This window comes from Somniosus microcephalus, chromosome 11 (assembly GCF_052327205.1).
Source record: "Somniosus microcephalus isolate GS21.2 chromosome 11, FLI_Smic_1.0, whole genome shotgun sequence".
Taxonomy (NCBI): Eukaryota; Metazoa; Chordata; class Chondrichthyes; order Squaliformes; family Somniosidae; genus Somniosus; species Somniosus microcephalus.
In genome coordinates, this window is record NC_140997.1 from 204693614 (window position 1) to 205799193 (window position 1105580).

Sequence of the window (1105580 nt, forward strand, 5' to 3'; positions counted from 1 at the left end):
GCTTCCGCAGTGCTGTCTAAGCCTGGGAGTGGGGAACAAAACAGAGCAAAAACACCCCCTCACCTCCCACTTGCCCGAACTCTCCCACTTACCAAACTCTGCTTACACTCAATGCCACAGCACTCTGTGCAGCCGCACTAGTCCCGCCCCTTTTATACCCGGATTCTACTTCCGGTTTAAACTCCCCAGCAGTTTAATTTACACTTAAAAAATTAAACTCACTTCAAATAATTAACTTTTTAAACACACTAAAATTCACAAAATACACTTAAATGACTTTTCTCCCACTTACCACACTCTCTCTCAACTCAAATGTCACAACTCAACTTCAAATGGGAACCCTAATCCATTGCCAAAGATACTGAGATAATTTTGGCAGCCTAACTGCTGAGCTGCCTGTGATTAGCCAACTCAGCTGTCTGTTCCTCTGTCTTATTCCATGCTCTGATGCATGGAATTTACAGCATAAGCATTTATCTTTCTTTGTTCTTGTCTTTTTATTCGGTTTTGCTTTCAGAGTTATCAGCCTTTTTTGTCTCAATAAAGTGCTCTGAAGTCTTTGGCCTAGAAATTCAGTATCGCCATGTTTGGGGCGTTATAGTCGAGCGGGTGTGGCGCAAATTATCACCACCTTCAGCGAAATTGGTCTCCTTCGCCCCAAGAGGTGCTTGGAGCGCTAAAGCAGGCGCTGCACGACTGTCCTAAGGCGCTAAGCCGGAGAAGCGAGGCGCTATCACCGAGGGCGGGCGCAGCGCAGGTGCGGCCAGTTAGCGATTGCAGGCAGACACGCTGGCGCCGGTCAGCTCTTAAAGGGGGAGGGTCGATTTGGATTGCAGCCACGCCCTGCACATTGGAGCCCTGATTCTCGGCCTGGACAGACCTGCTGCCACATTCTTACGCCTAGGACCATGGAGAGGGCCAGGGAGCGAGCGCAGTGGTTCAGTGAGGGGGCCCTGCAGGTTCTGGTTGGCACAATGGAGCGCAGGCGATCTATCCTGTTTCCTGACAGTGGCAGGAGGCCGCTGCCCACCGACTACCGCAAAGCTTGGAGGGAGGTGGCGCACAGAGTGACCTCCAGCAGCATGGTACCTAGGACCCCTGTGCAATGCAGGAAGAAGTTCAACGACCTCACTCGGGTTGTCAGGGTGAGTACCCTTTTCAGTATCCTCTTCATCCCTCCATGTGGACCTCACTTTATGGGCAAAGGGTCCTGAAAGCCCCAATGGTGTAGGGTTTCGCAAGAATTTTGAAAATCTCTACAGCTCCGAAGACTATTTTTGATTAAAGAAAACCTGGGTAGAATATACCTTAAAAAATCCAGGGATCAAAATGGCCATCAGACCTCGTGGCAGAAGACAAAAGACAGTCTGCCTGTATCTCTTCAAGCACGGGCTGACAAAAAGGACTTGAAATCACCAGCCTGTGTGAATGCATGAAGTACATAAAACTGTCAATCAATTGCAGTTTCACCACAGGACAATGGATGTTTGTTTACTCAAAGGCTTAAACACTTAAAGCTGTCAATCAATTGCGGTTGGGCGTGACCTCAGGACAATTGGATGTTTACACTAACCTCCAAGGGCTGTTTACCCAGCAATTAAGGAAACAGGCACATTTTTTTTCAAACCGAGCAAACCCATCACAATGAATGGGGATACATTCAAAAACCCATCACAATGAATGGGGACAGATCGATTCCCTTTTGTATAGCCCAGATACATCCGGATTTGGGCGCAAAGATTTCGGCTCCAAATGGGGTATAAAGATAGCTTCTCAGGAAGCCATCTCTCTCTCTCGCTCTCTCTCTCTCTCTGCCGCCTCGCCTCCATGTTCTGCCTACAGAAGAACAGCTCAACAAGCCCGCCCCAAGGAGTGGAATACCAGCAGTTACTTTTAAATACTGGGGTATCTCCATTTCGGGGCGGTGAAGAATACAGACTGCAGGGGCACGGAGCAGGCGTTCTCTGGTGAGCATAGATTTTCTGACCCATTACAAGGCAACTTAGATAGGTATTTAGGGGTGGGAATTAAAGGGAATTTTGTTAAATTGTAATTTTAGTCAATTTTCCCTCGATGTGTCCGTTTTCTCCTCCCCTACTAAGCAAAAGTGTATTGCACTAGGTAAAAAGTGCTGTATTTAAGTAAAAGAGTGTTGTACTAAGCCAAAGAGTGCTGTAGTAAGTAAAAGGTGTACTGTGTTAAGTATAAGTGCTGTATGAAGCATAGGTGTGTTGTATTGATTATTTTCAAGTTATTTCTTTTTATTTCAATAAATGCTGATCTTCTTTGCACCCAAACACGAGTCTCGTTTTGTCTACATCGCTGCTGAATAAGTCCGGCGGTCAGAACCAGGAAAGGGGAGCGATTCAAAACCGCACGGGGCTCTGGAGCAGCTCAGATACTTTTGACTGGCCAGAGGCAATAACCCCAGTATATATAACCCCCAAGTAATTCCTACAATGGCCAGCCCTCATCCAACACCTATGGGCCTTTCATGAAACTCACATGCACATTCACCACTTTACACACTGTAAGGGCTATTCGACCATGGGAGGCAATGCAGCCAAGATCAGGGCTTCACACTGTAAGGGCTATTTCACCATGGGAGGCAGTGCAGCCAAGATCAGGGCTTCACACTGTACTCAGAGCCCATCCTTTCTCTTGCAGGGCAAGCTGGCACACAATAGGAGGCAGCAGCAACGGACTGGGGGAGGCTGGCCTCACCTTAAAGACCTCAGTGATCTGGAACAGCGAGTCCAGCGCATTATGGCAGGCCGGCTGATTGGCCCCGTCGCCACTGGAGATGCTGACGCTGTTCTGGACAGCAATGGTAAGGTCTTCACCTTTTTTACCTCTCTCCTTCTGTGGTAAACCACTGTTTGTATTCCACTGTGTACATGCCTCGGCTGACTCCTCCCACAAGTCCTAGTATAAAAGGTGACTGCTCCCCAGCCCTTTGTATTTCTGGACCGGTCGACCACTCGAGGCAGACCTTCATTCTTTTGTTAATAAAAGCCTTCAGTTACTCTCTTAACTCTCAGTCTTTTATGAGTAATTGATAGCGCATCAATTTTATTAACAAAATTTTTATAATGGAGAAGATCCTCACACCAGCATGCCTGGACTTAGATCATCGGGAGGCGGACTCATCCACCAAGTTTACTCACTGGCTTAAGTGTTTCGAAAAATTCCTGACCGCCTCCGCAGCAATCAAATCGGACGAGGACAAACTGGATGTCCTGACCTCCAAAGTGAACCACCGAGTGTACTCGGTCATCCAAGACGCGACCTCGTACGCGGACGCTATCAAGCTCCTCAAGGACCAGTACACGCGCCCAGTGAACGAAGTGTACGCCAGGCACCTTCTGGGGAGTCGTAAACAACAACCTGGGGAATCGACCGTGGAATACCTTCAGGCACTGTCTGTGCTTGGCCGGGCCTGTGGTTGTAAGGATGTAAAGGCCGCCGTGTACACAGAGGAACTTATCCGGGACGCTTTTGTAGCGGGCCACAGATCCAATTACACCCGACAGCGACTGTTGGAGCAGAGTGACCTCGACCTCAACAAGGCCTCTGAACTCGCACTATCATTGGATGCAGCCTACCGGGGCATGGATGCCTACTCCTCTGCACCGTGGACGCCGCGGGGAATGACAGCCTGGGACACGGTAGGACCGCCTCATAGCGCCGTGCCATCCCAGCCACACCCCAGCAACGGCCCAACTACCGCAGCAGTGTCCCAAGGCCAGACAGCAGTGCCCCAAGGCCAGAAATGCTACTTCTGTGGCCAGGCAAAACACCCCAGAGCGCGCTGCCCGGCGAAAAACGCGATCTGCTCGGGCTGCGGGAAGAAGGGACACTACGCTAATGTCTGCAGGGCCAAAGCCACCCCGAACCCCAGCAGCGCCGCGTGTGGGCCATGCGGGCCGCCATCTTGGGCCTCCCCGGCCATGTGCGAACCACCGGTACAGCAGCCATTTTGGACGCCTCCAGCCACATGGGGATCATGGACGCCGCCATCTTGGACGACAGCTGGAACGCAGCAGGCCCCCAACACCGCCTCATCTGATACCCGCAGCGACACACCGACCCCTACGCTGGCATCCGTTACACTGGACCAAGCGAGACCGCACCAGCTGGCCAGTTCCACAATGGACATTAAGGTAAATGGCCACGATACAATCTGCCTTTTTGACTCTGGGAGCACGGAGAGCTTCATCCACCCCGACACGGTGCGGCGTTGCTCTCTCCCAGTCCTGCCTGCGCACCAGCGGATTTCTATGGCCTCCGAGTCCCAGTCGGCGGACATCGGCGGCTACTGCGTAGTGACACTCGTAGTAGACGGGACCGTGTACGATCATTTTAAACTTCTGGTCCTGCCCGACCTCCGTGCTGCCGTCCTGCTGGGGTTAGATTTTCAGTGCCACCTTAAAAGTGTTACGATGGCGTACGGTGGACCCCTACCCCCACTCACAGTCCGCAGCCAGCAGCTCCCAAATTACCCGCCGCGCACCAGGTGCAACCTTTCCACACTCAGAGTCACCCCCCCCCCCCCACTGTTTGCTAACCTCACCCCTGACTGTAAGCCCATCGCCACAAAGAGCAGGCGATACAGTGCCGGGGACAGGGTTTTCATTAAAACCGAAGTGGAGCGGCTCCTAAAGGAAGGGATTATTGAGGGCAGCACCAGCCCCTGGCGAGCCCAGGTTGTGGTCGTTAAGACCGGCGAGAAGCAGCGCCTGGTCATCGACTACAGCCAGACAATAAATCGCTACACCCTGCTGGACGCCTACCCACTCCCCCGTATAGCTGATATGGTCAACCAGATCGCGCAGTACCGCGTCTTCTCGACCATTGACCTGAAATCAGCGTACCACCAGCTCCCTATCCGCCCTGAGGACCGCCAGTATACTGCCTTTGAGGCAAACGGCCACCTCTACCACTTCCTTAGGGTTCCCTTTGGCGTCACCAACGGGGTCTCCGTCTTCCAAAGGGAGATGGACCGGATGGTAGATCAAAATGCGTTGCAGGCCACTTTCCCATATCTGGACAATGTGACCATCTGCGGCCGTGACTTGCAGGACCATGACGCAAACCTCGAAAAATTCCTCCGCACCGCCCAACTCCTGAACCTGACATATAACAAGGAGAAGTGCATATTCCGCACAAACCGCCTCGCCATCCTTGGCTGTGTTGTGGAACACAGAGTCATCGGCCCCGACCCCGACCGGATGCGTCCCCTTATGGAACTCCCACTGCCCCAAGGCCCTGAAGAGGTGCCTAGGGTTTTTCTCCCATTATGCCCAGTGGGTCCCCTACTATGCGGACAAGGCCCGTCCGCTGATCAAGTCCACCTCTTTTCCCTTGACGGCAGAGGCCCGCTTAGCCTTCCACCGTATCAAGGAAGACATTGCCAAAGCCACCATGCACGCAGTGGACGAATCCATCCCCTTCCAGGTGGAAAGCGACACATCCGACTTTGCCCTGGCCGCTACCTTCAATCAGGCGGGGAGACCCGTGGCCTTCTTTTCACGAACCCGCCAAGGCCCGGAGACCAGACACTCCGCTGTTGAGAAGGAGGCCCAGGCGATTGTGGAGGCTGTGCGTCATGGGAGGCACTACCTGGCCGGAAAACGATTTACCCTGCTCACTGACCAGCGTTCAGTTGCTTTCATGTTTAACAACAAGCAGAGGGGCAAAATCAAAAATGACAAGATCTTGAGGTGGAGAATCGAACTTTCCACCTACAATTACGAGATCTTGTACCGGCCCGGGAAGCTCAATGAACCCCCGGATGCGCTATCGCGTGTGATGCGCTATCAATTCTAATAAAAGGCTAGGCAGAGTTCAGAACAACAGGCTTTTATTAACTACTGAATTGCACTTCAGACAGATCAGGACTATGCCTCTAGTGGACGACCGAATGCCAGGAGCTGCCATGCGGCCGCTCTTATACTCGGTAGCCCAGGGGCGGAGTCAGCTGAGGCATAGTCAGGCACAACAGTGAAACAAGAGTGAACGACAACAACAACAACAGTGAACACAGTGAACTACAGTGGTTTACCACAGCGTGGCACCTGCGCCAGCGCGCAGATCGATAGACTGCGGGCCCTCCACAATGACCTCTGCCATCCGGGGGTCACCAGGTTCTTCCACTTCATCAAGGCCCGCAACCTGCCTTACTCTATTGAGGAGGTCAGGACCATGACCAGGAACTGCCAAGTCTGCGCTGAGTGCAAACCGCACTTTTATAGACCAGACAGGGCCCACCTGATAAAAGCCACTCGCCCCTTCGAGCGCCTGAGCGTTGATTTTAAAGGGCCTCTCCCCTCCTCCGACCGCAATGTGTACTTCCTCAATATTATTGATGAGTACTCCCGTTTCCCGTTCGCCATCCCCTGCCCGGACATGACCAGTGCCACGGTCATTAAATGTCTGAACGACCTCTTCACCCTGTTCGGTTTCCCCAGCTATATCCATAGCGACCGGGGCTCATCGTTTATGAGCGACGAACTCCGTCAGTACCTGCTAACTAGGGGTATTGCCACAAGCAGGACCACCAGTTACAACCCCCGGGGGAACGGACAGGTGGAAAGAGAAAATGCGACAGTTTGGAAGGCCGCCCTGCTAGCCTTAAAGTCTAGGGGCCTTCCGACCTCCCGCTGGCAGGATGTGCTCCCCGATGCGCTCCACTCTATTCGGTCACTGCTCTGCACTGCCACTAACGCCACCCCTCATGAGAAAATGTTTGTCTTCCCAAGGAAGTCCACATCGGGGACATCGCTACCGCCATGGCTGACGTCCCCAGGGCCGGTCCTACTGAGAAGACACGTGAGGACCCATAAAACGGACCCCCTGGTCGAGAGGGTCGACCTCCTCCACGCCAACCCCCAGTATGCTTACATTGCATACCCGGACGGGCGGGAGGACACAGTCTCCATAAGAGACCTTGCACCCTCGGGGGCCGCAGTAACCCACTACTCACTACCACCCCCACCCCACGATCCGATATCCAGCCCCAGCAGACGGCAGGCCTGGGCCCCGCGACCCGCTCGACATCTACGAGGACGACACGCCTGTGCCACAGCCCACGCAGGACTCGACGCCGGAAGCTCCACTACCCCTGCCGTTGCCACGCCGATCACAGCGGCAGACAAGACCTCCGGAGAGACTCCAATACACTAACTTTTAATACACTTCACCCCGCCGGACTCAATTTTAAACAAGGGGTGAATGTGGTAAACCACTGTTTGTATTCCACTGTGTACATGCCTGGACATGCCTCGGCTGACTCCTCCCACAAGTCCTAGTATAAAGGTGACTGCTCCCCAGCCCTTTGTATTTCTGGACCGGTCGACCACTCGAGGCAGACCTTCATTCTTTTGTTAATAAAAGCCTTTAGTTACTCTCTTAACTCTCAGTCTTTTATGAGTAATTGATAGCGCATCACCTTCCACTTGTGCCTCACACCAGCATCGTTTGCCACCATCGAACCAATATAGTGCATTGCAGCACTCATGTCTCCCTCGCTGCTGCCCTGTCCTCACGCTAAAGCAACTCTTGTACCTCCCTGCTTTCAGATGGTGAATCGCCAGGTGAGGAGGTGGGCCCTCAAGCTGCCACTGTGAGTGATTCTGAAGGCGAGGAGCAGGAAGAGGAAGCTGGCCCATCAGTGCCACCCTCAGCCGAGGCAGCCCATGGCCATAATGGGGACACGTCTTCCCTGGAGGGGAGCAGGGGGGAATGGTCTGAGGAGGGTGAAGCTCCGGGGCCCAGCGGGCTGCAGCAATGCGGGGGGGAGGGGTTAGGAAAGCTCGGCGGCCTTCTCCCCGGAGGGAGAGTCTGGCCTCCAGTCCTGCTACAGAGAGTGCAGAAAAGGTGCGGCTCCTCGCTGAAATGGGCGCCCAGGCGGAGCAGAGGCACACTGAGCTCATGGCTGCAGTGGCAAGGATGCCCGAATCCATTGAGTCACTGGCAAGGAGTGTGCAGGACTTCGGTGCAGCACAGGCAAGGAGTCTGCAGGACTTTGGTGCAGCACAGGCAGCTTCCACGCAAGTGCTTAGTGGTGCCATGCAGTCAATGGCTGGTCTGATGCAGACGCAGATTGAGGCCACACGAGCACTCACTGCTGCCACCCTCGCTGCATCGGGCACGAATCGCCGGGGCCCTCGTGCGTCGCAGAAGGCCAGCAGTCTGTGCTTCAGCAGATTGCTCCGCATGCTGCAGTGCTGCCCCGTGGGAGTGCCAGTGTGTCGTCCGACCAGGGAGTGCCTGTGCTCTGTTAGGATGGCAGCATTCCTGCTGCCAACACTGTCACTCCTCCACTGCAGCTGCCACCACCCATAGGACAGACTGCTGCCGCCCATGCAGAGTTGGAGCAGTCAGCAGCCGGGCCCTCCAGGCCCAGAGCTGGTCCAGGCCCAGAGCTGGTCCAGGCCATCCCTCAAGGGCATCTACCAACTTAGTTTCTGACACTCAGCAGCCTTCCCCCAGCCTTGCTGCAGCCACTGGGGTCCCATTGCGGAGGAGCTGCAGGGTGGGAAGGGGCCAATCTCGCAAGCGAAGCAGATCACCCTCACAGGCCAAAAAGTAGGAGGTCTGGCAAAATGCTGTTCATTTTTTTAGTGAAGGCTGAGGATCATGGTCATTTTTGGTTAACTCTTTTGTTCATTGTCTCCAGGTTGTGAGAGCCAGTTATGTGTCTGACTTTTTTGGAGTTTCTCTGTATTTCTTTGTCATGCGGGAAGGGCACACAGTTTGTTAAATAAATAATTGTCTTTATTCAGATTGTGCATGTTTGCTCTTTGAACTATTTGTTGCCTTGACTGGCTCAGGGTTTGCGGAACCGTTCCATTCATGTTCTTTCAATGGCACAAGCCATTCCCTCAGAGGGGGCCTAGAACCGACTTGCAATAAGCCGCTGATGGACGGCCCTTGCACTTTATGCCTCCCTCCCGTCTTGGTGTTCCTCCTCCTCCTCCTCCTCTGCTGGTGCTCCAATGTCTGCTGGCAGTGGCTGAGTCCTGAGGATAGCCAGGTTATGCAGCATGCAGCACACTACAACGAAATGGGAGACTCGCTCAGGCGAGTACTGAAGGGCTCCCCCGGAATGGTCCAGACAGCGGAACCGTTGCTTTAGCACGCCAATTGTGTGCTCAATGATGTTCCTGGTCGCTTGATGGCTGTCATTGTATCGTTCTTCAGCAGGGGTGCTGGGCGCACGGAGCGGGGTCATCAGCCAGGTGCACAAAGGATAGCCCTTGTCCCCGAGAAGCCAGCCTCCTGGGTGAGCCGGGGCTTCGAAAAGGTCTGCCACAGAAGTCTGGCACAGGATGAAGGCATCGTGGCTGCTGCCTGGAAAGCGGGCATTGACAGCTAGTATCAGCTGTCTGTGGTCACACACCAACTGCACGTTCAACGAATGGAACCCCTTCCAGTTGCGGTAATCCTCGGCATTCTCGAGGTGCCCGCAAAGCCACATGCGTGCAGTCAATGACGCCCTGGACCATGGGGAAGGCCGCTATTCTTGCAAATCCCATTGCGCGCTCTTGCTGCTTGTTCAGGGTCATGGGGAAGGAAATGTACTGACGTCTCCTTTTGAAGAGGGCATTCGTGACTTGGCGGATGCAGCAATGCACCGTAAACTGGGAGACATTGGCAATATCCCCAGTAGCGGATTGGAAGGAGCCAGTGGCATAGAAGTTGAGAGCCACTGTCACCTTCACTGCCACCGACAGAGACGTCCTGCTCCTCAGCTGAGGCTGCAGATCTGTCTGAAGCAGGTGGCAGAGCTCAGTGACCACCTCCCTGCTGAATCGAAGCCTCCGAATACACTGCTCCTCAGGCATGTTGAGGTAGGAGAACTGCTGGTGGTATAGCCTGGGAGGGTAAGGTCTCCTGTGCTGACGCCTGTTGGCCCTCCTCCATCTGGCCATGATTGGCACTCTCTCTCGGTGTCTCTGAGCCCTCTCAATGCAATGGAGAAACCCAACGTTTCCACCCATTGCAGCCCCCATAATATGTGGCCACTCAAGGCTATGGCACTGAAAAATCAATCCAACTGCAAAGTTCTGAGCTGAAGCCAGAAGTACCTGTGCGAGCGCTGACTCAATGCAGAAAGCTCTCTCCCTTTGTCTCTCTGCAAATCTCTCTCTCTCTCACACAGGAGTGGTCCAAAATGGCTACCACTAAGAAGCCAGAAGAGCCCCCTTTAAATAGCGCCCCCCCAACCCCACAGCGACTGGGAACCGTTCCAGTCAACCAGTCGCTGGGAGCACCAGGCGGAAAGGAGGGTGGCGCCACTGAAGTTCCGGTTCGGGGCGCACCAAGGGCGTTGCACCATGAAATGACGTCAGGATCTGCGCGCGCAGCTGAGCGGGCGTTGCGGTTTTGCGCCGCTGCTAAATGTCCACTCAATTTTGCGAGAGGCACAGGTCTCGCCACGCCCGGGCGCTAGCCGCTTCACGCCCCACTTATCGCCCTCTTAAGGCGATAACGGCTGGCGCTAACAACTGAATTTCTCCCCCTTTGCCTTTTTACAAAAAGAACTGCCGAATTTTGAGTCATAAAATCATAGTTTATCAAAACTCGTCCGGTATCACCTTTGAATGAAAGAGGAAAAGCTTTCTATTGCTGTGCAAAACTTAACAGAAACTGGCATGAAAATTAAGAAAACACTTTTAAAGCGTTGAAGTTTTCTAGGTGACAGTCTATGGCAGTCTTTGTGCAAACTTACCTTTCTCGTGTGTGTGTGTGTGTGTGTGTGTGTGTGTGTGTGTGGTTGGCGGGGGGGGCAGTGGCAGTAAACACATGTGACTGGTGCTAATAGTAGACAAGAACTGAAACTGATGGAAGAAGTGGGTAGTCTTTTAGGCCAAGCAAACAAAATCACACAAGCTCTGGTTGAAAGGTCTATCAGAAGCACTTATTTTCAATCGCCTATCTTTAGGGAGGTGAAGTTAATGTGAAATTCTATGAACACATTGAAGAAAGATTATTGGAAGACATTTATACACAGGAAGCAAGATTTTGATCATGACCATTAAAGTGATTTAGGATACATTAGTAGGAAGCAATACTTTAAAAAAAATATTACTTTATACTTTTTTGAGTTAATTTTTGTGCTCATCCAGGTGAGGGATGTCAATGTCAGGAAAGGGATACTTTTCCACTTTTGTATCTCAATGTCAGTGTCAGCATCAACTTAAGACAGGTATAGCATTGCCAGATACCAGACAAAAGCTTCCTCTATTCTGCCCCAACATCGGAATAGCACCACCTACAGTGTGGAATTTTACAGCCCTCATACCATCCATCGCTCTGAACTCTCCAAGAGTAACATGCAAAGTACCGTGCCCTCTGAGTTAAGGCTACCCAAGCTTATGTGCAGTTAGCATAGAGATACCATCTCATACCATCAGTCTGGATTTGAATTCAGGTACCAGAGATAAAAGGGCACTGTGCTAATTCAATATGTCACACAGTCACCAATGGTACTAACTGTATTTAAGTAACAATTTATACAGGAGACTGATTTCAGACTTAGAAAAAAAATGACAAATACAGTAGCTGGAGATATCACTTCATTGATAATCTCATGCACACATTCAAAGTAAGGAAACAGGATGTAGCAAAGCCACAATCAATTTAAAAGTATTACTAAGTTTTTTTTAATTTAAAATACTTTGCCAGTACAGAAGTGTCATTTTTACAGTTTACAGATAAAAGTTTACATAACCAAAATATTCCCTTTGAGTAATAATGACTGAAATGGCTATGTTATATGGCAAGTGTTAAAATCTTACCACATTTGTGCTTTCTCATCCAACACTTCCTTCAAATCCATCTTTTGCATTATTCAGATGTGAAAAATAAGTTCTTAGGTTTGTTTGCTAAACAAACAGATTGTTGTGAATTCAAGTTGACAATGAAAAACTCTCAAAAACTAGTTGTTTCAGAATAGCTGAAAGTGCAGTACATTTAACTACAACTAGGATTACTTTAATTCAGTCTATCGACAGCTGCAGTAGCAACCTCTGGTGGTTGCAAATCAGTACTGCATGAACTTCCTCTTTTTACAATGATCCATTATTCGTTTGGAGGGTAAAAATATTACCCTTGATACAGCACCTAAGCATTCAATTCAACATTGTTCTAGCACATTTTAAAATTATAACAAATGTTATTTTTTAGTACATCATGATAGGATGCACTAGAAGTAACTTGCATTTTTCAAACCAAAGCTGGATAATAAAAAAGTGAAAAATCCCTGAATGTCATTTTCAGCCAGTCACACAGTATAAAATGTCTTTATACTTCATTTGTAAAATTCACATTTACATTGCATATCATTACCTAGGTGCAATTTCAAAAGTACTCATTTAGAATCTTTAATTATGTTCAAAGAAATAAAAAGAATTGAATGGAACATTTAGCTATGTTTTTATTGACCATTTGTCATTGTAAAATAAGGCTCAGGTTATATAAAGACACAAGTCTTATGTAATGCCTCGATAAGGCAAATTCAGCACATTAAAATGGATTGGCTTACATCATTATTAAATAAAAAAAAGTTGCACAATAAGTAAACCTATTAATATCTATTCTTTTCTGTCTTTAACTTGTGTTACAAAATAGCACAGATTTGACCCCATAAGAATGCATTTGAAGCTATCCAGCTTAATAATCTGCACTGCAGGAATGTATCCATTGAACTACTGCACAAAAAGTGTAAGCAGGGTACATTGGCCCGGAATTTGCAGTCAGCAGCGAAATGATGGCGTTCGCCGCTGACCTTGAAGAAAGCTACCCACAAAGATCTAGCGATTTCTGTGGCATGAATTTCACCTCTCCCCATGTTATTTTGAGTCTGGCACCAATTCAAGTGAATTTCCAGTGTCCAGCAACAGTGATGTCATCAAGCAGGCTAAGCAGCCAATCACATTGAAGAATTCTCACAGACAGCAAACCAAGAAGTAAAATGCACAGGTTATAATTTACTTTTTATAAATTTTACAGAGAGCGAAATATTAATTGGAACATGGGATTAATGTAGAAGCTGAAATGTCATAAACAAACTTTAACAATAAATTATATTAAAAACCATGTAATTCTCATCATATTAATGGAAATATTTGAAAATCCACAAATATAAAATTAGTTTTTCAGGGCCAGAAAGGTTGTTCAACAGTCAATATGCCATTAAAAAACAGTTACATCTCTTTCAACAAGGCTTAACTCTTTCGGGGGTTTTTAACAGCGATATTCCAGCGTAATAGGTGACGTTTTCGTCAGGAACTACATTTCAGTGTGATGTAAATTAATTGTGGGCTCTGGGGAGTTCCACAGCGGAACCTGTGGAGAAGCGGTGAATCACTGACAGCAACCTCTGGATTTCTGCGTTTATCTGCGCATGTGCGGACTCCAGGAGTTGCTGTCACTTTCAGAGGAGTAATGACGGTGAATGCTGACAGTTTCACCGTCATTACCCACCGCAAAATCTGGGTAATCATAAAATATTCTGATTTTTGGATGTCCAAAAGTATGAATTATATGTACTGTAATAAAGTTTTCATTCTCACTATTAGGAGTCCAGCACCTCTCACCATTTGATTCGGCTGAATTCCTTGCTTTTTATTGAACATCCCAAAAAAAAATACACATGCAAAGCAAACTTTCTGCGTTACCTTCCACAGATTGCATTAGAGACAATAATTCATGAAAAAAATGTTAAAGGTGCTATGTTGAAGCTGCAAAGAGCTTTCATTATATTGCAATGATTTGATGGAAAGAAAATCAAAAGCAAATCATAGCATTATTCACAATGTGAAAACGTAAACGAAGCAATTTGTTTATAGTTTGGCAGAAAATGTGAAGAGAATCTGGCACAATGTAATCAGCTGGGATCTAGACCTGACTCTGGATATGCTGATTCAACAGAACCAGTTAATCATCAACACCAACAGCAGGGTGAAGTCCAATGTTATTTTGCCAAGTTTCCATATAATACAAGGGAACCAGTAATACTATTGCTCCTCCTTCCCTCCCAAGCCAGTGGAGACATTCTGATATTCACAATGGGCTGTTCTTTACTGGCGGTGCTATATATCATAAATAATTTGGCAAACATTTCTACCAGATGATTTGAACAATCATTTCTGTTGGCCCACACAGACTATGTTTCCAAATAGAGAGGCTACATAATATTCCCCTAAACATATCCCAGTTTTAGCAGAAATCAATGTTATTTTCTTAACCCTTTTCTTAACAAGTCTACTGTATATACAAAGTCTTTCTAGAAGGAAAATACTTGCATTTAATTAGTGCCTCTTAGAAACATTCCAAAGCACTTCACATAGAATGAATAACATTGTGAAGTTACTGTTATGTGAATAAACACTGAGCCATATTGCACATAGCAAGGCTCCACAAATAACGATGAGATGAATGGCAAGTTACGGTGGTGTTGGTTGGGATATTATGTTCTAATAGCTAGGAATCTATGTTTTAAATGAACCTTTATTCACTATGTAAAGGACTTTTTGTTAAAAAAGAAATTCATGCATTTAGCACAATATATTGATTTTAAAATAAAGAGGCTGACTCACCATCATAAACTCTTAAAAATGTAATTGTTAAAATAATTAACATTTATTTAAGCACACTGCTGATTGAATATTGGTCTACTGGGTTGAAGGTGTTAAAGGCTGTCTATCAGAGAGATGAATTATACTCAGTGATGATTCAGCATTTTTTGTTCATATTAATTCTGCTCTGTCTTACGGATTGTTAAGTGTTCCTTATGATTTCATCAGTACTCACTATTTAAGCAAGGATATATAAAAAATGACAAATAATCTAACATATAATATATAAAATTAATTAAAAATCTTACAACTGCATGCATTTCCTGACAACTTTTCCCCCCCCCATTATAAATTTATTTGCCCACATTTATCATGGAAACTGCCTATGTAAGCTTGTCGAGCTGTAATTACAGTCTCCCACCCCAGTGGTGGAACTGCTGCAGCTCCTCCACTGGGAAGAGGGGTGTAATTACAGCATGCAAGTATACATAGGCTGATCCCATTATAAATGTGGACATAAGAATTTATAATGGTAATACAAAACTAAGGACAGAATGTATTACAGGCAGGTAGTGCAGGGGACTCCTGCACTACCTGCCTGGTTGTCCTCTTCTGTCTGGCAGTCACCCATTCCCTCTCTGTCTGCACACTCTTAGGCTGTGGGATGACCACCTCCAGAAACGTGCTATCCACGTAACTCTCAGCGTGCAGTTCTGGTCACCACATTACAGGAAGGATGTGATTGCACTAGAGGGGGTGCAAAGGAGGTTTACGAGGATGTTGCCTGGGCTGGGGAATTTTAGCTATGAGGAAAGATTGAATAGACTGGGGTTGTTTTCTTTGGAACAGAGGAGGCCGAGGAGGGACCTAATTGAGGTGTATAAAGTTGTGAGGGGCCTAGATAGAGTGGATAGGAAGAACCTATTTCCCTTAGCAGGAGAGTCAATAACCAGGGGGTATAGATTTAAAGTAATTGCGTGGAGGTTTAGAGGGGATTTGAGGAGAATGTTTTTCACCCAGGCGGTATTGCAGGCCTTCCTCCCCTTCTTAAAGGGGAGGATCCTTGCGTAGCGCGACCCAGGGCCCAGCTGGGCCCCCCGGGGTTCGGGAGTGTCGGCAAAAGAGCCCGGCACTCAAGAGAAGTGCCGGGCTCGTGGAGCGCAGCCGGTACTCCACGGGGGAGGGGGGGGGGGGGGGCAGATAAGGAGGCCGGGGACGGGAGTGCAGGCAGGTGGCCAGCAACAAAAATGGCCGCCCTGCATCTCGCCTTTAAATACCGCCTCCCCGGTCGCAGATAGGCCCCCCTGACCCCGTCGGACATAGCGACCAGCTGCAAGTCAGGGGGTGCTCCCGAAGATCGTGGCCGGGGTGCAAGCAGGGCCCCTAGCATGGCTATGATGTCATCACCGGTGGCGCAGTGCTGTGGGCCGCTAACCTCCCGTTGAATTTTGCGAGAGTCGTTTGCGGTGCCACGCCTGGGGGCTAGTTGCTTTGTGCCCCGTCAGCGCCCTCTTAGGGAGGCGCAAAGCAACCCAATTCTCCCCCCCCCCCCCCCCCCCCAAAGTGCTGGAAAGTGGGATTAGGGTGGATAGCTCTTTGTCGGACAAGATGGGCCGAATGGCCTCCTTCTGTGCTGTAAATTTCTATGATGCTTTAAAATGGGGGCTGAATTACACCTGCAAACTACAACTGGACCTAAATTCCCATGTACAATGTCATGCGAGATCAACCAGCAGGATATTAAAGTCAATAATAACTTTTGTAGTTGTTTGATTTTGAATAGGGGCTATGATGGTGAGAATCCCTCTTTAAAAGATTAAAATAAATTGAAACTTTGACGACACCCAATTCATATGCACTCCTTTTTGTAGAATACCATATACAGCAAATGTAGAAGAAATCTCCACCAGTTCAATTACTTATGAAATGGCATTCTTAAACATAATATTTGCTGTTAAACTGATTTATAGTTTTATGACACCAGAAGTGTAGCGATGCAACATAAGCAATCTGTACATTTAGCATAACACATATGAAAAATTATCACAAGAGTTCATGAACTCAACTTGAAGTATAAAAGTCATTTTAGTAATTCCAGGGAGGTGGGGCAGGGTGGGAAGAAAAATCAAAGGACAAACTTTTATCCTTCTATTAGAATTTTCCCTTTAAACCAGACTTATAACAGTAAAATTGTTAAAATGCACAAAGGGGCTTCAGGCCAAAATGCAGCAATGTTTTATACCTACATTGGTACTTTTTAACTAATTATTAATTTAATTGAAAGTTATACAACTTGCATCAGGCCAATTTGTTAAATGTAAATAGTTATAGATCAATGATTATAATAGGTTTTAGAAAGTATCTATTACTATGTCCTTACATTGTACTATTAAATGAATTCAATGTATCCTTATAGAATTCTTTTAATAAAGGTTTTGATTCAGTTTTTTGTAAATAAACAGATTTCGCATTTTTCTGTTGGCTTCACAAAGAATCCAGTGTAACAGTTTGTAGATTGAACAACAATACACACTATTATTTTTCCACATTGTTCAATAAGAACATTTTGCATTTAAAACAATGAAAATAACTTAATTATGTGTTCACTTAGAATGCTCCCTTTTCTTACTGGTGATAATTCTATCCCCTTGCAAAATTACTTGGCAGGAAGAGCTTTCAACACACCCTTCAAATATATGCTTAATTATGCAGAAGATATAGTATTGGATGACAAAAAGTGAAATCTGGAGCTAAATAGTTTAATATAATTAAAAATAACTAACTTCAGTTAATTTTAATGTTCTGTATTATGCCCGATAGTATACATGCGGCCACCTAAGAATAGGTGTAGATGATTTTTTTTTTACAAAACAGGCAAAAATTTCAGAGAAAGGTATTTGCCAATTGAACAGTTTGCATAATAATTGCTGCCAGCACTGATGAAAAAAGAGTGTCAGTAAAAGTTTCAATTATCATTATGATAATAATGCTGAGTCAGTACAAGTGTGGTCCTGAAGGACAACACAGACTGGACACAAAGTTACATTTGTCAGAAAAATGACAAGTTAAACTGTGAACACTCTAGGCTTTTACTCTTTATTCCTAACTGTTGATAGACAAATTCTGAAAACCTTTCATAGACCAAACAATTTTCAAGATACTCAAACAATTATTCGCATTATTCGGTAACAGCCCAAAAAGACAAGATTCTTGCTGCAGAAAACGTCCTACAACCCTGCCTATCTTTCTTTTGTATAATGGAGTTGTGTGCAGTTCCACAGACTATTGCTTGGATGCCTAATGAAGCCGCTATTCATGATGTTCAGTTTACACTGGACAATAAAACAGTGCAATTTGAGAAAGGGACATTGCTTTGTTCAAGGGGAGGCTTTTCTAATACAAGTCCTTGTATATTTCTTGCAGGAGTGGATGAAGACTCATTTCTGCCTCGGTTTTCCTGATGGCGTGCAGAAGCTGCACATGCTCAGTAACAATCTGTCTTAGATCAGTCATTTTCTGAAGTAGTTTTGCAAATAACTGTGGTGAATCTGGGTGGTTTATCTTAAGTTGCAGGGCCAGGGCTTGTAGGATGCTGTCCTGCAGTTCCTCAATTGGTTTAACATTTAGCAATCCAGGTCGATCTAGGGAAAAACAAGATAAACAGTTTTATATTCTGATATAACAACTACAACCTGCATTTACATCGCGCCTTTGACGTAGTGAATCGCCCCAAGGCACTGCACAGGAGTGTGATCAAACAAAATTTGACACCGAGCCACATAAGGAGATATTAGCGCAACTTGGTCAAAGAGGTAGGTTTTAAGGAACGTCTTAAAGGAGGAAAGAGAGGTAGAGAGGCGGAGAGTTTTAGGGAAGTATTTCCAGAACTCAGGGCCTAGGCAGCTGAGCTGAAGTGCATATTATGAAGATCTTAGTTCTGTTTGAGCTTCACAATCAGTGCATCTTTAAAAAAATCCACAGTTCACAAAAATATTTAATATTAGTTGACTTTTTTTGTTTGTTTAGTCTTCCTTTGATAGTTTTAAAAATGATGTGTATATCGGGGAACTGATTTGGGAACTGATTTGGTGAAGGTATTGAGTTTCAGGAGTGAGGAAGCTCACTACTCAAGGGTGATTAAGTGATTGTGTTATTTCACCAGTGTATGTTCATTTAAAGAAAGAAAGACTTGCATTTATATAGCGCCTTTCATGACCACTGAGCGTCTCAAAGTGCTTTACAGCCAAGAATTTATACATTCTTGCACAATCAAATTCAGTAATTCTTCCAAGCAAGTTTCCCCAATATCATGAATCAGTTACTTGTTCAAAAAATTTAAATAAAAAAGAGGAAAAATATGAATCACAATTTTCCTAAAAGGCTCTAATGGTGAAACTTCTGTTTTAAAAATGAGCACCGTAACCCATACCTGCTTTGTATAATGTAGTTTATCCAAGATTGTGCAGAACACAAAAGGTGGACATGAGGGGAATTTCTCTACCTGCTATGTGTAGCAAAATTGCAAAAACATTTATAAAGATTACACTGACAGTTTCACTATACAGATTGAACCCCGGTAATCCGGCACCCGACGGTCCGACACGAATTGAAACCGGCGGTCTTTAGTTTGCAGAGCAGCCGCTCGGCGACGCCACCGTTTCCCGCGATATAAACAAACATAATATTGTACCTAATATTGTTATTTTAGGTGTTATTTACCTAACCTTCAGCGGTTCGGAATTTTCAATGGTCCGGCACCGGCCTTTTCCCGAGGGTGCCGGATTACCGGGGTCCAACCTGTACACAAATTATATCTGCCCCTGTAACTGACAGCTAATCTCCTGAAAACAAGAAGTGATTTTCCCACAGGGCAAGTATGAGACCTCATTCAGGCCATCAGGGTGAGGATTGAGTGGAGGCTAAAGGAATCATTTTGTGAGGCTCTGCTGCCAGTAACAAGTCAGACAATTACATAGGATTCCATGGGATGACATAGGATTCCATGGGATGACATAGGATACACGGCACAGAAACAGGCCATTCGGCCTAACCAGTCCATACCGGCGTTTATGCTCCACACGAGCCTCCTCCCGTCTTTCCTCATCTAAATCTATCAGCATAACCCTTTTATTCCCTTTTCCCTCATATGCTTGTCTAGTCTCCCCTTAAATGCATCTATACTATTCGCTTCAACCACTCCCTGTGGAAGCGAGTTCCACATTCTCGCCAGTTTCTGGGTAAAGAAGTTCCTTCTGAATTCCCTATTTGATTTTTTGGTACTATCTTATATTGATGGCCTCTAGTTTTGCTCTTCTCCACAAGTGGAAACATTCTCTCTGTATCCACTCTTATCAAACATTTTCATAATTTTAATTCGGTCACCCCTCAGCCTTCTTTTTTCCAAGAGAAAAGAGACCCAGCCTGTTCATCCTTTCCTGATATGTATACCCTGGCATTTCTGGAATCATCCATGTAAATCTTCTCTGCACCCTCTCCAGTGCTTCTATATCCTTTTTAGAATCTGGGCTAAGGTGTTGTAATCCTATCTCTGACCGCCACTTGCATCTAGTGAGGCTTCTTGCTAGTAGCCAAGCCTTGCAAAAATACTAATTTTCATAGATGTTTCCCCACAGAAAGAAAAATAGGTGAGTGAGTAACCCAAAACACTTAGTAACCAGTTACAGTGAGAAATATTTGTCTTCTCTGCCAGGAAATTGTTTGTAGTGTGGGGGAGGATCTAAAAGAATAGGGGTGGGGATAACATTTTCAAAACATGGTAGAAGTGAGGCTTCCTAGGCCACACTCTAAAGAAACACAAAATTACAATCTCATCATCTAAAATCCAGTTCAGTGACCTGATATTCACATAGGAACAGGAGTAGACCATTCAGCCCCTCAAGCCATTCAATTAGATCATGGCTGATCTGTATCTTTACTCCATCTACCCGCCTTGGTTCCATATCCCTTAATAACCTTGCCTAACAAAAATCTATCAATCTCAGTTTTGAAATTTTCAATTGACCTAGCCTCAACAGCTTTTTGGGGGGGGAGAGTTCAAGATTTCCACTACTCTGTGTGGAGAGACTTATGACACCAGTGGCAGCACTAGAAGTGTAAAGAGCAATTTGAAATATTTGGTTTACCCTTTCCTCAATTTTTCACGATTTATATACCTTGTTGCCTTTTTAAACCAGGATTCCCCCTTAAACTTGGAGAGAATATCCCCATGATTATCATCAACTTTACTTCATGATTATGTGACACGAGGTATGATTTTGCTATGTAACACTAAAGCTTTATATTATTAATTTTCTGAGACAGAGCATTCTGTTACTGTGAAGTGCTCAATTGGTTAACCTGTTTGGAAACTGGCAAAATGGCTCCTCTTCTTGGGAGTTCATTCCTCCACTACTAAATCTAGCTGTTGACTAAAGACACACTTCCAAGTAGCTTATTTTAATCATTAATATTGTTGCAACTTTGGCATTTTTTCAAAGACCATAACAAAATTCAAAGAATGCCATTCTGAAAGAAACTGCATTCACTCCATGTTATTTATACTGGTTCCCTTGAAAATATTCCACATTATACCAAGTAGATGTTAGCTGATAAAAACCAGGTTTGCATTCTCATGTACTGCTGAATTTGAGAATCTAATGTCCCACCGGTAGATATTCAGTAAGATGGTGTCTGGCCAATATTGAAACACTTTACAGTTTTGTTACAAGTATTTGACTGCTGAGCTAGAAATTTCTGCACATACGCAGGGAACAGTTTTAAGGCGTCAAAAATACCAGGCAAATCTATTGTAATTTCCACCGTTTTTTCAAGCAGTTGAGTACAAAACTATGCAAAAAGAACTTCATTATTCATGAGAATTTCCAACTAAATGTTATTAGAAAATGTAATACTTCTGTTGTAATTATATAGGCTATACAAGTCCTGTTTTATCTCTGTCCAATATCTGCACAGAATCCAGGATTGGGAAGGACAGTAGTTTGGGTCAACTCAAATGGAACAAATTCACAAATCCAGCACCAGTACTGGATCATGAAACACGTGATCGACATACCCAATATCACAGCTGGATTACACTGTGGTTTCGCAAACCCATTTTTCAAAGAGTTTTCTGTGATCTCATTTAAGTTGAGCCTTAAACTCAGTTTTAGCTCAACGTGTTTTAATCTACTCCAAGGACATTGAAGTACAAAGATTTCTCTGATTCCATGTGAACAGCTAACCTTCAGGCAAGATTCTTTAAATTGCTTGGTTTTACCGACTGCTCTTCAAATGCTGTTTGTCAAAGAGCTGGGAAATCAAAATAAGTAAATAAATCCTGACGGGAATGAATGTTCCAGAATGCCAAGCCTTTTTCATGTACACTGCATCACGTGTTGACAAATTGCACTTCAAACTAACATTTTTGCACTCAAATAAGGCAAAATCAACACTAAAAACAGCAGTTACTGGTACACAAAACCTGGTTTGAGAATCACCAATCACTATAAAACAATCTGCAACATGATTCTTAACTGTACTAATTCAGTTCTGGGCAAACTAGTCCCTGTTTACTGATCTAGTTGAAAAACAATTCTAAAAATGACATAGGTTAACCATTACATTTTTAACTTTCAACTAAAGTTAACAAATTGTCAAAACTGCGGCATCTTTGATTCCCTTCTCTATTTTGTCAGTTACTATAACCATATGGTTGTTGGACAGTTAGTGGACTGAGAAATGTTAAACTTTTTTTATATTAAAAGAAAGACTTGCATTTATAAAGCGCCTTTCACAACCTCAGGACATCCCAAAGCACTTTAAAGCCAATTAAGTACTTTTGAGGTGTAGTCACTGTTGTAATATAGGAAATGTGGCAGCTAGTTTGTGAACATGAAACTCCCACAAACAGCAATGAGATAATGGTGGCCAGATCATGAGCAGATAATCTGTAATTGGCCATTACTCCCTCATCCTTGCTTGGTTTAATGATAATCAAAGACAGACACTGTGAATTTCCTTTCGGGGTTCTCTTGATAAGCTGCCGTAACTTTGGTGGAAATCATGTTTAGACATGTATCCTTGGTTTGCGCCTGTCTTCTGACACGTTACGGCAGCCGATTGGGAGAACTCCCAAAGAAATTCCCAATGAGACTCCGAGAAACTACCTGGTAACAAAAAATATTCTATTGACTATCGTTACCATCAGTAAAAAGACTAGTGATCGATAGGTTTCCTTTAAAATTTCTATCAGATTTGGACAATTGCACAAAACATTCTGATTTTTTAATTTATATTAAAGGGAGGGTTACACTTTTGAATGGAAATTGACTTATCCCTTGCTGTAGTTCTGGTGGCTAATTAATAGACTTTATTTCCTGAGAAACTGGCATTTGACAAACTCCTCCAGCTTGATGAAGAAGAAGCAAAGTTGATGCATCCTAGTGAAGTGAGGCACGGGTTAGGTGTGGAGTTTGCCCACTTATCACTGATTTAAATAAAAAGGTACATTTTCAGAATAATAAGGGAAATTTAAAAAAAAGAGACACATATCAACAGTTTTTTATTGATAATTTTGTTTCATTTCCTGATCATTAAGATGGAGCCTTCTGTAAACTGTTGAGGAGGGTTTCAATATCAATTTCTCAGGAATAAACAACAGTATCAAAAATAAGCACAGGGCCGTATCAAGAAGTATGTACTTTATTTTCAAAGTATTTACTCACAGCGACCCACAGCTTTAATGCTCAGGACTGAAGCACCAGCACTGAACAAGTCGCTGCAGAAAGGCATCAAATATCTGTGAAAAGTAAAACAGCCTGTAGCTTCTAAATCAAATTGCCTCTTGGGTCATACAATAGAAGAATATACAGGAGCCAAGATGGTCACAATCAGGCTAAAGTAAAAAAAAAACTGCAATAATGTATTTTATAGGCTCATGGAATGAGGTAGTTACTGGGCTAGAAATTAATCTCCTTACTGACACTCCGTAGCTCCATGAAATGGCGATAAAATGGCGGCCGCCACTCTTTCGCCAGCTGGTGGCGGGTCCCGCGGCGGCTGCCATATCACTCTTCCCCCTTTGCGCTGCTGGTAGCTCCCTGAAAAAATATATGGCGGCGTGGTGACGTCAATCGGCGAGCAACGCCGACTTAACGTCACCACTGCGAACTTCAACCCCAGCGCTGAATCCCAAGCACGCCAGGTTAACCTGGCGTACATGCAGGCTGACAGTGGCAATATGTCTGCAGCTCTTAAAGGGACGCACACATCATTCAGGTAAGATTGAATTTAAGGGTTTGGACTTTTTTTTTTGATTTTATTGAAGTTGTGGCTTGCTGCAATAGATGTGAAAAGTTAAAAAAAAAGTGTAGGGAATGCTGCTGGGTGCTTGCAAGGGCTCAGATGGTAAATGAAGGCCTTTGAGAAGACAGAACATGCTGCGAATACTCAGCAAGTCACGAAACATCCGTAGAGAGAAAACAGAGTTCATGTCTCAGGTCGACATGCTGGCTGACCAATTTTTACAGCGTTCGCTTGCAGATGGAAGAGAAAGACGCGGAAGAGGAAGACGCAGAAGAGGGAGAAGCCGAAGTGGAGGAATCAGACGGAAGGATGCATCCCAGACAGCCCCTTTGTGGCCGGGATATCCGGGATGGAATCATCCGCCTGTGGTCCCAACGGCTGTGCAGGCTGCCTCTTCTTGTTGACCCACTGACTGGGCAGGCTGCATTTCTTGGGCGTATGAAATGAGGAAGGCACAAGGGTGGAGTTGTGCTGACAGGAGTGTGGGAAAGCAAGAGGTGCATGCCAGAAGGAGGCTAATGGCATCTTGTACACTTTCAGCCCCTCTGCTGGCCAAGGGCTCAACTATGCCCCTGCCAAGAATGACCTGCACCGTCTTCTCCAAGGGGGTGAGGTAAAGCTAGGAATGGGAGATGTGCCTTGTCACTGTTGCAGATTGTTGGTAGGTGAGTGATTGGGGGTTGTGCATTGAGCAGTGTGTGAGGTTAGTGGTGCAGTTGGTAGGAGGCGGCTTTTGAAGATGCATTCACTAACCTTGACCAGTGGTCCAAGGTCATAAGCTTCTTTGTGCACTGGAGCCAGGTGGTGGGGGCGACACTCACACATCGTTCTTTCTGGAGGGCCTCCTGGTCCCTGTGGGTAGAGAGCTGCTCTTGCAGTGTTGACCCCCTGCACAAAGCTGGAGTGCTGCTCGTGAGACCCTCAGTGTCCCTTCCCTGGCTTGCTGAGCCATTTGTGTCAGTGCTGAAGCACTGTAGGGGTGCGCAAAAATCCCCTCAGCCCCGAAGATCGGGAAATATTAATCCACATCGTGGACGAAGACTTTGCGTGATTTAAACTGTCTCTGGGTTGGACAATGTTTTAAAATGTGCCCAGAACCGCAAAAGGCTGCGTTAAGGAGCCCGTGAGCTAAGCAGCACTTGAGCAACACCGGAATCAAAAGACTTTGTAAAAGAAATTTCGCACACTTTAAGACAGTACATTTTATTAAAAATTGTACTCTTGAGGTTGGTAAATTGCCCAGGGATAAAATGGCCGTCAGAAAGCATGGCCAAGGACAAAGGGGCCTGGAAGCTGCTTTCTGTGTCTGTGAAGCCATGGCAGTCAAATTCTGTCAATCAAAAGGGAGTTTCCCCTCCCTCCAGAGACAATCGATGTTTGTTTACAGGAAACTGCTACCTTGTTGACATAAGGGATTAATCCACTTGAGACTGCAGTTTCAGTGACCACAATGGGTTTCTGTTTACATAGTGATACAACTCCATTCAAAACCCATCAGGGTGAATGGAGATGGTTCGAAGGCTCAGCGCAAGCTTTTGAAAAAGACACTCAAACTGAGGAAGGGAACAGTTGAAAATGAATGGGTTTGAATCACCCATTACTCGACAATGGGGCAGTTGTATCCCTTTTGTTAGCCCAGAAAACTCCGGATGTGGGTGGGAACATTTCGGCCCCAGAATGAAGACACATTCAAACCACTCCAAGCTTTATTCGAAACCCATCCCAGACAATAGGGCAGTTGGATCCCTTTTGTTTTAGCCAGATGAACTTGAATTTGGGCGGGAACATCTCGGCCCCAAAATTGGGGTATATAAAGATAGCTTCTGAGAAGCATCTCTCTCTCTCTCTCTCTCGCTTGCCTCCGTGTGTCCTCTACAGCGTGGAGTCTGTCTTAAGAGGTAAAAACACCAGCAGTTTACTTTTAAAACACTGGGGTGTTTCTTTACTTCAGGACAGTGAAGATCTCATGGAGCACGGAGCTGGCATTATAGTGGTGAGCATATAATTTTCTGACCTTCCACAAGGCAACTTAGGATAGGCATAGGGGTGGGGAGTAAAGTGGGATTTCATTAAAATTGTGATTTTAGTCATTTTCCCTCATTATGCCCGTTTTTCCTCCCCTATCTAAGCAATTTTACCGTGATTACATTGATCGTGAGTTTATTTAGTTAATAAAGTTTGACTTTCTTACATCCAGATCATTTGTCCGTTTTTAATATCATTAATTATAAGTTCCTCCAGTCAGAACTGGAAGGGTGGGTTTAGCGATTCGAAACCGCTGATTGGTTTTGGTCTCAGTCTGTGAAACAAAAAGGCTGCTTGACCAGGTAAATTACCGTAAACCAGGTAAAGGAATGTAAATGACCATAAACCAGGTAAAAGATGCCCCCCTACAGCACTTTTCCCATTTTTTGAGGTTAGGAAGGCAATTCAGCTTTAACAGCTGAACGTTCACATTTGGAATTTCTTTTAAATGCTGAATATTTTTTTTAAAAGGCAGAAAGGGCTGAAAAATGTATTGATTCACTGCATTTTATTTTGTATTGCTTCAGTGTGCATGGCCCCTTTAATTCTCAGACCTCTTCATTGCCCACAATTCCTTGCAAACTCCACAGCTTTGCTCACAGAGGCTGTGGGAAGCTGCAACACTGGACCTGGACAGGAACTTCATCCCGGATCCCTCCAGCAATGCCACCAGGACGGCGTTGCACAGAAGGCGAGTGCTGCGCCACCTATCTCCATGCCCCCAGACCAATTTGACTCGGTTACCATTGCTGCCACTTCCAGCGGCCGTTAACTGCAGTTGCCGGTGACACCGACAACTTTGCTGGTGAACACGAATTTCCCCCCCCCCCCCCCCCACACTGTGTTTTCAGTTGATCAGCATATGATCCCGAAAAGGGAAAAAAAATTGCAGGGCTATGGAAAAAGAGTGGAGCAGCGGGACTAATTAGATAGCCCTTTCAAAGAGCCAGTACAGGCACGATGGAACGAATGGCCTCTTTCTGTGCTGTAAGAGTCTATGGCCCCGATAGTTACGTGCAGAGAGAAGGGGAGTGAGGTAGCGGGGGGAATCTGGTAAACCTGGTTGTCCTACTAAATTTAACAGCAGGAGCTCGTTATCATTTTTAAAATTCCATTTCCCACTTGGCAGCTGGCCAAATTCATAGTCTGGCCACCTACTGGTCGGGAAAGCCAGCAGCGGATGGCCACAGCCGGGGATGGTCTGCGGCAATCAGGAAGGAGGAAGGGAGGGAGGGAAAGAAAGACGGTTTGGCCGATTGCGGCAGCAAGCAGAGGCCGTGATCGGCGGTAGGTTTGCTTGAGGGGCCGGGAGGGAGCACTCCTGCCGAACCCCGGGAAACCCGATCGGCAACCGTTAAATTTAAATCAGGCTCCCAACTGCACTGTGGGAGCCTGATTTAAATATTGTAAGAAAGTGTCCCACCTCTCCAAGACGGGACACAGGCACACCTCGCAACCCGCCACCGTAAAAACGTCAGCAGGTGCGTACACGGCTGGTTGGAGTCACGTTTTGCGATTTTTCAGTTTTAAACTCCCCCCCCCCTCCCCCAATCTCTCCTGCCAGTCATGGTGGTGGGGGAGGGGGGAGGGGTAATATCGACCCTTATGATTCTAAGTTTATAGACTTGTAAATAGATGCGCTATAGAATTAATATGACAATATATCCTAGTAGAATTTTGTGCATTAAGAGAAACCATTGTGCTCAAATAATTTGAAGTGCTAATGTGAAATAAAGCTGAAGTCCAATAAAAATGTAGCATTAAAGTTTGTTAGGGTGAAGTTGCTACATTAGAACATGCCTCAGTTAAAATAGTAGACAAAAGAATGTCATTAACTTGTTGATGTGCCAATATCGCATGGTGCAATTTCATCCTCTTCAGCATCACTCTGCTTTGAAACAAATTAGTTGCTTTAGTGTATTTCAAATTACAAAATGTTCCAACAGAAAGTGAGACTGCTTATGTGCTACATCTGCCACACCACCTCCAAAGAATAATTATTAACACTACTAGACCAAGGCTCTTTTGGGGAAAATATTGTCCTTTGAATGTCCCTTGTGGTCAAACAGCCTGCCAGCACTCATTCCCAAGGCTCACACATGAATAATAGCTACAAGGGTGAGGTACTAAAAGGTGACCAGTACCAGTGGATCTGTACCCCAGCAAGGTGTCAATGCCTTCAGGAGAGGAGGGGAGAAAATTGGTGATAACACAGGCTTTAATAAAGAAATGTATAACTGAGTAGTATTATCTAAACACAAACCAAAAGTAGTATTTCTTACCTCCACTGAGTATGACAACAGCAATAAATATTGCAATGTCAGAGTCGTCTAGCCCCAAACCATTGAACTTCATAGCAAATTCAAATTTGGGCTCCATGATGTCACAAAAGGGTTTCCTCAGGCTCTTTAAAAACTCACGTGTCATGAAACCCTGGCCAGCGGCAATCAGAAGGCCGTCTTTATTCATCAGCGAAGCCAGCATACTGAATATGACTTCGTGGACACCATATTTAAGAAGAGTCACTTGGTCATTTAGGTCCAGGTTTATGAATCCTGGGATAGATTTAGCAAATTCAGTGATTTCCCTCACAGCCTCCACTGAACGAAATTGACAACGTTGAAAAATTCGTATTTCTACCTCTGTGTTCTGCTCTTGCAGTGGTGTTTGTTTGAACGTGATGCGCTCCTCTCCCGCCTTTAAAGAATTCATGTCATAAATAACAAATGGCTACAATAGGAAAAATAAATGCATGTTATGTCAGTTATGTACATTGCATTTTCATTAATACACTGTATTAGGATCAAGACACAGGGCTTTCACCAACAACTTGTTACTTCAGTTACCTGTATATTTGTCACTCTTCTGAGATTTACAGATTTATTTAATGAACTCAATTTCAATTCTCATGTCTCCGGATCATTAGTCCAGGCCTCTGGATTACTAGTCCAGTAAGATAACCACGATGCCACCGTTCCCCATCCCAGGTGCCTGCACTGCTAAGTGGTGCTTCTAGAGCATCTGCCATGGTTGAGAGGCAGGATAGTCTGGCGGAGGTCGCTGGTTCTGGGGAAGGATGGGAAGAGGGGGAGGGGACTAAGTTGCTCTCAGAAAGAATGTCAATATGCTCCCCAGTAGACTCCTTTGTAAGAGGGCTGAATTAAATAAAATGTCAGCAATTTTTTTTTTGTGGATCTAGACCACAATCCCAGCCTGGATCCCCAGGTTGGCTCAACTTTTACCAAACTTCTATTTTTCAGGAACTATGGAGCTGTAGAAAAAGGCATGGGAACTGAGGCTAAGCATAACAGTAGAAAACGCTCTCAGTACCACTATAGCAAAAGGCCAGTCAGAGGAACATAGGAACAGGAGTAGGCCATTCAGCTCCTCAAGCCTGTTCCACCACTCAATTAGATTATGATTGATCTGTATCTTAACTCCAATCACTATAAAAATGCTTGAAATTAAGCATAAAATAGTAAATATTCTGAATGAGTGTTTCCTCCAAGTATTCACAAAAGCCACATGCCCTCTCCAAACAAAGATATCACAAGTAAAATCAATGATTTTATTATAAATATGTTGGAAGTCCTAGATAAAGATAAGTGGGGTAGAAGAGCAAAGGGATCTCGGAGTACAAAAACACAAATCACTGAAAGTAGTGACACAGGCTAACAAGGCCATAAAAAAGCAAAATAAGTACTAGGGTTTATTTCTAGAGGGATTGAATTGAAAAGTAGAGAAGTTATGCTAAACTTGTATCGAACCTTGGTTAGACCACACTTGGAGTATTGCATACAATTCTGGTCACCATATTATAAAAAGGACAGAGAGACACTGAAGAGGGTGCAAAGACGACTTACAAGGAGGATACCAGAAATGCGAGGGTATACTTATCAAGAAAGGATGAACAGGCTGGGTCTCTTTTCTCTTGAAAAGCAAAGGCTGAGGGATGACCTAATAGATGTGGTTAAAATTATGAAAGGTTTTGATAGAGTGGATACAGAGAGAGTGTTTCCACTTGTGGGGAAGAGCAAAACTAGAGGCCATCAACATAAGATAGTCACCAAGAAATCAAATAGGGAATTCAGAAGGAACTTCTTTACCAGAGAGTGGTGAGAATGTGGAACTCGCTACCACAGATTGAAGCAAATAGTATAGATGCATTTAAGGGGAGGCTGGATGAGCATATGAGGGAAAAGGGAATAGAGGGTTATGCTGATAGATTTAGATGAGGAAAGACGGGAGGGGGCTCGAGTGGAGCATAAATGTCAGCATGGACTGGTTGGGCCGAATGGCCTGTTTCTGTGCTGCATATCCTATGTAAAAGAGTTCAAAACAATTAAATTCCAGTCATAGATGGCATTTATCCTAGCGTGCTCAGAGAGACTAGGGAGGATTTTTGTGAGGCACTGACATTAATTATAGGGGAGTTAATAGACACTGGGGAAGTATCAGAAGATTGGAAACAGTCTAACGGAATGCCCATATTCAGAAAGGTTGACAAGTCAGACATAGTAACCTATAGACCCATTAGTTGTACTTAGGCTGCTTGGCATAAATAGGGCGGTAATGGCTCGAGAATGCCTTAGCACTCTGTTTACACCACTGACAGGGAAAAAAAAATCAAAATACACAGGGTTCTGAATCTGCATGGAATTTCAGCTAGTCACAAACAGTGGGATATAAAAGGCTTTAAACAATCTATTTCCAACAGTCAGTTTTGTTTTAATTCTGTGGATGAAATAATACAATGATTTGTTGCTAGGAACTGGATATTAGAGGAGCTTACACATTAAATAGAAGCAGTTTGAAGCCTTTCGTCCTCTTCAGATATCAGGATAAAGGAGGCTGGGTTGAAGAATTTTCAAATAACCACCAATGTACCTTTGTTTTGGATGGACAGGATGTTCACTTCACTGATTAATGTCTCCTCCTGACAGCATATAGGAGAGTTTTTCACGTCAGGTATGATGGGCATTAAACCCACATACCACCTCTCTGTGTTATAATGTTTTGGCCCTGCAATACACTGAACGACTCAGTTGCTGTCATCTATGTCATTGCCTCGATCATGCCCAGCACAACGGCTACAGCACATTTAAAATATATACAGACACACAAAAATGTGACTACTGTAGTATTGTGAAATAGCTTGCAAAATAAAATATTTTAATATAAGCTACTGGCAGATCCAGGTCTTGGGAGAAAATTTTAAAATGCCTAAAACTTTTTAAAAAATCGAACACATGAAAATATACCATGGCCCAGAAATTCGGGTCCAAACGCGTAAGTACGCACGGGGTACTCACGCGTAGGCCCAACGAAAGTGCTGGTTTCGTGCATGCACTGCGCATGCGTGGGAAACCGGAACTTCCGTTCCCCTGAAAGAAGGGGTTAAGAGGTGGAACGCGTGCGCGGGAGAGGCAGCGCGTGCGCATTGAACTTACGTTTTTTTTCCAGGTTTCTCCGGGAAGGTAAGTCTCCAGAAGTTAGACATGTAAAAAGCAGGCGCAAGGCCTGCTTTTAACAAGGTAAGTGGTGAATTAATTAAAATTAAAACATTTTTTCCACAGGTTTATTATTTTTAAATACTTTGAAGAAAGGTAAGTTTATTTTTAACCCCGTTAGAAAATGTAATTAATTTTTTCAAAAATTTAAATTATTGTTTAAAATAGTTATTTCATGTAATTTATAGTTATTTTAAAAATGTGATTTAAAAAAAAAAATTATTTGAAGTTTTAGTGATGTTTTGGGGCTTATAGTATTTATAGGTTTGACAGCTCTTCCTGTCAAACTTATGAATGAAGTATTCCCTGCTACCATTGGCTCTCCATGGCCCACGTGATCCCAGGGGACGCATCGAACTAACTGCACCCCTGGGATATGCAAGCACTGCGCGCCGGCAGTTGGAGGAGGCCCAGGATCGCAATTCCACAGGGGCTCACAGCTCAACAGCCGGCGCGCGAGGTAAGTGCAGGTGTTGCACCCGCGGGAAGCCTCCGACCCGAATTTCTGCGCCATTATTTTATTTTATTCATTCACGGGATGTGGACGTCGCTGCAAAGCCAGCATTTATTGCCCACCTCTAATTGCCCTCAAGAAGGTGTCTTCTTGAGTACAACCGAGTGGCTTGCTAGGCCATTTCAGAGGGCAGTTAAGAGTCAACCACATTGCTGTGGGTCAGGAATCACATATAGGCCAGACCGGGTAAGGATGGCAGATTTCCTTCCATAAAAGGACATTAGTGAACCAGATGGGTTTTTACGACAACCATTACTGATACTAGCTTTTTATTCCAGGTTTATTTAAATTTAAATTCCCCAGCTGTCAGTGGGATTTGAACTTATGTCTCCAGATCATTAGTCAAGACCTCTGGATTATTAGCCCAACAACATAACCACTATGCTACCTGGTCAATGGATCAAAACAGGAGGGACTATCATTATTGGTAGCCCACAAAACAAGAATACACTGCAAAAGTTGTTTATTAATTGACTGCCTAGCTAAGCTCAGCAACTTAAATGCAATGCATGACATCTGCATAGTTCAACTGTAATGAGTTTGTGAAATAATAGCATTCAATTTTTAAACCAGTGAAAACATTGAAAAGGTACATACCGCTTTGTCCCCTGTTTTTCCTGCCATGATTGCCCGAGATTTAGCTTTTGTGATAGGAAAATATTTATTGTATGACTCAAACATGTGTTTGGCGAGAGCACGGAGATCAGCAGATTCGGGGTTCAGTTGACCTGCATCGCTGGAGATTTCAGCTAGAAGTTTCTCCTTTTCAGCCTGTGGCATTCTGCCAAATCTAATTGCTATAAAGTAAACATCAAAAACCATGGACATTTAGTTTTCAAATTAATTCTATGTGCATTCATAAAAGGAAAGTTGTAAGATTAAAACAAGTACTATCTATATTAAAGTGAATGGGTCTAAACTCAATTTGCTTATTTATTAATAGAAAATATATTTTACTGAGGTTCCACTTTGTGACTACAGTTTTTCATATCAGTCAATGTTTAGTCTTTGTAATCCATATGTTTCTTTTGTGTGATTGAACTATTTTAAAAGCATATACAATAGCAAGGTGGAAAAGGCCTTTTTTATATTTCAGTAATCTATTTGAAATGTTTGTCATAAAGTGGCCTTTACCAGCTAATTGCTAGGTCCGACTTGGAGGGAGGGGGACATGGCTCTCTCCTTCCATTGGGGACCTCAGATCTTTTACTGCTGCTTCCTGGGCCTACTGCCACCCTCCACAGGGGCTCTGGGAAGCAGGACTCAGTGGGGTAGATGGTAGGAAAATCCCCCAAGTACCCAGGCCGAGTCCCCTCCACCATTTGCAATGTGGCGGGTAGGGAAGGAATGACCAGCTGTGGTTCTGGTGGGGGCTGGGGGAATAAAATCTCAGTCAGGATGGTGAAGCAGTGGGAGGCCTGACTGCCCAAATTTCCTGTCATTTTGGGTGGGTTTGCAGGAACTGTGAAGATATAAGGAATACTAAAGGGTCATTTATCGCATTTAACCTGTTCTTCTATAATCCACATCACTAAATCCTTATTCTTGATATGCATATATAACATGACCATTTCAATTTTGATTAATTTACAACTCCAATTGCCAAATTAGCATAAAATAACCCATAAAATGTATCTACATAGGATATACAGCACAGAAACAGTCCACTCAACACAACCAGTCCATGCCGGTGTTTATGCTCCACCGAGCCTAAACTGTTTGAATTCCCATAGCCTCTTGCAACAGAATTGCGCCAGCGTTTGCTCTCTGTGATGTCAACTGTTCATTACACTCGTGCTTGCGCATAGACTTTCTATGGAGTTTTGCACAGGAATTTACTATAAATTAGGGAGCCAAAAAGCACAGTGCCCTCTACAGGGCACCTGGGAGCTGTGTGAACAGGACAAGCAACTGGGTATCTCCTTATCCAATCAGATTGAAGAATTGTTAATGAGCAGTGCAAAGTTTGAACCAGGAAGTGTAATTGGAATTTTGAATTCAATGTCAAATGGGGTACAGAAAGCAAAATAAAGAGAGGAAAAGAAAGATTGGCTTAAGAGAGAGAGAAAAAAGAGACAGAAAGAAAAAGTTTTAAAAAAGTTATTCATTAAAATTTAAAAAAAATCTTCAACAATAATTAAAATCTGAAGGAATGAGACGCTACACTTGTAAAAGTTAATTTTAAGTGCCAGAGAGGTTTGGTAATAATTAAGAATTACCACGCCATTAAAAGGGTATTTACACTGGCATGGACAAGCCCTAACCTTCTCTGGCGAGTTTAGTTTGTATCTATGAGGTAATTACTTCACGCCGTTCAATGTATTTGAACGTGGAGCCAGCTTTTAGAGGAGGGTCGCATCCCTGACAGCAACTTCTGGGTTTCTGCATTTAACTGCGTATGTGTGGTTCCCTGAAGTTGCTGTCCGATTTCCACGTAAATACTGGTGAGCACCGTTAGTCACAGTTCACAAACGGCTCATACAGATGTCATACTATTCAAAATGAACAGCGGGATGGGGAGCTGAATCAGCTGACGGTGAGAAAAATGCAAATTTACTCGCTGGATTTCTCCACAGTATAGCAGCACATGGTTTAGAACAATTGGCAGAGGATTGTATTTCTGAGTAAACAATTGAAACTTAACATTTTATAAACTGGGTTAAGTCCTCTTTCAATGAAGGCACATACTAAATAACTAGTCAGATCAGCAGGGTAACTATTCACCATCTAACCACTAGGATTCAGAGTTGATTGACAAGTGGTATGATTCAGTTGGCAACAAACAGTTTGCTCTTTTTCTACAACTAGTTATTTTCTTTTCAGGATATCAAGCAAGGAATGGCTGTGTTCAAGAATGAAGCATTTCCATTTGACAGGAATTTTAGTGGTCATCAAAGTGAGAGATGTTAGTGTCAGGGGAATGGAATGTTTTTCCACTTAGTTGAATTTAGTGTCAAGCACCAAGCACTACCACATCAGGTATATACGGGTTAGGTGCAGGGTAAACATAGAAACATAGAAGATAGGAGCAGGAGTAGGCCATTCGGCCCCTCGAGCCTGCTCCGCCATTTAATGAGATCATGGCTGATCATCCAAATTCAGTATCCTGTCCCTGCTTTCTCCCCATATCCCTTGATCCCTTTAGCCTTAAGAAATATATCTAACACCTTCTTGAATATATTTAATGAATTGGCCTCAACTGCCCTGTAAAGCTCCTTCTACCCTTCCCAAAACAATGGGGTAGATTTTCATCTTTAACACCTGGGCGTTAAGCATCACCGAGGCAGAGCACAGAAAGGAAGATCTGCTGGGGAAGATCGCATGCCGCTTACAGAACCCACTGGAGTTTCTTTCCATTAATTTCAATGGAAGGAAAAACTGGCAGGTTCTTTAAGGGTCGTGTGATTTTCTTCTCTGTTCTACCCAGGCGGTAAAAATGAAAATCTACCACAATGTGTTTTAACACCACCCACTAAAGCTCAATATGGCATTTCCATTTAGCACACCAACTAGGCTTGTGGCTTTTGGGTATGACTGTCAATTTACTGCCAAATAATTCCATTTGGCACACCTACAAATCTGACTTCTCAGAACTAACAATGTTGTGGGCACATACTAAGTTATCAACTTTGAGCTTTTATACTGCTCACAAAAAAAAAACCAATTAGGTTATGGGATGATTCAACTGCTGCTAAATGCAGGTTGCACACACATAGGCAACATACTAGAAAAATATTCAGACATTAGAAATTGCAAACAATAGTTTTAGATGGTTATTTGCTTCTGTGTTTTTACTTTTCTATTTAGTCTATCTCCCTCTCCATTTTCTCTCCTCTCCTTCAAGTTAACTCCTATAACTATACTAGCCTCTTTGATTGATAGTCAAGCTGGCCATGCAATCCTATTTCATAATGCCATCAGTGTCAAACTGATCAAAGAACTAGAATGCACTCAGGTTTGAGAAGGACTCCACAGACCAGTTTTCCCTCCTTCCCACAGACCATCCAGCTGGGAATGATGAAATCATCCCTCCAGGGAAGGGAAGAGTGTGATTACCTATCAAAAGTGAGATTAACTAGTTGAGAGTCTACCATTCATTTTTAAAATTCATTTATTTGACTTTTTAAAAAACGAATTTTGTGCACCTTGTCTCCTCACCTGATGGTACTTATTCTTGATGGCATGTCATAATTCAGTGACATAGACTGTAGACAGTGAATCTTGGATATTCCAACTGATGTTATTTTAACACCAGCACTAACATATTCATTTAAAATGGTTTAATGTTAGTGTTAAAGTAACACTGATCAGATAATTTAGTGTCGGCAGACCACTTGACCATTGAGAGAATGCATCCCTGCCAAGCTCAATCCTGGTCTCACCTAAAATACACACGTGAATTTTCTACAGAGGCCATTCGATAGCAATCCAATGGGAGCCAGGGCTGGTTTTCTCCTCCCTGTGCCCAGTGGCTGAAACCAACTGCAGCAAAAGCAAACTTAGCACAGTTGGGCAATTGGGCCTGGGACCTTTTAGTCCATATGGCTCAGTACTGCAACTTCTCAATTATAGCTGTAGGCCTAGAAATTTGTCTCGGGTGATGGCGCAAAATGGGAGATATCGGACTGGCCGCCCGTTATACGCAGTGCCGGATATTCAGTTCTGTTGCAAGTCGTATAACAGCGGCCAATCCGATACCGCCTGTTGTGTGCCACTGCCCGAGACAAAGGGCAGGATTTACATTGGGCCGTGGAAGCGAGATTGGAGGTGTGTGGGGGGTTAAAATCCTGAAATCGGGGGTCCCGACCCCATCCCGCCCCCATGCCAGTTTCAAAGGAGGCGGATACCCGACCCGCACTGGGACCCGCCTCCCCGAGGCGGGAAGGGGATTAGTGCCAATTAACTGCCTGTTAACAGGTAGTTAACAGGCAGTTTTTAGCCTAATCCCTATTTTCATTGTTGAAATGTGGGATTCCTGACGACTCCAAACCACGCCAAGTTAGCGAGGTGGGCCGTTGGGATGAAGGGCTTGGAGGGGTCGAGATGTCCAGTGTTCAGGTGAGTGATGGGTGCATGAGTGCAGAGGTAAGTGTGTTTGGTCTGTGTAAAGTGTTTAAAGAAGTTCTACTAACCTTTACTTACCTTTACAGCCTTCCTTCCTTCAGGTCTCAGGAGTTCCTCGTCTCACCGGCACAGAAAGCAGAATGGCCGCCAGCTGTCAAAATCTGCAGCCTCTGCTTTCTGTTCCAGGGAGATCTCTAAATCATCCTGAGGAGGAAGGAATTAACCTGGAGTACAGATTGTCAGTGTTTGACAGCTTCAAACAGCTGTGAAACGCTGATATTTCATCTGTCAAAAGGTCTTGACAGATGAAATATCAATCTGTGATGTCACCTGTTGCTGGGTGGCCCTTAATTGGCCTGCTGAGCCCGCTGGACGGGTTCAACAAGGTCAATCAAGTCAAAATCGCGTGGGTTGGCTAGAACTCGATGGAGGCGGGACTACAACCCCGAAAGTTGTAGTCGCGCCTCCTACCCGACTCCTCAATGAAAATCCAGCCCAAAGTTTTAGCCTGTAGTTATCAAACTGGCAAAACAGCACGCTTTATTAATTTTGTCGGTTTTGGTGGCCTTCCAGTGGTATAGCATATTAGTGGTTCAAGGCGGCGGCTCACCACCACCTTCTCGAGGGCAACTAGAAATGGAGAATAAATGCTGGCCTTGCTAGCAATGCCCATATCTCAAGAATGAATACAAAATAAATGTGTCTATGTGACGCACCTCAGTTAAAAAATACAAGTCCAAATTTGTGAATCCTCACATGCTCAGTTACTGACTGCAGCAAGACTGCCGAAAGACACCTTCCTACAGAGAGGAATAGTTGAGTCTCTTGCACACTTCATAGTAGATATTTACAGGGTGGCACTGGGTGGATCTGAGGAGCAGGTTAACATTACTGCCTACCCTCAGTTGAAGACTGGTGTGTGATATGAGGAGGGGGTTTAAAGAGGGAAAAGGATAGATTTAAATTTGTTAGATTAGGATATACAGATCTATTTTTCCAAATGCTGTATTCCAAACCCTTGACTTTTTGAAGAATGTGAAAAATCGATATGGTTACAGAGAGACAATTTCACATGCACCTACCATTATGCGACATGCCAACTACGAGACACTTCTGGAACCTGCAATATTGACATTTATTCCTGTTCTTTTTCTGAATCCTACAGTTTAGGTCGCATTTGTCATACATCAACTTCAGCCTGATTGTTCTCCGAAAAAAACCCTGTTACGAAATAATGCAAATCAAATCAGGTCATGGGATGGAACATATGTATATAAAATGGAATTGTTAATCGCCTTAGAAAGAAGTTGAATACATTGTTTTTGTGGTTACTTTTTATGTGCATGAACAGTTTTAAATTCCTGGGCTAAATATGCAACAAAAAAATTAGGTTGAGATTTGCAGTAGTATCTTGCTGATTCATACAATATTTTTACATATGTGTGCAACTAAATGTGTAAAAGATTAGCACTTAAACAGCATTCTACACAATTTTTAAAAAATTCTGATAGATTAGCAGTAGTAATGTCAATCCAACATACCTTACATCCTTCACATGCATGGACCCCATAATGGAAGCCGGAGGCCTTGTCTCCGCATACTCTGCACTCAATAGACAGGGCTGAATTTGATGAATCTTCTTGCAACTTTGAAAATGATTGTCCTTTCCCTGATATTTCATTTAAGGAAGATGGTTCAACTTTAATAGTGCCTGTGTGGACATAAATCTTTTTTTCATTCAAAATTCACATAATGTCATTCATTAGGAGGATGTTGAGTCTAATTTCATATCGGGCATTAAATTAGAGCTGTAAAGTAGATATATTTATAAAATGATGAGCAGTTTCAATCAGGAATTGTGCAATTTCAGTTTTGAAATCCAGGCATTCAAGTAGAAAAATGTACACTTGACTAGTATCAATGAAACTTTGCTGGGTCATTAACCTGTAACTTGTAAAATATTCAGGCCCAATTCCCTGCAACTGAATGGTAAGGCCCAAGGCTCCCCAGAGCTTTTAATATGTTCTTGAATGTCCTTCTCCCTGCAGGATATGTAGTTTGTTTATCTTCTTTATTTCACTTGATTGTTTTTTGATCCATTTAGAGTGATATTCATTTAGTCTACACTTGCTAATGCTAGGTATGCATATATCCTTTATTTTCAGTAGCATGCCTTTAATAAGTATTCCATTTGTTCTCCACTGACATGCTGTTAATAATTTCCCCTCCCCAAATCAATCAACTTAAGCTCACCCTTTATTTCTTTGAGACTAGCCAAAAGGGCATTAATAGGAAGGTTTTGCTCACATGCATATTATTTATGATAATAGGAATTCAAATACTGTAACCCAAATTTAAAAAAAAAAAACCAAAATTATGAAAATAATAGGTAGCTTTCATTAGGTTTTGGTGTCCTATAATATATAATGAAAGAAATAACATACTTTGATAGTCCAGAAATCTTTCATCATATCTGTAGTCTGAAGACGTCTCATCAATTCTTAAAGAGGTCCCAGCATGATCCTCATAATGAATTGTAGAAACACTGGAAAAGTCTACTGTAGCAAATGGCTTTACATCGAAGGAATGAGAATGGTTGGCAAGTTCCGACAGGTCCATTGTACCCATAGCAAAGTTGATGGGCCATAAAGGCAATTGTGTATCTACCATTCTTGATCCTGGAAAAGTGAAAAAAAGGAGAATTATTATGTCTGTTTTAAGGAATCCTGTTTTGAATTCTTGTGTAACCCAAACTGGTGTAGTCAATAATACTATTTTTGTAGTATTAGTATTTTGCAATATATAGTATTAAATAATAGCATTTAATATTTCATTCTTAAGAATTATGTCAAACAGTTCATATAATGTGCAATATGATACTCATCAAACATACAATATCAAAGGTAGCATTACTCCTGAAAAGTTGTTTGGTAATCTTTCATGCCACTGTATTGAAAGTGATCCAGTTTTTGTTGGAAATTGCTTTCAGATCTCTTGCATGCGCTCAGGGTAGCATAGCTCTTCCAAGCCTTCCTAGAACAATGATCCTACTTTAAAAATATAGGGGTAGATTTTCCACTGGGTGGAAACAGGGCAGTAGTATTCCTAAAATAGTGGGGAAAAGCATACTGCCCAGTTCCCGCTCCCGATCCATCCTGCGCCAACTTCAGAAGGGGCAGATGCCTAAAACTGGCATTAGGCCCTTTGAATATGTTAATTGAGGGCCTGCCGCCTATTGAAGGGCCACTGTATAAAATTTGTTTCCGATAAGCGGGACAGGCGTCGGGATTCTTCTGTGGTCCTTGTGGCCGCCAACTACAGGTAAGTTTTAATTGATTAAAAAAACACGTTGTGGAGGAGCTGGACCTGACTCCACAGTCCTGGTGATTGCTCTCTCCCCATCTCCTCACTCCGGCGTTTCATGCTCGAAATCACCTCCCGGAACTTACCCGAGGGCCGTTGCCAGCCAGGCAGGTGGTCCGAAATTGATTTTCCCGTCGGGCGAGCTGTCTGTGGAGGCGCGACCAGCACAGTCAGCTCGATACAATTATTCAGATGAGGCCCGAGGACTTCTCATTTCTATCGCTCCTTGGGCCTCTAGGTTCTGGCGTTCGCTGCCGCTGCAGCAGCGAGTCTGAGCCTGAAAGCGAACTCAGACTAATTTCTACCCCTATGCATTTGTGACTGTCTGGTGCATATTTCACTGTAGAAAGAAATCGGTGCAAAACCAGAGTAGATAAGATCAGCACAGGAACCGGCATCAAATTGCTCATGAAGCATGTGTATTATTGCCCTTCTTTAATCTTTCAGATCTAAAATATTGCTTCAATACTTTGTTTAACAAGGCAAGTGAGCACCGCCAAGTGTAGTTCTAACTACTAAAATCTGCCCAACCATCTGAAGTTTAACTTTAATTCTACTTTTCCCTCAGTGTATTATAGATATATTTTTGCATCAAAACAGAAAAATCAGATCGCTTTTTATACATTTTATCTAAGGATGAGAAATTATATTCGGATTCTGTGCAGCTGCGTAAATTTACTTTAATGTGATTAACATTTATTTCAAAAAAGAAACTTGTGTGAAAGTAAATACATGAATATATTTAAACATAACATATCTCACTGTTGAAAAGATTAAATGGCTACATTTTTCCAATTAGTGTTTTAAATGCAAACACATATTTCTGCTGTATCAATCACTTCAAAAGAACCGTACAGCTCAGCTGTTAATAAGTTATCTTCAAATCTCCTGCAAATAATGATTTCCTAGTTGATGCAATCAGCTATACGCATTGCACAATATATGCTTTAAAAATTAAGGTCACTCAGTACAAGAGTGTATAATGTGGAATTGGATTTAAAGCATATAAAAATGTGTAATGATTATGCAACTATAAAAAGTAGAAATGCTAACTTTATTAAATTAAAGCATTTAGCGATTATATTTGCAACAGCTATGTTATTCATTTACAGAGTTCCAGCATCAGTGGAGCCAAACTCAGAACAAATACTTCCTTTGTTTCACATCACATCAGCAATATCTTAGGGCATTGAAAATTAACCACAAGACATTGGCCCAGTAATTCCGGGCCCAATGCGTGAGTACGGACGGGGTACTCACGCGTGGGCCCGATGGAAGTGCCGGTTTTCAGCATGCACAGCGCATGTGCGGAAAACCGGCATTTTCTGTCTTCTGAACCAAGGGGTTCAGAGGACGAACGCGTGCGCGCAGGAGTCTGCGCGTGCGCGCTGAAATTCCTTTTTTTCCCCACAGGTTTGCGCGTGTGTAAGGGCGTCTCCTTTGTAAAAAGGAGACGCAAGGACTTCATTCTTTAAGGTAAGTGGTCTATTACTTAAAATTATAACATTTTTTCCACAGCTTTATTGTTTTTAAGGACTTTACAGTAAGGTAAGTGTAGTTTTAGACCCGATTTTAAAAAAAATTATTTTTTTCAAAAATTTGATTAATTGTTTAAAATAGTTTTTTAAAGTTATTTATAGTTTATTTAATTATTGGGATGTTTTTAAAAATTTTATTTAAAGTTAAACTAGTCTTTTGGGTGCCCGTACTTTTCATGAGTTTGACAGTTCTTACTATCAAACTCATGAATGAAGTTTCCCCTCCCCTGATTGGCTGCACAGTGCTCACCTGATCCCAGCCGGCACATCGAACTAACTACGCCGCTGGATCAGGTAAGCACAGCGTACCGACATCTGAACCGGGCCAGTGACAGGAATTCCAAGCAGGCCCAGGCTTCAGATGTCGGCGCGCTGGGTGAGTGCACATCGGGGGCTTGCACGCGCGGCAAGCCCCCGAACCTAATTTCTGGGCCAATAGTTTCCGACTGCTGCCACTTTTACATTATATCAAGAAACAGAAACAATTGAAATTTCAAAAAATACAGCTGTAAATTGCTTACTCTTCACACAATACACACCACTTAAAAAGAATAAAGCAAATAAAACAATAAGTTAAACAACTCAAATGCATTCCCTTAAATGAAAAAAATAAATCTGCCTTTGCATGGAATTAGGCATTTCAGTTCTCCAATGTAAATTAACTTTCAAATATGGTAAGTAAATTTGTCCTGTGAAAATATATTAAACTACTGATTGGATTTAACCCCCCAAAACTTAGGGTGGGCACTAAAAATATATATGAAATACTATTTTCTGGAAATCAACTGTAAGTTATCAAATCTATAAACTCGCAGTGGTTATGTTACAACTGTTCATCCTTCAGCGAGGATGTTACCATGCGGCAACAGCATGCAGCATCCTTTCTGCCAGTGTACATCATGGCAGTGAAATAAAAAGCGTCAGCAAAAAAACTGCTACCCCACTTTGGCAATTTATATACTTCCAGGCAGTATTTCCTCTCTAGACTCAGATGGCTGATTTTTTATTTGTTCTTGGGACGTGGGTGATGCTGGCAAGGCTGCATTCTTTGCCCATCCCTAGTTGCCCTGAGAAGGTGATAGTGGATCATCTTCTTGAACCACTCAGTCCTTGTGGTGATGCTGCTACTACAGTGGTGTCAGAGGTTCCACAAGGAAATTTACTATATTTGTGACACCTTAAAGTGGAAAGGTATGGCAAATAGAACGCGGCCACAACTTGTTACACTGTGTGTGGTTTGTGGGCTTTTATTTTTCACCTCAAATTTACATCTGAATTAATATCAAATAAGTTTTGGTTACTTTGAGTTACAAAGCACCACCATCACTTTACATTAATTAATATGGTTTGGAAAGTAATTTTGGGGTATAATGTGGATACATTTATTAAGCCTGTAACAAACAGGATGTCCATTTACTGTAGGGGCATATATACCAGGCACTCTCATTTTGTACAAAATGGGCCACAGCGTGCTGAAAGCTAGCTAAGCATAGATGTATTTTTATTTATTTGGTGATAAAATCTGATCACTTTATTTCCTGTGTCTGTTTTTGTGTCTGAGCTTTGAAGCAGCAGCTCTGACACTGGGCTGTTAGAGGTTCTGAAGCTGAATACAACTGCGCGTATTGTGGATTTTACAATAGCTCTACCATTCAGAACTTCTTTTCAACCTTTTACCATAATCCAATTACAGTAAAATAATCAATCTTTTCAGATCTCCAGTACTTTTCCACACTTGGGGATGGGAAAGGTGTTTATATCTGCTGTTATTTTTCAATATATTTATCCTCTGTAACAGATCCAGAGCATTGTAGCCTCAAACATTCATTAAAGCTCACTGCTATTTTCCTAATCCTTCTCATTAGGTTGCTCATACCAGGGTTTCCACATTTCCTCTCTGCTGTTTAATTTTTCCTCATTCCCTACTCTGTCACCTGTCCTCTTTTTCTCCATTCCCAATGTTTTCTCTCCTTTGTTCCACTTCTCTCAATGCCTCCTGTCAACATTTCCTTCTCTCTTTCAATGTCCCACACTGTGGGCTGAATTTCCCATGGTGGTAGCTGGCGCGATCGGTGGTGGGTCGGGTGGGAAAGTTGGCTTATTTGACAGCGGGTCAGGAACATGCTGTCCACTCGCTCCCATGCGTCTTTCCCACAGGCGCATCTCTCAGCGTGGAGCCGACCCAACCTGCAGCGGCAGGGGACCCAATTGAAATCATTATGAGGTACTTTACAGGCACTTAAGAGCCTTTCTCCCCTAATTTTTAAATTTCCCTGCATGGCCACGGGATTCACACAGTTCAACCTGAGGCGCGAGTTCCGTGGCCATTGCTCCAGTTGGTTACTTGACAGCATGGAAAACAAACCAAAATAAAAACATGTTGATTATATCAGCTAACAGATTGATGGAGATTCTGTTCTACTTGAAAAGCTTCTGGTAAATGTAAATTTTCCACTGGCCATTCTTGGCTGTTGCCTTCCAACTCAACAGTAATTGCAGTGAATTGATCTGCACTATAAAAAATGACATATACCATTTAAATACATTTTTGTGTTGTTTCTGGTCAGGTTTTTCTCACAGTATACTGTGATTGTCCAGTTACACATTAAATCAAGTCATCAACCATAACAATTTCATTCTCATCACTCATTCCACTGGTTCAATTTGCTTTCAGTCCCTGAATATGATTAATTTAATTTTTCAGTCTGAGACTTTAGGGTGAATTTCTGCAGAGGTTCTCTCACTCGCCCATTGTTAACTTCAAGGGATGAGCTGCAGAAATCCCAGAAACATAATGTAAGCACCACTTACACTGTTCGTCAGGGATTCCGCAGCTGTTCTGCTGAACTTGCATAAGATTGTAAATCCACCCCTTTACAATTATATTTAAAATCTGCTTAATTTTATGTATTACCTATACACACACACACACATCTTTTATTTGTACCAGTTACTGATACAAAAGTCTATAGATTTGTGACTAAAGCATCAATAACTTCCCAATTAATGTACTTTTTAAGTTATATTCTTGATCATAATTGTAGATGGAGTCATATTACTTAGATATTATTTAAATATTTCTTTGCCACTCATAACTTTTATTATATGATTGTACAGTAAAGATTCAACATCCACTATGTTAGATTGAACTTAAAATTTAATGTCTCTAAGGATCCCAGCTTAGGAGTGACGTCACCAGACCTGCTCCATCTAATTGGGCTGGGTAACATGCTGGGCGGGCTTAATAGGCTCCATTAAGGAAAGTTCATTCTTTACAGCAGGATGGAGCCAGCAGCGGAGACGCGACCCACCACGGACACCGGCCGCACTGGACCCGCCCAGGTAAGGGAAATGCCAGCCTGTGATTTCCTCTTCCTCTCAGAGTTTGCTTTATGTGTTTTTCTCTCCTTTATTCACAATGCATGATCCTAGTGAAACTATTACATTTTATATACTTGTTCTATTTGACTGCAATCAAATTCAGAAAACTAAAATGGTTCACCTAAATAATGAGAACTAAACCTATATTTGGTAAATAAAGGGAAATAGAAAAGAACAACCAAGTCTAATCAGTCCAGACAACTGCATCTTCCCGTGCATCTCTATCACCATTACAGTGGGACATAGACATGGACCCAGATTTTGCGGTTAGCAGCAAAGTGACGGCGAGCGCCGCTGACCTCGAATAAAACTGCCCACAAAGATTTAGCAGGCTCTAGAGCGTCAATTTCCTCTATTCCAACGTGACTTTGAATCTGACGCCATCTATAGGGGATCTGTGGCGTCCAGCAAGAATTAAGTCATCAGACAGACTGATCAGCCAAACAGATTGAAGAATTCTCACAGACAGCAAAGCAGGAAGTAAACAACACAGATCATAATTCACATTTTAATCATATTACAGAAAGCAAAATAAAGATTGGGACATACACGAGATGAAGGTAAAAGCTGAAATTCATAAAAACTAAAAAAATGAATTTTTATTATTGTAAAAATCATGGATTTTTTAAAATGGTCTTCTGAGCGAATGAGACTCCACACTTATAAAATTAGTTTTTCAGGCAGAGAGAGGCTGTTCAGCAATAATTATGACTAAGTACACCATTAAAAACTCAGTTACAACTCATTCAACAAGGGTTAACATTTTCAATGTTTTTTTTTACAGTGGAATAGTGCATAAGAAGTTCACATCAATTCACTGATTCAGTGTTGATTGCACCTGCGAAGGCTGCAACAGCACACCCTGTGGAGGAGCAGGGTATCACCAACAGCAACTTCCTGATTTCCGCGTTTAACTGCTCATGTGCAGACGCCAGAAGTTGCTGTCAGTTTTACACAGTAATGATGGCGAACGCTGGCAGTTTTGCCATCATTACAACTGCAAATTCTGGGCCATGGTGACTATTGGGGTCCAACTTTCAGAACACATAAATTTCCTTTCAGTAATCTTGTCATGGCATATTAACCTTTTACTGAATATGGCTGTGAAAATGATCAACTCCCAGCTAAAAATTAGTAAAACTATGTACTCAATGGAATATAATCCTGCTTACTCATATTTCTAGCATCCCCTTTCCCACCTGCTTAATCATTCTGAAGTCCACATTTCTTCCAGTTCTATGTCTCCGAGGTACTTCCAGAATTTTCCTTGCATTTTCCATACCCTCTCTGTGTTTCAGATTACCCCACCCTTTCTGTGGGAGGAATTTTTTGGGGGGTCAGCGGGCATGGTCGGTGGCGGGTCGTGACCCCACTGTCAACCCGCCATCACGCGACTTTCCCAGATGTCGGGTCTGTTAACGCTGAATAGACCCGACACGCAACGGTGGGGGAAGCAAATCAAGTCATTATGACCTTGTTAGCAGCCCATTAAAAAGTATTTTGCGCTCACCCTAACATTTTACAAGGTCGCCCACGGGGTCCACGCTGCTTGGGGATCACGTCAGGTAAGCAGGTCGGGAGTTGTATGACCATGGAATCATCTCATTACTTGACAGCTGCAAATGTGCTATAAAAGCTCCATCTCATAGCTGTTCACTTTCCAAGCTCAGAAGCTGTTGCTTACTGCATTTGGAAGACAGATTGAGCTTTATGCAGGTTGTAAGTGTTTGGAGCAAACTCTCTATCCAGTGTCACCTCCGTGGAACAACCTCTCTCACCAGTGACAGATCGCTTCTGTCATCTCAACTTCACCTGCCATCTATTACATCAGCATCGGTGCCCTTGACACCATCTTACCTTGGTCCTCAGAATCCCACCACAATCAGCCCCAACACCAGCAGCACCAGGCACACCAGCAGCACCCGACCACATTGCTGCCCGGGACGCCAGGGATGGCCAGATTTACTTTACTTGACGCTGTACACCCTGGCTGCCACATGATGCACCAGGTTGGTACCACCTCACACCAACACCATAAAGCATCCCTACAATGCCCAAGCCATTCCTTTCACACTCATCACCATTGCGGAGGGTACCGTTATGTCTCACCATTCACTGCAACTCACTAAGACACTTCCAAAGGTGCACACAAATCTGTCCAAGAAGGCAAAGTGGTGAAAATAAAGATTTCAATGCTTGACAATACATCAACAGAAACTTTACATGTACATTGGCTAAACCACACAAGTGCCTACCCTTGTGTGTTGTTAGTTTGAATGATTGGACAAGGATGAGGGTGAGGGTGAGTGGTGGCTAGTGAGATGGGGAAGTGATAACATAGATAGAGAGGGATGGGTGGAGTTGTAAGGTAAGTTGGTGTAAGGATGTGCAGGAGTAGGGTAGGGAAGGCAGAGTAATGGGGATATGATGAGTGGCACAGCAGGATGAGGTTGAGTGTGGCTTTGTACTAACGTTTCGTGATCTACTGAGATCATTGAAAGGTTTGCGCCACTGCAGCCTGGTCCTCCTGACAACATCCCCGCTTGTGCCCTCCTGTGCAATGTGTTACCAGGCTGTGATGATCTCCTGGGGAGGTCTCTTCCGCCCATTGGAAGGGAAGAGCCCCAACACCCCCCCCCACCCCCCCCGGAGTGCTGTGACTCCCTCCATAAACATATGGAGGGAGTCATGGGAGAGCCTGGGTACAGCCCTGCACCTCTGTGCAGTCATTGTCAGTGTTTGCGGCACCTCAATGCTGTAGAACACTGACAGCACAACTGTCAAAATTAATGTGGACATGGTCCCTTTAAGGAAACATTCTCTTCCCTTCCAATCAGGGCAAAATCACTTGGAAGAGGTGGGATGAAGATGGGAGCAGGGTTTGAGGCCTCTACCCACTCCGGCTGCAGTGGACTCACCATGGTTGGCGAAATCGCAGCCCCTGTGAGCAATGCCAAGGGTGATCGACTATTATATATGCTATATATATTTCCAGGAGTGGTGTTTGCCTTGCAGGGGCCCCATGTAAAGGTTTGATTTGGGGCCCATTGTGTTGATAAAGTCGAGATCGTTAAACATATCACTGGATCCACATGGAATTGTATGGTCCTAATGCCACCTCTGTGTATTTCAAACAAATAGAAAGTACAGAGTGACAACAAACCTTCCTAAAGATGCTCTAGTGAATGCAATAAGTGTTTGCGCATAGGAAACATTCTACGACTTAAAAATCTGGTTGCAACAACACATGAGAAAAATATCACAACTGGTACACTGTAGACTGTTTATAGACTTTAAAATAGTAGCATTATCTCTGGTTTATTTCCAGCATTTACAGCGGGTAAACTCATCTCCTCGACACACTTCAATATTCTTGTGAGCCCTTGCAAATCTCGATCAAATGCCTCAAGCATATGGGTGTGATGTATAAACTGTGGGAAGTTTAGGGCTGGCAATACAGGTGGGCTTAAGAAAACCCTATGGGCGTACCAGACATATTTCCAAAAAAATTGTCACCCAGCAGAGCATTTATATGGTTTCTTTTACAGAAATAACCATGATCAATTCCAGAAAAGCTCTATGTAAATGCACACTCATTATCACTGTACATCCAAGTGGTGATGTTAACAGGGCTATAGGATATTGTATTACAATTGCTCTATGGACACTGACATAGGGAGTATTGGAAAAATAAAGGAAAAGGCTTGCTGGCAGCATGCCATGACCTACAGAGAACTGTTGAAAACTGAACACAAAGCTTAATGGAGAGTTTTACACAAGGACATTTTTTCTGATTTTTTTTTTTTGCTTTTCGGTTTTTTCAGATAGACATAGATTTAAATAGTCCTTGCATTTGTTCAATGCCTTTCACATCAAAACATCTTAAATAAATCATACAATGAATAACTTTGAAGTGCAGTGGCTTAAGAAAATGTACTAGCTTCCAAAATGTAGATGTTTATTTAAAAATGTCACAAAAAGTTTTCTAATGTTTAATACAGTATTTATATGTAATTTTTTCATAAAATACTACTAACCATCAAAAATTAGTCTATAAAAACAATGTAATTCTATCACTGCACAGATCTGTCAGATCTATTTGGCAAATTGGACAGAATTTTTTTTGGATGACACAGCAATCACTTCTGCACAGAATACAGTCAGTACAGATGACTTCTAATGTTAATATTACTGCAACAAGAGAGTAAATTTGCGACTGAATCTGGATTGGCTTGTTTCCATCATCATCATTCATCCTCTTATCTCTGTTGTGACTTTCCATACTGTACCTCTGTTTATGTCTTCTCTCTCTATAGCCTGAAAATGACACTGTGCGATGTTATTGTACAAACACTCGGCACATTTTTTAAAATCACATTTCTCTTGTGCACTATTTTAACAGAAGCATTAATTCATTTATTTATAGAATTGCGTTTTAACTGAGGTTATTTAACTATGGAGTGTTTGCTGAACTTCCTCACTCTCCAGACCTTTTAGTTAAAATATATCTAGACAGTGGTTACACTGACCATGGCAGCATGTTCCACTTCCCCTTATTAAAATGAATCTGATCAGTAGTGAGGGGGGCTTCCCCAGCACTTAGAGGGCACATTCAAGGCAATGCAAACTGCTGAATTTTCCACTAAAATAAATTTTATTTTGACGTACTACACCACAGAAAAAAGTTCAGGTCTTAAATGTTACAATGAGCCTACCGGCCTACAAATTCCTTTTGGTTTGGTTGGTCTTTAGTGTAGATAGCTCTTGCTAGTTTCCTAAGTTCTGAAGTAGCCTCCTTCCAGTCCATTAAGTGTTAAAACTTATTCTAAGAACTGCTGTTTTAAAATTTGGATTAAATCACTGGTGAAACAATAATGAATCATGTAGAAGTTCAGAAGAAGGTGTTTGACCCTAACTTTGACCCTTCTGTTCTCTCCATGCATATTGGCGACTTGCTATGTGTTTCCAGCACTTTCTATTTTTGTATCAATCATGTGATTAGCTGTCACAGCATTGTAAATTTTTGGTACACTCAGAATGTTCACTTCAAATGACAGTTGTTTTCTTCATGCATATCTTGCTTCTATTGCTGGTACCACTAACTGCTATTTTTTAGTTTTAAATCATATTTTCTTTATTAAACCTGTTAAAATAGTAAAACAAGGCATTATGGGAAGGTGAGTGACATAATAATGACAATAACAAACTGCAAAGCCGGAAGATAAATTGGGATTTTTAGCACACTGGTGGCTATCCTATTGGCTGGGTTTGTCCCAGGTCAAAACAATCACCACCATGGTTAAAACATTCTATTCAGAGATCCCTTATTGTGGTTTATTTAAATATTCAGCTGATCATGACAAAAGTCTATCAATTCTGATATAGTAACCACTGACTTAACTTAAATCATAACACGTTATTATGCTTTTTAACTATTTGTGTTATATAAAACGTACTCTGCCTCAGGATTTTTTCACAAATGAATAGAAAAGTAGTCAAGAATTTTAACTCTTAAAGTTCTAATATGCGAAATATCGACTGTATATCAAATTTTACAGTAACTTAAAGAAATCCAATTTATATGCATGTGAATTATGCAACATCATTTAGCAGAAATGATTCCTCTCCATTCCACTCCCCTCACCTCCTCTTTCTCGAAGATGGTGATACAACTTGGTTTATGGTTCCACAGGTGGTGTTAATCCTCCAAAATCTCACCCAAGTAGCCACGTCAGCAGGCTATACAGTTGTACGGGGGGGGGGGGGGGGTAGTATCACGGGTCTGGCCCAGTCATCAGCTGATGCCCGCACGCATACACTTCCCAAAAGGGGTTAATGTTGAGCAGGAACTTCAGCATAGAATCGTAGAATGGCTACAGCACAGAAGGAGGCCATTCGGCCCATCGAGCCCGTGCCGGCTCTCTGCAAGAGCAGTTCAGCTAGTCCCACTCCCCCATAGCCCTGCAAATTTTTTTCCTTCAGGTACTTATCCAATTCCCTTTTGAAAGCCATGATTGAATCAGGCCTCACATTCAACCTGTGCCGAGTAAGCTGACTTCAGTCAGGCTACTGGTATAATTGACCTCGGATCCCCTGGTTTTTGTTAGATCCGTGTATCTTGATGTTGTGTCCTTCAATAATTAGACAAGAGACTGCAGGGAACGATCAACAGGTGTTTACTGAATGAGGGTTCAAACTGCAACTGACTGTACAGATCACTACTCAGGGTTTATATACAGGTGTGATCACTGCCAGTACTATAGGATACAGGAGCTGTAAAAAGTAGTTCTCCCCTTAAAGGTACATACATTACAATTCCTCCCCTTTTAGATTAACAGTACCATAACACTCATTTAACAATTAAATATCAAACTAATTACAATTAACACTTTTAACATGCAACATTAACTAAAAATAGTCTATTTATAAATTCAGTCTTTGGGGAGGCTTCCTGATTCTTTCTGGATAACGCCTTTCCCGAGTGTCTCGCTCTTGGTGCGGAGGCGATTCTAGCACCCTGTCGTCAGTTGATTCATCAGCTTCCAATGCTATTGTTTCTGAGGTAGATGCGACCTGTACGTCGGGTTCCTCACCAGGTACGTATGGCCGAGACATGGGGTTGACTCGTTCCTGTGACTCTAGGATCTGGTCAGCATGGCATCTCACAATGTTCTCCCCAACATCCACTGTGTACATTAGTGGCCCCTGCCGTGTGCATATCGTTCCTGGTTGCCATTTCTCTGTTCGGTAGTCGCGGGCCAAGACTGGTTGCCCTACATTGAAGCTCCTTGTCGGCTTCTCATTGATGTGCTGGAATTGCTTATTCTCAACATCTCTTCGTACATTTGGTCTGAGCAAATCCAGACGAGATCTCAACCTTCGGTTAAAGAACATCATGGCCGGGGCCTGGTTGGTGACTGCATGTGTCGCATTTCTGTAGGCTAACAGGAAATTGTCCACCTTATGCTGCAGTGGAATGTTGTCATCGCACATGGCCTTTCCTGCTTTTTTAAAGGTTTGTACGAACCTCTCAGCCAATCCATTTGTGGCTGGATGATACGGGGCGGATGTGTAATGCCTTACCCCATTCCTTTTCATAAATCTCCGAAACTCTTCGGACACAAACTGTGGTCCGTTAGCAGAGCAAATCTGCTCTGGCAAGCCGTTCCTGGCAAAAATGGTCCGTAGGACTGCAATAGTTTTCTCCGTGGTGGTGGAGGACATTTCGATCACCTCAGGCCATTTCGAGTGCGCATCCACGGCTATTAAAAACATTGAGTCCATGAATGGACCAGCAAAATCAATATGCACCCGTTGCCATGGAGATGAGGGCCACTCCCATGGGTGTAGAGGGGCATGTGGTGGTGCATTTTGGACCTTCTGGCATCCTGAGCAGCTCTTTGTCAGGTCCTCGATTTGCTGATCGATCCCCGGCCACCACACAAGCCCTAGCATGGCTTTTCATTTTCACCCCTCCCAGATGGCCTTCATGAAGCTCATTGAGCACTCTCTCCCTTAACTTGGGTGGAATTACCACTCGGGATCCACACATCAAGGTCCCCTGGCATACTGACAGCTGTTCTCTTCTGGATGAGAATGCTGGCAACAGCGAGTCGCCATGTGCTGGCCATCCCTTCACCGTCAAATCATATACCCGAGACAGTGTCGGGTCATTTCGGGTCTCCTTCTCTATACCAGCGTTAGTTACTGGCAAGCATTCAATTATAGTCGAATGAAATATTTCGACAGGATCCATTGCTGGTGCTTCCTCCGCGGTAGGCAGTGGCAGGCGTGATAGCCCATCAGCGTTTCCATGCTGTTTCGTGCCCTTATACTCGATTTCATATTGGTGCGCCCCTAGAAAAAGGGACCATCTTTGTAGCCGTTGCGCAGTCATCACCGGAACACCCTTCTTTGGATTAAAGATGGAGACAAGCGGTTGGTGGTCAATCAGCAAGGTGAACTTCTGCCCGTGCAGATAGTGATTGAACTTTTTCACTCCCCACACTAGGCTGAGGGCCTCCCCGTCAATCTGGGCGTAGTTACGCTCGGCTGAGGTTAGTGACCGAGACGCAAAGGCTACTGGCCTCTCCGAGCCGTCCGGGAATTTGTGCGACAGCACCGCTCCAATGCCACAGGGTGATGCATCACACGCCAACCGAATTGGTAGTGCTGGGTTGAAATGAGCCAACACCTCTTTTGATGTGATCAATGCTTTGCTCTTCTGGAAAGCTTGTTTACATTCATCACTCCACTTCCATGGTACCCCAGTTTGCAGTAGGGTGTTCAGTGGGTGTAGTACGGTAGACAAATTCGGCAAGAACTTATGGTAGTAGTTCACCAGCCCGAGGAACGACCTCAGTTGTGACACATTTTCCGGTGCTGGAGCCTTGACTACTGCCTCAATCTTTTCAGGGGACTTATGTAACCCCTCTTCATCAATAACGTGGCCACAATACGAGATCTGCTTCTGGAAAAACTCGCATTTGTGGCGATTAGCTCGGAGCCCATATTCCTTCAATCTAGTGAGCACCTGCTCCAGGTTGGCGAGGTGATCACTGTCATTTTCGCCCGTGACCAGGATGTCGTCCAAATAACACCGAGTCCCTGGAATCCCTTGCAGGACTTGTTCCATTGCCCTCTGCCAAATAGCCGGAGCTGATGCTACCCCGAACACCAGCCGGTTGTATTGGTAGAGACCTTTATGAGTGTTGATCGTGAGGTACTGTTTCGAGGCTTCTTCTACCTCCATTTGCAGGTACGCCTGGGTCAGATCAATCTTAGTGAAGTGTTTCCCTCCAGATAGCGAGGTGAAAATATCTTCAATCCGCGGAAGCGGCTATTGTACAGTGGGAAGGACTGGGTTCACTGTCACCTTAAAGTCCCCACAGATGTGAACCTTCTTTGGTTCCCCAGGTGTATTACTCAACAACCTCTTCATTACAGGAACGATGGGTGTAGCCCACTCACTCCAGTCCACTTTGGACAGTACTCCTGAACGTTCCAAACCTTCCAGCTCTGCTTCGACGGCTGGGCGGATCGCATAAGGTACCGGTCTGGCCTTTAAAAACTTTGGGCTTGCATTTTCCTCTATTTTGATCGTCGCTGTTATGCCTTTTAGTGTTCAGAGTCCCTGCTGGAACACTTCTTGTGCGTCAGTTAGCATTTTTGACAGTCGTCCAGGTGTGACGTCGTCATCCTTTTTGGCATCTACAGTCAGTGCTTGTATGGAATGCCAATCTAGCTGTATCTTCCGGATCCATTCACATCCTAGTGGTGGTGGTCCTCCATCTGGCAATACATATAGGTCCATTTTTGGTGTTTCCTTGCCGTTATATATAACGTTCACCCTTATTTTTCCTTTGGGGTAGATTTTTTGCCCCATGTACGTCTTCAAGACAATCTTTGTATCTCTCAAGGGTATATGTGAGAATAGCCGCTTGTAGTCCCTTCGGTTTATGACTGTTAGGGCTGATCCACTGTCCAATTCCATTTTCACTTGGACTCCTGCTATCTTGAGCATGACCCAGATAGTTTGGTGATCCTCCGTTTTGATCACATTATGTAGTTTCAGACAACCCAGCTCCTTGCTTCCGGAGTCTGTATCACTTTTCTGTTCGTCCGAACTACTCTCCGTCACCTTATGTACCTTCTTGTACTTCTCCTGTGGAGGTTTCTTGCTGCTGGTTTTCTTTCCCGACCTGCAGACTCTTGCTATGTGTCCTACTTTTCCACACTGTCTGCACACTTTGTCCTTGAACCAGCAATCATTATGGTCGTGTGTTGTTCTGCCGCAGCGATAGCACTTCACTGTTCCGTATGACATTTCATTTGTGCCATATTCTTGCGGTCTCCATTGTATCTCTGCTGCGCCCCGTGCTGCTGCTTCGTGTGATACTGCAATGCTGAAAGCCTTGTCCCGCGTAAGATCCTTTTCTGATAGAAGCCGTTTCTGGGTTCCTTCACTTTGAAGCCCACACACAAACTTGTCCCTTAAAGTACCTGCTAGTCCCGTTCCAAACTGGCAGTGTTTCGATAGCTTGCGCAGTTCCGTTAAATACTCAGCATTACTTTCATCTTTATGCTGGTTCCTTTTGTGAAACTTAAATCTTTCTGCTATCAGCAGCGGTGTGGGGTTTAAGTGGTCCTGTAGGATTGACACTATGTTTTCAAACTCCTTTTCTACTGGCTTCTCTGGGCTTACTAGGTTTCGTAGTAAGCCATACGTTTTGGCACCCATTGAATTCAACAATACCAGCGCTTTCTTGTCATCTGGCACTTCACTCGCCTTGCAGTATACTTCTATGCGTTCGACATATGTCGTTCAATGTTCGACTTCATTGTCGAACGCTGTGATACTGCCACTCTTCGGCATTTTTGGGTGTGGTTAGACTGGCTAAAAATGGCGTCTCCCGCGCTTTCCTTTCTTCCCCGCTGCGGCTTCCTTTCTTCCCCGCTGACGCTGCTCGGCCCTTGAACACCGGCTGCGCTCTGCTCTCTCTCGCCTCTCTCCCCCGTTGACGCCGCTCGGTCCTGAACACCGGGTGCGCCCTGTGCGCTCTACCCTCTCTCTCTCTCTCTTCCGTCGACGCTGCTCGGCCTTTTTCTGTGCCGTCGGTCGGCTCTAGCCACCGCTGTCCGGGAAGTGTCTGCGCAGTACCTGTTGCCAGCCCGTTTCGATGGACCACCATAACTGGAAAGCCAAGCCTGGCTCTCGACAGCCTCCCCTGCGATGCTCAAATCGCCGCTGGATGACTGGGGGGTTTCCCGTGATCGACGCCCGTGCTTCTGGACTCGGCCTTCTTCCACTGTTCTCCAGGAGCGAATCCCTGGGAGGCGATGCAGAGTTGCAGGTAGGTTTGAATCTGCTCGTCGCCAATGTTAGATCCGTGTATCTTGATGTTGTGTCCTTCAATAATTAGACAAAAGACTGCAGGGAACGATCAACAGGTGTTTACTGAATGAGGGTTACTCTAGAACTAACTGTACAGATCACTATTCAGGGTTTATATACAGGTGTGGTCACTGCCGGTACTACATACAGTATACAGGAGCTGTAAAAAGTAGTTCTCTCACTTAAAGGTACATACATTACAGTTTTGGTGGAGAAATTCTAAAAGTCGACTAGGTTCATGTTCCTGATTGCGATCCAGCAACCTCTGCTGGAAGTGTGCATGTGTTCGCATTGGGTAAGGGCAGGATTGAGATTCGCTGCAATGCCCTCTGTGGTCAAATATTCTGGTGACATTCATTCACAAGGTTCACAGATGAGCAATGGCCAGTTGGGCAAGGTACCTGGTGCGCATTGCTTGGCATGAAACTGTACACAAGATAATGGCCTGTCTCTTGCAGTAAAAATAATGGCGAGGCTATCAGCGTTCACCGTTATTAAAGAGTAAATCGGACAGCAACATCCACTGACTGCACTTGCGCAGATAAACATGGAATTCTTCCAGAAGCTGCGTTATCTTGCCAAGAAACACATGGAAGGGTGTGAAGTTGGTGCACTTACATAATAAATACCCATTAAACACACCAGAAAAAGTTAGGGATGTCCTTTCAAGTGTAAGTGAATTTTTAACGGCATGATAAGACTTAATTACTGCCAAATAACCTCTCTGATACTTAAAATTAACTTTTACAAGTGTGGTGTCTCATTCCTTCAGTTTTTAATTATTGTTGGAGATTTAAAAAAATTAAAAACTTTTTCTTTGTCTCTTTTATTTCTCTCTCAATCCTATCTTTCTTTCCCACTTTTTATTTTGCTTTCTGTACATGATCTGGCATCGAATTAACTATTCTAACTGACACTTCCTGGTTTAGACTCTGCGGGGGGAATTTTTCAGGGCATCAGCGGGCACGTGCGGTGGCGGGTCGGGTGGGAAAGTTTTTTTTTTGAAAGGGGGTCGGGACTCCGCTGTCAACCCACTGCCACGCGCCTTTCCCAGATGTCAGATCTGTCAGCGCTGAACAGACCCGACACTTAGCGGCAGGGGAGGCAATTCAGGTCATTACCTTGTTAACAACCCATTAAGAAGTACTTTGAGCTCACCTTTATATTTTATGAGGTCGCCCACGGGGTCCACGCTGCTCGGGGATCACGTCAGGTAAGCAGGTCGGGAGTTGTATGACAATGGAATCATCTCATTACTTGACAGCTGCAAATGTGCTATAAAAGCAGCTGCAAATGTGCTATAAAAGCTCCCATCTCACAGCTGTTCACTTTCCAAGCTCAGAAGCTGTTGCTTACTGCATTTGGAAGACAGATTGAACTTTATGCAGGTTGCAAGTGTTTGGAGTAAACTCTCTATCCAGTGTCACCTCATTGGAACAACCTCTCTCACCAGTGACAGATTGCTTCTGCCATCTCAAGTTCACCCGCCATCTATTACATCAGCATCAGTGCCCTTGAAACTATCTCAACTTGGTCCTCAGAATCCCACCACGATCAGCCCCAACGCCAGCAGCACCAGGCACAGCAGCAGCACCAACACCAACCTTCTCCACAATCAACTGATGCTGCACAGGACATCAGCACCTGACCACATTGCTGCCCGGAATGCCAGGGATGGCTTCACCATGGCCAGATTTACTTTACTGGATGCTGTACACCCTGGTTGCCACATGATGCACCAGGCTGGCACCACCTCACACCAACGCCATAAAGCATCCCTACAATATCCAAGCCATTCCTTTAACACTGATCACCATTGCGGGGTGTACCGTTATGTCTCACCATTCACTGCAACTCACTAAGCCACTTCCAAAGGTGCTCACAGATCAGTCCAAGAATGCAAAGTTTTGAAAATAAAGATTTCAATGTTTGACAGCGCATTACCAGAAACTTCACATGAACATTGGCTAAAACACACAGTGGCTACCCTTGTGTGCTGTTAGTTGGTATGATTGGACTAGGATGAGGGCGAGTGTGAGGGGTGGCTAGTGAGATGGGGAAGTGATAATGTAGATAGAGAAAGCTGGGTGGAGGTGTAAGGTAAGCTGGTGTGAGTAAGGAAGTGCAGGAGTAGAGTAGGGAAGGAAGGCAGAGTGATGTGGATGTGGTGAGTGGCACAGCAGGATGAGGTTGAGTGTGGCTTTGCAGTAACGTTTCATGATCTACTGAGATCATTGAAAGGTTTGCGCTACTGCAGCCTTGTCCTCCTTACGATGTCCCTGCTTAATGTCCTCCTGTGCAAAGTGCAACCAGGCTGCATTGATCTCCTGGGGAGGTCTCTTCCACCCATTGAAAGGGAAGAGAACCTCCCTGCGTGCTGTGACTCATGGGATAGCCTGGGTGCAGCCCAACCTTTGTGCAGTGCTCATCAGTGTTTGCAGCACCTCAATGCTGTAGAACACGGACAGCACAAATGCCAAAATTAATTTGCGCATGGTCCCTTTAAGGAAACCAGCTGATGATGCGTCACCGAATGACGTCATCAGACCCACTTCCTTCAATTGGCCCAGGAAACATTTTGAACTGCGGGCTGGAGCCGCCAGCGAAGCCAGGGTCCGCCACCGATGTCGCCCGCCAGGGACCCACTGAGGTTGGTAAAATCCAGCCCTGCGTGTCTCAGTAAGAATTCTTCAATCTGATTGGTTAAGGAGATACACAGTTGCTTGCCCTTTACACAGGTCCCAGATCCCCTTTAGAGGGCGCTGCACTGTTTTGTATTTCTTATCACAGCAAGTTCCAGTGCAAAGGCCCATAGAAAGTCTGTGGGCAAGTGCATGTGTAATAAACGGCTAGCGCTGTTTGTTAGCCGCTGACCGCAAAATCCGGGACATTGTCTTCAGCAGAGAAAGGGCGGGAAGAAAAATTGGTACAGCAAACTGGTAAAAAAAAGGAAATAAAGTGTCTGAATATTACCGTTGAAAAAATTAAAATATTTAAATATGCCCTTGATCACCAGACTGGAAAATAACTATACCAGAGACTGTGGTTAATTTTTATTAGCAGTAACCTCTGAAAATCCCCCTTTTTAAAACTTTTAATTCAAATGATTCTTTTTACAATAATGAGTATTGCAGCACAATAGTTTCTGGTAATTTGTTACACTGTAGTGAATGAATGACACAAGACGTACCTCTTTTAAAAAGGGCTTAGCTATATCGTGCTATCTTTCATTAAACTATCTTCTTGAGCTTGCGCCAGCTAACACACCCTACTCTGTATTCCTGTCTCGATTTCCTTTCTCTGACTATATATTTCACAAAACATGAATGGAAAGTAGAATGTGATTAATGTGTCCCTCACAAAACAAGGAATGCAATCTATCTTCACTAGAACAACTGCTACACAGAAGAGTAAAATTTAGGTTAGCATTACCCAATTAAAATTAGTTTGGTGGAACAGACAGTAAAAAGTAGTAATTTTCCTATACTGCATGAGAAGGCCTAGCAAAAAAGTTACCTCCAATTTAAGTTAGAAACCTGTTGTGGATTTCATGGAATGAAGGTCCAGTGAATAGTGTTGCTGGCACCACCCAACTATTTTACATTATCAACACGTTGGATTATCACCAGTTCATAGTATAGCTGATCTTTGATAGTTTTATTCACTCTTGCTCTCTTTCCCTTACACAGTGTCTCTCTCTCTCTCTAATATTAGACAGGATTTCAGTTCTCGATTTTCACACATTTCTTTGTCATTGTTCTAAGTGCCAACGTTATCCTAAGTACCAAATATGTGCCATCTACCTTACACTCAGTTAGACTGCCAGCACAGATCCACATGCATGAGACGCTAAATCGAGCTCCCGTCTGTCCTCTCAGGTGGACGTAAAAAATCCCATGGCACTTTTTGAAGGCGAGCAGGAGAGTTCTCCCGGTGTACTGGCCAACATTTATCTCTCAACCAACATCACTAAAACAGATTATCCAATCATTTATCTCATTGCTGTCAGTGGGACCTTACTGTGCACAAATTGGTTGCTGTGTTTCCCAAAATTAGAATAGTGACTAAACTACAAAAAAATGTAATTGGCTGTAAATAGTTTTGGAACATCCTGAGGTTGTGAAAGGTGCTACATAAATGCAAGTTCTATCAATAAACATAATCATTGCCCCATTCCAACATCGCATCAAGAACTACTGCCTTTCTCATGGACAATTATAATACTTTGTTTTTAGATAAAATCAAGACCTTTTAATTACACAGGAATATATACCAACTGTTTACACTATCTACACACAGACAGCCTTTCTACTCAGTTCTATGTTTTATACATTAGTCATCCAATACAACTGTAGTCATACTCTTGTACAGAGGGATTCACTGGAACATATTGTGGTTGATAAAATATTAGGATGTGATGCTAGTACGATTCTATGCGAAATCATTTAACAATTTAGCTTCTTACCTGTTTCAGACATTAGAAACCTGAAGTTCCCGCAACAGCTAAGTGTCTGAAGTGTACTAACAGAATCTGATTAACCACATTGAAACCCAATGTACCTCTATACACCGGGAAGTGGTACCAGAGTAAACCCTTTGAATTACTGGAGCATTAAAAAGTCACATGATTTAAACTCTTCTGACTTCATACATTTTACACCCACTGATTTTACTTGGTGATAATCTGGTAACTTGTCACTGGTATAATGAGTTGAAGTAATAGGATTCCTTGATTTAATTTCTGCATATCTTGGAACCTCCAAAAGCCGACATGAATTTGTTTGTCTTACCAATTTTCTCTCCTGCATTTATGGACACCTTGGTGGAGTATAATTCTATGGGGCCAGGTCACCCTCCGCCACCTCATCTATGTGGCCGATATTTTTGTGAGAATCTTGGCAGCGAGTGTCACCAAGTTATTCAATCATCATTATCACAGATAAGCCAGATTCTATCTTAAAACAGCCTATGCATACGCACGTACACGCACATATGGTCGCTTGCGCATAGACACAAGCATGCGGGGGTCTCCGAAGCTAAATTGTAGTGCCCCTTCTTCTGCATCACATTATCCCAACCCACCTGTATGGCTCAGATACTCACTGGATGAACTTGCTGAGCCATCAGGGAGCTAAAGTGTATTTCAGGGGAAAACAAATGGTAGGCGAGAGAGAATTTAACTTCTGTTAAAATCTCTAGTCTGTAGCAGCCAAGAAGCCCCTAGATTACCTATGGGGGTCAAAGTGAAACAGCCTGTCTTGTTTACTTAATCTCTGGGCTGCCACTAGGATCTATCGTTGGGGTTCCTAGTGTGAGCCCTGACCTAATGGGTTGCTTTTTTACTCCTGGCTGTGTCTGGAAATTTAGTAATGGCCCTTCTGTTCTCAATGATAGAATGGAAGTTGTTGGAAGTTATAAAGAGTTCTAGTTCACCCCATTGGGCAGGAATGAACTGACATAAATATTCCACTGTAGTAACTTTGTTCAATGATTGAGAACTCATTAATGGCGAGAGTAGAAAGACCAGGTTTAGCTGCCTAAAGTTCACTGCATAAATTAATGCACTTCAATGGAAACTGTTAATGTGCCAGCCATTTCATGAGCTGTAAGACTATCTGTGGACCTTTAAGTCCCTCTATTTTTCACTAACTTAGTTTCAAAATGAAAATAAAATTTCTCTGGAAAAACCTGATTCAAATGCAGCTTTATATAGCTGACATTTTTGATAGGCATTTTAATATTATGCTGCATACAACAGTCAGATTCAATAAAATTGGTATTGCAGTTGTTTTGACAATGCAATAATTCTATGCCCACAAGAAATGTTAATACTCTTCTGCCCTATATATAGACCTAATATGATGCAACTGTTCTTCCTATTCTCTTGTTGTGCAAGTTTCCGGCATATGTATTTTAGGCCTACAGCATAACAGACATCCAACTACTTCTTCCAGAATTTTCTACAGTTCCGTCAGAACTATAGCTAATGCTAATATTAGTTGCTCACGAATAGACTATTTCTTGTTTTACCAGGAGTCAGGCACAAACTCGGAGTATGTGAGCAAATTAACTTTCCACTTCAAAGCGCAGTTAGTCTTCACTAAAATGGTCTGTGGTATACAGGCCATTTCTTCATTAAAGCAAAACCACTTCTACAGCTTTTCTAGGAACCATTCGGCACAAAGACAACTTTGACAAGTGCATCACTGAAGCACAGGAGGAGATGTACAAAAATAGAAGCTATTTGCATTTGCTCACTTGTTAAATCATGCAAGAGCCAAACCAAAATAAAAACTAAGAAAATGAAAACTTAGTGCTAAAAGAAAAAAACCTGGTTGTATTTTGATTCACCAATGTGGAATGCATGGAATGGTCAGCTAGTTTCTTGTTCCTCCACAGTAGGACTGATTAAGTAGTTCTTGTAAGTCAACTGTAGGCATAGGTGTTCTGAGGTAACCACTTATTGGAAAAATAATGATGTTAAACTGTTCCCCCAACAAAAACACCTTAAACAATATCCTATTCCTTGGTTAGTGCATTGTACAGTGATGTGGGGCAACAATAGCTATCTCAATGACAACATTCAGGTTTGCCTCTGTAAACCTTGTGGGAAGCTGTGTCCATTCTCCTGGTTTTTTTATTCATTCACGGGATGTGGGCGTCGCTGGCAAGGCCAGCATTTGTTGCCCATCCCTAATTGCCCTGGAGAAGGCGGTGGTGAGCTGCCTTCTTGACAACTGAGTGGCTTGCTAGGCCATTTCAGAGGGGCAGTTAAGAGTCAACCACATTGCTGTGTGTCTGGATTCACATATAGGCCAGACCGGGTAAGGACGGCAGGTTTCCTTCCCTAAAGGACATGAGTGAACCAGGTGGGTTTTTATGGCAATCCAGTAGTTTCATTACTGATGCTAGCTTTTTATTTTAGATTGATTTAATTAACTGAATTTAAATCCCCCTGCTGCCGTGGTGGGATTTGAACTCACGTCTCTGGGTCATTAGTCCAGGCCTCTACGCCACCGTTCCCGTATGTGTCTCTTATTAGCTGGTTATAATAAAGACATTAGCAGAAGCACTGAAGCAGGATTACTGACCACCCTCCTGACTAGAGGAGGTGCAGTTCTAATGAAGAGTTTCCACTGGAAACACTATCCTCTCCTTTTTCTTTTAGATGCTGACTGAACCTACTGCGTTTTTCCAACATTTTCTGTTTTCATTTTAAATTTTCACCATTTGTAGTTTTTCTTTTTATCTTGGAGATGAGCTAAAAAAGGAAGGAAAAATTAATAATCTTGCCAAAGATCAAACAAGCAATAAAAATAGAAAATGCGTATGCCATCCATTTTCTGTTCAGCTGCTGCTGTATCTAGTAACCTTGCAGTACTGCAGGAAGTGCACTAATTCAGTAACACAGGAAAGCTCCATAGTTTCCATTATAGTAAGACAATAATCTCTGTTTTAGAAAGTTCATGGGGGTTGACGTAATAAAACTCACTACGCACTTGGTTCGAGTATAAAGCAAGGCTTTAATCAACTTGTTTCAAAACATGGAGGTCTAGTTCCTGTTTACAAAATGTCCTGGGCAAGCTGGTTCCACGCCCGAGTATTTATACTCCTTGGACGGCGCCACCAGCTGGCCGTCCAGTGTTGTTTCATGAGTCTTTCTTCATGGATCATAAGATTCATAATGGGTTAAATTGGATAACCCCCAAAAATGGGCGCAGGGATCGCGATGTGCGATTAACCCACGCCCGCTGATTGCAATGCAGGCAGGACGGCAACTTGGTGCTACCTGCTCATTTCTATAATGTCTGCATGCAGCCAGCACTCCCCGTGCTGTTCATCGGCTGCACGCATCAGCAGGGGGCTCAATATCATGGGTGCCTAGCACTACATAAAGCTGGCCTGCACCTCTTAAAGGGGAGGTGCACTGTGGCTGCTGGTGGTGCTGAGGTCATTCTGAATATTGTGCTGTGGAAGAATTAACGATGGCTGACGGAGGGAGAGAGTGTGCACCAAGGTTTCCGCTGCACAGGAGGTCTCGGTGGAAGAGGTGGGAAGGAGAGATGTCCTGTATCCTCAGGGATGCCGGAAACCCCCCCAGACACATGCTCAGAAGGCAATGGGGAGAGATGTCCTGTATCCTCAGGGATGTTGGAGCCTCCCAGACGCTTGTTCAGAAGGCAATGGGGAGAGATAGTGGCGGAGGTCAATGCTAGGACTTTAGCCCCAAGGACCTGGATGCAGTGCAGGAAGACGTTTAATGATCTCACACGAGTGGTCAAGGTCAGTGAGTACATATCCAAATGCCATATCCTACCAACTGCACTACTAGCCTCATCCACTGCTCGATTTACTACACCCCTATCACTCACCTACCAACAAGCTCTATCAATCAGGACTCATACCCAACAGTTATTTGCTTTACCTCACCCTCACACAGTTAGCACTGTTGCAAGCCTCGCCCCCACATCTCACACACACTGGCAGCTATTCAACAATGACAGCCACATCACCCAAACATATTGCACGACACTCACTGATATACTTCCCTCTTTCTTGCAGGAGAAGGTGGTGTACAACAGGAGGCAGCAGGAATTAACGGGAGGAGGAGAGGTGTGCCTGTATGTTTTAACCCTCTGCCATTACAGGAAGGGCCATTGCTGAGGCCATGACCACTGGCAGAGCTGAAGCGATTGAAGATGAGGGTATCAGCATACCTATACTCGTTCTCTCACCCAAGTTCTCCTCATCCCTCAATCTCTTCTGACTTACATGCTGTGGATGGTGTAAGCATGCACTTCTTACTTTCTCCTCTCCCCTCACCACAACCCAACCCTTGTCCCTTCTCATTTCAGATATTCAAGATCTGGAACTTGCCCAGGCAGTGGAGGAAGAGCAAGAAGAAAGTGAAGATGAAGGAAGACCGTCACTCGATTTCACAATCGCAGCCACCAGCTCAGATACCTGGTACAGCATGTAATTTAGAGGATAGGATAGAGGCAGGATCTGCAGGTGGTGAGACACCGGGCACAATTACACTGGAGTCAGGGGAAAGGATAGCGCAGGTGCCAGCTCCCCGGAGGGCGAGAATGCACACTAGTTCTACTGCAGAGGACTCAGATGAGGACTTCGATGGGCCAGGCTACAGAAGAAGGCTGATGGGTGTACACAACAAAATGCTTGGTGCACATGAAGCCTGCCAGAAAGCCTGTGTTCAATGTCAAGGAGCATGGAGGAGTCCAGCACCAACTTGGCACAGGGCTTTGTGCAGAGCTTGGAGCCCAAACTTTCCATCATGGAATGGGTGGCCGCCTCCATCAACACACCTGTGGAGCCAACCATGATGCAGCGTCTGATGGCTGATGTCTCAGCTTTCTTTGCAGCACAAGCAGCAGCCACCTAACATCTGAGTACTGTAGTGGAAGGTCAGACTGCTGTTACGCAATCTCATCTTGCTGCCATGGAAGCTCAAATTGTTGCCATCGTGGCTCAGGATACCAGTGTGCAATGGGGCTTCCAGGGTATTACAGCACTCCAGCAACAGAGTACTAGGATTGCTGAGGCGCCACCCGGGAGAGTGGAACTGGTTCCATGGAGTATGAACCTGCTGGCCTCTCTCTGGATGACAGCGTTCGTCCTCCCACCCCTGCCACTCCGCCAGTGCCTTTGCTGTTGCCCATCAGCCCAGACTGCTACAGCCCAAGCCGAGATGGTGCAGTCTGCAGCTAGGCCTTCTAGGCCCAGAGCTGCTCCAGGTCACCCTCCAAGGCCATCTGCAGTCTTCTCCACTGAAAGTCAGCAGCGTTCCACCAGCTATGCTGTAGCCACTGCGGAAGCACCTTGTAGGAGCACCAGAACAGGCAAAGGCACATGGAAGAGGCACTAAAGGAATGCACACGTGTGATTAGTTTATTTTTATATGCCCTATGGCATGGTTTAATTTATAAATTTAGATTGGAATGTGTATCTTGCGTTGGCTTCTAATTTTGCAATGTGGGAAAGAAGTTAATGTGATGGTCAGTGACAGAGGAAAGGTAAGGAGTGTGGGACTGAATGAGGAATTGGGGTTGAGGTTACTGGTATCGCTCATGGCTCACGTACAGCCTGGGCAGAAAGAGACTGTCTAGGTTGCAGCCTCCCTTCCTCTTCCTCCTCCTCCTCCTCCTCCCTCTTCTAGCAGCTTGTCCTGCTCTGTGTGGCCTCTGCTCATTCTCCCAGTGATGCTCAATGCCAAGAGGAAGCCCTACTAGGCCACCCATGTCTGGAAGCAACTGGTTTGTGCACAAGCCATTAAGTCACCAAAAATGTGCTTCAGCATCAGCCGGACCACTCCCTGTAGACTACTGAACGTTTAAACAAGTATGAAAAGCACCCAAAATGCATAGAATTGCAGCAACAGCCAGAAGAAATAATCCAGCAAATAGCCAGCAAATAGTTGATGATCCATTTAAATAGCACTGGTGAGGGGTCCTTTATGCCGTTTAACATCGTGTTCAGCTGTGCAAGGTTAAGAGAGGGCGTAGGCTGGAGCGTGGAGCTCCAAAATGACTGGTGTCAAAATCAGCATTACACGATAACGGATGTCATGATCTGCCTGCTCTGCAGGCTGCTGGCCGTTGTTAGCAGCGCGCGTGCTAACCCCTTTATGAAGATGACGTCTGGTGCACTTATCGGAAGTGCGCACGCATGTCGCGGACAGCGTTTTCGTAGTTTAAGAGGCTTCATAGCACCCAAAAAGACGGGCACTGTAGAGTAAACAAAAATGGGTGCTATAGAGCCCAATTTCACCCCCCCCCCGTGTGTGTTCGCAAAATTTTTGGTTTGTACTGTAGTTGCACACTCCCATTTGTGAAAAAAGTGCAAAACTATTACTTTCAGCAGTTCTACACATTTATGAACATTGTGCACTGCTGTCTCAGACCAATTAGCCATGTTATGGATGACTACACAATTATATATTTGGTGATTTACAGGCCAAATACCTTACTTACAGTGTTTACGTCATCTGTTAAAAAATTACATACTTTATATACTTATTTTTAAATTGCAGGTGACGTAGGGGGGCAATGAATCTGCTGGTAGTGAATAAAGAGTGGAAAGAAGAAAATGATCAAAGTACGCATGCAAGCTTGTGTGCAAACACACGCTCGCACACACAAAAAACACTTCGCACTGCAACAGATAATTCAGCAGTGGCAACATCAAGATATCTCAGTGGTGGAGATGAGCAATTTTTAACAACCTAATGTGAGGTCCTTCTTTATACCACAATGGCCCAGAATTTCCGGGGCCTATGACTGCGTATGCCGCCCTATGTGCCGCTCAAGTTCCGGGTTTCCGCATGCGCTGCGCGTACGCGAAAACCCAGAACTTGCAATCTGTCCGCATGTGCAGGACATTCGCTGGCGGAGGGTTGGGCACAACTACTGCCCCGTGAATGCCCACGAAACTCTTATGCCGGTAAAAGCAGGCATAGGGCCTTTTACCGGCGTAAGAGTTTAAATAATTTAAAAAAATTATTTAAACATAAAAAAACTTTAAAATTAGTTATAGGTTATTTTTTAGTCCCTTTAAAATGTTAAAATTTATTTTTCAAAAAATTAAATCTTTGTTTTAAATGTTTAATTTAATTGTATTCTAATTAATTTTGAACATGTAATGATTTATTTTTAATAAAACTAGTGTGTAATTGTGTTTTTTTAGGGGATTCCTATTCATGCTTTTGGGGATTCTGTACTTTCCCCAGCTAAGAACTGACTAAGTTTGCCATTAAGAAGCTCCTACTCTCAAGGTAAGTTTATTTTTAGACCCATAAATTTTTTTAATTTTTTGAAAAAAAATTACATTTTTGTTTAAAATATTAAATTTATTATAATTTTAAACTCATTTTGGTTTAAAAAAATGCATTTAATGTTTTACTGTGTTTTGGGGGTGATCTCCATTCATATATTTGATAGGTCTACCTGTCAAAAGTATGAAGGGAGATTCCCTTCTCCTATTGGCTCTCCATGGCCCACGTGATCCCAGGGACGTTTGTGAACTGCCTGCGCCTCTGGGATACGTGGGCCCTGCGCATTTCGACTTTGGAGAAGCCCAGAAGCGGAAGTGTCCGGACCTCAGGAACCCTCAGATATATTCGTAGATTTTTTTTCCCGATAGGCGGCATCCACACGCAGGAAGCCTCCGATCGGAAATTACAGGCCAATGGTTTCTGGAGTGGAAAAAGGCAAAGTTCAGCCAAGTAAGAAGGATTATGGCCCATATCAACTGTGCAGAGAAATTTGCAAATAGGTCACTGTATTAACAGTGGGCAATCTTGAAATGTGAAATGGATAGAGTACAAAGTAAATACATTCCTGTAAAGTGAAAAGGGGGTGCATCAAAGAATAGAGTTCTGTGGATAAAGAGAGATTAAAATATTTTTATATATTTATAACTAATGTGCAGTTAATACAATAAATAATACAGTCTGTGAAGTACTAAACCATCATAAATTATTAATCTGCTACTTGTTCTTCACAATTTCTTCATTAGTAAGGTAGCTTATTCAAATTGTATTTGGGCTTGTCATATAACTGTTATTTAAATTCTGTCTTGGGATTATAATATTCAATTTTGTGCTAGTTCAACTGATTTCAGTCACAGTAAAAAGCCACAGGTACTATATAGACTAGAAACCACAGACAGGAAAACAGAGGTTAGTCGTCGAACAGACAAGGCTGTGAACTTCTGACCTTGCCTGTAAATGCACCTAAATTCAGTGTTTGTAAAATTAATAAATGTTGCGGTGTGCCAGGCTTTTTCATCATGCACGCAATGCAGTGAGCAAAAAATACTGAACTATTTTAAGATAAAACTCGACATTAAAAATTCTTCATTGTAATTTGGTAAAATGCAGTTGATTTTTTTCAATCTTAGAAATCAATTATCTTATTCTTGATCTGCAAAGGCAATGGAATCATTACAAGTGCTTTAATCTGTAGTCTTTCTGGGTCAACAAAAAAAGTGACAAACTTTTATGTACCCATTTACTCAAGCAAAAATGGACTCACTGCACTTGAATGCAAGTTCAGTTAACATCTTGTGGGGCATTATACTGCGGATTTTAGACTGATTCAGTGTGGTTTTAACATTCCATTGAGGCAGAACCTGTACCATAGCTGCAGTTTCAGTCATCTGAGCATGATTCAATTTAGATGCGAGACAGCTTGGAGAAGGCAGCTTCACCCCTCTTACATTCATATTGCAACCAACATGAAACTAATCAGGCACAAAACCAACGTTTTCTAAATTGAAAAATAAAACTGTTCACTGGAATGCTTTAATTTCTAATCTTATAAAAGACCTGACTGTCCTATAGGCTCTTTCCTGGCCTATCCACAGCACTGGCACTGCCATGGACAAAGTCATCAGTGACATTCTTTGTGACTGAAACCACAAAGAACATAAGAAATAGGCGCAGAAATACCACTTCGCCCCTCGAGCCTGCTCCGCCATTCAAGAAGATCATGGCTGATCTTGGGCTCTGTTATATCCGTGTATCTTAATGTTGTGTCCTTCAATAATCAGACAACAGACTGCAGGGAACGATCAACAGGTGTTTACTGAATGAGGGTTCAAACTGCAACTGACTGTACAGATCACTACTCAGGGTTTATATACAGGTGTGATCACTGCCAGTACTATAGGATACAGGAGCTGTAAAAAGTAGTTCTCTCCCTTTAAAGGTACATACATTACAATTCCTCCCCTTTTAGATTAACAGTACCATAACACTCATTTAACAATTAAATATCAAACTAATTACAATTAACACTTTTAACATGCAACATTAACTAAAAATAGTCTATTTATAAATTCAGTCTTTGGGGAGGCTTCCTGATTCTTTCTGGATAACGCCTTTCCCGAGTGTCTCGCTCTTGGTGCGGAGGCGATTCCAACACCCTGTCGTCAGTTGATTCATCAGCTTCCAAAGCTATTGTTTCTGAGGTAGATGCAACCTGTACGTCGGGTTCCTCACCAGGTACGTATGGCCGAGACATGGGGTTGACTCGTTCCTGTGACTAGGATCTGGTCAGCATGGCATCTCACAACGTTCTCCCCAACATCCACTGTGTACATTAGTGGCCCCTGCCGTGTGCATATCGTTCCTGGTTGCCATTTCTCTGTTCGGTAGTCGCAGGCCAAGACTGGTTGCCCTACATTGAAGCTCCTTGTCGGCTTCTCATTGATGTGCTGGAATTGCTTACTCTCAACATCTCTTCGTACATTTGGTCTGAGCAAATCCAGACGAGATCTCAACCTTCGGTTAAAGAACATCATGGCCGGGCCTGGTTGGTGACTGCATGTGTCGCATTTCTGTAGGCCAACAGGAAATTGTCCACCTTATGCTGCAGTGGAATGTCGTCATCGCACATGGCCTTTACTGCTTTTTTTAAAAGTTTTGTACGAACCTCTCAGCCAATCCATTTGTGGCTGGATGATACGGGGCGGATGTGTAATGCCTTACCCCATTCCTTTTCATAAATCTCCGAAACTCTTCGGACACAAACTGTGGTCCGTTAGCAGAGCAAATCTGCTCTGGCAAGCCGTTCCTGGCAAAAATGGTCTGTAGGACTGCAATAGTTTTCTCCGTGGTGGTGGAGGACATTTCGATCACCTCAGGCCATTTCGAGTGCGCATCCACGGCTATTAAAAACATTGAGTCCATGAATGGACCAGCAAAATCAGTATGCACCCGTTGCCATGGAGATGAGGGCCACTCCCATGGGTGTAGAGGGGCATGTGGTGGTGCATTTTGGACCTTCTGGCATCCTGAGCAGCTCTTTGTCAGGTCCTCGATTTGCTGATCGATCCCCGGCCACCACACAAGCCCTAGCATGGCTTTTCATTTTCACCCCTCCCAGATGACCTTCATGAAGCTCATTGAGCACTCTCTCCCTTAACTTGGGTGGAATTACCACTCGGGATCCACACATCAAGGTCCCCTGGCATACTGACAGCTGTTCTCTTCTGGATGAGAATGCTGGCAACAGTGAGTCGCCATGTGCTGGCCATCCCTTCACCGTCAAATCATATACCCGAGACAGTGTCGGGTCATTTCGGGTCTCCTTCTCTATACCAGCGTTAGTTACTGGCAAGCATTCAATTATAGTCGAATGAAATATTTCGACAGGATCCACTGCTGGTGCTTCCTCCGCAGTAGGCAGTGGCAGGCGTGATAGCCCATCAGCGTTTCCATGCTGTTTCGTGCCCTTATACTCGATTTCATATTGGTGCGCCCCTAGAAAAAGGGACCATCTTTGTAGCCGTTGCGCAGTCATCACCGGAACACCCTTCTTTGGATTAAAGATGGAGACAAGTGGTTGGTGGTCAGTCAGCAAGGTGAACTTCTGCCCGTGCAGATAGTGATTGAACTTTTTCACTCCCCACACTAGGCCGAGGGCCTCCCTGTCAATCTGGGTGTAATTACGCTCGGCTGAGGTTAGTGACCGAGACGCAAAGGCTACTGGCCTCTCTGAGCCGTCTGGGAATTTGTGCGATAGCACCGCTCCAATGCCATAGGGTGATACATCACACGCCAACCGAATTGGTAGTGCTGGGTTGAAATGAGCCAACAGCTCTTTTGATGTGATCAATGCTTTGCTCTTCTGGAAAGCTCGTTTACATTCGTCACTCCACTTCCATGGAGTGGTAAACCACTGTTTGTATTCCACTGTGTACATGCCTGTACATGTCTCGGCTGACTCCTCCCACGAGTCCAGGTATAAAGGTGACTGCTCCACAGTCCCTCTGTATTCTGGACCGGTCGACCATTCGAGGCACACCTTCATTCTCTTGTTAATAAAAGCCTGTTAGTTACTCGCTTAATCTCAGTCTTCTGAGTTATTGATAGCGCATCACATGGTACCCCCGTTTGCAGTAGGTTGTTCAGTGGGTGTAGTACGGTTGGCAAATTCGGCAATAACTTATGGTAGTAGTTCACCAGCCCGAGGAACGACCTCAGTTGTGACACATTTTCCGGTGCTGGAGCCTTGACTACTGCCTCAATCTTTTCAGGGGACTTATGTAACCCCTCTTCATCAATAACGTGGCCACAATACGAGATCTGCTTCTGGAAAAACTCGCATTTGTGGCTATTAGCTCGGAGCCCATATTCCTTCAATCTAGTGAGCACCTGCTCCAGGTTGGCGAGGTGATCACTGTCATTTTCGCCCGTGACCAGGATGTCGTCCAAATAACACCGAGTCCCTGGAATCCCTTGCAGGACTTGTTCCATTGCCCTCTGCCAAATAGCCGGAGCTGATGCTACCCCGAACACCAGCCGGTTGTATTGGTAGAGACCTTTATGAGTGTTGATCGTAAGGTACTGTTTCGAGGCTTCTTCTACCTCCATTTGCAGGTACGCCTGGGCCAGATCAATCTTAGTGAAGCGTTTCCCTCCAGATAGTGAGGCGAAAATATCTTCAATCCGCGGAAGCGGATATTGTACAGTGTGAAGGACTGGGTTCACTGTCACCTTAAAGTCCCCACGGATGCGAACCTTCTTTGGTTCCCCAGGCGTATTACTCAACGACCTCTTCATTACAGGAACGATGGGTGTAGCCCACTCGCTCCAGTCCACTTTGGACAGTACTCCTGAACGTTCCAAACCTTCCAGCTCTGCTTTGACGGCTGGGCGGATCGCATAAGGTACCGGTCTGGCCTTCAGAAACTTTGGGCTTGCATTTTCCTCTATTTTGATCATCACTGTTATGCCTTTTAGTGTTCCGAGTCCCTGCTGGAACACTTCTTGTGCGTCAGTTAGCATTTTTGACAGTCGTCCAGGTGTGACGTTGTCATCCCTTTTGGCATCTACAGTCAGTGCTTGTATGGAATGCCAATCTAGCTGTATCATCCGGATCCATTCACGTCCTAGTAGTGGTGGTCCGCCATCTGGCAATACATATAGGTCCATTTTTGGTGTTTCCTTGCCGTTATATATAACGTTCACCCTTATTTTTCCTTTGGGGTAGACTTTTTGCCCCGTGTACGTCTTCAAGACAATCTTTGTATCTCTCAAGGGTATATATGTGAGAATAGCCGCTTGTAGCCCCTTCGGTTTATGACTGTTAGGGCTGATCCTGTGTCCAATTCCATTTTCACTTGGACTCCTGCTATCTTGAGCGTGTCCCAGATAGTTTGGTGATCCTCCGTTTTGATCACATTATGTAGTTTCAGACAACCCAGCTCCTTGCTTCCGGAGTCTGTATCACTCTTCTGTTCGTCTGAACTACTCTCCGTCACCTTATGTACCTTCTTGTACTTCTCCTGTGGAGATTTCTTGCTGCTGGTTTTCTTTCCCGACCTGCAGACTCTTGCTATGTGTCCTACTTTTCCATACCGTCTGCACACTTTGTCCTTGAACCAGCAATCATTATGGTCGTGTGTTGTTCTGCCGCAGCGATAGCACTTCACTGTTCCATATGACATTTCATTTGTGCCATATTCTTGCAGTCTCCGTTGTATCTCTGCAGTGCCCCGTGCTGCTGCTTCGTGTAATACTGCAATGCTGAAAGCCTTGTCCCGCGTAAGATCCTTTTCTGATAGAAGCCATTTCTGGGTTCCTTCACTTTGAAGCCCACACACAAACTTGTCCCTTAAAGTATCTGCTAGTCCCGTTCCAAACTGGCAGTGTTTCGATAACTTGCGCAGTTCCGTTAAATACTCAGCATTACTTTCATCTTTATGCTGGTTCCTTTTGTGAAACTTAAATCTTTCTGCTATCAGCAGCGGTGTGGGGTTTAAGTGGTCCTGTAGGATTGACACTATGTTTTCAAAATCCTTTTCTACTGGCTTCTCTGGGGTTACTGGTGTAATGATCAATAACATGTCATTCTATAGTGGACACTAGGTAGAGCTATCATATATATATAAAAAAGACTACACTACCCAGCTGTATGTATATTAAGACTACATTACCCAAGAGACACTGTTTATTGGCCTGGCATAAATAAGGACATTGAGAACATGATAGGCAAATGTGAGACATGTCAGAAACACCAAAACAAACAAGCAAAGGAACCAATGATAGTAGCTGACATACCAACAGCACCATGGCAAAAGTTTGGTATGGACCTTTTTCATTTAAATGGTAAAGAATATCTAATAGTGATTGACTACTATTCTAACTATCCTGAGATGGCGCTGCTCTCAAGCACCACAGCAAGCAGTGTCATAATGCATGTGAAATCCATCTTCGCCAGACATGGAATTCCCAGGATTGCCATTAGCGACAATGGTCCGTGCTTCAACTGTAAGGAGTGGCAACAGTTTGCAGCACAGTGTGACTTTCAGCACATCACATCCAGTCCTTTGTATGCTCAGTCAAATGGTAAGGCAGAGAAAGGTGTTCAAGTTCTCAAGCAGCTACTGAAGAAAGCGACAGAAAGCAAGTCTGATCCTTATCTCGCCCTGCTGAGCTACCGAGCCTCACCTTTAAACTGTGGTTCTTCACCTGCTGAACTAATGGGTCGCAAGTTACGCACCACGCTACCCTGCTGTGCAAAAGAACAGCGAAGTGAGGAACTGAGACAGAGACTTCAACTGTTAAAGCTGAAACAGAAATCATACCATGACAAGTCATCCAAAACTCTAAAACCATTGACAAGGGATGATGTTGTCAGGATTGAGGATCCAGATGCATGGAACAGGAAAGCTACAGTTCTTGAGGAAGTAGGACCAAGGTCATACACTGTTAGAACTGAGGAAGGACAGATTCTCAGGAGGAACCGCCGTTCCCTCCTAAAAACACAAGAGACTATTCAAGACCAGATTGATGACAATGCCGCAACTGCATCTTGTCATTCACCGCCAGAACAATCTCATGAAGACACATCAGACTGAAGTGAAAGAGCCTGATAGACTTAATCTTTGAGTACAATGTAAAGCTTTGAAAATGTGTTGACTGTTTTGAAAATGTTTATGTTTATAGAGCACTAACAAAAGTGTTACTGATATTATCTTTATTGTTTTCTTGAAAGTTGATTGATATTGATTTTGTTAAACCTCAAAGAAAGGGGGATGTAATGATCAATAACATGTCATTCTATAGTGGACACTAGGTGGAGCCGTAGAGCTGTATGTATATAAGACTACACTACCCAGCTGTATGTATATTAAGACTACATTACCCATGAGGCACTAGGCTACCCACAAGGCAGCAGTCAAGATGGATGCCTCTAGAGATACTGTACCTAGTCCACATGTGCTCAATAAAAGTGTCTAGCAAAAGCTAGCTGTGTTCATAATAAGAATGTCTATTTATTAATGAACATAAGAACTAGGTTTCGTAGTAAGCCATACATTTTTGCACCCATTGAATTCAACAATACTAGCGCTTTCTTATCATCTGGCACTTCATTCGCCTTGCAGTATACTTCTATGCGTTCGACATATGTCGTCCAATCTTCGACTTCATTGTCGAACGCTGTGATACTGCCACTCTTCGGCATTTTTGGGTGTGGCTAGACTGGCTTAAAATGGCGTCTCCCGCGCTTTCCTTTCTTCCCCGCTGCGGCTTAAAATGGCGTCTGCCGCGCTTTCCTTTCTTCCCCGCTGCGGCTTAAAATGGCGTCTCCCGCGCTGCTGCCAACGCCGCTCTTGGCGGTCCTTGTGGCAAATGGCGACGCCCTGTGGGTTTCGTGCGCTGCTCCTGCGCTGCTGCCAATGCCGCTCTCTGCGGTCCTCGTGGCAATGGCAGCGCCTCGCGTTTTCCTGCGCGCCTCTCTCCCCCGTTGACGCTGCTCGGCCCTTGAACACCGGCTGCGCTCTGCTCTCTCTCGTCTCTCTCCCCGTTGACGCCGCTCGGTCCTGAACGCCGGCTGCGCCCTGTGCGCTCTGCCCTCTCTCTCTCTCTCTCCGTCGACGCTGCTCGGCCTTTTTCTGTGCCGCTCGGTCGGCTCTAGCCGCCGCTGTCCGGGAAGGGTCTGCGCAGTACCTGTTGCCAGCCCGTTTCGCTAGACCACCGTGACTGGAAAGCCAAGCCTGGCTCTCGACAGCCTCCCCTGCGATCCTCAAATCTCCGCTGGATGACTGGGCGGTTGCCCGTGGTCGACGCCCGTGCTTCTGGACTCGACCGCCTTCCACTATTCTCCAGGAGTGAATCCCTGGGAGGTGATGCAGAGTTGCAGGTAGGTTCGAATCTGCGTCGTCGCCAATGTTATATGTAAGAGCCATGAAAGTTTAAGAAAGAAAATACTTTAAAATATTGGTTAAATAGTATACAGTTAATTTACCTGACTGACTTATTGTATTGAGAAACCCCCTATTTTCTTGCTCCAGTAGTATAGTCCGAGATACCCCCTTTATTCTTGCTACAATGGTACAGTCCTTAAGATTGTCACATGGTATCCAGCCATTTTACAGTCTAAGCCACGAGGCTGGAGAGAAGGTAAAAGGCTTTTGAGGGCTGGAGCAATACAGTTTTTGACCGTGTTCGTTTATACGTGTTTGCTTTGTAATTCTGTTTGTAAGGTGTTATAGTAAACAGTTTAAAAGACAAAGCTACGTTTGGGAAGGTTTTATTTTGACACGCGTCTACTCGTTGTTAAAATCCTCAAAGCTCAGTGGCTGCATGTTTGGAAATTAAGAAGCGCCACTACATTAGTCAAAAACTTGCTCCCTAAGAAGGAAAGGACGGAATTGTTGGCGAACGTATACATGAATGGTCACGGAGCCAGACGACAATATAAGAAAGCGAAGGTACAGTGACTGTTACTTGCTTTGTTCATTCTATTGAGAAGCTAAATAAGAGCTGTGGGTAAAATGGCCGAGGCCTTACGGAGCCGTGAGGAGCTTCCCCCAGCCAGAAGGATTGTTGGCCAAAAGAGGGAAATAAAGCTCACCCCAAAGGCAATGGAAGAGAAGTTACATAGAAGCATAGGCGCAAGGAAGGCTAAATTAGCTCAGATAACTGAAAAAATGAAGATAATTGATTGTCTCATGGAAGATAATGCTAATATTAAGAAAGTTGAAGACATAATACATTACGATTTCTCCAAGCTGCATGAAGAATTTAATGTACTCAATGAAGATGTATTAGCACTTCTGTCTGAAGAAGAGGGAAAAGCTGATCAGCACAACTGGTTTGATCTTAAATCATCCAGCATTAAGGACTATGCCAAGGCCACAGAACAGTGGATGTTAAGGATTCGTCAAGATGCTGATACAGCAGAGAAAGATAAAGTTGACGATGAAGTCGGACCAGATGATAGCATTTCAGAGACTTCAGCCAGACTGAGCAAAAATCGAAAAGAAGGTAGCTCTGTTTCTGGACACAGGTCAGTTGCTTCTACCACAAGCTTGTCGCGACGCAAGAGAGAGGAGGTTGAACGGGCAACGTTGATGGCACGCGCAGCATCTTTAGTGGAGAAGCAAGCCCTTGAACGGGAAGAGGCCCAACTGCAGGCCCAACAGGCCCAAGTGCAGGCAAAGAAAGAACAGCTGGAGATAAAAACAGCTATTGCGGTCTCAGATGCCAAGTTGGGTGTGTATGCAGATTATGAAGGCTCACAGGATGGCGTGAGTGAATACTGCCAGTCAATGTTGTCACATAGAGTTGGATCCAGGGCACCTTCAAGAGTTACAAGAGAGTCCAAAGGCCATCTCCTGGCATTACAGCATGGAAGAGTGGCCTCTCCACTAACAGGAGCACGTGATGCTACCCCAGACGTCAGACGGTCTAGACTAGACCCTGCTGATGACCACCAGAGGCCTGAAGACACAGGGAGAAGCCTATACTGAGTGATGCAATGTCAGAACGAAATTACAGAGATGCTTGTAAAACAACAGAATCTGTTTTGACTCCCTCAAAGAGACATACCAGTGTTCCAAGGCGACCCACTCAAGTATAAGCCCTTCATCAGATCCTTCGAACAAGCCATTGACTCCAAAACAGAGAGCAGCAGTGATAAGTTGTACTACCTGGGACAGTACACCAGTGGTAAACCACAAGACCTGGTCAGAAGCTGTGAACACATGAGACCGGACCGGGGATACATAGAAGCCAGGAAGTTGCTGAAGGAGCACTATGGTAACGAGCTGAAGATAGCCACTGCATATATTGAAAAGGCTACCAAGTGGCCACAGATCAGATCGGAGGACGGAGAGGCATTGAACGCATATGTTCTTTTCCTCAAAGGATGTCGCAACACCATGGAGGGTGTTGAATTCATGGAAGAGATGGACAATCCTACGACTATGAGAATCATCATCTCTAAGCTTCCTTACAGGATGAGAGAACAATGGAGAAGAACAGCCTTTGAGATAATGGAGAGACGGAAAAGTAGAGCCAGGTTTGCAGACTTAGTGAATTTCATAGACAAACAGGCTAAAATTGCTAGGGACCCATTGTTTGGAAACATCCAGGATGTCAGCCCGACTACTGATGGAAGAGTGAAAGCCAAGCCTGCTGAATCAAAGACTCTCAGGAAAGGTGGTTCCAGGGGAAGCAGCTTCGCAACTATCGTCACTCAGGCTGGGGAAGAAAGGTCTCAGAACTCATCTCCCAAAAAGAGCAGCACAGTGACGCCTGCTAGTGCCTTTCAGAAGCCATGTTTATTCTGCCAGAAGAATCATACATTGGATTTCTGCAGTGACATCAAAGTACAGCCACATAAGGACAGAATCGAATTCCTGAAGTACAATGGCCTATGTTTTGGATGTCTCTCTCAGGGGCACCTGAGTAGAAACTGTAAGCAAAGAACAACATGCAGAGAGTGCACTCGGAAACATCCCAGTCTGCTGCATATCCACAAAGAAGAACAAGTCTCTAAGAAGAGTGAAGAAAACAATACCGACAAGAAGGTTGTTTCAAGTGCTCTGGTGTCGCTAGAACCAGAGACTTGTGGATTCACTGGGGCCGGTGACAGTGATTGTATTCTTGCCATCGTACCAGTAAAGATCAAGTCTAAGAGGAGCGAGAAGTTTGTGGAGACTTACGCCTTCATGGATCCAGGTAGTTCAGCAACGTTCTGCACAGAATCACTCATGCGACAGCTGAACGTTAGAGGCAGAAGAACAGAAATCCTATTACGCACCATGGGTCATGAGAAGTCAATGCAAAGTTATATCCTGTCAGACTTAGAAGTGTGTGGACTTGAAGAGAAGGGCTTCATAGACCTGCCTAATGTTTTCACACAGAGGGAGATTCCTGTTAAAATAGGAAACTTAGCCCTGCAGAAGGATGTGGAGAGATGGCCTTACCTGGAAAAGGTGCATCTCCCATACATTGAAGCAGAAATTGGCCTATTAATTGGAACCAATGCCTACAAAACTATGGAGCCATGGCAGGTGATAAACAGCAAGGATGACGGACCCTACGCCGTCAGGACAGCCCTTGGATGGGCAGTCAATGGACCGGTAAGGAGAGATGATGGCAACAAGTCGAACAAGGAGGAACGACAAAATGTCACAGTTAATCGCATCTCTATCGCAAGCATTGAAGAGCTGTTGATACAGCAGTTCAACGCAGACTTTTCAGAACGCAGCTGTGAGGAAAAGACAGAGATGTCATAAGAAGACCATCAGTTCATGGATTTGATGACAAGGTCTACACTGTTCATTGATGGCCACTATCACATTGGTTTGCCACTGAGAAGACAGACCGCGAAGATGCCGAACAATCGCTGCATAGCAGAGCAACGCGCCATCAGTCTAAAGAGAAAGCTGAACAAGAACCCCGACTTTCACGAAGACTACAAAGGCTTCATGAGAAACATCATAGCGAAAGGCTATGCTGTAAAAGTGCCCGAGGAACAGTTGAACAGAGACGATGGAAGGGTCTGGTACATTCCTCATCACGGTGTGTATCACCCAAAGAAAAAGATCCATGTAGTGTTTGACTGCGCCGCCTCATTCAGAGGAACTTCACTGAATGACCAGCTGCTTCAAGGTCCTGATCTTACTAATACCCTCATTGGCATCTTGACAAGGTTTAGACAAGAGCTTGTTGCCATGATGGCAGACATAGAATCAATGTTCTACCAAGTCAGAATCCCTGATGAAGATGCTGATCTTCTGCGTTTCCTTCGGTGGCCAGATGGCGACGTTAGTCAAGCGATGGTGGAATGTAGAATGGCTGTACACTTGTTCGGAGCCACATCATCTCCCAGCTGTGCAAGCTACGCTCTCAGAAAAACTGCAGAAGATGGCAAAGGCAAAGCACCAGAGGCTGTGGAGACAATCTTCAGAAACTTTTATGTCGACGACTGTCTGAAGTCCGTGTCAACAGAAGACGATGCCATCGCACTGTCAAGAGACCTTAGGACTCTGTGTTCGAATGGAGGATTTAATCTGACTAAGTGGATAAGCAACAGCAGAGCAGTTCTAGCTTCTATCCCAGAAAAGGAAAGAGCCACTGAAGTCAAAGATCTGGACCTGAGCCACGATGTCCTTCCTATTGAGAGAGCTCTTGGTGTACAATGGTGCATTGAGTCAGACACGTTCAACTTCAGAATAATGGTGAACGAAAGACCATCCACAAGACGAGGGATTCTCTCCGTGGTCAGTTCCATCTACGACCCTCTTGGATTCCTGGCACCACTCATTCTGCCGGTGAAGCTGATCCTATGAGAGCTGTGTAGAGACAAGAGAGGATGGGATGAAGATATCCCAGAAGGTCAAGCTCAGAGATGGCTCAGATGGTTGACAGATTTGCAACAACTTTTTAGCTTCAACGTCAGTAGATGCATCAAGCCTGTGAGTTTTGGAGTTACAAAGACGGCTCAACTACATCATTTCTCGGACGCCAGCGAGGACGGCTATGGCATGGCTACTTACCTCTTGCTGACAAATCAACAGGGCCAGAAACATTGTGCCTTCCTCATGGGGAAATCCAGGGTGGCTCCGCTGAAGCAGGTCACCATCCCGAGACTGGAATTGACGGCAGCGGTTGTTGCAGTTAAAGTTGACCAGGTGATGCGGAAAGAGTTACAGCTCCCATTAGAAGAATCTGTCTTCTGGACGGATAGCACGACGGTGCTGAAGTATATAGAGAATGAGAAGATATGCTTCAAGACCTTCGTAGCAAACAGAATCTCATCCATTAGAGAAGCTACACAACCATCTCAATGGAGGTATGTAAACACCTCATTAAACCCAGCAGATCAAGCCTCACGAGGATTGAAGGCTGAAAACTTCATGAGGAGTGAAATTTGGATACAAGGCCCAAGTTATCTGCTGGAAACAGAGAGGTCATGGCCAGAAAGACCAGATATGCCAAGTCAGATTGCTGAAGACGACGTCGAAGTCAAGAGATCAGTCACAGTAAATCTCAACTACGAAAGAGAACTTTGACACAGTGAACAAGCTTGTTAACCATTTCTCGGGATGGCACCAGTTGAGGAAAGCAGTTGCATGGTTTCTAAGGTTGAAAGAGTTGCTGCTACACCTCAGCGGTAAGAGAAAAGAGTACCGAGCCACTATCCATCAGTCTGAAAGTAACCCCGATAAGCAGAGAATGCTTCTACAGCAGTATATGCCTCAGCACAAGACCACATTGGGTAAGAATTCATTGACCGTAGAGGATTTGGCCAAGGCTGAGATGGAGATAGTTTGCTTCAGTCAAAGACAAAGATACCCAGAAGAAATCGAAGCTTTACAGCGAAATACTCCAATCAAGAAAGGTAGTCATATCTACAAGCTGGACCCTACACTGCAAGATGGAGTACGGAGGGTGGGAGGGAGACTAAACAAATCTGCTATGCCAGAGGAGGCCAAGCATCCTGCTATCCTTTCTAAGGACCTCCGGGTTGCTACCCTCATTCTTCAGCATATACACCAGAGTATTGGACACAGTGGGAGGAATCACGTGCTTGCGAAGCTAAGACAAAGATACTGGATTCCAGGAGCTAATTCTGTAATAAGAAAAATACTCTCTGAATGCGTTGTTTGCAGACGGTTACACGCTAGAGCTGGGGAGCAGAAAATGGCGGACCTGCCTGAAGACCGTTTGTTACCAGGCAAGCCCCCATTTACAAACGTAGGGGTGGATTATTTCGGGCCTTTCGAGGTAAAGCGAGGACGGAGCCTTGTCAAGAGATATGGTGTGCTTTTCACTTGTTTGACCATCAGAGCAGTTCATATTGAGGTGGCACACACGCTTGACACTGATTCCTGTGTTAACGCCCTGCGGCGCTTTGTCTGTAGAAGAGGACAGGTGTCCATTATGCGTTCTGATAATGGCACTAATTTTGTCGGAGCGGAGAGAGAACTACGGGAAGCTATTGAAGGTTGGAATCAGCTTAAAATACAGGAAGCCATGATGCAAACAGGAATTAAGTGGGTCTTCAATCCTCCGGCTGCATCCCACCATGGAGGTGTCTGGGAAAGACAGATACGCACCGTAAGAAAACTACTCAGTTCTGTACTGAAGCAGCAAGCGCTTGACGACGAGGGACTCCAAACCGTTCTGTGTGAGGTTGAAGCCATCATTAATGACCGACCGATAACTAAGACATCAGATGATCCCAATGACCTCGAAACCCTGACTCCGAACCACCTGTTGTTGTTGAAAACATAGCCAGCCATGCCCCCGGGAGTCTTCAAAAAGGAAGATCTGTATGCCCGTCGGAAGTGGAGGCAAGTTCAGTATATGTCAGACCTTTTCTGGACCAGATGGACAAGAGAATACTTACCTCTGCTACAGGAGCGTCAAAAATGGTCCAAAATAAAGAGGAACTTCATTGTCGGAGACATCGTCTTAATCGTGGATGATTCAGCCCCTAGAAATTCTTGGTTGATGGGAAAAATAATTAAGACCATGCCAGACTCCAGAGGCGTTGTTCGTCGCGTTTGTTTGCAAACCAAGACCAGTACCCTGGAAAGACCGATCACAAAGCTCTGCCTGCTACAAGAAGCAGCGTGAAAAGTTCCTGAACGAAAAAAGTGGACATTTATATTGTAAATATGTTGAACTCATTAGTGTATGACTCTTAAGAATGTTTGAGTAATTGATATGCTCCATGTGCCTAGTCAATTAGGGGCCGGAATGTAAGAGCCATGAAAGTTTAAGAAAGAAAATACTTTAAAATATTGGTTAAATAGTATAATAGTTAATTTACCTGACTGGCTTATTGTATTGAGAAACCCCCTATTTTCTTGCTCCAGTAGTATAGTCCGAGATACCCCCTTTATTCTTGCTACAATGGTACAGTCCTTAAGATTGTCACATGGTATCCAGCCATTTTACAGTCTAAGCCACGAGGCTGAAGAGAAGGTAAAAGGCTTTTGAGGGCTGGAGCAATACAGTTTTTGAACGTGTTCGTTTATACGTGTTTGCTTTGTAATTCTGTTTGTAAGGTGTTATAGTAAACAGTTTAAAAGACAAAGCTACGTTTGGGAAGGTGCTGCGCTATCAATTACTCATAAAAGACTGAGAGTTAAGAGAGTAACTAAAGGCTTTTATTAACAAAAGAATGAAGGTCTGCCTCGAGTGGTCGACCGGTCCAGAATACAAAGGGGCTGGGGAGCAGTCACCTTTATACTAGGACTTGTGGGAGGAGTCAGCCGAGGCATGTCCAGGCATGTACACAGTGGAATACAAACAGTGGTTTACCACATTCACCCCTTGTTTAAAATTGAGTCCGGCGGGGTGAAGTGTATTAAAAGTTAGTGTATTGGAGTCTCTCCGGAGGTCTTGTCTGCCGCTGTGATCGGCGTGGCGACGGCACGGGTAGTGGAGCTTCCGGCGTCGAGTCCCGCGTAGGCTGTGGCACAGGCGTGTCGTCCTCGTGTGGTTTACCACAGAAGGTTTTATTTCGACACGCGTCTACTCGTTGTTAAAAGCCTCAAAGCTCAGTGGCTGCATGTTTGGAAATTAAGAAGCGCCACTACATTATATCCGTGTATCTTAATGTTGTGTCCTTCAATAATCAGATAACAGACTGCAGGGAATGATCAACAGGTGTTTACTGAATGAGGGTTCAAACTGCAACTGACTGTACAGATCACTACTCAGGGTTTATATACAGGTGTGATCACTGCCGGTACTACAGGATACAGGAGCTGTAAAAAGTAGTTCTCCCCCTTAAAGGTACATACATTACAGGCTCAAAGCCACTTCCCTGCCCGCTCCCCATAACCCTTCACTCCCTTATCTTGCAAAAATCTGTCTATCTCCACCTTAAATGTATTTAATGACCCAGCCTCCATGGCTCTCTGTGGCAGAGAATTCCACAGATTTACGACCCGAGAAGAAATTCCTCCTCATCTCAGTTCTAAAAGGGCGACCCTTTATTCTGAAACTATGCCCCCAAGTTCTAGATTTCCCCACGAGGGGAAACATCCTCTCTGCATCTACCTTGTCGAGCCCCCTCAGTATCTTATATGTTTTAATAAGATCACCTCTCATTCTTCTAAATTCCATAAGTATAGGCCCAGCCTGCTCAACCTTTCTTCATAAGTCAACCCTCTCATCTCAGGAATCAACCGAGTGAATCGTCTCAGAACTGCCTCCAATGCAAGTATATCCTTCCTTAAATAAGGCTTATCCATCCCCAAATTCTTCATGGCCTTTGATAATCAACCAGTCCATCCTCTTCTCTATAATACCAGAGATGGACTATCCTCTCATTCTTAACTTTCCGACTGTGGCCAGTACATGTCCTGCAATAATTTGTTCATCTGCGTCTGCATGGTCACCTCTGGCATGCCTTCAGGTTCTAACCTTGGTGCATTTTTATTCCTCAATCAATATCACTAAAAACAGATAATCTGGTCATTATCACATTGCTGTTTGTGGAAGCTTGCTGTACACAAATTGGCTGCTGCGTTTCCTACAGTGACTACATTTCAAAAGTATTTCATTGGCTGTGAAGCACTTTGGGACATCCTGAAATTGTGAAATGCGCTATATAAATGTAAGTCTCTTTTCTTTCTTCTTTCTTGTCTACATACTGTCCCTCAATGGTAATATTTAGAAGCATGGGTCAGCTTCCATATATATTGATGACACCCAGCTCTACCTCTCTGTTACCATGTTGTGGACAAACCAGAACTTTCTCTAGTTTAACATTGTCAGGATCAAGGCCATCCGGCTTGGCACTTGTGAACACCTCTGGCACCTTAATCCTTGGTTCTATATCCTTTCCTGGCTACTTGCTCAGGGTGAACTTGATGGTGTGGAACCTTTGGTATTCCGTTTGACCCTGAGCTGAGCTTCAAACCCCCATTTTATATCACCCACCACTGTCCCTACTTTACTGTCACCTCTGTTGAAACTCTCATTTGTGCTGTTTGTGCCGTTTTTCCAGAGCATCTGTGCCTCTTCTGCCGCATGTAGGGTGGATGATCAGGAGAAGCCCAGTGGAAATTCACCCGAGGTATTTTTGTTCTAACATTAAAATTAACATGAACAATTTTGTTTGCATTCAGACACCACTGAGCAGAGCTCTGTGCATGCACTTAAAGCTGCTTTCATATTGGTATATGCCATGCTAGGGCTGCCAGCGTGAACTCTCATGCAGTTGGCAGAAACCCGAATGTGCTTGGAGCATGCTTGGTGGCAGTGAGTAAAGGAAATCAGATGTTGGGACGTTGAAAAATTCCTGCACACTTTGGTGAGCTGACTCCATTTTCTCCCCTTTATAAAAAGGAATCTGTCCTTAAAACTAAATTTATTTTGATTGGAGGATAAGAAGGTTAGCAATGTTTACCTGACTGTATGTGGAGATCTCTTACATTCCTATAAAAAGCACTTACCTTCTGGAGCCGGCAGCTCCTGCCTCCATTTCGCTGCGGGGTCTTCCAAGCCCCGGGAAACCTGGCCGGCAGCAGTTAAATTTAAATCAGGCTCCCTATTCCACTGCGGGAGCCTAATTTAAATATGATAATGAAGTGCCCCGCCTCTCCAAGGCGGGACACCAAGTCACATTATCCGCCGTCATGGGGACACCTTCCCCGTTGTTTAGGGTTTAAGTTAGGGATCCCAAGTCCCAACCCTTCCGGAATGACCACGAGGTTCCCGGAATCGGGGGTTCCTCCCCCGAGCGCTGCCACCAGCAGCCGGGAGATTCAGCGATTTAAATTTCCCACTGAAGTGGAACCTCCCCTGCCCCCCCCCCCCACCCCCTTTGTGACGTCACCGGCTGCGGTTAGAGAAACCTCCAGCTCGGTGATGTCAACCACGGGGAGCCGTGACTGCGTGGAGTAATCTAGAGAGTCGGGAAATGGGAGGGCTCGGGAATCGCTGATCTCAGCATTTGAGGTGCTCTGAAATGGGGGGGGGGGGGGGTGGCGGAGGGTCTCTGAAATGGGGGAGTCTCTCGGTTTCCCCTTTACCTTGCTCTTGGTTTCCTCTCTTCGCCTGCTCGTGGGTGATCCCCTGGATCTTGGAACTTTTCGCACAACAGCTACTGGCGTGAAACCACAAAAAAATAACTCAACTGCAGGGGACCCCAACCTCAATAAAAGGTAAATGCAATAACATTTGTAGAAGTCATGCGAACAAATGTCATGCGATCGAATGTCACATGATCAGATGTCATGTGATCAGGCATCAGAGTCAGAATGCCATGTGAATGCCTCCAACCAGAGTTGGCAACTTTAGTTTAACCAGCCCCCACCCAGTGTCAAATGAATATCTACAGTTTCAATACAGCATCAGATTTGTGCTTACTAATTGTAGTGATTCCCTTCTATTCTGTCTAACTGGGTTCTGCACCTTCACTTGTCAGATCCCAGCCACACTCGCCATAGTCACACTGTCAAACCGTTACATTTTAAGTTTGTATTATTGTCTGCCGCTCAAATGTTTCCAGCCTATGAGGATATATGGCATTTGCTATTCAATGAAAGGTCTACTTCAGCGAGCATTCATCTGAGTCAAATTGCAAGTTTGAATGTCAAAATGCCCATCACTTGGACTTACTTGGGAGTTTCATTGAGTCTCAGCCAAGCCTCTAGCTACAACAACCCTGAAGTTTCTTATATTCTTATTTTCATAAGATTCCAGTCCCTTTTCACGAATGATTTTTAAAAAAAAATTCTTTGATGGGATGTGGGCGTCGCTGGCTGGCTAGGCCTGCATTTAGTGCCCATCCCTAATTGCCTTTGAGAAGATGGTGGTGAGCCGCCTTCTTGAACCGCTGCAGTCCATATGGTGTAGGTACACCCACAATGCTGTTAGGAAGGGAGTTCCAGGATTTTGGCCCAGCGACAGTGAAGGAACGGCGATACAGGTCCAAGTCAGGATGGTGTGTGGCTTGGAGGGGAACTTGTAGGTGGTGATGTTCCCATGCGTCTGCTGCCCTTGTCCTTCTAGGTGGTAGAGGTCGCGGGTTTGGAAGGTGCTGTTGAAGGAGCTTTGGCGAGTTGCTGCAGTGCATCTTGGAGATGGTACACACTGCAGCCACAGTGCGCCTGTGGTGGAGGGAGTGAATGTTGAAGGTGGTGGATGGAGTGCCAATCAAGCGGGCTGCTTTATCCTGAATGGTGTCGAGTTTGAGTGTTGTTGGAGCTGCACTCATCCAGGCAAGTGGAGAGTATTCCATCACACTCCTGACTTGTGCCTTGTAGATGGTGGAAAGGCTTTGGGGAGTCAGGAGGTGAGACACTCGCCGCAGAATTCCCAGCCTCTGGCCTGCTCTTGTAGCCACAGTATTTATATGGCTGGTCCAGTTCAGTTTCTGATCAATGGTAACCCCCAGGATGTTGATAGTGGGGGATTCAGCGATGGTAATGCCATTGAATGTCAAGGGGAGATGGTTAGAGTCTCGCTTGTTGGAGATGGTCATTGCCTGGCACTTGTGTGGTGCGAATGTTACTTGCCACTTGTCAGCCCAAGTCTGAATGTTGTCCAGGTCTTGCTGCATATGGACACGGACTGAGTCAGTATCTGATGAGTCTCGAATGGTGCTGAACAGTGTGCAATCATCAGCGAACATCCCCACTTCTGACCTTATGATGGAGGGAAGGTCATTGATGAAACAGCTGAAGATGGTTGGGCCTAGGACACTGCCCTGTGGAACTCCTGCAGTGATGTCATGTGATTGAGATGAATGACCTACAACAACCACAGCCAACTTCCTTTGTGCTAGGTATGAGTCCAACCAAGGGAAAGTTTTCCCCTTGATTCCCATTGACTTCAGTTTTGCTAGGGCTCCTTGATGCCACACTCGATCAAATGCTGCCTTGATGTCGAGGGCAGTCACTCTCACCTCACCTCTTGAGTTCAGCTCTTTTGTCCATGTTTGGACCAAGGCTGTAATGAGGTCAGGAGCTGAGTGGCCCTGGCGGAACCCAAACTGGGCGTCAGTTAGCAGGTTATTGCTGAGTAAGTGCCGCTTGATCGCACTGTCGATGACACCTTCCATCACTTTGCTGATGATGGAGAGTAGACTGATGGGACGGTAATTGGCCGGGTCGGATTTGTCCTGCTTTTTGTAGACAGGACATACTTGGGCAATTTTCCACATTGCCGGGTAGATGCCAGTGTTGTAGCTGTACTGGAGCAGCTTGGCTAGGGGCGCAGCTAGTTCTGGAGCACAAGTCTTCAGTACTATTGCCGGAATGTTGTCGGAGCCCATAGCCTTTGCAGTATCCAGTGTCTTCAGCCGTTTCTTGACATCACGTGGAGTGAATTGAATGGGCTGAAGACTGGCATCTGTGATGCTGGGGACCTCAGGAGGAGGCCGAGATGGATCATCCACTCGGCACTTCTGGCTGAAGATAGTTGCAAATGCTTCAGCCTTGTCTTTTGCACTCACCTGCTGGGCTCCACCATCATTGAGGATGGGGATATTCCTCTGTGAAGTGATTGTTATTTAAAGGTCATTGTTTGTGCCAATTTTCTTTTGTCAAAAATCATATTGTTCTCTCAGTACTAAAGTTTGAGAACATGGCACTAAATCAATTTTTGCTAAAAATCCTCAATGACAGTTGGAATTGCTTAGGCAGTTTCTCCTTAAGGCCAGGTTACATTTTTGAACAGGTGAGTGCAAACGAACGCACGTCTCCCCACCCCAAATGTAGGTAAACAAGAAAAAAAATACAAAATTCTGAGGCAAAGCCTGCAAGGGCTGAACTTGTATACTGCCTGGAGATGGATACAGATATGTTTATTATTAGGTGGACCTCAAGATTACTATTTAAACTTCACATTCTGTAAATAAATATATATCAAAACTTGTTATTCCTGATTTTCTTTTCTAAGGTATTGGTTTTAGGACTTAGTTTCAGGCAACACTTCCTCCTGTTCACCTGTAGGTCATTTTTAACGGTAATTCCACTAATTAGAGTAGAAGAGCTGGGGTCGATATTTAATAGAACATCCCACAAAGAATCAGACTTCCTATGCACCAACCACAGAGCATCACTTATCCTGGTGCTAAAGAAGTCTAAGGTTCCCATTGCATGCTCTACCACCTAAAGATGGGTGTGTGCCAAAGGTTTATAAGGTGGCAAAATTGGGGGAACAAGGAACATTTTGAGTTTACTCTCTCAAACTAATGTTTCCAGTTCACATTATCTTACTGTTCCCAAAGTCTCCAATTTTCTTTTCAAGAAATAATCGCACTGAATGCACACACAAGTTTGCAAAGGCATGGAGCACATTTTTTGAATACCCTTGTCCGAAACCAGTTTTCACACAAATAATAAATGCATTGAACATTTATAGTGTCCTTATTTTGCTGAATACCACTTCAGGTTTCACTGTGTTTCTGCTACTAGGCTTGAAGGACAAGAATCAATGATAGTGCAGTGATAACAACGGACTATCGCTGCTGCTGCCTAGGATAACCAGAGCAGATCAAAAGTCCACTCCAGTGTCTCCCTGGACTTGTAATTTAATGCAGTTACATGGAGTCACAGCAACATGAAACCCAAAGCTGAAGTTCATCCATGTGTCATCACATGATGTATACTTCAATAAGATTTACATGACATGTTCTAGTCCAGAGTGTAGTCCACGCCACCCTAATAAAACTTAGAGCAGCAATGTAAATGTGATGAAAAAAATCCCTTTTGAATTGTGCTCTTCAAAATGTTTTCATGTAAAGTACACTTTTTTTTAGTGCATGATGAGGATAAAATATTACAAGTGGTGCAATAAACTAGATTCAATCTGTTCATTTACTAAATAAGGATATTTATTGTCTATCTCTCTCTGGTAGTGCTATTTACATTATTATGGTTCATTTCTAGAGGAATAGGAATCAAAAGCAGAGAGGTATTGTTCAATGTATTAAGCACCTTGGTTAGATAACACTTGGAGTGTGTACATGTCTGGTCTCCATACTACATAGAAACATAGAAAAATAGGAGCAGGAGTAGGCCATTCGGCCCTTCGAGCCTGCTCCGCCATTCAATATGATCATGGCTGATCCTCTATCTCAATATCATATTCCCGCTCTCGCCCCATACCCCTTGCTGCCTTTTGTGTCTAGAAATCTATCTATCTCCTTCTTAAATATATTCAGTGACTTAGCCTCCACAGCTGTCTGTGGTAGAGAATTCCACAGGTTCACCACCCTCTGAGTGAAGACATTTCTCCTCATCTCAGTCCTAAATGTCCTACCCCGTATCCTGAGACTGTGACCCCAATTCTAGAACCCCCAGCCAGGGGAAACATCCTCCCTGCGTCCAGTCTGTCTAGCCCTGTCAGAATTTTATACGTTTCAATGAGATCCCCTCTCATTCTTCTAAACTCTAGTGAATACAGGCCTAGTCGACCCAATCTCTCCTCATACGACAGTCCTGCCATCCCAGGAATCAGTCTGGTGAACCTTCGCTACACTCCCTCTAAGGCAAGTATTTCCTTTCTTAAGTAAGGAGACCAAAACTGCACACAGTACTCCAGGTGTGGTCTCACCAAGGCCCTGTACAAAAAGGATATTGCAGAAAAGATTGCAAAGGTGCTACTAGAATTGAGAGGATGCAATTATCAGGGAAGATTGAGCAAGCTGGGGCTCTTTTCCCTGGAAAAGTGAAGACTAAGAGGAGACCTGATAGAGGTTTTAAAAATTACGAAGGGGTTCAACAGGGTGGATGTGGAGAAATGGTTTACACTTGTGGCTGAGCCCAGAACAAGGAATAAATATAAGATAGCCACTAATAGATCAAATAAAGAATTTAGGAGGAATTTCTTCATACAGAGAATGATGTGAATGTGGAACACTCTGTCTCATGGAGTGATGGAAGCAGAGAACATTGATGCATTTAAGGCGAGGTTTGAGGCATATATGAGGGAAAAGGGAATAAAAGGATATGGAGACAGGGATGAAAAAGGTGATTAGAGAGGGAAGAGGCTTGTGTTGTGCATAAGCACTAGCATAGACCAGTTGGGCCTAATGACATGCTTCTATGCTGTAGATTCAATGTAATTCTATGTGATTTAAAATTTACTGTCAGGGACCAGAGCTCTGTACATGCATAAATCCATGCATGCACGCAGCTCCCTGAAGACATGCAGATATACAGCCATGATCCCCTCCAATATAACTCAGGTGCCTCTGGTTGTAAACTGCTTTTCACAGTTAATGCTCTCAGACAGTACAACACCAGCTATGAATGACATAATAAGGTCTAATGGTAGTGCATAAGTAGGAAATTCAACAACTTTTTGAAGCATTTCTAAACTAGTTGATCAGGCTTGGAAATCTGCCAGTTTTATATTCATACCTAAAGTGAATCCCCCAATCACTACAGAAATAAATAGATTCATGGCCAGCAAAACACCAGTGAACTTTGCCATGGTGGGTGAGAGATACACATTGAGAACCGCTGAATCTAAGCCACAGTGCTGTGGGGAAAAATGAAGCAGAGATTAGACTCAGCTACAATGGAAAACAAATCAGATGCATGTGGCTGGGATTAAGGGCCATCACCAACTATAAGGGGAGCTCAGCGGGAGTCACCAACACCGATCCCTCCCTACCAGACGAGCTGAACACTTTTTATGCTCGCTTTGAGAGGGAGAACACTGAGCCGGCCATCAAAACCCCAGCCATCCAGAGGATTACACATTACAGCTGACTGAGTCAGAGGTTCGGAAAACCTTCAGGAGGGTGAAAGCATGGAAGGCAGCCGGCCCAGACGGGGTTCCACCCCGTGTCTTCAAGACCTGCACAGACCAGCTGGCTCCTGTGTTCATGGACATTTTTAACATCTCACTGCAGCAGTCTGTTGTACCAGTGTGCTTCAAGGAGACAACCATTGCGCCGTTACCTAAGACGACCAAGGTAACAGGCCTCAATGACTATTGACCTGTGGCTTTAACACCTATAGCCATGAAGTGCCTGGAAAAGCTGGTCATGACACACATAAACAGCATCATCCTCGGCTCCTTGGACCCGTTCCAGTTCGCATACAGGGCGAACAGGTCTGTGGATGATGCCATCTCTCTAACACTACACACTGCCCTGGAACACCTAGACAGGAGGGATACTTACGTCAGACTGTTGTTCATTGACTACAGCTCTGCATTTAATACTATTGTTCCCTCCAAGCTGGTCCTGAAACTGAGGGACCTAGGCCTGAGCACCCCCATCTGCAATTGGATTCTGGATTTTCTGACTGGCAGGCCTCAAGTGGTGAAAATAGGGAACACCACCTCATCCACTCTGGTCCTCAACACCGTAGCGCCACAAGGCTGCTGCCTCAGTCCTTGGCTGTACTCTCTGTTTACACATGACTGTACAGCCATATACAGCAACAATTGGATCATCAAGTTTGCCGACGACACCACAGTAATTGCCCTGATAAGCAACAACGACGAGACGGAGTACAGAGATGAGATAGTCCAGCTGATGAGATGGTGCAACGACAACAACCTTGCCCTGAACATTGGCAAGACTAAGAAGCTCATCGTGGACTTCAGAAACCACCGAGGGAACCACCGCCCCATCAGCATAGACAGGACACCAGTGGAAGTCGTCAGTTGCTTCCGATTCCTGGGACTGCAGATCTCCGATGACCTGGCCTAGAACCACAATACTGAGGCTATGCTGAAGAAGGCACACCAGCACCTCTACCCTCATTGGTGCCTGAGGAAATGCGGCATAAGCACACAGTGGCTTGTGAACTTTTACCGTGGCACCATAGAGAGCGTCCTGACGGGTGGTGTCAATGTGTGGTATGGTAACACCACTGCACAGGACAGGAAAGCCATCCAGAGGGTTGTGAGGATGGCAGAAAAGATCATCGGGTGTGCACTTCCGTCCATCGAGGAGATCTTCCAGGCCAGGTGTCGGAACAAGGCCCGCTCCATCATCCAGGACCCCAATCACCCTGGGCATGAACTGTTCTCCCTCCTGCGGTCCGGCCGTCAGTACCGCAGCATTCGAACCAGGACCAGCAGGTTCAAGAACAGTTTCTACCCACAGGCAGTGCGCCTACTGAACTGCTAACTGCACTGCCACACATATCATAGTCACATTCGCCCCCCTACCCTGGAACTGTATATCACATGAACCGTGAACGCACAAGAACATTCTTGATCACTGGACTGTGTGCACATAGGACTCTTGTACCTCAACCTTAACTTATAACTTATTTGTACATTGCACACTGCATTTTAACTTATACTTATTTATCTATATATATATATAAAGGAATCGATCTGTCTGTCTGTCCTTCTGTCCTCGGGTGTGCGTCTGTCCGGCTATGCGCTCGAAAGTTATAGAGCGTACCTACGCGCGCGTTACCTCCGAAGAAAGCTTCCGCTTCCGGGACGGTCGTAAGCGTATTTACTTTTCGGCCGGATGAAAATTGTTCGCGCCTTATGCAAAAAACCTTCAAAATTAAACTCATTATCTGCTACTTAGCATTGATTGACTGACGTCAAGGTTCGACCAATCCTGTGCCGTCACGATTGACCAATCCTACAGTACGGTCCCCTGATGGTTGGCCAATCGGTGTGTGTGTGTGTGGGCGGGACTAATCATTTTCATCTCAGGGATGTGGCAGCCATTGTTTCACTGCCATTACTTCAGCTTCCAGCTCAAACTACTTTGATCATCCAGCTTTGAAAAAGTTAGTATCTCTTTTAAAAATAACATAAAACGTTTTTGGTAAATCTTATAAGTACTTTCACTTTCAAGGTATTAAAAGGTAGAAATGTTGCCCGGCAGCAGATTCACAGAGGGACAGACAGACAGGGCCTGAAAGCCTGGGACTCCATTTAAAATGTTGCCCGGCAGCAGATTCACAGAGGGACAGACAGACAGGGCCCCAAAGCCTCGCACTCGATTTAAACCGCCCGGCCCAAAACAGCCCTGGCAAAGCCGGGCTCCCCCCAGCTAGTCTATCTATATATATATATATATATATATATATATATAAAGGAATCGATCTGTCTGTCTGTCCTTCTGTCCTCGGGTATGCGTCTGTCCGGCTATGCGCTCGAAAGTTATAGAGCGTACCTACGCGCGCGTTACCTCCGAAGAAAGCTTACGCTTTCGGGACGGTCGTAAGCGTATTTACTTTTTGGTCGCACGAAAATTGTTCGCGCCTTATGCAAAAAATCCTTCAAAATTAAACTCATTATCTGCTACTTAGCATTGATTGACTGACGTCAAGGTTCCACCAATCCTGTGCTGTCACGATTGACCAATCCTATAGTACGGTCCCCTGATGGTTGGCCAATCGGTGTGTGTGTGTGGGCGGGACTAATCGTTTTCATCTCAGGGATGTGCCAGCCATTATTTCACTGCTTGCAGCTCAAACTACTCTCCTTATCCAGCTTTGAAAAAGTTAGTATCTCTTTTAAAAATAACATAAGATTTACCAAAAACATTTTATAAGTACTTTCACTTTCATCTTTGAAGGTATTAAAAAGGTAGAAATGTTGCCCGGCAGCAGATTCACAAAGGGACAGAGAGACAGGGCCTGAAAGCCTGGGACTCGATTTAAAATGTTGCCCGGCACCACATTCACAGAGGGACACAGAGGCCCCAAAGCCTGGCACTCGATTTAAACCGCCCGGCCCAAAACAGCCCTGGCAACAACCTGCGACTCGATTTAAACCGCCCGACCCAAAACAGCCCTGGCAAAGCCGGGCTCCCCCAGCTAGTATTATATCTATATCTATATCTAAAGCAGTTGGTTTGTCTGTCCGTCTGTCTGTCTGCTATACACTCAAAAGTTGTAGAGCGTACCTACACATATGTTATATCAAAAGAAAGCTGATGATCAGGGGAGTGTCATAGGTGTATTTACTTTTTGGTCAGACAAACATTATTTGGACAGCATACAAAAAATGTTCAAAAATCCGCTCATTAGCGGTTGACCAATCCTACCGCTCATTAGCATTGAGTGACGTGATGGTTGACCAATCCTACAGTTCAGTGACCTGATGGTTGACCAATCGGTGCGTCACGGGCGGGACCTAATCCTGCAGCCTCCTGAAACCTCGCCGTCATTTTTCCCCCTGCTTTTCCTCAACAGCGAGCGGGGCAGCTGCATTGGCCCGCCGGAGCGGGAGGTGAGTTGGGGTCACTCGGGCCAGGCCTCACAACCGCTCGGCCCGAGACAGAGCGGGGGAGCGGCAGCGGCCGGCCGTCAACCGCGCGGCCCTCTAAACTGCCCTGGCAACGCCGGGCCCCCCCAGCTAGTAAATATATATATTATACTTATACTACCATATAACATTACTATTACTTCCAGTGGTAATAGAGGCTTTTTGCACTATTCATCATATCCTGCAACTTGGACTGTCATTGCTATACTTATTTGCTTATTGTTTCTATATTTATACTTGTTTTTACTTTTGTTTTTTATATTTATACTTATATTGTGGGAGTGAGTGGGGAGTAAGCATTCCATTGTACCAGTTACATATGGCAATAAAATAATCTTGAATCTTGAATCTACAGTCTTTCCCCCCTCCTTACCTCTCTAACGTTAAAAATATAGAAGGGAGGGATTGTTTTTACAGTTTTGCCTCCTATAATTTAGATACTCAGTTGCTATCTCCTGCTGCCTTGCTTCCTCTTTCAGGAGGTGAATAGGTTAGTGACTGATCAGTTGACTGGGACTACATTTTTCCAGGGTGGAATTCTTCTGCAGATCCCAATTTCCCATTCTCCCATAAAATGACACTGTGCCTTTCATCTAATGACCTAACTGAGAATGGGCAGCTTCGCAAATGACAGCAGATAAGTTCGAATGACAGTTAAGGCTGCAATTTGGCCTTGCAAAGCCTTGGCTTTGAGGCTTAATACTTTTCCGCTCAAGCTACAAGGTCAGAGGAAGTGGAATCTCACTTTTGACTTAGAGTCCATTAAATCTCAGTATATTCAAAATAAAGTTGTTGGCACGTAATAAAATTGACTAAACTCTATTTTTCTTTCTATTTCAGACCACCATGAGAATTTAGGAATTGGACGTGATTACATTAAAACTTTCTTTTTTAAACCACATTCGATCTTTCCCCCAGATTCTTTTGGAATTCACAGAGAGTTGATTACTCCAATGGGAACTGTTGTATTTCCTTACGGATAAGGAAAAGCTTCAGTAACATATAAAGACATTCAGGCACTAAAATTGGAAATGCAGTGTAGATAAGGGACCACAACATTCCAAGATGCAAGAAATCATATATTTTTAATTAAAGTTTTGTAATAATTTAATATACTTTGTAAAATGTTTCACTGTGTATCTCTTTACTGGTGTGTGTCTGCAGCAGCAACTAATTTTGTTATTTGTGTAATTGAATATTTCATAGTTATCTTCTCCAAGTAGGCTTATTACTACTAATATTAAATACCTTACAACAATTTAGTTAGACAAGTACAGTAGGTTTGCAATAGAACCAGAGGGGAAGATGAGATTTTTTTAATGCAGTGAGTTATGATGATCTGGATTGCATTGCCTAAAATGGTGGTGGAAGCAGATGCAATAGTAACTTACAAAAGGGAATTTGATATATGCTTGAAAAGGAAAGAGTGGGACTAATTGGATAGCTTTTTCAAAGAGCCGGCACAGATACGATGGGCCAAATGGCCTCCTTCTATGCTGTAAGATTCTATGATTCTAATATTTGTCCTAACATGTCCATTTTGTGAACAGCACTCAAAGGCGTTAAGGCAGGTGCTACAAAATCTGGTGTATATAGTTTAGCTTAAAAATGTGAATACTGAAAATAGTAGTGGGATCTAGAAACTGGATTTTATGATGCTTTATACAGAAGAAAAGTATGAGTACAGTTAAAATATGTTGTCAAAGAAACTTAGACCTGGGAAAATTGATTAAACCAACATATTGAAAATTGGTTGCTTAACATGGGTATGATATCGTAATAGCTAAAAACAAAAATGTAATTTCTGCAACATCCAGGTCTTATGCACAAAAAGTAGGATAAATCTAGCCCAGCAAATGGAAGAAGTCATCGATAGTGTGACACCAGCTCATCAATAACTTGTCACCGATGCTCAGTTTGGGTTCCACCAGAACTACTCAGCTCTACATCTTGTTGCAGCCTTGGATCCAGGCATGAACACAAAAGCTGAATATCAAAGGAGAGGAGAGAGTAACTTCTCTCGAAACCAAGCAGCCCTAGCAAAACTGATTGATGGCGGGTGGGGCTGGGGCATGATGCTGCAAACGAATAGAAAGCAATTCTCACCCCACAAAGAAGGCCCAGTTGTTGAAATCGACATTGTCTGAATTGGTGTTAGGCCACCAAATTTCAATAAAGTAAGGGAGTCATTGAATAATGATCAGTAATGGGGTCGGGAACTACAATTAATTTTTCCCATCCTTGTCATCAGAAGTGGAAACAAGAGTTGATTTTTCCATTTTTTAGTTAAGAGATGCTGAAGGCAGCTGTAGTGCTCCCACCATGTAATCTAACTCGGCACAGACCGGGGTTCCAATCCAATACCTTCCAAGTTTGTATGGTTCAGTATCAGATGCACAATGCATTTATCTACTGAGCCACCAGGGGGACATAGTCTAATTTTCAGTGATAATGGACTGGCCTCTTTGAGGTTGACTTAAGGTGGGACTGACCAGTACAAGTAGGCCAATTTACACGTTGGAAGAAAAGAATGCCTTTCCACCATTTTTACATAGTAATCTGAAGTATGACTGAAGTAAGTTATGCTATACCTACAAACCCATTAGATTGGTGATACACAAAGAATGGCTGCACTTGATTTTCACAAACATTGCACAAGTCTTGCTGGAATACAAGTACTATGTAACTGGGTCAGCCACCAAGATCAGTGACTATAAAGTCTCATCCACAGGAACTGAAACATTCTATATAAAATCCTGACATTGTGTAAACTCGCTGGCTTTGTGGATATCATAAAAACATGTGGGTTTAAGGCTCATAGCAATTTGTCATGCTCAATGTGTGACAACAGTAAACCTCTCAAGTCAGGTACAGTATATTGGTTTCATTGTCATCTACTTAGCTGATGCAATATTACAAACATTCACATTTTTCAGATAGTTGTTACTAACAGCTGAAATGAAAGCTTAAAGAATGTATCATTCCCATATTAGCAGTGCAGTGGGCTACAATGATGTCTCCTCACTCCTAGAGCCCTGGGTTAAAATCTAACACAAACTAATGGGAGAAAGGCCCTCTCGAAATTATCTCTTATTTGTTAAGTTGCCAGCTTCATTTTCAGAGTGAAGCTTAGGAAGTAAATTGTGATGGTGGTTCTTTTTAAAAAAAATGCAATTGTTTCTCTGGTTACAATGCCTCACTCTGAAAATAAAGATGGCAACTGAACAAATAAGAGGTTGTAGGAATTAACGAATTCCTACGAATAACTGAGAACGGCACCAGAGAACAATTAAACAGGTCTTTACTCAACGGAGATGCCACGAGGACTGCCTGGGCGGTCCCGTGGTTTGCGACGTGACGTCATCGCGTTTGCCCGCGCTCTTAAAGGGGCCACGCCCTGTACATGCAAACTCTATATACAAAATACAGTAATGCCTAACACAATGGTACAGGTTTAGGCTGGTGTTAGAACATCGTTAAAGAGAATTATATACAGTTAGCCAGAGTCATTCAGTGGTTCTGCCACAAGGTAATGATATATACGTTTATGCATTATACTGTCACACTCATAGGGATTAACAATATAATGTAGAACAACGTATTGTCAATATGTTCTTCATAAGCATTTACAATTTTGTTAGAAATAGTGGAACAAGGAAATCCTCTTCAGTGTACAATATACATGGTGCAATATGATAAGTGAGACTTGTGATGTGTGGCTTGGCTTGACTTGCAGGTGATCATGGGGATTGTCTCGGAGAATGGTGGTAGTGTCAGGGTGTACTTCTGTGCTTCCAATTCAGGCTAATGGACAGATTTTCTTCTTGGTTCCATGTCTGAGTACTGCTTTGTCTTCCTGGCACCACTATTTTGCTTGTAGCTCTATCTTAAGCTTTGTGTCTCATTCCTTGTGCTAGTATACACTGTGACATTTATATTCTATGACCAGATGTCTCTTGTTTGACTCTCATGAACAGAATTTTAATCCAAAACATTCTGCTTCTCTCCTTTTCTGACAGATTCCTTCTGTTACTGAAGCTAAAGCAGGTTAAAGGGCATTATTACCCTAACAAGGAATTACTAAATAGCTTAATTCCTGAGAACTCAGCTGAAATACCATTATGGGGGGATTATTTCCGCTGCTTACTATTTATAGTGAAATTATAAACGTGTTTCCGATTTCGGTATAAATAGTGAACAATGGAAATCTTCCCCCACGTGTTGTTGGGAAGAGTCAATGTTCCAGCAGATGTTCTATCTGCTGCTGTGTGAACTTGTGTCAATATGGTTTTAAGCTTGCTGATGACGTTAGTTAACTTTTTTTTTTTAAGAACTAAAGGGCCATGATCTTCTTGAAATTGCAAAATGTAAACTTTGCATCATGTCATCTTGATGAAAATAACGCATAGCTCTTCTCCAAAGAAAGAAGATCAGAAAACAATTTTAAATATTAAGAGCTTTCAGAGTTAGACATTGATACCTGACATCTGAATATTCGAGTATGATGGGGATAGTGCAGGAAAGTGGAGATGACGTAGATGATCAGCCATGATCTTAATGAATGGCGGAGCAGGCTCGAAGGCCCAAATAGCCTACTCCTGCTCCTATTTCTTATGATAGAAACAGATATATCTATAGAGAGGGATTTTTAATTTTATTCAGAAAACCAGGTGAAGAGCCAAGGCACTTTAGTGACGGATACTACCAAGGTTGAAAAAAGTAGGTAACAAGACATGATGAACTAAGAAATTGTTATTAGATGATGCTAAGCTTGGGTATTTAGAAGCTTGTAGATTCTAAGAGATTGAATTTGTAGGTTGAGGAAGTGAAGACCGAAGGTAGGCAGTTTCAGTTTTTTCAATGCTGATAGCACAGGTCAACCACATCACTCATGAAATAATGGCCCGGATTTTACAGTAGGAAAAATGGTGAGGCTGTTAATAAGGAGTAAATTGGACAGCATCTTCCGGTGTCCGCACATGTGCAGTTAAACGCAGAACTCAGGAAGTTGATGTCCGATTTGCCCTGCTTCACTATGCACTAAAACACACAAAGGGCATGAAGTTGCGGTAATTAACCACTAGGTACACACTAAACACACCAGAAAAAGTTAGGGCTTGTCCATTCAAGTGTAAGTGAATTTTTAACGGCATGATGTCTTAATTACTGCCAAACAACCTCTCTGGCACTGAAGATCAACTTTTACAAGTGTGTAGTCTCATTCCTTCAGATTTTAATTATTGTTGGAGATTTAAAAAAAAATTAAAATTAAAATAATTTTTTAAAAACTTTTTCTTTGTCTCTTTTATCTCTCTCGCTAATCCCATCTTTCTTTCCCTCTCTTATTTTGCTTTCTGTACATGATTTTACATTGAATTAAATATTCTAACCGACACTTCCTGGTTTAGACTCAGCAGGGGGAATTTTAACCTGGAGGAGCACGTGGGTTTGGATGCGGGTGGGAAAACCGGAAAAAATGTTAACCTTTGGGAATCCGGCTTCAACCCACTGACTTCCTCATTTAACTCGAGCACATTAGGCTGCTTGCGCGCAACGCCCTCAGGAGAGGCGGGTTGCCCATTAACATATGCTAATCGCTCAATTGGAGAGATATTTCAACTCACTTTCAAATATAAAACGGTCCATCCATGGGTTTCCTGGGCTTCCTGAAACTCACCAGTGAAAGCAAGGCGAGAACGCAATGCCAATTAAGTGGCCTGAATCAAACTCATGGAAATACTGCAATAAATGCTCAGTACTCACAGCTGCTTTCTTTTGATGAGAGTTTACTTTCTACACTTTGAAAGTTTGCTGAATCACGTCAGGATGGATGGCGCTTTGGCTGCCTTAGATTGGATCTTGGATGAGGAGCAATATGACCAGCACCAGCAGCCTGCACTTGAACCACCTGTAGCTGGACATCAGCGAGGGGAGCAACAGAGGCATGCAGCTCACAGGGGGCATTACCCGCGACACAGGGACTACAGGCAGAGGCTGAGTTTCCTTGACATGTCCGAACAGCTGTGTTTCATGAGGCTCAGGTTGTTGCATCAGGTGGTGGCAGACATCTGCAGCCTGCTAGAAGACCAGCTGGACCTGGTGGCCACTCATTACCAGTGGCTGTCAAAGCCACCACCACCATCAACTTTTTCACTTCTGGATCCTTCCAGGGTCGTGCAGGAAACATATCCATGATCTCCCAGTCAGCGGCCCACAAATGTATAAGACAAGTGAGTGATGGTTTGTTTGCCAATGATGGCAATTAAGTCAACTTCGCCTGCGATGACACCAGTCAGAATGAGTGGGCGCTCAGGTTTGCATCTCCGAGTGGCTTCCCATGGGTGCAGGGCATCATCAGCTGCACACATGTGGCAATTAAGGCACCTATAGATCACCCTGGAATATTCGTCAACTGCAAGAGCTTCCACTCCATCAACATGCAGGCAGTGTGCAACCACAAAGAGATATTTATACAGGTGTGCGCAAGATTCCCGGGGAGCTGCCATGATGCTTTCGTCCTGCGGCAGTCCAAACTCCCTGATGTCTTCGGACCTGGAAGTACACTTAAGGGGTGGATTATAGGAGACAAGGGATACCCACTTCAAACTTGGCTGAAGACGCCCCTCAGAAACCCGACCAATGAAGCTCAACAACGCCATATGACCACCAGATGGGTAATCGAACAAGCCATCGGTATGCTGAAGATGCGCTTCAGATGCCTAGACAGATCTGGAGGCACCCTTCAGTATGCACCAGCCAGGGAGTCCTGAATGATCATGGTGTACTGCGCTCTGCACAACATTGCGCAGCAGCGAGCTTTGGACCTGCAGGAGGAACAAGGGGCAGAGCTCAGATCCTCTTCGGATGAACCTTCAGCTGCTCACACTACTGCCCGGAAAGCCAGGGATGCCCTTAGGTTCACTTAGGTTGCACCAGTGGACCGATGTCAGACGCACATGTAACGGCCACTCTTCCCGCCCCCGCCCCCGCCCTCCCCCCACTCCACCGCCCCAATGCCACTGACACACAGCAGTCCTGCAAACAACTAACCAGCCCTTGCACATCCCCCCCCCCATTGATCCCAGTCAATTCATATCTTCCCATTCATCATCAAACAAGCTAAATGCGACTTGCCACCCAGCAACCAAGAATGGGCAAGACAGGAAAGTACAGCAAAATAATAAAACTTGTGATTGAACTAAACAACAGAAACTTCACAACATAACATTTTCTCATACACCCATGTGCTTACCCTTGTGCAATTACAAAGCTTTCTTCTTCCTTTTCCTTCCACTCCTACCTGGTGCAACCCCTATAGCTTCAGCACAGGTAGAGGCAGACAGCTCAGATCCCTGCTCTGACTGCTGAGATGCTCTTGGCTGATGACCTCTGGGTTTTGGAGCCCATGAGGGTCTCACCCAAGACTGCTCCACCTGCACCTGTGCAGGGGCAGGCTAGGCCATTGGGACACGAGGCAGCATGTCGGCTACTGACTTGGGCGGGAGGGGGGGGGTAGGCAGGTGCAACAGGTGAGAAGTGGAAGTGCTTTGAGTGGAGCCCCCACTTCCTTGTTCCCTTTTGCCATCAGCCCTCTCATGGCCCAGCCACATTTCACTACTACCACTGAGCTGGAGGACACATTGGTGCAGATTTAAAAAAAAAATCGTATTTGGGATGCAGGTGTTGCTGGCAAGGCCAGCATTTATTGCCCATCCCTAATTGCCCTTGAGAAGGTGGTGGTGAGCTGCCTTCTTGAACCACTGCAGTCCAAGTGGTGAGATGTCTAGACAGTGCGTTATGACTATGACTCTACTGGGGAATGGGACCGACTGGATTGCTCTACAGAGAGCCAGCACGGACTTGATGGGCCGAATGGCCTCCTTCTGTGCCGTTATGACTCTATGAGATCAGTGCGGCACTGTAAGGCCAAGGCTAATGTATCTGTCATTCTATTTAAGGTGGCAGACATGTTGGCATCCAGAGTGCACATAGCCATGGTCAAGGTGTGCTTGGACTCATTTGATGCAGTGGTTGATGTTCCACAGAGCTAGCTACTCTATCCATGGAAAAACAAATCATCGCAATGCCCTGCGACATCAACCCACTGACGCTTGAGGTGGACTCCTCCATTCTCTCTGGAATCATTCTTGGAAGGCCTGTAAGTGCATCGCACATTCTTTGCTGCTGCTGCTCAATGATTCTCCTTTTCATCGATGGCCCCCGGGGTACAACATCTGTATCCAGCTGGAGCTGGTGCATGGTATGCATGAGTCCTGTGATGGTGCACCTTCAGAAGGTATAATCTCCTCTGAGGAGGGCTGTGCCCTCCGACATGGACTCTCCACTGCTGTCCCTGTCACCATCATCTGCTCTTGCTAACTTTTGAATTGAGTGTCACCAGGTCAAAACCCAACTATCTGTCTAACTGGTCTCACCGAAGTGGGAGTATCTGAGCTGGTGCATGGTATGCATGAGTCTGTGATGGTGCACCTTCAGAAGGTATAATCTCCTCTGAGGAATAGTCGTCCATGACCTCCACTAACTGCTGCTGCACGTGTGAAGGCCCTGTTGGAGATAAAGCATATGAATTAGTACTGGCAAGATAAGAATGATAGAATTCTTCATTAAGATGGAAAGTGAAGAGGTCCAATCTGAAACTAGGGTCCTAAATCAAATAAAGGAAACTACAAAGGATTATGGAGTGAGTTGACTGTGATAGATTGGGGAGCTTCATTAAAAGGCATGACGGTGGATAGGCAATGGCTAACATTTAAGGAATGAATGCATGAATTGCAACAGTTATACATTCCTTTCTGGTGCAAAAACACAAAAGGAAAAGTGGCCCAACCATGGCTAACAAAAGAAATTAAGGATAGTATTAGATCCAAAGGAGTCATATAAAATTGCCAGAAAAAGTAGCAAGTCTGAGGATTGGGAGCAGTTTAGAGTTCAGCAAAAAGGACCAAGAGATTGATTAAGAGGGGAAAAATAGAGTAAACTTGCAAGGAGCATAAAAACAGATTGTAAAAGCTTCTACAAGTATGTAAAAAGAAAAATATTAGTGAAGACAAATGTAGGTCCCTTACAGTCAGAAATGGGAGAATTTATAATGGGGAACAAGGAAATGGCAGAGCAATTAAACAAATACTTTGGTTTTTGTCTTCACGGAAGAGGACACAAATAACGTCCCAGAAATGCTAGGGAACCAAGAGTCTAGTGAGAAGGAGGAATTAATGGAAATTAATATTAGTACAAAAATAGTGCTGGAGAAATTAATGGAACTGAAAGCCAATAAATCCCCAGGGCCTGATAATCTGCATCCCAGAGTACTAAAAGAGGTATTCATGGAAATAGTGGATGCATTGGTTGTCATCTTCCAAAATTCTATAGATTATGGAACAACAGTTCCTGCAGATTGGAGGGTGGCAAATGTAACCCCACTATTTAAAAAAGGAGGGAGAGAAAACAGGGAACTACAGACCGGTTAGCCTAACATCGGTAGTAGGGAAAATGCTAGAGTCTATTATAAAGGATGTGATAACAGGACACTTAGAAAATATCAACAGGATTAGACAATGTCAACATGGATTTATGAAAGGGAAATCGTGTTTGACAAACCTACTGGAGTTTTTTTAGGATGTAACTGGTAGAATAGACAAGGGAGAACCAGTGGATGTGGTGCATTTGGATTTTCAGAAGGCCTTTGATAAAGTCCCACATAAGAGGTTAGTGTGCAAAATTAAAGCACATGGGATTGGGGGTAATATACTGGCATGGATTGAAAATTGGTTAACAGACAGGAAACAGAGTAGGAATAAATGGGTCTTTTTTGGGGTGGCAGGCGGTGACTAGTGGCGTACCGCAGGGATCAGTGCTTGGGCCCCAGCTATTCACAATATATATATCAGTGATTTGGATGTGGGAACCAAATGTAATATTTCCAAGTTTGCTTGGAAATTTTGACTAGGTAGGGTTGTGAGTTGTGAGGAGGATGCAAAGAGGCTTCAAAGTTATTTAGACAAGTTGAGTGAATGGGCAAATGCATGGCAGACGCAGTATAACGTGGATAAATGTGAAGTTATCCAGTTCGGTAGGAAAAACAAAAAGGCAGAGTATTATTTAAATGGTGATAGATTGGGAAATGTTGATGTACAAAGGGACCTGGGTGTCCTTGTACACCAGTCACTGAAAGCAAACATGCAGGTGCAGCAAGCAGTTAGGAAGGCAAATGGTATGTTGGCCTTCATTGCAAGAGGATTTGAGTACAGGAGCAAGGATGTCTTACTACAGTTATACAGGGCCTTGGTGAGACCACACCTGCAGTACTGTGCGCAGTTTTGGTCTCCTTACCTAAGAAAGGATAAACTTGCCATAGAGGGAGTGCAGCGAAGGTTCACCAGACTGATTCCTGGGATGGCAGGACTGTCGCATGAGGAGAGATTGAGTCGCCTAGGCCTGTATTCACTAGAGTTTAGAAGAATGAGGGGATCTCATTGAAACGTATAAAAGTCTGACAGGGCTAGACAGACTAGATGCAGGGAGGATGTTTCCCCTGGCTGGGCGGGGGTCTAGAACGAGGGGTCACAGTCTCAGGATAGGGAGGTCCTAGTCTCCCATCTCCGAATCTCAGGGATGCCGAAACACCACTGATCTCCAGTGCCTCCTCTCCATTTGTGAGCTGCGAGATCTGTTGAAGCCCACCTCCAGTTCTCTCCCTCGTGTTCTGTGCTCTCTTCCTCTGCAACGGGGGAAAGAACAGACCTGAGTGACTGTAATGGCCTATGTTCACCTGATGGATGCAGTGAATTTGGTAAGCGTGACTATGAGGGAGAGGCATGAAATTGAAAAAGGGTGATGTTGAGTGGCAGTGGTGGATGGCTAGATAGGGATGTGAGAAAGTGGATAGAAAGGAAAGGATGGGTGCACCTGCAAGGTAAGTGGGTGAGAGTTGTGATATGATGGAGTAGGCTTGAGAAGGCAGAGTGAGGGGGTGGGGTGTTGCGCACAGCAGGATGCAGGTGAATGTGCAACTGTACTCACCTTTCCTGACCTGGTTAGGTCATTAAAGAGCTTCCTGCACTGAATCCAGGAGTGTGGCACAATGTTCCTGCTGCCGATCTCCTGGACCACCTCCAGCCATGCCTTCTTAAGTGTCAGCAGCAAGTTTCTTCCTCCCGTTGCTGGGGAACAGTATCTCTCTCTGGCTCCTCACTGACCCCAGCAGCACATCAAGGGAGGCATCATTGAAACATGGCACAGCCTTTGACCATCTGGAATCCATCGTCATAGTTCCGCTTCTTGCCAAATCCAAACTCCTCTAAATTGCATCTTCGGATTGCCCCTTTAAATACTAGAGTTGAGGTGGGTCCTCATCACGCCCGTTGCTCCGCATTGGACGCCAAATCCGGAGGTAAAATGATAATGAGCTGGCTGAGTTAAAAAGCCAGTGGCAGATGTGCTGAACTTACTTCTGGGTTTCTCATATCGGACCCCCCCCCCTCCCCCCGAAACACCTCTCCGAGTAAATATCGTGGCCAGCATGTCTCAGTAAGGATTCTTCAATCTGATTGTTTGAAGAGCCACGCTGTTGCTTGTCCTGTTCACACAGGTCCCAGGTCCCCTGTAGAGGGGGCCGCTCCGATGAAAGAAAGTTGCCGCTCAAAATCCCATGAATAGTCTGGGGGCAGTTGCAAGCGTAATGAACAGCGAGCGCTGTTCGTTCACCGCCGACGCAAAATCCGGGCCCATGTACCCAATAAGCAAAGTGACATGGTTATTAAAATAAAGTGCTCCAAGAATCTAAGGAAATTTGACAGTGTGGCGGTACCACCGGGTGTCCCTTACTTATAATACATAATTCCCTTTAACTTAACTATGTATATATATTGCTTACCTGTTTGGGCCGTTGCACCTTTAAGAACGCGTGCTAACATCCTGACGTCATGTCGCGTGTCACGTGACTCACCTAGATGCGAGCCGGCCCAGCTCGGCCTTCCACTCCCGTGACGGCCGCCGGCACAGCTTGGCCTCCCGCTCCTGCGGTGGCTGCCGGCCCAGTTCGGCCTCCTGCACCCGCGATGGCCGCCGGCCCGGTTCGGCCTCCCGCTCCCGCGACGGCCGCCGGCCCGGTTCGGCCTCCCGCTCCCGCGACTTTGGGCAACGGCCAGCTACAGTGCCGGGTAGACGCGCCGACGTCACGACGCGGGTCACGTGACCGCCCAAGCGCGGGCAAACGCGCTGACATCACGATGCGGTCACGTGACCACACAAACGTGGCCGAGCATGATGATGTCATCACGCAATCCACAGGACTGCGGACTCAGTCCTCGTGGCGTCCCCGCTGGGTTAAGACCTACCTACTGGCTCTCCTGCATCCATCTATATTGTCGCTGTATTTCATCTGTTTCCTGCATTAAAGAACTTCTTGATTGTTCTCCTGAAGTCGAACTCGATTATTTAGTAGGCATTCGTCCAATACCTACTTAGGTGAACCCGAATACCTACAACAGCACACTTTCTGAATCACAAGGTTATTTTAACTTTTAATCGCTGGCTGAAAAACAGGCGATAGTGAATCGGCCGCATGCTTTGCACCCCGTATGAATCTTCGTCTGCCCTCCGGACACGCTTTGGCGCACCATCTTGCCGTCCGGCGGAGGTTCCCAATGTAGGGCTCGCTACGCGGGAGTCCTCCCTTTATCTATTGGGGACTTGGCCTGGCGGGTGTTGCACGGAGCAGTCCCGTGCAATATGGTTTTAAGTAGGTTCACTGACTCCCAGGCTGCCTGCTTTTTCTGCGGCCAGGAGGAGTCCGTGTTCCATGTCTATATGGAATGCAAGAGTTTGCAGCCCCATTTCCATTATTTGAAGGGGCTGCTCCTTGATTTTTGGCTGCACTTCAGTCCCACGCTCCTGACCTTCGGTCACCCGGTGCGGAGGGGAGTGGGCAGATCGGAGGACCTCCTTGTGGGACTGCTCCTGGGCCTGGCCAAAGTAGCTGCTAACTGGTCCAGGAAGCGGGCGGTCAAGGGGGTCGTTCGGCCCGACTGCCTGCCTCTCTTCCGCGGCCACGTTCGCACCCGGGTGGCCCTGGAGATGGAGCACGCAGTGTCCGCTGGCACGCTCGAGGTCTTCTGCGACCGGTGGGTGCCATGGAGACTGGAGTGCATCATCACCCCGGCCAATCAAATTTTAATTTAAGTTAAGTTTCCTTTAATGTTTTATTAGTTACAGTTTATTTGTTTAAGAGTGCATCAAGAGTACACCCCGTATGATTTTCTTTTCCACTGACGTCAGTAGCCATGACAGAAGTTGGGTTGCATAGACTACAGCCCTACCAATCTGATGCCACTGCTCCATGGACATAACTGCTCTGTTTTCCTTGATGTAATAGCCTCAGTAGTCAACAGGTCCTTTATCAATCAAAATATCTGTATTTTACTTCAATAGGTGGTCAGTAAATTGATGGTAAAGTAGATATAATCTAATCAATACATGCTGTTGACGTTGCAAAAGCCAATCAGTGATGATTTTAATCTAATACAACTGTCACATAATGAACTACTCGGATGGAAAATAAGCACAGATTTCCATATTAACAATTGAAGTACATTGCTCAACATAAAATTCCAATATGATGTATACTATAAATCTTTCTACAGGTTACCATGTCTTCTGGGAAAGAGAGGCAGCGATAAATTGCTATCAAGCCTACCTATTCAGCTGGCAAAAGAACAATGAGGGGTTCCCAGGGAACTGGCCTGCCTTCAACCACAGAAGACAATAAAAAGGCTCCAGAAGGCTGGCCTCTGCTTTAAAGTACCATCTGATAAACATTATGCAGAACAAAACAGAAAGAGCTCAAGGCCCAAAAGCACGATCAAACCTGCCTCAGTAGAGAGCCCTCCCCTAATATTTCTGTGTTCCCAAACAAACTCAATGGTCATTGCTGAAGATGACATATGTACCAATCCACATCATTAGCAAGATATTTATGTAGCTAGTCACATAAGCTATGAGTTTTGCCAACAAATTCACTGCTAAAAACAGGATGACTAACTGCAAACTTTCTGTCAAATCCCAGTAGAATTTATGGACCCAGGTGAATTTACTTGAGCAACTGACGATGATTAATGCATTGCACTTTAGACATGGTTCTCCCAGTGTCCTGGCCAACATTTATCCCTCAACCAAAACACTAAAATAGATCATCTGGTCACTTATGCTGTAAGTGGGACATTGCTGTGCACAAATTGCCTGCTGCATTTTCTACTTTACACAGTGACTACAATTCAAAAGTACTTCATGGGCTGTGAAAAAAGAAAAGACTTGCATTTATACAGCGCCTTTCACAACCACCAGATGTCCCAAAGCGCTTTACAGCCCATGATCACAAACACTTTCTTCCGACAAAAAAACAAGTACAAAACCTCCTGGAGGCACCCCCGCTCAAAATTGTGGCATCTCATTGACTATGTCATTGTACGGGCAAGGGATTGTCGTGATGTTCTGGTCACTAGGGCCATGTTCAGCACTGATGACTGCTGGACAGATCATCGCCTTATCCGAGCAACTATGTCCCTCAAACTAAAGCCCAAGATACGTGCTCAGAAGAAGCAGTTCCGGCCAAAATTAAACATTGAATGTCTTGAGGACACTGCCATACAGCAGTGCTTTCAGGATTCCATCAGGCAAAGTCTTCCAAAGGAATACCCACATGATACTGGAGAACATTGGGAACTGCTGAAAGCCACTATCCTCAACACCTCCCAGAACATACTCGGTTTCAAGTCCAGAAAACATCAGGACTGGTTTGATGAGAATGACTCAGAAATTGAGCAGCTCATAGAAAGGAAAAGGAAAGCTTTCTGCGCCTGGCAAAACAACATCAGCAGCAAGGCCAAAAGAGAGGCTCATGCTAGAGTTAAGGCAGATGTCCAGCAGAGAATAAGGGAGATGAAGAACAACTGGTGGTCTCAAAAGTCCCTAGAAATACAACGTATGGCCGATACTGGGGACTCCAGAGGCTTCTTCAGTGCCACCAAGGCAGTTTTCGGACCAAGCTACCGTGGCTTAAACCCCTTACGCTCTAAGGACGGTTTAACTCTGCTCAAGGACAAGGAGGCAATTGACACAAGATGGAGGGAGCATTTTCAAGAACTGCTCAACCGACACAGTAGCGCAGATCTGGAGTCCATCAATCAATTACTGCAGAGACCAGAAAGGGAGGAAATGGGGGCACCCCCAAGCATTGTAGAAGTGCAGAATGCCATCAGGTCCATGAAAAACAACAAAGCTGCCGGCTCAGATGGGATTCCAGCAGAAATCCTTAAAAAAGGTGGCCCTGAGCTCCTGACACACATACATGCCTTCTTCCTAAAAATATGGCAGCAGGAAGAAATTTCACAAGATCTCAGAGACGCTTTGATTGTTACTATCTTTAAAAAGGGGGGAAAGTTGGTGTGTGGTAACTACCGAGGTATCTCCCTTCTTTCTTCCACAGGAAAAGTGCTTGCCCGTGTACTTGCTAACAGACTTTTGCCGTTATCTGAGGAGGTGCTTCCGGAGTCGCAGTGTGGTTTCCGACCATCCAGAGGAACAGCTGATATGATCTTCACAGCACGTCAATTACAGGAGAAATGCCGTGAACAAAAGCAACCACTGTTCATAGCTTTCATAGACTTAACTAAAGCTTTTGACACCGTCCACCGCCAGACTTTATGGCATATCTTGTCTAAGCTTGGTTGCCCCGATAAATTCATCTTAGTTCTGAGGCTGCTACATGACAACATGTCCGCAGCAGTTCTCAGCAGCAGCGGTTCTATTTCAGAGCCCTTTACAGTTGAGACAGGAGTAAAACAGGGCTGCATCATTGCTCCAACCCTTTTTGCAGTGTTCATCTCAGTTATCCTCCATCTCATCGGCAATGATCTGCCCACCGGAATTCAAATCCTTTACTGTACTGATGGCCGACTTTTCAATCTCAACAGGCTTGAGGCCAAGAGCAAAGTCTCCATCACTACCATTATGGAGTTACAGTATGCAGATGATAATGCCATCACAGCTCTTTCCGAGCATGATCTACAAAACACCTTGAATGCTTTTTCCAGAGCCTACAAACTTCTGGGCCTCACCATGAATATAAAGAAAACCCAGGTGCTCCACCAGCCATCACCTAATCAGCTTGCAACTCCTCCCTTGAAAAAGATTGATAACACCCTTGACAATGTCAACACCTTTCCATATCTTGGTAGCCATTTATCCTCCAAAGCTGACATTGATTCTGAAATCCATCACCACCTGAGTTGTGCAGGTGCAGCCTTTTCTAAACTGAGGAGAGAGTCTTTGAAAATCATGACCTCCAAGTCCAAACTAAAATTCTTGTATACAAAGCCATCATCCTTCCCACCCTTTTATATGGAGTTGAAACCTGGACTAGGTACAGTAGACATCTCAAAGCCTTAGAGCAATACCACCAACGCTCTCTACGCAAAATCTTGAGGGTCAGCTGGGAGGACAAGCATACCAACTGGAGTATACTTGAAGAGGCCAATATCTACAGCATCACTACGCTCATCATGCAGCATCAACTCCGATGGATTGGACATGTCATTCGCATGTCAGACTCATGTCTCCCAAAGCAGGTTCTGTACTCCCAGTTGAAGAAAGGGCAGAGGTCTCCTGGTGGTCAAAAGAAGCGTTACAAAGATAACACCAAAGTAATCCTTAAAAAGTTCCATATCGATATTAATAACTGGGAGGAAATTGCACTGGACAGAGACAATTGGAGAAAATGCATCCACAACGGTGCTGCACTACATGAAAAGAATCTCCAGCGTGCCGCTGAGGATAAGCGCCAGTGCCGTTAGGAGAGACAACAACTTAAGAAGAGCCATACTCCAGTCACTACCAATAGTCTTACATGCCCACACTGTAGTAGAGTCTGTGGATCTCGGATTGGCCTCCACAGCCACCTGAAGACCCACAAGTAGATGACTGATGAAGGACATACCATACTCGAATTCGAGTGGTCGCTGATGATGGTGACAGCCCATGAAGTACTTTTGAAGTGTAGTCACTGTTGTAATGTAAGAAATGCAGCAGTCAATTTGCGCACAGCAAGATCCCACAAACAGCAATGACGAGATAATCTGTTTGTGATGTTGATTGAAGGATAAATATTGGCCAGCACACCGGGGATAACTTCCCTGCTCTTCTTTGAAGATGCGCCATAGGATTCTTTACGTCCACCTGAGGGAGCAGACGAGGGGAGGGGGGGGGGGCCTTGGTTTAGCTTCTCTTCCAAAAGACGGCACCTCTGACAGTGCAGCACTCCCTCAGTACTGCATTGGAGTGTCAGCCTAGATTTTGTGCTCAAGTGTCTGGAGTAGGACTTTGAACCCACAACCTTCTGAGTCAGAGGCAAGAGTGCTACCCACTGAGCCACAGCTGACACTGAAGCGCTTTCGAATGTCCCGAGGTCATGAATGGTGTTATATAAATACAATTATTTTTCTTTTCTTTCTTTATGATAGTCTGAGCCATATTGTGTCTTTGGAGAAACATTTTCATGTGTCTCCATGGTCCACCTTCCTCTTGATAACAGGCCCACAAGCTGTACCTTGGTGGTATTCTTTAAAGGACACTGGTTTTATGAAAAATCTTAGCAAATAAAAAGAGAAAAGTCAGAAGAGTGCTTAACTTTTATCATAATGGCATCACACACAAGTGCAATTTTAATGCAATTTAAATAACTGATGTAAAGAATGTTTGCCAAACACAATGAAAACTCATCCGACGCTTCAACAAAAAACTTTTTCTCTTCCTTTCCGATGTCAAGGATCGCAAGCTTCATCAACTCTTGGACACCAACGCCCCTCCGGAACCTTCTTCCCCTTCACTTTCCTCTGACCCCCCTTCTCCCAATCTCACCCCCTGCCGCGTTTTCACTATCCCCTCTGACCTTCCACTCTCTGACCACGAACGATCAGTCCTCAGCAAAGGCCTGAGCTTCATCCACTTACGCCCCCACCTCAATGAATTTCGAGCTCGGCATGATGCTGAACTCTTTTTCCGCCGCCTTCAGCTCCGTGCCCACTTCTCTGGCCAGGAGTCTTCCCCCCGCACAACTGACCCTTTCTCCCGCTTGCAGAATTCCCGTTCTACCTGGACCCCTCCCCCTGGCCTCTTACCCTCTCAATCTTTTCATCGCTAACTGCCGCCGTGACATCGGCCGTCTCCATTTCTCTGCTCCCCTCACTCACTAACCTACCTCCCTCTGAACTTGCAGCACTCCATTCTCTTAGATCCAACCCTGACATTGTCATTAAACCCGCTGACAAGGGTGGTGCTGTTGTTGTTTGGCGTACAGACCTCTACCTAGCGGAAGCTGAACGCCAACTCTGCGACACCTCCTCCTACCTCCACCTGGACCATGACCCCACTACCGAACATCAAACCACCATTTCCAAGACTGTCACTGACCTCATCTCCTCTGGAGATCTTCCCCCCGCTGCCACCAACCTCATAGTTCCCCAACCCCACACAGCCCGCTTCCACCTCCTCCCCAAGATCCACAAACAGGACTGCCCTGGTAGACCCATCGTTTCAGCCTGTTCTTGCCCCACGGATCTCATCTCTTCCTATCTCGACTCTATCTTTTCTCCCCTTGTCCAGTCTCTTCCCACCTACATCCACGACTCTTCGGACGCCCTCCGCCACTTTAACAGTTTCCAGTTTCCTGGCCCCAACCGCTTCCTTTTCACCATGGACGTACAATCGTTCGACACCTCCATCCCCCACCAGGATGGCCTGGGGGCGCTCCACTTCTTCCTTGAACAGAGGCCCATCCAGTCCCCATCCACCACCACCCTCCTCTGCCTGGCTGAGCTTGTTCTCACATTGAACAACTTCTCCTTTGACTCCACTCATTTCCTCCAAATTAAAGGTGTTGCTATGGGTACCCGCATGGGTCCTAGCTATGTCTGCCTTTTCGTGGGCTATGTGGAACAATCTTTGTTCCAGTCCTACTCGGGTCCCCTCCCTCACCTCTTTTTCCGATACATTGATGACTGTATCGGTGCCGTTTCCTGCTCTCGCCCCGAACTAGACAATTTCATTCACTTTGCCTCCAATTTCCACCCTTCCCTCACCTTCACATGGTCCATCTCTGACTCCTCCCTTCCCTTCCTCGACTTCTCCGTCTCCATCTCTGGGGATAGGTTATCGACCAATATTCACTACAAGCCCACTGACTCCCACAGCTACCTGGACTACACTTCCTCCCACCCCGCCTCCTGTAAGGACTCTATTCCATTCTCCCAGTTTCTCCGCCTCCGCCGTATCTGCTCCGACGATGCCACCTTCCACACCAATGCTTCCGACATGTCTTCCTTTTTCCGCAACCGAGGATTCCCCTCTACCGTGGTCGACACGGCCCTCGACCGTGTCCGTTCTATCTCACGCACTTCTGCCCTCACCCCTGCCCCTCCCTCCCGGAACCACGATAGGGTTCCCCTTTTCCTCACCTTTCACCCCACCAGCCTCCACATTCAACGGATCATCCTCCGCCATTTCCGCTACCTCCAAAGTGATCCCACCACCAAACACATCTTCCCCTCCCCTTTCAGCATTCCGTAGGGACCGCTCCCTCCGAGACACCCTAGTCCACTCCTCTATCACCCCCAACAGCCCTTCCCCTTCGCCTGGCACCTTCCCGTGCAAGCGCAGGAGATGTAACACCTGCCCCTATACCTCCCCACTGTCCAAGGCCCCAAACACCCCTTCCAGGTGAAACAGCGATTCACTTGTACTTCTTGCAATCTAGTATACTGTATTCGCTGCTCACGATGCAGTCTCCTCTACATTGGGGAGACCAAACGCAGATTGGGTGACCGCTTTGCGGAACACCTCCGTTCAGTCCATAAGGGTGACCCCGAGCTTCCGGTCGCCTGTCATTTTAATTTACTGCTCCATTCCCACTCGGACCTCACCGTCCTTGGCCTCTTGTATTGTTCCACGGAAGCTCAACGTAAACTCGAGGAACAGCAAATCATCTTCCGATTAGGCACTTTGCAGCCTTCCGGACTCAATATCGAGTTCAATAATTTCAGATCATAACCTCGGCCTCTATTACTTTTTTCCTTTAAATTTTTTCCACCCCTTTGCTTTGGGTCCTCCTTTCTCCCCCCCCCCCTCCCCTTTCCTTTTGTTTCTCTCTGTCACCTGGCAGCTGTCCTTATCCTGCCAGTACACTTCACACCTAATCTCAGCTGCCTTTTGTCTCCACGGGCCCATTACCATCTCATCTGGCTTCTAAGACCTTTTATTGTCTCCTTTTCTTCTTTTGTTCGATTGCAGCTTTGCCTTCGATCTTTTTATTTTCTTTCCAGTTTTGAAGAAGGGTTTCAACCCGAAATGTCAACTCAAATTTCTCTCCACGGATGTTGCCTGACCTGCTGAGTTTTTCCAGCATTCTCTGTTGTTACAATGAAAACAGTGTCCCTTTAAACAACTTTTGGCCATATATTCCGATGCCTACGGGTGTGTACATGCTGTGTACACACCCGTAGGGACATCAGAAATGCCGGTTTGAGGCATGCGAAGTGCATGCGCTGAAAGCCGGTATTTCCAATCTGTCAAGAATGCTCTTGACAGATCGGACGCCTACCCTAGAGAAGGGCCTCTGCGGGGGGGGGGGGGGGGGGGGGGGGGGGGGGAAAAAAGAGTTCCACTTTCTGGAGAACCTCCGCCCGCAGAAAACCCTTAGAATCTTACACCTGGTAAGGCCTGCTTTTACCAGCATAAGAATTGAAACAAGTTAAAAAAAAATGTTTTTGACTCATTTATAATTTTAAAATACTTTTTAAAAAGGTGTTTATTTTTAGCCCCATAAAAAACTTTATTTTTTTCAAAAAATTAAATTTTTGTTTAAAATATTTAATTTATTGTAATTTCAACTCATTTTCAAAACGTGATGGTTTTTTAAAAAATTAATTAATGTTTTACTGTGTTTTTGGGGTGATCTCCATTCATATATTTGAATGGTCTATCTGTCAAGTGTCTGAAGGGAGATTCCTTTCTCCTATTGGCTCCCCATGGCCCACGTGATCCCAGGGACGCTTGCGAACTGCCTGCGCCTCTGGGATACGTGGGCCCGGCACACTTGGAGTTTGGAGAGGCCCAGGAACGGGAGTATACGCACCTCGGGAGCACTCGGGTAAGTCCGTAGATTTTTTCCAGATCAGAGGCCTCTGCACGCAGGAAACCTCCGATCGGAAAATACGGGCCAATATTTTTGTGAAGTTTTGAGTTGGTGTTAGTTGTTTCAGAGCAAAAAAGAGACAACAGAACTGAACACAATATGTTCTGGTATGCCTCCTTGTTAATCTATTTAAAGGAAAAATAGCTCAGACAGCAAAGAGCAGAAGAGAAAATACAATGGGCTCAATTTTAACTCAGCCGTTAGGCGGGCTTTGAGGCATGTGGGGGGTTAAAAATCACAAAACCTGGGGGGTCGGGACCCCCCCCCCCCGGCCTGGTTCCCGACACCCATTTTAACCCAGGCGTGTCTGATGGTCCTGAATCAGTCCCGCCTGCAACAGGCGGGACTGGTCTTCAGGGCCTTTAAACAGCACTAATTGGCCTTTATAATCCCATTTTAATAGGCCCTTGCCTGTTTAACCCTTTTCCCACGTAAAACACGCCTGGTGGGGATCACGCCTGTGAAACCTGGCGTGAGCACTATTGGCTTGCTGACTATCAGCTGCAGGTCAACCATTAAAGAGGAGATTTGATCAGTCATGATTTGCAGGTGGCAGGACTTTGTTGTCTCAGGCCTGGGGCAACTTTTACCAGGCTTACCACACCTGTGGAAGGTTGGAGCCTCACACACTTCTCCAGTGTGACCTCCTGCAAAACCCCTCTCGCCACCCTCACTCAGCGCTTCCTCAACTGAGGCATATACCAGAAGCATGGGAGCCGTTTATTTCCTTCCCTTCTGGGCATTAGATGAGCTCGAACACCAGCCACGGCACCAGCAGAACCAGGAACAACAACAGCAGCAACAGGAGCGCCAGGCTGCTGCTCATCCACCTGAAGCTGCACAGGCCAGAAGGGGCCAGCGCTTGGAAGTGGCTTGAGAGCACCCTGCTGCACATCAGGGGGCCATGGGGACCCGTATCTGCACTGGCAGTCCTACTCAAAAGGACTTCCATGAAGGTCTGGTTTCTCTGTTCAATAGATGCCCATCGCTCCTCAAGAGATGTCATTCTATTATGAACACTCACCATGTTTGCCATACCCTGGCAACTTATCTCCTCCATGGAGGTTGCCATCCTTTCCATGGTGATGCGTTCATGCGCCAATGACTCCACAAATGCTCTGCTCATGTTCGCTATGGACTCCTCCATTCACTCCACACTCACATTGACCCTGGAGACAAAACCTGCCAGAGACTCCTGCATCTGTTCCTGGAGTTCCAGCCCCGCTGATCTTATGGATGGACCCAGAGGCAGAGGGTCGACATGCAGCTGAGCCGAGCTGGCAGAGTCCTGCGCCCTCCGACTAGCACTCTCCACTGCTGTCCCTGTCTCCACAATCTGCTGATGCTCACTTGTGAGCTGTGATACACCAGGTGACAACACTACTCTATGTCCCGAAGGTCCCACCGAGGTGAGAGTGTCTGCACTGGTGCTGGGTGCGCTGAATTCTGCTGACGCTGCGCCCTCAGAGGTTGCAGATTCCTCTGAAGAGTCTGGAAGCTCAGGCTCTTCTTCCTGGACAGTGGGGACAGGGGCTCTCGATGGTCCTGTGGGGGAGTAAAGGAAAGAGTTAGAGGGCAGCACGGTGGCATAGTGGTTAGCACTGTTGCCTCTCAGCGCCAGGGACCCGGGTTCAAATCCGGCCTCGGGTGACTGTCTGTGTGGAGTTTGCACATTCTCCCCGTGTTTGCGTGGGTTTCCTCTGGGTGCTCCGGTTTCCTCCCACAGTCCAAAGATGTGCGGGTTAGGTTGATTGGCCATGATAAAAAAATTGACCCTTAGCGTTAGGGGGGATTAAATACGTGGGGTTACGGGGATAGGGCTTGGGTGGGATGGCTGTCGGTGTAGGGACCGGGTGCTAGGGTTTGGATGATCAGCCATGATCTCGTTGAATGGCGGAGCAGGCTCGAAGGGCCGAATGGCCTACTCCTGCTCCTATCTTCTATGTTTCTATGTTTCTATGTGAGGTCAAGGTTACATGCACATTGCATATTGCAGATGATCATAGGTCCATCTGTTATAGCTTCAGAATCATTATCAGCGACTCATACAATGTCAATGAGAGAGATGGAAAACTATTCTGTCACCAGCTTGCTGTGATGCACCTGTCTGTCCGTCCCCCACTTGCGCCTCATCCTCCAGTCCTACGATCTCCAGGACCGCCTCCTCCCAGGGGGTGAGGTGGGCTACTGATGGTGGCCCTCCTCCTGTCCTCACTTGTTCTCTTTTATTGTGAGCCCTCTTTTCCTGCAATGAGGGAGACAAGTGGAGTTTGAGTGAGAATGAAGGAGTGATGTAGAGAATCCATAGCATACATGCTTAGGAGACAAAGATGGAGTGAGCTGGCAAGACCAAGGGCCTCCCTGTGTGTTGTCAGTTGTTTTCATAGCATCACAGTGATAGGGAGTGTGAGGGCTGCATGGTCAAATAGTTATGTGAATGTGACCATAGAGAGAAAGGGAATGGGTAAGGGTGCATGGATGTCAGTGTCAAGTGGAATGTGGAGGAAGAGATTGCTAAAGCTGAGTGCTGGTGAGGAGAGGCAATGGGGATCAGATTGAGAGTGATGGGAACTTCATACTCACTTTTTCAGTGTGCTGAAGATCATGAAATCTCTTCCTGCACTGTATCCAGGTTCTGCGGGTAGCCGATAAGGAGTTGACCTCCTCTGCCACTTGCAGCCACGCAGCCTTTGTCTGCTGGGGAGGCATCTTCCTCCCTGATGAAGGGAAGAGCACCTCTTTGTGAGCTCTTGCTCCCTCCACTAAAGCCTGCAGGGCAACGTCGTCAAAACGGGGTGCAGACCTCGGTCTTTCTCTTGCCATTCTGCTTCCAGCTCAGTGTATCAGCAAATGCCAAAAGGTTGGCAGCCTGCAGAAGAAGCAAGGCTTGTTGCAGACCCTAAATGCAGTAGCAATAATGACGTCATATTATGCGACTTTCTGACTGGAAATACTCATTTGCCAAGGGTTCCCACACATTGGAAATCAATTGGCCAATTGAGTTAAAATTGCATCAATCTCACACACCCATTTAGATTCGTGTGGGAAACACCAAATTCGGGGAACCCGACAATTCCCCGCACCCGAGTTAAAATCGACCCCAATGTATCGAATGGTCCAGAAATCCATGTGCTGAAGGTTTATGCTGGCACCAACTGCATTTGTGTTCTTGTGCCCAGTTGAAAATTTCATCCAACACATTTTAAACCAGCTCCATTAACACTCAAAGATAGACACTACTGTAAAGCCTCAATAATAAAAAAACCAAATATTTATTGCAGTACAATAAGCTTACTCATAATCTAAATAATGCATCGCTGGCACAAAGTGAGGATTATTACATTATACATTTTGTTTTATTATGCAAGACAATTAAAGGAGTTAAACAATTGTTTTACAACTACTAGCAAATCTCCCATGCCAGTGCTCACGATGAGTGGGAGGATACACTGTTTTATAATAGGTGTTTTATTCCATTTAGGACATACTATGAGGGCCACTGATTTACAGTGACTGGATAAGTCAAATTCCATTTTATTAAATGGTACTCTGCTATTTTACCAGCTTTGGGGATTGAATTCCATTAATATATACATAATTTATGTTTATATGTATATCGTAGAGTCATATAGCACAGAAGGAGGCCATTCAGCCCATCACACCAGTGTCATACACACATTTACATATGCACACTATATATATAACACATAGAATCATAGAAAGTTACAGCATGGAAGGAGGCCATTTTGGCCCATCGTGTCCGCGCCAGCCGACAAAGAGCTACCCAGCCTAATCCCACTTCCCAGCTCTTGGTACTTTTTAAATGTGGTTAGGGTTCCTGCCTCTACCACCCTTTCAGGCAGTGAGTTCCAGACCCCAACCACCCTCTGGGTGAAGAAATTTCCCCTCAAATCCCCTCTAAACCTCCTACCAATTACTTTGAATCTATGCCCCCTCGTAGCTAAAATTCTCTACTCCCGGCAACATCATCGTAAATCTCCTCTGTACCCTCTCTCGTGCAATCACATCTTTCCTGTAATGTGGTGACCAGAACTGCACGCAGTACTCTAGCCGTGGCCTAACTAGTGTTTTATACAACAGAAAACGCTGGAAAAACTCAGCAGGCCAGGCAGCATCCGTGGAGAGAGAAACAGAGTTAATGTTTCAGGTCTGGGACCCTTCATCAGAACTGGAAAAAGCTGGAGATGTAACCGATATTAAGCAGGTGTAGAGACCGGGGGGAGGGGGGGGGGGGGAGGGGAGGGAGGAATTGAAGGAACATACTGTGCTTTTGTAAGAGGCAGGAAAGATAAAATGTTGCAAATGGGAATGGCAAAATCATACAGCATGAAAAATGGGGGCAGGGGTTATAGTTTGAAATTGTTGAACTCAATGTTGAGTCCAGAAGGCTGTAAAGTGCCTAATCGAAAGATGAGGTGCTGTTCCTTGAGCTTACGTTGAGCTACATTGGAACAATGTTACAAGCTGAGGACAGAGAGATCAGAGTGGGAGTGAAGCGGTGAATTAAAGTGACAGGCGACCGGAAGCTCAGGGTCACCCTTACGGACTGAACGGAGGTGTTCCACAAAGCGGTCGCCCAATCTGTGTTTGGTCTCCCCAATGTAGAGGAGACCGCATCGTGAGCAGCGAATACAGTATACTAAATTGCAAGAAGTACAAGTAAATTGCTGTTTCACCTGGAAGGGGTGTTTGGGGCCCTGGACAGTGGGAAGGGAGGAGGTAAAAGGGCAGGTGTTGCATCTCCTGCGCTTGCACGGGAAGGTGCCAGGCGAAGGGGAAGGGCCGTTAGGGGTGATTGAGGAGTGGACCAGGGTGTCGGGGAGGGAGCGGTCCCTTCGGAATGCTGAAAGGGGAGGTGAGGGGAAGATGTGTTTGGTGGTGGCATCACGTTGGAGGTGGCGGAAATGGCGGAGGATGATCCGTTGAATGTGGAGGCTGGTGGGGTGAAAGGTGAGGACAAGGGGAACCCTATCATGGTTCTGGGAGGGAGGGGAAGGGGTGAGAACAGAAGTGCGGGAAATGGAACGGACACGGTCAAGGGCCGTGTCAACCACAGTAGAGCGGAATCCTCGGTTGAGGAAAAAGTAAGACATGTCAGAAGCACTGGTATGGAAGGTGGCATGGTCAGAACAGACACGGCGGAGACGGAGAAACTGGGAGAATGGAAGAGAGTCCTTACAGGAAGCGGGGTGGGAGGAAGTGTGTCCAGGTAGCTGTGGGAGTCAGTGGGCTTGTAGTGGATGTTTGTCGAAAGCCGATCGCCAGAAATGGAGACGGAGAAGTCAAGGAAGGGAAGAGAAGAGTTGGAGATGGACCATGTGAAGGTGAGGGAAGGGTGGAAATTGGAAGTAAAGTGAATGAACTTACTTAGTTCAGGGCGAGAGCAGGAAACGGCACCGATATAGTCATCGATGTACCGGAAAAAGGTGAGGGAGGGGACCCGAGTAGGACTGGAACAAAGAATGTTCCACATATCCCATGAAAAGGCAGGCATAGCTAGGGCCCATGCGGGTTCCCATAGCAACACCTTTAATTTGGAGGGAGTGAGTGGAGTCAGAGGAGAAGTTGTTCAATGTGAGAACAAGTTCAGCCAGGCGGAGGAGGGTGGTGGTGGATGGGGACTGGTTGGGCCTCTGTTCAAGGAAGAAGCGGAGCGCCCTCAGGCCGTCCTGGTAGGGGATGGAGGAGTAGAGGGATTGGACGTCCATAGTGAAAAGGAGACGGTTGGGGCCAGGAAACTGGAAACTGTTAAAGTGACGGAGGGGGTCGGAAGAGTCGCGAATGTAGGTGGGAAGAGACTGGACAAGGGGAGAAAAAAGAGTCGAGATAGGAAGAGATAAGTTCCGTGGGGCAAGAACAGGCTGAAACGATGGGTCTACCAGGGCAGTCCTGTTTGTGGATCTTGGGAAGGAGGTAGAAGTGGGCTGTGTGGGGTTGGGGAGCTACAGTTCAAGCATAACCTCCCCGCTCTTGTATCCTATGCCTCGGCTAATAAAGGCAAGTATTCCATTTGCCTTCTTAACCACCTTATCTACTTGGCCTGCTACCTTCAGGGATCTGTGGACCTGCACTCCAAGGTCCCTTTGTTCGTCTACACTTCTCAGTGTCCTACCATTTAATGTGTATTCCCTTGCCTAGTCAGCCCTCCCCAAATGCATTACCTCATACTTCTCCAGATTGAATTCCATTTCCCACTGTTCTGCCCACCTGACCAGTTCATTGATATCTTCCTGCATTCTACAGCTTTCTTGTTCATTATCAACCACACAGCCCATTTTAGTATCATCTGCAAACTTCTTAATCATACCCCCTACATTCAAGTGTAAATCATTGATATATACCACAAAAAGCAAGGGATCTAGTACTGAGCCCTGCGGAACCCCACTGGAAACAGCCTTCCAGTTACTAAAACACCTGTGAAGTATATGCATTATATTCTTCTACCCACCTTCCTTATACCTAGGAAGCATGGTGAATGGAATCAGTGCTCATCCCCTTTAGGTGAATGATATCCTGTCCAGGCTATGGAACTGGATCAATACTGATGGCACCTGGCTGGCCGAAGTCTGTTCCATCACACATCCAGCAGCGCAGCAGCCCTCCAAGGATTCTGGGGCTATAATATTCAGGGTGGAACTTTTTTTTAAAAAAAAGGAAGGTTCAGGCTATTGTGATATTTCACTCTCTATTTAAGCATATCCTTATATTTATTAAGCATAACAACAAAATTGTAGCTAATACCATATCTAAACTTATAGGTTGGAGTGCATTCTAGACTCATTACATCATAGATCTAGTTTTAGGTCAATTAATTGCCAGAAGTGCCTGAATATCTTTTGACCGACTGGGACACTGAATCTTTTCCTTATCTCTGTACAAAAGCTCTCAGTGGAATTTCAAAAGAATTTGGAGGAAAGATCAAATATCTATATTATAAATCTTGGTTACTGCTCACACTTCCTGTCTACATTACCCTTACTTCCTGTGTCACTCTTTTATAATGGAAAACTCATATGTCAACATGTCACAATAGGAAACTATCTATAAACACAATGGGTAAACCCTATATCAACACATCAATGCATCACCATCACACTTTGTTGTGTACCAATCAAATCACCGAAAATAGTTTAAGAAAGAAAATTTGACCACCATTTCTCTGCTCAGTAACTACATTTCTAATAACCAAATAAGGTTTTAAATAAAACAAAACTTTAAAAGAAATGACACATTTCACAATAACAAAATTAAATTTATCAATTGAATTGTCTTTTATGTATTTTAACACCTTCATTAACATTTTTAAGACCTCAACCTTTCTCTGAAGCCTGGATCTGGACTTGATGGTCTAGCAATTCAATGGTGCCTAAACATCCAATATGGTGGGATGCATGCACATGCTCATTATGTGCTGGAGGTGAAGGCAGAAAGAGGCGCGTTCAGGGCTTGTGCCTGAAACAGGCAGTAGGTGCTTTGCATATGCAGATAGTGGCCCTTATGCATGCTTGAGGCCACCTATGCAAAACTGTGCCTATCGTGAGGTAAGTTTTGACTCAGATCTGAGGGGCTGGGCTGCAAAGTTCTCTGGCTCCTAGATTGCTTTTCTATCTTTCTCTCACAAATATACACAGAAGATAGCAAAATACTGCAGATGTTGGAAATCCGAAATAACAACAGAAGTAAGATGGTTATGAATATAGTTTTATTCAGTCGCAGGTATGATTTAATTGAGATCCATTTGTGCCAGCTACAATATCAAATTGGCAAAATGTCACAGGTATAATAAAGTTTACATTTATCTGAGCTGTATTAAATAAAACACACAAGCCAGGTTATGGCTCCCTGTTTGAACTAGGGTCTAGTTAAAAAGGTATAAAATATAATGTTTTCAGTAAAAAAAAATATCAATAATAATTATTTTCCAAACAGTCCTTATCAACATCAAGCAATCCGATGTGGTAGTGAACAAGTTTTAATAGTGTGGACCACAAAATAGAAAACTTAACTAAAAATAGTTTCTTTAGCATCGTACTTAGTGTTACTTCAAGTTTCTGCTTAAGTTAAACATGTGTAAATTTAGGATTATTGTTCAGAACCTCCTGCCAAACTTAAATTTTAGTACTATACTTCCATTCTTTTTGCTGTTACTGTTGAGTTCTTGTTCAGAAACAAAACAAATAAATATAATAGAAATGCAGCTGTTTGAATCATTTAGAGTGCCATATAAAAAGCAATGCCAAAATTTCAAGGCACAACATTTCACTTGTCACACATGGAACGTGCTAAATATGCAGTAATAGTATAATGTCCCAGCCCTTATCAAACAGTGACTCCAGGTTTGGCAATGTCATGATTTTAAAATTCTCATCCTTGTGTTCCAATCTCTCCATGGCCTCGACCCCTTCTCTCTCTAACTTCCTACAGCCCTACAACCTTCCAAGATTGCTGCGCTCCTCCAATTCTGGCTTCTTGTGCATCCCCGATTTCCTTTGTTCCACCGTTGGCAGCCATGCTTTCAGCTGCCTAGGCCCTAAGCTCTGGAATTCCCTCCCTAAACCTCTTTGCCTCTCTATTTCTCTCTCTCCTCCCTTAAGTTGCTGCTTAAAACTGGGGCTGAGGGGAAACTTAATTGAGGTGTATAAAATCATGAGGGCCTAGATAGAGTGCATTGGAAGGACCCATTTCCCTTAGCAGAGGTCAATAACCAGGGGACATAGATTTAAAGTAATTGGTAGAAGGATTAGAGGGGAGTTGAGGAGAACTTTTTCACCCAGAGAGTGGTGGGGGTCTGGAACTCATTGTCTGAAAGGGTGGTAGAGGCAGAAATCCTCATCGCATTTAAAAAGTACATGGATATGCACTTGACGCGCTGGTCAGTTAGCTCAGATGATTAGAGTGTGGTGCTAATAACGCCAAGGTCGCTGGTTCGATCCCAGTCCTGACGAGCTACGCTGTCCGCCGTTGTTTACTGGCACGGGCTTGACGGGCCAAATGGTCTCCTTCTGGCTGCAACCATTCTATGATTCTATGAAGTGCCGTAACCTACAGGGCTATGGTCCAAGAGCTAGAATGTGGGATTAGGCTGGATAACTCTTTTTCGGCCGGCATTGACACGATGGGCCGAATGGCCTCCTTCTGTGCCGTAAATTTCTATGATTCTAAAACCTACCTCTTTGACCAAGCTTTTGGTCACCTATCCTAATATCTCTACATGGCTTGATGTCAAATTTTATCTGATAGCGCTCCTGTGAAGCGCCTTGGGACATTTTACTAAGTTAAAGGCGCTATATAATATAAATGCAAGTTGCTGTTGTTATTGTATCTATCTTCTGACCTGCCCTGAAGAGTGCCATAGAAGATCCATAGTGTGATTAACCATTTCGCACAATCTTGTTATTAGCTGATGTGTAAACGTTATGCCACCTGCAAGTAAGTAACTTATTATTCAACGCCCCCCCCTCCATTTTATTTGTTCTTCACCCCTCTTTAGGCCTTCCCATTTCATTCACTATCCCCATAAAGGTTACGGCTGGCCACCTGGTTCCATGCCTCTGCCCATACCATTGACATACTCTCCAGGCAGAGTTAAAGGCATTTCTCTCATACAAAAAGGAGAGAAAATAGCAGAAAGGATCTCATCCTTAAGCTCCTCATGTGCATCTCATAGTGGCCAAACTGACTGGCAATGCCAGGCACCTCAAGACAGATTGCCCATCCACCCTCTTAGGTGCAGATGATGGACATGAATAAACAAATGATTGGAAAACACAGAGACTTACTCTTATTAAAACAAACACAACAATTTTTTTTCTTTCGCACACTAGCAGTTAAATTGTAGGCGTTATGGAATGCAACTCGAGTTGATTGGAATTTTTGAAGAAACTGCATTCCAAAGGTTTTGACACCAAAAATACTTTACAATGAGTAATTACTTTTTTGTCCCTACTACATATGAAGAATATATGAACTTTGGGACCAATTAAATAGAAGATACTGATGTAAACTGTGGGGTACAATTTATATCCCATGAATCGCAAGATTGAAAACTCTCGCGTGAGTTTGGTCAGCGTCGCAGCTGGGATATATATTATAACCATGGTCTCTGCATCAAGTATTCCGTTTGAAACACATCTTAAGTAATTAAAGATAATAAAAGCTAGATTAAATTGTAATTTTAAATGGAAACGATATTAATTTATAGATTACATGATGGTGACAAATCAATAAAACTAATTTTTCATAGCAGAATTGGTTCTTAATTTTGACACTTCTATGAAATGCAAGAAATATTTTACGAAAAAATCATGACATGTAGTATATAAAGTACTCACTGGAAAAAAAGCAGCAGTTGCAATTTGCCATGTGCAGTTTCACTAATGCAGCTAATAATTATTTAGGTCAGTTAATATAATAGCTACGGATACTGAAAAACAGAAATTTGGCAATGCAGATTTATGTGCATATTCTGTGTTATATTGTGTACATGAACTCCTATAACTGGGTTCACAAAGCAGGCTAATTGTAGAAACTGAGTATTTTTTTGTCCCGAGGCCTGCAACTATGCTGGTTGAAAGATTATTTACTGAAGGTGTGCAGGAAACTTGCTTGAGAATGACAGAGCAGATCTGATAAAAATCTAAACATACCCTATGAACCCAGCACTGATTTGCTTTCCTGGCCTCACCTTAACTTTACTGCCACAGACATATTTAAAAACTGCTCTGAACAAAGATCATTAAAAAAAAACACACATCCTTGTGACTTAATTCTCCTACCTACAATAATTTAAATAAGTGCATGTTGTGTAATATGCAAGGTCAGGGCTAGAGTGCAAACATGAACCTTGAGACATCGGGTAATGTTCTTTAAAAGATAAAGTTAAAATTTGAGACTAAATATATTTGTTTTTTCTGTGGTATAACTGAATATAAGTGTTATGCAGACATAGGTGACTTGGCTTGCTTTTTGAAATTAATGGCCTCACAGCTGATCAAACATTTAAAATATAATGATTTTACTGTAAGCAACAATCTTCACTAGACCTTAAGGTTTCAAAAGAGTTGACTGAAACGAAGGACTAAAATCAGACTCTGATGAAAACAGTCTAGTTATGTGTCTTGCAAAACAAATGAAAAATCCAAATCAATTAATATGTACATTAAAACACATTCTAATTTTCTCCCTCCTCTCCTGAAGCTGTTGACCACTACTCTTTGCTGGGGTACAGCTCCATGGGTGCCTGTTCAAATAGCTACTCTTCATGTGTGAGCTCAATCCCAAAAAGTTATTTGACACCCGTTTTTATGTTCTTCATTGCCTTGGATCACTCCCTTCCCGGTAGGGAGGTAACTTGCTTCCAGGCCTTTATTAATATTGCTGAGAGTCACAAAACTAGAATTTTTTTTTTTTTTTTTACTTCTGCAGCTCAAAACAAAGTTGAGGTATTGCGGTAGAATAGCAGTTGGTGTTCAAAAATGCTGTGCCAGAGAGCTTGACTGCAGGTTCTTACTGACTCCCTACAGTGAAAGTTCTAAATCACAGCCATATCATTATGGAGAGGCATTGAGTGACCGTTTACTTCCCCAGAGGCCGGAAGGTAAATTAGGAAGTACATTTTTAGCAGGCTACTCTCAAGAACATCTTAATGGCACTGACAGAGGGCTAGGACTAGCTAGTTCACATGCCTACCTCCCTAGCCTGTGAGTGATGCATTGGGACCTAAACATTGTACGGAAATAAAATCTATTAAAAAGCAGAAAGAAATGTCATATCTCAGTCCCGTAAGTATTTCAATCTACACAGAGAGCGGTGCATTCTAGCTGTAGTATTTACTATCTATAGGATAGTGCAGCAGTTGACCAAGCTGGCTTTGATAGTACCTCCCACCCCATAATCTCTACCAGCAAGAGAAATATTTAGGGAAACATCATCACCTCCAAGTAACGCAACATCCTGACATGGACATATATCTCCATTCCTTCATCATCCCTGCATCAAAATCCTGGGATTCCCTACCTAACATCATCATGGTAGCACCATCACCACAAGGACTGCAGTGGTTCAAGAAGGCAGCCTACTATCACCTTCTCAGGGCAACTGGGGATGGGCAACAAAGGTGCTCTTGCCAGTGTCACCCGCACCAGGAGACCAAATAGGAACATCGGAATGGAAAAGAAATTTCACCATATAATGGGATGTGATGTTAATCTATAAGTTATTTCTATACTGGTAAAAACTGGGAATCAAGTTATATAATAGTTATTAAGATTATTCAATAAAAATAGCTGGTTGTCTTCACCGTGTCAAAAAATTATGGAAACTAGTCACTTGATTTTGCTTGTTGTAGACATTAGTTCTTGCATTATCTGGCAATTCATGGCAGGGAATATGATTTTACATGGATTTACTTCTGTAATTCTATTTGTTAAAATGAATCACCTAGCATTCAAATATCACATTTCTTTAACCTGTATTTATGCCACACATTCAATTCCTTTGCATACAATGGCATTAAGATGGATCATTTATCTCTTTAAAAATAATTGGTGATTTCATGCCTTATCTAAAATTATGATCCTTTCAAGGCCGTATTAACCTTCCAACAAAGTAAAGATGGTTGAAACAGATGTCACACTGGAATGACTCAGTAGCAAGCAATGATGTGGTCAGAATCAGCTGCCTTTCCATTGTAATGTCTTGCATTATATAGGTTACGTAACAAGGAGCTTGTGAGTGCAGCTCAAATTAGTAACAGATTTATGTGCAGTATACATGCATAATGAAACAAATGAGTTTCTAAAGAGTGATGGAATATCAACTGTAGATCACTGGTTATCCTTTTCTTTCATGCCATGTTGGTGAGTATGGGGGGCGGAAGAACAGGTTTGGATACTAATTTAATCAGTAATCCCCACCTCTTTCAAAGGTTTCTCAGTCAAACCTGCTAAACACTAAAAATAGTTCGAACCAATGCTGTTTCTTTGTTTGGTGTAAAATGATCTGATCATATATCAAAGTCAGCATTTTATAATGTCTGCCTGAGAATAATTATTAAACACTTAGGCCTAGAAATTCAAGAACGTTGGAAACCTGCTGGTAACAGCGGCAGCCAAGGATAACGGCCACCGGCCGAGAGTGTGCAGGCGCATTTTTTGGTGCTGCCTGCCAATTAACATCGGTGGAGCGGTGATTTTGTGGTGTCACGCGCTATTTCCAGCGCTAAGCTCAGCAGGAGGCCGAAGGTCGCGTCCCTCTCTCCCGCTTGCAGTGAAGGGGAACGGGGAAGAAAGGAGCGAACCTGTAGGCCATGCACGGAACAGTTGCCGTACTTGCTACAAAAATATTACCTGCCACCCGATGTTTGTTGGCTTTTTAAATAGTTCATGAAAGGAATGCATCTGCTTTCTATGTAACACTACCTTTCCCCAATGGTTACCCTTGAATGTGTTTAAATGTGAAGTAATTGTGCCAACTTTTAGTGGGTCTTGCATACTCGACACAAAATAATTATTTGATAAATAATTGGTTTTGGAATTTTGAATAAATTAATTATAATTCCTTACACTCTGAAGCAGTTGAGTCCAAATTTGCTAGGGAGTGACATTCTGTTGATAAAGATAAAGGAGATATTATCAGAGATAAACTTCAAACATTGCAATGGAGTTCATCCATTCATTTACTGACCCACAAGCACTGTAGAACTCCCGGAAAGCCATCAGAAAATGCAACCCACCCCCCACTGACGGGCAAAAAAATGAAAGTATAAAAAAAAGAACCTTGGCAAAGGAGGCGTTTGAAGTTCCGGCATCCATCTGAGCTGTTTTCCACATGGCAGATTGTATAGGAGGATGGAGGCTGACAAGTCCTGCCAGACTCCTCGTGGCCGTTAACGCAACTGAAACACTTTTAGCGGCTGCAGGCACTGGCGTGCTTTAGAGTGGGTGGCAATAGGAGAAGCGAAATCCAAAATGGATGAGCGGGTGGCAACTCTACGTTACACGCCGATTGACGTCACGCTCCAACTCATTAAAATACTTGATGACAGGCAACGACAGCGCCGTCGACCTGCCGAAAATGGTGGTCGCCGCGGGACCCGCTGGCGATAATGCGGTAGCTGCCATTTTTTCACCAGAACGTGGTGGTAACGGGTGCCCCTAAACCCCCGAATTTCTAGACCTTAACTTTTTACTCTATAAAATATATAAAAGATATACTGTACAAGGGATCAGTAGTTTTCCGAATAATACCAACTACTGTACATCATAGGTTTTCCTACTGGGGTCCATGGATCCTACGGAGTCCGCAAGGTCATCAGATCTCTGTGTGTCCATCACTATGGGGGGTATTTTTCAGGGGGGGGGGGGGGGGGGAGACAGTGAGTACGTTTGGAGGCGGGTCGGGTGGGAAAAAAAAAAATTTTGACAGTGGGTCGGGACCCCACTGTCAACCCACCGCCACACAACTTTCCCAGATGTCGGGTCTGTCAGGCCTGAACAGACCCAACACACAGCGGCGGGGGAGACAATTCAGGTCATTATGACCTTGTTAACAACCCATTATGAAGTATTTTGAGTGCACATTACCATTTTACAAAGTCACCCATGGGGTCCATGCTGCTCGAGGATCATGTCAGATAAGCAGGTCAGGAGTTGTATGACCATGGGATCATCATTACTTGACAGCTGCAAATGTGCTGTAAAAGCTCCCATCTCACAGCTGTTCACTTTCCAAACTCAGAAGCTGTTGCTTCCTGCATTTGGAAGAGAGATTGAGCTTTATGCAGGTTGCAAGTGTTTGGAGTAAACTCTCTATCCAGTGTCACCTCATTGGAACAACCTCTCTCACCATTGACAGGTCGCTTCGGTCATCTCAAGTTCACCTGCCATCTATTACATCAGCAATGGTGCCCTTGAAACTATCTTATCTTGGTCTTCAGAATCCCACCACGATCAGCACTAGGCACACCAGCAGCACCAACAACACCAAACTTCTCTGTAATCAGCTGATGCTGCATAGGACACAGGGCATCAACAACCGACCACATTGCTGCCCAGGACGCCAAGGATGGCCTCACCATGGCCAAATTTACTTCACTTGATGCTGTACACCTGGCTGCCACATGACGCGCCAGGTTGGCACCACCCCACACCAACACCATAAAGCATCCCTACAATGCCCAAGCCATTCCTTTTACACCCATCGCCATTGTGGGGGGTACCGTTATGTCTCACCATTCACTGCAACTCACTAAGCCACTTCCAAAGGGGCACACAGATCTGTCCAAGAAGGCAAAGTATTGAAAATAAAAGGTTTCAATGTTTGACACAAGATTAACAGAAACTTTACATGAACATTGGCTAAAACACCCAAGTGCCTAGCCTTGTGTGTTGTTAGTTGGTATGATTGGACTAGGATGAGGTTGAGTGTGGCTTTGCAGTAACGTTTCATGATCTACTGAGATCATTGAAAGGTTTGCGCCACTGCAGCCTGGTCCTCCTGACGACATCCCTGCTTGTGCCCTCCTGTGCAATGTGCAACCAGGCTGCGTTGGTCTCCTGGGGAGGTCTCTTCCACCCATTGGAAGGGAAGAGAACCTCCCTGCATGCTTTGACTCCCTCCATAAGCACATGGAGCAAGTCATGGGAGAGCCTGGGTGCAGCCCTGTGCACCACCTGTCAGTGTTTGCAGCCCCTCAATGCTGTGGAACACTGACAGCGCAACTGTCAAAATAAATTTGCACATGGTCCCTTTACGGAAACCGGCTGATGACGTGTTATCAAATGACGTCATCAGACCTGCTTCCTTCAATTGGCTGGCAAACGCGCTGGGCGGACTTAACAAGCCCAATCAACATAAAATCATTTTACGCAGTGGGCTGGAACCAGCAGTAGGGCCAGGACCCGCCACTGATGTCGCCCGCCGAGGTTGGGGAAATTGCGGCCTAAATTTCTGTATTTGTTGACTCGTTAGCACATTGTTTCTGTAGCAATAAAAACAAGTTCTGCAATGATAGTTGTGTTTTCCTTTGGTAGCCGACACTGCTTTTCAGAAGTTAGGAAAAGGAGTTTCAGTGATTGTGCCAATATTTGCAGGTCCCCTAGCAGAAAACTGCTGAACTACATAATTTGCATTTGCGTAGCCGTGATTGAGTTTTACCAGCTGCAACATAAGTGCCAGAATCTCTTTGAAAAATATACACAGAGCCAATTTATTTTTTTAATAATCTAACATTTTTAGCATAGTTTTATGGCCCAGGTTTTTGGGGGAGATATTCCATTTATGTTTGCCTGGTTTCTGGGTGTAAAATCATCAATGGTCTTTCAAATTTTGGGTCGAAATCTCCCACACCCGATCTACCCTGCATGTGCACCGGTCCCCATACTGGTTCGTGCAACTTTTAGTCATCCAGGGCGACGGTCTGAAAGCAGTGGAGGACTCTTGAATATATAAAGTTATGGTCCTGCACCTAGTTAAGGACTCCTTTGTCATATTGAACTATGGGCATGCTAGATACGTTGGCCTAGAATCCCGCTTCACCAGCGAGCTGTGGACATTAAAGGCAGCTCGCTGGTGAAGCGGGATTGAAGGTCGGGTCATTGCGACGCTAGCAGTGGCCTTCAGGCCAAGGTTGAAGGGGGGCGACTGGGTTAAGTAGCAAGAGGAGGCAGAGGTGGGAGGGGGGAAGTTGCGGTGATGATCGGGTGGGTGCGGGGGCAGTGGTGCTGATGATCGGATGAGGGGAGCGGTGGCCAGCAGTGGCCCACGTTCTTGGAGTGTGGGGTCGGATGCAGCGCTCCAGCTTCTCCCGGCTCCACATTCAGGTAACTATATTTTAAATAAAAAGAGAAAATGCTGGAAATACTCAGCAGGTCAGGCAGCATCTGTGGAGAGACGTTTCAGATTGAGGACCTTTTGTCAGAACTTGAAAAAGTTAGAGATGTACCAGTTTTTAAGGAAGTACAGAGGCAGGAGCGGAGGAAAGAACAAAAGGGAAGGTCTGTGATAGGGCGCAAGGCAGGATTAAATGACAAAAGGGATGATGGTGCAAGGCAAAAGGAGGTGGTAATGGGACAAGTAAAGAAACAAAAGATGGTCTAGAGGAGATGTAAATGGCAATAGCAGAATCATTATCAACAGCTGCTGCTGAAAAAAATGGGAGCAGTGGTTATGATCTGAAATTGTTGAACTCAGTGTTGTGCCCGGAAGGCTGTAAAGTGCCTAATCGAAAGATGAGGTGCTGTTCGTCGTGCTTCCATTGAGCGTCATTGGAACAGCGTATGAGGCTGAGGATAGAGAGTTCAGAGTATATTTTAAGATCTTACATCGTTGGTTGTGGCCTAACAGGTCATCCCTTTAAAGACTGCCCCTTAGGAAAACCAGGTCTTCATGTGGCCTGAGTGCAGCCGTCGCTAGCTGCCTCAGGGTAAACCAATCTTACAGTGGGAGCATATGCAAAGCTTTTTATCATGGCATGGGCATTGCACTCCGATGTTTTGACCTTTACCAATGGTGGGTGTAATGATATCAGCAAATAGTGATGGTATTTGCCTGTTTGATTATGATGCCTTACCAGCATATTTGCCTGTTTGATTATTTATGCCTTACCAGCAGAGGGCATGTGAGAGAGGCAGAGTTTAGTTTTAGTTTCATTTTAGATGGATCTCTAACATGGTGTCTCCTGTAATGCTGTTAACTGAGTTGTAATATTTTAGATTAAAAGACATTCTCTTTCATGAATGTGTCGTCATTGAACCCACATACAAATCAATACAGTGGGTAGCATATTTCTGTCTCATAATGAGCGTGCACTTCCTATCTTCCATATTGGAGACTTATTGGCCGAATTTCTAGGCCGTTAATTCTTAAACCTGCCTATTACTCCTTGGCACAGTTGAGAATGATGCTGCACTACCATTATTTAACAGATCCTCAGCTGCATTCAAGTAAGTCCATGGTTAGTCTTTCTAGACCGCTAGTGATCGTTTAGTACTTTATTGGCTGTTCTAAATTTAAACAGTTTGGGCAGTGGCTTTTTGGAGCTGCAAGACAATCCCTGCTCGGGGACTTCTGGGAAAAACGTATTTTCTTGCCAATATGGGTGTTCTGCTTGGTTTGCCTTAGGGCTGGAGGGCAAGACGGAGAAAGAGCAGCAAGTCAGAGTACAGAGTTCTGCAGCTGCTGGGAGAAGAGAGTGAAGGAGGGGAGGGTTGCAGGAGGCATTTGCATCATCAGGAACAGCCCATCTTAACTGAGGAGCAGTGTGTCCAGCAGGAATCTGTGACAGATAGGACTAGGTCACACACATCATTGCCTCAGCTCTGAAAGTAACTGTGGCCCTGAATTTCTATGTCTCAGGGTCATTCCAGGCTGCAACAGGTGACATTAGCAACGTGTTTAGTTGCAAAGCCTTGCTGCATCAAGCAGGTGAGGGATGCACTCCTCACTAAATGCAGTGAATTAATCAGTTTCCCCCATGGAATCAGCAAAGCAAGAAGAACAAGCTCTGGGATTCATCAGAGTACCAGGCTTCCCTTGTACAGGGCACCATTGACTGTACCCACATAGCCTTGCGTGCTCCATATGAAGACTCAGGGCTATTCCTAAACAGGAAGGGCTTCCATTCACTCAATGTGCAGCTTATGTGCAATGACGCAAATCGTTATCATGCAGGTTTGTGCTGGCAGTTGTCATGATGCCTTTTTCCTGCACCAGTCCTCAGTCCCCCCCTTTGCTCCACCCAGATCATTGGGTGTCAAGCTAGCTGCATGGGGACGATGGGTATCCCCACAGTGCATGGCTCATGGCACCTCTTGGGAACCTGAACACCGATGCTGAGGTTTGCTACAATGAGAGCCAAGTCTCTACCAGAGCTCTGTTTGAGCCAGCTTGCTGGTAGCATTTAAATGAAGCCCTACGCCAAATTTCTCTCAGGCTGGCACGCAGGGGGCTGACTGTGCCCGGTTTGGGCACATGTCGAATTTCTTCATTGTTTTGGCACAAAGGAGGAGAAATTCAGGCGTCAGTGACACCAACTCAAATGGAGGTTGTGCTGCCTGGATAGGACTGGAGGCGTACTGCAGTAGAGTCCCGAGACAGTCTCCAGATTCATGGTGGTATGCTGCATGCTCCATAACTTTGCCCTGCAAAGGAGCAACCCTCCTGCTGCCCGTTGGGAACGGCACCTCCTTCCTCCTGCTCACCATCTCATTCAGAACCTCCAGAGCAGTGTCTGTGAATCAGGGGGCCTTGGCTGCACTTACTCTAGCTGCCAGTTGCACTGCACAGCACACTGATTCAGTTAAGTAAAGGCAAAGTGCAACTCGAATTCAAAAGGGATAGGCTGCCTTTAAATGGTGTCACTGATGCCTGATTTCCCGCCCCCCTCAATGGGCGACCTGCCAATTAGCAGCACAAGTAGCGCTGGCAGCTTGCCAATCTTAATCAAGTGAGGCTGCACACCAATGTTGCACGTGCCTCTCCCCGACATCATCGGGCACACTTTTATGCCAGTTGCCGGTGCGAGTTGAATTTCTCCCCCTTTGTGCCAAAACAAAGAAGAAATTTGACATGCGCCCAATTCGGGCACAAAAATCAGCAGAGCAACCCCCTGCATGCCAGCCTGAGGCCAGAGAGACAAATTTGGCGTAGGGCTTCATTTAAATGCTTACCAGCAAGCTGCGGGGGCCAAACCGGGCACTCCGCTGCAGCTTGCTAGTTGGATGGCCGAGAAATCCTCCAAGGTCTGAGGGGTAAAGTGGGAGGGGGGTCTCAAATGTGCCGGCAGTGGGCTGGAGTTTTTCTGTGGGTCCATGAGGACCACGCCTACTTCTCCAGGGCTCACAGAAACAAAATCTGAATATTTTGTGGGCCAGTTTTTTTGAGCGGTCTCCAGTGCTATCTTTAAGGACCACTGCTTTGGCCACTCAAAGCCTGGTACAACCAGGTGGACTGCGTGCGTCTCATGTTCTGCCCATGTGTACCTGAATTTTGCAATCGAGGTCCGAGAAATGGCACAGGACCCTCATTTGCATGTTTAAACAGCCTTACGCCTGCGCCTGGTGGGCAGGCTGCTCGCTTATTTACAAGCCCACCTGAATATTGTACAAGGCGGGTCTTGGGCCTCAACAGGCAGCAGAGGTGCTTCCCAATTTTTCAACTGCTGTCCAACCGCTTTTCAGGTGCAAAATGGGCGGCCATGAGTTAAATTTGACCCCCAATATAACTAGGGAGTGAGGTTACTGATCTGATGATGCATCGAGTTCTGGCATGTGGTATGGGGACTACCTTGAGGAAGCAGTCTTATATCACTTCAGTTTTGTGGCAGCTGTTCATCAGGAATTTAAACATTTTTTTTAACATTAGCAAAGAGCTGACTGTCTCATCGGCTCTTTGCTAACATTAAAAGTGACAGTTGGATGCCAGTGAGTTTGCCTGACCAGGCAATTATTTGGGGCCAGCTCCACATCTACTTAAGCAGGTACCAGTCTCAATCTGATAGCTACAGCTTTGCAACAACGTTGTCCATCTTTGGCTGGAGAGTCACTGGAGATCTGTGGTAAGTTTGGGGGTTATTAAGCTGTTGTCAAGTCACTTTCAAGCTGAAAGAGGTTGAAGGGTAAAGTCATATTGAAAATGTCAAATTCTGTCAGCCATTTGACCTTTTCTCATTATTATTATTATGAAATCACATTTAAAGTTGACATAAATCTAATAAAACAAATAATCATTAAAGCTTATTCAGGGAAAAGACTTCAAATTTAAAATTATAGCATGATTCGAAAAGCATTCTAACAACTCAGCCGAGGCTTAAACCACCAATAAAAATTCAACATGTATATTGTATAAAAAAAGAGTTAATCATCGACGAAGCAGGTATGCAATTATTGTTTTATTTCCTTCGTCATATGCCACCAGCCCAGCTTAAAGGGCTGAGGAATTTGTCCCATGTGCTTTTCCATGACTGGTACCAGTACTGTTCTGTGACTGGCCAAGCTCGGGGCAGGGGAACAACTGACAAAGCAAGGCAAGCTGGGCTGTCAGATTTATTTCCTCTTTCACGACCAAATAAACTAATTAAAATCCACTCAAATGAAGTAGGTGGATGTGAGCAAGTTAATTGTGAAATTTGAACTTTCAGCCTTCTGACTAAGAGCCACATGTCCTATCACTTGACGTAGTGGGACTCTTTGACTGCTGCTATGTTCATCAAATATATTTTTGAAGGTCATAAAGGAAATTTGGAAAATTACATTTTCTTCTTCAAATAAGAGTACTACAAGAGCTGTTCCAAACTAACTAAAAAAAAGAAAAAAAGATTTGCACACATTACAACAGTGACGACACTTCAAAAGTATTTCATTGGCTGTAAAGCGCTTTGGGACGTCCTGAGACTGTGAAAGGTACTACTGTATATTAATGCAAGTCTTTATTTTTTAAATATATTTATCTAGTACCTCACAACAGCGCTCAAAACATCTCAACGGCTACACACAATAAATTGAAGATGGAATACAATACTGGAAAGTGTGAGGTTATGCACTTTGGCAGGAAAAATCATAGAGCAAGTTATTATCTTAAATGGCAAGAAACTGGAAAGTACTGTAGTACAAAGGGATCTGGGGGTCCTGGTGCACGAAACTCAAAGTTAGTATGCAGGTGCAGCAAGTGATCAAGAAGGCCAATGGAATGTTGGCTTTTATTGCTAGGGGGATAGAATATAAAAACAGGGAGGTATTGCTGCAGTTATACAAGGTATTGGTGAGACTGCACCTGGAATACTGCATACAGTTTTGGTGTCCATACTTAAGAAAAGACATACTTGCTCTCGAGTCAGTACAAAGGTGGTTCACTCGGTTAATCCCGGGGATGAGGGGGTGGTCATATGAGGAGAGGTTGAGTAGATTGGGACTCTACTCATTGGAGTTCAGAAGAATGAGAGGCGATCTTATTGAAACATATAAGATTGTGAAGGGGCTTGATCGGGTGGATGTGGTGAGGATGTTCCCAATGATGGGTGAAACTAGAACTAGGGGGCATAATCTTAAAATAAGGGGCTGCTCTTTCAAAATTGAGATGAGGAGAAACTTCTTCACTCAGAGGGTGGTAGGTTTGTGGAATTTGCTGCCCCAGAAAGCTGTGGAAGCTACATCATTAAATAAATTTAAAACAGAAATAGATAGTTTCCTAGAAGTAAAGATAATTAAGGGTTACGGGGAGCGGGCAGGAAATTGGACATGAGTCTAGGTTCGGAATGGTCATGGCCCTGTGGGTAGTGGAGCAGGCCCAGGGGCCGTGTAGCCTGGTTCTGTTCCTACTTCTTGTGTTCTAATTCTGTGTTAGATTTCAGGAGATGGTTTTATTCCTGTTCCTGGCTGGGGTGGAGATCGCCTTTACAGAAGGTAAGTACTGTAGAAAATATAGGGACAGAGTGATCTCCTGGAAGAGTTTTGATCGCCTAGATGGGTCGGAGAGGAATTTCCCAGATTTTTTCTCCCAGATTGGCCATTGGGTTTTTTATCTGGTTTTTCACCTCTCCCGGGAGATCACATGGGTTCGGGTGGGATGGAGAATGATAGAAGATTTGAGGTTAGGATCAGATCAGCCATGATCTTATTGAGTGGTGGAGCAGGCTCAAGGGGCCGATTGGCCTACTCCTGCTCCTATTTCTAAAAACCCCAGAGAAGCTGGTAAACAAGAATTTTGAAAGCATAGTAGAAATCCTACAGGACCACTTAAACCCCACACCGCTGCTGATAGCAGAACGATTTAAGTTCCATAAAAGGAACCAACACAAAGACGAAAGCAGTGCTGAGTACCTAACGGAACTGCGCAAGCTACCGAAACACTGCCAGTTTGGAGTGGGACTAGCAGACACGTTAAGGGACAAGTTTGTGTGTGGGCTACAAAGTGAAGGAACCCAGAAACGGCTTCTATCAGAAAAGGACCTTATGCTGGACAAAGCTTTCAGTATGGCAGTATCACACAAAGCAGCCGCAAGGGGCGCTGCAGAGATACAATGGAGACCGCAAGAATATGGCACCAATGAAATGTCCTATGGAACAGGGAAGTGCTATCGCTGCGGCAGAACAACACATGACCAGAAAGATTGTTGGTTCAAGGACCAAGTGTGCAGACTGTGTGGGAAAGCAGGACACATAGCAAGAGTCTGCAGGTCTGGGAAGAAAACCAACAGTAAGAAATCTCCACAGGAGAAGTACAAAAAGGTACACCAGGTGATGGACAGTGGTTCAAACGAACAGAAAAGTGACACAGACTCCGGAAGCAAGGAGCTGGGTTGTCTGAAACTACATGAGGTAACCGAAATGGAGGATCACCAAATTATCTGGGTTACACTCAAAATAGACGGAGTCCAAGTGGAAATGGAATTGGACACAGGGTCAGCTCTAACAGTCATAAATCAAAGAGACTACAAGCGGCTATTTTCACACATACCCTTGAAAGCGACAGAGATTGTCTTGAAGACATATACGGGGCAAAAAGTCTACCCCAAAGGAAAAATAAGGGTGAAAGTGACATATAAAGGCCAGGAAATACCTAAAATGGATATATATGTATTGCCAAATGGAGGACCACCACTGCTAGGACGTGAATGGATCCGGAAGATACAATTAGATTGGCATTCCATACAGGCACTGAAGGTTGAGGCCAAAAAGGATGACGACGTCACACCTGGACGACTGTCAAAAATGCTAACTGACGCAAAAGAAGTGTTCCAGGAGGGACTAGGAACACTAAAAGGCATAACAGCAACGATTAAAATAGAGGAAAATGCAAGCCCAAAGTTTCTGAAGGCCAGACCAGTGCCTTATGCGATCAGACCAGCTGTGGAAGCAGAGCTGCAAGGGTTGGAACGTTCAGGAGTACTGTCCAAAGTGGACTGGAGCGAGTGGGCTACACCCATCGTTCCTGTAATGAAGAGGTCGTTGAGTAATACGCCTGGGGAACCAAAGAAGGTCCGCATCTGTGGGGATTTTAAGGTGACAGTGAACCCAGTCCTTCACACGGTGCAATATCCGCTTCCACGAATTGAGGATATTTTCGCTTCGCTATCTGGAGGTAAACACTTCACCAAAATTGATCTAGCCCAGGCGTACTTGCAAATGGAGGTAGAAGAAGCTTCGAAACATTACCTTACAATCGACACTCATAAAGGTCTCTATCAATACAACCGGCTGGTGTTTGGAGTAGCCTCGGCTCCGGCTATCTGGCAAAGGGCGATGGATCAGGTCCTGCAAGGGATTCCAGGGACCCAGTGTTATTTGGACGACATCTTGGTCACGGGCGAAAATGACGGCGATCACCTCGCCAACTTGGAGAAGGTGCTCACCAGATTAAAGGAGTATGGGCTATGAGCTAATCGCCACAAGTGCGAGTTTTTCCAGAAACAGATCTCGTATTGTGGCCACGTCATCGATGAAGAGGGGTTACATAAGTCCCCTGACAAGATTGAGGCAGTAGTCAAGGCTCCAGCACCGGAAAATGTGTCACAACTGAGGTCGTTCCTCGGGCTGGTAAACTACTACCACAAGTTCTTACCAAATTTGTCTATGGTATTACACCCGCTGAACACTCTACTGCAAACCGGGGTACCATGGAAGTGGGATGACGAATGTAGACGAGCTTTCCAGAAGTGTAAAGAATTGATCACATCAAAAGAGGTGTTGGCCCATTTCAACCCAGCACTACCAATTCGGTTGGCATGTGATGCATCACCCTACGGTATTGGAGCGGTGCTGTCGCACAAATTCCCAGACGGGTTGGAGAGGCCAGTAGCCTTTGCATCTCGGTCACTAGCCTCAGCCGAGCGCAACTATGCCCAGATTGACAGGGAGGCCCTCAGCCTAGTATGGGGAGTAAAAAAATTCAACCACTATCTGCATGGGCAGAAGTTCACCTTGCTGACTGACCACCAACCACTTGTCTCCATCTTTAATCCTAAGAAGCACGTTCCAGTGATGACTGCACAGCGGTTACAAAGATGGTCCCTGTTTCTAGGGGCGACTCAATATGAAATAGAATATAAAGGCACGAAACAGCATGGGAACGCTGATGGGCTATCGCGCCTGCCACTGCCTAATGTGGAGGAAGCACCAGCAGTGGACCCTATCGAGATATTTTATTCGTCAATAATTGAACGATTGCCAGTAACAAACGCGGATATAGAGAAGGAGACCCGCAATGACCCGACGCTGTCACGGGTATATGAATTGACGGTGAGGGGATGGCCAACACATGGCGACTCACTGTTGCCAGCATTCTCATCCAGAAGAGAACAGCTGTCAGTATGCCAGGGGACAGTGATGTGTGGATCCAGAGTGGCGATTCCACCCAAGTTAAGGGAGAGAGTGCTAAATGAGCTACATGAAGGTCATCTGGGGGGAGTGAAAATGAAAAGCCTTGCTAGGGCTTATGTGTGGTGGCCGGGAATCGATCAACAAATCGAAGACCTAACTAAGAGCTGCTTAGGATGCCAGAAGGTCCAAAATGCACCATCACATGCCCCTCTACACCCATGGGAGTGGCCCTCCTCTCCATGGCAATGGGTGCATATTGATTTCGCTGGTCCATTCATGGACTCAATGTTCTTAATAGCAGTGGATGCTCATTCAAAGTGGCCTGAGGTGATAAAAATGTCTTCAACCACTACAGAGAAAACGATTGCAGTCCTACGGACCATATTTGCCAGAAACGGTTTGCCAGAGCAGATTTGCTCTGATAATGGACCACAGTTTGTGTCCGACGAGTTCCAAAAATTCACGAAAAGGAATGGGGTAAGGCATTACACATCCGCCCCGTATCATCCAGCCACAAATGGATTGGCTGAGAGGTTCGTACAAACCTTTAAGAAGGCGATAAAGGCCATGTGCGACGATGAAATTCCACGACAGCATAAGATGGACAATTTCTTATTAGCCTACCGAAACGCGACACATGCAGTTACCAACCAGACCCCGGCCATGATGTTCTTTAACCTAAGGTTGAGATCTCGTCTGGATTTGCTCAGACCAAATGTGCGAAGAAATGTTGAGGACAAACAATTCCAGCACATCAATGAGAAGCCGACAAGGAGCTTCAATGTAGGGCAACCAGTCTTGGCCCGTGACTATCGAACAGAGAAGTGGCAACCCGGAACGATATGTACAAGGCAGGGGCCATTAATGTACACAGCGGATGTCGGGGAGAACATTGTGAGATGCCACGTCGATCAGATCTTAGCGTCACAGGAACGCGTCAACCCCATGTCTCGAGTACCTGGGGATGAACCCGACATACCGGTAGCATCTACTTCAGACCCAGTAGCAGTGGAACCCGATGAACTACCCGATGAAAAGGGGTCAGAATCACCTCTGCACCAAGAACAAGAACCTCTGGAAAGGCGCTATCCCGAAAGGGTCAGGAAACCGCCCCAAAGACTGAATCTATAAATGGACTTTTGTTGTTTAATGTACATGTTGAAATGTTAATTGTTATTTGAATATTAGGGGTATTACTAATCTAAAAGGAGAGGAATTGTAGTGTATGTGCCTTTAAGTCAGAACTACTTTTACAGCTCCTGTATACTGTAGTACCGGCAGTGACCACACCTGTATATAAGCTTTGCGCATGCCTCTGTACCCCCAGTCTAGAGACTACCCTCCTCCAGTAAAGACCTGTTATTTGTTAATGTACAGCATCCGTGTGATTATTTAATAATAGTATATCCACTGAACCACGGATCCAACACTTATGTTCTTATGAATTTAAATATTTGTTATGAGCAATTACAAAAACATTTAATTACTGCAGATCTAAAATTTATGTGAAGTAGTAATTATGATATTTAGGCCTATATTACTATTTTCTCTCCAAACAACTGCTGACAATATTTCCCATTTTCTTAGTTACCAGCACAAGAATTTGCATCATTTTCATATATTTGCATTGAAGATTGCTTAAAAATATTTGCATTATTTACTGAATTGGTGCAAAGTGGGAAAGACCACACCAGACTATTTTTGCCTGATCAAAATGCATAGAAACAAACCAAAACATGTTGCTCCTTTCAACTTACTTTCTGGAGTGCAAACACTCTATTCTAAAATAATTGCACAGAATCCAGCCTATACAAACAGATTATATTGGGATTTCAAATGAACGCTACAATTCCTTACTGAATCTAGTTGTAAATTTATATATCCTGTAGTGGCAAAGATCCAACCCCCAAAGCAGAAAGGCACTGGATTTATCGCAGCTGTATGTGAATACTGCATCAGAGTTCTCCAACTTACACAATCTGAGTTCACAGAATCACAGAATCACAGAAACCCCACAGTGCAGATAGAGACCATTTCGGCCCATCGAGCCTGCACCGACACATATCCCACCCGATCCCCATAACCCCACGTATTTAATCCCCCCTAACACTAAGGGTCAATTTATCATAGCCAATCAACCTAACCCGCACATCTTTGGACTGTAGGAGGAAACCGGAGCACCCGGAGGAAACCCACGCAAACACGGGGAGAATGTGCAAACTCCACACAGACAGTCGCCCGAGGCCAGATTTGAACCTGGGTCCCTGGTGCTGTGAGGCAACAGTGCTAACCACTATGCCACCGTGCTGCAGTTCTACAGTAACTAAAGAATATTAACCTTTCACTGGCCCAAATCTACTATACATATAAATAAAATGACCCTGTACAGCATGAACTTTGCTCCACAATTGTGAGACATTTTTGTGAAAGAGGTGTATGTAAATAAGATGCAATTCAGCAAATATTTTAGTAAAAAAAAACTTGCCAGTAATTAACAGTACCTCGAACCAGAGTTTCCTAATTTATTGACGCAAATAAGCAGATTTCCTGATTCGACATCTAGAATTTAGGAACCTCTTTCATAAAGGGAGAGTGGGAGAGAAGGAGGAAGTTGGCAATGTACAGCATAGGGAAAACAGGATGAATTTTAGGTTTTAACATTAAAGTTATGTTGGCAGCCTACAAAATGCACGGAATTCTAGATATTAGAATGAACATATTTTAGTTTTACTCTCTGCTCTCAAAGCCTACTTTCATTATCTTACAATTTAAAATAAGTAAACAAAATGCTCAGCCAAGTCGAAAGATTTAATGACCAGTGATTTTTCAAATGTTATGGAAAATAACAGAGCAGGAACGTTTCCTAGAGCTCAAGTACTGCACTGAGATTTTCTGCATAATTACACTTGGCCAGTGAATGAGTTAGTTATCTGCAGTAAGATCCAATGATTTCAGAAACTGTTAGCTGAGATTCAGTTAGAATTAAAGTTTGTGTTGGGTTAATTATCACTGTTTATGGAGTATTATTATATATTATAAAGTGTTTAATTCAAAACAAAATGCACATATATAGTGTATGTATTTTCAGTTCCTATCCAAGTGAATTTCATTTCTCATTTTGATCATGGGACATCCAGAATGAAAGTAGTCTGAGTTACATTCTTCATTGAGCGACGGCAGGGGCTGGGGGGGGGGGGGGGGGGGGGAACGCGCTGGGAGGAACTGAAGAGGGAAAATGATAACTGGGCAAGAGGAACTCAAAGCTAAAATATCACACAACTTACTAAAAAAAACTCACAGAACTTTTAGATGTTATTAAGAGTTAAACAAGTATCTACTTTTTGACAACATTAAGCTTTTATAAGAACATATAAGAAATAGGAGCAGAAGTAGGCCATTCGGCCCCACGAGCCTCCTCCGCCATTCAATAAGATCATGGCTAATCTGATCTCGGCCTCAACGACACTTTCCTGCCCACTCCCCATAACCCTCGACTCCCCTGTAGCTCCAATATCTGTCTATCTCCACCTTGAATATATTCATTGACTCAGCCTCCACAGCTCTCTGGGGTAGAGAATTCCAAAGATTCAGGACCCTCAGAGATGATCGTCTTAAATGGGTGACCCCTTATCCTGAAACTATGCCCCCTAGTTCTTGATTCCCCCACGAGGGGAAACATCCTCTCAGCATCTACCCGGTCAAGCCCCCTCAGAATCTTATATGTTTCAATAAGATTTAATTCAATTTAATAAATTGTGCGGAAGACGCAAAGAATCTCCAAAGGGATATAGATAGGTTAAATGAGTAGGCAAAAATCTGGCAGATGGAGTTTAATGTGGGAAAATGCGATGTTATCCACTTTGGTAGGAAAAATAAAAAAGCAAATTATTATTTAAAGATTACAAAATGCCGAGGTACAGAGGGATCTGGGGGTCCTTGTACATGAATCACAAAAAGTTAACATGCAGGTACAGCAAGTAGTTAGGAAGGCAAATGGAGTGTTGGCCTTTATTGCAAAGGGAATGTCGTATAAAAGTAGGGAAGTCCTGTTACAACTGTACAGGGCGTTGGTGAGACCACACCTGGAGTACTGCGTACAGTTTTGGTCTCCTTATTTAAAGAAGGATATACTTGCATTGGAGGCAGTTCAGAGAAGGTTCACGAGGTTGATTCCGGAGATGTCTTATGAAGAAAGATTGAGCAGGTTGGGCCTAAACTCATTGGAGTTTAGAAGAATGAGAGGGGATCTTATTGAAACATATAAAATTCTGATGCAGAGAGGATGTTTCCCCTTGTGGGGGAATCTAGAACTAGGGGGCATAATTTCATAATAAGGGGGCACCCATTTAAATCAGAAATGAGGAGGATTTTTTTCTCTCAGAGGGTCGTGAATCTTTGGAATGCTCTTCCCCAGAGAGCTGTGGAGGCTGGGTCAGAGTATATTTAAGGTGGGGATAGACAGATTTTTGAAAGGTAAGGGAGTCAAGGGTTATGGGGAGTGGGCTGGGAAGTGGAGTTGAGGCCAAGATCAGATCAGCCATGATCTTATTGAATGACGGAACAGGCTCAAGGGGCCAAATGACCTACTCCTGTAGAAGCTCTTACTGTCTGTTTTTATATTTCTTGCTAGTTTACTCTCAATCTATTTTGTCCCTCTTTATTAATTTTTCAGTCATCCTTTGCTGGTTTCTAAAAATGTCCCAATCTTCTGGCCTACCACTAATCTTCGCAACATTGTATGCTTTTTCTTTCAATTTGATACCACCCTTACCTTCCTTAGTGAGCCATGGATGGTTCATCCTTCTCGTAGAGTCTATCTTTCTCACTGGAATATATCTTTGAGAGTTATGAAATATCTCCTTAAATGTCTGCCACTGCTTATCTACTATCTTACCTTTTAATCTATTTTCCCAGTCCACTTTAGTCAACTCTGTCTTTGTACCTTTGTAATTGCCTTTATTTAAGTTTAAGACACTAGTTACAGACCCAAGTTTCTCACCCTCAAACTGAATGTGAAATTCTATCATGTTATGATCACTCTTCTCTAGAGGATCCTTTACTATGAAATCATTAATTAATCCTGTCTCATTACCAGATCTAAAATAGCCTTTTCCCTGGTCGGTTCCACAACATATTGTTCTAAGAAACCGTCCCGAATATACTCTATGAACTCGTCCTCAAGGCTACCTTTGCCAATTTGATTTGTCCAATCTATATGAAGATTAAAATCACCCATGATTATTGCAGTACCTTTCTTACAAGCCCCAATTATTTCTTGATTTATACTCTGTCCTACAGTGTAGCTACTGTTGGGGCCTATAGACTACTCCCACCAATGACTTCTTTCCCTTACTATTTCTTATCTCCACCCAAACTGATTCTACATCTTGATCTTCTGAGCCAAGATCATTTTTCACTACTGTACTGATCTCATCCATTATTACAGAGCTACCCCACCTCCTTTTCCTTTCTGCCTATCCTTCCAAAATGTCAAATACCCCTGAATATTCAGTTCCCAGCCTTTGTCACCTTGCAACCACGTCTCTGTAATGGCTATCAGATCATACCCATTTATTTCTATTTGTGCCGTCAATTCATCTATCTTGTTACGAATGCTGCATGCATTCAGATAAAGAGCCTTTAATTTTGTCTTTTTACCATTTTTCAAGACTCTGACCCTATTTGCTGGTGCACTCTTATGTTTGTATGCTCTGTCCCTTCCTGTTACACTCTGGTTATCATTACCCCTATCGCTACCCTGCACTATTGCCTTGTCCTTTTGCCAGGAAAATAATTTTTATTAAAATTATGTTCTTTTCCATAATAGTTGTGCATTAACAAAAAAACTTCTCATTAACGTTGGTATTTCCAATTCACTAGTGTCAAGCACAGTGTACAGCCAAATTATGAAATTCTTAAATGGTTCAACTGGCAGGAGGCTTCAGGAATGCTGGAACTAATCACGTTAGCCTATTCTCTGCCAGGCGTCCTAAGCAATATTTAGCTCATCCCTTCTTAAGGTCATGTCTAAGATACTCAATCCCTCCATCCTGCAGAAAGGTAACTATTTGGACAATTAGTGGTTGGTGATATGAGTATGATCCAACCAATGTAACCATCAGCAGCGGGTGGAGATATGAATATAACCCAACCAATGTAACCATCAGCATCGGCTATTCGGAGAATGACTCAACTACCCAACCAATCTCACCTAGCTTTTCCAAGGAAGGAGTATAACCAGACCAACACAATGTTTTCCAGCCACGAATGATGATCTTGGGGTGGTGATGCCAATGTTTTGCATTCAAAGAGAAGTGACAGCACGAATCTAGATGAGAATATGTAGAATGAGAGGGGCAAGAAAATCTCTCAATTGATTTGCACAGCTAATAAAATGTAGCCACCACCACTCAATATAGAAAGTGACCTCTGCCATCTGACCAGAGTCACATGTGAGCACAGTTTTCAAGTAGGGGAACTCCCCAAGCCTCTCAATGGACAGTCTATCATTCATGATAATAGTGGTGGTAGGAAGATGTCTCATCCTATGGCCAACTCCAGCTACCAGCCACAGACTGAATTTTCTCCTCAATGTAAACCCAGACCATGGTGCCATTGCATACACAATATGATGGCCAATAAAAAATTACTTCAGGAGCATGCTCAGGAATTGAACAAAATTCTATAATATCTGCACTTCAAAGATACTTCAGATGGTCACCGACGTCTTTGTGCACCATATGGTCAAAAAAAGCATGGGCTTTTGGTCCTAAACACTAAAAACAAGGAGGAGAGTCCACAAATATGGATATTTGATGGTGTCATAGACCAGTTTGATAAAGCAGAAGTGATGTAGAGAAAATTGGATCCTTACAGGACTACATTGGCCTGAACACATACTAACACTTCAAGCCACTACTCAGCACATTAGCAAATAATTCTGGTTAGTAACATTCCTAATATTCTGAAAATAGAGATGTCCCAGTAATTTGCTAAATCCTATTTTGCTTCTGCATAATCAACAGCTTCCCTTAAATCTCTTCCATTTCCTCACAGCCTCAGGATTGGGTGCAATTTGATTCCCTAATTATTTTCAGTGAGTCAAGGCCAAGGAACTTATCTTTTTCTATGTGTGCCTATTTGTATACACTTGGATCGTGTAACCGCTGGTAGGGAAGCTCGTTCTACTGCAGACTAGTGAATAATGGACAAGGGTTCACATACTACCACCATAATGGCTTGGAGATATTCTTGCTTGATTCCAGTTTATATGAGCACTCTCAAAGTGCAAAGTTTGAAGAACGTAACAATGAACACTTTCTTCTCAAGAAAAAATGTTTTGAAATGGAAAATAAAAATATTCCAATAGAATTAATAAATCAATTCTATTCTAGGTGCACAAATTAGAATTCATCTACATGCCTCTTTCCTAAAACCTGTTAAGACTATTTCTATATTCCAGTATGCCACAACCAGTATCCATTTATTCAAGAATCAAAAGCAATCAATGTCATAGTAAATCAGACTAAATAGATGCCCTCAGTAGGAATAAATTAGGCTATGACCTTTGACAGAATGAATGAATCTTAGAGGTTCTTTGCATATTCAGGCTGCATAAATGTAGAATTGAATCTTTTAAGTAGTCCATCCATAACAACACTGTCCATTGCTTTAGGTATTCACTTATTGCTGGATGTACTAAATAGCGAGGCCATGAGCTGGCCTATTGGTCACAAGGCAGTCTAAGCAAAGATGCTATGCCGTTAGTACCCAATGCCATTAATGTTGATGCTGTCAATTTAATGATTGGCACACCAGGGCACCATGCATGGGCATCAACTGGGATGCCCTTGCATGTGTCATAATTATTGAATCAGGTTACTTTGGAATTTGCTAAGGTGCTGCAACATGTACCAATGAGGAGGTTGTTTACCTATCTCTTAGTACCAATGGAAATTTGTGTTTTTGGGTAGGTTCTTCATGGTCAAACAGCTAGGTTCCGAAGACCTCTAAAAAGGGACCAATGTGGAAAAACAACTCACGGATAAACCTCTGTCTTAAGGATTGGAGTCGTGAAGATCTAGTCAATAACTATACTTGGACTGGAGCTACTAACACCAAAATGGAGCTTCCGTAGAGAGTTTGTGCAGACGTTAGCCAATTTGCTGTTACTTGGTAGCTATGGACAACATTGTCCAGCAGGTACCATGAGGAAATCATATATTTAGTTCATGTGGATAGGCTCAATGACAGCAATTAAAGGAAATATAATAAATGCAAAAACTGTAGAGATACATACAGAAATGTTATTAAAGATGAATGTGAAAAATGAATAAAAGTTCAATTGGCCAGCATTGAATGCTGAATTTATAGTTGCATCAGGTTTTTCATAGATTGACTGTCAAGCAAGAATAGCAAACATTTTGTAATCTGACCTTTGAATTAGTTAAATAAGTTGAATAATTTTTCTGATCAATGAACTTCCACTGAATGTGCAAAATATTTCTACCTTACTGCAAAGAAAGCAAGTTACCACTTCTGCCAATTTCTCAATACAAACTTTAAAAATGTATAAACAGCACAAATTACTTTATTCATTAATGTTTATAATATACAGCACAGGACCAGTTTAAAAAAGGTAATATTTTAAAATACGTTCATTTTTTAAAAAAGTGGCCTGGAATTTGCGGTTGTAATAAAGGCAAAACTGTTGAATTCACCATCATTACCGTGTAAAACTGACAGCAAATTCTGGTGTTTGTACATACGTAGTTAAACGCAGGAATCCAGAAGTTGCTGTCAGTGATACCCTGCTCCTCCACAGGGTGCGCTGTTGCTGTCTTTGCAGAAGTAATCGGCACAGACTCAGTGATTTGATGTGAACTTTAGCTTTTTACGCACTATTCTCGCTGTAAAAACCACTGAAAAAGGTTAAGCCTTGTTGAGTGATGTGTAACTGAATTTTTAACAGTGTACCAAGTCATAATTACTACTGAACAACTTCTCTGGCCCTGAAAAACTAATTTTAGAAGTGTGAGGTATTATTCCCTCCATTCCATAGATTTTTTAAAGTAATAAAAAAAATTTTTTTTAAAGTTTGTTTATGATATTTCAGCTTCTACCTTAATCCCATGTGTATGTCCCAATCTTTATTTCGCCCTCTGTAAAATGATTAAAAAGTGAATGATAAACAGTGCTTTTTACTTCCTGGTTTGCTGGCTGTGAGAATTCTTCAATCTGATTGGCTACTCAGCCTGCTTGATGACTTCACTGTTTCTGGATGCTAGAGGTCTCTTATATATGGTGCCAGAATGAAATTGACATTGTAATAGGTGAAATATTGGTATTCCTACCTAACAGCACTGTGGGAGTACCTTCATTACACTGACTGCAGCGGTTCAAGGCGACGGTCACTACCACCTTCGCATGGGCAATAAATGCTGGCCTTGCCAGCGACACCCACATCCCATGAAAGAATAAAAAGGTTAAATGCGTGGCTGAAAGAGTGGTGTAAGAGGCAGGGGTTTCGCTTCATGTGCCACTGGCACCAGTACAGGGGAAAGAGGGAGCTGTTCTGTTGAGACGGGCTCCACTTAAACTGGGCTGGAAGCAGTGTCCTGGCGAATCGAATAACTAGGGAAGTAGACAGGCTTTAAACAATTTCAGAAATGTGACAAAGGACACTACAACAGAAAATAAGATATACTTCAACTCTAAATAAAAAGGGACTTAATAACGGTTTCCTCACAAACATGTATAAAAGGAGAAAGAAAAGCCAAGGATACTTGCTGCAAAAAAACTTCAAATTCCCCCTCCCTTGATATATCCTACCCATTAGGAGATATTTTTTATATTATATTTTCCTCCTTATGGAGGCCTGCCATTTTGAGCTTCTGTCCCCTTCCGAAGCCATTTGCAGAATCCTCCTAGAATTCCTTGTTCCTTTAAGCATCAAGATTTCCTGCCCTGTGCCATTACATATATTATATTACTACTATTGTATAACAATTTTTCTAATCCATTACATTCACTTAACATATTTTATATGCCCTAGCAGTTCATTCTTATACTGTTTTCCTTGAATCTAATACTTCCATTTTGTCCCAAAACACCTCATATAAGTGAGAGATTACAATGTCAATGAGTTCGTCACTTCTCAATTTTTGGAACCCAGTGTCTACAACGTGTAAGGGAAGGGCATACACAATGAATGGTAGGACCCTAGGAAGGACAGAGGATCAGAGGGACCTTGGTGTGCATGTACATAGATCCCTGAAGGCAGCAGGACAGGTAGATAAGGTGGTTAAAAAGGCATATGGGATACTTATATTCTATGCCTCAGCTAATGAATGCAAGAGCAGGGAGGTTATGATGGAGCTGTACAAAATGCTAGTTAGGCCACAGCTGGAATACTGTGTGCAGTTCTGGTCGCCACACTATAGGAAGGATGGGATTGCATTGGAGAGGGTGCAGAGGAGATTCACCAGGATGTTACCTGGGCTGGAGCGCTTCAGCTATGAAGAGAGACTGGACAGGCTGGGGTTGTTTTCCTTAGAGCAGAGAAGGCTGAGGGGGGACCTGACTGAGGTGTACAAAATTATGAGGGGCATAGATAGGGTAGATAGAAAGGAACTTTTCCCCTTAGTAGAGGGATCAATAACCAGGGGGCATAGTTTCAAGATAAGGGGCAGGAGGTTTAGAGGGAATTTGAGGAAAAACTTTTTCACCTAGAGGGTGGTTGGAATCTGGAACTCACTGCCTAAAAGGGTGGTAGAGGCAGGAACCCTCACAGCATTCAAGAAGCATTTAGATGAGCACTTGAAACGCCATAGCATACAAGGCTATGGACCAAGTGCTGGAAAATGGGATTAGAATAGACAGGGCTTGATGGCCGGCATGGACACGATGGGCCTCTTTCTGTGCTGTATGACTCTATGTAGACCCAGGTCCCATGTATAGGCAAGACAGAATTCAAAAGAAAAGCTTCTATTACTTAGCTCGAATATGAGCTTCAGAAAAACACCCCTACTACAAGAGTGTTTAACCCCCATAGCTTCAGCCCAGTTCCCAGGAGGCATGAACCATAGCACAAAACTGGGCACTAATTGACAGGATGCTAATAAAACTGGAAACATATGTTCCATTTGATAAATTAATATAAATTTTGATTGAATTACTATTAAAATTGAGCCCGTGACACCCCATAAAATTACTGTTACTCTGTCTATAGTATCCACCATATGTTGAACCCATTAAACTTAAGATACACTTGACCCTGATTGGCTCAAATATAATTTACAAAACAGTAACAAATCCTAAGTAGGATACCTAGTAATAAGCAAGTAGCAAGCAGGTATAAAAACTACGAATCAGAAATCAGTAAATATCTACTAATAAAACAACGAGAAGGGGAAGCAAAGTACAAAATCTATTGTATATTAAAAATGGTGAGTGGCCTCAGGATTGCAAAGGCACTACACCTGTAGGTGAACATAATAGCCCAGAATTTGCTGGGAAAATAACGGCGAGTATAATGCACATGCCGTTATTAGAGTGCAATTCGTCCAGCAATTTGTGGCGAGGAAGAGATACCCCGTGAGTTGCGAATTGCCACAATTGGCTGGACGATTTGCTCTGCCATTAGCCTCGCGGAAACGGCAGCTCGCCATCAACCTCCCTGTGAGTTTCAAGAAATTGCTGCATTTGCGCAGTAAATATGTATTAAACTTGCTGCAGAGAGTTAGGGCTTGTTCTTAACAGCGCAAGGACCCTTTTAATGCCACTCAACTTCCCTAGCCCAGAAAGGGGACATATGAAACTGTAGAGTCTCATTCCTGCAGGTAGTAAATTATTCTTAAAGATTTAAAAAAAAATTAATTTTATTTTTTTTCTTACTTTTCCTTCCTGTCTCTTTCTTCTCCCTCTCTCAATCCAATCTTTCTTTCCCTCTCTTTTTTTCTTTTTGTACCAAATTTGACTCGAATTCCTCTGTTTCTATCCTTAAATCTCTTTGGTTAAGGAGATAAACTGTCGGTCCCTTTGTTCACAAAGGTCCCAGATGCCCTGTTGTACCTGCCCGCTGTTATCAGTTCGCACTTCCAGTAATTTGTAGCACAAAAACTTTGAGCTGAAAGGTGAGGGGAAAAGGTCTAACTAAGGGATCCAGCAAATTCTGGGCCATTGTTATGTGACTAATTGAGAAGTTATGGGCAAGCACCTAACATTACATGACCACCCTCAAACTGTACCCTCAAATGATCCTCAAGTGCCCCTTCCCAAAATGGTCACAATTGAGATTGCGTAGGAACCGGCAAACCCAATACTCAACATGCTGGACAATACTCAAAAATATCCTGTGTGGTCTGAACTTGACAACTCTTAATTCAGGGTCGGGGGGGTGGGGGGGGGGGGGGGGGGGGGGGGAGTTGTCAAAATAAATGCACCCTTCTCAAAGTATGTCCATGAAGTTTGTAAAGCCAGTCTCATAAAATGAGGTTGTGAAAACAGAATTAATGTCTGCTGAAAATACAACTATTGCTCACATGGAAACAAGACGGGAGGGCTGCCCAGAACCACGAGAACTGGAACAATACATTGCGCAAAACCAAGTGACTGTTGAGCGGTTTTCGAGCTGGAGTAAGTGGTAATCACAGAGAAGCGCCGTCTAGTAGCTCCAGAGCTGGAGAAAGTGTTTAGTGTGGGGATGGACACCAGTAAGGAAACTGAGGCACAAAGAACACTTCAAGTCTGTTGCTTAACCACTCTCCCCAACCACCAGAAATCACAGCAGTCCAACACCTCAAACTCAGTTGAAATCGATTCATTAAGGGGAAACGCAAGAGAAAACCAGACCCTCTCCTGTACTTTGTCCTCACATCAAATCCCAAATTCAAGTCAACAGAAACCCATCTCTCCCCAAGCAAATAGACATACAACACTGAACACCCCCTCCAGTGAGCACTGATTCTGAGAACATAACAACAAAGTAACATCCGGTTGCCCCAGTAATCTCTGGATGGCACAACAAAGTACCACATTACCCCTCCTAGTGACCAACAATATATGGATTGAACAGCAAACTCACATTAACCCTCCAACACCACCCACACTGAGCAGCAGTATCGGGATTGTACACTAACTCACACTCAACCCAACTCCCCACAGAACAGAAATGTCTAGATTGGACCAAAAAAACCTTACTCCTTCCCCCGCCCCCCCCCCCCCAGGACAGAGAATGCTGGACCAAATCACAAACCGAAAATAACATCCCACCCCAGTCCCTGGATGGAAAAGCTGTTTGGACCAAACTCCTCCACCCCATTGTAATGTATGTACCTTTAAGGGAGAGAATTACTTTTTACAGCTCCTGTATACTGTAGTACCGGCAGTGACCACACCTGTATATAAACCCTGAGTAGTGATCTGTACAGTTAGTTCTAGAGTAACCCTCATTCAGTAAACAGCTGTTGAATCGTTCCCTGCAGTCTGTTGTCTGATTATTGAAGGACACAACATTAAGATACACGGATCTAACATTGGCAACGTGGCAGATTCGAACCTACCTGCAACTCTACATCACCTCCTAGGGATTCGCTCCTGGAGAACAGTGGAAGAAGGTCGAGTCCAGAAGCACGGGCGTCGAACACGGGCAACCGCCCAGTCATCCAGCGGAGATTTGAGCATCACAGGGGAGGCTGTCGAGAGCCAGGCTTGGCTTTCCAGTCACGGTGGTCCAGCGAAACGGGCTGGCAACAAGTACTGCGCATAACTTTCCCGGACAGTGGCGGGCTAGAGCCCAACCGATCGGCACAGAAAAAGGCCGAGCAGCGTCAACGGGGGAGAGAGGGCAGAGTGCACAGGGCGCAGCCAGTGTTCAGGACCGAGCGGCGTCAACAGGGGAAGAGAGGCGAGAGAGAGCAGAGCGCAGCCGGTGTTCAAAGGCCGAGCAGCGTCAACGGGGGAAGAGGGGCGCGCAGGAAAATGCGAGGTGCTTCCATTGCCACGAGGACCGCAGAGAGCGGCATTGGCAGCAGCGCACGAAACCCACAGGGCGTCGCCATTTGCCACGAGGACCGCCGAGAGCGGCATTGACAGCAGCGCGGGAGACGCCATTTTAAGCCGCAGCAGGGAAGAAAGCGCGGGAGACGCCATTTTAAACCAGTCTAACCACACCCAAAAATGCCAAAGAGTGGCAGTATCACAGCGTTTGACAATGAAGTCGAAGATTGGACGACATATGTCGAACGCATAGAAGTATACTGCAAGGCGAATGAAGTACCAGATGACAAGAAAGCGCTGGTATTGCTGAATTCAATGGGTGCAAAAACGTATGGCTTACTACAAAACCTAGTAACCCCAGAGAAGCCAGTAGAAAAGGATTTTGAAAACATAGTGTCAATCCTACAGGACCACTTAAACCCCACACCGCTGCTGATAGCAGAAAGATTTAAGTTTCACAAAAGGAACCAGCATAAAGATGAAAGTAATGCTGAGTATTTAACGGAACTGCGCAAGCTATCGAAACACTGCCAGTTTGGAACGGGACTAGCAGATACTTTAAGGGACAAGTTTGTGTGTGGGCTTCAAAGTGAAGGAACCCAGAAACGGCTTCTATCAGAAAAGGATCTTACGCTGGACAAGGCTTTCAGCATTGCAGTATCACACGAAGCAGCAGCACGGGGCGCTGCAGAGATACAATGGAGACCGCAAGAATATTGCACAAATGAAATGTCATACGGAACAGTGAAGTGCTATCGCTGCGGCAGAACAACACATGACCATAATGATTGCTGGTTCAAGGACAAAGTGTGCAGACAGTGTGGAAAAGTAGGACACATAGCAAGAGTCTGCAGGTCGGGAAAGAAAACCAGCAGCAAGAAATTTCCACAGGAGAAGTACAAGAAGGTACATAAGGTGATGGAGAGTAGTTCAGACGAACAGAAGAGTGATACAGACTCCGGAAGCAAGGAGCTGGGTTGTCTGAAACTACATAATGTGATCAAAACGGAGGATCACCAAACTATCTGGGACACGCTCAAGATAGCAGGAGTCCAAGTGAAAATGGGATTGGACACAGGATCAGCCTTAACAGTCATAAACCGAAGGGGCTACAAGCGGCTATTCTCACATATACCCTTGAGAGATACAAAGATTGTCTTGAAGACGTACACGGGGCAAAAAGTCTACCCCAAAGGAAAAATAAGGGTGAACGTTATATATAATGGCAAGGAAACACCAAAAATGGACCTATATGTATTGCCAGATGGAGGACCACCACTACTAGGGCGTGAATGGATCCGGAAGATACAGCTAGATTGGCATTCCATACAAGCACTGACTGTGGCTGACAAAAAGGATGACGACGTCACACCTGGGCGACTGTCAAAGATCCTAACTGACGCGAAAGAAGTGTTCCAGCAAGGACTCGGAACACTAAAAGGCATGACAGTGATGATTAAAATTGAAGAAAACGCAAGCCCAAAATTTTTTTAAGGCCAGACCGGTATCTCATGCGATCCGCCCAGCCGTCGAAGCAGAGCTGGAGAGTCTGGAACATTCAGGTGTACTGTCCAAGGTAGACTGGAGCGAGTGGGCTACACCCATCGTCCCCGTGATGAAAAAGTCGTTGAGCAGCACGCCTGGGGAACCAAGGAAGGTTCGCATCTGTGGGGACTTTAAGGTAACAGTGAACCCGGTACTTCACACCGTACAATATCCACTTCCGCGGATTGAAGATATTTTCGCCTCGCAATCTGGAGGGAAACGCTTCACTAAGATTGATCTGGCCCAGGCGTATCTGCAAATGGAGGTAGAAGAAGCATCAAAAAAATACCTCACAATCAACACCCATAAAGGTCTCTACCAATACAACCGGCTGGTATTCGGGGTAGCATCAGCTCCGGCTATTTGGCAGAGGGCAATGGAACAAGTCCTGCAAGGGATCCCAGGGACCCAGTGTTATTTGGACGACATCCTGGTCACGGGCGAAAATGACAGTGATCACCTTGCCAACCTGGAGCAGGTGCTCACTAGATTGCAGGAATATGGGTTCCGAGCTAACCGCCCCAAATGCGAGTTTAGAAAACAGATCTCGTATTGTGGCCACATCATCGATAAAGAGGGGTTACATAAGTCCCCAGAGAAGATTGAGGCAGTAGTCAAGGCTCCAGCACCGGAAAATGTGTCACAACTGAGGTCGTTCCTCGAGCTGGTAAACTACTACCATAAGTTCTTGCCAAATTTGTCTACAATACTACACCCACTGAACAACCTACTGCAAACTGGGGTGCCATGGAAGTGGAGTGACGAATGTAGACGAGCTTTCCAGAAGAGCAAAACACTAAATCACATCGAAAGAGGTATTGGCCCATTACAACCTGGCATTACCAATTCGGTTGGCATGTGATGCGTCACCCTACGGCATTGGAGCGGTGCTGTCACACAAATTCTCGGACGGCTCAGAGAGGCCAATAGCCTTTGCCTCACGATCACTAACCTCAGCCGAGTGTAACTACGCCCAGATTGATAGGGAGGCCCTCAGCCTAGTGTGGGGAGTGAAAAAGTTCAATCACTATCTGCACGGGCAGAAGTTCACCTTGCTGACTGATCACCAACCACTTGTCTCCATCTTTAATCCAAAGAAGGGCGTTCCGGTGATGACTGCGCAACGGCTACAAAGATGGTCCCTTTTTCTAGGGGCGCACCAATATGAAATCGAGTATGAGGGCACGAAACAGCATGGAAACGCTGATGGGCTATCACGCCTGCCACTGCCTACTGCGGAGGAAGCACCAGCAGTGGATCCTGTCGAAATATTTCATTCGACTATAATTGAATGTTTGCCAGTAACTAACGCTGGTATAGAGAAGGAGACCCGAAATGACCAGACACTGTCTCGGGTATATGATTTGACAGTGAAGGGATGGCCAGCACATGGCGACTCACTGTTGCCAGCATTCTAATCCAAAAGAGAACAACTGTCAGTATGCCAGGGGACCTTGATGTGTGGATCCCGAGTGGTAATTCCACCCATGTTAAGGGAGAGAGTGCTCAATGAGCTTCACGAAGGTCATCTGGGAGGGGTGAAAATGAAAAGCCTTGCTAGGGCTTATGTGTGGTGGCCGGGGATCGATCAGCAAATCGAGGACCTGACAAAGAGCTGCTCAGGATGCCAGAAAGTCCAAAATGCACCACCACATGCCCCTCTACACCCATGGGAGTGGCCCTCATCTCCATGGCAACGGGTGCATATTGATTTTGCTGGTCCATTCATGGACTCAATGTTTTTAATAGCCGTGGATGCGCACTCGAAATGGCCTGAGGTGATCAAAATGTCCTCCACCACCACAGAGAAAACTATTGCAGTCCTACGGACCATTTTTGCCAGGAATGGCTTGCCAGAACAGATTTGCTCCGACAACGGACCACAGTTTGTGTCCGAAGAATTCTGGAGGTTCTTGAAAAAGAATGGGGTAAGGCATTACACATCCGCCCTGTATCATCCAGCCACAAATGGATTGGCTGAGAGGTTCGTACAAACCTTTAAGAAGGCAATAAAGGCTATGTACAATGACAACATTCCGCTGCAGCACAAGGTGGACAATTTCCTGTTCGCCTACCGGAATGCGACACATGCAGTCACCAACCAGGCCCCAGCCATGATGTTCTTTAACCGAAGGTTAAGATCTCGCCTGGATTTGCTCAGACCAAACCTACGAAGAGATGTTGAGAGTAAGCAATTCCAGCACATCCATGAGAAGCCAACAAGGAGCTTCAATGTAGGGCAACCAGTCTTGGCCCGCGACTACCGAACAGAAAAACGGCAGCCAGGAACGATATGCACACGGCAGGGCCCACTAATGTACACAGTGGACGTTGGGGAGAGCATCGTGAGACGCCATGCTGACCAGATCCTAGAGTCACAGGAACAAGTCAACCCCATTCCTCGCCCATACGTACCTGGTGGTGAACCCGACGTACAGGTCGCATCTACCCCAGAAACAGTAGCATCGGAAGCTGATGAACCAACCGACGACAGGGGGCCAGAATCGCCTCCGCACCAAGAGCAAGACACTCGGGAAAGGCGCTATCCAGAAAGGATCAGGAAGCCTCCCCAAAGACTGAATTTATAAATAGACTATTTTCAGCTAATGTTGCATGTTAAAAGTGTTAATTGTAATTAGTTTGATATTTAATTGTTAAATGAGTGTTATGGTACTGTTAATCTAAAAGGGGAGGAATTGTAATGTATGTACCTTTAAAGGGAGAGAACTACTTTTTACAGCTCCTGTATACTGTAGTACCGGCAGTGACCACAACTGTATATAAACCGAGTAGTGATCTGCACAATTAGTTCTAGAGTAACCTTCATTCAGTAAACACCTGTTGAATCGTTCCCTGCCGTCTGTTGTCTGATTATTGAAGGACACAACATTAAGATACACGGATCTAACACCCATGAGTGGAAATTCCAGGATCAGAGTACAAACCCTCATTAAACCATCCTCTGCACCAAGCATAATTATTGGGATCTGACCCCAACTCCTCAATTGATTTCCTCATCCTATTCAGCAAACTCAGCACAATGCACCCTGCCAGAATTGAGCATCTCTATGGAGCACGAATATTTACAGAAAACTCCAACCGCACATTGGTTCTTCCTCACAGCCACTTCTCTCTGGCTTCCTCGTCTTCCTTCTCTCCCTTGCCTTCACCTTCCTTCCATCCCCATCCCCTCCATCCTGCCCCCTCCCATCCCCCACATCCTCCCTCCTCTCATCTCACACTCTTCCCTATCTCTCCGGTTGCATTTTTGATTTGGTGTGCCTATCACTGTTTAACTCAACTTCCATAGTGCAGTGTGATAGCAGAAACACAGCTAGAGTCTGCCCATCCTGAATATATTGAAACCATAAATTGGCAACGTACATTGCATAACATGGCATGAATACTGCAAATTAATTTAAAAAACATGATTTATTTCAGTTCAAATCCACAAATTTCCCAAGAGAATAACGTAACCATAATATGCTGCTTACCCAGAAAATTACAGAAACCTATTACATCAGCAACACTTCACAAAAATCTACAACACAGGTGCTTATTTAAGAGCAAATCTTTATTTAAACAATGATTTCCAAGCTGGTTTTAAATACTTCATCTTAAATTGACTTAGACATGGAATTTTTGGACAAGTATTAGAGAGCTGCTAACCCTATGGAACTGTACCACCGGCAAGGGGTAGGAGAGGGGAGAAAATGTGTGTGCTGTGGATAGATGACTGACATGCCACATGTTTGCAGACTTTTAATGCAGTTTTCACAGCACCCAGTTGAAAAGCAATTTGATTTTTTTTCATTCACGGGATGTCGGCATCATTGGCAAGATCAGCATTTATTGCGCATCCCTAATTGCCCTCGAGAAGGTGGTGATGAGCCACCTTCTTAAACCTCTGCAGTCCGTGTGGTGAAGGTACTCCCACAGTGCTGTTAGGCAGGGAGTTCCAGGATTTTGACCCAGCGATGATGAAGGAACAGCGATATATTTCCAAGCCAGGATGGTGTTTGACTTGGACGGGAACTTGGAGGTGGTGGTGTTTCCATGCACTTGCTCTTGTCCTTCTAGGTGGTAGAAGTCACGGGTTTGGGAGGTGCTGTTGAAGAAGTTTTGGTGAGTTGCTGCAGTGCATCTTGTAGATGGTACACAATATAGCCACGGTACGCCGGTGGTGGAGGGAGTGAATGTTTAGGGTGGTGGATGTGATCCCAATCAAGCGGGCTGCTTTGTCCTGGAGGGTGTCGAGCTTCTTGAGTGTTGTTGGAGCTGCACTCATCCAGGCAAGTGGAGAGTATTCCATCACACTCCTTACTTGTGCCTTGTAGATGCTGGAAAGGCTTTGGGCAGTTAGGAGGTGAGACACTCGCCACAGAATTCCCAGCCTCTGGCCTGCTCTTGTAGCCACAGTATTTATGTGGCTGGTCCAGTTAAGCTTTTGGTCAATGGTGTCCCCCAGGATGTTGATGGTGGGGGATTCGACGATGGTAATGCTGTTGAATATCATGGGGTGGTGGTTAGATGCTCTCTTGTTGGAGATAGTCATTGTCTGGCACTTGTGTGGCACGAATGTTACTTGCCACTTATCAGCCCAAGCCTGAATGTCACCCAGGTCTTACTGCATACGGGCATGGACTGTTTCATTATCTGGGGAGTTGCAAATGGAACTGAACACTGTGCAATCATCAGCAAACAGCCTCACTTCTGACCTTATGATGGAGGGACGGTCATTGTTGAAGCAGCTGACGATGGCTGGGCCGAGGACACTGCCCTGAGGAACTCCTGCAGCAATGTCCTGGGGCGGAGATGACTGGCCTCCAACAACCACAACCAGCTTCCTTTGTGCTAGGTATGACTCAACCCAGTGGAGAGTTTCCCCCAATATAAGTTAAGTGCTATAAATAGTCCAAATTAAGCAGTGACCACTCTCAATTTTCCACCTTTCAAGAATGACATAAAGCATGAAATCACAACAAATTAAAATTCCCAATGTACATAGTTGTTCAGTGAATTGTAGCTTTGGTAGCAATTTATAGTGGATATGGAGAATCCCAAATTTCACTTTCTCAGTAGCGCATGGAGGTTTTACTATATATTATAAAGAATAACTAAAATAATAAAAGCAATCTCAAGATAAATTATATAAAATAAGAGTCATGCTGTGGTGAATTATATGATTTAGCACATCACAATCTGAGTTTAGGGGTTCTGAAGTTCTGATAATGTTTCAGCCATGTATCAGATTCAAAACCATCGGCTTTTCAAACAGGGGCCGCTAACTCCCAGGGTCATCAGTTTTCTACCTATTTTAGACATACTGTGAGCATAGTGACTTGAGAGTTCTGTATTCTACACTTTTTGTGCTTGTTGACTTACAGCATATTGTTTCTTGGGCTGTAAACTGATAAAAAAAATATTTTCAGCAATGGTAGCACTGTCTTTCTTTTTGGAAGGTACAACAAAAGGTCTTGGGAGTGTGTCAATATTTGTAGAGGCCCTCCACACAGAAAAGTATGAAGACCGCTGTTCCAAACTAACCACTAATCTGCATTTTATATACAAAATAATGAATGTCTAGGCAGTATCGTACATTTAATTTTCTGTCCCATTTCATGTCACATGACTTTTACAGGAGAGCTTTTATTACAATATTGTAACTCCTGTCCCATTCCCATAGAATGGTTACAGCACAGACGGTGGCCATTCGGCCTGTCGAGCCCGTGCCGGCTCTCTAAGAGCACTTCAGCTAGTCCCATTCCCCTGCCCTTTTGCTGTAGCCCTGCAATTTTTTTTCCTTCAGGTACTTATCCAATTCCCTTTTGAAAGCCACGATTGAATCTACCTCCACCACCCTTTCAGGCAATGCATTCCAGATCATAACCACTCGCTGCGTAAAAAAAGTTTTTCCTCATGCCGCCTTTGGTTCTTCTGCCAATCACCTTAAATCTGTGTCCTCTGGTTCTTGACCCTTCCGCCAATGGGAACAGTTTCTCTCTATCTACTCTGTCCAGACCCCTCATGATTTTGAACACCTCTATCAAATCTCCTCTCATCCTTCTCTGCTCCAAGGAGAACAAACCCAGCTTCTGCAGTCTAGCCACATAACTGAAGTCCCTCATCCCTGGAACCATTCTTGTAAATCTTTTCTGCCTCCTCTTTAAGGCCTTCACTTCCTTCCTAAAGTGTAGTGCCCAGAATTGGACACAATATTCTAGTTGTGGCCGAACCAGTGTTTTATAAAGGTTCATCATAACCTCCTTGCTTTTGTACTCTATGCCTCTAATTATGAAGCCCAGGATCCCGTATGCGTTTTTAATCACTTTCTCAACCTGCCCTGCCACCTTCAATGATTTGTATGCATATACCCCCAGGTCTCTCTGTTCATGCACCCACTTTAGGATTGTACCCTTTAGTTTATATTGCCTCTCTTCGTTCTTCCTACCAAAATGTATCACTTTGCACTTTTCTGCATTAAATTTCATTTGCCATGTGTCCGTCCATTCCACCAGCTTGTTTATGTCTTGAAGTATATCACTACCCTCCTCGCTGTTCATTATACTTCCAAGTTTTGTGTCATCTAAAAATTTTGAAATTGTGCCCTATATACCCAAGTCCAAGTCATTAATATACATCAAGAAAAGCAGTGGTCTTAGTACTGACCCCTAGGGAACACCACTGTATACCTTCCTCCAGTCCGAAAAATAACCGTTCACCACTACTCTCTGTTTCCTGTCACTTAGCCAATTTCGTATCCATGCTGCCACTGTCCCTTTTATTCCTTGGGCTTCAACTTTGCTGGTGAGCCTATTATGTGGCACTTTATCAAATATAGGATGTGAACTTGAAGGATTAAATTCAGCAATAGCGTAAGCTGTTATAGGTAAGGCAAAACTAAAAGGTGACAACCAAAGATATAAAATTGAACTATAAATAGTATAAAATGGCTTTGTCTGAAATGAAGCTATTTTTACTGTATTTAATGGTAGGTTCTCACCCCTTTTTTTGTTCAAAAAACTTTTCTGTACACATTGTAAATGATATGGGGTATCAGTGTAATACATTGCTTCTATCTGAAGCCACTGACAACTTATTGCCTATAAAACACTGCCAGACCTATATAATTCAGTGTATAACACACATCTCGATTGTGTTCTACTGGTTTGAAATTGCATTGTGATATTAGTAACAAACAATTTAAAGCATTCAAATGTAATTACTTTGTCCGATATTTATTTCAAAAAAGTTAGCACTCTTGTGAAAATAAAATGGAGGAATTTCATATGAATGGTAACAAGTTTGTTAGTAGTATTTCACATAACGATTTTAACTCCTATCTGTTTTATCATGTTTTCTTGCACAACATTTCAGTCTTCTCATTGGAGTTTTTGTACAAAAGACAAAAATAGTCAAACATAATATTATATAATCTTAGCTAACTTTCATCCTCATCTACACTAAAGATCTGTAGAAGAGAAAGTGTCAGTTATAGTAACACGGATAACGTGACATCCCACAGCTATGTGACTCCGTGCTATGTCATGAGCTATCAAGTAGGTTCTCTGGAAAGTTTATAGAATTTAGGGCTTCTGAAATGAGCTCGATTAATGAGTGAAAAGAAATAATGTAAAGGATAGAATTAATTAACCAGAAGTGAAAATATAGTCTCATCTTTAATTTAAAAAGTGAATGAAGCATCCCAACCTTCCCTTTCTCAATTGTACCGTGAAAGTTTTGTATTGTTTCAGAGGTAGTACTTTAAATATAATTGGAGACGAGCTCCTCAGTACAAAGAATTGTATACAACGTGCTTTTCCAAACTCGTTCCACTCCCTGTGAAAAGGTTGCTCAACATTCAAACACTCTTGTACTTGCCCTTCGTTACGTTTCAATGTATTGATTTACAGACAGTTACATCAGCACTTTCTAACGCCACTAACCTTGACTCTTCAAACATTCAGCAAGAACCTCGCCGCTTCCTCTGTGACACTTATTGGCAGCAGGCGCTACTTTATCTCACTGCAGAAGGGAAAACACTTGAACCCCGAACCAAAGCTTGCGAGTTGTCTCTCTGTGTGTGTGTCCCAGGTGCGCGCGGCTCCCGGGATTGTCCTGTCAAGGTGCACGCGCACGCACGCGACGACTGTCACAGGACTCCAGCCACGCGCTCGCACAGTGTCAACAATCGCAATTGTCACAGGGTTCGAGCGGCTCCGGGGCTGGCAGCGCAACGCATCGCGTGACAGCGAGAGACGGACAGTCACCGCTGCTGCTGTGTTGCTGCTGCTTGCTGACTGAGCGCGCTCCCGTGAACACGGAGCAGGCGCGCCCCCCTGGATCATGTGCAGCACTGCATCATATGGAAGCTGATGATGAGTCCCGGAAGGATAAGTACCTAGGTTGGTGAAGCTCCTCCACCCCCCTTTGCTTTCCACAAATATTTCCTCCAAATTGAACCGCGAAAACCCCACTTATTGCAAAAAAAAAGTGTGGTCTGCAGACAACGTTTATTCTCAGTTGTGATCATCCTTTTTAAGTCAGAAGATTCCTCAAGTTAAGGGGAACTCCTAACTTCAATCTTAACACCAGTCATTTTTTATGTCATTTTTTTATACAGGCCAACCTAGGAAACTACCAAAAGCTGACAATTCAAGAATGGCTTTGGCATGCGAGAGCAAGTTGTTACAGGGGCTTTGCATTTTAAGTGGTAGGTATACACAACATTCCTTCACTTGTGAAATAGGAAAAGAACTGAAAATGTTGAAACATACAAGAAATACACCGCAGTTCAATCAACATATGTAAAAAGATAGGTTTGAGATTTTGGGAACATCTGTAGTACAGGAAAGAAAAACATAAGGACATGAAAAGCCTGAAGGGGAAATCGTGGTATTAAAGACATAGGGGGAAAAATTCAGTTGGTCTGAGCCTCCAGTTAGCGCCTTAAGAGGGCGCTAATGGCACGCAAAGCAAATAGCGCCCGGGCGAGGCAATATCTGTGCCTCTCGCGGAATTGACCGGACATTTTGCGGCGGCGCTAAACAATCCCGCCGGATCTCCTGCGCACACAGACCTTGACATCATTCGAGCGTGTAACGCCCTTATGGCGCCCCGGAACGGAAATTGAGTGGCGCCCCCCTCCTTTCCGCCTGGCGCAACCAACGACAGGTAGACTGGAATGCTTCCCAGTCGCTGTGGGGCTGGAGGGGTGCTATTTAAAGGGGGCCTCTTCCTGGCTTTCTGTGTGGTAGACATTTTTGCACCACTCGTTCTGAGAGAGAGCGATTTTGAGAGAGAGAAAGAGAGACTTCTGCATTGAGTCAATGCTGTGTGAAGTCGTTTTGGCTTCTGACCATAACTTTTGCAGGTACTTTGGTTTTTGATCTTCATTACTTTGATTGCCAAGATACTATGGGGGCTGCACTGATTGGGGGCGTTGTCCTGCGCCAGCAGATTCGGAGGGCACAGAGACGTAGAGAGAGAGTGGCAATCATGGCCAGACAGAGGAGGGCCAACAGGCCTCGGTACAGGAGACCTTACCCTCCCAGGGTATTTCGCCAACAATTCTCCTACATTAATATGTCTGAGGAGCAGTGTTTGCGAAGGCTGCGCTTCAGCAAGGAGGTAGTCACTGAGCTCTGCCACCTGCTGCAGCCAGATCTGCAGCCTCAACTGAGGAGCAGGACGTCTCTGTCGGTGGCAGTGAAGATAACAGTGGCTCTCAACTTTTATGCCACCGGCTCATTTCAATCAGCTACTGGGGACATCGCCAATATCTCCCAGTTCGCGGTCTGTTGCTGCATCCGTCAGGTCACAAATGCCCTCTATAAAAGGAGGCGAGAGTACATCTCTTTCCCCATGACCTCAGACACCCAGCATGAACACGCTATGGGCTTTGCAAGGATAGCGGCCTTCCCCATGGTGCAGGGCACCATTGATTGCACACATGTGGCTTTGCGTGCTCCGCATGAGAATGCAGAGGATTTCCGCAACCGAAAGGGGTTCCATTCCTTAAACGTTCAGTTGGTCTGTGACCACAGACAGCTGATACTCGCTGTCAATGCCTGCTATCCTGGCAGCAGCCACGATGCATACATCCTGCGCCAGACTACTGTGGCAGAACTTTTCCAGGCACCGTATCACCCAGGTGGTTGGCTTCTCGGGGACAAGGGATATCCACTGTGCACCTGGCTGATGACACTGCTCCGTACGCCCAACACCCTTGCTGAGCTGCGGTACAACGAGAGCCATCAAGCTACCAGGAACATCGTTGAGCACACAATCGGCATGCTCAAGCAACAGTTCTGCTGTCTGGACCATTCTGGAGGAGCCCTGCAGTACTCGCCTGAGTGAGTCTCCCTCTTCATTGTTGTGTGCTGCATGCTGCATAACCTGGCAATCCTCAGGACCCAGCCAATGCCACCAGGCCTTGGAGAACCACCAGAGGAGGAAGAGGATGATCATCAGCAGCACCAAGGCGGGAGGGAGGCACACAATGTAGAAACTGGAAGGGCCGTCCGTCAACGGCTGATAGCAAGCCGCTTCTAGGCCCCTGCTGAAGAAATGGCTTCTGCCATTGAGAACAACATAAATGAAACCAACCCGCAACCCCTAAGCTGGCCAAGGCAACAGTGATTGGAAAGACCAAACGTACATTTTGAATACAAAAACTTTATTATTTTACAAACTCTTTGTGTGTCATTTCCGCATGACAAACTAATAGAAAGAAACACAAAAAAAAGTCATTAACATAACTGGTTCTCACAACTTGGAAATAATGTCCAAAACACTAAAAAAAATTTGACCACGAACCTCGGCCTTTAATAAAAAAATGAACAACATTTTGTCACACCTACTTTTTGCCCTTCGAGGGTGATCTCCTTCCCTTGCGCACTTCCCCCCTTCCCACCCTACTGCTCCTCCGTAATGGGACCCCAGTGGCTGCAACAAGGTTGGTGGAAGGCTGCTGATTGTCAGAACCTGAGACTGCAGATGCCCTTGAAGGACGGCCTCGACCAGCTCTGGGCCTGGAGGGCCCGGCTGCAGACTGCACCAACTCTGCATGGGCGGCAGCAGTCTGTCCTACAGGCGGTGGCAAGTGCAGTGGAGAAGTGACAGTGGTGGCAGCAGGAATGTTGTCCTCTTGAGAGAGGACAGCAACTCCCTGCTCGACCGACACACTGGCACTCCCACGGGGCAGCACTTCAGCATCCGGAGCAATCTGCTGGAGCACAGATTGCTGGCCTGCTGCGGTGCGGTGAAAGCCCCGGGGAAATGTGTCCGAACCAGCGAGGATGGCAGCAGTCAGTGCTCGCGTGGCCTCAATCTGAGTCTGCATGAGAGCAGTCAGAGATGGGGTTACAGCAGCCAGTGACTGAATTGCAGCACTAAGCATTTGCGTGGCATCCGCCTGTGCTACAGCGAAGTGCTCCACACTCCTTGCCAGTGATTCAGTGGATTCGGGCACCCTTCCCACTGCACCCATGAGCTCAGTGTGCATGTCCACCGCCTGGGTGTTCATTTCAGCGATCAGCCGCTCCTCCTCTGCGTCCAGTGCAGCAGGACTCGCTGGCATACTCTCCCTCCGGGGAGAAGGCCCCCGAGCTACCCTACCCCCATCGCGTTGCTGCAGTCCGCTGGGTCCTGGAGCTTCACCCTCATCAGACCCTTCCCCCCTGCTCCTCTCCAGGGAAGGCGTGTTCCCAGTGTGGGCATGGGCTTCCTCCGGAGAGGGTGGCGCTGATGCTCCGGCTTCCTCTTCCTCCTCGCCTGCAGCTTCACTCCCACTGGCAGCTTGAGGGCCCGTCTCCTCAGCTGGTGAATCACCATCTGAAAGCAGGGAGGTACAAGAGTGGCTTTAGCATGAGGATAGGGTGGCAGTAAGGGAGGAATGAGTGCAGCGATTTAGTAAGTTGGATTGAAAGTGTCAAAGGCTGGCGTTGTGAGGAACAAGTGGAAGGAGAGAGGACAAAAAGGTGATGACCTTACCATTGCTGTCCAGAACGGGGTCAGCGTCTCCAGTGGCGACGGGACCGATCACCTGGCTTGCCACAATCCTGTGGATGCGCACCTCAAGATCGCTGAGGGCTTGCAGCTGAGGCCGCCCTCCACCCGTCCGTTGCTGCTGTCTCCTATTATGAGATAGCTTGGCCTGATGTGCCTCCCATAGTTGAATAGCCCTTACTGTATGCAGCCATGGTCTTGCCTGATGTGCCTCCCATAGTTGAATAGCCCTTACTGTACACAGCCACGGTCTTGCCTGATGTGCCTCCCATAGTTGAATAGCCCTTACTGTATGCAGCCATGGTCTTCCCTGATGTGCCTCCCATAGTTGAATAGCCCTTACTGTATACAGCCATGGTCTTGCCTGATATTCCTCCCATAGCTGAATAGCCCTTACTGTATGCAGCCATGGTCTTGCCTGATGTGCCTCCCATAGTTGAATAGCCCTTACTGTATACAGCCATGGTCTTGCCTGATGTGCCTCCCATAGTTGAATAGCCCTTACTGTATACAGCCATGGTCTTGCCTGATGTGCCTCCCATAGTTGAATAGCCCTTACTGTATGCAAAGTGTGGAATGTGCGTGTGTGTTTGATGAAAGGGCCATAGGTGTTGGATGAGTGTTGGGCATTGGAGTTTTAAGGCCCTCTGGCCATAGAGTGAGGTTGAGATGGAGGGATGGAGAGGTATTGAAAAAAGCCACTCACCCCGACGATCCGAGTGAGGTCGTTGAACTTTTTCCTACATTGGATATGGGTCCTGGGCACCATGCGCCTTGAGGAGACGCTCTGAGCCACCTCCCTCCACACTCTTCTGTACTCGCATGGCAAAGGCTTCCTGCCACTCTCTGGGTACAGTATAGATCTTCTGTGCTCCACCATGTCAACCAGAGCCTCCAAGGCCCGCTCGCTGAAGCGCTGTGCTCGCTCCCTGGCTCTCTCCATAGTCCTTGCCTGCAAGATTTAGCCACAGGTCTGTCCAGGCTGAGATTCAAGGCTCCAATGAGCAGGGTGTGGCTGGAGAGCAAGATCGACCCCCCCCATTAAGAACTGGCCGGCGCCAGTGTTCAATCGCTAACTGACAGCACCTGTGCTGCGCCCACCCTCTGAGGTAGCGCCTCGCTCCTCGGCCTTTGCACCTTAAGACAGGTGTGTAGCACCTGATTTAGCGCTCCAATCAGCTCCAGGGGCGATAAAAGCCTAGTTTGCCATCAGAGGTGATAATTAGCGGCAGGAGCTAAAATTTGCGCACGGCCGATAATGGCACCCCAAACGGGGCGATACTGAATTTCTCCCCCGTAGACCCAGGATTTGTGGACAGCGGCGAAGCGCTCGAAGAAAGCTGCCCACAAAGATCTAGCGATCTCTGTGGTGTAAATTTCACCTCTCCCGACCTTAGTTTGAATCTGGCGCCAAATCAAGCGAATCTCCAGCGTTCAGTGACACTGATGTCATCAAGCAGACTGAGCAGCCAATCGCATTGAAGAGTTTTCACAGACAGCAAACCGGGAAGTGAAATGCACAGATTCTAATTTACTTTTTATAAATTTTACAGAGAACGAAATAAAGATTGGGACATACACATAGGATTAATGGTAGAAGTGGAAATATCATAAACAAACTTTTAATTCTTAATCATATTAATGGAAAAATTTGGCAATCCACAAATATAAAATTAGTTGTTCAGGGCCAGAACAAGGTTCAGCAGTCAATATGCCATTAAAAACCCAGTTACACCGCTTTCAACAAAGTCTAACTTTTCGGGGGGTGCGGTGGGAGGGTGGGGGTGGTTTAACAGCAATATTCCAGCGTAATAGGGGATGTTTTTGCCAGGAACTGTGATTTGAATTGATTGTCAGCAAAGGGGAGTTCCACAGTGCAAACTGTGGAGAAGCGTAGAATCAATGACCGCAACCTCTGGATTTCTGCATTTATCTGAACATGTGCTGATTCCAGAAGTTGCTATCACTTTCAGAGGAGTAATGACGGCGAACACTGACAGTTTCATCATCATTACCACCGCAAAATCCGGGTCATTAAATTGGTGCTGCATTTCTTGGGAAAAAATAAATCGAATGTTTATAGTAAAATATACATTCACGTTCATTTTATATTTATATTATATGTCAATTGATTTTAATCTAAAAAAGGAAAAATAAAGTGATATTGTAGCGGTACCACTGAGTGTCTCTTACTTATTGTACATAATTCCCTTTAACTATGTTTGTATGAAGTTTGCATGTATGGGGCGTTGCCCCTTTAAGAACTTGTATGGGGCGTTGCCCCTTTAAGAACACGACCTAACCCGATGACGTCACGTCGCACAGCACGTGACTGCCCTAAGCGCGGGCAAGCGCGATGACGTCACGGCGCACATCACGTGATCGCCCCAAGCGCGGGCAAACGCGATGACGTCACGTCGCACATCACGTGACCGCCCCAAACGCGGGAAAACGCGATGACGTCACGACGCAATCCACGGGACTGCCGACTCAGTCCTCGGGGCGTCCCCGTTTGGGTAAGACCTGTTCCAAGGCTCTCCTGCATCGATCCTTGTTGTTTTCTGTACTTCGTCAAATCCTTCATTAAAGACCTGTTGGATTGTTTCTCCTGAGTTGACCTCAGTGATTTGGTTAGGAATACGCCTATACCTACATTGGTGACCCCGTCTCCGTGAACATTTTTCACGGAAGAAGCGCACAGCCTGAACCCCGTCTCTGTGAACGTTTTCACAGAAGAACGGCACGACGAACAACAACCGACGAACAACAACCGACGAACAACAACCGACGAACACCAATTCCTACATTGGTGACCCCGTCTTTGCGAACGTATTCGCAAAGGAAGCGCAGCCTGGAGGTGATCCCGTTTTTCGTGACCGTTTTTCACGAACGAAACGCAGCCGGACCCCGATTTTTGTGAACGTTTTTTCACCAAAGAAGCACGCCATGGAAGCAACAGCCGTTTCGCTGATGCTACCGCAATACAGGGAGCAGCAACCGCGCTCGTGCTTTATTCTGGTAGTAGCCCCGTTTGCCCAGTGCAACATCGATGCGGCGCAGACCACGTACCTGTTTACGGTCTCCGTATTCGACAGCTCTGCCGCCTCTCGGGTCGTCCGCCTTCTCGGCATCTCCCAACGGAACAGTAAGCATGAAACCCCTCAAGGCGCGGGTTTTGCAGGTTTTCGGGCCCACAAGATCGGAGCGCGCCCCCGTGGAGATGCCACGAGGACTCGGTCCTCGCAAACCACGCCTCGCAACCCACGAGGACTCGCCCCTCGCAACCCACGAGGACTCGCTCCTCATGAACCACGATAATGCACTCCTCGCGACCCACGAGGACCCATCCCTCGCGGACCACGAGGACCCATCCCACGCAAACCACGAGGACTTATCCCTCGCGAAACACGAAGACTCATTCCCCGCCGACGACGCACCAGCCCGTCAGCCTGCTGGTCTGTTTCTTCTACCACGCTTTTCGGCGCGAAGGCGAAGCGTTGCCGCCCTCCCGGCAGTTTTCCCCCTAAATCAACAACAATTAGAAGCGTTGCCGCCCTCTCTACAGTTTTCCCCTCAACAAAAGCAAACATCTACTGACGCTGCGACCATTGAGGACGGATCCAACGGGCATCCCGCGGCCGCGATCGGCCACGTGAAAATTGCTGTCATCACCAATCACTGATCAACGCAGCAACGGTTCACTCCCTTCTGTGTTACTGTAGTAGCACTACGGCATGCACAGTTCCGTGCGTTCCCGACTGCCGAAGAGTTCGCTCGCCTGTCGGCGAGTTCACCGACCTGCCAAAACCCACGTTTATTTCCTCCTGGATCGCCCGTTCGGCGTTCCTGCAGATTTCGTCAGACTGGGGAACTTCTTCCAACAATGATAGAGCCATGGTCCGCGTCTGCCCAACCTGCCAGTCACTATGACGTGGCCAGCTGTTTCGCCCCAGCGCTCGCTTCGAACCACGGGCTGCAGAGGTCACATGCTTCCGCGGTCCTTCACAGGGCTGAATACGTTTTATTCACCTTTACACACATCGGGATCCGCTCAAGACCCCATCTACCGGACCACATATTTGGACCTCGCCCGCCAAGTCGAGACAGCAGGACCGCCGAGACCACCGACCACCCATCGGCGTTACGGCAGACCAAGTGTGACCGCCAGCAGCCTCCGCCTCGAGACTACATGGCAGACCAAGTACGACCGCCCGCCAGCCGCCCAGCAGCCTCCGCTTCGAGACTACAGGAGTCGTTCGGACAGTCTCGTCAGACTACCTCATCATTTGACTCTGTCCATTAAAGCGAATTCTGGGGGGGCGTATGTAGCGGTACCACCGAGTGTCTCTTATTGTACATAATTCCCTTTAACTATGTTTGTATAGAGTTTGCATGTACGGGGCATTGCCCCTTTAAGAACGTGTACGGGCGTTGCCCCTTTAAGAACGCGACTTAACGCGATGACGTCACGTTGCACAGCACGTGACCGCCCTAAGCGCGGGCAAACACGATGACGTCACGTCGCACATCACGTGACCGCCCCAAGCACGGGAAAACGCAATGACGTCATGACGCAATCCACGGGACTGCCGACTCAGTCCTCGTGGCGTCCCCGTTCAGGTAAGACCTGTTCCAAGGCTCTCCTGCATCGATCCTTGTTGTTTTCTGTACTTCGTCAAATCCTTCATTAAGGACCTGTTGGATTGTTTCTCCTGAGTCGACCTCAGTGATTTGGTTAGGAATACGCCTATTCCTACAATATTAGATTTTTAACATCCCTGCTCCCAGCTTTTCTTCTTTTCCCCTCAAAGTGATGCTCCCCGCTCTTCCCCTACCCGCCTCATTACCATCCATTTTCCCTCCCTCTCCCATTCAGTTTCCCCACTCCCTTTTCCCTTCATTGACATCCACTCTGCTCAACCTTTCACTGTCAACCACTCCCCTCTCACTGCCAACACTCTGTCCCTTCTCCTTGACATCCATTTCCACTCGCCTCCCCTTATTGTTTTAATTTTTTTTCTTGCCTGTTACCACTGAGAACTGCTTCCCCATTTATACCTTCTGCTGTCGGGTTTCCATTCCCCTCCCAAATTCAAAAGAAGATACAATAGGTTTCCCATTGAGAACATGCTGTATTTTGGTTTTTTTTGGAGGAAGAAGAGGAGGAAAAAAGAAAGGAGGCCAGTCTGGTCAGGCAGTAGAGGGAAAAGAGGTGCACAGCACCCACTCATTTGGTGTGATTATACTACAATATACAGATTGAAGCATTGCCACCTCTACTTGACTCAGGGACAATGTTGTGGGGAAAATGCCTCACAAAGGGAGCCATCAATTAGTTATGCTACATGCTTCAACCTGACAGATATAGTCCCTTTCCATCACAGGCAATGCCAGTGGCTGTTATAATCACAACCGCCTTGAACTTTCATGCAACAAGGTCATTCCAGGCTGCCACTAGGATATCAGTAACATTAGCAAATCAGCTGTGTACAGAAGTATAAAGCAAATCAGAGATGCATTTTTGTTAGAATAAGCCGGTTCATCTACATCCACACGGGCAACTAGCAGCAGCATGACAGGGTGCTACAATTTTGCAGAGTGGCAGGATTGCCCAAAGACCAAGCAGTCATAGATTTCACCTCTCTGTCAAAAAGTTCTCCCTTGATTATTGCATTAACTATATTAACAGAAAAGGATTTCACTCTCTCCTGTCTAGTTTGTTTGCAACTAGCAACACCACAACATGCCAGTGAATGCTCGCTTTCCTTGAAACTGCCACAATGCCTTCATGTTAAGATACTTCACAATGCCAGCATTCTTCCACACAGAAAGACAAGTCTCATAGAATCATAGAAATTTATGGCACAGAAGGAAGCCATTCGACCCATCGTGTCTGTGCTGGCCGAAAAACAGCTCTCCAGCCTAATCCCACTTTCCAGCTCTTGGTCCGTAGGTTTGTAGGTTACAGCATTTCTAGTGCATATCCAAGTACTTCTTAAATGTGATGAGGGTTTCAGCCTCTACTGTAGTGTATGTACCTTTAAGAGAGAACTACTTTTACAGCTCCTGTATACTGTAGTACCGGCAGTGACCACACCTGTATATAAGCCTTGAGCATGCTTCTGTACCCCCAGTCTTGAGACTACCCTACTCCAGTAAATACCTGTTGATTGTTAAGTTACAGCATCCATGTGGTTATTGAAAAACATCATACTCTCAGAATCACGGATCTAACAGTGGCGATGAGTGTCGATTCGAATCTACCTGCAACTCTGCATTTCCCTTCAAGGATTCGCTCCGGGAGGGCGGTGGAAGAAAGTCGAGGCCAGAAACACGGGCGTCGACCACGAGCAACCGCCCAGTCGTCCGGCAGAGAGTGAACATCGCAGGGGAGGCTATGGAGAGCCGGGCTTGGTTCCCCAGCCACGACGATCAGCAACAGACTGACGACAGGTACCAGGTACAGCGCAGACCCTTCCCGGACAGCGGCGGCTGGAGCCGACCGATGGCAGAGAAAAAGCTGAGAAGCGTCGACGGGGTAAGATAGAGGGTGAAGCGCACAGGGCGCAGCCGGGGGTTGAAAACCGAGCGGCGTCGAGGAAAAACAAAACGGAGAGAGAGAGGGTAAAGCAGCAGCCGGGTTCAGGACCGAGCGGCGGAAACGGGAAAGGCGCACAGAAAAAAAAATTCGCAGAGTGCAGCCAGGGCTCAAGGGCTGAACAGTGTCCGCGGGGAGAAGAAGGGAGAGCGCGGGAGACGCCATTGAGCCGTGGAGAAGAAGGAAGAGCGTGGGAGACGCCATTTTTAGAAGCCGCAGCAGAGAAGAAGGGCGAGCGCAGGAAGAAAGGAAAGCGCGGGAGACGCCATTTTGTGCCAGCGGAGAAGAAGGGAATGCGCGGGAGATGCCATTTTTGACAGTTAAATCACACCCAGGGATGCCGAAGAGTGGCAGTATCTCTACGTTTGACAATGAAGTCGAAGATTGGGTGACATATGTGGAACGTATTGAGGTGTACTGCAGGGCGAATGAAGTGCCAGATGCTAGGAAAGCACTGGTTTTGTTAAATTCCATGGGTGCAAAAACTTATGGGTTACTGCAAAACCTAATAACCCCAGAGAAGCCCGTGAATAAGAATTTCGAAAGCATAGTAGAAATCCTACAGGACCACTTAAACCCCACACCGCTGCTGATAGCAGAACGATTTAAGTTCCATAAAAGGAACCAACACAAAGACGAAAGCAATGCTGAGTACTTAACGGAACTGCGCAAGCTATCGAAACACTGCCAGTTTGGAGTGGGACTAGCAGATACGTTAAGGGACAAGTTTGTGTGTGGGCTTCAAAGTGAAGGAACCCAGAAACGGTTTCTATCAGAAAAGGATCTTACGCTGGACAAGGCTTTCAGTATGGCAGTATCACACGAAGCAGCCGCAAGGGGTGCTGCAGAAATACAACGGAGACCGCAAAAATATGGCACCAATGAAATGTCCTATGGAACAGGGAAGTGTTATCGCTGCGGCAGAACAACACACGACCAGAAGGATTGTTGGTTCAAGGACCAAGTGTGCAGACAATGTGGAAAAGCAGGACACATAGCAAGAGTCTGCAGGTCTGGGAAGAAAACCAACAGCAAGAAATCTCCACAGGAGAAGTACAAAAAGGTACACAAGGTGATGGACAGTAGTTCAGACGAACAGAAAAGTGACACAGACTCCGGAAGCAAGGAGCTGGGTTGTCTGAAACTACATAAGGTAACCAAAATGGAGGATCACCAGACTATCTGGGTTACGCGCAAGATAGACGGAGTCCAAGTGAAAATGGAATTGGACACAGGATCAGCCCTAACAGTCATAAACCAAAGGGACTACAAGCGGCTATTTTCACATATACCCTTGAAAGCTACAGAGATTGTCTTGAAGACGTACACAGGGCAAAAAGTCTACCCCAAAGGAAAAATAAGGGTGAAAGTGATATACAAAGGCCAGGAAATACCTAAAATGGACTTATATGTATTGCCAGATGGAGGACCACCACAGCTAGGACGTGAATGGATCCGGAAGATACAATTAGATTGCCATTCCATACAGGCACTGAAGGTTGAGGCCAAAAAGGATGACGACGTCACACCTGGACGACTGTCAAAAATGCTAACTGACGCAAAAGAAGTGTTCCAGGAGGGACTCGGAACACTAAAAGGCATAACAGCAACGATTAAAATAGAGGAAAATGCAAGCCCAAAGTTTCTTAAGGCCAGACCAGTGCTTTATGCGATCAGACCAGCCATCGAAGCAGAGCTGGAAGGGTTGGAACGTTCAGGAGTACTGTCCAAAGTAGACTGGAGCGAGTGGGCTACACCCATCGTTCCTGTAATGAAGAGGTCGTTGAGTAATACGCCTGGGGAACCAAAGAAGGTCCGCATCTGTGGGGATTTTAAGGTGACAGTGAACCCAGTCCTTCACACGGTACAATATCTGCTTCCACGAATTGAGGATATTTTCGCCTCGCTATCTGGAGGTAAACGCTTCACCAAAATTGATCTAGCCCAGGCGTACTTGCAAATGGAGGTAGAAGAAGCCTCGAAACAATACCTCACGATCAACACTCATAAAGGCCTCTATCAATACAACCGGCTGGTGTTCAGGGTAGCATCGGCTCGGGCTATTTGGCAAAGGGCGATGGATCAAGTCCTGCAAGGGATTCCAGGGACCCAGTGTTATTTGGACAACATCCTGGTCACGGGCGAAAATGACAGTGATCACCTCGCCAACTTGGAGAAGGTGCTCACCAGATTAAAGGAATATGGGCTACGAGCTCATCGTCACAAGTGCGAGTTTTTCCAGAAGCAGATCTCGTATTGTGGCCACGTCATCGATGAAGAGGTGTTACATAAGTCCCCTGAAAAGATTGAGGCAGTAGTCAAGGCTCCAGCACCGGATAATGTGTCACAACTGAGGTAGTTCCTCGGGCTGGTAAACTACTACCATAAGTTCTTACCAAATTTGTCCACGGTATTACACCCACTGAACACCCTACTGCAAACAGGGGTACCATGGAAGTGGAATGACGAACGTGGACGAGCTTTCCAGAAGTGTAAAGAATTGATCACATCAAAAGAGGTGTTGGCCCATTTAAACCCAGCACTGCCAATTCGTTTGGCATGTGATGCATCACCCTATGGTATTGGAGCGGTGCTGTCGCACAAATTCCCAGACGGGTTGGAGAGGCCAGTAGCCTTTGCGTCTCGGTCACTAACCTCAGCCGAGCGCAACTACGCCCAGGTTGACAGGGAGGCCCTCAGCCTAGTATGGGGAGTAAAAAAATTAAACCACTATCTGCATGGGTAGAAGTTCACCTTGCTGACTGACCACCAACCACTTGTCTCCATCTTTAATCCTAAGAAGGGCATTCCAGTGATGACTGCACAACGGTTACAAAGATGGTCCCTGTTTCTAGGGGCGAATCAATATGAAATAGAATATAAAGGCACGAAGCAGCATGGAAATGCTGATGGGCTATCACGCCTGCCACTGCCTACTGTGGAGGAAGCACCAGCAGTGGACCTCATCGAGATATTTTATTCGTCAATAATTGAACGATTGCCAGTAACGAACGCGGATATAGAGAAGGAGACCCGCAATGATCCGACACTGTCTCGGGTATATGATTTGACGGTGAGGGGATGGCCAACACATGGCGACTCACTGTTGCCAGCATTCTCATCCAGAAGAGAACAGCTGTCAGTATGCCAGGGGACAGTGATGTGTGTATCCCGAGTGGTGATTCCACCCAAGTTAAGGGAGAGAGTGCTAAATGAGCTTTATGAAGGTCATCTGGGAGGGGTGAAAATGAAAAGCCTTGCTAGGGCTTATGTGTGGTGGCCGGGGATCGATCAACAAATCGAGGACCTAACCCAGAGTTCTCAGGATGCCAGAAGGTCCAAAATGCACCACCACATGCCCCTCTACACCCATGGGAGTGGCCCTCCTCTCCATGGCAATGGGTGCACATTGATTTTGCTGGTCCATTCATGGACTCAATGTTCTTAATAGCAGTGGATGCTCACTCGAAATGGCCTGAGGTGATAAAAATGTCCTTAACCACTACAGAGAAAACGATTGCAGTCCTACGGACCATATTTGCCAGGAACGGCTTGCCAGAGCAGATTTGCTCTGATAATGGACCACAGTTTGTGTCCGAAGAGTTTCGGAAATTTTTGAGAAGGAATGGGGTCAGGCATTACACATCCGCCCCGTATCATCCAGCCACAAATGGATTGGCTGAGAGGTTCGTACAAACCTTTAAAAAGATGATAAAGGCCATGTGCAATGATGAAATTCCACTACAGCATAAGGTGAACAATTTCCTATTAGCCTACAGAAATGCGACACATGCAGTCACCAACCAGACCCCGGCCATGATGTTCTTTAACCGAAGGCTGAGATCTCATCTGGATTTGCTCAGACCAAATGTGCTAAGAAATGTTGAGGATAAACAATTCCAGCACATCAATGAGAAGCCGACAAGGAGCTTCAGTGTAGGACAACCAGTCTTGGCCCGTGACTACCGAACAGTGAAGTGGCAACCCGGAACGATATGAACAAGGCAGGGGCCATTAATGTACACAGTGGATGTCGGGGAGAACATTGTGAGACGCCACGTCGATCAGATCTTAGCGTCACAGGAACGAGTCAACCCCATGTCTCGAGTACCTGGGGATGAACCCGACATACCGGTAGCATCTACCTCAGAACCAGTAGCATTGGAAACCGATGAACTAACCGACGAAAAGAGGCCAGAATCGCCTGCGCACCAAGAACAAGAACCTCAGGAAAGGCGCTATCCCGAAAGGATCAGGAAGCCGCCCCAAAGACTGAATCTATAAATGGACTATTGTTGTTTAATGTACATGTTAAAGTGTTAATTGTTATTTGAATATTATGGGTACTGCTAATCTAAAAGGGGAGGAATTGTAGTGTATGTACCTTTAAGAGAGAACTACTTTTACAGCTCCTGTATACTGTAGTACCGGCAGTGACCACACCTGTCTATAAGCCTTGAGCATGCCTCTGTACCCCCAGCCTTGAGACTACCCTACTCCAGTAAATACCTGTTGATTGTTAAGTTACAGCATCCGTGTGGTTATTGAAAAACATCGTACTCTCAGAATCATGGATCTAACATCTACCACCCTTTCAGGCAGTGAGTTCCAGACCCCCACCACCCTCTGGGTGAAAAAAGTTCTCCTCAACTCCCCTCAAATCCTTCTACTAATTACTTTAAATCGATGCCCCCTGGTTATTGACCTCTCTGCTAGGGGAAATAGGTCCTTTCTATCCACTCTATCTAGGCCCCTCATGATTTTATACACCTCAATTAAGTTTCCCCTCAGCCTCCTCTATTCCAAAGAAAACCCCAGCCTATCCAATCTGTCCTCATAGCTAAAATTCTCCAGTCCTGGCAACATCCTCATAAATCTCCTCTGTACCCTGTCTAGTGCAATCATCTTTCCTGTAATGTGGTGACCAGAACTGTACACAGTACAGCTGTGGCCTAACTAGTGTTTTATACATTTCAAACATAACCTCCCTGCTCTTATATTCTATGCCTCGGCTAATAAAGGAAAGTACTCCGTATGCCTTCTTAACCACCTTATCTACCTGTCCTGCTACCTACAGGGATCTGTGGACATGCACTCCAAAGTGCCTCTGTTCCTCTACACTTTTCAATATCCTACCATTTATTGTGTATTCCCTTACCTTTTTAGCCCTCCCCAAATGTATTACCTCACACTTCTCCAGATTGAATTCCATTTGCCACTTTTCTGCCCACCTGACCAGTCCAATGATATCTTCCTACAGTCTACAGCTTTCTTCCTCACCATCAACCACACGGCCAATTAAAAGGACAGGTAGATAAGGTGGTTAAGAAGGCATATGGGATACTTTTCTTTATTAGCCGAGGCATAGGATATAAGAGCAGGGAGGTTAAGCACGACCTGTATAAAACACTAGTTAGGCCACAGCTAGAGTACTGCGTACATTTCTGGTTACCACATTGCAGGAAAGATGTGATTGTACTAGAGTGGATACAGAGGAGATTTACAAGGATGTTGCCAGTTTTCTTTGGAACAGAGGAGGCTGAGGGGAGACTTAATTGAGGTGTATAAAATTATGAGGGTCCTAGATAGAGTGGATAGGAAGGCACAGGCACGATGGGCTGAATAGCCTCCTGTTCTGTAAATTTCCATGATTCTATGATTCTATGAATGAGTCTATTCTACCACCAGTGTCATAATAGAGCACACAATGGAATTTTAAATGCATGCTACAGGTGCAGAGTTTAGGAGGACCCATCACATGTGGCCCTTCTCTCTGGTGTTATAAGTCATCGTTTTATTTATTTTTTAATGGAAAATTGAGAATGACTTAGCATAATTTGCAGTCAAATCCACATGTTAGCATGGAAACCATAATGGGGGGCAATGATAAGTGCATAAACAAAGCAATTACATACTACGTGAGGCTTTCAGTAGGGTGAAAGCATATAAGGATATGAGTGACGGAATACTTTCAGGGGAAGACTGGGGGTAGAAAGGGCCTCAGCTAATGTGTGGAATTCATGGTGAGCTATTGAAGCATTTAAATGCAGTGAGGGGGAGGTGATTTTAAGTTGCACACTTAATTGGTTGAATGCGTTCTTAGTAGATGGGGCTGGTCTCTCCTACTTTGGCCGACTTGGTAATGTTGTTAAACTTTTTGCGACATTGCTTGGCAGTGTATAGGATATGGAGTTGCCACTGACTACCCTGACCACCTCCTGTCACTCTGTTGTGCTGCTCTCCTCGTGGGCTGATGCCACAGTGTTCCAAAAAACCACTTCTGTTGCTTCATTTGGTAGCCTGGAGTCTTTCATGCCTCCTGCCAATTTATTATACATTTTTCTGCTGAAGAACTTTCAAAACTTCTGCAATTGGAGATTTTGTTGTGCTGCTAAGCTGCTGCAGGCCTTTAAATCTTGCAGCAGCATGCAAGTTTCTGACCTCATGATAGCGAGCTCCCAGTGACTGGTGTTTTTGACCTCAGGGGTTGCCTGAAACTGTTGTCTCGCCCGCTCATAAAATTAGATAAAGCAAACATTGGAAATAAGTTTAAAGGAAACATATCTTGAAGCAATAAACCACGCTGCTGCCAAATCACCAAGGGTCCACTAGCACCATACCTTTACAGTCTAAGTCCCAGCGTCACTAAAAGTAGCATTCATATAGGGAACTCGCGATCACCATTGATTTTAATGGGGCAGAGCTGTTTCAGCTAGGGTAGCAGCAGAGTGGCGTAAAAGTCCTAGGAAATTATGGCATGATGTAAGTAATGGCATAAGTCACTCCATAAGCTCCTGGAACTTCTGTGCTAGAATAATGGCGTACCTTGTAGATGCACCAATAGTGGGCCCAAGTTTTCAGGAACATCCCAGCCAGTATATCTTCAAAGCTGATGAATGGTGTATTTGGGACAAATTTATGCCAGAGAATGGTCAGTAGCAGCTTTCCAACCAGCAGAAAGGTTCCTTTTTAAAATCTGTGCCAGCTAGCAGGACTGCTAGGCCAGTTTCACAGTCTAAGAAGCGAGCTTCTACCTGAATGCCTATGTAGGCAGAAAGTGAGTGACATCTTTGTTACTTTATGTATTGAGGTGCATAGTGAAGTATATAGCCTTGATTTTAACCTAACCCTTCTGGCGGGAATGCGGCGGGTTTTTGTTGAACGTTCATTTTATACCCCGCTTGATTTTATGCTCCATTGACTTCAGTGGAGTGTAAAATAGGACGGCGTGTAAAACAGGCCTCTGAACTGAAACCACCCCATTTCCCCCAAGTGGGTTAGGTTAAAATCGGGGCTCATGGTTCACCGTGTTTCTGAACTTCTTGACCATTTTCCCACAGAAATGTTTTGAAAAAAATGAGTTACGTTTGAATGTTGTGTTTTAATGGAAATGTATTCACGCATTTTAAAATAAAAGACTTTGGCCGCAAAATTCGGAGGTCTAGCGCGGTCGTTAAGGCCAGTTTTGCTGAAAAATGATGGCCACCTTGAGTCCGCCTGCTTCCGGCATGGAACATGGCGTGCACCATTTTGGGGAGGTCAGTAGCGCTGCTGTTGCCTGTGTAAGGGGTGGTGTTTGGGTCAGCTTCACCTCTGACTTATGAGCGGTTCGAATCGCTCCCACTCCCTTGGTTCTAGACCCTGGACTTATTTGGGGGCTGTGATGAAATTGCAGCAGACAACTGAATTTTGGTGAAAGAACTTTGATCTTTATTTGAGAAAGAAAATACACAGCACAATAATCTTAACACTCTAAAAATGGGGAACACTTCGGTACATACGAGGGAAAATTACAGTAGACAAATACTTCACCCCTCCCAATCCCACTTTACTAGCTAAGTTGGGCTCCAAAGTACCAGGGATAATGCTCACCAAACGAATCCTTGACAGTTGAGCTGGTTCGCAGTTTCGGGGTTCGCTGGATGTGTTGGTTGGTGCCTGCCGTACCCTGGATGCGGTAGAGGACTTCGACTGTGTGTCTGGTGATGTTCTGGATCGCTGACACTGTTGAGAACTTCTGTGGAGAACTGGTGCTTCCAGAAAGAGAGACTGTGAACTGTTGCTTCCAGAGAGAGAGAACTCCTGTGTCGAACTCGAGAGTGAACTGTGTAGAGAGAGAGAGCTGCCTTTCTGAACTGACCGCTGAACTCTGTAGAGAGAGAGAACTGCTTGAACTGCTTCTTGATGATTTCCTTGATGAACTCCCCTCGATGAACTAACTGCTTTCTTGTAAAAACAGGTCTCCAATTATACTAAACGAGGCCTGTTAATCTTGTTAGATTTTGGGCGGGCTCATTAATATTGATCTGTTCAATTGTTTAATTGGTTTCGGGATGGTCCCATTGATCTTAAGTTGTTTAAGAACGGGTTTCGGGATGGTCCCATCGATTGTTTATACTCTTGTTTAATTGTCAGTTTTGTCCTTAGTCTTTGAGTTTCCTGTGGGGCCCTGAGATTTTTTGTTGGTTGGCTAAATGATTTGGTTTATGCATGACTTGGATGGGTTCTGTGAGGCTGTTCTTCCGTGGGTCTATTGTCAGCATGTAAATGTCTTGATAGGGGCTGAGTGACGTTTACAGTTTCCCCCAGACAGATTGATTACCTCGAATACTCAAACTGGCTACTGCATAGGTAGATCCCAAATTCTTTGTTGCAGCCTCCTTTTCTTCCACAGGCTCGAACATGCTTTTGAAATAAAAACCAAAATCCTGGGGTCCTTGATTTTTAAATCTCCCTTTAGGCCCAGTATTCTTATACCATTCTGACATGGTTTATTAACAGTCCAAAAATCCCTTCTTTAGGGTAATCTTCTTGGTTTTGGGGAATCTGTTGAATTTTGCGAATCTTATACCTGTGCTCACTGCCCACATGTAAATATACAGGTCGCGACGTCATTCGGCATGCAACGCCTGAATTGACGCACGACTGTGATTTTGGATGTCGCCGCTCTGGATATTGCCCTTTCCAAACCACACACGGAAGAACGTGCGTGCAGCAGCACTACAGAGACGCTGCCATGCTTTTTTAAGGGGCACACACATCTTTGAGGTAAGTTTAGATTTTAGCTTTTGGATTTTTTAAAATTTTTATTGGCATAGTGGCTTGGTGCAATACATTGAAAAAGTTGTTAAAGAGTGCAGGGAGTGCTGCTGGACATTTGCAAGGCTTTGGCTCCTAGAGGAAGGCTTCTGAGTATACCACTTCCTCCCAGCCCTGGGGGCTCTAGTTGCAGTCCCTCTTGAGCTGCAACTTCACACGGAGATGAAGCAGAGGCAGCAAAGGGGACAAGCTGGTCGCAGAGGGAAAAGGAAGAAGAAGAAGAAGAGGAAGCAGAAGAGGAAGAAACAGAAGAGGAGGAAGCGGAAGAGAAAGAAGCAGAAGAGGAGGAAGTGGAAGAGGAGGAAACAGAAGGAAGGAGGCAACCCAGACAGCTTCTTTCTGGCTGGCACATCTGGGATGGAATCATCCGCCTGCGGTACCAGTGAACACAACTCCAATTCCCCTTTCAACATTTGTCCCACACCTTACCTTCCGTCTGTTACTGACCATCACAGTGTCCTCTTGACCACGATGCTGAAATAAAAGCCACCACAAAGCAAACTTTCCAATCCAACTTTATCCATATATGCATCAAATATTACATCAAAAAATCAACTGATCACCCTTGTGCATTCCCTTAGTGAGTGTATTGCATCTGCCTTTGCCTATCCTAGTGCTCCTATACAGTGCTACCCCAGTGGCTGCAGCATGGCTGGTGGAAGGCTTCTGACTTACAGGCTGGATTTCTTGGGTGTCTGAAATGAGGAAGGCACAAGGGTAGTAGTGTTGTGAGGGGAGGGCAGGAAATCAGGAGGTGCATGCTTACACCATGTGCAGCTTGTACATCAGAAGATATTGTGGGATGAGGAGGAAGTGGGATGTGAGAAGGAGGATAACGTATAAAGATACCCACATCTTGTATTCTTTCAGCCCCGCCGCTGACCAAAGGCTCAGCCATGCCCTTTCCAAGAATGGCCAGCACCGTCTCCTCCAAGGGGGTGTGGTGAAGCTGGGAATGTGAGGTGTGCCTCGCGTTTGGTAGAGATTATTGGTAGGTGAGTGATGGGGGGTCGTGCACTGAGCAGTGTGTGAGGTTAGTGAAGCAGTTGGCAGGAGATGGCTTTTGAATATGCATTCACTGATCTTGACCACTCGTCTGAGGTGATGAAGCATCTTTGGGTACCGGAGCCAGGTCCTGGGGGCGACACTGCTAGCAGTCTAGGAAATCTAGTCCCACACCCTTCTTTCTGGAGGGCCTCCTGGCCCCAAGTGGGTAGAGGACCTTTCTTCCAGTGTTGACCCTTTGCACAAAGCTTGAGTGCTGCATCTGTGATCCTGGGTGCTCTTTCTCTGGCCTGTTGAGCTATTTGTGTTCGTGCTGAAGCACTTTTAATGAAAGGCAGCCTTGTTCCAGAGATGCTAACTTGGGTGTACAGCCTGTCAGCAGCACCATAGTCACTAGGCTGTGCGCTGCAATCATGTTAATTAGCAAGCAGAACCAAATTAAAGTGCTGCCTGCGCTTTCTGAACGGGCACGGGCATATCATGCATCGCGGCGCCCGTGCCCATCTTTGGGCCTTATCGAATTTCACCCCCTTTGGGATGATTGGTAGTAAAAATGCTAATGAGCTGGGCTTTGATGATTTTCTATCATAGATTGTAATTAGAAGAAATTCATTACCCTGTGTTGGAAGTCAGAAAACACCTCACACCCATTGCATTGGAAAGTTTCTGATCATCTCCTGTCTGTGAACAGAGGGAGATAAACCACAGAGACACTGACACAGGCAGTTAATTAGGTTTTTAAGGGGAAACTGTGAGGCTGTTGCTGTGACTAAGAGTTTAGAAATGATGGAGGATAGTTAGAAGTCATCTTGTTTAAGCCAAGTAAGATGATCTACTGTTGTGGAGAAGGGTGGCGCGTTCTTTATTTTGTATTATTATGCAAAGATAAATTATATTGATTGAATTAAATGAGTCTGATCATAACTGCTATTTTATATATTTGCTTTACTGTCGAATAAAGTAGCTTATCAATTTGTATCTGGTCTCATTATTAAGTGTTTGCTCGGTCCACCTTCAGAGAGATTGAAGAAGCACAGAGGTGAAAGACACAAATATCCATTTCAGGTCACAATGGGGTACTATTGCAGGGACATCCCTGCATTACGTATTGTACAAGTATATATAGGGCAATGTGAGTCAACTCCCATAAAATTTAGATCCTCAGACTGGTAATGCGAGTGACTGATTCCACAGATCCACAGGTATCTACAGCAGTTCCGAATTTGTAACAGTACTGTATACAGTTCATTTACCTGTCTTACTTCAATAATTCATTGTCTTTTTGGTTAAGAGCTTCCTAATTTTATATGATTGTTATTTTATTAAAAATATTCACACTTGGATGGCATAAGCAGATGCCAGGTTATTGTCCACCCAGAGGAAGCAAAGAGTAATCAGAAGGATAGACATTCTTGAGCTTTTCTGTCTTGTACACTGTCGATGGGATGGTTTCAGAGCAGCATTAGTGAAAGCCTGCCAACATGTTACCATCCTGTCCCCTTGCCATGGATGGCATGTGACGTGGGAATGAGCCGTGCTCCAGAACTAGCCGTGCCTCTAGCCAAGCTATTCCAGTACAGCTACAACACTGGCATCCATCCAGCAATGTGGAAAACTGCCCAGGTATGTCCTGTCCACAAAAAGCAGGACAAATCCAATGCAGCCAATTACCATCCCATCAGTCTACTCTCAATCAGCAAAGTGATGAAAGGTGTCGTTGACAGTGCTATCAAGTGGCACTTACTCACCAATAACCTGCTCAGTGATACCCAGTTTGGGTTCCGCCACGACCACTCGGCTTCAGACCTCATTACAGCCTTGGTCCAAACATGGACAAAAGAGCTGAATTCCAGAGGTGAGGTGAGAGTGACTGCCCTTGACGTCAAGGCAGCATTTGACCGAGTGTGGCATCAAGGAACTCTAGTAAAACTGAAGTCAATGGGAATCGGGGAGAAAACTCTCCACTGGTTGGAGTCATATCTAGCACAAAGGTAGATGGTTGTGCTGATCGGAGGTCAATCATCACAGCCCCAGGACATCGCTGCAGGAGTTCCTCAGGGCATTGTCCTCAGCCCAACCATCTTCAGCTGATTCATCAATGACCTTCCCTCCATCATAAGGTCAGAAATGGAGGGCCTAGAAATTGGGTTCTGGTCTTGCCAGGGCTGTAGCGCCAGAAAGTTTGCGCCAGCGGTAATGCGGCAGCGCGCGACAAAAATTCGGGTGCGCCGGGCCCAGACGGCGGCGGGCGCTAAAACCCTCCTTTAGCGCCTCAAAACGGGCGTGAACTTGGGTTTCCCGGCGCTAATCCCCCGCTGCGGCACCCGATGCGGTGCGGCAGGCGGGGGAACTGCAGGCCTCCTCCTCCTGTTAAGGAGGAGCTGCCTGCAGCCGACAACTGTCCGGCGGATTGACCCGACATCTGAGCCCGGCACCTCGGGGAAGTGCCGGGCTCGCATGAGACACTGATCAGGGCCGCGGGGGGGGAATGCAGGAGTCCGGGAAGGGAGGTGCGGGCAGGCGGCCGCCGGGAACGCGGCCGGCCGCCGCTCCACCTTTATGCGCCGGCGCACACTGGGGGAAGACTCTGTTGCCAGAGTCTTAGTTGCGCCTGCCACGGGCGAGGTGGGCGCAACTGAATTTCGGCCTGGGGCCGGGTTACCACGGCAACCGGGACACTGCGCACACTGATGACGTCATCGGTGCCGGCGCAGCGCTACCGGTGCAACGCCGATTTAGGGCCCCAGGGAATTTCTCAACTGGCCATAACTCCGGCGCTAGGCCCTCTAGCGCCTCAAATGCGGCGCTAGGCCTACCGAATTTCTAGGCCGAGATGTTCGCTGATGACTGCACAGTGCTCAGTGCCATTCGCAACTCCTCAGATAATGAAGCAGTCCGTGCATGCAGCAAGACCTGGACAACATTCAGACATGGGCTGATAAGTGGCAGGTAACAGTTGCGCCACACAAGTGCCAGACTATCTCCAAAAAGCGAGCGTCTAACCACCGCCCCATAACATTCAACAGCATTACCATCACTGAATCCCCCACCATCAATATCCTGGGGGGTCACCATTGACCAGAAACTTAACTGGACCAGCCACATAAATACTGTGGCAGCAAGAGCAGGTCAGAGGCTGGGTATTCTATGGCGAGTGTCTTACCTAACTCCCCAAAGCTTTTCCACCATCTACAAGGCACAAATCAGGAGTGTGATAGAATACTCGCCACTTGCCTGGATGACTGCAGCTCCAACAACACTCAAAAAGCTCGACACCATCCAAGACAAAGCAGCCCGCTTAATTGGCACTCCATCCACCACCTTAAACATTCCTCCACCACCGGCGTACCGTGGCTGCAGTGTATACCATCTATAAGGTGCACTGCAGCAACTCACCAAGGCTTCTTCGGCAGCACCTCCTAAACCTGTGACCTCTACCACCTTGAAGGTCAAGGGAAGCAAGCGCATGGGAACACCACCACCTCCAAGTTCCCCTCCAAGTCACACACCATCCTGACTTGGAAGTATATTGCCTTCATTGTCGTTGGGTCAACATCCTGGAACTCCTCCCTAACAGCACTGTGGGAGTACCACACGGACTGCAGCGGTTCAAGAAGGCGGCTCACCACCACCTTCTCAAGGGCAATTAGAGATGGGTAATAAATGCTGGCCTTGCCAGCGACGCCCACATCCAATGAATGAATAAAAAAAAAGTTGGGAAAAGGATAGAAAATAATTTGAAAAGGAATAGTGTTACTTTCACAGAAAATCACAATTTAATGCTACTAAATATCCTTTATGTATAAGCATTTCTTTTTAATATTTTGGCTATAGTACATAATTTAAAATAATGTACTGTGTTGGATACTTCTAGCCACTCTTTCTATTGCAGCATTTGGGCATTTTCATAAGGATTTCTGTAATATCATGTAATCATAGTGTCAGATTGACTCATTTTTCACTTCTGCATCAAGGGGCTATGGATTCAAGCCTCAGGATCTGAACATATAATCCAGGCTGATATTTTAGTACAATACTGAGGGTGTGCTGCATTATTAGAGATGCCATTAAACCAATGCTCTGTTTGCTCATTCTGGAGGTTCAGATGTTCATTAAAGATCCTGTGGCACAATTTGCAGGAGAGTACAGAGAATTGCATAGAATTTATAGTACAGAAACAGGCCATTCAGCCCAACTGGCCTGTGTCGGTGTTAATGCTCCACACGCCCCTCCTCCCATCCTACTTCTTCTAACCCTATCAGTATATTCTTCTATTCCTTCCTCCCTCATGTACTTATCTAGCTTCCCCTTAAATGCATCATAAGAGTAGGGAGTTCTCCTGGTCAGAATTTTTCCTTTAACCAACACGACCGAAAGCAGATTAATTGGCCATTCGGCCAGTTAGCTATTTGTGGGATGTTCTGTGCATAGAAACATAGAAACATTGAAACATAGAAGATAGGAGCAGGAGTAGGCCATTCGGCCCCTCGAGCCTGCTCCGCCATTCAGTGAGATCATGGCTGATCATCCAAACTCAGTACCCTGCCCCTGCCTTCTCCCCATATCCCTTGATCCCTTTAGCCTTAAGAAATATATCTAACTCCTTCTTGAATATATTTAATGAATTGGCCTAAACTGCCTTCTGTGGTAGAGAATTCCACAGGTTCACCACTCTCTGGGTGAAGAAATTCCTCCTCATCTCTGTCCTAAATGGCTTACCCCTTATCTTTAGACTGTGACCCCTGGTTCTGGACTCCCCATGAATTGGCTGCTGCAATTGCCTATGACTGCACTTCAAAAGCAGTTCATTTGTTGCTGAAGTTCTTTGAAGTGACCCAAGGACACGAAAAGGCTTTGTATACATGCAATTGGCTCACTGTTCTAGAGGGAGAAAAGAGATTTTGGAGCGGTGTTATTATGCAACTTAATGTTCTGCATTGTGAGTGCATCGCTGTCATCAATAGTTTTGTATTAGCATTGTGAAAAGAGATAAATAGTCTAGTAAAGTGACCTTAACAGCTAGACATGCCATCTGGTTTTACCTGATTTTGTTCTTTAAGTATTTATATTTGCAATATTACAAGAAAACTACTAATCTGCAGTGAGATTCAATATTTGTGCCTGTGGTTCGAGATGTAGTCAAGATCTGACTCTAAGGGAGAGAAATTCGTGTGGTTTGCGCCACACATTAGTGCCACAAGATGGTGCTAAAGTGCCGTTGACAGCTGTAATGACGGCTGCTGCCGGTTCCAGCACCGCACGCCATACCGGTAGTGCTGCTGGTAAACTCGATCACCAGGGCCCTCGCCATCATGGAGATCGTGACGTCAGTGAGTGTGCAATGCTCACTGGATGTCCGATCTCCCAACTTTGTTATAGCCGCAGCAGCAGGTAGGCAGCAGCAGCAGGTAGGCTTACCAATCTCAGAGCGGGAGAGAGAGAAGTAAAAAGTAATCGAAGTGTGACGTCACCATAAAGCAGGTAAGTGATTGGTTGGTGAGTATTTCTCTCTTTCTCCTTTTTTCCAAACTTAAACTCTGTGGTTTATAGTTCCTAAGCTCTCTGTGGTGTAGCAGGAACTGTTGGTAACCAAGAGCCCTCAAGTATATCATTTAATTGGTGGTATTGATTTGATTTAATTTAATTTAAATTAATTAAAGGGTAAGTCATGGCAGGACAGCTTGGCCCCATAGTGTGCTCCTCCTGCGCTATGTGGGAAATCAGGGACACTTCCTGTGTCCCTGACGACCATGTGTGCAGGAAGTGTATCCAGCTGCAGCTACTGGCAGACCGCTGGAGCTGCGAATGGATACATACTGGAGCATTCGCGATGCTGAGAACGTCGTGGATAACACGTTTAATCAGTTGGTCACACCGCAGGTAAAGGTTGTACAGGCAGAAAGGGAATGGGTGACCACCAGGCAGATTAGTAGACGCAGGCAGGCAGTACAGGAGTCCCCTGTGGTCATCCCCCTCTCAAACAGATATACCACTTTGGATATTGTTGAGGGGGATGGCTTATCAGAGGAAGGCAGCTGCAGCCAACTTCCTGGCACCAGGGGTGATTCTGCTGCACAGGACGGGAGGAAAAAGAGGGGTAGAGCTATAGTAATAGGGGAATCTATTGTAAGGGGAATAGATAGGTGTTTCTGCGGCCGCAAACGAGACTCCAGGATGGTGTGTTGCCTCCCTGGTGCAAGGGTCAAGGATGTTTCAGAGTGGCTGCAGAACATTTTGGAAGGGGAGGGTGAACAGTCAGTTGTCGTGGTGCATATAGGTACCAACGATATAGGTAAAAAATGGGATGAGGTCCTAAAAGCTGAATATAGGGAGTTAGGAGGTAAATTAAAAAATAGGACCTCAAAGGTAGTAATCTCAGGAATGCTACCAGTGCCACGTGCTAGTCAGAGTAGAAATAGAAGGATATTTCAGATGAATACGTAGCTAGAGGAATGGTGCAAGGGGGAGGGATTCAAATTCCTGGGATATTGGAACCGGTTCTGGGGGAGGTGGGACCAGAACAAACCGGACGGTTTGCACCTGGGCAAACACTCCACCGATGTCCTCGGGGGAGTGTTTGCTAGTGCTCTGGGGGAGGGTTTAAACTAAAATGGCAGGGGGTTGGGAACCTGAGCAGGGAGACAGAGGAAAGGGAAACAAGGATAGAAGCAAAAGACAGGAAGGAGAAAAACAAAGGTGGCAGTCAGAGAAATCAAGGGTTTAAATCAAACATGGCCACAGTAAATAATAATTCTAAAAGGTCTAAGAGCATTAAAAAAAACAAGCCTGAAGGCTTTGTGTCTTAATGCGAGGAGCATTCGTAATAAGGTAGATGAATTAGCTGCACAAATAGAGGTAAACGAATATGATATGATTGGGATTACGGAAACATAGCTCCAGGGTGACCACGGCTGGGAACTCAACATCCAGGGGTATTCAATATTCAGGAAAGATAGGCAAAAAGGAAAAGGAGGTGGGGTAGCATTGCTGGATAAAGAGGTGATTAACACAATTGTAAGGAAGGATATCAGCTCTGATGATGTGGAATCTGTATGGGTAGAACTGAGAAATACCAAGGGGCAGAAAACGTTAGTGGGAGTGGTATATAGACCCCCAAACATTAATGCAGAGGTTGGGGATGGCATTAAAAGGGATATTAGAGAAGCAATAAAGGCACAGCAGTTATCATGGGTGACTTTAATCTACATATAGATTGGGCTAACCAAATTAGTAACAATACTGTGGAGAAGGAATTCCTGGAGTGTATACGGGATGGTTTCCTGGACCAATATGTCAAGGAACCAACTAGAGATCAGGCCATCTTAGACTGGGTATTATATAATGAGAAAGGATGAATTAGCAATCTTGTTGTGCGAGGCCCCTTGGGTCGGAGCGATCATAATATGATAGAATTCTTCATTAAGATGGAGAGTGAAGTAGTTGACTCAGAGACTAGGGTCCTGAATTTAAATAAAGGAAACTACGATGGTATGAGGCGCGAGTTGGGTAGGTTTGATTGGGGAATGTCACTCAAAGGGTTGACGGTGGATAGGCAATGGCAAACATTCAAAGATCGCATGGATGAACTACAGAATTTGTTCATCCCAGTTTGACATAAAAATAAAACAATAAAGGTGACTCAACTGTGGCTAACAAGGGAAATTAGGGATAGCATAAGATCCAAGGAGAGGACATATAAATTGGCCAGAAAAAGCAGCAAACTTGAGGATTGGGAGCAGTTTAAGATTCAGCAAAGGAGGACAAAGGGATTAATTAAGAGGGGGAAAATAGAGTATGAGAGAAAGCTTGCAGGGAACATAAAAACTGACAGTAAAAGCTTTTATAGATATGTGAAGAGAAAAAGAATGGTGAAGTTAAGCGTAGGTCCCTTGCAGTCAGAAACAGGGGAATTTATAATGGGGAACAAAGAAATGGCAGACCAATTAAATACATACTTTGGTTCTGCCTTCACAAAGGAGGACACAAATAACCTCCCAGAGATGTTGGGGAACATAGGGTCTAATGAGAGGGAGGAACTGAATGAAATCAGTATTTGTAGGGAAATGGTGTTAGGGAAATTGACGGGATTGAAGGCCGATAAATCCCCAGGGCCTGATAATCTACATCCTAGGGTACTTAAGGAAGTGGCCCTAGAAATAGTAGATGCATTGCTGGTCATCTTCCAAAATTCTATAGATTCTGGAACAGTACCCATGGATTGGAGGGTAGCTAATGTTACCCCACTATTCAAAAAAGGTGGTAGAAAGAAAACGGGGAATTATAGACCCATAAGCCTGACATCGGTAGTGGGGAAAATGCTAGAGTCCATTATAAAAGATGTAATAGCAGAGCACTTGGAAAACAGTGACAGGATCGGATAAAGTCAACATGGATTTACAAAAGGTAAATCGTGCTTGACTAATCTACTGTAATTTTTTGAGGATGCAACTGGTAAAATAGATAAGGGAGAACCGGTGGATGGTGGTGTATTTGGACTTTCAGAAGACTTTCGATAAGGTCCTGCATAAGAGATTAGCGTGTAAAGTTAAGGCACATGGGATTGGGGGCAAGGTATTGACTTGAATAGAGAACTGGTTGGCAGACAGAAAGCAAAGAGTTGGAATAAACGGGTCTTTTTCCGAGTGGCAGGCAGTGACTAGTGGGGTACCGCAGGGATCGGTCCTAGGACCCCAGCTATTCACAATATATATTAATGATCAAGACGAGGGGACTAGATGTAATATCTCCAAGTTTGCAGATGACACAAAGCTGGGTGGGCGTGTGTGCTGTGAGGAGGATGCCGAGAAACTCCAGTATGATTTGGACAGGTTGGGTGATTGGGCAGAAGCATGGCAGATGCAATATAATGTGGATAAATGCAAGGTTATCCACTTTGGTGTCAAAAACAGGAAGGCAGATTATTATCTGAATGGCAATAGATTGGGAGAAGGGGAAGCGCAACGAGACCTGGGTGTCCTTGTACACCAGTCGCTGAAGGTAAGCATGCAGGTGCAGCAGGCGGTTAAGAAGGCAAATGGTATGTTTGCCTTTGTAGCGAGAGGGTTCAAGTACAGGAACAAGGATGTCTTGCTGCAGTTGTACAGGGCCTTGGTGAGACCACATCTTGAGTATTGTGTGCAGTTTTGGTCGCCTTATCTGAGGAAGGATTTTTTTGCCATGGAGGGAGTGCAGCGAAGATTCACCAGGCTGATAGCTGGGATGGCAGGAATGACGTATGAGGAGAGGTTGGGTTGATTGGGCTTATACTCTCTGGAGTTTAGAAGAATGAGAGGGGATCCCATTGAAACTTATAAAATTCTAACAGGACCAGACAGACTAGATGCAGGAAGGATGTTCCCGATGGCCGGGGAGTCCAGAACCAGGGGTCACAATCTAAGGATAAGGGGTAAGCCATTTAGGACAGAGATGAGGAGGAATTTCTTCACCCAGAGAGTGGTGAACCTGTGGAATTCTCTACTACAGAAGGCAGTAGAGGCCAATTCATTAAATATATTCAAGAAGGAGTTAGGTATATTTCTTAAGGCTAAAGGGATCAAGGGATATGGAGAGAAGGCAGGGACAGGGTACTGAATTAGGATGATCAGCCATGATCTCATTGAATGGCAGAGCAGGCTCGAGGGGCCGAATGGCCTACTCCTGCTCCTATCTTCTATGTTTCTATGTAGCCGCTTACCTTAACGACAGGGAGAGCTGGCGTCGACCAGCAGGAAGCAGGCTGCAGCAGCGATATTTAAAGGTACCATCCCCAATCAGCTCCAACTAACATGGTTCTGCAGTTTCAGTGGATGTTTGCTACTTCCTGCAACTGAAGCAGCTTTCTTCAGTTATTTCAAGTTTTTTGGGTGACAGGGAGTGTTGTTTCAAATGCAGAAGTCACTCATTATTTGTTAAAGGCTTCTGCTCACCACACCTCCTCACAGTTATGGGGGCTGCGGGATTGCAAGATTACCTCAGGAGGATGAGGAGGATGAGGAGGAGGAGGAAGAACAAGAGGGAGGGTGGAGGTAGCAAGACAATCGGCCTTCTGGACGGGCTGTCCGTAACCGGCTTATCAGAGTCCGATTTGCAGGAATGAAATCCCAGATCCCCGTAGCTCACCACATCCCCATCATACAATCCCTGTCTCATGGTGTATCACAGCATCCTCCTGGGCGCAAAGGTAAAATGAGAGACACCACAAAGTATTTCAAACACGCTTAATAAATGTATCTATAAACATATCACACAAATCACATGAATTCTAATAACTAATGACCCTTGTGCCTGCCATAGTTGAATAGCTGTCATTGTGTGCAAGGAGTGAAAAGTGGGTGTTAGTGTTGCTATGTAGAGATTGTTGGTGAGTGAGTGCTGGGGGTGTGGTACATTGAGCAGTGTGTGAAGCTTGTGGTTGTGGTACAGATGGTGGTATGTAGCATTTGGTGAAGCCTTCACTCACCCTGACTACCCGTGTGAGCTCATTAAACTTCCTCTTGAACTGTGTGTGGGTCCTGGGGGGCACAGTGCTGCCCGTGACGTGGTGTGCCACCACCCTCCACATAGTCTGGAAGACTTGTGGCGAGGGTCTCTTGCCAGTTGGGGGGTACAGGACCGCCTGCCTTCTCTCCACTGCTAAAACCAATGCCTCCAAAACTTCCTCGGAAAACCTCCGGGTTTTCTCCCTGGGGCGGAGATCTGCCATCAGGATTTGTAAATAAGTGCTCCTTCTCCTTGTCCTTCTTCTTATGGTTGTTGAGGAAGCTGCATACCCAACAATGCTGAGAATGAGGTGCCGCTGCATCAATGAACCTCCCCTTTAAGAAGTGAGAAAAGCCTGTGGCAATCATTGCTTGCATTTAAACTGCCCCCGATATTGGTCCATCTTTTCAGTGTAACACCAATGAACTTAAGCTTTTAGACTAGAATCATGACTGCAATAATTTTAATGAGTGAGAATGAATTTTGCGTGCAGCCGAGATGATTTTTCAACTGGTGCTACTTAACCATTTTTAGTCTAAACACTGCCTTTTTAGTCTAAAAACTTGGCTATAATGAATTTCTAGCCCTTAGCCTGCTGTTAAGAGAGCTGCTGAGCAGAATCAAGGTGCTTCCCCACCAGGAAGGGAAATCAACAGGTGTGCCAAACTACACTTATTTTGCTCACATTCTAATCTCTGACTACAGAGGTATGGGAGCATGTTACCAGGCCACCCACACACTCATTTGGGAAAATAGTGCAGAGGGGGATATGAAAAGGGGAGAATATAACTATTCAAACTGGGGAAGAAAGAAAAACACAATGGCTCGGATTTCACTGCAAATGGCAATATTGGCAAAACAATGCACTTGAATATGTATATAACAAAAATCTTTTTTAACAAAATATTCCCTTTAGCAAAATGAATTCTATGTATGAGAATTTTATGGGTTATTTAGTACTGGCCAAAACCCACTTGAAATGGAACTGATTAAAGTGAGATACCACTTATTAAAGCTTTACAGTTTATGTTGATAATTCAATGTTTTTTTGTGTTAAAAAACTTGAATTATTCAATAATTAGAATAAAGCAATGTACACAACACAGGACAATGGGAGTTTAGTAATAAACATTGAATTATCAGATCATTTGAATTAAACAGCTTTGAATTGACGAGTAAGATTATACTGACATTACTCAAGAGGCACATAAGTTACTTTTACTTAAGTATAAGTTGTTCCATACATATGTAATCCCATCACCTCCAAGTTCCCCTCCAAGTCACACACCATCCTGACTTGGAAGTATATCGCCGTTCCCTCATTGGTGCTGGGTCAAAATCCCGGAACTCCCTCCCTAACAGCACTGTGGGAGTACCATCACCACATGGACTGCAGCGATTCAAGAAGGCGGCTCACCACCACCTTCTCAAGGGCAATTAGGGTTGGGTAATAAATGTTGGCCTTGCCAGTGACAACCACATCCCACGAATGAATAAAAAAAATTACCTTGATGAGAGATGGTATGAAAGCCATATGAAAGAACTTTACCAGTAAGGAAGATTCTGTATTGAAGGATGGAGATTCTGCTTTGGAGAATGGCAATTCTCCAACAGTTGCAAATAGAAAGAAGAAAGAAAGTAAATCATATAACAAATAGGCATACGCACTTTCTCTCTCTCAACATTGCTCAAGAGCGTATCCAAGTTGAAATCCTGCAAGAAGATGCCAATTGAAAGCAGGTACATGAGCTTACCCTAATAAATGTGGATAAGGTGTTGTGCTGATTTTGACAGGTATTTTCACAACGCCTGCCAAGCAGTGGTAAATTTCTATCAGTTGCCCTGTCCCAAAATGGAGGACCTCAAAGTCACTAATAGGTCGGTGGGAGATGGAAAAAATATCACAATGTCAAACTATGAGACATTTGCTGTGAAGCAGGTGCTGTAGATGCAGGTGTTGTTGATGCTGGCAGGAGAGGTTACATTATTGCTGCCTCTCAGAATATGAGCCATCAGACATTTTAACGAAATGGATCTCTTGGTATATGCTCACTGACAAGCTTTACGTTTCTCTGGACAATGTAAGTTAAGTGATGAAAGAGCAATAGTTCTATTATGTGTGAACATTTGAAATTGGGAAATCAAAAAGCAGCAGCTTCCTGTGTGTTACAATACAAATAAGATAGCATGGATGCAGACTGATATGTTGAAGGCGTGGGTGAAGTACCTGGACAACAAGACCGATGAAATTTCCATTAAGGTAGAATAAAATTTGACTATGTTTAATTGTGACTGAGAAGTGTTTCACAAGAATGTTACAGGAGGTGCTGAGAAACAAAACTCCATGGGAAAAGTCATCCATCCATGGCTAACTAAAGAAGTTAAGGACAGCATTAGATTGAAAGAAGAAGCTTATAATGTTGCAAAGAATAGTAGTAAGCCTGAGGATTGGGAGAGTTTCAGAAACCAGCAAAGGATGACCAAAAATTGATAAAAAGGGAAAAAATAGAATATGAGAGAAAACCAGCAAGAAATATAAAAACAGATTGTAAGAGCTTCTACAAGTATGTAAAAAGGAAGAGAGTAACAAAAATAAATGTTGGCCCCTTAAAGGCTGAGACAGGAGAAATTATTATGGGGAATAATTAAATGGCAGAAGCGTTAAACAAATATTTTGTATCTGTCTTCACAGTAGAAGACACAAAAAGCAAACCAAAAATGGTGGGGATCCAAGAGCCTAATGAGGGTGAGGAACTTAATGTAATTAATATAAGTAGAGAAAAAGTATTAGAGAAACAAATGGGACTAAAAGCCGACAAATCCCCTGACCTGACGGCCTACATCCTAGGGTTCTAAAACAGGTGGCTGCATTGGTTTTGATCTTCCAAAATTCCCTAGATTCTAGAATGGTCTCAGCAGATTGGAAGGTAGCAAATGTGACCCCGCTATTCAAGAAAGGAGGGAGAGAGAAAACAGGGAACTACAGGCCAGTTAGCCTGACATCAGTCATCGGGAAAATGCTGGAATCCAGTGTTAAGGAAGAGGTATCAGGGCACTTAGAAAATCATAACATGATTAGACAGAGTCAGCATGGTTTCATGAAAGGGAAATCGCGTTTGACAAATTTATTAGAGTTTTTTGAGGATGTAACTAGCAGGGTAGATAAAGAGGAACCAGTGGATGTAGTATACTGTATTTGGATTTCCAAAAGGCATTCGATAAGGTGCCACATAAAAGGTTATTACACAAGATAAGGGCTCATGGGGTTGGGGTAATATAGTAGCATGGATAGAGGATTGGTTAATGGACAGAAAACAGAGAGTAAGGATAAACGGGTCCTTTTCAGGTTGGCAGGCTGTAACTAGTGGGGAGCCGCAAGGATCAGTGTTGGGGCCTCAGCTATTTACAATCTATATTAATGACCTAGATGAAGGGACCGAGTGTAATGTATCCAAGTTTGCTGATGATACAAAGCTAGGTGGGACAGTAAGCTGTGAGGAGAACACAAAGAATCTGCAAAGGGATATAGATAGACTAAGTGAGTGGGCAGTAAGGTGGCAGATGAGTATAATGTAGGGAAATGTGAGGTTATTCACTTTGGTAGGAAGACTAGAAACGCAAAATATTTTTAAAATGGTGAGAAACTTTTAAGTGTTCAGAGAGATTTGGGTGTCCTCGTGCAAGAAACACAGAAAGCTAGCATGCAGGTACAGCAAGCAATAAGGAAGGCAAACGGCATGTTGGCCTTTATTGCAAGGGGGTTGGAGTATAAAAGTACAATTGTACAGGGCCTTGGTGAGACCACACTTGGAGTACTGTGCACAGTTTTGGTCTCCTTAACTAAAGAAGGATATACTTGCCTTGGAGGCGGCGCAACGAAGGTTCACTAGATTGATTCCTGGGAGGAGAGGGCTGTCCTATGATGAGAGGTTGTGTAGAATGGGCCTATACTCTCTGAAGTTTAGAAGAATGAGGAGGAATTTCTTCACTCAGAGGGTTGTGAATCTTTGGAATTCTCTGCCCCAGAGGGCTGTGGATGCTGAGTCTTTGAGTATATGCAAGGCTGAAATAGATAGATTTTTGGACTCTAGGGGGATCAAGGGATGTGGAGATCGGGTGGGAAAGTGGAGTTGAGGTCGATGATCAGCCATGATCTTATTGAAAGGCGGAGCAGGCTTGAGGGGCCGTAAGGCCAACTCCTGCTCCTATTTCTTATGTTCTTATGTTATGGCATTCGATACACCAAACTTATATATTATAGGTAAGTATACTATATTGCCATGGGTAAATACATCATGAATATGTCTGAACCCCCTGTTTTAAGTGTCAAAAATGATAGTTGTTGTGATTCTTTATGAACGGTGACCAAAAACCTGATGTAATAAAAATCAGATATAATGGCCCAGATTTTCCTGGGGTTTCGCACCATTATAAAGAAAGAAAGACTTGCATTTATATAGTGCCTTTCATGACCACTGGACATCTCAAAGCGCTTTACAGCCAATGAAGTACTTTTGAAGTGGAGTCAATGTTGTAATGTGGGAAATGGCACATCTACACCGTAGGGACCCTTGAGCAGCACAAAGGAAAGAGGGAGTTATGGAGTAAGTGATTAACGCCATTAATTATGCCAATCCATATTTTTCTGGGACTTTTGCACTGCTCCGCCATCACCTTTGCCAAAAACAGTTAGAAGGTATTTATCATAGCTCTGCTCCCCATTGAAATCAATGGTAATTGCCATTTTTCTGCATCTAAGCCAGTTTTCATGCTGCTGGTGGCCTGACTGCGGCGTGCAATTGACTTTATATAATACATTCGCTGAATCAGACTTTACTTTTAAATGACGCTGAAAATAATTTTGAGCTCCTAAAGAATTTGTTTCCTTTCAGAGTATAAATAACAACAATCTCTGAGCCAAATACATAGTAAAGAACAATGGGCCGGATTTTGCTGTAGAAATAATGGTGAGGCTAACAGTGAAGTGTAAATCAGATAGCAACTTCCAGCAACCACACATGCACAGTTAAACGCAGAAATCTGGAAGTTGCTCTCCGAGTTGCCCTGCTCCACCAGAAGCTGCGCTATACCGGTATCGCGCTGAGAGACTCGCCATTCAAATACATGGAACGGCGTGAAGTTGCTGTACTTACGTGATATATGCCCATTAAACTCGCCAGAAAAGGTTAGGGCTTGTCCATTCCAGTGTAAGTACATTTTTAATGGAGTGATAAGTCTTAATTATTGCCAAACAACCTCTCTGGCACTGAAAATGAACTTTTGTAAGTGTGGAGTCTCATCCCTGCAGCTTTTAATTATTGTTGGTGATTTAAAAAAATAAAAATATTTAAATATTTTTTACTGTCTCTTTTATCTCTTTCTTAATCCCACCTTGCTTTCCCTCTATTTTGCTTTCTGTCCATGATTTTACATTGAATTAAATATTCTAACTGACACTTCATGGTTCAGACTCTGCGCTGCTCAATAACGATTCTTCAATCTAATTGGTTAAGAGATGCACAGTTGCTTTCCCTGTTAACACAGGTGCCAGATGTCCTGTAGAGGGTGCCACGCTGTTTTAGCTCTCTAATTTGCAATAAGTTCCAGTGCAAAATCCCATCGACAGTCTGTGGGCACGTGCAAGTGTAATGAACGGCTGGCACCGTTCGTTCGCTGCTGAGAGAAAACTCTGGCCCAATGTTTCAGCAAAATACCTGAAGCTAAAGCAACGAGGTTGTGCTGTTAAAAACAGAACGTGCTGGAAATACTCAGCAGGTCAGGCAGCATCTGTGGAGAGAGAAACAGAGTTAACGTTTCAGGTCGATGACCTTTCGTCAGTGTTCTGAGTTCTGACGAAGGGTCATCGACCCGAAAAGTTAACTCTGTTTCTCTCTCCACAGATGCTGCCTGACCTGCTGAGTATTTCCAGCACGTTCTGTTTTTATTTCAGATTTGCAGCATCCGCAGTATTTTGCTTTTGAGATTGTGTTGTTCCGAGTACAAATAAAACATCAGAGAGTCCGTTGTTGTTGTTGTTTCACGAATTGGTGTATGTTTATTAGCGCATTTGGAGTTCAAACTAAAACTAGCTTTGGAAAACATCATTTAATGGCCATTCTGTATAAGCTAGCTATTTTTAAAAAATTGAGATTTCAATAGACCTTACAACTCAAATGAAATATGAATTTACTCAACTTCCTGACTTTTTCATTTCTTTCAATAATTGTAAAAAATGAAGCCGCTCAATGAAAATTTCAATCCAAATATGCTTTTTTTAAAAAACAAAATAACCTGACGATCAATTCATTCAACTTTCAGTTTGTTTCTGCTTCAGTATAATTCTCCATACATGATTTTTTTTTAACAAGTTAAGTCCATATGAAGAAAATGAAGATGGAAGTTATCAGTTCCCTTCCGTAAAACTAGGATTCCTTTATTGGCCATTGGCTGCGCCACTTCTGATTCACTTCTATCCTTGCGGTGGTGTATTCTAATCAATTTTCCAGTAAAACTTGACATCAATTCGCCACTGGGGGATTGGGGGCGCACACGGTCTAACTTAGGCCAGAAAATCTGAGCCACCTCTCTAGTTATCAAGCAATGTGACTATGCCAAGTTCATCTAACTGTACCTTTATTCATAGTCATAAATCCATATTTGTATTTAGGGCTTTGGAGCCAAACCACAGTATTATGAACATTGTTTTTCATGCTGATGTATCTCTGAAATTGATGAGTTATTTCACATGAAGGAAGTTGTGCTGTTTTGATGCAATGCTTAGCAAATGGCATGCAGAACCTGTTATTAAAAGTTGGCAAGTATTTTAAAATGAACAATTTGGTTATTACTAGTTCACAGGTATGTGTAGCAGGCCTTGCTGTACCAACTCAAATCAAAACATAACAAAATTGACAAAATAAATTGTATAGCCTTTCAGTTATAAATATTGATATTAACCCTTACATTTGTAGGGGGGCATCTTTTCAGGGTTTACGGTAATTTACCTTCTTTTACCTGGTTTACAGTAATTTACCTGGTCAAGCAGCTTTTTACCACTGCACCTCTGACCAATCCCAAACAGCGGTTTCGAATCGCTAAACCCCACCTTCCAGTTCTGACTGGAGGAATTATAATTAATGATATATTAAAACAGACAACTGGTCTGGATGTGAGAAAATCAACTTTTATTAAACTAAAGAAAACGACACCACACGATTTTAATAATCACTGTACAATTGCTTAAATGGGGGAAGACAGATGGCAAAATGAGGGATAAATGGCTACAATGTTAATTAAACAATCTTAGCAATTTCCCTTAAATTACCACCCCCCTTTAACTCCTTACTAGGTTGCCTTGCTGAGGAGTCAGAATCCTGCTCACCTGTGGTCCAAGGAAAAAGAGAGAGAGATAGCTTCTCAGGAGCTATCTTTATATCCTGCCAGCTCCTGCTGTTTGGCGCTGAAAAGGTCTGTGTGCAAATTGGTGCCCAAAAGTTCGAATACACAAGAGAAAGGCTATGATTGGCTGATTCAGAGTGGTTTGAATGTGTCTACGTTCTGGGGCCGAAATGTTCCCGCCCACATCCGGAGTTTAATGGGTGATTCAAAAACCCATTCATTCCTTATCAAAGTCCTTTCCATAGTTTTGATGTGTCCCATTATGTGTAAGTGGTGTTGAATGGGGTTGGAAACCGATTCTCTGTGGTCACTCCAGACTGCAGCCTGAATGGATAATCCTTTATGTAAATAAACATCGATTGTCAGCAGGGAAGGGAAATCCCCTTTGATTGACAGAATCTGACTGCCACTGCTTGATCCTCCCACTCTACACAGACACTTTGAGCTGCTTTCTTTTGTCTTTTGGCCATGCTTTTCTGACGGCCATTTTCAAACCTCTCTGCAATTTACACAGTTCGAAACTCAGGGGTACCATTTTAATCTTAAAGTCCTGATGTTGTCCAAGAGTTCTGGGTATGCTTTTAAAACATTGTCCAACCCAGAGACAATTCAAATCACATGATTCTTCGTCCACAATGTGGACCAATATTTTCCGATCTTCAGGGATTTAGGGGATTTTTGCGAACCCCTACACATTGAAAGCAAGATCAGGGAAACCTGTTTCACTGGGCTGACCAGTATTATTTATTTTCAGTTCACACATGAGGTTCTGCTAAAATAAACAATATTACACCATTAAACTGTGTTTTTGGAAAACAAAAAAAGGTTTGGTAAACACTTTTTGCTCAATAGTGCTCTTTGAATTATTACTTTCTTATACCTCTTCTCTTTTCCCTTTTTCTCTTTCCTTTCTGCTTAAAATCCCTAAATTAGCCACATGCTTCACAAGTACTCTCATCTAATAGATGGGATTCTGAATATCCATTTGGACTTGAACATAGTTTTAAAAATATGGTATCTATACAGTAGTTTATGTAATTGAATAAATAGCTTTCTGTACTTCCTGTTGAGTATATTGTTCAATGGGAACTTATACAAAAAAGAATAAAGGTAGTTTAAACTTTCCCTGATCAGTGGGAAAGGAGCAGGGGAGCAGTTAAAATGGAGTGGCTCCATTCCCGCCGATTCCCCATTTTAATGCCACTCGTTTTGGTGGCGGATGAGGCACCTGCTGGAGTATAGCGGGAGCCTCATTAATATATGCAAATTGGGGACACATGATAGATATGGGACCTGGATTGGGTCACCCACCTGTGTCCACTTTGCCAGTTAAAGCTGTCGGAAAGCCAGCGAAGCCATTGAAGATAAGTGAAAAAAACATTCCTTAGTTGGGCCAGGAAGAGCAGGAGCAGGAGTGCTCCACCGGGTCCCACAAAGAATGTCCGGGTGTCTGCTGCTCCGGGCTCCCCCCTGCTCTCCCCTCCACCATTCACCTCCTCCCCCCTCAGCTGTGAGATGCACACAACATCCTCCCCTCCCAGATCTAACTTCCTCCAACAGTCTTCTCTTGGTGCCGGCGGGCAGCTTCAGGACTGCCCAATCATCGTTCCCCCCCCCCCGCCGCCCAGCTGCTGCTTTCCTCCTGAAATGGGCGAGCAGCTAGCTAACTAGTGGCATTGAAATAAGGCCCAGCAGTAAAAATCTGCTGGGCTTCCAGTGAAGATTCTCACACAGGCTTCCTTTCCGTTCTCTCTGGCTTCCCACTGGGCGTTAAAATCGGCCCTAACAGCCTAAAAACCCCGTGACGCCATTGCTATGCCAGAAGTGTCTGGTGCAGGGTTTCTGCCTTTAGGACCCCATCAAATTCTAGGGATGGGGTCATTTGAATGATAAAGGTGGATGACCCCGCCATTAATGATGCTACTGGGGTGCCCACTCCGTCGAGCGTGCAGAATTGAGGAGCAGCACTTTACCACTCCGTTGGGTTGGGGTAATGGCAGGTTTGGAACAACACCATCTGGTTGAAGATTTAAGAAGCTCCAATTGCCTTCCTTGATACTCCCTTGCCATGGACCAGGTATCCAAGCAACAATCAATCTCTATTGGATTGATTGCAGTTTGAATATGGCATTGTGGGGCCCTGTTTGTCTGGTTCCATTCTTATCTATCTAATAGTAGCCAGAGAATTACCTGCAATGGCTTCTCTTCCCGCTCCCGCATCGTTACCTCTGGTGTCCCCCAAGGATCTATCCTTGGCCCCAACCTAGTTCTCATCTAAATGCTGCCCCTCGACGACACCATCCGAAAACACAGCATCAGTTTCCACACGTACGCTGACGACACCCAGCTCTACCTCACTACCTCTTCTTTCGAGTCCTCCACAGTCTCTAAATTGTCAGACTGCTTGCCCAACATCCAGTACTGGATGAGCAGAAATTTCCTCCAATTAAATATTGGGAAGACCGAAACCATTGGCCACGATTTTAATTAGATCGGCAGGCCCGTGGTGGGCGATGTCGTTGGCGGGTCCCGACCCTGCTGCTGGTTCCAGCCCGCTGTCTGAAATGACTTTCCCTTGATTAAGCCGGCCCAGCGCATTTCCCGGGCTAATTAGAGGAAGCGGGTCTGGTGACCTTTAAAGGGACCATGTCCAAATTTACCTTGACATTTGTGCTGTCAGTGTTCTACAGCATTGAGGTGCTGCAAACACTGACAATCACTACACAGAGGTGCACCCAGGTTCTCCCATGACTCCCTCCATATGCTTATGCTTTTGGAGGGAGTCACAGCACGCAGGGAGGTCCTCTTCCCTTCCCATGGGCAGAAGACACCTCCTCAGGAGACTTAAACAGTCTGGTTGCACATTGCACAGGAGGGCACAAGCAGGGATGTCATCAGGAGGACCAGGCTGCAGTGGCGCAAACCTTTCAATGATCTCAGTAGATCACGAAATGTTAGTACAAAGTCACACTCAACCTCATCCTGCTGTGCCTCTCATCGCATCCCCATCACTCTGCCTTCCATACCCTACTCCTGCACATCCTTACTCACACTAACTTACCTTGCACTTCCACCCATCCCTCTCTCTCATCTACATTATCACATCCCCATCACACTAGCCACCCCTCACCCTCATCCTAGTGCAATCATGCCAACTAACAACACACGAGGGTAGCCACTTGGGTGTTTTATCTAACGTTCAAGTAAAGTTTCTGTTAATGTGGTGTCAAACATTGAAACCTTTATTTTCAACACTTTACATTCTTGGACAGATTTGTGTGCACCTTTGGAAGGTTGCTGTTGTTGGTGCTGGTGATGTGCCTGGTGCTGCTGGTGTTGGGGCTGATCATGGTTGGATTCTGCAGACCAACATGAGACAGTATAAAGGGCATCCATGTTGATGGAATAGATGGCAGGTGAAGTACAGATGGTAGAAGCATTCTGTCAATGGTGAGAGAGTTCTTCCAATGAGGTGATATTGGATGGAGAGTGGAAAGTGGAAAGCCTGCAGAATCTGTGCTGGAAATGGACTGAGAAACAGCTTGTGGCTGAGGACAGTGATGATTTGTCAGGTGGGAGCTTTACTGTACATTTGAAGCTGTCAAGTAATCAGCTGGCCACTGAACTCCTGCCTCAGGTTGACAGTCGTGGTCCCCGAACAGCGTGGCTCCCATGGCCATGAAGTTAAAGTGAAAAGGGAAGTTAAAAAAGCCTGTCAATGATCTATCAACAAGGCAATAATGAGATGAATTGGGTTTCCTGCCACTGCCTGTCAGGTCTGCTGAGCGCTGACAGACCCGACATTGGGAAAGGCGCGTAACGGTGGGTTGACAGTGGGGTCCCGACCCGCTGTCAAAAAAAACCCACTTTCTCACCCGACCCGTCACTGATCCCGCTGGAAAATTCCTCCTACTTTCTTCGGTCCCCATCACAAACTCTGTATCCTAGACTACTGACTCCATCCCTCTCTCTAGCATCTGCCTGAGGCTGAACTAGACTGTTCGCAACCTTGGTGTCATATTTGACCCTGAAATGAGTTTCCGACCACATATCTGCGGCATAACAAAGACCACTTATTTCCACCTCTGTAACATCGCCTGTCTCTGCCCTTGCCTCAGCTCATCCGCTGCTGAATCCCTCATCCATGCCTTTGTTACCTCTAAACTTGACTATTTCACCGCAGTCCTGGCTGGCCTCCCACATTCTACCCTACGTAAACTTGAGGTCATCTAAAACTTGGCTGCCCGTGTCCGAACTCGCACCAAGTCCTGTTCACCCATCACCCCTGTACTCACTGACCTACATTGGCTCCTGGTTAAGCAATGCTTCGATTTTAAAATTCTCATCCTTGTTTTCAAATCCCTCCATGGCCTCGCCCCTCCCTATCTCTGTAATCTCCTCCAGCCCCACAACCCCCCGAGATATCTGCACTCCTCTAATTCTGGCCTCTTGAGCATCCCTGATTATAATCGCTCAACCATTGGTGGCTGTGCCTTGTTGCCTAGGCCCTAAGCTTTGGAATTCCCTCCCTAAACCTCTCCGCCTCTCTTTCCTCCTTTAAGACACTCCTTAAAACCTATCTCTTTGACCTCCGCCCTAATTTCTCCTTATGTGGCTCAGTGTAAAATGTTGTTTTATAACGCTCCTGTGAAGCGCCTTGGGACATTTTACTATGTTAAAGATGCTATATGAATACAAGTTGTTGTCGCTGTTTTTGTTCAGCAAGTGCACCTGCTTCATGCAGGTGTATTCACTGCTGGCCACACAGGAAGCGTAACTGGTGTGTTTTCCAGGAGGGGTGGGCCCGCTCCCAAAAGTAATGTCAGGAAAGTGGGAGCAAGTGAGCAGAAGAAGTGCCCATTGCTCCTCTTTGTGATGGCTCTTTTTCTAAACAAGAAAAGGTGGAAGCAGGTTCCACCCCAAATTCCTGATCTTTCTACACCAGAGTTCTTCACCTCAAAATAATTAAATTCTAGGCTAATGAACATAAAAGAATAGAAAACAGAACACATCATTATAAATCCAGAGAATGATTTTCAACCTTATAATATCTTATTCAAGTAGGAATCGCTATGCCTACCCCATATTCTAGTAACCAAAGGACATACTTACTTGTAATTTACAAATTATAATTATTCCATTACATTAATGGATTCTTTTCTAATTCATTAGAATTGTACTTTTTTTTGCAACCATTTAATTAAAGAATAGCATTTTTTTTGCAGTTTTGGCAAACAATACGGGAAGTTGTAATTATGCACTTGACCCTGGGATAGTTATAGAAACAGATGATTTTCCTCTTTGAATTAATGGATGCACATGTAGTCATTTTAACTGCACAGACATTGATGTTTTTGGGTTAATGCCATGACCAAGACGGTCAAAACTCATTCTTGCTGAATTATGGCTTTCCACCTCCCCAACTATCCAGAGAGGTGAATCCTAAATTAATTACAGACAGTAGAATTGATGCCTTAAGACACAAGAAAGCTGATCCCCACTGCATTAACCTTGACGATATTGTGGAATGGTTTCACTGTAAGTAGAGAACAACAGAGCCTCAGTGGACTGGATTCAAGAATTTTCTGAAATTAACAGTCTTATGAATTTGTTAAACAGAGAGGCCCTGTCTATCCTCTCAGGTGGACATAACAGATCTCATGGCAGTATTCCAGGAAGAGCAGAGGAGACTTTGCAATGTTCTGGCCAACTCATACCCTTGAACCAACATAGCAAAAAGCAGATTAACCGATCATTCACCTCATTGCCATTTGTGGGACCTTGCTGTCTGCAAATTGATTACCGTGTTTCTCTTACTAAACAACAGGGACTACACTTCAAAAGTACTTTATTAGTGAAGTGCTTTGGTACACCCGAAGGATGTGAAAGGTGCTGTGCAAGTTTCTGTCTTTAATATGGAACATAGATTGAGCAGTATTACATAAACACTTTCTCTCAACATTGCTCAAGAGCCTATCCATGTTCAAGTGCCGCAAGGAGATGGCAATTGAGAGCCTGTTTCTCAAATATTAGCACACATGAAAACTCTGGTGAAACTTAAGTTGTCTTGAAGTTCATTTTCAAAAAGCGTCTTTGAAATAGATGTTCATTATAAATGCTAATATTATTTTAACTATAAAATCATCCTTAATTTTCATGAACTAACTCTATAATTGAAACTAAAATGACTTAATATCTAAAATTAATAACTAAAAATACAACTAGAAAATTAATAACTAAAAATAAAATTATTTTGTGCAACTGAAAGCACACTGGATAACATTCCTCACTTTGTACATGTACCATTTGGTGGCAGGATAACAAATGATAGCTTAACAAACTTGGTATAGATTAGAATAACGTTGTATGTTGTGTGTGCCGGCTAGACAGATGTGTGGTTAAGTCAAATCCTTCCTATCCACTTTTTCACATGTTTGTAGCAGTTACTTACCTTGTAAATTTGAATAAAAACTTTATGGAGAACACCTTTCAATAAAGACTTAGGGTACTATGGATTTTGCTATGATAGGGCTATCTCAATAAAACAACAAATTGTTATAGTTCATAGGCAACATTTGGCTTTACTCCACTGTTTAGATAGGAGCAGGAGTAGGCCATTTGGCCCATCGAGCCTGTTCCGCCATTTAATGAGATCATCCAAATTCAGTACCCTGTCCCTGCTTTCACCCCATATCCCTTGATCCCTTTAGCCTTGAACTTCTTGAATATATTTAATGAATTGGTCTCAACGGCCTTCTGTGGTAGAGAATTCCACAGGTTCACCACTCTCTGGGTGAAGAAATTCCTCCTCATCGCAGTTTTAAATGGCTTACCCCTTATCCTTAGACTGTGACCCCTGGTTCTGGACTCCCCCCGCCATCGGGAACATCCTTCCTGCATCTAGTCTGTCTAGTCCTGTTAGAATGTTATAACTTTCAATGAGATCCCCTCTCATTCTTCTAAACTCTAGCGAACACAAGCCCAATCGACCCAATCTCTCTTCATACGTCATTCCTGCCATCCCAGATATCAGTCTGGTGAATCTTCGTTGCACTCCCTCCATGGCAAGAATATCCTTCCTCAGATAAGGCGACCAAAACTGCACACAATACTCAAGATGTGGTCTCACCAAGGCCCTGTACAACTGCAGCAAGACATCCTTGCTCCTGTACTCGAATCCTCTCGCTATGAAGGTCAACATACAATTTGCCTTCTTAACCGCCTGCTGCACCTGCATGCTTACCTTCAGCGACTGGTGCACAAGGACACCCAGGTCTCGTTGCACTTTCCCTTTTCCCAATCTATTGCCGTTCAGATAATAATCTGCCTTCCTGTTTTTGCCACCAAAGTGGATAACCTCACATTTATCCACATTATACTGCATCTGCCATGCATCTGCCCAATCACCCAACCTGTCCAAATCATACTGGAGTTTCTCGGCATCCTCCTCACAGCACTCACGCCCACCCAGCTTTGTGTCGTCTGCAAACTTGGAGATATTACATCTAGTTCCCTCGCCTAGATCATTAATATATATTGTGAATAACTGGGGTCCTAGCACCGATCAGATTAGATAAATGAGGATTTTGTGTGACTATTAGCACAGAATTATATATCTTACATCAATGAACATTTGCTCACTAAAACTATAATTTGAGTGTGAAAACTGAAAACTGTAGTTAGGGTATCCTGAAATAAGACTAGACCTGTTGTAGGATTACATCAATGAATGTAGAAAGAACAGTTTATTTTTATTAGTCTTATAGCTAGAAGGAACGTGGGAGGACATAATATTGGCAATTGTGCTTTTGTTGCTTGTAGCAATATAAACATGACTATTATAGAAATTTAAAAAGTTCCAAGAATGAAACATGCTCAGGAAGCTAATACAATTGATTTGTCAACTTAAATTATAACCAGGGACGACAAATTATACTTTCACATTAGCACAAATATGTGGCTCGTAAATAATGATACTAATATTACACTTTGCCTCAGGGAACGGATAGGAACATAGAAATGTACGAGAATGGAAAAGGCTACTGTGATCCAGGAGGTTCCAGGAGGAGGGATTAGTAAATCGATGAAAGTGAATTGTACATAGCTGTGCAAAGAATTTGAACCAGGCTTTCTCTATGAATGGTTTGCCCGTCTCCCACCATCTCCGCTTTCTTTACTTACAACTTTCAATTTTAAACTTCCCTGCTTCTTTTCAACTCCGCTTTTATTTTATTAACTGAAATTTACTTCTTTGTTTATTTAAACTCTGTTCTAGCTTTTTCAGCGTATTGTCTGTACCTACAATAAGAAAGTGATTGCTGTTAAAGATGTCAAATTTCTGTGACTTTATTCTTGATGTTGATATGTATATAATCGGTCTGTGGTATATTCACTGTAGTTTTATTAGCCAACAATCTACAGTAAAGCGATCAAATACCAAAACGTCTAATCCAATGGCGATCACATGACATAGTATCAATACTATATATTGTAAAATATGATAGAACAGGTGCAATATGCTGGGATGTTGTGGTTTTGTTTGGAGGTATCTCCCCAAATAATCACAATGTCTTCATTTATTTGTTGAATATATGTACACCAGACACAAAGTTGCTCAGTTTTATCAGATCATACAAGTTATGCTGGGTTAGAAAAGCAAGCAAAAGACTAAAATATATTAATAACAACAACGTACAACATAATAGATTATATAAGACATACATTAAGATAATACAGAGATTTTTGTTTTACTATACATTGATGTCTATAGGAAGTTATTCTATGACATTACCCCCAATTGTCTATATAAGTTGTTACACTTAAGAGGAAAGCAGTTTCTAGAAGTGCAAATATAGAGAAATGCAGTTTTTATTCATTCCTTACATTACAAAGGGATCTCAATCAATTCACACATAATACTGATGTACACTTTTGTTACTTTTGACCAATTCAAAAGTAGATTGGCCACAACACATGTACTGTATTGAACTCACTACGGGATAGCACAGCTAATCACAAAAGCAGTCTATTAACTAATATTGCATTCTGGCAAGGAAGTGAACAGAAATAAGCACATTTTAGTTAAGTATCATACTGTCAGACTTCACTATGGAGTAAAATATAGAAATGTTACATTCACTATAAGGCATCTCTGTGCACATACCACAACATCACAGTGAATATGCTAAAGGTTAGTTTCTTTCCCCTGTTGAAACCATTCAGATACCGCACTAGTACTGGAGCGTACTTTTTTAAAAAGTCTACCAAAGGCTTCTTGCACCTAACTGACCTAAAGCAGCTACTTTGTACACATTACACTATCCACCCGCAAGTGCATTACAGAAGGCATCAAATCTAGGGCCACAGAACAGAATTTTTCTATAGTCACTGAAGTTAGTACGCTACAGCTTAGTGTAACATTGACATGGGGTTAGCCAACACTTCAAGGCATTCAATTTCTTCTAATCAGAAAACAAACTGGCAAAGGACTTCCTCAAGTTACGGATTGTTTCAGCTTTTGCTTCGTCCTCATTCAAATTTGATCGAAATAGTGATGATTCCGTAATGTTGAATGCATTGGTCAAAGACTGCGATTTGCTGCAAAATCAAAACAAAAGTCAATGCGCTTAATTATATTTTGATCGTTGAAAGATACCACATTTTCAATAATCCATCTTTCTCATAAAATCATCTATATCATGAAAAGTGAGAACATCTCAATTCACGTCTTTTGTTCCTTAAGCACTACAACAACAACTTGTATTTATATAGCACCTTTAATGTAGTTAAACGTCCCAAGGCGCTGCACAGGACTATTTCAAGACAAAAAATTTGACACCGATCCACATAAGGATAAATTAGGGCAGGTGACCAAAAGCTTGGTCAAAGAGGTAGGTTTTAAGGAGCGTCTTAAAGGAGGAAAGAGAGGTCGTGAGGCGGACAGGTTTAGGCAGGGAATTCCAGAGCTTAGGGCCTAGACAACAGAAGGCACAGCCACCAAAGGTTGAGCGATTACAATCAGGGATGCTCAAGAGGGCAGAATTAGAGGAGCGCAGATATCTCGGAGGGTTGTGGGGCTGAAGGAGATTACAGAGATAGGAAGGGGCGAGGCCATGGAGGGTTTTGAAAACAAGGATGAGAATTTTGAAATCGAGGCGCTGTTTAACCGGGAGCCAATGTAGGTCAGCGAGCACAGGGGAGATGTAAAATATGCCTCATTCATTCTATGGCCCCAGTTCATTAACAATTAGTTCTTTTTTAACACATTTTCTACAGCTGTCTTATATAAAAATATTTAATACGGCTTACCACCACCTTCTCAAGGGCAATTAGGGATGGGCAATAAATACTGGCCTTGCCAGCAAAGCCCACATCCCATGAACGAATAAAAAAAAAATTGTTAATCGCAAAAGCTATTGACGTAAAGTCTGTAAGTGCATAATGTGCTTAGACAGGTTATTAAAAGGGAACAGTAATAATATTCAAATTGAGTTCTACAGGGATTTCAAGCCTTCTGGTGTGCTTACTTTACTGAAAATAAGTAACTTTTCTGCTGATGCAGAGTTTAGGGAAAATAAGCTTAAATCTAGCAATGTGGAGGTTGAGATCTTCGTTTTTTAGTTGAATATATCTCTAAACGGGGGTCACCTGCTTTTAACTCACAAGAACTAGCTTACAGAAAAAAAACTTGCATTTATATAGCACCTTTCACGACCACCGGACATCACACAGCAAGCACCCACAAACAATGTGGCACTGATCAGAAAAGCTGTTTTAGTGATATTGATTGAGGGATAAATATTGGCCAGGACACCGGGGATAACTCCCCTGCTCTTCTTCAAAATAGTGACATGGGATCTTTCTATGTCCACCTGAGAGGGTAGACAGGGACTTGGTTTAATGTCTCATCTGAACGACAGCGCAACACTCCCTCAGTACTGCACTGGAGTGTCAGCCTAGATTTTTTTTGTGCTGAAGTCTCTGGAGTGGGACTTGAACCCACAACCTTCTGACTCAGAGCCAAGGGTGCTACAAACTTTTTTTTTTATATTATACTTTATTGAACATTAAGAACATTTACAACATCGTGATCATTACATTGTATGATACAAATCAATTCCACCGCTCTGCACAGCCATTCCGCCACCACCTTTTAACATCAAAACCTGAAGTTTAATTTGTCACCTGCAACATATATTAATCGATTGAGGGTGCTACAAACTGAGCTACATCCGACACACATTGCTCACACTCAAGCCTCATTGACTTGTCATAACAAAGCACAAACTCGCACACAGGACTTTGCAAAAATTATTATTTAAGAAAAGGGCATGTTCATTTCTAAGATTGCCAGCCAACAGAACCGTCTCTTCAGCTGTGCTCATCTTTGGTTGCATCAGGGAAAACATTATAAAATGTGCCAGGAGGTCTGTCTGAAAGTCAGAATCGGCCCCCAAACAAACTTGTTTATCATGTGCACTAAACGCAAGTAATGGTGACACAGAACATTGCACCAGATCAGTGTAGACAATGGGGAAAATAGTTATTTGCCTTTACAGAGTACCTGCTGAATTAAGGGGCAACTGGAAGAGTTATTTTGAATTGTGGTTTTATAATTCATGGCCTGGCAGAAATTCCCTGGAGATGTCATCATTATGAGCAGGTGACTTGAGAGGCATACCTGTGAACTCAGTTCCTATCAAGACATCTGGAAAGCATAGTAAATTTGTAACTCTGGGGGGAGTTTTAACTTTTGGACCCGCTGTGAGAGGGGGGATGCGATAGTGCGTGGGAAACCCAGTATTAGGGGTCTCCCTGCATGCTGTTACATTACTGAGAGGTTCCCTGCCCATAAGTCAGCCTGATTGGCAGGCTTGGCTTCCAGTCGAGCGGGAATGCTGGAGAAGAGGCCACAGCCCTAGGTAGGTCCGAGCCCCGACCCCAGGGGAGCTCCGATCCCGGGGGGGGTGGGGGGGGGGAGTGTGTGGTCTGATCTCTGATCCTGGGTGGGGGTCCGATTTCAGGGGGGCGGTGGGTGGGGGGTCTGATCCCCGATCCTGGATGGGGATCCGATCCCGGGGGGGTGGGGTCTGATCCCCGATCCTGGGTGGGGGTCCGATCCCGGGGGAGGATCTGATTCCCGATCCTGGGGGGGGGGAATGGGGCAGGGTTTGTATGGGGGGCTGGTGGTGGGGGAGCTTGGGAGGAAGCACTCCTGCTCCACTCAGCCCACAAGCATTGCTCCACGACGCTGTCCTTCCCTCGCTGCAGCGAGGAACCCCGGCCGGCTACAGTTAAATCTGCAAAGCAGGTTAAATCCGAGGCTTCCAGCCTCATTACCATATTTAAAGTGCAAACCCGCCTCCTGGGAGCGGATTCGCTGCCCGCCCCCGTCACGCCTGCATCAAAACCGCAAGAGGGCAGTTTGGAGGTGGACCGGGGTCGGGATTCAGATTTTTAATACTTTAACCTCCCACCCAACCCAAACTTGCCTGTTTTTTGGGGTTAAAATTCCCCCTTCTGTTTCTCTCTCCACAGATGCTGCCTGACCTGCAGTTTCTGCTTTTATTTTAAATTAGTAAGTAATGTTGAACCTGTTCCAACTGCTGTCTTGAATCAGGAACCCATATTTCAAGATATTCTAAGTAAACATCTGTGCTTGCCACCACTCTACTAGTTCAGTTCTTTAACTGCCTCCTAATTATAGTTGACAACTGATTAAGAGGATTTGTTGTTTTCCCTTTTCATTAGCTGGCTTGCTGTGCGGGAGATATAACCCACATTTTAGACCACAGACTGAAAACAGCAAAATTGTGACTAAACCAGGAGGGAAGAGAAGTGAAAGTGGGAGTATAAAGGGAAGTGAGAGAAGGGAAATTACAAGAGGCCAAGGGGAGGATAAAGGGGAAGAGGGTAAAGGGAATGGCAGAGGAGGCGGGGAAGTGAGAGTTAAGAGGAGAAGGAAAAGGAAATGGAAAGCGTGGGTGGGAAAGAGACAGATGGAAGAGACATGGGGTGAGGGAAGGAATACGAGGGAGGGGAGAGAGTGGAGGGAAGGGGAGAAACTAGGATGGGGAAGCTTACATCCTCATGGTTGGATCACTGTGGAGTTTCGCATTGTGTATTCAACATTTTCAGATCTAATGAAAGAGAAGGAACACTCCTTGTTTGAATATTTTGGCCAGAATTTTCCCTACTGTAATGATCAATAACATGTCATTCTATAGTGGACACTAGGTGGAGCCGTAGAGCTGTGTAGAGCTGTATATAAGACTACACTACCCAGCTGTATATATATTAAGACTACATTACCCATGAGGCACTAGGCTACCCACAAGGCAACAGTCAAGATGGAAGCCTCTACAGATACAGTACCCAGTCCACATGTGCTCAATAAAGTAACTAGCAAAAGCTAGCTGTGTTCATAATAAGAATGTCTATTTATTAATGAACATAACATGGTACCAGGGTGGTGAAGATCTGCTGAAAATTGTGAAAAGCGACATGGAGAATTTGAAGCCACCAGAGCGTTTGAATCGCGAGGGAAATGTCGACTACAATTGGCGGATTTTTAAACAACAATTCGAACTCTACATTGCAGCCATCGGATTCGGTACGAAGCCAGACACAAGGAAGATAGCATTGCTGCTTACGGTTGCAGGCCCACAGGTGATAGAGGTATTTAATACATTTGTATTTAATCCAGAGGAGAAAAGAGAAAAATTAGAAGATGTGCTAAAATAATTTGATGCACATTGCTCTCCCAAAAAGAATGAGACCTATGAAAGATACATCTTCTGTTCTCGGACACAGCAGCAAAATGAGACTCTTGATAGCTTTATAACAGATCTGAAACTGAAAGCACAGACATGTAATTTCTCTAGGCTCAAAGCATCCATGATTCGTGACCAGATTGTGTTTGGTATTCATGATAAAAAAGTCAGGGAACGTCTGTTGAGAGAAACCGAACTAAATTTGGAAAATGCGGTGAAAATATGCCAAGCCAGCGAGCTAGCTCGAAAGCACGCGAAGACTTTCAGTGAAATCAATAATGATGCGATTGTAATGAGTGATAATGCTGCTGTCGGTGCTGTGTCCTACAAGGGGAAGAAACGTGGGCAGAACAGAAATGAAAAGCAATCGGAGGATGACATTTTTAATTGTAAACGCTGTGGTTACAAACACCAGTTAAGACAATGCCCAGCATTTGGAAAAATGTGCACAAAGTGTAATGGAAAGAATCACTTTGCCAAACAATGCTTTTCAAAAGTAAAAACAACGAAAGGGCAACAAGTTAATGTGATTGAGGACACTGATTTAAGTGAGACATTTTTTGTAGGAATGGTGTCATGTGACAATATCAAAAAGGATACAGAAAATGTGCAGCCCTCAGAAATGGACAATGCTGAACATAAAGTTAATGCAGTAAAAGAGGACAAATGGATGATCCCACTGCAGGTAAATGGAGCATTAGTTACAATGAAACTGGACACTGGGGCAAAAGCAAACTTAATCAGTATGAGTGACATTAACAATATGAAAGAAAAGCCCAAAATACAGAAAAAGTCAGTACTACTGAAGGACTATAATGGACAGAAAATAGATAGCTTAGGTGTATGCAGACTTAAAGTGACAGTCAAAGACAAAGTGCATCATCTCATGTTTTCTGTTGTGGCTGAAAGACTTGATTCGATACTAGGTGACAAAGCTTGTGAAGACTTAGAACTGGTCAAGAGAGTCTACCGTATAAACTGTGCCATAAGCAGACCAGATGACTCAGGTGATGAAGCAGAGAGCCCATCAAGGATGAAAAGGCCAAAGGGTATCCATGTCTTCAAAAAGCCTAGTTTCTCCAAGAAGAAAGAAAAAGACTTTAAGGTCAAAGAGAAGCCAAAGGAAGAAAAGCACAAAGAGGAAAAACACAAGGAGAAAAAGTCCAAAGATATAACCGCAGCAGATGTTGTTAAGCAGTGGAAAGAGAAAAAGAAAAAGAAGAAGCCTGCACCAGAGCAGGAAGCAGTTCCGGTGGATACTCCTTCTTCCCTCAGGCCAATCTTTGGTGTTCCATTAGCCGAGGCTGCTGAGAGGACTATGCTGTATGATGGGATCCAGCTGCCAGCAGTTTTTCGAGAGTGCATTGACTACATTGAGAGTTATGGCATGAAGAGTGAAGGAAACACTGAAACCCTCTCCAAGCAAAGATCGCAAGGAGACCTCGATCTATACAAGAGCAGATTGATGACAATGCCGCAACTGCATCTTGTAATTCACCGCCAGAACAATCTCATGAAGACACATCAGACTTACCCGTGTTGAGAAGATCCACACGTGAAGTAAAAAAGCCTGATAGACTTAATCTTTGAGTACAATATAAAGCTTTGAAAATGTGTTGACTGTTTTGAAAATGTTTATGTTTATAGAGCACTAACAAAAGTGTTACTGATATTATCTTTATTGTCTTCTTGAAAGTTGATTGATATTGATTTTGTTAAAACTCAAAGAAAGGGGGATGTAACGATCAATAACATGTCATTCTATAGTGGACATTAGGTGGAGCCGTAGAGCTGTGTAGAGCAGTATATAAGACTACACTACCCAGCTGTATATATATTAAGACTACATTACCCATGAGGCACTAGGCTACCCACAAGGCAACAGTCAAGATGGAAGCCTCTACAGATACAGTACCCAGTCCACATGTGCTCAATAAAGTAACTAGCAAAAGCTAGCTGTGTTCATAATAAGAATGTCTATTTATTAATGAACATAAGACCTACCTGGGTGGGTCCGGTGCCATGGTGGGTTGTGACCCTGTTGCTGGCACCATCCTGCTCCACAGAACGACTTTACGTTAATAGGGCCTATTAAACCCTACCTACGCGTTAACCTGTCCAATTAAATGCTGCGGGCCTGGTGACGTCATTTATGACGCGTTTTCAGCCAGGATCTTTAAAGGGGCCATGGCCACATTACATTTGGAGTTTAATCTAACCTAGTGCTGTCAGTGCACTACAGCATTGGAGTGCTGCAAACACTGATGCTTATGGAGGGAGTCAGAGCATGCAGAGAGGTCCTCTTCCCTTCCAATGGGCAGAAGAGACCTCCCCAGGAGACTAAAACAGCCTGTTTGGAGATTGCAGAGGAGGTCACCAGCAGTGATGTGGTTAGGAGGTGGTTGCAGTGCTGCAAATGTTTCAATGCTCTCATTAGATCAGGAAAGGTGAGCACAAAGCCACACTCAGCTTCATTCTGCTGTGCCTCTCATCACATCCCCATCATTCTGCCTTCCCAACCTTACTCCTGCACATCCTTACTCACACCAAAATACCTTGCATGTCCCCCCATCCCTGTCTCTCTATCTACATTATCACATCCCCATCTCACTAGCTACCCCTCACACTCACCCTCATCCTACTGCAATCATACCAACTAACAACACACAAGGAGGCCACTTGGCTTTGGCATCCCACTCCATCTAAAGATTTAGCCCATCCATTCCTTAGACTCACTCAACCTTCTCTTCTTTCCCCCCTTGCAGGAAAAGAGAGCCCACAATAAGAGGGAGAAGGGGAGAACCGGCGGTGGCCCTCCATCATTTGCAAACCCTACAACAGCAGAGGAGGCTGCTTTACAAATATCTGGAGTCACCGAGCAGCTGGAGGTGGGAGACGGAGAGAGGGGGACATCTCAGCAACCTGATGACAAAATTACATCTCATACAGCCACACGGCATACATCAGCCACTCATATGGGGACTGACTGATGTCAGCAGCCAGTGAATGGTTATCATGTGCATAATGGTATCTGTACCCATTCTTCATATGACATATCTAACTCATCTCTTTACTCTCCCACAGGTCTATCAAGATGCACCCCCCCAACTGTCCAGGAGGAAGAAGAAGATGAGGACCCTCCAGCCTCTGAGGGTGGACCATCACCAGACGTAAGCGCACCCAGCACCAGTGCAGAAACGCACACCTGGATGGGTCCCACACAAGATAGAGTAGTGTTGTCACCTGGTGTCTCACGACTCACAAGTGAGCAAGAGCAGATGGTGGAGACAGGGACAGCAGTGGAGAGACCTCACCGGAGGGCGCAGATGCTGAGCCTCGGGGGCCATCCAGAAAGAGGGCAATCCTGGAGGTGCAGCAAGAAGTGCACAGGGCTCTGACAGGTTTTGCGAGTGCCATGTCTGCAAATGTTCAGAGAATGGAGGAGTCCATCTCCAACTTGAGCAGCACTGTGTTGCAGGCGATGGTGACTGCAGGCTCTTCCATGGATAGGATGGCCACCTACATGGGGCAGCTAATGTACCACTCACAGCAGCACATGGTCTCTATGGAGAATAGATGGCTATCTATGGAGGATTGATGGCTATCTATGGAGAATAGATGGCAGAGGCTCATAGACCTCCTCTCTAGGAGGGATGTCAGCGTAGACGTGGGTCCTCATGGCCCCACTGATGTGCAGCAAGGTGCTCTCCAGCTCCTTGGCAGCAGGGAAGTGAGTAGGCTGCCTCTACCTCTGCTGAAGCCACAGAGTTAGCACCTCATGGAAGTACGTGGAAGAGAAAGTTGACACACAAGTAGATTCATAAGGGTAGCCACTTGGGTGTTTTATTCAATGTTTATGTAAAGTTTCCGTTAATGTGCTGTCAAACATAAAAATCTTTATTTTCAACACTTTCTGGTCTTGGACAGATTTGTGTACACATTTGGAAGTGGCTTAGTGAGTTGCAGTGAATGGTGAGACATAATGGAATCTCTAGCAATGGTGATGAGTGTGAAAGGAATGGCTTGGTCATTGTAGGGAAGCTTTATGGTGTTGGTGTGGGGTGGTGCCAACCTGGCGCATCATGTGGCAGCCATATGAGTGTACAGCATCAAGTTAAGTAAATCTAGCCATGATGAGGCTATCCTGGGCCGCAATGTGCTCGGGTGCTGATGCTGTGTCCTGTGTAGCATCAGGTGATTGTGGAGAAGGATGGTGGTATTGTTGTTGGTGCTGCTGGTGTGTCCAGTGCTGCTGGTGTTGGGGCTCATCGTGGTGAGATTCTGAGGACCAAGGTGAAATAGTATAAACGGCACCCATGCTGATGGAATAGACGGCAGGTGAAGTAGAGCTGACAGAAGCAACCTGTCAATGGTGAGAGAGTTCTTCCATTGAGGTGACACTGGATGGAGACTTTGCTGGATAGACTTGCAGCCTACAGAATCTATGCTGGGAATGCAGTGAGCAACAGCTTCTGCCTGAGGAAGGTGATCAGCTGTCAGGTGGGAGCTTTTATAGTACATAGAAACATAGAAGATAGGAGCAGGAATAGGCCATTCGGCCCTTCGAGCCTGCTCCGCCATTCAATGTGATCATGGCTGATCATCCAAATTCAGTACCCTGTCCCTGCCTTTTCCCCATATCCCTTGATCCCTTTAGCCTTAAGAAATATATCCAACTCTTTCTTGAATATATTTAATGAACTAGCCTCCACCGCCCTCTGTGGCAGAGAATTCCACAGGTTCACCACTCTCTGGGTGAAGAAATTCCTCCTCATTTCAGCCCTAAATGGCTTACCCCTTATCCTTAGACTATGACCCCTGGTTCTGGACTCCCCGGCCATCAGAAACATCCTTCCTGCATCTAGTCTGTCCAGACCTGACAGAATTTTACAGGTTCCGATGAGATCCCCTCTCAATCTTCTAAACTCCAGTGAGTATAAGCCCAATCGACACAATCTCTCCTCATACGTCATTCCTGCCATCCCAGGTATCAGCCTGGTGAATCTTCGCTGCACTCCCTCCATGGCAAGAACGTCCTTCCTCAGGTAAGGTGACCAAAACTGCACACAATACTCAAGGTGCGGTCTCATCAAGGCCCTGTACAACTGTAGCAAGACATCCTTGTTCCTGTACTCGAACCCTCTTGCTACGAAGGCCAACATACCATTTGCCTTCTTAACCGCCTGCTGCACCTGCATGCTTACCTTCAGCGACTGGTGCACAAGGACACCCAGGTCTCTTTGCACTTCCCCTTCTCCCAATCTATTGCCATTCAAATAATAATCTGCCTTCCTGTTTTTGCCACCAAAGTGGATAACCTCACATTTATCCACATTATAGTGCATTTGCCATGTTTCTGCCCAATCACCCAACCTGTCCAAATCGTACTGGAGTTTCCCGACATCCTCCTCGCAGCTTACCCTCCCGCCCAGCTTTGTGTCGTCTGCAAATTTGGAGATATTACATCCAATTCCCTCGTCCAGATCATTAATATATATTGTGAACAGCTGGGGTCCTAGGACCGATCCTTGCGGTACCCCACTAGTCACTGCCTGCCACTCGGAAAACGACCCGTTTATTCCAACTCTTTGCTTTCTGTCCGCCAACCAGTTCTCTATCCAAGTCAATACCTTGCCCCCAATCCCATGTTCCTTAATTTTGCATGCTAATCTCTTATGTGGGACCTTATTGAAAGCCTTCTGAAAGTCCAAATACACCACATCCACTGGTTCTCCCTTATCTATTTTACCAGTTACATCCTCAAAAAATTCCAGTAGATTAGTCAAGCATGATTTACCTTTTGTAAATCCATGTTGACTTTGTCCGATCCTGTCACTGCTTTCCAAGTGCTCTGCTATTACATCTTTTATAATAGACTCTAGCATTTTCCCCACTACCGATGTCAGGCTTACCGGTCTATAATTCCCCGCTTTTTCTCTACCACCTTTTTTGAATAGTGGGGTAACATTAGCTACCCTCCAATCCATGGGTACCGTTCCAGAGTCTATCGAGTTCTGGAAGATGACCAGTAATGCATCTACTATCTCTAGGGCCACTTCCTTAAGTACCCTGGGATGTAGACCATCAGGCCCTGGGGATTTATCGGCCTTCAGTCCCATCAATTTTCCTAACACCATTTTCCTACAAATACTGATTTCTTTCAGTTCCTCTCTTTCATCAGACCCTATGTTCCCCGGCATCTCTGGGAGGTTATTTGTGTCCTCCTTTGTGAAGACAGAACCAAAGTATGTATGCTGTCAAGTAATCAGCTGGAGCAATGGCCACTCAACTCCCGCTTCAGGTTGACAGACGTGGTGAGCTGCATGAATCCCATGGCCATGCTGGGAAATTTGAAATGTGGGGGGCGGGGTTGGGGGTGGGGAGTGAAAGGCTCTTAATTGTCTGGAAACAAGATTATAATGATTTGAATTAAGTCGCCTCTGCCGGTCGGGTCGCTGTTACACTGGCAAACATGCCTAAGGGAAAGGCACGTGGGGGCGAGATGACGGCGGCTTCCTGACCCGCTCCCGCTTTTTTCAAATGTCCCACCCGACCCGCCACCATTCCCACCCGCACGGACCCCAGAAACTCCCGGCCTTTGTATCCATTTTTTATTTGTTTGAAATTCTGAATTTGCTCTGCTCGGCTAATGCTTCTTAAGTTTTTGCTGTGTTACCAATATTTGTTGCTTAATATTTAAGATGACAGTTTTACACTTTTCATAAAAGGAAACCCCAAATGAACAATATCTTACTTTAACTGAGGATGGGGTTGTGACTGTTGCTGAGGAGTCTTCGGCTGCGATTTGAGCACCTTCTGCTCAGGTTGCCCCTTCAGCGGTTGACCTTGTGGACTCTGGGTTTGCAAAGTAGGCTGTGGTTGTTGCATTGCTTGGCTTGGCTGCCTTTGTTGCTCAGTTGGGGGGCCAGTGGGACGCAGACCTCCTTGTGGACGCGGCCCCTCAGGAGAAGCATGATGTTGCAGCAGTGGATCTTGGCTTTGTGGATGTGGTCCTTGGGGTTGTGTTGGGCCCCCTATGTTCAGCACAAGAAATACTAAATAATGTTACATTGATAGGAATTCCTTATTCACTTTGAAATCCAGCGCTTCCTTACTAGAAAATTAAAAGGGGGTATTTATATGTATTTTGGTGGTCTTCACAAATGTGACATTTTATGTGATCATTTTAATATTTTAGATCAATGGCTACATTGATTCCTAAAGTCATAATTGTAAGCAGTGACGCAGGCCTTTCTCACTAATAAAATACAACCTTGCTTTTGAAGGCAATACCAGTGTTAGAATAGTTTTACACAGGAGCTATAGTACTTTATAAGTAAACAGTACATGGAGATAATATACTAGGTCGCTGAAAGCAAAAACAATAGAAAAATCCAAAGGAGACAGATAAACAACAAGGTTAGAGTAAGCAATATGGTAGGTGCCACAAGAAAATTGAGCAGAACATTTACAAAACTTCAGGAAAGCTATGTTGCTAACATAGCACATAAACCCTATTTACATTAAATCACCAGGTAATGGCAAGTTTGCTGTTGAGCAGTCTATTGACCATTTTACCGCCTTTATAAATTAATTCTTTGAAGTAACCCGTGTAATGAAATAGGGTGGTTCATTCACTGCTTAATTGTCAAGATCAATATGTTTTTCAACAAACTTTAAGAACTTTTTAGTCAAATGAAATTTTGTTTTACACTTAGTGGATTTGGTAAGTCATAGAAAACTAATAAACTATTATAATTGACAGAATTTATTTGTGACAGATTATCAGTTATATTTACTTATTTCATGCTTACACCAGTTGTTGGGAAATTGAAAAATTAGTTAATATGCTAATCCTTGTCAAGAAATCTTTTGATTATACAAAACTGGCAAAACATCAACTGCATATTGGATTGGAAAGTGGCAAATGTGACACCATTGTTCAAGAAAGAGTGTAAGGACAATCCTAGTAACTACAGGCCAGTCAGTTTAGCATCAGTGGTGGGTAAAGTTTTAGAAACAATTATCAAGGAAAAAATTAACAGCACGGTGGCATAGTGGTTAGCACTGTTGCCTCACAGCGCCAGGGACCCGGGTTCGAATCCGGCCTCGGGTGACTGTCTGTGTGGAGTTTGCACATTCTCCCCGTGTTTGCGTGGGTTTCCTCCGGGTGCCGGTCCGGTTTCCTCCCACACTCCAAAGATGTGCAGGTTAGGTTGATTGGCTATGATAAAATTGACCCTTAGTGCTAGGGGGATTAAATACGTGGGGTTACAGGGATAGGGTGGGATATGTGTTGGTGTAGGGATTACGGGGATCGGGTGGGATATGTGTCAGTGCAGGCTCGATGGGCCGAAATGGCCTCTATCTGCACTGTGGGGTTTCTGTGAATCTGTGAAAACTTGGAGAGGTTTAAGCTAATTAAGGAGAGCCAACACAAATTTGTAAAAGGCAGATCAGTTTGACTAATCTAATTGAATTTTTTGATGAAGTAACAGGGAGGATTGATGAAGGGAATGCGATGGATGTTGTCTACATGGATTTTAGGAAGGCGTTTGACAAAGTACCACATAGAAGGCTGGTTAACAAAATTGAGGCTCATGGAATAGGTGGGTCAATGGCAGCTTGGATAAGGAATTGGCTTAAGGACAGAAGACAGCGAGTTGTGGTAAATGGCTGTTTTTCAGACTGGAGGATGGTAGACAGTGGTGTTCCCTAAGGGTCAGTGCTGGGGCCACTGCTTTTTTTGATATATATAAATGACCTGGATATTGGAATACAAAGTAGAATTTCTAACTTTGCCGATAACACCAAACTTGGGGGTGTGAAGCAAACAGTGAGGATGATACCAATTGACTGCAACAGGACATAAAAAAGCTAGCAGAATGGGCAGACAAGTGGCAGATGGAATTTAATACAGAGAAGTGTGAGGTGATGCATTTTGGCAGAAGGAACAGGGAGAGGCAATATACACTTAATGGCACAGTTTTAAAGAGTGTGCAGGGACAGAGGGACCTGGGAGTTAATGTGCATAGGTCGCTGAATTGACAGGACATATTGAGAGAGTGGTTAGCAAAGGATATGTGATCTTGGGTTTCATAAATAGAGGTATTGAGTACAAAAGTAGAGAAGTTATGCTGAATCTTTATAAAGCGCTGGTTAGGCCACAACTGGAGTATTGCGTCCAGTTCTGGTCACCACACTTTAGGAAGGATGTAAAGGCCCTTGAGAGGGTGCAGAGGAGATTTAACAGAATGGTTCCAGGGATGGGGGATCTTAGCTACAAGGACAGGTTGGAGAAGCTGGATTTGTTTTCATTAGAACAAAAGAGGTTGAGGGGTGATTTGAAAGAGGTGTACAAGATTATGATGGGTTTGGATAGGCTAGACAGGGAAAGGCTGTTCCCACTAGTTGATGGTACAAGGAATAGGGGACATAGATTTAAGGTTTTGGGCAAGAGATACAGGGGGGACGCGAGGAAAAACTTTTTTACGCAGCGAGTGGTGAGGACCTGGAACTCGCTGCCGACGGAAGTGGTGGAAGCGGACACGCTCAATGTTTTCTAGGGGAGACTGGATAGGCACTTGAGGGAAATAAACTTGCAGGGCTACAGGGATAGAGCGGGGGAATGGGACTGACTGGATTGCTCTACAGAGAGCTGGCACAGACTCGATGGGCTGAATGGCCTCCTTCTGTGCCATTATGTTATGACTCTATATAAAAGGGAGACACCAAAACATCAAATTATAATTGTAATTATATTTAAATTAAGACAAAGAAACCAATATTATTAATTTGTGTAAGTAGGGTCATTGAAAAACAGTGGAAAAGTAATTAATAAATTAATTTGCAAACATTTGGTATTTGAAGGTGTAATGTTGAGGATGGACATATTTGGTTTACCATTCAGTTCTGTTTGATTTTGGATATAGAGAGAAATATTACTGTCATTTCTCTAAGTATTATTAATGAACATTCATTTATAATCCCCCCCCATTTGTTAAGTAATTTTGCTCCTTTCTCCTTAAGTTCCTTTACAAAACACACCATTCCCTGACCAGAGGGTGGGTAGGTTTCTTGCTCTGAGGCCTCTGTAATTCTTTCGAGAGACACTTGAAGGTGTGTGAGAGTGACTCAAGGTGACTCACCCTCTGATTTCTGATTTTCCATCTCTCCCTGTGGGAAGTGCTTGGCCTCAGCTTGACGACTCCCACTGATAGTGATTGAGATTGAGAACTTACCACGTTGGTAATCATGATTGCTTCAATGTGCCTCCCTTAATTTGTTTCTTAAAGTTTAAGTAATAATGCAAGAAATGGTCAAATGCAGCTACACAAGTCTCTGAGATTACATTTTCAATGCATAAGCAAGTGCTGGATTTAAATAATTCACCAATATTCCTCTGGTACAATGCACAATACAGTTGATTTTGTAAAATAGATTCCTTCAAAAGGAAATCTGAATGATTTTTAAATAGTACATTTTTCATTGCATTCAAATTTCAATTAGATTTGAATGAAACAAATGTGATTGAGTGTTTCAACAAGGGATTTGATTTACTAACAATTGAACACAGTTTCACAAAAGTGTTGATAGCAAAGATTAACCGTGCCAAGAACCTTACATCATTCTTCAGTATGTCAGGGCACATTAAAATACAGCTTTAAATCCATTGCTAATACAGTAATGGATACATGGGTAATTAGGGCCTGTATTCATAAAATAAATTAGTTATAATCTAATGAATCCAATGATCTTCATGGTGTAGATAAAACTCATTTCTATGAATAATATTAAGTAGAATCTAATCTAATGAATAGTGGTCTCAATAAACAGATGTACATCCTAACAATTGGTTTGTTTTTCAGGCTTACTAAGAGATTGAATTGTACGTTTAGGAATAATCAGTGGTGGTAGAATTTGAATCAAATTCATACAGAGGAGTTAAATAGGTATGCATAGTCTTTAAGTCATTATCCTAGATTGTTGTATTACTATAGACAAGGAATGCCACATCAAATAGGAGTTAATGTTTAAGATGTCATGAAAGCTGTTAATACTTCTACTTTTTTGATACATAAACAAAAGCTAGCACATGATTTTATTTCAGTTAGTACATAACTGTAGTTCCCTTATTGCATTTCTTGTGAGAATTGTCAGTGTAGAAAACAGTGTATGTAAATGTACTTAGCTAACGATGTTATATTATATACATATATATATGTGTAAAAATTATATCATGAAGACCCGTCTACCTTTTGTGTTTTTATTGCACATCAAGCTGTACAAGTGTGTAGCCACATTATGTAAAATACTGCAGTAAAACCTGAGCATTTTTAAACCAAATACAGTTATAATAAAAAAATAAGAGAGACTTTTACAAACAACTGAACACATTTTGTTATGACCTCAACTGTAACATTAGACTTTGCATATAGCATGCTTGCATGCAGTTCCGAACGCATTTTTAGTAGGAATGTTTATTTCTGGCTGTGTAATTCAGTGTCCTCCAGGAATTAAAATATTAAGCCATTTATGTTTCTTTTAGCCACAACACTGTACTTTATCTCAACAAATGTCTCTCCTAAAGCAATGCACAAGGTCAACCATATCTACTTCATATGATTAGGACAACTGCAGAATTACATGCAAATGATTATAACATGAGTTCAGAAGCACACCCATTTAATTTTTAATAATGGGCCAGAGACAGTTTTTCAAAATTTTTAGCAATAACAGGCTATTCCTCAGTCACACACCACCACATTATGACATTTTTGTGTACACATTTCAAGACGATTTTGGGAATACATGCTCCTGGTCAGGTGCTTCACCCGCCGGGAGCACATATTAGCAAATTGCAAGCATGCTCCCCATGATATTCCATCCATTCATTTTAGCAAAAATGGGCCAAAATCTGCTGTGGCAGGGCAAGGAATGGCACCTGCTGTTACTTAGACTTGCCCTTGCATGCTTAATGTCGACGAAACTTTGCCCTGCAAGTTGCTGGAAGGGTGAGATGGAAACAGCACGGCGCCCTCTACAGGACATCTGGGATCTGAGTGAATAGAGCGTGCAACTGTGTATCTCCTTAACCAATCAGATTGAAGGATTGTGAAATTAACAGCGCAAGACTGAGAAGGAAGTGTAAAATAGAGTGGGTGAATTCAATGTCAGATCAGGTACAGAAAAAGAAATAGAGAGGGAAAGAAAGATTGGATTAAAAGAGAGAGAAAAAAGAGATAGAAAGAAAAAGTAATAAAAATGTAATTACTTTTTTTAAACAAATTCTCCAAGAACAATTAAAACCTGAAGGAATGAGATTCCACATTTGTAATAGTTAATTTTGAGTGCCAGAGAGGTTGACTATCAGTAATTAACACTTACCACGTTGAAATAACTTGACTTAACTTTCTGTGGTGAGTTTACCTCGTATCGACCGTGAAAGTACAGCAACTTCATGCTGCTCAATGCGTTTGAATGGGGAGCGAGACAGCGAAATGCCATTTTCGCAAAGCTAACGGTGGAGAGTTAATTGCATATTCGACAGCAACCTTTTGATTTCTGCATTTAATCGCGCATCCGCCCTCGCCTGAAGTTGCTGTGACATTTGCGCATAAATAATGGCGAGCGCTATTAACCTTGCTGCTATTTTGACAGCAAATTTTGGACCATTATAAATCATAAGACCTGTATTTTCATCTGTATGTTAACTGTTATAAAATATAGATATGTGTAAATAGGGGCATAACACTGGCAGAAAGTAGTAATGGACTGTTCGTACTACTACTCATAATAGTATTTCCATCCTAAAATAGGTTCGAAGAAATGAGTGAAAACCACGTACCCCCCACCCCGAGCTTTCTGTTTATTTAGGCCTTATTAAAAGCCAGTCGTGAGAAACTTTTACACAATTATGTGGGTGTGGCAATAAAATCAAAAAGTGAGTATTGAAATCCAGATTAGCTTAATGAACACCAAGATTTCAAAGAATCACCACAGCTTTCAGAGAGCAGCGTAATAAAAGTTATATCAACATAGTGTAGAACATAACAATTTTACAGAAATGGGCATTTGAAAAATATACAATTGTTTTCATCTGCTTTAGGCCTCTAGGTTATTCAGTTCCTGTGGCCATGGAGACTATCGTTCATATACAGGCGACAAGCCAGAAAAGCTAACAGCCTACTGTCATTTCCTCAGTCCTATTGGAATGTCACAAATTACATTCTTTGTGACTGCGACCATGATAAACTATCCCACCTCATTCTTCTCGATCTATCTGCAGCCTTTGACACAGTTGACAACACCCTCCTCCTCCAACGCCTCTCCTATCGAACCATAGCCAGAGAGTCACCTGCAATGGTTTCTCTTCCCACTCCCGCACCGTTACCTCTGGAGTCCCCCAAGGGTCTATCCTTGGGCCCCTTCTATTTTTCATCTACATGCTGCCCCTCGGTGATATCATTCGAAAGCACAGCATCAGGTTCCACATATACGCTGATGACACGCAACGCTGGCTCACTGCCACCTCTCTGGACCCCTCCACTGTCTCTGATTTGTCATACTGCTTGTCTGCCATCCAATATTGAAAGGGTAGAAATTTCCTCCAACTAAAAATTGGGAAGACTGAAGCCATTGTCTTTGGTCCCCGTCACATTCCCTGACCACCATTACCATCCCTGGCAACTGTCTGAAGCTGAGCCAGACCGTTCACAACCTTGCTGTTGTGTTTGACCCCGAGACGAGTTTCCGACCACATATCCGCTCCATCACCAAGACTGCCTGCTTCTACCTCCGTAACATCGCCCCGACAGCTCATCTGCTGCTGAAACCCTCATCCATGCATTTGTCACCTCTAGACTTGACTATTCCAATGCTCTATTGCACAGCCTCCCATCTTCCATACTGCATAAACTTGAGCTCATCCAAAACTCTGCTGCCCATATCTTAACTCACTCCAAGTCTCGTTCACCCATCACCCCATTGCTTGCTGACCGGCTCCCGGTCCAACAGCGCCTCAATTTTAAAATCCTCATCCTTGTTTTCAAAATCCCTTCATAGCCTCACCCCTCCCTATCTCTGTAACCTCCTCCAGCCCTACAAGCCTGCAAGATCTCTACGCTCCTCCAATTCTAGCCTCTTGTGCATCCCCGATTGTAATCGCGCCACCATTGGCGGCTGTGCTTTCAGCTGCCTAGGACCTAAGCTCTGGAATTCCTTCCCTAAAACTCTCCCCCCCTTTAAGACACTCCTTAAAACCTACCTCTTTGGCCAAGCTTTTGGTCATCTGTCCTCATATCTTCTTCTGTGGTTCAGTGCCAATAATGTTTTTATTGATATCGCTCTTGTTAAGCACCTTGGGATGTTTTGCTACATTAAATGCGCTATATAAATGTAAGTTGTTTTTGTTGTATGGTTCTTTTATAGAAATGCATAATATCCAGATTTATAATTGAATAGCTCAGAAACTGGTGATACTTAGTGGAGAACAAAAGTGACAGTTTACTGCTTAGAGCACTCACCACATTAAAATAAAGTAAAATATTTAATTTTTCATTGATGGAGTGATGGCCATGTTTCTAACAAAATACTGCAGCAAATATAGGTTTAGCCAATGAGGGGTTTCAAAATTGTGTTTTACTTTTTTCTATAATATTTAAAACATCCCTCTTGTCTTACATACAAGTATTATTGATGAAGAAGATAAAAACTGCTATATAGATTTTCTTTAGGAGGGGGTTGTTTGAATATAAAACTGCTTGAGCTTTTGGTTAACTTTCCTTATTTCTTTTTCTATGGATCACTGAAGTTGAAGTTGGGACACGTCAGTCTAGTCAAGCCTGTAAAATTGGATACACAGTTGAAACACTGCTTTCCAGGACATGTCTTCAGTAGATGAGCTTTGCAGTTATACATCTGGAACTTTGCATTGCAAATGAGCAATATGGATAGGATAAATGCCAGCAGTGTTCTTGCTTCAGTGCTCTGTATCCTGTGGACTGTAGTGTGTTTGGCCAAAGCAAGTGCAGGGATACATTTTCACATTTATAGCTTAGAGCAGTGCATGCTGGGACCCCATATCGGATATTGGGTGTGGACGATTGTGCACCCATTGTACAGCCAACCTGATTTTCTGTCCATTTAAATGTGTGTGCAATTCTCCATGCCCAATATTGCAGTAGGAGTTCTCAGTGTGTGCTCCTCTGCACTGGGAACACAAATGTACCTTCATATATCCTACAGTGATGGTAATCATATTTTACCAGTTTTCCGGGCCCAGGAAGTTTAAATAGACTGGAGCTTCCACATTGTTCACATCACAAGGGACTTCCTGGATGGCAGTGGACATGGATGATACATTGGTGATTGGTGCAGCTTGAGGGTCAAAGGGTGGTGATTGCAGTGGGAGTGGCAAGGCAGCACTGGGGGGAGCAGCACTGGTGGTAGCAGCACTAGGGGGAGCAGCACTGGTGGTTGCAGCACTGGGGGGAGCAGCACTGGTGGTAGCAGCACTGGGGGGAGCAGCACTGGTGGTAGCAGCACTGGGGGGAGCAGCACTGGGGGGAGCATCACTGATGGTAGCAGCACTGGGGGGAGCAGCACTGGTGGTAGCAGCACTAGGGGGAGCAGCACTGGTGGTTGCAGCACTGGGGGGAGCAGCACTGGTGGTAGCAGCACTGGTGGTAGCAGCACTGGGGGGAGCAGCACTGGGGGGAGCAGCACTGGTGGTAGCAGCACTGGGGGGAGCAGCACTGGGGGGAGCAGCACTGGTGGTAGCAGCACTGGGGGGAGCAGCACTGATGCTAGCAGCACTGTGGGGAGCAGCACTGGGGGGGAGCAGCACTGGTGGTAGCAGCACTGGGGGGAGCAGCACTGGGGGGAGCAGCACTGGGGGGAGCAGCACTGATGGTAGCAGCACTGGTGCTAGCAGCACTGGGGGGAGCAGCACTGGTGGTTGCAGCACTGGGGGGAGCAGCACCGGGGGGAGCAGCACTGGGGGGAGCAGCACTGGTGGTAGCAGCACTGGGGGGAGCAGCACTGGGGGGGAGCAGCACTGGTGCTAGCAGCACTGGGGGGAGCAGCACTGGGGGGAGCAGCACTGGTGGTAGCTGCACTGGGGGGAGCAGCACTGGTGGTAGCAGCACTGGGGGGAGCAGCAGTGGTGGTAGCAGCACTGGGGGGAGCAGCACTGGTGGTAGCAGCACTGGGGGGAGCAGCAGTGGTGGTAGCAGCACTGGGGGGAGCTGCACTGGGGGGAGCAGCACTGGTGGTAGCAGCACGGGGGGAGCAGCAGTGGTGGTAGCAGCACTGGGGGGAGCAGCAGTGGTGGTAGCAGCACTGGGGGGAGCTGCACTGGGGGGAGCAGCACTGGGGGGAGCAGCAGTGGTGGTAGCAGCACTGGGGGGAGCAGTACTGGGGGGAGCAGCAGTGGGAGGAGCAGCACTGGGGGGAGCAGCAGTGGTGGTAGCAGCACTGGGGGGAGCTGCACTGGGGGGAGCAGCACTGGGGGGAGCAGCAGTGGTGGTAGCAGCACTGGTGGGAGCAGCACTGGGGGGAGCAGCACTGGGAGGAGCAGCACTGGGGGGAGCAGCAGTGGGAGGAGCAGCACTGGGGGGAGCAGCAGTAGGAGGAGCAGCACTGGTGGTAGCAGCACTGGGGGGAGCAGCACTGGTGATAGCAGCACTGGTGGTAGCAGCACTGGGGGTAGCAGAGATGTCATCAAAGGCAGCAAAAGGAGAAAGTGGTGTTGGAGCTGGTCAGGGAGTAGCAGACAATGGTGAGAAGAGGATCAAAAAGGTATAGGCCGGGAAATTGGAGGCATTAGCGCCGGCCATTAAGGCAAGTTTGGAAGAAAAAATGGTGGCCGCCTCACTTCTGCCCGCTTTTGGGCAGGTCAGCAGTGTTACCGTTGCCTGCGCTCACTTCCCATATTTAAATGATCCAGATCGTGATGTCAATCAGCAAGCAACACCTGAACTGACGCACGTTGCCACTCTTAATAACACCCTCTCCAAACCACGCATGGAAGAATGTGGATGCAGCAGTAGAACGGAACTGCTGCCATCGCTCCTTAAAGGAATACACACTACTTTCAAGTAAGTTTAGATTTTTGCTTTTGGACTGGTTTCTTTACATTTTGTTGGAGTAGCGGCTTGGTGTAATACATTTAAAAAGTTGCTAGTGTGAAGGGGATGCGGGGAGTGCTGCTGGACTCCAAGAACACCGCTTGCTCACAGTCCTGGGGGCTCTAGTTACAGTCCCCACATCAAGATGGAGCAGAGGCAGCAAAGGGGACAAGCTGCTCGCAGAGGGAGGAGGAAGAGGAGGAAGCAGAAGAGGAGGAAGCAGAAGAGGAAAAAGCAGAAGAGGAGGAAGCAGAAGGAAGGAGACAACCCAGACAGCCCCTTTCTGACCGGGATATCTGGGATCGAATCATCTGCCTGCACTAGCAGTGACCACAACCCCAATTCCCCTTTAAACATTTGTCCCACACCTTATCTTCCCTCTGTTACTGACCATCACAGCATCTTCTTGGTCACAATGCTGAAATAAAAGCTACCACAAAGCAAACTTTCCAATCCAACTTTATCCATATATGCATCCAATATTACATCACAAAAAATCAATGAATCACCCTTGTGCATTCCCTTAGTGACTGTCTTACGTGTGCCTTTGCCTATCCTAGTGATGTTACGCAGTGCTACCCCAGTGGCTACAGCATGGCTGGTGGAAGGTTGCTGACTTTCAATGGGGGACACTGCAAATGGCCTTGCAGGATGCCCTCGAGGAGCTGGTGGCTGGGAGTGTGAAATCAAGTGACGGTGTTTCTTCTTCTTTTTCTTCTTCTTCTTCACTCTCCTTCTTGGTCAACCACTGACTGGGCAGGCTGGATTTCTTGTGTGTCTGAAATGAGGAAGGCAGAAGGGCAGGGTTGTGGTGAGGGGAGGGGAGAAAAGCAAGAGGTGCATGCTTACACCATGTGCAGCTTGTAAATCAGAAAATATTGTGGGATGAGGGGGTAGTGGGATGTGAGAAGGAGGATAACATATGAGGCTACCCGCATCTTGTATTCTTTCAGCCCCGCTGCTGGCCAAGGGCCCAGCCATACCCATGCCAAGAATGGCCAGCACCGTCTCCTCCAAGGGAGTGAGGTGAAACTATGAATGTGAGGTGTGCCTTTTTATTGTTAGAGATTGTTGGTAGGTGAGTGATGGGGGTGGGGGTCGTGCATTGAGCAGTGTGTGAGGCTAGTGGTGCAGTTGGTAGGAGATGGCTTTTGAAGATGCATTCACTGACCTTGACCACTCGTCTGAGGTCATGAAACTTCTTTGGGCACTGGAGCCAGGTCCTGGGGGTGACACTGCTGGCAGTGACTATCTCGGCAATCTGGTCCCCTTCTTTCTGGAGGGCCTTCTGGCCCCTTGTGGGTAGAGGACCTCTCTTCCAGTGTTGACCCCCTGCACAAAGCTCGAGTGCTGCATCCGAGATCCTGGGTGCTCTTTCCCTGGCCTGTTTAGCCATTTGAGTTAGTGCTGAAGCACTTTTAGCCTTTTTGATCAGCAGAAGGCAACTCATCTTTAAGAGGTGCGGACTGCCTAGTGCCGAAGCAATTTAATTTTTTTTAGCTGCAGCCTGCAGCTCAGCTTTAGAGCTGCAGACTGCCTTGAAGAGGAGCAGGCTAGCTTTAGGTAAGGCTAGCCTCGCTCCAGCAGCGCAAACTTTGGCACGCTGCTGTGCGCACAGCCTGTCAGCAGTGCTTTCAGTGCTAGGCTGTGCGCTACAATCATGGTAATTAGCAGGCAGCACGAAGTTGACACGGTGCCTGCCCTTTTTGAATGGGTACGGGCATATCTCACATCGTGGTGCCCTCGCCCATTTTCCAGCGGTATCAAATTTCCTGGCCATTATGTCAGTGTTTGGTGGGGAGTTAGGATTTTAATGTATGAGGGTTACATTTTTATTTTATGAAAGGTGGATTTTTTGTGTAGGATGCTAAATTTATAATATAGAAGGGATGAATTTTTGGTGTATGGGTCGTTAGATTTTTATTGCACAGGGGCTTGGATTTTGAATTTATGAAGGGGTAGCATATGGGGGCTGGATTGTTAGCATGAGGTCTTGGATTGTTTGCGAATGGAGGATTTGATTTTTGGTGTATGGGAGGGGGCTTGGATCCTCTGTGTGCAGGGCAGTTTAGTTTTTTGCATGGGGGGCTTGGATTTTGAAAGTACAAGGGCTTGGATTTTGCAGATGTTTCTTAAATTAATGTGCAAATGTTTTAGTACAAAAAAAAAGCTAATGTGTGGCACACCGTGTTTGATCACGATTCTGCCTGTCTCCAAATTGTTCTGATTGTGCGCAGTCCATTCAATGTTTGTGCCATGTAGATTCGCCCCCCTGAAAGGTTAGATACCCCTGTTCCAGAGAATTAATGCAGATGAAAACAATTGTGTTTTCACAAGTGTCAACTTCTGGGAATTGTTATGCTGCATATCTTGTTGAGGTAACATCTATGAAAGCCACACATATAATTTGTAGTGCGACTGCATTCATTTTAGCATGATCTATGAGGAATAAAAACTTTATTTGTCTTTATAAAATACCATTATTTGTAAAGAAACCTATTCAATTTCTTAGCAATCTACTTAGCATCAGATTCAGTTTTTTGCAGGTTTCAAAAATCTGTGGGAAAATAGGGTATGCAACCCCATTTTTGCATAGAGGAAAATATGGCCCATGGTGTTTTTAATGTGGTGCTATAAATCCTGATGCTAAAATGCCAGGGCACTCCTAGCAATATAATGAGACATCAGGAAAATACGCATATTTTTAATTAAAATAGAAGTTTTAACGCAGAACATCTAGTTGGGATTCGAACATCAAATGACTAAAGCTTTAGTGACCTAAATCAAGATGTCAAGTTCTATTAATAAATCTAGTACTAGTTGAGGAATCTAAGCTTTCACCTGTGGTATAAACAGCAGCTAACAGTGTAGTTCACTCCTGAGCAAGATCTGCATAATTTTTGGCTTATCAGCTCTTTTTAATTTTTGCACAAATTGCATATTCCACCTTCCTAATTGTGTGTCGTCCCTGCACATTTAACTGTTTTAAATTTTGGAATACTGTAATTGATAATCAAATGTGTATTATATAAGTTTTCTGAATGGCCGGGATTTTCCGGGGCCTATGACCGCGTATGCTAAATGCCCCACAAGTTCTGGGTTACCGCATGTGCTGCGCATGCGCGAAAACCCGGAACTTGTGATCTGTCAAGTTTCAGCTTGGTTTTTTGGCCCCTGGAAAAATGTTTACATTTATTTGTCAAAAAATTAAATTTTTGTTTTAAATGCTTAATTAAATTGTATTTTAATTAATTTTGACCATGGGATGATTTATTTTTATTTAAGTGCTGTGAAAGTGTGTCTTTTAGGGGATTCCTGTTAAGCTTCTGGGGATTCCGTACGTAAATGAGATCCCCATAAGCATAATGGGGATCCCCCTTTGTGATTGGTTGGGCCGGCCCACGTGATCGCAGGGACACTTGCAAACCGCCTGCGCCCCCAGGATACGTGGGCCTTTACACAGGCCTACGCCTGCAGGCCCAGGAGTGCGAGTCTTCGAAGGTACGGAGGCACCAGGTAGGTGCAGAGTTTACTTGCGGTTCGGAGCCGTTTGCCCGCGGGAAGCCTCCGACCGCAATTTCCAGCCCATAAAGTCAAAACCAAACTGTTTGTAACCCGACATGGGCATGACATTTATTGGCTCATTAGTGAAGAATTACCTTCTTCATAGCCCTTTCATTTGCAAATTACATAAATAAAATGGCCTAAAAATTAAAAAATTGTTGACAGGGTAAGTTTCCTATAGTTAGGGAAAAGTTTAGAAAATATATTTGTAAAGAGTAATTTTAAATAAGGCTCAATTTTATTCATGTAACTTTTAACTTGTTATATAGATGGTTCAACAATTTACAAATTATCTTTGCTGCTGCGTTGAATGCTGGCTTAAATTGGCAATTTTATTTATTAAATCGTTATCAGTTGCCTTTGACTTAATATTACAGTTACATTTTATATTCAGAAAATTAAATTCTCTGATTTTTGCTATAATCCACTGGACCTTTTGTTAAAAATTCACAAGCAGCATGAATTTAAACATCCTCAATAAATAAATGTATAAAAATGTTAATCCCAGGAAGGCTGAGGGTTCAATCCCCAGTCTGTGCTGAGTTAGTTGACTACAGGCAGGTGGTAGAGGTGCTATAATTGCTATCAATGCCCCTAGTCTAGGGAGGGGAACGTCAGCTGGAAGTGACCATGTGCAGTAATTGGGCAATGGCAGGACTTGATTGGGGTGCTTCATACAGCCAAATAGCTTGGCAACTATAATAACAAGGTTCAAATGCGAATATTGGCCACTTGGGCATGATACTGAAGGGTGCCTAGATCCGTGGAACCATATCTCAGCAAAGAGTTATCATTTTTAGGAGAGGCGGAGAGAGGTGAGAATTGGCAACTTAAGAAAACGGCACTAATCAAAGAAGTATAAGATTATATAAAATTCACCTAAGGTTAATATTGCCTTGTAATGCCTCTTTTGAGCTGTTGGTGTCATCCTTTGCTCAAATTACTCTCTAACATTTCTGTAAAGCATTCCAAAACTAAATTGATTCATTAAACTAAAATGTCATAATTGTGGGAGTGATAGACAGATAGTTACCTTACTTATTACAGGAACTAAGAAAAAAAGTTGGAAGACTAAAAGTAATGGCTCATTGACACAAAAATAAAAAAATTGCTAAGAATTAACTCATAAATTAATATAAAGTTTAAGTTTTTAAAATGATCTTTACCTGTTCCATTTAATTCCCATGCAGAACAACAAGTAGCACGTAGTAAAAGCAAAGGATTAACTCTGAAACCATTCACCTCACAACATAAAATACTTTGAAACACCATATCTAGCTATTGAATGAAGTACAGCAGCACTGGACTCTGTATAGGCACAATTGTGTGTACTGTTTACAACACCGTGGCTTAAACTGCAGTCCCAAGGTCACAGAATGTACAGTAAAACATAGCCATCAATTACGAGCACAAACATTGACAAATAAACATCAGACAGTACAGTTGACACTGCATAGAAAAACACAGTCCAGGTCAGCACTGAAACACTGCCAAAAATTGCACGGAAAACTTTTCTCTTTTAGCTAAAAATCACCATCCTCTTATTTTTTTTTAGGAAGCCTGGACTTGTTTTGGTCCTACTGCAACGCCATTACAGTCGAGAATATACTGTAAACAACCTTGTGGTGGTGGTCGCTGCTGAGGAAATGAGCCTGGCTGTGTCTGTGCCTCCTTCAAACTTCCACTCTGCAATAGAAAAGATTGAATTCAAAATCGGTCTGGTATTTAGATAGAATCTATTTACATTGGTAGAATTGGTCAAGGAAGTTCTGATGTGCCACCAATAGCCACTCAAAGATACTGCCGAACGTGTTCACCAACTGCTTATTGGTTATGATTATTTCCTACATTACAACAGTAACTACACTCCAGAAAAGTACTTCATTGGCTGTAAAGCGCTTTGGGATGTCCGGTGGTCATGAAAGGCGCTACATGAATGCAAGCCTTTCTTTTTATGAATGAAATACTTCCGACAAGGGTGGCTTGTTTATGATTGGTGCATTTAATTATTAAAGTAGTAGCTTGAAAATAACTATTCAAACCTTGGATTTGAGGAAAAAAAGCAAACAATTCACCATAGGAGATTTTGTTTTCACATATAAGGTCTATTTTGGTTCTAGTGTCTTTGTTTTAATCCACTACTCCTCACCCCCATCACCGTGACGAGCTGTTGAACAGTACATGAAAACAATTGGGACCATCTTAGGCCACATGAGGTGTTAAGTGAGGGTAATAAGCCACACTAGGAGATGAATAACGATAGCAGGGCCACTCTCAGTCAAGCTTCTTCTATTTTAAATGCCAAAATGATGTTGCCAGCACAGTTTGCATGTCATATACTGGTGCTGGCTGCAATTCATAGGAGGATGCTACCGTCAGCTGCATTTAAAATGCTCATGCTACTGATAGTTTCGTTTAAATGGGAAATTCTGCTGCTGTAGGTCAGAATGGCATTATGAAAGATATTTTATAAAGCTTGGCCACTAATGGAAAATTTAGCTGCTGCTGCACATACTGTATAACAATATTACTGTTACAAAGAATTCTGCTTCTTGATTCCAGTCCTTTTCTTGAATGATCAAAGGAAACATTAGGATTGAATGACCAGTAGTCTAGTAGCCAGGATAATATTGTACCTGATTGCTTTATAAGGAAGGTAAACGGTAGTTAGATTACATCAAGGTGCTGAACTTATTTACTGACGTCTTATAGTATAACAGCAACATGTTACAGGAAACTTTCGATTAACCAGCCCCTAAATAACCGGAAATGTTGGTTAACCGGCAAAATTCAGGAGTCGGTTTCAGCTAACTTTTATAACTTTTATTACTTGCACAGCAACAAATTGAGGAAGGCAAGGGTTTGGCTGTAGCTGTTGCTAAGCTACAGAGACGCTTGCAACTTATGGACGTTCTTCTGAAGCTGTTGCTAAGCAACAGGGTTTGTTGCTTCATACGGAGCTCTAAGGTCCGTATCTTTCACTATAGCGTTTGGTTATCCGGAATTGTTGCTGAACCGGCACCACGTTGGTCCCATCCGTGCCGGATACCAGAAAGTTTCCTGTACTTCCATAGTAACAAATATTACTGAAAGATTTAGGTCTCCCATGTCCTGCACTTTAAATATATGCAATAAAAAAAAGACAAGCACATTAGATAAGTTAATATTTCTTTCTGCTTTGCTTGCCTGTGGTTGCTGCGTGGCAGTAGGTCTCTGAAGTGACGGAATAGGTGTTCTTGGTATCAGTTGGTTCATTTTGGCTAAAACCAGTTCAGTTAGAAGTTCTCTGTCTTCTGCCTGGTGCTCCCCAATCAATGGCATTGTACAGTCCATGACCTGTAAAAGATCATAAATGTGTACCTGTTGTGCTGGTGAGAAAGTGCTTCATACCATCACAAACGCTGGTGAAACAACATAATTGATTTCAAAACATTGGATGACTTAATCTAAAGCTGTCTGATATAAGCAAAAACCAGACCAGCGTCAGTCTGTAATTCTGCTGCTCTCATTTATATTCTCACTTAGGGCTGAATTTTGCCGGCGCTCAGAGGGCGGGTTTGGAGGCGGGTCCGCTGTCAAAATGGCAGTGATTGACAGCGGGGCGGAAGTCTGCTCGGAACTCGCCTCCTTGTTAATCTCCCAAGTGCTGGCTCTGCCTGCGGTTTGCAGACCCAGCACTAAGCGGCGGGTCAGGCAATTGAGATACTTAAGAAGCTGCTTAAAGGTATTTAAACAGCATTTTACCAAGTCCTAATGATTTTTCCATGTTTTTCACGAGGTTCCCAGCGCTCGGGGATCACATCAGGTAAGTGTGTCGGGTTCTCAATGACGCTGCATTGCTGTGAATAGTTGACAGCTGCAAAAGTGGTATAAAAGCTACCATTTCACAGCTGTTCAATTTCCAATATTAGAGGCTGGAGCCTTCAGGATTTGGAACACACTTTTCAGCTTTATGGAGGTTTAAAGTGTTTGGAACAAACTCTCTATCCAGTGTCACCTCCTTGGAGCAACCTCATTAGTGACAGATCTCAGCTTCATCTGCCATCTATTACATCAGTATCGGTGCCCTTGAAAAAATCTTACCTTGGTCCTCAGAATCCCACCACGATCAGCCCCAACACCAGCAGCACCAGGCACACCAGCAGCACCAACAACAGTACCAACCTTCTCCGCAACCAACTGATGCTGCATCAGCACCCGAGCACATTGCTGCCCAGGAGGCCAGGGATGGCCTCACCATGGCCAGATTTACTTCACTTGACGCTGTACACCCTGGCTGCCACATGATACGCTTGGTTGGCACCACCCCACACCAACACCATAAAGCATCCCTACAATGCCCAAGCCATTCCTTTCACACTCATCACCATTGCTGGAGATTCCATTATGTCTCACCATTCACTGCAACTCACTAAGCCACTTCCAAAGGTGCACACAAATCTGTCCAAGAACACAAAGTGTTGAAAATAAAGATTTCAATGTTTGACAGCACATTAACAGAATCATTATATGAACATTGGCGATAACACCCAACTGCCTACACTTGTGTGTTGTTAATTGGTATGATTGGACAAGGATGAGGGTGAGTGTGAGGGGTGGCTAGTGAGATGGGGAAGTGATAATGTAGATAGAAAAGTATGGGTGGAGGTGTAAGGTAAGTTAGTGTGAGTAAGGATGTGCAGGAGTAGGGTAGGGAAGGCAGAGTCATGGGGATGTGATGAGTGGCACAGCAGGATGAGGTTGAGTGTGGCTTTGCAGTAACGTTTTGTGATCTACTGAGATAATTGAAAGGTTTGCGCCAATGCAGCCTGGCCCTCCTGATGACATCCCTGCTTGTGTCCTCCTGTGCAATGTGCAACCAAGCTGCACTGGTCTCCTGTGGTGGTCTCTTCCGCCCATTAGAAGGGAAGAGAACCTCCCTGTGTGCTGTGACTCCCTCCATAAGCATATGGAGGAGACATAGGAGAGCCTGGGTGCAGCCGTGCACCTTTGTGCAGTGATTGTCAGTGTTTGTAGCACCTAAATGTTGTAGAACACGGACAGCAGAACTGTCAAAATGATTGTGGACATGACCCCTTTAAGGAAACCGGCTGATGACGCGTCATCAAATGACGTCATCAGACCCGCTTCCTTTTAATTGGCCAGGAACCTTACAGGGCGGGCTTAACAAGCCCCATCAATGGAAAATCTTGTTGGAGGCCTGGATTGAGACAGATGCAGGTTCCGCATACGCCACGGACGTCGCCCGCCCCGGACCCGCTGAGGTTGGAAAAATCCAGCCCATGTTGTGCCATTCTTTTCATATGTAATTCCACATGACTATATGGTTCTATACTGTTAGCTCCCTTTGCAAAGAACTTCAATTATGCCCTTTTACTATTGTTCTTCTATGAGTCCAGGCCATTTTATATTATATCAGATTAGTACCACTGACACAGATATAGGTTGTCACTGTAATGATACAGAACAAATAGGTGTTGCTGCTCCCACCACTACTGCAGCACTATTTTATGTAGAAATAAAGGGGGCGATTTTCTCAGCCCCGAGGAGGCAGGGATGGAGGCAGGTCTGCCGGGAAAATGGCAGAATTTGGGGGTGGGTGCCCAACCCGCCCCCAACTCACCTCCGTGCCCTCTTGCCAGGAAGTGGGAAGCCGTCCCGCGCCAGGTCCCGTCTCCTTGGAGGCGGGAAGGGATTAAAGCCTATTAACTGCCTGTTAACAGGTAGTTAACAGGCAGAAAATAGGATTATCCCCATTTTGTGCCCTGAAGTGCATGCTTTCCGACCTGGGGGAACCCCGCCAGGGTGTAGGAGGCGAGCAGTGGGTCTGCGGGGGTCTGCGGGGTCTGAAAGTGCGCTGTAGAGGTGAGTGATGGGTACAAATGTGGAGTGGTAAGTATGTGAGGTGAGTGTAAAGTGTTAGAAAATGTTAACTTACCTTAGTTTCTTCATGCAGCCTTCAGCCGCTGTGGAGCCGGAGTCCCCGACATCTCCATTGTAGAGATCACAGACTGGCTGCTGCATCCTCCGATGCAACAGTCATCTGATTTCTGCAAAGTAAAAAGGTTTGATGAGTCCTGAACACCAGGACTCATCAAACTACACAGAATGTCAGTGTTTGACAGCTTCACAGAGCTGTCAAATTATGACATTTCTTCTTTCAAAAATTCTTGACAGCTGACACTTCATACGTTGACGTGCTCTGCAACTGGCTTCGCCCTAATTGGCCTGCTAAGCCCGCCGGGCACTTGGTCACTTGGGAAAATCCCACTGGTTGGCCAGAAGCTGATGGAGGCAGGACTGAAACCCGACAAGTGGGAGTCCCGCCTCCAAAAGCTTCCCATTGAGAAAATCACCCCCCAAGCCTTAGTTTTTAGTTCCAATCTTTGAAATGATAGAGAACTAACAAAGCAAATGAGAATGTAAGAGAGGATGGAATGACAACAGGTCAGTTTGCACTATCATACAATAATTCAATACTTTACTCAGCTAATTTAATCTCCTAAGGGAGATAGATAACCACAGCTAGTTGTTCAAGAAGATAAATTTCCTTGAAATGCCTTCTGAATCTCAAGACAACCTAAGAAATTGATTTAATTGTAAACTTATGTCAATATAAAGTAGTGCTGGTTGGAGCAGCAGCACCTATTGATTCTAATCAAAATTTATTTTATTATTAATTTTCTTTATTCAACCATCAGTTGCGTTTCATTGAAAACACTTTCATGAACCCAGCAACACAGGAGCCATCATGGTCGATAGAATATTTAATCATCTATGTCTGTGCTATCCTTATAACCTTCAATAGCATTCTAATCCAGATATTCATTCAGATCATTTTTAAAGGAATTAATTGGCATAGCATGAACTGCTTTTGTTAGGAGTCGCTTACACTTTTTTTTTGCTGTGCATTGGATACGCAGGAGTTGTTCAATAGCTGATTTTTGTATTGCATCATCGACACCAAGATAAATGTTACAAATTCTTTATTTGATGGATAGTGTAAGTTGTTCAACATTATTGCAAACACTGCAATCCACAGATTGACACACAATAACAGCTCACTAGTGATTTGTTTAATGTCTTACTAAAATCAAAATATATTCAGGACTATTTTGTCTCACTACCCGCCCTGTGTACCCCTCCTGGCTGGCTTCCCACCTTGCACCCTCTGTAAACTTGAGCTCATTTAAAACTCTGCTGCCCATGTCCTAACTCGCACCAAGTATCGTTCACCCACCAACTCTGTGCTCGCTGATCTACATTGGCTCCCAACTGGTAATGCCTCGATTTTAAAATTTTCATCCTTGTTTTCAAATTCCTCCATGGCCTTGCCCCCCTCCCTATCTCTGTAACTTCCTCCAACCCTACAACTCTCCGAGATCTCTGTGCTCCTCCAATTCTGGCCTCTTGCGCATCCCCGATTATAATCGCTCTACCATTGGCGGCTGCGCCTTCAGCTACCTGGGCGCTCAGCTCTGGAAATCCCTCCCGAAACCTCTCCGCCTCTCTATCTCTCTCTCCTTCTTTAAAAGGCTCCTTCAAACCAGCAACTACAGTAACACTCTCTGCACTCAAAGTGGACTATATCTTTCATACCTTTTATAAAACCTCTTTGACCAAGCTTTTGATCACCTGTCCGAATATCTCCTTATGTGACTCGGTGTAAAATTTTGTTTGATAACGCTCCAGTGAAGTGCCTTGGAATGTTTTACTACGTTAAAAACGCTATATAAATTCAAGTTGTTGTTGTTTATGCCTAGAAACAAGACGGTAGCGAGACAAAAATAGTTAATGAAACAGAACTGCTGACTTACCGCTGGTTGTCCAGTGTTCAGTGGATCTCGGTTTAGGCAGAAACAGGCAGGGGCCGAATGAATATGTGCAAATCGGGGTCAAATTATGTTGTCAAGACTCCTGATGCATTTTTGTCTCATCTCACCCACAAACACGAGTGGCACAAGTCGAGAGGCGGCCACTTCCAGTGATATTTAAATGGATGGTCATCTGCTCTCGGGTAAAACGCATTTTCCTAGTATTACAATGTGGTTTTTGTCTACCTAGACCATTTCTTGTAGTGGCTGTAAAACATTCTGAACTCTTAATAACCTTCTGGTAACGCCCGTTTTTCTTTATGGTGGTCTTTTCAGCAATTCCACTCTGGCAAGAGGAGGAGCGGCAGCAGGAAGAGGAAGAGGAGCAACACAGCTGCAATTGCAAATAGAATGAGGTGTGCCTGCAGGAATCCTTATCCTCCCAACACAGTTCATAGACCCAAGATAGCATATCTGTACTTCTTAGAAAGGCAGTACATAAGGAGGCTGCACTTCTCTAGGGAGGCTGTCACAGAGTTGCAATGCCACCTGCAACAAGACCTGCAACCAACTACCACAGCTGGCAAAGCATTGCCTATTGCAGTCAAGGTTACTGAAATCCTTAACTTCTTAGCCTCAAGGTCCTTCCAGGCTGCCACAAGGGGTATCAGGTGATATTCAGTCTGCTTGCATTAAGCAGATGACATGTTACACTTTCATCACTTTCCCCGTGGACATCCGGAGCACCAGGGGTTCGTGCAGATTACAGGCTTCTCGCAAGTCCAGGGCCTCACTGACTGCTTCCACATTGCCCCGAGGGCTCCTTCACTTTACCCCACTGCCATCATGAATTGCAAGGGCTTCCACTCCATTCACGTGCAACTGGTGTGTGATGTGGGAGCTCTCCACACCTGCCTGCAGCCGGTGCTCTTTGGCAGAAGCTCATTAACTGTCATATCCGACATCTATCCGAGTCCTTCTACCCTCAAATAAACTACATCCGTCCAAAGACTAATAGTGATATTCATGTCAACTAACATTGCAGGGTCACCAGCAACTACAGAAACATTCTTTGCACTAAAGATTTCAAAATGGATTATATTTTTCATACCTTGTATAGATGCCTAACACTAAATATCACCCGGGTGTGAGTCCCTTCATGCTTGTCTTAGGGGCTCTCTTCACTAATCTGATGCTCTGATGAGGTGCTTCCCCCAGTGGTTGCAGCATGGTAAGTGGAAAGTTGCTGTAGCTCACTCAAGGGCCTAGAGATTTGCACACCAAAAATTCCTGTACCTGAATGGTGAGGCTAAAGGCACATCTGATATTGGGCCTCGGGCCTAATTATCAACGAGCCGGTGATCTGCGGACACCAAGATGCTTGTGACGGTGACCTCTAGGAGTTCAGGCATGAGAGGGGGCAGCTGCAGACTGCAGCAACTCAGCAGATGCCAGGCCAGTCTCGCCCAGCTGGCTTTCTAGAACCAGGGCGGGCATTGGTTGAAGGAACTTGCGAGAGTCCAGACATGACAACGTGTTCCCTTCTTGTTGCATGACTGCTACAGCTGCCAGGCTGTGGCCCAGCTCTCCCACTGATCTGTGAGAGAGCAGACTGTAGGAAATCTGTTATCCAACTGAAACCCCTTTCCATTTGGTCTCCCGGCTTGTGCAAGGCAGAGGAGATGATTGAGCCCAGAGCATTTATATCCCTAGTACGAGCATCCCTGAGACTGGTGCCACAGACTCCTACAGGGAAGGCCCAGCTGCAGCGTCCATTGAGGTGAATGTATGCTCCATGTTTGACTTCTGAGTGTTGATGCATCCAAAGGAACCCCACAGAAATTGGGTAGTGAACTCCTCCACAATCTGACATATTTTGCAAGCTCCCTGGCAAGGCCATCCACTGCAATGAGCAATTACTGGTGCACAGAAAGCACCTTTCTTTTAAAGGCTCCTGAAATCTGCATCTCTGTGCACTTCAGTGGAGCTAGGATGCGAGCTTTCCCTTCAGTGAGCTGTTTTCCGGGTTATCCTTTCCGCCTTCACTTTCTTCTGTGGCACTGTGTTTGGTGAATCAGCTACTGTAGACCCCTCTAACTCACTGTCTATACCACACAGCATGTCAATTTTTGAGCTGGGGCTTGGAAGCAAGTGGGTTGTGTAATGATATCAGCAAATAGTGATGATATTTGTCTGTGTTTGATTACTTATGCCATACAGCATATTTGTCTGTGTTTTTGATTACTTGTGCCTGACCAGCAGAGGTCATGTGAGAGACAAGCAGTCCAGAGGAGTTTTACTTTCAGTTTCATTCTAGCTGCATCACAGCATGGTGTGTTCTGTAAAAAGCTGTAGAAAGTCTTGAACAAGACTTTAGATTAAACAACATTCTCTTTCAGAAATGAGTCTTTATTGAACCCAAAAAGAAATCAAAACATGATGTCAGAAGTGGCTGAAAGAGAAAAAATCTGAAGTTAGCAACTTGATGGGACAGTGAAAGCAGTTGTGGCAAGTAAGCGAAATCAGCTCTCCACATATTAGCAAGCCAGAAGAGAACATCGTTGCTTACCATTAGAGAATAGCTAACGAAGTGAAAAAATGGAAGGTTTACTCCCACCGGCGACGCTTCAATTGACAGGTAATGTGGCTGAAAATTGGAGGAGATTCAAACAACGTGTAGGGTTGTATTTATCAGCAATCGGAGCTGACGATAAAAGTAATAAACAGAAATCGTCACTGTTCTTACATGTCGTGGGTGATGCAGCGCTGGAGGTATATAATAATTTCATATTCGCTGTTGATGGAGACAAAATGAAGCTAGATAAAATAATGGAACAGTTTGAGGCCTACTGCATACCTAAACGCAACGTGACCTTTGAGAGGCACAAATTTTTCACATGTGTACAGAAAATCGGCGAGACTATTGATCAGTATGTGACTGAACTGAGAAACCGAAGCAAATCGTGTGAATTTGGGGGACTGACAGACTCGCTGATAAAAGACAGACTGGTGTGTGGTATTCCAGATAATGGTCTAAGGGAAAGACTGCTAAGAGAGCAAGATCTAGACCTGGGAAAAGCCATAGCACTGTGTAGGGTTACAGAGACTGTGAAGTTGCAGGCAAAGGAGCTGTTCAGTGACAGTAGCTGCAACGTGGATGCAGTGAGAAAGAATGGATACAAACCGTTTAACAAAAAGAGCGCCAATGTGATAAAAGAGACGTGGCCAGCAAACGAAAATGAAAGGGACAATCGGAAGTCATGTAGTCGATGCGATACACAGCATCCACCAAGAAAGTGTCCAGCATATGGTAAAACTTGCTATAGTTGCAACAAAAACAACCATTATGCCCGTTGCTGTAAGAACCAAGCGCAACAAAGCAAGGTCCATACAGTAGATGAAAGCGAGATAGAGGAATTCAATGTAGATGTTGTGTCTGAAAACAAAAAAGAAAGAGACTGGATGTTGACACTAAAAGTGAACAACATACACATTCCATTTAAATTGGATACTGGAGCACAAGTTAATGTGATATCAGAGACCGATTTTAAGAGAATTAGACCCAGACCAAAGTTACATGGAAAACAAGTGAAAGTGACCGGATACTCAGGTACTGATATACCAGTGAAAGGAAAATGCATTGTCAAAGTAACACACAAGGACAGAGAGCACACGCTAGCATTAATCGTGGTGCCAAAGGATGTGCAAGCCATACTAGGTTTAAAAGCCTGTGAGAGACTGAACCTGGTAAAGAGAGTCCTCATTGTGGAAAGCGAAGGAGAGACAGTCTATGATGAACTGAATGTTGCGTACACACCGGGTAAGCTGATGTATACAGCAGACACGTTGTCCAGAGCTGTTGACCCAAGTGAGCCTGCAAACACCACAATGGATGAAAAAGTGAACGCCTACGTGGACATGATCACAAGTGCACTGCCCATAGCAGATGCAAAAATGGAGCTCATAAAGACTGAGACAAACAAAGATGAAACAATGAGACGACTGAGAAAAAGCATCTTGGATGGATGGCCCAACATGAAGCAAGACTGCTCACCTGATATAGCAGAGTACTGGAACTGCAGGGCGGAACTATCAGTGGTCGAAGACATCATCTACAAAGGAAGTAAAATAGTTATCCCAAAGAGTCTGAGAAGAGAGATGCTAAAAAAGATCCATGGAGGACATCTGGGAATCGAAAAGTGTAAGAAAAGAGCACGAGAGGTGATGTACTGGCCACGAATCAACCAAGATGTGACAAATGAGGTGTCAAACTGCACAATATGCCTGAAATATCGAGCAAGCAATCCGGTAGAACCACTAAAGCCACACCCAGCACCAGACAGACCTTACCAGAAGGTAGGCGCTGACCTATTCGTATGTCAAGGGAAGGACTATCTTGTCGTCACAGACTATTACTCCCTGTATCCAGAGGTTTGTAGACTGTACACCACCACTGCAGAAGCTGTGATAAGAAGTATGAAAGCCATATTCTCCAGACATGGCGTGGCAAGCGAGGTCTTCACAGACAACGGACCCCAGTTTAACAATGCAAATTTCCGACACTTTGCCAAAGAGTGGGACTTTGTCCACACAACGTCAAGTCCTCACTATCCACAGTCCAATGGACTAGTGGAAAAATCGGTCCAGACAGTGAAAAGACTGATGCACAAGGCAAAAGACAGTGGAACTGACTTCTACCAAAGCATGCTTGTATACCACACAACGCCGCTCGAGTGTGGTATGTCACCAGCCCAACTCCTAATGGGACGTCGGCTAAGGTCAAACCTACCCATCCCGGAGAACCTCCTGAAAACAAAAGAGGGGGAGAAAGTGAGGAAGTTCAAAGAGCAACAGAAAGAAAAGCAAAAGTACTACTATGACAGAGGAACACAAAACCTACCTGAACTCCACACTGGTGACCAAGTAAGGTTGAAAGACAAAACAAACACATGGGCTCAGAAGGGAACTGTCCTGAGTGAAGTTCAACCAAGATCATACACCATTCAGACAGATGAGGGTGCTGTTCTGAGAAGAAATCGTCGAGATCTTCTCATGGGACCAGCCACAGCAGGTCAAGAGACTGAAACTGGTGAACAACCTGATCACACAGCTGAGAACCAATCATCTGAGGCAACAACTCAGATTCAAGGACAATCAATCAGAAAATCCTCAAGACACGTGAAGCCTCCTGAGAGACTCATTGAGCAAATTTAAGGACTATTGTTAAAGAAGGAAGTAATGTTATCTTATTCTTTCTTCAAGTTCTAGTGTATTGACATATTTCATGTGAACACACAAAGCAAGGGTAAAAAACCTTGATCATGATAATGATAATGTAAGTTCATTAAATGTTGTTAGTTAAAAGTAAAATACTTTTGTTTTAAGAAAGGGAGATGTAATGATATCAGCAAATAGTGATGATATTTGTCTGTGTTTGATTACTTATGCCTTACAGCATATTTGTCTGTGTTTTTGATTACTTGTGCCTGACCAGCAGAGGTCATGTGAGAGACAAGCAGTCCAGAGGAGTTTTACTTTCAGTTTCATTCTAGCTGCATCACAGCATGGTGTGTTCTGTAAAAAGCTGTAGAAAGTCTTGAACAAGACTTTAGATTAAACAACATTCTCTTTCAGAAATGAGTCTTTATTGAACCCAAAAAGAAATCAAAACAGGTTGTTCCCTCTTACTGGGTGCCTGCTAGGTGTGGTGTGTCTGATAGACTTAGAGAAGGGGAAAGGGTCAAGTGCACATGGTGGCAAGGGTAAGCAGCAGCAGATGAATGCCAGTGCAATGCACCACCAAGTTGTCATGCCGAGTGTGTGAGTGAGAGAGTTAAGTAGAAAGAAAAGCAAGGGAAGATAACCAAACAGCTGCTGTAAGTGGCCTCCAAGCTGGCCATCTCCAATGATGCATGCCCTCTCTCTGCCAATGACATCAATGGCGGCCTCTTCCACTGGTGTCAGGATATGTATTGAAACAGGACCTCCTTTTGTCTTTGTGCTCTCCCCTCTGTTGTGTGCCCAGCTTCTCCTGCAAGAAGAGTGTAGTCTGTACCTTGTTGAAGGGTTTGGAAGACGTCTGAGGCAGCTTAGCATTGTGTGCATGATGAGCTGAAGAAGCAGCAAGTGTGTCAAAGAGGGTGAAGTCATTGTGAGGGCAGTAGCAGGTTTTGAGAGTCTGACTGCAAGCAGAAGGAGGTGCAGTGATCGGAGGAGAGGCATGGATTGATAGTGGTGGGACTAAATGATAATAATAACAAAACAGCAACAAAAAAAAACCTATTACATATATATAGCGCTTTTAACTTAGGAAAATGTTCCAAGGATTTTCCGAAAAGTGTAATCAGACAAAAATTGACATCGAGCTGTGGTAGGAAATATTAGGAGGGGTGCTGCAGGGCTGTACAGAGCCTAAGAGATGTGAAGGGGAGTCTTACCTTGGCAGCCCTGCTGATTTCCTTATTTCTTTTTCCTGCACTGCGGCCAGGTCCTGGAAGCAAAGCTGCTGGCATTGATTTGCTCTGCTATCTCTCTCCATTGCTGGGAGAAACTTGACTGGGTGCCCGTCGCCCATGGGAGGGAGAGAGAGCCTCCAATCTGCTGCATCAGAGAATCTGATGGCCCTGCCTGCTGCTTTAGAAAATTGTTTTTCATTGTCCCCCATTGAAGGAACACCTTCCCTTAAGGAGCTACAGGCTGCCTTTAAGTTGTGGCCGTCCCACCAGATTTCCTGCCCTCCTAATCTGCAAGCTGCCTATAGGAATTACAATTAGCAGTGGCAGCTCGCACATTCCACCAAAAATTGGCCACCAAAATGACACAGACCCTCAGCCGACTGTATTGGGCGGGTGGAATGGGCCCACGGCCGACCAATCTACGCCAGGCATGAAATTCGGCCTCATTAAGTGAAACGTAAGCTCTTCAGTAGAAACTGCATTGCAATATATGACGACGATATATTTTTGCAAAAGTAATGGCGTAGATTTTCATCTCTCCTGCCTGGGCAGAGCACAATGAGTTTAATTGGCTGGGGAGGATCGTATAGCTGTAACAGAGCACGCTCAATTTTCCTTTTGTTATGGAAGGAAAATTGAATGGGTTCCATTACGGGCGTGTGTTCGTCCCTGCCCAATATTCCTCTCTGTGTTCGCCAAGGCAATGCTTTACGCGAGGCAGTAAAGATGGAAGTCAAAGACTCATGTGAACTTGTACATTATGAATGTGGAATGAGGCAAAACCATGCCAAGAATAAATGATGTGACATTTGTGGTTAGGGAGCTGGTGATTTATTGTAATATAATTACAGTTTATGAGCAATAATGAAACAGACATTTGAAATTTTTAAATATTCTATAATTCCTAGATGTTGCCTCTGCTTTGGTGTCATTATGTGTGGAGAAATAGCCATAATTTAGCCCTTCATGCACTTGCTATGAAACTGTTCCATTTCAATGCCCTGTCTCTTGACTTGCTTCTCTATCCAGTAATAAAACTTTGATAAAATAACCTATTAACAATACTTACCTGACACAATAATGCGAGATAGCTGACAAAATATTCACAAACATAATTAATCACTGCCTTCCTGGTGCAGATATTTCACGAACTAGCTTTTGAGACAACAACAAGCTTAAGGGACCACTATTTCAACAAGACCTCTGTGAAGCTTCAGGAGAACACCTCTTTAATTTTGTTTTATCACCGTGAAACCAGTATTAAATCATACCTTCATCATTGCCCACCGATATCGGTGCGACTCATCCTGGTCTACTCACCTGACAATTTAGTGTAGTTTCCATGACAACCCTTCTACAATGTTGAAAACATGCTGTGAAGTGTTTTTTTCACTCTTCACATGCAAACTCACTCTTTTCAGAATGCCAAATTACCATCTATTGCGGGTGAGACTGCAGTGTTCTAGTTTTGCCTAAAATTATCTTTAATACCAGATTTTCTTAGTGATTTCAAAAATTGAAATGGAAGCAGCAAGCATATAAAAAGGGTTTTTTCACAGAGCCTAAGGAACGAGAACAGCCTGCTTCAAAAATCTCATATGTATCCTGTATATTTGATTGCTACGTAAAATTATACTGAAGCAAATATTATATAGGCTGCAGCACAAACTTATGCATTCTAGTTTCACTGTTTCTATATTCAGTTCCATTGAAGTCATAGAAACATAGAAGATAGGAGCAGTAGTAGGCCATTCGGCCCTTCGAGCCTGCTCCGCCATTCAATGAGATCATGGCTGATCATCCAAATTCAGTACCCTGTCCCTGCCTTCTCCCCATATCCCTTGATCCCTTTAGCCTCAAGAAATATATCCAACTCTTTCTTGAATATATTTAATGAACTGGCCTCCACCGCCCTCTGTGGCAGAGAATTCCACAGGTTCACCACTCTCTGGGTGAAGAAATTCCTCCTCATTTCAGTCCTAAATGGCTTACCCGTTATCCTTAGACTATGACCCCTGGTTCTGGACTCCCCAGCCATCAGAAACATCCTTCCTGCATCTAATCTGTCCAGACCTGACAGAATTTTATAGGTTTCGATGAGATCCCCTCTCAATCTTCTAAACGCCAGTGAGTATAAGCCCAATCGACACAATCTCTCCTCATACGTCATTCCTGCCATCCCAGGTATCAGCCTGGTGAATCTTCGCTGCACTCCCTCCATGGCAAGAACGTCCTTCCTCAGGTAAGGTGACCAAAACTGCACACAATACTCAAGGTGTGGTCTCACCAAGGCCCTGTACAAATGTAGCAAGACATCCTTGTTCCTGTACTCGAACCCTCTTGCTACGAAGGCCAACATGCCATTTGCCTTCTTAACCGCCTGCTGCACCTGCATGCTTACCTTCAGCGACTGGTGCACAAGAACACCCAGGTCTCTTTGCACTTCCCCTTCTCCCAATCTATTGCCATTCAAATAATAATCTGCCTTCCTGTTTTTGCCACCAAAGTGGATAACCTCACATTTATCCACATTATAGTGCATTTGCCATGTTTCTGCCCAATCACCCAACCTGTTCAAATCGTACTGGAGTTTCACGATATCCTCCTCACAGCTTACCCTCCCACCCAGCTTTGTGTCATCTGCAAATTTGGAGATATTACATCCAATTCCCTCGTCCAGATCATTAATATATATTGTGAACAGCTGGGGTCCTAGGACCGATCCTTGCGGTACCCCACTAGTCACTGCCTGCCACTCGGAAAACGACCCGTTTATTCCAACTCTTTGCTTTCTGTCCGCCAACCAGTTCTCTATCCAAGTCAATACCTTGCCCCCAATCCCATGTGCCTTAATTTTGCATGCTAATCTCTTATGTGGGACCTTATCGAAAGCCTTCTGAAAGTCCAAATACACCACATCCACTGGTTCTCCCTTATCTATTTTACCAGTTACATCCTCAAAAAATCCAGTAGATTAGTCAAGCACGATTTACCTTTTGTAAATCCATGTTGACTTTGTCCGATCCTGTCACTGCTTTCCAAGTGCTCTGCTATTACATCTTTTATAACAGACTCGAGCATTTTCCCCACTACCGATGTCAGGCTTACCGGTCTATAATTCCCCGCTCTTTCTCTACCACCTTTTTTGAATAGTGGGGTAATATTAGCTACCCGCCAATCCATGGGTACCGTTCCAGAGTCTATCGAGTTCTGGAAGATCACCAGCAATGCATCTACTATCTCTAGGGCCACTTCCTTAAGTACCCTGGGATGTAGACCATTAGGCCCTGGGGATTTATCAGCCTTCAGTCCCATCAATTTTCCTAACACCATTTCCCTACAAATACTGATTTCTTTCAGTTCCTCCCTTTCATCAAACCCTATGTTCCCCGGCATCTCTGGGAGGTTATTTGTGTCCTCCTTTGTGAAGACAGAACCGAAGTATGTATTTAGTTGGTCTGCCATTTCCTTGTTTCCCATTATAAATTCCCCTGATTCTGACTAAGGGAGCTACGCTTGACTTCACCAATCTTTTTCTCTTCACATATCTATAAAAGCTTTTACAGTCAGTTTTTATGTTCCCTGCTAGCTTACTCTCATATTTTATTTTCCCTTTCTTAATTAATCCCTTTGTCCTCCTTTGTTGACTCCTAAACTGCTCCCAATCCTCAGGATTATTGCTTTTTCTAGCCAATTTATATGTCCTCTCCTTGGATCTTATGCTATCCCTAATTTCCCTTGTTAGCCACGGTTGAGTCACCTTTTTTGTTTTATTTTTATGCCAAACTGGGATGAACAAATTTTGTAGCTCATCCATTCGGTCTTTGAATGTTTGCCATTGCCTATCCACCGTCAACCCTTTGAGTGCCATTCCCCAATCAATCCTACCCAACTCGCTCCTCAGACTATCGTGGTTTCCTTTATTTAAATTGAGGACCCTTGTCTCTGAGTCAACTACTTCATTCTCCATCTTAATGAAGAATTCGATCATATTATGATCGCTCTGACGCAAGGGGCCTCGTACAACAAGATTGCTAATTAATCCTTTCTCGTTACATAATACCCAGTCTAAGATGGCCTGATCTCTGGTTGGTTCCTCGACATATTGGTCCAGGAAACCATCCCGTAAACACTCCAGGAATTCCTCCTCCACAGTATTGTTACTAATTTGGTTGGCCCAATCTATATGTAGATTAAAGTCACCCATGATGACTACTGTGCCCTTATTGCACCCTTCTTTAATTTCCCTTTTAATGCCATCCCCAACCTCCGCCTTACTGTTTGGAGGTCTATATACCACTCCCACTAATGTTTTTTTCCCCTTGGTATTTCTCAATTCTACCCATACAGATTCCACATCATCAGAGCTAATATCCTTCATTACAATTGTATTAATCCCTTCTTTAACCAGTAATGCTACCCTACCTCCCTTTCCTTTTTGCCTATCTTTCCTGAATACCGAATACCCCTGGATGTTGAGTTCCCAGTCTTGGCCATCCTTGAGCCACGTTTCCGTAATCCCAACCAAATCATATTCGTTTACCTCTATTTGCACAGCCAATTCATCCACCTTATTACAAATGCTCCTCGCATTAAGACACAAAGCCTTCAGGCTTGTTTTTTTAACGCTCTTAGACCTATTAGAATTATTATTTACTGTGGCCACATTTGATTTAAACCGTTGATTTCTCTGACTGCCACTTTTGTTTTTCTCCTTCCTATCTTTTGCTTTTATCCCTGTTTTCCTTTCCTCTGTCTCCCTGCTCAGGTTCCCAACCCCCTGCCATTTTAGTTTAAACCCCCCCGAACAGTGCTAGCAAACCTCCCCACAAGGATATTTGTCCCGCTCTGGTTCAGGTGCAACCCGTCCGACTTGTACAAGTCCCACCTTTCCCAGAAGCAGACCCAGTGATCCAGGAAACTAAAGCCCTCCCTCCTGCACCAACTCTTTAGCCACGCATTCATCTGCTCTATCCTCCTATTCCTATACTCACTAGCACGTGGCACCGGGAGTAATCCAGTGATTACAACCTTTGAGGTCCTACTCTTTAATCTGCTACCTAGCTCCCTAAATTCTTGCTGCAGGACCTCATCCCTCTTCCTACCTATGTCGTTGGTCCCAATGTGAACCACGACCTCTGCCTGTTCACCCTCCCCCTTCAGAATGCCCTGCAGCCTTTCAGTGACATCCTTGACCCTGGCACCAGGGAGGTAACAAACCATCTTGGAGTCATGTCTACGGCCACAGAAAAGCCTATCTGTTCCCCTTACGATAGAATCCCCTACCACTATTGCTCTCCCACTCTTTTTCCTCCCTTCCTGAGCAGCAGAAGCACCCCTGGTGCCAGGAAGTTGGCTGCTGCTGCCTTCCCCTGGTGAGTCATCCCCCTCAACAGTATCCAAATTGGTATACCTGTTTGAAAGGGGGATGGCCACAGGGGTCCCCTGCACTACCTGCCTGCTTCTATTGCTCCACCTGGTGGTCACCCATTTCCCTTCTGCCTGTGCAGCCCTACCCTGCGGCGTGACCAACTCATCAAACGTGTAATCGACGACCCTCTCAGCATCGTGAATGCTGGACAACCCATCCATCCGCAGTTCCAGCGCCTGAATATGGCTCGTTAGTAGCTGCAGCTGGATGCATTTCTGGCACACGTGGTCGTCAGGGACACTGGCAGCATCCCTGAATTCCCACATAGAGCAAGAGGAGCATAACACGGGCAGGGCGTATAATGGGTGACCAATGCAATACCGCCCATTTTGCGCTACTGCCCAAAGTGAATTTCTATCCCTTCATCTCCCTCAACAACACTTGCTGTCACTCCTTTCACCCCTCCTCACCACTCTCAACAATTCCCTCCCCTCCATCACATCCTTCAACATACAAGCACAAGGGCACATTGCAACATCTCTCTCATTCCAAACGCACCCATCTCTTCCTTTGCTCTCTTCACTCCACACACTAACAGAATTCTCTCCTCACCTCCTAGCACTTGCACAACCATCAACTCCTCCTAGCACTCCTTTCACACCACATTCCACACACTTGGCTTTACGTTCATCACTTCCCCATCCTCATTCCATCTTGCTTCTTCTCCAGCTCTTAGCACATGCACCGTATGTACAAGCCCATCACATCTCCATTTACCGTTTCAATGGCCACTCACTAACTCTCCCCTCTCTTCCTGCAGGACCAAACAGCACATAATGCAAGTGAGAGGGCCAAGACTGGAGGAGGAGTATCTAACATCATAGCCCACACCCAAGCGGAGCAAGAAGCTCTGGACATTAGTGGCCCGGGAAAAGCCATGAGCATCGGGGAAGGTGAGGCTGGTGACTTATCTCAGCAGGTTGTCTGCATATTACTTATAACCCTTCATTCACCTCAACAAATATTCAGTAAGCTTCTCAACTTCGAGCTGCATTCTGAAGACGGTCACCGGCTAATGACCAGCCTCTCAGTACCATCATAACTTTTGTCCTTTTTCTCTTTCCTCTAGGTCCTTCTCAGTAGCAAAAGCTTCCTGCAAAAGATACCTTGGAGGAGGACAATTGTCATTGATATAGATTTTGGCTGAATGGCTTCAATATTCTTTAATGTAGTATTAAGGAAGTGGTGAAGGATGTAACGGTGACTTTTAATGTAGCAAGGCTTTTCTCTTGCTGCAAGGTATTGAGGGAGCTCTCCTTCTGCTGCTTCCTCGCTTTCTCCAAGGCCTTCCTCATCCAATGAGGATTGCTGCTGCTGCACTGCCTCCTCCAAATGCAGGTTTCTCTGTGCCAAGGTTGTGCAGGATGCAGGAGACTCTTTGTGGGGCATATTGTAGGGATCCCCCAGACCTGTTCAGATACCTGAACTGCTGCTTCAGCAGTCCTACCGTCTGCTCAATAATCATCCGGATGATCCCATGGCATTGATTATACCTGTGTTGCTCAGGCTTGGTGGGGTTGTGGAAGGGTGTCATGAGCCACATGTGTAGGGGATTTCTCTTGTCTCCCAGCAGCCACCCTGTTATGTTGGTGGAAGGTTCTAATATTGGGGGCATGGTTGAGTGTTGTAGGATAAATATATTGTGACAGCTACCTGGGTACCTTGCACAAACTTGTATGATCCAGTTTCTGTGATCGGAGACTTGTTGGACATTACTGAAGTGGTAGCCTTTTCTATTGATGAATGTTGCTGGCTGGTGTCCTGATGGCAACATATGTGCAGTCAATGACGATCTAGACGTGAGAGAAGACAGCCACTGCTGCAAATCCCTGAGCTCTCTCCTGCTGCCTGTTGAGGTCACTGGGGAAGGTGATGTATTGGTCAGCCCTGGCGAACAGAGCATTGGTGACTTCCGTAATGCAACTGTGCACTGTGGACTGGGAGATACAGGTGACCGCTTGTAGCAGACTGGAAGGAGGCAGTGGCAAAGAAGTTGAGGTCTGCAGTGACTTTGAGAGCCACTAGCAAAGCATGGCCTCCCTGGTTGAGCAGGCAGCAGGTCATGTTGCAGAATGTTACAGAGGTCTGCAACAGCCTGATGTTGTGTTAAAAAGGCACTACCATCGTAATAATAATCATAATATGATAGCAGTGATCATAATATGATAACATTTTATATTGAGTTTGAGAGTGATTTAGTTAAGTCCAAAATTAGGGTCTTAAATCTGAACAATGCAAACTATGTAGGTATGAGAGGTGAGTTGGCTAAGGTAGTTTGGGAAGCTAGATTAAAAGATATGATGGTAGAAAAGCAATGGTAAACATTTAAAGAAATAATTCATAAGTCACAACGAATATAAATTCCCTAAAGGAATAAAAACCCCATGGAAAAAATGGTGCAACCGTGGATAACAAGAGAAGTTAAAGAATGTAACAATAGAAAATGCTGGAAAAACTCAACAGGCCAGGCAACATCTGTGGAGAGAGAAATAGAGTCAACGTTTTGAGTCAAACCCTTTGTCAAGACTGAAAAAGCACAGGAAATGAAACAAATTAAAAAGCCAGTCTGGGGGCTGGGAGAGAACAAAAGAGAAGTGAAGAGACATTAAGAGCTATTCAAAATGAGACGCGATGGTGATAGGACTAGTGGAGACAAAAGACAGCTCTAGATTAGGTGTGAAATGCGCTGGCAGAATGGAAGACAGCTGCCATGTGGGAGAGAAAAAAAGGGAGGGAGGGCCAAAACAAAGGTGTGGATAAAAAATATAAGTAAAAATGTAATGGGGGCTGAGGTTATGATCTGAAATTGTTGAACTCGATATTGAGTCCGGAAGGCTGCAAAGTGCCTAATCGGAAGATGAGGTACTGTTCCTCGAGCTTACCCTGAGCTTCCGTGGAACAATGCAAAAGCATGAGTATGGTGAGGTCTGAGTGGGAATGGGGCGGTGAATTAAAATGACAGGCGACCGGAAGCTTGGGGTCATCCTTACAGACTGAATGGAGATGTTCCGCAAAGCGGTCACCCAATCTGCGTTTGGTCTCCTCAATTTGCTATCGTACAAGTTAAAGAATGTATTGGATTAAAGAAAAAGGCTTATAATGTGGCCAAAAAAAAGTAGTAAGCCTGAGGATTGGGAGGATTTTAGAATTCAGCAAAGGAGGACCAAGAAATTGATAAAGAGAGAGAAAATAGAATATGAGAGTAAACCAGCAAGAGACATAAAAACAGATTGTAAAAGCTTCTATAGGTATGTAAAAAGGAAGAGATTAGCAAAAGTAAACATGGGTCCCTTACAGGCAGAGACAGGAGAATTTATAATGGGGAATAAGGAAATGGCAGAGATATTAAACAAATACATTGGGGGGAATTTTGCCGGCGCTCAGGGGGTGAGTTTGGAGGCGGGACCAGTGGCAAAATTGCAAAGATTGACAGCGGATCCCGAACCCGCTGTCAAGCCACCTCCAAACAATCTTTCCGTGTGTTGGGTCCCCAATTTGCGTATGGACCCGACACCTGGTGGTGGGAAGAGGATTATAGGCACTTAATTGCTTGTTAACAGGTTGTTATCAGGCTGTTAAGAGGCTTTTTCCAATTTTGACAGGTCTACTGCAGGCTTCCCAAAGTCCGGACACCACGCCAGGGTAAGTGTGGTGTGCTGTGGGTCTACTGTAATGTTTCTTCATTGATGACAGCTGCAGAAGTGGTGTGAAGGATCCAATAGTACACTGGTGAGTTTCAGAGGTAAGAAAATGTTGGAAAAATCATTTTTAATGTATTTAGACTTTTCTGTAGGTAACAGGTTTCGAAGTGTTTGTGTAGACCCACCTCATTGAGAGAACCTCTCTCACCAGTGACAGATCGCCTCTGTAATCTCACCTGCAGCTGCCATCTGTTCTCGCCTAAGGAGTGAGTCACTGGAGAGTCTGGGTGCAAGGGCTCACCTTTGTACAGTTATTGTCAGTGTTTGCAGCACCTTAATGCTGTCAAACACTGAAAAAGCACCTGTCAAAAAAATTGTGCGTGGCCCCTTTAAGAAAACACGTCATCAACTGACGTCATCTGACACCGGCTTTCTCTTAATTGGTTGGCAAGCCCGCAGGATGGGCTTAACAAGGCCAATTGATGCAAAATAGTGTCTGTGCATCGGACGTCATTGGGGGGCGGGATCGGAACCCGGAAGGCAGCTGTCCCGCCCCCAAGCCGCATCAAAAAGGTAAAATCCAGCCCTTTGTATCTGTCTTCATCGAAGAGAACAAAAAAAACATTCAGGAAATAGTGGGGAACCAAGGGTTTAGTGAGAATGAGGAACTTAGAGAAATTAGTATTAGTAAAGAAATAGTACTGGAGAAATTAATGGGACTAAAAGCCAACAAATCCTCTGGACCTGATGGCCTGCATCCTAGGGTTTTAAAAGAGTTGGCTGCAGAGATAGTGGATGCATTGGTTTTTTTGAGGTTGTAACTAGCAGGGTAGATAAGGGGGAAACCAGTGGATGTAGTGTATTTGGATTTTCAGAAAGCATTCAATAAGGTGGCACACAAAAGGTTATTGCATAAAATTAGGGCTCATGGGATTGGAGGTAATATATTAGCATGGATTGAGGATTGGTTAATGGACAGAAAACAGAGAGTAGGAACAAACGGATCATTTTCGGGTTGGCAGACTGCAACTAGTGGGATATTGCAAGGATCAGTGCTTGGGGCTCAGCTATTTGCAATCTATATCAATGACTTAGATGAGGGGACCGAGTGTAATGTATCCAAGTTTGCTGATGATACAAAGCTAAGTGGGAAAGTAAGTTGTGAGGAGGAAACAAAGAGGCTGCAAAGGGATATAGATAGGTTAAGTGAGCGGACAAGAACATGGCAGATGGAATATAATGTGGAGAAATGTGAAGTTATCCACTTTGGTAGGAAAAATAGAAAATCAGAATATTTTTTTTAAATGGTGTGAGATTGGGAAATGTTGGTATTCAGAGGGACCTGTGTGTCCTTGTACACAAATCACTGAAAGTTAACATGTAGGTACAGCAAGCAATTAGGAAAGCAAATGGTATGTTAGCCTTTATTACAAAAGGATTGAAGTATAAGAGTAAAGAAGTCTTACTGCAATGATATAGGGCCTTGGTGAGACCACACCTGGAGTATTGTGTGCAGTCTTGGTCTCCTTACCTAAGGAAGGATATACTTGCCTTAGAGGAAGTGCAACGAAGGTTCACCAGACTGATTCCTGGGATGGGGGGATTGTCCTATGAGGAGAGACTGAGGGCACTAGGCCTATATTCTCTAGAGTTTAGAAGAATGAGAGGTGATATAATTGAAACATATAAACTTCTTACAGGACTTAACAGGGTAGATGCTGGGAAGATGTTTCCCCTGACTGGGGAATCTAGAACTAGGGGGTCACAGTCTCAGAATAAGGGGTCGGCCATTTAGGACTGAGCTGGGGAGAAATTTCTTCACTCAAAGGGTTGTGAACCTTTCGAATTCTCTACCCCAGAGGGCTGTGGATGCTCAGTCATTGAGTATATTCAAGACTGAGATCAATAGATTTTTGAATATTAAGGGAATCAAGAGATATGGGGATAGTGCGGGAAGGTGGAGATGAGTTGGAAGATCAGCCATGATCTTATTGAATGGCGGAGCAGGCTCGAAGGGCCAAATGGCCTACTCCAGCTCCTTTTTCTTATGTTCTTAAGCTTATGTTCTTATCTTCTAATTACATCATAGGACTCTAATTTGCATGTATTCGTTATCTCTGGCAGGCACCTCGGACAACTAAGAAAACCGTGTGGTTAAATTGGTGGCCAGAGTGAACTCAGTGGGAACAGAGCAAAAAAAATGATTTTAACCGTCCACCAGCCCCGTTCCCGCTGGGAGTTCAGGGTTAAAATCCCCCCCTTAAGGTTGTATATCAATACTATGTGATAATCATCTTGGAGACAGAAAAATTTTGCCAGTACTACATATACACAGAAGATTAAATACCTGTTGTCCTGGAGTGTGAACGAGAACATGATTGCACGACATCAAATCCCTTAGCAGAGCTAGAATTACGTTGAGCAATTTAGAACAGCGAAATGGAAAACATTGATACTTATCATTTTTACTTACACAAAGGGGGGAATTTTAACCTCCAAGGACAGGTGGGAAGGAAAAAATGTTTAAACTCTCAAACCCAACCCCAGCCTGCCCACTTCCGGTTTTACCGGAGGCAGGTCGGGGGCAGGGAACCAATCCTCTCTCTGGAGTCACTGAAAACATTTAAGGATGCTACAGGCCTCCATTTAAACAGGATTTTTATTTTTAACTCATGGAGCTCGGGATTCCTGGGGATAATCCCGGCAGGTAAAAGGAAGCGAGCAGGGCCGGATCCAGGAGGTAAGTGCTTTTATTGCACTGCTTGTGGGCCAGAAGGAGCAGGGGTGTTTCCTCCAGGCCATATAAGTTTACCTGCACTCGATTGGACCTCCGCAATCGTCCGACCCCCACCCCCAACGATGTCCCACTCCTCCGCGATGTGTGATTCTACCGTCAGAAGGGGGCAAGGTGGGCAGGATTTTCATTGGGCCGTGGAGGCGGGATTGGAGGTGTGTGGGGAGTTAAAATCCCAAAATCAGGGGGGCACGAACCCATCCCGCACCCAACCCGCCTCCATGCCAGTTTCAAAGGAGGCGGGTACCCAACCCACACTGGGACCCACCTCCCCGAGGCGGGAAGGGGATTAGTGCCAATTAACTGCCTGTTAACAGGTAGTTAACAGGCAGTTTTTAGCCGAATCCCTATTTTTAATGTTGAAGTGTGGGATTCCCGACATCTGCAAACCACGCCAAGTTAGAGGAGGCGGACCGTCGGGATGAAGGGCTTGGAGGGGTCGAGACGTCTGGTGTTCAGGTGAGTGATGGGTGCATGAGTGCAAAGGTAAGTGTGTTTGGTGTGTGTAAAGTGTTTAAAGAAGTTTTACATACCTTTACTTACCTTTACAGCCTTCCATTCTTCAGGTCTCGGGAGTCCCTCATCTCACCGGCACAGAAAGCAGAATGGCTGCGAGCTGTCAAAAATTGCAGCATTCAACTTTCTGTTCCGGGGAGATCTCTAAATCATCCTGAGAGGAAGGAATTAACCTGGAGTACAGATTGTTAGTGTTTGACAGCCCACAGAATCAATCATAGAATCTTACAGCACAGAAGGAGGACTTTAGGCTCATCACATCTGTGCCAACTCTTTGAAAGTTGTTAAATTTAGTCCCACATTCCCAGCATTTTCCCCATAACCCTGCAAATTAGTCCTCTTCAAGTACATGGCCAATTGCCTTTTGAAAGTTCCTGTGGAATCTGCTTCGGCCACTCTTTCAGGCAGTGCATTCCAGACCTTAACAGTCAGCAGATCTGTTACAAAATAAATATAACTTATCCCTGTTCAGATACACAGGCCGGGATATTCCAGCCTCAGCCACCCAAAAGTGAATGCTCAAGTGAGGAGTGTGGGCAGTAAGTGGTTTGGCATCGCACTCCGCTGAGTCTCCAGCTATGCATTATTCCATTGACTTTTTTGCTTCCTCTCCCCTAGGGGACAGTGCCGCCAAGGCCTACCAGAAAACAAGTGGAGGACATGCAATTGAGGGCGGATGATGGTGATGCCATCCACCATATTTCCTATCATCCTGCACCTCTTTACGTTAGTCGCAGAGCCTGTTGGAAGAACAAATCTCAGGATAAAAATTCCAGTGAAGGATGTTGTAAGCCGCCAAACGAAGTGAGGTGAGATTTTGATTTATTGAAAGGAGAGGATTTTTTGTTCGGATATATTTTATTGCTGCTGTCAGTTAAATACTTTTAACTTAAGGTTTGTTACTACTGAGACCTGAAGCAGTGAATTCAGGGTGGGGTCTACACTCACTTAAAGCGAAATTTCCTTGCGGTGTCAGAGAGTATTGCAGTACCTCTAGGTATTCTTCTACATTTGGAATTCCTTGATGAAAAGGAGCAGGGGTGGGTTAACGCATAGGCTTACAAAGCCCTTACCCTTGACAAATACGGGGCCCCCGAGAAGTCACCATACACTGAAAAACTGCATTCAACCACCTGATCAAAAGATAAAGTGGAGGGAGGGGTTCTAGAGTTGGGCACGTAAGTAATTGCTGTGAGGGGAGCTGGTTAACCATAGTGCAAGCTGCTGAGTTAGAGCTCCCCTTCACCAGAGTGCAGTGTGAAGGGTTAGTTGTGGAAGTGTTGCTTTACGCGAATGCAGAGTGTGATGGTGCTCATTATGGGCAAGAAAGAAAAGGAAAGAGTGCCAGCCCTGGTGAGGTCATTTTTCTGGCACTGTTCTGCGGTCCTGGGGGTGAGGACGTTGACACTCAGTGCCAGTGCTAGTATCACCTCCCTCCTGGCACCTCCCTCCTGGCAGCACGAGTTACATTTCTGCATGGCACCCACACACGGGAGTCCGTGCCTCTTGCCTTTGATTTCCTTTAGGAGGCTTTGGAGTTCTAAATCAGTGAGGTCCTGTGTTCTTCTCTGGCTTGGTGCCACGCCCTGCTGCCCTCTGAACCCAGATGGTGTCTGCACAGTCATAATTCTATGTCCGCATAGTCATAATTCTATATATGTATAATAAAAATATTGCCAAGACATACACTGAAGTTATTCGAGAGTTCAAGTAAAAGCACCAAGCACTGTTCCTCTCTTACCTATCCCTCAGTCTGCTGCTGAAGAATGAACATAGGAACAGGAGTAGACCATTCACTCTCTCTCGAGCCTGTTCCGCAGGCTGAATTGTCTTTTTAAAGACTGCACTGAGGTTTCCAGGGAGTTCAAATGCTTACAATCGTTTTACATGGATTTTGGGCAAAAGACTGCACCAATGTGAATGCAAATTATTTGACCCAGGAAAGCTGGGTGTAATTTCCTCTGCAGGCCACCGGTGGGTGCAGATTGTCTTACAAGGTGCAATAGTGACATAACTCACTGAGGAAATTCTAGAGGTTTGATTCAAAACAGAGATCAGAACAGTTCAAGGTAACAGCTCTATGTGCTTGATTTGGCAACACAATGACTAAAAAGCAGCTCCTTATATCTTTGAGTAATCATTAAATGCATGTTTCAAGAATGCTAAGGTGAACTTTGAACTTAGTTGTCTGGTTGCTAATCTAGCTTCACAGAAAATCAGCAAACTTGTGACATTCAAATTTATAGTGAAGAAATCAAACAATTCTCTTAAGGCTGAGCAAAAGCCGACAGCTTTAACACTTTAACAATTCTAGAATCTTTGATTAGGTGTGTTAGCTTAGCCTCATTGAGAAGCTGACCTCCAGTGGCATATTTGGTAAGCCACTGAATGGCCCTGAATTTCCTTGATCCGGCTCGTGCCAAAATTTATGCCGGTTTCTATGCCGATCTTGCCAAAGGCAACTTACTCTGAAAGTTCCTGAAAATCTCATCAGTGTACGCCCGAACGTAAAAACTGGTGTTAAACAAACAGAAATCAGCGTAAACAATCAGGGCCCAAGGAAAGTGCGAAACATATGCCATCTATCCTCTTTAAGTCACTCTTTATCTTATTGATGTTATGAAAATTAAAGTTTGCAGCCATCAAAACATTATTTAACACAGCATGTTTAAGAAAATGCAATTGTGGAAGCTTTTCGCATTTTAATGTAACAGATTCTGATGCCATAACAAAGCATTCAAAATATAAAAATACAGTGCTGGTCTCAGTAAGGAGAAATTAAAAAGAATTGCTAAGAAAAATTATTATCAACCACCAGAATTGATGACTTTGGGTTCTGATGCACCTCAAATTTTGGGCTTAAAATTATGGCCATTCAGAACTGGTGTAAATGCAGGAAACTCGCGTGTTAGCCAGACGGCTCAGTGGTAGCACCCTTGCCTCTGCATCAGAAGGTTCTGTGTTCAAGTCCCACTCCAGAGACTTGAGCACAAAAATCTAGGATGACACTCCAGTGCTGCACTGTTGGAAGTACCGCCTTTCCTATGAGACATTAAACCGAGGCCCCGACTGCCCTCCCAGGTGGATGTTAAAGATCCCATGGCACTATTTCGAAGAAAAGCAGGGGAGTTCTCCCCGGTGTCCTGGACAATAATGATTCCTCAACCAACATCACTAAAACAGATCAATTGGTCATTATCACATTGCTGTTTGTGGGAGCTAGCTGTGCACATATTGGCTGCCGTGCTTATTACATTACAACAGTGACTACTCTTCAAAAGTACTTCATTGGCTGTAAAGCCCCTTGGGACATCCTGAAAGGCACTATACTTTTTTTCTCAATCCATAATTCCACGTGATATAGAAGCCCATTTCATGAGTTGATCACTCCTTGTGTGAAGAATTTCCTAATATCAGCCCTAAATTTACCTTTTAATCATCCTCCCACTCCTCCCTCACTCCCGTTCTCCATCTTCTCTTCTCACCTTATTTAACTCCTCTCCTCCTTCTACCTCCACTCTTCCCTCCTCACAACTTCTCTCTGTTACTTCCTCACCTCTCCTGCCCCACCTCTCCCCTCCCTCCCTTACACTACCCTCCTTCACTCTCTCTACTCCTGTTTCCTCCCTTCATTCTCCTCCTCCCTCCCCATTCTCCTTCTCTCTCCCTTTCCCATCACTCTCTTCCTCCCACCACCTTGCTCCCATTCCTCTTAAATGGCCAATCCCTTATCATGAGACTATGACCCCTAGAGGAGGAGGAATTTCTTCAGTCAGAGGGTTGTGAATCTTTGAAATTTTCTACCCCAAAGGGCTGTGGATGCTGAATCGTTGAGTATATTCAAGGCTGAGATAAATAGATTTTTGGACTTTAGGGGAATCAAGGGATATGGAGATCAGACGGGAAAGTGAAGTTGAGGTCAAAGATCAGCTATGATCTTATTGAATGGCGGAGAAAGCTCCAGGGGCTGTATGGACTATTCCTGCTCCTAATTCTTATGTTCTTATGAGATCTCTGCACTCCTCCAATTCTGGCCTCTTGTGCATCCCCGATTTTAATTGCTCTACCATTGGCAGCCATGCCTTCAGCTGCCTAGGCCCCAGGCTCTGGAATTCTCTCCCTAAACTGCTCCGCCTCTCCCCCTCTCTCTCCTCCTTTGAGGCTCTCCTTAAAACCTACCTCTTTGACCAAGCTTTCGGTCATCTGTCCTGATATCTTCTTATGTGGCTAGGTGTCAAATTTTGTTTGATTACGCTCTTGTAAAGCACTTTGGGACATTTTACTACATTAAAGGTACTATACAAATGCAAAATGCCCGCTGACTCCCACAGTTACCTTGACTACACTTTCTTCCAACCCATTTCCTGTAAGGACTTCATTTCATTCTCCCAGTTTCTCCGTCTAGGTCGCATCTGTTCTGCTGATGCCACCTTCCATACCAGGGCTTCCGATTTAGAATCATAGAATCATGGAATGGTTACAGCACAGAAGGAGGCCATTTGGCCCATCGAGCCCATTGAGCACTTCAGCTAGTCCCACTCCCCCGCCCCTTTCCCCGTAGCCCAACAAATTTTCTTCCTTCAGGTACTTATCCAATTCCATTTTGAAAGCCATGATTGAATCGGCCTCCACCACCCTTTCAGGCAGTGCATTCCAGATCCTAACCACTCGCTGAGTAAAAGTTTTTTTCCTCATGTCGCCTTTGGTTCTTTTGCCAATCGCCTTAAATCTGTGTCCTCTGATTTTTGACTCTTCCGCCAATGGGAACAGTTTCCCTCTATCTTCTCTGTCTAGACTCCTCATGATTTTGAACACCTCTATCAAATCTCCTCTCAAACATCTCTGCTCTAAAGCGAACAACCCCAGCTTCTCCAGTCTATCCACTTAACTGAAGTCTCTCATCCCTGGAACCATTCTTGTAAATCTTTTCTGCACCCTCTCTGGGGCATTCACATCCTTGCTAAAGTGCGGCGCCCAGAATTGGACACAATACTCCAGTTGAGGCCGAACCAATGTTTTATAAAAGTTCATCATAACTTCCTTGCTCTTGCACTCTATGGCCCCGATTTTCGGCTTGTGTGGGAAATGGTCGGGTTTCCCCGAATGTGGGGTTTCTGACACACATAAAAAAGTGTCAGCCAGCTCCACACAATTTTCCCTCAAGTAGCCAATTAATTCCCAGCATGTGGGAAGCCTTGCTAATTGTCCAATTAGAGTCAGAAATCCCCACAGTATGATGTCATCATTCGTGGTGCTTTCAAGGTCCATAGCAAGCACTGCATCCTCTGAAGGCTTCCAAACGAACCATACAGGATGGCAGAGGAGCCTGCAGCAGCTGGGGCCAGTGCCAGACCCCGAGCTGCCTCCAAATTCGACAAGGCTTCACTGCAGGCATTATTGGATGGGGTTAGGGCCCACAGGGAGGTCCTCTTCCCTAAGTCAGGGAGGAAGAGGCCTCCCACTGAGACCTTGTCGGAGGGCGCAGGACTCTGCCAGCTCAGCTCAGCTGCGCTGCATGTCGACCCTCTGCCTCTGGGTCCACCCGCAAGAGAAGAGGTGATGGATCTCCATGCACAGATGCAGGAGTCTCTGGCAGGTTTTGTCCCCAGGGTCGCTGCGAGTGTGGAGCGAATGGAGGAGTCCATAGCGACCATGAGCAGAGCCTTTGTGGAGTCATTGGCACATGAACGCATCACCATGGAAAGGTTGGCAACCTCCATGGAGGAGATAACTCGCCAGGGTACGGAAAACATGGTGAGTGCTCATAAGAGAATGACATCTCTTGAGGAGCGTTGGCCATCTGTTGAACAGAGAAACCAGATCTTCATGGAAGCCCTTCGGAGTAGGACTGCCAGTGCAGAAACAGGTCCCCATGGCCCCCTAAAGCGCAGCAAGGTGCTCTCAAGCCACTTCCAAGCGCTGGCCCCTTCTGGCCTGTGCAGCTTCAGGTGAGTGAGCAGCAGCCTGGTGCGCCTGTTGCTGATCCTGCTGTTCCTGGTTCTGCGGCTGCCGCCTCTGCTGCTGGAGATCCTCTAATGGCAAGAAGGGAAGGAAAAAAAAGGTGTCCCATGCTCCTCATAGATGCCTCCGCTGAGGAAGCGCTGAGTGAGGGTGCCGAGCGGTGCTTCCCAGGAGATCGCATTGGAGAAGTGTGTGAGACTCCAACCTTCCACAGCTGTGCGTAAGCCTTGAAGAAGTAGCCCCAAACCTGCAACAAGGTCCTTCAACATACAAGTGCTGTCCCTTTAAATCACAGCTTCTCCGATTGACCTGCTGCTGCAAGCAAGCAAGCCAACTGTGTTCACGCCAGGTCTCATCAGCGGGGTTCCCCGCAGGTGTGTTTCAGGTGGGGAAAGCCCTAAATTCGCAACGGCCCCGGAAAATCTACTTCAACAAGGTAATAATTGGTCATTAGTGCTCCGACGACCAGTCCGGCAGCGGCGGCCGGGACTGAAGTGGGTCGCGGAGAAACGGCGGTCCGAAAGTCGGACGGGGCGGGGAATCAGGCGGGGGGGGGGGGGTCGCAACCCGCTTTCTCGGCGATTTTCGGCCCCCGGCCACCTGGAAAGCCGCCCGACGGCTGGCAGAAAATCGACCCCTATGCCTCTATTTATGAAGCCCAGGATCCCGTATGCTTTTTTAACCACTTTCTCAACCTGCCCTGCCACCTTCAACGATTTGTGCACATATACCCCAGGTCTCTCTGTTCATGCACCCCTTTAGGATTGTGCCCTTTAGTTTATATTGCCTCTCCTCGTTCTTCCTACCAAAATGTATCACTTTGCACTTTTCTGCGTTAAATTTCATCTGCCACGTGTCCACCCATTTCACCAGCCTGTTTATGTCCTCTTGACGTGTATCACTATCCTCCTCACTGTTCACTATACTTCCAAGTTTTGTGTCATTTGTAAATTTTGAAATTGTGCCCTGTACCCCCAAGTCCAAGTCATTAATATATATCAAGAAAAGCAGTGGTCCTAGTACTGACCCCTGGGGAATACCACTGTATACCTTCCTCCAGTCCGAAAAACAACCGTTCACCACTACTCTGTTTCCAGTCACTTAGCCAATTTCGTATCCATGCTGCCACTGTCCCTTTTATTCCATGGGCTTCAACTTTGCTGACAAGCCTATTATGTGGCACTTTATCAAATGCCTTTTGGAAGTCCATATACATCATGTCAACTGCATTGCCCTCATCAACCCTTTCTGTTACCTCATCAAAAAACTCAATCAAGTTAGTTAAACACAATTTGCCTTTAACAAATCCGTGCTGGTTTTCCTTAATTAATCCACACTTGTCCAAGTAACTGTTAATTTGTACCCGATTCTCATTTCTAAAAGCTTCCCCACTACTGAGGTTAAACTGACTGGTCTGTAGTTGCTGGGTTTATCTGTACACCCTTTTTTGAACAAGGATGTAACATTTGCAATTCCCCAGTCCTCTGGCACCACCCCCGTATCTAAGCAGCATTGGAAGATTATGGCCAGTACCTCTGCAATTTACACCTTTACTTCCCTCAGCATCCTAGGATGCATCCTATCTAGTCCTGGTGACTTATCTACTTTAAGCACAGCAAGCCTTTCTAATACCTCCTCTTAATCAATGTTTAACCCATCCAGCATCTCAACTAGCTCCTCTTTCACTATGACTTCGGAAGCAACTTCTTCCTTGTTAAAGACAGATGCAAAGTACTCATTTAGTATCTCAGCCTTGCCCTCTGCCTCCATGTGTAGGTCTCCTTTTTGGTCCCTAATCGGCCCTACCCCTCCTTTTAATACCTGCTTACTATTTATATGCCTATAGAAGACTTTTGGATTCTCTTTTATGTTTGTTGCCAATCTGATCTCATACACTCTCTTTGTCCCTGTTGTTTCCTTTTTCACTTTCCCTCTGAACTTTCTATATTCAGGCTGGTTCTCACTTGTATTCTCAACCTGACATCTGTCATACACCCCCTTTTTCTGCTTCATCTTACTCTCTATCTTTTTCATCATCCAGGGAGCTCCAGCTTTGGTTGCCATACCTTTCTCTCTCGTGGGAATGTACCTCAACTGTACCCGAACCATCTCCTCTTTAAAGGCAGCTCATTGTTCAATTACAGTTTTGCCTGCCAATCTTTGATTCCAATTTACCCGGGCCAGATCAGTTCTCAACCCACTGAAATTGGCCCTCCTCCAATTAAGTATTTTTACTCTAGATTGCTCCTTGTCCTTTTCCATAGCTAATCTAAACCTTATGATACTATGATCACTTTTCCCTAAATGTTCTCCTACTGACTCTTGATCCACCTGACCCATCTCATTCCCCAGAACCAGATCCCGCAATGCATCCTTCCTCGTTGGGCTGGAAACGTACTGATCAAGAAAGTTCTCCTGAACACACTTCAGAAATTTCCCCCCTCTCTGCCCTTTACACTATTACTATCCCAGTCTATATCAGGATAGTTGAAGTCCCCCATTATCACCACTCTATAATTCTTGCACCTCTCTGTAATTTCCCTGCAAATTTGCTCTATATCCTTCCCACTAGTTGGCGGCCTATAGAATACACCTAGTAGTGTAATGGCAGCTCTATTGTTTCTTAACTCTGACCAAATAGATTCTGTCCTTGACAGGTGGTCAAGGACATATTCTCCTAAATCAATACTGCCACCCCACCTCCTTTCCTTCCTTCCCTATCTTTCCTAAACACCTTATATCCAGGAATATTTAGTACCCAATCCTGCCTTTTTTTGAGTCAGGTCTCCGTTATCGGCATGACGTCACATTCCCATGTGTTTATTTGCGTCTGCAGCTCACCAACCTTATTTACCACGCTTCGTGCGTTTACACACATGCACTGTAAACCTCTCTTAGACCTTCTTGTAGTCTCTCTTAGTCTGACCCCACCTAATACCACACTATTTCTTACTCTAATGTTTTCTGTCTCTCCCAATCCTTTGTGCACCTTGTTTCTCCTTTCTTATGCTACATCCTGGTGCCCATCCCCATGCCAAATTAGTTTAAACCCTCCCCAACAGCACTAGCAACCCCCCCCCCCCCCGCCCCTCGTGAGGATATTGCTCCTGGCTCTGTTGAGGTGCAACCTGTCCGGCCTGTACAGTTCCCACCTCCCCCAGAACTGGTCTCAATGTCCCAGAAATCTAAAGCCCTCCCTCCTGCACCATCTCTCCAGCCACGCATTCATCTGCTCTATCTCCCTATTTCTATATTCACTAGCTCGTGGCACCGGGAGCAATCGGAGATTACTACCTTTGAGGTCCTGCTTATTAATCTCTTTCCTAGCTCCCTGAAATCTGCTTGCAGGATCTCATCCCTCTTTTTACCTATGTCGTTAATACTGATATGGACCACGACCTCTGGCTGTTCACCCTCCCTCCTCAGAATGTTCTGCAGCCGTTCAGTGACATCCTTGACCCTGGCACCAGGGAGGCAACACCTACCATCCTGGAGTCATGTCTGCGGCCGCCGAAATGCCTATCTTCCTTTTTCCTCAAGCAAGGATTCTCCTCCACTGTGGTTGACAGGGCCCTCGACTGTGTCCGTCCCATTTCCTGTACTTCTGCTCTCACCCCTTCCCCTCCCTCCCAGAACCACGATAGGGTTCCCCTTGTCCTCACCTTCCACCCCAGCAGCTTCCATATTAAATGGATCATCCTCCACCATTTCCGCCACCTCCAATGTGATCCCGCCACCAAACACATTTCCCCCCCCCTTTCAGCATTCCGAAGGGACTGTTCCCTCCACGACACCCTGGTCCACTCCTCAATCATCCCAACACCCACTCCCCTTCCCACAGCATCTTCCTGTGCAAGCGCAAGTGTTGCAACACATGCCCTTTTACCTCCTCCCTTCCCACCGTCCAGGGCCCCAAACACTTTTTCCAGGTGAAACAGCAATTTACTTGTACTTCTTTCAATTTAGTATACTGCTCTACATTGGGGAGACCAAACGCAGATTGGGTGACCACTTTGCGGAACACCCCTTTCAGTCTGCAAGCGAGCCCCTGGGCTTCCTGTCACCTGTTATTTTAATTCTCCACCCCATTCCCACTCTGACCTCTTTGCTCTTGGCCTCCTACACTGTTCCAATGAAGCTCAACGTAAGCTCGAGGAACAGCACCTAATCTTTCTATTAGCCTTCCAGATTCAACATTGAGTTCAACAATTTCAGACCATAACTTCTGCTCCCATTTTTTTGGACGGCAGCTATTGCTATTTGCACCTCCGCTAGACCCATCTTTTGTTTCTTTACTTGTCCCATTACCATCCCCTTTTGCCTTGCACCATCATCCCTTTCGTCATTTAATCTCTCCTGCCTTCCACCCTATCACAAACCTTCCCTTTTGTTTCCCTCCCCCCTTTCCCTGCCTCTGCACTTGCTTAAAATCTGTTACATCTCTAACTTTTTCCAGTTCTGCTGAAAGGTCATCGACCTGAAACGTTAACTCTGTTTCTCTCTCCACAGATGCTGCCGGACTGGCTGGGTATTTCCAGCATTTTCTGCGTCTATATAAATGCAAGTTGTTGTTGTTGTAATTACTGATAGAATACCATCATAGTTTCTGGATGGCATAAACATTGCAAGGACACCAACGCCAACGAAGACAGAAGCAGCATCAATCTCAGTGTCGTGCCGAGAGCCTAATTATTTTAGTATGGCAGTAGAAGTCATTCTGGGCCCCTGAGAAAGCAGTTAGCAGACATTAAGCACCAGCGTGTACAATTTTAAAACTCTAAACTTGCATAGATTATTTGATAAATTAATTCAGAAAGCTAATGAAAACATGGTACAAATTAACTTAAATATGTGAATCACTCATCATTTTAGACTTTTTTGGCATTTTCTCAAATGGAATAAATCAAGCAATGTAATGAAAGAATGGAATAAATATGATAATATTCATAAAAGATTAGCTGATGATTTGAGCCGATATGCATCTTTGGTTTTTGGAATGACAATTTGCTAAATTGGAGGAGGGTTAAATTGCAATTTAAAACCCCCCACATTTTTGTCAAATATAGCCGTTGTTACTCTAGGAACAGCTGGTTAAATTAATTGCATAATTCAACGGCAACACTGGATAATGCTGCCCAGCATTACATTAGGTGGAATTACAAGCTGTTCGGTCTTTAAAAAAAAAAATGGCCTGTTTTTCAGTCCTGCAATTTCACCATGTGAAGCCCAATTTGTATTTATCTCTAATACAAACAGAAAATACTGCAGATGCTGGAAATCTGAAATAAAAACAGAAAATGCTGGAGAAACTCAGCAGGTCAGGCAGCATCTGTGAAGAGAGAAACAGAGTTAACGTTTCAGGTCGATGGCCCTTCGACCTGAAACGTTAGCTCTGTTTCTCTCTTCACAGATGCTGCCAGACCTGCTGAGTTTCTCCAGCATTTTCTGTTTTTATTTTATATTATATTGTATTTATCTTGCAGTTGTCATGTTTTCAGTCCATTCTATTTCTACTGAGCCTGCTGCTTTAAAGGCCATTGTAAATTTGGAAAATAAAGCCTGACAATAATGAATTCAAATTATTTTTCCCTCCAGCTTCATACGTCCATTATAAAATTCCAAATGGCATTTCTAATTATATCTGTTATGAGTTCGGGTCTGCTGTACATATCTCGTCAGCTTCAGTGGCATTAGTCGCGCTCATAAGTGGTCTAAGCACCTTACTTTTGTAGGCGTCGACTCACACTGCCCTATATTTACTTGTATAATAGCATGACCTCGGGTATAACAAGAGCAACCCAAACCAGATATTCATGTCTTTCTCACGTGCGTTTTTCTTCAGTGTCTCCGACGGCAGACTGAACAAATATTTCCTGAGATAAGGCCTGATACAAATCAATAAGCTGCTTTATTTCACATTAAGGTGAACATAAGGAATAGCAGTTACGACTGAACTCACCTAATTCAATCAGTACAATTTTATCTTGGCGCAATAATACAAAACTGCTTTTCTCTGGTGGCAGGTAGGTGACTTACTCTCAAGATTCTGTCAATATATTGCATTAAGCTGCACTGCAAACTGCATAATAGTGGCCTTCTGTGAATTGCAGTCTGATTTTTCCCTCTTGGGAAATGTCTGGATTCGAATGAACCCCTCCCAGTAATGGTACTCGCTGCAAGGGAGATTCCAGGTGCACACTTGCATTCTTCTGCTCCTTGGTAATTCTCAGATACAATTCAATAAATCAGTTACTACAAGTACACAGCAATGGTAGTGAAAGTCAACCTACTTTATGTCATTGTTGATGATTGTTACCGGTTATGTCCATAAAAATGGATGAACTTTGAAATTCTGCAATAATTACAGTTGCAAGTGCATCTTACTTCAAATAAACACATTTACCCTGAATTTCCTTGGGTCCTGGTCTGGAAACCCCCCAAAAACAACCAGCATACTGAGGTATATCGGCCCCCTTATAAAGAGGGTCCATAGGCAATATTTAAAAAAAAGCTTTGCAGTCAAATACACTGGTTGGCCTCCTGAGCAGCTTGCGAGCACCGATTTCCCTCCATAGCTGCCCTCCTCTAGCAGGTCTATCCTGGCACAGTACCTCCTTTCAATGACCTATGCTAGCAGATGTTTGCTGTTCCAAGTGTTCTTGGCTGCAGCTAAATATTCCACCAATTACTACTCAAGTTGGGCCCCAAATACTGAAGTGCAAAATGGTACATTTCACATCTCTTTATTTCCTGTACATAATGATTCAATTTTTACACCAGTTAAACCCCTCTGTCCTATAATGTAGAACATTGGCAAACATTAAAATGCATTCTACAAATACATTCTACAATACCTGTAATAATATCTGGTAATGCTTGTCTTGCTGTGCCAAGCCCCTCTCTCTCTCAGCCCTCCTTCTCTCTCTGAACCTCCCTCTCTTCCCCTTTTATGCACCCTTCCTATCTATTTCTCTTAAAGAGGCTTTGTTTGCTTTCAAAATTCAATTCTCTTTTTAAGAAAACGATCAAATTAGAATGAGGAAAGAAAATTGTCTGTCTACCTTTCTGTCTCTGTCTGTCTGTCTCTACCTCCCTTTGTCTCATGTGCGTTGGAAATCTCACAGATGAAAGCCTTTAGCATTGGGCTTTTCTATCCATCAGTCAAAACAAGTGGAGATAAACGAGTTGGCTTCAAAGTTCAACTAGTGTTTTTTTCCAAAAATTTATTATTAAGAAAGGCACCTTCTCACATCCCTTGTGTCTCCCTCTCACAGTCTTTCTATCTGTCTTGGAAGTTCGCAGAACACCAAACAAAACAAGAACAGGTGTATAATTAGTACATTAAGGGGGGAAAATTGGCTCGCGCCCCCTTTGGGGCGATAACTTCATTTAGCGCCCTGAAAAAGTTAGCGCCCCCGCACTCAAAATTCAACGGAAGCACCCCAAGCAGGAGGCAGGGCGCTACTGGAAACACTTCCCCTCCCTCTTGGGGGCGCTCCCATGGAATATCGCAGCGCTATGTGCAGCAGCGCCACACGCGCCGGCACGTAGCACTGCGGTACTGCAGGCCTCCCTCCCCTGCTGGCCCACCAGGGAGCGGGGTACCAGCAAAAGAGCCCAGCACTCAAGAGGAGTGCTGGGCTGACGGATCACGGCCGGCACACCGCAGCAGGAGGCCAGAGGGGGCAGGTGCTGGCAGGCGGCCTAAAAAAAATGGCTGCCTGGCACCTGCCCTTTAATTATCGCCGCCTCAGCCATAAAAGCGCACCCTGACCTTGTCGGACATAGCGCCAGGTGGTAGGTCAGGGGGCGCGAGCCAAGTTTGCGGCTGGGGCGCGAGTGGGGCATTGCGCACGGCGATTACGTTATCGCTGGATGCACAGCGCCGTGGGACGCTACCGGCTACCGCCGCCGCTAACCTCCTGATGAATTTTGGTGCCACACCCAGGCGCAAAGCAACCGAATTTCCCCCCCTTTTTTTTCCTCACTGTCACTCCTTCTCTCCTCTGCTATTCACACCCTTCCTCTCCTCCATGCATCACATAGTGAAATAATATTTTTACTTGGACACTTGCAGAACAGCATCTCTACAGAGCATAAACAGTTCCTTTAAAAGTGCTCCACATGTTGTTCCAGCTAGTTCCCTGGCAGAAGGTTGATATTTTAGAATACAACAGGGTAAGCTGCAGCTTTTCAAAGAAAGCTGTTTTACTCATATATGATACTGCTCCTCAGACTCAGATTCAATTCCTTGTAAGATAAGACAACAGCTGCAATATTTTAAAGTAGGTTACAGGAATAAAATGACATGAGCAGCAGAGAACACTGCATAGAATAATTAGTTTCTAATCCCAGTGATGAAGTTGACAACCATTTCTTCGGGCCAAGAGGTGGTGTCACAATATTCATTATACTCTAATAAAGCTCAGAGCTTTGATGAGAGAAACAGTAATGTTGTTAAATAGATTTAGTGTGACTTTTCTTTCTCATTATATACACACCGCACTCAATGCAGAAGAGTCCACGATGGACCTGGTGCCTTTTAGATTAGCTCAGCTGTCACAAACCTAACTTTTCCACCAGAGACAACCAAAAGGCAGAAATAATTGAGAATGAAGTTCATTTAAATGTTCAGTGGAAATTGCAGTAACATTAAATAAGGAATTAGCATTCACACGTTGCTTCAGTTTTGTTAAGCACATTCTAGCATCTATCATGTACTACAGTCAATGTAGGCGATAATGAAGGGGTTTCTAATTTATGCAAATCTGTAATGACTATCTGGTAACTGCAAGGAAAACCAAACCACTAAGGAGTTGTCACATTCTGGAAAATAATGACAACCCTGAGTGGAAAAACAAATTATCTAAAAGGCTAAAGGGATGTGCCAGGATATAATGTAGGGGGGAAAAAACATGCAGAGTGACTTTCCTGTTGCAAGGACATTTCATAGCTTCGTCAATTCATTCGTAATGGCCTTCATTTGATTTGTATTATCAGAGGCCTTGATCATTGTACTGACAGCTGATTATTCACTGCACACACCTTGCTGCATATGACAATCATTTCTGCATTCAAAGTGCACAACTGGATGTTTCTAAATTTACTGCGTTTGAATCTGGGCAATGTGTGTGATCAGTTGAACAGTTTCATACTTATGGAAGACAGGCCCAGGCACTTAAAGCAACTGAAGCCTGCCTGTGGACAAATGGTAAGTGACTGAAATCAATACTTTGGATTGGGTTACATAAGAAAATGAAATTCCAAATGGGAACTTTACATCAAGTCTACAGCACAGAAGCAAGCAATTCGGCCCAGCTGGTCGATGCGCCACACGAGCCTCCTCCCACCCCTCTTCATCTAACCCTATCACCATTTCCTTCTATCCCTTTCCCCCTCATCTAGCTTATCTAGCTTCCCCTTCAATGCATCTACGCTATTTACCTCAACTACTCCTAGTGGTAGCGTGTTCCACATTCTTACCACTCTTTGGGTTAAAGAAGTTACTCATGAATTCCCTTTTGGATTTATTACTATCTTATATTTATGACCTCTAGTTTTGGACTCCCCCACAAGTGGAAACATTTTCTCCACATCTACCCTATCAAAACCTTTAATTACCTTAAAGACCTCCATCAGGGCACCCCCCAGCCTTCTCTTTTCTACAGAAAAGAGCCCCAGTCTGTTCAGCCTTTCCTGATAAGTATATCCTCTCACTTCTGGTATCATCCTTGTGAATCCTTTTTGCCACTTCTCCAATGCCTCTATCTCCTTTTTATAATATGGAGACCAGAACAGTACGCCAAGTGTGGTCTAACCAAGGTTTGATACAAGTTTAACATAACCTCTCAGCTTTTCAATTCTATCCCTCTATAAATGAACCCGGTGTTTGGTTTCCTTTTTTTTTATGGCCTTATTAACCTGGGTTACCACTTTTAGTGATTTGTGAATGTGTACCCCTAGATCCCTTTGCTCCTCTACCCCATTTAGGCTCTTATTATCCAAGCAGTATGTGGCTTCTTTATTCTTCCTACCAAAATGCACCGCCTCACACTTACTTATATTGAAATTCTGTTGCCAATTACACGCCCATTCTACAAGAACAGCAGTGGTCCCAGCAACGATCCCTGTGGAACACCACTTCATACCTTTCGCCAGTTTGAGTAGCTACCCTTAACCCCTACTCTGTTTTCGGTTTGGGAGCCAACATGCTATTATTCTGCTACCTGTCCCCTGACTCCACATGCTTTGACCTTAGTCATGAGTCATGAGTCTACCATATCGAAGGCCTTTGAAGCTGAGATTTGGATTCCCTGGTTGTGCTGAAGTTTAGATTAATAAGCTTTCGAAATCATTCAAAGGAAAATTCCTGTTGTGTTACTGTTTTTATATTCAGCAGTAGATACATTCATTACTACCATTCCAAGTTACATACTTCATCACAAGAACAGTTATTCATTAATATCCACAAGTAATGTTGTTTTACATAACTTGAGCATTGTTTTATTTAATGAATGAAACTTTCTTCCACAAATATCCATGTAATGTATACTTTCCTTCAATTTCCAGCCAATTTCCCTATTCCATCTAGTGCATAAGTTATTTGCTACTAATCTCCAAAAAGCCTTATAAATATGCTGTAGTAGCAGTCACATGATATCATATTGAATGTCACAATTGACTGCATTGCCCTTTTAGTTACATTATGCTACATGTACCATGCAAACACTCTCAGCGCATCTAATTGGTAAAAAATATGTAGCAATTATTTTTGAAAGAACTATTTAATATATATTATACAGAATAACCAACAGCTGTCATTAAATATACGATTGTGATTTATTCTCAACATTCTGCTAATATTCATAAACAATTTGAGCTTTGTTCATATGGTTTATAATTTAATCAGATCTACTCGATTGAATTAGAGGCTTCCAACTCAAAGCTAGCTATCCAGTATTGTATAAATTACTGTTACACTATTTCCATTTATTTTTTCCTAATTATTTGTATTCTAGAAATTATATGTTACTTTGTTCCCTAAAACGCTCACACACTGACTTATTATATATACTTGCTGTAGTTAAGGCTTTACCCCAGCATGTTTGTCTAGTATTTATTCAAAAAAAGCAGTTTCCACAAACAGACAAAGACTCCCAGGATCAGAAAACAACATCTTTATACATGCCAATCATGGGATAACATGCTCAGGGTTAATAATTATTCCCTGATTGCAGCATATGGTGCACCAGACATCGCTTGTGATGTCCACCACATTCTCCCGTCTCTACCAAAATGTGGAAAGTACCACATCGACAGACCAATGAGTTAAAACTATTTTGTCAGATTTATTCACAAGTTAATTAATGCACAAAGTGAAATGATACTGAAGTAAAATTGGAATCGGTCCATATTGGTTCAAAATACCCCTTTTAGAAGATATTTCTTATAGAGTCCGATAGCGGTAAAAATTTCGGATGAAACAGTCAGATTTATTTCTCAATGGATGTTCCAGATACAGCGGACAGGTTTTCGATTTCCGCCTGAAAGAGATGCATAGTCGGAGGAGCGGCTGCACCGCTCGCCTGAAACCAGCATCAGGGGGGCCTGAACCATTTTCAGATACGGGTCTCCTTTGAATGCTGCCAGTGAGCTTCAGGCGCCATGCAGGTGCCCCGCTGTAGCTCGCTGGTTGTGGGAGGGCGGGAATTTGGCTGGCTTCCATGTTGAGCCGGCCAGCAGGTTGGGGCTAGGGCCGAGAAACGACCGGCCGGCCGGCGTTGGTGCTTACAATGTTATTTGGATAGAGGTGAGATTGCAAACAGACTGGGCTATTCCTGGTTGTCTCAGACATTGTGTAGCCACCAAATATGGGTGGCAGAATGATAAAGGACTTTAATTTGCTATGGAGAGGCATAGATGCACGAATGTACCTTCTCATTTTAAATACTGCAGATGCATCAGTTTGAATACACCTATTCATCTTCCTCCACTTTCCACCTCCACAGGCTTTTATTGACTTGGTGCTATGAAAAATAATTGTTTCCTTGTTGACCCCTGTGGAATCTTCTACTTTATTTAATTTCAAAGCAGAACACTGGAACATAAGAAAAGGTCATTTTGTCTATCCTTCCACAGACTTTGTGCTAAAGTGGAAGGAAGTCTGAACTGTACTCGACCTGTTGGGATTGTCATCTCTCTACTTATGCTAAGTACATATATGTTAACATGTAGTATGAACTTGGTAAATGAGTTCTACAAATCTTACTTCCGTTCCCAAACTACAATGTGTGTGGGTACTTTAGTGCTCCTTCTGAAGTACACTATTACATGTTACTGCAGATAAAAACACGATAACTACATGCGTAATTTAATATTATTAATTTCTATTAATTCTGGTAACAAATAATATGTCAGACACAACAACCACCTTTCCCCAATAACAATTCTACATCCATTATCTGCAAATAAATATATATCCGCAATCTGTTTTAAATTACATGTGTTAGTAAGTACACCATAGATAATTATAACACTAATTATCTTATAGTAACTGGACCTCTTGTTTCATTCCATTGTCTCTTTTTTAAATTCCATTTGTACTTTAAGTTTTGAACAGGCTCATCTTAGTCACTTACAAAAATGTTTTCATCATACTGATTTTCACAGCCTTTGCCACTGGAGTCTCAGGTTCGGAAGGCAAAGATGAGATAGAAAATGAATATAAAAAGAAATAGTAAAGTATTCCACAGGCACAAAAGGAGAATTAAGATAGGCAAAGGGCCACTAAGTTACGAGCAAAATAAACTCACAGGAGATGATACTGAAATCGCAGGGAAGCTGAACAGATTCTTTACCTCAGTTTTCACTGAAAAGGCTACCAAAGAAGAAATGACAACAATAGAAGAGGTCAAGAACCATATGACAACAGTGAAAGTGCTTCCACAATTCTGTTAGGTAGGGACTTCCAGAATTTTGACCAAGTAACAATAAAGGATCGGTGATATACGTCTAAGTTGGGATGGTGCGTGACTTGGAGGGGAAATTGGAGGTGGTGGTGTTCCCATGTGCCTGCTGCCCTTGTCCTTCTAGCTGGTGAAGGTTGCGGGTTTGGGAAGTGCTATCAAAGAAGCATTGGTAAGTTGCTGTAGGTAATATACACTGCAGCCACGGTGTACCGATGGTGGAGGGAATGTTTAGGCCTGTGAATGGGGTGTCGATCAAGCAAACTATTTTGTCCTGGAAAGTATCAAACTTCTTCAGTGTTGTTGGAGCTGCACCCATCCAGGCAAGTGGAGAATATTCCAACATGCTCCTGACTTGTATATTGTAGGTGGCAGAGAGGTTCTGGGGAGTCAGGAGGTGAGCCATTTGCCACAGAAAAAAACAGCCTCTGACCTGCTCTCATAGCCATGGCATTTATATGGCTGATCCAGTTCAGTGTCTGGTCAATGGTGACACCCAGGATGTTGATGGTGGGAGACTCAGTGATCATAATACATAGATACATAGATACATAGAAGATAGGAGCAGGAGTAGGCCATTCGGCCCTTCGTGCCTGCTCCGCCATTTAATGAGATCATGGCTGATCCTTTAATTCAGTATCCCGTCCCCGCCTTCTCTCCGTAACCCTTAACCCCTTTTGCCCGTAGAAATATATCTAATTCCCTCTTAAATATATTTAATGAGCTGGCGTACACTGCCCTCTGTGGCAATGAGTTCCACAGGTTCACCACTCTCTGAGTGAAGAAATTCCCCCTCATCTCTGTCCTAAATGGTTTAGCCCTTATCCTTAAATTATGTCCTCTAGTTCTGTTCTCACCCGCCAAGGGAAACATTCCTTCTGCATCCAGTCTGTCTAGACCTGTCAGAATTTTATACACTTCTATGAGGTCCCCTCTCAATCTTCTAAACTCCAGTGTGTACATCCCTAAACTACATAGTCTCTCCTCATAGGTCATTCCCGCCATTCCTGGTATCAGCCTGGTGAATCGCCGCTGCACCCCCTCCATGGCAAGAACATCCTTCCTCAGATGAGGCGACCAAAACTGTACACAGTACTCGAGGTGTGGTCTCACCAGTGCCCTGTACAGCTGCAGCAAGGTATCCCTGTTCCTGTATTCTAACCCTTTTGCTATGAAGGCCAGCATACCGTTTGCCTTCTTGACCGCCTGTTGCACCTGCATGCTCGCCTTCAGTGACTGGTGTACAAGAACACCCAGGTCTCTCTGTACTTCCCCCTCTCCCAATCTATTGCCATTTAAATAATAATTTGCCCTCCCGTTCCTGCACCCAAGGTGGATAACTTCGCACTTGTCCACATTATAGTGCATCTGCCATTTATCCGCCCAATCGCCCAGTCTGTCCAAATCGCTCTGGAGCTTCCTGGTCTCTTCCTCTGAGCCCACCCCACCTCCTAGTTTAGTGTCGTCTGCAAATTTGGAAATGCTGCATCCGACTCCCTGATCCAGGTCATTAATGTAAATTGTGAACAGCTGGGGGCCCAGGACAGATCCCTGTGGTACCCCACTTGTTACTGCCTGCCATTCAGAAAATGAGCCGTTTATTCCAACTCTCTGTTTTCTATCTGACAGCCAGTTCCCTATCCACGCCAAAACTTTCCCCTTTATCCCATGAGCCTCAATTTTCCATGCTAATCTTTTATGTGGGACCTTATCGAAGGCCTTTTGGAAGTCCAGGTACACCACATCTACTGGCTCTCCCCCATCTATTCTACCAGTTACTCCCTCAAAAAATTCCAATAGATTAGTCAAGCACGATTTACCCTTTGTAAATCCATGTTGACTCTGTCCTATCCTGTCCCCATTTGCTAAGTGCTCCGCTATTTCATCCTTAATGATGGACTCCAGCATTTTGCCCACAACTGATGTAAGGCTTACAGGTCTGTAATTACCTGCTTTTTCCCTACCCCCCTTTTTGAATAGTGGGGTAACGTTAGCTACCCTCCAATCCATCGGCACTGTTCCCGAGTCTAATGAATTCTGAAAAATCATCCTTAGTGCATCCGCTATCTCTAGGGCCACCTCCTTCAGTACCCTAGGATGCATGTTATCAGGCCCTGGGGATTTGTCCACCTTCAATCCCTTTAGCTTCCTTAACACCATATCCTTAGAGATATTGATTTGCGTCAGTTCCTCCTTTGCCAATGTCCCTATTTTTCCCGATATCCCAGGGAGGTTTTTTGTATCCCAGGGAGGTTTTTTGAATCTCATGGGGAGGTGGTTAGTTTGCTTGCCATTTATCAACCCAAGTCTGGATGATGTCCAGGTCTTGCTGTATACAGACATGAACTGCTTCATTATCTGAGAAATTGCAAATGGAGCGGAGCACTGTGCAATCATCAGTGATCAGCCCCACTTCTGATGGGGGCAAGGCCCATTCCTAGTTGCCAAGGGGAAGCATGTAGATGAGAAGAGCCAAGGATCGATTGTTGCTGGATTTCGGAGATAACGGTGCGGAGGCTGGAAGAGAAGCCATTGCTTTGAGCTGCTCTGACTTTGATTGGATTGATGGCAGTCTCACTGAGCCAAACAACTCAGGAAAGGCATTGAAGGAGGATGGTATGGTTGACCATGTTGAAGGCTGCAGAGAGGTTGAGGAAGACAAGCAGGGATAATGCATAATGGTTATAGTGACAGAGGATGTCATTTGTGTATTTCTTGAGAGCCGATTCAGTGCTGTGGCATGCCAGAAATTTGATTGGAGAAATTCAAAATTGGAGTTGCAGGAAAGATAGGCACAGATTTGGTAGGCAATAACAGGTTAAAGATCTTTGGAGAGGAAAGAGAGTTTGGATACGGAGTGGTAGTTTGTAAGGACAGAGGTTTGGTATTTTGAGGGGGGTGGAGGCTGACGACAGTAGTTGACATGAATCAGTCATTCATGAAAGAAAGTCTTATGAAATAACACTGAGCGGCCTGCAGGTGGCGCTGTCCATGGAGAGTATAAATACTCGGGCATGGGCCCAGCTTGTGTAGGACATTCTTAACAGGAACTAGTGAAGGATGCAACTAGACCTCCATGTTGTAAAACAGTTGATTAAAGCTTTGTTTAACGCTTAGACCAAGTGCCTAGTAGTTTTCTTACGTCAGTAGTTTTCAAAGAAAGAGAGATAGTACTGTTAGACTGCCAAGAATATCCAGCAAAAAAAACAAACCCATGAATCTGCCTTCAATACATTCCACATATTAAAATAATATATGGCAAACAGCAGCATCCATGGCACGTTATTGGAATGACATAACAAACATAAAAGATCAAAAAGTTATGAGGAACAGATGAGTGAAATACACCTTCTAATTTGCTGTCTATGCATGTTATGTTTATTTCATAGATTTGCTTTTAAGTGGATTTCAGGATCTGTTGTGTGGGACAGTTTACTCAATGGTAATTAACCAAAATTAGTTTGCATTTTTACTCTTCCTGGAATTAAGTATGACATTTGTGATTTGAGGAATTACAACCAACTTATAGTACAGTAATAGGCTTTGCTCCAAGCACAGTACATGTTAATTATTTCTATAGACTATTGCCAGATGGGGGTCGGTAGTAAAATGGTTGCAGTGATCCATTATGGACTTGCAGCCTCCCCTTTCTTACCTCAATAATATAATCCTTTCCATCCTTTCCATGGACAGCCTTCACAGCACAGATATCCAACCCACCAAATATTTCACAGCATGTATCAACCCAAAGCCTGTACCTGTTGTAGAGAAAAAAACAGGTTTTAGGTGATGTCCATATATTTTATTTTAACTGTGCTACATTTTCGAACAGATCACAAACATTATTGCAACTATTTGAGCAAAGAACATACTTTGCAGCTTTCAAGAGGTGTTTACTTTCTGCTCTGTAAATTAAAAAAAAAGAAAATAGTGTAAAGTGCTACTGCTAAATTTTATAGCTCAGGAGTACAGAAACAAAAGCCCCGATTTTAACCGACGGCCAGAAGTTGTGCGGGCAAGGGCCGAGGCAGATTGCAACCGTCCACCTTCTGCCGTGTGAGGCCCGGGAGATTTTAACTCCCGCGCCTCATCTGCATAGGCCTTGTCAGTCTCCCCCCCGAACCAAGCGGGAAGCTGCAGCTAGCCGGTGGGCGGGAGCGGAGTTTCAGGCTGCAGGAGCTCGCCGGCAGTGACGTGAAGGAATGGTCCCTGGCACTCAGGTAAGTAATTGGAAGGGGTGCCAGGAGGGCAACATGGCCAGAGGAGGGAAGGGAAGCCTGGGGCCCACAAGGAAACTATATAAAAAAAACACACTCACCTTTCTGGGCTTCTTCTGGTCTGTGCACCTCTTGCCACCAGGTTGGCCTGGTGGGGGACCAATTAAGATTGTAATTGGGTTCTGATTACATAATCGGAGCCCGATCTGCATGTTTAAAGAGGACCCAACAGCCTTCCAGCGGTTGTCGCTCTTGCCTGCTCAGAAGAGCAGGTAAAGATCACTATCTGCAGGAAGGCAGCGGTACCGGTACCAGTATGGGTAAGTCACACCGGCCATTTTAACTGCCTGCCAGCTTGGTTTCCACCAGACGGGCACGGTTATAAGCGGCCCTAAAGGTTCTATGGTGCAGTAAGAGACAGAAAATGAATTAAGGATGAGGCAATAGTCGTAGCATTTAATGAGCTCAAACACTGCCTGAACATTCCTGTACAGAGCTGCGTGTAGACATTTTGACAAATGGCCCTTTTAAGAAGGTGTATGTAACTGCTTTTGAACTTAATAACTTAAAATGGGGCACTGTCAAGAACTGGTGCCTGCTCATTTGTCTGGTTGCATTATGTTAGCAGTGCAGCTGGTGACATAAGGTAGAATTTCAGACCTGTAAAGAACATTCTCAAAAGAAGATGGTTGTCTTTTTATTACAACTCTTAATGAAGGTGACATCCTTGCCATTCACAGGGAGCTTTTGGGCAGGCTCATTTCCTGAAACAGCCAGGAGCAGGCTGCTCTGTAAATTCCATTGCCACACTCACTCGTGAATTTCTGTGAGGCAGTTCCTGCAGGATGATTTGCATTTTTTTCAGTGACTTTCTACTTTAAACCTGCAGTCGTGATTGATGAGATTATAATGTCACCACTTCATTGAACATCTCTGTTTACAGTCGGTAAAATGAAATCACAATCATTTTATTTGGACAATTATATTATTTTAATATAGATACATAGATCGACCACATTCAACATTGTGACACAGTGTTAATGATGGGCGAGTGTGTATGTGGAGGGGGAGTGCAGGGTCATCACCCTTTTAACAGTCCATTCCTTAATGTCATGCTATCTTCAGGAAAGAAGAACAGAAAGGAAGAACATGAGAATCAGGAAACAACAATAAAGGCAAAGGACACTGAACTTCAGGGATTAGCGCAGATTAGCAGAAAGTGCCATTTGATACATGTAGCTGCCTGAGCAACGCATAATCTTACTGGAAAATGTGGCTATTGATATTATTCGAAGTCCATTATACAGTCAAAGTATCAATGATTCTATCTAGTTTTAATTTGGATTGGTAATGATCCTAGCTCCTCATTTTTTTGCAGGGCTAGGGGGAAAGGGCAGGAGAGTGGGACGAGCTGAAGTGCTCTTGCAGAGAGCCGGCACGGGCTCGAAGGGCCGAATGGCCTCCTTCTGCGCTGTAACCATTCTATGATTCTATGCCAGCAGATTGTGGGCAGAAGGAAGAAATGGGGATTGAAATAATTTGTCCTTCTCATTAGTGAAATTGTCAGCAAGCTTAGTCTGACAAAATGGTGAAACTGCCCTTAATTCCTGAATATTGTAGGAATGTGGGTTCCTAACTAAAAGACTGAGTTCTACTCAGGCGATCAAACAAAATGAACTTTAATGAAACAAACAGGTTTTAACAAGAAACTGCAGGATAACATCGAATGTAGGTCTGCTCTCTTCAGAGGCTCCAGGAGGACTGCTCGGGCGGTCCCGTGGCTGACGTCATGACGTCATCACGATTTTCCCGCCGGTGGGGGATCACGTTTTAACCGCGATGTTAAAGTAACCACGCTCTGTACAGTTAAACAGCATAAATAAAGATACAGACTCAGGCTGTAGCTAACATGTTGTTAAAGGAATTATATACAAACGATCTGAGTCCTTTGGTGGCTCCGCCACAATATCAGGGTTCTTTCTGGACAGGAAAATTTCGTGAGAAATACATAGCCAATGCATGACAAAAGATACCACCTCCTCACACTGCAAAATGTACAGATAATTGATAGCTAATAACTTGTAAATATAAAGCTTCCTCAAGGTTTCCTGACACAACAGCTGGAGTAGGAAGCAAGGCTTAGCTCACAAGCTTTCAAGTAAGGTTGGTTAAAACTGAATTTTTATTATGTACCATTATTACTGAAGAAATATGTCAAATATCTAAAGATTTAAAAGTATTTGGTCATTTTAAAGCCAACGGTTCTAGTAAATGAATTATTTTATACTCATGTTTAACTCAGCACAGCTGAAAATCACTATCAGTGCTTCTCCAAAGAGTGCATAGATAATGCCCAACAGTCATATAGATCTCACGTTTTTAACCTAATTACTCATAAGTTTAACTGTTGCCTCTATTTTCTAGTACACGGTACTGGATTGTCACAAGAAACAATTAGTCAAAGGAGTCACACGAGCAGGAACGCTCTTGGGCGAGGAAGATCAGGGGAAGGCGAGGAAGCAGCAGAAGAAGGAGGACCACCTCAACACCTTGCAACAAGAGATGTGAGGGATGAAGTAATTGCTCAGTGACCTGCTCATTCCTCTGCCCTCAAAACTTACAGAGCCCTTCTACATTAATAGTCCTTGTTATATCCGTCACCACTCTCTTAAAACTGCATGAAAGACCATTCAAATCATTCAGACCACTTCTATATCAATGACACACTGACAATGCTGACTCAGAAGCTGCTAGTAAACAATACTTCAAACCAAATTGTCAATTTTTTTGCCAAATTGACGATGTCCTGTTTGCCTGGGCTGACCAGTACATCACCTTCCTTGTTGACCTCATCAGTCAACAAGCGAGAGCTCAGGGATTTGCAGCAGTGGCTGCCGTTCCTCACAGCTGGGGCATCATTGACAGCACACATCGTCATTAGAGCCTCAGAACACCAGCTAGCAGCATTCGACAATAGAAAATGCTACCACTCCATTAATGTTCCTTAGACTCCGATTACAGAAACAGGATCGTGCAAGGGACCCAGACAGCGGTCACGATGCATTCATCCTGTGATAGTCTACCACTCTCGCCACCCCCGCCGCAATATTTGACCCTTCCAGGAACATAGCAGGATGGCTGCTGGGGGACAAGGGAGACTCAATACACACGTCTCCTGCATCGTAGTGGTGACCTCGCTATGCAGAAAGGCATGCACTTGGAGGATGCTATTTGAACTGACATTGGCTTGAAATTTCCTGGAAAGTTCTGGTGTAATTATGGCATAAGTGCGGAGATGTGCCATTTTATTCTGAGGAAATTCATGTGTAACAGATTTAAGCCTGTTTTATGCCACCTCTGGGAAACGTCCGCCAAAACTCTCCGTCATTTATTTACGACCAGCACGCGTGAATTACCTGGATCTATGTGAATAATGCACTGGTGCAGATTTATATAATTCCTTCCCCTTGTCCCCTTCCTCCTCCTCCCTTGTGCGCCTCCTCCCATCTCATCCCAACACCCTCCTCCTCCTCCTCCTCCTCCTCCTGGGCATGGGCAAAATTTCTGCTGTGGGCGAAGGGCGAGGCTAAAATGCTGCTCAGTGGGGTAGGGATAGTGGCATGTCCCTCCTCTCCTCCTCCAGTCCCTTGCCCACTTTTCTCCTCCCCCCACCTTTCCTCCTCCCTCTTTTCCCAGGGGAGGTGGTGGAAATGTTGCTCGGGGCACGGGAGTTGTGGGCATGCTGCTTTTTTTTTGGAGGGGGGTTCGGTCAGGGTGATGGGCATGCTGCTTAGTGGGACAAAAGGGCTGGTGCCCTGGATGCTGGTCAGTGTGGTGGGCAAGCCACTTTTTGGGGCAATGAGTTGGGAATTGGTAGGCTGTTTATTGGGGGGAGTAAAAGAGTAGTGCAAATATTGCCCCAGTAGAGGGCTCTGGAGATCCTGCTCAGTAAGGGAAATTCAGCGCTCCCACATTCTAATTAGGGAGCCCTACTCGAAAGAAATGCAGTTCAGAGAAGCAGTACTCTTGTTTTGTAACCCTGTCTCAACCCATGCTCTGTTTGAATATGGGAGCATTAATTTTACCGAATGGTTTAATTTTCAGATAAGATTCCCCTTTAGTTTGAAAAAGCAAAATACTGCGGATGCTGGAAATCTGAAATAAAAACAGAAAATGCTGGAAATACTCAGCGGGTCAGTCAGCATCTGTGGAGAGAGAAACTGAGTTAATGTTTCAGGTCGATGACCTTTTGTCAGAACATTCTCTCTCCACAAATGCTGACTGACCTGCTGAGTATTTCCAGCATTTTCTGTTTTTATTCCCCTTTAGTTTAGTTTACCTAGCTGCAAGATGGGCTGGAACACTAAATGAGTCACTAACAGCTGGTAGGCACTGATCAAGAAAGAAAACATCATTGATAAAGAAAATTGGAAAAGTTTATCCTAAGCACTTGCAGTTTGAGATAATTGGTTGAGGGCACCGCTGGGTACAACATAAGGCAAGATTCATGAAATATTACTTCCTTCTAAATCAGGGTAGGTTTTTCATTTATGTGAATGTTTAGCTGTGGCAAGGACTCAATGGTTTCATGGATATGCTCTAGGGTAAACATAATCTGAACTTTCTCTCTATTAAAACACTTTATCCATGCTTCATGCAGTGCAGTATTGGAGTATGACATATCATTAGCAGCTTCAAGATTTTCAAGGAAATTGGAACCAGGTGTACTGTTGCTATTTAATCTAACTTAAAGTATACAAAAGGTTGAACTCACGTCAAGAAAATTATTAGCGAAATCAGACTAAAGCAGCATCCAGTTCATCCAGCAGCTTGAATATAAATGTTCTATTAACAAGAATTTAAACAATTACATCCATTTCCTCTCCTTATGCTAGTCGTCTCTCAGCCCGTTCTTCAGCTACTCATATTCTACCTGGGTTTCCCAGCTAGTGTGGTGGGGCATGTTAAACGTTCTGAATCTCTTCAGACGTTTTGCCCCTGCGCCACCAGAATATCATCAGAGGTGCAGCAGGAACATAAACGGGGTTTCTGCCGCACTTCCGGTGAAGCTACGGTGGCGGAGCAGCAGAAAATCTGAGGAAATTCAGGGCCAATATTTCAAATTGCATCTGCAGCAATGTAACTCGCAGTTTTTAGCTTCCTCAAGTGCCTCTCATCCCCCCCTTTCCTCTCCTCATACCCATCCTCTCTCTGCCCCTCCCTGGTCGGTGGGGGTGGGGGAGGTTGATGGAGAGAGAGGTTGGGTCATGACTCTTTGCAAAGGCTATGGCTGCAAATGTAAAACTATCATTAGCTGGGAGTTCATAGAAAGTAAAAAAAAAGAAAAAACCCTTCACACATGCTGGAAATCTGAAATATAAACAAAATTGCTGGTAATACACATCAGTTCCATTATCATCTTTAAAAAGAAAAGACTTGCATTTATATAGCGCCTTTCACGACCGATGGACGTCTCAAAGCGCTTTACAGCCAATGAAGTACTTTTGTAGTGTAGTCACTGTTGTGGTGTGGGAAACGTGGCAGCCAATATGCGCACAGCAAGCTCCCACAAACAGCAATGTGATAATGACCAGATAATCTGTTTTTGTTATGTTGGTTGAGGGATAAGTATTAGCCAGGACACTGGGGATAAATCCCCTTCTCTTCTTTGAAATAGTGCCATGGGATCTTTTACGTCCACCTGAGAGAGCAGACAGGGCCTCGGTTTCACGTCTCATCCGAAAGACGGCACCTCCGACAGTGCAGCACTCCCTCAGCTCTGCAGTGGAGTGTCGGCCTAGCTATATGTGCTCAAGTCCCTGGAGTGGGACTTGAACCCACAACCTTCTGACTCAGAGGCGAGAGATCTACCCACTGAGCCACAAAAAGAGAAACAACAGGTTAACATCTTAGGTATTTAGCATTTGTAGAATTGGACACTAGAAGAGAAGTGAGTCCATTAATAGGACTGAACAAAAGGTGGAAACATATGGGCATTGGTGGACTTGGCATGTACTTCTGGCGCGTACTTCGAGCATTTTCTGTTTTTATTGCACATTTCCAATTTTGTTTTATTTCATCCATTGACTTGCTTTTTTGTGTGCATTTTTCCTATGCCAATTCTCCACCTCATTTAGCTGTTTTCACAGCATTTATCTTTTAAATGCTTTTTCACTACCTTGCTGAGATGATCCACCAGTTTTCACCTTTTCAATAAATCGGTTTGCTGGCCATTCACCCCGCTTACCTCCGCTCTGTGACAGGAGTCAGCAGTTGTGATTCTTGACTACTACCTGCTGTTCTCCTCCCTTTGTTCATTCATTCCAAGTAATGGGCTCACTTATGTTCTCTTTACAGATGCCAACAGATCTGCTGTGTATTTACAATGCTTTCTAAAAAAAATTAATAATTTGATGCATAAGGCTAACAAAACAGAAAAAATAGAACTACTTTAATTCACAATAGTGCCTTTCATTGTGTGATGCTTTGCTCTTGTATTTTGCCTTGCAATCACAGTGTCCTCCAGAGTCAGGAAGGTGAAGTCATTTAAGCATGTGTTTGAATGGTATTGGTAGAGGCCCTTCACAGGCAATTGTCCTTCCTTCTGTTAATTAACCTACATGAGACAGGTAAACACACCCTTAGAGGAAGCCACAGTGCAGGTTCAAATCCAGGCTCAGTATCTACTTTTGTTATTATAGATCTTTACAGCTATTATTTTTTTTAAGGACTTGACATGTTCAGATTTGATGACAGTGGAGTTGGTTCCATATGCCTTTTGGCATGATGCCCTGGTGACTATATATCTGTCAATCAAAGTTCCCCTTGTGATCCAGTGAATCAGATGCATCCAAGTTTCCTGAAAGTCTACGATAGCAAAATACTGCGGATGCTGGAAATCCAAAATAACAACAGGAAACGCTGGAAAAACTCAGCAGGCCAGGCAACATCGGTGGCGAGAGAAACAGAGTTAACGTTTCAGGTCAATGACCTTTTGTGATGTGAAGTTACTCTGGGAGTTTGGCGAAACCAGTCTGTCGATGCAACCTGACAGTTTAAGGAAACCATTTCTCGCACCTTTTTATTTTAAAAAGGTTTGAAGACTGTAATAGATATGAACCTGAATCTCTAATAATATTCCTCTGGGTAATAATAGCTGGTGCTGTCAAGTGCAGAGTTAAAATTTAGAAAATAATTGCTCAGGTTAAGTTTCAAAAAGTTTTTTTCTTTAAGTAAGTTCTACCATTTGACCTTTTGCCATTGTTTTTGTTGAGTTGTTAGTTTCTCAAGTATTCTCATGAAAGTATATCAAGTGTGGCAGTATGGCGCCAGTGCAGCAACGATAATGAAGCTATCCTGGACAGCTCTTCAGATTACCAGAGATTCAGCAAACTACAACCAAATTGTACTTTGTTATTATTCAGACACCACAGTATAGCATGCATTCAGCAATTCAAAAGCCCTTTAGATGCTAAAAACGCAATAGGTAGATCAAAGATCAAAGATCGTGCTCCCTTAACTAGGGAAGTAAAAAATGTTTATAAAAGCTCTAATTTTTTTTGTATTTGTTTTTATGGGATGTGGGCGTCGCTGTCAAGGCCAGCATTTATTGCCCATCCCTAGTTGCCCTTGAGGAGGTGGTGGTGAGCCACCTTCTTGAACCGCTGCAGTCCATGTGGTGAAGGTACTCCCACAGTGCTGTTAGGGAGGGAGTTCCAGGATTTTGACCCAGCGACGATGAAGGATCGGTGATATATTTCCAAGTCAGGTTGGTGTGTGACTTGGAGGGGAACTTAGAGGTGATGGTGTTCCCATGCACCTGCTGCCCTTGTCCTTCTAGGTGGAAGAGGTCGCGGGTTTGGGAAGTGCTGCTGAAGAAGCCTTGGCGAGTTGCTGCAGTGCAACATAATCTTGTAGGAGACATTTCAAATTTATTTCTCATTTGCTACAAAGACCTATTATTTTGAGTTGAGTCAACAGAGATCCATTCAACTGACATCAGCTACAAGATCAAACGTATCTATATGGGAGGAATATTTTACATTGAATGATTCTCCATAGTTACTTTCTCCTTTTAAGATATGGATTCATGTGGTACACAAGTAGGTACAGATAATGGAGTCATGATACTGGGGTGAAATTCCTCACCGTTTTCAGAGTACTTACTGTGCAAGAATGGCGCAGGAATTTTTTTAGTAAGGAATTTCGGGTGGAAGCTGTTTCTGCCAGATTTCTGCTTTTGAAACGCTTCCTTTAATATTTCCTCGCACTTTTTGAGCCTTTCGCGATCTGCCTGTTATGTTGCTACTGGCCTTATTTGCATATGTTAAAGTGACAGTCAGTGGCTGTGAAGTCAGTGCAGTCAAATTGGGCAGCTGTTTTTCAGTGAGAAAGCAGATGGAAGTGCTGGCCATACTGAGCAATATATCAGTCACTTGTTTTGATACACATGTATGCAGCATCTTAGCTGATATTGTAGTTCTAGCAGGAATGAGCAACAGGTAAGTGCAGTGATGATGTTGACAACACTGACAGTGTCCTCCTTATGTTCCAACTTGATTGTAGGTGTCCTTGCCACACATAGCAAAGCTATGAAACTGGTTCCTTGCTGATCCGGAACATGCCGAGACAGTTCTCACTCATTAGCAACTAGGCATAAAAGAGAATTCAAAAGTCTTCTATAAGCATATAAATAGTAAGCAGGTAGTAAGAGGAGGGGTGGGGCCGATTAGTGACCAAAATGGAGACCTACGCATGGAGGCAGAGGGCATTTCTGAGGTACTAAATGAGTACTTTGCATCTGTCTTCATCAAGGAAGAAGATGCTGCCAAAGTCATAGTGAAAGAGGAGGTAGTTGAGATACTGGATGGGATATGAATTGATAAAGAGGAGGTACTAGAAAGACTAGCTGTACTTAAAGTAGATAAGTCACCAGGACTGGATGGGATGCATCCTAGGATGCTGAGGGAAGTTAAGGTGGAAATCGCGGAGGTGCTGGCCATAATCTTCCAATCCTCCTTAGATACAGGGGTGGTGCCAGAGAACTGGAGAATTGCAAATGTTACACTCTTGTTCATAAAATGGTGTAAGGGTGAACCCAGCAACTACAGGCCAGCCAGTTTAACCTTGGTAATGGGGAAGCTTTTAGAAGCGATTATCAGGGACAAAATTAACAATCACTTGGGCAAGTGTGGATTAATTAAGGAAAACCAGCACGGATTTGTTAAAGGCAAATCGTATTTAACTAACTTGATCGAGTTTTTTGATGAGGTAACAGAGAGGGTTGATGAGGGCAATGCGGTTGACGTGGTGCACATGGACTTCCAAAAGGCATTTGATAAAGTGCCACATAATAGGCTTGCCAGCAAAGTTCAAGCCCATGGAATAAAAGGGACAGTGGCAGCATGGATACAAAATTGGCTAAGTGACAGGAAACAGAGAGTAGTGGTGAATGGTTGTTTTTTGGACTGGAGAAAGGTATACAGTGGTGTTCCCCAGGGGTCGGTACTAGGACCACTGCTTTTCTTGATATATATTAATGACTTGGATGTGGGAGTACAGGGCACAATTTCAAAATTTGCAGATGACACAAAACTTGGAAGTATAGTGAACAGTGAGGAGGAGAGTGATAGACTTCAAGAAGACATAGACAGGCTGGTGAAATAGACAGACACGTGGCAGATGAAATTTAACACAGAAAAGTGCAAAGTGATACATTTTGGTAGGAAGAATGAGGAGAGGCAATATAAACTAAAGGGTACAATCCTAAAGTGGTTAGATGAACAGAGAGACCTGGGGGTATATGTGCACAAATCGTTGAAGGTGGCAGGGCAGGTTGAGAAAGTGGTTAAAAAAGGCATACGGGATCCTGGGCTTCATAAATAGAGGCATAGTGCAAAAGCAAGGAAGTTATGATGAACTTTTATAAAAGACTGGTTTGGCCTCAACTCGAGTATTGTGTCCAATTCTGGTCACCGCACTTTAGGAAGGATGTGAAGGCCTTAGAGAGGGTGCAGAAAAGATTTATGTGAATGGTTTATGTGAATAGTTCCAGGGATGAGGAACTTCAGTTACGTGGATAGACTAGAGAAGCTGGGATTGTTCTCCTTGGAGCAGAGAAGGTTGAGAGGAGATGTGATAGAGGTGTTCAAAACCATGATGGGTCTAGACAGAGTAGATAGAGAGAAACTGTCCCCATTGGCAGAAGGGTCGAGAACCAGAGGACACAGATTTAAGGTGATTGGCAAAAGAACCAAAGGCGACATGAGGAAAAACTTTTTTATGTAGCGAATGGTTAGGATCTGGAATGCACTGCCTGAAAGGGTGGTGGGGGCAGATTCAATCGTGGTTTTCAAAAGGGAATTGGATAAGTATCTGAAGGAAAAATTTTTGCAGGGCTACGGGGAAAGGGCGGGGGAGTGGGACTAGCTGAAGTGCTCTTGCAGAGAGCCGGCACGGGCTCGACAGGCCGAATAGCCTCCTTCTGTGCTATAACCATTCAATGATTCTAGGCGTATTATTAGGTCTACAGATATGGTCTGGTGTTTGCTGATCTCCACGCCTATTAACTTATTGTACCTCAACCATGAAATATTGTATTTGAGGCACTTTAAAAACAAACTTACCTTAGGGAGTGAAAAAAGATGTTACTGAAAAAAATTATAAAATATATGATGAAAAGACTACTAAAAAGAAAACTGATACAAAGCCTTTGTAACTTTAAGAGCTTCTTTGTCCGTGGAAATTCTCTTTTTCCCATTTCAAATGGGTGCACAAGGAAAAGGAGCAAACCTGAAAGAATCATGTAGAATTGTGTGAGGTGCACATTTAAATATTTCTGTGTAAAATCTGGGGCCTTAATAAAGCTAAATCACAAATCGGCATAAGCATTCTAACACACTATTATTGCAGACCTCAGAATTGTAGAGCTGTAGGAAATGTGCAAAGAGCCTGCATTTCAGGTTCGGGTAATGCACCTGCTCTCTTGGTGCATAATACCATAATGTTGGCCCCATATTCTCTAAAACTGATTTAGAAATAATGTGCGCTGAGCTATGCTGTGACATATATTTATACTTCAGTGAACATATTTGTAAGTAGTATGATTCTTTGTCTGTATCAGCGATGTACCCACCTTTCTGTCATTGCAATCTGTTCGAGCATGGCTGATCCAGTGTTTGTTTTCCAGTTCCCAGATATTGATGTTCTCCTGGAAAAGATGAATAAATTACAGTTAGTGTATTTGGTTCTATTTCTCAATGATTCTGTAGTTTAATATTTCAGCATGACTTCTAAATATGTTTAGCCGTAATTTACATGCAATCACCATTTGTCAGATCTGCTAACCTTATTTTAACTAGTACCATTTAACAAATTAAATTGTTGTCTGCTTTTGAACAGGATCCCACCACTATGTAGGATGAGATTAAGGAAAGACCAAGTATGCTGCAGCTTTGTTTCTTGCAATTGATCTACAATCCAGTTTCATAATTAAGCAACCCGAACTGATCACTTCAATTGACGAGCCATTTAATAATCACCTTTCTATTCAATTATCAGGAAAATACTACTTATTTGTATTTTTCACCATACCTTGTAAACCTATATAGCTTCAAAAACAGACAATGGATTCAATAAATTGAATAGAGTCATTAGCCAGAGTGGCAAAACAATATTATTAGAAAAATGTATTTTTTTATCTTAAAGATATGTATTAAAAGTTTTGTTGTTGCAGTGAAAGTGTAGCACCTCATAAGCATTACATTTATATTTTAAGAAACCCTTTCAGAAATATTCCTGTTGTACAACTTAATTGTAAAAACCTGCTTTCTTTATCTATCCTAAGTTGGTTTTGTTTCAGATTCTCAAGTTCCAGCAGAGAAAACACCACGGAGTGAGCTGGTAATGGAGTGCAGTGGGAATCGAGTGAAAACAGTACTACCAAAATGGGAATTTGACTGGGATGGGAATTCAGTGGTGAGTAGGGTTAAGTAGTGGGTATGTAATTTAGAACATCTTGTGTGTTTTCCCCCTCTTTGACTGAACTTGAAATTTAAATTTGTGCAACTGCAGTGAATTGGCAGCCAACAGATGGTAGGTGATCATTAGTCACTAGCTAGGTGTTAATTAAGCTACTTTGTAGTTGGGCTGCCCGAAATTGGTTTGTGACTGTATTTTGTAGGACTACAAAAAGGGAAGTAACGGCAGGACCACATCATTTTGAGCAGAGAGCAAATCAATACTTCCATAATGGGAATTTGACTAGAGTGGGATTTCTTAGCAGAGGGGGAAGGAGGAGCAGAGTAGTTTGATTCAAATTTAAGTAGATAAGAATATAAATTGAAATATAGCTTAACTAAAATTTATAGTAAAAATGGCAGCACATGAAGAGACTGTGATAATATGGGTCCTGCAGGAGGTAAGAGTTTTGAGGTGTAACAACTGTTAACTCAGGCAAACGCATCTGCGGAAGTTTGTCTGACTGAGATTATTTGAGTTCAAGATCTCAGAACTTCAGGTGGAATTGGAAGCAATTCAACATATCAGGGAGTGAGAAAGGTTTCTGGAACAAGAGTTTAAGGGTAGCCACCTCACTGAGGGGGCTGGCAGTGTTAGAAAGGAATGGTGACTATCCATAGGTCAGAGAGATGAGGGAGGTCAGGCTAGAACACCCTGAGCAAATTATCCTCTCTAACTGACTTCCTGTGGGTAGGATGAGGACAATGGCACCAGAACATATGAGATGCTTTTGGGGCGGGGAGGTTAGCAATTCAGTTATGAATACAGTAGTAACAGGAGATTAGGAAGCATGTTTAGGAGCAGGACTTCTTCAAGGGTGGTAATCTCTAGATTACTCACCCAGTGACGAATAAGGAAGCAAAGGAGCTCAACATGTGTCAAAAGTGATGATGTCACGCAGAGGATGTCCATTTATTGGGCTGATTGGGCTGAATGGCCTGATTCTATGTTGTAATTTCTATGTAATGCATTGGTGATTTTCAGAAAAAAAGGTTTTATCCCTTCTATTTAAAAAAAGCTCCTTTCCTTTTTGTCTCCAACACTTGTTTTCAAGTATTGCATGCGTTAAATGACCGATGTTTTTGTACAATATGTACAGTACCCACCACTTAAAAGTCCACGTTTAAAATGGGCAGTCACTTATGTCGGCCAAAAAGCCATAACCATTATCCATGCATCTGTATCAACGCCAATTCAAAGTTGCCAGTCTTAACTTAAGTGCTCCGCTTATTTTGGGCAGACACACAGTTGTGCTTACTCACTGGTTTGCACCTCGGTGAGGTGCACTGAATGTTAAAATAAAATTACCACCCCCACATTGTAGCAGTAATACTAATTAAGAAGCTGTATCAGCAAAGAAATCTTCCTGTGTGTGCAACATCTGTGCTCGATGGCAAAACATGCAGTCCAAACTGAAAGAAAAACCATAAATATTCTGCATGGGAGGAATCCTCAACCGCATAGGTTGGGTTTATCAAGAAAAACAAGAATGCTGTTTTTTTTTGGTCTACTCTTTCTGGTGGGGTGATTGACCAAATTGACTGTAAAACATTAAATAAAACTTAACAAATTAAATTAGAATTTTGTTGGCCGGTGTGATGATGCACTCCAGTCCCCGCGGCGCCCACCGGTCGCGGAAGGCCTCGAGCGTGCTGGCGGACACCGCATGCTCCATCTCCAGGGCCACCTGGGCGTGAACATAGCCGCGGAAGAGAGGCAGGCAATCGGGCCGAACGACCCCCTAGACCGCCCACTGTCTGGACCTGTTAATGGCTATTTTCGCCAGGCCCAGGAGCAGTCCTACGAGGAGGTCCTCGGATCTGTCCGCTCCCCTCCGCACCGGGTGTTTTTTTTGGTCTAAATGTATTTTTTATTCACTTTGATACCCTCCAAGGAATGCAAAAAGCAATTCTTTCATCAATTAAGTGCAGCCTTTGTTAATTTGCATCATGCTCTGCAAATTGTAGCAGGTGTAATTAGCACAATGCTAAATCAGCCCGGAATGTGCAGCTCCTTTAATTACGTTGTCTGCTACAAGCACTTAACAGAAGCTTTCGAGTCAAAGTCAAAATTTCTAGCAGCTGTGGCAACATTCAGTTTGAGACTTTCAACATCCGCCAGGCAATAGCACCTTATTAAAAGTGGTGCTCACCCACCATAAAGCAGGTGGGGACTGTACTAAAGAACGTTACCATCACTACAAATATATGGAAAATAAATCAATTAAAGACACATTAAGAGGGAAGAGGATTTGGGATTAATGAACACAAATGAATTATATTTTAAAGTCATTTAAAAAATATTTTTATTACACAATGTGGTTTCAAAGAAATATATATAATGTTTGCTCACATGTAAGCCTTGTAATTATTGCCTATTTTTTGAATCCTTATATCATATTTGGAGTCTACGAAAGGTTCTGTTGTGGCGTAGGTGTTTGTCAGGGCTACCACGCTTGCTATATCCTGAAAATCATAATGATTTTCTACTTTCACCTGGTACCATCCAATAAAAGGCAGCATAGGGGAAAGGTAGAAGAGAGAGAGAAGAGAAAAGAATCAGATGAAGTGCTATTGCTGAAACATTACAAATGTAGTTTTGTTTAATGAGGATTTTGAAATGATCTTGCAAAGTTCCTGCATCACATTTCCATTGCATAATATAATTCCACATAGTGTATGAAATACAAAATAAAATTTGTTATAAACTTTTGATTGTTGGATCAAAATATATCGGGGCTGACAGCCGGAAGGAAGCTTTGGCCAGCCGCTAAGCGCATAAGGTTTGGGCCCACATTGCATACAATCTTCTGACTTTTCAGGCACCTGGGTCAGTAGACTGTAGTCAGAGTGGGCTAGCTGACATCATCAAAGAAATACAGTTCTATCACGTTGTAATTCTGCAACATATCATTAATGGGAAGCAATGAGACTTTCTAAGTTAAGATTTAGAAAAATGTTTCTGTTCAACAACAGAGTTTTTGACATAGTACTGACTTTTGGCTCAGACAACTGTAAAAGATTAGTTACCTTTCCCATGCCTGCATGAGCGTGCCCAATCTTCACAACAACAGGAAATGTTGGCATGGATAACTGAAAATACAGAAAATGTTCCCAACAGATTTAATAAATGTCACTTTTATTCACAACATGTTTAAATGGAACATATTTTGTACAACAAAGGAAGAACCACATCAGATATTAGCAAGAGCATTGAGTTCTGTGCATGATTACTCCTTAAAGGGGGACTTTAGGATTTAGTGGCAAGCCAGATGGATAAACGTTGTAGCTCTGTGCAGCAGCAACAACTTGCATTTAAAAAGCATCTTTAGGCAACAAAATCTCCCAAGAAATCCACATTCGGGTGTTGGACCCGAGCCAGAGTCAGTAGAGGAGGTGACCAAGGGGTAGATTTTCACGTGACCATTTTCATCGGACGGTGGGGGGGGAGGACAGAGCAAGCCCGCCGTCCACCTGATGCAAGTGGTTGGAGGCGCGAATCATTTTCATGATCGTGCCTCACCTAAATATAATTGGTGAGCTGCCAGCACTACACGAGTGCTGATAGGTAGATCGCCAGTCGAAGAAGGGAGACGGCGATGTACCACCTTCCGCGACCCTCTCCCGGGATTGCCTCCCTCACTCTCAACTGATCTACACTTGCAGGGCTCCCTGGTGAAGCCGTCAGATTTTTCACCCCTTCTGATTGGCGAGCAGCTCGCTTATGAATGCAAATGAGGCCTGACCACAAAAATAGTTTGGGCCTCCAACCACTTCCATTGCAACGACGTTATAGTTACTCCGCCTGCCTGCCGTCTGATGGGGCGATCACTTGAAAAGTAACCCCAGTATATGCAGATTTGTGTTGCAGTTTTAACTGCCCGATTAAGCATGATGATGCCACTAATATGGATGACGTTCTTTTCCCCAATTTAAAAAAATGTTATAATGAACAACAATAAGAAGCAATTTAACCATAAGCTGACATCAAGCCTAGCATGTAAAACACAAACTTCTGAAAAAGTGGTAGAAGTATTTCAACTGCATCCCTATTATATCCCTGCCTCTAATTAACCTTACAAATACAAACAAGAAACAATTAAATTAGAAATAAGAATGAACCGTGAAAACAGGAAAAAAGAAACTGAAGAAGAAAAAGGGAGATGTTCTATTCCAACCCAGGACGGACCCAGAAATCGGAATCATAGCTTCCTCGAGTTTTCTGAACCTAGGCATGAGGTCAGGTCATCTAACTTTGTTCTCCAATTGCCCTCCTCATCCCTTCCCAAATCACACACTGCACTTATACCTTATAGATTCTGTAACGTAAACTATCACCCATCTTGTTGAATATTGTATAGGTTTTGGCCACAAGCACGGATTGCTGGTTTCTTGATAGATAACATTTTCAAGCTCTGAGGGATTCAGACATGGTCTACCATCCCGGAAGTGAACCCTTAATGCCCCTCTATGCTGCAAGAATGTATAAAATTGCTGATGGGGCAGCTTGTATTGTCTCATCTGTTGGACTGACTGGCGAAACTATCCTCCATCACAAATCTGATTCCTGCTACTGCCCAGCCGTGCTGCTTTATGCTTTTATGTTTTACCTTAAACATACAAAGGCTTAGGCTATATTCGTCTAATAGGGCTCTATATGGGGTCGGGTTGGTCAGAATTGTATGAGATTCACGGAATTTTTGGGGGTCAAAATCAGTTAAAACCAATATTTTAAAGCTCTGCTTAAACTCTTTGAAAGCTGGTTATCAGCTTCAGCCACTTATCTGGGAATTCTATGTCCTTTTCCCAAACTCAGTAAAATCTTAATTGTAAATAATAAATAGAACCAAAATGTTTAAAAATAAAGCTACATCCTACACAGAATTACATAAAAATTACCAGTCCATGCTGATGTCTACTCTCCACATGGGGGTACGGTAGAATAGTGATTATGTTACTGGATTGTAATCCAGAGGCCTGGGCGAATAATCTGGAGACGTGAGTGTCATAAATCTTATCATTCATAAAGAAATGACTCATGAAATAACACTGGGCAGCCAGCTGGTGGCGCCATCCAAGGAGTATAAATACTCGGGCGTGGGCCCAGCTTGCCCAGGACGTTTTTGTAACCAGGAACTAGTGATGGAACTAGAAACCCATGGTTGTGAAACAGTTGATTAAAGCCTTGTTTTATACTCAACCAAGTGCTTAGTGAGTTTTCTTATGTCAGTGAGTTCAAATCACACCATGGCAGTTATAATTTCTTCTAACCAAAAATCTTACACAGATTAATTTTATATGGCTCCTATTTGCACTACTGGACAGGAAAGTAGAAGGTATGTTTATTATAGTAATATTGCTAGAAACAGCTTTAGGGAGATAATTACGTTGCAAATCTGTTTTTGTTATATGTGTGTGGGAAGGAAGAAGAACAGCTAATGTAGCCAACTTTTACAGTGCAGCAAAATATATTTGCATGAAAATCTGGTTATTGACCCATCGGTACTTAATAAACTTATTTATTCCGTCAAACCTAGCAAACTTTACACTTAGCCTTTTTCTTAGTACCAACCTAAACTGGAATATTAAATGCCCTTAGTTTATTACATTACTAATATTTAGTTATTAACAATATTCAGCAAACCAAACCTGTAGCTCAGACCAAAACTAGGCAATGTAAGGGATATTTACAAATAACCAGCATAATCCAATTTAGGTTCGGATATATTTATTCCTTTAAAGTACACTATCTTTCATGATCCTTTATGCATATGTGGTTGGTATATACCAAATGTTTCCTCGACATGATGCCTCTCTCTGGCCAAAGCCACAGGTACAATGGTTTTTAAAAACTATTTCTCGCAAGGCAGATTTTTATTTCCTATCTGGTGGAGCAGTGGGTTCAGTATCTGTGGTTCACTATTTGCCCATCTATATTACAGTAGATGGGCTGTCAAAGTAATGGTGAGGGTCATAGCGCTTGCCGATACTTATGGGTAAATGCTACAGCAACTTCAGGCGAGGGCAGATGCGCGGTTAAGCACTGATAACCAAAAGCTGCTGTCTGCGTTGTGTCGCGCCGCCGTTAGCTTCGCGAAAATGGCATCTCGCTGTCTGACTCACCATTGAAATGCATTGAATGGTCTGAAGTTGCTGTATTTGCGCGATGGATACGAACGTAACTCGCCACAGAAAGTTCAGTCTTGTCCATTTCAGTCTAAGTTCCCTTTTAACGATGTGATAAGTGTAAATTACTGCCAGTCAACTTCTCTGGAAAATTCACTATTACAGGTGTGGAGTTTCATTGCTTCAGATTTTAATTGTTGTTGGAGATTTTTAAAATGTAAAATTTTCCATTAATTTTTTGTTACTTTTCCTTTCATAGAATCATATAAGAAGACCATTCGACCCGTTGAGCCCATGCCGACTCTCTGCAAGAGCACTTCAGCTAGTCCCAATTCCCCGCCCTTTCCCCATAGCTCTGCAAATTTCTTTCCTTCAGATACTTACCCGACTCCCTTTTGAAAGCTCTGATTGAATCTGCCTCCACCACCCTATCAGGCAGTGCATTCCAGATCTTAACCACTCGCTGCGTAAAAAAGTTGTTTCTTACGTCGCCGTTGGTTCTTTTGCCAATCACCTTAAATCTGTGTCCTTTGGTTCTCGACCCTTCTGCCAATGGGAACAGTTTCCGTCTATCTACTCTGTCCAGACTCCTCATGATTTTGAACACCTCTATCAAATTTCCCCTCAATCTTCTCTGCTCCAAGGAGAACAACCCCAGCTTCTCCAGTCTATCAACGTAACTAAAGTCCCTCATTCCTGGAATCATTCTTGTAAATCTTTTCTGCACCCTCTCTAAGGCCTTAGTCTCTCTTTTTTCTCTCTCTCTTAATCCAATCCTTCTTTCCCTCTCTTTATTTCTGTTTCATTGGCATTGAATTCACCCACTCTAGCTTATACTTCCTTCTTAGTCCTTGTGCTGTTCATTTCACAATCCTTCAATCTGATTGGTTAAGGGGATACACATCTGTTCACTCTGGTCCCAGATGCCCGGTTTCCCTCGCTGCGATGTTATCAGCTCGCACTTGCAGCAACCTGTCATGCAAAAAATTAAAAAAACAAAATGTGCAAGGGCAAGTCTAACTAAAGGCAGCTGCTGTTAGATTCACTGATACAGCAAATTATGGCCCCACATTTTATTTCCCATGTAGTGAGAGAAAACAGAAGATTCCCAATAACCCTCGCAGAGTATGTGTCTATCTCCTGAGTTTCTCAGTCTAGTCAGCCATATGTACCTTTAGCAAGTCAAAGGGATGCGCTTTCTTAGTAGTGATTGGCAGGTTAATCAGTCTATATTTGACACCCATCAGTGCAGTGGTGAGTATATATTTGTGTCCCTTAAACAGTTTAATTGGGAAATGTGCTGTGTCTGTGTTTGCCATACAGTATACAGATTGATCTTTTGTTCTGACCTTGCAAATAAACATATTGAAGCCAAAACCCTTGAATGCTTATCAATATAAAAAACAGTTTTCAAAAAACTAATTCCTGTAAGGTAGGATTTTGCACCTTGTATACAGCAGCTGGAAACATTGATACAGGAATCCCGCCCCAACCGCGGTTTTGCCATACGTGGATTTCAAGTATACACAGTTTCCTCTCTGCGACAACTTTTGCCAACTGCGGCAGTGAATTTTGTGTATACGAGGTTTTTAATTTAGGATTAAGGTAAATAATATGATTTTATTGCTTTTATATTCTTTTTTATTGTGTTATTTGAACATTTATACTGTATTTGCCAACCGCGGTTTTACTAACCACGGGGGTTTTCAGGGACGTATCCCCCATGGTTGGAGAGGGATTACTGTATTGATATTGATCAGTAGCAAAAGATTTCCTAAAGATCACAAAAGGGTGGACCTGAGGTAAGTAATAGGACAAAGTCAGCATGGTTTTATGAAGGGGAAGTCATGTTTGACAAATTTGCTTGAGTTCTTTGAGGAAGTAACATACAGGATGGATAAAGGGGAACCAGTGGACGTAGTGTATTTAGACTTCCAAAAGGCATTTGACAAGGTGCCACACAAAAGATTATTGCTCAAGATAAAAAATCACTGGATTGGGGGTAATATTCTGGCATGGGTGGAGGATTGGCTATCTAACAGAAAGCAGAGAGTTGGGATAAATGGTTAATTCTCAGACTGGCAATCAGTAACTAGTGGTGTTCCGCAGGGGTCAGTGCTGGGTCCCCAACTCTTTACAATCTATATTAACGATTTGGAGGAGGGGACCGAGTGTAACATATCCAAGTTTGCAGATGATACAAAGATGGGAGGGAAAGTAGTGAGTGAGGAGGACATAAAAAACCTGCAAAGGGACATAGACAGGCTAAGTAAGTGGGCAGAGATTTGGCAGATGGAATACAATACTGGCAAGTGTGAGGTTATGCACTTTGGCAGGAAAAATCGTAGAGCAAGTTATTATCTTAATGGCAAGAAACTGGAAAGTACTGTAGTACAAAGGGATCTGGGGGTCCTGGTGCACGAAACTCAAAAAGTTAGTATGCAGGTGCAGCAAGTGATCAAGAAGGCCAATGGAATGTTGGCTTTTATTGCTAGGGGAATAGAATATAAAAACAGGGAGGTATTGTTGCAGTTGTACAAGGTATTGGTGAGACCACACCTGGAATACTGCATACAGTTTTGGTGTCCATACTTAAGAAAAGACATACTTGCTCTTGAGTCAGTACAAAGAAGGTTCACTCGGTTAATCCCGGGGATGAGGGGGTGGACATATGAGGAGAGGTTGAGTAGATTGGGACTCTACTCATTGGAGTTCAGAAGAATGAGAGGCGATCTTATTGAAACATATAAGATTGTGAAGGGGCTTGATCGGGTGGATGCGGTGAGGATGTTCCCAATGATGGGTGAAACTAGAACTAGGGGGCATAATCTTAGAATAAGGGGCTGCTCTTTCAAAACTGAGATGAGGAGAAACTTCTTCACTCAGAGGGTGGTAGGTCTGTGGAATTTGCTGCCCCAGAAAGCTGTGGAAGCTACATCATTAAATAAATTTAAAACAGAAATAGACAGTTTCCAAGAAGTAAAGGGAATTAGGGGTTACGGGGAGCGGGCAGGAAATTGGACATGAGTCTATGTTCGGAACGGTCATGGCCCTGTGGGTAACGGAGCGGGTCCAGGGACCGTGTAGCCTGGTTCTGCTCCTATTTCTTGTGTTCTAATTCTGTGTTAGATTTCAGGAGTTGGTTCTATTCCTGTTTCTGGCTGGGGTGAAGATCACCTTTTACAGAAGGTAAGTACTGTAGAAAATATAGGGACAGAGTGATCTCCTGGACGAGTTTCGATTGCCTAGATGGGTCGGAGAGGAATTTCCCAGATTTTTTCTCCCAAATTGGCCATTGGGTTTTTTATCTGATTTTTCGCCTCTCCCAGGAGATCACATGGGTTCAGGTGGGTTGTAGAGTGATAGTAGATTTGAGGTTAGGATCAGATCAGCCATGATCTTATTGAATGGTGGAGCAGGCTCGAGGGGCCGATTGGCCTACTCCTGCTCCTATTTCTTATGTTCTTATGTTGGTCTCTTTAGAGTTGGAGATGGCTCCACAATGGCGGCAATGGAAGTCCAGTACCAAGTCAACCCCTTGTGGGAGACTTGATAATCTGATACCTGAGCCAGGCAGCTCTATGGCACTGTTAATTTACCAAAAGGAAGCCCTTCGTCCTATCGTATCTGTGCTGGCTCTTTGCCAGAGCGATCCAAAACAAAATCCCTGCTTTTCCCATAGCCCAATATTATGGTCTGCTTCAAATCATCTACTCTTCCTTTAAAGGTGCGATGGTCTCTGCCTGAACCATTCCCATTGACAAAGCATTTTCTAAACTTTCTGAACTACAAAATTCTCCTAACCTCTCCAGCATGATATTACACATATGGGTAATGGATTCCTACTCTGAACTGTCACCTGTGATGATTCCCAGTGCTTGCACATAAATTTGATGCTCTTCAAGCATTCTTCTTTTAAAAGCAGGGCCAACAAGATCTGGATCCCAAGGCTCTTCATCCAGGTGGTTATGGGTCCTGACTCTCCAATCAGCAACGCCCTCTTCCTCATTTGCCACCAGCAGCTGTTTCTGCTCATTCACCCAAAGTACCCCCCGAGATGGATATGTCTGGGATGGTGCTTGTGATGGAGACTGATGTGGGCCGCACGCCATTAACATGGGATTTGTCAGGTGGTTAATCAGGCGATTCCTTGCAGGAGAACATAAGACGGAGGAGCAGGAGTAGGTCATTTGTCCCCTCGAGCCTGCTCTGCCATTCAATAAAATCAGGACTGATGACCTTGGCCTCAACTCCACTTCCCTGCCTGCTTCCCATAACCCTCGACTCCCTGACCTTTCAAACATCTGTCTGCTTGGGGTGCTTTACGACCACCTCTGGCTCTTGAAATCCATAATGCGAATGCTGCAGAAAAGTGGAAGAGATTCGAGTGAGCCTGGGAAAACTATGCTCTTGCGACAGAGCTTGATCAGAAGCCAGGACGAGTGCAGGTAGCGACACTTCTCACTGTAATCGGGGAAGAAGCTCATGAAGTCTACTCCATGTGGAAGGACTGGGTCATGGTTGAAGACAGGAACAAGATAGAGCCTGTGGTGAGGAAGTTCTGTCAGTATTGCCAACTGCACAAGAACATACCTTTTGAGAGATATATGTTCAACAGAATACAAGATACCGGTGAAACATACGACTAGTACCGTACAGCACTGCAAAAACTCGTCAAAGTGTGCGAGTTCGACGCCTTAACGGAAGTAGAGATACTCTGAGACCGACTTGTGTTTGGAATTGTGGATTCGAGGGTACGAGAGAGACTGCTTTGAGAGGCTAATCTAACCTTGTTGAAGACGGATAAGACTTGTCACGCAGCTGAAAGCATGGTGGTTCAACTCAAAATTATCGAGGAGTTGGGGGGGTGGGGGGGGCAGAATGTGTGTGCGGTATTTAAAGCCAGGGAAACCACAAAGTGCAACAGAGGCAAGCTTCGGGACAATGCTAAATAATCCACAAAGACTTGAGTGCTGGAACTGTGGGAAGAAACACAAGTTCCACAAGAGAGAGCTGTGCTCTGCCTTTGGCAAGATGTGCAACAAGTGCAGAAAGAGCAACCATTTTGCCGTGATATGCCGTGGAGAAGACAGACAGACAGCTAGAGTGATAGATGAAGAATCAAGGACAAAAGAAGTCTTTGTCACCAATGAGATCAGTCCTATTGGTTTGGTTTGGTTTGGATGATTGGGAGTGTGTTACACTTAAGCTGGAGTCAAATAGATTTCAAATAGACATGGGTGCACAATGCAACATAATTCCACTTCACCTCTATCAAAAAGCAACAAGAGATTTTAAGCTTGCAAAGTTGGAACCGCTGAAGTCAGTGATTGTAGCTTATGGCGGTACAAGTCTCCCCATTAGAGGACAAGTACGTGATTATAAGTGCAAGCTGGACTGTAAGCTCATCAATAGCATCACTATATGGCCTCTGCTGGGTAGAAAGGCCTGTCTGGGTATGGGCTTCATTAGGTACAATGATAATAATGAAATTAATAGAACACCATCTACTGGAGTAACAGTATACATGATAAGTACCTACAAGGCCACTAGCCAAGGAGTGTTTAATACTGAAACATCCTCAAGTATTCAGTGATGGGGTGGGACAAGTTGAGAGAGAGTGCCGAATCAGGCTCGACAAAGCAGTAGATCCGATCCAACATGTCCTGCATCATGTACCAGTTGTTTTAAGGGATAACCCGGGATGATTTGGTCAGACAGGACATCATCACTCCTGTAACAACGCCGACCTCATGGATCAGTTCGATGGTAGTCGTACCTAAGAAGAACAGTACACTACGCATCTGCTTAGATCCTAAAGACTTAAACAAGGCTATTTGTAGTGGCGCATCTTAGTTTCCAAACAGGTAGCCACTGAGCTGTGGGGTTTTTTAACAACGAGTAGACGCGTGTCGAAATAAAACGTTCCCAAACGTAGCTTTGTCTTTTAAACTGTTTACTATAACACTTAACAAACGGAATTACAAAGCAAACACGTATAAACGAACACGGTCAAAAACTGTACTGCTCCAAACCTCACAGCTTCTGCCTCCTTCAACCACGTGCAGTTTAAACTGTAAAATGGCTGCACCCATGTGTGGCTTAGGGACTGTTCCATTGTGGCAAGAATGAAGGGGGTGTCTCGGACTATACTACTGGAGCAAGAACATAGGGGGTTTCTTAATACAATAAGTCGGTCAGGTAAATTAACTGTATTATGCCATTTAACCACTATTTTAAAGTATTTTCTTAAGCTTTTATGGCTCTTACATTCCGGCCCCTAATTGACTAGGCACATGAAGCATATCAATTACTCAAACATTAAGAGTCATAAACTAATGAGTTCAACATATTTACAATATAAGTGTCCACTTTTTTCGTTCGGGAACCTTTCACGCTGCTTCTTGTAGCAGGCAGAGCTTTGTGATCGGTCTTTCCAGGGTACTGGTCTTGGTTTGCAAACAAACGCGACGAATGACGCCTCTGGAGTCTGGCATGGTCTTAATTATTTTTCCCATCAACCAAGAATTTCTAGGGGCTGAATCATCCACAACTAAGACAATGTCTCCGACAATGAAGTTCCTCTTTATTTTGGACCATTTTTGACGCTCCTGTAGCAGAGGTGAGTATTCTCTTGTCCATCTGGTCCAGAAAAGGTCTGACATATACTGAACTTGCCTCCACTTCCGACGGGCATACAGATCTTCCTTTTTGAAGACTCCCGGGGGCATGGCTGGCTGTGTTTTCAACAACAACAGGTGGTTCGGAGTCAGGGCTTCGAGGTCATTGGGATCATCTGATGTCTTAGTTATCGGTCGGTCATTAATGATGGCTTCGACCTCGCACAGAACGGTTTGGAGTCCCTCGTCGTCAAGCGCTTGCTGCTTCAGTACAGAACTGAGTAGTTTTCTTACGGTGCGTATCTGTCTTTCCCAGACACCTCCGTGGTGGGATGCAGCCGGAGGATTGAAGATTCACTTAATTCCTGTTTGCATCATGGCTTCCTGTATTTTAAGCTGATTCCAACCTTCAATAGCTTCCCGTAGTTCTCTCTCCGCTCCGACGAAATTAGTGCCATTATCAGAACGCATAATGGACACCTGTCCTCTTCTACAGACAAAGCGCCGCAAGGCGTTAATACAGGAATCAGTGTCAAGCGTGTGTGCCACCTCAATATGAACAGCTCTGATGGTCAAACAAGTGAAAAGCACACCATATCTCTTGACAAGGCTCCGTCCTCGCTTTACCTCGAAAGGCCCGAAATAGTCCACCCCTACGTTTGTAAATGGGGGCTTGTCTGGTAACAAACGGTCTTCAGGCAGGTCTGCCATTTTCTGCTCCCCAGCTCTAGCGTGTAACCGTCTGCAAACAATGCATTCAGAGAGTATTTTTCTTATTACGGAATTAGCTCCTGGAATCCAGTATCTTTGTCTTAGCTTCGCAAGCACGTGATTCCTCCCACTGTGTCCAATACTCTGGTGTATATGCTGAAGAATGAGGGTAGCAACCCGGAGGTCCTTAGAAAGGATAGCAGGATGCTTGGCCTCCTCTGGCATAGCAGATTTGTTTAGTCTCCCTCCCACCCTCAGTACTCCATCTTGCAGTGTAGGGTCCAGCTTGTAGATATGACTACCTTTCTTGATTGGAGTATTTCGCTGTAGAGCTTCGATTTCTTCTGGGTATCTTTGTCTTTGACTGAAGCGAACTATCTCCTTCTCAGCCTTGGCCAAATCCTCCACGGTCAATGAATTCTTGCCCAATGTGGTCTTGTGATGATGCGTATACTGCTGTAGAAGCATTCTCTGCTTATCAGGGTTACTTTCAGACTGACTGATAGTGGCTCGGTACTCTTTTCTCTTACCGCTCAGGTGTAGCAGCAACTCTTTCAACCTTAGAAACCATGCAACTGCTTTCCTCAACTGGTGCCATCCTGAGAAATGGTTAACAAGCTTGTTCACTGTGTCAAAGCTCTCTTTCGTATCTATGAGATTTACTGTGACTGATCTCTTGACTTCGACGTCGTCTTCAGCAATCTGACTTGGCATATCTGGTCTTTCTGGCCATGATCTCTCTGTTTCCAGCAGATAACTTGGGCCTTGTATCCAAGTTTCACTCCTCATGAAGTTTTCAGCCTTCAATCCTCGTGAGGCTTGATCTGCTGGGTTTAATGAGGTGTTTACGTACCTCCATTGAGATGGTTGTATAGCTTCTCTAATGGATGAGATTCTGTTTGCTACGAAGGTCTTGAAGCGTATCTTCTCATTCTCTATATACTTCAGCACCGTCGTGCTATCCGTCCAGAAGACAGATTCTTCTAATGGGAGCTGTAACTCTTTCCGCATCACCTGGTCAACTTTAACTGCAACAACCGCTGCCGTCAATTCCAGTCTCAGGATGGTGACCTGCTTCAGTGGAGCCACCCTGGATTTCCCCATGAGGAAGGCACAATGTTTCTGGCCCTGTTGATTTGTCAGCAAGAGGTAAGTAGCCGTGCCATAGCCGTCCTCACTGGCGTCCGAGAAATGATGTAGTTGAGCCGTCTTTGTAACTCCGAAACTCGCGGGCTTGATGCATCTACTGACGTTGAAGCTAGAAAGTTGTTGCAAATCTGTCAACCATCTGTGCCATCTCTGAGCTTGATCTTCTGGGATATCTTCATCCCATCCTCTCTTGTCTCTACACAGCTCTCGTAGCATCAGCTTCACCGGCAGAATGAGTGGTGCCAGGAATCCAAGAGGGTCGTAGATGGAACTGACCACGGAGAGAATCCCTCGTCTTGTGGATGGTCTTTCGTTCACCATTATCCTGAAGTTGAACGTGTCTGACTCGATGCACCATTGTACACCAAGAGCTCTCTCGATAGGAAGGACATCGTGGCTCAGGTCCAGATCTTTGACTTCAGTGGCTCTTTCCTTTTCTGGGCAGCACGGTGGCATAGTGGTTAGCACTGTTGCCTCACAGCACCAGAGACCCGGGTTCGAATCTGGCCTCGGGTGACTGTCTGTGTGGAGTTTGCACATTCTCCCCGTGTTTGCGTGGGTTTCCTCCGGGTGCTCCGGTTTCCTCCCACAGTCCAAAGATGTGCGGGTTAGGTTGATTGGCTATGATAAATTGACCCTTAGTGTTAGGGGGATTAAATACGTGGGGTTACAGGGATAGGGTGGGATATGTGTTGGTGTAGGGGTTACGGGGATCGGGTGGGATATGTGTCGGTGCAGGCTCGATGGGCCGAAATGGCCTCTATCTGCACTGTGGGGTTTCTGTGATTCTGTGAGAAGCTAGAACTGCTCTGCTGTTGCTTATCCACTTAGTCAGATGGAATCCTCCATTCGAACACAGAGTTCTAAGGTCTCTTGACAGTGCGATGGCATCGTCTTCTGTTGACACGGACTTCAGACAGTCGTCGACATAAAAGTTTCTGAAGATTGTCTCCACAGCCTCTGATGGTGCTTTGCCTTTGCCATCTTCTGCAGTTTTTCTGAGAGCGTAGCTTGCACAGCTGGGAGATGATGTGGCTCCGAACAAGTGTACGGCCATTCTACATTCCACCATCGCTTGACTAACGTCGCCATCTGGCCACCAAAGGAAGCGCAGAAGATCAGCATCTTAATCAGGGATTCTAACTTGGTAGAACATTGATTCTATGTCTGCCATCATGGCAACGAGCTCTTGTCTAAACCTAGTCAAGACGCCAATGAGGGTATTAGTAAGATCAGGACCTTGAAGCAGCTGGTCATTCAGTGAAGTTCCTCTGAATGAGGCGGCGCAGTCAAACACTACACGGATCTTTTTCTTCTTTGGGTGATACACCCCGTGATGAGGAATGTACCAGACCCTTCCATCGTCTCTGTTCAACTGTTCCTCGGGCACCTTTACAGCATAGCCTTTCGCTATGATGTTTCTCATGAAGTCTTTGTAGTCTGCGTGAAAGTCGGGGTTCTTGTTCAGCTTTCTCTTTAGACTGATGGCGCGTTGCTCTGCTATGCAGCGATTGTTCGGCATCTTCGCGGTCTGTCTTCTCAGTGGCAAACCAATGTGATAGTGGCCATCAATGAACTGTGTAGACCTTGTCATCAAACCCATGAACTGATGGTCTTCTTGTGACATCTCTGTCTTTTCCTCACAGCTGCGTTCGGAGAAGTCTGCATTGAACTGCTGTATCAACAGCTCTTCAATGCTTGCGATAGAGATGCGATTAACTGTGACGTTTTGTCGTTCCTCCTTGTTCGACTTGTGGCCATCATCTCTCCTTACCGGTCCATTGACTACCCATCCAAGGGCTGTCCTGACGGCGTAGGGTCCGTCATCCTTGCTGTTTATCACCTGCCATCGCTCCATAGTTTTGTAGGCATTGGTTCCAATTAATAGGCCAATTTCTGCTTCAATGTATGGGAGACGCACCTTTTCTAGGTAAGGCCATCTATCCACATCCTTCTGCAGGGCTAGGTTTCCTATTCTAACAGGAATCTCCCTCTGTGTGAAAACATTAGGCAGGTCTATGAAGTCCTTCTCTTCAAGTCCACACACTTCTAGGTCTGACAGGATATAACTTTGCATTGACTTCTCATGACCCATGGTGCGTAATAGGATTTCTGTTCTTCTGCCTTTAACGTTCAGCTGTCGCATGAGTGATTCTGTGCAGAATGTTGCTGAGCTACCTGGATCCATGAAGGCGTAAGTCTCCACAAGCTTCTCGCTCCTCTTAGACTTGATCTTTACTGGTACGATGGCAAGAATACAGTCACTGTCACCGGCCCCAGTGAGTCCACAAGTCTCTGGTTCTAGCAACACCAGAGCACTAGAAACAACCTTCTCGTCAGTATTGTTTTCTTCACTCTTCTTAGAGACTTGTTCTTCTTTATGGATATGCAGCAGACTGGGATGTTTCCGAGTGCACTCTCTGCATGTTGTTCTTTGCTTACAGTTTCTACTCAGGTGCCCCTGAGAGAGACATCCAAAGCATAGGCCGTTGCACTTCAGGAATTCGATTCTGTCCTTATGTGGCTGTGCTTTGATGTCGCTGCAGAAATCCAATGTATGATTCTTCTGGCAGAATAAGCATGGCTTCTGAAAGGCATTAGCAGACGTCACTGTGCTGCTCTTTTTGGGAGATGAGTTCTGGGGCCTTTCTTCCTCGGCCTGGGTGACGATAGTTGCAAAGCTGCTTCCCCTGGAACCACCTTTCCTGAGAGTCTTTGATTCAACAGGCTTGGCTTTCACTCTTCCATCGGTGGTCGGGCTGACATCTTGGATGTTTCCAAACAATGGGTCCCTAGCAATTTTAGCCTGTTTGTCTATGAAGTTCACTAAGTCTGCAAACCTGGCTCTACTTTTCCGTCTCTCCATTATCTCAAAGGCTGTTCTTCTCCATTGTTCTCTCATCCTGTAAGGAAGCTTAGAGATGATGATTCTCATAGTCGTAGGATTGTCCATCTCTTCCATGAATTCAACATCCTCCATGGTGTTGCGACATCCTATGAGGAAAAGGACATATGCGTTCAATGCCTCTCCGTCCTCCGATCTGATCTGTGGCCACTTGGTAGCCTTTTCGATATATGCAGTGGCTATCTTCAGCTCGTTACCATAGTGCTCCTGCAGCAACTTCCTGGCTTCTATGTATCCCCGGTCCGGTCTCATGTGTTCACAGCTTCTGACCAGGTCTTGTGGCTTACCACTGGTGTACTGTCCCAGGTAGTACAACTTATCACTGCTGCTCTCTGTTTTGGAGTCAATGGCTTGTTCAAAGGAGCTGATGAAGGGCTTATACTTGAGTGGGTCGCCTTGGAACACTGGTATGTCTCTTTGAGGGAGTCGAAACAGATTCTGTTGTTTTACAAGCATCTCTGTAATTTCGTTCTGACGTTGCATCACTCGGTATAGGCTTCTCCCTGTGTCTTCAGGCCTCTGGTGGTCATCAGCAGGGTCTAGTCTAGACCGTCTGACGTCTGGGGTAGCATCACGTGCTCCTGTTAGTGGAGAGGCCACTCTTCCACGCCGTAATGCCAGGGGATTGCCTTCGGGCTCTGTTGTAACTCTTGAAGGTGCACTGGATCCAACTCTATGTGACGACGTTGACTGACAGTGGCTCCCGCCGTCCCGTGAGCCTTCATAATCTTCGTACGCACTCAACCTGGCGTCCGAGACCTCGATAGCTGTTTTTATCTCCAGCTGTTCTTTCTTTGCCTGCACCTGGGCCCGTTGGGCCTGCAGTTGGGCCTCTTGGACCTGCAGTTGGGCCTCTTCCCATTCAAGAGCTTGCTTCTCCGCTAAAGATGCTGCGCGCGTCATCAACGCTGCCCGTTCGGCCTCCGCTCTCATGCGTCGCGACGAGCTTGTGGTAGAAGCGACTGACCTGCGTCCAGAAACAGAGCTACCTTCTTTTCGATTTTTGCTCGGTCTGGCGGAAGTCTCTGAAATGCTATCGTCTGGTCCGACTTCATCGTCAACTTTATCTTTCTCTGCTGTATCAGCGTCTTGACGAATCTTTAACATCCACTGTTCCGTGGCCTTGATATAGTCCTTAATGCTGGTTGATTTAAGATCAAACCAGTTGTGCTGATCAGCGTTTCCCTCTTCTTCAGGCAGAAGTGCTAATACATCTTCATTGAGTACATTAAATTCTTCATGCAGCTTGGAGAAATCGTAATACATCATGTCTTCAGCTTTCTTAATATTAGCATTATCTTCCATGAGACGATCGATTATCTTCATTTTTCCAGTTATCTGAGCTAATTTAGCCTTCCTTGCACCTATGCTTCTATGTAACTTCTCTTCCATTGCCTTTGGGGTGAGCTTTATTTCCCTCTTTTGGCCAGCAATCTTTCTGGCTGATGGAAGCTCCTGGCTCCGTAAGGCCTCGGCCATTTTACCCGCAGCTCTTATTTAGCTTCTCGATAGAATGAACAAAACAAGTAGCAGTCACTGTACCTTCGCTTTCTTATATTGTCGTCTGGCTCCGTGACCATTCGGGTATACGTTCGCCGACAATTCCGTCCCTTCCTTCTTAGGGAGCAAGTTTTTGACTAATGTAGTGGCGCTTCTTAGTTTCCAAACAGGCAGCCACTGAGCTGTGGGGTTTTTTAACAACGAGTAGACGCGTGTCGAAATAAAACGTTCCCAAACGTAGCTTTGTCTTTTAAACTGTTTACTATAACACTTAACAAACGGAATTACAAAGCAAACACGTATAAACGAACACGGTCAAAAACTGTACTGCTCCAAACCTCACAGCTTCTGCCTCTTTCAACCACGTGCAGTTTAAACTGTAAAATGGCTGCACCCATGTGTGGCTTAGGGACTGTTCCATTGTGGCAAGAATGAAGGGGGTGTCTCGGACTATACTACTGGAGCAAGAAGATAGGGGGTTTCTTAATACAATAAGTCGGTCAGGTAAATTAACTGTATTATGCCATTTAACCACTATTTTAAAGTATTTTCTTAAGCTTTTATGGCTCTTACACTATTGTAGTGTATGTAACTGTTCTACCTTTAAGAGAACTATTGTATGTAACCGTCCACCTTTAAGAGAACTATTTTAGGTGTGGCACTACTTTATCTTGGCTGCTGTATACTGTAATACCGACGGTGACCACACCGGTATATAAGTGCTGTGTCAGGATTTATTGGGCAGATTCGCCCTGACCTTCGAATAGTAAAGTCCTGTTAAAGTTACTCTTGTAGTCTGTGTATTAATTCGCCATAATACCTACAGACTTTACAGTGGCGACGAGTTCGATCTTACCCTGCGGCAACAATACTTCCGAAGCAGTTAACAAGCGTCGAGAAGAGGCACCCGCCCTCGTCGTTCTGCTGAGAGAAAACTCGAGTCTGCAGAGCAAGGAAGAAGGAAGAATTCAGACACGAAGCCTTCCATCAACAACAGGCACTGATTGTCCCTTCTGCCACGGTGGTGAGTGAGCCGATCAGCACGAGAAGCAAGTCGGCCATGGTGACTGTGAGTAAAGGGAAAATAAAAAAATAAACGGAGGATAAGGGCGGTGAACTCGACCACGGTTGGGGGAAAGGAGCCGGACAGAAGTCGGGCCCAGAGGCGCTGAGACTGGGGCAGCGTGGAGCAAGGAAGCCGCGGTACAAGCGGGCTGGGAGACGCAACGGCGTCGTGAGACAGCTAGACCGCGACCGGCGAAAAAGGCCGGGCAGCTACCGAGGCCACGAGGCGCTGCGACCGGGATCGTAAGGCGCGGGAAGATATAAAAATAAATAAACCGCGGGGAACTCAGCCGCAGCCGGGGAGGAAAGCACCGGACTGCGAGATGGCTGGGAGGCGCGATTGGAGTGAAAAAGGCCGGGCAGCAACCGAGGCCACGAAGCGCTGCGACCGGGATCGTAAGGCGCGGGAAGATATAAAAATAAATAAATCACGGAGAACTCAGCCGCAGCCGGGGAGGAAAGCACCGGACTGCGAGAGGGCTGGGAGGCGCGATTGGAAGCCGCTGAGGGAGAGACAGAGCCCGAGCGAGCGGGAGAGACAGAGCCCGAGCGAGGGAGACTGAGCGAGATCCAGCCAGCGGCTGAAACTGTTCGCCGTCAACGGGTTGTACCCAGCGCCAGTTGCCTTGCCGAGAAAAGGGAACAACAGAGCCCGAGCGAGGGAGACTGAGCGAGATCCAGCCCAGCGGCTGAAACTGTTCTCCGTCAACGGGTTGTACCCAGCGCCGGTTGCCCTGCCGAGAAAAGGTAACAAGGAACGCACTGAAGCTGACGTGCAGGCTGCGAACCCCGAAAGCCAGCAGTCATCGCCCGAGGGAAAAGCTTACCCCTCCCGCCAGGGGAAGAAACGCGGGAAGCCGCCAGTGGGCGGGGGAAGAAGACAAGCGCGGGAAACCGCCATTTTGAAAAAAAAAGTTAAAGAAAAATTTCGTGTTTGTTTCGCAGAAAGATAGTGAGAGATAGTGAAGATGCCTAAGCATGGTAACATCAACAACTTCGATTCCAAGGTGGAAGATTGGGCCACGTATGTAGAATGTATCGAGATATATTGTGAGGCCAATAAGATAGCAGATGATGATAAAGCTCTCACCTTATTAAACGCAATGGGGGCAAAGACATACGGGCTATTGAACCATCTTCGATCACCAGCTAAACCGACGGATCAGACTTTCGCTGATATTGTTGCTGTCCTGAAGGATCATTTGAACCCCACACCACTGATGTTGGCGGAACGATTCAAATTCTATGCGAGAACGCAACGGAAAGAGGAAAGCAACGCGGAATACTTGGTCGAACTGCGTAGACTAGCGAAATACTGCCAGTTTGGGGAAAATCTGACAGAGGCATTGAGAGACAAGTTCGTGTGCGGGTTGTCAAAGGAAGGAACACAAAAGCGTCTGCTAGAAGAGAACGATCTCACACTTGATAAGGCTGTCCTTATTGCAGCATCGCACGAAGCCGCAGCGAGAGGCACAGCGGAAATGCAGCTGAAGGCAGCGGTACTCAGTGTGGATCAAATTACTTCGGGTACATCGAAATGTTATCGTTGTGGGAAGACAACACACGACCAGAACCAATGCTGGTTTAAAAACCAGGAATGTAGAAAATGTGGCAAACTTGGTCACATAGCTAAGGTATGCCGGTCAGGAAAGAAGACCAACAACAACAAAAAAAAGTCACCGCAGGAAAAGTACAATAAGGTACACAAGGTGGCTGAGAAGAGTTCAGATGAACAGAATTCGGATTCAGACCCAACCGTTCAGGAACTGGGTAGTCTGAGAATTCACAATGTGAGTAAGGAAGCTGACCTGCAAACTATCTGGGTCATGCTAAAAATAGCCGGAGTCCAAGTGAAAATGGAATTGGACACAGGATCAGCCCTATCAGTCATAAATCGAAGGGATTACAACCGGCTATTCTCACACATACCCTTGAGAGATACCAAGATCGTATTGCAGACATACACGGGGCAGAAAGTATACCCCATGGGAAAGATAAAAGTCAAGGTGAGAGACAGGGGCAAAGAACACCAAGGAATGTATTTATATGTACTACCTGAGGGAGGTCCACCACTTCTGGGACGGGAGTGGACCTGGGAAATAAACATGGAATGGCACTATTTAAAAGCAATAATGAGTGAGAACTCGGTGAAGACAATCAGCTCAGACTCTGAAACGGATGACGATAAGACCAGCCCAGGTGCGGAAAACAAGTTTAAAATGGACTTGCTGACTAAGGTTGGAAAAACGAAGGAGTGCATAAATGCTTATGCTTCAGAGGAGAACAAAGTTTCAGAACAGAATTCCACTGAACAACAACAACATAGTTTGACAGAGAATTCTGAGTCTGTCCAGTTTACAGATATGCACAATTCTGAGGAACACCGGGCTCGAACTCAACTCCATTTCAAATTACAACAGCTATTAGAACAATTGAGTGGCTGTCTCGAACAAGAGATGAAAGCAATGAAAAAGTTCTGTGGCACAGAGTGGGAGAACCTGGAAAGACAACAGAAACAGCTGATGGAGAAAAAGGAGCAGGAGCACACAAACCGTCGGGGCAAGGAGGCCAAACGAATCAAAGCTGATTCGGTTTCAGAAGGTGCGTGCTTTAATCTGGTGGAGCAAGAGGTTCAGCAACTGAAAGCGCTTGTTAGCGGATTGCAGGCAGAAAAGACTGATTTGGTCGCCATGAACTCCGAGCTCCTACTGAAGTTGGGTGCAGCATCACCGGACGATTCAAGTGGGGAAATTCGAATGGTGGAGGCTGCGGATGATGGCGAAGTAGAAACAGCAAAGGAGCCCCAGGGCAAGGTTATAAACAGCCCTGCAGCTACTGGGAAACGTATGAGGTCAGAAGAGTTAACGGTCAGCCAACTCCTTCATATGCTGAAGGACAAGACTCTGAAATGGGAACAAATTGAACAGGAGTTTAAATCTTCAAAGGAGAGGGGTTTGGAGCTCCCAAAAGTTATTGAAATAGCTGAGGTTGCAACACAGACTGAGAAGATGGCAGCAGAGCAACCCTTGGATGCCAAAAGTACGCTGACTCACGTCAATGTTGAACAACAGAAGGTTGAAACAGCTGCTGCAGTAGAGGGATTGAATAGTCCGATCAACCAATCTCCGAATGAAGTTGAAGTATTGAAATCACAAATGACGTCATTAGTAAAAGACTTGCAGGAAGCCCAGAAAAAGCTGGATGAAGCTGAACGCCTGAAGAAGTCTCTTCAGGAAAGATGTCTGGATTTGGAACAAAAGCTGGCTAATGTCCAGCTGGGTATGGAGGAAATAGAAGACCCTCTCACTGGCCTAGCTCAAGATGACACCGAATATTACCATGACCTGTTGGACGACATCGAATATTACGATGACCTGTTCTGCCCAGCTTGTGATGAATACTCCCAAAGTGCAGAAACCATGAAGAATCACAAAAAGTCTAAGGAACATCGGGAGATGGTGGCGCTACTACGGAAAAAGGAGGACGAGAAGGAGGAACTGTGCATGCAGCTGGCAGCTGACAGTGGAGCCCAGAGAGTCTCCAAGAAGCAGAAAAGGAAAAGACGAAGCAGAAGATGATGATCATCTGGACCATCATCATCACTACTAGATCACGCACGGGGTTCCTTCGAACGGAGCCAAATCAGTTTGGAAGTAGAAAAACTTCCCAAGGTACTCAAGTTTTTACAAGCCAACAATGCTGGTTCAGAAGGACAGAAGTTCAAGCTGTTAAGTCCAGTGAAGGACTATTGGATGAGTCACTCCAGCAACGTGAACCGACTACACCACAGGGAACTGCTACACCACTGAGGTGTTGTCAGGACCGAGTCAAGAAGCACGGAAGGGCATCCACCGAGATTGAATCTGTGAACTGTTTTCCGCAGAGACTGAATCTATGAACTGTTTCCCGCAGAGACTGAATCTGTGAACTGTTTCCGCAGAGACTACATCTGTGAACTGTTTTAACATGAAGTTGGATATATGTTATGATGTTATGTTTAATGGGGAATAAGTATGTTGTAAGCTAAAAAGGGAGGATTGTAGTGTATGTAACTGTTCTACCTTTAAGAGAACTATTGTATGTAACCGTTCACCTTTAAGAGAACTATTTTAGGTGTGGCACTACTTTATCTTGGCTGCTGTATACTGTAATACCGACGGTGACCACACCGGTATATAAGTGCTGTGTCAGGATTTATTGGGCAGATTCGCCCTGACCTTCGAATAGTAAAGTCCTGTTAAAGTTACTCGTGTAGTCTGTGTATTAATTCGCCATAATACCTGCAGACTTTACAGCTATCACGTGAGAACATTATCCTCCACCAGCTATTGAAGATGTAGCTACATGCTTACACGCTGCTAACATCTTCACGATTCTCGACGTCCGCAATCATCATACCTAACCACATTCCACACACCTTTTGGATGATACCACTGGAAGTGTATTCGGGATCAGCTCGGCGCCAGAAGTGTTCCAATGAAAGATGCATGAGCTGGTGGAAGGACTGCAAGGGATAGAGGTCATTGCAGATGATTTTGTGACGATTGGTTTTGGAGAATTGCTTGAAGTCACGATTCGAGACAATGATAAACACCCGGAAGCTTTCCTACATCGATGCAACGATCATGGAGTGGTGTTAAACATGAATAAAATGAAACTTCGTATGAAATAAGCATATTTTATTGGACACGTTGCGACTGGAAGAGGACTTTGTGTGGATCCAGCCAAAGTTAAAGCTGTTTTGGAGGTGCTGACACCGACTGATGTAGCAGGGATCCAGCAACTGCTTGGACATGCTCAATATTTGAGTAAGTTTCTCCTGCATCTGTTAGACATAACAAAACTGCTCAGAGATTTAACACAGAAGGGTGCAGTGTGCTTCTGGGGAGAATTGCAAGAATTGGCGCTGCAATGACTTAAAGTACCAGTTCTTAGGTATTATAATCTCAAGGAAGAAGTTACTCTACAATGCGATGCATCTCAATCTGGACTTGGAGCAGCGATGATGCAGAATGGACAACCAGTCGTGTATGCATCAAGGGCATTAACATCAGCAGAGACGAGATATGCATAGATCGAGAAGGAACTTCTAGCGATCTTGTTTGCCTGTGATAAATTTGAAGCTTACACCTACGGCCAGAACGTGGAAAATATTGAAATGCATCACCCTCCGTTAGAGTCAATAGTTCTCAAGCCAATAAACAGCGCGCCTAAGAGAATTCAAAGAATGCTGTTAAGACTCCAAAAATATTGTCTGAAAGTATCTTATAAGAAAGGGGAGAAGATGGTCCTGCCAGAAGTTAACGCCTGTGATTTTACACATGTGTGTGAAGAAATTGATCACCTTAATTCACTTCTGGTTGAAGACTCACGCTGGCAACAACTTATTTATGCTGCAGCAGATGACCCAGTTCAGAAGCAACTGCATGTTATTCTTCAGCAAGGCTGGCCTGGGATCAAGTGCCCCACCCCTACTTTGACTTTCGAGATGAGCTAACTGTCCAAGGGGAATTGATATTCAAGGGCCAGCAACTCCTGATACCAGCTGTATTGCGTAAGGAATTAATATCAGTAGCTCATTCAACACACATCGGCATAGAAGGTTGTACCCGACGAGTCCGCAACAGCCTCTATTGGCCCAGGATGTCAACAGAGCTTAAACTATACATTGAAAAGTGTGATATCTGTTTGGCTCATCGCAGTTCCCCAAGTAATGAACCATTATTACAGCACGAGATTGTGGCTAGGTCTTGGTCGAAGGCGGGGGCTGACCTTTGAGAGTTATATGGCTGTACCCTACTCATAGTGTGTGACTATTACAGCAACTTTATCGAAGTAGCCAGCCTCACTTCTGCTACTGCACGCAGTGTTCTGAAAGAACTCCAAGAGATGTTTGTAAGATTTGGGATACCAGACATCCTAGTAATGGATAACGGTCCACAATTTGCATAGAAACATAGAATATAGGAGCAGGAATAGGCCATTCGGCCCCTCGAGCCTGCTCTGCCATTCAATGAGATCATGGCTGATCATCCAAACTCAGTACCCTGCCCCTGCCTTCGCTCCATATCTCTTGATGCCTTTAGCCTTAAGAAATATATCTAACTCCTTCTTGAATATATTTAATGAATTGGCCTCTACTGCCTTCTGTGGTAGAGAATTCCACAGGTTCACCACTCTCTGGGTGAAGACATTCCTCCTCATCTCTGTCCTAAATGGCTTACCTCTTATCTTTAGACTGTGACCCCTGGTTCTGGACTCCCCCGCCATCGGGAACATCCTTCCTGCATCTAGTCTGTCTAGTCCTGTTAGAATTTTATGTTTCAATGAGATCCCCTCTCATTCTTCAAAATCCAGCGAGTATAAGCCCAATCGACCCAATCTCTCCTCATACATCATTCCTGCCATCCCAGGTATCAGTCTGGTGAATCTTCGCTGCACTCCCTCCATGGCAAGAAAATCCTTCCTCAGATAAGGCGACCAAAACTGCACACAATACTCAAGGTGTGGTCTCACCAAGGCCCTGTACAACTGCAGCAAGACATCCTTGTTCCTGTACTCGAACCCTCTTGCTACAAAGGCCAACATACCATTTGCCTTCTTAACCGCCTGCTGCACCTGCATGCAGAATTTGCAGTGTTTAGCAAGAGATGGGGATTTAAACATGTGACACCATCACCTCACTACCCGCAGTCCAATGGCAAAGTTGAGAATGCCGTCAAGACCGTCAAACGACTCTTCATGAAATGCAGAGAGTCCGGTCAATCGGAGTTTCTAGCTCTATTAGATTGGCACAACACGCCAAGTGATGGTGTAGGAACAAGCCTTGCACAGAGACTTATGGGTCATGTGTGCAAGACACGACTTCCTATAGCGGGAACACTCCTACAGCCCCGATATTCGACTGAGGAAGACACTTGTGCGCTTGTCGGCATGAAGCAACGTCAGCAGTATTACTACGACAGGAATACTAAACCACTTCAAGAAATACACCCTGGTGATACAGTGTGGATGAAACTCCCTGACCAGACTACGTGGAGTGCTGGTACATGCACAAGTGAGGTGGGTCCTAGAAGTTACGATGCGCAAGTCGGAGACTCATCACACCGCAGGAAATGGCGTCAGTTGATTTATGCTGTAAGCCATCTGAAATGCAGGTCTCCAGCAGTCCTCGGAATTGCCCACAGTCTCCAAAACAAGTCACAACAACTACAACACCCGAAACTCCTGGTAGTCAGACACCAATCACCGATCACAGATCTGGACGACAGCGTCCGCCTCCATCTCGATTGAAGCACTATTTGTTTTTATAGTGCCTGCTTGTGATTTCAGGGCGCAAAATTGGGATCGGTAGCGCCTGCTTTATCGGCACTACGAGTGCCGTTTTAGTTCCAAAATGGCATCTGCGGCGCGCGCGAGCACTTCTGGTGCAAGTCGCACCGGATGCCATATTGGTGAAGGCGTTAGCGCACGCACAGTGAGTGTCCACCGAAGTACGCAGAGTAGGCAGATCATGATGTCAATCAACGTGTAACGCTGATTTGACACCAGCATTGCCATTGTGGAGCTCAACCCTCCAGCTAACGCCCTCTCTTAAACTTGCACAGCAGGAAGGACCTCCCACCAGCGCTATTTAAAGGGATCATAAAATCATAGAAATTTACAGCACGGAAGAAGGTCATTTCAGCCCATCGTGTCCGCGCCGGCTGACAAAGAGCTATTCCAGCCTAATCCCACTTTCCAGCTCTTGGTCCGTAGCCCTGCAGTTTACGGCACTTCAAGTGCACATCCAAGCACTTTTTAAATGTGATGAGGGTTTCTGCCTTTACCACCCTTTCAGGCAGTGAGTTCCAGACTCCCACCACCCTCTGGGTGAAGAAATTTCCCCTCAAATCCCCTCTAAACCTTCCCCCAATTACTTTACATCTATGCCCCCCTAGTTGTTGACCTCTCTGCTAAGGGAAATAGTTCCTTCCTATCTACTCTATCTAGGCCCCTCATAATTTTATACACCTCAATAAGGTCTCCCCTCAGCCTCCTCTGTTCCAAAGAAAACAAACCCAGCCTATCCAATCTTTCCTCATAGCTAAAATTCTCCAGTCCAGGCAACAACCTCATAAATCTCCTTTGTACCCCCTCTAGTGCAATCACATCATCAACTACTTTCAGATTAGTTGCTGATTGATTTCTACTGGCTGTTGCTGCAATTGTACAAGTGTTTGGTGCTTTCTAGAGTTCTTTAAACTTGCTAAAGTCTACAGGGAGTGATGTGGCAGGTGCTGAAGGACTTTGTGTGACTTCAAGGCTTCTGCACAAACCAGTTGCTCCCAGACATGGGAGCATCACAGCATCCACTAGGCCACAATGTAAAAATAAAAGCCAACACAAAATAAACATTCCAAACCAAATTTATAAATTTGCATACAAACATCAACTAATCACCCTTGTGCATTCCCATGGTGCCTGTCTTCAGTGGGCCTTTGCCTAGTGCTCCTACATATTGCTACCCCAATGGCTGCAGCATGGCTGGTGGAAGGCTGCTGACTTTCAGTGGGGGAGACTGCAGATAGCCTTGGGGGGCAACCTCGAGCAGCTCTGGGCCCAGAAGGCCCGGCTTCGGACAGCACTATCTCGGCATGGGCGGCAGCAGTCTGGGCTGGCTGACAGGCAACAGCAAGGGCACTAGCAGAGTGTCAGTGGTGGGAGGACGAATGCTGTCATTGGTGCCCGGTGTCTCACTACATGCAGATCCCGCCTCTAAGCTAACCCCTAAATTACACGCAGAGTCAGTATCTGAGCTGGTGACTGTAAGTGTGAAATCGAGTGATGGTGTCTCTTCATCATCAGTGTCTTGTTGCTCTTCCACCTGTTGCTCTTCCACCACTGCCTGGTCAGGTGGCAGTTCTTGGGAATCTGAAAGGAGAAGCTGGATGGGTTGCACCTCAACAGGGCCGGGACCAATATCCTCGCGGGGAGGTTTGCGAGTGCTGTTGGGGGGGGTTTAAACTAGCTTGGCAGGGGGATGGGAATCTGAGCATAGATTCAGAAGGGAGAGAAACAAAGCTGGCAATGGAAGGCAGCAAATTAGTAAGTGAGTTTGGAAGGCAGAGGGAACAAAGGCTAGAAAATAGACAACAAGGGAGTTTGACAGGCTGAATGGTATTTGCTTTAATGCAAGGAGTCTCGTGAATAAGGCTGATGAGCTGAGGGTACAGATAGACATGAAGAAGTATGATATCATAGGTATTAATGAAACGTGGCTTAATGAAGGGCAGGAATGGCAGCTCAACATTCCTGGATACAGGGTTTTCAGACGAGATAGAGATGGGGATAAAAAAGAAGTGGGGGGGTTGCAATATTGGTTAAAGAAACAATTACAGCTGTGTGGAGGGATGATATGCTAGAAAGATCATCAAATGAGGCCATATGGATTGAACTGAATAACAAAAAAGGGGCAATCACACTGCTGGGTGTGTAATATAGACCTCTGAACAGTCAGAGGAAGATAGAAGAGCAAATATGTGGGCACATTTCTGAGAAGTGCAAAAACAATAGGGCAGTAATAGTAGGGGATTTCAACTATCCAAATATTAACAAAGGTAAAATCAGTGTAATAGGTATAGAGGGCACAGAATTCTTAAAATGCCTTCAGGAGAACTTTTTTTAGCCAGTACGTAGCAAGCCTAACAAAAGAGGGGGCAGTTCTGGATTAAGTTTTAGGGAATGAAGCTGGGCAGGTGGAAGGGGTATCAGTATTTTGGTGGTAGTGATCATAATTCAGTTAGACTTAGCATAATTATGGGAAAGGACAAAGATAAACCTGGAGTAATAAGTTCTCAATTGGGGAAAAGCCAATTTTACGAAGCTGAGATGTGATTTAGCGAAAGTGGACTGGAAACAGCAACTTGAAGGTAAATCACTATCAGAGCAGTGGGAGGCATTCAAGGAGGAATTCAGTGCAACAATGTTCCCACAAAGAAAAAGGGCTCCAAATCTGGAGCCTCCTGGATGTCAAGGGGCATACAGGACAGGCTAAAGCAAAAAAAGGGAATCTTATGTCAGATACCGAGAGCTTAATACTGCAGAAAGCCGAGAGGAGTATAGAAAGTGTTGGGGTGAAATTAAAAAGGAAATTAGGAAAGCAAAAAGAGAGCATGAAAAAATATTGGCAAGTAAAATTAAGGAAAACCCAAAGATGTTTTATAAATACATAAAGAGCAAGAGGATAACTAAGGAAAGAGTAGGGCCTATTAGAGACCAAAAAAGTAACCTGTGTCTGGAGGTGGAAGACATGGGTATGGTTCTTATTGGCCCAGAACTTGGTGTCGGGGGCTTGCCGCGCGTGCAAGCCCCCGATCTGCACTCACCCTGCGCGCTGACATCTGAAGCCCGGGCCTGCTTGCATTTCCTGTCACAGGCCCGGTTCAGATGTCAGCGCGCAGTGCTTACCTGATCCAGCGGCGTAGTTAGTGCGATGTGCCGGCTGGGATCAGGTGAGCACTGTACAACCAATCAGGGGAGGGGAAGGTTCATTCATGAGTTTGAGAGTAAGAACTGTCAAACTCATGAAAACTACGGGGGCCCAAAACACTATTTAAACTTTAAATAAATTTTTTTAAAACATCCCAATCATTAAATTAAGTATAAATAAGTAAAAAAAAATAATTTAAACAATAATTTTTTTTTGTTGAAAAAAATAAATTTTTAATAAAAAGGGTCTAAAACTAAACTTACCTTATTGTAGATTCTTTAAAATAATAAACCTGTGGAAAAAAAAATTCTAAATTACACTAAAACACCACTTAACTGTAAAAATAAATACTTACGTGTGCTTTTTACAAGCGTAAAGACCGGAGGCCTTTAGACATGCGTAAATCCCCCAAAACAGAGGAAATCCAAGATGCACGCGCTGCCCCCTACAGCGCACGCGCTAGCCTCTTCACCTCTTGGGTTAGAGGAGAGGAAATGCCGGTTTTCAGCGCATGCGCTGTGCATGCTGAAAACCGGCATTTCCTCCGGCCAGACGCGTGAGTACCCCTTCCGTACTCACGCGTTTGGGGAGGAATTACTGCCCCAATGAATACGTTGTGTTTGTCTTCACAAAAGAGAGGGACGATGCAGACACTGTAGTAAAAAGAGGAGTGTGAAATATTGGATGGGATAAACATAGTGAGAGAGGAAATATTAAGGGGTTTAGCATCTTTGAAAGTAGATAAATCACCAGGCCCAGATGAAATATATCCCAGGCTGTTAAGAGATGCAAAGGAGGAGTAGCAGAGGCCCTGACTATCATTTTCCAATCCTCTCTGACTACAGGTGTGGTGTACCGTTGTTTAAAAAGGGAGTAAGGGATAGTCCAAGTAATTACAGGTCACACAAATACAAAAAGCAAAATACTGCAAATGCTGGAAATCTGAAATAGAAACAGAAAATGTTGGAAATACTCAGCAGGTCAGGTCACGTTTCAGGTTGATGACGAAGTTCTGATGAAAGGTCATTGACCTGAAACGTTAACTCTGTTTCTCTCTCCACAGATGCTGCCTGACCTGCTGAATACTTCCAGCATTTTCTGTTTCTAATTACAGGCCAGTCAGCCTAACCTCGGTGGTGGGCAAATTATTGGAAAAAATTATGCAGGACAGTATTAATTGTTATTTAGAAAGGCACGGATTTATCAAAGACAGGCAGTACGGATTTGTTAAGGGAAGTTCGTGTCTGACTAACTTGATTGAATTTTTTGAGGAGGTAACAAGGAGGGTCAATGAGGGTAGTGCATTTGATGTAGTCTACATGGATTTTAGCAAGGCTTTTGACAAGGTCCCACATGGCAGAATTGTCAGAAAAATAAAAGCCCATGGGATCCAAGGGAAAGTGGCAAGTTGGATCCAAAATTGTCTCGGTGGCAGGAAGCAGAGGGTAATGGTCGACGGGTGTTTTTGTGTCTGGAAGGCTGTTTCCAGTGGGGTTCCGCAGGGCTCAGTGCTAGGTCCCTTGCTTTTCATGGTATCAATGATTTAGACTTAAATGTAGGGGGCATGATTAAGAAGTTTGCAGATGATACTAAAATTGGCTGTATGGTTGATAGTGAGGAAGAAAGTTGTAGACTGCAGGAAGATATCAATGGACTGGTCAGGTGGGCAGAAAAGTGGCAAATGGAATTCAATCTGGAGAAGTGTGAGGTAATGCATTTGGGGAGGGATAACAAGGCAAGGGAATACACAATAAATGGTAGGATACTGAGAAGTGTAGAGAAACAAAGGGACACAGATCCCTGAAGGTAGCAGGCCAGGTAGATAAGGTGGTTAAGAAGACATACCGGATACTTTCCTTTATTAGCCTAGGCATAGAATATAAGAGCAGGGAGGTTATACTAGAACTGTATAAAACACAAGTTAGGCCACAGCTAGAGTACTGCGTACAGTTCTGGTCACCACATTACAGGAAAGATGTGACCGCACGAGAGAGGGTACTGAGGAAATTTAGGAGGATGTTGCCAGGACTGGAGAATTTTAACTATGAGGAAAGATTGGATAGGCTGGGGTTGTGTGCTTTGGAACAGAGAAGGCTGAGGGGAGATTTAATTGAGGTGTATAAAATTATGAGCGGCCTAGAAAGAATGGATAGGAAGGACCTATTTCCCTTAGCAGAGAGGTCAATAACCAGGGGGCATAGATTTAAAATAATTGGTCGGGGGATTAGCGGGGAGTTGAGGAGAATTTTTTTTAACCCAGAGGGTGGTGGGGGTCTGGAACTCACTGCCCGAAAGTGTGACAGAGACAGAAACCCTCACCGCATTTAAAAAATACTTGGATATGCACTTGAAGTGTTGTAACCTACCAGGCTATGGACCAAGAGCTGGAAAGTGGGATTAGGCTGAATTGCTCTTTTTCAGCCGGCACAGACACAATGGGCCGAATGGCCTCCTTCTGTGCCATACATTTCTATGATTCTATGAGAAAGGCACAAGGGTAGGGCTGTGGTGAGGGGAGGGAGGGAAAGGAAGAGGTGCATGCTTACACCATCTGCAGCTTTAAATCAGAAGAGATCATGGATGAGGGGAAAGTGGGACGTGAGAAGGAGGATTAGGTATGAGGATACCGTCATCTTCTATGGTTTCAGCCCTGTCGCAGGTCACAGCCTCAGCAATGGCTGCTCCAATGATGGTGAGCACCGTCTCCTCCAGGTGGGTAAGGACATGCAGCCGCGTCAGTCCCCCGCTGGTTACGTCCTGCTGCCTCTTGTTCTGTGCCACCTTGTCTTGCAAGAGAGAGGGAAGTGTCTCAGTGAGTGTGGTGCAATTGGGTGATGTGGCTGTCATGGTTGAATAGCTGGCAGTGTGTGCAAGCTGTGAGATATGGGTGTGAGACTTTCAGCAGTGTTAAGTGTTTGAGGGTGAGGTAAAGTTATGAATGTTAGGTATGAGTCCTGATTGATGAAGATTATAGATCCCGTGGCACTATTTCGAAGAAGAGCAGGGGAGTTATTCCCAGTGTCCTGGCCAATATTTATCCCTCAACCAACATAACAAAAACAGATTATCTGGTCATTATCACATTGCTGTTTGTGGGAGCTTGCTGTGTGCAAATTGGCTGCCACGTTTCCCACATTACAACAGTGACTACAGTCCAAAAGTATTTCAATGGCTGTAAAGCGCTTTGAGACGTCCGGTGGTCGTGAAAGGCACTATATAAATGCAAGTCTTTTTTTTTTAGTTGAGTGTTGTGGGTGTGATGCAGTGAGCAGTTGCTGAGGCTAATGGTGCAGTTGGTGGGATATGGCATTTGAAGATACATTTGCTGAGCTTGACTACTCGTGCGAAGTCATTGAACTTTTTGCGGGACTGCATCCAGGTCCTCAGGGCTTGACTCCTGGCATTGACCGCCACGTCTATCTGGTCTCACTGCCTTCTGAGAGTTTGTATGGAGGGCCTCCAGCCCCCCGGTGAGTGGAGCACATGTCTCCTCTCCACCTTCTCCACCAAGGCCTCCAGTACAGAGTTGGAAAATCTTGGAGACTGCTCTCAGCCATGTTGTGCAATTATTCAATCTTTTTCCACATTGGTATGAGTCCCACAACGACTTCCACCATCTGCTCCAGGCACAATGCACCTCACCTTTAAGAGGTGCAGGCTGGTTTTAAGCAGTGCAGACTAGCTTTAAGTGGTGCTAGCCTTTCACAATTTTGCACCTCCTGCTCAGGCATACAGCCATTCAACAGCACAGTTAGCGCTGGCTGCATATCATATTAATTAGTAGGCAGCACGAAGTTAGCATGTTGCCTGCATCAGAAGCAACAGGCGTGGGTTAATCCCACATTGTGATCCCCGCGCTTATTTTCAGGCCCTGTCCAATTTAGCCCCCACCCACCCCGTCGTGTTTTGTTTCGGTTAAATTTCAGACTTCCTCTACGTGTTTTTTTTTAACTCTGAAATAATTAGATAGAATATCATTTTCTTTTGAGGGGAAAGATGTGATGCGAGGCGCACGTTGGCTGTACGTGCGTGGCGTCTGTGTCAGCATCATGGGACTCGTCAGGTGATTCCTTTGTTCTCTCTCTCTCCTGTGTGGGGTCCGGTAGAGCAGCAGGCTCCTGCAGCTCCTGAAAGTGCTGTAAGTTTACTTGTTACTTTATATGCTTAAATAAAACGTTGATACTCTTTGTAACAACTCACAGCTACGCCTACTATTTAAAGAGGTATCGACACAGAGACTAACATTTCTAGGCTAACAAAATGATTATTACCTCTTTAAATCCATGTAAACAGGTCGCAAACAATCTCCTAAAATCCATGTTATACTTGATAAAGTACAACACTCAGTTTTTTTATTTCAAAACCTTATAATACAAACCTCTCCAGACACACATCACCACCCAATACTTTATCCAAACACTTCTGTTTATTTTAATTACCAGTCATGGAAAAAATGGAACTGACAAGGTGCCAAGTTACACAGCCATTTGCGTGAATGATTCAGATTCCTATAACAAGCGTATAACTAAAGTGCCATGCAGAAAATTAAAGATAATACAAAGTGTTCCATTTCCTAGCACATTAGTCCCGGGTCTATTAATCTGTATATTAAATCTATCAGTTACTGTTCATACAATGTTAAGATTTCTGTGCTGTGTCACAACGTTTAAAGGAAAACATGCTGATTATCTGTCTTGGTTCCTCAGTTCCTGTTTTGCTTGGTGCCACATCTTGTGTTCTCATTGATCTAGAAGTCGGCAATGCCAGTTACTTGCGCTCAGATATCTTGGGTGATCTGCTGCTGTTTCTCACTAATTGTTTATTGGTAGGCCACAGAGCTTCAGCAATGCCGTCAACATTTTTTTTTTTAAGCAGACTGCCACAGTTGCGAAAAACATCATACAGTTTGTTGTGAAAAAAAATTACAGGTTATGGTGACCTTGTGCCGTCCTTTTGGATGGCATGTACTGAGCAACGAAGTTATACTCTTGTTACCACTGGCATTATGCTCGTCATGTTTTCTTTGAGATTTATAGTAATAATCTAAGTTGCTGCATGCAAAACTTTTGTGTTCTTTCAATTGGCTCCTGATGACGATTCAGGGTTTAAACTAAATTGGCAGGGGGATGGGCACCAGAAGAGGAATAAGGTGCATAAATGAGGGAGAGTGTTGGATAGTACTAGAGGAGGGAGTAGTACCATATTAGATAGGAGCAGACTAAGAAGGACTGCGAGGAATACAAAGACAGGTTTGGAATGCATGTATGTAAACGCACAAAGTGTGGGGAATAAGGTAAGCATGCAGGTGCAGCAGGCGGTTAAGAAGGCAAATGGTATGTTGGCCTTCGTAGCAAGAGGGTTCGAGTACAGGAACAAGGATGTCTTGCTACAGTTGTACAGGGCCTTGGTGAGACCGCACCTTGAGTATTGTGTGCAGTTTTGGTCACCTTACCTGAGGAAGGACGTTCTTGTGCAGCGAAGATTCACCAGGCTGATACCTGGGATGGCAGGAATGACGTATGAGGAGAGATTGTGTCGACTGGGCTTATACTCACTGGAGTTTAGAAGATTGAGAGGGGATCTCATCGAAACCTATAAAATTCTGTCAGGTCTGGACAGACTAGATGCAGGAAGGATGTTTCTGATGGCCGGGGAGTCCAGAACCAGGGGTCATAGTCTAAGGATAAGGGGTAAGCCATTTAGGACTGAAATGAGGAGGAATTTCTTCACCCAGAGAGTGGTGAACCTGTGGAATTCTCTGCCACAGAGGGCGGTGGAGGCCAGTTCATTAAATATATTCAAGAAAGAGTTGGATATATTTCTTGAGGCTAAAGGGATCAAGGGATATGGGGAGAAGGCAGGGACAGGGTACTGAATTTGGATGATCAGCCATGATCTCATTGAATGGCGGAGCAGGCTCGAGGGGCCGAATGGCCTACTCCTGCTCCTATCTTCTATGTTTCTATGTTTCTATAAGGTTGGTGAGCTACAAGCACAATTAGCCGTGTGGGAGTATGATGTAGTGACAATAACGGAAACGTGGCTTAAAAATGGTGAGGAGTGGGTGCTTAATATTCACGGATACATAGGGCTGGATTTTGCCAGCCCTGGGGAGGCGGGTTTGGAGGCGGGACTGCCGGGAAAATGGCAGAATTTGGGGGCGGGTGCCCAACCCACCTCCAAGCCATCGCGCCGGGTCCCGCCTCCTTGAGGCGGGAAGGGGTTTAATGCCAATTAACTGCCTGTTAACAGGTAGTTAACAGGCAGTTTTTTGGCTGATCCCTATTTTGAGCCCTGAAGTGTGGGCTTCCCGACGGCTCCGAACCTCGCCAGGGTCAGCGAGGCGGGCCATCGGTTTGCGGGGGTCGGAGGGGTCAAGATGTCCGGTGTACAGGTGAGTAATGGGTGCATGTGTGCAGAGGTAAGTGTGTGAGGTGTGTGTAAAGTGTTTTAATAAGTTTTACTTACCTTTACTTCTTCCTGCAGGCTTCCTCCCTTCAGGTCTCAGGAGTCCCTCAGCTCACCGGCACAGAAAGCAGAATGGCCGCTGAACTGTCAAAAGCTGCAGCATTCTGCTTTCTGGTCAGGAAGGCTTTCTAATTGAGTCTTGAGTAAAGACTCAACTTAGAAGACAGATTGTCAGTGTTTGACAGCTTCACAGAGCTGGCAAATGATGGCATTTCATCTGTCAAAAGCTCTTGACAGATGAAACGGCACTCGCTGACGTCACCTGTAACCGACTTTCCCTTAATTGGCCTGCTAAGCCCACTGGGCGGGCTTAACAAGGTCAATCAAGGGAAAATAGCATGGGTTAGCCACAAGTTGATGGAGGCGGGACTAAAACCCAACAAGTGGGAGTCCCGCCTCCAAAAGCTCCCCATTGACAAAATCCAGCCCAAGGTGTTCAGAAAAGATAGGGAAGGAAAAAAGGGAGGTGGGGTGGCAGTACTGATTAGGGAAGACATAGTAGTGTTGGAAAGAGAGGATGTCCTTGAGGGGGCAAGGACAGAATCCATTTGGTTAGAGTTGAGAAGCAAAAAGGGTATGATCACGCTATTGGGGGTATTCTATAGGCCTCCAAATAGAGAGAGTTAGAAGAGCAAATCTGCAGGGAAATCACAGAGATGTGCAAGAACTACAGAGTGGTGATATTGGGGGACTTTAATTACCCAAATATCAATTGGGACAATGTTAGAGTAAAGGTAAAGGAGGGGGAGGAATTTCTGAAATGTGTTCAGGAGAACTTCCTTGACCAGTATGATCTCGGCTTAACTAGGAAGGAGGCATTGCTGGATCTGCTGCTGGGGAATGAGGTGGGCCAAGTGGACCAAGTGTCTGTGGGTAAAATAGAACCAAAGATTGATAGGAAAAACTGTAACAGAACAATGGGTGATTTTTAAGGAGGAGATGTTTCAGGTACAGGCTAAGTATATTCCAACAAGATGGAAAGGCAGGGGAACCAAAGCCAGGGCTCCTTGGATGACGAGGGAGAAAGAGAATATGATGAAACAAAAAAAGAGGGTGTATGATGCATGTCGGGTGAATTCTTCAAGTGAGAACCAGGCCAAATACAATGGGCCGTGGCGTCGGGATTGGAGGCTTGTGGGGGGTTTAAAATCCCAAAATCGGGGGGTCCTGACCCCATCCCGCCCCCAACCCGCCTCCATGCCAGTTTCAAAGGAGGCGGGTCCCTGCCCCACACTGGGACCCGCCTCCCCGAGGTGGGAAGGGGATTAGTGCCAATTAACTGCCTGTTAACAGATAGTTAACAGGCAGTTTTTAGCCTAATCCCTATTTTCATTGTTGAAATGTGGGATTCCTGACAGCTCCAAACCACAGCAAGTTAGCGAGGCGGGCCGTCGGGATGAAGGGCTTGGAGGGGTCGAGATGTCCGGTGTTCAGGTGAGTGATGGGTGCATGAGTGCAGAGGTATGTGTGTTTGGTCTGTGTAAAGTGTTTAAAGAAGTTCTACTAACCTTTACTTACCTTTACAGCCTTCCTTCCTTCAGGTCTTGGGAGTCCCTCACCTCACTGGCGCAGAAAGCAGAATGGCCGCGAGCTGTCAAAATCTGCAGCATTCAGCTTTCTGTTCCGGGGAGATCTCTAAATCATCCTGAGAGGAAGGAATTAACCTGGAGTACAGATTGTCAGTGTTTGACAGCTTCAAACAGCTGTGAAAAGCTGATATTTTATCTGTCAAAAGGTCTTGACAGATGAAATGTCAATCTGTGATGTCACCTGTTGCCGGGTGGCCCTTAATTGGCCTGCTGAGCCCGCTGGGCGGGCTCAACAAGGTCAATCAAGTCTAATTCGCGTGGGTTGGCTAGAACTCGATGGAGGAGGGACTACAACCCCAAAAATTGTAGTCCCGCCTCCTACCCGACTCCTCAATGAAAATCCAGCCCAATAAGTTGAGAGGGGAAGTGAAGATGAAAATAAAACTGGCAAAGAGAGAATATGAGAGTAGAATGGCAGTTAACATAAAAGGGAACCCAAACATCTTCTACGGGCATGTAAATAGTAAGAGGTGGTGTGGGGCCTATTAGGGACAAAGAAGGTGATATATGCTTAGAGGCGCAGGGCAAGGCTAGAATACTTAATGAGTACTTTGTATCGGTGTTTACTAAGGAAGAGGATGCTGACAAAATATCGGTAGAAACGGAGATGGTAGAGGTAATGGATGGGGTGAAAATTGATAGGCAGGATGTACTGGAAAGGCTGCATATGCCTAGAGTGGATAAGTTGCCTGGTCCAGATGGCTTGCATCCCAGGTTGCTAAGGGAAGTGGGGTTGGAGATAGCGGAAGGGATTCCCATAATCTTCCAATCTCCCCTAGATATGGGGGAGGTGCCAGAGGATTGGAAAGTGGCAAATGTGACACCCTTGTTCAAGAAAGGGTGTAAGGACAATCCTAGTAACTACAGGCTGGTCAGTTTAACATCAGTGGTGGGTAAGGTTTTAGAAACAATAATCAGGGAAAAATTAATAGGCACTTGGAGAGGTTTAAGTTAATTAAAGAGAGCCAGCATGGATTTGTAAAAGGCAGATCGTGTTTGACTAATCTAATTGAATTTTTTGATAAAGTAACAGAGAAGGTTGATGAAGGGAATGCAGTGGATATTGTCTATATGGATTTTAAGAAAGCGTTTGACAAAGTACCACACAAAAGGCTGGTTAACAAAATTGAGGCTCATGGAATAGGAGGGTCAGTGTCAGCTTGGATAAGAAATTGGCTTAAGGGCAGAAAACAGCGAGTCGTGGTAAATGGTTGTTTTTCAGACTTGTGGATGGTGTTCCCCAAGGGTCAGTGCTAGGACCACTGCTTTTTTTGATCTATATATATAAATGACTTGGATATTGGAATACAGAGTAAAATTTCAAAATTTGGCGATGATACCAAACTTGGAGGTGTGACAAACAGTGAGGAGGGTACCATTCCACTGCAACAGGATGTGATAGGCTAACAGAATGTGTAGACAAGTGGCAGATGGAATTTAATACAGAGAAGTGTGAGGTGATGCATTTTGGCAGAAGGGATAGGGAGAGGCAATATAGACTTAATGGCACAGTTTTAAAGAGTGTGCAGGGACAGAGGGACCTGGGGGTTAATGTGCATTGGTCCCTGAAGGTGGCAGGACATAATGAGAGAGTGGTTAACAAAGCATATGGGATCTTGGGCTTCAGAAATAGAGGTATTGAGTACAAAAGTATGCTAGATGGGGAAAGGCTGTTCCCACTAGTTGATGATACAAGGACTAGGGGACATAGATTTAAGGTTATGGGCAAGAGATACAGGGGGGAAGTGAGGAAAAACTTTTTTACGCAGCGAGTGGTGATGACCTGGAATTCGCTGCCGACGGAAGTGGTGGAAGCGGAGACACTCAATGTTTTCAAGGGGAGACTGGATAGGCACTTGAGAGAAATAAACTTGCAGGGCTACGGGGATAGAGTGGGGGAATGGGTCTGACTGGATTGCTCTACAGAGAGCTGGCACGGACTCGATGGGCCGAATGGCCTCCTTCTATGCCATAATGACTCTATGACTCTATGACTATATCTCAGGTATATACATCTTGAACTTCATCTGCTGTTTTGGGTCACATTGCTCCAATGCTCCGTACTTCAGCCTTCCAAAATATTTTTTTCACATGGTACACAATGTCCTTCTCGGTGGTGCCATTAGAAGCAACAATGCTGAGCGATGTGGACACTAGACTGTTTTCACCTGCTGATCTTGAACCCTGATACCAACATACTTACTGATTACCAGAAACAAGCCAAAACACCTCACCCAATTTATAAAGGCTAATGGCGACTTGGAGGCGGGACTGCTGCTTGTCGTGTCAATGTCCCGCCTCCATCCTCGCCTGACCATTCAGAGGGATTTTCCCCTGATTGAGCTTGTTAAGCCCGCCCTGCAGGCTCTGCAAGCCAATTAGGGAAGAAGTCACTGACAGATCACGTCAACATCAGACGTGCCATCTGTCAAGACTTCTTGAAAGAAGAAATGACGGCGTTTGACAGCTCTGTGAAGCTGTCAAACACTGACATTCTCTTTAGTTTGATTAGTTTTTGTGGTGAGGACTGAAAAAAATATAAAAAAGTAAATTTCAGATGTCTGATGGATCGGAGGGTCCATCAGCCATTACCTGAAATTGACACGGTGGATGTCCGCTCTCCCAATCCAGTGTGGCTAAAGGTTATAGAAGTAAAAAAAAGGTAAGTGAACACTTTTTTAAACTTATCACTCACCTTGCATACTTACCACTCCACACTTGCACCCATCACTCACCTCTTACACTTTACTTCCAGGTGCCTCCGACCGCCGCAGACCTCCTCCACGTCTCCTCCAACCCGGCGGGGTTCTCCGAGGTCACTAATCCCTTTTTCTGCCTGTTAAAAGGATTAAAAGCCTTTCCCGCCTCCAGGAGACGGGACCAGAAGCTGCACATCCTCCCGCCTCCTGGCAAAAGGGCACGGTTTGCCACCCGCCCCCAATTTCTCCGATTTTACATGCTGTCCCGCCTCCTCGGGGCTTGGGAAATCGAGCCCCAAGCATCTAGTGCAAAATTGTTGATGAGGTGGCAATCTTGCTCTGACAGAGTCACCAGGGTACACTCACTGGCAAAGAGTACCTTATCAAGACATTGTTGCACATCCAGAAACATGGCAGTAAAGAACAATGAGACAGCTGAGGACAATTCCATTGCTTTGTTTCAGCTTAGTTCTCACTGCAAAAGCCATCAAGCATTCTCCATCTGAGATCACTTTGATCATTAAGCCATCAAAGAGTCCTTTAGAAAATCAAATAAGCTTTTCTGTCCACTGTGTCGACAAACACCTTAAATTGATTCTGTTTTAAGACTTCTCCTCAATTTGACGTGTAATCATGTAATAGCTGCCGCAATTAGCGTGGAACCCACACAGTCTCTCAGGGGAAACAGCTGCTGAGATGGTACAGATGAACCTATTTCAAACGATCTTTCTGTCAATTACAAGAAAGATGCCATGATAGTTGTTCCAATCTGACAACCTTCATTGTCCTTTTGATAGTGACAAGGAGAGCATCCTCCAGATTTTTGTGGCCCATAATCCTCTGTCCTTATTCCAGTGAATATCTTCAATTGTGGGTTGATTACATCAGAATATCTATATAGGTTTGCAGAAACACCATCTGGTCCAAGTGCCTTGCCATTCTTAAGTTGCAAAACCTTTCAGATGTAAGTGGGACTCCAAATTCTTTGTGAACTGGTTGCTCTGGAAATGCTCTTCACCTTGTGATGTCCAATTTAGTAGATAGTTGAAATATTTGACTGATCTTCGTATGATTTCATCCATGCCACTGAAGATCTATCTGCCACTTCCAATTTTAATGAACACCTAACACTGTGAATAGCCATACACTGTTTTGATCGCATAATAGAACTGATTTATATTGTGCCTATCAGGGAATGCTTGTATTTCTTCATCATCTGCCTTCACTGCTGATTTCGAATCTCTCTCACTCGTCTTTGGATCATATACCTGAAGTCTACCAACTTATTCTCATGGTTAAAAAAATACATTCTATATTAGCTCTGACAGTTACTGGTATAGAATAATACCATGTCCAAAAGTGGAATATTTTGCGAATGATCAGTGGGTTATTGGTGCAAAATGTGTAAATATGAAAGAGGGTCTTGAGAGGGAATTGCATTCCTACATGGAATCCTAACCACCATATATTTTTAATCAAATGACACTAGTTGGCTAGTCCTGTAAAATATAGACATCAGCTCTCTCATTCCCCAAATGTTTGCTCTGCCCCCACGAGTAATCATGGAATACGAGCGGCCAACATACAATAAGTTCTGTGCTAATCTAATGTTGGAGCTCAAAAATAAAAACATAAAATAGAAAATGAGAAATTACAGATACAAGTTGGTAGGATTGAAAAATTCCATGAAAAGAAAAAGAAATAAACAGGCGAACAAAAGGTTTTGTCCAAAGCAAAATAAATCCAAGTTCGTTTTTTGATTAGCCCCTAATCATTCAGAATCTTGAATGTGCTCATGCGAGAAGGCCAGGATATACCCCAAAGAAGGCCTATAATATGTTTACTGAAATTGGAAACCAGCCAGGCAATAAAGGAGAAAGATAAATGAAAAAAAGATTTGCATTTATATAGCACCTTTCACTACATCAGGACGTCCCAAAGTGTTTTACAGCCAATGAAGTATTTTTGAAGCGTAGTCACTGTTGTAATGTAGGAAACGCGGCAGCCAATTTGTGCACAGCAAGCTCCCACAAACAGCAATGTAATAATGACCAGATAATCTGTTTTTGTGATGTTGATTGAGGGATAAATATTCACCAGGACACTGGGGATAACTCCCCTGCTCTTCTTCAAAATCGTGCCATGGGATCTTTTAACATCTCGTCCGAAAGACAGCACTCCCGACAGTGCAGCACTCACTCAGCCCTGCACCGCAGTGTCAGCCTATGTTTTTTTGTGCTCAAGTCTCTGAACCCACGACTTTCTGACTCAGAGACGAGAGTGCTACCAACTGAGCCACGATGACACCATAGTTGAAAGAAAACATTACAATAACTGCAGGAGAAAAATCAGCAAGTTGTAAAGAAACGGATCACATAAAAAAATTGAAAGGCGTAAAAATAATTTAGGCTGGAAAAGATCAACTGGTTTGAAGATTGAACTGCAAAAAAAAAGACGAGAAGATAATGCAACTGCAAAATAGGGTGGTTGGTGGGGGGTAACTTTAACTTTAATTGGCAGACGAAAAACGGGCAACAATGAATCGGCTGCTCATTTTACATCCAGCCCAATGGAAAAGAAAATTAGGCGGGTGCGAAACAGATGGCAAGTTCTCCATCGCCCGGGGTCGGGGTCGGGGTGGGGGCATGTTGGCAGTTTGATAACAAGGGTAGATTGCATCAAAAGCACGAAAAGGAACAAATGAAGAAAGGAAACCAATGAAGGAAGACGAGCAGTAAAGTAGAAACAATGCCAATGTGAAGGCAGAATAGCTCTATTGCTACCAATTGGCTGAATAGAATAAGTAACTGGAAAGGGGGAAGAATGGGGTAGAGAAAAGGTTATTAGTTGACCATAGATTTTAGAAGGACCCAATTAGGAGCTAATTGATTTACTGAATTGGAATGGAAGGAGATTAATCATATGTCAGGTGGTAATTTGAGGTTTTGTGGAATTCATTGTGGAGTCAGCGTTAATTTCACAAGAAACTGAGGAAAGAGTAATTGAAAACCAAGTTGTGGGCTCATTGAACGAAATTAATTTTCCAGCAACTAATTTATTGAGAAGAGTTTATTGGCCTAATCATTATTATTTTTAAAGCAAGTTATTTGTCCAGCTATTAATTTATTGAGAGGTTATTTATCTAACAAGTAATCTGTAGTAAACGGTTTACACAATGATTAATTTAATATTGAAGTTAATTCTATTAGTAAATAATTTACCTGTAAGTGAGGATCAAAAGTTCTGAAAAAAAGTAATTAACACTAAGGTCAATCACAACTTAGATTCAAGATTTGTGAGTTAAGATAGTATACACTTGAGGGCAAACACAAGTAAGAACTACAAGTACGATGGCAAAAGGATGTGTTATGGGTAGAACAAGAATCCTGAGCTCAGGAAATGTGCAGCAAAAGGCAACAAGATGTAAAAAGAATCAAAGTCCTGAAGTACAAGAATGGGTATCAAGGGATAATAAGTAAGGTATCAGTCGGGTCATGTAAAGGCATTCGAAAGACAGAAGTTGAGGAAACAGCTCCAATGAGACTCAGGAATAGCCGTGTCAGGATGGCTCCAGTACTGCAGTAAATGTCTCTCTTTGATCAGCTGACAATGCTCCCTCAGAGCCAGATGGTTGACAGCTGATGTAGACGCTCCTTTTAGATGGAAACTCCCGCCACAGGGAAGGGGTTTATCTAATGTCCCAGCCTCAAACCAACAAAAGTCACTCTCATCTTTGGCTTGTGCGGATCAATTTTTCTCACCTTTGTCCCTATCCCCAAGCACAAGGGTCAGGAAAAATGGAGTGTAGACCTGTTCCCCAGATCTATGTCCCCTTTACAATGCCCCAAGATTTGCACGGATTCCTAGTGTGGTGATTGTGCTAGTCACAGGCCCATCACGGACATGATAATGAGATGGAAAGAGACGTCCCTGGCCGACTGCATCTTTTTCCTATAATTAGGCTGGGGAGCCCCAAGAAGCAAGACGGTCTTTGAGGAGCCTGATAGCAAGCTAAAGAGGACCCCTAATGGTGAGTCAGATAGACCTGCCAGATCTTTGGGTCTTCCTGGCTGTTGCTGGAGAGCAGCAACCAAAAGGGCCGGTATGCAGGCATGAGCTGCAGCCTTTTAGGACCAAAGCTGTGCTTTTTTTCCCTGCTAAGTTCTCTGGTGCCAGGGGATGCCCAGTGAAGAGAGGAAACTCGCCTTGAGCCACTTCCTGGTCCAGAGTGACAATGCCGTTTCAGAATATATTAGAAATGAAAAACAACATGTTAATGGTCCTGGACAGAACATTCTGGCACAGCGCATTTCAAATGTGCTGCTCCTGTCTGGCGTGGGGCAGAGAGGGGCCAGTTTCTGGTAGCTCTGGACTTCAAACCTGACCATAATTGCAGGGAGGGAGACAATGATGGAGCTAAGGTGGAGCTGGTAGGACGGGTCTGTTCCACTTTATCTGAAAATTTATTGTTTTAAGAAAATAGTAAAGGTCCTGAGCAAAAATGGTGATTGGAGTGTTTGGAAAACAGCCATCTACCACAAAACCTTCCTCTGCCATCAGTGGACATTGGAGTACAGCCACATTTACAGTAACTGGTCTAATCTTAACCCCGAGTTTAAGTGTTGCATACTTGAATTTACACAGACTCAGCATCTAGCTGAAAGGACCATGACGTTCTGTGTACAATATTTCCACGTTTTAAACTGAATTAACGATCGCCCAATCTGCAGAATAAGACAAATGGCAAAGCTTGGGCACTTTCTTTGGGGTGCTTTTTGTAGGTTCAAGCACTTGAATTACTTGAAATATATATTGCACCCAAAAGTCTGTTTAAAACCCGTGTAGTGAATACTAAGCCTGCGATTTAGGGTGATGAAAGATTCTGTACTGGCTCATATTTGACAGGTATTGTATATGGATATCTGACCTACTTAAGTTTGTGGTGTGGCAAAGCGATCTTCGCATTTTACACTGTAAAATTATTACAATAAATTACAAATATATAAAAAATACAAGTCCAATTTCTAAAATGCAATGAAATTAAATAATGAAACTCTCAGTATAATGCAATAAGGAAATACATCAACTGTTCCCCTTCTGCAGCCTGTTTAATTATCTGATAACATTTTCAAAGTTTGACAATAAAGATAATATTTAATCCTTTGATGTTGCAATTCATTTCATGCAACTGCCTACTCAGTTTGATCACAAATTGGTTTTTTGACAAAACTATTGATTTCAATCTTACCCTACCTGCTCATATTCCTTTTGTTCAGTAGTGTTGATCTTTGCATCGCATCTATTTTTTTTCCATTGTTAGTAATGTGAAATGATTTAAATAAATAAATTTTAAACTGTTTATCACTGTCTCTTTATGCTTTAAACAGAATATAAAATTGATCTTGGTTGTTGACATTTTAGACACAGGCGCGACTTTGTGTGTGATGATCAGTCCCGCATTTTGGCACAAAATCTGAGCCACCTGATTTGTATTTTGCGCTCAAAACAGATTCAAATTCCTTGACTGATTTGCATTTTTCACATCCTGCCCAAACCCAATTTGAACTCTCCTCGTGAACAGCGCCCAAGTTTTAATCTTTTCTACCTGCGAGTGCATGTCGAGCAGCCACAAGCAACATGCCTGCGCCAAGTGAGTCGAAGGAAGTGATTTCAGATCGGGGGTTTGGGGGGGGGGGGGGGTGGGTGGTTGTGTGGTGTAGTTCACCCCCAATATTAACGCTGGGTGAAGTTGCTTTGCCTGTGCCAACAATTCCAATGTTTACTATAATTTCAATACTTTGCTGTGTAGTCGGATAGCGGGCAATATGTACTTTTATGGTAATAACCAAAAACTGGTATGTTCCTATGTAGTTTCTTTCTCTTCCTACAAGTGTACAGGGGTGGTAAACGTTACATGCTGACACATAAGGTTTGTTTCTATCACCAAAATGGAAAGAGATGTGCTGTGGGGGTGGGGTGCAATCTGCCAGAAAGAACATCTACAACTTAAGCAAAAAACCCGATAGAAAATAAGATGGTGAAATCAGTAAACAGGACTTTACAGCTAAAATTAACAGGATTGATTCAGTTTAGCAACAATGAACACAATGACGTAGTCAAGGTGTTTTTGCATTTTCCGTTTTTTATTCATTTAAGAGAATAAAGACACTTATCAGGCCATTTGATAAAATGTTTTCTAAAACAAGGTTTGTGGGAAGGTGGGCATGTGATAATGTGATTCCACCACCCGTGGTGTTTGCTGCAACAAATTAAAAAAGTTTGATTCTAAATAACCTCGGTGAGTCCGTGGCAGACGACGTCAGTGGTGGGTCCCGGCCCCGCTGCTGGCACCAGCCCGCTCTGTAGAATAATTTTACCGTGATTGGGCTTGTTAAGCCCGCCCAGCGCATTTGCAGGCCAACTGTAGGAAGCGGGTCTGATGATGTCATTTGATTACGCATCATCAGCCGGTTTCCTTAAAGGGAGCATGCACAAATTTACTTTGACATTTGTGCTCTCAGCATTCTACAGCATTGAGGTGCTGCAAACACTGACAAGCACTGCACAGAGGTGCATGGCTGCACCCAGGCTCTCCCACGCACGCAGGGAGATTCTCTTCCCTTCCAGTGGGCGGGCAGAAGAGACCTCCCCAAGAGATCAACGCAGCCTGGTTGCACATTGCACAGGAGGACACAAGCAGGGATGTCATCAGGAGGACCAGGCTGCAGTGGCACAAACCTTTCAATGATCTCAGAAGTTTGGTGGTGTTGTTGGTGCTGCTGGTGTGCCTGGTGCTGCTGGTGTTGGGGCTGATCGTGGTGGGATTCTGAGGACCAAGGTGAGATAGTTTCAATGGCACCGATGCCGATGTAATAGATGGCAGGTGAAGTTGAGATGACAGAAGCGATCGGTCAATGGTGAGAGAGGTCGTTTCAATGAGGTGACACTGGATAGAGAGTTTGCTCCAAACTCTTGCAACCTGCATAAAGCTCAATCTGTCTTCCAAATGCAGTAAGCAACAGCTTCTGAGCTTGGAAAGTGAACAGATGTGAGATGGGGGCTTTTATAGCACATTTGCAGCTGTCAAATAATAAGATGATTCCATGGTCGTACAACTCCCAACCTGCTTACCTGACGTGATCCCCGAGCAATGTGGACCCCGTGGGCGACCTCGTTAAATGTAAAGGTGAGCTCAAAATACTTCTGAATGGGCTGTTAACAAGATTGTAATGACCTGAATTGCCTCCCCTGCGTGTCGGTTCTGTTCAGTGCTCACAGACCTGACATCTGGGAAAGGCCCGTGGCAGCAGGTTGACAGTGGGGTCCAGACCCATGGTCAAAAGAAATACCCGCCACCAAACGCGCCCACTGACCCCCCAAAAATTCCCCCTATAGTATTTGCTGCAGTGTAAAATTATTCTGGCAGTCAACATAGCAGAGTTTGAACAATGTCTGCAGAGAGGTTCTTCCTGGATCCTAGCTTGACTGCTAACTCCCCTGTGTGGCTACATCACCCTTAGGAGGGGAGTTAAATGTACTGTAACCCTTGTACCTTACTCCACATAGCCAGCTTCACTTCAGTTTATAACTGATATATTAAAAGAAATTGAAAACTGAAAAATATTTTCTATTTATGCCTCATGTGCTCAATCCTGTTAACTGATTCATTTCTCAAATGGAATTTTTTTTGGATTGATTACAGATTTTGATATGATATTGCCAAATTACAGACAGCCATTTTTCATTAGTGACTTTTTTTGTTTCCTAAATCTACCACTCAGTAGGAATTATAAAGTAATGGCTGCAGTAACTGCTAATATATTAGAAAATCTTCCATTACAACTAAAAGAAATTGCGCAGTGGAATATCATTAGTATTATTTTGTGATGAATGCCTGATTAGTGAATTCAATATTGTGGAAAGCAGATTACTGACTTAAAAATAAACCTTTAACAATAGGAATACATGGAGCTGTTCATGAAACAGTGAAAAATCTCCACACCATTTCTGCAGGTGGATTTAATTTTCAAAAATTTAGCATATTAAGGAATTGACATAAATGGAAATTAAGTTTAGAATAATATAATTGAAAAAGCAATATGTAGGAATTTTTTAAACTATTTCTTAACATACAATTGTAATAAATTGATACAAGTCATGGCAAAGATTATTTGAATTTTTAAAAAAAATTAAAGGTAATTTAAATAAATTCTACACCTGAAGCTAATTTTTTTCTCTAAGAAGTTTCATTGTCACAGCAATCATACTGAGTCATAACAAATCGTTTGATGAAATCACCTGAAATGACTAGTCTGTGTGGGAGTTGGAGTCCAACAACGTGCTGTCATACAAGATCTCAAGCAACGACAGGCCATTTCCTTCATGGGAAGGCGGGGCTAGAAAGAAGTGGCAGGACCATAAATATGAGGGTCCACTGTGTTGAAAGTGGGAAATCAGGCAGCTCAGTCAGAGAACCTTAAAACAAGTTTGCTGCATTGTGCTATTGCTGAACGAGCTTCTTATCTTCCAATCACTCCTGCCGCAGGCAAAAGAAGTTGGCTGTGACGCCCCTCCACGAGGTTAGGTCTGCACATAGTCTACAACCTCTACTGAGCAGGAAGACTTGTGTTTTTTGTGTGTGCTATAGGACAGCATGAACACCCCGGTGACAGGCTTGCTACTCTCAGTGCTACTACTTCTGACGCTGAGGCTTCAGGAGCTCGTGGATGGATGTACCTGTCTTCCAATTCATCCACAAATAGCATTTTGTAACTCCGATATAGGTAAGTCGAATGCTCTAGTTCATCTCATAGCTGCACGATTGTGATTAATTTTTTATCTTTAATTAAATATGTAATGGCTTTCAGACTTTGAAAAAATTCTAATCAGTTTGCTTCAAGAAAGCAGGGAGCATACCAAGTATTGGAGGGAAAGTCCTATCAAATTCAACTGTCACTTTCTGAAGCTTAATTGGGATTTCATTAAAAGGAAATGCAATCTTTTAATAGACGGCTTAAAATAAAGGCTTAAACACTCAATTCTTTTAAACATACAAAAGTAACGGTTTTCAAACTGTCACTGGATATCGGCCAAACACTTCTAACAATAAATGTAAAGACATTCGCATTTCTTTGGGAAAGATAATTCTCTCTGCATACTGATTAATTGCCCTTAATATTCCGATAGAAAGATCTATGTGCAAATTGAAAGTCCCGATCTTTGGTTTCGATACTTCAGTCTGTAATTTTTTTGAAAGCGAATCTCTAATCCTCTTTGTAAACTTTGAGTGCACCAGCCTGTTTGAATAGTGACCGATCTGATGATAGCAACGGCTGGTTGCCAACCCAAGGGCTTCCCATTCAGTGGAAGGAACAGGTTAACCTAATTTTTCCAGTTTGGATAGATGTTGTTACACTAAAAATAAAGGCTGTTGAACTATCTCAAACAAAAATGTGATCATAACTGCTGCAAAGACCAGAAACACTCAGTGGGGTGAAAAAAAACAATATTTAACAACATGTCTAATACTCTTGGTGGGGTGAACTGTTTACCCGGAGTTTACAATCAATAGAGAGAATTCCATCAATGTTTAAATCCGAGAGACCACCACAACCGTTGCATTTTCTGTGTCTGTTCTTCACGGTTACAAGCGGGAGAATTGATTAAGCCTGGGCCAAGCACCTTTTACTCTCCGTTTTCTTTGAAGTGATTAGTGGTGTGGCACTCAAGGACAGCTTGACAATGTGGCTTTTGTTTCATGAGCCTGTCCCTTCAATAGATTTCAGCCAGCACACAGCATGACAAACTGGACTAAAGCTGCACATAAACTGACAGCTGAAAGATTCTTTGGCACCTTGACGTGTGATAATAGTGTTTGTATAAATTGCAGTGCCACATCACATATACGAAACTCAAACCCAAAATTGAGTTTTCATAACAATTCTCAGACGAGAAAGTTATGCCACCCGTAAGAATCAACAGAAATACAATCTTGATACAATCTTCCATGATTTGTTTTTCATTTGATAAAGTGTGCATTAATGTTAATTTACAACATTCTTTACTGTAACGGAGTCTCAGTCGGTTTTGAGACAGTCTCAGCGTTTTGTTTCACCACACTATCTTTTCAGTTTGCTTAACAAAGCTATCCTCTGGACACACTTCAGCATAATAGAATTTTTTGGGCTCTTCTTTGGGAGCCTTAGCAAATGAATGGGAATAGTCCCAAATCTTGCAATAGAGAGAAAAGATTCCACCAACGGCGCGGATAAGATTGATAAACACAGCCACTTTCGGACGCAAGAAATTTGCAAAAAAATAATCTGTTAGGTTTTATGTTAAAGAAGGCAACCCAACTTGGGAAGGGTTTTTCTTTAATTCCTCGTTTTTCGTTAGGACCAACAACGCTGCTTTGTTTTACTCGGTGCATTTTTCTAATGCAAATAATTAGATTCTCAGGGCAAAAGTTTATTCCCCTCCCCTACTCCAAGAGTCTGCATTCAAGAATTTAACAAAGTCATCCTGCGTGAATGAAGATATATTATGGAGTAATGTGTGATGCTGCTGGTTTTGCACTAGTATCATCCCTTGTGTGAATGCACAGCAGCCTAGTACAACTGGTCATCAAAAGGGACAGTTTTCCTTCATAACAAAGTCGTTCATGTGTATGGGTAAGGTACTTGATCCTGTCGGCGCTCTTGCTTTGTGTAGAATTAAAAAGGACAGAACTCAATAAAACTGTCTTTTTGTCTTACATTTGATCAAGCAGCAAAAAATTCAGCTGCAGTGTTCAATGTTTGATTAGAAAGGCAGTCGCTTAATTGTCTTACCATCAGACCATGAGTGTCACGGTTAGTAGGAAACCTCTGATGTGTTTGCGGGAACTAGGACAAACATTGTTATCAGTGTGGGATTTAAATAGGTAACAGCTAAGAGAAAATGCACAACCACTTTTATTAAAGCACTACTTTACTGGGAGTGGGCCACATTAATAACTGCAAGCGATTTTATACATTTATGAATATTTGAATACAAATGTCATGGTAACCTGAGTCTTGCCAGACAACTCTCCACAGCATCAGCATTCTGATAAATTCTATAGTGTTGAAACTAAATCTAAGAATTATTTAGCAAGCACAATTTCTTCTAGTGCTAATTTTGAACACTTTTCTGACAGAGAATGAAGTTAGTCCTAAAATAAAGTCTTATTAAATTTGAGATATATATACATATAAAATGGGATGGATTTTGCAGTAGAAATAACGGTAAGGCTAACAACGCTTGCCGTTATTTATGTGGAAATTGGACAGCACCTTCTGGTGACCGCACATGCACAGTTAACTGCGGAAATTAGGAAGTTGCTGTCCGAGATGTCCTGCTCCTCCAGAAGCTGCGCTACACTGGTAGCACGCTGTCTGACTCACCATTCAAATACATTGCATGGCGCGAAGTTGCTGTACTTACCCGATATATATATATAAAATAAACTCGCCAGAAAAAGTTAGGGCCTGTCAATTCCAGTGTAAGTACTCTTTTAACGGCATGGCAAGTCTTAATTATTGCCAAACAACCCCTCTGCCCCTGAAAATTAACTTTTACAAATGTGAAGTCTCATTCCTTCAGATTTTAACCATTGTTGGAGATTGAAAAAAATTAAATTAAAGGTTTTTCTTTTTACTTTTTCTTTCTGTCCCCTTTATCCCTCTATTAATCCCATCTTGCTTTCCCTCTCCTTGTTTTGCTTTCTGTACCTGATTTGACATTGAATTCAATACTTGAACTGACACTTCCTTGATCAGGCTTTGGGTTTCTCATTAACGATTCTTCAATCTGATTGGTTAAGGAGATACACAGTTACTTGTCCTATTCACAGGTCCCAGATGCTCTGCAGGGGCCACTGTGCTTTTTGGCTCCCTAATTTACAGTAAGTTTCAGTGCAAAACCCCATAGAAAGTCTATGGGCAAATGCAAGTGTAATAAACACATCCGGCCCAATATATTAGATGGAAATGCAAAAATCTGCATCAAATATTTCTTTATCGGCTATATTTTCACTTTGATCTGTCACCTCAGATATTTATATTATAGAATTTCAAAGACTTTGAATACCTTGATGGAGCAGATTTCCTCTGTGCATTATAACTTATTCCTTATAAATAGAACTAGTGGTCATAGTCTCAGGATAAGGGGTCGACCATTTATGACTGAGATGAGGAAAATTTTCTTCACACAGTATTGTAAATCTCCGGAATTCTCTACCCCAGAGAGCAGTGGCGCAATGCCCCCTAATTTCTTTTGGACTATGCTGCCCCTTTAATGGGCTGCTGGGCCCATTCAAATATCTGTGCATGCACTGTTTTTTGCTGGTTCACCAGCTGTGAGGGACCGTGGGACAGCTGTGCAGCCACGTGGTTTAAAGGGAACGTTGCTGTGGAGTATATTCAAGACTGAGATCGATAGATTTTTGGGCACTAAAAGAATCGAGGAATATAGGGATCGGGCAATAAAGTGGAGTTGAGGTCGATGATCAGCCATGATCTTATTGAATGGCAGAGCAGGCTCGAGGGGCCGAATGGCCTACTCTTATTTCTTAAGTTCTCGGTGACACAAAGCGAATCTTTGCCTATGGAGCTCAAATCCTTCTGGGCCTGGCTGTACTAATAGGCGCCTACATTTTGCCTGATAACCTGGCTGCCAGACTTTGTAATCAGTTCGGATACATGGAGGATGTCAACTCGATTTTCTTATTTCCAGGAGACCTTTTGCCGCACCGGTCTTTACCCAAATGATCATTTAATGAGCTGACAATATGTGTGCACTCAAATGCTTTTCTTCACAATTTGTGAGAGTTTTGCACTCAGCACAGATTCCTGGGTTTTTCACATCCCTTAATCTGGAAGTTGTGCTACAGTCGTATAAAGCTCTTGTTAGATCACATCTGGATTACTGCGTTCAATTCTGGGTACCACATCTCCAGAAGGATGGAGGGGGTGCAGTGCAATTTACCAGGATGATATCAGGGCTAAAAAGGTTAAATTATGAGGATAGGTTTCATAGTCTAGGCTTGTATTCCCTTGAGTATAGAAGATTAAAGGGTGATATAATTGAGGAGTTTAGGATGATTAAAGAAGTTGATAGGATAGATAGAGCGAAACTATTCCCTTTGGTGGGGGAGTCCCGAACAAGGGGACATAACCTTAAAATTAGAGCTAAGCAATTCAAGGATGATGTCAGGAAGCACTTCTTCACACGAAGGTTAATGGAAATCGGGAACTCTCTCCCTCAAAAAAGCTGTTGAGGCTAGGTCAATTGGAAATTCAAAACTGAGATTGATAGATTTTTGTTAGGCAGGGGTATTAAGGGATATGGAACCAAGGCAGGTAAAGGGAGTTAAGATACAGATCAGCCAAGATCTAATTGAATGGCAGAACAGGCTCGAGGAGCTGAATGGCTGGACTGGAAGTGTGCATTCACGTGTCATTTTTAACCACAACACTAAAGATAGTGTGTAACCAAGATCAATCCACCCCCAGACCCAAAAGTTGAACATCCAGCACAACTGATGGTTTCAGACCCAAATTGCAGGTTTCAGACTGCAGTGTAAACACGATCTTTTGCCATATAGGTTTGAAAAGTAAAGTTGAGCAGGGCTAGGAAGGGAAAACTAGGAATCTTTTCTAAAATATTTCCCCAACTCATTGTTCCTCCTAAGGATATTGCTCAAAAATATTTTCAATGCCTGAAAAACTTCTGAAAACTGTTTTGTGTGTATCTGACATGATGTCACTATGCAAACAAATCCCAACAAACTCCAACTGGATTTTGGAAGTATCAGTCTGAATTTGCCTTCCAAACCTGAAGCAAGCTCGAGAGTGATTCTCTTGAGTTTGTGTGAATGTGCCACAACATTTATATTCTTAACAGAAAGGAAAGCAGAGTGGGGAAAAAACAATTCAAACTTTGAATGTTCTACAGTACCAAACAAATATTAATCTGTGCCAATATGAACTCATGCTATTTTGAAGATTCTACTAGTACAGTAAGCAAATCTAATCAACGTGCGTCTTCTGTAAAATGCTTCAACAGTACCACTAACCCAATGTCACAGCATAATTTGCTTGATTTCTGCTATCTGTAAAGTTTTTGAAAATTACATTAATTAATAGATTTCAAAAGCTGGTGCAAATGATTATTATATACTGCGTTTTTGTGTTTAGTACATCATCCTTAATACTTCAAAACAGCAATAAAACATTGTAGGGTAGAAATTGGACCTCCTTGTGTCCATTATAAGGGCATATAATGAGCGCAATGAGGTCCACTTTTGGGGACCAATGCCTTGTGTTCCAAGAACGCCTGAAAAAATGTCCGATCCGAAATTGGGTCAGGGTATTTTTCAGGCGTCCCTGGTGGCTGCCTAAAACCGGCATCAGATCATATGTAAATGTGGGGCCTAATGCCTGTTTTAAGTCCCCTCACAGAAATCGGGTAACAAGGATTTTTCAGCGACAGAAGCAGCGGTCGCCAACTAAGGTAAGTATTTCTTAAAATACCAAATCTTGCTGTGGAGCCAGGAGGAGCAGGGGGGCTCCTCCCGGATCCACAGCACTCCTGCCGTGCGATTTGCCCCCTGCCGCTGTCCTATTGCGATCAACCCCCCTCGTGCTGTCCTGCTGCATCTGGAACTTAAGCGGCCTGAAATTATTGGCCGCAAAAGGGAAGAGCTGTCTGTGGAGGTGCGACAGGCGCCGGCAGCTCGCCCATATTATTTATGAGGCCCGAGGCCCAATTTCAGGCCAGCCTTGGGTTCGGGCACGTGCTGCCTGTGCAGTGCTGATTCGGGGCCCAATAACAGACCCAGACAAATTTCTACCTCCGTGTTAGCACCCAATTAAAATGATGTATTCATCAAGTCAGATTTAGCAACAAACATCCTGATCAAAGGCTGCTTACTACAGTTCCTGGTGTCACGGTTTAATAGGTACTGATGGAGCCGACAATTTAAACTGTCAATCATAAATAATTGCTGGTTTTAGAAGTCACAGGTGCAAATATCTTCAGAGCAAATATCTTCAGAGCGGTTTCTTCTTCTTGTTCTACACTATGCTGCAGGAGTGTTTCAACAGGCAAAATACAACAATCCGGCCTTTTAACAGAGGATAGGTATAATCATAGGGTATGCGGATTAAGGATGAATGGGCAAGTACAAACAGGTTACTGATGTTCTTAATACAAGTCAAATATAAATAATGATACACACAGTGTTGGGATTCAGAGAGCCCTGTGGTCGAGACTCCAGTAAAACATTGTAAACTGAACAGTGAACAGACAGTTCTACAATCTAATACTGCTAGAGAGTGGAACTCTCAGGGGACTGCACCAGAATAACAAAACAGAACAGCACTGCAATGTCTCTACACCATTCTACGAATACTATTAAGTAAGAAAAAAATCTACAGTTGTACCATTCCTTTAATTGTACTTAATAACCGTTATAGATTTAGATTAATAATTTCTGTAGACCTTGTGTATGAAGAAAATGGTTTGATGACCTTGATAGTTGAAAAGAAATGGTATTTTACAGGTTGTGTCCGCAATACAAAACAAATCCAAATTTGTATCTGCAGCAAACTGGTTCCTGTGCTTTGCATCTCTCCCTCATGGCTTGTCAGAGATTGGCAATGTGAGGTGTGCAGAATAGTTGGTGTGAATGTATGCCATAGCACATTAGTGTGCCAACCCATTGTGCCACTGTGCTGGCCAGAAAAAAGCCAACAACAAAAATTGTACTTGGACAAAAGGAACTGATCCAGAACACATCTTTCATGGACCGGGATTAAATACTCGCAAAAACATTAGTAGTGCATGCTCCCCACATCATTAAATTATTAACAAATAACCTTCCTTAGCTCTCTGGAAAACAGGTCATCGCCACTGAAAGGACTCAAGATGGAACTCCCCCAAATGAGATTCCAAACACGCTGCAACTCATCATCAGCACATTTATCAATGTTACAATCCTGACAGAAATGCCTATATTTAAATAAAAGGTGTTATCCATGTTGGAACATAGGAACAAGAATAGCCATTCAGCTCCTCGAGCCTGTTCTGCCATTCAATTAGATCTTGGCTGATCTGTATCTTAACTCCCTTTACCTGCCTTGGTTCCATATCCCTTAATACCCCTGCCTAACAAAAATCTATCAATCTCAGTTTTGAATTTCCAATTGACCTAGCCTCAACAGCTTTTTTGAGGGAGAGAATTCCCGATTTCCATTACCCTTCGTGTGAAGAAGTGCTTCCTGACATCATCCTTGAATTGCTTAGCTCTAATTTTAAGGTTATGTCCCCTTGTTCAGGACTCCCCCACCAAAGGGAATAGTTTCGCTCTATCTATCCTATCAACTTCTTTAATCATCCTAAACTCCTCAATTATATCACCCTTTAATCTTCTATACTCAAGGGAATACAAGCCTAGACTATGAAACCTATCCTCATAATTTAACCTTTTTAGCCCTGGTATCATCCTGGTAAATTGCACTGCACCCCCCTCCATCCTTCTGGAGATGTGGTACCCAGAATTGAACGTAGTAATCCAGATGTGATCTAACAAGAGCTTTATACAATTGTAGCATAACTTCCAGCCTTTGTATTCCAGCCTCCTTGAGATGAAGGCCAACATTCCATTAGCCTTTTACAGTTTTGTACCTGTACGCTAGTTTTTAGTGATTTCAGTACGTGGATCCCTAAATCTCTCTGCTCCTCCACAGTTCCTAGCTTCTTCCCATTTAGAAAATGCTCTGACCTATCTTTCTTAGGTCCAAAGTGGATGACCTCACACTTCTCCATGTTAAACTCCATCTGCCACAGTTTTGCCCATTCATTTAATCTCAATGTGCCTTTGCAGGTTTCTGCTCCCATCTACACTATTTACTGTGCCACCTACCTTAGTGTCAGCAGCAAAACTAGATATACGGATCTCTATTCCTTCATCTAAGTCATTAATCATAATCATAATAATCATAATCAACTTTATTGTCATTGTTAGTGCACAAGTGCAGTACAACGAAATGTAGGCTTGCGGCTCCCGAGTGTACATTTAGATTAAGACATTTAAACATTCAACATTCATTTGGCTTGTAATACATTAACATAAACATAACCATAATAAAGTGCATTGGCAGATGTGCAGGCTTTAGAGTTTATTTGTGGAGTTCAGTAGGACGACAGCCCTGGGAAAGAAGCTGTTCCTAAATCTGGTCGTACGGGTGCGAATGCATCTGTAGCGTCTCCCAGATGACAGGAGGGCGAACAGACTGTGGCTGGGGTGGGTAGGGTCTTTGATGATGGACCGTGACCTCCGTAAACAGCGTTTCTGGTATATGTGCTCTATGGTCGGTAGCCGGGTGCCGGTAATGCGTTGGGCAGTTTTGACTACCCGCTGCAGGGCTTTCCGGTCATAGTAGCTACAGCTGCCATACCATACTGTGATACAGTTTGTCAGGATGCTCTCTATTGTGCAGCGGTAAAAGTTAGAGAGGGTCAGGGGTGACAGGTTACATCTCTTCAGCCTCCTTAGGAAATATAGGCACTGCTGGGCCTTCTTCACCAGAGAGGAGGTATTGAGGGACCAGGAGAGGTCTTCCGTGATGTGGACTCAGAGGAACTTAAAGCTGTCCACCCTTTCCACCACAGCCCCATTGATGTGGATGGGGGTGTGACTTCTGCCTTTAGACTTCCTGAAGTCCACAATGATTTCTTTGGTTTTCTTGATGTTAAGGGCCAGGTTGTTATCGGCGCACCACTTAATAATAAATATAGAGAAAAGCTGAGGCCCTAGTACCGATCCCTGGGAGACACCACCAGTCACATCCTGCCAATTGGAGTACATACCCATTATCCCTACTCTCTGTCTCCTACCTCCTGAACAATTCCCTACCCAGGTCAAAAGGTTGCTTCCAATTCCATGCGCTTCCATTTTTGCTATCGGTCTTGTGTGTGAAACCTTATCGAATGCCTTCTGGAAGTCCATATGAATAACATCCATGAACCTCCCTTATCTACCATGTTAGCTACATCCTTAAAAAATTCAACTAGGTTCGTTAGACATGAATTACCTTTTACAAATCCATGCTGGCTTTCTCTGATCAGTTCATATTTGTCCAAGTACTCAGTCACTCTGTTCCTAATAACAGATTCTAGTAATAATTTAAACAAATGCAGATCTGCAAAACACCAATCAGATTTCCTTGGTTAACGATAGCCACAACCATGGATTATTGAGTACTGCAGGACAGAGCCTCAGCCTCCAGTTGCTATAGAAAGGAATTTATACTGACTGCTAGTATTCACACTTGCACTGACAATATAAAAGTGGAATTCAAGCAAACTTTCAGGATTCAGAAAATTAAATTGCACCACAGAAATGCTTTCCACAATCTGAACTTTAAAAAAACCTTTTTAGCAATTTTAATTTATTTGTGTTAGCTTTTAAGTTATTTAGCACCGAGCAAGTTGCTGCTACCATATTGGTTAGTTTTAGCCCCTTGAGCAATGGATATAAGGAAAAAGTATCTTGGGAAAAGCTGGTTTTCCTCTACTGATTCACGGGAGAAGCCCTCAGTTTCTTAATCCAGATTGGGCCTGTTTATCATTTCAAGGGCACTGGAAGCTGATATTTTATTGGAAGACATTCAGTTCTGCTGCCAATTTTGAATTTGGTATTTATGTTATACGAATCATTAACCAATGAGAATTTACAATGATTTGAAAGTTGTAACCATCTTCTGTGCTGTCACAGTGTGAGTCCTTCAGGACCTATCAAGTATATCAATTCACTTTTTTGAAGAGACACTGCCTCCAGATAATGTTAGACTGCATGCAGCTGATAAAACAGTTTTAAGGGTAGTGAACCCAAATTTAATTTAGTCAATGACCTTACAGAGGAAGAAAAAGCATTTTCCAGTTTTATGCAGTTCCCATCTCATGCCCCCCTGAGTTCTGAACCTATATCAGTGTTCCATCTGTCCGTATATTACAACTGAGGCTAATAACAGCTGTACTACCTCCCCCATGGATTATTATTTTGTGGAGTGCTAGCCTGTCACAAACAATAATATATTCATTTCAACACTGTTCCATTATCAGCAAGCCAGAGCTTAAGCAATGTATGTGGACAATTCACACCCTATATGTACAAAGCAGAAGACCATCACCGTATAGCACTTCACTATGGTCTACCACATGCTCAGTTTGTCATTCTCCTTCCTCCATTCCTTGCTTGTAGGGTAGTACAGGCAAAATCTTAAATTCATCCAAGATCCAGTTGGACGATGGGGGGTATTTAAAAAGGATTTCCTGGATGGGCTGGATGTGAATCATGGCTTCTCCACTCCATAGTTCTAGGCTAGGTTTCTGCAGCTGAGAGCACAGTTTAAGCCACAGATTGTTCTCTCACTTCAGTCATTAATACTTTTTGATTCGTCTAAATAAGGTGGTTGAAATGCTTTGCAGCTCACCCACCACCTCAGCTGTAGCTGCTGAAGCTCTGTATCAATGAGTGCAAAAATTAATGTAGAATTTTAAAAAATTCTTAGATGCTACTCTAAAAGGCTACAATACCCTTTTTTAATCTACAGCTATTCAAGGCCAATAAAAATCATTTCCACATATGTGCCAGCCTTTTAAATTGCACAATGAAATTAATCACTGGAGAAAATGGGGCATAGGTGAGCGGTTGAGACTATCTGAGACACCAGACACAGTACTCAATGGTATGGAAATTTACTGGCCCATGGTATGGAAACCAACCAGATTTCAATGACACATTCAGGCAGATGAACAAGCTTATTCTATCAGTTCACTTTTCCTAAATGTTTAAACAAATGTACAGACATTACAATTGAGAACTTTCAAAGTACTTAACCATAAAGCTGATATTAATCTCAATAGAGCAAACCTACAGTAAGCTTTCCATAATCTGAGTTTCCTTCCCAGCTACAAACACAATTTCATTATTATACCCTTCAGCCCATCACTGAAAAAAATCACTCTGCAGTGAAGGCATTACTATAGCCTCTTTCAATTTTTTTTATCAATGTCATTGAACCACTCCACTATCTTTAACTTTGCTTTTCATTTGCTGAGACCATAATACTGCACATAATAGAACCAAAGTGATGGTGTAGAATGGGACTAATAATAACAACATGCACTCATATAGCATCTTTAATGTAGAAAAACATCCTAAGGTGCTTCAGAAGCATAAAGAAAATGGATACCAAGTGAAAGGAAATATTAGGAGAAGTGACCAAAAGCTTGTACACAGAAGTGGGTTTTAAGAAGGTTCTAAAAGGAGGAGAAAGAGGTGGAAAGGTTTATGGAGGGAATTCCAGAGAGTGGGACCTAGGCGGCTGAAGACACTGTTACCATTGGTTGGGTGAAGGGAGATGGGGTGTCAAGAGACTTTAGTCAGAGGAATGTAAAGTTTAGGGCGGGGGAGGATGTTATGGGGCTAGGAAGGAGTGAGGCCATGAAGTGATTCAAACATAACAATGTGAATTTTAAATTTGAGGCATTGGTGAATTGGAAGACAGTGTATATCAGCAAGGGTGACGAGTGAGCATGACTTGGTGTGGGATAGGATACAGACCACAGAGATTTGGAGGTTGAAGGATGGGAGACTAGCCAGAAAAGCATTGGAATAATCGAGACTGGAGGTTATAAAGGCACGAATAAGAGAGTCAGCAGCAGATGGGCTGAGGTAAGGACAGAGACCAGCGATGTTATGTCTTTGTGATGGAAAGGATATAAGGTCGGAAGCTCAGCTTGGTACAAGAGGATGCCAAGATTGCAAACAGTCTGGTTCAGCCTGAGAAATGGAGGGGATGGCCTTAGTGATGAGAGTACGGAGTTTGTGGTGGGGCTGAAGACTATGTATATGGTCTTCCCAAGTTTAACTAGAGGAAGTTACGGCTCATCCAAAACTGGATGTCGGACAAGTAGCCTTACAGCACAGAGGCAGTGGGGGGATTGAGCGAGATGGTGAGAGACAGAGCTGGGTGTTGGACAAGTAGCCTTACAGCACAGAGGCAGTGGGGGGATTGAGCGAGATGGTGAGAGACAGAGCTGGGTGTTGGACAAGTAGCCTTACAGCACAGAGGCAGTGGGGGGATTGAGCGAGATGGTGAGAGACAGAGCTGGGTGTTGGACAAGTAGCCTTACAGCACAGAGGCAGTGGGGGGATTGAGAGAGATGGTGAGAGACAGAGCTGGGTGTTATCACACTGTATGTGGAATCTGACCTCACGGCTTCAGATAATGTCACCAAATGACAGCATGTAGCTGAGGATGAGGACAGAGCCATGGGGGACTCTGGAGATCATGGTAGAGGGGGTGGGAAGAGAAGCAATTGTTGGGGATTCTTTGATTATGATTGGATAGGTAAGAGTGGGACCAAGCAAGGCTAATCTCAGGGAGCTGGACAATGAAGGAGAGGTATTGGAGGAGGATCATGTAATCTATTGTTAAAGGATGCAGAGAAGTCAAGGAGAATGAGGAGGGATAATGCAACATGATCACAATCACAGAGAATATTGTTTGAGACTTTGGTTAGGGCTATTTAGGTACTGTTGGAAGGGCGAAAACCTGACTGAAAGGATTCAAATGGGATTATAGAATCATAGAAATTTACAGCAAAGAGGGAGGCCATTCGACCCATCGTGTCTGTGCCAGATTATGGGAGAGATGGACACAGAGCTGGGAGGAAACAAAATGTTCAAGGATCTTGGAGAGAAAGGGAGATGGGATGATAGTTCACGAAGATAGAGGGCTGGAGGGCGGATTTTTGAGAAGGGGATGATTTTGAAAGGTAGCGGTACAGTACTGTTATTACATCTTGGGGTTGTTCAGATGGCATCCAAGAAAGGCATACACCAATTAGATCCTTCTGGTTTGTGATCTGATCTGGACTCCTTTATTAATTAGTCTTTTCACTCTTTCCAAACTACAGTGTTGTGTGTATGTGTCTGTATCAAGTATATGTAGTCTATGTTAGGACATTGCCTTGTCCTGTTGTGTCTCAGTGAGACCTCTGCTCTTATTTCTGTCAGTCTCTTTCAGATTTCTATTGCAACGGCTTCTAGGACTTTGCCATCATTGATCAAGCACAGCTAATTAAGGATTAGAATGTTTTGCATTTGTGGGCTTACAGATATGCAAATTAAATTACTAACTTGGAATTCAAAAAATAAAACTGGTTTAATTTAAATATTTTACACCAAATTAACAAGCACAGCCTCAATTTGTAATTTTATTTTCCTTTTTTAAACCAGTGGTCTGCACTTAGTACAACAGGGACTGTCAATATGCGACTCTACAGATTAAAAATGCAGAAAGGATTAAGTATGTAGCAATGGGGTGAGATGTGGAATAATATTACTGCTATGGTTTCTGACTGCATTGCATATGTGACTGAATTGTACAATGAGTTAATCTGCAGGCAGCGGAAACCTGAAAAGTAACATTTTCTTTGATCCAGTAAAGAAATTGCAAATAACCAACAGACTTTTCCCAGCAGGGAATGTGAACCAATTATTGAATGTTTGTTCATGAAATATCTCAGATTGGCAATAAAACAATTTACTTCCTATCGAGAGTCACTACAGTATTCAGAATAAAGTGACTTTGTTTTCATCCACTCTATTAAAAAATTCTGCTACAATGACTTAGAGGGTAAAATTATGTAAGTGTAGGATTGGCTTTCCAATCCCATTATACATTAATTACCATCAGGAGTATTCTACTGACAGCACAGAACAGGGGTTAACCACTAAGTAACAGCAGCAGAATGTTAATTATAGCAAAATGTCTGATACGCCAGATGCAGTGGGACTCCTAAAACACCCAAGCTGTGCTTGTCAGGAACACTTACTGCAGTATCTTGATGCAGTGTCTATTATTGGGAGAATTCGCCATATTAAAAACAAGGTGGGATAGTCACACAGTTACCTGCAAGGAGGAACATCCAACCGTTCTCTGCCCCTCCCAGGATCAGCTCTCCCACTGAACCCCCCCACCGCCCCCCGCTCCCCAAAACCGGCCCAAGCTGCCGGTTGGCTCCATGCAGATGCTGGACGATTTTTGGTCTTCCAAAACCAGTGTGATGCAACGGGGATGCCTATTTGGCACCCACAGCTCACTTATTAAATTCAAATGAGGCCCAACCCTGAAAATGGTGTTGGGGCTCCAGACGGTGGCTTTGGTCAGGTGCTGAGGACACACTACTGACCTCATGCCCATTTTGGGCTGAAGTAAAAAATGACTCCTGGCATGTTAAAACAGGAGATTAAAATGCAGTCTGTACCTCATTATTTGTTTATCCACCAAAAAATGTGAATAATCCAATCATCTGAATTGAGCAATACAGATATAGTAATATGGAGATAGCACTTAAAAGAAACCAAATTATCAGATAGTTTGAATTAAGCAACTTTGCATTAAGAGGAGCAGACAGTAGATCTATTCTAGATGAGAAAATGTTGCATTTCCACTTGTGGTGCATTAGCTACATTTTGAAATTCAATGAGGTGCATTTGCAACTATTGGTTGCCATGCCTCGCCTGAAAAATGGGCGATTGGCAGAGTAAAAATCTGCTGGGCACCTTGGTCATCCATTTGCCCGGCTAATTCAATTTTCAGCAGGCCTTTAAATGGGTGCCCAATACTCCTGCCCAAAACAGTTGGGAGGATTTAAATACACAAATTGGGGTTCCACACTGGTTGAAGGTCCCCAATTGCAATTTTAACGTACAAATCGGTGGAGCATGCACCATGCATCTAGTCCCATATCTACTGGGCATTAAGCGGCCTAATCAGGGGTCCTTAAAGGGACCACTGAAGGCCCCTCGGGAAAAGAATTTTGTGGGGCCAGAAGAAGTATTCATGCTCCTCCTGGTCCCACAAAAATCTTACAGCCCGCTGCCAACCCGTTCTTCGCCCCCCCACAGGATCCATGCCCTTCACCCCCCCCCCCGCCCCCCCCAACCAGCATTACCTGCTGGTCATCTCAGTGCAGAATCTAGCCAATTTTCCGGTGCGTCGCAGTGGAAGTCAATGGAGAATAAAGTCAAGTGGGGTGTAAAATGGGCTGTCAGTTTCTTGTCACCTGTTTTCACTACTGCCAATGACCAATTTCTGCCACGCCCCCCCTTTGTTTTTGGCTCTAGCTAGAGAATAGCGAACAGTGAAAACAACACTAGTGAGGGACATATGGGCTTGATTTTTGTCAATGGGGAGCTTTTGGAGGCGGGACTCCCACTTTTTGGGTTGTAGTCCCGCCTCCATTGATTGTGGCCAACCCATGCTATTTTCCCTTGATTGACCTTGTTAAGCCCACCCAACGGGCTCAGCAGGCCAATTAAGGGACACCTGGTTAATGGTGACGTCAGCGATTGACATTTCATCTGTCAAGAGCTTTTGACAGATGAAAAATCAGCGTTTGACAGCTCTGTGAAGCTGTCAAACACTGACAATCTGTCTTCTAACTTGAGTCCTTCTACTCAGACTTAGTTAGAGAGCTCTCCAGGCCAGAAAGCAGAGGCTTTCTGTGCCGGTGAGCTGAGGGACTCCCAAGAACTGAAGGAAGGAAGCCTGCAGGAGAAAGTAAAGGTAAGTAAAACTTATTAAAACACTTTACACTTACCTCACACACGTACCTCTGCACACATGCACCCATCACTCACCTGCACAACGGACATCTCGACCCCTCCAACCCCTGCAGACCGACGGTCCGCCTCACTAACTTGGCGTGGTTCGGAGCCGTCGGATAGCCCACACTTCAGGGCTAAAAATAGGGATTAGGCAAAAAACTGCCTGTTAACTACCTGTTAACAGGCAGTTAATTGGCACTAATCCCCTTCCCGCCTCCGGGAGGCGGCTCCCAGCACAGGTCGGGTACCCGCCTCCTGGGACATTGGCCCTGAGGAGGCGGGTTGGGGGCGGGATGTGTTCCTGCCCCCCAATTCTGCAATTTTCCCACCACTCCTGCCTCCAAACCCGCCTCCTTGCGGCTTGGAAAATTGAACCCATAGGCTCTGACAAGACAGCAATATTCCTTTGTATGTGTACAACAGATAGTTCATTTGAATCCAAATAAACCCAAAACAGAATCACTTTGGATTTTTACATTGGTTTAAGTGTGCAACCCGACAAAATTAAATGCATAAAAATAAGAAGACTTATTAAATTTTTCTTCATCCAATGAGAGTTCGTTCAGTACTGTCAATTGTAAAAGTTAATATTTAGTTTTTGATGGGATTGGCGCACTAAATAAGATTTAGTGCAGGGAAGTAATTGCAGCTAAACCCAGTGAGGTAGCTAGGCTGAGTTAAAGGTGCACAATTATTTTCGAATGCAGCCATACACCATTGGTATAACTGATTAATATGACCATACTCCTTCTAGTAAGGAAAATCTTCATCATTAGCAGAGTCAGATCTTTGAATTATACCAGAATGAACTGACAACCTTCCTCCTAAAACTAGTAAGAAATACTTCTCCATAGAAACCTTCACTGTTGCACAGAGGTATAGTGATGTCACAACACACCTCATTTTTCCATGTCTGTTTATTAGTATATTTTTATTACCATGACATTTTCTCTCTTATTTTGTTTTTAATAGTGATACGAGTATTAATCACTAGTAAAAGGTTGGTTTCTTCCGACAACATGCAACCTGACACGATCCAGTACGCAGTAAAACAAGAAAAGGTAAACAAAGGTTAAAGAGTTTAGTAAGCAGAATGGGCCTTGGTATGAAATAAAAAACAGAAAGCATTGGAAATGCACAGCATGTCAACTGAAAGACAAGTTAACGTTCTGACAGAGTCTGATCCAAAGCATATCCCTGTGTTCCTCTATTAGAAGCTGGCTGACCCGCTGTGAATTGCTCGCATTTCTGTTTTTATTTGGATTCCCAGGAGTCATATTCTACCTTTTTATCTTAGGCCTTTAGCATTACTATATAGTAAACAATACTGTATTTTGATCATTTCAAATGATTAAAGAGGATTAATTGTAATTTTCTACCTCTGTGCTGGCTGAAAGTGAACCATTTGCCAAAATTACCACAGATAGTTCTGAGCAGTCCTTTTGGTGTTTTTCTCATCTTTATGATAATTCCATAATAAATTTCCAAACCGTTTACTAAAGGTTTATTTTTCTTTAGAATACATAGAGCCCTTGATTTTAAAAAATATCTTTGTTGTCAAGAGATCAGAGTAACATACTTAAGTAATCAGCTAAGCCTTATTTAGAAAATATTGATGTGGAATAAAGTTAAACATATTTGAGTAATTTGCACCAAAGCTCCTTCTAATATATAAACCCATTACCCATAAATGCTCTTCACAGCCACCCTGATAAAGTAAGCAACTGCACAATGACCCTTTGTCTTGCAAGCCAAGTTTTCATGTATGAAAATGGATTCACCAGTTGAGATAGTACAGTTTTTCTAATCAAGATAAGATTTAGGGCAGTTTAAAAGTGTGATGTTCAGTGAAGAAAAACTAGCTGTTTAAGAGAAGCTGTTGTTCATGATGATATAGTCTTTGTTTCTAAAAGCATTAATGTTCAAATCTTTACCAGATGTACAAAGGATTTGAAAAGATGAAAATGGTTGAGTATGTCTACACAGCTTCCAGCTCTGCTGCATGTGGGGTAGAGCTTGAAATCAATATCCAGTACCTCGTAACAGGTAAGATAAGAACTTAATGAAAACAATTTCATTGTTTGAATGCCTTCATTTGTATTCATTGAAAAACTTGCAGATCTCCTGTGGCGTTACTTGAGTGAGTGGTTCAACTGGGGAAGGGGAGGGGGAGGGAGAGAAAAGAGGGGAGGGGAAAAGGGGAGAGGATGGGGAAAGGGGAGGGCAAGGGGAGAGGGGAGGCAAGGGGGGAGGGAAGCAGGGATGGGGAGTGGAGAGGGGAGGGAAAGGGGGAGCGAGGGGAGAGGTGGAAGTGAGGGGGGAGAGGGGAGGCGAGGGGAGGGAAGCAGGGATGGGGAGAGGGAAGGGGAGAGGGGAGGGAAAGGGGGGGAGGGAGGGGGAGAAAGGGGAGGGGAGAGTGGAAAGGGAGGAGGCTGCTGTAGGCTGGAAATTAGTTCAGATCCACACTGAAAGAATTGGGAAAGAAGTTTTGAAAAAGGCTGTAAAGGAACAGGAATGTTTTTGATTGGTTCTTGGAAAATAGTGCTTTGTGTACCCACTGCAAGTAGGCAAATAAATAAATTTGTTCCCTCAAAATACCACAGTTACATACATAAAAAAATGACTGCATGTAACATAGGAAAACAGCTGTTTATCTTTATGGTAAAACTGTTTACTACATGGCTTTTTATAGCAAGGGCCACAAATGATAAAACTTCGCAAAGATTCAACTCGCTTTCATCTCAATTATCAAAAAAAATTGCAACTGTTCTTGATAGTACCATAAGGTTCTGCTTAAAACTGCAGGTTTAAATTCAGGACTTTTATTCAGAACTATCCTTCAAACTCAATTAACGGTACAATCTATCGGAAGTTCTGTAATTTTTATCAATCATTTTGTTTTCCTGGTTGTTTTTCAGTTGTGAGATAAACATAAATAATAGTTGGTGTACCCATTTAGAATACATAATAAAATATAAAGATTAAACAATGCCTTAGTTATTTTTCCAATATATAGTATGCTGCATGTTAAATAAATTACCCGTTGAATATAATGGCCTACTTCTAATTGGCGGCTCTTCCAGCACACTCCCGCTGGAGTTAAGGTGCTGGAAGGACCATAGATTTTCAGCCTAATTTGGCTGGATATTAACTCCAAGGTGGGGAGGGAGCGGGGGCAGTTGAATGGGTGGGGGCTGGATTGAGGACTGGAAACCCAGAAGAATGAGTTTCCCTCAGGCCCTGCTGATTTTAATGGCAGGACTTGATTAACATTTTTTGTCTCTGTTTCCCAGATGCAGCCAGCCAGATTGAGAGGCAGGCTGGCTGGCTGGGTCGGGCGGGTAAGCCTTCGGCACCAGGCCGCAGCCAGGGAGAGGAGGGAGGGATCGGGGAGGCTGGGGGGAGGAAGATTGAGAGTCCTGAGCTGGGCAACACTGGGGAGATCGGAGGCCACAAAGAAGATCGGAGGCCAGAGCAGGGGGGAGATCGGAAGGATCGGGGGTGAGATTGGAGACCTCATGGAGAAGATCGGAAGGGTCGGGGGTGGGTGGTGTCCGATCACGGGGGGTGGGTGAAGCAGGTATGCTGGATCCAGCAGGTAAGTGGAAAGGCACTTACCTCCTGGATCCAGCAGTCCTCGCCTCACTTTAGCCGTCGGGTTTCCCAAGGCCCGGGAAACCCAGCCAGCCAAGGTTAAATTTAAAATGGTGGTTAAATGTGAGGTTCCCGGCCTCATTATAATATTTAAATTGCTATCCCGCCTCCTGCGAGTGGATTGGTTGCCCACCCCGCCCCCCCCCCACCCCCGTCCTGCCTCCGTTAAAACCGGAAGTGGGTGGGTTGGAGACGTGTTGGGGTCAGGATTCAGATTTTTTATGTTTTAACATCCCACCCGACCCCAACCCGCTCAACTTTGGAGGTTAAAATTCCCCCCATTGTGTCCTTGGAGAGAGGGAGATGATATGCACAATATTTTAAGATTGTTTTGCGTGAGCAAGAAAGAGGTTGAGTAGAGGTAGAACATGTAAATAATTCCAATTGTAAGAATGATTGTTTAAAGGGTTCAAATCAATCTTACATTTCCACCCAGATTGGAATTGCTTAATTGTTTTCGATTTTTGTAACTTATCTTTGGTCTGCTGAGAAACTGAAAGTCGGGGCTCAGAGTCAATTATGTATTAGAATTAGACAGACAATCAAAGATAAGTAAAAAAAAAAAACTTGGGTAGATTAGAATACATTTTGGGATAATTATAATAAATGTGACTATGATTAAGAGTCAATGAAGGGTGTGACATAGCTAAGTGTTACACTTACAGGAAGTATGCACATATACAATACTTCTAAGGACAGTAATAACAGGGTTCTACTGCCACTGCAGGGCTTTGCTAGACTTTAGCCTGGGTTGGGGAGAGGGCTATAACATTGTAGTCCCAATTCTGTGTGTTGCACTCTTGTCTAATGCTGCTCCAAGCAGCAGCAGATTGCAATTTCTGCCCTTTAATATATTATAATATAGATATATCGATATTCTTTCTTGTTTTAGGCCAAGTTGGTATTCAGGGAAAAGTTCATATTGGGCTTTGCAATTGGATTGTTCCATGGGATGATCTAACTTCATTACAAAAACGGAACCTGAAGTGGAACAAATATGAAACGGGCTGTTCCTGCCAAGTAAGTCAAATTCCTAGTACACTTTCCCACCCTCCCCCCTTCCATTTATTCCCCAACTCGTCTCCTGATGGCACTGACTGTTGTGTTGGAACAGTTCCATGGGCTGGTAACACTTCAGTATCGCAGCCATGTGGCCATTCTTTGTGTGAGCCTAGACCGTGAGTGATGACTGACTATGGAGGGCATTACAAGGGAGCTGATCTTGTCCTCGCCTGACATCTACATGTGTACTTTCCAGCAGGGTCACTGATAGCAATCAGGAGCAGGAACCCTGGCTGATTTGTCCCCTCTCTAACTGATGTCAATTGGAGAGCACTGGCACAATTTTGATGCGATGCCAGCTGTCTTTATGCTAAGCTTACTGCTACTGCCACCACATTGGAATATATGAATCCAACTTATTTTGTACCTGTGGAATGGAATAGTTTATACATACCAATCCAACGCATCAGGCAACTAGTCAGGCATCCAAGTGACCTGAGTTTCAGACTCTCCTGAGTTAAATCTGAATGAACTCAACTATACTCCTGTAAGATACACAAGTATTATGTATCTATATATTATCTAAAGACAAATGATCTGAATCGTTTCTTTTATAACCCTGCTAAATATATTTTGATGTTTCTGTTCTCCAGATTGTCAGCTGCCACAGTCTACCCTGCTCTGCTCCGGCAAAGAACCAGTGTATTTGGACTGACCTGGCAACGGAGAAAACCCCAGCTGGATCTCAGGCAAAGAACAGTGTCTGCATGAAGCGAGATGATGGTTCCTGTCACTGGTACGGGGAAGGATCAGCTGGTGTGAATGAAAACACCTATTACAGTGAACCCTGAGTCTCCCATCGCCCCACAAAAGTTGTGTTCCTATATCAGCTGCAGGTGGTGCAACTGTATCAAAGATCCCCAAGTTCTGCTGTCTATACAAACATTTTGTCAGTTTACTGCATTCCTGTATGCTATGTGAAGCATAGCAGTGTCTTCATCCATTCTTACACCTATACGAATGTATCCCAATGAATGAAAAGCAACATTTATGGCCGCTCATTAGATTCTGCTACAATGCTAAGTTTTGTCACATGAGGCAAACTGAAGCATAGCCACCACTACAATACTTGTAAATGTATATTGGCTCTGTAGTTGACTGGTGAAGTTTCACATCAAAAACTATAAATCGTACAGATACGAGTTGAACTAGAAAGAAAATGTATCTTTGTAATTCAGAATGATGCTGCATTAGTTATGTTATTCAGGATTTAAGTGTGCACCAGTGCAATCTTTGCACTGGCCGTGATGAGATTACAATTGTGTCAAAAATTGGTATTTGTTTTCTTTTTAAGGCTGTGCCACATGCAGGGTAATATTAACATGCCGCTGACAGCGCACAGGGCACATAAGCTGCCATTAAGTGCGATGCACCAGGACACATGAATACAATAATGAATGCCAACAAGCAAAGAGGCTGTTCCTTCTCTTGTCCCCTGAAATAATCCTTTTTTTTTCGGGTTTGATGTTTTCTGAGGGACAGAGTCCCATTAAAAGGAAATTATGTTTTTTTTTTAAAAAAAGGTTAGTGCCAAATAAAACTATTAACAGATGTTCTTATTAACATTGTTTGCCCCATTGCCCGTGGCAAAGTACCATTCGCGCTGGCGCTACAAAGGATAAAGTGGGGCTGCAGCCAAATGCCATGAATGCGAGTATAATATCTGCGTGTTAGATCTTGTTATCTCAGATATATGTTGTGTAAAAAAAAAAAAGTTCCATGTTCTATCATTCATGTACTGAAGCAAGACAAGTAACTGATGCCACATGCATCAGTTGGCCCACCAAACAACTGGTTTTAACAGCTTTTTAAAAATATCATTAACAGCTAAGTATACTTGGGAAATTCTGCGAACAGATACAACAAAGATAGATGATCAAAGCCCATGGGACTCCCAAGCAACAACCCTCACGTTCGGATAGCAGAATCCAAATTCCGTCAATTTCCCATTGAGCATCTTTGATTAGTCTAACTGAATAGGACATAAAAGGCAGCTGGGAAACTTGTTTTGTCATTAGCATATTTCAATCTAATTGTACGGCTAATAACTGTGATCAATATTTCCTAAAATTCAGCAAGAAAGCTATACTGTAAAAAAAAAAATGAAAGAAAATCCGAAATCAACAATATATTCGAATTCAAAAGCAAGCTTTTTGCAGTTCCTCCCCCACTTTCACACAAAGCACTTATCTTAAATTTGACAACATATTCATTTGCAAATGTACTGCTTTAAAATATAGATACAAAGATGATTTCTCATATTTGATATGAATGTCATGCTTTGTAAGAATTACGCTGTCTTGCCAAATATCTAACAAAAAGCTTTCTTATTAATGTTTTAATAAATGTGCTGTGAGTTTTCTGTAAAACTTCTGAGACCTCAGATATACTTTATTTTGAAAGCATCTAAGTGTGTGTGTTTAATTTATTTTTGATTAGTTGGACATCAGATAAGCATGGAAATCCATCACCATGCATTAGTCTTAAACCTACTGTGAAGTCCACATAAGTAGAGTTCCTGTTTGCTTAGTATGAAGTGCACACTCTCCTTGTAGGGACCACCCCACTTCTTACAACTCAGAAAACTTAGGCACAGGCTGGTGAGCCAAGGTTTAGGGATCCCAAATCTATGTAGAGGTAGTTCTGGAACTTAACCAGTTAAAACTATCCAGCCTACCAGCACAAAGCCCCGGTAAATTTCCCATTGTTTGTCCAGCTAGTACCATCCCATTCAATAGGTTAGTGGCTTGTACGGGCCAAGTGGGAAGAATCCCAGTCACCAGTGACAGAGCTACCCCTCCAGGGCCAATCAATGTGCACAGCTAGCTGTTCAATCATCAACAAGATTCTAGTATTGTGGACTTACCTGGCTCAGGTTTAGGTTACTAAGTTTTTCAAAGAGACTTGGTTCCAATCTCAGGCAAGTTATCCTGGACCTAACACAATCCCAAAGGAACCCTGTTTTTTCCCTCTACCACCTCACAAGAATAGTCACTAGTTGGTCATTGCACAATTGACAAGTGTTGGTGTTGAGCCCTTACAAGGTGAACATTAGGTACAAAGAACTCATCCCTAGTGGCACAGTGAGCAGCACAATTCAGCATAAAATGGTTGAGTGCATTGCAACTATCCTCTTCACCAGAACATGTGCACACACCATATCTTATTGAATGGTTATTCCACCAGTTGGGGGTGCAGAACTTCAGAAGCAACTGCTTGCCTGGGCAAAACAATCCAAGTGGCAATAAATCATGGTTATATGTTCATATGTTCCCACACACAGCCTAAAGTAATATCCTCCAGCTGCTGTTATGACAAGCCTCAGAGTTTCTTCATGGGTTATATGATGAACATATGGCTTCAGTATGGTGGAATAGCTTACATCGGACAGCTTGTGACATGTCTGTCACCTTAATGTTATAAATGTCCAAGTCTGGTAACCCCAACCAAAAACTATACTTATAACAATGGGCTTTGTGTGGCCATTAATGAAACCTAATGTGCCAATATCATAGAAAATATGGGGGAAAAATTCGGTATCGCCCCATTTGAGGCGCCGTTATCGGCCGTGCGCAAAGTTCAGCGCCTGGCGCTAACTATCACCTCCGACAGCAAACTTGGCTTTTATCGCCCCTGCAGGTGATTGGAGCGCTAAATCAGGCACTTCACACCTGTCTTAAGGCGCAAACGCCGAGGAGCGAGGCGCTACCTCAGAGCGCTGGCGAAGCAAGGAAGGGCAAATCAAAATAAACCTGCAAAGTACTGCTCAGTACCCAAAACTCCTTCACACAGCGTTGAATCTCTCCAGAAGTCTCTCTCTCTCTCTTTCAGACTGCGTGGTGCAAAAATGTCACCGACAAAAAAAGGCAGGAAGCGGTCGCCTTTAAATAGCGCTCCCCTAGTCCCTTTCTGACAGCATAACACTACCCTCAACCTGTCGTTGCTAGCAGCAGGCGGTAAGGCAGGGGGCGCCACTCAATATCCGGTCCGGGGTGCTAACGGGGCGTTGCGCACTCAAATGACGTCACAATCTGCCGGCGCAGGAAATCGTGGCGGAAGTGTTTAGCGCCGCCGCAAAATGTCTAGTTAATTTCACAAGTGGCACAAACATCGCTGCGCCCGGTCTCTAGTTGCTTTGCGCCCCAATTGGCGCCCTCTTAAGGTGCTAACGGGAGGTGCAAACAACTAAATTTTTCCCCCTATATGTTTTCATATATACATCAACATATAATATGGCATTTTTAAGTACAAACTAAATGACTTCATTAATAGATAGCACTAAAGAGACAGTTTTTCATAAGCTTACAACATTGGCACATTTAGATGGCATAATTGTAAAAACTATTAGAGTAACAATGCGATTGTGTGCACAAACCATAATGTCCATTGTCTGGAATGTGCCTTGGATTGATTTACATTAATTTTAATGAAAGGTAACAATGAAAGGCTACATTTTCAAGTCTTAAATTTGAATTCTAAGCGAACAAGAAGAAGCAGTCTTACTAAATGCAATATATTATTTGTGTGGTGCCCTCTCCAGTCCCTCACCCATACTGCATGTTGTAGTAATCGTTGGTTGTTATCAAAACAACTTCTTGTTGTTACGAACCCTCTACATTTGATGTTCCTGAGCACTGAAGCCAGTGTGCTTTTATGTTTGGAATTCTCACAGTAGCCTGTCCTACAGTACAAAGAAAAGACACTTGAGCTGCACTTACCATTTCCTTGTGATTTGGATAAAAGACTTGTTCAATCAGTGGAAATTTCTCCGGGCCCATGCTTTTGTAGATGCTCACCAACTGAGCAAACTGAAACAGAACAAAGCCATGCTATTGTAAGTAATGTATATATGCCAATAACATTTATACAGATTTTGCCTCTGGCGCTTTATGCTTTGATCCCTCTCAAGAACTCAGAGGAAACAAAAACCTTTCAGTGATGTAATGCAGCTCTGACAGTGCTGTGATAGTTATGATCCAGACGCTATAACTCAAGCACTAATCTTCTCTGGTTCCACCTGCCGTTTCAGGTGGGCTTTCACACCAAACAATAGCAGAGTCATAAATCACATGAGCACATTTTTCCAAAAGTTTCAATTATTATTCTTTTCTTTAAGTCCTCTTTTGCCTTCGAACAAAGAGGATAAGTTCTTAACCAAGGCCTCTCACAATGCCACTGGCTGCTAGGGGTTATCAGAGCACACTCGACAAGCCCTCCAATTTTTCCCTCCATCAGTGCCCCAATATTGTACATATGTATGTGGATGTGTATTTCTGCACGTATGTACTGTTTTGTTATATAATGTGGCATAGAAACAAAGAAATGTGGAAGCATAGGCCAAGATTTTCCGGAGGGGTCAACGGGCGGGATCGGCGGCGGGTCAGGTGGGGGAGTGTTTTTTTTCCCCCAGCGGGTCGGGACCTCGCTGTGAACCCGCCACCACGCGCCTTTCCCGATGTCGGGTCTGTCAGCGCTGAGCAGACCCAACACGCAGCGGCAGGGGACCCAATTTAGGTAATTATGAATTTATTTAGAGATCATTAAGAATACACTTGAGCTCACTTTTTGATTTTACGTGCTTGCCCACGGGGTCCTCGCTGCTCGGGGATCACATCTGTTAAGCTGAGGCGGGAGAAGAATAACCATTGAATCAGCTGATTACTTGACAGCTTGAAATGTGCATTAAAAGCTCCCACCTCACAGCTGTTCACTTTCCAAGCTCAGAAGCTGTTGTTTACTGCATTTGGAAGACAGATTGAGCTTTATGCAGGTTGCAAGTGTTTGGAGTCTATCCAGGGTCACCTCATTGGAACAACCTCTCTCATCATTGACAAATTGCTTCTGTCATCTCTTCCATCAGCATGGGTACTGTTTATACTGTCTCACCTTGGTCCTCAGAATCTGACCACAATCAGCCCCAACACCAGCAGCACCAACAACAACACCAACCTTCTCCGCAATCAACTGATGCTGCACAGGACACAGAGCTTCAGCACCCAACCACACCATGGCCAGATTTACTTCACTTGATGCTGTGCACCCTGGCTGCCACATGATGCACCAGGTTGGTACCACCCCACACCAACACCATAAAGCATCCGTACAATGCCCAAGCCATTCCTTTCACACTCATCACCATTGCAGGGGGTACTGTTATGTCTCACTATTCACTGCAACTCACTAAGCCACTTCCAAAAGTGCACACAGATCTGTCCAAGAACACAAAGTGTTGAAAATAAATGTTTCAATGTTTGACAGCACATTAACAGAAACTTTACATTAACATTGCATAAAAAATCCAAGTGCCTACCCTTGTGTGTTGTTAGTTGGAATGATTGGACAAGGATGAGGGTTAGTTGGAATGATTGGACAAAGGTGAGTGTGAGGGGAGGCTAGTGAGAGGGGGAAGTGATAATATAGATAGAGAGGGATGGGTGGAGGTCCAAGGTAAGTTGGTGTGAGTAAGGATGTACAGGAATAGGATAGGGAAGGCAAAGTGATGGGGGGATGTGATGAGAGGCACAGCAGGATGAGGTTGAGTGTGGCTTTGTATTAACATTTTGTGATCTGCTGAGATCATTGAAGGGTTTGCACCACTGCAGCCTGGTCCTCCTGACCACATCCCTGCTTGTGCCCTCCTCTGCAATGCGCAACCAGACTGTGGTGACCTCCTGGGGAGATCTTTTCCACCCATGGGAAGGGAAGAGGACCTCCCTGCGTGCTGTGACTCTCTCCAAAAGCATATGGAGGGAGTCATGGGAGAGCCTGGGTGCAGCCGTGTACCTTTGTGCTGTGCTTGTCAGTGTTTGCAGCACCTCAATGCTATAGAACACAGACAGCAAAAATGTCAAATAAATTTGGACATGGTCTCTTTAAGGAAACTGGCTGATGACGCATCATCAAATGACGTCACCAGACCCGCTTCCTCTAATTGGCCAGGAAATGCACTGGGCGGACTTAACAAGCCCAATCAAGGGAAATTCATTTCAGACAGCGGGATGGAGCCAACAGCAGGGTCGGGACCTGCCACCGACGTCGCCCGCCACGGACCCGCTGAGGTTGGTAAAATCACGGCCATTGAAACAGAAGTAGATCATTCAGCCCTTCAAGCCTGTTCCGCCATTCAATTAGATCATGGCAGATCTGTAACCTCAACTCCATTTACCTGCCTTTGTTCCATATTCCTTAATACCCTTAACTAACAAAATTCTATCAATATCAGTCTTGAAAATTTCAATTGACCCAACAGCCATAACCTTTTGGGGGAGCGAGTTCCAGATTTCCACTGCACTTTCTGTGGAAAAAGTGCTTCCTGATTTCATTTCCAAATGGCCGAGCTCTAATTTTACGATTATGTCCTGTTGTTCTGGAATTATCTACCAGAGGAAATAGTTCCATATCTATATCTACCCTATCGAATCCCTTAATCATTTTAAATACCTCGATTAAATCACCTTTTAAACTCAAGGGAATACAAATCAAGTTTATTCAATCTGTCATCTTACTTTATCCCTTTAAGCCCCAGTTTCATTTTGGTGAATCTGCGATGTATTCCTTCCAAGGCCAATAGATCTTTCCTGAGGTTCAGTTCCCAAAACTGAACACAGAAACTTAGAAACATAGAAGATAGGAGCAGGAGTAGGCCATTCGGCCCCTCGAGCCTGCTCCGCCATTCAATGAGATCATGGCCGAGCATCCAAATTCAGTACCCTGTCCCTGCTTTCTCCCCATATCCCTTGATCCCTTTAGCCTTAAGAAATATATCTAACTCCTTCTTGAATATATTTAATGAATTGGCCTCAACTGCCTTCTGTGGTAGAGAATTCCACAGGTTCACCACTCTCTGGGTGAAGAAATTCCTCCTCACCTCAGTTCTAAATGGCTTACCCCTTATCCTTAGATACTCCACATGGGGACTGACCAAGGCTCTGTACAATTGAAACATTGCTTCCTCACTTTCAAATCTCCTTGAGATATTTTGATTACTTTTTGTACCTCTGCACTAACTTTTAATGATTTGTATACATGAACACCTATATACCTTTGCTTCTCCATGCATAGATACATAGAAGATAGGACCAGGAGTAGGCCATTCGGCCCCTTGAGCCTGCTCCGCCATTCAACGAGATCATGGCTGATCATCCAAATTCAGTACCCTGTCCCTGTTTTCTCCCCATATCCCTTGATCCCTTTAGCCTTAAGAAATATATCTAACTCCGTCTTGAATATATTTAATGAATTGGCCTCTACTGCCTTCTGTGGTAGAGAATTCCACAGGTTCACCACTCTCTGGGTGAAGAAATTCCTCCTCATCTCTGTCCTAAATGGCTTACCCCTTATCCTTAGACTGTGACCCCTGGTTCTGGACTCCCCGGCCATCGGGAACACCCTTCCTGCATCTAGTCTGTCTAGTCCTTTTAGAATTTTATAAGTTTCAATGAGATCCCCTCTGATTCTTCTAAACTCCAGCGAGTATAAGCCCAATCGACCCAATCTCTCCTCATATGTTATTCCTTCCATCACAGGTATCAGCCTGGTGAATCATCGTTGCACTCCCTCCATGGCAAGAACATCCTTCCTCAGATAAGGTGACCAAAACTGCACACAATACTCATGGTGTGGTCTCACCAAGGCCCTGTACAACTGCAGCAAGACATCCTTGTTCCTGTACTCGAACCCTCTCGCTACGAAGGTCAACATACCATTTGCCTTCTTAACCACCTGTTGCACCTGTATGCTTACCTTCAGTGACTGGTGCACAAGGACACCCAGGTCTCGTTGCACTTCCACTTCTCCCAATCTATTGCCATTCAGATAATAATCTACCTTCCTGTTTTTGACATCAAAGTGGATAACCTCGCATTTATCCACGTTATATTGCATCTGCCATGCTTCTGCCCAATCACCCAACCTGTTCAAATCATACTGGAGTTCCTTGGCATCCTCCTCACTGCACACATGCCCACCCAGCTTTGTGTCGTCTGCAAACTTGGAGATATTACATCTAGTTCCCTCGTCTAGATCATTAATATATATTGTGAATAGCTGGGGTCCTAGGACCGATCCCTGCGGTACCCCACTAGTCACGGCCTGCCACTCGGAAAAAGACCCGTTTATTCCAATTCTTTGCTTTCTGTCTGCCAACCAGTTCTCTATCCAAGTCAATACCTTGCCGCCAATCCCATGTGCCTTAACTTTACACGCTAATCTCTTATGCGGGACCTTATCGAAAGCCTTCTGAAAGTCCAAATACACCACATCCACTGGTTCTCCCTTATCCATTTTACCAGTTACATCCTCAAAAAATTCCAGTAGATTAGTCAAGCATGATTTACCTTTTGTAAATCCATGTTGACTTTGTCCGATCCTGTCACTGTTTTCCAAGTGCTCTGCTATTACATCTTTTATAATGGACTCTAGCATTTTCCCCACTACCGATGTCAGGCTTACCGGTCTATAGTTCCCCGTTTTCTCTCTACCACCTTTTTTGAATAGTGGGGTAACATTAGCTACCCTCCAATCCATGGGAACTGTTCCAGTTTGGAAGATCACCAGCAATGCATCTACTAATTCTAGGGCCACTTCCTTAAGTACCCTAGGATGTAGATTATCAGGCCCTGGGGATTTATCGGCCTTCAATCCCGTCAATTTCCCCAACACCATTTCCCTACAAATACTGATTTCTTTCAGTTCCTCCCTCTCATTAGATCCTATGGTCCCCGACATCTCTGGGAGGTTATTTGTGTCCTCCTTTGTGAAGCCAGAACCAAAGTATGTATTCAATTGGTCTGCCATTTCTTTGTTCCCCATTATGAATTCCCCTGATTCTGACTGCAAGGGACCTACGCTTGACTTCACCAATCTTTTTCTCTTCACATATCTATAAAAGCTTTTACAGTCAGTTTTTATGTTCCCTGCATGCTTACTCTCATACTCTATTTTCCCCTTCTTAATTAATCCCCTTGTCCTCCTTTGTTGAATCCTAAACAGCTCCCAATCCTCAGGTTTATTGCTTTTTCTAGCCAATTTATATGTCCTCTCCTTGGATCTTACGCTATCCCTAATTTCCCTTGTTAGCCACGGTTGAGTCACCATTTTTGTTTTATTTTTATGCCAAACTGGGATGAACAAATTCTGTAGTTCATCCATGCGATCTTTGAGTGTTTGCCATTGCCTATCCACCATCAACTCTTTGAGTGGCATTCCCCAATCAATCCTACCCAACTTGTGCCTCATACCATCGTAGTTTCCTTTATTTAAATTCAGGACCCTAGTTTCTGAGTCAACTACCTCACTCTCCATCTTAATGAAGAATTCTATCATATTATGATCGCTCCGACCCAAGGGGCCTTGCACAACAAGATTGCTAATTAATCCTTTCTCTTTACATAATACCCAGTCTAAGATGGCTTGATCTCTAGTTGCTTCCTTGACATATTGGTCCAGGAAACCATCCCGTATACACTCCAGGAATTCCTCCTCCACAGTATTGTTACTAATTTGGTTAGCCCAATTTATATGTAGATTAAAGTCACCCATGATAACTGCTGTGCCCTTATGGCACGCTTCTCTAATTTCCCTTTTAATGCCATCCCCAACCTCCGCATTACTGTTTGGAGGTCTATATACCACTCCCACTAACGTTTTCTGCCCCTTGGTATTTCTCAGTTCTACCCATACAGATTCCACATCATCAGAGATAATATCATAGAAACATAGAAGATAGGAGCAGGAGTAGGCCATTCGGCCCCTCGAGCCTGCTCCGCCATTCAATGCGACCATGGTTGATCATCCAAGCTTAGTACCCGGTCCCTGCTTTCTCCCCATACCCCTTGATCCCTTTAGCCATAAGAAATATATCCAACTCCTTCTTGAATATATTTAATGAATTGGCCTCTACTGCCTTCTGTGGTAGAGAATTCCACAGGTTCACCACTCTCTGGGTGAAGAAATTCCTCCTCATTTCTGTCCTAAAAGGCCTACCCCTTATCCTTAGACTGTGACCCCTGGTTCTGGATTCCCCGACCATTGGGAACATCCTCCCTGCATCTAGCCTGTCCAGTCCTGCCAGAATTTTATACGTTTCAATGAGATCCCCTCTCATTCTTCTAAACTCCAGCGAGTACAAGCCCAATCGACCCAATCTCTCCCCATACATCATTCCTGCCATCCCAGGTATCAGTCTGGTGAATCTTCGCTGAACTCCTTCCATGGCAAGAATATCCTTCCTCAGATAAGGTGACCAAAACTGCACACAATACTCAAGATGTGGTCTCACCAAGGCCCTGTACAACTGCAGCAAGACATCCTTGTTCCTGTACTCAAACCCTCTCGCTATGAAGGTCAACATACTATTTGCCTTCTTAACCGCCTGCTGCACCTGCATGCTTACCTTCAGCGACTGGTGCACAAGAACACCCAGGTCTCGTTGCACTTCCCCTTCTGCCAATCTATTGCCATTCAGATAATAAACTGCCTTCCTGTTTTTGACACCAAAGTGGATAACCTCACATTTATCCATGTTATATTGCATCTGCCATGCTTCTGCCCAATCACCCAACCTGTCCAAATTATCCTGTAGTTTCTCAGCATCCTCCTCACAGCACACACGCCCACCCAGCTTTGTGTCATCTGCAAATTTGGAGATATTACATCTAGTTCCCTTGTCTAGATCATTAATATATATTGTGAATAGCTGGGGTCCAAGGATCGATCCCTGCGGTACACCACTAGTCACTGCCTGCCACTCGGAAAAAGATCTGTTTATTCCAACTCTTTGCTTTCTATCTGCCAACCAGTTCTCTATCCAAGTCAATACCTTGCCCCAATCCCATGTGCCTTCCTTACAATGGTGTTAATCCCCTCTTTAACCAGCAATGCTGCCCCACCTCCTTTTCCTTTTTGCCTATCTTTCCTGAATATTGAATACCCCTGGATGTTGAGTTCCCAGCCTTGGTGTTAAGTCTGTGTGTTATAGTGAGAATTACTACACAGATCACAAGAGTAAATTCAACAGGTCTTTACTGGTTGGAGGTCGGACTATACTGAATACAATATTATTACACTGTGCTTATATACCGGTGTGGTCACCACCGGTATTACGTATACAGCAGCCAAAGAAAGTAGTACCTTTCTTAAGGTGGACCAGGCTTAAGTTCTCTTAAGGTGGAACAGGTTACATACACCACAATCCTCCCTTTTTAGCTTAACAGTCATATCCCCAAATAAACATAACATATATACATATATAACTTCAGGTATAACAGTTCAAAGGTTCAGTCTCTCAGGAGGCTTTCTGATTCGGCTTGGATAACGCCTTTCAGTGGTCTCTGATTCTTGTTGTTGAGGTGCCTCCTCTAGTTGGTTGCCAATGTATTGGGTGTCATCATCATCAAATACATTCTCGGCCGAGGTAGATGCTTCAGGTTCATGAACGTCTTCCACAGCTGTCTCTGTCACAACCATGGGTTCGACCCTTGCTCTCGACTCTACCAGTTGATCCGCATGACGCCTTAACACATTATGACCAATATCTACGGTGTACATCAGAGGTCCTTGTCTGGCCCGGATTGTTCCGGACTGCCATTTGTCGTTTCCATAGCCCCTTGCCATCACTGGTTGTCCTACGTCGAAACTTCGAGTGGTCTTGTTATTAATATGCCGGAACTGTTTGTTTTCCACTTCCCTCCGCACATTTGGTTTTAACAAGTCCAACTTGGACTGCAACCTCCTGTTATAAAACATCATAGCAGGACTTTGGTTAGTCACGGCATGATCGGCGTTTCTATATGACATCAGGAACTTATTGACCTTGTGTTGCAGCGGAATCTGATCATCATTCATGGCCTTAATAGCCTTTTTGAATGTCTGGACAAATCTTTCAGCCAACCCGTTTGTCGCCGGATGATATGGGGCAGAGGTATAATGTTTAACTCCATTCTTCTTTAAGAATTGTTGGAATTCTTCCAATACAAACTGTGGTCCATTGTCCGAACAGATCTGTTCTGGCAATCCGTTCCTTGCGAATATTGTTCTTAACACCGCAATTGTCTTTTCTGAAGTAGTGGTATTCATCTTGATGACTTCTGGCCATTTGGAATGTGCGTCCACCGCGATTAGGAACATGGAGTCCATGAATGGACCAGCAAAGTCAATGTGTACGCGTTGCCATGGGGCTGAAGGCCATTCCCATGGGTGTAGCTGTGCTATCGGAGGTGCATTTTGCACTTTTTGACACCCAGCGCAGCTTTTCGTTAACTCCTCAATCTGTTGGTCAATACCCGGCCACCATACGTAAGCCCTAGCAAGATTTTTCATTTTAACTCCCCCCAGATGACCTTCATGTAGTTCTTTTAAAACTCTTTCCCTTAACTTGGGAGGAATAATCACTCTTGTCCCGTACATCAAAGTACCATGGCAGACGGACAGCTGGTCTCGCCTTGCCGAGAATGCCGGTAACAGAGGATCACCCCGTGTTGGCCATCCTTTCACTGTCACCTCGTAGACTCTGGACAGTGTCGGGTCATTCCTGGTTTCTCTTTCAATACTTGCGTTGGTGACAGGTAAACACTCGATAATGGTCGAATGAAATAACTCAACAGGGTCAACTTCCGTCGTGTCTTCATCTTCAGGTAGTGGCAGGCGCGACAGGCCATCAGCATTGCCATGCTGTTTCGTACCTTTGAATTCTATCTGATATTGATGTGCCCCTAAGAAAAGAGACCATCTCTGGAGACGCTGTGCTGTCATCACCGAAACACCCTTCTTAGGGTTAAAAATGGACACCAACGGTTGATGGTCCGTCAGAAGTGTGAATTTTTGGCCCTGTAGGTAATGATTAAACTTCTTCACTCCCCATACAAGGCTAAGGGCCTCCCTATCGATCTGCGCATAGTTGCGCTCAGCGGAGGTCAATGATCTGGATGCAAACGCGACTGGCCTTTCCGTGCCATTTGGCAATTTATGTGAGAGTACTGCCCCAATACCATATGGAGAAGCATCACAAGCCAACCGAATAGGCAGTGTCGGGTTGAAGTGAGCCAACACTTCCTCTGAGGTGATCAATTCTTTGCTTTTGCGAAATGCCTTCTTACAGTTTTCGCCCCAGTCCCATGGTACCCCTTTCTGTAAAAGAGCGTTCAACGGATGCAGCACTGTGGATAGATTTGGCAGAAATTTATGGTAGTAGTTAATTAATCCTAGAAACGACCTCAACTGAGAGACATTCTCCGGAGCGGGAGCCTTTACAACTGCCGCTATCTTGTCAGGAGACTTATGAAGCCCCTCCCGGTCAATGACATGACCACAGTACGAGATCCGCTTCTGGAAGAACTCACATTTCTGCCGATTTACCCTAAGTCCATACTCTTTCAGTCTGTTGAGCACCAGTTCCAAGTTAGCGAGATGCTGTTCATCACCATCACCTGTGATCAGAATGTCGTCCAGGTAACATTGTGTGCCTGGAATTCCCTGTAATACCTGCTCCATGGCCCTCTGCCAAATTGCTGGAGCCGATGACACACCAGAAACCAGCCTATTGTACCGGTACAACCCTCGATGCGTGTTGATCGTGAGGTATTGGCGTGACTCTTCTTCAACCTCCATCTGCAAGTACGCCTGCGTCAGGTCTATCTTGGTGAAGTGTTTCCCGCCAGACAGTGAAGCGAAAATATCCTCAATCCATGGAAGCGGATACTGCACCGTGTGAAGCACCGGATTAACGGTGGTCTTGAAATCTCCACAAATGCAAACCTTCCCTGGATCTCCTGGCTTATTGTTCGCAGGACGTTTCATAACGGGAACAATGGGCGTAGCCCACTCACTCCAATCTACTTTAGACAGTACCCCTGAACGTTCTAGTGCTTCCAGCTCCGCTTCAACCGCAGGTCGTATTGCATAGGGTACCGGTCTGGCTTTAAAAAATTTTGGTTGTGCATGTTCATCAATCTTGATGTTTGCCGTAATTTCTCTCAGTGTTCCCAGTCCCGGCTGGAACACCTCTTTAGCCTCATCCAATATTCTGGACAATCGTTTAGGTTTGACAGCTGTTTCCCCGGAATCTACCGTTAGTGCTTTCAAGGAGTGCCAGTCCATATTCATTTTCCTAATCCACTCCCGTCCTAGTAGTGGTGGGCCTCCTTCAGGTAGCACATATAAGTCCATTACTTGGCTTCCTTCACCCTTGTGGACCACTTCTACCTCTATTTTTCCGATGGGGTACACTCTTTGCCCCGTGTACGTTTTCAATATAATCTCTGTATCCTGTAAGGGAATATGTTGGAATAACCTTCTGTAATCTTTCTTATTCATGACCGTCAATGCCGATCCAGTGTCCAATTCCATTTTTACTTGGACTCCTGCTATCTTAAGAGTGACCCAAATTGTCTGGAGGTCTGTATCCTTACCAACGTTGTGTATTCTTAAGCTATCCAGTTCATTACTGCTAGCGTCTGAATCTGACTTCTGTGCAGTCAAACTGTTCTTTGTCACCTTGTGTACCTTTGCATATTTTCCTTGTGGTGACTTTTTATTGCTGGTCTTCTTTCCTGACCGGCATACTTTAGCTATGTGGCCAAACCTGCCACACGTTCTGCATTCTTGGTTTTTAAACCAACACTGGTTCTGATCGTGCGTTGTCTTTCCACAACGATAACATTTGACAGAACTCAAACCCAATTTGTTTGTACCGAGTTCCGGTGGCCGTAGCTGCATTACTGCCGTGCCTCTCGCTGCGGCCTCATGTGCTGCTGCCATAGTGACCGCCTTCTCAAGAGACAGCTCATTCTCCTCGAGCAGTCGCCTTTGTGTATCCTGTTTAAATAAACCACACACAAATCTATCTCGAAGTGCCTCTGTCAGTCCCGTTCCAAACTGACAATATTTTGCTAGCTTACGTAATTCCATCAAATATTCAGCATTGCTTTCATTTTGCCGCTGTCTTCTATCGTAAAATTTAAATCGTTCCGCTAGCATCAGCGGCGTGGGGCTAAGATGATTTTTTAGGACAGTAACAATCTGTTCGAACGTCTTATCCGCCGGTTCATCTGGTGATAACAGGTGTTTCAATTGCCCGTATGTCTTCGCACCCATTAAGTTTAGTAATGTTAGTGCTTTATCTGTCTCAGGAATTTTATTTGCCTTACAATAGTTTTGTATGCGTTCTACATACATAGCCCAGTCTTCTATATCACTGTCGAAGGCATTAATGTTCCCATGTTTAGGCATCGTAGCAATTTATCGTATTTTTAATGTTATCTAAGATGGTGGCTTCCCGCTCTTGCCGTCGTCCTCCGCCCACAAAATGGCGGTTTTCCCGCGCTTGGCGGTCTTCACCCGTCCCCCGACGCTGTCTCCGCTTCACCGCGGCTCTCGTGCCTTCAGTTTCCCCAGACGCTGCGCCTTTAGCCCGAATGCGGCCCTTATCTCCGGTCACGATCGATGTCCCGCGCTGCGCCTCTCGCTCGAAAGCGGCCCGGCCCTTATCTCTGGTCGCGATCGACCTCACTGCCCTTATTCCTCCGTCTTCCCAGCCCCGTCTGTACAGCCAACGTGGTTGACTTTCTGTCGCGTCGCTGCCCGGCTTACCCACCACAAGGTAGTAGAAGAAGCTGACAGTCGCTGATGGAGGCTTCGAGGTCAGGGTGTCTTCTGCACTCCGATTGCTCGATGCCTGCCGCTCGACGTGTCTTCCCGTAGGTGATGAGGGTGGAAACCTCTCTTCGACGTCCTGTCTGTGGACGAAGTCGCCGTGGAACTTACTGCAGCAGGGTAAGAATCGGACTCGTCGCCACTGTTAAGTCTGTGTGTTATAGTGAGAATTACTACACAGACCACAAGAGTAAATTCAACAGGTCTTTACTGGTTGGAGGTCGGACTATACTGAATACAATATTATTACACTGTGCTTATATACCGGTGTGGTCACCACCGGTATTACGTATACAGCAGCCAAAGAAAGTAGTACCTTTCTTAAGGTGGACCAGGCTTAAGTTCTCTTAAGGTGGAACAGGTTACATACACCACACTTGGCCACCCTGGAGCCATGTTTCCGTAATCCCAATCATATCCAAAACTCTAGTCTCTCACCATTAAGAAAATATTCCAATTTGACTTTCTCAGATCCAAAGTGGACAACTTCACACTTCCTCACCTTGAATTTTTGCCCATTCACTTAGTCTACCTATGTCCCTTTGTAACTTTTTCCTCACATCCACACAACTTACTGTGCCTCTAAACTTAGTGTCATTTGCAAACTTGGATATACAACACTCTATTCCTTCATCCAAGTTAATATATGGTGAAAAGCTGAGGCCCCAGTACAGATCCCTGGAGAATACCACTTGTCACATCCTGCTAATCAGAAAACAAACCCTTTATCCCTGCTCTCTGTCTCATCCTCCCTACCAACCCATATCACAAGGTTACCTCCAATTCCATGTGCTCTGATTTTTGTTAATAATCTCTTGTATGGAACATTATCAAATGCCTTCGAGAAGTCTATATGGAAAATATCCATAGACACTCCCTTATTCAGCATGCCAGTGACCTCCTCAAAAAATTCAATTAGATTAGTCAGATCCATTCTGACTCTCTTTGATACTTGTCCAAGTGCTCAATCACTGTGTCTCTGATGATAGATTGCAGTAACATCCCCAAAATTTATGTTAAACTGATAGGTTTATAGCTACCTGGTTTTCTTCCCCACCCTTCTTAAATAATGGAGCAACATTTGCAATTTCCAATCCAAATGATGATGACTCCATCTGCAATTTCCTCACCAATTTCTTTAAATATCCTGTGGTGGAGACCATCAGATCCTGTGGATTTTTCTATCTTAGGTCCAATTATTCTCTACATTGCCTTTTTTTAACACGTTAAATCCACTAAGTTCCTCGCCTTGACTTACTTTTAGGTTCTCATGTCCCATTGGCATTTTGTCCTCTTCCTCTACTGTGAAAACGGATGTAAAGTACTCATTTAACAATTTTGCCATTCCCTTCTTATCCATTATAATCTTGCTTGCATCTGTCTTTAATGGGCCCACATTCCCCATTACCACTCTCTTCCTCAATATATTTAGAAAAGCTTTTGCTGCTAGCTTTGATACCACTTGCAAGTTTCTGTTCATATTTTCTTTTTGCACCTCTTAATGCTTTCTTTATATCTCTTTGTTGCATTTTATAGCTCTCCCAATCCGCTGGTTTCCATTTTACCTTGCCTTTGTGTAAGCTTTTTCTTTTAGCTTGATACTGCCTCTTATCTGATTTGTTGACCACGGTTACTTAACTGCAAATGTGAAGCCTTTGCCTTTTAGAGGAATGTGCTGTATTTGTATTGTACCAATAATGTCTTTGAATATTTCCCACTGTTTGCCTATAAGCATGGTGTGCCTTGTCATTGTGATATTCCCTCTTGGACCTATTTAGATGAATTGTTAAGAAAAAAATGAATTTGTTCTCCCAACATTTTTAACTTACCACCCATGGCTTGTCACAAAAGTTGTAGATGGATTCTAGTGAGTTCACACTTGGAAGACTGCCATACTGAAGTCCGATAATAATATTCCGGAAATCCTCATTTTCTGCCATGCTGAAGGGATGTTGCCTCACAATGAGAAAGTCAGGTTTGAATGATCTGTTGATAAAACCACAAAATATATCTGTGTTTAAGAATTTTGATAATAAAAAATGGCACACGTTGACATTGATTATCTTAATTAATATATATTGAGCAATTGAGGGATGACTATATGGAATTAAGAACATTTTAATGTGTACAGCAGCCTGGTGTCACAGCAGGATCGAGATTCCACAGCTTCACTCCAGTGAGGTTCTGACTTCAGCCAGGCAATTCAAATCAATCAAATCAAATCAAATCAACTTTTATTGTCATTGTTCGTGCACAAGTGCAGTACAACGAAATGTAGGCTTGCGACTCCCGAGAGTGTACATTTGGATTAAGACATTTAAACATTCAACATACATTTGGCTTGTAGTATATTAACATAAATATGACCATAATAAAGTGCATTGGCAGATGTGCAGGCTTTAGAGTTTATTTGTGGAGTTCAGTAGGATGACAGCCCTGGGAAAGAAGCTGTTCCTAAATCTGGTCGTACGGGTGCGAATGCATCTGTAGCGTCTCCCAGATGGTAGGAGGGCGAACAGACTGTGGCTGGGGTGGGTAGGGTCTTTGATGATGGACCGTGACCTCCGTAGACAGCGTTTCTGGTATATGTGCTCTATGGTCGGTAGCCGGGTGCCGGTAATGCGTTGGGCAGTTTTGACTACCCGCTGCAGGGCTTTCCGGTCATAGTAGCTACAGCTGCCATACCATACTGTGATACAGTTTGTCAGGATGCTCTCTATAGTGCAGCGGTAAAAGTTAGAGAGGATCAGGGGTGACAGATTACATCCCTTCAGCCTCCTTAAGAAATATAGGCGCTGCTGGGCCTTCTTCACCAGAGAGGAGGTGTTGAGGGACCAGGAGAGGTCTTCCGTGATGTGGACTCCGAGGAACTTAAAGCTGTCCACCCTTTCCACCACAGCCCCATTGATGTGGATGGGGGTGTGACTTCCGCCTTTGGACTTCCTGAAGTCCACAATGATTTCTTTTGTTTTCTTGGTGTTAAGGGCCAGGTTGTTATCAGCGCACCACTTCACGAGTTGCTGGACCTCCTCCCTGTAGGCTGACTCATCATTGTTGGTGATCTGGCCTACTACCGTGGTGTCATCTGCAAACTTGATGATGGTGTTGGAGCCATTAACAGCCACACAGTCGTGGGTGAAGAGGGAGTAGAGGAGGGGACTCAGCACACATCCTTGTGGGGCCCCCGTGTTCAGGGTCGGGGGGGGGGAGTTGGTCAGTAATTTGTAAAATCAAATTTGTAAAATCAGTAAAATCAAACTGGCTATTGGTCAGTAATGAGCAGAAATCAGGTGATTTGTCTCAGGGATAAACGGAAAATCGGAAAACAAGGTCAGAATTTTCCAGGGGGTCAGCGGGTGGGATCAGTGGCAAATTTGAATTTTTTGACAGTGGGTTGGGATCCTGCTGTCAACGCGCCGCAACAAGTCTTTCCCAATGTTGGGTCTGTCAGTGGCTGAGCAGATCCGACAGGCAGCGACAGGCGACCCAATTAAACTCATTAGCATCTAGTTGACAGATCATTCACAGGCTTTTTTAACTTAACTTTTCACTTTCACTTCATGGCCACAGGAACCACGCTGTTTGGGGACCCACGGCTGTCAACCTGAGGCAGGAGTTCAGTGACTATTGCTCCAGCTGATTGCTTGACAGCTTCAAATGTACAGTAAAAGTTCCCACCTGACAGATCATCACTTTCCTCAGCCATAAGCTGTTTCTCAGTCCATTTCCAGCACATATTCTGCAGGCTTTCCACTTTCCACTCTCCATCCACTCTTACCTCATTGGAAGAACTCTCTCACCATTGACAGAATGCTTCTGTCATCTCGACTTCACCTGCTATCTATTCCATCAACATGGGTGCCCTTTATACTGTCTTACCTTGGTCCTCAGAATCCGACCATGATGAGCCCCAACACCAGCAGCAACAGACACACCAGAAGCACCAACAACACCACCAACCTTCTCCGCAAGCACCTGATGCTGCACAGGACACAGGGCATCAGCACCCGAGCACATGGCTGCCTGGGAGACCAGGGATGGCCTCTGCATGGCCAGATTTACTTCACTTGATGCTGTACACCCTGGCTGCCACATGATGTGCCAGGTTGCCACCACCCCACACCAACACCATAAAGCATCCCTACAATGCCCAAGCCATTCCTTTCACAGACATGATCATTGCGGGGGTACCATTATGCCTCACCATTCACTGTAACTCACTAAGCCACTTCCAAAGGTGCAAACAAATCTGTCCAAGAATGCAAAGTGTTGAAAATAAAGGTTTCAATGTTTGACAGCACATTAACAGAAATTTTAGATGAACATTGGATAAAAGACCCAAGTGGCTACCCTTGTGTATTGTTAGTTGGTATGATGGCACTAGGATGAGGGTGAGTGTGAGGGGTGGCTGTTGAGATTGGGATGTGATAATGTAGATAGAAAGGGATGGGTGGAGGTGCAAGGTAAGTTGGTGTGAGTAAGGATGTGCAGGGCTAGGGTAGTGAAGGCAGAGTGATGGGGATGTGATGAGAGGCACAGCAGGATGAGGTTGAGTGTGGCTTTGTACTAACTTTTCGTGATCTACTGAGATCATTGAAAGGTTTGTGCCACTGTACCCAGGTCCTCCTGACAACATCCCTGCTTGTGACCTCCTCTGCAATGTGCAACCAGGCTGTGTTGGTCTCCTGGGGAGGTGTCTTCCGCCCATGGGAAGGGAAGAGGACCTCCCTGCGTGCTGTGACTCCCTCCATAAGCATATAGAGGGAGTCATGGGAGAACCTGTGTGCAGCCCTGCACCTGTGTGCAGTGATTGTCAGTGTTTGCAGCACCTCAATGCTGTAGAACACTGACAGCACAAATGTCAAAAGAAAGTTGGCCATGGTCCCTTTAAGGAAACCGGCTGATGACGTGTCATGAATGACGTCACCAGATCTGCTTCCTCTAACTGGACCGGGAAATGCACTGGACAGGCTTCACAAGCCCCAGCAATGTAAATTCATTTTCCAGAGTGGGTTGGAGCTAGCAGCAATGGGTCGAGACCCGCCACCGACTTTGCCCGCCCCGGACCTGCCGAGGTAAGGAAAATCTCGGCCCAAGTCTCTCCAGGTACCTATCTTACATCACCAATCAGCAGATAACGAGGCAAGAGATTAGGCATTTGAAAGTAAGTAACAATGCCTGCCCTTTAGCCAGGGAGTAGTGGTTTATGACATGGGGTGGGAGGGAAGAATTAACTGAAAAAAAGGGAGAGGAGAATATATTACTATTAAAATTCTTATTAAACTCACTGCTGCAGTGTATGCAGCAGATTGTCCATTAAAAACTTCTGCACACAAACTTTTCCCTTCTCCTGCTCATTTTTGTTAAGATGCCTACAAAATATTTCAAGCTGAAAAAGAAAAAAAGTCAGAATTCACAGAACAATTGTTAGCTGGGCAGCCCTTGCACTTGAATTTCAATGTTCATAGCTCAGGATCTTGTTGAGTTTAATGGGCTCAATTACAATCCAAGCTGTGGCTGCTTCCTCCATCCTTGCTAATTGGACTCTCTACAGAAAAGGAGCGCGATTGATCCCATTTAACAATGGTTGGTCAAAGAATAAGCCACCGTTTTGTATTGTAGCTTTACTGTGTTGATTGAATGCAACTGTGTAACACTGTATTTTGAATTAATGTACGTGTATTGAGAAAAATGCCATAAAGCTCACAATACAAACAAATACATGCTAAATTGAAGGTAGATTTTCTCAGCAAGGATACAAAAACACCATAATAAATGCATCTTAACACAAGATATGTTTTCTAAATGAAGGAATTTCCAGGACATATTTCCATGCACATTCCTGGAATAAATATCATTGATAGCTATGCTTTCTGACTAGCTGCTATGTTGTTAATGAACCAAGTTTGAAAATGCCTCATGCAAAGGTAAGTTGTAAAAGCAACCATCAGAAATGTCCGCAGTCTAACTTCAAACAATTTTGTTTTGCAAAAGGTGTGAAAGATATATCACAGTAACTTTGTAAGAAACTGGCATTGGAAAGGGCATGTTTAGTTTTGAACATGTGATAAAGTTTGCAAAAGCACACATGCTTCAAATTACACAGTTGAAAGCAACTCACTTCTGTGCCTCTGAGGTTAGTCAGTTGTACTTTTAATTGTGACATAAAGTTGTTTTCAGTCCCATTAAAGAACAATTTTTACTGATATAGTTTATGAGTCAATCATAACATAAGAAATAGGAGCAGGAGTAGGCCATACAGCCCCTCGAGCCAGGTCTGCCATTCAATAAGATGATGGCTGAACTTATACGTCAAGTCCACTTTTCCGCCTGATTCCCATATCCCTTGATTCCCTTAGTGCCCAAAAATCTATCGATCTCAGTCTTGAATATACTTATCGACTGAGCATCCACAGCCCTCTGGGATAAAGAAATTTCTCCTCATCTCAGTCCTAAATGGCCGACCCCTTATCCTGAGACTGTGACCCCTAGTTCTAGACTCTCCAGCCAGGGGAAAACAGCCTCTCAGCATCTACCCTGCCAAGCTCTCTAAGAATTTTATACTTTTCAATGCGATCACCTCTCATTCTTCTAAACTTCAGAGAATATAAGCTCATTCTACTCAAACTCTTCTCACAGGACTGGCCTCTCATCCCAGGAATCAATCTAGTGAACTTTTGTTGCACCCCCTCTAAGGCAAGTATAGACCAAAACTGTATGCAGTACTCCAGGTGTGGTCTCACTAAAGCCCTATACAAAATTTAAAAAATAAATAAAAAAGCCCTATACAATTGTAGTAAGACTTCTTGGCCTAGAAATTCAGTTAGGGGCGCCCAGCTGGCTAGCGCCCAAAAGTTAGCGCTGGGCGCGGAGCCATTAGCGACCGTCAGATATTCGGCTTCTGCGCCCCAATCCGGAACCGGGCGCTATTCCAGGGTGTGCCCGCCTCCGCTTGGGGCGCTGAAACTGAATTTCAGCGCTCTTGGCGCCGCTGCGCCAGCCGCTGCGGAGCGGCAGGCTGCGGTACTGCAGGCCTCCTCCTTCTCTTAAGGGGGAGCTGCCTGCAACGGGGAGATCGCCGCTGGAGAGTGCCGGCAAATGAGCCCGGCACCTCGGAGAAGTGCCGGGTTCGCGGAAAGCAGCCGGCAATACCGCGGGGGGGGGTGGGGTGGAGGAGGCCGGGGAAGGAGGTGCGGGCAGGCGGCCGCCGAAAAAGCGGCCGGCCGCACCTCCACCTTAAAGCGCCCCACTAAGGCTAGAGTACGGCCCCGTTTTCTGGTCGCTGTTTGCAGCCGCTGCGGAAGAGGCGGCCGCAACTAAATATGGGGATCGGGCCGGTTTCGGGGCGGAACCGGGGCACTGCGCACACCGATGACGTCATCGGTGCTGGCGCAGCGCTAATGGCTACCGCCGCCAATACCGCTGCGCTGAATATCAGCGCAAACTCCTTTTTGGCGCAGAAGCCCTCTTTAGGCGGTAACTGGCCGCAAAGCTGGCAGCGCCTTAATGAATTTCTAGGCCCTTTACTCTTATACTCCAACCCCCTTGCAATAAAGGCTAACATACCATTTGCCTTCCTAATTGCTTGCTGTATCTGCATGTTAACTTTCTGTGATTCTTGTGCAAGGACACCCAAATCCCTTTGAATGCCAACATTTGCTAGTCTCTCATATAAAAACATAAGAAATAGGAGCTGGAGTAGGCCATTTGGCCCTTCGAGCATGCTCTGCCATTCAACAAGCTCATGGCTGATCTTCTACCTCAACTCCACCTTCCCGCACTATTGCTTAATTCCCTTAGTTCCCCAAAATTTATTGACCTCTGTCTTGAATATACTCAACGACTGAGCATCCACAGCTCTCTGGGGTAAAGAATTCCAAGATCCACAACCCTTTCACCTCAGTCCTAAATGGCCGCCCCCTTATCCTGAGACTGTGACCCTGTGTTCTAGATTCCCCAGCCAGGAGAAACATTTTCTCAGCAAAGCCTGTCAAACCCCTTAAGAATTTTATATGTTTCAATGAGATCACCTCTCATTCTTCTAAACTCTAGGGAATATAGGCCTAGTCTACTCATTCTCTCCTCATAGGACAATCCCCTCATTCCAGAAACCAGTCTAGTGAACCTTTGTTGCACTCCCTCTAAGGCAAGTATGTCTTTCCTTAGGTAAGGAGATCAGAACTGTACACAGTACTCCAGGTGTGGCCTCACCAATGCCCAGTATAATTGTAGTAAGACTTCTTTACTCTTATACTCTAATCGCTTTGTAACAAAAGCTAACACACCATTTGCTTTCCTAATTACTTGCTGTACCTGCATGTTAACTTTGTGTGATTCATGTACAAGAACACCCAGGTCCCTCTGAAAGCAAACATTTCTCAGTCTCTCACCATTCAAAAAATATTCTGCTTTTTTGTTTTTCCTACTAAAGTGAATAATTTCACACTTCCCCAAATTGTATTCCATTTGCCATGTTCTTGCCCAGTCAACCTGTCTATATCTCTCTGCAGCCTCTTTGCATCCTCCTCACAGCTTACTTTCCCACCTAACTTTGTATCATCAGCAAACTTGGATACGTTACACTCAGTTCCTTTCATCTAAGTCATTAATAAAGATTGTAAATAGCTGACGACCAAGCACTGATCCTTATGGGTACCCCACTAGTTACAGCCTGCCAACCTGAAAATGACCTGTTTATTCCTACTCTCTGTTTTCTGCCCGTTAACCAATCCTGAATCCATGCTAATATATTTCCCCCAATCTCATGAGCCCTAATCCTGTGTAACAACCTCTTGTGTGGCACCTTATCGAATGTCTTCTGAAAATCCAAATATACTGCATCCACTGGATCCCCCTTATCTACCCTGCTAGTTACACCCCAATAAAACTCTAATAGATTTGTCAAACATGATTTCCCTTTCATAAAACTGTGTTGACTCTGCCTAATCAGATTGTGATTTTCCAAGTGGCCTGTTAACATGTCTTTAATAATAGATTCTAGCATTTTCCCTACTAATGATGTCAGGCTAACTGGCCTGTAGTTTCCTGTTTTCTCTTTCCCTTTCTCATTTGACTTCCTCCTCTATCTATCAGTAAACTTGACATAGCTAATGTGTCACTAAAGCCACAAAACCATGAAAACAAAGGCTGGGATTTTACTTACCTCAGTGGGTCCGGGGCAGGTGATGTCGGTGGCGGGTCGCGGCCCCGCCGCTCGCTCCATCCCACTGTCTAAAATGAATTTACATTGATAGGACTTGTTAAGCCCGCCCCGCGCATTTCCTGGCCCAATTAGAAGAAGCGGGTCTGGTGACGTCATTCATGACGCGTCATCAGCCAGTTTCCTTAAAGGGACCATGGCCAACTTTCTTTTGACATTTGTACTGTCAGTGTTCTACAGCATTGAGGTGCTTCAAACACTGACAATCACTGCACAGAGGAAGAGGGCTGCACCCAGGTTCTCCCATGACTCCCTCCATATGCTTATGGAGGGAGTCACAGCACGCATGGAGGTTCTCTTCCCTTCCAATGGGCAGAAGAAACCTCCCCAGGAGACCAAAACAGCCTGGTTGCACATTGCACAGGAGGGCACAAGCAGGGATGTGGTCAGGAGGTCCTGGGTGCAGTGGTGTAAATGTTTCAATTAGCTCATTAGAAACGTTAGTACAAAGCCACACTCAACCTCATCCTGCTGTGCCTCTCATCACATTCCCATCACTCTGCCTTTTCCTACCCTAGCCCTGCACATCTTTACTCACACCAACTTACCTTGCATGCCCACACATCCCTCTCTATCTACATTATCAGATCCCCATCTCACTTACCACCCCTCACACTCACCCTCATCCTAGTGCCATCATACCAACTAACAACACACAAGGGTAGCCACTTGGGTGTTTTATCCAATGTTTATTTAAAGTTTCTATTAATGTACTGTTAAACATTGAAACCAGGGAGGGGGGGGGGCGCAAATCCCCTAGCGCCCAGGCATGGCACAGCTAATGCCTCCCGTGAAATTCAGTGAAAGGTTAGCAATGGCGGTAGCCAGTAGTGCCCTGCAATGCTGCGCCGCTGGCGATGACGTCATCACCTTGCGCAGCGTCCGGTTGCGCCCTCTGACCTATTGCCGGACGATATGTCCGACAGGGTCAGGGGGGTGCTTTTGCAGCCGCGGTAGCGCTATTAAAAGGGACAAGTGTTGGGGCAGCCATTTTGGTTTTGGCCGACTGCCAGCACCTGCCCCCTTCCCCCTTTTTTCCTCGAGGTGCCAGCTGCGATCACTCAGCTCGGCACTCCTCTTGAGTGCCAGGCTGTTTTCACAGCACCCCATTCCCCAGTGGTCCAGCAGGGCCCTGGTACGTGCAGCACTAGGCTCTTCCCCTTTAATCAGGGTAGGAGGCCTGCAATGACGTGGTGCTTTGTGCCAACTCACGTGGCGCTGTTGCATGTAGCGCTGTGATATTCAGTTGTAGCGCCCCAAGAAGGAGGTGGAACGCTTCCAGTAGTGATGCTAATTTTTTTGTGCCACTAAAATTAGTGCCCTGGCGAAGTTAGTGCCCCAAAAGGGGCATCACCGAAATTTCCCCCCTTTGTGTTCTTGGACATATCTGTGTGCACCTTTGAAAGTGGCTCAGTGAGTTGCAGTGAAAGGTAAGATATAACGGTATCCCCCACAATGGTGATGAGTGTGAATGGCTTGGCCATTGTAGGGGTGCTTTATGGTGTTGGTGTGGGGTGGTGCCAACCTGGTGCATCATGTGGCAGCCAGGGTATACAGCATAAAGTTAAGTAAATCTGGCCATGATGAGGCCATCCCTGGCCTTCTGGGCAGCAATGTGGTCGGGTTCTGATGCCCTCTGTCCTGTGCAGCACCAGGTGATTGTGGAGAAGGTTGTTGTTGTTGTTGGTGCTGCTGGTATGCCTAGTGCTGCTGGTGTTGGGCTCATTGTGGTCCGATTCTGAGGACCAAGATGAGACAGTATAAACGGCACCCATGCTGATGGAATAGATGGCAGGTGAACTTGAGATGACAGAAGCAATCTGTCAATGGTGAGAGAGGTAATGAGGTGAGATTGGATGGAGACTTGTGGAAAGACTTGCAGCATACTGAATCTGTTGTGGAAATGCAGTGAGGAACAGCCTGTGGCTGAGGAAAGTGATGATCTGTCAGGTGGGAGCTTTTACTGTACATTTGAAGCTGTCAAGCAATCAGCTGGAGCAATGGCTACTGAACTCTCACCTCAGGTTGACAGACGTGGTCCCCGAACAGCATGGTTCCCATGGCCATGAAGTTAAAGTTAAAAAGTAAGGTAAAAAAAGCCTGTTAAGGGTCTGGTGAGTTCATTATAATTAGTTTAATTGGGTCGCCCGCTGCTGCCTGTCGGGTCTGCTCAGCACTGATATTGGGAAAGGCGTGTTGCGGTAGGTTGACAGTGGGTTCCCGTCCCACTGTCAAAAAAAACACTTTCTCACCCGACCCGCCACCGATCCTGGACGCTGACACCCCGGAAAATTCCGGCCAAAGTGTCCTGATTAATTTATAGATATATACTGTGTAGAAGATACCATTTGCTGTATCAGTAAACATTCACTGTTTTAACTGACCAACATTTTAAACTTCACTCTAAAAATTGGGAAGATTTTATTCCAACTAAAGTTCTAATCTCTGCTTGCTCATGCAGCATGTACCAACATGAAGGATATTGGCCAAACTGAAAGTTGCAAATACAATTTGTACTTGTTGTGCATGTAGGTTTTTTTTAATTTGTAAATTGGGAGCAATTGCTTATTTACAGTTATTTACTGTAGACAAATCTGCCCTGCTGCATGAATGGGGCAGATTTGGCTGCAAGGGAATTAGATTTTAGTGCAGTACCATGAGGCATAGGATAACTTATAGCACACATAGCCCAAATCGTGCCAGAATTTTGATTGGAACAGCTTGTCCTCTTCATGAAAGTGCTGTTTATGAAAATTGCAAATTTTATTTACTAAACATTTGTTTCCATTAATTAGCTTATTTGAAACATTGGGCGGTGTCTGTAATTCCTCCTACTGTAATATAGCGCATGCAACTGTATCACTTGAAGAATTAATTACTTTAAATATTGCTTTGTGCTACAGCACAAGAGTGGTGCTTTCATGATTGTGATACAAAAGTATACTTATTCTCCGCACACACACTGAAGTAGCAGTTTTATTTGAATTGTGGCCTCCTGAGTTTCCCACTTGTTACTGGAAGCATATTAACAGTGATTGATTGAGCAGCACAGTTATAATGGAGACCAAAGAGGGCATTTGTTCACGCAACCTTACATTATGACACACAGGGCTTGCATTCAAAAGCCAAAGAGTTAATAATGTGGGATACAAGAAACTATCTAACTTCTAACCCTTTCTGTCAGTTGCTGACATATCTTATCCACTGAGAACTATTTGAGGGAGTGGGTGATTGAGGGGCATTCGTTTTTTTGGATTGGCCAGATGGACAGGGTGTTTTACAGTCCTAAAAATTCCGATGGAAACAAAAAGATGTTGTTAATTTATGCTGCTGAGGTGTGCCCAGTAATTATAGTATAAAATAGAACAAGAGGAATGTATACAACCTATTGGGGCACAGATGTACGTGACATGAATACAACACTGTATTACAGTGTACTTTATATCTACTGACCAGTGTGTAAACTTCCATACAGATACCGGTGAAAATGTATGGTCACACAAAGCAACTCATTTCAAACAGTCAGCAACTGGCACAAAGTGCTTTAAATTTCAGTTCAGTGATTACTTTTTTGGGGCTGGATTAGTCATTTTACTTTGTATTTTCCAAAGAGTCACCTGGAATCATAAAAGGAGGCCATTCAGTGCCTGTGCTGGCTCTCTGAAAGAGCTATCTGTATAATATTATTACATGACTTGCTAGTCACAGGTCTGAAGGTGGTGATGGTGGAATTATAGAGTAGGGCAGATGTTCTTAGGGCATTGGTGAGTGGGAAAGATTCACAGATGACAGTTGGGCAGTATTGGACTTGTAAGAGAGAGAACTGGGAAGGGGGTCTGCAGTGGCTCTATCTATATACATCTGTGCTGCTGTGCCACTTGTCTCTGATCAATCAGTGAGCCTTATAAAAACAAGGGGGGAAAAATTGGGTTGCTTTGCGCCTCCCGTTAGCGCCCTAAGAGGGCAAAGCAGCCAGTGCCCAGGTGCGGCGCCGCCACGCCTCTCGCGAAATTCAGCAGGAGGTTAGCGGCGGCGCTAACCGGTAGCACCCCGCGGCACTGCGCTGCTGGCGATGACGTCATCGCTATGCACAGCGCCCCACTCGCACCCAGTGCTTGCGCCCCGGGCCGCGATCCTCGGGAGCGCCCCAACTTACCGCCGGATGCTATGTCTGACGGGGTCAGGGGGGCCGACCTGTGGCCGGGGAGGCACTATTTAAAGGCGAGGTGTGGGGTGGCCATTTTTGTTGCTGGCCGCCTGCCAGCACCTGCCTGCGCTCCCGTCTCCGGCCTCCTGAACGCCCCCCCGCAGAGTGCCGGCTGTGCTTCGTGAGCCCGGCACTTCTCTTGAGTGCCGGGCTCTTTTGCTGGCACTCCCGATCCCCGGGAGCCCAGCTGGGCCCCGGGTCGCGCTGCGCAAGGCCCCTCCCCTTTAAGAAGAGGAGGAAGGCCTGAAATACCCCGGCACGTAGCACCGCGATATTGACTCACAGCACCCCAAGAGGGATGTGGGGTGCTTCCAGTTGTGCCCCATTTCCCTCTTGGGGTGCAACCACTCAATTTCCGGCATGGGGTGCTAATTTTTCCTGGGCGCTAAAAGTAGCGCCCCGGCGAAGTCAATTTTTAGCCCAAGGACTGTTGCATGACAGATTCCTATTGCCTGCAATGTGGAATCTATGAATATGTGTGGATCACTGAAAAACATATATGGTGTCAAAAGGCAAATCTTATCCACTGAGAATTATTTGAGGGAGTGGGCGATTGTGGGGCATTTGTTTTTATGGATTGGCCGGATGGACAGGGTCTTGTCCAGTCCTATACATTCCTATGGAAACAAAAAAGAAGTTGTTAATTTATGCTGCGGAGGTGTTCCCAGTAATTATTAAAAAAAACAGGCCAGTGCAAGCATTGAACAGGAAGGTCAAAGCCATATGCACAGTAGGAGATACATCATTAGGGCATTCCAAAATATAAGTTAAGTGTCAAGTAAAACTAAACATGATACACGCTGATATCGCTATACTTCCTCCAGAGAATGTTTAAGTTGAGTAATGGCCAAGCTGGAAAAATGAATTGGAAATGGTAGCGTACCATGCCAGAATCAGCTCGTCGGGCTGAACATGCTAATTTACTGTGTGGGCGGTAAAACAAGAGGATATTCTTGCATCATTCAGCCTGACAGATATGAAATAAAAAGCATAGCACAGTGATGGGAAAGTTCAACAGCAGTTGGTGTCAACGCTCGAAGGTGATCCATCGTAAGCACCATGAGTTGCAGCATCCATAAGTTCAAAAAGAAAGCACACATATTTTAGAAAGTATGCAATTTCAAACAGAAGAATTGTGATAAATTATGCAAGTGTAATAAAAAGGAAGAAAGACTCGCATTTATATAGCGCCTTTCATGACCTCAGGACGTCCCAAAGCACTTTACAGCCAATGAAGTACTTTTGAAGTGTAGTCACTGTTGTAATGTAGGAAACATGGCAGCCAATTTGTACACAGCAAGCTCTTACAAACAACAACGTGATAATGACCAGATAATCTGTTTTAGTCATTTTGATTGAGGGATAAATATTGGCCAGGACTCTGGGGATAACCCCCCGGCTCTTCTTCAAAATAGTGCCACGGGATCTTTTACGTCCAGCTGAGTGTGGTTTAACATCTCATCCGAAAGACGGCACCTCCAACAGTGCAGCACTCTCTCAGTGCTGCACTGGAGCGTCAGCCTAGATTTTTGTGCTCAAGTTTCTGGAGTGGGAGTTGAATCCACAACCTTCTGACGCAAATGTAAGGAAAAACGGACTTTTCACAAATGTATGTTTTTTACGCAAAAGATATGCATATCAAAAGCAAATGATGCATTATTATGATCAAGAAATAGCATCACCAAATGAACTGTATATTAACTCTTTGTTGGAAATAGGAGCAGTGGAAGGCGGCCAAGGTGTCTCCTGATTTTCAACTGCCAGTCGTCTATTTTTCAACTGAGAAATGGATTGCCAGCAGTTGGAAATCTTCCCAGTTATGTGCGATTCACTAACCACAGACAGTGGACCACAATTTCATCTGCCAAGTTCAAAGACTTTGCAATACACTAGCAATTCATACAACTTGCCTGTCTGTATCATGCACTCCTCAAGCAATAGATCCTTTAGGCTCTATTAACCACAAAAAGACTACACGCAAGATTATCTGGGGATCAGTACTTCTAAAGAATTGGGCAAACTTATAAGATTTTAAAAAGATAAACTTGGAAGAAATGAGGGAAGAACTAAAATAAATCAACTTGAAATATTACTGAAAGATATTTCAATTAAGGAAAAAAATGGAACATTTTCAAAACAATAATGTTGATTATGCAAAATAAACAATTACCCCATAAAATTATTGCTAGATAAAGCACATGAGAGGAGAAATTTGACCCCAATTTGTCCATTTTTTGGGAATGAAATGGGGTCATAAATGACCAATTTAGCAGCGCAACATTTTGCTCCCGAACAGCGTCTGAAATACATCCGACGGCTTATTTGCTCCAGGGCCCTGCAGGTCACCTTAAACGGGCATTAGGTGCCATGCATATGCTAATGAGGGGCCCATTTAAGGACCCTGCCCCACTAACTCCAGTGGGTGGCCATTCCTATCACCCCACTCACCTCCGACCAGTTATACTTGAAATCGGCCCCAATATGACTGTCACTAGAATTTACTAACAAACCCCATTGGCTGAAATAAATATGGTGTGCGAGAAACACAATTCCATCAGTCACTTCGTTAAGACCTGGCTTTTTGATTGAATATGTGTTGTGTGGATTTAACTCCTTGAGTGCTAAATTTAACTTAATAGCAACACCTTGATATAAATTAGCCCCAAATTCCTCCTTAGGCCAAATAGTCAAAATCTCAAGATGCGACACCCAAACTTGGCATCACCTAGTCACTACTTTCTGATTTACTTCTACCCCTTTCAACTTTTGTGACACTTCCACTTTTGGCTCTTAGCCTTCTTAGTTTCATCCAGTTTCAAAAAGTAAAAGATCATTAACATTAAGATAAAGCTGACATTGAAGTTAAAGAAGATGATATATTAAATGAATATTTTCCAGAGTATTCAATAGAGAGGACATTATTATCTTACTGTAATTTATGGAGACAAATCAGTGTAGCAGATGTATCGGGTAAGTTCGGTGAACTCAAAACTGACAAATCCCCTAGGTCAGATGATTTATATCCTTGGATGCCGAAGGAGTCTCGGCAGCTAATTTGTGCAACATTGGTTACTGTCATTAGTGCTAAGCACTGCTGAGATTCCACACAACTGGAAGCGTGCAAACATAGTACCTATATTTGAAAAGGGTAATAAAACTGATTGCGGCAACTACAGGCCTAACATCAGTGACAGGTAAAATAATGAAACATATTCTCAAGGACAGGCTGCATGATTAGTTGTAGAGCAATGACTTAATAAGAGACACAGGTAAATAGGAAGGGTACAGAACAGAAGGGGAGAAACAAAGCAAAGAACTGAAGATGTTGGAAATCTGAAATAAAAATAGAAAATGCAGGAAACACTCAACAGGTCAGTCAGCAACTGCGACAAGTTAACATTTCAGGTGTGGAACCTTTCAGAACTGGAAGATATTACAGATGGACACCACTTATAAAGGGAAATGGGAACCACACACACACACAAACACATATGAGGAAAGAAATAGAATGAACTGTAAATCGCGGTTAAATGGCAGAAATGATATTACCACAAGACAATGGGATGGATAATGAGAGAAATTAAAGAAATATGAAACATATACCAGACAGTTTTTTATTTCTTTCATTTCTCTCATTATGGCTCCTACTGTCTTAAGCACAAAGGGAAGATGAACTATGAAGAAGGTATAGAGGACTTTAAGCTTTATAGTCCAGTTGCAGTTAAAGGGGAACTTCATCAAATTATATAAAATATTAAATGGTATAGATGAGGTAAACATGGATTATTACTTCAAAGTACACCAAGAAATTATGACCAGACCAACTTTAAGGGATATGAGTGAAAAATAAATTTAGAACAAGTATCAGACAAAACTATTTAATTATAGTGTAAGAAATATTGGAAATAAATTACCAAGCAAAGCAATTGAGAAAAACAGTGAAATTTCTCAAGATGCACTGAGGTTCTCCATGATGGGAGAGATAGGCTGCAATGAATCCCCAGGGTCTGATAATCTACATCCTAGGGTACTTAAGGAAGTGGCCCTATAAATAGTAGATGCATTGCTGGTCATCTTCCAAAATTCTATAGACTCTGGAACAGTACCTATGGATTGGCGGGTAGCTAATGTTACCCCACTATTCAAAAAAAGGTAGTAGAGAGAAAACGGGGAATTATAGACCGGTAAGCCTGACATCGGTAGTGGGGAAAATGCTAGAGTCCATTATAAAAGATGTAATAGCAGAGCACTTGGAAAACAGTGATACGATCGGACAAAGTCAATATGGATTTACAAAAGGTAAATTGTGCTTGACTAATCTACTGGAATTTTTTGAGGATGTAACTGGTAGAATAGATAAGGGAGAACCAGTGCATGTGGTGTATTTGGACTTTCAAAAGGCTTTCGATAAGGTTCCGCATAAGAGATTAGCATGTAAAGTTAAAGCACAAGGGATTGGGGGCAAGGTACTGACTTGGATAGAGAACTGGTTGGCAGACAGGAAGCAAAGAGTTGGAATAAACGGGTCTTTTTCCGAGTGGCAGGCAGTGACTAGTGGGGTACCGCAGGGATCGGTGCTAGAACTCCAGCTATTCACAATACATATTAATGATCTAGACGAGGGAACTCGATGTAATATCTCCAAGTTTGCAGACGACACAAAGCTGGGTGGGCGTGTGTGCTGTGAGGAGGATGCCGAGAAACTCCAGTATGATTGGGACAGGTTGGGTGATTGGGCAGATGCATGGCAGATGTAGTATAATGTGGATAAATGCGAGGTTATCCACTTTGGTGTCAAAAACAGGAAGGCAGATTATTACCTTAATGGCAATAGATTGGGAGAAGGGGAAGTGCAACGAGACCTGGGTGTCCTTGTGCACCAGTCGCTGAAGGTAAGCATGCAGGTGCAACAGGTGGTTAAGAAGGCAAATGGTATTGGCCTTCGTAGCGAGAGGATTCCAGTACAGGAACAAGGATGGCTTGCTGCAGTTGTACAGGGCCTTGGTGAGACCACATCTTTAGTATTGTGTGCAGTTTTGGTCGCCTTATCTGAGGAAGGATGTTCTTGCCATGGAGGGAGTGCAGTGAAGATTCACCAGACTGATACCTGGGATGGCAGGAATAACGTATGAGGAGAGATTGGGTCGATTGGGCTTATACTTGTGCAGGATTCGCAAAATTGGACTTTATATTAATAAGGGTCAAATGGCAGAAGAGGCCATGATTTTAAAGACTGTTTTAAAAGCCCAGAAAAAGGGGCATACAAAATGGCCACCATACCATGTGACCAGCTTATTGGGACATTTTAAAATGGTTCCTGCGCAACCTCAGACAGATTTGTGGATTCAACCCACAGTAAGTTCTGAAAGCCGTTTCTCAGAGAACGAAACCAGACCCACACGTATGCATATGGATTAGATGCAGATCTAGTCAAGATCGGCCTGGAGACAGAGGCCATCAAAATGTTGCCCCAGACAAAAGGGGTCAATTTCATATTCATGAGAACAGCACCCAGGACTAGATAACGAGATCAGCAGGCCGTTAAAAACAATGAAGGTAATTCCAGACCAGAGATGGGCCTGTTACCAGCCGTTTAAGACATTTTAAAATATAATGGCTACCCCACTGTGCTCGCAGCCCGCCAAAAATAAAACAAAGACTAACCTGATTTTGGGTGGGAAGTGAAGCCTCTGGAAGAAAGGTATATCTAGAGAGACTTTTGGGCAGTTGGGAGAGAGGCCAAAGCGAGTTGGAACGCAGACAGTTGCAAGCCTGCAGCTTGAGCTCAGACACACAGCTTGAATCCGGACACCCAGAAGAAGAAGCAGGCAATCGCAGGAGGAAGAAGAAAGCCAACATCGAGAAGGCCGTCTCGAAGCCGGCGTTCCGCCCCGGGGAAGCACATCGGGAGATCATCGACCGTCCCCGGGCCGTTGCCGGAACGAGAGGCCATCGACCCAACTTGGGAGAAGAGACAAAAAAATAAAGGTCCCAAGAGGAGAAACCTTCCAGCCACCCCGGCTCGGGAGAAGAAAGAAAAGGAACCTGAAGAAGCGATGGGAGCCAGCCCAAGGCTCCTCTAACCAAGGTCGAGCCGACGATCCTCGACCCCGCCGACATCCAGGCCCGCCGGTGTCCAGCCGCCCCCAACCCCCACCTCAGGAGAGAGGTGTGGCGCAGCTCGCAGGGGCTCCACGATCCACGTGGAGACAAAACGCCTGAATGGACCAAACACAGACTCGATTTCAAAACCTTGCACTTCCTAGTGGGATTGGTGAGCATGTTTCTGGCCTTTCACAATCAGATCTAGATAGGTTTAATAAGGGGGTGGATTTAAGGGTACAATTAACATGGGTTGTTGTCCCTCGATGTTCCGTGTGTTTCCTTATTTCATGATGATCTTTGTAGAGTATAAGATGCCTGTAGTTGCTTTAGTTAGTACTGTGTCATTATGATTTGTTTGTGTGTTTTTCCCTCCCATGTACTCCCTTATCTGCTTGCATTTGATTTGATATTTTTCCTTATGCAATAAAATTTCATTTTGTTTCATCAAACTTGGTCTACAAGAGTTTTCTCTACATTGTAGTTCCTGCCCCAAAGTCCAGAGTATAGAATCTAAGGGGCGAGTGGGTCGAACCACTCAAGGTTTTACTGTGCAAGAGAGAGAGGCCTCTAGAGAGAGAAACCTCAGGGAAACCTCTCGAGGAAAACCCCTTACTTGCTGGAGTTTAGAAGAATGAAAGGGGATCTCATTGAAACTTATAAAATTCTAACAGGACTAGACAGACTAGATGCAGGAAGGATGTTCCCGATGGCGGGGGAGTCCAGAACCGGGGTCACAGTCTAAAGATAAGGGGTAAGCCATTTAGGACAGAGATGAGGAGGAATTTCTTCACCCAGAGAGTGGTGAACCTGTGGAATTCTCTACCACAGAAGGCAGTTGAGGCCAATTCATTAAATATATTCAAGAAGGAGTTAGATATATTTCATAAGGCTAAAGGGATCAAGGGATATGGGGAGAAGGCAGGGACAGGGTACTGAGTTTGGATGATCAGCCATGATCTCATTAAATGGCGGAGCAGGCTCGAGGGGCTGAATGGCCTACTCCTGCTCCTATCTTCTATGTTTCTATGTTTCTATGAACCCACACTACTGATCTGAGACTGGTAACTGCAGATAATGGGCCAGAATTTGCGGTGGGTATGACGGTGTACGCCATATACTAAATCCCGAACTTGCGCTCTGTTAAGTTCTGACTTGACAGATGATCCGCACCAACAGGGAAATCCTCATTGCTGGTGCAGAGTTGGGCTAACTGCCCACCAACTGCCCATAATTACGTACGGGCCAGTTTGCATCAGCGTAGTGGGATACCTCAAAAGATTCAAAGCATTGTCGGCATGTTTTAACATTATTTAGCTCACATAAAAGTGAAATTGGAACAATACAACAGATGGAAGCACCTGAGCTCCATTTGGATAATTTAGCCATGAGCTTTGTAGAATTGCAAACAGGTTTTTTTGTTAGTTTGTTTTAGTGTCTGTGTGTTTCCGTTCAATAAAAGTTGTCAGGATAAGTATCAGTCTCGCCAAACCGGGATTAGTAAAGCAGCTTATCAATTGTTTCAATTTCGTTAAGGACACTCACAATGCACTCGCAATGGCAGTGTCAGTTGTGGCTCAGTTGGTAGCACACTCGCCTCTGCGTCAGAAGGTTGTGGGTTCAAGTCCCACTCCAGGAACTTGAGCACATAAAGCTAGGCTGACACTCCAGTGCAGTGCTGAGGGAGTGCTGCACTGTCAGAGGTGCTGTCTTTCGGGTGAGATGTTAAACCGAGGCCCCGTCTGCTCTCTCAGGTGGATGTAAAAGATCCCATGGCGCTATTTCAAAGAAGAGCAGGGGAGTTATCCCCAGTGTCCTGGCCAATACTTCTCCCTCAACCAACATAACCAAAAACAGATTATCTGATCATTATCACATTGCTTTTAGTGGGAGCTTGCTGTGTGCAAATTGGCTGCCGCCTTTCCCACATTACAACAGTGACTCCACTTCAAAAGTACTTCATTGGCTGTAAAGTGCTTTGGGATGTCCGGTGGTCGTGAAAGGCGCTGTATAAATGCAAGTCTTTCTTTTCTTTTCCCAATTGCGAATAGAGGGGAAAAGAGGAAACTCGGTGCTTCCACTGATTGGAGCACCAGCCCATGTGATCCCAGATACGCTTCCGCACACACTGCGCCCCGGGACCCGTGGGCCATTGCGCTGTCCTCGATACGCAGCCTCAAACAGCAAGTTCACAAAGGAGGGTCCCCCATCAGGTAAGTACGCATTCTATTCGGGTGACGGCGGCCTACTCTCTAGGTCCACCATTGACCACAAAATCCAGACCATTGCGATCATACACACACACAGAGCTCTGCTTCCCTGGCAGCCACTTTTTTAATGTTTCAGGGGTGCAGCCAGGAGCATCCACTTTCCCATAACATTAAAAAAACTCAATACTGAGTTTTGAAAGACTACAGGAGATCCAAAAGAATTCCTAAGCACATTTTAAGCTTGGCTTCACACCCGACCAAAGCCATGATCCACCTGGTGTGACCGACCCAGGCTGTATGAGACTAGAGTCTTTAGCGTGTTTGGGAGTCAAATTGTGTTGATACTCTCCCAAAACCACTTAGTGAATGCAGCCGCATAACTGGAGCCTTAAAGCACTAGGGTAATCAGCTTCAATAGCCTTTATTCATCCATGACTGATTGTGTTGTTATGTACCTTTGTGCAAACTACCAAATCACAGCAAGTACAATGCCTTGGAGAGTAATTTCTGCACAAAGCACTCGCAACATTTACCTTATAAATTGTAAGAAATGTAATGGAATATTCAAAGTAAAATCTATCCCCATCGATTATTTTGACCAGAGCACTGAAAACTGTTCAACTGATTTATATCTTTAATAATATATCACTAGTAACCTTAAAAGCTGCCTTCCCCAACATCAAGGACAAAAGTATTAATGCGCAATTCCAGCTGCATGCAATATATTGCCACACATTTTCTCATACAAGCTGTAATGTATTCCTGTTTTAACGGCTTTATAATTGATCAGCTTGAATTGCACACAAAGGGCAGTGCGGTCCTGGAGTAGCATACTGGTGCCCCAAATCACTGAGCCACAAAGAGGCGCACCACAGGCCACCCAGGGGTACGTTGCTGATCATAGCTGCGCTGTCGATGGGAGAAGAAGATGCCAAGCACTTCCACACGGGATAGAGGGGGGAAATAAAGAGAAACACACCTGTGTGAATTTTGGTCACTTCATATCAATTGACTGAAGAGGCCTTAGAGTAGCTTGCACAGTTACTTGTCAGCAGAATGGGGGAACTAGAAGCTTTGAACAAAAAAATAGAAGGAAAACTGGCAAAAGAAAATAAAAATGAATCAGATAGCAAACTGATTTAGTTCTTGAAAACAGAATGACTTAGTTTTTAAAACCAATACCTTCCCATTCTGGAAGCCAAAGGCTGAGTGTGGCCTAGGTGCTGGATGATGCTAACTGGTTTCTGTTATGTCCATGTAATAATAAGAAAAGGACTGCAGAGAACGGTACAACAGGTGTTTACTCAACGTGGTTCAAACTGCAACTGAAACAACAGATTACTACTCAGTGCTATATACAGGTGTGGTCACTGCCAGTACTACAGTATACATGAGCTGTAGAAAGTAGTTCCCCCCCTTAAAGGTACATACATTACAATTCCTCCCCTTTTAGATTAACAGTACCATAACACTCATTTAACAATTAAATATCAAACTAATTACAATTAACACTTTTAACATGCAACATTAGCTGAAAATAGTCTATTTATAAATTCAGTCTTTGGGGAGGCTTCCTGATCCTTTCTGGATAGCGCCTTTCCCGAGTGTCTTGCTCTTGGTGCGGAGGCGATTCTGGCCCCCTGTCGCCGGTTGGTTCATCAGCTTCCGATGCTACTGTTTCTGGGGTAGATGCTACCTGTACGTCGGGTTCATCACCAGGTACGTATGGGCGAGGCATGGGGTTGACTTGTTCCTGTGACTCTAGGATCTGGTCAGCATGGCGTCTCATGATGCTCTCCCCAACGTCCACTGTGTACATTAGTGGGCCCTGTCGTGTGCATATCGTTCCTGGCTGCCATTTTTCTGTTCGGTAGTCGCGGGCCAAGACTGGTTGCCCTACATTGAAGCTCCTTGTTGGCTTCTCATGGATGTGCTGGAATTGCTTACTCTCAACATCTCTTCGTACGTTTGGTCTGAGCAAATCCAGGTGAGATCTTAACCTTCGGTTAAAGAACATCATGGCTGGGGCCTGGTTGGTGACTGTATGTGTCGCATTCCGGTAGGCGAACAGGAAATTGTCCACCTTGTGCTGCAGCGGAATGTTGTCATTGTACATAGCCTTTATTGCCTTCTTAAAGGTTTGTACGAACCTCTCAGCCAATCCATTTGTGGCTGGATGATACGGGGCGGATGTGTAATGCCTTACCCCATTCTTTTTCAAGAACCTCCGGAACTCTTCGGACACAAACTGTGGTCCGTTGTCGGAGCAAATCTGTTCTGGCAAGCCATTCCTGGCAAAAATGGTCCGTAGGACTGCAAGTTTTCTCTGTGGTGGTGGAGGACATTTTGATGACCTCAGGCCATTTCGAGTGCGCATCCACAGCTATTAAAAACATTGGCCCAGTAATTCCTGTCACAACGCGTGAGTACGGACAGGGTACTCACGCGTGTGCCAGGAGGAATTGCCGGTTTTCAGCATGCACAGCGCATGCGCTGAAAACCGGCATTTCCTGTCCTCTGACCCAAGGGGTTAAGAGGCTGAACGCATGCACGGTATTGGGCAGCGCGTGCGACTTGGATTTCCTGTATTTTTACAGATTTGCGCATGTGTAAAGGGCTCCGGTTTTTACACATTGAAAAACCACACGTAAGTACTTAGTTTTACAGTTAAGTGGTCTTTTAGTACAATTTAGAATTTTTTTTTCCACAGGTTTATCATTTTTAAAGAATCTACAGTAAGGTAAGTTTAGTTTTAGACCATATTTTTAAAAAATTAATTTTTTTCAAAAATTTGATTAATTGTTTAAAATAGTTTTTTTTTAAGTTATTCATAGTTAATTTAATTATTGGGATGCTTTTTAAAATTTTATTTAAAGTTTAAGTAGTGTTTTGGGGTGCCGTACTTTTCATGAGTTTGACAGTCTTTACTATCAAACTTATGAATGAAGTTTCCCCTCCCCTGATTGGCTGAACAGTGCTCACCTGATCCCAGCCGGCACATCGCACTAACTACGCCGCTGGGTCAGGTTAGCACAGCGCGCCGAGATCAGAACCGGGCCACTGACAGGAAATCCACTGCGGGCCAGGTTTCAGATGTCGGTGCGCAGGGTGAGCGCACATCGGGGGCTTGCACGCGCGGCAAGCCCCCGACAGGAATTACTGGGCCATTGAGTCCATGAATGGACCAGCAAAATCAATATGCACCCGTTGCCATGGAGATGAGGGCCACTCCCATGGGTGTAGAGGGGCCTGTGGTGGTGCATTTTGGACTTTCTGGCATCCTGAGCAGATCTTGGTCAGGTCCTCGATTTGTTTATCAATTCCCAGCCACCACACATAAGCCCTGGCTAGGCTTTTCATTTTTACCCCTCCCAGATGACCCTCATGAAGCTCATTGAGCACTCTCTCCCTTAACTTGGGTGGAATTACCACTCGGGATCCACACATCAAGGTCCCCCGGCACACTGACAGCTGTTCTCTCCTTGTCGAGAATGCTGGCAACAGTGAGTCGCCATATGCTGGCCATCCCTTCACCGTCAAATCATATACCCGAGACAGTGTCGGGTCATTTCGGGTTTCCTTTTCGATACGAGCGTTAGTTACCGGTAGGTATTCAACTATAGTCGAATGGAATATTTTGACAGGATCCACTGCTGGTGCTTCCTCCGCAGTAGGCAGTGGCAGGCGTGATAGCCCATCAGCATTTCCATGCTGTTTTGTGCCCTTATATTCAATCTCATAGTGGTGCGCCCCTAGAAAAAGTGACCATCTTTGTAGTCGTTGCGCAGTCATCACCGGAACGCCCTTCTTCGGATTAAAAATGGAGACAAGAGGCTGGTGATCAGTCAGCAAGGTGAATTTCTGCCCGTGCAGATAGTGATTGAACTTTTTCACTCCCCACACTAGGCTGAGGGCCTCCCTGTCAATCTGGGCGTAGTTACGCTCGGCTGAGGTTAGTGATCGTGACGCAAAGGCTATTGGCCTCTCTGAGCCATCCGAGAATTTGTGCGACAGCACCGCTCCAATGCCGTAGGGTGACGCATCACAAGCCAACCGAATTGGTAACGCTGGGTTGTAATGGGCCAATACCTCTTTCGATGTGATTAGTGTTTTGCTCTTCTGGAAAGCTCGTCTACATTCGTCATTCCACTTCCATGGCACCCCAGTTTGCAGTAGGGTGTTCAGTGGGTGTAGTATTGTAGACAAATTTGGCAAGAACTTATGGTAGTAGTTTACCAGCCCGAGGAACGACCTCAGTTGTGACACATTTTCCGGTGCTGGAGCCTTGACTACTGCCTCAATCTTCTCTGGGGTCTTATGTAACCCCTCTTTATCGATAATGTGGCCACAATACGAGATCTGTTTTCTAAAAAACTCGCGTTTGGGGCGGTTAGCTCGGAGCCCATATTCCTGCAATCTAGTGAGCACCTGCTCCAGGTTGGCAAGGTGATCACTGTCATTTTCGCCCGTGACCAGGATGTCGTCCAAATAACACTGGGTCCCTGGGATCCCTTGCAGGACTTGTTCCATTGCCCTCTGCCAAATAGCCGGAGCTGATGCTACCCCGAATACCAGCCGGTTGTATTGGTAGAGACCTTTATGGGTGTTGATTTTGAGGTATTTTTTTGATGCTTCTTCTACCTCCATTTGCAGATACGCCTGGGCCAGGCCAATCTTAGTGAAGTGTTTCCCTCCTGATAGCAAGGCGAAAATATCTTCAATCCGCGGAAGTGGATATTGTACGGTGTGAAGGACCGGGTTCACTGTTACCTTAAAGTCCCCACAGATGCGAACCTTCCTTGGTTCCCCAGGCGTGCTGCTCAACGACTTTTTCATCACAGGGACGATGGGTGTAGCCCACTCGCTCCAGTCTACCTTGGACAGTACACCTGAACGTTCCAGACTCTCCAGCTCTGCTTCGACGGCTGGGCGGATCGCATAAAAATTTTGGGCTTGCGTTTTCTTGTCATCTGGCACTTCATTCGCCTTGCAGTATACTTCTATGCGTCCGACATATGTCGTCCAATCTTCGACTTCATTGTCGAACGCTGTGATACTGCCACTCTTCGGCATTTTTGGGTGTGGTTAGACTGGCTTAAAATGGCGTCTCCCGCGCTTTCCTTTCTTCCCCGCTGCGGCTTAACATGGCGTCTCCCGCGCTGCTGCCAACGCCGCTCTCGGCGGTCCTCGTGGCAAATGGCGATGCCCTGTGGGTTTCGTGCGCTGCTCCTGTGCTGCTGCCAATGCCGCTCTCTGCGGTCCTCGTGGCAATGGCAGCACCTCGTGTTTTCCTGCGCGCCTCTCTCCCCCGTTGACGCTGCTCGGCCCTTGAACACCGGCTGCGCTCTGCTCTCTCTCGTCTCTCTCCCCCATTGACGCCGCTCGGCCCTGAACACCAGCTGCGCCCTGTGCGCTCTGCCCTCTCTCTCTCCCCCGTTGACGCTGCTCGCCCCTTGAACTCCGGCTGCGCTCTGCTCTCTCTCGTCTCTCTCCCCCGTTGACGCCGCTCGGTCCTGAACACCGGCTGCGCCCTGTGCGCTCTGCCCTCTCTCTCTCCCCCGTCGACGCTGCTCGGCCTTTTTCTGTGCCGCTCGGTCGGGCTCTAGCCCGTCGCTGTCCGGGAAGGGTCTGCGCAGTACCTGTTGCCAGCCCGTTTCGCTGGACCACCGTGACTGGAAAGCCAAGCCTGGCTCTCGACAGCCTCCCCTGCGATGCTCAAATCTCCGCTGGATGACTGGGCGGTTGCCCGTGGTCGATGCCCGTGCTTCTGGACTCGACCTTCTTCCACTGTTCTCCAGGAGCGAATCCCTGGGAGGTGATGCAGAGTTGCAGGTAGGTTCGAACTTGCTCGTCACCACTGTTACGTCCGTGTAATAATAAGAAAAGGACTGCAGAGAACGGTACAACAGGTGTTTACTCAACGTGGTTCAAACTGCAACTGAAACAACAGATTACTACTCAGTGTTATATACAGGTGTGGTCACTGCCGGTACTACAGTATACATGAGCTGTAGAAAGTAGTTCCCCCCTTAAAGGGTACATACATTACAGTTTCTACTGGTGGTTCTGAAGGACAACAAGGATGATTCTCAGCAGCCTCAGGTGACCCCTGGTTGGATGCAGTAATTGTGTGAATGTGACTTATAGAACTGTATAAGTCTCTCCCACTGCAGAGAAGGTGACCTGGTGACATGACTGACCTATTCTTTTAATCTCACAAGAGAGCTGAGCAGTAACAAATGGAAATATGATGAGCTCTTAGAATGTCAACATACACCAAACTACAAGTGTAAATGTAAAATTGATGTACCCAGGCAGATAGATGTTGAGTCCTAAATAAAGTTTGAATATCTTGAAAACTCAAGACCTTGTCTAAGATGCTGAATACAGTGCAGTTATACTGTTTGCCCTGGAAACCTCCCTACACACAATGTGATGCTCTCCTTTCTCCCCTTGTCCAGTTTCTACCCACCTACATCTGTGATTCCTCTGATGCCCTCTGCCACTTTAACGATTTCAATATGGTGGGCAGCTCACTTCCGGTTGGAAGTGTCCACGCACTTCCTGCCCTGGCGTCAGGAACACACGTCACGAACATTCAAAGGTGGAAATAATTGATTTAAATTAGGGTCCCGCACCTCTTGCAGGACCTGTTCTCGGTTTTTGAACGCACCAGCACTTCACTCGCCATGTGCTAACTGGTAGGAAGGCCTCCAGACTTACCTGAATGTGGAGCCGGGAGGAGAGATCCTGTGCGCCCAGAAATGGCGCATCCTAATTTCTACCCCTATATGTCAAAGTGAAAATAAAATGACTGGGGTTGGAGAATGCCTAGGAGCTTGTTAACACCAGAAAAGCCAGCACTGTGCGGTAAAATTTCTGGGACATTATCTCAACCTCTGATCTTCCCTGGATCCCTTTAAACATCATGTTCACATTCCACACAAATTTATTTCATTAGTAACTTTATTACCTCTGCTTTTGAACTCTCATCTTGGTCATTTATCAGACTGTGAAATTTATCAAGCATTCCTTACAATTACCACCAGCCACTTAGCCCAGCGTGAATAATGACCATTTCTAATCACCTTCCTGTATTGTTTAAATCTTTAACTGGGAGGGCGGAAGGTTGCATTTCTTTACCTCACAGACCAATTATTTTGGCCAGAGCCTAAATATCACTTTCCTAGTTCCTTTATTACAGCCTTACTCTTCTGAAACTCAGCATTATGATTCTAGTAGTCTGCTTGGCACAAATCTTCATCAGTATGTCACTTCCAATTAATATTAAGATTGCTTGTGCCCAGTACCTTGAGACAAGCAGTTTTAGAAAGAGCCTAAATGAGGTAATTCAATGAATTTTATCATCCAATTTCACTTCCAGCTGTAGGTAACTCTGAATGTAATTTTAATCCTTGCTTATATCTAAGTGGGATTTTCCTTGGCTTCAAGTTCATAAAATAGCAAAAATACATTAACAGAACATCCTGGTCCATAATGGTCAGTTTTTTGTTTTGCTCCTTCAGCACTAATGCTCCTCTTTCTGGTGCATTTTGTTGGCTTAATGTGTATTTGAATTCTGTTCTAAGCATTAGCACAGAGTGTACATAAAAAGTTGCATGTAATAGGACACTACCGTTAATGTCCATCAGGACTATACTGAGGGATCAGCATCAATAACAGTCTGCACAGTTCAGAACACAACATGAAATTTATATTCGGATTACATATTTGCATATCCCCGCTTTGTTTTATTTCCAGTTAGGAATATAACGTAAATAAAACAGGGACAATGAGAGCTAAGACACATAGGCCTAGAAATTGGATTACGTCCGCTTGTTTTACAGGCGTAAAATGGGTGGCTAAGATTCCAATACGGTGGACGGCGTGCACACGCTCATTCCATGGTAGAAGTGCGCTGCCCACCATATTGGATCATGCTCCTGCATTGGTGGACTGGGCGTATGCCGGTTTATTAAAAACACTCATTAAAATAATTTAACTAAGAGTCTTATGCTTATTGTAGGACCATTTGTAAAGCTGGTCTGCCCCAGTGCCTGACTCGCCATGTGGTAAACTCTCTCAGAAACTCATGGCACTAATAGGCAACAAGGACCCTTCAACACTGCTATATAAACAGCACATTCACTACATACAGGTTAGTTGTTGGCTTGTCCTTTTAGGCTGCCGGTTAACCTATGTGTTTTTTGGCCTATTTTCTGCCATGTACAACTGAAATCTTTAAACTTCCAGCCTTCGTGTTTCGGATCCACCCAGGATTACAAATATCTCCAAGATATTCATCGTTCCTCGAACTACTGCTCTCGCCGCATCTTGAGATCCACGCTCAATGCCATGCGGCGCCACATGAACACTCTCGACACCTCTCTTCAGCAGCACCGATGCACTCTATCTCAAAGCTGTCCGGGTCCACAGTTCCATTTCATCCTTCGACTCATCCGATGCTTCAACAAAAAGCGTTTTTTCTTCCTTTCCGATGTCAAGGATCGCAAGATTCATCAACTCTTGAACACCAATGCCCCTCCGGAACCTTCTTCCCCTTCACTTTCCTCTGACCCCCCTTCTCCCAATCTCCCCCCCGCCGCGTTTTCACCATCCCCTCTGACCTTCCCCTCTCTGACCCCGAACGATCAGTCCTCAGCAAAGGCCTGAGCTTCATCCCTTTACGCCCCCACCTCAATGAATTTCGAGCTCGGCACGATGTTGAGCTCTTTTTCCGCCGCCTTCATCTCCGTGCCCACTTCTCTGGCCAGGAGTCTTCCCCCCGCACAGCTGACCCTTTCTCCCGCTTTCAGAATTCCCGTTCTACCTGGACCCTTCCCCCGGCCTCCTACCCTCTCTAGATCTTTTCATTGCTAACTGCCGCTGTGACATCGGCCGTCTCCATTTCTCTGCTCCCCTCACTCACTCCAACCTACCTCCCTCTGAACTTGCAGCACTCCATTCTCTCAGATCCAACTCCGACAAAAAAACAAGCAGTCCTGACGAAGGGTTTCGACCTGAAACGTTGACTGTATTTCTCGCGCCAAGGATGTTGCCTGGCCTGCTGAGTTTTTCTAGTATTTTCTGTAGTTATTTTGGATTTCCAGCATCCGCAGTATTTTGCTATCGTACAAATCTTTGCTGGTGTTGGACTGCTTTTGGCTGCCTTCAAAACAGTTTCACTGCAGTTATGGGTGGTCTGGTAGGTCTGCCTGGAGGACAAGATGGAGCAGCTAAGAAGACAGGGGAGAGCAGGAGCAGCTGGGGGAAGAAGGAGGAACATAGGAACAGGGGTAGGCCTTTTAGCCCCTCGAGCCTGTTCCACCATTCAATTAGATCATAGCTGATCGGTGACCTAACTCCATATACCCGCCTTTGCTCCATATCCCTCAATACATTTGGTTAACAGAAATCTAGCAATCTCAGATTTAAAATTAACAATTGACCTAGCATCAACTGCCATTTGTGGAAGAGAGTTCCAAACTTCCACCACCCTTTGCGTGCAGAAGTGTTTCCTAATTTCACTCCTGAAAGGCCTGGCTCTAATTTTTACACTAGTCCTAGAATCACCAACCAGCAGAAATAGTTTCTCTCTATCTACCCTATCTGTTCCCTTAATATCCTGAAAACTTTGATCAAATCACCCCTTAATCTTCTAAATTCCAGGGAATACATAGAAACATAGAAGATAGGAGCAGGAGTAGGCCATTTGGCCCCTCGAGCCTGCTCCGCCATTCAATGCGATCATGGCTGATCATCCAAGTTCAGTACCCAGTCCCTGCTTTCTCCCCATACCCCTTGATCCCTTTAGCCTTAAGAAATATATCCAACTCCTTCTTGAATATATTTAATGTATTGGCCTCTACTGCCTTCTGTGGTAGAGAATGCCACAGGTTTACCACTCCTGGGTGAAGAAATTCCTCCTTATTTCTGTCCTAAAAGGCCTACCCCTTATCCTTAGACTGTGACCCCTGGTTCTGGACTCCCCAACCATCGGGAACATCCTCCCTGCATCTAGTCTGTCCAGTCCTGCCAGAATTTTATAAGTTTCAATGAGATCCCCTCTCATTCTTCCAAACTCCAGCGAGTACAAGGCCAATCGTCCCAATCTCTCCTCATATGTCATTCCTGCCATCCGAGGTATCAGCCTGGTGAATCTTCGCTGAACTTCTTCCATCGCAAGAATATCCTTCCTCAGATAAGGCGACCAAAACTGCACACAATACTCAAGATGTGGTCTCACCAAGGCCCTGTACAACTGCAGCAAGACATCCTTGTTCCTGTACTCAAACCCTCTCGCTATGAAGGCCAACATACCATTTGCCTTCTTAACTGCCTGCTGCACCTGCATGCTTACTTTCAGCGACTGGTGCACAAGGACACCCAGGTCTCATTGCACTTCCCCTTCTCCCAATCTATTGCCATTCAGATAATAATCTGCCTTCCTGTTTTTGCCACCAAAGTGGATAACCTCACATTTATCCATGTTATATTGCATCTGCCATGCTTCTGCCCAATCACCCAACCTGTCCAAATCATCCTGTAGTTTCTCGGCATCCTCCTCACAGCACACACGCCCACCCAGCTTTGTGTCGTCTGCAAATTTGGAGATATTACATCTAGTTCCCTTGTCTAGATCATTAATATATATTGTGAATAGCTGGGGTCCAAGGACCGATCCCTGCGGTACCCCACTAGTCACTGCCTGCCACTCAGAAAAAGACTCGTTTATTCCAACTCTTTGCTTCCTGTCTGCCAACCAGTTCTCTATCCAAGTCAATACCTTGCCCCCAATCCCATGTGCCTTAACTTTACACACTAATCTCTTATGTGGGACCTTATCGAAAGCCTACAACCCTAGTTTCTGTAAATCTCTCCTTGTAATTTAACCCTTGGAGTCCAGGTATCATTCTGTAAACCTACGCGGCACTCCCTCCAAGGCCAACCTATCCTTCCTAATGTGTGGTGCCCAGAACTGAACATTGTACTCCAGGTGTGGTATAACCAGGGTTTTGTATAACTGTAGCATGGCTTCTAGCCCCTTGTATTCTATCCTTTAGATATAAAAGCCATGACATTTTATTGATCTATGTACATGGACCCCAAGTCTCTTTGGACCATCACTGCTTCTAGCTTTTCACCATTTAGAAAGTAGTCTGATCTTTCATTTTTAGATCCAAAGTGGATGACCTCACACTTGCCTATATTGAAATCCATTTGCAACAGATTTGCCCATTCATTAATCTATTAATGTCTCTTTGTAATTTTATGCTTCCATCTACATAGTTTACAATGCCACCTATCTTTGTGTCATTGGCAAACTTGGATATGTGGCTCTCTATCCCGTCATCTAAGTTGTTAATAAATACAGTGAATAGTTGAGGCCCCAACACAGATCCCTGTGAGACACCACTAGTCACATCCTGCCAATTAAATACCTACCCATTATCGCTACTCTCTGTTTCCTGCCGCTCAGCCAATCTCCTAACCAGGTCAATAATTTGCCCTCAATTCCATGAGCTTCAGCTTTAGCCAACAGTCTCTTTTATAAGGGACTTTACTGAAAGTCTATATAAATAACATCCACAGACATCCCCCTGCCCATTACTTTAATCACCTCTTCAAAAAATTCAACCAGGTTCGTCAGGCATGAACTACCCTTTATAAATCCATGCTGGATCTCTGTGCTCAGCTGAAAATTTTCAAGGTATTCAGTCACTCTATCCTTAATAGGAGGGGGAGGGCACTGTGCAGGAGGCCATATCTACAGTGGGTCTTCAGGGACCACTTCTCCAACTTTAACTTTACTGAGGAACATTGTGCCAGGTGCCTTCACTTCACAACTGAGACTGTCACTGAGCTATGTCACCTGCTGCAGTCACAACTTGAGCCTCAAACCAGGGCATGGATAACACTGCCTCTGGGTGTCAAGGTCACCATGGCCCTGAACGTTTATGTTACAGTCTCATTACAGACCTTCCTTTTGTTCTTTTCTCTGCCTCTGTACTTGCTTAAAACCTGTTACAGCTCTAACGTTTTCCAGTTTGGACGAAAGGACCTGAAACGTTAACTCGGTTTCTCTCTCCACAGATGCTGCCTGACCTGCTGAGTATGTCCAGCATTTTCTGTTTGTATCTCCTATGTATTTGGGGTTACTCGTAGACCCCACATATGCCTCAGTTCATGGAAATGTGAAATATATGTATGCCTGGCGGATAACAAAGTTTATTAAAAACAGAACTTAAGTAAAAAAAAGAAAACAAATGAGAAGTTCTACCAGATCTGCCAGGGATAGGGATCAGCAGCCTGAGTGGTGCAATAGGCTTTACCACAAGTGCCGCAGGTCTCCAAGAGGCCAAGAGAGGAAAATATGTGAGTGGAAAAAGCCAGCCCAGTGCAGACCAGCTGCACTGTCCCAGACTCCCTCGCTTACACAGATAGGATCACCTGGGATGTTTAAATTATTTAAATCATATAGTTTGCAGGTTGTTTATGTTTTTTTTCTAGCTAGCTAGGTTTAGAATGCAATTGGTAATAAAGCTTTTATTACTGGAAACTATGGTTTCTGTTTCCATCTGTGCTTTAGCTATTCAGGATTTAATGTGACATTCTCCATACAAGACAACCTTCTGCCCAGAGACAGCCTGCATTACAATTACATTATGATTCCCTCCATCATGACCTGATCCAATTGCATTGTTGCTGTTGCCCTTTCAGGGTCTGTGCTTGGCTAGACAGGTTAAATGATTAATATCTATTGTAATGATTTTCACTAAGTATCAGATGTGGTTTCAGTTTTAACGTCTACCCTGAATGTGCCATTAGGAAAGGGCTGTCATTTACAGCTCTTATTTGCATTTTTATTAGTATATATTCCTAAGGGATGCATACCCAATTTGCAAAACAAGAGCAGGCAATTAACATGGCAGGAATGCAAAATGAGCTATGCTCTTAATAGTGAGAACGGTAATTATGTTGCTATAATGCAATGCAACTGAATTTCACTGAATTTACCAGAAAGCTTTACATTTGATAAAGAAAAGAAAGACTTACATTTATATAGCGCCTTTCACGACCACCGGACGCCTCAAAGCGCTTTACAGCCAATGAAGTACTTTTGAAGTGTAGTGACTGTTGTAATGTGGGAAATGCGGCAGCCAATTTGCGCACAGCAAGCTCCCACAAACAGCAATGTGATAATGACCAGATAATCTGTTTTTGTGATGTTGATTGAGGGAGAAATCTGGGCCAGGACACCGGGGATAACTCCCCTGCTCTTCTTTGAAATAGTGCCATGGGATCTGAGAGAGCAGACGGGGCCTCGGTTTAACGTCTCATCCAAAAGACGGCACCTCTGACAGTGCAGCGCTCCTTCAGTACTGCGCTGCAGTGCTAGCCTAGATTTTTGTGCTCAAGTCTCTGGAGTGGGACTTGAACCCACAACCTTCTGACTCAGAGGGGAGAGTGCTGCCCACTGAGCCACAGCTGACACTGATAGGAATACTTTGTCAACCCAGTTGTAGGTTCAAATAGTTTAACTCTCAAATACACCGTGATTGCAAAATATTAGGTGTATATAATAAACATATAATTAAAATCAAATACCTTTTCCCAGCAAAAAGCCAACAAGGCCAAATTTTGGAAGAATCTCCATTTTCTCTGATGCTGCTTGTGCTTTTATTCTAAGTATTAGCAGATCTACCGTGGCATTGCCCACAGCGAGGAGGAAGACCGGCTGTTTTAGAGCACATGTAACATATAATGTGTTATAAGGAACTCTGATTTATTGCACTGAATGTCAAATTCCATTTTTCTCAACTATCTGATACTGCTGTTTTGGGGTTCAGTTCCGCCATTCTAGCATTTTTTTCCCCATGTGTGGCCTTGATTAATCTATGTTCCTTTATCTATATATTTAGTTTTTATCTCCTGCTTCCCAAATGATGATAACAGATAACATGCAGTAGAAAAGTAGGAATGGTAAGTTTAGTAGTAGTGGAGAGTGAGGGAACGTGACAAGTTCTGGAGATCTCAGGTCCTGAAAAACTGAGTGAGTAGGTCCCAGGGTCTGAGCCCACTGGGAAGGGAGCAGAGTTTGGATGGTGTCTGGCAACATGGGACAACTATCTGGCACCATCCCGAGAATGGACAGTCTCCACCACCACCACCCCCACCCCAGACCTACCTTTTTCTGAGCCTCGAGTCCGGTTAGGCTTCCCAGTATTGTGGCAGCCAATGCGCTACCCTGGGGCACTTGTTTTCAGCCTGTAGCATGCCAGCAAATGGGCCGGGATCCCGCTAGCATTATCGGACAGTTGGTCAGTACACGCTCAGAAGCCGCAAGGGGGAAATACTACCCCTCCCTTTCCCTTTTTTTTCTTTTTCTCTCTCTCACACCCTCTTTCACTCTCTCTCTCTCTCTCTCTCTCTCACTCACATTCTGTCACTTTCTCTCTCTCTCTCACACTGCTGTCACTACTTAGAATGTTTCCAAGTTTTTCTATCAGCAAACCGCATGGTTTTTGTGATTACCGGAGAGGCTTGCAAAATTAAATTTAAAAGGAACTCAAAATTAGAATGAGAAAAGACATGGGGGAAAAATTCAGTTGGTTTGCGCCTCCCGTTAGCACCTTAAGAGGGCGCCAATGGGGTGCAAAGCAATGGGCGTGGCGATGTTTGTGCTGCTCACGAAATTAACCACATTTTGTGGCGGCGCTAAACACTACTGCCACGATCTCCTGCTCCGGCAGATCGTGACGCCCGTCGAGTGCGCAATGCCCCGGTAGCGCCCCGGACCGGATATTGAGTGGCGCATCCTGCCTTACCGCCTGCCGCTAACATAGACAGGTTGAGGGGAGCGTTTTGTAGTCAGGAAGGGGCTGGGAGAGCGCTATTTAAAGATGGCCTCTTCCTGCCTTTTTTTGTTGGTGACATTTTTGCACCACGCATTCTGAGAGAGAGAGAGAGAGACTTCTGGAGAGATTCAACGCTGTGTGAAGGGGTTTTGGGTTCTGAGCAGCACTTTGCAGGTTCATTTTGATTTGCCCTTACTTGTATCAATTTAGAAGAGACTGTGGGGGCTGCACTCTGAGCTCTTTCCCTGGGCCTCTCCATTGTTCTTTCTAGCAGATTTGATGTACAGGTCTCTCCAGGCCGAGATTCAAAGCTGCAATGAGCAGGATGTGGATGGAGAGCAAGATCAACCCTCCCCTTTAAGAACTGGCCGGCGCCATTGTGTCTGTGATCCATTGCTGACTGACATCACATGAGCTTTGCCAGCGCTCTGAGGTAGCGCCTCGCTCCTCAGCCTTTGCGCCTTAAGAGAGGTGTGTAGTGCCTGATTTAGCACTCCAATCACCTCCAGGGGCGATAGAAGCCAAGTTTGCAGTTGGAGGCGATAATTAGCGCCAGGTGCTAAACTTTGCGCACGGATGATAATCGCGCCCCAAACGGGGCGATACCGAATTTTTACCCCATTGGATCTTTGTGACTGTCTCGTCAGCTGCCCTTGACTTATGCTGTCTCGCTAAAGTAGCAATTTAACGGTTGATAAAATACAAAACTTTACCTGAAAAATTCATTCTGGAGATTGTTTTCAAGTAATTTGGAAAAACTAGTTGTTTACATAGAAACATTAACGATGCAAACACACACAAGACAACTTTATGTGTAACTTTAACTATATTATTCAAAAATATGTAATTATTTTATTGCTTTATTATTTTTAAACTCCTGGGGGGAATAATTCAGTATCGCCCCGTTTGGGGCGCAATTATCAGCTGTGCGCAAAGTTTAGCGCCAGGTGCTAATTATCGCCCCCGACTGCAAACTTGGCTTTCATCACCCGTGGAGCTGATTGGAGTGCTAAATCAGGCGCTACACACCTCTCTTGAGGCGCAAAGTCCGAGGAGCGAAGCGCTACCTCAGAGAGTGGGCGCAGCGCAGGTGCTGTCAGTTAGCGATTGAACATAGACAGACTGGCGCCGGACAGTTCTTAAAGGGGAGGGTCGATCTTGCTCTCCAGCCACACCCTGCTCATTGGAGCCTTGAATCTCGGCCTGGAGAGACCTGTGCCTAAATCTTCCAGCCAAGGACTATGGAGAGGGTGAGAGAACGAGCTCAGCGCTTCAGCGAGCGGGCCTTGGAGGCTCTGGTTGGTGCGGTGGAGCACAGAAGATCTGTACTCTATCCTGAGAGTGGCAGGAGGCCTTTGCCGTGCGAGTACAGAAGAGTGTGGTGGGAGGTGGCACAGAGCGTCTCCTCCAGGAGCATGGTGCCCAGGACCCATACTCAATGTCAAAAAAAGTTCAACGACCTCACTCAGGTCGTCCGGGTGAGTGGCTTTTTTTCAATACCTCTCCATCCCTCCATCTCAACCTCACTCTATGGCCAGAGGGTCTTAAAACCCCAATGCCCAACACTCATCCAACACCTATGGCACTCTCATGAAACACACACGCACATTCCACACTTTGCATACAGTAAGGGCTATTCACCTATGGGAGGCACATCAGGCAAGACCATAGCTGCATACAGTAAGGGCTATTCACCTATGGGAGGCACATCAGGCAAGACCATGGCTGTATATTTACTCAGATGCCATCCTTTTTCTTGCAGGCCAAGTTATCTCATAATAGGAGACAGCAGCAACGGACAGGTGGAGGGCGGCCTCAGCTGCAACCCCTCAGCGATCTTGAGGTGCGCATCCACAGGATTGTGGCAAGCCAGGTGATTGGTCCCGTCGCCCCTGGAGAGGCCGACCCTGTTCTGGACAGCAATGGTAAGGTCATCACCCATTTGTCCTCTCTCCTTCCACTTGTCCCTCACAACACCAGCCTTTGACACTTTCAATCCAACTTACTAAATCGCTGCACTCATTCCTCCCTTACTGCCCCCCTGTCCTCACGCTAAAGCCACTCTTGTACCTCCCTGCTTTCAGATGGTGATTCACCAGCTGAGGAGACGGGCCCTCAAGCTGCCAGTGGGAGTGAAGCTGCAGGCGAGGAGGAAGATGAAGCCGGAGCATCAGTGCCACCCTCTCCCGAGGAAGCCCATGCACACACTGGGAACACGCCTTCCCTGGAGGGGAGCAGGCGGGAAGGGTCTGATGAGGGTGAAGCTCCAGTACCCAGCGGGCTGCAGCAACGTGATGGGGTAGGGAAGCTCGGGGGCCTTCTCCCCGGAGGGAGAGTAGGCCAGCGAGTCCTGCTGCACTGGACGCAGAGGAGGAGCGGCTCATCGCTGAAATGAACACCCAGGTGGAGCACAGGCACACTGAGCTCATGGGTGCAGTGGGAAGGGTGCCCGAATGCACTGAATCACTGGCAAGGAGTGTGGAGCACTTCGCTGTAGCACAGGCGGATGCCACGCTAAAGCTTAGTGTTGCAATTCAGTCACTGGCTGCCATGACCCCATCTCTGACTGCTCTCATGCAGACTCGCTGGTTCGGACACATTTCCCCGGGGCTCCCACCGCGCCGCAGCAGGCCAGCAATCTGTGCTCCAGCAGATTGCTCCGGATGCTGAAATGCTGCCCCGTGGGAGTGCCAGTGTGTCGGTCGAGCAGGGAGTTGCTGTCCTCTCTCAAGATGACAGCATTCTTGCTGCCACCACTGTCACTGCTCCATTGCACTTGCCACCGCCTGTCCAGACTGCTGCCGCCCATGCAGAGTTGGTGCAGTCTGCTGCCGGGCCCTCCAGGCCCAGAGCTGGTCGAGGCCGTCCTTCAAGGGCATCTGCAGTCTCAGGTTCTGACAATCAGCTGCCTTCCAGCAGCCTTGCTGCAGCCACTGGGGTCCCATTACGGAGGAGCAGTAGGGTGGGATGGGGCGAAGTGCGCAAGGGAAGGAGATCACCCTCGAAGGGCAAAAAGTAGGAGGAGTTACAAAATGTTGGTCAGTTTTTTATTAAAGGCCGAGGTTCGTGTTCAAACTTTTGTTTAGTGTTTTGGACATTATCTCCAGGTTGTGAGAACCAGTTATGTTAATGACTGTTTTTTTGTGTTTCTTTCTATTAGTTTGTCATGAAGAAATGACACACACAGGGCAGGATTTTCATTGGGCCATGAAGGCGGGAGTGGAGGCGTGTGGGGGGTTAAAATCCCGAATTCGGGGGGGCACGAATCCATCCCACCCCCAACCCGCCTCCATGCCAGTTTCAAAGGAGGCGGGTACCCGACCCACACTGGGACCCACATCCCCGAGGCGGGAAGGGAATTAGTGCCAATTAACAGGTGGTTAACAGGCAGTTTTTAGCCTAATCCCTATTTTCATTCTTGAAGTGTGAGATTCCTGACGGCTCCAAACCACGCCAAGTTAGTGATGCGGGCCGTCGGGCTGAAAGGCTTGGAGTGGTTGAGATGTCCAGTGTTCAGGTGAGTGATGGGTGCATGAGTGCAGAGTTAAGTGTGTTTGGTGTGTTTAAAGTGTTTAAAGAAGTTTTACTTACCTTTACAGCCTTCCTTCCTTCAGGTCTCGGGAGTCCCTCATCTCACCGGCACAGAAAGCAGAATGGCCGCGATCTGTCAAAAATTGCAGCATTCAGCTTTCTGTTCTGGAGCGACCTCTAAATCATCCTGAGAGGAAGGAATTAACTTAGAGTACAGATTGTCAATGTTTGACAGCTTCAAACAGCTGTCAAACGCTGATATTTCATCTGTCAAAAGGTCTTGACAGGTGAAATATCAATCTGTGACGTCACCTGTTGCCAGGTGGCCCTTAATTGGCCTGCTGAGCCCGCTGGGCGGGTTCAACAAGGTCAATCAAGTCAAAATCGCGTGGGTTGGCTACAACACGATGGAGGTGGGACTACAACCCCGAAAGTTGTAGTCCCGCCTCCTACCCGCCTCTTCAATGAAAATCCAGCCCACAGAGTTTGTAAAATAAATAAGTTTTTGTATTCAAAATTTACATGCTTGGTCTTTGGAATCATTGCTGCCTTGGCCGGATTAGGGGTTGCGGGTTGGTTTCATTCATGTTGTTCTCAATGGCAGAAGCCATTTCCTCAGCAGGGGCCTAGAAGCGGCTTGCTATCAGCCGCTGACGGACGGCCCTTCCAGTTTCTACATTGTGTGCCTCCCTCCCGCCTCAGTGCTGCTGATGATCCTCCTCCTCCTCTTCCTCCTCCTCGTCGTCCTCCTCCTCCGGTGATGCTCCAAGGCCTGGTGGCATTGGCTGGGTCCTGAGGATTGCCAGGTTATGCAGCATGCAGCACGCAACTATGAAGAGGGAGACTCGCTCAGGCGAGTACTGCAAGGTTCGTCCTGAGTGGTCCAGACAGCGGAACCGTTGCTTGAGCAAGCCGATTGTGTGCTCAATGATGTTCCTGGTGGCGAGATGGCTCTCGTTGTACCGCAGCTCAGCAGGGGTGTTGGGGGTACGGAGTGGTGTCATCAGCCAGGTGCACAGTGGATAACCCTTGTCCACGAGAAGCCAACCACTTGGGTGATGCGGTGCCTGGAAAAGTTCTGCCACAGCAGTCTGGCACAGGATTAATGCATCGTGGTTGCTGCCAGGATAGCGGGCATTGACAGCGAGTATCAGCTGTCTGTGGTCACAGACCAACTGGACGTTTAAGGAGTGGAATCCCTTTCGGTTGCGGAAATCCTCTGCATTCTCATGTGGTGCACGCAATGCCACATGTGTGCAGTCAATGGCACCCTGCACCATGGGGAAGCCCGCTATCATCGCAAAGCCCATTGCGCGTTCATGCTGGGTGTCTGGGGTCATCAGGAAAGAGATGTACAGGTGTCTCCTTTTATAGAGGGCATTTGTGACCTGACGGGTGCAGCAATGGACCGCGAACTGGGAGATATTGGCGATGTCCCCAGTAGCTGCTTGAAAGGAGCCGGTGGCATAAAAGTTCAGAGCCACTGTGATCGTCACTGCCACTGACAGAGACGTCCTGGTCCTCAGTAGAGGCTGCAGATCTGGCTGCAGCAGGTGGCAGAGCTCAGTGACTACCTCCTTGCTGAAGCGCAGCCTTCGCAAAGACTGCTCCTCAGACATATTAATGTAGGAGAATTGTTGGCGAAATACCCTGGGAGGGTAAGGTCTCCTGTACAGAGGCCTGTTGGCCCTCCTCCGTCTGGTCATGATTGCCACTCTCTCTCTGCGTCTCTGTGGCCTCTGAATCTGCAGGCGCAGGACAACGTCCCGAAACAGCGCAGCCCCCACAGTCTCTTGGCAATCGATGTAATGAAGGTCAAAAACAAAAGTACCTGCAAAGTGATGCTCAGTAGCCAAAACTACTTCACACAGCATTGACTCTATGCAGAAGTCGCTCCTTCCCTGTCTCAGAATCTCTCTCTCTCTCTCAGAACGAGTGGTGCAAAAATGTCTACCACACAGAAATCCAGGAAGAGGCCGCATTTAAATAGCGCCCCTCCCAGCCCCACAGCGACTGGGAAACATTCCAGTCTACCTGTTGTTGGTTGCACCAGGCAGAAAGGAGGGGGGCGCCACTCAATATCCGTTCCGGGGCGCCACAAGGGCATTGCACGCTCGAATGACGTCAAGATCTGTGGGTGCAGGAGATCGGCTGGTAATGTTTAGCGCCGTCGCAAAATGTCTGGTCAATTTCGCGAGAGGCACAGACATCGCCGCGCCCAGGCGCTAGTTGCTTAGCGCCCCATTAGCGCCCTCTTAAGGCGTTAACGGGAGGCGCAAACCAACTGAATTTCGCCCCCGCTGTTCTTAACCCAAGCCCAGGGCTAAAAAAAATTGGGAAAATTGTTGTGTCGGTACCTTTCTACCTAGACACAATTTAGGACTCAGAACTCAGAGATTCAAACATGAAGTGCTTTATTGGAAGGAAAGGAAGTTCTGGCAAGTTCCGAACAAAGAGAGCTAAATTTAACCGAGAGAATACCCAACCATTTATCTCCTGTGACAGTGCCACCACAGGTGGGAGGAGAACACACAATAGAACACACAATACATAACATTTCCTCCCCTCTTAAATGGAAGGTCCACATTATTCCTCAACAGGTAAGTTACTTTCAATACACTCAACTAACCTAGGGTAGAGGTAGACTGCCTCAAACCCTGACTTTACCCTGGGGTTTATTCTGCCCCAGTCTTGTGGGTAAGTCACTAAGCCTACAGATCCAAGCGTCTTGGAGGCCGCCGCTCTCTGACAGGATACCGGCGGTCATCGCTGGCTTCCACAGCAGTAGGCATTGACACAGGCCTAGATGGAGAAGGTGCCTGTGTCAGTTGAAAGTCAGGAGTTTGCACAGGTGGAACAGTCTCTTTGACTTCCTGTGTTGGAGAAGAGCACGGTGGCAAAGGATGCTGGTTTGCGGTATCATTCGGAAGCAGTTCAGGCCAACCAGCCATTGGAGCCTCTGTGGCTGTCTCTGCTCCTAGCAACAGTTGATCTGTGTGTCTTCTCCAGATGACGTTCTCAGCAGTCTCAACCATGTAAGACACAGGGCCCGTCTGCGCGATCACCGTAGCAGGAACCCATTTCAGTCCAGTGTTGTAGTTTCGAGCTAGGACGTGCTCTCCCGGATGAAACCGTCTCTCCTTGGCTCTTTTCTCTCTCTTTTCAACTTGAGCTTGTTGTTGACGATGGACAACCTGCTCTGCCCTTGGAGGTTTGAGTAAGTCAAAACTTGTCCGCAACTGCCTCTTCATCATGAGCGAAGCGGGGGAAGTTTTGGTTGTGGCATGCGGCTCGTTCCTGTAGGACAACAGGAAGCTGTTCAGACGTTGGTGGATTGAGCAGGGGCCTTGCGATGCTTTCAAGGCGTGCTTCAAAGTTTGCACGAACCTTTCTGCCTGGCCGTTAGTAGAGGGATGATAGGGCGCAGACCTGATGTGTTGGACACCATTCACATGCAGGAAGGTTGCAAACTCCTGTGATACAAATTGTGGACCATTGTCACTTACGAGTTGTTCCGGTGAGCCATAACGGCTGAACATCTCACCAAGTTTCTCAATTGTTTTCTCTGCCGTGGTAGACCTCATCACAGCGACCTCCGGCCACTTGCTACGAGCGTCCACAACCACCATAAACATCTTCCCTTCGAAAGGACCGGCGAAGTCCACATGTACTCGCTGCCACACTTCTGCAGGCCAATCCCAGGGGTGTAGGGTTGCCAGCTGTGGAATATTCCGGACCCTTTGACATGGGGAACATGTTTGGTTTTCTCCTCAATATTCCCATCGAGACCTGGCCACCAGAAGTAGCTTCTTGCCATTTCCTTCATCCGAACCATCCCACAGTGGCCTGTATGAAGTTGTTGCAGTATAGGTTCCCTCAGAGGTGGCGGAATGATGACACGGCGTCCCCAAAGAAGACAACCTGCCTGGACGGAGAACTCATTTCTTTTTGAAACGTAAGGTTTCAAACTAGGAGAATCTCCTATCGCTCTCCCTCGAATGACATCGTCCATTACCTCAGACAGGACTGGATCGTTGCGGGTGTACCTTCGCACCTGAACTGCAGTGACAGGTGCTCCCTCCACTTGTCTAAAGTAGAAGATGTCTATCTGACGAGGCTCTGGGGGAGTAACAGGCAAGGGTAGCCTCGAGAGACCGTCTGCGTTGCTGTGCAAGTCTGATTTGCGATATTTGATGTCGTATGTGTGTCCTGACAACAGTAAAGCCCACCGTTGCATCCTGCTTGCAGCGAGAGACGGAATTCCGGTGTGGGGCCTGAAGATTGAAGTCAAGGTCTGTCAGGAGTGTGAACCTTCTCCCAAACAGGTATTGATGAAATTTTCGAATTCCAAAAACGATTCCCAAGGCCTCGCGCTCGATCTGCGCATAGTTACTCTCGGCCTTGTTCAAGGTGCGTGATGCGAAGGCGATAGGTTTCTTTTCACCCGAAGGCATGATGTGGGATATGACTGCTCCCACACCATATGGTGATGCATCACATGCTAGCTGCATGGGTAGCTTTGGGTCGAAGTGTGTCAGGACCTCCGAATTCAGCAATGCTTTCTTTGCTTGGGCGAAAGCTTCGTTGCACAGTTCAGTCCATTTCCATGTTTTGCCTTGACATAGCAACTGATGTAACGGCTTCAGCAATGTTGCTAAGTCTGGAATAAACTTCCCATAGTAGTTAAGTAGCCCCAGAAATGAACGTAACTGGCTCACATTCTGGGGTGCTGGGGCCTCCACGATCGCCTTGTCCTTTGGCGGTGCCTTATGCAGGCCAGTAGCGTCAATCACATGCCCCAGGTACTCAACTGAAGACTGAAAGAATTCACATTTGTCTTTACGAACTCTGAGTCCGTACTCTTTCAGTCGTTGTAGTGTCGCATCCAAGTTCAGAAGATGATCCTCCTCATTTGTCCCAGTGACAAGGATGTCGTCCAGGTAGCACTGGACTCCTGGCAGTCCACTCAAAATCTGATCCATTGCCCTTTGGAATAGAGCAGGGGCCGACGTAATTCCAAATGGAAGGCGGCAGTACCTGTATAGCCCCTTGTGTGTCACAATTGTCAGCAGCTCCTTTGATTTGTCATCGACATGCATTTGTAGATAAGCCTGGCATAAGTCTATTTTGCTGAATTTTTGCCCTCCGGCCAGGCCCGTAAAAAGGTCATCAATGAGGGGAAGAGGGTACTGTTCCACAGACAGCACCGGGTTAATAGTCACTTTAAAATCCCCGCAGATTCGAACAGATCCATCCTTTTTCAGGACAGGAACAATGGGTGTGGCCCATTTGCTCACGCTCACAGGCTCCAGGACTCCATTCTCGACTAAGGCCTCCAAGTTAGCCTCAACTTTTGGCCTAATTGCATAGGGTACAGGTCGGGCTTTGTGAAACTTCAGCTTGCTGTCAGGTTTAATGTCCAGTCTCACGCTGATCTTTTTCATGCTCCCAAGTTCCCCATTGAAGAGTTCTGCATGTTTGTTTAACACTGCAGTCAGACCTGACTCCCCTTTTGACATCATGCGGACTGCAGGCCAGTCCAGCGTGATTTTCTCTAGCCACGCACGTCCCAGTAGCGATGGGTAATTTCCCTTTACCACATATAGTGGCAGTTTTGCAGTCTGTCCGTTCAATTTAACTGTCACCTCAATGACGCCTCTCATGGTCCCAGGTTCGCCGGTATACGTCTTTAGCACAATGTTTGTTGGCTGAAGGGTAAGATGCTTTAGCATTTTGTTGTAGACAGTGTCTGAAACAAGGGACACAGCCGCGCCTGTATCCACCTCCATCCGCACTGATTGTCCCTCCACCAGTGGTGACACCCAGTAGCCATTTGGACCACCTGCAACCGTCAGTATATGCACCTCTTCCTCCTCAGAGGTGTCGCTCCCCTCTGTTTTGCTTGTTCCATCATACTGCACTGAATGAACACTCTTTTTCCTCTCTTGTCCAAATACAGACATTTTGCTTCCATGCTTCCCAGCTCTGTCTGTTCTTTTTTTTACCTCTACAGGCGCGTTCAATGTGACCCTTTTTGCCACAATTTCGGCATTCCAGCTCCGTACACCAGCAGTCATTAGCGTGATGGCCCATTTTCCCACAACGGTAACATGTGCCGTTCCGCGCACCTTTAGGCTCAGACGACACCTTGTGAACTCTCCCTGTTGAACTCAACTGGTGAGCCTCCTTTTCCGCCATCTCCATGGAGACACTAACTTCAATGGCCTTTTCAAGAGTAAGGTTGTCCTCAGTAAGAAGGCGCTTCTGTGTGGCTGCATTTTGCAGACCACACACAAGTCTGTCTCTAATGGTGTCATTCAGCACCTCCTTGAACTGGCAGTGTTACGACAACCTTTTTAAAGCAGCAATAAACATCGTCACTGATTCCCCCTCCTCTTGATTCCGTTTGTGAAATCTAAATCTCTCAGCAATAACCAGAGGTTTTGGTGAAAAATGTGCTCCAAGAATTTCCACTAGTTGCTTATATGTTTTAGTTCCTGGCTTATCTGGCTGCACGAGGCTGCGAAGTAAATTGAAAGTCTTCGGCCCGATTACACTCAAAAAGGTAGGCACGACCTTTTTATTTGCCACCGCATTCGCCAATACAAAATAGTCAAAACGTTCTGTATATGCGCTCCATTGCGCCACATTTTCATCAAAATCACCGATGTTTCCTAATATAGTAGCCATCTCATGTTTCAAATTAAATTTTCTGTTTACTCACTGCACCCGTAACGTATGCAGATTCATCCGCTCCTCGTTGCCACTTGTTGTGTCGGTACCTTTCTACCTAGTCACAATTTAGGACTCAGAACTCAGAGATTCAAACATGAAGTGCTTTATTGGAAGGAAAGGAAGTTCTGGCAAGTTCCGAACAAAGAGAGCTAAACTGAACCGAGAGAATACCCAACCATTTATCTCCTGTGACAGCGCCACCACAGGTGGAAGGAGAACACACAATAGAACACACAATACATAACAAAAATAGGCTCTGAAATATTGCAACCTAAGTGTTAGGATGCACCTGCCCACAGCCTCTAGTTCTGACCCCACTGAAGTTCATGGGGTCAAAGGGACGGGCCAAGAATATTGACCCTTTGTTATGTTGGGGGTGCATCACATGCACCCCTTGTCACAGTGGCAGAAAGTCCAGCAGCAGCCTGATTCTGGCCTGATCAGGTCTGGCAATGGTTTTCACACCAAAGTTTTCTCGTAGTTTAAACCCTCCCCCACAGCACTAGTTAACCTCCATGCGCGGGGTGTGGGGCGGGGGTTTGCTAGTGCTGTGGGGGAGGGTTTAAACTAATTTGGCAGGGGGATGGGCACCAGGATGAAACATCAGATAGGAGAAACAAGATGCACAGAGGACTGGGAGAAACAAATACTGCTAGAGTAAAGAATAGTTCAGAAATAGGAGGGATCAGATGGGGCAAATGTGAGGCAGCCTAAGATGGGTTTGGAGTGCATGTGTGCGTAAATGCCATAGCGTGATAAATAAGGTTGGTCAGCTACAGGCACAAGTCGCCACATGGGACTATGATATAGTGGCAATAACAAAGACATGGTTCAAAGAAGGGGAGGATTGGAATATTCCTGGCTACAAGGTATTCAAGAAAGATAGAGAAGGGAAAAATGGAAGGGGTGGCAGTATTGATCAAATAAACTATTATAGGACTGCAAAGGGATGATGTAGTTGAGGGGTGAAAGAGAGAATCTATATAGTTAGAATTAAGGAACAATAGAGGAGCTAAATATAGTGGGAAGGAGATAGAGGAGAAAATTTGCAGGTAAATTACAGAAAGATGCAAGAACTATAGGGCTGGATTTTCTCAATGGAGACGTGATGGAGGCGGGACTGCTGCTTGCCGGGTCTCAGTCCTGCCTCCATCAGCCTCTGGCCAATCAACGGGATTTTCCCCTGATTGACCTTGTCCTGTGGGCTCAGCAGGCCAGTTAGGGGGAAGTCACTGACGGAGCACGTCAACGTCTGACGTGCCATTTGTCAAGATTTCTTGAAAGAAGAAATGTCAGCATTTGACAGCTCTGTGAAGCTGTCAAACATTGATGTTCTGTGTAGTTTGATGAGTCCTTTTGTTCAGGACTCCTCAAACTTTGTACTTTGTAAAAATCAGATGATTGTTAGTTCGGAGGATCCAACAGCCAGTCTGTGAAATCTACAATGAAGATGTCGGGACTTCGGATCCAGAGCGGCTGAAGGCTGTAGGCAGAAACAAAGGTAAGTGAACATTTTCTAACACTTTACACTTACCTCATATACTTACCACTTCACACTTGCACCCATCACTCACCTCTACATTGCACTTTCAGACCCCTCCAACCCCCGCAGACATCCTACTCGATTCCTCCACCCCGGCGGGGTTCTCCGAGGTCGGGAAGACTACACTTGAAAAGGTAAAATGGGACTAATCCTTTTTTCTGCCTGCCTATCTGTTAACAGGCAGTTAAAAGGATTTAGGGGGAGAAATTCAGTAGCGCCCCGTTTGGGGCGTATGTATCGGCCGGGCGTGAAATTTTGCGCCCGGCGCAAATTATCGCCACCTACTGGTAAATTGGCCTGCTTCGCCCCAGGAGGTGCTTGGAGCACTAAAACAGGCATTGCACGACCGTCTTAAGGCGCTAAGCCAGAGAAGCGAGGCGCTACCACCGAGGGCGGGCGCAGCGCAGGTGCGGCCAGTTAGCGATTGCACGCAGACACGCTGGCGCCGGTCAGCTAAAGGGGAGGTTCAATCTTGGATTGCAGCCACACCCTGCGCATCGGAGCCCTGATTCTCGGCCTGGACAGACCTGCTGCCACATTCTTACGCCTAGGACCATGGAGAGGGCCAGGGAGCGAGTGCAGTGGTTCAGCGAGGGGGCCTTGCAGGTTCTGGTTGGCGCGGTGGAGCGCAGGCGATCTATCCGGTTCCCCGACAGTGGCAGGAGGCCGCTGCCCAATGACTACTGCAAAGTTTGGAGGGAGGTGGCTCACAGAGTGACCTCCAGCAGCATGGTGCCTAGGACCCCTGTGCAACGCAGGAAGAAGTTCAGCGACCTCACTCGGGTCGTCAGGGTGAGTACCCTTTTCAGAATCCTTTTCATCCCTGCATGTTGACCTCACTTTATGGCCAAAAGGTCCTGAAAGCCCCAATGCCCAGCCCTCATCCAATACCTATGGGCCTTTCAGGAAACTCACACGCACATTCAGCACTTTACACACTGTAAGGGCTATTCCACTGTGGGAGGCAGTGCAGCCAAGATCAGGGCTTCACACTGTACTCGGAGCCCATCCTTTCTCTTGCAGGGCAAGCTGGCGCATAACAGGAGGCAGCAGCAACGGACCGGGGGAGGCCGGCCTCACCTCAAGCCCTCACCGATCTGGAGCAGCGAATCCAGCGGATTATGGCAGGCCGGATGATTGGCCCCGTCGCCACTGGAGATGCCAACCCTGTTCTGGACAGCAATGGTAAGGTCATCACCTTTTTGACCTCTCTCCTTCCACTTGTGCCTCACATCAGCATCCTTTGCCATTATCGAACCAATACAGTACATTGCAGCACTCATGCCTCCCTCGCTGCCACCCTGTCCTCACGCTAAAGCCACTCTTGTACCTCCCTGCTTTCAGATGCTGATTCACCAGGTGAAGAGGCGGGCCCTCAAGCTGCCACTGTGAGTGACTCTGAAGGCGACGATGAGGAGGAAGCCGGACTATCAGTGCCACCCTCAGCTGAGGCAGCCCATGGCCATAATGGGGACATGTCTCCCCTGGAGGGGAGCAGGGGGGAATGGTCTGAGGAGGGTGAAGCTCCGGGGCCCAGTGGGCTGCAGCAACGCGGGGGGGGGGGTGGGTGCCGAGGGGGGACTTCGGCGCAGCACAGGCAAGGAGTGTCCTGGACTTTGGCGCAGCACAGGCAAGGAGTGTCCTGGACTTCGGCGCGGCACAGACAAGGAGTGTCCAGGACTTCGGCGCAGCACAGGCAAGGAGTCTCCAGGACTTCGGCGCAGCACAGGCAGCTGCCACGCAAGTGCTTAGTGCTGCAATGCAGTCAGTGGCTGGTCTCATGCAGACGCAGATTGAGGCCACACGAGCACTGACTGCTGCCACCCTCGCTGGATCGGGCACGAATCGCCGTGGCCCTCGCCGCGCTGCAACAGGCCAGCAGTCTGTGCTTCAGCAGATTGCTCCGCATGCTGCAGTGCTGCCCCGTGGGAGTGCCAGTGTGTCGTCCGAACAGGGAGTTGCTGTCCTCTGTCAGGATGACAGCATTCCTGCTGCCAACACTGTCACTTCTCCACTGCAGCTGCCACCACCTGTAGGACAGGCTGCTGCCGCCCATGCAGAGTTGGAGCAGTCAGCAGCCGGGCCCTCCAGGCCCAGAGCTGGTCCAGGCTGTCCCTCGAGCATCTGCAGTCTCAGTTTCTGACACTCAGCAGCCTTCCCCCAGCCTTGCTGCAGCCACTGGGGTCCCATTGCGGAGGAGCTGCAGGGTGGGAAGGGGCGAATCTCGCAAGCGAAGCAGAGCACCCTCGAAGGGCAAAAAGTAGGAGGTGTGGCAAAATGCTGTTAAATGTTTTATTGAATGCCGAGGATCGTGGTCATTTTTTGGTTACTGTTTTGTTCATTGTCTATTACTTTGTCATGCGGGAAGGGCACACAGTTTGTTAAATAAAGAAGTGTCTTTATTCAGAATGTGCATGTTTGCTCTTTGAACTATTTGTTGCCTTGACCGGCTTAGGGGTTGTAGCACAGTTCCATTCATGTTCTTTGAATGGCAGAAGCCATTCCCTCAGAGGGGGCCTAGAACCGACTTGCTATAAGCCGCTGACGGACGGCCCTTGCACTTTGTGCCTCCCTCCCATCTTGGTGCTGCTGCTCCTCCTCCTCCTCCTCCTCCTCCTGAGGATTGCCAGGTTATGCAGCATGCAGCACACTACAACGAAATGGGAGACTCGCTCAGGTGAGTACTGAAGGGCTCCTCCGGAATGGTCCAGACAGCAGAACCGTTGCTTGAGCATGCCGATTGTGTGCTCCGTGATGTTCCTGGTCACTTGATGGCTCTCATTGTATCATTCTTCAGCAGGGGTGCTGGGCAAACGGAGCGGTGTCATCAGCCAGGTGCACAAAGGATAGCCCTTGTCCCCGAGAAGCCAGCCTCCTGGGTGAGCCGGGGCCTCAAAGGTCTGCCACAGAAGTCTGGCGCAGGATGAAGGCGTCGTGGCTGCTGCCTGGAAAGTGGGCATTGACAGCGACTATGAGCTGTCTGTGGTCACAGACCAACTGGACGTTCAATGAATGGAACCTCTTCCGGTTGCGGTAATTCTCGGCATTCTCTTGCGGCGCCCGCAAAGCCACATGCGTGCAGTCAATGGCGCCCTGGACCATGGGGAAGCCCGCTATTCTTGCAAATCCCATTACGCGCTTTTGCTGCTTGTCCGAGGTCATGGGGAAGGAGATGTACTGACGTCTCCTTTTAAAGAGGGCATTCGTGACTTGATGGATGCAGCAATGCACCGCGAACTGGGAGATATTGACAATGTCCCCAGTAGCGGATTGAAAGGAGCTGGTGGCATAGAAGTTGAGAGCCACTGTGACCTTTACTGCCACCGACAGAGACGTCCTGCTCCTCAGTTGAGGCTGCAGATCTAGCTGAAGCAGGTGGCAGAGCTCAGTGGCCACCTCCTTGCTGAATTGCAGCCTCTGAAAACACTGCTCCTCAGACATATTGAGGTATGAGAACTGTCGGCGGAAAACCCTGGGATGGTAAGGTCTCGTGTGCCGACGCCTGTTGGCCCTCCTCCGTCTGGCCATGATTGGCACTCTCTCTCTGCATCTCTGAGCCCTCTCAATGTAATGGAGAAGCCCAAGGTTCCCACCCTTTGCAGCCCCCATAGTATGTGGCCACTCAAGGTTATGCCGGTGAAAAAGCAAACCAACTACAAAGTTCTGGTCAGAAGCCAAAAGTACCTCTGCGAGCGCTGACTCAATGCAGAAAGCTCTCTCCCTTTGTCTCTCTGCAAATCGCTCTCTCTCTCACAGAAGGAGTGGTCCAAAAATGGCTACCACAAAGAAGCCAGGAAGAGCCCCCTTTTAAATAGCGCCCCCCCAGCCCCACAGCGACTGGGAACCGTTCCAGTCAACCAGTCGCTGGGAGCGACAGGCGGAAAGGAGGGGGGCGCCACTGAATTTCCAGTTCGGGGCGCCCCAAAGGCGTTGCACCATGAAATAACGTCAGGATCTGCGTGCGCAGCTGAGCGGGCGTTGCGGTTTAGCGCCGCTGCTAAATGTCCGCTCAATTTCGCGAGAGGCGCAGGTCTCGCCACGCCCGGGCGCTAGCTGGCTCGCGCCCCACTTATCGCCCTCTTAAGGCACTAATGGGTGGCACAACCAACTGAATTTCTCCCCCTTAATCCCTTTCCCGCCTCGAGGAGACGGGACCTGGGTCAGGACGGCATCCGCCTCCTGGCAAAGGGGCACGGAGGTGGGATTGGGGGGGGGTTTGCCAGCTGCCCCCACTTTCTGCAACTTTACCGGCAGTCCCGCCTCCATACCTGCCTCCTCGGGGCTGACAAAATCCAGCCCATAGGGTAGTGATAATGGGGGACTTCAATTAAAGGACAAAGAGGGGGAGGAATTCCTAAAATGTGTTTCCAGCCCAAAAAGGAAGGAAGCAGTGCTAGATCCAGTTCTGGGGAATGAAGTGGGGAAAATGGACCACGTTTCAGTGAGGGAACATTTGGGGAACCGTGATCATAATATCACCAGGTTTAGAATAGTTAGAGAAAAGGACAAGGAAGAATCAAGTGTAAAAAAACTTAACTGGCGGATGGGCTAACTTCAGTGAGTTGCAAAGGGATCTGGTTCAGGTTGATTGGAGTCAAAAATTGGTAAGCAAAACAGTAATTGAACAATGGGAAGCCTTCAAAGAGGAGATGGTTTGGGTAGAGACTCAGCAGTTTTCCATGAAGGGAAAAGGAAGGGCATCCAGAACTAGAGCTCCCTGGATAACTAAAGATATAGGGGGGAAAATTCAGTATCGCCCCTTTTGTGGATGGAGAGCAAGATCGACCCTCCCCTTTAAGAACTGGCCGGCGCTAACGGGAGGCGCAAACCAACTGAATTTTTCCCCCATAGAGATTAAAATGAACCAGAACAAGGAGGTTTATGACAAACATACGATTCATGATGCAGTAGAGAACCAAGCTGAATACAGAAAATACAGAGGCGATCTAAAAAAGGGAAAACAGTGGCAAAAAGTGAGTAGGAGAATAGATTAGTGGTTAACATAAAAGGGAACCCAGAAGTCTTTTATAAACATATAAATAGTAAAAGGGTAGACAGAGGGCCTCCACAAGAGGGTCTCAGTGGTGTTCCCCAGGGGTCGGTATTAGGACCGCTGCTCTGTTTCATATATTGTAATAACCTGGACTTGGGTATACAGGGCATAATTTCAAAGTTTGCAGATGACACAAAACTCAGAAATGTAGTTATCAATAAGGAGGATAGTAACAGACTTTGGGAGGACATGGACAGATTGGTGAAATGGGTAGACATGTGGCAAATTAAATTTAAAGTAGAGAAATGTGAAGTGATACATTTTAGTAGACAGAATGAGGAGAGACAATATAAACTAAATGGTACAATTTTAAAAGGGGTGCAGGAATAGAGGGATCTGGGGTGTATGTACTCAAATCTTTAACGGTGGTAGGAAAAGTTGGGAAGGTTGTTAAAAAAGCATATGGGATCCTTGGCTTTATTAATAGAGGCAAAGGGCTAGGAATTCGGCTCCTTTGCACCTGCCATTAGCGCCTCCGGGGGGGGGGGCGCCTCCGGGGCACAAAGGACTTATCTCCCGGGGGAGGGGGTGAAAAAAGCATCTCCTCAGAAATTCAGCGGGGCGTTGCTGAGGCGCTACCTGATAGCGCCGCGCCCCTGCCAGTAGCACCCCAGGCCGCTGTGTCACCAGCGATGACATAATCGCCATGCGCCACGACTCCTTAGCGCCCTGCGGGCTTTTTTTCACAGGCCATTGTCAAGACCGGTGAGAGCGAAGGTTCAGTGAGTATTTAAACTCACTTTCGCGGGCTTTTTTTCACAGGCCATTGTCGGGAGCGGTGAGAGCAGAGGTTCAGTGAGTATTTAAACCCACTTTTGCGGGCTGTTTTACAGAGGCTTACCAATCTCGCAGACTGGCGGCGGCATTCCAGAGCCACGTCATGATTCAAAACGTGACTCGGGCAGGAGGAAGCAGCTGATTGGGTGAGTACTTATACTACTCTATAGTTTGACAGTTAAGGTTCATAGTTTATAAAGTTTAGAAGGTCTTAATTTTGTGGTTATAGTTTCTAAGGTCTCTGTTGTGTAGCGGGGAGTGCTAGGAAACAAGGGCCCTTGAGTATATCATTTAATTGTAGTATAATTGGTGGTATTGATTTAATTTAAATTAATTAAAGGGTAAGTCATGGCAGCAAAGCTCGGCCCCGTGGTATGCTCCTCCTGCACTATGTGGGAAATCAGGGACACTTCCTGTGTCCCTGACGACCATGTGTGCGGGAATTGTATCCAGCTGCAGCTACTGACAGACTGCATTGCGGCACTGGAGCTGTGAATGGATACATACTGGAGCATTCGCGATGCTGAGGACGTTGTGGATATCACGTTTAATCAGTTGGTCACACCACAGGTAAAGGCTGCACAGGCAGGAAGGGAATGGGTGACCGCCAGGCAGAGTAGTAGGCGCAGGCAGGTAGTGCAGGGGTCCCCTGTGGCCATCCCCTTCTCAAACAGATATACCGCTTTGGATATTGTTGGGGAAGATGGCTTATCGGGGGAAGGCAGCAGCAACCAACTTCCTGGCACCATGGGTGGTTCTGCTACACAGGATGGGAGGAAAAAGAACGGGAGAGCTATAGTGATAGGGGATTCTATTGTAAGGGGAATAGATAGGTGTTTCTGTGGCCGCAAACGAGACTCCAGGATGGTATGTTGCCTCCCTAGTGCAAGGGTTAAGGATGTCTCGGAGCGGCTGCAGGGCATTCTGGAGGGTGAGGGTGAACAACCAGTTGTCGTGGTGCATATAGATACCAACGATAGGGGTAAAAAACGGGATGAGGTCCTAAAAGCTGAATATAGGGAGTTAGGAGGTAAATTAAAAAATAGGACCTCAAAAGTAGTAATCTCAGGATTGCTACCAGTGCCATGTGCTAGTCAGAGTAGAAATAGAAGGATATTTTGGATGAATACATGGCTAGAAGAATGGTGCAAGGGGGAGGGATTCAAATTCCTGCGACATTGGAACCGGTACTGGGGGAGGTGGGACCAATACAAACTGGACAGTTTGCACCTGGGCAGGACCGGGACCGATATCCTAGGGGGAGTGTTTGCTAGTGCTGTTGGAGAGGGTTTAAACTAAAATGGCAGGGGGTTGGGAACCTGTGCAGGGAGACAGAGGAAAGGGAAGCAAGGATAGAAGCAAAAGACAGGAAGGAGAAAAGCAAAATTGGAAGCCAGAGAAATCAAGGGTGTAAATCAAACATGGCCGCAGTAAACAATAATTCTAAAAGGTCTAAGAGTGTTAAAAAAACAAGCCTGAAGGCTTTGTGTCTTAATGCAAGGAGCATTTGTAATAAGGTGGATGAATTAGCTGCGCAAATAGATGTAAATGGATATGATATAACTGGGATTATGGAGACATGGCTCCAGGATGATCAAGGCTGGGAATTCAACATCCAGGGGTATTCAATATTCAGAAAGGACAGGCAAAAAGTAAAAGGCGGTGGGGTAGCATTGCTGGTTAAAGAGGAGATTAACACAATAGTAAGGAAGGATATTAGCTCTGATGATGTGGAATCTGTATGGGTAGAGCTGAGAAATACCAAGGGGCAGAAAACGTTCGTGGGAGTTGTATACAGACCCCCAAACAGTAATGCTGAGGTTGGGGATGGCATTAAACGGGAAATTAGAGACGCGTGCAATAAGGGCACAGCAGTTATCATGGGTGACTTTAATCTACATATAGCTTGGTCTAATCAAATTAGTAACAATACTGTGGAAGAGGAATTCCTAGAGTGTATATGGGATGGTTTCCTGGACCAATATGTCGAGGAACCAACTAGAGATCAGGCCATCTTAGACTGGATATTATGTAATGAGAAAGGATTAATTAGCAATCTTGTTGTGTGAGGCCCCTTGGGGAGAAGCGATCATAATATGATAGAATTCTTCATTAAGATGGAGAGTGAAGTAGTTGATTCAGAGACTTGGGTACTGAATTTAAATAAAGGAAACTATGATGGTATGAGGCGCGAGTTGGCTAGGATGGATTGGGGAATGTTACTTAAAGGGTTGATGGTGAATAGCCAATGGCAAACATTTAAAGATCGCATGGATGAACTACAGAATTTGTTCATCCCTGTTTGGCATAAAAATAAAACAAAAAAGGTGACTCAACATTGGCTAATGAGGGAAATTAGGGATAGCATAAGATCCAAGGAGAGTAAGCTTACAGGGAACATAAAAACTGACTGTAAAGCTTCTATAGATATGTGAAGAGAAAAAGATTGGTAAAGTCAAGCGTAGGTCCCTTGCAGTCAGAATCAGGGGAATTTATAATGGGGAACAAAGACATGGCAGACCATTTAAATACATACTTTGGTTCTGTCATCACAAAGGAGGACACAAATAAACTCCCAGAGATGTTGGGAACATAGGGTCTAATAAGAGGGAGGAACTGAATGAAATCAGTATTTGTAGGGAAATGGTGTTAGGGAAATTGACGGGATTGAAGGCCGATAAATCCCCAGGGCCTGATAATCTACATCCTAGGGTACTTAAGGAAGTGGCCCTAGAAATAGTAGATGCACTGCTGGTCATCTTCCAAAATTCTATAGACTCTGGAACAGTTCCCATGGATTGGAGGGTAGCTAATGTTACCCCACTCTTCAAAAAAGGTGGTAGAGAAAAAATGGGGAATTATAGACCGGTAAGCCTGACATCGGTAGTGGGGAAAATGCTAGAGTCCATTATAAAAGATGTAATAGCAGAGCACTTGGAAAACAGTGATTCGAACGGACAAAGTCAACATGGATTTACAAAAGGTAAATCATGCTTGACTAATCTACTGGAATTTTTTGAGGATGTAACTGGTAGAATAGATAAGGGAGAACCAGTGGATGTGGTGTATTTGGACTTTCAGAAGGCATTCGATAAGGTCCTGCATAGGAGACTAGCGTGCAAAGTTAAAGCACATGGGATTGGGGGTAAGGTGCTGACTTGGATAGAAAACTGGTTGGCAGACAGGAAGCAAAGAGTTGGAATAAACGGGTCTTTTTCCGAGTGGCAGGCAGTGACTAGTGCGGTACCGCAGCGATCGGCGCTAGGGTCCCAGTTATTCACTATATATATTAATGATCTAGACGAGGGAACTAGATGTAATATCTCCAAGTTTGCAGACGACACAAAGCTACGTGGGCGTGTGTGCTGTGAGGAGGATGCAGCGATACTCCAGTACAATTTGGACAGGTTGGGCGATTGGGCAGATGAATGGCAGATGCAGTATAATGTGGATAAAAGCGAGGTTATCCACTTTGGTGGCAAAAACAGGAAGGCAGATTATTATCTGAACAGCAATAGATTGGGAAAAGGGGAAGTGCAACGAGACCTGGGTGTCCTTGTGCACCAGTCGCTGAAGGTAAGCATGCAGGTGCAGCAGGCGGCTAAGAAGGCAAATGGTATGCTGGGTGTCATAGCGAGAGGATTCGAGTACAGGAGCAAGGATGTCTTGCTGCAGTTGTACAGGGCCTTGGTGAGACCACACCTTGAGTATTATGTGCAGTTTTGGTCGCCTTATCTGAGGAAGGATGTTCTTGCCATGGAGGGAGTGCAGCGAAGATTCACCAGACTGATACCTGGGATGGCAGGAATGACGTATGAAGAGAGATTGGGTCGATTAGGCTTATATTCGCTAGAGTTTAGAAGAATGAGAGGGGATCTCATTGAAACTTATAAAATTCTAACAGGACTAGACAGACTAGATGCAGGAAGGCTGTTCCCGATGGCGGGGGAGTCCAGAACCCGGGATCATAGTCTAAGCCATTTAGGACTGAGATGAGGAGGAATTTCTTCACCCAGAGAGTGGTTAAACTGTGGAATTCGCTACCACAGAAGGCAGTGGAGGCAAGTTCATTGAATATATTCAAGAAGGAGTTAGATATATTTCTTAAGGCTAAAGGGATCAAGGGATATGGGGAGAAAGCAGGGACAGGGTAATGAATTTGGATGATCAGCCATTATCGCGTTGAATGGCGGAGCAGGCTCGAGGGGCCGAATGGCCTACTCCTGCTCCTATCTTCTATGACTCTATGACTGCCGTGTCCCCTTACTGCCCCGCAGCAGAAGTTCAGTTGCACCTCACAAGGCTGCTGCGGGTGATGTCAGCGCCAGCCTTGTGGGTCGTGATCCGGGCCGACCTCCACTCGCAGGGCAGTATTTACAGGGGAGGTGCAGCCACAACCTGCACCGCCATTTTCCTTTTTTGCCCGACCTCCAGGCCAGCCCTCCGTGGTGGGCCATGGCGTGGTCCTGGCCGCCATTGCGCAGCCCAGCACCGTGTCTCGGTGCCGGGCTGTGGCCGCTGAACCATGCTGCCCCGGTGGCCTAGTGGGGACCATTGGCGGCCCTGCAGAGTGTGCAATGGCCTTACCCTTTAACTGAAGGTGAGGGGCGCTGAAACACAGCAACACTCCGCGGAGCCTCCATGGAGCGTTGCTGATTGCGCTCCGACTTCGCCTTGGTTACCGCTCCAACAGGAAGTGGAGCGCCCGAGATGGCAGTCCACTTCCTGTGCGGGGCGGTAAGCCAAATTTAGCAGCTGGGGTGGTACTTCCGTGCCGGGCACTAAATGTCCAGTCTTAACTCGGTTACCACCCCCAACTGGGGCGTAACTGAACTTCGCACCCATAGAGTGCTAAACCTTTACAAAACACTGGTTAGGCCTCAGCTGGAGTATTGAGTTCAATTCTGGGCACCACACTTTAGGAAGGATGTCAAGGCGTTGGCGAGGATACAGAAGAGATTTACTAGAATGGTACCAGCGATGAGAGACTTCAGTTATGTGGAGAGACTAGAGAAGCTGGGGTTGTTCTCCTTAGAGCAGAGAAGGTTAAAAGGAGATTTGATAGAGGTGTTCAAAATCATGAATGGTTTTGATCGAGTAAATAAGGATAAACTGTTTCCAGTGGCGGAAGAGTCAGTAACCTAAGGGCATAGATTTAAGGTGATTGGCAAAAGAACCAGAGGCGACATGAGGAAAAAAGTACGCAGCGAGTTGTTGTGATCTGGAATGCACTACGTGAAAGGGTGGTGGAAGCAGATTCTTTTAATAGGGAATTGGATAAATGCTTGAAGGGAAAAAAATTACAGGGCTATGGGGAAAGAGCAGGGGAGTGGGACTAATTGGATAGTTCTACCAATGAGCAGGCAGAGGCACGATGGGCAGAATGATTTCCTTCTGTGTTGTATCATTCTATGATTCTCGTGCTGTTTCATACATGCATCACAGCAGCATTCACGAGTGGCATGATGAACATTGTCTTTTTTGGTAAAAATATTAGTTCTATTGCGATTAGATGCAAACTGAGCCCCACGGTTGTCAACTACCAAGGCAACATTTCTGCTTTAAGATGGCATGCTTTGGTCAAAATTACATACAGCTGCTGTTCATGTAAAGTCTGACACCTCTTATTGTTTCTACCGGTTACAGGCAGAGTAAGAACACCACAATAACATCGGTGTGGGGTGGGGTGTGGGGCGGGGGGGGGGGGCGGTGGTGGGTGGGCAGGGTGTTGGAATTCACATTCTTCAGCAGCTTACTTTCGCCCCCCCCCCCCCCCCCCCCACCAACCACGCTAATGTAAACCATAATGGTAATTTGTTTCTTGACTTATTCCCCACCTGGCCAATTTTTATTGCTGAAAGTTAGCGTTCTGCTTGGGTGCAGCTTGTAAGGAAGGTCAGTTTTGTCAGCAATAAAGATGTCTTCAGACTTGTAATCAGGTGAAACTTCAGGATTTTTCTCATGCACTCAGGGGTCGATGCTCTCTGTGCAAAGGTTGCTTGCCTCAACATGTGTGGAGCTGGAATTCATCGCATGCTGTTTATTGAAGCAACTGATGCAGAAACAGGGTCAGCTCCAAATTACTTGGCAAAGTCATTTGTTTTTTTTCCTTGCAAGACTTGGTTGGAGATTCTCAGAAGGTTAGCCTCTCCAGCCGGCTTAAACCAGCTCAGCAAAGCTGATTCAACATTAAGGCAAGCTAAGGTCTGCATTCTCATCCGTAGCTGTGATTCTCTTGCTTGCTTTTTTTCAGGTAGATGGAATGGGTGGTGGGAAGGATGTCAAGTTTCTGTGCCTGAAATTCATTCATTTCCCCAGTGTGCTCCTTCATCTATTTGAGGCTCTTGTCTATTTCTTCAATGACAAGAGTCTGCTGCCTCAAGCTGCTCCTGAGACTGCTCTCAAATGTCTCTCTGGCTTCACTCAATGATGCACAGTGCTCAGGTGGGCGAGGGCTGCCAAGCCTAGACAATCACAGGTTTGAACTCAATTTAATCATCCGAATTCACTGGTCAGGACCCATTTTAGGTGGGAATTGAATCTGAATTAGAATTAACCAGTAATTCAAATTAAGAGGTTTGAATGAAGCAAACGATTTTCAATCCATCTTGAATGAGAGGCAGCTTCTGTGCGATTGCATTAATGTTTTGTCTAAAATAAAGTTTCTAATATAAAACAGCATAAAAAAGCACTATACGATCAAACTTTCCCAAAAAGTTGCCTTTTGTGTGTTTGAGAGCCCCAGTCTCCCTTAAAATGTTATACGCCTTCATGAATTCCGCGCCCATGCCAGAAAAGTAATCAATGCCTGTAGTCCATTTTGTCTAGCTGCATACACAGAAATTTACTTAGCAGCAAGAGTCTAGTGTTACAGGGTTAGACTTCTGTGAGTAAATGGCGACTGATTTTTTTGAGTTTCTGAGGTTGTTGTGTTGGCACAGCACCACTCCAACATGTGACTGTCTACTAACTAAGCTCACAGAAGAAGGCAGTGCCTTCAGCTGTCTAGGCCCTAAGCACTAGAATTCTCTCGCCAAACCTCTTATCATCTCCACCTCTCTCTCCTCCTTTAAGATGCTGCTTAAAACCTACCTCTTTGACCAAGCGTTTGGTCACCTGTATCGCCTTCTGTGGCTTGGTTTCAATTTTTGTCTGATTATGCTCCTGTGAAGTGCCTTGGGATGTTTTACTATAATATAGGTGCTATATAACTGCAAGTTGTTGTTTATTCATATTGTTAAGAGCATAGATTCAGCTCCGACTAAAGTGTATAACAGCATCATCACCATGTCTTCCTCGTTCATAGAGTGTTTTCGGGACTGTTTCTTAGAACCAACCGGGGAACAGACTATTTTAGATCTGGTGATGTGTAATGAGACAGGGTTAATTAATGATTTCATAGAAAAGGATCCTCTGGGGAAGAGTGATCATAACATGATGGAATTTCATATTCAGTTTGAGGGTGAGAAACTTGGGTTTGAAACTAATGTCTTAAACTTAAATAAAGGCAATTGCAAAGGTATGAAGACCGAGTTGGCTAAAGCGGACTGGGAAAATAGATTAAATGGTAAAATGGTAGATAAGCAGTGGCAGACATTTAAGGAGATATTTCATAACTCTCAATAAAGATATATTCCAGTAAGAAAGAAAGACTCTATGAGAAGGATGAACCATTCGTGGCTAACTAAGGAAATTAAGGATGGTATCAAATTGAAAGAAAAGGCATACAATATTATGAAGATTAGTGGTAGGCCAGAAGATTGGGTAATTTTTAGAAACCAGCAAAGGATGACTAAAAAAATTATAAAGAGGGAGAAAATAGATTATGAGAGTAAACTAGCAAGAAATGTAAAAACAGACAGTAAGAGCTTCTACAAGTGTATAAAAGGGAAGCGAGTAGCTAAAGTAAACATTGGTCCCTTAGAGGATGTGACTGGGGAATTAATAATGGGAAACAAGGAAATGGCAGAGGCTTTGAACAAATATTGTGTATCTGTCCTCACGGTAGAAGACACTAAAAGCATTCCAATAATAGTAGATAATCAAGGGGCAAAAGGGAGGGAGGAACTTAAAACAGTCACTATCACTAGAGAAAATATACCAGGCAAACTAATGGGACTAAAGGCTGACAAATCCCCTGGATCTGATGGCCTTCATCCTACAGTCTTAAGAGGTGGCTGCAGAGATAGTGGATGCATTGGTTGTGATCTTCCAAAATTCCCTAGATTCTGGAAAGGTCCCAGCAGATTGGAAAACCACAAATGTAATGCTCCTATTCAAGAAAGGAGAGAGACAGAAAGCAGGAAACTATAGTCCAGTTAGCCTAACATCTGTCATTGGGAAAATGCTGGAATCCATTATTAAAGGAGTAGTAGCAGGACATTTAGAAAATCATAATACAATCAAGCAGAGTCAACATGGTTTTATGAAAGGGAAATCATGTTTGACAAATTTATTAGAGTTCTTTGAGGATGTAATGAGCAGGGTGGATCAAGGGGAGCCAGTAGATGTAGTGTATTTGGATTTCCAAAAGGCATTCAATAAAGTGCCACATAAAAGGTTACTGCACAAGATAAGAGCTCACAGTGATGGGGGTAATATATTAGCATGGATAGAGGATTGGCTAACTAACAGAAAACAGAGAGTCGGGATAAATGGGTCATTTTCAGGTTGGCAAACTGTAACTAGTGGGTGCCACAGGGATCAGTGCTGGGGCCTCAACTATTTACAATCTATAATAATGACTTGGATGAAGTGACCGAGTGCACTATAGCCAAATTTGCTGACGATACAAAGCTAGGTGGGAAAGCAAGTTATCAGGAGGACACAAAGGGCTGGATTTTTCCAGCCCTGAGGAGGTGGGTCTGGAGGTGGGACTGCTGGAAAATCCCCAAAGAGGGGAACGGGTCCCAAACCCGCTCCCAACCCGCCTCCAACCAATCTTTCTGGGAGTCAGATCCCCGATTTGCGCAGGGACCCGATTCCTAGTGGCGGCAAGAGGATTATAGCCACTTTTAACAGGCAGTTAACAGGCAGTTAAGAGGCTTTTTCCAATTTTTTGACTACTGCAGACTTCCCGACATAGGAGAACACCGCCAGGGTAAGTGAGGCGTGCTGTGGGTCTGTTGTTATGTTGGTGTTTGGATGACAGCTGCAGAAGTGGTGTGAAGGATCCAATGGGACACTGGTTCGTATCAGAGGTAAGGAAATGTTGGGAAAGTAATTTTTAACGTGGTTAGATGTTTCTACAGGTGACAAGCTGTGAAGTGTTTGTGTAGCCTCATCTTATCGGGAGAAGTGACAATCTCAGCTGCAGCTGCCATCTGTTTTATCCTAAGGAGAGAGTAATTGGAGAGCCCGGTGCAAGGGCTCACCTTTGTACAGAGATTGTCAGTGTTTGACAGCACTTCAATGCTGTCAAACACTGTCAAATCATCTGTCAAACAAGTGTGGTGCATATGCCTTTAAGAAAACCGACAGATGAAGCGTCATTAATTGACGTCATCTGACACCGGCTTTCCCTTAATTGGCCGGCAAGCCTGCAGGGCGGGCTTAACAAGGCCAATCAGGGTAATAGTGTCTGTTCGCCAGATGTCGCTGGGGGCAGGACTAGGACCTGGAAGGCAGCAGTCCTGCCCCCAACGTGTCTCGGTGAGTAAAATCCAGCCTAAAGAGCCTGCAAAGGGATAGGTTATGTGAGTGGGCAAAAATTTAGGAGATGGAGTATAATGTGGAAAAATGTGAGGTTATCCACTTTGGTAGAAAATAGAAAAGCAAAATATTATTTAAATGGAGAGAGACTACAGAATGCTGCGGTACAGAAGGATCTGGGTGTCCTCATACATGAAACACAAAAAGTTAGCATGCAGGTCCATTAATTAATACAAGTAATTAGGAAGGCAAATGGAATGTTGGTCTTTATTGCTAGAGGGATGGAGTATAAAAGTAGGGAAGTCTTGCTACAACTGCACAGGGCATTGGTGAGACCACACCTGGAGTACTGTGTACAGTTTTGGTCTCCTTATTTAAGGAGGGATATACTTGCATTGGAGGGTGTTCAGCGAAGGTTTGCTAGGTTGATCCCTGAGATGAAAGGGTTGTCTTATGAGGAAAGGTTGAGCAGGTTGGGCCTATACTCATTGGAGTTTAGAAGAATGAGAGGTGATCTTATTGCAACATATAAAATTCTGAGGGGGCTTGACAGGGTAGATGCTAAGAGCATGTTTCCCATTTAAGATGGAGATGAGGAGGAATTTCTTCTCTCAGAGGGTCGTGAATCTTTGGAATTCTCTTCCCCAGAGAGCTGTGGAGGCGGAGTCACCGAATGTATTCAAGGCTGAGATAGACAGATATTTGAGCTACAGGGGAGTCAAGGGTTATGGAAAACAGGCAGGAAAGTGGCGTTGAGGCCAAGATCAGATCAGCCATGATCTTATTGAATGGCCTACTCCTGCTCTTATTTCTTATGTTCTTACGTTCCAGCTGAGATACTAAGAGCTGACAATACTACCCAGGAAACAAGATGGCCTCTTTCAGGCAAGATCGAGCATCAAAAACACAGGCTTGAAAAAAACTTAATATGCGAATATTTAAGATTACAATCTGGCAATCAGGAAAGCCTTTAGACTCACTTTTAATCTAAGGAGTTTTTGTTTGTATTGAGTATTCAGGTAAATAAATACCATAAGTATGGAATCTCAACTTATCAACCTAGTTCCCATTCACTCCCATTAAATGGATTTTGTTTACCTGGGCACAGGATCAATATCATTCTTAAAGAAGCAGTTACAACTGATCTGAACTAGTGTAGACTGGGCAAAGTTCGCATTGTTTACGAATACTTTCAAATTGAACCTGCATGAATTGCTACTTTGTATTGACTAATCATCCCTAATATGCACAATAATAAATTGGATATATATAGGTAAAGACTCAGCTATCAGCTATCTTATTATAGGGAAATACAATCCCAATTGCATTGAGAACCTTTTTGCTTTTAAGATATACCAACTACTTTCGTGAGGTGATGGTATGCTGACTGTTGAAAGCACGCGACGCAGCATTTAAATCTGGCGACGTGGCGGCTTAGTGCAGCTAGGACCAACCTAAAAAAGGGTATCAGGACTGCCAAAAGGAAACAGACACTGCGGATAGAGGATCATTTCCACAACAACTCGGACCCCCGGCGCATGTGGCAAGGCATCCAGTCCATCACTGACTACAAGAGCAAAAACACCAGCCCCCCGGTTAGCGATGCCTCCCTTCCGGAGGAGCTTAACAACTTCTACGCTCGCTTCGACAGGGACAATAGGGAGTCGGCTACCAAAGCCTTGCCACCCCCGGAAGACCAGGTGCTCACTCTGTCGACCTCCGACGTAAGGGGTGTTCTACGTGGAGTGAACACACGAAAGGCTGCTGGACCGGATAGCATCCCTGGACGGGTACTCAAGGAATGTGCTGATCAGCTGGCTGATGTCTTCACCGCCATCTTCAATCTGTCATTGGCCCAGGCAGTAGTCCCTACATGCTTCAAGACCGCTACCATTATTCCTGTGCCAAAACAAACGGCTGTGACGTGCCTGAACGACTATCGACCTGTCGCACTCACACCCATCATAATGAAGTGTTTCGAGAGACTGGTCCTGGCTCACATCAAAGCCAGTGTTCCCGCCTCTCTTGACCAACACCAGTTTGCCTATCGTGCAAACAGATCAACGGAGGATGCAATCACAACTGCTCTACACTCTGCACTGAATCACTTAGATGGTAAAGAGACCTACATCAGAATGCTGTTCATAGACTACAGCGCAGCATTCAACACTATCGTCCCCAACAAGCTGGCCACCAAACTCCACACTCTTGGCCTGAACACTTCCCTCTGCAACTGGACCCTGGACTTCCTAACAAACAGACCCCAGTCTGTCAAATTAGGTAACCACACCTCCCCCCCCGACCCTGAACACGGGGGCCCCACAAGGATGTGTGCTGAGCCCCCTCCTCTACTCCCTCTTTACCCACGACTGTGTGGCTGTTTGTGGTTCCAACACCATCATCAAGTTTGCGGATGATACCATGATAGTAGGCCAGATCACCAACAACGATGAGTCAGCCTACAGGGAGGAGGTCCAGCATCTCGTAAAGTGGTGCGCTGATAACAACCTGGCCCTTAACATCAAGAAAACCAAAGAAATCATTGTGGACTTCAGGAAGTCTAAAGGCGGAAGTCACACCCCCATTCACATCAATGGGGCTGTGGTGGAAAGGGTGGACAGCTTTAAGTTCCTCGGAGTCCACATCACGGAAGACCTCTCCTGGTCCCTCAATACCTCCTCTCTGGTGAAGAAGGCCCAGCAGCGCCTATATTTCCTAAGGAGGCTGAAGGGATGTAACCTGTCACCCCTGATCCTCTCTAACTTTTACCGCTGCACAATAGAGAGCATCCTGACAAACTGTATCACAGTATGGTATGGCAGCTGTAGCTACTATGACCGGAAAGCCCTGCAGCGGGTAGTCAAAACTGCCCAACGCATTACCGGCACCCGGCTACCAACCATAGAGCACATATACCAGAAACGCTGTTTACGGAGGTCACGGTCCATCATCAAAGACCCTACCCACCCCAGCCACAGTCTGTTCGCCCTCCTGCCATCTGGGAGATGCTACAGATGCATTCGCACCCGTACGACCAGATTTAGGAACAGCTTCTTTCCCAGGGCTGTCATCCTACTGAACTCCACAAATAAACTCTAAAGCCTGCACATCTGCCAATGCACTTTATTATGGTTATGTTTATGTTAATGTATTGCAAGCCAAATGTATGTTGAATGTTTAAATGTCTTAATCTAAATGTACACTCTCGGGAGCCACAAGCCTACATTTCATTGTACTGCACTTGTGCACTAACAATGACAATAAAGTTGATTATTATTATTATTATTATTATTACTTAATGTATATGGTTTCCAGTGCAGTCAATAATTATTTTCATGACAAGATGCGTTAGGAAATAAAAACTAGGATTTATATACCACCTTATAATGTACTTGATAAATATCTCAAACTGCTTCACATAACACTGAATTACTTGGATGTGCAGTAATTTGTTATTCAGATAGGGCAGCCATTTTGCAGACAGAAAGTGAAATGAATAACATCTGGCTAGAATTTATTTCTAGTTCCAAGTGATACCTTAAAAACAGTGTAATGATATGATGCGCTATCAATTACTCATAAAAGACTGAGAGTTAAGAGAGTAACTAAAGGCTTTTATTAACAAAAGAATGAAGGTCTGCCTCGAGTGGTCGACCGGTCCAGAAATACAAAGGGCTGGGGAGCAGTCACCTTTATACTAGGACTTGTGGGAGGAGTCAGCCGAGGCATGTCCAGGCATGTACACAGTGGAATACAAACAGTGGTTTACCACATTCACCCCTTGTTTAAAAGGTCCAGTGTAACGGATGCCAGCGTAGGGGTCGGTGTGTCGCTGCGGGTATCAGATGAGGCGGTGTTGGGGGCCTGCTGCGTTCCGGCTGTCGTCCAAGATGGCGGCGTCCATGATCCCCATGTGGCTGGAGACGTCCAAAATGGCTGATGTACCGGTGGTTCGCACATGGCCGGGGAGGCCCAAGATGGCGGCCCGCATGGCCCACACGCGGCGCTGCTGGGGTTCGGGGTGGCTTTGGCCCTGCAGATGTTAGCGTAGTGTCCCTTCTTCCCGCAGCCCGAGCAGATCGCGTTTTTCGCCGGGCAGCGCGCTCTGGGGTGTTTTGCCTGGCCACAGAAGTAGCATTTCTGGCCTTGGGGCACTGCTGTCTGGCCTTGGGACACTGCTGCGGTAGTTGGGCCGTTGCTGGGGTGTGGCTGGGGTGGCACGGCGCTATGAGGCGGTCCTACCGTGTCCCAGGCTGTCATTCCCCGCGGCGTCCACGGTGCAGAGGAGTAGGCATCCATGCCCCGGTAGGCTGCATCCAATGATAGTGCGAGTTCAGAGGCCTTGTTGAGGTCGAGGTCACTCTGCTCCAACAGTCACTGTCGGGTGTAATTGGATCTGTGGCCCGCTACAAAAGCGTCCCGGATAAGTTCCTCTGTGTACACGGCGGCCTTTACATCCTTACAACCACAGGCCCGGCCAAGCACAGACAGTGCCTGAAGGTATTCCACGGTCGATTCCCCAGGTTGTTGTTTACGACTCCCCAGAAGGTGCCTGGCGTACACTTCGTTCACTGGGCGCGTGTACTGGTCCTTGAGGAGCTTGATAGCGTCCGCGTACGAGGTCGCGTCTTGGATGACCGAGTACACTCGGTGGTTCACTTTGGAGGTCAGGACATCCAGTTTGTCCTCATCCGATTTGATTGCTGCGGAGGCGGTCAGGAATTTTTCGAAACACTTAAGCCAGTGAGTAAACTTGGTGGATGAGTCCGCCTCCCGATGATCTAAGTCCAGGCATGCTGGTGTGAGGATCTTCTCCATTATAAAAATTTTGTTAATAAAATTGATGCACTATCAATTACTCATAAAAGACTGAGAGTTAAGAGAGTAACTAAAGGCTTTTATTAACAAAAGAATGAAGGTCTGCCTCGAGTGGTCGACCGGTCCAGAAATACAAAGGGCTGGGGAGCAGTCACCTTTATACTAGGACTTGTGGGAGGAGTCAGCCGAGGCATGTCCAGGCATGTACACAGTGGAATACAAACAGTGGTTTACCACATGACATTCTTATTAAGCTGTCAAAGTACCATATGTGCATTAATTACATCTTTACCTGTTACCGACACGGCCTAGTTCCAATGTTATTGTTCAATTCCACAGCTAATTTTTCTTCATTTCTGGCTTACAGTACACCTCATTAGGAGGTGATGAAGTGTTACATGAAGAGCCAAATCAGTCAGCTCACTAATTGGTCTAGAAGCATGAGAGGGTCTATATGGCTACACAATTTTCTGAGGTAACAAGGCTGCTAATGAAAAGCAGACATGTCGGGTTGTTCCTCGGGTTTTGTTCGTGCAATCTCTTGTCTCACCTGACAACTTTAGTGCCATTTCGAAAAACTTGCATGTCGACCACGCAGGTACCATCAGCTTGAGCAATCAGGTTGATCTCAGTAAATTCTGCCTGAAAAATAATTCAAAGAGCTGTTCAGAGCACAGTGTAAGGTCACCTGAGGTTAACAAAAGCAATCAAATACATTGCACTGTAGTCCAAATGTAATCTGGATACTTTCTGCGAGTCTCTGATTAACAAAAAGAACTTTTTCTGGACACCAACATTTCAGACAGATAAATGAAGTAGAACCTCTGTTCAGTTGAAGTACATAATTAAATGTTACGGTTCTCTAATGGACTCCATTTTAATCTCTGTTGATAGCAGCTGGACATTGATCTGTTAAAGCTATATTAGAATCATTCATAACAGAAAACGCTGGAAAAACTCAGCAGGCCAGGCAGCATCCGTGGAGAGAGAAACAGAGTTAACGTTTCAGGTTGAAGACCTTTCGTCAGAACTGGCACCCACACAGATTAGAGCATTGACTCTGGATTCTAGCTTTGGTTTTCACTATAAACGTGACATTAGAAAGTGTGGCTGCAGATGACCTTTGACCAGTTTTTGGAATACTTCAGTGGCATTTTCAGTTAATAACATTCCTTTCTGTGGCCAATGATCTGTGGGGAGCATGACATTAAATGGCACAAATGAATAACTATCATCAAAACAAATAAAGCATTCTTCTGACTACTCTGTCTGGAAGGTAGGCTCCCATTCATTTTAATGAGGCCACAAGAGATTGGAGGCCAGCTGTTAAAAAAAAAAATATTAACAGGTTCTAAACAAGTCATTGTTTGACATGCCTTCACTCCCTTGACAGCTCTTAGAACATGGGCTGTGTTCTGCAAACGTTAGGAATGAGTGGAGCTAGTTACAGAGAGCTACTGATCATCATCATAGTCCTGTTCCACTATAAAATCAAACCAACTCAGCATTCCTCCTCAACGGATTCTCAAAACTTCTCACACGTTTAGAGACAATGCAACATTGGTGTCTGGCGAGTTTGTAAAACAACACTGAACTGTTTTATGTTTTTTAGCCGTATTTTTTTATTACATTTGAATGAGATATTAACAGCATTTATCAATAACCCTTTCTCTGTGCTACATATCAGTTGAGAGGCTGGGCGAGTGACCTACTTCCATCGGTGCCACTCTTGAGCCGATCGCTACAAGGTGCACTGATTCAACTCCCCACGTGTTGGAGCGAAGAGCTTTGCTTCCACTCGAGGCATCACCCTGACAGTGGAACTGAGATTTGGAACTCACTGAGGAGTCAGTTGTATGAACCTCGAACCAACCATTTTATAGTCCAGTGCATTGCAGTGTTAATTCACCGCTCCAGTGGGACTTTTTTTACACACGTTCAGTGGACAGGTTTCTGCTGGCTTGTACCAGAGCAATAAAGGTTTCTGCTGGTTCTCATAGTCCAGGCTGTGCCGCTAAGCGATTGCCCCATTGATCATTGAGGTTGAAATAGATTTGTGATCACATTCTTATAAAAAGGATAACCATGGTACTGATCCCTGAATCTGTACAAATTGGAATAAATGGTTAAGTCTGATTAATTCCCACACAGAGAAAAGCAGGTTTTAATTAAAAAAACATATTATCGCCACTGAATAATTTAACATTTTCACAGTGATAAATCGTTTCCTTAGAAGTGCAGTAGCCAGTTACTGCAAGATTTTATGAGAAGTCTCATTATAATAATGATCTTTTCCTACTTCTGATGGAAACTGTGGCAGAGGAACTGCGAACCTTGAAAAGATTAAATCTGACCATCTGAGTTTGTAACTGAGGACTGAGCGCCTGTAGAAACAGACTAAAGAACTGAGTAAGGATTTGTAAGGTTCTAATGTCAGGTTCCAATGACCTGATAAATGATATCCAAACCTCCCAAGATTAAATTGCAGCACAACATTTATTCTCTGCAAAAACAGAAAATGCTGGAAAAACTCAGCAGGCCAGGCAACATCCGTGGAGCGAAATTAGAGTCGACGTTTCGGGTGAACACTTTTTCAAAACTGGAAAGGAAATGAAATAGATCAAAGGCAGGGCTGCGATAGAACAAAAGAAGTAAAGAGACATTAAGAGGTATTCAAAACCAGGCGAGATGGTCATAGGACAAGTGAGGACAAAAGACGGCTCAGCTTAGGTGTGAAGTGTACTGGCAGAATTTATTCTCTGCAGTCTGTTATTTGATCATAGGCTGGTGTGTCTCAAATGGCATTGCTCGCTGGCTGTCGAGGAGGTTGGCCGATGTCTTTGGTGGTGCCAAATGTTGGGGAAGCTGGTCCCAGGTTGATGATGGAGGCCAGCACTAAGATTTAGGGGGAGGTTGGACGCTGAGCTGAGGGTCAGGCTGTCTGGGTAGTCAGCCAGGCATTGGAGAGGGGTTTTAAATCTCCAAAAGATAGAAAAACAAAGAACAAAGTTAATTCTGCCAACTGTGGCGTACGGGCAGAGGTGTGTTCAGGTGTAGGAGGGAGTGCCGACCCCTTGAATCAACTCCGTGGCCCTTACAGAGCCCCATTATCATGCTGTAAATGGAGCTGCAGCTTTGTGTAGGCTTTGACCTTTGATTCCTAGGAGCATTCGATAATCCACTCACCTCAGAGTGCATTATTTAAAGTGACAGTAATATCCAAAGCTTTCCTCTCAGTCTGAGCCTGGGCGGGAAGTGTCATGATGGTTGTAACTGAGAATTAGTTTTTTTGGCTGGGGCGCAAGGGTAGTGAAATGCAACTGGGAAGAAAACTGAAATTGGGGAGAAAGGTTTTGCATAATGTGATTGGTGCGTAACTATCGTAATCTGGGATGTAATGCTTAAGTTATCCACCAGATGGAGCCAAATATTAAGGGTTCACATTCACCAGTTTTTAAGGTAATGGGTCATGTATTCAATGTCCTGGTACACCAGTTTATACGGTAATGTGGCATTGCATTATGGGTATGACTCAGAGGTGAATCCTCCATCTTGCCATCGTGCAGTAAGAATTGTGTGTCTTGCCTGCAGCCTGTAAGAGATGTTTCTCTGCTACACCGGGTAAATAAACAGTTGGGTTTTGTTCCTAATATCTCGCTTATCTCAGTTTCTGACCTTACCACTCGGATATCACAGTAACAAATGTAGAAAAAAACCAAAACAATCAAATAGAGAAGAGAAAAGCACTGATTTAAAAAAATGAGGAAGAAGAAAACTGATGCACAAGCTTAAATGTCATGAAATAACAACAGAAAATGCTGGAAAAACTCAGCAGGCCAGGCAACATCTGTGGAGAGAAAATAGAGTCAACGTTTCGGGTCAAACCCTTTGTCAAGACTGGTTTGACCCGAAACGTTGACTCTCTTTTCTCTCCACAGATGCTGCCTGGCCTGCTGAGTTTTTCCAGCATTTTCTGTTGTTATTTCGGATTTCCAGCATCCGCAGTATTTTGCTATCGTACTTAAATGTCATGATGTGGCCAAGCAGAAGAAATTTTATTATAAAGATTCCATAACTCAATAAAATAGCAACATTAATAATGACAGTTAAAAATAATACTGACGTGACATTGATTGAAGACTGGGAGAGAATATTGTGACTGGTCTGTACTGGGCGTTAATATAAAAAACTGAAAGATAATATTCACTTCATTCTCATCAAAAATAGAAAGATTTTTTTAATTTAACATTTTTCAAACCCACCCAATGAGTGAATTTGTTTTCGATATTGTTCAATCAATTGCACTGTTTACAGAATATCAAGGCACTGAGAATGGTCAGGTGCCTGAGATGACAATTGGATAGCATTCTTTCCATGGGAACTCTCAGACCCAATTATCTGGCATTAGATTTCAGTGCTTCAGAAAAAAAACTGTTAAAAAATTATACATTTTGGTGGTACATAGCTGTGGATTTAGTTTTCCCTCCCAACGTCACTCATCTCTACAGTTTGGAAGGAAGCCTCAAGGTGCTCTCAACGTGGACATAAGTATCTTGGTGTACCACTGAATAGTCATCACAAATGATGGCTCAGTGCTTGGAGTTCAATGTTCTGGAAATACCATTTTATTTGAATTGTTAATTGTCAATAAGGATTTCCTTATTCAATTCTTTAAGATCCTTTGAATAAAAGTGGGAAAAAGTAGAATTTTCAAGCAAAAGACAAAGGGGGGGGGGAAATTTGGTGGTTTAGTGCCTCCCGTTGGCGCCCCTGGGGGGCATTAACGACTTACCGCCCGGGCGTGGCGAGATGAACGACTCCCGCTAACTTGGCCGGGAGGTTTGCAGCGGCAGTAACGCTTTGTACCACAATCTCCTGCGCCCAGAGATCGTGATGTCATTGCCGCGCGCATCGCCCCGGTAGTGCCCCGAACCCGAACTTCGGTTCCGCCCCCTGCAGCATCGCCGGGTGAAAACACCGACAGCTGCAGGAGGCGTTGTTCGGGAGGCCGAGCGCTTCGGCGGCGGACGTTAAAGGGGAGGTTGCCGAGGTAAGTAGGAAAATTTCTAAAATGCTTTTTTTCAATTTTTTTTCAATTATCCTGGGCTGCGATCGATCAGCCCGGCACTCTGCTGGAGTGCGTGGGGCTGATCGGGCCGGATCGTGGCTGCCGTCGGGGATCAGCTAACTGGTCCCAATGCAGAGCCTGCAGTGACGGCCCTTCCCTTTAAGGGAGGGAAGGAGCCTCGGATCGCACAGCGCTGCACGGGACATTATGCAGCGCTGCACCACTACCGCTCCGCCTGCGATCTTTAGTGCACCAGGAAGGAAGTGGAGCGCTTGATTTAGCACTCCACTTCTTTCCTGGAGCCCAAACACCGAATTTAGAAAAAGCTGGGAATCATTAACGCCTGGCGCTAAGTTTCCCAGCTTTCAAAAGTTACCGTCCCCAAACGAGGCGATACCGAATTTCTCCCCCAAAGTCTCTCAGCAACACAACACATTACTAAACCTCACGGAATAAATTGTTCCAGTTTCCGTACCAGCAAAAGAACCTTAACCTATAAAGAAACAGAAACATGTGCTTGGAAATTAGTAGCCAGGTAACTTAGGATGACATCAATGAGTTACAATCAACAACTCTGCACATGCCCAAAGCTGTCACTTTTACTCCACTAATGAAATCTCGGGATCGCAACTCTCCATATTAGTTTGTTTCTTTTTTTCTTACATTGATGCCTTGAACAGACCAGCAATTCAGGGTCAAGCAGGATCCCAAAGATTCACGCTGTTGGGTACAGCTTGAGCAAGTAGCAAGAGGAAAGGAACTGGAACTAAGATATGAAACGTCTGGTGAGAACTGAACAGAATGGCTTCTGTCTTGCCATTGTTTAGCCAATGACAATTTTAGCTCAACGCTGACTTGATGTCAGCCAGACAATTGGTCAGCACAGTAATAACTGTGGTGTTGAGGGTAGTAGCAGAGAGGTAAATCTAAGTATCATTGGCATACAAATAGAAGTTGTCTCATTGTTAAGGAGTATGGTTCAGAGAGGAGAAGGCACTGCAGATGTTCTGGCTACATTGGAACAGATATTAATGGGCAGTGCCATAGACCACAGTGAACCATAGAGAAGACGTGTTTGAGGAGGATGGAGCGGTTGACCATATCACCGGTTGAGAGAAAGGCCAAGGTGGATAATGCCCTATACCCACAGTAACACACAACATCATTTCTAACTTTGACAAATGTTGTCTTGGGGCAGGGAGCAGAATAAAAGCCTGGTTTAAGAGAATTAAACAGGGAGTGGCAGGCAAGGCGGACACAAAGTTGACTGATGATGATATGTTCATGGACCATGGAGTGAAAGGGGATATTAGAAATGAGATGGCAACTGAAAGGAAGAGCGTGGTCAAGGGTAGGCTTTATAAGGAAGTGGTTGATGAGAGCAGCTTTGAAGGTTGGGAGAACAATGCCTGAGGAAAGGGAGCAGTTGACAATATTTGTGAGGATTGGGGTGAGGAATGGAGTGGTCAGGAGCTGGTTTGGGAAGGGAACAGATGGAGTTTCATGGAAATGAGATTGTTGAAGGCTGCATCGACAGGGATATAAGGGAAAGGCCACAGATATAACCTGGGATTGGGGCTGGGGTAGAAGAAGGTTTGATGGGGACTCTGAGGCAGGGATGGTTGTAAGACTGGTAAAGAAATCTATCAGCTCGTCACACCTGGAATCAGAGGCTGCAAGGAGTATGGGATGAAATTCATAGGAATTGGGGTGGGAAAGAAGAGTTCTAAAGGAGGTGCTTTAGATGAAATATTAATCAATATTTTCTCTATTCAGATGATGACAGACCTTCTGTGTATTACCAGGATTTTCTGTTATTATTGCTGCAATTAATTGGTTACAAAGGAGAAGCGGAAGGGTCAACTCTCCCACCAATAATTCCCTTCATCCAAGAGATGACCAGCATCCTCTCAGCAGCTAAGATTGGTACTAGTGGGGCTACGGAGGCAGGAGGGCTTGTCAATCCTGCATCTCACTACTTCATCGTCCTATGTCAATTCTCAGTCCCATGGAGCCATTTCATCACCCCTTGATGAATGTCTTGTCCTGTCTCTGTAATTTGAAAGTAACAATTCCATGCTCAGTTCTTTTTCATTTCAGTATTTCATATTGGCCCAGAAATTCGGGTCCCAACGCGTGAGTATGCACGGGGTACTCACGCGTAGGCCCAACGAAAGTGTCGGTTTCATGCATGCACTGTGCATGTGCGGGAAACCGGCACTTCCGTTCTCCTGAAAGAAGGGGTTCAGTGGTCGAACGCGTGCGCCAGAGAGGCTGCGCGTGTGCCTGGAACTTACGTTTTTTTTGCAGGTTTCTCCGGGAGGGTAAATCTCCAGCAGTTACACTTTTAAAAAGCAGGCGCAAGGCCTGCTTTTAACAAGGTAAGTGGTGAATTAATTAAAATTTAAAAAAATTTCCACTGGTTTATTATTTTTAAATACTTTAAAGAAAGATAAGTTTATTTTTAGCCCTGTTACAAAATGTAATTAATTTTTTCAAAAATTAAATTATTGTTTAAAATAGTTATTTCATGTAATTTATAGTTATTTAAAAAATGTGATGTTTAAAAAAAAAATTATTTGTAGTTTTAGTGATGTTTTGGGGCTTATAGTATTTATGGTTTGACAGCTCTTCCTGTCAAACTTATGAATGAAGCATTCCCTGCTAGCATTGGCTCTCCATGGCCCACGTGATCCCAGGGGACGCATCGAACTAACTGCGCCCCTGGGATACGCAAGCACTGTGCGCTGGCAGTTGAAGGAGGCCCAGGATCGGAATCCCACGCGGGCCCACAGCTCAACGGCCGGCGCGGTAGTTAAGTGCAGGTCGGGGGCTTGCACCCGCGGGAAGCCCCCGACCTGAATTTCTGGGCCATTATGTTCCTCACATTATACACAAAGGCTGCAGTTTTGTATTATCAATATTTATTCATATTATACAAATGAGGAAATCTTCTCTTCCTTTCGCCTTGATTTTGTAATTGATGGCCGAGAAATGGCTGGAGTGGGACATCTCACAGCTTAGACGTTTTCCTCACCCTTCAGCTCAAAAACATTTTGCGCCGCAAATTGCTGGAAGTGCGATCTGATAACGGTGCAATCGGGGACCTTGGTGAACGATGGGACCAACATTCTATCTCCTTAACCAATTAAATTTAAGGATACAGTAAGAAACAGAAGAATGACGGAGAAAGAAATAGGATGAATTGAAGTCGAATTAGCTGAAAAAAAGAGAAATAAAGCGAGGGAAAGAAAGATTGGATTAAGAGAGAGAGAGAGAGAGAGAGAGGCAGAAAGGAAAAGTAAGAAAAAAAGATTTAAAAATATTTTAAATTTAAAAAGTCTCCAAGAACAATATTTACTACCTGCAGGAATGAGACTTCACAGTTTAAATTGTTCCTGTTCTAGGCCGGTGAAGTTGAGTGGCATTGTAGGAACATAAATCTCTTCGTTAAAAGGGTCCTTACATTGTTAAGTGCCAGCCCTAACTTTCTGCGGCGAGTTTAATTTGTATTTACTGTGCAAAAGCAGCAATTTCTTGAAGCTCATGGGGAGGTTGACGGCGAGGGCCCATTTTTACGAGGCTAATGGTGGAGCGGCGCAAATCATCCAGCAATTTGTGATGAATCACAACTCTTCCTTGCCACAAATTGCTGGATGATTTATATGCTAATAACAGCATGCGCCTTAAACTCGCTATTATTTTCCCAGCAAAGTCTGGCCCAATAACTGTCATATTGGTTTCTTTTGGGTAATTTTCATGTTAGCATTTGATGTTTGTACCTAACTGAATTAGGTGGTGACAGAGATTTTAATTCATTTTTCCCTTGTAAAAAATAACTATAATTCCTTGAAACAGCCAAACTAGATTAAGTATGGCCAGATTCTTATTATATTAATTACTTTTTTAGCTAAAGTGTAAACTAACTAAAGGTAACAGTATCATTTAAAACAAGCATTAGATATGCTTTTGAAACTCTGTTAGCAAGTAGTGTTGTTATCTTAGCATTTATAATGTTATTGTGCTGGCCTGTGATGAAAACTGAAACCGCCATCAAATGACAGCCTAACCCACTTCTGCATATTTGGCCCAGATTTTGCGGTCAGTGGCGAAAGGGCGGCACTTGCCGTTGACCTCGAAGAAAGCTTCCCACAAAGATTTAGTGGTCTCTGTGGCTTCAATTTCCCCTATTACAATGTCATTTTCATTCTGGCGCCATCTCTAGGGGATCTATGGGGTCCCGGAACAGTGAATTTATCAAACACGTTGAGCAACCAATCAGATTGAAGAATTCTCACAACCAGCAAACCTGGAAGTAAAAAGCATTCACTTTTTAATCATTTTACAGAGAACAAAACAAAGATTGGGACATACACATGGGATTAAGGTAGAAGCTTAAATATCCTAAACAGACTTTAAAAAATAAAATAAAAATTGATTTTTATTATCTTAAAAATCTATGGAATTTTTATCATGGAATGGAGGGAATGACACTCCATACTGCTAAGATTCATTTTTCGGGGCCAGAGAGGTTGTTCAGCAGTAATTATGACTTAGTACATTGTTAAAAACTCAGTTACACCTCATTTAATAAGGTTTAACTTTTTCAATGGTTTTTACTGTTTTTAAAATCTAAATTTCCCAGCTTTAAGCAGGGTTATAAAGGGATATACAAGGCCTACAATTCAGAGCAGCTGAAGGCAATTAATTAGGGAAACTAGATTAAACCGGTCTCCTGTAGCAGGACTCAGCAAACTCAGAGCCTATAAAAACAGGCTTTGCTGTGCGATTTTGCACTGAGTGCAGTTTAAACAGAGTGCTGCGAGTTAGATGAGGAGTGGAAGGAGTAGCTCCCTTGTTCGCCTATGTTTTTCCTAACGTTTCACCCTGTAGGAACTGGTTCTTACTTTACACCAAGGAAAGAGTCCGAGAGCGGGAGCAGTCAAACAACAACAACTGCGAAACCGCTAAAGTGACATCACAACCAGGGAAGGAGCTGATTGGCAAGTAGGACCTGGTGAGTATTTCTACAGTCCAGTTGTTGAAGTAAAAGTAAGCCCTCTAGTTTAAGAGTAAGTAGTGTTTAAAGGGAGTAAGGTCCCTATTGTATTTAATATTCTTTAATTTAAAGGAAGTAAAGGGTGTAAATTAAGAATAGGACATGGCAGGGCAGCTCGGCAGTGTGGCGTGCTCCTCCTGTGCTATGTGGGAAATCAGGGACACTTTTGGTGTCCAGGGCGAACACGTGCAGGAAGTATCTCCAGCTGCAACTACTCAAAATCCATGTTTCGGAGCTGGAGCTGCGGCTGAAGTCACTGTGGAGCATCCGCGAAGCTGAGATCTTTATGGAAAGCAGGTTTAATGAGGTGGTTACACCGCAGGTAAAGAGTGCACAGGCAGACAGGAAATGGGTGACCAGCAGACAGAGTAAAAGAACTAGGAAGGTAGTGCAGGAGTCCCCTGGGTCCATCTCCCTCTCCAACAGATTTTCCGTTTTGGATACTGCTGGGGGAGATGGTTTCTCAGGGGAATGCAGCAAGAGCCAAGTCCATGGCACCACAAGTGGCTCAGCTGCACAGGAGGGGATGAAAAAGAGTGGGAGAGCAATAGTGATAGGGGATTCTATCGTAAAGGGAACAGGTAGATGTTTCTGTAGCTGCAGACATGACTTCAGGATGGTATGTTGCCTCCCTGGTGCCAGGGTCAAGGATGTCACTGAACGGCTGCAGGGCATTCTGAAGGGGGAGGGCGAACAGTCAGGGGTCGTGGTTCACATTGGTACCAACGACATGGGTAGAAAGAGGGACGAGGTCCTGCAACAAGAATTTAGGGAGCTAGGTAGCAGATTAAAAAGCAGGACCTCAAAGGTTGTAATCTCTGGATTACTCCTGGTGCCATGTGCTTGTGAGTATAGGAATAGGAGGATAGAGCAGATGAATGCGTGGCTAAAGAGTTGGTGCAGGAGGGAGAGCTTTAGTTTCCTGGATCACTGGGTCTGCTTCTGGGGAAGGTGGGACCTGTACAAGTCGGACGGGTTGCACCTGAACCGGAACGGGACCAACATCCTTGCGGGGAGGTTTGCTAGTACTGTTGGGGGGGTGGGGTTTAAACTAACTTGGCAGGGGGATGGGATACGGAGTGGAGCTATAGTAGGGGGTGATGTACAGCCAAATATAGAGGAAAAAACAAGTCAGCCTGGAAGGCAGAGCAAATATGTAACGGCACAAGGAAGTATGGCAAGGCTGGATGACATTTATTTTAATGCAAGGAGTCTTGCGAGTAAGGCAGATGAATTGAAGGTGTTTGATGAACACATGGGAGTATGATATTGTTGTTATCACAGAGACATGGTTGAGGGAGGGGCAGGATGGGCAGCTCAATATTCCGGGGTATAGAATATTCAGGCAAGACAGAGGTGGGTGTAAAAGAGGAGGGGGTGTTGCAATATCAATCAAGGAGTCAATTACTGCTGAATGGAGGGAGTATATCTTAGCAGGTTCCTCTAATGAGGCCATATGGGTAGAACTTAAAAACAAAAAGGGGGCAAGCACTTTGCTGGGAGTGTACTATAGGCCCCCAAACAGTCAGGAGGAGATAGAGGAACAGATATGTAGGCAAATCTCAGAGAAGTGTAGAAATAATAGGGTAATAAATGTAGGGGATTTCAACTTCCCCAATATTAACTGGGATAGTTAGAGGGTGCGGAATTCTTAAAGTGCATTGGAGAGCTTTTTGAGCCAGCATGTAGAAAGTCCTACAAGAGAGGGGGCAGTACTGGACCTAATTCTAGGGAATGTAACCGGGCAAGCGGTAGAAGTGTCAGTAGGAGAGCATTTTGGTGACAGTGACCATAATTCGGTGAGATTTAAGGTAGTCATGGAAAAGGACAAAGATAGACCAGAAATAAAGGTTCTAAATTGGGGGAAGGATGATTTTAATATGATAAGGCAGGAGCTGGCCAAAGTGGACTGGGATCAGCTACTTGTAGGAAAATCCACATCAGAGCAGTGGGAGTCTTTCAGAAAGGAAATAGAGAGAGTACAACACCAACATGTTTCTGTAAAGGTCAAGGGTGGGAACCTTGGATGTCAAGGGATATACAAGAATGGATTAGGGGAAAAAAAGGGAGGCTTTTGGCAGATACAAAGGACTAAAAACAGTGGAAGCCCTAGAGGAGTAAAGAAAGTGCAGGGGGGTACTTAAAAAATAAATTAGGAGAGTGAAGAAGGGGCATGCAAAAACACTGGCGGGCAAAATAAAGGAAAATACCAAGGTGTTTTATAAGTATATTAAGGGCAAGAGGATAACCAGGGAAAGAGTAGGGCCCATTAGGGACCAAAGTGGCAATCTGTGTGTAGAGCCGGAAGATGTAGGTAAGGTTTTAAATGAATATTTTGCATCTGTGTTCGCTATGGAGAAGGACGATGTAGGCATAGAAATCAGGCAGGGGGATTGTGATATACTTCAATAAATTAGTATTGAGAGGGAGGAGGTACTAGCAGTTTTAGCAGGCTTAAAAGTGGATAAATACCCAGGCCCAGATGAGATGTATCCCAGGCTGCTGTGTGAAGCAAGGGAGGAGATTGCAGGGGCTCTGACACAAATTTTCAGATCCTCGCTGGCCACAGGGGAGGTGCCAGAGGACTGGAGAACAGCTAACGTAGTACCATTATTCAAGAAGGGTAGTAGGGATAAACCAGGGAATTACAGGCCGGTGAGCCTAACATCAGTGGTAGGGAAATTATTGGAAAAAATTCTGAGGGACAGAATTAGTCTCCACTTGGAGAGGCAAGGATTAATCAAGGATAGTCAGCATAGCTTTGTCAGGGGGAGATCATGTCTAACCAATTTGATTGAATTTTTCGAGGGGGTGACTAGGTGTGTAGATGAGCGTAGTGTAGTTGATATATTCTACATGGACTTCAGTAAGGCTTTTGACAAAGTCTCACATGGGAGACTGGTCAAGAAGGTAAGAGCCCATGGGATCCAGGGCAATTTGGCACTTTGGATCCAAAATTGGCTTAGTGGCAGGAGGCAGAGGGTGATGGTCGAAGGTTGTTTTTGTGACTGGAAGCCTGTGTCTAGTGGTGTACCACAGGGATCGTGCTGGGTCCTTTGCTGTTTGTAGTGTACATTAATGATTTAGATATGAATGTAGGAGGTATGATCAGTAAGTTCACAGATGACACAAAAATTGGTGGAGTGGTAAATAGCAAGGAGGGAAGCCGCAGGCTACAGGACGACATAGACTGGTTGGTTAGATGGGTAGAACAGTGGCAAATGGAATTTAACCCTGAAAAGTGTGAGGTGATGCATTTTGGGAGGGAAGGGAATACACAATGACTGGTAGGACCCTAGGAAGGACAGAGGATCAGAGGGACCTTGGTGTACATGTACATAGATCCCTGAAGGCAGCAGGACAGGTAGATAAGGTGGTTAAAAAGACATATGGGATACTTGCCTTCATTAGCCGAGGCATAGAATATAAGAGCAGGGAGGTTATGATGGAGCTGTACAAAACGCTGGTAAGGCCACAGCTGGAGTACTGTGTGCAGTTCTGGTCGCCACACTATAGGAAGGATGTGATTGCTTTGGAGAGGGTGCAGAGGAGATTTACCAGAATGTTACCTGGGCTGGAGCGCTTCAGCTATGAAGAGAGACTGGACAGGCTGGGGTTGTTTTCCTCAGAGCAGAGAAGGCTGAGGGGGGACCTGATTGAGGTGTACAAAATTATGAGGGGCATAGGTAGCGTAGACAGAAAGGAACTTTTCCCCTTAGTAGAGGGGTCAATAACCAGGGGCAATGGTTTCAAGGTAAGGGGCAGGAGGTTTAGAGGGGATTTGAGGAAAAACTTTTTCACCCAGAGGGTGATTGGAATTTGGAACTCACTGCCTGAAAGGGTGGTAGAGGCAGGAACCCTCACAACATTCAAGAAGCATTTAGATGCGCACTTGAAACGGCATAGCATACAAGGCTACGGACCAAGTGCTGGAAAATGGGATTAGAATAGACAGGGCTTGATGGCCGGCGCAAACACGATGGGCCGCAGAGCCTCTTTCTGTGCTGTATAACTATGACTCTATGACTGTGAGAATAGTGCATAAAAATTTGAAGTTCACATTAATTCACTGATTGCACAGCATATCCTGTGAAGGAGCAGGGTATCACTGACAGCAACCTCTGGATTTCCGCTTTTAACTGCGCACGTGCGGACGCTGGAAGTTGCTGTCAGTTTTACACAGTAATGGTGGCGAAAGCTGAGTTTCGCTATTATTACAAGAAATTCCGGACCAATGAAACCTCAGCGCCAGTTTGCAGCAGGTAAAATAAAGTGATAAGATGTAGCGTTGAGCCCACGATTCCCCACATGTTGCATTTGTAACATCTTCCATACCATTGTGGGAAGGCGCTGAGCAGAGGCCTTGTACCTCTTCAATGGTAAAACGGGCAGAACAGTGTTGAGTTTAGGCCCCAATATTTCTTTTTCATTCTTTGTAAATTTTTGTGGACTTTTTGGCTCAATTATATAAGGATATACTGTATAAGGAACATCAGTGGATATGAGTGAGATTGCCATTTTATGTCAAGCAATGTTGAATTACGGGTATTTTTAGCACATGAACTCATTAGGAATTGTTCAAACTCATTTCACTTAGGATCCTTACAGTAGTCAGACAGTGGAGGCTATGCACAACATTACTCTAATATATGGGCACAGCAGTAAAAGGGATCTGTAATTTCATAGAATATAAACACCTTTATACAGGATTTAAAATTTAGTTTGGATTGTCTGAATATGGATTTGCTTAACTTTAACCTAAACTATATTTACCTTAACCTTTTCCTAATATTGTCAGACTTGCCCTTCCTGTTCCCAACTGCACTGTGAGCATGGCACAGCTCCACATAACTATTGACACCATGCCATTTTAACAAAGCTGCACTTGACAATGATTCCAATTGAGATTAACAGATAATTGTTTCCCCAGTGGAGAAAGTCAAATTGTTGGAACTATTCTGTGGGGTAGTTCAGCGATGGCTGCTGTTTTTGCCTGATTGGCTGAGTCTTAACATCTGTCTTCAAATGAATAAAAATTCTGTTTTTAGCAACTAGATTTATTACCATCTGAACACTTTTTCCACCGACACGGTGTCTGTGTAGTGATGGCATTTGCACACAAAGAAATACAGCCATGAGCAGCCAAATTCTTATAAATCAGCAAGGAAGCAATTAAGGTGGTAAAAGGAAATAAGCTTTTGTAAAAGATAAAAGTATTGAGCTTACCAGTGAAAACAAATCTCGTCTCTCCTCGGGCAACATTTAACTAACTACCAGAAACAGAACTGATCTCAAAGAAGCTGTCTTTAAAACACAAGGGAAAGGCAGGATCTCCCCCCCCCCCCGCCCCCCAGGGGCAGAGAATGCACAGAGATGGGCAATCTCAGACTGGTTACCCAGAGAACAGTCAGCATCCAGGAGTCCTTTTCACGAATGTTTTCAGGAAGCTATTTACCAATTATATTTTTCCTTGTTACAGAAATAATAATTGCTGGAAATCAGTATTAATGTTGCATCATTTTTAGATAAGGTAAACATTTAACTATTTCATAAGGCCTCAGCCACCCTGATTGCCTCACCTTTAGGCCGCGATTTTGCCATAGGAGGCAGGCTGGCATCGGGTTGGCTGGTCGGCGGGTTCCAGTCCCGCTGACGGTTTCAGCCGCACTGGAATGACTATTTTGACTTAACTGGGCTTATTAAGCCTGCCGTGCGCATTATCCGACCCAGTCCGTGGGTTCGGGTCTGCTGCTCGCCTCTGCTGACGTCTTCGATTCAGCTGCATTTAAGGGGCCCATGCAGCCTTGTGGTGTTTCATTCACATTCTGCTGCTTCTCCGTGTTACTGATAGCGAGATGACTGCTTCAAGAGCCAAGGTTTCTCCAAGATTCGATGATGACTCCCTCCATGCTCTTGTGGAGGGAGTAAGAGGGCGCAAGGAGGTTGTGTTCCCCTCCAATGGACGGAGGAAGCCTCCTCAGCAAGCCAAGGCAGCCTGGCTGGAAATTGCTGAGGAGGTGGACGCCAGGTCTTTGTACTCACGCACCTGGGTGCCAGTGCAGGAAATGGTTCAATGATCTGTTACGCTCAGCAAAAGGGAGTATAACATCACACTTAGCTTCAATCTGCTCCCCATCTCCTCTCATCACCATCACTCTGCATTGTCAACCTACTCCTGTGCATCCCAACTTACCCTTACATCCTTTGCATCCTTAACCATCCCTTTCTCTCTATGTACAGAATCACTCCACCATTCTACTATGCATCCCTCACACTCGCTATCACTGTTATGTAATGGCAACTAACAACACACAGGGAGGGCCCTTGGTATTGGCACCTCACTCCATTTTTGTCTCCCTCTAAGGATCTATGCTATGGATTCTCTACACTCACTCCAACATTCTCGCTCAACCTCCACTTGTGTGTCTCATTGCAGGAAAAGAGAGCCCACAATAAGAGGGAGAGGGGGAGAACAGGAGGAGAGCCACCTTCCATGGCGCACTTTACCACCACTGAGGAGGCTGCTATCGACATCGTCGGAGGTGCAGAGGAGCTGGAAGTGGGGGGACGGAGAGACGAGCACAGTAGAGAAAGCTGGTGACAGAATAGATTTGCAACCTTCTCATTTAGATTTCATGAGTGACTAATATGGCATCTGATCATACAGATTGAGTTCTGATCATCTGCACAATAGGATGTGTCTGCTACGTTAATATCACATGTCTAACTCATGCCTTTACTCCCCCACAGGACCATCGAGAGCCCTCCTCCCCACTGTCCAGGAGGAAGAGCCGGAAGACTCCTCAGAGGAAGCTGCAGCCTTTGAGGGAGCAGGTCAGCAGAAATGAGCGCACCCAGCACCAGCGCAGATACGCACACCTCGGTGGGTCATTCGTGAGATAGAGTAGGGTTGTCACCTGGTATATCACAGCTCACAAGTGAGCATCAGCAGATGGTGGAGACAGGGACAGCAGTGGAGAGTCCTCGTTGGAGGCGTGGGACGCTCCTTGCTCTGCTCAGCTGCATGTGGACGCTGTGCCTCTGGGGCCATCCAGAAAGAGAGCGGTGCTGGAGCTTCAGGAACAAGTGCAGGAGTCTCTGACAGGGTTTGCAACCACTGTAACTGTGAGTGTGCAGAGAATGGAGGAGTCCATCTCAAACATGAGCAATGCTGTGGTGCACTCAATGGCGAATGTAGGTGCTGCCATGGAAAGGATGGCAACCTCCACGGAGGACATAAATTACCAGACTCAGATGAACATGGTGACTCTTCTAAACAGATGGTCTGCTATGGAGGATAGATGGAGATCTATTGAGGAGAGGAACCAGAGGTACATGGACGTCCCCGTTATGAGAACTGTCAGTACAAAGACGGGTCCTCATGGCCCCACTGATGTGCAGCAAGGTGCTCTCCAGCTTCTTGCTAGCAGTGAAGTGCAGGTGATCCATGAGAGGGATGTTGGTGGTCGACAACAAGGAAGTGTGGGCTCCTCTCCAAGCGCTCACACCCCCGTGCCACTGCGGAGCCCTCGGTCAGAGCTCTAAATTCCTCACCCAACTGAGATAGCCATCTCAGCCCCTGCACAGCCGCAGGAGGAGCAGACTGTTGCCGAGCCCTCCCAGGCTCCCAAACCCAGAGAATGCCCGCCAAAGACGTCGAAGCAGGTGCAGCATAGAAGTGAGCAAGATGCCTCTACATCTGCTGAAGCCACAGGGGAAGCACCATGTAGAAGCACATGTAAGAGAAAGTTAACACACAGATAGTCACAAGGGTAGTCACTTGGGTGATTTGATCTAATACAAAGTTACGTTTGTCATCGTTATTTCAATTGTATTAAAGAAATGCGATGGCAAAGATTCAAAGAGTTGGCCTATGTGTGCTCAGAAATGGAAGTTGCACAGTGAGGGGTGTGGTAAACCACTGTTATCGTTCACAACCGTTACACTGTTGTTACCACTGTTTACACTGTTGTTATCACTACACAAGGTTACCTCTTGCCACGCACGCTGTTATACCTAGGCATACCTCAGCTGACTCCGCCCATGGCTCCGCCTGCTTGCCCAGGTATAAAGGTGACCGCTTGGCTAGTATTCTTCCTTGTTGGAACCGATCACCCACGAGGGTGGGCTCTGTTATTTAGCCAATAAAAACCTATAGTTACGATCTTAACTTGTCGCTTTTCATGGAATGAATTGATAGGTATATCAATTTTATTGGCTAAATTTTGAAATGTATGGACCGGAGCAGCCAAACGACCAGCCAAACGGCCAGCTACAACAGCCCCAGCAGCCGACCTGGCTGCGAGCCCTCCGACCGCCGTACCTGGATCTAAATCCACAGGCAGCGAATTCAGCCCTCGACTTCGATCACTGGCTGAGCTGCTTTGAATCCTACCTGGTAGCCTCCGGCGTGCCATCGGAAGCCGACAAACTAAGAGTTCTGACCGCCCAGATGAGCCCTAAAGTATTTGCACTCATCCGGGACCTTGCTACATACGAGGAGGCCCTCGACCTGCTAAAAGAACAGTACCGGAGCCCAGTAAATTCAATGTATGCCAGACATCTCCTAAGATCCTGCTCTCAACAGCCAGGAGAGTCTGTAGATGAATATTTACGGGCGCTACAAACACTCGGCAGGGACTGTGACTTTAAAGCTGTATCGGCTGCACAACATGCTGAAGGAAATATCCGTGATGCCTTCGTGAAAGGCCTTCGGTCTGACTACTCACGGCAAAGACTGCTCGAATCAAAGGACCTCGGCTTGAAAGCAGCTGCAGCCCTCGCTCGCTCCCTGGAAGTGGCCCATCGGGACCTCGAGGCGTACTCCGGGTACAGCGCTGCGCGACCCTGGGACTCGGGCCCGACTCCGGCCGCAATACCCCTCGCACCGCCGCCCCTGGGACCTACTACGGCGTCGGTGTCCCGGAATCGATCGGGACCGCCACCCTCGGGACCCGCTGCGGCAGCGGAGCCCCGCGATCGGCCCACCAGCTGCTATTTCTGTGGCCAGGCGAGACATCAAAGGGCGCGCTGCCCTGCAAGGAACGCGACCTGCTCCGGATGCGGGAAAAAAGGCCACTTCGCAAACGCCTGCAGGGGGAAAGCCACAGATGCCAGCAGTGCCTCGTGTGAGTCGTGGGGGTGGCCATCTTTGATCAAGGCCACAGAAGCCAGCAGTGCCTCATGTGAGTCGTGGGGGCGGCCATCTTCTCCGCCATTTTGCTCTACTTCGACCTCGTGGGGATCCGCGTCATGGGCGCCGCCATTTTGTTCGCCGCACCCGGCCGCCATCTTGTCTCCAGACCTGACCACCGCCTCACCTGCCGACTACAGCAGCTCACTCAGCCATACACTGGCCTCCGTCACGCTTGACCAAGCTCTCCCGCATCATCTGTCCAGGTCCATGATGGACATCGAAGTAAACGGCCACGCCACGACCTGCCTGTTCGACAGCGGGAGCACGGAGAGTTTTATTCACCCAGACACGGTGCGCTACTACTCCCTCACTGTCCGGCCAACGTGCCATTGGATCTCGATGGCGTCGAAGTCCCATTCAACAGACGTCAGCAGCTACTGTGTGGTGACCCTGTCGGTCAGGGGCACGGAATATAAAAACTTTAAACTTCTCGTCCTGCCCCAGCTCTGCGCTGCCGTCCTACTAGGGCTGGATTTCCAATGCCACCTTCAAAGTGTCACTTTAGCATACGGTGGACCCCTCCCCCCACTCACAGTCTACAACCAGCAGTTTTTAAACCGCCCGCCGCGTACCACCTGCGGCCTCTCCACTCTCAAAGTCCCGCCCCCCTCCTTGTTCGCTAACCTCACCCGCGACTGTAAACCCGTCGCTACCAAGAGCAGGCGGTACAGTGCCGGGGACAGAGCTTTTATTAGCTCTGAGGTGCAGCGACTCCTGAAGGAGGGCATCATCGAGGGGAGCACCAGCCCCTGGCGTGCCCAGGTCGTAGTCGTTAAGACCGGCAATAAACACCGCCTGGTCATCGACTACAGCCAAACCATAAACCGGTACACCCAGCTGGACGCATACCCCCTTCCCCGCATATCTGATATGGTCAATCAGATTGCACAGTACTGGGTATTCTCCACCATCGACCTTAAGTCGGCCTATCACCAACTCCCTATCCGCCCTGAGGACCGCCAGTATACCGCCTTCGAGGCGAATGGCCGCCTCTACCACTTCCTTAGGGTTCCCTTCGGCGTCACCAACGGGGTTTCGGTCTTCCAAAGGGAGATGGACCGGATGGTTGACCAGAACGCGCTGCAGGCCACGTTTCCTTATCTAGATAACGTCACCATCTGCGGCCACGACCAGCAGGACCATGATGTTAATCTGGAGAAATTCCTCCGTACGGCCCAACGGCTGAATCTCACTTACAATAAGGAGAAATGTACGTTTAACACCTCGCGCCTTGCCATCCTCGGCTGCGTAGTAGAGAACGGAGTCATCGGCCCCGACCCCAAAAGAATGCGCCCCCTCATGGAGCTTCCCCTTCCCCACTGTCAAAAGGCACTGAAGAGAACCCTGGGGCTCTTCGCTTACTATGCCCAATGGGTGCCCAATTATGCGGACAAAGCCAGACCCCTCATGAAGTCCACCTCCTTCCCCCTGACAGCAGAAGCATGCGCAGCCTTCTCCCTCATAAAAGGAGACATTGCAAAGGCCACAATGCACGCAGTGGATGAGTCCATCCCTTTCCAAGTGGAGAGCGATGCATCCGACTTCGCCCTAGCTGCAACCCTTAACCAGGTGGGGAGACCTGTGGCCTTCTTCTCAAGGACCCTCCAGGGCCCTGAGATCCGACACTCTTCTGTCGAGAAGGAGGCCCAGGCGATTGTGGAAGCGGTACGACGCTGGAGGCATTACCTGGCAGGCAAACGATTTACCCTCCTCACCGACCAGCGTTCGGTTGCTTTTATGTTTAATAACAAGCTGAGGGGCAAAATCAAGAACGACAAGATCTTGAGGTGGAGAATTGAGCTCTCCACCTACGATTACGATATCTTGTACCGGCCTGGTAAACTCAACGAGCCACCAGATGCTCTATCACGAGGTACATGCGCCAACGCGCAAGTTGATAGACTGCGGACCCTCCGCAACGACCTCTGCCACCCCGGGGTCACTAGACTTTACCACTTCATTAAGGCCCGCAACCTGCCCTACTCCATCGAGGAGGTCAGGACCATGACCAGGAACTGCCAAGCCTGTGCCGAATGCAAACCGCATTTCTATAGGCCGGACAGAGCAAGCCTGATCAAGGCCACCCGCCCCTTCGAGCGCTTGAGCATCGATTTTAAGGGGCCCCTCCCGTCCTCTGACCGTAATGTGTACTTCCTCAACATTATTGACGAGTACTCCCGTTTCCCCTTTGCCATCCCCTGCCCAGACATGACCAGTACCACGGTCATCAAATGCCTGAACGACCTCTTCGCCTTGTTCGGGTTCCCGAACTATATACATAGCGACCGGGGCTCATCCTTCATGAGCGAGGAACTTCGCCAGTTTCTGCTCGCGAGAGGTATTGCTGCGAGCATGACCACCAGCTACAACCCCCGGGGGAACGGCCAGGTGGAAAGAGAGAATGCGACAGTTTAGAAGGCTGTCCTCTTAGCCCTAAAGTCTAAGGGCCTCCCAACCTCTCGCTGGCAGGAAGTCCTCCCGGCAGCGCTTCATTCCATCCGGTCACTGCTTTGTACCGCCATTAACGCCACCCCTCATGAGCGAATGTTTGTTTTCCCCAGGAAGTCGACTACGGGAACATTGCTACCAACATGGCTGACTTATCCGGGGCCCGTCCTGCTGCGGAAGCACGTAAGGACCCATAAAACGGACCCCCTGGTCGAGAGGGTGGAGCTCCTGCACGCCAACCCCCAGTATGCCTATGTGGCATACCCAGACGGGCGGGAGAACACAGTCTCCTTGCGAGACCTCGCACCCTCGGGCACCCCTGAGATACCATCGTTATCCCCCACCACTCCCCCAAATCCAGCTCCTGTAGGCGGCATGCCGGAACCCCAGGAGCCTTCGTCGACCACGCAGACACCAGCATTAACATCGGATACTGCATCACCGCCGCCGCTGCTGCGCCGATCAGAAAGGCTTACGAGGCCTCCTGATAGACTGACATACACGAACTGGTAGTACACTTCGCCCCGCCGGACTCAATTTTAAACAAGGGGTGAATGTGGTAAACCACTGTTATCATTCACAACCGTTACACTGTTGTTACCACTGTTTACACTGTTGTTATCACTACACAAGGTTACCTCTTGCCACGCACGCTGTTATACCTAGGCATACCTCAGCTGACTCTGCCCATGGCTCCGCCTGCTTGCCCAGATATAAAGGTGACCGCTTGGCTAGTATTCTTCCGTGTTGGAACCGATCACCCACGAGGTTGGGCTCTGTTATTTAGCCAATAAAAACCTATAGTTACTATCTTAACTCGTCGCTTTTCATGGAATGAATTGATAGGTATATCAAGGGGTGAGGGCACCTTTCATCTGAATGATGGTGGGGAGAGTGATAAAAAAAAACACAGTTTATTGTACAGATGTTGTATGGTGTGTTGAGAAGGTCGGCCAGATAGTCATTGCCATGTGCCAGCAACATGTGTTTGATGAGTAAACTTGCGCGAATCTGGCATGGATTAGTGCATCCCGTGCCTCACGGCCAGCAATGTAGGCACGTGCTGGTGGAATTGGCACATCCGCCTCTGCAAGGTCTTCCTCATCTGCCACCTCCTCCTCCTCCTGAGGCTGTGCGCTGAGCCATTTGTTCCTCAGGCAGCGGTAAGCCACGCTGCTGTGCGATGTTGTGCAGGACACAGCAGACGACAATGATTCTGGACACCCTGGCTGGTGTGTACAGTAGGGCTCCGCCAGATCTGTCGAGGCATCTGAATCGCATTTTGAGCAAGCCGATGGTTTGCTCTATAATGCTTCTGGTGCTCACTTCTATGCTGCACCTGCTTCGACGTCTTTGGCGGGCATCCTCTGGGTTTGGGAGCCTGGGAGGGCTCCGCAATAGTCTGCTCCTCCTGCGGCTGTGCAGGGACTGAAATGTGGCTCACATTTTACCGCTCCTCAGCTTCGTTTGATGGCCTCCTCATCGGTGTCATTAGCCACGTCTTCATGGGATAGCCCTTGTCTCCAAGTAGCCATCCCGAAAGTTGGGTTGGCGGATTGAACAGCTGAGGCACAGTAGACTGCTGCAGGATGAACGAGTCATGGCAACTGCCAGGGAACTTGGCGCAAATATGCATAATGTTCTTCCTGTGGTTACACACCAGCTGGACATTAAGAGAGTGGAAGCCCTTGCGGTTGACAAATACAGCTGGGTTATGATGGGGTGCCCTAATGGCCACATGTGTGCAGTCTACGACGCCCTGCACTCTTGGGAAGCCTGCCATATTTACAAAGACAACCACGCGCATGGTTACACTTGCTTCATCCGTGGAGAAGTGAATGTAATTGTGTGACTTTGCAGAGAGGGCATCGGTAACCTGCGTGATGCAACTGTGTGCAGCTGACTGGGAGATGCCGCTGATGTCTGCTGATCCCTGGAAGGACCCTGAAGCAAAGAAGTTGAGTATGGTGGTGACTTTGACAGCCACTGGTAAGGAGTGTCCACCCGCTCCTCTGGGCTCCAGGTGTTGGTGCAGCATTGTGCAGATGTCAGCGACTACCTCTCGCGAAAGTCTCAGCCTCCTTTGGCACTGCTGCTCACTCATGTTGAGGAAGCTCATCCTCGGCCTGTAAACCTTGTGTTGGGGGCATCTCCTGCGACAAGGTGCAGCCCTGCGCTAATGCCTTCTGCCCTGTGCAGCATTAGGTGGCTGAGGAGAAGGTTGACGCTCCGGTTGTTGCTGCTGCTGTTGTGCCTGGTTCTGATGCTGCCATTGCTGCTCTTCCTCCGATTCTGAGGACCAGGATGAGCGGGTATAAATGGTTCCCATTCCGCTGGTATATATCTCAGTTGAGGAATAGATGTTATAAGCGCTCAGTCAATGTGGGGAGAGGGTTTTCCAAGGAGTGCATATGGATCTCAGCTTAAACACTTACAACCTCAATACACCTGCAAAATGTGTTCTAACACCTCAAAACGGAAAGTTCTGGCATCTGAAAGTGAGCCAAGTTACAGGTCTGCTTTTATGCTGCAGGTACAGCTGTCAGGTATTCAGCTAGTTGCTGAACCCGGCACAATCAGCTGGTGTGTTTGAAAATGTAGTAACATGGGAAGAGCCTCTTAAAATAGGATTATCCAGGCAGTTAACAAGCTGTTAACTGCCTTAAGTGGCTCTCCTGCCGCTTGGTGTCGGGTCTGATCGGAACTCGCAGACTCGACACTTTGTAAAGTTGCGTGGAGGCGGGATGGCAGCGGGTTCACAACCTGCCGTCAATCATTTGGATTTTAACACCGGACCCGCCTCCAAACCCGCCCTCTGAGCTCCGGCAAAATCGCGGCCTTAGAGAATGTTCTCTTGTGTGCATTGTAAGAGGTGTTGTGTTTCCTGCCTCCTCCTGTCAGCATGCTGGATGTTATGAGTGGTTATAAACTCCAATAACCTCATTTGGTCAGTGATAGATAAAGTTACACCAGGTGAAAGAGGCTGTGTTACCTTCCCAGTCTTTAATGGATCAGTACAGAAGGTATGGCTTGCTTGCAGTTTTCTCCGCTCCATTATATTAGAGCTGTGGTAATTTAGTTTCTATCAAGGCCACTTCTACTATTGGGTTCAGTTGGTTCTGAACACATTAGAAACTCAATCCAAGGGAGTATTTGGGGGAAAGTACCCAATTAATTGTCTGCCACCTGGGTGAGAACCAGGAAAACCTTATTCTTGGCTTTCCAATAAGAGAGTTGTAGGCGCTTTTTGTAGCTTTGCTCTGGTGTTTCGGACCATCTTTCTCCTGTGCTAAAGTCGTTCCTTTTATGAGAAGGAGCTTTCTCCATGGAGTCAGTGCCAGCTACTAGCAATGGTGCTGCACTATCAATTTTTGAAAACTAGATGAGAACTGCTAAACCTTTAACTTCTTCCAGTTCTGATGAAATGTCACTGATCTGAAACGTTAACTCTGTTTCTCTCTCCACAGATGCTGCCGGACCTGCTGAGTATTTCCAGCATCTTCTGTTTTTATTTCTGATTTCCTGCATCTGCAGTATTTTGCTTTTGACAATCAATTCCCTTGCCCAATCTCTTGAAGGTACATACTCTGCGAACTCTAACTTGGCATGTTGACCTGAATGAATTCCTGAAAATGTTTTTTCAATATTTATAAACAGAATATACACTGGGAAGAAGTTAAGACTCTGTGATCAACAAAAATCTAATTTAATTCTATTGTCAAATTTTCAATACCAATTGTCTCCTTTGTGCTCCTCTCCTGAAGGCATTGACTTTTTCATAAGGTATGGTTCTACAGGAGCAAGCCAGCTTCATGTGAGTCTCGACCGTGAGCATTGGCAGGGTATTTGCGGGGGTCATCACAACCGAGTCCAACGCCGTCATCACCCGACATCTGCGCATGTACATTACCAGCAGGGGCCACTGAATAGGGACCAGGAGGTGGAATCCGGGACAATTTTCCGCTCCCTAACTCAGGAATGTGCAGGCTGATTGTGCCACACCTACTGTCTCCCAGCTCAGATCAGCTAACTCCGCATGACCGAGGAAATTCTGAGATGTTTGTGGTTCACCCATTCCCTAGAGAAACTTGTTGGGGTAGAACTGAGTCTGGGCCCATTTTTGGACTCGGGTGCGGTGCTGCGCGAGCTGGAGGCCCGAGGCCAGGCTGAAATTGGGCCCAGGGCCCCCAATATAGTTTTTGGGGGCGAGCTGCTGACCAGCAGGACTGAGGAGTCGGGGGGAGCACTCCTGCTCCTGGATCTACAGAGTGGTTTTTGTTACAAAGAATGTTTTAAATACTTACCTTTTGCTGGCGGCCACTGTGCCACTGAAGAAGCCCGATGACTGCCCCGCTCATCGGGAACAAATTTTGTAGAACAAATTGGGCCCAGGATGTCTAAAAAAAAATGGTCGCCATGAATTTAGCTGTGTGATCAACGCTGGCGCAGATTGGGTGCAGGCTGTTCTACTGTTACATTGGGAGGCTTTGCACCCATTTTACACCCAGAAAACAGGCACAACACATCCAAATCTCTACCCCATTGAGCCATCATTGGACTGGCGTAAAGAAATCATCTAATTTTGCTTTATAATACTGAACCACCGGAACTTGCAGGATATTATTGGCCTGTATGTACCATAACTGAAAATGTGTGGATACTTGAAAACTGTATGGCACTTTCAGGACTGGCAGGGCTACTGATTAAATGAATGGATATTAAAATGTTGCTATATCCTGTACTGTTCCTTATCGAAACATAGGGAGCACATATATGCATATAGTGCAATGCATCAGTTGGATATAGAGGCAATTCAATTAGTATGATACAATCTCACACTTTGATCCCTACCTGGATTTCCCAGCTCATAAAAAGAAAATGGGCCAGAAATTCCAGGCCAGAAGCGTGAGTACGGTCGGCTTACTCACGCTTCTGGCCGTTGGAAATGCCGGCGTTCAGCATGAACAGCGCATGCGGGGAACGCCGGCATTTCCAGACCTCGAGCGCGTGCGACTGCACAGGCAGCGCTTGCGCAGTGAACTTCGTGGATTTCATTCATGAAATCCGTGAGGTTAAGTTCTTAGAAGTTACACTTGAAAAAAACAAGTGTAAGGTTGTTCATTGGCTGCGGAGGAAGATATATTTTATCGTGGAGCTTTTGAAATGCAATATTTTTGTTTGGGAAAGGGAGGGAAGTTATTTTAAGAAATTTTAAGTAAGTTTAAAAGTTTAAATTTTTTTTTAAAAGGGTTTTCAGAACGGTAGGTAGAAGGAGCAATTGTGGCTGTGTGAATGGAATGTGAGAATGAGTTATGTATGTATGTCCACATATATTCCTTTACGTATATGTATGTATGTTTTATATTCCTTTACTAATGTGTATGAATGTATGTTTTTAATTATGATTTTCCAATAAGTTACTTTCTCTGAAAGTCATAATTAAATAATACATTCATACACATAAGTAAAGGAATATATACATAACACGCAAAGGAATATATACAGGCATACATACTTTCAGAAGCTCCACGATAAGAAATATCTTCCTCCGCAGCCTCTGGAGCAACTGTACCCATGCTTTTTTCATGTGTAAGTTGTAATGACTGGACCTCACTGAAAGCATTAATGAAAGCGGCGAATTATACTGCGCACGCGCTGCCTGTGCAGTCGCACGCGTTCTGCCTCTGAACCCCTTCGTTCAGAGGACAGGAAATGCCGGTTTTCCCCACATGCACTGTGCATGCTGAAAACCGGCATTTCATCCGGCCAGATGCGTAAGTACCCCGACCGTACTAGCGCATTTGGAAGGGAATTATTGGGCCAACATTTTACATGTCAATAAAATAAAAAATTTAACAATTGCACGACTTGCCCCCTCGCATCTGCGACTGAGGGTCCAAGGAGGTGCATTGCGCAAGAGGTCATCATCGGACGTATCCTCACACTGTTCCCTTTGGGGAACTGTATGAAGTGGTGGAAGGATTTATGGCCGTGATTAACGCTCATTCCGTGACCGTAACCATCTTTGAACCAGCCATTAGGGTGGTTAGTCCTATGGCGGGAGGGTTTTACGGGCTCCCACAACCCATCTGAGGCGGGGGGGGCCACCAACACCCACGGACGCAAGTATCCCGCTGGATGTCCACCCAGACTTTAAAGTTGGAGCTCCGACTCCACTTGCCGGGACTGTCTGGAGTGGGGTTCAAAACCCTACTCCTTCTGGCCCAGCGGCGGGGATGCTTACTGCTACGCAAAAGGCCCACTCCGCACAAAAGGTGACACCCATACGTTTCCTGCGCCTTTTCCCTCCCCGTGGCTGGAGCCCTATGCTGCCATTTCACGTTGCTAATCGGATTGAGCCTTTGTCATAGCGGTAGGATCCCCGCCGCTGGGCCAGATCAGGGTAGGGTTTCGAACCCCGCTCCAGACAGTCCCGGCAAGTGGAGTCGGAGCTCCGGCTCTAAATTCTGGGTTGACATCCAGTGGGATATTTGCGTCCGTGGGTGTGGGTGGCCCCCCCTCCTTGTATAGCTTGTGGGAGCCCGTAAAACCCTCCCGCCATAGGACTAACCGCCCTAATGGCTGGTTCAAAGATGGTTACGGTCACGGAATGAGCGTTAATCACGGCCATAAATCCTTCCACCACTTCAAACAGTTCCCCAAAGGGAACAGTGTGAAGACACGTATGACGACGACATTGCTAAATAAATAAATGGAATTTAAAAAATTCTTTTAGGGCTTTTAAAAGTCTTTAAATTGCTTTAATTCTCTTTAAAACTACTTCAGATTACTCAAAATAATGTAAACATTTAAAAAAGTTTATAAAGTTACCAAAATCTTCAAAAAACTTCCAAAAACCTATTTAAACTGCTGCTTTGCATGTAAAAAAGCAAAGCAGCTTGACAGAAACATTGGGGGCGTGTCCAGTGAAACTGAGACCTCAAGGGGCTTGTCTCACTTACACTGCACGCTCCTGGCTCCGCGCTGGCTGCACTCCTGGGCGGCGTGACGTCATATGCTGCCCGGGATTCTTCTTTCAGTTTCTGCAAGTGCAGGCGTCCCTGGAGCTGATCGGCAGGAGCGCAGGGTAAGTGCAAATACGGGGCTTGCACGCGCTGCAAGCCCCGTTCTGGAATTTCTGGCCCAATGATTGCATTTTAATATTTAGAATGGCAGAACATGAAGGGCCGTATTTTGCGACCCCTACGGGTGTGTACGAGGTGCGTAGGGGCAATGCAAGTGCCGGGCTTTGGCATACGAAGCGCAGGCGCTGAAACCCGGCACTTGCGATCTGTCAAGAAACTTCTTGACAGATGCTCCACATCCCCGGGACAAGGGCCTCTGCGGGTGGAGAGTTGCGCTATTTGCCCAACTTCCACCCGCTGAAAGGCTGTGGAATTCTTACGCCTGGTAAAAGCAGGCGTAAGGCCTACTTATACCAGCATAAGAGTTTTAAAAAATAGAAAAATAAAATTTTATCACTCACTTATGCATTAAAAACCCTGTCCAATAAGGTCAGTTTATTTTTTAGCCCCGTCAGTTTATTTTTAGCCCCGTTATTGTATAATTTGTTTTTTAAATTAAACTTTTGTTAATAATATTTAATTAAATGCCATTTTAATTAATTTTATATAAAAAAAAATTATTTCATGTGTTTGTGTATTTTTTAAGTCATCTCCATTCATAGTTTTGACAGCTCCGTACGTACAGAACTGTCAAAAGTATGAATGGGGATTCCCTTCTTTCATTGGTTGGGCCGGCCCATGTGGTCCATGGGGCACTTGCGAACCGCCTGCGCCCCCAGGATATGTGGGCCTCTACACATTTCTACCAGGAGAGGACCAGGATCGCGAGTCTCCGTATCTCCCGGACCACCAGGTAAATGCGGAGAAAATTTGATGATCGGAGGCATCCGCCCGCGGGAATCCTCCGATCGCAAATTCAGGCCCGAAGTGAATTGGATTCATTTCCTGCCTCCAGAGGGTGCAGACGCTGTAGCTCACCACTAGATGGAACCCACAAGTTTGGAGTATAGGGTGTTTGTGATCATTTCAGAAGTGATGAGGACCTAATACTTCTCAAGTCACAAAGGGAGTGGGATTCTGCCTATCGAATAATTTTAGCAAAAAAGTCCCATTTGCCAGTCACATCTACCTTTTTCATTAAAATTACTGATGGGAGGAATTTCACCTCCAACGACTCAGGTGTAAGATAAGCTGTGTAGCTCCGTTTCCAAAATTCGGTAAGACTGATAGGGGGAGAAATTCAGTATCGCCCCGTTTGCGGCGCCGTTTTCGGCCATGCACCAAGTTTAGCGCCTGGCGCTAATTATCGCCTCCGACTGCAAACTTGGCTTTTATTGCCCCTGGAGGTGATTGGAGCACTAAATCAGGCGTTACACACATGTCTTAAGGCGCAAAGGCCGAGGTGTGAAGCGCTACCTCAGAGCGCTGGCGAAGCTCAGGTGTTGTCAGTTAGCGATTGAACACAGACACCGTGGCGCCAGCCAGTTCTTAAAGGGGAGGGTCGATCTTGCTCTCCAGCCACACCCTGCTCATTGGAGCCTTAAATCTCGGCCTGGACAGACCTGTGGCTAAATCTTGCAGGCAAGGACTACAGAGAGGACCAGGGAGTGAGCACAGCGTTTCAGCGAGCGGGCCTTGGAGGCTCTGGTTGGCGCGGTGGAGCGCAGAAGATCTATACTGTACCCAGAGAGTGGCAGGAGGCCTTCGAGAGTACAGAAGAGTGTGGAGGGAGGTGGCTCAGAGCATCTCCTCAAGGAGCATGGTGCCCAGGACCCATATCCAATGTAGAAAAAAGTTCAACAACCTCACTCGGAACGTCAGGGTGAGTGGCTTTTTTCAATACCTCTCCATCCCTCCATCTCAACCTCACTCTATGGCCAGAGGGTCTTAAAACCCCAATGCCCAACACTCATCCAACACCTATGGCCCTTTCATCAAACACACACGCACATTCCACACTTTGCATAGAGTAAGGGCTATTCAACTATGGGAGGCACATCAGGCAAGACCATGGCTGTATATTTACTCAGACGCCGTCCTTTTTCTTGCAGGCCAAGCTATCTCATAATAGGAGACAGCAGCAATGGATGGTGGAGGGCGGCCTCAGCTACAACCCCTCAGCGATCTTTAGGTGCACGTCCACAGGATTGTGGCAAGCCGGGTGATCGGTCCCGTCGCCAGTGGAGACACCGATCCCATTCTGGACAGCAATGGTAAGGTCATCACCTTTTTGTCCTCTCTCCTTCCACTTGTCCCTCACAACACCAGCCTTTGACACTTTCAATCCAACTTACTAAATTGCTGCACTCATTCCTCCCTTGCTGCCACCCTGTCCTCACGCTAAAGCCATTCTTGTACCTCCCTGCTTTCAGATGGTGATTAACCAGCTGAGGAGACGGGCCCTCAAGCTGCCAGTGGGAGTAAAGCTGCAGGCGAGGAGGAAGAGGAAGCCGGAGCACCAGCGCCACTCGCTCCCGAGGAAACCCATGCCCACACTGGGAACACGCTGATATGCCTATCAATTAGTCCAATAAAAGGCGACGAGTTAAGAACGTAACTGAAGGTTTTTATTGGCTAAATAACAGAGCCCACCCTCGTGGGTGATCCGATCCAACAGGGAGGAATACTAGCCAGTCAGCTACCTTTATACCTGGGCAGGTAATGGGCGGAGTCGGAGGTGGTCAGCCCAGGTATAACAGTGCGACAAGAGGCGACCTCGTGTAGTGATGTGACAGTGAGAACAGTGAGAACAATATACAGTGATAACTATAACAGTGGTTTACCACACACGCCTTCCCTGGAGAGGAGCAGGGGGCAAGGGTCTGATGAGGGTGAAGCTCCAGGACCCAGTGGGCTGCAGCAACGCGATGGGGGTAGGGAAGCTCGGGGCCTTCTCCCCGGAGGAAGAGTATGCCAGCGAGTCCTGCTGCACTGGACGCAGAGGAGGAGCGGGTCATCGCTGAAATGAACACCCAGGCGGTGGACATGCACACTGAGCTCATGGGTGCAGTGGGAAGGGTGCCCGAATCCATTGAATCACTGGCAAGGAGTGTGGAGCACTTTGCTGTAGCATAGGCGGATGCCACGCAAATGCTTAGTGCTGCAATTCAGTCACTGGCTGCCGTGACCCATCTCAGACTGCTGTCATGCAGACTCAGATTGAGGCCACGCGAGCACTGACTGCTGCCATCCTCGCTGGTTCGGACACATTTCCCCGGGGCTCTCACCGTGCCGCAGCAGGCCAGCAATCTGTGCTCCAGCAGATTGCTCCGGATACTGAAGTGCTGTCCCGTGGGAGTACCAGTGTGTCGGTCGAGCAGGGAGTTGCTGTCCTCTCTCAAGATGACAGCATTCCTGCTGCCACCACTGTCACTTCTCCACTGCACTTGCCACCACCTGTAGGACAGACTGCTGCCGCCCATGCAGAGTTGGTGCAGTCTGCAGCCGGGCCCTCCAGGCCCAGAGCTGGTTGAGGCCGTCCTTCAAGGGCATCTGCAGTCTCAGGTTGTGACAATCAGCAGCCTTCCACCAGCCTTGCTGCAGCCACTGGGGTCCCATTACGGAGGAGCAGTAGGGTGGGAAGGGGGGAAGTGCGCAAGGGAAGGCAAAAAGTAGGAGGTGCGACAAAACGTTGTTCATTTTTTTATTAAAGGCCGAGGTTCGTGGTCAAATTTTTTTTAGTGTTTTGGACATTATTTCCAGGTTGTGAGAACCAGTTATGTTAATGACTTCTTTTTGTGTTTCTTTCTATTAGTTTGTCATGCGGAAATGACACACAAAGAGTTTGTAAAATAAATAAGTTTTTGTATTCAAAATGTACATGTTTGGTCTTTGCAATCATTTTTGCCTTGGCCGGCTTAGGGGTTGCGGGTTGGTTTCATTCATGTTGTTCTCAATGGCAGAAGCCATTTCCTCAGCATGGGCCTAGAAGCGGCTTGCTATCAGCTGTTGACGGACGGCCCGGCCCTTCCAGTTTCTACATTGTGTGCCTCCCTCCCGCTTTGGTGCTGCTGATGATCATCCTCCTCCTCCTCCTTCTCTGGTGGTGCTCCAAGGCCTGGTGGCATTGGCTGGGTCCTGAGGATTGCCAGGGCATGCAGCACACAACAACGAAGTGGGAGACTTGCTCAGGCAAGTGCTGAACGGCTCCTCCAGAATGGTCCAGACAGCGGAACCGTTGCTTGAGTATGCCGATTGTGTGCTCAACGATGTTCCTGGTAGCTTGATGGCTCTCGTTGTACAGGGGTGTTGGGCGTACGGAGCGGTGTCATCAGCCAGGTGCACAGTGGATATCCCTTGTCCCCGAGAAGCCAACCACCTGGGTGATGCGGTGCCTGGAAAAGTTCTGCCACAGTAGTCTGGCGCAGGATGTATGCATCGTGGCTGCTGCCAGGATAGCAGGCATTGACAGCGAGTATCAGCTGTCTGTGGTCACAGACCAACTGCACGTTTAAGGAATGGAACCCCTTTCGGTTGCAGAAATCCTCTGCAGTCTCATGCGGAGCACGCAAAGCCACATGCGTGCAGTCAATGGCGCCCTGCACTATGGGGAAGGCCACTATCCTTGCAAAGCCCATAGCGCGTTCATGCTGGGTGTCTGGGGTCATGGGGAAAGAGATGTACTCTCGCCTCCTTTCATAGAGGGCATTTGTGACCTGACGGATGCAACAATGGACCGCGAACTGGGAGATATTGGCGATGTCCCCAGTAGCTGATTGAAATGAGCCGGTGGCATAAAAGTTGAGAGCCACTGTTATCTTCACTGCCAACGATAGAGACGTCCTGCTCAGTTGAGGCTGCAAATCTGGCTGCAGCAGGTGGCAGAGCTCAGTGACCACTTCCTTGCTGAAGCGCAGCTTTCGCAAACGCTGCTCCTCAGACATTAATGTAGGAAAATTGTTGGTGAAATACCCTGGGAGGGTAAGGTCTCCTGTACAGAGGCCTGTTGGTCCTCCTCCATCTGGCCATGATTGCCACTCTCTCTCTGCGTCTCTGTGACCTCCGAATCTGCTGGCACAGGACGACGCCCCCAATCAGTGCAGCCCTCATAGTATCTTGGCAATCAAAGTAATGAAGGTCAAAAACCAAAGTACCTGCAAAGTTATGGTCAGAAGCCAAAACTACTTCACACAGCATTGACTCAATGCAGAAGTCTCTCTTTCTCTCTCTCAAAATCACTCTCTCTCAGAACGAGTGGTGCAAAAATGACTACCACACAGAAAGCCAGGAAGAGGCCCCCTTTAAATAGCGTACCCCCAGCCCCACAGCGACTGGAAAGCGTTCCAGTCTACCTGTTGTTGGTTGCGCCAGGTGGAAAGGAGGGGGGCGCCACTCAATTTCCGTTCCGGGGCGCCACAAGGGCGTTGCACGCTCGAATGACGTCGAGATCTACGTGTGCAGGAGATCGGGTGGTATTGTTTAGCGCCACCGCAAAATGTCTGGTCAATTCCGCGAGAGGCGCAGATATCGCCTCGCCCGGGCGCTAGTTGCTTTGCGCTCCATTAGCGCCCTCTTAAGGCACTAACAGGAGGCGCAAACCAACTGAATTTTTCCCCCATATTCTCAAAATAAAATGAATGTAAGTTTTATGTTTGTCTTTAGTATGTTTTTACAGGTGCAGACAATGTTTAAATACCCGAGCCAAGAAATTACTGTTACTGCTGTTAGTCAAGGAATACTTAATACTTTCAAAGTACATTCCTCCACTATTTTATTCTTGTATTACACTCTTTATCTTAAATGGGGCGAGAACTCCTCTAAAATACTAGGGACACATGTTAACCAATTTTTGCAACAGTAATTTCTACGCCATGTGAGCAAGCCTCTTGAGTCAGTCTCGAGAGATAATTATGTACTAGCTTGAAAAATTCCAGTTAATGAGAACGATGTGTTAAATTTACTGGGCTGTTTTTTCCACCAAATACTGTAGTACCAAATTGACAGGCAAATTGTGAAATATTTGTGAATACTTAGCTGCATAAAAAGGGCAAGAACTGTTGCCAAGTATGCCATTAGCCAGAACACAGAAAAAACTGCTGTTTGTGCCATTTAGATTCTATATAACGGCCCAGATTTTGCTGTCAAAATAATGGTGAGGCTGCAATGGCGCTTCAGGTGAGGGGCAGATGCGCTAAAAGTTGCTGTCCGAGTTGCGCCACTCTGCCTTTAGCTTTGCAAATACAGAATTCCGCTGACTGCCTCACCATCGAAATGCATTCAATGGCGTGAAGTTGCTGTGTTTGCATGGTAGATCCGAATGAAACTCGATCACAGAAAATTAAGTCAAGCCATTTATTTCAGTCTAAGTTACCCTTTTAACGATGTGTTAATTACAGCCAGTCAACCTCTTTGGCACTGAGAATGAACTATTACAAGTGCAGAGTCATATTCCTTCAGGTATTAATTGTTGTTGGAGATTTTAAAAATGTAAAATTTTTAATTTAATTTTTTTCTTTTCCTTTCTGTCTCTTCGTTCTCTCACTCTTAATCCAGTCCATCTTTCCCTCTCTATTTCACTTTCTGTGCCTGATTTGACATTGAATTCACCCTCTCTAGTTTACACTTCCTTCTCAGTCCTTGTGCTGTATTCCTCAATCTGATTGGTTAAGGAGATACCCTATTGGTTGCCCTGTTCACTCAGGTCCCAGATGCCCGGTTTCCCTTGCTGCGTCGTTATCCGTTCGTACTTTCATCAATTTGCCACATAAAAAATTCAAAAACCTAAATGTGCAAGGGCAAGTCCAGCTAACGGCAAATGCCATTATATGCCCTGCTACAACAAAATCTGCCCTATTATATTCCAGGGCCGGGGGGGGGGGGAATTCATTATAGCCCCATTTGGGGCGCTAAATTTCAAAAGTTGTGAAAATTAGCGCCAGGCGCTAATGTTTCTAACGTTTAAAAAAATTTGGTTTTGCACTCCAGGAAGTGGAGCCCTAAATCAAGCACTCCACTTCCTTCCTGGTGTGTAACAGGCAGCAGGTGGGCGGAGACTTCAGCAGGCTGTACACTGGGCCGTGCAGCGCCTCCGCATTCAAAGGGAAGGGCCATCGCTGCAGGCTCTGCAATAGAAAAAGTACCTACCTGTACCACCAAGGGAGCCGCGACCACCCGCCGGCACTCGAGCAGAGTACGGGGCTGATCGATCGCAGGCAGGTACCCACGGAAAAAACTAGAACAGGAAATGTTGAGTCTGTGTTTACAAGTGCAGTTATAATGAATAACAGGACACAGACAACAGAAGTAAGTAAACAGGTCTTTAGTGATTGAGGGTCAGGGCGGGAACTGAGGTACACTTTGCTCCGCAGGGTTTATATACCGGTGTGGTCACCACCGGTACTACAATGTACAGGAGCCGTTAAAAAGTAGTCCTTCACCTTAAGGTATCTTCTTAAGGTAGTACAGGTTACATACACTACAATTCCTCCCCTTTTACCTTAACAGTGGACACCCCAATTAATACACTACATGGATAATATACATATATACAATTTACACACAAGAACTGTTCAAAGATTCAGTCTCTGAGGAGGCCTCCTGATCCGGCCCGGATAACGCCTTTCAGGGATCTCTGGTTCCCGTTGCTGGGGTGACTCATCCAATTGATCTCCTATGGATTCAACATCATCCAATACGTTTGAGTCTGAGGTAGATGCTACAGGCTCAATAAGTTCTTCAACTGGTGTCTCTGCCGTAGACATGGGGTCGACCCTCGTTCTCGATTCCACAAGTTGGTCAGCATGACGTCGTATTATGTTCTCTCCAACGTCTACCGTGTACATCAAAGGTCCCTGTCGTGCACAAATTGTCCCAGGTTGCCATTTATCATCCCTATAGTCCCTGGCCAACACTGGTTGTCCTATTTCAAAACTACGAGTGGCCTTTTTATTTACATGCTGGAATTGCTTGTGTTCGACTTCCCGTCGCACATTGGGTTTTAACAAATCCAACCGGGACCGCAACCTTCTGTTATAGAACATTATGGCAGGGCTTTGATATGTCACTGCATGCGTGGCGTTTCGATACGCCATCAGGAAATTGTCCACCTTGTGTTGTAGTGGAATATGATCTTCACTCACGGCCTTTATCGCCTTTTTGAACGTTTGTACAAATCTCTCGGCCAACCCATTTGTAGCCGGATGATATGGGGCAGATGTATAGTGTTTCACCCCATTCTTTTTCATGAATTTCTGGAATTCTTCTGATACGAACTGTGGTCCGTTGTCTGAACATATTTGCTCCGGCAATCCATTCCTTGCAAATATGGTTCTTAGAACTGCAATCGTCTTCTCAGAGGTAGTGGTCGACATCTTAATCACTTCTGGCCATTTAGAATGCGCGTCTACTGCTATCAAAAACATGGAATCCATGAATGGACCTGCAAAGTCGATATGCACACGTTGCCATGGGGCTGAAGGCCATTCCCACGGATGCAGCGGTGCAATTGGAGGTGCATTCTGAACTTTTTGGCACCCTGAGCAGCTTTTAGTCAGATCCTCTATTTGTTTGTCGATACCTGGCCACCACACATAAGCCCTAGCAAGGCTTTTCATCTTGACTCCCCCCAGATGACCTTCGTGCAATTCTTTTAGAACTCTCTCCCTTAATTTAGGAGGAATAATCACCCTTGTTCCATACATCAATGTTCCTTGACATACGGACAGCTGTTCTCGTCTGGCTGAGAATGCTGGTAACAGTGGTTCGCCATGTGCTAGCCATCCCTTCACTGTCAAATCGTAGACCCGAGACAGTGTCGGGTCATTTCGGGTCTCTCTCTCAATACCCACATTGGTGACTGGTAAGCATTCGATGATGGTCGAGTGAAATATCTCGACAGGGTCAACTGCCAGTGCCTCTTCCGCTGTAGGTAGTGGCAGGCGCGACAGCCCATCAGCATTACCATGTTGCTTTGTACCTTTGAACTCAATATCATATTGATGTGCCCCTAGGAAAAGGGACCATCTCTGAAGCCTCTGCGCCATCGTTACCGGCACCCCCTTCTTAGGGTTGAAAATGGAAACCAACGGCTGGTGATCTGTCAGCAGCGTAAACTTTTGGCCGTGCAGGTAATGGTTAAATTTCTTAACTCCCCACACGAGGCTGAGAGCCTCCCTATCTATCTGAGCATAGTTGTGCTCAGCGGAGGTCAATGATCTGGATGCAAAAGCGACTGGCCTTTCCGAGCCATCTGGAAACTTATGTGAGAGCACTGCCCTGATACCATATGGAGATGCATCACAAGCTAAGCGAATAGGTAGCGTTGGGTTAAAGTGAGCCAACACTTCCTTAGAGGTGATCAATGCCTTGCTCTTTTGAAAAGCCCGCTTACAATCATCGCTCCACTTCCATGGTATTCCCGTTTGCAAAAGAGTGTTTAGTGGGTGTAACACCGTGGATAAATTTGGAAGAAACTTGTGGTAATAGTTAACCAACCCGAGGAACGACCTCAACTGGGATACATTTTCCGGTGCTGGAGCCTTGACTACAGCTTCGATCTTGTCAGGGGACTTATGGAGCCCCTCCTGGTCAATGACGTGGCCGCAGTACGAGATTCGCTTTTGAAAGAACTTGCATTTCTGGCGATTAGCTCTTAGCCCATATTCTTTCAATCTGATGAGCACCTGCTCCAAATTCGCGAGGTGATCATTATCGTTATCTCCTGTAATCAGGATGTCATCCAGGTAGCATTGTGTGCCTGGGATTCCCTGCAATACCTGCTCCATGTCCCTTTGCCAAATCACTGGAGCCGATGCCACTCCAAAAACCAGCCTATTATACTGATATACGCCCTTATGTGTGCTGATCGTGAGATACTGTCGTGACGCTTCATCAACTTCCATCTGTAGGTACGCCTGCGCCAGGTCTATCTTGGTGAAGTGCTTTCCGCCAAACAGCGAAGCGAAGATATCTTCAATCCGCGGAAGCGGATATTGCACCGTGTGAAGAACTGGATTAACAGTGATCTTGAAATCGCCACGGATGCGAACCTTCCCAGGTTCCCCAGGCTTGTTGCTCAACGAACGCTTCATGACAGGAACAATGGGTGTAGCCCATTCGCTCCAGTCCACCTTGGACAGTACCCCTGAACGTTCTAGCCCTTCCAGCTCTGCTTCCACAGCAGGTCGTATCGCATAAGGCACCGGTCTGGCTTTGAAAAATTTTGGGTTTGCATGTTCTTCAACCTTGATGGTTGCAGTAATTCCTTTCAGTGTTCCAAGTCCCTGTTGGAACACCTCCTTAGCATCGTCTAAGATTTTGGACAGTCATTTAGGTTTGACGTCGTCCTCCTTACAGGCATCCACAGTCAGTGCTTGTATGGAATGCCAGTCCAATTTTATTCTCCGGATCCATTCCCGTCCTAGTAGTGGCGGACCTCCATCAGGTAACACGTACAAGTCCATTTTCTGACTTCCTTTACCATTGTAGACCACATTTATTTTTATTTTTCCTTTGGGGTATACTTTTTGCCCCATGTATGTTTTCAATACAATCTTCGTATCCCTCAGAGGAATGTGCGAGAATAACCTTTTGTAGTCTTGCTTATTTATGAACGTTAATGCCGACCCTGTGTCCAATTCCATCTTCACTTGGACTCCTGCTATCTGGAGCATGACCCAGATAGTTTGGTGGTCTGCTGTGTTACCCACATTATGTATTTTCAGACAACCCAGTTCCTTACTGCTGGAGTCTGAATCCCTCTTCTGTTCATCCGAACTGTTCTCTGTCACCTTGTGTACTTTTTTGTACTTCTCCTGCGGTGACTTTTTGCTGCTGGTCTTCTTTCCTGACCGGCATACTCTCGCTATGTGACCAAGTTTGCCACATTGCCTGCATTCTTTATCTTTGAACCAGCACTGGTTCTGGTCATGCATTGTCCTTCCGCAACAATAGCACTTTACTGCGCCCAATGCCATTTCATTGGTGCTGAATTCCAGTGGCCTTTGCTGTATCTCTGCAGTGCCCCGTGCTGCTGCCTCGTGGGATGCTGCAATGCTGAAAGCTTTGTCCAGCGTAAGATCCTTTTCCTCTAGCAGTCGCTTCTGGGTTCCTTCCCTTAGGAGCCCACACACAAACTTATCTCTCAGTGCGTCTGCTAGTCCTGTTCCGAACTGGCAGTACTTTGATAACCTGCGCAGTTCTGTTAGGAATTCAGCATTGCTTTCTTCTTTATGTTGAATTCTTTTGTAGAATTTAAATCGTTCCGCTATCAGCAGCGGTGATAATAAGCTAATGCTCTTGCAGGATAGTAACAATATCCGTGAAACTCTTTTCTACCGGTTTGTCTGGGGTTACCAGGTTCCTTAATAACCCGTACGTCTTCGCACCCATCGAGTTTAATAGGGTTAGTGCTTTCTTATCATCCGGTACATCATTCGTTCTACAGTAAACTTTGATGCGTTCCACATAAGTGGCCCAATCTTCCACATCGTTGTCGAAGGCAGTGATGTTACCCATTTTCGGCATCCTTGCTGAGTTTCTTCTTTCCCTTCGGATATTATTTAATATGATGACTTTTTAAAATTTTTATTTAAGATGGCGGCTTTTCCCGCGCTTGGCGGCTTTTCCCGCGCTTGTCTTCTTCCCCCGCCGACTCAAGATGGCGATTCCCGCGCTGTTGCTGTCCACGCCTCCCAGCGGTCCTTCCTGCCTTTATTTTCCCATGTATACGCTTCCTTGCGCTGCTGCTCTTGTTGCCCCGTTGCTCCCGCGGTTCTTGTGGCAATAAAGTGCCTTTCTGGCTGCTGCGTGTCTCTGCCCCGATTGCAGTTTGTTTTAAAACCACTTTTCAGCGCTTCTTCTGCGCTGTTGTGCTGTTGCCCCGCCGCTCCCGCGGTCCTTGTGGCAATAAAGCGCCTTTCTGGCTGCTGCGCGTCTCTGCCCCGATTGCAGTCCGGCCCCTGACACCGGCTGCGGTCGTGTTCTCCGCCCTTTTTCTTTGTTTTTCCTCCCCTTCTCCCTCTGACAACTCGGCCGACTTCCCCCCCGTGCCGCTCGATCGGGCTTACCCGCCGCTGTCGTAGAAGGGATGTTCACTGCCTGTTGCTGATGTTGGACTTCGTGGCCAGAAAACCAAACCGGGTTCTCGATGGCCTCCCATGCGATGCAGTGCTCTGCAGGATGTTGAGGGCGGATGCCCTTTTTTGACGCCCGTTTCTGAGGACGAAGCCTCCTTGGAATGGACCCCAGAATCAGTACTGGGGGAGGTGATGCAAAACTGCCGCTAGGTACGATCAGACTCGTCGCCACTGTTGAGTCTGTGTTTACAAGTGCAGTTATAATGAATAACAGGACACAGACAACAGAAGTAAGTAAACAGGTCTTTAGTGATTGAGGGTCAGGGCGGGAACTGAGGTACACTTTGCTCCGCAGGGTTTATATACCGGTGTGGTCACCACCGGTACTACAATGTACAGGAGCCGTTAAAAAGTAGTCCATCACCTTAAGGTATCCTCTCAAGGTAGTACAGGTTACATACACTACAGGAAAGTTACATTTTTTTTTTCCACTTACCTTGGCCACCTCGCCTTTAATCACCGGCCCCGAAGCGGCTGGCCGCCCGATGCTCGCCTCCTGCAGCTGTCGGTGTTTTCGACCGGCGCTGCTGCAGGGGGCGGAAGTCAATTTTGGCTCTGAGGTGCTACCGGGGCGATGCGCTCAGCGATGACGTCACAATCTCCGGGCGAAGGGGATCGGGGCGCAAAGTTGTAGTGCCACCGCAAAATTCCCGCCAAATATGGCGGGAGTCGATGTCAGCAAGCGCCCAATTTCGCCCCCTGGGTGTTTTGCTAACATGAGGAGATTTCCCTCAGCTATCAATCTTCACTCCCTTCGCCTGGTGTTAATGGGGTGGTAATGGCCTCAAAATGGGGTTGGTAGCTTTAATGCTCCATCAACACCAGTGATGCGGCTGATGCCATTTTAAAAGGGACCTACCTCTGGGTGTCCAAAGTGTCTGCCTGTTTCAGGCGATAGGCGCCTTTTAATATGGAAACCGGGACCCTATGATGTCAATGTATGTATTGGGTAAGAGTCTGTGCAATGCAGGCTTTGACCAGTTCCACGGCACTGTTCCCTCTAAGGTGCGCACTGATCCCGAGCTCACGCGCAGTTGATTTGAAATGCCGCACAGAGAACTGGACAGTAGCTGGGGCGGGGGAAGGGCCCAATACACAACAGCCCCGGGAATCCAGACAGACTCGTTTGCGAGTCTTGCAACCTCAGAGCCGATCGTAATTGCAGCTCTTGAAGTCTGTGTTCCGATGGGAGCGGTTTAGTTTTCTCCCTTGCACTTTGAACTTTCAGCTGGAGAGCGGGAGAATCCCGCACGCGCTCTCATTCTTCGCCTTTCAGCCTTTGTGGGATACCGGAGCTGCGCATGCGCAATACCCAACTGGCCCACACTTTCGTCGCCTCCGTGCGGAGGTCAGGGGAACCGTTGGGGGGAAGATCGAGGATCAAAAGGGGAGAGAGGGGGAATTGGAGGGGGAGAGAGACGGAGAGCGACTTGGGAGAGAGCGAGAGACTGGGGGAAGAGAGAGCGGGGGACTAGGGGAAGAGAGAGCGAGGGACTGGGGGAAGAGAGAGCGAGAGACTGGGGGAAGAGAGAGCGAGAAACTGGGGGAAGAGAGAGCGAGAGACTGGGGGAAGAGAGAGTGAGAGACTGGGGGAAGAGAGAGCGAGAGACTGGGGGAAGAGAGAGCGAGAGACTGGGGGAAGAGAGAGCGAGGGACTGGGGAAGAGAGAGCGAGGTACTGGGGAGAGAGAGCGAGAGACTGGGGGAAGAGAGAGCGAGGTACTGGGGGAAGAGAGAGCGAGGTACTCGGGGAAGAGAGAGCGAGGGACTGGGGGAAGAGAGAGCGAGAGACTGGGGGAAGAGAGAGCGAGGGACTTGGGGAAGAGAGAGCGAGGGACTGGGGGAAGAGAGAGCGAGAGACTGGGGGAAGAGAGAGCGAGAGACTGGGGGAAGAGAGAGCGAGAGACTGGGGGAAGAGAGAGCGAGAGACTGGGGGAAGAGAGAGCGAGAGACTGGGGAAGAGAGAGCGAGGGACTGGGGGAAGAGAGAGCGAGGGACTGGGGGGAGAGAGAGCGAGGGACTGGGGGGAGAGGGAACGAGGGACTGGGGGGAGAGAGAGCGAGGGACTGGGGGGAGAGAGAACGAGGGACTGGGGGGAGAGAGAACGAGGGACTGGGGGGAGAGAGAGCGAGGGACTGGGGGGGAGAGAGAGCGAGGGACTGGGGGGAGAGAGAGCGAGGGACTGGGGGGAGAGGGAGCGAGGGACTGGGGGGAGAGAGAGCGAGGGACTGGGGGAGAGAGAGCGAGGGACGGGGGGAGAGAGAGCGAGGGACTGGGGGGAGAGAGAGACTGGGGAGAGGGGGAGAGAGAGAGACTGGGGAGAGGGAGAGAGAGAGACTGGGGAGAGGAGAGAGAGAGACTGGGGAGAGGGAGAGAGAGAGACTGGGGAGAGGGGGAGAGAGAGAGACTGGGGAGAGGGAGAGAGAGAGAGACTGGGGAGAGGGAGAGAGAGAGACTGGGGAGAGGGAGAGAGAGAGACTGGGGAGAGGGGGAGAGAGAGAGACTGGGGAGAGGGAGAGAGAGAGAGACTGGGGAGAGGGAGAGAGAGAGAGACTGGGGAGAGGGAGAGAGAGAGGCTGGGGAGAGAGGGGGAGACTGGGGAGAGGGGGAGACTGGGGAGAGGGGGAGACTGGGGAGAGGGGGAGACTGGGAGAGGGGGAGACGGGGGAGACTGGGGGGAGACGGGGAGACTGGGAGAGGGAGAGAGAGAGACTGGGGAAGAGAGAGCGAGGGACTAGGGGAAGAGAGAGCGAGAGACTGGGGAAGAGAGAGCGAGAGACTGGGGGAAGAGAGCGCGAGAGACTGGGGGAAGGGAGAGCGAGGGACTGGGGGAAGAGAGAGCGAGGGACTGGGGAAGATAGAGCGAGAGACTGGGGGAAGAGAGAGCGAGAGACTGGGGGAAGAGAGAGCGAGAGACTGGGGGAAGAGAGAGCGAGAGACTGGGGGAAGAGAGAGCAAGAGGCTGGGGGAAGAGAGAGCGAGAGACTGGGGGAAAAGAGAGCGAGAGACTGGGGAAGAGAGAGCGAGGAACTGGGGAAGAGAGAGCGAGAGACTGGGGGAAGAGAGAGCGAGGGACTTGGGGAAGAGAGAGCGAGAGACTGGGGGAAGAGAGAGCGAGAGACTGGGGGAAGAGAGAGCGAGAGACTGGGGGAGAGAGAGCGAGGGACTGGGGGGAGAGCGAGGGACTGGGGGGAGAGAGAGCGAGGGACTGTGGGGAGAGAGAGCGAGGGACTGGGGGAGAGAGAGCGAGGGACTGGGGGGAGAGAGAGACTGGGGAGAGGGGGAGAGAGAGAGACTGGGGAGAGGGAGAGAGAGAGACTGGGGAGAGGGAGAGAGAGAGACTGGGGAGAGGGAGAGAGAGAGACTGGGGAGAGGGAGAGAGAGAGACTGGGGAGAGGGGGAGAGAGAGAGACTGGGGAGAGGGAGAGAGAGAGAGACTGGGGAGAGGGAGAGAGAGAGACTGGGAGAGGGAGAGAGAGAGACTGGGGAGAGGGAGAGAGAGAGACTGGGGAGAGGGGGAGAGAGAGAGACTGGGAGAGGGAGAGAGAGAGAGACTGGGAGAGGGAGAGAGAGAGACTGGGGAGAGGGAGAGAGAGAGACTGGGGAGAGGGAGAGAGAGAGACTGGGGAGAGGGAGAGAGAGAGACTGGGGAGAGAGGGGGAGACTGGGGAGAGGGGGAGACTGGGGAGAGGGGGAGACTGGGGGGAGACGGGGAGACTGGGGAGAGGGAGAGAGAGAGACTGGGGAAGAGAGAGCGAGGGACTAGGGAAGAGAGAGCGAGAGACTGGGGGAAGAGAGAGCGAGAGACTGGGGAAGAGAGCGCGAGAGACTGGGGGAAGAGAGAGCGAGGGACTGGTGGAAGAGAGAGCGAGGGACTGGGGGAAGATAGAGCGAGAGACTGGGGGAAGAGAGAGCGAGAGACTGGGGGAAGAGAGAGCAAGAGACTGGGGAAGAGAGAGCGAGAGACTGGGGGAAGAGAGAGCGAGAGACTGGGGGAAGAGAGAGCGAGAGACTGGGAAGAGAGAGCGAGGAACTGGGGTAAGAGAGAGCGAGGGACTGGGGGAAGAGAGAGCGAGAGACTGGGGAAGAGAGAGCGAGGGACTTGGGGAAGAGAGAGCGAGAGACTGGGGGAAGAGAGAGCGAGAGACTGGGGGAAGAGAGAGCGAGAGACTGGGGGGAGAGAGAGCGAGGTACTGGGGGGAGAGAGAGCGAGGGACGGGGGGAGAGAGAGCGAGGGACTGGGGGGAGAGAGAGCAAGGGACTGGGGAAGAGAGAGCGAGAGACTGGGGGAGTGGGAGAGAGAGACTGGGGAGAGGGGAGAGAGGGACTGGGGAGAGGGGAGAGGAGAGACTGGGGAGAGGGGGAGAGAGAGACTGGGGAGAGGGGGAGAGAGAGACTGGGGAGAGGGGGAGAGAGAGTCTGGGGAGAGGGAGAGAGAGAGACTGGGGAGAGGGAGAGAGAAGGACTGGGGGAGGGGGAGAGAGAGACTGGGGGAGGGGGAGAGAGAGACTGGGGGTGGGGAGAGAGAGAGACTGGGGAGGGGGAGAGAGAGAGACTGGGGGAGGGGGAGAGAGAGACTGGGGGAGGGGAGAGAGAGACTGGGGAGTGGGAGAGAGATTGACTGGGGGAGGGGGAGAGAGAGACTGGGGGAGGGGGAGAGAGAGAGAGAGACTGGGGGAGGGGGAGAGAGAGAGAGACTGGGGGAGGTGGAGAGAGAGAGAGACTGGGGGAGGGGGAGAGAGAGAGAGACTGGGGGAGGGGGAGAGAGAGAGAGACTGGGGGAGGGGGAGAGAGAGAGAGACTGGGGGAGGGGAGAGAGAGAGAGACTGGGGGAGGGGGAGAGAGAGAGAGACTGGGGGAGGGGGAGAGAGAGAGAGACTGGGGGAGGGGGAGAGAGAGAGGCTGGGGAGGGGGAGCGAGAGAGAGACTGGGGGAGGGGGAGCGAGAGAGAGACTGGGGGAGGGGGAGCGAGAGAGACTGGGGAGGGGGAGAGAGAGAGACTGGGGAGGGGGGGAGCGAGAGTCTGGGGGAGGGGGAGACACTGGGGAGAGGGGGGACGACTGGGGAGAGGGGGAGAGAGAGACTGGGGAGAGGGGGAGAGAGACTGGGGAGAGAGAGAAACTGGGGGAGGGGGAGAGAGAGAGTGGGGGAGGGGGAGAGAGAGGCTGGGGGAGAGAGAGAGACTGGGGAGAGAGAGAGACTGGGGAGAGAGAGAGACTGGGGAGAGGGAGAGAGAGACTGGGGAGAGGGAGAGAGGGAGACTGGGGGAGAGGGAGAGAGAGAGACTGGGGGAGAGGGAGAGAGAGAGACTAGGGGAGGGGGAGAGAGAGAGACTGGGAGGGGGAGAGAGAGAGAGACTGGGGGAGGGGGAGAGAGAGAGAGACTGGGGGAGGGGGAGAGAGAGGGAGACTGGGGGAGGGGGAGAGAGAGAGAGACTGGGGGAGGGGGAGAGAGAGAGAGACTGGGGGAGGGGGAGAGAGAGAGACTGGGGGAGGGGGAGAGAGAGAGACTGGGGGAGAGAGAGGGAGAGAGAGAGACTGGGGGTGAGAGAGAGAGAGAGAGACTGGGGGAGGGGGAGAGAGAGACGGGGAGGGGGAGAGAGAGAGACTGGGGAGGGGGGAGAGAGAGACTTGGGGAGGTGGAGAGAGAGAGACTGGGGGAGGGGGAGAGAGAGAGACTGGGGGAGGGGGAGGGGGAGAGAGAGAGACTGGGGGAGGGGGAGAGAGTGAGACTGGGTGAGGGGGAGAGAGAGAGACTGGGGAGGGGGAGAGAGAGAGACTGGGGAGGGAGAGAGAGAGACTGGGGGAGGGGGAGAGAGAGAGACTTGGGGAGGTGGAGAGAGAAAGAGAGAGACTTGGGGGAAGAGGAGAGAGAAAGAGAGAGACTTGGGGGAAGAGGAGAGAGAAAGAGAGAGACTTGGGGAAGAGGAGAGAGAAAGAGAGTGATGCGCTATCAATTACTCATAAAAGACTGAGAGTTAGAAGAGTAACTAAAGGCTTTTATTAACAACAGAATGGAGGTCTGCCTCGAGTGGTCGACCGGTCCAGGATACCAAGGGCTGGGGAGCAGTCACCTTTATACTAGGACCTGTGGGAGGAGCCAGCCGAGGCATGTCCAGGCATGTACACAGTGGAATACAAACAGGACAAACAGGAATACAAACAGTGGTTTACCACATTCACCCCTTGTTTAAAATTGAGTCCGGCGGGGTGAAGTGTATTAAAAGTTAGTGTATTGGAGTCTCTCCGGAGGTCTTGTCTGCCGCTGTGATCGGCGTGGCGACGGCAGGGGTAGTGAAGCTTCCGGCGTCGAGTCCAGCGTAGGCTGTGGCACAGGCGTGTCGTCCTCGTAGATGTCGAGCGGGTCGCGGGGCCCAGGCCTGCCGTCTGCTGGGGCTGGATATCGGATCGTGGGGGGGGGTGGTAGTGGGTAGTGGGTTACTGTGGTCCCCGAGGGTGCAAGGTCTCTTATGGAGACTGTGTCCTCCCGCCCGTCCGGGTATGCGATGTAAGCATACTGGGGGTTGGCGTGGAGGAGGTCGACCCTCTCGACCAGGGGGTCCGTTTTATGGGTCCTCACGTGTCTTCTCAGTACGACCGGCCCTGGGGACGTCAGCCATGGCGGTAGCGATGTCCCTGATGTGGACTTCCTTGGGAAGACAAACATTTTCTCATGAGGGGTGGCGTTAGTGGCAGTGCAGAGCAGTGACCGAATAGCGTGGAGCGCATCGGGGAGCACATCCTGCCAGCGGGAGGTTGGAAGGCCCCTAGACTTTAAGGCTAGCAGGACGGCCTTCCAAACTGTTGCATTTTCTCTTTCCACCTGTCCGTTCCCCCGGGGGTTGTAACTGGTGGTCCTGCTTGTGGCAATACCCCTAGTTAGCAGGTACTGACGGAGTTCGTCGCTCATAAACGATGAGCCCCGGTCGCTATGGATATAGCTGGGGAAGCCGAACAGGGTGAAGAGGTTGTTCAGACATTTAATGACCGTGGCACTGGTCATGTCCGGGCAGGGGAAGGCGAACGGGAAACGGGAGTACTCATCAATAATATTGAGGAAGTACACATTGCGGTCGGAGGAGGGGAGAGGCCCTTTAAAATCAACGCTCAGGCGCTCGAAGGGGCGAGTGGCTTTTATCAGGTGGGCCCTGTCTGGTCTATAAAAGTGTGGTTTGCACTCAGCGCAGACTTGGCAGTTCCTGGTCATGGTCCTGACCTCCTCAATAGAGTAAGGCAGGTTGCGGGCCTTGATGAGGTGGAAGAACCTGGTGACCCCCGGGTGGCAGAGGTCATTGTGGAGGACCCGTAGTCTATCGATCTGCGCGCTGGCGCAGGTGCCACGCGATAGCGCATCCGGGGGTTCATTTAGCTTCCCGGGCCGGTACAAGATCTCGTAGTTGTAGGTGGAAAGTTCGATTCTCCACCTCAAGATCTTGTCATTTTTGATTTTGCCCCTCTGCTTGTTGTTAAACATAAAAGCAACTGAACGCTGGTCAGTGAGCAGGGTAAATCGTTTTCCGGCCAGGTAGTGCCTCCAATGACGCCTGGGCCTCCTTCTCAACAGCGGAGTGTCTGGTCTCCGGGCCTTGGAGGGTTCGTGAAAAGAAGGCCACGGGTCTCCCCGCCTGATTGAGGGTAGCGGCCAGGGCAAAGTCGGACGCGTCGCTTTCCACCTGGAAGGGGATGGATTCGTCCACTGCGTGCATGGTGGCTTTGGCAATGTCCTCCTTGATACGGTGGAAGGCTAAGCGGGCCTCTGCCGTCAAGGGAAAAGAGGTGGACTTGATCAGCGGACGGGCCTTGTCCGCATAGTAGGGGACCCACTGGGCGTAATAGGAGAAAAACCCTAGGCACCTCTTCAGGGCCTTGAGGCAGTGGGGCAGTGGAAGTTCCATAAGGGGACGCATCCGGTCGGGGTCGGGGCCGATGACTCCGTGTTCCACAACACAGCCAAGGATGGCGAGGCGGTTTGTGCGGAATATGCACTTCTCCTTGTTATATGTCAGGTTTAGGAGTTGGGCGGTGCGGAGGAATTTTTCGAGGTTTGCGTCATGGTCCTGCAAGTCACGGCCGCAGATGGTCACATTGTCCAGATATGGGAAAGTGGCCTGCAACGCATTTTGATCTACCATCCGGTCCATCTCCCTTTGGAAGATGGAGACCCCGTTGGTGACGCCAAAGGGAACCCTAAGGAAGTGATAGAGGCGGCCGTTTGCCTCAAAGGCAGTGTACTGGCGGTCCTCAGGGCGGATGGGGAGCTGGTGGTATGCTGATTTCAGGTCAATGGTCGAGAAGACGCGGTACTGCGCGATCTGGTTGACCATATCAGCTATACGGGGGAGTGGGTAGGCGTCCAGCAGGGTGTAGCGATTTATTGTCTGGCTGTAGTCGATGACCAGGCGCTGCTTCTCGCTGGTCTTAACGACCACAACCTGGGCTCGCCAGGGGCTGGTGCTGCCCTCAATAATCCCTTCTTTCAGGAGCCGCTCCACTTCGGTTTTAATGAAAACCCTGTCCCCGGCACTGTATCGCCTGCTCTTTGTGGCGATGGGCTTACAGTCGGGGGTGAGGTTAGCAAACAGTGGTGGGGGGGTGACTCTGAGTGTGGAGAGGTTGCACCTGGTGCGCAGCGGGCAATTTGGAAGCTGCTGGCTGCGGACTGTGAGTGGGGGTAGGGGTCCACCGTACGCCATCGTAACACTTTTAAGGTGGCACTGAAAATCTAACCCCAGCAGGACGGCAGCGCAGAGGTCAGGCAGGACCAGAAGTTTAAAATGATCGTACACGGTCCCGTCTACTACGAGTGTCACCACGCAGTAGCTGCCGATGTCCGCCGACTGGGACTCGGAGGCCATAGAAATCCGCTGTTGCGCAGGCAGGACTGGGAGAGAGCAACGCCGCACCGTGTCGGGGTGGATGAAGCTCTCCGTGCTCCCAGAGTCAAAAAGGCAGATTGTATCGTGACCATTTACCTTAATGTCCATTGTGGAACTGGCCAGTTGGTGCGGTCTCGCTTGGTCCAGTGTAACGGATGCCAGCGTAGGGGTCGGTGTGTCGCTGCGGGTATCAGATGAGGCGGTGTCGGGGGCCTGCTGCGTCCCGGCTGTCGTCCAGGATGGCGGCGTCCATGATCCCCATGTGGCTGGAGGCGTCCAAAATGGCTGCTGTACCGGTGATTCGCACACGGCCGGGGAGGTCCAAAATGGCGGCCATGGCCCACACGCGGCGCTGCTGGGGTTCGGGGTGGCTTTGGCCCTGCAGACGCTAGCGTAGTGTCCCTTCTTCCCGCAGCCCGAGCAGATCGCGTTTTTCGCCGGGCAGCGCGCTCTGGGGTGTTTTGCCTGGCCACAGAAGTAGCATTTCTGGCCTTGGGGCACTGCTGTCTGGCCTTGGGACACTGCTGCGGTAGTTGGGCCGTTGTTGGGGTGTGGCTGGGGTGGCACGGCGCTATGAGGCGGTCCTACCGTGTCCCAGGCTGTCATTCCCCGCGGCGTCCACGGTGCAGAGGAGTAGGCATCCATGCCCTGGTAGGCTGCATCCAACGATAGTGCGAGTTCAGAGGCCTTGTTGAGGTCGAGGTTACTCTGCTCCAACAGTCGCTGTCGTGTGTAATTGGATCTGTGGCCCGCTACAAAAGCGTCCCGGATAAGTTCCTCTGTGTACACGGCGGCCTTTACATCCTTACAACCACAGGCCCGGCCAAGCACAGACAGTGCCTGAAGGTATTCCACGGTCGATTCCCCAGGTTGTTGTTTACGACTCCCCAGGAGGTGCCTGGCGTACACTTCGTTCACTGGGCGCGTGTACTGGTCCTTGAGGAGCTTGATAGCATCCGCGTACGAGGTCGCGTCTTGGATGACCGAGTACACTCGGTGGTTCACTTTGGAGGTCAGGACATCCAGTTTGTCCTCGTCCGATTTGATTGCTTCAGAGGCGGTCAGGAATTTTTCGAAACACTTAAGCCAGTGAGTAAACTTGGTGGATGAGTCCGCCTCCCGATGATCTAAGTCCAGGCATGCTGGTGTGAGGATCTTCTCCATTATAAAAATGTTGTTAATAAAATTGATGCGCTATCAATTACTCATAAAAGACTGAGAGTTAGAAGAGTAACTAAAGGCTTTTATTAACAACAGAATGGAGGTCTGCCTCGAGTGGTCGACCGGTCCAGGATACCAAGGGCTGGGGAGCAGTCACCTTTATACTAGGACCTGTGGGAGGAGCCAGCCGAGGCATGTCCAGGCATGTACACAGTGGAATACAAACAGGACAAACAGGAATACAAACAGTGGTTTACCACAGAGAGAGACTGGGGGAGGGGGTGAGAGAGAGAGAGAGACTTGGGGGAAGAGGAGAGAGAAAGAGAGAGACTTGGGGGAAGAGAGAGAGAGAGGCTTGGGGAAGAGAGAGAGAGAGAGAGAGAGAGAGAGAGAGACGGGGGAGGGGTGAGAGAGAGAGAGAGAGACTGGGGGAGAGAGAGACTGGGGGAGAGAGAGAGAGAGAGAGAGAGAGACTGGGGGAGGGAGAGAGAGACGGGGAGAGAGAGAGACTGGGGAGGGGGAGAGAGAGAGAGGCTGGGGGAGGGAGAGAGAGACGGGGAGAGAGAGAGACTGGGGAGGGGGAGAGAGAGGGAGAGACTGGGGGAGGGAGAGAGAGCGAGAGAGAGACACGGGAGGGAGAGAGAGAGACTTGGGGGAAGAAGAGAGAGAAAGAGAGAGACTTGGGTGTGATGAAATATTCCATTCACCACTGCCTGTGACTGAGATCGGTTTCAGTGTCATTTCCCTTCCCCCAGACCTCATTGTATTGTGTACTGGAATGTGCTGTATTGTCTGGAATGTGCTGGAATGTGCTGTGTGTAGGGCTCCGCCCATACCTGGCCCCGCTTGTAAGCTAGTTCAGTCTGGCCTCAGTCTCCAGAAGGAAGACATCTCTCTCTCTTACGTGTTACGTTCTAAGTTAATAAAAGCCTTGTTTTTGTTCTGCTAACTTCGAGTCTCGGAATTATTGAGGCACATCAATTTTATTAACTTATTTTTCAACACTATGGATCAACTCCTGAAACCCGAACGTTTGGATTTGGATCAACATGCTCCGGACGCATCAGCATGCTTCGGACACTGGTTTGAGTGTATGGAATTCTTCCTGGACAATTCCGCAGCCGTCAAAGACGCTACGGACGCTGCGAGGATGAGACTCGGAATTCTGCGGAATTGGGTAAGCCACCGGGTTTACCCCCTCATCCAAGACGCCGAGACGTACCTGGCCGCCTGCGACATCTTAAAGGCGCATTACCAGCAGCCTACGAATGAGGTGTATGCTAGGCACCTGCTCGCTACCCGCGCACAGCGACCTGGGGAATCGGTGGAGGAGTTCCTAAGCACCCTGAAAATGCTTGGCAAAGACTGCAAGTGCCGAGATGTAAAAGCCGCAGTGTACACTGACAAGCTTGTTCGCGATGCCTTCATCACAGGCCTCAGCTCCACTTACATCCGGCAAAGACTGCTGGAAAAAAACGGGGTTGGACCTGAAACAGGCTGCGGACACCGCGCGATCCCTGGATGTGGCCCAGAGAAACTCGGACGCCTACTCTTCAGCCCGCGCCGTCCACGCCGCCACATGTGCACCGAGGGCGCCGCCATCTTGGAAGGCATCTTCCCCGCCCGACAGCCTGAAACCGGCTGGGCCCCGCTCTCCCCCCAGAAGCCCTACGACAGCCGCGACGCGTCAGGGACCCAACTGCTACTTCTGTGGGCAGCCAAAGCACACCAGAAACCTGTGCCCGGCGAAAGGCACCACCTGCTTTAAGTGCGGTAAGAAGGGGCACTTCGGGAAGGTGTGCAGAGGGAACCCCGCCGGAAAACCAACCGCCGGAAAACCCGCCACCGCCGCGTGTGCGCCGTGGGAGCGGCCATCTTGGACGCCATCTTGCCCGACCTCGTGGGGTCTGCCATCTTGTGAGCAGACAGCGTGGACGCCATCTTGTATCGACCAGGGCCCTACAGTGGCATCGGTCACAGTGGACCAGACCAGGCCGCACCCACTATCCAGATCAATGGTGGACATCGAGGTAAACGGGTGCCGGGTTAAATGCTTAATTGACAGTGGAAGCACGGAGAGCTTTATCCACCCAGAACTGGCACAACAACTCTCCCTAAAGGTGGTCCCTACTCAGGGTACCATCTCTATGGCTGACAAAACCCAGACATCGACCATTCTGGGTTACTGCACGGTACAATTGTGCGTTAACGGAACTGTATATGATAATTTTAAAGTATTAATCATGAAGAACCTATGTGCGAGCGTGATCTTGGGCCTGGATTTCCAGTGCAACCACCAAAGCATCACGCTCAAGTACGGTGGGTCCCAGCCGCCCCTCACAGTGTGCGGTCTGGCTACCCTGAAGGTAAAGCCGCCTTCGCTATTCGCGAACCTTACCCCTAACTGCCGGCCAATAGCGACCAAAAGCAGGAGGTACAGCTGGGAGGACAGGCGGTTTATCGCGACCGAGGTAGACAGGCTCCTGAAAGAGCGCATTATTGAACGCAGCAACAGCCCGTGGCGCGCCCAAGTGGTAGTGGTAAGGGGTAGCGAGAAGAAATGGATGGTGATCGACTATAGTCAAACGATCAACAGGTACACCCTACTAGACGCCTACCCGCTACCCCGCATATCAGAAATGGTGAACCAAATCGCCCAATACCGGGTGTTCTCCACCATCGACCTCAAGTCAGCGTACCACCAGCTCCCTATCAGACCAGAGGACCGCCCGTACACTGCCTTCGAGGCGAACGGACGCCTCTACCAATTCCTCAGAGTCCCCTTTGGGATGACGAATGGGGTCTCGGTCTTCCAGAGGGAGATGGACCGCATGGTCGATGACCACCACTTGCAGGCAACCTTCCCCTACCTCGACAACGTCACCATCTGCGGTCACAACCAGCAGGATCACGACTCGAACCTCGAGAGGTTCCTGAAAACCGCACAAAAACTCAACCTCACCTACAACGAGGACAAGTGCATTTACAACACCACGCGCCTCTGCATACTAGGCAGCGTGGTGGAGAATGGGGAAATCGGACCAGACCCCGACCGATTGCGCCCCCTACGGGAGCTGCCCCTGCCCAACACTCCCAAAGCCCTGAAAAGGTGCCTGGGGTTATTTTCTTATTATTCCCAATGGGTCCCCAACTACTCCGACAAAGCCCGCCCCCTCTTGAAAGCATCCTCTTTCCCGCTCTCTGCTGAGGCCCACGCCGCCTTCAAAAGCATTAAGCAGGATATTGAGCGGGCCACGCTACAGGCAGTGGACGAGAACACTCCATTTCAAGTGGAAAGTGATGCGTCTGACTTCGCCTTGGCGGCCACCCTCAACCAGGCGGGGCGGCCCGTAGCTTTCTTCTCGAGGACCCTCCAAGGGCCCGAGATCAGACACTCCTCCGTGGAAAAGGAGGCCCAAGCCATCGTGGAGGCAGTGCGCCACTGGCGCCACTACCTAGCCGGCAAACGCTTCACCCTACTTACCGACCAGCGGTCGGTAGCGTTTATGTTCAATAATAAACAGAGGGGGAAGATTAAAAATGATAAGATTCTTAGGTGGCGGATCGAGCTCTCCACCTTCGAGTACGACATCATTTACCGGCCAGGGGCCCTTAACGAATCCCCTGACGCCCTCTCACGAGGGATGTGTGCCAGCGCCACCGGGGATCGGCTACAGACCCTCCACAACGACCTCTGCCACCCAGGGGTCACGCGGCTGTTCCACTTCATAAAGTCCCGTAACTTACCCTACTCGATTGAGGAAGTTCGGTCCCTGACCAGGAACTGCCGCACTTGCGCTGAGTGCAAGCCTCGGTTCTACCGCCCAGATAGAGCCCACTTAATCAAAGCTACACGGCCCTTTGAGCGGCTCAGCTTAGATTTCAAGGGCCCCCTCCCGTCCGTCGACCGCAATGTTTACTTCCTGAACATTGTGGACGAATACTCCCGGTTCCCATTCGCCTTCCCCTGCCCAGACATGACCAGCGCCACGGTCATTAAATGCCTCAACAGCCTGTTCTGCCTGTTCGGTATGCCGAGCTACATCCATACGGATAGGGGGGCGTCCTTCATGAGTGAAGAGCTACGCCAGTACATGCTGTCCAAGGGGATCGCCATGAGCCGTACCACCAGCTACAACCCCCGGGGTAACGGCCAAGTGGAGCGAGAGAACGGGGCAGTATGGAAAGCAGTCACTCTAGCTCTAAGGACCAAGGGCCTCCCTATCTCCCGCTGGCAGGAAGTCCTCTCGGATGTGCTCCATTCGATACGGTCGCTATTGTGTACGGCCACTAATACCACGCCCCATGAACGAATGTTTGTCTTTCCCCGGAAATCCACCTCAGGCGTATCCATGCCGTCATGGCTCTCCACCCCATGTCCGGTACTCGTGCGAAGGCATGTGAGGGGCCACAAGACGGACCCTCTCGTGGAGCCAGTACACCTACTCCACGCCAACCCCCAATACGCATATGTCCGGCACGCCGACGGAAGGGAGGACACCGTGTCCATAAAAGACGTCGCCCCAGCCGGCATCGACAACAACCACGGCAATAGCGGCAACGACGATCACAGCAACTCTTACCCACCCACTACCCTTTCATCACCCCCGGAAGAACACCGACCAACGGCACCCCTGTGGTAAACCACTGTCATACCTGTCTGTGTCTGTATGTGTATTCCACTAGGTACAGGTCTGGACATGCCTCGGCTGACTCCTCCCACTATTCCAGGTATATAAGTGACTACCTCCCAGTCCCTTAGTATTCTGGACGGGTCGACCACTCGAGACAAGACCTTCATTCTTTAGTTAATAAAAGCCTGATTGTTACTCGCTCAACTTCAGTCTTTTGAGTAATTGATGGCGCATCAATTTTATTAACTAAATTTTTTATAATGGAGAAGATCCTCACACCAGCATGCCTGGACCTGGACAGTCGGGAAGCGGACGCTTCCACCAAGTTTGCTCACTGGCTCACGTGCTTCGAGACATTCCTGACTGCCTCCACTGCGGTCGAAACGGATGCGGACAAACTGTCTGTCCTGATCTCCAAGGTGAACCACCGAGTGTACTCAGTCATCCGGGATGCGACCTCGTACACAGCCGCCCTCCAGCTCCTCAAGACCCAGTACACGCGCCCTGTGAACGAAGTATACGCTAGGCACCTTCTGGGGAGTCGCAAGCAACAACCTGGGGAATCGACTGAGGAATACCTCCAAGCACTGTCCGTGCTTGGCCGGGCCTGTGGGTGTAAGGCGGTAACGCCCACTAAGTACACGGAGGAACTGATCCGGGATGCCTTCGTAGCGGGCCACAGGTCCAACTACACCCGACAGCGACTGCTGGAGCAGAGTGACCTCACCCTCGACAAAGCCTCCGACATCGCACTAACGCTGGACGCAGCCTTCCGGGGCATGGATGCCTACTCCTCTGCACCGTGGACGCCGCGGGGAACGACAACCTGGGACACGGTAGGACAGCCCCATAGCACCGTGCCACCCCAGCCACAGCCCAACAACGGCCCAACTACCGCAGCAGTGTCCCAAAGCCAGACAGCAGTATCCCAAGGCCAGAAATGCTACTTCTGTGGCAGGCCAAACACCCCAGAGCGCGCTGCCCGGCGAAGAATGCAACCTGCTCGGGCTGCGGGAAAAAGGGACACTACGCCAGCGTCTGGCAAGGCCAAAGCCACCCCGAACGCCAGCAGCGCCGCGTGTGGGCCGTGCGAGCCGCCATCTTGGGCCTCCCCAGCCATGTGCGAACCACCGCAGCAGCAGCCATCTTGGACGACTCCAGCCACATGGGAATCATGGGCGCCGCCATCTTGGACACCAGCCGGGACGCAGCAGACCGCCAACCCCCACCCATCTGATACTCGCAGCGACACACCGACCCCTACGCTGGCCTCTGTGACGCTGGACCAAACGAGACCGCACCAGTTAGCTCGGTCCAAAATGGACGTTAAGGTAAACGGCCATGCAATAAACTGCCTTTTTGACTCCGGGAGCAAGCACAGAGAGCTTCATCCACCCCGACACGGTGCGGCGTTGCTCTCTCCCAGTCCTGCCTGCGCACCAGCGGATTTCTATGGCCTCCGAGTCCCAGTCAGCGGACATTGGCGGCTACTGCGTGGTGACACTAGTAGTAGACGGGACTGTGTTCAATAATTTTAAACTCCTGGTCCTGCCCGACCTCTGCGCTGCCGTTCTACTGGGGTTGGATTTCCAGTGCCACCTCAAAAGCGTTACGATGGCGTACGGTGGCCCCCTCCCCCCACTCACAGTCCGCAGCCAGCAGCCTCCAAATTGCCCGCCGCGCACTAGATGCAACCTCTCCACACTCAGAGTCCCACCCCCCCCACTGTTTGCTAACCTCACCCCTGACTGTAAGCCCATCGCCACAAAGAGCAGGCGATACAGTGCCGGGGACAGGGTTTTCATCAAAACCGAAGTGGAACGGCTCCTGAAGGAGGGGATTATTGAGGGCAGCTCCAGCCCCTGGCGAGCCCAGGTTGTGGTCGTTAAGACCGGCGAGAAACAACGCCTGGTCATCGACTACAGCCAAACAATAAACCGCTACACCCTGCTGGACGCCTACCCACTCCCCCGCATAGCTGACATGGTCAACCAGATCGCGCAGTACCGCGTCTTTTCGACCATTGACCTGAAATCAGCGTACCACCAGCTCCCCATCAGCCCTGAAGACCGCCAGTATACTGCTTTTGAGGCAAACGGCCGCCTCTATCACTTCCTTAGGGTTCCCTTCGGCGTTACCAACGGGGTCTCCGTCTTCCAAAGGGAGATGGACCGGATGGTCGATCAAAACGAGCTGCAGGCCACTTTCCCTTACCTAGATAATGTGACCATCTGCGGCCATGACTTGCAGGACCATGACGCAAACCTCGAGAAATTCCTCCGCACCGCCCAACTCCTGAACCTGACATATAACAAGGAGAAGTGCATATTCCGCACAGACCGCCTCGCCATCCTTGGCTGTGTTGTAGAACACGGGGTCATCGGTCCCGACCCGGACCGGATGCGTCCCCTTATGGAACTCCCACTGCCCCACTGCCTAAAAGCTCTGAAGAGGTGCCTAGGGTTTTTTTCCTACTACGCTCAGTGGGTCCCCTACTATGCAGACAAAGCCCGTCCGCTGATCAAGTCCACCTCTTTTCCCGTGACGGCAGAGGCCCGCTTAGCCTTCCACCGTATCAAGGAAGACATTGCCAAAGCCACCATGCACGCAGTGGACGAATCCATCCCCTTCCAGGTGGAAAGCGATGCGTCCGACTTCGCTCTGGCCGCCACCCTTAATCAGGCGGGGAGACCTGTGGCATTCTTCTCACGAACCCTCCAGGGCCCGGAGACCAGACACTCCGCGGTCGAGAAGGAGGCCCAGGCTATCGTGGAGGCTGTGCGTCATTGGAGGCACTACCTGGCCGGAAAACGATTTACCCTGCTCACTGACCAGCGTTCAGTTGCTTTTATGTTCAACAACAAGCAGAGGGGCAAAATCAAAAATGACAAGATCTTGAGGTGGAGAATCGATTCTCCACCTACAATTACGAGATCTTGTACCGGCCTGGGAAGCTCAATGAACCCCCAGATGCCCTATCGCGTGGCACCTGCGCCAGCGCGCAGATCGATAGGCTGAGGGCCCTCCACAATGACCTCTGCCACCCGGGGGTCACCAGGTTCTTCCACTTCATCAAGGCCCGCAACCTGCCTTACTCCATTGAGGAGGTCAGGACCATGACCAAGAACTGCCAAATCTGCGCTGAGTGCAAACCGCACTTTTATAGACCAGACAGAGCCCACCTGATAAAAGCCACTCGCCCTTTCGAACGCCTGAGCGTCGATTTTAAAGGGCCTCTCCCCTCCTCCGACCGCAATGTGTACTTCCTCAACATCATTGACGAGTACTCCCGGTTCCCGTTCGCTTTCCCCTGCCCGGACATGACCAGTGCCACGGTCATTAAATGTCTGAACAGCCTCTTCACCCTGTTCGGTTTCCCCAGCTATATCCATAGCGACCGGGGCTCATCGTTTATGAGCGACGAACTCCGCCAGTACCTGCTCGCTAGGGGTATTGCCACAAGCAGGACCACCAGTTACAACCCCCGGGGGAACGGACAGGTGGAAAGAGAGAATGCAACTGTTTGGAAGGCTGCCCTACTAGCCTTAAAGTCTAGGGGCCTTCCGACCTCCCGCTGGCAGGAGGTGCTCCCCGATGCGCTCCACTCGATTCGGTCACTTCTCTGCACTGCCACCAATGCCACCCCTCACGAGAAAATGTTTGTCTTCCCAAGGAAGTCCACATCGGGGACATCGTTACCGCCATGGCTGACGTCCCCAGGGCCGGTACTACTGAGAAGACACGTGAGGGCCAATAAAACGGACCCCCTGGTCGAGAGGGTCGACCTCCTCCACGCCAACCCCCAGTACGCTTACATTGCGTACCCGGACGGGCGGGAGGACACAGTCTCCATACGAGACCTCGCACCCTCGGGGACCGCTGTAACCCACTACCCATTACCACCCCCCCCACGACCCGATATCCAACCCCAGCAGCCGGCTCGCCTTGGACCGTCACCCATGAGGACTACACTCCAGGGCCCCAGCCTACACGGGACGCGACGCCGGAAGCTCCACCACCCCTGCCGTCGCCACGTCGATCACAGCGGCAGACAAGACCTCCGGAGAGACTCCAATACACGAACTTTTAAATACACTTCACCCCGCCGGACTCATTTTTAAACAAGGGGTGAATGTGGTAAACCACTGTCATACCTGTCTGTGTCTGTATGTGTATTCCACTAGGTACAGGTCTGGACATGCCTCGGCTGACTCCTCCCACTATTCCAGGTATATAAGTGACTACCTCCCAGTCCCTTAGTATTCTGGACGGGTCGACCACTCGAGACAAGACCTTCATTCTTTAGTTAATAAAAGCCTGATTGTTACTCGCTCAACTTCAGTCTTTTGAGTAATTGATGGCGCATCAACCCCCACCAACTACCCCTTCAACAACCCTGGCGGCACCCCCAGCAGAGACCCAGGAGGCTACCGGGGACACCCAGCCGACACCCGCGGCACCGCAACAGCCACGTCGGTCGCAGAGGACTATCAAACCCCCGAACAGACTAAATCTATAGAAGGGGTGAATGTGATGAAATATTCCATTCACCACTGCCTGTGACTGAGATCGGTTTCAGTGTCATTTCCCTTCCCCCAGACCTCATTGTATTGTGTACTGGAATGTGCTGTATTGTATACTGGAATGTGCTGGAATGTGCTGTGTGTAGGGCTCCGCCCATACCTGGCCCCGCTTGTAAGCTAGTTCAGTCTGGCCTCAGTCTCCAGAAGGAAGACATCTCTCTCTCTTACAGGTTACGTCCTAAGTTAATAAGAGCCTTGTTTTTGTTCTGCTAACTTCGAGTCTCGGAATTATTGAGGCACATCATTGGGGGAAGAGGAGAGAGAAAGAGAGAGACTTGGGGGAAGAGGAGAATGAAAGAGAGAGACTTGGGGGAAGAGAGAGAGAGAGAGACTTGGGGGAAGAGGAGAGAGAAAGAGAGAGACTTGGGGGAAGAGAGAGAGAGAGAGACTTGGGGGAAGAGGAGAGAGAAAGAGAGAGACTTGGGGGAAGACAGAGAGAGAGACTTGGTGGAAGAGAGAGAGAGAGACTTGGGGGAAGAGAGAGAGAGAGACTTGGGGGAAGAGAGAGAGAGAGAGAGACTGGGGGAAGAGAGAGAGAGAGAGAGACTGGGGGAAGAGAGAGAGAGAGAGAGACTGGGGGAAGAGAGAGAGAGAGAGAGAGAGAGACAGACAAACTAAGTACTCCTACCCAGCCGGACCCTGACCAGTCCCAGACCAACACTGCTCTCCAAACACCAATCCGAGTGAACCAAATCATTAAACAATGCAAAGAAACCTACCTGGAACATTGGAACAAAATAACCAAAAGCCAAAGCAGATTAGATTGCTACCGGGCCCTAAAAAGAGAATATAAACTGGCAGACTATCTCTCGACCATCAGAGACACAAAACGGAGACAGACCCTCACCAGATACAGACTAAGCGACCACCAACTGGCAATTGAAAAAGGAAGATACAAGAAATCCTGGCAACCTAAAGAAAATAGAATATGTGATCACTGTCTGGCCGGCGAGGTTGAGACAGAGGTGCACTTCCTCCTAAAATGCGAAAAATTCAACAAAACAAGAAACATATATTTTGACAAGCTCAGCCTTACAACCCCAGATTTCAAAGAATTGGAAGACCTGTCAAAATTAAGAATAGTCCTGGGGGAAGGAGACAGACCATATCTTGGTGCCCAATATGTAACAACATGTCACAACCTGAGGAACAGTGAGTGACTAACGAGCACACCCATAGCGTATATAATCTAAAAATGTTTAAATCAATACCGAATGTACCTAACGACTGTTTAAATTAATACTGAATGTACCCAACGAGGGTCAACGACTGTTTAAATTAATATTGTCTGTACCCAACAAGGGTCAAAATTGTTTGACACCTACAGAATGTTGGAAACCTGTACTTTTTGTTATGTAAGCTTTGGCAATATGGTTCCCTGTAACCTTTCATGCCAATAAAGCATTTGAATTGAATTGAGAGACAGACTTGGGGAAGAGAGAGAGACTGGGGGAGGGGGAGGGAGAGAGAGAGAGAGACTGGGGGAGGGAGAGAGAGAGAGAGACTGGGGGAGGGAGAGTGAGAGAGACTGGGGGAGGGAGAGAGAGAGAGACTGGGGGAGGGAGAGAGAGAGAGAGACTGGGGGAGGGAGAGAGAGAGAGACTGGGGGAGGGAGAGAGAGAGACTGGGGAGGGAGAGAGAGAGAGAGACTGGGGGAGGTAGAGAGAGAGAGACTGGGGGAGGGAGAAGAGAGACTGGGGGAGGGAGAGAGAGAGAGACTGGGGGAGGGGGAGAGAGAGACTGGGGGGAGGGGGAAAGAGAGCTGGGAGGGCGAGAGAGAGAGACTGGGGGAGGGGGAGAGAGAGACTGGGGTAGGGGGAGAGAGAGAGAGACTGGGGGAGGGGGGAGACAGAGAGACTGGGGAGGGGGAGAGAGAGACTGGGAGGGGGAGACAGAGAGACTGGGGGAGGGGGAGACAGAGAGACTGGGAGGGAGAGAGAGAGAGACTGGGGAGGGAGAGAGAGAGAGACTGGGGAGGGGGAGAGAGAGACTGGGGTAGGGGGAGAGAGAGAGACTGGGGGAGGGGAGAGAGAGAGACTAGGGGAGGGGGAGAGAGAGAGACTGGGGGAGGGGGAGAGAGAGAGACTGGGGAGGGGGAGAGAGAGAGACTGGGGAGGGGGAGAGAGACTGGGATAGGGGGAGAGAGAGAGACTGGGGGAGGGAGAGAGAGAGAGAGACTGGGGGAGGGAGAGAGAGAGAGACTGGGGGAGGGAGAGAGAGAGACTGGGGAGGGAGAGAGAGAGAGAGAGAGAGACTGGGGGAGTAGAGAGAGAGAGACTGGGGGAGGGAGAGAGAGAGAGACTGGGGGAGGGGAGAGAGAGACTGGGGGGAGGGGGAAAGAGAGCTGGGGAGGGCGAGAGAGAGAGACTGGGGGAGGGGGAGAGAGAGACTGGGGTAGGGGGAGAGAGAGAGAGACTGGGGGAGGGGGAGACAGAGAGACTGGGGAGGGGGAGAGAGAGACTGGGGAGGGGGAGACAGAGAGACTGGGGAGGGGGAGACAGAGAGACTGGGAGGGGAGAGAGAGAGAGACTGGGGGAGGGAGAGAGAGAGAGACTGGGGGAGGGGGTGAGAGAGACTGGGTAGGGGGAGAGAGAGAGACTGGGGAGGGGGAGAGAGAGAGACTAGGGGAGGGGGAGAGAGAGAGACTGGGGGAGGGGGAGAGAGAGAGACTGGGGAGGGGGAGAGAGAGAGACTGGGAGGGGGAGAGAGACTGGGATAGGGGGAGAGAGAGAGACTGGGGAGGGGGAGAGAGAGAGACTGGGGTAGGGGGAGAGAGAGAGAGACTGGGGAGGGGGAGAGAGAGAGACTGGGGGGAGGGGGAGAGAGAGAGACTGGGGAGGGGGAGAGAGAGAGAGACTGGGGGAGGGGGAGAGAGAGAGACTGGGGGAGGGGGAGAGAGAGAGAGACTGGGGAGGGGGAGAGAGAGAGACTGGGGGAGGGGGAGAGAGGGAGACTGGGGGAGGGGGAGAGAGAGACTGGGGGAGGGGAGAGAGAGAGAGAACTGGGGAGGGGGAGAGAGAGAGACTGGGGAGGGGGAGAGAGAGACTGGGGAGGGGGAGAGAGAGAGACTGGAGGGGGAGAGAGAGAGAGTCTGGGGAGGGGGAGAGAGAGAGAGTCTGGGGAGGGGGAGAGAGAGAGAGACTGGGGAGGGGGAGAGAGAGAGAGACTGGGGAGGGGGAGAGAGAGAGAGACTGGGGTAGGGGGAGAGAGAGACTGGGGAGGGGGAGAGAGAGAGACTGGGGAGGGGGAGAGAGAGAGACTGGGGAGGGGAGAGAGAGACTGGGGTAGGGAGAGAGAGAGACTGGGGGAGGGGGAGAGAGAGAGACTGGGGGAGTGGGAGAGAGAGAGACTGGAGGGAGAGAGAGAGAGACTGGGGAGGGGGAGAGAGAGAGAGACTGGGGAGGGGGAGAGAGAGAGACTAGGGTAGGGGGAGAGAGAGAGAGACTGGGGGAGGGGGAGAGAGAGAGACTGGGGAGGGGGAGAGAGAGAGACTGGGGAGGGGGAGAGAGAGACTGGGGAGGGGGAGAGAGAGAGACTGAGGGAGGGGAGAGAGAGAGACTGGGGAGGGGGAGAGAGAGAGAGCTGGGGAGGGGGAGAGAGAGACTGGGGAGGGGAGAGAGAGAGACTGAGGGAGGGGGAGAGAGAGAGACTGGGGAGGGGGAGAGAGAGAGACTGGGGGAGGGGAGAGAGAGAGACTGGGGGGGGGAGAGAGAGAGACTGGGGAGGGGGAGAGAGAGAGACTGGGGAGGGGGAGAGAGAGAGACTGGGGAGGGGGAGAGAGAGAGACTGGGGGAGGGGAGAGAGAGAGACTGGGGAGGGGGAGAGAGAGAGACTGGGGAGGGGAGAGAGAGAGACTGGGGACGGGGAGAGAGAGACTGGGGGAGGGAGAGAGAGAGAGACTGGGGGGGGGAGAGAGAGAGACTGGGAGGGAGAGAGACAGGGGGAGAGAGAGACTGGGGTAGGGGGAGAGAGAGAGACTGGGGGAGGGGGAAGAGAGACTGGGGGAGGGGGAGAGAGAGACTGGGGGAGTGGGAGAGAGAGAATGGGGGAGGGAGAGAGACTGGGGAGGGGGAGAGAGAGAGACTTGGGGAGGTGGAGAGGGAGAGAGAGAGACGGGGAAGAGGAGAGAGAAAGAGAGAGGCTTGGGGAAGAGAGAGAGAGACTTGGGGCAGAGAGAGACTGGGGGAGGGGGGTGAGAGAGTGAGAGACTGGGGGAGAGAGAGAGAGAGAGAGACTGGGGGAGGGAGAGAGAGAGACTGGGGGAGGGGGAGAGAGAGAGACTGGGGGGAGAGAGAGAGAGAGAGACTGGGGGGAGAGAGAGAGAGAGAGACTTGGGGGAAGAGAGAGAGAGACTGGGGGGAGGGGAAGAGAGAGAGATACTGGGGGGAGGGGGAAGAGAGAGAGAGACTGGGGGAGGGGAGGAGAGAGAGAGACTGGGGGGAGGGGGAAGAGAGAGAGACTGGGGGAGGGGGAAGAGAGAGAGACTGGGGGAGGGGGAAGAGAGAGAGAGACTGGGGGAGGGGGGAGAAGAGAGAGACTAGGGGGAGGGGGAGAGAGAGAGAGACTGGGTGGAGGGGGAGAGAGAGAGAGACTGGGGGGGAGAGAGAGAGAGAGAGACTGGGGGGGAAGAGAGAGAGAGGCTGGGGGGAAGAGAGAGAGAGACTGGGGGGAGGGGGAAGAGAGAGAGAGACTGGGGGAGGGAGAAGAGAGAGAGGGACTAGGGGAGGGGGAACAGAGAGAGAGACTGGGGGGAGGGGGAGAGAGAGACTGGGGGGAGGGGGAGAGAGAGAGAGACGGGGGGGAAGAGAGAGAGAGACTGGGGGAGGGGTGAGAGAGAGACTGGGGGAGAGAGAGAGAGAGAGAGACGGAGTGAGAGAGAGGTGTGAGGGTCGAGACTAATGTAGTCTGTTCCGGGGGACTGAGCGGCGGCTGCATTTTGGAACAACACAGGTGGAGACGCTGCACATGCACAATGGCCGCTAGAAAGAGGCTAAAGCAAACAGGTTTTAGGCCACTTGAGAAACAAAAATGAGAATTTAAAAAAAATTCAGAATATTGCTTAAATTTTGAAAAAAATGCGTGAAAGTGGCGTTGAATGTCACGGTAAGTTCCAGTTAAATTTTGCCAGGTATTGCCCCAAGCTTTTTGAAAGAGTCTATTAGGGTTATTTAAATCATGTTATGAGAGGGGGAAAAGTTTGTGCCCCTGTTTGTACCTCAGGGGGCGATTTTGTGAATGGGGGCACGTTGGAGGCGGGACTGCTGCTTGTCGGGTCGATGTCCCGCCTCCATCGATTTGTGGCCAACCCACGCTAGTTTCCCCTGATTGACCTTGTTAAGCCCGCCCAGCAGGCTTAGCAGGTCAATAAAGGGAAAGCTCTGTGAAGCTGTCAAACAGTGACTTTCTCTGCAGTTTGATGAGGTCTTGCATACAAGACCTCATCAACCTTCTTTCTTTTACAGAAATGAGATGGTTGTTGCATATGAGAATGCAACGGCCATCTCTCATCTGCAACTCGGAGGTCCGAGACTCTCCGCATACAAACCGACTGAAGCCTGCAGGAAGAAACAAAGGTAAGTACACTTTGAAAAACACTTTGCACTTACCTCAGATACTCACCTCTACACTCTTGCACCCATCACTTACCTTCACACCACATTTTTGCACCCCTCTGACCCCCGCAAACCCAGTTCTCCCCTCACTGAGCTGGCGGGTTTTGGAGCCTTCGGGAAACCCGCACTTGTGAGGGCAAAAAGGGGATAATCCTATTTTCTGGCTGTTAACTACCTGTTAACAGGCAGAAAATAGGCTTTAATCCCTTCCCGCCTCCAAGGAGCTGGAACCTGGCGTGGGATGGCTACCCACCTCCTGGGAAGGTGGCGTGGAGGCGGGTTGGGTGCAGGTTGTGCACCCGCCCCCAAATTCTGCCATTTTCCTGGCAGTCCTGCCTCCATACCCGCCTCCCCAGGGCTGGCAAGTTCGCCCCCTCAGAGTCTGTGAGAGACGGAAGGAACGGCAGCAGAAAAAGAGGAAACAACTTCTCCAAAATTGATCCCAACTCATCGCCAAGGCTGGGGATAGATAACCTCACCGCCTTCTTAGGAAGTTTAACCACTTTATTCACTTTCTTATTTGAGCTCCGTTTGGAATTAGTTTAGTTTATTATTTTTTGTTGTATGTTTAACGACAGCGTTGAAGAGGGAAAGAAAAACTTGGAGCAACTTCTGTCAAAGCTGCAACGAGACTTGAAAGAATTTAAAGATTTTTAATGAAATTTTCACAAAAATGAGTGTTAAAAACACTTCCCCCCCCCCAAGTTTCAAATTTGATTTTGGAAGAAACAGAAACAAAAATCAATTTTCCCCTTATCCAATCAAGTTTCAACCAGGTCCTGAAGTCCAAACACTTTTAAAGAGGTTCTGAAATGCTTAAAACATTATAAAATTGAAATTTCTCAATATTTGATTTTGAATGATCGACTGAAGTGAGTAGCTTTACATAAACATGCAACCATTCTGTTGAGGAGGGGGAGGGCAGGGGAGGATTTGTAGGAGTTACATATTACTTTTTATTGACTAAAAAATATATCATTAAGACTTTTAGGAAGAGAATCAAAAAAGGGGAAAAACACAAACCATTTGATTTTGTCTGTCGTTCTATAGTCCTAACAAGTCCCAGGAATAATGTAAATATAGATTTCCTCTTAAAACATTTAGTAGAGTGTTAATAAAACCAAGAGTTATGTAATGATGTATAAAAATTTCAGGAAGCTACTTTAGAAGAAACTACTATTTGTTTATTGAGAAAGACACAGAAAATACTTCGAATAAACTGGTAATGTACAATTTTGATTTGGTATAAATGTTTGAAATAGGAGATTAAAAATTGAGAGTTTAATGAAGTTTGTTTCTCACTATTTAATTGGGAAGTACCTACAATAGTTCAACACTTTTCATGATAAGAGCAGGGATTAATATTGTGGAGAATGTTTGAGAGAAAAACATTAGAAGCGAAATTTGTAAATGAACATCTTTACGTCAACATATTAGTAAACATTTCCAAGTCAGTCTGATTAGTTCTCCTGTCCAGGAAGAAAGATGAATGTTTATTTCTGTTAAATCATAGCTTTTCCTGCTTTTTGTTTTTAATTCGGTGACGCAAATTGTGTATGTGTTTTTCTGCACTTGTGAATAAGTGCTGCATTTCTGACATGTTACATGAGGGGGTGTGCTGGTTCAAGAAGACAACGTTGATTAATGGAAGTGTTTGAAGTTGGAAATACGGATACCCGTTCTTGTTCAATTGTTAAATTCTTTTTAATACTGTGAACTAAAGAACTACAACACTTGGTTGTCTGGTTGCATTGTGATTAATATTCTAATCACTTATGTGGACATGCAGCACGTCAGCGCCATAGGAAAGCTGCTGCTTGTGCAGCCACTGCTATAGTGACATGAGGGATGGGCTAACAAGTTGAAAACTTTAAAATTAATACTAATTGCACGAATAGATATGCCTCTTTCAGTTCACCTTGGGCTTTTGGATTGTTTGTCGATGCATAACCGTGTAACTGAGTAATGTTTCTGAAGTGTTAATGCATTATTATGCAGTTCTTTTATATCCAGTCATTTCTGATAAGTAATTTTTTATTAAATAGAGTTTGTACATGATGAACTAAAAGCTTTTAATTAATTCCACAGTAAACAAAATTGCAGAATGGGCATGTAAATGACAAATGAATTTCAATGTAGATAGGTGTGAAGTGGTGCATTTTGGTAATAGAATAAGGAGGCGACCTATTCCTTGGAAAATAAGAGTCTAAATGGGGTAGAGGTGCAAAGGGATCTTGGGGTATAGATTCACAAATCATTAAAAGTAGCAACGCAGGTTAAAAAAGCCATAAAAATGCAAATAATGCACTGGGGCTCATTTGTAGAGGAATAGAATTCAAAAGCAGAGTAGTTATGTTAAACTTGTATAGAACCTTGGCTGATTTCTCATGATTTGAGACGGTGGGGTGGCAATATGGCATTACTGTATACAGGAAACTCTCTTTTAACCGGCACCTAAATATCCGGAAATTTCTCTTAACCGGCAAAATTCAGGTGTAGGTTCAGGTAAGTTTTCTGATATATTAGTGGCCGTGTAACCGGGGTTCCTGGATCTGTGGCCGTGTAACCGGGGTTCCTGCACCTGTGGCCATGCAACAGGGACTCCTGGATCTGTGGCTGTGTAACCGGGACTCCTGCACAAGTGCCGTGTAACCGGGGCTCCTGCACCTATGGCCGTGTACGGGGCTCTCGTACCTTGGTAAGTATACCTCTCTGTAATCCGGACTTTTTGATCAACCAGCACCACGCTGGTCCCGTCGGTGCCGGATAAAAAAGAGTTTCCTGTATATGCTTTTAAGTGGTTGCTGTTACTGTCGTTGTTGTAAAAGTTGTTGTTGTTTTAAAATTTGCTCACGGACGAAAAGGTTGCGCTCACAGGAGTCCGTGGCCCGCTCAGCACAAAAAAACATGAGAGGGAGTATTGTTCCACAGGCGATGGAAGAGAAGAGGACCAGCAAAGGTAAGTGTTATTTCTGTGTCTATCAGCGGAGCAGGAGGTCACCTCTGGGGCCCGCAAAAATAATCTGGGCCCTGACGGCAGCTCCGGCCACTTTTCCTTTGCTGAATCTGGCGAGCTGTGTCAGGACACCTATTTGGCGACCTGCGGTTCACCTGGTGAATATAAATGAGGTCAGAGCCTCAAAATCCTGGGGGCCTCTTTGCCGCCAGAATGGGTGGTTGACTGATGCACTCTGCTGGTCGGGCACCCAAAAGTCAAAATGGACCCCAGGGAGGGGGAGTTCCATTCACTTGTTATTTAAACAGAATTAACAGTGTGCGTTATTCCAAAAGCCAAAATATTAACAAGTAGGTCCCAAATATTGCAGAAATATTTTATTATACTTTTGGTCCAACTGAAATAAAACTAAGGAAACCTTTATCTATTTGCATGAGCCATTAAGTTAGAAATTACTATTGGTGATATTAGCAGACAAATGCAATAAAGTGTTCTGATGACATGCTTGTAAATAAATGGGTTAATGTTTCCGTTAAAGTGGCAGACATAGGAATGCCACATGAACATATTGTGCATTTTTCCATTAATATCGCCAGTGGTGATTACTAGCCTGCTGTCTTTCTCTTGTGATATCAGCAAGTAATGTTTTCTGTTTTGTTGTAAAGGATAATGGAGTCACATGACCTAAATGAGACTCTGTCATGCAAGAGTTAAAACAAAAATCTAATACTGGGTTACTTCTATAAGGGGTGAAAGATGAGTAATCATATCCCTTAAAGCGCAAGCATTATTTGTTTTGGTATATTATTGAGATCAATTGCATTTAAACCAAGGAAATGGAATCGCACATTTTCACTTTGCATTGTGCTGGTCAGAAGATAATTGTCATTATTCTAGTGTCTGCTGTCAGTCCCTGAAGACTATTGTTTGCCATCACCTACTAAGGAATAGTGAAAACTGCTCCTCACAAATGACAGCAGAGGTGATTTACCAGAATGGTTCCGGGGATGGGGGATCTTAGCTACAAGGACAGGTTGGAGAAGCTGGATTTGTTTTCATTAGAGTAAAGGAGGTTGAGGGGTGATTTGATAGGGGTGTACAAGATTATGACAGGTTTGGATAGGCTAGACGGGGAAAGGCTGCTCCCACTAGTTGATGGTACAAGGACTAGGGGACACAGATTTAAGGTTTTGGGCAAGAGATACAGGGTGGACGTGAGGAAAAACTTTTTAATGCAGCGAGTGGTGAGGACCTGGAACTGACTGCCGACAGAAGTGGTGGAGGCGGAGACATTCACTGTTTTCAAGGGGAGACTGGATAGGCATTGGAAGGAAATAAACTTGCAGGTCTACGGGGATAGAGCGGGGGAATGGGACTGACTGGATTGCTCTACAGAGAGCCGGCACGGACTGGATGGGCCAAATGGGACTCTATGACTATGACTCTTCAATCTTTACCATTCAGTCTAATGGTGTAACAGGACAGACTGTTTGCCATTCCCATCGATTAGCAGGGAATTGTCAAAATGGTCTTCTATTAAGTGCCAACCTATTAGCCAAACAGGTTTAGCATTTTACCCCAGGAGGATAGACAACAACTTGCATACGACTATTATATACATACATTAATCACACTTCACTTACAATTCATGCTACTCAACAACAGCTTTGAAGGTAGAAAAAGTACTGACCTGTTCCACTCTGATATCATATTCTCCATGGACTTTTTTTCCACGGAACAATTTTGCCCTAAGAAGAAAGAAAATGATAAATTAACCACTAATTGGACATTGACTACCTTAAGTAACATTTAAAACGGGCACTGGTATCTTTCAAAAGTGTTTTGACCATCATTTTTTTTGCTCTAGGAGTAGACCTGTATGTCAGGCCCAAGTAACATAAGTAAGAGGAGGGGAGGGATCGAGTGAAAATAATATAAACCTGAAGATAAAAGAAATAGGAGATAAGAGTAAAGGTCAAACTGAGGTAAAGAATAAGGGTAACATAAACGGTCAGGTAACAGATACAGTTATAGAACATAAGTATAAAATGACTGTTAAAAATAAAGTATGGGGAACACTTAATAAAAAACAAATTAAATTGCCTATACAGCAATGTACACAGCATCCCAAACAAAATGGTTAACTGGAAGCAATAGTTCGTAGTATGGAGTCAGATGTAGTAGGGATAACTGAAACATGGCTAACTAAAGAACAGGACTGGCAGTTAAATATTGCAGGATATAACGTATTTAAAAAAGGATAGGGAAGGAAGATGGTGGGGGTGGGGTGGGGAAGGTTAGCTGTACTAATTAGAGATATAATGGCAATAGAAAAAAAGTATATAACTAACATTAAGATAGTAACAGAATTCTTATGGATTGAGACAAAGGATAAGAAGGGATTGATTCCATTAATAGTGGTAATCTACAGACCACCTAATAGTGGACGGGAAGTGGAGGAAGAAATATGTAGGCAAATCTATGAAATGAGTAAAAGAGATAGAATAATAATCATGGGAGATTTCAACTATCCCCAAATAAACTTGCAAAAAGAGTTGTGAAAGGGAAACATTTAATTTTTATTAATGGCGATTTTACAGTGTGTTCAGGACTCCTTTCTTACCCTGTACATAAGAAGCCCAACATGAGAGAAATCACCACTGGATCTCGTAATGGGAAATGAACCAGAACAGATAAGAGAAGGAAGCATAGAAGAACATCTAGGCAACAACGATCATAACATAATAAAGTTTAAAATAATGATTGAGAAAGAAATAAGTAAGACAAAGACCAAAGTAATAGATTGGAAAAAAGTTAATTTTGAGGGGATGAGAAGGGAAGGTAAACTGAGAACATAAATTGACAGGTAAAGAGATAGAAAAGCAGTAGGAAATATTTAAATCGGTGATCAATAGAGTTCAGGAGAAATATATTCCACTAAGAAACAAGAACAAACTAGCCAATAATGAAACACCATAGATGAATAAAGAGATAAGGGTAAAAATGAAACCAAAGAAAAAGGCGTACACTAAATGCATAGACAATAAAGGAGAGGATGACAAAAGGGAATATGAAGAAGTTAGGAAAGAAGTAAAAAAAAACGATTAGGAAAGCAAAGGGGAACTACAAAATTAAATTATCGAGGAATATAAAAAGAATTAGTAAAGTATTCTACAGACACATAAATAACAAAATAAAGATCAGGACAGGGATACAGCCACTAAGGAATACACAAGATAATCTCACAGGTAATGACAGCAAAATGGTAGAAATATTAAATAATTACTTTGCTTCAGTTTTTTCCAGGGAGACCAATATGGTGGGAATGACATTAGAAGAGATCAAAAAATATATAAAGATATTTAAGATAGAAAGGCAGGGATAATTGATAAACTAATCAAACTTAGAGAGGATAAAACCCCTGGTCCCAATGGATTGCATCCGCACATATTAGAAGAAGTTAAGGAAGAGATAGCAGAGGCACTCTTACATATATATATAAATATATATAAATTCATTAGAAAAGGGAATAGTGCCAGAAGACTGGCAGACAGCTAATGTTATTCCTATATTTAAAAGGGGAGATAGGACAAGTCCAGGGAATGACAGACCAATTAGCTTAACGTCAGTTGTAGGAAAGATAATGGAATCTTTACTCAAAGATGTCATATTAAAACATCTAGAAACAGAAAATATAATAAAAAGCAGTCAGCACTGATTTCAAAAGGGAAGGTCATGCTTGACCAACCTTATTGAATTCTTTGAAGAAGTAACAGAAAGAGTAGACAAGGGTAATGCTGTAGATGTAATATATTTGGATTTTCAAAAGGCCTTCGATAAGATACCACATAGTAGACTCATGATTAAGGTCAGAGTATGTGAAGTCAGAGGGCAGGTAGCAGACTGGATAGCAAGCTGGCTATCAAACAGAGAATAGGGGTTAAGGGTAGCTACTCAGACTGGCAAAAGGTGAGAAGTGGTGTTCCACAGGGATCAGTGCTGGGACCACTGTTCACAATTTACAATAATGATTTGGACTCAGGAATCAGTAGTACAATCTCTCAATTTGTGGACAGCACCAAATTGGGAGGTGTAGTTAATACAAAGGAAGAATGGGACAAAACAATGCTCAATAAGCTTACAGAATGGCTGTGTAATTGGCAAAGTAATCCCAATAAAGAAAAGTGTGAGGTGGTGCATTTTGGTAGAAAGAATGAGGAGGCCACATACTGCTTGGATAACAAGAGTCTGAATGGGATAGAGGAGCAAAGAGATCTAGGTGTACAGATACACAAATCAGTAAAATTAGCAACACAGGTTAATAAGGCCTTAAGAAAAGCAAATGAAGCCCAGGGGTTCATTTCTAGAGGGATAGAATTGAAAAGCAGAGAACTTATGCTAAACTTGTATTGAACCACACTTGACGTACAAACTGGCATCACAGATTGGCCGCCCGTTATAGAAACCGCCCATATTTGATTAAATTATTTTCTTCTTGAATGCATCTCAGATTACATCACAGAAGGGACAACCCAAATTAAAATCAATCAAAAGCATGCAAAGGCCTCTTATTACCATATTGAAGGAGGCCAACAGCAAGGAGGCTGTCGCCAGGGACGGCCCACAGCGCCTGAACAAATATGGCGCCGGATGGGTTTCTGATACTATTCGGGTGCGGGTTGTTGGCCCCCTAAATTGGACCTCTGTGCCCCCGTTTTATGGGCTGGAAAATGGCCGCATTGAGGTCCAATTTCAACCCCAATTTATTGAACAACTGAGTGCTGGTGATATCACGGTGGGTAGAATGGCTCAATGACTTATTGAGTCCAGCATTAGGATACAACTGAATTGAAACAAACACACACACACCTGATGTATCTACAGATATTCATAAATCTCGCGTGCTCCAACAGAAGAAGTAAATCCACTGGGGCAGGAACCTGATCATGGCATCAGGACTCAATATTCAAAAAAAACAACAAAAAGACAGAATAAAAGGAGTTCTGATTCTCTCTGCACTGCTTAAATTCCCTCTTAACCTTTGAATACAACCCACATACAACTGTATTCCCTATCTGCAGTAACGTGGGGCCCTGTTTAAGGTCAAATCACATTACTCATTCAGAGCACTAGGTACTTTCTGGTGATTAATTTTTGCTCCAAACACAAAGCAGATACTTCACACTTTATTTCAACAATAGGTCGCATCTGCTGGTAAAGTCATTTAAATCAAAACAGATGATGCACTTTCCATCCCATCGCAGCAGTGGGGATAATGAGATGATAAAAATGAAACTGTGGCTTCCTGTGAATAAAAATCTTTCTCCAGTAACGGAGAAGTAATGACTCTTTATCAAGAATTTACAAAAAAGGCATAAACGGCATGTTACTGAGGATTGACTGACTCGAGCTGCTTTAACAGCCCCCTATTCATCCACTTATTTTTGAGGTTCATTGTTCAGTTGATCCAGTGTTAATTTTAGAATGACGATAGCTGTAATTTTATTCATCCTGATTTGCTGATTAATGATAACTCCAAAGTAAATAAAGAGAATAAACTTCAGAATTACTGTATGCCAGTAGTTAAAAAGAATTAAAAGTGATTTTTCTCCCCCCAAGTTTTAGTTACCTTGGAAAAAGCGTCAGAATTATATGAATTTCTATAATGACATGTTTCACTGGAGCTTCCGCTTTCAATGTATCCATTTCCTATTGATTTTCCTCCTAATAACTAAGTTATCCCCAAACGCACAACAGGCCAGTGCTCCTCAGCAGTCAGGTGGTACACAGGCTTATCCAATGAAAGTCAGAGAAAACAATTGTCCCATGGGTATGTCATGCAGGGGTCATTGAAAATGGGTTTTGGCAACAGTCGATCACCAAACAGTTCTGCAAACCATGCGTGTGTACTTTACATAATTATAGCCCTCCAGCAAAACTACTCTGAACATAATCAGCTGTAATAACCATATGCGGTCACCATTAATGCTAAACAGCAACCTCGGCATTAAAGTGTATCAGCCGGCCATTGTCAGGACCATCATGAATTATAATCAAGCTTTTGCAGGCTTTGTGGAAATGAGAACAGCTTATTTTATTCAATACAGATGCAGTGAAAATCACTTTATGGCACATACTGGGTAACAGATGAACGGTGTCCTCCAATTGCCAGATGTTTGATTTGTGGAAACTCAGCGTGAGCACAACTCACTAATCATTATCTGCTCAAGGAACTGAAGCAGACACAGTCAGATAGCATCCTGTATCCAAAGTCCAGCCACTAAAGCAGTACACGGATTTCAGTGACAACAGATGCGATATTTAAGACAATGTCAAGACTCCAGCCAAGAGAATAACTGCATATTACACAAAAACTAACAGTTAGCTGCGACAGCAGATAACAAAGAAGTGCTAATCTTACACAGTGCTGTTTACTGACTACATATTAACCATTTTTTTGGGACTAAATATTAGTCCTGGCAGTAGACAGAGGCTGTAACATGAAAACAAAATATGAAAATCTTTTTCAATGTATGTAACGCACACCAGCTCTGGGATTCACTGCCCTTTATCACATTTATTTTCAGTAGCACACTTGAGTGCGTTATAACTTTAAACAACCCTGGAAGCAGTCACTGGAATACTTGTCATGGCAACTGACGTTGAAACAAGTTATGAATTCAGAAGATGCAGTGGTAACATAGTTTGCTGAGTGTTGACACTAGCTTTGATGTTAATGCTTTGATTTGATACACCAAGGATGCTATTCTTTTTGCAACACACAAAAACCTTGTGTTACAATTAGACTGCAACTCTTTTGACCACCGTTAAATAGAGTAGTATAATTATTTTACTGACTCCAACAATGGTTCTTTACATTAATGCTTGAGCATTGTCATGTTTTGCAGATTTTGTATCTCTTGTTGCTCTACTGTGGTGTTGTACACAGTTAAGTCAGAGAATATGCAAGGGAAAGGGTCTGGATAGAGGCTTACCATGTGTGAAAACATATATCAATGATTTAGACTTTAATGTAGGGGGCATGATTTCAGAAATTTGCAGATGATACAAAAATTTGCCATGTGGTTGATAGTGAGGAAGAAAGCTGTAGACTGTAGGAAGATATCGATGGGCTGGTCAGATGGGCAAAAAAGTGGCAAATGGAATTCAATCCGGAGAAGCGTGAGGTAATGCATTTGGGGAGGGCTAACAAGGCAAGAGAATACACAATAAATGGTAGGATACTGAGAAATTTAGAGTAACAGAGGGACCTTAGAGTGCATGTCCATAGATCCCTGAAGGTAGCAGGACAGGTAGATAAGATGGTTAAGAAGGCATACTGGATACTTTCCTCTATTAGTCAAGGCATAGAATATAAGAGCAGGGAGATTATGCTAGAACTGTATAAAACACTATACAGTGTTAGGCCACAGCTAGAGTACTGCATACAGTTCTGGTCACCACATTACAGGAAAGATATGATTGCGTTAGAGAGGGTACAGAGGAGATTTACGAGGATGTTGCCGGGAGTAGAGAATTTTAGCTCTAAGGAAAGATTGGATAGGCTGGGGTTGTTTTCTTTGGAACAGAGGAGGCTGAGGGGAGACTCAAGTGAGGCATATAAAATTATGAGGGCCTGGATAGAGTGGATAGGAAGCACCCATTTCCCTTAGCAGAGAGGTCAATAACCAGAGGACATAGATTTAAAGTAACTGGGAGAAGAATTAGAGGGAAGTTGAGGAGAATTTTTTTCACCCAGAGGGCGGTGGGGGTCAGGAATGCACTGCCTGAAAGGCTGGTAGAGGCAGAAACCCTTATCACATTTAAAAAGTACTTGGATATGCACTTGAAGTGCCGTAATCTACAAGGCTACAGACCAAGAGCTGGAAAGTGGGATTAGGCTGGATAGCTCTTTTTTGACTGGCGCAGACACGATGGGCCGAATGGCCTCCTTCTGTGCTGTAAATTTCTATGATTCTAACAATATGATCACCTGTCTCTGCTGTCACCGTGCTACTGGTTTTCTCTGTCTCTGCTGTCACCGTGCTACTGGTTTTCTCTGTCTCTCTTCTGTGTTTGCCTCTCTTTCTCTTATACTTCTCTCCCCTTTATTGTTCATTTTTCTTTTCAGGTGGGTGGTATGGCATGGCTTGGTGGGAAGAAGTGTCACACATGGCTGCAGGCTAAATTTGGGGTAGGATTTCAGGGGAAGAGTGGCCCTCAGTGGCCCCCTTCTCATCCACTCAGCCAATCATTAATGCTTCCCCTGCCCCTATGCTCCCATCCCTTCAGCTTCCCATTATCCCCTCCCCTTTCCATGACCCCCTTGCCTCTATAACTACCCCTACCTCAGCATTGTACTAGCTGCTCAACCCCTGTATCCTCCACTCCCCTTTGCTCTGCTGTCACTCCCCTCAACCTTAACCCTCCATCCACTTCTCCAGCTCCCACTCTTACCCAAGGGCAGATGGTAAGAGGTTGTAAGTCCCCTCACCCAACCTGTTTCCATCTCTGCTCCCCTTTTCTCTCCTTCCATCCTTTACTAGCTGTTTACCTGCAAAGAAGCTCTGTTTTCTTCCAAAATTCAACTTAAAAAAATTAGAATGAGGAGAAAGACTGTATTCTCGCTCACTCTCTCTTTTACATGAGGTCATTTTAATTTAAACCACCAACAGGAAATGAGTGGGTTCAGTTTTTCTGCTCTGTTTTACACCCCGCCTGATTTTACTCTCCAATGGAAAGTAAAATGGGGTGAGGGGTGAAATTTTAAGCCGAATGGGTTAAATGTAAATTACCCCCGTAGTGTTAGCAGTTGTGAACTCTGTCTCATCGATACCTTTCATGTCAGCAAAACACAGGTAGATAATTAATTGGCCTCAAAACTCAACTTAAAAAAAAAATGAACTAACATTAACAAGTTTTCTCTCTCTCCTCTCACCTGCCCCTGGTCTCTTTCTCTTTCTCGCTCCTCCCTCTTTATGGCCAGTTTCTTTCTCTCTTACTCGTCCACCGCCTCAGCTTCATGCACTCTCTGAAGTTTATAGAATACAAAACAAAAGCTACAACGGGTGTGTAATCAGAACAGTCATTGTTTTCTCACACAGACTGATTTTAAAAAAGTGTGGAGACAGGTAATATCCACAAGTATTACACTTCCACTACTACAATAAATAACTAGGTAATTCTGGCCCAAATTAGAATTGTTTGTGGTTGTCTTAAAGGCTCTCCTGATGGTTTAATGGACAAATGGATGAATGTGGTTCAAATCCATACAGACCAAGAAGGTCCCGAGTGCTGGTGGCAACGGTGCGACCCCCCTACTGCTGGCTTCAACGTCACTAAGCTAGGAAAAGGGGGAAATCAGGCAGGGTTCCTGCTACTGGTCGCATTCAATGTGATTTGTCGAATGTGGCACCTCATGGTTAAACAAAACATGACATTCAGTTTCTGGTATTAAAAGCATATTTATCTTCTACAAGTTTACGAGACCCATTGCAATGCAAATTGAGATTTGAAATACAATGCCTCACTAATCTACCCAATGTCCAATAACAGCACCGTGCGAGTCAAGCTTGCCCGAGAAGAAAGGCCTCAGCCCTCAGACCTACCATGCCTCCAACATTTTGTAGAAAAGTTATTTTCTTAGATAATTAAAGAAAAACAATTCGCCCCATCCAATAGACCTCCCCACCTGAAAATATTCAACGTTGGCAGATTTCCAGTCTGCATGTGGTAAAGCATCATAGACCTGTCTGAGGTTGTGTGAGATCATGAATGACGGTTGATGAGTTATGCTGGAAATCTTACCCATGGAAAGATTTTTGTTGCTGTTTTGGAGGATGTAGAAACCAAATGTGCAACAGCACCTGGTAAATAAATGGGAATGTCTGACTCACAATAAGCAGCTGTGGACTGAGGTATGTAACCAGTGCAGCAGCAAAGCTACAACTTTACTATTTATAGCCAAAATGCAAACGACAGGAAAGGCATAATTTTCCTTGTCAAAGAACTTTCCTTATATTAATATTAAGCACAGGAAAGCTCTTTGGGTTTCTATTTTAATACATTCCATGAATGATAAATGTGAGTTTAAAACAGCATTTTGTCACTAGACGCGCTTTACACCAGTCATGTTAACTCTGACTCCAGCTGCTTCGCACAGAAAGAAAAGCTGATCTTTATGAAAGATCGTGATCTGATCTCAAACATTTCATGTACTGATTTTCCATTATGCTGGAATTGCTTGAATACAGAGTGAGTTCATCACAGCCGCACATTACTATCAACATCGACTCAATTAAAGAAAAATCCTGCAGCTTATGTGAAGAGGACATTGCTGCCGAATTGGAACAAAAACTCAAGAATTGTATAAAACACTAGTTAGGCCACAGCTAGAGCACTGCGTACAGTTCTGGTCACCACATTACAGGAAAGATGTGATTGCACTAGAGGGGGTACAGAGGAGATTTACGAGGATGTTGCCAGGACTGGAGAATTTTAGCTGTGAGGAAAGATTGGATAGGCTGGGGTTGTGTTCTTTGGAACCGAGGAGGCTGAGGGGAGACCTTATTGAGGTGTATAAAATTATGAAGGGCCTGGATAGAGTGGATAGTGTAATGTATGTACCTTTAAGGGGAGAACTACTTTTTACAGCTCGTGTATACTGTAGTACCGGCAGTGACCATACCTGTATATAAACCCTGAGTAGTGATCTGTACAGTTAGTTCTAGAGTAACCCTCATTCAGTAAACACCTGTTAAATCGTTCCCTGCAGTCTGTTGTCCAATTATTGAAGGACACAACATTAAGATACACGGATCTAACATTGGCGACGAGCAGATTCGAACCTACCTGCAACTCTGCATCACCTCCCAGGGATTCGCTCCTGGAGAACAGTGGAAGAAGGTCGAGTCCAGAAGCACGGGCGTCGACCACGGGCAACCGCCCAGTCATCCAGCGGAGATTTGAGCATCGCAGGAGAGGCTGTCGAGAGCCAGGCTTGGCTTTCCAGTCATGGTGGTCCAGCGAAACGGGCTGGCAACAGGTACTGCGCAGACCCTTCCCAGACAGCGACGGGCTAGAGCCCGACCGAGCGGCACAGAAAAAGGCCGAGCAGCGTCGACGTGGGAGAGAGAGAGGGCAGAGTGCACAGGGCGCAGCCGGTGTTCAGGAACGAGCGGCGTCATCGGGGGAGAGAGGCGAGAGAGAGCAGAGCGCAGCCGGTGTTCAAGGGCCGAGCAGCGTCAACGGGGGAGAGAGGCGCGCAGGAAAACGCGCAGAGCACAGCCAGTGTTCAAGGGCCGAGCAGCGTCAATGGGGGAGAGAGGCGCGCAGGAAAACACGAAGCACTGCCATTGCCACGAGGACCGCAGAGAGCGGCGTCAGGCGCAGCACACGAAACCCACAGGGTGTCGCTATTTGCCATGAGGACCGCCGAGAGCGGCGTTGGCAGCAGCGCGGGAGGCGCCATTTTAAGCCGCAGCGGAGAAGAAAGGAAAGCGCGGGAGACGCCATTTTAAGCCGCAGCGGGGAAGAAAGGAAAGCGTGGGAGACGCCATTTTAAGCCAGTCTAACCACACCCAAAAATGCCGAAGAGTGGCAGTATCACAGCGTTCGACAATGAAGTCGAAGATTGGATGACATATGTCGAACGCATAGAAGTATACTGCAAGGTGAATGAAGTGCCAGATGACAAGAAAGTGCTGGTATTGTTGAATTCAATGGGTGCCAAAACGTATGGCTTACTACGAAACCTAGTAACCCCAGAGAAGCCAGTAGAAAAGGATTTTGAAAACATAGTGTCAATCCTACAGGACCACTTAAACCCCACACCGCTGCTGATAGCAGAAAGATTTAAGTTTCACAAAAGGAACCAGCATAAAGATGAAAATAATGCTGAGTATTTAACGGAACTGCGCAAGCTATCGAAACACTGCCAGTTTGGAACGGGACTAGCAGATACTTTAAGGGACAAGTTTGTGTGTGGGCTTCAAAGTGAAGGAACCCAGAAACGGCTTCTATCAGAAAAGGATCTTACGCTGGACAAGGCTTTCAGCATTGCAGTATCACATGAAGCAGCAGCACGGGGCGCTGCAGAGATACAACGGAGACCGCAAGAATATGGCACAAATGAAATGTCATACGGAATAGTGAAGTGCTATCGTTGCGGCAGAACAACACACGACCATAATGATTGCTGGTTCAAGGACAAAGTGTGCAGACAGTGTGGAAAAGTAGAACACATAGCAAGAGCCTGCAGGTCGGGAAAGAAAACCAGCAGCAAGAAATCTCCACAGGAGAAGGAGAAGAAGGTACATAAGGTGACGGAGAGTAGTTCAGATGAACAGAAGAGTGATACAGACTCCGGAAGCAAGGAGCTGGGTTGTCTGAAACTACATAATGTGATCAAAACGGAGGATCACCAAACTATCTGGGTCACGCTCAAGATAGCAGGAGTCCAAATGAAAATGGAATTGGACACAGGATCAGCCCTAACAGTCATAAACCGAAGGGACTACAAGCGGCTATTCTCACATATACCCTTGAGAGATACAAAGATTGTCTTGAAGATGTACACGGGGCAAAAATTCTACCCCAAAGGAAAAATAAGGGTGAACGTTATATATAACGGCAAGGAAACACCAAAAATGGACCTATATGTATTGCCAGATGGAGGACCACCACTACTAGGACGTGAATGGATCCGGAAGATACAGCTAGATTGGCATTCCATACAGGCACTGACTGTGGCTGACAAAAAGGATGGCGACGTCACACCTGGGCGACTGTCAAAGATCCTAACTGATGCGAAAGAAGTGTTCCAGCAAGGACTCAGAACACTAAAAGGCATGACAGCGATGATTAAAATTGAAGAAAACGCAAGCCCAAAATTTTTTAAGGCCAGACCGGTACCTTATGCGATCCGCCCAGCCGTCGAAGCAGAGCTGGAGAGTCTGGAACGTTCAGGTGTACTGTCCAAGGTAGACTGGAGCGAGTGGGCTACACCCATCGTCCCTGTGATGAAAAAGTCGTTGAGCAGCACGCCTGGGGAACCAAAGAAGGTTCGCATCTGTGGGAACTTTAAGGTAACAGTGAACCCGGTCCTTCACACCGTACAATATCCACTTCCGCGGATTGAAGATATTTTCGCCTCGCTATCTGGAGGGAAACGCTTCACTAAGATTGATCTGGCCCAGGCGTATCTGCAAATGGAGGTAGAAGAAGCATCAAAAAAATACCTCACAATCAACACCCATAAAGGTCTCTACCAATACAACCGCTAGTATTCGGGGTAGCAGCAGCTCCGGCTATTTGGCAGAGGGCAATGGAACAAGTCCTGCAAGGGATCCCAGGGACCCAGTGTTATTTGGACGACATCCTGGTCACGGGCGAAAATGACAGTGATCACCTTGCCAACCTGGAGCAGGTGCTCACTAGATTGCAGGAATATGGGCTCCGAGCTAACCGCCCCAAATGCGAGTTTTTTAGAAAACAGATCTCGTATTGTGGCCACGTTATCGATAAAGAGGGGTTACATAAGTCCCCAGAGAAGATTGAGGCAGTAGTCAAGGCACCAGCACCAGAAAATGTGTCACAACTGAGGTCGTTCCTCGGGCTGGTAAACTACTACCATAAGTTCTTGCCAAATTTGTCTACAATACTACACCCACTGAACACCCTACTGCAAACTGGAGTGCCATGGAAGTGGAGTGATGAATGTAGACGAGCTTGCCAGAAGAGCAAAACACTAATCACATCGAAAGAGGTATTGGCCCATTACAACCCGGCATTACCAATTCGGTTGGCATGTGATGCGTCACCCTACGGTATTGGAGCGGTGCTGTCACACAAATTCTCGGACGGCTCAGAGAGGCCAATAGCCTTTGTGTCACGATCACTAACCTCAGCCGAGCGTAACTACGCCCAGATTGACAGGGAGACCCTCAGCCTAGTGTGGGGAGTGAAAAAGTTCAATCACTATCTGCACGGGCAGAAGTTCACCTTGCTGACTGACCACCAACCACTTGTCTCCATCTTTAATCCAAAGAAGGGCGTTCCGGTGATGACTGCGCAACAGCTACAAAGATGGTCCCTTTTTCTAGGGGCGCACCAATATGAAATCGAGTATAAGGGCACGAAACAGCATGGAAACGCTGATGGGCTATCACGCCTGCCACTGCCTACTGCGGAGGAAGCACCAGCAGTGGATCCTGTCAAAATATTTCATTCGACTATAATTGAATGCTTGCCAGTAACTAACGCTGGTATAGAGAAGGAGACCCGAAATGACCCGACACTGCCTCAGGTATATGATTTGACGGTGAAGGGATGGCCAGCACATGGCGACTCACTGTTGCCAGCATTCTCATCCAGAAGAGAACAGCTGTCAGTATGCCAGGGGACCTTGATGTGTGGATCCCGAGTGGTAATTCCACCCAAGTTAAGGGAGAGAGTGCTCAATGAGCTTCACGAAGGTCATCTGGGAGGGGTGAAAATGAAAAGCCTTGCTAGGGCTTATGTGTGGTGGCTGGGGATCGATCAGCAAATCGAGGACCTGACAAAGAGCTGCTCAGGATGCCAGAAGTTCCAAAATGCACCACCACATGCCCCTCTACACCCATGGGAGTGGCCCTCATCTCCATGGCAACGGGTGCATATTGATTTTGCTGGTCCATTCATGGACTCAATGTTTTTAATCGCCGTGGATGCGCACTCGAAATGGCTTGAGGTCATCAAAATGTCCTCCACCACCACGGAGAAAACGATTGCAATCCTACAGACCATTTTTGCCAGGAACGGCTTGCCAGAGCAGATTTGCTCTGATAACGGACCACAGTTTGTGTCCGCGGAGTTTCGAAGATTTATGAAAAGGAATGGGGTAAGGCATTACACATCCGCCCTGTATCATCCAGCCACAAATGGATTGGCTGAGAGTTTCGTACAAACCTTTAAGAAGGCAATAAAGGCTATGTACAATGACAACATTCTGCTGCAGCACAAGGTGGACAATTTCCTGTTCGCCTACCGGAATGCGACACATGCAGTCACCAACCAGGCCCCAGCCATGATGTTCTTTAACCGAAGGTTGAGATCTCGCCTGGATTTGCTCAGACCAAACGTACGAAGAGATGTTGAGAGTAAGCAATTCCAGCACATCCATGAGAAGCCAACAAGGAGCTTCAATGTAGGGCAACCAGTCTTGGCCCGCGACTACCGAACAGAAAAATGGCAGCCAGGAACGATATGCACACGACAGGGCCCACTAATGTACACAGTGGACGTTGGGGAGAGCATCGTGAGACGCCATGCTGACCAGATCCTAGAGTCACAGGAACAAGTCAACCCCATGCCTCGCCCATACGTACCTGGTGATGAACCCGACGTACAGGTAGCATCTACCCCAGAAACAGTAGCATCGGAAGCTGATGAACCAACCGACGACAGGGGGCCAGAATCGCCTCCGCACCAAGAGCAAGACACTCGGGAAAGGCGCTATCCAGAAAGGACCAGGAAGCCTCCCCAAAGACTGAATTTATAAATAGACTATTTTCAGCTAATGTTGCATGTTAAAAGTGTTAATTGTAATTAGTTTGATATTTAATTGTTAAATGAGTGTTATGGTACTGTTAATCTAAAAGGGGAGGAATTGTAATGTATGTACCTTTAAGGGGAGAACTACTTTTTACAGCTCCTGTATACTGTCGTACCGGCAGTGACCACACCTGTATATAAACCCTGAGTAGTGATCTGTACAGTTAGTTCTAGAGTAACCCTCATTCAGTAAACACCTGTTAAATCGTTCCCTGCAGTCTGTTGTCTGATTATTGAAGGACACAACATTAAGATACACGGATCTGACAGATAGGAAGAACCTATTCCCCTTAGCAGAGGGGTCAAAAACCAGGGGGCATAGATTTAAAGTAATTGGTAGATGGATTAGAGGGGAGTTGAGGAGAACCTTTTTTGATCCAGAGGGTGGGGGTCTGGAGCTCACTGCCTGAAAGGGTAGTAGAGGCAGAAACCCTTATCGCATTTAAAAAGTACTTTGACATGCACCTGAAGTGCCATAACTGATAGGGCTACGGACCAAGAGCTGGAAAGTGGGTTTAGGCTGGATAGCTCTTTTCCAGCCGGCAGACACAGAGTGTCAAATGGCCTCCTTCTGTGCTGTAAATTTCTATGATGCTATGAATTAAAAAGTGACCTGACTGTGGGAACCAACCAATGGCTTTTTAAGCGAGTGTGGCAGTAGCCATTTTGAGTAAAATAGACTATAGTGGGGGCGAAATTGGGTGCCTTTGCGCCTCCCCCAGGGGCGCTAATGGGGCGCAAATGGCTTTGCAACCAAGCGTGGCTCTGATATTGACTCCCGCCATATTTGGTGGGAGTTTTGCAGCGGCGCTACAACATTGCACCCTGATCTCCTTCGCCTGGAGATTGTGACGTCATCGCCGGTGCATTGCCCCGGTAGTGCCCTGGACCCGAACTTGACTTCTGCCCCCGAAAACACCGACAGCTGCAGGAGGCGTGCATCGGGTGGGTGGCCGCTTCAGGGGTGATGATTAAAGGCGAGGTGGCCGAGGTAAGTAAAAAAAAAACTTAGCTTTCTTGTTGCAGTTTTTTTCGCGGGTTGCTGCCCGCGATTGCGCGGGATCATGGCTGCCTTGGTGGTCCAGGTAGGTAATTTTTCTATTGCAGAGGCTGCAGCGGTGGCCCATCCCTTTAAGGGAGGGAAGGAGCCTCTGAACATGGGCCGTGCAGCGCTGCCGATGTGCAACGCTGCTGAAGTCTCCGCCCTGCCTGCTGCCGATTGTGCTCCAACAAGGAAGTGGAGTGCTTGATTTAGCATTCTACTTCCTTCCTGGAGCGCAAACAGCGAATTTTTCAAAAATTTGAAATCGTTAACACCTGGCGCTAAATTTTCAAACTTTTAAAAATTAATACCCCAAATGGGGTGATAGTGAATTTCTTTGTGAACAGACATATGAAAGCATCCCCAGAGGGTCGTGGAAACCTCTGGATTTCATAGCACCATGCAAATTTATCTTTTTAGTGTTTTATTACACAGAACATCCAATGTCCTTAACAATGCTGCTAAGTAGTTGCCAATTATCTTGTTTTTCAAACCAGCACTGTTCCACGCTTCATAAACATTTTGATTTACAATGAGATTGGGGAGGATATTCTAACAAACGCACACTCAGTGGAAATACAGTTTCAATCTACAAGTAATTCAATAAAGCTCACTGGAGCGACTTTCAACTTCAGCCTGCCTGAAAAATTGACCAGCATTTAGACACCCCTTTGATGCCCAAGGCCCAACTGATTCCGTTTTCCGGAAGGCCTTTAAATGGGCGCCTAGCACTCCTGCCCAGAACAAGCGAGCGGCTGTTTATATGCAAAACGGAGTCTTACGCCAGTTGTAAGCGGGAGGTAGTGCAGTCACATTTAAATGAGGGCCTGGAGTTAATGGCCCAGACTTCAAGCTCAACTCTCCGTGAAAGATTGTCATCCGCCCCACTCTACACTTATCCCAAACATGCCTCAAGTTACAATTGGAGCTTATTTTTCAGCAGTATAAAAATGCCAGCCTAATGTCAAGCAAAATCTTTACGTCTTGACCATATAGCTCAGTCACAAGTGACCGATTCTGCGTCTCTCCCACTGCAAATTCAATTTTTTTTGCTTCCAATTATTGCCATCATCTGTACATGCTTTCTGTCTCTCACTTCAGTATACAGTTTTGTACACCGGCAATGGTAGCACAGTGGTTATGTTACTGGATTAGTAATCCAGAGGCCTGGACTAATAATCCATGAGTTAAAATCCCACCAAGGCTGTGGAATTTAAATTCAATTAATTCAATAAACCTGGAATAAAAATCAGTAATGGTGACCATAAAAGTACTGATTGTTGCAAAAATATATCTGGTTCACCAGTTCCCTTACGGAAGGAAATGTTACCTGCCTTCTGAAATGGCCTAGCAAGCCACTCAGTTGTAACAAACTGCTACAAAAAACAATAATAATGAGAATAAAACCGGACGGACCACGCGGTGTCGACCTAGGCACCAACTTCGGACACGACACACCCAGCCCAGTCGACTCTGCAAAGTCCTCCTCACTAACATCTGGGGGCTTGTGCCAAAATTGGGAGAGCTGTCAACAGCGGGATATAGTCATATTCAAAGAATCATACCTTTCAATGTCCCAGACTCCTCCATCACCATCTGGGTACGTCCTGTCCCACCGGACAGAGGTGGCGGCACAGTGGTATACAATCGGTTGGGAGTGGCCCTGGGAGTCCTCAACATTGACTCTGGACCCCCTGCAGTCACATGGCATCAGGTCAAGCATGGACCAGCTACCGCCCTCCCTCAGCTGATGAATCAGTACTCCTCCATGTTGAACACCACTTGGCAGAAGCACTGAGGGTAGTAAGGGTACAGTATGTACACTGGGTGGGGGACTTCAATGTCCATCACCAAGAGTGGCTCGGTAACACCACTACTGAACGAGCTGGCTGAGTCCTGAAGGACATAACTGCCAGATTGGGCCTGCAGCAGATGGTGAGAGAACCAACATGAGGGAAAAACCTACTTGACCTCGTCCTCACCAATCTACCTGTCGCAGATGCATCTGTCCATGACAATATTGGCAGCAGTGACCACAGCACAGTCTTTGTGGAGACGAAGTCCTGTCTTCACACTGAGGACACCCTCCATGGTGTTGTGTGGCACCACCACCATGCTAAATGGATAGATGCAGAACAGGTCTAGCAGCTCAAAACTGGGCATCCATGAGGCACTCCACCACAAACTGTAACCTCATGGCCTGGCATATCCCTCACTCTACCATTACCACCAAGCCAGGGGACCAACCCTGGTTCAATGAGGTGTGCAGAAGAGCATGCCAGGAGCAGCACCAGGCGTACCTAAAAATGAGGTGCCAACCTGGGGAAGCTGCAATACAAGCTATAGACAGAGCTAGGTATTCCCACAACCAACCGATCAGATCAAAGCTCTGCAGTCCTGCCACATCCAGTCGTGAATGGTGGTGGACCATTAAACAACTAACGGGAGGAGCAGGCTCCACGAAGTCCCCATTCTCAATGGTGGCAGAGCCCAGCACGTGAGTGCAAAAGAGAAGGCGGAAGCGTTTGCAACCATCTTCAGCCAGAAGTGCTGAGTGGATGATCCATTTCGACCTCCTCCTGAGGTCCCCACCATCACAGAAGCCAATCTTCAGCCAATTCGATTCACTCCACGTGATATGAAGAAACGGCTGAGCGCACTGGATACAACCAAGGCTATGAGCCCCGACAACATCCCGGCCATTGTGGTGAAGCCTTGTGCTCCAGAACTAGCTGCGCCTCAGCCAAATTGTTCCAGTACAGCTACAACACTGGCATCTATCCGACAACGTGGAAAACTGCCCAGGTATGTCATGTCCACAAAAAGCAGGACAAAGCCAACCCAGCCAGTTATTGCCCCAACAGTCTACTCTGCCCAGTACAGATTCAGGGGGCGCGGGCCAATTTTGCAGGCAGGACAAAAACGGGGTGCTGTGCACGGCCGTCATCACCGGCGGAACGGGGCGCTACCGGTTACCGCCGCTGCTAAACTCCCACTGAATTTAACGGGAGTCATTAGCGGTGCCGCACCCGGGTGACAAGTTATTTGTGCCCCGTTAGCACCCCCCAGGAGGCGCAAATGCACCAAATTTCTGACCCTAAGTGTGTTAGTGATGACTGGCTAATGTTTCACAAACTGAGCAGAAAAATAAGTATTTACCAAGATGAAAAATTACCAAAAGTGAAAGGATTCGCAAATTTCATGTCTCCCCCCCGAAGATTTACTTTTGGTTTATTAAAGAAACCCTGGTTGGACTGAGTTTAAAATCCAGGGCACAACAAGATGGCTGCGGTCAGCCTCATGGCCACAGCCTGTATGTTTCAGTTTGGACTGACAGCTTGTATTCTGATGACTGTGAGAAGGAACTTTCCAGAACTCGAATGCAGACAGACCTTCTGCATTTATGCATTCGAAGCAAACCCAGTGGCATTCGGGCCTCTGATTAAAAGCCATCAAGGTTGTTTGCACAAACAATCAACAGCAGTCAGGGCCTATTGAATATGTAGTGGGACAAGCTCAGCAGCATTCAGGCCTTCGTTTAGAGAACATCAACACTGTTTACAAACAACCAATGGGACAATCAGACTGGAATGGCCCCATCACGAAACCAGTTGGACAAAGGGGAACATTGATGAGATCAGTAAAACCGATTACCGGCCATCCAGGTCGATGGGCCCAGATCGGTACCTTTTGTATAAGTTTCAATACGTCCAGATTAGACAAAAGAAATGAGCTGATCTGGCAGGAGATAAGGGCTACCGGGAAGGGTATAACTAGTCCCTCGGGAAGCCGTATCTCTCTCTCTCTCTCTCCCTCCTGCCGCGCCTCCGGTGCCCTGCCTTACCATCAACCCAGCAAAAAGGACCGTCGACGAAGAGCCCGTCCAGGGAAGTAGAATACCCGCAGTTACGTTTAAATTACTGGGGTATCTCTGCTTTGGGGCGGTGAAAACCTAAGACATCGGCAGGCAACAGGGCACGGAGCAGGCGTTTCAACATCCTAGACTGGTGAGCATCAATTTTCTGGCCCATCACAAGACAACCTAGATAGGTGTAAAGGGTGGGAGTTAAGAGGAATTGCTAAAGTGTCATTTTAGTCATTTTCCCTCGATGTGTCCATTTCTCCTCCCCTGTTACGTGTAATTGTGCTGCATCCATAGTGATTTTCTCTGTATAGTAATTGTTCTCTATTTTAATAAACATTGGTTTTCTTTGCACCGAACCACTGGTCTTGTTTGTCTATATCGTTACTTGGAAATAAGTCCGGTGCTCAGAACCAAAAAGGGGAAGCGATTCGAACTGCACGGGGCTGGAGCAGCTCAGACACACGACTGACTGACCAGACACAAGCCCCAAACCAAAACCCCCTACAGAAATGGCGAGCCAGGTAGGAGCATCGGTGACAGTATGCGATATGACAGACAGTGGTGGGGAGGGAGAAACCGCAATGGAAGAGAGGTTGTCCACTTATGTGTGCAGAAAGGTCAATATCGCCAAGAAATGGGTGGGCGCTATATTAAAGGCCGAGCGTCCCATAGACGCCGCTGCCCAGTGAACGGCGAGTAAACAGCATAAGAGGGCAATTGAAAAGGCAGTCTGGTTAATGTGTTATAAGAAACAAGTCCTAGTGCTGGACAGTGTTGTAGCAGCACAGGCTGCCAAGCTCAAGAAATTGGCCCTAGAAATGCAGGATAAGGTTTTAGCGGAGGAGAAAGTGCTAGTGACGCTTCAGGCGTTAAGCCAAGAAAGAGCGCAGACGGCAAAGGAACACCAGGCAAAGGTAGAGTGCCTGGAGGCCCGGGCCGTCGAAGTGCAACGGGAACACCAGGCAAAGGTAGAGCGCCTGGAGGCCCGGGCCGGCGAGGTGCAACGGGAACACCAGGCAAAGGTAGAGCGCCTGGAGGCCCGGGCCGGCGAGGTGCAACGGGAACACCAGGCAAAGGTAGAGCGCCTGGAGGCCCGGGCCGGCGAAGTGCAACGGGAACATCAGGCAAGGGTAGAGCGCCTGGAATACCAGACCGCTGATATTAAAGCCAGCGCTAGGCGCAAGATGGAGCACTTGGAATACCAGGTCAGAGAGGCAAGGGGCAATGAGTTAAGGCCGCAGGACACGATTTGCATTTCAGGGACATAGAACAGGCAGCGTGCATTAATGACTGCGATGACGCAGAGCAAGCTAAGATGCTGCTGTTTTCTCTGGGGAGTGATCTCCTCCAGACCCTATCTGATGAATGTAAAAAGGGGCAGAAAGATTATGAGGATTTGAGGAACGAGATATTGGAGGCCATGGGACTCAATGACAGTAGTCCGTTCGCCCGGGCGGAAAAAACGGTACAGCTCCCAGAGGAGTCCCCGCAGGCGTTCGCAGACAGGCTGTGGCCAGTCTACCGGAGCGCATGCCCGGGAATGCCAGCGTGGACATTACTGAACCAAGTCCAATTGACCCACTGGCTCCGTTGTCTAATGACAAACTGCCTGCCCCAAATCCGAGCCCAGGCTGCGGCCTGGTTTGACCCCCGAAACCCCCGGACCACCGAAGAAACGGTGATCCGCCAGCTCACGGTAGCGTTTAGGAATATGAGGGGTATCGAGACGCCCCAACCCAAGGGAAAAGTCCATGAGGTTAAACCTTGGGGCCAGAATAAGAAAGAGTGGCACCAGGAGGGGAACCGTCCCTCCCAGACTAAGTTAAACTGCGGGAAGGATGGCCACTGGCGCAAAGATTGTAAAAATCCATGGAAAGACAATAAAGTAAAGAACTCCACAGCCCCAGCCCAGAAGGCAGAGACGGAAATTGCTCCCGCTGCGATCGAGTCATTTTTAGAGACCATGCGATCTCTTATGACCAGCCAGGGGAGAATAGCAGCCACCACCGGTGTTGTAATCCCATCAGCCCCATACAACCCACAGCAATGACTAGAGCCAGTGCAGCCTGTCGACCTGTGTCCCCCAGAAAGACACGCACAGGAAGAGACCTCCTGTAAAATGGAGGAATACCTGCGGTGCCAGGTTGCGGAGGCTAAGTTAGTTGAGCAGGCTTTAAGGGAGGAGAACGCTAGGTTAACAGCGAGGGCTGGCAGTTTAGAGGGTCAGCTAAGGGTTTTTAAAATGGTTCATGACCAGTGTAAGTTGTTTAAGCTGAAGGCAGGGAAACAGGCAGCTGGGATCCAACCCGAGGTTAGAAATCCTCAGCCCGCAGCGGGTATGCGCATGCAGGCTGCACATGCAGGCGCAGCCGCGTGCGTCAAGGGAGAAGTTCCCCAGCACTTTGTCCAGACCACTCCCCCTCTCCTATGGGATTCCGAGGAGGAGGAGCCCGAACCAGATGGCCCTGCCTCCGAACTGGGTTTTGAACCTGGAGGGGAAGACCCTCAGCCACCGGCAGCTGGTGGCGAGGGATTGCCCGTCCCCAGTTCAGGTTTGGGAGGGGAGGGACCCGAGGGAGAAGGCCCCCAGCCAGCGAGGACTGTGACCCGAGCCAAGGGTCCGCTCGCCAGGGTAGCCCCACCAGTAGCACTCCCGAGGAGGTTTCCTCGGCCACCCCAGCCCAGGAAAGTATGGTCACCGGCTCTTCAGTTCAAAAGGGCGGCCTCCCGAGTCAGGGAGAAGCCGAAAGACAGAGCTCCCCAGCCAGCAGCCATAAGCTGCGAGGGACCAGAAGTGGAGATCAGTCCAGCTTCGCCGCAGGTAGTAGCCTGTAACAGACCTAACAGAGATTAGGCTGGCCACTCGGAGACGGGCGGCAGATGTACATAGCTTTATTTAAGTTTAGTAATGTGTATAAGGTTAAGTTAGGGTGTTTTAATTTAATTCTATGTAAGGAACCGGTAGTCTATAAGCTTTAAGTATGGAACCGTTCCAGAGTGCTGTCTACGTGAGCCGAGGTCATGGGACCCGATCACACTTCACCTGAGCCAGGGAGCCTCCAGGGAACCTGGCCAGATGCTTTTGTGTCTTTTTCAGAATTTCAAAATGTGCGGAGGCATAATCCTGCTCGCCCTGTTCAGGCTGAGCCTCGCGAGAAGGGGCGATGTCGAGGACCATAAAACTTCGGATGCTCGGGGAAGAGAGCACCCCTAGCACATGACGTAAGTGGTCTACGGGAGGTGGATGAAATCACCTCGTATGTCCACGAGGGGAGCTGGCCAGGATGGCTGGGATCCAATTTGACCCAGTATTCTAGTGAGACCGGCTTCACGTATGGGGAGGCCTCCCTCCAGTGCCCGAGGATATGAATCGTCACCCCAAGGATTAGCGTCACCATGGGCAAAAGAATATGTTCAAGCCCTATTAACAGAGATGTTTCGTAAATTCCGTGAATTTGACTTTTCGGAGGTCGATAAGACCGAATTGTCCTTCCGTTCGTTATTTTTAATAAATACGGTTTTGGCCTGATGTTAATTTTATTAAAGATTGTGTGTTGTAATAAAATTTTATGATGTCCCAAGTAGTGCAGGGGTATTGGACCCGCTCCGTGCTTGGATTATTGTAACAGATTATATTTTCTATCAATAGATGCCTGCCGCGCATCGCGGTTTTCTCTAAGTAAGGGGAATGTATGTGTCGGGGAATCATGGATAGATAAATATAGGGGAAGGTTGTTTGTGGGGGGGCAGAAATGTTGCTCACCTTGATTGGACACTTCAAGCAAGTTTCAGTATCCTAGGGAGGACTGAAAGGATTCACAAATTTCATGTCTCCCCCCGAAGATTTACTTTTGGTTTATTAAAGAAACCCTGGTTGGACTGAGTTTAAAATCCAGGGCACAACAAGATGGCTGCGGTCAGCCTCATGGCAAAAGCCTGTAAGTTTCAGTTTGGACTGACAGCTTGTATTCTGATGACTGTGAGAAGGAACTTTCCAGAACTCGAATGCAGACAGACCTTCCGCATTATGCATTAGAAGCAAACCCAGTGGCATTCGGGCCTCTGATTAAAAGCCATCAAGGTTGTTTGCACAAACAATCAACAGCAGACAGGGCCTATTGAATATGTAGTGGGACAAGCTCAGCAGCATTCAGGCCTTCGTTTAGAGAACATCAACACTGTTTACAAACGATCAATGGGACATTCAGACTGGAATGGCCCCATCACGAAACCAGTTGGACAAAGGGGAACACTGATGAGACAAGTAAAACCGATTACCGGCCATCCAGGTCGATGGGCCCAGATCGGTACCTTTTGTATAAGTTTCAATACGTCCAGATTAGACAAAAGAAATGAGCTGATCTGGCGGGAGATAAGGGCTACCGGGAAGGGTATAACTAGTCCCTCAGGAAGCCGTATCTCTCACTCTCTCTCCTGCCTCACCTCTGGTGCCCTGCCTTACCATCAACCCAGCAAAAAGGACCGTCGACGAAGAGCCCGTCCAGGGAAGTAGAATACCCGCAGTTACATTTAAATTACTGGTGTATCTCTGCTTTGGGGCGGTGAAAACCTAAGACATCAGCAGGCAACAGGGCACGGAGCAGGTGTTTCAACATCCTAGACTGGTGAGTATCAATTTTCTGGCCCATCACAAGATAACCTAGATAGATGTAAAGGGTGGGAGTTAAGGGGAATTGCTAAAGTGTCATTTTAGTCATTTTCCCTCGATGTGTCCATTTCTCCTCCCCCGTTAAGTGTAATTGTGCTGCATCCATAGTGATATTCTCTGTATAGTAATTGTTCTCTATTTTAATAAACATTGTTTTTTTTTGCACCGAACCACTGGTCTCATTTGTCTATATCGCTACTTGTATATAAGTCCGGTGCTCAGAAGCAAAAAGGGGAAGCGATTCGAACCGCATGGGGCTGGAGCAGCTCAGACACACGACTGACTGACCAGACACAAACCCCAAACCAAAACCCCCTACAAAAGAAGTATTCATTATTAATGCATTTTACCCTGAACAAAAACTATCACAGGACATAGATTGTGTATATATTCTATTACTGATATCAGACAAGGAATGGAATTAACGTGAAAGATTTCCATTTTGAAGATGGTGGAGATATAGTGGTTTTCTAGATGTGTCTGTCTTGTAGTCCTTGAATAGTTATTCACGGACCAAATCCCCAATGCAAACGGCTATCAGTCAGAATGCTGCTACTTATAGGTAACCAAATGCGACATGAAAATAATTTGTTGTTTTATTCTTTCATGTCACTAGGAGCCTCTAGCTGTGCTTTATTTTGTTATACAAACTCTAATAAGTGCGATATGATGGGCCTACACTTATAATGATGTGATCCTCTTCTCTAGTCTATTGATTTACAGCTTTGCAAACCTTATCAAGTGATGTAAAGGCCAGAGTTTTCTCTTGTACAAACTCAACAATAGTGCCCCTGCCTTGTGCCCCCTTTATTTCTTGTCCACCAATATACAAACAGAAATTACTTTATTGACTTCACAGGCAATTATAGGAACACTGCTCTTCAGTCAAGAAGGATGTGAAGGCCTTAGAGAGGGTGCAGAAAAGATTTACAAGAATAGTTCCAGGAATAAGGGACTTCAGTTACGTGGATAGACTAGAGAAGCTGGGGTTGTTCTCCTTAGAGCAGAGAAGGCTGAGAGGAGATGTGATGGAGGTGTTCAAAATCATGGGGGGTCTAGACAGAGTAGATAGAGCGAAACTGTTCCCATTGGCGGAAGGGTTGAGAACCAGAGGAGATAGATTTAAGGTGATTGGCAGAAGAACCAAAGGCGACACGAGGAAAAACATTTTTACGCAACGAGTGGTTATGATCTGGAATTCACTGCCTGAAAGGGTGGTGGAGGCAGATTCAATCATGGCTTTCGAGAGTGAATTGGATAAGTACCTGAAGGAAAAAGATTTACAGGGCTATGGGGAAAGGGTGGGGGAGTGGGACTAGCTGAAGTGCTCTTGCAAAGAGCCAGCATGGGCTCGACGGGCCAAATGGCTTCCTTCTGTGCTGTAACCATTCTCTGATTCTATGATTCTTTTGGGGCAGAATATATACTAGATAGTGCCGGCTGCACACAGGAAATACAGGTCTACATTTGGCCTATCAGGCAGTTATACAGTCATAGAGTCATAACGGCACAGAAGGAGGCCATTTGGCCCATCGAGTCCGTGCCGGCTCTCTGTAGAGCAATCCAGTCGGTCCCATTCCCCCGCCCTATCCCCGTAGCCTTGCAAGTTTATTTCCCTCAAGTGCCTATGCAGTCTCCCCTTGAAAACATTGAGTGTCTCCGCTTCCACCACTTCCGTCGGCAGCGAGTTCCAGGTCCTCCCCACTCGCTGTGTAAGAAAGTTTTTCCTCACATCCCTCCTGTATCTCTTGCCCAAAACCTTAAATCTGTGTCCCCTAGTCCTTGTACCATCAACTAGTGGGAACAGCCTTTCCCTGTCTAGCCTATCCAAACCGTCATAATCTTATACACCGCTATCAAATCACCTCTCAACCTCCTTTGCTCTAATGAAAACAAATCCAGCTTCTCCAACCTGTAGCTAAGATCTCCCATCCCCGGAACCATTCTGGTAAATCTCCTCTGCACCCTCTGAAGTGCCTTCACATCCTTCCTAAAGTGTGGGCACCAGAACTGGATGTAACACTCCAGTTGTGGCCTAACCAGCGCTTTATAAAGGTTCAGCATAACTCGCTGTGTAAGAAAGTTTTTCCTCACATCCCCCCTGTATCTCTTGCCCAAAACCTTAAATCTGTGTCCCCTAGTCCTTGTACTCAATATTTATGAAGCCCAAGATCCCATATGCTTTGCTAACCACTCCCTCAATATGTCCCGCCACCTTCAGGGACCTATGCACATTAATTCCCAGGTCCCTCTGTCCCTGCACACTCTTGAAAACTGTGCCATTAAGTGTATATTGCCTCTCCCTGTTCCTTCTGCCAAAATGCATCACCTCACACGTCTCTTTATTAAATTCCATCTGCCACTTGTCTGCCCATTCTGCTAGCCTTTCTATGTCCTGTTGCAGTCGATTGGTATCATCCTCATTGTTTGCCAAACCCCCAAGTTTGGTGTCATTAGCAAATTTAGAAATTCTACTCTGTATTCCAAACTCCAGGTCATTTATATATATCAAAAAAAGCAGTGGCCCCAGCACTGACCCTTGGGGAACACCACTGTCTACCATCCCCCAGTCTGAAAAACAGCCATTTACCACCGTTACCTGCCGAGCCCATCGCTACCCTTCCTGACGTGGTCGCACTCCCTCTCCAACACGTTCGGTTCGCCCCCTCCCTCCCCCACTTCTGACACATTCACCCCCCTTCTGACATGGTTGCCCCCACCCCCACCCCCCTGACATGGTTGGCCTCTTCCGACGCAGTTGTTCCCCCCTTCCGATACGTTCACCTCCCGACACAGTCGCCCCCCCCCCCCCCGTCACATTCACATCTCTTCCGACACGTTCGACCCTTCCTTCCGACACGGACGCCCCACCCATACTGACACAGTCGTACCCCCACCCCCCCACCTCCTGACATGGTCTCCCCGTGTCCTCACTTACCCAAGAGCTGCTGCGAGACCAGCGGCAGCCTGATCTTCAATTACACTTCGCCGATGAGCTGTCTTTTACTCTCCACAGCTCGCCAGCTCAATGGAAATGAGGCTCGAGACCCAATATTGGGGGCGCCTTGGGCTTCACCATTCAGGCACAGGGATCATACCCTGCTGCCACCCAACATCCCCTCGCCGCCCCCCCGTCCAATGGCTACGTCCGAATTTCTAGGGATTATTCTAGAGTTATTCCTTATTCTAGAACACCGGTCTATATTTTACCCTTGACTTATTCAATTTTCAATCTTTTTCTATTATTTTGGAGAGAATTCATCCACAAAATGGCAGACATATTGTAAGATTGTAAACGTTTATTTTTTTGGAAAAAAAATTGCTGAATTTTGAGAGTTGTTTCCTTCTTTTGTCACTCAGACCATCTGTAGAATGAGTTATGTGTGGGCTCCAGCTCCATTTAGCCTGCTCCAAATATCAGGCTTCATCACAGCTTCAGAAGACCATCCCTCTTATTGAGCCAGTGACATATTCACTTCCCACGGCAAGGATCCAGGTAACATGAGAGAAGCTGCCAATGTAGCGCCAACATGTACCAAATTACAGCCCTAGTTTTGTGCTTGGGAGTCAAGCTCACTTGAAACTGGGCTGCTCTTTGAGGACCCAGGAGGGAAAGCAAACTTTAAACCATCAGGCTGGGCTGTTTCCAGAGGTGTAAAGACAGGATGCTGACCTACTGTGGCAGGAGGTTGGAGGGGGGACTGGGGAGGGGTACTGGGGCAAGCGGCCAGCTTGCATGCCAGCTCCACGGGAGGCCCAGAGATATTTTAGCTCCCGGGCCTCATTTTAATATGGAAGGTCGGACTCCTGCCCGAATTTTGCAGGGATCAGTATCTGGACACTGCCAGGACACTGCCAGGAATGGTCTCCAGCACTAAGGTAGGTTGTAAGGTGGAGGGGGAGGTGGTGGGGAGGAGTTCGGAGGCAATCACAGGCGAGGGAGAGGTAATCCTGGGGCAGAGTGCCCGGAGGAGCACTCCTAGCCCACAAAGTAAGCTTAAAACAATTACCTGGGCCTCTTCTGGCTATTGGTCCAGCTCCCAGCAGGTTTAGCCTGGTTGTGGAGCCTCCAGTTCACCCCCACTAAGGCCTCAGGTTAATATTGTAATCAGGCCTTGAACACGTCATTGGTGCATGACTTGCCTGCTTGAAGAAGGACCCTGCCAGCTTTGGCCGTACCTCTTTACCGCCTGCAATTTAAAATTGTAGTCGACCAGATCAGGGTGGGAAGCCAGTGGGTAAGTCCCCCGCTCCATTTTAACGGCATACATCGGGCAGGGGAGTTAAAGTTAACCCATTGATTCCAGAGAGAATCAATTGATAAAATAAGTACCTTTTAACCGGAATTTAAACAGCTACAGGACTGTAAATTTGTTTTATACATTTTTATTTTTCCCTCCAAATTTTTTGACTAAAATAATTTTGCTCTGTGCTCAATGTTTACTACAGTAAGCTCTCACTGGAGTTCTATTTGTATTTATGACCTAGACTAATCATATACAAACAGCCTCTTCTTAACACAACACTTACTACGGTAGATTTTTTAATTAGGCTTCCAGAGCCACTCCATTGTACCTTTAGAAGAGGCCAAAAATTAATATTCGTCTCTGCCTACACATCCATAACACATTCCTCTACTTCTCAACTGATGTGCTCATTATGCTTAAATGTACTGATCCTCATACTTATAAAGGCTAATGATTGTGGCGATAAGATTGATTCCATAATTTAACGGCTGAGTCGTCATTAATAATCCATTCTACCATAAAGCAGGCCTTCAAATTGATGAAGAAACCCCGGTGGAGAAAAACATTATAAAAATGAACAATTTGCTTCTGCCACAAGAAGACCAGAGTTCATTTATAATCGTATTCAATCTGCCTAAGTTACAATTTTAAACAGAATTACATAGAATGCACAGCACAGAAACAGGCCATTTGTTCCAACTGGTTCATGCGGTGTTTATACTCCATACGAGCCTCCTCCCTTCATCTAACCCTACCTTCTCTTCCTCTCTCCCTCATGTGTGTATCTAGCTTCCCCTTAAATGCATCTATGCTATTCACCTCAACTACTCCATATGGTAGCGAGTTCCACATTCTCACCACTCTTTAGGTAAAGAAGTTGCTCCTGAATTCCTTATTGGATTTATTAGTGACTATCTTATATTTATGGCCTCAAGTTTTGGTCTTCCCTCATGAGTGGAAACATCTCTACGCCTATCCTATCAAACCCTTTCATAATCTTAAAGACTTCTGTCAGGTCACCCCCTCAGCCTTCTCCTTTCTAGAGGACAGAACCCCAGCCTGTTTGGTCTTTCCTGATAGGTATAACCTCTCAGTTCTGGTATCATCCTTGTAAATCTTTTTTGCACCTTCTCCAGTGCCTCTATATCCTTTTTATAATATGGAGATCATAATATGGAGAAATAAAAAGGATAACACAACATTTTAAAAATAGGCAAAGGAGTGTGAAAGACTCAATGTGCAAAAATGTTGCTAATTAAATGCAAGAATATCAAGAGAATGTGACTAATAAGGAAGAATTCAATCGCTACCATGTTTATGAGAGTGTGGGTCAGAGAAGGGATTAAAAGGGCCTCAGCTTGCTAAACAAGGTTATTATTGTGCTTTGGAGAACTTGCTTTATATTGCATAGTGGTGTATGAACAACAGCAACAACAACTTCTATTTATATAGCACATTTAACGTAGTAAAATGTTCCAAGGTGCTTCACAGGAGCGTTACAAAACCGAGCCACATAAGGATATATTAGGACAGGTGACCAAAAGCTTGGTCAAAGAGGTAGGTTTTAAGGAGTGTCTTAAAGGAGGAAAGAGGTAGAGAAGCAAAGAGGTTTAGGGAGGGAATTCCAAAGCTTAGGGCCTTGGTAGTTGAAGGCTGGTCGCCAACAGTGGAGCGATTAAAATCAGGAATGCGAAAGATTTCAGAATTGGAGGAGTGCAGATATCTAAGAGGGTTGTAGGGCTGGAGGAGATTACACAGCTATGGAGGGATTTGAAAACAAGGATGAAAATGTTAAAATCGAGGCGTTGCTTAACCCGGAGCCAATGTAGGCCAGCGAGAACAGGGGTGATGGGTGAACAGGACTTGGTGTGAGCTAGGACACGGGCAGCAGAGCTTTGAATGCTCTCAAGTTTACGGAGGGTAAAAAGTGGGAGACTGGCCTGGAGTGCATTGGAATGGTCAAGTCTAGAGGTAAAAAAAGGCATGGATGAGGGTTTCAGCAGCAGATGAGCTGAGGCAGGGGCGAAGTTGAAGATGTTCCGAAGGTGGAAATAGGCGGTCTTAGTGATGGCACTGATATGGGGTCGGAAGCTCGTCTCGGGGGTCAAATATGACACCAAGGTTGCGAACAGTGTGGTCCAGCCTCAGACAGTTGCCAGGGAGAGGCATGGAGTCGGCGGCTAGGGAACGGAGTTTGCGGCGGGGACCGAAGACAATGGCTGAACTCTTCATGCGTGTGTGTGCTGTGGCTCTCTGATAATATAGTGAATGATTCTCCTGTAGGTTATTGGGAGATGGAGGAGGGTGGGAGGTTATACTCTTGTGGTACATTGAGAGGATTGGTCTGGTGGGAAGGGCTCTGCTTCTGATTCCCATCAGATTCCTGTAACTGTGAGAGTATCTCAGGTTTCATGGTGCAGTTTTACATCTGTGTTCCTTGCTGTTTACGGAGCCTTGGACGCCAGCTGCTGCAAATCACCATCACGTCTGGGGAGTCAACTTGCAAATTCCTAATTTTGTCTGCGCGCTCCCTCCCATAAAAAATGCTTCCTTCATTAATTTGTTTAAACAAACCAAAGGTAAATATCTGAATTTTACAGCATCAGCTAGATGGATGGAAGTGATGAAAATAACCGTGACATCACGGCTGTTTCTTTGTCATAAGTAAGTGACTCATTCTTGCTTGTTGTTTTATAATTAATGTTCCTGAACAGCAATTCAAATGCATCCATCATGCAGTCATGGGGGCCCGACTGTTGTTTTAACCAGAGACCTGCATGGGGAGCCATTGCGGCTTTCCCGCCAGGCCAACCAAACTTAAGAAGGACAAGACTCCGGCTCCAGATAGATTGCACCCGAGATACTCAAAGAAAACTAGGGAGGAGATAGAGGCACCAGTAGCCATATATAGAAATTCAATAGAAAAAAGGACTAGAGGCAGAGAGCTGGCAAACAGCAAATGTAATTCCTATCTTCAAAAAGGAAGATAGAACTAATCCAGAGAACTATATATCGGTTATCTTAATGAAAGTAATAGGAAAGATGCCAGAGTCTTTGCTAAAAGATCAGACAATAAAACAGCTAGAGACGGAGAATGTAATAAAAAAGTAGTCAGCATGGATTTCTAAAAGGAAGGTCATGTGCAACCAACCTTAATGAATTCTTTGAAGAAATAACAGAAAGAGCACACAAAGGCAATGAAGTGGATGTAATATATACATAGGGGGAGAAGTTCGGTATCGTCCCATTTGGGGCGCAATTCTCGGCCAGGTGCAAAGTTTTGCGCCCGGCACAAATTATCGCCACCTATTGCGAAATTGGTCTGTCTCGCCCCTGGAGCCGATTGCAGCACTAAATCAGGCGCTGCACAACTCTCTTAAGGCACTAAGCCGGAGGAGCGAGGCGCTAACTCAGAGGGCGGGCGCAGCACAGGTGCTGTCAGTTAGCGATTGCACACAGACACGCTGGCGCTGGTCAGCTCTTAAAGGGGAGGGTCGATCTTGATTTGCAGCCGCACCCTGCGTATCAGAGCCCTGAATCTCGGCCTGGACAGACCTGTTGCCAAATCCTGCAGCCAAGGACCATGGAGAGGGCCAGGGCGCGAGCGCAGTGTTTCAGCGAGGGGGCCTTGGAGGCTCTGGTTGGCACGGTGGAGCGCAGGCGATCTCTCCTGTACCCGGAGAGTGGCAGGAGGCCTCTGCCCAGTGGGTACCGAAAAGCTTGGAGGGAGGTGGCTCACAGAGTGACCTCCAGCAGCATGGTGCCTAGGACCCCTGTGCAATGCAGGAAGAAGTTCAATGACCTCTTCATCCCTCCATCTCGACCTCGCTTTATGGCCAAAGGGTCTTGAAAGCCCCAATGCCCAGCACTCCTCCAACACCTTTGGCCCTTTCAGGAAACTCACATGCACATTCAGCACTTTGCACACAGTAAGGGCTATTCGACCATGGGAGGCATTTCAGCCAAGATCATGGCTGCACACAGTAAGGTCTATTCCACCATGGGAGGCATTTCAGCCAAGATCATGGTTGCACCTTTACTCAGACCCCGTCCATTTTCTTGCAGGGCAAGCTGGCACATAATAGGAGACAGCAGCAATGGACCGGGGGAGGCCGGCCTCACCTTCAAGCCCTGACCGATCTGGAGTAGCGAGTCCACCGGATTGTGGCAAACCGGATGCTTGGCCCCGTCGCCACTGGAGACGCCGACCCCGTTCTGGCCAGCAATGGTAAGGTCATCACCTTTTTGACCTCTCTCCTTCCACTTGTTCCTTACAGCAGCATCCTTTGACACTCTCGATCCAAATCAGTACATCGCTGCACTCATTCCTCCCTTGCTGCCACCCTGTCCTCATGCTAAAGCCACTCATGTACCTCCCTGCTTTCAGATGCTGATTCACCAGGTGAGGAGGCGGGCCCTCAAGCTGCCACTGGGAGTGAATCTGAAGGCGAGGAGGAAGAGGAAGCCGGACCATCAGCGCAACCCTCTGCCGAGGCAGCCCATGGCCATACTGGGGACACGCCTTCCCTGGAGGGAAGCGGGGGGGGAATGGTCTGATGAGGGTGAAGCTCCAGGACCCAGCGGGCTGCAGCAACGCGAGGGGGGTAGGGAAGCTTGGGGGCCTTCTCCCCGGAGGGAGAGAATGGCCTCCAGTCCTGCTACAGTGAACGCAGAAGAGGTGCGGCTCCTCGCTGAAATGGGCGCCCAGGCGGAGCAAAGGCACACTGAGCTCATGGCTGCAGTGGCAAGGATGCCCGAATCCATTGGGTCACTGGCAAGGAGTGTCCAGAACTTCGGTGGAGCACAGGCGTCTGCCACGCAAATGCTAAGTGCTGCAATGCAGTCAGTGGGTGGTCTCATGCAGACGCAGATTGAGGCCATGCGAGCACTAACTGCTGCCATCCTCGCTGGATCGGGCAGATTTCCCCGGGGCTCTCACCACGCCGCAGCAGGCCAGCAATCTGTGCTCCTGCAGATTGCTGCGCATGCTGAAGTGCTGCCCCATGGGAGTGCCAATGTGTCGGTCGAGCGGGGAGTTGCTGTCCTCTCTCAGGATGACAGCATTCCTGCTGCCAGCACTGTCACTTCTCCACTGCAGTTGCCACCACCTGTAGGACAGACTGCTGCCGCCCATGCAGAGTTGGAGCAGTCAGCAGCCGGGTCCTCCAGGCCCAGAGCTGGTCCAGACTGTCCCTCAAGGGCATCTGCAGTCTCAGTTTCTGACACTCAGCAGCCTTTCCCCAGCCTTGCTGCAGCCACTGGGGTCCCAGTGTGGAGGAGCTGCAGGATGGGAAGGGGGCAATTTCGCAAGGGAAGCAGATCACCCTCGAAGGGCAAAAAGTAGAAGGTGTGGCAAAATGTGGTTCATTGTTTTTTTGAAGGCTGAGGATCGTGGTCATATCTTTGTTACTGTTTTGGACTTTGTCTCCAGGTTGTGAGAGCCAGTTATGTGATTGACTGTTTCTTTGTGCCTTTCTTTCTATTACTTTGTCATGCGGGAAGGATACACAGCTTTGTTAATAAAGAAGTGTCTTAATTCAAAATGTGCATGTTTGCTCTTTGCACTCATTGTTGCCTTGACTGGCTTAGGGGTTGCGGCATGGTTCCATTCAGGTTCTTTGAATGGCAGAAGCCATTCCCTCAGAGGGGGCCTAGAAGCGACTTGCGATAAGCCTTTGACGGACGGCCCTTGCACTTTGTGCCTCCCTTCCATCTTGGTGCTGCTGCTCCTCCTCCTCTGCTGGTGCTCCAAGGCCCGCTGGCATTGGCTGGGTCCTGAGGATTGCCAGGTTATGCAGCATGCAGCAGACAACAACGAAGTGGGAGACTCGCTCAGGCGAGTACTGCAGGGCTCCTCCAGAGTGGTCCAGACAGCGGAACCATTGCTTGAGCACGCCGATTGTGTGCTCAACGATGTTCCTGGTAGCTTGATGGCTCTCGTTGTATCGTTCTTCTGCAGGGGTACTGGGCGAATGGAGCGGGGTCATCAGCCAGTTGCACAGAGGATAGCCCTTGTCCCCGAGAAGCCAGCCTCCTGGGTGAAGCGGGGCCTCAAAAAGGTCTGCCACAGAAGTCTGGCGCAGGATGAAGGCATCATGGCTGCTGCCTGGAAATTGGGCATTGACAGCGAGTATCAGCTGTCTATGGTCACAGGCCAACTGGATGTTCAAGGAATGGAAGGCCTTTCGGTTGCGGAAATCCTCGGCATTCTCTTGTGGCGCCCGCAAAGCCACATGGGTGCAGTCAATGGCGCCCTGCACCATGGGGAAGCCCGCTATTCTTGCAAAGCCCGCTGCGCGATCTTGCTGCTTGTCGGGGGTCATCGGGAAAGAGATGTACTCTCGTCTCCTTTTAAAGAGGGCATTTGTGACTTGATGGATGCAGCAATGCACCGCGAACTGAGCGATATTGGCAATGTCCCCAGTAGCAGATTGAAAGGAGCCGGTGGCATAAAAGTTGAGAGCCACTGTTACCTTCACTGTCACCAACAGAGACGTCCTGCTCCTCAGTTGAGGTTGCAGATCTGGCTGGAGGAGGTGGCAGAGCTCAGTGACCACCTCCTTGCTGAATCGCAGCCTTCGCAAATACTGCTCCTCAGACATATTGATGTATGAGAACTGTTGTCGAAAAACCCTGGGATGGTAAGGTCTCCTGTACCGACGCCTGTTGGCCCTCCTCCGTCTGGCCATGATTGCCACTCTATCTCTGTGACTCTGTGCCCTCTCAATGTGATGGAGAAGCACGACGTGCCCATCCATTGCTGCCCCCATAATATGTGGGCAATCAAAGTTATGCCGGTGAAAAAGCAAAGCAACTACAAAGTATGGGCAGAAGCCAAAACTACCTCAGACAGCGTTGACTCAATGCAGAAGTCTCTCTTTCTCCCTTTGTCTCTCAGCAAATCTCTCTCTCTCTCTCTCAGAACGAGTGGTCCAAAAATGGCTACCACTCAGAAGACAGGAAGAGCCCCCTTTAAATAGCGCCCCCCCCCAGCCCCACAGCGACTGGGAAGCGTTCCAGTCAACCTGTTGTTGGTGGCGACAGGCGGAAAGGAGGGGGGCGCCACTGAATTTCCGGTCCGGGGCGCCCCAAGGGCGTTGCACTCTGGAATGACGTCAAGATCTGCGTGCGCAGGAGAGCGGGCAGTAGGGTTTAGCGCCGCCGCTAAATGTCCGCTCAATTTCGCGAGAGGCACAGGGCTCGCCGCGCCCAGGCGCTAGTTAGTTAGCGCCCCACTTATCGCCCTCTTAAGGCGCTAACGAGTGGCGCTCACAACTGAACTTCTCCCCCATAGACTTTCAGAAGGCATAGAAGAGACTCATGCCAAAGGTCAGTGCATGAGGAGTCAGGGACCAGGTAGCAGAATGGATTGAAAGATGGCTACAAAACAGAAAACAGAGGGTAGGAGTTATGGGGAGTTACTTGGATTGTTGCTCACTATGTACATAATGATTTGAACTCAGCAACTAGAAGTATGGTGTTGCAATTTGCAGACGATATCAAATTGGCAGTATAGCTAATAATGTGGAGGACAGCACCAAAATACAGGAAGGGTTGGAGAGTGTGCAGATAAATGACAAATAAAATTCAACAGAGCGAAATATGAGGTGGTTCATTTTAGTAGGAGGAATAAGGAGGACACTTATTCCTTCAAAAGGTAAGAAACCAAATGAGATAGAAGAGAAAAGAGATCTGGCAACAGAGGTAATAAGGCCACTAAGAGTGCCAACAAAGTACTGGGGTTCATTTCTAGAGGAATAAAATACAAAATCATGGAGGAAATATTACATTTATATAGAATCTTGGTTAGACCACACTTGGAGTACTGTGCACGGTTCTGGTCGTCATACTACAAAAAGGATATTGGAGCACTAGAGTCTATCAGGAAAGATTGAGCAAGCTGGGGCTCTTTCCTATGGAAAAGAGAAAACTAAGAGGAGACCTGATAGAGGTCTTTAAAAGTATGAAGGGGTTCGATAGGATGTGGAGAAACTGTTTCCTTTTGTGGGTGAGTCCAGAACAAGGGGACATAAATATAAGATCGGCACTAACAGATTAAACAAAGAATTTAGGAGGAATTTCTTCACGTGAGTGGTGAGAATGTGGAACTCGCTACCACATGGAATGGTTGAAGCATAGAGCATTGATACATTTAAGGGGTGGCTTGATGCACATGAGGAAGGCAATAGAGGGAAATGGGGGCAGGATGCAAAGAGATAATTAGAGTGGGAGGAGGCTTATGTGTAATATAAACACCGGCATAGACCAGTTGGGCCAAATGGCCTGTTTTTATGCTATAGATTCTATGTAGTTCTATGTATTGTAGACAGGCACGCAAGTCAACAAATCTTCAAACCTCTTCCCACCCGTCTTGCAGTCTGACCTCATTCACACAACAGTGCCAAACTACAGGCTGACAGTTGACACTGACCTACTTTAATGTTCACAGCAGCTTTCTCTCTGAAAAAACTTGAGGTTATAGGATACATTGTACAATATTATGGGGAATGAAGGATCTCCATTGTTCAGTGCAGCGGAGTGTGCTTTGATGAGGTTTTATTCACATTCGAGAGATAATGCGCAATCAAATAATGCAGTGGCAGAAAATTCATGGCCCTGAATGGATAGATTTTGCTTTGATTCTGTTTTAATTTTAAAAAATGGCATTATCTATTGCTTATAACAATTTAATACCATGACTGCCAACAGTGCTAGGCATAATATTCTAATTAAATACCAGTATCTAACTGACCTCATATCCTCTCGGTCACACAGACCACCCCACTTCGACCCTTGTAACATTGCCCGCCTTCACCCCTGCCTCAGCCCATCTGCTGCTGAAACCCTTATTCATGCCTTTGCCACCTCTAGACTCGACTAGTCTAATGCTCTCTTGGCCAGCCCTGCATTCTCCACCCTCTGTAAACTTTAGCTCATCCAAAACTCTGCTGGCTTATCCTATCCTCGCTCACCCATCACCCCTGTCCTCGCTGATCTACATTGGCTACTGGTTCCCCCCAAAGCCTCCAATTTAAAAATCTCATCCTCATGTTTAAATCTCTTCATGGCCTTGCCCCTCCCAATTTCTGTAACCTCCTGCAGCTCTACAACTGCACTACCACCCCCAACCCCCCGAAATCTCTGTTCCTGTGTTCCTGTACGCATATATATACATATCAACATCAACAAGGTCAGAAGTGGAGATGTTCGCTGATGGCGGCACAGTGTTCAGATCCATTCGCAACTCCTCAGATAATGAAGCAGTCCATGTCTGCATGCAGCAAGACCTGGAAAACATTCAGGCTTGGGCTGATAAATGGCAAGAAACATTCGCACCACAAAAGTGCCAGACAATGACTATCTCCAACAAACGAGAGTCTAACCACCTCCCCTTGACATTCAACGGTATTACCATCGACGAATCCCCCACCATCAACATCCTGGGGGTCATCATTGACCAGAAACTTAACTGAACCAGCCACATAAATACTGTGGCAACAAGAGCAAGTCAGAGGCTAGGTATTCAATGGCGAGCGTCTCACCTCGTGACTCCCCAAAGCCTTTCCACCATCTACAAGGCACAAGTAAGGAGTGTGATGGAATACTCTCCACTTGCCTGGATGAGTGCAGCTCCAACAACACTCAAGAAGCTCGACACCACCCAGGACAAAGCAGCCCGCTTGATTGGCACCCCATCCACCACCTTAAACATTCACTCCCTGCATCACCGGCGCACCGTGGCTGCAGTGTGTACCATCAACAAGATGCACTGCAGTAACTCGCCAAGGCTTCTTCGGCAGCACCTCCCAAACCCGCAATCTCTGCCACCTAGAAGGACAAGGGCAGCAGGCGCATGGGAACACCATCACCTCCAAGTTCCCCTCCAAGTTACACACTATCCTGACTTGGAAATATATCGCCGTTCCTTCATCATCGCTGGGTCAAACTCCTGGAACTTCCTCCCTAACAGTACTGTGGGAGTACCTTCACCACACGCACTGCAGCGGTTTAAGGCGACGGCTCACCACCACCTTCTCAAGGGCAATTAGGGATGGGCAATAAATGCTGGCCTTGCCAGCGACGCCCACATCCCATGAACAAATAAAAAAAATGCAGTAAAAAGTCTCAATCAGTTTGTGCGATGGCAGATACCAGTTTATTGCTAACTACTGCCACCAACTGACCAATGCACGATAGGCAGGTACGACAGGCACTCACTGAGGAACGTTTAATAATATCTCACACGCTCTTTAAAATGTTTACCAATAAAAACATGCCTTTATTCACATGCCTTTAGGCGTTAGCACATTACACTGTAGATTTTATTAACAAGATTTTTAGCTTGATGTGTTGATTAAGTTAAAACAATTTCACACCTAGATGCTGTTCTGTGAATGAAATATTGAAATAAAGTAAATGCAATCCAAGGGGACAGCAATAACTTGTACAAGAACTAAGTGATTGGAGATATTTTAAAGGTGTTTAACAAACTCATGAGATTGTGTTCTGTCAATGAAACTGGAGCAGTTTTCAGAGTCATCTCAAAACATAAATAAATTAGAACTTTGAGTATGCTCCCAAATGTAAGTTTAATAATATATGCAGTTCTAATTTCATTACTCTTTCAGACTTTTCTCAAGAGATTTCTATCTTCAGAACTTATACTTACTGTTACCATCACTAATTACTCCGATTAGGGACACTAAATTTTCCACCTGACTTATGTCACTTAACAGAAAATTCTTCCTGCTGCTGAAGAACTGGGAAGTAGGCCGGGACCTAGATACGCCAGGTTCCGACATGTTGGTAATTCCCAGAGGGCCTTGTAAGGGCAGAGACTCCTCCCATCGTAACGAGGCCAGTGATACAGAGGGGACGAGAACTCCTTATGTTGGGAATCCTCTCAACCTTGACTTCAAAGTAGGTCAGGGTATCTTTGGAGGCAGGTATATCGAGTGACAAGGGTCATACTGGCCTGTTCCTTGACAGAAGTGGGGCACACTGGGGGCCTAGGCAGGGGCGGTGGCCTTGACCCCTGAAGATGAAGGTGTTATTTTTATAAAGGGGGCCAATGGGGCACTTCTTACAGCTTTCCGTAAGGCCTGCTTTTACCAGCATAAGAGTTTTAAAAAATAGAAAAATAAAATTTTATCACTCATTTATACATTAAAAACCCTGTCCAATAAGTTAATTTATTTTTAGCCCTGTTAAAACATATACATTTTTTTTCAGAAAATTAAATTTTTGTTTAAAATATTTAATTAAATGCCATTTTAATTAATTTTAAATATGTAATTTAAAAATGTATATATTTCATGTGCGTGTGTATTTTTTAAGTGATCCCCATTCATACTTATGGGAGTTTCGTAGGTACGGAACTCTGGGGATTCCCTTCTTTTATTGATTGGGCCGGCCCACATGATCCGAGGGGCACTTGCGAACTGCATGCACCCCTGGGATACGTGGGCCTCTGCCCGCACGTACCCGGAGAGGCCCAGGGTCGCAAGCCTCCGTCTCTGCCGGGCCACCAGGTAAATGCCCCCAAAGTGCTTACCACATTATGGGGGAGAAATTCCTCCCATTAGAGCCTGGTGGGTGGGGTGCTAACTGGGCGCTAATGGGCTTGCGGCGGGCGCACCAAATCCAACGGCGCACGCAAAATTCACCTGGGATTTTGTGGTGGCGCTAACAGTTAGCGCTTAAGCCTTTAGCGCCTGGCAGACCGTGACGTCAATGAGTTTGGAACACTCCGTTAACGGCCCAAGTGCAAAATTGACTGTCGCCCCCTGCCTTAGCGCGTGGCCTGAACAGCAGCAGGAAGAGGAGGTGTGATGCATTCGAAGGGCCGCTGTAGGAGCGGTATTTAAAGGCATCAACATCTGCTTTCATTTTAGTCGCCAATCAATGTTGCCTTCTCAGTTGCACATTGTGAAATAGCAGTTTTCAGTGAGTGAAACGTTTCTTACTTTCAGAAGTGTTCTGCCTGCTAAAGAATTGTCACTTTCATTATGCTCAGATTGCAAAGTCCTACACTTGGTTACATTAATGGGGGCTGAACTGGCACTCGACCTCTCCCTCCGGCATCAACATCGGAGGCAGAGACAAACATTGGAAAATGTGGCCAGAGGGAGGGGGGCCAACAGGGCTCTCAACATGAGGCCTTACCCTCCCAGGGTATTGTGATGAAATATTCCATTCATCACTCATCAGTATTTCTCTGCCTGTGACTGTGGTTGGTTTCAGTTTCATTTCCATTGTATTGTACTGTGTGTAGGGCTCCGCCCATACCTGGCTCCTATGTAAGCTGGCCCAGCCTGCAGCACATCCAGTACGGCAGACCTCTGGATGGAAGATACATTCTCCTCTGTGTGTTACTTTCTAAGTCAATAAAAGCCTTGTTTTGTTTCGCTAACATCGAGTCTCGGATTTATTGAGGCACATCAGGTATTCCGGGAGCACTTGCCCTACATAAATTTAACTGAGGAGCAGTGTATTAGAAGGCTCCGCTTCAGCAAGGAGGTGGTCACAGAGCTCTACCACCTGCTGCAGCCAGACCTTGAGCCTCAGATCAGGGCGACCACGGCTCTCTCAGTGGCAGTCAAGGTCACCGTCGCCCTCAATTTGTACACCAGCGCATCCTTCCAGTCTGCAGCAGGAGACATATCTAACATCTCGCAGCTCGCCATCCATCGCTGCATCCGGGAGGTCACAGAGGCTCTCTACAGAAGGAGAAGGGACTACATTTCCTTCCCCATCACCAGAGAGAAGCAGGACGAGATTGCATGTGGCTTTTCCAGGATAGCGGGATTCCCCATAGTGCAGGGAGCCATTGACTGCATGTTGCTTTGCGGGCACCCCATAACAATCCTGAGGTCTTCCGTAACCGCAAAGGCTACCACCCACTTAATTTACAGTTGGTGTGCGACCACAGACAGCGAATCCTCAATGTGAATTCCCGTTATCCTGGCAGCAACCATGATGCCTTCATCCTGTGCCAGACCGGTGTGCCAGCACACTTCCAGCCACCGCATCAAGCTCGCGGCTGGCTGGCCGGAGACAAGGGCTATCCGCTCTCCACCTGGCTCATGATTCCCTTCCGCAACTCCAACACTCCTGCCCAGCACTCATATAATGAGAGCCATGCCGCCACCAGGAACATCATCGAGCAGATCATCGGAGTGCTCAAGCAACAGTTCTGCTGCCTTGACCGCTTGTTGGAGCTCTCCAGTGCTCGGCTGAGCGGGTGTCCTTTATCGTCGTGGCGTGCTGCATGCTGCACAACTTGGCCATAATGAGGGCCCAGCCATTTCCACCAGGTATAGCGGGACCACCACAGGAGGAGGAAGAGGGAGAGGTGGAGGAGAGGGGGAGGAGGAGCAAGTGAGGAGGCAGCCACTCAATCGACCTTCTGGAAGGGCGGTCCGTGAGCGCCTCATCAGACTGCGGTTCCAATAAATTCTACCCCACATCCCGGTTGCTCACCACATCCCCATCATTCCATCCATTTCACATGCCATATCACAGCGCAAAGCTGAAATGAGAGACAGCACAAATTCTGCAAAATTCAATTAATAAATTTATCAACATTCAGTAAACACATATATACAACAACAATATTAACTAATCACTCTTGTGCACACCCATACTTCCCCTCTTTACAGTGCCTTTTCCTCAGCTACTGTTCCTATGTAGTCTGTCCCCAGTGGCTGCAGCAGGGCTGCTGGAAGGCTGCTGAGTGTCAGTGCCAGGGACTACAGATGGCTTTGCAGGATGCCCTTGACCAGCTCCGAGCCTGGAAGGCCTGGCTGCAGACTGCACCACCTCAGGCTGGGCGGCGGCAGTCTGGCCTGGCTGGATGACAGGCAGCGACAAGGGCAATGGCGGAGTGGGAGCAGGAATGCTGTAGTCCTGAGAGAGTCCAAAGATGTGCGGGTTAGGTTGATTGGCTATGATAAATTGACCCTTAGTGTTAGGGGGATTAAATACATGGGGTTACGGGGATAGGGTGGGATATGTGTTGGTGCAGGCTCGATGGGCTGAAATGACCTCTATCTGCACTGTGGGGTTTCTGTGGTTTCTGTGGAGAACAGCAGGTTCCTGCGCGACTGACACACTGCCACTTCCCCGGGGCAGCACCTCAGCATCCTTACTAATCTGCTGGAGCACAGATTGCTGGCCTGCTGCGATACCATGAGATCCCCGGTGGAGTTGGTGGGCCCAGTGACAATGGCAGCAGTCAGAGCAAGCTGAGACTGCATGAGAGCAGTCTGAGACTTTACTGTGAAACGCGAGCATGTTTTCAGAGGTATGAAAATCACCTTTACCTCTCCGCTTCACCGTCGATTGTACAACTGCTGCTGTGTGTCAAACTTCAAACTTCTCCAGCTCAACATCGCAAGAACAAATCCATCCTTTTCAGCCCCCACCGCAACCTTTACACCTAATCCTAGCTCCATTCTCCTTCCTGGTTGCTCACTCAGCCTGATTCCAGCAATGTGCAACCCTCCTCCTTGCTCCATCTCCCTCCCCTTTCAAAAGCCTCTTAAAAACCCTTCTTTTCGGACAAACTCTCTGGCCTAGAAATTCAGTAAGGCGCTGCCAGCTTTGCGGCCAGTTACCGCCCAAAGAGGGCTTCTGCGCCAATAGAGGAGTTTGCGCTGATATTCAGCGCAGCGGTAATGGCGGCGGTAGCCGTTAGCGCTGCGCCAGCACCGATGACGTCATCGGTGTGCGCAGTGCCCCGCTACCGCCCCGCTACCGGCCCGACCCCCATATTGAGTTGCGGCCGCCTCTTCCGCAGCGGCCGCAAACAGCGATCAGAAAACGGGGCCGTACTGTAGCCTTAGTGGGGCGCTTTAAGGTGGAGGTGCAGCCGGCCGCCCGCACCTCCTTCCCTGGCCTCCTCCACCCCCCCCCCCCGCGGCATTGCCGGCTGCTTTCCGCGAACCCGGCACTTCTCCGTGGTGCCGGGCTCATTTGCCGGCACTATCCAGCGGCGATCTCCCCGTTGCAGGCACCTCCCCCTTAAGAGACGGAGGAGGCCTGCAGTACCGCAGCCTGCCGCTCCGCAGCGGGTGGCGCAGCGGCGCCTAGAGCGCTGAAATTCAGTTTCAGCGCCCCAAGCGGGGGCGGGCACACCCTGGAATAGCGCCCGGTTCCGACTTGGGGCGCAAAAACTGAATATCTGACGCGCGCAACTGGCTCCGTGCTCAGCGCTAACTTTTGGGCGCACGCCAGCCGGCGCGCCCAAAGTGAATTTCTAGGCCTCTATTCCTAAACTCATTTAATTCACCTCTGTTAAGCACTTGGAACGTTTTGTTACATTAAAGTTACTATATAATTTGTTGCAACATACTCTACGTGTCGCATGACGCAAAGGCTCATTATGATACTTTGTTTTTGTAATGGCAGCATTTAACATTAGTGAGGAAAAGAATCGTCCCTCACAGAATGAAATCAATGATAAAACTCAGGTGGAAAGCATTGGAGAGTTTAAATCAGAACTGTGTACAAAATAAGTAACACAAACAAGTTAGGGGTGTGCTGCAAGGCTGGAAGAGTTAGGTCAACTGGTACAGAGGTGACAGATGGAGCTCGATGCAGATAAGTGTAAACTGAATGACCTTAGGTAGAAGAATCAAGAGTGCGGACTACGTATTAAATGGTAACACGCTTGAGGTAATGGAGCAGGAAAGAGACTTGGGTGTTTTGGTGCATAGGTTTATTAAACTTGTCAGTTCAGTGTTCTCAGGCAGTCAAGAAAGCAAATAAAATGTTGGGATGCAGAGCTAGGCGTCTGACTTATAAGTTTAAGTTATGTCTGGCCTTGGTGAGACCACATTTGAAGCAGTGTGTTCAGTTTTGGTCTCTGTATTATGGAAAGGATGCAGGGCTGGATTCCCAGCGGAGGCGGGTTTGCATCAGGTTCGCTGTTCAGCGGGTTGCGGTCCTGCTGCCGGTTTCAGCCGCACTGATATAACGATTTTCATTTGACTGGGCTTATTAATTCCGCCGTGCACGTTACCCGGCCCAATCAGTGGGTTCGGGTCTGCTGCTCGCCTCTGCTGACGTCTTCGATTCAGCTGCATTTAAGGGGCCCATGCAGCCTTTGGGTTTTATTAACTTTCTGATGCTCCTGAGTAGTATTGTTTGCGAGATGACTGCTGCAAGAACCAAGGCTTCTCCCTGCTTTGATGATGACTCCCTCCATGCTCTTGTGGAGGGAGTGAGAGGGCGCAAGGAGGTTCTGTTTCCCTCCAATGAATGGACGAAGCTTCCTCAGCAAACCAAGGCAGCCTGGCTGCAAATTGCTGAAGAGGTGAGCGCCAGGTCTTTGTGTTCACGCACCTGGGTGCAGTGCAGGAAATGGCTCAATGATCTGTTACGCTCAGCAAAAGTGAGTATAACATCACACTTACCTGTTAACTCTCCGCTATGGCCGGTCAGGAAACCAGACAATTCATGGAGAGCCACTGTGGACTATCAGGTGCTCAACAGCCCAGACAGGAATTAGGCTGGCCGCTCGGAGACGGGCGGCAGATGTATATAGCTTTAGTAGTTTAAGTTTATAGTGTTAAGTTAGGCTATTTTAATTTAATTCTAAGTAAGGAGCAGTTTGTTTCGATTTAAGTATGAAGCCGTCTCAGGGTATTGTCCATGTGAGTCGAGGTCGCGGGACCCGACCATACGTCACCCGAGCCAGCGAGTCTCCAGGGAACCTGGCTAGATGCCTTTATGTCTATTGCAGGAAATTTCGGAATGTACGGAGGCGTAATCCTGCTCGCCCTGCTCGGGCTGAGCATCGGTAGGAGAGGGGACGTTGAGGACCACCACATCTTCGGGTGCTCAGGGAACAGGGCGCCGGTGGCGGTCGACGGTAGCGGCGTACGGGAGGTGGAGGAGACCACCGCTTACTTCCACGAGGGAACGTGGCCGGGGTGGCTGGGATCCAATTCGTCCCAGTACTCCAGCCAGACCGGGTTCACCTACGGGGAGGCCTCCCTCCTGTGCCCCAGGATACGGATCGTTACTCCCAGGATTAGCATCACCGTGGGCAAAAGGATATGTTTAACATGCAAGGGACACGTTCCCCTGGATAGGTGGTGGTGGCTTAGGAAATTAAGTAAAGGCATGTGGAATCCCAGAGTTGAGTGGGAACGGTTGGGGAACGACACTCACCGGACTATCACAGGGACCCACGGGGGGTTAAGTGGGTGCTGGGATAAATGGTGGGAACCGGATCAGGGGATCTATGTCTGTATATGGGGATCAGAGAAAGCCTGCCCCACAGGCATTTCCATCATTTTCCACAGCCAGTGGCAAGATAACGGGAGGGGGATGGAGTGGGAGTCTCACCTGGACGCATGCGCGATCCCATACTCCCCAATCTCAGTTAATGCCACTGAACTAGTAACCCGCCCCCGACAGCCCCTGCCCACGACCGCGACGTCACGGACGATAGTAGAGGGATGCCCCGCCGCCACCAAGGGACCAGGGAACGGCTTGGTGCTAGTACCTACAGACCAGGTGCTGTATCAAGGGGTGCACTACGCGGTAGCCTCCATGATTTTATACCTCACCGAGGTACACCTACCCGCGTGGTGCCCCACAGTTGTATCAAGCTCTCTTAAAAGATATGTTCCGTAAATTTCATGAGTTTGATTTTTCAGACGTTGACAGAACCGGACTATACACCCACGAGCTTTTGGATGGGATTGGGAGACAAAGAAGGGGTGCTTTTAATGATGTTTTAACTGGTTTTAACACGGGGTCTTCTGTCATCAACAGCTTAGACGACATCGAGCTGCAGACCCAGATTAATGGTTTAAAAACACAATTAAAGAAAATATTAACCGATGAGATGTTGCGCATTTCGGTTACCAGATTCCCCCTCACCCAGAACACCTCACCAAATTGCTGAAAGCCGTTTTAGTGTCACAAAAACATTTCCATACTCTGGAACAGAAGGCTGTCCAGATAGGGGCCGACATTTTAGATATTACGACCCCACCCTGGTGGAACGTTTTTGGAAAATATAGAGGTCCCATCCTGGATCCGTATGGCATCCCACATCCTGGTGGTGTGTCAGTTAGGGATAGTTCTCTACCTGGTGTGCATCCAGTGTAGGAGAAAAGGTCCCAGATTAGAGTTTAAAACTCAAAAGGTGTGGAAGGAACATTATGCCCGGGTGGAAGAAGAGACACCCGTTTGAGTTTTGCGTCGCATCACTTAAACGTGATGGTCGTTGTTTGTTATTTTTAATAAAGATTGTTTCTTTGTTTTATTGCGTTATTTTAATAAAGATTGTGACTGTTTGATACTACAGAATAAAAAAATTTGTAATGTACCAAGTGGTGCAGGGGTGTTGGACCCCCTCCGCACTTGGATTTTGTAATGAACTGTATTTTCATCTATAGATGCCTATCGCACACTGCGCTTTCTCTAAGTATGGGAAATACATGTGTCGAGGGATGATGGATAGGTAAATACAGGGGAAGGTTGTTTATGGAGGGTCAGAAAATTTTGCTCATTTTTGGAACATGGATACTGCAAGCAAGTTTTAGTATCCTAGGGGGGACTGTAAGTTTTGCAAAATTCAAGCAGTTTCCCCCCCCCCAAAGATTATTTAATTAAAAGAGACCCTGGTTGGACTGATTTTAAAAATCCAGGGGCACACAAAATGGCTGCGGTCAACCTCGTGACCAAAAGCCTGTAAGTCTCAATTGTGGACTCTGTGACAAGCTAACAGCTTGGGTATTTTTGATGTCTGCGAGATCACAAAACCAGACAGAACTTTTACATTTATGTATTGGGAGCAAACTCAGTTACATTCAGGCCCCCGTTTACAGGCCATCAAGCTTGTTTACTCAAATGATCCAAACGATCAGCGGAGCCATCCAGGTTAGGCTGGCCCCATCAAGGGATCTGTTGAACAAAGAAGAGCAGTTATGGGACCGTTAGAAGCTATTACCGGCCATCTAAGTCGATGGGCCAAGATCGACACCTTTTGTTCAATTCCAACCCGCTCAAATCAGACAAAGGATGAGCTGATATAGCACGTGAGATAAGAGCTACCGAGAGGAGTATAACTATAGCCCCTCAGGAAGCCATGCTCTCTCTCTCTCTCCTCGCCTCCCGCGCCCTGCTTGCCACCACTCCAGGAAGAGGACCTACAAAGAAGAGCCCGTCCCGAGAGGTGAAATACCCTGCCAGAGACTATTTTATTACTGGGGTATTTTCACCTGGACGGTACCCTGTGCAGCATTGAAACCACGTGGCATCGAAAGGCAGCAGGGCAAAGAAGCAAGATTCTCGTCTGTTTAAACGACTCGGACTGGTGAGCATGGAATTCTGACCCCTCATAAGATAGCCTAGCGAGGTTTAGAGGGTGGGAGTTAAGGGGATTGCTAAAATTGTCATTTTAGTCATTTTCCCTCGATGTGCCATTTATTTCCCATCCCTGTTAAGTGTAAGTGTACTGCATCCATATTATCCTTTGTATGGAATCGTTCTCTGGTAATAAAATCTTGGCTTTTCTTTGCACCAAACCACTGGTCTGCTCGTTTTCTATATCGCTACCTGCAAATAAGTCCGGTGGTCAGAACTCAAAAAGGGGCGAGCGATTCGAGCCGCTCAAAGGGGGTAGTTAGAGGCATAATTGACGAACCCAAGACACCCACACAGTAAAACCCCTTACAATCCGCTGGCATGTTTGTCGAATGACGTGGAACACGCTGAAAATGTTGCAAAATGGAAAAAGCCTCTCAAAATAAGATTATCCAGGCAGTCAACAAGCTGTTAACTGCCTTAAGTGGCTCTCCCGCCGCTTGGTGTCGGGTCTGATCGGAACTCGCAGACCCAACACTCTGTAAAGTTGCGTGGAGGCGGGACGGCGGTGGGTTCGTAACCCGCCGTCAATCATTTGGATTTTAACTCCGGACCCGCCTCCAAACCCGCCCTCTGAGCACCGTCAAAATCGCAGCCGTAGAGTTACTGGTGGGAGTCCAAAGTCGAACCTTGACTTTAGAGAGCTAGGTTATGAGGAAAGACTTTCTATCTTGGGACCACTCACTGGAGAAGAGGAGAACGAGGAGGGCCTTAATAGAGGAGTGTAAAATTTTCATGTGTGTGGAGGAATTAGATCCACAAAACTTATTCTGTTGGGCACAGGATTTGAGGTCTGGAGACACAATTTAACATTAAGGGAGTCAAAGCAAAATAATAAATTTAGCAACATGTTTTTTCAGTAGGAGGTTGATAAAAATATGAACTAGATTAGCGGTGGGATGGTGAAACTATGTAATGATGTAAACATAGTAAACTATGGCAGCTTTTAAAGAAGAACTGGATGAATTTTTGTCAGTAAATAGATTTCAGGGCTTTTGGTTCTAGAATCATAGTACAAAACGACTGGAAGTTTGCAAGGGCAGGCTAGATGGATTAATGATTTTTTCCCCCTTCAAAACATCTCTGAACTAAAGAAAAACCTTATTGGATAATTCTACTGAAACATTCTCTTTTTTAATGTATAATCTGAAAGAAATCTGTCATCAAGCCATATATTTAAAAATACAGACTGGACCTAATGGTCTGTCACAGTGAAACACTGCATGCAATGCATGCTATACAGTACCGATCTAAAAATGCCATAGAATTATCTGTTACCATAGAGACCAGTATCTTCAATGCTTGCTATTTGTGGCTATGTTTGAGTTTGACAAGAGATTAAAGAGTCTGTTATGTCCATAGACTTTGTGAGAGAGAAAATTATCCCTTTAAAGCAATTATATGCTGTCAAAAAGGTAAAGTTGTGTAGTATGAATAAAATACACTGCAAAACATTTCAAGATTAAAGAAAATGAATCACTTCATCAAGGGCTGCATAATTTATCAGTGGCTCTATCATCACTATTCTGCTTAATCCTTCATTATTCCATCTCTCCCAGTCATCCGCCTCCAGTTTCTTTCATTATTTTCCTCATTATTTAAAATGGCGGGAGCCTTAGTGTTGGCTGCACTTCAATTCATCTCACTGCTATCTGCCCAGTTTATCCTTACATTTCTAGAATAAATGCAACATCTGCCTAAATGTGATCATGACTGCCAGTGTAATCTTGACAAATTCAATCTTTGAATGGGACATGCCATTAATCAAACGCACCCTGGGGTCACTTGTTCTCAGACCAGCAACTAGGACTAGTGCTAGATTTGTACGCACATTTAAGAACATAAGAAATAGGAGCAGGAGTAGGCCATTTGGCCCCTCAAGCCTGCTCCGCCATTCAATAAGATCATGGCTGATCTTCTATCTCATCTCCACTTGCCTGCACTATCCCCATATCCCTTGATTCCCTTAATATTTTAAAATCTATCGATCTATATCTTGATTATACTCAACGACTGAGCATCCACAGCCCTCTGGGGTAGAGAATTCCAAAGATTCACCACCTTCAGTGAAGAAATTTCTCCTCATCTCAGTCCTAAATGGCCGACTCCTTATTCTGAGACTGTAACCCTTGGTTCTAGACTACCCAGCCAGGGGAAACATCCTCCCTGAATCCACCCTTTCAAGCCCTGTAAGAATTTTGTATGTTTCAATGAGATTTATGCCAACCATGCACCATACGTAGACTATTCTGCCCGTCATATATTAATAAGTAGAAGTAAGTGCCATTTGGACATGCTGCTTCTTGTATTTGAAAGCAGGAGCTTCGCATCTTTATGCATCAACAAAAAAATTGCATTTCCCAGGCTGTCCTTTCACCTGCACCTGTTCCTGGTCACTTGTGCTCAGTGAATCACCCAGTGCCGACCCCTCTATCTCACTATCCAAACCATGTGGGGTGCCAATTTCTGTGCTGGCACTTGGAAAGATGAGAGTGAGTAACGGTGCATCTTCAGGAGAGCTCTCCCATTCAGTCTGTACTTCTACAAAGCCTGAGACATCTTCTGGACCTTGTTAAGTATGTGTATTGTATTGAACAATTAACACAAAGACTTAAACGTATAACTCAAACAGGTCTTTACTGGTTGGAGGTAGGGACTATACATAGGTCTTTACTTCATGCCCACAGGCGGGAACTGAGGGGGATCAGTACCCACAGTACTATTTATACCCCTATGGCCAGGAGTGGTACTGCGTATCACTACGCCCAACAAGTAGTGCAGTCCTGTCCATAGGTTCAAAGTAGCACACATATTACATACACAACATTCCTCCCTTCCTAGCTTTACAGTCATCTCCCCATTTAACATAACGTAATAACATATATACATATATAACTTCAGGTTTACATAACAGAATAACATAGATACATAGATAACTTCATGTCAAAACAGATCACAGATTCAGTCTCTGCGGAAAACAGTTCACAGATTCAATCTCTGTGGTGTAGTCGGTTCACGTTGCTGGAGTGACTCATTCAATAGTCCTTCCATGGATTTAACAGTTTGAACTTCCGAACTGAATTGGCTCCGTTCGGAGGGACCACGTGTGTGATCTGGTAGAGGTGATAATGGTTCAGATGGGTCATCTTCTGTTTTTACTTTTCCTTTTCTGCTTCTTGGAGACTCTCTGGGCTCCATTGTCAGCTGCCACAGCTGCCAGCTGCATGCGCAGTTCCTCCTTCTCTTCCTCCTGTTTCCGTCGTAGAGCCAGCTTCTCCCGATGTTCCGTAGACTTTTGGTGCTCCTCCATGATTTCTGCACTTTGGGAGTCGAAGTTACAAGCTGGGCAGGACAGGACATCGTAATATTCGGTGTCGTCCTGAGCTAGACCAGTGAGAGGGTCGTCTATTTCCTCCATACCCAGCTGGACGTTAGCCAGCTCTTGTTCCAAATCCAGACATCTTTCCTGAAGAGACTTCTTCATGTGTACCTCTGCATCCAGCTTTTTCTGGGCTTTCAGCAAGTCGTTTACTAGTGACCTCATTTGTGATTTTAATACTTCAACTTCCTTTGGAGATTGATTGATCGGACTATGCAATCCCTCTACCGGAGCAGCTGTTTCAGCGGTCTGTTGTTCTACGTTGACGTGAGTCAGCGTACTTTTGGCATCCAAGGGCTGCTCTGTTGCAGTCATCTCAGTCTGTGTTGCCACCTCAGCTCTTCCAATAACCTTTGAGAGCTCCGAACCCCTTTCGTTTGAATATTGAAGTTCATGTTCAAGTTTTTCCCATTTCAGAGTCCTGTCCTTCAGCATATGCAGGAGTTGGCTGACCGTTAACTCCTCTGACATCAGACGTTTTGTGTGCTCCTGCTCCATTTTCTCCATCAGCTGCTTCTGTTGTCTTTCCAGATTCTCCAACTCTATATCAAAGAACTCTTTCGTTGCATTCAACTCTTGCTCAAAACGGCGAAGCATTTGTTCTAATTGCTGTTGTAGTTTGAAATGGAGTTGAGTTCGAGCCCGGTGTCCCTCAGAAATGGGCACATCAGTAGACTTGCCAGACTCAGAATCCACAGTTAAACTATGTTGTTGTTGCTCAGTGGAATTCTGTGCTGAAACTTTGTCTTTTGCACCTGAGTTGGGCTTACCATCATCCGTTCCAGAGTCTGGGCCGACTATCTTCACCGAGTTCTCACTCGTTATTGTTTGTAGGAAATGCCAGTCCATATTCATTTTCCAAATCCACTCCCGTCCTAGTAGTGGAGGACCTCCTTCAGATATCACATATAAGTCCATTATTTGACTGTCTTCGCCCTTGTGGACCACTGCAACCTCTATTTTCCCAATGGGGTACACTCTTTGCCCCGTGTATGTTTTCAATATAATCCCCGTATCCTGTAGGGGAATATGTTGGAATAACTTTCCGTAATCTTTCTTATTTATGACCGTCAATGCCGATCCAGTGTCCAATTCCAGTTTTACTTGGACTCCTTCTATCTGAAGAGTGACCCAAATTGTCTGGAGGTCTGCACCCTTACCAGCGTTGAGTACTCTTAAGCTAGCCAGTTCATTACAGCTTAAGCTAGCCAGTTCATTACTGCTAGCGTCTGAATCGGACTCCTGTTCGGTCACCTTGTGTACCTTTGCGTATTTTCCTTGCGGTGACTTCTTGTTGCTGGTCTTCTTCCCTGACCTGCATACTCTAGCTATATGTCCAAGCCTACCACAAGTTCTACATTCTTGGTTTTTAAACCAACACTGGTTCTGATCATGCGTTGTCTTTCCACAACGATAACATTTGCCAGAACTCACACCCAATTTGTGTGCACTGAGCTCCGGTGACCGTAGCTGCATTACTGCCGTGCCTCTCGCTGCGGCTTCGTGTACTGCTGCCATAGTGACCGCCTTCTCAAGCGTCAGCTCATTCTCCTCGAGCAGTCGCTTTTGTGTATCCTGTTTAAATAAACCACACACAAATTTGTCTCGAAGTGCCTCTGTCAGTCCCGTTCCAAACTGGCAATATTTCGCTAATTTACGCAATTCCAGCAAATAATCAGCATTGCTTTCATGCTGTAGCTGCCTTCTGTCGTAAAATTTAAATCGTTCCGCTAGCATCAGTGGCGTGGGGTTTAGATGATCTTTCAGGACAGTAACAATCTCATCGAACGTCTTATCCGCCGGTTCATCTGGTGATAACAGGTGTTTCAATTGCCCGTATGTCTTCGCACCCATTAAATTTAATAATGTTAGTGCTTTATCAGCCTCACGAATTTTATTGGCCTTACAATAATTTTTAACTCGTTCAACATATATGGCCCAATCTTCGATGTCACTATCAAAGTTGCTAATATTCCCGTGTTTAGGCATTGTAGTACTTTATCAGATTTGCAATTTCTCAGATTTTTTTTTTACTGTTATCCAAGATGGCGGCTTCCCGCTCTTGCCGTCGTCCTCCGCCCACAAAATGGCGGTTTTCCCGCTTCTGCCTTCTTCCCCAGCGGTTTTCCCGCGAAAAATGGCGGCTTTCCCGCGCTTCTCGCTCTCCCCGCCCACTTCAATGGCGGTTTTCCCGCGCTTCTCGTCGCTGACTTTCAGCCCGACTGCGGCTCTTATCTCCTGTGCGATCGCTGGTGCGCCGCCCGCCCGAAACGGTTCTCAGCCCTTATCACCGGTGCGATCGCTGGCCCGCTAAGCGCCTCCCGCTTGAAGCGGCTCCCGGCCTCTGGCTCACCCGCTCGGCGGCTCTTGCTCGCTCCCTCCCGGGCTCTGGCTTACCCGCTCGCGCCCTCCCGGGCTCTGGCTTACCCACGAGGTTATGGAGGCTTCAGGGTCCTAATGCCTGTCGCTTCCAGTCGCTGGAAGCTGTCAGGATTTCTGCTGCCCTTCAGTTTTCAGTGGGGTGTTGAGGATTGGAACCTCTCTTCAACGTCCTGTCTTTGGACGAAGCCGCTGTGGAATAACTGCCGCAGGGTTCGAACCGACTCGTCGCCAGTGTTAAGTATGTGTATTGTATTGAACAATTAACACAAAGACTTAAACGTATAACTCAAACAGGTCTTTACTGGTTGGAGGTAGGGACGATACATAGGTCTTTACTTCATGCCCACAGGCGGGAACTGAGGGGGATCAGTACCCACAGTACTATTTATACCCCTATGGCCAGGAGTGGTACTGCGTATCACTACGCCCAACAAGTAGTGCAGTCCTGTCCATAGGTTCAAAGTAGCACACATATTACATACACAACAGACCTAGAAAAGGAGGAGAGGGACAAAGGTTATCACATAGTGACAAGGGTAAGCAGCAGCAGAGGAATAGCAGTGCATCGCACCACCAAGTTGTTATGCTGAGTGCGTGAGTGAGAGAGTTAAGTAGAAAGAGGAAAGGAAGGTAAAATGCCCAAACACCCTGCTGTTTGTGGTATCCAGCCGGACCATCTCCAATGCTGGTGTCAGGATATGTATAGAGGCAGGACCTCTTCCTGTGCTATGTTTGTTGTGTTCCAGCTTTTCTGCAAGGGGAGTCGGAGTTGCTGGACTGCTTTCTTGTTCTTTTTCATCTTGTTACTTTAAATTCCACAAACATTCAGTTGTAGCAGTACAGGACCAGGACTACCATCCCCCACCAGTCTGAGCTGCTGCTGAGATACCACACTGCACCATTCCAGTGAGAGCTCACTGGTCTTTTCATACTTCACAAAACCAGTCTGAGAGCTCAGGTCTTTCCACACTGCACCATTCCAGTCTGTGAGCTCAGGTCTTTCCACACTGCACCACTCCAGTGTGAGAGCTCCGGTCTTTCCACACTGCACCATTCCAGTCTGAGAGCTCAGGTCTTTCCACACTGCGCCATTCCAGTGTGAGAGCTCAGGTCTTGCCACACTGCACCATTCCAGTGTGAGAGCTCAGGTCTTTCCACACTGCACCATTCCAGTCTGTGAGCTCAGGTCTTTCCACACTGCACCATTCCAGTCTGAGAGCTCAGGTCTTTCCACACTGCGCCATTCCAGTGTGAGAGCTCAGGTCTTTCCACACTGCACCACTCCAGTGTGAGAGCTCAGGTCTTTCCACACTGCACCATTCCAGTGTGAGAGCTCCGGTCTTTCCACATTGCACCATTCCAGTCTGTGAGCTCAGGTCTTTCCACACTGCGCCATTCCAGTGTGAGAGCTCAGGTCTTTCCACACTGCACCATTCCAGTGTGAGAGCTCAGGTCTTTCCACACTGCGCCATTCCAGTGTGAGAGCTCAGGTCTTTCCACACTGCACCATTCCAGTGTGAGAGCTCAGGTCTTTCCACACTGCACCATTCCAGTCTGAGAGCTCAGGTCTTTCCACACTGCACCACTCCAGTGTTAGAGCTCAGGTCTTTCCACACTGCACCATTCCAGTGTGAGAGCTCCGGTCTTTCCACATTGCACCACTCCAGTGTTAGAGCTCAGGTCTTTCCACACTGCACCATTCCAGTCTGAGAGCTCAGGTCTTTCCACACTGCACCATTCCAGTGTTAGAGCTCAGGTCTTTCCACACTGCACCATTCCAGTGTTAGAGCTCAGGTCTTTCCACACTGCACCATTCCAGTGTGAGAGCTCAGGTCTTTCCACACTACACCATTCCAGTGTTAGAGCTCCGGTCTTTCCACACTGCACCATTCCAGTGTTAGAGCTCAGGTCTTTCCACACTGCACCATTCCAGTGTGAGAGCTCCGGTCTTTCCACACTGCACCATTCCAGTGTGAGAGCTCCGGTCTTTCCACACTGCACCATTCCAGTGTGAGAGCTCAGGTATTTCCACACTGCACCATTCCAGTGTGAGAGCTCAGGTCTTTCCACGCTGCACCATTCCAGTGTTAGAGCTCAGGTCTTTCCACACTACACCATTCCAGTGTGAGAGCTCCGGTCTTTCCACACTGCACCATTCCAGTGTGAGAGCTCAGGTCTTTCCACACTGCACCATTCCAGTGTGAGAGCTCAGGTCTTTCCACACTGCACCACTCCAGTGTGAGAGCTCAGGTCTTTCCACACTGCACCACTCCAGTGTGAGAGCTCAGGTCTTTCCACACTGCACCAGTCCAGTGTTAGAGCTCAGGTCTTTCCACACTGCACCATTCCAGTGTGAGAGCTCCGGTGTTTCCACACTGCACCAGTCCAGTGTTAGAGCTCAGGTCTTTCCACACTGCACCATTCCAGTGTGAGAGCTCAGGTCTTTCCACACTGCACCATTCCAGTGTGAGAGCTCAGGTCTTTCCACACTGCACCACTCCAGTGTGAGAGCTCAGGTCTTTCCACACTGCACCATTCCAGTGTGAGAGCTCAGGACTTTCCACACTGCACCATTCCAGTGTGAGAGCTCCGGTCTTTCCACACTGCACCACTCCAGTGTGAGAGCTCAGGTCTTTCCACACTGCACCATTCCAGTGTGAGAGCTCAGGTCTTTCCACACTACACCATTCCAGTGTGAGAGCTCAGGTCTTTCCACACTGCACCATTCCAGTGTGAGAGCTCAGGTCTTTCCACACTGCACCATTCCAGTCTGAGAGCTCCGGTCTTTCCACAATGCACCATTCCAGTGTGAGAGCTCCGGTCTTTCCACACTGCACCATTCCAGTGTTAGAGCTCAGGTCTTTCCACACTGCACCATTCCAGTGTTAGAGCTCAGGTCTTTCCACACTGCACCATTCCAGTGTGAGAGCTCAGGACTTTCCACACTGCACCATTCCAGTGTGAGAGCTCAGGTCTTTCCACACTGCACCATTCCAGTGTGAGAGCTCAGGTCTTTCCACACTGCACCATTCCAGTGTGAGAGCTCAGGACTTTCCACACTGCACCATTCCAGTGTGAGAGCTCAGGTCTTTCCACACTGCACCATTCCAGTGTTAGAGCTCCGGTCTTTCCACACTGCACCATTCCAGTGTGAGAGCTCAGGTCTTTCCACACTGCACCATTCCAGTCTGTGAGAGCTCAGGTCTTTCCACACTGCACCATTCCAGTGTGAGAGCTCAGGACTTTCCACACTGCACCATTCCAGTGTGAGAGCTCCGGTCTTTCCACACTGCACCATTCCAGTGTGAGAGCTCAGGCCTTTCCACACTGCACCATTCCAGTGTGAGAGCTCCGGTCTTTCCACACTGCACCATTCCAGTGTGAGAGCTCCGGTCTTTCCACACTGCACCATTCCAGTGTTAGAGCTCAGGCCTTTCCACACTGCAACATTCCAGTGTGAGAGCTCCGGTCTTTCCACACTGCACCATTCCAGTCTGAGAGCTCCGATCTTTCCACACTGCACCATTCCAGTGTTAGAGCTCAGGTCTTTCCACACTGCACCATTCCAGTGTTAGAGCTCCGGTCTTTCCACACTGCACCACTCCAGTGTGAGAGCTCAGGTCTTTCCACACTACACCATTCCAGTGTGAGAGCTCAGGTCTTTCCACACTGCACCACTCCAGTGTTAGAGCTCAGGTCTTTCCACACTGCACCACTCCAGTGTGAGAGCTCAGGTCTTTCCACACTACACCATTCCAGTGTGAGAGCTCAGGTCTTTCCACACTGCACCACTCCAGTGTTAGAGCTCAGGTCTTTCCACACTACACCATTCCAGTGTTAGAGCTCAGGTCTTTCCACACTGCACCATTCCAGTGTTAGAGCTCAGGTCTTTCCACACTGCACCATTCCAGTGTTAGAGCTCCGGTCTTTCCACACTGCACCATTCCAGTGTTAGAGCTCCGGTCTTTCCACACTGCACCATTCCAGTGTTAGAGCTCAGGTCTTTCCACACTGCACCATTCCAGTGTTAGAGCTCAGGTCTTTCCACACTGCACCATTCCAGTGTTAGAGCTCCGGTCTTTCCACACTGCACCATTCCAGTGTGAGAGCTCAGGTCTTTCCACACTGCACCATTCCAGTGTGAGAGCTCAGGTCTTTCCACACTGCACCATTCCAGTGTGAGAGCTCCGGTCTTTCCACACTGCACCATTCCAGTGTTAGAGCTCCGGTCTTTCCACACTGCACCATTCCAGTCTGAGAGCTCCGGTCTTTCCACACTGCACCATTCCAGTGTGAGAGCTCCGGTCTTTCCACACTGCACCATTCCAGTGTTAGAGCTCCGGTCTTTCCACACTGCACCATTCCAGTCTGAGTGCTCAGGTCTTTCCACACTGCACCATTCCAGTGTGAGAGCTCAGGTCTTTCCACACTGCACCATTCCAGTCTGAGTGCTCAGGTCTTTCCACACTGCACCATTCCAGTGTGAGAGCTCAGGTCTTTCCACACTGCACCATTCCAGTGTTAGAGCTCAGGTCTTTCCACACTACACCATTCCAGTGTGAGAGCTCAGGTCTTTCCACACTACACCATTCCAGTGTGAGAGCTCCGGTCTTTCCACACTGCACCATTCCAGTGTTAGAGCTCAGGCCTTTCCACACTGCACCATTCCAGTGTGAGAGCTCAGGTCTTTCCACACTGCACCATTCCAGTGTGAGAGCTCAGGTCTTTCCACACTGCACCACTCCAGTGTGAGAGCTCAGGTCTTTCCACACTGCACCATTCCAGTGTGAGAGCTCAGGTCTTTCCACACTGCACCATTCCAGTGTTAGAGCTCCGGTCTTTCCACACTGCACCATTCCAGTGTGAGAGCTCAGGTCTTTCCACACTGCACCATTCCAGTGTTAGAGCTCAGGTCTTTCCACACTGCACCATTCCAGTGTTAGAGCTCAGGTCTTTCCACACTGCACCATTCCAGTGTGAGAGCTCCGTTCTTTCCACACTGCACCATTCCAGTGTGAGAGCTCCGGTCTTTCCACACTGCACCATTCCAGTGTTAGAGCTCCGGTCTTTCCACACTGCACCATTCCAGTGTGAGAGCTCCGGTCTTTCCACACTGCACCATTCCAGTGTGAGAGCTCCGGTCTTTCCACACTGCACCATTCCAGTGTGAGAGCTCCGGTCTTTCCACACTGCACCATTCCACTGTGAGAGCTCAGGTCTTTCCACACTACACCATTCCAGTCTGAGAGCTCAGGTCTTTCCACACTGCACCATTCCAGTCTGAGAGCTCCGGTCTTTCCACACTGCACCATTCCAGTGTGAGAGCTCTGGTCTTTCCACACTGCACCATTCCAGTGTTAGAGCTCCGGTCTTTCCACACTGCACCATTCCAGTGTTAGAGCTCAGGTCTTTCCACACTGCACCATTCCAGTGTTAGAGCTCAGGTCTTTCCACACTGCACCATTCCAGTGTTAGAGCTCAGGTCTTTCCACACTGCACCATTCCAGTGTGAGAACTCAGGTCTTTCCACACTGCACCATTCCAGTGTTAGAGCTCCGGTCTTTCCACACTGCACCATTCCAGTGTTAGAGCTCAGGTCTTTCCACACTGCACCATTCCAGTGTTAGAGCTCAGGTCTTTCCACACTGCACCATTCCAGTGTTAGAGCTCCGGTCTTTCCACACTGCACCATTCCAGTGTGAGAACTCAGGTCTTTCCACACTGCACCATTCCAGTGTGAGAGCTCCGGTCTTTCCACACTGCACCATTCCAGTCTGTGAGCTCCGGTCTTTCCACACTGCACCATTCCAGTGTTAGAGCTCAGGTCTTTCCACACTGCACCATTCCAGTGTTAGAGCTCCGGTCTTTCCACACTGCACCATTCCAGTGTTAGAGCTCCGGTCTTTCCACACTGCACCATTCCAGTCTGAGAGCTCAGGTCTTTCCACACTGCACCATTCCAGTGTGAGAGCTCAGGTCTTTCCACACTGCACCATTCCAGTGTGAGAGCTCCGGTCTTTCCACACTGCACCATTCCAGTGTTAGAGCTCAGGTCTTTCCACACTGCACCATTCCAGTGTGAGAGCTCCGGTCTTTCCACACTGCACCATTCCAGTGTGAGAGCTCAGGTCTTTCCACACTGCACCATTCCAGTGTGAGAGCTCAGGTCTTTCCACACTACACCATTCCAGTGTTAGAGCTCCGGTCTTTCCACACTGCACCATTCCAGTCTGACAGCTCCGGTCTTTCCACACTGCACCATTCCAGTGTGAGAGCTCAGGTCTTTCCACACTGCACCATTCCAGTGTGAGAGCTCAGGTCTTTCCACACTGCACCATTCCAGTGTGAGAGCTCAGGTCTTTCCACACTGCACCATTCCAGTGTGAGAGCTCAGGTCTTTCCACACTGCACCATTCCAGTGTTAGAGCTCAGGTCTTTCCACACTGCACCATTCCAGTGTGAGAGCTCAGGTCTTTCCACACTGCACCATTCCAGTGTTAGAGCTCAGGTCTTTCCACACTGCACCATTCCAGTCTGACAGCTCCGGTCTTTCCACACTGCACCATTCCAGTGTGAGAGCTCAGGTCTTTCCACACTGCACCATTCCAGTGTGAGAGCTCAGGTCTTTCCACACTGCACCATTCCAGTCTGAGAGCTCAGGTCTTTCCACACTGCACCATTCCAGTCTGACAGCTCCGGTCTTTCCACACTGCACCATTCCAGTGTGAGAGCTCCGGTCTTTCCACACTGCACCATTCCAGTGTGAGAGCTCAGGTCTTTCCACACTGCACCATTCCAGTCTGAGAGCTCCGGTCTTTCCACACTGCACCATTCCAGTGTTAGAGCTCAGGTCTTTCCACACTACACCATTCCAGTGTGAGAGCTCAGGTCTTTCCACACTGCACCATTCCAGTGTGAGAGCTCCGGTCTTTCCACACTACACCATTCCAGTGTTAGAGCTCAGGTCTTTCCACACTGCACCATTCCAGTGTGAGAGCTCAGGTCTTTCCACACTGCACCATTCCAGTCTGAGAGCTCCGGTCTTTCCACACTGCACCATTCCAGTGTTAGAGCTCAGGTCTTTCCACACTGCACCATTCCAGTGTGAGAGCTCCGGTCTTTCCACACTGCACCATTCCAGTGTGAGAGCTCCGGTCTTTCCACACTGCACCATTCCAGTGTTAGAGCTCAGGTCTTTCCACACTGCACCATTCCAGTGTGAGAGCTCCGGTCTTTCCACACTGCACCATTCCAGTGTTAGAGCTCAGGTCTTTCCACACTGCACCATTCCAGTGTTAGAGCTCAGGTCTTTCCACACTGCACCATTCCAGTGTGAGAGCTCAGGTCTTTCCACACTGCACCATTCCAGTCTGAGAGCTCCGGTCTTTCCACACTGCACCATTCCAGTGTGAGAGCTCAGGTCTTTCCACACTGCACCATTCCAGTGTGAGAGCTCAGGTCTTTCCACACTGCACCATTCCAGTGTGAGAGCTCAGGACTTTCCACACTGCACCATTCCAGTCTGAGAGCTCAGGTCTTTCCACACTGCACCATTCCAGTCTGAGAGCTCAGGTCTTTCCACACTGCACCATTCCAGTGTGAGAGCTCAGGTCTTTCCACACTGCACCATTCCAGTGTGAGAGCTCCGGTCTTTCCACACTACACCATTCCAGTGTTAGAGCTCCGGTCTTTCCACACTGCACCATTCCAGTGTGAGAGCTCCGGTCTTTCCACACTGCACCATTCCAGTGTGAGAGCTCAGGTCTTTCCACACTGCACCATTCCAGTCTGTGAGCTCAGGTCTTTCCACACTGCACCATTCCAGTGTTAGAGCTCCGGTCTTTCCACACTGCACCATTCCAGTGTGAGAGCTCCGGTCTTTCCACACTGCACCATTCCAGTCTGAGAGCTCAGGTCTTTCCACACTGCACCATTCCAGTGTGAGAGCTCCGGTCTTTCCACACTGCACCATTCCAGTGTGAGAGCTCAGGTCTTTCCACACTGCACCATTCCAGTGTTAGAGCTCAGGTCTTTCCACACTGCACCATTCCAGTGTGAGAGCTCAGGTCTTTCCACACTGCACCATTCCAGTGTGAGAGCTCAGGTCTTTCCACACTGCACCATTCCAGTGTGAGAGCTCAGGTCTTTCCACACTGCACCATTCCAGTGTTAGAGCTCAGGTCTTTCCACACTGCACCATTCCAGTGTTAGAGCTCAGGTCTTTCCACACTGCACCATTCCAGTGTGAGAGCTCAGGTCTTTCCACACTGCACCATTCCAGTGTGAGAGCTCAGGTCTTTCCACACTGCACCATTCCAGTGTGAGAGCTCCGGTCTTTCCACACTGCACCATTCCAGTGTTAGAGCTCCGGTCTTTCCACACTGCACCATTCCAGTGTGAGAGCTCAGGTCTTTCCACACTGCACCATTCCAGTGTTAGAGCTCCGGTCTTTCCACACTGCACCATTCCAGTCTGAGAGCTCCGGTCTTTCCACACTGCACCATTCCAGTGTGAGAGCTCCGGTCTTTCCACACTGCACCATTCCAGTGTGAGAGCTCCGGTCTTTCCACGCTGCACCATTCCAGTGTGAGAGCTCCGGTCTTTCCACACTGCACCATTCCAGTGTGAGAGCTCAGGTCTTTCCACACTGCACCATTCCAGTGTGAGAGCTCCGGTCTTTCCACACTGCACTATTCCAGTGTGAGAGCTCCGGTCTTTCCACACTGCACCATTCCAGTGTGAGAGCTCCGGTCTTTCCACACTGCACCATTCCAGTCTGTGAGCTCAGGTCTTTCCACACTGCACCATTCCAGTGTTAGAGCTCCGGTCTTTCCACACTGCACCATTCCAGTGTTAGAGCTCAGGTCTTTCAACACTGCACCATTCCAGTGTGAGAGCTCCGGTCTTTCCACACTGCACCATTCCAGTGTGAGAGCGCAGGTCTTTCCACACTGCACCATTCCAGTGTGAGAGCGCAGGTCTTTCCACACTGCACCATTCCAGTGTGAGAGCTCCGGTCTTTCCACACTGCACCATTCCAGTGTGAGAGCTCTGGTCTTTCCACACTGCACCATTCCAGTGTGAGAGCTCAGGTCTTTCCACACTGCACCATTCCAGTCTGTGAGCTCCGGTCTTTCCACACTGCACCATTCCAGTGTTAGAGCTCCGGTCTTTCCACACTACACCATTCCAGTGTGAGAACTCAGGTCTTTCCACACTGCACCATTCCAGTGTGAGAGCTCCGGTCTTTCCACACTGCACCATTCCAGTCTGAGAGCTCAGGTCTTTCCACACTGCACCATTCCAGTGTTAGAGCTCCGGTCTTTCCACACTGCACCATTCCAGTGTTAGAGCTCCGGTCTTTCCACACTGCACCATTCCAGTCTGAGAGCTCAGGTCTTTCCACACTGCACCATTCCAGTGTGAGAGCTCAGGTCTTTCCACACTGCACCATTCCAGTGTGAGAGCTCCGGTCTTTCCACACTGCACCATTCCAGTGTTAGAGCTCCGGTCTTTCCACACTGCACCATTCCAGTGTGAGAGCTCAGGTCTTTCCACACTGCACCATTCCAGTGTGAGAGCTCAGGTCTTTCCACACTACACCATTCCAGTGTTAGAGCTCCGGTCTTTCCACACTGCACCATTCCAGTCTGACAGCTCCGGTCTTTCCACACTGCACCATTCCAGTGTTAGAGCTCAGGTCTTTCCACACTGCACCATTCCAGTGTGAGAGCTCCGGTCTTTCCACACTGCACCATTCCAGTCTGACAGCTCCGGTCTTTCCACACTGCACCATTCCAGTGTGAGAGCTCAGGTCTTTCCACACTGCACCATTCCAGTCTGACAGCTCCGGTCTTTCCACACTGCACCACTCCAGTGTGAGAGCTCCGGTCTTTCCACACTGCACCATTCCAGTGTGAGAGCTCAGGTCTTTCCACACTGCACCATTCCAGTCTGAGAGCTCCGGTCTTTCCACACTGCACCATTCCAGTGTTAGAGCTCAGGTCTTTCCACACTGCACCATTCCAGTGTGAGAGCTCCGGTCTTTCCACACTACACCATTCCAGTGTTAGAGCTCAGGTCTTTCCACACTGCACCATTCCAGTGTGAGAGCTCAGGTCTTTCCACACTGCACCATTCCAGTCTGAGAGCTCCGGTCTTTCCACACTGCACCATTCCAGTGTTAGAGCTCAGGTCTTTCCACACTGCACCATTCCAGTGTGAGAGCTCCGGTCTTTCCACACTACACCATTCCAGTGTTAGAGCTCAGGTCTTTCCACACTGCACCATTCCAGTGTGAGAGCTCAGGTCTTTCCACACTGCACCATTCCAGTCTGAGAGCTCCGGTCTTTCCACACTGCACCATTCCAGTGTGAGAGCTCCGGTCTTTCCATACTGCACCATTCCAGTGTGAGAGCTCCGGTCTTTCCACACTACACCATTCCAGTGTGTGAGCTCAGGTCTTTCCACACTGCACCATTCCAGTGTGAGAGCTCCGGTCTTTCCACACTGCACCATTCCAGTGTGAGAGCTCCGGTCTTTCCACACTGCACCATTCCAGTGTTAGAGCTCAGGTCTTTCCACACTGCACCATTCCAGTCTGTGAGCTCAGGTCTTTCCACACTGCACCATTCCAGTGTTAGAGCTCCGGTCTTTCCACACTGCACCATTCCAGTGTGAGAGCTCCGGTCTTTCCACACTGCACCATTCCAGTCTGAGAGCTCAGGTCTTTCCACACTGCATCATTCCAGTGTTAGAGCTCCGGTCTTTCCACACTGCACCATTCCAGTGTGAGAGCTCCGGTCTTTCCACACTGCACCATTCCAGTGTGAGAGCTCAGGTCTTTCCACACTGCACCATTCCAGTGTTAGAGCTCAGGTCTTTCCACACTGCACCATTCCAGTGTGAGAGCTCAGGTCTTTCCACACTGCACCATTCCAGTGTGAGAGCTCAGGTCTTTCCACACTGCACCATTCCAGTGTGAGAGCTCAGGTCTTTCCACACTGCACCATTCCAGTGTGAGAGCTCAGGTCTTTCCACACTGCACCATTCCAGTCTGAGAGCTCAGGTCTTTCCACACTGCACCATTCCAGTCTGACAGCTCCGGTCTTTCCACACTGCACCATTCCAGTGTTAGAGCTCCGGTCTTTCCACACTGCACCATTCCAGTGTGAGAGCTCAGGTCTTTCCACACTGCACCATTCCAGTGTTAGAGCTCCGGTCTTTCCACACTGCACCATTCCAGTCTGAGAGCTCCGGTCTTTCCACACTACACCATTCCAGTGTGAGAGCTCCGGTCTTTCCACGCTGCACCATTCCAGTGTGAGAGCTCCGGTCTTTCCACACTGCACCATTCCAGTGTGAGAGCTCCGGTCTTTCCACACTGCACCATTCCAGTGTGAGAGCTCCGGTCTTTCCACACTGCACTATTCCAGTGTGAGAGCTCCGGTCTTTCCACACTGCACCATTCCAGTGTGAGAGCTCCGGTCTTTCCACACTGCACCATTCCAGTCTGTGAGCTCAGGTCTTTCCACACTGCACCATTCCAGTGTTAGAGCTCCGGTCTTTCCACACTGCACCATTCCAGTGTTAGAGCTCAGGTCTTTCAACACTGCACCATTCCAGTGTGAGAGCTCCGGTCTTTCCACACTGCACCATTCCAGTGTGAGAGCGCAGGTCTTTCCACACTGCACCATTCCAGTGTGAGAGCGCAGGTCTTTCCACACTGCACCATTCCAGTGTGAGAGCTCCGGTCTTTCCACACTGCACCATTCCAGTGTGAGAGCTCTGGTCTTTCCACACTGCACCATTCCAGTGTGAGAGCTCAGGTCTTTCCACACTGCACCATTCCAGTCTGTGAGCTCCGGTCTTTCCACACTGCACCACTCCAGTGTGAGAGCTCCGGTCTTTCCACACTGCACCATTCCAGTGTGAGAGCTCAGGTCTTTCCACACTGCACCATTCCAGTGTGAGAGCTCCGGTCTTTCCACACTACACCATTCCAGTGTGAGAGCTCAGGTCTTTCCACACTGCACCATTCCAGTGTGAGAGCTCCGGTCTTTCCACACTGCACCATTCCAGTGTGAGAGCTCAGGTCTTTCCACACTGCACCATTCCAGTCTGTGAGCTCCGGTCTTTCCACACTGCACCACTCCAGTCTGTGAGCTCCGGTCTTTCCACACTGCACCATTCCAGTGTGAGAGCTCAGGTCTTTCCACACTGCACCATTCCAGTGTTAGAGCTCCGGTCTTTACACACTACACCATTCCAGTGTTAGAGCTCCGGTCTTTCCACACTGCACCATTCCAGTGTGAGAGCTCAGGTCTTTCCACACTGCACCATTCCAGTGTTAGAGCTCCGGTCTTTCCACACTACACCATTCCAGTGTTAGAGCTCCGGTCTTTCCACACTGCACCATTCCAGTGTTAGAGCTCCGGTCTTTCCACACTGCACCATTCCAGTGTGAGAGCTCAGGTCTTTCCACACTACACCATTCCAGTGTGAGAGCTCAGGCCTTTCCACACTGCACCATTCCAGTGTGAGAGCTCAGGTCTTTCCACACTGCACCATTCCAGTGTGAGAGCTCAGGCCTTTCCACACTGCACCATTCCAGTGTGAGAGCTCAGGTCTTTCCACACTGCACCATTCCAGTGTGAGAGCTCAGGTCTTTCCACACTGCACCATTCCAGTGTTAGAGCTCAGGTCTTTCCACACTGCACCATTCCAGTGTTAGAGCTCCGGTCTTTCCACACTGCACCATTCCAGTGTGAGAGCTCAGGTCTTTCCACACTGCACCAGTCCAGTGTGAGAGCTCAGGTCTTTCCACACTGCACCATTCCAGTGTTAGAGCTCAGGTCTTTCCACACTGCACCATTCCAGTCTGTGAGAGCTCCGGTCTTTCCACACTGCACCATTCCAGTGTGAGAGCTCCGGTCTTTCCACACTGCACCATTCCAGTGTTAGAGCTCAGGTCTTTCCACACTGCACCATTCCAGTGTGAGAGCTCCGGTCTTTCCACACTGCACCATTCCAGTCTGAGAGCTCCGGTCTTTCCACACTGCACTATTCCAGTGTTAGAGCTCAGGTCTTTCCACACTGCACCATTCCAGTGTGAGAGCTCAGGTCTTTCCACACTACACCATTCCAGTGTGAGAGCTCAGGTCTTTCCACACTGCACCATTCCAGTGTGAGAGCTCAGGTCTTTCCACACTGCACCATTCCAGTGTGAGAGCTCAGGTCTTTCCACACTACACCATTCCAGTCTGAGAGCTCAGGTCTTTCCACACTGCACCATTCCAGTGTGAGAGCTCAGGTCTTTCCACACTGCACCATTCCAGTGTGAGAGCTCAGGTCTTTCCACACTGCACCATTCCAGTGTGAGAGCTCAGGTCTTTCCACACTACACCATTCCAGTCTGAGAGCTCAGGTCTTTCCACACTGCACCATTCCAGTGTGAGAGCTCAGGTCTTTCCACACTGCACCATTCCAGTGTGAGAGCTCAGGTCTTTCCACACTGCACCATTCCAGTGTTAGAGCTCAGGTCTTTCCACACTGCACCATTCCAGTGTGAGAGCTCAGGTCTTTCCACACTGCACCATTCCAGTGTGTGAGCTCAGGTCTTTCCACACTGCACCATTCCAGTGTGAGAGCTCAGGTCTTTCCACACTGCACCATTCCAGTGTGAGAGCTCTGGTCTTTCCACGCTGCACCATTCCAGTGTGAGAGCTCCGGTCTTTCCACACTGCACCATTCCAGTGTTAGAGCTCAGGTCTTTCCTCACTGCACCATTCCAGTGTGAGAGCTCAGGTCTTTCCACACTGCACCATTCCAGTGTTAGAGCTCAGGTCTTTCCACACTGCACCATCCAGTGTGAGAGCTCAGGTCTTTCCACACTGCACCATTCCAGTGTGAGAGCTCCGGTCTTTCCACACTGCACCATTCCAGTGTGTGAGCTCAGGTCTTTCCACACTGCACCATTCCAGTGTTAGAGCTCAGGTCTTTCCACACTGCACCATTCCAGTGTGAGAGCTCAGGTCTTTCCACACTGCACCATTCCAGTGTGAGAGCTCAGGTCTTTCCACACTGCACCATTCCAGTGTGAGAGCTCAGGTCTTTCCACACTGCACCAGTCCAGTGTTAGAGCTCAGGTCTTTCCACACTGCACCATTCCAGTGTGAGAGCTCAGGTCTTTCCACACTGCACCATTCCAGTGTGAGAGCTCCGGTCTTTCCACACTGCACCAGTCCAGTCTGTGAGCTCCGGTCTTTCCACACTGCACCATTCCAGTGTGAGAGCTCAGGTCTTTCCACACTGCACCATTCCAGTGTGAGAGCTCAGGACTTTCCACACTGCACCATTCCAGTCTGAGAGCTCAGGTCTTTCCACACTGCACCATTCCAGTGTGAGAGCTCCGGTCTTTCCACAATGCACCATTCCAGTGTTAGAGCTCAGGTCTTTCCACACTGCACCATTCCAGTGTGAGAGCTCCGGTCTTTCCACACTACACCATTCCAGTGTGAGAGCTCAGGTGTTTCCACACTGCACCATTCCAGTGTTAGAGCTCCGGTCTTTCCACACTGCACCATTCCAGTGTGTGAGCTCAGGTCTTTCCACACTGCACCATTCCAGTGTGAGAGCTCAGGTCTTTCCACACTGCACCATTCCAGTGTGAGAGCTCTGGTCTTTCCACGCTGCACCATTCCAGTGTGAGAGCTCCGGTCTTTCCACACTGCACCATTCCAGTGTGAGAGCTCAGGTCTTTCCACACTGCACCATTCCAGTGTGAGAGCTCAGGTCTTTCCACACTGCACCATTCCAGTGTGAGAGCTCCGGTCTTTCCACACTACACCATTCCAGTGTGAGAGCTCAGGTGTTTCCACACTGCACCATTCCAGTGTTAGAGCTCCGGTCTTTCCACACTGCACCATTCCAGTGTGTGAGCTCAGGTCTTTCCACACTGCACCATTCCAGTGTGAGAGCTCAGGTCTTTCCACACTGCACCATTCCAGTGTGAGAGCTCTGGTCTTTCCACGCTGCACCATTCCAGTGTGAGAGCTCCGGTCTTTCCACACTGCACCATTCCAGTGTGAGAGCTCCGGTCTTTCCACACTGCACCATTCCAGTGTGAGAGCTCAGGTCTTTCCACACTGCACCATTCCAGTGTGAGAGCTCAGGTCTTTCCACGCTGCACCATTCCAGTGTTAGAGCTCAGGTCTTTCCACACTGCACCATTCCAGTGTGAGAGCTCCGGTCTTTCCACACTGCACCATTCCAGTGTTAGAGCTCAGGTCTTTCCTCACTGCACCATTCCAGTGTGAGAGCTCAGGTCTTTCCACACTGCACCATTCCAGTGTTAGAGCTCAGGTCTTTCCACACTGCACCATCCAGTGTGAGAGCTCAGGTCTTTCCACACTGCACCATTCCAGTGTGAGAGCTCAGGTCTTTCCACACTGCACCATTCCAGTGTTAGAGCTCCGGTCTTTCCACACTGCACCATTCCAGTGTGAGAGCTCAGGTCTTTCCACACTGCACCATTCCAGTGTGAGAGCTCAGGTCTTTCCACACTGCACCATTCCAGTCTGTGAGCTCAGGTCTTTCCACACTGCGCCATTCCAGTGTTAGAGCTCAGGTACATAGATACATAGAAGATAGGAGCAGGAGTAGGCCATTCGGCCCTTCGTGCCTGCTCCGCCATTCGATGAGATCATGGCTGATCCTTTAATTCAGTATCCCGTCCCCGCCTTCTCTCCGTAACCCTTAACCCCTTTTGCCCGTAGAAATATATCTAATTCCCTCTTAAATATATTTAATGAGCTGGCGTACACTGCCCTCTGTGGCAATGAGTTCCACAGGTTCACCACTCTCTGAGTGAAGAAATTCCCCCTCATCTCTGTCCTAAATGGTTTAGCCCTTATCCTTAAATTATGTCCTCTAGTTCTGTTCTCACCCGCCAAGGGAAACATTCCTTCTGCATCCAGTCTGTCTAGACCTGTCAGAATTTTATACACTTCTATGAGGTCCCCTCTCAATCTTCTAAACTCCAGTGTGTACATCCCTAAACTACATAGTCTCTCCTCATAGGTCATTCCCGCCATTCCTGGTATCAGCCTGGTGAATCGCCGCTGCACCCCCTCCATGGCAAGAACATCCTTCCTCAGATGAGGCGACCAAAACTGTACACAGTACTCGAGGTGTGGTCTCACCAGTGCCCTGTACAGCTGCAGCAAGGTATCCCTGTTCCTGTATTCTAACCCTTTTGCTATGAAGGCCAGCATACCGTTTGCCTTCTTGACCGCCTGTTGCACCTGCATGCTCGCCTTCAGTGACTGGTGTACAAGAACACCCAGGTCTCTCTGTACTTCCCCCTCTCCCAATCTATTGCCATTTAAATAATAATTTGCCCTCCCGTTCCTGCACCCAAGGTGGATAACTTCGCACTTGTCCACATTATAGTGCATCTGCCATTTATCCGCCCAATCGCCCAGTCTGTCCAAATCGCTCTGGAGCTTCCTGGTCTCTTCCTCTGAGCCCACCCCCCCTCCTAGTTTAGTGTCGTCTGCAAATTTGGAAATGCTGCATCCGACTCCCTGATCCAGGTCATTAATGTAAATTGTGAACAGCTGGGGGCCCAGGACAGATCCCTGTGGTACCCCACTTGTTACTGCCTGCCATTCAGAAAATGAGCCGTTTATTCCAACTCTCTGTTTTCTATCTGACAGCCAGTTCCCTATCCACGCCAAAACTTTCCCCTTTATCCCATGAGCCTCAATTTGTCTTTCCACACTGCGCCATTCCAGTGTTAGAGCTCAGGTCTTTCCACACTGCACCATTCCAGTGTTAGAGCTCAGGTCTTTCCACACTGCACCATTCCAGTGTTAGAGCTCAGGTCTTTCCACACTACACCATTCCAGTGTGAGAGCTCCGGTCTTTCCACACTGCACCATTCCAGTCTGAGAGCTCAGGTCTTTCCACACTACACCATTCCAGTGTTAGAGCTCCGGTCTTTCCACACTGCACCATTCCAGTGTGAGAGCTCAGGTCTTTCCACACTGCCCCATTCCAGTCTGTGAGCTCAGGTCTTTCCACACTGCACCATTCCAGTCTGAGAGCTCCGTCTTTCCACACTGCACCATTCCAGTCTGTGAGCTCAGGTCTTTCCACACTGCACCATTCCAGTCTGAGAGCTCAGGTCTTTCCACACTGCACCATTCCAGTGTTAGAGCTCAGGTCTTTCCACACTGCACCATTCCAGTGTTAGAGCTCAGGTCTTTCCACACTGCACCATTCCAGTGTGAGAGCTCAGGTCTTTCCACACTGCACCATTCCAGTCTGAGAGCTCAGGTCTTTCCACACTGCACCATTCCAGTCTGTGAGCTCAGGTCTTTCCACACTGCACCATTCCAGTCTGTGAGCTCAGGTCTTTCCACACTGCACCATTCCAGTCTGAGAGCTCAGGTCTTTCCACACTGCACCATTCCAGTCTGAGAGCTCAGGTCTTTCCACACTGCGCCATTCCAGTCTGAGAGCTCAGGTCTTTCCACACTGCACCATTCCAGTGTTAGAGCTCAGGTCTTTCCACACTGCACCATTCCAGTGTGAGAGCTCAGGTCTTTCCACACTGCACCATTCCAGTGTGAGAGCTCCGGTCTTTCCACACTGCACCATTCCAGTGTGAGAGCTCAGGTCTTTCCACACTGCACCATTCCAGTGTTAGAGCTCAGGTCTTTCCACACTGCACCATTCCAGTGTGAGAGCTCAGGTCTTTCCACACTGCACCAGTCCAGTCTGTGAGCTCCGGTCTTTCCACACTGCACCATTCCAGTGTTAGAGCTCAGGTCTTTCCACACTGCACCATTCCAGTGTGAGAGCTCAGGTCTTTCCACACTGCACCATTCCAGTGTGAGAGCTCCGGTCTTTCCACACTGCACCATTCCAGTGTGAGAGCTCAGGTCTTTCCACACTGCACCATTCCAGTCTGAGAGCTCAGGTCTTTCCACACTGCACCATTCCAGTGTGAGAGCTCCGGTCTTTCCACACTGCACCATTCCAGTGTTAGAGCTCAGGTCTTTCCACACTGCACCATTCCAGTGTGAGAGCTCAGGTCTTTCCACACTGCACCATTCCAGTGTGAGAGCTCCGGTCTTTCCACACTACACCATTCCAGTGTGAGAGCTCCGGTCTTTCCACACTGCACCATTCCAGTGTTAGAGCTCAGGTCTTTCCACACTGCACCATTCCAGTGTGAGAGCTCAGGTCTTTCCACACTGCACCATTCCAGTGTGAGAGCTCAGGTCTTTCCACACTGCACCATTCCAGTGTGAGAACTCAGGTCTTTCCATACTGCACCATTCCAGTGTGAGAGCTCCGGTCTTTCCACACTGCACCATTCCAGTGTGAGAGCTCAGGTCTTTCCACACTGCACCATTCCAGTGTTAGAGCTCAGGTCTTTCCACACTGCACCATTCCAGTGTGAGAGCTCAGGTCTTTCCACACTGCACCATTCCAGTGTGAGAGCTCAGGTCTTTCCACACTACACCATTCCAGTGTGAGAGCTCAGGTCTTTCCACACTGCACCATTCCAGTGTTAGAGCTCAGGTCTTTCCACACTGCACCATTCCAGTGTGAGAGCTCCGGTCTTTCCACACTGCACCATTCCAGTGTTAGAGCTCCGGTCTTTCCACACTGCACCATTCCAGTGTGAGAGCTCCGGTCTTTCCACACTGCACCATTCCAGTGTTAGAGCTCAGGTCTTTCCACACTGCACCATTCCAGTGTGAGAGCTCAGGTCTTTCCACACTGCACCATTCCAGTGTGAGAGCTCAGGTCTTTCCACACTGCACCATTCCAGTGTGAGAGCTCCGGTCTTTCCACACTGCACCATTCCAGTGTTAGAGCTCCGGTCTTTCCACACTGCACCATTCCAGTGTGAGAGCTCAGGTCTTTCCACACTACACCATTCCAGTGTTAGAGCTCAGGTCTTTCCACACTGCACCATTCCAGTGTGAGAGCTCCGGTCTTTCCACACTGCACCATTCCAGTGTGAGAGCTCCGGTCTTTCCACACTGCACCATTCCAGTGTTAGAGCTCCGGTCTTTCCACACTGCACCATTCCAGTGTGAGAGCTCAGGTCTTTCCACACTGCACCATTCCAGTGTTAGAGCTCCGGTCTTTCCACACTGCACCATTCCAGTGTTAGAGCTCAGGTCTTTCCACACTGCACCATTCCAGTGTGAGAGCTCAGGTCTTTCCACACTGCACCAGTCCAGTCTGTGAGCTCAGGTCTTTCCACACTGCACCATTCCAGTGTGAGAGCTCAGGTCTTTCCACGCTGCACCATTCCAGTGTTAGAGCTCAGGTCTTTCCACACTGCACCATTCCAGTGTGAGAGCTCCGGTCTTTCCACACTGCACCATTCCAGTGTGAGAGCTCCGGTCTTTCCACACTGCACCATTCCAGTCTGTGAGCTCCGGTCTTTCCACACTGCACCATTCCAGTGTGAGAGCTCAGGTCTTTCCACACTGCACCATTCCAGTCTGAGAGCTCAGGTCTTTCCACACTGCACCATTCCAGTGTGAGAGCTCCGGTCTTTCCACACTGCACCATTCCAGTGTTAGAGCTCAGGTCTTTCCACACTGCACCATTCCAGTGTGAGAGCTCAGGTCTTTCCACACTGCACCATTCCAGTGTGAGAGCTCCGGTCTTTCCACACTACACCATTCCAGTGTGAGAGCTCCGGTCTTTCCACACTGCACCATTCCAGTGTTAGAGCTCAGGTCTTTCCACACTGCACCATTCCAGTGTGAGAGCTCAGGTCTTTCCACACTGCACCATTCCAGTGTGAGAGCTCAGGTCTTTCCACACTGCACCATTCCAGTGTGAGAACTCAGGTCTTTCCATACTGCACCATTCCAGTGTGAGAGCTCAGGTCTTTCCACACTGCACCATTCCAGTGTGAGAGCTCCGGTCTTTCCACACTGCACCATTCCAGTGTGAGAGCTCAGGTCTTTCCACACTGCACCATTCCAGTGTTAGAGCTCAGGTCTTTCCACACTGCACCATTCCAGTGTGAGAGCTCAGGTCTTTCCACACTGCACCATTCCAGTGTGAGAGCTCAGGTCTTTCCACACTGCACCATTCCAGTGTGAGAGCTCAGGTCTTTCCACACTACACCATTCCAGTGTGAGAGCTCAGGTCTTTCCACACTGCACCATTCCAGTGTTAGAGCTCAGGTCTTTCCACACTACACCATTCCAGTGTGAGAGCTCCGGTCTTTCCACACTGCACCATTCCAGTGTTAGAGCTCCGGTCTTTCCACACTGCACCATTCCAGTGTGAGAGCTCCGGTCTTTCCACACTGCACCATTCCAGTGTTAGAGCTCAGGTCTTTCCACACTGCACCATTCCAGTGTGAGAGCTCAGGTCTTTCCACACTGCACCATTCCAATGTGAGAGCTCAGGTCTTTCCACACTGCACCATTCCAGTGTGAGAGCTCCGGTCTTTCCACACTGCACCATTCCAGTGTGAGAGCTCAGGTCTTTCCACACTGCACCATTCCAGTGTGAGAGCTCAGGTCTTTCCACACTACACCATTCCAGTGTTAGAGCTCAGGTCTTTCCACACTGCACCATTCCAGTGTGAGAGCTCCGGTCTTTCCACACTGCACCATTCCAGTGTGAGAGCTCCGGTCTTTCCACACTGCACCATTCCAGTGTTAGAGCTCCGGTCTTTCCACACTGCACCATTCCAGTGTGAGAGCTCAGGTCTTTCCACACTGCACCATTCCAGTGTTAGAGCTCCGGTCTTTCCACACTGCACCATTCCAGTGTGAGAGCTCAGGTCTTTCCACACTGCACCATTCCAGTGTGAGAGCTCAGGTCTTTCCACACTGCACCATTCCAGTGTGAGAGCTCAGGTCTTTCCACACTACACCATTCCAGTGTGAGAGCTCAGGTCTTTCCACACTGCACCATTCCAGTGTTAGAGCTCAGGTCTTTCCACACTGCACCATTCCAGTGTGAGAGCTCCGGTCTTTCCACACTGCACCATTCCAGTGTTAGAGCTCCGGTCTTTCCACACTGCACCATTCCAGTGTGAGAGCTCCGGTCTTTCCACACTGCACCATTCCAGTGTTAGAGCTCAGGTCTTTCCACACTGCACCATTCCAGTGTGAGAGCTCAGGTCTTTCCACACTGCACCATTCCAGTGTGAGAGCTCAGGTCTTTCCACACTGCACCATTCCAGTGTGAGAGCTCCGGTCTTTCCACACTGCACCATTCCAGTGTTAGAGCTCCGGTCTTTCCACACTGCACCATTCCAGTGTGAGAGCTCAGGTCTTTCCACACTACACCATTCCAGTGTTAGAGCTCAGGTCTTTCCACACTGCACCATTCCAGTGTGAGAGCTCCGGTCTTTCCACACTGCACCATTCCAGTGTGAGAGCTCCGGTCTTTCCACACTGCACCATTCCAGTGTTAGAGCTCCGGTCTTTCCACACTGCACCATTCCAGTGTGAGAGCTCAGGTCTTTCCACACTGCACCATTCCAGTGTTAGAGCTCCGGTCTTTCCACACTGCACCATTCCAGTGTTAGAGCTCAGGTCTTTCCACACTGCACCATTCCAGTGTGAGAGCTCAGGTCTTTCCACACTGCACCAGTCCAGTCTGTGAGCTCAGGTCTTTCCACACTGCACCATTCCAGTGTGAGAGCTCAGGTCTTTCCACGCTGCACCATTCCAGTGTTAGAGCTCAGGTCTTTCCACACTGCACCATTCCAGTGTGAGAGCTCCGGTCTTTCCACACTGCACCATTCCAGTGTGAGAGCTCCGGTCTTTCCACACTGCACCATTCCAGTCTGTGAGCTCCGGTCTTTCCACACTGCACCATTCCAGTGTGAGAGCTCAGGTCTTTCCACACTGCACCATTCCAGTCTGAGAGCTCAGGTCTTTCCACACTGCACCATTCCAGTGTGAGAGCTCCGGTCTTTCCACACTGCACCATTCCAGTGTTAGAGCTCAGGTCTTTCCACACTGCACCATTCCAGTGTGAGAGCTCAGGTCTTTCCACACTGCACCATTCCAGTGTGAGAGCTCCGGTCTTTCCACACTACACCATTCCAGTGTGAGAGCTCCGGTCTTTCCACACTGCACCATTCCAGTGTTAGAGCTCAGGTCTTTCCACACTGCACCATTCCAGTGTGAGAGCTCAGGTCTTTCCACACTGCACCATTCCAGTGTGAGAGCTCAGGTCTTTCCACACTGCACCATTCCAGTGTGAGAACTCAGGTCTTTCCATACTGCACCATTCCAGTGTGAGAGCTCAGGTCTTTCCACACTGCACCATTCCAGTGTGAGAGCTCCGGTCTTTCCACACTGCACCATTCCAGTGTGAGAGCTCAGGTCTTTCCACACTGCACCATTCCAGTGTTAGAGCTCAGGTCTTTCCACACTGCACCATTCCAGTGTGAGAGCTCAGGTCTTTCCACACTGCACCATTCCAGTGTGAGAGCTCAGGTCTTTCCACACTGCACCATTCCAGTGTGAGAGCTCAGGTCTTTCCACACTACACCATTCCAGTGTGAGAGCTCAGGTCTTTCCACACTGCACCATTCCAGTGTTAGAGCTCAGGTCTTTCCACACTACACCATTCCAGTGTGAGAGCTCCGGTCTTTCCACACTGCACCATTCCAGTGTTAGAGCTCCGGTCTTTCCACACTGCACCATTCCAGTGTGAGAGCTCCGGTCTTTCCACACTGCACCATTCCAGTGTTAGAGCTCAGGTCTTTCCACACTGCACCATTCCAGTGTGAGAGCTCAGGTCTTTCCACACTGCACCATTCCAATGTGAGAGCTCAGGTCTTTCCACACTACACCATTCCAGTGTGAGAGCTCCGGTCTTTCCACACTGCACCATTCCAGTGTGAGAGCTCAGGTCTTTCCACACTGCACCATTCCAGTGTGAGAGCTCAGGTCTTTCCACACTACACCATTCCAGTGTTAGAGCTCAGGTCTTTCCACACTGCACCATTCCAGTGTGAGAGCTCCGGTCTTTCCACACTGCACCATTCCAGTGTGAGAGCTCCGGTCTTTCCACACTGCACCATTCCAGTGTTAGAGCTCCGGTCTTTCCACACTGCACCATTCCAGTGTGAGAGCTCAGGTCTTTCCACACTGCACCATTCCAGTGTTAGAGCTCCGGTCTTTCCACACTGCACCATTCCAGTGTGAGAGCTCAGGTCTTTCCACACTGCACCATTCCAGTGTGAGAGCTCAGGTCTTTCCACACTGCACCATTGCAGTGTTAGAGCTCAGGTCTTTCCACACTGCACCATTCCAGTGTGAGAGCTCAGGTCTTTCCACACTGCACCATTCCAGTGTGAGAGCTCAGGTCTTTCCACACTGCACCATTCCAGTCTGTGAGCTCAGGTCTTTCCACACTGCACCATACCAGTGTGAGAGCTCCGGTCTTTCCACACTACACCATTCCAGTGTGTGAGCTCAGGACTTTCCACACTGCACCATTCCAGTGTTAGAGCTCAGGTCTTTCCACACTGCACCATTCCAGTCTGAGAGCTCAGGTCTTTCCACACTGCACCATTCCAGTGTGAGAGCTCCGGTCTTTCCACACTGCACCATTCCAGTGTTAGAGCTCCGGTCTTTCCACACTGCACCATTCCAGTCTGAGAGCTCAGGTCTTTCCACACTGCACCATTCCAGTGTGAGAGCTCCGGTCTTTCCACACTGCACCATTCCAGTGTTAGAGCTCAGGTCTTTCCACACTGCACCATTCCAGTGTGAGAGCTCAGGTCTTTCCACACTGCACCATTCCAGTGTTAGAGCTCAGGTCTTTCCACACTGCACCATTCCAGTCTGAGAGCTCCGGTCTTTCCACACTGCACCATTCCAGTCTGAGAGCTCAGGTCTTTCCACACTGCACCATTCCAGTCTGAGAGCTCAGGTCTTTCCACACTGCACCATTCCAGTGTGAGAGCTCCGGTCTTTCCACACTGCACCATTCCAGTGTTAGAGCTCCGGTCTTTCCACACTGCACCATTCCAGTGTTAGAGCTCCGGTCTTTCCACACTGCACCATTCCAGTCTGAGAGCTCAGGTCTTTCCACACTGCACCATTCCAGTGTGAGAGCTCCGGTCTTTCCACACTGCACCATTCCATTGTTAGAGCTCCGGTCTTTCCACACTGCACCATTCCAGTGTGAGAGCTCAGGTCTTTCCACACTGCACCATTCCAGTGTGAGAGCTCAGGTCTTTCCACACTACGCCATTCCAGTGTGAGAGCTCAGGTCTTTCCACACTGCACCATTCCAGTCTGAGAGCTCCGGTCTTTCCACACTGCACCATTCCAGTGTGAGAGCTCAGGTCTTTCCACACTGCACCATTCCAGTGTGAGAGCTCCGGTCTTTCCACACTGCACCATTCCAGTGTTAGAGCTCCGGTCTTTCCACACTGCACCATTCCAGTGTTAGAGCTCAGGTCTTTCCACACTGCACCATTCCAGTGTGAGAGCTCCGGTCTTTCCACACTGCACCATTCCAGTGTTAGAGCTCCGGTCTTTCCACACTGCACCATTCCAGTGTTAGAGCTCAGGTCTTTCCACACTGCACCATTCCAGTGTTAGAGCTCCGGTCTTTCCACACTGCACCATTCCAGTGTTAGAGCTCAGGTCTTTCCACACTGCACCATTCCAGTGTGAGAGCTCAGGTCTTTCCACACTGCACCATTCCAGTGTTAGAGCTCAGGTCTTTCCACACTGCACCATTCCAGTCTGACAGCTCCGGTCTTTCCACACTGCACCATTCCAGTCTGTGAGCTCAGGTCTTTCCACACTGCACCATTCCAGTCTGAGAGCTCAGGTCTTTCCACACTGCACCATTCCAGTGTGAGAGCTCAGGTCTTTCCACACTGCACCATTCCAGTGTGAGAGCTCAGGTCTTTCCACACTGCACCATTCCAGTGTGAGAGCTCAGGTCTTTCCACACTGCACCATTCCAGTGTTAGAGCTCAGGCCTTTCCACACTGCACCATTCCAGTGTTAGAGCTCAGGTCTTTCCACACTGCACCATTCCAGTGTGAGAGCTCAGGTCTTTCCACACTGCACCATTCCAGTGTGAGAGCTCAGGTCTTTCCACACTGCACCATTCCAGTGTGAGAGCTCAGGTCTTTCCACACTGCACCATTCCAGTGTGAGAGCTCAGGTCTTTCCACACTGCACCATTCCAGTGTGAGAGCTCAGGTCTTTCCACACTGCACCATTCCAGTGTGAGAGCTCAGGTCTTTCCACACTGCACCATTCCAGTGTTAGAGCTCAGGCCTTTCCACACTGCACCATTCCAGTGTTAGAGCTCAGGTCTTTCCACACTGCACCATTCCAGTGTGAGAGCTCAGGTCTTTCCACACTGCACCATTCCAGTGTTAGAGCTCAGGTCTTTCCACACTGCACCATTCCAGTGTGAGAGCTCCGGTCTTTCCACACTGCACCATTCCAGTGTGAGAGCTCCGGTCTTTCCACGCTGCACCATTCCAGTGTGAGAGCTCCGGTCTTTCCACACTGCACCACTCCAGTGTTAGAGCTCAGGTCTTTCCACACTGCACCATTCCAGTGTGAGAGCTCAGGTCTTTCCACACTGCACCATTCCAGTGTGAGAGCTCAGGTCTTTCCACACTGCACCATTCCAGTGTGAGAGCTCCGGTCTTTCCACGCTGCACCATTCCAGTGTGAGAGCTCCGGTCTTTCCACACTGCACCATTCCAGTGTTAGAGCTCAGGTCTTTCCACACTGCACCATTCCAGTCTGAGAGCTCAGGTCTTTCCACACTGCACCATTCCAGTGTGAGAGCTCCGGTCTTTCCACACTACACCATTCCAGTGTTAGAGCTCCGGTCTTTCCACACTGCACCATTCCAGTGTGAGAGCTCAGGTCTTTCCACACTGCACCATTCCAGTGTGAGAGCTCCGGTCTTTCCACACTGCACCATTCCAGTCTGAGAGCTCAGGTCTTTCCACACTGCTCCATTCCAGTGTGAGAGCTCAGGTCTTTCCACACTGCACCATTCCAGTGTGAGAGCTCAGGTCTTTCCACACTGCACCATTCCAGTGTGAGAGCTCCGGTCTTTCCACACTGCACCATTCCAGTCTGAGAGCTCAGGTCTTTCCACACTGCTCCATTCCAGTGTGAGAGCTCAGGTCTTTCCACACTGCACCATTCCAGTGTGAGAGCTCAGGTCTTTCCACACTGCACCATTCCAGTGTGAGAGCTCCGGTCTTTCCACACTGCACCATTCCAGTCTGAGAGCTCCGGTCTTTCCACACTGCACCATTCCAGTGTGAGAGCTCAGGTCTTTCCACACTGCACCATTCCATTCTGAGAGCTCAGGTCTTTCCACACTGCACCATTCCAGTGTTAGAGCTCAGGCCTTTCCACACTGCACCATTCCAGTGTGAGAGCTCAGGTCTTTCCACACTGCACCATTCCAGTGTGAGAGCTCCGGTCTTTCCACACTGCACCATTCCAGTGTGAGAGCTCAGGTCTTTCCACACTGCACCATTCCAGTGTGAGAGCTCAGGTCTTTCCACACTGCACCATTCCAGTCTGAGAGCTCCGGTCTTTCCACACTGCACCATTCCAGTGTTAGAGCTCCGGTCTTTCCACACTGCACCATTCCAGTGTTAGAGCTCCGGTCTTTCCACACTGCACCATTCCAGTCTGAGAGCTCAGGTCTTTCCACACTGCACCATTCCAGTCTGAGAGCTCAGGTCTTTCCACACTGCACCATTCCAGTGTGTGAGCTCAGATCTTTCCACACTGCACCATTCCAGTGTGAGAGCTCATGTCTTGCCACACTGCACCATTCCAGTGTGAGAGCTCCGGTCTTTCCACACTGCACCACTCCAGTCTGAGAGCTCAGGTCTTGCCACACTGCACCATTCCAGTGTGAGAGCTCCGGTCTTTCCACACTGCACCACTCCAGTGTGAGAGCTCAGGTCTTTCCACACTACACCATTCCAGTGTGAGAGCTCAGGTCTTTCCACACTACACCATTCCAGTGTGAGAGCTCCGGTCTTTCCACACTACACCATTCCAGTGTGAGAGCTCAGGTCTTTCCACACTGCACCATTCCAGTGTGAGAGCTCAGGTCTTTCCACACTACACCATTCCAGTGTGAGAGCTCAGGCCTTTCCACACTGCACCATTCCAGTGTGAGAGCTCAGGTCTTTCCACACTGCACCATTCCAGAGTGAGAGCTCTGGTCTTTCCACACTACACCATTCCAGTGTGAGAGCTCCGGTCTTTCCACACTACACCATTCCAGTGTGAGAGCTCAGGTCTTTCCACACTGCACCATTCCAGTGTGAGAGCTCAGGTCTTTCCACACTACACCATTCCAGTGTGAGAGCTCAGGTCTTTCCACGCTGCACCATTCCAGTGTGAGAGCTCAGGTCTTTCCACACTGCACCATTCCAGTGTTAGAGCTCCGGTCTTTCCACACTGCACCATTCCAGTGTTAGAGCTCCGGTCTTTCCACACTACACCATTCCAGTGTGAGAGCTCCGGTCTTTCCACACTGCACCATTCCAGTGTTAGAGCTCCGGTCTTTCCACACTGCACCATTCCAGTGTGAGAGCTCCGGTCTTTCCACACTGCACCATTCCAGTGTGAGAGCTCAGGTCTTTCCACACTGCACCATTCCAGTGTTAGAGCTCCGGTCTTTCCACACTGCACCATTCCAGTGTGAGAGCTCAGGTCTTTCCACACTGCACCACTCCAGTGTGAGAGCTCAGGTCTTTCCACACTGCACCATTCCAGTGTTAGAGCTCAGGTCTTTCCACACTGCACCATTCCAGTGTGAGAGCTCCGGTCTTTCCACACTGCACCATTCCAGTGTGAGAGCTCCGGTCTTTCCACACTGCACCATTCCAGTCTGAGAGCTCAGGTCTTTCCACACTGCACCATTCCAGTGTGAGAGCTCAGGTCTTTCCACACTGCACCATTCCAGTGTGAGAGCTCCGGTCTTTCCACACTGCACCATTCCAGTGTTAGAGCTCAGGTCTTTCCACACTGCACCATTCCAGTGTTAGAGCTCCGGTCTTTCCACACTGCACCATTCCAGTGTTAGAGCTCCGGTCTTTCCACACTGCACCATTCCAGTGTTAGAGCTCAGGTCTTTCCACACTGCACCATTCCAGTGTGAGAGCTCCGGTCTTTCCACACTGCACCATTCCAGTGTTAGAGCTCAGGTCTTTCCACACTGCACCATTCCAGTGTTAGAGCTCAGGTCTTTCCACACTGCACCATTCCAGTGTTAGAGCTCCGGTCTTTCCAAACTACACCATTCCAGTGTTAGAGCTCAGGTCTTTCCACACTGCACCATTCCAGTGTTAGAGCTCAGGTCTATCCACACTGCACCATTCCAGTCTGAGAGCTCCGGTCTTTCCACACTGCACCATTCCAGTGTTAGAGCTCAGGTCTTTCCACGCTGCACCATTCCAGTCTGTGAGAGCTCAGGTCTTTCCACACTGCACCATTCCAGTCTGAGAGCTCAGGTCTTTCCACACTGCACCATTCCAGTGTTAGAGCTCCGGTCTTTCCACACTGCACCATTCCAGTGTGAGAGCTCAGGTCTTTCCACACTGCACCATTCCAGTGTTAGAGCTCAGGTCTTTCCACACTGCACCATTCCAGTGTGAGAGCTCAGGTCTTTCCACACTGCACCATTCCAGTCTGAGAGCTCCGGTCTTTCCACACTGCACCATTCCAGTGTGAGAGCTCAGGTCTTTCCACACTGCACCATTCCAGTGTTAGAGCTCAGGTCTTTCCACACTGCACCATTCCAGTGTGAGAGCTCAGGTCTTTCCACACTGCACCATTCCAGTGTGAGAGCTCCGGTCTTTCCACACTGCACCATTCCAGTGTTAGAGCTCCGGTCTTTCCACACTGCACCATTCCAGTGTGAGAGCTCAGGTCTTTCCACACTGCACCATTCCAGTGTGAGAGCTCAGGTCTTTCCACACTGCACCATTCCAGTGTTAGAGCTCCGGTCTTTCCACACTGCACCATTCCAGTGTTAGAGCTCCGGTCTTTCCACACTGCACCATTCCAGTGTGAGAGCTCAGGTCTTTCCACACTGCACCATTCCAGTGTGAGAGCTCAGGTCTTTCCACACTGCACCATTCCAGTGTGAGAGCTCAGGTCTTTCCACACTGCACCATTCCAGTGTTAGAGCTCAGGTCTTTCCACACTGCACCATTCCAGTGTGAGAGCTCAGGTCTTTCCACACTGCACCATTCCAGCGTGAGAGCTCCGGTCTTTCCACACTGCACCATTCCAGTGTGAGAGCTCAGGTCTTTCCACACTACACCATTCCAGTGTGAGAGCTCAGGTCTTTCCACACTGCACCATTCCAGTGTGAGAGCTCCGGTCTTTCCACACTGCACCATTCCAGTGTGAGAGCTCAGGTCTTTCCACACTGCACCATTCCAGTGTTAGAGCTCCGGTCTTTCCACACTGCACCATTCCAGTGTTAGAGCTCAGGTCTTTCCACACTGCACCATTCCAGTGTTAGAGCTCAGGTCTTTCCACACTGCACCATTCCAGTGTTAGAGCTCAGGTCTTTCCACACTGCACCATTCCAGTGTGAGAGCTCAGGTCTTTCCACACTGCACCATTCCAGTGTTAGAGCTCAGGTCTTTCCACACTGCACCATTCCAGTGTTAGAGCTCAGGTCTTTCCACACTGCACCATTCCAGTGTTAGAGCTCAGGTCTTTCCACACTGCACCATTCCAGTGTGAGAGCTCAGGTCTTTCCACACTGCACCATTCCAGTGTGTGAGCTCAGGTCTTTCCACACTGCACCATCCAGTGTTAGAGCTCAGGTCTTTCCACACTGCACCATTCCAGTGTTAGAGCTCAGGTCTTTCCACACTACACCATTCCAGTGTGAGAGCTCCGGTCTTTCCACACTGCACCATTCCAGTGTGAGAGCTCAGGTCTTTCCACACTGCACCATTCCAGTGTGAGAGCTCAGGTCTTTCCACACTGCACCATTCCAGTGTTAGAGCTCAGGTCTTTCCACACTGCACCATTCCAGTGTGAGAGCTCAGGTCTTTCCACACTGCACCATTCCAGTGTTAGAGCTCAGGTCTTTCCACACTGCACCAGTCCAGTGTTAGAGCTCCGGTCTTTCCACACTGCACCATTCCAGTGTTAGAGCTCCGGTCTTTCCACACTGCACCATTCCAGTGTTAGAGCTCCGGTCTTTCCACACTGCACCATTCCAGTCTGAGAGCTCCGGTCTTTCCACACTGCACCATTCCAGTCTGAGAGCTCAGGTCTTTCCACACTGCACCATTCCAGTGTGAGAGCTCAGGTCTTTCCACACTGCACCATTCCAGTCTGAGAGCTCAGGTCTTTCCACACTGCACCATTCCAGTGTGAGAGCTCAGGTCTTTCCACACTGCACCATTCCAGTCTGAGAGCTCAGGTCTTTCCACACTGCACCATTCCAGTGTTAGAGCTCAGGTCTTTCCACACTGCACCATTCCAGTGTGAGAGCTCAGGTCTTTCCACACTGCACCATTCCAGTGTTAGAGCTCAGGTCTTTCCACACTGCACCATTCCAGTGTTAGAGCTCAGGTCTTTCCACACTGCACCATTCCAGTCTGAGAGCTCCGGTCTTTCCACACTGCACCATTCCAGTGTTAGAGCTCCGGTCTTTCCACACTGCACCATTCCAGTCTGAGAGCTCAGGTCTTTCCACACTACACCATTCCAGTGTGAGAGCTCAGGTCTTTCCACACTACACCATTCCAGTCTGAGAGCTCAGGTCTTTCCACACTACACCATTCCAGTGTTAGAGCTCCGGTCTTTTCACACTGCACCATTCCAGTGTGAGAGCTCAGGTCTTTCCACACTGCACCATTCCAGTGTGAGAGCTCGGGTCTTTCCACACTGCACCATTCCAGTCTGAGAGCTCCGGTCTTTCCACACTGCACCATTCCAGTGTGAGAGCTCCGGTCTTTCCACACTGCACCATTCCAGTGTGAGAGCTCAGGTCTTTCCACACTGCACCATTCCAGTGTGAGAGCTCCGGTCTTTCCACACTGCACCATTCCAGTGTGAGAGCTCCGGTCTTTCCACACTGCACCATTCCAGTGTTAGAGCTCAGGTCTTTCCACACTACACCATTCCAGTCTGAGAGCTCCGGTCTTTCCACACTGCACCATTCCAGTGTTAGAGCTCAGGTCTTTCCACACTGCACCATTCCAGTGTTAGAGCTCAGGTCTTTCCACGCTGCACCATCCAGTGTTAGAGCTCAGGTCTTTCCACACTGCACCATTCCAGTGTTAGAGCTCAGGTCTTTCCACACTGCACCATTCCAGTGTGAGAGCTCCGGTCTTTCCACACTGCACCATTCCAGTCTGAGAGCTCCGGTCTTTCCACACTGCACCATTCCAGTGTTAGAGCTCAGGTCTTTCCACACTGCACCATTCCAGTGTTAGAGCTCAGGTCTTTCCACGCTGCACCATCCAGTGTGAGAGCTCAGGTCTTTCCACGCTGCACCATCCAGTGTGAGAGCTCAGGTCTTTCCACACTACACCATTCCAGTGTGAGAGCTCAGGTCTTTCCACACTGCACCATTCCAGTGTTAGAGCTCAGGTCTTTCCACGCTGCACCATTCCAGTGTGAGAGCTCAGGTCTTTCCACGCTGCACCATTCCAGTGTGAGAGCTCAGGTCTTTCCACACTGCACCATTCCAGTGTGAGAGCTCCGGTCTTTCCACACTGCACCATTCCAGTGTGAGAGCTCCGGTCTTTCCACACTGCACCATTCCAGTCTGAGAGCTCCGGTCTTTCCACACTACACCATTCCAGTGTGAGAGCTCCGGTCTTTCCACACTGCACCATTCCAGTGTTAGAGCTCCGGTCTTTCCACACTGCACCATTCCAGTGTTAGAGCTCAGGTCTTTCCACACTGCACCATTCCAGTGTTAGAGCTCCGGTCTTTCCACACTGCACCACTCCAGTGTTAGAGCTCAGGTCTTTCCACACTGCACCATTCCAGTGTTAGAGCTCCGGTCTTTCCACACTGCACCATTCCAGTGTTAGAGCTCCGGTCTTTCCACACTGCACCATTCCAGTGTTAGAGCTCAGGTCTTTCCACACTGCACCACTCCAGTGTGAGAGCTCATGTCTTTCCACACTGCACCATTCCAGTGTGAGAGCTCAGGCCTTTCCACACTGCACCATCCAGTGTGAGAGCTCCGGTCTTTCCACACTGCACCATTCCAGTGTGAGAGCTCAGGCCTTTCCACACTGCACCATCCAGTGTGAGAGCTCAGGTCTTTCCACACTGCACCATTCCAGTGTGAGAGCTCAGGTCTTTCCACACTGCACCAGTCCAGTGTTAGAGCTCCGGTCTTTCCACACTGCACCATTCCAGTGTTAGAGCTCCGGTCTTTCCACACTGCACCATTCCAGTGTGAGAACTCAGGTCTTTCCACACTGCACCATTCCAGTGTGAGAACTCAGGTCTTTCCACACTGAACCATTCCAGTGTGAGAGCTCCGGTCTTTCCACACTGCACCATTCCAGTGTTAGAGCTCCGGTCTTTCCACACTGCACCATTCCAGTGTGAGAGCTCAGGTCTTTCCACACTGCACCATTCCAGTGTGAGAACTCAGGTCTTTCCACACTGCACCATTCCAGTGTTAGAGCTCCGGTCTTTCCACACTGCACCATTCCAGTGTGAGAACTCAGGTCTTTCCACACTGCACCATTCCAGTGTGAGAGCTCCGGTCTTTCCACACTGCACCATTCCAGTGTTGGAGCTCAGGCCTTTCCACACTGCACCATTCCAGTGTTAGAGCTCAGGTCTTTCCACGTTGCACCATTCCAGTCTGAGAGCTCCGGTCTTTCCACACTGCACCATTCCAGTGTGAGAGCTCCGGTCTTTCCACACTGCACCATTCCAGTGTGAGAGCTCAGGTCTTTCCACACTGCACCATTCCAGTGTGAGAGCTCAGGTCTTTCCACACTGCACCACTCCAGTGTTAGAGCTCAGGTCTTTCCACACTGCACCATTCCAGTGTTAGAGCTCCGGTCTTTCCACACTGCACCATTCCAGTGTGAGAGCTCCGGTCTTTCCACACTGCACCATTCCAGTGTGAGAGCTCAGGTCTTTCCACACTGCACCACTCCAGTGTTAGAGCTCAGGTCTTTCCACACTGCACCATTCCAGTGTTAGAGCTCCGGTCTTTCCACACTGCACCATTCCAGTGTGAGAGCTCCGGTCTTTCCACACTACGCCATTCCAGTGTGAGAGCTCAGGTCTTTCCACACTGCACCATTCCAGTGTTAGAGCTCAGGTCTTTCCACACTGCACCATTCCAGTGTGAGAGCTCCGGTCTTTCCACACTACGCCATTCCAGTGTGAGAGCTCCGGTCTTTCCACACTGCACCATTCCAGTGTTAGAGCTCCGGTCTTTCCACACTGCACCATTCCAGTGTGAGAGCTCCGGTCTTTCCACACTGCACCATTCCAGTGTGAGAGCTCCGGTCTTTCCACACTGCACCATTCCAGTGTGAGAGCTCAGGTCTTTCCACACTGCACCATTCCAGTGTGAGAGCTCAGGTCTTTCCACACTGCACCATTCCAGTGTTAGAGCTCAGGTCTTTCCACACTGCACCATTCCAGTGTGAGAGCTCAGGTCTTTCCACACTGCACCATTCCAGTGTGAGAGCTCAGGTCTTTCCACACTGCACCATTCCAGTGTTAGAGCTCAGGTCTTTCCACACTGCACCATTCCAGTGTTAGAGCTCAGGTCTTTCCACACTGCACCATTCCAGTGTGAGAGCTCAGGACTTTCCACACTGCACCATTCCAGTGTGAGAGCTCCGGTCTTTCCACACTACACCATTCCAGTCTGAGAGCTCAGGTCTTTCCACACTGCACCATTCCAGTGTGAGAGCTCAGGTCTTTCCACACTGCACCATTCCAGTGTTAGAGCTCAGGTCTTTCCACACTGCACCATTCCAGTGTTAGAGCTCAGGTCTTTCCACACTGCACCATTCCAGTGTTAGAGCTCAGGTCTTTCCACACTGCACCATTCCAGTGTGAGAGCTCAGGTCTTTCCACACTGCACCATTCCAGTGTTAGAGCTCAGGTCTTTCCACACTGCACCATTCCAATGTGAGAGCTCTGGTCTTTCCATAATATACCATTCCAGTGTGAGAGCTCCGGTCTTTCCACACTACACCATTCCAGTCATAGAGTCATAGAGTGATAGAGTTATACAGCACAGAAAGAGGCCCTTCGGCCCATCGCGTCCACGCCAGCCATCAAGCCCTGTCTAATCTAATCCCATTTCCAGCATTTGGTTCGTAGCCTTGTCTGCTTTGGCATTTCAAGTGCTCATCCAAATGCTTCTTGAATGTTGTGAGGGTTCCTGCCTCTACCACCCTTTCAGGCAGTGAGTTCCAGATTCCAACCACCCTCTGGGTGAAAAAGTTTTTCCTCAAATCCCCTCTGAACCTCCTGCCCCTTACCTTGAATCTATGCCCCCTTGTTATTGACCCCTCTACTAAGGGGAAAAGTTCCTTTCTATCTACCCTATCTATGCCCTCATAATTTTGTACACCTCAATCAGGTCCCCCCTCAGCCTTCTCTGCTCCAAGGAAAACAGCCCCAGCCTGTCCAGTCTTTCTTCATAGCTGAAGCACTCCAGCCCAGGTAACATCCTGGTAAATCTCCTCTGCACCCTCTCCAAAGCAATCACATCCTTCCTATAGTGTGGCGACCAGAACTGCACACAGTACTCCAGCTGTGGCCTTACCAACGTTTTGTACAGCGCCATCATAACCTCCCTGCTCTTATATTCTATGCCTCGGCTAATGAAGGCAAGTATCCCATATGCCTTTTTAACTACCTTATCCACCTGTTCTGCTGCCTTCAGGGATCTATGTACATGCACACCAAGGTCCCTCTGATCCTCTGTCTTTTCTAGGGTCTTACCATTCATTGTGTATTCCCTTGCCTTGTTAGTCCCTCCAAAATGCATCACCTCACACTTTTCAGGGTTAAATTCCATTTGCCACTGTTCCGCCCATCTGACCAACCCATCTATATTGTCCTGTAGCCTGAGGCTTCCCTCCTCGCTATTTACCACCCCCCCAATTTTCGTGTCATCTGCGAACTTACTGATCATACCTTTTACATTCACATCCAAATCATTAATGTAGACCACAAACAGCAAGGGACCCAGCACCGATCCCTGCGGTACCCCACTGGACACAGGCTTCCAGTCACAAAAACAACCTTCAGCCATCACCCTCTGTCTTCTGCCACTAAGCCAGTTTTGGATCCAACGTGCCAAGGCACCCTGGATCCCATGGGCTCTTACCTTCCTGACCAGTCTCCTATGCGGGACTTTATCAAAAGCCTCACTGAAATCCATGTAAACCACATCCACTGCACTACCCTCATCCACACGCCTAGTCACCCCCTCGAAAAATTCAATCAAATAGGTCAGACATGATCTTCCCTTGACAAAGCCATGCTGGCTATCCCTAATTAATCCTTGCCTCTCCAAGTGGAGACTAATTCTGTCCCTCAGACGTTTTTCCAATAATTTCCCTACCACTGATGTTAGGCTCACTGGCCTGTAATTCCCTGGTTTATCCCTACTACCCTTCTTGAATAATGGTACTACGTTAGCTGTTCTCCAGTCCTCTGGCACATCCCCTGTGGCCAGAGAGGTTCTGAAAATTTGTGTCAGAGCCCCTGCAATCTCCTCCTTTGCCTCACATAGCAGTGTGAGAGCTCAGGTCTTTCCACATTGCACCATTCCAGTGTTAGAGCTCAGGTCTTTCCACACTGCACCATTCCAGTGTGAGAGCTCAGGTCTTTCCACACTGCACCATTCCAGTGTTAGAGCTCAGGTCTTTCCACACTGCACCATTCCAGTCTGAGAGCTCAGGTCTTTCCACACTGCACCATTCCAGTGTTAGAGCTCCGGTCTTTCCACACTGCACCATTCCAGTGTTAGAGCTCAGGTCTTTCCACACTACACCATTCCAGTGTGAGAGCTCCGGTCTTTCCACACTACACCATTCCAGTGTGAGAGCTCCGGTCTTTCCACACTACGCCATTCCAGCGTTAGAGTTCCAATCTTTCCACACTGCACCATTCCAGTGTGAGAGCTCAGATTGTTCCATACTGCACCATTCCAGTCTGAGAGCTCAGGTCTTTCCACATTGCACCATTCCAGTGTTAGAGCTCAGGTCTTTCCACACTGCACCATTCCAGTCTGAGAGCTCCGGTCTTTCCACACTGCACCATTCCAACGTTAGAGCTCCGGTCTTTCCACACTGCACCATTCCAGTGTTAGAGCTCAGGTCTTTCCACACTGCACCATTCCAGTGTGAGAGCTCAGATTGTTCCATACTGCACCATTCCAGTCTGAGAGCTCAGGTCTTTCCATACTGCACCATTCCAGTGTGAGAGCTCCGGTCTTTCCACACTACGCCATTCCAGCGTTAGAGCTCCAATCTTTCCACACTGCACCATTCCAGTGTGAGAGCTCAGATTGTTCCATACTGCACCATTCCAGTCTGAGAGCTCAGGTCTTTCCATACTGCACCATTCCAGTGTGAGAGCTCCGGTCTTTCCACACTACACCATTCCAGTGTTAGAGCTCCAGTCTTTCCACACTGCACCATTCCAGTGTGAGAGCTCAGATTGTTCCACACTGCACCATTCCAGTGTTAGAGCTCCAGTCTTTCCACACTACACCATTCCAGTATGACAGTGAGCTGCTAAAACACAGTCTCGCTCGTAATCTTATACCAAATTTCACCTTTGATCACTACATTCTATGCTTATCACCAATAAATCTTAGTACTTCAAAGATACATACTAATGACAACAGAATAACTGCATAAACTAAACAAACAGGTACTTAACTCTTCTCATCATTTCATCACCATGGTTATATTGCCTTCTGAAACCCTTCCCAATCCCCTAAACATAAGTGACCAAGCTGACACATTCCAGAACATTACATATATGGCTGAATGACTGTTACCCATTCTACTATTTGACTTTCCTGTGAAGATATCCGTGTTTTAATATCCCCTTACACTATTTACAACCCATGTGCTCCAGATAGCTGTTTTAACTTTTAACCCATCGTGTGCTGGTATCACAGACTGCACAGAAAGAACATATGAGGCACCCAGGTAGTGTGAACCCTCGTTCCCACAAGTGTGAGTTAGACTGTTCCTTGTTGAGGGGTCTTGAAGATATCTGAGGCAGCTTAGCATTGTGTGCATGGCGAGAGGAAGAAGCAGCAAGTGAGTCAAAGAGGGAGAAGTAGTTGTGAGGGCAATGGTAGGTCTTGAGGGTGTGAGAGCAAGCAGAAGGAGGGGCAGTGAGGTGTCCCATTGTGATTGGAAGAGAGGCATGAGAGTGGAGGAGGGAAGGATTGATAGTGCTGGGGCTAAAGTAAATTGGTCCAGGGCTGTGCAGAGAGTAAGAGTGATGTGAAGGGGTTTCTTACCTTCACAATGCTGGTGAGGTTATTACATTTACATAGAAACATAGAAGATAGGAGCAGGAGTAGACCATTCGGCCCCTCGAGCTTGCTCCGCCATTCAATGCGATCATGGCTGGTCATCCAAATTCAGTACCCTGTCCCTGCTTTCTCCCCATATCTCTTGATCCCCTTAGCCTTAAGAAATATATCTAACTCCTTCTTGAATATATTTAATGAATTGGCCTCAACTGTCTTCTGTGGTAGAAAATTCCACAGGTTCACCACTCTCTGGGTGAAGAAATTCTTCCTCATCTCAGTCCTAAATGGCTTACCCCTTATCTTTAGACTGTGACCCCTGGTTCTGGCACCGCAGGCGGATCCTGGAAACAATGCTGGTGTCATTTATTTGCTTTGCCACCTCTCTCTATTGCTGCTGACTCATTTGACTGGGCATCAGTCGCCCATTGAAGCAGAAGACGAAGTCCTTCCTGTTGTTCACTTGCTCTATGAGCATATCGATGGACGTATTAGGGAACCTGGAGACCCAGGACAAAGTCATGCTGCCTGCTGCTTCAGAAAATCGCTTTGCACTAACCACCATTGAAAAGTGCACTTACCTTTAAGAGACTGTAGGAAGCCTTTAACTAGTGGCCTCCGCACTGCATTTCCACCCTCCAAATCGGTGAGGTGCCTAAAGAGCATTGATTAAAGGGGGCACAAGAAGAGAGAGACTTGGGGGTGTTTGTGCACAAATCTTTGGAGGTGGCAGGACAGGTTAACAAAGCAGTTAAAGCATATGGGATCCTGGGCATTATAAACAGGTATAGAGTACAAAAGCCAGGAAGTTATACTAAACCTCAATAAAACGCTAGTTCAGCCCCAGCTGGAGTATTGTGTCTAATTCTGGGCACCACACTTTAGGAAGGACGTGAAGGCATTGGAGGGGGTACAGAAGAAATTTACTAGAATGGTTCCAAGAATGAGAGAATACAGTTACGTGGATAGACTTGAGAACCTAGGGTTGTTTTTCTTAGAGCAGAGAAGGCTAAGAGGAGATTTGATAGAGCTGTTTAAAATCATGAAGGGTTTAGATAGAGTAAATAAAGAGAAACTGTTTCCAATGGCTGAAGGGTCGATAACCAGAGGGCACAGATTTAAGGTGATTGGCAAAAGAACCAGAGGCGACATGAGGGAAAACTTTTTCATGCAACGAGTGGTTAGGATTTGGAATGCACTGCCCGATAGGGTGGTGGATACAGATTCAATCATAGCTTTGAAAAGGGAATTGGATAAATACTTGAAGGAGAAAAAATTTGCAGGGATATGGGGAAAGAGCAGAGGAGTGGGACTAACTGGATTGCTCTTCGAACAAGCCGGTGCAGAGTCGATGGGCTGAATGGCCTCCTTCTGTGCTGTACTATTCTATGATTCTATGATTACACGTTAATGAGCCTGGATCATGTCAAAGGCTTGGGTCTCTCGCTGACTACATTGGTCAGGCGGAGCAAACAATCCGCCCACCATCTGCCCGATGGATGCTCCACGTGATAATCGACCCTATGGAACAGCCTTTGCTTTCTTCTGATTTATTTCTCTAATAATATATCCTCGGACTGTATATTATTATTTTAAGGATCACACTAATATCAACTATATACTCTATTGATTGGTGTAATTATTTGTGGTTCTATTTATAAGAATTGATAATGGTGATGCTGCAAGCTCCTCTTTCAATCAGAGGGCAAACGTCACATTTTATACCCGTTTGTGAGCTATTACTAAGGGGCTTAAGTTGAGTGTTTGAATAAATGAAAATTCTGGTTTATTGTAGCACTGAAGGTGCCATTTTTACATCATTGCTAAAGTTGAATGGCTGGTTACAGTGACATTAAGGCTATGGGTACTCCACCCAACATTCCCTGTTTAAAAATAGCTTTAATGGTAGAAAACTGTGACTCATAAGCATCAAGTGGAAAAATAATAATGGGGAAAAGCTGCTGAAGTATTGTCCAAGCACTCATTGCAGTGTCTCAGATCATCATCTAGAGTATGAGCATTTTCTGGCTTGCCCATGAGTAAACCAGCACACTATCTCTAGATCTTTCTGTGCTCAATTAACGATCACAAGTGTCAAACCCACAAATCATCGGTTCATTTTATGATTGCCTCTGGCCACAGTGTACTGTTTTGCCATCTAATGTACAATAAGAACCACACATAGGCACGTTGCCGAGACCATTTGATACCTTAATTGGAAAAAATAATCAGCCTTAGGTCATCCCATGAGGCATTTGGGACCTGAACTGTCTCATTATTCTAACAGCTTGGGGCATTTCCAATAGCTATCGCTTTTTAATATCATTACATAGTGCTGCATAGTAAAAATAGACACAGTAAATGATAGGATGATATGGACAATGACAGTGTCATTATGTGAGACCTGACTGTTGTCAAACAGTTGGTTCATTCTGGCAATAAAGCAGATGACATTAGGGTCACCAGGGTTCATGGAAGGAGCTGTACATAGTCGTTACAAATCCTGCTGGATTACAAACTGTGAGCACTGCTCTCAACACGTCTCCAAATCCAATCAACTCAGTGCTCTGCAACCAACTCCTTTAAAAAAGATTCCACATATTTGATGAAAACAGAGTTTAACAAATATTTTTTTTTAATATTTCATCTGAGTCAGTGAATTATGTACCACTACCAAAATCCAGATGTCCGTTAGCCAATGGCATAAGTAATGATTCAATCAGTCACAGCAATTATGCAAAGACATGTCACTTTTACAGTCAGTAGCTGCATCGTGATACAAACACTGACACATCCATATACATCCACACATCTTTTCTCTAATGACGTCCACAAGTCTCTTCACAGACATTTTGCGATGTTTTAATTGCATCTGCTGAGTTAATTTTTTAAAATGAGGTTTCCTGTTGATTCCACATGCTGGTGACATTTTCATTGCAAATCATAATCTGCGCATTCAAATTCCTCTCGTGTCTCTTGCGTTGTTTCATATTAAATTGAGCATCTGCCGTTTCAGTGATTTGTTACAAATTCATGAACAGTGAACGTATTTTTTTGTTTAATGACATAGCTCTTAAGCACAAACAACCACCCGTTGTATTAATGGAGTCGAGTAATCCTGGAAGTTTAATGTTTACCCGAATGAGGTCATTTATTACTGCTCTTAACAATGACTAATGAACCAGAACACATATTTACCAAATATTCTGTCGGTCCATATGCAAGTGCACATGTGAAACAAGTCAAATCACAACATTTATATACAAGATGCACATTTACAAATCTTTTATTTATGATATGCAAAAAAAGACAAGAAAGCTTGTGCCTACATGCTTACTACTACTACATGCTATCTTCTTCTTCTTCTTCGGCAGTCCCTCAGAACCAAGGATGACTTGCTTCCACATTAAAAATGAGTTCTCAGGTGACTGATGAGTCCAATGCGGGACCTACAGTCTCTGTCACAGGTGGGGCAGACGGTGGTTGAAGGGGCGGGTGGGTGGGGTGCTTGGGTTGATGTGCGCTCCTTCTGCTGTTTGCGCTTGGCTTCCGCTTGCTCCCGGCAAAGAGACTCGAGGTGTTCGGCGCCTTCCCGGATGCTTCTCCTCCACTTTGTGTGGTCTTGGGTCAGGGATTCCCAGGTGTCGGTGGGGATGTTACACTTTTTCAAGGAGGCTTTGAGGGTGTCCTTGAAGCGTTTCCTCTGCCCACCTGGGGCTCTCTTGCCGTGCCGGAGCTCCGAGTAGAGCGCTTGTTTTGGGAGTCTCGTATTGGGCATGCGGACAATGTGACCCGTCCATCGGAGCTGATTGAGCGTGGTCAAAGCTTTGATGCTGGGGATGTTGGCCTGAGCAAGAACACTGACGTTGGTGCGCCTATCCTGCCAATGGATTTGCAGGATTTTGCGGAGGCAGCATTGGTGGTACCTCTCCAGTGCTTTGAGGTGCCTGCTGTACATGGTCCACGTCTCTGAGGCATACAGCAGGGCGGGTATCACTGCTGCTCTGTAGACCATGAGCTTAGTGTCGGGTTTGAGGTCCTGGTCTTCAAACACTCTCTTCCTCAGGCGACCGAAGGCTGCACTGGCACACTGAAGGCGGTGTTGGACTTCGTCGTCGATGTCTGCCCTTGTTGACAGTAGGCTCCCGAGGTATGGAAAGTGGTCCACTTTGTCCAAGGCCTTGTCGTGGATTTTGATAATCGGGGGGCAGTACTGGCGGGGGCAGGTTGGTAGAAGATCTTTGTCTTACGGATGCTTAGTGTAAGGCCCATGCTCTCGTACACTTCGGTGCAGGTATTGACGATGGTTTGGAGTTCGACTTCCGAGTGAGCACAGGCGCAAGCGTCGTCTGCATACTGTAATTCGACGACAGAGGATGGGATGACCTTGGATCTGGACTGGAGGCGGCGGAGGTTGAACAGCTTCCCGTTTGTTCTGTAAATTAGCTCCACTCCAGTGGAGAGCTTACTGAGGGTGAGATGGAGCATTGCAGCAAGGAAAATCGAGAAGAGCGTTGGTGCGATGACACAGCCTTGTTTGACCCCTGTTCGTACGTGAATTGGGTCTGTGGTGGAACCTTTGGTCAGGATCACGGCTTGCATGTCGTCATGAAGCAGGCGGAGGATGGTGACAAACTTTTGAGGGCAGCCGAATTGAGGAGGACACTCCATGATCCCTCACAGTTGACAGGCCTTTGTGAGATCAAAGAAGGCCATGTACAGCGGTTGGTGCTGTTCCCTGCATTTCTCTTGTAGTTGACGTGCGGTGATGATCATGTCCATTGTGCCCCTTAGTGGGCGGAATCCGCATTGTGACTCTGGGAGGAGCTCTTCGGCCACTGGAAGGAGGCAATTGAGGAGGATTCTTGTGATGACTTATGGATTCCACCCACTAAGGGGCACAATGGACATGATCTTTACCGCACGTAAATTACAAGAGAAATGCAGGGAACAGCACCAACCGCTCTACATGGCCTTCGTTGATCTCACAAAGGCCTTCGACACTGTCAACTGTGAGGGATTATGGAATGTCCTCCTCAAATTTGGCTGCCCTCAAAAGTTTGTCACAATCCTCCGCCTGCTTCATGACGACATGCAAGCCGTGATCCTGACCAACGGTTCCACCACAGACCCAATTCACATATGAACCAGGATCAAGCAAGGCTGTGTCATTGCACCAATGTTCTTCTCGATCTTCCTTGCTGCAATGCTCCATCTCACCCTCAGTAAGCTCCCCGTTGGAGTGGAGCTAATTTACAGAACAAGCGGGAAACTGTTCAACCTCCGTCACCTCCAGTCCAGATCCAAGGTCATTCCATCCTCTGTCATTGAATTACAGTATGCAGACGACGCTGGCGTCTGCGCTCACTCGGAGGTCGAACTCCAAACCATCGTCAACACTTTTACCGAAGCATACGAGAGCATGGGCCTTACACTAAACATCCGTAAGACGAAGATCCTCTACCAACCTGCCCCCGCCACACAGTACTGCCCCCCGATTATCAAAATCCACGACAAGGCCTTGGACAACGTGGACCACTTTCCATACCTTGGGAGCCTACTGTCAACAAGGGCAGACGTCGACGACAAAGTCCAACATTGCCTTCAGTGTGCCAGTGCAGCCTTCGGTCGCTTGAGGAAGAGAGTGTTTGAAGACCAGGACCTCAAACCCGGCACTAAGCTCATGGTCTACAGAGCAGCAGTGATACCCGCCCTGCTGAATGCCTCAGAGACATGGACCATGTACAGCAGGCACCTCAAAGCACTGGAGAGGTACCACCAACGCTGCCTCCGCAAGATCCTGCAAATCCATTGGCAGGATAGGCGCACCAACGTCAGTGTTCTTGCTCAGGCCAACATCCCCAGCATCGAAGCTTTGACCACGCTCGATCAGCTCCGATGGATGGGTCACATTGTCCGCATGCTCGATATGAGACTCCCAAAACAAGTGCTCTACTTGGAGCTCCGGCACGGCAAGAGAGCCCCAGGTGGGCAGAGGAAATGCTTCAAGGACACCCTCAAAGCCTCCTTAAAAAAGTGTACATCCCCACCGACACCTGGGAATCCCTGACCCAAGACCGCACAAAGTGGAGGAGAAGCATCCGGGAAGGCGCCGAACACCTCGAGTCTCTTTGCCGGGAGCAAGCAGAAGCCAAGCGCAGGCAGCGCAAGGAGCGCACATCAACCCAAGCACCCCACCCAATGCCCCTTCATTCTCCGTCTGCCCCACCTGTGACAGAGACTGTAGGTCCCACATTGGACTCATCAGCCACCTGAGAACTCATTTTTAATGTGGAAGCAAGTCATCCTCGGTTCCGAGGGACTGCCTAAGAAGAAGACTACACCTCATCCTTGATTGTAAGCTCTTAGTTATAACACTATTGCTGGTATAAACCATGACCTTGGTTTATGATTTTTGGTTCAAGTAATGTCAAGCAAAATTTGTGGAACACACAAAGTGCCAGAATTTACTGTAGCTGGCGAACAAACACCGCCCGCCATTTGTTAGACTTGCCCTTCCCGTTTATTTTCTATGACCTTTTGCACTGGAAGTTGCTGTAAGTTAGAGATACAAATGGTGCAGTGCCCTCTACAGGGCATCTGGGACCTGTGTGAACAGGGTAAGCAACTGTGCATCTCCCTAACCAATCAGATTGAAGGATTGTTAATGAACAGCTCAGAGTCTGAATCAGGAGGTGTAATGTTAGAATATTGAATTCAATGTCAAATCGGGTACGTAAAGTGAAATAAAGAGAGGGAAAGAAAGATTGGATTAAGAGAGACAGAAATAGTTAAAATGTATTTTTAAATCTCCAATAACAATTTAAATCTGAAGGAATGAGACTCCACACTTGTAAAAGTTAATTTTCAGTGCCAGAGAGGTTGTTTGGCAGTAATATGGAGAAGAACTTGAAGTGGGAGGGGGAGGATCCAATTGCCGTGGTCCATGTAGGAACCAACGACATAGGTAGAACTAGGAATGAGGTTCTGCTGAGAGAGTTTGAGGAGCTAGGGTCGAAATTAAAATGCAGAACCTCACAGGTAATAATCTCTGGATTGTTACCTGAACCACGCACAAATTGGCATAGGGACAAACAGATTAGAAGGTTAAATGTATGGCTCAAAGAGTGGTGTGGGAGGCAGGGGTTTCAATTCATGGGGCACTGGCACCAGTACTGGGGAAAGATGGAGCTGTTCCGTGGGGATGGGCTCCACTTAAACTGGACTAGGACCAGTGTCCTGGCAAATCGAATAGCTAGGGTGGTAGATAGGGCTTTAAACTAATGAGGGGGGGTGGTGGTGGGAGGATTCAGGAAAGGGTAAATTCAAAAGCAGTAAGAGAAATGTCAAGGCTGTAGAGCTGAGTAATGATCTAGGTAAAGATAAGCAGAGTGGGTCAGGAAGGGACAGAAAGATTAATAAAGGTAATAGGGCCTTAGTGACTAAGGTGACATCAGGGAAAAATAGAAAAAAGTTAAAGCTAAGGGTATTATATCTGAATGCATGAAGCATTCACAACAAAATAGATGAATTAATAATGCAGATAGAAATAAATGGGTTTGATTTAATAGCCATTACAGAGGTGTGACCAAGGTTGGGAACTAAGTATTCCAGGATATTTGACTTTTAGAAGAGGCAGGCAGAATGGAAAAGGAGGAGGAGTAGCCCTGATAATAAAGGAGGGAATAAAGATATTAGAGAGAAAGGATCTTGGCTCGGAAAAACAAAATGTAGAATCAGTTTGGGTGGAGCTAAGAAACAACAAGGGGCAGAAAACACTAGTGGGAGTTGATTATAGGCCCCCCTAACAGTGGTTGTAGTGTTGGACAGAGTATAGCTCAGGAAATTAGAGAAGCATGTAACAAGGGTAATGCAGTAATCATGGGGGATTTTAACTTTCATATAGACTGGGCAAACCAAATTTACAGAAACAGTGCAGAGGAAGAGTTCATGGAATGCATTCAAAATAGTTTTCTAGATCAGTATGTTAAGGAACGTATGAGGGAATTGGCTATTTTAGATCTAGTATTGTGCAATGAGACAGGGTTAACTAATAACCTTGTAGTAAAGGAGCCTCTGGGAAGCAGTGATCATAATATGATAGAAATTTATGTTGAGTTTGAGAGTGATTTATTTAAGTCCAAAACTAGGGTCCTAAACCTACACAAAGCAAACTATATAGATATGAGAGGCGAGTTGGCTAAGGTAGATTGGGAAACTAGATTAAAAGATATGGCAGTAGAAAAGCAATGGCAAACATTTAAAGAATTAATTCATACTTCGCAACAAATGGGGCACTGGCACCAGTACTGGTGAAAGATGGAGCTGTTCCGTGGGGATGGGCTCCACTTAAACCGGACTGGGACCAGTGTCCTGGCAAATCGAATAACTAGGGTGGTAGATAGGGCTTTAAACTAATGAAAGGGTGGGGGGGCGGGTGGGAGGATTCAGGAAAGGGTAAATTCAAAAGCAGTAAGAGAAATGTCAAGGCTGCAGAGCTGAGTAATGATCTAGGTAAACATAAGAACATAAGAACATAAGAAGTAGGAGCAGGAGTAGGCCATACGGCCCCTCGGGCCTGCTCCACCATTCAATAGGATCATGGCTGATCCGAATCTAGACTCACGTCCACTTCCCTGCCCTCTCCCCGTAACCCCTAATTCCCTTATCTGCTAGGAAACTGTCTATCTCCATTTTAAATTTATTTAATGTTGCAGCTTCCACAGCTCTCTGGGGTAGCAAATTCCATAGATTTACTACCCTCTGAGTGAAGAAGTTTCTCTTCATCTCAGTTTTGAAAGGGCAGCCCCTTATTCTAAGATTATGCTCCCTAGTTCTAGTCTCACCCATCAGTGGAAACATCCTCACCGCATCCACCCGATCAAGCCCCCTCACAATCTTATATGTTTCGATAAGATCGCCTCTCATTCTTCTGAACTCCAATGAGTAGAGTCCCAATCTACTCAACCTTTCCTCATACGTCAACCCCCTCATCTCCGGAATCAACCGAGTGAACCTTCTCTGAACCGCCTCGAGAGCAAGTATATCTTTTCTTAAATATGGAAACCAAAACTGCACGCAGTATTCCAGGTGTGGCCTCACCAATACCCTGTATAACTGAAGCAAGACTTCCCTGTTTTTATACTTCATCCCCCTTGCAATAAAAGCCAAGATTCCATTGGCCTTCCTGATCACCTGCTGCACCTGCATACTAACTTTTGTATTTCATGCACCAGGACCCCCAGATCCCTTTGTACTGTAGCACTTTGCAGTTTCTCTCCATTTAGATAATAACTTGCTCTTTGATTTTTTCTGCCAAAGTGCATAACCTCACACTTTCCAACATTATATTGCATCTGCAGAGATAAGCAGAGTGGGTCAGGAAGGGACCCTTAAGGAATAAAAATACCACAGGAAAAATGGTCCAACCGTGGCTAACAAGAGAAATTAAAGATAGTATTAGATTAAAGGAAGAGGCTTATAATGTTGCCAAAAAGAGTAGTAAACCTGAGGATTGGGAGGATTTTAGAATTCAGCAAAGGAGGACCAAGAAATTGATAAAGAAAGGGAAAATGGAATATGAGAGTAAATTAGCGAAGGTCATAAAAACAGATTGTAAAATCTTCTATAGGTATGTAAAAAGGAAAAGATTAGCAAAAGTAAAAGTGGGTCCCTTACAGGCTGAGACAGGGGAAATTATAATGGGGAATAAGGAAATGGCAGAGAAATTAAACAAATACTTTATTTCTGTCTTCACGGAAGAAGACGCAAAAAACCGCCTGGAAATAACAAGGGTCTAGCGAGAATGAGGAATTGAAAGCAATTAGTATTAGTAAAAAAATAATACTGGAGAAATTAATGGGACTGAAAGCCAATAAATCCCCTGGAACTGATGGCCTACATCCTAGAGTTTTAAAAGAGGTGGCTATAGAGATAGTGGATGCATTGGTTGTCATCTTCCAAAATTTAATCGACTCTGGAACGGTTCCCGCGATTGGAAGGTAAAAAATGTAATCCCACTATTTAAAAAAGGAGGGAGAGAGAAAACGGGGAACTACGGACCAATTAGCCTGACATCAGTACTAGGGAAAATGCTAGAATCTATTATTAAGGACGTGGTAACAGGGCACTTAGAAAATAATAATAGGATTGGGCAGAGTCAACATGGATTTATGAAAGGGAAATCATGTTTGACGAATCTGTTAGAGTTTTTTGAGGTTGTAACTAGCAGAATAGATAAGGGGGAACCAGTGGATTTGTTGTATTTTGATTTTCAGAAGGCATTCGATAAGGTGCCACACGAGAGGTTATTAGACAAAATTAGGGCTCACAGAATTGGGGGTAATATATTAGCATGGATTGAGGATTGGTTAATGGACAGAAAACAGAGTAGGATAAACAGCTCATTTTCGGGTTGGCAGGCTGTAACTAGTGGGGTACCACAAGGATCAGTGCTTGGGCCTCAGCTATTCACAATCTACATCAATGATTTGGATGAGGGGACCAAATGTAATATATCCAAGTTTGCTGATGATACAAAGCTAGGTGCGAAGGTAAGTTGTGAAAAGGATGCAAGGAGGCTTCAAGGAGATATAGACAGGCTAAGTGAGTGGGCAAGAACATGGCAAATGGAATATAATGTGGAGAAATGTGAAGTTATCCACAAAAATAGAAAAGCAAGGTACTTTTTAAATGGTGAGAGATTGGGAAATGTTGGTGTTCAGAGGGACCTGGGTGTCCTTGTACACGAATCACTGAATGTTAACATGCAGGTATAGCAAACAATTAGGAAAGCAAATAGTATGTTGGCATTTATTGCAAAAGGATTGGACTATAAGAGTAAAGAAGTCTTACTACAATTATATAGGGCCTTGGAGTATTGTGTACAGTTTTGGTCTCCTTACCTAAGGAAGGATATACTTGCCATAGAGGGAGAGCAATGACGGTTCACCAGACTGGTTCCTGGGATGGGGGGATTGTCCTATGAGGAGAGATTGAGTAGACTATGCCTATATTCTCTAGAGTTTAGAAGAATGAGGGGTGATCTCATTGAAACATACAAAATTCTTACAGGGCTTGACAGGGTAGATGCAGGGAGAATGTTTCCCCTGACTGGGGAGTCTAGAACCAGGGGTCACAGTCTCAGAATAAGGGCTTGGCCATTTAGGACTGAGATGAGGAGATATTTCTTCACGCAGAGGGTGGTGAATCTTTGGAATTCTCTACCCCAGAGGGCTGTGGAGGCTCAGTCGTTGAGTATATTCAAGGCAGAGGTCGATAGATTTTGGGATACTAAGGGAATCAAGGGATATGGGGATAGTGCAGGAAAGTGGAGTTGAGGTAGAAGAATGGGGCTGGTAGACATTAGGCATGGATCAGAGTGCATAGAAGGGCGGGAATATCTTGTGTTCTGGTGGTCAGCTTTCAAAGATTTCCTGGTTGATCCAAACTCCATGGCTATGTAAACAATTAGGACATTTAAATGCAGCTGTTGTCTAGGAAACAAAAAAAAGTCAATAATGAACAATTTAGGCTATGACAAAATAGGGCCGGTCACACCATTATCTGGTCACGATCTTATTGAATGGCGGAGCAGGCTCGAGGGGTGGAATGTCCTTCTCCTGCTCCTATTTCTTATGTTCTTATGTTCTTAACTAAGATTTATCACGCGTTTAGTCTGTATCTACGATGCAAGTACAGGAACTTCACGCCGTTCAATACATTTTAATCGGGAGCCAGGCGGTGAGATACCGTTTTCGCGCAGTTTATGGAGGAACGATGCATCCCGGACAGTAACTTCTGGATTTTTGCATTTAGTTGCACCTTTACGCTCACCTGAAGTTGCTGTCCGATTTGTGCTTAAATAAAGGTTAGCACTGTTAGCCTCACCATTATTTTTACAGTAACTTCTGGCCCAGTTTCTTTGGCTCCAAGAACACTGTTATAAAGAAAGTGAAGCATTTGTTTAAGCACATCCTATGCATTCCAGTAATTCTCCAGAACACCTTCCTATAGTCTTCATTCACGCCTATAACTTTGGTATAGCTAGATCAACTCATTCGCAAAGGACACTGAAAGTGGATTGCTGGATGCATTTGGGACTGGTATATGACACGTCAGAAACTATGATCAACAAACAACTTTAACACATTATCTGGAGCACAGAAGATAATTTCTGAGTCAGAAATCAACACTTCATGTTTACAGTGAAAAAACACAATTTCACAATCTTGCAGCAGTTGCGAGCAAAAGGAAATCTGCTAAAATGGCACGAAGCAGCTTTGGCTTTTGTTGCAACTGACACATTGATTCTCCTCTGCAATGAATCACTGTGCAGAATCTCACTCCATGAATCTGGCCTCCAACTCCCACTTTCCCTCCATCTGCCCATTTTTTTGTTCCTTTAACAGTGTCCAAAGAAGCAACTGCTGCTCCCATGAATCAAAGCAGCAAAACCAGAGGAAAATACCAGTCGGAAGCACAGAAAAGTGAACAAACTGTAGTCGAAATGCAAATGAAATATTTGTAGCCATTAAGATTGGTTCATTCTGCTTTACAAAGCCACTGCCTTGTGCGGCCACACTTAATGACGTAGGCTCAGGCCATCAAAGATTTTGATAGCTCTGAAAAATGCAGCTTTTCAATTAGCCAGTAGAGGGTAGTCACAGTCTGCTGGTTCTCTAACATGGATGGAGTTGTACATTTTAAACGATGTACATGATTGTGTACGGCACATGCAATCTTTTTTCTGCATGAATTAAAATCTGCTGCTAATTTGTAATGGCGTTTGAGGATCGTGACCAGATAATGGTGTGACCGGCCCTATTTTGTCATAGCCTAAATTGTTCATTATTGACCTTTTTTTGTTTCCTAGACAACAGCTGCATTTAAATGTCCTAATTGTTTACATAGCCATGGAGTTTGGATCAACCAGGAAACCTTTGAAAGCTGACCACCAGAACACAAGATATCCCCGCCCTTCTATGCACTCTGATCCATGCCTAATGTCTACCAGCCCCATTTCACTTTCACCAACTTGAATGTATGTTAGTGTTGCCTAGCAACAGATTGGGTGCTGAACCAACTGCATTAAATCCCACCAGGTTCCGTCCTTGTATCGTTCTTGCACTCCAGGCACCTGACCCCGGCTCTGCCTATGATCAGCCATTGCCATGTTTCACTTACTTAAAAAAACAAACTTATTGGCCAATACGGGACTACCAGGAGCAGGCCTGCGTGTATAGGTCTAGGCCAAAAAACAATTGACTGTCGAGATGGGTTAGGGCATTCCGTTCAATTTGTGGCAGTTTCAGTAATCCCACTGCAAAGGTTGGATATACTGAATCTTGCTTATGGCACCAAGTCTCAGCATAACAAATAAGAAACAACACTGGGAGATAAAATAGAGACAAAATCAGTGAAATGGAATCATAGCTATCAAAGTGATAATGGTGCCAAAGTTAACAGGGTATACCAAGGGGGTCACTTTATCCAAATCCGCCTGGCAGGAAGCTGAGTCGATCGGATCAGCTGTTTCTTTTATGCCCCGCTCGATTTTAAATTCTGTTGAAGTTGGAGCAGGCGGGAAGTGCACTGGCAGCATGTTAATGAAGCCTGGTGGTTAAAATCATCATGGCCTCATTTTGCCACAGACTGGCAGGAAACCATCTGAAACTAATGGTTTCCCGCCGGAAACCTACTGGCATTTAAAATCCCCCCTTAGATGTTCTTTTAGTATCAGTCAATAAACATACTGCAAGACAGGTTTATAGAACAGTGGCTATGGTGGGAGAGAGTCCTGCAGCAGGCCAAAGCAGGTGGCAGGCCACCAGAGGCAGGGTTGCCAGACACAGGAGACTGTAGACAGGGAGAGCAATTACAGTGAGGTAGCAGGCTAATGGCCGGAGACGTTGAAGGTGGGGCAGATCTGGGTGCAATTGATGGCCCATCAGAGAAGGTAAGTTTCCAGCAGCCCACTCCTAGAAGGAATCAACGATAAGGGGACGAGCAAGGCTCTTGGCAGCACTGAAGAGTCTCAAAAAATTGAATAGAACTGTGTTTCATCAGAATTTTTTTGCTGCTCGATTCTATTATTTAATTTTCAGTTCCTTTAAAATCATTATTGTAATTCTTTTTCCATTTTAACTTTCTTATTTTTTTCCACTGCCTACACCTTACCTTTTGCTTGGCTCGGTCAGAAGGTTGTTGAATGCCCACTCCAGGACATAAGCGTATAATCTAGACTGACACTTCAGTGCAGTACTGAGGAAGTGCTGCATTGTTGGACCAGCAGAATAAGAGTTAAGGGCAGTTTCTGAGACTGGTTGAAAGTGGGTAGCAGTGTCACACAGGGATCTGTTCTGGGACTGCTTCTGTTCACTATGATTTGGATCTAGGGCTAGAGGGAGTGGTGTCCAAAAACTATACTTTGAATAGGGGAACGCTGTGTGATGTTGAAGAACAAAGGTCCAGTTTCAAAAAACCTTAAAAGCAGCACATCAGGTGGACCAGCTAATGGACTAATGGGTTTTATGCCAAGAGGTATAGAATATAAAATCAGGATGTAATGGTGAATCTATATAAAATCTTACTATAGACCACTGTTGGAATACTGTGAAACAGAATACGTGGAAACAGAGGGGGAGAAATTCATTATAGCCCCGTTTGGGGCGCTAACTTTTAAAAGTTGAGAAAATTAGCACCAGGCACTAATGTTTCTAAACTTTTAAAAACATTGGTTTTGCGCGCCAGGAAGGAAGTGGAGCCCTAAATCAAGCATTCCACTTCCTTTCTGGAGCACAATCGGCAGCAGGCGGGGCGGAGACTTCAGGAGCTGCACACTGGGCCGTGCAGCGCTACCGCGTTCAAAGGCTCCTTCCCTCCCTTAAAGGGAAGGGCCATCGCTGCAGGCTCTGCAATAGAAAAATTACCTACCTGGACCACCAAGGCAGCCGCAATCCCGCGCGATCAGCCCGGTACTCGAGCAGAGTACGGGGCTGATCGATCGCAGGCAGGAACCCGCGAAAAAAACTGCAACGAGAAATGTAACTTTTTTTTTTACTTAACTCGGCCACCTCGCCTTCAATCATCGCCCCCGAAGCGGCCGGCCGCCCGATGCACGCCTCCTGCAGCTGTCGGTGTTTTCGCCCGGCGCTGTTGCAGGGGGCGGAAGTCAATTTCGGGTCCGGGGCACTAGCGGGGCGATGCGCTCAGCGATGACGTCACGATCTCTGGGCGAAGGAGATCGGGACGCAATGACGTAGCGCCGCCACAAAACTCCCGCCGAATATGGCAGGAGTCGATGTCAGCGCCGTGCCCGGTCGCACAGCCATTTGTGCCCTGTTACCACCCCAACAGAAGGCCCAAAGGCACCCAATTTCACCCCCAGCTTGTTTCCAGTGAACGAGGGGTCTAGAACAAGAGGACATCAGATTAAATGTAAGAATTTAGGAACGAGGGCAGGAGTAACCTTTTCACACAAAGAGTTGTGAGGCTGTGGAATGGCTGCCGAAGTTAACAACTAAGCAGAGACCATGGGCTGGATTTTCATTCAGCAGTCGGGAAGGAGGCAGGACTACAACTTTCGGGTTTTAGTCCCGCCTCCATCGACGTCCGGCCAATCCACGCGATTTTCCCTTGATTGACCTTGTTGAGCCCGCCCAGCGGGCTCAGCAGGCCAGTTAAGGGCCACCCGGCAACAGGTGACATCACAGACTGAATTTAATCTGTCAAGAGGTGTTGACAGATGAAATATCAGTGTTTCACAGCTGTTTGAAGCTGTCAAACACTGACAGTCTGACTTCTAACCTGAGTCCTTCTACGTAGACTCAGTTAGAACTGTCACCGGCACTGAAAGCTGAAGGCTGTCACTTTTGACAGATCGCAGCCATTCAGCTGGAATAAATGGGTCGTTTTCCGAGTGGCAGGCAGTGACTAGTGGGGTACCGCAAGGATCGGTCCTAGGACCCCAGCTGTTCACAATATATATTAATGATCTGGACGAGGGAATTGGATGTATTATCTCCAAATTTGCAGACGACACAAAGCTGGGTGGGAGGGTATGCTGTGAGGAGGATGTCGTGAAACTCCAGTACGATTTGGACAGGTTGGGTGATTGGGCAGAAACATGGCAAATACACTATAATGTGGATAAATGTGAGGTTATCCACTTTGGTGGCAAAAACAGGAAGGCAGATTATTATTTGAATGGCAATAGATTGGGAGAAGGGGAAGTGCAAAGAGACCTGGGTGTTCTTGTGCACCAGTCGCTGAAGGTAAGAATGCAGGTGCAGCAGGCGGTTAAGAAGGCAAATGGTATGTTGGCCTTCGTAGCAAGAGGGTTCAAGTACAGGAACAAGGATGTCTTGCTACAGTTGTACAGGGCCTTGGTGAGACCGCACCTTGAGTATTGTGTGCAGTTTTGGTCGCCTTACCTGAGGAAGGACGTTCTTGCCATGGAAGGAGTGCAGCGAAGATTCACCAGGCTGATACCTGGGATGGCAGGAATGACGTATGAGGAGAGATTGTGTCGATTGGGCTTATACTCACTGGAGTTTAGAAGATTGAGAGGGGATCTCATCGAAACCTATCAAATTCTGTCAGGCCTGGACAGACTAGATGCAGGAAGGATGTTTCTGATGGCCGGGGAGTCCAGAACCAGGGGTCATAGTCTAAGGATAAGGGGTAAGCCATTTAGGACTGAAATGAGGAGGAATTTCTTCACCCAGAGAGTGGTGAACCTGTGGAATTCTCTGCCACAGAGGGCGGTAGAGGCCAGTTCATTAAATATATTCAAGAAAGAGTTGGATATATTTCTTGAGGCTAAAGGGATCAAGGGATATGGGGAGAAGGCAGGGACAGGGTACTGAATTTGGGTGATCAGCCATGATCTCATTGAATGGCAGAGCAGGCTCGAAGGGCCGAATGGCCTACTCCTGCTCCTATTTTCTATGTTTCTATGTTTCCTCTGAAACTTACGTGGAGGCGGGTTTTGGGTGGGATGGTGTCGGAACCCCCGAATTCGGATTTTTGCCCCCCCGCACGCCTAAAAGCCCGCCTCACGGCACACTGAAAATCTGGCCAATGTCAACATTTTAAGAATAGATTAGTTGGTTGAAGGACAAAGGAATAAAGGGATATGGGAAAAGGTTGGGCACATGGGATTAGGAGTACTGCTCATGTGGAAGATAAACAACAACGTGGATTGTTTGAACTGAACGGCCTGTTTCCATGTTGTTTTCTATATAATTTCGAGGTGCCATTTTTCAGATGAGATGTTATACCAAAGCTAGCTCAAGAGAATGTAAAAGATCCCATTGTAGTATTTGAAAAGAGCAGGGGAGTTCTCCTGGTGTCCTGGCCAACATTCCTCCCTCAAACAACACAACCAAAAATCCGTTTAGCTGGCTGTTCATTCATTTGTTGTTTATGGGACCTTGCTGTGTGCAAAACGTCTGCTGTGTTTATCTATATAACAGTGACTACACTTTAAAACAATTCAATGATTGCAATGTTGGAATGTTCCAAGGACATGAAAACCGTTATATAAATATATAAGTTCTTATTTATTTTCAGGATCACTGGTAATATCACCTGAATGGTCCCTGCTAACCACGTGACCATTAATAGATTAAAACCTCAATTATCTGCCATAAAGGAAAGACCCCCATTGGTGGATAATCCAGAGTCCCTATAATTAGTCTTCTGGTTAGGTGCTCTAAGTAAACCGACCATGCTTCCAGCACATGCCTAGAAAATCTAACATGTTTCCATTTTTAAAATGAGATATTCTTGGAAAAATGTGGCAACCTGATGCTCATAGATCTCCTGGACCTGAAGGGAAATGTCAGAACAACATGAATAGTAAATTCCACTGAGTATTGGGCATTAAGATAACTACATATCCTTCTAGTTCAAGATCTCAGAGCATGTGAAAAATTTGTTAAAAACACTCAAATACATTTTAGCTTGTTTATGCAAAACTAAGGCCTGACTCCCTCTGATCTCTTGGTCTTGCGAATAACCGAGAGCATAGATAATGGGAGGGTGGATAATCAAGCTTCCATTATATACTAATATAATCATTTGCTTAGCTGGGCCCAATCAGATTCTAGAAAGCAACTTTATGGACATAAATTGCATAGAATGTACAGCATAGAAACAGTCCATTCGGCCCAACTGGTCCATGCCAGTGATTATGCTGCACACCAGCCTTCACCCATCCCTCTTCATATAACCCCATTAACATATCCTTCTATTCCTTTCATGTGTTTATCTAGCTTCCCCGTAAATGCATCTATTGCTATTCACCTTAACTACTCCTTGTGGTAGCGAGTTCCACATTCTAACCACTCTCTGAGTAAAGAAGTTTCTCCTGAATTCCCTATTGGATTTATTAGTGACTTGTTCTGGTCTCCACCGCAAGTGGAAGCATCTTCTCTATGTCTACCATTTCATAATCTTAAAAATCTCAATCAGGTCACCCTCAGTTTTCTCTTTTCTAAAGAAAAGAGCCCCAGCCTGTTCAATCTTTCCTGATAGGTATAACCTCTCAGTTCTGGTATCATCCTTATACCAAGTCCCGTTCACCCATCACCCCTGTGCTCGCTGACCTACATTGGCTCCCGGTTAAGCAACGCCTCGATTTCAAAATTCTCATCCTTGTTTTCAAATCCCTCCATGGCCTCGCCCCTCCCTATCTCTGTAATCTCCTCCAGCCCCACAACCCCCCCGAGATATCTGCGCTCCTCTAATTCTGCCCTCTTGAGCATTCCTGATAATAATCGCTCAACCATTGGTGGCCATGCCTTCTGTTGCCTAGAACCTAAGCTCTGGAATTCCCTCCCTAAACCTCTCTGCCTCTCCTTCCTCCTTTAAGACACTCTTTAAAACCTACCTCTTTGACCAAGCTTTTCATCACCTGCCCTAATTTCTCCTTATGTGGCTCGGTGTCAAAATTTTTTTTGTCTTTTAATACTCCTGTGAAGCGCCTTGGGACGTTTTACTACATTAAAGGCACTATATAAATACATGTTGTTGTGGAGTTGCCATTATTAAATTCTCCTCATCAACTGCTCTGTATTACAATGAAGCTGAATGTTAACAGCTGACTTTAGACAAGCAGATCTCAGTTTCTGAAAAGGGCAAATATTAATTTTCTAAAATGTATCCGATCAGAAAGCAGCTATCAATAAGCATGATGGATGAGGCAGAAGTAATAGAAACCTTGCACAAGTGCATATACATTTGAAGCTAGATATCCCTTTTGATTCAGAGAGTAACCGGCCAAGATATATTTTCTTATGCCACACAACCTGCTTCTTCATTCGTATGCTCCACATATTGTGTGTGAGATGAGTCAAGCAACCAGGAAAATGAGAGACATGATTTTTCAGCCAGAACCCACATCATCTTCTTGCTCTGTCATATAAAAATTTCTAAAATGGCTTATACGATGCGTGTTGACTCTCTGCAACCTTCAAGAGGGCGCTGGACTGATTCTTGGCTGGGGCAGAGATTGCATCAGATAAAATGTAAGTGGATTTAAAGTTAGTGGGCCAGAATTTGCAGCCGGTATGATGGCGTACTCTCAGAGTACACCGTCATACTGCCTTTGAAATGGACATGTGGAAATCCCGAACTTACAATCTGTCAAGTTCCGACTTGACAGATGATCCGCACCAATGGGGAAATCCTAATTGCTGTTACAGAGTTGGACTAATTGCCCACCAACTGCCCAGCAATTACGTATACGGGGGATACCTCCTGACAAATCCAAATAATCTTAAAAGCTATATGAGGCTGGAAATGGAAGCATTTTAGGATTTTGTCCGTGAACAGTATTTATTGTCCATGAAAAGTTCAGAGGAAGCGGTTGCTACATTGAGGGTTTTATTTATTTTTGCATTTATGTGGAGCATAAGCTTAAAAAAAATCCGTACAGAAAGTGGAAGAAAGGAAAAAAAAGAAACCCTCATTACTAGAGCCTTCCAGGACTTAATGTGCACAAACATCTATGTTAGAAATAATGAGACCCCTTGGGCTGAATTTTGCCAGTGCACAGAATGCGGGTTTGGAGGCGGGTCCACTGTCAAAATCAAAATGATTGACAGTGGGTTGGGAACCCGCTCCAAACCTGCCTCCGTGTATGTTTCCAAAGTGTCGAGTCTGCGATTTCAGAACAGACCCGACACCAAGCTGCGGGGGAGGCATTTAAGATAGTTAAATTTTTGTTAAACGCTTGTTAACTACTATTTTGCCAGCCTTTTTCTATTTTCCCACTTTTTTAACAAGGTTCCCGACGTTCAGAGATCATGTCAGGTAAGTAGGTCGGGTTCTCTATGTCTCCCCATTGCTGTGAATAGGTGACAGCTGCAAAAGTGGTCTGAAAGTGACCATTTCACAGCTGTTCACTTTCCAATGTCAGAAGCTTGAGCCTTCAGGGCTTGGAAGACACTTTTGAGCTTTATGCAGTTTGGAAGTGTTTGGAGTAAACTCTCTCTCCACTGTCACCTCCTTGGAGCAAGCTCTCTCACCATTGACAGATCACTTCTGTCATCTCAACTTCAGCTGCCATCTAGTCCAGCAACATCAGTGCCCTTGAGAAAATCTCACATTGGTCCCCAGAATCCCTCCACGATCAGCCCCAACACCAACATCATCAGGCACACCAACATCACCAACAACAACACCAACCTTCTCCGCAATCACCTGATGCTGCACAGGACACAGGGCATCAGCACTCAACAACATTGCTGGCCGGGAGGCCAGGGGTGGCCTCACCATGGCCAGATTTACATCACTTGACACTGTACATACTGGCTGCCACATGATGTGCCAGGCTGACACCACCCCACACTAGCACCATAAAGCATCCCTACAATGTCCAAGCCACTCTTTTCACACTCATCACAATTGGGGGGGGGGGGGGGGGAGTTATGTCTCAACATGCACTGGAACTCACTAAGACACTTCCAAAGGTGAGTACAGATCCTTCCAATAAGGTAAAGTATTGAAAATATAGATTTCAGTGTTTGACAACATAGTAACAGAAAATTTACATGAACATTGCATAAAACACCCAAGTGGCTACCCTTGTGTGTTGTTAATTGGTATGATTGGACCAGAATGAGGGTGAGTGCGAGGGGTGGCTAGTGAGATAGGGAAGTGATAATGTAGATAGAGAGGGATGAGTGGAGGTGCAAGGTAAGTTAGTGTAAGTAAGGATGTGCAGGAGTAGGGTAGGGAAGGCAGAGCGATGGGGATGTGATGACTGTGGCTTTGCAGTAACGTTTTGTGATCTACTGAGATCATTGAAAGGTTTGCACCACTGCAGCCTGGTCCTCCTGACCACATCCCTGTTGTGTCCTCCTGTGCAATGTGCAACCAGGCAGCGATGATCTCCTGGGAAGGTCTCTTCTGTCCTCGGGAGGGAAGAGAACCTCTCTGTGTGCTGTAAGCATATGGAGGGAGTCATGCAGGAGCCTGGGTGCAGCCCTGCACCTCTGTTCAGTGCTTGTCAGTGTTTGCAGCACCTCAATGCTGTAGAACACTGACAGCAGAACTGTCAAAATCATTGTGGACATGGTCCCTTTAAGGGAACCGGCTGATGACGCGTCATCAAATGATGTCATCAGACCCGCTTCCTTTTAATTAGCCGGCAAATGTGCAGGGCGGGCTTAATAAGCCCAATCAGGGGCAAACCCTTTTCACAGAGCGGCTGGAGCTGGGAGCGGGATCGGGACTCGCCAACGACCTCTCCCGCCGCGATCCCGCCTCCAATGGTGAAATCGCAGCCCTTCTGTTTGCTGATAGAAGCACCGGCCCACGTGATCCCAGATATGCTTCCGCACACAGTGCGCCCTGGGATCCGTGGGCAGCTACGCTGCCCTCTACTACACAGCGTCTACCAGCAAGTTCTCAAAGGAGGGTCCCCATTAGGTAAGGTCACATTCTGTATGGATACCGGCAGCGTAATCTGTAGTTACGCCACTGACTGCAAAATCCAGGCCAATGTGTGCATGATCAATGTGACCTCCTGGACTGGTTTTGGTCTAAGGGGCTCGAAGAGGAATTTTCCAGATTGCTTTTTCCTTTATTGGCCCTGGGTTTTTCTTTTTACTCTCCCAGGAGATTATATATCTGCGTGGGGTTGGGAAGGGTCGAGTCATGATGAGAGAACATCGTGTACAATCAATTACAACATTTTCTTCCTCCCCTCCCAAATTTGCCTGACATCTCCTGAAGGTGGAGTATAAGTCGATGGACACTAGCAACACTCAAATACTTCAACGAAGTAGCCATTCTTCATATGTGAGACTAGACCTTGAGTATTAGTGGGAAACCGCCCCCACACACCACCACTCCTGCTGAGTTCAGCTGAATCAGTACAGATCAGGAATTAAATCCAGGACCTTCTCAAGACTCAATAATATTTCAGACAGTGTCTCTATTTTCTGATTCTTCAGTACCATTTCACAGTGTCTCCACCCTCTGAATCTTCAGTACCATTTCAGACAGTGTCTCCACCCTCTGAATCTTCAGTACCATTTCACAGTGTCTCCACCCTCTGAATCTTCAGTACCATTTCACAGTGTCTCCACCCTCTGAATCTTCAGTACCATTTCAGACAGTGTCTCCACCCTCTGATTCTTCAGTACCATTTCAGACAGTGTCTCCAACCTCTGATTCTTCAGTACGATTTCAGGCAGTGTCTCCACCCTCTGAATCTTCAGTATCACTTCAAGCAGTGTCTCCACCCTATGAATCTTCAGTACCATTTCAGACAGTGTCTCCACCCTCTGAATCTTGAGTACTATTTCACAGTGTCTCCACCCTCTGAATCTTCAGTACCATTTCGCAGTGTCTCCACCCTATGAATCTTCAGTACCATTTCACAGTGTCTCCACCCTATGAACCTTCAGTACCATTTCACAGTGTCTCTACCCTCTGAATCTTCAGTACCATTTCAGGCAGTGTCTCCAGCCTCTGAATCTTCAGTACCATTTCACAGTGTCTCCACCCTATGAATCTTCAGTACCATTTCACAGTGTCTCCAGCCTCTGAATCTTCAGTACCATTAAACAGTGTCTCCACCCGATGAATCTTCAGTACTATTTCACAGTGTCTCCATCCTCTGAATCTTCAGTACCATTTCAGGCAGTGTCTCCAGCCTCTGAATCTTCAGTACCATTAAACAGTGTCTCCACCCTCTGAATCTTCAGTACCATTTCACAGTGTCTCCATCCTCTGAATCTTCAGTACCATTTCAGGCAGTGTCTCCACCCTCTGAATCTTCAGTACCATTTCACAGTGTCTCCACCCTCTGAATCTTCAGTACCATTTCACAGTGTCTCCACCCTCTGAATCTCCAGTACCATTTCACAGTGTCTCTACCCTCTGAATCTCCAGTACCATTTCACAGTGTCTCCACCCTCTGAATCTTCAGTACTATTTCACAGTGTCTCTACCCTCTGAATCTTCAATACCATTTCACAGTGCCTCCACCCTCTGAATCTTCAATACCATTTCACAGTGTCTCCACCCTCTGAATCATCAGTACCATTTCACAGTGTCTCCACCCTCTGAATCTTCAGTACCATTTCAGGCTGTGTCTCCACCTTCTGAATCTTCAGTACCATTTCACAGTGTCTCCACCCTCTGATTCTCCAGTACCATTTCACAGTGTCTCCATCCTTTGAATCTTCAGTACCATTTCACAGTGTCTCCACCCTCTGAATCTTCAGTACCATTTCACAGTGTCTCCACCCTCTGAATCTTCAGTACCATTTCACAGTGTCTCCACCCTCTGAATCTTCAGTACCATTTCACAGTGTCCCCACCCTCTGAATCTTCAGTACCATTTCAGACAGTGTCTCCACCCTCTGAATCTTCAGTACCATTTCACAGTGTCTCTATCCTCTGAATCTTCAGTACCATTTCTGACTGTGTCTCCACCCTCTGAATCTTCAGTACCATTTCAGGCAGTGTCTCCACCCTCTGAATCTTCAGTACCATTTCAGGCAGTGTCTCTACCCTCTGAATCTTCAGTACCATTTCACAATGTCTCCACCCTCTGAATCTTCAGCACCATTTCAGGCAGTGTCTCTACCCTCTAAATCTTCAGTAACATTTCAGACAGTGTCTCCACCCTCTGAATCTTCAGTAGCATTTCAGGCAGTGTCTCCACTCTCTGAATCTTCAGTAGCATTTCAGACAGTGTCTCCACCCACGAATCTTCAGTACCATTTCAGACAGTGTCTCCACTCTCTGAATCTTCAGTACCATTTCACAGTGTCTCCACCCTCTGAACCTTCAGTACCATTTCACAGTGTCTCCACCCTTTGAATCTTCAGTACCATTTCACAGCGTCTCCACCCTCTGAATCTTCAGTGCCAATTCACAGTGTCTCCATCCTCTGAATCTTCAGTACCATTTCACAGTGCCTCTGCCCTCTGATTATTCAGTACCATTTCAGACAGTGTCTCCACCCTCAGATTCTTCAGTACCATTTCGGACAGTGTCTCCACCCTCTGATTCTTCAGTACGATTTCAGGCAGTGTCTCCATCCTATGAATCTTCAGTACCATTTCAGACAGTGTCTCCACCCTCTGAATCTTGAGTACCATTTCACAGTGTCTCCACCCTCTGAATCTTCAGTACCATTTCAGGCAGTGTCTCCACCCTCTGAATCTTCAGTATCATTTCACAGTGTCTCCACCCTATGAATCTTCAGTACTATTTCACAGTGTCTCCACCCTATGAATCTTCAGTACCATTTCACAGTGTCCCCACCCTCTGAATCTTCAGTACCATTTCACAGTGTCTCCACCCTCTGAATCTTCAGTATCATTTCACAGTGTCTCCACCCTATGAATCTTCAGTACTATTTCACAGTGTCTCCACCCTATGAATCTTCAGTACCATTTCGCAGTGTCTCCACCCTATGAATCGTCAGTACCATTTCACAGTGTCTCCACCCTATGAATCTTCAGTACCATTTCACAGTGTCTCCACCCTCTGAATCTTCAGTACTATTTCACAGTGTCTCCACCCTCTGAATCTCCAGTACCATTTCACAGTGTCTCCACCCTCTGAATCTTCAGTACCATTTCACAGTGTCTCTACCCTCTGAATCTTCAATACCATTTCACGTTGTCTCCACCCTCTGAATCTTCAGTACCATTTCACAGTGTCTCTACCCTCTGAATCTTCAATACCATTTCACAGTGTCTCCACCCTCTGAATCTTCAGTACTATTTCACAGTGTCTCCATCCTCTGAATCTTCAGTACCATTTCACAGTGTCTCCACCCTCTGAATCTTCAGTACTATTTCACAGTGTCTCCACCCTCTGAATCTTCAGTACCATTTCACAGTGTCTCCACCCTCTGAATCTTCAGTACCATTTCAGGCTGTGTCTCCACCTTCTGAATCTTCAGTACCATTTCACAGTGTCTCCACCCTCTGAATCTTCAGTACTATTTCACAGTGTCTCCACCCTCTGAATCTTCAGTACCATTTCACAGTGTCTCCACCCTCTGAATCTCCAGTACCATTTCACAGTGTCTCCACCCTCTGAATCTTCAGTACCATTTCACAGTGTCTCCACCCTCTGAATCTTCAGTACCATTTCAGACAGTGTCTCCACCCTCTGAATCTGCAGTACCATTTCACAGTCTCTCTACCCTCTGAATCTTCAGTACCATTTCAGACTGTGTCTCCACCCTCTGAATCTTCAGTACCATTTCAGGCAGTGTCTCCACCCTCTGAATCTTCAGTACCATTTCAGGCAGTGTCTCCACCCTCTGAATCTTCAGTACCATTTCGCAGTGTCTCCACCCTCTGAATCTTCAGCACCATTTCAGGCAGTGTCTCTACCCTCTAAATCTTCAGTAACATTTCAGACAGTGTCTCCACCCTCTGAATCTTCAGTACCATTTCAGACAGTGTCTCCACTCTCTGAATCTTCAGTACCATTTCAGACAGTGTCTCCACTCTCTGAATCTTCAGTACCATTTCAGACAGTGTCTCCACCCTCTGAATCTTCATTACCATTTCACAGTGTCTCCACCCTCTGAATCTTCAGTACCATTTCACAGTGTCTCCACCCTTTGAATCTTCAGTACCATTTCACAGTGTCTCCGCCCTCTGAATCTTCAGTACCATTTCACAGTGTCTCTACCCTCTGATTCTTCAGTACCATTTCAGACAGTGTCTCCACCCTCTGATTCTTCAGTACCATTTCAGACAGTGTCTCCACCCTCTGATTCTTCAGTACGATTTCAGGCAGTGTCTCCACCCACTGAATTTTCAGTACCACTTCAAGCAGTGTCTCCACCCTATGAATCTTCAGTACCATTTCAGACAGTGTCTCCACCCTCTGAATCTTGAGTACCATTTCACAGTGTCTCCACCCTCTGAATCTTCAGTACCATTTCAGGCAGTGTCTCCACCCTCTGAATCTTCAGTACCATTTCACAGTGTCTCCACCCTATGAATCTTCAGTACCATTTCACAGTGTCTCTACCCTCTGAATCTTCAGTACTATTTCACAGTGTCTCCACCCTATGAATCTTCAGTACCATTTCGCAGTGTCTCCACCCTATGAATCTTCAGTACCATTTCACAGTGTCTCCACCCTATGAATCTTCAGTACCATTTCACAGTGTCTCTACCCTCTGAATCTTCAGTACCATTTCAGGCAGTGTCTCCAGCCTCTGAATCTTCAGTACCATTTCACAGTGTCTCCACCCTCTGAATCTTCAGTACCATTTCACAGTGTCTCCATCCTCTGAATCTTCAGTACCATTTCAGGCAGTGTCTCCAGCCTCTGAATCTTCAGTACCATTAAACAGTGTCTCCAGCCTATGAATCTTCAGTACCATTTCACAGTGTCTCCATCCTCTGAATCTTCAGTACCATTTCAGGCAGTGTCTCCACCCTCTGAATCTTCAGTACCATTTCACAGTGTCTCCACCCTCTGAATCTTCAGTACCATTTCACAGTGTCTCCACCCTCTGAATCTTCAGTACCATTTCACAGTGTCTCCACCCTCTGAATATCCAGTACCATTTCACAGTGTCTCTACCCTCTGAATCTCCAGTACCATTTCACAGTGTCTCCACCCTCTGAATCTTCAGTACTATTTCACAGTGTCTCCACCCTCTGAATCTTCAGTACTATTTCACAGTGTCTCCACCCTCTGAATCTTCAGTACCATTTCACAGTGTCTCCACCCTCTGAATCTTCAGTACCATTTCAGGCTGTGTCTCCACCCTCTGAATCTTCAGTACCATTTCACAGTGTCTCCACCCTCTGAATCTCCAGTACCATTTCACAGTGTCTCCACCCTTTGAATCTTCAGTACCATTTCACAGTGTCTCCACCCTCTGAATCTTCAGTACCATTGCACAGTGTCTCCACCCTCTGAATCTTCAGTACCATTTCACAGTGTCTCCACCCTCTGAATCTTCAGTACCATTTCAGACAGTGTCTCCACCCTCTGAATCTTCAGTACCATTTCAGGCTGTGTCTCCACCCTCTGAATCTTCAGTACCATTTCACAGTGTCTCCACTCTCTAAATCTTCAGTACCATTTCACAGTGTCTCCACCCTCTGAATCTTCAGTGCCATTTCACAGTGTCTCTACCCTCTGATTCTTCAGCACCATTTCAGACAGTGTCTCCACCCTCTGAATCTTCAGTACCATGTCAGACAGTGTCTCTTCCCTCTGAATCATCAGTACCATTTCAGACAGTGTCTCTACCCTCTGAATCTTTGGTACCATTTCACAGTGTCTCCACCCTCCGATTCTTCAGTACCATTTCAGACAGTGTCTCTTCCCTCTGAATCTTCAGTACCATTTCAGAAAGTGTCTCTACCCTCTGAATCTTCAGCACCATTTCAGACAGTGTCTCCACCCTCTGAATCATCAGTACCATTTCAGGCAGTGTCTCCATCCTCTGAATCTTCAGTATCATTTCACAGTGTCTCCACCCTCTGAATCTTCAGTACTATTTCATAGTGTCTCCACCCTCTGAATCTGCAGTACCATTTCACAGTGTCTCCATCCTCTGAATCTTCAGTACCATTTCACAGTGTCTCCACCCTCTGAATCTTCAATACCATTTCACAGTGTCTCCATCCTCTGAATCTTCAGTACCATTTCACAGTGTCTCCATCCTCTGAATCTTCAGTACCATTTCAGACAGTGTCTCTACTCTCTGAAACTTCAGTACCATTTCAGACAGTGTCTCCACCCTCTGAATCTTCAGTACCATTTCACAGTGTCTCCACCCTCTGAATCTTCAGTACCATTTCACAGTGTCTCCAGCCTCTGAATCTTCAGTACTATTTCACAGTGTCTCCATCTTCTGAATCTTCAGTACCATTTCAGGCAGTGTCTCCAGCCTCTGAATCTTCAGTACCATTTCACAGTGTCTCCAGCCTCTGAATCTTCAGTACCATTTCACAGTGTCTCCACCCTATGAATCTTCAGTACCATTTCAGAGTGTCTCCAGCCTCTGAATCTTCAGTATCTTTAAACAGCGTCTCCACCCTATGAATCTTCAGTACTATTTCACAGTGTCTCCATCCTCTGAATCTTCAGTACCATTTCAGGCAGTGTCTCCAGCCTCTGAATCTTCAATACCATTAAACAGTGTCTCCAGCCTATGAATCTTCAGTACCATTTCACAGTGTCTCCATCCTCTGAATCTTCAGTACCATTTCAGGCAGTGTCTCCACCCTCTGAATCTTCAGTACCATTTCACAGTGTCTCCACCCTCTGAATCTTCAGTACCATTTCACAGTGTCTCCACCCTCTGAATCTTCAGTACTATTTCACAGTGTCTCCACCCTCTGAATCTCCAGTACCATTTCACAGTGTCTCCACACTCTGAATCTCCAGTACCATTTCACAGTGTCTCTACCCTCTGAATCTCCAGTACCATTTCACAGTGTCTCCACCCTCTGAATCTTCAGTACTATTTCACAGTGTCTCTACCCTCTGAATCTTCAATACCATTTCACAGTGTCTCTACCCTCTGAATCTTCAATACCATTTCACAGTGTCTCCACCCTCTGAATCTTCAGTACTATTTCACAGTGTCTCCACCCTCTGAATCTTAAGTAAAATTTCACAGTATCTCGACCCTCTGAATCTTCAGTACCATTTCAGGCTGTGTCTCCACCCTCTGAATCTTCAGTACCATTTCACAGTGTCTCCACCCTCTGAATCTCCAGTACCATTTCACAGTGTCTCCACCCTCTGAATCTTCAGTACCATTTCACAGTGTCTCCACCCTCGGAATCGTCAGTACCATTTCACAGTGTCTCCACCCTCTGAATCTTCAGTACCATTTCACAGTGTCTCCACCCTCTGAATCTTCAGTACCATTTCACAGTGTCTCCACCCTCTGAATCTTCAGTACCATTTCACAGTGTCCCCAACCTCTGAATCTTCAGTACCATTTCACAGTGTCTCCGTCCTCTGAATCTTCAGTACCATTTCAGACAGTGTCTCCACCCTCTGAATCTTCAGTACCATTTCACAGTGTCCCCACCCTCTGAATCTCCAGTAGCATTTCAGTGTCTCCGTCCTGTGAACCTTCAGTACCATTTCAGACAGTGTCTCCACCCTCTGAATCTTCAGTAGCATTTCACAGTGTCTCCACCCTCTGAATCTTCAGTACCATTTCACAGTGTCTCCACCCTCTGAATCTTCAGTACTATTTCACAGTGTCTCCACCCTCTGAATCTTCAGTACCATTTCACAGTGTCTCTACCCTCTGAATCTTCACTACCATTTCAGACAGTGTCTCCACCCTCTGAATCTTCAGTACCATTTCACAGTGTCTCCGCCCCCTGAATCGTCAGTACCATTTCGCAGTGTCTCCACCCTCTGAATCTTCAGTACCATTTCACAGTGTCTCTACCCTCTGAATCTTCAGTACCATTTCACAGTGTCTCCATCCTCTGAATCGTCAATACCATTTCAGACAGTGCCTCCACCCTCTGAATCTTCAGTACCATTTCACAGTGTCTCCACCCTCTGAATCTTCAGTACCATTTCACAGTGTCTCCGTCCTCTGAATCTTCAGTACCATTTCACAGTGTCTCCACCCTCTGAATCTTCAATACCATTTCACAGTGTCTCCACCCTCTGAATCTTCAGTACTATTTCACAGTGTCTCCAACCTCTGAATCCTCAGTACCATTTCACAGTGTCTCTACCCTCTGAATCTTCAGTACCATTTCACAGTGTCTCCATACTCTGAATCGTCAATACCATTTCAGACAGTGCCTCCACCCCCATTTCACAGTGTCTCCACCCTCTGAATCTTCAGTACCATTTCAGACAGTGTCTCCACCCTCTGAATCTTCAGTACCATTTCACAGTGTCTCCACCCTCTGAATCTTCAGTACCATTTCAGACAGTGTCTCTACCCTCTGAATCTTCAGTACCATTTCAGACAGTGTCTCTGCCCTCTGAATCTTCAGTACCATTTCAGACAGTGTCTCCACCCTCTGAATCTTCAGTACCATTTCAGGCAGTGTCTCCACCCTCGGAATCTTCAGTACCATTTCGCAGTGTCTCCACCCTCTGAATCTTCAGTACCATTTCACAGTGTCTCCACCCTCTGATTCTTCCGTACCATTTCACAGTGTCTCCACTGTGATGAAATATGCCATTCATCACTCATCGGTATTCTCTGCCTGTGGCTGTGGTTTGGTTTCAGTTTCATTTCCCTTACCTCAGTTCCGTTTCCTCACCATTGTATTGTATTGTGTGTAGGGCTCCGCCCATACCTGGCCCCTATGTAAGCAGGCCCAGCCTGCCTCACACCCAGTACAGCAGACCTCTGGATGGAAGATACCTCTCCACTGTGTGTTACCTTCTAAGTTAATAAACGCCTTGTTTTGTTCCGCTAACATTGAGTCTCGGATTTATTGAAGCACATCAATTTTATTAACATACTTTTCAACACAATGGACCAACTCTTGAAACCCGAACGTTTGGATTTGGACCAGCATGCTTCGGACGCATCGGCATGCTTCGGACACTGGTTTATGTGTATGGAATTCTTCCTGGACAATTCCGCAGCCGTCACAGGCGCTAAGGACGCTGCAAGTATGAAAGTCGGAATTCTGCGGAATTGGGTAAGCCACCGGGTTTACCCCCTCATCCAAGACGCCGACACGTACCCGGCCGCCTGCGACATCTTAAAGGCACATTACCAGCAGCCTACGAATGAGGTGTATGCTAGGCATCTGCTCGCTACTCGCGCACAGCGACCTGGGGAATCGCTGGATGAGTTCCTAGGCACCCTGAAAACGCTTGGCAAAGACTGCAAGTGCCAAGATGTAAAAGCCGCAGTGTACACTGACGAGCTTGTTCGCGATGCCCTTATCACAGACCTCAGCTCCACTTACATCCAGCAGAGACTGCTGGAAAAAATGGGATTGGACCTGAAACAGGCTGTGGACACAGCACGATCCCTGGATGTGGCCCAGAGAAACTCGGACGCCTACTCTTCAGCCCGTGCCGTCCACGCCGCCACGCGTGCACCAAGGGCGCCGCCATCTTGGAAGGCATCTTCCCCGCCCAGCAGACCGACACCGTCGGGGCCCCGCTCTCCCCCCAGAAGCCCTACGACAGCCGCGACGCGTCGGGGACCCAACTGCTACTTCTGCGGGCAGCCGAAGCACACCAGAAACCTGTGCCCGGCGAAAGGCACTACCTGCTTTAAGTGCGGTAAGAAGGGGCACTTCGGGAAGGTGTGCAGAGGGAACCCCGCCGGAAAACCCACCACCGCCGCGTGTGCGCCGTGGGAGCGGCCATCTTGGACGCCATCTTGCCCGACCTCGTGGGGTCCGCCATCTTGTGAGCAGACAGCGTGGACGCCATCTTGTCTCGATCAGGGCCCTACAGTGGCATCGGTCACAGTGGACCAGACCAGGCCGCACCCGCTATCCAAATCAATGGTGGACATCGAGGTAAACGGGTGCGGGGTTAAATGTTTAATTGACAGTGGAAGCACGGAGAGTTTTATCCACCCTGAACTGGCACAACAACTCTCCCTAAAGGTGGTCCCTACTCGGGGTACCATCTCTATGGCTGATAAAACCCAGACATCGACCATTATGGGTTACTGTGCGGTACAATTGTCCGTTAACGGAACTGTATACGATAATTTTAAAGTACTAATCATGAAGAATCTATGTGCGAGCGTGATCTTGGGCCTGGATTTCCAGTGCTACCACCAAAGCATCACGCTCAATTACGGTGGGTCCCAGCCGCCCCTCACAGTGTGCGGTCTGGCTACCCTGAAGGTAAAGCCGCCTTCGCTATTCGCGAACCTTACCCCTAACTGCCAGCCAATAGCGACCAAAAGCAGGAGGTACAGCTGGGAGGACAGGCGGTTTATCGCGACCGAGGTAGACAGGCTCCTGAAGGAGCGCATTATTGAACGCAGCAACAGCCCGTGGCGCGCCCAAGTGGTGGTGGTAAGGGGTAGCGAGAAGAAACGGATGGTGATCGACTATAGCCAAACAATCAACAGGTACACCCAACTAGACGCCTACCCGCTACCCCACATATCAGAAATGGTGAATCAAATCGCCCAATACCGGGTGTTCTCCACCATCGACCTCAAGTCAGCGTACCACCAGCTCCCTATCAGACCAGAGGACCACCCGTACACCGCCTTCGAGGCGAACGGACGCCTCTACCAATTCCTCAGAGTCCCCTTTGGGGTGACGAATGGGGTCTCGGTCTTCCAGAGAGAGATGGACCGCATGGTCGATGACCACCACTTGCAGGCAACCTTCCCCTACCTCGACAACGTCACCATCTGCGGTCACAACCAGCAGGATCACGACTCGAACCTCGAGAGGTTCCTGAAAACCGCACAAAAACTCAACCTCACCTACAACGAGGACAAGTGCGCTTACAACATCACGCGCCTCTGCATACTAGGCAGCGTGGTGGAGAATGGGGAAATCAGACCAGACCCCGACCGATTGCGCCCCCTACGGGAGCTGCCCCTGCCCAACACTCCCAAAGCCCTGAAAAGGTGCCTGGGGTTATTTTCTTATTATTCCCAATGGGTCCCCAACTACTCCGACAAAGCCCGCCCCCTCTTGAAAGCATCCTCTTTTCCGCTCTCTGCTGAGGCCCACGCCACCTTCAAAAGCATTAAGCGGGATATTGAGCGGGCCACGCTACAGGCAGTGGACGAGAACACTCCCTTTCAAGTGGAAAGTGATGCGTCTGACTTTGCCTTGGCGGCCACCCTCAACCAGGCGGGGCGGCCCGTAGCTTTCTTCTCGAGGACCCTCCAAGGGCCCGAGATCAGACACTCCTCCGTGGAAAAGGAGGCCCAAGCCATCGTGGAGGCAGTGCGCCACTGGCGCCACTACCTAGCCGGCAAACGCTTCACCCTACTTACCGACCAGCGGTCGGTAGCGTTTATGTTCAATAATAAACAGAGGGGGAAGATTAAAAATGATAAGATTCTTAGGTGGCGGATCGAGCTCTCCACCTTCGATTATGACATCATTTACCGGCCAGGGGCCCTTAACGAATCCCCCGACTCCCTCTCACGAGGGATGTGTGCCAGCGCCACCGGGGATCGGCTACAGACCCTCCACAACGACCTCTGCCACCCAGGGGTCACGCGGCTGTTCCACTTCATAAAGTCCCGCAACTTACCCTACTCGATTGAGGAAGTTCGGTCTCTGACCAGGAACTGCCGCACTTGCGCTGAGTGCAAGCCTCGTTTCTACTGCCCAGATAGAGCCCACTTAATCAAAGCTACACGGCCCTTTGAGCGGCTCAGCTTAGATTTCAAGGGCTCCCTCCCGTCCGTCGACCGCAATGTTTACTTCCTGAACATTGTGGACGAATACTCCCGTTTCCCATTCGCCTTCCCCTGCCCAGACATGACCAGCGCCATGGTCATTAAATGCCTCAACAGCCTGTTCTGCCTGTTCGGTATGCCGAGCTACATCCATACGGATAGGGGGGCGTCCTTCATGAGTGAAGAGCTACTCCAGTACATACTGTCCAGGGGGATCGCCACGAGCCGTACCACCAGCTACAACCCCCGGGGTAATGGTCAAGTGGAGCGAGAGAACGGGACAGTATGGAAAGCAGTCACTCTAGCTCTAAGGACCAAGGGCCTCCCTATCTCCCGCTGGCAGGAAGTCCTCCCAGATGTGCTCCATTCGATACGGTCGCTATTGTGTACTGCCACTAATGCCACGCCTCATGAGCGAATGTTTGTCTTTCCCCGGAAATCCACCTCAGGCGTATCCATGCCGTCATGGCTCTCCACCCCAGGTCCGGTATTCGTGCGAAGGCATGTGAGGGGCCACAAGACGGACCCTCTCGTGGAGTCAGTGCACCTACTCCACGCCAACCCCCAATACGCGTATGTCCGGCACGCTGACGGAAGGGAGGACACCGTGTCCATAAAAGACGTCGCCCCAGCTGGTAACGACAACAACCACGACAACAGCAGCAACAACGATCACAGCAACTCTTACCCACCCACTACTCTTTCATCACCCCCGGAAGAACATCGACCAACGGTACCCCCACCAACTACCCCTTCAACAACCCTGGCGGCACACCCGGCAGAGACCCAGGAGGCCACCGGGGACACCCAGCCGACACCCGCGGCACCACAACAGCCACGTCGGTCACAGAGGACTATCAAACCCCTGAACAGGCTAAATCTATAGAAGGGGTGAATGTGATGAAATATGCCATTCATCACTCATCGGTATTCTCTGCCTGTGACTGTGGTTTGGTTTCAGTTTCATTTCCCTTACCTCAGTTCTGTTTCCTCACCATTGCATTGTATTGTGTGTAGGGCTCCGCCCATACCTGGCCCCTATGTAAGCAGGCCCAGCCTGCCTCACATCCAGTACAGCAGACCTCTGGATGGAAGATACCTCTCCACTGTGTGTTACCTTCTAAGTTAATAAAAGCCTTGTTTTGTTCCGCTAACATTGAGTCTCGGATTTATTGAGGCACATCATCCACCCTCTGAATCTTCAGTACCATTTCACAGTGTCTCCACCCTCTGAATCTTCAGTACCATTTCACAGTGTCCCCACCCTCTGAATCTTCAGTACCATTTCAGACAATGTCTCCACCCTCTGAATCTCCAGTACCATTTCAGACAGTGTCTCCACCCTCTGAATCTTCATTACCATTTCAGGCAGTGTCTCCACCCTCTGAATCTTCAGTACCATTTCAGGCAGTGTCTCCACCCTCTGAATCTTCAGTACCATTTCAGGCAGTGTCTCCACCCTCTGAATCTTCAGTACCATTTCACAGTGTCTCTACCCTCTCTTCAGTAACATTTCTTGTAGCACTTCAACATTTTCTGTTTTAAACCAATATGTTTCAATATATTTCCAAAGTATTACGTTATTGTTTCATTTCATGTTTTATTAATTGTGAGGAATTGTAAAGTTGACCCGATTAACATTGGCATGTTTTAAGTTCTGAATAAGTTGAGTAATGTTGGAAAATGACCTTTTTCAGCATCTCTAAAGCTGTTCCCAACATAATGTACTAAAGATGTTGGTGATATGCATTACTGTCAGCAAAATCTCCTTCTGTATTTGCAGTATATCAGCAATATTTTGACAAATATGCATTATTTGGGGTTATGTTGTTTAAATCAGGTGCACTTTAACTGATGGTACGGGTCTGTCCTGCTCTGATAACCAACAAGAAAACTAAAATCTAATTCTCCATTTAGTAATGCTACTATTGGCAGCATTTCCTGTAGACTGACTGATAATTGAATTTATCTGAGGAAAATAAATGTAATAATCTAAATTTATGTACCTGTGGTAGCACTTCCCCAAGGCTAGATGACCCAACAGGAGAGTAATTGTGCTTCTATAAATGCACAGATGCAAACTTTGTTGGTGGCCTAATGATGCAATTCATGTGCTATCATAACCTTATAGGGTATTACACCATGAAGGACATTCATAAGTTTGAGTAGACTGAGAAAATAGTTTCTTTGCTCACAAGCAGAGGCACAATAGCTTAAAGGCCTAACAGGTATAGCATAAGCAACATTTCAGGAAAAGTAATTAAGTTGAATATTTTAATAAAATACATTTGGAAAAAAAATAATTCTACATTTTTCCCCCAGTTTTGCTCCCTGCTCTCCTGGAAGTATTGACTCATGCTGACTCCACTAGTACAAGCTGCCCGCTAATGTATTATCATTTTAAAATTCTCATCCTTGTTTTCAAATCCCTCCGTGGCCTCGCTCCTCCCCGTCACTGTACCCTCCTCCAGCCCTACAACCCTCCGAGATCTCTGCGCTCCTCCAATTCTGGTCTCGTGCGCATCCCCTATTTTAGTCGCTCCACCATTGGCGGCCATGCTTTTAGCCGCTAAGGCCCTAAGCTCTGGAATTCCCTCCCTAAACCTCTCCGCCTCCTTTAAGACTCCCCTTAAAACCTAACTCTCTGACCAAGCTTTTGGTCACCTGTCCTAATATCTCCCTATGTGGAGCAGTGTCAAATTTTGTCTGATAATCGCTCCTGTGAAACGCCTTGGGACGGCGTTATAAAGGCATTATATAAATGCAAGTTGTTGTTGTTTTTGTTGTGGCCATTCCTCAGGTGTGAGCTTAGGCTGTGAGCATTGCCAGTGAGGCATCACAGCGGAGCCATTTCCACTCCTCGCTTGACATCAAAACACAAGCACAGGTAGAGATCAAAATGGGAAACTTGGCTGATATTCCCTGCCCTAATCCACTGAAGCCAGTTGTAGTACACCCACCACCATTTTTAAAAATTCATTTTCAGGACGTGAGCGTCGATGGCAAGGCTGGCATCTGATTGCCCATCCCTAGTTGCCCCGAGAAGGTGGTGGCGGACCAACTGCTTCAACCACTGATAGCGGCTTTGATACAACTGAATGGCTTGCTAGACCACTTCAGAGGACAGTTAAGAGTCAATCACACCATCTTGAATGAGGTCAGATAACTCAGCACAGAACAAGTCAATGCGGCTCAGTTTCGTACCAGACAATGCATTTACCAACTGACCCATGAGATAAGCTCTCAAAGTTACTTGGATCAGTAGAAGATAAAGGTTGACCAGCCATTTAATGTTAGATGCCATGATGAATGAAAAACCATAAAGATATTATTGTACGATATTATGGTTTTGTATTTGCAGTCAATTAGATTAAAAAGATTGGTTAGAAATTCTAGCTAAATTATTTTGAATCAATGTTAGTAATTTTGTGCTGCATTAAAGATACAGAAACTGTTAGATTTTCAGTGACCCATCAGGCCACAATCTTATATTAACTCTTACATTCAAGAGTACCCAAGGCTACAAGAAGGCTACATACATAAAAACAAAAGTTTTAGAGTTTAATGTTATTCAAATGGGAATGTATAACACTAGTGCTTGTCTTCCTGTATCTCATGTTTGCAGCTTACTAATGTGTTTTTTTTAAGCCTGTGGATATCTTGTACTAATACAATGATGTCCTTTCTACAAATTCCCCATTTATCTTTTATAAAGATTCAGCACACTGCTGATTTCCTTTTGTACCTGGCAATATATATTATAAAATGACTACAGTACTATGCTATCTTTGAAAAAGCCTCCAGAAACTGAATCTGTATAATAGAGGATTAAAGAAATTGTGATTATTCTATATTTGACAAAGGTTTACACAGGCATTTTGTATCACAGTCCAGGTTCCTCTGGAGGGAGATGATAATGCTTTCAAAATCACCATGCCAGTCAAAAATGAGAGTATAATAGTTCTGATTTCTGTTGTTTAACCCGGGATCTTGACAAGGTAAACCAATAGTTCATGATAATCACAGACAAACAATAGGGACAATTTTAACTCCATCTACCCAGAAGAAACCAGGTGGAATGAGAATTAAAATTGAGCAGGTCTATTAGATGTCCTGTTTCCAGCCCACAGCGGGTTTAACCCTTATATAGGACCCCAATGGCATTTTAACAGCATACAGAACGGGGCTGAGGAAAACCTGCTGGGGAAAAAACAAAGGGCCTAAAAGCTATGTTTGTAGGGTCAGAAGAAGCATGAGTGCTCCTCTGGGCCCTAAAAGGAAAGTCTGCGCCTCCGTTGTCCCGGGCTTCCTCTTCTGGGCCACAAGAGCGAACTGAAAGCTCCCCCCTCTCCGCAACTGAGTGCTAGCGGGTGACCTCCAGGCCACCCGATCTTTTCCTTGCTGGCAGCCAGCCAGCTGCCTCTTTATTCCCATATCTGGTTGGTAAGATGTAAATGCGGCCTAGCAGTTAATATTGACTGTGCCTCTCACAGAGACTCCGGGGCGGGCATGTCCTGCCGGCTTCCTACCTGGGAGTTAAAATTCTCCCAAGGACATGTCATGGGTGCTAATTAAGTTATGAAGCAACACAGCTACTTTTAATCTGCAAAGGAATACATCTTCTGGCTAATGGTTCTTTAAGTAGCGCGGGGGGGCCACAGACATGCTTACAGATTGAATTGCACTGCCAGAAATCGGATTAGATTAGATTGAAAAAGAGAACGAGCAGTCATAAAATAATCAGTGACTACTAGTCGACCTCCTGTGGCATTGTGCAAAGACAAAAAATAAAGAAAGGAAATAAATAACCAGATAATACAAAAAGAAAATACTGCAGATGCTGGAAATCTGAAACAAAAACAGAAAATGCTGGAGAAAGTCAGCAGGTCAGGCAGCATCTGTGAAGAGAGAAACAGAGTTAACGTTTCAGGTCAGACGAAAGGTCATCAACCTGAAACGTTAACTCTGTTTCTCTCTTCACAGATGCTGCCTGACCTGCTGACTTTCTCCAGCATTTTCTGTTTTTGTTTCAAATAACCAGATAATCTGTTTTAGTGATTTTTTAGTGTCCTCCTGTAATTGTCTCTGCTTATCATATCTCGCACTCTAATTATTTGCATTTATATCTCTATCTTTCTGTTTGCCTGTAACTTTTTTAAACACTGTCCCACACACTTTCTCTTATGATCTTGAACCGCCTGAAATAACCGGAACGCTTAATGCGGTTTAAGCTGCGCCTCTGTAATTGACGCCTATGGCAATGGCGAATGGTTAGTGCCACTGGCCCCGATATAGGCAGCTGTCCGCGATAAGGAGGTATGGCCTAAGTGGTGGGGTCTGCACTAGGAAGGAACATCTTTTCAAATTATGTTTGTAAAAATTTATGTCTGAGTAATGATTTATGTGTTTGTGAAATGGTAGAATACCAACAATGTAGTCATGTCAGAAACTATTTAATGGGTACACTTCAGGTGGCACTGCCAAGCTGGAGCTGTTCTATTACTTTTGTATGAAGTCTGAAGAAATACTATCGCGGTGAAGCAATTTTTAACTTTGAAAGAATAATTCCTCTTGTGAAGAATTTTGTTTCAAAATGACTACTTTATAAATCAGTGGGATGTGAAAATTTGTAAATACATCACTTCTGAAATGATTGACACCAATGCACCCACTATAAGCGATGGAAATGGTATTGCAGTGATAAAATTTCATTATGCAACGCCGCTATTTTAAAATTTTCAACTTTGTTTTCAAATCCCTCCATGGCCTCGCCCCCTCCCTATCTCTGTAATCTCCTTCAGCCCCACAACCCCCCGAGATATCTGCGCTCCTCTAATTCTGTCTTCTTGAGCATCCCTGATTATAATCGCTCCACCATTGGTGGCCGTGCCTTCTGTTGCCTAGGCCCTAAGCTCTGGAATTCCCTGCCTAAACCTCTCCGCCTCTTTACCTCTCTCCTCCTCTCTACCTCTCTTTCCTCCTTTAAGACACTCTTTAAAACCTACCTCTCATCGACCCTAATTTCTCCTTATGTAGCTTAGTGTCAAATTTTATTTTTTGACACTCCTGTGAAACGTCTTGGGACATTGTACTACGTTAAAGGCGTTATATAAATACAAGTTGTTGTTGTTATGATTTGAGCATTCTTTTCCCAATCAAATCAATATCCCTGCATGGTAGGAATTTCCCTTGTGGATCCTGGAAATAAGAGCTTCCATTTTGTAAACTACTTTACCAGGACTTTTAGAAGCACTAATGAGAATTTAGGTTCTGACTTGTAGTTTGTCTTGGTTCTATTATTCATTGTTTAACACTTGTGGCAAAATAAATCACTTGTGTTGGTTGCCATTCTGCAGTACCTTGAGCAAAGTTGGCGTTAGAGTGGCATGCTAAATTCTGTGAAATATTTTGTGTGTCCAAAATCCCAATAGATAATCAAATATTAGGTGAATCTTTTCTTCTTCTTTCTAAGTTACACTTCAGAAACTTGGATTGGAATCTACCATTCATGTGTAATGTTTATAAGATGCCCAAATTAACTGGGCTTTGGACTGTTTCACATGACCTTATATTAATCTTTATATAAGCCAACCCCGTCAAAATTATAATGCAGCATAATACTGAATGTGGTGAAATTAATTTCCACTTGCCAGAGTCATCACAGGTGAAAAGACTAACTAACACAGCTTATTTAACAACATTAATAATAACATAACTAATACCATCACAAGGTTAAGCACTGAGAACCTTAATAAGTACTTAGTCGTATAATATCAACAAGGTATTGATCATCATAGGTTCAACCATAAGCTAAGTGTTTCACAGTAGCTCAGCCTTAGCTAAGTTTTACTTGATAACAGTGTAACATAACTATGTTCAATGTTCAAGATTATAGTATGGCTTAGCAAAGTTAAGTGTGTAGTTTGTATTCAATGCATCATCAACAAGCTTGAGAATTCAGCTATGTTTCTGTACTATGAACATAACACATATGACCACTTCCTTTCAGTTGGTTGGCCGCTGTAGCATTGAGTGAATCTGCCTTCGTCTGGGAAATGTGGCTTCTTGTGTAGGGACATCTGTGATAAATCACTGTTCATGGTCACTGTCTTCTTTCTTTGCTTGTCGCTTAATTAACCTGGACAACTATTCCCCTATCTCTGATACCAGGGCTATCGAGGGACTTACAAATGTGGTAATGGGCTTTGCTGGAATTTGGCATTGCATTTTATGAAGCAGTAGGAGGGAGTTGTTAATTTGTAAGGGGTGATCTTGCTCTATGCAAGATGTGCCTGGGCCAGTTGAGCATTTATAAATGGGTTCCAGACTGCCTGGTTGTTCCTGAGTTCCAGGCAGAGTCAGTATATCACCATATCTGACTAATGTATGTCCCACAAATGTTTCACTCACATGCTTATTGTGGGATGGGTTGTGCTTTGCTAGCATGGCGGATATATGGTCTTGCAGCCAGTAGTGACAGTTACTCAAGCTTGCATATTGAAGGGGGATTTATTCCATTGTGAGGAGGCCTAACAGGCATCTGCTCAATGGGGAACTTCTAGATTCAGTTGCTACAAGTGGATTCCAAACTTGACATGATATTAGCATCATGAGGCAAGGTCAGCTTCTCAACAAAGACCAGCTTATGACATTCCAATAACTGATAGACAAGTTCAACCTCATACACCAAGACCTATTCTACTACCTCCAAAGTAACCATCTCCTCCAAGACCTAAGCCACGCTTTAAGAAACTCTGTTGTGAGCTGACCCCTTTGGAACTTCCTTTAAACAATGCTTGCTTCCAGGTCAAAAGAAAATACAAAGAATATTGGGAGTTAGTCCTGGGCCACCAGATCATAGAGAACGAATGGAGAGAAATATGGAAACTGACACTCATAAGGACCTTTTATAGCAAAATGGGCAAGGGCTAGATGCAGATAGTACATCAAGCTTCCAAAATTCACATCTGTCCCATAAATTTCACCTTTTCCTGGGGGCGGGGGGGGGGGGCGGTGTGCTTGCGGGGGTGGATGTTGGAGGAACTGTGGCTAGAGAAGCACGCTGTTCAACACATTGAGGTCTTTCCCCCTCATCTAATCTTTCTGAGCAGCAATTCAGCAGGACACAGACAGCATGACAGGGCACACAAGCCCGTCAGATTCTTTTGAATTTTTGAAACTCAATTCTATTCAAAATTTTGTTTTAAAGACGTTCTAGGTTCAACTTCAATTGCATGAGTGTTAACATGGCTGAAATACATTCCCTGATGGAGTGTGTCCCATTATGACTGATGAACTGTTCACTTCTTTGTCCCATGACAGCAGTTGGCAGTTAACATAAAAGGGTATCCAAAAGTCTTCTATAAGTGTATAAATAGTAAACGGGTAGTAAGAGGAGGGGTGGGGCTGATTAGGGACCAAAAATGGAGACCTACGCATGGAGGCAGAGGGCATGGCTGAGGTACTAAATGAGTATTTTGCATCTGTCTTTGCCAAGGAAGAAGATGCTGCCAAAGTCATAGTGAAAGAGGAGGTAGTTGAGATACTGGATGGGATAAAAATTGATAAAGAGGAGGTACTAGCAAGGCTGGCTGTACTTAAAGTAGATAAGTCACCAGGACCGGATGGGGTGCATCCTAGGATGCTGAGAGAAGTAAAGGTGGAAATTGCGGAGGTACTGGCCATAATCTTCCAATACTCCTTGGATATGGGAGTGGTGCCAGAGGGCTGGAGAATTGCAAATGTTACACCCTTGTTCAAAAAAGGGTTGTGAGCCGGGCCACGCCCCCGCCCAGGGGATAAGCACTTTGCGTCCCGTTAGCGCCCTCCAGAAGTGCTAACGGCAGGCGCAAAGGAGGCAAATTTTGCCCCATACAGTGGTTTTCCCCAGGGATTGGTACTAGGACCATTGCTTTTCTTGATATATATTAATGACTTAGACTTGGATGTACAGGGCACAATTTCAAAATTTGCAGATGACACAAAACTTGAAAGTATAGTGAACAGCGAGGAGGATAGTGATAGACTTCAAGAAGATGTAGACAGGCTGGTGAAATGGGCGGACACGTGGCAGATGAAATTTAACGTAGAAAAGTATGAAGTGATACATTTTGGTAGGAAGAACGTGGAGAGGCAATATAAACTAAAGGGTACAATCCTAAAGGGAGTGCATGAACAGAGGGACCTGGCGGTATATGTGCACAAATCGTTGAAGGTGGCAGGGCAGGCTGAGAAAGCGGTTAGAAAAGCATACGGGATCCTGGGCTTCATAAATAGAAGCATAGAGTGCAAAAGCAAGGAAGTTATGATGAACCTTTATAAAACACTGGTTTGGCCACAACTGGAGTATTGCGTCCAATTCTGGACACCACACCTTGGGAAGGAAGTGAAAGCCTTAGAGAGGGTGCAGAAAAGATTTACAAGGATGGTTCCAGGGATGAGGGACTTCAGTTACATGGATAGACTGGAGAAGCTGGGTTTGTTCTCCTTAGAGCAGAGAAGGTTGAGAGTAGATCTGATAGTGGTGTTCAAAATCATGAGGGTTGTAGACCGAGAGAAACTGTTCCCATTGGCGGAAGGGTCGAGAACCAAAGGCCACAGATTTAAGGTGATTGGCAGAAGAACCAAAGCTGACATGAGGAAAAACTTTTTTACGCAGCGAGTGGTTAGGATCTGGAATTTACTGCCTGAAAGGGGGGTGGAGGCAGATTCAATCATGGCTTTCAAAAGGGAGTTGGCTAAATACCTGAAGGAAAGAAATTTGCAGGGCTACGGGGAAAGGGTGCGGGAGTGGGACTAGCTGAAGTGCTCTTGCAGAGAGCTGGCATGGGCTCGACAGGCCGAATAGCCTCTTTCTATGCTGTAACCATTCTATGATTCTATGGGGGAGAAATTCGGTTGGTTAGCGCCTCCGGTTAGTGCCTCCCGAGGGCGATAACGGGGCACTAACGACTTACCGCCCAGGCGTGGTAATGTTACCGTTGCCCACAAAATTCACCTGGTGGTTTGCCCCAGAGATCGTGACATCATCTGGCTGCGCAGTGCCCCATTAGCGCCCCGGACCCGAAATTCGGTTCCGCCCCCTGCAGCATCGCCGGGCGACAACATCGACAGCTGCAGGAGGTGTTGTTCGGGAGGCCAGGCGCTTTGGGAGCGCTAATTAAAGGTAAGACCGCTGGTCTTCAGTAGAAATGTGTTTCCTTCCTTTAGGGTGCATTTTGTAAATTTTTAAACGGCGCGATTGATCAGCCCTGCACTCTGTTAGAGTGCTTAGGGCTGATCGTCGGGGATCCCGGCTGCCGTCGGTGACGAGGGAGATCGTTGAAATGCAGAGCTTGCAGCGACGGCCCTTCCTTTTAAGGGAGGGAAAGTGCACTCGGATCCCGGCAGCGCTGCAGTGGTCATTGTGCAGTGCTGCACCTCTACCGCTCCCCCCCCCCCCCCGCTTGATTTAGCACTCCACTTCCTTCCTGGAGCGCTAACACTGAAGTTACCGAAAGCTGAGAATGATTAGCGTCCCAAACGGGGCGATACCGAATTTCTCGTCCTATAATTCTAGGATTCTATTATAGCCAAGCTTTATATATTTTCTTGAATGTATTCAGTAATGGCATCTTGGGTTGCATGATCACATCTCACATCCTTTGCCTAATGACATTTGAAGTCACAGTCTTTGTGCCGTGACGAGTCCTTGTGTGACAGGGGTTAACAAACTCTTGCCAGTTTTATTCTTACAATCATCCAACCCAAAGATAGCTTATGTTTAATTAATTGCATGGGCACCTCTGCGGATAAAATGGCGGTGATTTATGAGGACAATAACTAAAGTTGATGTACGTACAGCTTCAGTGCTGAGCTGGCTGCAGGTTGGTGTAGACAGTTTGATGCTTGTACAGTTGAAATTGTCATCACCACATACAGATTGCTCTATTGGGAAAGTATCTTCTTCAGTCTACCTGGCATTCTCTAAATTAATGGTCTGCGTTTTGTTGCTCTGCTTTTATCAAGTGGGTGTTAATTTTAAATTATCATTTATAATGGAGATTATACCCATCATAAATCATGGCCGGAAGTTTCTGTACCTGGGCAGGTTGGGTGCAGGCGGTCAGTGTGGCGGGTCACGACCCCATTGCTGTTTCCATCCCACTGCAGAAAACTACTTCGCGCTAATGGGGCCTATTAAGCCCGCCCTGCGCGTTACCCGGCTCAATTAAATGGTGCGGGTCTGATGACGTCTCCCACGACGCGTTTTCAGCCGGTAGATTTAAAGGAGCCACATTGCATTTGAAGGTTCATCTAGGAGTGTGCAGTCACTGCACTGGAGCTTTTGATTGTTCTAATCACTTGCAAACATGACTGCACAGAGGCAGAGGGCTGCACCCAGGTTCTCCGATGACTCCTTCCATATGCTTGTAGAGGGAGTCAGAGCACGCAGGGAGATCCTCTTCGCTTCCAATTGGCAGAAGAGACCTCCACGGGAGACAAAAAGAGCCTGGCTCCAAATTGCAGAGGAGGTGAACAGCAGGGATGTGGTCAGGAGGACCTGGGTGCAGTGCCGGAAATGTTTCAATGATCTCATTAGATCAGGAAAGGTGAGTGCAAAACCACACTCAACTTCAGCCTGCTGTGCCTCTCATCACATCCCCATCACTCTGTCTTCCCAAGCTTACTCCTGCACATCATTCCTCACACCAACATACCTTGCACATCCACCCATCCCTCTCTATCGACATTATCATATCCCCATCTCACACTCACCCTCATCCTAATGCAATCATACCAACTAATAACACACAAGCAGGCTATTTGGCATTGCCACCCCAATCCATCATAGTCTCCCTCTAAAGATGTAACCCATCCATTCCTTACACTCATTCCATCACTCTCACTCAACCTTCTCCTCTTTCTCTCCTTGCAGGAAAAGAGAGCCCACAATAGGAGGATGAGGGAGAGAAGTGGAGTTGGCCCTCCATCATTTGCCACCCTCATATCAGCAGAGGAGGCTGCGTTAGAAGTACCGGGATTCGCCGAGCAACTGGAGGTGGGAGATGGAGAGAGGAGGACATCTCAGCAACCTGGTGACAGAATTACATATCAAACAGCTACATGGCATACATCAGTCACTCATATGGGGACTGATGTCATCAGCCACTTAATGGTCATCATGTGCATAATGGTATCTGTACCCATTCTTCATATTACATATCTAACTTATCTCTTTACTCTCCCACAGGTCCATCAAGAGCACCCCCCCCCTCCCGGCCCACTGTCCAGGAGGAAGAGGAAGAGGACTCCTCCAGCCTCTGAGGGCGCAGCGTCACCAGACATAAGCGCACCCAGCACCAGCACAGAAACGCCCACCTCGGTGGGTCCCACGCGAGATAGAGTAAAGTTGTCACCTGGTGTCTCACAACTCACAAGTGAGCAAGAGCAGATGGTGGAGACAGGGTCAGCAGTGGAGACTCCTCGCCGGAGGGCGCAGGATGCTCCCAGCTCTGCTCAGCTGCATGCAGACACTGAGCCTCGGGGGCCATCCAGAAAGAGGGCGATCCTGGAGGTGCAGGAAGAAGTGCAGGGGGCTCTGACAGGTTTTGCAAGCGCGATGCCTGCAAATGTTCAGAGAAGGAGGAGTCCATCTCCAACATGAGAACAACCTTGTCGCAGGCGATGGCGACTGTTGGCTCTTCCATGGAAAGGATGGCCACCTACATGAAGCAGTTGAAGTGCCACTCACATGAGCACATGCAATCTATGGAGAATAGATGGCAGACGCTCATAGACCTCCTCTCTAGGAGGGATGTCAGCGTAGACGTGGGTCCTCATGGCCCCACTGATGTGCAGCAAGGTGTCCAGCTTCTTGCTAGCAGGGAAGTGCAGGTGGCCATGAAAGGGAAGATGGTAAGAGGGGACATGGAAGTGGGGGCTCCTCTCAAAGTGCTCACACTTCTCCCCCGTTGCCACCCCCTCGGTCAGAGCCCCAGATGCCTCCTCGGTCAGCGATGGCTGCGTCTGCTCCTCTTGCGACTATGCAGGGGCAGACCTTGGCGGGGCCATCACAGGCTCCAAAACCCAGAGGATATCCGCCAAGAGTGTCTAAGCAGTCACAGCAAGGAAATGAGCAGGCTGCCTCTACCTCTGCTGAAGCCACAGGGGTAGCACCTCGTAGAAGCACACATAAGAGAAAGATGACAGACAAGTAGGATAGCCACTTGGGTGTTTTATTCAATGTTAATGTCAAGTTTCCGTTAATGTGATCTCAACCATAAAAATCTTTATTTTTCACCACTTTCCAGCCGTGGAGAAATTTGTGCACACCTTTGGAAGTGGCTTAGTGAATTGCAGTGAATGTTGAGACATAACGGTACCTCCACCAATGGTAATTGGTTTAGTCATTGTAGGGATGCTTTATGCTGTTGGTGTGGGGTGGTGCTAACCTGGTGCAGCTTATGGCAGCCATATGGGTGTACTGTGTAAAGTTAAGTAAATCTGGCCATGATGAGGCCATCCCTGGTCGCCCGGGCAGCAACGTGCTCGGGTGCTGATGCCCTCTGTCCTGTGCAGCATCAGGTGGTTGCGGAGAAGGTTGTTGGTGTTGTTGTTGGTGCTGCTGGTGTGCCTGGTGCTGCTGGTATTGGGGCTCATTGTGGTCAGATTCTGAGGACCAAGGTGAGATAGTACAAATGGCACCCATGCTAGTGGAATAAATGGCAGGTCAAGTAGAGTTGACAGAAGCATTCTGTCAATGGTGAGAGAGGTTCTTACAATGAGGTGACACTGGATGGAGACTTTGTTGGAAATACTTACAGCCTGCAGAAAGTTAAATCTCTGCTGGTAATGTAGTCAGTAACAGCTTCTGCCTGAGGAAAGTGATCAGCTGTGAGGTGGGAGCTTTTATAGTACATTTGATGCTGTCAAGTAATCAGCTGGAGCAATGGCCACTCAACTCCCGCCTCAGGTTGACTGACGTGGTTCCTGAGCTGCGTGAATCCCGTGGCCATGCAGGGAAATTTGAAATGTAGGGGGGAAAAGGCTCTTAAGTGTCTGGCAACAAGCTTATAATGATTTCAATTAGGTCGCCTGCCTCTGCCGGTCAGGTCGCTGCTGCAACGGCAAACACGCCTGAGGGAAAGGCGTGTTTGCCCAACCCGCTTAGACTTTTCTCAAATTTCCCACCCCACCCACCTCTAATCGTGCCTGCACGGACCCCAGAAAATTCCGGCCCATGACCCAGTAACAATAACACCACAGAGATATGTGGGCTTCAAATGGTATCACCCACTCACTGAAAAATGTACAGCAACCTTTGAGTGGGTTTGAGACAACTCACCGTAAACAGGAAGAAAATGTAACTTAAAAAGTTAGATATCACCACAACTGAAAATCCAGCATATGATGAAAGATGCTCGAGCTACTCAAATTTCTCATCACCATTGGCGGATAAGTCTGGATGGCCAATAACATTTCTGTTGTTCTGACAGTTAAAAATGTTTACACAATGATGTATGCAGTTAATAATTGTTAGTGACAGCGTTATACATTATGGTTTGGGGAGGGAGACATTACTAATGCAGAAATTGTGTTATTGCAAACATAAGAACTTAAGAAATAGGAGCTGGGGTAGGCCATTCGGCCCTTCAAGCCTGCTTCACTATTCAATAAGATCATGGCTGATCTTCTACCTCAACTCCACCTTCCTGCACTATCCCCATATCCTTTGATTCCCAAAATCTATCGATCTCTGTCTTGAATATACTCAACGACTGAGCATCCACAGCCCTCTGGGGTAGAGAATTCCAAAGATTCACAACCTTTCCAGTGAAGAAATTTCTCCTCATTTCAGTCCTAAATGGCCAACCCCTTATTCTGAGATTGTGACCCCTAGTTCTAGACTCCCCAGCCAGGGAAATCATCCTCCCTGCATCTACCCTGTCAAGCCCCTTAAGAATTTTATACGTCTCAATGAGATTACCTCTCATTATTCTAAACTCTAGATCTCTCCTCATAATCCCCCAATCCTAGGAATCAATCTAGTGAACCTTCCCTGCACTCTCTCTAAGGCAAATATATCCTTCCTTAGGAAGAAAACCAAAACTACACAGTACTCCAGATGTGGTCTCACCAAAGCCCTATATAGTTGAAGTAAGAATTCTTTACTCTTATACTCCAATCCTTTTGTAATAAAGGCTAACATACCATTTGCTTTCCTAATTGCTTGCTTTACCTGCATGTTAACTTTCTGTGATTCATGTACAAGGATACCCAGGTCCCTCTGAACACCAACATTTCAGTCTCTCATCATATAAAAAATATTCTACTTTTGCATTTTTCCTACCAAAGTGGATAACTTCACATTTCTCCACATTATATTCCATCTGCCACATTTTTGCCCACTCACTTAACCTGTCTCTATCCCTTTGCAGCCTTTTTACATCCTCCTCATAACTTACTTTCCCACCTAGCTTTGTATCATCAGCAAACTTGGATACATTACACTCAGTCCCCTCATCTAAGTCATTGATATACGTTGTAAATAGCTGAGGGCCAACCACTGATCCTTGCGGTGCCCCACCAGTTACAGCCTCGAAAATGACGCATTTATTCCTACTCTCTGTTTTGTGTCCGTTAACCAATCCTCAATCCATGCTAATATATTACCCCAGTCCCATGAGCCCTCATTTTGTGTAATAACCGCTTGTGTGGCACCTTATCGAATTTATTTTTGGAAAATCCAAATACACCACATCCACTGGTTCCCCCTTATCTACCCTGGTAGTTAGAACCTCAAAAAACTCTAACAGATTTGTCAAACACAATTTCCCTTTCATAAAACTGTGTTGACTCTGCCCAATCATATTATAATTTTCTAAGTGCCCCGTTACCATGTCCCTAATAATACATTCTGGCATTTTCCCGACCACTGATGTTAGGCTAACTGGCCTATTGTTCCCTGTTTTCTCTCTCTGCCATCCCCATTTGCAACATTTAATCTCTCCTGCCTCCTACCCTAGTACAGAATGTTCCTTCAGTTCCTTCCGCCCCCTCCCCTCCCCCTTTCCCTGCCTCTGCACCTTCTTAAAATCTGTTACATCTCTAGCCTTTTCCAGTTCAGATGAAGGGTCCCAGGCCTGAAACGTTAACACTGTTTCTCTCTCCACGGATGCTGCCTGGCCTACTGAGTGCTTCCAGCATTTTCTGTTGTTATTTCAGATTTCCAACATCCGCAGTATTTTGCTATTGTGGTGAAAAGCTTTCCTCACTTTCCTTAATCCTAAACCACTTGCAGTAAATCATAAATCAGGTTGGTGTGGCGACACGCCACCACTGGACATAATCCGCTCGCGGCGGCACGGACAGTTTAAGCAGGCGCCCCCAGCCGGGGGCCCTTTCCTCCAGCAACTTGTTTCCCGCAGGGACAGGCTGCCGGAGCACTTCCTGTCTGGGGAGTATTTAAGTGGATGCGCAGGCTTTTCCAGTTCTTCTTTTGCCATGAGGTAGAATAAAAGCAGTTGTGTTTTACTAGCTCTGGTCTCGACTCCCACGTTTGCCGCGGTATCTCAACACTGGTGACCCCGACGCTCAGGACGAATCCTAAGCTAGCATGGCGGATACAAACGCAGCCACGGTTAAACTACCGGACTTTTGGGAGAACCTGGCCGAAGCCTGGTTTGTTCAAGCTGAGTCCAGATTCCGACTGAAACACATTACAGTCGACGCCACAAAGTACGACTACCTCGTCTCCTCTCTCACCTACGCCACAGTCCCCAAGGTTTGGGCAGCGCTGCAGGATCCACCACCGGAAGGCAAGTACGAACATCTGAAGGCTGCGCTCCTTAAAAAATTTCAAACGTCCTCTTACCAGCGCAACTGCCAACTCCTTGACCTCCCCGGCCTTGGTGACGCTTCACCCTCGGATCTGCTTTCCCACATGCTGTCCCTCTCGGACGACAAAAACACCGGTGCCCTCTTTCGCACGCTTTTCATTCGGCAGCTCCCCGCCAGCATCCGCCTGCTCATTGTGGAGCCTGGCTCCACGGACCTGAATGACATAGCCGAAAAGGCCGACCGGCTGCTCTCTGCACAGTCCGCTCGCGACGTCGCGCCCGACCTCACGGCAACGACCACGCGGTCTTCCCGGCCCACTAGGCCCGACCGCCCTACCACTTCGGGTCACTGCTACTACCGCACCCGTTTTGGCACTAGGGCCCAACGCTGCACGCCACCGTGTACTTTCAAACCCCCCCCGCACCGGCCCCCACGATGGCCGCGGGGCAAAAGGGGCCTATACTGTACGTCACCGACGACAGAACCAACCACCGATTTCTGTGCGACACAGGGGCCCAGCACAGCATCACCCCCGCCTCCGCCCTCGAAATCCAACGCAGCATGCGGGGTATCACGCTGGCCGCAGCCAATGGCTCTGACATCCGCACATATGGCACCCGCATGATCACGCTCGACCTCGCGGGCCGTCGCTACCGCTGGGAGTTCCTCACAGCCAAGGTCCTCTGCCCACTCATCGGCGCCGACTTCCTACGCGCCCACGGCCTCCTTGTCGACATTCCGAGGCACCGCCTCGTCGACATCAACACTATGGCCCCCATCCCCAGCGCATTCACCCCGGCCCGTTCGGCCGGCCTGACGACCTACTGCCTCGCCAGAGCCACGGACGACTACTCGGCACTCCTAGCCGAGTTTCCCGCCCTCACTAACCCGACCTTTTCGGCCAAAGCCGCCAAACACGGTGTGGAGCACTATATCCCCACCACCGGCCCCCCAGTTTCTGCCCACGCCCGCAGACTCAACCCGGCCAAGCTGGAAATCGCGCGGGCCGAGTTCACCACCATGGAACAACTCGGCATCATCCGCCGCTCCAGCAGCCCTTGGGCCTCGCCCCTCCACATCGCCCCCAAGCCCGGGGGAGGCTGGCGCCCTTGCGGGGACTACCGCCGCCTCAACGACGCCACCACCCCCGACCGATACCCGGTGCCACACATCCAGGACTTCTCGGCCCGACTGGCCGGACGAACCGTCTTTTCCAAGGTCGACCTGGTGCGCGGTTACCACCAAGTCCCCGTACACCCCGCGGGCATCCCCAAAATGGCCGTCATCACCCCATTCGGCCTGTTCGAGTTCCTGAGGATGCCCTTCGGCCTCAAGAATGCAGCCCAGGCTTTCCAGCGCCTTATGGACTCAGTCCTCCGGGACCTGAACTTCCTATTCGTCTATCTAGACGACATTCTTGTGGCCAGCTCCTCCAAACAGGAACACCTCGAACACCTTCGCACCCTGTTCGGGCGCCTAGCCCAACACGGGCTCATCCTCAGCCCGGCGAAGTGCCAATTCGGCCTAACCGAGATCGATTTTCTCGGTCACCACATCACCCCTGCTGGGGCCGTCCCCCTGCCCAGCAAGGTGCAGGCCGTCCAGTAATTCCCCCGCCCCACAACCATCAAGGGCCTCCAGGAGTTCCTCGGGATGGTGAACTTCTACAACAGGTTCGTCCCCAGAGCTGCAGCCCTCATGAAGCCCCTATACGACTCCCTCTGAGGTAAATCCGGCAAGATGGATGTAGCCTGGACCACTGACACGTCAGCCGCCTTCGACGCCACCAAAAATGCGCTCGCCGACGCCACCCTGCTCGCGCACCCGAGGGCCGATGCCCGGGTCGCGCTCACCACCGACGCCTCCGACCACGCGGTCGGCGCCGTGTTCGAGCAGTGGGTCAATGGCGCGTGGCAGCCACTTGCCTTCTACAGCCGCCAACTGCGCCCCCCGGAGGTCAAATACTCCACTTTTGACCCCGAGCTTCTCGCGCTCCACCTGTCGGTCCGCCATTTCAGGTTCCTCCTGGAAGGCCACCCCTTCACCGCGTACGTGGACCACAAGCCGCTCACATACGCGATGGCCAAGCACACCGAACCCTGGTCCGCTAGGCAGCAACGCCAGCTCGCGGCCGTGTCCGAGTTTACTACGGACATCCAGCACATCTCCGGTAGAGACAACGTTGTCACCAACTGCCTTTCCCGTCCTGCCATCTGCGCGAATCACCTCGCGGTCGACTACGCGCAACTAGCAGCAGCCCAGCTCACGGACCCAGACCTCCTCTCGGCGGCTACCAGCCTGCCAGGGCTACGCCTAGCCAAGGTCGCGCACGGGCCCGAAGCCACGGCAGTCACTTGCGACGTCTCACTCGACCAACCCAGGCCGGTCGTCCCTGCAACCTGGCGCCGCCGCATCTTCGACGCGCTCCACGGGCTCTCCCACCCGGGTTCCCGCGCATCCGTCAAACTCCTCTCCCAGCGCTTCGTCTGGCGCGGCCTCAGCAGAGATGTTCGGACTTGGGCCACCTCCTGCCTCGCCTGCCAACAGGCTAAGGTACAGCTGCATACAAGCACCCCTGGGAGACTTCGAGGTACCCAGCCACCGCTTCGACCATGTACACATCGACATCGTCAGTCCTCTGCCGCCATCGCAAGGCCAAACTTATCTCCTCACGATGGTCGACCGCTACACACGCTGGCCTGAGGCAGTGCCACTGACCTCCACCGCCACAGCCGACATCGCCAGGGCGTTCGTTAACACCTGGGTTGCGAGGTTTGGCGTACCGGCCGACATAACCTCCGACAGAGGCGCCCAGTTCACCTCTGAACTCTGGACGGCCACAGCACGCAACCTCGGGGTGACGCTCCACTGAACCACGGCGTACCACCCGCAGGCCAACGGGCTTTGTGAACGCTTCCACAGGTCGCTCAAGGCCTCACTCCGCGCCGGCCTGCAGGACAGTACCTGGACTGACCGCCTACCGTGGGTGCTACTAGGCCTACGCACCGCGGTCAAGGAAGACCTCCAGTCCTCGGCAGCGGAGTTAGTCTACGGACAACCACTGCGCATCCCAGGCGAATTCCTTCCGGAGGCTACCACGCCTTGGTCGGCCGAACAGCAGCAGCTCAACTCTTTCTCTTCCGCTCAGCAGTTCGCCCCACTTCCGGTCAACCGACACGGCGAACTCGCACCTCACGTCCCGCCAAATTTACAGCAGGCGCGCTTCATCTTCGTGCGACACGACGCGCACTGCGGGCCCCTGCGACCCCCGTACGACGGACCGTACGAGGTACTACAAACCGGGGACAAGGTCTTCAAGCTGCGACTCGGCGACAGGGTCGACACAGTCTCCATCGACCGGCTCAAACCAGCACACACAGAACCAGGGGAACAGGTCCCCTTGGCCCGGCCTCCAACTAGAGGCCGTCCCGCCAGCAAGCCAGCACAGCCGGCGGCGAACCGCCCGGCCCCACCAACTAGACCGGCGACCACTCAGAGCTGCTGCGGCAGAACCATCAGACCACCGTCACGACTCGTCCACTCCTCCTAAGCGGATTCTGGGGGGAGCTCTGTGGCGACACGCCACCACTGGACATAATCCGCTCACGGCGGCACAGACAGTTTAAGCAGGCGCCCCCAGCCGGGGGCCCTTTCCTCCAGCAACTTGTTTCCCGCAGGGACAGGCTGCTGGGAGCACTTCCTGTCTGGGGAGTATTTAAGTGGATGCGCGGGCTTTTCCAGTTCCTCTTTTGCCACGAGGTAGAATAAAAGCAGTTGTGTTTTACTAGCTCTGGTCTCGACTCCCACGTTTGCCGCGGTATCTCAACATTGGCTTGTTTTGTTTATATTTAAATAAATAAGAGTTGTGCTACTGATTTAGAACATGCTAATCAGTAATGAACTGTTGCTAACACATCAGAGTTCACACAATAGTAAATAAATGCTTTGCAATAAGAAGTCGTTTTCACATATCAAGCATAACTTTCAGCTCCGATGAGGTACTATCATACCTCTGAAAAACACTTAGTAATGTTTAATAATGGATCAACAAGACAGAATATTATCCACGAGGTTCGATTTTCTACTAAGCTGTTATCGACTACGAACAACACATCAGGGAATTGCTTCAAGTCGCTGAGCGATAGTCTGAGTACTTGTTGCAAACTTGAATCAATCTCAGGAATCAACTAAAACAAAGGAATGTTCTTCTGTGATATTGGCCCAGAACTTGGTGTCGGGGGCTTGCCGCGGGTGCAAGCCCCTGATCTGCACTCACCCTGCGCGCTGACATCTGAAGCCCGGGCCTGCTTGCATTTCCTTTCACAGGCCCGATTCAGATGTCGGCGCGCAGTGCTTACCTGATCCAGCGGCGTAGTTAGTGCGATGTGCCAGCTGGGATCAGGTGAGCACTGTACAACCAATCAGGGGAGGGGAAGGTTCATTCATGAGTTTGAGAGTAAGAACTGTCAAACTCATGAAAACTACGGGGGCCCAAAACACTATTTAAACTTTAAATAAAAATTTAAAAAACATCCCAATCATTAAATTAAGTGTAAATAAGTTTAAAAAAATAATTTAAACAATTTTTTTTTTTAATAAAAAGGTCTAAAACTAAACTTACCTTATTGTAGATTCTTTAAAATAATAAACCTGTGGGAAAAAAAATTCTAAATTACACTAAAACACCACTTACCTGTAAAAATAAATACTTACGTGTGCTTTTTACAAGCGTAAAGACCGGAGGCCTTTAGACATGCGCAAATCCCCCAAAACAGAGGAAATCCAAGACGCACGCGCTGCCCCCTACAGCGCACGCGCTAGCCTCTTCAACTCTTGGGTTAGAGGAGAGGAAATGCCGGTTTTCAGCGCATGCACTGTGCATGCTGAAAACCGGCATTTCCTCCGGCCAGACGTGTGAGTACCCCTTCCGTACTCAAGCGTTTGGGGAGGAATTACTGCCCCATTGAATAGGAAAACAATGTCATGTAATATCCCATCAGATGAGAGAACAGCTTCAAGCTTTGTCACAGCTGTTGCCAAAACAGCTGACTGATGGTAGTTAGAATGTGGAACTCGCTACCAAAGGCACTGGTTGTTGCAAATAGCTAAGATGCTTTCAAAAGGAAGCTAAGATGCTTTCAAAAGGAAACTAGACGAGTACGAGAGAAAAGCGAACAGAAAGATATGCTGAAAGGCTGAGATGGGGTAGATGGAATGGGAGGGGACTTGTGTGGAATACAGACTAGTTGGGCCAAATGGCCTGTTTCTGTGCTGCATATTCTATGTAATTCTATGATTGGCTGTATAGTAATCTGGGATGTTATGATTAAGGTTATCCACCAGGTGGTGCTGTAGCCAATGCTGCTGCTAAGGTCAGGGGTTAGCTTCCTGCTAAGGTCAGCAAAGGTGCAGTGTCTGGAAGCAGGCCTGCCTGGTTGTCTCGCAGTCGTTCAATAAAGTACTCGTCTTAATCCTCATACCTCGCCTCTTCGAGTTCCTTGTCTCACTACATGGATTTATCACAGGCTGGTAGGGTGTATGTCTGAATGTTGCAAGTGAGGAATGCTTCTCAAGTTAATTTTTGTCTTAGTTGACTTGTGATAACTAGCAACTGTCCCCCCCACCCCTGAGAAATTAAAATTGGGAAATAGAGGTTAGGTTTTAATCTTGAATGTCCAAGTCGCTAGATTATACAGCTAATAAACGATTTGCTTTTAAATTTGAAAACTTATGTTTAACACATTTATGATTACAGGGCAAAAACAAACAATGTTGTACAATATATAATTTACAAAGAAAGAGACGAGAGAGAATATTGCACCCGGATTACCCTAACCACTTGGCGAATGTAGTACATTGTCAAAACTTGAGACGGGATGAGCACATCTTGCACTTTACTTATAAAACTACCCACAATAAGGAGTAAAGCATCTTCTGATACATTAAGGTAACAGTGCAAACTTAGAAAGACCATGAGCTTTGCACACTCTAGTGAGTGGAAAAAAGATGAATGTAAATGACCACTGTTCCTATAATCATATGAAGAACAAATTAAATTTAATGCAAAGAAATGTGGAGGTCCTACGGTGGAAGGAAGAATAAGGAGAGGAAATATATACTGAATGGTAAAACTTTAAAAGGGAGTAGAGGAGCAGGGAGACTTTATGGTTCAGATATACTAATCTTTAAAAGTGAGAAGACGAGTTGATAAAGCGGGAAAAGAAAAATCACAGGGAATCTAGGTTTTATAAATAGGGGCACAGAGTACAAAAGCAAAAAGGTGATGCTAAACATATACAAATCATTACTTGCACTGCAGTTAATATATTGTGTTTGGTTTTGAGTGCTTTACTTTAGGAAATATGTCAAGGCCTTTGAGAGAATACAAAAACTAGTTACTCAGATGGTACCATGAATGAGAAGCTTTAATTATAAGAGACTAGAGAAACTAAAATTCTTTCACTAGAACAGGAAGTTTAACAGTAGATATGATGGAAGTGTGCAAAATTATCTGGGGTTTTGATTAGCTGGATATTGGAAAAACTATTTATGGTAGTCGGTGAGTCAGTAACTAGAGGGCATAAATTTAAGATCACCAAAAGAATGAAGGGAGAGATTAGGAGATTTTTAATGGAGATTATTATTAAGACATTAGGGGGGAGAAATTGGCTAACCCCCGAAAACGGGTGTGGGGGTCGCGATTAACCCGTGCCCGTTCATTGTGCTGCAGGCAGCACAGTAAATTGGTGCTGCCTGCTGGTTTAAATGATTGCTGTGTGCAGCCAGTGCTCCCTGCGCTATTCATTAGCTGCATGTATCAGCAGGGGGCCCGATATACACCCCCATCACCCACCTACCAACAATCTCCATCAATCAGTACTCAATCCCAAAATTCATATGCTTTACCTCACCTTCACATACTCGGTACTGCTGCAAGCCCCACACCCACACCTCACGGCTTGCACACACTGGCAGCTATTCAACCATGGCAGCCACATCACCCAAACATATTGCACGACACTCACTGACACATTTCCCTCTTTCTTGCAGGAGAAGGTGGTGCATAACAGCAGGCAGCAGGAAAGAACTGGAGGAGCACAAGCGCGCCTGCATGTTTTAACCCCCATGGAGGGAACAGTGGTGGCCATTGATGTAAAAAGACTACTGAGCACTTGGTTTGAGTATAAAACAAGGCTTTAATCAACTGTTTCAAAACCATGAGATTTCTAGTTACATCACTAGTTCCTAGTTACAGAAACATCCTGAGCAAGCTGGGCCCACGCCCGAGTATTTATACTCCTTGGACGGCACCACCAGCTGGCTGCCCAGTGTTACTTCATGAGTCATGATAAGATTCATGACAGCCATCATGGCATCACTGAGCCATGTCCACTGGCAGGGATGGAGGGATCGATGATGGGGGTATCTGCATACCTAATCCTCCTTTTCTCATCCCACTTCTCCCTCATCCCACAATCTCTTCTGACTCACAAACTGCAGATGGTGTAAGCAGGCACTTCTTACTTTCTCCTCTCCCCTTACCACAACCCAACCCTTGTCCCTTTTTCATTTCAGATACCCAAGAACTGGAAACTTCCCAGTCAGTGGATGAAGAGGAAGAAAACCGTGAAGATGAAGAGACACCGTCACTCGATCTTGCACTCGCAGCCACCAGCTCAGAGACTGAAACTGCGCATATTTTAGAGGCTAGGACAGAGGACGGATCTGCACATTGTGAGATACCGGACACAAGTGTCAGTGATAGAGAAAAGGTAAGGAATGTGGGACTATTGTTGAATGGAGAGGTGTGGTTCAGGTTACTTGTATCGCTTATGAATTATTTGATCACATAGAGCCCGGGCAGAAAGGGGCTGTCTTTGTTCCTCTTTCTGTTCCTCCACTTCCTGTTGCACTTCCTTCTCCTCCGCTTGTTCCACTTTCTCCTCTTCCTCCTCCTCAGCTTCTCGTCTGGCAGTTGGTGGCAAAGGCTGTTCCCTCATAATGGCCAGGTTGTGCAGCATATTACCACAAATCTTGATACCCACTCAGCTGAGTACTGCAGGGCTCCTCCAGAGCGGTCCAGGCAGCAAAAAGCCTCAGTGACCTCCCTTATGGAGCAGTGTACTGCTAGATGTTGCTTATATCTCCAGCAGCATCTTGGAAGGAGCCAGACGCAGGAAAGTTAAGAGCCATTATCAACTTGACAGCCACAGGCAATGCTGTCCTTGCCCTCCTTTGAGGTTGCAGCTGTGGCTGCAGCAGTTGGCAGATTTTTGTCATGATGTCTTTGTGAAGTGAACACGACTCAGGCATTGGTCCTCGCTGAAGTTAAGGTAAGAGAATTACTCCCTAACGACCCTGGGCAGATATGGCCGCTTGCTGAGAGCCCTTCTCCCCCTCACTTTTCTAGCAGCTTGTCCTGCTCTGAGTGGCCTCTCTTCATTCTCCCAGTCACGCTCAATTCCCAGAGGAAGCTCTACCAAGCCACCCATGACTGGAAGCTACTAGTTTCAGCACAAGCTTTTAAATCAACAAAAAAGTACTTCAGCCCAGCCAGACCATTCCCTGTAGATTATTGAAACTTTAGCCAAGTATAGGAAAGCTCCAAAAACACAAATAATTGCACCAGCAGCCAGAAGAAATAATCCAGCAACTAACCTGTAAATAGTTCATGATCCCTTTAAATAGCACTGGTGGGGGGGCCCCTTCATTTAGTTTAACGTGTGTTCAGCTGTGCGAGGTTAAGACTAGGGCTTGGCTGACGCATGGAATTTGAAAATTTGAGCGCTGGTGTCCCATCAGCATTGCACACTGATTGATGTCATAATCTGCCTGCTCTGCATGCTGCCGGTGGTCATTCGGTACATGCGCACAAACTCCTTTACCAAGATGGCATCTGGCACACTTCCTGTCGGAACTCGGAACCCAATTTCGAGTCCTAACGCCTAAAAGACGGGTGCTACAAAGCTCAATTTCTTCCCCTAGATGTCCTACCAGAAAAACAATGGAAAAATATTGAAAAAGAAGAACTTTTAAAGGGTATGGGCGAAGGGCAGAACAATGGAACTAAGTAGATAGCTGTACCATATTGCCGAAGGGTCTTCCTCTGTGCTGTAAAGTTCTATGATCTTACACTTTGCCTGCAGTCATGAATGGGTGATTATTTATGATTATTTATTCATTCGTTTATAATGTTAGAGGGCTTCATCTTCATGAAAAGTGTTTGATGAACCTTTTCTGTTTGCAAACCAACAGAAAATGGCTCTCCATCAGAAGAATATGGGTTCAAACCCCATAATACAAGCTGACACTCCAGTGCAGCACTGACAAGAAGATAATTTTATGAAGCTAACATCCTAAACTTAGGAGAAACTGTATGACATATTGGGGGTGACATTCAACATTTTGGAATACTAGGCAATCGGGGGATATCATCATCTCAGAAATATAATACCTCTCAGGATTGCTAAACCGGTTATCATGCAGATTATGAAAAAATATAGTGCAGTGGTTTTGTGAGGTAAATCTTGGTCTCCATATTGGAATTGTATCTTCAGTGTCCCAGAAGTTGTTTTAATCAACGATACTCTGGCTCTGGTTACCTCTAAAAATGGTTCCTTGCAGGATTGTCGAGATGAGGAAGGGGCATCATAAACCAGGGTTTAATCCACTGTCATTATCCCTCAGCAACCAACCATGAAGCACTGATGGTTTGGCTCAGAAAACATGAGTCATGCGTTCGACTCTAAAAAGTTAGGATAAACTTTGTTAAGGAGAATTTCAGTATTAAGGACTTTGCAAAGACTGTCGGGATACTTGACATTAAAACTGGTTAACAAAGGGGCCCCCTGAGCTCGCACGTAGGCTGGGGTGAGATAATGCCAGCTGCAGTTTTATTTTTGAACGATTGTGGTCACCTTGCAACGACGAACAGTCTGGAACCATTGTTACTTCTGCTTATCTCGTCTGCGGTCAGAGGTTTTAACCTATGGCCATCGCTTGTTTAAGAATACGTAACCATTTGCTTAAGAATAGAAATGTCACAAGGGATTGCTGTGCTTATGTAATCAACTTCTAAAACTGTCTAAGTTGTTTTGACTCCTGTATAAAAGTAAGAGACTTGAGTGTACAAAACGAGAAGTGCGGCGATTGCACACGGGGTGCACAGCAGCTTCTCCCAGAGCTCTGCAATAAAGCATTCTTTTACTTTGCCATTCACTCGTAGTCAGAGTTTTATTGACTCAAAAAGCTTCTGTTGGGATTGCGTCGACCTAGAATATCACCTGGCCCGCTTAGCCCCAAATTAGCTACAACAACTTGAAACATGATATCTTGGACAATATATACCAGCTGCATGTTGATGAAATAATTCCTCTTCTGGTTTGGAGGCCATGGAATTATGCAATCTCTACCCAACTCAAATTTATTTATTTATTTATTTATTTAATTCATTGATGGGATGTGGGCATCGCTGGCTAGGCCTGCATTTAGTGCCCATCCCTAATTGCCCTTGAGAAGATGGTGGTGAGCTGCCTTCTTGAACCGCTGCAGGCCATATGGTGTAGGTACACCCACAATGCTGTTAGGAAGGGAGTTCCAGGATTTTGGCCCCGCGACAGTGAAGGAACGGCGATACAGGTCCAAGTCAGGATGGTGTGTGGCTTGGAGGGGAACTTGTAGGTGGTGATGTTCCCATGCGTCTGCTGCCCTTGTCCTTCTAAGTGGTAGAGGTCGCGGGTTTGGAAGGTGCTGTTGAAGGAGCTTTGGTGAGTTGCTGCAGTGCATCTTGTAGATGGTACACACTGCAGCCACAGTGCGCCGGTGGTGGAGGGAGTGAATTCAACCGTGGCTAACAAGGGAAATTAGGGATAGCATAAGATCCAAGGAGAGGACATATAAATTGGCCAGAAAAAGCAATAATCCTGAGGATTGGGAGCTGTTTAGGATTCAACAAAGGAGGACAAAGGGATTAATTAAGAAAGGGAAAATAGAATATGAGAGTAAGCTATCAGGGAACATAAAAACTGACTGTAAAAGCTTTTATAGATAGGTGAAGAGAAAAAGATTGGTGAAGTCAAGCGTAGGTCCCTTGCAGTCAGAATCAGTGGAATTTATAATGGGAAACAAAGAAATGGCAGACCAACTAAATACATACTTTTGTTCTGTCTTCACAAAGGAGGACACAAATAACCTCCCAGAGATGCCAGGGAACATAGGGTCTGATGAAAGGGTTGAACTGAAAGAAATCAGTATTTGTAGGGAAATGGTGTTAGGAAAATTGATGGGACTGAAGGCCGATAAATCCCCAGGGCCTACATCCCAGGGTACTTAAGGAAGTGGCCCTAGAAATAGTAGATGCATTGCTGGTCATCTTCCAGAACTCGATAGACTCTGGAACAGTACCCATGGATTGGAGGGTAGCTAATGTTACCCCACTATTCAAAAAAGGTGGTAGAGAAAAAGTGGGGAATTATAGACCGGTAAGCCTGACATCGGTAGTGGGGAAAATGCTAGAGTCTATTATAAAAGATGTAATAGCAGAGCACTTGGAAAGCAGTGACAGGATCGGACAAAGTCAACATGGATTTACAAAAGGTAAATCATGCTTGACTAATCTACTGGAATTTTTTGAGGATGTAACTGGTAAAATAGATAAGGGAGAACCTGTGGATGTGGTGTATTTGGACTTTCAGAAGGCTTTTGATAAGGTCCCACATAAGAGATTAGCGTGCAAAATTAAGGCACATGGGATTGGGGGCAAGGTATTGACTTGGATAGAGAACTGCTTGGCGGACAGAAAGCAAAGAGTTGGAATAAACGGGTCTTTTCCGAGTGGCAGGCAGTGACTAGTGGGGTACCGCAAGGATCGGTCCTCGGACCCCAGCTGTTCACAATATATATTAATGATCTGGACGAGGGAATTGGATGTAATATCTCCAAATTTGCAGACAACACAAAGCTGGATGGGAGGGTAAGCTGTGAGGAGGATGTCGTGAAACTCCAGTACGATTTGGACAGGTTGGGTGATTGGGCAGAAACATGGCAAATGCACTATAACGTGGATAAATGTGAGGTTATCCACTTTGGTGGCAAAAACAGGAAGGCAGATTATTATTTGAATGGCAATAGATTGGGAGAAGGGGAAGTGCAAAGAGACCTGGGTGTTCTTGTGCACCAGTCACTGAAGGTAAGCATGCAGGTGCAGCAGGCGGTTAAGAAGGCAAATGGTATGTTGGCCTTCGTAGCAAGAGGGTTCGAGTACAGGAACAAGGATGTCTTGCTACAGTTGTACAGGGACTTGGTGAGACCACACCTTGAGTATTGTGTGCAGTTTTGGTTGCCTTACCTGAGGAAGGATGTTCTTGCCATGGAAGGAGTGCAGCGAAGATTCACCAGGCTGATACCTGGGATGGCAGGAATGACGTATGAGGAGAGATTGTGTCGATTGGGCTTATACTCACTGGAGTTTAGAAGATTGAGAGGGGATCTCATCGAAACCTATAAAATTCTGTCAGGCCTGGACAGACTAGATGCAGGAAGGATGTTTCTGATGGCCGGGCAGTCCAGAACCAGGGGTCATAGTCTAAGGATAAGGGGTAAGCCATTTAGCACTGAAATGAGGAGGAATTTCTTCACCCAGAGAGAGGTGAACCTGTGGAATTCTCTGCCACAGAGGGCGGTGCAGGCCAGTTCATTAAATATATTGAAGAAAGAGTTGGATATATTTCTTAAGGCTAAAGGGATCAAGGGATATGGGGAGAAGGCAGGGACAGGGTACTGAATTTGGATGATCAGCCATGATCTCATTGAATGGCAGAGCAGGCTCAAAGGGCCGAATGGCCTACTCCTGCTCCTATCTTCTATGTTTCTATGAAGGTGGTGGATGGAGTGCCAATCAAGCGGGCTGCTTTATCCTGAATGGTGTCGAGCTTCTTGAGTGTTGTTGGAGCTGCACTCATCCAGGCAAGTGGAGAGTATTCCATCACACTCCTGACTTGTGCCTTGTAGATGGTAGAAAGGCTTTGGGGAGTCAGGAGGTGAGACACTCGCCGCAGAATTCCCAGCCTCTGGCCTGCTCTTTTAGTCACAGTATTTATATGGCTGGTCCAGTTCAGTTTCTGATCAATGGTAACCCCCAGGATGTTGATAGTGGGGGATTCAGCGATGGTAATGCCATTGAATGTCAAGGGGAGATGGTTAGAGTCTCGCTTGTTGGAGATGGTCATTGCCTGGCACTTGTGTGGTGCGAATGTTACTTGCCACTTGTCAGCCCAAGTCTGAATGTTGTCCAGGTCTTGCTGCATATAGACATGGACTGCGTCAGTATCTGATGAGTCTCGAATGGTGCTGAACAGTGTGCAATCATCTGCGAACATCCCCACTTCTGACCTTATGATGGAGGGAAGGTCATTGATGAAACAGCTGAAGATGGTTGGGCCTAGGACACTGCCCTGAGGAACTCCTGCAGTGATGTCATGTGATTGAGATGAATGACCTCCAACAACCACAGCCAACTTCCTTTGTGCTAGGTATGATTCCAACCAATGGAGAGTTTTCCCCTTGATTCCCATTGACTTCAGTTTTGCTAGGGCTCCTTGATGCCACACTCGATCAAACGCTGCCTTGATGTCAAGGGCAGTCACTCTCTCCTCACCTCTTGAGTTCAGCTCTTTTGTCCATGTTTGGACCAAGGCTGTAATGAGGTCAGGAGCTGAGTGGCCCTGGCGGAACCCAAACTGGGCGTCAGTTAGCAGGTTATTGCTGAGTAAGTGGCGCTTGATAGCACTGTCGACGACACCTTCCATCACTTTGCTGATGATTGAGAGTAGACTGATGGGACGGTAATTGGCCGGGTCAGATTTGTCCTGCTTTTTGTAGACAGGACATACTTGGGCAATTTTCCACATTGCCGGGTAGATGCCAGTGTTGTAGCTGTACTGGAACAGCTTGGCTAGGGGCGCAGCTAGTTCTGGAGCACAAGTCTTCAGTACTATTGCCGGAATGTTGTCAGGGCCCATAGCCTTTGCAGTATCCAGTGTCTTCAGCCGTTTCTTGATATCACGTGGAGTGAATTGAATGGGCTGAAGACTGGCATCTGTGATGCTGGGGACCTCAGGAGGAGGCTGAGATGGATCATCCACTCGGCACTTCTGGCTGAAGATAGTTGCAAATGCTTCAGCCTTGTCTTTTGCACTCACGTGCTGGGCTCCACCATCATTGAGGATGGGGATATTTTTGGAGCCTCCTCCTCCTGTTCTGTTTAATTGTCCACCACCACTCACGACTGGATGTGGCAGGACTGCAGAGGTTTGATTTGATCCGATGGTTGTGAGATCGCTTAGCTCTGTCTATCGCATGTTGCTTCCGTTGTTTGGCATGCAAGTAGTCCTGTGTTGTAGCCTCACCAGGTTGAGACCTCATTTTTCAGTATGCCTGGTGCTGTTCCCGGCATGCTCTCCTGCACTCTTCGTTAAACCAGGGTTGATCTCCCGGCTTGATGGTAATGGTAGAGTGAGGGATATGCCGGGCCATGAGGTTACAGATTGTGGTTGAATACAATTCTGCTGCTGCTGATGGCCCACAGCGCCTCATGGATGCCCAGTTTTGAGTTGCTAGATCTGTTCGAAATCTGTCCCATTTAGCACGGTGGTAGTGCCACACAACACGGTGGAGGGTATCCTCAACATGAAGATGGGACTTCGTCTCCACAAGGACTGTGCAGTGGTCACTTCCACCAACGATGTCATGGACAGAGGCATCTGCAACAGGTAGATTGGGGAGGACGAGATCAAGTAGGTTTTTCCCTCTTGTTGGTTCCCTCACCACCTGTCGCAGACCCAGTCTGGCAGCTATGTCCTTTAGGACTCAGCCAGCTCGGTCAGTTGTGGTGCTACCAAGCCACTCTTGGTGATGGATGATGTGCCTCAATAATTCCGAGACTCGATGTTAGCGAAACAAAACAAGGCTTTTATTAACTTAGAAGGTAACACGCAGTGGAGAGAGGTATCTTCCATCTGGAGGTCTGCAGTACTGGATATGAGGCCAGACTGAGCTTGCTTACATAGGGGCCAGGTATGGGCGGAGCCCTACACACAATACATTACAATATACAATACAATGGTGAGGAGACGGAACTGAGGTAAGGGAACTGAAACCTGAAACCAACCACAGTCACAGGCAGTGATGAATGGAATATTTCATCACAATGGACATTGAAGTCCCCCACCCAGAGGACATTTTGTGCCCTTGCTACTCTCAGTGCTTCTTCCAATTGGTGTTCAACATGAAGGAGTACTGATTCCCAAGGAAACGCAGTGATGTGGAAATGCTGCTGTACAACTACCAATCGCTCCTCAAATTTTGCCTACACCAAGTAAGTGGACCTTGCCCTGGTAATACATTGGAAGGTATAATCTGCTCCATCTATTTCCTTCTTCTTCTCCTTCTCCCTTTTCTATTCTCTCTTTACTAACATACATTTGTAACCAGAGCAAAAATTGTACTTGCGCAAGACATTTGTGACCTATTAAGGAACTAGTGTTTGGTGTTCCACCTCAATGCTATTTAATCTAAAAAGAAAAAAAAGACTTGCATTTATATAGCGCCTTTCACGACCACCGGACGTCTCAAAGCGCTTTACAGTCAATGAAGTACTTTTGAAGTGGAGTCACTGTTGTAATGTACAGATGGATGAGAAGAGAATGTCAGCTGGAAAGCTGTGGGTTGGTTTATTTTGAGTAGATCATCTTCCTCATAATTGCCTTAATTGTTTTAGTCATCATTATTGCATATTGGCTGTGTGAAGCTGAGGGTCAAATGTGAACTTATGGTAATTACCATAAGTGCTACATTAGCTCAACAGTGGAAACCTACTGCACATGCAGAAGCAGAACTAGCTTTTCTCCTAAATATAAATGAACGCGTTGTGGTTTGTGCAAATGCAAAGCTGAAGCTGGGGAAGATGACCCTCCCAGCTCTGGTGTATCTCGCTTCCAGAAGGTGACCTGGCTTGCAAAAAATATAAATGTGTTAATTAAGCCAGTAAGACATAGTGGTGCAAATAGTCTAGATCACTCAACCTGGAATTGGAACTATCACAGGAGCAATTACATGATCATGTCTGCAACATCAATAGGCTTGATACCTGAAATTTGTCATACTTTGCAGGCACTTCACAGGCAAAAGGAGCATTCGCACCCCTGACAGAGGAAAGAAGGTAAAGGGGGGATTCAAACATAGGGTGGTACTGAGAGAAGCAGAACACAAAGCATGTTTCGGAGCATGTTACAGTCTGGTGCTAAAACAATTCTCATTACCCCTACTGCTGTTTGAGCAGAGCATAGTTTTAAATGATTGGGCCATTTATAGAATTATAGGGCTGGATTTTAAGGAGGAGCGCAGGTTGGGGGCGGGGTGGGGGCTCGGGGGGGCTCCGATGCAGGTAGGAGGCCGGGTTTCCCGCAGGCCCTGCCGACTATAACGGCAGGGCCCGATTTGTATGTGAGGCCTCGGTTTCCCGCCCGCAGCCAGCCAGATTGAGAGGCTGGCTGGCTGGCTGCGGGTGGGTAAGCCTGCAGCACTAGGCCACAGAGTGGGAGGGATCACGTGGGGGCTGGGGGACCGGCTGCAGCAGCACGGGGACGGGGGTGGGGGGTCCGAGGATGATCGCTGGTCAGGGGCCGGCCACAGCAGCATGGTTGGGGGGGATCTTCAGAAGATCATGGGCCGTGAGGAGCTGGGGTGGGAGGGGATCTACAGACGATCGTGGGTCGGGAGGAGCTGGAGGGGATCTACAGGTGATTGTGGGTCGGGAGGAGCTGGGGGGGATCTACAGACGATCGCGGGTCAGGAGGAGCACGGGGAAGGCCGGAGGAGTGGGGGGGAGGCCTCATGGAGGCATCGGAGGCCTGTGGGGTGAGGTGATTGGAGGCCTCGTGGAGAGATCAGAGGCCGGGTAGGTTGTGGGGAAGAGGGGGGTTCTCCGATCGCCGTGAGTGGGCTAGGTAAGGACCAGGAGTTAGATATATAGCCACTTACCTCCTGGATCCAGCAGTCCCCACCTTGCTGTAACTGCCCGGTTTGGGTAAAACCCGTCCACATGCAGTTAAAAACAAAATGTAGGTTAAAAAAGCGGCTTCCAGCCTCATTATAATATCTAAATTGACGTCCCACCCCTTGGGAGTGGGTTGGTCGCCCGCCCCCCTTCCCGCCTCCATTAAAACCAGAAGTGGGTGGGTTGGAGGCGGGATCAGGTCGGGAATCCCATTTTTAATAATTTATTTATCCCCACGCTCCAAACCCACCCGTATTTTAGGTTAAAATTCCCCCCATAGAATTATAGAATAGTACAACACAGAAGGAGGCCATTCGGCCCAGTCTGCGCCGGCTCTTTCGAAGAGCAGTCCAGTTAGTCTCACTCTCCCCGCTCTTTCCCCATATTCCTGCAATTTTTTCTCCTTCAAGTATTTATCCAATTCTCTTTTGAAAGCTATGATTTAATCTGTATCCACTATCCTATCGGGCAGTGCATTCCAAACCCTAACCACTCGTTGCGTAAAAAAGCTTTTCCTCATATCGCCTCTGGTTCTTTTTGCCAATCACCTTAAATCTGTGCCCTCTGGTTATCGACCCTTCAGCCATTGGAAACAGTTTCTCTTTATTTACTCTATCTAAACCCTTCATGATTTTAAACACCTCTATCAAATCTCCTCTTAGTCAATAATTTTCCCTCAACCAACATTTACTGCTATCTTTGTACATAAGTTTGTGCTGTTCTGTATGTGTCCTACTTGCTTAATTTCTATATATGAATCCAGTTAGCTATTTCAGAACCTGAGTGTAATGTATTGATAAAAGCGGGGCAGAGTGGGGCTAACTGGTTGCTCTTCGAAAGAGCCAGCGCAGGCTCGATGGGCCGAATGGCCTCCTACTGTGCTGTATGATTTTATGATTCTATGCTCTCTTGTGGAGTGACTTGGAATGAAATAAAGTATGACCTAGATTGCATAAGTCCTAAAGCATACAAAGTCTCTAAGGGTAGAAAACCACATGGCTGCCGCTTCTGGCTTATAGGGGAAGTTTGCTGGGATGTTGCAAGAGTTAACAGCTCATTTCAAATACCCTAAGATTCAATCATAGTTACGGCAGCACGCTGTCTCGTCACAGCAATAACATTAACGGTGCACTTGGCCACAAAATGTTAAGCACATTAGACAATCACGTATCTGGAAAGTTTTGTTTTCCAATTACAATGTATGATTTTTACAAGAGGCTGGTGAGAATAGAGTTGAAAATTAGAATTTTTCTAATTTTCTTAAAATGTAATTGAATCCTGGTTACATTGCCAATACCTTAAGGCAACAAGCTTTGTATTACTGGCACAGCTAAATATAGCTGATGTCTTTCATCAAATCACCAAGGATAATTGAGAAAGTTCATCCACAGCGCTAACATTTTGGTACAATTAAGAGCTTTCATTTACTTGAAAGCTCCAATCAGCTAATGGCCCAGCAATTCCGGTCCCAACGCGTGAGTACGGACGGGGTACTCTCGTGGGCCCGTTGGAAGTGCCGGATTTCAGCATGCACAGCGCATGCGCGGGAAACCGGCATTTCCTCCAAGGGGTTCAGAGGTCCAACGCGTGCGCGCAGGACTCTGCGCGCACGCGTTGAACTTCCTTCTTTTTTACAGGTTTGCCCGTGTGTAAGGGCCTGAACTTTTTAGAAATGTAAAAAGGAGACGTAAGGACTTGATTCTTTAAGGTAAGTGGTCTATTATTTAAAATTATAACATTTTTTCCACAGCTTTATTGTTTTTAAGGACTTTACAGTAAGGTAAGTGTATTTTTAGACCCGATTTTTAAAAAAAAAAATTATTTTTAAATTTTGAATAATTTTTTTAAATAGTTTTTTTAAAGTTATTTATAGTTTATTTAATTAGTGGGATGTTTTTAAAAATTTATTTAAAGTTTAAGTAGTGTTTTGGGCGCCCGTAGTTTTCATGAGTTTGACAGTTCTTACTATCAAACTCATGAATGAAGTTTTCCCTCCCCTGATTGGCTGCCCAGTGCTCACCTGATCCCAGCCGGCACATCGAACTAACTACGCCACTGGATCAGGCAAGCACAGCGCGCCGACAGTTGAACCGGGCCAGTGACAGGAATTCCAAGCAGGCCCAGGCTTCAGCTGTCAGCGCGCCGGGTAAGTGCACATCGGGGGCTTGCACGCGCGGCAAGCCCCCGAACCTAATTTCTGGGCCATTGTCTTTCATTGGATGGCGGGTTCCTTTCTCTTTTAGGGCAGAAGGCTTCTAATCTCTGTGCACACCATAGGGTAAAAATGTGCATGCATCACATCTGATTTCTGGGTATACTGTTCCCGATTCCCTCCCCCCCCCCCCCCCCGCCGAAGGGAGCATTAGTTCCTTGATTATGCTAACCAGGGGCCAAATGCCTGCTTCAGGGCCCTGCTGCAAATTGGGTAAAAACTGAGCAGAGCCACATGTGTTCCAGTTGGTTTTACTGTCACTCCTGCTGGCTCTGCTGCACTACCGTGGGCGGTGCCCACACTCACCCCCTCCCATTCCCCAGCCCAAATTGGAGACTACAAACCGGCAAGCTGCGCCAGGACGCCCATTCGATTCAGATGAGGCCCGGTGCCGAATTTGGCACAAGGCTTGAGGCGACATGGACCAGCACGCGGAGCAATCACTCAGTTGACTTGCCACACATTTCAGGTGCAACTCTAATTTCTAGCCCCATTAATCTAGTGAACAAAGGGTTATTTAGCTGCCACATCCAGAATGCTAGATTACAAAAACTGCCAAACCATGAATAACATTTCATTGATTACTAATGGAGTTGAGGGAATGGTACTGAGGACATAATGTACAAATGACTGATGAGGTAAATGCCTCAGTATGATCTTGTGAAAGAAAAATACATTAAAATACCAGCATCATGGGCAAAGAACACAGTGTGAGGTATGAATACAATGCACATGGAGTGATAGTGTATAGATGCTCCTAAAATGTCATCCCTAACTCGCCATCTGAGCTCAGACTACTGTAGTTAGTTGTTGGTCAAGTATGGCTAACACGTATTACATTTGAAAATAGGTTTGAGAGCATCTTTATTGTTGATAAACGAATGAAAAAAGTGGGAAAAGCAGACCTATTCTTCTGAGGAATGTAATAGATAACTTTATGAATACAAATTCAGAGCATTACTCAGAGTGACAGTGGGATTATTGACTTTACTTGAAAGTGAAATACCAGTAGCTCCTGAGACCTGAGCTCTTTAACAAGTGAAGTAACTTGTATTCTTACCATCATTGGTCAATATTCTGTTTTAAACTACTGTTCACCTTAGGCACAACCTATTGCTTTTCCATCTACTGTAATTTTCAATTTTAAGGGTGGATTTTAACCCTGAGTGGGTTTTGGGTGAGCAGGAGGTGGGGCGAGTGCGAAATGCACCCACTGTCATAAATTTCAGGCCCAAGGTATTTTAACTCCCAGGCCTCATCTACAACTGCCTGCCCAAAATAGCAGAAAGTGGCAGCTGGCCAGCTGAGAAAGGATGTTTGGGCAGCCTGCAGACTGTTGGCCAGTGCTAAGGGAAGCATGCAGGTTAGTCTCAGGGGGCTGTTTGGCAGGGTATTACTGGTGGGGGTAAAGGGCCCTGGACACCAGCGACCCAGACCTTCCTTGTGGGGCCTGGAGTAGCACTAAGGCAAGTATTTTTACCTATCTTGGGGGGGCCTCCGTTGCCTTCAAACCAGGTGTCACTGAACGGGATGACAACGGCATGTGCCCCACTCAGGAAGGGATTAAAATTCCAGCGGGGTCCTATTGGCATCCATTAGCTCCCACCTGAGTCCGACAGGCATATCATCCACTGCCAAAACCAATGGCATTCAAATCGGAAATTAGCGGGAATGGAGCGGAGAATCGAGCCACTCCACTTGAACTGGTCGCCTGCTCCGATCCCACCAAGTGGGGGAAATTAAAATCACCCCCCCCCCCCCCAACCCCCAACCCTTAGCTTCTGCCCTTACCTTTCTTGAAGGCAGTGAATTTGGTGGTGTACGGGTCCATGGATACCATCAGCCCTAAACAGTGAACATAGCTGAGCTCAATCCTATCCCCATCCGACATCCATAACAAACACACACACTCATCTCCAGTACAGGCCACTGGATAGAGAATAGAAAAGGACAAGGATACCTGGGTGTTTGCTTTCTACATCCCCATGCTAGCACAGGATATTAAGGCTAATGACAACAGGTTTACTGGCAGTCTACCCGAGGTACGCACTGGTTAGTTGTGGTGTTTTTTTTGTTTAACAGGTGTAAATTAACAATGCGCTACAGATTAACATGTTGGATCAGCACACCTCTATAATGAGGCAGCACACCTCTATAATGAGGCAGTACACCTCTATAATGAGGCAGTACACCTCTATAATGAGGCAGTACACCTCTGCTCCGAAAAGGCTCCCATTCTCTTTCCATCATTTCTTGTTAACATCTACCACCCTACCTTGGTAATTCTATACTATATTATTAAATGCAATTCTAACAAATATTTGTATTATTATTGTTATTGAGATACCAAGGTGAAGGGCAAGAAACCACCAAGGCTGAAAGAGCAAAAGGGAAGAAGGGGTAACCCTCTGGAAATTGTAAATATAGCAGAAAGATTTCCTAAGTTTTCTGCTTGTAATAAAATAGGAACTGTGCTCTTTTAGAATGTGCTTAAGGTTTTGTTAGAAATAGTGAATTTAAGAAATGTTTCTGCAATGTTTATTCTGCCTCTATACATAGGTAGCAAATATGTCGCCCAAAGATAAAATGTAAATCAGGAGAGAGCGAATAGGTAATGCCAAGCCTGGGTTTAAAAAAGCTGAAGCTTATAGAAGGAAAAAAAGAGTGGGGAGGTCCGAACTAAATGATCCTGCTTGAACCAACCCAATGTTCTACTGTGAGTCACAGAGGGCAAAAGCATTCAATTCTCAGGTATCAACCTTGCCTCCCACCTCAGCAGGACTACGAAAATCATCAGGACCGCTTTCGTTTAGACGTTTAGAAACATAGAAACATAGAAGATAGGAGCAGGAGTAGGCCATTCGGCCCCTCGAGCCTGCTCCGCCATTCAATGAGATCATGGCTGATCGTCCAAATTCAGTACCCTGTTCCTGCCTTCTCTCCATATCCCTTGATCCCTTTAGCCTTAAGAAATATACCCAACTCCTTCTTGAATATATTTAATGAATTGGCCTCTACTGCCTTCTTTGGTAGAGAATTCCAAAGGTTCACCACTCTCTGGGTGAAGAAATTCCTCCTCATCTCTGTCCTAAATGGCTTACCCCTTATTCTTAGACTGTGACCCCTGGTTCTGGACTCCCCGACCATTGGGAACATCCTTCCAGCATCTAGTCTGTCTAGTCCTGTTGGAATTTTATAAGTTTCGATGAGATCCCCTCTCATTCTTCTAAACTCCAGCGAGTACAAGCCCAATCGACCCAATCTCTCCTCATACGTCATTCCTGCCATCCCAGGTATCAGCCTGGTGAATCTTCGCTGCACTCCTTCCATAGCAAGAACATCCTTCCTCAGATAAGGCGACCAAAACTGCACACAATACTCCAGATGTGGTCTCATCAAGGCCCTGTACAACTGCAGCAAGACATCCTTGTTCCTGTACTCAAACCCTCTCACTACGAAGGCCAACATACCATTTGCCTTCTTAACCGCCTGCTGCACCTGCATGCTTACTTTCAGCGACTGGTGCACAAGGACACCCAGGTGCACTGCGAAAGATCATTTTTCAGAAGGAAAAGTACTTGGATTATCTGATTATATACCATTTAGGCCATAATGGAGCTGACTGTAAACAATTATCCTGATAATGCAATGTTTTGAATGTTATACATAAATCTGCATCGCTTTCAATGTAGCAGGTATACAAAGCTGTGACCTCCACATAGCCAGTCTTTACCATTGCCCAAACCTTTACATTTAATCACCATTCTCTGAAAAATCACAATTTTTCAATAATTTCACAGTTACATAGAAACATAGAAGATAGGAGCAGGAGTAGGCCATTCGGCCCCTCGAGCCTGCTCCGCCATTCAATGCGATCATGGCTGATCATCCAAATTCAGTACCCGGTCCCTGCTTTCTCCCCATATCCCTTGATCCCCCTTAGCCTTAAGAAATATATCTAACTCCTTCTTGAATATATTTAAGTATATAGTTAAGTATTAAGTATAACAACATTGTAGAATCATAATTTTCACCTAATGATCCATCTTTATTAAGTCTTGTGGAAAATTAATTTTTCTCCTGCAAGCTCCAACCACCTTCTGTTGGATTTGTCAGTGATCGTGCACTGCGAAAGATCATTTTTCAGAAGGAAAAGTACTTGGATTATGACACTTTTACCAGCGTGTCTTACCAAACAGAAATGTTGCTACACTGAAAGTGATGCAGATTTATGTATAGCATTCAAAACATTGCATTATCAGGATAATTGCTTACAGTCAGCTCCATTATGGCCTAAACGTCTAAACAAAAGCGGTCCTGATGATTTTCGTTCCGTTTACAAATTGCCCTTCATTTAATTCATACGGTGTTCTCTGCTTCCATTAGTAGATTTCCCCACACAGTTTTGGTGCCAGAGAACAATTCATTACAGATAAATTTGAAGATAAATTTGCTGTATTAGAATCCCACTCAATGCAAATTCGTCACGGTTTGCATAATCTGTGTGAGATGCTGTAGCGTGCCACTTTAACTAAAGCTAAGCTGAAATCTATGTTTTAAGTGCTTAAAGTGCCTCAGTTGCACCTAATGCCTGACCAGCAACGGAGGAACCCTCGGGATGGGTTGGATGTTAGAATGTGCATTGCTCACAACTCTGAAGCTCAGGCTGCTGGGCTAAACTATTCAGAAATATTTCAGTTTACATTTATAAAAATAAAACACTGCAAATGCTGGAAATCTGAAATTAAAACCACAGCTGGTAAAGAAAATAACAGCTGTAAAGAAAAAAGATAAAAAGATGCTCTGATGTAAGATGCATCTCTGAAACATCAAAACCAGTCTTTTCTCTTTGCTGACTGACTATCCTGCAGTTTTGGGATAATTTATGCCATGTTTGTGGAGGCACAGCTTCCTGTTTTAAGTGGTTGGCAACACAAATAACTTCCACCCCCCTCCACCCCTCCCCCGCTCTGAAAAATGATGTATTTTGGATAAGAGGTTGTTCACTTCCTATGTGCAGGAGCACACCTGCCTGCAGTTGATTGAAGGGGATTGATTTGGGTTGGTTAACTATGGAAGGTCTATCCAACTTAACAGAAACAATGGCCTCAGTATTTACTGGGGCGAGGATTCGGAGCGGGGAGCAAGGAGTTATGGTCATCCAATAGTCTGAGTGTCCCCGAACACCTTGGAGTTTTTTTAAAACAGATTCCCCGCCCGGAAGCCAGCCTGATTGACAGGCTTGACTCCCTGTCGGGTGGGGAACGCTCCAAAAGAGGCCGCGGCCCAGGGGCAGGTGCGTTTAGTGGTTGTTGGGGGTGGAGATCATGGGGGGAGGGGGTGGTGGGTACAGCGTGGTTGGGAGGATTGGGGTGATCACGGGAGGTCAAAGATCACAGAGGGGTCAAGGAGAGAAAGGAGGGGGGTCGGAGGTCGGGGGCAGAGGTGGGGGTTCGGGGGGAGAGTCGGAGATCGGAGGGCGTTAGGTAGAGTTCGGAGGGGGTCATAGATGGGGGAGGGTCAGTGATCCTAGGGGGGCGGTGATTGCAGGGAGGGGGTGTCTGGGATGTTGGTGATCGTGGGGGGGAACGATCGTCGAGATGGGGGTTGGGTGTTTACAGGTTCGCTTGTTCAGCCTGGAGGAAACACTCTGATGTAATAAAACTCACTACACACTTAGTTCAAGTATAAAGCAAGGCTTTAATCAACTTGTTTCAAAACATGGAGGTCTAGTTATCTTTCACTAGTTCCTGTTTACAAAATGTCCTGGGCAAGCTGGGCCCACACCCGAGTATTTATACTCCTTGGACGGTGCCACCAGCTGGCCATCCAGTGTTATTTCACTCCCCTGCTCCTCCTGGCCCACCAGCAGTGCTGTAAAGGTACATACCTGATGGATCCAGCCCTTCTCACCTCCTGCCCGGGTGCACTAACGGGAGGCGTAAAGGCACCCAATTTCGCCCCCAAGATGTCTTCAGGAAGTTTGCTATATATATCTTGGTATTTTATAAACTGAATCTGTGGTTATGGCTGGGAAAAACAAACTACACTGGAAGAAATAGTGTGCTTCAAAATAGTGAGGAAGTGTTCTGATTCCTTCTCCAGGTGAACCAAAGTAATGGCTTTCTTGGAGAAACTGCTAAAGATTTTAGAATGAGCATGTACTTAGGAAAGCCAAAGAATCCTGTGGCTCCTGGCCCTGAATATCTGAGTAAAAGAGCTATCAGCTGGTCTATTCCTGACCTGCCTCTATTATCCTAGCCATTGACTTCAGGAGAAGTTGCACTGGGGAGGTAGGGCTAGCTAGCATTTCACTGGCAAATTGCAGAACACCTAACTAGTAAAACCAGTGGAGTCTCCCCTCCCAACCCTACCCCTGGTCTTAGAAGGGTCCCCCTGCCACCTTTGAGTAAATTTTGCCCCCAGCCCACAATTCTATAGTGTCTACAGAACTAAATTAACGTATATAACCATATACCGATATCATTATCTTTCTCATTGAATTTTTCAACGTAAAGCTCAAAATAATCTCATTGTTTGTGATTGAACCTAAAATATTACTTTCACAAGAGGACTAAAAGATTTGATAGCCATGGATCTGACATGGTCAACCCGAACTGGTTCTTTATAATAGCAACACTGCTGATGGTGGGTTCATTACACAAAATCCAATACAAAACTAATAGGTTTTGAAATTCTGAAAGCTGATTGACCATTGGCTTGCTAAATCTATAATCAATCCATCTCGAGAATGAGCCATCAATATCTGTCTCTTCTGTATCAGCCTCATGCTCATCGCCTGTTTTCAACGTTTGAATGGTAAGATCTTCAATATATATATACTTTTGTGAGCTACAGCATACACAGCTTTGAAGATTCATCGCTCTTGAGTAATCAGAGAAGAGTTGAGCTTGTGACAGTCGCACAGTTCAGGGACATCAGCCGCCATCACTATCTCCTTATTTCTTACCAGATGTTTGAGGTTAACTGAAGATAGACAGCAAATGACCAGAAAAGCAATCATTCAGTTGCATTAGTAGCAGGTTGACTGATCGAAAATGCACTGCAATCTTTAGTCGCTGAAATGTATCTGTGATTGGTGCATCAACACCAAGCTCATCGAAAAGTCGCTTTTGTTTTCTGCTCTTTGGAGCCTGAATGTCAGTTATGTTTGTGTACAAAATAATTTCTACGACTCTCCAGGACTTATAGAATCATACAGCACAGAAGGAGGCCATTCGGCCCATCGCTCCAGTGCCGGCTCTTTGAAAGAGCTCTCCAATTTGAGCCACACCCCTGCTCTTTCCCCATAGCCCTGCAAATTTTCTCCCTTCAAATTGTCATTGTGAAGGTTTTGAAGACTGCACCTGGTATTACTGATGAGCCCAAAAATAACCTCGAAATCAACTGCTGTTCATTGTAAGCAAATCGTGACTGGAGATAATAGTGTGAATAGCTATCTGCAGGTGATCATCAATGCAATTATGTGCATCTCTGAGGCACGCTTTTTTCAAACCATTAGTGCCTTCAACTGTCTCAGGGCCCATTCCTTTATCTTCTGCAAGAATTCCAAGCATCCCAATGAGTTCCTCATAAAACTAGAATCATTTTCAGTGCAGCTGCTGTGCTGCTCCATTCCGTTGTTTGGACTTGCTTTAGACACCTGCTTGAATTGGTGATGGCGCTTATGACCTGACATAAATACATAGGGGTAGAGTTTCCACTTTTGGCGTCATCAACGAATCAGGCACAAATTGCACTTAAAATTGCGCCCGTTTTGAAAAGTGTTTTTCGTCCCCCCCCCCCCGAGTTTCCACTCAAACATATTTGCATATCACCGAACGCAAAGTCTGCCATGAACCAACGCAATCGGGCAGCATTTTAAAACGTAATTTAAAAAAAAAATGTTGCTTTAAGAAATATTCCTTGATATATTTAAGAATGGTAACTTGGTGCAGTTTGATTAATACAGCTGAAAATGGGTTTATCACAAGAAATAAACCTTTTAAAATCAGTGTCAATCCACCACCTGAGTAACCCGATTTTAAATGACTGAAAATGACTTTTGAAAAATATACAAAACTATTTTCTGGTTAGATTGGTGTACAGTAGTCAGTTCCTTAGCAAATTTAAAAAAAAATTCATTCAAAACCTTTCAAAATGTGCCTATTAGTGTTCTTGCGCCCAAAAGATCCAGATTAATATTTGGTGCCTTTTCAAAGACCTGCAAATGAGTGCAATTAGCAGAAACTCACAAACTGATTCATCCTGGGGGTGTAGCCAGTTTTGTGGGCGGGCATGATTCTAGCGTGATGCTTTTAAAACTAGCGCAAAAGATCGCGGAAACTCAATTTGCACTTAAAATCCTGTGATCTTTTACATAGACATAGAAACATAGAAGATAGGAGTAGGCCATTCAGCCCCTCGAGCCTGCTCCGCCATTCAATGCGATCATGGCTGATCATCCAAATTCAGTGCCCGGTCCCTGCTTTCTCCCCATACCCCTTGATCCCTTTAGCCTTAAGAAATATATCCAATTTTGCGCCAGTTACAGCGATATCGGGCAAATTGCGTTGAAAAACCAGCACAACTGAGCGGAAACTCTAGGCCATGTAACTGTTCTGGAACATCAGAAAGATCTTTGAGAAACGGACAGACTTTGATACATTTCTCAATGACTAAAGCAAATCAATGCAAAGAAACCAGATGGACAGAGCTGCCTTGAGCTCTGATATCAAAGGTTTCACACCTTTGTCAATTTCCCTGCATGTTTCCTGCACCATCCATGCTCTGTCCCACACGTTATTTTGGTCTATTCCATGACGCTTGTCAGGTGACTGTTAGTGTTGTTAAACCTACGCTCCGAACAAACAACGCAGTCTAAAATTGGCACTGATGACCCAGGGAAATGATGCTCAAAATGTCTCTTGCAGCCTGTGAATTGACAATCTTTTGGTGATGCCAACTTGTGGAAATTGACAAGCTGCATTATAAAATCCAACAATGCAATTGGCGATGGGTCTGTAAGAAGAGGTGGACTGGCTTCCCCGAAAGGGCGTGAGATTCTTTGGGATTCTCACAGTAAAATGGGGATGGTGATAATGCAGCACTATGGAACCATTCACAGGGGCAGTCGGGAAATCTCCCGGTTTCCCATATGACCAGTCTGCCTCTTTCTGTATGTTGGGGAAAACAAACAAGTTTGACCCCCAGAAACTAATGTCACTCTTCCTACTGCCCCCCCCCCCCCCTCCTTACCCCCATGTGCAAAATAACCTGTGTTCCCTCAAGACTCGAAGGTCTCGATATTAACCCCCACGCCGCCACCCCACGATGGCCTGTGAGGCTTGGGGGAGGGGGGTTAAAAACTGAAATACGAGGAACGTGACCCCAACCTGGGATGTCCAAGTGTCCTGCCTTGCAGAGGTGAGATACTTAATTAACATATTTAAATAGGGCTCCAACAACAACAACAACTTGTATTTATATAGCGCATTTAACGTAGTAAAATGTCCCAAGGCGCTGCACAGGAGTATTTTAAGAGAAAAAAATTTGACACTGATCCACATAAGGATAAATTAGGGCAGGTGACCAAAAGCTTGGTCAAAGAGGTAGGTTTCAAGGAGCGTTGTAAAGGAGGAAAGAGAGGTGGAGAGGCGGAGAGGTTTAGGCAGGGAATTCCAGAGCAACAGAAGGCATGGCCACCAACGTTTGAGTGATTATAATCAGGGATCCTTTTACAGTGCAATTTAATGTTGCTGCTCGGGTTTCCCAGTGGTCGGAAAACTCGGCAGTGAAACAGAAGTGGGAGCTACCGGCTCCCCAGGGGAAGTAGCTATTTCAGCACACCTTGTGGATCAGGAGGAGCAGGAGTGCTCCCCCCACCCCAGGCCCCTCAAGGATGCCTTCGGCCTCCCCTAACCCCGATCGCCAGCCTCCCCCCCAGTCTTCCCGCTCATAGGCCTCTCCCCCACCTACTGATTGCCAACCTCCCCCTCACGACTTCTGATCTCCCCCCACCCCAATTCCCGATCTCCCCTCCCCACCCACTCCCGATTGCCAACCTCTCCCTTCTCTGATTTCCGACCTCCCACCCCCGTCCCGATTGCCGAGGAGCGTCCCTCAGGGTCCCCGGCTGCGGCCTCCCACCGATGGTGTTTCTTCCCGCCCGCCAGCCAGGCTGTCCATTTGGCTGTCTGCTGGGCGGAAGTTGGAGCTACAAGATGTTAATGAGGTGCCGTCGTTAAGATCGGCAGGACCTCCGCGTCACTGCCCTTGCCGGGTTTTTCAGCCTCACCCGTACCCTCCCCACCTCCCAGTAAATACTGGGTCCAAGGTTTCTCACTCTCTATCTCATTTCTTTACAAGGTTCTTGTCTAAACAGATAAAATTAGACAATTTCAAAATTATGTTTAGGAATAATGTAGACCTACGACCTGCTGCAGCAAATACAATATGATAAAGTAGCTGCACTTGCATTACGAAGATTGCACCGTAACCTTGAAAAGTTCCCTAAAGTTAGCCAATATCTCCTCCTCCCTCTTAAATTTTGTCAAAGCAAATGTACAGTTTGGATTGCATTTCCTTCTGAACTAAAACAGCTATAATTTAAGAACAGTTCCCTGCTTTTAAATCTAAACCCTTTTCAAGTGGCAGAATGCCCAGAAGCTGATATTTAATGGGACTTGGCTCCCTTTAATCCATAAATATCAATTAATGGAAGCTGTATTTTCTTAGTCAGAAAGAGCAGTGGCAACAATTCAGGAGATAGTGTATTATCATGTTGAGAACAAGATGCTTTTAGCTGATAAGGAGGTTGCTCCTAAAACACTTTAAATTGTTCTTTCATTCATCATGGTAGCTTCTGGAGCTCACTCTGCTCAAAAGCAGTTTTTAAAGTAGTTAATATGCCAGTCAGCATCAATTTCTACCAAGTGTACTTCAATTTTTAAGTGACATTGCAGGTCAAAGATTCACGCTTTTCTATAGTGAGCATCGCATTAGTTGCATTTGTTCTGGAGGAGTTCCACAAACAGTAATTGAGTGCAACAATGCATATTATTAAAGTTTCAATGTGACCCTATCTGCAGATGTAAACCAACAAAAAACCACAGCACAAACTATAACATATTTGAATTTAGATGACTTATTACGAATAAATTCCAAGCACTGCCCAAGGTCACAGAAGATAATGATGTCTTGGAACAAAAAGCAGCTCTGTAGGTCACAGAGGGACCATACTTGTAGGAAATTCTTTGCACAGGAAAATAGATAGCCAGGTGTGCCAGCAACACACAGCCCATCAGCTTGGTGAGCTGTCTGCTTTGAGCCGGTGCAGTACACCTTTAGGAAAGGTTAGAAGAGATACTGAAGAGGTCAGGTCCAGGCCCTGTGTTGGTAGGCCATGATATAGGGTGAAATAGGAATGGGTGTCAGCCTTGGCTCAGTGACAACACTCTCACCTCTGAGTCAGACAGTCGTGGGTTCAAGCCCCATTCCGGAGACTTGAGCACCTAATCTAGGCTGGCATTTCTAATATTTAAATAAGGGTCCTACGCTTGTTGTGAAAAGAATCTTCTACATAAGCGTTAATAAATACATTTGCATGACTCTGCTTTTCCCTGATTTGACTTGCACCAGGATTCGGGCTGCATTAGAACATAAGAAATAGGAGCAGGAGTAGGCCAACGGCCCCTCGAGCCTGCTCCTCCATTCAATAAGATCATGTCTGATCTTCTACCTCAACTCCACTTTCCTGCACTATCCCCATATCCCTTAATATCCAAAAATCTATCGATCTCTGTCTTAAATATACTCAACGACTGAGGCTCCACAGCCCTCTGGGGCAGAGAATTCCAAAGATTCACCACCCACTGAATGAAGAAATTTCTCCTCATCTCAGTCTTAAATGGCCGACCCCTTATTCTGAGACTGTGACCCCTGGTTCTAGGCTCCCCAGCCAGGGAAAACATCCTCCCTGCTTCTACCCTGTCAAGCCCTGTAAGAATTGTGCATGTTTCAATGAAATAACCTCTCATTCTTCTAAACTCTAGAGAATATAGGCCTAGTCTACTCAATCTCTCCTCATTACTGTGCCTCTGCTTCGCACACATTTCAAATTCATAGCTGTGTAAAACCCAATAGCTGTATTGTAACTGCATCATAAGAGTCCAGGGGGAACATTGTGCAGGAGTCTCACTGATGCATGACTTAGCTGGTCGTTTATTGTTAAATGTTGCAGATTCTTCCACAGCAGGAAAGACCAGGGCTGGGGTCACAACACATCACCTACACCGTCAAATGGTACACGCTGATTGAGTGCTCCTCACCCTTCAGCAACAAAATCCTCGGTCACACCTCACTCTTACAAGGAACTGCTTCAGTGTGAAGTTGATCCACTAGTAATGATTTAATCTTATGCTGAGAGAGTAGCAATGTTCCTTTCTTTTCTGCAGTGCATCCTGATGGTCGTGATTCTGCAGTAGGTCAGTGAGCTGCTGCTGATTAAAATTAATGTAATGTAGCAAACATCACACAAATGACTACATTTAATAGCTAAATGCGCTTAAATTATCGAATAGAAGAAGCAATATTTTCTAGCTGAATAGGGCAGCCAATCATGTAACATTGTAATGCTAGCAGACACTGTAAAATCAAAGCCACAGCCCTGTTACAACAGGTTGTCTCCACAAAGCAGCAAATTCAGAATGCATTGAATTGGTGTCACATGGCAGAGGTTGTGCTCGTGTAGAAATAGAGCCAGATTTTCATTTTCACCTAGACTTCAGGTCTCCTTTAAACTGTCCAGTAGCTCCACACTGCACTTTGTTCACCATCATCCCTAATTTTGATGTTATGCCAAAATTCAAGTAAAAAATCCGTGGCATAAAAAAGGATTTTTCTTTTGCAATCAAACAATAGAACTTTTATCTTCTAGTGTAATAAAAAACAATTGCACATGGGATATGGTAGCTGATGCATTTGACATCAAGGTGAATTATGGCTTCTGACTGTAATGCAGTGCATTAGTCATATTATTAACCAGTAAAACTAAAGGTGGAACCCAAAGAATAAATTGAGGTGAATGCTGAGAGTGGGTTGCAATGCTGCAATCTCACTGAGGGATTGAGATGATGCAATAAACAGGAGGGCCAAGAGCTTCCGCTTCGGGCCCAATCGGCGATTCCGAGCACAAATTGTGTTCAAAATTGCGCTAGTTTTCAGGAGTCGTTTTTTGCTCATGTTTCTGCTCAGACTTGCATATTGCCGAACATAAAATCTACCAAGAACCAGAGCAATCGGGCAATGTTTTACAATGTAATTAAAAAAAAAAATTATATTAAAAATATTCCTTGATATATTTAAGCCCTGGTGCAGTTTGATTAATACAGCTGAAAATGGGTTTATCACAAAAAATAAGCATTTTTAATCAGAGTGTTTAGTCCACCACCTGTGAGTAACCCAATTTTAAATAATTGAAAATGACTTTAAAAACTATACAGAACCATTTACTAGTTACATTGGTGTACAGTAGTAAGTTTCTTAGTAAGTTTTTAAAAATAGAATCATAGAATGATACAGCACAGAAGGAGGCCATTCGGCCCATCGTGCCTAATATTTAAAAGCTTTTAAAAGGTGCCTATTAGTGTTCTTGCGCCTAAAAAAAAAAGCTTAAAATAAGAGCCTCCGCAAACAGGCGCAATTAGCGGAAACTCGCCACGGTGATTCATTTGATCTGGGGGCGTGGCCAGTTTTGAGGGCGGGGCCGGCTTCTAGCGTAATGTTTTTTCAACCAGCGCAAAAGATCACGGAAACTTGATTCGGGCTGAACGTAATTTGAGCTTGAAATCCCTCGATCTGTTGCACAGGTTGGCCAATTTTGGGAGAATCGTGCCGGAAAAGAAAACGGCCCAACTGAGCGGAAACTCCTGCAACTTGAAGCCATCTTTTGAACCTTGAGATTCACTGTAGTGTTTAACTCACTTTTGGTGGTGGGGGGGGGGGGTTTAATTACTGCATCCCTGTGGGGTTGGGGTTTACAGGCGATTCTTTCCTCCTTCCCGCAATCATCATATTCATTGTACAATAATATTCACATATAGATGTTCATATTTCATGGTAGAGACAAAAAAGACCCTCACAACTTATTTCCGGTAATTACAATGTTACCTCAGCCTACTCCCAAATGGATAAACTCCATACCCTTAAACTCGCTTTTAGCAAATTTTTACAGCCCAAGTGAGTAATGTTGGAGCTGTTCAGGGATCTGGGGAAATGTCACTAGGTGTGGGCCGCTTTCTACAGGCCTGCCTAGTACACCCACTCATTTCCCCGCTCACTGAGAACCCTGGGACCATCAGTTGACCAAGGAAATGCCAGCCTCCCATCTTGGCACTGAAAGGCCGCACACTCCCCGAGCCACAGCCTCGTCCAGTGCTCAGCGAGTCTCCAACTCACCCTCTTTCTGCAGATCCCAAAACCTCCTGTATCAGGGAAGAGATCCTGCAACAATCAAACTTAGGATTCAAACACTGCTGGGGAGTTATCAATCCTAGTTTATAATATTCAGTAGTAGACAGATACAATTGTCATTCTGCGCCTTAACAATTATTTTTAAAATTTCAGGGTTTTGCTAGTTTAATGCAAGTGAATTCCAGACACAGTCCTCACCACTTACACCATCCACGCTGGTCAAAGGCAGCCACCCATATCGGGCAAATAGCGCTAACCATTTGCTATTACCATAGGAGTCATTTACAAAGGTGTCGCTTATAATTTATTAAACGTGCCAACTATTTTGGGCGGTTCAATAAGTTCTTTGCATCTCTTTATTCCCCTGAATTTACTGTTTTATTGAAAGCTCTGCTGATTTCAGATAAAGTCTGGTCTTCAAGCAGCTTCAATTAACATTTTTTTTCAAAAATGTTATTAGTTTTATGGGATGTGGGCGTCGCTGGCAAGACGAACATTTATTGCCCATTCCTAATCCCCCTTGAGAAGGTGGTGGTGAGCTGCCTTCTTCAACCGCTGCAGTCCGTGTGGTGAAGGTACTCTCACAGTGCTGTTAGGGAGGGAGTTCCAGGATTTTGACCCAGCGACGATGAAGGATCGGCGATATACATCTAAGTCAGGATGGTGTGTGACTTGGAGGGGAACTTGGAGGTGGTGGTGTTCCCATGCGCCTGCTGCCCTTGTCCTTCTAGGTGGCAGAGGTTGCGGGTTTGGGAGGTGCTGCCGAAGAAGCCTTGGCGAGTTGCTGCAGTGCATCTTGTAGATGATGCACACTGCACCCACAGTACGCCGATGGAGTGAATGTTTAAGGTGGTGGATGGGGTGCCAATCAAGCGGGCTGCTTTGTCCTGGATGGTGTCGAGCTTCTTGAGTGTTGTTGGAGCTGCACTCATCCAGGCAAGTGGAGAGTACTCCATCACACTCCTTACTTGTGCCTTGTAGATGGTAGAAAGGCTTTGGGGAGTCAGGAGGTGAGACACTCGCCGCAGAATACCTAGCCTCTGACCTGCTCTTGTTGCCACAGTATTTATGTGGCTGGTCCAGTTAAGTTTCTGGTCAATGGTGAACCCCAGGATGTTGATGGTGGGGGATTCGGCGATGGTAATACTATTGAATGTCAAGGGCAGGTGGTTAGACTCTCGCTTGTTGAAGATAGTCATTTCCTGGCACTTCCGTGGCATGAATGTTACCTGCCACTTATCAGCCCAAGCCTGAACGTCGTCCAGGTCTTGTTGCATGCGGGCATGGACTGCTTCATTATCTGAGGAGTTGTGAATGGTACTGAACACTGTGCAGTCATCAGCAAACATCCCCATTTCTGACCTTATGTTTAGGGAAGGTCATTGATGAAGCAGCTGAAGATGGTTCGGCCTACGACACTGCCCTGAGGAACTCCTGCAGCAATGTCCTGGGGCTGTGATGATTGACCTTCAACCACCACAACCCCCACAACCCCCACATGTTCGTACCTCGTTAATCCCGTGTACTTAATAACATGAGACCTCACTACAGTTTGCAGAAAAGGACATAATAAGCATTGCTTAACTGTGTCACTGTAAGCATGATGTTGTATTTGCAAATCTATGAGTGAGGATAAATAAAGAGAACTTTTGGCTCATTACTACAACAGACAATACATTCAGCAAGGTGGAAGTAACATTTATATACTCACCCAAATATTGCCATGGCTCTTGGATATTAGATTTATAAGTACTTTCTTGTTGCTAGTACATTCTTTCTTAAGCTTTACTGTATTAGAAATCCTTTGGCTTCTAGGGTATATACAAGGTAGCATTTTGAGAAAATTATTCAAACAATATCATGATAGTCAGGGGAAAATAAAACTTTATTTACTGTCTAGATCTTCAATATAGTTTTTATAAAAAACACACATTTTAGAACACATTACCTATTAGTGGCAGTTGAACGGCTATTTTATTATTTCAAGAATACAAACAGAAACACTGCTGTCAAAATGCTCCAGCTAAGACTATGGCCGGAATTTTTATCTTGGGTCAGGTGCGTGCGAGTCAGAGTGGGTCAGGAACGCGATGTCGGGAATGCGACTTTAACTTAATGGGCCCACTTAAAACAGTCATATGCATTTCCCGGCCCAATTAAATGGAGCAGGTCTGATGATGTCATCGATGACTCGCTTCCAGCGCCGATATTTAAAGCAGCCTTGCACACAACTCATTTGAAGGTTGCTGTAGGAGAGATCAAGGTCAGTTACAAACGTCTGAGTACTGTCCCAAACGTTAAAAGAGGGATATACAAAGGCAGAGGGCTGCACCCAGATTTAATGATACATCCCTGCATATTCTGGTGGAGGCGGTGAGAGCACGCAGGGAGATCCTGTTCCCTGCAGATAGGCGCAAGAGACCTCCTAAAGACACAAAAAGGGCCTGGTTGGAGATAGCAGAGGAGGTCAGCAGCAGGGATGTGGTGAGGAGGACCTGGATCCAGTGCAGGAAATGCTTCAATGATCTCATGAGGTCAAGAAAGGTGAGTGCCATGCCACACTCACCTTCATCCTGATGTGCCTGTCACCACATCCCCATCACTCTGCCTTCTCAAGCCTACTCCTGCACATCATTCCTCACACCAACATACTTTCCAGGTCCACCCATCCCTCTCTCTCTATGTACACACTCACATCCCCATCAGACTAACCACCCCTCACACTCACCCTTGCGTTCATAGCAAGTAACACCACAGAAGGAGGCCATTTGGCATTGTCACCCCACTCCCTCATAGTCACCCTCTACAGATGTAGCCCATCCATTCCTTACACTCATTCCATCACTCTCACTCAAACTTCTCTTCTTTCCCTCCTTGCAGGAGAAAAGAGCCCAAAACACGTGGGCGAGGCAGTGAACCAGAGGTGGCCCTCCAGTATTCACGCAACTTACTCCAGCAGAGGAGGGGGCCCTGGAAATATCACGAGTTGCAGAGCAGCTGGCGGTGGGAGATGGAGAGAGGGGGACATCTCAGCAACCCGGTGACAGAATTACATCTCATACAGTCACATGGCATACAGCAGCCATTCATATGGGGACTAATGTCAGCAGCCAGTGAATTTTCATCATGTGCATAATGGTAACATTGCCCATTCTTAATATAACACTTCTAGGTCATCTCTTTACTCTCCCACAGGTCCATCAAGTGCTCCCCCCCCCACTGTCCAGCCAGAGGATGAAGATGACTCCTCAGAGGAACCTCCAACCTCTGAGGGTGCACCGTCATCAGACCCAAGCGCACCCAGCACCAGCACAGATACGCACACCTCGGTGGGTCCTGTGCGAGATAGAGTAGAGTTGTCACCTGGTGTCTTACACTTCGCAAGTGAACAAGAGCAGATGGTGGAGTCAGGGACAGCAGTGGAGACTCCTCACCGGTGGGCTCAGGACGCTCCCAGCTCTGCTGAGCTGCATGCAGACACTGAGGCTCGAGGGCCATCCAGAAAGACGGTGATCTTGGAGGGGCAGCAACAATTGCATGAGGCTCTGGCAGCTTTTGCAGCCACGACATCTACAAATGTTCAGAGAAGGAGGAGTCCATCTCCAACATGAGCACCACCATGTAGCAGGCGATGGCGACGAGGTGCTGTTCCATGGAAAGGATGGCCACCTGCATGGAGCAGAAAATGTGCCATTCACACGAGAACATGCTAGCTGTGGACAACAGATGGCAGACGCTCATAGACCTCAACTCTAGGAGGGATATAACCGTAGACTTGGGCCTTCATTGCCCCACTGCTGTGCAGCAAGTTGCCCTCCAGCTCCTTGCTAGCAGGGAAGTGTGGGTGGCCCATGAGAGGGATGACGGTAAGAGGGGACATGGAAGTGGGGGCTCTTCTCAAAGCGCTTCCACTTCTCCCCTGTTGCCTCCTACTCAGTCAGAGCCCCACATGCTTCTTCGGATCCCAATGGCCCTGCACAGTTGCAGGAGGAGCAGGCTTTGGCGGAGCCCTCACCGACTCCAAAACCCAGAGGACGTCCGCCAAAAGTGTCTAACCAGTTTCAGCAGGGAAGTGAGCAGCCTGCAGCTACCTCTGCTGAAGCCACAGGGGTTGCACCTTGTAGAAGCACTTGGAAAAGAAAAAAGACACAAAAGTAGATGCACAAGGGTATGTATGCACATGGGTGTATGAAAAAATGTTTGTTAAGTTTCAGTTATTTTGATGACACAGATAAATGTATGTCTTTGCACCACTTTCTGGTCATGTCCATTTTTGCCTGCTACCTTTGAAGTGGCTTTGTCACTTGGAGTGAATGGTGAGATATTACTTAACCTCGATCATTGGGGGTTTGGGTGAGAGGAATGGCTTGGTTATTGTAGAGATGCTTCATGGTGTTGTTGTTGGGGGGAACTTAGTACAGCATGTGGCAGTAGCAAACGATGATGATTCTGGAGACCCTGGTTGGTGCGTACTGAAGGGCTCCTCCTGATCTGTCAAGGCATCTGAAGTGCATCTTCAGTATGCTTATTGCTTGCTCTATGACACATCTGGTGGACAGGTGGCTGTCATTATAATGCTCCTCAGCCTCAGTACTTGGCATCCTCAAGGGTGTCATGAGCCACGTCTTCAGTGGATGGCCCTTGTCTTCAAGCAGCCAGTCGGTAAGTCTGCTTGGAGGTGCGAAGAGCTGAGGGAGGTTGGACTGGCGCAGCACGAAAGAGTCATGACAGCTGCCAGGGAATCTGGCGCACACAAGCATGATTATCTCTTTATGGTTGCAGACGAGCTGCACATTGAGGAAGTGGAAGCCCTTGCAGTTCACAAACACTCTTGGTGATGAGGGGGTACCTACATAGCCACATGCGTGCAGTCAATGACGCCCTGCATCTGTGGGAAGCCAGCCAGAGCCGCAAAGCCGAGTGCTCGCTCAGTAACACTGGTCTCATCAGTGACAAAGTTGACATAATTGACTGACTTGTGAAGCATGGCATCGGTCACCTGGATGATGCATTTGTGGGCGGCCAACTGCGAGATCCCACAAATGTCTGCTGCAGATCCCTGGAAGGAGCCTGAGGCGAAGAGGTTGAGGGCGGTGATGACTTTGACAGACACTGGTAAGGAGTGTCCACCAGGACCTCTGGGCAGCAGGTCTTGTTCCAGCAAGCTACAAATGTCTGCGATGACCCCGTGCGATAGCCTGAGCCTTCTGAAGCACTGCTGCTCAGTCATATTGAGGAAGCTCATCCTCTGCCTGTATACCCTCTGCCGGGGGTATCGCCTCTAGCGCGCTGCAGCCCTGTGGTGCCCCCCCGCTCTCCTGTGGAGCATCAGGCCATTGAGGAGAAGGCTGCTGTTGTGGTTGCTGCTGCTGCTGGTGTGGTTGGTGTTGTTGATGTTGGGGCTCATCTTGATCCGATTCTGAGGACCAAGGTGAGACAGTATAAGTGGCACCCATGCTGATGTAGTAGATGGTAGGTAAAGTGGAGATCAGGGAGCCAATCCCTCAATGTTGTGATAGTGAGTAACAATGTGGTGAGAGTGGCATCTGAGGTTGCAGAAATGACCTGCAAACTGTTGACACCTAATTCTGTGAACAAAATGGAGTCAGCAAGAGACTTTCCATGAGGCAAGTAATGAGGTGTAATGGAGTATTTATGTACTTTTCCCAGCTCTCAATGAATGAACTCGCACAATGGCCACTGAGCCTCCACCACCACTTCACAGACGAGGTTCCCGAGCTGCATGAATCCCATGCTCCTGCAGTTAAAGTCAAAAGCTGTTGTTAAGAACCCTCTTATGGGTCTCTCAACAAGCAGTTAATTATTGAATGAGGTCGTCCGCCTCTGCTGATTGGGTCCGTGTCGCGCCTTCAAAGCCGCCCGAGTTAAATGCGCAGGGTGGCGGGATGACGGCGGGTTCCTGACACACTGGCAATTTCAGGGATTCTTACTGCCAACCCGCCCCCAAACCCGCACATTTGGCAACAGGAAAATTCCAGCCTATGAAACAGTATGAAATGCGAAATGGTTTTTGAAGATACAATTAGCATTCAGTCATTTACCTTTTATCCTTTAATCATTTCTCCTGGGGTATTTTTTTCAAATACAATTCATTGAGAGAGCCCAAGTTAATTCTTACACTACCCAGGGTTTCCAAATGTCTGCCATAATAAAAAGTGAATTTCTGTTGCTTCACGATAATATTTTTCATCAGCCTTCCTGTCAGGAGCTCTCGTTGCAGTACTAGTTCTTCTGACAGGTTTGCATGAGAATCAACTAAAGCATATTATGCTGAGGATTGTATTGTAGAGTGTATTTGAATTGATTTCTCTACAGGGACAGCTTTGGAGGCACTGTATGTTATATTAGACAGTGTTATAATGAAGGCTACTTATATTGGTTATTCCTCCATGTTCTAGAACCTCATTGGAATTCTCACAGATTTAATTTCAAACTGCAGCTCATCAGCTTTAATGGGATCTTATGGGTCGGTTTCAAAATCTGACGTGTGTTTTGAGTACGAGTCTACAACTACGGTTAGAAATGTTTTCAGAAAGACCAAGTCATCAACATTACAATCTCTACCAGTAATTCCGTTCCCAACGCGTGAGTACGGACGGTGTACTCACGCGTGTGGCCGGAGGAATTGCCGGATTCCAGCATGCACTTCCTTCGTTTTGACAGGTTTGCGCGTGTGCAATGGTCTGGACTTTTTGGAAATGAAAAAAGGAGGCGTAAGGAGTGGATTCTTGAAGGTAAGTGGTCTATTCTTTAAAATTATTACAGTTTTTCCACAGCTTCATTGTTTTTAAGGACTGTACAGTAAGGTAAGTTTATTTTCAGACCCGAATTCGTAAAAAAAAAAAAATTTCAAAAATGTTATTAATTGTTTTAAATAGTTTTTTAAAGTTATTTATAGTTTATTTAATTATTGGGATGTTTTTTAAAATTTTAATTTAAGTTAAACTAGTCTTTTGGGCGCCCGTACTTTTCATGAGTTTGACAGTCTTTACTATCAAACTCATGAATGAGTTTCCCCTCCCCTGATTGGCTGCACAGTGCTCACCTGATCCCAGCCGGCACATCGCACTAACTACGCCGCTGGATCAGGTAAGCACATCGCGCCGACATCTGAACCAGGCCAGTGACAGGAAATGCAAGCAGGCCCGGGCTTCAGATGTCAGCGCGCAGGGTGAGTGCAGATCGGGGGCTTGCACGCGCGGCAAGCACCCGATCCTAATTTCTGGCTCAATCACTCTTGCGTACAGTCAGTTAAACGTTCTTGCTGCATGATCTGCTCTGGCAGGGCATGGATTCTGAGATCTTTGCAGGTCTTTACACTGATTTATGATTATCTGAATTGATTAGCTACTACTTTATAACTTATAATAAATATAATAACAGTGCAATATTAATTTCATCACAAAACCATTGGCTCTCGAATAAAATTCAGAACCGTACTCTGCATACCATTAGAGCCTGTCACTCGGTATTTACTGAGAAGAACTGCAAAGATTTTGTACTTTGTCTTTTCTTGTCCAGATCAGTTCATAAACTGTGCAAATTTACTCATTGTTGTTGTTTAGTATTTTGCTGCTTCATTTTGCTTCAATGTACCATTTTGCCTGTAAATAAATCTGACCAAAGTAGTTTTAGACCGTGTGCAATGCTCTAGCATGTGTTATTTTCCCCTTCCGAAGGTGATCAGAAAACATGGTGGGCATTCCATACATTCTATAATGAGTAATATGCCATAATTTGGAGATTAATTGTTAAACCTGAACATGCTATTACTCGGGTTTTTGTCCATAGGAACTTCAAACTATTAGGTCAAGGCTTGTCTGTGTTTAAAACAGATTTATTTACAAGGAGAAATTAACAAAGATTTTTTTAAATACCTGTAGTATAATCGACGGCAATGCTAATGCTTTATGATGCAAACAAACCTACAGTGATGAATAAAGATTCAAGCAGTTACAGCTTGGGAAGTATATTGCTGCAACAGCATGGAAATAAACATTCACCAGTTGCAATTTGTTCCCAAACTTTGACAGAATTGGAAAGAAGATAAACCCAGATTAAGAAATAATCTAAAAGAAAAATACTGCGGATGCCGGAAATCTGAAATAAAAACAGAAAATGCTGGAGATCAAACAGGTTTTTAAGTAAGTGTTGGGGCAGGGAGAGGGAGAGGGGAGGAAAGAACAAAAGGGAAGGTCTGTGATAGGATGGAAGGCAGGAGAGATTAAGAGACATTAAGAGTCCCTTTCAGCATTCCGAAGGGACCGCTCCCTCCGCGACACCCTGGTCCACTCCTCTATCACCCCCAACACCCCTTCCCCTTCTCCTGGCACCTTCCCGTGCAAGCGCAGGAGATGCAACACTTGCCCTTTTACCTCCTCCCTTCCCACTGTCCAGGGCCCCAAACACTCCTTCCAGGTGAAACAGCGATTTACTTGTACTTCTTGCAATTTAATATACTGTATTCGCTGCTCACAATGCGGTCTCCTCTACATTGGGGAGACCAAACGTAGATTGGGTGACTGCTTTGCGGAACACCTCCATTCAGTCCATAAGAGGGACCCTGAGCTTCCGGTCGCCTGTCACTTTAATTCTCCGCTCCACTCCCACTCAGACCTCACTGTCCTCGGCCTGTTACACTGTTCCAATGAAGCTCAACGTAAGCTCGAGGAACAGCACCTCATCTTTCGACTAGGCACTTCACAGTCTTCTGGACTCAACATCGAGTTCAACAATTTCAGATCATAACCTCGGCCCCTATCCTTTTTTTTCCATTTATTTCATTTTTTAAAAACGTATTATTATTTTTTTTGTCTTTCTCCCACATGGCAGCTATCTTTCATTCTGCTCGTGCCATTTACACTTCATCTAGAGCCATCTTTTGTTTCTTAACTTGTCCCATTACCATCTCATTTTGCCTTGCACCATCTCTTAATCTCTCTTAATCTCTCCTGCCTTCCATCCTATCACAGACCTTCCCGTTTGTTCTTTCCTCCTCTCCCCCCTTTCCCTGCCCCTGCACTTGCTTAAAAACCTGTTCGATCTCCAGCTTTTTCCAGTTCTGACAAAGGGTCATCAACCTGAAACATTAACTCTGTTTCTCTCTCCACAGATGCTGCCTGACCTGCTGAGTATTTCCAGCATTTTCTGTTAAGAAATAATCTCTTGTAAAGATATGGGTTTGTGAGAGATTTTTCAGATACTTGCATGGTTGAAGCCCTTCAAGTTATTTACAGGCCACAAACCCTTGATACCACTAGTCAACAGTAAACATTTGGACAAAACACCATAAGAGTTTGCTAATAGCCCCGATATTGAGAGGGGTGGGTTCCGTAAGCAGGGAGGAGGAATTTTGGTAGGGAAACCCGGAAGTCAGGGTTTCTCCGCATGCTGTGGAGTTTAACTCCACAGTGTGTCTTTTATTTTCTACAGGATCCCTGCCTAGAAGTCAGCCTGATTGACAAGCTTGGCTCTCTGTCATGCGGTGAGCCCACTGGAGCAGACGGCAGTCACAGGAGCAGGTAAGGAACCTGCTACTGCGTTAGTGGGAGTGTGGCGGGGGGGGGAGGGCTCCGATCCCTGATACTGGGGAGGGTCGGATCCCCAACCCCAGGGTGTCCGATCTGGGGTTGGGGAGGTCTTTGGATGGGGGGGTCCGATGACGCGGGTGGGCGGGGGTAGGTAGTCCAATGGCTGAGGGGTCCGATGGCTGGGGGAGAGATCTGATGGCTGGGGGTGGGAGGAGTCCGATGGCAAAGAAGCAGGTAGCTTGGTGGGAATGGGTCCAGGGGAAAGCAGTCCTTCTCCTGCTGGCCCACAACAGTGCTGTAAAGGCATTTACCTTTTCCCTGAACCTATTCTCGCCTCCCTGTGCTGCTGGGTTTCCCGAGGCCCGGGAAACCTGGCCAGCCAGGGTTAATCCTGTAAGGCAGGTTAAATGTGAAGCTCCCAGCCTCATTATGATATTTAAATAGCCAACCCGCCTCCTTGGAGTGGGTTTGAGATTTAAATTTTTTTTACATCTCACCCGACTCCAACCCGCCCATTTTTGGGGGTTAAAATTACCCAATGTGTCTTACATAAAAGATAAAAGATGTTCAAAGTAGAGAGTTGAGCCTATGTTGAAGTAGTTATGGCTTGCATGCCAATGTCTGGAGAGAGATTTGCTGACAGATAATTTCAAATGGCTATCAGTATACTAAAGATGGGTAACCTAAATATGCTCAAGGTGTTTCTAGAGAATGTTATACAGTATGGGAAATGTCAGTAATGAATTGGCTTGTTAATTGCATTAGTACAGGATTGTAACTCCTGATACAATGAAGAGTGAGATTCTTGACAGAATCTATGCGGATTTTCGAAGATTAATGGAGTGATGGAAAGAGAAAACATATCCAGGCATTAGCAAGATTAGAAATAAAATGTCTTCATGTGAATTTTGCCTGGTGAATAAACCAACTGCTTTATTGGCAGAACCTTGGCAGTTACTGAGGAACTGTGTGAGCTCAGCGGACAAAAGTTTCTCGTAGTTATTAACCATGAATTCTGATTTCCTTAAATAGCTCATCTGTCAAATATAATAAATTGTTACATATTGGAAAGCTTAAAAATACATTTACTCATTGGGGCATTTCTGAGGAACTTATCATCTATAATGGAATACAATTTACAGAGCTTCAGCCATTCAGAGCTCAGCGGGACTTTGTACTTGACAGCCGAAGTTGAAATTGATCCTGAAGCTCCCGCTGTTCAACTGTTGCTCCATAATCCTTAACTATAAGTACATGAAATGACTGTGAGGACTGCAAAAAGAATTTTGAAACAAGAGCCTTTCCTAGCGTTATTTAGTTATACAGCAACCACAGTTGTGCCTACAAATATCAGGCCAGAATAGTTAGATAGTTTGAATCTGTATTCCTAATAATTCCCTGGACCCGATGGCCTACATCCCAGGGTTCTAAAAGAGGTGGCTGCAGAGATAGTGGGTGCATTGGTTTTGATCTTCCAGAATTCCCTAGATTTTAGAATGGTCCCCGTGGATTGGAAGCTAGCAAACGTAACGCCGCTATTCAAGAAAGGAGGGAGAGAGAAAACAGGAAACTATAGGCCAGATATCCTGACATCAGTAGTAGGAAAAATGCTAGAAACTATTATTAGGGACGTGATAACAGGACACTTAGAAAATCATAATATGATTGGGCAGAGTCAACACGGATTTATGAAAGGGAAATTGTGTTTGACAAATCTGTTAGAGTTTTTTGTTGTTGTAACTAACAGGGTAGATAAAGAGGAACCAGTGGATGTGGTGTATTTGGATTTTCAAAAAGCATTCGATAAGGTGCCACACAAGAGGTTATTACACAAAATGAGGGCTCATGGGATTAGGAGTAATATATTAGCATGGATTGAGGATCGGTTAACAGACAGAAAATAGAGAGTAGGAATAAATAGGTCATTTTCGGGTTGGCAGGCTGTAACTAGTGGGGTACCACAAGGATCAGCGCTTGCCCTCAGCTATTTACAATCTATATTAGTGACTTAGATGATGGGACCGAGTGTAATGTAAGTTTGCTGACCATACAAAGCTAGGTGGGAAAGTAAGCTGTGAGGAGGACGCAAAGAGGCTGCAAAGGGATAGAGACAGGTTAAGTGAGTGGGCAAGAACGTAGCAGATGGAATATAATGTGGAGAAATGTGAAGTTATCCACTTTGGTAGGAAAAATACAAAAGCAGAATATTTTTTAAAAGGTGAGAGATTGGGAAATGTTGGTGTTCAGAGGGACCTGGGTGTCCTTGTACATGAATCACAGAAAGTTAACATACAAGTACAGCAAACAATTAGGAAAGCAAATGGTATGTTATCCTTTATTGCAAAGGGAATGGGGTATAAGAGTAAAGAAGCCTTACTGCAATGATATAGGGCTGTGGGGAGACCACACCTGGTGTACTGTGTACAGTTTTGGTCACCTTAGGAAAGACTGGGGGCAAAATTGGGTCGCGCCCCCTTTGGGGCGCTAACTTTGCCGGGGCACGTGAAATTCACTGGTAGCACCCCAAGAAATTCATTGGAAGCGCCCTGTCTCCCTCTTAGGGTGCTGCAAGTGAATATCGCAGTGCTACGTGGTGCTGCGGCACGTTGTGCCGCGGTACTGCAGGACTTCCTTTCCTTATAAAGGGGAGGAGCCTAGCGCAGCATGACCCGGGGCCCAGCTGAGCCACCAGGAATTGGCGTGCCATCAACGGGAGCAGGTGCTGGCGGGCGGCCAGCAACAAAAATGGCCACCCGGCACCTCCCCTTTAATTTGCGTCGCCCCGGCTGCACGTATGCCCCCCGACCCTGTCGGACATAGCGTCCGGCGGTAAGTCAGGGGGCACTACCGAAAATTGCAGCCGGGGCGCGAGCAGGGCACTGCGCACGAGAATGACATCATCGGCAGAGGCACAGTACCGCGGGGCGCTAACGGTTACCGCTGCCGCTATCCTCCCGCTGAATTTCACAGGAGGCGATAGCAGCACCGTACCCGGGCGCTAGTTGCTTTGTGCCCCATTAGGTAATGGGAGGCGCAAATCAACCGAATTTCTCCCCCATACTTGCCTTAGAGGGAGTGCAAGAAAGGTTCACTAGACTGATTCCTGGGATGGGGGGATTTTCTTATGATGAGAGATTGAGTAGACTAAGCCTATATTCCCTAGAGTTTAGAAGAATGAGAGGTGATCTCATTGAAAAATATAAGGGCGAAAATTATGTTGCTTTGCACCTTCCGTTTAATGGGGCACAAAACCCCTCGCGCCCGGGCGCAGCGCCGCTAACACCTCCTGCGAAATTCATTGAGTTGTTAGTGGCGGCGGCAGCCAGTAGCATACCACGACGCTGCGCCTCCAGCGAGGACGTCATCGCCGTGCGCAGCGCCCCGCTCACGTCCCGGCCGCTACCTTGGGTTGCGCCCCCTGACCTATCACAGGACGATATGTCCAACAGGATCAGGGTGGCGTTTTTGCAGCCGCGGCAGCGCTACTTAAAGGGCAGGTGTCGGACAGCCATTTTTATTTTGGCTGATTGCCAGCACCTGCCTCCTTCCCCTTTTTCCCTCTGGGTGCCGGCCGTGATCGCTCAGCTCGGCACTCCTCTTTAATCAGGGGAGGGAGGCCTGCAATTACGCAGCGCTACATACTGACGCACGTGGCGCTGTTACATGTAGTGCCACGAAATTCACTGTTAGCGCCCCAAGAAGGAGGGGGAGCGCTTCCAGTAGTATCCTGCCTCCTGCTTGGGATGCTACTACTGAATTTATGGCGTAGGGGCGCTAACATTTTCAGGGCGCTAAAATTAGCACCCCGGCGATGCTAGGGCCCCAAAGGGGGCGTCACCTAATTTTTCCCCCATAAAATTCTTAAGGGGCTTGACGGGTGTTGGGAGAATATCTCCCCTGGCTGGGGAGTCTAGAACTAGGAGTCACAGTCTCAGAATAAGGGTTTGGCCATTTAGGACTGAGATAAGGAGAAATTTCTTCTCTCGAAGGATTGAGAATCTTTGGAATTCTGTACCCCAGAGGGCTGTAGATGCTCAGTCGTTGAGTATATTCAGACAGAGAGCGATAGACTTTTGGATACTAAGGGAACCAAGGGATATAGGGATAGGGCGGGAAAGTGGAGTTGAGGTAGAAGATCAGCCATGATCTTATTGAATGGCAGAGCAGGCTCGTGGGCCCGAATGGTCTACTCCTGCTCCTATTGCTTATCTTCTTATACAGGACAAAAATTGGAAACCAAAATGACCAAATAAATTTTTTTTAAAGGGAGGCTAACAAGAAAGCTAAGGATTCTTACCAGCATTTTTTAAAGCAGCTATATTCAGTTAGATTACTCTGAGCCAGATCCTGGTGAATAAGTTATGATCAGACTTGATGGGAAGAAAGGCAAGGGCAAAACTGCAGGGCCATACACAGTGCCATTAGCTAATGGACTATCTGCAGGAACAGGAAAAGTTCATAATCAAATCCAGATACAAAGAAGAATGGTTTGGGTCAAGAGTTGGAGGGTTAGAGTGAGTTATAAGAGTGAGTTACCGCGAGCATCAGATGAATCTGAGCCTGAAGATCCTAGTCTTATATTCTAGCTGAAAATCCACTACAGATGATACTGTTGCACCAATACAAACAACGTCAAACACTGAAGTGAGAACTTCCAGTGGCAGGATTGTGATAAAAGCTCAATTCATTATAGTGTAAGATTCTCAAAATTCACAGATCCCCCAAAGCTAGAAGAAAACCCTAAGGAAAATGACTTTGGACTCTTTCTAAACAAGTTTCAGGATGATAAAATAAAAAGGCATGTTTGGACCTGTACAGGGAGAAAAGGCTGCAACAGGAAATGGGATCAACCTCTGTAAAGACAGTTTGGATATTGGAATAAAATCAAATTGTCTGGGGAACTGTGTAACCTCAATTCATCCTAACAATCGATCCACGAAGGAGCAGTCCCCACCCAAAACACAAGACCCATCCAAAACATGCACAATGCAAATCACCTCGCCAACCTACATAGAAATCTCAGGCTCAGACAGGATACTCGAAACCTGAATATAACTATGACAATGAACTAGGCGATCAACAGCTCATTGACTAAACAGTACAACATCCCGAAACCATTTTTCACATTTTTTTAATCAAGTTACCTTAATGAGCCCGCCCAAATCAAACAATAAACCAGGACTGATTTGGCGTGCAGATTAGGAGGCCCCAATTAGTATAATTAAAGGCCTGTTTTCTAAAGAAAGCAAACTCTCCAGAAGGTGGAGACAACTCAAGAAGTTCTCTCTCAGAAAGCTCGCCCCAGAAGCAACACACAAGAGAAACCGAAGCACAGAAACGGGGCAGCATTCTACCGTACACCCAAGTTCAACAGCTTCAGTGACCCAGGACATCGTCGGACACCCTGTGGCAACAAGAGCCTTACAAAACTACCAACAAAATATTACCACCAACCAATCCGGTAATATTGAGCCACCGCGACCAAAGAAAAACAACTCAGGAGAAAAACCGAAGATTCAAAAGTTTCCACTCTAGAATTTATTCCTGACTTACCCAGGGTAAGACTTTTACTTAAAAGGAACTCTAAACCCTATCTCTACCAAAGAAAAGTGGGTACTCACCCCATAGATCCAAAACGCACCCTACCGCATCAGCGGACTCGCGAAGACTGACCAGCAGATAGTCAAAGTCCTCTACCGCGTATGGGGTACGGCAGACACTGACCAACACATCCAGCGAACCCCGAAACCGCGAACCAGCTCAACTGTCAAGGATTCATTTTGGTGTGCATTATCCCTGGTCCTCAAGTCCAACTTAGCTAGGAGGTGGGATTGGAAGGGGTGAGGTATTTTCCTACTATATTTTCCCTCATATGTATCAAAGTGTTCCCCATTTTTATAAGAGTAGAAGATTGCTGTGTTATATTTTCTTTCTTGAATAAAGATCAAAGTTTCTTGCACCAAAACCAATTGTCTGCTGCACTTTTGTCACAACCCCTAAATAAGCCCAAGGTCTAGAATCAAGGGAGTGGGAGCGATTCAAAGCGCTCCGAAGTCAGAGGGGAAGCTGACCCACACACCACCCCCTACAATAGAGACTACGATTAGTTAGTAATAACAAATGACTTGTTTGTTTCATTGGCTCAAAAGGACCTGGGCGCAATCTGTTGAACACCCACAAATGGGCGCAATTGGTGGAAATTCACCATTCCAACCTGGGTCGGTGGAAACTCACCATTCCAACCTGGGAGCGTGGCTAGTTTTGTGAGCAGGGTCTGTTTCGGGTGAATGAACTTTTGAACCAGTATGCAAGCTTACGGATACTCCAGCATAAAGTGGTTCATAGATCATAGAGAATCATAGCAGTTTACAACACAGAAGGCGGCCATTTGACCCATTGTGACTGTGCCAGCCGATAAAGAGATATCCAGCCTAATCCCACTCTTGGTCCGTAGCCTTGTAGGTTACGGCACTTCAAGTGCATATCCAAGCACTTTTTAAATGTGATGAGGGTTTCTGCCTCTACCACCCTTTCAAGCAGTGAGTTCCAGACCCCCACCACCCTCTGGGTGAAAAGATTTCTCCCCAACTCCCCTCTAATCCTTCTATCAATTACTTTAACTCGATGCCCCCTGGTTATTGACCTCTCTGCTAGAGGAAATAGGTCCTTCCTATCCACTCTATCTAGGATCCTCATAATTTTATACACCACTGTGGCGGAGCCACTAAGAGACTCAGGGCAATTAGTAATCTTCCCTTTAACTACCGTGTAGTGCAGCTGTGGACTGCACCTTTAAACTGTATGTACTTTCTTGCATTTCCGCATGATGACGTCACGATGCCGATCACGTGACCACCAGTTGGCGCGGAGAACGTGATGACGTCATGACGTCAGCTTCCAGTACTTTGCAGCAGTCTTTGAGTTGCTGGGAGGCTGCACAGACCTGTGTACATCTTCTCCTGTAGTGTTACCAGTTAAGTCGTTTGTTTAATAAACTTTGTTATTTTGTTTCACTGCGTCGAACTTCATTATTCGGATAGGAACCTCAGTTCCTATATTGGTGACCCCGAGCTCGTCGGACAACTTTCGTCGAGATATTTATAATGAATACGAACGCCGTCGCCCTTAAATTGCCGCAGTTCTGGGAACAGTAACCAGCAGCATGGTTTTTCCAGACAGAAACCCAGTTTGCATTCCAGGACATTACAGCGGATTCGACCCGTTATTATTACGCGGTCTCCGCTCTCGACAGCGCCACGGCCTCGCGGGTTGTTAGCCTCCTTGGCAATCCACCGGCAGAGGGCAAGTATGAAGCTCTAAAAACTCGTTTGCTACAGGTGTTTGGTTTAAATAAGTCAGAGCGTGCACGCAGGCTTATTGCTATGCCCGGCCTTGGGGACTCAAAACCATCGGAATTGATGAGCCAGATGCTCATGCTTTCGGGTTTGGAGCCTCAATGTTTTTTGTTTCGAGAACTCTTCCTCTGCCAGCTACCTGAACCAGTTCAGGCAGCCTTGGCCAGTTCTGCGATTACGGACTGTGCCAAGCGCACTGCAGAGGCAGACAAGATTTTTACGGTCACACAGCAGAGTTGTGCAGCCACGAGGCGCCTTTCTCCTATGCGAGCAAAGTCCAGCCCTCCTTCAGCAGGCTGGTGTATGTACCACGCCCGTTTTGGCGCCAAGGCTCGACACTGCCGTCCTCCCTGCAGTTTTGCTGAAACAAAATCTCCAGCCGGCCTGCAAGCTGCGATGAGTATGACAGGGTCTGAAAAACACAACCAGTTCACCATGGCAGTCGGTTCAGCGGGAAAACTCCTTTACATTACGGATTCCATGACAGGGCGACGATTCCTGTGTGACACTGGTTCTCAGTGCAGTATTTTGCCAGTTTCAAAGCTGGATCTGCAATCCGGCGGTCACAGTCCTTCCCTCGAGGCAGCCAATGGTGCGGCCATTCGCACGTTCAGTAAACGGACAGTTAATTTAACTCTCGGAGGTCAGCGTTTTGTGTGGGAGTTTATAACGGCTAAAGTATCACAGGCCATCCTGGGGGCTGATTTTTTCTGTGCCAATGGCTTTCTGGTCGATGTTCGACATTGTCGACTCATTAATGCGTCCACTTTCCACATGGTGCCTTGCCACCGCAGCACCGCTGTCTCCTGGTCGGTCGCCTGTGCGGTTCCATCGCAGGAAGGGCTTATGCGCCTACTCGGCGAGTTCCCGGAGCTCACCAGGCCTACATTTTCGGCAGCAGTCGTGAGGCACAGTGTGGCGCATCACATCACCACGACGGGATAGCCTGTTTATGCTCTGGCACGAAGATTGGAACCCGGGAAGCTTGCAGCTGCAAAGGCGGAGTTTCAGACAATGGAGCACCTTGGGATTGTCCGACGCTCCGATAGTCCTTGGTCCTCCCCACTACACATTGTACCTAAACCAGGTGGCGGATGGAGGCCTTGCGGGGATTACAGACGCCTTAACGAAGCCACTATGCCGGATAGTTATCCAATACCGCATATACAAGATTTTTCGGCCCATCTGGCTGGCAACTCAGTATTTCCCAAAGTAGATCTCGTCCGTGGATACCACCAAGTTCCTGTGCACCCTCAAGACATCCCCAAAACGGCGGTCATCACACCATTTGGCCTTTTTGAGTTCCTCCGAATGCCATTCGGATTGAAAAATGCAGCTCAGGCCTTTCAGCGACTCATGGACTCTGTGTTACGGGACCTTCCCTTCATTTTCATTTACTTGGATGACATTCTCATCGCTAGTAAGGATACGAAGGAGCATATGGCCCATTTGCGTACACTCTTTGCCCGTCTCAGCCAACATGGCCTCATCATAAACCTAGCCAAATGCCAGCTTGGGTTAACCAGCATTGACTTTCTGGGGCATAGGATTACCTCAGAAGGCGCCGTCCCACTGGCCACCAAGGTAGAGGCAGTTACGGCATTCCTGTGGCTTCACACACTCAAATCTCTTCAGGAGTTCCTGGGGATGGTAAATTTTTATCATTGGTTTGTCCCCAAGGCAGCCCAGTTGATGCAGCCGCTGTACGAAGCACTCAAAGGGAAGTCGGGCAAAGATGTTATCATTTGGACACCGCAGATGGACCAGGCGTTCCTTGACACCAAGGCGGCGTTGGCAGACGCAACTATGCTTGCACACCCAGTCCCGGGCGCGACCATCGCCCTTACTACCGATGCCTCCGATTACGCCATTGGGGCGGTTCAAGAACAATGGGTCGACGGGACTTGGCAGCCGTTGGCTTTTTTTAGCCGCCAACTGCGCAAGAACGAGCGAAGATATAGCACTTTTGACAGGGAGTTGCTGGCCCTGTTTTTGGCCATCCGGCATTTCCGTTTTCTCCTAGAAGGGCGCTCGTTCACTGCATTCGTGGACCATAAGCCGCTCACTTTCACGATGGCTAAAACGGCGGAGCCCTGGTCAGCTTGGCAACAGCGCCACCTTACATTTATATCCGAATTTACGACGGATTTACGACATGTGTCCGGCAAAGATAATCTCGTGGCTGATTGCCTTTCACGTGCCCCAGTCCAGGCAGTTCACCTGGGAATTGATTTCGTCGGGTTGGCGGAAGAACAACTGGCAGATCCCGAAGTTCAGGCGTATCTGACTATGCCTTCTAGTTTGCAGGTAGCCGATGTTATGTTCCAATCAGCAGGAACCACGCTCTTGTGTGACACATCCATGGGAGTGCCCCGGCCCATTGTGCCAGTCGAATGGCGTAAGAAGATTTTTCAGGCTATACACGGCTTATCACACCCGGGGATGCGAGCTTCACAACGGCTCATGTCCCGCAAATTTGTTTGGAAGGGAATGCATTCGGACGTTCGGGACTGGACAAACAATTGCGTGGACTGTCAAAAATCAAAGGTCCATCGTCATGTTAAGGCTCCAGTGGCCATCTTCCCGGTGCCTGAACGCCGTTTCGATCATGTACATGTGGACTTAGTGGGTCCCCTCCCCGCTTCGCGGGGTTTCATGCATCTCCTGACAATAGTGGACCGCACTACCAGGTGGCCAGAGGCGATTCCCTTGGTTGCTACCACTGCAGCGGACGTATCCAGGGCGTTTATTTTGTCGTGGGTGGCCCGGTTTGGGGTGCCATCAGCCAGCTCCTCTGACCGAGGTCCAAAATTCACGTCAGAGTTGTGGAACACAGTTGCACAGGGCTTGGGTACCAAGCTGCACCGTACCACCGCTTACCGTCCGCAAGCGAACGGTCTATGCGAGAGGTTTCATCGGTCTCTCAAGGCGTCCCTCCGTGCCAGCTTGCGTGGTCCCAACTGGGTGGACAGACTCCCCTGGGTGATGCTAGGCCTCCGCACAGCCCCCAAGGATGACCTCCAGGCTTCATCGGCTGAGTTAGTCTATGGTCAAGCACTTCGAGTACCAGGGGACTTCCTCCCTCCACATACAGAACCGTGGTCGCCTGCTCAGCAGCTCCTTCAGCATCACGAGAAGGCAAAGAATTTCCTGCCTATTCCAACCTCGCATCACAACCTACAGAGGCCTCATGTTCCGGCAGAACTTATGAGTTCGATTACATTTTTATTCGGCAGGACGCTCATAGAGATACACTCAGACCACCTTATGCTGGACCGTTTCGTGTCATCTCATCGGGAGAAAAAAATTTCACGGTCGAAGTGGGAGGCAAGTCCAATACCATCTCTATCGACCGACTTAAACCAGCCCATCTAGATCGGAGTGAACCAGTTGTTGCCGCCCAGCCACCTCGCCGTGGACAACCACCGTTGACTGCCAGACCAGTTATGCAACAGCCCACCATTGAACTGCCTGCTTCTGCCTCATCCTGGCCCACACCTTCTGCTACTGTTTCCTCCACCCCGGATGCGCTGCTTCAGACACAGCCAAGCACCGACTCGTCTCCCAGCGTTCCACTGCTTGAAGTTCGTAGCCGTTCGGGCAGGATCATCAAACCTCCTGTTCGTTTGGCACTGTCTGTTAAAGAGAATTCTGGGAGGGCGCCTGTGGCGGAGCCACTAAGAGACTCAGGGCAATTAGTAATCTTCCCTTTAACTACCGTGTAGTGCAGCTGTGGACTGCACCTTTAAACTGTATGTACTTTCTTGTATATCCGCGTGATGACGCCGATCACGTGACCACCAGTTGGCGCGGAGAACGTGATGACATCATGACGTCAGCTTCCAGTACTTTGCAGCAGTCTTTGAGTTGCTGGGAGGCTGCACAGACCTGTGTACATCTTCTCCTGTAGTGTTACCAGTTAAGTCATTTGTTTAATAAACTTTGTTATTTTGTTTCACTGCGTCGAACTTCATTATTCGGATAGGAATCTCCGTTCCTATACCACAATCAAGTCTCCTCTCAGCCTCCTCTGTTCCAAAGAAAACAACCCCAGCCTATCCAACCTTTCCCCCCAGTGGCTGAAGAGCTCCTCCCAGAGTCACAATGTGGATTCTGCCCACTGAGGGGCACAATGGCCATGATCTTCACCGCACGTCAACTGCAAGAGAAATGCAGGGAACAGCACCAACCGCTGTATATGGCCTTCTTTGACCTCACGAAGGCCTTCGACACCGTCAACTGTGAGGGATTATGGAGTGTCCTCCTCAAATTCGGCTGCCCTTAAAAGTTTGTCACCATCCTCCGCCTGCTTCACGACAACATGCAAGCTGTGATCCTGACCAACAGATCCACCACAGACCGAATTCACGTACGGACCGGGGTCAAGCAAGGCTGTGTCATCGCGCCAACGCTCTTCTCGATCTTCCTGGCTGCAATGCTCCATCTCACCCTCAGTAAGCTCCCCACTGGAGGGGAGCTAGTCTACAGAACAAACAGGAAACTGTTCAACCTCCGTCGCCTCCAGTCCAGATCCAAGGTCATCCCATCCTCTGTCATTGAATTACAGTATGCAGACGACGCTTGCATCTGCGCACACTCTTGAGGTCGAACTCCAAACCATTGTCAATACCTTCACCGAAGCGTACGAGAGCATAGGCCTTACACTAAACATCTGTAAGATAAAGGTCTTCTACCAACCTGCCCCCGCCACACAGTACTGCTCCCCGGTTATCAAAATCCATGACGAGGCCTTGAACATCGTGGACCACTTTCCATACCTCAGGAGCCTACTGTCAACAAGGGCAGACGTCGATGACAAAGTCCAACACTGCCTTCAGTGTGCCAGTGCAGCCTTCGGTCGCCTGAGGAAGAGAGTGTTTGAAGACCAGGACCTCAAACCCTGCACCAAGCTCATGGTCTACAGAGCAGTAGTGATACCCGCCCTCCTGTATGCTTCAGAGACATGGACCATGTACAGCAGGCACCTCAAAGCACTAGAGAGGTACCACCAACGCTGCCTCCGCAAATCCATTGGCAGGATAGGCGCACCAACATCAGTGTTCTCGCTCAGGCCAACACCCCCAGCATCGAAGCTTTGACCACGCTCGATCAGCTCCGATGGACGGGCCACATCGTCCGCATGCCCGATACGAGACTCCCAAAACAAGCGCTCTACTCGGAGCTCCGGCATGGCAAGAGAGCCCCAGGTGGGCAGAGGAAACGCTTCAAGGACACCCTCAAAGCCTCCTTGAAAAAGTGAAACATCCCCTCCGACACCTGGGAATCCCTGGCTCAAGACCGCACAAAGTGAAGGAGAAGCATCTGGGAAGGCGCCGAACACCTCGAGTCTCTTCGCCGGGAGCACACGGAAGCCAAGCGCAAACAGCGGAAGGAGCGCACATCAACCCAAGCACCCCACCCACCCGCCCCTTCAACCACCATCTGCCCCACCTGTGACGGAGACTGTAGATCCCGCATTGGACTCATCAGTCACCTGAGAACTCATTTTTAGTGTGGAAGCAAGTGATCCTCGGTTCCGAGGGAGTGCCTCAGAAGAGAAAAAGATAGTTAAAATGGTTATGGACGCAATTCACTGACGCTTAAAATTCTGCGATCTTTAGAGCTATTTCATTCGATTCCGCACAGATTAAGCAGATATCTGGGTGGAAATTACGCGGAAGCACTAGGCCTGTATTTTTTTTCCAATATGTCTTGCATCTTACCTTGGTCAATAAACAAACAAGAATTAATGCATATGGCAGGTTTGTAATTTTTAAATTCAAATTAATAGAGATATTCACTGCACTGTATATGATAGAATGCACCTTCCACAAAGCTTTACATATTTCATGCTTTGCAATGTTCTGGGATTGTATTGATTAACTCTACATTTCTGTTGATCATATAGAATAAACCAAGAACTGGTGATTGGTCATCTCCCAACAGTGCTGTAATGTACTTGGCTGGGCCTGTCTCAGATCTTCTTAAACACATTATGATTTAATTTTCATTTACACAAGAGATTTTTATGTCAGAGCTTCAAATAAAACCTCTATCTGCTGCTGTTTAACTCAGCATCTTAATTACAATAATTTGGTGGCAGGCTAAATATTTCACATTTTTATACACTTAAATGAAGAGCTTTGCATATTGACCAAGGCAAGATGCAAGTAGCCTGTATGCTGGCCTTTTTTAAAAATTCATTGATGGGATGTGGGCATCGCTGGCTAGGCCTGCATTTAGTGCCCATCCCTAATTGCCCTTGAGAAGATGGTGGTGAGCCGCCTTCTTGAACCGCTGCAGTCCATGTGGTGTAGGTACACCCACAATGCTGTTAGGAAGGGAGTTCCAGGATTTTGGCCCAGCGACTGTGAAGGAACGGCGATACAGGTCCAAGTCAGGATGGTGTGTGGCTTGGAGGGGAACTTGTAGGTGGTGATGTTCCCATGCGTCTGCTGCCCTTGTCCTTCTAAGTGGTAGAGGTCGCGGGTTTAGAAGGTGCTGTTGAAGGAGCTTTGGCGAGTTGCTGTAGTGCATCTTGTAGATGGTACACACTGCAGCCACAGTGCACCGGTGGTGGAGGGAGTGAATGTTGAAGGTGGTGGATGGAGTGCCAATCAAGCGGGCTGCTTTATCCTGAATGGTGTCGAGCTTCTTGAGTGTTGTTGGAGCTGCACTCATCCAGGCAAGTGGAGAGTATTCCATCACACTCCTGACTTGTGCCTTGTAGATGGTGGAAAGGCTTTGGGGAGTCACGAGGTGTGGTAAACCACGTTCACTATCGTATCACTGTTAGTAGTTAGCACTGTTCACCACTGTTCGTTATAACTGTATCACTGACCACTATTGTATCACGGTACGAGGTCGCCTCTTGCCACACTGCTATACCTGGGATGACCACTGCCGACTCCGCCTTGGCTCCACCCACCAGGCCAGGTATAAAGGTGAGCGACTGGCTGGTATTCCTCCTGCTTGGATCGGATCACCCACAAGAGTGGGCTCTGTTATTTAGTCAATAAAAACCTTTAGTCACCTTCGTAACTCTTCGCCTTTTATTGGAGGAATTGATAGGTATATCAATTTTATTGACTAAATTTAATGATGTCCGACAACGAGTCACAACCGGCGGAGGAGCCACCAGCGCAGCTCCCAGGAGCACAGCCACACCAGCCAGCTTGGCTGCGAGCCCTCAGACCGCCGTACCTGGACCTGAACCCACGAGCAGCAAACTCAGCCGCAGACTTTAAACACTGGCTGGTCTGCTTCGAATCATACCTGAGAGAATCCAGCGTCCCTCAGGCATCCAAACTAAGTGTCCTGCAGGCACAACTGAGCCCGAGAGTATACACTCTCATCGAGGACATGACTACCTACGAGACCGCCATCAACCTGCTGAAACAGAAGTACCGGACCCCGGTAAACTACATGTACGCTAGGCACCTCCTAAGATCACGGCCGCAACAGCCAGGAGAATCAGTAGCCGAATTCTCACAGGCGCTATATGCACTCGCCAGGAACTGTGACTTTAAATCGGTGTCGGCAGCCGAAAATACTGAAGATAATATCCGCGACGCATTCCTGAAAGGCCTACGGTCCGAGTACTCACGGCAAAGACTGCTGGAAGCTAAAGACCTCAGCATGGAAAAAGCTGAAGCCCTCGCTATCTCCCTGGAAGTGGCCCACCAAGATCAGGAAGCATTCACCAGGTACTGCTCGCGACCCTGGGACTCGGGCCCGACCCCTACCACAGCACCCTTCCCAGCGCCGCCCCCGGGACCTACCTCTGCGTCGGCGTCCCGGACCCGACCGGCCCCGGCACCGGCCCCGACATCGGGCATCCGCGATCGGGCCGCCGGCTGTTTTTTTTGTGGCCAGGAGAAGCACCCGAGGTCGCGCTGCCCAGCCAAGAACTCCATATGTAAAACCTGCCTGAAGAAAGGCCACTTCTCCAAGGCCTGCAGGAGCGGATCCTCAGAGGCCAGCAGTGCCGCATGCGAACTATGGGGGCGGCCATCTTCGTTTAGGGCAACTGAGGCCAGCATCCCCACACATGAGTCATGGGGCGGCCATCTTTGTTTAGGGCAACTGAGGCCAGCATCCCCACACATGAGTCATGGGGCGGCCATCTTTGATTAAGGCAACCGACCCCAATAGTGCCTCATGGGGCCCTACCTCGTGGGAGACGCCATTTTACTCACCACGCCCAACCGCCTCGCCCGCAGATGACAACGACTCGCTCAGCTACACACTAGCTTCCGTCACCCTGGACCAAGCCCGCCCGCACCATCTGTCCAAGTCAATGATGGACATCAAAGTGAACGGCCACGCCACGACCTGCCTGTTCGACAGCGGAAGCACGGAGAGCTTCATCCACCCAGACACGGTGAGCCACTACTCCCTCTCTGTCCTACCAACGCGCAGCCGAATCTCGATGGCATCGAGGTCCCACGCCACGGACATCAGCGGCTACTGTGTCGTGACCCTGTCGGTTAAGGGCACGGAGTATAAAAACTTTAAACTCCTCGTCCTCCCCCATCTCTGCGCTGCCGTCCTACTAGGGCTGGACTTCCAATCCCACCTCCAAAGCGTAACCCTAGCATACGGTGGACCCCTCCCCCCACTCACAGTCAACAACCAGCAAACGTTAAACCGCCCACCGCGTAACACCTGCAGCCTCTCCACCCTCAAGGTCCCGCCACCCTCTCTGTTTGCTAACCTTACCCCTGACTGCAAACCCGTCGCTACCAAAAGCAGGCGGTATAGCGCCGGGGACAGAGCCTTCATTAGCTCTGAGGTGCGGCGCCTCCTGAAAGAGGGCATTATCGAGGGGAGCAGCAGCCCCTGGCGTGCCCAGGTCGTAGTCGTAAAGACCGGCGATAAAAACCGCCTGGTCATCGACTACAGCCAGACCATAAACAGATATACCCAGCTGGACGCATACCCCCTCCCCCGCATATCTGACATGGTCAATCAGATTGCACAGTATAAAGTATTCTCGACCATCGACCTGAAGTCGGCCTACCACCAACTCCCTATCCACCCTGAGGACCGCCAGTATACCGCCTTCGAGGCGAATGGGCGCCTATACCACTTCCTTAGGGTCCCCTTCGGTGTCACTAATGGGGTCTCGGTCTTCCAAAGGGAGATGGACCAGATGGTTGACCAGAACGAACTGCAGGCTACATTCCCCTACCTAGATAACGTCACTATCTGCGGCCGCGACCGGCAGGAACATGACGCGAATCTGGAGAAATTCCTCTGTACGGCCCAACGGCTGAACCTCACCTACAATAAGGAGAAATGCGTGTTTAACACCACGCGCCTTGCCATCCTCGGCTGCGTAGTGGAGAACGGAATCATCGGCCCCGACCCAGAAAGAATGCGCCCCCTCATGGAGCTACCCCTCCCCCACTGCCCTAAAGCACTTAGGAGAACCCTGGGGCTTTTCGCCTACTATGCCCAATGGGTACCCAATTACGCGGACAAAGCCAGACCCCTCCTGAAAGCCACTTCCTTCCCCCTCACGGAGGAGGCGTGCGCGGCCTTCTCCCTCATTAAGGGAGACATAGCCAAGGCCACGATGCACGCAGTGGACGAGTCCATCCCCTTTCAGGTGGAGAGCGACGCATCCGACTTCGCCTTAGCCGCCACCCTAAACCAGGAGGGGAGGCCAGTGGCCTTCTTCTCAAGGACCCTACAGGGCCCCGAGATCCGACATTCGTCGGTCGAGAAAGAGGCCCAGGCGATCGTGGAGGCAGTACGGCGCTGGAGGCACTACCTGGCAGGCAAACGATTTACCCTCCTCACTGACCAGCGTTCGGTGGCTTTCATGTTTAATAACAAGCTGAAGGGCAAAATCAAGAATGACAAGATTTTGAGATGGAGAATCGAGCTCTCCACCTACGATTATGAGATCTTGTACCGGCCAGGCAAGCTGAACGAATCCCCTGATGCCCTTTCATGAATGACATGCGCCAGCGCGCATATCGATAGGCTTCAGACCCTCCACGACCAGCTCTGCCACCCCGGAGTCACCAGAATCTACCATTTCATTAAGGCCCGCAACCTGACCTACTCCATCGAGGAGGTCAGGACCATGACCAGGAACTGCCAGACCTGTGCGGAGTGCAAACCGCACTTCTATAGGCCGGACCGAGCAAGCCTGATCAAGGCCACCCGCCCCTTCGAGCGCCTGAGCATCGACTTTAAGGGGCCCCTCCCGTCCTCTGACCGTAATGTGTACTTCCTCAACATCGTTGATGAGTACTCCCGTTTCCCCTTTGCCTTCCCCTGCCCCGACATGACCAGTAGCACGGTCATTAAGTGCCTGAATGCCCTCTTCGCCTTGTTCGGGTTCCCGAACTATATACACAGCGACCGGGGCTCCTCCTTCATGAGCGAGGAACTCCGGCAATTCCTCCTAGAGAGAGGTATTGCAGCAAGCAGGACCACCAGCTACAACCCCAGAGGTAACGGTCAGGTGGAAAGAGAGAACGCGACGGTATGGAAGGCCGTCCTCTTAGCCTTAAAGTCTAAGGGCCTCCCAACCTCCCGCTGGCAAGAAGTCTTCCCGACAGCGCTGCACTCCATCCGGTCATTACTTTGCACGGCCACTAACACCACCCCCCATGAACGAATGTTTGTTTTCCCCAGGAAGTCGACTACGGGAACCACTCTACCAACCTGGCTGACCGCCCCGGGGCCGGTCTGGCTGCGGAAACACGTGAGGACCCATAAAACGGACCCCCTGGTCGAGAGGGTGAACCTCCTGCACGCCAACCCCCAGTATGCCTACGTGGCGTACCCAGACGGGCGGGAGGACACTGTCTCCCTACGAGACCTCGCACCCTCAGCCGATCCGGAAACACCGCCACCACCCCCCCCAACCTCAGTCCAGGTAGACGGCATGCCGGAACCCCACGATCCCTCGCCGACCATGCAAACACCAGCATCAACACCGGATAAGGCACCAGCACCGGATAAGGCAACACCACCGCTGCGGCGATCGGAGAGGCTTACGAAGCCTCCGGACAGACTGACCTACCAGAATTGGTAGTACACTTCACCCCGCCGGACTTAATTCTAAACAAGGGGTGAATGTGGTAAACCACGTTCACTATCGTATCACTGTTAGTAGTTAGCACTGTTCACCACTGTTCGTTATAACTGTATCACTGACCACTATTGTATCACGGTACGAGGTCGCCTCTTGCCACACTGCTATACCTGGGATGACCACTGCCGACTCCGCCTTGGCTCCACCCACCAGGCCAGGTATAAAGGTGAGCGACTGGCTGGTATTCCTCCTGCTTGGATCGGATCACCCACGAGAGTGGGCTCTGTTATTTAGTCAATAAAAACCTTTAGTCACCTTCGTAACTCTTCGCCTTTTATTGGAGGAATTGATAGGTATATCACGAGGTGAGACACTCGCCGCAGAATTCCCAGCCTTTGGCCTGCTCTTGTAGCCACAGTATTAATATGGCTGGTCCAGTTCAGTTTCTGATCAATGGTAACCCCCAGGATGTTGATAGTGGGGGATTCAGCGATGGTAATGCCATTGAATGTCAAGGGGAGATGGTTAGACTCTCGCTTGTTGGAGATGGTCATTGCCTGGCACTTGTGTGGTGCGAATGTTACTTGCCACTTGTCAGCTCAAGTCTGAATGTTGTCCAGGTCTTGCTGCATATGGACACGGACTGCGTCAGTATCTGACGAGTCTCGAATGGTGCTGAACAGTGTGCAATCATCAGCGAACATCCCCACTTCTGACCTTATGATGGAGGGAAGGTCATTGATGAAACAGCTGAAGATGGTTGGGCCTAGGACACTGCCCTGAGGAACTCCTGCAGTGATGTCATGTGATTGGGATGAATGACCTCCAACAACCACAGCCAACTTCCTTTGTGCTAGGTATGATTCCAACCAATGGAGAGTTTTCCCCTTGATTCCCATTGGCTTCAGTTTTGCTAGGGCTCCTTGATGCCACACTCGATCAAATGCTGCCTTGATGTCAAGGGCAGTCACTCTCACCTCACCTCTTGAGTTCAGCTCTTTTGTCCATGTTTGGACCAAGGCTGTAATGAGGTCAGGAGCTGAGTGGCCCTGGCAGAACCCAAACTGGGCGTCAGTTAGCAGGTTATTGCTGAGTAAGTGGCGCTTGATAGCACTGTCGACGACACCTTCCATCACTTTGCTGATGATTGAGAGTAGACTGATGGGACGGTAATTGGCCGGGTCGGATTTGTCCTGCTTTTTGTAGACAGGACATACTTGGGCAATTTTCCACATTGCCGGGTAGATGCCAGTGTTGTAGCTGTACTGGAACAGCTTGGCTAGGGACGCAGCTAGTTCTGGAGCACAAATCTTCAGTACAGGTAGACTATCCTTTATCCGAAAACCTCGGGACCAGCCGTGTTTCGGATTTCGGAAGGTATTTTATAAGACTGGGAAATTTGTCGGGGGTGGGTCGGGGGGGGTCCGCGGGGGGGTCGGGGGTCGGCGGGGTCGGCGGGGGGGTCGGCGGGGGTCCGCGGGGGGTCGGCGGGGGGGTCGGCGGGAGTCGGGGTCAGCGGGGGTCCGCGTGGGGTCGTCGGCGGGGGTCAGGGTCGTGCGCACGACTTATGCTGATCCTCTGCTCAGCGTAAGTCGTGCGCCACTCTGGTCATGTCGTGCGCACGACTTACGCTGAACGAAAAAACCTTCTGTTTTTAGAGGGTTTCGGTTTTCGGAAGTTCGGATAAAAGGTAGTCTACCTGTACTATTGCCGGAATGTTGTCAGGGCCCATAGCCTTTGCAGTATCCAGTGTCTTCAGCCGTTTCTTGACATCACGTGGAGTGAATTGAATGGGCTGAAGCCTGGCATCTGTGATGCTGGGGACCTCAGGAGGAGGCCGAGATGGATCATCCACTCAGCACTTCTGGCTGAAGATAGTTGCAAATGCTTCAGCCTTGTCTTTTGCACTCACGTGCTGGGCTCCACCATCATTGAGGATGGGGATATTTTTGGAGCCTCCTCCTCCTGTTAACTGTTTAATTGTCCACCACCACTCACGACTGGATGTGGCAGGACTGCAGAGCTTTGATTTGATCCGATGGTTGTGAGATCGCTTAGCTCTGTCTATCGCATGTTGCTTCCGTTGTTTGGCATGCAAGTAGTCCTGTGTTGTAGCCTCACCAGGTTGACACCTAATTTTTCGGTATGCCTGGTGCTGTTCCTGGCATGCTCTTCTGCACTCTTCGTTAAACCAGGGTTGATCTCCCGGCTTGATGGTAATGGTAGAGTGAGGGATATGCTGGGCCATGAGGTTACAGATTGTGGTTGAATACAATTCTGCTGCTGCTGATGGCCCACAGCGCCTCATGGATGCCCAGTTTTGAGTTGCCAGATCTGTTCGAAATCTGTCCCATTTAGCACGGTGGTAGTGCCACACAACACAGTGGAGGGTATCCTCAACATGAAGACGGGACTTCGTCTCCACAAGGACTGTGCGGTGGTCACTTCCACCAATGCTGTCATGGACAGATGCATCTGCAACAGGTAGATTGGTGAGGACGAGATCAAGTAGGATTTTCCCTCTTGTTGGTTCCCTCACCAACTGTCGCAGACCCAGTCTGGCAGCTATGTCTTCACAGAACTTCACAGAAACCCCACAGTGCAGATAGAGGCCATTTCGGCCCATCGAGCCTGCACCGACACATGTCCCACCCAATCCCCGTAACCCCACATATTTAATCCCCCTAACACTAAGTGTCAATTTATCATAGCCAATCAACCTAACCCGCACATCTTTGGACTGTGGGAGGAAACCGGAGCACCCGGAGGAAACCCACGCAAACACGGGGAGAATGTGCAAACTCCACACAGACAGTCACCCGAGGCCGGATTCGAACCCGGGTCCCTGGTGCTGTGAGGCAACAGTGCTAACCACTATGCCACCGAGAAAATGTCCTTTAGGACTCGGCCAGCTCGGTCAGTTGTGGTGCTACCGAGCCACTCTTGGTGATGGACATTGAAGTCCCCCACCCAGAGGACATTTTGTGCCCTTGCTACTCTCAGTGCTTCTTCCAGATTAATTCCTCTACTGGACATCAATGTTCAACAAAATGACAATTCATTACATATAGAAGCAGGTGGCATCGACCAAACAAAGAAGGGCTTCTTCTTTGGGTCAAGTTGTCTTAGGTATTGGATAAGAACTAAGTACCAGGAACCAGACAGTCTGGTTAAAATTTCCACAGATTAACAGTTACAAGTTAGCAGTTAACATTTAGCAATGTTGTTAACAGTGTGTATTCAATGTATTACTGGTAAATTCCCAGTATTAAGACTGTCTTTCTGTGACCTGAGCATAAGGTAGACAACCTCTCCTTTTTTAATAGGTTGGCTATTGTGGCGATGGGCAATCCCGCTATAATGCTCGGGCTTCACGTTTGTCGATCCCTATGGTGAGTCATCTTCTGTGATCACTGATTTCTTAGACAGGGAATTATAAACAAATTGCCTTTTCATTGATTAGGTCACCTCAAATGAGGTTCCCCTTATGGCATTTTAAGGTATTTAATATCAGGCAGCGTTCACCTAACAGTCGAGGGTTTAAAGAAAGGTTCCTGGACAGGTTAGAAGGTTAACCAAAGTTGTAAAGAGCTTTCTGAACAGGTATTCAAAAGCTTAGAGAAAATTTCTAAGTGGAAGTTGGAACATTTAAATTAATAATTTAATTTATTAGGCCAACAGAGGTCAAGACTACAAAGCATATCACAACAGTTAATTAAATAATTGAAGTTCCTAAGCAAGGCGAGAAACAGTAGTATAATTTTACAGAGAAAATGTTTTTAATGCAAGCTTAAATAAAACTAGGAAGAGAAGCGTTTGATAAAGTGTCACATAATAGGCTTGCCAGCCAAGTTGAAGCCCATGAAATAAAAGGGACAGAGGCAGCACGGATACGATATTGGCTAAGTGACAGGAAACAGAGAGTAGTGGTGAACGGTTGTTTTTCGGACTGGAGGAAGGTATACAGTGGTGTTCCCCAGGGGTCGGTACTAGGACCACTGCTTTTCTTGATGTATATCAATGACTTGGACTTGGGGGCACAGGGCACAATTTCAAAATTTGCAGATGACGCAAAACTTGGAAGTATAGTGAACAGTGAGGAGGAGAGTGATAGACTTCAGGAGGACATAGACAGGCTGGTGGAATGGGTGGACAAGTGGCAGATAAAATTAAAGGCAGAAAAGTATGAAGTGATACATTTTGGTAGGAAGAATGAGGAGAGGCAATATAAACTAAAGGGTACAATTCTAAAGGGAGTGCATGAACAGAGAGACCTGGAGGTGTATGTGCACAAATCGTTGAAGGTGGCAGGGCAGGTTCAGATAGCGGTTAAAAAAGCATACGGAATCCTGGGTTTCATAAATAGAGTACAAAAGCAAGCAAGTTATGATGAACCTTTATAAAACATTGGTCTGGCCTCAACTGGAGTGTTGTGTCTAATTCTGGGCACCGCACTTTAGGAAGGATGTGAAGGCCTTAGAGAGGGTGCAGAAAAGATTTACAAGAATGGTTCCAGGGATGAGGGACTTCAGTTATGTGGATAGACTAGAGAAGCTGGGATTGTTTTCCTTAGAGCAGGGAAGGTTGAGAGGAGATTTGATAGAGGTGTTCAAAATCATGAGGGGTCTGGACAAAGTAGAGAGAGAGAAACTGTTCCCATTGGCAGAAGGGTCGAGAACCAGAGGACGCAGATTTAAGGTGATTTGCAGAAGAACCAAAAGCGACATGAGGAAAAACTTTTTTACGCAGCGAGTGGTTAGGATCTGGAATGCACTGCCTGTAAGGGTGGTGGAGGTAGATACAATCGTGGCTTTCAAAAGGGAATTGGATAAATACCTGAAGGAAAAAAATTGCAGGGCTACGGGAAACGGGCGGGGGAGTGGGACTAGCTGAGGTGCTCTTGCAGCGAGCCAGCATGGGCTCGACGGGCCGAAAGGCCTCCTTCTGTGCTGTAACCATTCTATGACTCTATTCTAAGAAGACAACCAAAGAAAGAAAACAACAATTCAATGTGAAGCTGAATATGAATAAATATAAGTTCAAAGTGCTACAAAGGATGTTGACTAGATCACACTTGGAGTACTGTACACAGTTGGAGAAAGTGTGGAAAATATTTACAAGGATGTTAACCAGAATTGAGAAAATGCAACTATCAGGAAAGATTGAGCAGTCTGGGGCATTTTTCTCTGGAAAAAGAGAAGACGAAGAGGAGACCTGATAAAGGTTTTTAAAACTATGTAGGGATTTGGTAGGGTAGAGAAACTGTTTCCACTTGTGGGTGAGTCCAGAAGAAGGAGGCATACATATAAGATATCCACTAACAGATCAAATAAGGAATTTAGGAGGCATTTCTTTACACAGACAGCAGTGAGAATGTAGAGCTCCCTGTCACATAGAGTGGTTGAAACAGACAGCATTGACACATTTAAGAGGAGGCTTGGTGCATGCATGAGGGAGAAGGGAATAGAGGGATATGGGGGCAGGGTGGGATGAGGCAATAAAAGAGTTGGAGGAGCCTTTTGTGTTGTATAAACACCAGCAGAGACCAATTTTGCCCAATGGCCTGTTTCTGTGCCATAGATTCTATGTAACTCTATGTTAAAGAGGAGAATTGAGGTCAGCTTCACACGGGGTTTCAGTCAGTAAAAAGGAAGATGTTTTAAGATCTATTTCCAGCTTGCAAAAGCAGCACATGCTATCTACAAATGAACGCATGATTCCACGGATGCGTTATAAAGGGTAAGTGTTGATCGGAAGCCAAGATATATCATAAACTCACTTGTGGCGTCACTTTCGGTTTGTAGTAGAATTTGCAAAGAATTTTCCCACTCAGCAGAAATAATATTTTTTAATGCGGGTTACGGTGTATATACCCACAATTAATTCAGCCACAGTAATGTTGCAGTAAATATTGTGATAACTGGAGTGCTGGTACACAGCAAAAATGTTTAAAGCCCCATAATATTTTGGTGCTAAATCATTGCTGTGCCGAATACTGAAAAATTTTTATTGCCCAAATTCATTGTCAAAATTGTGTACAAGTCGCATAAACAAAGAGCAATTACATGAAATTCACTCAAGTGACCTATCCACTTTAATATTACATAAGAAATGTATTTATTTACAATTTTCTGCCTGAGGAGCTAGTTTTGAGGAGTACTATCAATCTCAGTAACAGATAATTCAGCCTGGACAATAAACCATTGGTTATAGCATCCACAAAATACTGTTACATGCTAAGCCACACTACTGACACCTGTTAGATAGTGATGACATTAAAACCTATTGTTCCAGGGTTCAGGACATAAAAAGCATGGAGCATCAAGCCGCTCCAATCATGAAGATGGCTCCTTCCACAGACTACCTGCAATCTACCACATCGTGGATTCCGCCCGATTTATTTAATCTCTGAGCGAAGGCGCTGCATAAAGACTCTAGGATCAGCAAAGACAACCAAGGGAAATTTCATAATATCTATTCATCCCACCTCCATTGATCAAGTCTGGCCAATTGCCCCAACAGCACAGGGAGCAGCATGCCTCGTGGAATGTTTGAAAGTAAGATGGCTTGGTTTCTCTGCTAGCTCCTGGGGATTCTGTTAGGAGTTCCTCCAATTGTCCCTTCCTGAAACTGGCTTCTGTAGTTGTTATGTATTTTGTGTTCTCCTCCCACCTGTGGTGGCGCTGTCACAGGAGATAAATGGTTGGGTGTTCTCTGTTAAGTTTAGCTCTCTTTGTTCGGAACTTGCCAGAACTTCCTTTCCTTCCAATAAAGCACTTCATGTTTGAATCTCTGAGCTCTGAGTCCTAAATTGTGACTAGGTAGAAAGGTACCGACACAACAAGTGGCAACGAGGAGCGGATGAATCTGTGTACGTTACGGGTGCAGTGAGTAAACAGAAATTTTAATTTGAAACGTGAGATGGCTACTATATTAGGAAAATTCGGTGATTTTGATGAAAATGTGGAGCAATGAAGCGCATATACGGAACGTTTTGACTATTTTGTATTGGCCAATGCGGTGGCAAATGAAAAGGTCGTGCCTACCTTTTTGAGTGTAATCGGGCCGAAGACATTCAATTTACTTCGCAGCCTTGTGCAGCCAGATAAGCCAGGAACTAAAACATATAAGCAACTAGTGGAAATTCTTGGAGCACATTTTTCACCAAAATCTCTGGTTATTGCTGAGAGATTTAGATTTCACAAACGGAATCAAGAGGAGGGGGAATCAGTGACGATGTTTATTGCTGCTTTAAAAAGGTTATCAGAACACTGCAAGTTCAAGGAGGTGCTGAATGACACCATTAGAGACAGACTCATGTGTGGTCTGCAAAATGCAGCCACACAGAAGCGCCTTCTTACTGAGGACAACCTTACTATTGAAAAGGCCACTGAAGTTAGTGTCTCCATGGAGATGGCGGAAAAGGAGGCTCACCAGTTGAGTTCAACAGGGAGAGTTCACAAGGTGTCGTCTGAGCCTAAAGGTGCGCGGAACGGCACATGTTACCGTTGTGGGAAAATGGGCCATCACGCTAATGACTGTTGGTGTATGGAGCTGGAATGCCGAAATTGTGGCAAAAAGGGTCACATTGAACGCGTCTGTAGAGGTAAAAAAAAGAACAGACAGAGCTGGGAAGCATGGAAGCAAAATGTCTGTATTTGGACAAGAGAGGAAAAAGAGTGTTCATTCAGTGCAGTATGATGGAACAAGCAAAACAGAGGGGAGCGACACCTCTGAGGAGGAAGAGGTGCACATACTGACGGTTGCAGGTGATTCAAATGGCTACTGGGTGTCACCACTGGTGGAGGGACAATCAGTGCGGATGGAGGTGGACACAGGCGCGGCTGTGTCCCTTGTTTCAGACACTGTCTACAACAAAATGCTAAAGCATCTTACCCTTCAGCCAACAAACATTGTGCTAAAGATGTATACCGGCGAACCTGTGGCCATGAGAGGCGTCATTGAGGTGACAGTTAAATTGAACGGACAGACTGCAAAACTGCCACTATATGTGGTAAAGGGAAATTACCCATCGCTACTGGGACGTGCGTGGCTAGAGAAAATCACGCTGGACTGGCCTGCAGTCCGCATGATGTCAAAAGGGGAGTCAGGTCTGACTGCAGTGTTAAACAAACATGCAGAACTCTTCAATGGGGAACTTGGGAGCATGAAAAAGATCAGCGTGAGACTGGACATTAAACCTGACAGCAAGCCGAAGTTTCACAAAGCCCGACTTGTACCCTATGCAATTAGGCCAAAAGTTGAGGCTAACTTGGAGGCCTTAGTCGAGAATGGAGTCCTGGAGCCTGTGAGCGTGAGCAAATGGGCCACACCCATTGTTCCTGTCCTGAAAAAGGATGGATCTGTTCGAATCTGCGGGGATTTTAAAGTGACTATTAACCCGGTGCTGTCTGCGGAACAGTACCCTCTTCCCCCTCATTGATGATCTTTTTACGGGCCTGGCCAGAGGGCAAAAGTTCAGCAAAATAGACTTATGCCAGGCTTATCTACAAATGCATGTCAATGACAAATCAAAGGAGCTGCTGACAATTGTGACACACAAGGGGCTATACAGGTACTGCCGCCTTCCATTTGGAATTATGTCGGCCCCTGCTCTATTCCAAAGGGCAATGGATCAGATTTTGAGTGGACTGCCAGGAGTCCAGTGCTACCTGGACGACATCCTTGTCACTGGGACAAATGAGGGGGATCATCTTCTGAACTTGGATGCGACACTACAACGACTGAAAGAGTACGGACTCAGAGTTCGTAAAGACAAATGTGAATTCTTTCAGTCTTCAGTTGAGTACCTGGGGCATGTAATTGACGCTACTGGCCTGCATAAGGCGCCGTCAAAGGTCAAGGCGATCGTGGAGGCCCCAGCACCCCAGAATGTGAGCCAGTTACGTTCATTTCTGGGGCTACTTAACTACTATGGGAAGTTTATTCCAGACTTAGCAACATTGCTGAAGCCGTTACATCAGTTGCTATGTCAAGGCAAAACATGGAAATGGACTGAACTGTGCAATGAAGCTTTCGCCCAAGCAAAGAAAGCATTGCTGAAATCGGAGGTCCTGACACACGTCGACCCAAAGCTACCCGTGCAGCTAGCATGTGATGCATCACCATATGGTGTGGGAGCAGTCATATCCCACATCATGCCTTCGGGTGAAGAGAAACCTATCGCCTTCGCATCACGCACCTTGAACAAGGCCGAGAGTAACTATGCGCAGATCGAGCGCGAGGCCTTGGGAATCGTTTTTGGAATTCGAAAATTTCATCAGTACCTGTTTGGGAGAAGGTTCACACTCCTGATGGACCACCGTCCATTGACTTCAATCTTCGGGCCCCACACCGGAATTCCGTCTCTCGCTGCAAGCAGGATGCAAAGGTGGGCTTTACTGTTGTCAGGACACACATACGACATCAAATATCGCAAATCAGACTTGCACGGCAACGCAGACGGTCTCTCGAGGCTACCCTTGCCTGTTACTCCCCCAGAGCCTTGTCAGATAGACATCTTCTACTTTAGACAAGTGGAGGGAGCACCTGTCACTGCAGTTCAGGTGCGAAGGTACACCCGCAACGATCCAGTCCTGTCTGAGGTAATGGACGATGTCATTCGAGGGAGAGCTATAGGAGATTCTCCTAGTTTGAAACCTTATGTTTCAAAAAGAAATGAGCTCTCCATCCAGGCAGGTTGTCTTCTTTGGGGACGCCGTGTCATCATTCCGCCACCTCTGAGGGAACCTATACTGCAACAACTTCATACAGGCCACAGTGGGATGGTTCGGATGAAGGAAATGGCAAGAAGCTACTTCTGGTGGCCAGGTCTCGATGGGAATATTGAGGAGAAAGCCAAAACATGTTCCCCATGTCAAAGGGTCCGGAATGTTCCACAGCTGGCAACCCTACACCCCTGGGATTGGCCTGCAGAAGTGTGGCAGCGAGTACATGTGGACTTCGCCTGTCCTTTCGAAGGGAAGATGTTTATGGTGGTTGTGAATGCTCGTAGCAAGTGGCCGGAGGTCGCTGTGATGAGGTCTACCATGGCAGAGAAAACAATTGAGAAACTTGGTGAGATGTTCAGCCGTTATGGCTCACCGGAACAACTCGTAAGTGACAATGGTCCACAATTTGTATCACAGGAGTTTGCAACCTTCCTGCATGTGAATGGTGTCCAACACATCAGGTCTGCGCCCTATCATCCCTCCACTAACGGCCAGGCAGAAAGGTTCGTGCAAACTTTGAAGCACGCCTTGAAGGCATCACAAGGTCAGGGCTCAATCCACCAATGTCTGAACAGCTTCCTGTTGTCCTACAGGAACGAGCCGCATGCCACAACCAAAACTTCCCCCGCTTCGCTCATGATGAAGAGGCAGTTGCGGACAAGTTTTGACTTACTCAAACCTCCAAGGGCAGAGCAGGTTGTCCATCGTCAACAACAAGCTCAAGTTGAAAAGAGAGAGAAAAGAGCCAAGGAGAGACGGTTTCATCCGGGAGAGCACGTCCTAGCTCGAAACTACAACACTGGACCGAAATGGGTGCCTGCTACGGTGATCGCGCAGACGGGCCCTGTGTCTTACACGGTTGAGACTGCTGAGGACGTCGTCTGGAGAAGACACACAGATCAACTGTTGCTAGGAGCAGAGACAGCCATAGAAACATAGAGATAGGAACAGGAGTAGGCCATTCGGCCCTTCGAGCCTGCTCCGCCATTCAATGAGATCATGGCTGATCTTCGTCTGAGATCATAGCTGATCTTACCAGTTCAGTACCCCGTCCCCGCCTTTTCTCCGTAACCCTTAATCCCCTTAGCCTTCAGAAATATATCCAATTCTCTCTTGAAAATATTTATTGAATTAGCCTTCACAGCCCTCTGTGGCAGGGAATTCCACAGGCTCACCACTCTTTGAGTGAAGAAATTCTTCCTCATCTCTGTTTTAAATGATTTGCCCGCTATTTTTAGACTGTGGCCCCTGGTTCTGTGCTCCCCTGCCATTGGAAACATTCTCTCTGAATTCAGCCTGTCCAGGCCTGCCATAATTTTATATGTTTCGATGAGATCCCCTCTCAATCTTCTAAACTCCAGTGAGTACAAGCCCAAACTATTCAATCTCTCCTCGTAGGTCATTCCCGCCATTCCAGGTATCAGCCTGGTGAATCGCCGCTGCACTCTTTCCATGGCAAGAACATCCTTCCGCAGATGGGGCGACCAAAACTGTACACAATACTCCAGATGCGGTCTCACCAGCACCTTGTACAGCTGTAGTAAGGTATCCCTATTCCTATACTCGAACCCCCTTGATATGAAGGCCAACATACCATTTGCCTTCTTAATCGCCTGTTGCACCTGCATGCTCTCCTTCAGTGACTGGTGCACAAGAACACCCAGGTCCCTCTGCACTTCCCCATCTCCCAATCTATTGCCATTTAGATAATAATCCACCCTCCTGTTTTTACCCCCAAAGTGGATAACCTCGCATTTATCCACATTATAGTGCATCTGCCACGTATCCGCCCATTCCCCCAACCTGTCCAAATCGCACTGTAGCCTCCTGACATCCTCATCAGAGCCCACCCCTCCTCCTAGTTTAGTGTCGTCAGCGAATTTGGAAATATTGCATCCAATTCCCTGATCCAGATCATTTATATATATTGTGAACAGCTGGGGTCCCAGGAGAGATCCTTGCGGCACCCCGCTGGTCACTGCCTGCCACTCCGAAAACGAGCCGTTTATTCCAACTCTCTGTTTTCTATCCGCCAGCCAGTTCTCTATCCACGTTAATACTTTGCCCCCAATCCCACGAGCCTTAATTTTGCATGATAATCTTTTGTGTGGAACCTTATCGAAGGCTTTCTGGAAGTCAAGGTACACCACATCCACTGGCTCTCCCCCATCTATTTTACCAGTTACTTCCTCAAAAAATTCCAGCAGATTAGTCAAACACGATTTACCCTTTGTAAATCCATGTTGACTCTGTCCGATCCTTTCCCCATTTGTCAAGTGCTCCGCTATTTTATCCTTAATAATGGACTCTAGCATTTTGCCCACAACCGATGTAAGGCTTACTGGTCTATAATTCCCTGCTTTCTCTCTACCCCCCTTTTTAAATATTGGGGTAACATTAGCTACCCTCCAATCCACGGGTACTGTTCCCGAGTCAATGGAGTTCCGGAAGATGATCCTTAGAGCATCTGCTATCTCCAGGGCCACCTCCTTAAGTACCCTAGGATGTAGTTTATCAGGCCCCGGGGATTTGTCGGCCTTCAGTCCCCTCAACTTACCCAACACCATATCCCTAGAGATACTAATTTCTGTCAGCTCCTCCCTCTCATTAGTCCCTATGTTTGCCGATATTCCTGGGAGGTTATTTGTGTCCTCCTTTGTGAATACAGAACCAAAGTATGAGTTTAATTGGTCTGCCATTTCCTTATTCTCCATTATATATTCTCCCGAATCGGACTGCAAGGGACCGACTTGGGATTTTACCAGTCTTTTCCTCCTGATATACCGATAAAAGCTTTTGCAGTCTGTCTTTATGTTTGCTGCAAGTTTACTTTCGTATTCTATTTTCCCCTTCCTGATTAATCCCTTTGTCCTCTTTTGCTGTATCCTGTACTGCCCCCAATCTTCCGGTCTGGTGCTTTTTTTTGCCAGTTGATATGCCCTTTTTTTTGATTTTATGCTGTCCCTAATTTCCCTCGTTATCCACGGTTGAGTCACCTTTTTAGGTTTATTTTTATGCCAAACCGGTATAAACATGTTCTGGAATTCTTCCATTCTATCTTTGAATGCTTGCCATTGTCTATCCACTGTCAATCCCCCCAGAAACACCACCCAATCAATCTTACCCAATTCCCGTCTCATACCCTCGTAATTCCCTTTATTTAAGTTCTGGACCTTAGTCTCTGATTCAATTTCCTCACTCTCCTTCTCGACTGAGAGCTCGATCATATTATGATCGCTCTGACCCAAGGGGCCTCGTACAAGAAGATTGCTGATAAGTCCCTTCTCATTGCACAATACCCAGTCTAAAATGGCCTGATCTCGAGTCGGCTCCTCGACATATTGGTCCAGATAACCGTCCCGAAAACATTCCAGGAATTCCTCCTCCTCAGAATTTTTACTAATTTGGGTAGTCCAATCAATATGTAAATTAAAGTCACCCATGATGACAGCTGTGCTCTTATCGCACGCTTCTCTAATTTCCCTTTTTATGCCTTCCCTCACCTCCATATTACTATTTGGAGGCCTATATATCACACCCACTAACGTTTTCCTCCCCTTGCTATTTCTCATTTCTACCCATACAGATTCCGTTTCATCCTAGTTAATATCCTTCCTTTCCATTGCATTAATCCCCTCCTTTACCAGCAATGCTACCCCACCTCCCCTGCCTTTTTGCCGATCCTTCCTAAATATTGTATATCCCTGGATGTTAAGTTCCCAGCCTTGCCCACCCTGCAGCCACGTTTCTGTAATCCCAATCAAATCATACTTGTTTACCTCTATTTCACAGAGGCTCCAACGGCTGGTTGGCCTGAACTGTTTCCGGATGATACCGCAAACCAGCATCCTTTGCCACAGTGCTCTTCTCCAACACAGGAAGTCAAACAGACTGTTCTACCTGTGCAAACTCCTGACTTTCGACTGACACAGGCACCTTCTCCATCCAGGCCTGTGTCAATGCCTACTGCTGTGGAAACCAGCGATGACTGCCGGTATCCTGTCAGAGAGCGGCGGCCTCCAAGACGCTTGGATCTGTAGCCTTAGTGACTTACCCACAAGACTGGGGCAGAATAAACCCCAGGGTAAAGTCAGGGGTTGAGGCAGTCTAGCTCTACCCTAGGTTTGTTGAGTGCATTGAAAGTAACTTACCTGTTGAGGAATAATGTGGACCTTCCTTTTAAGAGGGGAGGAAATGTTATGTATTTTGTGTTCTCCTCCCACCTGTGGTGGCGCTGTCACAGGAGATAAATGGTTGGGTGTTCTCTGTTAAGTTTAGCTCTCTTTGTTCGGAACTTGCCAGAACTTCCTTTCCTTCCAATAAAGCACTTCATGTTTGAATCTCTGAGTTCTGAGTCCTAAATTGTGTCTAGGTAGAAAGGTACCGACACAACAGTAGTTACTACCATTTACCAGAGAATCTGTATTCAAAACAGAAATAGTGTTCATCTAAACAATCTATCAAGTAAAGGTGAAATGAAGCAGAAATTTTGTAATCCATTTGAGATGTTATACTGTGATATTTCATCAATTTTGTTTTTAATCAATGAGGGTGAGAAGTTCCTCCATGCTTTACATGTATATCCCACAGGCAAAGTCATGTACACATGTTAACTATGGGATAACTGTAATACATGGAAGATTTTCTCCATTGAGTGCCTTGTGGTAAGCTTGACATGGTGATATGATTTCTTCATACCTTATATAAAAGTTCAAGATTTAAATTCAACCATTTGGAAACAACATGGAATTGTCCATCCTATTGTAATATTAACATTCTAATATATGGATTTAAATGAACACAGTCAGATAGTAAAGATTCTTGTACATGGACTCTCTGAAATGCTATTTATTAAAATGGCCCTGAATTTGCGGTCAGCGGCGAAGTGACGGCGCTCACCGCTGACCTCGAAGAAAGCTGCCCACAAAGATCTAGCGATATCTGTGGTGTAAGTTTCAGCTCTCCCAACCTTTGTTTGAATCTGGTGCCAAATCAAGCGAATCTCCAGCATCCAGCAACAGTGATGTTATCAAGCAGTTTGCGTAGCCAATTATAATGAAGAATTCTCATAGACAGCAAACCAGGAAGTAAAATGCACAGATTCTAAATTATTTTTTATAAATTTTATAGTGAAGAAAATAAAGATTGGGACATACACATAGGATTAAGGTAGAAGCTGATATATAAACAAATTAAAAAATATATTATTTTAAAAACCATATAATTTTTTATCATATTAATGGAAAAATTTGACATTCCACAAATATAAAATTAGTTTTTCAGGGCCAGAACAGTTGTTCAGCAGTAAATATGCTGTTAAAAACCCAGTTACACCTCTTTCAACAAGTTTAACTTTTTGGGGGTGGGGGGAGCTTTAACAGCGATATTCCAGCGTAATAGGGGACATTTTTGTCCATCAGTATGGTTTGAATTGATTGCCCACTCTGGGGAGTTCCACAACGCAACCTGTGGCGGACCAGGGAATGACTGACCACAATTTCTAGGCTTCCGCGTTTATCTGCACATGTGCTAAATCCTGAAATTGCTGTCAGTTTCAGATGGGTAATGACAGTGAATGCTAACAGTTTTGCTGTAATTACCACTGCAAAATCCAGGCCCATGGCTATTCAAACATACAGATCAATAATAACTGAGCAGCTTTTCGCACTCAAGTTACTTGCAAAAATGCATAATTTGGCCACTTGAAAAAGGTTGTTTGATCAATTTCACATTTATCAAATGCAGCAGTTAGTTCTGGCAAATTAAACATTTTCAATATTTTTGAACACAGTATTAGTATGGAGAGTCCCTGAGACGGGAATAGCACAGGTTACATGCAGAATAAAGCTTCCACTACACTACCTCATGGTAATCCCACGTAACCACCAAGTGCCTGACTAATGGGTATTTCTAAGCACATTCCAAAAGTAAATGTTTACTTTCCAAAAATACCTGGGACTTTTCACTTAAATAAAATACTTTTAGAGTGACAATGTAATGAATATTCAGCAGCATCTAAAAAGTTTAAGAACGTGTCAAATCAGCACATTAATTTTATTAATACTTCATGTTCAATGCTCCTGAGCTCGCCATTCTTGTTTCTAATAAGTTGCAAAAATGTCATTATGCTCTTCCTCATCCTTACATCTTCACTTGTTGAAATCAGGGCTCATCCCACAGTATTCTATTCTAACTCAAACTTCCCCAGGACCTCAGGACCGTGGAACCTATTACCTTCCTCCTTCTTTCCTTCCTCTTGCAAACTTCAAACTTTTAAAACCAAAATAACAGAAAACGCTGGAAAAACTCAGGCAACATCCGTGGAGAGAGAAACAGAGTTAACGTTTCAGGTCGAAACCCTTCTTCAGAACTTTAAAACCAAGTTGGGCAATGTCTAATCATTACTTTCTGCTTTACCTCACCTTCTTATCTTCCTACATTAATGGTCATGGCCATTCTTCAAATCATCTCTAATGTCAGGATTCTACAAGGCATTGCAAGAGATGAAGGGCTCGATTTTCCAAGCCCCGAGGAGGCGGGTTTGGAGGCGGGAGTGGTGGGAAAATTGCAGAACCCATCCCGCCCCCAACCCGCCTTCGTGCCAATGTCCCAGGAGGCGGGTACCCGACCTGTGCTTGGAGCCGCCTCCCCGAGGTGGGAAGGGGATTAGTGCCAATTAACTGCCTGTTAACAGGTAGTTAACAGGCAGTTTTTTGCCTAATCCCTATTTTTAGCCCTGAAGTGTAGGTTGTCCGACGGCTCCGAACCACGCCAAGTTAGCGAGGCGGACCGTCGGTCTGCAGGGGTTGGAAGGGTCGAGATGTCCATTGTGCAGGTGAGTGATGGGCATATGTATGCAGAGGTAAGTGTGTGAGGTAAGTGTAAAGTGTTTTAATAAGTTTTACTTACCTTTACTTTCTCCTGCAGGCTTCCTTCCTTCAGTTCTTGAGAGTCCCTCAGCTCACCGGCACAGAAAGCAGAATGGCCGCTGAACTGTCAAAAGCTGCAGCCTCTGCTTTCTGGTCTGGAGATCTCTCTAACTGAGTCTGAGTAGAAGGACTCAAGTTAGAAGACAGATTGTCAGTGTTTGACAGCTTCACAGAGCTGTCAAACGCTGATTTTTCATCTGTCAAAAGCTCTTGACAGATGAAATGTCAATCACTGACGTCACCAGTAACCAGGTGTCCCTTAATTGGCCTGCTGAGCCCGCTGGGCGGGCATAACAAGGTCAATCAAGGAAAAATAGCGTGGGTTGGCCACAAGTCGATGGAGGCAGGACTACAACCCAAAAACCGCCTCCAAAAGCTCCCCATTGACAAAATCGAGCCCGAAGTCTCCACTTGCCCCTTACAAGGCTAATGAGGACTGTGACTTCTTAAGAAAAAGGGGGCAGCAGGGGCACAATCTTCTACTTTCTGGGATCACCAACATCCCTTGGACTAGGCACAGTATGTGCATTTTGTGGTCTCTGAGGGCAGGTGGGCACCCAAGATGTGGGTGTCTGCCACTGCCATGTAAAATGGGGAACCTCCTCCTAACCCCAGAAAGTTGTCCGATAAGTAATGGAGGTTCCTGGCATGTGCATCCCAGCATTTATTTGCCCCTGCCCCATGAGGTTTTAGCGCTCCCATCCACCCAACCTGCAGTGCAACGTTGCAGGGAGTCAAGGGATATTGGGATAGAGCGGGAAGGTGGAGTTGAAGTCAAAGCTCAGCCATGATCTTACTAATGGTGGAGCAGGCTCGAGGGGCCATATGGCCTACTCCTGCTCCTAATTCTTATGTTTCCCAAAAAAAGGTTAGCCATAGAACACTGGGTGCTGATGTGCTGCTAAAATAATGCAGTCCCTTTATATGGTTACTTAATTTAATTGTAGTTAATCTCATGTCAGTAGCAAATCAGCATTCAAAAAGGTTAAAAAAAAACCCTTAACAATATTTTTTCTAGCATGTACATTTCCACATCAATCCGTCAAGAGCACCAGCAACCTCTCTGTGTCAACTTTTATCTTTCTTTAGCAGACCAGTGCTGCATGTATTTCAAATTATTGGATTGGATTTTTGATGTATAATTCAGTAGAATCTTTCATGTATTAGTTTCTGAATTGAGTGCCATAGCAAACTAGCATTGAACTGTCACCAGCAACTCAGACTTAAAAGGTGAACCTGTTACTGTGGATTCTCAGTGAACTGAAAGATATCATTGTCTTTATTGTCATAAGAACAAAAGAATTAGGAGCAGGCCAAACGGCCCTTCGAGCCTGCTCCACCATTCAATAAGATCATGGCTGAGCTTCAACCTCAACTCCACTTTCCCGTCGGATCCCCATATCCCTTGATTCCCCTAGAGTCCAAAAATCTCTCTCAACCATGAAGGAACTCAACGATTCAGTATCCACAGCCCTTTCGGGTAAAGAATTCCAAAGATTCACAACCCTCTGAGTGAAGAAATTCCTCCTCATCTCAGTCTTAAATGGCTGACGCCTTATCCTGAGACTATGCCCCCTCGTTCTAGACTCTCCAGTCAGGGGAAACAACCTCTCAGCATCTACCCTATCAATCCGCTTCTGCCTCTGGGTTACCGACGTCAGGACACCATGTCAGGTAAGTGTGGTGTGTCTTAAGTCTGCTGTAGTGTTTCTGTGTTGATGACAGCTGCAGACGTAGTGTGAAGGATCCAATGGTGCACTGGTGAGTTTCAGAGGTAAGAAAATGTTGGGAAAATCATTTTTAATGCATTTACACTTTTCTGTGGGTAACAAGTTTTGAATTGGATGTTTAGTCCCAACTCATTGGGAGAACCTCTCTCACCAGTGACAGATCGCTTCTGTAACCTCACCTGCAGCTGCCATCTGTTCTAGCCTATGGAGGGAGTCATTGGAGAGCCTGGGTACAAGAACTCACCTTTGTACAGTGATTGTCAGTGTTTGCAGCACCTCATGCTGTCAAACACTGAGAAATGAGCTGTCAAAAAAAAATTGTTCGTGGTCCCTTTAAGAAAACTGGCAGATGACGCATCATCAAATGAATTCATCTAACCGGCTTCCTCTTAATTGGCTGGTAAGCCCGCAGGCTTAACAAAGTCAATCAAGGAAAAATCACATCCTTGGCCTGGATGCAGTTGGAGGCGGGACTGGAAGCTGGAAACCAGCTGACCCGCTCCCAAGTCGCATCCATTTACAAAATCGCGGCCAAAATATTTGTTTAACGTCTCTGCCATTTCCTTATTCCCTATTATAATTTCTCCTGTCTCATCCTCTAAGGGACCAACAGCTACTTTTGCTACTCTCTTCATTTTTACATGCTTGTACAAGCTCTTACAATCTGTTTTTATATTTCTTGCTAGTTTAGTCTCACATTCTATCTTCTTCCTTTTTATCAATTTTTTGTTCATCCTTTGCTGGTTTCTAAAGCTCTCCCAATTCTTAGGCTTATTACTATACTTCATAACATTATAAGCCTCTTCTTTTAATCTAATATTATCGTTAACTTCTTCAGTTAGCCACAGATGGATCAATTTTCCTGTGGCATTTTTATTTCTCAATGGAATGTATATTCATTGAGAATTTTGGAATATTTCTTTAAATGTTTGCCATTGCTTATCTACCTTCATACCTTTAAATCTAATTTACCAATCTACCTTAGCTAACTCACCCCTCATACCTATATAAGTGGCTTTATTTAAGTTTAAGACTCTCGTTTTGTACTTAGAATTTTACATTGAGTTTGAGAGTGAAATATTTATCATATTATGATCACTCTTACCCAGAGGATCCTTTACTATGAGATTATGAATTAACCCTGTCTTATTACACAATACAAGATCTAAAATAACCTGTTCCTTGGTTGGTTCCATGATGGATTGTTCTAGGGAACTGTCTCAAATGCATTCCATGAACTTGTCCTCCAGACTACCTTTGCCAATTTGATTTGCCCAGTCTATATGAAGATTAAAGTCCCCCACGATTATTGTATTGTCTTCATAAATACAGAGTCCCAGTGTCATAAAGAACCATCCTTAGGTGGTTTGCCAATAAGTAGGATTCCAGAATACATAGAATAAATTTAACGTTATCGCCAGAAATCTTTATTATCTGGATATTTGCAGAAACTTTATAAAGTGGTAGAGGCATTATAGAAAAGATAGCAAGTATACAGTCACGTGTTAGGATATTAGGGCAGTGGAAAACAGGAAAAAGTGAGCATTGCCTTCCATTTAGTGGGACATTGCCTTTATTTCAGGATTTATTTTGTTTTACAAGAGATGAGCTTTAATTATTTAAAAAGCTGTTTGTTTTATTCTTCTCTCCCACATAATCCTCTGCCTAGTGTTGTGAATTATGTGCTGGAAAAATACAACTGATAGCATTATATCTGTGAGGCACAGTGCTGGCTCCTATTCCCTGTGAATAATATTCCACAATGATGTCATGACAATCCACAGAACCAACTCATAAAATAAAGCATCATCTCATAAATTAAAGTGCTGGACACTTTTGCAAAAGGTTACTTCTTTTTGTCAGACTGTCCTTTCTGATCTAGGTTTCTTTGAGGTTGTTTGGTACTTCCCTTTAATTTGATTTTTTTTCTTCTAATAAGATGGTCCTAAATGGAACTGGACCAATTAAATACAAGTGGTCCTCAACCATTGCTGCCAATACATAACAAGTGCCCCCTCTTAAATGAGAAATGCCAAAAAACAAATTGAAACCAATCTAATTGGGATTGCCTTTAAAGCAAGTGTGTAAAACTATGATACTGTGAAGTAAAATATAATGGAATACCTAGTTTAGGATATATTCCTTTATTGACAGACTCGAATCAATCCTATCTGTTCTTTTTTGACGATTCCACATTGTATTCACCAACTTCCTTCTATGGTGGAGATAAAAGTAATAGGGGGGGAAATTGGCTCAAGCCCCTTTTGGGACAATAACTTCACTGGAGCGCTACTTTTAGCACCCCGAAAAAGTTAGTGCCCCCGAAATTCAATGGTCGCACCCCAAGTAGAAGGCGGGGCACTACTGGAAGTGTTCCTCCTCCTCCTTGGGGCGCTCCCATTGAATATCATGGCGCTACGTGCAGCAGCGCAACGCATGCCATCACATAGCGCCACAGTACTGCAGGCCTTCCTCCCCTATTAAAGGGGAGGGGCCTAGCGCAGCGCACGCTGGGGCCCTGCTGGACCACCGGAGAGCGGGGTGACGGCAAAAAAGCCCGACACTCAAGAGCAGTGCTGGGCTGACGCATCGTGGCCGGCACCCCATAGGAGGAGGCCAGAGAGGGCAGGTGCTGGCAGGCGCCCCCCCAAAAAAATGGCTGCCCAGCACCTGCCCTTTAATTATCGCCGCCCAGGCCACAAAAACGCCACCCTGACCCTGTCGGACATAACGCCCGGTGGTAGGTCAGGAGGTGCGAGCCAACTCTGTGACCGGAGCACGAGCGGGGCGCTGTGCACGGCGATGACATCCTATGGGCTGCCGTTGCTGCTAAGCTCCCCCTGAATTTCGCAGGAGGCATTAGTGGTGCTGCACCCGGCCGCTAGGTGCTTTGCGCTCCGTTAGCGACCCCTAACGGGAGGCACAAGCAACCGTATTTTTCCCCCATATTCCCCTGAGTGTGCACTGCTGTAGTAATGGTCTCCTGAGTGTGTATTCCTGTAGTAATGGTCTCCTGAGTGTGTATTGCTGCGGTAATGGTCTCCTGAGTGTGTATTGCTGCGGTAATGGTCTCCTGAGTGTGTATTGCTGTGGTAATGGTCTCCTGAGTGTGTATTGCTGTAGTAATGGTCTCCTGAGTGTGTATTGCTGTAGTAATGGTCTCTTGAGTGTGTATTGCTGTAGTAATGGTCTCCTGAGTGTGTATTGCTGTAGTAATGGTCTCCTGAGTGTGTATTCCTGTAGTAATGGTCTCTTGAGTGTGTATTGCTGTAGTAATGGTCTCTTGAGTGTGTATTGCTGTAGTAATGGTCTCCTGAGTGTGTATTGCTGCAGTAATGGTCTCCTGAGTGTGTATTGCTGCGGTAATGGTCTCCTGAGTGTGTATTGCTGCGGTAATGGTCTCCTGAGTGTGTATTGCTGCAGTAATGGTCTCCTGAGTGTGTATTCCTGTAGTAATGGTCTCCTGAGTGTGTATTGCTGCGGTAATGGTCTCCTGAGTGTGTATTCCTGTAGTAATGGTCTCCTGATTGTGTATTGCTGTAGTAATGGTCTCTTGAGTGTGTATTGCTGTAGTAATGGTCTCCTGAGTGTGTATTCCTGTAGTAATGGTCTCCTGAGTGTGTATTGCTGCGGTAATGGTCTCCTGAGTGTGTATTCCTGTAGTAATGGTCTCTTGAGTGTGTATTGCTGTAGTAATGGTCTCCTGAGTGTGTATTGCTGCAGTAATGGTCTCCTGAGTGTGTATTGCTGCAGTAATGGTCTCCTGAGTGTGTATTGCTGTAGTAATGGTCTCCTGAGTGTGTATTGCTGCAGTAATGGTCTCGTGAGTGTGTATTGCTGCAGTAATGGTCTCTTGAGTGTGTATTGAAGAACAACAAGGCCTCAGGAGCAGATGGAATCCCCGCCGAGGCACTAAAGCATTGGCGGAGAAGCACTAGCGCAAATTCATGAACTAATTTATCTTATCTGGAAGGAGGAGAGCATGCCAGGGGATCTCAGAGATGCCGTAATTGTGACAAGCTTCAAGAAAGGTGACAAGTCCGATTGCGGTAATTACAGAGGAGTTTCCCTGCTGTCTGCCACAGGGAAAGTAATCGCAATAATCCTCCTCAATCGTCTTCTTCCAGTGGCCGAAGAGTTCCTCCCAGAATCGCAATGCGGATTCCGCCCACTAAGGGGCACAATGGACATGATCTTCACCGCACGTCAATTACAAGAGAAATGCAGGGAACAGCACCAACCGCTGTACATGGCCTTCTTTGATCTCACAAAGGCCTTCAACACTGTCAACTGTGAGGGATTATGGAGCATCCTCCTCAAATTCGGCTGCCCTCAAAGGTTTGTCACCATTCTCCGCCTGCTTCATGACGACATGCAAGCCGTGATCCTGACCAACGGTTCCACCACAGTCCCAATTCACGTACGAACCAGAGTCAAGCAAGGCTGTGTCATCGCACCAACGCTCTTCTCAATTTTCCTTGCTGCAATGCTCCATCTCACCCTCAGTAAGCTCCCCACTGGAGTGGAGCTAATTTACAGAACAAATGGGAAACTGTTCAACCTCCGTTGCCTCCAGTCCAGATCCAAGGTCATTTCATCCTCTGTCGTCGAATTACAGTATGCAGACGACGCTTGCGTCTGAGCTCACTCGGAGGTCGAACTCCAAACCATCATCAACACCTTCACCGAAGCGTACGAGAGCATGGACCTTACACTAAACATCCGTAAGACAAAGGTCCTCTACCAACCTGCCCCCACCACACAGTGCTGCCCCCCGATTATCAGAATCCACGCCAAGGCCTTGGACAATGTGGACCACTTTACATACCTCGGGAGCCTACTGTCAGCAAGGGCAGACGTTGACGACGAAGTCCAACACCGCCTTCAGTGTGCCAGTGCAGCCTTCGGTCGCCTGAGGAAGAAAGTGTTTGAAGACCAGGACCACAAACCTGGCACTAAGCTCATGGTCTACAGAGCAGCAGTGATACCCTCCCTGCTGTATGCCTCAGAGACATGGACCATGTACAGCAGGCACCTCAAAGCACTGGAGAGGTACCACCATCGCTGCCTCCGCAAGATCCTGCAAATCCATTGGCAGGATAGGCGCACCAATGTCAGTGTTCTTGCTCAGGCCAACATCCCCAGCATCGAAGCTTTGACCACACTCAATCAGCTCTGATGGACGGGTCACATTGTCTGCATGCCCGATACGAGACTCCTGAAACAAGCGCTCTACTCGGAGCTCCGGCACGGCAAGAGAGACCCAGGTGGGCAGAGGAAACGCTTCAAGGACACCCTCAAAGCCTCCTTGAAAAAGTATAACATCCCCACCGACACCTGGGAATCCCTGGCCCAAGACCTCACAAAGTGGAGGAGAAGCATCCGGGAAGGCGCTGAACACCTTGAGTCTCTTGGACAGGAGCAAGCGGAAGCCAAGCGCAGGCAGCGCAAGGAGCGCACATCAACCCAAGCAACCCACCCACCCGCCCCTTCAACCACCGTCTGCCCCACCTGTGACAGAGACCGTAGGTCCCGCATTGGACTTATCAGTCACCTGAGAACTCATTTTTAATGTGGAAGCAAGTCATCCTTGGTTCCGAGGGACAGCCTAAGAAGATTGCTGCAGTAATGGTCTCCTGAGTGTGTATTGCTGCAGTAATGGTCTCCTGAGTGTGTATTGCTGCAGTAATGGTCTCCTGAGTGTGTATTGCTGCAGTAATGGTCTCCTGAGTGTGTATTGCTGCAGTAATGGTCTCCTGAGTGTGTATTGCTGCAGTAATGGTCTCCTGAGTGTGTATTGCTGCAGTAATGGTCTCCTGAGTGTGTATTGCTGCAGTAATGGTCTCCTGAGTGTGTATTGCTGCAGTAATGGTCTCCTGAGTGTGTATTGCTGCAGTAATGGTCTCCTGAGTGTGTATTGCTGTAGTAATGGTCTCCTGAGTGTGTATTGCTCTAGTAATGGTCTCCTGAGTGTGTGTTGCTGCATTATTGTTCGAAAGAATTGTAATGCTGTAGTGATGCACCAGATGCTGTTAGCAGGCTGTGTAAATATACTGCAGACATTTAATGGTCAGCAATATTGTTTTGCAACAATAACTAGATGATACCCAATCGGCAGTGATGGTGTATGAAAAACACACCAGAGTGGGTTTTCCTTTGGATGTCGCTCAAATGGTGGAGTCTGTTCACTTCAAATCAAATACTATTAGCTTTAATCTGAAAGAAAAATCTGTTTTTACTCACCTGTCTGCCCCTTTGAAGCAGGCTTGCTCTTTGCTTGTTTAGCAATTTTCTGCATCGTTTAATATTGCTGTTAAAAGTTGGTGATAGAACCACCAGAGGCTTCAACCATGTTTTCAGCTCGTTCTGCTGTGGCTGCAGATGAGCTTGCCTCTGGGACTGGCTGCATCGTTATTCTGGTGTAAGAAACAGTCTCAGAGATTAGGTTGAAAGCCTAAATATGAAAAATCAGCAGAAGAGTAAAGGGGCAAAACCACAAAATAGCTTATATTGCCTGAAATGCAATAAAATACCTAAGTCTTTGTGTTGAGGCTGCAATTGTAGTGTAGACATTAGTGACACAATCACATTGAAAATAGTTCCATTGTAGGTGTATATTCCACTTGCATGGCATAAAGAATTGCCAGAGATGAAGGCTGGGGTATGAAAAATAATTCCCAAGCGACATCAGGTAAAGTTGTAGGTTACATGCTTCCTGATGGCACAAATTGGTTTATTTACCATTCACCCATGGTCCCAACTCTTTGGGGTCGATTTTCATTAAGCTGTCGGGAAGGAGGCGGGACTACAACTTTCGGGTTTTAGTCCCGCCTACATTGACGTCCGGCCAATCCACGCGATTTTCCCTTGATTGACCTTGTTGAGCCCGCCCAGCGGGCTCAGCAGACCAATTAAGGGCCACCCGGCAACAGGTGACGTCACAGACTGAAATTTCAAGAGGTCTTGACAGATGAAATATCAGTGTTTCACAGCTGTTTGAAGCTGTCAAACACTGACAGTCTGACTTCTAACCTGAGTCCTTCTACACAGACTCAGTTAGAACTCACACCGGCACTGAAAGCTGAAGGCTGTCACTTTTGATAGATCGCAGCCATTCAGCTTTCAGTGCCGGCTGAGTGATGGGCTCCCGACGCCTACAGGAAGAAAGGCTGTTAAGGTAAGTACAGGTAATTTAAACTTTAGACACACCAAACACACTTACCTTTGCACTCATGCACCCATCACTCACCTGAACACCAACATCGCGACCCCTCCAAGTCCTTCAACCCGACGGCCCGCCTGCTCTAACCTGGCGTGGTTTGGAGCCGTCGGGAATCCCACACGACACCCCTCAAAATAGGGATTAGGCTAAAAACTGCCTGTTAACTACCTGTTAACAGGCAGTTAATTGGCACTAATCCCTTCCCGCCTCAGGTCGGCGGGTCCCAGTGCGGGGCAGGTACCCGCCTCCTCTGAAACTTACGTGGAGGCGGGTTTTGGGCGGGATGGTGTCGGAACCCCTGAATTCGGGATTTTTGCCCCCCGCCCGCCCGCCTAAAAGCCCGCCTCACGGCACACTGAAAATCGAGGCCTTTACTTCTATATAGAATGTAGGTTTTGTGGGCCATTGACAAATTATATCATTGATGATATTTGCTGATGTTTGCTGAAAAAGACTTGTAAAGATTAACCTGGCCACTTCCATAATTTGATCAGATGGATGATGGGACACCCTTTAATGGCTCAAGAAAACACGCGAGGTCAATCTTTCAATTTAAAAGAGAAAGCAAACATTCAAATGGTAAAGTTAGAAGACAAAAAGGACAACTTCCATTTATAGAGGACCTTTAATGTAATCAAATGTTCCAAAATGCTTCACAAAAGAGAAACTGACACTGAACAGTAGTACAAGGATTAGCAGAGATGATTGAATACATTTTGAAGAGATTTTTAGACATAGGGAGAGATGTAGCAAGATGGGGATGTTTAGTGACGGAGTTCCATAGAACATGCTCTCGAGGCAGTTCAGAGAAGGTTCACTCGGTTGATTCCAGAGATGAGGGGGTTGACGTATGAGGAAAGATTGAGTAGGTTGGGCCTCTACTCATTGGAGTTCAGAAGAATGAGAGGCGATCTTATCGAAACATATAAGATTGTGAGGGGGCTTGATCGGGTGGATGCGGGAAGGATGTTTCCACTGATGGGTGAGACTAGAACTAGGGGGCATAATCTTAGAATAAGGGGCTGCCCTTTCAAAACTGAGATGAGGAGAAACTTCTTCACTCAGAGGGTAGTAAATCTATGGAATTTGCTACCCCAGAGAGCTGTGGAAGCTGCAACATTAAATAAATTTAAAACGGAGATAGACAGTTTCCTAGCAGATAAGGGAATTAGGGGTTACGGGGAACAGGCAGGGAAGTGGACGTGAGTCTAAGTTCAGATCAGCCATGATCCTATTGAATGGCGGAGCAGGCCCGAGGGGCCGTATGGCCTACTCCTGCTCCTACTTCTTATGTTCTTAGCAGAGAGAACTTGTTTTAAATTCTCCTTTTTACATCAAATTTTAAATACTTATTTTAGTAGTACAAGGGTAATATTACAGTAAAGAAGCTACTCCTGATATTGAGTAGTTTTCTTACTGTAATATTCACATTTCAGTCACATGATGTAGCAGCAGATACCTGGCCTGTCCAGGAAGTATGGAGTCACCAGCAATCTAAAATTATAACTCCTGGAAACATATGTGACGTTCCTATTATTTTCAGGTTAAAAATAACCAACAAAACTAGTCCACAGTTTCTCCGACCTCACACATAGCATTAAAGGTAATGGTTTCCATTGGTCAATCAGACATGTGCAGCAACATTTTCTGCTTTCTAGTAGATTTCAATGCTTAGACCAGCAGAACATTCAACTCCTTATATACGTACATAAAACTGAAAGGAGTTTAAAGGATGTCGTAATATTGCGGTTTAAAATCCAAAAAGGTCCTGTTACTTTAGTATGAAAATATTTTCTGAAACGATTTCTTGGCACTTCCACAGTAACCTCTTTGTATTCCGAGCCCACCTTGATGCATTGCCTATTTTACTTTTAATATCATTAGATTTAGAATGGTGAGTTGATTTTAGTATTCACATAGGGATTGAAATTTACTACCTCATATTAGCAAGGAACCCACTAATGAGGTTGAATTAAATTTCTCTGTTCGCCTTTATGAAAGCTGTAAATTTATTTAAAATAATGCATTAATATGATCAGTATTAACATGGCACAGCAGTCAGCCTTTAAAATATATTTCAAATAAATTAGTGATATAGGAATACCTCTCATGGAAATTTTTTAAATTCTAATTTTACATTTTTCTTGCGCTATTATCATAGCACACATACCATATTTAAAGATGGCACTTCCGACAGTGCAGCACCCCCTCAGTGCTCCACTGCAGCGTCAGCCTAGAGTTTTGTGCTCAAGTGGCACTTGAACCCACAACCTTCTAACTGAGAGGTGAGAATGCTACCACTAAGCTATACCTTCCACCAACCATGACTTTGACAACTGTGGTCTCAGTGATATAGGTGAGGCAAATGGGGATCTGGAACAGAAGGTTCGACCCGAAACGTCAACTCAAATTTCTCTCCACGGATGTTGCCTGACCTGCTGAGTTTTTCCAGCATTTTCTGTTGTTATTTCGGATTTCCAACATCTGCAGTATTTTGCTATTGTTCCATTTTACTATTGGCTGCCTCCATGTTGCTTGTGGACAAGTAAAGATGTAAAAATGACTTAGCAGTAAACATCACAGAACAAATTTGGCTAGGATTCTCAAATAACAAATTGCAATTAATGAACACTAATTAATGAACTAGCGAATTACATTTATTTATGTGGTATTATGAACAATTAATGAACATAATATTAGAATTAAGTGAACATACTTGTCTAGTGCACCAATTATATTAAACATATTATTATATTTAATACAGTAAATATGCAGGAACCTGTTGGGAGATCAGATTTGTTTCTGGTCTACTGGAGATGTCTCAACTGGATATTCATGCGCTGAAGAAGGAAAGCAAATAATTTGTGTTTCAAAGCTTCCACCTGCACACATATGCTGGCCTATTCTTTACCTAGTAACTCATACCCATTATTAAACTACTGAGCTATATATTTCACGTTATATCCAAGGCACCAACATAAGAGAAATGTTTTCAAAGTTGGTTGGGTAGATTTTAAATGGGCACCAACTTCAGAGAAAAGTGTTTGGCTTTTTCATTTGACAATGGGGTTGACGTTAACTTTTGGGTGACCAACTGGCAGGTCATGCCCACAGTGAAGAGGCGGCCACCATTTTGAGGCCCTGGATTCAGTTACATTGTGCCAGCAAGCAGCTCAGCAGAATAAGGCTGGGCAATACCAGGCCCCCCACCTGGTAAGTACGGCAAAGGGGCAGGAGGGAGGGTCCCGGGGGGTCAGTGTCCCAGACGCTCCTCCGGGCCACAAAAGTAATTTCAAACTTTCCTTTGCTGGGCGCATGCTCCGACCAGTTCGAACTTAAAATGGTGATCGGGGGTCCGAGGACCCTGATTTGCATATTAAAAGGGACCTACCGCCTGACACAAGTGAGCGTTTTGAGCGCCCAGCGGTAGGCCCCTTTCAAAATGTCTACAGCCGCAGCATCGGGGTTAACGGGACATGAAAGCTACTTTGAGGTTGTTACTGCCCCATTAATGACAGGCAAAACAGGTACAAATCGACCTCTAGGCGGGTATATTTTTGTACCAAAATTCAGAAGGCAAAAAACCCCTTGTTTCTTCAAGGAAATTGTTTCTAAATGATAGATGTTTCTTAATTTCAGGGATATATTCAATCCTGACAAATTGGGCTTGGTTGCTACGGTTTGGAAGTTCTAGCTATATTACTGAAAAGCTAGTAACAAGACAGTGATGATCATTGGGGACCGTGAATAAATATTTGAAGTAAATGCCCAAAGGAAATCTGCAAATGGAATAGTTCATGATAAATTATGCCAATTTATGTGGTATTATATTACAATGTATTGCATAATGCATTCTATGGAAGTGTAATGGTCAGAACTAGAAATTTTTGTACTTGAAAATTACTAGAAAATGGTCTAATATATTAGAAAGCACAGTGATTTCTTACTGGTGCCAAGTCAGCATGATTTGAAATGTGCATTGCTTCATGCTTTAATTCCTGCCGGCATTTCTCCATTATATGTTTATTTTTCATTTAAAACCTACTAAAATTAGATTTTAGCAGTTCAGTTACTGATGCTTGCAACATTCCTCGTTATGTTTTTCAGTGGCTGAATGGGCCCATTTCCTTCTATATTTGCCAATGAACTAGAGACACTGTAGCTTTTTAAAGATGGGAGAGTGAATTGTTCTGCTGCATTTTCCCCCTGTATATGAGTCTTTATGTCACTAAGAGTGAATTAGTAAGAAAGCAAGTTAATGTGTGCGTGTGTGTGTGAGAGAGAGAGAGATGGAGCGATCACCATGCTGCCTTCGAATACCTACCATTCAACCTATAAAAATGTTGCAACCTGGAACTCCCTTGTTACCTCTTCTGCAATGTTCTGGGAGTAACCTGAATTCTACTAGAAGTGTGTTCCATGTCTCAGTGAAATGTCTTTGAAATTACTTCTTCCCTCCCACTCATCTGTCTATATCATTTTGTCCACAAACTGGTTGATTCCACTTTGCTCGTGTCTCACCTACCATCCTGGATAGACAGGTGTTAGATTGTGTTTCAATTAGTGCCCCTTTACACTGCTCGTCCAGGGACCCACTGATTCCTTAAAGCTAAGAACGTGCCAAATCTAGAATAAATCTAATAAAGAATACAGTCAGTACTTCTCTGTCTATTCAAGTATTTCTTCACTCAAAGGGTCGTGAATCTTTGGAATTCTCTACCCCAGAGAGCTGTGGATGCTCAGTCGTTGAGTATGTTCAAGACAGAGGTTGATAAATTTTTGGGAACTAAGGGAATTAAGGGATATGGGGAGAGTGCGGGAAGGTGGAGTTGAGGTCGAAGATCAGCCATGATCTTATTGAATGGTGGAGCAGGCTCAAAGGGCCAAATGACCTACTCCAGCTCCTATACTTATGTTATTCAGTATTGCATGTTCTAATTATTGCTGATGTTTGAACAATGTGCATTTAACTAGGAAATGATCGTGGAGGCGGGCCTCCCTGGGGCATCCCACATTGTTAGTGTGAGCTTTATAATTGAAAATCTTACGAAGTGGTTTTCATGCACTGTTATAGCGTAGCAATTTGACTCAAAAGTCAAAGCTAAATATTGGTAAGTGACCATCTCTAGGTAGTCTTCTCTCATTGCCAGATTGATTTGCCATTGTTTAGCAAAGAGCCTCTGTTCTAACGAAGGTTCTCTCCATAATGTCTAATAGCAACAGGGGTAGGCCATTCAGCTCCTCGAACCTGTAGGCCATTCAGCTCCTCGAACCTGTTCCGCCATTCAATTAGATCATGGATAATCTGTAGCTCAGCTCCATTTACCCGCCTATTTTCCATATCCCTTGACACCCATACCCAACAAAAATTCATATCGCTAGAAAAAAACACATCAATCCTTTACAAAGCCAATGGGGGTAAAATTGGGTTGCGCCCCCTCTGGGACGCTAACTTTGCCAGGGCGCTACTTTTAGTGCCCTGAAAAAGTTAACACCCCCTCGCCCGAAATTGAATGGTAGCGCCCAAGCAGGAGGTGGGGTGCTACTGGAAGCGCTCCCCCTCCCTCTTGGGGCGCTCCCATTGAATATCACGGCGCTAGGTGCAGAAGCTGATTAAAGGGGAGGGGCCCTGCTGGACCACGGGGAGCGGGGTGCCGGCAAAAGAGCCTGGCACTCAAGAGGAGTGCCGGGCTGACTGATGGCGGCCGACACCCAGCAGGAGGAGGCGAGAAGGGGCAGGTGCTGGCAGGCGGCCCAAAAGAAATGGCCGCCCGGCACCTGCCCTTTAATTTACACCGCCCTGGCCGCAAAAACGCCACCCTGACCTTGTCGGACATAGCGTCCGGCGGTAGGTCAGAGGGCGCGAGCCAAATTTGCGGCCGGGGCACGAGCGGGGCACTGCGCACGGCAATGACGTCATCGCCGGAGGCGCAGCGACGCGGGGCGCTACCGCCACCGTTAACCTCCCGCCGAATTTCCTGGGAGGCGTGAGCGCCACCATGCCCGGGCGCTAGGGGCTTTGCGCCCCATTAGTGCCCCCTCAGGCCCCCGGCGCAAAGGAACCGAATTTTTCCCCCAGTGACTGCTACACTCTCAGGCAGTCTAATTAATTAACACGCACGCAATTAGTAAGTTTTTGTTTTATTATATCCTTGCTGACAGGTTTCAGCCCAATTACACATCACCCCTCAATGGCCAACATGTTTGTTGAACCTGTTGTATAAACATGGGATACAAGTCTAGGGCCTTATACTTCTCATGGGGTGCAGCTTTGTGCTCAGCCACTGAAGTTCCAAATAATCTTGGGAACCCAATGAATTTCATAGAGGTATTTGCATTCATTTTAATTGACCGCTATTAAATTTATTTGCTCCCCTGGACTTTGAAGAATTTCAGAGACAACTTCTGAAAATACAAAGCTCTGAAGATGACATAAATCTCATCAAGATGTTTCATCTGTTATTTGTGCACAACATTATTGTAATAAAATTACATATGGCTTTTCTCTCCCCATCCCCAAAAGTATCCAACCACTTTCTGCTGGGAACAGCACCTCTTTCATTAATGATAGTGATTTATTCATTGTGATTAATCAATTACCTGCTTGAATAGTCAACTGTTTTTGAACAATAAAAAAGAGCGTCAATCTTCCCTCAGCCTTCACCGAGTTTCTTTGGTAAGTAACTAAGCCACACAGACCAGGAAGATACTATGTGCCGAGTTAGCAGTGGCAGGGCTATTTTTATGTACTTTTCCAGACCTGGATCACAGTATTCCTGGGAAATGAAAAGAATTCCACACAATAATGGAAACAAGTATAAAATCAGAAATGCCTGTAATTTAACATCAGCTTTTGTATTTTCTTATTGTAAAGTGACTTTTTCCATACTCTTTTATACGTGACTGGAATAATGTCAGGATCTGACACAGCGGCCCCAAGCAGCAACAAAGAAATAAAGAACAATGCTATGTGTGGAATTATTTTAATATTTCTAGCAAAATCATATACATGTCATAAAATAAAGCAATTTTATGTTAATGTATTTTTGATTTCTCTAACATAGCCAGCAGAAGTGTTCTGACCCGGATATATTCTATTTTCATTTTATACCATTTGCTGACAGAAACATAACAATGAGATTTTGCTTGATTCAGCTTTCTCATGTGTATTTATTTTTCTTTATACTGCTGTGTTAATGGTGTCTGTAAATAATGTGGCCATGCAGCTTTCTGAACTACCAGATAGTACAGACCTTTTTTTATGCTGTGCTGAGCTTGTGCTTTGCTGGGGAGGAATTACCACTGTGGGAGCTGGTAAAAGAAAAAGCCATTTATCTAAAATAACAACAGAAAATGCTGGAAACACTCAGCAGGCCAGGCAGCATCTGCGGAGAGAGATACAGAGTTAATGTTTCAGGTCTGTGACTCTTCGTCAGAACTGGTAAAAGTTGGGGATATAACAGATGCAGGGGCAGGGAATGGGGGGGGGGGTAGGGAGGAAGGAATTGAAGGCACAGTCTGTGCTAGATTTGAAGGCAGGAGAGATTAAATGTTGCAAATGGGGATGGCAGAATCATCCACAGCTGCCGCCTGAAAAAATGGTGGTGGGGGGGGTTATAGTCTGAAATTGTTGAACTCAATGTTGAGTCCAGAAGGCTGTAAAGTGCCTAATCGAAAGATGAAGTGCTGTTCCTCGAGCTTACGTTGAGCTTCATTGGAACAATGTAAGAGGCCGAGGACAGAGAGGTCAGAGTGGGAGTGGAGGGGAGAATTAAAGTGACAAGCGACCGGAAGCTCGGGGGTCACCCTTACGGACTGAACGGAGGTGTTCCGCAAAGTGGTCACCCAATCTGCATTGGGTCTCCCCAATGTAGAGGAGACCGCAGCTTGAGCAGTGAATACAGTATACTACATTGTAAGCAGTACAAGTAAATCGCTGTTTCACCTGGAAGGGGTGTTTGGGGCCCTGGACAGTGGGAATGGAGGAGGTAAAAGGGCAGGGGTTGCATCTCTTGTGCTTGCACGGAAAGGTGCCATGGGGAGGGGAGGGGCTGTTGGGGTGATTGAGGAGTGGACCAGGGTGTTGCAGAGGGAGCGGTCCCTTCGGAATGCTGAAAGGGGAGGCGAGGGGCAGATGCGTTTGGTGGTGGGATCACGTTGGAGGTGATGGAAATGGCGGAGGATGATCCGTTGAATGTGGAGGCTGGTGGGGTGAAAGGTGAGGACAAGGGGAACCCTATCGTGGTTCCGGGAGGGAGAAGGGGTGAGAGCAGAAGGGCGGGAAATGGAACGGACACGGTCGAGGGCCGTGCCAACCATGGTAGAGGGGAATCCTCGGTTGAGGAAAAAGAAAGACATATCAGAAGCACTGGTATGGAAGGTGGCATCGTCAGAACAGATGCGGCGGAGACGGAGAAACTGGGAAAATGGAATAGAGTCCTTATAGGAAGCGGGTGGGAGGATGTGTAGTCCAGGTAGCTATGGGAGTTAGTGGGCTTGTAGTGAATGTTTGTCTAATTTATCTAAATTATTCTTTAAAACATTTTTTATTAGTAGATCTCCAGTAGCATTGCCCACACTGAGTCAGATGGTGTGTTAAAGTGTGGGTCTCAATATTAAACTCCCCATGACAGGCGGAAGAAGGTCAAGGGAGGGGGAGGTTAAAAGGTGAAATCCACGTAACCCGACCCTAACACACTGTGCACCTGCTTGTGGCGGATATCGAGGCGTCCGAGTGTCCCGCTTTGGAGCAGCGGGAAGCTTATTAACATATTTAAATCGGGTTCTTACAATGCAATTGGGAGCCCGATTTAAAATGAACTGCTGCTGCACGGGTTTTCTGGGGGCGGGGGGGCAGTTCAGGAAACGGAGGAAGGGGCTACCCACTGCTCAAGGTAAGTGGTTCTTTGTGGACTAGGAGGCGCAGGAGTGCTCCACCTAGGCCCCTCGAGGCCTCCCTCAGCACTCCCGATCGCAGGCCGACCCCCCACCCCACCCCCACCGATTTCCGACTGGAGCATCCTTACCAATGCCGACTTTCTCCCAGCCCTCTCGATCACAGACCTCCAACCCCACATCGTTTCCGTTTGCCGATCTCTCTTTCTCCCCTTTCGCCACCCTCCCCCCCCCCGCCCAACTGCTGACTTCCTCACCCCCGCCCCCCCTCAAATTTTTGGAGACCGTCCCCAAGGGTCCCTGGCTGTAGCCTCCTGCCGCCAGTGTGCCCTCGTGTCCGTCGGCCATGCTGTCCATTTGACGGGCTGCGGAGCTACAATATGTTAATGAAGCCCTGCCTTTAAGATAGGCAGGGCCTCCACGTTCCGGGCCTTGCCATGTACTTTGGTCATTTTCGGCCTCCCCGCACCCTCCCCGCTTCCCCATTAAACTTGGGCCGTGATGTCTGAAATGTGATAAAGCGCGGCAGGAGGAAGTGTGCAAATTACAGGAAGTGTGCACAAGACTTTTAATGTATTTTAGATTCAGTCTACTGATAATTCAAACTATCTAATTAACACAGCAAAGTGGGAATTTGGTGCAAAAAAAACTGAACAAAAAGTCTGAAGTGTTAGCTTACCTCAGCGGTAGTATTCTTGCCTCTGAGTCAGAAGTAGGTTCATACCCCACTTCCAGCACATAATCCAGGCTGATACTTCAGTGCAATACTGAGCGAGTGCTGCACTGTCAGAGATGCTGCCTTTCTGGTGACAAATTAAACTAAGATCACCTTTGCTTGTACGGGTGGACTAAAAAAATCCCATGTCATTGTTCAAAAAATAGATAGGGAATTCTCCTGATGTCCTAGCCAACACTTATCACCCAAACAACACTAGTAAAAAACAGACTACGTGGTCATTTATCACATTGCTAGCTGTAGGATGTTGCTATGTGGAAATTGGCTACCATGTTTGCCTCAAAGGTAGTAATCTCCGAATTACTCCCGGTGTCATGTGCTAGTGAGTACAGGAATAGGAGGATAGAACCGATGAATATGTGGCTGGAGAGATGGTGCAGGAGGGAGTGCTTTAGATTCCTGAGGCAGGAGGGAGTGCTTTAGATTCCTGAGGCATTGGGACCATTTCTGGGGAAGGTGGGACCTGTACAAGCCGGACGGGTTACACCTCAAGAGAGCTGGGACCAATATTCTCGCGCGGAGGTTTTCTAGTGCTGTTGGGGCGGGTTTAAACTAGCTTGGCCGGGGGATGGGCACCAGCATATAGGAGTAGAAAAGAGGAAGAAGGTGCATAAAAGAGTGAGTGTGTTGGATAGTACTAGAGAAGATAGTACTAGAGGCGGTAGTAGTACCACATTAGATAGGAGCAGAGTAAGAAAGACTATGAAAAATTCAAAAATGGGTTTAGAATGCATGTGCTAAACGCACAAAGTGTGATGAATAAGGTTGGTGAACTACAAGCACAATTAGCTGTGTGGCAATATGATGTAGCAATAACGGAAATGTGACTTAAAAACGGTGAGAACTGGGCACTTAATATTCAAGGGTACAAGGTGTTCAGAAAAGATAGGGAAGGAAAAAAGGGAGGTGGGGTGGCAGTGCTGATTAAGGAAGACATTGTAGTGTTGGAAAGGGAGGATGTTCTTGAGGGAACAAGGGCAGAATCCATTTGGTTAGAGTTGAGCAGCAAAAAGGGTATGATCACGCTATTGGGGGTATTCTATAGGCCTCCAAATAGTGAGAGGGAGGTAGAGGAGCAAATCTGCAGGGAAATCACAGAGATATGCAAGAGCTATAGAGTGGTGATATTGGGGGACTTTTAATTACCCAAATATCGATTGGGATAATGCTAGGGTAAAGGGAAAGGAGGGGGAGGAATTTCTGAAATGTGTTCAGGAGAATTTCCTTGACCAGTATGTTCTTGGCCCAACTAGGAAGGAGGCATTGCTGGATCTGGTGCTGGGGAATGAGGTGGGCCAGGTCGACCAAGTGTCTGTGGAAGAACACTTGGGTACGACTGATCATTGCATCATAAGATTTAGATTAGCAATGGAGAGGTGCAAGGAACAATCTAGAGTAGAACTTTTAAACTGGAATAGGGCTAACTTCAATGGGATGCGAAGGGATCTAGCCAGGGTGAAATGGAACCAAAGACTGACAGGAAAAACTGTAACGGAACAATGGGTGATCTTTAAGGAGGAGATGTTCCAAGTACAGGCTAGGTACATTCCAACAAGAGGGAAGAGTAAGGGAACCAAAGCAAGGGCTCCTTGGATGATGAGGGAGATAGAGAAGATGATGAAACAAAAAAAGAGGGTGTATGATGCATGTCAGGTGAATTCTTCAAGGGAGAACCAGACCAAATACAGTAAGTTGAGAGGGGAAGTGAAGATGAAAATAAGATTGGCAAAGAGAGAATATGAGAGTAGAATGGCAGTTAACATAAAAGGGAACCCAAAAATCTTCTACCAGCATGTAAACAGTAAGCGGGTAATAAGAGGCAGGGTGGGGCCTATTCAGGACAAAGAAGGTGATATATGCTTAGAGGCGCAGGGCAAGGCTAGAATACTCAATGAGTACTTTGTATCGGTGTTTACTAAGGAGGTGGGTGCTGACAAAATATCGGTAGCAGTGGAAAAGGTAGAAGCAATGGAAGGGGTGAAAATTGATAGACAGGATGTACGAGAAAATCTGGGTATGCTTAGAGTGGATATGTCGCCTGGTCCAGATGGCTTGCATCCCAGATTGCTAAGGGAATTGGGGGAGGAGATAGCAGAAGGGCTTGCCATAATTTTTCAATCTTCCCTAGATGCGGGGGAGGCGCCTGAGGATTGGAAAGTGGCAAATGTGACACCATTGTTCAAGAAAGGGTGTAAGGACAATCCTAGTTACTACAGGCTGGTCAGTTTAACATCAGTGGTGGGTAAAGTTTTAGAAACAATAATCAAGGAAAAAATTAATGGGCACTTGGAGAGGTTTAAGCTAATTAAGGAGAGCCAACACGGATTTGTAAAAGGCGGATCATGTTTGACTAATATAATTGAATTTTTTGATGAAGTAACAGGGAGGATCGCTGAAGGGAATGCAATGGATTTTAGGAAGACGTTTGACAAAGTACCACATAGAAGGCTGGTTAATAAAATTGAGGCTCACGGAATAGTTGGGTCAGTGGCAGCTTGGATAAGGAATTGGCTTAAGGACAGAAAACAGCAAGTTGTGGTAAATGGCTGTTTTTCAGACTGGAGGATGGTAGACAGTGGTGTTCCCCAAGGGTCAGTGCTGGGGCTACTGCTTTTTTTGATATATATAATTGACCTGGATATTGGAATACAAAGTAGAATTTCTAAATTTGCCGATGACACCAAACATGGGGGTGTGGCAAACAGTGAGGATGATACCAATCGACTGCAACAGGACATAGAAAGGCTAGCAGAATGGGCAGACAAGTGGCAGATGGAATTTAATACAGAGAAGTGTGAGGTGATGCGTTTTGGCAGAAGGAACAGGGAGAGGCAATATACACTTAATGGCACAGTTTGAAAGAGTGTGCAGGGACAGAGGGACCTGGGAGTTAATGTGCATAGGTCCCTGAAGGTGGCAGGACATATTGAGAGAGTGGTTAGCAAAGCATATGGGATCTTGGGTTTCATAAATAGAGATATTGAGTACAAAAGTAGTGAAGTTATACTGAACCTTTATAAAGCGCTGGTTAGGCCACAACTGGAGTATTGAGTCCAGTTCTGGTCACCACATTTTAGGAAGGATGTGAAGGCCCTTGAGAGGGTGCAGAGGAGATTTACCAGAATGGTTCCAGGGATGGGGGATCTTAGCTACAAGGACAGGTTGGAGAAGCTGGATTTGTTTTCATTGGAACAAAGGAGGTTGAGGGGTGATTTGATAGCGGTGTACAAAATTATGACAGTTTTGGATAGGCTAGACAGGGAAAGGCTGTTCCCACTAGTTAATGATACAAGGACTAGGGGACACAGATTTAAGGTTTTGGGCAAGAGATATAGGGGGGATGTGAGGAGAAACTTTTTTACGCAGCGAGTGGTGAGGACCTGGAACTCGCGGCCGACGGAAGTGGTAGAAGCAGAAACACTCAGGGCTGGATTTTGTCAGCCCCGAGGAGGCGGGTATGGAGGCGGGACTGCCGGTAAAGTTGCAGATTTTGGGGCGGCTGGCAAACCCGCCCCAACCTGCCTCCGTGCCCTCTTACCAGGAGGTGGGAAGCCGTCCTGCCCCAGGTCCCATCTCCTCGAGGCGGGAAAGGGATTAAAGCCTATTAACTGCCTGTTAACAGGTATTAAAATAGGATTATCCCCATTTTTAGCTCCGAAGTGCAGGCTTCCCGACCTCGGAGAACCCTGCCAGGGTGTAGGAAATTAGAAAGCGGTCTGCGGGGGTCGGAAGGGTCTGAAAGTGCGATGTAGAGGTGAGTGATGGGTGCAAGTGTGGAGTAGTAAATATGTAAAGTGAGTGTTAAGTGTTATAAAATGTTCACTTACCTTTGTTTCTGCCTACAGCATTCAGCCACTGAGAAGCCGGATTCCCGACATCTCCATTGTAGATATCACAGACTGGCTGTTGGATCCTCCGAACCAACAGCCAGGTGATTTCTGCAAAGTTGAAAGGTTTGATGAGCCCTGAACACAAGGACTCATCAAACTACACAGAATACCAGTGTTTGACAGCTTCACAGAGTTGGAGGCGGGATTGAAAGCCAGCAAGCAGTAGTCCCGCCTCCAAAAGCTTCTCATTGAGAAAATCCAGCCCTCAATGTTTTCAAGGGGAGACTGGATAGGCACTTGAGGGAAATAAGCTTGCAGGGCTATGGGGATAGATAGAGTGGGGGAATGGGACTGACTGGAGTGCTCTAGAGAGAGCCGGCACGGACTCGATGGGCCGAATGGCCTCCTTCTGTGCCGTTATGACTCTATGACATAACAGCAGTGACTGCGCTTCAAAAGTGACTCATTTACTGTTAAATGTTTTGGGTCATCATGTGGTAATTAAACTCACTACAAAAATGCAAGACCATTCTTTAGGTAACTGAGTTAAATGGAGTATACTTTATATAAAGTAGCAACAATTGAAAAAGGCTCATCCCTCCATGGCCAACTATACTTATTTTGGTTTTATTTTTATATTATTGGGTTTAGGCAGTATAACTCCATCAAATCCGCTGTGCCCTCCCTTCATATACACACGACACACATGCACCAATGTACTTGCACTTCAGTGCTTTGTGATTCAACACACTTACATAATTGTGTTACAGTTCCCAATAAAACTACCAGCACTCACAAGAAAAATAAAACAATGAACAGTTACCTTATTTATGGAAGTGAGTGAACCATTTTTTGTCAATGTTCTAACGCTGGCCATATGGAATAATATTCTCCTTTCTGTGATCATAAGACTTTAACTAAAGGTTCTTGATTGAATGATTAGCAGTCTCAATCAACTTCTAAGGATCAAGAGTCAGCAGCAGAACCCCCCCCCCCCAAATGCTTAGAGAATTGATTCCATTATACTAAAAGCATTAGGAGCTCTGGAAAATTGCAATGCCCTTCTGATGCTGTAGACGTGAAGTGCCTGACTGTAATTTTTTTTTAAAATCACTTCCTAACATCGTTACCCACTTGGTAATATGCTAAAGAAAGTAAAGAACAAAAAGTTGTTTTGGATAGCATTTCTCAGTCATAAATCATAATGGCCCGGATTCTCTGGGGCCTGTGACTGCGTACTCGGCTTAAGTGCCCCGCAAGTTCCGGGTTTCTGCCCGCGCTGCGCATGCGCGAAAACCTGGAACTTGTGATCTGTCAGGTTTCAGCTTGGCTGGTCACACGAATCCCCGGAAAATGGACATTCGCTGGCGGACAGTTGGGCTATTTGGCCAACTCTTGCCCAGTGAATGCCCGTGAAACTCTTACGCCTGGTAAAAACAGGTGTAGGCCCTTCTTTTACCAGCGTAAGGGTTTAAAGAAATATTACAATAACATTTTTTGAATCATTTAAACTTAAAAAAACTTTAAAAATTAGTTCAGGTTATTTGGGACCTTGTAAAAATGTTTAAATTTATTTTTCAAAAAATTATATATTTGTTTTAAATGTTTAATTACATTGTATTTTATTTACGTTTGACTGTGCAATGATTTATTTTTATTTAAGTGCTGTGAAATTTGTGTTTTTTAGGGGGTTCCTATTAAGCTTATGGAGATTCCGTACGTAAATGGAATCCCCATAAACATAATGGGGATCCCCCTTTCTCATTGATTGCTCTGGCCCACGTGATCCCAGGGACGCTTGCGAACCGCCTGTGCCCCTGGGATATGTGGGCCTTTATGCAGGCCCGTACGCCCGCAGGCCCAGGACCACGAGTCTTTGCAGGTACGAGACCATCAGGTAGGTTTGTACTTTATTTGCGATTCGGAGGCATTCGCCCACGGGAAGCTTCCAGCCCCAAATTCAGGCCCATTGTATCATTGAATCCTGACTAGGTGTGCAAAGCCTTTGGATGTTCTAATCTTAAGTGACTGGTGTCCTATAGAGGGCTTTAATATTCAAAATATAATTGAGATCAAAATTTCAAGTTTAATTGTCACAGAAGCTATCTTTTATAGTTGGTTGAGGGACAAGATGGTTAGACATTTTGAAAAGAATAAAAAGAGCTCATGTAGACTAATGACAAAGAATGAAGTAACTTTATATATTACACACCGGAGGGGGAAATCGTAATGTGTGTATTAACCCAGCAGCAGCAAAACCTACACTACTGTTTTATATTAACCATAATGTTGTTTAATTTGGGTCGATACTGATCCCAGAGGAGGCGTACTATAATTACAAAAATCAGTCTCTAATTTGAGGACATAGCAATATCCCTGTCTTCTGAGATTTGAATGATTAGCTCTACATGGTCATTAATAAATGAATAATGGAAACTATACACAAGGCAGATAAACACAACAGGACAGAATTTACTGTAGCCGGCAAATGAACAGCGCCTGCTGTTCTTTAGACTTGCCCTTACCCATTTAATCTCCATGCGATTTTGCATGGCAAGTTGCTGTAAATGGGAGATCGAAATGGCGCGGCGCCCTCTACAGGGCATCTGGGACCTGTGTGAACAAGGCAAGTCACCGTGTATCTCCTTAACAAATCTGATTGAATGATTGTGAAATGAACAGCACAGGATGTGTAAGTTAGAATAGTGAATTCAATGTCAAATCAGGTACAGAAAGCAAAATAAAGAGAGGGAAAGGAAGATTGGATTAAGAGAGAAAGAAAAAGTTAAAAAAAATGTAATTTACATTTTTTTTTAAATCTCCAACAACAATTAAAATCTGAAGGCATGAGACACCACGCTTGTAATAGTTAATTTCCAGTGCAAGAGAGGTTGTTTGGCAGTAATTAAGACTTATCACGCTGTTAAAAGGGTGATAAATTGGCATGGACAAGCTCTAACTTTCTGTGACAAGTTTAGTTCATATCTACCATGCAAGTACAGGAACTTCAGGCCGTCAATGCATTGGTGAGATGCTGTTTTCGCGAAGCTAATGGCGGAGTGGCACATCTCGGACAGCAACTTTTAGATTTTCGCTTTTAACTGCACATCTTTCCTCGCCTGAAGTTGCTGTGCGATTTGTGCATAAATAATGTGCCTTAAGCCTCAGCGTTATTTTGACAGTAAACTCTGGCTCAACATCTTGACGAGACTTCTAAGTAAATGTTACCATTAAAAAGTTAGAGAACCAAATACTGTAATTTAAGTTACAAACCTAAAAAATGTTACTCAGATATTTAGCAAAACAATGAAATATTAAACAATATAAATTATGTATATAAAAAGTTATGTGACTGCTAATTAAGAATTATTTAATGTGGTTCCCCTGACAGCTTAACGAGTTTATCCAGTGTGCAGCTGATTTGATTATGATGCCCCCCGTGAGTGAATAGCTGGCCTACATTTGCCATCAAAACTCACACCTGAATCATGGCTACTTTGGCAAGATATCAGGAGGTGCTACTGCACTTAGCAAGAAATCATTACCTTAAGGAGAGAAAGGTATTGAGAAAAAAATGGCAATGAAAGGAATTGTCTTAACAATACGAGGAGAAAAAATATTTATCTTTAAGATTTGATTATTGGGATTTAGGACAAGTGTACAGTAGAACAGTTTTTTTAAAGAATTTTGATCTAAAGTGGTTAGCTATGATTCGTATATGGTGCTGATCACCACTATATTGACCATGACCACATGACACTGTGTAAATGGCATCCATTTTGATGAACGGGGGAGGATTTAAACTAGCATGGTAGATGGATGGGGAAAGGCTTCGCTTGGGCTGAGAAGGAGAGCATAATTAATAAAGCTGTTGGAATAGAAGCAGAAGGCTTAGCTGAAATAAAAGAGGAGAAAGTATTACCAAAGGGTATAATAGCTTTGAAGCAGTGAAAGATTGAAAATGCTGAGTAGAAAGTATTTCTAACAACAGATTTTCCACTGAAACAGTTACGGCTTAGAAGAAATTTGTAGAAGATTTTAAAATTATAAGAGGGTGAAGTGGTAAAGACTATTTCCTATGTTTGGGGTATCAGTGACAAGGGGTCATAATTTTTTTAAGTGTCATTAAGACAGTGAGGAGAGAGCGTAGGAGGAGAAATTTCTTTATGCAGAGTGTTGTTGGAACATTAGATGCTTCGGCACAGGCAGTAGTTAAGGCAGGAACCATTCCACCTTTTAAGGGAAAAGTGGATAAATATTTGAAGCAGAGGAAGATACCGACTTATGAGAAGATTATAGTTCATTTTGAATTGCTTTAGCAAACACTCAGCACAGACTCGATGTCTGAATGGCCTCCACCTGTGCTGTAAATTTCAATGAGTCAATGATTCTAAACCTGTTTTAAAATAAAGTACAGCAGGTAGAATTACAACATTGCATTTAGCATGATCTCCCTTGTAATCATAGATATGTGAGCAGCAGAGTAATTTACTTGTTATGCATCCACAGATGGAACTGAGGAGTGTGAGATAGAACAGACCATACTTGCAGTGAGACCAGCCTTGGAGAATTCAGTCAAACTGAAGGAAACATTCTGATGAAAGGTCATCGGCCTGAAACGTTGGGCTGAATTTTGCCGATGCTCAGAATTCAGGTTTGGAGGTGAACCACTGTCAAAATCGAAATGATTGACAGCGGGTTGGGAACCCACTCCGTACCTGCCTCCATGTAAGTTTCCAAAGTGTCAGGTCTGCGATTTCAGAACAGATCTGACACCAAATGGCGGGGGAGGCACTTAGATAGTTAAATGCTTGTTAACTACTATTTTACCAGCCTATTTCTATTTTACCACTTTTTTTACAAGGTTTCTATAGTAATCTGGGATGTTATGATTAAGGTTATCCACCAGGTGCTGTAGCCAATGCTGCTGCTAAGGTCAGAGGTTTGCTTCCTGTTAAGGTCAGAGGTTTGCTTCCTGTCAAGGTCAGCAAAGGTGAAATGCCTGGATGCAGGCATGATGTTTGTTACTCTGTTTGTTAATAAAGTACTCGTGCTAATTGTACGATATCGCCTCTTCGAGTCCTTGTCTCACTACATGGATTTATCACATTTGGCAATGAGGTAAAAAGGACCCTAGATAAAGAAGAGAAGTCTGCCAGGACTTTTAAACAACAAAACCACGAGCTGAAGTTAGCTACCAGTTGGAAGAGAGCATGGCTGCCACGGTAGGAACGGTTTCCGCTTTTGATAGTCAAACACAAACCTGGGAGGAATACTGTGAAGTGTTGGGTTATTTTTTCGAAGCAAATGAAATAAATGATGCCGGAAAAAGGAAAGCCATTCTGCTTAGTTCAGTGGGAAGCCAGACCTACAGTTTGATGAGGAATCTGCTCAGTCCTGAAAAGCCTGGAGACAAATCATTTGTTGAATTAGTGGCTTTGCTAAAAGAACATTTCAACCCTCTAGTGAGATTGTACAGCGGTTCAAGTTTAATTCAAGGAACAAGAAAGAGGAAGAGAGCGTAATGGACTATGTAGTGGTGTTGCGTAAATTAGCACAAGATTGCAATTATGGGAACAACCTGAAGGAAATGCTGCGAAATAGGCTAGTTTGCGGAATTATGGATGACCGAATGCAGCGTAGATTATTATCCAAGACTGGGCTTACTTATGAAAAAGCATTGGAACTTGCTCAAGCCATAGAGACAGCGAACCGAGATGTAAAAGAAATACAGGGTTCAGACAGAGCTAATGCTACGTAAGTTGCAGGTCAGGTTGTTGTGCACAAGTTGAACATGCGTCAGAAACCACAACGTGAGCATGTGAAGGCATGTTATAGATGCAAGGGCGATCGCCTGGCGAGTGAATGCCGGTTTCTGGAGGAAAAGTGCTACAAGTGTGGGAAACAAGGACACATAAAACGAGCTTGCAAGGCAAAATCACCTGTGGAGGAATCCAAACCAAAAGGGGGTGGACAGCAAAACCAAGGGAGAGAAGTGAAAAAACATGGAGCACACCACATCAGTGGGGAAGCTGAGGAAGAAGAGGACATGTTCATAATGTATAGCATGTTAGAGAACATTCCAAAAGTGGCTCCTATCACATTGCAACTGACAGTAAATGACTCTAAGGTGGATACCGGGTGCGGCGTGACCATAATGAACAAGGCAGAGTACTCAAAATTGTGGAACCGTGCAAAAGTTCCAGAGTTAAAGCCTTGCTCCCTGCATCTTAAAACATATACAGGTGAACAAGTAGTGACATTAGGTACAGCTAATGTAACTGTGCAACACAGGGACACAGTGGAACAGCTACCTGTAGTTATAGTATCGGGTACCGGACCAAACCTGTTAGGTCGGGGCTGGATAAAAGAACTTAAATTAGACTGGGGAGCAGTACATCAAATAGATGCGGGCAAACAGTTGACTTTGCAAGAAGTGTTGAGTGAACATGAGAATGTGTTCAAGGAGGAACTTGGCACATTTAATGACCCCCCAGCTAAGATTTATGTAGACAAGGAGGCACCGCCAAGGTTTTTTAAACAACGACCTGTGCCTTATGCCATGAAGCCTAAGGTAGAGGCTGAGCTTGACCGTCTATTGAGAGAGAACATACTGGAGCCAGTGAAATGTTCGGAATGGGCAGCTCCCATAGTACCTGCTTTAAAACCGGACAATTCGGTAAGACTCTGTGGAGACTATAAATTGACAGTCAATCGGGTGTCCAAACTAGAGCAGTATCCGATTTCCAAAACAGAGGATCTCTTTGTAAACTTGGCTGGAGGAAAGAAATTCACAAAGTTGGATATGAGTCATGCCTACTTGCAGATTACACTGGATGACGAATCAAAGAAGTATGTCACCATAAATACACACAAGGGCTTGTTTACATATAACCGCTTACCGTTTGGTGTCTCATCTAGTCCAGCTATCTTCCAGAGGACAATCGAAGGTGTACTGCAAGGGATTCCACATGTTTCCATCTATCTGGATGACATTCTGGTGATGGGAAGAACTGGCCAGGAGCATCTGAGCACTCTGAGAGAGGTACTACAGAGATTGGAGAGGGCAGGGTTCTGGCTCAAGAGGAGTAAGTGCACTTTCCTGGGGAATGAGGCAGTGTTCCTGGGACACAGAGTGGACGCCACCGGGCTCCATCCACTCAAAGAGAAGGTACAAGCACTGCAGGACGCCCCTGCTCCTACAAATGTGGCTGAGTTAAAAGCTTACCTGGAACTGCTGAACTATTGTAACAGGTTTTTACCAAACTTGTCAACTGTGTTAGCACCTCTTCACAAACTACTGCACAAGGAGACACAGTGGCAGTGGGGAGAGGAGCAGGGGGTTTTATTTGAACAGTCCAAGAAACTGATGCTGTCGTCGGATGTGCTGCTTCACTACAATGCAGAGAAAGACATCATTCTCTCTTGTGATGCTTCACCTTACGGGGTGGGGGCAGTTCTTTCACACTGCATGGAAGATGGAACTGAAAGACCAATAGGGTTTATGTCCCGAACTCTAACACCAGCGGAAAAAAACTATTCCCAGTTAGACAAAGAAGGGTTAGCAGTAATGTTTGGGTTACAGAGGTTCCACAAGTACATATATGGCAGGAAGTTCACCATATGCACCGATCATAAACCTCTTCTCTCTCTTTTCAATGAAATGAAAGCAGTTCCACAGATGGTGTCACCCCGGATCCAGAGGTGGGCAGTGACGTTGAGGGCATATGAGTATGTCATCGTCTACAAGGCGGGCAAGTACCATGGGAACGCAGATGCCTTGAGCCGCCTTCCACTGCCAGGCACACCTATCCGTGCAGCTCCAGAGGACAGAGTTTTGATGTTGGAGGACACTGACACGGCACTTGTGACTGCAGAGCAAGTAAGAACATGGACAGGTAAAGATCCAGTACTGTCTAGAGTTCGAGAATATGTGGTGAGGGGATGGCCACAGCATCCGGAAGGGGTTGACTTCACACCCTACAGTGTCAGGAAAACAGAGCTGAGTGTGCAGGATGGTTGTGTGTTGTGGGGAGCACAGGTGATTATTCCACAGCCAGCACGACAGTCTATCCTAGAGCAACTACATCAGTGTCATCCTGGGGTCTCGCGTATGAAAGCCTTGGCTAGGAGTTACTTGTGGTGGCCAAAGCTAGATGAGGAGATAGAAAATCTAGTCAAGACATGCAGCACTTGTCAGGAACACTGGAAGGCACCAGCAGTGGCTCCTCTCCACCCCTGGGAGTGGCCGGATAAACCATGGAGAAGATTGCACTTAGATTATGCGGGTCCATTCACGGGGAAGATGTTCCTCATAATCATTGATGCACATTCCAAATGGATGGATGTTTATCCTGTAAATTCTGCTTCCACCACTACTACTATAGACTGCCTGCGTCGGAGCTTCAGTAATCAAGGGCTACCGGAGATCGTGGTGAGTGACAATGCCACTTGTTTTGTGAGTACAGAGACAAAAGAGTTCTTTAGAAAAAATGGCATAGTGTAGGTGACCTCGGCTCCATATCATCCGTCCTCGAATGGACTTGCGGAGAGAGTCGTACAAACATTTAAGGAGATGATGAAAAAAAGTGCAGAAGGGAGTTTAGCAGCCAAAGTGTCACAGGTTCTGTTCAGCTACAGAATAACACCTCAATCCACCACAGGACTCTCTCCTGCTGAGATGTTATTAGGTCATAGACTACGCTCCACTCTTGACCTTGTCCACCCAGACCTAAAAAGGAAAATGGAAAACAGACAAAACAAACAAAAAGAGAACCATGACAAAAGAACAAGGAGCCGAAGTTTTGGAGAAGGAGATGCAGTCCTTACCAGGAATTTCAGTTATGGACCAAAGTGGATTCCTGGCTTTATAGACTCAATGACAGGTCCAGTATCATACAAGGTCATGTTGGGAGATGGTAGGGTTGTACGCAGACATGTAGATCAGATACTTCCCAGACAAGGGGAAATTGAAATGAAGGTTCCAGATGCAATGACTGAAGACAGGGTTGCCCCCAGTTATCCAAGTGCATCTGTGGTGCCACCCCCAGGGACAGAGACAATTCCACAGGAACCTATTCCTCAAGAGGAAACCATCGTTGCAGAGTCAGATACTCTGAGCACTGCTCAGGAGCAGCTGGTGGCTTCACCACAAACAAGCAGGGACTTTACTGTTAGACGTTCACAAAGGGCTCGCAAGCCACCAGAGAGATTGATACTGAACTGTTAGGTTCGTCAAGTATGGAACATGATGAATGGAGACTCCTTATGTGACCCTCAGGAATGGTTGTTTGTTAAGAAATTCATACTGAAATCTTAAGGCGGGAGGGATATAGTAATCTGTGGTGTTATGATTAAGGTTATCCACCAGGTGGTACTGTAGCCAATGCTGCTGCTAAGGTCAGAGGTTTGCTTCCTGTTAAAGTCAGAGGTTTGCTTCCTGTCAAGGTCAGCAAAGGTGAAATGCCTGGATGCAGGCATGATGTTTGTTACTCTGTTTGTTAATAAAGTACTTGTGCTAATTGTATGATATTGCCTCTTCGAGTCCTTGTCTCACTACATGGATTTATCACAGTTTCCGTCGCTCAGGGATCATGTCAGGTAAGTAGGTTGGGTTCTCTATGTCTCCCCATTGCTGTGAATAGGTTACAGCTGCAAAAGTGGTATGAAAGCTACCATTTCACAACTGTTCACTTTCCAATGTCAGAAGTTCGAGCTTTCAGGACTTGAAAGACACTTTTGAGCTGTATGCAGTTTGGAAGTGTTTGGAGTAAACTCTCTATCCACTGTCTCCTCCTTGGAGCAAGCTCTCTCACCATTGACAGATCGCTTCTGTTCTCTCAACTTCAACTGCCATCTATTCCAGCTACATCGGTGCCCTTGAAAAAATCTCACCTTGCTCCTCTGAATCCCTCCACGATCAGCCCCAACACCAACATCACCAGGCTCGCCAACATCACCAGGCACACCAACATCACCAGGCACACCAACATCACCAACAACATCACCAGGCTCACCAACATTGCCAGGCACACCAACATCACCAGGCTCACCAACATTGACAGGCACACCAACATCACCATCAACATCACCAGGCTCACCAACATCACCATCAACATCACCAGGCTCACCAACATCACCAGGCACAAAAGGCATCAAGGGGTATGGGGAGAGAGCGGGAATATGGTATTGAGATAGAGGATCAGCCATGATCATATTGAATGGCGGAGCAGGCTCGAAGGGCCAAATGGCCTACTCCTGCTCCTAATTTTCTATGTTGCTATGTTTCTAACATCACCAGGCTCACCAACATCACCAGGCTCACCAACATCATTAGACACACCAACATCATCACCAACATCACCAGGCACACCAACATCACCAGGCTCACCAACATCACCAGGCTCACCAACATCATCAGACACACCAACATCACCAACAACATCACCAGGCTCACCAACATCATCAGGTACACCAATATTACCAACAACATCACCAGGCTCACCAACATCATCAGACACACCAACATCACCAACAACATCACCAACAACATCACCAACATCACCAGGCACGCCAACATCACCAGGCTCGCCAACATCACCAATCACACCAATATCACCAGGCTCACCAACATCACCAGGCTCACCAACATCACCAACAACATCACCAGGCTCAGGTACACCAATATTACCAACAACATCACCAGGCTCACCAACATCATCAGACACACCAACATCACCAACAACATCACCAACATCACCAGGCACGCCAAAATCACCAGGCTCGCCAACATCACCAGGCACACCAATATCACCAGGCTCACCAACATCACCAGGCTCACCAACATTGCCAGGCACACCAACATCACCAACAACATCACCAGGCTCACCAACATCACCAGGCTCACCAAAAATATCACCAACAACATCACCAACACTAACAACAACACCAACCTTCTCCACAATCACCTGATGCTGCACAGGACACAGGGCATCAGCGCCTGACAACATTGCTGCCTGGGAGGCCAGGGATGGCCTCACCATGGCCAGATTTGGTAAGCTTGCAGTAGGATGAGTGTGAGTGTGAGGGGTGACTAGTGAGATGAGGAAGTGATAAAGTAGATCGAGAAGGCTGGGTGGAGCTGCAAGGTAAGTTGGTGTGAGTAAGGATGTGCAGGCATAGGGTAGGGAAGGCAGAGTGATGTGGATGTGATGAGTGGCACAGCAGGATGAGGTTGAGTGTGACTTGGCATTAACATTTCGTGATCTGCTCAGATCATTGAAAGGTTTGCGCCACTGCAGCCTGGTCCTCCTGATGACATCCCTGCTTGTGCCCTCCTGTGCAATGTGCAATCAGGCTGCGTTGATCTCCTGGGGAGGTCTCTTCCGCACATGGGAAGGGACGAGAACCTCCCTGTGTGCTATGACTCCCTCCATAAGCATATGGAGGGAGTCATGCGAGAGCCTGGGTGCAGCTGTCCACCTTTGTGCAGTGCTTGTCAGCATTTGCAGCACCTCAATGCTGTAGAACACTGACAGCACAACTCAAAATGAATGTGGCCATGGCCCCTTTAAGGAAACCGACTGATGACACGCCATCAAATGACATCATCAGACCCGCTTCCTTTTAATTGGCCGGGAACACGTAGGGCGGGCTTAACAAACCCAATCTACATAAAATCACTTGGAGAGAGTGGGCTGGAGCCGGGAGCTGGACCGGGACCCGCCACCCACCTCTCCCACCATGATCCCACCTCCGCTGGCGAAATCGCAGCCGTTAACTCTGTTTCTCTCTCCACTGATGCTGCCTGTCCTGCTGAGTATTTCCAACATTTTCTGTTTTCATTTCATGAAACATTTAAACCTTCTGATTTAAATCTCTAACATCCGTACAAATGAGGATTATGGAATACTTCCTGATCTCTTCAGAAATGTATAGCTATCATTATTATCAGAATAAAATGAAACTCTTGAGAATAGGGTCCAGGTACAGTATACTCCAACTGAAGGAACTTTAAGTGATTTTATAAAACGTAGAGGTACGGGATAAATATATTTAGAGACAAAAACTACTTAGAACTTCAGTTTATTTAACAAGAATTTTAAAAATACGCAGAAATGCTTTAGCCTTAATGTAGCTTGATTATTACCAAAAAAGGCACCTCCAGAAATCTCTTGAAGTAAGATTCGGGAAGGTGGGCAGTTCAGCTGCAATTACTCTTTGATGCTATTCTGCTACCGTCATCAAAAGGTTGAAACAGCTTGACATTCAACACTCTTTAGAAATTTCACACTAACACAAGAAATTGGAACTGATTATACTTTCACAACCACTTTTTAAAGGTTGAATTCCAACCAGTAGCTGTCAGTCTAATTATCGCTCATTAGAAAACTAATGAATACAAAAAAAGGACATCATCCTTGGCTCACGATAAAGAACCATTGAAATTGACAGCCTTAATGATGAGATCATATCAGAACTATACATAGCTAGAGTCAACATATGGAATGACAAGCTGGACTATCTCCCAGCAATAAGAATCTGCTTAGAACCCTGAAATTGATTTTTTGTGAAAATTGATAAGTTACAACTTAATGTAATGGTAACTACAACCAGTGCCTAAATAGGTTAAACGGTAAATAAAATGTTGCACTCAATGGGGTACTAACTTGATTACATTTTTTGATGAGGTAACAGAGGGTTGATGAGGGCAACGCTTCCAAAAGGTGTTTGATAAAGTGCCACATAATAGGCTTGCCAGCAAAGTTGAAGCCCATGGAATAAAAGGGACAGTGGCAGCATTGCCTAAGTGACAGGAAACAGAGAGTAGTGGTGAACGGTTGTCTTTCGGACTGGAGGAAGGTATACAGTGGTGTTCCCCAGGGCTCGTTATTCGGACCACTGCTTTTCTTGATATATATTAATGACTTGGACTTGGGAATACAGGGCACAATTTCAAAATTTGGAGATGGCACAAAACTTGGAAGTATAGTAAACAGTGAGGAGGATAGTGGTAGACTTCAAGAGGACATAGAGAGGCTGGTGGAATGGGCGGACATGAGGCAGATGAAATTGAACACAGAAAAGTGCGAATTGATACATTTTGCTAGGAAGAACGAGGAGAGGCAATATAAACCAAAGGGTACAATCCTAAAGGGAGTGCATGAACAGAGAGACCCAGGGGTGCATGTGCACAAATCGTTGAAGGTGGCAGGGCAGGTTCAGATAGCAGTTAAAAAAGCATACGGGATCCTGGGCTTCATAAATAGAGGCATGGGGGTAAAAATTCCCCTCCTTTGCGGCTCCTGTGGGGAGTGCTAATGGGCCGCAAAGGGCCTTTTCGCTCGGCTGCGACTGCGCCAAATTCCGCGGGAGGTTAGCAGCGGCGCTACCAGTTTGTGTCCCAATCTCATGCGCCCGGAGAGCATGACGTCATCTCTGGGCGCATTGCCCCGGTAGCGCCCCAGCCGAAAAATTCCCCTTCGCCCCCTGCAGCAGCACTGGGCGATGGCAGCGAATGCTGCAGGGGGCGCAAGCAGGGCGGCCGGCCACTAGCTGGGTGGAAGTTAAAGGTGAGGTGTCCAGCCGCCCTGAGAAAAATGTCAGCTTTTTTGAAAATTGTTTTTTTTTGCTTCAGACGCAGGGTCCGTGCCGTGATTGGTCAGCCCAGCAGTCAGCTTGAGTTCGCAGCGTGGGGCCCTTCCCTTTAATTCAGGGAAGAGCCCCTGCAACATGTCAGCACTACATTGCCCAGTGTGTGGCGCTGCTGAGCCATGCGGCCCGGGTCGCGAACACCCCCCCCCCCCACCCCCGCGCTCCAAGAAGGAACAAAAAGTGGGAATTTTAGAAAGGTCAGAAGAGGTTTACCAGCTTTTCTGATTTAGCGCCCCAAACCGGGCTCTAGGGGAATTTCTAGCCCATAGTGTACAAAAGCAAGGAAGTTATGATGAGCCTTTATAAAACCGACCTCAACTGGAGTATTGTGTCCAATTCTGGGCACCGCACTTTAGGAAGGATGTGAAGGCCTTCGAGAAGATACAGAAAAGATTTACAAGAATGATTCCAGGGATGAGAGACTTCAGTTACATGGATAGACTGGAGAAGCTGGGGTTGTTCTCCTTAGAGCAGGGAAGGTTGAGAGGAGATTTGATAGAGGTGTTTAAAATCATGAGGGGTCTAGACAGAGTCGATAGAGAGAAACTGTTCCCAATGGCAGAAGGGTCGAGAACCAGAGAACACAGATTTAAGCTGATTGGCAGAAGAACCAAAGACGACATGAGGAACAACTTTTTTATGCAGCGAGTGGTTATGATCTGGAGTGCACTGCCTGAGAGGGTGGTGGAGGCAGATTCAATCATGGCTTTCAAAAGGGAATTGGATAAGTACCTGAAGGAAAAAAAAATGCAGGGCTAGGGGGAAAGGGCGGGGGAGTGGGGCTAGCTGAAGTGCTCCTGCAGAGAGCCGGCATGGGCTCGATGGGGCGAATGGCCTTCTTCCGCGCTGTAACCGTTCTATGATTCTATTTGCAAATAATGCTTATACTTGTTTAAAGGAATATTTGACTGTTTACCACCCCACTTCTGAATATATGTTTTGAGGGATACGGTGAGATGGTGGCTAGATAGAGTTGATCCAAGAAAAAAAAACAGGTTTCTTAGACCTAAACACTTTATCCTGTTCTTAAAAATTCTTGTGTTTTTATGCTTTCAAATGAGAAATGTTATGCCTTACACAAATAATAAGAATTGAATTATTAGACAAAATGTAATTTTTAAACAAAAGAAATTAGATCTATGCCTTATTGCAGACTTAAAATGTAATTCTAGTCTCGCAATCACATAGTTATGAGTCATCTGAGAAACAATAGAGTAACCATCCCTGTGGAGCAGTTAACATCACTGGACATGTTCCAACAGTACTAGTGATGCAAAAAACAGCATGTAAACATTTACTCTGCAAACAAGTATACCAAAACCACACGGAGATAGTCTGGATTAAATATGCAATAAAATCAAAACCTTTATACTTTCTAAATGTCAATGGCATCTTCAGATAATTGCAACTGTGTGGGCCAAACTCTCATTACAAAGAGTGACTTAGCCTGCTGTGAGTCACATATATTCATTCACCTGTCTTTGCAGGCAAGCATATCAGAACAAAGAATGCGGATTAAAGACAGTTCTGCTCTGTAAGGTCATGCCCAAGGGGCAAGGTCAATACTGAGATATATCGTCTTCAAATAGAGGTGACCTTTTGCGATAACCCTCTTACCCAGGGCTGGAATCAAAGTGTAGTCCCCAGAAGCAAAAGACAACATCATTCTAGCTGATATGTCAGTTTAGATTACATGTCCTAGAAATTCATTGACGCAGATAAACATCCAATATGTTGGGCACCATGCCTATGCACATTCTGAGTCGGACCTGTACCACCTGCCATATTGGTAAAGATTTCAATATAGGTGTCATGGGCCTGTGCCTGAAACAGGCGTTAGTCCCTCTACATATGCAAGTAGGAGGACTGAAGTCTGTTTGAGGCCCCCTTTCGAAATTGAGCTGCCCTGAATGCAGCCAAGCTAGGCAAATTGCTGCATTCAGGATAATCATGTCTACATGAAGCTTACCAGCAGTCCTTAAAAAGACTGCTGGAGACCGCCACCAAAAAGGTAAATGTTTTAAAAAGTACTTTAAAAAAAAATCATTTATGGGATGTTGGCATTGCTGGCAAGGCCAGCATTTATTGCCCATCCCTAATTGCCCTTGAGAAGGTGGTGGTGAGCCACCTTCTTGAACCGCTGCAGTCCGTGTGGTGAAGGAACTCCCACAGTGCTGTTAGGTAGGGAGTTCCAGGATTTTGACCCAGCGACGATGAAGGATCAGCGATATACTTCTAAGTCAGGATGGTGTGTGACTTGGAGGTGGTGGTGTTCCCTTGCGCCTGCTGCCCTTGTCCTTCTAGGTGGCAGAGGTCGCGGATTTGGGAGGTGCTGCCAAAGAAGCCTTGGCGAGTTGCTGCAGTGCATCTTGTAGATGGTACACACTGCAGCCAGGTGGAGGGAGTGAATGTTTAAGGTGGTGGATGGGGTACCAATCAAGCAGGCTGCTTTGTCCTTGATGGTGTTGAGCTTCTTGAGTGTTGTTGGAGCTGCACTCATCCAGGCAAGTAGAGAGTATTCCATCACACTCCTTACTTGTGCCTTGTAGATTGTGGAAAGGCTTTGGGGAGTCAAGAGGTGAGACGCTCGCCGCAGAATACGTAGCCTCTGACCTGCTCTTGTTACCACAGTATTTATGTGGCTGGTCCAGTTAAGTTTCTGGTCAATGGTGACCCCCAGGATGTTGATGGTGGGGGATTCGGCGATGGTAATGCCATTGAATGTCAAAGGGCGGTGGTTAGACTCTCGCTTGTTGGAGATAGTCATTGCCTGGCACTTGTGTGGTGCAAATGTTACCTGCCACTTATCAGCCCAAGCCTGAAAGTTGTCCGGGTCTTGTTGCATTATCTGAGGAGTTCTGAATGGTACTGAACACTGTGCAGTCATCAGCGAACATCCCCATTTCTGACCTTATGTTGGAGGGAAGGTCATTGATGAAGCAGCTGAAGATGGTTGGGCCTAGGACACTGCCCTGAGGAACTCCTGCAGCGATGTCCTGGGGCTGTGATGATTGACCTTCATCCACCACAGCCATCTTCCTTTGTGCTAGGTATGACTCTAGCCAGTGGAGAGTTTTCCCCCCGATTCCCATTGACTTCAATTTTACTTGAGCTCCTTGATACCACACTCGGTCATGTGCTGCCTTGATGTCTAGGGCATTCACTCTCGCCTCACCTCTGGAATTCCACTCCTTTGTCCATGTTTGAACCAAGACTGTAATGAGATCGGGAGCTGAGTGGTCTTGGCGGAACCCAAACTGGGCATCAGTGAGCAGGTTATTGGTGAGTAAGTGCCGCTTGATAGCACTGTCGATGACACATTCCATCACTTTGCTGATGATTAAGAGTAGACTGATGGGGCGGTAATTGGCTGGATTGGATTTGTCCTGCTTTTTGTGGACATACCTGGGCAGTTTTCCACATTGTTGGATAGATGCCAGTGTTGTAGCTGTACTGGGACAGCTTGGCTAGAGGCACGGCTAGTTCTGGAGCACAAGTCTTCAGCACGATAGCTGGGATGTTGTCGAGGCCCATAGCCTTTGCTGTATCCAGTGCGCTCAGCCTTTTCTTGATATCACGTGGAGTGAACCAAATTGGCTGAAGACTGGCTTCTGTAATGGTGGGACCTCAGGAGGAGGCCGATATGGATCATCTACTCGGCACTTCTGGCTGAAGATGGTTGCAAATGCTTCAGCCTTGTCTTTTGCACTCACGTGCTGGGCTCCACCATAATTGAGGATGGGGATATTCATGGAGCCTCCTCCTCCTGTTAGTTGTTTCATGGTCCACCACCATTCACAACTGGATGTGTCAGGACTGCAGAGCTTTGATCTGATCTGTTGATTGTGGATCGCTGTGTTGCAGCTTCCCCAGGTTGGCACCTCATTTTTAGGTACACCTAGTGCTGCTCCTGGCATGCTCTTCTACACTCCTTATTGAACCAGGGTTGGTCCTGTAGCTTGATGGTAATGGTAGAGTGAGGGATATGCTGGGTCATGAGGTTACAGATTGTGGTGGAATACAATTCTGCTGCTGCTGATGGCCCACAGCGCCTCATGGATGCCCAGTTTTGAGCTGCTAGATCTGTTCTGAATCTATCCCATTTAGCACGGTGGTAGTGCCACACAACACGATGGAGGGTGTCCTCAGTGTGAAGACGGAAGACGGGACTTCGTCTCCACAATGACTGTGCAGTGGTCATTGCTGCCAATACTGTCATGGACAGATGCATCAGCGACAGGTAGATTGGTGAGGACGAGTCCAGTCAGTTTTTCCCTCGTGTTGGCTCTCTCACCACCTGCTGCAGGCCCAGACTGGCAGCTATGTCCTTCAGGACTCAGCCAGCTCAGTCAGTAGTGGTGCTACCAAGCCACTCTTGGTGATGGACATTGAAGTCCCCCACGCAGAGTATATTCTGTGCCCTTGCTACTCTCAATGCTTCTTCCAAGTGGTGTTCATCAGCTGAGGGAGGGCAGCCGGTAGTAATCAGCAGGAGGTTTCCTTGCCTATGCTTGATCTGAAGCCATGAGACTTCATGGGGTCCGGAGTCAATGTTGAGGACTCCGAGGGCCACTCCTTCTCGACTGTATACCACTGTGCCGCCACCCCTGGTGGGTCTGTCCAGCCAGTGGGACAAGCCATACCCAGGGATGGTGATGGAGGAGTTTGGGACATTGGCTGAAAGGTATGATTCTGTGAGTATGACTATGTCAGACTGTTGCTTGACTAGTCTGTGCGACAGCTCTCCCAATGTCCCCAGATGTTGGTGAGGAGGACTGGGCTGGGTCGACTGGGCTGGGTGTGCCATTGCCTTGTCCGTAGCTGGTGCCGAGGTGGATGCTGGGTGGTCCGTCCGGTTTTATTATTATTGTGTTTCGTAGCGGTTTGTTACAACTGAGTGACTTGCTAGGCCATTTCAGAGGGCAGTTAAGAGTCAACCACATTGTTGTGGGTCGGGAGTCACATATAGGCCAGACCAGGTAAGGACAGCAGATTTCCTTCCTAAGGCTTTGGGTGAGCCTCGGGCCTCTGGATTCTGGCGCACACTCCCAGTGCGCCATCTATTTCAGACCTGAAAATGGGCCACAACAAATTTCCACCCTTATGATAATTTTCATGTTGTGACAAAAATTTCACAGATTATTTCATCAATTGAAGGAGTAACTGATGAAAATGATAATGAAGGAACTATTTTATTCCTGATAATATAATGAAGCTGTTTTATAATAGGGTGACAACACGTCTCTGTTTTCCAGGGACAGTCCCCAGATGAGGTAGTGTGTCCCCGGACAAATAATGACCCCTGGAAGCGTCCCCAGCTCATGAAACTTGTCCGCGAATAGACTAGAGCCATATTCATTGGAATATATGCATATCATACCGTTAGACATAATCATAGTCTCAGGTCAATGGACTGAATAATGTAATTGTATTATTTATAAACAGTGTCTGAATGTGCTTCAATAGTGTGCTGTCACATCTGCGGTAATTATATGCATATTTGTCTTGCATTTGTAGTGTATATGTGCTGCTAAAATGTTTTGCCTTGCTACGCTGCACAAACTACATTTTCTGTCCTGGCTACTTTGCTGTGCTCGCACCCTGTGTGTCCCCGGATTTGGATTCGAAAATACGGTCACCCTGTTATAAGAACTTATTTCCCAAGCTCTCTGGATAAGTGAGCGTGTCCTGCACAATTAACCTAACTATGAGGCAGGAGACTTTACCGTAATAAAAACAAAAACCATGTCTGGTGTGAAATGGTGTTTTCTTTGGCAACATAATGCTAATTGATGAGGGGACATAAATGTCTGCATCTCTCTAAAGTGTCCTTATACCTGGCTGAGACAATGGCCCGTACTTTCCGATCGCAGGCCTCCCGCGGGCGCCTGCCTGGAAAAATCTACGCCCTTACCTGAGGGCTCCCGGGACGCACACGCTTCCGATCCTGGGCCTCTCCATACTCTAAGTGTGCAGAGCCCACATATCCCAGAGGCGCAGGTAGTTTGCAGCGTTCCTGGGAGCACATGGGCCATGGGGAGCCAATCAAAGAAGGGAATCTCCCTTCATACATTTGACAGGAAGACCTGTGAAATATATGAAGGGAGATCACCCCAAAAACATAGTAAAACTTTAAATAAATAAATAAATCACATTTTTTAAATGACTTGAAATTACAATAAATTACATATTTTAAACAAAAATGTAATTTTTTGAAAAAAATAATTAAAGTTTTTTATGGGGCTAAAAATAAACTTACATTTTTTTAAAGTATTTTTAAATGATAAATCAGTGATTTTTTTTTTTTTTACTTTTATCAACTCTTATCCTGGTAAAAGCAGGCCTTATGCCTGCTTTTACCAGGCATAAGAATTGTAAAGGTTTTCTGCGGGCGGAGGGTCTCCAAAAAGCAAAACTATCTGCCCGCAGAGGCCCTTCTCCAGGGCAGCCAGAGGATCTGTCAAGAGCATTCTTGACAGAACGGAAATGTCAGTTTTCGGCGCATGCGCATGCCTGAAACCAGCATTTCCAATGTCCCTACGGGTGGGTACACAGCGCGTACACACCCGTAGGGATCGGATATCTGGGCCAATGAGCTGGAGAATTACACTGTGAGTGCCACTCAGCCACTTGGAACCACGCAAGAGAGCTCTGGGGAAACTCTCCCTCTGATTTTTTTCCTGCCCCCTTCCCGTGGAGGCACACCTGACATAGGAACAGGAGTAGGCCATTTAGCCCCTCAAGCCTGTTCCACCATTCAACGAGATCATGGCTGTTCTGTGACCTTACTTAGGTAGCAGTGGGGAAATTAAAAACCAGAGCGTGTCAGGAAGGGGCAGAAGGTATGGAGTAAAAGGTAAAGTAATAAAAAGGGCAAAAGCAGGAACTAAGTGTCACAAAACATATTTGAAAGTTCTCTATCTGAATGCACGTAGCATTCGTAACAAAATAGACAAGTTAATGGCACAAATAACTACATATGGGTATGATCTTGTGGCCATTACAGAAACATGGCTGCAGGGTGACAATGCCTGGGAATTAAACATACCAGGTTATTTAACGATCAGGAAGGACAGGCAGGAAGGAAGGGGAGGTGGGGTGGCTATGTTAATAAAGGAAGGAATCACTGTAATACAGAGAAATGATATTGGGTCAAAAGATCAGGATAATGAAACAGTTTGGGTGGAGGTAAGGAATAATAAGGGGAAAAAAACACTAGTGGGCGTAGTCTATAGGCCTCCGAACAGTTGCAACTCTGTTGGACGGAGTATCAATCAGGAAATAGTTGAGGCTTGTAATAAGGGAACATCTATAATTATGGGGGATTTTAACTATCATATTAATTGGACAAATCAAATTGGGCAGGGCTGCCTTGAGGATGAGTTCATTGAGTGTATTAGGGATGGGTTTCTTGAACAGTATGTAACTGAACCGACCAGGGGGCAAGCAACCTTAGATCTGGTCCTGTGTAACGAGACAGGATTAATTAAAAATGTCCTAGTAAAGGATCCCCTTGGAATGAGTGACCATAACATGGTTGAATTCCATATTCAATTAGAGGGTGAGAAGGTTGGATCTCAAACAAGCGTGCTAAGCTTGAATAAAGGAGACTATGAAGGTATGAGAGCGGAATTGAGTAGAGTGGATTGGGAAAATAGATTAAAGGGTAAGACGATACATGATCAGTGGTGTACATTTAAGGAGTTATTTTACAACTTCCAAAAAATATATATTCCACTGAGAAGAAAAGGGTGTAAAAGAAAAGACAGCCATCCGTGGCTAAGTAAAGAAATTAAGGATAGTATTCGACTAAAAACAAGGGCATATAAGGTAGCCAAATCTAGTGGGAGGATAGAGGATTGGGAAAACTTTAAAAGACAGCAAAAAATAACAAAAAGATTGATTAAGAAAGGGAAGATAGATTATGAAAGTAAATTAGCAAAAAATATAAAAACAGATAGTAAGAGTTTTTATAGTTATATAAAAAGAAAAAGGGTGGCTAAAGTAAATGTTGGTCCCTTAGAGGATGAGACCGGGAAATTAATGGTGGGAAATATGGAGATGGCAAAAACACTGAATGAATATTTTGTATCAGTCTTTACAGTAGAGGACACTAAGAATATCCCAACACTGGACAAACAGGGGGCTATAGGGGGGGAGGAGCTAAACACGATCAAAATCACTAAGGAAGTGGTACTCGGTAAAATAATGGGACTCAAGGCAGATAAATCACCAGGACCTGATGGCTTACATCCTAGGGTCTTGAGGGAAGTGGCGGTAGGGATTGTGGATGCATTGGTAATAATTTTCCAAAACTCCCTGGATTCAGCAAAGGTCCCGGCAGACTGGAAAACTGCTAATGTAACACCCTTATTTAAAAAGGGCAGTAGACAGAAGGCTGGAAACTATAGACCGGTTAGCCTAACATCTGCGGTAGGTAAAATTTTGGAGTCCATTATTAAGGAGACAGTAACAGGACATTTGGATAATCATAATTTAATAGGACAAAGTCAGCATGGTTTTATGAAGGGGAAGTCATGTTTGACAAATTTGCTGGAGTTCTTTGAGGAAGTAACATATAGGGTGGATAAAGGGGAACCAGTGGATGTAGTGTATTTAGACTTCCAAAAGGCATTTGACAAGGTGCCACACAAAAGATTATTGCTTAAGATAAAAAATCACGGGATTGGGGGTAATATTCTGGCATGGATAGAGGATTGGCTATCTAACAGAAGGCAGAGAGTTGGGATAAATGGTTCATTCTCAGACTGGCAATCAGTAACTAGTGGTGTTCCGCAGGGGTCAGTGCTGGGTCCCCAACTCTTTACAATCTATATTAATGATTTGGAGGAGGGGACCGAGTGTAACATATCAAAGTTTGCAGATGATACTAAGATGGGAGGGAAAGTAGTGAGTGAGGAGGACATAAAAAACCTGCAAGGGGACATAGACAGGCTAAGTAAGTGGGCAGAGATTTGGCAGATGGAATACAATACTGGAAAGTGTGAGGTTATGCACTTTGGCAGGAAAAATCGTAGAGCAAGTTATTATCTTAATGGCAAGAAACTGGAAAGTACTGAAGTACAAAGGGATCTGGGGGTCCTGGTGCACGAAACTCAAAAGGTTAGTATGCAGGTGCAGCAAGTGATTAAGAAGGCCAATGGAATGTTGGCTTTCATTGCTAGGGGGATAGAATATAAAAATAGGGAGGTATTGCTTCAGTTGTACAAGGTATTGGTGAGACCGCACCTGGAATACTGCATACAGTTTTGGTGTCCATACTTAAGAAAAGACATACTTGCTCTCGAGTCAGTACAAAGAAGGTTCACTCGGTTAATCCCGGGGATGAGGGGATGGACATATGAGGAGAGGTTGAGTAGATTGGGACTCTACTGATTGGAGTTCAGAAGAATGAGAGGCGATCTTATTGAAACATATAGGATTGTGAAGGAGTTGGATCGGGTGGATGCAGGGAGGATGTTCCCGATGATGGGTGAAACTAGAACTAGGGGGCATAGTCTTAGAATAAGGGGCTGCCCTTTCAAAACTGAGATGAGGAGGAACTACTTCACTCAGAGGGTGGTAGGTCCATGGAATATGCTGCCCCAAAAAGCTATCGAAGCTACGCCATTACATAAATTTAAAACAGAAATAGACAGTTTCCTAGAAGTAAAGGGAATTAAGGGTTACGGGGAGCGGGCAGGAATTTGGACATGAGTCTAGCGGTCATGGCCCTGTGGGTAGCGGAGCGGGCCCAGGGGCCATGTAGCCTGATCCTGCTCCTATTTTGTGTGTCTAATTCTGTTAGATTCAGGAGATGGCTCTGTGATAGTAGATTGGCGGTTAGGATCAGATCAGCCATGATCTTATTGAATGGCGGAGCAGGCTCGAGGGGCTGATTGGCCTACTCCTGCTCCTATTTTTTATGTTCTTATGTTACTCCATATACCTTAAACTTTACCTTTGGTCAACAAAATTGTATCAATCTCCAATTCAAAATTAATAATTGATCTAACATCAACTGCCGTTTGCGGAAGACAGTTCCAAACTTCTACCACCCTTTGCATCTAGAAGTGTTTCCTAACTTCACTCCTGAAAGGTCTGGCTCTAACTTTTAGGCTATGTCTCCTAGTCCTAGAATCCCCAACCAGCGGAAACAGTTTCCCTCTATCTACCCTATCGGTTCACCTTAATATCTTGGAAACTTCGATGAGACCACCCCTTAACCTTTTAAATTCCAGGGAAGCCAACCCTAGTTTGTGTAATCTCTCCTCGTAATTTAATTCTTGGAGTTATGGTAAATCTATGCTGCACTCCCTCCAAGGCTAATATATCCTTCCCAACATAGGAACAGGAGTAGGCCATTCAGCCCCTCAAGCCTGCTCCACCATTCAATGAGATCATGGCTGATCTACGACCTAACTTCATATACCCGCCTTTGGCCCATATCCCTTAATACCTTTGGTTAACAGAAAGCTATCAATCTCCGATTTAAAATGAACAATTGATCTAGCATCAATTGCCATTTGCGAAAGAGAGTTCCAAACTTCTACCACCCTTTGTGTGTAGAAGTGTTTCCTAATTTCACTCCTGAAAGGTCTGGCTCTAATTTTTAGACTATGTCCCCTAGTCCTAGAATCCCCAACCAGCAGAAATAGTTTCTCTCTATCTATCGTATCTGTTCCCCTTAATATCTTGAAAACTTCGATCAGATCACCCCTTAACCTTCTAAATTCCAGGGAATACAACCCTAATTTGTGTAATCTCTCCTTGTAATTTAACCTTTGAAGTCCGGGTGTCATTCTGGTAAAACTTCGCTGCACTCCCTCCAAGGCCAATATATCCTTCCAAAGGTGTGGTACCCAGAACTGCTCACAGTGCTCCAGGTCTGGTCTAACCAGGGTTTTGTACAGCTGCAGCATAACTTCTACCCCCTTGTATTCTAGTCCTCTAGATACAAAGGCCAGTATCCCATTAGCCTTTTTGATTATTTTCTGTACCTGTTCATGACATTTTAATTATCTATGTACCTGGACCCCCAAGTCTCTTTGGACCTCCACTGTTTTTAGCCTTTCACCATTTAGAAAGTACCCTATTCTATCTTTTTTAGGTCCAAAGTGGATGAACTCGCATTTGTCTACATTGAAATCCATTTGCCACAGTTTTGCCCATTCACTTAATCTGTCGATATCCCTTTGTAATTTTATGCTCCCATCTACACTGCCTACAATTCCACCTATCTTTGTGTCGTCAAAGATGTGGTGCCCAGAACAGAACACAGTACTCCAGGTATGGTCTAGCTAGGGCTTTGTATAGCTGTAGCATAACTTTTACCCCCTTGTTTTATAGTCCTCTATAATTAGTCCTTTTTTATTCATTTCTGTACCTATCTATGACATTTTAATGATCTATGTACACGGGCCCCTAAATCTCTTCGGACTTCCACTTTTTCGAGCTTTTCATTCCTTCATTGACACCTTCATTCAGATATCACCATGGTTGTGCTGTGTGGGAGGAATTGTAGGTATGAAGCTGCATTCTGCAACCCCACGGGGCAGCATGCTGGAGGTCCAATGGATCGTACCACTATGTTGCTTCACATTTTACATGTTATGGAGCGTGCTGCTAAGACTGCATTCACAAGGAGTACAGATCACAATGTTTAATGCAGTAGCCATAAAGTGAATCTGTGCCAGTATACATGATGCAAATGAAGCTTAGCTGCATGCAAAATCATTAAAATTAATTGGGTTGCCTTTTCTTCTATATCTCTATAATAAAGGTTGTCATTAATAGCTTGATTTTCAGTAGAGACTTTTTGTTTTCTGAAATGGAACAAATCTTAATATACCATTTTGTGATGGATTTTAATTGACTGTATTTAAAAGCTTAGAACCTTTTTGGAAAATATAAGTATTCCTAATGAGAATGCCTGTTCTCCAGAATTTGGTAAAACCAAGCACAACTATTTTTTCTGGCTTATTAGACCATAAAGGTAATATTACATCTTGTAACAACAACAATAACTTACATTTATATAGTGCTGTTTGTGTAACAAAGCATCCAAAGGTACTTTAGAGGGGAAGGAGTAGATGTTACATATTGGAGTCTTTTTACCCCTTTTTTCCTCTGGATATAGAGATAGTTGAATAGTCCTTAAAACATAGTACTGACAGGCTAGAATTGAATTTCTGAGAATGCAGTCGGTTTTTAAATTCTTGTATATTTTGACTGAATTCAAAGAACCAACATCAAGTTAAAATTAGGTAAATAAATGCGTACCTTTTGTCACAGTAGACGAGCCAGAAGTTAATGGAGCAATTAGGGGAAATCTCCAAAAGCACAAATTTTGGGGAGGCTTTTTAAAAATGAGAATGCAGTAGAAAAGCAAAGAGGTTTTGGAAGAGAATTCCAAAGAGTGTGGGCACGGTGGGTGAAGGTCTGAACCAATGGACGGAGGAGGGACATCCATTAGACCTGAATCAGCGGAGCAGAGGGTGCATGCAGGGATGTAAAGCTGGAATAGATTACAGAGATAAGGTGAAGAATCAACATGCACGTATTTGCAGATGAAACATAGAAACAATAGACATAGAAGATAGCAGCAGGAGTAGGTCATTCGGCCCTTCGAGCCTGCTCCGCCATTCAATGAGATCATGGCTGATCATCCAAATTCAGTACCCTGTCCCTGCCTTCTCCCCATATCCCTTGATCCCTTTAGCCTTAAGAAATATATCCAACTCCTTTTTGAATATATTTAATGAACTGGCCTCCACCGCCCTCTGTGGCAGAGAATTCCACAGGTTCACCACTCTCTGGGTGAAGAAATTCCTCCTCATTTCAGTCCTAAATGGCTTACCCCTTATCCTTAGACTATGACCCCTGGTTCTGGACTCCCCGGCCATCATAAACATCCTTCCTGCATCTAGTCTGTCCAGGCCTGACAGAATTTGATAGGTTTCGATGAGATCCCCTCTCAATCTTCTAAACTCCAGTGAGTATAAGCCCAATCGACACAATCTCTCCTCATACGTCATTCCTGCCATCCCAGGTATCAGCCTGGTGAATCTTCGCTGCACTCCTTCCATGGCAAGAACGTCCTTCCTCAGGTAAGGCGACCAAAACTGCACACAATACTCAAGGTGTGGTCTCACCAAGGCCCTGTACAACTGTAGCAAGACATCCTTGTTCCTGTACTTGAACCCTCTTGCTACGAAGGCCAACATACCATTTGCCTTCTTAACCGCCTGCTGCACCTGCATGCTTACCTTCAGCGACTGGTGCACAAGAACACCCAGGTCTCTTTGCACTTCCCCTTCTCCCAATCTATTGCCATTCAAGTAATAATCTGCCTTCCTGTTTTTGCCACCAAAGTGGATAACCTCACATTTATCCACATTATAGTGCATTTGCCATGTTTCTGCCCAATCACCCAATCTGTCCAAATCGTACTGGAATTTCTCGACATCCTCCTCACAAGCTTACCCTCCCACCCAGCTTTGTGTCGTCTGCAAATTTGGAGATATTACATCCAATTCCCTCGTCCAGATCATTAATATATATTGTGAACAGCTGGGGTCCTAGGACCGATCCTTGCAGTACCCCACTAGTCACTGCCTGCCACTCGGAAAACGACCCGTTTATTCCAACTCTTTGCTTTCTGTCCGCCAACCAGTTCTCTATCCAAGTCAATGCCTTGCCCCCAATCCCATGTGCCTTAATTTTGCACAGTACTGCGATCCCTTTAAGGCCAACTGGTTGGGCCACCCAAGACATGGTACAACTAGACAGAGCTTGCACCCATTTGCACCTGAAATTTCCATTGGGTTTGTAGGATTTTCAAAATTAACAGATCCCCCAAAATCCCTATTAAAAAGACTTTGGACCCTGGCTAAAAACTTCAGGAGTGATAAAAAGGGCATGTTGGACCTAACAAGGAGATTCAAGGTCAGAAACAGACTTGGCATTTTAAAAGGACATGTTCAGGCATGTTTGGGAAAAGGCTGCAACAAAGAAATGGGACCTACCTCTGCAGTAGCCAGTTTGAGTATTCGAGGTAGTCAAACTGTCTGGGGGAACTGTAAACATCAGTCAGCCCCTATCAAGAATTTTACATGCTAACAATAGACCCACGGAAGAATAGCCTCACAGAACCCATCCAAAATCATGCATAGTACAAATCGTTTTGCCAACCTACAAAGGATCTTAGGCCCCACAGGAAACTCAAAGCTTGAGGACAATTCACTACAATTAGATAAGAGCTCAACAGCTCAGGAAAACCATCCCGAAACTACTTCTCACATTTTTAAACTACTTCAACAACTCAGGAAACCATCCCGAAACCGCTTAAACAATTTACACAACTTAATATTAACGAGCCTGCCAAAATCTAACAATAAACCTGAACAGATTTGGCACGTAGATTAGCAGGCCTCGATTAGTATAATTGGGGGACCTGTTCAACAGTTAAACAGTACAGTACAATTCGATCAGAAAGAAGAAACAAGTTCAAGAAGAGCCATCGTCGAGTAACATCAAGACCAAGGAGCAAGCATCTCGAAGCAGTTCTCTCTCTCAAAGAAGTAACACACCATCGGACACCTCACAGCACCAAGGGCCCCACAAAACAACCAACCGAATATTACCTTCAACCAACCGGGCAATATTGGGCCACCGCGACCAACGGAAAACCAACTCGGAAGAAACCGAAGATTCGCAAGTCTTTTCTGCTCTACAAACTATCCTGACTTACCCCTGGGTAAGATTTTATTCAAAAGACTCTAAGCCCTATTTCTAACCAAAGGAAATTGGGTACTCACCTGATAGATCCAATACGCACACTACTGCATCAGCGGACTCGCGAAGACTGACCAGATATGCAGGTGAAGTCCTCTACCGCGTCCGGGGTATGGCAGGCCTCAACCGACATAACTAGTGAACCCCGAAATCGCGAACCAGCTCAACTGTCAAGGAGTCGTTTTGGTGAGCATTATCCCTGGTCCTTTAGAGTCCAACTTAGCTAGTAAAGTGGGATTGGGAGGGGTGAGATATTTGTCTACTGTAATTTTTCCCTCGTGTATGTCGAAGTGTTTCCCCATTTTATTAGAGTGTTATTATTGTGTTGTATTTTCTTTCTCAAATAAAAATCAAAGTTCTTGCACCAAAAATCAGTTGTCTGCTGCACTTTTATCACAACCCCCAAATAATTCCAAGGTCTAGAACCAAGGGAGTGGGAGCGATTTGAACCGCTCATAAGTCAGAGGTGAAGCTGACCCCACACACCACCCCCTACAGGTTCCACAGCCAGCGTATGACGCTGATTTGCATAGTAAAGAAGTTTTACGCCTGCTTCCTTCCGCCCGCCCGCCCATTTACAGACCCCTGCTGAATATGGCCTCAGACAGGCTTTGGACATTAATGGTGGACCCCCACCACCCCACCCCACAATTTTCAATTCCTGGCCGCCTATTTTTCTGGCATAAATGTGAGTTGAATCATCACCTTCAATCCCATAGGGAAAACTTTTGAATTAATTGCTATTCGTTTGAATTCATAATCTGAAAGGCCCTCAGTTCAGTTCAAGATTATTCATAATCTTATAAACTCTTCTTTTACGTTTAAATGTTGCCTTAGACACTCTGAGATGGAATCAATAGTGAACTCTTCTGTAAAATGCCACCTTCCTGGAATTATTTTGAACTGTGGCGGTACCACCGGGTGTCCCTTACTTATAATACATAATTCCCTTTAACTTAACTATGTATATATATAACTTACCTGTTCGGGCCGTTGCCCCTTTAAGAACGCAACCTAACGCACTGACGTAACGTCGCGCATCACGTGACTCACCCAGATGCGAGCCGGCCCAGCTCGGCCTTCTACTCCCGCGACGGCCGCCGGCACAGCTCGGCCTCCCGCTCCCGCGGTGGCCGCCAGCCCAGTTCGGCCTCCCGCACCCACGATGGCCGCCGGCCCGGTTCGGCCTCCCGCTCCCACGACTTCGGCCGCAATGGCCAGCTACAGTGCCGGGTAGACGTGCCGACGTCACGACGCGGGTCACGTGACCGCCCAAGCGCGGGCAAACGTGCTGACGTCACAACGCGGTCACGTGACCACCCAAATGCGGGAAAACGCGGCCGAGCGTGATGACGTCATCATGCAATCCACGGGACTGCGGACTCAGTCCTCGTGGCGTCCCCGCTGGGGAAAGACCTACTCCAAGGCTCTCCTGCATCGATCTCTACTGCTTGCTGTATTTCATCTGTTTCCTGCATTAAAGAACTTCTTGATTGTTCTCCTGAAGTCAAACTCGATTATTTAGTAGGCATTCGTCCAATACCTACTTAGGTGAACCCGAATACCTGCAGAACTGCTATTACTCAGTAAATTAAATGTTGATTATCGAGTAAGTGTTAGTAGTGGTGATAACCGTGTGTCCACAATACGATATTACATAAAACATTTTAAAGTAAATGATTAAATTAAATTAGCAAAGGTTTACATGGATAAAGGAAAATTCCTCAAAATATAAATCATACTGTGCCCTCCGAGGGATTAATAAATTATGTATGTGCCTTTAATTTTCTTACCAAACTCAGACTGCTTTGGAAATTATATATGAGGCAAAATTGAATCCATTACTTTTCTTAAGCAACTACAGTTTATCTTGTTATTTTTAGTAGCTTGTAAAAATTCTCTCTGTTTTTGTTGATCCCTCTTCTGAAATGTTCTTTGTGACTTTGTGTAACTATCTATTTGCACAATAGAGATGTTGCACAGAAAAATGCTTTGAATGTTAATCAAACCTTCAGAGATTTTGGATATAATAATAATAGATAAACTATGTAGCAAGCAAGCAAGCTACAGAGTCCGTCTGTGTCTTTTGAGTAAGGCCTCCAATTAAAGTTAAGAAAATATGGAAAAAATAAAGGTCATTTAATCCATCAAACCAATTTTTTCTACTATCGTGGACTCAACCGATCCACTTTATCTCCTGAGGAAGGCAGCCAACCATAAATAAAACTTCTCAGAAGCTAGGTTCTATGAAATTTCTCCCTGATCCCTAAACGCAATGGGGGAAAACTCCTAGACATTGCTCCATCATCGCCACCACTACTCCTCTGCTCTGATGAGGTGAATTCCACAGATGACATATTCATTGTTTGGGCAAATAGTAACCATTATGGTTAATACTAGCAGATTTTCCATGTCCTTGCTGAGATAGCTCATCTGCCACCAGCGCATAGCAGAAAATCACAGGCACTCTGGCCTCAATTTTCCATCCATTGACTTAAAATGGACAGAAAGTCACAGGGATCATAGAATCATAGACACTTACAGCACAGAAGGAGGCCAATTGGCACGTTGTGCCTGTGCTAGCTCCTTGAAAGAGCAGTCGTACTTTGACCCACACACCAGCTTTTTGTCCCGAACCCTGTAAGTTCCACATCATCAAGTATTTGTCCAACTCCCTTTTAAAATTATTTTTAGAATCAGCTTCCAGCACCTTTTAAGGTAGAGCATTCCAGATCCCGACAACTCTCTGGATGAAAAGAAAATTCCTCATCTCCTCTCTAGATTTTTTGCCAATGATTTTGAATCTATGACCTCTAAAACCTCTCATCATCCTGAAAACTTCTATTAGGTCACCTCTTAACCTTCTCTGTTCCAAGGATAACAGTCCTAACTTTTCCAACCTCTCCAACAAGTCCCTCATCCCTGGTAACATCCTGGTAAACATCCTCTGCACCATTTCTAAGGCCTTTATATCTTTCCTGAAGTGTGGTGCCCAGAATTTTCCACAATACTCCAGCTGAGGCCTAACCAGTGATTTATAATTGTGCCCATTATTTTCTGATACACGCTGGCAGCGAGTAAGGTAGCTCACAGCAGATGAGGGCTCAGAAAATCTACCTGATAGAATACTTGTTCATCTGTCTATATCTATATTTATCCCAATTATCTTTATTCCAATTATTAATATTTATCCAGCTCTTTATGAAGATAATATCAATCCGAATATCATGCTGTAAAACTCATGATGGTAGAAAGTTCACTCTCTAATTCATTTCCTGTACTTTCAGTCTAGATCACCGTTTCTCATCACGGGTAGGAACTGTGCAGCTACAACCTCCGGACCACTTCCTGATTTATCTTGATAATAAAGGCACCTTTTTTCTTTTTCAACCATTTTTCACGTAGATTTTTTTTAAATATTCGTTCACGGGATGTGGGCGTCGGTGGCAAGACCAGCATTTATTGCCCATCCCTAATTACTCTTGAGAAGTTGGTGGTGAGCCGCCTTCTTGAACAGCTGCAGTCCGTGTGGTGAAGGTACTCCCACTGTGTTTCTCCATGGAAGAAAGGGGATACAATATTTAGGCTTTCCTATTCCTTTTTTACTCCTATTTTGCCCTTCACCCAATCCAAACACACACACCACGCATTTTGCTTTCTGAAAGACAGAATTATCAACATTGAGCAAATCCTAGGTGTGCTATTTTTAGCTGTGAGTCAGCCAAGCAGCCTCGCACCTAAACCTTGTTTGTCCTCTATTCACCTGTCATAATCAGGGTGAGGATGGCTTGAATATCTGAAAAAAATGGCTGCTGGTAGTGGTGTGTGGTAATTTTATAACACGTTTAAAATCTTGTAAGAAAACCTCAAAACTAAAGGCAACACAGTAAAACTGGTAAACATCAATTAAAGTTTTGAATTTATAAATACACATGGTGTTAGGTATCTGCACTTGAATCTATGTCTGTATAAAAGTAAGCCTTGGCTGAATCAGCTGCAATTCCTTTGATTATTATTCCTTTATTAAGCCAGAACGCACATGCATTTTTATGCTGATCCCCATGGTTTCAGTGCTGGCTCTTTGAAAGAACTATCCAATTAGTTCCACTCCCCTAGTCTTTCCCCATAGCCCTGCAATTTTCTCCTTTTCAAGTATTTATCCAATTCCCTTTGCTTAGTTTTATCTCTTGTCCATTTTCTGCTCACAGCCACGTTTCTGTGATTCTGAATATTTTTATTGCTTCTGGGCACACCTCTCATTGCAACAGCTTTGTTTTATTTTCTTGCCAATTTTCTCTGGCAATTTTTTTTACCTTCCCTCCTGGGGTTCAGTTTCATGGTTGTTAGGCTCCCTTCACTACATCTCACCAGCAGGCATTATTTGTGCATAGCCTTATCAGTGAGTGTCGGCAGTCTCTCAAATCTGGTATAACTGAATCCCAATGACTGTTTTCATGTTTGGCCCCAAAACCAGATTCTCCATCTGGCTATAAGCTTTTCATGGTTCTTATCTAAGCATGGTCTAGGTAATAAAGCTTACCAGTTATTTTTAAAAAAACATTCCCCTCTTGTGTACATTACTTTAATGCCCACTTATTGAAGTTAATTATCCTGATTTTTCTTTTCATCTTTCCAGGTAACACTGCAAGCAAACCAGGTACTTCCACCTTTGCACCATTGGCTTCATACCTTTATACTTCTTTTGTTTCTCAGACTTTCTGTCCATCGTGTCATGTAATACCGCTAATGGTTCAACCCACAGCCCCTTCATTCGCTCATCTTTAATCCTGTAGAGTTCTCTACAGCAGGCAGGATCAAATTTCACACTCCAGACAAACTATTGGGCGTGCCTTGTCCTCCAATCAGAAATCTTGTCCAACCCACTTGTGTTGCAAATAAACACAGTTCCTAGTAAAACAAGTAAAGGCAATTGTGTATTAAAATAGCTATGAAATTAAAATGAAGATGGCAGCGGGTGTTATAGATTAGACCTCTTGAGTGATTTGATAATATCATTGTGAATCATCCCAAACTCTGCTTTTTGAAATTGTGTAGTGACACCCAATAATTTGAAATACTGCCTTTTGTTTGATTCAGTGGCAGTTACTGAGAAAAGATAGAAGCATCAATCAAGCCCCATCTTAATTGCTATGGTAGTCAGTAATTTAACTTGACAAATCGGACAGCAATGGCCTTGTACGGAATTCATTTCAGTTTTTTTTTCAATTTTCTCTGGAAGAAGAGAATGTTTCCTGAGGTGTAGGGTGGGTGAAAGTAAATGAGTGCTATCCTGAGGGGGTAGTGTCTGCAAAATGAGATAACATGTACTTCTCTGCCACATGGAAGATTGGTATTTAAAATAGATTCCACTCAAATCAAATGCCAAATTCATACCATACCCTGAAGTAAATATTCAAAGGTGTGAAGCAAAATGGCAGAAAAATTAATTCAAGCCATGTTAACAGTGGAGATGTTAAATATATTGATTTCTGGCTAGTGATTTAAATTAACTAATTTCAACTATATAAGAACATAAGAAATAGGAGCAGGAGTAGGCCATTTGGCCCCTCGAGCCTGCTCTGCCATTCAACAAGATCATGGCTGATCTGATCTTGGCCTCAACTCCACTTTCCTGCCCGCTCCCCATAACCCTTGACTCCCCTATAGTTCAAAAATCTGTCTATTCACCTTAAATATATTCAATGACCCAGTCTCCACAGCTCTCTGGTGATTTAATGTAGAATAACCACCGCAGCTAGGTGGTGCTGCTTTGCCCGTCTCTCCTCACCCGATGTTCTACCTGCTTCTTTCTGTTTCCCAGCATTCTGCCTGTCTCTTCTCACCCAGTACCTGTTTCCTGTTTCTTCCATGTTGCAGTTCCACTAGTATGCCCTCACAGTTTGCCTTTACCTTGGTCAGGGTGGGTGCATTGCCAGAATATTCAAGGCAAAAGGAGATGGTAATGGGAATATCTCTTAATGTCTCTTAACCTCTCCTGCTTTCTATCCTATCACAGACCTTCCCTTTTGTTCTTTCACCACCACCACCCCCCCATTTCCCAGCCCCTACACTTGCTTAAAAATCTGCTCCATTTCCTGCTTTTTTCCAGTTCTGACGAAAGGTCATCGAGCTGAAACGTTAACTCTGTTTCTCTCTTCACAGATGCTGCCTGACCTGCTGAGTATCTCCAGCATTTTCTGTTTTTATTTCAGATTTTCAGCATCTGCAGTATTTTCTTTTTGTATAAAGGCTGCTGTGTTTGGCTTGCCATCCTCTATAGAAAAGGCTATCATGTTAATCATGCGAAGTCATTGCCTCTCTGGGTTGCTGTGTGTGTCTTGGGTATGTTGATAAACATTACTTAAAGTGGTTTAACTTCCTGAAACCAAATTGACTTAGTGCTCAAGCCAAACACATTAATCTAATTCACTTCCAAATCATAAGAGTTATAATGATGAGCATAAGGAAAAAGAATGCTCCTGTTTTAACAGAAAGCTTTCTAAACTTAATTTTAAATGTTTTTAATGTAACTCCTGCTGGTTTCTTCCTAACATAAAAATTTAAGCAGTATTTGGAAGCGAGTGAGTGGAGCCTGAGATCGGGTCCTGTAGTATAACAAGCCCCAAGAGGGTGTTAAAATAGCTTGAAGCTCAAGGTGGCGGAGCCCTGTGGCATCAGATGGAAAAAGGGTTGGTATAAACTCAAAAGGGTGAGAGAGGCCCTGTTATAGTAGAAACTGGAATTAAAGATGCATAATAAGCCACTGGCAAACAAAATCTGATTACGTAAGAGAGAGATGTGGCTGTGATAGAGCTCTTGGCGGTTGATAAACAGAGAGAAAACTGATATACCTTTCAGAAGAGCTAATCTCTTCTGTGAGAGTCTGCGTGTAGTTTGGCAGATCATTTCCTTGAGCAGTGATTAACAAATGGAAATTCAAGAGGAGATGAAAGGGAAATTATGGAAGAGGCTTTAAAAGTGAACAGTAGAGCTGTGAACTGCCAAGAAAGAGTTTTTTTATTCGTTCCTGGGATGTGGTCAACGCTGGCAAGGCCAGCATTTATTGCCCATCCTTAATCGCCCTAGAGCAGGTGGTGGTGAGCCACCTTCTTGAAGCGCTGCAGTCCATGTGGTGAAGGTACTCCCACAGTGCTGTTAAGAAGCCTTGGCGAGTTGCTGCAGTGTATCTTGTAGATGTTGCAGGGATTGAATGTTTAAGGTGGTGGATGGAGTACCAATCAAGCGGGCTGCTTTGTCCTGGATGGTGTCGAGCTTCTTGAGTGTTGTTGGAGCTGCACTCATCCAGGCAAGTGGAGAGTATTCCATCACATTCCTGACTTGTGCCTTGTAGATGGTGGAAAGGGAGTCAGGAGGTGAGACACTCGCTGCAGAATACCTAACCTCTGACCTGCTCTTGTAGCCACAGTATTTATGTGGCTGGTCCAGTTAAGTTTCTGGTCAATGGTAACCCCCAGGATGTTGATGGTGGGGGATTCAGCGATGGTAATGCCAATGAATGTCAAGGGGTGGTGATTAGATTCTCGCTTGTTGGAGGTAGTCATTGCCTGGCACTTGTGTGGCGCGAATGTTACCTGCCACTTATCAGCCCAAGCCTGAACGTCATTCAGGTCTTGCTGCATTCGGGCACGGACTGCTTCATTATCAGAGGAGTTGCAAATGGAACTGAACACTGTGCAATCATCAGCGAACACCCCCACTTCTGACCTTATGATGGAGGGAAGCTCATTGATGAAGCAGCTGAAGATGGTTGGAGAGAAACAAGTATTACTGGATTATTAAATATGGTGGCCTAGAAATTCAGTGAGGCGCTGCACGCTTTGCGCCCAGTTACCGCCTAAAGAGGGCTTCTGCGCCAGTAGAGGAGGTTGCGCTGATATTGAGCTCGGCGGTAATGGCGGCGGTAGCCGGTAGCGCTGCGCCGGTACCGATGACGTCATCGGTGTGCGCAGTGCCCCGTTTCCACCCCGATGCCGGCCCGACGCCCATATTCAGTTGCCGCCGCCTCCTCCGTGGCGGCCGCTACTAACATCCGGAGACCAGGGCCTTACTGCAGCCTTAGTGGGGCGCATAAAGGTGGAGGTGCGGCCGGCCGCTTTTTCGGCGGCCGCCTGCCCGCACCTCCTTCCCCGGCCTCCTCCACCACCCCCCCCCGCGGCATTGCCGGCTGCTTTCCGCGAGCCCGGCACTTCTCCGTGGTGCCGGGCTCATTTGCCGGCACAATCCAGCGGCGATCTCCCCGTTGCAGGCACCTCCACCTTAAGAGAAGGAGGAGGCCTGCAGTACCGCAGCCTGCCGCACCGCATCGGGTGGCGCAGCGGCACCTAGAGCGCTGAAATTCAGTTTCAGCGCCCCAAGCGGGGGCGGGCACACCCTGGAATAGCGCCCGGTTCCGACTTGGGGCGCAAAAAGTGAATATCTGACGGTCGCAAATGGCTCCGCGCCCAGCGCTAACTTTTGGGCGCTAGCCAGCTGGCGGGGCCATAGTGAATTTCTAGGCCAGTGTGTTATTAAGGTATAGTTAAAAATGAATAAATATTTTAAAAATCATTTTTAAACATTTAGAAGATAGCAAATAATATTAGAAAAGAAACAATAACATCAAGTGGAAGGAGCAAGTTAGTTTAGTAATTCACCATGTCATGGGGGGGCTTGCAATCTGCAGTATTGAAATGGCAAATGAATAAATCCTAACTACAAATGCAGCTGCTCCGACCTGTGTTTCTGTGAATTTCATAGAATGGGAAGAAGCAGGAAAAAAATGCTGCATCTTCAGAATGCTGCTAAGGCAACATCTGTGGAGAGAGAAATAGAGGTAACATTTCAGGTTGATGACTCACCAACCTGAAACGTTAACTCTGTTTCGTTCTCTCCACAGATGCTGCCTGACCTGCTGAGTATTTCCAGCATCTTCTGTTTTTATTTCAGATTTCCAGCATCTGCAGTATTTTGCTTTTGTTCATAATGCTGCTGTTGGACTGTTACCACCCACCGCCATTCCAACAGCTGAATGGAATATTCTTTTTACATTGCCTCACATTCACTTGGGGTTAGACCGATGATGTGTAATTGCTTTGTATGCTTCATTAACCAGCCCGTGGATTGATTGAAACAGGCCCTTGAAAGGGAGAAGGGCAGAGTCATTGCCCACACTCCAAGGCCATTTTGATCTCTTATTCCTTACTATGGCATACAGTATTTGCTTTCCTAATTCAAGAATTTGTATTCCCAATGGATTCTTGGTTTTCTATAATGCCAAAGAGTCCTTTAACTTTGAGCTTAGCTTGCACTTTTAAGATGAATACCTGTAAGCACACGTCAGGGTAGTTTGATGCAGAAACAGGAGCAACATCTGGAATTCCCGACCCTCCCAATGAAGCCAGATCGCTATTTTAAATTAAAAGTAAAAAGTCATTTCATTAAAACCTGAAAAGGAAAATGTTACTAAAGTTTGTTCCCTGACAGATTTTGAAAATGTAGTCCATACCTGAAGAAGCAAACTAGCTAAGAACAAGGAGTACTTTTTAAAAAAAATCCCAGGCCTCTGCCCTGTACGAATGGATTCAGGTATTTCAAATAGTGAACAAGTTAGAAGAAGTAAATCCAGAATACTACTTCAATTTAAACCATGACAGTAGGACAGTGAGGACTGGCAAAAGACAAATGTAGTACTGATGGCAGGAGGGTCTTCACACAAAGAGCGTGCAGCAAGTTTAAAGGACTTCCAGAAAGGGCAGTGGAGGCAAAAACTCTGGAATCATTTGAGAAACAGTTGGATGTTATGAGGATTGTAGTTTCTTCCTGGATGATTGAATTTAGCTGGGCCAAATGGCCCTCCTTGTCTATATCTAGCTCCTGATCTTGCAAAAGCCATTTTTAAAGCTGTTAGGAATTAAATGCTATATGCTGCTTAATCATGTATTTTATCTTTTGGAAAATAGTTCAGTTTATTGAATTCAAGAATCCAGACTGGCTTCTTTAATAAACTTCATCAGCAGACCATGTTTAGTAAAAGTTCATTTTAGCCCTTCAATTTATGACTGAAAGTTCTTATAAATGATCCAGAACATTAATATTGTTTCTCTGTAAATAGATTAACAGTAATTCAAACTCAATCACGCCCTATTTAAATTTATAATAGCAGCATTAATAAGCTAGCTATGCATTACTGGCTTATTCTCCAGTGAGTCATAGAAAGTACAATTAGTTTGCATGGACTCAAATTTGATACTGAATGATTAAATATGATAAAGCTTATAATGCTCTATCTTCTTTGAACATGTTGCTGCAGTAGTATGCAGTGAGTGACAAACTGTTGTGTGTTAAGCTGTTTATGTGGGTTTCTTATTCATTTAGTTGTGCTTCTTAATGGCATCAAAATACTTAAATTAGTACCCCTCCAGCCAAAGTCCTGGCCAGATTCTCCTACCAAACCCTGGCAGTACTGATTGTGAGTCAATGGGCACTCACAGTCCTTACCCCTCTTACCAACAAGCCAGGTTGTCACTTTAACACCAGTCATAGAGTCATAGAGTCATAGAGTTATACAGCACAGAAAGAGGCCCTTCGGCCCATCGTGTCTGCGCCGACCATCAATCCCTGTCCAGTCTAATCCCATTTTCCAGCATTTGGTCCATAGCCTTGTATGCAATGGCATTTCAAGTGCTCATCCAAATGCTTCTTGAATGTTATGAGGGTTCCTGCCTCTACCACCCTTTCAGGCAGTGAGTTCCAGATTCCAACCACCCTCTGGGTGAAAAAGTTCCTCCTCAAATCCCCTCCAAACCTCCTGCCCCTTACCTTGAATCTATGCCCCCTTGTTATTGACCCCCCCACTAAGGGGAAAAGTTCCTCTTTATCTACCCTATCTATGCCCCTCATCATTTTGTACACCTCAATCAGGTCCCCCCCTCAGCCTTCTTTGCTCCAAGGAAAACAACCCCAGCCTGTTTAGTCTTTCTTCATAGCTGAGGCGCTCCATCCCAGGTAACATCCTGGTGAATCTTCTCTGCACCCTCTCCAAAGCAATCACATCCTTCCTATAGTGAGGCGACCAGAACTGCACACAGTACCCCAGCTGTGGCCTCACCAGCGTTTTGTACAGCTCCATCATAACCTCCCTGCTCTTATATTCTATGCCTCGGCCAATGAAGGCAAGTATCCCATATGCCTTTTTAACCACCTTATCTACCTGTTCCGCTGCCTTCAGGGATCTATGTACATGTACACCAAGGTCCCTCTGACCCTCTGTACTTCCTAGGGTCCTACCACTCATTGGCCTAGAAATTGGGTTCTGGTCTTGCCAGGGCTGTAGCGCCAGAAAGTTTGCGCCAGCGGTAATGCGGCAGCGCCCGACGAAAATTCGGGTGCGCCGGGCCCAGACGGCGGCGGGCGCTAAAACCCTCCTTTAGCGCCTCAAAACGGGCGTCAACTTGGGTTTCCCGGCGCTAATCCCCCGCTGCGGCACCCGATGCGGTGCGGCAGGCGGGGGAACTGCAGGCCTCCTCCTCCTGTTAAGGAGGAGCTGCCTGCAGCCGACAACTGTCCGGCAGATTGACCCGACATCTGAGCCCGGCACCTCGGGGAAGTGCCGGGCTCGCATGAGACACTGATCAGGGCCACGGGGGGGGAATGCAGGAGTCCGGGAAGGGAGGTGCGGGCAGGCGGCCACCGGGAACGCGGCCGGCCGCCGCTCCACCTTTATGCGCCGGCGCACACTGGGGGAAGACTCTGTTGCCAGAGTCTTAGTTGCGCCTGCCACGGGCGAGGCGGGCACAACTGAATTTCGGCTTGGGGCCGGGTTACCACGGCAACCGGGACGCTGCGCACACCGATGACGTCATCGGTGCCGGCGCAGCGCTACCGGTCTACTGCCGCGGAAGGGCCCCAGGCAATTTAGGAACCGGCGCCAATTGCAGCGCTAGGCCCTCTAGCGCCACAAAATCGGTGCTAAGGGCACTGAATTTCTAGGCCATTGTGTATTCCCTTGCCTTATTTGTCCATCCAAAATGCATCACCTCGCACTTTTCAGGGTTAAATTCCATTTGCCACTTTTCTGCCCATCTGACCAACCCGTTTATATCGTCCTGTAGCCTGAGGCTTTCCTCCTCGCAATTTACCACCCCACCAATTTTCGTGTCATCTGCAAACTTACTGATCATACCTTTTACATTCTCATCCAAATCATTTATGTAGATCACAAACAGCAAGGGTCCCAGCACCGATCCCTGAGGTACCCCACTGGACACAGGCTTCCAGTCACAAAAGCAACCTTCGACCATCACCCTCTGCCTCCTGCCACTCAGCCAGTTTAGGATCCAACACGCCAAGGCACCCTGGATCCCATGGGCTCTTACCTTCTTGACCAGTCTCCTATGCGGGACTTTGTCAAAAGCTTTACTGAAATCCATGTAAACCACATCCACAGCATTTCCCTCATCCACACACCTAGTCACCCCCTCGAAAAATTCAATCAGATTGGTCAGACATGATTTACCCTTGACAAAGCCATGCTGACTATCCCCGATTAATCCTTGCCTCTCCAAGTGGAGACTAATTTTGTCCCTCAGAATTTTTTCCAATAATCTCCCTACCACAGATGTTAGGCTCACTGGCCTGTAATTCCCTGGTTTATCCCTGCTACCCTTCTTGAATAATGGTACTATGTTAGCTGTTCTCCAGTCCTCTGGTACATCCCCTGTGGCCAGAGAGGTTCTGAAAATTTGTGTCAGAGCCCCTGCAATCTCCTCCTTTGCCTCACACAACAGCCTGGGATACATCTCGTCCGGGCCTGGGGATTTATCCACTTTTTGGCCTGCTAAAACCGCTAGTACCTCCTCCCTCTCGATGCTAATATGTTCAAGTATGTCACAGTCCCCTTGCCCGATTTCTATGTCTACATCGTCTTTCTCCATAGTGAACACAGATGCAAAAAATTCATTTAAAACCCCGCCTACATCATCTGGCTCTACACACAGATTGCCACTTTGGTCCCTAATGGGCCCTACCCTTTCCCTGGTTATCCTCTTGCCCTTAATATACTTATAAAACATCTTAGGATTTTCCTTTATTTTGCTCGCCAGTGTTATTTCATGGCCCCTCCTCGCCCTCCTAATTTCTTTCTTAAGTATGCCCCTGCACTTTTTATACTCCTCTAGGGCTTCCTCCGTCTTTAGTCTTTTGTAACTGCCAAAAGCACCCCTTTTTTTCCTAATGCATTTTTGTATATCCCTTGTCATCCAAGGTTCCCTTTGCTTGTTGGTCCCACCCTTGACCTTTACAGGAACATGTTGGCGTTGTACGCTCTCTATTTCCCTTCTGAAAGTCTCCCACTGCTTTGATGTGGATTTTCCTATAAGTAGCTGCTCCCAGTCCACTTTGGCCAGATCCTGCCTTATCATATTAAAATCGGCCTTTCCCCAATTTAGAACCCTTATTTCCGGGCCGTCTTTGTCTTTTTCTATGACCACCTTAAATCTCACCGAATTATGGTCACTGTCGCCAAAATGCTCTCCTACTGACACTTCCACCACTTGCCCGGCTACATTCCCTAGAATTAGGTCCAGTACCGCCCCCTCTCTTGTAGGACTTTCTACATGTTGGCTCAAAAAGCTCTCCTGGATGCACTTTAAGAATTCTGCACCCTCTAAGCCTTTCACACTCTGACTATCCCAATTAATATTGGGGAAGTTGAAATCCCCCACTATTATTACCCTATTATTTTCGCACTTCTCTGAGATTTGCCTACATATCTGTTCCTCTATCTCCCCCTGACTGTTCGGGGGCCTATAGTACACTCCCAGCAAAGTGCTTGCCCCCTTTTTGTTTTTAAGTTCTACCCATATGGCCTCATTAGAAGAACCCGCTAATATATCATCCCTCCTTACAGCAGTAATTGATTCCTTAATTAGGTGCACTAAACATTTGCCTGACTGCTAACAGACCAATCACCTACGTGGCTGTAGGCTTATGAACGTTTCTGTTACTACCACCACTAATATTAAAGGCTTACTATAGCACAATAGAAATAATAAAATACACACTCAGAGGTTAGGCAAAACACACAAGTAAATGTTATCTGCCTGTGTGCTTTCCTAGTAAGTGAAATATTTTCGCCATGTTAATATATGCAAATAAATATCAACCTTTCCCTGCTAAAAGCTACTTTTATTGTTCTGCCCAAGTGCTGCTCGCTGTTCAGTCTCTCTCGTTCCCCCTCCTCCTCCCTCCATTTCCTCCTTCCTCTGCTTTGTCGCTGCTCAGCACTTCTCACTTGCTGTCTCTTACTGATCTGCTCACAAAGGCAAGAGACTGTGCAGGTTCAGAGCTGCACTGAAAATACTATAATTACAGAAACAATACTGGTTGGTAACTAGCCATATCTTGGCTCAATCACACTGGTGGAAAGATGAAAGAATGACTTGTATCATCTAGGCTGCCAAGAGAGGAGGATTTAAAAAAGAAATTTAAAAAAAGATTAGTACAACAAATAAAAACTCTAAATAAGATAGAAAAAGCTGATTAAATGAAAGAGGAAATTTAAATGTATTAAATCTATATCGACTCTCCAGACCTGGGTAAGTCACTGCTTGAATTACCCAAAAGCAGTTGTTTCCAATGTGTTAAATGAAAACACCCACCAGTCACTTCTGTCATATTTTGGTTTTAGGATAATGCCTATTTATATGAAACATAACTTAAATTACTTCTTTGCTAGATTTCTTATGGGTAATGTGATGTTAAAAATGAAGTCAGTGTTGTGTCGGTACCTTTCTACCTAGACACAATTTAGGACTCAGAACTCAGAGATTCAAACATGAAGTGCTTTATTGGAAGGAAAGGAAGTTCTGGAAAGTTCCGAACAAAGAATGCTAAACTTAACAGAGAACACCCAACCATTTATCTCCTGTGACAGCGCCACCACAGGTGGGAGGAGAACACACAATAGAACACACAATACATAACATTTCCTCCCCTCTTAAATGGAAGGTCCACATTATTCCTCAACAGGTAAGTTACTTTCAATGCACTCAACGAACCTAGGGTAGAGGTAGACTGCCTCAACCCCTGACTTTACCCTGGGGTTTATTCTGCCCCAGTCTTGTGGGTAAGTCACTAAGCCTACAGATCCAAGCGTCTTGGAGGCCGCCGCTCTCTGACAGGATACCGGCGGTCATCGCTGGCTTCCACAGCAGTAGGCATTGACACAGGCCTGGATGGAGAAGGTGCCTGTGTCAGTCGAAAGTCAGGAGTTTGCACAGGTGGAACAGTCTCTTTGACTTCCTGTGTTGGAGAAGAGCACTGTGGCAAAGGATGCTGGTTTGCGGTATCATCCGGAAACAGTTCAGGCCAACCAGCCGTTGGAGCCTCTGTGGCTATCTCTGCTCCTAGCAACAGTTGATCTGTGTGTCTTCTCCAGACGACGTCCTCAGCAGTCTCAACCGTGTAAGACACAGGGCCCGTCTGCGCGATCACCGTAGCAGGAACCCATTTCGGTCCAGTGTTGTAGTTTCGAGCTAGGACGTGCTCTCCAGGGTGAAACTGTCTCTCCTTGGCTCTTTTCTCTCTCTTTTCAACTTGAGCTTGTTCTTGACAATGGACAACCTGTTCTGCCCTTGGAGGTTTGAGTAAGTCAAAACTTGTCCGCAACTGCCTCTTCATCATGAGTGAAGCGGGGGAAGTTTTGGTTGTGGCATGCGGCTCGTTCCTGTAGGACAACAGGAAGCTGTTCAGATGTTGGTGGATTGAGCCCTGACCTTGCGATGCCTTCAAGGCGTGCTTCAAAGTTTGCACAAACCTTTCTGCCTGGCCGTTAGTAGAGGGATGATAGGGCACAGACCTGATGTGTTGGACACCATTCACATGCAGGAAGGTTGCAAACTCCTGTGATACAAATTGTGGACCGTTGTCACTTACGAGTTGTTCCGGTGAGCCATAACGGCTGAACATCTCACCAAGTTTCTCAATTGTTTTCTCTGCCATGGTAGACCTCATCACAGCGACCTCCGGCCACTTGCTATGAGCGTCCACAACCACCATAAACATCTTCTCTTCGAAAGGACCGGCGAAGTCCACATGTACTCGCTGCCACACTTCTGCAGGCCAATCCCAGGGGTGTAGGGTTGCCAGCTGTGGAACATTCCGGACCCTTTGACATGGGGAACATGTTTTGGCTTTTTCCTCAATATTCCCATCGAGACCTGGCCACCAGAAGTAGCTTCTTGCCATTTCCTTCATCTGAACCATCCCACTGTGGCCTGTATGAAGTTGTTGCAGTATAGGTTCCCTCAGAGGTGGCGGAATGATGACACGGCATCCCCAAAGAAGACAACCTGCCTGGACGGAGAGCTCATTTCTTTTTGAAACATAAGGTTTCAAACTAGGAGAATCTCCTATAGCTCTCCCTCGAATGACATCGTCCATTACCTCAGACAGGACTGGATCGTTGCGAGTGTACCTTCGCACCTGAACTGCAGTGACAGGTGCTCCCTCCACTTGTCTAAAGTAGAAGATGTCTATCTGACGAGGCTCTGGGGGAGTAACAGGCAAGGGTAGCCTCGAGAGACCATTTGCGTTGCCGTGCAAGTCTGATTTGCGATATTTGATGTCGTATGTGTGTCCTGACAACAGTAAAGCCCACCTTTGCATCCTGCTTGCAGTGAGAGACGGAATTCCGGTGTGGGGCCCGAAGATTGAAGTTCATGGACGGTGGTCCATCAGGAGTGTGAACCTTCTCCCAAACAGGTATTGATGAAATTTTCGAATTCCAAAAACGATTCCCAAGGCCTCGCGCTCGATCTGCGCACAGTTACTCTCGGCCTTGTTCAAGGTGCGTGATGCGAAGGCGATAGGTTTCTCTTCACCCGAAGGCATGATGTGGGATATGACTGCTCCCACACCATATGGTGATGCATCACATGCTAGCTGCACGGGCAGCTTTGGGTCGAAGTGTGTCAGGACCTCCGATTTCAGCAATGTTTTCTTTACTTGGGCGAAAGCTTCGTTGCACAGTTCAGTCCATTTCCATGTTTTGCCTTGACATAGCAACTGATGTAACGGCTTCAGCAATGTTGCTAAGTCTGGAATAAACTTCCCATAGTAGTTAAGTAGCCCCAGAAATGAACGTAACTGGCTCACATTCTGGGGTGCTGGGGCTTCCACGATCGCCTTGACCTTTGATGGCGCCTTATGCAGGCCAGTAGCGTCAATCACATGCCCCAGGTACTCAACTGAAGACTGAAAGAATTCACATTTGTCTTTATGAACTCTGAGTCCGTACTCTTTCAGTCGTTGTAGTGTCGCATCCAAGTTCAGAAGATGATCCTCCTCATTTGTCCCAGTGACAAGGATGTCGTCCAGGTAGCACTGGACTCCTGGCAGTCCACTCAAAATCTGATCCTTTGCCCTTTGGAATAGAGCAGGGGCCGACGTAATTCCAAACGGAAGCCGGCAGTACCTGTATAGCCCCTTGTGTGTCACAATTGTCAGCAGCTCCTTTGATTTGTCATCGACATGCATTTGTAGATAAGCCTGGCAAAAGTCTATTTTGCTGAACTTTTGCCCTCCGGCCAGGCCCATAAAAAGATCATCAATGAGGGGAAGAGGGTACTGTTCCACAGACAGCACCGGGTTAATAGTCACTTTAAAATCCCCGCAGATTCGAACAGATCCATCCTTTTTCAGGACAGGAACAATGGGTGTGGCCCATTTGCTCACACTCACAGGCTCCAGGACTCCATTCTCGACTAAGGCCTCCAAGTTAGCCTCAACTTTTGGCCTAATTGCATAGGGTACAGGTCGGGCTTTGTGAAACTTCGGCTTGCTGTCAGGTTTAATGTCCAGTCTCACGCTGATCTTTTTCATGCTCCCAAGTTCCCCATTGAAGAGTTCTGCATGTTTGTTTAACACTGCAGTCAGACCTGACTCCCCTTTTGACATCATGCAGACTGCAGGCCAGTCCAGCGTGATTTTCTCTAGCCACGCACGTCCCAGTAGCGATGGGTAATTTCCCTTTACCACATATAGTGGCAGTTTTGCAGTCTGTCCGTTCAATTTAACTGTCACCTCAATGACGCCTCTCATGGCCACAGGTTCGCCGGTATACGTCTTTAGCACAATGTTTGTTGGCTGAAGGGTAAGATGCTTTAGCATTTTGTTGTAGACAGTGTCTGAAACAAGGGACACAGCCACGCCTGTGTCCACCTCCATCCGCACTGATTGTCCCTCCACCAGTGGTGACACCCAGTAGTCATTTAAATCACCTGCAACCATCAGTATGTGCACCTCTTCCTCCTCAGAGGTGTCGCTCCCCTCTGTTTTGCTTGTTCCATCATACTGCACTGAATGAACACTCTTTTTCCTCTCTTGTCCAAATACAGACATTTTGCTTCCATGCTTCCCAGCTCTGTCTGTTCTTTTTTTTACCTCTACAGGCGCGTTCAATGTGACCCTTTTTGCCACAATTTCGGCATTCCAGCTCCGTACACCAGCAGTCATTAGCGTGATGGCCCGTTTTCCCACAACGGTAACATGTGCTGTTCCGCGCACCTTTAGGCTCAGACGACACCTTGTGAACTCTCCCTGTTGAACTCAACTGGTGAGCCTCCTTTTCCGCCATCTCCATGGAGACACTAACTTCAATGGCCTTTTCAAGAGTAAGGTAAGAAGGCGCTTCTGTGTGGCTGCATTTTGCAGACCACACACAAGTCTGTCTCTAATGGTATCATTCAGCACCTCCTTGAACTGGCAGTGTTCCGACAACCTTTTTAAAGCAGCAATAAACATCGTCACTGATTCCCCCTCCTCTTGATTACGTTCGTGTAATCTAAATCTCTCAGCAATAACCAGAGGTTTTGGTGAAAAATGTGCTCCAAGAATTTCCACTAGTTGCTTATATGTTTTAGTTCCTGGCCTATCTGGCTGCATGAGGCTGCGAAGTAAATTGAATGTCTTCGGCCTGATTACACTCAAAAAGGTAGGCACGACCTTTTCATTTGCCACCGCATTCGCCAAAACAAAATAGTCAAAACGTTCTGTATATGCGCTCCATTGCTCCACATTTTCATCAAAATCACCGATGTTTCCTAATATAGTAGCCATCTCACGTTTCAAATTAAATTTTCTGTTTACTCACTGCACCCGTAACGTACGCAGATTTATCCGCTCCTCGTTGCCACTTGTTGTGTCGGTACCTTTCTACCTAGACACAATTTAGGACTCAGAACTCAGAGATTCAAACATGAAGTGCTTTATTGGAAGGAAAGGAAGTTCTGGAAAGTTCCGAACAAAGAGAGCTAATCTTAACAGAGAACACCCAACCATTTATCTCCTGTGACAGCGCCACCACAGGTGGGAGGAGAACACACAATACATAACAGTCAGAGCCTAATGGATGAAATGCCGGGTAAGTGACTTTGAATGGATCTGGATCTCCAGATCAAAATAGGAAAAGGAAGATGTTATCTAACGTGCATTAGGCACTCTGATCAGCTGGTCACGGTGCTTCCATCTCTAAACTGAGAATGCCATCATCATTTATCGCTAATGGGGGAAATAGACACAGAACAGCCTCTTCTACATTTGTCAGAAGATCTCACAGCAGCATACATCAAAATACTAATACAGGGCTTACATGGGAGCAGTTTGCATTTCCCAGTCAACACCCATACATGTGTAGGCATCCAGTAATTACAAAATACAAATCAAGTCTGGCTTTTAAGTAATGCTATTCATACATTGAGTACGGACTAGAAACCCAGAGGTTGTGAGTTCAAATCCCATCAAATTGTCAAACTGAATTTAATAAATCTGTTCATTTAGGGGCAGAATTAAATGACCAAGAACCTAACTGTTCACATAGGGAAGGAACCTGCCACTCCTGCCCAGTCGGCCTACACGTGACTCCAGTCCCACACTATGTAGTTCACTCTCAAGCCACTTAGTTGTTAAAACAATTGCTATGTAGCAGCGCCAGAAGGGCTGCACTTTCTCAGAGCAACTGGAGATGGTCATTAAGGGGGGAATTTTTCCAGGGGTCAGCGGTCATGTTCAGTGGCGGGTCGGGTGGGGAAAAAAATGTTTTGACAGCGGGTCAACCTGCTGCCACGTGCCTTTCTCAGATGTCGGGTCTGTCAGTGCTGAACAGACCCGACAAGCAGCGGCCGGGGAGGGAATTCAGGTCACTATGACCTCTTTAACAACCCATTAAGAAGTATTTTGAGCTCACCTTACGATTTAACGAGGTCGCCCACGGGGTCCACACTGCTCAGGGATCACGTCAGGTAAGCAGGTCAGGAGTTGTATGACCAAGGAATCATCTCATTACTTGACAGCTGTAAATGTGCTAAAAAAGCTCCCATCTCATAGCTGTTCACTTTCCAAGCTCAGAAGCTGTTGCTTACTGCATTTGGAAGACAGATTGAGCTTTATGCAGGTTGCAAGTGTTTGGAGTAAACTCTCTATCCAGTGTCATCTCATTGGAACAACCTCTCTCACCAGTGACAGATTGCTACATCACCTGCCATCTATTACATCAGCATCGGTGCCCTTGAAACTATTTCACCTTGGTCCTCAGAATCCCACCATGATCAGCCCCAACACCAGCAGCAACCAGGCACACCAGCAGCACCAACAACAACACCAACCTTCTCCACAATCAATTGATGCTGCACAGGACACAGGACATCAGCACCCGACCACATTGCTGCCCGAGACACCAGGGATGGCCTCACCATGGCCAGATTTACTTCACTTGACACTGTACACCCTGGCTGCCACATGATGCGCCAGGTTGGCACCACCCCACACCAGCACCATAAAGCATCCCTACAATGCCCAAGCCATTCCTTTCACACTCATCACCATTGCGTGGGGTACTGTTATGCCTCACGACTGCAACTCACTAAGCTACTTCCAAAGGTGCACACAGATCTGTCCGAGAAGGCAAAGTGGTGAAAATAAAGGTTTCAATGTTTGACACCACATTGACAGAAACTTTACATGAACATTGCATAAAACACCCAAGTGGCTACCCTTGTGTGTTGTTAGTTGGTATGATTGGACTAGTATGAGGGTGAGTGTGATGGGGTAGCTAGTGAGATAGGGAAGTGATAATGTAGATAGAGAGGGATGGGTGGAGGTGCAAGGTAAGTTGGTGTGAGTAAGGATGTGCAGGAGTAGGGTAGGGAAGGCACAGTGATGGGGATGTGCTGAGTGGCACAGCAGGATGAGGTTGAGTGTGACTTTGTACTGGCGTTTCATGATCTACTGAGATCATTGAAAGGTTTGTGCCACTGCAGCCTGATCCTCCTGACGACATCCCTGCTTGTGCCCTCCTGTGCAATGTGCAACAAGGCTGTGTTGGTCTCCTTGGGAAGGTCTCTACTGCCCATTGGAAGGGAAGAGAACCTCCCTACGTGCTGTGACTATATGGAGGGAGTCATGGGAGAGCCTGGGTGCAGCCCTGTACCTCTGTGCAGTGCTTGTCAGTGTTTGCAGCACCTCAATGCTGTAGAACACTGACAGCAGAACTGTAAAAATCAATTTGCGCATGGTCCCTTTAAAGAAACCGGCTGATGACACATCATCAAATGACGTCATCAGACCCGCTTCCTTGAATTGGCCAGCAAACGCGCTGGGCGGGCTTAACAAGTCCAATCACGGTAAAATCATTATTCACAGCGGGCTGGAGCCAGCAGTGGGGTCGGGACCTGCCACCGACCCCAGCCACACCAGACCCGCCAAGGTAGGCAAAATCGCAGCCTAACTGTGGGCTGGCCACTGCCGTCTATATTACGTCCGTGAATGATTGAGACACGGACAGCAGGAGTTGAACAAAACAAGTCTTTGCTGATGGAAGTCAATAGTGAAACTGAAAACAACAGAGGCTCACTAGCGCCTTTTATACAGGGGTGGTCACTGCCCTGCAGTCTGAGACCAGTTATTCTCTTAAAGGTACATACACAACAATTCCTCCCCTTTTAGATAAACAGTACATAACATTCATTTAACAACTAAATGATAACTAATTACAATCACAATTACGGTTGCTAGATACATTGGTTAAGTTTAAGCAATTATAAGTTCAGTCTTTGAGGAGGCTTCCTGATTCTGTTTGGATAACGCCTCTTTGGGGTATCAGGTTCTTCTGGCAATGTTGAGTCGGGATCAATGTCGTTGTTTGGTTCATCTGCTTCCAATATTACCGGTTCTGCGGTAGCTGCAATTGGAACGTCGACTTCATTACCAGGTGTATCAGATCATGGTGTGGAGTTGGCGTTTTCCAGTGACTCTAGAATCTGGTCAGCATGGCGTCTTACAATGCTCTCCCCAACATCCACGGTATACATGAGAGGTCCCTGCCGTGTACAAATCATTCCTGGCTGCCATTTCTCAGTGCGGTAGTCCCGGGCCAAAACTGGTTGACCTATCTTAAAACTCCTGGTCAGCCTTTCATTCATATTCTGAAACTGCCTGTTCTCCACATCTCTTCGGACGTTTGGCTTAACCAAATCCAAGCGGCATCGTAGTCTTCGATTGAAGAACATCATGGCTGGAGTTTGGTTGGTAACCGCATGTGTCGCATTCCGGTAGGCAAACAAGAAGTTGTCCACCTTGTGTTGTAGGGGTATATCTTCATTACACATTGCCTTGATAGCCTTCTTGAATGTTTGGACAAACCTCTCGGCCAATCCATTAGTGGCTGGATGATATGGGGCAGATGTGTAATGCTTAACACCATTGTTCTTTAAGAACCTCCGGAACTCTTCAGACACAAACTGTGGTCCATTGTCAGAGCAAATCTGTTCAGGCAGCCCATTCCTGGCGAATATGGTTCGTAAAACTGTGATCGTTTTTTTCGTGGTGGTTGAGGACATTTTTATTACCTCTGGCCACTTTGAATGTGCATCCACCGCAATTAAAAACATCGAGTCCATGAAGGGACCAGCAAAATCAATGTGCACCCTTTGCCATGGAGATGAGGGCCACGCCCATGGATGCAGAGGAGCTTGTGGTGGGGCGTTTTGGACCTTCTGGCATCCTGCACAGCTCTTGGTCATCTCTTCGATTTCTCTATCGATTCCCGGCCACCACACAAATGCTCTGGCTAAGTTCTTCATTTTTACCCCACCCAGATGACCCTCATGAAGCTCATTGAGCACTCTATCCGTCAACTTAGGTGGAATTACTACTCTGGATCCACACATCAAGGTTCCTCTGCACACTGACAGCTGTTCTCTTCTCTGCGAGAATGCTGGCAGCAGTGGTTCGCCATGTGCTGGCCATCCCTTCACCGTTAAATCATAGACCCGTGATAGTGTCGGGTCATTCCGTGTTTCCTTTTCTATGTTTGCATTCGTCACAGGGAGACATTCGACTATGGTCAAGTGGAATAACTCCATTGGATCCACTGCAAGGTCTTCTTCTTCCACCGTCGGCAACGGTAGGCGTGACAATCCATCAGCATTCCCATGCTGTTTAGTTCCTTTGTACTCGATGTCATATTGGTGTGTCCCTAGGAACAGGGACCACCTCTGCAGCCGTTGTGCTGTCATTATCGGTACGCCCTTCTGAGGGTTGAAAATGGAGACAAGAGGTTGATGATCGGTTAGTAGAGTAAATTTTTGACCGTGCAGGTAGTGATTGAACTTCTTCACCCCCCACACTAGGCTGAGGGCCTCTCTGTCAATCTGGGCGTAGTTACGCTCGGCAGAAGTTAACGAGCGTGACGCAAAAGCTATCAGCCTCTCTAAACCATCAAGGAATTTATGTGACAGTACCGCCCCAATGCCGTAGGGAGACGCATCACACGCCAGTCTGATCGGCAGTGCTGGGTTGTGGTGAGCCAATACTTCCCTTGAAGTGATTAAGTCCTTACTCTTCTGAAAGGCCCGCTTACAATCATCGCTCCATTTCCATGCTACCCCCGTTCGTAGCAGGGCGTTCAGTGGGTGCAGAATTGTCGACAAATTCGGCCAAAACTTATGGTAGTAATTCACCAATCCGAGGAATGGCCTCAGTTGCGACACATTTTCAGGCGCTGGGGCCGTAACAACCGCTTCAATTTTGTCAGGGGACTTATGTAACCCCTCTTCATCAATCACGTGGCCACAATACGATATCTGTTTCTTAAAAAATTCGCACTTGGGGCGGTTGGCTCGCAGCCCATGTTCCCGTAGTCTAGTGAGCACCTGTTCTAGGTTGTTAAGGTGTTCACTGTCATCTTCACCTGTCACAAGGATGTCGTCCAAGTAACACTGAGTCCCTGGAATCCCTTGCAGGACTTGTTCCATCGCTCTTTGCCATATCGCCGGAGCCGATGCTACTCCGAATACCAATCGATGATACTGGTAAAGACCTTTGTGAGTGTTTATCGTGAGATACTTCCTAGAGGACTCTTCAACCTCCATCTGCAAATATGCTTGTGCTAGGTCAGTTTTTGTAAAACGCTTCCCTCCAGACAGTGAGGCGAAGATGTCTTCTATCCTTGGAAGAGGATATTGTACTGTGTGAAGGATTGGGTTCACCGTCACCTTGAAATCCCCACAGATGCGAATCTTCCTTGGCTCCCCGGACTTATTGCTTAACGTTTTCTTCATGACAGGAACGATGGGTGTCGCCCACTCACTTCAGTCGACCTTAGACAACACACCTGCCTTCTCCAGATTCTCCAGCTCTGCCTCGACGGCTGGGCGAATTGCATATGGTACCGGTCTTGCTTTGAAAAATTTGGGAACTGCATTCTCTTCTATTTTTATCGAGGCGGTTACGCCTTTAAGCGTGCCCAGTTCTTGTTGAAATACCTCTTTGGCGTTAGCTAAGATTGTTGACAATCGTCCAGGAGTGACGTCTTCATCTTTTTTACCGTCCACCATCATTGCATGAATGGAATGCCAATCTAAGTTTATCTTCCTGATCCATTCCCGTCCCAATAACGGTGGTCCACCATTTGGCAGTATGTAGAGATACAATTTCCGTATTTTCTTGCCGTTGTATTCGACAGGCACCCTTATTTTTCCTCTGGGGTATACTTTTTGCCCCGTATACGTCGTCAAGACGATGGATGTCTCTCTCAAGGGTATGTGTGAAAATAGCCGCTCGTAGTCTCGTCGATTCATGACGGTTAGCGCTGATCCTGTATCCAATTCCATTTTAACTTGGGACCCTGCTATCGTGAGGGTAACCCAAATGGTTCGGTGATCCTCTTTTGTGATTACGTTGTGAAGTTTGAGACAGCTTAGTCTCCTGTTCCTGGATTCACTATCGCTCATCTGGTCTTCGGAACTACTGTCCGTCATCTTTTGTACTTTCTTGTACGGTTCCTTAGTAGCCTTTTTGTTGTCGCTGGTCTTCTTCCCAGACCTGCAAACTCGTGCAATGTGTCCCATCTTCCCGCATTGCCTGCATATTTTGTCTTTGGACCAGCAGTCCTTCTGGTCATGGTTAGTTCTGCCGCAGCGATAACATTTTGCAAATCCCCGTGTCATTTCGTGGGTGCCGTATTCCTGTGGTTTTTGTTGAATTTCTGCAGCTCCCCTTGCTGATGCTTCATACGGTACTGCCACGCTGAAAGCCTTATCTAGCGTCAGCTCTTTCTCTGAGAGTAACTTCTTCTGTGTTCCTTCACTCAGGAGTCCACAGACAAATTTGTCCCGTAGGGTATCTGCCAGTCCTGCTCCGAACTGGCAGTGCTTTGATAGCTTGCGTAGTTCCATAAGGTACTCAGCATTGCTCTCATCTTTATGCTGAGTTCTCCTGTGGAATTTAAATCTTTCTGCTATCAACAGCGGTGCAGGGTTTAGGTGTTCCTGTAGGACAGCAACAATTTCATTAAAACTCTTTGCCTTCGGTTTGGCTGGAGTAATCAGGTCCCGCAATAGGCCGTACGTTCTAGCGCCCATTAAGTTTAGCAATATCGATGCCTTTTTCTCCTCAGCTATTTCGTTTGCCTCGAAATATACCTCGACTCTTTCCACATACGTGGTCCAGTCCTCTATTGTATTATCAAAAGCAGTGATACAGCCAGTCTTCGGCATCTTGCAAATCTAAAATGGTGCCTCCCGCGCTTTGCCTTCTTCCCCGCTGATTAAGATGGCGCCTCCCGCGCTTTGCCGTCTTCCCCACTGTTGCTAGTGCTGCTTACCGCGGTTCCCGTTGCAACCTGCAGCTCCTCGCGGTTTCTTGCGCGTTTAATATTTCTTTTTTTTTGATTATTTTCCTGTCGTGGAACAACCCTGTGGGACTCTTGCCTCCCTCTTCGCGGGTCTATACGCAGCCCGGGTTCGTAGCACCAGCCGCGCCCTGTGTGCTCCACCCTCTCTCTCTCTTCCCGACAACACTGCTCGGCCCCGTTGCAAACCACCCGCTCGAGTTCGCGACCGCCGCAGCCCAGGAAGGATCAGTGCACTACCTGCCACCAGCCCGATTAGCTGAAGCACCGTCGACAGGAACCAGGCCCCGCTTCCGACAGCTTCTCCAGCAATCTTCAACTCCGCTAACACAGGGGCGGATGCCCACGGTCGACGGCCGTTTCTACTGCCTCTTACTTTCTTTTCTTTCTGGCCTCGACCTCTGCTCACTTCGCTGTAGGAATGGATCCCAGGAGGTGGTGCAGACTGTAGGTAGGTTCGTATCTGCTCGTCGCCAGTATTACGTCCGTGAATGATTGAAACACGGACAGCAGGAGTTGAACAAAACAAGTCTTTACTGATGGAAGTCAATAGTGAAACTGAAAACAACAGAGGCTCACTAGCGCCTTTTATACAGGGGTGGTCACTGCCGGTACTGCAGTCTGAGACCAGTTATTCTCTTAAAGGTACATACACAACAGTCTACATCCTGAGAACTAATTTTAAAAACTCATACATAGTGGCACCAGTCATTTCAGTTCGTCACCCATTTGAAAGCATTTTTTCCAAAGTACTCTTTTTAATATCACACATGCTCATGTCTTCATTCAAAAAATAAAATGAGTTTGAATTTCCAGCAGACTTATCCGTATTTCATTAATGCACATGACATGTTAATTAAAATGGGATTGTTATTGCTTTTACAGATGTTATTATCATTTAAAAAAAACCCTTCTGTGCCAAAACATTTATACTGCCACAAACTCAGCAGCAGCCAAGAGAGCCATTGCGTAAAATTGCTAATTATCGGCATAAATAACGATCCTCTATTTATCTGAATATCTAGTGGTAAGATCAGGCATAACTTGTCAGCTTTTTTTTGAACCTCTTAATACTTCCATTATCACTGCAGTCAAAACAAATTTACATTTGACTACTGAATACTTGCTGAAAAGGAGACCTTGAAAATTTCAGGTTTAACTTGATGCGTGGGTCATTTTTGGCATTTGTTCCGTAAAACAGATATATAAGTTCCAGTGGGAAGGATTAATAGACCTAAGGTGCTTCACAGAGGTGTAATCAGAAACAAATGGATGCTGAGCCAATGAAGGGGCTATTAGGAGGGGTAGCCACGAGCGTGGTTAAAGAGGTGGGTATTAAGGAAAGTCTTAAAGGGAAAGAGTGAGGTGGAAAGGCAGAGGGGTTTATGTAGGCACTTCCAGAACATGGAATGTAGGCAGCTGAAGATATGGCTGCCAATGGGAGGGAGAGTTGCACAAAAGGCCAGAATCGGAGGAATGGCAGTTTTGGGGGATGGAGGCGGGAGGTGTGGTTGGATATTGGAAGAGGTGAGACCATTAAGGGGCTTAAACAGGATGGGAATTTAAAATTCAAGGTGTTGAGGGACAGGGTTCCACAGGGATAAGGTTGATAGATGAGCAGGACCTAGTGCAGGATAGGACAATGGCAGCAGAGTTTTTGAATGAATTGAAGTTTATAGAGGATGGAGGACGGGAGGCCAGCCAGGCGAGCATTGGATAGTTGAGTCTGAGGGGGCGATCTTGCCAGCCCTGGGGTGGCGGGTTTGGAGGCGGGACTGCCGAGAAAATGGCAGAATCTGGGGGCGGGTGCCCAACCTGCCTCCATGCCATCTTGCCAGGAGGAGGGTAACCGTCCTGCGCCGGGTCCCGCACTGGGTCCCGTCTCCTTGGAGGCGGGAAGGGATTACATCCACTTAACTGCCTGTTAACAAGTAGTTAACAGGCAGAAAATAGGATTATCTCCATTTTGCCCACACAAGTGCGGGCTTCCCGAAGGATCCGAAACCCGCCGGGGTCACCGAGGTGAGTAGTGGGTTTGCGGGGTTCGGAGGGGTCCAAAAGTGTGCTGTGAAGGTGAGTGATGGGTGCAAGTGTGGAGAGGTGAGTATGTGAGGTAAGTGCAAAGTGTTAGAAAAAGTTTACTTACCTTTGTTTCTTCCTGCAGGCTTCAATCGGTGGGGATGCGGAGAGTCTCACACCTCCGCAGTAGAGATGACAGATGGTCGTTGCATTCTCCAATGCATCAATTCAAGAACTCATCAAACTACAGAGAATGTCAGTGTTTGACAGCTTCACAGAGCTGTCAAACGATGACAATTCATCTGTCAAAAACTTTTGACAGATGAAATGTCATACATTGACGTTCTCAGTAACCGGCTTTCCCTTAATTGGCCTGCTAAGCCCACTGGGCGGGCTTAACAAGGTCAATCAAGAGAAAATAGCGTGGGTTGGCCAGAAGTTGATGGAGGCGGGGCTAAAACCCAACAAGCAGCAGTCCCGCCTCCAAAAACTCCCCATTGGCAAAATCACCCCCTGAAGGTGGCAAAGGCACAGGCGAGGGTTTCGGCAGCCGATGGGCGGAGGCAGGTGATGTCAGGGTTTTAGGGGCTGATCTCAGTTTGGTCGGCACATTTTTCCACGCATGAAAGTGGATTTTGCAAAATCGTTTACATCTTGATTGGAAACGGAAAGCATATGAGGATTAACATTTTCAGTACCAAACCTGAGGTGTGGGTGTCTTTTTTTTTAAACTTATGAATACTATCGGTCATTTATTTTGTCTGATTGATGCTGAAGATTTTAGTCAACTTCTAGTGTCTGTAACATCTATTTAAATTCAAATAACTTGGGCTGATAGTGTCAATTCTGATATTACACAGCACACCCTATGGCCACAGCATTTAAAAAACATGAATGCACAACATACACACTTGAAGAAAGGTCAGAATTTTCAGTATTTTACTGAAGGCATATTAAAAAACAAAGCTGGAATAATTCTAAAACAACATTTTTTTTAAACACACTCTTAGATAGTCTTGTGTTTAAAGAGCTGACACACAGCAAATGTGAAGAAATCGATCAATCTGAGCTCGGAGGGTCTTTTTATTCTGTACGTAGAGAGAACTGAGAACTTCACTTTCACTAAAAAAAAGATTTCCTTGTAGGGGTCAAAGGTTCTAACTTTCTACTAAATGCTATAAATGGCCTATTTGGTTGAAACAGACTACTAACAAAGTCAGCCTTTCTCTGTTCTGTGCTATTGGCCTTGCCCCTTTCAAATGAAATCTGGTCCTGTTCAGCAGGTACTGTACGATGTACTTGCGACTTGTGGGGATAAGAAAGAAGGCTGCAGGGATGAGGGCCAGAGAGATAGTCAAGTCACCATGGAGCAGGAGGCAGTCAGAGGTGGGAGAGAAGCAGAATAGAAAGGTTGTAGTTATTGGGGATTCGGTAATTAGGGCTATAGAGGGTATCCTCGCCAGTCACGATCCAGAAGGGTGTGTTGCCTGCTTGGTGCCAGCATAAGAGATATCTCTTAGCAGCAGGAAAGGAACTTGGAAAGGGAGGGGGTAGAATGAATTGTTCTGATCCATGTCAGAAGCAGTGACATTGCAAAGAACCAGGAGGAGATCCCGCTAAGGGAGTATCACAAGCAAGACAGTAAATTAAAAAGCAGGAGCCTGAGGGTGGTAATCTCTGAATTACTACCCAAGCCACATGATAATTGGCACAGCAATAGATCCGCAAGTGAATGCGTAGCTGAAAGTGGTGTGGGAAGGAGAGGTTCCATTCCATGGGACACTGGCACCAGCGCTGGGACAGGAAGGAGCAATACCACTGGGACAGGTTACACCTGAATCGAACTGTGACCATAGTCCTAGTGGAATGATAGCTTGAGCGCAGGGCTTGGAGAGAGAGCTGGGAGAATGCAATCGGAGTGGATCGCAAGCAGAGTGGAAGAATTTGGTGAGAGCAGGAATTCAGTGGCGAGGAGGAAGGTGGTTGAGATGTCTAACTGAAAAGGGGGAGAGGAGCCACAGAACCCGAGGGCTCTAATTTAATAGGCACAAGAGCGGACCTGCGGGAGACCGAGAGGAGTGGCCGCAGATAAAGATAGGCCCCAGAGCCCAGAGCCCGGAGGGAGCACGAGCCTCAGGGAGTGAGGTAAAAAAACTAAAGTGACATCAGCACAAGGGAAGGAGCTGATTGGTGAGTATCTGGTGATTGTTTTTTGTTAAGTCTTGAGTTTATTTCTGTTAAGTTAGCTAATAGTCTATTAAGTAGAGGTATGGCAGGGCACCTCAGTCCAGTGGAATGCACATCTTGTGCCATGTGGGAACTCCAGGAGGCTTCCTGTGTCCTGGACAACCATATGTGCAGGAAGTGTCATCAGCTGGAGGAACTCAAGCTCCAGGTTGCGAAGCTTGAGCAGCAGCTGGCATCACTGCGATGCATCCGCGAGGCTGAGAGCTACGTGGATAGCACGTTTCAGGAGGTGGTCACCCTACAGTGTAAGAGTGTGCAGGCAGAGAGGGAATGGGTGATTGCCAGACAGACCAGGAGGACCAGGCAGGTAGTGCAGGAGTCCTCTGAGTGCATCTCACTCGCTAACCTGTATTGTACTGAATACTGGTGAGGACTATGGTTCATCTGGGGAGTACAGCCAGAGGCAAGTCAACAGCACCACGGGTAGCTCAGCTGTACAGGGGAGGAGGAAGATCGCGAAAGCAATAGTGATAGGAGATTCGATAGTTAGGGGAACAGACAGGTGTTTCTGTGGCCGCAGACGTGATTCCAGGATGGTATGTTGCCTTTCTGTTGCCAGGGTCAAGGATGTCACTGAGCAGCTGCAGGACATTCTATGGGGGGAGGGTGAACAGCCAGAGGTTGTGGTCCATATTGGTATCAACAACATAGGCAGAAAGAGGGACGAGGTCCTGCAAACAGATTTTAGGGAGCTAAGAAAAAGATTAAAAAGCAGGACCTCAAAGGTAGTAAGCTCCGGATTACTCCCGGTGCCACGAGCTAGTGAGTATGGAAATAGGAGGATAGAGCAGATGAATGCGTGGCTGGGGAGATGGTGCAGGAGGGAGGGCTTTAGATTCCTTGGACACTGGGATCGATTCTGGGGGAGGTGGGACCTGTACAGGCCAAACAGGTTGCACCTCGACAGAGCCAGCACCAATATTCTTACGGGGGCGGGAGGTTGCTAGTGCTGTTGGGGAGGGTTAAATTTGGCAGGGGGATGGGCATCAGGATGTAGCATTAGAAAGGAGAAACAAGGCGCACAAAGGATTGGGAGAGACAGATAGCACTAGATCAAGAAATAGTAAGATATTAGGTGGGATCAGACTAAGAGAGAATACAAGCAGGTCTAAGAGAGGTTTACAGTGCCTGTGTGTAAACACACAAAGCGTGGTAAATAAGGCTGGTGAGCTGCAGGCACAAATAGCCACATGGGAATATGATGTTGTGGCGATAACGGAGACCTGACTCAAAAAAGGACAGGGTTGGGTACTAAATATTCCTGAATATAAGGTGTTCAGGAAAGATAGGGAAAGAAAAAAAGGATGTAGGGTGGCAGTATTGACTAAGTAGAATATTACAAATGTAAGAAGTCACACAACACCAGGTTATAGTCCAACAGCTTTATTTGAAATCACAAGCTTTCGGAGCGCTGCTCCTTCTTCAGGTGAAGTGGAGAAATGCATAAAGACACAGCTTATATAGTCAGAGAATCATGTCAGATGTTTACAGGTAACCTTTCCAACTGCCATTTATCACACCTCGGCATAATCAGATCTAGCGCAAAAAAAATGGTTATGGTGGTTGGAGGTCAATCATCACAGCCCCAGGACATCACTGCAGGAGTTCCTCAGAATATTACAGTGCTGGAGAGAGAGGATGTCCTGCAGGAATCAAGGACAGAATCTATTTGGTTAGAGTTAAGAAACAATAGAGGTGCCATTACACTATTAGGTGTATTGTATAGGCCGCCAACTAGTGGGAAGGATATAGAGCAAATTTGCAGAGAAATTACAGAGAGGTGCAAGAACTATAGAGTAGTGATAATGGGGGACTTCAGCTATCCTAATATAGTGTAAAGGGCCGAGAAAGGGAAGAATTTCTGAAGTGTGTTCAGAAGAACTTTCTTGATCAGTACGTTTCTGGCCCAAAGAGGCAGGAGGCAGGGGAATGAGGTGGGTCAAGTGGAGCAAGTGTCAGTAGGGAAATATTTAGGGAACAGTGATCATAGTATAATAAGTTTTAGATTAGCTATGGAAAAGGACAGGGGGCAATTTAGAGTAAAAATACTTAATTGGTGGAAGGCCAATTTCAGTGGGGGAGAAATTCATTATAGCCCAGGAATGGGTGCTAACTTTAGAAAAGTTTGAGGCCTAGAAATTCGGTTGTGGGTTCGCCAGGGCTTTAGCGCCGGAAATTTAGCGCCAGCGCTAAGTCCCCCTGCGCGCGCCAAAAATTCAGTAGCGCCGCGCCCAAACGGCTGCCGGCGCTACTAGAGGGTGTCAGCGCCTCGAAATGGGCGCTGAGTGTCGCATTGCGGCGCAATTCCGGCGCTGCGGCACCCGATGCGGTGCGGCAGGCTGGGGAAGTGCAGGCCTCCTCCTTCAGTTAAGGAGGAGCTGCCTGCACCCGCCCGCTGGCCGTTCAAATGGTCAGAAAAATGAGCCCGGCACCTCGGACAAGTGCCGGGCTTGCAGGCCAGACGCATCTGTTCCGCGGGGGGGGGTGGAGGAGTCCGGGGAGGGAGGTGCGGGCAGGCGGCCGGCGGGAAAGTGGCCGGCCGCCGCGCGACCTTAATGCGCCGGCGCTAACTCCTGCAAGACTCGGTTGCCAAAGTCTTAGTTGCGGCTGCCACGGGCGAGGCGGCCGCAACTCAATTTCGGCGCTGGGGCCCGTCACCACGGCAACCGGGACGCTGCGCACACCGATGACGTCATCGGTGCCAGCGCAGCGCAACCGGTGTAACGCCGACGGAAGGGCCCCACTGAATTTGCCAACTGCCCATAACTCCGGCGCTAGGCCCTCCAGCGCCCCAAATGGGGCGCTAAGCCTACTGAATTTCTAGGCCTCACCAGGCGCTAATGATTCAGACTGCACGCAAAATTCAGTCTCATTGCTGAAAGAAAGGATTAGTGCGCTAAATCAAGCGCTAATGGCCTAGCTCAGTGGCGTTAACCTCAAAGCGCTGACCAATATCGGGTGCAGTCTAATCTTAAATCACCATCGCCACAGGCTTTTGCCAGTACTTAAAGGGGAGGTTCATTGATAATGCAGCACCTCATTCTCAGCAATGCTGGCTATACAGCTGTCTCAGTAAGGAGAAGCACAACAAGGAGAAGGAGTCGGAGGACTGAAGCAGGTGTGCTATTGGCAGATCCACCTCAGTCGGGTGGTCAGGGTGATTGAATGCTTCACCAAATGTTACTTACCACCATCTGTACCACAAGCTTCACACACTGCCCAAAGCACCACACCCCCAGCACTCACCCACCAACAATCTCTACCTACCAACACTCACACCCACATCTCACACCTTGCACACAATTACATCTATTCAACTATGGCAGACGCAAGGGTCATTAGTTGTTGGAATGATTGTGATATGTGTGATATGTTTATGCATACATTTATTCATGGAGTTTGCAATATTTTGTGGTCTCTCATTTCAACTTTGTGCCCAGGGGGACGCTGTGATATGGCATGATAGAGTGATAACATGATGGGCATGTGGTGAATAAAAGGGATCTTGGGTTTAAGTCATCCTGGTGTGAGGCTGGAGGTCTGTTTGGAGGAGGTGGCAGAGTTCTGTGACCACCACCTTGCTAATGCGGAGCCCTCTAATATACTGCTCCTCGCTTCATTGAAGGTAGGAGAAGTGCTGTTGGAATACCCTTAGTGGGTAAGGCCTCCTGTTGAGAGCCCTGATGGCCCTCCTCCTCCCTCTGGCCATATGTTCCAATCTTTCTCGCTGCCTCTGCTCCCTCCAGAGCAGATCCTGGAGGGCGAGGCTGACTGCCAGTACAGCCCCATTAATGTAAACAAGTGTAGCACTTTGATATGTTGTCAGAATAAATGTAACTAATTTTCAGTAGTCACAACACTCCTGAAACTAAAGAACATTTAAATAACTGAATTAAACGGTTGCACAATCTCAAACTGACAAGGAAGCAATGAAACAGCACTAACCTGAGAGCTGCGACTCATTACTTATGATCCCTTTAAGTAGCGCCCCTGAAGCAAGCATCCGCCTGCTTGATGCCTACTCTCCCTGTCGCTGTCTGGGCGAGGCATTAAGGCAGGGGGTGAAAATGAATTTGGCAGATCAGGCACCCAGTCAGCACTGCACACTCACTGATGTCACAATCTTTTATTTTATTTGTTTATGGGATCAGGGCTTCGCTGGCAATGCCAACATTTATTGCCCATCCCTAGTTGCCCTTGAACTGCTGCAGTCCGTGTGGTGATGGTAATCCCACAGTGCTGTTAGGTAGGGAGTTTCAGGATTTTGACCCAGCGACGATGAAGGATCGGCGATATACTTCTAAGTCAGGATGGTGTGTGACTTGGAGGGAAACTTGGAGGTGGTGGTGTTACTATGCGCCTGCTGCCCTTGTCCTTCTAGGTGGAAGAAGTCGCGGGTTTGGCGAGTAGCTGCAGTGCATCTTGTAGATGGTACACACTGCAGCCATGGTACGCCGGTGGTGGAGGGAATGAATGTTTAAGGTGGTGGATGGGTGCCAATCAAGCAGACTGCTTTGTCCTGGATGGTGTCGAGCTTCTTGAGTGTTGTTGGAGCTGCACTCATCCAGGCTGTTGTGTATGTACCTTTAAGAGAAGAACTGATTCTATACTGCAGTACCGGCAGTGACCTCCCCTGTATATAAAGCCATAGCAGGCTTCTGTACTTCAGTCTTAAGTTACCCTCTGTTCAGTAAATACCTGTTTTATTGTTCTCCTGCAGTCCGTGTATTATTAAGGCGCGGACACTACAGTGGCGACGAACAGGTTCGAACTCACCTGCAGTACTGCATCACCTCACGGGGATCTTTCCCTGAGAAGAAGCTTTTGGAGGTCGAAGTCAGAGCAACGGGCGTCGACCGCGGGCAACCGCCCAAGGATCCCTCGGAGTTCGGAGAGTTGCAGGAGAGGCTGTGGAGAGCTGGGCTTGGCCCCCCAGTCAAGGTGTTCCAGCAAATCGTGCTGGTAGCAGGTAGTGCGCTGACCCTTCCGGACTGCGGCGGGCTCGAGCTCGATCGAGCGGCTCTGCAAAGGGGCTGTGCAGCGTCGTCGGGAGGAAAAGAGAGAGAGAGAGTGGAGCGCACAGGGCGCGGTCGGTGCTCAAGAACCGGGCAGCGTAGCGAAAATAAAACAAGGGGAAGGAAAAGTGAGACGCGCCGAAGCCGCGGGTCGCTGCCATTACCCTGCAGAATGCTAGGAGCAGCGTGGCAGCAAGGGGAAGAAGGAAAAGCGCGGGAGGCGCCATTTTATTCCATTGGGGAAGAAGGAAAAACGCGGGAGGCGCCATTTTAATCCATTGGTGAAGAAGAAAAAGCGCGGGAGGCGCCATTTTAAATCACCCAAGATGCTGAAAAGTGGCAGTATCACTGATTTCGACAACGAGGTAGAAGACTGGACCACGTATGTGGAAAGAATTGAAGTGTACTGCAAGGCAAATGAGGTGGCCGATGGAAAGAAGGCGTCGGTATTATTAAATTTGATGGGCGCGAGAACGTACGGCCTATTGCGGAATTTAATTACCCCAGCTAAACCAATGGAGAAAAATTTTGAAGAGATGTTAATATCTTACAGGAACACCTAAACCCTACACCGCTGCTGATAGCAGAAAGATTCAAGTTCCATAAAAGAAACCAGCACAAAGATGAGAGCAATGCTGACTATCTTACGGAACTACGCAAGTTATCGAAGCACTGCCAGTTCGGAGCAGGACTGGCAGTCACCTTACGGGATAAGTTTGTCTGCGGGCTCCAGAGTGAAGGAACCCAGAAACGACTACTTTTGGAAAAGGGCCTGACGCTAGAACAGGCTTTCAGCGTGGCAGTATCCTACGAAGCAGCAGCACGGGGAGCTGCGGAAATACAACAGAAACCACAAGAATACAGCACTAACGAAATGGCGTATGGAGCAGAAAAGTGCTATTGCTGCGGCAGAACAACCCATGATCATAAGGACTGCTGGTTTAAGGACAAATTATGCAGGCAATGTGGGAAAATGGGACACATAGCAAGAGTCTGCAGGTCGGGAAAGAAAACCAACACTACAAGAACTACTAAGGAAAAGTACAAGAAAGTAAAGCAATTGACAGACAGTAGTTCGGAAGGTCAAGAGAGTGATAAGGACTCCGGGAGCAGGAGACTAAGTTGTCTAAAGTTACACAACGTGATCGCAAAGGAGGATCACCGAACCATTTGGGTCACCCTCATGATAGCAGGGTCCCCAGTAAAGATGGAATTGGACACAGGATCAGCCCTAACTGTCATGAATCGACGAGACTATGAGCGGCTATTCCCACACATACCCTTGAAGGACACGTCCATTGTATTGAAGACATACATGGGGCAAAAAGTCTACCCCAGAGGAAAAATAAGGGTGCCAGTTGAATACAACGGCAAGGAAACACAGAAACTGTATCTATATATACTACAAGATGGAGGACCACCATTATTGGGACGTGAATGGATCCAAAAAATACAATTGGATTGGCATTCCATTCAGGCACTAACTGTGACTGAAAAAAAGGATGATGACGTCACACCTGGACGACTGTCAAAAATTCTAACTGACGTGAAAGAGGTGTTCCAACAAGGACTTGGGACTCTAAGAGGAGTAACGGCAACGATAAAAATCGAAGATAACGCAAACCCAAATTTTTTTAAGGCCAGACTGGTACCTTACGCGATCCGCCCAGCCGTTGAAGCAGAGCTGGAGAGTCTGGAGCGTTCGGGTGTGCTGTCCAAGGTGGACTGGAGTGAGTGGGCCACATCCATCATTCCTGTAATGAAGAAATCATTGAGCAGCACGCCTGGGGAGCCGAAGAAGGTTCGCATCTGTGGGGACTTCAAGGTAACTGTGAACCCAGTCCTGCACACAGTACAATATCCACTTCCACAGATAGAAGATATTTTCGCCTCACTATCTGGAGGGAAACGCTTTACTAAGATTGATCTGGCCCAAGCGTATCTACAAATGGAGGTGGAAGAAGCATCTAGGAAATACCTCACGATAAACACTCACAAAGGCCTTTACCAGTATAATCAACTGGTATTCGGGGTAGCATCAGCCCCGGCTATTTGGCAGAGGGTGATGGAACAAGTCCTGCAAGGGATCCCGGGGACCCAGTGTTATTTGGACGGCATCCTGGTTACGGGCGAAAATGACAGTGAACACCTTGCCAACCTGGAGCAGGTGCTCACTAGATTACAGGAATATGGGCTACGAGCCAACCGCCCCAAATGCGAGTTCTTCAGGAGACAAATCTCGTATTGTGGCCACATGATTGATGAGGAAGGGTTGCATAAGTCGCCGGACAAGATTGAGGCTGTAGTCAAGGCTCCAGCACCGGAAAATGTGTCGTAACTGAGGTCGTTCCTCGGGTTGGTGAACTACTACCATAAGTTCTTGCCAAATTTATCTACAATTCTGCACCCATTGAATGCCCTACTGCAAACTGGAGTAACATGGAAATGGAGTGATGAGTGTAAGCGTGCCTTTCAGAAATGTAAATGCCTAATCACTTCAAAAGAAGTATTGGCCCACTACAATCCAACACTACCGATTCGGTTAGCATGTGATGCGTCTCCCTATGGCGTCGGAGCGGTGCTGTCACACAAATTCCTTGACGGTTCAGAGAGGCCAGTAGCCTTTGCGTTGCGCTCGTTAACCTCAGCTGAGCGTAATTACGCCCAGATTGACAGGGAGGCCCTCAGGCTGGTGTGGGGGGTGAAGAAGTTCAATCACTAGCTGCACGGGCAGAAATTCACCCTACTGACTGATCATCAGCCCCTGGTCTCCATTTTTAACCCGAAGAAGGGCGTTCTGGTGATGACGGCGCAACGGCTGCAAAGATGGTCACTTTTTCTAGGGGCACATCAGTACGACATAGAGTACAAGGGTACGAAACCGCATGGAAACGCTGATGGGCTGCCGCGCCTACCGTTGCCTACGGTTGAGGAAGCACCTGCAGTGGACCCTGTTGAGATATTCCATGCGACCATAGTCGAATGTCTACCTGTTACAAACTCAAGTGTAGAGAAGGAAACCCGAAATGACCCGACACTCTCTCGGGTCTATGATTTGACGGTGAAGGGATGGCCAGCACATGGCGACTCACTGTTGCCAGCATTCTCGCCAAGGAGAGAACAGCTGTCAGTGTGCCGGGGGACCTTGATGTGTGGATCCCGAGTGGTAATTCCACCCAAGTTGAGAGATAGATGTTGAGTCTGTGTTTTCCAAATGTAGTTATGCTGAATAACTGGACACAGACAACAGAATACTTAAACAGGTCTTTAGTAATTGAGGGTCAGGGCTGAACTGAAACACAAACTGCTCCACAGAGTTTATATACCGGTGTGGTCACCACCGGTACTACAATATACAGGAGCCATCAGAAAGTAGTTCATCACCTTAAGGTAGTCTCTTAAAGTGGTACAGGTTACATACACTACAATTCCTCCCCTTTTAGCTTAACAGTGTACACCCCAATTTAACATAACATGGATAACATATATACAACTTTCATACAAAACTGTTCAAAGATTCAGTCTCTGAGGAGGCCTCCTGATCCGGGCCAGATAACGCCTTTCAGGGGTCTCTGGTTCTTGTTGCTGGGGTGACTCATCCATTTGATCTCTTATGGATTGAACATCATCATGTACGTTCGAGTCTGAGGTAAATGCTACAGGCTCAATAACTTCTTCAACTGGTGTCTCTGCCGTAGACATGGGGTCGACCCTTGTTCTCGATTCCACAAGTTGGTCAGCATGACATCGTATTACGTTCTCACCAACGCCTACCGTGTACATCAAGGGTCCTTGTCGGGCACGAATTGTTCCGGATTGCCATTTATCATTCCTATAGTCCCTGGCCAACACTGGTTATCCTATTTCGAAACTCCGAGTGCCCTTGTTATTTACGTGCTGGAATTGTTTGTTTTTGACTTCCCTACGCACATTGGGTTTTAACAAATCCAATCGGGACCGCAACCTCCTGTTATAGAACATTATGGCAGGGCTTTGATTTGTCACTGCATGCGTGGCGTTTCGATATGCCATCAGGAAATTGTCCACCTTGTGTTGTAGTGGAATATGGTCTTCGCTCATGGCCTTTATCGCCTTTTTGAACGTTTGTACAAATCTCTCGGCCAACCCATTTGTAGCCGGATGATATGGGGCAGATGTATAGTGTTTCACCCCATTCTTCTTCATGAATTTCTGGAATTCTTCTGACACGAACTGTGGTCCGTTGTCTGAACATACTTGTTCCGGCAGCCCATTCCTTGCAAATATGGTTCTTAGAACTGCGATCGTCTTTTCAGAGGTAGTGGTCGACATCTTAATCACTTCTGGCCATTTAGAATGTGCGTCTACCGCTATCAAAAACATGGAATCCATGAATGGACCTGCAAAGTCGATATGCACATGTTGCCATGGGGTGGAAGGCCATTCCCACGGATGCAGCGGTGCAATTGGAGGTGCATTTTGAACTTTTTGGCACCCTGAGCAGCTTTTAGTCAGATCCTCTATTTGTTTGTCGATACCTGGCCACCACACATAAGCCTTAGCAAGGCCTTTCATCTTGACTCCCCCCAGATGACCTTCATGCAGTTCCTTCAGAACTCTCTCCCTTAATTTAGGAGGAATAATCACCCTTCTTCCATACATCAATGTTCCTTGACAGACGGACAGCTGCTCTCGTCTGGCTGAGAATGCCGGTAACAGTGGTTCGCCATGTGTTGGCCATCCCTTCACTGTCAAATCGTAGACCCGAGACAGTGTCGGGTCGTTTCTGGTCTCTCTCTCAATACTCGCATTGGTGACTGGTAAGCATTCGATGATGGTCGAGTGAAATATCTCGACAGGGTCAACTGCCGGTGCCTCTTCCGCTGTAGGTAGTGGCAGGCGCGACAGCCCATCAGCATTACCATGTTGCTTTGTACCTTTGAATTCAATATCATATTGATGTGCCCCTAGGAAAAGGGACCATCTCTGAAGCCTCTGCGCCGTCATAACCAGAACACCCTTCTTAGGGTTAAAGGTGGAAACCAACGGCTGGTGATCTGTCAGCAGCGTAAACCTTTGGCCTTGCAGGTAATGGTTAAATTTCTTAACTCCCCACACGAGGCTGAGAGCCTCCCTATCTATCTGAGCATAGTTGCGCTCAGCGGAGGTCAATGATCTGGATGCGAACGTGACTGGCCTTTCCAAGCCATTTGGCAACTTATGTGAGAGCACTGCCCCGATACCATATGGAGAAGCATCACAAGCTAAACGAATAGGCAGCGTTGGGTTAAAGTGAGCCAACACTTCCTTAGAGGTGATCAGTGCCTTGCTTTTTTGAAAAGCCCGCTTACAGTCCTCGCTCCACTTCCATGGTACTCCCATTTGCAAAAGAGTGTTCAGCGGGTGTAACACCGTGGATAAATTTGGAAGAAACTTGTGGTAATAGTTAATCAACCCAAGGAACGACCTCAACTGGGATACATTTTCCGGAGCGGGAGCTTTCACAACAGCTTCGATTTTGTCAGGTGACTTATGAAGCCCTTCCTGGTCAATGACGTGACCGCAGTACAGGATTCGCTTCTGAAAGAACTCACATTTCTGGCGATTAACTCTGAGTCCATATTCTTTCAATCTGGTGAGCACCTGCTCCAAATTCGCGAGGTGTTCCTTATCATCATCTCCTGTAATCAGAATGTCGTCCAGGTAGCATTGTGTGCCTGGAATGCCCTGTAATACCTGCTCCATGGCCCTTTGCCAAATCGCTGGAGCCGATGCCACTCCAAAAACCAGTCTATTATACCGATATAAGCCCTTATGTGTGTTGATCGTGAGATACTGGTGTGACGCTTCATCAACTTCCATCTGTAAGTATGCCTGCGCCAGGTCTATCTTGGTGAAGTGTTTCCCGCCAGACAGCGAAGCGAAGATATCCTCAATCCGCGGAAGCGGATATTGCACCGTGTGAAGAACCGGATTAACAGTGATCTTGAAATCGCCACAGATGCGAACATTCCCAGGTTCCCCCGGCTTGTTGCTCAACGAACGCTTCATGACGGGAACAATGGGCGTGGCCCATTCACTCCAGTCCACCTTTGACAGTACTCCTGAACGTTCTAGCCCTTCCAGCTCTGCTGCCACAGCAGGTCGTATCGCATAAGGTACCGGTCTGGCTTTGAAAAATTTTGGGTTTGCATGCTCTTCAACCTTGATGTTTGCCGTAATTCCTTTCAGTGTTCCCAATCCCTGTTGGAACACCTCCTTAGCATCGTCCAATATTTTGGACAGTCGTTTAGGTTTGACATCGTCCTCTTTACAGGAATCTACAGTTAGTGCTTGTAAGGAATGCCAGTCCATATTTATTCTCCGGATCCATTCCCGTCCCAGTAGTGGTGGACCTCCCTCAGGTAACACATACAAGTCCATTCCCTGACTTTCTTTACCATTGTAGACCACCTTTACCTTTATCTTTCCGATGGGGTATACTCTTTGCCCCGTGTATGTTTTCAATACAATCTCCGTATCCCTCAGGGGAATGTGTGAGAATAACCTTTTGTACTCTTGCTTATTCATGACCGTCAATGCCGATCCAGTGTCCAATTCCATCTTCACTTGGACTCCTGCTATCCGAAGTATGACCCAGATAGTTTGGTGGTCTGCTGTGTTACCCACATTATGTATTTTTAGACAACCCAGTTCCTTACTGCTGGAGTCTGAATCCGTCTTTTGTTCATCCGAACTGTTCTCTGTCACCTTGTGTACTTTCTTGTACTTCTCCTGCGGTGACTTTTTGTTGCTGGTCTTCTTTCCTGACCGGCATACTTTCGCTATGTGACCAAGTCTGCCACATTTCCTGCATTCTTTATCTTTGAACCAGCACTGGTTCTGATCATGCGTTGTCCTTCCGCAACGATAACACTTTGCTGCACCCAATGCCATTTAATTGGTGCTGAATTCCGATGGCCTTTGCTGCATTTCTGCAGTGCCTCGTGCTGCTGCCTCGTGCGATGCTGCAATGCTAAAAGCTTTGTCCAGCGTAAGATCCTTTTCCTCTAGCAGTCGCTTCTGGGTTCCTTCCTTTAGTAGCCCACACACGAACCTATCTCTCAGAGCGTCTGCTAGTCCTGTACCGAACTGACAGTACTTTGATAACTTGCGCAGTTCGATTAAGAATTCAGTGTTGCTATCCTCTTTAAGCTGAATTCTTTTGTAAAATTTAAATCGTTCCGCTATCAGCAGCGGCGTGGGGTTTAAATGCTCTTGCAGGATAGTAACAATCTCAGCAAAACTCTTTCCTACCGGTTTATCTGGTGTTACAAGGTGCCTTAATAACCCGTACGTCTTCGCACCCATCGAGTTTAATATGGTTAGTGCTTTCTTATCTGCCGGTACCTCATTCGCTGTACAGTAAACTTCAACGCGTTCCACATAAGTGGCCCAATCTTCTACATCGCTATCAAAAGCAGTGATGTTACCCGTTTTTGGCATCTTGTTGAGTTTCCTTTATTTTATTTATTTTTCCAAAATGGCGGCTTCCCGCGCTTGTCGGCTTTTCCCGCGCTTATCTTCTTCCCCCGCCGACTAAAATGGCGATTACCGTGCTGTTGCCGTTCTCGCCTCCCAGCGGTCCTTATTTTCCCCGACGCTGCTGCTCTTGTTCCCCGCCGCTCCCGCGGTCCTCGTGGACATTAACGCTTTTCTGGCTGCTGCACTTCTCTGCCCGATTGCAGTCCGGCCCTTTTCACCGGCTGCGGTCGTGTTCTCCGCCCTTTTCTTCGGTTTCCCTCCCCTTCTCCCACTGACAACTCGGCCGACTTTCTCTCCGTGTCGCTAGATCGGGCTTACCCGCCGCTGTCGTAGAAGGGATGATCACTGCCTGTTGCTGATGGTGGACTTCGTGGCCAGCAAATCCAAACCGGGTTCTCGATGCCTCCCGTGCGATGCGGTGCTCAGCAGGATGATGAGGGCGGATGCCCCTTTTCGACGCCCGTTCTGAGGACGAAGCTTCCTTGGATGCAAAACTGCCGCTAGGTACGATCAGACTCGTCGCCACTGTTGAGTCTGTGTTTTCCAAATGTAGTTATGCTGAATAACTGGACACAGACAACAGACTACTTAAACAGGTCTTTAGTAATTGAGGGTCAGGGCTGAACTGAAATACAAACTGCTCCACAGAGTTTATATACTGGTCTAGTCACCACCGGTACTACAATATACAGGAGCCATCAGAAAGTAGTTCATCACCTTAAGGTAGTCTCTTAAGGTGGTACAGGTTACATACACTACAATAGAGTGCTCAATGAGCTTCATGAGGGTCATCTGGGAGGGGTAAAAATGAAGAGCCTAGCCAGGGCGTTTGTGTGGTGGCCGGGAATCGATAAAGAAATCGAGGATATGACCAAGAGATGCACAGGATGCCAGAAGGTCCAAAACGCTCCACCACAGGCCCCGCTACATCCATGGGAGTGGCCCTCATCTCCATGGCAACGGGTACACATTGATTTTGCTGGTCCATTTATGGACTCAATGTTCCTAATCGCTGTGGACGCCCATTCGAAATGGCCAGAGGTTATCAAAATGTCCTCCACCACCACGGAGAAAACTATTGCAGTCCTACGGACCATCTTCGCCAGGAATGGCTTGCCAGAACAGATTTGCTCTGACAATGGGCCACAGTTTGTGTCCGAGGATTTCCGAAGGTTTGTGAGGAATAATGGGGTGAAACATTACACATCTGCCCCATATCATCCAGCCACAAATGGATTGGCTGAGAGGTTTGTTCAGACCTTTAAAAAGGCAATAAAGGCAATGTATAACGACGACATACCACTACAACACAAGGTGGATAACTTCTTGTTTGCTTACCGGAATGCGACACATGCAGTCACCAACCAAGCTCCAGCCATAATGTTCTTCAACCGAAGGCTAAGATGTCGCCTGGATTTGCTCAAACCAAACATAAGATGAGATGTTGAGGATAAGCAATTCCAGCACATTAATGAGAAGCCAACCAGGAGCTTCAAGATAGGGCAACCAGTCTTGGCCCGCGACTACCAAACAGAAAAATGGCAGCTAGGAACGATATGCACACAGCAGGGACCACTAATGTACACAGTGGACGTTGGAGAGAGCATCGTGAGACGCCATGCTGACCAGATTCTAGAGTCACAGGAACAAGCCAAACCCATACCACAAGCAGGTGCACCTGGTAATCAACCCGAAGTACAGATTGCCTCTACCTCAGAAGCAGTGGTATTGGAAGCTGACGAACCAACCAATGACAATGAGCCAGAATCAACACCTGCTGCAAGAACAGGATACTCAAGAAAGGCGCTATCCCATCAGGATCAGGAAGCCCCCTCAAAGACTGAACTTATAAATGATTATTTCAGTTGATGTATAGAGTACAGAAAAAATTGTAATAGTAATTAGTTATTATTTAGTTGTTAAATGAATGTTATGTACTGTTTATCTAAAAGGGGAGGAATTGTTGTGTATGTACCTTTAAGAGAAGAACTGATTCTATACTGCAGTACCGGCAGTGACCACCCCTGTATATAAAGCCATAGCAGGCTTCTGTACTTCAGTCTCTCTGTTCAGTTTGCACAGCATTGTTGGCTGTGCAGCTGCAAGCACGAGCAGAGGGAGCAGCCAGACTTTGGAGAGTGGATTAAAGTGGTGGTCCCCTGACCAGGAAGAGGAGGAGAACGTTGGACCACCACCACCACCAACTCCACCATCATTACATCAACTGAGGTGCCTGGAGAGAGAGGACAGAGGAGGAGAAGGAGAAAGGAGGCCTACATCAACATCAACCAGGGGAGAGGCCTTTTCTATCACTGCCTCCCCAAATTGGCCTCCACTTCAGGAGAGGGAGAGAAGGGAGAGAAACCAACTGCTTGAAAGGAGGGAAGAAAACTTCATCCGGAACATCTACAGGTGGGTGTTATTTGGGGCACTCTCCCAAGACTTTGTATTTTAGGTGGGGGGAGAAAAGAAGAAGCAAGGCCGGATCATCAAGGGGTGTAGTGTGTGTGTGTGTGGCTCTTGTTAAAAGCTAGGCCACACACACCACTAATTAGCATCCCTTCTATTGCCTGCCCTGGGAGAGCTTGGAGCTGCCCAAGGTGAAGTCCTTAATTTAATTTAATTACATCGTTAAGACCTGTTGCAGGACTGAGCCTGGGCTTCTCCAGCTTTTCCAGGTGAAGACGTCTTCTCCCCCTGCCAGAAGACCACCACCACCAAAGACTTTTTCCATCGGAGAGTGCAACCCTGCCAACACCCACCCACCATCCTGAGTGGCAACACTGCCCTTTGCGGCCTCCCTCCTTCCCACCCCCCCACCTCTCTCTCTCTCTTTGTCTCTCTCTGCCTGTCTTTCTAAGGCACCTTAGTTTCATCTATTTTATTAATTGCCAATTGAGCAGAGGGGAGAGGGCCCCTCTCCCAATTTAAATCAATAAGGAGAGAGGTGTGTCCTCATTTTAATCAGCTCCCTTTGCTCAATAGAGGACAAAAAATATATATATACACCGAGGCCATTAACACCTTCAGGCCTGTGACTTGGGGTGAGTGTAGCCCTTAAAAAAAGCACCCCAGAATGGCGACTGCGTCTTCGCCGGTGGCGGGGCCAGCCGGGACCTATGCGAGAGTGGTAGCCACAGCCACAGCTGCTCCCGCTGTTCCTGCTGCCCCGTCACCTTTTCGATTAATAACAAAAAAGCTTGGGGTAAAGAGCTACACTCACCCCACTATGACCATCGAGGCCTGCGTCAAGGCCATGGCTGGGGTTGTCGGCCCCTCAGCCATCGTCGCGGCCTCGAAAATGTATGGGAAGGCTGTGTTCTTCCTGGGGTCGGAGCGGGCGGTGTCCCTGGCTGTCGCCAAGGGGCTCACCGTGGGCGGGACCTTCCTGCCGGTGGATCCTCTCGAGGCCACCGCGCAGAGGATCATTATTTCCAACGTCCCGCCCTATGTTCCTGGTGAGCTCCTCCTTCCCCATTTGCGACAACTTGGGGAGGTGAGGTCGGGGATCACACCCATCCCGCTCGGCTTCCGGGAGGCCAGCCTTCGCCACGTCTTCTCCTTCCGGCGCCAGCTGTTTATCCAGCTGGCGCGGGAGGAGGACACTGACGGGGCGTTCGTCGTCCTCCACGAGGGGACCGCCTACCGCGCCTTTTGGACGTCGGACGGTGTGAGGTGCCATGCCTGCAAGGAGGTGGGGCACATCAGGAGGAACTGCCCTGCCTCCAAGGCCGCCGGATCATCTCGTGCGGCCGAGGCTGGCGCCGCCGCCGCCGCCCTTCCCCCCGGATCTGCCCGCGCGTCAAGTACGTCTGATGCGCGGTTGACGTCGGGGGCCGATGCCACCAAGGCCTCCGGCGGGGGAGAGGGAGCGTGTCCAGCCGGAAAGAAGGCGCGGGGAAAAAAGAAGCACCTTAGGGCGGGTCCCCCCGTGGATGGCGAGCCCTTGCCCCTTGAGCCCCTTACACCCGCGCTCCTCGCGGAGTTGATCAGGGCAGATGTGAGCGGGAGGGGCCTCGTGCCCGAGCCTGTGGCCGCAACCGCCGCAGCGGTAATGCCAATACCTGCGGCCGGGCTCGGGCCCGAGGAACCCGACAAACCTGCTCCGCCGGAGGGAGTCGAGGAGGAGGCCTTTGCAGACATGGAGGTCTCCCTCGCTCCCTCCGTGCTAAAAAGAAGGCGCGACCCCCTCCCTGGATGAGGAGGAGGACCGGGAGGAGGAAGGTCCCTCCGAGCAGGGGGAGTCATCGCCCGCTGCGGATACTGCGCCCCCCCCCCCCAGCGCTGTCGTCATCACCAGCGATCGGCAGGGGTCGCCTGTCCCTCGGGAGGCTGAGGCAGATGTGTCTGTCCAGCACGTGCCTCCCGGGGATGGGGATGAGACCCTGCCCGTGGGGGGGGGTTGCGGAACAACCCGCGGCAGTAATTGAAATTGACCTTTTATCGGTGCCGTTACCCCTCACCGGGTCGGGCAGCCTGGGGGCTGGGTCGGGCGAGCTCGAGGATAATGAGCTCGCCCAATGCGACCCGGACATCTCCCAGGGGATGCTCGTCCTGGTAGAGCTTTTAATTCAAAACCCCCCGTCCGCTGGGTCGGAGGTTGGTGGCGGGGAGGAGGATGGCCCCCTGGCTGCGTCTCTGGTGCCGGACGTACTGGAGGAGCTGGAAATTGTTCTCTCCCCGGTTTCTCCGGTCGTTCCGGCGTCCGAGGCGGAGGGGAGCTCTGAACCACCGCCGTCTTCTGGCCCGGCACCCCTAGAGGAGCCCAGGGAGAAATCCTCTGCCGCCGATCCTGGGGGTGGGATCCGGGCGGAGGCGGGGCTGGCTGGCGCGGCCGAGTCGTTCGCTTCGCACTGCGCGGCGGACGGGTCGGCCGCTGGTGACGACCCCCTGGAGGAGGATGGGGACTCGGTGATGGGCACGGAGGACGATTCGGACTCCAGCACCGACGTGGCGATGGATGACCTCGTGCCCCTTGCCGAGTCTCCCCTCATTTCCGTAAGGGAACTCCGGGATTTTATGGCCACGTGCCTGGGTCAGCGCAATAAGGTCCGGCTGGCCCTCGACAGGTGGTCGGAGCTGGCGCTGCTCATCGATTCCGTCCGCGCCGCTGTTAAGATCATGGGCGCGGACGAGGGTGTGAACCCGCTCGAGCTGCGTCGGCTCACAACGTTTCTCACTGGGCTGCTGAGGAAGTGGCGGTTGACCAGCGGCTGCGCTTCCTCCCCCCGTTAGGTGTAGGTAGAGGTTGCACTATGCTTCTGACATGAAGATAACCATAGCCAGCCTCAACATCAACGGCAGCAGGGAGGCGCGCCGCAGATTCAATAACTTCTCGGTCCTTCGGGACGGGAAGTATGCGGTGTGCTTCCTGCAAGAAACCCACACCGTTCCGGGAGACGAAGCCACGTGGCTCCTGGAGTGGCAAGGAGGGGTCAGCATGAGTCACCTCTCCAACAATTCCAGCGGGGTGGCTATCTTGCTGGCCCCGCATTTTCAGCCGGAGATTTTGGGGGTCAAGGAGCACGTGCCGGGCCGCTTGCTCCAGGTCACTGTTCGCCTGGGGGGCGTGCCGCTCCATCTAGTGAACGTGTACGCCCCTCAGACCAGTGCGCAGCAAGTGCGCTTCTTCGAAGAAGTGTCCGCTCTCTTGGGCTCCATCGACGTGGGCGAGTGCGTCATCCTTGGGGGGGATTTTAACTGCACCCTCGAGGCGAGGGACCGTTCGGGTCCCCCGCGAAGCCCGGCGGCGATGGAGAAGTTGAGGGACCTGATTGGGTCCTTCGACTTGGTGGACGTCTGGCGAAATCTCCACCCCGACTCCAGCGCCTTCACTAGCGTGAGGTCTGGGGGAGGAAGGTCCAGAATCGACCGCCTCTACATTTCCCGGGCGTATGTCTCCTGCGTTCCGGCAGCTTCCATTCGGCCGGTGCCGTGCACGGACCACCACCTGGTGTGGGCGGAGCTCGCTCCGCTGCACGCGCGGGGGGGGTCCGTGTACTGGCATTTTAACAACCTGCTGCTGGAGGACGCACGGTTCCGGGATTCGTTTCGTCGATTCTGGGCCGACTGGAGAAGGAAGCAGGGGGGCTTCCCCTCCTTGAGGCTATGGTGGGATGTGGGCAAGGCTCACATCCGTCTCTTCTGTCAGGAGTACGCGAAGGGGTCGACCAAGAGGCGGGAGGCCCGGGTCGGGCGGTTGGAGAAGGAGGTGCTCGACCTGGAGTCCTGTCTCGGTCAGGTCGTCGAGGACCCGGCCCTGCGGAAGGTGTACGAAGAGAAGAAGGGCGCGCTGAAGGAGCTGCAGCTCATCGGGTCCCGAGGCGCGTACGTGAGGTCGCGGATCCAGCTCCTGTGGGACCTGGACCGCGGCTCCCCCTTCTTCTACTCGCTGGAAAAAAGACGGGGGGTCCGTAAGCAGCTCTTGGGGCTGCTGGCCGACGACGGATCTCTGGTCTCGGATCCGGAGGGAATCAGGGCGGAGACCCGCGCCTATTACGGGGCTCTGTTCTCTCCGGATCCGTCCAGCGAGGATGCGCGCAGAGTTTTGTGGGAGGACCTGACAAAGGTTGGCCCGGAGGGCGCCGAAAAATTGGACGCTCCGCTAAGTCTGGCGGAGCTGACCGGCGCCCTCCGCCAGCTCTCTAGGGGAAAGTCCCCGGGGCTGGATGGGCTGACCGTGGAGTTCCACAGGGCGTTCTGGGACGTCTTGGGGGGCGACTACGCGCGGGTCCTGGGGGAAAGTTTGGCGACCGGGGAGATGCCCCTCTCTTGGCGCAGGGCGGTCATTGTCCTGCTGCCTAAGAAGGGCGATCTCCGCCTCCTTAAGAACTGGCGCCCGGTCTCCCTCCTCAGCACGGACTATAAAATCTTTGCCAGGGCCATGTCTGCTCGCCTTGGCACCGTGCTGGCCCACATGATCCACCCCGACCAGTCCTACACGGTCCCGGGCCGGACCATCCACGATAACATCCATCTGGTCCGGGACCTGGTCCACCACTCCCAGAGGGCTGGTCTGTCGGTCGCCTTCCTTTCCCTGGATCAGGAGAAGGCGTTCGACAGGGTGGATCACGAGTATCTCTTCGGGACTCTGCGCGCATTCGGGTTCGGGACACATTTCGTCGCCCGGATCCGACTTCTGTACGCCGCCGCGGAGTGTCTGATTAAAGTTAACGGGTCCTTGACAGCGCCCCTTCGCTTCGGGAGGGGGGTGCGTCAGGGATGCCCCATGTCCGGTCAGTTATATGCCATTTGCGTGGAGCCTTTCCTGCGCCTCTTGCGGAAGAGGTTGACGGGACTGGCTCTGCAAGGGCCGGGCGTGGAGGTGGTCCTCTCGGCTTACGCCGATGACGTGCTCCTCATGGTCACGGATCCCGCTGACTTGCGGAGGATGCGGGAATGCCAGCAGATTTACTCGGACGCATCCTCCGCCAAGATCAACTGGGAGAAATGTTCCGGACTCCTGGTGGGTCAGTGGCGGGTGGACTCCCTGCCGGAGGAGTTCAGGCCTTTCGCCTGGAGCACCACGCACCTCCTCTATTTGGGAGTCTACCTTAGCCCTGCCGAGGACGCTTGGCCGGCGAACTGGCAAGAGCTGGAGGCCAAAGTCACCGCTCGCCTAGGACGCTGGACAGGACTGCTCCGAGTGTTGTCCTACAGGGGTCGAGCGCTGGTCATAAACCAGCTGGTGGCCGCCATGTTGTGGTACCGGTTGGTCACTTTGATCCCTCCCCCTGCGTTTGTCGCCAAGATTCAGAAGAAGCTCATCGACTTCTTCTGGGACAAAAGGAAGCACTGGGTCTCTGCCGCGGTTCTGTGTCTCCCGCTTAGGGAGGGCGGTCAGGCGCTGGTGTGCCTTCGCACCCAGGCTGCGACTTTCCGTCTTCAGACGCTGCAGAGATACCTGTACGTCGAGAATCCTCCGAGATGGTGTGCGCTGGCGACGTTTTTCTTCCGCCAGCTGCATGGCCTCAATTACGACACGCAGCTCCTGTTTGCGAAAGTGGGCAGCAGGCGTGCCGGCCTGCGGGAGCTGCCTGTCTTCTGCCAGGAACTACTATGGGTTTGGAACTACGTCGCTTCCAGGCGGAGCTCTCCCCCGTCAGGAGCGGCGGCTCTCCTTCGGGAGCCGCTGCTCAGGAATCCGCACCTCCACGAACACGGGTTCGGGCGGCTGGCGGAGGGTAGGGCTGTGGCTGGCAAGGTGACCAGAGTCGGGGACCTGCTCGATGGCGGAGGAGCGGGCTGGATGGCGCCGGAGGAGCTGGCGCGGCGCCTGTCCTGGGCCAACGTCCGACTCGCGGTCGAAACCATCGAATCGGTAAAAGCGGCACTGGGCCCCGACTCCACTAGGTGTATCGAGGCAGCTCAAGCACGTGGGGCGATCCCGTCCGAGCTTACCCCCGTTCGGACGGAATTCCTCATCGGCGCCCGGCCCCGAAACTCCCCTCGGGAACCGGCGCCTCACAACTTGAGCCGTCTCGAGGAAATACCCTCCGTGCCTTTTCATTCCGCGCGGAGGGGTTTCCTGTACGGGCTGCTCCTGCACACTCTCCACTTTGCCATCTTCGTCTACCGTCCGGACACGCCTTGGCGTGGCGTTTTGCCGACCAGCGGTAGCGGAGGTCCCCAATGGAGGGCTCTCTATGCGGGAGTCCTCCCTTGTTCCATCGGGGACTTGGCCTGGAGGGTGTTGCACAGAGCGGTCCCGTGCAATAAGGTTTTAAGTAGGTTCACGGACTCCCAGGCCGCCTGCATTTTTTGCGGCCTGGAGGAGTCCGTGTTTCACGTTTATATGGATTGTGAGAGGTTGCAGCCCCTCTTTCACTACTTGAAGGGGCTGCTCCTCGATTTTTGGTTGCACTTCAGTCCCACGCTCTTGATCTACGGTCACCCGGTGCGGAGGGGAGTGGACAGGTTGGAGGACCTCCTTGTGGGCCTGCTCCTGGGCCTGGCTAAAAGAGCCATCAATAGGCCCAGGCAGCGGGCGGTCGAGGGGGTCGTCCAGCCGGATTGCCTGCATCTCTTCCGCGGCCATGTTCGCGCCTGGGTGGCCCTGGAGATGGAGCACGCGGTGTCCGCCGGTGCGCTTGAGTATTTCCGCGACCGATGGGCGCCGCGGGGACTGGAGTGCATCATCAACACAGAAAACCAAATTTTAATTTGATTTGTTAAGCTTTAGTTGAACTTTTGTTTATTTACAGTTGAATTGGGTTTTTTTTGGGGTCCAAATAAAAGAGTACCCTCTGTTCAGTAAATACCTGTTTTATTGTTCTCCTGCAGTCCGTGTATTATTAAGGCGCGGACACTACACAGGCAAGTGGAAAATATTCCATCACACTCCTTACTTGTGCCTTGTAGATAGTGGAAAGGCTTTGGGGAGTCAGGAGGTGAGACACTCGCTGCAGAATACCTAGCCTCTGACCTGCTCTTGTTGCCACAGTATTTATGTGGATGGTCCAGTTAAGTTTCTGGTCAATGGTGGCCCCCAGGATGTTGATAGAAACATAGAAACATACAAGATAGGAGCAGGAGTAGGCCATTCGGCCCTTCGAGCCTGCTCCGCCATTCAATGAGATCATGGCTGATCATCCAAATTCAGTACCCTGTCCCTGCCTTTTCCCCATATCCCTTGATCCCTTTAGCCTTAAGAAATATATCCAACTCTTTCTTGAATATATTTAATGAACTGGCCTCCACCGCCCTCTGTGGCAGAGAATTCCACAGGTTTACCACTCTCTGGGTGAAGAAATTCCTCCTCATTTCAGTCCTAAATGGCTTACTCCTTACCCTTAGACTATGACCTCTGGTTCTGGACTCCCCGGCCATCAGAAACATCCTTCCTGCATCTAGTCTGTCCAGGCCTGACAGAATTTTATAGGTTTCGATGAGATCCCCTCTCAATCTTCTAAACTCCAGTGAGTATAAGCCCAATCGACACAATCTCTCCTCATACGTCATTCCTGCCATCCCAGGTATCAGCCTGGTGAATCTTCGCTGCACTCCTTCCATGGCAAGAACGTCCTTCCTCAGGTAAGGCGACCAAAACTGCACACAATACTCAAGGTGTGGTCTCACCAAGGCCCTGTACAACTGTAGCAAGACATCCTTGTTCCTGTACTCGAACCCTCTTGCTACGAAGGCCAACATACCATTTGCCTTCTTAACCACCTGCTGCACCTGCATGCTTACCTTCAGCGACTGGTGCACAAGAACACCCAGGTCTCTTTGCACTTCCCCTTCTCCCAATCTATTGCCATTCAAATAATAATCTGCCTTCCTGCTTTTGCCACCAAAGTGGATAACCTCACATTTATCCACATTATAGTGCATTTGCCATGTTTCTGCCCAATCACCCAACCTGTCCAAATCGTACTGGAGTTTCACGACATCCTCCTCACAGCATACCCTCCCACCCAGCTTTGTGTCGTCTGCAAATTTGGAGATATTACATCCAATTCCCTCGTCCAGATCATTAATATATATTGTGAACAGCTGGGGTCCTAGGACCGATCCTTGCGGTACCCCACTAGTCACTGCCTGCCACTCGGAAAACGACCCGTTTATTCCAACTCTTTGCTTTCTGTCCGCCAACCAGTTCTCTATCCAAGTCAATACCTTGCCCCCAATCCCATGTGCCTTAATTTTGCACGCTAATCTCTTATGTGGGACCTTATCGAAAGCCTTCTGAAAGTCCAAATACACCACATCCACTGGTTCTCCCTTATCTATTTTACCAGTTACATCCTCAAAAAATTCCAGTAGATTAGTCAAGCATGATTTACCTTTTGTAAATCCATGTTGACTTTGTCCGATCCTGTCACTGCTTTCCAAGTGCTCTGCTATTACATCTTTTATAATGGACTCTAGCATTTTCCTTACTACCGATGTCAGGCTTACCGGTCTATAATTCCCCGCTTTTTCTCTACCACCTTTTTCGAATAGTGGGGTAACATTAGCTACCCTCCAATCCATGGGTACTGTTCCAGAGTCTATCGAGTTCTGAAAGATGACCAGCAATGCATCTACTATTTCTAGGGCCACTTCCTTAAGTACCCTGGAATGTAGATGGTGGGGGATTCGGTGATGGTAATGCCATTGAATGTCAAGGGGAGGTGGTTAGACTCTCGCTTGTTGGAGATAGTCATTGCCTAGCACTTCTGTGGCGCGAATATTACCTGCCACTTATCAGCCCAAGCCTGAACGTTGTCCAGGTTTTGTTGCATGTGGGCATGGACTGCTTCATTATCTGTGGAGTTGCGAATGGTGCTGAACACTGTGCAGTCATCAGAGAACATCCCCTATTTCTGACCTTATGTTGGAGGGAAGGTCATTGATGAAGCAGCTGAAGATGGTTGGGCCTAGGACACTGCCCTGAGGAACTCCTGCAGCGATGTCCTGGGGCTGTGATGATTGACCTTCAACCACCACAACCATCTTCCTTTGTGCTAGGTATGACTCTAGCCAGTGGAGCGTTTTCCCCCTAATTCCCATTGAACTCAGTTTTACTAGGGCTCTTTGATGCCAGACTCGGTCAAATGCTGCCTTGATGTCAAGGGCAGTCACTCTCACCTCATCTCTGGAATCTGCCTGGCGTTAAAGTCCCCAGCAGTAACTGTTAGCAGCGGCACTACGAGGGGGGCCAGGTTTGGTGTGCATCGCTGGATTCGCCTCACCCCGGCGCTACTGCATCAGCATCCCATTAGCACCCCTGCCAGGGGCTAACAGGAGGCACTAATCAACTGAACTTCTCCCCTCGTGGGTTTAGAATGGATCTGGCCTGGGTAAATTGGAATCAAAGATTGGCAGGCAAAACTGTAATCGAACAATGGTCTGCCTTTAAAGAGAAAATGGTTCGGCTACAGTTGAGGTACATTCCCACAAGGGGGAAAGGTAGGGCAACCAAAGTCAGAGCTCCCTGGATGACGAAGGAGATAGAGAGTAACATGAAGCAGAAAAAGTGGGTGTATGACAGATGTCAGGTTGAGAATACAAGTGAGATCCAGGCTGAATATAGGAAGTTCAGAGGGGAAGTGAAAAAGGAAATAAGAGGGACAAAGAGAGAATATGAGACTAGACTGGCAGCTAACATAAAAGGGAATCCAAAAGTCTACTATAGGCATATAAATAGTAAAAGGGTAGTAAGAGGAGGGGTGGGGCTGATTAGGGACCAAAATGGAGACCTACGAATGGAAGCAGAGGGCATGGCTGAGGTACTAAATGAGTACTTTGCATCTGTCTTTACCAAGGAAGAAGATGCTGCCAAAATCATAGCGAAAGAGGAGATAGTTGAGATACTGAATGGCATAAAAATTGATAAAGAGGAGGTACTAAAAAGGTTGGCTGTACTTAAAGTAGATAAGTCACCACGACCGGATGGGATGCATCCTAGGACGCTGAGGGAGGTAAAGGTGGAAATTGCAGAGGTACTAGCCATAATCTTCCAATCCTCCTTAGATACAGGGGTGGTGTCGGAGGACTGGAGAATTGCAAATGTTACACCCTTGTTCAATAATAATTTAAAGATAAGAGCAAAGGTCAGAGTACAAAGAGTGGTAACGATAAATAGTCTGGGAACAGAAAACATTGAAAGAGATAATAGGCCAGAATTTGCAGTGGGCATACCGCCTTTGAAATGGCCCGCAAGTTTGGGATTTCCGCGCATGCGCTAAATCCCAAACTTGTGATCTGTCAACAGCTCATCCACATGGCCAAAGAAAAAAATTGCTTGCGCAGAGTTGGGCTATTTACCCACCAACTGCCCAGCAATTGCGTACAAAAATTTTACGATTGATGCAAACAGGCGCAGGGTCTGTTTGCATCAGCGTAAAGGGATACGTCAGGCATCTTTTAACCATTTTCATCTCGGAAATCGGATAGCTTAATTGTATCAAATGAGTTTTTCTTATTTCTGCAAAGGTGTGAGTTTTAATGATGTTGATAATTATTATCAGCAAAATTAAATTTTTACCAACAGAACTAAAATGTAGTGAAGTTGGTGGAATGATGCTAATTCGCAATTAAATTCCATTCCTGTAAATTGTAATTAAATCTGATTACAGGATTCCATTAAATCTGATTATGGGATTCCCTTCTAAAATTATGTAAAATCTAATTCTGTTTCTTGATTGGAGGACCAGGCCCATGTGATCCCAGGTACGCATTCGCACAGGCTGCAGCCCTGGGATCTGTGGGCCATTAAGCTGCCGCTATTATGCAGCGTCAGAGCAAAAGTTTACGAAGGAGGGCTCCCATCAGGTAGGTACATATGTGGGGGAGAAATTCAGTATCGCTCCATTTGGGGCGCAATTTTCAGCCGTGCGCAAAAATTAGCGCCTGGCGCTAATTATCGCCTCTGACTGCAAACTTGGCTTTTATCACCCCTGGAGGTGATTGGAGCGCTAAATCAGGCGCTTCACAACTGTCTTAAGGCGCAAAGGCCGAGGAGCGAGGCACTACCTCAAAGCACTGGCGAAGCTCATGTGATGTCTGTCAACAATGGAACACAGACACAATGGCGCCGGCCAGCTCTTAAACGGGAGGGTTGATCTTTCTCTCCATCCACATCCTGCTCATTGCAGCCTTGAATCTCGGCCTGGAGAGACCTGTACATCAAATCTGCTGGAAAGAACAATGGAGAGGCCCAGGGAAAGAGCTCAGAGTGCAGCCCCCACAGTCTCTTCTAAATCGATATAAGGAAGGGCAAATCAAAATGAACCTGCAAAGTGCTGCTCAGTACCCAAAACTCCTTCACACAGCATTGAATCTCTCCAGAAGTCTCTCTCTCTCAGAATACGTGGTGCAAAAATGTCACCAACAAAAAAAGGCAGGAAGTTGTCGCCTTTAAATAGCGCTCCCCCAGTCCCTTCCTGACTGCAAAATGCTCCCCTCAACCTGTCGTTGCTAGCGGCAGGCGGTAATGCAGGGGGCGCCACTCAATATCCGGTCCGGGGCGCTACCAGGGTGTTGCACGTTCAACTGACATCACGATCTGCCGGCGCAGGAGATCGTGGTGGTAGTGTTTAGCGCCGCCACAAAATGTCTAGTTAATTTCGTGAGCGGCGCAAACATCACCGCGCCCGGGCGCTAGTTGCTTTGTGCCCCATTAGCACCCTCTTAAGGCGTTAATGGGAGCCGCAAACCAACTGAATTTTTCCCCCATATTCTTTTCGCAGGTCCACGGCGTACTCTGGAGCTATGCCGCGGACCACAATTTTTGGGCCATTATAGTACCTGTTAAAAATAAAGCAGGAAAAAATGAGAACTTTAGGTTCGAGGGATAATAGTATAAAATGGTTAACATTAGCATCATGGATAATGGAAGTTAGCCTAAATGAACACATGCAGCTGGACATGTGCACATGATGGATTTCTCATGATACAGGAGGAGACATCCTTGAGTAGTCCAGTCAGGCAGCGGGGGAGATAAGATGGAAAGCAGAGATCCAGGCAGCTGTGACAGCTTATAGTTAACCACAATGCAAACTAAACTAAGAATGGACAATGGAGGAACTGGATTAAGGTAATAAAGTGTGATTTTAGTTAACTAACATGATTAACAGAAGCTATGTAAGTTTAGGAGTAATGGAAAAATACTGAGGGGAAAGGAATGAGCTCAGCCCAGCAGGATGGAGGCAAACTTGAACAATATATATAATAGGACCCCAGACAGTCTTAGTTTCACAAGAAACAGTCAGGAATACAGGGACTTATCAGGTGACATGAGTTGTTTACTAGTGGACTGAAGACACCAGAAGTCAAACTAAGAGCGTACTAGGGTCATCCAACGGGTTGTCTGTATGTAAGTATATAGACGTATATAACTTGCTTGCTTGCTATGATTGATTATCCTTATTTCTTAACAAAATATTAAAGTCGCTGACTCTAGACTCTTGACTAGATTGGTAAACAAAAATCTTATAAGAACATATTAAATGTGCAGATCATCAGCTACCAAAAGTATGATAGGTCAGAAATACACCATCAGGACATTTGGGTAGGGTGGGGACAGTTACCCAAATCAGAGTTCTGTACACAAATACACGCACCATAAGAAATAAAACAAATGAGTTAGAAGCACAACTTAGATTAAAGCGTACGATGTAGTAGCCATTGCAGAAACCTGGCTATAAGCTGGACATGACTGTGAACTAAATATTCTAGGCTATAGAATATTTACAGGATATTTTTTGAGGATATTACTAGCATGGTGGACAGGGAAGTGCCTATGGATGTTATCTACAGGGACATCCAGAAGAAATTCGATATGGTTCTGCTCAAGAGATTATTAGCAAAAATAAAACGCATGGAATTGGAGGTAACCTTGTGACATGGGTTGGAAATTGGTAGGAGGTAGGAGACAGAGAGTTGGGATAAAGGGATTGTACTGTGATTGGTGGGATGTGACAAATGGTGTTCCCCAGGGATCTGTACTGTAGCCTCAGCTGTTCACCATATATATCAATGACTGAGATGAAGGAATAGAGAGTTATAAATCCAAGTTTTCTGAAGACACGAAGTTAGGATGGACAGTAAGCTGTGTAGAAGGGAGTAGTAAGCAAAGGGATGTAGACAGATTAAGTGGCTGGGCAAAACTTTGGCAGATGGAGTTCAATGTGAAGAAGTGTGAGGTCATCTACTTTGGATCCAAGAAAGATTAGTTGAAACACTTTTGTAATGGCGAGAGACTAGCAACAGTGGAGTAGCAAAGGGATTTAGATGTCTAGGTACAACAATCACTAAAAGTTAGTGTACAGGTACAAAAAGTAATCAAAAATGCTAATGTCATGTGTGCAGAACATCAGATGTAAATCACATGCATGTGAAATAGGCATCCAGGGTTGCTGGACAGCAGTAAGTGTATACAGAAGGTTTACGCGAAGGACACAGCAATGTTAAGAATACGTCAGCCATTCCTTAATCATTTTTCTTCTTTTTTCCACGCTGTCTTTTCATGACCGTTTGTGCCAGTTGTTGTAAACTATTTTTTTTTACTCGAGGTTTACCAATGGGAATTCCCCTTTCTCAGGTGTTTGGAAGAAGAAGAAAATGAGGACCAATGAAGGAAAGCCAGATAGGTCAGGGTGCTCCTACCCACATTTGCAGACAAAGGCACTTTGGCTGGTGATGAGTGCATGCAGAGGTTCCTCTTCTCAAAGGAAGCTACGGAACAACAGACTGACTAAGATATGCTGAAACCTGACTAACCTTACTTTTAGATGCTTCCTCAAAAGCAGCCCAATCTGTCATGTTTCTATTTGCACTGCCTGAGAGATCAAGAGCCACTGTAGTTTAATTGGTTGCACCTGCCAAGATGTAACCAACTGTTGCTGGAGGCCCTGTCACATCTACCTGGCAATGACTATAGGGAACTAATGACTATAGGGAACCATCTCCTTCGAGTCTGGATCAGCAAAGAGGTAGATGCAAAAGCATGCCATCTGTTTCAAAGACACCTGCAGCAAACATGTAACATAAGCTGGAACATCCAATGACAGTAACATTCAGCTGTGGCCTGAAACTTAGCATCATCACTTTGCAGGCGTGCCGCGATGCAATGATTATGGGGATGGAATAAAACAGAGGTCCATCCTCCTCACAACGACCTCAACTAGACTACTTCCACTTCAGTAGCCATCAAATAAGGGAATGGGTGCGGGGCTCTATCACTCACTTACAGATTAGTGCCGTACCTTGGTTTCCTTTTCCTTCATTCTCCTTGGCTTCTCATGGTTGAATGCATAGGGGTAGAAATTCACCTTGGGCAGTATTACAAAACAGGTGGTATTGCATTGGCCGTAATACGTCTGCCTGATTCCATTGAAGCCAATGGAACTAAATATCAGGCAGGGTGAGTAAATGCTGACCGATGTGATACCGCCAAGACAAATTTCTGCCCCATTGTGAAGTTCTCCAAAGATTTGCAGAAATGTTTTCACCCTATTACAACACTCCTCAGCTGATGAATCAGTGCTCCTCCAAATTGAACAGGACTTGGAAGAAGCACTGAGGGTAGCAAGGGCACAGAATGTACTCTGGATGAGGGGCTTCAATGTCCATCACCAAGAGTGGCTCGGTAGCACCAATACTGACTGAGCTGCCCAAGTCCTGAAGGACATAGCTGCCAGACTGTGCCTGCGGCAGGTGGTGAGAGAACCAACATGAGGGAAAAACCTACTTGACCTCGTCCTCACCAATCTAACTGTCGCAGATACATTTGCCCATGACATCATTGTTAGCAGTGACCACTGCACAGTCCTTGTGGAGACGAAGTCCTGTCTTCACACTGAGGTCACCCTCCAGTGTGTTGTGTGGCACTACTGCCATGCTAAATGGGATAGATGCAGAACAGGTCTACTAGCTCAAAACTGGGCATCCATGAGGCGCTGTGGACAATCAGCAGCAACAGAATTGTACTCCAGCACAATCTGTAACTTCATGGCCTGGCATATCCCACACTCTATCATTATCATCAAGCCAGGGGACCAATGCTGGTTCAATGGGGATTGCAGAAGAGCATGCCAGGAGCAGCACCAGGCATACCTAAAAATGAGGTGCCAGCCTGGGGAAGCTGCAATACAGGACTATATGCATGCTAAACAGCGGAAGCAGCACATTATAGACAGAGCTAAGTGATCCCACAATCAGCGGATCAGATCAAAGCTCTGCAGTCCTGCCACATCCAGTCGTGAATGGTAGAGGGCAAGTAAACAACTAATGGGAGGAGGAGGCTCCATGAATATCCCCATCCTCAATGATGGCAGAGCCTAGCACATGAGAGACAAGGCTGAAGCGTTTGCAAGCATCTTCAGCCAGAAGTGCCGAATGGATGATTCATATCGACCTCCTCCTGAGGTCCCCACCATCACAGAAGCCAGTCTTCAGCCAATTGGATTCACTCTACGTGATATCAAGAAACGGCTGAGTGCACTGGATACAGCAAAGACTATGGGCCCCGACAACGTCCCAGTTATCGTGCTGAAGACTTGTACTCCAGAACTAGCCGCGCCTCTAGCCAAGCTGTTCCAGTACAGCTACAACACTGGCATCTACCCGACAATGTGGAAAACTGCCCAGGTATGTCCTGTCCACAAAAAGCAGGACAAATCCAATCCAGCCAATTACCGCCCCATCAGTCTACTCTCAATCATCAGTAAAGTGATGGAAGGTGTCATCAACAGTGCTATCAAGCGGCACTTACTCACCAATAACCTGCTCATCGATGTTCAGTTTGGATTCCACCAGGACCACTTGGCTCCCGACCTCATTACAGCCTTGGTCCAAACATGGACAAAAGAGCTGAATTCCAGAGGTGAGGTGAGAGTGGCTGCCTTTGACATCAAGGCAGCATTTGACCAAGTGTGGCATCAAGGAGCCCAGGGACAGGGTCACTGGCAAGGCTTGGAAGCTAAGCTAGAGCCAGGCCTGGTTAGTACCTGGAGGGGTGACCATCAGGGAAGACCAGCTGCAGAAGGTCACGGAAGGAGCCCCGAGGAGGGGCAGTTGGTGAGAAGGTCATGGAAGGAGCCCCGGGAGGGGCGGCTGGTGAGCAGGCCCGGGCGTTGGGCTGCAGATTGTCGGACAGGAGGAATGGTGGAAATGGAATGGCGGCGCGCACAGATGCAGCGGCTTTGCTTCTCCCAGGACGGTGCTATTTACATTTAATGTTAATGTTATTTGTACTGGGCTCATGGGAGCTTGCAAGATCACATTTCGTTGTGCATTGTACAATGACAATAAAGTTTAATTATTATTAAAACTGAAGTCAATGGGAATTGGGGGGAAACTCTCCACTGGCTGGAGTCATACCTAGCACAAAGGAAGATGGTTGTGGTTGTAGGAGGTCAATCATCTCAGCCCCAGGACATTGCTGCAGGAGTTCCACAGGGCAGTGTCCTAGGCCCAACCATCTTCTGCTGCTTCATCAATGACCTTCCCTCCAACATGAAGTCAGAAATGGGGATGTTCATTGATGATTGCACAGTGTCCAGTTCCATTCACAACTCCTCAGAAAATGAATCAGTGCATGCCCGCATGCAGCAAGACCTGGATGACATTCAGGCTTGGGCTGACAAGTGGCAAGTAACATTTACGCCACACAAGTGCCAGGCAATGACTATCTCCAACAAGCGAGCATCTGACCACTGCCCCTTGACATTCACTGGCATTACCATCACCGAATCCCCCACCATCAACATCCTGGGGGTCACCATTGACCAGAAACTTAACTGGACCAGCCACATAAATACAAGCAACAAGAGTGGGTCAGAGGCTAGGTATTCTGTGGCGAATGTCTTACCTTCTGACTCCCCAAAGCCTTTCTACCATCTACAAGACACAAGTCAGTAGTGTGATAGAATACTCTCCACTTGCCTGGATGAGTGCAGCTCCATCAACACTCAAGAACATCCAGGACAAAGCAGCCCGTTTGATTGGCACCCCACCCACCACCTTAAAGATTCACTCCCTCCACCAGCGGCGCACCGTGGCTGCAGTGTGTATCATCTACAAGATGCACTGCAGCAACCCGCCAAGGCTTCTTCGGCAGCACCTCCCAAACCCGCGACCTCTACCACCTAGAAGGACAAGGGCAGCAGGCGCATGGGGACACCACCACCTGCAAGTTCCCCTCCAAGTTACATCCCATCCTGACTTGGAAATATATTGCCGTTCCTTCAGGTCAAAATCCTGTAACTCCCACCCTCCCTAACAGCACTGTGGGAGTACCTTCACCACAAGGACTGCAGTGGTTCAAGAAGGTGGCTCACCACCACCTTCTCAAGGGCAGTTAGGGATGGACAATAAATGCTGGCCTTGCCAGCGACGCCCACATCCCAAAATGAATTTTTAAAAATTCCTCTTTAATTGTCTCCATCCCATTAAATTTCACCGAACGCAATTTCCGCTCCTACAACTGGTATGCTCCCTACACCCATCTGAATCTGCACCTGAAGTTATGCTAATGAACTGACAACAGAAAATTGGATGCAAGTAGCATACAGCCATTTGTGTTTGTCTAAAATGTGCCAACTTCAGAAATGTATAAATCAACCACTGCTGCCCAGAGCTTTTCACGTTTAATAGCTTACCCTTCAATTTGCTAATGAGTTTGTATCAACATTTATTGTTGTTTTTCTTTGCTTTTTTCCCTCTTCCCCAAGAGGATGGACTATGACCCATTTCTGGCCAACCAATTGGATCTGCTTACATAATAGCCGTCACCGCACTTGAAAAAGTAATTCATTGTTGCAAAGCATTTGAAGGCATTTCAACGTGCTATATAAATGCAAGGATAATATCATTATTTGCTGTTCCTAAGCTTCTGCCTATATCTGAAGTAATACTCAAAACCTTCCCATTCATTAAGCTGATTAGTGCCAGTTTGAAAAGGAATAAAATATTCACTCTTGAGTTAACTGTGCAGCTGTGGAAAGGTATTTGACATCCTTAGCGATGCCTTAACAAGCTGAAATCTTTTTACTAGCTTTCTGCTAATGTTTATTAATCTATTTTTGGAGAGGTAGGATTAGTCAGAGAAGCTTTAAACATGGTGGAATAGTCCCTTAGTACTTTCTACCTCCATTTCGCCACTTGTTATTTGCATCTTTTTTTTGCCGTATTAGCAAAGCCAACAGTATAAGCTCTTTAATTCTCATGCTGATAAAGGAATCAAAATATGAAGAAACAAACTTAAAACTGTCATGGTCAAACACATAGGAACAATAAAAAACTGAATTTCACTGCATGAAGCTATCACCAAAGCTAGCAAGCTGGGCATCCAAAAGCATTATTTGAAAAGTCTATCAAATTCAACGCTTCTTATTGCTTCTGGCAATTTATAGATGAAATAGAGTTGAAATTATAAACGCAACTTGTTGTTTTTGAAAAATAACAACCTAAAATGTTATGTTTTATTGGCAATGGAATAAAATTAAGGACAATTCCCAAAACTGTATCTCTGCCAGGGCTGAAGTTCGTAAACATTCTAAATTAACCATTCAGTACTCAGACATTTCAAGACTTCCCATCAATATCAATGGGAACTGACAGCAATTTTAGCTCACCCTGAGTGGGAAAGAGTTTTAAGAAAAATAACCAGACCATAAGTTGATTATCTGACTGTTTAGTCAGAGCAGCAGTGGAAATTTTCATTACCACAACATGCTTAAGTCACTGAAGCTTATCTTGTCCAAGTATGCTGATTTATTTTGAACTTGAATTTCCCTGAAAGGCAAATCAGATAAATTTTCTGCCATCCAGCATGCATACATGAGTATAATTTAAGAATTAATCCCAACAAATTGCACTGACGTTTTTATATTTCATGGCTTTACTGACTACGTTTAGAGAAAGACGACACTGTCTACATCTGATTATGTATCGATTGCCACAGAATTTGGTGCTAAGACCTAGGCCTAGATTTTCAGTATAGACAGTTTTGGGGCGCTAACCTTAGCGCCCGCCCGCAGTTAGCGCCCGCCCCAAAGTAGCGCCCCGTTGCCGGAAATTCAGTGGCTTCGCCCTAAGAGGTTGGTGGAGCGCTAAAAGAGGCGTTCCACGACTATCTTTAGGCGCTAAGCCGGCGGTGCAGAGCGCAGCGCCCGAGCTCGGGCGCAGCGCCCGGCAGACACTCTGGTGCCAGTGAGCTCTTAAAGGGGAAGGGTGCATGTGTGTTTTTTTCAAAGGCAGAGGGAGGAGGAGGAGGAGGAGGAGGAGGAGGAGGAGGAGGAGGAGGAGGAGGAGGAGGAGGAGGAGGAGGAGGCCGGAAACATAAATACACCGTTCACAACAACACACTGGAGCCTTCCACACAACACATGCAGAGTGCCTGTTATAGTGCAGGAGGAGCGCCCTTTAATTTGCGCTCCCCAGGGTGTGTTGCGTTCCATTTTACGAACGCTCTGGACGCCAGCCGCACAATGGGGCGGTCCGACTGAAGTTTGGATTCGGGGCGGCCAAAGGGCGTTGCACGAGGATGTGACGTCATTTTCTGCGCGCGCATCCGGGCGGCCGCTAAACTTTGCGCCGGCGCTAACGGGCAACTTAATTTGGGGCGGGGCGCAAACTGCGCTGCGCCCGGGCGCTACATGCATAGCGCCCGAAAATCACTTCTCTTAAGGCGCTAACTGCTGGCGCAAGCAACTGAAAATCTAGCCCCTAGACTATAGACACTGGAAATTATGAGCCTACAGTAACCTTATTCCAGTGCATCAATGTCAGAACCTATTAATATTTTTGACCCAAGGGATGAAGCAGAACATAATTTATGAGTGTCAGAAAAATAGCTGGAGGTGCTGCCAGATCTAGAAGCACGAAGACTGCTGGAGGAGAACCACCTCCTCACATTTGTTACAAGTGAAGTGTCACTGCATATTGAACTGGACTTTATCAATTTAGACAAGCGTGTCTCAAGAAGGTGCAGTGTAATTTTTCAAAACCAAGTGCTAGCCACGGGCTAAAACTACAGTGTGCTGCCTTCTGATTTTTAATGGAAACCACCAGCCTTTTTAACTCCTGAAATGAGTCCATTCCAATCGGACAGTCACTGCCTTACTGTCCAACCCCATATCCTCTCCATCACCAAGACTTCCTACTTCCACCTCTGTAATGTCGCCCGTCTCTGCCCGTGCCTTCCAACCCTATGTCCTCTCCATCACCAGGACCGGCCTCTTCCACCTCCGTAACATTGCCCAGCTCCACCTCTGCCTCAGCCCATCTGCTGCTGAAACCCTCATCCATGCCTTTGCTACCTCCAGACTCGACTATTCCAACACTCTCCTGGCCGGTCTCTCACCTACCACCCTCCATAAACTTGATCTCATTCAAATCTCTGCTAGCCGTATCCTAAATTGTACCAAGTCTCGCTCACCCATCACCCCTGTACTTGCTGACCTACATTGGCTCCCGGTCCGGCAATGCCTCGATATTAAAATTCTCATCCTTTTTCTTCAAAACCCTCCATGGCTTCACCCCTCCCTATCTCTGTAACCTCCTCCAACCCTACAACCCTCCAAGATCTCTGCGCTCCTCCAATTCTGACCTCTTGCGCATCCCAGATTTCCTTCGCTCTACCATTGGCGGTCATGCCTTCAGCTGCTGAACTCTGGAATTCCCTCCCTAAACCTCTCCATCCCTCTACCTCTCTCTCCTCCTTTAAGACGCTCCTTAAAACGTACGTCTTTGACCAAGCTTTCGGTCACCTGTCCTAAAATCTCTTAATGGATCTTGGTGTCAAATTTTGTCTGATGGACGCTCCTGTGAATTGTAATTAGTGGCACAAGTGTTTTGTTAACAAACTCTGATGAACAATACTTTCCTAAACCTTTTGTTAGTTCTCAAGAAAATCACTGAAATTTAGATTATTTTTGTTGCCCTCATTCCATCCGTATCAGATACTGCACATCTTTCCTTGAAAAAGTTGCTTTTTCTGATTATCATGGGATTGCGTCAATAAACCAAAATAAAGTAAAGATGTACTTTCCAGGGTGTGCACCTCAGTGCTCCAATGTACAATATAATGGAACAGTCAGACACAGGTTTATTATCTGGATTCCCCATGCAGGTAGTTTGTGATCTCAGCTCTATCCTGGGTTCCAGGTCCTTCCCAAGATAGAGCGAAGGAAAAGAGTCCTGCTCATCACCTAGCACCTGGCTCTAGAGAAATGTTGTTAGACCTCAAGGAACAGATCGCCAGCCCGGCCTCTTGAGAAGGGTTGTACTTGAGTATCTTTAGTGAAAATTGCATAAAATGGGGAAACATGGACTTCACAGATAAATATATCTCATCTGTATATTTTTGTGGGCTGTGAGTGATGCAAAAATGTTGCCAAACATATCATCGTGAGGGAAGATTCATGGTTATAGTCACTGGCCTACTTACTGTGCCTCAGTGAAAAAACATCAGCTGATCCAAAAAACATAACATTTAGTGTACAATGGTTTCATTCAAAACACCAAAACTTGGTCCAAAATCATCTATTACAGTACTGTACGTAAATATGACATTATTAACTGATTAATAACATATGGATTAGGAATACAACTACCAAATCAGATCCTCTTGCTTTTTAATCTAATTTCTGTGCTATGAAACTGTCAAGAGTGCAGCTTAATGAGTTTATTTGGGTCATTACAATATATGGGGACATTTTATATTTTGTAGTTGCAGCTATAAAAATTGCCTCCATAATAAAAAATTGAAAATTTTTATTTGACAGTTTGGGGAAAAAAATTGGGTTAGTTTGCGCCTCTCGTTAGCACCCCCAGGGGGGCGTTACCAGGGCGCAAATCCCCTAGCGCCCGGGCGTGGTGCCGCTAACACCTCCTGCGAAATTCAGCGGGAGATTAGCTGCAGTAGTAGCTGGTAGCGCCCCATGGCCCTGCGCCGCCAGTGATGATGTCATCGCTGAGTGACGCGACTCCTTAGCACCCCGCGGCAGAAATTTGGCTGCGCCCCGTGAAGCTGCCACAGGCGGTGTCAGCGACAGCCTCGCAGGTCGTGTTCCGGGCTGACCTCTGCTCACGAGGCGGTAATTAAAGGGGAAGCCCGGCTGCGCTCCGCATCACCATTTTATTGTTTTGGCCGACCTCCAGGTCAGCCCCTCCTGGCGGTCCTTGACATCGTCCGTGGCCGCCATTGCGCAGCCCGGTGCCGTGTCTCGATGCCGGGCTGCAGCCACGGCACCATACCAACCTGGTGGGCTAGTGGAGGCCGTCAAACGGCCTTCAGAGTGCGCAGCGTCCCTCCCCTTTAACGGAAGGGAAGGGGCAATGAAACGCGTCAGCGCCAGGCGGAGCAGCCGCGTAGTGCACCGGCACTACTGTGCTTTGTGCCCCAGACACCGCCCCGAGAGGAAGTGGAGCACCCGAAATAGCGCTCCACTTCCTTGCCGGGGTGGTAAGCCCAATTTAGCAGCCGGGGCGGTACTCCCGCGCCGGGCGCTAAATGGCTGGCGCTAATTCGGTTACCGCCCCCAAATGGGACGGAACCGAATTTCTCCCCTATTTCTTTAATCATAAAGAACATGCAGAGAATATAAACCATGTACGTGTTTTTATTCAATTCCCTTTTGTTTAGCACAGCTTTTTAAAAACAGTCTTAATCACTCAACCTGAAAGTCTTAAGTACTTATTGCTTGGAATTAATTTCATTTTAGACATTTTGTTAACTGTATATTACTGACAGACATCTTTGAACATGTTGGTGAGAGCACCAGCTCTTCTGTACCCAAGGGCAGAGTGTAGATGCTACCCTGGGGGCTGAATAGGCCTACTGTGTATACAAACACATTTGTGAGATGATGTACCTTGATGTTTTGCATAACATCGCCAAACATCTGTTTCCAATGTTTGTTGCTATGTCCGCCAAAAATAGATAATAAAGTTTTTAGAAAAAGCCGGAGATAGGCAGGGCTGCTCTATCATTGGAGTAAATCCAGTCCCATGTGCTTTGCTATTTTCCATGTCTGTCAGTAACTGCTCCATTTAAACATATATCTGGTAGACATCTGGCGTTGTAGGGCCCATTTGCCACCACTGAGCAGGCAGAGTACAAACTGTGCATGGTCCAAATATCAGCCCATTAAAATATTATTTATTATGTCATTGAAGCTGGCCTTCATTCCACCAGTGTTTTAAAATTGGAACGACTGGGTAGTCCTGCTGACCAACACCAGGGTGAGAAGACAATCTGCAGATGTGCTTCCAAGGCTCTGTTAATTTCCGCCTGAACCTAGCCAAGCGGAAGAGAGAGGCACAGCATGTCTCACTCAAATTTTCTGAAGTCTACTCAATGTTTCCCCACAGTGGCGTGCCTGAGATTTGGAATGCAACGTGTGGAGGTTTATGGATATAAACCAACATTGTATTGCTTTATGGTATGGTAGATTGGGGATTCACAGTGTGTCACCATCACACTACCTTTGAAAAAAGTATTTATAAATTGTGCTGGAAGGTATTTCTCAATACCCTGCAGCAGCCATACCATGATCATTAATCTTCTTATAGCAACATCATCCCCAAACTCCTGAGCACACCGACTGGAGGATCCCTATCGGCAGACATGATGGAATAAAGCCAAAACCAGACTAAAACCATCATGTAAAACTGAAAATAGTCCATGCTATAAATAATAAGAGTTACCCCTGGCAGTGATCTCAAAGCTGTAATTTGATCTTGCTGTTCAGATAATGGTTAGCAACTGCTATAAGCATTGCTCTCATTGTATATGCTGCCACTTGAACCCTACGGGTAATACTGGGCCTTGTAATTACTCCCTGGCAGCCTCTGTTCCCTGTATGATAGATATATTATGAGAAAAGTTGGTCAAACACTGCACTAAATAGTCTACCTTTAGAGAGTTACATTCCCTCATTTGTTAATATGTAAATTTAGATATATATATATAAAATAATTGTTCTACATTTGCAAGTAAGAGAACATTACTATAATTGTTTTAATTACATCTTAAGGATCAGTACTCAGTAGTTGAAGTATTTGTTGACCCTAACTCGCTGGTCAATTTAGCGTCCAAGGGGGGCATTATGCAGATTTGGAAGATTAGTTTACATATTGAACTGAAACAGTGCCACATTTCCTGTACAATTGCGATGCAGCGTTTGAATATGGTGTCAGCTTTGCCAAAGGTTTTTCCATTCTGATCACAATTTAATTAACAATAGGTAGAATCCATTAAATTACAAAGCAGAAAAGATCAGGAGAACTAAACTGGAACAGACAAAGGTACTGAAAGTGCGTGTGAAGATTTATTGTCACTGTCACGGAGCACTGCTGACATTATTTGAATCCCAAGGACTTATGCTATCTTCGAGTTACAGATCAGTTCTGCTCTGTCACAGCACTTGCTTAATCCATTGCACTGAGATATACAGTAGTATTATTTCCAAGTTATAGATCCTTTAAAGCAGAACTCAGTAGATCAAAATTTACAATATCTCTGTATTATCTCAAAGCACAAATGTGTAGTTTTATCATGTAGCAAGGATAATTTAGCATCATATTAATATACATTAAATTCAAGACATTGTAGAATACAAATTCTGAAATGTCTTCATGTAGCTTGATATTACTACAATGATTAATGACCGGGAAATCGATGAATGGTGAGTGGGAAGAGTGCAGGCAAGCATTGGCCTGCAGTATTTGTGTGGAGCTAAGAGGTGAAGTCCTCTCCTCTTGGCTCCACATTAAAGTAAGTAAAAAAAATAAAATCATCAGCTGCCTCCAGCGGTCCTTTAAGGACTGCTGGTTAGGCTGTTGTAGACCCAGTTTTTGTTGAATTTGACATCGAGGTCCTGAAACAGGCCCTTGTTTAGCATCTCTCGTAGAGAAGACAATATAAAATTAGTGATGGAGATTGCTTTCAGAACACCTCAGTTGCATTATGTCAAGATGAAAGAAGGCACACCAGCAAGATCAGTTTACACCCACCTGCTATTAAGCCACCAAGCATATCAGCAGGCCCTGACCCACCCACCTGCCCATGACAAAACACAACTACCTCTCAGAGTTCAGGCAAGCACAGAGCCAGTTGCACTGCTATGCCATCTGCTGTAAGGATACCTGTGAGGATCAGCTGCAGTACCAGCCTCAGTATTTGCTTCTAACCCAGGTGTCAAACAGGTGGTTGCAGCATCAATCAGCATGGCCACTGATTGGCAACAGCAGAATGACACAGCTGCCCAATGTCACCACACTGTTGCATTTCCCAAAGTAGAAGGGTTATTGATGGTAACCGTGGTTCTGCTCCTCTGCTACCACTCCTTATTCCCTCTCATCTGCACACTGTGACTCACCTGATGCTACTTCCTCAAACTCACTAATTGCACCCTCTGGTACCTGTCTACCTGTGCCAGTGTTACAAACATTGGGTGAAAGGAACACAGAGTACTGTGCGGTGACAGTGCTATCAAGCAACTTTTCCAGATTTAAAATGACAGAATTAGGACAAATGTTAAAATGTTGGTTCTAAACAGACCTTCAAACCAAGCTCCCATAAATGTGAGTGATATTTATGTCGACATAAGAAATGAATCGTACAAGCCTGGTGTTTAGGAGAGGCCTGTGGCATCACCTTTCCCTATTTGCTTTATGTTCATATGCAAGGATGTCCAGCGTGGCCTCTTGAAAGGGAATGTAAGGCCCAATCAGCTGAAAGACTATGGGCTCAAACCTGTGCTCTGCCTTGGATAACCAGATGTCCCTCTTGGAGAGATTGGTGGAGCAAGTGGAAAAGGCTTTCCAGGAGTCACTCATCTCCTGCAGTCCGCCCTCCCACTGATCAGTCAAAGTGATGAGCCCCAACCCCATGTGAGTGGCAGTGGTGCAGCGGGTGTGGCACATGTTGATCTCTCTCAGGTAGTCATCACACCTGCTCCCTCGCCACCCCCTCAAAAAGGCTAATGGACTCTTGGCTTTTATCTCAAAGGGGCTGGAATTCAAAAGTGAGGAAGTGATGCTTCAGTTGTACGGAACCTTGGTCAGACCCAATCTGGAGCACCGCTTTCAGTCTTGGGCACCAAACCTCAAGAAAGATGTATTGGAGGGGGTACAGCAAAGAATTCACCAGAATTATACCAGGGCTTAAAGGATCAAATTATGAGGATAGGATAGGTTGTATAAACTTGGCTTGTATTCCCCGCAGTTTAGAAGGACGAGGGTTGATCTAATCGAGGTATTTAAAATGATTAAGGGATTCAATGAGGTAGATGTAGAGAAACTGTTTCCTCAGGTGGGGGAATCCCTAACAAGATGGCATAATCTTAACATTAGAGCTAGGTCATTTAGGAGTGAAAACAGGAAGCATTTATTTACACAAACCATAGTGGAAATTTGAAACTTGCTCCCTTAAAAGGATGTGGATGCTGGGTCAGCTGAAATTTTCAGGACTGAGATTGATAGATTTTTGTTAGGTTAGGTTACCAAGGGATTTTGAGCAAATGCAGTTGAGGTGCAGATCAGCCATGATCTAATTGAATGGCGGAACAGGCTCAAGGGGCTGAATGACCTACTGTTCCTAGGACGGTGCCAGAAAACCAATGTACATGTAATGCATAATTTCAGAATTAGAAAAAGAATCTGAATTTAAAAGTTTGTTAGTGGTTTATTAAGGTGCAAGAATTCTTTAAGAGTTAGACACAGTGGAGTGGCAGAATGCTACTTTTTTTGCTAAATCTGGATAATTGTAATACATTGCAAGCGCCAATTTCTTAGCTGATGGGTTATTCCATGTCTCAATTATAATTGTCAGACAAAATCCTACCCTAAAGGTATCCATGTTTTGAATGTAGGGAACATGAACAATAGAGAACAGCATGATAAATAGGCATCGAATTAGGGCACAATGAAGGCACACCCAGCTAAGTCAACCCTGCAAAGTCCTCCTCACTACTCATCTGGGGACTGGTGCCAAAGTTGGAAGAGCTGTCCCATAGGTTAGTCAAGCAACAGCCTGACATAGTCATACTCACAAAATCATACCTATCAGCCAACATCCCAGACACCTCCATCACCATCCCTGAGTATCTTCTGACCCATCGACAGGACAGACCCACCAGAGGTGGGGCACGGTACTATACAGCTGAGTGGGAGTGGCCCTGCAAAGTCCTCAACATTGACTCCAGACTCCGCAAAGTCTCATGGCATTAGGTCAAACATTAGCAAGGAAATCTCTCGCTGATTACCACCTACTGCCCTCCTTCAGCTGATGAATCAGTACTCTACCATGTTGAACACCACTTGGAGGAAGCACTGAGGGTAGCAAGGACACAGAATATACCCTGGGTGGAGGACTTCAATGTCCATCACAAAGAGTGGCCAGGTAGTACCACCACTGACCGATCTGGCCGAGTCCTGAAGTACATAGCTGCCAGACTGGGTTTGTGGTAGGCGGTGAGGGAATCACAGGAGGGAATAACCTACTTCACCCCGTCCTCATAAATCTACCTGTTGCAGACCTGTCTGTCCATAATGGCACTGGTAGGAGTGACCACCGCACAGTCCTTGTGGAGACCAGGTCCCGCTTTCACACTGGGGGACACACGCCAACGGATTGTGTGGCACTACCACCATGCTACATGGGACAGATTAAGAACAGTCTAGCAGCTCAAAATTTGGCATCTATGAGGTTCTGTGGGCCATCAGAAGCAGCAGAATTGTATTCCACCACAATCTGTACCCGTTTCCTGCTCTCGCCCTGAACTAGATAAGTTCATTCACTTTACTTCCAATTTCCACCCTTCCCTCACTTTCACATGGTCCATCTTCCCTTCCCTTCCTTGACTTCTCCGTCTCCATTTCTGGCGATCGGCTTTCAACAAACATCCACTACAAGCCCACCGACTCCCACAGCTACCTGGGCTACACTTCCTCCCACCCCGCTTCCTGTAAGGACTCTATTCCATTCTCCCAGTTTCTCCGTCTCCGCCGCGTCTGTTCTGACGATGCCACCTTCCATACCAGTGCTTCCGACATGTCTTCCTTTTTCCTCAACCGAGGATTCCCCTCTACTGTGGTTGACACGGCCCTTGACCGTGTCCGTTCCATTTCCCGCACTTCTGCTCTCACCCCTTCCCCTCCCTCCCAGAACCACGATAGGGTTCCCCTTGTCCTCACCTTTCACCCCACCAGCCTCCACATTCAACGGATCATCCTCTGCCATTTCCGCCACCTCCAATGTGATCCCACCACCAAACACATCTTCCCCTCACCTCCCCTTTCAGCATTCCAAAGGGACTGCTCCCTCCGCGACACCCTGGTCCACTCCTCAATCACCTCCAACAGCCCTTCTCCTTCACCTGGCACCTTCCCGTGCAAGCGCAGGAGATGCAACACATGCCCTTTTACCTTCTCCCTTCCCACTGTCCATGGCCCCAAACACCCCTTCCAGGTGAAGCAGCGATTTACTTGTACTTCTTGCAATTTAATATACTGTATTCGCTGCTCACGATGCGGTCTCCTCTACATTGGGGAGACCAAATGCAGATTTGGTGACTGCTTTGCGGAACACCTCCGTTCAGTCCGTAAGGGTGACCCTGAGCTTCCGGTCGCCTGTCACTTTAATTCACTGCTTCACTTCCGCTCTGATCTCTCTGTCCTCAGCCTATTACATTGTTCCAATGAAGCTCAGCGTAAGCTCGAGGAACAGCACCTCATCTTTCGATTAGGCACTTTACAGCCTTCTGGACTCAACATCGAGTTCAACAATTTCAGATAATTATCCCTGCCCCCATTTTTCATGCTGTATGAATTTTGCCATTCCCATTTGCAACATTTTAACTTTCCTGCCTCTTACAAAAGTACAGGATGTTCTTTCAATTCCTTCCTCCCCTCCTAAATCCCGCCCCGCCCCCCCACCCCCCGTCTCTGCACCTGCTTAATATCTGTTACATCTCCAGCTTTTTCCAGTTCTGATGAAGGGTCCCGGACCTGAAACGTTAACTCTGTTTCTCTCTCCACGGATGCTGCCTGGCCTGCTGAGTATTTCCAGCATTTTCTGTTGTTATTTTACAATCTGTACCCTCATGGCCCAGCATATCCGTCACATCTCCATTACCATCAAAACATATAGCCAAGCCAGATTCAATAAGGAGTGCAGAAGACCATACCAGGCATACCTAAAAATGTGGTACCAACCCATTGAAGATACAACACAGGCCAAGATGCATGCTACACAGCAGAAGCAGTATGTTATAGATAGAGCTAAGTGATCTCACAACCAACGGATCAGGTCAAAGCTCTGCAGTCCTGCCACATCTTGGTGGTGGACAATTAAGCAACTAACAGGAGGAGGCGGCTCCATGAACATCCCCATCATCAATGTTAGCAGAGCCCAGCACGTGAGGGCAAAAGACAAGGCGGAAGCTTTCTCAAACATCTTCAGCCATAAGTGCCAAATGGATGATCCTTCTCAGCCTCCTCCTGAGGTCCCCACCATTACAGATGCCAGTCTCCAGCTAATTCACGCCACATGATATCAAGAAATGGCTGAGTACACTGGACAACACTCAGCTGCAGTGCTGAAGACCTGTGCTCCAGAACTAGCCGTGCCTCTAGCCAAGCTATTCCAGTACAGCTACAACATTGGCATCTACCCGACAAAGTGGAAAATTATCCAGGTATGTCCTTTTTTTTATTCATTCGTGGGATGTGGGCATCGCTGACAAGGCCAGCATTTATTGCCCATCCCTAATTGCCCTTGAGAAGGTGGTGGTGAGCCACCTTCTTGAACCACTGCAGTCCATGTGGTGCAGGTACACCAACAGTGCTGTTAGGGAGGGAGTTCCAGGATTTTAACCCAATGCCTATGAAGGAACAGCAATATATTTCCAAATCAGGATGGTCTATCACTTGGAGGGGAACTTGCAGGTGGTGGTGTTCCTATGCACCTGCTGCCCTGGTCCTTCTAGGTGGTAGAGGTCGTGGGTTTGGGAGGTGCTGTCAAAGAAGCCTTGGCGAGTTGCTGCAGTGCATCTTGTAGATGGTACACACTGCAGCCATGGTGCACTGATGGTGGAGGGAGTGAATCCTTAAGGTGGTAGATGAGGTGCCAATCAAGTGGGCTGCTTTGTCCTGGATGGTGTCGAGCTTCTTGAGTGTTATTGGAGCTGCACTCATCCCGGCAAGTGGAGAGTATTCCATCACACTCCTGACTTGTGCCTTGTAGATGGTGAAAAGGCACAGAGGTGAGGGGGAATTTCTTCACCCAGAGAGTGGTGAACCTGTGGAATTCTCTACCACAGAAGGCAGTGGAGGCCAATTCATTAAATATATTCAAGAAGGAGTTAGATATATTTCTTAAGGCTAAAGGGATCAAGGGATATGGGGAGAAGGCAGGGACAGGGTACTGAATTTGGATGGTCAGCCATGATCTCATTGAATGGCGGAGCAGGCTCGAGGGGCCGAATGGCCTACTCCTGCTCCTATCTTCTATGTTTCTATGTTTCTAAGGCCTTGGCGAGTCAGGAGGTAAGAGATTCACCACAGAATACCCAGCTTTTGACCTGTTCTTGTTGCCACAGTATTTATGTGGCTGGTTCAGTTAAGTTTCTGATCAATGGTGACTCCCAGAATGTTAATGGTGGGGGATTCAGCGATGGTAATTCCGTTGAATGTCAAGGGGCAGTGGTTAGATTCTCTCTTGTTGGAGATGGTCATTGCCTGGCACTTGTTTGGCGCCAATGTTACTTGCCACTTACCAGCCCAAGCCTGAATTTCTTCCAGATCTTGTTACATGTGGGTATGGACTGCTTCATTATCTGAGGAGTTGCGAATGGAACTGAACACTGTGCAATCATCAGCGAACATCCCCACTTCTGACCTTATGATGGAGGGAAGGTCATTGATGAAGCAGCTGAAGATGGTTGGGTCCAGGACACTGCCCTGAGGAACTCTTGCAGCAATGTCCTAGGGCTAAAATGATTGGGCTCCAACAACCACAACCATCTTCTTTTGTGCTAGGTATGACTTCAGCCAGTGGCGAGGTTTCTCCCCGATTCCCACTGACTTCAATTTTACTCGGGCTCCTTGATGCCACACTCAGTTAAATGCTGCTTTGATGTCAAGGGTAATCACACTCACCTCACCTCTGGAATTTAGCTCTTTTGTCCATGTTTAGATCAAGGCTGTAATAAGATCTGGAGCCGAGTGGTCCTGGCAGAACCCAAACTGAGCATCGGTGAGCACAAAAAGTAGGACAAATCCAATCCGGCCAATTACTGCAGCATCAACCTACTCTCAATCATCAGTAAACCGATGGAAAAAGTTGTCAACAGTGCTGTCAAGTGGCATTTACTCACCAATAACCAGCTCACCGATGATCAGTTTGGGTTCCTCCAGGATCACTCGGATCCAGACTTCATTACAGAGTTGGTCCAAACATGGACAAAAGAGCTGAATTCCAGGGGTGAGGTAAGAGTGACTGCCCTTGACATCAAGGAAGCATTTAACCGATGCTCAGTTTGGGTTCCGCCAGGACCACTCGACATCAAGGCAGCATTCGTCTGAGTGTGGCACTAAGGAGCCCTGGTGAAACTGAAGTTAATGGGGATCAGGAGGAAAACTCTCCAGTGGCTGGAGTCATATTTGTCAGAAAGGAAGATGATTGTGGTTGTTGGAGGCCAATCATCTCAGCCCCAGGACATCACTGCAGGAGTTCCTCAGGGCAGTGTCCTGAGCCCAACTATCTCCAGCTGCTTCATCAATGACCTTCCCTCCATCATATGGTCAGAAGAGGGGCTGTTTGGTGATGATTACACAGTGTTTGGCTGCATTCACAATTCCTCAGGTAATGAAGCAGTCCATGGTCGCATGCAGCAAGACAATATGCAGGCTTGGGCTGATAAGTGGCAAGTAACACGTGCACCATACAAGTGCCAGGCAGTGACCATCTCTAAACAAAAAAGAGCCTAACCACCTCCCCATGACATTCAATGGCATCACCATCACTAAATCCTCCACCTTCAACAGCCTGGGGGTCATCATTGACCAGAAACTCAACTCGACTAGCCACATAAATACCATGGCTAAACGAGCTGACCAGAGGCTGGATATTCTGTGGCGAGTGGCTCAGCTCCCGACTCCCCAAAGCCTCTCTGACACCTACAAGGTACAAGTGAGGAGTGTGATGGAATATTCCTCACTTGCCTGGATTGGTACAGCTGTAACAACACTCAACAAGCTCAACACCATCCAGGACGAAGCGGTCTGCTTGATCAGCCCCATCCACCAAATTAAACATCCACTCCCTCCTCCACTGGAGTACCGTGGTTGCAGTGTGTATAATCTGCAAGATGCACAGCAACAAGTCGCCAAGGCTTCTTTGGCAGTACCTCCCAAACCCGCGACAAGGGGGCAGCAGCTGAATGGGGACACCATTATCTCCAAGTTCCCCTCCAAATCACACACCATCCCAACTTGGAAATATATTGCCGCTCCTTCATCGTCGCTGGGTCAACATCCTGGAACTCCCTACCTAACTGCATTGTGGGAGTACCTTCACCACACGGACTAGAGCGGGTCAAGAAGAAGGCCCACCACCATCTTCTCAAGGGCAACCAGAGATGGGTAATAAATGCCGACCTTGCCAGCGACGCCCGTATCCCAAGAATGAATAAAAATATATATATTTTACTTCACAAGTGAAGGAGACTTCATGACTTCGAGATTGCAAATGATGAAGGTACAGAAGCTAAGTTTCAACTATTGTGCTACTTTGTAATGTCATAAGAAAACTGCTGCAACATTCATTAATTTCCTAATAAGGCAATTCCACTGAGCAATCTGGGAGAAGCAAAAGGGAATCCAAGGACAACACTGTAACAGGTTATTCAGTAAATTATAATTTGGGGACCAAAAGTAGACTGTGGATTGTGGACACACCTGATCACTCAAAAATAGCCATTTAACTAATATTGATTTATAATTCACCCTCTTTCATTTATCTTGTTAAATGTTAGTTTAAGTTAATTTTGCTCTTTTAAGTTCAGATGAATTTTTATAAATTGCTGATAATCTTGCATAATTGGCTCTCAGCAGAACAACTTCTTCTGTTGTGCAATTAAAGAAGTCAGTATTCCTGAGTCCAAATGCATTTATTCTACCCTGTAATGCTGCAGTGAGCAGGAATGTGATATAAATTATGTTTACTATGATCTGCAACCATTTGAGAACCATGATAGCATTCTTGCAGCATATTCATGAGTTGTAATCATACACATAAAGTACTTTGTTATAATGATGAGGTATTAACTATGCTCTATTGTGAAAGAAATGAATATCAAATACTTTATTATGAACCCTAATAAATTGATCTCTGATGGATTGTAAATTAGCGCTGCGAGGAATCTGATATGTTCCCTGTTATATTCTCTTTAATTTGATGCTTGAACAACAATAAACATAAACATGTAGAATAAATATATAGAATGAAAGCATTGTGTACAGATTAATACCCTCTGGAACACAAGCAGTAGCAACAGTATATTGATTTTTTAGGCAATAGGAAAAGCAAACAAAAAATACCATAGGTTCCCAAAGTGTCTGATACTAAGATTTTCTGAAAGTTCTGTAACCTGATAAAAATTCTTAAAGCAGGTTCAAATTCAATCAATATCTGTCTAAAAGGAACATGGCCAGGTTCTTTAATGTTTTATGCTCAGCGTAGTGCAGCCATTTATTTTTTAGCATAGAATAGGCTTTTTGAAAATTAATATTGCAATGCTGTAATAAAAATATTATATGGCTGAACAGAACCTTTCGAAAGCCAATCGTCTCTAAAAATAGTTGCCCTGACAAAAGTGTCTACGAACCATCTCTACTAATTTTATGATTGACTGACAAATTGTACTACATTAATTGCTTGTTGTAAGAATACATACAATGACAGCGCTCCAGAACAAATTGTTCATTTACTTGAGCACTCGGGTTGCCATGACACCCTTTTCCTGCCACAAATTGCATTTAAGTAACAAGGCTGAGGGCTTATCAGTTTGCCTCGAACATCAATTCAATTATTTGGAAATGATGTCATGGAAGGGTGGGTGCGATACAGCATCTGTGCAGGTGCAACTTACCCATAATTCACAGCACGGCAAGAGATGTCATGGCAACACAACTGACTCAAATACTGTAAAGGGGCACAAAGACCTCTGCCCGGAGAGGTGGACAGCAGCACAGAAACATTCCGGATAATTAATAGGAGTGAAAACTGACTAACATAGTGAAAAGAACAGCTACACCACAGGTGGTTCAATCTCCTTTAATAAAAAACACTCACAATGCTACTGTCAAGCAATCATGACTGGATATTATGTGATAAAAGGGATAATTGTGATGTTTACTTAATGTCACAATTTCAGAAGATGTAGGTTAACCATAAATGTTGTTTTAAAATATTTTTGTTTTCGAAAGTAAACAGGTAGCTTTCTTGCCGCTGAAATATCAGTAATTCTGTTTCAGCCCAGACACCATTTGTAAGAAATATATATATATTTTTTACACATTGATCTTTCTTGAGAAGACTCATGTATACTGAAGAAGGAAATCTTGGCCTTGGGGTGAAATACCATTACCAGCTATGAAGTGTTGTTATTTGCACCACCATAGATGGGCCAAATTATGTTAACTAGAAGCGGCTGTGCATCGATGTAGGAGTTATCTAGGAGTATGTTATAGCGAAAACAAATTTAACATCCTCACAAAAATTAAAAAAGTGGTTTTTTTCGTATTGTGACTGCTGCGCATTACCTAGTTTACACAAGTCCGTGGCTGTTGAGGAAACGTGGCTCAAGATATGGAAAACACAGGCTAGTTGTTCTGCAGTGCAGTGTGGACGGTTGTAAGAAAGACTCAGGAGAGTTACAACAGCACTTTGGGTATATCCCCCCGCCCCTTGAGTATCCCTCCATGGCAATTAATATAAAGAAGGGAAGCAGTGAGTACAAGCTGCTTGTCACTGAGAACTAATTCACCACAATCTCCTCCATTCCCGATGGTGTTCAAATAAAAGGGAATGCATACATTTACCGAGAACATAAAACTACATTGTCTTCAAGTGTCTAAAGGCAGAACAGAGCATTTATTAATCCTAGTGTCGGAATTTTAAATACACACGTGTATTTTTCAGTGTCCCTGAATTTTGAAGCGATTTCTCCCAAAATATAATATTACTGAGTGATTTTACCCTATTGCTTAGTAGGGAACAGTGATTGATCGCATAATGGCAACAACAGTCCTGTTGTGCTGTCTGTGTGAGCAGACACAGGAGTACCTACCAGTCGGTGTGAGGTTCATCAATAATGAGGAGAATCTTGGCTTTCTTGGCAACACCAGTGGATGTTTGCTCCGCTATTCCGGCCGCAGCAGCTGCCGTAGTTTGCTTGACAGCATTTGAAATGGAGCTGAAGAAGCTGCTTCCGGTGGACTGGCTCGACTGCCTCCTTTCGGGGGTGGGGGAAACTGGCGGAGGGGGCTGAGGGGGATCTGGCCGCTGCAGGTCAGTCATGTATCCATTTGGCAAATTAGCAATAAAACTGCTGTCAGAAAGCCTTCGGCGCAGAAAGTTCATCATTTGTGCTGAATCCGACGGTGGAACCTTGAAGACCAAACAGGAACAAAGATAGAAGGGCTGGGTGCCAAGCAGTTAGGTGGAGAGGGGAGTTTTCAGAAGCCCGGCAATGCTGTGTAATGAGCAAGCTCCTGTGCGATAGCTTTGTATCTCTGTCTCTAAAGAGTGCTCAGCTGGAGAGTCAGAGCTGCACATATGCTGACGTCTCCCTGCCACAGCTGCTGTAAGATTGTAGTCACATTCGGTGCCTTGCTCTTTCTGCCGTGCCTTCCTCTGTCTTCCTTGACTGAAGCGCCGCTCAGACACAGCCACTGGCTGATTAGCAGTCAAATGCAAACTGCCTCTTCTGTTACAGTCTAGATTGCTTCAAGTGATGTGCTCTTGAATGTTATAGGCGGCATGGAGTTGTCACATGGCAGCCAGTGAATGCCCCCTATAAATATGCAGATGAAAGGTGGGACACTGCCTACATTGTCAATGTGGCTTTTCACTTCCTGTATTTCTTTCTGACTTTTCAGCCCTGCCTTTTAGCTGCAAGGGAGTAATGAAGAATGAAGATATACATTCTCTCCGTATTGCAAATGATCACTAGGCAAGCAGATGTTTTACAATGTGCTTTATTTATATCACAGTTACTAACAAATGCACTCAGCAGCAGCCTCTGAGTGTGCAAGCTATTTGAATTTCATTCCTACGGTTATTCATAGACACAATGAAATTGAAAATAATGATATTTCACCACAAAGGTAACATTTGTTAATAAAATGTTTTCTCTGCAATGTCCTTATGTAACAGTAATCAGTAATTAGATTATTAATCAATTAAATATATGATCAAATAGCATATTTTTGTTCTGTTCTTTAAGAATTATTCTTTCAAGCATACTACACAATTAATCAGTTACAGTACAGGGTACTGTGTTACAGACTTGTGAATGTTTTTATAAGTAACTATGAAACTAACAAGTAATTTGCTTTTGGAATTTCACGTTCATTTTTGTCTCCATAGAAAAATGGTGATTTAACACAGGGAGTGAGATTAAATGGCAAAATATGATGTCATGATATGTAGTATCCGTGCTCCTATCAATCTTATGTTTTATAATCAGATCTGCATGTTGTAGATTTTTTTTAAACTGGTGATGTCGATAGATTGCTAGTTGTTTGACTCCTGACTGTCTGTGTGTTCCATCCTATAATTTCTACCAATATATTTTCTGCAAACGACATACAATTAACATCATGAAGTAGAATTGCAGAAGTGTAGAGAACCACAGAAGAGGTCTCATTTTCTGTATTTTTTGAATGAAACTAAACACTGCAATCCTCTAACATTTGTATTAGAGGCATAGAATTGCTTTGAGCCCTCGCAGATTATAACAATTACTGCAAGTGAGAAAACACAGACCTTTCCTGTGTGAAAATGTTGCCCTTGAAAAAGGTGTTTGTTTGCAGCATCCAACACAGTTTTATAATATGGAGGCTTTACAATCTGGGGTGATATCAATGTTATAGGAGGATTGTAAACCAAAGAGAAGGAAAAGGTCATGCTAATATTTTATTTCATTGGCAAATGTACAATATTTTGGTAGCCCGTTAACTTAAAAGCAGATTTATGAAATCAGTTTGAGTTGTTTACCATTAATATGACAAAAGCTGTACAGAAGTGTTTGTGTCAGGGTGTCTAGCAACGGTTATTACATTTCTAAGATGTGTTCAGCAACAGTTATCCAGAATTATGATGCTTGTACGACAGCCGACAGGATATTCAATAAGCGACTCTTGGTGAATAACGTTAAATATTCCTATAGTTAAACATCCACTTCACCTTTGTGCTGGCTTAATTTTCTGCTTCTATTATTGTGAATGTTTACATTGGGTATTACACTTTTGTCGCACTGTAGAGAGGATTTTTATATAGAAATGATATTCTTGCAACAGTCAATATACATCACTTTGCTCTAATCCTGAATTTATATTAGTTTTATTGTGAACCTCCAACACTGTGTAGTAAAATCTTCCATTGCACAGCTCGATGAGAACTGACTTCCCTATAATTTATGAAACTGAGAGTTCGCCTAACGGCATTTTAATCAATCGCAATCTTATCCATCCTGCTTGGAAGAGACAATTTCTTAATGGAATTTACTCATCTGGTGCAGTGTAAAGAAAAGATTTCTCCAGATAGTATTTTATAAAAAACACAATATTGATTCTGAACCACATGGTTGGTTAGAGAACAGCTTCAGAGCAGGGGCTGCGTATTTATGATTTATGTTGAGCTCTTACTCCTTTTCGATTACGAGGGTCATATTGATGTTGGAGTAATATAATTAGCAATTTTTTGTTAAAGGGAGAAAGAATTGTTGCAATAAAATACGTGCAATAGTATTGTGTTGAAATTTTTAACGAACTCCATCTCACAGTGCTCCTATTTACTAGCAGCTTTTCACTATGATCACACAGTGCTATGCTGCTGGGCCTTAGCAATGTGCACATTTTGCCAAATCAGGATCTGTATTTCAAAGTGATATATGTGTGAAAAATAACTGATGAAGGATGTCGACTGCAGTAGCCTCTAAAGCACTTTGAACTAAAATAGTAACAATCAAAGTGATTGTGTATCTATATGCATATATAAAATATTCTACCAACATCAAGAGAAATTTATATGATCCAATCCATTTCACCAAAGAGGTAACTGAGTTTTATGAAGGATTTCTGAATTTGGGAACTCTTTAGGCTTGAGTTTCCTCTTGCTGAAATCACCCAGCATTAAGTTGGCAGGGTGGGAGCAGGTTTGTGTCCATTGGCTGACCTCCCACTGACCCCGGATAGATTTCCCAGTCTAATTTCAATTTTGTTTGGGCCAGTTCCCAACAGTATTCCTGTCTGTATTCTGGGGGCTTGCCACTGGAGGGGGTGGGGGGGTGAGGGGGTGGGACTACTGCTGGATTCAGGCACATACAGCGGTGTAAAGGCCCAGGCAGGACGAAGTTGCAATCACTGATAAAGATTTAACAGTACAACAGCATGGAACTGCCAGTCAATAGGCCCGGTATCGATTACACTGCCTGCTTTGGACATTGAATTGTTGAGATCCTGGACATGTATTGTATGCAGCCATTGTTAGCATCCAGTGTCACTAAGGCGATAATGACAGAGGATGTGACATGCAAGTTCGCTTCATCATTACCGCTAATTTAAATGCAGCTGCTCATATTTGGACAGGCACTTTCCTGGCCAACCATCACTTCTGTTGGAAAATCCAACCAGCTACCAACTGGGTGGGAATCCAGCAGCACAGGCCCCCATCTGTTTGCCCGCCACTGCCTTCCCCACTAATATTGCTAAAATAGCAATTAATGGGAGGGAAATCCTACCGTTCTGTCTTACAGGTAGTGAGAAATTGATGTTATATAAATGATACGCTTATCAATTACTTCATAAAAGGTGATGAGTCGAAGAAGAGATGATGAGTCGAAAGAAGAGATGAATAAGGCTTTTATTAGCTAAGAAGAGACCATGCTTCTTCGTGAGTGACTGAACAAGTCTGAACGAAACCCACACAGTGGTGGGTGGAGTCAGCTGAGGCATGCCTCCATACACAGCGCCACCCAGAGGTGGCAATATACAATACAGTGGTTTACCACATTCACCCCTTGTTTAATGTGAAGTCCGGCAGGGTGAAGGGTACTACAAGTTAAGTCTATCAGGAGGCCTTGTCTGACGTCCTGATTGTCGTGGTGGCAGCGGTGGTGTTGCAGCATCCGACGTCGGGTCTGGTGTCTGGGTGGTTGGCGAAGATTCCTGGGGCTTTGGCATGCCGTCTGCAGGGGTTGGGTTGGGAGGGGTGGTGGGGGTTAACAGTGGTAAGGGGGATAACGGTGGTAAGGGGGATAACGGTGGTAATTCATCAACTATGTTGAGGAAGTACACATTGCGGTCAGCGGAGGGGAGGGGCCCTTTAAAATCGACGCTCAGGCGTTCGAAGGGGCGGGTGGCCTTGATCAGGCTTGCTCTGTCCGGCCTATAGAAGTGCGGTTTGCACTCGGCGCAGATTTGGCAGCTCTTGGTCATGGTCCTGACCTCCTCGATGGAGTAGGGCAGGTTACGGGATTTGATAAAATGGAAAAACCTGGTGACCCCCGGGTGGCAGAGGTCATTGTGGAGGGACTGCAGCCTATCACTCTGCGCGTTGGCGCATGTACCACGTGATAGGGCATCTGGGGGCTCATTGAGTTTCCCTGGCCGATACAAGATATCATAATTGTAGGTGGAGAGTTCGATTCTCCACCTCAAGATCTTGTCGTTCTTGATTTTACCCCTCTGCTTATTATTAAACATAAAAGCTACTGAACGCTGGTCAGTGAGCAGGGTAAATCGTTTCCCGGCCAGGTAATGCCTCCAGTGACGCACCGCTTCTACAATAGCCTGGGCCTCCTTTTCGACGGAGGAGTGTCTCGTCTCGGGGCCCTGGAGGGTCCTTGAGAAAAAGGCCACGGGTCTGCCCGCCTGGTTAAGGGTCGCGGCTAGGGCGAAGTCGGAGGCATCGCTCTCCACTTGGAAGGGGATGGACTCATCCACCGCGTGCATTGCGGCCTTCGCGATATCGTTCTTGATAAGAGTGAAGGCTGCACACGCCTCTGGTGTCAGGGGGAAGGAGGTGGCTTTGATGAGGGGCCTGGCTTTGTCTGCATAGAGGGGCACCCACTGGGCGTAGTAGGAGAAAAACCCCAGGCATCTCTTCAGTGCTTTTTGGCAGTGGGGAAGGGGTAGCTCCATTAGGGGGCGCATTCTGTCGGGGTCGGGCCCGATGACTCCGTTCTCCACCACGCAGCCGAGGATGGCCAGGCGCTTGGTGTGAAACATACATTTTTCCTTATTGTACGTTAGGTTCAGCCGTTGGGCCGTACGGAGGAAATTTGCTAGATTAACGTCGTGGTCCTGCTGGTCGTGGCCGCAGATGGTGACGTTATCCAAATAGGGGAAGGTTGCCCGCAGCACGTTCTGGTCAACCATTCGGTCCATCTCCCTTTGGAAGACCGAAACCCCGTTGGTGACGCCGAAGGGGACCCTAAGGAAGTGGTAGAGGCGGCTGTTTGCCTCGAAGGCAGTATACTGGCGGTCCTCATGGCGGATGGGCAGCTGGTGGTACGCTGACTTAAGGTCGATGGTGGAGAATACTTTGTATTGCGCAATCTGATTGACCATATCAGATATGCGAGGGAGGGGGTACGCGTCCAGCTGGGTGTACCGGTTTATGGTTTGGCTGTAGTCGATTACCATGCGGCGTTTTGCAGTGGTTTTAACGACTACAACCTGGGCTCGCCAGGGGCTAGTGCTACCTTCGATAATGCCCTCCTTCAAGAGCCGCTCCACCTCAGAGCTGATAAAAGCTCTGTCCCCGGCACTGTACCGCCTGCTTTTGGTAGCGATGGGTTTACAGTCGCGGGTGAGGTTAGCGAACAGGGGAGGGGGGGGGACTTTTAATGTGGAAAGGCTGCAGGTGGTTTGCAGCGGGCGATTTAAAAGTTGTTGGTTGCAGACTGTGAGTGGGGGGAGGGGTCCACCGTATGCTAGTGTGACACTCTTAAGGTGGCACTGAAAATCCAACCCTAGCAGGACGGCAGCGCAAAGACGGGGCAGGACTAGCAGTTTAAATTTTTTATATTCAGTGCCCCCTACTGACAGGGTCACCACACAGTAGCCGCTGATGTCCATTGACTGGGACTTGGACGCCATAGAAATGCGATGGTGCGTTGGCAGAATCGTGAGGAAGTGGCTACGTACCGTGTCGGGGTGGACGAAACTCTCTGTGCTCCCGCTGTCGATCAGGCAACTGGTGGCGCGGCCGTTTACCACGATATCCATCATGGAGCTGGATAGATGGTGAGGGAGGGCTTGATCCAGCGTCACGGAGGCCAGTATGTGGCTTAGTGAGTCACTATAGTCATCCGCCGAGACGGTGGTCGGTTCCGGTGACGAAATGGCGGTTGAGTGCATTGGATACGATGGCGGCGGATGCCATGCGGCCGGGGGTACACAAAATGGCGGATAAGATGGCTGCTCCCACGGCCCGCACGCTGCGCTGCTGGCTGGCTTCCCCTTGCAGGCGTTAGCGTAATGGCCTTTCTTCCCGCAGCCCGAGCAGGTAGCTGTCTTAGCTGGGCAGTGCGCTCTGGGATGTTTTAACTGGCCACAGAAATAGCATTTTTGGGCCTGGTTACTGGGCATCGCAGCAGTTCTTACCGGAGGCTGCTGTCTCGGTTGGGTCGCTGCAGCGGTTGGTGCCGGGGGCGGCGGTCCCGTGTCCCACGGTTTCGATTGCCATGTCTCGGCACCGTTACGGGGGTATGCCTCGAGGTTTCGGTGGGCCTCCTCTAACGAGAGCGCAAGGGCAATGGCCATCTTCAGGTCGGGTTCCTTGCTTTCTAGCAGTCTCTGCCGGGTGTGGTCTGACTGGAGGCCCCTGACGAAGGCATCACAGGCGAGTCCCTGCGCGTGCTCCACAGCCGTTACCGCTTTACAATCGCAGTCTCTGCAGAGTGCCAGTAGCGCCCGTGCAAATGCCCCTACCGATTCTCCCGGTTGCTGCCTGCGGGATCCCAAGAGGTGTCGGGCGTAAATTGTGTTCACTGGGCGCGTATATTGCCCTTTTAGTAGCTCGAGGGCCGCCACGTACGTATTAGAGTCCCGGATTAGCATATATACTTGATGGCTCACCTGGGCGGTCAAAATTTTCAGTTTGTGATCCTCCTCTGTAACCTGTGAGATTGCGAGGAAGGATTCAAAGCAGCTCAGCCAGTGTTCAAACTTGGCTGATGCACCCACATCTTGAGGGTCGAGGTCCAGGCGTGGTGGTCTGAGGGCTCTCAGCAATGTCTGCTGTATCCGTTGCTGTTGTTGCTCCTCAGGTGTCGCCATTTAACTTTTAGCTAATAAAATTGATACGCTTATCAATTACTTCATAAAAGGTGATGAGTCGAAGAAGAGATGATGAGTCGAAAGAAGAGATGAATAAGGCTTTTATTAGCTAAGAAGAGACCATGCTTCTTCGTGAGTGACTGAACAAGTCTGAACGAAACCCACACAGTGGTGGGTGGAGTCAGCTGAGGCATGCCTCCATACACAGCGCCACCCAGAGGTGGCAATATACAATACAGTGGTTTACCACAATAAATAGGTTTTCAATCAGAGTATTATCTGGTTTTCTACAAGTATGTCACATCATATGAAGCTTTACCTTAAAATCAGAGAAGCACATGTGGAATATAAAAGATAAAACTGCCACTTTCACTGCTTGACAGAGGATCGAGCTGAGGATGTAAAAGTGACAGGCTCAACCATGGGATTGATTCAGAACAGAGCTAGCCACTCAAACCTGGGCATTCATTAGGCGCTGTGGTCACCAGCAGCAGCAGAATTGTATTCCACCACACTCTGTAAACTCATGGCCAGCATATTCCTCACTCAACCTGGTGCAGCTACAATACAGGGTAACATGCATGCTACACAGTGGAAGCAGCATGCTGTAGACAGAGCTAAGCGATCCCACAACCAACGGATCAGATCAAAGCTCTGCAGTCCTGCCACATCCAGTCGTGAATGGTTCTCATGAAAGGTCATCGACCTGAAATGTAACTCTGTTTCTCCCTCCACAAATGCTGCCTGATCTGCTGAGTATTTCCAGCATTTTCTGTTTTTATTTCCAGCATCTGCAGTGTTTTGCTTTTGTGTTTGTTGCAGTCGTGACTGGTGATGGACAATTAAACAAATAACGAGAGGAGGCAGCTCCATGAACATCCCCACCTTCAATGATGGTGGAGCCTGTTAAATCCGTGAATCTTAAGGTATGGTGTTCTTCAATAAATAGACGGAGACTGCAGATCAACAATCAACAGGTGTTTACTGGATGAGGGTAGTCTAAAAACTAACAGTACAGATCCCTGCTCAGGGCTTATATACAGGTGTGGTCACTGCCGGTACTACAGTATACAGGAGCTGTAAAAATAGTTCTTTCTTAAAGGTACATACACTACAATTCCTCCCCTTTTAGATTAACAGTACCATAACTATCAAATAACAGTTAACACTTTTAACATGCACATTAACTGAAATAGTCCATTTATAGATTCAGTCTTTGGGGCGGCTTCCTGATCCTTTCTGGATAGCGCCTTTCTGGAGTGTCTTGTTCTTGGTGCGGAGGTGATTCTGGCCCCCTGTCGTCGGTTAGTTCATCAGCTTCCGATGCTACTGTTTCTGGGGTAGATGCTACCGGTATGTCGGGTTCATCACCAGGTACGCGAGACATGGGGTTGACTCGTTCCTGTGACGCTAGGATCTGGTCGACATGGCGTCTCACAATGTTCTCCCCAACATCCACTGTGTACATTAGTGGCCCCTGCCGTGTGCATATCATTCCGGGTTGCCATTTCTCTGTTCGGTAGTCGCGGGCCAAGACTGGTTGTCCTACATTGAAGCTCCTTGTCGGCTTCTCATTGATGTGCTGGAATTGCTTATTCTCAACATTTCTTCGCACATTTGGTCTGAGCAAATCCAGACGAGATCTCAACCTTCGGTTAAAGAACATCATGGCCGGGGTCTGGTTGGTAACTGCATGTGTCGCATTTCTGTAGGCTAACAGGAAATTGTCCACCTTATGCTGCGGTGGAATGTCGTCATCGCACATGGCCCTTACTGCCTTTTTAAAGGTTTGTACGAACCTCTCAGCCAATCCATTTGTGGCTGGATGATACGGGGCGGATGTGTAATGCCTTACCCCATTCCTTCTCATAAATTTCCGAAACTCTTCGGACACAAACTGTGGTCCGTTATCAGAGCAAATCTGCTCTGGCAAGCCGTTCCTGGCAAATATGGTCCATAGGACTGCAATCGTTTTCTCCGTAGTGGTGGAGGACATTTTGATCACCTCAGGCCATTTCGAGTGCGCATCCACTGCTATTAAAAACATTGAGTCCATGAATGGACCAGCAAAATCAATATGCACCCGTTGCCATGGAGAGGAGGGCCACTCCCATGGGTGTAGAGGGGCATGTGGTGGTGCATTTTGGACCTTCTGGCATCCTGAGCAGCTCTTTGTTAGGTCCTCGATTTGTTGATCGATCCCCGGCCGCCACACATAAGCCCTAGCAAGGCTTTTCATTTTCACCCCTCCCAGATGGCCTTCGTGAAGCTCATTGAGCACTCTCTCCCTTAACTTGGGTGGAATTACCACTCGGGATCCACACATCACTGTCCCCTGGCATACTGACAGCTGTTCTCTTCTGGATGAGAATGCTGGCAACAGTGAGTCGCCATGTGTTGGCCATCCCCTCACCGTCAAATCATATACCCGAGACAGTGTCGGATCATTTCGGGTCTCCTTCTCTATATCCGCGTTAGCTACTGGCAAGCGTTCAATTATAGACGAATAAAATATTTCGACAGGGTCCACTGCTGGTGCTTCCTCTGCAGTAGGCAGTGGCAGGCGTGATAGCCCATCAGCGTTTCCATGCTGTTTCGTGCCCTTATACTCTATTTCATATTGGTTCGCCCCTAGAAAAAGGGACCATCTTTGTAGCCATTGCGCAGTCATCACCGGAACGCCCTTCTTTGGATTAAAGATGGAGACAAGTGGTTGGTGGTCAGTCAGCAAGGTGAACTTCTGCCCGTGCAGATAGTGGTTGAACTTTTTTACTCCCCATACTAGGCTGAGGGCCTCCCTGTCAATCTGGGCGCAGTTGCGCTCGGCTGAGGTTAGTGACCGAGACGCAAAGGCTACTGGCCTCTCCAACCCGTCTGGCAATTTGTGCGACAGCACCGCTCCAATACCATAGGGTGATGCATCACACACCAACCAAATTGGTAGTGCTGGGTTGAAATGAGCCAACACCTCTTCTGATGTGATCAATTCTTTGCACTTCTGGAAAGCTCGTTTACATTCGTCATTCCACTTCCATGGTACCCCCGTTTGCAGTAGGGTGTTCAGTGGGTGTAATACTGCAGACAAATTTGGTAAGAACTTATGGTAGTAGTTCACCAACCCGAGGAACGACCTCAGTTATGACACATTTTCCGGTGCTGGAGCCTTGACTACTGCCTCAATCTTTTCAGGGGACTTATGTAACCCCTCTTCATCAATAACGTGGCCACAATACGAGATCTGCTTCTGGAAAAACTCGCATTTGTGGCGATTAGCTCGTAGCCCATATTCCTTCAATCTAGTGAGCACCTGCTCCAGGTTGGCGAGGTGATCACTGTCATTTTCGCCCGTGACCAGTATGTCGTCCAAATAACACTGGGTCCCTGGAATCCCTTGCAGGACTTGATCCATTGCCCTTTGCCAAATAGCCGGAGCTGATGCTACCCCGAACACCAACCGGTTGTATTGGTAGGGACCTTTGTGAGTGTTGATCGTGAGGTATTGTTTCGAGGCTTCTTCTACCTCCATTTGCAGGTACGCCTGGGCCAGATCAATCTTAGTGAAGCGTTTTCCTCCAGATAGTGAGGCGAAAATATCTTCAATCTGCGGAAGCGGATATTGTACCGTGTGAAGGACTGGGTTCACTGTCACCTTAAAGTCCCCACAGATGCGAACCTTCTTTGGTTCCCCAGGCGTATTACTCAACGACCTCTTCATTACAGGAACGATGGGTGTAGCCCACTCGCTCCAGTCCACTTTGGACAGTACTCCAGAACGTTCCAACCTTCCAGCTCTGCTTCGACGGCTGGGCGGATCACATAAGGCACCGGTCTGGCCTTAAAAAACTTTGGGCTTGCATTTTCCTCTATTTTAATCATCGCTGTTATGCCTTTTAGTGTTCCGAGTCCCTCCTGGAACACTTCTTGTGCGTCAGTTAGCATTTTTGACAGTCGTCCAGGTGTGACATCGTCATCCTTTTTGGCCTCTACCGTCAGTGCCTGAATGGAATGCCAATCTAACTGTATCTTCCGGATCCATTCACGTCCTAGTAGTGGTGGTCCTCCACCTGGCAATACATATAGGTCCATTTTTGGTGTTTCCTGGCCGTTGTATATCACGTTCACCCTTATTTTTCCTTTGGGGTAGACTTTTTGCCCCGTGTATGTCTTCAAGACAATCTCTGTAGCTCTCAAGGGTATATGTGAGAATAGCCGCTTGTAGTCCCTTCGGTTTATGACTGTTAGGGCTGATCCTGTGTCCAATTCCATTTTCACTTGGACTCCGTCTATCTTGAGCGTGACCCAGATAGTCTAGTGATCCTCCATTTTGATTACATTATGTAGTTTCAGACAACCCAGCTCCTTGCTTCCGGAGTCTGTATCAATTTTCTGTTCGTCTGAACTACTCTCCGTCACCTTATGTACCTTTTTGTACTTCTCCTGTGGAGATTTCTTGCTGCTGGTTTTCTTCCCCGACCTGCAGACTCTTGCTATGTGTCCTGCTTTTCCACACTGTCTGCACACTTGGTCCTTGAACCAACAATCCTTCTGGTCGTGTGTTGTTCTGCCGCAGCGATAACACTTCCCTGCTCCATATGACATTTCATTGGTGCCATATTCTTGTGGTCTCCGTTGTATCTCTGCAGCGCCCCGTGCGGCTGCTTCGTGTGATACTGCCATGCTGAAAGCCTTGTCCAGCGTAAGATCCTTTTCTGCTAGAAGCCATTTCTGGGTTCCTTCACTTTGAAGCCCACACACAAACTTGTCCCTTAACGTATCTGCTAGTCCCGTTCCAAACTGGCAGTGTTTCGATAACTTGCGCAGTTCCATTAAAGACTCAGCATTACTTTCGTCTTTCTGCTGGTTCCTTTTGTGAAACTTAAATATTTCTGCTATCAGCAGCGGTGTGGGGTTTAAGTGGTCCTGTAGGATTTCCACTATGCTTTCGAAATCCTTATCCACTGGCTTCTCTGGGGTTATTAGGTTTCGCAGTAAGCCATACGTTTTTGCACCCATGGAATTCAACAAAACCAGTGCTTTCCTGGCATCTGGCACTTCATTCGCCTTGCAGTACACCTCAATGCGTTCCACATATGTCGCCCAATCTTTGACTTCATTGTCGAACGCTGTGACACTGCCACTCTTCGGCATCCCTGGGTGTGGTTAGACTGGCTAAAATGGCGCCTCCCGCACTTCCCTTTCTTCCCGTGCTCGCCCTTCTTCTCCGCTGCGGCTTCAAAAATGGCGTCTCCCGTGCTCTCCCTTCTTCTCCGCGGCTCAAATGGCATCTCCCGTGCTTCCTTTCTTCCCCGCGGATGCTGCTCAGCCCTTGAGCCCTGGCTGCGCTCTGCGCGTTCTCATGTGCGCCTCTCTCGTTGCCGCCGCTCGGTCCTGAACCCCGGCTGTGCTTTACCCTCTCTCTCTTTTTGTTTTCTGTCGACGCCGCTCGGTCTACAACCCCCGGCTGCGCCCTGTGCGCTTTACCCTCTCTCTTACCCTGTCGACGCTGCTCGGCCTTTTCTGTGCCGTCGGTCAGCTCCAGCCGCCGCTGTCCGGGAAGGGTCTGCGCTGTACCTGTTGCCAGCCTGTTGCTGGATCGTCGTGGCTGGAGAACCAAGCCCAGCTCTCAACAGCCTCCCCTGCGATGATCACTGTCTGCTGGATGACTGGGCGGTTGCTCGTGGTCGACGCCCGTGCTTCTGGCCTCGACTTTCTTCCACTGTCCTCCAGGAGCGAATCCCTGGGAGGAAATGCAGAGTTGCAGGTAGGTTCGAATCGACCTCGTCGCCACTGTTAAATCCGTGAAACTTAAGGTATGCTGTTCTTCAATAAATAGACGGACACTGCAGATCAACAATCAACAGGTGTTTACTGGATGAGGGTAGTCTAAAAACTAACAGTACAGATCCCTGCTCAGGGCTTATATACAGGTGTGGTCACTGCCGGTACTACAGTATACAGGAGCTGTAAAAGTAGTTCTTTCTTAAAGGTACATACACTACAGAGCCCAGCACATGAGTGCAAAAGACAAGGCTGAAGCATTTGCAACGATCTTCAGCCAGAAGTGCTGAGTGGATGATTCATCTCAGCCTCCACCTGAGGTCCCCACCATCGCAGAAGCCAGTCTTCAGTCAATTCTATTTACTCCACGTGATGTCAAGAAACGGCTGAGCGCACTGGGTACAGCAAAGGCTATGGGCCTTGACAGCATCCCACTGTAGTGCTCCAGAACTAGTCGCACCTCTAGCCAAGCTGTTCCAGTGCAGCTACAACATTGAAATCTACCCGACAAAGTAGAAAACTGCCCAGGTATGGCCTGTCCACAAAAAGCAGGGCAAATCCAATCCATCAATACCGACATCAGCCTAATCTCAATCATCCGCAAAGTGATGCATGGGGTCGTTGACGGTGCTATCAAGTGGCACTTACTCACCAATAACCTGCTCACTGATGCCCAGTTTGGATTCCACCAGGACCATTCAGTTCCAGACCTCATTAGAGCTTTGGTCCAAACATGGACAAAAGAGCTGAATTCCAGAGGTGAGGTGAGAGTGACTATCCTTGACATCAAGGCAGCATTTGACCGAGTATGGCATCAAGGAGCCCTAGTAAAATTGAGGTCAATGGGAATCGGGGAGAAAACTCTCCACTGGCTGGAGTCATACCTAACACGAAGGAAGCTGGTTGTGGTTGTTGGAGGTCAATCATCTCAGCCCCACGACATCGCTGCAGGTGTTCCTCAGGGCAATGTCCTAGGTCCAACCATCTTCAGCTGCTTCATCAATGACCTCCCCTCCAACATAAGGTCAGAAATCGGGATGTTCACTGATGATTGCATTCGCTACTCCTTAGATAATGAAGCAGTCCGTGCCCGCATGTAGCAAGAACGGGATAACATTCAAGCTTGAGCTGATAAGACTTGAGTAAGTAACATTCATGCCACACAAGTGCCTGTCATTGATCATCTCCAACAAGAGCAGGTCTAACCACCTCCCCTTGACATTCAATGGCATTACCATTGTCGAATCCCCCAGCATCAACATCTTGGGGCTCATCATTAACCAGAAACTTAACTGGACCAGCCACATAAATACTGTGGCAACAAGAGCAGGTCAGAGGCTAGGTATTCTGCGGCGAGTGTCTCGCCTCCTGACTCCCCAAAGCCTTTCCAATATCTACAAGGCACAAGTAAGGAGTGTGATGGAATGCTCTCCACTTGCCTGGATGAGTGCAGCTCCAACAACACTCAAGAAGCTCGACACCATCCAGGAGCCTGCTTGATTGGCACCCCATCCACCATCTTAAAAATTCACTCCCTCCATGACCAGCGCACCGTGGCTGCAGTGTGTACCATCTACAAGATGCACTGCAGTATGTCGCCAAGGCTTCTTCAACAAGCGCCTTTCAAACCCGCGACTTCTACCAACTAGAAGGACAAGGGCAGCAAGCACATGGGAACACCACCACCTGCAAGTTCCCCTCCAAGTCACACACCATCCTGACTTGGAAATATATCACTGTTCCTTCATCGTCACTGTATCTAACAGTACTGTGGGAATACCTTCACCGGTGGGACTGCAGCGGTTCAAGAAGGCGGCACTACACTCCCTCTAAGGCCAATATATCCTTTCTAATGTACGGTGCCCAGAATTGTTGGAGTAATATAATTAGCATTTTTTTTTTAAAGGGAGAAAGTATTGTTGCAATAAAATACGTGCAATAGTATTGTGTTGAAATTTTTAACGAACTCCATCTCACAGTGCTCCTATTTACTAGCAGCTTTTCACTATGATCACACAGTGTTATGCTTATCAATGTGCACATTTTGCCAAATCAGGATCTGTATTTCAAAGTGATATATGTGTGAAAAATAACTATTGAAGGATGTCAACTGCAGTAGCTTCTAAAGCACTTTGAACTAAAATAGTAAAAATCAAAGTGATTGTGTATCTATATGCATGTATAAAATATTCTACCAACATCAAGAGAAATTTATATGATCCATCCCATTTCGCCAAAGAGGTAACTGAGTTTTATGAAGGGTTTCTGAATTTGGGAACTCTTTAGGCTTGTGTTTCCTCTTGCTGGGATCACCCAGCATTAAGTTGGCAGGGTGGGAGCAGGTCTGTGTCCATTGGCTGACCTCCCACTGACCTTGGATAGATTTCCCAGTCTAATTTCAATTTTGTTTGGGCCAGTTCCCAACAGTATTCCCATTTGTATCCTGGGGACTTGCCACTGTTGGGGGTGAGGGGGTGAGGGGGTGGGACTGCTGCTGGATTCAAGCACATACAGTGGTGTAAAAGCCCAGGCAGGACGAAGTTGCAATCACTGATAAAGATTTAACAGTACAACAGCATGGAACTGCCAGTCAATAGGCCCGGTATCGATTTGGACATTGAATTGTTGAGATCCTGGACATGTATTGTATGCAGCCATTGTTAGCGTCCAGTGTCACTAAGGCAATAATGACAGAGGATGTGACATGCAAGTTCGCTTCATCATTACCACTAATTTAAATGCAGCTGCTCATATTTGGACAGGCACTTTCCTGGCCAACCATCACTTCTGTTGGAAAATCCAACCAGCTACCAAATGGCAACTCGCCAAGGCTTCTTCGCCAGCAGCTCTCAAACCCACGACCTCTACCAACTAGAAGGACAAGGGCAGCAAGCGCAAGGGAACACCACCACCTCCAGGTTCCCCTCCAAGTCACACACCATCCTGACTCGGACATATATCACCGTTCCTTCATCGTCACTGTACCTAACAGTACTGCGGGAGTACCTTCACCAGTGGGACTGCAGCAGTTCAAGAAGGAGGTGCAGCACTCCTTCCAAGGCCAATATATCCTTTCTAATGTGCGGTGCCCAGAACTGTGCACAATACTCCAGATGTGGTCTAACCAGGGCTTTGTATAGCTGTAGCAAAACTTCATCCCATTTATATTCTAGCCCTCTAGTTATAAAGGCTAGTTTTTTTGATTTTTTCAGTATTTCCAGCATTTTATGTTTTTATTTCAGATTTCCAGCATCCACAATATTTTGCTTTTGATTTTTCTTGTACCTGACCACTACATTTTAGTGATCTGTGTACATGGACCCCTAAATCTCTTTGGACTTCCACTGTTCCTAGCTTTTCATCATTAAAAAATACTCGGATCCATCCTTTTTCGGTCCAAAATGGATGACCTCACACTTACCTGCGTTGAAAGCCAGCTGCCACAGTTTTGCCCACTCACTTAACATAAGAACATAAGAAATAGGCCATTCGCCCCTTCGAGCCTGCTCCGCCATTCAATGAGATCATGGCTGATCTTCTGCCTCAACTCCATTCACCGGCCCCATTGCCATACCCCTTGATGCCCTTACTAGTCAGGAATCTATCGACTTCTGTTTTGAATATACCCAATGACTGAGTCTCCACAGCCCTCTGGGGTAGTGAATTCCAAAGATTCACCACCCTCTGTGAGAAGAAATTTCTTCTCATCTCAGTCCTGAATGGCCTACCCTTTATCTTGAGGCAGTGACCCCTGGTTCTAGACTCTCCAGCCAAGGGAAACATTCTCCCAGCATCCATCCTATCAAGCCCTGTAATAATTTTGTATGCTTCAATGAGATCCCCTCTCATTCTTCTGAATTCAAGAGAATACAGGCCTAGTTTACTCAATCTCTTCTCATGCGACAGTCCCGCCATCCCAAGAATCAATCTTGTGAACCTTCGTTGCACTCCCTCTATGGCAAGTATATCCTTCCTTAGGTAAGGGGACCAAAATTGTACACAGTGCTCCTATATAATTGGAGTAAGACTTCTTTACTCCTGTACTCAAATCCTCTTGTAATGAAGGCCAGTGTATCATTTGCCTTCCTAATGGCTTGTAGCACCTGCACATTCACTTTCAGTGACTCATGTACAAGGGCACCCAGGTCCCTTTGAGCATCTGCATTCCCCAATATTTCACCATTTAGGAAATACTCTGCCTTTCTGTTTTTTCTACCAAAGTGGATAACTTCACATTTATCCAAATTATATTCCATCTGCCATGTTCTCACCCACTCACTGAGCCTGTTGAGATCCCCTTGAAGCCTCTTCACATCCTCTTCGCAACTGACACTGCCACCTAGCTTTGTATCACCAGCAAATTTGGAAATGTTACTTAATCTATCAATGTCTCTCTGTAATTTTATGCTCCCGGTTACACTACTTACTATGCCACCAATCCTTGTGTCATCGGCAAACTTAGATATATGGCTCTCTATCGTGTTATCTAACTCATTAATAAATATAGTGAATAGTTGAGGCCACAGTGCAGATCCTTGTGGGACACCACTAGTCACTTCCTCCCAATTCGAGTACACGCCCATTATCCCTACTCTCTATTTTCTATCGGTGAACCAATCTTCTAACCAGGTCAATAATTTGCCTTCAATTCCATGAGCTTTATTTTTAGCTAACAGTCTCTTGTGTAGAACCTTATTGAAGACCCTGATGATCTGACTGTATTTGAATTATTAGGCAGATCTAGTTCTAATCTATTAGTCATGTTGACTGAAGCAGCCCAAATAGAATATAGTCTGAATTGAGAAATCTGAATGCCTACACTTGTAGATTAATTCAAAACTTAATTCCACAAAGCTTTGGTGACCACCTGTGGCCAGCACTACAAACAAAAGATACATATTTATTTCTCCTGACAGCGACAAGCCTTTTAAGCATGCCTCTTTAGGTTGTGAATTTTTTGTTGGACCTCGGCCTTCAGGCTTCTGTAGAGCTGCTTTCTTGCTCTCGAGTTCTGTTGCTGTTTCCAGATCAGAAATGCTTTGCGCTTGCGGCTTATTAGCTCCTGGATCTCCTGGTCATTCTCGTCGAACCAGCCTTGGTGTTTCCTGGTTGGGTGACCGAGCGTCTCTTCACAGGTGCTGATTATGGAGGCCTTGAGTGCAGACCAGACGCTGTGGGCACTCTGTGTCTCTGCATCACTGGGAGTCATCAGGTTGTTTGTGAGGCGCAGGCTGAATAGGGCTTTCTTAGTGGGGTCGTTGAGTGCTCCAGCGTTAATTTTCCTGCGGCATTGTTTCTGTTGCCGCCGTTGTTTTGGGGCTACATTGATGGAGATGACAGAGCAGATTAGGCGGTGGTCTGTCCAGCAGTCATCAGCTCCTGTCATGGCGCGGGTGATGCGGACGTCCTTGCGGTCCCTCACTCGGACGATGGCGTAGTCCAGCAGATGCCAGTGCTTGGAACGAGGGTGCTGCCATGAAGCCTTGTACTTGTCTCTCTGACGGAACAAGGTGTTGGTTATGACGAGGCCATGTTCTAAGCATTTCGACAGGAGTAGGGTACCGTTGGAGTTGGCTACCCCCTCTCTGCCAATCACACCTCTCCAGAGGTCTGTGTCCTTTCCAACTCTGGCGTTGAAGTCGCCAAGGAGGATCAGCTTGTCACCCGTTGGAACTCGGGACAGGGCTTGTTCGAGGCTGGAGTAGAATTCTTCTTTGGTCTCGTCTGTGGCTTCCAGTGTTGGGGCGTACGCATTGATGACCGTAGCGCACTGGTTTCAGGCTAGGGTGGGTCGAAGAGTCATGAGGCGCTCGTTTATACCACTAGGGGAGTCTCTAAGACGCACGACCAGTTCATTTTTTATGGCGAAGCCTACCCCATGGAGGCGGTGTTCTTCTTCGGGTTTGCCTTTCCAGAAGAAGGTGTAACCACCGCTTTGCTCCTTGAGCTGGCCTTCCCCTGCCCGCCGGGTCTCACTTAGGGCGAAGATGTCAATGTCGGAGCGTCTGAGCTCCCGGGCAATGATAGCAGTACGGCGTTCCAGTCTGTCACTGTTGGGGTTGTCCATGAGGGTCCTGACATTCCAGGTCCCGAACTTCATTTTAAAGGGTGGAAGATGCCTGTGCGTGAATTATTTTAATGTGGGGTGGCCGTTGCACACCAGCTACCACACGGGCTTGACAGAGCAAGGTCTTGGTCCAATGGCAAGGGGATCCAAGATGATTGGAGACCAGGCTCTGCTACATCGGCCTAGCACACACACACAAACATACTGCTACTGTCCTCCTCCCTCCTTCCCGCAGGTCCTCTCTGCTTGGGTTTCATAGGATGCATTGTGGTCCTCCCGACCTCGCTGTTGGCCCGTGCCGCACATTCCCTGGGCCCCGACCCCACTGTTGGTCCATGCTGCGCCACTCCTGCGCCTTGACCTCGCTGCTGGGCTCGTCCTCGTTCCTGGGTCCCGGCCTCGGACATGAATGATGTTGTCTCTCACAGGATCAAATTAGCATTGATATTCTCGCTTTGGGAGCTAAGTTTAAGTGAAGAGCCAGTGCTCACTGAGAACATAGAACAGGCATGGTCGGGGGATGGGCAGTGGGCTCAGGTAACTTTAACCTTGCAGCTTGAACTTGCAGTTAGGGATAAAAATGCACCCACTATTAGAGCCAGGGGAGCTTAAACAGCAGAAGAGAGGAGAATGGGGGGAAAGAGAGCAAAGGATGGCAATGGATTGTCAAGGATGGCAAAGGAGCTCCCTAGGGAGCTGCCAGCACAGGAGCCATCTTGCAGCAGTGCAAGAAACAGCAACAGAACTCGAGAGCAAGAAAGCAGCTCTACAGAAGCCTGAAGGCCGAGGTCCAACAAAAAACTCGCGACCTAAAGGACAGATGGTGGGTGGAGAAAGCGCAGGAGATCCAGCAGCTAGCCAACAACCATGACGTGCGTGGATTCTTTAACACAGTCAAGACCATCTACGACCCAAGCACCCAAGGCCCTTCCCCACTGTGGGCCAAGAACGGAGAGGTACTCATCAAGGACAGGGAAGCAGTCATTGCCTGCTGGAAGGAGCACTTCGAAGATCTCCTTAATCACAACTCTGTCTTTGACACGAGTTTCCTCAACTCCATCCCACAGCATGCTACCTGCCACCATCTCAGCACAACCCCAGCCTGGCATGAGGTTGAAAAGGTCATCCGACAACTGAAGAACAACAAGGCCTCAGGAGCAGATGGAATCCCCACCGAGGCACTAAAGCATGGCGGAGAAGCACTACTGGCACGAATTCATGAACTCATTTCCCTTATCTGGAAGGAGGAGAGCATGCCAGGGGATCTCAGAGACGCCGTAATTGTGGCCATCTTCAAGAAAGGTGACAAGTCCGATTGCGGTAATTACAGAGGAATTTCCCTGCTATCTGCCACAGGGAAAGTCATCGCAAGAATCCTCCTCAATCGCCTTCTCCCAGTGGCCGAAGAGCTCCTCCCAGAGTCGCAATGCGGATTCCGCCCACTAAGTGGCACAATGGACATGATCTTCACCGCACGTCAATTACAAGAGAAATGCAGGGAACAGCACCAATCACTGTACATGGCCTTCTTTGATATCACAAAGGCCTTCGACACTGTCAACCATGAGGGATTATGGAGTATCCTCCTCAAATTTGGCTGCCCTCAAAAGTTTGTCACTATCCGCCGCCTGCTTCACGACGACATGCAAGCCGTGATCCTGACCAACGGTTCCACCACAGACCCAATTCACATATGAACCGGGGTCAAGCAAGGTTGTGTCATCGCACCAATGCTCTTCTCAATCTTCCTTGCTGCAATGCTCCATTTGACCCTCAGTAAGCTCCCCACTGGAGTGGAGCTAATTTACAGAACAAACGGGAAACTGTTCAACCTCTGTCGCCTCCAGTCCAGATCCAAGGTCGTCCCATCCTCTGTCGTCGAATTACAGTATGCAGACGATGCTTGTGTCTGCGCTCACTCGGAGGTCGAACTCCAAAACATCGTAAACACCTTCACCGAAGCATATGAGAGCATAGGCCTTACACTAAACATCCGTAAGACAAAGGTCCTCTACCAACCTGCCCCCGCCACACAGTGCTGCCCCCCGATTATCAAAATCCACGACAAGGCCTTGGACAACGTGGACCACTTTCCATACCTCGGGAGCCTACTGTCAACAAGGACAGACGTCGACGACGAAGTCCAACACCGCCTTCAGTGTGCCAGTGCAGCCTTTGGTCGCCTGAGGAAGAGAGTGTTTGAAGACCAGGACCTCAAACCTGGCACTAAGCTCATGGTCTACGGGGCAGCAGTGATACCTGCCCTGCTGTATGCCTCAGAGACATGGACCATGTACAGCAGGCACCTCAAAGCACTGGAGAGGTACCACCAACGCTACCTCCGCAAGATCCTGCAAATCCATTGGCAGGATAGGTGCACCAACGTCAGTGTTCTTGCTCAGGCCAACATCCCCAGCATCGAAGCTCTGACCACGCTCAATCAGCTCCGATGGACGGGTCACATTGTCCGCATGCCCGATACGGGACTCCCAAAACAAGCGCTCTACTCAGAGCTCTGGCACGGCAAGAGAGCCCCAGGTGGGCAGAGGAAACGCTTCAAGGACACCCTCAAAGCCTCCTTGAAAAAGTGTAACATCCCGACCGACACCTGGGAATCCCTGGCCCAAGACCGCACAAAGTGGAGGAGAAGCATCCGGGAAGGCGCTGAACACCTCGAGTCTCTTCGCCGGGAGCAAGCGGAAGCCAAGCGCAGGCAGCGCAAGGAGCGCACGTCAACCCAAGCACCCCACCCACCCGCCCCTTCAACCACCGTCTGCCCCACCTGTGACAGAGACTGTAGGTCCTGCATTGGACTAATCAGTCACCTGCGAGCTCATTTTTAATGTGGAAGCAAGTCATCCTCGGTTCCGAGGGACTGCCTAAGAAGAAGAAGAAGCATGCCTCTAACATTTAAGGCGCTGAAGGATTCATTACCAAATATTTAAGATGAATATATTTCAGACATTTGGGTATGAGACCATTTGACTTTAAGGCTCTCAAAGCCTCAGCAGATAGCATAAATTAAAGGATCAAGGGGTAAAAATTGGGTGGTGCCCCCTTTGGGGCGCCTAACTTCACCGGGGCACTAATTTTAGTGCTCCGAAAAAGTTAGCGCCCCGCAGATAATTTTCCCAGGTAGCGCCCCGAGAGGGAGGAGGGGCGCTACTGGAAGCGCCCCACGTCCCTCTTGGAGCGCTGCGAGTCAATATCGTGGCGCTACATGCCGCGGTACTGCAGGCCTTCCTTCCCTTATTAAAGGGGAGGAGCCTGGCGCAGCGCAGCTGGGCCACCAGGGATCGGGAGTGCCGGCAAACGAGCTCGGCACTCAAGAGGAGTGCCGGGCTCACGGAGAGCAGCTGGCACCCCGTGGGGGGGCTTCACAGAGACCGGGGACAGCAACAGGGGCAGGTGTTGGCAGGCGGCCAGCAACAAAAATGACCACCCACCACCTTCCCTTTAACTAGCACCGCCCCAGCCACAGGTAGGCTCCCTTGACCCTGGCGGACATAGCGTCCGGCGGTAAGTCGGGGGGGCGCCACCCAATATTACAGCTGGGGCGCGAGTGGGGCGCTGCGCACGGCGATGATGTCATCGCCGACAGCACTAACCTTCTGCTAAATTTCGCGGGAGGCGTTAGCGGCACCACGCCCAGGCGCCAGTTGATTTGCGCCCCGGTAGCACCCTCTTAGGGCGCTAATGGGAGGCGCAAATCAACCGAATTTAGCCCCCCAAGACTTTTTAGAAAATGAAGATTTGAAAGTCCAGGAGGCTTAATGCTAAGCTGATAGAGAATCTAACTTAGTAACCTTAAGCAGGAGGAATTATCAAACTCAGCCGCATAGGGAAAAAGATTTCCACATTGCAAAGAGTGTAATATTTATGATGCACCTCATTGGCTAAATTGGAGTTTTCTGCAGGTTGTCCCCCCAATATCCTTGATATATATGTATTTAGAAAGAAATTGGGCCAGAAATTAGGATCGGGTGCTTGCCGCGCGTGCAAGCCCCCGATGTGCACTCACCTGGCGCGCCGACATCTGAAGCCTGGGCCTGCTTGGAATTCCTGTCACTGGCCCGGTTCAGATGTCGGCGCAATGTGCTAGCCTGATCCAGCGGCGTAGTTAGTGCGATGTGCCAGCTGGGATCAGGTGAGCACTGTGCAGCCAATCAGGGGAGGGGAAACTTCATTCATGAGTTTGATAGTAAGAACTGTCAAGCTCATGAAAAGTACGGGCGCCCAAAAGACTAGTTTAACTTTAAATAAAATTTTAAAAAACATCCCAATAATTAAATAAACTGTAAATAACTTTAAAAAACTATTTTAAACAATTAATAAAATTTTTGAAAAAAATAATTTTTTAAGAAATCAGGTCTAAAAATAAACTTACCTTACTGTAAAGTCCTTAAAAACAATGAAGCTGTGGAAAAAATGTAATAATTTTAAATAATAGACCACTTACCTTCAAGAATCCAGTCCTTACACCTTTTTATATGTGTAAAAAGTTCAGGCCCTTGCACACGGGCAAACCTGTCAAAAAGAAGGAAGTTCAACGCGTGCGCGCAGAGTCCTGCGCGCACGCGTTGGACCTCTGAACCCCTTGGAGGAAATGCCGGTTTCCCGCGCATGCGCTGTGCATGCTGAAATCCGGCACTTCCAACGGGCCCACGCGTGAGTACCCCATCCGTACTCACGCGTTGGGACCGGAATTACTGGCCCATTGTCATCATAGAAATAAACGGAGAAGAATAAATGGAGCAATGTATGTTTTTAATGGGAGTGAGAATTGGCATTTGACCCTTTCTGAGCATCTGTGAAAAAATAAAACTCTAATACCAGTATTTTTCAACAGTTCTTTAATAACCCTAATATATTAAAAATATTTAATTTGTTTATACTTCCTGTTCCAAAGCCTTGCTGCCGGTTGTCACTTTTTTGTCATGCGCGTGTGTCAAAATTCCTATATCCACATTTATAATATAAACTGCCCACGTAAGCGTGTCAATCTGTAATTACACCCTCCCACCATGACGGTGCTGCAGCACCTCAGTTTTGAGTTTCCCAGTTCCTCAGCCTATATTGCAGACAATCTCCTATGATCCAACCAACTCTACTTTTCTGCTTCCAAATTGCTGTAAATTTTGATATTTAACTATAAATCATAATATAAAATCAAAGTATAGAAAAATAAGGACAGAATTTATGACTTTAAAATGGGGACTGAATTACACCTGTGTGCACTAATCCAATTATCCTCCACTTTCTAATCTCTCTTCATCAGAAGAAATCTTGACTTTCCATGTACAATGGTAGATCGACTAGAATACAATAAAATTCAGCCATTTTCCATCTACTATAAAATTATTATTAAAGTCCAACCTTAATTAATCCTCTTCCATTAGACCATTCTGGGAAAAAGTGAAATTGGGATGAGTTAATCTAACATTTTCCAGGTAATCTTGCCCAGTACTGAATTTGGTGCAGAAAGATATACTATGCATCAATGACAGAGAGCATTTGTTTCCTATTTACATACAAATAGTTTTCCATCTACAGCTGATGCACGAGTTCAGAGAAAGTGACAATGATGCCTCCATGACTTAGGGCTCTATATTATGACGAGAGAGTCAAAAACGGAACAGTGAGATACGTGTAAAATGCTGATACACAGAAGTTATTTAACTGAGACTGTAAGCACAGGATAGAGCAAATTAGTCCAAAATTAACAATCCTAATGTATGACTAGCAGTTCAAAGAACATATTTCTTCCCCAATGAGTAGTGTAAGTATAGAAAAGATTCCGTAAAAGCAATTAATGCTATATCAGTAAATTCCTAAAAACAGAGATGGATAGATATCTGGTTGATAACCAGATTAAAGACGAACAAAAATAACTCCAGCTACAGATCAAACATTCAATACATTATGGAACATCAGGGTTCTGTTGGGGCTTGGTCCAAAGAAGAGAAATGGTTAGAGTTGAGTAATGAAATGTGTAATATCAGGTTGATATCCAGGAGTTTCACCAAATTACTTTGGAGGTCAGCTAGAAACTTCACAGACTTGGTGTAGTTTTACCTCCCTCAGGACATAAAATAAATCGGGCCAAGTCCATGAGTGTGCAAATCGTACATTGTTGTGGAAACAGCAGGCTTGATGGGCCAAATGCTCTTATTCCATACTTTCTTAAATTTTAAGATTATTGTTGGCTGAATTGCTATCTGGAGCACTGTTGATTCTGAAGGTGTGTTGAACATAATAGATCGGAGTGGGAGTAGGCCATACGGCTCCTTGAGCCTGCTCCGCCATTCATTAACTCATGTCTGATCTTCTACCTCAACTCCACCTTCCTGCCCAATCCCCATAATCCCTTGATTCCCTTAGTGTCCAACAATCTATTGATCTCTGTCTTGAATATACTCATTGACTGAGCATCCACAGCCCTCTGGGGTAGAGAATTCCAAAGATTCACAACCCTCTGAGTGAAGAAATTTCTCCTCATCTCAGTCCTAAATGGCCGACCCCTTATCCTGAGACTGTGACCCCAAGTTCTAGACTCTCCAGCCAGGGGAAACAGTCTCTCAGCATCTACCCTGTCAAGCTCTCAAAGAATTTTATACGTTTCAATGAGATCACCTCTCATTCTTCTAAACTCCAGAGAATATAGGCCCATGCTACTCAATAGGTAATATTTTGAGGTAATATTTTTCAGGGGAAAACAAATATGCTATTTTTTGGGTGAACTGATGTGAATGCATAATCTTTTCCCCCTTATTTCTGCATGAGAAAAAAACATTGGGGAAGACAAGAGCTTTGAATTTTGCTAATAATACCAGTCAGGGCACTGCTTTATCAGTGAAATTTAAATGATCAGTGTGTAGTAGACTGAGAACTGTGGGTTTTATTTAGCCCTGTTCACTTTCAAATGTAATTTTCTTGACTCTTCTGCCACTAATTAAAAGTGTCACATCAGTTCCTTCTGGGCCTGAATGTGCAAAGATTTCTTGTTGCATTCAATCCTTTTTTTCCTCAAGGAGGACAAAGGAGAAGGAAGGCAAGAATAATATGGAGAACGATGAAAGAACCAAAAAGTGAATAACAGAAGGAAAGTGAAACACGGAAAGAATAAATTAAAACAAAACTCAAGTTAATGAAAAAAGTAAAAATTTAAAAAAAATGGAAAATAAGGTTGACAAAGTGAGGAAAAGAGAGAGAAAAATATGTAGATGTAAGAGTTAGGAAGAATGTGTGATTGTAAGGATGGGTTTGATTTTACTCAGTCACCCGGTGAAAACCGGGCAGGTGAGCAGTTAAAAACGAGAAGGTTACTTACCCACTCAGACCTTGATGCTTTCTAGCCATTTCCGATTTTAACCTAAAGGGATTAACGGGCGAATGAGATGCCCGCCTAAAGCAGGTGGACACTTCATGAATATACTCAAATTGGGATCCTATTATGTCAATAGGGCCCCAATTACATTTTAACTGAGATCTGAGCAGGAAACCGCTGTGGCTTTCCCGCCAGGCTGAAACAGGTCAGCAGCTGCTGGGGCAACAGCGGAGGCCCGCCAAGGTAAGTTTAAAACTTTCTTTATAGGGCCAGGAGGAACAGAAGTGCTCCTTCATGATCCACATAGGAAAGTCGTAGCCTCCCCAGCCCCACAATTTCAAACACTCCCCCCCACCCCGCCCCCTTCCCTCTCACGAGTCATACCTAGCACAAAGGAAGATGGTTGTGGTGGTTGGAGGTCAATCATCACAGCCCCAGAACATTGCTGCAGGAGTTCCTCAGAGCAGTGTCCTAGGCCCAACCGTCTTCAGCTGCTTCATCAATTACCTTCCCTCCAACATAAGGTCAGAAATGGGGATGTTCGCTGATGACTGCACAGTGTTCAGCACCATTCACAACTCCTCAGATAATGAAGCAGTCCATGCCCACATGCAACAAGACCTGGACGACTTTCAGGCTTGGGCTGATAAGTGGCAGGTAACATTCGCTCCACAGAAGTGCCAGGCAATGACTATCTCCAACAAGCGAGAGTCTAACCACCGGTCCTTGACATTCAATGGCATTACCATCACCGAATCCCTCACCATCAACATCCTGGGGGTCACCATTGACTAGAAACTTAACTGGACCAGCCACATAAATATTGTAGGAACAAGAGCAGGTCAGAGGCCAGGAATTCTGTGGCAAGTGTCTCACCTCCTGACTCCCCAAAGCTTTTTCACCATCTACAAGGCACAAGTAAGGAGTGTGATGGAATACTCTCCACTTGCCTGGAAGAGTGCAGCTCCAACAACACTCAAGAAGCCTGACACCATCCAGGACAAAGCAGCCCGCTTGATTGGCACCCCATCCACCACCTTAAACATTCACTCCCTCCGCCACCAGCGTACCGTGGCTGCAGTGTGTACCATGTACAAGATGCATTGCAGCAACTTGCCAAGGCTTGTTCGGCAGCACCTCCCAAACCCGTGACGTCTACCACCTAGAAGGACAAGGGCAGCAGGCGCATGGGAACACCTCCACCTCCAAGTTCCTCTCCAAGTCACACACCATCCTGACTTAGAAGTATATTGTCGATCCTTCATCGTCGATGGGTCAAAATCCTGAAACTCCCTCACTAACAGCACTGTGGGAGTACCTTCACCACACGGACTGCAGCGGTTCAAGGCGGCGGCTCACCACCACCTTCTCGAGGGCAATTAGGGATGGGCAATAAATGCTGGCCTTGCCAGTGATGCCCACATACCATAAACAAATTTTTTTTTAATGCAAATTCATTTAGTGTACTTCTAATATTTCCTTGCTTCCAAAATACTTTCTGTCCGATTCCACTTCAGTTAACAGACCTGACTCTCAAATTATACTGCCATTTTTGCATGATCTGCACCCAAGCTATATCACATCAATTAATTATTAAGGGATTCCTGTAACAGGGCACTGCTATGTTTCTTTAAATATTAAAACCAATTACCTAACAAACCTGCTCAAATTGTATTTGGAAATTGTTTTGGTCTCTCACCAAACAGATTTCCATATTTCATCGAGAGCTGTCTACTATACTGATGGGAGGTACTACATCTGTATATGGGCTTTAATTGCATTCATGCATGAAGTGTTGTCCGATTTGTTCAGGAAACAATTTACAAGCAAACTCCTAACTTAATTGAGTTCTGACGACAGGTCATTGACCTGAAACATTAACTCTGTTTCTCTCTCCACAGATGCTGCCTGACCTGCTCAGTATTTCCAGTGATTTCTGTTTTTATTTCAGGTTTCCAGCATCCGCAGTATTTTGCTTTTGCCGAAGTTAATTGGAACGCCCTGCGAGGCATTGTTTGATTTGATCTGGGAAAGACGCTTGATATTTCTCAAAAGTGTTGGTTTTGATGCCTACAGAGCTAAAAGCAGAGGGTCAATTGTAGTCGGGCGGGTAGGCAGTTAAAATTGACCAGGTGATTAACCCGCCAATATGCTGCCTGGATACTGCTGTCTTTGATCTTAACCTACTCTACTGAGCAGTTGGCAAAGGTACCCACCTGAAGCCAGTGGGGGCCTTCTTTAAATAAGCAGATCGGGGTCCGATAACATCATCAGGCCCCGCCTATTATTTTAACTCTGGCTTGAGCAAGGAAGTCACTGCGGCTTTCCTGCCAGGTGAACTCTACTTAGAAGAGGATTGGATGTAGAAGGAGACATTCAAAGTAAAAAAAATGTTACTTCCTTTGTTGGGCCCGGAGGAGCAGGAAAGGTTAGGCCTCCCCTGCCCCGGACTTCCTCATCTTCCATACAGTGGACCCGCCCGGAACCCCGGTCCCCACACTTACCGGGGTGCTGCTCGAATAGCCACAGGCCAGCAGCCACTTCCTATTTACTTTTTGCCGGTTCCGACAGCAAGTTAATGAGACCCAGCGCTTAAAATCTCCATGGCCTCATTCTGCCGTGGGCAGGCGAGAATCTAACTGAATCCTTCCACAAACCCCCTCACTCCAAGATCTTGCGACAGAACCTGGGGTTATTTCAAAAGCTGTTTCTCTAAAGGGATTGTGAAATTCTTGGATATAAAAGGGTACGCTGGAGTTCGAAACAGAGGCTGAATTGCAAAGTAGCAATAAGGTCTCTGTCAATTTAATAGAGACATTTGAACTAAATCAGAAGATATGCTCACTATCAGTAATTACCCATTACAAACACTGGGGGAAAAATTCAGTACCTTAGTGCCTCCCATTAGCGCCAGCAGATTGCGCTAACGGTGCGCTACAGCATTATCGCTGGAGCGAGGCAAATCTAACGCCGCACGCCAAATACCGCCCCCCGCAATGCAGCCGCTAACAGTTATTGCCGGGAGCCTCAATGTCAGGTGGATCGTGACGTCAGTGAGTGTGCAATGCTCACTGGCTGCCCCATCTGCGAAATTGACTGTCGCCACCTATCATAGCGCTTGGAGTAAACAGCGGCAGGGAGAAACATACATAGAAACATAGAAGATAGGAGCAGGAGTACGCCATTCGGCCCCTCGAGCCTGCTCCGCCATTCAATGCGATCATGGCTGATCATCCAAATTCAGCACCCTGTCCCTGCTTTCTCCCCATGTCCCTTGATCCCTTTAGCCTTAAGAAATATATCCAACTCCTTCTTGAATATATTTAATGAATTGGCCTCTACTGCCTTCTGTGGTAGAGAATTCCACAGGTTCACCACTCTCTGGGTGAAGAAATTCCTCCTCATCTCTGTCCTAAATGGCTTAACCCTTATCCTTAGACTGTGACACTTGGTTCTGGACTCCCCGACCATCGGGAACATCCTTCCTGCATCGAGTCTGTCTAGTCCTGTTAGAATTTTATAAGTTTCAATGAGGTCCCCTCTCATTCTTCTAAACTCCAGTGAGTACAAGTCCAATCGACCCAATCTCGCCTCATACGTCATTCCTGCCATCCCAGGTATCAGCCTGGTGAATCTTCGCTGCACTCCTTCCATGGCAAGCACATCCTTCCTCAGATAAGGCGACCAAAACTGTACACAATACTCCAGATGTGGTCTCACCAAGGCCCTGTACAACTGCAACAAGACATCCTTGTTCCTGTACTCAAACCCTCTCGCTACGAAGGCCAACCTCCCATTTGCCTTCTTAACCGCCTGCTGCACCTGCATGCTTACCTTCAGCGACTGGTGCACAAGGACGCCCAGGTCTCATTGCACTTCCCCTTCTCCCAATCTATTGCCATTCAGATAATAATCTGCCTTCTTGTTTTTGACACCAAAGTGGATAACCTCGCATTTATCCACATTATATTGCATCTGCCATGCTTCTGCCCAATCACCCAACCTGTCCAAATCATACTGGAGTTTCTCGGCACCCTCCTCACAGCACACACGCCAACCCAGCTTTGTGTCATCTGCCAACTTGGAGATATTACATCTAGTTCCCTTGTCCAGATCATTAATATATATTGTGAATAGCTGGGGTCCAAGGACCGATCCCTGCGGTACCCCACTAGTCACTGCCTGCCACTCGGAAAAAGAGCCGTTTATTCCAACTCTTTGCTTTCTGTCTGCCAACCAGTTCTCTATCCAGGTCAATACCTTACCCCCAATCCCATGCACCTTAACTTTACACGCTAATCTCTTATGCGGGACCTTATCGAAAGCCTTTTGAAAGTCCAAATACACCACATCCACTGGTTCTCCCTTATCTATTTTACCAGTTACATCCTCAAAAAATTCCAGTAGATTAGTCAAGCATGATTTACCTTTTGTAAATCCATGTTGACTTTGTCTGATCCGGTCACTGTTTTCCAAGTGCTCTGCTATTACATCTTTTATAATGGGCTCTAGCATTTTCCCCACTACCGATGTCAGGATTACCGGTCTGTAATTCTGCATTTTCTCTCTACCACCTTTTTTGAACAGTGGGGTAGCATTAGCTACCTGCCAATCCATGGGTACTGTTCCAGAGTCTATCGAATTTTGGAAGATGACCAGCAATGCATCTACTATTTCTAGGGCCACTTCCTTAAGTACCCTAGGATGTAGATTATCAGGCCCTGGGGATTTATCGGCCTTCAATCCCATCAATTTCTCTAACACCATTTCCCTACAAATACTGATTTCTATCAGTTCCTCCCTTTCATTAGACCCTATGTTCCCAGACATCTCTGGGAGGTTATGTGTGTCCTCCTTTGTGAGGACAGAACCAAAGTATGTACTTAATTGGTCTGTCATTTCTTTGTTCCCCATTATAAATTCCCCTGATTCTGACTGCAAGGGACCTACGCTTGACTTCACCAATCTTTTTCTTTTCACATATCTATAGAAGCTTTTACAGTCAGTTTTTATGTTCCCTGAAAGCTTACTCTCATACTCTATTTTCCCCTTCTTAATTAATCCCTTTGTCCTCCTTTGTTGAATCCTAAACTGCTCCCAATCCTCAGGTTTACTGCTTTTTCTGGCCAATTTATATGTCCTCTCCTTGGATCATATGTTATCTCTAATTTCCCTTGTTAGCCATGGTTGAGTCACCTTTTCTGTTTTATTTTTATGCCATACAGGGATGAACAAATTCCGTAGTTCATCCATGCGATCTTTGAATGTTTGCCATTGCCTATCCACCGTCAACCCTTTGAGTGACATTCCCCAATCAATCCTACCCAACTCATGCCTCATACCATCGTAGTTTCCTTTATTTAAATTCAGGACCCTAGTCTCTGAATCAACTACTTCACTCTCCATCTTAATGAAGAATTCTATCATATTATGATCGCTCAGACCCAAGAGGCCTTGCACAACAAGATTGCTAATTAATCCTTTCTCATTACATAATACACAGTCTAAGATGGCCTGATCTCTAGTTGGTTCCTTGACATATTGGTCCAGGAAACCATCCCGTATACACTCCAGGAATTCCTCCTCCACAGTGTTGTTACTAATTTGGTTAACCCAATCTATATGTAGATTAAAGTCACCCATGATAACTGCTGTGCCCTTATTGCACGCTTCTCTAATTTCCCTTTTAATGCCATCCCCGACCTCTGCATTACTGTTTGGAGGTCTATATACCACGCCCACTAACGTTTTCTGCCCCTTGGTATTTCTCAGTTCTACCCATACAGATTCCACATCATCAGAGCTAATATCCTTCCTTACAATTGTGTTAATCCCCTCTTTAACCAGCAATGCTACCCCACCTCCTTTTCCTTTTTGCCTATCTTTCCTGAATATTGAATACCACTGGTTGTTGAGTTCCCAGCCTTGGCCACCCTGGAGCCATGTTTCTGTAATCCCATTTATATCATATTCGTTTACCTCTATTTGCGCAGCTAATTCATCCACCTTATTATGAATGCTCCTTGCATTAAGACACAAAGGCCTAGAAATTCAGTATAGCCATGTTTGGGGCGCTACAGCCAGGCGGCCGCTAAAGTTTGCACCCGGCGCAACTTCGCGCCACCTTCGCCGATATTCAGTGGCATCGCCCCAAGAGGTTGCTGCTGCGCTAAAACAGGCGATGCACGACTATCATTAGGCGCTAAGCTGGCGGCCCGGGGCGATACCCCCGAGGGCGGGCGCAGCGCAGGTGCGGCGAGTTGCTGATTGACGGCAGACACTCTGGCGCCGGTGAGCTCTTAAAGGGGGAGGGTGGATTTGTTTGCCTGCCACGCCCTGCACACTGCAGCCCTGAAGCAAGGCCTGACCACTGCTGCTTGATCTGTACAACGCCCAGGACTATGGAGAAGGCCAACGTTTGCACCCATTGCAGCCCCCATTATATGTTTCCAATCAATGCTATGGCTCTGAAGTTAAAGACAAGTGCAAATCTGTGGCCTGAAGCCACAAGTACCTGTGCGAGTGTTGAGCCAAACCAGAAAGCTCTCTACCTTTGTCTCTCTGCAAAGATCCGTCTCTCACAAAGAAGGAGTGTTGCAAAATGGCTGCCATTTCTACTGCAGGAGGAGTGCCCTTTAATTTGCGCCCCCCTCACCCCGCAGCGACTGGGAACCGTTCCCCTCTACCAGTCGCTAGGGGTGCCAGGCGCACAATAGGCCGGCGCCACTGAATTTCCGGTTTGGGGCGCACAAAGGGCGTTGCATGATGAAATGACGTCAGGATCTGCGCGCGCAGCTGAGCGCGCGCAAAGGCTTTGCGCCGCCACTAAATCTTTACTGAAGTTGGGGAGAGGCGCAGATCGCGCTGCACCCGGCCGCTAGCCGCCTAGCGCCCCACATCTCCTCCTCCTAAGGCGCTAGCGGCTGGCGCAAACAACTGAATTTCTAGGCCAAAGCCTTCAGGCTTGTTTTTTTAACACTCTTAGATCTTTTAGAATTATTATTTACTGTCGACATGTTTGATTTAAACCCTGAATTTCTCTTTCTGCCACTATTGTTTTTCTCCTTCCTGTCTTTTGCTTTTACCCTTGTTTCCCTTTCCTCTGTCTCCCCGCTCAGGTTCCCAACCCCCTGCCATTTTAGTTTAAACCCTCCCCCAGAGCACTCGCAAACACTCCCCCTAGGACATCGGTCCCGGCCCTGCCCAGGTGCAAACCGTCCATTTTGTACTGGTCCCACCTCCCCCAGAACCAGTTCCAATGTCCCAGGAATTTGAATCCCTCCCCCTTGCACCATTCCTCTAGCCATGTATTCATCTGAAATATCCTTCTATTTCTGCTCTGACTAGCACGTGGCACTGGTAGCAATCCTGAGATTACTACTGTCATAAATCGCAACTTCTACAAGAAGTAACTCAGGAAGTACTACTGAACGGCCAGCTGAGGGCACCGCCCAAGGAGTATAAATACTAGGGCGTGGGCCCAGCTTGGCCAGAGACAGTCTGGAAACAGGAAGCTAGTGACTAGTAACTAGACCTCCATGTTTTGTTACAAGTCGCTTAAAGCCTTGCTTTATGTACAACCAATTGCGTAGTGAGTCTTTATTATGTCAACTACCTTTGAGGTCCTATTTTTTAATTTACCTCCTAACTCCCTATATTCAGCTTTTAGGACCTCATCCCGGTTTTTACCTATATCGTTGGTATCTATATGCACCACGACAACTGGCGTGAAGCAGCAGGAAGCCGGCTCCAGGGACGTTATTTAAAGGGATCATCAGTAATGAGTTGGAGCTGTAGGTCAGTGAAGTTTCAGTGCTTTCTTGTCAGTTTCACATAGTGCAACAGTCTCATTCCGTAATTTCAAAGTTATTTAGTATCAGGAGTGTTGTGGCAACTAAAAAGTAGCTATATTTATTCTTAATAAATCAAACTGCTACACTTGGTTACATTAATGAGGGCTGTACTGGCAGTTGACCTTGCCCTCCAGGATCTATGGCGGAGGGAGCACAGGCAGCGAGAAAGACTGGAACATGTGCCCAGAGGGAGGAGGAGGGCCATCAGGGCTCTCAACAGGAGGCCTTATCCTCTGAGGGTATTCAGAGAGCACTTCCCCTACCTCCAATTAAGCAAGGAGCAGTGTATTAGAAGGCTCTGCTTCACCAAGGAGGTGGTTACAGAACTCTGCCACCTCCTGCAACCAGACCTCCAGCCTTAGATCAGGGTGACCATGGCTCTCTCAGTGGCTGTCAAGGTCACCGTCGCCCTCAATTTCTTCACCAGCGGATCCTTCCAGTCTGCAACAGGAGACATAGCTAACATTTCACAGTTCGCCATCCATCGCTGCATCCGGGAGGTCGCAGAGGCTCTCTACAGTAGGAGAAGGGACTATATTGCCTTCCCCATCACCAGAGAGAAGCAGGATGAACGTGCATGTGGCTTTGTCAGGATAGCAGCATTTCCCATGGTACAGGGCGCCATTGACTGCACCCACATGGCTTTGTGGGCACCGCATAACAATCCTGAGATCTTCCGTAACTGCAAAGGCTAGCACTCACTTAATGTGCTGTTGATTTGTGACCACAGATAGCTAATCCTCAATGTCAATGCCCGCTATCCTGGCAGCAGCCACGCGGCCTTCATCATGCACCAACACTCTTCCAGCCAACACACCAAGCTCGCAGCTAGCTGGTCAGAGACAAGGGTTATCCACTCTTCACCTGGCTCATGACTCACCTCCGCAACCCCAGCACTCCAGCCCAGCACTCTATATAATGGGAGTCACCAGGAACATCATCAAGCAGACTGTCAGGGTGCTCAAGCAACGGGTCCGCTACCTTGACTGCTCGGGAGGAGCCCTGCAATATTCGGCTGAGCGGGTGTCTCACTTCATGGTGGTCTGCTGCATGCTCCACAACCTGGCCATCATGAGGGCCCAGCCCTTGCCACCAGGGATTGTGGGACCACCTCAGGAGGAGGAAAAGGGAGAGGAGGAAGAGGAAGATGAGGAAGACGATGAGGAGGATGAGGAGGAGGAACAGGAGCGAGGGCGGAGGCAACCACTCAATCAGCCTTCCGGAAGTGCGGTCCGTGACCGCCTCATCAGACTGCAGTTCGAATGAATTAAACCCCAAATCCCCGTTGCTCACCACATCCCCATCATTCCATCCCTGTCGCAGGCCATATCACAGTGCAAAGCTGAAATGAGAGACACCACAAAATAATCCAAACTGAATTAATAAATTTATCAAAAATCAGTCAACAGATATTTACAACAAAAATATTAACTATTCACCCATGTGCAATCCCTTAGTGCCTCTCGTTACTGTGCCTTTGCCTACTCTAGTGCTCCTATAAAGTGTTGGCCCAATGGCTGCAGCAAGGCTGATGGAAGACTGCAGGAAACGTCAGATGGCCTTGCAGGACGCCCTCGACCAGCTCTGGGCCTAGAAGGCCCAGCTGTAGACTGCACCACCTCAGCATGGGCGGCAGTAGTCTGGGCTGGCTGGATGACAGGCAGCGACAAGGGCAATGGCGGAGTGGCAGTGATGGGAGCAGGAATGCTGTCATCCTGAGAGAGGACTGCAGGTTCCTGCTCCATTGACCCACTGCCACTCCCCCGGGGCAGCACCTCAGCATCCCTAGCAATCTGCTGCAATTGCTGGCCTGCTGTGACACTGTGAAAGCCCTGGTCGACAGTGATAAACCCAGCCATGATGGCAGCAGTCAGAGCTTGCGTGGCATCAAGCTGAGACTGCATGAGAGCAGTCTGAGATTGGATGCCACCAAGCGTTGACTACATTACAGCACCAAGACATTGAGTCACTCCTGCCTGTGCTGCAATGGAAGCTGCCAGATTGCCCATCACACGCAGCATCAGGTCTGGGTCCCCACAGTCTCTCTGGGAGTCTACCATCCTTTGCAGACTGGAAATGATGGGCTCCATGGTGTGCGCAGAGTCTTGTGCAATGTTGGAGGCGGACTCCTCCACGTTCCTTATCATTGCCGAGAGGCTCTTGGGCACCCTTGCCATTGCACCTATCATCTCAGTGTGCATGCCCATTGTAGTGTATGTACCTTTAAGGGGAGTACTACTTTTTACAGCTCCTGTATGCTGTAGTACCGGCAGTGACCACACCTGTATATAACCCTGAGTAGGGATCTGTACTGCTTAGTTTTAGAGCAACCCTCATCCAGTAAACACCTGTTGTTTGTTCTCTGCAGCCTCTGTCGATTATTTGAAGGACACACTACCTAAAGATATCCAGATTTAACATTGGCGACGAGTCGTTTCGAACCTACCTGCAACTCTGAAGAAGAAGGCCGATTCCACCAGTGCGGGCGTCGACCAACCAGGGAGAACTTGAGCATCGCAGAGGAGGCTGTAGAGAGCTGGGCTTGGTTCTCCAGCCGCGACGATCCAGCGCAGCAGGCTGGCAGCAGGTACGGCGCAGACCCTTCCCGGACAGCGGCGACGGGAGCCGACTGACGGCACAGAAAAAGGCTGAGCAGCATCAACGGGTAAGAGAGAGTGTAAAGCGCACAGGGCGCAGCCGGGGCTGAAGACCGGGCGGCGTCAACGAGAGAGGGTAAAGCGCACAGGGTGCAGCCGAGGTTGAGGACCGAGCGGCGTCAACGAGAGAGGCGCGCAGGAAAACGCGCAGAGCGCGGCCAGTGTTCAAGGGCTGAGCAGCGTCCACGGGGGAATAAAAGAAGGGAGAGCACGGGAAGACGCCATTTTGAGCTGCAGTGGAGAAGAAGGGAGAGCGCGGGAGACGCCATTTTGAGCCAGTGGAGAAGAAGGGAGAGCGCGGGAAGAAAGGAAAGCGCGGGAGACGCCATTTTTAGCCAGTCTAACCACACCCAGGGATGCCGAAGAGTGGCAGTGTCACAGCGTTCGACAATGAAGTCGAAGATTGGGCGACATATATAGAACGCATAGAAGTGTACTGCAAGGCGAATGAAGTGCCAGATGCCAGGAAAGCACTGGTATTGTTGAATTCCATGGGTGCAAAAACATACGGCTTACTGTGAAACCTAGTAACCCCAGAGAAGCCAGTGGAAAAGGATTTTGAAAGCATAATGGCAATCCTACAGGACCACTTAAACCCCACACCACTGCTGATAGCAGAAAGATTTAAGTTTCACAAAAGGAACCAGCATAAAGACGAAAGTATTGCTGAGTATTTAACGGAACTGCGCAAGCTATCGAAACACTGCCAGTTTGGAACGGGACTAGCAGATACTTTAAGGGACAAGTTTGTGTGTGGGCTTCAAAGTGAAGGAACCCAGAAACGGCTTCTATCAGAAAAGGATCTTATGCTGGACAAGGCTTTCAGCATGGCAGTATCACATGAAGCAGCCGCACGGGGCGCTGCAGAGATACAACGGAGACCGCAAGAATATGGCACAAATGAAATGTCATATGGAGCAGGGAAGTGCTATCGCTGCGGCAGAACAACACACGACCGTAAGGATTGTTGGTTTAAGGACCAAGTGTGCAGACAGTGTGGAGAAGTAGGACACATAGCAAGAGGCTGCAGGTCGAGAAAGAAAAACAGGAGCAAGAAATCTCCACAGGAGAAGTACAAAAAGGTACATAAGGTGACAGAGAGTAGTTCAGACGAACAGAAAAGTGATACAGACTCCGGAAGCAAGTAGCTGGGTTGTCTGAAACTACATTATGTAATCAAAATGGAGGATCACCAAACTATCTGGGTCACGCTCAAGATAGACGGAGTCCAAGTGAAAATGGAATTGGACACAGGATCAGCCCTAACAGTCATAAACCGAAGGGACTACAAGCGGCTATTCTCACATATACCCTTGAGAGATACAGAGATTGTCATGAAGACGTACACGGGGCAATAAGTCTACACCAAAGGAAAAATAAGGGTGAACGTGATATACAAAGGCCAGGAATTACCAAAAATGGACCTATATGTATTGCCAGATGGAGGACCACCACTACTAGGACGTGAATGGATCCGGAATATACAATTAGATTGGCATTCCATACAGGCACTGAAGGTTGAGGCCAAAAAGGATGACAACGTCACACCTGGACGACTGTCAGCAATGCTAACTGATGCACAAGAAGTGTTCCAGGAGGGACTCGGAACACTAAAAGGCATAACAGCGACAAACAAAATAGAGGAAAATGCAAGCCCAAAGTTTTTTAAGGCCTTATGCGATCCGCCCAGCCGTCGAAGCAGAGCTGGAAGGTTTGGAACGTTCTGGAGTACTGTCCAAAGTGGACTGGAGCGAGTGGGCTACACCCATCGTTCCTGTAATGAAGAGGTCATTGAGTAATACGCCTAGGGAACCAAAGAAGATTCGCATCTGTGGGGACTTTAAGGTGACAGTGAACCTAGTCCTTCACACGGTACAATATCCGCTTCCGCGGATTGAAGATATTTTCGCCTCGCTATCTGGAGGAAAACGCTTCACTAAGATTGATCTGGCCCAGGCGTACCTGCAAATGGAGGTAGAAGAAGCCTCGAAACAGTACCTCACGATCAACACTCATAAAGGTCTCTACCAATACAACCGGCTGGTGTTCGGGGTAGCATCAGCTCCGGCTATTTGGCAAAGGGCAATGGATCAAGTCCTGCAAGGGATTCCAGGGACCCAGTGTTATTTGGACGACATCCTGGTCACGGGCAAAAATGACAGTGATCACCTCGCCAACCTGCAGCAGGTGCTCACTAGATTGAAGGAATATGGGCTCCGAGCTAATCGCCACAAATGCGAGTTTTTCCAGAAGCAGATCTCGTATTGTGGCCACGTTATTGATGAAGAGGGGTTACATAAGTCCCCTGAAAAGATTGAGGCAGTAGTCAAGGCTCCAGCCCCGGAAAATGTGTCACAACTGAGGTCGTTCCTCGAGCTGGTGAACTACTACCATAAGTTCTTGCCGAATTTGTCTACAGTACTACACCCACTGAACACCCTACTGCAAACGGGGGTACCATGGAAGTGGAATGACGAATGTAAACGAGCTTTCCAGAAGTGCAAAGAATTGATCACATCAAAAGAGGTGTTGGCTCATTTCAACCCAGCACTACCAATTCGGTTGGCGTGTGATGCATCACCCTATGGCATTGGAGCGGTGCTGTCGCACAAATTCCCGGACGGCTCGGAGAAGCCAGTAGCCTTTGCGTCTCGGTCACTAATCTCAGCCGAGCATAACTACGCCCAGATTGACAGGGAGACCCTCAGCCTAGTGTGGGGAGTGAAAAAGTTCAACCACTATCTGCATGGGCAGAAGTTCACCTTGCTGACCGACCACCAACCACTTGTCTCCATCTTTAATCCAAAGAAGGGCGTTCCGGTGATGACTGCGCAACGGCTACAAAGATGGTCCCTTTTTCTAGGGGCGAACCATTATGAAATAGAGTATAAGGGCACGAAACAGCATGGAAACGCTGATAGGCTATCACGCCTGCCACTGACTACTGCGGAGGAAGCACCAGCAGTGGACCCTGTCGAAATATTTTATTCGACTATAATATAGAGAAGGAGACCCGAAATGACCCGACACCGTCTCGGCTTTATGACTTGACGGTGAAGGGATGGCCAACACATGGCGACTCACTGTTGCCAGTATTCTCATCCAGAAGAGGACAGCTGTCAGTATGCCAGGGGACCTTGATGTGTGGATCCCGAGTGGTAATTCCGCCCAAGTTAAGGGAGAGAGTGCTCAATGAGCTTCACGAAGGCCATCTGGGAGGCGTGAAAATGAAAAGCCTTGCTAGGGCTTATGTGTGGTGGCCGGGGATCGATCAGCAAATCGAGGACCTAACAAAGAGCTGCTCAAGATGCCAGAAGGTCCAAAATGCACCACCACATGCCCCTCTACACCCATGGGAGTGGCCCTCCTCTCCATGGCAACGGGTGCATATTGATTTTGCTGGTCCATTCATGGACTCAATATTTTTAATAGCCGTGGATGCGCACTCAAAATGGCCTGAGGTGATCAAAATGTCCTCCACCACCACGGAGAAAACGATTGCAGTCCTACGGACCATATTTGCAAGGAACGGCTTGCCAGAGCAGATTTGCTCTGATAACGGACCACAGTTTGTGTCCGAAGAGTTTCGAAGATTTATGAAAAGGAATGGGGTAAGGCATTACACATCTGCCCCATATCATCCAGCCACAAATGGATTGGCTGAGAGGTTCGTACAAACCTTTGAAAAGGCAGTAAGGGCCATGTGCAATGACGACATTCCACTGCAGCATAAGGTGGACAATTTCCTGTTAGCCTACAGAAATGCGACACATGCAGTTACCAACCAGACCCCGGCCATGATGTTCTTTAACTGAAGGTTGAGATCTCGTCTGGATTTGCTCAGACCAAATGTACGAAGAAATGTTGAGAATAAGCAATTCCAGCACATCAATGAGAAGCCGACAAGGCACTTCAATGTAGGGCAACCAGTCTTGGCCCGCGACTACCGAACAGAGAAATGCAACCAGGAACGATATGCACACGGCAGGGGCCACTAATGTACACAGTGGATGTTGGGGAGAACATTATGAGACGCCATGTCAACCAGATCCTAGCGTCACAGGAACGAGTCAACCCCATGTCTCGCGTACCTGGTAATTGTAGTGTCCGAGTATAAATAATACACGGACTGCAGGAGAACAATAATAACAGGTATTTACTGAACAGAGGGTAACTTAAGACTGAAATACAGAAGCCTGCTATGGCTTTATATACAGGGGTGGTCACTGCCGGTACTGCAGTATAGAATCAGTTCTTCTCTTAAAGGTACATACACAACAATTCCTCCCCTTTTAGATAAACAGTACATAACATTCATTTAACTACTAATTAATAATTAATTACAATTACAATTTTCTCTGCACTATATACATCAACTGAAATAATCATTTATAAGTTCAGTCTTTGAGGAGGCTTCCTGATCCTGACTGGATAGCGCCTTTCTCGAGTATCCTGTTCTTGCGGCGGAGTTGATTCTGGCTCATTGTCATTGGTTGGTTCATCAGCTCCCAATACCACTGCTTCTGAGGTAGACGCAATCTGTACTTCGGGTTGATTACCAAGTGCACCTGCTCGTGGTATGGGTTTGGCTTGTTCCTGTGACTCTAGAATCTGGTCAGCATGGCGTCTCACGATGCTCTCTCCAACGTCCACTGTGTACATTAGTGGTCCCTGCTGTGTGCATATCATTCCTGGCTGCCATTTTTCTGTTCGGTAGTCGCGGGCCAAGACTGGTTGCCCTATCTTGAAGCTCCTGGTTGGCTTCTCATTTATGTGCTGGAATTGCTTATCCTCAACATCTCGTCTTATGTTTGGTTTGAGCAAATCCAGGCGACATCTTAGCCTTCGGTTGAAGAACATTATAGCTGGAGCTTGGTTGGTGACTGCATGTGTCGCATTCCGGTAAGCAAACAAGAAATTATCCACCTTGTGTTGTAGTGGTATGTCGTCATTATGCATTGCCTTTATTGCCTTTTTAAAGGTCTGAACAAACTTTTCAACCAATCCATTTGTGGCTGGATGATATGGGGCAGATGTGTAATGCTTCACCCCATTATTCCTCAGAAACCTCCGGAAATCCACTGACACAAACTGTGGCCCATTGTCGGAGCAAATCTGTTCTGGCAAGCCATTCCTTGCGAAGGTGGTCCGTAGGACTGCAATAGTTTTCTCTGTGGTGGTGGAGGACATTTTGATGACCTCTGGCCATTCCGAATGGCCGTCCACTTCGAATGGCCGTCCACAGCGATTAGGAACATTGAGTCCATAAATGGACCAGCAAAATCAATGTGTACTCGTTGCCATGGAGACGAGGGCCACTCCCATGGATGTAGCGGGGCCTGTGGTGGAGCGTTTTGGACCTTCTGGCATCCTGTGCATCTCTTGGTCATATCCTCGATTTCTTTATCGATTCCCGGCCACCACACAAACGCCCTGGCTAGGCTCTTCATTTTAACCCCTCCCAGATGACCCTCATGAAGCTCATTGAGCACTCTATCTCTCAACTTGGGTGGAATTACCACTCGGGATCCACACATCAAGGTCCCCCGGCACACTGACAGCTGTTCTCTCCTTGGCGAGAATGCTGGCAACAGTGAGTCGCCATGTGCTGGCCATCCCTTCACCGTCAAATCATAGACCCGAGAGAGTGTCGGGTCATTTCGGGTTTCCTTCTCTATACTTGAGTTTGTAACAGGTAGACATTCGACTATGGTCGCATGGAATATCTCAACATGGTCCGCTGCAGGTGCTTCCTCTACCGTAGGCAATGGTAGGCGTGACAGCCCATCAGCGTTTCCATGCTGTTTCGTACCCTTATACTCTATGTCGTACTGATGTGCCCCTAGAAAAAGTGACCATCTTTGCAGCCGTTGCGCCATCATCACCGGAACGCCCTTCTTTGGGTTAAAAATGGAGACCAGGGGCTAATGATCAGTCAGTAGGGTGAATTTCTGCCCATGCAGATAGTGATTGAACTTCTTCACCCCCCACACCAGGCTGAGGGCCTCCCTGTCAATCTGGGCGTAGTTACGCTCGGCTGAGGTCAACGAGCGCGACGCAAAGGCTATTGGCCTCTCTGAACCGTCAAGGAATTTGTGTGACAGCACCGCTCCGATGCCATAGGGAGATGCATCACATGCTAACCGAATCGGTAGTGTTGGATTGTAGTGGGCCAATACTTCTTTTGAAGTGATTAGGCATTTACATTTCTGAAAGGCACGCTTACACTCATCACTCCATTTCCATGTTACTCCAGTTTGCAGCAGGGCATTCAGTGGGTGCAGAACTGTAGATAAATTCGGCAAGAACTTATGGTAGTAGTTCACCAACCCGAGGAACGACCTCAGTTGCGACACATTTTCCGGTGCTGGAGCCTTGACTACTGCCTCAATCTTGTCTGGGGACTTATGTAACCCCTCCTCATCAATCATGTGGCCACAATATGAGATTTGTCTCCTGAAGAACTCGCATTTGGGGTGGTTGGCTCGTAGCCCATATTCCTGTAATCTCGTGAGCACCTGCTCCAGGTTGGCAAGGTGTTCACTGTCATTTTCGCCCGTAACCAGGATGTTGTCCAAATAACACTGGGTCCCCGGGATCCCTTGCAGGACTTGTTCCATCGCCCTCTGCCAAATAGCTGGAGCTGATGCTACCCCGAATACCAGTCAATTGTACTGGTAAAGGCCTTTGTGAGTGTTTATCGTGAGGTATTTCCTAGATGCTTCTTCCACCTCCATTTGTAGATACGCTTGGGCCAGATCAATCTTTGTAAAGCGTTTCCCTCCAGATAGTGAGGCGAAAATATCTTCTATCCGTGGAAGTGGATATTGTACTGTGTGCAGGACTGGGTTCATAGTTACCTTGAAGTCCCCACAGATGAGAACCTTCTTCGGTTCCCGAGGCGTGCTGCTCAATGATTTCTTCATTACAGGAACGATGGGTGTGGCCCACTCGCTGCAGTCCACCTTGGACAGCACACCCGAACGCTCCAGACTCTCCAGCTCTGCTTCAATGGCTGGGCGGATCGCGTAAGGTACCGGTCTGGCCTTAAAAAATTTTGGGTTTGCGTTATCTTCGATTTTTATCATTGCCGTTACTCCTTTTAGAGTCCCAAGTCCTTGTTGGAACACCTCTTTCGCGTCAGTTAGAATCTTTGACAGTCGTCCAGGTGTGACGTCATCATCCTTTTTATCAGTCACAGTTAGCGCCTGAATGGAATGCCAATCCAATTGTATTTTTCGGATCCATTCACGTCCCAATAATGGTGGTCCTCCATCTGGTAGTATATATAGATACAGTTTCTGTGTTTCCTTGCCGTTGTATTCAACTGGCACCCTTATTTTTCCTCTGGGGTAGACTTTTTGCCCCGTGTATGTCTTCAATACAATGGACGTGTCCTTCAAGGGTATGTGCGGGAATAGCCGCTCAAAGTCTCGTTGATTCATGACAGTTAGGGCTGATCCTGTGTCCAATTCCATCTTTACTGGGGACCCTGCTATCATGAGGGTGGCCCAAATGGTTCGGTGATCCTCCTTTGCGATCACGTTGTGTAACTTTAGACAACTTAGTCTCCTGCTCCCGGAGTCCTTATCACTCTCCTGATCTTCCGAACTACTGTCTGTGAATTTCTTTACTTTCTTGTACTTTTCCTTAGTAGTTCTTGTAGTGTTGGTTTTCTTTCCCGACCTGCAGACTCTTGCTATGTGTCCCATTTTCCCACATTGCCTGCATACTTTGTCCTTAAACCAGCAGTCCTTCTGATCATGGGTTGTTCTGCCGCAGCAATAGCACTTTTCTGCTCCATACGCCATTTCGTTAACGCTGTATTCTTGTGGTTTCTGTTGTATTTCCGCAGCTCCCCGTGCTGCTGCTTAGTAGGATACTGCCACGCTGAAAGCCTGTTCTAGCGTCAGGTCCTTTTCTGAAAGTAGTCGTTTCTGGGTTCCTTCACTCTGGAGCCCGCAGACAAACTTATCCCGTAAGGTGTCTGCCAGTCCTGCTCCGAACTGGCAGTGCTTCGATAACTTGCGTAGTTCCGTAAGATAGTCAGCATTGCTCTCATCTTTGTGCTGGTTTCTTTTATGGAACTTGAATCTTTCTGCTATCAGCAGCGGTGTAGGATTTAGGTGTTCCTGTAAGGTATTAACAATCTCTTCAAAACTTTTCTCCATTGGTTTAGCTGGGGTAATTAAATTCCGCAATAGGCCATACGTTCTCGCGCCCATCAAATTTTATAATACCGACGCCTTCTTTCCATCGGCCACCTCATTTGCCTTGCAGTACACTTCAATTCTTTCCACATACGTGGTCCAGTCTTCTACCTCGTTGTCGAAAGCAGTGATACTGCCACTTTTCGGCATCTTGGGTGATTTAAAATGGCGCCTCTCGCGCTTTTTCTTCTTCACCAATGGATTAAAATGGCGCCTCCCGCGCTTTTCCTTCTTCCCCAATGGAATAAAATGGCGCCGCCCGCGCTTTTCCTTCTTCCCCTTGCTGCCACGCTGCTCCTAGCGTTCTGCAGGGTAATGGCGGCGACCCGCGGTATCGGTGTGTCTCACTTTTCCTTCCCCTTGTTTTATTTTCGTTACGCTGCCCGGTTCTTGAGCACCGACCACGCCCTGTGCGCTCCACCCTCTCTCTCTCTCTTTTCCTCCCGACGACGCTGCACGGCCCCTTTGCAGAGCCACTCAATCGAGCTCGAGCCCGCCGCAGTCCGGAAGGGCCAGCGCACTACCTGCTACCAGCACGATTTGCTGGAACACCTTGGCTGGGGTGCCAAGCCCAGCTCTCCACAGCCTCTCCTGCAACTCTCCGAACTCCGATGGATCCTTGGGCGGTTGCCCGCGGTCGACGCCTGTTGTTCTGACTTCGACCTCCAAAAGCTTTGATGTAAGAAAAAGGAGACTTACCATCAAGTAACTTTAAAGTAAGCTTTAAGTAACTTATAAACACACTATATACAAGAGAGGTCTTTACCATGCCTCTGGTAGAAGCCTCTTACAATACTGAACAGACCAGTATTTATACCAGTCCAACAGGAAGTGACATATGACAGGAAGTGAGGTATGTACACAGTTCATAGTTCACAGTTCATAGTTCACAGGAAGTGATGACATAACTTCCCGGAAGTTAGCATTTTTATCACATTCTTCCCTCCTGCAGGATTAGGAGGCTGTGGTCTACCTTTTGGTCCGCAGCCGCCGAACAAGGAAGAGTCGCACCCGTTTGGATTCCCGTCGTAGAGGGTCGCTGGTCCGCTTACATGCGGTTGGCCATTGGTCAGAGTCTGTGTGGCCTGGATTGCCCTGTGAAGGGTCGGGGAGATCATGGCTTCGAGTACGAGCCCCAATAGGTTCAAAGTCGGACTGCCTCTGTTCAGAGGGAGGTGCAGAGCTGGTCTGTGGCGGATCAGTACTTTCATGCGCGGTACTGGGAGGGTCGCAACCTTGAGCACGGGTTTCTACCGGCACCAAGCTAGTTGGTGTCCGATCAGGATCCTGGAGAGGGGTACCCGATAGGTCCCAAGAGTTTCCTGGTGAAATGCCATCACCCGATGTCCCACTAGGTCCTGGTGGGCAGGGAGCCAGATCCCGTAATGATACGGTAGATTCTCGGCCGTCGGAATATCGTATGTTTGCATAGGTGGGGTTGGCATCGGTTAGTTCAACCTCGTCTACGAGAGGGTCATTTTTAGACGTCCGAACGTATCTTCGGAGTAATACAGGTCCAGGAGTAGTTAGCCATGACGGGAGTGATGTCCCATGAGATGAGCGACGCTGGAATCCAAAGAACCGCTCATGAGGTGTAGTATTTGTGGCTGTAGAAAGCAGGGACCGTATAGAGTGCAATGCATCCGGAAGCACTGTTTCCCATTGCTGGTCTGGTAGGCCCCGAGATCTTAAAGCGAGACGTACGGAATTCCAGATGATACCGTTATACCTCTCTACCTGCCCATTTCCGATGGGATGGTATGGTGTTGTTTTGCTTGTAGCAATTCCCCGTTCTGAGAGGTAGTCCTTGAGTTCCCTTGACATAAAGGATGGACCCCGATCTGAGTGAATATAAGCCGGCATGCCACAGAGAGAAAATACCTGCTCAAGGCAGCAGATTACTGTGGACGCCAGCATATTGGAGCAGGGGAAGGCAAACGGAAAACGTGAATATTCGTCGATCATGGTGAGCAAATATGTGTTCCGAGTTGAAGAGGGCACTGGGCCCTTAAAATCGATGCTAAGTCGTTGCATCGGTTGGGTTGCATGTATGAGTATACCAGCTGAGGGGCGGAAGAACTGAGGTTTTAATTCCGCACAAAGCCGGCATTCTGAGCATATTTTCTTTACATCTCCAGTGGAAAAAGGGAGATTCCGTGATCGTACGAAATGTAGCTTGCGCGTAACGCCAGGATGACACAAACCATTGTGGACATCCATGAGAGTGGAGGATGACATAGTGGAGCAGAATGCCCGTGTGAGGGTGTCCGGGGCCACATTCTCCTTGCCAGGCCGATAGAGAATGGTATAACCAAAAGAGGCCAGTTCCATCCTCCAAAGTTGTATTTTATTATTCTTAATTTTGGTTCGTTTTCGATTATCGAGCATGAAGGCGACTGATCGTTGGTCCGTGATCAATGTAAAGTGCTGGCGAGCTAGAAAATGGTTCCACTTCCGTACTGCCTCTATGATGGCTGTGGCTTCTTTCTCAACCGGAGGATAATGTAGCTCGGCACCTTGTAAGGTCCTGGACATAAATGCTACAGGACGACCTTCCTGATTCAGAGTAGCCGAGATCGCCACCTCCGAGGCATCACATTCAACCACGAAAGGGAGATTCTCATCGATGGAGTGAAGAGCCGCTTTCTCCAACTGTTTTTTGAGAAGGTTAAAGGCTGCAACAGCCGCTGTTCCCAGTGGAAATGATCTAGCATGCAGCAAGGGTTGGATTTTGTCCGAAAAATGAGGAATCCATTTAGCGTAGTATGCAAACAGACCGAGAGCCCGACGTAAAGAAGCCGGATTCTTAGGTGACGGGAGCTCTTGGAGCGGGCGAAGTCTTTCTGGGTCTGGCTTAATGATACCATTGCCTACGCAGTAGCCAAGGATGTTGATGGTCGGTTGCGACTCAACAGATTTGGATTCATTCAGGGTCAAATTACGGCGATGGAGGGCATCCCGAAATTTTTGGAGGTTGGAGTGGTGTTCCTGTTGATCGTGACCTGCAATGGTAATGTTATCAAGATAGGGAAAAGTGTCCCTTAGGTTTTCCTGCTTAACCAGGCCATCCATTGCCCGTTGAAAGACAGCCACTCCATTAGTAACCCCGAATGGGAGGCGACGAAATTGGTACAGCCGTCCATTAGCCTCAAAGGCTGTGTACTGCTTATCTGAGACCTTCAAGGGTAACTGATGAAAGGCACTTTTTAAATCGTAAGTTGAGAACACTTTGTATTCGGCCAGTTTATTAACCATATCATCAATGCGTGGCAATGGGTAGGCGTCCAAGTCGGTATATTGATTGATGGTTTGCGAATAATCGATGCATAGTCGCTGTTTGTGAGGTTTTAGAGGGTTCTTGACAATGACGACTTGAGCCCGCCAGGGCGACGAACATGGTTCAATGATATCCTCTGCTAGAAGTCGAGAGATTTCAGCCGCAATAAAAGATTGGTCTTCCTGATTAAAGCGCCGCGATTTCGTTATTATCGGTTGGCATTGAGGCGGAATACTGGCAAATAATGAGGGTTCATCAAGTGAAGCTGCTGATAATGCACAAAAAGGTAATTTAGATGGTATATTAGAAATAGTAAGTCCGGGTTTGGATCCACCAAACTCAATGGTGAGTTTCTTATGCTGTTTTTGGAAGTCCAGCCCTAAGAGGAGATCACTACATAAGTCTTTGAGCACCGAAAGTCGGGTGGAGGGATACATACGACCATGAAGTGTCATATCAACAACACAAAAGCCGGAGATTCTGGTATTAAGTGATGACTGGGCCATCGCAATTGCCTGGTCCGATGGGAAGACATGTAGTTTCAATTTCGCAACAATCTGTTCCTTAATGAAACTATCAGTACTTCCTGAGTCAATTAAGGCATCTAAGGTATGCCCTTTAATTGAAATTTTTGTGGCTGCCTGAGACAGGTTCTGTGGGCAAGCAGCTGTAATTGGTGTCGTTGCACAGAGAGTGGCTAAAACTCTCGGTGTGCTTCTTCGGGAGAGAGCTCGAGAGGAAGCTTGATAGGTCCTAGCTGGAGCATCTTGATAGGCCCTAATTGGGGCAGTTCGGTAGGTCTTAGCTGGATTGGCCCTCGTAGAGGCCCTTGATAGGCAAACTTTAGCAAAGTGTCCTTTTTTCCCGCAATAACTGCAGATTGCATTGCGAGCAGGGCAGGTTTTCCTAGGGTGAAAAGCATCTCCACAAAAGAAGCATTCCTTCCTAGATTGCCAAGAGGCTGCTAAAGTGGGGTCGTCCTCCTCTTCTTCATCAGAATTATCAGAATTAGATTCCCCCATGATAGGGTTCACCTGAGACCGCTTGAATTGTCTGGTTGCAGCTACAGCAGCAGATCGAGATCTGGGCAGCTGATAGAGGTCTGCATTTCTCTTTGCCAAATCCAGTGAACAAGCTAGGTCAAAAGCTTTTTGTAGCTCAAGTGTTTTACTTTCTAGTAGACGCTGGCGTATAAATGGAGAGGCAATCCCGCAGATGAAAGCATCACGAATCATTTCTTGGCGGTACAGCTCAGCTGAGGCTGCCTGAAAGTTACAATCTACGCTGAGCCTGCGAAGTTCTTGCAGGAATTCGTCAATTGATTCCCCTGGCCCTTGTCGGGCTGTGGCCAGTAGATGTCTAGCATAGACCTCATTTGGGGTCTTCGCATACAGTTTCTTAAGTGCCCGAATCACCTCTTCGTAATTATCCCAGTCATCAACATATTCGAACACTTTTGGGGTCACATAATTGACAAGTATCTTCAATTTAGCAGGAGCATCCACTTTACATTCATCCAGAAAATTCTCAAAAGTACGATACCAATGCTTCCATACCCTGCCAGCTGCTGGTGTATTCGGGTCCAAGTCCAGACGAATAGGTCTAAGGATTTTCTCCATGATGGGTGGTTCCCTGGATCCTTAACTTCCGAGTTTGTCTGAAGGTCTAGTATTTGTCAGTGTAAATACTAAGTTACTTAAATTGATGTAAGAAAAAGGAGACTTACCATCAAGTAACTTTAAAGTAAGCTTTAAGTAACTTATAAACACACTATATACAAGAGAGGTCTTTACCATGCCTCTGGTAGAAGCCTCTTACAATACTGAACAGACCAGTATTTATACCAGTCCAACAGGAAGTGACATATGACAGGAAGTGAGGTATGTACACAGTTCATAGTTCACAGTTCATAGTTCACAGGAAGTGATGACATAACTTCCCGGAAGTTAGCATTTTTATCACAAGCTTCTTCTCAGGGAAAGATCCCCATGAGGTGATGCAGTACTGCAGGTGAGTTCGAACCTGTTCGTTGCCAATGTAGTGTCCGAGTATAAATAATACACGGACTGCAGGAGAACAATAATAACAGGTATTTACTGAACAGAAGGTAACTTAAGACTGAAATACAGAAGCCTGCTATGGCTTTATATACAGGGGTGGTCACTGCCGGTACTGCAGTATAGAATCAGTTCTTCTCTTAAAGGTACATACACAACAGTAATGAACCCGACATACAGGTAGCATCTACCCCAGAAACAGTAGTATCGGAATCTGATGAACCAACCGACGACAGGGGGCCAGAATCGCCTCTGCACCAAGAGCAAGACACTCAGGAAAGGCGCTATCCAGAAAGGATCAGGAAGCCGCCCCAAAGACTGAATTTATAAATGGACTATTTTCAGCTAATGTTGCATGTTAAAAGTGTTAATTGTTAAATGAATGTTGTGGTACTGTTAATCTAAAAGGGGAGGAATTGTAGTGTATGTACCTTTAAGGGGAGAACTACTTTTTACAGCTCCTGTATACTGTAGTACTGGCAGTGACCACACCTGTATATAACCCTGAGTAGGGATCTGTACTGCTTAGTTTTAGAACAACCCTCATCCAGTAAACACCTGTTGGTTGTTCTCTGCAGCCTCTGTCGATTATTTGAAGGACACACTACCTAAAGATATCCAGATTTAACACCCATCACCCTTCTTCTACAGGCCCCCCCATCGAGGTCCTCATCGGAGTCCTGTGCAGCAGGACTCACGCGTGAACTCGCCCTCCAGGGAGCTGGCCCTCGAGCTACCCTTTCCCCCTGGCCTTGCTGCAGCCCACTCATCCTGGGAGCCTCACCTTGTGCAGATCCCGCTACTATACTAGCCTCTAAAGAGTGTGTAGTGCCAGTATCTGAGCTAGTGCCAATATCTGAGCTGGTGTCAGCGGGCGAGAGATGCAGTGACGTGGAGTGTTCTTCCTCCTCCTCTTCTCCCGCTTCACTCTCTACGGTGCCCTCAGGGACAGGCTGCTCAGGTGCTTGTTGATTATCTGAAAGCATAAAGGCACAAGAGTCAGGTTAAGGTGAGGGGAGGGGGCAGGAAGGGAGAAATGCATGTATGCAGCATGACTAGCTGGAAAGTGCTAAACGCTTGTGGGGTGAGGGGGAAGTAGGATGTGAGAAGAAGGAGTAGGGATGAACATACTGTTGTCCCCAAGGGGGTCAACGTCGCCGGTGGCCACGGCACCCACCACCTGGCACCCAATAATCTGCAGCACTCTATTTTCCAGTGCAGACAGTGATTGGGTGTCGGCTTCTCCTCCACCTGTGCACTCCTGCTCCCTTCTGTTGTGAGCCACCTTGGCCTGGAAGAGAAAGGAAAGTGTGTGAGAAAGTGTGGAGCAATGTGCTTGCCATAGTTGAATAGCTGTCATTGTGTGCAAGGTGTGAGATGTGGGTGTGAGTGTTGGTAGGTAGAGATTGTTGGTGGGTGAGTGCTGGGGGGGGAGGGGTGGTGCTTTGGGCAGTGTGTGAAGACTGGTTCAGATGGTGGTATGTAGCATTTGTTGAAGCATTCACTCACCCTGACCACCCGAGTGAGGTTGTTAAATTTCTTCCTGCACTCTGTGTGGGTCCTGGGGACCACAGTGCTGCCCCAGACATGCTGAACTACCTCCTGTAGTGTCCGTGTGTTGATAAAGACACTGAAGACAGGAGTTGGTTCATAGGTGTTTACTAAGCAAAGTCTGGGGGGGGTTCTAACGGATATACACAATACACAGGCTTATATAGCCCGAATGGCAATTACCGGCATTACAGCACACCTGGGGCTCTTAAATTCACATACACTACAATTCCTCCCCTTTTAGCTAACCAGTACATCATATTTTAAGTAATTATTAATTACATGCTATAAGAAAAATAATATACACATTGCTGTAGTTAATTAATTATAAGTCAGTCTCTCAGGAGGCTTCCTGACTCGGTCCGGATAACGCCTCGGGGGTGTAGTAGTTTCTGGTGGTGTAGTAGGTTCTTCTGGCAAGGCTGATTCGGCTTGAATGCCAGTGTCGGGCTCATCAGGTTCCAGTATCACCGGATCGGAGGTAGATATGGGTATCTCTACTTCATTGTTAGACGTATAGAGTTGTGGTGTAGGTTGTCCCTTTTCGGATGACTTTATGATTTGGTCAGCATGGCGCCTTATTATGCTTTCTCCGATGTCCACGGTATACATCAGTGGTCCTAGTCGTGTGCAGATAGTTCCAGGCTGCCATTTCTCGGTACGGTAGTCCCAGGCCAAAACTTGTTGACCTATCTGGAAGGTTCTAGTTGGCCTTTCATTCATGCCTTGAAACTGCCGGTTCTCCACGTCCCTTCTGATGTTGGGCTTGACCAAATCCAGCCGGCATCTTAGGTTTCTATTGATGAACATCATGGCGGGAGTTTGGTTGGTAACCATATGTGTTGCATTCCTGTATGCGAATAAGAAGTTATCCACCTTGTGCTGAAGTTTTATGTCTTCATTACCCATGGCCTTTATGGCCTTCTTGAAGGTCTGGACAAACCTTTCAGCCAATCCATTGGTGGCGGGATGGTATGGGACGGATGTGTAGTGCTTAACCCCATTGTTTTTTAAGAACTTTCTGAATTCTTTGGACACAAATTGCGGTCCATTATCAGAACATATCTGTTCCGGCAGCCCATTCCTGGCAAATATGGTCCTTAATACTGTGATGGTTTTTTCCGTGGTGGTGGAGGACATCTTTATTACCTCCGGCCACTTGGAGTGTGCATCAACCGCGATTAAGAACATTGAGTCCATAAATGGACCAGCAAAGTCGATGTGCACCCTTTGCCAGGGAGATGAGGGCCACTCCCATGGATGTAGAGGGGCTTGTGGTGGAGCGTTTTGGACCTTCTGGCATCCTAGGCAGCTCTTGGTCATTTCTTCGATGTCTCCATCGATACCTGGCCACCATACAAACGCCCTAGCTAGGTTCTTCATTTTCACTCCACCCAGATGCCCCTCGTGAAGCTCCTTTCGCACTTTATCCTGGAGTTTGGGTGGAATTACCACTCTGGATCCACACATCAAGGTTCCTCGGCACACTGACAGCTGTTCTCTTCTTTGCGAGAATGCTGGCAACAGTGGTTCGCCATGTGCTGGCCATCCCTTCACTGTTAAATCGTAGACCCGTGAGAGAGTCGGGTCATTTCTCGTCTCCCTTTCAATGGCAGAATTCGTTACTGGTAGACATTCCACTATGGTAGAGTGGAACATCTCTACTGGGTCTACTGTAGGTGCCTCTTCTACCGTTAGCAATGGTAGGCACGATAAACCGTCAGCATTCCCATGCTGTTTTGATCCTTTGTATTCTATGTTGTATTGGTGTGCCCCGAGAAAAAGGGACCACCTCTGTAGCCTTTGCGCTGTCATAATGGGAACACCCTTTTTAGGGTTGAATATGGAGATGAGGGGTTGATGGTCAGTCAACAAGGTAAATTTTTGTCCGTGTAGGTAATGGTTGAATTTCTTCACTCCCCATACCAGGCTGAGTGCTTCCCTGTCGATTTGGGCATAGTTACGCTCAGCTGAGTTTAATGAGCATGACGCAAAAGCTATCAGCCGTTCTGAGCCATCAGGGAATTTATGGGATAATACTGCTCCTATGCCGTAGGGGATGCATCGCACGCAGTCTGATTGGCAGTGATGGGTTGTAATGAGCCAAAACTTCTTCGGATGTGATTAAATTTTGTAACAGCCCGTATGCCTTTGCGCCCATTAGGTTCAGCAGTACTGAAGCTTTTTTTTCATCTTCTATTCCATTTGCAGTGCAATATACCTCTACTCTTTCCACGTATGTGGTCCAATCCTCTATTTCGCTATCATAAACATCAATATTGCCAGACTTAGGCATTTCAGAAAAGATATGGCGCTTCCCGCGCTTTCCCGCCGCTGCTGCCGATGACAACGCTGTTTCCCGCGGTTTCCGTTCTTTGTTTTTTTATTTGTTTACAGTTGGAGACTCGTTCCCGCCGGACTTTCTCTGCAGGTCTGAACGCTGACCTGCTTGCCGCGCCGGCCGTCTCCCGAGTGCTCCCTCCCAGTCCGTTATTGCTTGCCTCCGATTTCGCTGCCTGTCTCAGCTGTAGAGCCAGCCGCTGGAGCCCCAGCCTGATGCCCAGGAAGGATTAGCACAGTACCTGCCACCAGCTTGGCCAGCTGGTGAAACCACAGCTTCTCTCACTTTCTTGAGTCTTCTGGACGCCTGAGGAATCGATGTCCTGGAGATGCTGCCGAATTGCAGGTAAGTCCGTTTCCACTTCGTCGCCACTGTAGTGTCCGTGTGTTGATAAAGACACTGAAGACAGGAGTTGGTTCATAGGTGTTTACTAAGCAAAGTCTGGGGGGGGTTCTAACGGATATACACAATACACAGGCTTATATAGCCCGAGTGGCAATTACCGGCATTACAGCACACCTGGGGCTCTTAAAGGCACATACACTACACCTCCCTCCGCATGGTGCGGATGACTTGCGGTGAGAGCCTCCTGCCACTTGCCAGGTAGAGCACCGCCCTCCGCCTCTCCACAGCAAACAGCAACTTCTCCAATGTTTGATCACTGAATCTGTGGGCTATCTCCCTGGGGCGTGGATCTACCATAAGTACAGCTGCTTCAGTCCTCCGGCTCCTTCTCCTTGACCTGCTGCTGCTTGCTGAGGCAGCTGCACAGCCAGCAATGCTGAGAATGAGGTTCTGCAGCATCAATGATCCTCCCCTTTAAGAACTGGGAAAAGCCTGTGGCAATCATGACTTGCGATTAGACCGCACCTGATATTGGTCCACCCTTTGAGTGTAACGCCAATGAGCTTGGGCTTAAGACTTGAATTAGTGCTCCAATCATTTCTTTGAGCATTGAGCATGAATTTTGCATGCAGTCTAAAGCATTAGCGCCTGGCACTAATTCTGCAACTTTTCTAATTTTACCACCCATTCCTGGGCCATAATGAATTTCTAACCTGTGGTCTTTCTATATGTTATACCTATATTGTACTTCTAATATTTGCCATCTGTTATCCTTGGTTCTATGTAAATAAAGTTGATAGTTATTTTAGTCTGTAAGACTCTTGCTTGTGAGGTAACGTCCACCATTTCAGATTATTTGGTAGCATCATGCAAACTATGTTAAAGTGTCAGGAGATTTGTCTAGTAAGGAGATTACTACAAATTGCTTAATTGTTAATTCCTTGGGTATGCACCTCTGCAAGGGAAGAGTATGATAGGATGTAGGTTTATACCTGGGCATCTTCCCATGGTGATCTCAACCCCAGCCATGTTGCTTGGGAGAACCAGAGGGCCAGTCACTCCAGGCCCCTCTCTTCCTGACACCTTTGAGCAAATGGCTAAAGAGGAGCATTGGTAGAAGCTGGTGAGCAGATCGCCAGATCATACAATTGGCTGGGGAATGTTCATGGCATGGAGAGAGTACAGGAAGGGAAAGTAATTCAATCATTTGTGACAGCGGTGGCCACAGTATTCTTAACAATCAATACCTCTGAGGGGTCACATACCTCAAGTTACAGTTGGGGATGCAGACCCTGCAGGCATTGGGGTCATTTTACCATCAGATGTGAGAGAAACTAAAATGTTACTAAATGTTACTGCATGGTTAAATTCCACTGTATTTCTGTCGCAGTACATTTTCTGGCAATTTTTTCTGGCGATGGGATCTATCAAGTCTCAGCGTGACATTCATCAAGTGGAAAGATACAAATGGTGAGGAAGCACTCCCAAGGTAAGGTACAAGAAGCTCACATATTTTCTGTGATTCCTACTGCTATTACTATTACTACTGTAACAACAGCAACTTCCTTCATATTGTGACTTTAATGTAATAAAACATCCCAAAGTGCTTCACAGCGACATAATCAGACAAAAATTGGCACCGAGCCACATATGAACATAAGAACCTACGAATTAGGAGCTGGAGTAGGCCACTCGGCCCTTCGAGCCTGCTCCGCCATTCAATAAGATCATGGCTGATCCGATTACTCCACATTCCCGCCTACCCCCGATAACTTTTCACCCCCTTGCTTACCAAGAATCTATCTACCTCTGCCTTAAAAATATTCAAAGACTCTGCTTCCACCACCCTCTGAGGAAGAGAGTTCCAAAGACTCACGACCCTCTGTGAGAAAAAATTTCTCCTCATCTCTGTCTTAAATGAGCGACCCCTTATTTTTAAACAGCAACCCCTAGTTCTAGATTCTCCCACAAGAGGAAACATCCTCTCCACATCCACCCTGTCCAGACCCCTCAGGATCTTATATGTTTCAATCAAGTCACCTCTTATTCTTCTAAACTCCAGCGGATACAACCTTTCCTCATAAGACAACCTGCCCATTCCAGGTATTAGTCTAGTAAACCTTCTCTGAACGGCTTCCAATGCATTTACATCCTTCCTTAAATAAGGAGACCAATACTGTACACTGTACTCCAGATGTGGTCTCACCAATGCCCTGTATAACTGAAGCATAACCTCCCTACTTTTGTATTCAATTCCTATCATAAAGAGATATTGGGGCAGGTGACCAAAAGCTTGGCCAAAGAGGTAGGTTTTAAGGAGCATCTTAAAGGAGGAAAGAGAGGTAGCGAGGTTTAGGAAGGGAATTCTAGAACTTAGGGCCCAGGCAGCTCAAGGCACGTCCGCCAGTGGTGGGGCGATGGAATTCGGAGGTGCGCAAGATGCCAGAATTGGAGGAGTGTAGAGATCACAAAGGCATAATCAAAATAAAGATGCAAGAGTCCCGGTACTCTACCGCAACACAGTCCTTTATTGCTAGTCACAACAGAACATCCCTTATTCCACCTGTGTGGATGTTTCCACTTCTCGCACAACAGCCATACCGTCTACTCCTTTGATTGAGGTTAAAGATTTACTGCCAATTTTTGTTCTGTGGATTCATATTTAGTAGAACATAGTTGAGGCTGCCCAAACTAATTCTGAGTCGGATCCTTCCAGTTGACAGAGAAAGGAAACTTTCCTCCCATGAGACGGACCTGAATTTCAGCCCAGGCCCCAGATCTTCAGTGACAGGAAAGTGTACCAGTCATTTCTTTTGTTGGTATATTTGAAATATGATATAGCTGGCATTATTCTATTATTGAGTTATTTTCACTGAACAATTTTAATTTAGTCTAGCTATAGCATGCTTAAAGCAGTGACACCCAATGGAAGCTAAAGGAACTGACGACATATAAGCCTAGAAATTGGATAAGGCCTGAAAATGGGCACGGGAATTGCGATGCGTGATTACACCGCACCCGTTGAATCCGATGCAAGCAGCATGCATGCTTCGTACTGCCTGCTAATTAAAATGATTACAGAGGTAAGGAAGCGCTAAACACACTGTTCAGTGGCTTAGTGCCTCAGCAGGGAGCCCAAGTTCGTGCAAGGCTAGCACCAATTCAAGCTAGCCTGCACCTCTTAAAGGGGAGGCTGCACCTCTTAAAGGGGAGCTGCATTCTGGCTTCAGCAGGTGGTGGAAGTGGCTGGGAAACAGACTGAGGAACAAGAAAACTGCGTGATGTCGCAACATGGCAGAGAGAGAGCTCCCAGATTTTCAGGCGCAGCACTGGAGGCCTTGGTGCAGGAGGTGGACAGGAGGAAAGAGAGGTCCTCTATCCACAGGGGGCCAGGAGGCCCAGCAGACAAACTGTGAGAAGGTATTGGGACCAGATAGCCGTCATGGTCAGTGCGAGCAGTGTAGCCCCGAGGACCTGGATACAATGCCGCAAGAAGTCTAATGACCTCACACAAGTGGTCAAGGTCAGTGAATTCATCTTCAAATGCCATATCCTTACAGCTGAACTCCTCGGCTCACACACTGCTCAATTCACCACCCCCCACACACCACCCCACCCTGCTTCACTCCCCTACCAGCAATCTCTATCAACCACGACTCATATATCTAACATTCATAGCTTCACCTCATCCTCACACCTTCACACACTCAGCACTGCTGCAAGCCTCACACCCTCATCTTGCACACACTGCCAGCTATTCAACCAGGACAGCCACATCAGCCAAACACCATGAACCACACTCACTGGCACACTTCCCTCTCTCTTGCAGGACAAAGTGGCGCATAACAGGAGACAGCTGCAGCTAACGAGAGGGGCACAGGCCCACCTCCATATCCTGACCCTGCTTGAGGAGATGGTGCTCGCCATAATTGGAGTGCCCAAGGCTGTGGCTAGCGGCGATGCTAAAATCCTCCTTCTCACATCGCACATCCCCTTTATCCCACAATCTCTTCTGATTTACAAGCTGCAGATGGTGTAAGCATGCACCTCTTGCTTTTGCCCCACCCTCCCCCTCATCACAACCTTACCCTTGTGCCTTTCTCATTTCAGAGACCCAAGAAATCCAGCCTGGCCAGGCAGTGGTTCAAGAGGAAGAGGAAAGTGATGATGAAGAAGAAACACCGTCACTCGATCTGACACTCGCAGCCACCAGCTCAGACATTGGCACTGCGCAGACTTTAGAGGGTAACTTAGAGGCGGGATCTGCACGTATTGAGTCACCGGGCATGAGTGGGCTGCAGCCAGGACAGGGGGAAATGGTAGCACAGGTGCCAGCTCCCCGGGGGGCAAGGTCGCACACGGGTTCTGCTGCACAGGACTCAGATGAGTACTTCGATAGGGAAGCCTATAGAAGAACGCTGATGGGTATGCAAAATGAGATGCTTGGTGCATTGGCAGGCCTGCCAGAAAGCCTGAATGCCACATGGAGGAGTCCAGCACCAATCTTGCACAGGGCTTTGCGCAGGGCGTGGAGCCCATCCTTTCCAGCGTGGAAGGGGTGGGCAGGTCCATCAGCGCACTTGTGGACCAAACCATCCTGCAGCGTCTGACAGCTAATAGAGTCATAGAGTCATAGAGTAATACAGCACGGATAGAGGCCCTTCGGCCCATCGTGTCCACGCCGGCCATCAAGCCCTGTCTAATCTAATCCCATATTCCAGCATTTGGTCCGTAGCCTTGTATGCTATGGCATTTCAACTGCTCATCCAAATGCTTCTTAAATGTTGTGAGGGTTCCTGCCTCCACAACCCTTTCAGGCAGTGAGTTCCAGACTCCAACCACCCTCTGGGTGAAAAAGTTCTTTCTCAAATCCCCTCTAAACCTCCCGCCCTTTACCTTGAATCTATGCCCCCTAGTTATTGACCCCTCTACTAAGGGAAAAAGCTCCTCAGCATCCATCCTATCTATGCCCCTCATAATTTTGTACACCTCAATCATGTCCCCCCTCAGCCTCCTCTGCTCCAAGGAAAACAAACCCAATCTGCCCAGTCTCTCTTCATAGCTGAAGCGCTCCAGCCCTGGTAACATCCTGGTGAATCTCCTCTGCACCCTCTCTAACGCGATCACATCCTTCCTGTAGTGTGGCGACCAGAACTGCACACAGTATTCCAGCTGTGGCCTAACCAGTGTTTTATACAGCTCCATCATAACCTCCTTGCTCTTATATTCAATGCCTCGGCTAATGAAGGCAAATATCCCATATGCCTTTTTTACCACCTTATCCACCTGTTCCGCCGCCTTCAGGGATCTGTGTACTTGCACACCCAAATCCCTCTGACCCTCCGTCTTGCCTAGGGTCTTTCCATTCATTGTGTATTCCCTTGCCTTGTTAGTCCCCCCAAAGTGCATCACCTCGCACTTTTCCGGGTTAAATTCCATTTGCCACTGTTCCGCCCATCTGACCAACCCATCTATATCGTCCTGCAGACTGAGGCTACCCTCCTCGCTATTCACCACCCTACCAATTTTTGTATCATCCGCGAACTTACTGATCATACCTTTTACATTCATATCCAAGTCATTAATGTAGACCACAAACAGCAAGGGACCCAGCACCGACCCCTGTGGTACCCCACTGGCCACAGGCTTCCAGTCACAAAAACAACCTTCGACCATCACCCTCTGCCTTCTGCCACTAAGCCAGTTTTGTATCCAATGTGCCAAGGCACCCTGGATTCCATGGGCTCTTACCTTCTTGACCAGTCTCCTGTGCGGGACTTTATCGAAGGCCTTACTGAAATCCATGTATACCACATCCACTGCGTTACCCTCATCCACACACCTAGTCACCCCCTCAAAAAATTCAATCAAATTAGTCAGACATGATCTTCCCTTGACAAAGCCATGTTGACTATCCCTGATTAATCCTTGCCTCTCCAAGTGGAGACAAATTTTGTCCCTCAGAATTTTTTCCAATAATTTTCCTACCACTGATGTTAGGCTCACTGGCCTGTAGTTCCCCGGTTTTTCCCTACTACCCTTCTTGAATAATGGTACTAAATTAGCGGTTCTCCAGTCCTCTGGCACATCCCCTGTGGCCAGAGAGGTCCTGAATATATGTGTTAGAGCCCCCGCAATCTCTTCCTTTGCCTCACACAGCAGCCTGGGATACATTTCATCCGGGCCTGGGGATTTATCCATTTTTGGGCCAGCTAAAACCGCCAATACCTCCTCCCTCTCGATGTTAATATGTTCGAGCATATCACAGTCCCCCCGCCCTATTTCTATGTCTACATCGTCCTTCTCCATAGTGAAAACAGATGCAAAAAATTCATTTAGAACCCCTCCTACATCTTCCGGCTCCACACACAGATTGCCACTTTTGTCCCTAATGGGCCCTATTTTTTCCCTAGTTATCCTCTTACCCTTAATATACTTATAAAACATCTTAGGATTTTCCTTTATTTTGCTCGCCAGTGTTATTTCATGGCCCCTCCTTGATCTCCTAATTTCTTTTTTAAGTATCCCCCTGCACTTTTTGTACTCCTCTAGGGCTTCCTCCGTCTTTAGCCTTTTGTATCTACCAAAAGCCCTCCTTTTTTTCCTAATCCATTCTCGTATATCCCCTGACATCCAAGGTTCCCTGTGGTTTTTGGAACCACCCTTGACCTTTACGGGAACATGTTGCCATTGTATGATCTCAATCTCCCTTCTGAAAGCCTCCCATTGCTCCGATGCGGATTTTCCTACAAGTAGCTGATCCCAGTCCATTTTGGCCAGATCCTGCCTTATCCTATTAAAATCAGCCTTCCCCCAATTTAGAACCTTTATTTCCGGCCCATCCCTGTCCTTTTCCATGACCACCTTAAATCTTACCATATTATGGTCACTATCACCAAAGTGCTCACCTACTAGCACTTTTTCCACTTGGCCGGCCACATTCCCTAGAATTAGGTCCAGTACCGCCCCCTCTCTTGTAGGACTTTCTACATGCTGGCTCAAAAAGCTCTCCTGGATGCACTTTAAGAATTCTACACCCTCTGAGCCTTTCACACTCATGACTAATGTCTCACTTTCCACTGCGGCACAAGCAGCATCCACCCAACGTCTGAGTGCTGCAATGGAAACTCAGACTGAAGTCACACAAGCTCAACTTGCTGACACACAAGCACAGACTGCTGCCATCACGGCTGGGTTTACCAGTGTTGAAAGGGACTTGCAGGATGTCAGAGCAATCCAGCCATCTGTTCTTCAACAGAGTACTAGGATTGCTGAGGCGCCGCCCCGGGTGAGTGACTGTGGCTCCATGGAGGACGAACCTGCTGTCCTCTCTCAGGATGACAGCATTCATCCTCCCACCACTGCCACTCCACCAGTGCCCTTGCTGTTGCCAGCCGGCCAGCCAGCCCAGGCTGCTGCCGTCCATGCTGAAGTGATGCAGTCCAAAGCTGGGCCTACTAGGCCCAGAGTTGCTCAAGGTCGTCCTGCAAGGCCATCTGCAGTCTCCCCACTGAAAGTCAGCAGCCTTCCACCAGCCATGCTGCAGCCACTGGGGTAGCACTGCGTAGGAGCACTAGGACAGAGCACCAAACAGTTGTACAAACTCAGCAACAACTATTGGAAATCAATCAACAACTAATCTGTAGGTAGGTGATGATCCCTTTAAATAGCGCTGTTGGGGTTCCTTCCTGCTGCCGAATGCATGTTCAGCTGTGCAAGGTTAAGAGAGGGCATTTGCTCCAGCGTTGAGGTCAAAAATGATAGCATTGGCATCAAATCAGCAGATTGATGTCATGATCTGCCTACTCTGCATACTAACGGCGCACGCCCCAGCGCTGACGCTAACACCCTCACCAAAATGCTGTCCGCCGCGGCTCGGATGCCATTTTGGAATGGCACCGTAGCACCGAAAAACTAAGCCGATTTTCTAGCCTGTACAATTTTAAGGAACGTTAGACTGATATCTATTGGAGAGAGCGCCTTTTGTTTGTCACCTTTTGCAACCTTCCTCAAAATATTAGAATCGTGTAGAAAACTAATACTAATAGCCAATTTCCATTACATAAGGTGAGAGAGCCGTTATGATATGACTGTTAAACTGGATATATGAAACTGTTCACCACATTCCTCGGAAGTATATGATGTAATCAGCCATCTGTTTCTTTTTGGATAAGGTGTGAGTTTTTTTTATATTAAGTCACACAACAGCAGTGTGCAGCTAGAGGCAACAGCAATAATAACAGATGCCTCCTGAATCTGACCTGGATGGCTGCTTGTTTGAAATACTTTAACACTATGCTGGTTGGCTATAAGATCATTGAGCCATTACAGACAATTTGAGCAACCCTGGAATTGTATTTGAGATAAAACAAAATGGATGCCTGACGATTGCAAAGTGCTATCAAAAATACTCGACAATGTTAAACCCCACATGGTTAACTTCTTAATAGTTGAAGGTTTGGTGTTAGATTGCGTAAGACGAATTGAAAATGGTCGGTACTATTTCTTGACTGTCATGTAACTGAATAAATTTACTTAAACTACAACCAAGTTCAAAGGGAATTGTGACCTGGGTAATGTTGTTAGACAAATATTTTTTGCTTTTATCCATTGATTTGCATCACCACAATGGCGTTTTTGTTATTTTGCATTATCAGCTATGTTATTTGCACAAAATCCTTGTGCTGCTCAACAAGAATGACTTTTGAGCTCTTCCGGAGCTATTCATTCCCCAAAACAGTGATGATTCCATATTTATATGTCATTCAAAAATCAAATCAGCTGTTTGGCTCTCTCAGGGCTGCAGTAGCAAAAAGAATATGCAACGAAAGAGAATTACAGGTTTTTAAAATTTATTCAAGGAATAAATAAAAAATTATTTGGTTCCATGTTCTATCCTAGAAAACTTGCATGTGTATGAAAAGGGTTATAAAAACAGAACATGCTGGAGATACTCAGCAGGTCAGGCAGCATCTGTGAAGAGAGAAACAGAGTTAACGTTTCAGGTCGATGACCTTTCGTCAGAACTGGAAAAAAACAGGAAATGGAACAGATTTTTAAGCAAGTGCAGGGGCAGGGAAAGGGGGGAGGGGATGAAAGAACAAAAGGGAAGGTCTGTGATAGGATGGAAGGCAGGAGAGATTAAGAGACATTAAGAGATATTCAAGGCAAAAGAAGATGGTAATGGAACAGGTTAAGAAACATAGAAACATAGAAGATAGGAGCAGGAGTAGGCCATTCGGCCCCTCAAGCCTGTTCCGCCATTTAATGAGATCATGGCTGATCATCCAAATTCAGTGCCCTGTCCCTGCTTTCTCCCCATATCACTTGATCCCTTTAGCCTTAAGAAATATATCTAACTCCTTCTTGAATATATTTAATAAGTTGGCCTCAACCGCCTTCTGTAGTAGAGAATTCCACAGGTTCACCACTCTCTGGGTGAAGACATTCCTCCTCAACTCAGTCCTAAATGGCTTACCCCTTATCCTTAGACTGTGACCCCTGGTTCTGGACTCCCCTGCTATCGGGAACATCCTTCCTGCAACTAGTCTGTCTAGTCCTGTTAGAATTTTATAAGTTTCAATGAGATCCCCTCTCATTCTTCTAAACTCTAGCGAATATAAGCCCAATCGACTCAATCTCTCTTCATCCATCATTCCTGCCATCCCAGGTATCAGTCTGGTGAATCTTCGCTGCACTCCCTCCATGGCAAGAACATCCTTCCTCAGATAAGGCGACCAAAACTGCACACAATACTCAAGGTGTGGTCTCACCTGTAGGGGGGCATCCTTTACCTGGTTTACGGTTATTTACCTTCCTTTACCTGGTTTACGGTAATTTACCTGGTCAGGCAGCCTTTTTGCCACTGCACTTTGACCAGCTCCAATCAGCGGTTTCGAATCGCTAAACCCCTCCTTCCAGTTCTGACTGGAGGAACTTATAATTAATGATATATTAAAACGGACAAATGGTCTGGATGCAAGAAAGTCAAACTTTATTAAAACTAAGAAACTACACCACACGATCTTGTAATCATGGTAAAATTGCTTAAATAGGGGAGGAAAAAAATAGACACAACGAGGGAAATTGACTAAAATACAATTCTAACGAAATCCCCACTTTACTCCCACCCCTAAGCCTATCCTAAGTTGCCTTGTGGAAGGCCAGAAAAATATATGCTCACCACTGCAGTGCCAGCTCCGTGTCCCATGAGATCTTCACTGTCCTGAAGTAAAGAAACACCCCAGTGTTTTAAAAGTAAACTGCTGGTGTTCTTACTTCTTCAGACAGACTCCCATGCTGTAGAGGGCACACGGAGGCAAGCCAGAGAGAGAGAGATGCCTCTGAGAAGCTATCTCTTATACCCCAGTTTTGGGGCCGAAATGTTCCTGCCCAGATCCGGAAGTTTCTGGGCTAAAACAAAAGGCATCCAACTGTCCCCATTGTCCAGTAATGGGTGATTCAAACCCATTCATTTTAAACTGTTCCCTTCCTCAGTTTAAGTGTTTCTTTTCAAATGTCTGTGCTGAGCCTTCGAACCATCTCCATTCACCCTGATGGGTTTTGAATGGAGTTGTATTACTATGTAAACAGAAACCCATTATCTTGTGGTCACGGAAACCGCAGTCAATTGGTTTAACCCCTTGTGCAAACATCCTTGTAGCAGTTTCTGTAAACAAACATCGATTGTCTCTGCAGGGAGGGGAAACTCCCCTTTTGATTGACAGAATTTGACTGCCGTTGCTTCATAGACACAGAAAGCTGCTTCCAGGCCCTTTGTCCTTGGCCACACAGTCTGACGGCCATTTTATCCCTGGGCAATTTACCAAACTCAAGAGTACCTTTTTTTAATAAAAATGTACTGTCTTAAAGTGTGCGATTGTTTTACAAAGTTCTTTGATTCCGGTGTTGTCCAAGTGCTGCCTAGCTTAACGCAGCCTTCTTGTGGTTCTGGGTATGTTTTAAAACATTGTCCAACCCAGAGACAATTTAAATCACGCAAAGTCTTCGTCCACGATGTGGATTAATATTTCCCGACCTTCGGGGGCTGAGGGGATTTTGCGAACCCCTACACAGCAAGGCCGTGTACAACTGCAGCAAGACATCCTTGCTCCTGTACTCGAATCCTCTCGCTATGAAGGCCAACATACCATTTGCCTTCTTAACCACCTGCTGCACCTGCAAGAAACAAAAGATGGCTCCAGATGAAGTGTAAATTACGCTGGCAGAATGAAAGACAGCTGCCATGTGGGAGAGAAGAAAAGAAAACACAAAGAAAAGTAATGAAAAAAATATATCTATGATAGGGGCCGAGGTTATGATCTGAAATTGTTGAACTCTATGTTGAGTCCGGAAGGCTGTAAAGTGCCTAATCGAAAGATGAGGTGCTGTTCCTCGAGCTTACGCTGAGTGTCCGTGGAACAATGCAAGAGGCCGAGGACGGTGAGGTCTGAGTGGGAATGGAGCGGAGAGCTAAAGTGACAGGCGACCGGAAGCTCGGGGTCCCCCTTACGGACTGAAAGGAGGTGTTCCACAAAGCGGTCACCCAATCTGCGTTTGGTCTCCCCAATGTAGAGGAGACCGCATCGTGAGCAGCGAATACAGTATACTAAATTGCAAGAAGTACAAGTAAATCGCTGGTTCACCTGTAAGGGGTGTTTGGGGCCCTGGACAGTGGGAAGGGGAGAGGTATAAGGGCATGTTTTGCATCTCCTGCGCTTGCAGGAGAAGGTGCTGGGCGAAGAGGAAGGGGTGTTGGGGGTGATAGAGGAGTGGACAAGGTTGTCGCGGAGGGAGCGGTCCCTACGGAATGCTGAAAGGGGAGGTGAGGGGAAGATGTGTTTGGTGGTGGGATCACGCTGGAGGTGGCGTTAATGGCAGAGGATGATCCATTGAATGTGGAGGCTGGTGGGGTGAAAGGTAACGACAAGGGGAACCCTATTGTGTTTCCGGTAGGGAGGGGTAGGGGTGAGGGCAGAAGTGCGGGAGATAGAACGGATACGGCCAAGGGCGGTGTCAACCACAGTAGAGGGAATCCTCTGTTGAGGAAAAAGGAAGACATGTCGGAAGCACTGGTATGGGAGGTGGCATCGTCGGAGCAGATGTGGCGGAGACAGAGAAACTGGGAGAATGGAATAGGCTCCTTACAGGAAGCGGGGTGGGAGGAAGTGTAGTCCAGGTAGCTGTGGGAGTCAGTGGGCTTGTAGTGAATGGAGACGTAGAAGTCAAGGAAGGGAAGAGTCGGAGATGGACCATGTGAAGGTGAGGGGAGGGTGGAAATTGGAAGCAAAGTGAATGAAATTTTCTAGTTCAGGGTGAGAGCAGGAAACAGCACCGATACAGTCATCAATGTACCGGAAAAAGAGGTGAGGGAGGGGACCTGAGTAGAACTGGAACAAAGAATGTTCAACAATTTCAGATCATAACCTCGGCCCCATCATATTTTTTTTTTCCACACTTTTTTTTTGTGTTTTTTTCTTCTCTCCCACATGGCAGCTGTCTTTCATTCTGCCAGCGCAATTTACACTTCATCTAGAGCCATCCTTTGTTTCTTACCGTGTTCCATTACAATCTCCTTTTGCCTTGAATATCTCTTAATGTTGCTTAATCTCTCCTACTTTCTATCCTATCACAGACCTTCCCTTTTGTTCTTTCATCCCCTCCCCCCTTTCCCAGCTCCCACACTTGCTTAAAAATCTGTTCCATTTCCTGCTTTTTTCCAGTTCTGGCGAAAGGTAATTGTTCTGAAACATTGGGCAGGATTTTCATTGGGGCGTGGAGGCGGGATTGGAGGCGTGTGGGGGGTTAAAATCTCGAAATCGGGGGGGCACGGATCCATCACGCCCCCAACCCGCCTCCATGCCAGTTTCAAAGGAGGCGGATACCTGACCTGTGCTGGGACCCGCCTCCCCGAGGCGGGAAGGGGATTAGTGCCAATTAACTGTCTGTTAACAGGTAGTTAACAGGCAGTTTTTAGCCTAATCCCTATTTTTACTCCTGAAGTGTGGGATTCCCGATGGCTCCAAACCACGCCAAGTTAGCGAGGCGGGCCGTCGGGCTGATGGACTTGGAGGGTTCGAGATGTCCGGTGTTCAGGTGAGTGATGGGTGCATGAGTGAAGAGGTAAGTGTGTTTGGTGTGTGTAAAGTGTTTAAAGAAGTTTTACTTACCTTTACTTACCTTTACAGCCTTCCTTCCTTCAGGTCTCGGGAGTCCCTCATCTCACCGGCACAGAAAGCAGAATGGCCGCGAGCTGTCAAAAGTTGCAGCATTCAGCTTTCTGTTTTGGAGAGATCTCTAAATCAGCCTGAGAGGAAGGAATTAACTTAGTGTACAGATTGTCAGTGTTTGACAGCTTTAAAGAGCTGTCAAACACTGATATTTCATCTGTCAAAAGCTCTTGACAAATGAAATGTCAATCTGTGACGTCTCCTGTTGCCGGGTGACCCTTAATTGGCCTGCTGAGCCCGCTGGGTCAATCAAGTGAAAATCGCACGGGTTGGCCACAACTCGATGGAGGCGGGACTACAACCCTGAAAGTTGTAGTCCCGCCTCCTACACGCCTCCAGAATCAAAATCCAGCCCAATAACTCTGTTTCTCTCTTCACAGATGCTGCCTGACCTGCTGAGTATCTCCAGCATTTTCTGTTTTTATTTCAGATTTCCAGCATCTGCAGTATTTTCTTTTTGTATTAAAAGGATTAGTTGTTTTTCAACCCTTTTGATGTTGTTTATACAGACTCTTCTTTCTGACTTATTGGCATCAGGGCATTTCATCGCCTGACTCATTGGCAGAAGTGGAAAGATATTTACCACAGCTAATAACAACAGACTGCAAAAAGGGTTAGAGAATAGGCAAAGTTCAAAGGTTACTCAATCCTTAGACGGGTGATATTTGTAATTTATGACTATTCCAAAAGGTACCACAGGTCATACAGATTTAAGTACCGAAGGCCAGAAATTCCTCTCGGGTGGTGGTGCAAAGCGGGCAGTGTCGGGTCAGCCGCCATTTACGCAGCGCTTGATATTCAGTTCCATTGACTGCAGTGCAACTGAATATCCAGCGCTGTGTATAACGGGCGGCCAATCAGATACCGTCTGCTTTGTGCCACCGCCCGAGATGAACTTCTAGGCCCTGGACACTTAAGTATTTGATTCATGTCAGAAATGCTAAGCTGATGTTTGTGCATCATCTTTATGTGACCTACATTTAAGTTTGTATCTTTGAATTTAAAGTTCAAGTATAAAAAACGGAAAACGAACAGGAGCAATGTGAACTATGACATTAGTCATTTGACAAGACAGACAGAAATGTGTAATACACCTCTGCAGTATTGGTCTAATTCCAAAGTTAGTACAACATTGCCTTAATCACTGCATTCATTCTGTTCCCTATAATTATGCCTACTGAAAGGGATCATTTTAATAAGAATATGCAAGCTGTTTTAGGACTGGGCAATACAAACGCTAAAATGATAAACTAAGCCTCTCGTGAACTGAACATCCATCTGCAAGTTCCAGAGTTAACGATGGTTGTCATGGGTAAGGAGAAATGAACAGTGAATTCTACGCACAGAACATTAAAGCTGTACAGTAGGTATGGTAGATGCAATTAATGAGAGCTGCTTCTCACACACCTAGTTGTAGTATTTTTGTTAGGTAAAGGGATTATGGAGCTGAAATGGGTAAAAGGAGTTGTGTTGCAGAACAGCTATGATCTAATTGAATGGCAGAGCAGGCTCGAGGGCTGAATGGCCTATTCCTGTTCAAATGTTCTTATATTTTTTTTTAAATGACCATCAGGTTGTATAACTAGCTCCACATATACATTTTTACGACTGAGACTTTATCAACTTCTCTCTCCAGGCCTACATTTTTTGTTGGTCTGTGCATCAGCACTTTCTCTCCATTAAGTTCAAAGTACATTAAATTAATAACAGGGGAATACATTTGATAATGACTGCAGTAAGCACAATTCTATAATGAATTTTGTCTTAGTGATGAGAGGGGGAGAGACCTATGGGAAATTCATCTGACACAATCTGTGCTATCTGGGTGGAGTAATTAACTCAGTAGGTACAATTTTTAAAAAAATGTTTAGCTCGCTGCATTTTTATTATTTATTATTCATTCATGGAATGTGGGTGTCGCAGCCAAGGCCACCATTTATTGCCCATCACTAATTGCCTTTGAGAAGGTGGTGGTGAACTGCCTTCTTGAACCACTGCAGTCCGTGTGGTGAAGGTACTCCCACAGTGCTGTTAGGGAGGGAGTTCCAGGATTTTGAGCCAGCGACGATGAAGGATCGGCAATATATTTCCAAGTCAGGATTGTGTGTGACTTGGAGGGGAACTTGGAGGTGGTGGTGTTCCCATGCGCCTGCTGCCCTTGTCCTTCTAGGTGGTAGAGGTCGCAGGTTCATGAGGTGCTGTCGAAGAAGCCTTGGCGAGTTGCTGCAGAACATCTTGTGGATGGTACACATTGCAGCCACACGTGTTGTAAATACTTTTATACATGTGTGTCCATACGTTTTCTGCGATTCAAAATGATTGGTTTAATTTCCTCCTTCAAGTTCCACTTTGTAAATTGCATATTAAAATCAATTAAAAATTCAGTTTTATTTCCTATTTATATCTAACATTCATTCTTGAAACACAATTTAATACATGGGTGTTTTACAACAGAGTTTATTTTAAATACTATACATATCTGACGATGGATTTTGAATGTTATTACTTAACAGCCCCAAGATTATTTTTTGATGTTAATAGAATTTCAAGCTTTATTTGTTTTCCATGCCTTTCCCTCAGGTTAGCCAGTGCTTACTTCCTTGGTCAGGAGTTACTGATGCCACTCCTTAGTTGACCCACCAGGAGGTGTCCATAAAGGATGTAGCAAGTGATCCCACCCTGGCAATCTTTCCTTCCCTCCTTCCCCAGTTGATGTGGTGGAGACTATAAACTTACAAGGAATCATAGAATAGTACAGCACAGAAGGAAGCCATTCAGCCCATCGGGGGCGATTTTGCCAGCCCTGGGGAGGCGGGTTTGGAGGCGGGACTGCCGGGAAAATGGCAGAATCTGGGGGCGGGTACCCATCCCACCCCCAACCCGCCTCCATGCCATCTTCCCAGGAGGTGGATACCCGACCCGCGCCGGGTCCCATCTCCTCGAGGCGAGAAGGGGATTAGTGCCAATTAACTGCCTGTTAATAGGTAGTTAACAGGCAGTTTTTTGACTAATCCCTATTTTGAGCCCTGAAGTGTGGGCTTCCCGACGGCTCCGAACCTCGCCAGTGTCAGCGAGGGTTGGAGGGGCCGAGATGTCCGGTGTGCAGGTGAGTGATGGGTGCATGTGTGCAGAGGTAAGTGTGTGAGGTGTGTATAAAGTGTTTTAATAAGTTTTACTTACCTTTACTTCTTCCTGCAGGCTTCCTCCCTTCAGGTCTCGGGAGTCCCTCAGCTCACCGGCACAGAAAGCAGAATGGCCGCTGAACTGTCAAAAGCTGCAGCCTTCTGCTTTCTGGTCAGGACGGCTTTCTAATTGAGTCTTGAATAAAGACTCAACTTAGAAGACAGATTGTCAGTGTTTGACAGCTTCACAGAGCTGTCAAACGATGACATTTCATCTGTCAAAAGCTCTTGACAGATGAAACGTCTCTCGCTGGAGTCACCTGTAACTGGCTTTCCCTTAATTGGCCTGCTAAACCCGCTGGGCGGGCTTAACAAGGTCAATTAAGGGAAAATAGCGTGGGTTGGCCACAAGTCGAAGGAGGCGGGACTAAAACCCGACAAGTGGGAGTCCCGCCTCCAAAAGCTCCCCATTGACAAAATCCAGCCCATCGTGTCTGCGATTTTTTTATCTGTGTTTTTTAAACATTTATTTTTCATCAAATGAAACTGGGGTAGATTTTCAACTTATCGTCGGGTGTAGAAGTGGGGGTTGCAGATCCCCGCCCTCTTATAGAAGCTGATGGATTTTTATTGGCATTCAAATCAATGGAAAGAAAATTGGATGATTTCTATAACAGGCGTCCAATCGGTAATGTATTCTTACGCGCAGTTGAAAATCTATTATACTGTGACCAGACTAGTGCTCATGCTCGAGTCTTCCAGCTGAGAGTGTAGTGCTCTATTGCTGTAGGTACTAGGCCACCTTAATCCTGATCTCCAAACAGCACGTCTTTATCAGCCTGCGTACAGCATACCAACAACTTCAGTGTGCTGATGCAACATTTTCCACCAATTTTCTCCCCTCCCCTCCTTTTCTAAAGGCTTTTAACTGGGTTACAGTTCACCAGGCACCGGCATGTTCCAATATCGTACCCAAATGACCAGTAGCAAATCAGGGGAAATATTCCTGCTACATTTATGAAATCAATACACACAACGACCAGAAGAAATCTTCCCACACATTACTTATCTGTCATTCCCCTTTTATGTTTCTCCTTGCTAGCAGGGTTGCCACGGTAGCCACAGATAGATGACTGCGATCAAATCATGTGACCTGAACAAACAAGTAGCAGATATTTCAACAACAAAAGTTGCATTTATATAGTGTCTTTAATGTAGAAAAAAGGTCCCAAGGCGCTTCACAGAAGTGTAACCATAAATAAATGGACATCAAACCAAAGAAGAAGATATTAGGTGGGGTGTTGATGGGAGTGATTAAAAGCTTGGTCAAAGAGGTAGGTTTTAAGGAGGGTCTTAAAGGAGGAAAGGAAGGTGGAGAGACAAGGGTTTAGGGAGGGTATTCTCGAGCATGACACCTAGATGGCTGAAGGCACAGCCGCCAATGGTGGAACGAAGAGAGGACGGATGCACAAAAAGCCAGAGACGGAGGAGACGTTGTCAGGGTTGTAGGACTGGAGGAGGTTACAAAGAAAGGGAGGGGTGAGGCCAAGAATCAGAGTTTTGAATTGGAGGCATTGGGGACTGGGAGCCAATTGTAGGTCAGCAAGTACAGAGGTGATAGGTGAGCGGAAACTGTTGCAGTTCAGCATAGAGGCAGCAGAGTTTTGGAAGAGCTTAAGTTTATGGTGTGGGGGGGGTGGGTGGTGGTGAAGGATCGTAGGCCGGCCAAGTGAGCATCAGAATAATTGAGACTGAATGTGAAGAAGGCATGGTGAGGGTTACAGCAGCAGATGGGCTGAGGCAGGCACAGAAGCGGGTGATGTTACAGAGGTGGAAGTAACCGGTCTTTATGATGGAGAAGGAGTTTGTGGCAAGGGCCAGATTTTCCCGCAACAGCAAGATTGCCAACATACACCATAAAACTCGTGGTCTGGTGAGCCGATCTTGCCATTGCTAACCTGCTCCAAATATTGCTGAATTTCTAATTAGACTACATTGCAGCGAGCATAACAGCGAATCAGGCACTCTGCGCCAATCTAAGAGCTGAAGTGTCGGCACATTCGCCATCAGGTGCCAAGGGAAAGTATCCGCAAATGGAAGTGTAACTTCTTAAATCAACTTTAATCCACAATTATTTTAAGCTGTCATGTCCCTTTTCGAGTTGGGAGATTTTTGTCAGTTTCACTGCTGTATGTGATCTATGACTTCAGGCCACTCCAAGTCGCTACATTAGAAATTATTAATAATTTAGAAATAAAATAATTATTGACTTTTATTTTAGTGCGTTACAAGGCCATAAAATGAGCTAAGCAAGCTAACCTTGAATTTTCAACTTATTGAATATTTCTGGGTTTGAATGAGACTGAAGATCACAAATCTTTGTGGAAAGTAAAGATGTGACCTGCTGGCTTGCCTCTGAGTAGATGACCTTGAAATGTTTGAGGTATATGTACATCCATTTACTCATTATTGATGAAAACAATGGTGATTAATAAGCAAATTAGAAAAGATATGTTTGATGTTTGTGGCTTTAGTGAGGTTGAGCACTGGGATCATTTAAATTCAGAGAACAATTTCATAAATTGAATGGTCTCCAGATGTAATGGCATGGCAGTATTAAAATGGAAAATCCCAAGTACAGAAAGTGGATACTCAGATTCTTGTTGCTTAATCTTTGCAATAGTAACACATTTTTAACAACTGGGACTTTAAACCCAAACTTGAAGCAATAAATCACGCTGCAGCCAGCCTTATGTGTCAACCTTGGCTTAGTGGTAGCACTCTTGCCGAAGAGTCAGAAGGTTGTGGGTGTAAATCCCACTCGAGGAGTTGAGCACATAAGTGCAGTACTAATGGAGTGCTGCACTGTTGGAGGTACCACCTTTCGGATGAGACATTAAACCGAGGCCCCCGCCTGTCCTCTCGGCTGTGTGTACAAGATCCTATGGCACAAATAGAAGAAGAGCAGGGTAGTTCTTTTGGAGTCCATGCCAATATTTATCCCTCAGCCAACATCAAACACATTGATTGCTGTTTGTGGGGCCATGCTGTTGGTAATTTGGCTGCCATGTTTCCCTTTTTCCCCTTCCCCTTGTTCCCAGCAGTGACTACGGCCACAATTTCGCCTACCGAGGCGGGTCTGGGGTGGCCGGGGTCGGTAGCGCGGTCCCAGCCCGCTGCCTGCTCCAACGTGCTCTGTTGAAGTGATTTTACAATGATCGGGCTTGTTAAGCCCGCCCAGCGAGGTTCCCGGCCAATTAAAAGGAAGCGGGTCTGATGACGTCATTTGATGGCGTGTCATCAGCCGGTTTCCTTAAAGGGGCCATGGCCAAATTCATTTTGACAGTTGGGCTGACGGTGTTCTGCAGCATTGAGGTGCTGCAAACACTGACAAGCACTGCACAGAGGTGCACGGCTGCACCCAGGCTCTCCCATGACTCCCTCCATATGCTTATGGAGGGAGTCATGGGAGACCTCCCCAGGAAACCAATGCAGCCTGGTTGTACATTGCACAGGAGGGCAGAAGCAGAGATGTCGTCAGGAGGACCAGGCTGCAGTGGCGAAAGCCTTTCAATGACCTCAGTAGATCAGGAAACGTTACTGCAAAGCCACACTCAACCTCATCCTGCTGTGCCACTCATCACATCCACGTCACTCTGCCTTCCCTACCCTACTGTTGAAAATGTTAAAAAACCCAGCCATTCCGAATTCACAGTGAAAATACTTTATTGGCTGTGAAACGCTTTGGGATGTCTTGAGGTTGTGAAAGGTGCTATATAAACGCAACTTCTTTCTTTTGTTTAATGTATATGTTGACCAAATGCTCCCATGAAGATTTATATATTAAGAACTGTGATTTTTTTTTCTACCACAGGTCATTTTCTGCACAAATACAGTCAATTAATTTGACAAAACTGTGTCTGAATGAGATTGCAACAGAAGAAAAGAATGTATTTTAATATTACAGTGGATTAGATGAATCATCAATCCTAATGACCTCTGTAGTGCTTGAGAAGAAACCTAGGGCTGGATTTTCATTGAGGAGTCGAGTAGGAGGCGGGACTACAACTTTCAGGGTTGTAGTCCCGCCTCCATCGGGTTCAAGCCAACACACACGATTTTGACTTGATTGACCTTGTTGAGCCCACCCAGCAGGCTCAGCGGGCCAATTAAGGGCCACCCAGCGTCACAGATTGATATTTCATCTGTGAAGACCTTTTGACAGATGAAATATCAGCGTTTGACAGCTGTTTGAAGCTGTCAAACACTGACAATCTGTACTCTAAGTTAATTCCTTCCTGTCAGGATGATTTAGAGAACTCCCGGAACAGAAAGCTGAATGCTGCAATTTTTGACAACTCGCAGCCATTCTGCTTTCTGTGCCGGTGAGGCGAGGGACTCCCGAGACCTGAAGGAAGGAAGGCTGTAAAAGTAAGTAAAGATATGTAAAACTTATTTAAACATTTTACACACACCAAACACACTTACCTTTGCACTCATGCACCCATCACTCACCTGAACAGCGGACATCTCAACCCCTCCAAGCCCTTCAGCCTGACGGCCCACCTCCTCTAACTTGGCGTGGTTTGGAGCCATCAGGAATCCTACACTTCAACATTAAAAATAGGGATTAGGCTAAAAACTGCCTGTTAACTACCTGTTAACAGGCAGTTAATTGGTACGAATCCCCTTCCTGCCTCGGGGAGGTGGGTCCCAGTGCGGGTCGGGTACCCGCCTCCTTTGAAACTGGCATGGAGGCGGGTTGGGTGCAGGATGGGCTCGTGCCCCCCTGATTTCGAGATTTTAATCCCCCACACGCCTCCAATCCCGCCTCCACAGCCCAATGAAAATCCTATCCGTAGAGTACACTACACCGCAGAACATTCTGGACACACAAAAAAACAAACACATTTATGTGTTATTGTGGAATATCCCTTTTATATTATGTGGTATATATTCCATATACACAGTTCCATATTCATTTTGGGAGAACAATGGCCTCAAAATTAATTAACACTGTGCCCATTTACAGACATAACTTAACAAACATACTTTTGTCAGCTTGTAATATGTGAAGATTTTATGCATAAACGGATTTATTCTGGCATAATCATTGTATCATTTCCTGTTCTTTCAGTCATATAGGACACTTATGTTTACCTACAGTTAAATTAGTTAGAGAAAGGAGGGGCTTATGAACTGAGCAGTAGATAGTCATCATTAACATTATAGCTAGTAATTATGATGTGCTGTAGTAAATACTACCTCTTCATAGAAATTCATAAATTTACAACAGAGAAGGAGGCCATCATGTCTGCGCCTCTTGTTCAATTATATTTTAAATGTTGTCCATGGACTTCTATGTACAGATTAAACCAGGGCAGTTCCTCTTCCAACACACCCACATACTAAACTAATCCATTGTCTACCGTCAAAAGCAATAAATATTCAACCTGATTGCAGCTTATTTTTAATGTAAAACCTAAGTGAAGGGCCAAGGCCAATAGTGCAGCACATTGCCAAGGCTGAAAAGTGTAAGGCACAAGTCAGGAGTGTGATGGAATACTCTCCACTTGCCTGGATGAGTGCAGCTGCAACAACACTCAAGAAGCTCGACACCATCCAGGACAAAGCAGCCCGCTTGATTGGCACCCCATCCACCACCTTAAACATTTACTCCCTCCACCACCAGCGTACCATGGCTGCAGTGTGTACCATCTACAAGATGCACTGCAACAACTCGCCAAGGCTTCTTCGGCAGCACCTCCCAAACCCGTGACCTCTTCCACCTAGAAGGACAAGGGCAGCAGGCGCATGGGAACACCACCACCTCTAAGTTCCCCTCCAAGTCACACACCATCCTGACTTAGAAGTATATCGCTGATCCTTCATCGTCGCTGGGTCAAAATCCTGGAACTCCCTACCTAACAGCACTGTGGGAGTACCTTCACCACAAGGACTGCAGCGGTTCAAGAAGGTGGCTCACCACCACCTTCTCAATGGCAATTAGGGATGGGCAATAAATGCTGGCCTTGCTAGTGACGCCCACATCCCATAAGCAAATTTTAAAAAAGAGAGAAGATGAGGAAAAGCAGCAAGTCATGAGTAGGTGATGTTAGGCTTCAATTTAAATAATCTGAAGATTGTAAGAGAAAGACTGAGGGAGGTAAAGAATTCCACAGATTTGAGGTCCTGGAAAAGAATGAGTTAGAGTAGGAAACTATATGATGGATCTTGATTTCAACACAGTGCATACAGGGAAGAGATAGGGGGGAAAAATTCAGTATCTTCCTGTTTGGGGTGCCATTATCGGCCATGCGCAAAGTTTAACGCCTGGCACTAATTATCGCCTCCGACGGCAAACTTGGCTTTTATCGCCCCTGGAGGTGATTGGAGCACTAAATCAGGTGCTTCACACCTATCTTAAGGCGCAAAGGCCGAGGAGCGAGGCGCTACCTCAGAGTGCTGGCGAAGCTCATGTGATGTCAGACAGCAATGGAACACAGACACAATGGTGCTGGCCAGTTCTTAAAGGGAAGGGTTGATCTTGCTCTCCATCCACATCCTGCTCATTGCAGCCTTGAATCTCGGCCTGGAGAGACCTGTACATCAAATCTGCAGGAAAGGATAATGGAGAGGCCCAGGGAAAGAGCTCAGAGTGCAGCCCCCACAGTCTCTTCTAAATCGATACAAGGAAGGGCAAATCAAAATGAACCTGCAAAGTGCTGCTCAGTACCCAAAACTCCTTCACACAGCATTGACTCTCTCCAGAAGTCTCTCTCTCTCTCTCTCAGAATGCTTGGTGCAAAAATGTCACCAACAAAAAAAGGCAGGAAGCGGTCGCCTTTAAATAGCGCTCCCCCGTCCCTTCCTGACTGCAAAATGCTTCCCTCAACCTGTCGTTACTAGCGGCAGGCGGTAAGGCAGGGGGCGCCACTCAATACCCGGTCCGGGGCGCTACCGGGGCGTTGCGCACTCAACTGACATCACAATCTGCCGGTGCAGGAGATCATGGCGGTAGTGTTTAGCGCCACCGCAAAATGTCTAGTTAATTTCGCGAGCAGTGCAAACATCGCCGCGCCCAGGCGCTAGTTGCTTTGCGCCCCATTAGCGCCCTCTGGGAGGCACAAACCAACTGAATTTTTCCCCCAGAGTATGAGGCTGGTATATTTAGAGCTTGAAGGAGGAGTATGTTCAAAGAAACACTGACCCATACAGTAGAGCAAAATAGGGAAAAAGAACTAACATTTATATAGTGCCTTTCATGACCTCAGGACATCCCAAAGTACTTTACAGCCAATGAGGTACTTTTGAAGTATGCAAACACAGCAGGCAATTCGTGCACAGTAAGATCTCCACAAATAGCAATGAGATAAAAGACCAGTTAGTCTGTTTTGATGATGCTGGTTGAGGGATAAATCTTGCCCAGTACACTAGGAGAACTCGCTGCTTTTGCTTAAATAGTGCTATGAGATTTTAATCATCCACCTGAGCCGGTAGATGGAGCTTCAGTATAACATCTCAGCTGAGAGACAGCACCTCTGACAATGCAGCACTCCCTCAGTACAACACTGAGGAGTCAGCCTAGATGATTTGCTCAAGTCCTGTAGTGGGGCTTGAACCCATCACTGTCTGACGCCAAGGCAAGAGTACTACCACTGAACCAAGCCGACACTTTTATGTCAGAAAGACAAACAAGGTTGTGACAGAGAAAGACAAAAGGTTGAGGCAAATGGTGAGTTTGAAACTATACTGTTTTTTCTACTTCATGACATTGGTTCCAATTCCAACTACTTATGAATGATAATAGAGTTTATTTAATTTATTTTTTATCAACATTGATTGAGACAGATGAAAGGAACAGCATTGGAAATAAACAATTGCTGCTAATAAATTAATTTGCATTTAACCAGAGATGCTCAGACAAAAAGACTACTGTTCACAAACCTTAATTTCTATGGGAGTGAAATAACTCGGCTCTGAAATTAACCCTACCCTGCCGACTGGAATGGGATGGGTGACCGGTTAAAATCACGGAAATCCACTCACTGCCCCATTCCCGCGGTGAACTTCCCGATTGCAATCCTAACGGTACCACTGACTCAGGTCAGAAGCGATGAATATATTCAAATCGGAGTGCCATGATGTCATTGGGATCCCGATACCACTTTAACTGTAAACCCTCAGTAAAACCTTGTGGGATTGATCTGAGAAGCAGACTGACATGCCTGGAAGAACAATTTAAAGGGGGACTCACCTGCAGTCATTTGGGTTATTAGCATCTCTCTGCTTTGCTGATTACTGGATTGCCAAGGTATTTCAGAGCTTGGAGATTGTCTCCTTTTAATTTATTTGCCTTACTCACCCTGACTAAGCATTTTCAGCTTATTATTTTTGCTTTTTTATTCTGAATGAAGGAACAGTTGGAGAAAGAGCAGCAGCAGTTGGACCTGTTAGAGCACAGCAGGCGAGGGGGTGTTCATTGTAGAAGGCCTCACTCAGCCCACAGGGTCGATAGAACTAGAGTCACTTTCCTGGACATCTCACAGCAGCAGTGTATTAGGAGGCTGTGCTTTACCAAGCAGGTTGGTACAGACGTGTACGGCCACCTGCAGCAAGACCTCTGCATTAACAGTCTTCATTGCCCCCTTCACCCCTCCCTTCGTTATGCATTAAAGAACAGTCAAACCAACCTCTACATCAGTGACATTCTGACAATGGAAACTAACTAAGTGCAATGAAAAGAGGCCATACACCAAATTCCCAAATGTGAAAAAGGAGATGAATTTATTTACAAACAGAAGGTTGAACTAAAATCTTTAAAAAAACATTTTTTTTTAATCTACCTTTCATGCAAATCTCTGATCCAAATATGAACAGGGGAATTTTAACTGCCCCCACCCCACGGAATCCAGTTGTGCGAGCATTTAAAAATGGAGTAAGTGAATTATCCACTCCGTGCCTGCTTCGTTCTGATGTTAAAATGCCTGATTTATCAGACGTATTAGGTGCCCACCTGAGCCAGCTGGGAGCCTCATACATTTATGCAAATCAGGTTCATATTACATCAATCGGACCTGATGCCATCATAACCTAGAAGAGAGTGGGGTTTCGACAAGGCTTTTCCAGGTAAGTTTAAAACTTTCCTTTGTGGACCTAGGAGTGAAAATTCCACCCTTTGAGCAAAATAGGCATACAATTTATCAGAATTCAACTCTGATAATTTCAATAGGAGAGACAAATCAATTCATGCCCTAAGCAATCTCATAAGGAGGTGCAATAAATCATCCATTTACATTAATTTCAGTATAAACAGTGTATTTTTTATACCACGAGGCCCAGAACAGTACAACATCAGGAATCTGAATTTATTATGAGGTAAAACTCCCATCAGAAATACTATCCTATGAAACACTGGCAGTTCAAAAATAAATCAGACAGCTATGCACTTGCTCCACGCATAAGCAACCAATATTGGCTGTAACCATGACAATTCCTCTCCATGACTACTCCTAAGCATTCTGGAGAGTCAGCAGTACAATATCTCATTGGTGCTACACTGATGACGTACAAACAAAATCATATAAGCACCATATATAAAATAGAACCAAATAAATGTTGCCACCAATCTTATTTAATAACCAAATGGCAAATTATGAGGTCACAGCACCACGATGACCAATGACCCAAGCATTTTGGGGTATTAATGAGTACTACTCAGAACAATTCAACAGACTGGAATTAGATGGGTGAAAAAAGCAAAGCAGACTAGCATAGTGTTGGAATGAATGTGTGTTAATGCGAGGAGTGTTATAAATAAGGTTGACGTGTTACAGGCACAAGATATGCCACATGGGGTTATGATATAGTGGCTAGAATGGAGACCTGGCTCAAGCATGGGCTGGAATGGGAACTAAACATTCCTGGCTACAATGTATTCAGGAGGGATTGGGAAGGAAAAAAGACAGGAGTGGGTGTGGCTGTATTGATCAAGGATAATATTGCAGTTCTACTGAGGGACGATATACTAGAGGGTTCAAAGACTGAATCTATTTGGTTAAAGTTAGGGAACAGAAAAGGCGCTGTTACATTGCTGGGTGTTTACTACAGACCCCCAAATAGTGAGAAGGAGATAGAGGAGCAAACCTGTAGGAAAATGTCAGATAATAGAGCAGTAATAGTAGGGGCCTTCAATTACCCTAACATAGACTAGGGAAAAACAGAGTAAAGGGCAAGGAGGTTGAAGAATTCCTAAAATGTGTACAGGAGAACTTTCTTAATCAGTATGTTTCTAGCCCAAAGAGGAAGGAAGCAGAGCTGGATCTATGTCTGGGGAATGAAGTAGGGCAAGTGGTGTGTGGTTCAGTGGGAGAACATCGGAGTAATAATGATCATAATAGAATTAGGTTTAAAGTAGTTATGGAAAGGGACAAAGAAAAATCGACGGTGCAGATACCCAACTAGAAAAGAGACAATTTCAGTGATTTGAGAAGGGATCTAGCACAGCCGGACTGGAGACAAGGATTGGCCAGATAAACAGTAAATGTGCAATGGCAGGCCTTCAAGGCAGAGATAGTTCGGGTATAAACCAAGCATATTCCCAGAAGGAGGAAAGATGGGGGGCGATTTTCTGCTGTCGGGTTTGGAGCCGGGAAAGGCGGGAAAATCAGATTCAAAGAGGGCGGGTTTGGAACCCGCCTCCAACCCGCCTCCGCGGGATTTTGCCAGTGCCGGTTTTGGAGGTCGGGAAACGGTCCCGCATCCAGCTGGCCATAGCGATACTTATGATCATTAAATGCTCATTAAGGGCATCTCTAAGCCTATTTTGAGAGGCCCTTGTGATTTTTCGAGCATTTCAGCATGCTCCAAGCACCTCCTAAACCACACCAGGTAAACCTGGTGGGTTGATACGTGGGTGGCCTCCTCACAGCTGCAGGTCTAACAAGACATTGTTTATTGCATCAAGGATTACTTGCAGGTGCCAGACCTTGGCTTTAAAAGGTCTCTGAGCTCTTTTAGAAAGCCTTCCGAAGTCGGAGGTGCTGTAGCCTGAATCAATCAACTGTGGGACCTCCTTGGAAGACCCTCTCCCCGTTTGCAATGAACGCTTCCCCAAAGGAGGCATCTGCAAGCAGCATGGGAACCATTCGTTTTCTTTCTGCATGGACCTCAGATGAGGATGAGGAGGAGGAGGAGGAGGAGGATCTGGAGGGGGAGGAGCAGGAGGAGGAGGAGGAGCAGGAGGAGGTCAGAGCACCGGTGTATCGACCAGCAGCAGTGGCAGCACGTGAGCACATGGCTGCCCAGGATGCAAGGGATGAACTTATCCTGGCCAGATTTGCATAGGTTGCCCAAGTTGGTACATGTCCTTGGCTCCATCCTAGGACATCATTGACAATGGACATGACTGTCTGGCCTCCTTTCACTCAGGCCACCAACTTGACAACGCAATGTGGCGGAGCCCACAATGTGGAGCTGCCTAAGGCGAAAGAACAGATGCTATAACGCCAACATTTTGCCATCAAATCATTTTAATGCTTTCCAACAGGGATGGCATTTCATCAATACACATAAACATTCTCCCAATCTGCACACAGATCTGGAGGTTATATCCCTTGCCAGCACACAGCCTTGGTTTCTTTGGCAGGCCTCTTCCTCCCAAATGAGTGGAAGAGCACCTCCATGCTAGCTGTCAGCCCCTCAAACAACATTTGCAGTGCCTCATCCGAGAGGCTTGGAATTGGATATAGTGGTTTCTCAGAATATGTACAGGTGGTGCAGCATAGGCAGAAATGCTGTGGAATGAGCCAGGGCAGCAAGAAACCATAAAATCAGACTGGAAAAGTGATGTCAACAGAGATGGGTTTTCGTCCCAAAACACTTGACATGAATCTTGTCATTCATGTGGAAATGACTTATGAAATGATACTGGGCGGCCTGCTGGTGGCGCTGTCCAGGGAGAGTATAAATACTCGGGCATGGGCCCAGCTTGCTCAGGACATTCTTTAACAGGAACTAGTGAAGGACACAACTAGATCTCCATGTTGAAAAACAGTTGATTAAAGCCTTGTTTAATAGTTAGACCAAGTGCCTAGTAGTTTTTTTACGCCAACACTAATTGACCAAAGGCATCCCACACCTTTGAAATCAAGTGGCCAATCATGGGAAAATCTCAATTTTTGAAAACTATCAGTGGAGGCTGGTTTCAAACCCACTCAAACCAAAACCCGTCTCCATCTCGCCTCCAGTGGTAAAATCGCCCCTGGGGCATCCAAAGCTAGAGTTCCCTGAAGGGCAAAGGAAATAGATGTTAATATAAAACAGAAAAAGGAGGCTTATGACAAATGTCAGGTACAGAATACAATTGAAAACTAGGCAGAATACAGAGTGCAGGGGGAAATTGAGAAAGGATATAAGAAGGGCAAAGAGAGAGTATGAGAAAAAATTAGCGGGTAACATAAAAGGATATGGGAGTGGTGCCAGAAGACTGGAGGACTGCAAATGTTACACCCCTGTTCAAAAAAGGAGAGAGGGATAAACCTGGTAACTACAGGTCAATCAGTCTAACGTCAATGGTGGGAAAACTACTACCATGGTGGGAACAAGGACAAAATTCATTCTCACTTAGAGAAGCATGGATTAATAAGGGACAGCCAGCACGGATTTGTTAAAGGAAAATCATGTCTGACTAACCTGATTCAGTTCTTTGGTGAAGTAGCAGAGAGGGTTGATGAAGGTAATGCAGTTGCATATATGGAATTTCCAAAAGAAACACATGACAGACTTATTCAGAAAATAGAAGCACATGTTATTAAAGGGACAGTAGTAACTTGGGTATGTAATTGGCAAAGGGATAGGAGGCAGAGAATAGTGATGAATGGATGTTTTTTGGACTGGAGAAAAGTATGCAGTGGGGTCCCCCAGGGGTCGGTATTAGGACCATTGCTTTTCTTGTTATATATAAATGACCTGGGCTTGGGTATAGGCGGCACAGTTTCAATGTTTTTGGATGAAACAAAACTTGGCAACATAGTAAATAGTGTACAGGATAGTCACAGACTTCAGGAGGATATAGACAGACTGGTGAAATGGGCATGCGGATAAGTACGCAGTGATGCACATTGAGGGAAACAACATGGGGAGGCAGTATAATCTAAATGGTACCATCTTGAGGAGTGCAAGAGCAGAGGGACCTGCGGGGTGTATATTCACAAATCTTTGAAGGTGGCAGGGCAAGTTCATAAGGTCGTTGAGAAAGCATGTGGGATACTTGGCTTTGTAAATGGGGCATTGAATGCAAAAACAAGGAATTCATGCTAAACCTTTACAAATCTCTGGTTAGGCCTCAGCTGGAGCATTGTGTGCAATTTTGGGCACTGCACTTTAGGAAGGATGTCAAGGCCTTGCCAGAGAAGGTTTACCAGGATGATCCCAGAGATGAGGGAATTCAGCAGCGTGGAGAGATTGGAGAATATGGAGAATAGAGAGGTAGACCTAATGGAGGTATTCAAAATTATGAGGGGTTTTGATAAACCAAGTATGGAAAAACAGTTTCCTTTGGCAAGTGGGTCAGTAACCAGAGGTCATAGATTTAAAATAATTGGCAAAAGAACTAGAGGGGCAATGAGGAGAATTTTTTTCACACAGAGAGTTGTTGTGATCTGGAACACACTACCTGAAAGGCTGGTGGAATCAGATTCCATGGGAACTTTCAAAACATACAATTGGACTTGTACTTGAAGAGGACTAATTTGCAGGACTATGGTGAAAAAGTTGGGGTGTGGGATTAAATTGGACAGCTGTTTCAAAGAGCCAGCACAAGCATGATGGGCTGAATGGCCTCCTTCTGTGCTGCAATGTTTTATGATTCTAAAACAATAAGTCTATCCTAAGAACATAAGAAATAGGAGCAGGAGTAGGCCATTCGGACCTTCGGGCCTGCTCCGCCATTCAATTAGATCATGGCTGATCCTCTACCTCAACTCCACTTTCCTGCACTATTCCCATATCCCTTGATTCTCTTAATATCCAAAAATCTATCAATCTCTGCCTTCAATATATTCAACAACAGAGTGTCCACAGCCCTCTGGGTAGAGAATTCCAAAGATTCACCATGCTCTGTGAAGAAATATCTCCTCATCTCAGTCCTAAATGGCCAACCCCTTATTCTGAGATGGTGACCCCTGGTTCTAGACTCGCCAGCCAGGGGGAACATCCTCCCTGCATCTACCCTGTCAAGCCCAGTGAGAATTGTGTATGTTTCAATGAGATCACCTCTCATTCTTCTAAACTCTAGAGAATATAGGCCTAGTCTACTCAATCTCTCCTCATAGGACAATCTCCCCCATCCCAGGAATCAGCCTGGTGAACCTTTGTTGCACTCTCTCTATGGCAAGTATATCCTTCCTTAGGTAAGGGGACCAAAACAGTACACCATACTCCAGGTGTGGTCTCACCAAGGCCCTATATAATTGCAGTAAGACGTCTTTACTCTTATACTCAAATCCTTTTGCAATAAAGGCCAACATACCATTTGCTTTCCTAATTGTTTGCTGTACCTACATATTGACTTTCAGTGATTCGTGTACAAGGATACCCAGGTCCCTCTGAACAACATTTCCCAATCTCTCACCATTTAAAAAATACTCTGCTTTTCTATTTTTCCTACCAAAGTGGATAACTTCACATTTCTCCACAATATATTCCATTTGCCATGTTCGTGCCCACTCGCTTAACCTGTCTATATCCCCTTGCAGCCTCTTTGTATCCTCACAACTTACATTCTCACCTAGCTTTATATCATCAGCAAACTTGGATATATTACATTTGGTCCCCTCATCCAAATCATTGATGTAGATTGTAAATAACTGAGGCCCAAGCACTGATCCTTGTGGTACCCCACTAGTTACAGCCTGCCAACCCGAAAATGACCCGTTTATTCCTACTCTCTGTTTTCTGTCTGTTAACCAATCCTCAATCCATGTTAGTATATTACCCCCAATTCCGTGAGCCCTAATTTTTTTTAATTAGCTCTTGTGTGGCACCTTATCTAATGCCTTCTGAAAATCCAAATACTCCACATCCACTGGTTCCCCCTTATCTATCCTGCTAGTTACAACCTCAAAAAACTCTATCAGATTTGTCAAACATGATTTCCCTTTCATAAATCCGTATTGACTCTGCCCAATCATATTATTATTTTCTAAGTGCCCTGTTACCACGTCCTTAATAATAGGTTCTAGCATTTTCCCTACTACAGGAAACTTTGTGTTATCCGGAGGCTAAATGTCCGGCAAGCTCGAGCCACCGGCAAAAATCAGGAGCCGTTTCGTTAGGTTTTTTTTCTTTTCGTTGCTTTTTTCTCAACAGTCAAGCTCTGCAAGGTCTGTAGCTAAGCAACAGCTTCAGCTAGAGATGCTACAGAGACGCTTGCCGACTGTTTAGAAGCTGTTGCTAAGCAACAGGGTTTGTTGATTCACACGGAGCTGAAAATCTTCGTATGTTTCAACATCAGCGCTGGTGTGTCCGGCAGTTTTGAGGGAACGGCAACAGCTCGGTCCCGTCGGTGCCGGATAGCACAAAGTTTCCTGTACTGATGTCAGGCTAACTGGTCTATAGTTCTCCATTTTCTATCTCCCTCCTTTCTTAAATAGTGGGGTTACATTTGCTACCTTCCAATCTGTGGGAACCGTTCCAGAATCTATGGAATTTTGGAAGATGGCAACCAATTCATCCATTATCTCTATAGCCACCTTTTAAAACCCATGGATGGAGGCCATCAGGTCCAGGGAATTTATTGGCTTTCAGTCCCATGAATTTCTCTAGTACTATTTCCTTACTAATACTAATTTCTTTCAGTTCCTCATTCTCACTGGGCCCTTGGTTCTCTACTATTTCCGGAATGTTTTTTGAGTCTTCTTCCATGAAGACAGACACAAAGGCCGTGATTTCGCCTACCGAGGCGGGTCCAGGGTGGCTGGGGTCGGTAGCTCGGTCCCAGCTCACTGCCTACTCCATCCCGCTCTGTTGAAGTGATTTTACGATGATTGGGCTTGTTAAGCCCATCCAGTGAGGATCCCGGCCAATTAAAAAGAAGCTGTCTGATTATGTCATTTGATGATGCGTCATCAGCTGTTTCCTTAAAGGGGCCATGTCCAAATTGACTTTGACAGTTGTGCTGTCAGTGTTCTACAGCATTGAGGTGCTACAAACACTGACCATCACTGTACAAAGGTGCACGGCTGCACCCAGGCTCTCCCATGACTCCCTTCATATGCTTATGGAGGAAGTCACAGCACGCAGGGAGGTTCTCTTCCCTTCCAATAGGCGGAAGAGACCTCCCCAGGAGATCAACGCAGCCTGGTTGCACATTGCACAGGAGGGCAGAAGCAGGGATGTTGTCAGGAGGACCAGACTGCAGTGGCACAAACCTTTCAATGATCTCAGTAGATCACGAAACGTTACTGCAAAGCCACACTCAACCTTATCCTGCTGTGCCACTCATCACATCCCCATCACTCTGCCTTCCCTACCCTACTCCTGCACATCTTTACTCACAGCAACTTACCTTGCGCCTCCACCCATCCCTCTCTATCTGCATGATCACTTCCCCATCTCACTTAGCCACCCCTCACACTCACCCTCATCCCAGTACAAGCATACCAACTAACAACACACAAGGGTAGGTACTTGGGTGTTTTAGCCAATGTTCATGTGAAGTTTCTGGTAATGTGCTGTCAAGCATTGAAATCGTTATTTTCAACACTTTGCATTCTTGGACAGTTTTGTGTGCACCTTTGGAAGTGGCTTACTGAGTTGCAGTGAATGGTGAGACATAAGGGTATCCCCCCTCCCCCACAATGGCCATGAGTGTGAAAGGAATGGCTTGGACATTGTAGGGATGTTTTATGGTGCTGGTGTGGGGTGGTGCCAACCTGGCACATCATGTGGTAACCAGGGTGTACAGCATCAAGTGAAGTAAATCTGGCCATGGTGAGGCCATCCCTGGCATCCCGGACAGCAATGTAGCCAAGTGCTGATGCCCTGTGTCCTGTGCAGCAACAGTTGATTGCGGAGAAGGTTGGTGTTGTTGTTGTTGCTGCTGGTGTGCCTGGTGAAGCTGGTATTGGGATTGATCATGGTGGGATTCTGAGGACCAAGGTGAGATATTTTCAAGGTCACTGATGCTGATGGAATAGATGGCAGGTGAGGTTGAGATGACAGAAGTGATCTGTCAATGGTGAGAGAGATTGTTCCAATGAGGTGGCACTGTATAGAGAGTTAGCTCCAGACACTTGCAAGCTGCAGAAAGCTCAATATGTCTTCCAAATGCAGTAAGCAACAGTTTCTGAGCTTTGAAAGTGAACAGCTGTACCGTGGGATCTTTCATACAACTTTGGCAGCTGTCAGGTCATGAGATAATTCAATGCTGAATCCACTCACGGCATGCTGAGCTGACGTGTTCCCCGAGCAGCGGGTACCACATGGGGGAACATGTAAAATTGAAAGATAGGCAGAAAATAATACTTAATTGGCTGTTAACAATGAATTTAGTGATGTCAATTGCCTCCCCCGCCGCTTAGTGTCGGGTCTGTTCAGTGCTGACAGACCCGACACCTGAGAGACTCGCGTGGAGGCGGGTTGACAGTGGGGTCCCGACCCGCTGTCAATCATTTCTATTTTCACAATTGACCCACCTCCGATCCCGTCCTCTGAGCGTTGGTAAAATTCTGGCCAAAGTATTTGTTTAATTCTCCGTTACAATTTCTCCTGTCTCAGCCTGTAAGGGACCCACATTTACTTTCGCTAATCTTTTCCTTTTTACATACCTATAGAAACTTTTACAGTCTGTTTTTATGTCTCTTGCTAATTTACTCTCATATTCTATTTTCCGTTTCTTTATCAATTTCTTGGTCCTCCTTTGCTGAATTCAAAATCCTCCCAATCCTCACGCTTACTACTCTTTTTGGCAACATTATAGGCCTCTTCCTTTTATCTAATGCTATCTTTAATTTCTCTTGTTAGCCACAGGTGGACCATTTTTCCCGTGGTGTTTTTGTACTGAAAAAAATGCCTATCTATCTCATGTTCCTAATTAAACTATTTGCATTATATCATAATTCTATAGTGTTCTCAATAAACAATAAAAAAATGATAATATTTGCAACATTTCTGAATAAACTTCAAAATATATCTTGAATAAACATATCGTGAAAGCAGGACCCAGAAGATCAACAGCATAAAATGACACTGCATGGCTCAGAGCATTCGAGAGAATGATAGCTCTCATTTGGGAAGGAATTGCGGTGATCGACTTGTTTTTTGGGCCCAAAGCAAGTCTGTGAATGGATGCATCCCAAGCTACGTGAAGGAGCCCTCTGGTCTTCCATCTGTGGGGTGAACTATCGGTTAGAGAGCCAAACTATTCTGCATTGGCTGCAGCCAATGAAATCCAATAGTGTCATCTACGGGTTCTCAGATTGCACAGTCAGTTAACGCATTCTTATGCTGACAAGTGGTTGGCTTCCTCCAGCGTGCTACAGTTTTGATTTAGGGAAGTAAAAGTGCCAGAACTTGTCCTCTGTGATCGCTGATGTTCCGCAAGTAACTTGCACACAATGTGGCTTGGGTCACCGAGTCCAGAGGAGGCCTTGTGTTGGATCCATCCAAACTATAAAATAAAGCCAAATCTCCAGCTATTTCACTATTAGATTCATGTTAACATCAAAGTCAAAGATACAATTACAAGATGTGTTAATGAGGATTGAGTCTTTACAGTTCATCAAGAAGGTGTTAGATGCATTTTCGGAAAACAATGGGCTGGATTTTGTCAATGGGGGCGTGTTGGGGGCGGGACTACGGGCTGTCGGGTTTTAGTCCCGTCCCCAATGACGTCCGGCCAACCCACGCTCTTTTTCCTTGATTGACCTTGTTAAGCCCGCCCTGCGGGCTTAGCCAGCCAATTAAAGAAAAGACAGTGACAGAGCACGTCAGCGTATGACGTTTCATCTGTCAAAAATTTTTGACAGATGAATTGTCAACGTTTGACAGCTTAGAGAAGCTGTCAAACCCTGACGATCACTGTTCTAAGGTGAGTCCTTGGACTGAAGACTCACCAAACATCTTTCCTCAGCAGAAATCAGATGGCTGCTGCGTCTGAGAATGTAGCAGCCATTCTGTCATCTCTGCCGTTGAGATGAGGCACCTCCGGATCCCCAAGGCTTGAAGCCCGCAGGATGAAACAAAGGTAAGTAAACATTTTCCAACACTTTACACTCACCTCTCATACTTACCTCTCCACACTTGCACCCATTACTCACCTCCACAGTGCACTTTTCGATCCCTCTCACCCCCGCAGACCCACTGCTCGCCTCACTGACCCTGGCGAGGTTCGCAGCCGTCGGGAAGCCCACACTTGCAGGGGCAAAATGGGGATAAGCCTCAAAACTGCCTGTTAACTACCTGTTAACAGGCAGTTAATTGGCTCTAATCCCCTTCCCGCCTCGAGGAGACGGGTCCCTGCTTGACTCAGGGATCCGCCTCCCGGGAAGATGGCACGGAGGCGGGTTGGGAGCGGGGTCGGTACCCGCTCCCAGTTTCTGCCATTTTCCCGGCAATCCTGCCTCCAAACCCGCCTCCTCAGGCTGGGAAAATTCCCCCCAATGTGATTGTTGCAGATAGAGAATAACATTCATTATTTTTGATTTGGGGCTTCCTGGGGTTTGTCTGATCATCTTTGAGGGATTGGAGAGAAAGTTTTGATAAGCGTATAAACTGGCTACAGTTTTCTGTGTTTTTTGCCTGTCCTAGGAAGTGGGAGGAAGAAGACTCCTGCAATGGCTTTTCACACCCTAGGTACATAGTATAACAAACCATGAGAATTTTAACATTGCTGGAAACTAATGAATTAGTACTATAATACTAACAAAAACTATTGTTTATGGATCATGTAAAACATTTGTGCTTCCTTCCTTTTTCAAAAATATATTTTTATTTTATATTTTCTTTTGTGTCCTTATTTTTCACGATTGCCTTTCTGCATTGTCCTTTAGCCAAGACGAGCGCACAGTCTGGATAAACTTCTTCATCACCGTGGTCCATATTATTCTGTCAATATCCTAACAGTGAACCACAAGGAGAGCAGCAGATCAGCTTTCCATCTTCTGAAATGAAACCACCTCATAGCCACATGCTGCTCCATCCAGTGACTGGGTTGAGAACTAAGAATTTTCATTGAATAGACACTTTGAGATATCGGCTGGACCCTTGTCTTTTATAATACTTGAATTATATGAGGCTTAATACATAAATCTGTTTTGTTGGGAGTCGAACACTCAGCTTCTTGATCTATCACATTTCTTACAACAGTATGAAAATAATGCAATCCAAGAATGACAATCCTTTATTTTAACACTGTAGCTGACTTATATTGTCCCAAATACCAGTAAATGGTTTTTTACAGTTCAACAGAAAGCAAATTGTAGTTCACTTGTTTTTATCGGGACAGCTGCATGTACAACATTTCTCAGCTCTTTCCAAATACATAGAAGTTACAACATGGAAACAGGCCATTTGGCCCAGACAGTCCATGTCAGCATCTACCCATGTGTAGGGGGGCATCTTTTCTGTGGTTTACGGTAATTTACCTGGTCAGCGGCCTTTGCCTGCACTCTGACCAATTCCAACCTTTTACCTGGTTTACGGTAATTCACCTGGTCAGGCAGCCTTTTGCTGCTACACTGTAAACCAATTTAAACAGCGGTTTCGAATCGCTACCCCACCTTCCAGTTCTGACTGGAGGAACTTATAATTAATGATATATTAAAAACGGACAACTGATCTGGATGTGAGAAAGTCAACTTTTATTAAACTAAAGAAACTATAATCAAATTTTAAACTACCACACGAACACAGTAATTACAGTAAAATTGCTTAAATGGGGGAAGGCAGACGGCAAAAATGAGGGAGAAATGTCTACAATGTTAATTAAACAATCTTAGCAATTTCCCCTAAATTACCACCCCCTAACTCCTTACTAGGTTGCCTTGCTGAGGAGTCAGAAACCTGCTCACCTGGGGTCCAAGGAAGTAAGAGAGAGAGATAGCTTCTCAGGAGCTACCTTTATATCCTGCCAACTCCTGCTGTTTGGCGCTGAAAAGGTCTGTGTGCAAAATTCGCGCCCAAAGTCCAAATACACAAGAGAAAGGCTGTGATTGGCTGATTCAAAGTGGTTGGAGTGGTTTGGATGTGTCTACCTTCTGGGGCCGAAGTGTACCTGCCCACATCCGGAGTTCACCTGGGCTAAAACAAAAGGGAATCCAACTGCCCTATTGTTCAGTGATGGGTGATTCAAAAACCCATTCAATCCAAACTGTTCTCTTTCAAAAGTCCTTTTCCGGAGTTTCATTGTGTCTCAATGTGTGTAAGGGCTTTGAATGGGGCTGGATTACTGTGTAAACAGAAACTGATTGTTCTGCAGTTACTGCTCAAGTGGATAATCCTTTAAGTCAATAAACAAACATCGATTGCTTCTGAGAAGGGAAACTCCCTTTGATTGGCAGGTCTGACTGCCACTGCTTGATCCTCCCACTTACACAGACATCCACGAGCTGCGAGCTGCTTTCTGTCTTTTGGCCATGCTTGCTGACGGCCATTTTTTAAACCCCTTTACAATTACCAAACTCCAGGGAACAATTTTATTAAAATGTACTGTCTTAAAGTGTGCGAACTTTTCCACGAAGTTCCTCGATTCCGCTGTTGTCCACGTGCTGCAATGCAGCCTTTTGCGGTTCTGGGCACGTTTTAAAACATTGTCCTACCCAGAGACAATTCAAATCACACAATTCTTTGTCCACGATGTGGACCAATATTTTCCGATCTTCAGGGATTATGGGGATTTTGCGAACCCCTACACTCTACACAAGCAAATAGTCCTAATCACATTTACCCACCCTGTTCCCATCTCCCTTCAGCCCCTTTTCCTTCATCACCTACCCAATCTAATCTTGAATGTTGGCACAGCTTCTGTCTCTGCCACTAACTCAGGAGGTGAATTCCACAGCCTCAGAACTCTGTGTAAAGAAGTTTTTCCTGCACTTTGTTCTAAATCTCTGACATTTAATCTTGTATATATGATTCCCTCGTTCTTGATCCCTCAACTATTGGAAACAGTCTGCTTCTATCTACCCTGTCCCATCCTTTCATAATTTTAAACACTTCCATCAATTTGCCTGGCCTGGCCAAACAGAATATTGTGACCTGCATGATGCAACAGTACACTGCTGGCTGGGAGATTTAGCAGATATCTCCTACTGTTGTTTGAAAGAACTCATGATATAAAAGTTCGGCACAGCTGTTACCTTCCCATCATTAACAGAACCAGCCCTGTTGTGGAAGTGATTTCTCAGTCTCACTGCATAAGTGATCAAGCCTCACCCTCCAAAACATTCAAATACAAAATGGTACCCATATAGGCTTTTCTATTTTATATAGGCTGCACACAATAAAATATCCCTAGGGAATCAGGCAAAGCTAACGGATGGAGTGCAGCTTGAAAAAGTTGAAAGTAAGTTCAATTCTGGTACAAAAGCTAAATAACAAAGCAACTAAGCAGCATAAAGCACTGAAATAGGTAGAAACATCCATGCCAGAAGTCCAAATAAATATAAGAACTTTGCGAGCAAAGATACTTCATGAGGAAAGGGGTCTTCTTTGCAGTGTCTGTTTCATATGGGCACTGAGCATCTGAAGCATTGTTTAGGTATCCTGCTAACATTGCTTTAATTGACATATTTTTCAAGGTTTTAATGAACCTAGTGCACAACATATGTGCAGGCTCTCATTTAAATGTGGACTGGACATTGCCACTGTGCAGGCCTCAAGATTCAAGCCTCAGCACCATATAATGTGGGGTGTCAGTGCCCGATGCATAGTAGTGCTAACAATGCTGAAGATCGCATTATAGGCCCCAGAATTTCACCCTTGTCTATTGAGTAGGTGTATGAGGGGTAGCAAGAGGTTACAGTAGGTGTCAATTCTGGACTCTGACTGAACTTGAAACACAAATTGTGTGGAGTCCAAATTGTTTGTTCTAGTAGGGCACTCCCACCACAAGTCTGCCAGGAATGTAACAGAGGGACATTGAATTAGGCGGAGTTCTCACCTTCCCAGTAGGGTTGCCAATCCTTCAGGATTGCCCTGAAGCCTCCAGGAATTAAAGACTAACCTGCAGGACACTGCTGCAAGCAATCAAGGAGAAAAATCAGAGGGGCAATAAAAAAAATTGTGGTTTTACGAAAAAAAATACTCTTTGAACACTTTTGTTCATTAGTTATAAAAAATATCAGACCTGGGGAAAAGGGGCTGTTTGACTGACAGTCAAGAATCATCCAGTCAGGTAATGAAGAGCCTATTTGCTTTCCAATTGGCGTGGGAAGGCAGTGCACCGCCACTATGGACATGTTGGGTGACCAATGGCAGGAGTGTGGGGGTGGGGCGGTTGGAGGCCGTCGGCCCACCAAAAATATGTCCAACCAGAATTGGCAACCTTACCTCACAGCTAGTTTCCTCGGGGCCTTGTTTGAGGTGTGACCAGGAGAGTGAAAGCAGGCATACCAGCCTGCTGGCTGGCATGTGTGATGGCTGTCTGGGGCTCTAGGTTTGGGTCATGGTCTGAGTGCTGAAGGAGGTTATACATTTTTTTGAAGTATTTTTTGGCCCTCATAAAGGGGGCCACTAGGACACAGAAAGCATGTTTCCAGGGTTTGAGGGCTGGGGCAGGTACCCAACATGTGTCTCTCGATGCATGGGTACCTGCCAGTGATATTTTAATGAGGAAATCTGCTCTCCACCGGATACTCCAGCAGGGACAGTGCCAAACGTTCTGGCGCTCCTCATCCTGGCACATATGCTAGAATGTCACCCCCATGAATTTTCAAGGCAACTTTGCTGGCAACCAGCAGTTCACAGATTGCAAATTTACATTATGATTATTTGTGACCATCTCTTCCTGACATTGCAGTTACCTGTCCAATAATCATTTTTTTGTTATGGACTAGGCAGTGCACAAGGTTGTTTCCATCCCTGGCTGTGATCCCTTTCAGCAGGACTGTGGTACAGATGGCGGTGGAGGTATTTTAAATATGGCTGGCAACCTTCCAGTGCCAAGATTTAGAATCAAGTGCTTCCATGTCCATTATACAGGCGGTCCCTTTGCCAAGAAATTTATAATACGCCATCTGCTGATGATTACATTTTTATCTTTTTATCATGTACCATTGACAAAATTTGATCATCTATCCCTTGGAGCATCATTTAACAACTTCAACTGCCACCATGAGAATTGGCTAGAAAGCAATGAAAAACAAGCCACGCCATGCTGCACTCTCAATTATCGTTGCTGGTAATCTCACCTAACTAATTCACTCTCCAACCGCAGGTAATGGTTACTTACATCTAGCAGTAACTGGCTCACCTCAGAGCACTCAACAACAAAAAAACACCGGAGAGAACTGATCTGCATCTAAGAAAACTTTCATCAGTATCTGATGACATCACCGAGAGGGTGCAGAACATTTTGAGGGGTGGGCGGGGGGGGGGGGGGTGCGTGGGGAACAGCCAGAAGTCGTGGTCCATGTGGGAACCAATAGCATAGGAAAGAAAGGGGTTGAGGTCCTGCAGTCAGAGTTTCAGGAGCTTGGGAGGAAATTAAAGAGCAGGACCTCAAAGATAGTAATCTCTAGATTACTCCCACTGCCATGCGCTAGTGAGCATAGGAATAGTAGGATAAGACAGGTTAACGTGTGCCTGGAGGAATGGTGCATGAGGGAGGACTTCAGATTCCTGGGGCATTGGGACCAATTCCGGGGCATCTCTTTGCTGAACACCTCTGTTCAGTCCGCAAGCGTGACCCTGAGCTTCCGGTCGCTCGCCATCTTAATTCTTTGTCCCATTCCCACTCTCGACCTCCTACACTGTTCCAATGAAGCTCAATGGTAGCTCGAGGAACAGCACCTCCTCTTTTGATTAGGCACTTTACAACCTTCCGGATTCAACATTGATTTCAATAACTTCAGATCATAACCACTGCTTCCATTTTTTCTGACAGCAGGTGCTGGTAATGGTTCTGCTGTTGCCATTTACAGCTCCTGCAGACCCATCTGTTGTTTCTTTACTTGCCCCATTACCATCCCTTTTGCCTCGCACCATCATTCCTTTTGTCATGTAATCACTTCTGCCTTCCACCCGATCACAGACCTTCCCTTTTGCTCTTTCCTCCCCTCCTCCTTCCCCCCTTCTTTCCCTGCCTCTGTACTTGCTTAAAAACTTTTAAATCTCCAACTTCTGATGAAAGGTCATCTACCTGGAACGTTAACTCTGTTTCTCTCTCCACAGATGTTGCCTGACCTGCTGAGTATTTCCAGCATTTTCTGTTTTTATTTCAGATTGCCAGCATCTGCACCTAAAACCATTGTATTAACTCAGTATTGTAAGAGATTCAAGAAGTATTTCAACTTAAGTTAGCTTGACAACAAGGGTTCTTTATTATTGAACTTAATGTGGAAAAATTAAGCCTCCATTGTAAAGTCTGTGGGTTGTATAGCGAAGTAATACACAGACTACAAGAGTAACTTTAACAGGACTTTACTATTCGAAGGTCAGGGCGAATCTGCCCAATAAATCCTGACACCGCACTTATATACCGGTGTGGTCACCGTTGGTATTACAGTATACAGCAGCCAAGGCAAAGTAGTGCCACACATAAAATAGTTCTCTTAAAGGTGGACGGTTACATACAGTAGTTCTCTTAAAGGTAGAATAGTTACATACACTACAATCCTCCCTTTTTAGCTTACAACATACTTATTCCCCATTAACATAACATCATAACATATATACAACTTTATGCAAAACAGTTCACAGATTCAGTCTCTCTGGAGGTTTCCTGACTCTATCCGGATAACGCCTCAGTGGTGTAGTAGTTTTCGGCGGGGTAGTAGGTTCTTCTGGTAAGGTCGAGTCGGCTTGAAGGACAGTGTCAGGTTCATCTGATTCCAGTATCACCAGATCGGAGGTAGGTGTTCTGGGTATCTCTGCTTCAACATTAGCAGTGTAAGGTTGTGGAGTAGGTTGGCTCTTTGTGGATGACCCTATGATCTGGTCAACATGGCGCCTTATTATGCTGTCACCAATGTCCACGGTATACATCAGCGGCCCTAGCCTTTTTACAATAGTTCCAGGCTGCCATTTCTCGGTACGGTAGTCCCGGGCCAAAACTTGTTGACCTATCTGAAAAGATCTAGTTGGCCTTTCATTCATGCCCTGGAATTGCCGGTTCTCTACGTCCCTTCTGACGTTTGGCTTAATCAAATCCAGCCGGCATCTCAGTCTTCTATTGAAAAACATCATGGCGGGAGTTTGATTTGTGACCGCATGTGTTGCATTCCTGTACGCCAACAAGAAGTTATCTACTTTATGTTGTAAGTTGATGTTTTCATTACCCATGGCCTTTATGGCCTTCTTGAAGGTCTGGACAAACCTTTCAGCTAATCCATTGGTGGCGGGATGGTATGGGGCTGACGTGTAGTGCTTGACCCCATTGCTTTTGTAAGAATTTCCTGAATTCTTCGGACACAAATTGCGGTCCATTATCAGAACAGACCTGTTCCGGCAGCCCATTCCTGGCAAACATGGTCCTTAATACTGTGATGGTTTTTTCCGTGGTGGTGGAGGACATCTTTATTACCTCCGGCCACTTGGAGTGTGCATCCACCGCTATTAGAAACATTGAGTCCATAAATGGACCAGCAAAGTCGATGTGTACCCTTTGCCAAGGAGATGAGGGCCACTCCCATGGATGCAGAGGAGCTTGTGGTGGCGCGTTTTGGACCTTCTGGCATCCTAGACAGCTCTTGGTTATTTCTTCGATGTCTCCATCAATACCTGGCCACCACACAAACGCTCTTGCTAGGTTCTTCATTTTCACTCCACCCAGATGCCCCTCGTGAAGCTCCTTTAGCACCTTATGCTGAAGTTTGGGTGGAATCACCACTCTCGATCCACACATCAAGGTTCCTCGACACACTGACAGCTGTTCTTTTCTTTGCGAAAATGCTGGCAGCGTTGGTTCGCCACGTGCTGGCCATCCCTCCACTGTTAAATCGTAGACTCGTGAGAGAGTCGGGTCATTCCTTGTTTCATTCTCGATCATCGAATTTGTCACTGGTAGACATTCTACTATGGACGAGTGGAACATCTCTACCGGGTCCACTGCAGCCGCCTCTTCAACTAACGGCAACGGTAGGCGCGATAACCCATCAGCATTTCCATGCTGTTTGGAGCTTTTGTATTCGATGTCATATTGGTGTGCCCCAAGTAACACGGACCACCTCTGTAACCTTTGCGCTGTCATAGTGGAAACGGCCTTGTTAGGGTTGAATATGGACACCAACGGCTGGTGGTCTGTCAGTAATGTGAACTTCTTGCCCTGCAGGTAATGATTGAATTTCTTTACTCCCCACACAAGGCTGAGGGCCTCCCTATCTATCTGGGCGTAATTTTGCTCAGCGGAGGTCAATGATCGGGACGCAAATGCGACTGGCCTTTCCGAGCCATTTGGGAACCTGTGTGAAAGTACTGCTCCAATTCCATAAGGGGAAGCATCACAAGCTAGCCGAAGAGGTAACGTTGGGTTGAAATAAGCCAACACTTCCTCAGAGGTAATCAACGCCTTGCTTCTGCGAAAGGCCTTTTTACAGTCCTCGCTCCACTTCCATGGCACTTCTTTCCGCAACAGAGTATTCAGCGGATGCAACACCGTGGATAAATTTGGCAGAAACTTGTGATAATAATTAATCAACCCCAGAAACGATCTCAACTGTGATACGTTTTCCGGAGCGGGGGCCTTCACGACAACTTCTATTTTGTCAGGCGACTTGTGTAGCCCCTCTTGGTCAATGACATGACCGCAGTACGAGATCCGTTTCTGGAAGAACTCACATTTCTGGCGATTAATTCGAAGGCCATATTCCTTCAACCTGGTGAGCACCCGTTTCAAATTTGTGAGGTGTTCCTCTTCGTCTTCTCCCGTCATCAGGATATCGTCCAAGTAACACTGCGTGCTTGGAATACCTTGTAAGACCTGCTCCATTGCCCTCTGCCAAATTGCTGGAGCCGAAGCTACTCCAAAAACCAGTCTATTATAACGATACAAGCCTCTGTGCGTGTTGATTGTGAGATACTGGCGAGACTCTTCCTCGACTTCCATTTGTAAGTATGCTTGTGCCAGGTCTATCTTGGTGAAGTGTTGCCCGCCAGACAATGAAGCAAAGATATCCTCAATCCGCGGAAGCAGGTATTGTACCGTGTGAAGCACCGGATTAACTGTGATCTTGAAGTCTCCGCAGATGCGGACCTTTCCCAGTCCCCCTGGCTTGTTACTTGATGAAGACTTCATGACGGGAACAATGGGCGTGGCCCACTCACTCCAGTCCACCTTAGACAGTACCCCTGAACGTTCAAGCTCTTCCAGTTCTGCCTCCACAGCAGGTCGTATCGCGTAAGGTACCGATCTGGCTTTGAAAAATTTTGGGCTTGCATGTTCTGCAATCTTGATTTTTGCTTTAATTCCTCTCAGTGTTCCCAGTCCTTGCTGGAATACCTCTTTAGCTTCGTCCAATATTCTGGACAACCGTTCAGGTTTGACCTCTTTCTTTCCGGAATCTACCGTCATTGTGTTTAGCGAATGCCAGTCTATCTTTATTTTCCTGATCCATTCCCGTCCCAGAAGTGGTGGACCTCCCTCGGGCAGCACATACATGTCCATCCTTTGGTGATCTTTGTCCTTGTATCTCACCTTGACTTCTATCTTTCCGATGGGGTATACTTTGTGCCCCGTGTATGTCTGCAATACCATCTCCGTATCCCGTAGGGGAATATGTTTGAATAACTTTTTGTAATCATGCTTATTCATGACCGTCAGCGCCGATCCGGTGTCCACTTCCATCTTCACTTGGACTTTTGCAATCTGTAGTGTGATCCAGATAGTTTGTCGGTCAGCTTCTTTACTCACATTGTGAATCCTCAGACTACCCAGTTCCTTGCTGTTGGAGTCTGCGTCTGAATTCTGTTTATCTGGACTCTTCCCAGTCACCTCATGTACCTTTCTGTACTTCTTCTGCGGTGACTTATTATTGCTGGTCTTCTTTCCTGCCCGGCACACCTTAGCTATGTGGCCAAGCTTGCCACATTTCCTACATTCCTGGTTTTTAACCCAGCATTGGTTCTGGTCGTGTGTTGTCTTCCCACAACGATAACATTTCGTTGTACTCGAAGTCATTTGATCCACTCTGAGTACCGCTGTCTTCCGCTGCATTTCCGCCGTGCCTCTCGCTGCGGCTTCGTGCGATGCTGCAATAAGGACAGCCTTATCAAGTGTAAGATCGTTCTCTTCGAGCAGTCGTTTTTGTGTTCCTTCCTTCGACATCCCGCACACGAACTTGTCTCTCAGTGCCTCTGGCAGATTTACCCCAAACTGGCAGTATCTTGCTAGCCTCCGCAGTTCAACCAGGTACTCCGCGTTGCTTTCCTCTTTTCGTTGCATTCTCACGTAAAATTTAGATCGTTCCGCTAACATCAGCGGTGCGGGGTTAAAATGATCCTTCAGGACAGCAACAATATTAGCGAAAGACTGATCTGCCGGTTTAGCTGGTGATAGAAGATGCTTCAATAACCCGTATGTTCTCGCACCCATTAAGTTTAGTAAGGTTAGAGCTTTTTCATAATTTGCTAACTTATTGGCCGTACAATATATCTCGATGCGTTCTACATACGTGGGCCAATCTTCCACCTCGGCATCGAACCCGTTGATGTTACTACGCTTAGGCATCTTCACCTCTTCCTGAGAAACAACAACAATATTCTTTAACTTTTTCTTTTTTCTTTTTCCAAGATGGCGGTTTCCCGCGCTTATCTTCTTTCCCCGCCCACTTTCAAAATGGCAGTTCCTGCTTCTGTCTTCTTCCCCGCCTACTGGCGGCTTCCCGCGTTTCTTCCCCTGGCGGGAGGGGTAAGCTTTCCCTCGGGCGACGGCCGCTGGCTTTCGCGGTTCGCAGCCTGTGCGTCGGCTTCAGCGCGTTCCCTTCTCTCGGCAGGGCAACCGGCGCTGGGTACAACCCGTTGGCGGCGAACAGTTTCAGCCGCTGGGCTGCTTCTCGCTCGGCCTTCCTTGCTCGGGCTCTGTCTCTCCCGCTCGCTCGGGCTCCCAATCGCGCCTCCCAGCCCTCTCGCAGTCCGGTGCTTCCCTCCCCGGCTGTGGCTGAGTTCTCCGCGGTTTATTTATTTTATCTCTTCCCGCGCCCTACGATCCCAGTCGCCGCTTTTCGTGGCCCCGGTCGCTGCCGGCCTTTTTCGCCGGTCGCGGTCTAGCTGTCTCACGACGCCGTTGCGTCTCCCAGCCCGCTTGTACCGCGGCTTCCGTGCTCCACGCTGCCCCCATCTCAGCGCCTCTGGGCCCGACTTCTGTCCGGCTCCTTTCCCCCCCGACCGTGGTCGAGTTCACCGCCCTTCTCCTTCGTTGATTTTATTTATTTTCCCTTTACTCACAGTCACCATGGCCGACTTGCTTCTCGTGCTGCTCGGCTCAAGCACCACCGTGGCAGAAGGGACAATCCGTGCCTGTTGCTGATGGAAGGCTTCGTGTCTGAAGTCTTCCTTCTTTCTTGCTGTGCAGACTCGAGTTTTCTCTCAGCAGAACGACGAGGGCGGTTGCCTCTTCTCGACGCTTCGTTAACTGCTTCGGACGTATTGCTGCACGCAGGGTAAGATCGAACTCGTCGCCACTGTAAAGTCTGTGGGTTGTATAGCGAAGTAATACACAGACTACAAGAGTAACTTTAACAGGACTTTACTATTCGAAGGTCAGGGCGAATCTGCCCAATAAATCCTGACACCGCACTTATATACCGGTGTGGTCACCGTTGGTATTACAGTATACAGCAGCCAAGGCAAAGTAGTGCCACACATAAAATAGTTCTCTTAAAGGTGGACGGTTACATACAGTAGTTCTCTTAAAGGTAGAATAGTTACATACACTACATCCATAATGGCAACAAAGGGATTTTTTTAGAGCTTAGAAGTTTTTTAATAATGCCATCCTTCGAGATTTTTCTGACCGAACTAAATATGGCCTATTAGAGGAATTTCTTGTATGCCTTGCAATTAAATCTGCACTAACTTCTGATTTTGCTAGCCTTTAAACCTGCCATCAACCTCAGCAATTACAATATATCATTTTTATTTAACACATAAAGTAGAGATTTGTATCTCAGGACCAAAGGATTGTTTAATTACTGCCGTAGAAAGTAAAAAAAAAGAAAAGGGATGGGAGAAGACACATTTTATCTTTAAAGTGAATTTAAATTTTTTAATAAACATTGATAACAAGTATAGAACAGGGTGCAAGCAGCTCACCCAAAAGTATCAGAAAAAATATACCTGGGATGCCTATAAAAAGGGTCCCACGAATTTAGCACTGGGACCAACGCCTGCACAGATTGGCCGCAGGTTGTCCCACTGCTAAATCGGTATACTTTTCACCTATTTTATGGCCAAACAATTGGCGCAATGCATAGCAATTTCAACCCCACAATCTCAAAGTCCAGTACCATCACCACTTCATTCCCACATGGTACTTGGGTTAGGTACTGGGTTACTAGTCCAGTACCATAAACATAAGACTGCGACACCTTATCTCACTACTGTACCCTAATAAAGGGAAACAATGACACGGATTTGTGGTGGGTAATAACAGCGAACTAACTGACCGCATGTGCATCTTAACGCGGGAATACTGAAGTTGCGGTCAGTCATTCACTGCTCCAACACTGTCTGCGCTGTGGCCCGCCCCCATAGCCGGCAATCAGTCAAATCAGTGAAACTGATGAAAACTTGGGCTCTTCCGCGGTAATATCGCTGTTAAATTCACCATTAAAAGTTAGACCTTGTTGGATTAGGTGTAACTGGGGTTTTGACAACATATTGACTGCGAAACAAACATTATGGCCCTGAAAAACTAATTTTAATTTTGTGGAGTGTCAAATTCCACCATAATGATGAAAATTACAATTATTAAGAAATTTTAAAAAAAGTTATATTTTTCAAAAGTTTGTTAATATTTATTTCAGTTTTACCTTTGCCCCATGTGAGAGCCCCAACCTTTGTTTTGCTCTCTATAACATTTTTAAAAAGTCAGAACAGAAGAAGCTTCTTCATTTCCTGGTTCCTTGTCTGTGAGAATTCTACATTGTGATTGGCTGCTTAGACAGCTTGTTGAAGTCAGAGAAGCTCGCGCTATGGAATTCCCACTATACTGCACTGATTTCAACTACACGTCGAAAAAGTCAAACTTCTCGCCACAGAGATCGCGAGATCTTTGTGGGCAGCTTTCTTCGGGGCCGGCAGCAAATGCCTTTGCTTCACCGCTGACCGCAAATTAAGGGCAATGTTAAATATAACCCAATTTCTTTAGAGCAACTGCCATGGCTCAAATTATTGCAGGGGAAGGTCGTACCAGGGTATACTAAAGAACTGCTTCATGGCTTAGACATGACCTTTGACATGAATCAGCCATTCATGAAAGAAAAACTTATGAAATAATACTGAGCGGCCTACGGGTGGTGCTGTCCAGGGAGAGTATAAATACTCAGGCACAGGTCCAGCTTGCGCAGGACATTCTTAACAGGAACTAGTGAAGGACACAACTAGACCTCCATGTTGTAAAACAGTTGATTAAAGCTTTGTTTAATGCTTAGACCAAGTGCCTAGTAGTTTTCTTACCTTGTTATTAAATTAGGAGAAGGTGGCACTAGGCAATATTTCAGCCATTGCTTGTTAAAGGATTGTAAGACGATCTCAAGAATAACTGTGCTAGAATAAGGAAAAACTGTTTCCAGTAGCAGAAGGACACAGATTTAAGGTAATTGTCAAAAGAGCCAGAGGCGACATGAGGAAACATTTCTTTTATTCAGCGAGCTGTTATGATCTTAAATGCACTATCTAAAAGGGTGGTGGAAGCAGATTCAATAATAACCTTCTAAAGGGAATTGGATAAATCCTTGAAAATAAAAAAAATGCTGGGTTATGGGGAAAGAGCAGGAGAGTGGGACTAATTGAAAGCTCTTTCAAAGAGCCGGTGATGTGCCTCAATGAATCCGAGACTCAATGTTAACGGAACAAAGCAAGGCTTTTATTAACTCAGAAAGTAATACACATTGGAGAAGTGTCTCTCATCCAGAGATCTGCTGTACTGTCTGAGAGACACGCTGGGGCTTGCTTAAGTAGGGGCCAGGTATGGGCGGAGCCCTACACACAATACAATCCAGGTAAGGAAATGAAACTGAAACTAAACTAAACACAGAGAATACAGTGCCTGATGAATGGCATATTTCATCACATTCACCCCTTCTACAGATTTAGTCTGTTCGGGGGTTTGATAGTCCTCTGTGACCGACGTGGCTGTTGTGGTGCCGCGGGTGTCGGCTGGGTGTCCCCGGTGGCCTCCTGGGTCTCTGCCGGGGGAGCCGCCAGGGTTGTTGAAGGGGTAGTTGGTGGGGGCACCGTTGGTCGATGTTCTTCCGGGGGTGATGAAAGGATAGTGGGTGGGTAAGAATTGCTGTGATCGTTGTTGCTGTTGTGGTCGTGGTTGTTGTCGTTACCGGCTGGGGCGACGTCTTTTATGGACACGGTGTCCTCCCTTCCGTCGGCGTGCCGGACATATGCGTATTGGGGGTTGGCGTGGAGTAGGTGCACTGACTCCACGAGAGGGTCCGTCTTGTGGCCCCTCACATGCCTTCGTACAAATACCGGACCTGGGGTGGAGAGCCATGATGGCATGGATATGCCTGAAGTGGATTTCCGGGGAAAGACAAACATTCGTTCATGAGGCATGGCATTAGTGGCAGTACACAATAGCGACCGTATCGAATGGAGCACATCTGGGAGGACTTCCTGCCAGCGGGAGATAGGGAGGCCCTTGGTCCTTAGAGCTAGGGTGACTGCTTTCCATACTGTCCCGTTCTCTCGCTCCACCTGGCCGTTACCCTGGGGGTTGTAGCTGGTGGTACGGCTCGTGGCGATCCCCCTGGACAGCATGTACTGGCGTAGCTCTTCACTCATGAAGGACGCCCCCCTATCCGTATGGATGTAGCTCGGCATACCGAACAGGCAGAACAGGCTGTTGAGGCATTTAATGACCGTGGCGCTGGTCATGTCTGGGCAGGGGAAGGCGAATGGGAAACGGGAGTATTCGTCCACAATGTTCAGGAAGTAAACATTGCGGTCGACTGACGGGAGGGGGCCCTTGAAATCTAAGCTGAGCCGCTCAAAGGGCCGTGTAGCTTTGATTAAGTGGGCTCTATCTGGGCGGTAGAACCGAGGCTTGCACTCAGCGCAAGTGCGGCAGTTCCTGGTCAGAGACCGAACTTCCTCAATCGAGTAGGGTAAGTTGCGGGACTTTATGAAGTGGAACAGCCATGTGACCCCTGGGTGGCAGAGGTCGTTGTGGAAGGTCTGTAGCCGATCCCCGGTGGTGCTGGCACACATCCCTCGTGAGAGGGCGTCGGGGGATTCGTTAAGGGCCCCTGGCGGGTAAATGATGTCATACTCGAAGGTGGAGAGCTCGATCCGCCACCTAAGAATCTTATCATTTTTAATCTTCCCCCTCTGTTTATTATTGAACATAAACGCTACCGACCACTGGTCGGTAAGTAGGGTGAAGCGTTTGCCGGCTAGGTAGTGGCGCCAGTGGCGCACTGCCTCCACGATGGCTTGGGCCTCCTTTTCCATGGAGGAGTGTCTGATCTCGGGCCCTTGGAGGGTCCTCGAGAAGAAAGCTACGGGCCGCCCCGCCTGGTTGAGGGTGGCCGCCAAGGCAAAGTCAGACGCATCACTTTCCACTTGAAAGGGAGTGTTCTCGTCCACTGTCTGTAGCGTGGCCCGCTCAATATCCTGCTTAATGCTTTTGAAGGCGGCGTGGGCCTCAGCAGAGAGCGGAAAAGAGGATGCTTTCAAGAGGGGGCGGGCTTTGTCGGAGTAATTGGGGACCCATTGGGCATAATAAGAAAATAACCCCAGGCACCTTTTCAGGGCTTTGGGAGTGTTGGGCAGGGGGAGCTCCCGTAGGGGGCGCAATCGGTCGGGGTCTGGTCCGATTTCCCCATTCTCCACCACGCTGCCTAGTATGCAGAGGCGCGTGGTGTTGAAAACGCACTTGTCCTCGTTGTAAGTGAGGTTGAGTTTTTGTGCAGTTTTCAGGAACCTCTCGAGGTTCGAGTCGTGATCCTGCTGGTTGTGACCGCAGATGGTGACGTTGTCGAGGTAGGGGAAGGTTGCCTGCAAGTGGTGGTCATCGACCATGCGGTCCATCTCCCTCTGGAAGACCGAGACCCCATTCGTCACCCCAAAGGGGACTCTGAGGAATTGGTAGAGGCGTCCGTTCGCCTCGAAGGCGGTGTACGGGCGGTCCTCTGGTCTGATAGGGAGCTGGTGGTACGCTGACTTGAGGTCGATGGTGGAGAACACCCGGTATTGGGTGATTTGGTTCACCATCTCGGATATGCGGGGTAGCGGGTAGGCGTCTAGCTGGGTGTATAGATTAACTGTCTGGCTATAATCTATCACCATCCGTTTCTCCTCGCTACCCCTCACCACCACCACTTGGGCGCGCCACAGGCTGTTGCTGCGTTCGATAATGCGCTCCTTCAGGAGCCTGTCTACCTCGGTCGCGATAAACCGCCTGTCCTCCCAGCTGTACCTCCTGCTTTTGGTCGCTATTGGCCGGCAGTTGGGAGTAAGGTTCGCGAATAGCGAAGGCGGCTTTACCTTCAGGGTAGCCAGGCCGCACACTGTGAGGGGCGGCTGGGACCCACCGTAATTGAGCGTGATGCTTTGGTGGTGGCACTGGAAATCCAGGCCCAAGATCACGCTCGCACATAGACTCTTCATGATTAGTAATTTAAAATTATCGTATACAGTTCCGTTAACGGACAATTGTACCGCGCAGTAACCCATAATGGTCGATGTCTGGGTTTTATCAGTCATAGAGATGGTGCCCCGAGCAGGGACCACCGTTAGAGAGAGTTGTTGTGCTAGTTCAGGGTGGATAAAACTCTCCGTGCTTCCACTGTCAATTAAACATTTAACCTCGCACCCGTTTACCTCGATGTCCACCATTGATTTGGATAGCGGGTGCGGTCTGGTCTGGTCCACTGTGACCGATGCCACTGTAGGGCCCTGATCGAGACAAGATGGCGTCCACGCTGTCTGCTCACAAGATGGCGGACCCCACGAGGTCGGGCAAGATGGCGTCCAAGATGGCCGCTCCCACAGCGCACATGCGGCCGTGGCGGGTTTTCCAGCGGGGTTCCCTCTGCACACCTTCCCGAAGTGCCCCTTCTTACCGCACTTAAAGCAGGTGGTGCCTTTCGCCGGGCACAGGTTTCTGATGTGCTTCGGCTGCCCGCAGAAGTAGCAGTTGGGGCCCCGACGCGTCGCGGCTGTCGTAGGGCTTCTGGGGGGAGAGCGGGGCCCCAACGGTGTCGGGCTGCCGGGCGGGGGAGATGCCTTCCAAGATGGCTGCGCCCTTGGTGCACACGTGGCGGCGTGGGCGGCGCGGGCCGAAGAGTAGGCGTCCGAGTTTCTCTGGGCCACATCCAGGGATCGCGCTGTGTCCACAGCCTGTTTCAGGTCCAATCCCGTTTTTTCCAGTAGTCTCTGCCGGATGTAAGTGGAGCTGAGGCCTGCGATAAAGGCATCACGAACAAGCTCGTCAGTGTACACTGCGGCTTTTACATCTTGGCACTTGCAGTCTTTGCCAAGCGTTTTCAGGGTGACTAGGAACTCATCCAGCGATTCCCCAGGTCGCTGTGTGCGAATAGCGAGCAGATGCCTAGCGTACACCTCGTTCGTAGGCTGCTGGTAATGCGCCTTTAGGATGTCGCAGGCGGCCGGGTACGTGTCGGTGTCTTGGATGAGGGGGTAAACCCGGTGGCTTACCCAATTCCGCAGGATTCCGAGTTTCATACTTTCAGCGTCCGTAGCGCCTGTGATGGCTGCGGAATTGTCCAGGAAGAATTCCATACACTTAAACCAGTGTCCGAATCGTGCCGATGCGTCCGAAGCATGCGGGTCCAAATCCAAACGTTCGGGTTTCAAGAGTTGGTCCATTGCGTTGAAAATTGAGTTAATAAAATTGATGTGCCTCAATGAATCCGAGACTCAATGTTAACGGAACAAAGCAAGGCTTTTATTAACTCAGAAAGTAATACACATTGGAGAAGTGTCTCTCATCCAGAGATCTGCTGTACTGTCTGAGAGACACGCTGGGGCTTGCTTAAGTAGGGGCCAGGTATGGGCGGAGCCCTACACACAATACAATCCAGGTAAGGAAATGAAACTGAAACTAAACTAAACACAGAGAATACAGTGCCTGATGAATGGCACATTTCATCACAGCCGACACAGGCACATTGAGCCAACTGGCCTCCTTCTGAGCTGTATCATTCTATGATTCTATGATTGATTAGCTTGCGCCGTAGCAGTTAATATCACAAGGAGTGTTCAAATGAGGGCTCTGATAACTTAGCAAGTCCAATTGACATTACCAGTTTGCTCTAACTATCTGTAGGGTATTATTCCTTGTCACTGACTAGATTGAATTATTTTTCTTTTATACTGCTTATGACCTCAGAAGCAATGGTTTCTCTCAGTCAGTCCTGGAATGAGACTTCCAGCACTACAGCACAGTAAAGCTTCCTGTAGTTTCCAGGGTGCCACACCAGCCTTGCAATATTTCATCCAAACATTAGTCTGTTGCTTTCAATCAATTTTTAGTCATTGTCGATCTTGGAACTGGAACTCACATTACTTAAAGTCTGTCTGTGATTGGTTGAAAATCAAGCCCAAGAGCTGCTTTTTAAACTAATCAGGACTTTGGGGGGTGAAATTCTCCTCATTTGCGCCTCTGGCGGGGCGGGGTGCAAATGGCTTTTCGCCCCGCCGAGGCGGTAACCGCACCTCCCGTGAAATTCCGCGGGAGGTTAGCAGCGGCACTACCAGGTATCGCCCCGATCTTCTGCGCCCAGAGATCATGAAATCATCTCTAGGCGCAGCATCCCGGCAGCACCTCGGGAGAAATATTTCCCCTCGCGCCCCGCAGTAGCGCCAGGTGATGTTACCGACTGCTGCAGGGGTCGCGAACACTGAGGCTGGCCACTCGCGGGGCGCCATTTAAAGGCGCGGTAGCCAGCCGACATGAGGAAAACCGCCGATTTAAAAAAAAACATTTCTAAGCACCGGACGCGGCCCTAAATGGCCCTCTAGGGAATTTCTCCCTCATAGATTCTAAAGTTTGACTTAGCTCATCATTGAAGTAAGAGGACTATCAATGCGCTTTCCAGCCAACTCTACTGAAAGGAGGAGAGGTGACGCACTCAATAAGATAACTTGTCAGCAGTCCAGGTAAGTTCATGCTCCAAAATTAGTTATTGCATTGGTGGTTCTGGGGTAGGAGAAAGGAAAATGGTAGTTATGGGGAGTCAAACCAATTTGTTGTATTTGAGGATAATTTCAACACTTAAAGGGTAATTTTCAACTTCCAATGGAAAGCAAAATCAAATGATTTCTATAACAGGTGCCTGACCCGCAAAGCTCCAGGGGTAAGTTGAAAATTACCCCCTTAATAATTTTAGAAAAGTGGATTCCACAGTGCTCTCCAATTAGGTCACATTTCATACTCTGAATAAATTCTAATCCAATCTAAATTGATCAAATCTGACACTTTTGCAACATTAGCAATTCCATACAGAACCTGTGAAACTCAATTGTTATATAATAAAAGGCAAAATAAATTCTCATTTTAAAGAAGTGTTACTACCACAAAGTATTTTAAGAGAAAGGTGTATTGGTATGCTAACAGCTTGTGGTCTGTGCACATTAAAATAAACACTAATCCTGAATCTGTAGTTAGTTATTTTTAAGATCTCTCTATTACTGAGGAAGGTACAGATTTAATGCTCACTGCTAATGAGCTGAATGTTGATGCTGTGTCCACAATCATTGCTGACAAAGGCATAAATAGCATTTTAGTGACTTTGATGAAGAATAGAAATAGCTAAATTAGCGAAGCATAAAATTTAAAGCAACATTTTAACGGGCACCTCAGTGTACACCAGAGATTGTGCTTCCCAATACTGCACAATGGACAGTAGTGTTTAAATGCCACTCTTGCAAACAAGCCCCAGTCAGCAATAAAACAATGATGTATACCAAACCGTACCATTTTTTGTGATTAAAACTATAAGGCATTAACTGCACTAATGCTTTGTATTTACAACAAGAACATTGCTCCCTTTAAGAGTCTATACAAATGAACAAGATAGTAGTATTTTTTATATCATAACTCATGAGGGCCATTACTAAATTATTATTTTTTTTGTCTTTTGCTACAATCACAAAAAAACTTCAACTGAATTCATTCCTGTGTATAAATAATTCTTAAATTAAACTTGACTCTCGAAATTAGAACTAGTTTCTGATGAACTTTTTGTGCGGGTTGATGTAGGGGGTGAAATTGATCTTCAGAGATAGCGCAAAATGGGCGATAGTGAATCATGCCAGCGGTCCCTCTGCTGCCATCTTAAAAGGAGCCTACCGCTGACAGCCAGGGTGCCTGCCTGTTTCAGGTGGTAGGCCCTTTTAAAAATGCAAATTAAAAGTCTGCCGCCTAAAAGTTAAATCTACCTCAGTGGCACAAACTTGTGGCTTTTCCTCTGATGTCGTACTATTTGCGGCGTCTCCATTCACAACTCAAAACAAAAATCTGCATAAGTAATCAGTGTTAATATAACCAGGTTAAACAATATATGCGCAGTGAGGGTAGGCAAGTAGAATCTCCACATTTTTTGTAAAGAAAACCAAAATAGGCTCTGTGATAACACAAAGAGCACATCAAAGCCTGGGAAGAAAATGCCTCTGCGATAAATCAATTCCACAGGATAAAGGATTGGAAAAGACAGAAATGGTTCAATGATGTCCACGTGCAAGGCAAAGGAACATTCCATTCAGTGAATGATAAAGGCCACGGGAGATAAGAAAGAAAAGAAAAACTTGCAGTGGTATAATATCTTATTGGTCCGGATTTTGCACTCAGTGGCGAAGGAACGGTGCTTGCCGTTCACCTCGCTGACAGTTGCCCACAAACCTTTTGCGGGCTTGTCAGCGGAGATTTCCTCAAATCCGACATCTTTTCCAGCGTGGCGCCCTCTGCAGGAGATCTGTGGCGTGTGTGAGCAGGTCAAGCAACAGTGAGGCTCTGCAAGCAATCAGATTGAAGAATCTCACTGAGACACGCAGAGCTGGATTTTCTCAATGGAAACGTGCTGGAGGCGGGACTTCTGGTTTCTGGCTTACAGTCCCACCCCCAGCGACGTCTGACAAACCCATGCTATTTTCCCTTGATTGGCCTTGTTAGGCCCGCCCTACTGGCTAATTAAGGGAAAGCCGGCGACAGGTGACGTCAGCTTCATCTGTCGAAAAAGTTTTGACAGATGAATTGTCAGCATTTGACAGCTTTGAGAAGCTCTAAGGTGAGCCCTTGCACACAGGCTCACCAAGACCTCTCTCCACAGCAGAAAGCAGATGGCTGCTACATCTGAGAATGCAGCAGCCATTCTGTCATCTCTGCTGTTGAGATGAAGCACCTCTGGATCCTCAAAGGTTGAAGCCTGGAGAAAGAAGCAAAGGTAAGGAAACATTTTCCAACACTTCACACTCACCTTTCATACTTACCTCTCCACACTTGCACCCATCACTCACCTCCACAGCTGACATTTTGACCCCTCTCACCCCCGCAGACCCATTGCTCATATCGCTGACCCTGGCGAGGTTCGTAGCCATTGGGAAACCTGCAATTTCAGGCCTAACATGGGGGAAAACCTCAAAACTGCCTGTTAACTACTTGTTAACAGGCAGTTAATTGGCTCTAATCCCTTTCCCGCCTCGAGGAGATGGGTCCCTGCGTGACTCGGGGACCTGCCTCCCAGGAAGATGGCACGGAGGCGGGTTGGGAGCGGGGTCGGTACCCGTTCCCAGTTTCTGCCATTTTCCCAGCAGTCCCGCCTCCATACCCGCCTCCCCAGGGCTGGGAAAATTCCCCCCATAGAGTCCAAACCAGGAAGTATAAAGCAGGAAATATAAATTAAATGTAAATGGTGTACAGAAAGCCAAATAAAGATTGGGAAATACAGATGGGATTAAGGGAGAGAGATAAAAGAGGCAGACAGAAAACTAACTTTGCCGGGGCGTTACTTTTAGCGCCCCGAAGAAATTTGCGCCCCTGCGGCCGAAATTCATCGGTAGCGCCCCAAGAGGGAAGCGGGGTGCTACTGGTAGCGCCCCACCTCCCTCTTGGGGCGCTGCGAGTGAATATCGCAAAGCTACGTATTGCAACGCAGGCCTTCCTCCCCTTCTTAAAGGGGGGGGGCCCTGCGCAGCGCGACCCGGGCCCAGCTGGGCCACCAGGGATTGGAGTGCCGGCAAAAGAGCCCAGCACTCAACAGAAGAGCCGGGCTCACGGAGCGCAGCTGGCACTCCGCAGGGGGCTTCAGAGGAGGCCAGGGACGGCAGAGGGGGCAGGTGCTAGCAGGCCGCCAGCAACAAAAATGGCTGCCCGGCACCTTCCCTTTAATTAGCGCTACCCCGGCCGCAGGTAGGCCCCCCTGACCCCGTCGGACATAGCATCCGGCGGTAAGTCAGGGGGCGCTACTGAAGATCGCGGCCTGGGCGCAAGGGGGGGCGCTGCGCACGGTGATGGCATCATTGCCGGCAGTGCAGCACCGCGGGGCGCTAATGGTTACCACTGCCGCTAACCTCCCACTGAATTTCACGGGAGGCACAAAACAACTGAATTTTTAGGCCTAATTTTCTTCTGATTCAATGAGACTCCACACTTGTAAAATTAATTTTTATGGGCCAGAGAGGCTGCTCATCAATATTTGTCACTTTTTATGCCATTAAAAATTCACTTACACCTGAATGCACCAGCACTAATTTTTTTCCGCCGTTTTTAGTGTCCCAAGTTCACGCCGTTGCAGTCATTTCAATGCCGAGTCTATCGGCGAGGAAACAGCACACCCTGTGGAGTAGCAGGGTATCTGTGACAGCAACTTCCGGATTTCCGCATTTAACTGCACATGAGCAACTCCAGAAGTTGCTGTTAGATTTCCTCCATTATAACGGTGAGCGTTGATAGCCTCACCATTATTCTCATCGCAAACTCCGAGCCATTGTGTCAGAAATGTCCCAAAGTGCTTTGTTATGCAAGCAATTACTGAAGGTTTTGCAGACAACAAGATCCTACAAACAGTAACGAGATCACTTTCCTCCCCTCACCCCGCTTTCCCTGCCTCTGTACTTGCTTAAAACCTGTTACATCTGTAACATTTTCCAGTTCTGATGAAAGGTCATCGACCTGAAACATTGGGGAGATTTTGTGGCGGATATGACGACGTACTCTGAGAGTACGCCATCATACCGCCTTTGAACTTGACCGCGAGTTCGGGGTTTCCGCATTTGCTTGCGCATGCGCTAAATCCCGAACTTGCGATCTGTCAAGTTACAGCTTGACAGATAATGCGCACCGACGAGGAAGTACTCATTGCTGGCGCAGAGTTGGGTTAATTGCCCACCAACTGCCCAGCAATTACGGACAAAAATGTTACGGCTAGCGAAAGCAGGCGCAGGAGCCTGTTTCACTGCAAACCTGTTCTTTTGCAGGTTATTTATGATCATTAATGAAGCCGCGTTAATGGTGAAAATAAGAGTTTGCATCCAGCCAGAATATGTCTTCTCTTGGCAACCATGGTTAAAGAATATCGTAAGGCTGTAAATCCCCTTTAGACGTGGTTCAGCAATAGCTAAAATGCTTCAAGGAGTGTATTTTTTTAATTTATTAAAAGTTTTTTTCATTTTAGACAGGCAGTAATATCATTTGATATTTTGAATAAATATGGTACAATTTACTGTAATACAGTTTAATTAACAAAAAGAAAAAACCTAATATCAATTTGCATCCCCCCCACTGCATTATATGTAAAAGCACCCACCTTTCCCCTCTGCCTTATTCTGTAACTTTATTCCCCTGTGTACCAGTTATATCCCATTGAACAATTAACTGTAAAAGCCTGATGCTGGTTCCCACGTATCTGTCAAGAGGACACTCGGCACTTCACACTGATTGGAGCACCAGGCCCACATGATCCCAGGTACGCTTCCGCACATGCTGCACCCCTGGGCCATTACACTGCCCTCGAGTACGCAGCGTCAGAGAGCAAGTTCGTGAAGGAGGGTCCCCATCAGGAAAGTTCGTATTCTATTCGGATGCTGGTGGCCTACTCCGTAGGTACGCCGCCGACCGCAAAATCTGTCCCATTAACTGTTTCTCTCTTCATAGATGTTGCCTGGCCTGCTGAGTATTTCCAGCATTTTCTGTTTATATTTCAGATTTCCAGCGTCTGCAGTATTTTGCCTTTGAACCAATTAATCTGCCTGTTTTTTTTTTGGTGATGGTGTTGATTGAGGGAGGAATATTGACCAAGTCAAAGGAGGTACACCTTACTCCTCGTCAAAAGAGCACCATGGAATCATTAATGTCTACCTGGACCAATGAGACAAGGCCTCGGTTTAATATCTAATCTGAAGGGTGCGCACCACCGATTGTACAGCACTCCCTCAGTACTGAAGTATCAGCTAAATTATGTGCTGAAATCCTGGAATGGGCTTTGAACCCACAACTTTCTGATTCAGGTGAGAGTGCTACCAACCGAGCCAAACTGACTCAAACGCCAACTGTTGTATTTCTGTTGCTAAGTCGCGCCATCTAATTGTTAAGTAAATATTGGGTGAGGTCAGATGCTTATTTGCTCTTCATGCTGCAGTTCAGAACCCAGACATTCATTTTTCAGTCTAATTGGTAAGGTTAGTTAGAGGTTATAGACATGCTGGCTCCTGTGTTAATGAAAGTACTTTCAATTACTGGGGGACTTTCGACATTCCAAATGACAACCTTTGTTTCTTTGTACTATTGTCTCAGTGTGACACAAAAATTTGTGCCATGGTATTCGAAGTGCAATGGAGCAGTGTGACAGAGAGGAAACATTTGCTAGATGTACTGTTTTCATTATATTAGTGAATTTCCTGTGGTGTTGCTCCCAGTGAGTCAGAAGATACACAATTTTATAACAGCAGGGCTGTAATGCCAAGTAGCGCACAATGCATTATCATCAGGACCACTGAGTAAGGGCCCTATGACTGAGTAAGTTGCACTGCATTTAGATTACAATGGGCCAGATTGTGCTGTAGAAATAACGGTGAGGCTAACGACACTCACCGTTATTAAAGTGTAAATTGGACAGCAACTTCCAGCGACCACACACGTGCAGTTAAACGTGGAAATCAGGAAGTTGCTGTCTGAGTTGCCCTGTTCCTCCAGAAGCTTTGCTATAACAGTATATTGCCGAAAGACTTGGCATTGAAATATGTGGAACGGTGTGAAGTTGCTGAACATACGTGATAGATACTCACTAAACTCGACAGAAAAAGATAGGACTTGTCCATTCCAATGTAAGTACATTTTTAACGGCGTGGTAAGTCTTAATTACTGCCAAACAACCTCTCTGGCACTGAAAATTAACTTTTACAAGTGTGGAGTCTCATTCCTTTGGATTTTAATTATTGTTGGAGATTTTAAAAAATTTAATGAGTTTTTACTTTTTCTTTCTGTCTCTTTTATCTCTCTCTTTTAATCCCATCTTTCTTTTCCTCTCTATTTTGCTTTCCTTACATGATTTGGCATTGAATTAACTAGTCTAACTGACACTTCCTGGTTCAGACTCTGCGTGGCTTATTAACGATTCTCCAGTCTGATTGGTTAAGGAGATACACAGGCCAGAATTTTTATTCGGGAGGCAGATTGGAAGCGGGGGCGGGGGGGGACTAGGAAGTGGTCAAGAAACTCAGGAGAATGGGTTTCCCACAGGTCCTGCTGAATTTAATGGCAGAACCTGATTAGCATTTCAATGGTCGGTTTCCCACCCACAGCCAACCAGATGGAGAGGCTGGCTAGCTGCGGGTGGGTAGGCCTGTGGCACTAGGCCGCAAAGAGGTAGGAGGGAGGGATCCGGTTGGGGCCGGGGATTGGTCGGGGGCCAGAGGAGGATTGCGGCGTTGGGGGGGATGTGTGGTGAGAGAGGATCGGGGCCGGATCATCGGGGGGGAGGGAAGCATCAGGGCTGGAGGATCGGGGGGGCATGGGGGAATCCGGGAAGGCGATCAGAGGCCTCAGTTGGTGGGGGGGAAATTCGAGGCCTCGTGGGGGGATCGGAGGCCTCATGGGGGGGTCTCCGATCACGGACGGTGGGTGAGGCAGAGTTGCTGCATCCAGGAGGTAAGTGTAAAGGTATTTACCTTCTGGGTCCAGCAGTCCTCACCTTACTTTAGCTGGCAGGCTCTCCGAGACCTGAGAAACCCGACCAGCCACAGTTAAATTTGAAATGCTGGCTAAATCTGAGGCACACCAGCCTCATTATAATATTTACATGGGTGATCCGCCTCCTGGGAGTGGGTTGGCTGCCCGCTCCCCCTCCGCCAGTCCCGCCTCCATTAAAACCAGAAGTGAGCGCATTGGAGGCGGGTTGGGGTTGGGATTCAGTTTTTTGACACTTTATCCTCCCACCTGACCCCAACCCGCCCTTTTTTGGGGGTTAAAATTCCCCCCCACAGTTGCTTGCCCTGTTCACACGGGTCGCAGATCCCCTATAGAGGGTGCTCGCACAATGGCTTTCTAATCATAGCAAGTTCCAATGCAAAATCCCAGAGAAAGTTTGTGGGCAAGTGTAACTGTAATGAACGGCTGGTGCCATTCATTCGTTGATGAGAGCAAAATCCGGCCCATGGAATCCAGGGATATCTATTGGTGTTTTGGAGTTCATATTACTCAATTCCGTTCAGTTTTCTATGTAAACTTAAAATCTTGACTATTATTATATGTTTATATTGTGGCAGAACCAGTAAATGACTCTGGCTAACTGTATATAATTCTCTTTAACGATGTTCTAACACCAGCCTAAACCTGTACCATTGTGTTAGGCATTACTGTGTTTTGTATATAGAGTTTGCATGTATGGGGCGTGGCCCGTTTAAGAGCACGGGAAAACGCGGGCAAACGCGATGACGTCACGTTGCAAACCACAGGACTGCCCAGTCAGTCCTCGTGGCATCTCCTTTGAGCAAAGACCTGTTTGATTGTTCTCTTGTGTCGAGGGGGGCACGGTGGCATAGTGGTTAGCACTGTTGCCTCACAACGCCAGGGACCCAGGTTCAAATCTGGCCTCGGGCGACTGTCTGTGTGGAGTTTGCACATTCTCCCTGTGTCTGCATGGGTTTCCTCCGGGTGCTCCGGTTTCCTCCCACAGTCCAAAGATGTGCAGGTTAGGTTGATTTGGCTATGATAAATTGACCCTTAGTGTTAGGGGATTAAATACGTGGGGTTACGGGGATAGGGTGGGATATGTGTCGGTGCAGGCTCGATGGGCTGAAATGGCCTGTAGATTCTGTGATATTCGTTAATTCCTACAATATTATATATTCAACTTTTATCTTTTTTAAAGCAGGATGCCCAGCAATGTGTCAAGATATGTATTGGTAGTCAGCAACACTAGGGAGCCTGGATTTTGGTAGGGATTTTTCCTGGGGTTTAGCAGAATTCGGTTTGGGGTCCAGGGGTTCCACATCACTGTGATGGGGGTCCTGAGATTTTGCAGCACAGAGAACGGCCCTGGGGCTTAGTGGCATGAGGTCTCCTGAAGTGTAGCAGCACTATATCAGGGCTATGAATGCGAAATGTATTTCCTCAAATAGCTTGTTTTCCCAGGCTTTCAAATGAGGCACAGACCCACAAGTAATAGAAGGTAATTGGAGGTCAATGGGGGAAACCATCAGTGGCTGGAGTTGTAAAGGAATAGCCATATTTCAGAAAAATACACCATCCTATGAACAGAATTCTGACTTTATTAAAACATGAAAACTGGGTTTAAAAATCTAAAAGCCTCAAAGTCACAGGCTGTAAACAGAATACAGGCTTCTGAGATAAGATGAAGGGTTGTTGACACAAATGTTGTAAACACCATACAAGCTTTTGAAATGGGAATCGGTTGTTAATACTAAGACAATAGCCCTGTTGAAACAGCAGGTTGGAGGTTCCTCTATGTCTGAACATTGGAAGAAACACAATAGCAATGCCCAAGTTAAGTGTTATAAACCAACACTTCAGAAAGCATCATATAAATTTAAAAAACATGTGCCTTTGAAAAAATGACATCAAGTAAAAGAAATACCTGCCGTAAAATAGTTTTATGTTAAACTTAGAACAAGCAGACACGATGTCTGTGATATAACCATTGAAGTAGCTAAGAAATGCTTAGAACACTTGGTTGAAGTGTTTTTGATTTACATGTTGGAAAAGGTACAAACAGAAGACTTTGTAAATATGACATCAATAGATGCACCAAGCAATCACATTGTTTATGTGTTGAACTTGGAACACCATGGAAACAGGAGTCTGTAATACAACCAGTTAAGGTGACATTAAAAATTGAATAGAAGCCCTTCGTAAGAATGGCATCAAAGAGATAAATCTGTTATAACCATTTTTTATGATAAGTTTTTGAACACCTATACAGCAGACAGGATTCTGAAAGTTAACAGCTGAACTGACAATAAGATTAGAAAGAAATCAACAGAAAGAATGACTGGAGATAATTAGCTTACGTCAGCAGAAAACTTCAAAGAATATACTACCGCAAAAAGGGTATAAAATATGGAACTTTCAGATAGAAATTCAGAAGTTGCTGGAAGGGGCAAGCGATTCTCAACTTCAGAGGCAGGCTCTGTAAGTTTTTAACTCTTTGAGTCTCGGGGATCAAAAAGGTGTTTTTATTTGATTTTGGTGGATATTCTGGATTAAAAATAAGTAGAAATGTAAAAATGTAACGAAGTTAAGATTTGAGAATAAGGATCTCTGTGAATAAGAAATGTAAGCTATTTGTATTTTGAACTGTTAAAGTTGCGATTGACTCACCAGCTGTTAACTACATGTCGGTTCTTTAATAAATCTATATATTTTTAGAATTGTCACACAGAGTATTTCATGTATCAAACTCGCGAACTCAATCTCTGTACACTCTTTGGTGAGGAGTTACAGAATTCTGGGGTAGTATTCTGGACCCTCATAATATCTGGAAGGTTACAGTCTAGTTAAACTTAATTAAAGTGCTATCTGGAAGACAGTAACATCTTTAAGTCATTCCTTTCCTTTAGAAAGAGATAGCCTGGACCTTTAGAACCAATTAAGCGTCTTATACAATTCGGCTATCTCTAACTTTAGTTGAAGGTGAACGTCTGGGGAATATGTCTGATCGGGGGTAGCCCGAAAAGGGCTAGGACTAGTAATTATCCGTTCAGTCATATCTTAGACATAGGGCTGGATTTTCATTCAGAAGTCGGGAAGGAGGCGGGACTACAACTTTCGGGTTGTAGTCCCGCCTCCATCGAGATGCGGCCAATCCACGCGATTTTCACTTGATTGAGCTTGTTGAGCCCGCCCAGCGGCCATTCTGCTTTCTGTGCCGGCTGAATGATGGACTCCCGGGACCTAGAGGAAGGAAGGTAAGTACAGGTAATTTAAACTTCTTTAAACACTTTAGACACACCAAACACACTTACCTTTGCATTCATGCACCCATCACTCACCTGAACACCGACATCTCGACCCCTCCAAGTCCTTCAACCCGACGGCCCGCCTCCTCTAACTTGGCGTGGTTTGGAGCCATCGGCAATCCCACACGACAACCTTCAAAATAGGGATTAGGCTAAAAACTGCCTGTAAACTACCTGTTAACAGGCAGTTAATTGGCACTAATCCCTTCCCGCCTCGGGTCGGCGGGTCCCAGTGCGGGGCGGGTAACCGCCTCCTTTGAAGCTTACATGGAGGCGGGTTTTGGGCGGGATGGTGTCGGGACCCCCGAATTTGGGATTTTAGCCCCCCCCACACGCCTAAAAGCCCGCCTCACGGCACATTGAAAATCGACCCCATAGTTGTGGTTGTCAGAAGCCAATCATTGCAGCCACAGGACATCGCTGCCAGTGTTCCTCAAGGCAGTGTCCTCTGCCCAACTATATTTAGCTGCTTCAATAATGATCTTCCCTCTGTCATAATGTCATGAGTGGAGCTGTTTGCTGATGATTCTACAATGTTCAGCTCCATTCACAACTCCATCGATAATGAAGCAACCTATGCCAGCCTACAGCAGGACCTTGGATAACATGGTAGGTAACATTCGTGCTGCATAAGTGCCATGCCGTGACTATGTCAAACACTCTCCTGTCCTCCATCCTGTACTGTCCACTGGGAATTCCATAATTGTTACTCAGAACCTCTTACTGAGGATGAGGGGAACATTTCCTAGTGGTCTCACAAATTCTCAAGCTATCAAAAGCAAAGCCAGCTAGCTCGCCCTAGATGCAAAGCAAAAATAATATGTTCCAAAAGCTCTCTTAACTCCAGAAACCACTTTTTAAAGCTTTTCCTGGCTTATTAACTAAAGAACCTCCATCAGTATCATAAATTATCCTTGGTGGATTGGGGTAGGGGGTGGTAATTGTGGGTTTGGGCACTGTTCCATCTCATTTTAATGTATTATTACAATAAGCTCCCAACAGCACCGTCATGTGTACTGTCAGAAGGCCCAGGCCTCATTAGAAATGACAGCACAGCCATCACGGGTGGAAGCCCAGCACAGATTGGAGCCACCCTAATTTGCAAGCCTCAGTGAGTAGAAACACTATTCCAGTGCCAAGAAAATGCTGGAAATGGTGAGCAACTGGGGAGCCAATAGGTTTACTGTCATTTGTCTTGTACAACAGAAATGACTTACTCTATATAAAACAAAATTTGAAACTTTACAGATTCAATACTAATGATTTAAGAACATTGCTGGCTTGTGGATTATGAATCTACTGTATTATATTTCTGCATTATTGCGAATGGACATGGGACACAGCTTGTACTTGAACACACAAAAATTCTTCACCTTGCTGTGTGCAATTCGGCTGCTGTATTTTCCTACATTACAACAATGACTACACTTCAAAAGTACTTCGCTGTAGAAGCACTTTGAGATGTCCTGAGGTTGTGAAAGGCACAATATAAATGCAAATCTTTTTTTCCTTTTTCAGTGGGTTATATCCAGGGCGTCTTGTCCCCCTGCCTTCCTCCCAACATCTACCATTGGAAAATTGGATTGGGATTTACCATTCAACTCTAGGGTTCAATGTATGAAAATAGATTCTGTGAATTTGTTTTCCCAATGGATAGAAAATCCTGCGAGTGTACTGATCTCAATATCTGAAATCCCAGTATGCATTCCCAGTGCTCAAAGCTTCACTGAAGGAGGACAAATTTATAAAATCTTTTCTATGATGTCTAAATTAGCCTCTTTCAAACTGTGCCATATACCCGTCAAAAAGATATTATTAACCACATCAGGTTTGTACACAGCAGGAAAGCAACGCAGACTGTGAAGGGTAACAAGTTTTACTTGCCAGAGGCGTTAAAAACTGAGTTAAGCAGAGATACATTAATTAACACAACTTTATTTAACTACATCTGCAAAGGTACAATTAATTCCATCACAAGGTTAAGTACAGGAAACTCTTTATTATCCAGCACCAATGGGACCGGTGTGGTGCCGGTTTATTCAAAAGTCCAGATTACAAAGAGGTACAGTTTAAAAGGTATGAGAGCTCCGTACACAGCAACAAATCCAGGTCTCCCTGTTGCTTAGCAACATGTGCAGGAACTCCGGCCACAGACCAAGCATCCCTGTTGCTTAGCAACAAGTGCACAAACCCAGTTACACAGCCACAGATCCAGAAACTGCCACTAATATGAAGTAAAACTTACCTGAACCTACTCCTGAATTTTGCCGGTTAACAGAGGTTTCTGGGTATTTAGGTGCCGGTTAAAAGAGAGTTTCCTGTATTGAGTATTTCAGCAAAAGTGGGCTGATCTTTCATATCAACCTACAGAGCTTAAATCATTACCTGTATCACAATATCTTAGTTATGGCTGAATTGTGCTTGTAACAGTATAATGAAGTTATGTTTGATAGTCAAGGTTACAGTACTGACTTAGTGAGGTTAGGTTCAACACATCACCTGCTACTTTCCAGTGTTAATTAAGGCTTTTTCTTTGTGGCATGAACATAACATCATATAACCTCTTCCTTTGTACAGTACTAGAGTGGCGGCTCGGAGACAATCCTGCCTTCCTCTGGGACCCACAGACGTCACCTCTGACGACACCTGCAGTGAGTCATCATCTCTGGGTCATTGTCTTCTTTCTTCAGACATATTCTTCTCTTCCTACTTTAAGCCAACCTTACAAGTATTATAATTTCCTGTTGTTATACTGTACTTTCTATCTGTGCTTGCAAACTTGAACTACTAAATTACCTGTTGTGATATGCAGTCTTTACTTCTATTTGAATCTAATCACTTAACCTTTTTCAAACCTTCCAACTATGCCGAGGCATGGAATATAACAGCAGGGTGGTTATGATGGAGCTGTACAAAACACTAGTTAGGCCACAGCTGGAATACTGTGTGCAGTTCTGGTCACCACACTATAGGAAGGATGTGATTGCATTGGAGAGGGTACAGGGGAGATTCACCAGGATGTTACCTGGGCTGGAGCGCTTCAGCTATGAAGAGAGACTGGACAGGCTGGGGTTTGTCTTCCTTCGAGCAGAGAAGGCAGAGGGGGGACCTGATTGAGGTGTACAAAATTATGAGGGGCATAGATAGGGTAGATAGAAAGGAACTTTTCCCCTTAGTAGAGGGGTCAATAACCAGGGGGCATAGTTTCAAGGTAAGGGGCAGGAGGTTTAGAGGGGATTGGAGGAAAAACTTTTTCACCCAGAGGGTGGTTGGAATCTGGAACTCACTGCCTGAAAGGGTGGTAGAGGCAGGAACCCTCACAACATTCAAGAAGCATTTAGATGAGCACTTGAAACGCCATAGCATACAAGGCTACGGACCAAGAGCTGGAAAATGGGATTAGAATAGACAGGTCTTGATGGGCCAAAGGGTCTCTTTCTGTGCTGTATAACTCTATGGGCTGGATTTTCATTGAGGAGGCGGGTAGGAGGCGGGACTACAACTTTTGGGGTTGTAGTCCCGCCTCCATCGAGTTCTAGCCAACCCATGCGATTTTGACTTGATTGACCTTGTTGAGCCCGCCCAGCAGGCTCAGCAGGCCAATTAAGGGCCACCCAGCAACAGGTGACGTCACAGATTGACATTTCATTTGTCAAGACCTTTTGATAGATGAAATATAAGTGTTTCACAGCTGTTTGAAGCTGTCAAACTCTGACAATCTGTACTCTAAGTTAATTCCTTCTTCTCAGGATGATTTAGAGATCTCCCCGGAACAGAAAGCTGAATGCTGCAATTTTTGACAGATCGCGGCCATTCTGCTTTCTGTGCCGGTGAGATGAGGGACTCCCGAGACCTGAAGGAAGAAAGGCTGTAACACTTTAAACACACCAAACACACTTACTTCTGCACTCATGCACCCATCGCTCACCTGAACACCGGACATCTCAACCCCTCCAAGCCCATCAGCCCGATGGCCCGCCTCGCTAACTTGGCGTGGTTTGGAGCCGTCGGGAATCCCACACTTCAGCTATGAAAATAGGGATTAGGCTAAAAACTGCCTGTTAACTACCTGTTAACAGGCAGTTAATTGGCACTAATCTCCTTCCCGCCTCGGGGAGGCGGGTCCCAGCGCGGGTCGGGTACCCGCCTCCTTTGAAACTGGCATGGAGGCGGGTTGGGGGCGGGATGGGTTCGTGCCCCCCGATTTCGGGATTTTAACCCCCACACGCCTCCAATCCCGCCTCCACGGCACAATGAAAATCCTGCCCTATGACTCCATGGGCTGGATTTTCATTGGACCGTGGAGTCACGATTGGAGGTATGTGGGGGTTTAAAATCCCGAAATCGGGGGTCCCAACCCCATCCTGCCCCCAACCCGCCTCCATGCCAGTTTCAAAGGAGGCAGGTACCCGCCTCGCACTGGGACCCGCCTCCCCGAGGCAGGAAGGGAATTAGTGCCAATTAACTGCCTGTTAACAGGTAGTTAACAGGCAGTTTTTAGCCTAATCCCTATTTTCATTGTTGAAATGTGGGATTCCCGACAGCTCCAAACTACGCCAAGTAAGCAAGGCGGGCCGTCGGGATGAAGGGCTTGGAGGGGTCGAGATATCCGGTGTTCAGGTGAGTGATGGTTGCATGAGTGCAGAGGTAAGTGTGTTTGGTCTGTGTAAAGTGTTTAAAGAAGTTCTACTAACCTTTACAGCCTTCCTTCCTTCAGGTCTTGGGAGTCCCTCATCTCACCGGCACAGAAAGCAGAATGGCCGCCAGCTGTCAAAATCTGCAGCCTCTGCTTTCTGTTCTGGGGAGATGTATAAATCATCCTGAGAGGAAGGAATTAACCTGGAGTACAGATTGTCAGTGTTTGACAGCTTCAAACAGCTGTGAAACACTGATATTTCATCTGTCAAAAGGTCTTGACAGATGAAATTTCAATCTGTGATGTCACCTGTTGCCGGGTGGCCCTTAATTGGCCTGCTGAGCCCGCTGGGTGGGCTCAACAAGGTCAATCAAGTCAAAATCGCGTGGGTTGGCTAGAACTCGATGGAGGCGGGACTACAACCCCAAAAGTTGTAGTCCCCCCTCCTACCCGGCTCCTCAATGAAAATCCAGCCCTATGACTAACTTTCCACTCTTAAACACTATCTGAATTTTTGCAGATCTTCCTTAGCTTTCTAAAAAAAAACTAAAATCTCCATACAGCTTCCCAAGACATTCTGAGTTAGGTCAACAATGTCCGCCTATTAAATACTTTAAAATCTCACATGAAATGTCAAGGAACATGACCAACAGTGACCAATCAAGATGACCAATTGAACCACATGGATTACTTTCAGTGGTGCCATTCCACTAAATGAACATGTGTCAGAAATTATAATTGCCAGATTTTAATTATAAGAACTACATTGCCCATCTCTCTACTCCTTTATCGTTCCCAGAGTTTAAATCACGATAAGACAGCTTTTTGATAGCAGTTCTCTTCCAAGGTCTTGTTATGCTGTCTCACCCAAAGACCATAGCACATTAAACAGTCTTCTGTTCTTCAATTTTGGCCAGACTTTAGCTCAAACTGGTAATTAGGAACATGTATGGATGCCTTAATGCCTTAAAAGAATATACTGTACCAGAATGCAAGGACTAACCCTTTTCACCGAGATTATCCCAGAATGTATGTACAGTAGTATGAACAGGAAAAATGGCCTTTTCTCATTTTATGCTTTCTTATATTCACCATGTGACATGCTATGGAAGTGCATGCCAACAAAATGGAGGTAATTAAACAGTTAAGATAAATTTATAAAATGACTCGCACTTTATTTTTTTTCCTAAGTAATAATCTTGGGTATCAAATATGACATTGGGAAAATTAAAGTACTTCCATACAATTTCTACCATTATAATCTTCTGACTCAGAGGCAAGAGTGGTCACACTGAGCCAAAGCTAAAACCAAAGGCAGGAAGTTATTATCTCATCAGTCTGCAAGAAAGACTTGCATTTATATAGCACCTTTCACGGCCACCGGGCGCCTCAAAGCACTTTACAGCTTTACTTTTGGAATGTAGTCACTGTTGTAATGTTGAAAGTCTGCACAAGTTCCAGAGGTCAAGGGCAGTGTTCTAACACACTGTGCCACCTCATCGCCGCGAAACATATATTTCAAATAAAACAACTAATAAACATTAATAGATTTTTTGTGCTGTTGCTCATGGGTAGTCCAGGGCCTGGAGTGTGGTTTCTGGTGTTTACCGCAACCCCACTGCAGTCCAAATATGATAGTGATTCACCCAATATTATAATACAGCAAATTTACTGAAGCAATATACCACATAACTGACATAAGAAAATATTACACAGATATAGTAATCTGGGATGTTATGATTAAGGTTATCCACCAGGTGGTGCTGTAGCCAATGCTGCTGCTAAGGTCAGAGGTTTGCTTCCTGTCAAGGTCAGCAAAGGTGAAATGCCAGGATGCAGGCATGGTGTTTGTTACTCTGTTTGTTAATAAAGTACTCGTGCTAATGCTACGATATCGCCTCTTCGAGTCCTTGTCTCACTACATGGATTTATCACATTTGGCGACGAGGTAAAACAGGGCCCTGGATAAAGAAGAGAAGTCTGCCAGGACTTTTAAACGACAAAATCACAAGCTGCAGTTAGCTACCAGTTGGAAGAGAGCATGGCTGCCACGGTAGGAACGGTTTCCACTTTTGATAGTCAAGCACAAACCTGGGAGGAATACTGTGAAGTGTTGGGTTATTTTTTCGAAGCAAATGAAATAAATGATGCCGGAAAAAGGAAAGCCATTCTGCTTAGTTCAGTGGGAAGCCAAACCTACAGTTTGATGAAGAATCTGCTCAGTCCTGAAAAGCCTGGAGACAAATCATTTGTTGAATTAGTGGCTTTGCTAAAAGAACATTTCAACCCTAAGCCTAGTGAGATTGTACAGCGGTTCAAGCTTAATTCAAAGAACAGGAAAGAGGAAGAGAGCGTAATGGACTATGTAGCGGTGTTGCGTAAATTAGCACAAGATTGCAATTATGGGAACAACCTGAAGGAAATGCTGCGGGATAGGCTAGTTTGCGGAATTATGGACGACCGAATGCAGCGTAGATTATTATCCGAGACTGGGCTTACTTATGAAAAAGCATTGGAACTTGCTCAAGCCATAGAGACAGCGAACCGAGATGTAAAAGAAATACAGGGTTCAGACAGGGCTAATGCTACGCAAGTTGCAGGTCAGGTTGTTGTGCACAAGTTGAACATGCATCAGAAACCACAACGTGAGCATGTGAAGGCATGTTATAGATGCAAGGGCGATCACCTGGCGAGTGAATGCTGGTTTCTGGAGGAAAAGTGCTACAAGTGTGGGAAACAAGGACACAATGTGGTAAACCACTGTTATACCTGTCTGTATGTGTATGTGTATTCCACTAGGTACAGGTCTGGACATGCCTCGGCTGACTCCTCCCACTATTCCAGGTATATAAGTGACTACCTCCCAGTCCCTTAGTATTCTGGACGGGTCGACCACTCGAGACTAGACCTTCATTCTTTAGTTAATAAAAGCCTGGTTGTTACTCGCTTAACCTCTGTCTCTTGAGTAATTGATGGCGCATCAATTTTATTAACTAAATTTTTTACAATGGAGAAGATCCTCACACCAGCATGCCTGGACCTGGACAGTCGGGAAGCGGACGCTTCCACCAAGTTTGCTCACTGGCTCATGTGCTTCGAGGCATTCCTGACTGCCTCCACTGCGGTCGTAACGGATGTGAACAAACTGTCTGTCCTGATCTCCAAGGTGAACCACCGAGTGTACTCAGTCATCCAGGACGCGACCTCGTACACAGCCGCCCTCCAGCTCCTCAAGACCCAGTACACGCGCCCTGTGAATGAAGTTTACGCCAGGCACCTCCTGGGGAGTCGCAAGCAACAACCTGGGGAATCGACTGAGGAATACCTCCAAGCACTGTCCGTGCTTGGCCGGGCCTGTGGGTGTAAGGCGGTAACGTCCACTAAGTACATGGAGGAACTGATCCGGGATGCCTTCGTAGCGGGCCACAGGTCCAACTACACCCGACAGCGACTGCTGGAGCAGAGTGACCTCACCCTCGACAAAGCCTCCGAAATCGCACTAACGCTGGACGCAGCCTACCGGGGCATGGATGCCTACTCCTCTGCACCGTGGACGCCGCGGGGAACGACAACCTGGGACACGGTAGGACAGCCCCATAGCACCGTGCCACCCCAGCCACAGCCCAACAACGGCCCAACCACCGCAGCAGTGTCCCAAAGCCAGACAGCAGTATCCCAAGGCCAGAAATGCTACTTCTGTGGCCAGGCTAAACACCCCAGAGCGCGCTGCCCGGCGAAGAATGCGACCTGCTCGGGCTGCGGGAAAAAGGGACACTACGCTAGCGTCTGCAAGGCCAAAGCCACCCCGAACGCCAGCAGCGCCGCGTGTGGGCCGTGCGAGCCGCCATCTTGGGCCCCCAACAGCGCCGCGTGTGGGCTGTGCGGGCCGCCATCTTGGGCCTCCCCAGCCATGTGCGAACCACCGCAGCAGCAGCCATCTTGGACGACTCCAACCACATGGGAATCATGGACGCCGCCATCTTGGACACCAGCCGGGACGCAGCAGGCCGCCAACCCCCCCCCCATCTGATACCCGCAGCGACACACCGACCCCTACGCTGGCCTCTGTTACGCTGGACCAAACGAGACCGCACCAACTAGCTCGGTCCAAAATGGACGTTAAGGTAAACGGCCATGCAATAAACTGCCTTTTTGACTCCGGGAGCACAGAGAGCTTCATCCACCCCGACACGGTGCGGCGTTGCTCTCTCCTAGTCCTGCCTGTGCACCAGCGGATTTCTATGGCCGCCGAGTCCCAGTCAGCGGACATTGGCGGCTACTGTGTGGTGACACTAGTAGTAGACGGGACGGTGTTCAATAATTTTAAACTCCTGGTCCTGCCCCAACTTTGCGCTGCCGTTCTACTGGGGTTGGATTTCCAGTGCCACCTCAAAAGCGTTACGATGGCGTACGGTGGCCCCCTCCCCCCACTCACAGTCTGCAGCCAGCAGCCTCCAAATTGCCCGCCGCGCACCAGATGCAACCTCTCCACACTCAGAGTCCCACCCCCCCCACTGTTTGCTAACCTCACCCCCGACTGTAAGCCCATCGCCACAAAGAGCAGGCGATACAGTGCCGGGGACAGGGTTTTCATCAAAACCGAAGTGGAGCGGCTCCTGAAGGAGGGGATTATTGAGGGCAGCTCCAGCCCCTGGCGAGCCCAGGTTGTGGTCGTTAAGACCGGCGAGAAACAACGCCTGGTCATCGACTACAGCCAAACAATAAACCGCTACACCCTGCTGGACGCCTACCCACTCCCCCGCATAGCTGACATGGTCAACCAGATCGCGCAGTACCGCGTCTTTTCGACCATTGACCTGAAATCAGCATACCACCAGCTCCCCATCCGCCCCGAAGACCGCCAGTATACTGCTTTTGAGGCAAACGGCCGCCTCTATCACTTCCTTAGGGTTCCCTTTGGCGTTACCAATGGGGTCTCCGTCTTCCAAAGGGAGATGGACCGGATGGTCGATCAAAACGCGCTGCAGGCCACTTTCCCTTACCTAGACAATGTGACCATCTGCGGCCATGACTTGCAGGACCATGACGCAAACCTCGAGAAATTCCTCCGCACCGCCCAACTCCTGAACCTGACATATAACAAGGAGAAGTGCATATTCCGCACAGACCGCCTCGCCATCCTTGGCTGTGTTGTGGAACACAGGGTCATCAGTCCCGACCCGGACCGGATGCGTCCCCTTATGGAACTCCCACTGCCCCACTGCCTAAAAGCTCTGAAGAGGTGCCTAGGGTTTTTTTCCTACTACGCCCAGTGGGTCCCCTACTATGCAGACAAAGCCCGTCCGCTGATCAAATCCACCTCTTTTCCCCTGATGGCAGAGGCCCGCTCGGCCTTCCACCGTATCAAGGAGGACATTGCCAAAGCCACCATGCACGCAGTGGACGAATCCATCCCCTTCCAGGTGGAAAGCGATGCGTCCGACTTCGCTCTGGCCGCCACCCTTAATCAGGCGGGGAGACCTGTGGCATTCTTCTCACGAGCCCTCCAGGGCCCGGAGACCAGACACTCCGCGGTCGAGAAGGAGGCCCAGGCTATTGTGGAGGCTGTGCGTCATTGGAGGCACTACCTGGCCGGAAAACGATTTACCCTGCTTACTGACCAGCGTTCAGTTGCTTTTATGTTCAACAACAAGCAGAGAGGCAAAATCAAAAATGACAAGATCTTGAGGTGGAGAATCGAACTTTCCACCTACAATTACGAGATCTTGTACTGGCCTGGGAAGCTCAATGAACCCCCAGATGCCCTATCGCGTGGCACCTGCGCCACATAAAACAAGCTTGCAGGGTGAAATCACCTGTGGAGGAATCCAAACCAAAAGGGGGAGGACAGCAAAACCAAGGGAGAGAAGTGAAAGAACATGGAGCACACCACATCAGCGGGGAAGCTGAGGAAGAAGAGGACATGTTCATAATGTATAGCATGTTAGAGAACATTCCAAAAGTGGCTCCTATCACATTGCAACTGACAGTAAATGACTCTAAGGTGAACTTTGAAGTGGATACAGGGTGCGGCGTGACCATAATGAACAAGACAGAGTACTCAAAATTGTGGAACCGTGCAAAAGTTCCAGAGTTAAAGCCTTGCTCCCTGCATCTTAAAACATATACAGGTGAACGAGTAGCGACATTAGGTACAGCTAAGGTAACTGTGCAACACAGGGACACAGTGGAACAGCTACCTGTAGTTATAGTATCGGGTACCGGACCAAACCTGTTAGGTCAGGGCTGGATAAAAGAACTTAAATTAGACTGGGGAGCAGTACATCAAATAGATGCGGGCAAACAGTTGACTTTGCAAGAAGTGTTGAGTGAACATGAGAATGTGTTCAAGGAGGAACTTGGCACATTTAATGGCCCCCCAGCTAAGATTTATGTAGACAAGGAGGCACCGCCAAGGTTTTTTAAACAACGACCTGTGCCTTATGCCATGAAGCCAAAGGTAGAGGCTGAGCTTGACCATCTATTGAGAGAGAACATACTGGAGCCAGTGAAATGTTCGGAATGGGCAGCCCCCATAGTACCTGTTTTAAAACCGGACAATTCAGTAAGACTCTGTGGAGACTATAAATTGACAGTCAATCGGGTGTCCAAACTAGAGCAGTATCCGATTCCCAAAACAGAGGATCTCTTTGCAAACCTGGCTGGAGGAAAGAAATTCACAAAGTTGGATATGAGTCATGCCTACTTGCAGATTACACTGGATGACGAATCAAAGAAGGAAGTCACCATAAATACACACAAGGGCTTGTTTACATATAACCGCTTACCGTTTGGTGTCTCATCTAGTCCAGCTATCTTCCAGAGGACAATCGAAGGTGTACTGCAAAGGATTCCACATGTTTCCATCCATCTGGATGATATTCTGGTGATGGGAAGAACCGACCAGGAGCATCTGAGCACTCTGAGAGAGGTACTACAGAGATTGGAGAGGGCAGGGTTCCGGCTCAAGAGGAGTAAGTGCACTTTCCTGGGGAATGAGGCAGTGTTCCTGGGACACAAAGTGGACGCCACCGGGCTCCATCCACTCAAGGAGAAGGTACAAGCACTGCAGGACACCCCTGCTCCTACAAATGTGGCTGAGTTAAAAGCTTACCTGGGACTGCTGAACTGTTATAACAGGTTTTTACCAAACTTGTCAACTGTGTTAGCACCTCTTCACAAACTACTGCACAAGGAGACACAGTGGCAGTGGAGAGAGGAGCAGGGGGTTTCATTTGAACAGTCCAAGAAACTGATGCTGTCGTCGGATGTGCTGCTTCACTACAATGCAGAGAAAGATATCATTCTCTCTTGTGACGCTTCACCTTACGGGGTGGGAGCAGTTCTTTCACACTGCATGGAAGATGGAACTGAAAGACCAATAGGGTTTATGTCCTGAACTCTAACACCAGCAGAAAAAAACTATTCCCAGTTAGACAAAGAGGGGTTAGCAGTAATGTTTGGGTTACAGAGGTTCCACAAGTACATATATGGCAGGAAGTTCACCATATGCACCGATCATAAACCTCTTCTCTCTCTTTTCAATGAAATGAAAGCAGTTCCACAGATGGTGTCACCCCGGATCCAGAGGTGGGCAGTGACGTTGAGGGCATATGAGTATGTCATCGTTTACAAGGCGGGCAAGTACCATGGGAACGCAGATGCCTTGAGCCGTCTTCCACTGCCAGGCACACCTATCCGTGCAGCTCCAGAGGACAGAGTTTTGATGTTGGAGGACACTGACACGGCACTTGTGACTGCAGAGCAAGTAAGAACATGGACAGGTAAAGATCCAGTACTGTCTTGAGTTCGAGAATATGTGGTGAGGGGATGGTCACAGCATCCGGAAGGGGCTGACTTCACACCCTACAGTGTCAAGAAAACAGAGCTGAGTGTGCAGGATGGTTGCATGTTGTGGGGAGCACGAGTGATTATTCCACAGCCAGCACGACAGTCTATCCTAGAGCAACTACATCAGTGTCATCCTGGGGTCTTGCGTATGAAAGCCTTGGCTAGGAGTTACTTGTGGTGGCCAAAGCTAGATGAGGAGATAGAAAATCTAGTCAAGACATGCAGCACTTGTCGGGAACACCGGAAGGCACCAGCAGCGGCTGCTCTCCACCCCTGGGAGTGGCCGGATAAACCATGGAGAAGATTGCACTTAGATTATGCGGGTCCATTCATGGGGAAGATGTTCCTCATAATCATTGATGCACATTCCAAATGGATGGATGTTTATCCTGTAAATTCTGCTTCCGCCACTACTACTATAGACTGCCTGCATCGGAGCTTCAGTAATCAAGGGCTACCGGAGATCGTGGTGAGTGACAATGCCACTTGTTTTGTGAGTACAGAGACAAAAGAGTTCTTGAGAAAAAATGGCATAGTGCAGGTGACCTCGGCTCCATATCATCCATCCTCGAATGGACTTACGGAGAGAGCCGTACAAACATTTAAGGAGATGATGAAAAAAATTGCCGAAGGGAGTTTAGCAGCCAAAGTGTCACGGGTTCTGTTCAGCTACAGAATAACACCTCAATCCACCACAGGACTCTCTCCTGCTGAGATGTTATTAGGTCGTAGACTACGCTCCACTCTTGACCTTGTCCACCCAGACCTAAAAAGGAAAATGGAAAACAGACAAAACAAACAAAAAGAGAACCATGACAAAAGAACAAGGAGCCGAAGTTTTGGAGAAGGAGATGCGGTCCTTACCAGGAATTTCAGTTATGGACCAAAGTGGATTCCTGGCTTCATAGACTCAATGACAGGTCCAGTATCATACAAGGTCATGTTGGGAGATGGTAGGGTAGTACGCAGACTTGTAGATCAGATACTTCCCAGACAAGGGGAAATTGAAATGAAGGTTCCAGATGCAATGACTGAAGACAGGGTTGCCCCCAGTTATCCAAGTGCATCTGTGGTGCCACCACCAGGGACAGAGACAATTCCACAGGAACCTATTCCTCAAGAGGAAACCATCATTGCAGAGTCAGATACTCTGAGCACTGCTCAGGAGCAGCTGGTGGCTTCACCACAAACAAGCAGGGAATTTACTGTTAGACGTTCACAAAGGGCTCGCAAGCCACCAGAGAGATTGATACTGAACTGTTAGATTCGTCAAGTATGGAACATGATGAATGGAGACTCCTTATGTGACCCTCAGGAATAGTTGTTTGTTAAGAAATTCATACTGAAATCTTAAGGGGGGAGGGATATAGTAATCTGGGATGTTATGATTAAGGTTATCCACCAGGTGGTGCTGTAGCCAATGCTGCTGCTAAGGTCAGAGGTTTGCTTCCTGTTAAGGTCAGATGTTTGCTTCCTGTCAAGGTCAGCAAAGGTGAAATGCCAGGATGCAGGCATGGTGTTTGTTACTCTGTTTGTTAATAAAGTACTCGTGCTAATTCTATGATATCGCCTCTTTGAGACCTTGTCTCACTACATGGATTTATCACAACATCTTACTAGTATTGAAAGATGCAGGGCTTTGCAGATATAGTGCGGAACTTTCAACTCTGGCGGGGCATCAAGCGACCAATATCAGATGGACCTCCTGTTAAATAGCCCACCTGATTTTCTTTCCATTGACGTCAATGATCTGCTAACGCCCCTACCGAAGTTGAAAGTTCCGCCGAGAATATTTGTAATACTGTTTGTTTATCTACTGCTTTACAAATCTTGCTTAAGATGCAAACAGGTTTGTTTGTTCGTCTCTCCTCAACACATAATATTTCTATTTATTTACGTGTACCTGCCATGATAGATTTGCAGTATTTGCTTAAGACGCAAGTACTTTCACTCTTACCTCTCCAAATCCTCCCTTTTCTTCAGTTATTTAGACAATTGTAATAGATTTTTTTCTCCCCCAAGTCTATTTGTAGCGCAACGTCAACGTGCATCCCTCTCTGGCTGGCACAACGTTCCTCAATTACACAAAAAAAACTCGCCACAAAGAACACCGGTAACCCCGAATTTTTATTTAATGGTTTAATCCTTATAAAATGTTTTTAAAAATTATATATTTGATTTTATTCCTGCTGCTCATGCCTCAGAGTTGCTGTTTGTAAATGTTTTGCCTGGTTTTTATATGACAAACACGTGTTTTAAGGAGATGAGTTGGCACAGTCATGGTATACTCTGTGAGTATGGGAGTTCCACAAAAGCAGCCTGCAAACTACAACTCCCATAATCTATCCCTCTCGTATCACTTTCACACTGAATTTGTCAACAGGAGCTATAATTTATTTACTACTTGATTGTCATGCTGCATCCTGACTAACCTAGTTCCACAGGGTCAAGGCGAAAGCTATAACTCTCGCATTGAGACGGAATTAGTTTACTGCTGCTCGAAATTCCCAGTGTCCAAAGCTGAGATTAAATATCCAACTCAAGCCACACTGCAGATAGCAGGCCGGATCTCTATGGGCAAAGCTTGCAGGTATTTCTAACATTAAGTGGGTGAATTTCTGCTGGGGTTCTCCCGCTCGTTCATAACTTCAGCAGAACAGCTGCAGAAACACCAGAAAATGGTTTTTGTCTGAGTGCATTTTTGGCAAAGTTACAGAGGACCAACGGGACAAACCACCACGGAAATTTCACTCCCATAATGTCCAATCTTATGCGCAAGTTTAGTGATGTATTGTTACAAAATTGTGTGTTTTTTTAATATTACTTTGTAAATGTTAGTGTTAGCTGTACAGCTAACACTTTGAATAAGAAAAATAGCAGTTAAACCATGTAGAAATGATCTGAGCAGCTTGATTGGTTTGTTTTGTGGTAGTTGTTGGTTCCACACTACTGGGTTGAGCAATTTGATTGGGTGGTTTTATGGTGCTTACACATTGCTGATTGAAAGCTTCTGATCGGCCTAGTGAATAGAAATGGTTTTTGATTGGTTTGCATCTAGTCAATGGGATATTAAGCCAATTAGGATGGTCAGCAGAGAATGGTTATCTGAGCTAATCCTGATTTTTTTTTTTGCTCTGCAATTAGCGACACTTTTGGCATCTGACACCTTTTGAGATATGATGCCTCTGAAGCCACATGTTTAGGTTATGACATCTTTGAAATGTGTGCACCAGATGTATGATTTTTAATTAGAAAAGGATAGCAACACATATCACAGCACAATAGGGATTCTATTAATAATTATAGCATGGATCTAGGATGAACTCTTTTTTTCATTCTTCGTCTACAATCATTAATAAATTAGTAGCTCACTGTAAAAAATACGCAGCAGTTTTCCAGTAATAATTAGCCATCTGCAAAAGATTACGGAACACAATTTAGGTCACTCGAATTCTCCTGATCCTTATCACAACTAAATCCAGTAAAAATAAGTTCCCTAATTGTGATCCCTGCAAACTATGAGCCAAAAAAAGTTACATTATGATTTGGAAAAATGAACACATCTATTCAGCTGCTACTTATTTTATCACTTGTTTTGACCAGTAAATGCAGTAACCACATGAAAACAGTTCCAAATTCTTCCCTGTGTTGTTTGTAAAGATATGTTTTTAATGCCTGCACAGCATAAGTTCATGACAAAACAGTGATTAACATTTCTGTTCCGATTTGCAGTTCTCCATCCACCTCCCTTGTTTAACTCCAAGGCCCCGATTTTCTGCCAGCCATCGGGCGGGTTTTCAGGCGGGCGGGGGCCGAAAATCGCCGAAATAGGGGGTCGCGACCCCACCCCGCCTGATTCCCCGCCCCGTCCGACTTCCGGACCATCGTTTCTCCGCGAGCCGATTCAGTCCCGCCCGCCGCTGGCGGGACTGGCCGTTGGGACCCTAATCACCAATTATTGGCATGGTTAATGCCATTTTAGGGGGCCCTTGCGATTTTCAGGGGTTCCCCATGCTAAACACGCCTGCGGGGAACCCCGCTGATGAAACCTGGCGTGAAGCTTGCCGGCTTGCTTGCTCTCAGCTGCAGGTCATTCGGGAAAGCTGCGATTTAAACGGAGAGCATTTGTATGTTGAAGGACCTTGTTGTTGCAGGCTTGGGGCTACTTCTTCAAGGCTTAGGCACAGCTGTGGAAGGTTGGAGCCTCACACACTTCTCCAATGTGATCTCCTGGGAAGCCCCTCTCACCACCCTCACTCAGCGCTTCCTCAGCGGAGGCATCTACCAGAAGCATGGGATGCCTTTTTTTCCTTCCCTTCTTGCCATTAGAGGATGTCCAGCAGCAGAGGCGGCAGCAGCAGAACCAGGAACAGCAGGATGAGCACCAGGAGCACCAGGCTGCTGCTCACTCACCTGAAGCTGCACAGGCCAGAAGGGGCCAGTGCTTGGAAGTGGCTTGAGAGCATCTTGCTGCGCTTTAGGGGGCCATGGGGACCCGTATCTGCACTGGCAGTCCTACTCAGAAGGACTTCCATGAAGGTCTGGTTTCTCTGTTCAATAGATGGCCAACGCTCCTCAAGAGATGTCATTCTCTTATGAGCACTCACCATGTTTTCCCTACCCTGGCGACTTATCTCCTCCATGGAGGTTGCCAACCTTTCCATGGTGATGCGTTCATGCGCCAAGACTCCACAAAGGCTCTGCTCATGGTCGCTATGGACTCCTCCATTCGCTCCACACTCGCAGCGACCCTGGAGACAAAACCTGCCAGAGACTCCTGCATCTGTGCATGGAGATCCATCACCTCTTCTCTTGCGGATGGACCCAGAGGCAGAGGGTCGACATGCAGTGCAGCTGAGCTGAGCTGGCAGAGTCCTGCGCCCTCCGACAAGGACTCTCCACTGCTGTCCCTGTCTCCAGAATCTGCTGAGGCTCACTTGTGAGCTGTGAAACACCAGGTGACAACACTACTCTATGTCCCGAATGTCCCCCCGAGGTGTGAGTGTCTGCGCTGGTGCTGGGTGCGCTTACTTCTGCTGACGCTGCGCCCTCAGAGGTTGGAGCTTCCTCTGAGGAGTCTGGCTGCGCAGCCTCTTCCTCCTCCACAGTGGGGACGGGGGCTCTGGATGGTCCTGTGGGGGAGTAGAGGAAGGAGTTAGAGATGTGATGCCAAGGTTACATGCACATTTGAGTTGACATCTGCTGACACCTGCATCCATGCAGCCTTGGTCTCAGTGGGAGGCCTCTTCCTGCCTGACCTAGGGAAGAGGACCTCCCTGTGGGCCCTAACCCCATCCAATATTGCCTGCAGTGAAGCTTCGTCGAATTTGGAAGCAGCTCGGGGTCTGGCACTGGCCACAGCTGCTGCAGGCTCCTCTGCCATCCTGTATGGTTCGTTTGGAAGCCAACAGAGGAAGCAATGCTTGCTGTGGACCTTGAAAGCACCACAAATGATGACATCATACTGTGGGGCTTCCTGACTGGAAATGGACAATTAGCAAGGCTGCCCACACGCTGGAAATTAATTGGCCACTTGAGGGAAAATTGCGTGCAGCTGGCTGACCCATTTTTTTGTGGGTCAGAACCCCACATTCGGGGAATCCGACCATTTCCCACACCATCCACAAAATCGGGCCCCAAATGTAACCATTTAATTCAAATTTGACTTTAGGCATCTCTGAAATTCAGGTATTAAGGGGGATATAAACCATTTCCAATCACTCAGCCTGGAGTGTAAATGTATCTAGACCAATAATGAACACAGACACAAAGTCGGTTTTTTTGAAGACCAATAGGAGGAGTTTAACTTGTCTAATGAGTCATTGAATATTTTGAGATACTTGCCTTCTAAAAATGAGCTGGAGTCCTTTTCTTTCACTCTATGGAAGTTAGGAATTCTAGATCATAGTGATGCCAGTAGCATTCGGCTTCAGGTCTGAACACTTTGAACAGAGTGTTTCTCTATTCACAGTACTTCCAAAGAAACAAGGGACCTGACTATAGAAGGAAGCTACAGATCTATTTCATTTCTGATTATGATCAAATGGCAATGATGCAATGAATTATAATAGTTCAAATAAATAACAACAGCTTCATATGTAGTACAATGTATATGGCAGATGTGTGATGAGGCATTTCTGACAGACAAAAGACCAGTTCTTTGATTACGCACATCTTCATGTGCAAAATAAAATGGTGCAACATTGTTACTGGGCTTATTTTAGACTATTTCTGTCCCTTAATTATTGGCTTAATTGGTGATTTTCTACTTGAATAGTAATGTTGAATGTCTGATTAATTCACAGTGTAAAATAATACCTAGTAGTTTTAACAACCAAAAAACAATTTCCCAGCAAGTGCTAATCATGTTAAAACATTACAGCACGGAGAATAATTCCATCCTACCCCGGGACTTGAGCACATAAAGCTAGGCTGATGCTCGAGTACAGTGCTGAGGGAGTGCTGCACTGTCGGTTGTGCCGTCTTTTGGATGAGACATTAAACCGAGGCCCCGTCTGCTCCCTCAGGTGGACGTAAAAGATCCCGTGGCACTATTTCGAAGAAGAGTAGGGAAGTTATCCCCAGTGTCCTGGCCAATATTTATCCCTCAACCAACATAACAAAAACAGATTATCTGGTCATTATCACATTGCTGTTTGTGGGAGCTTGCTGTGCGCAAATTGGCTGCCGCGCATCCCACATTACAACAGTGACTCCACTTCAAAAAAAGTATTTAATTGGCTGTAAAGCATTTTGAGACATCCGGTGGTCGTGAAAGGCGCTATATAAATGCAAGTCTTTCTTTCTTTTCAAAAAGAACAAAAATGCCATAAACTGTTTCATTATCTGACTTGACTCTATTTCACCCTATTTCATTCTCCATCAATCCTCTGTTTCTTTCTCAATCCTTAAATCTCATTGGTTAAGGAGATAGACTGTTGGTCCCGTCATTCACCAAGGTCCCAGATGCCCCACTACCCTCACCGTGCCGTTATCTGCTCACACCTCTAGTAATGTGCAGTGCAAATTGTTTTGAGCTGTAGGGTGATTGAAAAAGTCTGACTAACCATGCACGCCGCGAGATGCCCCACTTCAGCAAATTCTGGGCCATTATGTTCACAATAATGAGAATTACTGTCATCATCTCATTTATTATTTTTTGAATTACTATTTTAAAACTTTTAAACATTTTTTATTTTTCATTATATGTTTTAAAAAATAGCCACCATCATATATTGAATCTGGTCCTGGGCCCAACCATCTTCAGCTGCTTCATCAATGACCTTCCCTCCATCATAAGGTCAGAAGTGCGGATGTTCGCTGATGATTGCACAGTGTTCAGTGCCATTCACAACTCCTCAGATAACGAAGCAGTCCATGCCCGCATGCAGCAAGACCCGGACGACATTCAGGCTTGGGCCGATAAGTGGCAAGTAACATTCGCGCCACAGAAGTGCCAGGCAATGACTATCTCCAACAAGCGAGAGTCTAACCACCGCCCCTTGGCATTCAACAGCATTACCATCACCGAATCCCCTACCATCAACATCCTGGGGTCACCATTGACCAGAAATTTAACTGGACCAGCCACATAAATACTGTGGCATCAAGAGCAGGTCAGAGGCTAGGTATTCTGCAGCGAGTGTCTCACCTCCTGACTCCCCAAAGCCTTTCCACCATCTACCAGGCACAAGTAAGGAGTGTGATGGAATACTCTCCACTTGCCTGGATGAGTGCAGCTCCAACAACACTCAAGAGGCTCGACACCATCCAGGACAAAGCAGCAGTAGGAGTGTGTGGATGGTGGAGCTTGCGAGTCTGGTGAGGATGGTATTTGAGTCAGGAGATGTCAAAACTATGAATAAGGATTTGGGCTGCAGTAGGTGTGAGATAGGCACTGAGGGAGGTAATGTTTAGAGGCAGAAGTGGTTTTTGATGGTAGTTGGGTATGGGGTTTGAAGGTCAGATATGGGTCAATGAATTATAATGGCCCTGAAATTAGGATCGGGGGCTTGCCGCGGGTGCAAGCCCCCGACCTGCACTCACCCTGCGCGCCGACATCTGAAGCCCGGGCCTGCTTGCATTTCCTGTCACAGGCCCGGTTCCGATGTCGGCGCGATGTGCTTACCTGATCCAGCGGCGTAGTTAGTGCGATGTGCCGGCTGGGATCAGGTGAGCACTGTGCAGCCAATCAGGGGAGGGGAAACTCATTCATGAGTTTGACAGTAAGAGCTGTCAAACTCATGAAAAGTATGGGCTGCCAAAACACTACTTTAACTTTAAATAAAATTTTAAAAAACATCCCACTGATTGTATTAACTATAAATAACTTTTTAAAAATGTTTTAAGCAATTAATCAATTTTTTGAAAAAAATAAATTTTTTAAAAATAAGGTCTAAAACTAAACTTACCATCCTGTAAATTCTTTAAAAATAACAAACCTGTGGGAAAAAAAATTCTACATTGTACTAAAAGCCCACTTACCTGAAAAACTAAATACTTACGTCTTGTTTTTCCACGCGTAAAGACCGGAGGCCTTTACACGCGCGCAACTCTGAAAAAAAAAGGAATTTTACTGCGCACGCGCTGCCTGTGCAGTCGCGCGCGTTCTGCCTCTTAACCCCTTGGGTCAGAGGACAGGAAATGCCGGTTTTCAGCGCATGCGCTGTGCATGCTGAAAACCGGCAATTCCTCCGGGCACACGCGTGAGTACCCCGTCCGTACTCACGCGTTGTGCCCGGAATTACTGGGCCAATAGTTCAAATACTGAAGTTGGGCACAATTTGGTGCAGATAGCCTTGCTTTGACATTCCTTTCACCAGCTTGCATTGTCGTTGTCAACTTAGCACAATAAAGAACACAGTAAGCAAGATAAATTTGGACAGTCTCATCCCACTTCTGGTGGACATTAGTCCAAAATACAAAACTGCTAACATTAATTGGCATTAGATTGTCAGGCTCTCAGAGAGGCTGTTAGAATGACGTGTGTGGAAACAGAAATGTCACATTGGTGTAATAAGAAGCATTATTTTGTGGTAGGGACTAAGGCTCATTGATAAAGCGGATGAAGCTATACTCTGCATTTGGCCCGTGCTATAAATGGCCTGAGGGTACTTAATGATTTACACTGAGTGCAAACTGGTTGCAATCCGCTGCACAAACTTATCCAATTTTGACGGATGTTAAAAGTTAAGCAATAAAAAAACACATTGTACAATAAAACCACTATTAAAAAAACAAAATACAACATTTAATTAGAATGTATATATTCTTAAAAAGGTCTTCGCATTTCCTTTAATTACATAAGCTGTTTTGTGTAACTATTATATTCTTTATTCTCCTAAGTTTACTATTATTGCTAACATTACCATGGTGATGCAAAGCTCCATTTCCCTCCTGCTGCTGCGGTAACTGCTAAAATTAAAAACATATTTCAGTAAATGTGAAGCATGATTTTTGGGCAGCTTTGTGTCTTGACTTCCAAAAATCTGACCAATTAAGACTGCTAACTGGAAGTGTTGCCGCATGAGTAGGAGTCATGGGTGAATCCAACTGCAAGTACAATTAAATTGCTTCCATATTTCTCCAAATTATCTATGCACAGGAACAGCACTGCTCCCTTTCTTTACCTTGCTGCTGTTTTCTTTGATTTTACATTCTTTCTCACTCTCCCTGCAATTCTCTCTGCTTCTATCCTGTTTCTGTCCTCCCTCCTGAATCATTGATTGTTTGAAAGCTAGACTAGCTGCACAGCATATGTTACAACAAGGTGGCCATTGAGATTGTGTATTTGTGTAAAGAATCTGGGTAGCTATTGAAAAAGCACACAGTGATAAAAATGTGTTCCTTGTATGCACAATAATGTGTTAAGCAGAGCACATATTCCTGAACTTACTGCTGCCATTTTAAAATAGCAACCGATGGGCTGCGATTTTAAAGATGCCAATGGTTAAAAAGCACGTAGAAATACATATTTCTGGGAAAACATTCCCATAGCTGTAACAAGTCCTGGAATTCCCAAAGAGATGGGAAGACTCAAGTATATGCCTGTGCCTTGTGCTTGAATCAGCGGGACATACTGCAGCCAGTTCCAGTGTTAGAAATGCTAGAGTATTCATTATAAAGTGGGCTAAGGAAAAGCTGATGGAGCTAATATAGATAAATGTAAGGTAATGGATATTGGAATAGTCTGGAAACATGAAACATGCACTCAGTCCCGAAATGCCCATTAGCAAAGGTGGAAAAGGGAAAGGTTGTGATTATTCATCATTCACTGAAATTTTCTAATCAATGTGAAGCTGCTATCAACACAGCTGATCAAATACTAGGATCCATTTCAAGGGCATCTAAGTTTTACTTACAAAATGATCACAAGTGATGCCAGATTTGAAATACTATAAAATTAGTAACTTACATTGTATTACATTTTCCTTGGAGGGAACTAGGAACCATGGTTGCCCATTTTATTATTCTCCTCTGTAACTTGTAAACCGGTACAAACTTTAACATGCATTTGATTTTCGCAGAAAATGGATAAGATTTGATAAATGGTAAAATAAACCCTCACAGAAATATTGGGGAAGATTTTCCTCTGCTTTGCACCTGAAGCAATCCAGGGATTTCCTGGAGATTCCCTGTGAGGTTGGGGACATGGAGAGCTTACGCTAGAATCATAGAGAAGCAGAGGCAGCTATGTAAATGGGATGGGAGGACTTTAATGGCATCTCCGGTCTCATTTTCCTGCAGGTACGCCAGTAGATATCCATTAGGACGGGTGCTCAGAAAAAGCAGGCAGAGCTCTTGGACCTGGCCCCTCTCCAATCAGAGCAAGGCCATGGACCCAAAAAAGGTGTCATTTTTGCTCCCTAAGAGATCCTTAGGCATGGAAGCTGAGAGCTTTCCACCTGATACACCTACTTTTATGGGCAGAGGGAAAATTGGCACATTCCTGACTTACAATGTGCAATTCTGGGCACCCTTGCCTTCAAAAGGACATTAGGGAGTCAAAAGGATTCAAAGAGCAACAAGGATGATTTTAAGACTTATGGCCCCGAATCTTCTCGTATTTTCCATACAACAACGGCGTATGTACGGCGTAATGCCGATTATGAGCACAAAAATTCAAGGAAATACATGCGTAAGTCACATGCAGATTGTTACGCTATGCCTGAGTTTCCTTGATCTTTTGCACCAATTCAGTGAAATCTCCACCAAAACCCTCTACGGCTCATTAACGTAGCTCAACCCCTATGCAAAAGACCAGAGAGCTCAAGCTTCCTGCATTTATGCCAGTTCTGAACAGTCTGTAAATTTATGCCCAAACTTTTAGGTGCAGAAAACTAGTCATATTTCTGGTGTTTTATGATGATTTTTTTTTTTAAAGCAATTTCTTTTTTTATTGCCTCACTGAGAGGATACCCATTAGGATAGGTATCTTTCTCTATCTCTCAATGCATTTTTATGGCATCAGAATAAGCCACATAAAAAAATGAAAAGATTCATTTTCACATATAAAGGGGGACTTGAGAAGGAATATGGCATAAGTTCCATGCTTTCCTCAGGCTGATTTTACAAGTTTACGCTTGTCGTATGCTGATGAGATCGTCAGGAAATTTTGCCGTAATCAAGATTGGCATAAAAATTAGCGTAAATTTTGGCATAATTTCCACTGGAGTAGGATCACGGAGATTCCAAACTCAATGATTTAGTGTCAAACTAGAGAATACAAATATAAAAACAGAAAATACAGCTATAAGCATCTCAAAGGGAAAGTTTGGTTAACATTTCAGATATAATATGCGTGTCCTAACTCACACCAAGTCCCATTTACCCTCACCCCTGTGCTCGCTGACCTACATTGGCTCCCGGTTAAGCAATGCCTCAATTTTTAAAATTCTCAACCTTGTTTTCAAATCCCTCCATGGCCTCGCCCCTCCCTATCTCTGTAATCTCCTTCAGCCCCACAACACCACCCCCCCCCCCCGAGATACTTGCGCTCCTCTAATTCTGGCCTCTTGAACATCCCTAATTTCAATTGCTCCACCATTAGTGGCCATGCCTTCAGCTGCCAAGACCCTAAGCTCTGGAATTCCTTCCCTAAACCTCTCCACTTCTCTTCCTCTCTTTCCTCCTTTAAGACAAAGTCTCAGTTGGTAGCACACTTGCCTCTGAGTCAGAAGGTTGTGGGTTCAAGTCCCACTCCAGGGACTTGCGCACATAAAGCTAGGCTGACACTCCAGTACAATGCTGAGGGAGTGCTGCACTGTTGGAGATGCCGTCTTTCGGATGTGGTCTGCTCTCTCGGGTGGATGTAAAAGAAATGGGGGTCCTTGTGCATGAAACACAAAAAGTTAGCTTGCAGATACAGCAAGTAATCAAAAAGGCAAATGGAATGTTGGCCTTTATTGCAAGGGGGTTGGAGTATAAAAGCAGGGAAGTCCTGCTACAACTGAAGAGGGATTGGTGAGACTACACCTTGAGTATTGCGTACAGTTTTGGTCTCCTTATTTAAGGAAGGATATACTTGCATTGGAGGCAGTTCAGAGACGATTCACTAGGTTAATTCCAGAGATGAGGGGGTTGACTTATGAAGGCAGGTTGGGCCTATACTCATTGGAATTTAGAAGAATGAGAGGTGATCTTATTGAAACATATAAGATACTGAGGGGGTTCGACAAGGTAGATTCAGAGAGGATATTTCCCCTTGTGGGGAAATCTAGAACTTGGGGGCATAGTTTCAGAATAAAGGGTCGCCCTTTTAGAACTGAGATGAGGAGGAATTTCTTCTCTCAGTGGGTCGTAAATCTGTGGAATTCTCTGCCCCAGAGAGCCGTGGAAGCTGGGTCATTAAATACATTTATGGTGGAGATAGACAGATTTTTGCAAGATAAGGGAGTGAAGGGTTATGGGGAGTGGGCAGGGAAGTGGCTTTGAGCCCAAGATCAGCCATGATCATATTGAATGGCGGAGCAGGCTCGAGGGGTCAAGTGGCCTATTCCTGCTCCTATTTCTTATGTTCTTATGTTATCCCATGGCACGATTTTGAAGAAGAGCAGGGGAGTTATCCCCGGTGTCCTGGCCAATATTTATCCCTCAACCAACATAACAAAAACAGATTATCTGGTCATTATCACATTGCTGTTTGCGGAACCTTGCTGTGCACAAAATGGCTGCCACGTGTCCCACATTACAACAGTGACTCCACTTCAAATAGTACTTCATTGGCTGTAAAGCACTTTGAAATGTCCGGTGGTCGTGAAAGGCGCTATATAAATGCAAGTCTTTCTTTTTTTCTAAGATACTCCTTAAAAACTACCTCTTTGACCAAGCTTTGGTCATCTGCCCTATTTTGTCATAGAATCATAGAGTTATACAGCACAGAAAGAGGACCTTTGGCCCATCGTGTCTGCACCGGCCATTAAGCCCTATCTATTCTAATCCCATCTTCCAGCTCTTGGTCCGTAGCCTTGTATGCTATGGCGTTTCAAGTGCTCATCTAAATGCTTCTTGAATGTTGTGAGGGTTCCTGCCTCTACCACCCTTTCAGGCAGTGAGTTCCAGATTCCAACCACCCTCTGGGTGAAAAAGTTTTCCCTCCAATCCCCTCTAAACCTCCTGCCCCTTACCTTGAAATTATGACCCCTGGTTATTGACCCCTCTACTAAGGGGAAAAGTTTATTTCTATCTACCCTATCTATGCCTCTCATAATTTTGTACACCTCAATCAGATCCCCCCTCAGCCTTCTCTGCTCTGAGGAAAACAACCCCAGCCTGTCCAGTCACTCTTCATAGCTGAAACACTCCAGCCCAGGTAACATCCTGGTGAATCTCCTCTGCACCCTCTCTAATGCAATCACATCCTTCCTATAGTGTGGCGACCAGAACTGCACAAAGTATTCCAGCTGTGGCCTAACTAATGTTTTGTACAGCTCCATCATAACCTCCCTGCTCTTATATTCTATGCCTCGGCTAATGAAGGCAAGTATCCCATATGCCTTCTGAACCACCTTATCAACTGTCCTGCTGCCTTCAGGGATCTATGTACATGCACACCAAGGTCCCTCTGATCCTCTGTCCTTCCTAGGGTCCTACCATTCATTGTTTATTCCCTTGCCTTGTTAGTCCTCCCAAAATGCATCACCTCACACTTTTCAGGGTTAAATTCCATTTGCCACTGTTCTGCCCATCTGACCAACCAGTCTATATTGTCCTGTAGCCTGAGGCTTCCCTCCTCGCTATTTACCGCTCCACCAATTTTCGTGTCAACTGCGAACTTACTGGTCATACCTCCTACATTCATATCTAAATCATTAATGTACACTACAATCAGCAAGGGACCCAGCACCGATCCCTGCGGTACGCCACTGGACACAGGCTTCCAGTCACAAAAACAACCTTCGACCATCACCCTCTGCCTCCTGCCACTAAGCCAATTTTGGATCCAATGTGCCAAATTGCCTGGATCCCATGGGCTCTTACCTTCTTAAGCAGTCTCCCATGCAGGACTTTGTGAAAAGCCTTACTGAAGTCCATGTAGACTACATCAACTGCACCACCCTCATCTACACACCTAGTCGCCCCCTCGAAAAATTCAATCAAATTGGTTAGACATGATCTCCCCCTGACAAAGCCATGCTGACTATCCTTGATTAATCCTTGCCTCTCCAAGTGGAGACTAATTCTGTCCCTCAGAACTTTTTCCAATAATTTCCCTACTACTGATGTTAGGCTCACTGGCCTGTAATTCCCTGGTTTATCCCTACTACCCTTCTTGAATAATGATACTATGTTAGCTGTTCTCCAGTCATCTGGCACCTCCCCTGTGGCCAGAGAGGTTCTGAAAATTTGTGTCAGAGCCACTGCAATCTCCTCCCTTGCCTCACACAGCAGCCTGGGATACATCTCATCTGGGCCTGGGGATTTAGCCACTTTTAAGCCTGCTAAAACCGCAAGTACCTCCTCCCTCTCAATGCTAATTTGTTCAAGGATATCACAATCCCCCTGCCTGATTTCTATGCCTACATCGTCCTTTAAAAGACAGCAAAAAATAACAAAAAGATTGATTAAGAAAGGGAAGATAGATTATGAAAGTAAATGAGCAAAAAATATAAAAACAGATAGTAAGAGTTTTTATAGTTATATAAAAAGAAAAAGGGTGGCTAAAGTTAATGTTGGTCCCTTAGAGGATGGGACCGGGAAATTAATGGTGGGAAATATGGAGATGGCAAAAACACTGAATGAATATTTTGTATCAGTCTTTACAGTAGAGGACACTAAGAATATCCCAACACTGGACAAACAGGGGGCTATAGGGGGGGGAGGAGCTAAACACGATCAAAATCACTAAGGAAGTGGTACTCGGTAAAATAATGGGACTCAAGGCGGATAAATCACCTGGACCTGATGGCTTACATCCTAGGGTCTTGAAGGAAGTGGCGGTAGGGATTGTGGATGCATTGGTAATAGTTTTCCAAAACTCCCTGGACTCGGCAAAGGTCCCGGCAGACTGGAAAACTGCTAATGTAGCACCCTTATTTAAAAAGGGCAGTAGACAGAAGGCTGGAAACTATAGACCGGTTAGCCTAACATCTGTGGTAGGTAAAATTTTGGAGTCCATTATTAAGGAGACAGTAACAGGACATTTGGATAATCATAATTTAATAGGACAAAGTCAGCATGGTTTTATGAAGGGGAAGTCATGTTTGACAAATTTGCTGGAGTTCTTTGAGGAAGTAACATATAGGGTGGATAAAGGGGAACCAGTGGACGTAGTGTATTTAGACTTCCAAAAGGCATTTGACAAGGTGCCACACAAAAGATTATTGCTTAAGATAAAAAATCACGGGATTGGGGTAATATCCTGGCATGGATAGAGGATTGGCTATCTAACAGAAGGCAGAGAGTTGGGATAAATGGTTCATTCTCAGACTGGCAATCAGTAACTAGTGGTGTTCCGCAGGGGTCAGTGCTGGGTCCCCAACTCTTTACAATCTATATTAATGATTTGGAGGAGGGGACCGAGTGTAACATATCAAAGTTTGCAGATGATACTAAGAGGGGAGGGAAAGTAGTGAGTGAGGAGGACATAAAAAACCTGCAAGGGGACATAGACAGGCTAAGTAAGTGGGCAGAGATTTGGCAGATGGAATACAATACTGGAAAGTGTGAGGTTATGCACTTTGGCAGGAAAAATCGTAGAGCAAGTTATTATCTTAATGGCAAGAAACTGGAAAGTACTGAAGTACAAAGGGATCTGGGGGCCCTGGTGCACGAAACTCAAAAGGTTAGTATGCAGGTGCAGCAAGTGATTAAGAAGGCCAATGGAATGTTGGCTTTCATTGCTAGGGGGATAGAATATAAAAATAGGGAGGTATTGCTTCAGTTGTACAAGGTATTGGTGAGACCGCACCTGGAATACTGCATACAGTTTTGGTGTCCATACTTAAGAAAGGACATACTTGCTCTCGAGTCAGTACAAAGAAGGTTCACTCGGTTAATCCCGGGGATGAGGGGATGGACATATGAGGAGAGGTTGAGTAGATTGGGACTCTACTGATTGGAGTTCAGAAGAATGAGAGGCGATCTTATTGAAACATATAAGATTGTGAAGGGGTTGGATCGGGTGGATGCGGGGAAGATGTTCCCGATAATGGGTGAAACTAGAACTAGGGGGCATAGTCTTAGAATAAGGGGCTGCTCTTTCAAAACTGAGATGAGAAGGAACTACTTCACTCCGAGGGTGGTAGGTCCATGGAATATGCTGCCCCAAAAAGCTATCGAAGCTACATCATTACATAAATTTAAAACAGAAATAGACAGTTTCCTAGAAGTAAAGGGAATTAAGGGTTACGGGGAGCGGGCAGGAATTTGGACATGAGTCTAGGTTCGGATCGGTCATGGCCCTGTGGGTAGCGGAGCGGGCCCAGGGGCCGTGTAGCCTGATCCTGCTGCTATTTTGTGTCTCTAATTCTGTTAGATTCAGGAGATGGTTCTGTGATAGTGGATTGGCGGTTAGGATCAGATCAGCCATGATCTTATTGAATGGCGGAGCAGGCTCGAGGGGCCGATTGGCCTACTCCTGCTCCTATTTCTTATGTTCTTATGTTCTCCATAATGAACACAGCTGCAAAATATTCATTTAAAATCTCACCTACATCGTCCAGCTCTACACACAGATTGTCACTTTGGTCCCTAATGGGCCCTACTCTTTCCCTGGTTATCCTCTTGCCCTTAATATACTTATAAAACACCTTGGGATTTTCCTTTATTTTGCCCACCAGTGTTTTTTCATGCCCCCTCTTCGCTCTCCTAATTTCTTTTTTAAGTACCCCCCTGCACTTTCCATACTCCTCTAGGGCTTCCACTGTTTTTAGTCCTTCGTATCTGCCAAAAAACCTCCCTTTTTTTCCTAATCCATTCTTGTATATCCCTTGACATCCAGGGTTCCCTGGGTTTGTTGGTCCCACCTTGACCTTTACGGGAATATGTTAGTGTTGTACTCTCTCTATTTCCTTTCTGAATGACTCCCATTGTTCTGATGTGGATTTTCCTACAAGTAGCTGATCCCAGTCCACTTTGGCCAGATCCTGCCTTATCATATTAAACTCGGCCTTCCCACAATTTAGAACCTTTATTGCCGGTCCATCTTTGTCCTTTTCCATGACTACCTTAAATCTCACTGAATTGTGGTCACTGTCACCAAAATGTGCTTTGTGCATTGAGTGCTGTTGGAGTTTTGCTAAGTGGGAGAGTTCGGATACGTGGGAGGTGAGGGTGTGTTTTTTGCTCTGTTTTGTTCCCCACTCCCAGGCTTAGACAGCACTGCGGAGGCGGAGCAGTGAGACGAGTCAACCAAACAGGCTCCACAGACAGTATTCAAGGAGGAGGTTGGTGATCAGCTGGTTGGTTGGTTTTCTTCCTTCTCTTTTATACTTTTAAGTTGGTAAGTCCTATTGAATAGTGGTGTGATATTATCATATATATCCGGGCAGGGTCTTCATAACTAATAATAAGAAATTAAATTAATTATATAGAATGGAGCAGGTGATGTGTTACTGTTGCGAGATGTGGGAGCCGGTGAACCCCATTGAGGCTCACGGTGATTACATCTGCGACAAGTGTTTGCTGCTAGAGGAACTCAAGTTCCATGTTATGGAGCTTGAGACCGAGCTTCAGACACTGCGACACATCAGGGAGGGGGAGAAGTTCCTGGACTCTATGGGCTAGATTTTCAGTATAGACAGTTTTGGGGCGCTAACCTTAGCGCCCGCCCGAAGTTAGCGCCCGCCCCAAAGTAGCGCCCCGTTGCCGGAAATTCTGTGGCTTCGCCCTAAGAGGTTGGTGGAGCGCTAAAAGAGGCGTTCCACTACTATCTTTAGGCGCTAAGCCGGCGGTGCAGAGCGCAGCGCCCGAGCTCGGGCGCAGCGCACGGCAGACACTCTGGTGCCAGTGAGCTCTTAAAGGGGAAGGATGCATGTGTTTTTTTAGGAAGACGAGGAGGAGGAGGAGGAGGAGGAGGAGGAGGAGGAAAATACACCGTTCACAACAACACACTGGATCCTTCCACACAACACATGCAGACTGCCGTTTATAGTGCAGGAGGAGTGCCCTTTAATTTGCGCTCCCCAGGGTGTGTTGCGTTCCATTTTACAAACGCTCTGGACGCCAGCTGCAGAATGGGGCGGTCCGACTGAAGTTTGGATTCGGGGCGGCCAAAGGGCGTTGCACGAGGATGTGACGTCATTTTCTGCGCGCGCATCCGGGCGGCCGCTAAACTTTGCGCCGGCGCTAACGGGCAACTACACGAATAGCGCCCGAAAATCACTTCTCTTAAGGCGCTAACTGCTGGCGCAAGCAACTGAAAATCTAGCCCTATGTTTCAGGAGATGGTCACACCTATGAAGTTAATTACTGCAGATGTAGTCCGTGGTCAGGGACAGGACGGTGTGACTACGAGTGAGGAAGGTACAGGGATCCAGGATGTAGTGTTGAAGGAGACGCAGCCCTTGTTCTTGTCCAGCAGGATCGAGGTTCTTACTCCCTGTGAGGGCGGGAGCGGGGACTGCAGGGAGGATGAGCAACCTGGCCACAGCACCGTGGTACAGGGGGCCATTCAAGTGGAGGGAGTAAAAAGAAATGTTGTAGTGGTAGGGGATAGTATCATTAGGGGGATAGATAGGGTTCTCTGCAGTCAAGAGCGGGAGTCCCGAAGGCTGTGTTGCCTGCCTGGTGCCAGGGTTAAGGACATCTCTTCTGGGCTGGAAAGAAACTTGGAGTGGGAGGGGGAGGATCCAGTTGTCGTGGTCCATGTTGGTACAAACGACGTAGATAGGACAAGGAAGACGGTTCTGTTAAAGGAGTATGAGCAGCTAGGGGTCAAATTAAAAAACAGAACCTCAAGGGTAATAATCTCTGGGTTATTACCTGAGCCACGAGCGAATTTGGCTAGGATAAATAAAATTAAAGAGTTAAATGCGTGGCTCAAAGACTGGTGTGGGAGAAATGGGTTTTGCTTCTTGGGACACTGGCACCAGTACTGGGACAGGAGGGAGCTGTTCTGTTGGGACGGACTCCACTTGGCCAGTGCTGGGACTAGAGTCCTGGCGAATCATATAACTAGGGCTGTAGAGAGGGCTTTAAACTAATTAGTGGGGGGGAGGTTTCTAGAGAGCAAATAATAGAAATGACAACAGAGAAGGTCATAGACTTAGGTAGCAGTGGGGGAATTAAAAAACAGAATGTGTCAGGAAGGGACAGAAGGTATGGAGTAAAAAGTAAAGTACTAAAAAGGGAAAAAACAGGAACTAAGTGTTACAAAACATATTTGAAAGTTCTTTATCTGAATGCACGTAGCATTCGTAACAAAATGAATGAGTTAACGGCACAAATAATGACATATGGGTATGATCTTGTGGCCATTACAGAAACATGGCTGCAGGGTGACCATGACTGGGAATTAAACATACCAGGTTATTTAACAATCAGGAAGGACAGGCAGGAAGAGAGAGGAGGTGGGGTGGCTATGCTAATAAAGGAAGGAATCACTATAATACAGAGAAATGATATTGGGTCAAAGGAGCAGGATAGTGAAACGGTTTGGGTGGAGATAAGGAATAATAAGGGGAAAAAAGCACTAGTGGGTGTAGCCTATAGGCCTCCGAACAGTTGCAACTCTGTTGGACGGAGTATTAATCAGGAAATAGTTGAGGCTTGTAATAAGGGAACAGCTATAATTATGGGGGATTTTAATTATCATATTAACTGGACAAATCAAATTGGGCAGAGCAGCCTTGAGGATGAGTTCATTGAGTGTATTGGGGATGGGTTTCTTGAGCAGTATGTAACTGAACCGACCAGGGGGCAAGCAACCTTAGATTTGGTCCTGTGTAATGAGACAGGATTAATTAAAAATGTCCTAGTAAAGGATCCCCTTGGAATGAGTGACCATAACATGGTTGAGTTCCATATTCAATTAGAGGGTGAGAAGGTTGGATCTCAAACAAGCGTGCTGAGCTTGAATAAAGGAGACTATGAAGGTATGAGAGCGGAATTAATTAGAGTGGACTGGGAAAATAGATTAAAGGGTAAGACGGTACATGACCAGTGGTGTACATTTAAGGAGTTATTTTACAACTTCCAAAAAAAAATATATTCCACTGAGGAAAAAAGGGTGTAAAAGAAAAGATAGCCATCCGTGGCTAAGTAAAGTAATTAAGGATAGTATCCGACTAAAAACAAGGGCACATAAGGTAGCCAAATCTAGTGGGAGGATGGAAGATTGGGAAGTCTTTAAAAGACAGCAAAAAATAACTAAAAGATTGATTAAGAAAGGGAAGATAGATTATGAAAGTAAATTAGCAAAAAATATAAAAACAGACAGTAAAAGTTTCTATAGTTATATAAAAAGAAAAAGGGTGGCTAAAGTAAATGTTGGTCCCTTAGAGGATGAGACCGGGAAGTTAATGGTGGGAAACATGGAGATGGCAAAAACACTGAACAATTATTTTGTATCAGTCTTTATAGTAGAGGACACTAAGAATATCCCAACACTGGACAAACAGGGGGCTCTAGGGGGGGAGGAACTAAATACGATTAAAATCACTAAGGAAGTGGTACTTGGTAAAATAATGGGACTCAAGGCGGATAAATCCCCTGGACCTGATGGCTTGCATCCTAGGGTCTTGAGGGAAGTAGCGGTAGGGATTGTGGATGCATTGGTAATAATTTTCCAAAACTCACTGGACTCAGCAAAGGTCCCGGCAGATTGGAAAACTGCTAATGTAACACCCTTATTTAAAAAGGGTAGTAGGCAGAAGGCTGGAAACTATAGACCTGTTAGCCTAACACCTGTGGTTGGTAAAATGTTAGAGTCCATTATTAAGGAGACAGTAACGGGGCATTTGGATAAACATAATTTAATAGGACAAACTCAGCAGGGTTTCATGAAGGGGAAGTCATGTTTGACAAATTTGCTTGAGTTTTTTGAGGAAGTAACATACAGGGTGGATAAAGGGGAACCAGTGGACGTAGTGTATTTAGACTTCCAAAAGGCATTTGACAAGGTGCCACACAAAAGATTATTGCTCAAGATAAAAAATCACGGGATTGGGGGTAATATTCTGGCGTGGGTGGAGGATTGGCTCTCTAACAGAAAGCAGAGAGTTGGGATAAATGGTTCGTTCTCAGATTGGCAACCAGTAACTAGTGGTGTTCCGCAGGGGTCAGTGCTGGGTCCCCAACTCTTTACAATCTATATTAACGATTTGGAGGAGGGGACCGAGTGTAACATATCAAAGTTTGCAGATGATACAAAGATGGGACGGAAAGTAGTGAGTGAGGAGGACATAAAAAACCTGCAAGGGGACATAGACAGGCTAAGTAAGTGGGCAGAGATTTGGCAGATGGAATACAATACTGGAAAGTGTGAGGTTATGCACTTTGGCAGGAAAAATCATAGAGCAAGTTATTATCTTAATGGCAAGAAACTGGAAAGTACTGTAGTACAAAGGGATCTGGGGGTCCTGGTGCACGAAACTCAAAAAGTTAGTATGCAGGTGCAGCAAGTGATTAAGAAGGCCAATGGAATGTTGGCTTTTATTGCTAGGGGGATGGAATATAAAAACAGGGAGGTATTGCTGCAGTTGTACAAGGTATTGGTGAGACCGCACCTGGAATACTGCATACAGTTTTGGTGTCCATACTTAAGAAAAGACATACTTGCTCTCGAGTCAGTACAAAGAAGGTTCACTCGGTTAATCCCGGGGATGAGGGGGTGGTCATATGAGGAGAGGTTGAGTAGATTGGGACTCTACTCATTGGAGTTCAGAAGAATGAGAGGCGATCTTATTGAAACATATAAGATTGTGAAGGGGCTTGATCGGGTGGATGCGGTGGGGATGTTCCCAATGATGGGTGAAACTAGAACTAGGGGGCATAATCTTAAAATAAGGGGCTGCTCATTCAAAACTGAGATGAGGAGAAACTTCTTCACTCAGAGGGTGGTAGGTTTGTGGAATTTGCTGCCCCAGAAAGCTGTGGAAGCTACATCATTAAATAAATTTAAAACAGAAATAGATAGTTTCCTAGAAGTAAAGGGAATTAAGGGTTACGGGGAGCGGGCAGGAAATTGGACATGAGTCTAGGTTCGGAATGGTCATGGCCCTGTGGGTAGTGGAGTGGGCCCAGGGGCCGTGTAGCCTTGTTCTGCTCCTACTGTGTTCTAATTCTGTGTTAGATTTCAGGAGATGGTTTTATTCCTGTTCCTGGCTGGGGTGGAGATCGCCTTTACAGAAGGTAAGTACTGTAGAAAATATAGGGACAGAGTGATCTCCTGGAAGAATTTCGATCGCCTAGATGGGTCGGAGAGGAATTTCCCAGATTTTTTTCTCCCAAATTGGCCATTGGGTCTTTATCTGGTTTTTCGCCTCTCCCGGGAGATCACATGGGTTCGGGTGGATGCAGAGTGATAGAAGATTTGAGGTTAGGATCAGATCAGCCATGATCTTATTGAATGGTGGAGCAGGCTCGAGGGGCCGATTGGCCTACTCCTGCTCCTATTTCTTATGTTCTTATGTAATGCTCTCCAACTGACACTTCTACCACTTGCCCGGCTACATTCCCTAGAATTAGGTCCAGTACCGCCCCCTCTTAAGAACTTAAGAAATAGGAGCAGGAGTGGGCCTTCCGGCCCTTCGAGCCTGCTCTGCCATTCAATGAGATCATGGCTGATCTTCTGCCTCAATTCCGTTCACCGGTCTTATCGCCATATCCCTTGATGCCCTTACTAGTCAGAAATCTATCGACTTCTGTTTTGAATATACCCAATGACTGAGCCTCCACAGCCCTCTGGGGTAGAGAATTCCAAAAATTCACCACTCTCTGTGTGAAGAAATTTCTTCTCATCTCAGTTCTGAATGGCCTACTCTTTATCTTAAGGCTGTGGCCCCTGGTTCTAGACTCCCCAGCTAAGGGAAACATTCTCCCAGCATCCATCCTATCAAGCCCTGTAATAATTTTGTATGCTTCAATGAGATCCCCTCTCATTCTTCTGAATTCAAGAGAATACAGGCCTAGTTTACTCAATCTCTTCTCATACGACAGTCCCGCTATCTCAGGAATCAATCTCGTGAACCTTCGTTGCACTCCCTCTATGGCAAGTATATCCTTCCTTAGGTAAGGAGACCAAAATTGTACACAGTACTCCAGATGTGCTCTCACCAAGGCCCTATATAATTGGAGTAAGACTTCTTTACTCTTGTACTCAAATCCTCTTGTAATGAAGGCCAGAATACCATTTGCCTTCCTAATGGCTTGCTGCACCTGCACATTCACTTTCAGTGACTCATGTACAGGGACACCCAGGTCCCTTTGAGCATCTGCATTCCCCAATCTTTCACCATTTAGGAAATACTCTGCCTTTCTGTTTTTTCTACCAAAGTGGATAACTCCACATTATATTCCATTTGCCATGTTTTTGCCCACTCACTGAGCCTGTTGAGATCCCCTTGAAGCCTCTTCACATCCTCTTCGCAACTGACACTGCCACCTAGCTTTGTATCATCAGCAAATTTGGAAATGTTACATTTAGTCCCCTCATCCAAATCATTGATATAGATTGTGAATAGCTGGGGCCCAAGCACCGATCCTTGCGGTACCCCACTAGTCACAGCCTGCCATCCTGAAAAAGACCTGTTTATCCCTACTCTTTGTTTTCTGTCTGTTAACCAATTCTCAATCCATGCTAGTATATTACCCCCAATTCCATGTGCCCTAATTTTGTTCACCAACCTTTTGTGTGGGACCTTATCAAAGGTCTTCTGAAAATCCAGATACACCACATCTACCAGTTCCCTTGTCTACTCCAGTTGTTACATCCTCAAAGAACTCCAATAGGTTTGTCAAACAGGATTTCCCTTTCATAAATCCATGTTGACTCTGTCCAATCTTACTATTAGTTTCTAAGTGCCCAGTTATTGCATCCTTTATAATAGATTCCAGCATTTTCCCAACTACTGATGTGAGGCTAACAGGTCTGTAGTTCCCCGTTTTCTCTCTCCCTCCTTTCTTAAACAGCGGGGTTACATTTGCTGTCCCCCAATCTGCAGGAACTGTTCCAGAATCTAGAGAATATTTGGAAGATGACAACCAATGCGTCCACTATCCCAATGGCCATCTCTTTCAAAACCCTAGGATGTAGGTCATCCGGTCCTTGAGATTTATCGACTTTTAGTCCCATTAATTTTGCTAGTACTGTTTTTCCACTAATAATAATTTCTTTAAGTTCCACATTCTCGTCACACCCTTGGTTTTCTCGTATTTCTGGGAGGTTTTTGTGTCTTCCTCCGTGAAGACAGAAACAAAGTAGTTATTTAATTTATCTGCCATTTCCTCTTTCCCCATTATAAATTCTCCTGTCTCTGATTGTAAAGGACCTATCCATGTTGCATGCATTCCAAGAATTCGTCCTCTACACCATTAGTGGTAATTTGATTTGACCAGTCAATATGTAGATTATAGTCCCCCATGATTACCGTACTGCCCTTGTTATATGCACTTCTAATCTCTTGATTGATACTGTGCCCTACATTACTATTACTGTTTGGTGGCCTATACACAACTCCCACCAATGTTTTCCACCCTTTGCTGTTTCTTAGCTCCACCCAAACTGATTCCAGTTCTATATCACGATCTGCCAAGCCAAGATCTTTTATCTCTACCGTACCGATCTCATCCCTTATTAACAGCGCTACGCCACCTCCTTTTCCTTTTTGTCTGTCCTTTCTAAATGTTGAGTACCCTGGAACATTCAGTTCCCAGCTTTGGTTACCCTGCAACCATGTCTCTGTAATGGCAATTACATCATACCCATTTACTTCTATTAGTGCCATTAATTCATCCGCCTTGTTGCAAATGCTACGTGCGTTTAGATAAAGTGCCTTCAACTTTGCCTGTTTAATATTTTTCTGCACCTTGACCCCCTTTGTTTCTGCTCCCTACTAGTTTTGTTGACTACTTTCCTAACTTGCACTTCCAGCTTTGTTTCTCTCTGATCTGGGCCCACACTTAGGTTCCTAGCCCCCTGACAAACTAGTTTAAATCCTTCCCAACAGCACTAGCAAACCCCCACTGCGAGGATGTTGGTCCCGTTTCTGCCGAGGTGTAGGCCGTCCAGCTTGTACAGGTCCCACCTTCCCCAGAATCGGTCTCAATGCCTCAGGAATTTAAATCCCTCCCTCCTACACCATCTCTCCAGCCACGCATTCATTTGGTCTATTCTCCTATTTCTGCTCTCGCTAGCACGTGGCACTGGGAGTAATCCTGATATTACTACCTTTGAAGTCCTGCTTTTAAATTTATTTCCTAGTTCCCTATATTCTGTTTGCAGGACCTCATCTTGTAGGACTTTCTACATGTTGGCTCAAAAAGCTCTCCTGGATGGACTTTAAGACTTTCGCACCCTCTAAGCCTTTCACACTCTGACTATCCCAGTTAATATTGGGGAAGTTGAAATCCCCTACTATTATTACCCTATTATTTCTACACTTCACTGAGATTTGCCTACATATCTGTTCCTCTATCTCCCGGACTGTTTGGGGGCCTATAGTACACTCCCAGCAAAGTGCTTGCCCCCTTTTTGTTTTAAGTTCAAATGTTTTGTGTCAAATTTTGTTTGATAACACTCCTGTGAAGCGCCTTGGGATGTTTTACAACTTTAAAGATGCTATATAAATACAAGTTGTTGTATAACCCTTCACCAGAACTCGGAACACAGATTTAAAATTGATGTTTCAAAGTGGGACAAGATTCCCCCGACCACAGTGGCTGGACCTGGGAGTGGAGTGAGGAACGCAGCAGCAGTATAAAAGCGGCGGCAGCGAACGAGGCCCGACCACAGTGGCTGGACCTGGGAGTGGAGTGAGGAGCGCGGTGGCAGTATAAAAGCGGCGGCAGCGAACGAGGCCCGACCACAGCGGCTGGACCTGGCAGTGGAGTGAGGAACGCGGCGGCAGTATAAAAGCGGCGGCAGCGAACGAGGCCCGACCACAGCGGCTGGACCTGGGAGTGGAGTGAGGAGCACAGCGGCAGTATAAAAGCGGCGGCAGCAGCGAACGAGGCCCGACCACAGCGGCTGGACCTGGTAGTGGAGTGAGGAGCGCGGCGGCAGTATAAAAGCGGCGGCAGCGAACGAGGCCCGACCACAGCGGCTGGACCTGGGAGTGGAGTGAGGAGCGTGGTTGCAGTATAAAAGCGGCGGCAGCGAACGAGGCCCGACCAATTCAGCAGCGGGGGAAGAGAGGTAAAAAGTAATCAAAGTGTGATGTCACCAGGAAGCAGGTAAGTGATTGGTTGGTGAGTATTTCTTTTTTAAACTTTAACTCCGTGGTTTATAGTTACTAAGGTCTCTCTGGTGTAGCGGGGACTGTTGGTAAACCATTTAACTGTAGTGTAATTAGTGAAATTGATTGATTTAATTTAAATTCAATTAATTAAAGGGTAAGTCATGGCAGGACAGCCCGGCCACGTGAAATGCTCCTCCTGCGATATGTGGGAACTACATGTGCAGGAAGTGCATCCAGCTGCAGCTACTGACAGACCGCATTGCGGCACTGGAGCTGCGATTGGATGCATACTGGAGCGTTCGCGATGCTCAGGACATTGTGAATAGCATGTTTACAGAGTTGGACACACCGCAGGTACAGGTTGGACAGGAAGAAAGGGAATGGGTGACCAACAGGCGGAGTACTAGGCGCAGGCAGGTAGTGCAGGGGACCCCTGCGGACATCCCCCTCTCAAACAGATACACCACTTTGAGTGCTGTTGGGGGGGATGGCTTATCAGAGGAAAGCAGCAGCAGCCAACTTCCTGGCACCAGGGGTGGCTCTGCTGCACAGCACGGGAGGAAAAAGAGTGGGAGAGCTATAGTAATAGGGGATTCTATTGTAAGGGGAATAGATAGGCGTTTCTGCGGCCGCAAACGAGACTCCAGGATGGTGTGTTGCCTCCCTGGTGCAAGGGTCAAGGATGTCTCAGAGTGGCTGCAGAACATCTTGGAAGGGGAGGGTGAACAGCCAGCTGTCGTGGTGCATATAGGCACCAACAATATAGGTAAAAAGCGGGATGAGGTCCTAAAAGCGGAATATAGGGAGTTAGGAGGTAGTAATCTCAGGATTGCTACCAGTGCCACGTGCTCGTCAGAGTAGAAATAGAAGGATATTTCAGATGAATACGTGGCTAGAGGAATGGTGCAAGGGGGAGGGATTCAAGGTCCTGGGACATTGGAACCGGTTCTGGGGGAGGTGGGACCAGTTCAAACCGGACGGTCTGCACCTGGGCAGGGCTGGAACCGATGTCCTAGGGGGAGTGTTTGCTAGTGCTCTGGGGGAGGGTTTAAACTAAAATGGCAGGGGGTTGGGAACCTGAGCAGGGAGACAGAGGAAAGGGAAACAAGGATAAAAGCAAAAGATAGGAAGGAGAAAAACAAAAGTGGCAGTCAGAGAAATCAGCAGTTTAAATCAAAAGTGGCTACAGTAAACAATAATTCTAATAGGTCTAAGAGCGTTAAAAAAAACAAGCCTGAAGGCTTTGTGTCTTAATGTGAGGAGCATTCGTAATAAGGTGGATGAATTGGCTGTGCAAATAGAGGTAAACGAATATGATTTGGTTGGGATTACAGAAACGTGGCTCAAGGATGGCCAAGGCTGGGAACTCAACATTCAGGGGTATTCGATATTCAGGAAAGATAGGCAAAAAGGAAAGGGAGGTGGGGTAGCATTACTGGTTAAAGAAGGGATTAACACAATTGTAATGAAGGATATTAGCTCTGATGATGTGGAATCTGTATGGGTAGAATTGAGAAATACTAAGGGGAAGAAAACGTTAGTGGGAGTGGTATATAGACCTCCAAACAGTAAGGCGGAGGTTGGGGATGGCATTAAAAGGGAAATTAAAGAAGCGTGCAATAAGGGCACAGCAGTCATCATGGGTGACTTTAATCTACATATAGATTGGGCTAACCAAATTAGTAACAATACTGTGGAGGAGGAATTCCTGGAGTGTTTACGGGATGGTTTCCTGGACCAATATGTCGAGGAACCAACCAGAGATCGGGCCATCTTAGACTGGGTATTATGTAACGAGAAAGGATTAATTAGCAATCTTGTTGTACGAGGCCCCTTGGGTCAGAGCGATCATAATATGATCGAATTCTTCATTAAGATGGAGAATGAAGTAGTTGACTCAGAGACTAGGGTCCTCAATTTAAATAAAGGAAACTACGATGGTCTGAGGACCAGTTGGGTAGGATTGATTGGGGAATGTCACTCAAAGGGTTGATGGTGGATAGGCAATGGCAAACATACAAAGACCGAATGGATGAGCTACAGAATTTGTTCATCCCAGTTTGGCATAAAAATAAAACAAAAAAGGTGGCTCAACCGTGGCTAACAAGGAAAATTAGGGATAGCATAAGATCCAAGGAGAGCTCATATAAATTGGCCAGAAAAAGCAATAATCCTGAAGATTGGGAGCAGTTTAGGATTCAACAAAGGAGGACAAAGGGATTAATTAAGAAAGGGAAAATAGATTATGAGAGTAAGCTTGCAGGGAACATAAAAATTGACTGTAAAAGCTTTTATAGATATGTGAAGAGAAAAAGATTGGTGAAGTCAAGCGTAGGTCCCTTGCAGTCAGAATCAGGGGAATTTATAATGGGGAACAAAGAAATGGCAGACCAACTAAATACATATTTTGGTTCTGTCTTCACAAAGGAGGACACAAATAACCTCCCAGAGATGCTGGGGAGCATAGGGTCTGATGAAAGGGTGGAACTGAAAGAAATCAGTATTTGTAGAGAAATGGTGTTAGGAAAATTGATGGGACTGAAGGCCGATAAATCCCCAGGGCCTGATAATCTACATCCTAGGGTACTTAAGGAAGTGGCCCTAGAAATAGTAGATGCATTGCTGGTCATCTTCCAGAACTCGATAGACTCTGGAACAGTACCCATGGATTGGAGGGTAGCTAATATTGCCCCACTATTCAAAAAAGGTGGTAGAGAAAAAGCGGGGAATTATAGACCGGTAAGCCTGACAGCGGTAGTGGGGGAAATGCTAGAGTCCATTATAAAAGATGTAATAGCAGAGCACTTGGAAAGCAGTGACAGGATTGGACAAAGTCAACATGGATTTACAAAAGGTAAATCATGCTTGACTAATCTACTGGAATTTTTTGAGGATGTAACTGGTAAAATAGATAAGGGAGAACCAGTGGATGTGGTGTATTTGGACTTTCAGAAGGCTTTCGATAAGGTCCTGCATAAGAGATTAGTGTGCAAAATTAAGGCACATGGGATTGGGGGCAAGGTATTGACTTGGATAGAATACTGGTTGGCAGACAGAAAGCAAAGAGTTGGAATAAACGGGTCATTTTCCGAGTGGCAGGCAGTGACTAGTGGGGTACCGCAAGGATCGGTCCTAGGACCCCAGCTGTTCACAATATATATTAATGATCTGGACGAGGGAATTGGATGTAATATCTCCAAATTTGCAGACAACACAAAGCTGGGTGGGAGGGTATGCTGTGAGGAGGATGTCGTGATACTCCAGTACGATTTGGACAGGTTGGGTGATTGGGCAGAAACATGGCAAATGCACTATAATGTGGATAAATGTGAGGTTATTCACTTTGGTGGCAAAAACAGGAAGGCAGGTTATTTTTTGAATGGCAATAGATTGGGAGAAAGGGAAGTGCAAAGAGACCTGGGTGTTCTTGTGCACCAGTCGCTGAAGGCAAGCATGCAGGTGCAGCAGGCGGTTAAGAAGGCAAATGGTATGTTGGCCTTCGTAGCAAGTGGGTTCGAGTACAGGAACAAGGATGTCTTGCTACAGTTGTACAGGGCCTTGGTGAGACCGCACCTTGAGTATTGTGTGCAGTTTTGGTCGCCTTATCTGAGGAAGGACGTTCTTGCCATGGAAGGAGTTCAGCGAAGATTCACCAGGCTGATACCTGGGATGGCAGGAATGACGTATGAGGAGGGATTGTGTCGATTGGGCTTATACTCACTGGAGTTTAGAAGATTGAGAGGGGATCTCATCGAAACCTATAAAATTCTGTCAGGCCTGGACAGACTAGATGCAGGAAGGATGTTTCTGATGGCCGGGGAGTCCAGAACCAGGGGTCATAGTTTAAGGATAAGGGGTGAGCCATTTAGGACTGAAATGAGGAGGAATTTCTTCATCCAGAGAATGGTGAACCTGTGGAATTCTCTGCCACAGAGGGCGGTGGAGGCCAGTTCATTAAATATATTCAAGAAGGAGTTGGATATATTTCTTAAGGCTAAAGCGATCAAGGGATATGGGGAGAAGGCAGGGATAGGGTACTGAATTTGGATGATCAGCCATGATCTCATTGAATGGCGTAGCAGGCTCGAAGGGCCGAATGGCCTACTCCTGCTCCTATCTTCTATGTTTCTATGTAAAAGCAAAATACTCCTGATGCTGGATTCGTATTCCCCCATCCCTCTTCTGTCTCCCTCTCCCAAACCTGTGTGACCAGAATACTGTGCTGGGGCTTGACTTCCCATCTTCAGCACCACAGTAGATGGACTGGTCATCAAAAGCTGCCCAGAAAGTCCCCTTCAACCCCACCAGCCCAGCTCTCCTTGTGGGGCGCAGTCCCATGAACCTGCAGATCGCTCCTCCCGCCAGCAGGCGGGGCAGTGACTGCCGCAAGGCAGCAGGAGCGCAGCGCGATCCCGAGCTGCGATAAGCTTGAATCTGCCCCGGTTATCACTTTACCTCGGGGCTTGCGCTGGGCCGTTATAAATCGGGAAGGGGCCGTAAGGTCGTCCCGCTCCGGACCCAACTGAGCCGCGTCTTGGCCCTTTTATCTGGCAGTTTCCGGGCTGCAGGGGGGCCGCCGCCGCCGACCGCCATGTCGCTGCTGCAGAGCAACAGTGGGCTGATGCGGAGAATCCTCGCCCACTTCCCCCGGGACCTGAGCTTGGCCTTTGCTTACGGCTCCGGCCTCTTCGGGCAGGCTGGCCACCCGGTCCTCATTGTAAGTGAGGGAGACAGGGGCGGGGTGGGGGTAAGGAAGCGAGTGAGGCGGGGACCTTCTATCAATGCTACTAACATGGGGAGGGGGAGACCCTTATTGCACGGATATAGGGGAGGTATGTGGTGAAAAACCCAATATTAATGGTACTAACATGGGGAGGGGGAGACCCTTATTGCATGGATATAGGGGAAGTATGTGGTGAAAAATTAAATATTAATGGTATCAATATGGGATTGTGAAAGTGCAGTAGTGAGGGAGTGCCGCACTGTTAGAGGTGCTGTCTTTCAGATGAGACGTTAAACCCGTCTGCTCTATCAGGTGGACGTAAATTATCCCATGGCACTATTTCAAAGTTGAGCAGGGGAGTTATCCCCGGTGCCCTGGCCAATATTTATCTCAATCAACATCACAAAAACAGATTATCTGGTCATTACCTCATTGCTGTTTGTAGGAGCTTGCTGTGTGCAACTGGCTGCTGTGTTTCCTACATTACATCAGTGACTACACTTCAAAAGTACTTCATTGGCTGTAAAGTGCTTTGGAATGCCCTGAGGTTGTGAAAGGTGCTATATAAATGCAAGTGTCTTTTTTCATGGTAAAACTGTTCACCTATTATCCCTGTGCTTGCTGACCTACAGTGGCTCCTGGTCCACCAACACTTGAATTTAAAATCCTCATCCTTGTTTTCAAATCCCTCCATGGCCCTCCCTATCTCTGTAACCTTCTCCAGCCCCACAACCCTCCGAGATCTCTGCACTCCCCCAATTCTGGCCTCTTGTACATCCTTGAACACCATTGCTCCACAATTGGCAGTTGTGCTTTCAGCTGCCCAAGCCCTAAGTTCTGCAATTCCCTCCCTAAACCAATGCGCCTCTCCTCCTTTAAAACACTCCTTAAAACCTACCTTTTTTGACCAAACTTTAGCTCACCTGTTCTAATATCTCTTTATGTGGCTTGGTGTCAAATTATTATTTGATAATGTTCCTGTGAAATGTCTTGGATGTTTTATTATATTAAATGTGCTATATAAATGCAAGTTGTTGTTATAACATGGAGGGTTAAAGAGAGACCCTTAATAAAAGAAAATATGGATGGGGAGAGACCTTTATATTACTAGTACAGGTTGAGCGTCCTGAATCCGGCAACCTCGGGACCGAGGCCGAGCCGGTTTTTGTGTTTTTCCGGACTTTGGCACATGTTTCTGATGTCCGAAGTCTGGAAATATCGCAACCTGGGCTCGGGCGTTTCCGGACTTCGGACATCAGAAACACGTTCCGAGTCTGGAAATGCCTGGGCCCAGGTTGCAGTTTGACAGGGTGTCCGGATTCCGGAACATTTTACGGATTCCGGAAGGCCCTGCCACCAATCGTCCCGGATTCCAGAACATTCTGGATTCCGGAACTCCGGGTTTTGGTCCTCAACCTGTACTAACATATGGGAAGAGAGACACTCTTATTGTATGTATCATGGGGAGGTATGGAGTGAAAACTAATATTAATTGTACTAATATGTGATTGTGAAAGAGGGAATCTTATTAATGGTACTAATATGGGTGGGGGAGACATTTTTTTAATGGTACTAATATGGGAAGGAAGGAGCCCCTTATTATTGGTACTAAGATATGAGGGGGGAGACCTTTTATTAATGGTACTAACATATGGGAGAGAGAGAGACTTATCCATGGTACTAATATGGTGTGGGAGAGGGATCTTTATTAATGGTACTAACATATGGGGGAGAAAGAGACTCATTAATTGTACAATCATGAGATGAGAGAAACCCTTAATGATGCTATCATATGCAGGAGAGAGAGAGACCCTTGATTAATAGTTCTATCATATGCAGGGGGAGAGAGATCCCTCTTTCTGATGGTGCTACTGTGAGGTGGGGACAACTGGACAGAGAGAGACCCTTATTAAATGTTGCTAACAACCGGGTGGGAATAAACACTTACTAATGATCCTATCATATGGGGATAGACCAGAGAGCGTGCATGCATGAGACCCCTCTTATTAATGGTGTTAAAATATGGGAGTGAGGAGAGAGAGAGAAGCATCTCTTATTAATGGTATTTTGCCAAGATTACAGTTGCAGTGTATTTTTGACCTCTAGCTTTTATCCTAAACTGAATATCCAATTCTCAGCAGGTTAGCTAATCTGTAACTTCATTATCTCATTATCTTCCAGGATATACAGTTTGATCGAAATTTGAACAGTCAAAAGGAAAGGAAATTATTTAGGTATTGCTATCACAGTTCTGAAGCCATGGTGTGGAGATGCCGGAGTTGGACTGGGGTGGACAAATGTAAGAAGTCACACAACACCAGGTTATAGTCCAACAGCTTTATTTGAAATCACAAGCTTTCGGAGCGCTGCTCCTTCTTCAGGTGAAGTGGAGAAATGCATAAAGACACAGCTTATATAGTCAGAGAATCATGTCAGATGTTTACAGGTAACCTTTCCAACTGCCATTTATCGCACCTCGGCAGAGAGATAATCACAGCAGTCAAAGGTGTGAATGGTGTCCAAACAGGTCAGTCAGGGAAACATTACATCAAAGAACAATGAGGTGGGGTCACAAGGGGTCAAATATTGCAGATGCTGGGGTCTGTATGAAAAACAAAAAAACAGACAAAAAACTTTTTTTTTGGCTGGAAATCACAGCAGGTCCGGCCGCATCTTCGGTAAGCATTCTCCAAGGTGGCCTTCGAGACACACGACAACGCAAAATCGTCGAGCAGAAACTGATAGCCAAGTTCCACACTCATGAGGACGGCCTAACCGAGATCTTGGGTTCATGTCACGCTACATGTAACCCCACCTGATGCAGGGTCATCCAGACTCGAGTCGACATTGGCTTGTTCTCTCTACACAGATGCGGCCGGACCTGCTGTGATTTCCAGCCAAAAAAAATGTTTTTTGTCTTTTTTTGTTTTTCATACAGACCCCAGCATCTGCAATATTTGACCCCTTGTGACCCCACCTCATTGTTCTTTGATGTAATGTTTCCCTGACTGACCTGTTTGGACACCATTCACACCTTTGACTGCTGTGATTATCTCTCTGCCGAGGTGCGATAAATGGCAGTTGGAAAGGTTACCTGTAAACATCTGACATGATTCTCTGACTATATAAGCTGTGTCTTTATGCATTTCTCCACTTCACCTGAAGAAGGAGCAGCGCTCCGAAAGCTTGTGATTTCAAATAAAGCTGTTGGACTATAACCTGGTGTTGTGTGACTTCTTACAGTTCTGAAGAGCAGGGCAAACCCTGAGGAGTTGCTGATAAGATTACAGGATATACAAAAACTTTTTGCTGTGTGTGAGATACGTTATAAAACTCAGTTGGTAGCACACTCGCCTCTGAGTCAGAAGGTTGTGGGTTCAAGTCCCACTCCAGGGACTTGCGCACATAAAGCTAGGCTGACACTCCAGTACAGTTTTGAAGGTGTGCTGTACTGTCGGAGGTGCCGTCTTTTGGATGAGATGTTAAACCGAAGCCCCGTCTACACACTCGGGTGGAAGTGAAAGATCTCATGGCACTATTTTGAAGAAGAGCAGGGGAGTTATCCCCGGTGTCCTGGCCAATATTTATCCCTCAACCAACATAACAAAAACAGATTATCTGGTCATTATCACATTGCTGTTTGCTGTGTGCAAATTGGCTGCCACGTTTCCCACATTACAACAGTGATTACACTTCAAAAGTACTTCATTGGCTGTAAAGTGCTTTGAGACGTCTCGTGGTCATGAAAGGCACTATATAAATGCAAGTCTTTCTTTCCTACAGTTTTTTTTGAGCAGGGAGTTGGGTGCAGGGTGCATCCATCAAGGTAAGATATATTAGTTGTAGGGAATGGAATATTTTCCTATTTTAGAAACCCAGTGCTGAGCTGCAGTGAAGTACTCTCTACTTTGCCCTAACCTTAGAAGAACATGAGCACCCTCCACTTTACTCATTTCCACTCCAGAAATCTGAGTGGCCCTTCTGTGTAGGATTGCCAATTTTGCTGAATTATTGGTTGTTTTGTGTTGTGAGCCTGTAAATACTCAACCGGGTTGATATTAAACAACTGTTCCATCAGTTAAATTATGACATCCATAAGTCACTGTTCATTGCCAGTGTTGTCCAGTAGATTAGCCACTAGCCACATGTGGCTTATTGGGAATCCAGATGTGGCTAATTGCATTTATGATTAGTAAATAAAATGAGAGTAACAGACATTGTTGTTGGGCAAAACAAAAGCGAAATACTGCGGATGCTGGAAAACTGAAATAAAAACAGAAAATGCTCAAAATACTCAGCAACTGTGGAGAGAGAAACCGAGTTAACGTTTCAGGTCGATGACCCTTCGTCAGAACTGGAAAAAGTTAGAGATGCAACAGGTTTTAAGCAAGTACGGGGCAGGGAAAGGGGGGGAAGGGAGGAAAGAACAAAAGGGAAGGTCTGTGATAGGGTGGAAGGCAGGAGAGATTAAAAGACAAAAGGGATGATGGTGCGAGGCAAAAGGGGTGGTAATGGGTAGTAAAGAAACAAAAGATGGGTCTGCAGGAGCTGTAAATGGCACCAGCAGAATCATGACCAACACCTGCTGGCTGAAAAAATAGAAGCAGTGGTTATGATCTGAAGGTATTGAAATCAAGGCAGGAGAGATTAAATGACAAAAGGTATGATTGTACAAAGCATGATTGTTGTTGGGCATGTGATCTCAATGCTTCGCACGGTGTACTTTAGTTTTTGTTGGTAAGATGAAAAGCAGAGTGTGCATGTGATTTTTGATCGTGAGCGTTCTACTTCGCTTGGTTATTGAATGGGGATCGATGTTAAGTAAATATACACATGTGAAGTACAATTACCTGTACTGTGAGGGTATGTAAGGTGTTTGCTACTAAAATTAGTGCATGTGACTAAAACTGTCGCTGTAGCCAGACCTGTGGCCAGTCAGCAATTTCTATTGGACAACATTGGTCTGTGCTCTTTTAAAAATTCTACTATTGTATCTAATTTAAATACTTAATGAAAGATATACAGTTATAACATACTGCATTGTGGTGAACTACCATCCCTTCATTAGTAATATTGCCATGTTGGTATCATAAATATATTCATTGAAGGAGAAGCTGGTGCGATATCAATGCTAACCAATTGCGCAGTATCTCCTGCAGTGCTGTTGTGTTTCAGGGACTAACATGGTAACACTATGATGCATACTTTGAGGTTCATAATCAGTGTATTTAATACTTGTATGGAAAATATTGTCTGAAAAGTGCAGTTGACATTGTGGAATCATTTTCTTTAAAGAATAGGGGGCACTTGCTTCCCATAGTTTCTATGGCAACAATACCCTCCGCTGCAGAATTTGTGTCCTATCTTTTCACAAATGTTTTTGTAATTGAAGTACAGAGAATTCAGACTTCTAAGGGTTTTATTGTTGGTCCCCATTTATGCAATACATTATACAGTCCAGAGAGCAAATTTGAGGCCTTTTTGAAGTTGTTAAAAACCTCTTCCCCTTGTTTCATTGGTGTCCTGGTGAAACACCACCACTGGTATGCTGTGGCCAGAACCAATCTGGAGCATCTCCCTTTCTCTTAGATAAATGAACAGTTATGTTATTTGTATCCATATATGTTCAACTAGAATTAATAGCTTGACTATTAATAATTGTGCAAATAGAAATTAACCAATTCTGAAGTGCTTTGCTGATGTAATTAAGATTACGAGTAAAACTGAGGACCGGTTGGAATGCAGAAAAGCATCATTAAAATTATTGAGGAGTGAAACAAGGCTGGTGTTCTTGGCTTCAAGTCTTCATTCCATGGCCATTTTCATTCATTATTTTCATGACCTTTATCTCTTGTCTTCCTGTTGCTTCCTGTCCCCTTGTTCCCTCACACTCTTGGATGCCTCGCTCTGTGATTTGTATTTGCATATACAACTTACCCAGACCAGTAGTTCTTACTGAAGATCCACCCGTCTACTATTTGGCTCCCAAATGATGAGGTTTAAATTTTCATGATGGGAGAAAAACAAAATAACAATGCATGATCTCCGATCGAGCAACCATGCGGGCCCTGGTGCAGTGTCCACCCCTGATGTCTCAATATTTGACCCTGTTACTTTTTGGTGTAATCATAGAGTTTCTTCTGCCCCTTTGATGATGGGATAATTTATTACTTTGTCCGTTGCAGTGCTTTTTAATTATGAATAAAATTATGCAAATTATGTTTACTCATACGATTTTCTTGTTGGCTAAATATGTTGCTCACTTTCCCATTTTTAGAACAATATGCTGGATTTTGTCTTTGCTGTGGATGATCCTGTGACTTGGCATACAATGAATATCATGAAAAACCCACGGCATTATTCATTTTTGAGATTTTTTGGACCAAAGCATGTTAGTAAAATACAGAATAATTATGGAGCCGGAATATATTACAATACATTAGTACCGTTTGATGACAGGGTAAGTAAGCTCAACGTGAAATGTAGCTTTGTATTGTTAACCACAGGAAGTAACTGTATCGAGTCTTGGTAGAAAGACGGTTGGAAACATGCAATGAGAAGCATTTTATCCATTTGTATTGCATCAAGTGTGGTGCTTCGTATGTCAGTAAAGCACTTTAACTGTAGGAAGTATTGTTTGGCATTTTGCTATGAATCTCTACTGGCACTGATCATAGTAAATTGGATGATTTGTGTTATACATGTTATGTTTTTTTTTTACTATATAATGCCCAGTATCATTCTGCTCCCCTTAACCCACAAAGTCTAATTGCTATCACCTGTGGCTCAGTGGGTAGCACTCTCTCCTCCTGAGGGTTGTGGGTTCAAGTCCCACTCCAGGGACTTGAGCACATAAAGCTAGGCTGACACTCCAGTGCAGTGCTGAGGGAGTGCTGCACTGTCAGAGGTGCCGTCTTTCGGATGAGACGTTAAACCGATGCCCCGTCTGCGCTCTCAGGTGGACGTTAAAGATCCCATGGCACTATTTTGAAGAAGAGCAGGGGAGTTATCCCCGGTGTCCTGGCCAATATTTATCCCTCAACCAACATAACAAAAGCAGATTATCTGGTCATTATCACATTGCTGGTTGTGGGAGCTTGCTGTGTGCTAATTGGCTGTAAAGTGCTTTGGGATGTCTTGAGGTCGTGAAAAGCACTATATAGATGCAAGTCTTTTATACCAATATAAATTACCCCCATTATCCCATTTGGCAGAACAGCATGCTAGTGTTTGAATATGCAGTGTGACGAGGCTGCCATTATAATTAGGTTCTAAATTTCTTTTAGTGTGGATACTAGTTCAACTAATAAAATTATAATATATTTGTATGGAGCTTGGCCAAATCAAATCGCTCTATATAAGGCATACTACCAAGGGTTGAATTTGTTTTGATCAGTGAAGAGAAATAAATGCTGTCCCATAAATTGTAATTCACTTCAGATACTATGAATCAGAATTTGCCATTGCGGAAGAGATTATCAAAGCAAAAAATCTCTTGCAAAAACTACAAGCTGAAGAGCTATATTTCTAGTTGCAGCATGACGGCCATTTTTAAAGGCCATTAAAACAAAATATATTAATGAATTCCTAACATCTAAATATCTGTATAAACAATGTATTTTGCACAGTATCTTCAGCATAATTTTAAAAAGTACAGTAACTGGAGCAATTAGCGGAACCGAATATAACGGAAGGAACTCTGACAACTAAGATCAATATGATATGTGAACAACCTGCTAGAATTATCATGAAATACTCTCTTTCAGATAATCAAATATGGTGTTATCAGTACAGGAACTCTGATTGAAGACCTTCTTCATTGGAAGAATTTATACATTGCTGGGAGACTGCACAAACCTGTAAGTTGTTTCGTAGCAATAGCAGCTTTGAGCCCAGAACCTGGTCGGAGTGCTCATTATGTTGAAATTGAATGGATGCTGATGTTTAGTTTGGACAGGCCATTTGTCTTTTTATTATTGGCTCCTTTTAGTGGCATGCTTGAAGTTGTTTGGTGACTTCGCCCAGTGCTACCACTTGTCAGTCTATACAAAACAGTCCCAAACAGTCTAAAGGGGCTCAGATCAAAAATCTCCAGGGATAGATGGTATTGAACCCCAACTAACAATGGAGACACTGGTTGAGCTTTGGGAGTCTTTGAAGGTCATTATTTTGGTCAGTCAAACACCAGGTGGCCTGTTGGACTGGAAACGGGCTAAAATGGTGCATGTTTTTAAAAAGGCAGCTGTAGCCCCAGTATCATTATGTTCATACTGGTAAAATAATTGAAGTGATTATCAGGAGTAAATGTGAGAATTACTTGCATGATGACTTAATAAAAGCAGCCAGCGTGGATTTGGGGTGGGTGGGGGGATCACAACTGACCGACGTCCTTGATTATATTTTTGAGGAAGTGACATCCCAAGTAAGCCCTACAACATGCTACATCTTGACTTCCAAAAATGTATTGTACCAAGTTGTATGAAAGGCTGGTACATATACATGCAAGGCAATTGTATAAGCTTGAAGCAGTGGAGAGTAAATGTACAACTTGGGAAAGGATAAGAAATTTGCTGACCGGTAGGACGCAGCTGGTTAGCGGAAAGAGTGCTGAGTGGGACGTCTCGGGGATCTGTTGGGATCCTTACTGTTTTGAACTTGCATTAAGATTTGAACTCGAGCTTGATGCAAATTGGCCAAATTCCCAGATTATACTAAACTAGGAGGGACAAGTGATCTTGAGGACACAGCTCAGGAACCAGAGAATGAGTTTGACAAAATATGTAAGTGGACAGAACAGTGGCAGATGACATTTAATGCAGACAAGTGTAGAAAAAAACTTCATGCAAGAAGAAACAAATGGGTGATATAAGTAGTCTGTGAAAGATGTTGAAATATCTGATGATTAAATTGAAAATAAAACCTACATATATTTGTGGACTCAGTGGGGTAATTTTCAACTTTCTGCTGGAGCATAAAACTGTTACTGTGGGTCGGGGTTCATGAGCAATGCAATCATCACAAGTTTTCATGGACTCGACCGAACAACTCAGAAATAAAATGTAATTGAGTTACATTCAACCAAGCAAAAGTTAATTTTTACAGAGGCTATTTGCTGCGTACTATTGACTTCCATAAAATTAATTGTGGAGAAAATTGGGCTTTACAACTCAAGACGTTTCTTTCAAGCTTAGTTAAGATGCTAAAAATAATTGGACCAAGAGAAGTCAGTGTTACCAAGGTAACATATTCCCCAGTTAATATTGCATTACGGGAACATTTCATATTTACGTACCGATATTCATCTGACTTGTAGAGTAATCACTTTTTTCACTTAAAGCTCCTGGGTAGATACTGATTTAACTACTGTGTATAAATAAGTATTCATTTTGACACACATTATTTCATAAATGTTAATTAAATATGGACTATATGCGATGGAAGGAGTGCAGCGAAGATTCACCAGGCTGATACCTGGGATGGCAGGAATGACGTATGAGGAGAGATTGTGTCGATTGGACTTGTACTCACTGGAGTTTAGAAGATTGAGAGGGGATCTCATCGAAACCTATAAAATTCTGTCAGGCCTGGACAGACTAGATGCAGGAAGGATGTTTGATGGCCGGGGAGTCCAGAACCAGGGGTCATAGTCTAAGGATAAGGGGTAAGCCATTTAGGACTGAAATGAGGAGGAATTTCTTCACCCAGAGAGTGGTGAACCTGTGGAATTCTCTGCCACAGAGGGCGGTGGAGGCCAGTTCATTAAATATATTCAAGAAAGAGTTGGATATATTTCTTACGGCTAGAGGGATCAAGGGATATGGGGAGAAGGCAGGGACAGGGTACTGAATTTGGATGATCAGCCATGATCTCATTGAATGGCGGAGCAGGCTCGAAGGGCCGAATGGCCTATTCCTGCTCCTATCTTCTATGTTTCTATGATTGCTGGCAATTTAAAAAAAAAAAAAAAAACAATTCTCTGGTGTGGGCGACACTGGAAAGGTCGTAATTATTGCCCATCCCAAGTTGCCCTGAGAAGGTGGTAGTGGGTCTCCTCCTTGAACTGGTGCAGCCCTTTGATGACAGTGCTCCCACAATGGTGCTAGGTAAAGAATTCAAGGATATTGATCCAGTGACGATGTATGTCCAAGTCAGGATGATGTCTGACATAGAGGTGATGTTGTTCCATGACATTGCTGCTTTTGTCCTTCTGCTCTGTCGTGAATATTGTGGAAATTCTTGTGTTGTTGCGTCTGCGCCCATCCAGATGAGTGGTGAGTCTTCCATCACACTTCTATTTGGTGGTTAGACTTCCAGGGGCCAGGAGGTAAGCCACTTGCTGCACAGTACCCAACCTCTGTCCTGCACTTGCCACCACGATGTTGATCTGGCTGATCCAGTTCAGTCTCTAGTCAATGATGACCCCTAAGATGTTGATGGTTGGAAACTCAGCAATGGTGGTGCCATTGAAGTTCAAGGGGAGATGCCTACAGTTTCTCATGTTATTACTTAGTGCTATGTGGCATGAATATCCCTTGCCACTTGGCAGCTCAAGTCTGTATGTTATCCAGCTGCTGCTATAGACGGGAATGGATTGCTTCATTATCGGAGGTGGTGTGAATGGAGCTGAACACTGGAATCATCAGCCCATCCCTGACCTTACGATGTGGGGAAGGTCATTGATGAAGCAGCTACAGATGGTTGGGCTGAGGATGCTTCCCTGAGGAACTCCTGCAGTGATGTCTTAGGGCTGTGCTGACTGGCCTTTGGCAACCACAACCATCTTTATATTTTATCACACTTGATATAATATGACCTCATTGGAAGCTATAAACTTTTTGTTATTTAAATACTAACAGTTTTTTAAACTCTGTTTCTATTTATTTTCAGTTTAGTGAATTTTTGCTTTTTAAATCAGGTGCAATTCTTTTATTTGTATAATATGCATGACCCTTTCAATTTATCAGTAATAAAATATCACCCACAAATACTATACTTATATACACAGACCATTCAAATGTAAACCAAAAAGAGGAAAGGTTATTCCGAGCAGCTGTAATAGAGTATTGGAACCAGATTTATAGGGCTTCAGTTCAAATTCCATACTCGCACCTGGCTACCTTCTGTGGGTTAATTTTGCCAATTATTTTCAACAGGCCACTGGAGGTAAATTTATCTCTCAAAATTGAAGCAAGTGTCTAAGCTGTCTTTTGCATACTATCTCCTCAAAATACAGGAAACTTTCGATTAACCGGCCCCTAAATAACCGGAACGCTCCATCCACTGGCAAAATTCAGGAGTCGGTTCCGTTAACTTTTATTACCTTTTTAAACTCCATTTGTTGCTGTGCAAGGATGTAGCTGAAGCTGTTGCTAAGCTACAGAGACGCTTGCAACTTGTGCCGATTGTTTTGAAGCCTAAGTAACTGGGTTTGTTGCTTTATACGGAGCTCTGAGCTCCGTATCTTTTACTATAGCGTTTGGTTATCCGGAATTGTTGCTGAACTGGCACCAGGTCGGTCCCGTCCGTGCCGGATACCAGAAAGTTTCCTGTAGTTTGTTTTTGCATTGTGTAGGTCTTCCTGCAATACTGCTCATACGAAAGAACAATTAGGTCAGTTGTTGCCAGGCCTCTGCTTCCCTGTAGTCAAATGAATAAGGAACTGCCTTGATTGACTTGCTCCTCGGGGAGTGGGGTGGGGGGAAACTCACTTCTTGCTCTGCAACAGTGGGTCCGTGTACTAATGCTCCATACTCATGGGCTCCCTTGTACTCTGAAAGCCACAGCATCACTGAAATTTGTGTTCATTTGCAGGTGAAGATATTAATCCAAAATGAAAGCGGCAAATTACAAGCTGCACTGGCTAGGAATCTGAAAAGTGCGGTGATTACAGCCTTTCTCATGCTGCCCGAATCATTTACTGAGGAGGAGCTCTACGTTCGTATTGCTGGACTCTCCTACTCTGGTTTGTTTGTTTTACAGTGCAGTTGACTCCATTTAGATGAATATTTCAATTAACTGAATAGAAATTGAAAATCCAAACAAATTTTCTGTCTGCACCCATTACATTTACTCATGGGAGCTGAACTCTTACGACTTATTCACTCCTCCAGTGCCTCCCTTGTTTTCATTTATAACCCCTTTATGTCCCACCCTATTGCTGCAGTCCCTTGCAGCCCCATATACCTTCCAAAACGCTGCATTCCTGACTCTTCCTCCCCTCCCTTTCCCCCACCATTGGTCACTGAGTCTATTCTTGGGAACTCCTCTCCGCTTCTCTCTCCCTTTTTAAGAGCTTCAAAACTCCTCCCTTTGACCAAGCTGTCAGTCACCGCTCTTAATCTCTCCCTGGCGCAATGTCTGTGAAGCACCTGGGGATGTATTTTTTAACATTTAAAGATGCTATAGAAATGCAAGTTGCTGTTGTTTTAATATTGTGATCACAAAAATCAGCCACTTCAGTAGAGACATTAGAAGCTTGAATTGGTGTGAACGCTGTTTGTCATGGAATGAATTTTCTTTTTAATCAGGTGATTTTAGAATGATTATAGGGGAAGACCGATCAAAAATAATGAATATTGTCACTGCAAACATGGAAAACTTCCAAAGACTGTACAATAACATTTTACAGGCGTGCCCTCAAGTGGTCTACAAGCAGCAGCTGGGTAAATTAGAGGTATGGCGCTTCAGTTTCCAAGTCGGTTGGATGGAATATTGCATGTATTAGTTAATGTAAATCCTATTATTGAACTATGCTAATTGATGGTGTTCATTTTTAAGCTTGATAAAAGCCCAGAAGGTCAATTCAGTCAGTTGATGGCTTTGCCCAGAACTCTTCAGCAAGAGATAGCGCGCTTGGTAGACCAACCAGGGAAAAATAGAGATGTGGAGGAGATCTTGCTTCAAGTAGCCCAGGACCCAGACTGTGGATTACTAATACAGCAAAGTAAGTGCTATATATTTGACATTTTAGTTAATAATTTATATGGAGGACTTGTAGAACTTTCACTGCAACGTTGCAGTGATGTTTAATATTTTGCACTCTTCAACTTTTAAGTAGTGTAAATTCGGATTCTGAATTCTGTCCAGAGAGAGGGGGGGGGGGGGGGGGAAAGGCACTGGCCTTTAAATTGCGGTCGGAGGCTTGCCGCCAGCATATGCCTCGGAACCACAAGAAAACTACGTACTTACCTGGTGTCTTCAGAGCTTCGGACTCTTGCGGTCCTGGGCCTGCCGGCATAGGCCTGCGTAAAGGCCCACGCATCCCAGGGGCGCATGTGGTTCGCAAGTGTCCCTGGGATCATGTGAGCCAGGCCAACCAATGACAAAGGGGGATTCCTATTATTCTTATGGGGATTCCATTTACGTACGGGAACCCCCCTAAGCATAATAGCAATCACCTAATAAATAAAATTTCACACCACTGAAATAAAAATAAATGATCACAGGTTCAACATTAATTAAAATACCCTTTATTTAAACATTTAAAATAAAAAATTAAATTTTTTGAAAAATAAATTTAAACATTTTAAACGGGCCAAAATTTACCTAAACTAATTTTAAATGTAAGTGAATGTTTAAATCATTTATTTTAATCCTTACGCTGGTAAAAGAAGGTCTTATGCCTGCTTTTACCAGGCGTAAGGGTTTTGTGGGTATTCGTTGGGCAAATAGCCCCACTCTGTCAACGAAAGTAAATTTACAGTGGATGCGGTGGATCTTTCAAGGCGAACCGTGACAGATCGCAAGATCTGGATTTTCGTGCATGCGGAAACCTGGAACTTGTGGGGCCATTCACAGCACTTACGACACGTATGTCATAGGCCCTGTAAATTCCAGGCCAATGCATTTGGATGTTTTCTACATATGCAATACATTGTCCAGCGCTAAACATCTAGATCTGGACCCTCCACGCCCCCACATTCCCCCCCTTTCCCTGGGTTAATGGGGCGAATATTTGGAATGGCAGGACTTCCACCCACCGAAGAGCCCAGCCGACCTTCTGGCCTCTGGCTCATTTAATTAGTCTCTGTGCTACCTGCAAAAAGTTAACTTTAAAAAATATATATTATGGAGCCTCCTTTTAGCTGGTGCAAGAACACACTGCATGAGCACTTGCCCAGGCTGAAGGAAAGAATAGTTCAGGAGAATGCGAGATGCCTGTGCCTAACGGACAGTCCCAACATCCACATTCAAGGATGCGAATCGCAGGAAATAAGTCAGAAATGTATTTCCCTGATTTACATATCATTGGACACCAGAAAATGGGAGAGGTACAAAGAAACAGCGACACAGTGGCATACTTTCCCCGAGCACTTTTCTGCCCCAGATTTGCTTGAGGAAAAAAAAAGTCTAGGCCCTAACCTCCAGTACTTTTAAACCAAGCATACTATTTCACCAAGTTTTCATCTTCAACAAGGTTGTGCTCAAGAACATTGGTTACATGGAATGCCAGTACGTGAGTTTATGCTCGTAATATTCCACACTCTGAATTCAAAATCTCATCCCTTTTAGTGATGGCAGATTCCAGCTCATCACTCAGAGGAAAAAAATAGCTCATAGTTCTGACTCGACCTAAAAGCATTCTTTAAATAACCCTACCAATGGGCTACGATCCCATTGTGGAGTTGAGTGTGTCTAAAATTAACTCTTCCCAATGACTTGCTCCAAAAACATGGCTGCCAAGCAGGAGTAGGCCATTCGGCCCTTCGAGCCTGCTCCGCCATTCAATGTGATCATGGCTGATCATCCAAATTCAGTACCCTGTCCCTGCCTTTTCCCCATATCCCTTGATCCCTTTAGCCTCAAGAAATATATCCAACACTTTCTTGAATATATTTAATGAACTAGCCTCCACCGCCCTCTGTGGCAGAGAATTCCACAGGTTCACCACTCTCTGGGTGAAGAAATTCCTCCTCATTTCAGTCCTAAATGGCTTACCCCTTATCCTTAGACTATGACCCCTGGTTCTGGACTCCCCGGCCATCAGAAACATCCTTCCTGCATCTAGTCTGTCCAGACCTGACAGAATTTTATAGGTTTCGATGAGATCCCCTCTCAATCTTCTAAACTCCAGTGAGTATAAGCCCAATCGACACAATCTCTCCTCATACGTCATTCCTGCCATCCCAGGTATCAGCCTGGTGAATCTTCGCTGCACTCCCTCCATGGCAAGAACGTCCTTCCTCAGGTAAGGTGACCAAAACTGCACACAATACTCAAGGTGCGGTCTCACCAAGGCCCTGTACAACTGTAGCAAGACATCCTTGCTCCTGTACTCGAACCCTCTTGCTACGAAGGCCAACATACCATTTGCCTTCTTAACCGCCTGCTGCACCTGCATGCTTACCTTCAGCGACTGGTGCACAAGGACACCCAGGTCTCTCTGCACTTCCCCTTCTCCCAATCTATTGCCATTCAAATAATCTGCCTTCCTGTTTTTGCCACCAAAGTGGATAACCTCACATTTATCCACATTATAGTGCATTTGCCATGTTTCTGCCCAATCACCCAACCTGCCCAAATCGTACTGGAGTTTCCCGACATCCTCCTCGCAGCTTACCCTCCCGCCTAGCTTTGTGTTGTCTGCAAATTTGGAGATATTACATCCAATTCCCTCGTCCAGATCATTAATATATATTGTGAACAGCTGGGGTCCTAGGACCGATCCTTGTGGTACCCCACTAGTCACTGCCTGCCACTCAGAAAACGACCCGTTTATTCCAACTCTTTGCTTTCTGTCCGCCAACCAGTTCTCTATCCAAGTCAATACCTTGCCCCCAATCCCATGTGCCTTAATTTTGCACGCTAATCTCTTGTGTGGGACCTTATCGAAAGCCTTCTGAAAGTCCAAATACACCACATCCACTGGTTCTCCCTTATCTATTTTACCAGTTACATCCTCAAAAAATTCCAGTAGATTAGTCAAGCATGATTTACCTTTTGTAAATCCATGTTGACTTTGTCCGATCCTGTCACTGCTTTCCAAGTGCTCTGCTATTACATCTTGACCATCAGGCCCTGGGGATTTATCGGCCTTCAGTCCCATCAATTTTCCTAACACCATTTTCCTACAAATACTGATTTCTTTCAGTTCCTCGCTTTCATCAGACCCTATGTTCCCCGGCATCTCTGGGAGGTTATTTGTGTCCTCCTTTGTGAAGACAGAACCAAAGTATGCATTTAGTTGGTCTGCCATTTCCTTGTTTCCCATTATAAATTCCCCTGATTCTGACTGTAAGGGACCTACGCTTGACTTCACTAATCTTTTTCTCTTCACATATCTATAAAAGCTTTTACAGTCAGTTTTTATGTTCCCTGCAGGCTTACTCTCATATTCTATTTTCCCTTTCTTAATTAATCCCTTTGTTGACTCCTAAACTGCTCCCAATCCTCAGGATTATTGCTTTTTCTAGCCAATTTATATGTCCTCTCCTTGGATCTTATGCTATCCCTAATTTCCCTTGTTAGCCACGGTTGAGTCACCTTTTTTGTTTTATTTTTACGCCAAACTGGGATGAACAAATTCTGTAGCTCATCCATTTGGTCTTTGAATGTTTGCCATTGCCTAGCCACCGTCAACCCTTTGAGCGCCATTCCCCACTCAATCCTACCCAACTCGCTCCTCAGACCATCGTAGTTTCCTTTATTTAAATTGAGGACCCTTGTCTCTGAGTCAACTACTTCATTCTCCATCTTAATGAAGAATTCGATCATATTATGATCGCTCCGACCCAAGGGGCCTCATACAACAAGATTGCTAATTAACCCTTTCTCGTTGCATAATACCCAGTCTAAGATGGCCTGATCTCTGGTTGGTTCCTCGACATATTGGTCCAGGAAACCATCCCGTAAACACTCCAGGAATTCCTCCTCCACAGTATTGTTACTAATTTGGTTGGCCCAATCTATATGTAGATTAAAGTCACCCATGATGACTGCTGTGCCCTTATTGCACGCTTCTTTAATTTCCCTTTTTAATGCCATCCCCAACCTCCACCTTACTGTTTGGAGGTCTATATACCACTCCCACTAATGTTTTTTTCCCCTTAGTATTTCTCAATTCTACCCATACAGATTCCACATCATCAGAGCTAATATCCTTCATTACAATTGTATTAATCCCTTCTTTAACCAGTAATGCTACCCCACCTCCCTTTCCTTTTTGCCTATCTTTCCTGAATATCGAATACCCCTGGATGTTGAGTTCCCAGTCTTGGCCTTCCTTGAGCCACGTTTCCGTAATCCCAACCAAATCGTATTCGTTTACCTCTATTTGCACAGCCAATTCATCCACCTTCTTACAAATGCTCCTCGCATTAAGACACAAAGCCTTCAGGCTTGTTTTTTTAACGCTCTTAGACCTATTAGAATTATTATTTACTGTGGCCACGTTTTGATTTAAACTGTTGATTTCTCTGACTGCCACATTTGTTTTTCTCCTTCCTATCTTTTGCTTTTATCCCTGTTTTCCTTTCCTCTGTCTCCCTGCTCAGGTTCCCAACCCCCTGCCATTTTAGTTTAAACCCCCCCGAACAGTGCTAGCAAACCTCCCCGCAAGGATATTTGTCCCGCTCTGGTTCAGGTGCAACCTGTCTGACTTGTACAAGTCCCACCTTTCCCAGAAGCAGGCCCAGTGATCCAGGAAACTAAAGCCCTCCCTCCTGCACCAACTCTTTAGCCACTCATTCATCTGCTCTATCCTCCTATTCCTATACTCACTAGCACGTGGCACCGGGAGTAATCCAGAGATTACAACCTTTGAGGTCCTGCTCTTTAATCTGCTACCTAGCTCCCTAAATTCTTGTTGCAGGACCTCATCCCTCTTCCTACCTATGTCGTTGGTCCCAATGTGAACCACGACCTCTGCCTGTTCACCCTCCCCCTTCAGAATGCCCTGCAGCCGTTCAGTGACATCCTTGACCCTGGCACCAGGGAGGCAACAAACCATCCTGGAGTCACGTCTACGGCCACAGAACCGTCTATCTGTTCCCCTTACGATAGAATCCCCTACCACTATTGCTCTCCCACTCTTTTTCCTCCCTTCCTGAGCAGCAGCAACACCCCCGGTGCTAGGAAGTTGGCTGCTGCTGCCTTCCTCTGGTGAGTCATCCCCCCTCAACAGTATCCAAATTGGTATACCTGTTTGAAAGGGGGATGGCCACAGGGATCTCCTGCACTACCTGCCTGCTTCTACTGCTCCGCCTGGTGGTCACCCATTTCCCTTCTGCCTGTGCAGCCCTACCCTGCGGCGTGACCAACTCATCAAACGTGTAATCCACGACCCTCTCAGCATCGTGAATGCTCCACAACCCATCCATCCGCAGCTCCAGCGCCTCAATACGGCCCGTTAGTAGCTACAGCTGGATGCATTTCTGGCACACGTGGTCATTAGGGACACCGGCAGCGTCCCTGAATTCCCACATAGAGCAAGAGGAGCATAACACGGGGCTGGGCTCTCCTGGCATGACTTACCCCTTTAATTAATTTAAATTAATTCAATACCACCAGTTAAAGATATACTCTAGGGTGCTTATTTACCAACTGTCCCTACTACACCACGGAGACCCAAGAAAATATAAACCGCAGAATTTAAGCTTGTAATAAAAGAAATACTCACCAACCAATCACTTACCTGCTTCCTGGTGACGTCACACTTGGATTACTTTTTACCTCTCTCCTCTGCTGTTGAATTGGTCGGGCTTCGTTCGTTGCCGCCGCTTTTATCTCCTGCCGGTCGCGCTGCTGCTCTCCCAGGCCCAAGCTCTCTGGTCGGGCCTCGTTCGCTGCCGCCGCTTTTATCTCCCGCCGGTTGCGCTGCTGCTCTCTCCCAGGTCCAAGCTCCAGTCAAACTTTAATGATGTGGGGCTCTTCGATATACTTATATTATACAGTTAATAAATTTTAATTTGAGACAAATGTAAAGATATCGTTGCATCCCCCTGATAATGTCCTCCACTATTAATAAAAAATGACAAAATGTCTTGAGCCATTTCAACCTGGAGGTACCCCTTAACAAAATCAACCAGAGCTTCACCCAAAGAAAGTGCATGTTCTGATTAATTTAAAAATGGGAGGGGTTTCAATATTAAAAATCTTTCTTGAAAATGTCATTTTATAAACTGTTTACTTCAGTCCAGTGTTACCCAAGCTGGAAGCAGGAGCGTAAGCTTCCGAGCTGATCTATTATCCCGCTAAACCGTGTGGCCGTGCAGCTGTCTGGAAGTCCAGCGCAGGTCACTTACCAGCTTCTCGAGGGGAGGTTTTGTGCATGCGTGAAACTTTGAATGGCCCGCACACCCAAAAACAAATTTGAGGGAACATTGCTGTTGTATTTCCTTCCAAAGCATTTTACTCTACATCTGCACAAACAAAAAACAATAAAAGCAGCCCAATGGTAAAGCTAACTTGTAAATTCTGGTTGTAACTTGACACATCTACATTAACGAATCCCATCGTGGAATTCAACCCTAGAGTAAGAACAATTGTATTTATAAAAAAAAAAAATTTAAAAAAAAACAGAAGTTTCAGTGGGTTGTTTTTACACGCTATGTGTGTGTTTTTGTGTTGTGAATCGTTAATGTCAATGATGTCAGCAAAAGGCAGTAACTGCATCTATTCAAAAGGGTTTACTATTTCTGTAATATTTAACATATACTGTAAATGACCTCATGTGAGTTTCACTGCGTGGTAATGTGCAGATTTTTAGGCATCCTGATTTAGTTTCGCAAGAGTGAGTAAGCCTGAAATAATGTGGTGTTACTGCATGCCTTTAAGGGTGACAGGCATTGAACTTTGACAGGAAATGTCGCATGCTTTACAGGCATTTGCAATGTAAGCACATGGGAGGTTGACGTTTCATTAGCCCAAAATTTCCTGGAGACTTGCGAGGCAGCTTGCCGGTTTCCTCTGGACTAATTTGGGCCGGCTGTAACGTCCGCAGCAGTCCTGGGAGGTGGGGCAGAGGGCAAGCATGGGCTGGCAGTGGCCCACAGCAGTGCAGTGGAGCCAGAAGGATCAACCCTGCTCCTCCTGGCTCCACAACAAGGTAAGCTTAAAAAGAAAAAACTTAGCTTTTATGTTGGTGGCCTCCAGCAATCCCTTTTAAGGAACCTGAAAAACTGAGCGAAGCATGCTGGTTCATGGCTCCACTGTTTACAGAGCGGGGTCCATAAACCGGCGTTAGGCCCTTTATGCTAAGTAGGGGCCTAACGCCTGTTAAAAGCAGCCGCCAGGGAAGCCTGCCTATCGCCAGAGCCAATAAGATGTCGAATATATATCAGGTGCCCAAATTGGACCATTTTACCTCCGTTTTGCGCTCAAAATGGGCAAAATTGATGAAGGAAATGAGGTACAATTTCAGCCCCCCCGTTTGTTTAATCTGAGACTTTTTAGGTAGTTTAAATTACGTGTGTCATCTTCTAAATAAATAAATCTGTAACTTAGAATGTTCTTTGAAAACTGATTACAGCAGCTGAGTGTGTCCAAACCCAAACAATTTTATACAAGTGATCAAGTTCAGTATAGTGAAAGGATATGAAATTCAGAATTCTTTGACTCGGGTCAGGTCTGACTCTGACTTGATCTGCTTAATTAATGCACATGGGGTATGTCATTGGCTGTGCTGCTTCTGAGGTCCCTGATTCACCATTACGCTCACTGCGGTGTATTCAAATTACTTTACCAGAAAAGTTGGGAGTAGGTTCACAACGGGAAGACTAAAAACCTACGAAATAGGAACAGGAATTGGCCGTATGGCCCCTCAAGCCTGCTCTGCAATTCAATAAGATCATGGCTGATCTTGTACATCAACTCCTTTCCTGCTCTATCCCCATATCCCTTGATTTCCCTTGGTGCCCAAATATCTATCGATCTCAGTCTTGAATATCCTCATCAACTGAGCATCCACAGCCCTCTGGGGTAGAGAATTCCAAAGGTTCACAACCCTCAGTTAAGAAATTTCTCTTCATCTCAGTCCTAACTGGCCGACCCCTAGTTCTAGACTCTCCAGTCAGGGGAAGCTGCCTCTCGGCATCTACCCTGTCAAGCCCTCTATGAATCTTGCGTTTCAATGAGATCACCCTTCATTCTTCTAGAGAATATAGGCCCATTCTACTCGATCGCTCCTCATAGGACAGCCCTCTCATCCCAGGAATCAATCTAGTGAACCTTTGTTGCACCGCCTCTAAAGCAAGTATATCCTTCCTTAAGTTAGGAGACCAAAACTGTACACAGCACTCTAGCAAGACTTCCTTACTCTTATACTCCAACCCCCTTGCAATAAAGGCTCATTTTTATAAATTATTCATTTATGGGATGTGGGCATCACTGGCAAGGCCAGCATTTATTACCCATCCCTAATTGTCCTTGAGAAGGTGGTGGTGAGCCGCCGCCTTGAACCGCTGCAGTCCATGTGGTGAAGGTACTCCCACAGTGCTGTTAGGGAGGGAGTTCCAGGAATTTGGCCCAGCGACGATGAAGGAACAGCGATATACTTCCAAATCAGGATTGTGTGTGACTTGGAGGGGAACTTGGAGGTGGTGGTGTTCCCATGCGCCTGCTGCCCTTGTCCTTCTAGGTGGAAGAGGTCGCGGGTTTGGGAGGTGCTGCCGAAGAAGCCTTGCCGAGTTGCTGCAGTGCATCTTGTAGATGGTACACACTGCAGCCACGGTACGCCGGTGGTGGAGGGAGTGAATGTTTAAGGTGGTGGATGGGGTGCCAATCAAGTGGGCGGCTTTGTCCTGGATATACCATTTGCCTTCCTAATTGCTTGCTGTACCTGCATGTTAACTTTGTGATTCGTGTACAAGGACACCCAAATCCCCCTGAATCCCAACATTTCACAATCTCATACCATTTTTAAAAATATTCTGCTTTTTCATTCTTCCCAGTGGATAATTTCACATTTCCCCACATTATACTCCACCTGCTACCTTCTTGCCCAATCACTTAACCGGTCTATATCCCTTTGCAGCCTCTATGTCCTCCTCACAGCTTACTTTCCCTCCTAGCTATATATCATCAGCAAACTTGGATGTATTACACATGGTCCCCTCACCTAAGTCATTGATGTAGATTACAAATAGCTGAGGACCAAGTACTGATCCTTGCGGCATCCCACTAGTTATAACCGGCTAACCCGAAAATGACCCGTTTATTCCTACTGTCTGTTAACCAATCCTCTATCCATGCTAATATATTACCCCCAATACCATGAACCCTAATCTTATGTAACATCCTCTTATGTGATACCTTATCGAATACCTTCTGAAAATCCAAATATACTACATCCACTGGTTCCCCCTTATCTACCCTGCCAGTTGCACCCTCAAAAAACTCTAAAAGATTGGGGCACGAAACGGTGTAATTTACGGCATAATTTACGGCGTAAGTCACAAGTTCCAGGAATTCCTGAGCCAAATTGTGTTTTACTTTTTGATATTTCTATCACTCAATTTTAGTTTCTGTACCAGTACCCAATTAGGAAATAACATGCAAATTTCCCATTAGCAAATTCCACCATGTGTAGTTTTTGTTACTAATTCAGCCAGTATCTCAAGGTTTCTCAAACTATTGAATAATGTATGTCTTTATCAGTATATAGGCAACATGGTTATTGTAACCTTATGCAAAATATTTTATTTCATTTTCCCTACTGACATATCTTTGTATTATGCAAAATTCCCTGCATCTCCATCACAAAGTCCAGTAAACGATCTGTTTCCTCGCTTCTGGCAGTGCCACTGTGCAGCTCACAATCTGCAAGTGTGAGAGGAGTCTGGGTAAGATGCCTGCAATTTTTATTCTCATTCCCATACACACTCCCTATTCCCCCCCAGAGAAAGAAAAGCTTGACCTTATCTGCACTCCCACAGTGGCATGGCATAGTCAATAAATTGGTCTGAATTTGTATCCCGCCACACTGTTATGTTGGTTCTTCAACATGTTATGCCACCATGCAGTGCTTCATTTATTGGAGTTCTATCCTCACTTTTATTTCCTGTTGCGATTTGGACTTTCTCTTAATTTTTTGTTCACTTGTAGTCACAAAAGAGGCAGTTTGCATGAGCAGACCATTTTTTCTATGAACCAAATCTGCTTCCTTATACATGTTGTGAGTGCGTTAGTGTGTCATGGGGCTACCAATTAACCTTAGCCATGGTATATTGTACTCCAGGAGAGCATATGGGATGCTCACTTCATTCTCCCCATCTGGTCCAAAAGGCAATAACTATCATCTTGCAAAATCAATTTGTAAACCTAAAACAATGAGCCAGATTTATTCACAAATAAGATTTTACTCAGAAACCGAAAGATACAGCATTTCAGTTATCAGACAGATATTTGGAGACCACTAAGTATAGAATCAGTCCATAAGGCATTACAATATTCCCTTCAATACGCATTTCTTGCACAGTCTAATAACCTGCAAGACTTTTAGACAAAACAGACTTTAATAGACTTCCCAAATGCAATGTTTATGTGTGAGTATTATGAACTTCCTACTCACAACATGGAACCTTGCTGTCCATTAGATTGAACTGGAACTAAAGTTGCACAGCTATTGCAGGTCTTTCAGGTGTTGATATTCAGACATTTGAAATGACTCATTTGTCTACTTTCCCCCCCACCCCCCCAGCTTGTGGGTTTGCAACAAAAAAAAATCACATTTTAAAGAAAAACTGTCCACCTACAAAGCAAACATTGACATACTCAATTTCTAAGTACAGGTCGTGACACCAACAAAGCAGGCTAGCTGACTCTCAATGAATGTTGATGAATCTGCCCAGTTTTGTGTATTGGGTATTCGCTTGGTGTCTCTCGGAGAACAGCTGGCACCAATTTTAAATCGCTTTTATGCTACCTACCTAAAGGCCCTGAAATTTTCCCTATTTAATTCCGGATGAGAACCCTGCTTTCACACACACCACGTTGGATCTAGCCGTTCCTTCTATTTAATTAAACAAAATAAAAGATGGAGTACCAGCCCGAAGTCTGACATGGGGATTATTGGCCACAAACCTGTATTTAACCACTGTAGATTAGCACCATTGTGTTTTGCCAAAGGACTACCCCTTGTTCATTTAATAGGCTATCCTGAGTCTGTGCACCAGTTGTAGTCTGGCTACCCAGTTACGGCATAAGTCTGGGTTCTGCTGCTTTTGTTGTGAATGCCTTTGTGCAGGAACTTGGAAAGAAACTTTTTGTGACTGAGTGTAAAATTGAGAGCGAAGCAATAAAAATAGCTGGAGGACAATTGCAGGAAGTGCCCATCTGTCCTGAGTTGAATACTGACTGGACTAATATAGTTAGGACTTTTATAGCATATGTTAATTCAAAAAAAATTAGAATAAAAGCTTAAATGTTCATTTTTTTTCTCTTTCTCTCCCCCCAAATGCTAGGTGTAGCTGGTATTGTAAAATCCTCAAGTATGACCCAAAGTGCAAAAGGAATTCTTACTGCAGGTAAGAAGTTTTCCCAGTAAATAATTGTACACTGTAATGTATTGAGTGCATTCAGTTGAAGTTCCATTGGCAATTTTAGAGTTTTATTAAGATTTCCAGACATTCTCTCATGAAATGTTTCATGTGTATTTAGGTATGAAAAAAACTGTTACCTACAGCATGAAGAAGCTACATAAAATGTGGAGAGGATGGAGAAGAAAAACTTCCTAAAGTTTTTACTATCTATTATTTAAACTATATTTGAAAAAGACGATTATTTTTTTATGAAGCACAACTGCTATTTGAGTTTTTCATCAGTGACTGGGATACTTTATAAATTATAAAATACATGTCTCCAGCATCTTTATAATGACTTGGAGATTAATCCTTCAGCACTTCAGTATCATTAATAATGATTCAAACATATTTCTTTTCAAAATAATTTTACTGGTAAATATTTTATGAACACATGTACTATTTATGGTTTGCAATATTCAGTGTTACAATTTTATGGAACTTCTTTGTAAATGTGCAATTTTTGCAAGCGGTAGATGTTTAGTAATCAATGGGTTAATTAGGATCCAATCATTGTGGAAACTGTACAGATCCAAATGAGGCACAGATGCTACAGTTAACAGTGAAAGCAACCAACAGGGGACCTTTATTCATTTCATATATTGTTGTAATTTAACCAATATGGTGACATCATAGTGAGGCTTCAGGTCATGTGAGTTGTTTGTTTGGTTTGGATTTTGTATCTGAATCACTCAAAAATAAGGTTTTAATTATTTCTGTTTGTGAGTTCCCTATCAATGCTATTTCTCGTTTAATTAGATACTTCTATTTTCCGCTCTGTTTAGACATAATGGTTCTTGTTTTACTAGGGAGGGGGGAAATCAGCAGGGACCAGAGATCAAACCAGGGCCTTTCCTGTCTGTATACTTGGTGCCATACCATGTGGTGAATTTACCCACTGAACCATGGCGGAGGGGAGGTGGAGTCCACTCGTTTACTTAGCCAAACAGGTTTTGGAGCCGATCACACAAGGGTTGTATAGCAACAGTAAGTGTCATTATGAGGTACCGTACTTCAACTGAAACCTTTTGCTCGGCAAATGCAATAGCTCTTGTATTTATTTAGATTGATTGGCTTTCAGTCCAGTGAATTACCACTCCACAGTAGAATGATTCACTTTTAAACAGGTGGTGCTTTTTGAATTAAACCCAAATCTATCTTGCTTTACTAGTTAACCTAGTTGATGGATAGATTTGGGTTTAATTCAAAAAATTGAAATGCATTGAACTACATTGTGTTTACTGCATCCACTTTATAGCCAGTAGCAGCAGTTACATGCTTACAAAGACCATGAACACTGCATTGTTCAAATTAATTTTTGTCAGTCAGTTGTCAAATACATGTAGAAAGCCGTCACCATATGAAAGTCTCCAAGACAAGTTACTGAAAAATACACACTGAATTTCTGTTGGTCTAATAATGGAATGTACGTTCTCTTGCCATAAGGACACAATGCCCTCACTCAAGTCCAGAGAGCTTGGGTGCAGGTTGGCAAAAGACCGCAAACGATATATGCAGGATCGCTGCTGGGGTTTAGCGAGCTAGAGCAAGCATATTACACTAGTAAGTTTTGCTTCCCTTTGTCCAGTCAGGATTACCCTCCTTGTTTGGGTATTGGCTTACAATTTTGTCTGGAGCCGAGTGGGAAGGATCCCAGTTTCCAATAACAGGATGACCCCGCAAAGCACTGCTGATAAGCCAGCCTGGTTAATCAGTCTTTTGCAGTGCTGTGGCGATATGCTGACCTTCCTGCTCCGTTATCGGATTATCGAGTCCGCCACAGCGGGTTGATTTGTTTTCAGCCTTCCATCAGTCGATTGTCGTCTTGGAACTAGCTATCTTATGTCCAAAAGAGATGTTACTTAAATTCGTTTTCTTCTCCCTCCCCCCAGAGGATAGTTATTATTTGGGCAAAACCAATTACTATAGATGTCAATATTTTAATAAGCTTGTGTTTTGAATTTCTTGTAATATGTCCAAAGTTTTACTTGATTGGATCAAGCACAGTGATTTTCAGTTGAACATATACCCCTCGATTCCTGTTGGTGGCAGTGTTGGGAAGTGGCAGCCAAATAGCTCGGCAACGGCAAATATATAAAATGCACTCACGTTGAATCCATTTTTCTTTCTGGGATTTTTACCAGTGTTTTGGGAATCCCAGGTTCTATTGGTACTCTGAAAATTGTACAATTAATATTAATAGGGTTACATCATTTATAGCAATGCACATTGGCGTTAGAAATGTGGATTCATATGGCCTGAAGGGTTGGCTTAACTGGATTTGGTGCCTGTGAAACCATTAAAATAAATGTGCTGGCATACTTTACGCTATTTTACAACCAATTTACCTTTTGGATTTAGCTACATAAAATTGTTGGCATGATCCATCTCTCTTTAAGGTATCAGAATGTATATAATAAAAGCAAGGCAGTTATTTAATGTGGCTTATTCTGACTTGAATTTGGAAATTTGCAAGCACCTTCCAATCTGTAGTCTTCCTTCACCCAACAGTAATTAAACTCTGCTTGACCTCCTAGTAAGTTTACTTTAGCCATTAGATGTCGGGTTCTTCAACACCGCTCCAGTTTAGTGCAGAATAATACATTGTACGCAAGATGGTGTAATGCTCGTGCTATTAAAACATTATCGCCTAACCTAATGTGAGCAATGCCATGTAGGTTGTATTTTAAAAAGTATCTAATGTTTGGCAGAAAGAAAACCTAAAATAAAAAATGTTACTGTGGAAGAACTACCTAAATTTAAGTGCATAATTTCTGATGGACCTTTTATTCACCTAAGTGGACACATTCTCATTTCTTCATTCATAACATAATAAATAGGGGCAGGAGTAGGCCATACGGCCCTTCGAGCCTGCTTTACCATTCAATAAGATCATGGTTGATCTTCTACATCAACTCCACTTTCCTGCACGATCCCCACATCCCTTGATTCTCTTAGTGCCCAAAAGTCAATCGATCTCAGTCTTGAATCCATGTCTTTTGTTACCTCTAGACTTGACTATTCCAACTTTCTCCTGGCCGGCCTCCATGAACTTGAGCTCATCCAAAACTCGTCTGCCCTTGTCCTACCTCGCACCAAGTCCTGTTCGCCCATCACCCCTGTGCTCACTGACCTACATTGGCTCCCAGTTCGGCAACGCCACAATTTTAAAATTCTCATCCTTGTTTTCAAATCCGTCCATGGCCTCGCCCCTCCATATCCCTGTAATCTGCTCCAGCCCTACAACCCTCCGAGATCTCTGGGCTCCTCCAATTCTGGCCTCTTGCTCATCCTCTATTTTAATCACTCCACCAGTGGTAGCTGTGCTTTCAGCTGCCTAATCCCTAAACCTCTTCGCCTCTCTACACCTCTCTCCACCTTTTTAAGACGCTCCTTAAAACCTACCTCTTTGACCAAGCTTTTGGTCATCTGTCCTAATACCTCCTTATGTGGCTCAATGTCAAATTTTGTTTGACGCTCTTGTGAAGTGCCTTAGGACGTTTTGCTACATTAAAGATGTGATATAAATGCAAGTTGTTGTTGAATATACTCAATTATTGAGCATCCACAGCTCTCTGGAATAGAGAATTCCAAAGATTCACACCCTCTGACTGAAGAAATTTCTCTTCATCTCAGTCCTAAGTGGCTGATCCCTTATCCTGAGACTATACCCTTCGTTCTAGACTCTAGCCTGGGGAAACCGTCTCTCAGCAGCTACCCTGTCAAGCCTTCTATAAGAATTTTATACATTTCAATGAGATCACCTCTCATTCTTCTAAACTCCAGAGAATATAGGCCCATGCTACTCAATCTCTCTTCATAGGACAGGCCTCTCATCCCAGGGATCAATCTAGTGAACCTTCATTGCGCCCCCTCTAAGGCAAATATATCCTCCTTTGGGTAAGACGACCAAAACTGTACACAGTACTCTAGGTGTGGTCTCGCTAAATCTCTATATAATTGCAGCAAGACTTCCTTGCTCTTATACCGCAACCCCCTTGAAGTAAAGGCTAACATACATTTGCCTTCCTAATTGCGTGCTGTATCTGCATGTTAACTTTGTGATTTGTGAACAAGGACACCCAATTCTTGACCACTGCTCCAATAAAATATCTACCACTTAACACCAATCTATCTCGCATGCCTTTTTGCCTAACTATCTCACACCTACTGCAATTTTATCAAACATTTTGTATTACTGGAGAAAAAGTCTTGTGTTTACATTGTGTATATCACCTTTCTCAAATTTCTTCACAGACAATTAATTACCTTGATGTTCAGTTATTAAGTTCACAAATCTCAATGTGTGAGACTTGCAATTAAGCACTGTACAGCCTTCTGGACTCAACATAGAGTTTAACAATTTCAGACTATAACCTCGGTCCTTATTTTTTTTCTCACATGGTAGTAGTTGATGATTCTGCCATTGCCATTTACACCTCATCTAGAACCATCTTTTTGTTTCTTAACTTGTCCCATTACCATCTCCTTTTGCCTTGCACCACCATCCCTTTTGTCTTTTAATCTCTCCTGCCTCCCAGCCTATCGCAGTCCTTCCCTTTGTTCTTTCCTCCCCTCCTCCCTGTCCCTGCCCCACACTTGCTTAAAAATCTGTTACTTCTCTAACCTTTTCCAGTTCTGACGAAGGGTCATCGACCTGAAACGTTAACTCTGTTTCTCTCTCCACGATGCTGCCTGACCTGCTGAGTGTTTCCAGCATGTTCTGTTGTTATTTGAGGCTTGCAATGCTGGTACAATTCATTCAACAATGCACACTGGCCCCTTAAAACAATATTTGGTGGATCCTGTTCCAGTGCTCAACACAAAGTGAAAAGAAGTCTGTTCCACAAAAGCATTTTGAACTTGAATTCTAAATATTCCAAAGCACTGGTGGGTGGGGCACATGTTAAGGCTGCAGTAAATAACTGGTGATGCTTTCAACAACATGCACTTCACTTTGCTCCTTTGACTGCCAAATTCAAATTACATGATTTATTGGTTTCCCGTAGAATTTGTAAATCAGTGACCTTGATTAAATGGCCATAAATAGCTGTAAAGTTATTGGATTTATATCATTTCACCATGAGCAGCTTCCTGGTATTCTGCAATTCTCCCAGGTTGTAACAGTGAAAATAAATTAATTGCTTCTACATAATTACATTTGGCTAAGTCTCCCCAAATACATTGAACCAAACAGATAAAATATTTAAAGGCACCATGTACTGTATAGATGGAGTCTAAAGGTTAATGCCATTAGATATAGTTCTGAATTAAATAGAGTTCTCAAAAACACTGGCTGATGACATACCAGTATCTTGAAATGGGTGGTAAAGCGATTTTTTTATATTTTATTTTATTTATTTATTTATTTATTGTTATTTGTTTATGGGATCTGGGCGTCGCTGGCAATGCCAGCATTTATTGCCCATCCCTAGTTGCCCTTGAGAAGGTGATCTTGAGCCGCTGCAATCTGTGTGATGAAGGTACTCCCACAGTGCTGTTAGGTAGGGAGTTCCAGGACTTTGACCCAGCGACGATGAAGGATCGACGATATACTTCTAAGTCAGGATGGTGTGTGACTTGGAGGGGAACTTGGAGGTGGTGGTGTTCCCATGCGCCTGGTTTGAGCACATCATCCGATTATTTTGAATGCAAAATACTCACACCTAAAGGCAACAAAGACCACAATGTAATTTCTGTGTATATGGAAAAACTAGAATAGTTATAATGAGGTAGAAAATTTGACTTAAATTGACTGCATCCCTACTAACCTGAATATTAAAAGATGGAGTATCCTGTTAAATAGTGTATTCATCAACGTGTCAATAAATAAATAAATGAGCAAGAGCTGTTGAAATTGAGTCACCATTTCTTTCACTGGTGGAATCGTATGCCATTAATGACTACTCCGATAGATATGAATTCCATGCAAACATTCTTGATGCACTCCATTATTAATGTGGCAAGAGTAAATTTGCAAAAATCCAAACTGCATATATCAAAGTAATTCCTAGAAAATAAAGGTGCCATAATAACTGCCCCTTGCTGAGAAGGGGCAGGCAACTTGTGCCATGGTCTTTGCTTATGCACCTGTAAAGACAACCATTTGGGAGCTTCATATGAAAGATGTGCCTTTTGCTCAGAAGTGACCCACCCCCAAACAACAGGGCTGAAATTAGGAACGCGCAACGGGGAATCACAGATGTGAAGTTACATGGTGTGTGAGTATAGCTAAACATAATCCATATTTTGGCAAGTAATTGAACCTATTGCTGGACGGAAGACAAGATCTGGAGCGGGGATTTTGAAATTTTTTTTTTTTTTTTACAGAGGATGGTAAATCAATGTTTATTTAGCATTCTGGGTAAGTCTGGCATTAATTTATGGGCAAATGGGACAAGGTTTAGATGATAGTACACCTCAGGCAATGTGCCATAATCGTCATAAAATGGTTAGTGTTTTATAGTGAGCAGTTTCTTGTAAGTGTTCCCTTTAAAAGAACTGTGATTATCTTAACATTCTTACGGAATTAAAAATGAATGTTTTTATTTTTGTCACTAGCATTTTTTAGAAGTTGCTAAGCACTACAGTGTTAGTGAGAAAAAGAAAAATGAATGCTGGAAGGCTGCAAATTTGATGCACAATTGGTTTCGCCATCCTTCACCAAACCTAGCTGGACCAACATCGGGCGTTATTGGGCCTCATTTCTCCTCTGCCAAAACCACCCAGTACTCCGGGATCATCCTGGAGAGCAAAGATAACCCCTGTCTCCTTTTCTCCACTACCAACCGTCTTAAACCCCACTCGCCTGCCTCCTCCATCCTCGCCTCCAGGAACAAGAACGTGGAGCTCATGGACTGCTTTATTACTAAGATTGACACCATCCATTCAACTGCCTTTGCTGTCACCCACTTCCCCCTTGCACACCAAGCCATTCCTCCCCCGCAGGCTCCTTTCTGTCTGAGCCCTGATCCCACATTTTTCTCTAGTTTCTCTCCTATTTCCCCGCATGTCCTCTCCGAGCTCATCTTGTCCATGAGACCCACTTACTGCCTCCTTGACCCCCATTCCCACGAAACTCCTGACCCCCATGCTAAATGACATTGTAAATGGTTCTCTCTCCTCCAGATTATTCCCATGATATAAGGAATATATAGAATAGATTTCCATTGAAAGCAGTTAATGCTATGTTAATAATGATAACTAGATCAACATATGTTTAAGAACAGGATTGAAGGCTATAAGAGTAGGCACAGCTTATATACTGCATGGAACACAATGATCCCTGTGCTCGTGGAGCTGAGAATGTCTCACCTGTGGATTGCAACTGGTCAGAGCTGAATGGCGAAGGTTGGGTGCAATTAGATTCATAGTCTGAGGATTTACTTAGCTTAGGCACCTGGGAAGGAATGTCTTCTTTTACCTGTGGCTAATTGCTGGCCTCCGTAAACAGCGTTTCTGGTATATGTGCTCTATGGTCGGTAAATTGTACATAATCTGTAGAGGGGACAAAAACAACTTGCACTTCTATAACGCTCGCCATTCCTCTAGATTTAGGAGTATAAGGGAAATGGAGAGGGTAAGACTGAGGCCTAAAATCATAGCTATTAGGTAGAAACCAGGATAAGCTAAATCAAAATCAAATAATCAAATCAAATCAACTTTTATTGTCATTGTTAGTGCACAAGTGCAGTACAACGAAATGTAGGCTTGCGGCTCCCGAGAGTGTACATTTAGATTAAGACATTTAAACATTCAACATACATTTGGCTTGTAATACATTAACATAAACATAACCATAATAAAGTGCATTGGCAGATGTACAGGCTTTAGAGTTTATTTGTGGAGTTCAGTAGGATGACAGCCCTGGGAAAGAAGCTGTTCCTAAATCTGGTCGTACGGGTGCGAATGCATCTGTAGCGTCTCCCAGATGGCAGGAGGGCGAACAAACTGTGGCTGGGGTGGGTAGGGTCTTTGATGATGGACCATGACCTCTGTAAACAGCGTTTCTGGTATATGTGCTCTATGGTCGGTAAATTGTACATAATCTGTAGAGGGGACAAAAACAACTTGCACTTCTATAACACTCGCCATTCCTCTAGATTTAGGAGTATAAGGGAAATGGAGAAGGTAAGACTGAGGCCTAAAATCATAGCTTTTTAGGTTTTTGAAAGCAGAGAGGGAGGTGGCAAAGCAAAGTGATCAGGATGGGGAATTCCAGAGGACAGAAGTGTAGTGGTTGAATGAGTCGTCGCCAGCGGTATAGCAGCGACTGCTGGGGACAAGTAGCAGCTTGGTATCCGAGGAAGAGAAAGTGTGCACAGGTATATGAGACTGGAGGAGATTGATAAGATAGGACGGGGTGAGGCCATGGAGGGATTTGAAAATGAAGGTGAGAATCCTGAAGTTGATTTACTGGGACACCAGAGCTAGTGAAAGAGTTGGTGGTAGTGCAGAACTTTTTCTGGGTAAGGATGTGGACTGTGGTGTTTTGAATGAGTTGTAGTTTTGGAAAGGTTGAGACAAGGAGGCCAGCTAGGCGACGTTAGAGAAGTCAAACCTTAGGCTTGGACTAGTGTATCCGCTGAGGAAGGGGTGGAGGCAGGCAATGCAGTGGAGGTAGAAAAAGCGGTCTTTTTTTTAAATGTATGTAAAGAAGAAAACTCAGCTCAGGGTTGAGTATCAGAGAATCATAGAATGATACAGCACAGAAGGAGGCTGCCTCTTTGAAAGAGCTATCCAATTAGTCCCACTACCCCGATCTTTCCCTATAGCCCTGCAAATCTTCCCTCTTAAAGTATTTATTTAATTCCCTTTTGAAAGTTATTATTGAATCTGCTTCAGCCACCCTTTTGGGCAGTGTATTCCAGATCATCATAACTCTCTGCCACTGCCCCTTTAATTCTAGGAGGTCCAGTTTCGCTAACAATGTGGCACTTTATCAAATATCTTTTGAAAGTCGCAAGTCCATATACACATCAACTGCACTACCCTCATCAACCCTCTCTGTTACTTAATCAAAGAACTGAAGTAGTACACTGAGGATCTGCAACTCCTGATGTAACCTGAAATGGCAGCCGGACAGGTTGATGGAGTCAAGACTAGAGTGCATAAGTGCAGTTGGAAGCTTAAAATAATGGCTTTGGTTTTGAGAATATTAACCTGGAGAAAATGTTAGCTTTTCCATGTCTTAATATCAAGACTTTTCTTGTTCTATCCTTTATGTGCTTATTATGTCTGGTCCTGGCTTGTCTGAAATGCAGTATTGGTGCAGTCTTGTTAGCATTTGACTGTTGTAAGTGACATATTCAGTTAGCAGTTGAACGTTGTAAGTGGAGTATTGAATTCGACAGCAAAGGGAAATTTCACATCAGTTGTAGTCATTCCTTTGACCTTGTAACACCACAGCCTCATCAAAGTCCTGCAATAACAGAATCTGACCACATACCAAGTAAGATTATCTGTAACATACTTGCTCATCTGGAAACTAACAGCTTTGAGCTGCATTGATTTAAAGGACCCTGTGTGATTGTTTTTTTTTATGCATTCATGAGATGTGGCCAGCATTTATTGCCCATCCCTAAATGCCCTTGAGAAGGTGGCGGTGAGCCGCCTTCTTGAACCGCTGCAGTCCATGAGGTGAAGGTACTCCCACAGTGCTGTTAGGGAGGGAGTTTGACCCAGAGACGATGAAGCATCGGCGATATACTTCCAAGTCAGGATGGTGTGTGACTTGGAGGGGAACTTGGTGTTGGTGGTGTTCCCATGCGCCTGCTGCCCTTGTCCTTCTAGGTGGTAGAGGTCACGGGTTTAGGAGGTGCTGCCGAAGAAGCCTTGGCGAGTTGCTGCAGTGCATCTTGTAGATGGTACACACTGCAGCCACAGTACGCCAGTGGTGGAGGGAGTGAATGTTTAAGGTGGTGGATGGGGTGCCAATCAAGCGGACTGCTTTGTCCTGGAGCTTCTTGAGAGTTGTTGGAGCTGCACTCATCCAGGCAAGTGGAGAGTATTCCATTGCACTCCCGACTTGTGCCTTGTAGCTGGTGGAAAGGTTTTGGGGAGTCGGGAGGTGAGCCACTCGCCGCAGACTATCCAGCCTCTGACCTGCTCTTGTAGCCACAGTATTAATGTGGCTGGGCCAGTTAAGTTTCTGATCAATGGTGACCCCCAGGATGTTGATGGTGGGGGATTCAGTGATGGTAATCCCATTGAATGTCAAGGGGAGGTGGCTAGACTCTCTTGTTGGAGATAGCCATTGTAAAGCATTTGTGTGGCGCGAATGTTATTTGCTGCTTATGAGCCCAAGCCTGAATGTTGTCCAGGTCATGTTGCATGCGGGCAGGGACTGCTTCATTATCTGAGGAGTTGCAAATGGAACTGAACACTGCAACCATCAGCGAACATACCCACTTCTGTCCTTTATGAGGGAGAGAAGGCCATTGATGAAGCAGCTGAAGATGTTTGGGCCTAGGACACTGCGCTGAGGAACTTCTGCAGCGATGTCCTGGGGCTGAAATGATTGGCTTCCAACAACCACAATCATTTTCCTTTCTGCTAAGTAAGACTCCAGCCAGTGGAGAGTTTTCCCTCTGATTCCCATTGACTTCAATTTTAGTAGGGCTCCTTGATGCCACAGTTGATCAATTGCTGCCTTGATGTCAAGGGCAGTCACTCTCACCTCACCTCTAGAATTCAGCTCTTTTGTCCATGTTTGGACCAAGGCTGTAATGAGGAATGGAGCCGAGTGGTCCTGGCGGAACCCAAACTGAGCATTGGTGAGTGCCGCTTAATAGCACTGTCGACGACACCTCCCATCACTTTGCTGATGATTGAGAGTAGGCTGAGGGGTAGATTGGATTTGTCCTGCTTTTTGCGAACAGGACATACCTGGGCAATTTTCCACTTTGTCGGGTAGATGCCAATGTTATAGCAGTACTGGAACAGCTTGACTAGAGGAGCGGCTAGTTGTGGAGCACAAGTCTTCAGCATAGTCTTTGCTGTATCCAGTGCACTCAGCCATTTCTTGATATCACATGGCTTGAATCAAATTGGCTAAAGACTGGCTTCTGTGGTGATGGGGTCCTCAAAAGGAGGCCAAGATTGATCATCCACTCGGCACTTTGGGCTAAAGATGGTTGCAAATGCTTCAGCCTTCTCTTTTGCACTCGTGCTGGGCTCCGCCATCATTGAGGATGGGGATGTTCACGGAGCCTCCTCCTCCTGTTAGTTGTTTAATTGTCCACCACCATTCACTACTGGATGTGGCAGGACAGCAGAGCTTTGATCTGATCCATTGGTTGTGGGGTCGCTTAGCTCTGTCTATAGCATGCTGCTTCCACTGTTTAGTAGTCCTACGTTGCAGCTTCACCAGGTTGGCACCTCATTTTTAGGTACACCTGGTACTACTCCTGGCATGCTCTTCTACACTCCTCATCGAACCAGGGTTGGTCCCCTGGCTTAATGGTAAAGGTAGAATGGGATATGCCGGGCCATGAGGTTACAGATTGTGATGGTGTACAATTCTGCTGCTACTGATGGCCCACAGCGCCTCATGGATGCCCAGTTTTGAGCTGCTAGATCTGTTCTGAATCCATTCCATTTAGCACGGTGGTAGTGCCACACAACACAATGGAGGGTGTCCTCAGTGTGAAGATGGGACTTCGTCTCCACAAGGACTGTGCGGCGGTCACTGCTACCAATACTGTCATGGACATATGCATCTGCGACAGGTAGATTGGTGAGGACGAGGTCAAGTTAAGTATTGTGTTCTTGCCTCTTGTTCATGTAAGAGACTATGGACCCCAGTATTATCTGACTCAAAAATGGCTGTGGTAACGATTGGTTTAAATGTGGCAGTGGTCTGAGGAAATTCCCAGCTCCTGAGAGAGCAAGATTGGAAAAAAAAAACAATTTATCAGAATTATCTGATGTAAAAATTGTGTTTGTGAAGAAAACATAAAAGTCATCAGCTGTCGAAATCCCTGACGTTACCTTAGATTTCAATAACTCAATAATATCAATTTGTTTCCAGAGGAAATCGTACTCGGCATCCCAAATCAGTTTATATTGAATCAATTTGTCTTCAGAATGTGGGACTGAGATCAAAAAATCCACTATTCCAGGACTTGCAGGAGAATAAAATTTCTATCAAATCACCCCAAGAGCCTTGTTTTTACTGGCAGTTGGAGCAGCGGTGTTTCAAACAGTGGCTTTTCACTGCCGGTTTTGATCTACCGGCAGTGACAGCTAGAGAATTATTTAACTTTTCATTCATTCAACCTCTGATCTTTAAATTAATTTACAATTATTCTAAAATGATTTAGGAATTTATCAAGATAACGATTCTGATTCTCAGTTTGACAGTCGGAAAAATGGAGTTTCATTTGTGATTCCTGGGAGATCCATCTATAGGCACCAGAGACTGGCATATCTCCATGTAGAAAAATTGGTTCTAAATGGTTCCAATATTGCTACAAGAAACATTTAAATTACTGAAAATTCACACCTCAATGCTCTGCCTGTCAAATAGCCCCTTGTCTCACTCACCTGTCTCAGCATCTGGACATCAATTCATCACTGATTCACCCAACCATCAACTTTGTCAGACCTCTGACTTTAAATCTGGTTTTTCTAACATGTTGTCTCCTCTCTACTCCCTGTGCGCTCGAATTAGCATGTAGCCACGTCTATGTAACTTTGTTTCCCAGTGTCCATTTACGTGCACGGTTTGGCTGCCGCTCCAGACCCGAGCCCATAATTTCTATTTCCGCTTTTCTCTTCTTTTGTTTTCCCTTTACCCCTCCTGACAGCATGCCTCCTTTCTTTTCTCCATCCTTGGGTGTTCTACCCTCATAAACCCCAATTCTTCAGTACTCATCATCTTTCCTACTCTCCTACCACTGTCCCATACTTGATTCCCTCTTAAATAATCCTACAGCTTCCCTCTGTGCCTCCTTTAGCATCCTCCGAAAGGCCCACCGAGGTACTCGTCAATGCCTTCTAACGAGTAGCAACCCCAATTGCCCCGGCCTGTTTTCTCCCCACCCTTCCCGCCCTGTGAGCCTGCTGGGGGCTAATCTTGCCAACCTCCTTCCGGTCCCTCTCAGCTCTCACCCTTTGGACTCTGCCAGTAAATCGGTTATCATTGCCCCTCTCCGCATTTCTCTTCAGAATGTACATTCACTTGTGAATAAGGGTCTTGCCATCCATGAGCTTATTCTGGAGGATCACATTGACATCATGGCCTTGACGGAGACATGGTTGAGGGGTGATGACACCTTTTCCTATAATGAAGCTTTCTCACCTGGCTATACTTTCCACCATTTGCCCCACTCAAACCACCGCAGTGGTGATGTAGCCCTTACACCTTGGTCTGTCTCCTTACTCCTCTGGCAACTTCTCCTTTGAGCATCTCACCTTGTTCCACCCCTCACATCTCTCTTTTAAAATCCTTGTTCTGTATCGCCCACCCAAGGATCACACCAAGTTTTTCAAGGAGATATCTTCTCTGCTTTCCTCCCTCTGCCTCTGCACCGAGCGACTTCTCATCCTCAGTGATTTCAACCTCCACCTCAACTCTTCTTGTTCTCTATCCTCTGAGTTCACTGCCCACCTTTCCTCCCTTAATCTCTCCCTCCATATAAAAACTCTCCTACCCATATCCACGGCACCCCCTTGATCTTGTCATCTCACGTGGCCTCGCTACTCCCACAATAACTATCACTGATAAGGCAATCTGATCATTTCCTTATATTGCTCTCTATATTCCAATTCCCCCTCCAGACCCCACTTCTTTCTGTGTCCACCCCTGGAAATAATTCTCCCTCAAGTCCCTTACCACTGCACTTACAAATTCCCAACTATCTAGCCTTTGGCCTACAATACCTCATGACATTTCTGCAGCTAGTGATTTGCTAAATCACACTCTCTGCACCACCATCCAGAAATCAACTCATCACCCTTATGCATTCTCTCAGTGAGTGTCTTGTGTGAGCCTTTGCCTATCCAACTGATGTCACACAGTGCTACCCCACTGGCTGCAGCATGGCTGGTGGAAGGCTGCTGACTTTCAGTGGGGGACACTGCAAATGGCCTTGCTGGTCGGCCTTGAGGAGCTAGTGGCTGGGAGTGTCAAATCAAACATCATCTTCTTCACTCTCCTTTCCCTCTTCATGGTCACCCACTGGCTGGGCAGGCTGCATTTCTTAGGTGTGTGAAATGTGGAAGGCACAAGGGTGGAGTTGTGGTGAGGGGAGGGCGGGAAAGCAAGAGGTGCATACCAGAAGGAGGATAACATATGAGGATACCAGCATCTTGTATCCTTTCAGCCCTGCTGCTGGCCAAGGGCTCAGCCATGCCCCTGCCAAGAATGGCCTGCACCACCTCCCCAAAGGGGATGAGGTGAGGCTAGGAATGCGAGATGTGCCTCGTGATTGGTGCAGATTGTAGGTAGATGAGTGATTGGGGGTCGTACATTGAGCAGTGTGTGAGGCTAGTGGTGCAGTTGGTAGGAGACGGCTTTTGAATATGCATTCACTGACCTTGACCACTGGTCTGAGGTCATGAAGCTTCTTTGGGCACTGGAGCCAGGTGGTGGGGGTGACACTGCAGCAGTGACGGCCTCGGTGATGTGGTCCCACATCGTTCTTCTGGAGGTCCTCCTGGCCCCTGCAGGTAGGGGGTCTCTCTTGCAGTGGTAACCCCCTGCACAAAGCTGGAGTGCCACATGTGAGACCCTGGGTGCCCCTTCCTGGCTTGCTGAGCCATTTGTGTTAGTGCTGAAGCACCTTTCCCATTTTTTGAGTTTCAGAAGGGAATTCGGCTTTAAGAGCTGAAGACTCCCATTTTGGGAATTATTTTTAATGTTAATTTTTTTTGAAAGACAGGGCTGCAAACAGCATTTTTTTTTCACTTCATTTTTATTTTTGTTAGCTCAGAAGACATTGCCCTTTTAATTTCCCACAATGCCTAGCGAACGCTATTGCCTCGCTTCCGGAGGCTGATTGAAGCTTGCGACACCGCTCCTGGACGGCAACGTCAACTCCCATTCCTACGCTAGCACCACCGGGAGGGCGTTACACGACAAGTTAGTGCTGGGCTAAAAATCTTTAGCCTTCCGCGTCAATTTTTCTCTTGCAGCGTTTCGTCCATTTTCAGCGGCTGTTAACCCGAGGCTACGGAGACACCGACAACTCTCGTGGCAGCCACGAATTTTTAGCCCGTTGTGTATCTCAAATCGACTAATGCAAGTGATGTTTTTTGGAATCTCACAAGGCATCTGTGCAGCAACTAAGGTGGTTTTGTGTAAGATTGTGCTACTGTGAAAAACATCATTAAAATGCGTTACTGAGCGAATTTGTATCTGACATTTCATTGATATTTGCAGGTTGGAATTTGCCACATGATATTTACTGCTGTTCCCTAGTTATAAATGTTTTAATTTTATGTAAGATCATTGGCAAAAGAACCAGAGGGGAGATGAAGAGAATTTTTTTGTGTAGCAAGTTGTGATGATCTGGAATGCACTGCCTGAAAGGGTGGTGGAAAGAGATTCAATAGTAACTCTCAAAAGGGAATTGGATACATACTTGAAAAGGAATAAATTGCCGGGCTGTGGGGGAAAGAGCAGAAGAGTGCGACTAATTGGATAGCTTTTTCAAAGATCCAGTACAGGCACGCTGAGCTGAATGGCCTCCTTCTGTGCTGTATGATGTTCTGTGGGTAGAGATTGAATAACTAAGATGAGGTCTACATAGAGAATGAAAACCTATCTCAATGCAAAATATTCCCATTGTTGCTTTTAAATACATTGCTTTTATTCATGTTACCTTCCCACTCAAACACCTGCAAAACTGTTTGTTGGACTTGATTATATTTAAGTAGATATATTAAAGACTTAACTCTTTGGATACTGAATGCCCTTTGTGACTTTGTAGTGAAAGTTAATGGTTAATGTGTACAGTCCAGCATCACACAAGCCTAGAAATTAATGTTACTATTAGCAAACGATCAGTGCACTCCTGTGGCATTCCTTTGTCCAGTATTTTAGCAGATTTTTTTTTATTCATTCATGGGATGTGGGCGTCGCTGGCAATGCCAGCATTTATTGCCCATCCCTAATTGCCCTTGAAAAGGTGGTGGTGAGCCACCTTCTTGAACCGCTGCAGTCTGTGTGGTGAAAGTACTCCCACAGTGCTGTTAGGTAGGGAGTTCCAGGTTTCGACCCAGTGACGAAAGAACGCTGATATATTTCCAAGTCAGGATGGTGTGTGACTTGGAGGGGAACTTGGAACTGGTGATGTCCCCATGCATCTGCTACCCTTGTCCTTCTAGGTGGTAGAGGTTGTGGGTTTGGGAGGTGCTGTCGAAGAAGCCTTGGCGAGTTTCTGCAGTGCATCTTGTAGATGGTACACACTGCAGCCACGTGCGCCGGTGGTGGAGGGAGTGAATATTTAAGGTGGTGGATGGGGTGCCAATCAAGCAGGCTGCTTTGTCCTATATGGTGTCGAGCTTTTTGAGTGTTGTTGGAGCTGCACTCATCCAGGCAAGTGGAGAGTATTCCATCACACTCCTTACTTGTGCCTTGTAGATGGTAGAAAGGCTTTGGGGAGTTGGGAGGTGAGTCACTTGCCACAGAATACCCAGCCTCTGACCTGCTCTTGTAGCCACAGTATTTATGTGGCTGTGCCAGTTAAGTTTCTGGTACAATGGTGACCCCCAGGCTGTTGATGGTGGGGGATTTGGTGATGGTAATGCCATTGAATGTCAAGGGAAGGTGGCTAGACTCTCTTGTTGGAGATGGTCATTGCCTGGCACTTGTGTGGCACTAATGTTACTTGCCACTTATCAGCCCAAGCCTGAATGTTGTCCAGGTCTTGCTGCATGCGGGCAGGGACTGCTTCATTATCTGGGGAGTTGCGAATGGAACTGAACACTGCTACTTGTTTACAATAAACTAGTTAATGCCTAAATTGCAAGGCCAGACACTGAAATGTCATATGAAAGCATTAAACCTTCGCCCAGCAATACAGCCAACAGTAATATTGAGGCTACGGTGGTTTGATTAAAAAGTTCCTGCAGTACCTTTTTACTGCCACTAAATGCCTCTAATGCACTTTATAACTTTCAATAGTGTATTCACAAACAGTAGGAACATTATGTAACAACACAGTGTGCTACTGCTGTTTGCCAAATTTTGTGAGATCAACTTTTCTGTGGTAAATTGAAAGTGATTACAGTTGATTTTATATAGTGCTGTATTATCTCAATGTAGTCGAGCTTTTCCCAAAGGAGCTCAAATGGTAATCAATTTAACATACTTAGAATTAAACTGCAGTGCAAACAAACAGAAATGACAGAAGGTGGATATCGTGCAAACTTTCTTTTGAAGTTTTCAAAAGCAGCACTTTGAGTTCCAGAAAGTATACGGGGCTGGTTCTGACAGAGCCTGTATGTGTTCTGGCAAACTAGCCTTGTTTGACGAGTTTTGGCTCTTCCACCCTGTCTTATGCACAGCCCTGAAATTCAACACCAAGTGGTTTAAGCAAATCCACAGACATACACAGTAATTATATGGGTGCGGATGTTCCCAGCATAGTCAAGTAAAAAAAAGTTTGAGGACATTAAAACAAGGATGACTATATTTGACTCAAGGGTAGATTCTCTCTGTTTACAGTGTTTACTGTTCTTCGTTAAGAGCATATGATTTATTTTTTGTTTAAATTAATTTCCACTTTAGGATCCATACAATATAATAAAGATTTTCATGAGTGCACAAACAGAACAACTTTTTCTGATATTCCCTCCCCCACTAAGAAGGCCTGGATGAAACCAAATACAAATAGAATCATGATCAGGAACTAAAATGGAAAATAAAAGTATACATGAATCTTAATTTCCCTCTCCAAATAGATGCCTTTTGCACTCCTGAAAGCTTTAATCATTTTGAATCGTGTCTTCATACATTTGTCAGATGAACAGTTTATTTTTCAATATGCATTAATGACATGCTTTAGTTGGGATAAGCTTCAAAATTGCTTCTGAATTCAAAAAGATCCAAACTGGAATAATTCAGATCTATCGACGATTCAGCTCGCACCAGACTTTTCATTCCATGTCAGTACCACAACAGGTGAGCGTGTCTATGATCATGTCACACTGTTAAGAAATCCAAGCGAAGAAGACTTCAGATTATGAAATAGATGAAAAGTTTGGAGTTCTGAATCAGATATTGTAAGTAAAACTTAAATATACTGATTGCTCATAGATCATCCATACATACCGTCTCTATACTACTCACAGCTTGGCAATTAAAGTATTGCAGTGTTTTGATTTGATGTTTTCCTTACATATAGGAATGCCCTCAAATTTTAAGGAAGTTGATTTTTTTTATCATACCCTAATTTCTTATGGAATACAGACTTTAAAAAAAAATTATGTTTAAATAATACTGATACCCCAAGCCTTTCAGATCCCTCCACTCTGTCTCCAGGTTGTCTGCAGTGACAAAAGCAATGGTGAGCCGTTTCAGCTATTACTGTTAACACTGGCTATCTATAAGTAGGTGGGCAGAAGGGTGTAACTACAGTGTAAGAAGTCACACAACACCAGGTTATAGTCCAACAGCTTTATAAGCTGTTGGACTATAACCTGGTGTTGTGTGACTTCTTACATTTGTCCACCCCAGTCCAACTCCGGCATCTCCACACCATAACTACAGTGTGGCTGTGTTTCCACTTCAAATTAATACTAAAAACATAGGGATGGGACAGCGATTGGAGACAGCAACAGTCCGCCTCACAAGATGGAGGGACACGGGTTATATTCCCTACACTTGATTTTCTAGTCCCATCCACATGGCTGTGAGGAAGAAAAAGCAGGTGTCTCTCCATGGGATACTATTACACAATTTCTAGAGGCTCACTGATGAGCGATAGTAGGAGAATCAATTACTCTCTCAGCCATTGAAGATGGTAGCCTGACAAGACATGAACAAGAAGAAAAGGTAAAATTAGAGGGACGGGGTTTCTGACTTCATAAATGTATATATTTTTTTATTTCATTTTTCTACTTGAAAGACTATTGATGTTAGAACAGCAATGATAGCGATTCTAACACCATCCAAGCCGAAATAGCATATATAACTCCTTAAATAGCATATATAACTCCTTTAATAACAAGTTTAGTTTTTGTGACTATCCAACACTTTGTTTTATTAGATCCATCCTTTTAGAAGAGAAATTCTACCCTTTGAACTATTGTCAGTCTTATTTACAGAAACGTGCACCCAAATAGACGGATAGATGAGGTGATTGTAGTTGTCTGCCCTGTCAAGGTTCCCTAAAACAACACTACTTTATTCTGTGAAAGAAAAATCCAGTAAGCATATATGTCACTCAAAACATCTCTGCGAACTGTCCAGCCAACTCAGCATATACACAATCAAGTTGAAAGCAAATTCCGGTAAGCACCCTAATTCAGGGAATTTGCAACCAGTATTCTCTGCAAGCAAACCACTTTGTGATCTAAAATTGGGCTATTTTTTCCAGAATTGGCCCAATTCCATGTAAATGAAACACAAAATAGCGCAGATTATTACAGTTTCTTAGTTAATGGAAAAGTTTATTTCTGAATAAGTGGCTTTGATTTATTGTAAGTTAAAATCCTTATACAATCAGCTCCGAAATGCATACCTGATCTAAGGACAGACCTCCAGTGTATCAAGCCACTTCCTGCTTACTCCCACTGTGGAGAATTCCTGACCCATGTCAAATATTTAAATACCAAATCCTAATCCAAGTATAGAATATTCCCAATTATCTGATGTTTAATGCTCGGCGCACGAGATGATCCATTGCCACATTTCACATGATGACAACAGCCTCATTTAAACGTCAAATTACCTTTGTGTAAATTAGTTTGTTTTTGTTATTTTTGCTCAGATTACAAATGGTGAATGAATGATTAAACCCAGTGTGAAACCAAGTTTACAAATTGGCTATTTTTTTAAGCTGTCGTTTGTAGAACTTCTGCTCCAGGTGTAATAACTCTTGGCAAGCTAGTTAAGTGTTTATCAGGAATCGGTTGTGTTTAACTTGAAGACTGACTTAATGCAGCATTAGAAAATTACAGGGTTTGAATAATTCAGTTATCCATTGCCTCACAGTCTATGACTAAATAAGAATCAGATGGGACCTTTGCCATATATATTTTAGTAAACACAGTAGGTCATCAATCCAATAGCATACAAATGAATCATTTCCAAGTTTAGTATCAAATCCATGAGCTACATCCACACAGTTGTGTGGCTATGAAAAATGTAAAGAATACACTGTGGAGGCTCATACAGGTCCGTTATACAGATTCTACAAAGAAATATTTTGATCTTGTCATTTCCTATCTGTATTTTGAATTTACTACTTATTATAATAAAATGTATTCCATCACATAACTAATAATTCCAGCATTTAATATTATCAATGTCAGTACTTTATTGTATTTTGAATTCATATTTTGTGGGGGGGAGGGGCAGGTGTTTGGAAAAACCTGTTTCAAAAATAATTGAACAGGTCACGAATAGACACAACTGAATGGAATTGAAATGAAATAAAAGCAGCTGCTTTTAGTTAAAAATATGCAATTCAGTTATAAAGCAGGGCTGAAGTTACCTCCATCTGAGATAATTGCTAGGGACCTTTTATAGTGGAATTTATTATTAACAAAATTGGATATCTGACTGAAATTAAACATTGCTAAAATGTTTTGCACCAGCCATTATATTAAAAAGCTTTCAACCAACAGCTGTGTTTTTAAATATCATGTCAGATCCTGTAAACCAGGTGTTAGACTCTGGAAAAGATTGCTGCATATGCTCATAAGAATTTTCTGTAGTTCGTGATTTTTTTTTTAATGGAATTTTGAAAGAACCCAATTTTAAAACATTCTTGTAAGCATTGCTTAGGGCATATTTGAAAGTCTTGTAGCGATTCATTAACAATGATCAAACAATTAAACTAAAAGAGGAAAATAGTTCCAAGAGCAAAATCTTAAAAGATAGATTTTTCAGATTAAAATTATGGCCAGCACAAAGTATTGTTTGTACTGACTGGAATCACAAGGAAAAAAATAATTACCACAAATGCATTTCCAGCCTTCAGTTTTTGTGTTCACTGAATTAGAATGTGTATATATATGTGTGTGTAACTTTGTAACTTTAGTAGTTCAAGAATAAGGGTAATATGGGTTAAAATAATGTGATTTCTCCTTTGAAAGCTGGGTTTCAATTCAGCCCAGATGGAGGGGAAGAATGTCTCCTCTTAATGGTTGTTACTTTTTTTTCATTCGTTTATGGGATGTGGGCGTCGCTGGTAAGGCCAGCATTTATTGCCCACCCCTAATTGTCCTTGAGAAGGTGGTGATGAGCCACGTTCTTGAATCGCTGCAGTCCGTTTGGTGAAGGTACTCTCACAGTGCTGTTAGGTAGGGAGTTCCAGGATTTTGACCCAGCGACGATGAAGGATCAGCGATATACTTCTAAGTCAGGATGGTGTGTGACTTGGAGGGGAACTTGGAGGTGGTGGTGTTCCCAGGCGCCTGCTGCCCTTGTCCTTCTAGGTGGAAGAGGTCGCGGGTTTGGGAGGTGCTGCCGAAGAAGCCTGGGCGAGTTGCTGCAGTGCATCTTGTAGATGGTACACACTGCAGCCACGGTACGCCGGTGGTGGAGGGAGTGAATGTTTAAGGTGGTGGATGGGGTGCCAATCAAGCGGGCTGCTTTGTCCTGGATGGTGTCGAGCTTCTTGAGTGTTGTTGGAGCTGCACTCATCCAGGCAAGTGGACAATATTCCATCACACTCCTTACTTGGGCCTTGTAGATGGGTGTGTATAGCAATACCAACCCAGTTCTCAGTAGATATGAGTCCATGGCACAAAAGTACTCTGCAGATTGGTACTAGTTTGATCATTTCGTCAAACTATTTATAATTACAAATGGAAACTGGAATGTTGGGGGTGGGAGAGGGGAATGATTAATTCAGATATCATTTACAACTGTAAACAATGTCAATTTAGTCTCTTGATAAAGGAAACCTTTGGTGAAATGTGTTTATTTTGAATGGACTAAATAGTGAGCTGCCACCAGTATAGGTGGTCCCAGATCCCAAACTTTCATAAAGAGAAATTAGGCCAACTTGGGTGCTAGCCTCCTGCAAAGGTCCCAGCCTCCCCTTCAGTACCTTTATTTACTCCTATCTCCAAATTAGCCATCTTTATTTTTGGAAGATTGCCAGTAGGGGTGATGAAAGTTATTTGAGAAACAGCCAGATGGTGTACTGGAAATAGGGGCAAAGGGGGCTTCTTCTTCTTAACCTGTCCTCTAATCTCTTCTAGATATTTTCAAATCAAGGGAAACAAAAGTGGGGAAAAAATCTATATTTATACCAGTTTTAAATTCATCACTGTCCAGACCTCAAAGTAGCTGAATACTGGGTCATTTCCAACTGCCATCAGCTGCATTGCTATAATATAAAAGCACTGTTGGCTGATTTCAGCTGGGGCAGTGGCCAGGCAATACAATTGGCCCCAGTGCCTATTGGCTATGCTTTGAGAAATGGTCCGCCAGGGTTCTGGTTCTTGCTCTCTAAGCAGCAACCTCCTGCTGCAAAGAGGACTTGTGGCGATACTGGCTGAGGGCTGGATCAGATGTGGCTGTGGTCATTTCCCTGGTGAGGCAGGCCTGCCAGCACTTGCTGTGTAAGCTGGTGCGAATAATAAAAAGAAAGACTTGCATTTATATAGCGCCTTTTACATCCGCCGGATGTCTCAAAAGCGCTTTACAGCCGATGAAGTACTTTTTTGAAGTGTGGTCACTGTCGTAATGTGGGAAACGTGGCAGCAAATTTGCGCACAGCAAGCTCCCACAAACAGCAATGTGATAAAGACCAGATAATCGGGGTTTTTTTAATGTTGATTGAGGGATAAATATTGGCCAGGATGCTTGGTGAGGCGCTTGTGGGGGGTGGGGAGTTGCTAGGGCTGGTGGAGCTGTAACCCAGCATTAGTCAACACCGAGAAGTTTGGAGGGGGGGACATTTTTGTCTGCAGCTTTTTCGTCGGCAGAAATTGTTACGGTAAATAAATCATGTTTGGGAGAATAGGTTGTAGTTTTCAGGTTCCGTGGGCTGTAATGGCCTGTTGTTACACACACACGGATGGCTCTGGGAATCTGCCCTTTCTCAGCCCCTCTGTGGACGTTTCAGGATCAGGACGGCGCCTATTTCTCCAAAGACCTGAACGGCCGCCTCGCTTTGTGTGTCGGAGGCTGGCGGCGAGCCAGGAAGTCTGCTGCGAGTCAGACAGCCGCGGCAAAAAAAAAGTGGCAAATAAAAGCACCGTCTGACGACGAGTCCTGATGCCATCTCACAGCGTGAGCCTTTTTGCCCTCCCCCAACACTCTCTGTAATCGTTAAGGGTGTCAACATATATCGACAAATGATTAACCTGCTTTCAGTGAGCTCATCATTATGATCCGAGTTAAAACGCGCGAGACTTTACCATTTTTGCTCTCGGAATTAAGGAGTCCCCAAAACAGATGGTCATCTGCTACTGAAAGTCTCACGCAACCATTGAGAGAATTGTTCATTATTTAGTGATCCTAATGAGCTAATAAAGAAGTGGGCACGCAGGGATAATAATAGAAGTTTTTATTAGTGATTAATAGCAGGCAGCATATGCAAATACAAGAGGGGTCATGTTTCCCAGAAACGCTATGATTAATACAAAAAGAAAAAATGAACTCTTTCTGTTGTTGGGCACATGACATTGCGACACCATTTCCACACACGTAGCAGATCCCAAATATTATGTACAAACACATCCTAAACATATGCATCATAGGGCAAAGAGTTAGAGTTTTGAGAAACAGATTGATTATTCAATAAACAAAATGCTGGAAATCTGAAAGCAAAAAAACCAAGAAACTGGAAATGCTCAACGGGTCAGGGCAGCATCAGTGGAGAAACACAAGTCTAGTCATTCGATATTTCAGGTCATAAGATCATCGTGGCTCTGGCCCTGAATTTCTTTGCTGTCTTCAGTAATGATGTCGTTACGCCGAAAAGATAGAGGTAATTTGCGTTTTAGCACGTGGGTGCATTTACGTCGTCATTGCACTAAACGCAAGTTTTCTCAAACTTTATAACAGTGCAAATCCTACACCTGTCAATGCTCCTCGGCTTATTTACCTAGCTGTACTGTTCACGTACATGGAAGTTTCCTGGGTTTACACAGCACCTGCAATTGGTGTAACTTTAGACCCCAAAAAACAGGCCCGGCAGCTCCCCCACCAATGCTGACACGTGAAGTGAGGAATTGGTGAGCTGAAGAAGTCACTATCTTCACTTACTGATTACAGGATTCTGAGGAACTTCTTGAAACCCCTTGTTTCACATGTTGTAACCACTGACCGCTGCGCTTCATTTTAACATCATGCTTTCCGCTCTTCCCAGTAGTTTTCTTTGGGACCCCCCCAACTTCCCCCACCCGCAAACCCACACTCAGATCAACTTCGGACAAGGGATGGCTTTCCCCATGAGCCCACCGTTCTGGAGGAGGAGGTGCAGCAGCAGTGAGTCCAGGGCACATGGCTGAGGACAGCAGCCCATCAGGCCAAAGAAAAGACGACCACCGGACATCCCAAAGTGCTTTACAGCCAATGAGGTACTTTTTGAAGTGTAGTCACTGTTGTAATGTAGGAAACGTGATGGCCAGCACAGCAAACTCCCACAAACAGCAATGTGATGACCAGATAATCTGTTTTAGTGATATTGATTGAGGGATAAATATTGGCCAGGACAGCGGGGATAACTCCCCTGCTCTTTGAATAGTGCCAGGATCATTTATGTCCACCTGAGAGAGCAGATGGGGCCTCGGTTTAACATCTCATCCAAAAGACGGCACCTCCGGCAGTGCAGCACTCCTTCAGCACTGCAGTGTCAGCCTAGATTTTTGTGCTCAAGTCCCATGGAGTTGGACTTGAACCCACAACCTTCTGATTCAGAGGCGAGGGTGCTACCAAGTGAGCCACGGCTGACACAGGTAATAGCAGCCCATCAGGTAATACCATCCCCAACGAGTGAACAGGCTACACCACTCCTACACGGACCTCTCTGAGGAGCCATGCCTCTGACAGCTGCGTCTCAACAAGGATGCGGGCATCCCCGCTAACGTCATCATGAAGATTTGCAAACTTGCTGTCACTACCACAACTGCTCTGTCCGTGGCAATTACAGTAACAGCCAGTGAAGGCTGCACGAGTGCAGTACTGGAGATCCACTGCTGATCATAGAACTGTACCCTGGCAAGAATTACTGTCTTCAGGAGAGGATGGAAGAAAATTGGATGAAAAAGAAAATAAATTCCCTGCACTTCAACTCACTCATAAGATGTTAAGATGGTTGTTTTCACATTGTATCTGCAGTGCAGTATACATGTCTGTTGTTTAGATTGATTCATATTTGAATTCTGGGTTGACAAGTTGGGACAAGTGTGAAGTATATGTAAACAACTTTCTTGTTCTCTTCAAGTTAGCTAAGGTACAAAATAAATTGTGTAACAGGAGTTATCAAGTTCACCCACAACATATGACTTGAAAATGCCTAGTTCTTCAAGAGAAACTGGATTGCGGGAATACTGTCACCACAAATATTTCAGTGATTCATAAAGATCCCTCTATGGCCTCACCTTTCACAATCTCTGTAACCTCCTCCAGTGCTACAAACTATTCCCCCATCCTCCCCCCATCTGCCCAAATTCTCTGTTCCTTTGACTCCAGTTTATTGTGTATTCCCCCTCCCTTCACCCCATCAATGGTGACTGTACCTTCAGCCGCCTAAGCCCCATACTCTGCAATTCTCTCCTTAAATCCTCCGCCTCCCTCTCTTCCTTCAAGACCCACCTTAAAACCTAACTCATTGACCAAGCTTTTAGCCACTCATCTTAATATCTTCTCCTTTGACTTGGTGTCCCATTTTTTTGATTATGCCTCCGTGAAGCTCTATGGGCTAGAAATTTGTGGCTTTAGTGCCACTCCATAGCGCCATTAAATGGTGCTAAAATGGCAGTGCCGCTTTTTTGCCAACTGCTGGCGAGTCCCGCGGCCGCCGCCGTTTTCGTCCTTACCTTTGCGATGCCGGTAACTGGCCGCACCATCCTGAACAAAATGACGGCGTTGTTACGTAAGTCGGTGGTAACGTCACAAACGCGAACATTGACCCTAGCGCTGAATTCAACACTGGGTCCTAACCTGGTGTACAAGCAGGCTGACAGTGGCAATGTCTGTACCTCTTAAAGGGACATACACATCGTTCAGGTAAGTTTGGAGTTATGGTTTTGGACTGGGTTTTTAAAAATTTTTTTGAAGTTGTGGCTTGCTGCAATAGATGTGAAAAGTTTTTTAAGCATGTAGAGAGTGCTGCTGGATGCTTGCAAGGGCTCGTATGGTAAATGAAGGCCTTTGAGAAGACAGTACATGCTGCGAATATTCAGCAGGTCACGCAACATCCATGGAGAGAAAAACAGAGTTCACATCACAGGTCAAGATGCTGCCAGACCAGCTGAGTATTTCCAGCATTTTATGCTATCATTTCACATTTACAGCATCTGCTTGCAGAGGGAAGAGGAAGACACAGAAGAGGAGGAAGCTGCAGAGGAGGAAGCCGAAGTGGTGGACGCCGAAGAGAAGGAATCAGACGGAAGGATGCATCCCAGGCAGTCCCTTTGTGGCCGGGATATCTGGGATGGAATCATCCGCCAGCGGTCCCAGTGACCACAACCCCAATTCCCCTTTCAACATTAGTCCCACACCTTACCTTCCATCTGTTACTGACCATCACAATATACTCTTGGCTACAATGCTGAAATAAAAGCCACCACAAAGCAAACTTTCCAATCCACCTATATACATCTATCCATCCAATGTGACATCAAGAATTCAACTCATCATCCGTATGCATTATTTTAGTGAGTGTCTTGTGTGTGCCTTTGCCTATCCGACTGATGTCACACAGTGCTACCCCAGTGGCTGCAGCATGGCTGGTGGAAGGCTGCTGACTACAAATGGCCTTGCTGGTTGACCTTGAGGAGCTAGTGGCTGGGAGTGTCAAATCAATCATCTTCTTCTTCACTCTCCTCTCCCTCTTCTTGGTCACCCACTGGCTGGGCAGGCTGCATTTCTTGGGTGTGTGAAAAGAGGAAGGTACAAGGGTGGAGTTGTGGTGATGGGAGGGCGGGAAAGCATGAGGTGCATGCCAGAAGGAGGATAACGTATGTGGATATCAGCATCTTGTATCCTTTCAGCTCAGCCACTGGCCAAGGGCTCAGCCATGCTCCTGCCAAGAATGGCCTGCACCGTCTCCTTCAAGGGGCTGAGGTGAGACTGAGAATGGGAGATGTGCTTTGTGATTGCTGCAGATTGTTGGTAAGTGAGTGATTGGGGGTGGGGGTCGTGCATTGAGCTGTGTGTGAGGCTAGTGATGCAGTTGGTAGGAGACGGCTTTTGAAGATGCATTCCCTGACCTTGGCCAGGGGCCTGAGGTCATGAAGCTTCTTTGGGCACTGGAGCCAGATGATGGGGGTGACACAGTGATGGCCTCAGTGATGTACTCCCACATTGTTCTTTCTGGAGGGCCTCCTGGCCGCTGTGGGTAGAGGACCTCTCTTGCAGTGTTGACCCCCTGCACAAAGCTGGAGTGCTGCGTGTGAGACCCTGGGTGCCCCTTCCCTGGCTTGCTGAGCCATTTGTGTCAGTGCTGAGGCATTTTTCCCATTTTTTGAGGTTAGGAAGGGAATTTAGCTTTAAGAGCTGAGAATTCTTTTTAATGTTAAATATTTTTAAAAGGCAGAAAGGGCTGAAATCTGCATTGTTTACTTCATTTCAATTTGCATTGCTTCAGCGTGCCTGGTCCCTTTAATTCTCAGACCTCTTCATTACCCACAATTCCTTGTCAGCTCCACAGCCTCACTTCCAGTGGCCGTGCAAAGCTCCAACGCCGTACCTGGACAGGAACCCCGGGTCAGATGCCTCCAGTAACGCCACCAGGACGGCATTGCACGGCAGGTAAGCGCTGCGCCAACAATCTCCATCCAACCAGACGAATTTTGCTCCGTTAGCATTGCGGCCATTCTCAGCGTCTGTTAACTCCAGTTGCCGATGACACCAGCAACTTTACCAGCTAAAACGAATTTCTCCCCCTATGAAACTCGAGAATCCTCTCACCAGTTCTGCCAAACCCCATTAACACCAGGTACTTACCTCTATCCTGGTACCTCTTAGCCATCTTGCCTAATATCCTACTATGTGTCCTTGCCTTTAAGAGATTTAAAAAAATTAATACATAGATAATGGAATATATGATCAAGGCCACTAAGTTACAGTTTTCACAGAAAAATTGACAACCAGGGAATTTGATGCCCAAATTACTGATTCAAATTCCAAGAATAGCATATAATAAAAATGTAGGTTGACTTATTCAGTCACTTTGAGTCAGAAGCTCTGATAATAATAAACTTTGTAGTACGTGGCATAATACCCTTGATTTAATAAAACAGCGCATCTTCTGACTCACTGAGTAATGCCACATGAAACTCGCTTTTATATGTAAAAGTTTTGAGACGTGTCTGTCATACTTCAAGCGTCACACATTTCTGCATTATACTTTCAAAAAAAGTATGAGGAGAAAAAAAAACCTAGTCTGGCCTCTAATTGACCTGAAGGTCTGCTAGGAGCAAACAGCTTCTAGTTGACCTGAGGAAGACACAGCAATGACACTTTGTTGCCTAAAAGGGAAAACGCCATGTTATACACAGCTTCACTTTAGCATCAGAATAATAAATTGTACGTTACCTGGCACAATGCTCCTATCCATTTAGAACAACAGATCCTCTGATCTACTGTGAGCAGTGATGTGGGAGATCCACTCCTATTTATTAAAAACCTTTAAAATACTGCACAAGGGAATTCCAATACTATGTGATTTCAAAAAAGATGAAATAGATCTTGAGTCAAGATTATCTCTGTTCATTACTTGTACTGAACTCATGTTCCTTACAAACGCAATTTTGATTTAGCTACAAAGAATACGCAGAGGAAATCTCCGCCCCCCCCCACCCCACAATGTTAAGTGAAGCAAATCCGGTCATGGTGAGGCCATCCCTGGCCTCCCGGGCAGCAATGTTGTTGGGTGTTGATGCCCTGTGTCCTGTGCAGCATCAGTTGATTGCGGAGAAGGTTGGTGTTGATGTTGGTGCTGCTGGTGTGCCTGGTGATGCTGGTGTTGGGGCTGATGTTTTTCAACTTTTAAAAAATTCGGGTTTTGCACTCCAGGAAGGAAGTGGAACACTAAATCAAGCACTCCACTTCCTGTAGCGCTGCACAATGGGCCATGCAGCACTGCCGCGTTGGAAGGCTCCTTCCCTCCCTTAAAGGGAAGGGCCATCGCTGCAGGCTCTGCAAGGGCAAAGCTTACCTGGTCCCTGACGGCAGCCACGATCTGGCCCAATCAGCCCGATGCACTGCAGCAGAGTGCCGGGCTGAACAAAATCACCGGCAAAGAAAAATGAAAAAAAAAGAAAAAGAGCATTTCACAATTTTTGTCACTTACCTCAGCAACCTCACCTTTTAGTATCGCACCCGAAGCGCCCGACTTCCTGATGAACGCCTCCTGCAGCTGCCGGTGTTTTTGCCTGGCGATGCTGCAGGGGGCGGAACCGAAGTTCGGGTCTGGGGCAATGCGCACGGCAATGACGTCGCAATCTCTGGGCGAAGGAGATCAGGGTGCAACGCCATACCGCCGCCGCAAACCTCCCGCCGAATATGATGGGAGTCGATCTTCTCACCATGCCTGGTCGGTAAGTGCTTAGCGCGCGCGCCGTTATTGCCCCCCGGAGAGATAACGGGAGGCGCTCAGGAGGCCAATTTCTAGGCCCAGGAATTCACCAATGGACAAAACCCCATATTACACCCTCAGTTCTGCAAACCTCAGGTTCCCAGCTATCTCCAACTGGAACATCTTGCATACCATCTTGCTATGTATTCTCAGCTTTAAAAATGGTAAAGGATAAAGATAAGTTCATGGGTAATGGAATATATAAACGCTCACTAATTTACAGTTATGAAAAAAGAACAGACAGTCATTCAATTTAATTCCCAAAGTGCCAGTAACATTCCCAGAATGCCATTTAATAAAAATGGAATGTGACTTATTCAGTAATCAGTGGCCCTCATGTGATCCATCCATGGCATAAACACCCCTATTATTATAACATGGCACATCCTCTGACTCACTATGAGCAACCCCATGGGAGATTTGCTAACATTTTTCCAGTAAAAAGTCAACATTACATAATCAATGAATTAAAGCACATTAGGTCAACAACGACAACAATAGGCACGTGTGGAGCATAAACACCAGCATGGACCTGTTGGGATGATTGGCCTGCTTTGTGAGCTGTAAATACAGTAAATACACATCATTACATAACAATGCAGCACAAAATAAGACAATATTAATTATTTATCAATCCATTGCAGACAACATTTTAAATGATAGGTAAGTTTTTATAGAATAATAGAAGTTAAAGGTTCAATGCATAACAGCATTATTTATATTGTCAGGTGAAAGCTGACATCAATTTTTTTGCTAGTGATAAGCTATAGTGAGGAGAATTACATAAAGAAGATTAAATAAAGGCAAAACAAAGCTGGCTTGGAATGTATTACAAGGTTATGGTATAGTTTGAATGGCTCAGTCATCGGACCTTAGGTTAGTTTTACAGCCTAGCATATACACTTAGCTTTCTTTTATTTTGTATTATACATAGTGCTCTGTTTCTATCTTCAGTTGTTGGCTTTCCAAATCAAATTTGTAGGTTGCTTTCCATGACTATTATCGTCACATGTACTGATGTAAGAAAAAGGAGGCTTACCATCAAGTAACTTTAAAGTAAGCTTTAAGTAACTTATAAACACACTATATACAAGAGAGGTCTTTACCATGCCTCTGGTAGAAGCCTCTTACAATACTGAACAGACCAGTATTTATACCAGTCCAACAGGAAGTGACACATGACAGGAAGTGAGGTATGTACACAGTTCATAGTTCACAGGAAGTGATGATGTAACTTCCCGGAAGTTGTTGTTTTTATCACATTCTTCCCTCCTGCAGGTTTAGGAGGCTGTGGTCTACCTTTTGGTCCGCAGCCGCCGAACAAGGAAGAGTCGCACCCGTTTGGATTCCCGTCGTAGAGGGTCACTGGTCCGCTTACATGCGGTTGGCCATTGGCCAGAGTCCGTGTGGCCTGGATTGCCCTGTGAAGGGTCGGGGAGATCATGGCTTCGAGTACGAGCCCCAATAGGTTCAAAGTCAGACTGCCTCTGTTCAGAGGGAGGTGCAGAGCTGGTCTGTGGCGGACCAGTACTTTCATGCGTGGTACTGGGAGGGTCGCAACCTTGAGCACGGGGTTCTACCGGCACCAAGCTAGTTGGTGTCCGATCAGGATCCTGGAGAGGGGTACCCGATAGGTCCCAAGAGTTTCCTGGTGAAATGCCATCACCCGATGTCCCACTAGGTCCTGGTGGGCAGGGAGCCAGATCCCGTAATGATACGGTAGATTCTCGGCCGTCGGAATATCGTATGTTTGCATAGGTGGGGTTGGCATCGGTTAGTTCGACCTCGTCTACAAGAGGGTCATTTTTAGACGTCCGAACGTATCTTCGGAGTAATACAGGTCCAGGAGTAGTTAGCCATGATGGGAGTGATGTCCCATGAGCTGAGCGACGCTGGAATCCAAAGAACCGCTCATGAGGTGTAGTATTTGTGGCTGTAGAAAGCAGGGACCGTATAGAGTGCAATGCATCCGGAAGCACTGTTTCCCATTGCTGGTCTGGTAGGCCCAGAGATCTTAAAGCGAGACGTACGGAATTCCAGATGATACCGTTATACCTCTCTACCTGCCCATTTCCGATGGGATGGTATGGTGTTGTTTTGCTTGTAGCAATTCCCCGTTCTGAGAGGTAGTCCTTGAGTTCCCTCGACATAAAGGATGGACCCCGATCTGAGTGAATATAAGCCAGCATGCCACAGAGAGAAAATACCTGCTCAAGGCAGCAGATTACTGTGGACGCCAGCATATTGGAGCAGGGGAAGGCAAACGGAAAACGTGAATATTCGTCGATCATGGTGAGCAAATATGTGTTCCGAGTTGAAGAGGGCACTGGGCCCTTAAAATCGATGCTAAGTCGTTGCATCGGTTGGGTTGCATGTATGAGTATACCATCTGAGGGGCGGAAGAACTGAGGTTTTAATTCCGCACAAAGCCGGCATTCTGAGCATATTTTCTTTACATCTCCAGTGGAAAAAGGGAGATTCCGTGATCATACGAAATGTAGCATGCGCGTAACGCCAGGATGACACAAACCATTGTGGACATCCATGAGGGTGCATCAAGTGAAGCTGCTGATAATGCACAAAATGGTAATTTAGACGGTATATTAGAAATAGTAAGTCCGGGTTTGGATCCACCAAACTCAATGGTGAGTTTCTTATGCTGTTTTTGGAAGTCCAGCCCTAAGAGGAGATCACTACATAAGTCCTTGAGCACCGAAAGTCGGGTGGAGGGATACATACGACCATGAAGTGTCATATCAACAACACAAAAGCCGGAGATTCTGGTATTAAGTGATGACTGGGCCATCGCAATTGCCTGGTCCGATGGGAAGACATGTAGTTTCAATTTCGCAACAATCTGTTCCTTACTGAAGCTATCAGTACTTCCTGAGTCAATTAAGGCATCTAAGGTATGCCCTTTAATTGAAATTTTTGTGGCTGCATGAGACAGGTTCTGTGGGCAAGCAGCTGTAATTGGTGTCGTTGCACAGAGAGTGGCTAAAACTCTCGGTGTGCTTCTTCGGGAGAGAGCTCGAGAGGAAGCTTGATAGGTCCTAGCTGGAGCATCTTGATAGGCCCTAATTGGGGCAGTTCGGTAGGCCTTAGCTGGATTGGCCCTCGTAGAGGCCCTTGATAGGCAAACTTTAGCAAAGTGTCCTTTTTTCCCGCAATAACTGCAGATTGCATTGCGAGCAGGGCAGGTTTTCCTAGGGTGAAAAGCATCTCCACAAAAGAAGCATTCCTTCCTAGATTGCCAAGAGGCTGCTAAAGTGGGGTCGTCCTCCTCTTCTTCATCAGAATTATCAGAATTAGATTCCCCCATGATAGGGTTCACCTGAGACCGCTTGAATTGTCTGGTTGCAGCGACAGCAGCAGATCGAGATCTGGGCAGCTGATAGAGGTCTGCATTTCTCTTTGCCAAATCCAGTGAACAAGCTAGGTCAAAAGCTTTTTGTAGCTCAAGTGTTTTACTTTCTAGTAGACGCTGGCGTATAAATGGAGAGGCAATCCCGCAGATGAAAGCATCACGAATCATTTCTTGGCGGTACAGCTCAGCTGAGGCTGCCTGAAAGTTACAATCTACGCTGAGCCTGCGAAGTTCTTGCAGGAATTCATCAATTGATTCCCCTGGCCCTTGTCGGGCTGTGGCCAGTAGATGTCTAGCATAGACCTCATTTGGGGTCTTGGCATACAGTTTCTTAAGTGCCCGAATCACCTCATCGTAATTATCCCATTCATCAACATATTCGAACACTTTTGGGGTCACATAATTGATAAGTATCTTCAATCTAGCAGGAGCATCCGCTTCACATTCATCCAGAAAATTCTCAAAAGTACGGTACCAATGCTTCCATACCCTGCCAGCTGCTGGTGCATTCGGGTCCAAGTCCAGACAAATAGGTCTAAGGATTTTCTCCATGATGGGTGGTTCCCTGGATCCTTAATTCCGAGTTTGTCCGAAAGGTCTAGTATTTGTGAGTGTAAATACTAAGTTACTTAAATTGATGTAAGAAAAAGGAGGCTTACCATCAAGTAACTTTAAAGTAAGCTTTAAGTAACTTATAAACACACTATATACAAGAGAGGTCTTTACCATGCCTCTGGTAGAAGCCTCTTACAATACTGAACAGACCAGTATTTATACCAGTCCAACAGGAAGTGACACATGACAGGAAGTGAGGTATGTACACAGTTCATAGTTCACAGTTCATAGTTCACAGGAAGTGATGACATAACTTCCCGGAAGTTGTTATTTTTATCACATGTACTATCCCATTGTATGCCAGAATAGGTCATTTCAAAAAGGTGCATTTTACAGGCTCATTTTTAAAGACTTATAGTTCCCCTCTTTTAGTTCTTCTCAATGGCAATGCTCTCTGCCTGAGAGGGTGGGCAATCAAACTATTTCCAAGCCCCTGCTAACATCACTCTTCAGTTGATTCCCAGAAAGTATTGAAGAGTTGCTCAGGATAGCCACTCAGGACATACCCTCATCTCTGCTTGGTGTCTTACCTAACAACTGAGATTAGAAACTATCATGTGGGGAATTATGTCCCACTGATTAATAGTACACTACTTCTTGTGCCCTTAGGAGTGAGTTTTACTAGAAAACAATATGTACGATGATCTTCTATGACAGGGAGTGATAGTTTTAGAAGAATATATATGTACCAGTTGTACATATTATTGTAAAGTCTCACAATTGTAACAATACAAATGATTTATTTACATTATAATTTTATCTTTAGCATCTTTAATACAACTCTGTGAGTCCTAGGGTGGTGGAAAACAGACAGTACCTTTTGACTTATAGGACATATGATTGCATATGTCCACTGATTTGCAGTATAAGGGCAATATTACATTAGCTTAGGGAGCAAAACTATAACAGTGAGAGAGTTGCTGATATGTGACACTAGTTTGAAGTCTAACTGGGGAACTGGAACATTTAATCCTTAACTTTCTATAATTAGTTGAAAATAATATTGAATGCCACTTGGGAGTTTAACTGAATGATAAGAATACAAATGTGAAAAGAATGGCGGGTAAAGGCCATCAGGCCTGCCCCAATGCAGACATGGTGCAACCACATATACCATTTACTCACCCCTAATCACGCAAAAAATCAGAGGACAAAACATGCACATGTGCAATCATTATGGTGTCTTGAGGGAAAACAACTCTGGAAAATCACTTCCCGCCTCCCTAAGGCAATCAAACAAGGCTTCAGGAGCCTAGACATCTCATCATCCCAGCTAACCAGCAATTTACTTTCTATAACTGGAAATGTCCTCTTCTCTCAGGAACTTGTCAAGTTCCCTTTTAACGAACTGTCGTGAATCCATACTTGGTAGTTTGTACTAGAGAGCAATAACTCTCTAGAAAAAGAAATAATTCCTGGCATCCAATCTAACTGTTTGCCTAAGGATTGTTTATGCATGCCTCCTAGTCTTATTATCCCTATTCATCTCAAATAACCTATCCAACTGGATTGAATACAATCACTTCATCATTTTCAAAACCTCAATCATATCCCTCTAAGTCTGTTTCTCTAAATAGCCCTAACTCAGAAAGCCTATCCTGATAACGAGGAGCCCTTAGGCTAAGTATAATTCTGGTTGCTCTCGTCTACAATTTCTCTATAACCTTGATGTATTGTGCCATGGGTGGGAACCAAAACTGGATACAATACTCCGACTGCAGACATACCAAAACTTACATAATTTAACATTGTTTCATACTCAATGGTCCTAGCAATACACTCCAAAGCTCTATTTACTTTCCCTATAGCCTCATACGGCTTGTGAATCTTTAATGAGTTATCAACTATTATCCCCAAGTTTCTTTTTTTATCTGTCACATTTAGCGCATGGTCTCAATGGGCTGGATACCCCCCAACCCCCAACCCCCAAATGTAGTACACTGCACTTGTTCACATTGAAGGGCATCTGTTGCTCAAGGCTCCATTACCCAAATTTATATTGCAGCTTATTGATTTGGACTGAATTATTAACTCTTGAGCATATTTTCATGTTGTCTTCAAATTTATGAATGGTTACATTAATGCCTTCATCCAAATCATTAATAAAGATAATTAACAGCAATTGTCCCAACACAGAAGTTTGTGGAGCTCAATTCATGACCAGGCTCCATTCAGATCCACTTCCATTGATGGCAAACCTCTGCCGATGAGATTTCAAACAATTACATATCCTCTAATCTAAGGTTAGTGAAGCAAGATCTAAGTTTCTTGAAGCCACGTTCACAATTCCTAATATCGGCCAAGAGATTCTAAATCACATCCTGTAAAATGCTGTCCAGCAGCTTTCCTATAACTGACGTCAAGCAGACATCCTGGTCCAGGAATGATGCCAGGTAATAGGGACTGAGTAGCAGTGGGTTCTGCAACATGTAATTGTGATGTTTGATGTAGGGGCTAGCATGATCGCTACATGTCACCCAAGGCAAAGTTTTATATTGACTGTAGTTTATGGTGGGCTTTTCCACTGCAGACTGCAACAGTGTACAACAGTGTATTAGGACTGAACATTCTGCCAGTATTTGTAAAAATAACTGAGGAAAAAGCAATCCTCTTTTGCACAGCTGGATGAATTTGTCCTTGCAATAGTTTACAAGATTGTTGATGTGGGAGTCAAAGGAGCAGGTTTTGTTTACTGTGATGCCAAGGACCTCGGCACTGCCAGAAAAGTCATGCTGGATTCTGTTGAGAGGTGCTTGCTTGCAGTGTTTGGGATTAAAGTTGTCCGTACTGTCAATATCAGGGGTTTCTAATTGTTTTTGAGGTAATTTATCTTCATCTACATCAACCACAATGATAACTTCCACTTTTAGAAAACTGTATTAACTGTAGTAGATATACAGTTAAAAGTCAGCAAATGTTTGTACAGGTATGTAGGATTTCAAAAGGAGGAGACAGTCCCTGAGTCTATTTCAAACAACATTGTAAATTCACTTGAAATTTGTTTTAAAGTGATATGTATGTATACATCATTAACAGTATAAAGCTTATATGTTAAGGTGCACGAATGTAGTGCAGTGTGGTGGTGTTGGTATTGAAACACTAATGCTCAGTACCATTGTGTGGGAGCATACGGGTTTAGTCAGGCATTAGGTTAAATCTCCAATGTGAGCAATGTCAAGTGGACGCTGTGCTTTCTCCCAGACAGGGTATGGAAAGTCAAACAGGATAACCAGCTTGGGCCGTGATTTATGCCTGTGGTGTCTGGCTAAGTGTGGTTGTGGCAGAAATATAGGAGCAGGCTGCCCACCTGTCCTTTGGCAGTAGAGACAAGAATCCAGACAGACTGAAGAAAGGGATAACTAACATTGGAAAAATTACCAATTAAAAAATAAAGCGTTTACTATTTACCATTACTGCACAAGTGCAAGCCAGTGACCGGCCATTGTCTTAGCATGTGCTAATATAGCTTTAATGTGATTAGATAAAGTACCCACATTTAAAATGGCACGCTGGAGTTTTATTTCCAGAAAATTGCATTGACTTAAGCAAACGCTTTGTATTTCTAAGTCTTCATTATTTAACACATCCTTTTTTCTTCATGTCCATACTAACAGAAATTAATGACAGTTATACTGTACTTTGCTACATTCTGTTATTTTGATGATGCAAAGTATTGCCACTGGCAAAATGAATCATATGAACAATTCTAGAGGCCTTGTATTGTATAAATGCATGTAACGTTGCTACTCACAAACAGTCAGTAAATCAGTAAGGATTCTGAGTTGTCAATTCACAAGGCATGCTCTACTGCACCAAGAGGGCGCCTTACCCGTTAATTTGCCTCTATCAACCTGATGTGCTATTCATGGGGAGAAGATGTAACTGCAAGAGACTAGGTGGGTCGAAGTAAATGCCATGGGTGTGAAATTGAGTGCCTTTATGCCTCCCGTTAGCGGGGGCACTAACGGGGCACAAATGGCTTTGCGACCGGGTGCGGCACTGACATCGACTCCCGCCATATTCGGCGGGAGTTTTGCGGCAGCACTACGGTGTTGCGCCCCGATCTCCTTACCCGGAGATCGTGATGTCATCGGTGTGCGCATCGCCTCGGACCCGAAATTGACTTCGTCCCCTGCAGCAGCGCCAGTCGAAAGCACCAACAGCTGCAGGAGGCATGCATCGGGGGGCCGGCCGCTTTGGGGCCGATGATTAAAGGCGAGGTGGCCGAGGTAAGTAGAAAAAAAACTTACTTTTCCTGTTGTAGCTTTTTTCGCAGGTTCCTGCCCGCGATCGATCAGCCCCATACGCTGCTTGAGTGCCGGGCTGATTGCACGGGATCGCGGCTGCCTTGATGGTCCAGGTAGGTACTTTTTATGTTGCAGAGGCTGCAGCAATGGCTCTTCCCTTTAAGGGAGGGAAAGAGCCTTTGAACGTGGTAGCACTGCACGGCCCAGTGTGCAGCTCCTGAAGTCGCCGCCCTGCTCTCCGACGTTAGCGCCCTAAGAAGGAAGTGGAGTTCTTGATTTAGCGCTCCACTTCCCTCGGGGCGCTAAAACTCAGTTTCACACTCGCCGGCGCTAATTAGCGCCAGGCGCTAAAGTTAGCATCCAGGCGATGTTAGCGCCCCAAAATGGTTGATGCCGAATTTTTCCCCCCATATGTTTTCTCTGTTGTTATTGCATGCCTGTATTATATAGTCATTGTTGGTGTTTTGAATGCAGAGGATATTTGAACTGATAACAGAGAGAATTTAAAAGTTCAGCAAAACAATTGACATGCAATGCCACCTCCACATAGAAACTACCTCAGCAGACAATAGCAATGGTTAGCAGTTTGTAACCTAGATCTAACATTGTTAAAATTCCTGTGTTGGAGAAGAAATAAGTCTAAAATAACCAGACTTTAATTATGAAAATAATTAATGTAATATTTTAAATTTTCATTTATTTATTGTCAGTACTCATATTTCATGAGTATGTGGGTTATTTTATGTAAAGATGTGGTCT

General features: G+C 46.1%; 4 protein-coding genes across 6 annotated transcripts; 2 read left to right on the top strand and 2 right to left on the bottom strand.

Moving 5' to 3' along the window:
• Positions 1 to 16990: 16990 nt before the first annotated feature.
• pparg (peroxisome proliferator-activated receptor gamma) lies at positions 16991 to 166155 on the bottom strand. 2 transcript variants are annotated; one of them, XM_086001757.1, is made up of 7 exons: positions 165759 to 166155; positions 39446 to 39679; positions 38543 to 38712; positions 38084 to 38222; positions 32535 to 32734; positions 28196 to 28610; positions 16991 to 18226 (listed from the first exon to the last, which is right to left on the bottom strand). In XM_086001757.1, exons 2-7 carry the CDS (start codon positions 39669 to 39671, stop codon positions 17979 to 17981), a joined length of 1398 nt encoding a protein of 465 aa, XP_085857883.1. In that variant the 5' UTR covers positions 39672 to 39679; positions 165759 to 166155; the 3' UTR covers positions 16991 to 17978. The 2 variants fall into 2 exon arrangements, with proteins under 2 accessions (XP_085857883.1, XP_085857882.1); XM_086001756.1 differs by having other exon boundaries at positions 28196 to 28643; positions 165759 to 166153.
• A 46220-nt stretch (positions 166156 to 212375) lies between these two features.
• syn2b (synapsin IIb) lies at positions 212376 to 878958 on the bottom strand. Its single transcript, XM_086001759.1, has 13 exons — positions 878240 to 878958; positions 527134 to 527191; positions 457304 to 457395; positions 389878 to 390034; positions 376120 to 376209; positions 303707 to 303769; positions 303030 to 303172; positions 299794 to 299868; positions 288098 to 288200; positions 242052 to 242201; positions 240485 to 240551; positions 224927 to 225206; positions 212376 to 213997 (listed from the first exon to the last, which is right to left on the bottom strand). Exons 1-13 carry the CDS (start codon positions 878533 to 878535, stop codon positions 213862 to 213864), a joined length of 1710 nt encoding a protein of 569 aa, XP_085857885.1. The 5' UTR covers positions 878536 to 878958; the 3' UTR covers positions 212376 to 213861.
• On the top strand, positions 350351 to 373773 carry LOC147111150 (metalloproteinase inhibitor 3-like). The gene is made up of 5 exons (XM_086001758.1): positions 350351 to 350762; positions 367658 to 367746; positions 368623 to 368731; positions 371232 to 371359; positions 371995 to 373773. Exons 1-5 carry the CDS (start codon positions 350633 to 350635, stop codon positions 372190 to 372192), a joined length of 654 nt encoding a protein of 217 aa, XP_085857884.1. The 5' UTR covers positions 350351 to 350632; the 3' UTR covers positions 372193 to 373773.
• Positions 878959 to 1041641: 162683 nt separating the features above from the next.
• Positions 1041642 to 1069408, top strand: tamm41 (TAM41 mitochondrial translocator assembly and maintenance homolog). Of its 2 annotated transcripts, none has more exons than XM_086001760.1 (8): positions 1041642 to 1042135; positions 1048419 to 1048601; positions 1049908 to 1050000; positions 1053953 to 1054103; positions 1054669 to 1054814; positions 1054919 to 1055084; positions 1066540 to 1066602; positions 1066736 to 1069408. In XM_086001760.1, exons 1-8 carry the CDS (start codon positions 1042010 to 1042012, stop codon positions 1066810 to 1066812), a joined length of 1005 nt encoding a protein of 334 aa, XP_085857886.1. In that variant the 5' UTR covers positions 1041642 to 1042009; the 3' UTR covers positions 1066813 to 1069408. The 2 variants fall into 2 exon arrangements, with proteins under 2 accessions (XP_085857886.1, XP_085857888.1); XM_086001762.1 differs by lacking the exon at positions 1041642 to 1042135 and adding an exon at positions 1042232 to 1042698.
• The last annotated feature ends 36172 nt before the right edge of the window (positions 1069409 to 1105580 follow it).

Coding starts and splice junctions, on each gene's coding strand:
- LOC147111150 (XM_086001758.1), top strand. CDS start 350,633: ATGAACACCCCGGTGACAGGCTTGCTACTCTCAGTGCTACTACTTCTG. Junction 367,747..368,622: donor ACGCAGTAAAACAAGAAAAG/GTAAACAAAGGT, acceptor AATCTTTACCAG/ATGTACAAAGGATTTGAAAA. Junction 368,732..371,231: donor TATCCAGTACCTCGTAACAG/GTAAGATAAGAA, acceptor TTCTTGTTTTAG/GCCAAGTTGGTATTCAGGGA.
- tamm41 (XM_086001760.1), top strand. CDS start 1,042,010: ATGTCGCTGCTGCAGAGCAACAGTGGGCTGATGCGGAGAATCCTCGCC. Junction 1,054,815..1,054,918: donor AGCAGCTGGGTAAATTAGAG/GTATGGCGCTTC, acceptor TTCATTTTTAAG/CTTGATAAAAGCCCAGAAGG. Junction 1,055,085..1,066,539: donor TGGATTACTAATACAGCAAA/GTAAGTGCTATA, acceptor CCCAAATGCTAG/GTGTAGCTGGTATTGTAAAA.
- pparg (XM_086001756.1), bottom strand. CDS start 39,671: ATGGTAGATACACAATTGCCTTTATGGCCCATCAACTTTGCTATGGGT. Junction 28,644..32,534: donor GAAAAACAGGGGACAAAGCG/GTATGTACCTTT, acceptor TTCCTATTGTAG/CCATTTGTTATTTATGACAT. Junction 18,227..28,195: donor TGTTGTCATACTCAGTGGAG/GTAAGAAATACT, acceptor GTTTTTCCCTAG/ATCGACCTGGATTGCTAAAT.
- syn2b (XM_086001759.1), bottom strand. CDS start 878,535: ATGATGAACTTTCTGCGCCGAAGGCTTTCTGACAGCAGTTTTATTGCT. Junction 288,201..299,793: donor CAGATTGCAATGACAGAAAG/GTGGGTACATCG, acceptor TCTCTACAACAG/GTACAGGCTTTGGGTTGATA. Junction 213,998..224,926: donor CAACCCCATCCTCAGTTAAA/GTAAGATATTGT, acceptor TTGATTTTGCAG/CAAATCGCAGTCTTTGACCA.